Source organism: Pteronotus mesoamericanus, unplaced genomic scaffold, assembly GCF_021234165.1.
Source record: "Pteronotus mesoamericanus isolate MK-2021 breed Mesoamerican mustached bat unplaced genomic scaffold, CSHL_Meso_final contig_32, whole genome shotgun sequence".
In the NCBI taxonomy this organism is placed as follows: Eukaryota; Metazoa; Chordata; class Mammalia; order Chiroptera; family Mormoopidae; genus Pteronotus; species Pteronotus mesoamericanus.
In genome coordinates this window covers 5,112,496-6,175,000 of record NW_026555134.1, presented here as the reverse complement: position 1 = coordinate 6,175,000, position 1,062,505 = coordinate 5,112,496, and the positions used below count along the sequence as shown (strand labels likewise).

The following is a 1,062,505-nucleotide window of genomic DNA, read 5'->3' as shown; positions in this document are numbered from 1 at the left end:
ATGCATATGTATACAAACACACATATGCTCATGTACATCTGTGTGTACATACATTTGCACACTTGTAAATATATATTTATATGTATATATAAATATTTACATATATAAATATCTATACATATGTATACATGTATATGTATATATTATATATGTATATGTGTGTGAGTGTGTGTGTGTGTGTGTGTATATATATATATATATAAAATTGGGTAAGTTACCAGGTTGATAATGTACTTAAAGATGTGTGAATCTGCAAATGATAATTCTGCAACTATTTAGTAACATTCACTTTTTGAAGAGAATTTAAAATTCTAAATGATATTCATGAATGGAAAAAATGTTTTTCCAGGATGAAAGCATGGCTTTAGTGAGAGTCAAAAATAAAAGGTATCTTGTTATTGATGACACTAGTCAATAAAAGCAGCTTGCATCTTACAAGAAGGCATGAGGAATATAAGCAACAAGGTAGTAAGCCAATTCTTCAATATTGATAATGCAAAGCCTGTCTTGCTATACACAATTGTGGGATGGATTTGATACTGAGGCATAGCGATGCGAAGTTGTCTGGGACCAAATCTTGGCTCTGTCATTCCTTGGCCGTGTTACTTTAGACAAGGTTTTTAGCCTCCATGTGTCCCCCTGTTATCATAAAGACAGTAATAATGGCTATGTTCCTTGTGACGGATAAATTTGTTAATACATGATACAGACTTAGAATAGTGCCTGATAATCATTCTACCGATTGTTATTCATTTTTACTGTGATTATTATTATTTGGTTGCTGTAGCAAACACATTCTTTGTAAGCACAACTCTTAAAAACCCACAACTAATGTAATTTGTCAAAAGAGACAACCATCAACATCAGAGAGTGTAAGAAATTACCTAGAAAGTATAATTTTCTATTTGAATGTATGTTTCTTCTGTTAGAAAACAGCCACGAGAATCTCTTTTATTGTTTTTGTTTTGGATACTTTTACCAATGGATTAGACCGAGGGAAATTTTAGTTGAGTTTGGGTTTGTAAGAAATACTTAGGTAATGCCGGTCATTTCCACGTCTGGTTAGTTTACACCAGCTGTTCTCCTGTAGGGCTAGTTTTCAGCAACTATTCTACCTGTCACCACAGTGACTCATTTGCATCATGACACAGAGCTGCAGGGGCAGAGGGTGTTTCATTATGTGAATTTGGTTGCAGGCATTAGAGTGGACACAAAGTTTGAAATGTACAGAGTCAGAAGTGAGTCTGTGGAAAAACAATCCCAGTTATCAGAGATGTAAATTGCAAGCAGAGAACTTTATTCCACTGACATCTAGTCAAAATGGAAGTACTCCCCTCTCAGGAACATACTTGATAAGGCAGGATACACACTATGAAAATATCCGCAAATGGAATTTATTTTATATATTTCTATATGGAACCAAAGAATTTATTATCACATTGAGAAATAATTTATGACAAAGCTTCAGATTATTCCAATTTCAGACCGTTCATCATTAGATTTAAGAGAAGTAATAGATTGTTAGTCTGTTTGATAATACAGTTGAAAAAAATATAAGGAATCACATGAATATAGGAAAGGTTCAGCATTTCTTGTTGCTATATTATGAAATACTGGTAAGAATTAAGAAGTATAAGACTCACAATATGGTACTCAGCATCAATGTAGAGAAAATTGGTTAACAAATGTCATCAACTCTAAGAATTTTAAATTCAGTCAAAACATAAGAACATTTAACATGTCCTGACATTTTACTGTTTGTATGTAAAATAAACTTGATATGTTTTTTCCTTAAATTTGGCAACCATATTGAATTATGTATATGACATTACAAATGATGCATGTGGAGCAGGATTTTTTTCCTAAACTAAAATTAGCATGAAAGATGAACAATTAGCCATTCTAGGGAAAATACTGAGTTATATTTCCATTTACTTTGGGAAAATATTGTACAAAAACACTTTTATGCACAAGATAATATATAGCCAAAATAATTAGGGAAATTAGTATTATGTTATTTTCTGATTTTTGATATTTTGAATTTGTCAGTTTTTAAATATTTGTTCCTGGCTGTGGTTTTGCTCATTTGAAATAAATATTCACTTTCATCCAGCTTTGCATTTATAATTTTGTATTTTTTAAGGAATATAAATATGATTTACCTCAAAATAATAAAATTGTCAGAACTAACGAAACCTCAATGACAGGTTTAAATGTCTGTATTTTTAGGAAGGTCCAGAGGTGATTTAGTACAGTCAGGGTTTAAAATATTATTATAGTTATTAGAATCAAAAAAGTTTATGTCAGTGAGATTATCTTGGGTTTCTTTATTGTTTAAGAAGGTAAATACAGTTGATAATTGAAAAATGAAGGAGCTAGGGATGGTAACACACCATGGAGTTGAAAATACATATATGAGCTCTGTACAGAAGGTATCGAGCCATGCAATATGAAAAATAGAGACATTTGTTGGAGATACAAGAAACAGAAACATTGTACATAGGACAATGACGCCTCAGTCCTCTTCAAAATAGGCACATTGGGACCTCACACAGCTCTCGCGATTGCCATCAGTTGACTCATTATATTTTCCTGAATCTCATCAATGGTCTGAAATTTCTTCTTTTTCAAAGGTGATATTAGTTTTGGAAAAAAAAAACAGAAGTTGCAGGAGACCAAATCTGGGCTGCAGAGAGGCTGAGTCACCTTGGTGATTTGATGTTTCACAAAAAAGCCTCTGCAGGAGATGTGATGCATGAGTGGGCATGTTGTAATGTAATGAAGCTGCCAATCACCAGTTGCCCATAGTGGTGGCCTTCTGAATCATCTGAATAGTTTCAGAGGAGGAATGTTCAAGCTTAATGCAAAATCTGAAGCAGTTTCGTCGCTTTACTCCTTCATGTTGAATGTGATGGCCACACAGTACACGTGCACACTTAATGGCATCTGACTAGTACAGTGAAGTCATCCTTGTTCACACATGTGCTTTCCAGTCCACTCTCCTTGGCTGCCAAGTTACATCAATGTCACACAGACGGTTCTTATTATATTAATAATGGCTGGACTTTTTCTGGACAAACCTCATACAGCTTTTGACTCCTCCAAACTTAACTCCTAATAAGCTACTGTTGACTGGAAGCCTTACTGATAATATTAATAGTCAATTAAGACATATTTTGTATGCTCTATATTATGTACTGTATTCTTAAAATAATGTAAGTTTAGAGAAAAGAAAATGTTAAAATAATCAGAGGGAAGAGAAAATACATTATAGTACTATATGTATTTATTGAAAAAAAAATCAAAAGTAGATGCACGCAGTTCAAGCCTATGTTGTTCAAGGGTCAAATGTTCTTATTTCATTAGTCAAATTGAAAATGCAAAAAACCAAACAAAACAAACAAAAAACAGGAACTTTAAGAGAAGGTTTTACTTTTGAACATGCTTATTTCTAAATAATGCCAACTTTCACACTAACTTTGGCAACTATCAAATTGATCTTATGTCAAGCTTACTACAGACTAAATCCTTGAGATTTTCTTTCTTTAATATTTCTGCTGCTTAGCCAATTTTCTTCCTACATGTACTTGTACATCGGGAGCCTTACATTTCTGTATATACAGGAGTTTACTATGATCTTTTTTAAATGTCATTTTGTTCATTTTAACTCACTTCTCCAGTTCATGAATTTTAACAATATCATGGCCTGAGTCTGAACTCATCCTCTCTGTGCTTGTTAATCTGTGCTTTGATTTTACGGTATAGACATGTTCGTCCTTGTTATTTCTCAACTTATCTCATACAAGGAGTGCAGTTATTGTAAGCATTTTCCTTATCATATCTGGTAGACTTTTGGGATCTGAAAGCAAGAAAAGAGGAAGTTTGTGTTCTTCTCCTAAGAAGTGTATGGAGTGAGATGGTTGTATTACACAGGTGAATTCTGCTTTATCTGGCTTATGATTATTTTATTCCAAATGCTGTCTTCTTTACCTTTAAAGCTCTCTGGAGAAGGGTAGGCTGCAGCCTACTTGTTTGGAAGGTGATATGAATGTTGTCCTTTGCTATTCCAGTATGGATTTCCTTTCGTGTTCTCCTAGACATAATTGGGGTGCATGCCTTGCATTTCTCATTTGGTTTAGCTTTGGAAGCTTGTTGAACTTTGATCACATTTTAAATACTAAGAGAGGAAACTTATAGACATAATAAAAAAAGTATGACATACTAGACTTACATAAGATTAAATCTGATTTCTTTCAAAAATGAAAATTTTAAATGAGAAATTTACCCACAGAGAACATATGATAAAAAAAACTGATCACAAGAAGTAATCCATGAACACGTGAATGGGTGGAACAACAAATCAGTATTTCCCTCTCTTCCTCAAATTGACCAATATTAAAAAAATTAAAACTAATTACTTGAAACACTACCACAACTCTTGATGTGGGAGATTTCAGATCCTGCTTCCCAGCATGTCATCAGTTTTGCTCAAAAAAACAAAAAAACAAAAAACAACAAAAAAGAACCTCTCATAAAAATTCAAACAAAAAATTTTGATGTAAGGTATGAGACAGATTTAGGAAGAAATAGTGCAGATATTATGCTTCTTGTGGTCAGATTTATATTGAGTAGAAAGGACCCTGGGAAAATATTAATCTTTTCATGGTTTATAGAACAAGAACATGGAAAAGAGAATTTTTAAGTGAAACATTTGGCCATATATTTGCTTTAAATTGAATAATGCTGCCAGGAACCAAGGCATGAATTAGCTAAAGATACATATTCTCTTAGGGATAATCTTTACTTAATAGTATTTTAAATAGTGTTTAAAATTTCTTGATGGTACTAACAAAAGTCAGTCAGCCTAGATTAAAAGCCTGACTGAGCCATTTATGATCTGTTTGACTAATTCACTAACTAGTAAATATTTTACCAATTATTTAATTTTTCACTGCCCAGTTTCTTTATCTATCAATGAAGATCATGGTAATATCTACTTCTTAGAGTTAATGTAAGAATTCAATTTGTGATACACAAAAAATAGTGAAACAGTACTGGTATATGGTAAGTACCCATTAATATTAGTTGCCATTATTTTTCACACATTGATAAAGCTACTGTACCATTCAGTATGACACCATCATTCTGCATGTCCATTTCTTATAGTATGAACATTTTCAGGACATTTTCCCTGCATTTCCTACTCACACTATCCATTCCTAAAATATTTAAGCTCTGTAAGTTGAGGATCAGAATTGCTCAATTTAAAATCAGTATTTCCCGGTCTCTAGCAATTACTGGTACGTTTTGAAGGTTGGAGAATAGTTTTCACTGAGTTACTAAGAGGAGCTATTGATGTTTTAGGCTCCTCCTGATCTATATGAGTTTAACTTTTCTGTTCTGTACAAAAGCATGCTATCATAGAAAAATGTTGCATCAGTATTTCCTATGGAACCCACTCCTTTCTACATGCAAAAAGGAAAGCTTAACACAGTTTTAGTATTCTCTTTCATAATTATTAATAAAGACTAAATGTTATCTGGAAAAAAAAACTCAAAACTCCATCAACTCCTATTCATAAGTCTTAAAAATAGGAGGGCAAAGAAAAGAACAAGAAAACAAGGAAAGATTAAATAGTTAAATAGGAGTGAAAGCCAAAGTGTGAGTGTCCTGTCAGCCAAGTGGAGACAATAAATAAACATGAAGCATGTCATAATCATTAACTTGGACACATATTGGGTTTGGTTAAGCTTAGAATTAAAAATTATGTTTTGACATTGCTTTTGAGAAACACTATTTTTAGAAGTATGTGTAAATAACTGTAGAGTTATATTCATTAACACTGTTTTGATTTGCTTCTACACAGGTACATATATATATGTGTGTGTGTGTGTGTGAAATGGGAAGTAGAAATTGCAATCCTCTATCTAATCTGTTAAAGTAAGTTAATATTTCCAAAATTTATTTGGTTTTTATTTAATATACATGAGAAAGATTTTATAGTACTCAGTATGTTTTTGTAGTACAATTAAAATTTCTTCTTGAGTTCTGTGAAATGTATGGTAAAATATTTAGAAATAATTGGAATCAAATAATAAAATTCAACTTTTAGGACTAAGAAAAAAAATGCATCCTGAAAACTGAATTTTGAATCACCATCACTATCATAGTTGTTATATAAGAGGGCAAGCTAAATAAAAGATCACTGAGGTTAGTTTGAATGATAAATAGAATTAAACTGAATTACAAGATTATATGTGTTGTCCCAGAGGAGTCTGATGGAATTTTAAGCTCCATGTGACAGGCTCTCTCTAGAATTTGTTTCTACCATCACTTATTTGGGCCACATTAATCCAGGATTTGCATTGTGATTTTAATGTTATGATATTGTGTTGACCAGTTCAATTTTTAAATGTAATTCTTTTGCCTGTATTTCCATTACAAGATATTATCCATAGCCAGAGAATACAGTTTTTAAACAATGGCCTGAAAAATAGACATTTTAATGGATTATGTACAGACATTTTAAAGTCTGTAAGTATGATTTACTTTTAATGCATTACAAACATAAGAATATGGAGTTTAGTGATAATAATTAGTAAATATGAATCCTCAATGACAAGGTATAAATAATTACTTAGTAGGTTAGATTTTAGTCTTCAGAAACATTTTTACATGATTTTGGGGCTGCTATCTGAAGATGCGAAGGCTAATGGTGTCATTTTCTGAAAGAAATGTGTTTGTATTTGAAAGTGCTGTTATAGGACTGTGGTGTTCTGCCTCAGCCATTCCTGTGGGGACCCCATTATCTCTAGCTCTGTGTCCTTATGGATAACACCTTGTTTCCCTTTCAAGAAAATCAGCGTCTAATTGTTTGCCTGTAACTATATCTCATTGCCCCCAAAGAGGGCTCTAAGCTCTTGAAATAGTTCTTAAGCCTACCTTCTGTTCTGATCTCGCTCATTCAGCCTTTTGGAAAGCAATTACCTTGATCTGTTCTGTTGACTCTCATCATGTGTCTTTTCAAGAAAAAGCTAATTTGCAGTGATAGTTTTTGAAGCTTTGGGTTAAGATGCACTACCTTAAAGTAAGAATTGTGTCTCAACCAAAAACTGAGTGGAAACTAAATGTTTCCAATACTGTTTTGTGTAATATAAAAATAAATATGAAGGAAAGGAATAACCATTTATTTCTCCTATACCTCTCAACTAAAATAAGGTTGACAGTTATATTTTTATTCTAATATTTTTTCTAAGATGGTTATGTATAGTAAATGTTTAAAGTTAAGAGCCACTACAGTAAACATACTTCTTATTGGTACAAAATGATTATACACAAGTCAAGTCAATTCTTCCTTGGTGAAACCTTTCAAAAATTGACTATCAAATTTTAAGAGTGAGCAAAGGAGGATAAAAAGACAACTTGTAAACAAAAAATTAAAATTGGAAATAAAAATATACTTTTTCAAATATAAAGTAAAAAGAACTAGATCAATACAAAAAAGTCAAAAGGCATTGATAAAGTAGCACAAATGATCATAGTACTATGATAGATTTTACTTATTCAGATTTTAATAGAATATTCTGATTTTTTTAATCCATAAGAATTCTAAATTCACAGTTATGTGGGATTAATGAAGTAGCTGGAAAATAAAAATAATTGAAGAGACCAGGCAAAAAAAAATACCAAAAAGTATGTACACACACACACACACACACATTATGGAGAAGGACATGAGAGACCCGATGATCTAATTGTCTTCTTATTCTTACAAGAGAAATAACTCATCTTTACCACATAAATTTCAATGTCACAGTTTTAATTAGTTGTTAGTGGGTGCAGTTTAAGAAAAGATAATTTAATCAAATATCTCATATTGAGGGAATAACTCTAAGATTTCATTACTTTTCTTCATTCCTAAACCTTTCCCAGAAAATCCATCATCCTTTAAAAATACAGACTTTATCATTTTTAATGAGGCAAATCATCATTTTATATTACCCAAACATTTAGGTAACTCTGTGTCATTTTTCTGTTATTTTCACTTAATGGTGTTCAAATATAATTCAACATAATATTATCTTAAGCTCTAAAAATTAGCAAATTAGAGTCATATTTTAAATTCATCACCATTGATATATTTGATTTGCTTTAGAGCAATGAGAAATTTGCAATGAAAATTGTCATCTTTCAGCTTAATCTGTGAATGGTTGCATACTCGAATTCTAGAGTCTGTGTTTATGCCTGCCTAGGTTATGTAATGACAGCACGTTACTTAAAAAGTCAGTGAGATACAATTAATTTACATTTGTTCTACCTGTTTTCAGAAAATGATTGTCACTAACCATTATTTAGTATAATACAGTAATTATCTGTCATTATATGAAATTCAACATTATTTCTCTGTAATTTAGTAATTTGTTCATGGTTGTTGCCAGATTTTTCTCATTATTCTATCAGGCAGATTTAAGACATTCTAATAACAGAAGATAATAATTATAATCATGTTTGTTCAGTAACTGTTTTAATTTCTTCAGTTAATTAAGGAGGCTTATATGATTACCACCAAACTTCTTTGCCTCTCACCTTGTTTCCCTTTTGCACTTGGACTCTTCCATTTGACAAGCAAATATCAGCGTGTATAATGTACATGGTCCTGTAGAGCAGCATGAGAAAGTCAGTTAACCTTGATGTGAATATTGCTTAGACCCCTTTCTTCTCTTTTTTGAAATAAGAATTTATCTCAAAATTAGCCAAATTCAGGATATATACTCTTTTCTTGAAGCGAAAACCCTTTTGGAAATATGTATTGAATTGAGTATTTGTGATAAGTTAATACTCAGTTTTTGTTTTAGTATTTTAAATCAAACATAAAATAGCATGTGAACAAAATACATTTCTTTAGATAGTTAATATTCATCTCATTCTGATCTTATTTATAATTTTGTCATATGTTCTATAATATTTTGCAAATATTTAAAATGTAGCTCCTTACAAATTCTTTTGGAAATGCCTGTCTATATATTTTAAATGCATAAGGAATATGTTTTTATTAGGCTTGCTATTTATAAGTAAATAAATATATTAATTTATAATTTGATTGAGGCTATTAGAAAAGACTGCTGAGTATTTGTTAATTTCCCAGGCTTTGGATTAGGAAATCATAAATACAAATACTATTTCAATCACACTATGACTTGCTATCTTACACACAATTATTAGCTCCTCTGAGCTGTAATTAACCTCTTTTTGTTAACACACAGAGCCTAATGGTCAAGGAATACTTGCAGATACCCTAGGTCTTTACCAAGGCACTAAGAGTCAAAGGATACAGAGAAGACACAGGCACAGATACAGCTTTCTTTTCTGGAGAAACCTGAATTCCTCAAGCAAAGATCGCTAATTGTCTCTTTCTTCCTTCTTGGGATTCATTTTGGATTAGCCCACAGCTTTACCATCCTTCCAGTCTATGGAGGAATTAGTCACAAGTCTGATTTTTATCTTTCATTCCCTACACAATAGAAACAAACTAATTAAAAATGTTCTCTTGTTATCACACTTTCTTTCATGAACCAATGTCTTTGCTGCTTTTATAGTTAGATTTTCCAAAACAACTGTCTATATGTGTAGTCACAAAATTGAACTTTAAGTTTACTTTTAACCCCCTCCAATATGGCTTTTGTTCCTACCCTTTTCTCTAAATCTTTTTTTTTTTCTATAAGCACCATTGAGATACTGCTTCACAAGTGCAATACTTGTAAATCTCATTTATGGCATTTCCTCCTACAACTCCCTGAATCATTATTGATGTTAACTCTTGCCTCCACTACAAAATCATACTTCTCTTAATTCTGGGATACCACATTCTCCTTGTGTTCTTCCTATGCCTTTGATTTTTTTTCCTTTCCAGTTTCATTTACCCCTTGTTTCTTGTCAACTGATACCTAAATTTTAGCATATATCAGGGCTTGATCCAAGTCTTTATTTCTCATTCTGCCTACTCTGTGCAAACAACTTTCCTAGGGTTTTAATTCCTATGCCCCAAATTCCCAAATATTATATTTGAATCCTATTTCTTTTATGAACCTCAGGTTTATATGTTCAATGCATGTCCAAGATTGAAATTCAGTGTGATTATATAAACCAGACCTTGAGACTCATTCTTGATATCTGATTCTTTATTACAACCTGCAAACAATCAATCCTATGTACACTGTGCCTACAAATATGCTCATTTTCTTCTTATGCAACTTCTATTGACCTAGCAAACCGTTTTTATGTTCAAGGACTATGCCAAGTCTCCACTTCTAGTGAGAATACTAAACTTAACTAATTACAAATCAGATCTTCAACACTTTTCTTTGCTTGCAATTATTTTTATAATAAAATCCAAATTTCTTAACTTGTCAAGCCAAGTCCTAATTATTGAATTCTCACCCAAATATTCATCTTTTTCTACATATATATGACACTCTTGCCACATTTTCTTCTTTTACTTCCTCCAAACCAACAAGCTCTTCTCTGCTGCCTTTGCCTGTTAGCTATCTTTACTCATCCTTCAAGTTAAATCTCAGCAAAACTTTAATTTCCTCAGAGAAAATGTTCCTGAGTCTATAATCCTAATTACATTTTTCTGTGACGTTAAACCTGGATATTTTGACTCCTCCTTTACAAAGTTTACCACACTTTGTATTACCCAGGCTGTTGGGGTCCTATCAGACCAACCCTGCCCTCTGTCCTTAAGCTTCCTTAGTGACCTGGTTTTCTGCTCTCCACACCTGGTGCATGTGTCAGCTTCTGACATTAGAAATGGAGATAATAATACTTGATTCATTGGAGAAATGTAAAATTCGATGAGATAACATATTTAAATGCCTAGTAAAGCTGTCACATCATAACCTTTTGAAGTTATACTTATTTATGAAAAAGACTCCTATGCTAAGGATCCACATTGTAAGAATAGAGTCAATTATGTTAACAGGCTAAAGCTTGGATTCAAGCTAGTCTTCCAAGATTGAAAGCTCAGCTTTGCTAATGCTAGCTGTGCATCTGTGGAGGAATTACTTTGAATTTCTTTTGGCTCCTTCAATTTTAAAATGGGAATAACAATATCTGATAGGTTGCAATAAGGATACAATGAATTAATATATTTAAGGTACATAGTGCAGTACATACAGGGTGTGGTAAAAATAGGTTTCCATTGTTTGTATGGAAAATAATCCCACAATTAATAAATAGTAACATAAGAATAAACTGTGTGTTTCATGTAGTCATAAATGTAAACCTGCTTTACCCCCACCCTGTATATACTGAACATTCAATTAACATTCATTTTTATTTTAATCATGAATTATTTTTGCAAACTTCAAATATTTTGAAGGTTTTTTATATAGAGTCAGCTCTAAACTGTCTTCTGAAAACTTTCCATTTACTATAGTTTTTTTACTCTATATTAAAAAGTTTTTCCAGTCATGAAAATGATTTAGATCTCCTTTTTTTATCTGCACAGCCTCTCAAGTCTTTTGCTAATGCTTTTTGCAGTGATATTCTAAAGTGAATTATGGCTTCATTTTATTCTCTTTCAGAATATCATTGTTTGGCTCAGCAAAAGGTCTCTGGTCCTTCTTTCAACACTTTGAAATCTCTGCCACTGAAATCTTTTTATTGTTCTAGGGCTGTAATCATATCAACTCATTTTGAAATCTCCTCCTTAGCTGGAATATAGCTTACAAAGTCACAGCCCAAAGTTCTAAATGCATTATCTGTTAGCTTTGATCTGCCTGCATTACTAGGTCACGTTGGTCTCCCACACCAACCTGGGATGCCATCAGGTGATCATCCTGACAGATAGCTTTGTCTTTCTGCCCTACTCCTTACACTTCTAAGAATATTGTCATTTTTTAACTTTCTTCTGAAAACTTTCCTTCCTATACTGAAAATGGCATCTTAATCAGCATCCGCTAAGGGCAGCCTTTAAAATGTTTTCTTACACTCACTTTCTCTGTGAAGTCAGGAACACTGGAATTAACAGCCTCCCTTTCCCCAGATTCTTGTCCCTTTTTAGTTTTTATAACCATAGTTAACTGTCAATTTATGTCTACATAGTAAGAATATATTTACATTTACAAATACTTGGCTTGGATTCATGGAATGAATAAACTAATTTACGGAGCATATAATGGATTGCTGGTTTCATCAGCCATGGTGGTCTTGGTGGTGATGGGTTTCTCTTTTGGGGGCTAGCAAGGGACTGTGACGAGTTGCTTTGGAAGCACTCTTTTCTTGGGTGGCAATTCCTGGACATTTGTATCCTCTGACAAAAAGCCATGGGGTAATTTGGAGTGGGTAAAGACAGTCTCTCACAAAAGAATTAGGGAAATAGCTGATTGCAGGACATAGAACAGCTATCTCAGGCAAAAGCAGGGTGATGTTGTGTCAGCTCCTTTTTTTTTCTTTTTTTCTTTTTTTTTTACAATTTATCCTCAATCTAAATACTTGGGAAGGAATAACGATAAGATCTGTGTTTCAGTTCTTAGATATTGACCAAAAATCTAGTGAATTTATTTTAACAAATACATCAATTCCTCAAAGTTTATATATTGTATTAAGTACCATGAGTTCATATCATGTACTTCTTGCACATTTTGCATTACTCTCTCTCTTGGCTTATCATTTAAGGTGGTTACCTATACTTTTGTCTTTGAATCTTGCTTTTCATCTTCAGCTCATCAGCTCTATTGGTGTAAATGCTCATGTATAAATTATCCATACCACAGGAATTCCTAAAACTCATAAATCTTAGCAAAATTTAGATGTTCCAAACCCAATGTGCATTTCTTCCCTACATATGGGAAACAGGGCATTTCTCAAGGAAGCTTGTTTCTGTTTAAAGAGGAATAGTACAGAGCACCACAACCAAAAGATGCTCACGTTAGCTGTTTGCCAGCAGTAGGCATTGGGTTAGTGGTGGTGGCTTAGAAGGTGACTAGTTTGATTATGTTTAAGGAAACCCTTCAAGAACAATAATGTATATTGATGCTTGTACTTTAAATTATATTTTATTAAGTTTAAGTTCTTCTCTTTTTTTGTTCTTTCTTTACCCTAATGTTGAAAGCTTAATTAATATAATGAGCATATGGGGAATTAAGTATAGATCAGACTCTGCCTTGGAAACAGTCATATGTTTATTTTATGTTTTCCATTTGTGATTTTCACAAATCTGATCTATATTTTTTGGGCTAATATAAAGCAAGTGTAATGACTAATAGTCACCACACTACTTTGAAGCAGGTGTCAGAAAGTCTCTTTTGATCATTTCTGGTTCACACAGGTCATGTTGCCATTTTCATCTCATCTTCCTGGGATGGTTTTACCATTAACTATTTATTCATTCTAAAGCATAATTCAGTCACAGAGAGCTAGACAGATAATGTTTACTCTGGTTAGAGCTTTATGGAGAAGAATGACATCAATCAGGCCCGAAATGAAAGGAAATAGAGGAACTGAAATTGTACAAACATAACCTAAAATAGAGTGCAATACATGAAGTGAGCAATAAATCAAGGGTGCCACTGTTCAGCCTTCTACGCTGCAGAGCTACCACATGTGATCAATGACTGTCTGAAATTCAGGATGATTTCTTCCCTCATCCCAAGGATTATCCTACACAACTTCTGAGGTGCGTATTTTGCACTTTATAGATACCACTGATTGATTATATGGTTGCATTACTTTATAAAAACATCAAATAGATGTGCAAATATACCCATTACAGGTGATAAGATAAAACACATGTAACACTGGCCCAGCTTATCTATTTGAATAATAAATGTGCAAGAGGAGAGAAAAAATAAATCAGAAAAATAAAATGTAAAAAAATTTGTAAGATTATCCAAGACTTAATTTTCATGGAAAACCGAAGATTAAAGGAAAAATAAAGATTAGACAAAGTTACTGATAAAAACAGAGAAACCTAGACATAGCTTTTTAAAAATTTTGAACTGTTTTCATACAAAGATGCCACATAGGTTTTATGATGGCAAAATAGGTTATTTCATAAGGAAAGGTAATTAGATAAGTATCTCCTTTTTTCAATCTAATCACAGGATCATGTTTGATAGGGGAATAAAATGTATAGGCTTTGGAACAAAAGGGTTATGATCCGGTAACCAAAAGTGAACACAATAAATGTTCATATTGTAAACAATAGAAAGACATAGTGGAACATACACCAAATTAGACACCATGACATCTATGAATCATTTCTATGGAAGTCTTTTAAGGAAAATACCTAGCCAGGGAGTAAAGACCAACAGTAAGAAAATAAAAATAAAAGCAGCCATGAAAGTTTGCCCTGTCCAATAGGGAGTCGAGAACGGGGCTTGCAATAAGAAGCAGATGTCCCACACCAATAAAAGCCGGCTCTCAAAACTAACCTGTGAAGGAGGAACTGCTGAAAGAGAAATGGAAATTGCACAAGACGGGAGAACAGTGATGAACCAAAGAGAAGGTTCAGACCAAAGTTGGGGAGGGTAAGAGAACTAGAATCTCCCAGAAAACAAGTTGGCATGTGTCTGAAAGGGTACAAAAAACACCAGAAGCAGAACCTCTGGGGGAGATAGAAAAGCTATTTTGAACTCACCTTTATTATAAAGTTCAGGACAACTGATTTCATCTAAAAATGAGAGAAAGAAAAGTATGAATGTCAAATCCCTTGTAAAGTTATTAGAATAAAGGGAATAAAGAACACCATATCTCTACAGATGAGGAGAACATGCCAGAAAGATATGCCCACAAAACAGATTAAAACAATAACTCACTATGTTAAAATGAGCTAAAATACATTAATGAAATAATATATAACTTGAAAGAGTGCCATAAAATAGAACTAAACTGACACCTGAGGTCACGGAACTCAGGAAAGGATTAGAAATAATAAAAAATTTTCAGAAATGAATACCAAATTTGAAAGAAAACAAAATAGCAGCAAAAGAAAATAATGCCTTAAGACAAATAATAAATAAAAGAGTAGAAAAATTTCAAACATCTATAAAAATTGAAGAGATAAAAAGCTCTAAGAGGAAAATTGGCAAGATACTGAAAATAAACAAGGGATATTAACATAGACAATAAGAAGCACAAAAGAAAACCAAAGCAAGAAAATAAAGTTAATTAAAATCTATAATTTTTTAAAATCCTGAATATAAGACAAGTAAAGAATGTTTTTAAACCACATATATGTTTTGGGAGCACCTAGAAAAAAGACATGGACTCATAAGGGAAAAAAATAGACTATCAACCTACCTTTTCACAGCAACACTGAGGTTCATTATAGATGTTGATAGAATATATACTATGCCTAAATTAAATGAAAAATGTAATTGATGCTTTGAGTGCAAAGATGTTATCACACAACTAAGAAATTTAATATCATTATGAAAATTGGATAAATCTTTTAGAAGAGTTTGCATATAACCTTTAGTTGATAGAGTAAAAAATCAATTTAATTGTTCCTATTTTTATCATACATCTAGTACATACAAAATTTCAGTTAGGCATTATCAGTTATCATTGAATAGTGTCATCTTGATACATGAACTCCTTAAAGGAAAAAGAAATGGTCAAACATGTCTGAAGTGGAGCAGACTTTCCTGGATCACTACTATTCCCTTGCCTGCTAATCTAGCACTTCCTAAAACCATGCCAATCTGCCCAAGGTAATGTGTACTTTGATATGTTTTATATAATACATAAAAAGCAGATAGCTCAATATGTGCTAAATAATACAGTACATATTGTTTTCAGCAGCACTACAAATAATAAATCTTTTTCCCAGATACCTCAAAGCAATTCATAAATAATGAATTTTTAAGAGCTCTGGGATTAAAATATACTGCCAGTATGGTTTTAACGAAAGAAAAAAGGAAAGTTCACAGAGGAAACATGAGCCTCTCAAAGATATTCATCAAGTTAGAGTGAAGGCTGAAGATAGGACCCAAGACTCACATCTTTCCATATTGAACATAAAAGAGTAAGGTTTTTTTCTTAATAATGAATGTAAATGCATGTTAGGAGCACATGCATGTGAATTAATTAAGTTCAAGGGAAAGCACTAAGTTACACCAAAAGAGAAAAATAGATAACATAAGGAAAATGAGCTCTGATTATGACAAACTTTAGAATGGTCTTATCAGTCACTTAGTTCAATGAGATTTCAGCATTATGGAATGGAGATAATCCTGACAATTCATCTAGTATTAGAGGAAAATGGTGATCAAGTGAGAACTTGTTGGGTTGTTGGCAAACATTTTCTCTGGCATCTACCAAAGAATTCCATGTACCTGAGAGAATAACGAGGCCCCTAAAATTTTCGTGTGATATACATTTCTGACCCATCACCAGTGTAGAAAAATTATAATAGATCCCAATGTGGTCAGGGACATAGAAGCTAGCATCAGAATAATTTCTGATCACCTAATACTTCTGTTGATGAACAATGCTGAAAAAATACTGCATTATGCATCAGACTTCATCTGGTAAACTAATAGTTCATCTAAGATAATATAAACAGCAACAGTGCACTTAGTTACCATAGAATTGAGGAGAAAGAGTGTACTTCTCCTCAATTATAGAACACCTGATTACCTTATATATGTACAATTTTTTACAATTAAAACAACTTTAAAATATTTTATTTAACGAACTCAGAAGTTTAGATAAGACTCTATAATTCTGATGGGAAAAAAGGGATATGATTTTATCTCCAGAAATCAGCTCTTATGAAATAAAACAGTTTGCCTTATTGCAATACTCAGTATAAGCAATTCATTCTACTGATGTAATGAATTGTTTATAGTTCACTAAAAAACCTTTTTATTGAATATGAACAAGACATGAAAGGAAAAAATATACTTAGTGATGCATAGGACAATACAACATACTGGTATAATAGTCTATAAATGGGCAATCTCTTATGGTTTATACTTGATATCAGTTTCTTGACAACTTCTCCAGGAAAGTTTTGAGTCTATTTATTTAGTTATTTAGTTAGTTATTTTAGAGAGAGGGGAAGGGAAGGAGGAAGAGAGGAAGAGAAACATTGATGTGAGAAACACCAATCAGTTGCCTCGTGCATGTGCCCCGACCGGGTAACGAACCCACCTGCAACATAGGCAGGTTCCCTGATTAGGAATCAAACTGATGACCTTTCACTTTGCAGAATGATGCGCAACGAACTGAGCCATACTGGTCAGGGCAAATTTTGAGTTAACTTTAACCCATTAGAAAAAAAAAGAGCCTCAGATGCCTATCCTCATTTAATATCTATAGGAAAACATGTACAGAAAGGAATTTCACACATTGCCACATATTTTATCTCAACAAATAGATAATCATATCTGATGTTTGTACAACTCTTAAAAATAAACCCACTAATATAAAATCACACATTTCATAAAAAGATGAACTTTCTTAGATACAGTTAGTTCTCTAACTACATATCACTTTTCCTCAAGAGATAGGAAAGAATTAAATAACCATACTAATTTACTTATCCATATTTTATTCATAACATACATATATAAAGTGTTTGCCTAACATCTGAAGAAGAATCATATAAAATTCCAATATGATAAAGAATATGAATTTTTGAATATATTTATTAAAAATAGGAAACTAAGTACCTACCATTTTCCCCCAATAAGATTTTTCAGGTACAGATTATATCATCACTGAATTAGAGATGCCAATGCCCTCAATCTGAACACCAGTCAGTTCTAGCTTTTCTAAAATCACCTTATCTCTGAGTGGCTTGTGAGATCCTAATTTATGTTTTTGCTGTGCCTGCCTGGTTTCCACAAACATATTGGCGGCCCTTACTCCATAGCGTAGACACATAGATGTTAGAAAATACAGCCATAGTAGAGCCATCCAATTAAAATGCATACTGAAAGAGAGCTTCTGTCCTAGCTGAAGCTATTTTAATTGCATTGGGGCTCTGATGAAAACCCTGGGGTAGAGGACAATTTAGCCATTCATTTTCCAGGATCTCCCCTCAAAGGCTCTGCTGCCACTTCTAGCAGAATGGATCTAAAAGCTACAGCCTGACACCTTTCTGTCCCAATGATCAAGGCGAGAAACAAAAACATGATCTTGAGGCAAATGTGCATACAAGGTGTAATGACTTTGAAAGTGATGACTTGTTTTATAATATCTCTGAGAGGCTCCTCCCCAATTGGGATCAGTTATAATAATCTTGACTGTAAAGCAGACTAGAAATCATTTCCTTTTACTTTTAAAGAAAGAGACATGGACTATGTATGGCTCTCAAGTGGTAAAGGTTGAGAGAAAATGAGAGACATGCTCAGTCCCTTAGGAGATACACTGTGTTTGAAATTCTAACACAGAGATTCTAACTCACTCATCTCTTGTGAAAGAAAATAATCCCAAAGCACACGGGAAAACTGTCAGTGCTGTCAAATATCAGTGAACAATTCATCATCAATCATCAACGTCTTATCTCTCAGGAAGACTCTGAAAGCTGTCCAAAATATCATCGAATGACCCTGAGGCTACCGCAAATACTTAATGAGACCTTCATGGGATCTTTTGAAATTTTGCTTTTAATGTTTAATGCCTTCGTTGTTTTACTCTCACCAGACTGTTACAGACTCTTGTGACTCCTCTTTAATAATCTTCTTTATTATTGCGGGGCACACTAGAAATGAAGACAGCCTTTGTACATGATTTATAAAGTGTGTATTTCCATAGCAACCAACTGAAAACAGGCATCTTTATAAGAAACTGATTAACTATAATGAGAAATGACAAAAATGGTAGTACAGTTTATTTTTTAGCTTATTCTGTTTCCATGATTGCCTTGTTTTAGTTGCATTATTAAGTAGACTTTTAATTGGTACACTTTCACTAATAGTGGATTCAATATAGTTCTTTATCGATTGTCAGTGGATTTATGTAGAAGACTTGGTTCCATTTTTCTGAGAGATCTCTATCTAAGGGAGCTTAAATAGTTTAAACACAACACAGTGGAAAAAAGATTAAATCTTTAGCCATTGTTTCCAAGATAATGTCCAAATATTAAAAATTGAGGAATGTTTGCTTTTTTAAAATAAAAGCCAGATTATTGATTAAACTTTTTCAAAACAATAGAATGCCATTGTCTTGGTGAGTGAACTTGACAAAGAACCTTCTCATAACTAAGTCAAGCAGGCAACAGAATACCAAAAAAACAGCTCAGGTTCACCAAAGGATCGATCATTGTTCTGTTATTCTTTTGTTGTTTTATGGTAAATACAGGAATGTAAGCCAATGTTTTTTCATTTCAGGCAGCTTTCTAGTTATCTAATTTATAAGGAGTTAATTCAGTTTATCATAAAGAGCTAATTCAATTATTTTCATTATTTTCAATGTTGACACTACTACAGATGTCTCCCATTTTTCTCCCTTTGCCTACCTCCATCCAGCCCCCGCCTTTCTCACTGTTGTCTGTGTCCAGGGACGAAGCATCTATGTTCTTTGGCTACTCTTGTCACCTTCTTTTCAAATAGATAACATTTTAGTGAACCGCATGACATCACAGCCATCCTTTGTTCTTTGTTTCATTCCTTAGGTCAAGCATAATTACTGATCCCAGAGATGTATTTAAAGTTATCTCGGTGTGCTCTATCATTCATATATATTTTCTCCAGTTTTTTGTTTGTATACAATGTCCTCCTTTCTACTTTTCATAGTCAAATCTTATTTACTCTTCAAGAGTAACCTAAAAGACTATTTCATTAGTGGAGCCTCTATTTTCGATGATGTACCATATGGTATTTAAAGTAACACTTATTAAAATTTTCTGAATAACTAAACTAATATGTTTATTGTAGAAAAAATGAAAATGACAAAACTAGACTACTACACTGCTATGTTCCTAGTGCACTGAATTGTCTAAAGAGACATGCAATAAATGTGTGTTTTGTTTAATGAGAGAACTTGGCTCAATTACACCACATTTCATGATTTTGATTTATCATGGCAGGTCTACAGAATTAAAAAGGCTGTGAATATTGCCTTTCTATCTTAAGCAAAGTAAGCTGGATACCTTTGACATAGACATCTGTTCATGTTCATTGATGTCCATATGAAGGTTGCAGGTGACCACACTGGTATGCACCCTCAAATTCTGACCCAGCTGAGCCGGCTTGGCCCTGAGCCATTCAGAATGAAAAAGATCCCACTTCAGGGAGGAGGTGGGACCAGTTCACTAAACACCATTGGATAATAAATCCATTTGTCAAATCCGTCCCTGCTATTTTTTAATCTACAATTTCTATTTTAATGCAATGAAAAAAGGTCAAATCATGCCATTCACTAGAAGGAGGAGAGGACGAAAGTTCTTAATTTTTCCTGTCGTTATGTGTAATAAGCTAAAGAAATCAATAATCACTTGGTAAATATTAGGAAATATAATCTTGGAGTTCATCAACGATATTAGAAATTCAATGCCAGAGTCTCAATTTGAGGGACTAACTCCTGGGGATACTCTCATATCCAATTAGTTAAGCTTAACAGGGCACAATGGCTCAATTGAAAAGTTTAATTGAAGACTTTAATAAATGAAATATTTTCAGAGGCATAGGCAGGGTTAAGAAAACAAACAAATGCTTGAGTACCTAGGCCAAGCAATAATGGCAAATGGCTAGGACTGAAGGGAGCAGTGAAAGCTGTCACTAGAGGTGAGTGAAGAAATGAAGAAAAGGAAAAAAAATTGTCAAACAGGGTTTGTCAATAAGGGAAAAGGGATAGAGGACTCAGATGCAACAAATACCCTGATTTTTCTCTTCTCTCATTCTTAGATTTTTCCAATTCCTCCCACTGGATAGGTTTAACAGAAAGTTGTAGATCAAAGTAAACTGAGGGTTGCAATCAATAGAGCTCTGTCTCCTGGAACACAAAGCAGGGAAGAAAACGAGTGATCTACTTGGGCAAATGAAGAAAAATTATATTTTATGGTATAATGTTTTGAATGCGGCGATTCCACATTAGCCATTACAATGGTCTAATTAAGAAAGTACCCGCAGGGCTACATCGGCAACAGACCAAGGCAGTCGCACAGCATTTCAAGAGGGAAGGGCCACTTGCTTGAAGCTTAATGCTCAGTGATCATCACCTTGGGAATTTTAATGTTATATATATGATATAATATTTATTATAAAATAATTGTATATACTTATATATTATATATATAAAGTGTGTGTGTGTGTGTGTGTGTGTGTGTGTATAAATAATATTTTGAGGGGGATGAAGTTGGATGGAGCAATAGAATACCAAGCCTGGGGCTTGGTGCGTTACCTGAGGCTGCCTGTCTGCCTCCTCTCTGTGAGTGTTTTCAGATGCTCATGCACCTTCTACCTAGCCATCCTTGTTGGCCCCTTCCCCTGACCCAGGGCAAAATTGCTGCTGTGCTCTGTTTTTAGAGGGGAACCTGAACACGGGTGTCGGAGGTGCTAAGCCACGGGACTCAGGCTGGTATGAGGCAGCGATTGTTTCCACTCAGAGTCTAGCAGCACCAAGGAGCATTCAGTGGGTAGCTCAGCGAGGCTGACTGACCCTCTTGCTCACCTCTCAGCCCGGTACCCTGTAGTTTCTGGTGGGAGGCCACAATCCCAGTCTGGCCATGGTTAAGCAGGAGACCAGAGGAAGGGGGAGAAGCCTGCGGTTACCTCCCTGCTCTCAGGACAGGGCAATCTGGACCTGCAGGCTGGCAGGAGGGGAAACTTGGCAGCTGTTGAGCCATGCCTGAACTCCCTGTCCATTATATCAGTGAAGGTCTATATTTGCCCTGTGAGCATTCCTATGCCTAAGGAAGACATTATTAAATAGCAAGTGCCATGTCAGAAAGAGACCATTCAATACAGGAAAAAAAGTTGTATTTCTTTTAATGGTACTTTTTATTTCTGCTTTGTATACAAGGGGCCTGAATTTTTCTCTTACATTCGGTCATGAAAATTACGTAGCCAGCATTTGGTCCAGGGTTTTTATAAACCTAAAAAGAATCCCTCCCCCCGGCTTCCAAAACTTCCAGCTATTGAGTTGCACGACTTTACTTACATAATCCTAAAAGGAAACAAAGATGTACAGAATACATTCAAATAATATACATTCACTTTTATTTGTAATGGGGATAGGCGAGGGGGTTAAGAGGGGAATTAAGGAAAGAAGTAAAGAAGGCAATTCCATCCTCATTATTTGAATGAGGAATAAAAAAAAAGGAGCAATTCCAACTACTATAAGCTTTCACATAGATAACTCCATCTAAACAAAAGTAAACATATAAAATGTATTATTTCATTCATTTGTAAATGTGTATCTGCTTGTTAGGTAAAATTTTTATTCATAGCAACCAGATCTTGAGTGTCAACGTAATGATCTCACACCGCTATCAGGGAGAAATTACCTCGGCATTTCTCAAAGAATGGGTCTTACTCTACTAAATCATTTTCTTATAACTTATTTTTCTATTACATCTGGATGAGACTGAGAATACACCCATATCTCTTGCATTTTCCTCCTCTGCGCACAGCTCCAGTCTCAGTGACAGGCCCGCCTGAAGACTAGCAGAGAAAATCCTCCCTTTGTGCTGAACACTTCCACTGGCAGGATCCGTAGGAGTAGAAAAGAACGCCTCCCGCAAAACAAATGCACACAGTAGTTTCCTCATCTAACACTCTATTAAATAAAGAAGTGTAATGTTTTGCTATGGAATAACAATTTTAATTATATTACATGTTTTAAAATCCCAGCTGAGTATAATATAATTTTAGTAGCTCATTTCTCCTGAGGCATCAACATCGTTTATCACTCTCGCTGCCATCTGGCATGTCTGAACCATCATGATCAGCAGTTTATGTGGAAATTAAAGCATTCAATGAGTCTCTCTTCAATAATGCTCTGAGGTCAGGGACAATATTGCTAGCGGCAGTGAAGATGCATTTTTATCACACACTTGAGAGGCATCCATTCGACATATTTTATAGCTTTCTAGGTTAAGACTAGCCAAGCTTTTCCTTATTTGTACTGACCTGACATGGGGGTCATTCTGTATAATAACTATCTAAGAATCGTTTAGACTAGTTCCTTCATTGCTGTTGTGCTTATGAAGCTGCATTCTGCTGATAGCTTAATGGTAGCCACAAAACACCTCCTCTCTTTCCTTCTCTCTCTCCCTCCCATCCTCCCTGCCTATATTTACATAATATACTTAAATGTATTACTAACAAACTATATATATACTATACTATATATGTAGTTTGTTATATATTTTTATCTATCTATTATCTATCTATCTATCTATCTATCTATCTATCTATCTATCTATCTATCTATCATCTATCTATCCCCTGTTAAAGAATGCAAGCAAATAGCCAGCAATGGAACTGTAATTAATATATTAGTACTGTCCGGGGCAAATATTTACCTATTCCAATATAATAGAAAGAAAAGTTATCTCTTCAACAAACATATCTTTACAATGTTATTTGGTGATATTGTCAAAGACACCTTATAGCTTAAATTTAACTTTGAATGAGTATGTAAGGGACATTTACTATTCCATGAGTGTAGTTCAACAATTATTGAGCTTCTCTGGATCCTGAATTCCTTTTTTTCCCCCAATCATTCATTCATTTATTTATTTATTTATTTATTTATTTATTTATTAAATACATTTGTCTCTGCCTCCCCCCACCACTTTCCCTTGCCCCCTCCCTCCTTCCCTCCCTCAGCTCTTCCCCTTTGGTTTTGTCCATGAGTCCTTGCTATATGTTCCTTGACTTTCCTGAATTCCTTAACTCAAAATGGCTTATGCCCTTGTGGTACAACTGCCTAGTCTTTACAAAGTGTTACACTAACAAATGCTTACATATTTGGAGGAGTCTTTCTTTCTTATCAAGAAGGTTATGCTTTAAAAAAAGAGTAAAACACAAGCTTTTTAAAATAATAAAAAGTACAGTAATGTAATTCCTTTCCATAAGTGAGTATTTGTGAAAGTGGAGAAAAATAACACATGAATCTCTTCTTGGGGTTAATCACCCTCAGTCTTCCAGTTCCCATTCCCTCTGTTCAGCATCACCACACAAACTTACACTTGGGTGTACAACACACACACACACACACACACACACACACACACACAGACACGGCACAACAGCTACGCCATGGTGCAGAGGACTGATTATAACAGAGACGATGCCATGATGAATACAGAATCTCTGTGGACACAAAAACCAAATTCTCTTTGTATGTAGAACCAGTACTTTAGAGAAGTGAATATGTATTATAATCTTAAGAAAACTTTAGAGAGTAAATGCTTCTTTAATAATAATGGAGAAAGGGGGAAGATTTGTTTCTTTTATATAAATACTGATGCTTATTCTAAAAATTGATAAATCATAAAGATTTTCTATGTTCTCTTAAGTTTTATAGTTTTACATTTTCACGTTTAGAGTTGTATTCTTTTTTACTTAAATTTTGTACAACGTTTAAGGTTTTGTTCAAGATTTTTTTTTGTTTGGTTTTAGTTTTCTGTTCTTCCTCTTAATTGTAATTATTCCAACACAATTTGTTGAAAATGCTATACTTAATTGAATTAATTTTGTGGTTCTATAATTAGTTTGCAAGAGTTTTTTCTTTTCTTTATCATGAATAGTTGTCAAAATTTGCCAAATGCTTTTTTATATTAATTTGTATCATTATTGATTTTTCTTCTTTAGACTGGTCGTACTGTGGATTATACAGAGGTGAGCAAAAGTAGGTTTACAGTTGTTTGTATGAAAAATAATATAATAATAAACTGTGTTTCATGTACTCACTACTGTAAACCTAATTTTGCCCACCTCTGTATTGATTTATTTTTGGATATTGAGCAAGCTTTGATGTATTTTGCCATTTTATATAATGCTGCAATGGACATATAATGCTATTGACTCTTGAAGAACATGGAGGTTGGGGGTGCAGATCCCCCAGGAGGTCAAAAATCTGCACATAATTTTTGAATCTACAGTGTGTACTTTGAAGCTGCAGATTCAGCCAACAGGTAATAGAAAACAGTCTTTTCCATTACACTTTGGGAATCCTGGGCTGCGAATGTGAAATTAACTGTTTTCCAGTGGAGTCGTTTGAACCCCCAAAGCTTGGCTATAAAGAGACCAGTGTAAGTCTTGTTAAAATGTCTGCATGTAACTGGACCAGTGCAGTTCAAATCTGTGTTATTCAAGCTGAATTTTTCTGAAGATTCTTGAAGCTATGATCATGGAGAACATAGGTCAGTAGTTTTCTTCGTTTTTCTTGTTTTTTGTTTTTTGTTTTAATATTGTATTTGTTTGGTTTTGTATCAGGGTAATGCTGGATTCAGGAAACAAGTCGATTAATGTCCTCTCTTTTTTTATTTACTGGAAGAAATTTGTAGACTTGATGCTGTAAGTATTTGGTAAAATTCACAAGTAAAACCATCTAATACTAGAGGTTTCTTTTGTGGAAGGTATAAAAACTATTTCAATTATTTTAATAAATTTAAGATAATTCAACTTGTCTACTTTATCTTGGGTGAGTTATACATCCTGGTTTTCAAAAAGTTGTTTGATTTCAATTATGTAGTCAAATTTTTGTCTCTAGTTGTTTGTATTATTCCCTTATTATCCTTTCACTGTCTGCACTATAGAATAATAACCCATTTTGCACTCTGATATTGGTAATTTGTTTAATTCTCTTTTTTCTTTATCTGTATTATTTTATTACTTTATTCAAAGAACCAGTTATCAGTTCGATTGATTTTCTACATTGGTTTTCTGTTTCTTTTTTTTTTATTTCATTGATTCCTGTTCCTATCTATGTCATCTTTTCTCTGCTGCTTGCTTTAAATTTATTTATGTTTTTTAGTTTATTGAAGTAGAAGCTAAGGGTACTAAGTTGAGACTTGCTTGTTTTTTTAATATCATTATTTGGTGGTATACACATTGCTCTAATCCTTGTTTTCCCTTAGTTCCACAGATATTGATGTGTGTATTTTCATTAGCATTCAGCTTAATATACAAATATGCATATATATTTATTAGCACTTGAAACTTTCTTTTCTGACTCATGAGTATTTATGTGTGTTGTTTAATATCTAAGAGTTTGAAGATTCTTCCATTATCTTTGTTATTTACTTTTAATATGAGTCCCTTATGATTAGAAAACATATTGATATGATTTCAGTTATTTTAAACTTGTTGATATTTATGTCTTGACAAGTGTTCGCCCCCTTTTGAGAGTCATTTATGAGACTGAAAAAAAAATGAAAATTAAAATAATTAATGTCTTTGTCAAAATGTGTAATGACAGTATAGCCAGATGGTTGGTATATTGCCAATGCATCTAATCTGTATGGATATTAAAATAAATAGGTTTATTAAAGAAAAATATAACCTCATAGGAAAGTTTATATAAATGAACTTTTGAAGTACCTGTGTGATTACAGCAATATTTTCCACTTTAAGGACTGTTAAAAAATAAAAAGGAAGATAATAATTGTATGTAGGTATTGTTTTATATATATATATATATATATATATATGGATATAAGATACACACACACATATATGGATAACTTGACTTGGTTTAAACGTTTAAAGTCATAGTATAATTTGTGTCATTTTGATGAAACCAGATATTATAAGGAAAACACAACTTTATGAGTTAGGTCTTTTTTAATCCTTTACATTAAAAAAAATCAAATAAATCTATATTTAAAGTCAAAATACAGATATACATATTTACTCATTCTGAAAAGAAACATTACCAATTTTAAAACTGAGTGGTATACCTTTGCCTCTTCTAGGTAAGTGTACTTCCAAGAAATACAAAAAGCAATGTATAAATATTTAGGCAGTTGATAAAAAATTTTGCAAGTTAATTGCCTAAAAAATGACTATATTATTGTAGCTGAGTTTCAAATAGTGACCTTGTGGAGGAAAATTGTCTTATTGTCATTATCATAATTGCACAGCATTAATATTTTATAAATTTTAATTACTATGATTTAAAATACTCTTTATAATGGATAATTTCCTTTTTATTATTTGAATAATATCAAGCCTTAAAATTATTTCAAATTCTTTTTCTACTGGTATAGAATTTTCCAAAATATTACCATAGCTTTTTTATAATTTTATTAGCTATTAAAATGTTTGAGAATTACATATAAGCTATAATAACTTGAAATCCTTATTTTTAAGGAGAGGACATATTTCATATTATTAAAATATCAAATCTCTTTCTGGAAAGTGTTGGTTTTAAGCACTTAAAACAGTGTACTTCTTCTTTGTTAAAGTGCATATTTCTACAATATTATTAGTGAAACTTTATATATTCAGCAATTTTCATCAGAAAGTTGTCAGAATCAAATATGTGAGATAAAATATTCTCTACTATTAAATTGATCTGTTAGAGAAACTTCTAAATTGCTATACCCAAGATATTTAACTGAATATATTCCTTTTTTCATGTGTTATATATGCTTATAATGATGTACGTGGATCCAGTACAAACATGATACTATGAACAAAGTGTCTGGTCAATGATTGCAGATTGGCTAAAGCCCCTTCAGTAGAAAAGAAGATTCTTTTTAAAAAGCCAAATACCCATTAGCATCATATTCCATTTGCTGTAAGGGCCATTGTAAAGCTTATACTTACTTGCTAAAATCAATATATAGCAGATCCCATTTGAGTCCCAATAGGCATCAAGAATGTGCATCTTTTCTTCATTATTTACCTAAATAATGAATGTACACACTGCATGTATTGAGTACAAAATATTTCTAAGCAGTTTATAAGCAAAACATTGATTTAAGCTTGACAGAATCTTGAAAAAATATAAAACTTCAACCACCCAGCTCATTGATTAATCTTTACACTAATGCCTCTGCCAAGTGGTGATCTAGAACTTTTTTAATCGCTGCTGTCACAGAAATTTCACCTACTCTTATTGAAGACTATTCTTGAATATTATAAACCTCTTCCTTGGGAACACCTGGTACAGTGGTAGAATAAGTATATACCCCATTACTCATTGAAGTACCATAAAGCATAAGACTAGGAAACATCTTTGTTGGTACATTAAATTATGTTACAACTATAAAAAATACATTAAGGAATTGTACAGATCATGGCATGGAGCTAAATCACCAAGTCAATACTCTCTGAGTCAAATTTATGACACAGGCTATGATAAAGCAACAGGCCTAGGTTAACAGACCCTGTCTCTGCAAGTGCAAAAGTCCCCGATGAGAAAATCTATGTTGTCCTAGGATGTGGGTGACTGAGGAAGAAGAGAGGGCTGGCTCAGTTATTTTTCCCATGCTTTTCAGATTTCTTACTTCTTGATGTAAGCAAAGAACAACCTGAAGGTCCCTTGTCAAAGAAAATAGAATAACATTGAGCTATAAAAGAGCATTTACACTAGAAAATAAAATTCAGACTTCATTATCACCTACTGCTTATTTGCTATAGTGAAGCTCATGTAACTAACAACTTACAAATTTCATATGCCAGTACTCTGCAGCTATCTTCACTAGAGTAGTATGAACATATTTTTCTTGTACAACTTTTAAAAATAAATAAATAAAGCTTCCCAAATTCTCTGACCTGACTTGGATGGTTAGCCGCTGGGTGTCTTAACTGTGTGTAGGTTGGCAGAAGTGAGTTGAGTTTTAAAAACATGGCAGCCTCCCTATCTGTAACAGGCTGGACTAAGAGGAACAGTACCTACCGACGCAGATTAAATCACAATTATTCCTCAGTTGAGTTAACGTCTCTCAAATTCTCTCTCTGCTAACACATTTGTTGGCTTACCAACTTATCTCAAGCAGCCAGAGTGATCCTTTAAAAACATGTCAGATTATATGAATCCTCTGCTCAGAACTCTCTAATGCCGTGCTACCCCCACCTCCACCCTCGAGTCAGAATTAAAGCCAAAGTCTTTTCTCACAACCCGGCTTTCTATTTCTGCCTGACTTCCTTCCCTCTAACTCTCCCTCACAACTTTATTCTCTTGTTGCCCTTCCTCAAATGTGCCAGTTAGGTCAGGACCGTCATGTGTCTTCTTGTCTCTCCCTCAACTCAAATTATACTGTCGCATGGATAGTTGCTCTGTCTCTTAGATTTAGATTTAAAATTGTACACAACATCCCAATTCCTTGTACTCCCTACTCCCTTATCACTTTTTTATTCTCATAACACTTAACACCTTCTAATAGGCCACCAAATTTACCAAGAAGGCAGATTGTCTGTTGAGCACATAGTTGTTCGCTGAGTGCCTAAAATAATGTCTGGAATATGATATGTCCTTAATATATATTTATGGCTGAATATAGGTGGTATTCTGTGATAATATTTTCATAAATGTCAACTATACATAGTTTAAGTGATTTCCAATCACACAATTATTAGATATTAGAATTGGGATTTAAAAACCAATTCCTTGATCGAGATGCCAGTTGTGACAGGCTACCTGTTATTTCTCCTAAATCTGCCCTTTCAGATAAGCCTATGAGGGAAATTAACAGTAAAAAACTAGGAAGTAGACACATCTGGGCCATAGGCAAAATGAGCAAGAAAGCATATCCAAAGAGAAGAACCAGAGATTTTGAAAAGGCATAACGAAGGAACTTACTTCATTGTTTGTTTAGGGATTTCATTGGCTCCCCCTACTGTGTATCTCCTGGCCTTCCCTTTAATATGTGGAAATAATTATTGCAGTTTTCATTTTCCTACCCACCATTTACCTACTCTGTGTGTATGATAAGCAGATATCTTGTCTTTTTGTTAATGGTAACCCCTAATGGTAACCCCGGTCATTGTGGCTCAGTCTGGACTTGGGGAGAGCAAGATCATCAACCAGAGGTATGGAAGGCTAAACTGTAGGAACATCATAAATGGAACAATGGGTTTTTGCCAATGGGGAGGGTATACATGTATTTTATGGGAGAGAAAAGTGTGCACAGATGATTTGATGATGGAGACACAGAATACAGAAGAGAATGAGTCATTGTCTCTCAAAACTTGCTGATTCCTTCGTCCATAATGATAGCTTTAGTTTTTCCATGACAAGTAAATGTAGCTGTTCACTAATATCTTACTTGTTTAGATACACGTTTCATGACCTCCACTTGCATTTCCTCCATCCCTGTTTCTTTCATTATGGAATAGAGCCAGCTCCAATCATGCAGATAAATACAAATCCATAAGGGATGGCTGAACAATAAGAAGAACTTGGGTCCAAAAATGGCCATGTGGAACAGAATTCCCAACCTATCCTGTAACTGCTATATACTTTCTAAACTGTTATGTGAGATAGTGTTTTTTTATCTTGCTTTAGTTACATTAGGGCAAATTTCTTCATTAGAGCAGCTTTACATATACACTAAGTTTATAATAACAGTAGAAGAATAATTGAAAAGGATAAGCTACAAGTCTAACTCATCATAGTGGATATTAAAGTGATAGTTATTAATGTTAATAACATCCCAAATGTTAGGATATGAAAGTAATTATAAAAATACACACCATTGAATGTATAGTGTTAGTGTATACATGTAGAAAAATGTGGCTGTTAGATAAGCACTGTTAAATATATATCTAGGTTATATTATAACACAGTATAATTGCTACCTTATGGGGGTGTTGTAATTGTTTTTGTTATCTCTTAGATGGAAAACACAATATTTTTATTTGTTTTTTGTTTGAGTCTTTTATTGTATTAAACACAAATATATCTCTCTTTTGCCTTCATTCTCACTCTTGTCATTTAGTCACCCTGGTCATCCCAGGCGATGGTAATCCTCTCAGGCTACATGGAAGAATTTATCATTTGTGGGTGTGTGTATTTGTGTGTGTGTGTGTATGATTTCTTATACTTGTTTAAAATGAGATAACATTTATCCCCTTGATCTTTACTTCTAAACTGCATCAAACTTGATTTTATTTTTGATAAAATACTAGCTAAGAGATCAAAACCTGAATTTCCTGTAAAATAAAACTCTTACAAAGTTTAGAATGGGTGTGAACGAGTATCACATAGCTAAAATTATAAGAGAGGCAAGTCTAAAACTTTAAAAAAACTTTTAAATTCTGTGAAAGGAAATGGATCTAAGATATTACTGTAAGTTATAACATTGCATTATATTGTGTACCTATAGAAAGATGATTTAAATAGTTATGGTTAATAAAATCTGTTCTCCATTACTTTATTATATAGAAGACATTTCTTTATGTGACAGAATGATCAGATTTCAGCTTGAGAGAAACATAAAGTCTACATAAAGCCTATAAAATTTGAGGAAATTCTCCTAGAATTATAATTCTGGGGGAAAATGCCAGTTTATCAGTGAAGATCTATATTCTACAACTTCTAATTTTAACACTTGTGCTGGGAGAAAATATGTCTTCAAATTTACTTGTTCTATATTTAAGTTCTTGGAATTAATAAGTGTATTTTTATTTTTAATATTTTCAATGATAAACTGCATTTTGTTTAGTAACTAACTTTATTTCTTAGTTTCTAAGTTGCCCTCAGAAAACTAGACATGACGCATGTCTTCTTGAACATTAGGAAAAGAATATTTCTTTCACTCTGTATTTTGTAATTGATAAGAAAATCATTTTTTTCTCAGTTTGCTTCTTAAGCTATTACCACAAATATATACACGGGAAATAAGAAACAAATTCAGCATCTCCATTGAAATTATACCCATATATAATATCAGGCAAACTCAATATTCATATATAAACCAATCTCATATCTGTTGTTTGCTTAAATCCAATTAGGAAAATGAGTGACCGCTTTTCATCTAAGGCAATCAATGCATGAGGTCTTCAAAGCACTACTCCATCCCCATTGCTTATCCCCAAATTTAATCCGAGGAGTCTCAATATAATATTATTAATGTCTGAAATTGGACTGAGGAACTCATCTAAAATCCATTAAGATGACCACAAAGCAATGGCCACTAAATTGAGAAAGAAAAATGAACTGAAAATAGCCTAGTAATTGAAACACAAGAGTTAGCAAACTTAAAAAAAAATTACACATTATGTCTTTATATGAAACTCAACAGAAGGAAATAGATTGGAAGCCTACTAAGCTTGAGAGGGAAATATTTTAGCACAAAAATTTTGTTTGGTCTCTCAATGTATTTAGACAATTCCTGGGACCCCATAAATGCACAAGAAGAAAGTGTTTCCACTTTTAAGAAGTTATGGAGAATTTGGGACAAGGAAGAAAATCCAAAAGTGCAAATTCAGCGGTGAAAGCAGAAAAGAGCTCCTTCAGCCAGACGGCGGGCAGGGCCTGCTTGTGGAGAAATGCAGGTACAGCATCACTGGGAAGGTAGCCTTCGCTTCCTTGTCTCTGCATAGTTCATATTAGCTCTTGATGTGTGGAGACTACGTTTCCCATTCTCTCCTCTCTAAACAGAAAATATTTTGTTTCACTGATTTCTTATCCTTACTTGTATATCCTGCAGATAATTCCTCTAGACCTATCTGATGGACAGAACTGTAAGTAGATGCTCATATCCAATTTCAGCTGGAGGGAGTTACTTAATAAAGTTTTTGGTTGGTTCTCTGCAGGGAGGGATTACTGTACGGTAGAAAAAGCATATAACCAAGGGTGCAGTCAACCTGAGAGAATCCTAGTAGCCCTTTGTAATAGAATTCCCAGTTTTGATAAGTGCATATAGTCTCCCTGAGTAAAAATTAAATTACCCTGACCATTTTGCAGTTGAATGTGGAAACATGACTGAGCTCAATAAACTAAATGGAAGTGTGTGGGAATTCTTTCTAATGGGGGGAGGGGGCCTGCCACCTAGATTGCAGATGCAATGGCTAGACATTGGGCAGCTGTATTAGACCACAGTGTGACATATCTAGGAACAAGAAGTGATAAGATCAAAGAAGTCAATGGTATTTATCTCCAACTTCTTTTATGAAAAACATGTCTCATAAGCCATCATTATTTTGGGATTTTTGGTGTCTTGTAACCTGACTAAACCTATCTAAATTGGTACGTCTGTCTTACTTAATATGTGTGGGCAATAATTTGTAGCAACTTAAATGATATAAGCAATTTCATAAAAGGGGAAATTTACACTACTGTGTCTGGCTCTGACTGGTATGGCTGTGTGGCCTGGGCATTGTCCTGCAGACCAAAAGTTCAATTCAGGTCAGGGCATGTGCCAGGGTTGTGGGCCAGGTCCCTCGTTGGGGGCATGTGAAAGGTAACCAATGGATGTTTCTCACATAGATGCTTGTCTCCCTCTCTTTCTTCCTCCCTTCTCCCTTTCTAAAAATACATAGAGAAAATCTATAAAAATATATTAAACTATTTTGTCTGGAAATCTATCTGGTAAAAATATAAAGAAATGAGTGACTCCTGTTAAAAATGAAGGTGGTGGTTACTTTTGTGGGAAGGAGGGATTTATGATCAGGATGGTCACGTGGAAGAGTTTCTGGAATTGTTTTCAAAGTTTTATTTCTTAATCTGGGCAGCTGGGGCAGAAAGAGGTCACTAAAACGGTGGTTGTGTTTTAGTTATTAATTAAACTATACATTCATTTGTGTAGTTTTCTGAATCTACACTCATTTTGTATTTTATACTGAAATAGTTTTAAAATATGAATACAAATCATCTCACTCACTAGAGGACTCATTTCCTCCTCCCACCTCAGAAACCCTACTTTAAATAGAAAAACCTTAAGGGGAATATGACCATCACATTTAATAGTGCCCTGTACAATGTCTCATGTTTTATAGTTATTGGTTCTTGTTGATGCTTCGGTGCAGTCTAGTTTTCTTTTTATGGCTTTTTTTCCACACCAAAGCAATTGCTTTCCAATATGGCACTCACTACTTGCTCTCCCTGTCAAAGCTCGCTAACATAATTAAGGTGAGGTAGAAGATGCCTATCACACAGCACAGATTTGGAGTCTTGAAGTAAACTGGCAGAGATAGATGAAGAAAATGAATAAAACCTTCCCAATGTATTTTGTGCTTCAATTTGGTGTTAGCAATTGCTCAAGATAAAAATAATTAAAATTCATCGACTCTACTATACAATCTATTTTTTCTCAACATTAGATTACTCTGACATATTAAATTAAAGGTAAATATGACTGACAGCATATTAAAACATTGCTCAAACTTAATTTAAGTAACCCATAATCTTTCAAAAATAAAAGCTACAAAATCAGCTGGAATTAAATTTGTTAGTTCAAATTTGTATACATATTTAGGGCTTGTAATAAATAACTAAATGAAATTAAGAAAGTTAAAATTAATTTTAATCCACTCTATTAGTTTTTCATGCTTTTATTTGCAAAAAAACTCAGAGAAATATTTTCCTATGAACTTTACGTAAGCGCATATAAATTACTTCTTACCTACTTTAGATGAAAAATTCTCCCTTTAAAGGGTGTGATTTCCTGACTGAGCTATAAATTTAGATACAGGAAAATAACATAATTCCTTCTCTTGATGTCTTTTCAATGTGTTTCCAAATCCAACTACTGTTTTTTAGAAAGTGTTATCATCTTAAAACCTCCAGAAATTTAAATGAGTGAGAATCACTTTTAACTGTGAATTGGATAGTGCAGCTTGATGCCTTTGCATGCACATTGTCCTACTGATAAAGTGTAAGAGTACACTGAAGGCAGAGTGGGATTTCAACAGCACCAGGCAAGAAGTAGAACAGATTAATGCTTTCATACTAATGGTGGAGAAGACCCCAGTGACCACTGGGCAGTTGATATGCAGGGAAGCATTTAAAATTTCAATGCTTGTTAGTTTGATCTAGCTACATTAGAAAGATGTGCTGGGGAAGCAGTTTAAAATAAAAAGGTTCATTTGTCTTCTTCTGGACCAGAAAGTTACAGCTGCCTAATTTACCTCTTTTATAAAGGAAAGTGAGTGTAAAATTGACCTATGGCAGATCAGGCTCAGAGAATCTTAGAAATGTATTAAAATTGTTCCAGACCAACTCATACAATGACACAGACTGATGCCTAGCCTGTCCCTAAAGATCTTTAATAATTTAGGTCTAAAACAAGGTAACCACACTAAGATGTTAATAGCTGATTAGATCTTAATGAGTGATCCTTTCTCAGTATGGCCACATTATGCTCAGAAATACTTCTTCCTCAGGGAATTAATATCAGAGGCTAGATTGATGAAAAAATTTATTTTTCCTCAATGAACTTGCTGGAGCTGTGAAGATTAAAAATGCATGTTCTTGTCCTTTGGTCTGTGTGCTTGGTCTTATTCTGCAATATCCTCTCTCATTTATGTTCTAAGAGGTGGAGCATTGCCATATCCAGGAATACTTTATCTCGTGAAACTGCCTTACTTTTATAATTTCAAACTTTCTTTAGCCTGAATCTTGCCTATGTATCCCACCCCTTTAAAATGCACCAGCCTAATTCAAACCCTTTATGTTTACCCTGCCCTTCTGGTTACCTAGTCTCTACAGCGTTACTTTGGGTCAAGCATTTTAGTGACACCTCTCTGGGACCCCTCCACCGTTTTCCTTTTCACTAAAGAAAAGCCATGAATGCTGTTATTTTCTGAATAAGAAAGTGACAGAAACAAATTTATCTGAAACTATGTCATTCAGCTTTCCTACAGCACATCATTAAATTTGGAAATTGATTTTAAAAATTACACATAAATCTACACCAATGATTAGAAATAAGATAGCAAAAACAAAGCACATGTGTATGTGGAGGATTAAAGGGATGGTTTACTACTCAAAAGTCTATACTCATTTGATTGGATCGATCACCAACATTAAAGTCCTTCTGAAACAAAATAATTCAATATGGGTCTTATATCTACCCCCTCAAATATTCCTTTTTCTTTTTTTTTCTTTTTTACCTCTTACAGTATTAGTAATGGGATTCTGTCTAACATTTTATAAAGGCCTCAAATATACCTGAACAACAATTTTTTTTTAAAGAAGAAGATTATAACCACAGGTATAAGATATATGTACAATTAAAAAGGCCTGAAGGTATACATTTGAAGTTGCTAATGTGATTGACGATACCTTTGGAGTATTATTTTACAAATATATTTCCCCAAAGTAGAACTGATTATAGCATTTCTTTAAAAAATTGAAAAAGTCACAAGAATTAACAATGCATCTTCTGCATATACACTACAGTAAGGTGCCATAAATATATTTATCAAAATTGTTACATATATTGTTCGAATTCTCCAGGAATTCTATAAAGCTATCTGTAAATTCTTAATTTAGAAAACCTTGCTACATGTTTTAAAAATTCCTATATCTTATACTAAAAGCTCTCAAAAATATTCAAGATAAAAATGTATGTCAGTACTACTTATTTAAAGTTGTGCAGATATATTAACTAACACGTCCATAAATGGAATTTAGAACAAATTAGCAAAAAGGCATGAACTCATTCTGAGGAAAAAGTGTGTGTGTGTGTGCGTGCGCGTGCGCTAATCAAGCTGAAACAAGCTCATGGACCCCATAGACCTGGAAGGAAAAATTAAGGAAATGGGGAAAAGGGAAAGTTAAAAGTTTCCATACCTTTGACCAAGTTCCTGCTAGCAGAAGAGGGTTCCTGATTTGGCCACATACATCAGAGTATCCCAAAGGACAATGATAGAGGCTTCCATAAATTCAAATCCCTAGCAGGTAATTTGGTTCCAATAATTTGATAATTTTAAAAAAGTTACTATTGAGTGAACTATTATAATTCAAACTCATGCTGGTATCAAAACTAAATCATGTCAGTTCCTGGTGATTATATAATTTAATGCAATAACAAGCATAATTTGTTCTTTAAAAGAATGAGAAATTGTAACAGAATCAATATAGGTCAGTTAATAATATGTGCTCTGCTGCTTAAACAAAGGAATTTTGAAGAGTGCAATAGGGAGATGAGCATGATCAGAAAAAAACCCAAAAGGAGATGTAGTGAGAAAAAGAGAAACATGATAGTGAAATCTGAGACCTTTAAGAAAATTTCAGAATATACTAAGAAATATATATGCCCATATACATTTTACATCTGCAGTTTAAAAATAGATGTTTTAGACTTTTATTTTGAAATTGAAGCTTACAGTTTCGGTGCCATGGTGGTAACAGTTTTTTAGGTTTTTATTTATCTTTTCTTGTTGGACATGCTTTCTTAATTTGAAGGATTTCTTTGTATTGTGGTGATTTTGTAATTTCTTCTACTCCACCCTATGAAGCAACTGCCTTCCTACAGTCAGTCATTTGCCTTTTGATTTTCCTTAGGATGGACTTAAGGTGCTAAAATTTCTAGTACTTATTCAGTCTAGTTTGTCTTTCTTTTCCTTTGAATCTTCTGCTTTTCCTGTGTTGCTTAAAAATGGCCCCTCAATTCTGAGAATTATTCTCATATTTTTCTTTTTATATAAGAACACAATTCATTTGGAAATCAATCTGTATAGGTGATGAAATAAGCTTTATTTTTTTCAAGTGGAAAGCCTATTATGCAAACATTATTAACTTAAAAAACAATTTTAACCACTGAACTGAAATGTCTTTTTAACATATATTCCCATATTTTTATTCTCCCATATAAACTTATAAATAATTTTATTTAATACTCTCCAAAATAGAATCCTGATTGATTTTCAATAAAATATTTACAATAAACTTTGCAAGGTGTCAAAACATAAAATGGAGATTTTGCATTCTCAAACATTGTAAACCTCCCTATTCTTTAACATAGTGAATTCTCAACAGCAATGCTCTTAATAATAGAACAACTTTATATTGTCCAAAATCGGCAGAGCATGCCAGTTTATTTGAGGTACATACCAGATGACAACTGTCAAAAATATTTAATGTGAAAGCAGTTTATTTTATCAAATTGTATTTTATATCATGTAAAATGTCAGACTTCCATGACGAATGCTTAAAACTATAGGCACAAGTAAAAGTCAGATTCTAATTCAAATGTGACTAATGATAGAAATTTACAATTCTTTTCATTATACTGTATTTTAAAACCTAATTATTTGTATTTCTTTGACAGTGAGATTGAATGAATTAAATGATGGTCAATGTTATCAATAATATACGGTTTTTTTTACTATTTTTGGTCAATTACCATTACAGGAACTATTCTTTTATCTGTTCCATATCCAAACCTGAATTAAAAGTGTAGAGTCAAATGTACTTAGATGATGGTAACTGGTAGAAAGGTAACAAATGTGGAAAAGTATGAATCAGAAAAGTAGCAATTAATATAGAACCCAGAGTTCTAGTATTTGACATTTAAGCATCTTTTTCGAGACTTCATCATGAACAATTTATAGCCTTAACTACAAATGAAATGTCATAGTTAATTGGTCATGTCCCTTTGACATTTCATCTCAGGTTTGGTTAAATCAATTTTGTGATTTGGGACATTTGAAACCACTAGGGACTGAAATCACATAACTATTTTTAATTGTTTTCTTGAATGTGTATATTTTACTCATTTCCTTAAGCATAGCAAAGCAAACTATGACTAAAGAAACAGAATATAAGTCAACAACATAGAGATACTTCCTATAGAAAGATACTAAGGGAAAAATATCAACAATAATAGTTATAGTGGTTGTTGATATCTTTTCTAAGGTAATTTAACTTAATATGCCATATTGTATTTCTGAGGCTTAGGGAATATGCTTTGTCCATTCCTGAAGAGTTTCCATTATATAAAACATATATAGCATTAAATGCTGCCTATGGTTAAGAGCAGGTTATAGTAGGATAGTACTGTCTTGTCTAAAAATTTGAAATATATATATTTTATGACTGCACATGTACAAGGCAAATAAATTTACCTGAAGAATAAGGCAAAGATTTTGATAACATATCAAATATCTCATATAATCATATCCAAAGGGGATATTTAGGCCTCTGGAAAAACTGAAACAAAGGGTTTAATGACTATAAAAATCCTCTTTTTCCTCTTCCACTTCTTTCTGAGCATTTGCCTCATTCTTCTTTCATGCAGTCAGATTTATTTGTTTCCAAGGCACAAATAAAAATATGACAGTTAAGAGAGCATGTTTACATTTTCTTACTTAAACACAGCAAACATGCTGAGTTGGAATCTTAGGAGAATGAAAACTGGGAAAGATGTCCACACATGAACCAATTAACTGGCCAGGGGCCCTGCACATGAGATCAGGGGCAGATGGGAAGATGTATTTCCCAAAATAATAGTGAGGGTGATTCTCTAACAATAACATGGAGATTATTTCTTTTTCATTCCTTTGGTATAGGAGTCAGTCCTCCTATGACTCAAAATTGTCTAATATAAAAATCTAAGGAGGGAAAATTATTAAGGTGGATATATTTAAAGAAAGAAAACAAAAATCCCTTGAATGTGTCTAAATAATTTTCTAATCAATTGAGCTCTCAGTTTAAGAAACAGGTTTTAAAATTATGGTGACTGGAAATCAGTAACTTACAGACTTGCTAAATGAAATGGGAAAAATGAAAACCCCAAGAGGGCCAAAAGTGAATATTGTTGACCTTAATAGAAAATAAACTTGTAGTTTCTGACCCCATCTAACTTATTCGACTATATATTAATATTTTACTGCATTGTTTATGACTACAAGGCACACATTCTGGATGTTGTTCCATAATTCATCACTGTCTTGTAGCTCTTTGATACTTCCTTGTAGATTTAAAAATAACGTATTTTATCTAGGTTTACAGATTCCCTCAGAGAGATAGAGAGAGCAGAATTGCCTAGTCTACCATCATCAAAATTCTCCTTAATTGATTTTAGTATTTATTGTGTTTACATACACTAACTCAACTCTTTATGCATAAAAAGGCCCATATAACACTTAGTACTAGAAACTTTGAAAATACAGTAAGACAGTATGTATCTACACCATTGTGCTGAAAAGGAAAGGATTAATGATACTGTCCTAGAACAGTGTCCCATCAGCATTCACCCAGTTGGGTTATGTTCTTTTCTAAATATCTCTAGACTGGATACACTTGCAATACCTTTCGTAGTCTCTCTCTGATACTTCACGGACTTCCCCTCTTTCTCCCCATTTACATGATTGTCTTTTCTTCTCTTCTCTTCCTTCCTTACTTATGAAGAAATTACAGAGTCAATCTTCTAATTCACCTGAAAAACTATCAGTCATCTTGAGCTGACCAGAGAAGAATATTGCCTTCCTCCTGTGTGTCCTACATGATGCAACAACACCCTTACCTTCTGGTTTGGGTTTGACAGAAAAAACCCTCTATCTTCCAAATGATCTGAACCACAGTAAAGACTTGTCTTAGTACAAATTTTGCGGAACTCAGAAATGCAGGAAAGTAAAGATCAAGGGGACCAGGCTCAGCAGCTATGCAGCCTGGGTTTAAATCCCAGCCCTGCCATTTATTGCCTGTGTGAACTTTGGAAGGATGCTTAAGCTCCCTGGGCCTCAGGGCTCTCAATTGCAAATCAAGTGATGATCATACCTACCTTTGGTCTTATGATAAGGATAAATGAGTTGATGATATATATATAGAGCTCTTCCCATAATGAGCTCTCCGTAACTTCTGGACATTTCTGAAGAGGCACTGCAGCTTGAAGGCTCTGGAGCCAGCTGTCAGGGTTCAAAGTCCAGCTCTGAGTCTCCAACAGCTGTGTTGTTTTAGACGTTTATTAGATTAAACTCTTTGTGTGTGTGTGTGTGTGTGTGTGTGTGTGAAGGGAAGGGTAAACATGTTTGGCTAATTTCCAAAAAGTTAGTTATGGCCATACATAACTAACTTTTTACATATTTGTAAAGTATGTACATATTTGTACATATTTGGACTTCATTTCACTGTTAAACTTTCTACATCATTTTTCTTCTCTGAAAGTTCATGTATCTTTCCTTCAGCGTCAGCATTTTCAAATTTTGCAGTCATATACTTTGGTGGGTTTATTTTTCATGCATTGACTAGGACCTTGTGAACTACAGCTCTTGAGAAATGTATTGTCTTCTGGTGGGTAATTCCCTGACTTTCTAGCCCTCTAGAAGCCATTTTGTTCAGGTATGTAGCATAATATAAAGACACCATGTGTCTTTTATTTTTCATAGCATCTGGTGTCTGACTTTCATTTAGCTTCTGGAGAGCTTTCCTTAATTACATTTTCCAAACTCCCTGAACTGTTTTTAATTTTATTTTGGAAATGTATAATATTCTGGATCTTTGACTTATTTTGAAATTGGTCCTTTATTATTTTTATACATGCAATGTCTTAAAATTTTCAGCATACAAATTAGAATGCCTTTACTTGTTTCTGTTTTCCATTATTTATTTGTCACTTTAATTATCTGTATTCTGGGAAAATTTTTTATGGTGATAACTTAAATCAGATGTTAAGAGATATTTTGTTCTCCATTCATATGTAACAATGAAGATATAAAAAACTGGTTGGCAGCCCTAAGGATGCCAGTGTGCCTGTTTCTTGTTCGTGTTGGATTTAGTGGGTAGACCTAGAAGCAAGGCTGAAAGAGGGAAGGACAAATGCCAACATTTGTATCACTTCTCGAACATTCTCTTTCACTCTAGGGATGAACTCTAAATTACTCTGCCTGTAGGTTAATCCTGGAATACCATGCAGTGTGTGAATTTTAGAGATATGGACGCAAACTCTTCCTATGAAAAATTTAAGTTAATCCCTTTGCATTTAGTTCTTGTTTTATTTCTGTCCCTTCGGTCATATCTAGCATCCTTGAGTGTTTAGATTCTGGTTTTCTGCAGGAAAATCAGCTTTATTTCTGAGCTACATCATGCTTTAGAAACTTTATAGACTACTTTTTCCACTGCATGGTACATTATTCATTACTCATATTCAGTTGCCACAGTTCAATTAAATTAAAATTCCTCATGTGATTTTTCTTTTTTATAATAAGTTAATAACTTTTAGTGACCTACTGTTACTTTGTTGTAATTTTAAAAGAGACACAAATAATAGGGTGTGACCAAATCATTATTCATCCAGATATTCTAAAATATGTGTAGGACTCTTTCGTATGCAAAAGACTTCACAATCTTTAAAAAGCTGACAAGCTGATTTCCCCTGTTCTACATTGGCTCCATTATGAATCTTTAAAATTAGATAAATTATAAAAATATTTGCCTTATCTCATAGGCAAAAAAAATCTGTAGGTAATCATCAAATGTGACAGTGGATCCTGGTGATAACATGCATTGGACTTTCATATGTAATACTAGGTTAGCAAATAGTAGGGTAGGAATGAGATTTCATAATGCTTACCTCATCACCATCATTTGTAATGTGAGACAGGACTTGCCCCTTGTCAAAAGGTGTTTATTAAATTAAGTTAGATAAAGCAAGAGAATACCTAGCATGGGATTTAACACATTGTAAAGCTCTAACAAATGCCAACTATTTCATCATTTTCTCCAGCTCCAACTAGGGAAACATACAGGGTGACGCAAAAGTACATTTACAGTTGTTCCTATGGAAAAAGGCATGCAGGTTATGATTATTACACTAGCTTTATTAACTCTGCTTTTCAAGTATTCACAATTGTACACCTATTTTTGCCCTACCCTGTACATTTATACTTACCAAGACTTTAGTTTTAGGTTTTAAAGATGTCTGACTATTGTAATTCTGAAATAGTAAGCTATCTCTAATTTGAAAAATATGATTATTTACATTTAAAGTATTTCAACTTTTGTAATATATTAAAAATAAAATATTCTTCTGAGGTCTATAGATGTTGAGCATCTTTTCTTGTTATTTGATCATTTATAGAACATTTCCATGAAATAAATGTAATTTAACTTGTTTAATATCCCTTTATCCGAGTCTGCTTTCTGATCTACCAACATCTTAGGAAAAGAGATAAGGAAATCAATACAAGCATAGAACACAAAAAAGCAAGAGGAAATGCAAACCGGATAAATATTTTTTAAATAACTATTGAAAAGTTAAGGAGAATTTAAAGGTCAAAGAAATATATAGAATTATAAATTTGAGTAGTGACATGATAAATAAAAAACAAATAACAGCCTGTTCTAATTTCACTTTTCTACTAAAATATCTTGATATCACAGAAGTCCTTACGGTGACCTTAAAATAAAGAAGAGTTCTCTGGGGTTCAGAGGAAAGGCGCTATTAGTCCATATCAATCTTTGTCTAGGTAGAGTTGTATATTTAAATTTAGTAAGACATGCTATTATAAACCAACAACAGATTATGATAAGTTAAAGTCTGTTTCTGTTAAGAAGTTGACCACCAGAGAGTCCACCAGGTATTTAGAAACAGCCAGTTCAGAAGTGCTGATAATTTCAGACATCAGCCTCTGGAATTTCCTTTTCTAGCTGAGAGTAGCTGTATAAAGGCTACATGTATATTTTCTGCCAACTGCTATTCAAATGATAAGTGGTGCTTTTTAATTACATTTTATATGGTAATTAATTTAAAATATCCATTCAAATTCCTCATCTTGGAATCCCTTTTCAGACAGGGCCTAGATGCCCTAGGCTTTTAGTGGTTTATTTCGGCTTTCAAAATATTCTGAAAGTCTAAGATAATAAAGGTTCTTGAAAATATTCCAAGTAGCTAGAAAATATAAACAGCCATTTGCAGAATGGTAATATGGCAACGCATATATTTGCATTTTTGAAATGAAATATTCACTGCAAATATATAAATACAGAACAGCAAATGAATAACGCAGATTCTGAGTTATCTGAATATTTAGCTATTTTACAGAACACTTAATATAAGAAGCCATCATCACTGGTAGACTGTTTTATTCAATAGGGCATTAACTGTACATTTTTTAGGCCTTGAATTTTTTTAAGTATGCTTTTATTTATTTATAGCATAAATAATTACATTATAGTTTTATTCCTAATTTACTTGTGTTTTATTACACATTTTAATCTGCTGCAGCTTTGTCACATAAAACTAAAATGACATGATGACCGCAGTATCCAAATGCACTGTAGAGTCCTGGCTTTCCTCAGCGCACAGTGCAATGCGGGGTGGAGGAGGGGGTCAGTGAGCCTGGCCTGCCTTGGCAAGGACAAGCACTTCATCACTGATGTTGTTAAGAGCTGACTCATAGTAATAAGAAGAACAGATGAACCTCTATTCTGCTTTATTATTGATTCTAAACTCTCTACACGTGGTGCTTCTCTTACTCTCTGCATAGGGGCTACCCTCTGTGGTGGAACATTTTCAACCATTGTCTCTTCAAGTATACCCTGACTTTTATTATGCTGTGTTCTTCTTGAAATTTGGTCGAATATATGTAACATCAAATTGTTATATGTCTTTTATATCTCTTAATGCTATTGCTTTATTTCCTAGTCTCCCTGTGATGTTAATGCAGTAATATTAACTTAATTCCATTTATCTCTATGAGAGTTGTTTAATTGACATAAAAAAGATTGAATAAAATCAGAATCACGACCCAACTGTAGGTCCCCATTAAAAAGCTGCTTCTCCTAACTTTTCAGCAAGAAAATGCCTTATTTTTTTACATTGGCTTAAATATCTCAATAGTCTCTCATTGCTTCATCATTTTACTGATGCCCATCTTTTTGCTCCATAAAAATGTACATGTACTTACTTTAAATATATTTTATATAGTTTAGAATCTGGTGGCCTTGGGGATTTAAATATATATTTTTCTGTGACTCTCAGTCGTAATGACTTGCTTCCTGGTGCATTTGGTAATTTTTAAAAATGGGCTCATATTTACATGCTTTTGAACGGGGACTCTGAGGCTAATTGCCAAACAGAGAGAATTGCGGTGTTGCCCTGGGAAGTCAGAGGATTGACCTTCCTGAGACTGCTGAGCGTCCCTCAAGCATCCTTGGGTTAAAGTGAGAGACCCAGGTTAAGTTTCTCCACTTGGCTTCTGGCCCAAGGCCCCCGGATGAGGGATGATAAAGGCATCTGACCTCAGAGCGCTGTGTTTGCCCAGTTTGCTGAATTTGCTCAGCCATTATCTCCATATGCATATTTCCATCTACTGTTTTTTGAGGGAGATGGGATGGATAGTTTAATTATTTTATTTTTTTCTTTCAAGCACAATATTACAATAAAATTTTTTATTTACATCAAGTTGTGCTTAGTATTCCATTCTGCTCAAAAAAATTCCAATGTACTTACAAGTAAGAGTTACTAAGATCTGTTTTGAATATAAATAGAGATTAATATCAAATATTAGTACTCTATAATTTAATATGTCTCCATGGTTTTCAACCTTCAGACCTCCATAATATTTTGAAATATTCAATGTATTTCCATACACACACACACACACACACACACACACACACACACGTTGGAGATGTAGTAGAGTGGTATAGAAAATTCAAGGTGTTCAGAGATTTACCAAGTATCTCTTGAGTCTAGGTTGTTGGGACAGTGTTCCTAGGTCTGCCATAGTTACAGTATGGTTTACACATTGTAACTGAGCAAGGGCCAATTTGCCATATTTTCAAAAGATTGCCTGGTCACCCTAGCGATTGTAATATACTTGAGAATATTTCCTCCTGTGGAGTTGGAGCCCTCATGTGTCTGTATGGCAGCTGGTACCAGGAGGTTGCAGGGGAGTCCGGCTGAGCACCAGGATCCTAAATGCCCTAAGGGGAGAGAAGAGCTAAGGTTCACCCATCAAAGATACCAGCAATACGCGGTTCTTGTCTCATGCTAAGGAAGTGATGTGCAGCCATCTGCCCCAGCAGATCCTCACACAGACAAGCATCACACATCCACCCTTACTTATTTTGCTACCTGAATAAAGCCCAGTGGGCTAGTGCAATTCATTTCAACAACTGGAGGAAAGTGAGGAAAATGAAAGTCAAAAAGAGAAGGGAAGCTCTGAGAAGTGATTTTGAATCAATGACTATGATTGTAATTATTTAAGTCAGGCTAGGAAAAAAAAAAAGGAAATAATAGACTACACCTAAGTTTCCTGACTATTTAAACTTACTTTTTACATCTGGCAAGGAAGAACAGAACATTTTTTTGTCAAAGAAAAATGCTGCCATGACTCAAATAAAACATGTTTTATACTTGTACACAACTGACTGTCAAGTGCACAGTTCATATCCTCTGTTGGCAAATTTAATTTAATAGAAAACTGTATCACTCAATTTGTAATGTGGACAGTAAAAATTTGTTTCATAGAAAACTCGTATTGCCAAGAACCTCTAAGCTGCATGTAAGCTGATTTCTTATAAAGATCAAGTAACATTGCTTAAGCACAAATGTAGTATATATTATGTTCGAATTGTGTATAAATCAAGCATCACAGAGCCAAAACAACATGTAATGCAATAGATTTCTTTATGTGAGGAGTAATTTTCCTGATGAAATTGCTATGCTTCATTTTTAGAAATAGATTTACGTAGGTAATCTAAAACTAGGGAATGTCAGAAAGCTGCTGCTTCTCCAGAGAGAGGGGCTCATCTTATTAAGCAGCACAACTGTGACAGCATGTAGGATATTTCTCAATTAATTGTCTTTTCTACGAAGGTGTTCTACACATTGGGGAACATCATATGCTCAAAGGTTTCCCAATAGCACTACTGAAAATTGATTTATGACAGACAGAATCAGGATCATAGGGCCCCCAAACAGCCTTCTGAAAGAATAATTTTTCAAGAGGAAATAAAAGTAAGGTAATTCAAAAAATTCTCCAGGGAACACCCTGTGCATCAGGAATGCCTCTGGAGCCTTACTCAACTAAAAATTCCATCTATTTCCTTTAGAAGAGATTAGAAAATCACTAAACAACTCAAGCCATCTACATCACAATTTGAAATAGAATATTTTACAAAGAGGTTTCAAGTTTTTTAACGTTCTGTGGACACCATGTACTTTACTAAACTTCAGTGAGACTAGAAATTTCTCAATAATACAATGAATAGAATGGTAAAGAGTTGAAGTAAAACAAAGATCGCTTTACATTTTTTAAATTGTGCTTATTGAACACCCGGAACTACTAAGATAAAATTCGTATAAGTGACTAAACCTTTATTGTGGTGACATGTCTTTCTTTCCAGTCGAATCAGGGCCTCCTCCTTGGTTGCACCTTGCCCTGTGTCCTCTACTTATTATATTTAAAGCAGTTACCTTATAATATGTGACGGCAATGTACATTGTCGACATTCCTGCAGGACACAAGGTTTCAACTCAGTATTTGTACATATTCATTATTTTATTTGACAAGTACACTCCTAATGTCATGATTAATCTGTGGTAACACAGTCAACATGAGTTAAGCATTCTGTTACAAATGCACAAATCAGAGCTTATGAATGTTAGTTCTTGATATATTTTAGATACAGTAAGATACTTTATACAATGCTTACTGAATGTTCTTATAAATTCAAAGTAACGTGTCAGCTAGAAATGTAAGGAAGAAAATTTCAAAGATTTTTCTTACTTAAACTTTAACATATTTTTCAGAGAAAATCAGTTAACTCTTAAAACTAAAAAATTAAGTGACTAAATTTGTCTAGCTAGATAGGATATAGATATAGATATGACTATAGGTAAAGATGTAGAGACAGAGAAATATATTTTCTCCATTTGATATGGAGAAAAAACAAATTTACCAATATTAGGAATAAAAGAGTTAACATGGCTATATATCTTTAAAGACTCTTAAAGGACAGTAAAATAATATTATAAATAATTGTATGCCTATAACTTGAATAACTTACATGAAACAGAAAAAATTCCTTAAATAACAAACTGTGAAGCTGACAAAAAAAGATGAAAATATACTTCTCTATTTAAAAATATATGTAATTATAAATCTAACAATTGTCATGATGTAGTGATGTAGTCTTTCTTATAAGTCAGTGGGGCAACTGCTCAGCTAGCTGCCTGCTGAGCAGCCCGGCACCAAGGGATAGACAAGAGTCACACACAGTGACTATGCTGTTCGTTCAGCTTTTATTGAATGCAGGCTCACTCAAAGTAGAACATCAATATACATTAATATCCTACTCATACTCTAACAATCTAAGAGAAATATAACACACACACAGAATGTTCAACTGGGGGATAATGAGTCCCAGGGTCTTGGTCTGCAGGTCTGGGAGACAGCACGGTGGGCAAGGGCATTGTCAGCGTCTTGCAAGGAAGGATCTCTGGAGTCAGGTGGGCAACAGGGCAGACAAAATCCTCAGTCCAGCAGGGCAGAGCCCCTGATAGCCGATGCCAAAGGAGATCAGTGTGGCATGAAGCAGCGCTCTGGTGTGTGGAACTTGGCTGTCTCAGTACTGGTCTGGACCCTGCCATGGTTATTCCTTGAAAGAGGTATTACTCTCCACCCTCCTGGGTCTTTTTGATAAATGTCTTTACATGCCTGGTGCCACGTGTAGAATTTGCCCAGGAGCCTATTTATGGGTGGTCCTGCTCTGCAGACACGGCTTCTCTGACCCCCTGCACAGATATCTTATGTGTGTCTCCTTTCAGACCTGTCTGTTCTGACCACGTGGGCAGATATATCTCCTTGCCAGCTGTGCTTCTTCCTACTGAGGTAATTTTTCTCTTGAGCCAAAGTGTCATGGCTGACTGACAGCCATTTTAGTTGACCTAAGTGACTCCATTTTGCTTTATATATTTTATGCTATCTTAATTGGACCAATACCATTTTAATGGTCCTGTTCTCCACAGCAATAAAGAAAATAGCAGGCCCCGATGGCTTCACTGATAAACTCCAAGAAATATTTAAGAACTAGAATTTCAATGTTACATAAATTCTTCCTGAAAATGAAGAGAGCAGGCATTTCCCATTTCATTTTAAAGCTGGGATTTTCCAGAAACCTGAAAAATACATGGTAAGAAATAAAGCCACCAAACCAATATTCATCATGTTCAAAGAAACAAAATATTTTGTTACATTGAATGTTGGCTCTAAATAAACTCCTTTTACTTTAGTATAGCTAATGGCAAGTGAGCATGTGTATGTGTTAGAAGCCTAAAATATACCCAAATGTGGATATAGCAATTATCTAAGTAACAGATTGCAAATATTTACAAGCAAAATTATTCTGGCTTCTCAGTTTGAATTGCAGTTTACAAACACCAGTACAAATCAGCATGCACATCACTATGAAGAGGTGCTTATACATCTTGTTTCATTACAGTATCCTAACAGAGCCTTGCTCACGAATGACCTGGAGGACAGCTGGACATTCACCAAGAAATGTATTCCCAAGGAGTGGAGACTGGCTGAATTGTCAGAATCATGACACACCTTTCAAAAATACACAAATAGGCTCCCTCTGAAGATTATAAACCACGTGTTTTGGTTCCTCATACTGCAATTATGTAAAACAGGAAGATAATATAGATATAAACATTTTTAAATTACAAAATCTTAATATGAATTCTTTGGTATAATGCACACAGTCATGCTACTGTCTCAGAATCTATAGCAGATGTTTCTCTTGCCTGCAAGCTCAAACTTGCTGGCACTCTACAACTTGGCTTGATTCAAACTGTTTCTTACACACCTCAGTCATTTTCCATTTTTACTGTAACCATTTTTGTTTCAAGGTAGCCATCCTTACTTTTTAAAAATGCCAAATGGAGAATATTGATGATTCAAGACAATGTTGCTTCTGACCCCTCAACCCCCTGATCACCACCTACATACATATTTTTAGTATACTCTATTAATTTTTTGTTCTATAAACATCATTCTAATACTGCAAAGCAGAAGAAGAATAAAAAGTGAAGCAAATTACTTTGTACAATTTGGCCAATTTCAGAGTCATTACTTATCCTTGTCCTTTCTTTTTCTTTTGGAATAAATTGCCTTTTGAAATCATACATTTTACTCCTCACTGAAAATCCAGTGCATCTGATCATTTCCCTTGTGTAGGACAGTACACAGTAATAGTGGGAGATAAGACAACATTACCATTGTGACTATTGCTTTGCTTATAAAGGTCCCTTGCAGTGCTGGTGGTGAAGGGCAGGTAGCTGGGGTGCTTTAGAGAGAGAAGATGATTCTTTTTGCTTCTCCAGATCCATTCTCTGCTTTGCCCTGCTCTGTCTGTCCAGTTCCGAGGAGGCTGATATCTGAAGGCCAATGAGCTCTGGTTGGAGATGGGAGGTTTCATTTCTATTACTAGATTCTATTGATAGTCTGTATTGATTTCACTTTTGCTAAACAATAGGTATTTCAGCATCATTTGTTGTTTCCCTTAACTGTGCTCACACCTCTGGAAATAGTACTTTCATTAAACTTTTTTTAAAAATTTACTTTTTAAAATGTTGTTTCAAGCTGAGCTTCTAAAAGATAGAATAACCGGTACCAGATGTGATCTCAGAAAACACACCCTCAAACTAGCATTCAGTTATTGGGTTGTTCACATATATGTTGCATAACATCCTAATCAGGGAGAAATGAGCTACTGGTAATTTTCAGCATTCCGTAGCATTACAATTGTTCAGTGGTAGCATGGGTAACATGGCAAGTGGAGGTCAAAGTGTCAGGATATCGAGTGACCTGTGGAACTTGGCGGTTACAATGATTGTGTGATAGGCTGGCTGATTTCAGTGCCGTAGATATAACTCTCAAAAAATCCACAAATAAATATCAAAAGCTTTGAACTACCAACACAGACAGATGGAGGATGAAGAACCCTCAGTTGTGGTTTTTCAGAAAGGAGATTTCTTCTTAGACCTCAGCTAAGACACATACTCTTGAGAATGAACAATGTACATTTGAACAGGGTTGGGCAATACTGAATTCTTTATTACATTTGTTGGGATGACACCGATTCATAAAACCACACAGGTTTCAAGTGTACACTCCAATAAAACATCATCTACATACTGCATCACGGGCTCATCGCCCAGAGTTAAAACTGGAAGTTTTGAAACTTCAAAAGCTTTATTGCCGATGGTAAGAGCAGCTCCCTTCAACATTCTTTTCTCCTCTCTGAGAACAGCCAATACCTTCTCTTGGGACCGGTCCACCCACAGGGACACTCCCGGGATGTGCCATCACCATCTCTCTTTCTCTCCAAGCCCACGGTAAAAGTTAGATACAAATGCTGTTCATCTTGAGAAGTAAAAAGCTTGTTCTGGGAGGAGATAGTTTTTATATCAAATGAATTGCTATATTCTATGGCTCTGTAGGACAAAGTTCACGGGAAACATGTATGGTTGGGTTATTAACAGCGGTAAACCAGGAAGAATCTTAAGCCATGAAGATTAGATTGAGTGGAATTTATAGACATGTGTGCTTTCTCTCAGAATATAAAGATTTAGATTAGAAAAACAATTTAAATTCACATTGTAATTTGCCAATTTGTAATATGTTACTTCTACCTTTGACAAATCTATACCTGAAAAGTGAGATAGCCTCATATGCTATACTTTACATGTTTAAGTTGGTATATAAATTAGGCTTTTAGACAATTTATAACCCATGTACTTGTACAGCAGAAGAATATTTTCTATATAATATATAAAGAAACCAGTACCTGCTCTACTTTCTAAAATGCATTCAAGAATGGGTCAAGAAAATGAAATGGCAATTTTTGTTGAAGAGAAAACATTATTTACAAAAGCAAACGTGAATTATTACACTTTTGGTTAATTTTAAGTTAAATTTGTCTTTTCAACCATAAGTTTCTCTGTTAGATATTTTTAAAACTATTTTATTTTGAATGTCAGTGCTTATGATTTTAGTGCCTATATGAAGCACGCATTATTTCATATATAATTCAACATTATTTGAGAGGTAAAGGAAGTTGTTATGGCAACTGAAGCTCAGAAATAATTTTACTTCGAACACTTTTTAACACTTTAATTTCAACCTGACTTCCAGCTGCAACACACAATATAAATATGTTCAATTTAAAAGAAAAAGAAGGTGACTTGAGGAAAATGTGGCATAAATGTTAAAATGTTTAACATGTTTGTTTAAAACTTAGTTCCCATATTGTATTATGTATAGAAAAACCTCAAATGCAATGTAAAATTTTGTGATCTGAGAATTATCATATTTTGCTGTATATACTGTGTACTCAGGTTTTTGGCCCAAATTTTCAGGAAAAAAAATCTTTTGTTTTAATTTTTTAATTCTATTTATTTATTTATATTTAGATACTTGGGTTTTTTTAAATTATAATGGAATTTTAGTATTTATTTTTGAACATATTGTGGTACAAGAAATTTTTTGTAATAAATAATTACAAAACACAAGAACAGGTACAAGGTCCTTCAGATATTACCCATGAATAATGTACACCCTTATTTTTCCCTCAATAATTTTGGCAAAGAAGTGCACATTACACACAGCAAAATACAGTACTCATTACATATTCATTAGAAAATGTTGATGATACAAATCTGGACTAGGTAAGGATTAAGTTCAGCACTTTTTTATTTTTTTCTTCATACTGTACACTGACTATACATTGACATAGAGTCAGACAAGAGACATCAGACAAGAGAAAAGAATGTTAGGCTTTTCCACCCTCAGAAACTCAGTGGCCTCATACTACCTGCATCAGTCAGGGTCTTGACAGTGAACAGATACCATATTTTCAGGGGTAAATGAAGACATTTCTATGAATGATGATTGAGAGTAGTACAGCCAGGGTTAAGGGAAATAGTAAAAGATGATAAAGTACAGAGGGATGAACAAGAGATGGAAGTTGTTATCCCTCTTAAGAGGTGAGGGGAAAAATAATATTCTAGGACATAATGAAACTTGGGAGACATGCAAGAGGCAACACCCAATCATTCCTGTGACCATAATAAAGAAATCATGGTCACTTAGGACAGAGGGGAGGGACACTCTGAAAGTTTCACCCTCCTGTCCTCTTATAATCTACTGGTGCTGCCCATTGCCAAATCCTTGAGAGTCCAGTGATTGAGGCCATAGAAACTATTCTCCTGGTGCAGAAGACAGGTGAAGAAGGTCCAAAAAAACAAAAGGATCATAGAACAACTCTAGGGGAATTTATTCTTCTTTCTTCTGAACATCAGTTGTCCTTTGACTGAAAAAAATAAAAATAAATACCAATACTACATGCCCAATACAGCTGAATCACAAAATCTCATTAAAAATTCTATTGAGATATGATGTCAATTTAGTCATACTCCTCTCTAATTCTAGATTGAAACCTATAAATACCAAGGAACATGGTTGCTGGATTGTATGGTAAGAGTATGTTTAGTTTTATAAGAAACCACCAAAAGAAGGAAAGAAGGAAGGAAGGAAGGAAAGAAGGAAGGAAGAAAAGGAGGAAGGAATCATCAACCTGTCTCCCAGCGTGGCTGTACCATTTTGCATTCCCACCAGCAGTGAGTATGAGTTCCTGTTGCTCCACAGTGCTAGCAGCGTTTGATTTTGCCAGTGTTCTACATTTTGGCCACTTTAATAGCTATGTAGTGATAGCTCATTGTTAGTTTTGTTTTCCTTTTTCTGGTGATATAGGTTGTGGAATGTCTCTTCCTATGCTTATTTGCCATATGTTTATCTTCTTGGGTGTGGTGTCTGTTAAGGTCTATGGCCCTTAATCAGGTTGTTTGTTTTCTTGTTGAGTTTTAGGAGTTGTTTATGTGCTTTGGAGAGCAGTCCTTTGTCGGATGTCTTTTGTAAACATTTTCTCCTGGTGTGTGGCTTGTCTTTTTATTCTCTTGAGACTATCTTTACAGAGCAGATTTTTAAAATTTTATTTTAATGAAGTGAAGCTTAGCCAACATCATCTAGGTTTTCTTGTATGTTATCTTCTAGAAGTTTTATTTTTGAATTTTATACTGAGGCCTGTTATTTATTTTGATTTAATGTATGTAAAGTGTTTAAGATCTATGGTCAGATTCATTTTTTTTTTTGCATGTGGATTATCTTTGCCCTATTGTATTGTCTTTGTTCTTGATTAAATTTTTATTGCGTTTTATGTACTTAGTATTCAGGGATTGCATAAGATGACACATATAAGAAGTCAGTTACAGAGGAAACAAGTAAAAATAACAAATGTATAATAGCCAATACTTTTATAGATTTACTCTATGTATTGCATTATCCTAAACATTCTCCATATAGTATCTCATTCAATCTCCATTTCAACCTTATGAGGTGTATCTTATTATTTCTATTTTATATAGAGGAAACAGATATAAGAAGAGGTGAGTACATTGATTTGGATCACATCTAGTAAATGAAAGATGAAGGATTCATGCTCAGGCACTCTGACACCTTTGTTGATTAACAACTATGGAGTTCTAGGTTTTAACCTCTTCAGTGTCACCAAAGACTCAATCTCACATTATCAGTCTGACACCCAGTGAGGAATTGTTTCATCTCACATTTCATGCAACATGAAGAACAACGAAGTGACAAGGAATAACAAGTGGTATTTTTTTAAGCCAAATATATTAATGCTCTAGTGTTGCCCTATCAAAGTTCCCCAGATGGGTGGCTTAAACAACATAAATTTATTTCCTCACAGCTTTACAGGCTAGAAATCCATGATCCTGGTGTTATCAGGGTTAATTTTTTCCGGCAACCTCTCTTCTTGGCTCATAAATGGCAGTCTTCTCCCTTGGTTATCACTTGGTTTTGTCTTTGTGTCTGTATCCTAATGTCTTTTTATGAAAACAATAGAAAGATTTGATCAGGACCTTCCCATGTAACTTCATTTTCTTTTAATAATCTCTTTAAAGACCCTATCTCCAAATACAGCTCACCCTTGAGCAATGCGGAGATTAGAGGCACTGACAAAAATCCACATATAACTAAATCAGGCAAAGGAATAGTAGGAAATATACAATAGTCACTGTTTCAAAATAATTATTTGATCCCAATAATTGGGTGCAATACTAAGGATTCCCTGAGTTGTCAACAGAGTACATTCCTGGTACTGATTTTTGGAAACATGCCTTCCACAGTTACAATTTCTGTCCCACAGGAGACTTCCCTGGAACAATGAATGCGCACTTTCGGGTGGCTACGTAGCTTTCACAGGCCAATTTTGGCTTATGTGAGTTTGTGCATATGGAGATAGTCTTTCGCGGAAAGATTATGTGTTGCTTTCAGGTAGGGTAGGTATTGCTCTAGCAATATGATTGCCTTAAAAACCATAGAGGAGTAGTTTAAATTTTACTTAATTCAGCTCTCAAACAAGTTTTGAAGGGACAGTAATATTTATATTTAATAAATATTTCTATTTTAAAAAAGGAAAACTTCAAATTTCTTAAAGAATAGAAACATCAAAAAATGAGACATTAAAACACAAAATGTCAATCAAGTGTAAAGGTACAATAATTAAAAAAAAACAAAGTGGTTAATCTCTGGCCCAATTTAATGAGTACCTTTGTTATCATTTTTTAAATGTTCAATTTATTGTTTTCTCTTTAAATAATATCCTTCAAATACTTCTTCAAAGTTCTGTGATGGCTATATGCAGTGTTCAGCTATATGGAATACAACTTAGATTTTCTCACCTGAATAAACCATAGACAAGTATGTTGACTTCTACTATGAGCAATACAACCACACCATCCAGAAAAGTTGTGTTGCTGAAATACCACATCCACGTTTGCAAACAATCAACTCACTCTCTTAGTATAAAACTAATGTGTCTTGAAGAGTTCTTCATTACTATTTAAACACACTAGAAAGTGAAGTGATTTACTTGGTTTTCTCAAGATTGATTTTCTTAAATTTCTCTCAAATAGCTGTACCTGTAGAATTAGCAGAGTCTTACTTCATGCTCAATACAATGGATACACTTACTTGGAGGTTTTGGGATTCCTTAGGCTAGTTTGTTCTTGGCCTTGAAATTGTAGCATCAATACATTGATAATTCAATAAAAACAGTTAACACCAGTTTTATATGTTAAGACCACTTTTAAAAGTAAATTAAACCTAAGTACATCTTTTAGGTGTGAGGTGGCAAAATCAGAACAGTTTAAATAATTTCAAAAAGTTTGAGAAAGAGAAGGTGAAAAAATAGAAGATGAAGGAGACTGTATAATAAACCTTTCTCTATGAATTATTAGCACGACTATTTTGATGATAATAATATTCCATGAAGTATCCCTATATTAGGGTAGCTGTAATGATATATGTACTATAATTTTGTTTTGAAGCCCTTGTTAAACTAGAATTCTGAAATAGTGTAGGACAGGGTTTGTTTGGCCATTTTAATTTTTAAAATCAATATCTATGTGAGTAAAAGACACCATGGTGCAGGTTCTATCTCATATGTTTTTTTGTATTGCAAATTTCCTTTTCTTCCTGTTCCCCTTCTTCTGCCCTTGGCTCCTCCCTGTTTATTTCTCTTTCCTCCCCCAAGACTTTGATCCAAAAACCGTTTAATGGGTCACAGCATGGTTTAGGATTCACACTTGGTTTGGTTAAGTTATGGTGGCCCCGCATGGGTTGGTTACCGGGGTCCAGGCAAGTACAAAGGCTGTCGTGTGGGAGGGCCACATGGCATGGAATCAGAACCTGAGAAGCAGAGGAGTTCCTACCTGCCAATTTGGTACAAGTTGTAAGAAGATATGGTACAAGCTGTAAGAACACAAAGGTACAAGTTGTTAGAAGACAAAGGCTAGAGAGGTATATCAACTTTGAGGTTATACTCCATCGGATTGTCAGGACGTGAAAAGGTTGAGAAGGACATGAAGTAGCAGACTAATTTATTAGCTTGTAAGTAGTGTAAAATCAAATCTCAGACTCAATAACTAATACCTCCAATACAGTCTTAAGTACTGTTTTTAGCAGAAATATTTTGTTTTACTAAATTCAGTGGGGATGCATTAAATACAGTTTTAGCTCTTAGACAAAAATTATAAACACAAAAATTCATCATATGATAGAAGTATCTATTATCCATTTTCTTGAGTGGTTTTGCTAAGAATGTGTATTAAATTATGCCAATTGCCTTTTTGATGTGTGTATTAATAATCAATTCCATTAAATTGGAAGACTTAAAATAATAAATTATATTAAAATAATTTTAATACTGAAGCATTCTTGTATTGAAGCATTCTTATGTTTTTAAATTTACCCAGTACGATGCATTATTTTTAAACCTTCTCTTGGATTCTGTTTCTTAATATTTTATTTTGGATTATTGCATAGATGTTCATGAGTGAAATTGGTCTTTAGTTTTATTTTTGGCACAATCTTCTTCAGGCTTCAGTATCATGAAGACAGTGAAATATAACTTTTTGAGATGCAGAAAAATATTTTATTTCCTTTGCAGGTTATAGTAACTAATAGTAGATATGATTTGAGAAATAAATTGTGACTGAAAGGATAGAGAGAGTTTGAAATATGTGTATTATAACTGCAAAATGTTGGGTCCCTGTTCAGAAATTTTTATGAAAAAAGAAAGCTAGATTTTCCTACTGTGATTTGAAATAATTGTCCCTGTGGGCTAAAAATTGAATCACTGAGGTAGGAAACGATGCCATTCAAAACCAAGATAGATGCCAAGACATGTATAAAAGAACCATGGACAAAGCCAAAGCGGGAAAGGATTGAGGGAGGGAGGGCAGAGGAAAGTGGTGGTGGGAAAATGGAGATAAATATATTTGAACAACAAAACAACAACAACAACAACAACAAACAAAATGCAAACAAAAGACAGATAATACTTTCTCAGGCTGTGTTCCTCAGAAAAACAACTCTGAGATGGAGGTTAGGGTGCAGGAGTTTTACTAAAGAACTTTAAAGACCTTGTTGAAGAGAAGTAATGAAACATAAGAGGACAGAGGAAGATTAACTTTGACAAGGACTCTGGGAGACTGAGGTTGAGATATTTCTTCAGAGTTTTCCCTAGTGGGGCAAGGGGATCTGAACTGATACCCTCACTGAACAGGAATTGTTCGCAGTTGCTTTGTTCTACTTGAATAGCTCCACCACTGGACATATTCAGATAACAGTAATAATAACAACTGTGGAGGGGAACAGTTGAAATGGTAACACATTTCAGAATTAAGTGGCCAGCTTGGTAGCTAAGTCTGACAGTATAAGCCTCAGAAAAAGTACAGCCCATTCATTCAGTGCTGCTCTGAAGGAACTGGTTGTGAAGAAATAGACTATGACGACAAAGGGGAAAGTGTTAAAGGCCTTTGTCCTAGAAAAAGATTGGCTAGTTTTGAAATTTTTTTGAAAATTTTTGAAAATATTTCTTTTTTCATAATAGATATATGAATAAGGAAAATAAATTTTGGTAAGTTCTGAATCTTCTAAAAAAAAACATGCAAATGACCCCATACCATTTTGTCAGAGCTGCAATGAAATTCTGATAATCCTTCCACTATCTACTGTTTGAGTTTCTTGACTTCTTTTATTTTAATACATTTTTTCCCTAACTTACAAACTCAGTAATTTTTTAACCCACTTTCACAGTCATCTTAAAATGAGCATCTGACTAAGTTTCAATAATCCTGCTCTCTGTCTTCCATTTTGTATCTTTTGATACAAACTCCCAAATTTCTTTACCCTCTTAGAAACTACGGTAAAATTAATTCTACCAAGTGTTTTTTTTTTGTTTGTTTCTTTCTTATGGCATGCATACCTTTACTTTCTCCCACTCCGCCTCCCAGTTTAATTCCTCCAGCCCATTTTATCACTCCAATGCACACAAAACCAGTCTCCTTGCTTCTGCCTAGCAATCTTACTTCATTTCCTCAGTTCTTGGACTTTCTCACTTTCCTAGATTACTTTTCATGACTTGTCTCTCCTGGAATAACTTAACACCCCATTGCCCTTTCTCACTCTCAGTTGATGACCTATTTTCTTGTTTTATTGAGGAAAAAAAAGAGATAATTTTCAGATACTCTGAATGGCGTATAGTTCAGCCTGCTTCCATCTGTGCCTGCCTACTCTTTATTATTGTGGATGAACTGTCTGCATCTCGCAGAAAGAAGCAGCCTCCCTCGTTCCTTGTGAACTAGCTTCTGTGTCCTATTTTCATGTCCTCAGTCATGCTGGTTCTGTACTTCCACATTCTCTTTTGTCTTATGAATTTCTTATCATAGTACAAATATGATGTAATATCTCAATAGTTCCCTCCAGCTTAACTACTTAAAATAATTTTATATACTCAATGTTTCAAATTGTTTTCTTTTTCTTGTACATTAAGATATTCAAAATGAGTTTTTATCCCCACCAATGCACCAGAAGAAGCTCATCATTGAAAACCATTTTGTTTAATTGAGTCTTACTTGACTGTCTGAAATATTGGACAGTCTTGAACATTCCATTCTTTTGTCTATCTCTCTATCTGTAAAGAGGTAAATATAGAATGAGGCAAAAGTAGGTTTATAATTGTATGTAAAATAATATAATAATTAATAAATAATAATACGAGAATAAATGGTGTTTTGCTTACTCACAACTATAAACCTACCTTTGCCCTATCTCTGTATATCTATTCTGAGAGAAGCAAAACCCTATATACAATTTAGAAACTGATAAAGTTCTGGGATCTTGAAGAGAGAGCTGTGAATATAGGCATGCAATAATCGATATGCTTTTTCTTTTTTTATTTAAGTTTTTGGGGTGACATTAGTTAATAAAAGTATATAAGTTTAAAGCATGAGCTCAGTGTAACTTTGGCATATTGTGTTCCTCAGTATTATGTTGCTAATGTGTCTTGAAAAGAGATATTCTAGACATTTCAGAGCTTCTAAGGTTAGGGTTTGTGTGCATGCTTTGTGTCTCTCCCTGTGCATGGAGTGCACTTTTATTGAAATAAACATGCCCTGCAATAGGACTTCCTTTATCAAAGTGCATCACTCTTGCTTTCAGGGGAAAAAATAAGTTAGAGCTCCATGTCTTTAGCTCAAGGGTAAAGGTGTAAAAACTGACCTTGGGTTATGCACAGTGGCATTTAGATTATTATTGTATTAGGAAAAAATGAACTATAATTTTAGACACATTATGGGACCCTGACCTTTTTCTATTTTAGAAGTATAATAGCTTCAGAAGGAAAAATAGTAGCTATCTTAAGCTTGTAAGTGACTATCCAATATAAGATGTCAATTACTAGCTCATTCTCTTTCCACCTGGGAGTACGGCTTGTAACAGTCTTTATTGATCTAACAGAAAGAATAGATGTAAGTACAACAAATAGCTACTACCATTTCCTGTATCTTAACAAACTGGACTCAAGGAGCATCTACAGTGGTTCATCTAACACCTAGAACACTACCTGCTACCCAGAATTCACCCGCTTTTATACAATCAATCAATCAAGACATATTCGTCCAAGCACGGCCATACAAACTTAATAGGTTCCTGCTTGAGTAGTTTGCAGAAGCAAAACAGGATTCTATATTTGTTAACCAGGAATCCATTAGCTATGTGTTTTAAGAAAACATGTCCATTGCTATAACATGTAGTTTCTGTAAAGGTGACCTCTTAATTGGGGGCACAACCTTTCTAAGAGAGAATAAGTTGGAGCTTAGGAGAAAAATACTGTTCTATGTCCCCTTGCTTCCCAACTCCCAGAGACTGTGCTACTACAACAGAAGACCTGACAGCTCTCACCCTGTAACAACAATTTTCCAATCTGCCTCATGGGCCCTGCCCCATCTACCTGCTTCTGTTAAGTTGGTGTTTGTTGGAGGTTTGCTGGAGCCCACTAAAGACTAGCTCTCTAAATTTTGTAAGTTATGGCTCTATTGCAAAAACATATATGAAGGTTCAGGCAGGCATAAGAACTAAAAATTACACTGTATTTATTAATTTTTATTTATTTAGTTAGTCCTGTTATAATTGGTAACAGAGGATGCAGCTCAAAGCGGTCCACATCCTGTAGAGTCAGGGCTCTGCCATCCTGGGCACAGAACAGGGCAAGCATCTATTCTCTACAGATAGGCTAGTACTCAGAAGGAAGGGGGAAAGTGACCAAGATATCCAAAATATGCATGCTCACTTCTCTGTTCAAAGGCACAGTTTGATGGAGGAAGGGTTTAGAAGACAGAAAGAGATAGGAGAATTAGGCTAGACAAACTCCCTCCATGGGGAAGGAAGCTTTAGTAGTGGAGAGATTCTTTCTTCTGCCTCTAACATTAATCCCCACGTTTCCCATCTATTCTTATTTCCCTTCCATACTATTTTTCTGAAGTAATCATATTTAGACTAAAAGTTTTGCCTATTATCTATATCCTCATGGTTCTCAAGTGATTATACCCATGGCTGCTTTTCCCACATGAGTTTCTGATTTATTTATACCTTTCATCTAGATTATTCTACAGTTCTGAAATAAGATCATTTGAACCACTGTTATTTCCTGAAATCATAACATAGGTGAATGTGAAAATCTCTAATCCAAATAACATACTGCAAGCAAAACTTATATGATACTATTTCAATGCTGCCCATGCCAGTTCCCTGGGATTTGCTGCATGCTCCCAAGTGCATTACAAAAATGTTTTTTCTCCTGAACATAACTCATTCTCCCAATGCCTGGCACTTAGAAGGCAATATTGTTGTCAAATGATGAATAAGAGTTTAATTCTCAAAATGGGTAGAGGAACAATTTTAACAGTCACTACTGGGGACTGAGTGGGGCGGCTGGCAGAGAGTGGCATTTCACTCTGCCCTCCTGCGGCTTCGCTGTCCCACCCACCTTCTCACAGTTGTGTTTATTGGCCTCCAGGTGTGGCCATAGCATGGTGGTTTCCAGATCCTGCTCCCTAATTCTACTTTATCGACTTGAAATTAATGAAAGTTCCTCACAGTTCTGGCTCTAGTGTTTTTTCCTAAACCTTAGTTTTTTATGCCATTATTAATTTTTTAACATTTGACAGTTTTATAGGTATTTTAGTGGGGAGTCTGAAAAAGGTGCCAAGAAGATGTCACTTTCAATGCTCAATTTTCATTTACCATTGAGATGCTTTATTTGGGCCAAAGTAGCATCTTCTGTCAGATTCGTACCCATGTCAGCTTATTTTGATGGAAAAATGTCTTATGAATGCAATGGCAGTTTTAATCTATAATAATAATATGTGAGATATTCTATTGGTATGATGAGGGGAATTTTCTTTAATATCGAGAAAAAAGCAGAGTCCAATGTTTTGAGAAATAATAATAATAGAAGTTCTGATAGTAGCCCAGGGAATCAGCAATTTTTTGAATTATGCTATTTAAAAAAATTATCTGGCACAATAAAATCAAACCAAACAACACAAAATACTTTAATACAGGAATTATAAAACACATGGCTTGAAATGAAAGGCCTTCTTTCACAGGCCTTGTGGGAAATCCTTGCTTCTCAAAATAGTAAGCACACCTTGGGTGAGAGGTTGCCATGACAGCGCATAGGGCAGCAGACACCTGGTTGTTCTCTCTCTACACAGATTTCACATGGCTTTCTCATCTCGCACTTAAAAGCTAGTGACTGGGCTTCTGCTTTGAACAGGGGCTAATTCTTTGTTCAATTGCATTAACACTATAAATCCAGAGAGCAAATGGTCTGCCAACTGGATCCACAAACAAAATTGGATTGGATTCAACAAAACCCGCAGAATTCAGTCACGAACTGTGGGTAAATTGATCAAAATTGGCACTTTGCGATATTGATGAACATGCACTTGGAATATTTTCCTCAAAATATTCAAATTCTACAAACATGGAGAAATTTCATTTGAAACACATGGAAATATGTGCAGTAGCTTTATCTTAAAAAATCAGCTTAGACATTTTAAATTATTTTCAATATGAGCTTCCGTTTATGTATCTTCATATAAACACACTTGAAGTTGCACATATATTTCCTCTTCCTACTCTTTACTATTCAGCACAATTTATCTCAGCCCTTTTTTTAATTTAAAAAATTTGTATGAAAGAAAATGCTAGCTTTTTTTCCAGCTTTATTGAGGTTATGATTAAAAAATAAAAATGGTATACACTGAAGGTGCACAAATGTGATGTTTTGATATATGTATATATATTGTAAAATGATGAATTGCCACAACTCAGTTAATTAGCATATACATCACCTCGCATAGTTATCTATGTGTGTGTGTGAATTTGTGTGTGTAGTAAGAACACTTGAGGCTTTTCCTTTTTTTAATGGTTTTTACATTTTTTATTTATTGATTTTTAGAGACAAAGAGACGTCAATCCACTATTCCACCCTTCGCACACTTCATGGTTGACTCCTGTACGTTCCCTGACCAGAGATCGAACCTACAACCCTGGTGTATCTAGATGATGCTCTAACCAACTGGGCTGCCTGGCCAGAGTGAGACTATTCTCTTAGCAACTTTCAGGTAAATGACATATTATTATTGTCTATGGCTCCCTGCTGCACATTTGGCCTCCAGAAGTTACTAGTCTTGTAACTGAAAGTCTGTATGCTTTGTTTAATATCTCATGTTCCCTCCCCCCACCTGCTGCCTCTGCTAATCACCATTCTTTTCTCTGTTTCCATGTTTTCACTTTTTTTTAGATCTCACAGATAAGAAAAATCATGTAATATTTGTCATTCTTTGTCTGGCTTATTTCACTTAACATCATGTTTTCTGGGTTCGTCTGCATTGTTGCAAATGGAAGGATTGTCTCCTTTTTCTAAAGCTGAATAATAATTCATTGTTCTCAAACCTCTTCATATTCAATCTTTAAGTCTCTTATACTGGCCAGTGATACAACTAATTGTGTGGCTACCTATTATTTATCAAAATTAAGCCCAATGTTGGGTTATTAAAAGTGCACCTTAATCATATGACACTCTAGGACTAAAACAGAGAAATATTAGATAATGTATTTAATGAAAATGAGAGATTTAGACTGGTGAATATAGAGAGATAGGAATAAAAGACTACTGCATGGGCTGAAGTCTCTAGGATTCTTTATCGTGCCAGCATTTTTTCCTGCTTGCAAGTTTTAAAGCTCCTACACCCTTGCATTTGTACTGCCGTCAAGCAGAGGTTATATCAGATCATTTGGGAAACAAATACATGGATTTTCTGGAGGTGGACCATCTCCTAGAAACTAGCATGGACTGAGGATGAAACTCTTACTCCAGCTTCACCCATTTTAGATTGATGATCATTTGGAGAAGCCTGCTTTAACAACAATAACAAAAAGAATTGAAAGTAACACTCTTAGTGGCCTATGTGCTAATTGCAAATCAGACATAAATCAATTACTTAATCTTTAGTGTCCTACCACTCTTTAAAATGACTAGACTAGGACAGAAACTGTGTTATCCACATTATTGACTTATGAGAATGAAATTGAAATAGAGGAAGTGGGTCTTTTTATAATTAGGTGCATATTTCTTTACATGTTAATATTCTTCATGAGGTTAAGCAATTTTAAAGTATATCCATGAGTGGGTTGCAAATTACTTGGAATTTCATATAAAGAATCAAATATACTGACCTGTTGAATATTTCTGGGGTCATGGATCCCTTTGCTAATCTCATAAAAGTTACAGATTGTAGTCAATCAAATAATGAACATCAAACAATTTTATATGTAATTTCAGTGATTCACAGCCCATGAAGCTCATCCATAAATTTTCTGTGAGTCCACTAATCCCCGGTTAAGATACCTTGTAATTAGGCAAATTTATAGAAAATAATTTAGATTTTTTTTTCACTTTAGAAGTATAAGCCTGGGCAGTGTCTTTGAGTCTACCTTCTAATACTGGTCTTACAACCATAACCCTAGTTCCTCCTCAAAGCTAGGACTATTTATTGTCCATCAATTCCCAGGAGTTTCTTTCCAAATCTGTGAATCAGCCTGAGTTACCATGCATTTGCCCTTAGAAGGTAATATTTATATCACCATTGCCAGAATATATGGATTTTACTCAATTTTAGTAAGTTTGACAATACAAAGGAGAGCTTGAAGCAGGAGATTTTCTATCCAAATAGCTGTGTAAGCTAATAAATTAGTATTATATATTCCATGGGTGTTGACAGTAGACATGAGACTACTGGCTCAGATGCAATAAACTCTATCACAGAAAAGCAGTAGCAGGAATATCAGCGTAGTTGCACTCATTTCTTGTGCCCTAAATCCCATGGGACAGGGAGCCTTCACATGCACTGAGTCAACCACAAGCAAGGAACCCTGAGTTTACGGAATCTTCTGTGATTCATTCCCTGAGTGTGATGTGATACGATCTAATACATTCCTGTTATATGTTATCTCACTTCTCTATTTCCACCTGCATAGTCGGTCCTGAGAAATGGTTCTAATGATATAGCTTGAGGTCACAGCCTTGAGATTTTTGCACACTCAGCATGGTATATATGAGTGCAAGAGTTCTGTGGCAGACTGCCTCCCAACAATATTATCTAAAGAAGTGTGTCAACCTTTGGAAAATTTGCATCATGCAGTGAACCAACACTTTCTCAATGACCATGGCATGATATTACACAATTAAATATGAGTAACAAAATCTATTTAAAGTGCAAAGTAGATCAATGGATTTTAGTGTAACAGGATATAAAAGGTTAATTTATACGTTTTCAAGTTACACATTACAACTAAACTTTTAAGTAACTAGCACTTGCCCAGTTTTGGTATAGCATCAAAGAAACATAGCCTTAATTTTCTGATAAAAGTATAATATAATTCTCTTTTTTTTCTGGGTTGGAAGACCCAGTGTTCTTATATATAAATTCTCCCCCAGATTTATCTACAAATTTTTTATAATTCAAATCAAAAATGTTATTGGGCTTTTAAAAAGGAAATAAAAAATCTGACTCTAGCTTTTCCATGGTAAGAGAAATGATCCAGAATAGTTAAAATATTTTTGAGTAAAGAAAAAAACATAGAGGACTTAAACATAATAAAAGATTTACTATAAAAGATAAACAGTTATGCCTTTGAAGTATTAGGATAAAAATAGATATAGAGATCACTCTGAAAATAAATAGACCATAAATAAATGAACACATATGGGAATGGTATTTTAACAAATATGCCAGGTAAATTTTTATGGAAAATATTTTTTAAAATAGGCAAAATAGTACAACTGCTTTGATAAACATTTTGGCAAATATATATATGTGTATATATATAGTCAGTCCAGAAGATATCCAGCCATGTAAAATAAAAAAATAGACATTTAGTGAAGAAGATACATGATACAAGAAATATTATACATAGGACAATGGCACCTCAGTCTCCTTTAATGTAGGCACCTTAGGACCTCACACAGTTCTCCCAATCACCATCAGTTACCCCATCATAGATTCCTGAATCTCACCAACAGCTTGAAATCTCTTCCCTTTCAAAGGTGATTTTAGTTTTGGGAAAAGCCAGAAGTTGCAGGGCACCAAATCTGGGCTGTAGGGGGGCTGAGTCACCTGGGTGATTTGATGTTTCACCAAAAAACTCTACCCGAGACGTGATACATGAGCAGGTATGTTGTCATGATGAAACTGCCAGTCACCAGTTGCCGTAGCTATGGCCTTCTGAATCATCCAAAGAGTTTCCACAGAGGAATGTTCAAGCTTATTGCAAAATTTGATGCAGATTTGTTGCTCTTCTCACTCACACAGTACACATGCTCACTCAACAGCGTCTACCACCCCTACTGATTAGTACAATGAAGTCATTATTGTTCATGCATGCACATTCCAGTCCACTCTTTTTGGCTGCCAGGTCACATCAGTATTGCACAAAATGTTCTCATTAAATTAACAATGTCTGGAGTTTTTCTGGACAGACCTCGTGTGTGTGTGTGTGTGTGTGTGTGTGTGTGTACATTTAAAAAATGTATTAATTATATAATCATTATACATTAAACATACATTAAACATATAGTAACCATGTGATCCATGGATCCTAGGAATTTATGCAAGAGGCATGAAAACATATATCTACATAAAGATTTATACATATGTATATTTATTGACCACAAGAATATACACTCAGCAATTCTTTCATATGGAATTCTAGAAATGGCAGTGATTGTCTGGGACCAGACTCGGGTGGGTGACATGGTGCAAATAAATACAAAAATGAGTAAGGAAACTTACAGGGTTGACAAAACTCTTCTCTTTATTGTAATGGTTGTTATATGGTATTATGGTCTGAAATTTCTTCTCCCAAAATTCATATATTGAAGCCATAAATTCTAATATGTCTGTATTTGGAGATAGAGTTTTTAAGGTAGTAATTAAGGTTAAAAGAGGTCGTCAGGATGAGGCCCTAATCCAGTTGGAGTGGTGTCCTTATAAGAAGATGAAGAGAGAGAGCCATGTGAGGACACAGAGAGAAGATGGCCATTTGCAAACCAAAAAGAGAGACCTGAGGAGAAACCAAACCTGTTGACACCTTGACGTTGGACTTCTAGCCTATAGAACTTTGAGAAATAAAGGCCCATTGCTTAGGCCATCCAGTCTGTGGTATTTTGTTACTGCAGCTCTAGCAGACTAATACACATGGGTTTATATAGCTGCATCTTACTGACTGCTAGTTATGCCTCTATAAAGTTGATTTATAAAATATTTTTAAGGTATGGCAAAAAGAACACTAAGCTGAATGCTTTACATATTAATAAACATTCCTTAAATGAAAAGCAGAACATTTGTTTCCTATTTAGGATTCCTACAGGACAGCTATAAATTCTACAAAAGATAAAAGGACCTCACCATGGTTTAAATATACTAAATGCAGAATGGAAAAATAAGAGTGCCCAGGACATTAGGTTTTAAATGTTTTTGTTGGCAGCTTTGAAGTGCCACCAGCAACAAGAGATATTTCTCTATAGCTCTGGAAAAACAAAATGACAAATGCCACTATCATCAAAGGTTCACTCTTGTGTAAATATAAAATTCTCCACAAGGGATCTCCAAACTAATTAAGAGAAATTAGAGGAAGCTGGAGCTCTTGCAGATTGGGTAAAGTTAGAACAGGAGAAATACAGATTTGATTTATTATCATTATTTTGACCTAATACATGTGTTGCTAAGTAATTGTGTCTTGGGAAAAATAAGCTACTCTAAAGACTGGAGGTAGAGATGGAGCTTGTAGACATATTACCATAGTAATGGGCATATATAATAGATCTAGATAAGTACAGACATTTAGAGAAAGATAGATATATAAATACATTTTATAAATATATAGGTGGGATTGTAAATGTATAGATCTATAGATATGTAAATATAAAAATAGATATATTTACTAATCATTTTGGGTAGGTTGTGAGTAACTTTTAGCTAAACGTTCATACTATACACACAATTAATTCAGAACACAATTAAATTTGAACATTCTCTGGGTACTCATTAAAACCTTCAAAATTCAATAAACCAAAGATCTAATTTGAACTAAAAGCATGTTTTTTCCCCTTAATAGACAAAGTTTATTGAATAAATTAAGAGTAATTAAATAAGTTGTGTGTGTTTTTATTAACAGTTTTTTCTTTGGTTATTGAAAGCAAACCATGTTATACCAAAGCTAGTTGTTAAATGTAAAAAGTGCAGCCTTTATTAATATGTATTTCTACCTATATTTATCTTTTCTACCATGTTACAGTACATTTGAAACCATGATACCTGGATTATGTTACTAACATTCTAACAATGTTGCTTGTACATATGTTAATATACTGCATATAAGGCCACACAATACTTGTGATTTGAGAACTACCAGACAATAATATTATACTAGCAAGATTACCTCAATCTGAGAAAACAAGAGATATTGATTTTAATGCGTTCCTCTGTTTTCAAATGTAACTCTGGTTTAACTGGTGAAATAAGATGTTATTTAGTATAGGAAAAGTTATGTATTTATAAAGAATGGTAATTCATTCAAACAGAATGAACCATTTCAAATGAAATTTGAAGCTACCATTGGTTTAAATTTTTTTGAGATACGTATTAAAGTTTAAGGTAATCTTTTGCATGATATTTTACAGAAAATATTTAAAATTATTTATAAAATATCCAGAAAGCACCTTAATATTTTTATTAGTAAAGAAAATCTCTTTGTTTTATTAACAAATGTAATGACTATATGGAAGAAACATGAGGAAAAGCCTAGAGGAATGTGTTATACGGCATTTGGATTATGATGCAGAAATCTGGTTAACAGAGAACCAAATTGCTGGTAAGTCTTAGAAGAGACTTTGAATGTGTGAATAATCTTTTTCCTTAGAATGTGATAACTATTTACGAAAAGTTTATTTCATCTTATATTTTATAAATTACTTAAAGTCTTCAAATTGTTTTTAAATGGTTGAGTATACTTTGCTTATTTTGGATAATGGCTTTAAAATACACATACTTGGTTTTCTTAAAGGAGACTTTTTCCAAATTTCTTTATTTCATGTTGACAGAAGAAATAGGGCCATGATTAAAAAGCACAACTTAATCAAGATAGGGATACAGCCCCATGGTAACCATAGAATTTCTTTCCAATGCTTTCAAGGTTCTTACCATTACTTCTTGAACTACTTAGCCTTCCTCTTCTTGAGTCCATTTTGAGCTGGAGCAATAAATCCCATTATTAGATTCCCTTTTGTAGAAGCATACCCACACTAATTGATTCTGCAAAAGATAATATTTACATATACTTGATTATAAATTTCCTTTCTACTCTTAAGATATCCCTAACCAACTAGACAAAGAATAAAAATAATAGGATTGCAAACACTATAGACATTGACAATGAAAAAATTTGGGAATTGTTGCCAGCCATTCGAAGTGAATGGAGAGAAGAAGGCAAGTATAAAGTTTTTAGTCTAAAAAACTTAGGGAAAATGAAGTTAGGAGAATTTTATGGAATAGAAACACTGATTTATATCCAGAAATTAAAGTTTAAGAGGAGATTACTAGAAGACTTTATAAATAGCAGTTGTTGGAAGCGGGAAAAGGAAGGTGAACATATTGAGTTAGTTTATTTTCTTTTACAGCAGAAAACCAGTATTTTTTGTTGACAAACAATACATGTATAAGTGTATATTTATAATTATGGAGTTAACTATCCATAGGAATATGAACAGAAATATTCTGACATAGATAGCTCTGAGAATAAGGCTGGTAGTACCACAGCCTCAAACATGTTTATATTGAAAATATGTTTCCAAAGAATATTCATAATGATATAATTGTCATTGATTTTCAGGGAGATTTGGACTTTTAAGTAGGTCATAATTTTAAACTTGGTTTATCTGTTTCTATAAACAAATGCATATTTTTAAATTTCTAGTTTATGCAATTTTGCTGTGTTTGTTAAACAAAAAGTTACTGAAAATGATGCTGCATGTTTTACTTGATATCTATCCTTGTATTTATAAAGCCTGTACTTTTATGTTTACCTGATAGATTGGAACAACTTTCAAATACTTTTATCTACTTAGTAACCTTTTAATATTTTCTCAAGTATATCTAAAAAACAAAACCAATTTCAACAGGTTCAATATTTGATTAGATTTCTTGGGTAACACTGCATCATCATTAAAAGATGTTAATATCAGTACATTTTATTGAACTTAATTCATTGTTCTATGCTACAAAATCAGCTGAAGGGAACCTTGCCCCACAGAGTTCTCCCAGTCATGGATGAAGAAATTAGTTGTGCCTGGCACAATCTGTCTCGTGGGAAAGGGGGTGGCAATTCTCTCTAGTGGAGAAAGCGCTGAACCCTTCCCTGAAGTGGCTTTTATTGGAATCAGTGTGTGCAGAGGTAAACAGCATGCAAGCAAAGCTTGTCAATCAATGCCTAAAGGCTATATTTACAGAAAACAGATACACTTCATAGATAACAGTTGAAGGAACAGAGATTTGCTTCAGGTCAGGGTCTGTTAGACGTGCTGACGCCAGATGGTTGTTAAGGCATGACTTCTGAATTCAGGAATTCACCCCTTCTGTTTGGAACTTAAACATCTGGTTTATATTAGCAGAGTTATACAAAGCAAAGCAAGCTTCAAAGGGTATAACGCATACTTCAGGCCTGATTTCCCAAGGGAACCCTTGGTGTGAGCATCAGATCATGCCTGCCTCCAGCATTCCTGGCGTTCTGGTAAAGACTTACAGGTCTCTTTGAAGGCTTTGCATACATGGGGCTATAGTGTCTGATGCCACACAAAGTGGTCTCCAACAATCAGCATCAATTCAAATAAGGAACAATAGAAAATATCATTTAAATTTATGATTAATTTAATTCACCAATTGATCTGATATAAGTCCATTGTTATTCTCTGTTATACCAAAAATAGCAACATGCTGAAATACAAAAATTATTTTTTATTTGCAGTAAGAGCTACTTATTTTATGTAACAAATACTCAGTCAACTTGAATAACTACTAATACAAATGAGTCTGGTATCTGGAAATTACTACTTAGCTTATTGTTCTTTTCTGTGTGTATGTGTGTGTGTGTTTTTTTTTCCCCCTGACTGAAAACATAGTTTAATTGCTCTTTTAACTTGAGAAACTTTTAAAAAATGGCCATAAAATTAAATGAGATAAAAATGTGTTCTAAGTGTCATTTCATTGCGTTATTTTTTGTTTTGCTTTATTTTCTCAGAGGTGAAACGAGAGTCAGAACCATCACAGATTTATAGCAACTCAGATTTAAGTTGACACAGTGTTTTTCTAGAAGTATTTTAAATTTCCTAGACTCAGTAAAATGTGGATTAAAATCAAGAGAATAATGAGAAAACTGAAAATTTGCAAGGAGAAGCTGGGTTGAACTCCCGCCATTACAGTTGCTATTTCCCTTCAGTTTTCTTTGATCTTATAATACAAGATAGAATCTTTCAAACTTTTAGGTCACCTTTTCAATAAGAGCAGTCATATTTTTGATGAAAATGGGTGATGGAATGAAAGCAAGTTATCTCACTCCTAATAAATTCTGCAATTATATTCATTTGTGACAATGACTGACACAACAGATGTACATTGTAGGTAAGATTGGTTGTGGGTAATGGACACAACCTAATGATATACTAACCATGCTTTCACAATCAGAACAAATGAGTTATATATTATTTAGACTACTTTAAATTTACTCTTATTTATATGTAAAACAAACGTAAATCCTACATATGTTTCACAGCTAATCTGAATCATGGCTGGAATTCCTGCTCAAGAGGAGAAAAGCTCCACTTGCTATCAATTTCAGCATTAGAAGACTATAAGAACAAAAGAAACTTCTGTTTTTATTCTGGAAAGAACCAATTTGTAACGAATAGGATAAATCAGACAAATGTTAACACCCAACACATGCCTTCCATTCTTCCTCATTTCATCGAATGTTAACCCTGTGTAGTCCCCCATCATTCTCTTCATGTCTGTATGCTTTAAGCTGACATTATATATATCTTTGGAAGGAAGATCTGAGATGATCTAAACAAATAATATTGATCTTACACCCTCGTGAAAATCAGTTTGGACGAGGACTTACCACTAATATGGCTAATGAAATACATGTGAATGTCCACTGGCAATACCCTAGAGAAGGAATTACTTTGGTGTTTTTCCTCTTTCTAGCCATTTTCTTGCATGTTTAACTTGATTCTTTATCATTGTAAAATATTCCTTTGCGTCTAATCATACTTTAACCTAAAGCCTACTTTTATTCTACTATTAAAGTCATATCAGATTTTATTCATTACTTTTGTCATGATACTCTTTTGCTCAGACTTGAATCCTCTTTAGGATCTTTTATTTAGAGTGTGTCTCCAATAAATAGTTTTAGTCAGTCTTGCTTTTTTTATCCAGTTTTATAAGTTTTTATTATAATTAGGCAGTTTAAATAATTGATCATTAATGTAATGATTGGTCCTGTGGTTTTAGTCCATCATTTTGCATTTTGTAGTTAACTCTTTTCATGGTGCCTGTTCTAGAATTTTATATAAATGGATTCAAATCCAAATTGGTGATTAACTCTGATATATTCCAAATTCTGTAATTAGTAATCACAAAAATATATCAAAAGAAGTTTTATTACCATCATGATGTGTATATGACATTCTTTTCCTTATTTTTCATTGTTTTCAGGTTCAATTCCCACCCAGGGCACATGCCTAGGTTGCGGGCCAGATCCCCAGTTAGAGGTGTGAGAGAGGCAACCGATCATTGTTTCTCTCACACATCTTATTTTTCTCCCTCTCTTTCTCCCTCCTTTCCCCTCTCTCTAAAAGTAAATAAATGAAATGTTTTTTAGAAAAAGAAAGAAAAGAAAGTATCAGTAAAGTAGCCCTGTGGTAGCTCAGTTGGTTGTCCCAATTCACCAAGGTTGTGGGTTTAATCCATGGTCAGGAAGGCACATGTAAGAATCAACCACTGAGCGCATAAATATGTGGAACAACTAATTTATGTCTTCTGCCTGTCTGTCTGTCTGTCTCTCCCTCTTTCTCTCTCTCTATAAATCAATAAATAAAAATAGAAAACAAGATGAGGTTCAAGGTTTGGAAGTTTCTTGAGAAGGTGAGAGAAAGTTGTATGAGAGCACAAGGAGCGCAAGTAGCAGGGCTGGTCATTGAGAGGGAAGATTCTTCTATCTAAAAAGAAGAGAATGAGAAAGTGTTGAGTGCAAATGTCAGAAATTTTGCTGATTAAAAAAAATTAGTCTGGTTTAATGACGTTCATTGTCTCTGGATCTTAGAAGACAGTGGGAGAGGCATGGAGTGGGAGGCTCAGTCATGAGGTCAGTCAGGAATGTTTGAAGCAGTAACTTCAGGATGTGGATACTGGTGGCTTGAATTAAGAAACTGTAAATTTCAAAGCTGAGCATTAAAACCTGTGGGCATTAGTGACTAAGAATTAAGGGTTAAGCATTTTGCAGTTTTGAGTCATTTATTCACTTGTGTCAGCAACTAATATGCAAACATCGAGAAGATTGTCCAGGGCTGGTTCAAGTTGAGTTTTCAAGGCTTAGGCAAAAAATAACTTGATGTTATGGCTCATTGATTCTTGCATGATTAGAAAGTGAAATGTTTATAGCAGAATATAGAGGAATAAGGACAAATAGAGGAGTCCGTGAGATGTCCTTAAGATAGGAATAGTGATTCAAAATATAAGGATGGGAGCTTGGTATTGAACATGAGATAAATGCACTGGAGATTAATTTTATTAATGGATTACATGGGTTGAAGCAATTCCAGTTTGAAATACGACTGAGTTTCTGAAGGCAGTGGCTTAGGTGAATTGAAAAAGATGGGTAAACAGGGAATGTGAAGCTCAACTCACACACATGAAGCTGACTTTAGAAGTTCTGAAATTTGATGAATCAATTCATCAGATATGCCAGTATTTCCATAAAATATTTTTAAGTGCATGATTTAAAAAAAATAAATCTACTAAATCTTTTTAAAACTATCTATCCATGACCTTGCTCCACTCTATTAAGAGTAGTCAGAGATGCATGGAGATTAAACATTTTATATTTATGGTTTTTCTTTTGGGTCTTTCCAAACATAAGATTAATATAATCTTTTTTTATCTCTGGCTTTACAGAGATAAATTCTCAGGCCTTGGAGAATTAAGTTCATTTAATTAATAAAATATTCAGTATTCACAGGAAGGTTTTTTTGAAAGTAGGAATAAATTATCTTTCATGGATAGGATGATTATATTTAACCTAGCCTCCAAATATAAAGATACACCAAATGTGTGACATATATGAAAAAATACTCACATAGAAATATATTTTCCACCAGAAAAGTGAAAAAGATATTTTACATTATCTTTGTAAAATCTATGACATGTTTGTATTTAAAATTAATTATACAAGCAATACATAAGTGCATTCTCATTATAAAACTCAGTAAAGAGAATGATATCAGCAAGATGGTAGAATGGAAAATTCTAGCTCTTAGTCCCCCATAGAAACATATATTTAGTAATGGTTTAATAACAAAATATCTGTATGAGCAGTCTAGAATAGGAATCTGGAATACCCCAGACAATAAGAAAACTTAGATCAGTGCCACTGTAACAGGTAAAGAGAACAATTTAAATTTGATTGCATCAGCCCTTCCTGCAAGCTGGCCTTGATGCAGGAGGAACAGATTGGGGTTGATATCCCAATAGCATTTTTTTACAGAAATAGAAAAAAAATTCTAAAATTCGAATGGAACCGCAAAGACCCTGAATATTTGAAAATTCTTGAGATAAATGAACCAAGCTGGAGGTATCACGTTTCCTGATTTTAAAATACACTACAAAGCTATAGTAATTAAAATAGTATGGTACTGGCATAAAAACAGACACGTGAACATTATGGAACGAAATGGAAAACCCCAAAATAAACCCATGCATATATAGTCAAATGATCTTTGAAAGAGTGCTGAGAATATGCAATGGGGCAGGAACAGTCTCTTCAAAAAATGGTCCTGGTAAACAACTTCCGCATTGAAGAGAATAAAATTGGTCTTTTACCTTATACTGTACACATAATTCAACTCAAAATGAATTAACAAGTTGGAATTGTATAACTCTCTGAAAAAAAAAAGCAGGAAAGCTTTATAACATTGTGCTTGGCAATGATTTTTTGGATACAATAGCAAAAACAAGCAAGAAAAGCAAAACTAGACAACTGGAACTACATCAAACTAAAATGTTTCTTCACAGCAAAACAAAGAATTAACTGATTCAAAGGCAACCTAAAGAATGGAAGTAAATATTTACAAACTATATATCTTATAAGGGATTAATATCCATCCAAAACATATTAGGAATTCCTATACCCAATAGTAAACAAACAAATAACCTAATTAAAAATCGGCAAAGGACTTGAATAGTCATTTCTCCTAAGAACATACAAATGGCCTGCAGGTATTTTTAATATTTCTAATTACATGCGAAATGCAATTCAAAACCACAAGGAGATTTCATCTCCCAACTGTTAGGATGGCTATTATTTTTTAAAATGCAGGTGTTAGCAAGGATTTAGAAAATTGGAACCCTTGTACCTTGTTGGTGGGAATGTAAAAATGGTTCAGCCACTTTGAAAAGCAGTATGATGATTCCACAAAAAATTAAAAATTATATGTATATACATATATATATATGAATTGAAACAGGGATCTCAGACATATACATTTCTGTGTCATTGCAGCATTGAACAATAGCCAATATTTGGAAATGAATAAATATCTACCAAAAGATGAATGGATCAATAAAATGTGGAGTATACACACAATGGAATATTAAAGTCTTAAAAAATAAAGGGTATCCTTCCATATGTGATAATATGAAAAATCCTAGAGGATATTATGCTAAGTAGAATAAACCAGCCACAGAAGGACAATTACTTGTGATTCCAATTATACAAGGTATCTAAAAGAGTCAAACAGAGAATAGAATGGTGGTTTTTAGGGCCTGGGAGGATGAAAAGAGGAATATGTTGTTCAGCATATATGAAGTCTCAGTTACACAAGATAAATAAGTACAACTTTCTGCCTACAGGTAACATTTATATTGTGCTCTTAAAATTTAGTTAAAATGGTAGATACCATGTTGCATTCTAATGACAGTAATAAATAAATAACCAAATAAAAAAATAAATCAGTAAATGTATAAAATATAAAATACTAAAAATCATGCTGTGGTAACCCAACAGCCCCCTAAAAGAAACCATTTTTTATTTATCCTACTACTCTTTTCTCCTTTGTAAAGAGTTATTTTTACTGTAAGACATTAAGATTCATGGCATAAATATGTAACATAAAATTTAAAGAAAAAATGAAAATCATCTACTTATGTTAATCAATTCACTATAATCAACAACAGATGTTTTATGCTTATTTCTGTTTACTGTCTTTCATAAACATAATTGATTACTATATAATATTTCATCTTATAGATTTACTATATTTAATCTTACCCTATTTCTACATGTTTAGGTTGCTCTGATTTTAAGTACTGCTTCAAAGAATATTAAATAATATTTATATGTTCATTTCCGATCATTGATTCAGGAAATAATCTTAGAAGAGAAAGAGATGGGTCAAAATGTATGAATGAGTTAAAAAGTTATGAATTTAAATTACCAGTTGTTTTCCTATAGTCTTGTACAAACAAAATTAATTTTGTTATGGCTATCTACTAACACTGCAATACTTACTATAATATTTTCATCATTAATAGTTACATTTAAAAAGCCATTTGTTAAAATTTGTGTTCATTTTCCTGGCTTATTTAAATATTCTTTACTTCTTTAATGGATTATTGGTTTTAATGGATTTATTGTTATGATATGTACAGACATTTTACCCCAGTTAATTTTTTACTTGTTTGTTTTCTTGAAGAAAGATAATTTGTTAATTAACATTAGAAAAAGGGACTCATTTATCAAATTAATACACCTCTTGTTAGTGGAGAACAATATAACTGATATGTTATGAAAAAGCATGTGTCCTTTTTTTCTACTATTTGTCATTTGTTTTATTTGACTTTTTCATTTGGAGAATATGGGCATATGAAACAGGAAGCCAGAATCCCGAGGCCTGAGTTGCTGCTTAAACTGTACATAGTCCTATTATATATGGTAACCCTTCCCCTGCAATCTAGAAAGAACTAAGAGCACCTGCTAAATTAGAATGGCTTTAAAGTGGGGAGAAGTGTTTGAGTAGCAGAGCATTAAAGACAAATTGGCTTACTATACACTTTTACTTGTTCTCTGGTGACATGCACACTTCAGACCCATATTAGTGTCATTCAAGGACTTTGCTGAGGTGGCCAGTATCTCATTTCTTTTGGAATAACCTTTTGTCTAAGTAAACAAAAAATACCAGACACTTCTAGTTGCTTATATTCACAAGAGATACTTCAAGCCTGAAAGTGGTGGAACACTTCATCTGGAAAATTAATATTCTATAATTTTTGTTTTTTTAAATTTTATTAAATGTATCAAGTTGACATTGGTTAATAAGATTATATAGGTTTCAAGTGTTCAATTCTATGATACGTCATCTGTATATTGCATTATGCATCTCCTTCCAAAGCCAATTTTCCTTCTGCAACCATGTATTTGACCCCCTACCTTCTCTAACTCCCCACACCCCACTTTCCCTCTGGTAACCACCACGCTGCAGTCTGCATATATGTGCTGTTGTTTGTTGGTCTTGTTTGTTTATTTGTTGCTTTCATTGTTATATCCCACCTATGTGTGAAATCATATGGTTGTTGACTTTTTTTGTCTTATTTCACGTATATTCTCAAAATCCACCCATGTTGCTGCAAATGGCAGCGTTTGATCTTTCTAATGGCTGAGTAGTATCCCATTGTATATATACCATATTTTTATCCAATAATCTATCAAAAGACTCTGTTTATTTTCATGTCTTGACCGCCATGAATAATGCTGCAGTGAACATAGGGGTATATATATTTTTAGGACTAAATGTTTTCAATATTTTGGGTAGATACCCAGAAGGAAGATTGCTGGGTCACATGGTAACTTTATTCTTAAATTTTTGAGGAACCTCTATACACTTTCCCATAGTGGCTGTACCAGTTTACATTCCCACAGACGTTTATGAGGGTCTCCTTTTTCTCCACAATCTCTCCAACACTTGTTATTATTTGTCCCATTGATAATAATTCTAACAGGTGCGAGGTGTTATCTCATTATAGTTTTGATTTGCATTTCCTAACAGCTAGTTCAAAGATATAAATTCAAAGAAGGAGTTTTAGCTTACTAAGTAGAGTGGAAGAAATAGGAACTTATAATGCCTGTGAGGGTAATGCCAATTAGAAATTAACCAAATGTCCCCACAATTTCCTGATGTTGTGTTGGTGAACACATACCATGGAAAATGGGGGTAGACCATGAGACTGAGGATTGACAGAGTGGCTTAAAGTATATATACAATTGTTTGAGTTCTCCCCTTCATCCCTAGCATTTTAGACTTTACCCTCTCTCAATGAGCAGTTGGTCGAAACCCTGGATGAGAAGGGCTGGCTGTAATTAATTTTGGAGAGTGTCAAAAGTTATATGTGAGTTTTGGACTCGGCCCTACACCTCTCATTGTTCAAGGGTCGACTGTACATGACAGACAGATAATGAAGAAGAGAACATAGGTCTTGTTTCTTCATCCATGTGTTCATTTAATAAGTATATCTTCTTTTGGAGTGGTGTGTGTGTGTGTGTATGTGTCTTGTATGCAATGTTGAGTTGAAGAGAAGAAAACAGATTTAACACTTTCTCTCTTCTACCTCAGCCTCACTCTAAAGAGTGAATTATCACCTAAGCAGTGCCAATCATATTCTGCTCTTGTGGGTAGACCTTAGCTACCTCAGGTGGCCTGTAGTGGGCAGAGTTCCATGGGTATTTGCTGTTCTTAATTGAGCCAGAAAAATGAGATTATTAATTTGAGATAAGAAAATTATTTTGAAGGTAAATAGGAGGTTCATTCCTTTTTTTCTCTCATTATACTATGCCCAAAGCCAAAAACTTTAACTTTTCTTATCCAGGTCATGTTAAATAAAAACACAAGATTATAATTTGATGTTATTGTTGCCTCTGGAACTTTAAAGAGCATTTCTTTGGTGACAAGAGGAGTTTATTAACAAGTATAAACATATGGTGTGATATCCTTGCTGTTTTTAACTTATAAAAATTATATTTTGGAATGTGGGAAAACACATGCCAGATTCTCAGCAACATGTTTGTGAGAAACAGAAAAGCTTAAACCTACATTCTTTGACTGCTTCTCCCTTACTTCTGGTTATTATGTTTGCAGATATGAATCACAAGCCTATATCATCTAGAGGCAAGGAAAATAGGAATAACTTTTTGTGTGTTGGGGGTGACTTTCCAAATTTTATATAAATGACTCAAGCAAAAGAAAAAGTGTTAAGAATAAGAACAAATAACAGCAACTGAAGAGTAGTAAATCTTAAAGTGTTGTCATCTGCATTTTCACACTGCAAGAAGCTAAATAGGAACTATGTTATAAATATACTGCAGTTGAAAAGGTATTGAATAGTCTGATATCACTTTAAATTAACAGTGTGTTCTCACAGTCATTTCAGCTGCTTTCTCATATTCAAATAGGCTGCTTTCATCTTCCTCCAATACAGCACCTGCCGAATCTCCTCCACGATGTCTCCTAATAATACTGAAGTGATCTCGAAGGACTATACTTGTCACAGAGTTATAGTCCACATTGATGTTGTCTGCTCTTTCTGTTTCAAATATCTTATGGAGCGATTTTCAACATTCCAATGCCTTTTCCACTCTAGTTTTCTATATACTATGATTGACAATCTAATCCGTGATAATGCTTTGCTGACCTGTATTTTCCCTCCTCTAGCATGCATCTAAAGAATAAGCATGGGGAGTATGGGGATAAAAATTAGAAACTCTGACATGAGCATTATATTAAGATTATTTAGGCTACAGAATTATGTTTCTCAAATTTATATAATGGAATCTCGTTTTGTCAAAATTATAAAGATTTTTGTTACAATGAATTATATACTAACTTTATTTAGAAAAATATTGCCTTCTCTCCCACTTTCATGCTGATATTATTTTGAAAGCTCAAGAATTTTACATGAGCTACCCATGAATATGTACCTGATATGAATATGTGTAGAATGACTTCACTAAGGACTAAAGTTAGCACCAAAATACAAGTTGCCCAGGTAATGTGTAAATGCATGTGATTTCCCACCAGTCATTCTCTCTTTCTCTGCCTCTCTCTATCTTCCTCCCTCTGTTGTCTGTGTTTATGATAGATAAAAGCATTTTTATATTTAACATGTAAGATTCTTAGTTTTGGGGTTTTTTTTTAGTAAATGTAGCATGATTTTTAATTTCTCTCTATTTAGCTTGTTTCTGACTTTGGACAAATTATTTTATTTTAGCTACTATCATGGGTACCCCTGGGCTATTAACCAAGATTAATCTATAGATTTGATGGTAAAGATTTAAAACTACGTTTAATATTATTAAAATATGACTTGTGCTTCTAATGTTCGCTTTTGGCATGGACACCATGATTGATATGCATCTAAATTCTCTCCAAATCACAGATAAAATGAAATAGCTCCCATGTGTTTTACTTGTTCCTTGTGACAATCTTAGTGATTGATGCTGATAACCACATGATCACCAGAACCTGAAATAAGTATTGATCTTCAAGATGTCTGAAAGAAACAGATGAGTTATCACATATCTCTTGACAGTTAGGACTTTAAAAATATCTTTGACAAATATGAAGGCTTTGATATTTTTTCTCTGGATCAACTCTGCCTCTAAATTTTACAAACAGCAATTATCTTTCTCTCTCTTAGATACCCTGGATTTATGCCAGGCTATGATAGACTAAATAAAAGAAATCAGAAACAATACCATTTATATAATAGAAGAAATGAAAACCTCTCTATGAAATTGAAAACTAGGTGCAAGAAACAAAGTACTATAATGGTGAAAAAATGACACTGGAAATAGAGACAAAAGATGCGAGTGCAAGCCACCTGACATGACTTCGTTAAATTAATGCTTACTAAGTGGAGTTCTGGATGCCAGATGATGTGCCATAGTTCAACAGCAGATTATACAAGGAGTCGAAGTAGAGAAGTTTATTAATGACAGATCGTGGAGGGGTCTCAAGGGGAAGTCAAGGCTGAATGCAGAAAGAGAGGCAGATAATTGGGCCCACCCCTTTATTAGGGTCGGCACATGGAGTGCTTTGGGATTCCTGGACTAAGGCCAGATCAGCCAACTCAAACCAAAAGAGTGGGGTTTTTGGAAGCCCCAGAGGAGTATCGTGTAAGGGGAAAGCACTGGGAGGCAGGGGAGGCTGTCCATCAGAAGGGCTGCTGGAGAAGTCATATTAGGAATTTACATCTGCTTGTGACCCTGCTGTGCTTATGTGTGTCAGTTTAAGGCCACGTGGAAAAACAAAATGGATACCAAGGCAGCAATATCATGAAGCAGCTTAGCTAAACTCTCAATAAGTTGTCCCGTGATGGGATAAGCACCCTTACCCACAGGATGCTCTATCTGGGGTTAAGAATAGGGGTTTGGTCCAGCCTAAATGAGACTTTTGGTCTTTTGAAGGGAATTAGCACAAAGGTTTAATCATTAGATGTGTTGTGACTGATCAGGGCTGGGAATGTTCATGGGATTTGTGCATATGAAAGAATATTCACAGAGCTGCTGGGATGTCTGGCATGCCCTTATTCAAGGGAGCCATGCAGGCCACCAGCCCGAGTCTATGTCTGCGCCCCGACTCCATTCCACTCACTCCCAGTGAGAAGCCCCTACCTTCTTAAGTACTAACACAAACAAAGCTGGCTTCAGGCCAAAAATTAAGTAATATAGCTTGAGCTGTACATATGAGCCAACTTCATGTAATGGGAACAGTTTATCAAGTCCAGACGTAAGGCTGTGAGACCCAGTCTCATGGCTGTGAGAACACTACTTTATCAGACTCCTTCAAGGCTATGAGAAATTGCTTCCCTTAGTTACCCAGATACCTGGGTGAGGAAGCCAGACTGCCTCCACTTACCCTACACTAGGGATAGCTACGGGATAGATAGTGACATGGGGCTGTAGATCTCCCTGTTTGGTGACAGAACCAACATTGTTTTACTTGCAAGACCTGGAATGATCCTCAGAGGTTCGTCTGAATATATTTGCCATATCGGATCTGGTCCACTTGGTCATGTTGTGAGGCAGGGTAATGGTGTACAATAGGGAGGGGCTTATGGATAAGATGTGGAGAGAAGTAGGGATGGTATTTTCAGGTATGGGGGAGGTGCTGGCCATGGGAATAATAAAGGGGGTAGGGCCTATTGTGGATGCATTAGGTGGAAAGTGCAAGTTATGATATAGAATATTGAGCTGTGAACACAGCAGTGAGAGGTCCTTGACCTTGAGACTTAGTCAGCTTAAGCTAGGGGTGTTATGAGGAAGTGCTTCGTTGTGGCTAGTGTGGTCCAGAATACATAATTTGGCTTGCCCCCCATAAAGGTGAAATGATGTCTAGCATGCCAAACAGTCAGCAGAATATCTACTCAGCTTTGCAAGCATTTGGATAGAGGCAAGGTTTCTGAGGCGAGCTATTTCAGGAAAATAGTACTGTGTAGGGCCCTCAGAATCAACCAACTGGAGACATTTTTTAACTTGGCCTGGACCTAGCCAGTTACCACAGTCACTGCCCTTGTGGGGCAGAGGCAGTTTAGGGGAGGGGAAGCCCCACTGTCTAGAGAGGTTGGGTGTGTCATTACTTAAAAAGTCGGATCTTAATCTCTTGTTCACTTACAAACCCACTTAGAATAACCTGACATTGATCCTTGTTCATAGCAACCTTTGCTCACCAGGCCCGTAGCATCAGCTCAGGGAGAAACTGCCAAAGGATTAAATCTGGAGTAGAAGCATGGTTGCTCTTAAAATGAACAATATGTAATTCAAATATTTATCTCATGCCATCCCTTTTTATTCAGCTTTTCTGTCTCATTTTTAAGTGGACATTTTAGAAATGAAAATTTTTCTCTCTGAAAATTAAAATTATTTGGAAGTTATGGAAGTTTTTTGTTTTTTTGTTAAAGAATGACACCCTGTATCATACATACCTTCAGATACTACTTCCATTAAACTTTTAGAAAAACAAGACTAATCTTTTACATACTATTTATATTGATATGATAGGCACAGAAAGTAGTTTTCATTTACATGCTAATTCCTATGTATCATCAACAAAATAATTTATTTAAATGTATTTTAAATGTCTTACAGATTATGCTCATAAATACAAAGTGAGTTTCATTATATAATCTCACTGAAGGAAAACCTAAAGGAGTTTTCTGGGATGAATATGTACCAAAATTGGATTCTTTTAACATTCAATGTAATAACAGAATTTCAATGGTAGAAAAATAAATATAAGGAACAAAGCACTAAAAATTTCTTAAATTTCAGTGTAATTAAAATACTTATTTAATTTTTTGTAAGTTCTACAGTAATTTGTTTTTTTGTACTGGCTAAAAAAATGACTCTTTAGAAGAAATAAATTAGAAATTTCACACATGAATCTAAAACTAGCTGGAAAGACAAATAGGAAGTGAACATGGATATGAACGTCTTCATAGTTTTATACATAAGAATTCTATAAATGGAAATTTTGCATATATTTCTCTTATTTTTAACCCATAAGGGGAACTCTGTCTTCCAAAGAATAAAAAGGAGTTGTACAAAAGAGAATTGGAACTGGGGTTCTCCATCAGTACACATGACTTCCATAGTTATGAATGGCAAAAAATACTTCATTAATCTGGTGACACCACTGAATGAGCTAGTCAAGGCCAATTAATTTTCCACTTAACTGTTATTTTTCTATAGACCACAACTTTCCTAATTTTAACTTTCTTGGGGGGGGGCAAAAGTAAGTTTACAGTTGTTCATATGGAAAATAATACAATAATTAATAAATAATAATCCAAGAACAAACTGTTTTGCATAGTCACAACTGTAAACCTACTTTTGCCCCACCCTGTTTATAGTACCTCTTTGCCCTTTCTCTGAAACAAATTACATAAAGTAACTGTCTTGAAGCCTCTATCACCATTATGGTAATAATTACCATGAATATCATAATGAGCATCTTTATAAATAGTATTTTAATTTCTGCTATTATAGTAATAATTTATAGTAATATTATAGTTTTTAATTAATACATTTTTCAGTTAGCCAAGTGCTAATGAAAATACAGATAAGACAAAAAATATAATGGTATTATTTTAAAAAAGCACTCAAAATGAATAAACTGGCTAATTCTCATTAAGAAGACTATGTTTGCCTGTGTTCTCTAAAGCAGCTGCATCTCTTTTCTTCTGTGTCAAATGGGAGAAAATCCCTTTCTCCTTTTCTAAGGCAATCTGCTAGTATTATTCTATATGAATCTAGTTGTAGTGTAAGGACTAACATTTACACATCTGTTCATTCCCCCATAATAACTCACTGAAAACAATGGAATCTATTGCCAAAAACAAATTTCGGCTTCTCCATCCTTCCTCATCCCAGGCCCTAAGTTTGCACAGAGCCGCGACTGCAGGTGCAAGGAGGCGGTGAAGCATTGACGCTAGCGTCACAGGTGAACGGCTGGTACCAGCCTAGCAGCCGGCTGAGGGCTGCTCAGAGCCACGGGAGCGTCTGCAGTGCCTCGATGATTCTTCCTTTAATTCTGGAGACGTGAGGCCTTGCTGAGGAAAACACAGTCGCTTGTGGCTTCGAGGACAATGTGCCCGGGCAGCACAGGTGGGTATTTCCCGCAGGAGTCCAGTGTCGTGGTCCTCTCTGTGCCTATTGGAACCCTGTGGCTCGCTGGCAATATTTCTGTTGAAGTTGCTGACATTGAGAGAAATGCCAGGGGTCTCCTGGTGAAACTCCCAGTAAAAATGCGTTTCTCCGTTGTATGCAGAGAACAGAGTAATGCATAGGCTTTAAATATTCATCATAAAAGGAAGTGTCCCTTAATTTAGAGGATATGAAGGGAAACATTTGACATCTCAACAAAGCGGGGTGGGATGCCTTACCCCACCATTTCTGCTTCCCTCTCTCACCACCTTTTCCTCTCCCCAACGTTTATAAAAAGAGCTGCACAGTAACGTTTTGAGAATGAGAGACATGTAACTTTTCTTTTTTTAACATTTGTTACCTGAAATGGATTATGGGCTCAGTGTCATTAGTTCTACTTGAGGGCTACACCTGATTCTCTTAAGTTTCCTTTAAGGAAACCTAATGTATGGTTTTGATTTCAGATTACAACATTTAAAATCTGCAACAGCCAATTCTCCATTTTTCCAGTTCTTTTACTGTCATGTAATCAACTAACTTTGTATGTGGGTTTCAGTGTAAAGTATGAATGTTCTTTTATGTGTACTTAATCATGAAATTTAATTTCACACTCATTTTTAATGTTTCTTTTCAATGCAAGTGACTGATTTTGTTGTATTCTAAAAAAAAAAAAAAAAGAGGACTGTGTTTAGCTTGAAATTATTTTAAAAATAAGAATGGAAAGACAATTCCAAACATTATTTCTAGGTATGGAATTATATTATTTTAAGATCTGAGAAGGAAGTTTGCTTTACGTTCCTTTTTTACATACAAACAGCAATGTAAATGTCCTTTGATTATCGAATTGTACGCTATTCCCCCTTTATTCACTGGTTTCACTCTCCCTCCCCTTCGGAGTAGCACGTTGAAATCTCGAGAGTCCTGCTCAGTCCCGCCCCAGACGGAATCATTCCTCTGTCCAGTGTCTCTGTGTTGTAGGTACTTTGTGCCAGAGACACTCCGGCCACCAGCCATTAGTCATTTAAGTTACCAGATCCACTACAGGTATTGCAGTGTTTAAGTTCAGTAATGCTTTTTTTGCTTAGTAATGGCTCCAAAGTGCAAGAGTGGTGATGCTGGCAATTCAGATACAAGGAGAAGCCTTAAAGTGCTTCCTTTAAGGGAAAAGGTGAAAGTTGTCTACTTAATGAGTGTAGAAAAAAATTCGTATGCTGAGGTTGCTAAGATCTATGTTAACAAATCTTCTATCCTTGAAATTGTGAAGGAAAGGGAAATTCACATCTAAAACTGAAAAGTTATAGCCACAGTACAAGTGCATAGTTAAGATGGAAAATGCATTAAATTTGTGGGTGGAAGACAGGAACAGAAAATGCATTGAGATTAAAGGCAACGTATTGTGCCAAAAAGTATTGAGCCTATAAGTTGACTTCTGCAAGGAATACCCTGAAATGTGTGATACCAAGCCATTTACTGTAAAGAGGCTGTTATACATATTCAGGAATCGGTTTGGACTGAGAAGTATTAAATAATGGAGAAGCAGTGCCTGGCAGTGAAGAAGCTGCTGCCACATTTTCTGCAGTGTTGAAGTTGATTAAGGAGGAAGGTGATACCATTCAAAGCAAGCTTTCAGTTGTGATGAAACTAGGCTCCACTGGAAGAAGATGCCAAATAAACCTACATTCATAAAAGCGCAAAGGAGGCACCAGGGTGTGGAAGGACAGATCAGTTCTGCTAATATATGGCATCACTGCGAGCCATATGAAAAAGCCAGGCATAGTGTACAGAGCAAAGAACCCAGACACTTTCAAAAACAAAGACAAAAATTACCCATCTTCCTTTTATCCTGGCAACATAGTCAGAAAATGTGGATGACAGCCATCTTGTTTATGAATTGGGTCCACCAGTGCATCACAAGAAGAAGGGTAAGTACAGTACAAAAAGATATTTTCAGAGAGTTAGAGAGACCATATTCACATAACTTTTATTATAGCATATTGTTTTTATTTTTATATTTTATTAGTAGTTATTGCTAATCATTTCTTACTATGCCTGATATATAAAGTTTATCATAGGTATATACATATAGGGAAAAACAGTATATATTAGGTTCAGTTCTACCACAGTTTCAGGCATCCACCGGGGTTTTGGAACTATCTTCAGCGGATGAGGGAACTACTGTATTCTTTTATCCTACAAATAAAATAGAGGCTTAGATAGTTTTTTAATAGAGATGTAGGTTATGTACTTATATGTAATTTCACATAGCTATCGAGTTATTTTTGCACAGCTCTTTACAATTAGAACCCACGTTTTCAGAATCGTCTGAATTGTCTGATATCATTACACAATACTCTTAATTTTTTGATGCCAAACATTTGCATTGATTGATGTGTTTTTTCATTCAATTTCCTTTATGACCAAAATAATTTGAAGCAGCTAATCAAAGCTAGAATACATAGTTTGTGATGAGAAAAAAAAATAGTATACTTCACAACTGAAGATTGAATTTAAGGTCTTTTACCCTTAATTTAATGACAGATTTCTTTATGAACTAGGAAACTATTTTTCCAATTATAGACAATGAAAACTATGTCCGTTAAAAATTATAACAATAAAATGGGAAAGAAGGAATTTTATTTTACTCTTCTGTTATAGAAAGTGCATGTTTTTAGCTATATGTGTTTTTCTGATTCTATTTTAAACATCTGCTTAAAACAGTAAATCATACAAGACATGTATTTTAATGATTATTTAACACCAGTAGATATGATAAAGCATATGTATCATTTACATATGTATAATGCATCTTATAATTCACACATATATATTTTTCATAAAAATCCAAATCATAAGATGTCCAAATCTTACCTGAGTAAAAAAATAGCTATGGGGAGAGACAAAAATTGAGAAAAGCGTAATTCATGCGAGTGCATGTGCACGTGTTTGGGGGGTAGGCAGAGAGAGATAAGTAGCCAGGAGAGGGAGATTCTCAGAGGCAGAGAAGGTGTTGAAAGTTGTTTTCTCTACTGTAGGTGATGTGCTTCTCTTAGCAACTTATTTTTTATCATTGCCATGACTTTTCTCCTACATACAAATTATAATAAAATACCATTTTTAAAAGTTAAAAATATCTCATCTAGTTTAACTTAGAGGCCAAACCCTTTTAGCAGCATATGATAAAAATTTTTAGTTTACATAGTATGACAAAATCAAGTGGCCATAATAAAGTGTCATAAAATCATTCATAATAGTGAATAATCTTGAAAAAAGAAATTTAAGTAATAGAAATAACTATATCTAAGGTATATTTCCTCATTTTACATTTTAGCCATGGATGATATACATGTTAAGAACAGTAATTTAGAAAGTCAAGGTATTGATTATATTTCATAGATTGTTAATTATCAGTCTAGAGTTTTGTTCTGATTCTACTTTGATTGATTTAAAATGTTTTACCCATAGTGTGATATTAAATGATAGAACTATTACATGACTGTATATTTTATGAACAAATTATATACTTAATCTTACTTATTTTATACGAGATTAAAATATATCTATTCATAAGGGGATAGATAAAACCGAAGGTAAATCTGAATGTGGTTTGCAAAATCAGTGTACTACTTGATGGAATAAGAAATGAAAGTGTTGGGTAGGAAGCTTGAAACATGTTGGCTAAGTTATTACTTTGCAGTTTAGAAGAATTTTCACTGGATATGTTGAAGTGTATGGAAAATGAAAAGAAAGTTTAAAAATGATTCTCATTCTTTCATGCATTCTCTAAAAAGAAAACATATTCAGAAATTTACTCTGAAATTCAAATTACATTACCAGCACTTGGGGAGACAGAAAACCTCTCTCTATATGAACATTTTCTATGTGAAATTTTCATATTCTGTAACTTTAGATAGACACACTATCCAGAGTAGGTGTGCATCATGGTCCCTAATGAACTAGGTCATTAGATGCTTGAGGTGCAACATGCAACCACAAGCCCCTACTTACTAAATAAGTATTTTTATGTAGGGTGCTTTTCTAAAACTCCAAAGGAAAAGGCAATGCGCTGTGGTTTAATGCTTGATGTGAACAGAAACACAGGAGGGACTTATTTTTCCTCATGACTCCCAATGATGTGTTGGTGTTTCAAGAGACATGAGTTCGCTGTGCCTGGTGCATTGGCACTTTTATTCATTGGTAGAACTTGTTTTGGTGTTTAAAAAGAAAAGTTGAACTAGGTAAGCTCTAGTTAGAACAGTTCCTCAAAAGTTAACATAAGAGTTCTTCTTATTACTCTCATGATATAGATGTGGGTCACAGCCCAGTGAATTCTTGTTATATCCCACAAAAACATGTTTACGTGAAGTGGGGAGGTGGAAAATAAAGCCACTGAGAGACTGACTTGAGGCTTTTAGGTATATATGTTGTATTGCTGGATATTTTACAGTGCAAATGTGTTCATTTTTTCTTTTGTTATTAAACGGCATCCCTAATACTCTATTTTTTTTACCTATAAAATTGATATAGCTTAGAGGTTCTTTTAGAAATAAGGTGTTTATTACTATGACAGTGCATTCTGAGGGGTCTTTTGATTTTTTTCTTGCCTTTTCTCTTTCAGTTGTCCAACTCAGAGCTATATGAATACATTCTTTGATTTCTTAGAGTATTTTCCCCTGAAACAAGATTTTCATGGAATTATATATTAAGGGAATGGCAAATGCAGGCATAAACGCCTCTCAGTAATGTTGACTGGCCACCCTTGAAAACTACTACGTGTAATACCGTTCAGGTGGTCATAGGTCTTGGTGATGCCGGGCAGGTCTCATGTGTATGTGACAGACAGTGATTACAGATATTTCAGATGGCTCTTGTCTTTTAACTGAGTCACAGCATGATTAAAAATAAGAAAGTACCGAGTTTCTTCTCTACTGTATCTGTACACTGCAAATATTACATAATGGTGTCCCAACTCTGAATTCGCTGATGTCATAGTGGTAGCATGAAGCCATAGTGGAAGAATTTGTGCTTCAGAAATTAGCATATATGTGGTCTAGGACTTTTTTTTTAACATAGAGACAGTTATAAATTCTTACCAGCATTCCATCACACCAGCCTCAGCAAAATCCCCTCTCACTATTCCTTGGATGTCCATGTCTTGCACCTGCAGACCCTTGGCTCCATCTCTTTGCCCAACATATTCTTTCTTCATTAACTACATGCAGAGTTCTCTTATTGCATGTCACTTTGCAGAGAAGCCTACTCTGACACTCAGGTTGTATTAAGTTTGCCTGTCAGATCATCACATAGCCCTGGATATTTAATACAAATTATAACTGCAATTAAATAATTATGTGTAAATTCATTCTAATAGCGTTTAACAGTATTTATTGAGAATATTTTATGTTCCATGCATTGCTCTTGGTACTTAGAATACAGCAAAGAATAAAACCGACAGTTTTTTGAGTCTCTTTCTTGACCTTACCTGATGTATTTATGTATCTTTGTGTTCCTGTGTAAGGCACTTTTTTCTACTTCATATACATGTTCAGCAATCAATGGTTGCATTGTATTACATCCTACAAATGTGGTTTTTCAAACAATACCCAGATGGTTGTCATTACAACTTCTTGCAGCTTTTTCTAATGTATTGCCTCAGTGTTTGGCATTTCTTAGGATTCATATACTTTTTATAATAGCCTTTTCTAAGTATGTTTTGGTTACCTCTATCAGTCTGAATCAATCTGTTTTTTTTCCTCAGGGTTTCTTTTCTTTGCAAATATTTGGTGTCCTAATTATCTTGCATTAATTAGGGCTCTTTGATTACCAGCAACAGAAGCTGGTTGTAATTAAGAAAAATACATTTATTGAAAGATAGTGAAGCTTCGCAGAATAGACATGAGACTATGAAAAAAGATTTAGAAGTATAGGAAGTGCAAAGATATTATAGTGGAAACCATGTGACCATTGGCTTTGGGATGAAGGGACCTGAAACACTTCTATTGTCCTTAAAATGTATCCTGAGAAGGCACAGTGTAAGAACCAGGCATTGGAAAATATCTGCTTTCAAATAATTATCATAAAAAAGATCAAAATAAATTATTCATATACAAATAAAGTAATGAAAGATAGTGTAACTAAAAATGCCTGTCAATGGCCTGAAATTTACGTTCTCATTATTTATAACTGATGGCCATTTCTCTTTGAGATATTTCTCATTAATAGGATGCATGGCCTGAAGAGCATCTAAAAATGTAGGGCATTATGACTTAACTTGCCAAGAATTGTATTTATTTTTGAATTATGATTAATAAGAAACATAATTAGAAATTATTGTCTAAAGGAAGATACTAGAAAATAAAAGATAAAATGATGACACAAAATAAAATTTTTACATAATTTTATCAGATTATTCCATTCACTGAATTGTGTGCTTCTTGTAAAGAACCTATCCAATTCTTTTTTTTTTAATAGCACACACTTTTAAAGGTGCCTAATATATAAAAGTAGCTCAATCCAAGAGGGTTAACTAGAGCTTTAATATGGAGAAAAGCTTGTAGTTTCATTTAACAATATTCCCTAGGCATCAATAAAATGGGACAAATATGCTTCTACTTTTTTTATTTAAAAGTGAGACAGATTATCTATTATACAAAGTCTTCTAGTGGCTTTCCAGTTTCAAATTAAAGTGAAATTTCATTTCACAATGATTGATGAATATTTGCCAAGTTGTAGGCATATAATTTTTTTAAGAAAATAAGGATGCAAGAGCAATTCTTACTTGGAAAGGATCATAAAAATGTCTATTATATTTGCTGAAAATAGACAATTTATTAACTGAGTACTCATAATTAAAATATGCAAAGCATATTCTCATCTCAGAAAAGTGATCATAAAATTACAAAAAAAAATTCCTACAGATTGTTTTTGTCTCTATTCCTAGCAACTTAATATGTGCATTCTGCTATTCAATTTTCTACATCATAAAAATAAGTAATGAGTGTTTCCAGCATTTATACTCCCTCCATGAGCTAAAGAAGATTCTGGCTTGTTTTTTCTATTTTCCTCCTTCCTGTTTGCTCTAGAGATTGAACAATACCAGTGATAATCTCTGGGTATAAAAGCAGAAGAAGGAGAGCTATGAAAAAGAGCTCAAGAGGGAAGGAGGGATGGCCAGAGACTGGTAGAACCCTAAATAAATGGGAAAAAAAATTTAAACTCTCTCCTTTAAGTTTGCCTCAAAATAAATTTAAACATTTAAATTGATTCCAGGTATTTTCTGAGATATATCTGTATTTGTTTACAGTCTATTTCTGGCCTATTTCATGCTTTGAGAAGCAACCAAAAGGATCTTGAATTCATAAATGTTGGGTGGAAAAAACAAGTCTTTGCATCACTGTGATACTTTCTGATTAAAGATAAAGGACTACCTTATCACTTGAAAAATAGACGATGGATATATGTTGAACTCTAAAAACGTATCTCAAAAATTTCTAGCAGAATGCCTAATTCACACAGGAAGTAAAAGCAACAGAAGTTTAGACAAATAATTCTGAGGTTGGTGTTGCTTGTCTCATATTGTAGATTTGTATTGTCAAAAGGGAATCATTTTTAGTAAACTTGTTATGCCATTTCTTCATACTTTTACTCACTTATAAAATGAAAATGATGCTCTTACTTTTCAGCCGATACATTTCTGGATCCTAATAACAAATATGCATCAAAAATCTCTGGCAGGTCTCAGATAATATCTTGGGGATCCCCCAGGAATGATTCAAAAGATGCTTTTCGCTGATTATTATTACTATATATAATTCTACTGATTACTAACACAAACATCGTATTTTAGATTAAAGGCCATTGTTCCATATTAACTTTTGAACAGCTGACTTTTATACAGTAATGTATATGAGCTGGGCCAAGTGTACAAAATTCACTTCATCAGTTCAAAGTATGTGGAGTGGAGCATAGATTTCCAAATAGAATGCTTATTATAACCCACACCTCACCATCACATTCCTAAAGGCACACTTATGTGGTTTCATTTTGCCCAGGACATCATGTCCAGCTATCAAGAAAACATGGCAAGGCATACTAAAAGGCAAAATCACAGTGCGAAGAATGCAGTTTGAATTACAATAGCATTCATTTAAATGTTATATAATTATTCAATTGAGATGGTATAGGTGCTGTTTCTTTTTTTAAAGCATTTTATTTTGTTTTTAAAATTACTCTGCTACATCTATAGTTAAATTGAATATATTTAATTGGGTATATTTAAATTGAAATATATATACCACCAGTGGAAATGAATGTATCCTTTGGATATCATAGCAGGTATGTAATAGTATTTGAAAGCTAAATAAAGTATTACTCATTAAATGGTAAAACATTAGTACTGTTCTACTTTACTGTGCCCCTGGTGAAATTTCTTACATGATCCATAAATATACTCATTCATTATAAGCAGACATCTCTATTAGCTTTAGGCACCACATTATTAAAATTATAACTTCTCTGAGCAGTCAACTAACTTTTAATCTCTGTTTTTATATGATGGTAAAACTCTACTGCCTGGAAATAAAAATGTTATAAAGAACTTTTCTGTAAATTTATAAACTGAGCAAATATCTTAATAACTTTCTGAAGTAGTCAGAGTTTATTTGAACCTAAAATGAATGGAAATAGTAACACAAATGAGCAACAGTTTTTCCTGTACATTGCTCTGGTGAGAGAGAAGTGATTAAAAAATGCTCCAGGATTCAGCCAATATTGTTCTTCATATATATGATTTCAGGTTATCCCAATTAGAACAATATATTCTAAGAGGACACATTATCCTTCACAGAAATATACATCATCAAGGAAAACCCAGGAATCTATGGGCTTATGGTGTGTTGACTGATTGCTAAGAAAGACTCCCCTTTCCTTGTGCCTGGAGGTTTTCACACCTCAGGGCAGTGCCTTTGAGTAACATTTGTGGTCTGTAAGGGTGTGGCTTTCTTTGTAAACTGGAAAAGTCAATGACAAATTAATGAAAATCTGTCGTAGATTGTAGTGCAGATGGAAAGTAAGAATCTATAACTTCATCCTCTTAAAATTGTTCCTGTCCTTCCCCTGAATATCATTTTATGCCATCTGTGAAATTAGTGTACCAGTTTGAGGACACTTTTACAGAAATTGTGGAGATGCTATGTGTTGTCTTACCAGCCAGATATTAGTAAGTACTGATGTAGTAAAGGAGCAGAAATATTGTGGTCTTTACAATACTTTCTTATTTAATTGTCACTCTGATAGAATATCCATTTTCGGTTTTAATTTTATGTATTTCTTTATTTTATTATAGATTCCTTATCCATCCTTATTTTTGACATTTTTCTGAAAAACTTGCCATTTTTCAATGCTTTTTAATACTACTGATATATGCTACTAATATCAAATCTGTAATTTATATGATTATTTTACTTTCAAATAAATCAGATTATTTGTGACAGAGATATAATTTTAATAAATAAAATGTAATTTTAATTTAATCTGAAACACATTATTAATAAACAGAACACTCTATAAATGAATATCTGTTCCAGAATAGAGAACAGAATAGACCAGTTGTAGGGATCATCAAACCAAGAGAAACATACTTTATTTGTTGAGAAACATTTTAAGCAGATACAATGTTAGATTGCTGAAATTGAGCATTTTAACTAAGGATTGCATTTAAATGCTTTTCAAATGCTAATTGAGAGCTAAGTCTGCTCTGCAGGAAACAAAAGATTGATATGCACCACTTAGAACTGTCATCAATACTGCTGAGTGTCAATTGTTTGTTGTGTTTACAGAGGTCTCCTTCACACTTTGTTCACTTGCACTCAAGGCCAATTCTTGAAACTACATATTTGAGTATTTGTCATGAGGTCATTATTAATAAAGGAAACATATAATATTTAGAATGGCCATTTTACCTTTTTGTTGTTCTGTGTTTTTTTTTTCTAATTTTGTTTTGTTTGTTTTTCTTTTGAGAATATATACTTTTATCAAAAACGTAATTAACACTCTTTGGAAAGAGGTAAAAAGTTATTTCATGACTTGCTTTCTGTATATTCTTTTGTTGCTGTACTTAGGTTAAATGCACCATCGGTAGTATCTGTGAGTGAACCACTAAGACTACCCAAGTTAATAATGGCAGTTTAATAGATACTTTATTACATACCTATTATTAATCTAAAGTGAAGTTAAGATCCCTAAAATTGCATTCTATTACACAAAATAATAACACTAATTTGTATATAATTTTTAAATACTTGGACATTAGGAATAGGTTCTATTAAATTGGAAAGGTAGATAAACTATTTATAGTTTATCCTTACTGGAGCAAATACTTATTGTTGTTATTGATTTTCTTTTTGTATGAACACAAAGCTAATAACTTTTAACTATTTAAATGAATTCCAATTTATTTTCAAATCTGACAAGGAATAGCTACAATGAGCTATAACTGGACTTATAGTGTTTGAAATCTGGTCAAACTTATAATAAAAAATGTTTTATTTATATTCATACCACTAAAAAGTCAGGCATATTTTGTAAATCTAAAAGTCTTAAATTTATTACCTTGGGATTAGTCAACATTCATTTAATGAAAGGTTAGATAACTGAGTTTTCTTGTGAAAACAAAAGATATTTAGTGTAGATAGACATAGATATTTCATTTATTGACATTTGGGTGTATTATAAAATGCTGGGGACTGTGCCTTCAAAAAGGGAAATTTGAAATTATTTTGGGTATTCATTTACTATTAAACATGCACTTCCAATATGATAGCCCAGTTTATTTACTTTGGAGTTTTAATTTTCTATGGCAAAACATTCTTTTTCTTTAAATCAGAGACACCAGTAAATAACACTTTGACCAAGTTATACTAAAAAGTAATGAAATAATATTTGCTGAAGGAACCCAGCCTCTCCAGTAATTCAATTATAGCTCTTTTTTTCATCCACTAGAAGTTAGAGTTATAACATTTTTAGTAAATTAAACTTATAAAACTATGTGGTCTTTGGGGAAAAAAGAAATACATAAAGAATTTCTGGTAAAACTCATGTTTCAAAACCTCTGTTTCTCTAGAACACTATATTTAGAATAAAGTCATTCCTCACTTCACATGGTGTTAGGAGCAAGTCGTGTTAATCATAAGAGTACAGAGAGGACACAATTCTAAGATGCAAGAGTTTCAGCACAGCACAGTGCAGAACGAAGGCTGCCTGTATCTTTAACTACACTAAGGAAGTAACTATTTTAACTAATTAAAACTGTCTTGAATGTCAGTGTGTTATCTAAGCAAAATAAATTTATGGGAATCTTCTGTCTTGATATTTTTTTTTTATTATTTGCAATTTACAATATCACCTCTCATAAAATCTACCTCCAAACAAATGCTTTCAGGATAATCAAATATTTCAGTAAGTTCATACATACTGAACAGTGGAGGAAACTTCTAAGATTTATTTTTGACAGTGTTTCATAGGCTAAAAATATTTTTTGTAAGACTTTATTTTCACAATTATTTGTAATATCTTATATGTGGCATTCTTTTTATGGACATATAATTTTGATGTAAAAAATTATTTAATCTTTTATTGTATTTTTTTCCTTTACCATTTAGTCTCCTTAATCCCTCCTCCCCCAGCAATCGCCACCTGAGTTTTAGCATACTTAATGAAGCTGTTTTAAAGTGCTTTTTTAACCACTAAGTTACCTTAGATATTTTAATTCTTAGCATATGCTTATTTTTTGTCTGATCTTACTTATTTTACTAGCAGTGATATCTATCCTTTTTTTGTATTTACCTCAAGTGCCTGTGTTTTTGAAAACTTTATCCTTTATTTCATAGTAAAAACCTTTCTTTTTTAATCAAGAAATCTTAAACAAAAAGAAATAGGTAAGAGAAACAAACTGGTGGAGAGAGGTGGTCAAGGTAGTATTTTAATGTGTCGAATATCAATTTTTGTCTGATGATTAAAATAGACCATTATATCAGGGAAGATTGATACTGATTAAAAGTGTACAGTAAGAAAAGATAAAAGTTTCATTCATAAACGTAATTCCAGTGATACCTAATTTTAAGAATTTAATCTCCTGTATAAAATTGTTTTTCCAGTTCTAAGAGATATATATGTCTTTTTAATGTTGCATTTTTCAAGAAGAGGTGGGTAGATTGAGAGAGAGGTTCTCGTGTTTTTAATTTAGAGCAGGAAAGACATAGCAAACATTTTAATATGTATGCTTGATTGTATTCATAAATTTGTACCAAAAAGAAAAATGTGTAACTGAAAAGAAGTGAATAGAAATTGAGGGAGATATGGGGGAGTGGAAAACAGAGTCAAAGAAAAAGGAGATAAAAGAGAGACAGAATTGAAGTGATAAAATAAATATTGAACTAGAAGATGAATGAATGAATGAAAGAAAGAAACAGTAGGAGACAAAATGGACCAGAGGACAAGAGTGAGGAATAATCAAAAGCCAATAAAGGAAAAGATAAAGAAGAAAAGACAGGAGAGTTAGCAGTGGAAATACTAGGATTAAAGAGAAATTCTAGACAGTGAATGAATTGGCTGGGTATGGTACATAAAGACTTAACTCTCACCGACAGCTCTTCTCAGAACCTAGGGGAAGAAAGTTGTTTGAGCAGAGCAGGTATGATATTCACTCTACAGTTTATCTTCTAAGAAAGTGCAGTACTCCTCTTAAAAAAGCTTACCTTCTCGGATTTTATCCCTTGAAGACATGAGGACCAGAGTCCACTGACTCACCTACCTAACTTGCGAGCTCATATGGTCAAGATAACAGATGCATTAGGATCAGGGCCCCTGAGTTTCTTTCAAAGAGTCCAGCATTATTAACTGTCCTAGATGCACTAGGAAGTTTACATGGACTTCTTTAGGCACCTGCATATTTCCTAAGTAACCAGAGTCCCAGGGCCACGCCAGGCCATATCGATGCCAGAGACAAAAGAAAAAAACAAAACAAAACAATACGGGTATTGCTTTTATTTTAAATTTTCATATTTTATTCACTATAGATTTGTTTGCATTAATTTTCATTTTAAAATATCACATTGAATATGACTTATCTTGACAACTGAGTTTTTTGTCACCCTTTAAAATTTTACAGCTGAAGCCATAGCACCACTCACCTCACTCCTTTCCCAGCCCTATGGTGTCCCCCAATCATTCCAGAAAAGGAAATTATTAGAATGGATTCCTACCGCTATTATTATATTAGTAACCCTGTTGATCAGAAGAACTGGAGTCTTGCTCCAAACAACAAATGAAAGGAACAAATGGTAGTCTGTCTTTAGCTGAATTGTAAAGCCTAAAGACAGTGAGTGAATTAAAAATAAACAAAAAGCAAACAATCAAAAAACCCAAAAAACAACTTCATTGGTATTTATGCTCAGATACTGGGATATAGCCTTTCAAAACCTTGAAATTTTCTGAGTGATAGGCATGCCTTTGTTATTCATGGTAACCCCAGCCCTGCCCCTACTACCACACTTGATAGTTTATACTAACAGACGACTCCTGCTAGGACCCTAGATGGTTTACGCTGGGGAGATGACTCCGGATGAGGACTGGTCAAGACAGAAAAACCAACCATGTGATTAAAGGGCTGGGAACCTAAGCCATGTGATGGTAATATTAGCCTAAACTCCAGGGATGGAAGGAGGCTGGAGGTTGAGTCACATATAGTAGTCCAAACAATCAAGCCTACATAACTAGGTCCCAGTAACAATTATGAGCACCAAAGCTTAGGTGAGTTTCCTGGGTTGTTAGTACTCTGCATATTGTCAAACATCAGTGTAGCAGGAGGTAATGCATCATACATCCACTGGGAGAGAACAATAGAAATTTTGCCTTGAGGACCACCCCAGATATTGCCCTATGTATCTCCCTTTGGATGGTTGTGATTTGTATTGTTTTATTATAATAAAACTGTCACTGTAAATATATAGTGCTCTCCTGAGTTCTGTAAGTCATTCCAGAACATTATTGAACATGAGGGGGAAGTGAGAAACCTTGAGTAAGTGAAAGTGAACTGGTGACCTCTGAACTTGTAGTTGGTGTCTGAAACGAGGGCAGTCTCGTGGAGGACTGTGCTTTTCATCTATTCCAGGTAGCTGTCAGAAGTCATTGTAGTAAGAAGCAAATGCTTTGTTTCTGATGGGCTTACATCAGTCATTTTCAAGGCCCTGATATAAATTCTGATGTACTTTCAAAGCTTGTCTCACATTCAATTATCTTTATGAAGTATCCTGCAAATTCAAGCTCTCCTCTATTAATTTCTCTTTTGAGCACCCAAAACACTTGTTCATACCTCTGAGTTAACATCATACATTAAAGTTCAAGATCAGAGAGACTGCTGACTTTTAGTAGAGGGTCTGACCTACAGAACATCCTAAAAATTATCCAAGAATCAGTGATGAACATGTTAGAAAATTGCTGATATTTATAGCAATTAGCCTTTTTTTAAGAGTGGCTCTTTCCTATGAATATTTTAGCCTTAGATATCACTATATAATTCTGATATCCAAGTATCTGATGTAATAGTATCATGAATATTAGTATAATATTGAGTGCACATATGCATAATTCTATATTTACTACATGTACTAATCCCAATCAATATGTTATAGAGGTTTTGGACTCTGTCAAATATTTCAGTGTTATCAAAAACCATAATAGAGTCATGTTTCAGTGAGGTAATAGAATTTGCGAAGCAAAATGTGGAGACCAAATCTAAAAATGACCAAATATGTAAAGGAAAATGTGCTGCAAAGTTGATGTTTGTCCCTAAGTTTGACTGTATAACTTTGTAGTCAGATTGATTATTCTAATATCATTTTATTTATCCAAGAATTCTACCCATCACATACATACTCCTTCATATGTTTCCATTAACTATTCCAAAAGCATACTTTATGCCTCCACAATTTTATCAAACTGGTTCTCAATCATAACAGAATTAGAACCTGATTTTTTTCTGTATTTTTGTGAGTTTATATCCTAGTAATATATGTAGTTGAAAGCTAAACTTCTTAATTTCAGAATAGATTAGAAAAACTAGTATGTTGAAAAAGAATGGTTAAAGTGCCTCCGTGTGTGTGTGTGTGTGTGTGTGTGTGTGTGTATGTGTGTGTTTGCTTCTGTTTGAGTTTCTATTTTTGGTGTCTTTGTTTCAGTATATAGGCACATTAAATATTAGTTTAAACCACTGTTATAAACATTATTTCATTTTTCATTCATTTAGTTAGTATTTTAATTTGGTTTTCATATATTATCACATGCTAACATAATTAAGTTCATCACTGGAATACATGAAAGTGATGCTAATGTCCATAATGAGTAATGAAATTAAAAAGTAATTAAATTAATAAGGATTTTTTCACAAATTATCAAATATATTTATAGCAAATAGCATGATGATTGAAAAGGTTTTTTTTTAACTGAAACCACCTTTTTAAAACTTGTTTTCATTTTTTTTACTCAAACTACTTTACACATTTTTTCCTATAATGATACAAACATGAGAGAATAGAAAAAAATATTTAAAAAGTAATAATCAATTTCTCTTTGCCATTACTGACCTTAATGGACTCTAAATGAGAGAAGCTTATATGTTCCCTACTCTGATCTAAATTCACATACAGAAAATTTAATAATGATTATGACTCACTTTAGTCAGTCAGATCACTAAATATGAATTTAATATATGGCTGCGTATAGCATTTAGTTTTTGGTCTGAAAATTAGATTATGCCATAAGCAATTTTGACAGAGGTAAATATCTTTGAAATTGGAAAATCTTTAAGCTCCACATACCTATGCTTCCCGAGTGAATGCTCATGACCAATACACTGTACACTAGAGTTAGAAAGCTTATCTCTGTGCGCACAGTAATAGTTATTTCAGTACAAAGATAGAATTGGCTGATTAAGTAATCTTATTGTTTTTTTCTTTAATTCCCACACATATAACTTGAAGAAAGACAGTTTTATTTCTTCAGAAATAATGTAGTGTATTATTAAACCTTCTGTCTGAATTAAGCAATCACAGTATTGTCCTATGTTTATGGCTTGTGTAATATAATGAATTTCTGTGATGCCTCAAAAACTACATCAAATGATGGCAGCCATTACATACTGTCATAAAACAACATGATGAGCCAGGCAATTGCCACAGTCGTGCACCCAGAGCATACGAAGCCTCAGTAATTTAAATTGCACCAACATGCGCCACCCACAATCACAGGTCTGTATGAGCCACCTATCCACCAATACTCTCAGGAATGGTGTTTCAAATGTGAATAAAGTTGAGATGAGAGTGGAATGATTGGCAGGAGGGTTTATAGGAATAAAAATCTGGCACAGGCCAAAAGAAAAGTCAGACCAAGGTCCCTGAAATCATTCTGTGTAGTTTATCTGACATTTAAGTATTTATTTTGAGTTACAGCTGAGATATCTGAGCTCTTCCTGTTACGCTGACCTTAGCTCTCTCTACATGGACTTAGATTTTTAGAAAGTAAGTAATCCCATTGTTTGATTTCTTGGAGATTCAATTAACCTATATCCAGCTACTTTATTCAAGAATTAACTAAATCTTACCCTGGCTAGTGTGGCTTAGTTAGTGAGAACATTGTTCCTTAAGCTGAAGGGTTGTAGGTTCAATTCCTAGTCAGGGCACATGTCTAGGTTGTGGTTTGGTCCCTAGCTGGGGCACATATAAGTGATAACCAATTAATGTTTCTCTCCCATATTTGTATTTCTCTCCCTCCTTTCTCTAAAAATCAATAAGTATGTCCTCGAGTGAGGATAAAAGAAAAAAAAATGAATTAACTGCGTCTTTAAACCCTGGACAGAGATCTTACCACTCAGCCTGTCCCCTGTATACCTAGTCTGAATTCTTTCAGATCAAGCCTCTGATAATGCACGAATTCTGTGTTTCTATGGACAGGAAAACACATTTACATCAAATGTCCATTCAAAACCCTAATGCAGCCAGTTACAGCTTACAGCATATTATTGTCCTGTGCTTCACTGTTCTCATTGTGTGTTTAAATCAAGATCTCCAAATCATTCAGCCTTTCAAATTGCTCTGTCAGAAGAATCTACTCTTCACCATGATAACAATCAAGGGCAGTTATCTGAAAATAATAATGGATGCTAATGAAGAATCTCCATGTGGAAAAAGGAGGCTCCTTTGGACCTTACAAATTTGTGTTGGAACCACAGCATTGGCTGAAAGGAGAGATGCTCTTTCTTTAATACTCAAAGGTGATGATATGGTTCTTTTGTTAATTCTCCATGTTACTGATGGATAATTCTGGATCGTTTCAACAATAACTAAAGAAAAAGAGATAACAGAATAAGTTAGTACAAATACAGAGGGTAACATAAAACTTGGAAATCTATTCAAATAATGTGATCCTCTCCTTGGAAATCAGAGCCCCCAGAGCGCCGCACCTCTTGCCCTCCCTGCATCTTCTGTGCATTGCCCCGATCAGAGCCAAGACTCAACCTCATCCCTGGTGTCTGTATTGAAGAAATGGACGCGTAGAGAAGCAGGATATTTCTTTTCTTTACAAAGTCTCATTTTCTTTCAGAAAATTCACCTTCTCGTAGGATCACTGATGTTCAGTGTGACATGTGCCAAAGCTTAAAGCCTCTGTCTTCTTCAGGGAAGAACTCACACCTTATTTACAAAGGCCCAGCCTTACGACAGGGTCAGGCGTCGGTCCCGTCAGGACACGGCAGCGCTGCAGCGCTTTCCCTGCCCCATACGTGTGTGACGCGAAGCTGGACTGTGGCCATGGCATGCTGGTTAGTATTTTTGTCAAACATTGTCTCTTTGATAATAACGTTATACTTTTCTTGATTTCCAACTATCTCATGAATACTTTATACAGAAAGCTGTCTCACAGATTTTACTTGCCTGACGCTTCACCCTTAGAACGTGTGGAAACCCACACAGGTGGGCTATCGGGCAAACCATGGTGACAGACAATGAAACGGACTCAGATTCACCCTTCCTGGTGGAAGTGTCCGGTACCAGAGGGAGAAATGAGCCCCAAAGTATGAGATACTGTAGCAGGTACACTTGCTATTTTTTCCTGATTTTGAAACAATATTCAAAGATTTGATTTTTAAAAATATCAAGTTGTTCTCAATTATCTCTTCTATTTTGATGTAAAATTCCCTGACTGGTGAAAAAAAAAATGCCACTCAACCATCCAGCCTCCCTTTTTCCATCTCTGAAAAGAGGGTTGATTGGCCTCCTTGTAGTATTTTGAGACTTAATTAGTTTATACTTGAAAGGCACTTTCAATGTGAAAGGTCCCATTTAAATGCAAAGTATTATTAATCAGTGAATACCAGATTCAGCAATTTTCTTTTACTTGGAAATGCCTAGCAACTCTTTAAACAAAATACTAATAAGTCCTTTCTTTCTTTAGAAATCTCTTTCTTACATGATCTCTGCGTGGGGTGTGCTTACCTCATCTGGGCCAGGGCTTCTCAGATGGGGTTTGACCACAGCCACTTGCCCCCAGAACCTATGTGCACCCAGAGCAAGGCCCGGGGAGGGCTGAGGTGCACCATGGATCAGGGATTTTACAGTGTATGTTGCCACCTGGATTTTAGAAAACTAATTTTTTACACCCATCCCCCCAAATGAAGCCAATCAAGTCTTTTTAAAGTGTTTACAACAAACCATGCTTTTCTCTCTTGCTCTTTTATTTTTTTATTTTATTTACAAAGAATGCCACCTAAAATTTTAGGAAACATTTTCCATAAGTATGTTTTTCTTTTATTTCCTCTATTTCCAATATGTGTACTTTACAACATCATTGTAATATCGTTGATGGCATTAAGTAACAAAATGGTGAATCAAATTGTGCCTCTTTAAATTGTCACTCCATTAATGATAGATTTATAGGAGAAATGCATTATTTGTAAACACACTTTATGAGATATTAAGTATTATAATTAAGTGCAAGTTCTCAAGATTTATATAGATGCTGCTTTCAGTTCAAGGAAGAATGTGAAGATCATGCTTTTGGCTCCACCGTGGAGCTGAGACAAGTAACTGCAAGCTTTAGAATTGATGTCTTACATAATATGAATTGAATCAGAAAGAACAGCCTAGTTTATAATTTTTCTCTCCCTACTACATAGGTAGTGCAATATTTATAACAATAGTATAGGCAGGTAAATACAGACATGGATCTCTTCAAAAAGTCATGTTATTTAGAAGTTAGTCTTTTTTTATTTTTAAGGATTTTATTTATTTATTTTTAGACAGAGAGGAAAGGAGGGAGAAAGGGAGGGAGACAGAAATGAATGTGTGGTTGCCTTTCACGAGCCCCGCACTGGGGACTGGGCCCACAACCCAGGCATGTGCCGTGACTGGGAAGCAATCCAGCAATCTTTTGATTCGCAGGCTGGTGCTCAATCCACTGAGCCACACCAGCCAGAGCTAGAAGTTAGTCCTTAGACTTTTATTTCAAAAGCAAACATAGGAGAAAAAGAGGTATGGATTGGTAGAATGATAAAGAGCTACTACATTGTTTTAAAATTGCATTTTTCAGAAGCTGTTTGGAAAACACATTTCTATGAACTTCTGTTTTTTAAAAAGCATTATTTAATTTTCAAAGAATTACTCTGTGAGGACAATTTTTATCAACTCTTATGCTTTTATAATACTCAGTTTTTCCAAATCTCAACTCCCCTTTTTACAACCTGTCCTTTCTCTGGCCCCTCCTTTTCATTGACATCATACCACAGAATCTTACCATCCATGACTTAACTCTTCAACAGCCTTTTGCTTGGTGTCCTTATTTTCAGTTTTCACAAGGCAAGCTGTACTCCATAAGCTGATCTAGGAGTTCTCCAAAATATGCCATTGTATGTATCAATTCCACCTTCGGTGCTTTTAGATGACTTCAGATTGTCTACTTGCAGAATGGCAGATAGGTTCCATAATTACTGCCATTTCCAAGCTACTGTCTGGCTTACTTGGAGTGCTGTGGGGAAAATAATTTTGAAAGTACTATATTTTGCTGTGTATAATGAGCTCCCATGTATAATGCAGAGTCACATTTTGGGCCCAAATTTTCAGGAAAAAAAATCTTTGGTTTTACTGTTTTAACTCAATTTTTTAATTATATTTAGAAACAAAACTGATTATCATTATTGTTTACAGATATCATTATTGATTTCTAGAGTTACACTTTTAATGCATAAGCATAAATGCAAAAATTTAAAAAAATTTATATAGATACAGAATTAGTACTACCTACGTAATGCGCATCCTTACTTTTCCCTCAAATATTTGGGCAAAAAAATGCGTATTATACACGCTAAAGTGTAATTGGTTAGTGATGTCTCTGACAGGGGTAGAAGTGGGGTCTTGCAGCAATTAAGTGGATTTAAGAACAGGTCCAATAGAGTAGAAACTATCCTCTCAATATTCTCAAATGGAACACGTATGGATAGATCTTTGAAAGAATAATGTGCACTACTTGGGAAATGAACAGTATATATGTACCACCTGCTATTTTCCCAGCTGTGTGAATATACTGGATTTGTGTTACTTCTTACAGTATGTAGTATGAGTTAATTAACAGTCCTATGAGTCATTTTCCTAATAATCAAAATGAGAATAATAACGTAGTTATGAAAATTAAGTGTGCAAATATGTGTAAACAATGTAAAGGAATGCCAGACACATAGCAAGGCCTTTTAGAAAATGTGTGCTGTTATTATCATCACCCTCATGTTTTTACCATACCTGCAGAAGTCTCTGCTATCCTCCACATTGAGAAGAAAAGCAAGAAAAATGTATTTTATACAATATTTCCCACTACCATGTATTAAAGAGCAGGTATTTACATATATAGGTACGCATATATGTGTATATTAATGTATATATTGTTATAAAATAAAAGATATACATAAATGTGTCTATGCACATGAAAATGTATATACATATATTTGTATAGAGAAATTGATTTGGCCACCAGAGAAAACAGTTGCCAAGTATTCTACTTCCTGCCACAGTTAATATTTAACTGAAAATAATTACCTGTACCAAAGTATTTGTTTGTGAGGGAAGGCTGAAATAGCTCATCTAAAGTAAGAGTAATTACAATATTATTCTTAGATAACATATCAGTCATCATCCTTCCTCAAGGCATTCGAATTTGCTATTCCTTTTGCTTGAAATGCTTTTTCCTACTTGAGTTCCTGGTTATCTCTGCTCCTTCTCAGACTCCCTAGTTGTCTTCTATGAGGCCTTGCCTAGCCGTTCTATTTCTGAATGCAATGCCCCAAACACTCTAATACTCTGTTCCCTGCTGTATTTTTTCTCTACTGTACTAGTCACTTTTTATTATGTTATGTAGCTTACTATATATTGTTTTAATTTATTTTCTCACACCCCACACTAGAATGTATGATCCATCTCAACAGAGAACTTTGTTTTGTTTACAGCTATATCCACATTGCCTTAAAAATTGGCTTACATGCTGTAGAAGCTTAAGAATTATATGCAAACAATGAAAGAATGATTATGATTATTTTATTTTTTTAAATATTTTATTTATTTATTTTTAGAAGGGAAGGGAGGTAGAAAGAGGGGGAGAAACATCAATGTGTGATTTCCTATCACACGCCCCCTACTGGGGGCCTGGCCCACAACCCAGGCATGTGCCCTGACTGGGAATCGAACCAGCGACCCTTTGGTTTGCAGGCTGGCACTCAATCCACTGAGCCACACCAGCCCGAGCTGATTATAATTATTTTAATTAAAATAAATAGACATCTTCAGCTATTTGAATAAAATGTCTCACATCATATGTCGGAATCTTGATTGAAATTTAGAGACTTGCAGAATGGGGTAGGATTTTTATAAATAGGCCTTTATATCTATTTGGAGTATTTTGAAATTAATGTACAGCTATTTTAAGAAATCCAAGGCTGACAATGTAGTCAATAAATAATAATAATTATAATAATAAATTATTGCTATACACAAATACCTCCATTTTATTATTTAGGGAATATTTAGAATTTTTTTGAGGAATAGTAAAATCTAACATTATTCCAGAAAATATTCAAACAATGTTTCATGGATCTCTGCTCTGATGTGATACCCTCTGAACAGTGAAGAAGATAGTTGAAGGTGAACATAATCTCATCAATACTATGTCTTGCATGAGGGCAAGGCAAGGGGAAAAGGTAAAAAGCTCTGGTCTCTTTTACATCAATAAAATGCCCTTCTCTCAAGGCATCTTTGGATGCATGATTGTTATTCATGGAAACTGTCAGTTTTCTTAAGTCCACCCTCTAACATGATAGGCGAGTGACAGACAGTGGGCCATTATCTTGACAAGGTAGATCTTACCCAGCAAAAAGTCAAGCTAAAAGGAAATCGAAAATAAGAGAGTAAGAATATTGTCTTTTTATTTTGTGTTACTTGTAGTCCTGTGAATCTGAACTGCATACTTTTAATTGTTAAGACTGTCCTGTCCTGGCTCACCTTTTACCAGATTATCCAGATGAATATTGGGGAAAAGGCCAATCATTCAACTGCTGATTTAATGGTAATATATGAGGTTTTAATACTATAGACATAATATTAAGGGGATTTTATTTCCATGTTTTGGCATTAAATGCAGTCATTATAGCTGTTGAACAAATTGTTTTTATTCCTCCCCAGGTAATCCTTTCTGTAAAGTATGTTATCAATGTTAATTAAACAGGGACCATAAAAAGTCCTTAAGTCATTTTTAGAAAATGTCTTCAAAGTGGTTTTATAATACTACTTAATATATGCTTGTAATCTGAAGAAAATACCATAGTTGCTGTAGAATGTAACAGATGAGTACAGAATAAATGATTCTACACATTCTAAACTGAGAATATATCATAATTAAAAGCAGATTTAGTCATCACATTTTGCATATGGATGGTTAAAAGGTAGTATTATAGGAAAATACTTTAGTAAGGTATAAGGTAAGGAGGGTTGGAATCTGCTGAAGGTGCAAGAGAAATTTCAACATATCTTGTGAACAGGTCTAAAACTATTATTTTCATTCAGAATTATCCCCTTTGAGTAAAGGGAGCCAAGACTTGGAACTCTTTCAACATTCAGTCATTGGTTATAGATACCTCCCAAGGGTATAATGGTATAGATAGGGTGCAAAGCCTTACAGGAGATAGCTTCCTTTGGCCGAGGGCAATTCCCAAAGAGGGACTTAGCCAGCAGTAGCCAATACTCCTGACAGGTGGAGAGATGAGTCTCAGTCTCAAGTGGGATATAGGAGGCACACCACAGCTTACCACAGTGTACCTATTGGTTTAAATAGTGGGTCCACCCATTTGCAAATAACTGGTCCATTGTTCAGGTTGTCCTTGTTCCAGAGGAAACCTAGAAAAGGAAACTCAGTGAGACAGTGTTGCTGAGCCTCACGTTGCTCTCAGTAGTCCTGAGGCCGTAACTTAGCGTTTGTCACCTCCCTCCTTTACTGCCTGTCCTGGACTTTCCACATCATTGGCTAGCACCCCTGCTAGTCTAAGTTTCTCACTTGGAGGAGTTGTCTAGACCTCATCCTTATGGAGTCTGAGCCCTGGTTATGCTGTACTTCTCAGGCTGTGACTGGTGTTGTTATTCATTTGTTGTCATAATTGGACAGAGGTATATTAAGAAAAGCTCCTGTGAATTATCCAGATGCCACAAATATTCTTCCTCCTTCTGATAATCAGGGTCAATTACTGGAAGAATACTTCATACTTTCCTTGAGTGTTAGATTCTTGGCTCAAGAATTACAAAGTGACTAGGTAGCAGCAACAGCATAAAGTTTAATAGGACGTGTACGCATGCTCTGTTGGAAGTGTTTCCTTCTGAGATCCAGGACTTCTAGACTTGCACAAACTGGAGGTATAGGGATGAGAATCACAAATCCCTCAACGGAGCCACTCTACTTCTCCCACTTGTTTTTCAGACCCATACATTCAAATTATTTTAATAACTGTACCCAACCCTCACAGTGCATCATCTCCAAGGTAGTACCTCTCAAACTTGTCTACAAAAGGTTGTTCCATTGCTCTGCTAGACCAGCAGCTTCTACATGGTGTGGTAGAAGGTATCTGGCTAGGTGCATCCCATGGCCATATGGTCATTGCCACAATCTTTCTGTTTAAAGTAGATCTTTAGGACCAAAGGGATGTTATGTGGGATAATGTGTTGATTGACTAAACTGCTTAGTGAGGGTTACTGAGCACACTGTCAGACAGTGGTGCTGGCTGAGATATTAAGAGAAAGGAAGGAAAACCTATACTTTTGATTGATTCCAGTCAAAATTAACTGCTGCTCCTTCCAGGGTGGAAGGAGTCTGGCGTAATTAACTTATTTCTAAATCCTTGTTGGTGGTATGTTGGATATTTGGCAGTGACAGTAGCTAGTTCAGCATTCCTCACAGGAAGCTCATGCACAGACTCCATACAGCCATAGCTACTCCATTAAATTAGCCCATTTTGTCAGTCATGGTATAACCAACGACAGCCCCTGGTTATGTCAGCTGGTCAGGTCTTTTAATCTGCTTGCAGTAGAAAGTGCCAATTCTATAGTGGATGCTTTCTGGCGGGAATTGATATGCTGTACAAATATAATCGTAATTTGTATTCATTCTTATTAGTCCACCCATATGTCTCTTCTCTGGAGTACCCCATTTCTTATCTTTCAATATTTCTGATGAGATCGGGCACATTCAGGGTGCTATGGCCATAGACATCTTTCAATATTTCTGTATCTGGGTCCCTAACAGCAGAGCCATTTTCAACTGATGGTATGTCTGTGTATATATACTCGTATCTCAGGCTACTCTTCTTCCAAAAAAAGTGGATGACCAGCGGTACTGCCTGAAGTTATACTGATTGAGAATATTTGTCCGTACTGCTGGATTTTAGTTTTAGATTGCCCAGAGTTGTGCAACAGCAGTCTGTCTGTGGCTGTCACCCACATCCCAAACTGGTCCATCCAAAAGCCAGGTTGGACTTTTCCTTCTCTGCCAAATAGGTGAGGCCATAGGTGTGGAGGTATTTGTGCTATAGTGATGGGTCATATGGATGTCTTGGCCATAGGGTTGTACAGTTAGCTTGCATTCTCGGTCTTGGACTTGCCTGTGCCCAACCCCAGATGTAGCATGTACATGCTTTGAAGGATTTCTGCCACAGTCATCTAATCCTGTGAAGTGGTGGACCTGACAAAACCCAGGTTTTGTTGGGAAGCTCTGGCAGCATGATCATTTGTTGGTCATGTTCAAGTGCTGTCTCTACCAGGACTTACCAGCCACCAGGAATTTTTGTCAAGAGAAATACTCTTTGCTTCTTCAGAATGCATATCTTTGCTCTAGAAACATAGGTGCTATGTTGTGATTCTCCTATTAGAACTTGTCATGGAAACCAGGCATCATTTTTTTCCCATCAGGGGTATTTCATATACTATAGCATCCAACATGTTATGTGGCCTAAATGACAGGGCTGCTTGCACAGGTGCCCAGACCCATTGCAGAGCCTGTTCCTGCCCTGGGCCCCAGTGAAAGCTCTCATCCTTCCTGGTCAGTCAGTAACACTTGGACCAATATCCCCAAGTGAGATATACTATCTCCAGAAACCAGGGAAGCCTATTAGACATTGTGCTTCCTTTTGAGTGGTAAGAGATACAAGATTTAATAATTTGCTCTTTACTTTGGGTGTGTGACATAATTAGCTCTTTGTCCTGACATTCCCAGAACATTGAATTCTTGAGAATCTTCCTACTGTTGTAGGCCCTTGACACTTCATAGTATTTTTTTCTCCTGTCTTTTGAATTGCATGTTTTATAATGTCTTCAACAAGCTAGCCAGTTGTTCATTCACATCAGTTAGTATGATATTGCTGTTATAGTCAAGTGGACCAGTATAATGACTGAGGAAATAATGGGTGGGTCAGTTTTCTTTGGGATATACTATCACAGGGCATGGGAGACTTAACATAGCCCTGAAGCAAAAATGTAAATGGATACTATTCTGCTTCTCATATGAATGTGAACTTCTGCTTCTTTTTTTTCCTGATGAGGATAGGAAAATGTGTCACCATATTAATGGCCACATATTATGCACCTGAGACATATTTGTCTTGGTTTAGAACAATTATTTTGTTATATTAATAAAAACAAGCTAAATAATTTAATCTCAAAATTAAAAGATACTGAAAAAGTTATCAAATAAAATTACATGTCTTTACTAAATAGAACATCATCAAATATTGTAATGTTGCCACGTGGAAAAGGGATTATACTAATACTGGATGGAAAGTAACATCAAACCAAGACCAGCATACAGAGCAATTTCAGTACATGGAAATATTTTGTAGCTGAGTTGTACAAGCATGGAATGGACACTTGGAAGGTGGATCATTACCTGATATTACAAGTCTTTTAACAAGAGTTTGACAACCTTTTTGAGCATGTAGTTTTGGTGCAGGCTGCAGAGTAATATTTTGTGTAATTTTTAAGGATACTTCCAACACTGAGTTTATAGGAATTTAATAGACTTGCTACATACAATAATAATGTTCAGATATTCATTCACTTATATGTTCATTCATTCAAAAACTATGTTGATCCTTACAGTATGTTAGGAATGAGATATTTTCTTGGTTTTGCTTCCTTGGATGATTATGGTACAGAAGTATCTAGTATTTGGGAAATGCATCATATTTTCAAAAACCGAGGAGACTTTGGACCTTCAATGTTAATATGCAGACATGTTTGTATTTGGGCATGTAGAGTAAGCATTTACTATTTTAAAATATATATTTAAATTTCTTGACATGAGATAAAAAGTGGTCATAAATAAAACTTTTTTAAAGCTTAGGTACTAGTGAAAAACTAATTAATTAAAATATTCTTATTTTAATTTGGTGGGTTCTTTTAATGACAAGATATAAAAAAGGACATGTCTTGGTATACAATGAGTACAATTTTTTTGTATCTATGTGCAGCCCCCTCTTTAGCAGTTTTATGGCAGTATGCTAATGTTTTAGCATTTTTCATGAATTGAAACAGACAATTCAGTCTTTGAATTCTTGCAATTTCCGATGAAGTCCCAGACAAATAACTATTTCTTAAGACCTTCATTAGCAAAAAGAAATATAATACATTTATGAATCCTGTTCAATGCAATTTAAAAATTTCTCTCCTGAAACTACTTCTGAAATTTCATTCAGGGATGGTAAATTTTTTTTTGAAAGTTTACTTCATCCTATTATAGAAATCATATATTATTTTAAAGGGATATAACCTAGGATTTTACATTTTCAGGATTATATCTATTTTGCAAAAGGTTAAAAATCAGTTAATGAATTTCAGCAAAATTTTACAAGCTGATTAGAAGTTTGAGAGGATTGTAGGCTGTGAATTTAAAATCCATTTTGTCTTAGTTTTACAATAAGGAAGAAAATAATTTAAGTTCTCATAAACTAGTAATGTTCAGAATCTTTTCATTTTCTTTTGATAATTGCTTTCAGAGACAAATACACTTGTATAGCACAAAATTATATGTATTCCCTGCTTTGGTCATTAACTGCTTAGCATAATTATGTTAATTAAAACTTTATTATCAGATTTTCTGTGGAGATCATCCTTTCTTATCAGATATTCCACAGAGATCTATGTCTAGGGTCTAGACTACTATTTTGGCTATACTTCATATTGCTACCTTTCCTCCTCCCTAATGGGGTAAAGATATTTTACTATTGCTAAATCCATTGGTCATTTTCCAACTCTTATCTTTTTTGACTTTATTTAATGGAGTTGATCACTCCCCTTTATTGAGACAGTTTCTTCATTTGACTGTCCTGTCTTCCTCAAACCACACTGACTACTATCTCTCAAGGCCTTTGCTGGTTTCTCTTCATGTCCCTGGGCTCTCACTGTTGGGGAAGTTTTGCTTGTTCTATCATGTATCTGTGTTCATTCCTTGGGTGATCCCATTACATGTTATGGCTTTAAATACTCTAAGGAATTCTAAATTTATACCTCCAACACAGATATCCAAACACTTACCCAACCTCTACACCATTAGCCTTGTCAATCTCCTAAGTCTAACCAAACACTCAATCTTCTCCCTCAAGCCTGCTTCTCTCGAGGTCTTCCTATCTCAATAAAAGACAAAGCCAGTCTTATAAGAGTTTGGACAGAAACCTTAGATCATTTTGGGCCCTCTCTTTCTCTTATACCCCACATTTATTCCAACAAGTATTCAGTGCAGTTTCATAGAATATAGAATATTCTGAGCCTAATCACTTTTCATTATATTCATTATTATCACTCTGAGACAAAATATAGCCTTCTTTGGATTACCACAACTAGTTTCTTTCCTTCTTCCTACCCAACAATCTCTGCTCAACACAATAGCCAGGAAGACCTTGTTAAAAACTCCCCCTTTTGGCTTTTCTTATTTCTCTTCCATTCCTCATTTTTTTCCTTTATGTCTTCATTTTTAGTCTTCAGGCTGAACACTTGATTTTTTCTGTTTTTGATTGAATGAAGGCATAGTTCCCTATTGTATCCTCAATGCCTGGGCCATATAATTTATAAATGTCTGCAACTGATATCATTATATCATAAAATGTAATAACTTTAAAAAATTTAATGTATTTATTTTATACCCATAAATCTGTGTCAGAAAAATTTTTGTTATTCAATATATAATGTGTGTATGACATTCTTTTTTCTTTTTCCAAAAGTAGAAAGTAGAACAGGCCATATGTCACCTAATGACTTCTTAGTAATTTTTTACTGGCTTTACTTACCCTATTAATTGTATCTTTAAAAAAATTTTAATTCATGATATTTTGTATTGAGCTGTTATAAAAAATCTTTCCTTTGAATTTCATAAATTTATTGCCACTTAGATTTCATCATTCCAAACAGTGTAGACTTTTCACTGAAATAAATGGCTATAGTTTATTTGTTCAACACAAATACTTTAAAGGTATAATATAGCTTAAAAACTTTTGTAAAAGGGTTCAATCTGCAAATAGTGTATATGAGAAGATAAATGTCAACTCTAAGCTCGAAATCTGATGAGTGATCTACATAAAAACATTAAAACTAAAATATAGTTGTATTATGTAATGTTTAAGAAGGAAGAGTTGATGATGTAATTTTACCTATAGTACAACCTTTTTTACACATCAAAACAAACAAATCAAACATGAACAGAGAGGCTTTGAGGTTAAGAAAGTAAACTACCGTCTTCCCCAAACTAAGCTTTTTTTTTGGTTTAGTTCCTTTAATCTTCTAGCAAAGTAAAATATGAGACAGAGGGACAGAAAAATGTAAAATTAATGTCCTTGTCCAGAAGAAAAGGGAAGGGTTTAGGAAAATATGATGTAATGGTTTAGAGCTTGCGATCTGAAGGAGCAAAATGCCTGGTTTAAATTTCTACCTTAACACTTACACTTATTTAGGCAAGATGCCTACCATCTTTTTGCCTTATTTTTCTAAGCTACTAAGTGAAGATAATAGAACCTATGTAATAGGATTATTTTTAAACTTAAATGACAATACTTAAGAAACACTCATAAAAATGTTTGGAATATAGTAAGTACTAAATAAATGTTTTCTAACTAAGTATATAGAGAAAGAAAATATATTTGAATCATGGTATATTCTATTAGTAGAGAAATAAAAATACTTAGAGGTTAATTTGATTGTTAAGAATTTGAACACCATAAAGTAAAGACCTAGTTATTTAGTCCAAGAAGAACTAACCTCCTTCACTTTTTAATTTGCAGTACATTTAATTGAGCACAACTTCTAATCCCTTATGGTCTTGAAAATTCTCTAAGAATTTTTGCCTTTGTACTCTGCCCAGCAGCGCTTGCACATTCCCCTCCTCCACCCCCCACACATACACACTGAGAGCTTTTTTGGTGTAGAATTTCAGCAATGATAGAGGCTTGATAATATCACATTTTAATATTTAAGTTGACTCTTACTTTTTGCTATTTTGTAGAGACAGGCATTAAAATTCTAGTAGTTTATTCAGTGGAATCTTTCATATTCTAGATATTATTGGATAAAGAAGAGTGAAATATATGTCCATTTCTGGACACATATACATGTGTACAGCACAATATATTTCACAATATATTGTAAAACAATTACCACAATATGTTTAGTTAATATCCATCATCTCATATACACACAATAAAAAGAAAAAAAAATCCTTGTGACGAGAACTCTTAGGGTGCATGCCCTTAATGACTTTTCCTACATATTACGCAGCAGGGTTAACTATAGTCATTATACTGTATATTACATCCCTAGGACTAATGCATATTATAACTTGAAAATGAGGTAATAATCCTATTTCTAAACAAAAACAAATTCAGTTGACTATCTTTGTAGTAACTGAATAATTTATGAAAACCGTTCCCCCTGTTCTCCCCATCATCTACTGTCTAACCTGGTTTAGCCTTCATTGTGAGTTCCCACCTATAGTGGATTATCCATAGTGGATTAAAAATGGCCACACATTCTTTCTTAAATCTCTCATTGAGAAGTCAATTTTATCTCTGACCCCTGCCCTTGAATCTGGCCTGGTACTGTGACAATTGCTGAAGTGAGGCTGTACCAGTAAGAGGCCTTTAAAAGGATTTGGTGGTTTTTGTTTTCTCCCTCTTAGAAGACAGATTCTCAGGAAGTTCCCTTTTGGATGTTGTGAGATGCTCAGGCTCTGTGCAGGGCTTCAGCCACACCACATAGAGGAGGCCTGAGGGGCGACAACCGACTGCCCCTGATGAACTTAACTACTGACACTCAGTGCCAACTTCTGTCCAGGAGGGAGTTGTCTTGGCCCAGCCAGACCAGCCCTCAGGCCCTGACCTATATCACATGAAGCAGGACCCCCCAGCAGAGCCTAGTCAAATGTACAGAATCATGCAAGAAAGTCAAATAGTTGTTCAATGTCATGAAATTTGATAGTAGAGCCACAACTAAAGCATTATTCTTCAGCTTCTTTCAATGGAAGACTTAAGTGTGGCTCAATTAAAGGTTTCTACAAACAGCTAAGCTTTTGCATTTTCTTCCAATTGACTTTATGTTGGATTTTCAACTGGGCTGTAAGTTATCCAATGTCACAGATATCATTCCATTTTCTTTTCATGTGTCCCTGTAGAGATCCTAACCCATTGCTGGGCACATGGGGCTCATTACTGTAGGTTTCCCTTTGAATTATAACAAAGGAGGAGCAATTGGGGGTAAAAGGGCATCTCTGGATATAAATGCATTTTAAAAATATAAAGATTTTGATCAAACCAATTTAAAGAAGGGGAGAGAGAGAAAGAGTGTGTGTGTGTGTATGTGTGTGTGTGTGTGTGTACATACAATCTGGATTATCTGAACAATGGAATTAACTGTCATTGAGGGTTCTTGTTGTTGTTTGTAAACTTAACCTCAAATATCAGTTTTAGTTAGAAATATTGTCATCTGTTGGAAGTCTACCTGTGGAACTGTAAAAGAAGACCAGGTTGAAGGGAAATTATTATCATAAATAAATAAATAAATAAATTTAACATACAAAAATGTCATTATTTGGGACTATACTATGAAAGCAGAGGTGAACATAATACTTTTCTCCATTCAGTTTTGGCCATGTATTCTGCATGTACTTGATGTGGGAAGTAAGAGTTATTATATCCATTCACTGTAATAAAATGTTCTGGGAAGGTGAATTGTTTGTAAGACCATTTACTTCTGTAACAGCAATTCCAGAATTTCAGAATTCAAGTCAGAATCTGGGTTTAGTAAGTAGCAGGATAACATTTTTTTTAAGCCAAGACCGTTTTTTTTAAAAAAAAGTTTAAAGAAACTGGTATTATTTAAAATGTGAGAGATTTTTAACTTTTTAATTCCAAGTGCACTTTTGAGTTCTTTTGCTTTTTAATTGCTAATCATTATCTGTAAAAGAGAACATATCCAGTATCTTTAAACAATTCTCCAAAAACCTTTTATTGAGAACCACACGATCTTGATAGTAAATCTCTCCCTGCTACGTTGCTGCCCAGGATTCATATTTCTTTTTCAGAACTGAACTTGCTAAGAGAGAAAAAGGAGATTAGAAAATAATACAGTGTACAAAAGGCTGTGTGTGTGTGTGTGTGTGTGTGTGTGTGGTGGTTGTGCTCTCCAGATTCTGAAGTTGCACTTGGAAAATTGAAAGGTAATTGGTCTTTACCTAAAGGACACATTAAAAAACATTTATTAAATATTATATACTCTTGAAATATAAGTGATTCACAATAACGAATGTTTCTGCACAAAGCTTTATTCATGCACTCATACTGTCAATATATATTGTTCAAATATTGTACATTTAAAAATTACAACGTGAGTTGTTGAAAGCATAACGCACTCAAATCTCTGTTTTCTTCAAGTGAGACAGCGAGAGAGAACTGGGAGGTGGTGGGGGGGAGCAGATATGGAGGGAGGGAGAGAGACGAAGAAGAAGAGAGGGAGGAACGAAGAGAGAAAATACTGTTCATTCTGGATCCCAATCTTATTCTATCCCAAGCTTGTGAGCATCGCTTCTAGGTTGTGACAAAGAGATGACCACGTCGTTTCTTCTTAGTTCTAGACAGGCTGATACAGTGGGCACTGCATGCATGTCTGTCGCCTCATCAAAGTCCCCATTCCTTCAGGAGTTATGAGCTCCCGATCCCGAGAGGACCCAGTGCACCGTGCTAGGCGCGCAAGTCCCTTGGAGAGGCTGCCACAGGTTCGTGCGTGTGCGGTCAGGGGCGTTGGTGCATCCTTATGTTGGAGAGGAGGAGTCCCTTCTGCCAGGCTTACCTTGATCCCCATATTTTCCGGGTATAATAGGAGGAGTGTGTGAGGTCAGGGGGACAGGTAGCCCTTTCAACAAGGTGGGGTGCGGGCTGCAGACAAGCAGAGTGGGGGAGGAGGGGGTGGCTTTGCTGAATCTTTAGTGGGGCCCTGGGTGTTTGCAGACCCCAGTACAGCCGCCCCGGGTCTCCACGGTGCCGCCTCAAAAGCTGCTGCCTGAGATCCCTGAGCCTCAGCCTTGCCTCGATTTGGGATCCTTTCTCCTCCTTTCCCACCACCTACCTGGCTTGAGCGGCGGACCTGCCCAGCCCCGGTTCACCTCCGCCTCCCGCCGCCGCGCCCCAGCTCGCAGCGCTCCCGCCGGCGTCAAGGAGGAATCCGGAGCAAACCCACGAGCGGCCGGCGACTTTTCCTCCGGAATCTGGCCTGGCGCCTTTTGGGTGAGATGAGCGGGGGAGCTGGTATCTCTGCCTGCCGAAGTTGCCCCGAAAAGGGCTGGTAGAAAAAGAGAATATCCGCGTAGGCTGAAAGCTCCACGTTCTTCTCCAGCCGCGTCTTTGCCTCCTCTTTTTCCTCGTCCTGGGTTTGTTTATATAGGATCTGGAAGCTGGGAGGAACTGCCCACCCCCTCCTGGCGGCCGCCCTCCCTTCCGGGGCTCCGGCTCCCCGCACGTGGCCCACAGCAGCACAGTCTCCCAGTCTCCTCTGAAGGCAGGAGACCGCGAGCAGCGAGGAGCAGCGGAGGGGGCGAGCGTGGTGCATCTTTCCTGTCTGCTCGCCCTCCCCAGTGCCCTCGCTCACTACAATCCCAGCTCAGACTGGTTTCGCCACCTCCGTCCCCTTTGCCCGAGGAGAGACTGAAGACAGTGCCCTTTAGGTGCTCCTGACGTTTCTCTGGGTTCATTCAGTTGCCGGAAAATAATGGTAACATGAACAGCGGAGCGTGAGAGCGTCCCCAGAGGAAGGGAAGAGATTGATGGGCAGAGTGGTTACTTCAAGGAGGATCACATTCCGAGGGCTGCGCAGGGGAAACGTCGGCGCTTCCACCTCCTGGCTGGACTCAGCTGACATCTGTAGCCTCCGTTCCCCCAGGTTCCCAGGTCGCCCAGTCTCTGCCTGCGGATGAGCGTTGACAGCGCGTGAGCAGCCAGGAGTTTGAGGACCTCTAACCAAAGAGGAGTTCTCCCAGGATCCCGTGTCCCTGCATCCCTGTTGAGCCCACCTGCACGCTGGCTTCCGAGGGAGTTGAACTTGAGTTCAGGTGCGTTATCCCAAGGGGGACGTGGCAGGAGACGTTTAGGGAAGACTAGGAAGGTGATGCTCCAATGTCAAAAGCAGACACTTTCCTTCCTTACACTTGCTGGGGCTGAGCGGGTTCCTCCCACTCAGTTCTCGATACTTACCCTCTCCTCCCCAACCCAGCCCTCTGCACTAAGGGGGGAAAACACCCAGGCTCCAGTTCCCCTAAGTGTCGAGCATGCCATTGACTTTTTACAATTTAGGATTGGTCTATAAAACAATTATATTTACCCCATTGCTTTGTATTCATGGAGGTCAATAGACTTAATGATTGCCTCAGTCAAGTCATTTACTTCTAAGCCAATAGATACTGCCTTCGTCATAGTTTTCTGGGGGGAAAGTAACTGTGTGTTTGTTCTGCAGATGCCCCACTCCCTCTGAACCGTGCAGATTGGTGCTGAGCACGCAACAAAAGTTTTTAGCTTCTCCTCAGTTTCTGGTGCTTCACAGGGGAGAGGAAAGGACTTTGGCATTAAACACAAGAAGCAGTCAGGGAACCATCTCCTTTAACTTTTCGTACCTGTTATAATTTGCAATGAAGAGGAAACAGAAGAGATTTCTGCAGATGACTTTGTTATTCATGGTGGCTTTAATATTCCTGCCCAACATTGGCCTCTGGTCTCTGTACAAGGATAAGCATCTGGTGAAATCTACGGAGCCTGGGGAGCAGCAGGTAAGTACCACCCAGAGAAAGATCGCAGGAAAACTGGTAAGGCATGCGACGCCCCTAGGGACACAGGAAGCAGGTGGGGGATAGGCTTGGGTTTGCTCCCAAGTCTTTACAGAACTGACACTGCAAGACTCTGGAGACTCTGGGGTTTAAGCAAGTAGTTGTTTTAAGATCGCAGTCAATGACAGAATGAAATGTAAAATAAACTAGCAAAAGGAGGGTAAGAGAGGTCAAGAAGAAAAGATAATCTTTCACAGCTGGTCTTGAGCTGGGTAAAAGGTAACAGTTTATTTGTGGGATGTGGGAGTAGGTTTGACACAAGTTTATCACAGAGATTTGCTTTTGCCTTTTATCTGCTTTGGGTATGTTTATTGAATTGGGCAGATTAAATAATTAAACTTGTGAAAGAGTGAACTAGTTATCAAAAAAAAAACAACAATCTACAGTTTTCTATATTTTTGGTTGTTATTTTTGCTTAGCAACAGCTTTTTATCCTGTAGAAACTTAAAGTCTGTTTCTTCTCTCCTGTTGCTAAGGTGGTATGTTGGGGTATACAGGCAGAGTCATCAAGCATGTCCGTTCAGTTTCACAGTCTGGTGATAACAGTTTGTTGTTAAAAGCTTTCCTTCGAATTGGAAACACCATGTAGTATGGCATGTTTTCTTTTTACTTAGTATGCAATCCATTAGTATGTGTATCGCTCAGGATTTAACGTGGATCAAAATAACTATCTTCCTTAGTGAGCAATAATGAAAAACATCCTGCACAAAATCTCGATGAAATTAAATATTGTTGAATTCCTTGTTTATTGATAATAAAACAGCTTCTGTAATTAAACTTTTAACAATAGAATGCAGCCTTCTTCATGATACTGATATAACACTTTTTCACTTATTCCTGTGCATCACCTTGGGATATTAATATTCTTAATTCCAAGGGTCATCACCCATGTACACTATGTACCTTCCACATAGGAAGGGCTTACGTTGTCCATGTGTGGACAACAGCAATATAAAGTAATGACAATGAAACATTTGTTCTTCTATGTAACAAAGTTTAATTTCTTTTTACACTGTGAGTGGTTAGTTGTGAAATATATGGAAGTAATCTGCTTTACCATTATGACAAATAATCATTATCAGTTGCTAAACTTTAAAGCTAGCTAGTTGCTTATGGATTTTTGGTGGATTGGAATTTTGAGGGAAAATGCTGACATATTTGTATTTAGTTGTTGATTGCTATCATCCTCTCTAATAGGGACATAACTTTGATTTAAAGTATATTCTGTTCTCTCGTTCCGATGGGAGAAAAAAGGACCTGGGCACTGTGGATGTTAAACTTTTTTCTCTATTTAGATCACTTATTTCTCCAACCCTTGATATGAACATTAACATTATTAACATTAGTAGTTAATACACTATTATGTAAAGTTTCCATCCCAATATCAATAAAATAACAAACAGAAAATGACTTTTTTCTTGAATTTTGCTCATTCGATTAGCAACCATCTGAAATATTTGCTGGCATAGTTAACATTAAACACTAATTAATATTATTAATGAGATCTTTACAATTTCATACTGGCTCTATTGATTTTGACCCTTAATGAGAAATTTGTATTTCCAATGGCATAAAAATACAAAATATAGCAAATCAACTCTGACTCATCGTCATAATCTTCAAAAATGGTTTTCTTGTTTCCAGAAAATTATAGTTAATATCCGATAATTAGTTAATGGGTATAAAAGGCATGGAGTGGCAAGAGAATGAGCTCTATCTCCACATTCCATATGCTGTAGAGTAAGTAACAAGATGAGTATCTTGTGACATTCCAGTTTACTAATCCTGTGTAACAGTTTTGTAACCAAGAATAAAGATAGTAGTAAAATGTCATAAAATGAATATCAATCACGTAGTTTAGTATTTTTAGCCTAAATAATGGTTTTAAAATTAATGCTTTTTTATAGGTACAAAATAAAGTTAAAAAAGTTGAAATTAAGCACTTATTGAAAGACAGAATTCATTGTAAAACAGGGAAATGTAAGCTCTTATTGGTTTTATTATACTACTAAATATAATTTGAAAGAAAATTAGAGTATGTTGACATCATTATACAACTACCAGATAAATAACAGCTAAGTGTTACACACACACACACAAACACACATGTGCAATTGACAAAATAAAAAGTGGCTTGCAGTGATGAATTAAACATGCTTAATGTTGTGATGTTACAGTGTGCTAATGTATCTATATTTCAATGTGAGTAAGTCAGCTAAATACAAAGGTTTTCAACTGAAGCATATGATTTGACTACTGGGTAATGTATTAATTAAATTTAGCAAATTTATGTTAAAACTATTTTTTTGGTTAACTGCTAAATTTCCTTCAAAGGCCATATTTTACTATGTCTATCACCAAGTTGTAAAATGCTAAGGTTAAGGATTATGTGCTGATTGGGGCATTGAAAACAGTAAGTACGGAAGCTCTTCAAAACAAGTCACGTGTCCAAATGAGAAGGCTGTTTTCACAGCAGTTTTGTGTAAAACAGCAGTTGTGGCTTTACTTGTGACATGGCAGTGCTCACAGGAGGTGAAAACTTCCACTGCTTTATGTATTTATTATTACAGTGGGTTTTAGGGAAATATTTTAACTTGTAAAAATTCAAAATTGTAGAATGGCTAATACTTTAAAATACTTTAATGTGTATTTTATCAGAGCACATCACTAATAGTTTGTCTATCTTGCTATTAGAAGGGTATTTATTATGTAAATAGTAATTTACATAACAGTTTAGTTTATCTGAGGTAAATTAAAGGGAGGTAAAACAAAAAATTGATCAAAACTGTGTATTAATTTTCAGGTTGTTTAGTATTTGATAAATTTCTCAAGTCTTTTATATTATTACAAGTTAATTATTTGTATTTACTATTATTTTACATTAAAAGTAATACTTGTAAGTCTCATAATGTTTAAACATTTGCCCCTCCTAGTATACAAAAAAGAAAAATATGAAATTAAAATTCCCAAATTATGTATTTAAAATTTTTTTATACAACCAAAAAAAGGATGGAAAAAATAGTTTTAATCATGCAATAATTAAAGGTGTTTGTTATTGTTTGGTCTCCGCAAGACTATAATAAAGTTACTGAGATAAATATTAAGCTTTTGAAATTTGCATGGTTTTCTAAAAATATAAAAATATTTTATAGTTCTTGTTTAGATGTTACAAATCATCAATCATAATTGTCATATGTTATTTTCAGTTGAATTAATTTTGCCACATTTTCATCAGCATGATATAATTATCTCCCTTATGTTGTTTAGAAATATATACATATATGTAAAAAGAATTTATTGATAAAGAATATAATATTTAGCTGAGGATGATTACTGTGTGATTATTGTATAATAATTCTTAATTTCATTAAAAAATTTTGAATAGCTATTCTTTGGTTTTAGCTGCCATTGAATAAAGTTATGTATTTAGATCTTTAAGCTGTGCATTATTATAATTAATAGAAAAAAGCTATATTTTAGAGCAAATCTACTTCATCCTCTATTATTATACATCTCTTCCTAATCATTTATGCAAACATAAGTAAATAAAAATTCCTCCAAACTCTTTGTTTGAATACATTGAAAGGATTGATGAAAACGTAGCTGTAAAATAGTTGAGCAACTAAGTTGCAAATAATATGAGTTGTAGAAATAATTCAGAATATTCATAGTACGCAGAGGTTTTTGCAATATTTGATATTAAAACTAGGATGAAAATCTGAGAATTTCATACCAGACATTTTCAGAATTGTACAGAATGATACTAGAAATATGTTTGGCCTGGATTTTTTACCACATTAAAAAACAAACAAAAAGTAGACACTCAAGTCCCTTTTTAATTGTAGAACCTTCCACCTGGTGTGGCTCAGTTAGTTGGAGCATCAATCCTGTAACCAAAGGGCTGCAGTTTGATTCCTGGGTCAGGACACACGCCCACATTGAGGGCTCAGTCCCTGGTGTGGGTGTGTATGGGAGGCAACCAGCTGATGTTTCTTTCTCTCTCTTCCTCCCTCTCCTTCTCTCTAAAAGCAGTGAAAAAAAATGGCCTCAGATGAGGAGTAAAAAAATTAAATTGTAGCACCTTCTTATGTCTTTGTACATCAGAATTTTTGTTTATTAAATAGGACTAATGAGGCCTGCCTCATAAGAAGGTACATAAAGTCCTGAGATCACACCTTGGATATTAGAAACATTGTGAGATAATGTATTGTTTTTAGTCAGATCCACATTTAGTCATATCCATAAGAATATACATATATGTATACCATATATGTATACATATATGTATATGTATATATACATATATGTATATTCTTATGGATATTTGTGTGTGTGTGTGTGTGTGTGTATAAAATTCCTGATAGAATTTTCTCAGCATCTTTGTTCAACTCTTCTAACATTAGCTCTACTTTAGGGGGATTCTTTGTTTTGGCTAAGAACTTTTTTGGGGTGGTGGTAATTTAAACTTGTTTTAGGATGGGAAGACATCAGATGATTGGTACCCAGTGTAAGCAAACATGCTTTCCTTTGTCATGGTGAGCACTAAAGCTGTAGGGTGTGTCTGAGTATCTTTTTTAGCAAACACCTTAGATATTGGAAGAGCTAAGGACAGGAGAAAAAATTAAGATTTTCTCTCTTCCTGTACTTAGGATTGTAGATTATCAATACCCTAGATGTGAAATGATGCATTAATTTAAGCCATATTGTTCTTAATTAGCAAAGATGTAGATTTTAAATTAGGGTTTTAAGGACCTTTTCTTGAATTTATGGAAAATCCATTCTGACTTGTTACAGGATGATGCCATACAGATGACTGCAACACGCGTCTTAATTATTTGCCGTGACCTTGTAGATCGAAACATGATCAGTTCATCACCTTGTCCCATGGGAGACAGTGTGAAACATAGTCTTTCATTCAAAATCTGGTAAAAAATAAGATAGTTTTTTCCCTCCCTGCTCATTTCAGGGTTGCACAAGCTGTGCTGAATCAATTAACCTCCTCTGTGTTTGTGTGTGTGTGTGTGTGTGTGTGTGTGTGTTTTCTGTAAAAGAAAGCAAATCAAGGGTGGAATATATAAGGAAAAGGGTGAGAAAGTTCAAACAATTCAAGTGGTGTAGCGAAGAGAATGGAGTTTTGTTTGGTAGCTTTAGGTTTGGTTAGAGGTAACAATGACACCATTTATGGAAGTTTTCTACTGTGACTCCCCTTGTAACACGTTCTACAGATGAAAGTCAGTTAAGGTTCTTCAAGAATTGCTTTAAAGGAGGGAATAATAATGAAAGGAAGGAAAAGAGACTATGTAATGTGCGTAGCATAAAGTATCAGGCTTGGTTATGTTCTGTCCAGCAGTCACTCTGCCTTCTCATTTGCTTGAGTTGCTCATGATGAAGAGGTGGGTACTGGGGGCTTCGACTCTTAAAACCATTGGGCATGTTCACGTTGTTCTTCCCTCCCCTTCATATTTACGTATATGTTTACAAAAATACCCTTATGGAATCAAAGGTGCAAATGTACAAAGAAGCGGGAGGTTCTGAAGATGACAGTAAAGATAAAGATACTCATAAACTAGATTAGAGACTTGCTGTCCTTATGACCTCTGTCTATCACACCATAAAGCTTACAATTCCTAAATGATCTCAATATGGATTTGTAATGCTTGAGTGAACAACAACAAAACATGTGTGCCACTGAGAATATGTACTTTTGGAGGCACAAATATATATACATATACATATATATATAACATATATAAAATACACACACATACATACATACATACACACACATACTGGGTTTATTTAATGGTTGAAAAGAAGACCTAGGACATACATAAACATTTAGGACATGCTTACTACCGCTATCCCTCACTCATATGCTGCTGTCTGTCACTACCAACCTGCAACTAGGTGGCCAGAAAAAGGAGAAAAAATAAAGTTATATTTAGAGTAAAAGTTTAATCATGACTGTTTTCTCCAGCATTTCTACTCCCAGTGCGGTGAGAAGAAAAAGGTGGACTGGATTAGTAGTACTCTCAAGATAAATGTATTCATTGCACATACTCATCTACCAACACACATGCTCACATACATACATCCATGCACATGGTCTCATTTATAAAGAAACATAAATCCACCCAACTGTTTCATTTTCTACAATTTTTTCTTACTTTTATAACTTCTTGCTTTTTCCATTGCTTTAAATTCATAAAAGCCTGTTTGTCAATCGAGTTTGAAGCATCATTTAAATGTTATTAATATAATTCTAGGAAAGGACAGAGAGAGATAAAGAAAACGCGTCAGTCTCTAGAAGTACTTCCATCTATTTAGCAAATGTGAGAATTACATTAAGGATTTAGCCTGTTGGAGTTGCACAGATTATAAATAGATTAAGCCACTGTTATCTGGTAATATGATCAATACAGTTGTGGTTGCCATAGACTACCAGCAAGTGTCTATCAGTTCTTTGTTACAAGGTGTCACTGTGTCCCAGTGAGGCCTGAGAAGGCTGACTTTGAATGTATTTCAAATATTTAAATACTCATGCAGTGTTAGGTCATTACATAAAATCTAGGAAACTAGAAACAGTGCCTTTTATTATAAATCACTTTGAAATTTTTTATCATGTTAAAAATGGCCAAATTGTCAGGGCTGCCATGAAGGTTGAATGAATTGGGCTTTTCTTATTTCTTATTTTTGGCATGTCTCCCCAGCAAGAGAATTCAACTGAACTCAATTAGAAGAGAAATATCAGAGTTTCTATGCTTTCTTTCTCTCTTTTAGTATGTAAGTGTGTATGTTCTGGAATCAAATTATCAGGATTCAGATTTGGTTCCAGCACTTAGCACTTTGTGTCATTTATTTAGCAAGTCATTGATCCTTCCCAGATCAGTTTTCTCTTAAGTCAAATGGAGATGATAATACTTTTCTGTAGTGTTAAAGTGGGGGCTAAATGCTTAGTATGTCCAACAATGTATTGGGGTTAATGGATACAGATTATTATTATATTTAACATATACATGTATAAGCAATACTTGTCTTTAGCAAGGCAATTAGTGCTTGTTTAATAAATATTTACAGATAGCACTATTTGCAAGGCAATGTCCACGGCAGCACAGCAGAACAATGAATATAATATTCATTGTGATTGATGTATTAAATATGGAAGGGAAGACTGTTGAATAAACAAATAAATGGGGTCTAGGAAAATAAAAGGGCTTTTTTTGTAATTTTTGGTCCAATCCTTGACAGGTTGTCAATTTTAACATGATAAGGTACATGTAAAAGGCACAAGGACAAAATCTGAGTCAACACACTCAGGATTCATAAAAAGAGAACATGATAAGGAGTGTTAACAGCCACCATTAAGACAAGTGACGACTTTCAAAAGGTCAATGGGTTTGCTAATTAGTCCCAGGTACTCCCTTGATTGTAGCTACATTCAGTTGTAGAGGGGTAAACAAAACTGTAAAAAAAATTAACTGGTAAGACTAAATATATAACTAAAATATTTTATATTTTAAGAGAGTTACGAGGCATTGGTGGGATCAGTATTGACATAAACAGCTGTATGTGGGGTCCTGGTTGGTAGGAGACAAAGAAGCCCGAACAGGATGAGCTGCCAGTCCCTATTGAAATGAAGATAAGTGAGGAAGGGGGAATAGAAGAAGTTATGAAAAGGTAAATTTAATGTTTTGAGTGCCTCCTGGCAGAGAGAAGTTTTCTCTATGCAATTATCTTACTAATTTGGAAAGGTAATTAAACATTTGTGAAATGTTCTGTAAAGTATGAACCAATATAGAGATGTTGTGGATATAATACATATGTAGATGATAGATAGGTGATTACATGTTTTTCATGGTATATATAATCCTATACTAAGGATTGAAGACTGTAATAGTGAATGGAAATGTCAAGAAGCATGTGGCATTTCATATGTGGCTACATGGTCAATAACATGACAATGTATCTGTCAAAGTAAATTTAGAAAATGACCAAATAGATACACAGATCAAAGGAAATGCAAATTTATTAGGTATACGTAGTGGGATGAGGGGACAATAATTATTACAAGAATAAGGAGAAAGCAGTATTAAGTTGCCAATAATTTAAGATATTATAAGGATAATAAAGGTAATACAATCATGATAAAACAATAAGAAAAAAGTAATAAAAGACAATATACTAATAAAGTTAAGGTAATACTTTTAATTGTTTTTTTCCATGTACCAGACTGCATGTCAAGCTGTTCTTAAGTAGTCACAGGAAATCACCATAGAAGTAATATTACTATCTTATATTGCAAAAGCAAAGAGTTTTTTTTCCAAAAGTTTTCAAGATCATATAGTGATAATTCTACCAATATTTAAATTTTGGACTATGTATCATTTACTGTATGGTAAACTGCATTGGAAGTACCCTAGACCATAGCAAGACAAGAAATGAAATAATAATGATAAAAGGAAATACTCACCCAGGATGCCTATTTTTAGTTCCAGTTCTATTATTTGCTGAGTGATTCTGGGCAAGTTACTGATCAACTATGTGTCTCAGATTTACTATTTCTAAATGGGTATAAAATCAGTGTCTACTTCATTGAGTTGATGTAATGGTTAAATAAGCCAATATGCATAAAAGGCTTGGAAAACTTCCCTAGCTTCTTGAATTTTATTTATTTTTTAATAGCCGAACAGAGGGGTGTCAGATTAATAACTATGTAATTGGATTGTCCCCCTTCTTAGTTCCTGGAGAAACTTTCATCTTCTCTTTCCTGAGCTGAAGGAAGTACATTTTCTGCAAAATCCTTAGTATTCTGAGGCAAAAACATTGAGTTCTAACACTATGCGAAATGTAGAAGGAACAATAAGCATCAAGGAGGCCAAGGGGTTAATATTCAAGGAAGGCTAGAAATAGAAGCTCGTCTATCACTTTAACCCCTGTTCCCTTTTTCCTGCTCAGTCTTCTTTTCCCCTCTTTTCCTTTGAGATTTTTATTAAAGATAAGTTTCACATAGGGATTGATTTGATCCATTATTAACCCTATGAATGGATAAAATACTTGAAACATTTTAAATACTTTAGTCTTTTGCATTGTAAAAATGTTTCTGTTGAATCTAAACTCATTTCCAGTTATTGGAATGTGATATGAAAAACTCAAGGCTTCTGCTGTTGGTCTTTGTTGCTATTGTTTTGTTTGTAATACTGGGAGCTTCCATCTTATTTTATATTATGCAATCAGAAAATAAATATTGCTTAGTTTTGTCTTCTGAAGGGGAAAAAATCTTTTTTAAGTTAAAAGTAAAATCTGGCACAGTGAAGCCAAAACTACCAGTAAAAAAAAAAAAATCATTCTATGATTTTCTATTTAGCTTTTCAGGTGTGTTTTCCAAAGCTGCTTTTTTCCAACCTTCTCTTCTCAAATCTCTCTTGTTACCACCTCTCCAATCAAGCTCAGCAGATAGCCTGGCCTCATTCCTCATTGAGAGTGTAGAATTTTCATATTGGGAGGGCCAAGACTTCATGCCATAAAAATCGGGGGAAAAAAAAGTACCTACATTTACTGACCACTTCTCTGTTTGCCTCCTGTTACCATGGAAAAATGTCTCTTGTCTTCAAGACAAATATGGCACTTCTATCCAGACTGTGAACACAACTATTTTTACATATTGATTTTTTCCTTCTCATTTATTTATTATCAGTCTTTTGCTTTCTAGTCCATCCTTCAAACCAGTATTTTAACTCACTCAGGTTTCTCCCATTATTGAAGAGGTATGGATAAAAGAGAGCAAAGCAAACAATAAAATGTCATCAGTGCCACACTGCCCTTGTGCCACTTCCCTGCCTCCCTCCTTCTCTTAATCACCAAACTTGATGCACCCGATTCTTCACTTTCCACTTCCACCCACTTGGGCTGAATCCAGCTCCTCTCGTCTGCCTTAACTGCTACTCTGACCAGTTGTGACCAGTAATCTTTTGTCAGTTCATTCCCCAAGCACTTCTCATTAGTCCTATTACTTTACAGAATTTCACTGAGCACCTGATCTTACTTGAGACAATCTTCTTTGTCTGAGGCTAAGAGGTGATCTGTCAGGAAACTTAAGTTTGAAAAGGTTGCTTTGGAAAGCAGGAAAGAAGGCTGAAACAGGTAAAGTCGGAGTGATTCAGACTGTGCAAACTCATATTTTAATTCTCCTCTCCCACCTGCCAATCTCTCCTACCACCCTACACAAACACATTTACAGTGTTCTTTATAGACTCCTACTTCTGTCCTTTTTCTTAGAATGGAATGTTCCCCAGAGGTCTGTACAATTCCTCCCTGTTCTGTGCGCTCCACTGGGGCATCTCATACAGCCCCTGATAATTTCAGCTATCCCATTTCAGTCAATGGCTCCCAAATCAGTGTGTCTAACCCAAATTTCCCTCTGAGCCTCTGATCTACATACCAGTCTGAAAGCTAGAAACAGATAATTTAAACTTTAAATATCTAAAGTGAAATTCATCTTTCTCTTCCACTCCCTATACCTGTCCTTCTTTTGTGTTTCTTATCTTAATGAAGTACGCTGTCATCTCTTGGGTGTTCATCATAGTTGGACGGACCTTCATTATCTTTACACTAAAATTCAATGGACAGGTAAGGAGTAGCAGTTCTTCCTAAAACATCTCTCTTGAATTCATCCATTTCTATTGAATCCCCCTTGTTTCTCGCCTAGTTGGGACCAGCATAAACAGTGTGGCAGACCCTCACATTGCTGCTCCTGCCTCCAGCCTTGCTCTTCACTCCACCCTCACAGCAGCCAGAACTGATTGTTTTAGTGCCCCATGGAAACAGCCCGCTACCCTCCCTAAACCTATTCATTGGCCTCCTGCATATTTAGACTGAAGTTTAAATTCTTTAATATGGCTTTACTGTATTAAGCTCTTCTTTTCTTTAGATTTAAAATGAATTTTATTGAATTTATTGGGGGTGATAGTGGTTAAAAAAAATTATATAGGTTTCAGGTGTACACTTCTGTAATACATCATCTACATATTGTACTGTGTGTTCACACCCCAAGTCAAGCCTCCTTCAATCAACGAATCAACATTTATCCTCATTTTACCCTCTCCTAGTTCCCCCTACCTTCATTCCCTGTGGTAATCACCATATCGTTGTCTCTGTCTAGTACATTTTCTCCTCCCTCCCACCCTCCCTCCCTTTACTTCTTTCTTTCTTTTTTTTGCTTAACCCCTTCACCGTTTTTTTTTTTACCCAGCCTCTCTGTCCCCTCCCCTCTAACAGCTGTCAGTCTGTTCTTTCTTTCTATGAGTCTGTTTCTGTTTTGTTAGCTTATTCTGTTCATTAGATTCCAGATATAAGTAACATATGGTATTTGACTTTCTCTGACTAGCTTATTTCACTTAGCATAATACTCTCCAGGTCATCCATGCTGTCAAAAAAGATAAGATTTCCTTCTTTTTTTTTTTTTTTTAACAGCTGAATAGTGTGCCATTGTGTAAATGTACCACAGCTTTTTTTTTTTAATACATTCATTGATTGATAGACATTTGGGCTGCTTCCAAATCTTGACTATTATAAATAACACTGTAATGAATATAAGGAAGCATATGTTCTTTCAAATCAGTGTTTTGGGATTCTTAGGATATATTCCCAGAAGTCAAAATACTGTGTCATAAGGCAGTTCCATTTTAAATTTTTTGTGGAAACTCCATTCTGTTTTCCATAGTGGCTGCACCGTCTACATTTCTACCAGCAGTACAAGAGGGTCTCCTTTTTTCCACATCCTCACTAACAGTTGTTTGTTGACTAATTGATGGTAGCCATTCTGATGTGTGAAGATACATTTCATTGTGTTTTTAGTTTGCTTTCCTCTGATGATTAGTGACATCAAGCACCTTTTCATGTCTATGCGCCATCTATATGCCCTCTCTGGAGAAATGCCTATTCAGGTCCTTTGCCCACTTTTTAATTGGATTATTTTTAGTGTTGAGTTGTGGAACTCTATAAATTTCAGATATTAACCTCTTAGCAAATAAGTTCTCCCTTTCAGTGGGTTGTCTTTTCATTTTGTTGATAGTTTCCTTTGCTGTGCAAAAACTTTTTAGTTTGATGTTTTCCCATTTGTTTATTTTTCGCTTTGTTTCCCTTGCCTGAGGAGATATATCAGAAAAAAAAAATACTACCGTGAAAAATATTTGAGATTTTACTGCCTATGTTTTCTCCTAGGGTTTTTATGGTTTCAAGTCTTATAAGTCTTTAATCCCTTTCAAATTTATTCTTCTGCATGGTGTAAGCGGTCTAATTTGATTTTTTAGCACATGTCTGTCCAATTTTCCTAACACCATTTATTGAAGACAGGGTCTTTGCCCTATTATATGTCTTGCCTACTTTTTCAAATATTAATTGAGCATAAAGGCATGGGTTTATTTCTGGGCTTTGTATTCTGTTCCACTGATCTATATACTATTCTGTTTTTATTACTATAGCCTTGTATTTTAGTTTGATACAAGATAGCAAGATTCCTCAAAGTTTTTTTTTCTTTCTCCTCAAAATTGATGTGGCTATTTGGGGTCTTTTGGGGCTTTTGTAAATTTTTGTAAAATTTACATTTACAAAAAAATGTAAATTTTTGTAATGTTTATTCTAGTCTGTGAAATAAACCATTGGTATCTTGATAGAAATTATTTTTAATCTGTAGATTGCTTTGGGTAATGTGGACATTTTAATGATGTTAATTTTTCCCATCTAAGAACACAGTATGTGCTTCCATTTACTTGTAACTTCTTCGGTTTCTTTTTTCAGTGTCTTATAATTTTCCAAGTACAGTTCTTTTACATCTTTGGTTAAATTGATTCCTAGGTGTTTTATTTATTTATTTATTTATTTTTGATCCAGTTGTAAATGGTATTGTTTTCTTAGTTTCTCCTTCTGATAGTACATTATTGGTATAAAAAATTTCAACCAATTCCTGGATATTTATGTTGTATCCTGCTATTTTACAGAATCTATAAATTCTAGTAGCTTTTTGGTGGAATCTTTAGGGTCCTCCATATATAGTATTATGTAATTTGCAAATAATGACTGTATTACTTCCTCCTTTACAATTTGGGTGCCTTTTGTTATTTCTTCTTGTCTGCTTGCTGTGGCCAGGACTCCCAGTGGTATATGAAATAAGAGAGGTGAAACTGGACATCCCTATCGTGTTCCTGATCATTAGAAAAACGCTTGTAGTTTTTGCCCATTGAGTATGATGTTAGCTGTGGGTTTGTCATATATGGCTTTTATTATGTTGAGGTATGTTCCCTCTCTCCCCACTTTGCTGAGAGTATTTTTTATCATAAATGGGTGCTGGATTTTTACCAGATACTTTTCTGCATCTATTGATATAATCATGTGATTTTTATTCTTCATGTTATTTATGTGGTGTATTATGTTTATTGATTTGTGAATATGGTGCATTCCCAGAATAAATCCTGCTTGATCATAGTATACAATCTTTTTAATGTATTGTTGGACCTAGTTTGTTAATATTTTTTGAGGATTTTATCATCTATGTTCATCAGCGATATCAGCCTATAATTTTCTTTCATTGTAATGTCTTTATCTAGTTTTGGAATTAGGATAATGTTGGCCTCATAAAGTGAGCTTAGGAATCTTCCCTCCTACTGAAATTTTTGGAATTGCTTGAGAATGATTGGTGTTAGTTCTTCTCGGAATGTTGGGTAAAATTCACCTGTGAAGCCATCTGTTCTATGACTTTTGTTTTCTGGAAGTTTTTTTGATTCCTGATTCAGTGTCATTAGTTATAATCTGTTTTATTCAGATTTTCTGATTCTTTCTGAGTAAGTTTTGGAAGATTTATGTCTCTGGGAATTTATGTATTTCATCTAGATTGTCTACTTTGTTGGCATGTAGTTGTTCATAATAATTTTTATAATCCTTTGTATTTCTGTGGAATCAGTTGTTACTTCTCCACTTTCATTTTCTACTTTATTTATTTGGGTCCTCTCTCTCTCTCTCTCTCTCTCTCTCTCTCTCTCTCTTTCTTGATGAACCTGGATAAAGGTATGTCAATCTTGTTTATTTTTTCTAAATATCACCTTTTGGTTTCATTGCTTTTTTTTATATTTTTAAGACTCTATTTTGTTTACTTTGCTCTGATCTTTATTATTTCCTTTCTTCTACTCACTTGGGCTCTGTTAGTTGTTTCTTCTCTAGTTCCTTTAAGTGTCAAGTTTGATTGTTTATTTTTTATTTTTCATGTTTCTTGAGATAATCCTGTCATGCTCTAAATTTCCCTCTTAGGACTGCATTTGCTTTTTCATAGATTTTGTGTTGTCATGTGCTCATTTTCACTTGTTTCAGGTATCTTTTTATTTATTTATTTATTTATTTTTATTGTTCAAATACATTTGTTTCCATTTCCCTGACACCACTTTCCCCATGTCCCACCCACTCCCACTTCCCACCCTCAATCCTTCCCCACTTTGGCTTTGTCCATGGGTTCTTTATACATGTTCCTTGACTTGACCCTTCCCCTTCTTTTCCCTGTTGCCCCCTCCCACCTTCCCTCTCATTACTGTTGGTTCTTTGTTTTCTTTCAAGATTGCTGGTTGTATTTTTCTGTTTGTTTGTTTTGTTGATTAGGTTCAACTTACAGGTGAGATCATATGGTATTTGTCTTTCACCCCTTGGCTTATTTTGCTTAGCATAATGCTCTCCAGTTCCATTCATGCTATCACAAAGGGTAGTAGCTCTTTCTTTCTGCTGTGTAATATTGCATTGTATAAATGCACCATAGATTTTTTATTCACTCATTTATTGACGGGGACTTAGGTTGCTTCCAGCACTTGGCTATTGTAAATTGTGCTGCTATGAGCATTGGGGTGCATAGGTATCTCTTGATTTTTCCTTTGATCTCATTATTAACCCATTCACATTTAGTACCATGTTATTTAGCCTTCATGTCTTTGTGGATTTTCAGTCCTTGAGTCCAACTCCTCATACTTCACTGCCAATACTCCCTAAGCTCCAACCACTTTGAACTTCTTTCAGGTTCCTGAGAATATCATGTTCTTATACCTCCAGGATTTTGCATAAATTTTACTTTTAGTCTTAACTGGATAATTTCTGCTTTCCTTCAAGTTCTCACTGGGAAACATTTTTTGAACTTCCATGCTTGTTTTTGGTATCTTCTCTAAATTTTTCCTAAGGAAAACCTTTTTTTCCCTTATAATGAAATTCATCTGTCTGTATATTAACTATGTGTTTAGGTAATTTGTTCACCATTATCAGTAAGTTTCTTAAACTCAGTAGTAAGTTGAATGATGCCCCCTTCCCAAAGATATGTCTGTGTAGTAATACCTTGACCTTGTGAATGATACCTTATTTGGAAAAAGGGTTTTTGCAGATGCAATTATATTAAGGGTCTTGAAATGTAGAAATCATTCTGGATTATCCTGTTGGGCCCTAAATCCAGTGAGAGACACACAGGAGATGTTTGACGGACAGAAGGGAAGACAACCCAGACAAAAGACGGAGATGCAGTGTGAAGATGGAGGCATAGATTGAAGTGATGTGGTCACAAGCCAAAGGAAGTGAAGGAATGCCAGCAGCCACCAGAAGCTGGATGAGGCAAGGAAGGATTCTTTCCAGGAGCCTCCAGAAGCACACAGCCCTGCCAGCACCTTGATTTTGGGTTCATAGCCTCCAGAACTATGAGGAAGTACATTTCTGTTGTTTCAAGCCACCTAATTTGTGGTAATTTGTTATGACAGCCTCAGGAAGCCGATGCAGTTAAGAACTGTCTATCTTTTTACACTTTTTAATTCCAGTGCCTAGCATCACCTGACCACAAGGTAGGCACTCAACAAATATGTCTTGAATGAATGAGTAGTGATAAATATGTTACTTTCTGTATTTTGAATTTATTCATGTTTTGCTATATCTATACAAAATATAACTATGCATAACTCTGTGTATGTTCAAATATCATAGAGGTATTGTCAAAAAACTATGACTACAAAAAGGTAAACTATTATTTTACTCACATAAAAAAGATAAACTATAGTCATACTCGTGAATTAAGATTCTGTTAATGTGTTTCTTTTCTGTCAATCTCTTGTAGAGTAAATATATTAACACAAAAGATTGATTCTGAAACTGAAATCACAATGAGATTTCATCAAACACGCAGCCGTCTGGGTATGGTATAGAAAACATGTATAACTCTAGTTAACTTAAATGAAAAGAAGACAGTCATGTTCAAAAGACCTGTAAGATAAAGAACAAAATATAATAATCATTGAATCCACTCTTTCTCTAATGATAACACTACCTGCAGTATAACTTTCACCAATTTAATGTTTAGACACAATATGTATCCACATTCAAGTAGCTATTATGATAATTTAGAAGAGGCTTATTTTTAAAACTTTACAAATTTATTAAAAAAGTTCATGGTCGAGTTACATACAACCTACAGGGTAGCACTAAACAGCACAATTCATAATATAATTCATTTTGGAATTATAGATTGATGTATTTCAAGGGGCTAATTTTAGTTTGAGGGCTGCAGAGCTTAAACTTCTATCAGCTGGAATGTCTAGCACAGGTCCTCCTTTGAACAGCTCTTCTTCTTTTGAAAAAGTCTACCTTGATTTACCTGTGTGCATTTTAATCAGTGGTCATGAAGCAAGGATTTTGAAGAATCGGGAGAAAAGGAGGAAATTCAAGAGTAGAACTAATGAAAGAGATCAGGGAAAAAAAAATATAAAAACTAAAAAAGATATGACAAGCTTTATTTTGTAGAGGCATATTTAATTCAGTGTCTTGGGGGAAATGTCTTACTGTTCTGATAATTAAATAGCATTATGTTTGATGAGATGGTTTCACATTCTTCGTGATGCTAAATTACTCCAAGCACATTAATTATATTCCCTCCTGTTTGTACTAGTATTATGGTCAGCTTTGGAGTTTTGAACTTTTCTCTCTGACATTTCTATTGACTACTCACCTAATTTTGACCTTCCTTCATTTTAGCTGCTATTGTGTTCATCTCAGTAGTGTAATAACATGATTTGTGATAAAAGGAAGTTTAGTGGCTATATTCAGCTTTTAAAAGATGTGAAGAAATATTAGGAGTTGTTTAAATGGGACCTTCTCCTTTAATATTGTTCACACAATGACATCTAATTAATTGAAATACCATTTTAAAATGTCCTTACAAAGGGGCAAAAATAATATATGCTATTACACATTCATTGGTGTCATAATATTTAGAAAGTGAAAATATAAATTTCTAGGTGCTGTCACCTAACAAATACGTGCCCATGGATAAGAAACTATGCATACATTTTAAGCAACTTATCTGATTTGAATGCTAAAATTATTGGTTTTTTATTTATAACTTTTAATATAATTTTACATTGTTTCTTTATTTCCAGTTCCATATTTCTCATACTTTGAGACATATTTCATCTTTTTCATCTTTTTCTTATGGTAAAGTATTTACTCTGAATGATTCATCTGTTCTCCATCTTTCATTTACATACAAATATATTTACTAATTTTTGTGATATTTTCACTTGGAAAATATTGTGATTTTTTATTTTACTCATACAATATATGATCTGATGAAATCTTTAAAGAATGAATTTTTAATACATTTTAATCCAAATATAATATATTTGTCCCTTTTAATGTAAAATAATAGTTTGTATATGTTTGTTAGAGTCTTCTCAATCTTTTTATAGTTTTTGCGATGCAATTTTTTAGTGAGACAGAATAATCCCATTAATTTATAAGTATAAAACAATGTATTTCTTTCATTTTACATATATCCTCTTAATTTTTTTTTAATTCATGGCTGGTTTTAGATTGTGGCTTCCTCCCAGCAAGTTTGACATTGAATATATATGCATTTACATACATATATATGTATTTTCATATATATGTGGCTTTGCCCTTGTCAGGACTGATAGACATGCGAGTGCACTGAGAGGATGGATTGAATAATATTTCATTTCTCATTTTAGGAAACATCATTCCGTTCTCTGGTTTATTAAGTTTGAGAAAATGTAAAAAACTGAGCCATGACTATCAAAAACATCACTTAGATATAGTGAATAAGAATGATTTTATTCTTTTTTACCTTGGGCCCAGGCGAAAGAGTCATAAAATAAAGCATAAAAGGTAACTTGGTCTCTCCACTAGCTTGTGGTGAATATTTGAGGCTGATATATGTGTATTTCTAGAAAAATAAACAGCAATAAGCTTCTGCATCCTACCATCACCAAAGCAAAATATTTAAGTTCACTTATCATCACATCAGTACATATCAATGAAGGTACGGGTTTGGGGACTATTTTTTCAAAACTTAAGGTTGCCCTAAATGCTCACTGTAATCAATGTAAAATAACACAGGATGCCCAAATGTTATCTTGATGATTCCTAAATCCTATTCCATGTAGCCTGAGTAGTAGTATACTGAGCAATATTAGGACTGGGTAAGTGCACAAAACTAGTATTTTAAATCTAGAATGTATTATTAAAACCAGTCTTCCTTTTGTATGATTAGAAGTACACTGTAAATTTTCTATCATGCTGTATAGCAGAGACTCATTGAATTGCAGTTAACTGGTGGCATATTTTTCATAAATTTATGTTGCATTCATTAAAATATTTATTGCTTAATAATTAATGTCGTCTGTGAGTGGATTCTTAGAGTTTTCAAGTATCTTATTCCAAATTTGATCAGTTTGTTAAATATGCATTACATTTAGCCAGGATTTGTTGTTACTAAATTGTTGTTACTAAAAACAAAATAGAATTAGAGAAAAAATAATTCTGTTCTGCCATTAACTACTAATACAGGCTTACCTTGATTTATTGTATTCACTTTATTGTGCTTGGCAGATTCTGTATTTTTTTACAGGTTGATGGCTTGTGGCAACCCTGCTTTTAGCAGTATATGGGTACCACTTGTTTAAAATTTTTTTTATTGTTGTTGAAGTACAATTGTCTCTGTTTCCCCACCACCACTCTCCCCTCTCACCCTCCCCCACCTCCCACCCTCAATCCTACCTTTTTTTTTTTTTTAACAGCATTTGTTCACTTTGTGCCTCTGTGTCATATTTTGGTAATCCTCATAATATTTCAAACTTTTTCATTATTATATTTGTTATGGTAATCTGTGATGAGTAATCCTTGATGATATTGTAATTGTTTTTGGATACCACAAGCCACACCCATGTAGAAGCTGGAACAAGTTATCCAGATCTAGCTAATTCATGAAGTTGGCTACTGTAAAGAACAGAGACAAATGTATTTGAAAAAATAAATTAAAATAAAATTAAAAAAAAAAGAACAGAGTTCCAATGTAGGTGAAATAGTCTTATACTGGAAGAAGATGCCATCTAGGACTTCCATAGCTTGAGAGGAGAAGTTTCAAAGGGCATGCTAACTGCCTTGTTAAGGGCTAATACAGCTGGTGACTTAAGTTGAAGCATATGTAAAAGGTCTGTCTGGAATTGTCCAGCATTGCTAATATATACAAAGCATGGTTTGCACAACACAGATGTCACCTGGCAGCCAAGAAGAGTGGACTGGAATGCCCATGCATGAACAATGACGCCAATGAGGGAGCATGTGTACTGTGTGATCCTCACATTCAAAATGGCTGAGTGAGCCACTTTGGAGCAACAGATCTGCACCCAATTTTGCATTAAGCCTGAACATTCCTCCACAGAAACTACTGGGATGATTCATAAGGTCACAGCTATTGGGCACCTGGTGACTGGGAGCTTCATCACGACAATGCACCTGCTCATGCATCATGTCTCATGCAGAGTTTTTTGGTGAAACATCAAATCACCCAGGTGACTCAGATCCCTTACAGCCCAGATTTGGTGTCCTGTGACTTCTGGCTTTTCCTAAAACTAAAATCACCTTTGAAAGGGAAGAGATTTCAGACCATCAATGAGATTCAGGAAAATATGATGGGATAGCTCATGGTAACTGGGAGAACTGTGTGAGGTCCCAAGGTGCCTACTTTGAAGGGGACTGAGGCATCATTGTCCTAAATATAATGTTTCTCGTGTTTTGTATCTTTTTCAATAAATGTCTTTATTTTTCACGTTACATGGCTGGATACCTTCTGGACAGACTACACACACTCTCTCTCTCTCTCTCACACACACACACACACGCGCGCGCGCGCATATATATTTTTCTTTCAAAATATTAACTCTCATTGACATTGCACCCAGGCACTCAACACTATTCACAACGTGTGCCTGCTAACATAGCATTCATCCTGCAGCCAGTGGATCAAGGAGTAATTTGGCTTTCCAATCATTTGAGAAATACCTTTTTTAAGGATATAGCTATCGTAGATAGTGATTCCTCTGATGGATTTAGGCAAAGTAAATAAAAAACTCTCTGGAAAGGATTCACCATTCTATATGCCATTTTAATCATTAACGATTAAAATCATTTGTGTTACATGGAAAATGGTATAAATATCAACATTAACAGAAGTCTGGAAGAAAATGATGTCAGCCCTAATGGGTGGCTTTGAGGGATTCAAGACTTCAGTGAAGGAAGTAAAGACAGATGTGGTGGAAATAAGAGAACTAGAAGTAGAAGTGGTGCCTGAAGATGTGACTGAATTTCTGCAATCGTATGATCAAACTTTTATAGATGAGGAATTGCTTCTTATGGGTGAGCAAAGTGGTTTCTTTGAGACAGAATCTACTCCTAGTAAATATGCTGTGGATATTGTTGAAACGACAACAAAGGATTTAGAAAATTACATAAATTTAGTTGATAAAACATTGGCAAGGCTTGAGAGGGTTAACTCGTATTTTGAAAGAAGTTCTCTGGGTTAAGTGCTGTCAAACAGTATCGCATGCTACAGAAAAATCACCCATGGAAGGAGAAGTCCATTGACACAGCATACTTCACCGCTGTGTTACTTTAAGAGGTTGCTTAGCCATCCCAGCATTGAGCGGCCACCACCCTGATCATCAGACATTGACGTCGAGGCAAGAACCTCCATCTGCAGGTTCTGTAGTGCAAAAAATTAATGCTCACATACCAGGGCATTCTGCATATAAGTATTTTAAACTAAATATTGTTTTTTCACCTGTTAAATGTGGTTGATTGTCAATTCAAAATGGATAAAATAATCTTGTCTGGCTGTTTCATAAATCAGATGAGGAAATTAAGCAGTTATTTGGCCAAACCACACAATGTGTTATGGGCTTAATGCATCTTAATTTTCCTGTGGCTGACGAAGTTTTTCTTGTAACAACTTGTGTTGTTATAACTAGTAACTAGGCATCACTAGTACTTCTGTCATTTGGAAATGTTATGCTGAATCCTGAGCTTGACTTGGAAAATTTAGGATACTAGACCCTAGTGCACTGTCCATAATCCTTCCTTCGTAGAGAAGCAAACATTATGAAGATATGTAGGGTTTTCTTTTACATCTACTTGTTGAGAGCACACAGTAAGTAATGGTTAATAGATTTTAGATTTTATGCACGTTTACAATATGTGATTGTTAATAGATTTTAGGAAAAGGAAGGAAATTCTATGCTTGGAAAGTACAGATGTACCTTTTAAAGATGTCTCCCTGGAAAATCATGAAAAGTGTCCTTTTGTGTTTGCACAGGCAAGAGGGGGTAAGGACAAGAGACGTGAGATAGATATGTTTTGGTAAAAAATTCAGGGTTGGTGTCTATACAGGAAATTGATGAGTCTGGGAGAGGTAGTGCTTTGTTGTTTGTTCTGATTTTTCTGCAGAGTGTGGCAGTAGAGTTATTTCAACTGGAGAACATTGCAGAGAGGACTTTTAACTTCAAGTTGCAATATCTGTGTCATAGTTTAACAAAGAGAATGAGTTTTTAGAACTAAAGGCAATGCCAAATTTTACCCCTTACTGATACCATCTAGATTACAAAAAACATTCTGCATATCCCTCTTAGCATCTTCACTCTGTGCTTAGATTTTGGAAAATAAAAATTGACAAACACATTACTTAGAGATTAGGGATAAATTAGAAAGCATTTATGAGGTCACAAACACATTTGCTGTTTAATTTTTCATGGTTTTCAACTTGTGTTCCTGCAAAAATAAGATGGAGACTTCAAAAATTATACTATGTATTTTCATATAAAATATTTGATATTATGGAGCTATGAGCTTCCAAATACCTCTTATAATTTAGTTAATATTTAACCATAGTGCTATATTATGTATATATGTGTGTATATGTGATTATATATTAATAATGGATCTCATTTATAAATTATACTTTTATCCATTGGATAACATGAGAATTTACATGAGATTCATGTAAATTTTACCTCAACATAAATTATAGTGTTGATGGAATGCATCTGCTAGAACATAGACAGGACTTGGTTATACTGTAATAAAAGCAACTAGTCCAGTATTTTATTAAGTACAAATTCTATATAAATTTTTTTACATTAATATTCCAGAGAGAGGTTGAATTGGAATGCAAACATAAGATAATTGTATCATAATCACTTGATTACAGTATAAAAGCTTTCTAATTTTGATGGAATTTTCAAAAGACACTTTTTATAGTTTTCAGATCATTAACTCATTATCCTTTCATTTTGTACTATTGACTCTTATTAGGTCTATATTTTCCTGGACTTTTATATCTTTTTTACAGGTCTGACTGTCTAGTTCTTACCACTTTTCTGCTTCCTTTGTAGCTCCTCCAAATTATTTATATACTTAAAGAATGAATATGGTGCCTACAAAATAATGGATTTGAAATTCAGTCGCTAATCGTGAGATAGACTGCGGTGATGTGTGAGCCTTAAGGGTACTTTTGCTATAGTCGCACTTATATAATAGGAGTTACAGAAAGTATTCTTCTGTAGAGCGATGCCTCTCAGTCCTGTAAGTGCATCACAATCACCTAGGTAACCTTTTAAATAACAGCAATGTCCAGAGCCTCACTTAGATCAGTCAATTTAGTGTATCTAGGAGCAGGATGCTGTCAATGGCATTTTATTGTTTAACTCCCAAGGTCATACTAAGTTGTACTCGGGGTTGAGAGTTATTGCCCTAAATCTGTAAGACAACTCTGTATGTCTTATATCAATATATGCACCCCCTCAGCATGTACTGGGCTCTGTTCCTAAAAGATACTTACAAATCATATTAGCTCCAACATGGCCTTTAATTAAGTTTGTAAGAAATCATAGATTTATACTATATATTTTAAATCGGTAAAGCCAATTACTATAAAAACAATGCAATGTTAAGAAATTTGCCCCAAAAGACATGCATATTTAGTACTTTGCTATGAATTTCAGGACCTACTAAGGAAGCTCACCCAAACTTGGTGTCCAGAGATTTCATTGCATAGGAATGATTGACTGAGTCATTGGGCACAATCATGAGGTTGAACTCAATCTCCAGCCCCACACCCCTCTTTCCCTCCTTAAAAGTCAGGCTACTATCATGTGTCTCAAAGCCTTTAAACGTATGGTGGTTTTCTCTGGTGTGACCAGTAGCCATCCTGAGACATCTCCCTAGTTTGAACTACCTAAAGGCCCATGAGTCACCTAGTTAGTAATCTATCAGGGCTCACCATGAGTAACAAGGGCACTCATCACTTGGGAAAGTCAAAAAATTTAGAGGCTGCATCCCCGGAAGAGGAAACTAAAGCCAGATAAATTCTTTATTATAAAACCAGGAAGGGGCACACCTAGATCATAGCACTCCAGAACTCTGATTATTTAATGTATAGTATTATCCCTTTAAAATTGACTGAGGTTAAATTATAGGGAAAAAAGAGCAAAAATAGAACATCATCATTAGTTTTTTCTTTAAAATCCTAATAAGAACTCCCTTCCTTCCTTTCCTCTTTCAATTCCCAAACAATTTAGGCCTAGAGGCATTGACGGGGCCTGGTATGGGAGGCATCACACTGAGGTGGAGAGGAGCAGCAATGTGCAAAGTGGGGTGTTAGAGGCCTACTAGGGTGAGAAGGATGCCTGCTCCCATAAGAGGAGTTAGAGCTGGGCACAGGGTGTTATATCCCAAGCAGCATGAAGCGGATGTTCTCCCAGGTATGGATATGGCCTGGTGCAGGCTCTTGTAGTCCAAACAAGGTGGCATGGGTATCTGCCTATTTCTGCCTGGAACAGGATGTCAGAGCCCAAGCAAGTGACTGGGACATCCGGCTTGGAACTGCCTGGCTTGATTTGTCTGAACCTTGGTGAGGTGACAGAGACATTTTCACAATAATATTAGGTTGGGGGTATGATGAAAGATTGTTTAAATAAAAGGGAAACAAGTAAGTTTATTAAGGAAAGGGAAAGCTACGTTGAAGAAGTTTAGGTGGAAAGGGGAAACAATTAGATGGATCCTGAGATGTAAGGTTGGAGCTGAAGCTATCAATGTGAACTCATGTTTTGTAATACAAATGTAAAATGAATTTAGATGTGATTGTGTGTATGTAAAGCCTTCATAATTACAAAGGGAAAAATGAGCAATGCTAGAGTGGAGAAAATTGGCAGACACCACAATTAGTAAGTGATTAAAATGGCCACCAGTAATGAAGCAAATTCAAACTGTGGGCCAGCTGATAGGATGCCGTGAGAAGAACACAGTGTCACTTCTGTGGTATTTCTGCCAAAGATGCATAACCTGAACTGAAACATATGAACCAGCAGAGAAATAAAAAATGACATAAAATTACTGGCCTACAATCTTAAGAAGAGTCAGCATTGTAAAAATCAAAAAGTCTAGACATAATTTAGGCCAAAAGAGATAAAGAAACATAACTAAATGCAATGCATGGTTTTGAGGCTAGATTATCTATAAAGGATATTTTGGGTGATAATTGGTGCAATTTGATGGGACCTGTAGTTTAAAAGATAATGAACCAGTATTAGTGTCCTGATTTTGATGATTTTATAGTGATTTTGTAGAAGAATGTCAATCTTCAGGGTCATGGGACATCATGTCTGAAACTTATCAAATGGTTCAGGGGGAAAAAATTGTAAAGTACTTGCAAGTATTCCAAAGTTTAAGATTGTTTCAAAATAATATCAAGCAAAAAACAAATGCCCGTGAGGGTATTATTAATTATGTACTGCATACCCCACTTAGAAATAAACTCTGCCATAAATCATATCTGATAAATTGCTCTCAGAGATTTGGAACATTTTTTCCCTTTGAAGTTTCAAGATAGATACTGGGCTATTTTGGTATTACTTTATTATCAACAGTTTTTTGTATAGTTTTGATAGCATTTCTTTGTTTTTATTATAATAATCCTTAAATTTATCATTCTTATCTTTATTTCAATATGTATATATTTATGCTAAGAGCTACAAAGGCATTTAACACTAAGTATAATATTGTTGTTTTCCGTTTTTGGCTCTTTCCTTCCAGTGCCATGCACATAATATATACTGAACACATGGCTATGGAGTTAAATATATCCCAACGTTTTACCTTATGGCATAAATCATATGAATAAACGTACTTATGAATAGTGCATGTATTCATTAAAACATGAGTTTAACACTAGTTATAGGTGTGATTTTTGTGTGTGTATATTTTCCAACTTTATAAGGTGTAAAGAAGTAGCCTAGGCAACGAAGTGGTTAATATAAAGGATAAAAATGAAATGTACTTAGAATGGACACATCTGTGATCACTAGGTCTTTATAGAGAATCCTAGAGATTGGTGGTCAGCAGTAAGGGATATGCTAGTAGTAATGGGAGTGAAGGAAGTACAGGCACAGTTGCTTTATTATTACTGTTATTATTAGTATATTATTACTACTATTACTATGTGATCTATCCTCTTAAATTTTTAAGTGCTCAATGGAGCATCATTAACTATAGACATACTATTATCATTCAGCACATCGTCTTGCAAAACTGAAATTTTATCCCCATTGAATAACAGCTCTCCATCTCCTCTTTGTCTAAGCCCGGCACCCACCATTCAACCCTCTGCACTGTGGTGCTGGGTGGAGTTGCATCAGTACTTCAGGATGTGCTCTCTGCCACCTCAAACCATTATGTTTTCCTCAGGCACAGATTTCCCTGCACTATACTGAGTTTTCGGGCCTGTAGAAGACCTGGCCACAACCTACCAATGTAACTGATGGACTTTGAACATAATAAATAAAAGTACTGAATTTTTTTGCGTGTAGTAGTTCAGACAACATAGTTAGTTAATAGGAAGGCTTACCGATTCGGGCTGTGGGGAGGCCCATCTAACAATGGAACAAGGCTGCCATGATTCGTATGTGATATGATTATCACATACGAATGAGTCTGGAGAAGAGGTTTCACTACTGTGTGTTTCTAGTGCTGTTAAAATCTGCTTCCTCAGAATTCATGCCTTAATGAATTTTTAAGCTTGTTCATAGATTTGCATATAATTCTACACTTTCTGATTGTTTTAAGTGCCTTACTGATTGGTCAGGAAGCTTATCTGGAAGGCAAGATACCATAAGGTCTTATTTTGTGGGCTTCTGTTTATTTTAGGAAAAATAAAGTCCTGAGTGACCTAAATTATATTTCATAAATTTATATCTTAAATTTACTGTCTCTTTCTAAATTCTAACTATATGTCAGCTTTGATCAGGGTAACCCTACTTATGCCCCCACTTCCAACACACACACACACACACACACACACGCATATACACACAGATGTGCACACACACACAGGGGTATGATTTATGTTTACTACATATTACTAGTAATAAAAGGACAACAATCAAAGGAATAAAAAGGATTGGAATAAGAAAAAGGAGGTAACAAAAATGAACACATAAATTTTTAATCACTAAGGTTAAATATTAAATGAATAAAAATGCACAAGCAAAAAAATGAAATCCAAGATTAATTTTCTTAATCTCTCTGGACCACATAAAGCTGGGTATATCATGTCCTTTAGGCTCTTTATTATGCCTTTCATTTTAGCAATAATTTATTCATGAGTCTTAGAGACTTCTTTGGCATCATTTAAATGTACTATATCTTGACAGTTTTTTTCTCTCTTCAGGCTCATCCTACTCCATTGTAATTTTAGTATTTTAGTATTTTAGAGGATTGTAGATTAATGATGCATTTAAACTGCTTTAGAATGACCTTAGGCTAGGTAAATTACTGAAGTAATGCCAGCCAGGAATATTGATTTGATGGCACTAAGCTTTTAGTCTCCTGGTTAACCACACGGCATGCCACATACCTGGCTGGCTGGTACAAAATATGTTCTATAAGAGTTACAAACAAATTTTACTAGGAGAGAAATAACTTTAGAATCTTGACTTTACCATAGGCAATATGTAATTTTATTTTTTACTATGATTGAGTGACTTTCCCTTAAATGTTAATGATACAGTTTTGAAAAGTAGTGTAACCAGGAGACCCTTAAAGCTAGGCTCCACACTTAAGGGCTGTGAATCTAACAATCACACGTGCAAAAATAAGTGTATTAAAGAAACCATGAGCACTTTCACCACGGGAACCCAACATGTGGCAGTGCGCGTCCAGTCTTTTGACTTTCACCCTTCAAGCCCCGATGAAAAGCTACTCCACATCTCCTACCCTACCTTTTTTCCAACAAAAGGCCATAATCTGATGGCAGAGGCATCTTGTGGTTTGTGCTACCCAGTTTTGCACTAGACATTTCTAAGAAAGGTGGAGAAAGCTTTTGAATTGATGAATTCTTAGGTGAGCAAGAAAACTGATTTTCTGAATGTTTTTTTCTCATGAATGAATCTGCTCATGAATGCAACATTTTTTTCTGCGTGACAAAGTATAATTTTCCAGGGGTGTTGAGCCAAGCATCTGTTTTCTTCTTTCTCATCCTATTGCAATTCATGTCCTAAAACAAACAAACGAAAACAAAGAAACAAACAAAAACTGTATACTTCTGAACTATCTTGCATCCTTCTTTTATTATAACAGTTTCCCCGACCCCATTCACTCCAGCTGAAAAAATCTGTGATATTCATTGAAAACAGAGTTTCTGAGAAGTAACTATTAGAACTTTTCTCAGGAAAGCTCCAGGGCCTTTCTGTTTATAATCACAGCAATCCACATTATGGTTTAGTGAAAACTTCCCTGCTTGAGACTTCGCAGATTCCCTTTTAAAAACCTCTGCTACTTGTCCTCAGAGTGACTCTGACCACCAAACTCCTGTAAGATTCCTTCTGTTAAATCTTTGAAAGCAGTTGCTTTGCTGACTGGCTTCCCTACCATGTATCAGTTACAAAGAGTTTTTCCTCTTCCAAATCTTGTTACTTTCAATCATCTAAATATGTAAATTAAAAAACAATGAGATGGGATAAAGAACTAAACAAGGGATTACTGTTTAGTAGTTGGTAAGGTGAGAAAAAAGAACATAAATGAAGTTATCAAAGTAAATAACATTCAGTTTCGTTTGTGTCAGTAACAAAAGTTATGTAGAACAATGAATATTTAATATATTTACTTGTAAAATATTATATAATACAAGTTGACACTAATGGATGTTTTTGTTGTTTTATAACAAATATTGCACTGGCTTAAGAGAATCACTAAAAACCAATTTTCAATTTCCTGGATTGTTTTAAAAGGTTGGTAAGAGATGTTTTTGTGAATATGGCACTAAATATGTTGATAAAGTGTGTACAATCCATATATTTAACCCAATACAGATATGTTCTTTGTACCAATTGTGATACACAGTTTGAATTTATTGCTATGAGATACATCACCTGTGTCTATAGCAATAACATTATTTTAAACATTTCAAATCTGATGTACAGTGCTTTCTGATATGCCCCAAAATGGAACATCTTGATAAAAAACATGCTAAACTTGATCTAACAACCACTCTGAGACACATATTAGGAGTAAAAACTATAAGCTATAAAGAATGAGTGATGATTTTGGGGGGCAAACACTAAATTAACTCGTATTTCTGCTGGCTTAAGATATTTAACAGAATAGTGGCTTATTATCAAAACAATGCTAGCAAAAACTTACAGTCTCGAACTGACCCAAGATTGGCTAAAAATGATTATGATTAAACACTTTTAGATATAATACTTCCAAGTGGTAAGCAACTTATATGTAATACACTACAAAAGTGATATCCTAATAAAACTATAAGTGGATCAGAAGAAGAAAATAAAAATGTGAGCATGACTATGAAGTGATTTACAGACAAATAATATACTAGCTAATTTTTAGACCAATTTCTGGTCACTGTAGATTAAGATGTAGCTTTGACTGAAGAGAGATTCGATAGAAGAAATTAATAAATACCATGTGAAACTAGATATTACTTTAAAGACAATACAAAACATGACATAAGCAATAGTAAATTTATGAGCAAATTAAAACATCTTATAATATTTTATTAAAAATATAAGTTTATCATCTATAATGCATCATGGTTATGATGATAATATATAAAATCTACAGCTTATTTAGAAAATATGTATTTCTATGAAAATTATTAATACCAGTTGATACATCATAGCAGAGGCTTTTATAGTGTTTTCATAGTTGCTCAGACTTTGGAGTTTTGTGTTTATAATCACACATGAGTAAACTTTATATTTGTTGTGGCATTGAACTGTCCAGGGAGGCCAGTTCCTGCCCATGATTAGGGGGTGCGTGTGTCTGTTTGTGCAGTATGTTTTGCTGGAAGAGTATTAATATGTTGTGTGTGAAGATTTACTGAGTAAAACAGACAAATACCTAGATGTTTTTGAAATTCACATAAAATATTGTAAAGAAAGATGCCTGCCAATTATCAGAATTCTTTTTCAGCTTTTGAAAATCAAAAGTAGAATTATTAGTCAGCCAATGTTGATGTAGAAACTGTCCATTTCATGAAGTGGGAAACACCTTTCTTTAAACTTCTAGAATTTAATAGTGAAAAAGTGCCAACTTCAAAATAGGTGTAATTATAAACAAGCTTTGTCTGTGTACAGATGCTCTTAAACAAGTATGCTCGTTATTGTGCAATGAGACAATGCAATTTTAGGTGTTCAAAGGATGGGTTAATGTTATGTTCATTAATGTTTGTTCATGTTACCCCTTAAATTCTGAGGATTCTGCTAACTCATTTGCCTGTTGCAACACTTGGAGTCAGTACTCAACTTGGAAGCTGAAGATCAGAGTTCCTGCTTAAAAATAAATGTTCACTTTAGCCTCATCTTTATCTTTTGGTTAACGTTGCTATTTTTTGCCATTTGTATCTGGGGTTTATGTTTTTGCTAGATTAACTAGCTTTCCTTCATTGCCACTTTTGTGTTTACTAACATAGCCACAAATGTTCTCTTCCTGGGAAAACTTGGATGTTTTGATGCCTGCCAAGTTCCTGAATAGACAATAGAACTCTTTGCAGAATTTTGCATTACATTTTCCCTTTTAAATTGTTAGTTGGTATCGCAGGTTTTGTTTTTAGATACGAAGTTTGGAGGAGCTTTAGATTAAATAGGTGGTGTCTTGAAGCAGTTCATTGACAGGACGGGTTACAGAAGCGGAGCCTAGGACCGTCCAGAGCACTTTGCACTTCAGAGCGCTGGCTGTGGGGCTGTGACAAAGTAAGATGGGAGGAAGTGGTGATTACTGTTTAGGAAAAATGATTCCCCAAGAAGCGATAGAATGTCGAGAATTGTACTCAAGGTAATAGGAAACATATAAATAAATGGCACCAGGAGGGTTGCTTTGCAAAGATAACAAGCAATTTAGTCGGAAATGGCTGCTGTGACAAGGGTTTTCTTTGGAGTTGCTTGTTTGCAGCTGATTGGAATCTCTGCAGTCGGCTGCCTTTCTTTTGCTCCATTACAATCAGTGTGAAGTAGCATAACCTGCATATGTACAAGTTTTCTTGTCTTCAAGCTGTAAGCATTAGTCCTCTCCATTCTATGAGCAATACTTGGTGACCTTTTGGTATCCAAATGTTAGAATTACTTTCCATCATACTTACTCGGTCATGAACTGGTTCATGGGTTAATGAATTCTTTTGCCTAGCAATAAATTGTAAACAAAATGAAGGTACTTAAACTTTCGGTTCTGTAGGAAACTGATGTGTCTTAATCATCTTCATTTTTCCATCTAAAATTGTCCTGTTTGGTTGGGTTATTTGCATCTAGGAGACAAAATGCTCTCTAGTCTCTCTGAGAGAAAATCCGGCAGAGACAAACTAATGACTTCCAGATGAAAGGTGGCTATAGGAAAATGATGGCCATCTCTGGTCCTGGGTTGGAATTCTGGACCAGGAAATAAAACATTAAAATGTAGTTAGGGATATTAAACTATGGGCTTAAAATTAATAATAATTTTATGTCTGGTTTCATGCCAATGTTAAATTCAAAATGGATACTTCCTTTTCCATATTATCATGCTGATGATGGGAGGTGGCCATCCTGATTGGCAGATGTATTTTCCAACTCCCTTGAATTTGTGGTCATGAGCTGGCTCTTCATACTAGAATGTGAACATGTTTCATATATAGTTCCCAGCCAAAGATTTAAGGATGTAGATTTGCTCTCCAAAACCTCCCTTTCTCTTCATCCAGTGGGATAGAAAGGACCAGAAGGTCCTAAGAACAATGCCACAAGATGGAAGGCATAATTTCAAATATTTTTGGTGAAGAGATTGGTGAGAGCTGCTTCAAAGCATATTACTTTTTTCAAGCAGTGGTAGGTACTTTTCAGATGGCTAGATAGTCATAGGCAGTTTAATAGCTCTAGCCATTCGTATTGGTTTAAAAAACTGAGTGTGGACAGTCATACACATTGGTTTAAAAGACCAAGTATGATGACTCAGAACAAATCTATCAATTGTTTCCAAAAATTAACTCAGATGTACTCATACAAGAGTCATTAAAGACATCTTTGTACTTCAAAAATCACCATTTTTCTTTGTAGATTTATTTTATCAGTACTTTAGTATCAGTCCTCTAGGAACAATTTATGATGGTAAAAAAAAGCTCACATTTTAAAAAGATTTCTTTTAATTCTAATGATGTTATGGGGAGGCAATTCATGTTAATAAAATAACTTTATTAAAAAAGTAAATGCCCACTTGAATGTCAATTCATTTAAATTAATTATGATGTAATATACAATGTATATTTGAATAAATTTAGATGTTCATATACAGTGTTAATTAAATACAGTCACCAACAAAACTGTTTTGGAATACAGTGGCATTTTTACCTGTGACTTAAAGTTAAGATGAGTTAGTTTTGTTTTTTAAATAAAATCAAATTCCTGGGTGACAAAATAAGAACAATACAAAAGATGCAGGGACATTTGCTATAGCTAAGTGTCCATCAGGGAAAAGAAACAGGTAATAATGGGGAGTGTTGTGTTATGTGCATGGAGCCCGAGAACACTGACCCTGGGACTGATTCCTTGCTCTGTACAGAGAGGGTAAATGTTTCCCATTTACATGGCATTCCAATTTCATCTTAAAACTGCTTTAAGCCATGTACATGTAAAGTAAAAGCAAAGAGAATCATGCAAGCAGCTTTTTTTCTTTGAAAAGAGAATAGTACTTTTATGTTATTCTTCAATAACCACTGTCCCATAGGAATGGGGGTCGGGTGCCTGGTGGGTCCTGCACATCTTCTCACGTGGGTCGCCACTCTCCTCATTGCTGCTCAGGCTGACTCTTATGGAGTAGTGTGCGTTTTAAAAAAGATCAAACTTATCGGGGTGATGTTCTTGAAAAATTTGTAAATACCATGAAACATCACCAAAACATAATTTTACATATATAAACTTAATTAGTACTACTGAGTGCCAAAAACCATTCCAGGAGCTACCCAAGGGTTAGTTCTAAGTTGTGTAAGCACCTTGATGGCTAGGTGATATTATTCTCAAACAAAGCATGCTGGTGAGTGTTTATATCACAGAACTTAAATTTCACATTCTATGTTTGTGAACAGTATTAAGCCTTTTAATAAAGGTTCAAGGGATTTCTGGTATTGTATAATTCACAAGGTTTTGCCTGGTAATCAAAGTAGTAGATGGTAAAAAACTTGAATGTAAAAGTAAGAGCATTTTTATTCATTTACTCTTTCTGTTTAATCTTCAAGGTTGTAAGTACTTTAAATTATAGAACAAAGTCCATACTCTGTTTCACTTTTTTATCTCATGTTTTTAACTTACGACAACACACTCAACTCATCACTGGCTTCTAGTGTGGAATTGTTGTCATCCTTTATTCTATATTTTGGCAAAATCAGAAGACTATCATCCTAGCAGAAAAGTGTGACCAATTGCTTTAAAAATAAATGATACTAGAACTGAATCAAGAAAAAAGGAGGTTCATTAAAAATCTGTCGAAGAACCCTCACCAGTCTCTCCATATTGCTTTTGACAATGCCTGAGAGAGGTATATATTATGTTTATTCTTAGAGCCAACCAATTCTCTCTTCACTTAGATTGCAGGATGAAGAAAGCAATAACACTTTCAGAGAGCTCTCAAGTTTTGTGTGAGTGAGCTGAATTATTCCTTTGTATTAGAAGCTGCTGTCCTATCTTTACAGTGGACAGATTTCTTCAGAATTAACACAGAGAAAAAATTACTATATGTTTTGGGACTGTTGATGATGCACTTGCTCTTTTACTTAATAATATATGTCTTAATAAAGCAAGGCTGACTGCATTTTATTCATATTTTCAAGGGTCAGAAAGACTCTTACAATTTTATTTTATAAAATAAAATTGATCAAGTCAGCTGTTTCACTCTGTATAAATACCTATTTCTAAAGAGCTTAAAATATCAAGCATACCCTTCAAAGTTAAAAATTTAGAGCATTCACTCTTGACTGTATATGCTTTGCATTCATTTGAAAGAATATTGTGGGAAAAAAAGGTAAGCAGATGATTTCACTCAACAGCTTTTGTTTTGCTTTACAAAGCAAATTTGTGCTGTAAAAACAAAGTCAGAGTATGATATTCCCTCCTAGTGACCAGACACACAAAGTAAAGAACATTTTGAAATATCACATAGTAATATATTAGAAAATGTCTAAAGGATATTAAAACTATTGGAATTAAATGCATACAGAGTCCAAGTTCAAGTTACAAATTAGTTTTTGTAGATAAAAACGCGTGCTCTTTCAGTTGCCTCCTCTCTGCACCACTGTCCCTGGTCTTGCTGCATCATGACGATCTGCTTCCTGTTGATCGGCACTTGTCTCTCCTTGAAAGCAGCCGGTGCTCCTCTTTTGCGTGTAAGTGGCAGCTATTCTGGAGGGGATGCCATGGGAAGAAAGCGGAGGTGTGGCTCAGGAGGGTGGTGATCATGGTAGTCAGGTGTGTGCATTGTCTAAAGAAAGCTGAAAACTACACATTCAGATGTAGGAAATAGGAAAACGACAGGTTGCACACGAAAGTATAAAATACCATTCATTATTCAGAGCTTTGATGAAATACATTTCTAGGCCCAAGATGGAGCGACTCCTCCCTGGGGTGCCAGGTCAGCACAGCAAAATGGGTAACTTTCGTGTCCCCACACTGCTCCTACTGACCAGGCAGCTAGTCCCCAAATGCCAAGCCATCTAGATTTATACTTATTTCCTTAGTTCTTAATCGTTTTCTATTTTTCTTTTCTTTGTTTCTTATTCTTTATCCTACGAAATCGTCCAGGCTTCTGCCTCATTTTGCAGTTCTCTTTCCTCTGTGAATCAAGACTCTGTCCTTCATGAAATGTTCAAGCTTGTATCACCTCTTAAAAGACAAACTGAGGCATAGTAACAATTTTAAGTGTTTGCATGAGCAAAAAGCAGTTCAAGTTAGGCAGCATCTTCTCTTGCAGATAGAAGGAAGTTCCAAGGAGCTGTGCAAAATGAAAGAATTTTAAAGGCAGAAAGGAACAAGAATAAGAACGTTATGATAGGCAAAAATAAAAAAAAATAGGTTGGTTATTGCAAGGTTATTTTCCTTTAGGAGATGACTGGGCTCCATCAAACAGATTACCTCATTCACTAGTGCTGATTGTCAACTCCTGATCGATTGTTTTATGATTCCTTTTCTGGAAGAGTCTAAACCATAATTTAGTCTTGGGCTGGGGATGTGGGAGCCTAGCATAAATGACTCCATTTTGGGCCTCTTGTCTTGTTTTCAACACCCCTAAATTGTATTCTTCAATCATTTTTAACAGCATTTATTATAGGTTTAATTTGAATGTCAGCTTCCTTCATTTATATAATGTATGGACTTTTAACAAAGAGACATTGTGTAAAAAAAGTAACAAAATCAATTCTTTATACTTGCAATTTTCACCTGCTGTGCCATGGCGTACTGGTGTGTTGCAAGGATTGTTAAAACATGCAATACCTGACTATTTCATCAGGGGTACTGACCTTTTCCCCTTAGATTGTCAAATTTAAAAAAAAAAATGACAACAGCCAACACAGCAATAACTGTCCTGTGTGAATGAATCTAAATTATACCTATTTTTTGTCAGATCAGCAAAAAAAATGTATTTTTTGGTATGCTGCAGAATATTAGCAATTAGTTTATATGTGCCATGGCATACAAAAGGTTGAAAATCGCTGTTTTATATAAAGCTCCACAAAATGAATGAAACCTAACGCAGAAGAAGATGGGTTAGAGAAAGCCTCATAGAAGCTTTCAAACTGGGTATCAGTTTTCTTATCAGGCCTCTTTTGCCCTTTTTCTCATTTGTATTAAAAAATAACTGAGCCAGTAAAGCTATTTCAAGAAGTCTACAATAGATTTTCTCCTTTTTAAAACATTAATAAGATTAAAAGTTTTAGCAGATTTAAGTTACAGAAAAATTGAGTGGAATGTACAGTGAATTCCTGTGTTTTCATCCTTCTCCTCCTTCCAAAGCTTCTCCTATTATTAGCATCTTGCATTAGTGTTGTACGTTTGTTACTATTAGTGAGCCAATATCGATACATTATTATTAAGTAAATACCTTACATTAGGGTTCACTCTTCTGTTGTATGTTCTGAGTTTTCACTAGTACTGTATCATATGGAATAGTTTCACTGCCCTAAAAAACCCCCTTTTTCCCACCTATTCATTCTTTCCTCCTCCCTTCTGATCCCAGGAAACAACTGATATTTTTTCTGCCCATAGTTCACCTTTTCCAGAATGTTGTATAGTTGGAATCATACACTATGTATGTCGTCTTTTCAGATTAGCTTCTTTGACTTAGCAACATGAGGTGAAGTTTCCTCCAGGTCTTACTGTGACTTGATAACTCATTTATTTTTTGTTGCTGAATAATATTCCACTGTATGGATGTACTGCCATTTTTTTATTCATTCATATACTGAAAGACATCTTGGTTGCTTCTGCATTTCAGCAATTATGAATAAAGCTGCTATAAATATTCTCTGTACAGGATTTTGTGTGGATGTAGATTTTCAGCTTATTTGAATAAATACAAAGAAGTATGATTGCTGAGTCATATCATAACAGTATGTTTAGTTTTGTAGGAAACTTCCAAACTCTTTTCCAAAGTGTACAGTTTTGCATTCCCACCAGCAATGAATGACAATTCCTGTTGCACCACATATTTGCGAATATTTATTGTCATCAGTGTGAATTTTAGCCATTCTAATAGGTGCATGGTGTATCTCATTGCTTTTATTTAATTTTTTTTTTACTTATTGATTTTTTTAAAGATTATTTATTTTTAGAGATAGGGGAAGGGAGGGAGAGAGGGTGAGAAACATCAATGTGTGGTTGCCTCTCATGGTTCCCTACTGGGGATCTGGCCTGCAACCCAGGCATGTGCCCTGACTGGGAATCGAACCGGCAACCATTTGCTTTGCAGTCTGCTGCTCAATCCACTGAGCCACACCAGCCAGGGCTACTTATTGATTTTAGAAAGAGAGAAGCAGGGAAGAGAGAGAGAAACATTGACTTACTGTTCCATTTATTTATACATTCCTTGGTTGATTCTTGAATGTGTCCTGACTGGGGATCAAACCTACAACCATTGCCTATGAAGATGAAGCTTCAACCAACTAAGCTACTCTGCCAGGGCTGTTCTATTTTTTAATTTTATTTGTTAATCACAGTCTATATTTAATATTATTTTACATTAGTTTGAGGTATACAGCATAGTAGTTAGAAAATTATATAATTTACAAAGCAATCCCTTTGATAATTCAAGTACCCAACTGGCACCATATGTAATTATTACAATATTATATAAATCGTATCTTATCATTTTAATTAGCAATTCTCTGATGACATATGATGTTGAACATCTTTTCACACAAATTGCCATCTGTTAATGTCTTTCGTGAGGTGTATGTTCAGGTCTTTGTCTTTTATTAATTGGGTTGTTTGCTTTTTTAAAAAAAAATTTCAACATTCTTTAACTATTTTGGATACTAGTCCCTTACAAGATACATATTTTGTAAATATTTTCTCCCAGTCTATGGCTTCTCTCTCTCTCTTTTAAATTTCCCTTAGTGTTTTTCACCAAGCAGTTTTTAATTTTAATGATTTCAAACTTACAAATTTTTTTCTTTCATGGATCATGCTTTTGGTGTTGTCCCTAAAAAGTCATCACCAAACCCAGGGTCACCTGGATTCTCTCCATGTAGGAGCTTTATTGTTTTGCATTTTACATTTAGACCTATAATCCATATTACGTTAATATTTGTGAAATATGTAAAATGTGTGCTTAGGTTCATTTTTTAAAATAAGACTGTTCATTTGGTCAACATCATTTGTTTTAAAGAGTATTCTTATCCTTTCTCTATTGGATTACCTTTGTTCCTTTGTCAGAGATCAATTGACTATCTTTGTGTGGGTATATTTCTGGAATTTCTGTTCTGTTCTATTTATGGATTTGCCTATTCTTTTCTTCATACACATTGCCTTGATTAATGTCTAGTAGGTAGTAGGTATACTGAATGTACATACACACAGAGACCATTGGTGTTTAATTAATAAAGGCATACATGAAAATAAATAAGTGGACACATATCACATATTATAAAGCTCCTGGTTGAATGTTAGTATATAATAATGTATGCCTGTACATATAGTCATGTATACAAAAGAGTGGAAAAACAGTATCTTGGCTGTAACAAGCAAAGGATACATTACCAAGCACAATTTTATAATGAACAGTAAAAATTATCTTTTTTGTAATTCTATTTTATTCCTGGACTTCTCAGTATTTATTTAAAAAGACTGTGTTGAGACAATTCAGTGTGGGATAGTACCTACAAAAATATTTACTGTAGAATGAATGATTAGAAGGGATTTTGTACAGCAAAATAGGAGGAAGGTTGTTCATAAGAATCCAGTAGAAGAGCAAATGGTCAGGATGTGGTGGGGATCGAATTAACAGAGGGAATTTTGACCCTTAATCCCAGGAAAGCCATAAGGAGTGGGCTGATAAGCTTCAACAATAGGCAGAGAGCCATTTTTGTGATGTTGAAGTTTAACATATAGAAAGCTAGTGTTGTATTAATCCACTGGAGTCCTGGAACACAAATACCAACATGAGAGAAAAATTAAAAGATTAATGATGTGATTGTAGGGATAAAGAGAAAATTGTTTCTTTTGTCAGGGGTAGAGAAGTAGACAGGTAAGATGTGGTGAGGCTGTTATTTTGGAAATTGATGGTAAGGCAATTTTGTTCATTTGGTAATTTTTTCCCTTCTTCTATCGGTATGATCTTATTTAGTTTTCAAGACCTAAGTAAAGCGCTAACTGTGAAACTGCTCCCAACCACTCTCTCTAAAATCCTGTGTCATTTATCTATGCCATCTATAGAACTTCACAAGTTTTACAAGTATCTCTGTGTAAATTGCCTTCCAAAATAATTATATGATCTTTGAGGGGAAAGATTTCCTTTGTTTCTGTTTAGTAGCATTTACTATATTTTTATGTTGTTGTTGTTTTTTTTTTTGGCAGTATAAGATACAAAATTGGGTACATCATTGTCTGATGCTACTACTTAACTACTAGCACTATTAATAGTGGCCATTAACTACCGTGAGTGCTTAGTATGGTCAGCTTCGTTAAGTGCTTTGTTTGAATTATTTCAAACATTCTATCCAGGGTCCTCATTTGGTAGGTTGTATACATTCCCTGCTCTAGAGTTAAGACATACCAGGTAAACACTGGGTAAAGAAACTTGACAATCACTCAACAATCAAGTGGCAGAACCACTATTTTGACCTAGATCTGTCCATTGCACTGCACTAATGCTATACACTATGGCAATTTATGTAACAGTCAGAGGTCTACAGAGACAAATTAGGATTTTATTTAAAAGGTAATTTTTGAAATGTCATATCCCATTATTAGCATATCCATATGTGGAATTATTGAAAAAGAGAATTTGAATGGAAGTGATTTTTATTTGGGTCTCATTTTTCACTCTTAAGGGAAAAGTATTACCACATTATTGATTTGGGATGGGACTTTATAGGTATGTACAAAAACAAAATTCAATGTGAAGTAAACATTAGATTAATTACTCATTAATAAAATATATTCAAAGTCTGAAATATTGCCAATACACTTTAATTTATTTAAATTCATAATATATAAATGTATTTTTTTAGAATTTGAAAAATATATTTTAATTGTCATCCTTGAGAATGTAAGTAAGCAGAAATTAACATTTTACTTAAGAAGAAATCAGATTAATACACTAGACCAAGGATTTCTGAATGCAAATGCCTTATATTGAAATCAAGTCTTATTAAGAGGCCAATAGTATTTTATAAAGAATGTTATATTTCACATAGTAATGAAATTTCAAATATCTTGATTTTGGTAAAAAATAGTGGCATTTTTTTCCCTTCTTAGATATTTTGTTAAATTATATTTGTCAGTGGTATGACTTGGCTCAGTTAACTAAATGCGATAATATAAAAGGTCTTCAATGTTTGCGTGCCATTTGGTTCTGTAAACCCAGACATTATTTGCGTTTTTCTCAGGACCAGAACAAGGGATTTTGAATTAAAATCTGTTGATTCTAGGTGATCACTTTAGAGTCATATTGTCAAAGAATATATAATTTAAACACCAGGAATATATTTTACAATAGAAATATGGTATAATTTGCTATCTGAAAGAAATTTTACTTTAAAAACTGTAATTTCAAAGAATTTTGTAACTAGGAAAGCTAAGTATGTAGTTCCCTTAAAACTATCTACCATCGGATAATAGATTTAGTTCAGGGAAGACTTAAAGTTCAGTGAAACACCGATCATTTGAAAATTGAATGAAATATTATCCCTGAGAGGATTCTGAGGCACTAAGAATGAAGACTGGTGATAAATATGAAGAGCTCATTTTTTCTTAGTCTGACTGCAGAATAACTAATCAATAAGTATATCTTTTTATGATCAATGTCAGTGGCCTGTTTAGAATTTATTGTATACCTATGTGTCAACTTTAAGTTGACTACATAGTTTTCTATTATTTTATATACAGTACTTAGAAGAATGATATTTTTATAAGTAAAATAAATGATTTAGATTTTCTGAAAGAAGATAACTTCAATTCATGCATTTTTGGTATTTGCCTCCCTGTTTTCTTTAAAATAACTAAGGTATTGTACCTCTATTTTTGCCTTCAAACTTCTTGATTTACTTTTTCATCTGTTCTCATTACCTCCTTAATAATGTTTCACCTTTCTGTAATTGCATACCAAAGTAATTTATTATGGTAGTTGTTCTAAAGTTTCTGTAAAAGCTTTAATAGGTTATTAAATTTAACACAGAACATGATATTCATCATTAGCTTAAAGAAATTATTAACTTTACACATCTAAGTCCCCCAAAATGAAAGTTCCTGGTAAGACAAAGGATGTGTATTTAAATAATAGAAAATAATATTCTAGGATAAAGTACCTAAATATCTATCATATGATATGTTTTGTTGATTACTGGTAAAAATATAACATTTTATAAATATTATTCATGGGTTTTAGTCTTAAAATCAAATTTAAGAATTTGTCTCTAAAGGAAATAATTGTCTACTGAATAACTTCTAAGTTTATATCACAGATTTAGGTTTGGGATGTGATCAGACTATGATAACTAGTCCCTTTAATCTACATGCTCATGATTATTTTGAGGGAGAAGTTGAGAAAGTGTAATACTATTTCAGTATATTATAAACATATTCAAATATGAGGTATGGTGACTAAATTCTTCAGGAATTGAAAGAAATTAGATATCAAAATATGCTATATAGGCATAAATCTTATTTTATATTACATATATTAGACAAGAAGATATGGCTATAATGTAACAATATAACACTGACAACTATATATTTCCCACCAACTTTTTCTATATAGTAGCACATTCAAAACCTCAGATTGAATTAAACTTAGTTTATTTAGGAGACATTGATTATAATATATTTAGTTTACATTTATATACTAAAACTAGGTTTCAGCTTTATTTTTAAAATAGGATATTTAATAACATTTCCTAGAAGGCCCACCAAGTTTATCTTCCTGCAGAATGCAGAAGGCACATAAGTTGCTCCCTTCCATTCTATCAAATTCCAGTTGGAGACATATGACATTCAAAAACCACTAACTCTGCCTTGGCGAGATATACCAAAGTTAAACAAAATTCTAAGTACTTAAAAATAATTAAGCAAAAGAGAAAATATTCTGACATAGAAGAAAATGGGATCTAGTGAAAGAGAATTAAACATAAAGAATCAGAAACACTTAGAGGTAGATATAATATTACTGAACAAAGGATTTAACTTTAGAATATAAATAAATGTTAGGTGTCTGCTGGTTTACTGTCTCAATAACTTTAAGAACCTTGTTTCTAGAAACTAGGAAATAAATTGTGAAATAAGGCAAAGGACAGACATACAAGCAGGAGCTGGCTGAAAGGTCAGCAGAAATAGATGGGATGAGATGGTAAAAAAAATCATGAAAAAAGCAGTAAGGAATGTGTGAGACAAGTTAAGAGAATCTCCTAGACTATAAAGAAAAAAATAGAAAAAAATTGACCAGGGGTAAAATTACAAATTTCAAGGTTACAAAATATTGATTATCTATATCTATAATAGGTTTTCTTAAACAGAAAACCAGAATTACTGTAACAGGAACAAAATTAAAGTGAATTTGTAATATATTTTTTTAAGCTGAAGGAAATCTTACACTTTATGATTTTATCAACTGTGTAGATAGACATTTTAGAGAATGTACTGTATTTTAAGGACAAGGTGATTTTTATAGGCATCAAAGTGGAAATGGAAAGATTCAAGTCTTAAAACACAAATCTGAATTGTTTCTAAATTTGTCTCTATTAAATGACAAAAGAAAATATGAACAATATGCTCAGGTTTTTGAGAAGGCAAGTTCAGTATGCAGAATTAAATTGCAAAGTTGATCTCAGCACTAACTCCCTTGCGGAAGTCTAACATTTCCATGATTATTCTTAAACCTTAATCTAAGAAATAAACTTTCATGTAAGAAATAAATCACCAAGTAATTTCAATATCTAGAAATAGATGGAAAGTTTCCCAAATTATTATAAGAAGTACACAGTTCTGGTGTCAAATGTAATACAGGCTGTCCTCTCACCAAACTAATCTGTCACTAAAAATGGACTACTATTTTTTCTATACAGAAAATCAAGAATCAAAAACTAAATAATAGTTAATAAAATGTAGCACTAAAGTAAAAGGAATACCAATGAATTATTTGGTATTTTAAAATCATGAAGTTGGATAATATACTTTATCATCTGACACGTGTAATAGATTCTATAAATAACTGATAAAATTCAACATCAGTTAACAAAATAAATGATTTTCTTATTTTGGAATGGAAACCTACTTCCAAAAGATGATATTATTTTTACAATCCATGAGTCAATATTGTACAGAAATATGATCATTAAAATGAGAATAAGAAATTTAAAAGCTAGTTATAACCATTATTACTTAACATTTTGGGGGAGGAAGAGATAAACAATACAGTCACAAAAACAAAACTAAGAGGTACAAATATCTGAAGAAAGTTATTTCCCTTTTCTGAGATGATCATGACTATGTGGAAAAATGAGAAAGGTTTAAATAAAATTATTTTAAATAAGATTATATTTAGTTATTTCACTTTTAAAATAAACTAATAATTACCAGTTAGAACATATAAGAAAATAGCTGATTTTATCTTAGTCAAATGCTATTATAATATATAAGATATAATCTTAGAAAAATGTATAGGGCATGGATGATGAAAACTATAAAACTATATAGAAAAATGAAAGAAACTATAAATGTGAAATAAAAACATAGTACTTAAAGATGCAGTATTTCCCTCAATGAGAACATTCTGTAAAGTCTAATGTTTGTTCTCATCATGGCAGTATACATTCCTAAATCTAAAATTTATAAATTAAATGTACTCCAATTTAGCTGACAAAGGGTCACAAAAGTTCATTTGGCATAATAAATGTATTAAAATATATCAGAAAAAAAAATCTGCAAGACAAAAATTGGAGCAGTCTTTCTAATCTCAGTAAACAGGACCACTATGCTCCCAAATACCAATCAGAAACCTGGAATCACTTTCTCTCTCCTACATGCCTCACATCTTTTCGATATTTTTCCATTCTGCTTACAGAATAACTCAGAATTTTCGCTGTTTTCCATCTTCACTCCCTTCACTATCGATCAGTCCCCTGTGACCTTTCACTTACATCAATGCACAGCTAGCCATTAGCATCCTTGCACTGATCTTTTTTCTACAGAGTAGGTAGAGTGATGTTTTTTTAAAAATCAATTCACTTCGTGTCACTTTTCTGTTTCAAATTCTATAAGGATCCAACACAAATCTATGGAGGTAGTGCACAATAAATAACATGACTTAAAACAAAGTTGGCTATGTATTTATATTAGTGGATTGAACAAAATCATGTACGATCTTGGTTGTGCTTGTCTTTCTGACATTTCTTATTACTATTCTCAGAGTTTTGCCTTATTCATAGAAATTCTTGCGTTTCATCAGAGTCTCTCATTTGAGGGTCTTCACTTTTACTAAATCTGTACCTTTTAAAAAACTCTTGTTTAAATTTTAGGTAGACAAAATTTCAGAATTGTCTTATTTCAAAGAGTTTACTCTTGATTCCACCCGTTTGGATTACTTTTCCTTCTGTGTGTTCTCTGTACTTCCAAGATTACAGCTAATAAGATTTGGTAATTTACTTGTTATTTTAATTATTTGCCAAGCATATAAAAATTCCAACTGGGAATGTCAGATATGTAATAAAAATAACTTTATGTTTGTAGCGTGAAATAATCTGCTTTTAGCACTTATTCTATGAAAGAAAAAATTTAATCTGTCTATTTAGGGATCCTAACGTGTGTCTTTAACCTGGGAATTTATTCACCAAATGAATATAGTCAACCTCCAGGAACTAGCTCCAAAGATATGGGGATACAGGAACTGCCTGAGGAAGAATTCAAAATTAATTTTTCCAAGATGCTCAGAGAGTGGACAAGCAGAAGAGTCAGTGAACTTGAAGACAGATGATTAAAAATGATCCCATCAGCAGAGAAAAAGGAAATAAAATGAAAAGTAATGATTAAAGGGCACAGGATTTTAGAGGATGTCATTATATAAAACAGTGTTGGAGTTTCAGAAAGAGAAGAGAGAGAAAGGGAGTAGGAAGCTTATTTAAAGAAATAATGGCTGAGAACTTCTAAAATCTGGAAAGAAATCTGGGATCCAAAGCTACCAAGGTAATAGGTCACCCTAAAATTTCAATCAAAAATGATCTTCCACAAGACACATTGTGATATAGTTATCTAATATCAAAGACAGGAAGATTTTTTTTTAAACAGCAGGAGAAAATAAACACAATTCTTTCATTCAAGGGGACCCCCATACAGCTATCAACAGCTTTCTCAGCAGAGATCTTGCGGCCTAGGAGATAATGGGGTGATATATTTAAAGTGCTGAAAGAAACTGCCAATTAGGTATCTTCTGCCCAGAAAAATTGTCCTTCAGAAAAGAAGGTGAGATAAAGATCTCAGAAAAAACAAAAGCTGATTACAGTTAGACCTGCCTTACAAGAAATATTGAAAGGGATTCTTCAGGCTGAAATGAAAGAATACTAATTAGTGACATGAAAATATGTAATACACTGCTTAAAGTAAGTTTATCAATTCAAAAGACTCTAATACTGTAATATGGGGATGTATCAGCCCTTAACTGTATTATGAAGGTTAAAGGAAAAAAGGTTTAAAAATATAGCTACAGTACATTGTTAATGGATACACAATAAAAAAAGATGCAGTTGTGACAACAAAAACATAAAAGCAGGGGGAGTTGAAAGGTAGAGTTTTTGTACACGGTCAAAATTCAATGGTCATAGTATCAAATAGACTGTTACATCTGCACGATGTTTTATGGAAGTCTTATGGTGACCACATGGCAAAATCTACAGCAGATTCACAAAATATTAAGAAAGGGAAATAAAGCATAACTGCCATGGAAAATCAGCAATGCACAGGGGAAGGCAGCGAGAGAGGAAGAAAAGAGAGAGGGAGCTCTAGAACAAGAAGGAAACGGTAAGATGTAGTTAATAAGTCCTTACTATTAATAATAATTATTTTAAATTTAAATAAATCTAATTCTCCAAGAAATAGACATAGAGTGGCTGGGTGGGTGAAAAATAATAGAAACAACTATATGCTGCCTCCATGAGACTCACTTCCACAATGAGTGAATCAGGCAGAAAATCAACAAGGAAACCTTGGGCTTCAATTGTACTTCAGATCAAATAGACAACAGACATATACAACTTTCCACCTAACAGCAGCTGAACACATATTCTTCTCAAGCGCACAGGGAATAGTCCCCGGGAAAGATAATATGAAAGGTCATAGAATATATTTTAGCAAATTTAAAAAGATTTAAATCATACCAAGTATCATTTCTGACCATGGTACTATGAAACTATTATTCAATAACAAGGAGGAAGCTAGAAAATTCACAAATGTGTGAGAAATTAAACAGTATACCCCTCAACAAACACTATGCAAAAGGAGAAACCAAAAGATAAATTAAAAATATCTTGAAAGGAATAAAAATGGAAACAGCATACTGAAATCTATGGGATGCTGCAAGAGCAGTTTTAAGAGGGGATTTTATGTCAGTAAATGCCTACATTAAGAATATAGACATATCTCAAATAAACGACCTAGCTTTATACCTCAAGGAAAAAGATGTCCCTTTACTCCCTCACCCTTTATTATCCCTAAGAATGAGTTTACTTGTTTGGCATGTGCTTTATATGCATTGACTGAATAATAGTAACAAGTTGGACAACATTTCATAGGAAATTTAAGAAAGCAGTAGCTATGTGCAGTTTACTAACAGAATAATGATGCTAAAATAAATTATATCTAGATTCAGGAAAAATATTACCAGGATTCTAGTACTCTAGCTAAGATTACTAAAATATGTTCTAATGATTATTAGTTTTGTTGCATCTTGTAATAACCACATTGACACTAAAATTTAATAACAACATAATCAACATGAGCCAGAAAACAGGAAGCACAGAATCCCTATTGCTGTATGGTCTAGAAATGTAATAGAGAGAAATAAGTGTACTCATGAAAGTTAAGTGTGTTGTAAACAATCTAATGTTATGTCCCTCACAGTGATGCACTTAAACTCTGAATGTGAACTTTGAAATGATTGGGCTGTCAAAACAGATTTACTTCCTAGCCAGGAGTCATCTTAAGTATGTTTATATACATTTCGTTGCAATTTTGTTGAATATACATTGCTAAATATATTTAAATGCATCTTTGTTTTTATACACAGAGAAAATCTAATATGCCACTTGGTAGTGTATGGCAGAAACATTTGCATTTGTTGCCAAGTGTTACAGTTTATGGAACATCTGATAAATTTTTTCCTTGGATGATGATTGAAGCCATTACTGAACTATGGTCAAAACCAAGTGGCTCTGTCTATTGTTTAAATATATTGTCTTAATTTAGTGATATATAAAATCAACCTCATAAAACTATAAAAAGGTTTATTTTATATATCCCATATTTGTGTGTGTGTATGTGTGTGTGTATATATATATATATCAAGCCTTTCTAAGAGAAGTAATATTTGAGTTAAGATGTTTAATGTCCTAAAAAGAAAGAACATCTAAATTAATAATAGAAGGGACTTTATTTTTTGGTCTTTTTGTTCCCTGTATTAGTATCATAAGACTTCCATAATAAAGTAACACAAACTAAATGACTTAAACAAGAGAAATTTATTGTCTTGCAGCTCTGGAGGCTGGGAATCCAAGATAGAGGCAATGACAGGACCATCTGCCCTCTACAGGTACTGGGGAAAAGTCTCTTCCAGGTCTCCCTCCTAAGTTCATGGCAGTTCCTTGGCTGCACCTGTTTTTCTTTGATGCATGTCAGTTTATGTCCAAGTTTTCCCCTTTTTATGAGGACACCAGATAATTGAATTGGGACTCACCTTAATGACTCATGTAACTTGATTTCCTCTGTAAATATCCTATTTCCAAATAAGTTCATGTTCTGAGGTACTGGAGGTTAGAACACTAACATGTTATTTTTGGAGGGTATAATTCAACCCATAATCTTTTTTACATCTGCCATGGTGATTGACACGTAGCTGATATTCAATAAATAGTTGTTAATAGATGTTTTAAAAATAAAAGTGGGAAGATAATTGAATTAAACCCATTCTGAGGTCATAAATCTTGAGATAATTATTACTATCACAGGTAGAATTTGGGTGTGTATATGTGTGTGTGTAGTCAGGGTAAGTATTGAACATTGGGTACAAAGAACGGGGAAGAATTCAGGGGTAGCAGCCAGTTTTACTTATTTTTCTTTCTTCCAAATTTTAAAAGAATGATCATGTTTTCCCCTTGATCACCAGGAAAATACCATATTGGGTTTTGGCAGAACTAATTCATCATTGGACATTCAACTGAACCACATTCACAGTTTTCTGTTGTGTTATACTTTTTCAGTGTTTGGTATTTACTCTCATTTGAATCTAATATAAGCACTTCTGCATTTATCCACACTATTTCTGGAATTTATAGAATTTTGTAAATGAAATAGAGATTTGGTGTATTAATTCATGTCTTTCGGAGAAACAGAAACAATAGGAAAGGTGATGATGATAGACAATAGATGATATATTATAGATGATAGAAAGATGATAGATAATAGAAAGAAAGAAGATAGATAAGATAGATGATAGATAGATAGATAGATAGATAGATAGATAGATAGATAGATAGATAGATGATAGATGGATGATAGAGATCTGTGATAAGGAACTGGCTCACAAGATTATTAAACTTAGAAAGATCTGTGATCTGCCCTCTGTAAGCTGGTGACACAGTAGAGCTGATGGTAGAAGTTCCAGTCTCAATTCAAGGGCCTGAAAACCAGGACAGCCAGTGGTGTAAGTTTCAGTCTGAGGGAAGACAGATGGCCCAGCTCAATCACCCAGGCAGAGATAACAAATACTCCCTTTCTCCATCTTTCTGTCCTCCCCAGGCCCTCAGAGGTTTGGACAATGCCAACGCACAGTATGGAAGGATATCTGTTTTACTCAGTTTACCAAATGCTTATTTCATCAGGAAACGCAATTGCAGACATAGCTAGAAATAATGTTTAACTAAATATCTGGGCACCTCATGGCCCATTCAACCTCATATATGAAGCTAACCATGCTACATAGATAAAATCATACTTCCAGATTTTAATCAAGCATAGTTTGCTTTATATTTGGACAAATAGGAGCAAAAGCAGCAGAGAGTATAGGTCTGTGTATCTCCTTCAGAATCCTGCCTAGAGTCCAAGGTGTCATTTGATGAGCTCCTTCCCTCAATACAATGCTGAAAAGTCACATTTCTTTTGAGCTGATTTTTAGTGCCTATAAAAACCTTGTAGTAGTGATTTAACAATCTGCCTACTTCTTCTGTAATTCATCATTCCAGTTTTCCACAGAGAAAAGGTGGGTTCTACACATGTATAACTTACATTGCATCCAGTGGTGTACTAATTCTACAAATTAGTGAATATGTCAGTATTTCAGACTATCCTATAACCTTTACCAGTGTCAGCAAAGGATGGGGGGGGGGTGTGTACGTATGTGTGTGTGTGTATTTCCCCTCTCTCTTGGTAGCTCATGGGATATGGGGTTGCAGTAGAAATGTGACAGTATTATCAGAGTTATGGAAAATTCAAGAATCTTTCAGTTTGAGGAAAAATAAAATAACTTGAATTAACAAATGATGGGGAAGGGGGGCCTTCAGCCAGGCTTAGGACATATTCGAACCAGGTCCTGAGGCCAGCAGGACTCTTTCTTCATTTTTGTAACTATACTTTTTGAGTCTGTCTGTTAGCTTCATTCTTTTGCATCATGACTGGTTCCCTTCATAGGACATAAACATGGTAAACTACAGCTTTTGATCTTAACCCTCCACAGTTTTCATCAAATACCAATCAAGGACAAACTCTCATTTTCATTTTCTCCTTTAAAAAGTTCCTAGGGGAAATTATTTTTTTGTTGTCTGGGATTGGGCTAGAAACTTATTCCTGGTCCATCAACATGCTAGAGGTGGGGTCATGTAAAGACAGGCTGACCCCCTGATACAGCCATGTGAAGCTGGTAGAATAGTGGTTTGAGGCAGAAGTTATGATGCCCTTCCTTCATAGGAAGAAAAGGAACTAAGAACCAAAATAAAAGGTGATTATCACAGAAACAAACAAAAATATTAAATTTATAAAAATCTCTCATTATGTAAGGCCTTGAATTACACCTCAGGAAACAAAATACTGAGTATCGCAGCTTCTAACATCAAATGCCATGATATCTTTTGTGAGATTTCAGTAAAAGAGAAAAGCAAGCATAGTTATCAAATATCTACAGCATTCCGAGGACATTTCTTCTCAGTTCCTTAAAATAGCCCTGCTGAAGGGTATTAAAAACAATAACAGCAAACAAACAATGTTACAGGTAGCTAAACTAACACCCAGAAAGTTTAAATGAACTGTCTGGTTTGATACAGCTGTTAAGTGTGGAACCAGATTTGAATCCAGACTTGACTTTAATTCACAGACCAAATATGTAAGCTATCAGAAGACATAAAAGTGAAATATTAGGTGGATTCAAAGGAAGGAGATTCATATCTGTTACAGAAAAAGAGAAAGGTTTTATGGAGAAGGTAGTCTTTACTTTCAGTCTTTAAGAGTGGGCACTATATAAAGATGACAAGAAGATGGACAGAAACTTGGTAGTCAGAAACCATGGCAACAGGAGTTATCCAAAAGGGCTTGGGTATTGAGACAAATTAAGAGGAGAAAAACAGTTTAAAGTTATATTTCAGCATTTGTAATAAGAGCATAACTGTAATTTTATTATAGAAGGATATTGATTATATATTTATATAACAAATATATAAATGAGAAAAATAGGTTTCAGAATTATGTTTGAATTTTGGATTAATAAAGGGCTTCTTAGCAAAGGCTGTGATTCTCTATTAGTCGCTTTAAAAGTAGACATGGCATTGAAATTTCTTAGTGAATGCTAATTTTGATATTTTGATTAACTCAGTTTTATGTTGCAGAAAAATGTCTCAAAACCAATTTCATAAAAATTCTGAGTGATAAGATAATATGGGTTATTTCTAGAGCTGTACTGAAGCTACATGGAGGTAAAATAAAATATAGAATTATATAAATCTATTACAATAATCAAATAAATACTATAAATTGAAATAAAAGGTATATAAGTCTCATTTACATTAGTCTGAATTAACCTCATAGTTATTTTATTTTTTAAAAGATTTTATTTATTTTACTTTTAGACAGAGGGGAAGGGAGAGAGAAAGAGTGGGAGAGAAACATCAATGTGTGGTTGCCTCTCGCGTGCCCCCTACTGGGGACCTGTCCCACAACCCATGTATGTGCCATGACTGGGAATCGAACCAGCAACTGTTTGCTCTGCAGTCTGCCGCTCAATCCAATGAGCCACACCAGCCAGGGCTCAGTAATTATTTTAACAATCCATTTTGTCATTACAGATTTCTTTATATTGATAAAATGTTTAATTAATCTTAGTAGTTGAAGTAATGTGTCAACAAATAAAGTTAGTAAAATACAGAAACACTCAATCAAACCCCAAAAGAGTCACATGGTCAGTAAAAGCCTAACTTGAAAAGATGGGCAGAACTGTTTACTCCTGAAGAGATTATCAGCCTCTCTCAGTCCACTTAGGTAGTATTTTAGTTAAAATTGTTTAATTTAATGCAAAACAGCATGCGTTTTCTGAGCTGTAAATAAGAACTGTCCTTGTTAACATCTGGTATCGATAAATAAATTTTTGTTCAGCAAGCAGAGGATTACTTTTGTGAATCACATATTTCCTCAGGCCCCAAGGCCTTTGGAGGCAATGAAGAGCTTTCATGATGACTACGATTTGATTGGATTCCAAGTTTTAATCAAATTTGGAATGATCATCCAAAATAGCCCTCAGTCCCTTCAGTTTTGCATCAGTCTTCTCAATGCTCTAATCTTGTGCTCCCTTTGATCATTTTCTATGCCTGCTATGCTCCCCCATTTCCCTGAATCCCACCGAACCACCCTGCTGCTCTCGTTGGACTGAGATTCTTTATTTATTTACAATTAAGTGACACCTCAAAATGGAGAGACCTCCCTTTCTCCATTTTCAAAACTTCCATGCCATGTTCAAACAGGTTACTTCTCCTTCATTCCAGTTTTCTTCCCCTTTTCTCCCAGGGATCCTTGGATTCCTTGCAGATCCAAGATTCCCAGGGAGCTCTTCAGAGGGTCACTACAAATTCCACCTTTTTTTGATTATCAGAATAAAAATTAAGATTGGCCTTTTCAGTTCTCCTTCTAAACAGAAGCTGCCCTGTCATAAATGTCATAGGAAGAAATGGGCTGCTGCAGAATATTGACCTGGGAAAGCAGAACATTCTTCATATATCAACTCCCACATGATGTTAAGTGAAGGTCAGAGCATGTCAAGCATGAATCAGTTTGTGGCAGATGTTCATAGAAAGTGAACAGCTGTAGCAAGCAGACCCGTCACTGCTACACTCTCTATTTTCAGATTTGTGGCAGAGTTAAAACGTATTTTGCTTTGCTTTGCATTGTTTATCTTCTTTCACAGAGTAGAAGCAGAGACTCTTGAACTTACATAATGTCTGATTCAAGTGAAATAATCAGGACAAACCCACTAAATCTTAACTAAGTTTGGCTGCCTTTTAAATACTGTGTTATTAGTGGTGTTGCTTTACTACAAACAGAACTGTGTGACCTCTTTCCTTTTTTTTATAAAAAGCAAAGGATAATGAAGCAGGAATAACTCATGTTAAATGAGAACAAAATAACAATTAAATACCCAGCTAATTTTGCATACAACTTTTGATGTTGGAACTATGATAATTAAACTATTGCAAATTACATTGTCAGACAAGATAAACAAGCAAAATGAGGCATCTTAGTTTCAAAATGAAATGCTCAAATTAATTGCCTCCATCTCTTTGCTTTCTTATAATAGCCATAACATTAAACTACTTTATATGTGAAGCACTGACATACATAGTGACTATTTATAGTTCTTGGCTGCTGTTTGTAATAGAACTAACAGTTATAATATAGGCTCAATATACTCGTATAATATCAGCCACAGGTGACTCTGCTATTCACTATGATTTCAAGGCATATTATACATGGTTAAGTAAACATATAATTTATCATTCAAAACAGGACACTTCTGAGAGTGAAAGAGGGTACTACTTATGATTAGGTGGGGCAGCAGACATAAACCTGTGTCTTGAGTAAAATGGGAGAGATGGTCACCTTAAAGCCTTGTATGATGAGGCTTTATTGTATAGGACTTCAAAGGCAGTTTCCAGTTTTTACCCTATATCCTCTGTTGCTTTTAGTAGCTTCTATTGTCAAATTTGAGAATTTGGAGTTCTTTGAGCATAAAAATCCTTTTTTTTAGACAGTCCTGCTTTTTGGATGCCAGTAACATAACTCACTCCAATATATATTATATTACTATAATGTTATGTATATTATAATAGACTTTTATATTGCAAGATACTTTTATTAATATGCAAACAAAATGTTTTCTAGTTTATGCCTCTGCTTTGTTTTTTAATTGTTGATTTCACTGAAGTGTTAATTCAAATACATAAATAGTTAATGGCTCATGAAGAGAATTGTAAGAGGATAAATGACTAACAGATCTAATACTTATTGAGAATTATGTACATTCCCTAAGCCAAGAACTTGTATGCATTTATCAAATTTAGTTCTCTAAATGATGCTTTGAAATAGGTATGTATCATCTTAATTTTATTATGAAAACCTGAATTACAAAAAAAGTTGTCCAAGATCACAGATCTTTTCAGGACTAGCACTGGGAGTCAAAACCAGGTTCTTATTCTCATACTGAATTTTCTACAACATCTTTGTATAGGTTGTCTGTAGTTCTAGATAGCTACCTCTAAAAAAAACAAAATTAGTGATAGCATAGCAACTCTAATCAGTATGAAAATAGCCTTAAACGTAATTGTAAATATGCCCATTAAACTATAATTTACAGATGGAATATGAACTAATTATTAAAGCACACTAGAACATAATTAAAACATTCATCAATTAATCAGACAAAATATTGTTTATTTTTTCAACAATTAATTAACAATACCCTAATATCCACAATTTAATACACTGTTCTTCCTCTTATCATAGAAACCACAAGCTAATGAGGACTATGGGCAAGTCATCTTTCTTAAGGGTTGTCTTCAATCTCAAGGTTTCTCAGGAGTTTTAAAAACAATTTCATCTATTTCAATTAATAACAATGCATAATAAAGCCTAAGTATGCAAGCTTTGGCAACTCAAGAGACAATAATAAATTCTATATCAAATTGCAACTTAGCATGGAAGAGCATAGCATTATTTTCAGACAAATGTTTTGTCAAGTATTTTTTTCATATCAAGTGTCATTTCATCCTGAAGAAATATTAATGTATCATTATATCTTGTTTAACTCATACTAATAATTAACAAAGGCTATTGAGCTCTATCCATGCAGTGGTTCATTTGTTAGGAACTTGCAGTTGTAGAAAAGAATCAGTAATACCTTCCAAAGCCACCCTCAGATTGTAGATGCCATACATTCAGGAAAAAAATCATAAAATAGAAAGGCTTGGCTGCTTTGTTTAGTTCAGAGTTGAGTGGTTTTTCTCATTAACGTTTCCCTTGATTACCTCAGACCACTGGATTCTGTGTTTCTGACTGTGGAGCCGGCTCCCTCTGCTCTTAGTTATACCCTATTTATTATTTACTAAAACAAGGCTACTTTGTACAAATAAGTAGATGCCTTCTCTAAGTAGATCTGCAGGTTTGCCAGTCATGTGATTCAGATCACAGAGTTTTGTTTCTTGTTGACTCCTGAGACTGTCATGCATGAGGTGGCTGAAGCCTGAAAAGGACTATCACACCCCTGTCTTTACACCTTATGAATCAGATGTTCATGATTCACTATACTGTTCCCACTGTGCCATTACATGATAAGAAACCATTTGGAGGAAGGGGTGTTAATTAACACACTAGACCTGAGAATAGGTCATCTAAAGGGTAGGTAAGCTGATTAATTGGAACAGTGAGAACAGTGTGTGTAGGAACTTCAGAATCGTGCTGAAGCAGGCACAAAATAACAAGACGAGGGAGATGACAAAATCTAGAGTGGGAAGAGCTTCAGATGAAAGTGGAATTGGAAAGGGCAGAGCAGAAATGAAAGGTCAGTCCCTGGAGAACAGGTTATTTACAAAACCTAGATAAAAATGCAGGGTTAGCATAAGAAATAACTAGTAAAAAGTAGAGAGAGCTTCTTTACCCACCAAGGATAAAATAATAGCCATTTGTTACCTAAAAATGAAAAGCTCACAAAGTGCATTTGTCAAATTTAACAGCATTTTCACAGCATACTTTTAAGTCCATAGAGACTAGATTGTCAAAAGTGCCCTGTACTGAGCTGAAAATTAAGGCTCTTGTTCTTATTTTTTTTCTATCTCAAGTAAACAACATGAACAAACCACAATAGTTCTGCATGTGTGTAAACTTACCTTGTAAGAACTTTTAAATATCTTTATAGTTGGTGGAAGTTGTAAACAATGTATATTCTTAACCAGTTAACCCTCCTGACTAATGCCTTCAGCCTTGCAGGCAAACAGTGTTTGCCACGGTGAAGTTCTCTGCAAAGGAATTAGGCCATAAGGAGACGAAGTTCAGTACATTAATATCATTATCTCCATCTCTAAACAGTTGAACTAGAGAATAATTATTAATGGAAGGAATATTGTTTCTGATTCTGGAGTTTTTATCCAGATAATTTAAAATGAAAAAAATTGTGTTTTGAATAATCTAAAAATGTTTTATCTAAAAAAGGAATGCAGTGTTGCATAATAATGATGGATATCTATTCCTCATTTTCATGTAAATAAAAATTCCTGACTTAAAGGAATTTAATAAATTATACCCATAAAATTTCACTGATTGAATCTTCTTCTTAGGTTAGTCCAGTTAATAATATAAAGGTATAAGCTATAACTTGTGAATTTGAAGAGTTTAGAAATGATTTAGTAAAGTACTTAATGAATAGCACTTAAAAAATAATACAAGGCAGTTGGTCCTTGGAAATTTTTGCAGTTTGTACACAAAACTCTATTAATTCAGAAGAAAGGGAGATCTGTGGGGATTGTATTGATCAAACCAAAGCTGGTTAAAATACTAAACTGAAAGTTGTGCACTAAAGACTGTTTAATTATGGTAGGTGGCAATAAGAAGAAAGAACAGCCTAAAAAGATGAATGAAATCACAGGTACGAGACTGAACATATTTTTGTTAATGGGAGTGTGAAAGCAGCGGGAGAGTTTGGTGGTACCTGATAGTGACAAGCCCTCAAGCTCAGGGGGAGGAGTTAACAATGAAAATGAAATACAGGAATTACTTCTAAATGTAGATTAAAAGTATGATGAGGCTAAACATACACGCACACACTCACACATTGTAGAGTGAGTTTGAGAGGAATCCATACCCATGACTCCTCCAGTCTGTCTAACTCCTTCTCCTCAAACCCAATTCTTTGGTCGGGAGTTAGATTCTGTCTCTGCCTCCTTCACACCCTTTGTCTTCCCCTTGGACTCCCATCAAAGGGAAGCTATTTGTGTAACCGGGAGGAAGTCCAAACCCTGTGGATAACCCTCTATGAGCTAGTAGGCTGAGCTGTACACATATTAAATGGATGCTTAAGGAATTTAGAAAATACCTTTTCTCTATGGACAATGCCTCTCTTTCCAGGTTTCTCTCTTGCTAAAGAGGTCAAAGGGGTTAGCTCATGTTGCCATATTTACCTGTGGTCTCTTTTCATCCAATTTCTACTTTTGTGTGGCGTAAAGCTTTATGGTTCTGTCCCAGAGATGAGTAGTTACAAAGGAACCTAAATTAAGGGAAAAAAATATGTTCGTTTAGTATATATATATAATCACATTCACCTGGGCCATATGTGGAGCCAAAACCAATAAATGCAAATGCTTTCTGTAATTGCTTTCTTTCCCTGGAAAACAAATCCCTAACAATATAAATTTGACTTTTGAGAATTACTTTTCCTAATCTCCTTTGTTTTACCCTCTTGTTCTCTTGACGCTGTTGGTTTTTTCCCCCCTTTGACTTTGTCTCTTTCATTGTAAATATGTTAAACATCTACTTCCTTGGGTGCTTCTGCTAAGTTTAAATAAATAAATATAATGTTATTTTTGTATATTCAAATTCTATAAATATGGGATTTTGACCACAGTTTTCTCTCTTCACCACATCCTTGTGTCCTCCAACTTGATTTTTATTTACAGTATACTTAGTCTGATCTCACTCACTTTTAACTAAGGACAATATGCAGATGGAAAATAAAATTGTTTCAGTTGTTTCTTGGTTGTAGGAGGAGCTTTGAGGAATGGGCTATGGCATCAATTGTAAGAGTAAATTGGTAATGCCTTTTGCCATTTTGCAAAAGCATTAGTTTTGGGACAAGTCCTAGAATGCTGCTTGTTAGTCCAGCCACTTGAGTTCTACTTTAGATGTGTTTACTTTAAGCTGTTGTGTACTTTAAAGACAACTTTAAAAATATATTTTAATGCCTTTGAGGGAGCATGCCTTTTCTCAGCTCACTGACATGCCTAGAATACAGTATATGCTAAATGACTATTATTCCTACTTCCTTGCCTTAACACAACCTGGATATTCTTTGAGAGAATGACATCTCTATAACCTTCCTGTCCCCTACAATGCACAAGGAAGGAGATGGCATCAGAATTCTCCTAGATTTATCATAGAATATTCCACAAAATTTTGTTCCTGCAGCCTTTTTTTCCCTCACTAGTGGTATTTTCCAACAAGTCTTTTGATGGGCTTATTTAGATCACCGTATTTATGGGCAACTTGGGTCTCTTCACCAAAACAACTTCTGCTCTAGTCATTCTGGACCTCCAAAACTGCTTAAAGATGACCTACCAAGTAGCCTGGCGCCACAGTGCCCATATCACTGTATGCTACACATGTAATATATTTCCAGATTTTAAGATGCCCAAATTACTAATGTGTTGCCATGATATTGTTCTGAATAGATTTTTGGCAAAATTGATTCCAGTATCATTTGCCTAGAGACTGCCTTCTATATATCCTGAGTTTTTAATGGTTTCTTCTTATTGTGTAACCGAGGTCATTTGAAAGGCGAATAACATATAATACTCTTATCCAAGATAACTTGTTTTTTCCCTCACTAAAGATTTTATTCCTTTTCAAACAATGAATACATAATTACTCACTACTACTTTTTACTCAATCACAGATAAGGTCATGACTCTCCCCATGGGTGGTAGATGTATTTCTGAGGATATAGATCTACTAATAGAGGTTCTCTATAGGATTGAAAGTTAAGATTTATTTTCATTAGCTGTCTTACTTTCTAAATTAATACAAGTTTATTTTTCAAATCAGTATCTATTGCAGATTGTTTTTGTCAGTGTAATGCTTGGTGACTATATTGCAATGACTTTCTTATGATTATAGCATTCTCATCTAAACCTCAACCTCAGTGAGAATTGATCAGTGTTTTTCTTATGTGCTTCTATTATTATAGTAAGATGCTTCCTCCGTAATCTTTGCTTATACTTAAAAGTAAAACAATAGTATAAAAAAATAGTGTTGCACAGAAATTATTGACTTATATAACTTAAAATTCAGTGACCATGATAGCTTTAGGTAAGCTTTCATTAACTGATTCATATCTTGAGAAATGGGTATCCCTTCAACTCTGTGCATAGTTGTATGGCAACCCTTTATTGCTGTAAGGGAGTTTTAGTAGTTAGATTCATACACAACCTGATCCAGAGGAAGAAGGAGATTTCTCAGCTCAGTTCTTTCTTGGAAGTTTGGCAAACATCTCAACGTTCAAAAACTGGTTAAGTTGATTGCATCCTTCTTAAATCATCAATGAGACAGGTGGATGGGAAGTGGTCACTGTCATGATCCAGTAAGCCCCACCTAAACCAATGAAACCTCACCTAAATCTAAATAAAGATGAATGAAGAGGAGTTATGCAATGTCCTAAAAAAATCCAGCCCTTCCTCTGAAAAAGGAAAACAGGGACACCAAATAGTCAAAAAAAGAAACAAAATTCTCTGACCTGTGTGTCTCAGTTGGCTGAGTGTCGTTCCTCAAAGGGCAAGGTCACTGGCACGTGCCTGAATTGCTTGTCCCCAGTCAGGGCAGGTACAAAAAGCAACCGATGATCTTTCTTTCTCGCATTAATGTTTTTCTCTCTCTTTCTCCCTTCCTTCCCCTCTCTTTAAGAATAAATATATAAAATCATTAAAAAAACTTCTTGATACAAGCTGACATCTACCAAAGAAGTCCATGCATGTGCGTGAAAATGACCATAGATATTATTCACTCCTTTGGACATGAGTTTATTTAAGCTAAAATATGCCACTGCTTTCCTTATTCTTTAGACCAGGCAAATTCTGTGATTTATTATTCAGTTATTTGCCAAGAAATAAGTTGTACAGTCTGAAGTATGAAACAAAGAAATTTCTCCTTGATCCAAACTTCAAAGCTTTGGTACTTCATCTGATCAAAAAAAAAATTGGTACAAATTTAATTGGATCTTTAGAATTTAGTAGGTGTTAAATTTTAATAGATGTCAGTAGACTACTCAATTAAAAAACAATCTAAGAAACATGGTGAAAAAAATAAGCAGGGACTTTGATTTACATCATAGGGGTATGAATATTTTATAGCTAAGAGCTAATGACAATTTCTCTGTTCAGTAAAATAGTTTGATGTCAGGAAAATATTTGAGATCATAAAGTAAATAAAAGGTATTAGGCATAAGAGAGAAGTTGTGGTAAGCATTGCTCCAATCTTTTATTGACCAAGCTATAGAATAATGAGTTTTCTATCTTTGGATTTATATTATTTTCCAGGAAATTGTATATTTATGGTAACTATACAAATTCAAAAGAGTAGCAAAGAGCCTGGATGGTTAGAGACTTTCATGCAGATAATGATATATATCAAATCAATCTAGACTAAGTCTATAAGGCAATCATCCCATTGAATAAAATTTGTTTTTTAGAAGAATAGATTATGAAATTACTATACCTAGATTCCCATCACACTAAAGAATCACATTACTCTGATTTTGCCTTATAATAATGATTTTGGTTTTGCTGTCACTATATTTGGGTGTCTAGAGTGGTGAGAAAAAAAATGATTCACAATGAAGAAACAAATGACATTTGCTTCTGGTATCAATGCGATGTTGGCATATTGACAAGGTGGGGGAAAACCCCTCTTGTCTTGCCAGTATTGATTTTGATTAAGTTATCATCATGATAGTGTAGCAGAGCAGTTGTAGTGAACAGGTGTGATATAAAAGTCAAGTCATTTTCTGTTGCTCACATACGCTATGTTTTGCAAATATTCTACCACTCTTGGCAAAGTAAAAGAATAAATGTATTAAGTGCTTTCCAATATTTTGACAGCTAGTAGATAGCACCCAACTGTTAAAGCCAATGGGGAGTTCAAGAGGAACACTTTGATTCACTTAAAATTAATTTTAAAAGTAATGTATGATCACTTTTTTAGAATTATAGAAAGGCAGAACTATTCTAAAGCGAAAGTTAAAGCCTCTGTGTTCATCTCTTCCTTGTATAGCTCCAACTCCATGTCTTTACTTAGAGGCAGTCACAATTAATAGCCTGGATATAATTTTTTAGCCTTCATCTATATATGCATAACATAATTTTCCATGCCCGCAAAGGTACATGGTGCTCACAAAAATGATACATTTAATTGTTTTAGTTCTTTCCCCTTTAATTATGCTAGATCTAACAGAAAATTAAAACTTTTTTAATCCCAGAAATATTTGTTATTAACATGATCAACATTAACATTGATTTTTATATGATTTAGTTCCTAAAGGCAAGTGACAGGTATGCTCTGTATTTCCATTTTTCTGACTGTTTTAATAAAAGTAAAGTTACATGCTAAATCTCTTCTAGGGAGATATGAGATGTTGACTGATGAATGAAAATAGCCATGGGAGAAATTGCCCTATGATAACCTGATGTCAATATTTAAATAAATGTTAAAGAAAGCCTTTCAGTTATTTTATGATAATAAGCATTATAATTGTTTTTTGGCTTTAACAGTTACTTCTAATTTTTGCTTTAAAGATTAGTTTTTATTATTACTAATGAATGTAATACCTTTTGTCATAGGGACTTACCACTGAGCAAAAGTAACATATAGCCAAACTCTCTGTTAACCTAGGTAATTCTAGATTCTAGCGAAGGATTAGGAATCGAAGTTACAAATGATGTCAAATCATTACCACTAAAAGACAAACTGAAGTATAATAAAATTTTTAAGACTTTATTTGAGTAAAAATCAGTGTAAATCAGGCAGTATTCTTTCTAGCAGATAGAAAGGAACTCCAAGGAGCTGTATAGCATGAAAAACTTTTACAGGTAACACAGAGGAGGCAGAAGTTATACTTGGCAAAAAAGTGGGTTGAAAAAAAAAAAGAAGCAGGTTGAGTATCGCAAGCTGTGAGGCAGATGCCCTAACTAGTGCTGATCAGATGATTTCTGATGGGCTGCTTCAAGATTTTATTTCTAGGGGACTGGCAAATCTAACTGTCTTGGGTTGATGATGTAGGACTTAACACAAGTCACTCCACTTTGGGCCTGTTGTTTTAGTTTAACACCACTAATGTAATTTAGTAAAGGTGATTGAACAGAAACTTTTTATTTTTATTTTTTTTTTGCTACTAGCCCCTGCCTTCCTATTATGCTATTTTTGCTGCTAAGTAACTTCACTTGTCATTGTTACTATAAAACGCACATTTTGGTTCTATTTCTCCAGGTCCTTCTAGCCAACTACTCCTGTCTCTGAAACCTTTCCCCTGTGTGAGGCCTATTTATTTTAGCTTCTTGTTGTCAACTGTCAGCAAAATGTGATTTACTAACACAGTAGATGCTCAATAGATATATTGATACATGTTGGCCAGCCAATCAGGGTGTGTCTGTTAATATGTCTGCTCATGCTCTCTGCCGGTGTCATCTCAGTTACATCATTCCTAGTTAGAACACGCAGCCCAGCTGGTAATTTTTTGTCTTTCTTAGTCATCTAGGCCATCCCACTTCTTTTCTCATTAGCTTAGATTTTAGAGGCAATATTTCATGTCCTCATTTTGAAACTAGCCAGTGATTAAGCCTTTATTTGCTTTAATATTACTGCTAAACATGATGGAATACTTCTTTTTTCATCTTTTTCATCTGTTTATACTTTAATTGTTTATGAATTTCAAAACATTACCTGGGAATGCAGTGTGGAATTTTAGATTAGGGTTCTTTTGCCTATGGGTTATTTGGAAAAATTTAAGGCATCTGAGAACTACTTAAAGTATGGGAACATGCCCACTGCTTTAAGAATTTAGTCACATACATAAAGTATAAGAATTTCTGCTGCAGGGGGCACTTTCTCCCTCTCTCTCTCTCTCTCTCTCTCTCTCTCTCTCTCTCTCTCTCTCTCTCCCTCCCCCGCCTTCTCTACGGCCCTCCCTCCCTCACCCTTCCGCCCTTTGGTTTCCTCTCCGCCTCCCTTTTCCTTTCCCTCTCTTTCTACCCAAAGAGTTTTGGATGGAAACTAAACCAGAACACATCATCATGATTACCTTTCCACAAATTGCTCTTATAAAAATTTCAGACTTACACTTGCTTCATGTTGATGATGCTCTCTCTTCCCCCTTGGGTGAAACAATCTGATGTATATTAAGACTGTCACTAAGAATTGTTCATGTATAATTTATAGTCACAATTAAAAAGCATTTTTAACCAAGTGTCACAACACAGTGACAACTAAATTAGGCTGTGATTTACATTCCCATGTGCTGCCTCTTGATTTAGTGTCACTCTAGGGAAATTGATAAATAAACAGCCATGTAAAGCTAGGAAGGGGTCTTAGTCAAGGTGTTCATTCCCCATGTGTGATGGGGTAAGAGGTAGCTGGTGCACAGTTCTAAAATAATTAATTTTTCATAAATGTAGAGCAATGGGAGGGCATCCTTTTTAGTAATCATACAGGGCTAATTTTGACAGATAAATTTGTTTACTTGCATTTATGGTATAATTTCTAATTAAAATTAAGAAGTAACTGTAGAGATTCCGGCTCCCATATCCTCCTTTTAAGTATGAAGAAGCCCAAGTTCATTGATTCAAGGGACAAAGTTGGTACTGGATTATATAAAAACAAATTGAAATGAATACATGTGATTAAATAATATAATAAAACCTTATGCAAGTGAATGCAAAAAGTGAACACACTGTCAGACCATGAGGTGAATTTTAAGGAATGTGTGCTTACTTAGGATGAATCTGTAAAAACTTTTAACAATAAAGTAGGGTGTATAAAATAATGGGAGTAGCATAGATATTCCAGAGATCGTGTGACTAGATAAAAAAATAGTATAAATAGGTAAAAGAAACTGATAACAAAGAGCAATGTAAAAATGTATGAAATACTCATAAGGTTAATTAACTTTCATCAAAGTTGCCAAGTTAATTCAGTATGGTGTGGATAATTTTTTCAGCAAATGGTGGTTAGAAAACTGATACCCATATGGAAAATAAGGAACATTACCTTTATCTTATTCATACACAAAAATTAAATTTAAATAGATTATAGAATAAAAAACTATAAGTATAAAATTTCAAGAAGACGATTGGAAACTCTTCGTGATATTGGATTGGGCAAGATTTCTTTGAATAGCACATAGAGACAAAACATAAAGGCAATGATTAAAAGGATTTATCAAAGTTAAAATCAATTGTTCTTTGATATTCACAGTTTAAAAAATTAAAAAACAAGTCATAAACTAGGAAAATATTTTTAAAAATATATCTGACAAAAGGCTTTTTTAAAATATGTAATTGAATAACAACTAAACAATAACAAGACAAACAACCCAGTTCAGAAATGGGAAAAAAGTTTTGAATGTACATTTTACAAAAAAAAAAAAAAAATAGAAAGGCAAATAAACATCTGAAAAGCTGCTCACTGTTACTATTTATCAAGAGAAATGCATTTTAAATTGTAGTGACATATCCATTAGAATTGCTCAAATACAAAGACCATACTAAGTGGTGGTGAGAATGTAGAGAAAATGGTATTCTCATATACTGCTCATAGGAATGCAAAGTGATACAGTCACTTGAAAAATTGTTTAGCAGTTAAACATACACTTGCCATATGATTCAAAAATCTATTTCCATGTATTCACTGAAGACAAATGAAAATATGTATCTACAGAAAGATGTATGTGTATGTCCCTAGGATTCATAGTAATTACAACTAGAGACACAAATGTCCATTACCTGTTAAATGATAAGAAGTTTTATTACATTTATATTATTGAATACTAATCATCAATAGAGAGGAACACGGTTTGGTATATAGACAACACACAGATATCTCAAAAGCATTAACCTGTGTAAACAAGCATGAAGAAATACTATTCTGTGATTCCACTAATATGACTTTTTAGAAAAATATTTAATCTTTATTGTACTTTCCCACTACCATTTAGTCCCCTCATATCTCCTCAGCAATCACCACCCTGTTGTCCATGTCCACTTACATGACTTTTTTAGAAAAAGCAACATTAAAGATACAGAAATCGAATCAGTGGTTTTCTGCAGCTGGGAATTGGGAGAGGGAATTGAGTGCAAAATGCACAAGGTAATTTTTGGCGGTTCTAGAAATGTTCAATATCTTAATTATGGTGGTAGTTATATGACAATGTACAGTTACCAAAACCATTCACTTATAAGGTTAAATATTATTGTATGTAAATTATATTACAATATACTTATGGAGAAAAAATAAAGAAAGAAAAGGAAATTATAAAATAAAGGAAGCTCTTAAGAGAGAAAGTAATTAAATGGGTACAGAATTTTTTTCCTTCACTGATAAAAGTAATTTATTGGAGCAACTGGAAAGAAAACATAGGGCAAAAGTCCAAAAACAGAAGAATGGTATTCAAGTTGTTCATAGCCATGTACAATTCAGTTATGGAGTATTTTCTGTTTGTTTGCTTGTTTGTTTTAATATCTCACTTTGTTAATGTATTTCTACATTTCACCTAATAATTTTAAAAGTTTTCAAAAAAGGGTATGTTTGAATTTAAAATATTACAATTAACCAATTGGCATCATGTATTTAGCCATGATATAAATGATTCCTTTGGAATCTATTTTGCACAACATTGAAATTGTACTGTGATGAACTTTGTCAATATTATTAATAAATTGTTCCTGAATATCTTTTATGTTCAGGAATCAGTCTCAGTATACATAAAGCAAGCAATTGAATCTCAATGTTCTTTTTTTTTTTTTTGTAGTCAAACAGTAAAATATATAGTGAATATATGTAAGGAATTTATATCACTTTAATTTCTGATATTTTTACAAAGGAAAATTGTACTTTTCCTGTTACTGGTATTTAAGTATTTGTAATAAGTATATTTCCATTTCATGATGAACACAGTTTTTAAATCATTTAGAAATGAAACATTCTTCAGCAGATTCCAAATGTCCTGAAAGTGAATTCAAATGTAATTAGCAGTGAAGACTTACTCTTTATATTACCCCACAGCATTTGGTAAAAGCTTCCAAAGTTAGTTACTCCTTAAGGATGAGAAGTACCTTTGAAAAATGTTTCTGTTCTCACTCAAACTTTTAAAATCTTTTGTTTCCATTATGGCTCTGTGTATTTACAGAGGTTTTGCTGTATCAGTGAACGAGAAAGTCTACTTTCTATCAAATAAGCTATGGGTCTGGAAATAAAATTAGAAAACTAATAAAAGTAGAGATGTCAGGGCTCCTGCCATTTTTCTAGCAGCAGGAAAGTCCTTTATTTGATGTCTCATAGTCTAGTTCTGTGGATATGAAAATAGATGGCAAAATTTGTATTACAAATTCCATTTTGTGAAAATATAGCTCAGACACATTTTTTTCTGAAATTCACCAGTTAGAAATTAGCACATCAGTCTCTGTTCATGTAGGTAACTCATACATTTATGTGTGGTATATGCACAGAATATAAAGGAAAAACTAAATGTGAGAAATTTAAGTTTGAGAATTCTGTTATTCAAATAACATCTGCTAATATTTAGACATTTATGTTCACAAACTCAAAAAGAACATATTATGAAAATATGGACGATTTATGCTTAATTTGTTTCATTTATTGCAAAATCTTCATTAAGGCACTTATTTTGAATGAATTTATTTTCTGTAGAATTGCTTCAAGAATTTCTCTTATTATTTCTCATTGCAAAAACTATTTTCATCCACATGCCACTACCTTCTTATATATTCCTTATTTGATAAAGCAATGCCTGTCACTGTACCATAGATGCTTAAGAAGACAAGAAGAGCCATTTAATTCTTGGACTACTACTCTGAATATATCAGATATTTTTATAAACTTATCAGGCTAAAATAGGGCTATGGAACACAGTATTACCATAATAGTAATTATCGAATGAAATTAATACTTTCACCCTCCAAATACTCATGTCATATTCAATACATCAAAAATTCTATAATAGAAAAGAAATTCAGTTTATCATCTGAATTTAATTTGAAGTACATTGTCCACGGTCACCAGTTTTTTTTCATGAATGTGTCATACCTGCTAAAACTTTCAATTATTGCAAATTCTTCAAGTCCCATATGCTTGGTGCAATTCTAAAACATTAGAAAACATGTTCCTTTTTGTTTGAGAATTTTATAAGCTGGTTAAAGATATAAAACCTATAAATAATAATAATTAGGTTATTATTAAAGGTAAATACACCCTTGAGTAGTACAAGAAAATAATCATTTAAGAGTGAAATTAGTTTAGAAATTACAAAAAATGTAGGAGTTTCTTTAAAAAAAAGATTTTATTTATTTATTTCTACAGAGAGGGGAAGGGAGAGAGAGAGAGAGAGAGAAGTATTAATGTGTGGCTGCCTCTTGCATGCACTCAACTTGGGACCTGGCCTGCAACCCAGCCATGTGCCCTGACTGGGAGTTGAACCCGTGACCCTTTGGTTCACAAGCCGGCGCTCAATCCACTGAGCCACACCAGCTAGAGCAGGAGTTTCAAAAATATAGGAAGAATATCTCATGGATAGATTATCCCATATAAATTTCGTATATTGTATGATTTTTAAAAGAACTAATGAATAAAAGATTTGAGTTTGTTTAAAAAAATGGAATTGATTAAAGAGACAATAGAAAACTATTGAATATAATAAAAAGGAAAGTGAAATAATGAAACAGGATTTCAGAGTACAAAATTTCTGAAATAGGCCAGAAAGATAGAAACAAAGCAAAGGAAAAATAGAAGAATTCTGAAACACTATTGTTACAGAGTGCTAGAACAGTAGATAGCTAATTATGGCATAAATTTGGGCCGAGAGAGCAACAAACATTTGGAGAACTTGTGATTGTACTGGGCCTACTAAAAAGTGGTAATGTTCACTCTGCTTAAACCAGCAAGTTCCACACCCCACAGACTATGTATAGGAAAGCTAGGAAGAAGGGATAGGCAATTAAACCCAGTGGACAAGAAACTACAGGGTGCAGGAACAGGGGGCAAGAGCTAAGGAAAATGATTGGACTGCCTTCCATACCATGGAGCTGGGAACTGTTGGCCCTCTCTAGGGCCTTCTGAAGAATGCATGTGTACCTCTCCAGAGCTTGCAACTGGATTTCCTCCTCAAAAGAGTATCTGCACCGTGAGAAGCTGACCAGGAAGGCTCTGAAATCAGCAGAGAGATGATGTAAACTGAAGTTAATGGAAGAAATTTTTCTTTATCCTTTCCTTTTACCCCTTCAGTATAATCAGGGGAGTTATTCCTGGAGCTCCAAACCTGACCAATGATGGTGGAAAGGGGCCTCCTTAAATCAGAATTTATTTTGCAATTCTGAACTGACATTCATCTGAGATATTAGTCAAGATATCGGCTAAATAGCAAAGACAGATTTGACATAATAATATGGAAATTATATTTGGGGAGAAGAAAATTAAAATTGTCCTACACAAAGCTGTATAGTCTTCAAGAAACCGATTACTCTGGGGAGCAAAATAATCCAAATCCAAATGATTTTGAATCTAAAAGAGTAAAACTAAAACATGCTGACAAGCTCATCATCTTATATATCTCTAAGATGGCCTTGCTACCAAAATTGATAAAGATAAAGCAGGATATGACCAGTCAAATTTTATTTAAGTTTGAACGTATGGATTGAACTTCAGGGGCAGTGTTTTATAGGCAACAAGAAATACATAACTCAAGACAGAGGGGTCTTGTCTGCCAATCTAGTTTCCATGGCCTAAGAAATTAGTTGAAGCCTTAGGAGGAGAGAGTTATGTGAGGTAACAAATTCAGCGAATGATGAGGAAAGTTCTAACAGAGCCCTTTCTTATTCAGGAGATAAAAAATAGAGAAACGTGGGAGGGCACATTATCACAGAGAATAAGAAGTGGAGAGTATTAGGAATTCAGGTGTCTATAAATTTGGAAGTGCAGTAAAAGTCAAGAAGAATGATGAATGCTGGGTTTCATCATCTTGAAAAGTAGATTCATTATATGAAGGAAACTAGAAGCAACATTGATGATTTGATGGCTGGTGAGGACATGCAGTAATTTCATCAAGGAGGTTGAGTCTAAAAGCAAGGAGAATCTACAAAAGAGTTTTGAAGGGACACAAGAATAGGGACGAATGATATGTGGAAAGAACGAAATGAAAGAGACAAGCTGGCAGTTGCTTTTATAGCAAGTGAGTTCAGAAGTTACAGGGAATAGAAGTAGGCAGGTTGGTCCTTGAAAGGCCAAGTGGTAGACAGGATATAAGCTTTTAGTTTCAGCATCTACTCCATTATTGGACTATTATTCAGTAGTATTGCAGCAGGAAAGCCATTATGACTAAACTAGATGTGGACATAAATTAGATATTTTTAGAAGAACACAAAGAGGAAAAAACACTTAGCATGTGATATATAGGAGATTATATACATGCATATATATAGATTATTTACATATATATAGAGAGATATAGATATAGTTTGTTTGTTTTGAATTGTATCTTTTCCCAGACTAAGGAAGAGAGAATTCAGGAAGGTGAAATATATTGTCATTCTGCATTACAATCATTTTAGCTTTCCATGCAATCAAAAGTAAGCAGGGATTCTAATACAATCCGTTGGAACCACTTATTATTCTGAGGTGGAAATAGTTAACTAACGGGAAAATTTTTGCCAAAACTCTAGAATTATTTTATTCATTTATAATGACTATGATCATGTCTTGAGGAAGTTTATAAAGGATAGAAATTATACTTCAAAACTATTGTATCTTGTTTAAATGATACATTGCTCAGTTCTTTAAAGGATAGAAAACCAGCAATCGAGTCTTGTGTAAAATATTCTATAATTTTATACTGTCTTTCAACTTGAAATATGATCTGTGAAAAATCACCTTTTATTTTCATGACTTCATCCAATATAAAAAGTGAGCACAATGAGTTTACTTGCTAAGCTCTTGCACATAATTTTATAAAACATAGTAAATTATTCTTAAAGCATTTTTGCATCCCCAAAGGCCTAATGTAACTGAAGTCGGAAGGAAAATCCATGAATAGAAAGCTTGCCAATGTTATTTTACAAACATTTATCTTTAAGTTTTGAATTAGACATTTTGGAAAGGAAAAGAGTAGGAAAGTAATTAGGAACAAATCTCTTTAGAAGGGTCTCAACATGTATGGATTAATAACACTATATAGTGTATTAAAATATTTTCTATTTGTTAATTATTTAATGAGTGTTGATTGCATTGTAAGCTACAGCATTATCTTGTAAGTATTCAGTATTGAAGTAGACTAATGCTTGGCGCAGATTAAAAGAACATGTATGAATAACCTGTAGACACAGATAACAGTGTGGTGATGGCCAGAGGGAAGGGCTGGCAAGGGCTGGGTGGAGGTGGGCAAAGATGGGGGACAATGGGGACATCTGTAATAATGTAAACAATAAAAATGAAAGTTTAAAAAAGGAGTAGTGAAAATATATAAAGAGTTTGTTTGGTTTATTTGTTTATGATTTTGAAATGGCACTGGCTTTGATTATTAGAATATTGACTATATATGATGAATTTTTAACGTGTTGATAGAAAACCAAGAAATATCAATGCATGAATAAATGTCTTCTGGAAACTTTATTATAAATCAATAGTTCTTTCCCTTTTAGAGTAATACCCTTTCTTAAAAATAATGAACATGCCTAGAGCTTTGTAGTCCTTTATCAAAAATAGATACTATTTTATTGTTAGGCCATTTGTCTTCTTTACTTCTCTTCCTTTACCATCTTTATTTTCTTTTTTCAATATTCTGAGTTGTGCTCCCTGTTAATCCATTTGCACAGGTTTTTTAGTGTTTTACAAGTAAGTTTTGTACCACAGGGGGAAATCTTTCATAAGTTGTAAAGTAAAATGCAGACAGAGAAGTTGAAAGAAAAACACAAGATGACATTAAGAATAGACAAAAAAGGCAGAGCCATATGAGATATAAATAATTTATCTGTTGTCTCAATGTGAATTTATGGGTTTTAAAATTTTAAATTATATTTGTTTGGAAATGATCTCTTTTTAATCATCAAAAAGTATTCGATGATCACTTGAACACTTGATTAGCATGAAGCACCTTGAAAATTAAATAGTAAAACCCAAGCTTAGACTGACAGCTTGGTTTATTCTAAACCAAAAAACCCCAAATGTATATATGTGTTTGTGTGTGTGTGTATATGAATATATATATATATATGAATATATTCACCATTTTATATATTTGGAGTGAACTAATAAGGCTGAAGCTTTTAAACAGTGAAAAATTATTTAAACATTGAGATTATATTTATATATATTTATGGTTAACAGCAATCCAAACTTCTAGTTGATCCCTTAATTGATTATAGCCTTTTGAAGTAACATTTAGATAATATCCTCTTCTTTTTACAATGATTGAATTGTTTTTCTTTAATTACCAGGTTGGCATCCAATATTAATATTTATATGCCATATTAATTTTGTAAAGGGCACCATTCGTACTAAAATTGTTCAGCAATTATCTTTTATGCCAACACTGCAAACAATTTTAGTCATTCAAAATTTTCATGTAGCCATTCCTTGAGTTCTTGAGTCATGCATGTTCCTTAACAAATCATTCATAAAGTAGAACTGTAATTCTCAGAGAGTAAAGGTACAATTTGAGGCCCTTATGCTTCTGTTAAATCATCTTACTCTAATTCTATCAATTATTGAGCAGTCTGTTTTTATAAAATGCTATTGATCATGAGAAGGAGTAAACAACATATCCAGTCATCTTCAGTCTTACTGAGCACTGCGAAGTGAGATTCCCTTCAGTCTTCATCCTGAAGAAATGAGACCCCTGAAGGAAAATTTCAATGAGAAATGGAGAAAAGAAGAAGGTTTAGAGCATAGAGTCTGTTATATAGGTACTGATTCCAGTCCTGAAAATTATTTTGACATCCAGGGATGTCATGGTGGGAAGAGGCATAAGGAAAGAGTTGTCAGGAATCTAAAATAGACTTCTTTATTCTCAATATTAAGATCTATGCATATGACATTTTGTTGTGGTATAGAATGATGAGCAATTGAACAATCTCATTTAAGTTTTATTTTATTTTTATAGAGAACATGAGTTATTTTTATAAAACTTGTTTTTGAACCATTTTAATTTGGCTATTTTACTTTTTATTATAAAGATTACTTTGATGATTGATATAAAAATATATACATTTCAAAATGTTTTATTCTTTAACATTTTAAATTATTGGTATTTGAGAAAAGGAATGTACCATTTTAATCTAATCAGTTCTTATTCATCATCAAATAATAGGTTTTAGAGAAATCTGTTGAGATTATTAATTACATTTTGAATCATTCTGCTTAATCTTAAACATAGTATTAGACTCGTATGTTTTTTCATAAAACTATGAAGAACTCAACATATAATGTTTATTAATAGGGGAAATCAATAACTATTTTTTTCTAAGTTGCTAAAACAAATTTTTTGTAGTAATAGACAAAGGTCCTAGAGTTGTTCTGAATATGTTTCTTCTGGAACTAAAAGTAAAACAACATTTGCCAAATTCATTTTTGTTATTTTTCTTGCAGTAGAAATGTGACTTGGCCCCATTTTTTAAAAAATTTGAGACACTATAAAATCTTTAGTAAGGTAAGGGATGCCATTTGACTTGCAGTTGTGTCTCATGGACATTTTCCTGTTCTTACAATCAGAAGCCATTAACAGACACAAGGTGAAGTTCCAAAGGAGATTAAAGTAACTGTTGAGGAACCAGACGTATTTTCTTAAATGGAAACTGAAACTTTACCCAGATGGACAAAATAGAGGAAGTGGAACTATCTAGAGCATCCAGCCCAATGGAAAGAAGCACTAATTGCAGGACCTGGTTTGTACAATGCAGACAGAAGGAAAACAGATTTGTAAATATGTATTATAATTATTTTCATAGTTCATTCAGTGTGTTATAAAAAATGTGATAATGGTCTAAAATGCAAGAATCTATTAAAAATATTACTTCTCACAATTAGATTCAACCTGTTTTACAAATGTAAACACTTCCCACTAATTAATAGTTATAGAATTAATAACAAAGTCCATACTGAACAATTTTTATTTTCATGACTGATTTTTTAGAAGTGTTTAAAGCAAACTATTTGTTATATAATTATATGTTGGTTCTTAAAAGTGAAAATAAAGAGTAAAAACTTAACAATATAAAAAAATAGAAAAATTTAACCAACATCAAAAGATATAGATTAACCTTACTTTCCACAAAGATACTATTTTCACTGAAGCGATATTTTTTCAGAGACTTTAAGTAGTAATGAAGATTCTACATTTCCAGTTTATATGATTTAGCTAATCGAATACTGCATATTATATTTGAAATAGTATGAATTGAGCACACTGAAAAAGCTAATGATGTGATACGTCCTCTTCATCAGCAATTTCTTCTCAACACAATATTCAGGAATTACATTGCTGATTAATGCCTCAGCTTTTTTTTAATCATTCAAAAATTGAAATGTAAAAATACATATTAATTAAAGCTCTTAGATTAAAATAACAGTTCTGGTTTATTTTCTTTGGTATTCTTATATTTAAAGGTATATAAAATGAAAATCAAATAATAATAATAAAAAATAACAAAAGAAACCAAACACTAACATAATCATCAAAATGCTGTAGACTAGAAGACTTTAATGGCACGGCACATGTGACATAGGTAAATAGAATTATTTTAAAAAACAAAACACTTAACTGTGGTTAGTCAGGGATAATTGTTGTACAAAATAATCTCCCATTCAGATTTTCTGATAATTTCATATGAAACATCTACCTCTTGGGGGTAAAAAACAAAGCTGTATTCTACTTGTTGAGTGGAATAGCCAATGTCAAATAATGGAAAAGGGAAAACTCTTTAATAACATTTACAATGTAAACTGAAGATACTGAAAAATTATTTTATAATAAAAAAGGGAACTTTCATATTCATGAACAAAATAGTATATAATTTACTATGTGTTAAAATAATGATGTTTATAGTAAAAGCTACAATTGTGCTTTTAGAAATTCAACCAAAATTTTGTGACTAAGACTTTAGAGAATTTTTACATGATCTAATAGGATCTTTTATTTTAAACTTGTAATATGAAGTCTGGGCATCCTCACAAGTTATTGTGCTATATTAAATAATTTTGTGCAAAGAATGTGTGTTTTTATGTTTTTATTTCTTGATCTGTATATGTTATTTGCTGCAAAGATAACATTGACAGGATGTCAGCACAGATTAAAAAGATCAAAACATTTAAAAACTTTATAATTTAATAAACTTTATAATTTAATTGTTTTGATATTTTGGGAGAAAAATCCCAGACACTCTGTTCTTCTTACTGGAGCAGTAAGAACTACAGGTCAGCAAGCCTACTAGCATGCAAGCAAAGTTTATTAATGCTAAGTTCAAATGGGAGAGAAAAAGCAAGGGTGGGTAGAGAAAGGGTAACAAAAGCAAGTGTGGCAAGAGGCCGGGTGACCAGCATCCAGATGGCCAGAGGCCAGGTGGTCTGAATCCCCCTGCCCACTGGCCAGCCAGTCTCTGGGGCCAGCCAGAGGCTTCCACGTGGCAAGAGGGCCAAGAGAAGAGAGAGAGTCCTTTGTTCTGAGGACTTACATAGTTGGCGGGATGGGGGTGAAGAAGTTACATTTTGATGGGTAACGGTGGTGCCAACTTTCCCTGGGGAGATATGGCTACCCAAACATGGGTATGTGGAGGAGGGTCCATCAGTCTGAATCCTTATCTTGCTCCAGACTACATTTCTACATTTCTTCATTTTGCTTACGTGACTGTCAAGGGCTTCCCGGCTCCTGCACTATCATAGTTTACTTGTGTTGTTCAGGATGCCTGGGAGCCTTATCGGACCAGGCTCAGGTCTACTGGGTCAGCAGATGAGCTTTTGCTTTTAGCCTCCTGTATTCAGTTCTTTGTTAGATTGCAATGGTGAGGGCCCTGCCTTTATTCGCCCTCTGGCTGCTCGTTCCACTGTAACACTGAGATGAATTTTCCACTAAAATTCATGTCCACATATCTCCTTATTTGTTACCATAATTATTTAATGGTACAACGTCATTTTATGTGATATCTGAGCATCAGAAGACAAGAGACTCTAGCTTTGCTGCTGCCTGGCACAAGTTAGAATTAACAGTTAGCCACGGCTTATCAAATAAATAAATGAATATATGTATACATAATTGTTCATAGTTCACCTCTTTAGGTGACCCTTATCCAATATATGCTTTCTTTAGATGATTTAGCCTGAATATACCTGTGCATAGAGGCAGTGTGGGGTCTCAGAATGTTCTGGCTTTTCTCTGACTATATGGTACTGAGAATACGAAAGAGGAGAGTGAGTCTAAACAAAATGCTTTTTATCTTTATCTTTCACCTCAATTTGTAAATAAACACTTCAGTGAAAACTAGATCATTTGTCTAATACCCAAGGGCTATCAACAGTTTATAGCAAATGACATTTTCCATTACACTTTCTTTCTCTGAATATATTATTTGACTATTTCTGCACCTGTGCTACAAGATTGTGTTAAAGTGACTGAAGTGATTTCAAAACAGCAGGCATTTACATATAGCATTTCATCTTTCCTTAGTTTAGTGTCACAAAAAATAACAAGTTAATTTTATTCATCATTGAAATTCCACAGATGAGAAAGGATCCTTTACAACAGAATTTTGAAATTGAGTGCTAAGAATCCCAGTTTCTGCTGTTTCCCAAGGTACTACTCACTTTTCACATAATTTTTATATTTGTAAACTTTGTGGTCCCTTGAAACCAGATGTATCTATCACAACTGGTGAATAAAGTAATAAATTAGAGGGGAAATTAAATCTGTAAAGGAAATGAATATTTTCTTCTCTTTAGCATATATTATAAACAAAAAAAAGCTGAACCAAAAGACATAAAGATGCATTTACAAGCAATCTCATAAGAATTTTTAATCTGTATTTTACATTTGAGATCATTTCATTTTCTTGAAAATGGATTATTTTTTGGTTATAGACTTGCAAACTAGTTTAGGGGTTTAAGAAATTTGTGAGAAATCATCGATGCAAATATTGAAATACAACATTATTTACAGATATTTGTATTTTTCATTTTCTCTACTTTCTATAGAAGCTGTCATATTTTACTCTTATAGTAACTGTACTTTTAATGACATGGGAGAAACTCTCTTAGCTTCATCTTGGAAATGCTATTTGTGCAGAATAATAACTTCAAAGGCTTATATGTTCTTTCATCTAAACTGTTGGAAATGCATTGAAATCAATCATTCTCCTTGAATGATGAAAGTATCAAGACTATAGGAGTTTCAAGACATGAACTTGACATGTAGTCTAACTTTGTATCTTATTAAATCTTTGCTATGTTTTGTACTTCTGCCTTTATTATTTTAGATTCAGAACTTCATTCCCAAGTCAAAATTGTAAGAAAGTGAACCTCATCACTTGCACATATGTATTTTGAAGGTATTTTTTTATTTCTAAACTCTTCACTTGAAAATTACTTTAGTAGAAACAGTTTTAAGTTTTTTTTCAATCTGCTGGGATTAACAATTCAGTTCCTCATTTCTTTATACCAAAAAAGGTGAAAAGACACCTTTGTACTGACCCAGGCACACTCAGTATTCTCCCTGTATCCCAACCTTCCAGGCCTCCAGAAGAACCCATGGACAAAGACTGGGTGAAAGAATAGAGGAAAGTCTTGTTTCTATACCACCCACCCCGGGAGCATTTAGGGATATCAGAATGAGTGTTGATGAGGAGGATAGATCATTAGTGTGGGAGATGAGAGAAATTAGATCAATGGCCTTTTTACCCAGAAAAATCTCAAGAGAGCCTCAGGGTGTTTAAATTTTTGTGATTTGTGTTTCTAAACCAAATCATCAAGATTGAATTTGTCACAGTTCCCTCCACAGAAGCAAATTCCTAAAAGAGATTCTATAAATAACAAAGTTGCTAATTCTTTACATACTATAATTTGGGCAGATATGGTTCTCCTTTATTCTAGACTTGTCTATATGCCTCTCCTACCCACCTATTTCTGTAGTTCTAGAAACTAACCAAAAACAATGAAAGAAGATGGACTTTGCAGGTAGCTCCTGACTGATTTAGCAGTCTGCTAATTTGCCAAGTATTATAATGGAACTTTCAGATATAATTAAGGCTCTATAATAAGGTCTTAATTCAGATATAATTGCAGCCTTTTAATAGAACACTTACATCAGTGAAACTATGTAAATTAGCCAAAATCCTTATTTGCTGAGGGACATTTATCAGCTTGGGGAGTGTTACTATTTCATTTGGATCTAATAATGTAAATATAAAAAAGTTAGGTTTAGATATTATGAGAATGCTACTACTTATTTCTTTTAATTTCTCTTCTAAAATGTTACTAATCATTACCTTCACTAACTGACTTTCTACCAGGAGCAGACTCTTGTTTGTGCATTTTAATATTACCAGAGTATGGGAATCCTGAAACTTTCTTTCACATTTCTTTGCAAAATAGTATGTTTATTAATTCAACTCTTGGGCAACCAAATTATAACTAGAAGGCTTTTTATATGCTTACGTACAGAAACAGTCAAAGCAAGTGGGATTGATTATAGACTTTTAATATATTAATGACATAATATTCAGTCAGCTATACTACCCATAGCCGCGATAGAGACACATCTGCCAACTGTCAGCTTTGTTGGAGCTTTAAGAAAAGTTCCTCTTTTCAGAAAGTGCTCGCCTAAGTCCCATTACTATTTGCTTTGGCGGCACATTTTCTTATGGCCTCATAGGCATCCAAACATTTTGTTGTTGTTGATGATGATGCATTATTTCCTACTATATATTTAAACTTCTTTCCAGTCCTAGCAAAGTCTTCGTGGTTGGACCTGGTAGTCCTCTAAGAAGAATGTGCCTACATTGCTTTGTGTGCTGAGGACATATAAAATTCTCAGATGCAGTAGTCTTGTTTTTCTAATGTCCAACTTTATGGGGCCCAAGTTGGGGTGAAAAAATAAAATATACATTGAGTAACATAAAAATGAAACAGCCTTGTATTTCTATGATGTGTTTTTGTTGTGACTGATAGGAATACAACCCCAATTGACTTAAGAAGAAGGCTTAATAGTGAAAGGACTATGATAATTCTTCCCTCAGTGAAATCAGATGCTTGAAATTATTACCTGACCCCTTCAACTCTGATTTCCTGTGTTTGATGTTCATCCCAAGCACTTCATGAATGAGAACAAGATGGTCACTCAAAAGTTCCAGAATGAGACACTTCCAGCTTCTGTATCTTAGCCATGTGAGCACAGAGTGCCTTTTTTGATCAGTTCCACCGGCAGTTTCAGGGTTGACCCTCAATGATCACCTTGTGACACATGACCATTTTTAAAACAGTCACTCTAATCCTAGGCTTCTCCGACTTTTAGTATGCATCGTCATCACCAAGATGGCTTGTTAAAAGACGTAATGCAAATACATATAAATAAAAGGTAGTTGAGTTTATGTTCCCCTTCCCTTACTGCTACTATACCTAATAAAAATAATAATAATATGCACTTTAAATTTAATTAGAGGTAACTTTTGATAAGTTATTTTTCTATAATACTTCATCATTAGAACTCTCTATTGCTCTTATTATTTAGTAATTCTTTTTTTGTATGTTTGGCAAAAGAATTGATCTTGTGTAATAAACTCGAGAATCATTGCTACTAGTACTTGAGAGCAATCTGTTTTACCTTTTAAAAATGCTGGTTGTAGAAACTAGAGCTGATAAAATGTTTTTCACTAAATGTACTGGCAAAAGGATTCACAAAATAATGACATATTCTTTCTGAAGTCTATTTTTCCACATTGCTTCCTTTAGAATAATGCATTAGTTGAGTTGTGTGTTTAATTATTAATTTTAATTTTGCCTCTGAATCCTCTGGGATAAATTGAAGGTGGAAGGTGGGGCAACTAGGGACTGACTACGCCTCCTCCTGCTATGCACAGGCCAGGACCCTATGAAGAGATTAGTCAGAGTTCAGTTCTTTGCTCATGGCTACTGGTTGTGTGATTTTGTGATATGTTTTTTCTCATTTAAAATGTATTTTTATTAGCTTCTGACAATATTAACATAGACCTCTTTTTAAATGCTATCTATTAAGTATTATTATACCTTTTATTATAATTAATAGAAATGATACTAGAGATGACTTATGAAAACCATATTTAATGTAAAAAAATTTTCCTTCTCAGAGTATATATAATCATGTTTATTTACTTACCCCAAAACTTCAAATTAATTATTTCATCATTGAAATTCTAATTGTTGTTTGAAGATCTTTTAGAACTGGTAGCATTGAGAGAATTAAATAAATTATATGAATATAAAAAGTATTTATGTAGAAGATAAGAAAGAAAGTAAAGGGACTATGGGTTAATTAACATGTGGATATGGAGAAACACCAAGTTTAAAATGTCAGTGATGAAAACAGTCTTTGAAGCAGGTTTTTCATCCCTGTTCTTGAGCAAGTGCTTTGCACTAATTGTTTTTCTTGGCTACTGGCTAGAGTGAGAGTTGACTTGCAGTTCTGAAGAAAGTAGTATGGCACCATGTCAGTAAAATATTCTCGTCACAGTGTTGCAGACTGTAAGAAAAGGCTAAGTTTCATCTTAATATCATGACCACTGAGCCATGCTTCTGCTGACCCTGACATTTTTATAAGGCTGACAGAAGTTATAACTCACTAGCCAATGGCAACCTTTCTGCCTTAAACTACCAGGGCAATATTGTGTCTTTTATTATTTCCTTTAAGTCATTTTTGCTTGTATTGAAGTTTCACAAACAATGATAATTTAAGAATTAGCTTACTCAAATTCATTTTCATTTTAAGCACTGCATCTGTAGTTTACCCTATCTCAGAAACAGGATATTACACTTAAGTGATATGAATCTGCTCATACTTGAAGGAGGTCATTTAATTAGGTTGTTTTTTTTTTTATTAAACATAACAAAAGTATTAGTTGAAAATACCTCTTATTTTTTAATATATTTCTGCCAGAAATAATTGTAGGTACTAAGGATGTAACAGGAGACAAAACAGGTAAAATGATACCTTTAGTTGCCTCTGGAAGATACAGGAAATAAATGTATAAATGGGTTAAAGTTATATACTCATATGTATGTATAAAAGTTTGTGAGGTGATGAGTCCTATAAAAAAATAGAGCAGGGAAGGGGGATGAGTGTTTTCAAAGGCCCAGGGAGGGACCAGTGCATACTCACATAGGGCTTTCCATGAAAGATCAGCTGGGATGGTTATGTTTATGCTCAAACTTCTGAAAATGGTGGGGTGGTGGGGGGACAGCTATGTGGCAAATGCAAATCTCTGAGGAGGGAGCATCCTGGGCACATTCAGGGAAGTGCAAGGAGGCCTTAGAGCCTCTAATGGAGGGACTGAGGATGTAGAGTATCTGTCCAGATACTCTACGGATCATGGGGAAAAGTTTTGGTCTCATGTCACATTGTATTATAATCACTTATGTATATGCTTCCTTTTTCTCTCTTGAGTTCTAGAAAAGTGTAATGGAGTAGTATTCATGTTTGTACCACCAGAGCGTGATACACAGTGCCTATTATGTGAAAAGTAGTCTCTTTACTTTGAGTGAGACTTGGATCTTGAAAATTCCAAATTGCAGTGTTTTGTGGAACACAGACATAGAGTGATGCCTGTCTCTAAGGACTCTGTTTTGTGGGTCGGCTCATTGTGTTAGATTCCCATGGCCTCTATAAAAAAGTACCATAAAGTGGATGGCTCGAACAAGCAAACTGTTCTCTGCCAATTCTGGAACCCAGAAGTCTGAAATCAAGGTATTAGCAGGGCTGCACTCGCTCTGAAGTCTCTGCTGGTAGAACCACTCCATGTTTCTTCCAACTGGCTCCGGTGGCTCCCTGTGTTTCTTGGCAGGGGGGTCACATCACTCCAATTTCTGTCTCCAAGGTCACATTAGCTCTTCTTCTCCATGTGGCTCTGCTTGGTGTGTCACTGTGTTCCAAAACTCCCTCTGTCTGTCTCTTATAAGGATGCAGGTGAGTCCATCTGAAAAATCCAAGATAAGCTCCTCCCCTCAAGATCCCTAACTTAATCTTATCTTTTGCCAAATATGGTAACTTGCACCCTTTTGTCTGGTAAAGTGGTATTCACAAATCCCAGGGATTAAGATCTGGACGTATCTTCTTTCAAGGCCATGATTCAACCTACTACAAGCACAGTAATGGAAATCTTTGGGTAGGGGTTTGTATATTAATGTAGGGATCTACTTTGAAACAATGCTCTCCTGTGGAGTATGACTTGGGAAGACACAGACATGAGAATAGGACCCTGGTCAACTTGACTGGAGTAGACAAGGCCTTCCTTGATTCTCAGATGAGCCACAGTTTATGTTCAAGAAGTTAAAGGAGCTTTGTCATACAGCCCATGCAAGGTAAAAGATATTAAAGGCTGGAAGCAAGTAGACATGCACAGCTTGTCTCCATCGTCTTAGCACACGCTTTCAATACTCAGCACCATAATCTAATATGAATTTCATTTCATAAGCAACTCATAGTCCAATATGTGTGACTGAGGGTGGTGGTGGCCTGCTCCACAGTTATTTAAGGACTCAGGATGAGAGATGCTCTTCCACCTTCAAAACATCATACCCAGGATCACCATGGTCTTCAGTATCCAGGTTGTAAATGGAAAACAGGGCAGAATAAGGAAGGTTGCTCCAGATATTTAAGGCATCAGATCTGGAAATAGTATATATTGTTTCTCTTACATTTTATCTAATCATATACGTAGCTTTGGGGAAGATGTAATGTAGTTTAGCTATATGCCAAGAAGTATAACAAAGTTGTTAAGGTAGAATAGACTATTTATTACCTCTGTCTTTTAGTTATAGCAGATTCTGGTCCTAGGGCGGCAAATATAATATCAACCCTGATTTGCTGCTATAAATGGAAGGTTAAGCTTAATAATGGTTAGGAATAGGGTAGGCTAAGCTCAAAGGCTGAACAGTGTGGGGCATTTCACTGCATAGCACATCATGCAGGTTCTGCACATGTGACCTGTACAATTGCTTCTTTTTATCCATGCTGCTTCACACTGGCCTTGATACTTCCAAGCAGCTTCATTGATATGTTATTTGAATAAAGCTCTTAATAGCTCTGACATCTTCTTAAAGTTTAGTTTAGAAAAGATTTTTGTGTTGATTATATCAAAGTCCATCAACTGCATTTTTAGTGGCCTGTTCATTTGTTATTGCCCAATATGTATTCATCTAAAACTGCAGAAATGCTGTCCCTGCGACTCCCCTCAGTGGCCATGGGACTTATGAGAACAGCAGAGAAGTTTTTATAATTCTTAGTGGTTTAGTTTGGAAAAAGAATATTCTGAGATACAATGTTCTCTGCAAAAAAAAAAAAAAAAATTGCAATCGTCCTTTTTCATCTATGATTGTTCATTGTTGTCAAATTAAATCATTCCCATGGTGGGAGCAAGTGTTTGGGAGAGGTCTGCTTCCACTCAAGTTCTGATTTCAGTTTGTCTAGTTGGGGTGTTAAGGTTAAAGTTTTTAGTGCTTGTTACAATTAAGTTATAATGACATTTACTTTAATTATAGTTGAATGACTTTCCATAACACTGCCTTGTTTTAATTTCAGTGTTACCTTCATTAATTTCAGTAATCTTCAAAAATTGAGCTGCTTTGTTAATGAGAATTGTCTTACCACACTCACAAATTAATGGTAGTGAATTTGTTTTATATGAAATCTCTGTAAAATGAGGTTTTTATTCAAAATGAAGACATTAAGAATGAAGTTTTTTTTCCATGAGTGAATTAGTTATTTTAATTATACTAATTTTGGACAAAATAAAATATGGCCTTTAGAGCGTTACTATCAATTCAAAAGCAGTTCTAATTGACTTCAGTGTAAAAATGCCAATACAATGCTTTTAATTTATAACAAATTGACTGAGGTATTGTTAATATTTTAGTGTGCCTTAATCAATTTGAAGTTAAAAATCAGGTAAGGTCAGAATAACTCTGTGCTGACTTCAGACCATCAAGAAATTCTGATCATCTTCCATTCCCAAATTTGTTTGCTAATCTGTGGAAAATCTTACTGCAATTATCAAATGAAAAGGATGATCCTGAAATTATGGTTATAACATAGAGCTGCATTAAGAAAATTTTTGGAATACAAAATATTTTTGCTGAGTTGTCTCATTAGCAATTCATTATGATATCTTATAAATTATATTTATTGAAATCAATTGATACAATATGCCATATTATTATAAAAATACAAATTGATACAATGTGCCTTAATATATAAATATTTAAGAATATTTTTTCTAAAAAGAAAAATTTAAACATAGTACTCTTCCTCACACAAAATGTGATTACTTAATACTTATCTTTATCTTTAGTTTTTATACCAATTGAAACTAATTTTACCAAGTAGAAAAAGAGTTAAGTAGCCTGAAAATTGAAAAAAAAAGAAACCTAAACTTGTAGTGAGGCAGAAATACAAATAGTGGAAATACTGTATATATTTATTAAATGAGACTATGTGGGACTGGGATCCTTATGGTCCCACATGCTTCAGAGCACAATTTTCAGTGAATGTGCAGAGGCCACCCTTCGGTGAGTCGCTGAGGCCCTCCACACTTCCCGAGGGCTCTGAAGTAATCCAGGAATCGTGGGGATAGATCAGAGAGCCTTGCATCACTGAAAAGCTAGACATTAAGTAATGCCCTTTGGGGCAGTTAGAGAGCCGGGAATCTAATCAGCTTTCAATCAATTATTTATTTTCCTAGCATCATTAAGTTCAAAATATGTACTAAGCAATGTATTAAAAACTAGGACTAGAAAGACTAGGAATCTAGTGGCAACCATCAAACTATATGGAGAGAAATGGAAGAAAATATCAAAGATGTTTATGCACCTTAATAGAGACACGAGTTGAGTGGTGTGAAAAAGTAGAGGAGAAGCTTTCCAGAAGAGATTTCACTGAAGTTTGGTAGCTCACACATTATATATCTGGAAGACCTGAAACAAGTTCCCCTTCTCTTCAGTCAGCTGAATAAATTATAAGGCTTTCAGTCTGAAATTTTGCTGTAATGTTTAGGATTCCAACTTTTACATGAACTCTACTATTTAAGTCAATGGGCATTAATTACAAATCTAGTGTGTGTCAGGAACTGTGCAAAGAGTACAGCTCAAGTAATGTGTGGGGTAGGTAACTAAGAAGACAGAATTATAATTTCCATACAACAGAGCATATTAGTTTTCTGTGGCTGTGTAATATTAAACTATTTAAACAAGGAGCCCATTAGACCGAGATTGCTCTAATGCCATGGAACCTGCACAAGCAAACCAAAATCTATGCCTACAAATGCTTCAAAATTATGAAGTCAAAGTCTCAGGGCAACCATTCACAGCCAATGAGGCTTTAAGCTACAGACAATCTGTTGTTTCTTTTTTTCTTTGCTTTTGCAGCTTCTCTCCATGTAGTGTGGGACAAGAGTAGGTTTACAGCTGTTTGTGTACAATAATTAACAAATGATACCAGGGTAAGCTGTGTTTTGTGTGCTCACAGCTGTAGCCTGCTTTTGCCTCGCCCTGTATGCCTGGCCCCTAGCTCCTGTCAGCGGAGCGCTCCTAACCATGTCTGGCTCGGCACTGTCAAAATGGAATATATTTTTGTTCAAATAAATTCATAAATTCATTATGCCTCAGTTTATTTTTTAACAGTAACAAATCAGCACATATTGAGTAGCTTAAGTGATGCCCACGACTGTGTGTGTATGGACAAGTGTGATATGTTGCCGATTTCTAGGTTGGAAACCTGGACCGGGTCCTCTGAGTTTTCTGGTTCAGGGCCTAACCCAATCTTATTTCAGGGGCTGGCTGCAACTGCACTCTGCTCAGAGGTCCAACTGGGGAAGATCCACTTCAGGTGCCCTGAGGTTGTAGCAGAACATATTTCTTTGTGGTCGCAGGACTGAGGGTTTCCGTTTCTTGCTGGAGAGAGCCCCTCAGCCTCTAGAGCACACTTGGAATTTCTTGCTAAGTGGGCTACTTCCGTACGCCCAGCTCTTTCATAGTAGCTCACTTCTTCAGAGCTCGCACTGGAGATAAAGGAATATGGCAGCAAGACAAAATTTTGTACCAGAAAACATCATTACCAGAGTGACATTTCATGATTCCTGCCATACTTTATTGGCTAGAAGCCAGTCACAGGCTGTATTGCACTCAGGGGAAGAGGTCTGCACAAAGGTGTGGACACCAGGAGATGGAAGTCAGAGACCATGGGTACATGCTGTATCTTAGAATTTGTGAGGTTCTGTGGGCACTGAGCCCAGAGTAAACGAAAGTTTCCTAGAAGAAACTAAAGACACGTACGTGAGGAAAACAAGAGCTGGAACAAAAATGCTGACGCACAAACAAGATCAAGTTGGGCAGCTCCAAGTGAATGGTGAGAAATGGCTCAGGAGGAAGCTAGGGATTGGGTAAGGAAAAACTAAGAACGGCTTTCTGCATCTTTGGAACACAGGAAAGGACTGTACTGTGGGACGGACACGACATTCCCTGAAATTTGCTTTACAAATGGAAGATGGACTAAAATATGAAAAGTGATATATCTGTAACAACTAGAGTCAATAAGACCAGTTAGGAGGATATTTCAGTGACACCATCAGAGACTGTGCCCTAAATTAGGACAAGGGCAGTGGAACTAGTGGAAGAGGAAGAGAAGAGAATACCCTTTATGGAACAATAACACCAAATCAAAGTGTGGTGATTAACTGCATTTAGAATTTAGGGAAAACAAAGTGTCTAAGTCTTCCCTCCTGGTTTCTGGCCTTCCTCTAGGGTGAATTGGCACAGCCATGGAATAGGAATACTTGTTATTTTTATTTGAATACATTCTCTTTATGCCAATTTCTGTTACTATTCCTTTGTTTTAGGACTGTCTTCTATGATCAGAATTGGGAAAAATCCCCTTTGGAAAAAAGCAATCTGCTTAATTTGGATCTTTTATTATCAACACAGAAGGCATACATATTAAAAATTAATATGGGAGAAACATTTTGTTTCTTTTTGCATTGGTATAGGTAGCTAAAAGGAAAAATTTCTGGCTACTTTCACTTAAAATAAATATCTTTTTGTAGAGCTGTCATAATGATTAGTTAAATGAATAGCTGTGTAAAAGTATTTTTGGTATAGCTCTCATATAATACACTTCCAGCATTTATGTGAAGCTGCATCTTTTAACATACACCTTTTAAATTTTTAATTATGAAGCATCTGAAGTTTTCGACACCGTAACAACACTGGCACACATGTGCCCATGAGTAAGATTAAGCAGATGTTAACATTATTCTTTATTTACTTCACATTGTTTTTTTATTGAAATACTTACACTTATTTCAACCCTCCTCCCTCTTTCATTGCTTGTTCCCCAGAGTTAACATTTATGCTAAAATTGCAGAATATCATACCTAATTATTCTTAGGTACTTCTATTAATTGTTCATTTATTTCATCACCATAAAGCTTAAATTTTCTATTTTAAAATTATAAATAGTATGATGAAACACTCATTATTTTGTAATGTAATTTTCTCTAACATTATGTGTGCATATATTAAAATTTTGTTGTTTCACATAGATTCTGATTCAGAATGACCTTGTGTGTGTATTTTATGTTTACTTATTCATTAGCTACAGAAAACTTGATTTTTTAATACTATGTCTTTGTAAATGTCTTCTGTGTACATGCATTAGAATTTTTGGAGTTACTCTTCTAGTTTGGAATATCTAGATTCTGGGATATGTACATTTTCAAGTTTGCTCGAAATTCATAATATTTTACCTCACCTCCATGATTGTAAATGAGTTCCTGTCTCCCGTATGTTCTCTACTGCCTTTTATTATCAGACTTATGAAAGTTTTACTATGTTATGAATGTGAAATAGCATTTCATTATTGTTATAATTTATTTTTTCATAACTTATAAGACCAAACATCGTTTGTTATATATTTTGACCCTTTTGATTTCTTACTTTGTGACTTTCATGTCTGCATTTGCTTATGTTTCCATTGAAATGTATGATTTTTCCTTCTGACTTGCAAGAGTAATTTTTATTTTCTAGACACCAATGCTTTGTTGGTGATAGGTTTTATACCTAGTTTCTTCATTTTGTGTCTTTTTAAGAAATTAGTTTATAAATCATTTTATGCATATATTTGATATAACAGTGTATATGGGCTAGATTATTTTTACACCAAAAAGAGAGATATGCAATAAATACACAATTAAATGTAAAACTTTGCCAGATGCCAGCCTTTGATTTGGTCAAGAGAAGCTTTTCTCCTCAATGCGTGTCAACATTTCTTGTAGTGGTATTTTTCTTTATGTCTTTAATGGACAGGTCTCTTGAGAAAGGCACATCAGAGTAGTTTGCTAGCTCTTCTGTCTTTCTGGGATCCCTTAGCAATACCAGTTTGTCTGAATTGGACATAGATTGTGTTCACAAAGAATTTCTGCAGTCTCGTCTGTAGGCGGTTATTCAACTACATCTTGCCACTTAACAGTGACTGGACATCCTTCCAGCTTTCATTCTTAGTATGGGTCTAGCGCAGCAGAGTATCACTGAATATCCTTGATTTCATTCATATAGGAGGGTATTCAAGGACATTCTTGTTTACAGTCCTACTCTGGATTTACTGATAACTGGGTTTGTAGATGATGTGATAGATATCTCATGTGGTAATTACGGTCTTACTTAATTGGTATTATAATGCTGACTTTAAAAATATCTCAAAGTATCCAACTTTTACTGACTGCAATTCCAATTGCATTGATTAGTATTAGGATTAAGGATTGCATTCACCCATGTTTTACATGAAAAAAAGTCAGATATTTTGATATTTTGTTTGAAGTTAACCAAACTTGAATCTGAACTGGACATAATAAAATGATGGAAAGGGGGAGGATGAGAAGAATTGTGCCTTATCTGCTCCTGACTAACCTCCCTGCTGAGTACAGCGTATTGTAGCCGCCATCTGTTCGGTGGATTATAGAAATAAGTATTAAGAATAACTGTGCCCTTAGTGAATAAATCTAAAAGAGTATATAGTGAATAAAACCAAACTTTTCACAGTTGTATGTTGTTAGCTAATGAAAACTTTGTAGGAAAAGCTCTATTTTAGAAAAGTTTATTTATGTCATTATTGAAAATTTATCTGGTTAATTAATGAATGGAAATTGATAACTGACAGAATTTTTTTAATTGAATGCATTTGTTACAGGATATCTTATTGCATCTTGGAAGAATTATTTTCATAAATTGTTGGCTCATAATTATATATGATAGAAGCTTGTTTTTCACTTAATAATCTTGTTGCAGGAGAACACAATATAGAACTAGTTCATGGAGGATACTTATACTTCAAAACAGTAAAAGATACTTATGTCTGGATGACTTTAAATAATATTTAGGAAAAGTGTGACTGTATGTGTGAAAACTACAAGTATTTTTCTATCATATAAGCACTAATATAGTACCTTTTATGGCATTTATGTTCTTGTAAATTACTACTGCTTGTCAAGGTTACTACACCAGTTTGAAAGCTTTGCAAATGAAGTTGCAATTTATAACATGGCACAAAACTCTTTTCCACAGTCAACAACCAAAAGGTGAATCAATCATGCTTGGTAAAAACCCAGTGATGCAGAGAGAGGGAGAGAGAGAGAGAGAGAGTGAAAGAGAGACAGAAAGAGAGAGAGAGACAGAGAGAGAGAGATTATTGACTGATCTTTATCACCTGTGAACAGCTGCGAAGAGAAGCTGAAAGCCATGTGCCTGCTGAGCACCTATCTGAGACTAAAGCCATTTGAAGCCAGGTTGTAAGCAGCTGGTGGCTGAGGTGTCTTGTCTAGACAGCAGGGGTCACTGCCTAGCTCTTCAAGGAATGGGCAAAGGACTTTATAGACAGAATGTCCTTCCAGAGTTCCTGGCACGGTTTCAAAGGCATATTTCCTTTGTGTATATAATTTCAAAAATGAGTAAAGGGAAATAGGATGAGTTAGTAACAGAATGTAATAGAATCCTATACACATCTAAGTTTAGAACTGCAAGACACATTGGTGATACACATCAAACCCCTTGTTTTATAGCTAAGTGTACAGATATCCAGAGTGGGTGAATAAACTGTATCAAAGCATACAGTTAGTTCACCACATATCTTTAATTTGTATCTAAATTTCCAGAGTCCATGTTCAACACCTCCAAGTGTGGTAACTCCTTGCTACTCAAAATGTGGTCTGCACACCAGTGGCATCAGCATCACCTGTTAGTGTGCTAGAAATTTTGAATCTCAGACTACTTCACAGACCCAAGAATTATAACCTGCATTTTAGCAAGATTCCCCATATGTGGTATATATACTGTATTAAATCATTAAGAAAATATGCTTATGAGTAATGAATATGAGTGACAAAGATGGAGAACTGCATGATTGATATATATATCCCATATCTACATAATATATCCCCACATCTATATATCTATATCTACCTATATATCTATCATCTATCTGTCTATAATGGGGAAAAAGTTCTTAAATCATTCATTCATTTTAATTTTTATCCCATTCTATTGTTAAAAAATCAACGTGTTTAATTTTAAAATATTCCCCTCTGTTATAGTAATTTAAATTTTTGGATAAATAAGAACATTCCTGTTTCCCAATAAATATAATTTTAACTGTATAGAAATGATCTGGGTACTGTTACAACTTTTAATTTCTGATCCTTAAAATACACTGATTTTAAAGAAACATTTTTATTATTAGAGTTCATAAAATATGAACAAATGTTTATTTTCTATTGAAAAAAGTTTAAAATTAGTCATTTCTACAAATAAGAATAGTTATAAGCAAATTTATTTTGTTAACTGATTCAGTAAGTATTAATTGTGTGCATATTACATGTTAGACGCTGTGCTAGATACTGAGTTTAGGAGGGTTTAATTTAGACAATTTTGCACAAGATCTTCCAAAATGCAACAATTTGCACTGTATGTTAGCTTACCCAACTATGATAGTTAACAAATGATTATATTTGAAGATAAAATGCAAACGTTACATTGAGTATTTTACAGATAATTTTTTCTAGTCATAAATATTGACTCAGAGTTAGCCAATAGCAGCCACACAATGTATAAACATCAGATTTACTGTCTTGTCTCTTCATCATGTTCCTTGACATAGAATTTGAGGTTTTAAAAACAGTTCTAATTAAACAGTCACTCAAGATTAGGTAGCCAATTACATTTGAAAGGTTCAGTTAATCTTGTTTTAGGTATGCAATGTTGAAACACATTAAAATTATTTATATGATATATATTTTATCTAAATAGGGAGTTTTCAAATTTTTTAATTGCTAGGGAATTTTTGAAAATATGCAGTCCTTTGCTACAGCTCAGATTAAAACCTACTAAATCTTCACTGGTTCACAAGAACCTGTGCTTTAACAATCTCTTCAGTTTGTGTCTCTGTACTCTGAAGATGGATACCCATTGCGATAAACAGAGTAGGACATGCCATGTAACTCCAGTGCTTTGAGTGCCTGTGGGTGAAACAAGGTGGATGGAAATGAGATTACAGCATTGCTGTGATCTGTGACATCATTAAAATGCCTAAAAATTTTATGTTAAAATTTAGAGGATATCTAGAAAGAAATTAAAAAAAACACACAACTGGAACAGTGGAGGCAGACTGACAGAAGAGTTGAGACTAATGATACTTTGCTTTTTTGCTGAAACTAGGAGGGAACTATGAGTAAAAAAGACCTTTCTTTTAGATTTTCGCCAACAAAAGACTTTATTTATAAGCTCTTAAAGAGAAAAGACTTTGAGACTAATGTATGTTAATTTTTTTTCTTTCTTTTGCCTATTTATAGTAATCACCTTTTTACTTTCTTTTGCCTGTTATGAGTAACCAGTTACCCTTTCAACCTGTCTGGTAGGAACTGCGCAAACTGTCATGTTGAAATTTGACTTATTTTTTTCTTGTTTTCTCCACCTAACATTGCTTCCATGAACATGTTCACAATATTGCAATGCTCCCTGATAAACCCTCTAAAGCCCCACAGGCATCATCTGCTCTCCCAAAATTCAAGAGAGATTGCTGCCATGTTCTTCCTTGCATGGAACAGAAGCTCCGTGTCTTTTTTTTTTTTTTTCCAGGCTGTAAGATGCCAATAGTAAATAAAATATGCTGTTTGAGCAATGTTGTTGAAAGCTCTGAAGGAGAGGTTCCAGGTTACTCTTGTAGCTCTTCCCTTGTCAAGATCCTAGTGAAGCCAAACAAAGGAAGAATAGGTTTTTACAAGCCCAGTCTTTTAAGTGTTGTATTATCAAATTACATCATGTGACTAGGTGCCTAGAGTTGGTCCTGTGGGGAGACTCAGCTTAGTCATGTGTTGGCAATGATAAAGAGGAGGAATAAATGGCAGAGAAATCCACAGGGCTAGTGAAAACAGAGCATTTGTTGCTGATAAATAGATCTTCAGTATAATTCCAATGAAATAATAAAACTACAATTACAAGGTTGAATGACGATACACAGTGATTATTTTTGGTGATATTTTATTTATGCATCACTATTTTGGAAAGAAACATAAGGAGACTCCTGAATAAGCGTGCCTCCATGAGATTTGTGGTCTACTTGCTTACAAATGCTTGAGCAGGTGTGGAGATAAATTTGTAACTAACAGTGTGTGTCTGCTTTATTGTTTTGGTAACTGAAAGTGAGGGTTGTTTTTTTTTTTCACCAACACCTAGTCAGGAGTAAAAAATGATAACGTTCATGCCAAATGTGGACTTCATCTCACACAGTAAATGAAAGGATAATATTAATATAAAACAGGATTTACCACACTTAATCCTCAGGAATTGTTCTATCTGTAGATAATCTAGCATGATTGCATAGAAAAGTCAGAAAAAAATTACTTATGATCTCCAGGTCCAAATATCAGTATCCTAGATTAGTAAGGAGCTTGTTTTGATGAACAAAGTGATGTGTGTAGTAATGTGCCTCATGGTGTTGGCATAAATCAAATGTCCCTTTTCATTCAAAAGCTGTCATTTAAGACAAGTTTGAAGACAAGCCAAGTACAATATAAATAGACCAAGTGGGTACAAAAACCTGTTCAGTACTTGGAAAAGGTGTGGAACATCTGTTCAAAATGGAAAGCATTGGTTCACTGACTTAATTGTAGGTATCCTAGATGCTAAATTTTGGGTTTTTTTCTACTTCCACAGTTGATTTGTTTTTCCTCTCAGGTTGCTATAATTAAAAAATGCAAAGTTTGTACGAACTTGGCTTTTGTGAGGCAAAGAGCATTTTTGTAAGATGTGGATCATTTCCTTTTCTTTCCAAAGGAAAAAAATATAAAGTGTTTTTAAGACATATCAATTAGTCTCAAGAAATCATTCTTGGGTATAGTAATAAATCACCATTGAAACATTCATTTATGCCTGTGAGGTAACAATACCATCCATAAAAGGGCTATTAGGACCTGAACTTGTTGGAAACTCAGAGCAATTATATAAAACTGACAAGAAATATTTAAAACTTATCACTATATAAAACCAAAATATATTGAAACAGGGGGGAAGGCAGAGACAAATGTATTTAAAAAGTAAATAAATTAATAAAAAAAAAATTAAAAAAAAAAAAAAAAAAAAGAAACAGGGCATGCATTTAATTGATTCATCTGCACACTCAGTTTTCAGTAAACTTGTGTTTCTTCACTTTTGCACTTGGGAAGAAAGCATATTCCAAGAATGAATTAAAAATAAATAAATAAATATCAAGTTTCTAATTTGCTAACACTGTGAAGGGAAATAACAGAAGCTACTGAGGCAGGTAGCATCCTAAAGTAGATATCACTCCAGGCCTAACACCCATTCAATAGTTAATAGTTAACACCTCTAGCAATGCCTGCTGAATTCTTACACTTGACCCTGCAATGTCACACTTCAAAATATAAGTATCTGGTAAGACTATCAAAGATCAAGAGCACCTTCTAGATGCACTGTTTAGCTTTGAGGGGAACTTCTACTACTTAAGGTATTACTGGGTTAGGAAGAATTTCCTCTCCTCCACCATATTTCAGAGTCACACCTAATAAGGACACTGGAGAAAACTCACCTCAAAGAGCATTTACTGAATTATTAAAATTTAACTTAATTTCTGAGATAAGAATTTGACTTTTAGGAAAGCAATTCACTGTTTAAAAATGAGTAGAGTAAAATGACATTGACTTTTTTTTTATAAGAATCACTATTGCTATTTTTCATAACATTTTAGAGTTAAATCTCAAAAATTTCTTGTTCACCTTTTTTCCAGTTTAGTCATTTTATATGACACAGCTTCTTATTTCTTAAAAAATTAATGAATAAAAGGTATCAATGAAGACCTATTGATTCCATGAACAATTTATTTCTAGAAACTCACACAGATTTGACTTCAAAAGTATATGCAATTACCGAAGTTTGGTTGGTGTGTGTTTATACCAGAAGTACTCCTTCTTTTGCATATGTAGGCCTTTATTGTGCAAATTGGAATTTTCTAGAAAATTAAAATACTGGTTTTCTTACTCAGTCTCATCTGTCACTTTTGTCAGCTACAATCAAGTCAAAAAAATAGAACTAGAGAATTAGCTTGTAGGTGAAGCAGTGTCAACTTTTGACCAAATATTTTTTCCAGGAAAATATGGCTAAATAAAGAATGGATGATATGCACTTGAAAAGTAGAAAATGAATAGAGTTCTGCTTCTGTCCAGTGATAAGTAGGAGGGGTCCCAATTTTAATGTTTTATTTTCTTATGACTAAATATAGGAAAATATTGAATCTGCTTCTTTTTTATTTTTTTAATTTTTTAAATTTAATTTTTCCATTACCATTTAACCCCCTCAAACCCCTACGTCCCTGCTTCTCTAATGATAAAAACACTCATTAATTATTAAACAATAGTATGTCTGTGAATCTTTTAAAAAGACACATTTTCATGGATAACTCTGGCAGGTTCCTTTTCAGATACTTGTATTTTTCTCACCATTCTGCCATGTCCCATGTTTCCACAAACCTAGTTATCATTTCCAGAACAAAGGACACTTTTTCATGTGGAAAATTCAAAATGCAACAAAGACATTGAAAGGAGGTTGTTGGGGTTTTGTTTGTTGTTTTATTTTGCTTATTTGTTTAAATTTTTGAAGCCTGCATATGTTCTTTTAATATCTAGTGAAGGTCACTGCTTTAGAAATTTCCTTAAGAACCTACTTAGTTACTTCTTAGTCACCAGTCCAAGGCAATGTAAGTGTGAAATGCCTCAGGCTCCTCTTATGCCGCACCTCTGGCACCAGCTGCTGAATTCAAACTGTCTGTACTCTCTGCCTCGTAACTTGGGAGTGCTAACACTGGATCCAGCTTTTCTACTGCATTGTAATGCCGCTCATTGCCCCCACTTGGCATTTCCTTGCCAAGGATTGCTGGGCAATGCCCTGACACCCGCAAGATGTTGATATCTTATGAGAAGTCTAGGAGGCACCGGTTCTGATTTTTATCCAGTATGCTACCATAGAGAAATTGCTTTGGAATTCGCAGAAGAAATCCTCAGTGTAGGTGTGAATTAGAAGCAACGTTGAATAAATACAACCTGCACATAGCATTATAACTTAATTTCAAAAGTGAGAACTGAATTTGTGAGGAAGCTGAATGTTAAGTCACAGTCTCTTAAGACTAGTTCTTAGATTCAAGAACTGGAAAATGACAATAAAACGAATAGCACAAATATTATTAACGTGGATCACAGTGAAAGGAGCAGTGGAGTTTCATATGTGGGAAAGCTGGGGTTGCCCTCTTTTGAAATGACAGTGGAAGAAGAAATGAAAATCATAATACTTTTGAACATCCATGGCTTATTAGCTGTAGATTAGCTACCAAAATAGGAACTGATAACATTTTTAATCAAGGTTTTACACATATTTGTTCCTAAAGGTAGTTGACAGTCTTTTCCAGGTAAATAAAGTATTCCCACAGAAGGCTGCTATTTCACAATAGTATAACGAGGAGAACCTACATTTGACTTCAATCTCCAAGTCAGGTCACCATATGATTGACAAAATATACCAAATCAATGGATTCCAGACAAATTTATAATCTATTAGTTCAACCACAAACAAAAAAAAATTTCCTCACTAAGGGAACCAGACATTTAGAACTGAAAAGATTAATAAGACTGCAGTGCAAGTCCATAATTCCAGTTGGACAAAAGGAGTTCTATAGTGGCTATTTTGCTTGATTGGTTCTATAAGATTCACTCATAATCAAATGTATACCATAAATGTTAATTTGGTCGTATATTGACATTAGCTATTGACTCTTGCACTGATTATTTTGCCAAATGCTAATTAATGTATTGATTTTTTAAGATGAGCTATCTATTACTTTCTTTTCTGTTACATTAGAAAATAGCTGCTGTTCTTGTATATTAGAGGAGTACTGCACCCACTTTTATTACTCTTTGCTAGGTATACTAATAAAATATGTGAATTCATTATTTTAATTGTTCATCTAAATATCATCATATTTAGAAAATTGTTGCACACCACCATATGCATACTGTGGAACACCGACAGAGTCTATTTTCAGTCTCGGCAATTTATTAGATATAGATTTCCTATTTGTAAGTCCCAACATCATAAAACTGTGCTTAATTACTGCACTATCAAATTATTGAGATAAAATAAGAAAATGGACTATATACTTATAGATTTAGAATTATTATTTTTTAAAAAAGAAAACTACTTAATTAAAGCAAAAATATTCAACAGAAAACATTGTTTATCAAGATCTAAGCTAGATTGTACATGGTATAGATAAGTAATAAGAATATATAAATCTAAATGAAATGCAAATTAAAATACATGAAACAATAAATAGGTGTGAATGACTACTGTACATATGTACTACTAACAAGGTGAATATGGGGGCATATAATAAAGCTCTAAGTAGACAACCAGTAAGGAAGCTGTGAATTTCAGAGTTATTTAATCACATGTATGTGTCCTGGATTTGCTTTTTTATTCTCTCCGGCCTCAGAAAGGTCTCTTTACATGTCTAAATTATTGTTGCTTTAGTTATCAAATAGGGCAGATTTCATTTGTCATGTTTGTTATGAGAATAGATTACGGAATTTTATAAAAAGTACAATTACTAGTCACATTAGTGTGTTTAATAAGTAACTCATTATTAACTAGGAATAAACCTAGAATGAACATCAAATGGTGTCCTTGAGCAAGGTAAAAGATGAGGAAGAACATTAATGTAATTCCTAAAACTACTGACAGAGTGAGGGCAGATATGGAGGGGGACAGAAATAACAATGTGGCATTAAGAACAGCATCTGTATCTGACTTATCTTGGGAACCGCACATTACCTCATGGTAGATATTGTGGTTGTTGAATGAATGGCATCTCAATAAATGAATCAGGAAAACAGGAAATTAGGTTGACTATATAAATTTAGTTTCCAGAGGTAAAGCAAAATTGACATTAACAACCCCTAGGAGATTTAGACAGGTAAAAGGAAAGGCACCATCTGACAGGATTAAACAGAAGGTATCACAGGAGAGAGGAAAACAGACAAATAACCATAATGCAACTGCATAAAAACACAGAATTTATGCTATGCATCATAAGAAAATTTATAACCAATTATAATATCTTATAGAATATAAAAGTTTTTTTTAAATTATAGCTAAAGAATCAAGGAAATTGTTAGTGATTGATGATATAAGAAAGTCAAAAAGGAAAAACTTCAAAAATCAGGAGTCAAAATCAGGAATCTTAATAATCTGCAGTCACTCAGGATAAATCACAATCCATATTTACTTTACTGTAATAAGAGAATTAATAATAGGTATGCATGTATATAAACTAGGAAACCAATGTGGATTTGGCCAGAATTGCCAGGGGTGGTTAAGTGGAACTGGCATGCACAGTAACCTATCTGTATTTTCAATAAAGTATGGCTTTTTGTTGAAAGAATTCATCATAGAACTCTTGGTCAAAGAGGTGTTGCATTTTGTTTCTCCAAAAATACTATTTACTCTTCATTCTGTCTTTAGAAATCTAGCATATAAGATACTAGGAAACTGTTAACCTTGCAATGCAGACAATTCTCTTCAGACATTCTTCACTTGAAATATGGATGTACTTCCCCCTTTTATGTCATTGAGTTTTAATTTTCTATAAGATGCCAGATACATAGGGAAAAAATTCCTTTTGTATCTCTCACAATAGGGGAGCACTTTAAAGCCACGCAGTGTTTATTTATTTATTTATTTATTTTGGAGGTAAATACAAACTATACAGTCACCACAGTTTGAGTCTCCATGACAGCTGAGAGGAAGTTCTTTATTCTGTTGATCCTGCAGATGGCCAGGTTACTTGTACTGTAAATTGGCAGGCTTTCCTACATTTGAAAAAATAACTTGATTCACTAGCCTCCCTACCTACTTTGAGATCTCTTCACTCTCTCAAAAGAATTCACTGACTTTCTTAAATAAATTTTCTACAAGTCTTAAATAACTTGTAGAACTATAAAGAGAGAAAATGAGAGTAGGATATATAATGTATGTATAACAGGAAGTGTGCTGTCAGAAACTTGAATGGCATGCTCTATGTCATGTAGTTATATTGTCTATTGGTTCATTTTTGTCATTTAATAGTATCTATTTTACCCTGATCTTAAAAAAACCCTGCTGCATGATAATTTTAAAATTATTATGACTGTGCTTAATTCTGTTACAATAATGGTAACAAACAGAAATTTGTAGGCCAGAAAGACTTGCTTGAAAAATACACTACATCCTCTGAAGTATTTCACTTCTAAGTCTGCTCATCTACCATCTACCAAATGGCTCTAAGTTAGTTAGTAGAATGAAGATAGGATTTTTTTGTTTGTTTTCACCTAAAAAATGTAGATGGGCAATATAAGCTGCATCTAAAAGCCAATGTTCAAGCTATTTGAGATATTGAGGAAGTTTTCTGAATGTTGCCATCACAGGACATATATTCCAGGCAGGATATAGGGTCTTGCACTTGATTATGAATGAATCAGTGGCCACAAGTGTCAATTATGGTGGATGTTTAGGAAGAATGCTCCAGACATTTGATCTTGACTTACTTGAGGATTCTTAGGACAGAATAAGCCATAGATGTGATGCTCAATCCATGGAATTCATGTGTCACTAATTTTTAATTTATAATATGAAAGATATCCACAGTTATTTATGATTTATAATTTTACCCCATTATTAATGTTAGATTTCTAAGTTTTTAGGGAAAACAATCAGATGAAAAATTGTGCTGGGATTAGAAGAAATTTATCTCAAAAACTATTAAGTGTCTGCTATACTTAAGATAGTTTACTAAAAATAAGAAGAGAAAGAAATCTATGTCAGAACATCAAAATTTAAATTCTTGAATGGCATTAATTTTAGATTTTCTTACTTGATCTTCAGTGATACACTTGGTATAAATCTCTGTATCCTTCAAAATAAAATAAGAGTGCTGGAAAGGTTGATTTCTAATGGTAATTCAGAGAAAATATCCTATTATTCTTTAATTCTGTATCTTGGTCAAACGGTTATGACCTTGAGATGCTATTAAATGTATTTATTGATTCAATATAAAAATAAAGTTTTAATCTTTCTTAGACAGGTAAGGGACTTACATTTAAGTGTTCTTTTTGGTGTGAAAAGGCAATGTGTGATTTTGCAGGTTTCTAACTATCCTTTACTCACCTCTTCACTAAGATCTAAATTATCATCAATTTAACCCTCAAATGGAATTTAGTCTTTTATTACACAAGGATAGTCATAAAATGATAATCTCACATGTGCCTAATAATTTCTTTTGTTGAATGTAATTGATAAACAATTATATCAGTTAAGTTTCTGGCAGTCTAATCTCTTTAGAGTGTTTTACTTTTTGGGTTTTGTTTTTTTTTCACTTACAGAATGTTCAGAGTACTCTTTCAATCAGAAATACAAGAAGAGCTAGAAAATATTAGTGGTAGGACAAGCAATGTTTGCTAAATCTAAAGTTATACCTGGATAAATACCTCTTGAGAAAATGTCAGGAATGAGCTCTCTTATTTAGACTGTTAAAATTTCAGTGAGTAGCTGGACTCAAATAAAGTGTTTATTTGAACAGAATGGTTGAGGAACATAAAATTGTCCCTTTACAACTAACTCTCCAGACACTAAGTATGTTGATATTTAGATTCTAAAATTTAGTATATCAAAAAGCATCATGGAAACAGATGCTTGTAATATTGGCTAAGAATTTGCATTAAAGAGGACTCTTGAATGTGTACTCAAGCATTCATGTGTCCAATAAGAGCTACTTGTGGGGATATTCTGATCTGTTTAGAATTCTTATTTCTTTCTCTAAGCCTTTAAAATATAAGAGAAGATTAATAGTTGCTAGATGAAACTGAAAAGAGGAACAGAAGTACACTGAAGAATATTGTGAAACATACAAATGATATGACTCCCAAGTTCCAAATAAAATCAAAGTTGAAAATCAGTGTCTGCTGATCCATGCATTCATTTCCATGCAGTCTCTATAAAGTACATAGATACTGATGTTAAATAACTTTCTTTCTCTCCAGAGACTTTCTATGTTCTTAAAGAACTTAAAGTAATAGCATGACATGTATAACATATTTTTTCTTAGATTTCTGGAAATAGCTCATAATATGTAAATATATTATTATAAATAGAATGAAAAACACACTAAAAACAAAAATAATCCATGTTTAGTTATTTTTATGTCTAACTTGTCATTTCTGGTTCAAAGTTTGCTTCTGGATTTAAAGACATTATTTTGTTTTGGGGGGCAAATACTTGTAAACCCTTTGCTTTTCATTATAGTCAATATCTAAAATACTTAGGATAAATCTTGAAGTATTCACAGGTGATTGGACATTGCGATGGAAAGAATGGCATATTAATAAATGTTACATAATTTTTATAAAGGCCTTATTGAGAAAAAAACAAATTTGCAGGTAGCCTTGTTGTATTAACCTAACAATAGAAGGAGGTTATGATATATCCAGACAATTTAAATAGTTTGAATTAGCAAGTAGGGAAATGTCAATGCAAAAGAGTGTAGTTCAAATAGAATTTCATAGTATGTCAAAGCTGAGCTAATATCTACTATTCATTTCAAGCATTAGAGATCAGTACTCCCATTTTCGCCAACCAATGTACTTAATAAAATCAAAATGTCAGATTATTTTCTTTTTTAAAAATGTAATAAATAAAACAAAAATTAAATAAGTCAGACAATGACTAAAACAAGAAGTGTGAACAAAGTGGTTGGGTGCTTTTTCTAGCTATTGCTTTTATATAATCTCTCCTCTTTTTTTTTTCTTATAAACTCTTTATTGATAGAATTATCTAATCCATATTTCCCAGCAGATTATACATCATGAGACACAAATATTTTGGTGTATCTTATTCATGTTTCTATCCCTAACTCTAAGAATAGTGTTATATAGTAGACATTTAGGAGACCTTACAGAGCTCATATTCTCATGGGATAGGCAGACACCTAGCAGACAAATGAGAGAAAAATAACTTTGCAGACTGTGATTCATGTTATGGAGGAAATAAACGGGATGGGAAGAAGATCTACTTGGATAGGATGGTCAGAAGACCTCTTCAATGTCAGGTGTTGGATGGGACAGCTATCCAAGAATCATGAGAAAAATTTTCATGGCAGGGTTAAGATTTAGTGTCACCAGGGGACTGAGCATGTTTGAGAGAGAAAACAAAGGTTTTGGAAAGATGGTCCAGGATGACCATGGATTTTTTTGGGGGGGACAGGGCAGCTCTGGTAAGGAGTCACGATGTTTTACTAAGTACCAGGGGAAACAACTAAAAGCTCCTCCTAAGCAAGGGAGTGAAAAGTCTTTATTTATATTTCATAAATTGCTATGAAATTGCATAAATTGCATAATTTATTTATATTTCATAAATTGCTATGGCTAGTAGGTGGGTAATGGAGTAGTTGTTAGGAGATGGAAAAAAGTAGACTTAAAGTAGACTATTGTCCCACCCCCTGTTCTTCAGAATTGTTGCCCTTACTGAATATTTTATGACACATACACATATAACTAACCTTCCCTGTAAATTCTTGTATATTTTCTCTATTTCCATGTGCATCAAAAAGTGTTCATTTCTTTATTACCACTTATGTCATCCACTGACTGCCATTCCTCTTTTTTTTTTTTAACATGATGATGCTAACACACTTTTTGAAGAAAACCTCATACACCATCTGTTTGTACCTGGCAGAGTTGAGACACTTCCTCTGGAGTGAAATATATGAATTATAGGTCGCAGGTAAAGAAATGTTTGCATTGAGCATGGTTAGGTTTACTTTAGTAATATATGTAGGCCACAGGCAATGCCTGCTTCCTCATGTCAAATACCTCCCTCACTTCTCTTTTAGAAACACTGGGTGAAGGACTTGACTGTTTTCATACCTGTATTCACATCAGAGTGCTGAGAGCTGTAGATTAATTATCCAAACAACAACACAGAGTGAACTGAATGTAGGAAGATAGATGACTCCTTAAGTCACTAACAACTGAACCTCCTCCGATCCAATTCAGTTCAGTTACAATCTGGGGAGAAGGGGTGGAGCAAACAGATGCTGTATTACTCAATCAGCTCACCTTTACGAGTAGCCTAGTACATGTCATATGTTAGATCCTTTCAGAACATAGACGCTTTGTGCTACCGAAAGACCTAACAAGTGAGTAATTCTTTAAAATGTTGCAGGTAATCAACTTCAGTTGAAGTGATTAATTCTGATTGTATACCTTCAACTCTACAAGTTTACCACCACATTAGAAGATTCTAATAACCGACTGTTGGGAAAGTTGTATTTAATGTTACCTATTTTCACACGGCACTGTTTTCTACCCGCTTCACCAAAGCTCTAGGCTTCATCTGTATAATAATGAGACACAGGGGGAATCAAGTAATATCACGTAATGTATATACAACAACGACAAAGGCAGAGCATTTTGTTCCATTTCATTTGCGAATAATTTAGAAAGGGAATATCTTTAAAGGAAAATGTAATTTCTGGGGGAAATATGACAGTGAATGACACAGTCTGTTTATTTCTCTTGAAGCGTTCAGAGTCAAGAGAAGAAAACCACTTTGGGGCATGAGCCTGTGGCACTTGTCGTAAGAGTGCAAGGACTTGATGTTGAGGTTTCATTAGTTCTGACAATATGGGAAAATTCAATTCTAAACTGCAATCAGTAGTATATAAAGTAATTTAGATAGGCCAGTGGCTATAGCCCTGGATGTAAATTCATACTGTGTAAATAAATAAAGCTGAGGTAAGTTTGCCAGTGGTGAAACTTTTATGTAATCTTGGGCTTTTGCTAAATTATTTGAGGTTTTGGAATATGAGTTGTTGAGTTGTGTGTACATGTGTTAATACTCTGTAAAAGTACTCTGCCCTTGTTAATAACACTCTAAATAAATACATAAATATATATAATCACCACACATGTCTATAAAATAGTAAAAATATTAAATGATAACTTGCTCATCAATTTATGTTATTTAAGCTAATGTGATATTAAGCTAATAATATTATACTTTTTCCTCTCACTTTAAAATTCTAAATATTATCTTTTTCATGAGGGATTGTTTCCCTTTGGTTATTTTTGAACTGGTGATATAAAATGTTCACACGTTTTCTAAAAAAAAAAGATGTAGCCTCTCTATACAATTTACTTTTATAAATGATCTCCAGCAAATGATTCTTTGCATTTCACATATGCCATATATGAAAAGAAATTCAATTTCACAACAATGAAAAGTACTTTTTCCAACACTAAGGCAGACTATTTATTTTGAAATAAATAAAAATACTATTGTATGTTAGGAGTATACATCTTAGCTGGCAAGACAGTATTAAAAAAACCTCCAGAGTCTGAAATGAAAATGAGAACAAGTATCCAGGAGATAGACCCAGTGAGCACCGCCAGAAATGAAGTCATGCGCTAACCCCTGGTGAACTTGATTTTTCACTTTGATGGCCTTAGGGAAAGGAGGAGACCACGCACAGTGGATAGGGTCTGTATACCTAGTGGAAGAGCCTTACTGCCACAGGGATACATCATCAACTTACTTTTAAGATAAATCAAGGAAACAACAAACCTTACATAGAGATAACAAGGAATAATACCTGTTCTTACCTCGGCTCTTGCTTGAGTGGTCCCCAAAGACTCAATTTAGAAGTTTATATTCTTAGTTTCCAGGCCAGGGAAAGAATAAAAACAAATTTTCTGTGAAGCAAAGCAACAAAAATGCAGGCCTCAGAGATTCCCAGCAGATAAACTTCTTTGAGTATAATTAGCAAAGGAAAAATCATCTAATATGTGAGAATGAAAAGCACAGTGCGGGAGAGGAGAGTGAGGGTGGGTAGAAAAAAATCCCACATATTAAAATTCTCAGATACAAATTATAAAATAAGTAGGATAATACATCTATGGAATAAAAGATGGTGTAAGAAGCAAGAGTAACTAAAAACACTCTATAAAAATAACCAAAACACATATAATAATTAATGAATAACACAATGAATGGGTCAAGTTGCTGATAGAAACAGCTGAAGAGTGACTGAATAAAATGAAATAGAAATCTGAAGAAATCACCTGGAAGAAATGCGGGGAGATAAAGAGGTAAAATACCTCTTTATGAAAGAGAAGTCAAGAGGTAGAGAGAGAAAACAAGGTGTAAGAAGGAATAATACAGAAAGGAGGGTTGAAAGAGGCATTATTAAGAGGTAAGTGGTGAAAGACAAGAATCTACACCTTCAGAATAGTTTGCAAGTTGGAAAAATAAAAATGAATTTGCTAGAACCATCAGAATGACAGAGCAGAATAACAAAGATCTGAAGAACAGCTGGAGAGGAAATATTCTTTTCAAAGCAGCAAAAATTGTATTGAGAGCTGATTTCATATTATTAAAGATAAAAATCTCTAAGTGTTTGGAATGTTATCTTCATCATATCTTTATTAATAGCTGTCAACTTAGGATTGCATACTTATCAAAATATCATTGAAATACAAATTCAATGTAGTCATTTTGAAAAATAACAGGGAAATACAAGAACTTCAGTGTTACAATTTATAAAGAGTATATTTATGGAAATAGGAAAACAAAGATCTGTGTCATGAGGGGGAATAGTGAATAAAAAATTGGTGAATATATATTAAAAAAGAAAATAGAAACTGTATAAATCAATAGTTATTTGTACATTGTGGCATTAATAAAGAAATTCTGAACACAAAGTGGTGGTGATAAAAGTTAAATTGTTTTAAGGAGAAGATAACATTAATCAGTTGAGACTTGTGGAGATAGATTAGTGTATGTTGATATTACTAAGGCATATATGATTGAAAGAGTATTCATAATTTCAAACTTAAAGGAAAGAATGAAATGCAAAAAAAGGAAGAAAAATCTAAAACATCAAGGAAAAAGAAAAAGAGGAAACTTAGAACAGGACAAATGGAAAGTATAAAATAAATTATAGCGACATATCCAAAAGTATCAGTAAACCTCTTATGTATTATGTATTATGTATTAAGAATAAACTCTATTTTTAAGAGACAAATTGATATGTTAGATTGAAAAACATAACAGGCATACCCTAAAACAGAAAATAGAAATGTTGAAAGAAGGAAGAAAAATAATAATAATAATAATATATTAATATTTGACAGACAGGACAAAAAGCATTACAATAGGTAATAAAATTCACTCATTAATGATATATCTTTAAATTAGCTAGGGATATATAAATATTCTAACATTGTATGCCATCCAACATACAATATAACAAAATGGCTCCAATTATGTTGTCAACATTGACATAACTATGAGGAAAAACTGATAAATCCAACAATAAAATAGGAGATTTTAACAAATAAACCTTGGCAATTGAGAGCTCAAAAAGAGTGAGCACTAGTAAAAATATAAAACACTAAGAATTTAAACACATTGCAATAGTATAATATTGAATAAATTACCTTTATTTATTCATAATTTTATTCTATTGATAGTTTTTGATCATTACTGTATGTTCTGTTATCAAATGATTTTTCTGCATCTAACAATATAACCATAATTTTTTGTCTTTTTTTCTGTTAATATGGCAAAACTGTTATTGATTTTTAAAAGTTAAATCAACCCTGCACTCCTGGAATAAATTTTATTGGCTATTAAGTATTCCCTAATTTATATATACATTGATTCAGTTTGGTATTATTTTGGTGGGATTTACACATTTATGTTCATGATAGATGTTGGTGAATTCTTCCTCATTTAATATTTTTGTCAGTGTTTGGCATTGAATTTATGGCTTCTTAAATTATGCTATAACAAATTCCCTCTTATCCTATTTTCTGACTTTATCTGAGATTATCTTTTTTCTTTAAGTATTTGGAGGAATTGACCACAAAATGATTTGGGCTTGGATGGATTGTGAGTGAGAAGATATGTGTATGTAATGATATGCAATAGTAAAACAAATATTCTAATAGATAGATGTTTTCAGGTTTTTAACTCTTATGCTCTCAGTTTGGTGTTATTATTTTTCAATTACAGTTTACATTCAATATTATTTTATATTTAGAAAATCATGTACTTTACAGAGTGGCCTCCCTGCCCTGATGCTTCAAGTACCTACCTGTCACCATTACAATATTATTGACTATATTCCTAATGCTGTAATCTACATTTATGTGACTATTCTGTAACTACCAATTTTTGTACTACTTAATCCCTTCACCTTTTTTCACCCACCTCCTAACCACCTTTCTCTGGCAACTGTCAGTCTATTCTCTACATTCATGAGCCTATTTCTATTTTGTTTGTTTATTTTGTTCTTTAGATTCTATATATAAGCAAAATCATGTGGTATTTGTCTCTCTCTGTCTCATTTATTTTACTTAGCATAATACCTTTTTAACTAAGTTTTCAATTTAATTCCTGTTAAAAATTATTGGCAGTTATACCATCTTAATCTCTTTCAGAATTTGAAGCTTTTTAAAAATACTTTATTTATTTTTAGAAAGAGGGAAAGGAAGGGAGGGAGAAAAAGAGGAACAGAAACATCAAAGTGTGGTTGTGTCTCATGAGCCCCCTTCTGAGGACCTGGCCTGCAACCCAGGCATGGGTCCTGACTAGGAATTGAACCAGAGACCCTTTGGTTTGCAGGCCAGCATTCAATCCACTGAGCCACACCAGCCAGGGACAGAATTTGAAGGTTTTTTAAGTGATTATAAAGGCTTTGTAGGCAGTTTTCTTTCAACATTAACTGCCATTGTGTTGCCTTCTGATGTCCGTCATATTTATGACACATCAACTATCAATCTATTGCTGCACCAATAAAAGTAGCATGTCTTTTATCTTCTTGCTTAAAAATTTCCTTTTGTCTTCAAATTTAGAAAATTTCCATAATAATTAACTGCACCATTGTTTCATATTATTATACAACATACATCTACATTTTGCTCCTGACCACAGCAATTTTGGAAGACTTTTCTCTTCCTTCTTTCTTTCCTTCCTTTCCTCCCTTCCTTCCTTCCTTCCTTCCTTCCTTCCTTCCTTCCTTCCTTCCTTCCTTCCTTCCTTCCTTCCTTCCTTCCTTCCTTCCTTCCTTCCTTCCTTCTTTGGTGGCAATGGATGTTTTTTAGCATTAAACTCTTTCCAATGTTTGGAAAGTGTTTCTCTTTGGTGGAAAATAAGTTCTATCTTTCTGTGAATTTAACAAAACTAGGCATCCCCTTCCCTAGTCTCCCTTGCAGCTAAATTGTAGGCATAACTCAGGCTTGAAACCACACTGAGTTTTCCAAGGAACTAGATAAAGAAACATGGGTAGTATTAGATGACATCGATAGAAGTTGGAGCAACATTTTCTTGAGAAGCTGCAGTTGTGTGCTGTGGCTGCATCCAGAAGCCACTGTGTATCTTTTGTTACAAAATAGTTCAGGTTTGGGATGCTGTTTCTAACCGACAATGCCTGAGCCATGTTTCTCAGATCTTTCACTGATACTGTTAGTTTCTTATCATAATTTTACATTAAATTTTCTGCTTAAATTACCTAGATTAGGTTTCTATTGCTTGAAACTGAAAATTATTTTATGCATCATCATTGACATCTTCTCTCACATTCTTCATAACCAATCATCAAATCCTATTTCAGTCATATCTTTCAAATAAATGTTAATTTTTCCCATCTCTGTAAAACAGTCATAATCTTTTGCATGGACTATTGAAGTATCCCTTCTTGCAATCCATTCACATACAACACCATCAATTATTTCTGTTTGGATCTCTCACTTAAAGCCTTCTAATAATTTCATGTTGACATTAGGATAAAATCCAAAACCATTATCATGGCTTAAAGACCCTCTAAGATAAAAAGTTTAGCCTACTCCCAAGGTTCACTTCTTCCCCCTCTCTTCAGCACCCTCCCTTCTTTAATCGTCCTGGCTCTTCTTAGCAGGCATCTTCCTGCATCTTGACTCATGGTCTTTGTACATCATGTTCCCAGTGCCTGGAAAGCTCTATCCTCTACTTTGTTAGTGCACATAAATTCTGCTCATCATTCAGGTCCCTGCCCAAGTTTTCTCAGGAGAGACTTCTCAAAGCACATAAGATTTTACAAACTAGATATAATCTTCCCTTTAACCTTTATAACTCAAAGTCCTAGTATACTGACAAACATGTAGGAAATTAGTAAATATTAGCTGAATTAATGAATGGATAATGAAATATACTACTGCTTTTACAATGTGGGTTTTTCCATAAGCAATTTTGGTCTAAAAAAATTATATCTTTCTGTCCGTCTAACTATCTATCTGCTTATAATTTTTGTTTATAAAACTTTACTCAGTCTGGAAAGCTTTAAAACTAAAGGGAACACTACGTGATAAAAACTGTACCCTGTGTTTTAGTAACTAAAACTTATTGACAGCCAAGCTTGCTGGTGACAATTATGAAAACAGAAGTAGTAGAAATATGAGAAGAGAATGCTCTTGATTAAATCTGTGAAGGAATATGTGTTTACTTTTCTAATTTCCACAAGTCTAACCAGAAAATTATTGTCTGATTATCAAGATACCTCTGCATTTCAACAGTATTAAAATAAATTATGAATTGTTAACTCATAAATGTATCTTGCCCTCCAGCTTTGTTGAGTTAGACTTGACACTTCAAAATTATTTATGTTTAAGATGTAGAACTTGATGATTTGATATACAGCTGTAAAACTACTTTTGCCCAACCCTGTACATATACATTGTAAAATATTCACCACAAGCAAGCTAATTGACATATAATCACCTCACACCTCACATCACCTCAAATCAGAAATTTTCTTTTTTTTTTCTCTCTGTGGGGCAAGGACACTTAAGATCTCTTAGAAAATTTCATATATACACACAATATTGTTAATGATTGTCACACTGGTGTACATTAGGTCTCCAGAAGTTGTTCATCTTCCATGGCTCCAAAATCTTTCTACCCATTGACCAACATCTACCTATTGCCCACTCCATCCAGCCCCTGGTAACACCACTGGGCTCTCTATTTCTATGAGTTTTATTATTTTAGATTATATATATATGAGATCATGCGAATTAATTTGAACCTTCATCTGCCTTAGTCTTTTCCTTTTTCAGCTGAGGATGAAGTGACCTTTGTGACCGATGGAAAGTCAACGGTTAAACAGCAGTTCTGCAACCCTTAGAAAAGAAGTTGCTTTCCTGTTCCAATACCCTTGTAAGCATACTAACGTATTTGGCAAAAACCAGTGGATTCTCTAGTAGGAATTCTTATTTATAGCATGCTTCTAGCTGGATGAATTTAGTTGTATTAGATTGTTTTTGGTAAACAAACCAGGAGTCTACTGACAAAAAGGAGCATATAAATGATGAAACTATCAGAATATAAAGTGTTACCGTTTTAGGATCTAAAAAGCACTTTCTGTGTAAGGGATGAGATCCATACATTTCTAAAAGACCCCACATATTACTTTGGGTCAAGCAGGTCCTAATTTTCAAGAATAAAATTATGGAGATAACGTTGGAGACTGGACCTCTCCTGGCTTTACCTGTCCTTGTGATTACTGGGATTCTTAAAACTATTAGTAAAGCCCAAAACTGGTTAAGATCTATGGTTCACTTGAGTCTGATTTGGCAATACAGTCTTTTGTATAATATCCACATATATCAAAAGGTTGATTGTGAGAATAAAATGAAATAATGTTCATAATTTCACAATGAAAGATATAAACTGTTAAACAAATGGGGGGGGCACTTTATTTGTATTAAAGTCATGGAATATATCATCTGAAAACCAAGCTGAAGTTTTTAGACTTGGAAGAACGTATGTTGAGAATAAATTTTTATACATGAGAAATGTTTTTTGTTTTTTTGTAACATATCTTTTAAAAATAATATATTTTTACTATATTATTAAAATATATTTTACATACAAAATATATTTCATATACAAAATATATTTAAAAAATAAGGAAATAAGTAGGGCTATAGCTACATAAAGCAGACAACAAAGCATTGAAAATAATGTCATTTCTAGAATATTATTGGATCTATCAAATTTGTATAGTTTCAAAGGTCACAGTTCACTGCCAATGGCTAAACAGAAACACTTTGATGCTCTCTAGTATTGCACCCTGCATTACTCCCATTTCAGCTACTATCTACCACATAGTGCAGTTAATCCACTGAGGTAGAAATAGAAATTCCGGGAATAAGGGTGAAAATACGATACATTGATAAATTTCAGTTTTTCACTGTGATTATATAGTCCATTGTCCATATTCCTTTGATTTGAAGATACATTGTGGTTTTTATATTCAGTTTTTGACAGAAAATTTTTATCTTCAGCATTTTAATAACTAGAGAATATGCTAATCAAAGGAAATACTAACAATTTTTATTTACTACAGTCTATGTTCTTTCACTAGGAAAACTTGTAATTCCTTCTTTCATCTACTGCATCTAAAATAATTTTGGAAGGAATATTATAAAATATGCCTTAGCCTAGGAAATATATAATAATCAGGATGTATGTGAGGTTATTTTTTACTAAATAGCAAATATTGTATTTGGATTAAAAATAATTTCAAGATCAAACTTTATAATTAATGGCACATTAACTATAACCAATTAGACAGGGTCTAACATTTGACAAAATTATAATGCAGTTGGGAAATTGTTACCTTATGTGAATACAAACATTTTAATGAATTACTAATTAGGCAATGTTCCCAAAGGTAAGATACTAAGTCTGAGCCATGGAATTTAAAAGATTTCATTGTCAAATTGGTTGTTACAGAATAGTCATGGGGATATAAAGCACAGCATAGAAAATATAGTCAATAATATTCTAACAACAATATATGGTGTCAGATGGGTATTAGATTTATTGGTATGATTGTTTGGTAAGTGATACAATGTCTAATCACTGGAGTGTAGATGTGAAACTAATAAAATATTTAAGTAAACTGTGATTAAAAAAATAAAAAATCTCATCATCTTAGAGATTAATCAGAGCTGCTATTTTATTTTTTCCTTCTCATTGCATATATTGAGGTAACACTGGTTATCAAAATTATATAGGTTTCTGGTGCACAAGTCTACAAACATCATCTGTACACTCTGTTGTGTGTTCACCACTTTGTCAGGAACTGCTATTTTAAAATAAGAGTTCTGTAAAATAATTCTATGAGAACTGGAGTTGTTTCCTTTTAAAAATTGTTCTTTAAATATGTTTTCATGGTAATCATTTCATCCTACAGAGCAATTGGCAAGGAGAGGTCAAAGGAGCTTCCCAAAACAAGCAGGTGCCCCAAGGATGACACCAGACAGTGAAATGGAAATAAGCCCCCTGGTTCCCTGAAGTAAAATAAAAATAGCCTTCCCCACCCCCCACAAAAAAAACCCCTCAAAAACATAAAAGAAAAGGCAAAGGTCATTTTTGAAAACTTTCTTATTCCATCTTTTTAAAAAATTATTGAATCTATTGGGGTAACATTGCTTAATAACATAATGTAGGTTTCTAATGTACGATTCCATAAAACATCATCTGTATGTTATATTGTGTGTTCACCACCCAAGTTGTCTTCCTTTACCATTTATCCACCTTTACCCTCCCCTACCTCCCCACCCCCTTTTCCTATGGTAATCACCGTACTGTTCCCTCTTTTTCTTCATTGCAGTTCAAGAGAACAGAAAGCAAAGGAAGTAGTTTGGTTCTCTTTTCCCAGTCCTTTTACCTTTTCTTACCCTCTTTGTGATGGGCTGAAAACAAACTAACACGGGGGTTAATTAGTTTGGATACAAGGGAGTCCTGCTGTACCAGATTTTCTGTCATTGTCTTTGTCCAGTTGTCATAGCCTTCTCCTCTATTTTTGAATTTGGTTACTCATTACAACACTGGGGAAGGACATTTCTTTTCAGTGAGAAAATTTAAGTGAACTGCTTCTATTTGACAACAAATAAAGCATACACTAAATTTTTAAAATCAGGGAATGACTGCTTTTTTGTGTTCGAAACTGAAAAAAGGCAAAGCTGTATATAACAGCAGGACTTTTAGAACCTCACTCAGGAGGTAAAGAATAGATCATCTACAAAACATGGGGCATGTGGTGTTGAAGTATTGTGAGCACTGAGAGCACCTAAGGGATAGAGATGTTATACTGTCAGCATTGATCTAGTGGCTTTTGTCTCTTCCATTTTCAAGAGAAATTATTAAGAGAAACAAAGTTACACGAGACAATTGAGGATGTGTATTACCTTCTGTATATTAAATTTGGGAAAGATAATAGATATCAAAGAGACTAAAACTCTCATAATACCCTGATATAAGTGTCCAATATGTTCAAAAACATAGTAAGTGATATAGCTAGGAGTAAGTACATCAAAGTAATAGGACTTTCTGTTTTCTGTTTTTGTTTTTTTTCCAATAAAGTGATTTTTACTTAGCCTGTATTTTTATACTGAGATTTTGAAAAAGGTCTTAACTTTTGTCAGTTCCACTTTCAGAGCATAAAAAAGAGCTTATGTAGTGATTTAAATGGTACAGTTATCTTAATCCCAAAATGAAGATAGGTTAGGAATAAAAAAAGAAGATATGAATGGTGTAAGTTGTTTATGTATACACATAGTTAAATTTGTAGTGTGAAGTAATTTTTCGGCTAATTATTTACTTATGTATATAAAGTGAAAATTACAGATATTACCTCAGTTGATCCTAAGGAGTAATGCTAACATAACCATAAATTGCTGTGAATCATTTCTTACTTTAACAGCATCTATTTCCATTTTGATGAGCCAACTTTAGCACCATGATACTCAACAATCAATATTGACAGAAGGATATAAAAATCTGCATTCAACCTACCTCTATGTAGGGAGGAAATTCAAAGTAGATTTTCTCTCATGGGAGGAAACTCTCTGTGGATTTCTGGTATTTCTGCATCTCTTCAAAGCAGAGGTACTGAATGCCCTTGTTCTCGACTATCTTTGCAAAGATGTTTTATAGCAAATAGCCAAAGAAGATAGAAATATCTCAGGTGTCTTGTTCCACTAATAAAGAAAATGTGTCTATGCAAGGCAAAGGTAGGCAGGATTATGACTATTCTGAGCCAGGTTTCCTAAACTTGAGTTTCCCCTCTTCTAATATAATTCCCTGCATGTTCTGATATCCCTTTTCTTATCATCCAGTGAGAATTTGGGTTTAGGAAACAGGCATAAATCATAATACTGGCTGTGGTTATTGCTGTGAACAGTGAAGTTTTTATTTTCTCTGAGCCAGGTGCTCGTGTCTTCTGCCAGCATCTGAGAAACTTTTAAATGTGCTAGTAGAGTAAAATCTCAGACCTCAACAATTCTTAAAATTATCATCTTTCCATTCCCTACAGTTCATTCAATATACTGCTTTCTATCAGATTCCTATTTTAAAACCTTACGTCTTGTTCCCTGAATGTACCTCATTCTCCCATCACCATGGCTTTTCATCTGTTATTTCCTATACACGACTATATTGTCTTTTCTCTCATTTCTGTCATTACCTTTCAAGAACACTCTTTACTTGTGTAATGTTGAACAGTGGTGGTGGAGGTCGTGGGCACTGTCCTGATCCCCTTTCAAGAGGGAGTGGCCCACTCTCAGAGCCACTGGCGGTGGTGTTAGCAGAGGGCCCTCAGCTTGTTTGTGTTCTGGCAATCACTCTTGGACACGCAGAGCCTCCTTGCTCAAGGTCAGCCTCCTTCCCAGACGTAGCCCATGTCCGGCGACGGGCCACTGAGGGAACACTAAAGCTCAGTTCAAAATTGGGGCAGCTCCGAAGGCCATCCCAGCTTCAGACTTCCCCCACTTGTTTGGGCAATGTGTTCTTGTGGCTGATCACAATCCAGGGTTTTTGTTTGTTTGTTAATAAACTTCCTGCACATGAATCTCTATATCAGAGTCTTTTTCCTGGGGAAGCCCAACCTGCAACAGTTATTATTCCATATAGAATGTAATCTTCTTGAGAAAGGACCTGCCCTTTCTTTTTTGTGTTGTACCTATGTCAGGCATCTCTAATAATAGGTGCTCAATAAGTGTTTGTTAATTCTAATTGAACTGAAAGGAGTGGAGAAGCTAATCTTGCATTTTTATCATCAGCATCCAAAAAATATATAATATTCACCATCATCCTGACAAAGTAGTGAATAGGAAGTAATAAATGTATTAAAAATCCAGAATCAATTAAAAAGACCCTGCTACTCAAAGGGTCAAAATGATAGTACCATTTGAATCACATCTAGAAAAAGCTGTCTGATTAATAAATCTTATATTTCCTATCTAAAAGGAAATTCAATTGTTTTTGTCTAAACTAAATTAAAGGGGTATAATGCAGAAATAAAATCAGAGAAAGGGATAGAAAATTTTTATTCACATAAATTTTACTTTCATGAATAATACTAATGGATTAAACAGCAAAATGGAATGATAGGATTGATGAGTATAAAGCCACACAATAATAGTTTCAATTTGTCCTTTTGGTCAGGACTACTGTAAGCTGCCACTCAAAAAACAAGATTGAAATATCATTCTTGAAATTTTAAAGAAACTTTAAAACAATAGAATAGCCTAAGATACCCCAAAGAGCTCCAGGAAAATAGATGGTACAGCAATAATTTGCTAGTCAGGATTGAAAATAGCCATTTGAATCAAAAGCTCTAAGCAAATTTCAACAATAACCACCACCAACCCACTTTTATTTTCTGATTACTCTTTCAAGCACTAGAAAGCTTTAGGTAACTGATACTATGTTTGTAAAATGTGTTTTCAGCTTGATAAAATGCTACTAGATTATAAACAAGTATGTGCTCTTGGGTATATTGAATGTTTATTAAATGTCAACAGGTGTACTTGTTTCTTGTTTGGGCTTTGCAATAAATTATGAATCATGGTCTTCCATTAAAAGAATCCTTAATCTTTCAGTTTATATATCACATATTTTCCCAGTTGAGTCTTTAAGTCGTCGGCTCTTAACATCCAGAATAAAAGCTTTGTGAGTCTGATCATAGATTTTTCCCCTTCAGTGTTTTTTTCCTGATACATTTCTTCTGCTTAAAAATGTCATCCCTAGGGAAAATACATTGAAAAAAGTCATAATTATTTGACATGGCTGTTGTCCAATTATTATTCTGTTCATTTCTTATCTAAATTATTTTTGTTAGACACTAATTTATTATGATTAAGCAATACTTGTATGACTACATTTTCATTGCAATTTTTTTCAAATATAAAAACAAAAATAGTATGTAATACAAATACTTTTCTTCTTTTTTAAGATGATACTTCTTTCCTATAGCATCTAAAATTTGGATTTGCTTTTTTTCCTCCTGTTAAAAATAGGGAAAACGTAATATAAAAACCTGATACCAATAGCTAAATGAGACCTTTAAGTACTACTCATAACAAGAATAGAATTTTGATTTTTTGCTGATTTTGTTTCACTGTTTCTCATTGTAAGAACTACTGGGATTATAGATGAGACAACTCTTAGTTGTATAGACCCCCTCACCACATGGCAGGACCGTAGCGTCCTGAGCTCGAGGCAGGAAAGGTCTGAAGCATCCTGAAGTCACTCTGACAACCAGAAGTGTCTCCACACACTTCCAGTTACCTCATGGAGGGAGGGCACTGCTCCTTTTTCTTCCTTTGCCTCTGATTCTAATCTTTATTACTAGTTATAATAAGAGTTAATATAGCAATTTCTTCTCCTTACTCTGTTCCTATCCACTTTCCACTCTCACCATTCTAACCTGATTAATCTTTACAAATGACAGAACTCCCCTGCTAAAAATAGTTCATTGGTGTCTGCATTCATTTTCTAGGGCTGCCAGGGCAGATTATTACAGCCTGCGTGGCTTAAAACAATGGTAATTAGTTCCCTCGCCGTTCCGGATGTCGACAAACCAAAATCAAGGATTTGGCAGATCCAGTTCCTTCTGGAGGCCCTACGTTAGAAACCACCCTCTGCTTTTCTTCCTAGTTTCTGGAGACTGCTAACAATCCTTGGCATTTCTTGGCTTAAAGATACATCACTCCAGTGTCTGACTCTGTCTTCACAGTATCTTTTGTCTGGGCTCTTTTGTTTTCTTTTCTGTCTCTTGTAAGGACTTCTCACTAGATTCAGGGTCCCCGCTAATGCAGTATCCTTTCGTCTCATTGGTTACCTTAATTATATCTCCAAAGACCCTGTTGGCAAAGAAGGTCATATTCCAGAGTTCCAGGAGGACATAAATTTGGGGGGAACACTTTTAATTCACTGTACCATCCATTTTTCTTCAGTTGAAGTCCACAGTTCTCATTATGGTTTAGAAAGCCTCCTATGATCAGGAACTGCTCTGGTTTTTGTTGGTTTTGTTTGTTTGTTTGTTTGTTTGTTTGTTTTTGTCCCAGATTCTTGTCTTGTCAGCCTCCTCTCTCGGTCACTGAACTCTAGACTCTGGGTCAGGCTTCTTCTAGTTATGATGTTCCACCTTTACAGGTGCTGTCACTTTGTGCCTGAAATGGTCTTCACACTGTACTCCTCCTTCTTTGCCCTACCAGTTTTCTACACAGTCTTCCACTCTCTGGTTAAAAATCACTTTCCTAATTGTTCTGTAAGACTCTGTTTAGAGCAGTTGTCCTTCTACTGTACTTCCAGGTTACATATCTGTAGCCTGTCACTGTTGGGCACTATGTCAAATACTGGGATATAATACCAAATAAACTAGATTCAATTCCATGAAGATCATGGCAAGGATGTTATCATCATGTATCTATAGACCATTAAACATGCTCTGTGCTAATTAAGAAACTAGTTAAAGCTACTTCATGATCCTATGGGGAGTACTTTACCAATTTATTTGTACATAATTATTCAAGAGGAGTTGTTGTAGTAATTCTGCACTGAAATCCTTCTTTTGTGTCTTTACTTTTAATTTGGTATGCTTTTATGGAGAACATTTTATTACAAAAATAGCACTATATTTTTAAGAATTGCCATTAAAATCTAGGTCTATTCTAGACTAGATTTGTCCTTGCCTTACAAATGTTAATATTGCCTGGCAGAGCCACAATATTACAATAGCCAAGTTCTGGAAACAGCCCAAGTGGTACATTTACACAGTGGAATACAACACAGCTGAAAGAAAGAAGGAAGCCCTACCATCCATGCCAGTGTGGATGGAACTGGAATGTATCATGCTAAGTGAAATAAGCCAGGTGGTGAGACACAAAGACCAGTTGACCTCACTTATAAATGGAACCTAATGAACAAAGTGAACTAATGAGAAAAATAGAACCAGAGACATAGAAACATGGAACAGACTGATAGCGGTAGGAGGGAAGGAAGGAGGGGGTGAATGGTGGCAGGAAAGGAATGGCTCATGGATCTGGACAAGGGACAGGGGATTGACTATGGGTGAGAAGAGTAGGCTGGGTGGAAAGGGGCAAAACGGAAAAAAAAAATTGGGACAACTGTAATAGAATAAATAATGAAAGAATAAAGTAGAGAAAAGAAAAAGAAAAATAAATGGCCAAAGAACTTGAATAGACATTTTCCCAAAGATATACAAATGGTCAACATGTGCATGAAAAGGTGCTCTATACCACTAATTATTAGGGGAATTCAAATAAAAACCACAATCAGATATCACCTCACAGTTGTCAGAATAGCTATTATGAAAAAGACAAAAGAAAATAACAAGGGTTGTCGAGAAAGTGGAAGGAAGGGAGCTCTTGTGCACTGTTAACAGGAATGTAAATTGGTTCAGCCACCGTGGAAAACAAGATGGAGGATCTTCAACTGAAAATAGAACTACCATCTGATTCAGCAATTTAATTTCTGGGCATATACCCACCAGAAATTAAAACAGAATATCAAAGAGATATATGCACTTCCATGTTTAATGTAGCATTATCCACAACAGCCAATGTATGAAAATAGCCTACCATTCAAGAACTGATGGATAAAGAAAATGGGGTATAAATATACAATGAAGTATTAGCCATGAGAAAGAAGGAAATCATACCATTTGCAAAAACAGAATTGGAACTTAAAGACACTATGCTAAGGGAGAGAAGTCAGCGAAAGACAAATACTATACAATGTCACCTATATGTGGAATCACAAAAAAAGCCAAACTTGTAAAAACAGACTAAAATGGTGGTTATCAGGGGTGAGGGGCTGGGGAAATAGGATAGATATTTAAGGGTATGAAATTGCAAGTACCAGATAAATAAGTGTTGGGGATCTAATGAACAGTGTAGTGAATATAGAAAACATTATAATTATCAAACTTGATAAGAGATTAGATCTTAATTTTTCCCACCACAAAAACGTATGTGACTTGATAGAGGTGCTACCACTACAATGGTGATTACATTATAATATATAAATGCATCAAATCAACATGTTGTATATCTTAACACAACGATATATGTCAAATATATTTCAATTTAAAAAATAAACACTTCTATGGTTACCAAAATAAAAATATTGCCTGGCATAAGCTTTAAACTTATAAAATCAAATGGAGACAGACATGGGCTATATAAACATATAGTAAACAATCCCCAGCCACCTTTAAAGAACCAGTGAAAATTACTAATTCAATTTGGATTTGGATATAAATTGAGGGGAGGGGCTTAACTCAGCATAGTAAATATGTTTAACCCAACATATTTCCTATCCCCATAGAATGGCCCCAAATCACCACATTGAATCTCACAATGACCAGGAGATTTGAAGATTTTGACGACTAGAGAGAAATTCTGAGTAATTTCTAGTTTAAATTTGAAATTGATCTTGTCCTACACAATGCTCAGACTGGAGGCTAGTCCAGCATTTTGTAAAAAAACTTTTCTTAATCAGATACCCAAAGCAAACACTTTGTATTTTGATGATGACATCACAGAGATTTAAAAGGAGTATTTGTGATGGATCTCTGAATATACTTAAGTTCACTTAACATGAGTATATATTATGAGTCTGGGTGCCATGGGTATATTATCTTCTATATCTATTTCATACATTTTTTACCAGTATTCAAGATAAAAGTTTTATTTTATTTTTATTTTAATTAAAACAAGATAACAATGTGTGCTTTTTCATTTTTGATCCTAGGGACTTGAACATGCCCAACAGTTTACATGTTTTGAACAAGCTAGCCAAGCTTTTGCATATTTCATAATTGCTTATAATATGCTTATAAATAAAAGTATTAAATTTTTTTAAAAAGCTCAAAAATACATTGCATTATTGTGAATCTGGAAAGAATTGTAGAAATGAGCACCACATGTACAATAAGATTTTATTTATTGAAATATAATCTTTGGTTTAAGGAAGATAAATAAGGTTTAGTAGATAGTACAACATGAGCAACAGTTTAAAAAATAACATTTAGTTTTTAAAGTCTGTCAGCTAGTAATCAAGCAATCAATTTGTTGAAGTTAACATCTAATGTTTGAATTTTAGAGTTAATTTAACTGATTAAAATAAAACTGGAAAAAAAATGAAATAGAATTTTGTACCTCCATTTCTCAATTGTGTAAGTAGGCTTCTGAGAAGGACTAAACTGAGAGCCCATGTACTGAAATAAGATCCTGCATGGAAGGGATGGTTGTCTCAGGCTTTTACTTTCTAGCAGCAAAAAAATTCAATAATTACTACTCTGGTGTATCAGGAGCTTAAACTATGGATGGAGCATGTACAAAGGTCTCTAATGTGTACTGTTTCTATTCGGGGAAATGGGAATGCCATTTATTTTGACAGGTCTCAGCGTATCAATAACCAATGTTGTGGCTAAAGCCAGCCCTTGTGGTTCTCACAGTTGCAAGATGCTCTTCAGCAATAATCATCAGGAAACTGAAAAGATACAAGGTTTATACATAGAAAACCTGGAATTGCTGTCACACCTGGGACCACAAAGCAAGGTGCCATGTAAAAAAGGGAGAGCAGGTGAGCATAGGCCAGGGGTTCTGCTTTTATTGGGATTGAGGTAGTAAGGCCTAGGGTTTCAGGTTCACTTTCTATTGGTGAATTTAAAACGTAAGAGTGGAAACAGAAAACAAACAGGTAGCCCAAATGGTCAGTTTTTGAATCAACCAAGATTTCTGAAACACAGGAGCCTCAGTGCAAGGAGGTGGCCTCGCTCTTTTTCCGGTCTCTTTGCCGGCAGTATGTTGATTGGGGACAGCAGACTTTGGGGTTGATGCCTCTGAAATGAATGCCTGGGCAATCAAGCTTTAGGAACCTCAGTCTATCTTTTAAGGGGTGAGGTGGAGGGGCACAATTCAACCCATAAAAGAACCTAAAGAGGAGCAGTGCTAAACGTTTTCAATGCTTTTACTTTAGTTAGTTATCATAAATACTCAAAAATAATATATTTTATTCATGGTATAAATTATATAATATAAATAGAAAATATTATTATCGCTGTTATAGAAATATGTGTATGATGCCTATGACACACCAGATCCTACTTTAAATGCTTTATTCACTAATTTATTGAACTGAAATGAGAATCCATGAGTCTTATCCTGAAGAAATTATATCTTGATAAGTGAATTCTGTTTTAGTTTTTAAAAAGGTATTCTTAATATTGGACATTTTGTTTTTGTAATTGTATTCTTTTTGTTTTAAGAACACCATGCATCCTTAAAGTCTTCAATGCCTATGACGTTTTGACTTGCAAAGCGCAATAGTAGTTTACAAATTTCTAAGTCTATTTAAACTTTTTGTTGGTTCATTATTAGGAATTGAACCAGTTCCAGATACAATTGCCACTAACACCAGGCCTGCCATAGCAGCTGAAGGCTTCTACTTATTATATACGCCTCATTTGAGTCACTTATTAATGATGACATTTGTTCAAGCCTTAATTACCACATTACCGCAACTGGCCCTGTGTCATATTTCCCTCAGTTCACTGTAGTGTGAACACAAAAGTGAAAAATATATTCCCATGTAATGATAAAGTTATTTATAAATGAGATACATAAAAATAACAATTCCCCACCTATTGGACACATACTGGTTTATGTCTGAATTTAATTTTTACCTTTTGACAAAAATCTTTAAGTCACTATATTATAAACAAGTATTTAAATTTTATTCATAAAACTAAAAGTGCGTATCAACACCCAATTATAGGAAATAATGATTTACATATACATTTAAATAATCTAATTAATAAAATATTTTATTTGGTGTGTTAGGGACAAATCTACGGACTTTTAATATTTAAAGCAAAGAATGAAAGATTATATAACATTTACAGCGGTCATTTATTTGTGAATTTTAGTACTAACACGATTCTACAAAATGTTTTGGTTTTAATAGTGAGTTCCTCCATAATGCTTTCTTAATGGCACTTTAAAAATCGCACTAATAGTCTCTTATTGCAAGGTTGCTGTATGTAGCTTTTTGTAGGCTTTATAATACCATGGGAGTCCATTATTGCCATTGACATTTCTTAGTGACCATTAGATTGTTTATATTTTATGGAAATGGATTACAAAGTAGGAAATACCAGTCCTAATCATTGATTCAACCATGGGTACTAAGCACTGTACTAAGTATTGTGCTTATATTATTGCATTTATGCTACTCAATAAGCCTTTGTCAGAGGTATGATTAGTATCCTTTTGGGGGCTATGAGGCTCCATACGTAATTTTCTAGGAGTCATACCACTGTTAGATGCTGGGGCTTGGATCTCAGGGTATCTGACTCTAGATTCTGACCTCTTAAGAATCATACTCTACTATGCTTATCATAATAATGGAAAATTATTATGGGTCTACTATGCACTCATCTCTAGGCCTATTACTGACTTGCCTAAGAAAGAAGAAACAAAAAGTGGTGTACTTTCCTTTAGGGAAGAGAAGACATACATAAATGAAACTATTAAAATTAATCATATACATGATGTATAGAGAAAATGTGCTGAATTTTTATCCTGAAAATATATTAAAGAGAGTAAAAGGAAATGAGGCTAGGTTTTTATTGAATTAGAACTTGAAAGATATGCTAGAAACAAGAGAAAGAAAGGCATTCTGGGAGAATGAAGAGACAAGGGCCTGAACTGAAAAATATGAGGAAAACATTTGAAACTTGCAGTGACTAAAAACGAAAAACTTTTAGGGGATTTACTCTATTTTAGGTAATATATTTGTCACTGTTTAGTTTTGAAATATGGAAAACCCAACAACAGATAACAAGTATAAGTAACTATAATGATCATGTCTCAGGTATTTTTGGAAAACGATTGAAATTTTCAAAATTTTGACCTCTGTCAAAACTGAAGGAAGTTAATGGGCTGTCAGTGTACAATGTACAAAATCTATCTGAAGTATGGACAAAAGGCAAAATTTTAATACACCTATAAAATGGACAATAAAAAATTATCATTACATAATTCTGACTTACAGGCTGTCCATAGAAGATGTAAAGAAGACAAAGACCAGAGCATATGCAGTGAAGTCAAATTTTACAAGTCAATATATTTTCCTAAATTATGTATTGATCAGGCAAAGTCAAATTTTGCTGGAATCAAATTTCAGTTTTTGCAATTATGTATAAATTAATTTCATTCATACAAAATCACTTCCAAGCAATGACTCAAAACCTAGGGTATTTTTCTTTGTGACTCCACCATTTCTATTCATTATTTCACTGTTTCTAAGAGGAGGAAAGGACAGTTTGTGCTTCCAGTATTAATGACCTGGCCTGGGGGTGACCCGCATCACTCCTGCTCATAGCCATTTCACCAAAACTCGTCACCTAACTAGCGACTGCAATGGCCCTCCCTAATTACAAGTGGGCTTATAAGTTGAAGAGTACATTGATATTCAGGTATCTGTGCTACATTATAGAATGCTACCTCTGCAGGACATTAATAAAGGATAAGCATACAGTGTCCCAAAGCAAAAATACATTTGATGTAGATGTTTGAAAATTAAATACATTTCTCTATGATGGGCCTACTAACCCTTTTGATATGTTAACAAATATTGGTGACATGATGTTTACAAGCCAAGTATTTAACATGCAGCATTTCTCAAACTTACCATACTGCCCATGGTTTTGTTAGCAGGATACAGTGAGTATATCAGGATAAGTTTGCACTCAGGTTTTGGTTGGGAGTGACATTAAATGTGTAAGTGTTTTCTATGAAATAGATGAGGGTTATTTAGGAAAGACTTCAACAGCATGGGTCTGTGTGATGTGGACCATATGTGAATCAAGGCCTTAGGAAATGGAATGTTTCATCTATAACATGAAAGCTATAGGTGAAAAGTTCCCAGGAACAAAAAACCTCTAAAGAACAAGAAATATACCTATGAGAGAAAAGTCAATTTTAGCCATCTCCTAGACGCAAAGAGCATGAAATCTACTCAACCAAGTCACAAATACTCTATCATCTGACCACTCTTCCCATAATGTTCAAAAGCACAGCTAGAAACTAAGGAAATAGGTGAAATGGAGAGAGAGCAGAAGTGAGTTGAATTTCCTTTCCCTAATTAAGACGGTTGACAGTTATGGCTCTGGGCATTCAGAAGAGGGAGGGCAAGTTTTACTTCAAGTGGCAGAAGAAGCAAGGTGATGAATATGTTGGATTCATTATTTAATCCAGACTTTGTGTTTTGACTTAAAGTAATTGTTAAGCAATTTATTACTCAAGAGAGAACAGAAAAGTTAATTATGTGCCCTTTTTTTTGTGGAATTATTACCCTGAATGTATAAATCTTAAAGACTGGAGGGGAGTGTATTCATTTGGTTAGGCTGCCATAACGAAGTGCTACAGACTGGATTAATTAAACAACAGAAATTCCTTTTATCACAATTCTGGAGGTTAGAAGTCCAAGATGAAGGAGTCAGCAGGGTTGTTTTCCTACAAAAACTCTCTCCATAGTGTGTAAATGGCTGTCTTCTTCCTGTGTCTTCACATGGTCTTCCGTGTGTGTGTGTGTGTGTGTGTGTGTGTCCTAATTTTTTCTTAGAGACACCAGTCTCACTGCATTAGGACCTACCTTAATGACCTCATTTTAACTAAACTATCTCTTTACTCCAAACGCAGTCACATGATGAGAGGGCACACTCAGCCTATAACAGGTAACAGCTGTAGTTTTATCATGAGTCATAGTCAATGCATCTGTTGCTTATTGGTAAATCTTCCAATATTAAACTACTTTTAATGTTATGGAATGAACTCAGCTTGGTGATTAAGTAGAGCTCTGATGATATATTCCTGGATTCTAATAAACTTTTCAAAACCTATAGTCACAGACAGATTTTAGCCTATTGTTTCACATTTTGAACATAAGGTTTGTAATCCATATTATGCTGGCAAATCTGTGACATCAAATTAGAAAACCGACAGGAAATGGATTATTTTTATAGTAAAGTATGCATTTAAAATTAGATGATTAATATAAACATTAAAACATAATTACATATTTACTATATTAAAAGATTCTAGGAATATGTGATCAGTCATATATGCTAGTTATTCATACTTGCTGCTACAACATTCCTAAAAATCTCAAAGTTTAAAAACTTTACTTTCAACTAAGTGAGTTCAGTGGTGTTTCAGTTGACTGCACCTCTTGTAGCCCTGCTCCAAGGATTGGCTCAATGACTCCGTCTCCATCCATTCTGTGGCCCGGATATCATCAAGCAGCCAGGGAGGAGGAAGAGCGCGTGGGGAAGGCACATCAGCTCTAAATGGCCTCCGTAGTACCCGGTCTGCTCCCTCACATTCTAAGTACAGACAGGGTCTCATTGCCACATTAAGGGCTGATCATAGTTCAGTTGTGCATCGAAGGAAACGAGTTTCATGAGCGTTTATTTGACTTCTGCCTCAGGTGGATTCATAGTTAGTTTTAGCTACACTCTGCAAAACTGTTAATTACAAAGTTTTTTAAATTATTCCAACCAGGAAACCAAAACAAAACAAAATGTAAGAAGAAAAAAAAATATAAAGTTACAGAGTCGTTCTGACAATGAAGGATAATTTCAATTGTAACTTAATTTAATAATTGAGACTTCTGTAGCATAGATAGCATTATTTCATACACACACGCACACACGCACACACGTATTTCCTAGCTTCTTCATGTTGTGAAATGGTGGGCAGTTTTTGCGCTCAGAAAACAACATCCAGAACACATATGAAATCAAAATAAAGAATCTTTTCATTGAAATATAGTTATAGTATACATCTGTTAGTTTTTAATTAACGCTTGGGGAGATGGTATGGTTTAATAGAAAATGTGTCAGTTTTAGAATCAAGTAAATCTTCAAATTTCTGCTCTGTCTCTTTTCAGTTTTTGGACATCAAACAGGTCGCTTAAGATTATTTGCTTAGTTTTCTTCAGCCATCAAAAGAAGGTAGTTGTAAGAACATCACAAAATTTACATATAATTCAAATGTCACAATATCTGAATTCTACCCAAGTCAGTGAACACTGTACCACGGCCACCCATATAAATGGTGTTTTTTAAATCATTATTAATATTTTTAACATTACATCAAATAATTTATCTTTATTGTCCCATTTCATAATCTTCAAGACTTTGGCGTATAGAAAGTACCATAATACCATAGTTTGAGGATAATTATTTTGCTCCCTACTTCTTTCAAAACATACCATAATAATATGCAAAGTATAAAAACATGTAATATTGACACAGCCCAGCCCCAAAATAAAACAAACATCTCCTGAGTCCAGAAATTGGAGAAAAACACAACTCAGCAACTAGAGCTGAACCTGTGGACCTACTGTACTAGAGGGAAAATATCGGATATCTAGGAATTAATATTTCCAAATAACAGGATTTAGAAGTAATTCCTATCTATTTGGAGACCCAAGTCAGGTTTACTGCTAAAAAATAAAGCCAGAGGCAGAGTTTCCCCTGTTGTAAAGGAGGTTGAAAAGGTCACCCTTTGCCCGTGTGGATAGTGCCTCCAGAGTGGGAGGCTGCCGCTGTACCAGGGTGGGGAATCGGTAGCCCACACTACAAACAGGAGCAGGGGCTACAGCGCGGGGCAGGAGCAGGGGGAGACTCCAGCCTAAAACAGAGACAAATAGAACCTTCAGGCCAGGTTCTGGGATGAACCTCTCTCTGGCAGGTGGCTGGATAAACTATGTTCCTGTAATCACCTTTGGATAGAATCCTCAATCTGCCAGTATAAATACAAATTTTACATATGAGGAAAAGAAATAGTTGGAAGAAACTACAGAACATCTAGATAGCAAATGTTAAAGAGAGAGGAACAGAGTGAAGGAAAGGGGGAGAAAGAGGGACAAGGACAGGAAAATGCTTTCCCAAGAAGAGTCTGCAAAACAAAATTCTAAAACATATGAGGCACACAGGTAATTAGTTGGTTTATTAAGTCCAAGCAAAATTTAAATGAATATATTTAAGTTAGTGTGTTTATTTTCTGAAAAGGGATAAAATAATAACCATGAAAAAGAAAATGGGCATTATGAAATACACAGTTACTGGTATAGGAAAAAGAACACAAAAATTACTAAAAATAAAAAAATTTAAAAAGTCATTTAATTGTTAAATAGGAAAAAAATCAACCAGCAGGATACATACTAGAGAGAGAACCATTTAAGAGACAGACATCGTTAAGATAGTGTTAAGACCTTTGCTCAGAAAGCAGCCTAGAGATACTTACGGTGAAAGAGGAGTTAAGACCCATGAGAGACTTTAACATATTAAAATATCAAGAACAAAATAAAACAATCTAAAATTGATACTATGTCTGAATTTTTTTAATGAAGTCACTCTGGAGTCCTCAGATTGAAGTGTACCAAAAATCTCCAACTAAGATAAATAAAAGTAAATACTTGTCTCCTTATTTTACTGTGAAATTGCAGCATATAAAATCATCATCATCATCTACCTTAGAGAAAATAAATAAATGACAAAGGAATAATGTAATCCTACATTCAGTCTTGTGAGAAGTAAAAACTACTCCTGATCTCTATTTTAGATGCTATTTTTAATTTCCTTATCAGATATTTTAAAACTATACATGTTCTCATTTTTAGACTTTTAGTATTACGATGATGAGCATATTTGACTAGTCAATCATTTTTAATCTGTAGATTTTTTTCTCTCACTCTTATTTTGACTAATAAGTGCTTCAGGTAAAATTTAAATTCAGAAAGGTCAGTCATTCCAAAAAAAATAGCAACGTTTTTGAAAGATCCTATGCTTCTTCCAGATGAGCTTCCAGAAGATCCAGATGATCCTCCACCCACAGATCCCCACAGTAAGCCTCCAGTAAATCAATGGTAATTAAGATAAACTTAAACATTTCAAAGTTTTAGATAAGTCATACAATAGGCATTCAACCCTTGAAATCAGAAATATTTACAATAGCGATAAGATTAATATAATAAAACTTCTCTTGTTACACATTAATTGACAAACATATAAAATTCAGAAATGATTTCTTTGTTGAAACAAAGGTATCAGAAATAATAGGAATATTTTAATCTGTTATGTTTTATCTGATTTATTATCTTGAAAATATTTATATCAGTTATAAGCCAAAGGTTGTAATATGTAATATGAAACAAATTAAAATAGTTGAAAATATTTATCTCTGGCAATCAAATTGTTATAGCAAACACAATAGCTGTAATTATTGCTTAACATCAAGGATAAGAGAACTAGATTTTTTTGCAGACATTTACAATGAAATGCATACAATTCTGTGATTCACCTAGATAAATTAATCATGAATTAATCTGCATTCAGACAAAGTAACATCAGAACGATTAATTTTCTAAACTGAAAATGAATCAGTTTTAAACGAGTCAGGAATTGTTCATTCAAGGTATCTATGATATTATATTATCATGGGAGTTTTAAAGTAACTATTGTAGAAATAATGTAATGGGATGTAGAAATAATTCCCAAAATGTTATGCTTTAAAACAACTTTTGTAAAGAGGTGAGTATAAGACCACATTTCATTTCCTTTTTTTTTGTGGGGGGGGGGGTTTACATAAAATAGTAGGAAGAGAATTGAATATTTATACCAGCTCATATCTGGAATGACAAAATATTTCATATACCATCTTACTGATTTACACTTAACATTAGTATTATAAAATAGAAGAGAAAATTTTTCTCCTTTTAAATATAATTTCATAAATACCCTGAAGGTTTTGTTTTTTGGAAATTCTCATGGGTGGTTTTAAATAACTATTTATCTGTATGTTATTTGCTAAAATCAAATCCGTTAAAGGTTTTCTGCAAATTATTTTTAAATGAAGAAATCTATGTCTGTTGTTTTGGCTCATTGCTTATTTTACTTTTTTGATGGTCAAATTGTATAGAAATCAACTAAATTGGTAGTAAAGCATAGTGACAAAAGTTAATTTTTAGTAAATGATATATTAGTAACTGATATTTTAGTAATGATATTAGTATTCTTGATATTTTATGTGTTGGCAAACAATGAGCAAAAATTTTTGTTAAAAAGGATTGCACCCTTTTCTGACACATGTCATTATCTTACTTAGGAAGGTACGTAAATACCTACCTAACAATAAAAATCCATTTTATTTGTCTTTCATAGCAGACATGAGCTTTCCTGTTGTGCTGCCATTTGTCTATTTGCTATCAGATCATTTTTGGCCCTTCTCCTGCTGGGCTCCATGTCCCAGAAAATTAGTGATTCCATCATTTCTGTATCCTGAGAAATTAGTGATTCCATGATGAGAGATTGGAAAGAAGGAGGAAGTTAAAGGCTAGAGCGTATCTTCTTGTCTCCTTATATGTTGGACAGCATCTGTATGAGCAGCTGTGTCTTCTCTCTGACTTTAACCCTCCTGTCCTCTCTGTTTCCAGTTTTTGCTTGGTAGTCCCAGTGGCTGTGCTTTGTTAATACTGGGCTCTGCCTTTGGTTCCCACACATGAGGAGCTAGTGGTGGCTTCCTGCTAAACTCTGAGCTGCCTTTTCATCCTTAACTGCTGGCAATTGCTTATTAATTTCCCCCTTTAAAGTACCTTTCATGGGATCTGTTTTCCTGGCTAAACGTTAATGATCAATCTAATTAATGAGCCACTTACCATATACAGCACTAGATTTATGAAAAAAAAAATGTGATGGTCTTAGAAGAAATGAAGAATTTGAAGCCATTTGCTGAGCTTTAATGGGCATGCTAAGATTAAATCTTTAAAACAGTCACACTTGATTTGCAATTTTTTCTATGTATGTTTATTTACAAACAAGATAAATTTCCTAATAGGCTAGCTTTGTTTTTGCTTTTTTAAAAATTGAAGTTATTGTGGCAACATTAGTTAATAACAGCATATGGGTTTCAAGTATGTATTTCTGATGCATGATCTGTACATTGCATTGTGTGCCACCACCCAAAGTCACATCATCCTCTGTCACCATATATTTGACCCCCTCTATGCCCTACTACCTCCATCTCCCTTCTCTCTGGTAACCACCATGCTGTTGTTTGGGTCCATGAGTTTTTGTTTGTTTGTTTTTCTTGTCTGTTCATTTAAGTCACACAAAAAAACTTAAGAACCATATGATTTCACTCATATGTGGGATATAAAACTGAAAGCAACAAATGATTTGTCATTTTATTGTGACATCTAGTGCACATCTGGTATCACAAGTGAACCTGAACTTCTCTTTTCAAAACATGATTAATAAGCAGTTGTTCAAATCCCAAGCTCTCAGTGGGGCCATGCGAAGTTAGATGAAATTAAAGAAAAAATATATAAATTAATATGGTACTGTAAAAAATACATATCCCATGCATCTCCATTTTTATCAGATTTCTAAGTCCTTACCTTTCCTCTCACTCTTGATAATTGCTCTTATCTAATACTTCACAATATTTTTTGACAGTTTACACTTTTTTATTTTTTTTAATTTTATTTTAATTTATTTTTTCAAAGACATTTGTCTCTACCTCCCCCCCCACCACTTTCCCTTGCCCCCTCCCTCCTTCCCTCCCTCAGCTCTTCCCCTTTGGTTTTGTCCATGAGTCCTTACTATATGTTCCTTGACTTTCCCCTTCCTTTCCTTGCCCCGCCCCGCCTCCCTCCTTCCCTCATGTCTCTGTTGATTTCTTTTCCTTTCAGTGTTGCTGGTCTTATTTTCCTTGCATCTTTGTATTGTTAGGTTAGGTTCCACTTACAGGTGAGATCATATGGTATTTGTCTTTCGCCCCCTGGCTTATTTCACTTAGCATAATGCTCTCATAATACTTCACAATTTTAAAGAAGGAGCCATCAGTAAGATGTAAATAAAAGCCAGCCACGAAATCTGTAGACCTCCCTAATCTGCCCCAATTGTTTTCTCTTTTCTGTTATTTATGAATTCCTCTTCTTTTTTCTCTGGATCAGATGCGCAGCCACGTTCCAGAGACCTCACCTTACCCATGCTCTACCCTATATTTTCTATCTTTCAGTCTCAAAGTTCTCTACCAGCATCATTTTTGAGCAAGTATCTCCCACCTTAAAATTCAATAAAAAGGCATTCCTTCACTGTTTGTCCATTTCTCCAAGATATGGATACTTTATAGATGTGTCCCTCACATAACCAAACTCCATGAATGAGTTGTTTCTGCCTCCTCTTACCAAAGTCACCAGGAATAGCTATATTTCATTATCAGAGGGTACTTTCTACCACTCACTTTTTATTTTGTTCTAATAGAACCTATTTTTTTACAACATATTTATAGAGAATGAAAAATTTTACCCTGACTGTATGCTTATTTGTCCTTCGTTTATAACTTTCATGTGGTTTATTGACCAACATTTATTTAAAAACTAACTAAAGTGTAATTGAGTGCATACTTTGTGCTGGACACACTTCTAAGTACATATATGAACTCACTGAGTCATTATAGTACCCTTTAAAATGGAAACTTTTATTATCTTCATTTTACAGATGAAGAAACAGAACTCCAGAAAATTAAGTAATCTACCCAGTCATACAGATAATAAAAAGCAGAACCAGTATTTGAACTCAAATAGTGGGTTTTAGAGCTGTACTCTTTTTTTTTCCTATTTTATTTTATTTTATTTTTTATTTATAAATCATGTTTATTCTATTACAGTTGTCTCAATTTTTACCACTTTACCCTCCTCCACCCATCCCACTCCCACCCCCCACTCCCACAGTCAATTCCCACTCTGTTGTCCGTGTTCATGGGTCATTCATACATGTTCTTTGTCTAGTCCTTTCCCCTTCTTTCCACCATTTTCTTCTTTCCCCAGCCCCTCTGGTCACTTTCAGTCTGCTCCATGTTTTCGTGCCTGTGGTTTATTTTGTTTGTTAGTTTATTTTGTTGAATAGAGTCCACTTATAGGTGAGATCATATGGTATTTGTCTTTCATCAACTGGCTTATTTCACTTAGCTTAATACTCTAATCTATTAGTTTCTCACTTAGTAAGCACTCTAATATCTTATCATAGAATGTAGGAAAAGAGAAAGCTACCCTAATTGTCTTATGTGTTCAATTCAATTGTCTTAGGTATTGCATTGAACTTGTATGTGTATCATACAAGTATAGTTAAAATTAAGGAAAATTAAGAACTTATTTCAATTATAAAGATGGTTACAAAAATTCTAAGTAACATGATGGAATGCAATTATCATGCACAGAAAAAATTAAGGAGTATAGTTCATAGAGGTAGAAGTTAAAAAGAGAAAACTATATATATGCATTTAAAACATCCAACATTACAACAATCTGAAAAATTACAGAGAATTCCTTAAGCTTGACAAATAATATGTGCTGAAAATTTTAAGGCAAATGTGACTTATGTAAATTACTTAAGTAACTGTCAAAAAAAGGCATCAATTAAACAGCTTCTGTTCAACATGCCCTGGATGTCTTATCCAATGCAATACATAAATAAAAAGGAGTAAGAGATATAAGGGTTGGAAAAGAGGGAACACTGTTTTTACTTGCCAACCCTATGATTATCTGTTTAGTAAACCATGCAGTTCTCATTTGTACTAAAAAATAAAAGACTTCAATAGTGTTGTTATGTGTAAGAACCATATGCAAGAATGAATAAATCTCATAAAGAGCAATACAAAAGAATTGAGATATGTAGTAGAAAGGTAGATTTATCTTATGACTAAGTTACAAAAACATGAAATACTCATAGACATTTAAGAAAAGATGTGAAAGAAATGTGTGGCTTACTGACAATTTTAAAAGAATACACCTCAAAAAGTGAAGTATGACTAAGAAGATGTTGAACCAAAAATGTCAATTTTCCAAAATTTGTTCCCCAAACTATTTCTCAAAATATCCCCAAATCCTTCTGTTCAATACATTTGCAATCAAATTCTTATCAGGACTTTTTGTCATATTTTTCAGCTTGATTTTAAATGTCATAAACAAAGAGTAAGTACATAGAATAGTCAAGAGACATCTCAGAAACAGAAGATCTGACTCAACCTAAAATATATCATGATTCTTTACAAAGCTATTCTAATTAAGAAAGTACAGCAATGGTGTAAAAAGAAGTCATTTCATCAGTGGGTTATCATTTAAAAGCTCAGATAGAGACCAGAAATAGATGAGGAATTAGTGTGAGAAGGTATTGGGTATTAGGGCCTAGTGTTTTAGTTATTTGTAATTTACTTCTGGGCCAAAAGTTGGATTTGATCTTTTTTTGTTTGTTTGTTTAATTGATATTCACATTTTAGCACAACCTTCTACTATAATTTATATTTTAGTGAATATTTGATATAAGGAATTAAAAAGCAAGAAAATGCTAGTACAATGTTATATCAATGAATAACTATGTAACTGGCAAAAAGAAAACCTATCCCTATAAATATTCAGATGTACGATTCTATGATACATCATCTGTATATGTATACAATTGAAACATTTTATTAACCTAGGTCACCCCGTATATATTTAATTTAAAAAGCAATTTTAAATGTTTTAATAAAAATGCTAATGATTAAAAAATAAAAGAAAAACACATTTATTATCAATTAGTCAAGGCTATCTCTCCAGTAGCTGAGGAAGTGTGAAAAATCAACAACTGTAACAAATTTTTCTTTTCTTCTTTTGCAGGCGCACATTATACTTTACCCATTACAGCTTTTACATCAGATATTACTGGCTCTGAAAGCAAATTTAATTCTTATTACAATTCATAACTTGGATATCTATCTAATGGAAAGCACTCAATTGGCTGCCAATTAAACTGATGCTATTTCAATCTGCATGCATGTTCCTGAAATAATCCTAAAAGGCTTCAATTCAACCTGCTAACAAAAGAACCTGATCCATAACATTGGCTTTTTAAAATTATTATTCATTCTAAATTGTGTTCCCCAATGGGAAGTATATTTTTTGACTAGACATGGATTAATATTTGTTCAGTCCCAAATTACAGAGGCTATTCAGTTAATTATCTTCATGTTATCCATGAAACATGCCCTTATATAAATGAAAGTTGCTTTCCTTTAAACTCCCAACTCAATAAACTTCTTAGGGGATCAGTGCAAAATAGATAATAGGAAGTATACTCGAATACATGTGCTTGTCCTCTCATTGTCACTTTTAGAAGAACCTCTTACAATGTCTTAGGGCTGGCACATTGACAATCGATAAAGGGAGGAGTAGAATTTTAGTTTAAAATGCAAATTTTGTGCTTTTTGTAAACTACTGTAAGGATTTTTGAAAAGACAACTATTTCTTTTTCAAATAAAACCTTGCTGAAAGGGACAATTTCCTAAGGGAGTTTACATCATATTTTTAAAAGGAAATCCAGCAAAAACAAAAACAAAACAAAAACAACACTAGAAAGTATATCATTTAGTAGCCTACTGTTTCACAAAGACCTAGTTGAAATGCATTTATGTAAATGTAAATGAACTTTCCTAATAGACTATATTAGTGAATATCTGTGTTTTCAGGAGTGTCTTAAAATAATGATGGGTACTAGGAGTCCTAACTAGTGCCTTCAGACACTCATTTCTGTTTATTTCCAGCTACTTTCTGACCTGCCATTGTCCTTTCAAGCCTGTGCTAAATTATTTGCAGTCACTTCTTTGGTCTTTTGTATTGTTTTGACCCATATATAGTTTCTTTATATTTTGCATCCCTTCTAAATTCCCCTTTAAAGAATAATAGTGTGTTTTTGTCTCCCCACCCCCACCACCAAACACAGAACATTTGTCACTTAAGGAGACATAATTAAATTTGTACTGCAAGGCTCAAACCACGGAATGAGTAAACATATCATGAGAGTCAAAATAGGTAATGTAAGGGGCATGGCTGTATGGGGTCAGAACATGGAAGGCTGAGCTATCCCAATAGCTAAAGATTTATTATGTAATAAAATGATTTACCCATTCTGTGGGTCAGGAGATGGAACAGAATATTTTGGCAATGCTGGGAGCACAAATTTTAGTTGCACTGTATGGAGAGCTTCTCAACATAACTGTCTTGCAGTGGAATGACTAGATGGAGTACACAGGAACCACATGATGCTAAGGAATCACTCAGTACTGTGGATGTAACCTATTAACAATGAGTACCCAAGAAGCACAGGAGAATTGATAATAACAGATTAATTTCCATCCATGCAGTTTTTGTCTTATCTAGCTAGATGGTTAATTGAGAATCCATTCATGGTTGATAGAACAATGAATTTTAAGTAGAGGTTTAAAAAATAAGAAAGGTTATTTGGTTTAGAAATCTGTATATGGGTATTGCCCACATAGGGGTGATACGAAAAGAGAAAAATGAATGGACTCTTACAAAATGTAAGACGACAAAAAGGGAAGTGATAGGAGGATAGAAAAGTTGGGGGAATATATATATATATATATATAATTATGTATATATTACCTATATAATTATATATTATATAATTACATAACCTTAAATTATATAATTATATATTATAGCAAATTATTTTTATAATTTATAGTATATAATTATATATAAAGAAATAGGGGAAAAGAACACTAAAAATATAGCATTAAATAAATTAAAGCATTGTCAGAATGGATGTGAAAATTGTATAATATAAGCCTCATGAATAAGGTTGGGGGATGCTAGTGAGGTGACAGGATCAAGAAGGAAAAAAAAAACCCCAACACTTTCTTTGTCCCTTTATGCTATTCCGTTGAGCAGTCCCATGGAATGAACAGATGAGACGCGTATTGCCCCTTTCTTTTCTGCAATAGAAATAAAAATGTATGATGTTCGGAATCACTTGTATTAATCAGGATAGGCTAGGGCATCCTAGTGCCACAAACAGGCGCAACACTTCAGGGGTTTCAGGCCACACCCAGACTGATGGAGTGTCCTCTGGGATATTGCTAGGTGCCAGAACAGAGAGCTCTGAACGATCTTAGTTGGCAAGTAAATGAGCCAGCCTGGACATCACACAAATCATGTCAAATCTTCAAAACCTCATTGGCAAGGTAAATATTGAAGTGGCTATTTATCTCTGAGCAGTAAGGGTGTCCTATTCATTCATGGCTCGATTAGGGCTGTACCTTAATATACTGGGGAGTCCACAAGCCTACTTAATAAGACTTATTACTGTTTTACTTTATTGCTATTTCAAAAAAAAGAGGAAAAGAAGACAGAAATATCTAAATCAGTAATGAAAAAGATTAATTCACAAGCAAAGAGTTCAGGAATGGAGGGAGAGGAAATATATAGGTGGAAACTAATAAATTAGTATTAGAATTACACAGAATAAGAGTGAACAAAATTGCAATGGAGAAAAATAACATCAGCAATGAAACAAAATATACTTGGAAAAATAGTTTAAAAATAACAACGTAATTCATATAAAAATTGACAAGCTAAATAATCATTTAATTAAAAATGATTAGCTAGCCAAAATGACATAAAAATAATTTCATTCTCCAGAAAATCCAGAGATTAAAAAAATTAAGACTAAGAAAAAATTTTTTCCAAATTAGTTAAATTTTAGAGAATGGTAATACCCATTTTCATCAAAGGAATGACAAAATACTCTTCATATATGCACCAATAGGAATGCAATCAGGAAAAATTGTGGGACTTCTTGTTTCTAGGGATCAAAATGTATATAATTAAGGAAGTGTATCAGAATATCAACTAAGAGAGACTGCCTAAATTTGAGGTCAGATGATAATATTTGCTACCTCTGGATGGAAATTTTGCAATGGAAAGGTTTAAATACCTATTTATCTGGCATTTTCACTCCTGGTAATTAAAAACATGTCTAATTTGGTTCAGTGCAACATCATTTATCTTACCCCAAACTGAAGAAAACCTAAAATAGGTTATTCTGGAGAGAATGAGTCATGCAAACTGTGGATATAGCCCTTCAATGTAATCACGGGTGATATATGTGTAAATGTTCTGACACAGAAAACAAATGTAGCAAACATGGCAAAAGTCAGTGGAAGAAAAGTACATGCAGTCTCTCTCATTTTCAGGAAAAAAATCTATTAGTATATGTGTGGAGAAATACAGGAACACATAGATTTTAGAGCAGTTTTCTTTGTCAGATGCAATTGTACAAGGGTTTCAAGTTATTCATTGTAAATGCTTTAATATGAAATAACATTCCAATACTCTTACAATGAGGAAAAAAAGGAGATAGAAAAAAGGAAGCTGATGAACTCATTTAAAGCAGTAAGATACCAGTTTAGAAAAGTTATGTATCATGTACTACACATTCTATTTTCTTAAGTATCTTTAATAATGTTGAAAAGATTGATAGCCTAGCATGTATGATCATAAGTTTTTCTTTCAGGAAATAGAAAAACCAGCACAACCAATAAAGGCATATTACCTGCAATTGGCGCATGAAATGTTCATTTTCTATTAAGATTCATTTCATATGGGCCCTTTAAATAGCCTCCTGCAAGCTCCTTCCTGCTGCCGCCCTCCCAGCTTGCTTACATAAAGAGAAAATTAACAGCCCATATACCTGAATCAGTACTTTTAACATTAAGTGGGTGCTTCTCTGCAATAGCAAGACACATCTTTATTAGGAACTATAAAGATATTTATCATTTAATATTATGCTCTATTTGGCATATGGAAAATTCTGTAAAGCGGAAGCAATTTCTAAATACATCCATTATTATCTGGTATGCATTTCAAAAATAGCAGATCCATTCTCAGAGTTTTGAGCCTGAGTAATAACAATTTTGTTTGCCCTTAATCTACTTTGCTTTGTATCAATGTGATATTTCATGGGCCATGATTCTATAAACCAGATTCCTAATGTATTTGGGATCTAAGTTGTGTGAGTGTCTTCATTCAACTACTGCTCAGTTTAATATGTACAATATGTTTATGGTTCCTAGTAGATGTGCTATAATTATCATTGAAAGCAAGACTTAATGTGTGTGTGCAAGGAAAGAATGTTAAGAGATATTATTGCTACTGTTATTATTAATAACGATGTTTTATTATTATTTTATTCTTCAATATAACAGTTTTGTGTTTAATGAACATCAGCATACATTTCTCTGGAATGATTACTGCTGAGATTTACAGAATTACTACTTGGTTTTGAAACATGTGCTTGGCTAGACAGAAGCATAACAGCTATCACTCCTTGCTACCTCTTAATATTAGTAACTCAGCTCTGTGACTGTCCAAGAGCTAGGATGGAGAAGGGCAACAGAAACACAGTTCTATGTATCTGCAGATTACTCTTGATTATCTCAGCAAGTAGGGAGACTGAATGGACCTCTTGTTCCTTTAAGTGTGAGCTTTGGAAAACATATTTGAACATGTATGCAGATGACTTTCAGAGAATCGACAGCTCTGCAGAGGGAACCAATTGTCATGACTTGTCTCAGGAGGTCCTGAGAGGAGGCAGCTTCCCTAGTTCCATACTTCCCTGCTTTACCCTTTTATGGGATCAAACCTCCACAGTTTGTTGAACAAAGCATGGTCAATCCCCCAAATTTGCAAAAACATAGTGGTGGAGAGGTGGAATAGATTTCAGGGATAACACCGTAATGACCCCTGTAATGCCCTGTGAAGAGGAAATGTAACTCACAGTCTACGTGTGATCATGAGATCACTTGTGTGAAAAATATTTTGCACAGAGAGAATAACAGTTCTCTCATCTTTGTGCTTTTCCTGGAGAAGTTGAAAAGCCTAATATTGAAGGGCTAATATTTGTTCTGCGGTCCATATTAAATTATGGTCCAGTGACTGTAATGTCTTTCAACCACAAGAAAATAAGCTAGATAAATATCAGCTTCGTGGACATGGAGCGTTTGTTTATTGGGTATAGTGTTGCATTTTAACTGAGAGCAGAGAGAATTTAATTGCATTTTCAGTGTCTTGAAATAGCTAAACATTCATCCCTCTGCTACCATTATAAATCAGGAAGCACTGACTCCCATTTCTTACGACATATATATCAGTTTTATTTTTACTTTACAGGTTCTTAAATGTCTGATAAAAACATGGCAGATTCTCAGAAAACTGAAAATTGTTTGTAAACCCTACTTAGGTCCTCTTTAATTGTGCTATGAACTGTTTATTATTTTGGCAAATGTTTTCTGTAGTTTGAAGCAAAAGTTATAGTTCTTAATTTTGTATTTGGATATATCCTCAAAGGGCTCCAATTAGTAACATACCTTAACATCAAAACTCTTAATATGCAATAGATTTGTATTTTCATTATCATATAAACAACCTGCTTATTGGTTTATGGAAAATGATGAGCAAGGAAAAAGCTTTCTTTTGGGGAATTACTTACCTTGGGATGTCCTACAGCTATGGTAGCATCAGTGTCTATAGAATGTGAATGTTTACAGCCATAAATGTTTATGACCTTGGGGGAAAGGACAGAAAACAGCAACCTGAAAGAAATTCCAGTATTCAGAGACTTAACCTGAACTTTTAGAGTTCCATATATTCCTTGCAGAGCCACAGAATGGTAAAATCATTTTGTTATAGTCATAATTATGCATAAAAGAGACCTATTTTAAAAATTATGACTAATTAAGTCTGGCAGTGTGGAAAATGAGTTGTTCTTGGTCAGAATCTTTAGTGCCCAGTGATGATACAAAGGAACAACAGACTCAGCATAAGCCTTACTCTAGGTCTGGTAAAAAAAATTGTGCTATGCTTCTACCCACTCAGTTACTGTGACTTCTGGCTCCCATTCAGCCTCTTCTTGCCCTTTTCCTTCAACTACCCAGCAGAGAATTCTAGCTGAATATACCTTCAACTATTTTGCCACCTCCTCCTATCCCCAGTGACTCAGAAGAAACTTAGGGAGAGTTGTAAGGTTGGCATGTTTTTAGTTTTAGTTTTTGTTCTTGTTTGCATTCACAAGTTTGTACCTTTCTCCAGGAGCTCCGTACGATAATTCCTGTGCCTTTGTGCTGTCTTGGCCAGCCCCTAACATACAGACCTTTCCAGTCTTCATATTCTCCTGTGGCACCAGACCACCCACCTCTCTCCTCTCACCTTAATTTTTCTATTTCTTCTTATGAAACTCACATTCCAAATATGAATTTTTAAAAATCCTATTTTATGCTCAGCCTCTTTACTAAACATCCTCCATACGTTTTGCTCTCACCAATTTTGGCAAATCCCTGAAAGTGAATCTCCAAGGCTTCCTTTTAAGTATAGAATATCCATTTTCCCTCATCCTTCTGTTCCATCACTTTCCTGCGTCCTTGAGATATGCAAGCTCTGCTCTTGATGTGGCTCATATAAGTAGTATGTTTCCCTATCCTGTCTCCTGATCAGGACTTCAGGATTCCGGCACCAATATCTCCTTTGACCTTCCCATGAGGTTTAAATGCTATCAGCCCATAGAATATTAGACTCTTTTTGACTCTCTGGGGTACATATTATTCTTCAGTATATGTGAACAAGTCATATACCTTTGAGTAAATCTGGGATATATTTATGCTCATAGTTCCGGAGATTTCCCCTCACAGAGATTTCCATCTATTATGTCAATATGGTTGTAAAGTAAATTTAAACTACTAATAAAAATTAATACATTAAATTCTCAGTATGAAAAGTGGGTCATGTATATTAATAGATACACTGTATTAATAAATTCATAAAAAGGAGCCAGATGTTATATTGATTGGAATCTTAATCAGGAATTGACCAAAACGGACCTGATTTGTTGAATGTCAGCCTTGTCTCTAGCAGTTTTACATCTCTGTTATTTAGAGTTCTTAGTTTGAGTTCTTCTAAGAGAAAACTGATGATGTAATGTTACGTTACAAGTATTTTATTTAGGATATTATTTCCAGAAAGCATTGTGAAGGAGTAAGGAATTAAGACAAAAGAGAAAGGAAGCCAATAAAGGCTATGTTAGTGTGTGAGTTACCACTATGGGTACCTTTGGTTAATCCTAATGGAGACTCTCTGAGGATTGTAGAACATATATCTCATATCGTCGCACCAAAGAGTGAGCATCTGGGATATTTATCAATCAATTTTCATTCTTTGTAACTTAAGAGTTGCCTATGTATCATCAATTCCTCTGACTTATGGCATGGGCTAAGAATCACCACTTCCCACTCCCTGCAGCCTCGTTATGTGTGGAAGCAGAGAAAAGTGGGAAGACCCTGTAAGGGAAGCTTCTGCAGATGAACTCCAGGATAAAATGAGAGGATATGAATAGAGCATTGACGGGTTCTGTTATTGTAAGCTACAATATGTTATGGTAAGAAAAAAATCCCAAAGATCTAGTGGCTTATTTCTATATGTATCTAAAATAGGTTGAAAAGAAGTTAGCTCCGCTTTGGGTAGTTAATAAAAGATGCAGCCTTAATGGAGGAGCCAACAGCTTAGAACTTCATTTCCTAGAACTCATGGTCTTCTCTACTACATAACTTGGCAGAGAAGGTGGGAAATTGGGCAGGAGGGTGTTACTACCTCAACCTGACAGTGGCACTCCACACCGCAGCTACACATAACACAGAACTAGTTACATATCCCTGCTTTACCTCCAGAAGGCTGGGGATGATTGGGGAGCACATGGTATGCCTAGTAAGCATTAATATTATCTTTTATATTTCACCATTCTGATCATTACTAGAAATAACATTAGTCTTTCTAGTAGTAGTTGTAATTATAATAGTACATAGTCATAATTGTAGTCATTGTAATATTTGGTGTTGTAGAAAATCTGCACAGAAATGAAGGTGAGATATCTGGAATCTTTCCAAAAAGATAGCATTTTTATAAACATATGAGTTTGACATTAAAGGAAAAAAAGCTATCACCCAAATAATATCCCATTTAAGTTTCATTGAATGTAACATAGAAAAATCCTATCTCAAAATGAATTTTGTAATATTTTTTAAATTTTTCAATTACAGTTAACATTCAGTATTATTTATATCAGTTTCAGGTATAATGCATAGTGATTAGACATTTGTATAATTTACAAAGTGACCTCGCTTATAAGTCTAGTACCCATCTATCATGATACATAATTATTATTCAAACCCTTACATATATTAATGACTATACGACCCTATGCCATACTTTATATCCCTATGAAAATTTCATAACTACCAATTTACACTTCTCAATTCCTTCCCATTTTTTACCCAGCCCCTTAACCCTCCTTTTATCTGGCAACCATCAGTTTGTTCTCTGTACCTATGAGTGAGTTTCTGTTTTTTGTTTTTGTTTTTTTGGATTCTACATATAAGCACAATCATATGGTATTTGTCTCTCTCTGCCTGACTTATTTCACTTAGTCTAATACCCTGTAGGTCCATCCATATTGTTGTAAATGGTAATGTTTTATTATTTTATTTGTCTGAGTAATATTCCATTGTATGTATGTACCACTTCTTTATCCAAATGTCTGTTGATGAGCACTTAGGTTGCTTTCATATCTTGGTGATTGTAAGTAATGCTGCAGTGAACGTAGGGCTGTATATATCTTTTGGTATTAGTGTTCTGGATTTCTCAGATGAATACCCAGTGTGGAGTTGGTGGTCATAATGTAGTTCTATTTTTAATTTTTTGAGGAGCATCCATATTATTTTCCACAGTGGCTGTACCATTTGGCAGTCTCACCAACAATGCATGAGGGTTCCCTTTTCTCACATCTTTGCCAATACTTCTTGTTTGTTGATTTTATCTCAAAATAATTTAACCATTACTTGTAGGTACTGAAAAATTCAGAGTAGATTAGATATCAGGATAACTTGATGCAGAAATACAAATAAACATTACCACCTAATGTTTGGTCCTGTCATTGGGTGGCCTTCTTCTCAGATAATCAGTTTCTTTCCATGATAGAATCATGGGTGGATCATTAAAAATAAAGATATGAGAGAGGACATGAATTTCAGTCTCGACTTGACTGAGTCTGTTTTAAAACCATGTTTGCTTTCTGGACCTATAAGCTTCCTACTTTGACTCTTTTTCTAGTGGACACTTTTCACCTTCTTTCTGGAAAACTGTCCTGCTCACAGAACTGTACAAGAAAAACCTCATCACAAATCATTCTGCAAAATTCCACAAATAAACCTCCTTATATTATCAACAGAATAGGGAATTGGAGTTAGTTAATGATTTGGAAAGCTTATTATCTCTGAGTTCTCTTCAGTATTACACAGGGTAGGGCAAAAGTAGGTTAACCATTATTTCCATTGGAATAAATAATAAATAAAATAACACAATAATTAATAAATAACACTAGAATAAACTGTATTTTGTGTACTCACAATTGTAAAGTTACTTTTGCCCCACCACGTATTTCACTAATCTATTTTTCCCTAGAGTCTCAATCAAAACTACCATTTCTTCAGTTCAAATACAGTTAGAAAAAGAATTATTCTCTCAATGTGTTAGCAAGTCTCACTGATCCTGACTGAGTCATGTGGGCACCCCTAAAATAATCCCAAGAAAGTGCCGTGCTTGGATTGATCTCCCATCTAAGCTGAAAAATAGAGCTCCTACAGAGCACATGATGGGAGTGGTTCGTCAATGGGAAGTCTGGCAGTAAAAACAATAGATTCCTTCTCATAATTTGTATTATAAACTAGGCCGCAAGGGAGGCAATTGAGGGTCTTTTTAGGCTAGAGGTAACAGAATTAAAGATGTCTTAAAATTTTGGCTAGTCCATCAATTGTTGTTTTCTTGGGCAATAAATGAATAGAACAAGGGAAGAAGAAGGCAAGGTGATAACAGGGCTATTTCTCCCCTGTGTCTTCAAAGATTCCCTTGTCATTTTTTCCATCCACAGCTTTTGATTCTCTGGTGACTTCCAGCAACTTCTACCTTGTAATTTGAATTAATATATTATTGTCTGAATAAAGAGTACACATAATTTTGCACATTTTTAGCTATTTGAAAACTCAACTGATACTTGAAATTTTTAGCATAGTTGAATCATTACACAGATATATCAAGGTTTTATTTCTTTAAGGCATTCTGAATCTAGATTTCTAGGATCTTCTAAAAAGGAAAAAAACCACACAATTATTATAAGTAAACTTCCAAGTACAGTTATAATAGAATGATAATTTTGATTCTTTCATAAATTTGATTGTATAATTTTTGTCCATTTTATGTTTGCTGTAAGTCATGATGCCATTCCTCACATCTTCCTCTTAATTATATTCTCTACTGGCAGTAGTCATACATTTTTAATATTCTCTTGGTTTTAGTCAAGGGCAGTTTTATTTCTTAAGCCTTCATATATTCAAAAGCTATCAGTGTCACCAAAATAATACTCACTCAATCTTTAATTCAATTTTCTATGTCAGATAATTCTTTAAGACTTTACAGTTGATTGCTTTTATTTCATCCCCCCTAAGAAAGATTAATTCAGTTCTAAAATGGTTACATACGTCCTCCGTTAGTATCCTCAGTCATGGTGACTTCAGCCCCTTTCCCATTTCTGGGCTCAGGGGATTTGTGCAGTGCCCATTATATTGTTGAGGTTGTATGTATCTAACCAATAGGTCTAAGCCCACTAATTTCAGTGTCATAGGTACTTGCATTGAGAGAAAAATACAACCAAATCAATGTAAAGTAGCACCTCTAAAGGTAATGACTCTGGCACTAAATTTATAAGACTATGTTCAGTCAATTTATGGCCTTTGAGTGTAATTACTATAAATGATCAGAAAATATGAATCAAGCTTTAATGAACTGTTATGTCTTGTGAAAATCTTAACAGAACTAATAGGATAAAATGGTAAATATTATTAAATATCATTAAAATGATGGGAACTCTAAAAATCTATTAGTTGTTGCCATTGCTATTTCTTAAGGAAGTTAAACTGCTCGGTTTCTACCTTCCTGGATTCTATCAAATTCTGTCACCTACATCACCTACATCAAATTCTGTCACCTACAAATTCTGTCTGACCCATTGGATGAAGCACTATCTATTTAATTATTTGGCCTGCTCAATTGTGCTAATTTCTTATTTTATTGAAGCCAAAAAATGTTGGAACTATTTTAAAGGAAATTCAGCACATCTAAGAACATGAGTGGGGAAATTGAATAAAGCAGAGGAGTAGATGCATTCAGATTAATCTCTAAAGTATGCTCTAATTTTATGTCTTAAAGGGAGATTAGAGTAAAAATATCTAGTTAAAACTTAGGAGTAATAAAGTATTACCAATCATTTGTGAAGATTTGAAAAGTTCTTATGTCCCATAAGAAATTACTAAAACATTGTTAAAGCAGACTTTGTCTTCTTCAGAAGTCACTCTATTCTCCAAATGTTTTTTAAGTTAAACTTCTTTATCAAATTTATTTAGTATTTCCTTGGACTATATAAAAATAATAAAGCAAAAAAGCATACAGAACACTAAATTTAATTTTTTTCTAGACAGCTCATTTATATTAATCAGATTTAGTTTTTACATAAGTTCTCATAAATTTTTCACGAAAAAGCCCTGGCCATGTGGGTCAGTTGGTTAGAGCATCGTCCTGTACACCGAGAAGCTGTGGGTTTGATTCCCAATCAGGGTACATACCTAGTTTGCCAGTTTGACTCCTAGGAGACTCCTGGTTGGGTGCTTGCTGGAGACAACCAATCTGTGCTTCTCTTTCACATCAATTCTCTCTCTCCCTCCCTCTCTCTTTCCTTCTCCCCCTCCCTCTCCCTCCCTTCCTCTCCTTCTCTCTCTGAAACCAATAAACATATCCTTGGATGAGGATTACATTTATTTTTCTACAAAACAATGTGCTTAGTTACATGATGCATCTGCTTTTGGTATAGATTGCAGTACAAGGAGTATTTTAAAGGTGAAAGAAATCATATCAGACCTTTGGCCAGGAAATCACTAAAGACAGAAATGCAGATACTCAAGAAGAGGAGAAATGATCACTTTACAATGAAATTTAGAGAGACATTGGGGTTTGATAAAGTAGAGAGATTTCTGGAGGCTAAGTTCAGTAGGACAAAATCTAAGAAATAGTTAATAAAGAAAAATTAGTGAAGAAGAAATGTCTTCTCATGTGAAACAGACTTTTATCTGAAAATTAATCTATGTGTTATAAAGTAATTATGTCAAACACAAATTGTACTGTTAATTTACCATTTAAAATGGAGTTCTCTCTTTGTGAATTACTTTAAGAAATAGTTTTTCTTAAAAATTCCTCAGGGGACACTTTTAAGTAAAAATATTAAAGGGAGGAAATTAATAAGTTAAGATCTACCAAAGCCCACACTGCGGAATGAACAAGACAGCATTTACTAACAATGGGGTACAAACACACACCCACTCCCGTTACACTCTATTACACCTCTTACATGCTATTAAATACACACTTGCACATACATGTCTGATAGTATTTTTAAAATTCTGAAACAGAGAACATGTTCTAGCCTGAGTTACCACAATGCAGTGAAATAAAAAAAGAGGTAGGGTGGAAAATAAGAAACAGAAAAATGTAAGTTAGGTGTCTAGTGTTTTCTTTGAATTTACCTTCACTGGGGAATTTGTGAAGACCTTCACTTAAATGACTGCTGAGGGGCCAGCAATGATCTGGTCTACCTTTCTTTCATTATCATGGCTCTATCTGCCTCAGGGCCCTCATCTCTGAAATACACTGATTTGCTTTCACAAATCCTATTAACTTTCAATTATCAGATCTTGTATTTTAATTGCAGAGAGAATTCAGTCCCTCTCACTGCAACTGTTTAAAGACCCAGAAGCTTTCCTCAGCAATCTGAATTTAACATCTGCTTGTCTACGAGTCGTGCTATCTCTCTCCCTATTTCTTTTATCCGTGAAGTTTGAGAGCTTCTATAAATGATGGAATGCGAAACTTCTCTGAGGACAACTTACAGCGGCTGCTCTCCCATGGACTTTGTAAGCCTCTGTTACTTCAGGAACAATAAGAAGTGCTTCTCTACATGCAGATGCCCACTCTTCTAATTAATGATTTAGGATTTCACTATCAAAACTTGCTGCAACAATTGCTGCAGAGTATTCTATTGTGTAAATGTACCACAATTTTTTGATCCACTTATTTACTGGATAGAAATGGAGAATATTATGCTAAGTGAAATAAGCTAGTTGTTGAAAGACAAATACCATATGATCTCACCTATAAAAGAAATCTCATAAACAAAATAAACTAATGGACAAAATAGAACCACAGCATGGAAACATGGAACAGACTGAAAGAGGCCAGAGGGGATGAGGGAGGGAAAGGGGGATAATGGTGGAAAGAAGAGGAAGGAACTAGACAAGAAACATGTATGAATGACCCACGGACATGGACATCAGTGAGGGGATTGACTGTGGGAGTCGGGGGTGGGATGGGCAGAGGGTGGCAAGGGGGGAAAAATTGGGACAACTGTAATAGAATAACAATAAAAATGATTTTAAAAAAACTTGATGCAACCATCAAATTTATAACTAAAGCCTATGGGGGAAAAATCTGACTATCCAGTTAAGTCTAGATATAGCCTAACGTAAGTTCCTTAGCATTATAGCCAAGTTCATCACAGCCTAAACAATCTAATTTTTCTAGCATCTGAGGTCATTTAATTGCAGGAGGTTAAAATAATTTTTATTCAGTTTTTGACCTTCAGTCATAAAGAAAATTAAATTTGTTCAGTATCCCCTAGTTAAAGAGCAAGAAAATAGATGAAGCATCAATACATCAATGAAACCAGTTGTGAACTTTAAAGTTAGTATTTAAAGGAATAAAATTCACTTTTTTGGAAAAGCCGTCTGTGTGTAGAACTTTATTAAGGAAAACCTTTCATTTTTCAGTGATGGAAGATAAATAATTTGCCAGTGTGGTAATTTTCAATTCCTTAAGCACAATCATATTTTGTGTCTGTTTGGCTGAAGATAAGAGCACCCCATAGAGAAAGCCTGAGAACATGTAATTAACTCATTGATACTAGCTATTATGATTTACATTACACTAGTTCCATAATATTCATGGAGACTATATTTTTCTTTGATAACAAGAATAATCAAAAACATTTCATGTGTTTGTGAAATTTGTTAAATTATCTATTAAAAGCTATGTGGGATTTAAGAAGATCATAAGCTATAACTGACACATGGAGAAACATATTTAGTTTAGATGAAGCAATTGTTAATCTAGACCAACAAAACTGAGTAATTAGTATTACAAAAACTGTCAATAATGATGAAAGTAAATAGGAAAATAGAGTAGGAAGAAAATGAGCTTTAGTATATGGAACCAAGTCATAACAGAAATAATTAACATCCATTGCAATTGAATGTATTATAATCAATCATTCATAAAAATTAAAGAGTAAAATCAATTAACAATCTAATTAAAAATTATCCAATGCCCTCAGTTATTTTGTTTGAACAAGATCATCATTTCAGTGCTTAGTTTAGAATTTAGACTAATTATTTAATTAAAATTTCAGTGAAACATTAACCTTATAAAAGCTTAGTCTAGGCATTTAAATGTAGATTATTAAATATTATTAATGGACACACAGCCCATCTAGCAAAAGCATTGGCATTCCTTTTATCATTTTATGATATCTCCTCTGCTCTGTCCTTAAATTAAATACCAACACCCTTTCCAGGAGGATCAGAAGAGATAGCAGCTTTTTAGTAAAATAAAGTCAAATTGTAACTCTGTGATCTTTATATTAGCTTTTTTTCAAAATGCTAGAGCTTTGGACTCCTGCCATTTCCTTATACCTGGGCTGAGATTTCTTTCTTTCTTGCTTTCTTTTTTTTTCCTGCTGTGTCTAGACCTTTTTAAATCACTCTTTTCCATGTATTCATAAAATTAGGCTTTATAAAAGAGAATAATTACATTTTGTGACCACTTTTCAGCTGTTTCTACTAAAAAGAATCGAGTTATATTTTCAGTTAGTGAATGCAATCTAATGTCTTTCACACAAGTACATACACACACACGTGCAAATTGCAAACAAAAAGGGTTTAAGTTTTCTAATGTGATCCAAACTATTTGAAATGTAAACGGAAGCACAATCGCATTTTTGAAATATTAATCTACTTCATGGTTTCAAATTATATGTATGTGTTTGCACATGGTATATAGTTGCTCCTATGACTGATTTAACAACCTCTTTTTACCATATCTTTAAAATTTAAGGGCTATAAAGTTTCACTATTTTTAAAGATAAAATTAATCTAGTGTATGGTCCCCAGGTCTCTCACGTTAGATGTCTAATGATTGGTTTGACTTGTTTCTGTGTCCACTTTTTCTTTTTCATCCATTTTTTTTGTTTGTTTTATTTAAGGGCTTATTTTAATCTTATCTTAACTCAGCCCCTCTTTTCATTTTCAGAAAATTAGTCACTCACTCCAAGAATATCAGTGAGCCATGTAGATTCAGAATTTATATCAAACCACCAAGAGCAAACTAATAACCACCCTCAAAAGTACTTTATTCTCTTCCATTAAGGACGCTTGGAAAGGGCAGGGACCCTTTCCTGCCCTCTCTCTTCCTGCTGTCTTACTTCTCAGTCTCTAGGCACCCAGATTTTGCATCCATCCCTCCATCAGTCTTGGGGTGTTTTCTATATCCTTACGTAGAACAATTCAGCTTAGTCCCAGTTTTACCCTCTAACCTTGCAAATTTACATCCATCCCTTAGAAGGCAACGGTTTCTGTGTATTTGAATGATAGTAGAGGTGGGAAAGTAATGAAATTCAAAAACTAAACAAAAAGTTACATGAAGATTAATAATATGCTTTAGCTATCTACCAAAAAAAAAAGAAAAAGGAAGGATGGAAGGGAAAGAAGGAAGGGCAGGAGGAGGAGAGAATTAAACATAATTCTGAATATGCCTCTCATCCTCAAAAACATTAAATGCCACAAATTCTTATATGCATTTGATGTATTAATCTGATTTTATAGGTATCCTTTAAAGTATTTATGACTCCACAATTTCTGACATTTTCTATATCTATCTAGTAAATCCTATTATTTTCTGCTGCTTTTCATCAATTTATTTGTGTTAGGAAGCACAAGCCTGTATCTACTAGATCACTTCCTAGTTTCCTTTCAAATTTAAGTTATATTGGGTACCACATATGGGAGGAAGTTTTAAAAGATAGGTAAATATAGTAAAATATCATTACTATTTTTCACAAAAGGAAAGATAGAATTATATAAATATATAAAACATTGAATTATTACATTTCAGCCATTTATTTAAAGATCTTAGTAGAAAAAAACAGATGCACATATATATTCATATACATATTTAAATGTACACACATATGTGTGTGTGTATATATGTATTTCTATTAGAAACTTTAAATGAATGTCTGAAATATAGAAATATAGTATACATGTATAGTATATAATATATATATCTCCTAAATAACCAAGCACTTGTAAAACTGAGTAACATATATTGATCCCTTGTTTTCATTAGTCACCATTCAAATGTATAAGATAAGATCCATTATTATTTCAATTTTACAGATGGAGTAATTAAGGGAATCCATCATCTTTGCCTAGCTGTGATTTGCACCTTGGCAGTCTGATTCCAGGGGGCATGTGCTTGTGAATACTTTGCTGTAGCTCAGTTTGCTTGTCAGATGTTACTTTCAATCTGGTCTGGTATAGGCAGATATTTCAAAATCCCACATGAAACTTAGATAACAAAGATTTTTAAATGGTGTGTGTCTCTGGCAATTAGCATTTGTTTTATAAAAATCAACACTTTGACACATGCGATGCCTCACTTTATGTCTTTTGAGCAAATTTTAATCCTTGACTATGTGTCTTACTTAGAAAACCATTTTCTCAAAGGGAGGATAAAGTTTATATCACTGTAAGTGCTATATAAGTTATCATGAATTCCAAATATATGATGACTGAATAAATGTGATTTTGTGGTATATTATATTGTTTAACATTCCTGCTTTCATTAAAATTACTACTGATTTCTTCTTCTTCTTCTTTTTTTTTTTAAATCATGATTTTATAGGCCCTGGGCAGGTAAACATGTGGCTTATTTTCCCATCTTGGTAAGTTTTTGGTACATATTCCCCAGAATTCCAACAGGGAGTTAAATAACCACACCATTAACTCAGGAATTTCACAATTCAAGCAGCCTGAACAACTTCACAATCCAGTGTGGATATTACTCTCACTCATAGCAAAAGGACCACATGCATTTTGCCGTGTTAAAGATGAGAGCTATGGATGAATCATTTTCTGTTCTGGAACACATACAGACCTATTAAACAATTAGGAAGACAATACAGATTTTCTGGGGTTTTTAGGAGACTCTGAGGATCAAACCAACTCTGATTCTTTCACTTCCCACATGGTGTATTTTATTAACTAGAAAGGATAGAGTTCACTAAATGGCACTTTTATTGCTCCCTTTGCCTATGAAGAGAGCGGTGGGATCTTTAGCTTCTTTATTACAAGAGCAGTCAGATATTTTATACAGTCATAAAAGCACCAGCTGCCATTTGAGACAGCTAAGCCAAGCAATGAGTACTGTGAGTACATTTGTTGTGTTTTTGGAGAAAAGTGTTCATTAAAACATGGGTTTTTTTTTCCTACCCCTAAATACTACGGGGACTATAAATAGCTTTAGACAAGCTTTCTTAAACAGGCTAGAGGGAAGCCACATTTAAGTAGAACCTTTGAATATATCTACTCTAAAGTGAATAGAATAGAGGGCAATAATAATAGAAAATGGAAGGGGAGAGTGCCTTTATATCCTTCAGGAGTTACATACATTCTTATTTCATTTTTCCAAATTCTGTCCTATTTCCAACTAATATATAAGATTTTCAAAAAGAGCCTGGTAGAAATGCATTTAATAAATGGAAGATTATATATGCTTTTCTTGTCCATGAAAACAGACTATCTTATCATAAAATTTCTAAAAATATAAAAAGTACAGTCTTTTAAGATCTTCAAAATCAATTAACTACTGTATTTTTCAATAAGGCAGTAGCTAAGAGCATGCTATATAAGGAAAAGAAACCACTGTCAATGCCTTTACTAGTGAATATTAGAGAGATGAAACTCATGCATATGTACTGACACTTACTAATGTCAGACAAATGATTCATGAGAACAGTTGACACATATAACACCATCTAAGAGTTCAGAAATAATTTGACAAGGTTATAAGGGTCATTTTTCAGAGATGAACAAAGATTTGAGATGGTGGTTATAAGATGAAGATAAAAATTCCCCATATTGTGAACAAATTTATTGACTAATAGAGAATTTGCCATTCAGAGCCTAATTCTTGGTCATAACTCAAATATTTGTTGAATAAATACCATAATAAGATATTTTAATCAACAAACATATAGAATACTTGCTGTTATTATCTGCGGTATCAAGATAAAAGAGAGAGAGAGATAGTCTGCATGAACTTTGACAAGGTCACACCAGCAAATAACTGAGTATTCAAGCACCAGAACTTTATGACTCCAAACTATTACATGAAATGATGTGCTGCCTCAAAAGGAAAACCCTAGAGTTTGTCTGGAAACTGAAGTCTGTGGAGGAAGCAAGTTGTTTAGGACCAGGTTTAGAAGGTCTTTAAATGCTAACTCAGCCCTTCTTCAGAAGAAAGAACTGAGATGTAGTAATATACAACAGGAAGACAGTGGATGTATAGGGGAGTGTAGATATGTCCTGAAAGTCTAAAAGTTGTCTATTTCCTTCATATACAAGTATTATTTAGAAATGATAAGTTGCATCTTATTTTTGTAATCGTTGGGAATAGGCATTATACTGAACAGAGGATAAATTTGGGTCTATTAGTAAACTCAGACTTAGTACTTGGGATGGACATATATGATAAGGAATTTTACTGTATAGATATTATCATTCTTGAACTCTGGGAAACATTTCCCTATGTATTTTTTTCCTAAAACCACTATTGGCAAAAACACAATGTTATATCTTGTAAAACATGACATCTTTGCTAGAATGTAGGTCATTATAAGGAATAAAATCTATTTTACAATAGAAAAGTAAAAAATCATTCTAAAAATATACAAGAAACATTAAATCTTACTTTGGAAACAGGAAAAAATCAAGAAGATAGATGGATTTATATTGGACTTTCAAGAATTAATGAATTTTTCACAGTGCAGCAAAGTAGGAGAGATGGATGATCCATGCTTATTTAATTGTGAAGTGAGGCCTCACTAAGTATATTTTAAAAAGTAATGAAAAGGCTTTGTATCTTCAGTATGTGTTTACTGACACACCATGGTAGGTGGGCAACAAAGATTAAAGAAAGGCATCATCAATAGCTATGTTACTTTCATCAAGTTATATAAACTCAGCAATTCCCAGATCCCTAGACTGCAAAACTGCCACCGATTTAGAGCCATAAAGGTGCTGCCACACCAAAAGTCACCACAGGGACCTGCTCATTCATCTTCTGCTGTAGTCACAGGTGTAATGAAAGCGTATTTGCTGCCACCTACACACCATCACCACGAGAGAAAAATAGCATCCAACCACCTGTCACACCCGAGAGGTCCCTTTTCACTGTAGCTGAATTTGGAGGGGCTTAAGTGAACCCTTCTTCCGGGGTCTGCTGTCCATAGCACCGTTGCCCATACCGCTATTTTTCTAGGATGAAACACTCCTTCTTACATTTTTACTACCTTCTTTGCAATCTTACGCCTTAATCTTCTCTTAATGCCATCCACTTGTTTCCTTAGGAATTCCTATTCTGTGATAAAGGAACACTTTTAAGCTTTCAGTTTCTTCAGTGAAATTTCCCAATGCACTTGAGAGGCAACTGAAAACTAGTTCTCTCCTGAGTTTCGCCCACCTTGTGTGGCCACCGCTTAACGTCCAACACTGATCCTTCAGTGTGGGCAGGCGCAGGTCTCTGTCTTCCTCACTCCCCACTGCTGTGGCTCCATCAGTGCTTCTCTGCTGTCCTGTAGCCTCCTCTGCTTTGTTTTCTCTTTTTTTAATTAAGGAGATTCTTGCCATTTGAATGTAATGCCATTTATCTTCCTTCTCCACAGCCACCTCTGATAGCATTTCAAATATGTTCCTCACAGTAATTTACAATTTTAGCTAATGGACTAATGCCTTTCTCTACATTGGCCTTTTCAACATCTTGCATTGCATCAAGATCTTTGACTTCCCCATTTCCACTGAATATTATTCCCTAGCACATCCATCAAGCACTTGGAGAACTATATCCTATCTTATTCCAAAACTATGTCACTAAAAACCACCAATGTTGCCAGTCCACCTTCTGATTCCAACCATCCATGTATCAGTTTCAGTAACACCATCCCCTCAATTTTTTGTGATCTTTGACTGCTGGCCACTACTAGGCCTCTATGTTTTCCCTGTTCACTTTAGATTCCACAGTTAATCATAGCATCTGATGCCTTGCCAGTATCCTATAGTGACTTGTCTGATAGTCCTTCTGAAACCCTACTTGGGGAAAAAATAATAAAAACTTCAGTCCTTGGTGAATCCAGGAGTCTGCTCCCCTCTCGCCCATGCCTAGTCACAGGTGCTGAGTACTGCTGGAGAAATCAGAAAACCTGACATCCCTATAAATTTATAACCAGAAACCTCAATTAGGTTTTTAGCACAACAACAACCCAAAGAGCTACTCCATTCACCCATTTTCCATAATTCTATTCTAAATCTACTCTAAACTTGTCAAACCATTAACTCCATGTTCACTCACTGATTTTAAATAGCATTTTATTTTACAGGAAATAAAATATCTTTACACATAAAGTCATTCAACCTCTTACTACCAAATGCAAGAACCTACATTCAAATATTTGTTTGTTTCTACTACCTTTCTCTTCTGGTGCAATTGAAGAGGTGTCCCTTATCTTATTTAAAGATAATTTCTCTGGATTGCTGACAAGAATAAAGTCCTGAAGAACAATTAAACTTGGTCAATTTTTCTCCATCTTAAAAACTAATCAAATAGCCAGCTCGCTAACCAGTCAGAAAACAAAAAATCAAAAAAACAAAACAAACTTTCTTAGACTTGATATATCTCTTTTCCCCTTTATTGTCAAATTTATGTCATACTTCTTTACCTGTTACTGGCTCTTAAAACTATTCTATTTATTCTTCCAAAGTTCTACCAAAACTGTTTTTTCCATTGTCCTTAAGGTTTCTGTTATAATGGGTATTTCAGTTTTTAATTTGCTTAATCTCCTGACAGCACTTGATAATAGTATTAACTCTCCCCTAAAGGAATTCTTTTTTCTCTTATTGGTTTCTATAAAATCATATCTTCTTGTTCAATTTTCTGTTCATCTTTTCTCCCTTCTCTACCCATGTCTCAAATGTACATGTTCTAAAACAAGGGCTGTATCATTAGTTCTCTCCTTTACTCTTATATACTTTCTTTAGAAGATTTTTATCTAACTTATTAGCTTCAATAACTATCTATATTATGACAAATATATATTTTTATTTTTTGCCTCATTTTCTTTCTTTAGCAACAGACTCCTGTACATAATTGGCTTATGAAAACTCTATGATAAATGTTCATTGTCACAACTAACTCATTATATGCAAAAGAAACTCATTATCCCCCATCCTCTCACCAAAGTCCAAAAATGAGCTCTGCTTCAGTCTTTCACATCTCAGTGTCAATATACATGTTCCAAGCCAAAACCTTGATTATCATCCTTTACTCCTTTTTTATTTCCTGCATCTAATCAAGAAAAAAATAATTAAATTGACTTAAGAGACACAGCCACTCAATTTACTCTAATTCTACTACCAACACCCAATCACAATCTCATCTCTTTTTGTATAGATGATTTTATAGTCTCTGAGTTTTTCTTCTATTATCCATTTGATTTCTGCACTATACCGAGAGTCAGTCTTTTAAAATGATGCCCCAGATCCTGTCAATATCCATAACCTTTGACATGGCAGAGATGACATGGCCATGATTTCGCCCCACCCAACATTTTAGCCTCTGTCTCAGCCATCCTTTATGTTGAATGCTATGCTTCAAGCACTGTGGGCTTGCTTATTTCTCTCCTCCAGGTTTTAGGTACACTATTTTTAAATCTATTTGCCTCTCTACCAAAATTATCTTTCCCTCCTTTTTTTAAGGAAGGAAAACATGTTGAATATCTTTTTTTTTATAAGCCAAATAAAAAGAACTAAAAAAAACCCATTTTTTCTAACTATTACTGATGTTTATACTTCTTATTATAAATATAAAATAAGTAATAAATATTAGTAATACCTTTCCTATTTCAACTCTTTCTTGTCTTTTTCTTTAGATGTCTCATTCACTCACTTAGTACATTTCTCTTTTCTTTATTACAACCTAGCTTATAAGTTTCTTAAATTCATCTGTAGCAATCATTGCATTGTTGGCATTTAAAATCATACTCATACATGTGTTTGATATAAATTGTGTTGAATTTCATGTTTGCCAGATAGATATTTTAAAGTTGATTTGGCCATTCTTTATATTTTGGGAAGTTCTATATCCTACCCTATCTCCTTTGAAAAAATATATAAACCCATGGAATTTTCATATTTTAATGCAAATATGCTTACAGCCCTTGGTGACTTCCAATTGGATAAAATTATAAAGATCAAATCCCTTAGAAAATTGGTGAAAATTTCAAGGCATTTGTTTTCTAAGAAAATCATTTAGACCTTTACTAGGACAACTATTCATAAAAATTATAATTGAAATATGGGGCTACACTCAGCCCATAATGCACCCATTATTATTAATTTTTTATTATTCTAAATATTCTATTCCATTCTGTTTAGGTTTTTGTGCTAATAGTAAATGCCAATGTATGCATGAATTTTTTATTTTATTAGACATTTTTTCCTCTATGTTTCCATTAAATTTTGTTGTAATTTATTATTACATGAAAAGATATTTTCTTATCATTATTTATTTATATATACATACCAACATACTAGCATGCTTTCCTTGAAAACAAGGGCCATAATTTATTCATCATTCTTATGCTTATATGATTCAGTACATGCATATATTCTATTGGATTGAAGGAATTATTACTACTTTATAAGTCTTGTCTCTAGTCTAATTTAACTAGTAAGTTTTTCAATTTAAGTGATTATGGAATAGTAATAGTTTTACAATGGTAGAGGAAGATTCCATGATTAAGAAATTGACAGATTTTGTCTAAGAGATATAGTCAATTAAAGAAGAATTATATACAGAGATAAAACATGTTTCAAATTTCAGTATATGACAAAGGAAAACTACTTGGCTTACATAGCTTTTAAATAAAATATCATTTGTATTCAGTGAGTTTTAATCAAAACCTGGGTGATTAGTACCAAATACTTTTCTATTATATTTTTGGGGATGGTATTTTATTACAAAATTGTGCAGTAAGTTTTCATTATTTGAAATGATAATTATAAAGTTAATTATATTTGAAAGTACATCCGAGGTAGGCTGTAATACCTAATAGAAGGAACACAGCAATATAGATATGATGAAAAGCACAGAAAGATGCTAGTTGTATTTTTTCTCTCTCTTCCTCTCCCTTTCCTCCCTCCCACCCTCTATCCCTCCCATTCTTCCATCCTTTCTTTCTAAGTTACCAAATTTTAGCTTTCGTAGAGCTCCTCCCACCCCACCTTATCCTTTGGTATCTATCAGATTGATGCGAACTAAGTATACTCTGAAAACAAAATATTCTCTATTCAAGTCAAATCTTTCCAATAAATGTGATTCATTAATTTGAAATGGCAACTAAAGCATTCAATTAAAGTGACCCTCAGTGCTTCACAGCTTGATTTTTATTACATTTGATACCAATAGACCATCATTTAGATAGGTTAAGAGACCTCTGGCTTTTGCAGATTACGTTAGTAAAGGAAATAATGTTTCTATAATAAGGAGCTCATAAAGAATATGTTTTTATTTTCCTCAGTCATAAAAAGCTTTTCAATAGCATTCCCACTTGAATAGTCAAATAGTTAGAAGGAAAATTACTTTGCATTTATTTTCATTAAAATTGGCTGCCATAAAACAACCAATATGGCACCTCTCATAAAATCAGGTCATGTTTTATGAATATTTAACTTACTTTGAACTTTTCGGAAGGAAATAGTGACCTTGAAAACTTCTAGTAACAGCACAACATTATAACACAAAGGCCACTGCGTCTGTCATTAATCATGGTAGATGGCTGCCTGGAGCAATTGTTGGCTTTTCAAAGGGAAATCTTAAAAGATAGAGGAATGTGAAAATGTTTATTAAAGAATATTTTTATCATAAAAAACATGGAAGTGATTGAGACCCAACCAGAACATGAGGGTTTAGTTAAAACTTATTTTAACTTGAAATTTAAAAGTTTCTGTTTTCATTTCCTGTCAGCTTAAAATCAATATACTACTTGAGCAGTAAGAATTTAATAACCTGACTGCTAAATATTGGTTCAGTATATTGCCTTTTTATTGGTCTATGAAACCTTGATTTATGCAGAATCACAACAGAATTATCCTAAATAAATGAATGGCTTTTTCACGTGTGCCTGTAGACTATTTACAAAAGTTTCAAGGAGACATTTAAAATTCTCAGGAGAAAATCAGTGAGACAAAGAAACAAATATTAGCCTCTTATTAATTAAACCCTATCATATAGAACAGAATAGTGACTTGGCACTATCATCCAGGCCAGGGACAAAAGTTTCAGGGCCAAAGATTGGTGGTGAGAACATCATGAGATTTAAATTTACATGATATTTAAGAGAGAATAGGGAACTCAATTCCTTAACTTTCAATAAAAGCAATATTAAAAAGTATAAGAAATTACAGAATGGTTTTTCTAGTATATGTTTTTCAGTAAAGCATACATGAGTCAGCTCATTCGCTCACTTATTGAATAGAATCATCTTTAATTTATTTTTATTGTATTTTTCTCCATCACCATTTATCCACCCCCCCCCGCCCCCGGCAATCACCACACTGTTGTCCATTTTCCTAAAGTGTTACCTCTGGCATAGAATCCTGAGGCATGTCAAGCAACCAGGAGCAGTGTGAGGGTACCTATTAGCTTTCTAGGCTGGGATTAAAGAAATAATGTAAGGAACTTAAAAATATAGAGAAGAATATATATGTGTGTGTGTCTATAAATACATATTTAATGTATTTATACGTATACATATAAATACATATATATGCATTTGAAGGTGTTTTATTATTATACTACCTAGAAATATAGTTTACATAAACACTGGCAGTCTGAAAATTTCCTGTTGACAGCAAGCAGAGGATCACTTTGTTAAAACAGTGTTTGTGAGAGGACCTAGTTGAGCCGCTTCAGATTTATGTTGCCCATTCTGTTGCCAAGCCTGATGAAGGCAAGGGCTGTAATCATGTCCAAGATCATCAGGGAAATGCCTGATTTATCTCTATGACTCTGGTTCATCTACGGTTCCAGCCGTGTATCAACATGACAAATTGAGGACTCTCATCTGATGGGAGGGGATCCACATGTAGTTCTCTGTGCCTGAAATATCTGAGAAGTGCCAAACAAAAATGATATGAAATATGTTTATGCCTTCTTTATTCCAAAGACCAATATGGTCTCTGAACAAATTTCCAGCACCTTTGAAAATGCTTATAGGGAGGAATTAAAAACAAACACCAAATGGAATACAATTGGAATGGTTTTAGTTTAAACATGAGTTCTAAATTGTGTTCTAAAAAAGTTTATTGTTGATAGTGCCAACGAAAAGTATAACATACATGTGAAGTTTTAAGGAGGTACTGCTTAAAATTAATGAAGGCCTTTGTCACTGTTTGTGACTAGAAAGATAAAATCAACACATGGAGTTAGTCAAGGTTATCCTTATTGAATGGCAGGGAAGTATTAAAAAAACATAATTTTCATTAGAAAGTCTGCTTTCCTTTAATATTTTGTATGTATCAAGCTACCTTTACCATTCAGTGGGCAGCCAAGTTCTGTGTTATTCAAGTCCTCTGCCTCAGTGTAAAAATCAGTCTTACTTCCTTGAAATACTATTCCTATGGTATTTCAAGGAAATGAGATTCTTTTCAAGGAAGTTGAAATCTTAATTTCAGTTCTTCTTAGATAATTTATAAAGTACCATAAATGGATGTTATATTGGATATAATAACTTGAAGACTTATCTGAAAATGGAATTAGAGCATTTAGATACCAAAACATAGATGTAAATCATTTAAGGTTACAGTGTACCTCATTTTCAGTGCTGTAGAAGCACCCTCCATCTTTTCCCCAAGAGGTACCTAAGTCAACATTGCTCCCTCCTCAAATGAAATCACCCACAAAAAAGATTTTACTGTAATATAAGCCAATAAATAAGCAAATTATCTAGCCAACAGACAAGATTGCATGAGTATAAAATACCTTATATTAACCAATGAATTAAAATAAATACAGAAGAAAGTAGTTTGGTTCATACAGTTTTATATATTATATTAGCCTAAAAAGAAACAATCTGTCTGAAGAAAACTCAATTTGGTGACTGAGATTTGAATAAAAATTAAGTACAAACTTCTTATTTATAATTTTAAGGATACAAAATAGGTGTGATAATCATTAATGCATAAGAATATCTGTGATATGAGAGTTTGTCATAATAAATTAATAATTATTAAAATTATATCAGGGTTTTTTTTGCAGGGATGATAAAGGGGAACCATTATATTTCATTGCATACATACTAGACCAATTTGAAATAAATATGCAAGCTCTGATAAAAATGTTATCATTAACTGAAATATAACTGGGGTGAAGGGTGAATACTAAGTGAATGTTTAATTCTTATCTATGTTGTTGCACAAAAAATTTCCCTACATAAACATATCTAAGAAATGAAGTTTTCTGAAATTACACTCCTAACATCTGTTCTAGGTGCCCCGTGGATATCAACAGCAAGCTATCTTTTAATGTTTATAGTATATTATAGTGTTGACTTGGCATTGCTACTTCATCCTCGAATCACAACATTTGGGAGAATTGCATTTGAAATACAGAAATAGATTAAATTATGATATGCATGGTATCAGTTGAGGAGAAAACAAAAGTCTACTTTGTGGAGAAAGGGTTTGTTTTGTGTATTTTTTAAAAAAATTTTACAATAGGATTTAATCACCATTTAATTACTAACATATTACTCAGAGCTTGAATTTTCCTCTAATTTTTAAAAAAAATTTGATTGTGGAAACCAGACTTAGAAAAATTCATTAAAAGTATAGTATGTCAAAATTGTAAACAACCCCTTATGATTACCTACTACCAACTGGATGTTAACTCTGGGACCTTCTCTAAACTAGCTACTTGAATCTTGCAAGTTAGCCTCTCTATAGCTATGATGTATACAATGCCTTAGGTAGTTTTGTTGTCGAAGAGTTATGAACATGTTATAGGAAAAGTAATTTTAAGGCTTTATGCTGCCAAATGTAAAGAGTTGCAGGATTAATCTCTATAGAAAACTTGTTGCAAAATATCCTTACGTATCACTGCAATATGTACGATTCCTAAACTCTGTACTAATTGGTTATATACATTTTACAGTGATATATATTAATATACAATATATCTTATATATTAAAATATATTAATTTTCCATTTTAACAAAAAACTAATTTTTAAGACTTTTAGTTTGTCTGTGGTAAATTTATACCTGTCCTTTCTTTAGAATGAGTGTGAATACTTTCTATCTTTTATTACCAAAATAGTGCAGACTAGGTAAAATAAAAAAATTATTTTAAGTGATTACAAAATAAAAATCCTTATGTAAAGAAAAAGTTATAGTTATAGAGTTAATAGACATGTCTATAATATCACTAAGCATGTAAAAATGTAGACAGGGCAACATTTCTGAGGCTAGAATATGAAAGAAACAGACCACAATTTTCTATTAAACTTGAATCTCACAAAACAGTAATATAAGAATAAAAACTGGCAGAGGCTGTTGTGCCCAGGAACATTTTTGACCTAATACTAGTAGCTAAAATAGAAATACTTTAGAATAAATTAATTATGTAAATACAACTGACAAAACAATGCACTTGTATTTAAAAACGTATATTGTGCATGCAAATAATTTTAAATTTCCCACTTAATCCTAGCTTTAGGAGCTCCTAAAGCCAGGAGAAAAGGAGAATATTATCCAGTGGTAACACTATCAAAGCAAAGTAATACAGTTGATTGAAAATACAGTTGAGCCCGTCCAGGAGATGATGGTGTGAATTTCCTCATACATCACCTTAATGGCAGCATTTTCTACAAAGCGACATGGAGCACTCCTTTCATATTTCATGAGTTCTATTTGCCTGACTTCAAAATGCCAAATGTGCCAGTGAGCAGTACTTTAATATTCATGGGTTTTTGAGATGGCTTTGACAGTTGTCAACTAGAGAAATGGCTTTACCAAGAAAGAATCTGACTTACGATTTTCAGCATATACATAAAACCATGAAGTCATTCACACGTGCGTCCTATTTTAAAGGTACTCTTTGCATAGCTCTCTTTTATGAAAATTTTATTGGTATGTAATCCTTTATGTAACAATAACTCATTTTCAAATCTTATTTGGGTATATACTTAGTATTCCAGAAAATTTTGTTATCCCCAGACATATAATAATTGAGTTATTTTGAAAGGACATAACCCAGTAAGTATCCTAAAAGTTCTCTAGAGCACAAGTCATCACAGCACAAATCTCACATGTACGTGGAGAATTTATATTTTTTGTGAGTATTTCAAAAACACATTAAGTAGTTCTTTTTAAGGGAAAATTATACATTTCTCTTTAGCCCCAAGTGTGTAGATTCTAGCTCTTGTGCCTCTTATTAGCATTTCACACACTAGAAATAAAAATAAAATTAAAATGTATGCATGAAATAGAGTTCATTGCTATTAATCATGAAAATCTATTAAAGTTTCAATAATGCCAGGTAATAATATATTGCATAAATTATAAACAAACAGAAACCTCAAGAGAATTTATTATCTATGTTATCTCATTGTATTCTCCATAACTCTCATGAGTTGGGAGAACCAATAGAATAATCACCATTGGACTGATAATAACTTTTTAACAGTTATTGAATACTCATTACATGTCAACACTCTTCTAAGTCATATATATATATATACACACAATATTATGTATAAAATATAATATATTTATATTAGCTTAATTAATTTATGTACCATTGTTAACCTTTTTGAGATGAAATAGGTTAAGTAACCTGCATGATATTTTACTTTAAGTAAGTGGAGCTTGGGCTCCAACAAAACCCTAGACTGTCCAAATTTAAACTACAATGAGAACACTGGTCACATTCTTATCTTAAAGTTGTTTCTGTTCTTTCTTCACACAAGGATCATTTTTACTGATACCTTTACTTCATTGAATTTAGTCTTGAAATAATATCTCTTTTTGTGATTTTATTCTTTCAGCACTGAAAGTCTTCCTTAGGATACTATGAATTCTAAAATTTTTCTCCTTTTTTATTTATTCTTTTCTCCTTCTCTAAGTTACACGCATTCCAAAACTCACTGGAAGCAAGAAGGGCAACAGATGGAATGATGCTGTGATTCCAAATCATACATTTACAAAACTGTGAATTTCCTAATAGCCAGTATTTTACTAGTGAGTGTATATGTACAAAAAATTGAAAAGCCTAAATCGTTAACAGTTAAGAGTTTGCTGACAAAATGGACTCTAGAGTCCATTTTCTTGGAGTATATGTGCTTGACTTAACATGGACCAGCATAACAGTTTATCTTCTCCATGTTTACGTATGGATCGTTTCAGATGGGATGGTTAAAAAGAAATCTCAAATTAGACTATAACTAATAAATTGTACTGAGTCTTAGTCCTTCCTCTCATTCTCCATAGTATCTATTTGGACATTCTTTAAAAAAAATAATAGATAATCCTCATTCTTCCCATCGCATTCAAGAGATGCCCATGCCTATTACTTCACAGGAAAACTAGAAAGAAAGCAGCTATAACTCCTTCACCGAGCTCACATGAAAACATGAAATGTTGTCTATATTTCTCTCTTTTCCTCTTACCCACTCTTATGCAATAAAAGCCTAATAACTCTGCCTGAACTCTGAGTGCTACCTCATTATACCGCTTCAACATCACAACACTTGTAGTTATCTTCTTTCTCTTCTATATTTTCAGACCCTGTATCATTTAGAATGGGGTAGACTATGCTGAAATAAACAAACTCTCATCATTTAGAGCTCATGAGATACATTGCTTTATCCACATTATTCTCTCCCACTCAATTCTCAAAGTTAATTTACTTTCTGAACATAATCATAAAAGGCACCAATGACTTCATTTTTTTAATTCTATAAATAGTCACATATTTCATTTCCCATCCTTTTAGCTTTATTTGCAAATTCTAACTTTGTATCTTCCATGGAACTCTGCCTTGTCTGTATTTATTTTTTTATTTTTGAATAGGTGACATACATTTTTTGGCCTTCTATTTTTAGTCTCCTTCAGATTTACATTTTACTATAATCCTTAAGATTGGTATTCATCAGGGTCTTATTTTAAGTACTTTTTTCTTCTCAGTTAAATACTGTATCTTTTCTTAAAATTAAGGTAAAATTTCTAAAATGAGCTTTGTATTTTTTATTGTCCACTCAATATATTCAAGCAATCTTCTTTTTACGTGGTTTATTATATACATGGGTTTCAGTTATCATGGTTTAGTTACACAATACCAAATCCTGAACAACACTGTTAAAATTTCAGTTACCCCCATATACTAACTGTGAGCAATTATAGGAAGGACAAACTTCCCTGCTAGCTCTTTAGTCCACAAATCACTGCATAAATAACAGATATGCCTCATGACTGGTGAGCAGTTGCATCACTTCCTTCAAAGTTTGTTGGTGGCTGTTTATTGCACATTAGCTACTCAGCTCATAAGCAGTCACCAAAGGCTGCAGTTATGCTGCTTTCTTACCTCCCAGTGAAAATTCCAGGTGATATTTAATGAAAGAATAAAAAAGATAATCAAGAGAGAATTTGTTGAGAAAGATAAAAGAGTAGTGGGGAAACAGAAAGTGCTAAATGCTGATATGAAATTTAAGTGGAACATAAAATGGAGTTACAGAAGAAAGAGCTAACCAGGGACTATTGCTGCTGCTTCCCTCTGAGTGGCTCTAGATATTTCTCTGCTGTCATAGTTTTTCTTTTCATTAAGTACAAGAATGTTTTCCTAATATCATTGAGCTTAGTTATAAAAGTTACTTTATAATTATTTTCTGTTCATTTGAACATCTGGGACATCTCATGGTCAAGAATCACTAATTTCCTTTTCTACTGAATATGGTTCATATTTCCATTGTTCTTTTTATATCAAATAATTTTTAAAATTTTATCCTGGGTATTGTGAATGTTATGTTATAAATGCTGCTATATTCTCCAAGTGTTGAATTTTTTCTTTCTTTTTTTCTAGCAACAATTAATCTGGTTAGACTTAAACTTCAGACTGTTTCTCCTTAATTCAGCGTTTGTACGCAAGATTTGGAGCTTCTGCTCTCTTTTTTCTTTTGTCACTGTTCTCCCCACTTTCAGTGGCTACGATTGTCCAGAGCAGCTTGTGGTTTCTCTGTTCTCTGGTTCTTCTGGCCGGAATGCCTGAGGCTCTCTACCAATGTCATAGTCCCCACACAGTGTAGACTACACTCTCTCCTTAAGCTAGGAGTTTTGTTTCTTTTTTAATTTATTGTTTTTATTGTGCAAGTACAGTTGTCTCCATTTTCCCGCTACCACTTTCCCTGCCCCACCCACCCGCACCTCCCACCCTCAAACCTTCCACACTTTGCCTTTGTCCATGGGTCCTTTATATATTAAAAAAAAAACAAACCTGTTAAGTACTAGCTAAAGGTTATAATAAAAGAAAACTCACTCAGTACTGTTGCCTTTGGTCTCTCTCCAGTACTTAAGAGTTTTTGTTGTTGTTGTTGTGTTATTTTGCATTTTGCACAGATTTTATGTTTTTGGGAGGGGGGGTTGATAGTAGCCCACTTGTCATTACCAAAAACAGAAACCTCTCTTGCCATTTTGATTTTTAAATGTCAAGCTTCATTCATCTCTAACTATTCATATTCTCCTACTATATGATTTACTCTCACTCAGTTACTTCATACTTTTCTTGTCCCAAAACACTGTTATACATTATTTTCTCTACCCAGAACTCCATTTTTGCTTGACTAATTGTTAATTATCTTATAGATCTTCTTTAATAGGTAATATCTTTTTAGAAGGATTTCTCAAATATCCCATCTTATTAAAGTACTCCATATAAGAAATCTTATAGCATATTTTATTTATAATACTCAACTGGACACCATTGTCTGGCACATAGAAGATTCTTAATAACATTTGTTGAATAAATAAATCTCATAAGTACATTACCAATCTAATTTAGGGAAACATGAGTTTATCATACAGGTGCAATGCTAATACACACTTCTAATAAAATATTATGTGATTTTAAGACACGAAATTAATTATTTTTATTATTTTGTTAGATATTTGATGATTGCTGCTTGTAATTAAAGGTATGCCTACAGGCCACCCTATATTATCTTCACCTTTATTATTTTCTTGCCTTATAAACACTTCCATAAAACTTGTCGCTTGCTTCATTTTTATACAAATAAACTACAGGCACATAATTATTTAGGGTAATAATTTTTCTGTAAGATTATGTGTAAAATAAGTAGACAGTTGATTTTTATAGGTAGTCAATCGTTTTCCCATTTAACTTAGACAATAAACCACTAAAGTGATAATCATCTTGTAGTTTAGGATTTTGCAACAAGATTGAATTAACAAACACAAACCTATATATTTGTTTGATTTAGAAACAAAGTTTTTCATAATTTAATTTAGAAAACATCAATATTAATCTTAACTGCTAATAAGTGCTCTTTTTCCAAAATAACACTTATATAGGCTTACCATAAGGTTAATTATATTTGACTCAATTTTTAAGACAGAAGCAAAAAATACATAGCATATACAATAATTATTGTTTTTTAATTATGAAGGTAAATGACTTTCTAGCTTTAGAGGTCTATACTTTTGGAAGAAAAATGTTTTTATGGCTAAATGGTAGCAAACCTACTGTGGCTCCAAGGAAGATTTAAAAATACCTGTACGTATATATGAACTGCCTGGCAGGTCTGCCAGAGTTCAGTTTCCCAGAGATACAGAGTGTTGTTACCTAACTCAAATTCATTTTCAATGGGGAGGACAGAATATTACTGATTTTACACTTTAAGATTTCATAATCTTTGTTTCTGTGACCTAGGAAGAGGATGAAAATGACAGAAGCTGGGACACTTTTTAATGAGGAAACTTTAGAAATGGGACAAATAGCACCCTTTGGTGTCTAGGAGACAAAGGTGAAGTAGAAAACTGGGTTACACATTGTATATTTTTCCTGAACCTTTGGGTACACTAGCAACTGTCGCAGTGGGGCAGCTCCTCTCACCAGGTAGCTTCTCCAGCAGGTGACTGTCAGGAGGGTGTGTGTATAGTAGAGGCAGAAGCCTACAAAAGGCAGTGCACAGCAGTGCAGCTGAGGAAATATTTAAGAGAGAAATAAGGGAAAGGAAAATAACCCCTGGAGACTCAAAGGTGCAGAGGACAGGGAATGGGGAGGGGAAGATCTGCTTTTATTAAGATAAATAAACATGTAATTTGCAGTCTCCATAGGAGGATGAAGCTTAGGACAACTTGTTCATATAAAAATGATTAGGTTGTCTCTAATTTTAACATATTGTGTTCCAAAGTAATTTAAGTGAGACGAAGTTAATTTAGGTTCTTATTCTTTCTGTGAGAAAGACAACTTCAGGGCTACTAAAGAAATCCTAGTTTGGATTTTGTTTCTTTTTTAAATTTTTGTGCAATTACAGTTGTCCCCATTTTCCCCCATTATTCTCCCCTGCCCTAGCCCCCCCCCCCGACATTGTTTGTCCATGGGTCCTTTATGCATGTTCCTTGATGACCCTTCCCCTGTGTCCTGTTATTCCCCTTCCCCTTCCCCTCTGATTACTGTCAGTTTGTTCTTTATTTCCATGTCTCTGGTTATATTTTGCTTGCTTGTTTGTTTTGTTGATTAGGTTCCACTTATGGGTAGGATCATATGGTATTTATCTTTCACCCCCTGGCTTACTTCACTTAGCATAATGCTTCCCAGTTCCATCCATGCTGTCACAAAGGGTAGGAGCTCCTTCTTCCTTTCTGCAGAGAAGTATTCCATTGTGTAAATGTATCACAGATTTTTGATCCACTCATTTACTGATGGGCACTTAGGTTGCTTCCATCACTTGACTATTATAAATTGTGCTGCTATGAACATTGGGGTCCATAGGTCCTTTTGAATTGGTGTTTTGGGATCCCAGCAGTGGAATTGAATTTTAAATGACAAAAATATTTGCAAACTGTGTAAATTTCATTAAGATGGCCAAAAAAATATTAGTGTTTTGGATAACACATGTATTTGAAGTAGTAATTTAGCTGTTATTAAAAAACAGAGTAAAAGAAATACACAGATAAGATCCCTTAAGGTCCCTAGGATGTTTCATTTTCAATGGAAAAGGTATTTTGGAAGTGGGAATGAGTGGACAGTAAATCATAGCGTGTTAAGAATCATTACATTTACATAATCTTGCATATAGAAAACACTTAATATAATATTAGTAATGAATAATGTACATACATAGGGAATAATTTTATATTGATATCAAAAGTATTTCTCTGGGAAAATTTTTCCCAGACATTCCCATCTTTTATTTTTCTAAAATGTTAATCACCCTATTGTCACCAGGAGTGACACATTGCAGGGAGCACCGCGGTGGAGCGCAGGGCTCCTGGATCTGAGGGTCACTGTCCGGAGCAGCTGAGGGGGGAGCAGGGCTCCGAATCCCGCAGAGCCTGTCCCAGGGTCGTCACAGATGGGGGGGAATAAGCATGAGTTGTCGCAAACACTTCTATGTTTGCCAGGAGAGGGGACACAGCTCTTCCCTCTAGGGGAAAGAAGGCCCTGAACCCCGGTGTCCAAAGGCTTTTATTGAGAACCATATGCACAGGGGTATGGAGCAAAGCTCATCAATCAAAGTCAAGAGGCTATGTTTACAGAAAACAAATAGAGATCACAGATAACAAATGGAGGAACAGAAGAGATCTGCCTCGAGTCAGGGTCTATGAATAATGTAGATCTCCTTCCCAGCATTAGCCAGTTATCATGGTTATCATTGCTTTTGAGGGAAGAACACAGCATGCTTCTTACTAGAGGAACTTACTTCTAGGACTGATTGTCCCTGGGAACCCCCTGATCCAGTTTAGGACTATACCTGCCTTTAGTATTGTTTCAAGCCTGAGCCAGGCAGGCAGGGCAGAGCCACCAAGAGATAAGGAGACTTCTTTCAGATAGAATGAGGACTCTGGCCATGTCCAAGCTGAGCCAAGGGGGGCAGGCCTTTTTGCCCTTTCTCCGTGTGCCCCAAGTCCTTGTCTGCTGCACATACTGTCCGATGCCTGTCATAGGTCATTTTTTCCGCATGAGAAAAACTTACCTGTCATGGATTACCGACCATCACAGGGTCAAGCAGGGGGATGAGCCGGGGGCAGGAAATGCACCCCTGCCAGGGGGACAGGTTTCATCTCCTCAGTGGCCTGTTTTCCCAAGGCCTCCTTGATTACTTCCAGCCTTGGGGCCCTCTCGCCTGTGGGCGAGGCTGCAGTCCCAGAAACCAGGCAAGGCGTTTCCCAACGCCTTATACCTTTGCTCTCTCTTTCACAAATTTGGAAACAAACATTTAATTCTTTCATATGAGTGACAGGATGTTTAATATACAGCTGACAAATCTGAGACCCAGAGAGACTAAGTGACTTGGCCAGATTATAGGGTAAGAAACTGAAAGAGCCAGGATCCCAACTACAGTGCCTACCACATTCTTTTAACTGCAATACTTCCTCAGCATGTGCATTATTATTAAATACATTAGAATAACTAAACTATTATTCTCTTTTAGTAAGTTGTATGTCTATTGATAACTCGCACGTATATCTTATTGTTCTGTAAGAATCAGTGTTAATTCAATACCTACTATTTTTCTTAATTGGCTGAGTGGTATTACATACTGATTCAACATTAATATTTATTTATTTTGTAAAATCATTCATAAAGAAGTTAAACAATATAAAACGTTATTCTTAAAAGTTCTGAGGAGTAAAAGGAAAATTAAAGCCCAATATCTGATTGTTTTCTATTTCTGATTGCTCATCAAAGCCATTTCATCATTTCACATAATGTCGGTGATTGCATGAGATGAGAGCACTTTTGATTTGGTTTATTCATCCCCGTGAATTAGAACACTGTCAATCACAAGAGGAGAGGAACTGGTTCACTTAGAATGGTGTTATTCTCTATACAGAGCTTGCTCTTTGCCAAAGGCAAAGTCATCTTGCTGCTGTTTCTTAACATTCAGTGGGCAACAAGCTATCAATTACGTTGAGGAAAAGCTCTGCACACTATACTAATGCATTCAGTCAATGAGAATATTTGAGGAGGACATGTCCAAAATTAGAAGCTTCAAGCAGAATATGAAAGATCTTTCATTTTGAGCCTCAGCTTTGTGTAATTCATGGACATTTATAATCTACTACTGGGAGAATTCAAAACTGCCTTTCTTTGATGGTGTCCTCAATACCTTAATGCCTTTAGCCAAAGTGACAGAATATCTAAAATGAACCAAAGGCATTTTTGTTTTATGATTAACAAAAGTATAACCTCCACATTATAATTATTTCATTAAACAAAACTTCTTGATCATCTGCTAAATACCTGGCACATTGCTGCAGGTATACTTTATAGAAATTGATAGTAACATAAAGTAACTACAAACTGTTTCAGTTGTTGGTGTGGAAGGTTTAAGATGACCACAAACCCATTCACTCTCTTCCCATTGATAGTTGAGGGTTTTGTCCTCTCCCCTTGAATTTGTTCTGGTTACTCATTGTTTTGACCAACAAAATGTGGTGTGAAGGAGGCTGTGCCAGTGCCAAGTCTTGGAGGAGGCTATCAGTTGATGCTCTCTTCCTCTTGGAGCCCTGAGCTGCAGGTAAAATGTTTAGCTATTGTGAGCACCTATCTGTACAAAAGCCACGTTTAGCCTTTTATAAAAGCCACTTGGAGAGGCCATATGTAGAGAGCAAGAGATGAATATTTAGCCAACTCCCAGCTGTTCCAACCCTTAGGCATTGAAATCATCCCAGATGATACCTAGGAAACTGTAAGAACAGAGAAATTATCTCCAACATATCCTGTCCAATTTCTTGATCCCAAAATAATGAAATATAATGATAACAAAAATTGCTTTAAGCCACCAAATATTTTGAATAGTTTGTTTTGTAGCAATAGGTCCCTGAAATTATGATCTTTGGAATCTGTTACCAACTTAATATGTTAGATTGGGAGATTTATTTAAACTATTGAAGTTATTGTTTCAAGTATTTTGTCAGCATAATGTAACCAAGTGGGTGCACATCAGTGTTTATAGAAAAACAAATAAATTTTAAAATTATAATAGCTGTTCATTAAACTCTGCTATATATCAGCAACTGCAGTTAAATGTGACCATTTTATTCCCACAGAACTTTCTGTTTTTATTGTTTATGGTATGTGCTAACTAGCATGCATTTTACCTTCACTTATCCTGTTGTTTTCAAAGTCATACAAATACTTTGTAGGGTGGAACAGATGGATTTGAATTTCATTCTAATGAAATAAGTAATTCAAAAAATTTATTCACACTTTGTGTGGAAAAGTATACCTGATAAGTGCATGTTCGAGAATTTATATGTTAAAAGCCAATATATATATACTCTCCCCAAGATTAAAGTCTTTTGGGGTTTTCCTAATTTAATTTGGAAATAATATCAAAATTACGAGTCAGATTCTGGCATTAATGAGGTCATTTCCAAGCACATGATTAAAAATTATTTTCTGTTGCGATATAGTGTTAAGTGTTTTCCAAACACCGCACACTTCAGTATGTATATGAAAACCGATATCATACAAGATATAAAACTGCTGTACATTTAGACAAATGCATTGATATTTGACATTTTTCTGAACAGGAAAATGTCTCCATATTTATAAGCAATTAATAAATAAAATACAAGTTATTGGGAAATTCACATTAAATTTTAAATATGATATCTGCCCAACAACAAAAAAAATAAAACACTGAAAGTTTTGGTATATTCTCCTGGATATTTTATATATATATATATAAAATCTAATATATTTATGGTATTAATGTTGTCAAAAATTTAGTTCTTCTTTCCGATGCAGTAAAGATTTACAGATCAGCAGACTGATTAGTATGCAAGCAGAATTTACCAGTAACACCTGCTCAAGGACGAGAACAGGCCTTGCTGGAGCGGCAAGAGAAGCCTGGGCATCACCATCAGGCCCCCTGTCCTGAGGACATACAATCGGCAGGGTGGGGTGAAGGCTGGTATGATGTAGGGGATGGGAGGTTCATGCTGATGGGCGGTGACGGTGATGCTGACCGTTAGTGCTTTCCCACGGAAGACATGGCCATGTAAACATAGATGTGGTTAGGGGTCTGTTGCCAGGGTCCTTACCTTTCGCTCCAGGCAACATCCGGTCATCCGTTGTGAAACAGCTATGGGATCAGAGGCAGGGAGTCAAAATTATTTGGGGCTTTTTCTTCTGTTAAGAACAATGGATCCCTTCCCATCCTCCTCCTCCTAATTTCTAAGTCTTATCTAACATTAATATAATGATAAATATACAAATTTCCTTTTATTTTATTATTTAATTTATTATAAATTGCATTAGCATTGAACATATTTAAAGTGTTTTTATAGCCACATTATATTTATTTCATTACTTGCATATACCTTGACTTACTTTATATCCTGTTTTAAAAAAATAGTTAAGTTCTGATGTAAAGAAAGATTCAGCCTCACACAGAAATCATAAAAAGGCTTGGCATATACTTGGAAATAGAATGAAGGCCAGTAGAACTAGAGCTGAGTAATTTTTGGTCTGGCACAGCAGACACGGCTGCCCTGATGACTCCTGGCTTCATAGGATTTAGTGGAGGAGTCTAGACTTTATTTGCATGTAACAGGTAATTCATAAGAAAAAGAAAAGATGAGTGGATATTATGTATATTATGTAGTATAAATATAATCACAGTTCTGTCCATTGGGAGGAAAATGTATCATAAGAAGCAAGAATACAGACAGAGACCATTCAAATGGCTCTTTTATAATCCAAATGAAAGATGTAAGTAGTTTTAATTGGGGTTCTATCAGTGGAATTTGAAAACAGATAGAGTTAAGATAGATTTTAGAGGCATAATTGTTGATGGATTAGATGTTGGAGGTAGGAGAGTGATAATTAACTAGAATGAAGTCAATAGTCCTCTGTGTTGGGCAGAAAAAAGTGTGGTTTTCTTTAGGTGAGAAAATGAGCAAATTAGAGTGGGTTTGCTTGGTGGTTGTGTTCCTATGTGTTTGTTTTTTGCTGCTTTTGTTTGTTTAGTGAGATGATGAGATCAAGAAAGTGTGTGTTAATTTTTATGAATTTGGATTTCCTTTTAGATGTCTAAGTAAAGATGATAATTTATATTTGAAAAAAGCATGGAACTCAAAGTGAAGACTGGAGTGATTAGTTTGAGAACTATTAGCATAGATATGGTACTAAAGGCTTGAGGCTGAATAAGATGTTTCTGTAAAAGTGTATATGTAGAAATTAGACAAAAGCACAAGACTGAGCCTTAGCAGAAGTAATAATAATAATAATAATAATAATAAATTATTGAGAAGTGCAGTAGGACCTTTAAATGACAAGCTGATAGGAATCCTCGGAACTTGAGTGAGAATGTTTCAACAAGGTGGGAGCTGGTCAGTATTTGAATTTCACTGAACTTTTTCTGAATAACCTGTAATAATACAAATAATGAGACATATTCATTCTGTGATATAAGAATGACTTCACATTTTAATCATGAGATTTGATCTTGGTTTAAGATATACTTTAAACTTGAGAAAGCATTCTTTCATACTTACAGATACATGTACGGATCTTTAAGGTTTTATTAACAAGAGTGAGTATTGGATTTTGTGAGATGTTGCTAGCATTTAGCTTTGAAGGTACTAGAAGTCACTGAGGTTTGCACTCATATTTCATTTCCATGTTTACTTAGTGTGGCATCAGAAAAACTCTTATTTTAAAACCCTCATTTTATTTACAGAGATTAAAAGTATTTAAAAGAGGAATACTATGCATGACATCTGCCTCCGTAGGTCACAACCTCACACAGAGTGTATAGAACAAGTGAAGAAAAGGTTTCAGGGAGAATGTTCACCTTTCATTTACAGGAATGAATGTGTTTTAAACAGAGACACTTTCTATTTTTTTTTAGTTCTCTTTCAATTTCTTTTTTAAAAAATATGTCATGTTGATTGTTTTACCTTGAACCTTCTACTTTGTGTTACATTACACATTTATTTTGCCACACGTCTTCATTGATCTTGTCATTTTGCTGAGACATATCCCCTTTGGGAGGCAGAGAATGAGGTGCTGTATTGTTAGACTTGGAGAAAATTTCTATGTACTTCTTGCAAATTAGAGGGGAAAATTATTGGTTTTTGAAAAAAATGACCCTCGCTAACTCAGATGAAACCTGCTCTCCCTCAAACCCTTCCTCTCACTTCCTTGGCTTTAATGGACTGACTCCGCAGCTGCCACTCCAACCCTGACGGCTCCCCGCGGTGCCTATTGATTCTCCGGGAAAGCGGCATTGAGGCCGCTGCCCTAGAATCTAATTTCTCCATTCAGCTTTGCTTTCTATTAGTTTAAAAGGACAACACCATCTCTTTCTCACTAAAGATATATGCCAAGGAAGTACACAGACAAGTCCTGGAGCCTAGGGCATTCATTAAACTAGAAGCACTGTAAACATTTATTATATCAGAAATAGCAGACTGCACACCACTGACCAAACAACGGATCAACGGACTTGTCAAAATGATTCATAGCTGAATTTTGCCTTGCTTTCCTCTACCTTTTCCACCTAAACAAACAAACAAACAAGGTAGTGATTTTAAAAAGTAGAATAAAATGAAGTTGGAGGCTGAATTGAGAGGAAGAAGATATCAAACTCTCTGCAGATATAATAAAAATAAGTTGTTAGAGGTCATTATGTTTCATGTTTATTGATTTTTAGCAGCCAACATTATTATTAGCTGGTGGAGAAAAAATTCACCATGACGTTCCCAAATCTGATATAAATGAAAGACAAAGTTAAGATAGTTTTATAGCTGAGGAAATATTGCACTTATCAACAAATATCAAAGAACAAAGAACTCATAGTCAATGTAAAACAAAGTTCTCCACAGTTATTAAAAGATATAGATTTTATAAAATAGGGTGAAATGTTCATTTTTTAAATTTATACTATAAATAAAGTATTAAAATAAAATTTTAAAGTGAAGAGAGAGTGAATAAAACATTTTCCACATGATTTTTACCAATTTATATCTTCTAAAATTGTTCTTCAGGTCTCTGAAGCTGTCTGGCAACCCAATAGAAGTATTGCTAATAAAACTAAAAATTTATGTCAGCTCCACAAAGATAGGAACCTTGTTCATCTCTGTCTGTTTCCACAGTGTCTGGCATACAGAATAAATCAATAAATATTCTTGAATGAATGAAGAACTAACAAGTTTTAGTGTAATTTTGGAAAGACTCAGCATCATCAGCTGACCAGTACTCTTGGGCCAACTGACTCCTGCCTCAGGCTAATATTTGTTACAATAATATCCCATCACTATGCTACAGTGCAAAAGTAACAGGTCAATCTCCATAAACTCTTTTAAAGGGATTTGTAGATATAGGATAACCAAAAACAAGACTTCAACTTGCTGATATGTCCATAACTCTTTTACTTTGAAATGCTTATTCTGTTCCTCTATTTCTGAAGCAAAATCACAAGCAGACCTTGGAGATATGAGATGTCTTCAAATCTAAGCCATTTCCCTTACTTACCACAGAAGACAGTGCTCATAGGCACAACCAGAATCAATGACTGCTTCCAGTGCTTTCATTACGAGGACACCATCAGGTGGACATTGAGCCACAAGCTTGGATTAAATGGATTATGTGTATTACGTTACATGGTGTTAAAATGTTTTTTATGAACTAAAATCCTTCCTAATTATAACTACTCAAAATTTGTACATTTTGAAAGGATAACCAATCTGTTTCAAGATTTGCCAAAGTTTTTTTGTTTTTTGGTCCCAATACCAGAAGGCATTCTCGTGGGCCATGCCAAGCATTTACTGCATACTGAGCAGGACACTCCAATTTGCATTCTCCAAAAAAGGACAGCTCAACCAGATTTAATGTATTTTGGCTCACAATTTGTATGCTTAGTCTCTGCCCAGCATACTTTACTTTGAAAGAGTCAAGCTATAAAGCCTAGAATTATAGTTTATAATAGGAAGACTGATAGAGTTGTTTCCACCGATATTGTAGCAGCTCTAGCAGCAGCATAATTTGTGTCTTAAAAGAAATGGGATTGTTCCTTGTGGACAAGAAAGTAGTGGGTTTTGCAATGATTATTTTGGAGAACTCATTTTTTTTTTCTACCTTTCTGCAAATGCTGGATCACTTTTAGGTTATTTCATATACAATCATAATTTACTTCTATGTAGACCTAGTTTGGTTTTTAAAACACTGAGACTTTATAAAACATGATTTTATTTTTTTGAACAAGGAATTAATAAGAATTTAACTTCAGTTAACTTGTTCTCATTGTTCATTTCTCTCCCTGCATATACTCAACTGGAGGGAGATTAGTGAGAAAAGAGGCAGAAGAGAAGTTTTGCCTATTTCTTATATTCATTAAATTCCAGCTCACATACTATTACATTTTCCTTTTTCCTTTACACAAAATAGCAATTGTCAATGCCTTTACATTTTCCTTATTATTTGTCTCCCTTGGATACTCTTACTTAAATTATTACATATACCATTCAATTTATTGGTAACAATCCATGCAATCACAGAAAAGAGAAGTATGTATCAGCTTCACAACTCATGAGTGGAAAGATTCAATCTTATTTTACTTAAACTCTCAATATCACGTTTTCTTTCAATAGTGGAAAATGTAATCTTTCAAGTTAAGATAGCATAGGTGTTTCCAATTAGAAATGCTTGCTTTGTTGAGTAAATTCTCAGTCAAATGTAGATCCCCACTCTTATTTTGTTCCATTCTTCTGGATGGAAGATATCTTAGATTAATATTGATATCTTAGGTTTTGTTTCCTCAGAATCAGTCTCTTGGGTGAACATTCAAGCACAAATGTGTATTTGGAAAAGAAACCCAGGGAATAGTGGGAGGACAGCTAGCAGGTATGGCAGACAGGGAAAGATGGCCAATAAAGTATGGTTATCAAGCAGGTCATAATGGATTTATTCCTGCTTGGGAATTCTGGGAATTTGTAACAACACACATATGTTTCTTCCTGAAACATAAGGAAGGGAGTATTTATGATGCATGAACTATCATCTACCTTTGACTAAGACCACTGCGCAGAGGCGAAGGGAATGGTAGCTTTCTGAACAGAGGAACTGTCAGAGCAGAAAAAGGCCCCAGGCAGAGGGGATGCAGTAGGAAGTCAACCACTCAAATACGGCTAAGACTTCAAGAGCTGTGGGCACACATGTCCAGCCTCTTTCTTATCAGCATTGTAGGGAGGTTACCATGCTGCTCCTGACTTCTGTGGATATCCGTGAGATGCCAATTGTCCATTACTTTTATATTACTTATAACTCATTTTTATTTAACATATGTATCCATCTGTTATTGCTCAGACATTAAAAACAAACAAAAAAACATTAAGTTACTATGTATATTTTGAGAGGCACTACTTTAGCAGACCCCTAACCATGACCGTACGTCCTAGCTCTGGAAAGTGAGCATTTGAGATTTTAGAGTGTTTAGATCTCCAAAGCAGAGGTGATACAAGATATGTGCCTCACTTTTCTGAGAGGAGTTTAGGGACACTGGGAACTCCTCTACAGATGGGCTTGGGCACATCCTTAAAGACTAATGCATACCCCAATATCCTTAACAGCAACCTTAAACTTTAGATGTGCTGCCCACCCAAGCCAGAGGAGAAAGAACCTGAGAGAGTATGTGTGTGTGTGGCGGAGGGAGAACACTGGCCAACCTGAGGGGTTCAAGTGTCAGGGCAAAGGAATACACAGTGTATGAACTGATTTACCAGATGCCCCCGCAAAAGCACATGGCAGCAATGATGACTAAGACAAAATAGGGTAGTTTTTCTCAGGCATGCTTGATGAGAACTTTTAAGAGTCCAAGCGACACTTTCCCACTACCATTTCTTTGTGATTACTGTCACAGAGAGTGGGCAAGGTTAGCTTTTCTATCTCCTTGGACTTAGAATTTATTCAACCTAGTTCCTGCAGGGTTTTAACTCTTAATATTTAAAGACAAACTTTTAGTATTCAGGAAATGTTTCTTTCTCAAAGTTTACTCACCTAATTCTCTCTGCTGACACACAAATACACTCACACATGCTTACACTTACACACTCAATTTGCTTCTTTTTCTTTAAATCTTGCTATACCTACCTTTTTCCTTAGAAACAATGCTTATATCAAGCTACTGTTGCTGTTTGAATACCAGGAAAATGGAAATGGGAACCAGAAAGCACAATGAAAGAAGCTTCACTAAATTTACAAAATAATATTCGACTCATAATTCTCAATCCAGTGACACGTAATTGAAACAAATAAAAATAATAATAATAAATAGAACTAAGGTGGGTTTTTAAAATATATCAACTCAAGTTTAATTGCCATTTCATGAGCAACCTAAAGAAATTTCTTCCTAGAATGAGTATCTTAAAACCAAATCTTAGTGATGTGAATCAGGCAATTTCTAAGTTGTATTTTATGTTGATAGCTTTTTGAAGATCTTTTTGGAATCAGAGGTGGTGTATTTTAGCACATTAATACAGGTGATCAACAGACCAAGCAAGTGCTATCTCCAGTCATTACAGTCTGCTTAACAAATACTCGACACACAGACACCCAAAACCTAGGAACATTGATTCAAAAGGAAAATCATTAAGATGAGGCAGAGATAGTCATTCTCTTGAAAGCTGCTTCCTTTAGTGCCTGTGGCGTTGGCGTGAAGAGCTCAAAGCTGCTTGGAATTAATTTTTTCTGAGTGGACTACTGGAAAAGACAGGAACATGTGCTGTTGGCAGAAAAAACAAAGAATTTTGAAGTATCTTCACATTTACCCCATTTCAAATCAAATACAATATTAATATCAAAACAGTCTCTTAACTATTGGGGGAAAATTCCATAGCTGCTATCGAAAGGGTCCATTATAATTCAGTCAGAGTAGATCTAATGGACTGTTTCTATCTGTGTGTGTGTTCATGTGCTCAAGCATGAGGTTGGGCCATTTTCTGTGGAGATACATATCCTGGCAACAGAGCCAAGACCTTTAAATTTACGTTTGAAATTCTCTAAAACTTATTGTAATAAATAAAATGTATCAATGGACCAAATAAAAATTAACATAATCACAATGTATGAGTTTTAAAAATAAAGTGCTTAGGTATGTTTTTTAAAAAAGCAATTAATATTCTAAGAATAGTTGAAAAACTGAAGAAAATAAAATTTCAACAAAGTAAATGCTGACTTCTAGAGTCCAGTAAACTTTTCTTTCTAACTCTGACATTTAACATACTTAGACATTCTTCTCATCCAACAACAGAATACTTGTCTCCTGTAATTCAATTTCACTTTCAGTTATTTTATCAAACTTTTGCAGTTACCTTAGTTACATTTTATTTTCAAATTAATTTTTCTCTTACACATGGGGACTGTTTCGTATGTATGTGTGTGTGGGTATGGATGCACTTGCACATATGTTTTATTCAAACTTAGTTACTCAAGCCCTTTTTTCTACTTTGTTCTCTAAAGTTGTTTTGGATAATTTTCCAGGAACAGTAGCTTTACCCGTTTCACAGTTACCATTGCCTCATTGTCATTCTGTTATGTAAAGATACTTAGTTTTTTTTTGATCAAGTAGTTGCTTTCTATAGTTTAATGATCAAACAGCAGTCTTCCCTCGTCTCAGGTTTCTTAGAGCCACTTTATCCCTCCTGCATGCTTTGAACATACTTTCTAAGTTTGAGAAAGGAAACATTGAGAAGATGATGTCTTGAGCATTTATTTTGGACCCTTCTCTCTTCTAATGCACTGTTTTTGTGTCCCTAACACCAACATAACTCAAACCTTCTATTGAAATATAGACGGATTTCTACTACATCTGAGACTTCAGAGACAGGGTGCAGGTGCTTGTGCTTCTTGGCTTGCAGCTGAGAGAGGATCAAGAACCTGGGATCTTGTAAAGGGTTTTCTCTATGTAGACAACTGAGTTGCCTCCAGAAGGAGTCAGTTGTCCTCGTAGAAGGCATCCTTTGGAGAAAGGAGTAGGCTTGCCCCTTCTCACTGACTGATTGCTCTACTGTGAGAATCTGGCCATTCCCCCTGATTCCTAGAACAAGAAGGAGCGGTTGTAGTGCTGGTCGAAGCCCACCTCTTCCGGCTGGCTTCTCGGAGCAGACATACTTCCTGGGACATGCATGAGAGAGGTCCTGGATTTCCTGAAAAAGTTTTAACATGTTTAGCCCCTGATTTATCAGCGATACCCTATATTATCTGAATCTGCATAAAGAATTGAAAATTATATTTTCTAGGAAGACAAAAGAAATTTATTTAAAGAAAACAAGTTAATATAGTATTTTGGAATAAGAATGGGTATATCTAATTGTTTTTTGGAGAAAGTCATAAAGACACATTTAATTACAGAATTGGGTTAGTTTTCTTCATACATGAGGCCCTCCAAATGCACTCCCTACCCTTTCAGGCTGGTATTCCAGACATCGGGAATTCACACACTATAGATTTTGTTTGACTTTGTAGAGAAAACATTTTTCTGCAGAGCTTTTGGAACAGTTGCTGATATATACAAGGGAATAAACTTATTTTGCAAAGATTTTCAAGGTCTTCAGGTTAACTTTGCATAACTTATTCTAATATGTAAATAAAATTAACACCACATCACTTGGGCTCTGAAGAAAAGGACAAATGCAAATTGCTATGCATAGCCTCCATTAGAAGCATTTTGGTACCAACGCGGCTGATGCGGGGGAAGAATGTTTCAAGTTTGCCATGAGAGAAATGCACATGTATATGAATATGCTGGGGAATCATGAGTCATTGAAACCAAGAACTATTTGAAATCAGTGGTTTCACAAATCCGTGCAACTAAAAGAAGTTTATTTTTTGAAGGGCTATTTTTAGAACTTTAAAAAGTTATCAGACCTTCTGCTCTCTCTTCCTGTCTCTCTCTCCCTTTCCGTCTGTCTTTGCTCTTCTGCCTTGCCTGCTTTTCAATATAAGTAAATAATAATTTAAACATTTAATTTAAAAACAAAATCACCCTTTTCTCCTCACTGGGCAGAGGAGACAGTTAGCTCATGAGAGGAGCTTGGGCCTCAATGAGAAGATCTCCCATCTTGTGTGTTGCATTGGCCGTGAACTGCTGAGCAACCCCTTTGACTTAGGTGGTGCAGTTCAGTTCTGTCCTTCTGGTCAACATCCTGTATTTGTCAAATAAAGAGAATGACTCTTTTTGATCATGTCATGTGGAAAGCCTGCTTGGCAGCCCAGAATCTTGATAGAAGGAATTGGAAACTTCACAGAAATTCCAAAACTGTATTTTTGTTATTTAATTTTTAATATATTAGACTAATTTTCCACTTCCCATGTATAACCATTGAGTTTTTCCTCTTACTTAATTTCTCTACCAAATCTGCTCAAAGGTTTTAGGTTAGATTTCTTTAGAAGATAATATGATTTATTTCAGACCACTAAATGCACTGGAATTAACAAACTTCCTGATTCCAGAGATGCATACCTTGAACAGTCTTGATTGTAAATATTAGTAATAATAATACAGGTTATAGTTAACATTTCTGAGGATTTTCCATGTGCCAAGCATTTTACTCTAAATGCCTTTCATTCTGTTGTTTCCTGCTCATTCTCAGCATTTGAAATTGATGTTTGTATCACCATTTTATAGGAGACAACGTTGTCAGAGAAATTTAACAATTTGCTTAATGTCATACACCTATAATAATCCAAAACATGACTCAAATTCATGTCTGTCTCTCTTTGAAGACTATCCTCTAAACCATTAAAAAAAGTACTGACTCACCAACCAATATTCTTTTGTTACAAAATAGGTTAAGTTATGGTCATTTATATTTTTATATGATTACTGTTTCTTACTGCTTTGCCTGTACCCCACCATGCCCCCAAAACACATTTATTTTCTCCCTTGGTAGTAAGTCCTATCTCTGCAAAGTAAAAAATGTCATGAAAGAAGGTTGGCTATGAATTAAGTGCTATCAATAAATTTTCAAAGCAACAAATAACCTATTGTGGCCACATCCAAAGTCAGCATTCCAAAATACATTTTAACAAAGCATGCCACACATTTTGAAAATGCATTTCTAGGAGATAGGCACATTTTTCATATGAGTGAAATCACTTGGCCTTTTGCCCTGCACTTCACGAGGCAGTGGAGATGTGTACAGAGAGTGGAAAAAATAGAAGCCTGTTCTGGGTTTCTGCCTCTCCTGCCAACTCCCTCTATCACAAAGACCGGATCGCCCCTCCCTGCTTGAGATCATAATTCATCACTCTATCTCCTTTCTGCTTCCTTTGCTACCAGGGAGAAGCAATGTGAAATTTAATAAGTTGAATAAAAGTTATTTCTCCGCCTGCCTGTATGGATCCTGGCAGGGAGCCTTGTAAAGTGCTTTCGATTACTAGGAGCTGTGTAATACCAAACTCCTGCCTAATATTTGTTGGCACCAGAATATATTTAAGAAGTTCTTCAGCAGCCAAAATTTCATCTTGCTTCACACTGCTGTGAAGTCCTTTCATGCATCGAGACACCTTCGCCCCCTGGGGTGCGCCACGGGGGTGGGGGTGGGAGGGGAGCGGGCTACGTAGCTGAGTGTCTGCGGAGGGGAGGGCAGGCGCGACCCTTCCTCCACGCCCCTGAGTTAGCTTTCCAAAAGTCCCAGGGATTACAGGGCCTCAGTGTGATCTCTTATTTACTGTGTTGATATGGTATGTTTCATCACACTTAGGAAATTAAAAGAGACCATCATTAGCCAAGTTAGGGCTGACTTCTTTTTTCTTTCTAATTTTAAGATGTCTATATTTAAAATGTTTGTGAAATATCACAGATGTTTCCCCTCCAACAGAATTATTTTCAGCTTTTTCTTATAACCACACATTTTCTGTTTTGTTTTTTTCCCTAAACCTATATGACTCTGAATAAAGCAATTTGCAAACCCCTGTATTCCCAATAAACAAGATGCTCCCCCTGCTCTGTACAGACAATTGTTTACTGACCCAAAATGGCTACTTACAGCAGGTCCCTCGCCCCCATTTGGTGCGTTCTTTAGAGAACTGCAGACACTTCCTATGGCCACTCAGTGTTACTCCTGGGAGGCACAAGGGCAGGTTGGTTAGCTCTATTTATAGTTCAGCTTTTCTAAACTTTTTATTTTCTATATCATTCCTTATTTGCACTTCCTCAAATATAACAAAATATTTTAAATATGTGGCTGAGAATGGCACACAATAATGCTTTTCTGAAAAAATAATCTCCTTTATTTTTTTATGTAATACCTCTATTATACACCTAAATATGAGTCCCCATGTGTCTGTTGCCTGAGTATTACATTGCACATTTACGTTGAATGAGTGGTCCGCTATCTAAATTCTTTTTCTATAGTGTTATTTCATTTTCTCTGTTCTATCAGGATGTGTTCTTTTCAAATGAATTCATTCCTCTTTGAAACACATATTCTTGATTCAAATCTATTCTAGGGTCCTTGTTAATATCAATTGCTAAAAACTAACTCTTGATCCAAATATTAGCTGTATGAAATTTTGTAGGCATTGCAGCCAAATCATTCAAGAACATTTTATGCTAATTGCATTGGCTCAATCAGATATTTTTTTCCCTTACTTGTTTAAAGATAGTGACAGCCATGTCAAAATTATGATTACTTGGCTTCCGATGCCTTTAGCCTTCATATCTGAACAAACTTTGACCTGAACCATTATAGTTAATGACTGATTATGTAAGCTTGAGGTCAGACACTTCAGAACTTTGAGACAAGTCGATTTCCTAAAGTGTATTCTAGGTCATTGGCAGTGGGAACAAATTTGATGGTCTGTATATTAAATGTCTCTATTTTATACTGTTGGTGTATGGGTGGGTATGGTTAGTAATGCTGTTAAATATGTTTTTAAATTTTAAGAGCGATTTTATGACCTAGAATGGATAAGATGTTCAGAGGTGAGTGAGATGTAAGTAAAACAGAATTAAAACGATTTAATCTCAAATGGGAAATCGCAACCTGTGGGTTTGTAGCTATTTGCTCACTGCTCTGCAGTCTGGGCGGGGTTATCGCCACCTCACACTCCAACTTTGGGACATGATTGGAAACAAAATGAGGTTTAAGTTAATAACATTTTGCCACAGTGATTATTTTAACAAGCCCGGACAAAATCAAACAGTATATACAGTATATACCATTAGCTCACCTTCAAGTGGTCCCAACATCATCCATAGCTCACATTTTGACCTTGACCATGGGAAAAATTCCTTTGTTTTGAGATAAATATTGCCTTTAATATATTTTTTCTTCACCAAGGATATTGACCTGTAATTTTCTTTTTTTGTAGTGCCTTTGTCTGGTCTGGTAGCAGGGTAATGTTGGCCTTGTAAAATGAGTTTGGAGACTTCCCCTCCTCTTCAAGTTTTTGAATGAATTTGAGAAGGATAGGTATTAATTATTCTTTGAATGCATGGTAGAATTCACCTGTGAAAATATCTGGTTGGGGACTTTTATGTGTTGGGAGCTTTTTGATTACTGATATAATTTTGTTTCTAGTAATCTCTTTGTTGAGATTTTCTGTTTCTTCCTGGTTTCGTGTTTGAAGATTATCTGTTTCTGTGAATTTTTCTGACTATAGAGGAGTTTTAGTCAGCCCAAGGATTGGTCAAGACTTGTATTGAATTTTAGTGATAAGTGAACTGATCCCGTATATTCCCTGTTGCAGAGCAGCAGGGCCTCAGTTCTCTGAAATCATCTTATTTAGTGTCACCCCATTGCCCCTAAAGATCACACTGATCTTTGTGACAGAACATGACATTTGGGCCCTCCCCATTGCTTCAGGATCCTACTATGCAATGCTAGGTGGTTTCTTTCCAAATTACCATTTTACTGCTTTAGCTTTCTTCCATTCACTTGCACACTCTCGAAATGCAAAGCATTTCCTTAGCCCTACCCTTATTTACATTCTCAGCTCCTGACCTGCCATACTCTCCAGACAAAAGAGAAGTAATTGAATGAAAACTCTTTGACCTTCCTAGGAAATCTATCCATGCAAATTTATATATGCATATACCCCTGCCTTCCTTCTCATTACAAAGGATGAGCATCTCAGAATTTATCAGTGGTTAATATCTTGACTTGTGCCATGGTTCTTAAGGATTTGTCCTTGCAATTATCCCCTTTCTTTTCCACTTCATCATCTTTTAGAGCCTAGATCTGAGACTATTACCTTCTCTAGTACCCACTACTTTAAAAGGCAGAATAAAACTAGGAATTAACATCAGTATACACAAATACTACCTTTTAGTCTCTTGCTGGTCTATCCTTCTTTTTCAGGCTTCAGAATGTTGGAGTGCCCAAGATTCTCCTCATCGTCCACTTCTCTCCATTACTCTTCTCTTTGCTTCACCTTTTTCTCTCTCTGTACATTCCATCTGAGCTATTTTTCTCAAATGCCATCTATACATGATGACTCTCAAATTTGCATTTGTAGCTCAGATTTCTCAGCAGAACTCACACTAAGTCTAGCCAATCTACTTGACCTCTGCACTTGGAAATCTAATTGGAATTTATAAATTAGCATGTAAAGCAGATGTTCTGCTATGTGCCCATCCCTGCCCTTGTCTTACCAGAGTTGTTTAGGCCAAAAATATAGGAACGTTTTCTAATTTTTATCCTTCATTTATCTCTTGCCTGGGTACATAACTTGAAGTCTCACCAAAAGCACCTTGGAAACATTCTGAACATATCTACTGGTTGCTCTCTCTATTTTCTCCCTCCTAGCGCAATCTCTCTCTCTTGCTCAGTTTTCCCTAACAGCTTCTGAAATAATGATGGCAGCTCACATGCTTTATATACCCCAAGCATATCCTATCACTCTCAGAATTTAATTTACATACACTATATTTTACTTCATGATCTGCCTCCTGCTTACTACCCATTATCTCATAACCTTCCTCTCAAGTTGTATGTCATAGAACATACAGAACTGTTATATAGCCTTTCTCTTGTTATATAGGACATAATAATCTTACCCCTGCATGTTGGATTCTGAACTAAATCTCCCACTCTCTAGATTAGACTATTTTTCTTTGTGTTTTTTAAGTCCTATGAAAGTCCATTACTTTCTGGGGAAAGACTTTCCTCACCCAGTTCTCAATAATTCTTCTCTTTCAGTCATTCTTTTTTTGCATCCCTCTGTCTTATTCTTTTTTCACTTACTATGTTTAACAATTTCCCCTTTCCTTTAGAATATGATCTCCATGGGATCAGCGGCTTGTCAGTCTTGCTCACCATTTATCAAAGCAGCAAGTAAAGACCCTTTTGTGAAAGAATGAATGAAATTGCTTTGCTGTGGGATATGTGGGCCTCATTTAAGTTTCCTTACTTACTCTCTATCATGGATATTTTATAAGGAGCATCTTCTAGTGAGCTGCATAAGCATTTTGGCACCTGCATTCTTGTTCTGACTTTGTTCATTCATCCCACTTGGCAGAACAAACCAGAGACAAGGGCTCCCTAGCCTCTTCGTGCACAAATGTCAGGTTTGGTTTGGTTGCCATCCATGGATTTTTATTTATGCCAGCATACACAGATGGGCTAATGGGCCTCCTAAAGAGATGCAGAGATTTTGCTTTCCAGCTGGAGACTGAAAAGACGCTCAAATATAAGGAGAAATCTCCCCCAATATTTATAACTATATAGTTGGACTTATATCCTGAATATGCAAATTTTTTCTATGTAGTTTATAATCTAGGTTAGTAGAGATGATTAATGTCAGCTACATCCCATCAGCATTCACGAATAATTCTTTAAATCACAGTTAATAGTGGCGCTAAAATTATTCAGCCACTATTCAGCATAAAAGAGATTCTTCAGAATTAACAAATTAATCACAAACACACACAGTGTATACATATATATTACTCTTAAATTTCCCCATATATAGAATCTGCCAACAAATGTGTACCTTCAGCAGGAACAAATAAGCCATAAATGGTGCTATATCTAGGACACCTTGTCCACAAAATCCTACATAGTGAATTCAATATTTGCCTTGGCTGATTTAGTCATTCCCCAACTAGTAGTAGAAAGCGCACTCAGTCCAGGCTCAGTTCTGGCTGCTTGAATATGTCATAAACAGACACCTGCTTCCTTGAGCATGCATTCTTATGTGTGGGGAAAAAGATAATAATAAAAGATAATAAAAGGAAATATGTAAGTACACATATGTTCATTACGATGATAACCCCTGGGAAGGAAAATCAGCTGGGTAAGGAGACAATAGCTGGGTGAGATGAGAATTGTATTCTCAATGGGTTGCTTCTCCTGCCTCTTAGATGAGGGGGCATGGGAACAAAGACTTAAAGGTGCAGGACACAGGGTCATCCATAGAGGGATGTTCCTGGATGGGGAAATCACATGTGGACTTTTACTATTCTAGGAGTGGTATATTATGAAAATAGAAAGCTGTATAGCTGGAAAAAAGAGATGATACAGCAATTCTGTTTTTAGATTGTTTAGATTCATAGCGGCTTACTGACATCTTAGATATGGAAATAGGTGAGATACTTGTTGAGAAGTTGAGGAAGAGATTAAAAACAAGATGAAAAAGGAATGAAATAGGGTTCAATAAAGAACAGCCCTGAATAGTGGAATATGCTTTAATAGTAAATAAGATCTCTATTAAATTACTGTCTTCTAGGAAGTACAATACAAAATGTGCTTTAAAAAGTTTATTACACTAAACACCAATCCTGTGATAATGTTCTTTCAAAATATTTGATGGGAAAATAAGTTTGAGATATGTTTTATCTTAGAAATGATAAAATATTGTTATTATTAATATTATAACCAAGTATATGAGACCTGTGTAGAGTGATGTTGATCCCAGAATCATAGAAACTGACTTAATCACAAATGGGTTTGTTCATGTAATACCTTTTAAAAATAATTACATTAGTGATGAGTCAGATCTGTCGTAATGAGATAAAGACTGTCTGATGAAGGTGAAGGCTGCAGAAAGGAGGCTCCAAAATGTAGGAGCTCAAAGATAACGACACACAGGTGGACATGGTAACCTGAGGCTGTCCAGGTACCAAGGATGATGTGGGGGACATGGATGGGTCAGGGGGGGAGGCTGATCACCACTGTCATCTTCAATATGAGTCTTTGCAGCATTGCTCTAGTTCTCATACCTTTCAACTGGGCCTCATCAAGACAGGCATTTTTCTTTGCCATGTGCTAGAATATAAGAGTAATTATAGTGGACTTTTACATTAATGATGAAGAATACAATCTTTATTAAAACATCCTGTTTGGATATCTGTGCCACCTGAAACATAGCTTGCCTCCTATTTCTTCTACTCCATGATGTCAGGAAAATTAAAAAAAAAGATAAACCTCCAGGTCATTAATTATGGCAATTTCCTATAGGTAAATAGTCCATTTGGTGTTGTACTTACCTCACTTGGTTCAATACCTTAGTTTGTTCTTTCCGCTTATTTCTGGTCAGCCTATCAGTGCATTTAAGATAGTGTTTATATGGAAACAAATGTAGACTAGCCAAATGTGAACAAGCAAAAGCTGTTTATTTAGAGCTTGCAGGGGGTGGTAAGCCACAATCACTTGCGCTTTGGCAGAGAGTCAAAGGCAGGCAGAGAAGCGGGAGAGTTTTATAGTGCAGAAAAGGAGGGCTTGAGGTGCACCCTGATTGGGCATTGTTGGCATCAGAAAGCTGGAGAAAGGCCAGCAACTAGAAGCTGGGCATCCATCCTACGGTTAGAGGTGCATAAGCAGATCTTCAAATAACATCATTTCATTCAATTTGTCTCATTATAACATTGATGGTATGCTGTAGGAATTTAACTCTTGTTTGTATCAATTAGCCTATGGTAGAATTGGTCTCTTTATATGCTGTTATGCTTAAAGTCACAGAACCTATCAATGATATGGAGGGCTTACTGTGTTTAGTTTTCTCTAGTTGGTCCTAAATTGGAAGCAGGGACAAAAATTAGGAAAGCTGTCATCTGTTAATCAAGTCCTGAGCATTTGGGGCCGATTGTTACAGAAGTTATAGTTTGGCTTCCTGGATTGTTACTAGCGATGGCAGTCTCTACAAGTCTGACCACAAGGCTGGTTGGCTTCCTGGGCTGGTTTTGGTAGAAAAGGGATTCCTGGGCAGGTTGCTGCAAGCTTTGGGTCACAGTTCTATTTTCAGATAGGGCCTGGTCATTATCCATTTATGTATTTAGTTTCCCATCTCTTTGTTATTTCATTTGTTCCTTCTTTTCCCTTTTAATTAAGCCATTTTGATTGTTGTTGCAGATGGTTTGCTCAGGGAATTTGAATCACCATTGTGGCAGAATGAAGACTCCCACCACTCTCATCCTTAAAAAGCTATTTTTCTCTTGGACTTGATGATACCACACTTGGCTTGTTTCATAACCATACAACTGGTTACTGTTTCTCAGTTCTCTTTTCCGGCCTGTCTTTTACTGAATCTCTAACTTTTATAGTGACTAAGGATTTGTCTTCAGATGTTCTTTTTCCTCCTCTCCCTTTCCTTTCCCTTCTCTTCTCTTCCCTTCCTTTCCCTCCCCTTCCCTCTGCTCCCCTCTTCTCCTCTCCTTCCCTTCCTTTCACCTTTTTAAAAATTCTTTCCCTAGCAATTTATCTTGTTTTCACAATTTCATATGCAGTCTATACACAGATGACTCTGAAAATTATATCTTTAAATAACACCTCCCCTTGAACCACATATATATAAAATAAACTTGATTACTTGATATTTCCACTTTGATATCTAGAAAGCATCTCAAACTTCTAAGGATACCATAGAACTATTAAGATCCATATCACAATGCAGTGACCACCCCTAACCCTTAAACACTTCTTTTAGTCAGCGTGGGCCACCGTAACAAAATACCATGGACTGGGGGGCTTAAGCAACAGAAATTTATCTTCTCCCAGTTCTGAAGGTCAGAAATCTGAGATCAATGTACAGGCATGGTTGATTTCTGGTAAGAGCTCTCTTCCTAGGTTGCAGACTGCTTTCTCCTTGCTATGTGCTCACATGGTTTTTCCTGAGTGAGCATAGAGGAATGTCTCTCTCTTCCTCTTCTTATTAAGGCACTAATTACGTTATGAGGACCCTAACCACATGACCTCATCTAACCCTAATTATTTCCTAAAGTCTCCACTGCAGCCCCTGTTGGGACTACAAATTCATATGGGCAGTTAACCTCATAACCAAGTATCATCACATTGAGGGTAAGCGCTTCAACATAATTAACTTGGGGTGGGGAGGGACACAGCTCACTCCATAGGAACATCCCGCTAAGTGACACCTGTTTTCACTCAGCCGCTCAGGGCAATACTTTGGAGCCTTTATTCTTCTTTCTTGGCATCCCATATTCAGTCTCACAGAAAGTACGATAAGCTTTATGTCCAAAATATATTCCACACCCAAACAAATCTCAACATTTCTATTACTAAAATGGTAGTGTAAATCTCTACAGCTTCTTGATAGCCAGTAGCCTCTCATTCTATTCCCCGAATGGTCCATCTTTTACACAACTTCAAAGATTTTATTATCTTCCTCAAAATGTAAAATATCGTAACTTCTCTACTTCCATTCCACATGGTAAAACATGATCATTCCTATGGCCCATAGCCCTACATGCCCTTATCCCTGCCCAACACTTAGATATTATAGGCCCTCCTCTCCCCTGTTGGTAGTTAATACAATTCTCTGACAGTTTGATGTTTCCCCTCTTGCCACCATGGTACATGCTATTATTCTACGTGAAGCCCTCCTTCCCCAGGTCTTCCCAAAAATGCTTTTCACATTAAGATCTACATTCAAATATTGTGTTTTCAAAAAGGACTTCCCTAGCTATAAGAGATTCCTAAACATTCTCTATTACATTATTCTATTATAGCTTTATCATAACACATACGAGCCCTTGAAACAATATCTCCACTAGATGTAAACTCCTTGAGTCAATGCTTTCATTTTTCTGATTCATTAACATAGCCACAGTACTGATAAGAGTCACCAGGTTCATAGCAGATACCGAATAAGTAGCTGCTGAATTGTTAGAAGAAACCATAGCTAGAAGCATGCTAAATATTAAAATGGCGAAAGAGAAGCAGAATCAAGTTTTCTTTGGAATATGGAAGGCTAGAGAGACTTCTGGAGATAACAGCTGGCGCTGTGATTTTGATTACCTATAAAACATTCATGGATCATCAGGGAAAAGGAGATAACTGTAGATGCTTCTTTCCCTCTAGAGTTTCACCTGGGGAAATAAACAAAGGTCAAAGAATTTTGATTGATTCTGCCATTGACTAGCCGTTCTGAAGCAGCGGTAATTAATTAAGGAACTAAAATTTAAGTACAGATAATCTATTGCCTGAGCTAGAGCACAGCAGCGGAGGAAGAGATTGGGAAGAGGCAAGCACCATAGCTCTAAACTACAAAGGGCTTTGAATGAGTTGTAAAATTTAGCTGAGGGATGAGCTCTTTGATTAGACAGTAACAACTGAGGGCAGCTAGAGACTGTGTAAGCTGTAACTGTTGCCAATGGAATCAGGCCTTATGTTAAGAATGGCATTTTGGTATAATTAAAAGAACATTGATCTTGACATCAGAAGATCAGACTCAGAGTCTCAAGTTTTCACCTTTTACATGAGCGAGGTTTCTACTTCTCCTAACCTCTACTTCCTCACCTATAAAACTGAGATGGTAACATCTGACTCATAGTTTATTTTAATTAAATATAAGGTGGCAGTGTTCTTAAACCATAAAACACTACAAGCATTTTAGGAACCAAACTTAAATGTTGTTAGGCTTTTTCTTTAAGTAAGATTTTTTTTGGCAACTAATTATGTATTATATTTTAATCAAGAAAAATTTAACTTTTAAAAAAATGTTCATTCCAATGGAATTGCCTTTTGACCCAGTGATCCTGCTTCTGGGGACATATCTGAAGAATCTCAAAACAGCTGTTCAAAAGAATACATGTACCCCAATATTCATAGCAGTGTTATTTACAATAACCAAGATTTGGAAGCAGCCTAAGTACCCATCAGTGGGTGAGTGGATAAAAAAGGCTGTGATATATTTACATAATAGAATACTAAGTGGCCTTCAAAAGGAAGGAAAACTTACCTTTTTCAACAACAGGAATGGACCTGGAGATTATTATGCTAAGTGGAATAAGCCAGTCAGAGAAAGACAAATACTATATGACCTTGCTTATATGTGGAATTTAATAACAAAATAAACTGACAGACAAAATAAAAACAGACACATGGGCACATGGAACAGACTAATAGCAAAGAGGGGGCACTGGATGAAAAAAGGTGAATGGATTAGCCAAAAAACATGAATGCATCACCCATGGACACAGAGGCCAGCATGATGAGGGCAAAAGGGAAGGGGGTGGGCCAGGGTGGGTGGCAGCAAAGGTAGGGAAAATGGGGGCAGCTGTAATGGTGTCAACAATAAAAAAAAAAGAATGTTCATTCCAAAGTCTATAACCTCCATCCCATTTTACCATTTTAAAACCAGATGTCACTGACTTTTTCAAACAAGTGTGTACAATCTCCATCAAAAGGAGATTTTATTAACCTATAAATGCTTAAAATATTGTATTTGGGGGAAACCTTTGGCTGATCAGTTCAAGCCAGCTCAGTGACATCTCATGTCAGCATTACAGGTGGATTCTAATTCCACATTTACCTTTGTGGGGTCTTATTTAAAATGTAGATATAATCAGTTTCATACTTTAAAAGATAAGGAGTATTAAAGATTAGTTACACACAGTCATATAACTATGATGACATGGAGGTTTTGACAATTTAAGTCATGCATCCACACACTGCGCATTCCTATGGCAATAGCTTCCTAAAAAGCACAGACACCATCCCTACTTGTCTTATAAGGTGTACAATGCAGCAGAGAACACAAGGCTTCAATTAAGCTCCTGACATTTTCAAACTGTGAAGGCTGCAATTGTGGCTGTGGCAAGTGCACCAAAGAATAAGCTACCTCTTATGATCAGGTATATTAGGGGCACTATTCCTCAACTGGCGGATGTGGGAGTTTTGTTTTGCATGAATGTTAACTGTCCAAATATTCTATGTTGTTTTGAGAACTTTCTTTTTCATTTTTAGTGGTTATTACCTAATAATGCACTACTTTTAAAGCATTCTGTTCATATAATGGAATAATGACATCTATATTATAGACAGTCCTGAATGTTTTCTTAGTTTTTACAATCACTTATTATAAGTATTATAATTAGTTTTTGCATTTTAAGAGTATTATGTGACTGCATTATTATTTTTAAAATACAGTATTTGATTTCTATCACCTTTATATTTAGTCTTGTTTCTTTTTACTTATCTATGACCTTAAATAAACAGTTCATATAATTTAATTATTGCCTATCCATCTAAACTCTGATTTTTCCATTTTAGTTAAATGCTATATCATATGCTTTGTCAACTGAAGTTATTTATATTTCCTTTCTTTACAAAGATTTTTTTAAGCTGAACTTCTATGTTACTTAAGAAAAAATTCACCCGGTAAAGTTTGCCTATAGCTTTTACAACAGTCAAAATAAACCTCACATCTTCCATTTACTCCAAAACATGGACAGAACTGTGTATGCTTGTGTGTGTGTGAGAGAGAGAGAGAAAGATAGAATGAGACAGAGAGACAGAGAGAGAAGTGTACTCACTGTGTTTAAAAAGGGGGGCAATTGTGTAGAACAATATGAAAGTCACATGACTGAGCAAGTTAAATATTCCTGAAAATTTTTTTTTTATTTTGGTGAGTAATATATACTTTAAAAATACATTGTATGTTCTTAAATTCTAAGATATTTGAATTATAGTATGTTAGTCTGTTTACACAGATCGTTGACTTTGGCTTAATTGTCTAGGCTATTTGCAGAGGGGCGTGTTTGGCAGAGGGAAAAATTCCTCTGGATGGAAACAAACCATTGTAAGCGACATGCACCAGGTTGTGTGTTTTTACCCTAGTAGCATCACCAGTTTGGGAATTGACCTAGATGCCCAAGAAAGTCTTCATTATTGAGAATTTATGTTTCTCTGGTGGCTTTTATTTGCTAAATTAGCCTCCACTGCATATTAAACATTGATGGCTATGCCACTTTACTGCTGCTGGTACTTTTCTGTATCTCTTTTCACAGAACGCCATCTACATAATTAGAAAATAGCATGACTTCTGCATCTAGCCCATCAGGAGGGTAAAAATGTTGTACTTCTGCTTTCATTTAATATGCCAGCCCTGATAACACTGACATGATAACATTCTTTCAATTCAGTAATGGTGGTATGTGTACTGAATTGTCTTGTCCAAAGTACAAGTAAAACAGGAAAAATATGAATTTGTTAATAAAAGCAAACATTACATTTAACTTAGATGTCCAGTAATATTTGGGGAAAATTTAGTACTGCATAAAAGCACAACATCTGTAGTATCCTCAAGAGTAATTGCAAGACAAAGGAGACAAAATCGTGCTCTTATAAACAAGTTCACCAACTACTCAAAGTTTTACTATGCATTTTATATTTATATTTTCCTACTATTCATTTATGTTTCGTTTAACTAAAGCTCATAAAAAATTTTTAAGGTATATTCCTAAAATGCTTTCATGTGATATCTCATTGTCGATGATAATGTCAAGTTTTACATATTGTATTATAATATTGAGGGATTAAGCAAAAATTTAAATGGAAGGCCAGCAATTAATTTACTGATATGCTATGTCCATTGATAACTATTTAATTAAATTTAGCCAGCCTTAATTAAATGTTAATGATACACATGGAAATAAGTATTATACAGGAAACAAAAAATGAACAGGCTGTTTCACATTGCTTACAGTAAGGTGAGTAGTCATACGTGCATAGAACTAGTATTTTGGATTCAGTACTATCTGGGTATAATAAGATAGCAGATTCCATGTGGATGTATGGTCTCTCTGTTGTCTCTGATGGAAAAATGTTTGTTTATATATTTTTACAGGGAATGGACTAAAACTTTTCAAATTTTGTGTGCACTTTAGAATGTACCATTAGAGTTTATGATAGAAAAAGTCTAAATTTAAAAACCTTAAAAAAGAGGTTTTATTTAATTATACATTCATTGAATAGATTATTATAAACTCATTGGTCACAAGTATATTACTGTTTCAACAGCATTATTATTATTATCATTATTATGTAAATATTTCATTTATTTATTTTCAGAAAGAGGAGAAGGGAGGGAGAAATAGAGGGAGAGAAACATCTATGTGTGAGAGAAATGTCAACTGGTTGCTTCTTGCTCGGTCCCAACTGGGGATCTGGCCCGTAACCAGGCATGTGCCCTGACAGGGAATCGAACTGGTGACTTTGCAGTTCACAGGCCTGTCCTCAGTCCACTGAGCTACACCAGCCAAGGTTCAATAGCATTATTATTAATTTGAGAGCTATCATCTACAAATGTATGTGTATACACAGGTGCAGGCAAATATATAATTATACATGTATATTTAAATCTATATTCATAACTATGTCCTTATATAAAAATCCATATTTATATCATTATTTAAATCAGCATCTGTATCAAATTATACATCTATCAAAAATGTGATTGTGCTAAGATCTGGACTTTTTTACAGAACAATGTCATAGGTATTATTTTTTAGTCATTAGGGCCATAAAATATATGTATATGTATCTTTGTGTAAAATATATTATGAATAGATAGATCTAGATCATTATTTTTGCCAGCTACACAGTAGTACATGGCATTTCATACTATTTAACCAATGTGGCATTATTGACTATATAGATTATTTAAGAAACTTCACTATTATAATCAATGCCTTTATGTACATCTTTGGTTTCTTGGTTTATTATTTCCTTAGATCTCTCTGCCTAATACTGATTTATTGATCAGTTATAAAGTAGGAACATTTAAAATATTTACACATATTACTCAGTTGTCTCCAGAACTTTTTCCACTTATATTCCTACCACTTTTTCATAATACAGATTATATTATGATGAGAATTTTCCATCTTTAATAAGCAAAATGTTAGTAGCTCTTTATTGTTTTCAATTATATTTAATATTTCTATATTATAAGCCCCCAGAATTCATATGACACATAGTATGATAAACTTTTAATGTTACATATCTGACATATATGATTTTCATGTTATTTGTCATCTGTTTCATAATCCATTGTTTTGCCAGAACAGTTGACCAGCAAGGAAAGTCAAGCGAGTTTATTGTTATTATGAAACAACTGGATGTACTTGAGGTAGTCACTAATGTAGGATCTACCAAGTATATTCTCCCTTTATTTTATCTATTGAGAAGAAGTTACTGAATTTGCCCATGGACTATATTTACCTTACAAAATATCCATGTTCTATTATTTATTAAATGTCTACATGGCTTTTCAAGATGGAAAAAAAAAGCTCTAATAATGAAATAAACAGAGGCTTCTGAAATCAGGAAGACCTGGGTTAGTATCATGATTTTACCACATGGAAAAAGCATGACTTTGAGAATATCATTCATATGAGTCTCAGTTTCCTTATCCGTCACGAGCAAATGCAAAACCTACCTCACTTAAATATTCTAAGAATTTAAAATCTACATTTTAAAGTTTTAAGCAAAAAGCCTAAATATGTAAGGTTAAATGTAGAGCAGTTATTATTACAAATTCTAAAAATCAAAATGTCAAGAAAAAACTTCGGGCAATAAACAAAGAAAATTAAATCTTTGTACATAATCACCACATTGACAGCACAACTCCATAAAATAGGTAGGAAAGATATTAGTATTTGGAGTTTGTGGCTTAGAAAGTTGATACTCAACATATAAACATTAAAACATGTTTATATATGCATTTTTAAGAATTTTAAACACTGTGTAGGATTATGAGATTACGAAGTTTAGTGGAAGAAACAGACATTATTCAAATAATCACACAAATACATGTACAATTCTATCTGTTGAAAGAATGTTGCTAAAATGGTTGCAGAGGGGAAATGGGATTTCATGGCATGGTGGGAGGCGAGGTAGTCCTGGTGCAGAAACAACAGCCAAGAGGCTCACACGGGAGCCCTGGCCAGAGGGGATGAAAGATCAGACGAGCTGGTGCTAGATGGAGAGTAGTAGAGTGAGTCAAGGGACATGTCCACAGTAAAGTCATCATATTAATGAGAAATTACATATGGATAGAGGATAAAAGGGAATTACCCTGATACATTTTCAAAGAAAGCTCGCTCCTATAACTTATACAACTGAATGGCAGACATCAGGTCCTGAAGAGGGAAAGTCATGTGGTTCAAAACAGATTGAATTAGTATTGCCTTTCAGATATCCCAAAGGAGAAATCAAGTAAGTGAATGATGCACAGAAGACACGACTGGGCAGAAGATGAAATCTGTGCAGTTGCTTTGAATTTGTGTTTGCATATGAAATCACCAAGGGAGAGGGAAAGACTGAGAGTGAAAATGGTCAAAGAACGGGAGTTTAATGGCAGAAAGAGAAGGAGCATCCAAAATAAAGAGGAGGGAAACTGAGGGAAGGTTGTGTTGACAAAGCCTAATGGAAAGAACACTACAAGAACCAGGGACTCATCATCATTCTTGAGTCTTGAAAAGAAGTTAAGGAGGAAAAATGCAGAAAATATCCTAGACTATAGGTGATATGATGGAAGTCACATGTGATCTCAGCCAGTAACATGTGATTTCAGCAAGTAACACACCAGGGGAGTGCTAAATCTACATGAACCTGGGCTAGCCTGGGCTCGTAATGGAATGAAAGATGAGAAAAAGGAGTAGCTAAGAGAGATGACAGTGTTTGGTTTGTTTGTTTGGTTTGTTTTTCTAACCATGAATGAGAAGGGATCGATTTCATTTGCTGAATCCCTCTCATGACTCTTAATCTATTTTCTGTCTGTGCTCTTTTAGTGTTTGATGTTTAAAATCAAATATTTCCCAAGGGATATCTCCCTCTGGAATTTTGTCCATTACATCTTACAACAATTTGGAAGGGCAAACATTTAAGTGGCATCTTTAATTCACCTGTTACCTCATGCCCCATAAAGAATTTGTGAGTAAATCCTGTTGACTGTATCTATCATAATATATTCAGAATGTGAACATTTTCATCACTCCCACAGAAAACTCTCTGGCTCAAGACTTTTCCGTAATATAAATAGTTGCAAAATCTCTCTAAATTGTCTTGCTACCCTGCTCTTGCCCCATCCCAACTCTGTTCTCAGCAACACAACCAGATGAGTCAATTTAATGCATGTGTTAGATCCTGTAATGAAATGCATTAATCCTTCTACTGGTACCCTTCCTAACTCAGAGTAAAAGCCAGTCTTTACAGTGACATTCTAAATCCTACGGGCTCACTGACTCAGCTCCAGGGTCATTATCTCTGTTCCTCAAACACAAAACCTCACTCCAGGAACATTCTTGGCTCAGGGCCTTTGCACTTGCTATTGTTTATTTCAGAAGCAGATTTCCCCTAGTTATTTGCATGGCTCACTCCCTTATCTTTTTTGCAGTTTTTGCTCAGATTTTATCTTATCAGTGAGATCTTGCCAGGTAGCATTTCTCAAAATAGAAAACGTTTTCCTTTCTCCTCAATCCTATGACATTCATTATCCCTCTTTTTTTCTTTTTCTTTTCCTCCATGGCACCTGTCATGTGATATATATTTTATTTACTTTTTTGAGTTTTTATCAAAAACCTCTCTTTCTCGTAGCATAAGCGATAGTAGTGAAGAAGCTAATGGCTGTTCCATCTCTAATGACTAGGACAGTGCCTCATACATTGTAGGTGCTCATTTAATATTATTGAATAAATGAAGAAAGCTGTGGGGATAGACACACTTCAAAGAGCACCAGGCTAAGTATAGACTCCTTAGAAGCCTATCATTTAAGCAGAGGCCAAAGATCAGGATCCAATTTAAAAAAAAATCAATGTGTAACCACAAGGTATAAAGAGTACTTGCAGAGATTGATGTCATAGAAAACAAGAGTAAGTTTGAAGTTCACAGAGTAGTTATTTACGCCAAAGTTTGTAAACCATTAAAATAAAAGAACTGAATAATTATTTAGGGATTTGTCTAATGAGAGTATTATTGAAAACATTGGAAAGAACTATTTATATTTCGTGAAATATAAGTGTGGGACCTAGATTACAATAGATTGAGAAGAAAAGGATTTATGAGAAAATGAAGAAACGAATGAAAGAAAAACAGAGTGCTAATAAGCAAGGAATTCATGGTAAAAGAAGAAAATTTGTAATTTTACCATTTGTTTCTGCTCTGAGACAGCAACTCAATAATATAACTGAAGGAAGAAAAAAATTTCCATATTAAAACCCAACTTCTTGCTGTGCCATAAAACAGATCTATGGTACAACTGCTAGTCTGCAAATGGATTGCAGTACAAAAGGTATTTCTTTTAGCTCAAACCAGTTCCCTTCAGTTAAGAGCAGATTCATATGGTTACAACATTGAACAGTACATATATTAACATTTTTATGTGGCCTGTGCTCTGAAAATAGTAAGGATGCCTGTCCTACAAAAATTATTACACATCTGACTAGGGAAATGTACTATCCCGTTGCAGAATTATTAGTAATAGCAAAAAAAAAAAAGAAGGAAAACAGCCTAAATGTCCATCAAAAGGAGAATAAGAATATAAAATAAAATATACAATAAAAGATCACTCTGCAGTTTAAAAAAGAACTATATACACAAGGTGAGTTTATGTATTCATGAACTCTATATATTATGTAGTCAATGAGCTTACTTGCCCTTGTGTTTTCATATTTGTAGAGTCTTTTTTGTTGTTGCTGTGCTGCCTCTTTCAAATTCTTATTCTTCGGAAAATACTAAGGAAACTGGGATCTCTGGCCTGCAATTATTTGATCTCCTTAAATAGTAGATATGGACTCAGTTTGTGTCCAGAAACAGATTAGGAGTAATGGTTATCTTTCAAAAAGTATCAATCAGGATCATCTCCTAAGCACTGGGTCCAGGAGCTCAATGAGCAGTGCTTTAGTATTTCTCCTGGCTAGAGATCCTGTCACCATAGATCTTCCTGGCCAGCACTTCCAATACATCAACTCCTAGGACTAAGTACTGAGCTACCACTTTTGAGTTTCAGCCAGCTCCCTCTCCTGGGATTTCCTCAATTTAAAAATTATTAATAATATTATTAATAATTTTAATAATAATTAAATAAATATTAATAATAATATTAATAATAATTATCATTATTTTCTTTTCACAATCTAGTGCATAGTCTGCAAATCTGCTTACAAGTTTAAAATGTGATTCCTCCAAAATCCAAATCATTTCTAGTCTACGAATCTTTCTAATCTTGAGATGAACTTAACTATGACAATGTTGTGTTTTTGTTTTGTTTTTATTAAGTAGCTTATTCTGCAGAGTTTAACCCAATATGTGTCTAGAAACTTGATTCATTAAACTGACCTCTGAATTTCTAGATAGTGGATTAGCCAATTTCCCATACCATATGTTGTATTTCTTTATCAGTAACTCAATATTATTTCACAATTATAATGAAATATATACAGATGTTGATTTTTAGGTAAAATTTACATTTACTAAAATATGAAAATAAGAAGTAGAATAAGCATAGCCAGGTGCCTTACCATTAAAGGATATCATATTCATACTCATGTAAAGTAGTTTACCAGGGTCCTCCCTGAAAATTCAACCAGTAACTTGAGAAGCTGTCATTTAAATATTAACAAGACATAAGAGAGGATTGACTCTTTTTAAAAGCCATGAAACATATGAGATGGTATCACCGTAAAAGATTAGGGTATTATTTTTTTTTTTGCAGAGAATTTAAAGAAAGGAGATTGTAAGCAAATAAAAGATACATAAAAATATTTCAGATGGAAAAAAATCTAACTATATAGTAGCCAGTGAATATAAAGTGTGATTCAGTAAAAATTGTGGGAATACTTAATTTTGGTACACTTAGCCATTGAAAATACACAAAAGGTGTTGAAACTCCTAAAGAAAAGAATATTTGAATACCATGTGCAAGAAAGATATAAATTGACAGATGTTTAAAGTAAAGGAAAAGATAATGAGACAACGTAATAACCCCAAAACAATTCACTGCAAAGTAAATGGTCAAGAATCAGTGTAAGAATCAAAGAATTTTATTATGTGATTAAAAAATGTGTCATGGAAAGAATTGAAATCAGAAATAAAGAGATACTGCAACAACATGGAAGGATCTAGAGGACATTATGACAAGTGAAATAAGCCAGACACAGAAATACAAATACTGTATCATCTCACTTATAGGTGGAATCTAAAATAGTCAAACTCATAAAAGCAGAGAATAGAATAGTGGTCACCAGGCTTGAATGGAGGAAGAAATGGGAGGTGATGGTCCAAGGGCACAAAGTTTTAATTATACATACATATATTCATTTAAAGATAAATACATTCTAGAGATTTACTATACAACCTAGTGCCTATAGCTAACATTGCAGTATTGCATACTTAAGATTTACTAACATCTCTTAAGTTATGTTCTTAACACATATTAATAAATAATAATAATAAAAGGGACAATAGGACATGGGAGATAATAGATGTGTCTATTACCTTAATGGTAGTGGTTTTGTGGGTATACATGTACCTCAAAATTCAGTGAATTGTATAATTGTGCACATTATACACAGCATTTACAAGCAAGGATATCTCAATAAAGTAATATATATAGATATAGAAATATATATGTACATATACAATGGGAAAATGAAAGGGATGTTGAGAGTCATACATTAGGGGTGAAATAACTACTAGTTTAATGGAGAAACATTTTAATAGTATTTTACATTTAAAACTTTTATTTTTCATGAAAATAAAATTAAATACATATTAAAATTATTTTTAAATCTATATATATATTTTTAAAACTACTTATGGTCTTTATATGTCTTTACAATATTGGTATTTGGAACAAAAACAGTATTGTCTTTGCTGATTAAGTTCATTTCCTTCCTACAAAACAGATCTAACACATCTTCTAAAGTCACTTTCAGCTTTATAATTTCTTAATGTTAAGCTTTGTCACAGTTTTCATGTTATGACTTCTCTAGCCTGACTGACTGACCCCTCATTCAAGTATTTTGGATTAGTGTTTTGCACTCCAAGCCCTTAGCAGATACTATTAGACCTACTTAATTCACCTCGGCAAAATGCAACCTTTGTCCCCAAACTCGTTAACCCTTTGCTAGCTATTATACTACCACAGAGTTTTTCTTTGTTTACATCAGTTCTGATGGAAAAAAAAGCATTAATATTCTCTCTGTGGGCATCACTTATTAAATGAATTGTCTTGAGGGATTTAGTAAGGTCAAATAGTAGAGATAACAATTTATTAACCTTTCTGATTAGGTATACACATCAGCTATAATTAAACTGGGGGAAATTAACACTGATATTTTTAATGAGTAATACAATTATACTTGAAGATCTATTTTGCGGTATGTTCATATTTAATATGCGAAGAGAAACAGCTTGTCTTAAACATTAGTTTTCTAGTTAATTCACTAAGGCTAACTTTCCTATGTTCAAATGATAACTGTTTTCAATAATCATTTATATTGTTCAATTTTATTTTTATCCAAACCATCTTTGTTGAATAGCTTTAAATATTTAGGCTCTAAATTTGATTATCAAATATTTATCATTATTTTAATTATGAAATGTATTTCTTCATGCTCTAGTATACACAGACACAGTTGAGATTAAGATCAAAATAAGAGATGAGTCATGATTTACAATCCAATCATACCCCACAGAAGTAACTGTTGCGACTACCTTTCATACTTACAGCTCTTCTGATAGTGATCACCACTATTGTAAGCAACATGCTGGGTGGGGGCTATTTGGTATAGTTAGGGAAGAAGTCATTTGGTATTCAAACAAAGGCCAGAAAAAATTGAAAAAAGAAAGTATGTGGCTTTCTTTCGTGCCAGGGAGAGGAAAAGGCAAGAGCAAAAGTCCTAATGTAAAAGGATCCTTTGTATTCTTCACCCCTCATTCAATTTTCTTCTGACTTTTCATCTAGCACTGTTCTTATCTACTTGATGGGAACACCTCATAATTTATGAGAGGAAAATGAATGCCCACGGCATACTGAATATACCTTGTAATTGAGGTCTCTAACTTATTTATAGTTAGTAGCTAAGTTGGGTAGAACGTGATGCTCAAATATTCCACAAATTTGGACTAGGTATGAACCAGTGATCACTTCCTGGTTTCTCTCTACACCATTGAACCCATCCTTAGAATATATCCGTGTGATTGTAACAGGGGATCACATAAGAGCGTTAACTTGGTATGTATACTACTAGCACTGCTGGAAGATACAAATTCATATTATAAGCTACTCTTGTCTTCATTGAAGAACATTATGGCCATATAAAAGACATATTACATTAACACACTCAACCTCAGAGTCTTTACTGTTTTAGTATTATTTATTACATATTTAAAGTATTTTATAAAAAGACTTTGTCTAGAAACAAGAATTACATTTGCTAACTTGACTCTTTACCATGCAAGTATGTTGATGAATAAGCTTATATCTGGCATGATTATGTTTTATTTTATCACAAACATTTATATTAATTTGATAAGATGCCATATGCAAGGTGTTTAATGTGGTGACTGATGTATATATAGCTGGCCCTTAATTATAATGATCTTATTATTGAACATAAGTTCTCACTGGAATGTAAACTCCAGATATCAGGGATCCCTGTCTTTTATTCCTCCTAACTCAGTTTCTGTCACATAGTAGGTAGGTACTCAGTAAATGGTTGTTGATTGAGTGAATGAATAAACAAATGGAAAACTGTTGCCAATATTGATTAATTTACTGTGCGTTAAGAAATTCTCTCATAAAATACCTGAGTTAGTTGCTCTTATTGACACTCACAGATATAGAAACTTAGATGACAGGAGAAGTAAGTAACCTTTTGAAGTACATAAAACTGGCAGGTGGTATAGTAGGGACTCAAATTCTCATAGTATGCTTCAGTACTCATTTCTTATCATTATGTTTTCTCAGAACATCGTAGCTACTATTTGAAATATAGACATTTCACTACATATTTACTGCAAAGACATTACTCCAAATATGTTCTTAAGGTTCTTATATTGCTTTGTTTGAGACAACTGTTTTCAAAAATTTATTCTTGACTATAGAATTTTTTATATAAGTAAAAAATTCTCTAGAAAAAAACTATTTTGGACTAACATTGCTTTAAATTTCTTATTAATATTTTCAAATTTTAATGGTTTAAACACCACAGTAGTGCTTTTCATATTCTCATTTAATTGGGAAATGTCTGCAAAAATAGTCTACAATACATATTTTTTAATATATAAAGTGTATTATCAGAATAAAAGTAAGTTCCTTGTGTACATTCTGCCTGATATAATTAGGAATTTCCTAATAGACTCTCAGATTTTTAATTAAAGCAATTTTAATTTGTATAGTTTAATTTTTAATGAGAATATAAATTCATTTGTCTCTCATTTTTAGAAGATGAACCCCTCAATCTCTGAATTTAATATCTTTCAAGATGAAAAAAATAAGCAGGAAGATAATGGTAAAAAGAAAATTGAAGATACATGATAAAGAACATACAAATATATAATAGTTTTGATAACGATTTTTAAGTAATACATTTTTTTCAAATTAAAAACACAGTGATTATGCCAAAAGGAAATAATAAAGCCATGTGCAAGGTTATATTCTATTAAACAAAAGTAATTATTAGCTATAGTTAATTGAATTTCTGTTGTGTTCCATTCATAGCATAATGTGATTTACGTAATTGAAAGCCTCTCAATAATCTTTAAGGTTGGCATTAGTATCTCCATTTTATAAATAACAAAATAGGTTGTGAAGGTAAACTTCACATGTGAGAGAAGGTAGTTTTAGTATTTCCAAGTCACCCTGAGTAAAGACCTGGGCTTTCCCTTCCATATGACTCCTTCTCAGTAAGTCAAAGACTCAGTTCCAGTTTATATGCATAAAATGAGAGTAGATTGGGTGGGGTGGGGAGGAGGAGGGTCAGGGCAGTTTGACTGAACTCATTAAAATCTCAGTGCCCAGGTGAATGTCCCTAAAATGGACAATCCATGGGAGATAAGCACCCATCTGTTGTTGAAAAGATCTAAGCCAGCATCTCAGTAAAAGCAGATTAGCAAATTTATTGAAAAGGGAAGAGATGGATTCCCCCTCTGGTCCACCTTCCAGGAATAATGCTCTGCAATTTCTTGTGCTTTTATCACCTCCTCAGGGTGGTATTTCCAGATCAAATCTCCTCTTCTTCACCCCCTTCCCCTTCTACTCCAAGGAAATGTCTCATTTTCCTTCCTTCCAACTCTAACCCGGATTATTTTCATTTAGACTCCAAAAATCCTGCCTGGGTGATTTAATCTCTCCCCATGCACTTTCCAATCCACAGCTAGAGAGTACACTATAAATCCAGCTTTTCTCACTTTTTTGATTAGCAAACTTTATTAGGAAGTCTAAAACTAAAAACCACCTGCCTGTTCTTTGCATTTCTGTTCCAGTATCCTAATGTTCAGTCAAGGAGATTCGGATACTGCCAGCTGTCTAGAAAAAGAGATTTATAAGGAAGTACAAAAAAATAAATGTCCATTTATATCATCTTCTACATTTCTCCAAAATCACCTATACTTTATTTCTCCAAAGTCAGCAGTGGATATGACATTTGAATCTAATCCATAAATATCTACCAATTAATAAAACCATTTATTTTTCCTCTTCTTTATAATCATGTTGACATTATTAAGAAACAGACTTTGTTTTAATTTGCAATGGTTCTTTGAATATTATTTATATTTTAAATCAAATCAATAAGTGTTTATTGACTAATGATTAAATATTAGTAACTTAATTCATTGTTTGCTTTTTCTATCCTGCTTAATTTAAAAATTATTTTAAAGTGAGTTGAAAAAATATACAAAAAATCAAAACTGTAGTTAAAGTGAAAAATCTAGTTAAAAAGAACAAACACCGTTGAAAAAATCCTTGTCTCTGAGTTTCCTAGAAGTCAAGGTATAGAGGAAACAGTACAAACTACACATTTCTTGTTGCTTAATTAAAAGAAACAAATTTATCTTTTGTAAGTTGAAAAAAAAATCATGACTCTGAAAAGTATTAATGAAATAACTTTGTGACAATTTTGACTGTAGGCAGTGGTTTTCAAAATAATTACGGAAGAGTTTCTAGATGGTATTGGGAAATATGTATCCCAATGGGTGTTTATTGAATTAATTCTAATATAATTAATATTTAAAAAATAGCTAGCTGGAATAGGTTTTCACTAGCAGCTTCTCAGAGTTACACAAAGAAGCTCATTACCTCTCTTATTTCATCTTTAGATAAGAGCAATATTAATTATAAAGTAGTATAGTCCAGACAGGAAAAACCCATTTAATACAAGTTTATACATGAAAATTGTTCAAACAAAAGAAGTGTACAGCTGTTCTCTAACCCAAGAGTGATGCCTCTTGAATGAAGTTGCTCTGATTGTCCATCTTAATTATGAAAAATAATTGGATATAACATTTCAGATTAAGTAAGGGTGATGTCAGGTGTTTTGCTGAGAGCAGCTGACTAACAGGAAGAGGAATAGTTGAAAGTTACTCCTAAACCTGATAAGAAGACCAAGCATTCAGTATCATGGAAGAATCAGGATCCTGAGTTGAAGACAGAGCTGAGCTGCTGAGTTTCGGAGTAATCAATTAGCAAACCAGAGTCAAAATGAATGGGACAGTGAAGACCAATCACATTACTGCCACCGAATATTCAAGAGGCTATAAATCTGGAGGAACCACCCACTCTTCTTTGTTCAGTTGAATGAGCTTTTCTTTGAGGGTTGTGTAGACCTGGGGGTCATCTCACTGTGAAGGAACCCACAAACAAAAGATTCCTGTGGTTTTATGGACCTGAGGGCCAGAAGAAGGGAGGGGAGACAAGGCTAGGAGTAGGAAAGTACTGAGCCTTGACTAAGAGTGGAGAAAGTGCCTTTAAGATTTCCCCACCACCCTTCAATAAAGAAGCCTCAGTAGAGGCACTTAAAAACTTTTGTCCAAGGCCTCAGATAAAGAGACCCAGGAATGATGTCACTTGGGCTAGGAATGTATGTACACACAAGACCCTGGCTGGCCAGGGGTCCCCAAGTCCTTGACTACAGCTCCCCTAAGAAACTACCATGTATAGCATGAATGTACTGTCTGTGGGTGGGAGGATAGCTTTCCTTGTGAGGCTTTCCAGGTAAAGGCTTTGCCTTATGGTTGGGCTTGAAAAATCATGCATAGATTTTTAATTAAATTTATTTGGATGATATTGGTTAATAAAGTTATATAAGTTTCAAGTGTACAGTTCTATGATACATGATCTGTATATCGCATTGTGTGCCCACCATCTGTATATCGCAAAGTGTCATCTCATATTTGATCTCCTTTACATTTGAAATCCTTTATCACTCATAGGATTTTAGCCAGAAATTGTACTGCTCAGGATGAAGCTATTACTTGTATTTGCTGAGGCAGAAGATTGTATATCCTGTTAATCTAAAAGCTGATTTGAATTATTTGTGCATGTGATAGAGAAGATGGGTTACTACAAGTTACTATGCTAGTCTAAAGGCATTCATAAATCATAAGCTTGTTATGATGAATATTATCATAATGAAACTATATATATTTTATAGTATTTTATAGTTACAAAAGGATCTACATTTACTCATTGCCTTTTTTTCCAGTTAGCCATGAAGAAGTCCTACTTCAGTTATTTGGAATATACACACAATATTCATATAGATAACTCTACCTTGTCCTGCAACCGATTAGGGAACTAGAAGTAATTCTGTTTCCACCTTGATAACCAGTAGGATTCATATAAAACTTAGGTTCCTCTGTAGCCTGTGGGATTAGCAACACCTTTTTAATTTCTGTGCAAGAGAAGAGGGAATCTCCTTTCCAGAGAGCAGCAGTATCCAGAGTTATTCTGAGCTGATCTAGAAATTCCATTCTGTAAGGGAGACCCACTGATATCCCTAGACACATTGTGAGCCTCCATATTCCAATTATCCACAAGCAGATGTTTTGGGGCAAGACCAAGGTACTGGAACAAGATTTTTGAAATTCAACCAGAGACACTGGTGGAGAAATTTCTTGATTATGTTTATTAATCCAGACTGTAATGCAAGAGCCCCCCAAACTAGACAGTAAAAAATACCTGTTAGTCAATTTAAGATAGGTTCACCTAAATTGAAGGACAAATATTACTTGTGAAAGATGAAGGGATAAATCAGAAGTGGAGGAGCTGGTAATCCAGAAGGAAGCAAGACTGTATTAAATTGGAAGCTAGCAAGCAAAGTAGTACATTAGGTAAAGATTTAGTCATAAGGTAGCAAGGAATAGCAAACAGCAAGATTGTCAAGAAAGACACATTCCTCATATGTATCTTACAAAAATAAATCAACTCAGGGGTCTATGGCCTTGTTTCATAGTATATGTACTGTTCAAACAATCCCAAATAGGTAGAACTTTAATAATTGTTATTTTTATCTGGGCCTGCTCCTTGTTATCCATATTTTTTTTCAGTGACACTTATTCTTACTTTAATATTTTTTGTCTTTTTCTGCTTTTGAAATGAGCTCTCAATTACAAAATATCAAATTACACTCAGAACTGCCAGCCATGGCACAGTGTGGAGAAGCCCACGAACAAGGACAGACAGCGGCAGCAGGTGGCAAGAGGCGGGGAGTGGGTGAAGCAGTGGTTAACAAACATTCATGGGAAGCTAAAACTACCCAACAGGCTGTGCCCTAATTTAGCACAGGTTACACCAATCACTACCTTGGTGGGTGGCCTCGGTGTATTTAGGTTCAGATTCTACATGACAATACAATTTCTTTCAGTTAAGAGTTCTTGGCTTGCACTGATCACAGGGTGGCCGGAGGGCACTGGACCAGCTTATTAGTTTTTCAAAATGCTATCGTAGGCCTGATGGATGTACTGAGAGACTTCAGGAGCTCTGCACTTCAGCAACAGCATGTAATTGGGGCTTCCTGGCTGTATGCGTAGTTGAGCCAAGATCCAAATACCATTGGTGAGCTTCAGAAATTGGTATAGCATGCCCTGCCCTTCTACATTTCTCTTGGCAATAGTATAAATGTTGTTGTTTTGCAGCTTGCTGGAAACAGTGTCAGCATTTAAATGACATTCCTTAATCTGAAACTGAAGTTCATTTTCTTTGGGAATATCCTTCCCCATCGCGAGGAAGACCTGGCGCTCCATTTTTCTGTCTTCTACAAAAAATACATTGCGTGGGATGAGGCAGCTGAAGTAGAAGACATCAAAATTGTTTTTCACAGCCACTTGCAGGTTATTCGGAGGTTCCATCTTCATGACTGGGCCCAAGGTGTTGAGAGGCAGGGAGACATCGCTGGTTCGGCATCAGTGGGGTGTGGATGGCAAGGGGAGAGCTGAGGAGGACACCAAAGCTGTTCTTGCTAAACTGGGTCACAAAGTCTGTCCTGTGCTGCATAGCTTTGTTGGTGAAGTTCATTTCCATATAGATGTGCCCCTGATGATGAGTAAATGTTCCAGAAGTCTCCAAGCCTTTAGCCTTCACTGCAGGCAGCCAGACAGCCTTAGGAGCCACATATCCACTGTGGGCCCTGCCTATCCCAGTCAAGAGTTCAAACAGATCGTTCAGGCCGCTGCTGACCATGGCAGGGGTAGGGGAAGGAGCAGAGGTTTCAGGCATTGATGATGGAATGAAGGACTGTCCCATTGCTGGACTTCCTCCAATGCCCCAGGCAAGGTCACTGCCAAGCAGACTATCTAGTCCTCCTCCCAAGAGATCCACTGCTCCCACCTGCATGGAGGATACCTGTGGCACATTGACTGGGAGACCAAGGTCTAGGTTTAAAAGGTCTCCCAGAAGGTCACCTTGAGAGGGAATAACCTGAGGCTACTCCAGGTTGGTGGCAGTGGTGGTGCCAACAGGGATGTCAGTACTCCCATGACGTATTGGCAAGTGTTTGCGATGGATTCCATGACTTCCTTCCACAAAAGCATTGGGAGGCTTGTGATACACAGAGGCCAAAGAACCAATGTGGCAGATTAGCTCATCCAGCAGAGTTGGCTCAATGATACCTGTCTTCTCAGAGATCAGTGGCTTCTCAGACAAGACTACTTCTTTGGCTGTGACAGGATCCATTGAGAGAAGCCACCAATAAATATAGCCCCCATCTTGAAGGTCAGGATTATCAGAACCCTGTGTTGCCAAGCTCAAGATCTGCTGCACCAGCTCCTGCATTTCCGATGGCTTCTTGAGGAATAGCTTCGCGATGTCTGTGAGCAGAGTGAGCTGCACCTGGGTGCTTTCATCATGAAAACACTCCAGGGAGCTCTCTAGTAACTCATCTGCATTGTCAGTTCATTCAGCATATTCTCCCACAATCCAGATCATAGCTGTTCGAGCATCTGGCTCATCCAGCGAGTCTAAGTTCTCACAGAGAGTCGCAATGGTACTTTCATACTTGTTGGGGTACTTGCGGAAGATGTCCCTGATGACAACGATTGCCTCTTGGACCACATAATTTACGTTGGTCTGGATGAGATCAAGCAATGTACTTACACAACGTTCTGCAGATTGCTCCACCTTGATGGCACACTGTCCAATGGCCTGCACAGCTTTGCGAACAAAGTCAACATCTACCTCTGTGGCATATTCCTTCAGTTAGGCCAGAGCCTGAGGAATATTGGCTTGGGATGCTAAGCGAATCATGATGTCCAACTTCTCTAGTTTAACATAGATGGGATCATTATACTTCACAAAGAAGACTTGATTTCCTGCTTTAAGATTTCAGGCCTTTTCTGAACAATTAGGTTGATATTCCTCAGGGTGACATATCAAAATGGTGATCAAAATGAATATATATGTAATGACAAGATTTGGGGGAGGGGCCAGAGAATGGTCCTAGAATTGGTAGTCCCAGAATTGCATGAGAAAGACACAGAGAATGCAATATAAAGATTTCTTCAACAGATGAATTAAGATATCACAGCATAGCATGTGATACAAGGCTACTTGTAAAGTCTTTGGCTGAAATATGTCTAACACCTTTTAAACAGCAGTCCAGTGATCTAGTTGTTAACCTTTGTTGCTCAAAATTTTTGTAACCTTGCAGACAAACCACTTAAGAGACACACATGTAAGCTTCTCAGCAAGTGCCTCTCAGTAGTGAAGACTTAATAGCTCTGAACAAAAACAACTCAAATGATTGTGAAACTAAAATGGATCAAATGTCTGGGAATCAAAGAGACATGATTTACTGATTGGTTGGACTGGCCTAAGACAGCTGAGGCCTGGAGTCCCAGGCAGAAGCCCGAGCACTCAAGGAGTGTTGTTGAAGTCAATGTATTAGGTTGACTGGGTGAGACCAAGTATGAAAATTTTGGTAAGAACTCAAGAAAATGATCAAAAGAAAAATGAAACTCATCAATATTTTAGTTTGATAAATAAAATCTTTTACTTTCATTAAAGGATTACAAAAGTATTAGTTAAATAAGGGGGAAAAAAACCACATTTATAGTTCAAGTTTGACCATGAATTGGTTAGATGCTCCCTCTTTGCAAGCATGAAACAGAATATTCTTTCTTTTCCTTAGCTAGTCTTGAAATTTAGGGCTTTCAGGAGGTTTCTCTTGTTTTCTCTTTTTTGGTTATTTTTGGAATGCAAAACTTGTCATAATACAAGGTTTTTTAAAGCTATGTTACATGATTCATTCAGTGTTGGACAAGAGCAGGGTAAGATTAAAAATGTTAAATTTTCTTTCCTCTCTTTTGAATAACTTTGAAGAAATCAGTTGTCCTCAACAGTTGATCATGTTGAGCTAAGGAAATAAAAAAATACTTGGAAAATTATTAGGGGTCATTCATAGAGCTGTCATTATAATTGATGTGGCAAAATTTATTCAAGAAAATGGGATGACCTGTGAAAAAATCATTTGGAGAAAGTGATGGTAGTACCTTCACAATATTTAGTCAGTCACTAACATATTTTTTAAAATATTGAAAAAAAGTGCATCTATTTCAGGATGTGCTGCATGAGTCAACAAGTATTTTCTGCCAAAAATCTTCCTAGAGAGCTGTAGGAGCAATCCAGCAGTGCCAGAGCTGCCAGTTATTTATAAAACAGGGGTTTGAATTTAACCTTGAATTGCAAAGAACTGAGTCCAGATCACCAAGTGTTTTTACCCTAAATTCCATGCTTGATAAAAAGGGGTTATGCTTGTTTTTGCTGATTCCTGTAGACCTACAAAAATGATTGTCTTCCATAAAAGTTTGCAAATTTGGCTCATTCGTTTGAATCTCTGAATATACTGATATTTGTAACTGCTAAAGAAAAACATCAGGGCCATTATTCATTATGCTGCAGCTAATAACTTCTGGGCCAAAACCACCCAAGAAAAAAGGAAATGGAGCTAACAATCAAATTATTTTCTAGGCTTGACATTTCCCAGGGTTCCTCTATTGTGGTTAGAAATCCCATTTGGAAGCTGGAAGAGCCAACTCTCTCCTCACAGAGAATCAGCTTCATTAGATGCTCACTCAAGGGAGTTTGGATTCAGTAGCCAAAGAAATTTCCAAGGAAAATTATTTTGGGGAATTCAGGAGTAAAATAAATTTTTTATGTCACACTTTTATCTTCCTGGAAATGTATACTTAAGAATTTTCCTTCACTCTTTGGCAACAAACCAAAGTAGGCCAATCAGCTTGATCTTAAAACTTTACAGTACCAAGGGAAGAAACTATACAAATAGCCTCTATTTTCATGTGACTACCTCTTGTGTCTTTATTTATCAAAATATACTATTTTTAAAATTTATGATGGATTGTTTTAGTTTTAATTCGTTTTGAAATTTTATTAAATGTGAAAGTATAAAAACGTGCACTTAATTTAAAAATTTATCATTTTTCTGTTTAGTAGTGAAGAACACAAAATCTCCCCTTATCTTGCTGTAATTTTTACTAATTTATAATTTGAGATTCTAGAGTCATATTATTAATGACTATAAATTTTGAAATTTTATTTTAATAGTAATCATTTTGAAATGGCATTTTTGTAACTATAATAAGATAATTTGGGGTGGGTAACTTTCTATTTTAGAGTTTCTTCTCATTGTCTATCTTTGATTCCATTACTTATATATGTTCTTGACTTTTTCATTTTTACTGATGTTTCACCTAGAATATATATGTGAGTGATTTGTTAAAGGTCTTCACATTTTTAAGGCTCTTCTCTTTCATGTGAGTATGAATAGATCTACTATGCAGTGCATCAAGGCATGTTTTTATATTCAACAAGCATTTTTCTCATTAGTCTTATATGCTGGTCTCATTTTTCTCAGTGAATTTATGCTGAAGCATTATCTATGTAAGATTTTGTTTAATTTTATTGAATATGTCACCTAAAATTTTTCTGGAACTTACTTCTGTTTCTGGATGTGACATTTATTCTTAGATAACTTCCTCTCTTAAACTGCATGGTTTGCAAACATCCTAAAGGTCATATTTTTCTTGGTGAATCCATCTGCGAGTGGCATTTATCTTATTTACTTAGTGTTACTCAGTAGTGCAATGCATATGCACTCAATGAAAATCATGTATGAGATAATAACCACATGAACAATTTGTGAAGTATAGATACATGTTGTATCTGGAAGAAAATAGAGTACTAGAGAAATACAGTTCTTAAATATCAGACATTTCATTTTGACCTCTTTTATACAGACAGTACAATGACTAAAATGTTAAAAGAGACATGGGAAACTGAATTCAGAAATGTGTGTTATTTTTTTATTAAACATTTGACATTTTCCCCAGCCCTGTGAATGCTGCTTTGAATCAGATATTTCAATAGAAATTGAGGAGATATTTTTACAGGTTAAGCTGCAGCAGTTTGCCATATGAATCATCTTGCAGAGACATAATGGTCTACATACAGGGTCCAGCAGAAGTAAGGCCTGCTTGAGCGTGGTTGGTAGGGTTATGATATGGTGTAATAATTTATAGTTCTAATTTGAACATTTTACTGAAAATGTCATATAGAATGCTTGAGTGTGATATTGTTATGTTACAGATTTACATGCTTATGATTTTGTAATAAAATATTTTGTAATAAAAAGGAATGTTATTTGTGCCAGACTCTGTATTTATGCCTAAACTCTTCATGAAGTGGACTGACATTTAAAACTCACTTCAGACAAGTAGTGGCCAAAAAGTGGCAGGACCCCTTTCGGGCCTCTTTTTTTGAAGTGCTCTAACACAAAACTTTTTATGATAAACAAATACCTGTGTGTTGATATTTAAGCCACATGATTGTATTTTTCTGTCAAGGGTCTTTCTATTTTTATTTGTTTGAACTATAAGATAACCACTACTCAATCTAATTATTGAGTCACAGTTGTTGGAACCACCAAGTGCCTAGGGCTTTCAGATATCACATGTCAGAACAAGGTACGAGATCTGTCCAGAAGTATCCAGCCATGTAATATCAAAAACTGAGACATTTGTTAAAGAAGATACAAGATACAAGAAATATTATACATAGGACAATGCTGCCTCAGTCCCCTTCAATGTAAGCACCTTGGGAACTCACGCAGTTCTCCCAATCACCATCAGATGCCCCATAGTATTTTCCTGAATCTCATTGACAGTCTGAAATCTCTTCATTTTCAAAAGTGATTTTAGTTTTGGAAAAAGCCAGAAGTCTCAGGGCACCAGATCTGGGCTGTTGAGGAGCTGAGTCACTGGGTGATTTGATATTTCACAAAAAAAATTCTACATGGGATGTGATGGACGAGCTGGCACATTATCCTGATGAAGCTACCAATCACCGGTTGCCCATAGCTGCGGCCTTCTGAATCATCCAAATAGTTTCTACAGAGGAATGTTCAAGCTTAACACAAAATCAAATGCAGATTTGCTCTTCTACTCACTCAGTCATTTTGAATATGATGGCCACACAGTACACATGTTCATTCAATGGTGTCTGCCTCCCCCAGTGACTAGTACAGTGAAGTTGTCATTGTTCATGCATGTGCATTCCAGTCCACTTTCCTTGGCTGCCAGGTTGCATCAATGTTATGCTAACCGTTCTCATTATATTAATTTAATATAATAATTAATAATTTTACTAATTTAAAATTTACTAATTTAAATGTTAATTTAATAATTTTACTAATGATTTGCAGATTTATGTGCTTTAAATAGTGAGGTTATATTGCAAACTAATCTTGGGACTCTATGACCTTTATTTTCACTATCTCTTAGTTTTATTTCCCTTTGAGGTTTAACTCAAAGTTTATCACCTTATGTTACATAGAAAATTTTTGTCCAAACTCAAGATCATTGCTGTCTCACAGGTATATCCAAACCCTTGTTAGAGAGTATTCCCACCCAGAAATTATAGTTCTCTTTCTAAGTGGAGTCTCCTGATTATGGCTATTAATAGAATAGTAACTAAAAAGGATGATTAAACATTCTGGGAAAACCTTTTAGAATGGCATCAGGAAGGTACATAACTGATATTTCTGAAAAACACCAAAAAGGATCAAAAGAATTTTGAGGAATTATTTTTACTTCAAATATATAGAGAAGAAATTAATGGAGATAGTATACAAAATTGATAGATTATAGAGAGCAAACAAAATTCACCTCTAATCTTCCATTTTCTTAAACTCAAACTATCAGTGCAAATATAGGGTAAGAGTCCCAAGTACTGGCTGGATGAGCAGACAGTAAGAACTAATGGTTTTGTAAAGAAGAACAAGTTTCCAGATTTGCATTATCTCCTTTTCAGAACTCCAAAATATTTTATGAAATGTGAAAACAAGAACATTAATACTAATCTTTGAGTAATAACAGAGATAACATAGAATTTATGTGGCATTTTTTAAATGGTGGAAAAGATAAATGAACCAAAGAACAACAAGCTTGAAATAAATATCTTAGAAAATTTTAAGATATACTATTAAAAAAAAAGTCTGAAGACAAATAAAGAATGAAAGTGAGGAATAAGAATGTCTCATGAAAAATGTTAATGTCCAATTAATTTCATTTTTTTGTGGAAGTTTTTTTAAATAGTAGATCAAAGCAATGACAAAAAAATGTATAGGATTTCAGCTAAACCTCTAAGTTTTTAACTCTTACAATATTATTGAATAAAAGATATGAATTACATGACAGTGAATGTTCATTTATTGTGAAAAGAACCTCTTTTTAATGTGTTGATATCTACACAGGGGCAGTCTAAATGCCAAACTATCATTTTGAATAATTGGCCAACTTGGATCTTGTATGCTGTATTCCTCCTTATCTCCTGATTTGATTATCATGTTAAAGTATATTTACTGATTCACTTAAACTTTTGGTGAGATCAAATTTAGACAAATAGCTAAAGCATTAGACATGTATCATTATTAGGTTTTCAAAGGATCAAATAATCGTCCAAAAGATATTTTAGTATGCAATAATTTTTTTTAAATCCCACAACTTAAGGAAATTTGGCAAAACTACTGTCCATGTGCGAAAAACTCAGATTGCAATTGACTATTATTATAACAAGTCAGCACAAAGACAAACATAATATTGGAATTATTTACAGGGGTATACAACCTGCAACCTGTGCATGCACCTCAGGATGGCTATAAATGTGGCCCAATACAAAATAGAAAATTTACTTAAAACATTATGAGTTTGTTTTTTTTTTTTTGTAATTACATGTCACAATGTATTTAATGTGTGGCCTGAGACACTCCTCTTGCAGTGTGGCCCAGAGATGCCGAAAGGTAGCACATCCCTGAGTTATGAAACGTAGCATCACCATCATTCTCTCCTGCAATCAACATTCCAGTGACGTATGTGTCAAGTGATGAGAGCAGTCTCAAAGAGATATTAATTTATAAAGATGCAACAATGAAAATAGTTTAATTTTGGCACAAAAGTAGAGAGATATGCAATGAAATAGAACACAATGGCTAGAAAGCTAAGTATATAAAATGTTTCAGTAATATCCAATTAGTGGACACATGATTAATTTAATTAATAAAAGCTCTAGATATGAGTGGTTAGAAATCCAACAAATCATTATCTCTATCTAATACCTTACTTCAAAGATACTACAGGTATAATAAATATAAAATAGCAAGGACTCATGGACAAAACCAAAGGGGAAGAGCTGAGGGAGGGAAGGTGGGAGGGGGCAAGGGAAAGAGGTGGGGGGAAGGCAGAGACAAATGTATTTAAAAAGTAAATAAATTAATTAAAAAAAAATAATAAAATAAAAAAATATGACAGTAAACAAATATGTAAACAGTAAATATATATAAAATATAACATAAAACAGAAATAAAAAATAATTCAAAAGGTAATAATATAAAACAATGAACATATAATATATAAACATAAATTTTATATAAATAGTATAAAATAAAAAATAAAACAATAAACAAAATTACTAATGAAAAATTTGAGTGTTCTTAAGCTAGGGAAGATATTTTTGAGCATGACAGTAAATACAGAAATGACAAATAATGTTCTATTTTTTTATTATTCAATCAATATTTTTTTAATCTAAAACTGCCTTGTCCAATATGGCGGTCCTGGCCACATGTAGCTATTGAGAATTTCATGCCTGGGTAGTCCAAATTTAGTTGTGCTGTAACTGTAAAATACACATTGGATTTTGAAGACAGTACAAAAATAAAGTGAAATAAAGTGAAAGTTGTAATTTTTAACATTAATTACATTTTGTCATGATTATATTGAGTACATATTGAGATATATGTAATATTAAAATTAATTTCACTTGTTAGTTTTTACCATTTTTATATGACATGAATGTTTTTATTTACATATGTGGCTCACATTACATTGTTGTTGGACAATGCTTATATAAACCATGTCTTTACTAATTTCAGATTGATTCCTTTCTCAGAAGTGAAATGTTGAATTGATTCCCTTGGGGATACGAATTAGAGATTCTCTAAACCCCACCCTTGCACATTTGGTGAGCATTGAGCGAGGTCTTTTGCAGTAAGTCCATTCTAGGGTAGAGAAAAGGAAATGTGAGATTATTTCTTTTTTCTGCTTAGGCGTGCCTTATTTTCCAGGCTGCTTGCTTCAGTTTTTCTCATCATTTTATTATTTTTTTCCTTATAGTTGAGAAGCTTAAGAATGGTAAGGGTGGGGAGCAAGTTAAAAGCTAAGTCTTAGATTAACATATAAACAAATTTATTTTGTAGATGTTTTCCAGTTACAATGGTGTTTCAAAGCACTACTTAATTATTTTTAATTACAAAATATGATATAGTTTTTAAGAGCAAATGAATTAAAACTAGAAAATATTTAGAAAATAAAGTGGAATTGTCATATGTCAAATTTTAGTTATTACTAGTAAAGTACCCACATGTGTTTTTCCCCCTAAAACTTGATGTAAACAGGGAAAAGTAAACCCTAACATAATTTTAAAGTTGTGTGTGTTGCTTTAGTGTTTTTTTTACATCAAACCAAGTATCAAATTATTTTCAATAGAATTAAATGAATTTGATTATTTTCTGAGAGAATTGTTCTCTGTATAATATTTTCAACTTAAAGTACCATATATGAGTATAACTTAGGTGATTTATTTGTCCAAGAGAAACTGTTTCTGTTAATTTGATTCCATTGGACCATTATTATAGGTAGAATAATGATACTTCTAATTTTAAAGCAAACTCAGCAGAGCAAAAAGCAATGTAACAAAATATCACAGCACAAAGCAATGTAACAAAATCATTACAAACCCTTCCCTACCCTGCACTGTTCACATGAGCTCAGGTGTCTGACCAGCAATCCCCAAATCTCAGCCATGTTTTCGCTTCTAGCTGAAGATTTACAGAAAAGTAAATTAGCAATTATGACTCAAGGTAATAGCACGCTGCCTAAATTACTGTGATTGAATCATTTTAAATTGTTCCATTACATTTTTCTGTTACTGATAATAAAGATAATGAAAGGGGCTGGCATCCACGGAGACCTTAAGTGACAGGATCTGTCATAAGAGTGAGTGCATGTATTAACTCACTTATTCCTCATAAGTAGCTTATGAAGTAGAACTATTACTCTTTCTTTACTAGAGACGAGTCTAGTCTGGTGAGTAACTTCAGCACATATAAATTAATTTTATAATATACTTTATTTCAGACAGCCATACATTTATTTTATTATCATAATTATTGTTTATATTGACAACTTCCCAGATTAATTTCTGAATATAATATTGTAAACATTAGGTTTCAAAAATTATATTCTGAATCAACTCAACTGTCTATCAACAGGTGAATGGAAAAACAAATTGCAGCATATTCATGCACTAAATCCTACTTGGCAATAAAAAGGGCAAAAATTAAATGCATTAATTGGATATATTACATGGATGAATCTCACTTTGGTAGGGTATAAGAAGGTAGACGGAGGAAAACCATATTGTATGCTTTCATTGATAAAGAAAGTTCTAACACAGGCAAAACTCATCTAATTAAAAAAAAATCAGAGCAATGTTTCTCTCTGGAGGATTCAATGTTCTGTTTTGTTTTGTTTTGTTTGAATCAGAGCAATGTTTTTCTCTGGATGGATAATGGTGGGAGGTGATTGAAATGGAAATATGGAAACATTCTGGTGAGAAGGAACTGTTCTATGTTATGATGGGGTAGTGTTTATCTGGGTATATCCATTTGTCAAAATTGTAAGGCTAAGTTTTATGCATTGAAAATGTAGGTTATTTTACAAAAAAAAGAATAGTAAAACAGGTAATTATAGCAGTAATTGGGGATGGAAGTATAGACATAACAAGAATGGATAATGTTGATAATAGTTGAAGTTGGGTGATGGATATGGAGGTTCATCTTGCTATTCCAACTTATTTGCATATATTTGATATTTTCATAACATAAATCTAAAAAACATAAAGCCTGATAAAGTGCTTTGCCCAAGCCTCCAAACATTGATATCAAAACTTGGGTAATATCGAAATTAGGCTTCATAATAATCACAAATATGAAGTCTTAGGTTATTGGAGGCAGTCTAGGAAGGAAATAAAGATGAAGATAAAAGTACCCTCAGAAAATACTTTGAGAGGTGAGAGTGGTGGTGGAAGCCAGTTGTCTTCCTTAATTGTGAATTTCCAATAAGGAGCGATTTCTTTTTCTTTTTATGAACAGAGCCTACTTCTGAAATGAGAAGCAGACAATGTTTACAGCTATACTCCAAACTTTTGGACTCTTACTTGAATGGCAATTTCCTTTGTGTGTGAGATACATTGATAAAAAGTCTTTTTCAGTAATGATCCCATCAAATCTCCTATTCACAATAAAGTCATTTCCATGCTCGGTGCATGGCCTTAATACGAATTGTGTTATGAAAGCACAGTGTGGGTTATGTAAATAGTATATGAATGTCGATTTCAATATTAAACTATTGCATTCCCTGATGATGCTTGAGAAAATGTAATTTGCAATATATTCATAAAAGGGCTAAAATAATGTGCAGGGTCATTTTTATCAAGCATTTGTGGCTCACATCAGTTTAAAGCCATAAAAGCTGTATTTTTTCCATTAAAAAGGTTTATCTCATTCTAACATTGCATTTTAGATGTATTTCAGTGCCCTAATCATAGTAACAAAAGTGAAAATTTATTCTAATACATTTTAGAAAGCTAAATGGACTCATTTGGTTATTGTCAAGTTCCAATTCTGAATTCCAATGGGTTTTCATGGAATGTGCCCTAGTACATTTGGAAATCTAGGAGAGAGGTACGTATTAAAAACAACTAGTTGACCAATGTGTTATTTTATAACAATTTTCTTGGCTACTTGTCATAACATCCTGAAAAAAAACAGAATTACCGATTTAGTATCTAATTTTAAAATGCATTGTATTTTAGCTAGAGACCAGCAAATTATTCCTGTAAAGGGTCAGAAAATAAATATTTTAGGCTTTGCAGAATAAAGCCTCTTTTGCATCTACTCAATTATCATTGTAACAAAAGCACCCACAGACAACTCATGAAAGAGGAGGCGTAGCTGTGCTCCAGTACTTTATTTACAGATTCAACCAGCCTTCTCTAGTTTGTCAGCCACTGCTCTAGACTAGTGTTTTTCAAACTTTACTTGCACAAAAAGTTTCCTGTAGAGATTCTGATTCAGTAGATCTGGGGCGGAACCCAAGAATTTGGGTTTTAAATCGGTTCATTATCTGAATTTAGCTATGTGAATGAAGTATTCTGTACCTTAATTTATGTAGCTGTAAAAAGAACTCCAATATCTTCTCTACCTGTTTTGCATGCTTGTAATGAAGATCAAGTATAATAATATATGTGAAATTTAATATGTAATATACAGAAACAAGCATTATTAAGACACTTTGGTAAGGGTTATTGCCTACTTGTTGATCTTTTTCTTCCCAATTCTGTATATGTAAGCTATAATAGGGCCATATTAAGATCTCCTTTAGATATTCTATGCCACAGTTTTCAAAAGCATTTTAATGTATTATATTCCTATTGTTGCTGTAACAATTAACCACAAATGTAGTAGGTTTAAACAAGACAAATTCGTCGTCCTATAGTTCTGGAGGTCAGAAGTCTGAAGTTAGTCTCGGGATTGAAACCAAGCTATCAGCAGTACTAGATCCTTCTGGGGGCTCTAGGAGAGCTCTAGTCTGCTCCCTGCCTTTTGCTGGTTCAAGGAGCTACGCTTTCTCTCTGAACCTGGACCCCACATCACATCACCGTTTATTTCCATCCACCCTTCTCTTCTAAGGATCCTCTGCATATACATTGCGCCCACCTGGAAAACTCAGGCTTTTCCCCATCTCAAGGTCATCTCCGTTAAACTTGATCGTATCTGTTAAACCTTTTTACTTCGTAAGGTAACATATACACAGGTCCTGAGAGCTAGTATATGCTCACCTTTGCAGGCCATCATTCATCCGAAAACGTTAGAGCATTAACAAAGTAACAAAACATGGACTGAGTTTCAGTGGAAAGAGATTGATAGAGACAAGGCACAGAATCCTGAAACCTTCCTTGCCCGTGTTACCACAGTTTAGGGTCCCTAAACAAAGGGGATTAGGCATTCTTTTTTGCTAGGAGGCTTTGCCCAAATGTGACCGAATTGTACTCTGATAAGATAAACCTAGCTAAGTTGAAGACTCCTTTGCTTCAGCTATCAGAAGGCCGAAGTTGTCTCTTAAACATGGGCCAACGAACATTTTAGCTTCCTTTTCCCATAAGCTGATATTGCAAGTTGTCTCTCTGTATTTTAGTACTCTGATTATGATGAGAGGTTTTAGAGAAAGAAAGGCAAGGTGTAGTGGGAGAAATTCTAGACTTCTCTCTATAAGTCTTCAGTAGTTTGACCTTCAGTTCAATCTTAAAGTTTCCAGAGGGGGGAAAAAATGATTTTCCTATATGGAATTGCCTCAGGCCTATCTTACTGTTAAAGCTCTTGGCAGGAAAAGAATAGCATCTGAGGTTTCAAAGAGATGAAATGGAAATTGAAATAAAATACTCAGAACATTGGGTCCAAAAAATTGTCCTTCTCCTTGATCCATCTATACTGATGGATCCTTCTCTTTAAGGAGCTTAGTAACTAAAGTCCAGTCAAGAGGCACACAGTTATTTGAACAAAAATATTAATATTTTAAAATGTTAACTACATATGAAATAATGGAAAAAATTAGAAAGAGAACATTGAGATATCATGAAGGTAGAAAGTGCAGAAAAAAACTGTTATTCCTAGTGGTGGTAGAACAAAGAGAAGAGGTTGGAATTGTTATGACTCAGAAGCCTGGCAGTGGCCTATGGTAGAGCCAGGATGCTGAGCTCTGAAAAAGCCGGTGCTCTTGTCTCCTAGCTCAGAGGAAAGGCCTGGGCGTAGTGACTCATCTCTGGGAAGAGGAAGCTTACTTTCTTATGCAGGAGTTGCTAAGGTGTAATGACAAGACTGAAAAAATTGCAAACTCTAATAAACTGACACTATGGAAACAAACCGCTTCTGACAATGCAGAGGAACCTTTGTTTCAAGGAACAGGATTTAATAAAAAGATGGAAAAATCAAGAAAAGTAAGAGAGAGCAGGCACTTCTTCCACCTCTAGTTTTGCAGTCTCTCTCTAGCTTCCCCTCTTAGCTGAGCCTAACAGACATCAGCTGGCAAAGGAAAGATGTGGCTTGTAGAGTTCCAGCTATGACATCACAAAGACTGGTCTTGGAGTTCCTTAATTTAACTGAAGCTTGAAATGTGATATCATCATTCATTCGACATCATTGATTGACTATACTTTCTGTGAAAAGATGGACTAGGAAAACAAAATTCTTCTTAGTAAAGTGAAATTACAAAGAAGCCTTTACTTTGTGTTCTGCACTCAGCTATGGGAGGGGCAGAAAATAAATCATTATCATAGAGTATATGTAACCAAAAGTCTGCACTCCACATTGGACTGGAGTTCAAATTTGAACCTGAAAAAGATCCAAATATCTAACCAATAACAAAAAAGTGGTCCAACCTACCTGCCATCCTGAAAACATGAAATGAATATTTGTTCTTGGATAAAGTAACAGAAAAGAAAAAAAACCAATATGGAGAGAATGCCCTCAATAGCATCAAATGTATTCTTATAAACTAAGTCATTCTAATATGAATCAATATAATAAAATCATTGAGAAAATATTTCAGCATGAAATAAAATCAGCAGGAACAACATATAATATAAAGAAACTTCATATTATAAATAATATAATGATCTGTTATAGACTATAAAATAAATATTATAGACTTAAACACAATGCAATCATATATCAGTTAGATCTGAGAATTAATTAAAAGATCAAATATAAAATTGTTATTAAAAATTAAAAACCAACAGATGTTATAAACAGCAATTTACTTGCTGAAAAGAGAATTAATAAATTGGGACATAAAGCTGAGGACATTGTTTGAAGATTGGCCAGATAAAAAAATGGAAAATACAAAAGTGATATTAAACATTGTCTAATCCAACCTACATTTAATGTAATTTTTATAAGGAGACAATAGTGAGAATTGAAGAGAAGCTATATTTGAAATTATAATGGCTGATATTAAATTATATTTATTTTCAACTTCTGCAAGTCCAATGTGTTTTGAGTTTGATAAATAATGCTAACATCCACACTTACTATATTTTGTGGAAGAGAAAAACCCCAAGATAAAAGATATCAATGAAAAAGCATACTACCAGGTGTTGAAATAATTTAATATTTCAAATATGATATATGGAATTTTTATATCTATCATTTAATTTTAATATCATTATTTTATAATTTATGCCAAGAATCATTTTTTAGTCATTTTTTAGTTAATCTTTATGAAGACAATTAAAAATGCTTATTTTTATAATGCTTTCTCATTAATAAAATTTATGACTTAAAATAAAAATAATAGCAAATACATTAAAAGAAATGGCATACAATCAAGATTTATAATGCATTGGTTTCTAATTGTAAGATCTTTCCTATCTATAGTGAAGTTCTAAAATAATCGAAAGTAACAAAAGAAAACATTTTAAAAGTTAACATACAAAATGAAGAAGCTGTTGAGTCTAAGAACTGACAATATAAATGTAAATTGTGCAATAATTTACATTTATAAACAGTTTTAAAATGAACTTAATCTCATACCATAATTAACATAAAAATAACTGCAGTTTTATAGGAAGGAAATTCAAAATATAAAATAAATGTGTTTAGTTTCCTTTATTTAAAACAATTAATTCCCAAACTGAAAGACAATATGATTAAATTTAGAAAACTAAGACACTGAACTCCATGAAGAAATATTTCATTATGGATTTGACAAAAATATAGCATATGTGAAGATTCTGATACTATTTTTATATATCTATGTACTGTTTATATATTTGCTCCCTTCCATAGCTATATTTTATTTAATATCTTAAGTTAAAGCTACACCGTTTATTTTGTCTTGAGATCTTGGAGATGAGCATATGGTTTTTATTTGATGATTCCATCAAATGCTCTATTTCACTATAGAAATAATTTTCAAAAAGTAGTCTTAATGTCTTTGTCATAGAATATTTATTTTTTTAAGAAAATATGCCTTATACTATGTCATCATATTAACACAAATAAGAATCATTTCTTTGTGTGAAGAATTATGTCTAGTATAATAAATGACTTAACTGATTGACAGGAAAGGGAAGAACCGTATTTAAAATGTAAGGAAAGCTATTTACATATGATTCATTTTAACTAATTTCTTCCTCATTATTTTGCCATGTAATTTCAAATATGTTTTTGTATTACATCAGAACTTATCGGGGGTCTTTTTAAAACATTGAAGTTTATTTTAGTTTATTATTCTGGATTTCAAACTAAGGAAGGTGAACATGTTATCAAATTTGATATAAATAAATCCAAAATAATTTTACAGAAGCCTAATATTACATTTCTTCTAATTCTTTGCTGTATGTCTGAGATAGTATGTCCATGTTCAGGTTTCAACTATTACATTTTTAGCCTTTCCATGTTTGATTGCATTTCTTCCCAAGCCTCCAGAACCACAACACAAGAACCTGTTAAGCCTCATAGTATCAGTTGCAGTGTATCCACTTGCACATTTTTCTTCACAGCTTCCAATTCTGGCAGCTTTTTCCTTCTAATGCTTCTTAGAATAACATTTCTCAGTTATTAATAAGTCTTATCTCCTAATCTCTTTACTACTTAAATTGCACAGTCTTTGTCAGGGACAGGCAGCTATTCAGTTTCCCTACCATTTGACACAGTCAATCCTTTGGTCTAATAAGTTTCCTATCAAATTGCACTAAGGAGGCTACTCAGCTGGGTATTACAGCCACTTATGTATTTTAAGACCACTTACACATGAAAAGGTGTTCCACATCACTAAATATCAAGGAAATGTGAATAAAAACATTAGTGAGATATTACTTCATACCTGTTAGAATGGTTATCATCAAAAAGAGAAGACATCGATGTTGGCAAAGATGTGGAGTAAAGTGAACTCTCTTCCACTGTTGGTGAGACTGTAAACTGATGCATCCACTATAGAAAACAATGTGAAGATTCCTTGAAAAAAATTAAAAATAAAACTATCATATGATCCAGGAATCCTACTTCCAATTATTTATATTCAAAGGAAAGAAAAAGAAGTCTCAAAAATATCTATCCACCCATGTTCACCACAACACTATTCACAATAGTCAATATATGGAAACACCTTAAGTTTGCATCAAAGGATGAGTGGATAAAGAAGTTATTCAGCTGTGGAAAAAAAAAGAAAATCCTGCTATTTAAAAAAAATAATATGGATGGACTTTGAGGAGATTATGCTAATCGAAATAAAATGAAGACAGATATTACATGATATCGTTTATGTGTGGAATCTAAAAAAGCCAATATGTAAGTGCATCAAATCAACCAGTTGTATGTCTTAAACATACATCATATATGTCAATTATATCTTAATAAAGCTGGAAAACAGAGAAGACCACTGTATAGCCACTTTATTTGCACTGTCCCCTTAAGTCCAGACAGGTCTTCTTCATCTCTTAGTGATCACTTCTCCCAACTTTTATTCATACTGAGACTCGTTCTCTTATCTTCTGTCCTTCAAAATTTTCCTATTAGAGTTCACAAGTCTCCTTTATTTTTCCCATAGAACCTTGGAGTTTATCTGTGTCACACTGAGTTTATATTTAGTTTTTCTGTTTTTTTATTTCATTTTACTATATTGTCTTCCAGAGTAAATGATAAATGTCCTGGGTGGAGAGAATGTGTACACTTCTGATGTGTTTCAAGAACACTGACTACTACCCTGTTCATTGTGCACACGAGAAGAGTAAATTTATGTAATATCAACAGCAGGTATTATGATTGATAGATAGGTGCTGTTTATCTCATGTCAAAGAATCTGTGAGATAGTTCTCCTGTTTTGTAAAGCAAACCTCTTATAAAATAATATTCTTGACTATTAATTGAACACTTGAAATTTCTCTGAGGTGGGTAGACAAGAGAAAGCAAAAGATGCTTTTAAGGGAAAACCTGAAATCTTGGAACATGTATTTTATTTTGATCCTAATCCATACAAGATTAATTTGTCCTCCTGGTTATAGAAAAATGAAAGCAGTATCTTCATTCAGCTTTCTTTATCCTTGATAGTCTGTGCATTGCTAAATGTCAATATCGCATTTCCTAGACTGTGATTGAAATTTTTCTTATATCAATGATGTGATATAGTTTTAAAAACAACCAATTCAATATCATTACTTTTAAGATATTTGGAACATATTAATATTTAATTTCCAAAGTTTTTAAAAGACATTTTATGTCAACCACCAAACAACCATCTTTTACAAGAGCAACTAAACTCTGAGATCTAAAGTACTTTAAACTTTAGGATATCAATTTAGGCTCTTAATTCCCCTCAATAGGCTTATTTTTTGTGTGTAATTTCAGACACTTTTTATTTGTGAGGTGTGCATGTGTATATGTGCGTATATGTTTGCATGCATTTGTTTTCTTCCCCTCATATCAATTGCTGAAATATATGTATGATTATTTTTTGTTGAATTTGTCTCACAACCAAAGCCAAAAAAAGCTGTGTTGGTTCACTAGATAAAAGCCATAGTCTTCAGGTGATCTTATTTAAACTTTTCAGTGTTGTTACGAATGCAATTATTAACACAGCTGAACCTCTAAAAAAAATTGCACCTACTTGATATATAAAAAGAAAAGCCTACTTCCATAAATCTATCACTCATATAACATTGCCTTTTGATCCTTTAAATATCCTTTTCTTAATCTTATTTTGAAAATCATTCAGCAGCCCTAGAATACAGAAGCCAGAACCTTTCCTGCAGTGTGTGTGTGTGCGTACTTAGTGTATGCTTTAATTCATCCCATTTTGTGTATGCATGATAGAAGCTACTTATATTATTTCCCACTGAAAATTACAATGAATGACTTACTTGAGAAATGCACTTTCAGTGACTAATGAACTAAACAAAAAATAGCAGTAGCAGAAAGAACATTAATGTGCTCATCTGCTTAAATCTTCAGCAATTCTGAGCCATCCACCAAATTATTTGTTAGCACAGCAAAGCCCACAATATATATATCAGCTTGAACTTCAGTTTTTCTCTTTTTAAGTGTGTGGCTAACTGTTGATAACTGCAAGATAATGAGGTTGTTATCTAGGGAGAGGATCCAGAAGTGGTTATATGTACATTGGTATAAAACTGTTTATGTAGTTACATATTCCAAAGTTGTTTTATTTACATAGAAAATTAGATCACTGAGATTTGGGAGTAATGGATAATTCATTGTCCATTCATTTCAGCACATTTATTGAATATCTACATTGAATGAAAAATATTCAGTTAAAGCATAGCCTAGTGTCAAGTGTTCTACTGTCTACTGGAAAGTAAAAATACAGATTTACAAATATGTATGATATACTTTCTTAAGCTTTATTTTTCCTGTTAAGTTTTCATTTAACATAGAATGGATGGTCAGTGAATATAAAGGCATCACACCTACTCCAGCCTGATTTTATAGGGTTAGGGCAAGCATGTGCAAGTGACTTTGCAGCAAAAGTGATACCTGAACTTACTGTTAGATGGCCAACACTTCCCTGGCCAAGGCTATTTCAGGGACAGGCAGCTATTTTAGTTCATAAAATGAATATTTTCAGAGCTACAAGAGCAGAGAAAGGCATGGCGTATAAGAGAAACTAACACAACCATACTCAGTGACTGTTGAAAAGTAGAGGGGAATATATTTGGAAAAAGTCTCAAAGATCATATCACATAATTGATCTTAGTCCCTGATAATGCATTAATGCATTTTCTGAAAGGAGATATAGAGACAGACAACAATTTTAAAGAGGGTGATGGCATATCCAGTGTCTTTTCAAGACAGGATTTTTTGACAAAACTTTGGAAAATTGGTTAACTGAAGAATGAGATAAAATTAAGAGGCTCTTGTAATCTCCCATAAACAATTATGAAGGCATGGATTTAGACAGTGACAGTGAACAATGATAGACTAAACTGCATCAAGAAACTATGTATGGTTTATTCATCATGATGAATTACTGGATAAAGAACATGAGGAAAATGGAAGAATGTAGAATGATTTCACCCTTCATACTAAACAAAAGGTTGGCAGGAGGGTACTTTATCAAACAAGAAATTGACAATCAGAAAGGGGATTTGAAAGTATGAAGAATTAAATTTTGGACATGTTGAATTTGAGTATGTGACATTTAAGAAAAATTGGAATTTGGAGTACTGGAGTCAGAATGATTAAAAACAGATTTGACAACTGTATTAGTCAAGATAGACTAGCTGCTAAAACAAATAGCCCCCATATTCAGTGTTATAATCAAGTTAAATTTATTATGTCGCATGCAATTGTGTAGCATAGATATTCCTACTCAACTCTCCCCTAAGCATGAAATAGGACAAAGATTTCCTTCATCTTGAGCCTTATCCCTCCTGTATTCTTCAACTCTTCTTTTTGTCAAGGGATAGGAAAAGGAACAAAAAGAGCATGTCAGAGAATCATATATGCTCATATCCCTCTTCATAACTCAGTTAAATGGCTACACACAACCACAAAGGAAGCTAGGAAATGCAGTCTACATGTGTGCCTACTGTTTTTACCAATAAAGAGTGAGGTCATCTATGATGTGACCTCTGCAGTCTTCTTCAAAATTTTCGTCACACTCCTTCTTGACAGACATTCTGATGAGACTGGCATTCTAAGTACCAACCATTCTAGGAAGAAAATACAGATATTGGGGATTGATTATAGCTTAACTAAAATAACATAATTAAGAAGAACTAAAAAGTATTAGAGAAGATATAGAGGAAAGAGAATCTTTATATGTTGCTGGTGGGAATGTAAATTGATACAGCCACTATGGAAGACGGTATGGAGGTTCCTTAAAAATTTAATGGAATACTATATAACCCAGCAATCTCTCTTCTGGGTGTGAACCACAAAAATGTTTAAAACATTTATTCACAAAGATATATGTACTCCTATGTTCATTGCAGCATTATTCACAGTGGCCAAGACATGGAAAAAAGCTAAGTGTCCTTCGATGGGTGACTGGATAAAGAAGGCATGGCACATATACAATGCTACTCAGCTATTAGAAAGGATGAAGTACTGCCATTTGCAACAGCATGGAAGGGCCTTGAGAGTATCATGGTATGAGAAGTAAGTCAGATGGAAAAGGACAAGAACTCACATGTAGAGTATGAAATGGAAAGCAATAAATGGACAAAGTCATTCGTTGGACACAGACACCAGTATGAAGGTTACCAGAAGGGGAGAGGGTGGGGGGAGGGTGAAGAGAGTAAAAGGGGGTCAAATATATATGGAGACTAGACAGTGAAATATACTGATGATGTATTAGGGAATTGTACACTTGAAACTTATATTGTTACTGTTAACCAATGTCACCCCAGTAAACTTAATTAAAAAATACGTTTTTAATCTGCATATATCATTTCAGCTGCTCAGCCTTCTGATTGACAAATATTCTAGGCTATTATGTATTCCCAAAATCAAATAAAGTAATTGTGCAGAACAATGAAGTTTCTTAAAACCCACAAAGTCTCCAGCCCAGGGTGTTGGACTAGATTCATCCTCAAGATGCTGTTAGCGTATTGAGAAGCTATAAAAGGACCTGTGTACGAGAGAGAGAAACAGAGGGAGAGAGACAGAGCTGTCATGCAACCTTTTCTCATGACTGTAGGTTTGTGATATAGTCTTTCCTATAAGTGAGCTAGCTGTCTGCTGAGCAGCCTGCACCAAGGAACATTCAGAAGTCACACACAGTAACTATGTTGTGTACTCAGTTTTTTATTGAATGTGGTTCACTCAAAGTAGAACATCAACATATATTAATATCCTACTCACACTCTAACAATCTAAGAGGAATATAACACACACATATAGAGCAATCAATGGAAGATAACAAACCGGAGTCCCAGAGTCTCAGTCTGCAGGTATGGGAGACAGCCTATGAGCATGAGAGTTGTCAGCGTCTTGCAAGGAAGGATCTCTGGAGTCAGGTGGGCAGCAGGGTAGATGAAGTCCCCAGTCCAGCAGGGCAGAGCCTCCAGCGGCCAATGCCAAGGGAGATCAGTGTGGCGCGGAGCAGTGCTCTGGTGGGTGGAGTTTGGCTGTCTCCACAGTGGTCTGGACCCTGCCTTGGTTATGCCTTGAAAGTGGTGCACTCCACCCTTCTGGGTCTTTTTGATAAATGTCTTGGCACCCCTGGTGCCAAGTGTGGAATTTGCCCAGGAGCTTATGGGTAGTACATGGCTGTTCTACTTGACATCCCTGATAGCAAATATGGAATTTCCCCAGGACCTCATCTATGGGTGGCCCCACTCTACAGGCAAGGCTATTCTGATCACATGTGCAGATATCTTAAGTGTGTCTCCTTCCCAGATGTGTCTGTTCTGACCTAGGTAGTATCCCTCTTGAACCAAAGTGTCATGGCTGACCGACAGCTATTTTGGTTGACGTGAGTGACTCTACTTTCTGTTTTTTATTTTTTATGCTATCTTAATCTGGCCAATGCCATTTTCTTGGTCCTGTTCTCCACACCTTTGCTCTTAACCTGAAATCAAATCAATAACAAATCCTACTCTACTAATTGAAGTCAGCAAATTTCCACTAATTTATAACTAGCATCCTTCAATGTTTCAATTGACTTGCAACTATTTCACTGTTTTGTGTATGTAATGCTTTCCAGTGTAAATTCTGCAAATATCAAGGTTTTTTCTGGGGGTCATTCCAATAACATAGGTAATTTAAAAAAACCTAAACATAATTTCTGTCTTTAAGGAATAAATCATTTGTATGGATCAGATAACATATCACAAAACAGTAAAAAAATACAATAAAAGTCACTATGTGAGAAAATGTATTGCTGATATTCATCAGTGATTTGCAAACTTTTTCGTCAAGTACACTGAAAACTTATGCATTGAACCATGTCTCTCCAATACATGGATTTATATTTACATAGTATTTATCTAATATTGGACTAATCATGCTTATTTTAAAAACAAACTTAAGAGGTTAAAAGATAATTGAATATAATTAGAATTTTAAATATTTTATTCTTTTTTCAATGAATCATCTTTTATACCCTTCTTAGAAATTCACAGCTCAGCTTGATGAGCACAGTAGCAAAGAGGTTCAGAAAAAAACAGAACAAACTTCATTTGGCAAAGACTTTAGGAAGGATTTATACAATTAGTGAATAAGAGATGGCATTTTAGGAGCAGGGTAGGAAAAAGTATGAAAAAAGAATAAAAATATTATCTTTTTAAGAGAGCGAATCTATTAGCCTGCCCAAGTAGGTAATTTAATAATAAAACAAAATGGCCACTGCAGTCAACCTGATTTCTAATTCTGGCATTTTCCTTGTGACTTTGTAAGAGGAACTTAACTTTTCTAGGCATTACTGTTCTTATTATCTGAAATAGGAATGTTAATAGTATCTCCCTTACTGGATCATTGGGAAGATTATATAAATGGTACATGTACACATATTAATTGCACAAAAAAAATAGCTTTAGTCATTGCTACTAAGACTACAATGATAAATTGGATTGTGACTTGAATAGCACTGAAAATCAGCCTGCAGGGCCCTGTGTATCCCCTCCAAGCTTTTGGTGTAGCATCAAAGATGCTGAACGTGTGTGGGTTCTGAGGGATGGGGAGATAATAATTATAATTGCAGGTAAGGAAGCCAACTCTTTGGCAGGTAAGAATTTCTCTGAATTTGCAATAATTGGATCACATAAAAGTCAGTATAAATGAAGAGTTAATGGAAAATTAGGTACATGTAAAATTGTCAAATGAAAATGACCAGGGCAATTTAATAATGTTTATTCTTGGGTGAAGATTCTGTAGAATTAAATACATACTTTCAAAATTGTGAAATTTTTGTTTTTAAAAGAAAACATTAAAAGGTGTCTTGCATAAAAACCTGTGAGTTAAAAAGAAGTACTTCCTACTTTCTTCTGTTTCACACACTTCTAAAATGCATGTGCTCTGAGTGTGGGAAGAGTGTGATGGTTTGAATCTGGGTGAGTTTGTGCATGGATGAGTGGGAGAGAGACTTTGAACACTAGCCTTAGTTATGTAAATTTAAGTCCTTAATTCTTTTTTCTTCAAAAAAAATTTAAAATACATACTAATTCTTATTTTAAAAATGATTAAACAACCTCAGATGGATTGGGGGCTTCCCGAAAGCTATTTTTTAATCTTTGGTAAAGAACTTAAATTCCTAATACATATACCCAGACTCAGGCAGAAGTTTCATTAAAGGATATTTCATTGAACAGTGAGACTAAGAGATAAGTTTCATAGTTCAGCTTGTTTCTTTTATGATTCAAACAAATCTCACATCCTTGAAGCAGTAGATTCAATATTTTTTTGTTTTGGGTGTTGTTTTATAATTGGTTCAAATCTAAATCACATCGAAAAGTTCTTTCTGTTAAAAAGAAATACACACACACACACAATTTTTATTCTTCCTTCCTTTATTTATTGGCTATATACCTGTATTCAATTTTTAATAAATTTCCCTGGACATTAATTCCTCATATATGCAAAATGTAGTCTGGTCTTTATAGTCTCAGTGATCTCTCTACTATACAAACTCAGAATTGAGTATTTGTTTTTATCTCTGACCTTGAAAATGGTCTAAATATCAGAAAAAAATACTAAAATGTATTTGTTTCAATATTTTATGTTTCCTTGTTCATGTACAAAATGCCTTTGATTTCTGAATATCAACTTTGTATTCTGCTGTTTTGCTAAATTCACTTATTAAGTCAAGTAGTTTTTTTTGCTGGAGTCTATAGGGTTTTCTATGTACACTATCATATCATCTGCAAACAATGACAGTTTACTTCCTCCTTTCCAATTTGGATGCCTTTTATTTCTTTTTCTTGTCTGATCACTGTGGCTAGGATTTACAATAGCATGTTGACTAGAAATGGTGAAAGGGGACATCCTTGTTTTGTTTCTGATCTTAGTGGGAAAGCTTTTTTGATATCAGAATCAGAAATCAGGGGGGAAATCCCATTTACTATAGCATCAAGAAAAATAAAGTACCTAGGAATAAACCTTACCAAGGAGGTAAAAGACTTATACTCAGAAAACTATACAATACTGAAGAAAGAAACTAAGGAAAACACAAACAAATGGGAACATATATTGTGTTCATGGATTATCCTCAAAATGTCCATACTACCCAAAGCAATTTATAGATTCAGCACAATCCCTATTAAAATACCAATGACATATTTTACACATATAAAACAAACATTTAAAAAAATTATAGGGACCCATAAACAACCCCAAATAGCCTTAACAGTTTTGAGAAAGAAGAACAAACTAGGAGGGATCACAATAACTGATATCAAACTATATTACAAGCTCACGGTAATCAAAACAGTCTGGTACTGGCGTAAGAACAGGAACCTAGAACAATGGAACAGAATAGAGAGCCCTGAAACAAACCCAAGTCTCTGTGGTAAGTTAGTATTTGCCAAGGAGGGCAGGAGTATAAAATGAAGTAAAAATAGCCTCTTTATACAATGATATTGGGAGACCCAGGCAGCTATATGCAAAAATATTAAACTCGACCACCAAGTTACACCATACACAAAAATAAACTCAAGATGGATAAAAGACTTAAATATAAGTCATAACACCGTAAAAGTCCTAGAGGAGAGCATAGGCAGGAAAACCTCAGACATTCCATACAGCAATATTTTCACCGATATGTCCCCTAGAGCAAGGGACATAAAGGAAAGAATAAACAAAGGAGACTTGATCAAAATAAGAAGCTTCTGCATGGCTAAAGAAAACATCAGCAAAATGAAAATGGAATCAACCATATGGGAAAATGTATTTGCCAATGACATCTTGAACAAGACTTTGATCTCCAAAATATATAAAGAACTCACACAACCCCACTCCAAGAAGACAAACAACCCAATTAAAAAATGGGCAAAGGATCTGAACAGACACTTCTCCAAGGAAGACATATAGAGACATATGAAAGGATGCTCAGCATCACTAGCCATCAGAGAGGTGCAAATTAAAATCACAGTGAGATACCACTTCACACCAGTCAGAATGGCCATCATAAACAAATCAAACATCAAGTGCTGGTGAGGTTGTGGAGAAAACGGGACCCTAGTACACTGTTGGTGGGAATGCAGATTGGTACAGCCACTGTGGAAATCACAGTGGAATTTCCTCAGAAAACTAAAAATGAAACTGCCTTTTGACCCAGAAATTCTACTGCTGCGATTATACACTAAGAATCCTGAAACACCAATTCAAAAGAGCCTGTGCACCCCAATGTTCACAGAAGCGCAATTTACAATAGCCAAGCGTTAGAAGCAAACTATGTGCCCATCAGTAAACAAGTGGATCAGAAAATTGTGGTACATTTACACAATGGAAAACTACTCTGCAGAAAGGAGGAAGGTACTCCTACCCTTTGCGACAGCATGGATGGAACTGGGAAGCATTATGCTAAAGGAATAAGCCAGGGGATGAAAGACAAATATCATATGATTTCACCTGTAAGAGGAACCTAATCAACAAAACAAACAAGCAAGCAAAATATAACCGGGGTATTGAAATAAAGAACAAACTGATGGTAATCAGAGGGGGTAGGGGATAAAGGGGCAAAAAGGGAAGGAGCATCAAGGAACATTTATAAAGGACGCAGGGACAAAGACAAAGGGGGGTCGGATCGAGGGTGGGGAAGGGGGAATGGTGAGGGGAAAATGGAGATGTACTTGAATAACAAAAAAAGAATTAAAAAATTCATGTTTCCAACATCAGATTTTTTAGTGATATATAGTTTGAATATTGAAAAGTTAATTCAATTTGTTTTGTATATTTTTATTTTATAATTGCGGAGGGACTTATGGTCATCTGAATTACTTGAATACAATTATGTGTAGTTCTTTATGCATAGATGGTACAAGATTGTGGAATGATCAAAATAATTTTCCTAATAGTTTTAGTCATTTCCACTGAATAAAATACTAAAATACCAATTCTGAAAAGAAATAGGGTCAGACGACAGTGTCCAGTATATGAAACAAAAAAAACCCCAAAGTAATTAAATATAAATAATCAGTTTTTAAAAAATGAAATCTGTTTGATTCCAACTTCTTCCATTAAGCGTGAAATTATTTTCTTTCTAGAGTTGTCTAAATCACACTTTAATCTACTTTAGTGGACATGGAATTTTGCTATCGACGTGTGAGCACTAGTCTTCATTTGTTCCATCTGGATCTCTCATCTATGCAGAGCTTGTGCCTAGAGCCTGAGAAGCCAGAGAATTGAACTGGAAAGTAACAATTCCTATGTCAATATTGAATGTTATTATTTTTACTGTTGATACATATCAGTAATACTTATCTCTTCTATCATCTTAAGAGAACTTTGATTGCAATTATATTTTCTCTATGATTTGGTAAAAAAAGATTCTGACTTTGGGGGAAGAAAATTAGTAACTTTAAAATTCTGTTTTGAACTTATGCAATATACTCTCTAAATAAATTCATGGGAAATTTTATTTAAGTTACATCATCAATGATATTAACTGTAATTTTAATCTCACAAAAGTATATACAGTTGAAATATGGTAATAGTTTCTTACTCTCAGCGGTTGACAGAAAAAGTGATTAAAAGTCCCTATGAAGGGATTTTGCCTGAGCCATTTCATGACCTATCTTTAGGAAAGAAATCAGAAGAATAAAATTTAATAGATTTAATGGGAGAGGATCTAATGAATGCAAGAAATACAATCTCCATGTTGGTGAAAAACATATGTGTAAAGGAAAGAAAAAAAGAGAAAAGAAAGAAACAGGCAAACATACGAGGGATAGGTGAGAAAGCACAAGGGGTAATCTGTGTTGTTAGATATTTGAGTTCTTGCTCTGATTTTTCCCCAGAGCTGGATGAGAATCTGTTCCTCGTTTAGATTGACTGTAAGTTTGTTCCACTACAAGAGCAAGGAGGCAGGTGCAAGTTATGAAAGAATCTGATTTTTAAAAACACTCTGCCGTAGAATAGGAAACCCAATGGCTGTGCAAAGGCTGGAATTGTTTATCTTTATGCGCCCACATAGTAAGCCAGGTGCATTCGGTACAGAGTAGTGATTACTAAAAGCCTTGGAAACTGGGGAAAAGCCAACTTGCAGTGGTTCGGGGGTGTTTCCATGAGCGTGTGAGCTGCTGCACAGTCCTGATAACGATGATTACATATTTTGCAATGTAATGTTGATGAAATAGGTTCTAAAAACATTTGAAAATATCTGCTTTAGCAGCACAAACCATTATGAAACCTCCCAATGAACTGAATTATGATTGGTTGAAAAAGTTATGGCTTTTCAATTTAGTTCTCTTTATATTTGATTTATAAAATGAAGCCTAATGTCTGCTCTGCAGATTATTGTGAATTACATAGACCCACAGGCATATTCAAATCACTCTCTAAATGCCTTTATCATACTTGATATTTTGGATGTTATGTATAATTATAGTTCTCCCTTTTGCATTCAGTTGGTTTACTTTCTATTTTATAGAGGTTTCTTAGTATAATGTTTTTCATCATTTTCTTTTTCATTCTTATGCCAGATATCTGTGTCAAAACTGGTATTCAACCGTATTAATGAACTTTGACTTTTCTGTTTTTTAAATTACTTAATATATTTCTTCTTAGTTACTGTTCTGTTTTATAATTTCTATATCACCTTCATGTTATAAGAAAATTTTAGAAATGAGTTTTCTATTAAAGAGATCCTATGAATAATAAATTGTATAAATAATAAATTAGAAAGTAAGTATTATAGACAGAAGGAACAAAAAAATAAAATACCATTTACTGAGAACTTGCCTGATGTGTTCTGGAAACTGAAAAAGGCATGTGCAACTATAACTTCCTGGGCAGGTAGAGAAAGGCATGTAATAAATTAGAAAGTCACACTGGGGCTAGGTCATATAGCATCTTAAAGGCCATAGTAATTTGAATTTTAGGATTGCTCACTACTGATGTCCTGAAATACTTTAAAGTGTTTACTATTTAAAGGAAAATGATATTTGAACTAGTTAACATTTTTATTTATTGATAAAAAATTAATGCATTTATCATAATGCATTAATGCATTTATCATAAAATGTCAACCTCTAAAAATAATTTGGCAAATACCTGGTGTTTATAGAATTCCAGGTTTTGACAGAATATTTGAAAAACTAAATTGTAAGCCATTCAGGGAAGAGATAGAATATGTCATAGATAAGGGGGAAAAATACTGCAACCTTACAGAGTATGTTTCTCCATATAACTTAGATAATCACTATCCCAAGATTAAATCCTCTCTTCCCTACAATAGAATTGTTCACATGTAAAACTGCCAAGGGCATAAACTTAAATTTGAACAATCTGCAACACTGTTCTTTTCCAGCAGGCTCAGGAAGGATGTATCATACCTTATAGGCAAATTAGAAATTTCCAGTAAGCATGTTCCTTCATAGGGTACAGTTCTGTTCCTTTAGAATTTTCTTTTTACCTCAAAAGAACAAATACCCTGTTCTTTCCACCAATATGTTTTCGTCCTTTTTTTTCAAAAGCCATTTCCAAGTCTCAATTTTAAAGCCATTTTGTTTTTATTCTAATTACTCAAAAACATTACATTTTTTATTATGCTAATACTGATATTTTCTATTGAATTTTATGTGCCATATTTATATATTAGGTATTCAGCAAGTACTTACTAATGTTGCTTAAACAGTATTTTTTATTGCTTATAATTTCTACCCAAATTATAAAGTTGGATTATAAGGCAACAAACAGTGCCATAGTGTGTGTTCTGAGGGTATTTAGCACAAATTTCCATGCTCACAATCCCTGGCAGTCTGTACCAACTTCTTAAGCCACAGCAAGAGTAATTTCAGGAAATTTATTACATTTCTTCATCCCTGAATATTTTCAAACTTAAAATTACCTGGCCCTTCAACAGCTACATGTTGCAAGAAAAAAGTCCCAAACAAGGTCAAGTTTTACCTTCAGGCTAAATTAAGCTAAGATGAATTTATGAAATACAGTATTCTGGAAACAGATATAGGATATTTGTTAAGACAGCCGGAAATGTACTAGTATACTATTAAATTTATCTTGCAGATAACACCAGGAACTCCATCAGTCTACAAAAATCTTATGTTTATTTACTTATTTATTTATTTATGGCTTAAAACAACACACATTTATTAATGTACAGTTTTGAAGGTCAGAACTCCAACCCAGGTTTCAAGTGGACTAAAACCAAGGTTTTGGCAGGGCTACTACATTCCTCCCTAGTGTCTCTAGTGGAGAATTTGTCACCTTGCCTTTTCCAGCTTTTAGAGGCCACCAGCTGAGAAAAGGCTCTTGGCTTTTTTTTATTTTTTATTTTATTGATTATGCTATTACAGTTCTGATTTTTCCCCAATGCCTCCCTCCACCCAGCACACCCCCACTCCCTCAGGCAATCCCCCAACCATTGTTCATGTCCCTGGGTCATGCCTGTAAGTTCTTCGGCTGCTCCATTTCCTTTACTGTACTTTACATCCCCATGGCTATTCTGTAACTACGAATTTGTATTTCTTAATCCCCTCATCTCTTCACCTATTCTCCCCAAAACCCCTCCCATCCGGCAACCATCAAAAGTATTATTTATTTTAATTATCAAATACATATAGGATTTACTCTGTAACAGTCATTATTCTAAGAATTTCATAAATATCAACTCATTTAACCATCATACAATCCTATGATACAGGTGCCATTATTTTCTCCATTTTACTGGTAGGAATGCTGCACCTAAGAGAGGTTAAATAATTTTATCAAAGTCACAATTGGTAAAGGGCGGGTACAGGATCCAAGTTCAGGAAAGCTGCCTCCAGAATTTATTCTCCCAACTGCTGTGCTGGTTTCACTGACTCTAGCACTATGTATAGCCTGCCCTCAAATTTACATTCAGTCAGTAGATTGAACATTTAATGAATGAGAACAAGAAATTGAATAAAAAACAAACACCATCAGAGGTTTATTTTTGGCAAGAAATGTGTAGAAATTTTGGTTGGTTTGTTTGTTTTCTATTTTTTTTTAATTTTATTTTAATTTATTTTTTCAAATACATTTGTCTCTGCCTCCCCGCCACCACTTTCCCTTTCCCACTCCCTCCTTCCCTCCCTCAGCTCTTCCCCTTTGGTTTTGTCCACGAGTCCTTGCTATATGGTCCTTGACTTTCCCCTTCCCTTCCTTTTCCCCGCCCCCCTCCCTCCTTCCCTCTTGTATCCGTTGACTAAGAAAAAGACTACATTGGAAAGTAACTCTTAAATATTGTAGGTCTTCACAAAAGTATAAAAGAGGTCTAATTGCCTCCTTTTAAAGTTATGAAATGATAAAGGTGCAGAATAAAAGTGCTTCTAGCTTCCATACAAATTAATGTTCCATTTATTAAAAACTTATTCATAACTTTAATTTGATTAATCTTTGCCCCTCATGTAAATAAATTAGCTTTATGGAACTGAAGGAAAATGATCTTGGAGGATGTTACTTTGATGCCTTACTGCTGAGGCAGGTATGGATAGAAATAGCAGAGAGAGCAGAAATATATTTTCATTGTGTCTGGGCGGTAATTGTTTAAGTGTCAGCAAAAGCACATTGAGGTTCTTAGATTTTTCGATCAATTTGAAGCAAGCATTGTATTAGCTGCTGGGAAATAGAAATAACATACACACAACCTGTTTCTTTCAAGTGTCTCTCAATTTAGTAAGGAAAACAGTCAAAATACAAAAATAACATTTACAGAACAACATGATATACATTCTGTGTGCCCAATCCATCACCTGTCATATGGTATTAGTTCAACTTCAGTGAAAAGCTTGCCTTGATTCATACTTTATTTTAATAAGCTTGATTATTTTAAGCACAGTATATAATAGTTTAAAACAAGTTAATATAAGTAAAATAAAAATCTAGTTAATAAGAATAATTCTAATGTCAATATTTTAAGCTCATTGTCAATTTAAAAAATGTAGTGCTAAACTAAGAAAAGATGTATTCCAGTATAAAAAGATAACAAAAGAGAATGGCATAATTAAGTCCCAGAGCTAATCAGAAATAATTTGAATTTGAAGAAAAAAAATGAAGAATAAAAATTTTGACTTAAATAAAGCCAAATGAAGATAGAATGTGTGAATTGGGATTTGGGGACAGGAGGTTGATAGCAAGGAAGTAATAACTTGTTATTTAACACTTCTACTTTGTAGCTGAGAATAGCAATGATTGTCAGGACTAATGACATGAACACACACATGTGCATGTGTGCCCAAAATAGGGCAGAATAAACAAAGCAGAGCTATTAGGAATAAAACTTCATGTTGAAAGAATCAGTGTAAATGGAAATAATATTTTTTTTTATTTTATGATTTCTAGGGATACACCTCCCAAATTAAATCCTCGGGAAAGCTGGAATGAGGGATTCTTTTTTCTATAGTTCTGAGTATATCATTGTTTTTTACTGTTCTTATACTATGTTATAAAAAAGAATATTGCAATAATAAATAGTATCTTTATCTGCCTTTTAAAAGACCATAATTACTTAAGTTAAAAATATGAATACAAAATGTCTCATATGGTTAGGAGCAACTTAAACATGTGGCCACATTGAGTAGTGCATGCTGCAAAATTTGAAGTTCTGTGCTTTCCTTAAACATTCAGATTTTCTGATGTTGGGAGAATCTGCATGCATGTCATAGTATATGATAAAAGGGTTTGAGAAACATAAAAGTCACCACTTCCCCCACCATACTGCACTTGATTGCAATCAGCGTGCTACAACCACAGTCTAATTATAAAACGTCAAATGTTTCATCAGCTTTTCTAGCATAGCTGTGTGCTGCATCTGTGGTCACTGGCCTATTGAACATAAATTTTAATTTTTTTAATGTTCAATTTAAATCTAAATTGCTCAGTTGATGCTGAACTATACCAGAATTAAAACTCCCTTGAAGACAACTTGTTTGGGGAACTGTTTTCAGGACAGGATTTCTCAAACATTACTTGTATTAATTATGCAAATAAGTAGTACTTTAAAAAAGCAAAAAAAAAAATACATGTTCTACTCACATTTCTAGAACTTTAATTCCAAAGTATGAAAGAACACAATAAGGTGATAATCATGAGTTCATATTCTTTACTACTCTTGATGATAATTATTTGAATGAACAAGAAGTTTGATATCTAACATCATGGACTTTGATATTTATTAATATGAAGTCATTGAATATTATGGAGAGTTTTCTTTCTCTTCTGTTGTTCTATTCTCATATCTTTTAAGAGACAACTACTTTCATGATCAAGATGTATACATATTCAACCCAGATATTTATATATTTAGTGAAAAATATGTATCTGTTGATTTATTCAACAAATATTTGTTGGTTATTTATTGTATATTGATTACTGTAAAAATGGTAAGAAAACAAGTGTCTGTTCAGGGAGCTTTCAGTGAGTGTACCCACATAAATAGTTGGTTAGTGACTGTTAATATTTCCCTGGCATAATTATTTTTCTTTTCTTTCCTTTTGATTTTTTGAGTAATTTTAAATTAAATATAAACAGTACATGGGTGTTATGTGTTTACTAGAAATCTGTTAATCAGTTTATTTCTTTTAAAATGAAAGTATGTTTAAAAATTTTACTTAAATATTTAGAGTTGAAAATGGCATCATAAGCTTTTTATTTAATTTCTTTGCCTTTTGACTTATCTTCATCAATTTGCCTATGAGACTAACCCCTATTGTTTCTTTTTCTTCATCTATGCCTATTGTAGTTTTGAATTTTCCTTTTATCTTTTTGACACTATTTGAACTTAGAAGTTGAATGTCCTATTTCTACTATTTTAGCTTTGCAGAGTATATCTAAAAAGTTTAAAGTACTCAGTGTTTTTATCTACCTCCAAACAATGCAAGACCATGAGCGCTTTGACTATTGCTGTTACTGTCCACCTCATGAGGTCAGACTCATGAGGGTCTGATCTAGTATTTTCATTCCCCTTCTGCTTTTATGTATATGTGGGTCTGACTTTTACAACATAAAACTTTTAAAATTTTCTGCTTCATAACAAGTGTGAACCGTAGAGAAACAAATGGAAAACAAAATAAATAAACAGACAAGAACAAAAAATCATTCACAAATCATTCCTATGTTCAGAGACTACCTCATTCACTGTCTTTGAATAGGTATGCATTTATTTGTACAAACACTATACATGTATGTGAATTTGTGCATGAGATGTATACCTCTATTTTTCTAAAAAATTGTTTTTCAAGTGACAGACTAGTGAATGTACTGTTGAGAGTGTTTGCGTTTTTTTTAAATAATACCCTAAGATTTTCCCATCTTTGTATCATCAATCTGTAATGGTCTGAGATGCACAGAGGGCAGAATGACAGCTGTGGGTTGCGGGGGGAGATCAGGGGGTAGAGGGATCAAGCAAAAAGGAAAAAGAACCCATGGTCATGGGCAGCAAGATGGTGATTGCAGTGGGGCAGGGGTGTAAGAGGGTTAAATGGTAATGGAAAAAAATACAGTAGAAAGTTAGCTTGTTTTAAGGTCACACACAAAAAAATCCATAATGGTTTTTATCTATATATTTTTGTTCTATTGTCTATCTTATCCACAAAAACATAAATTCTTTGGGAGCAGAGACCCAAAGTGTGTCTTCTTCATTGCTGACAAATTGTCAGCTTTCATAAATATTTTTACATTAAAAGACACATTGATATGTTAAAGCAATTTGAGATACCCCCAAGTTGTATAAAGTAAAAATGGAACTATATATATATTTTTTAAGGCTTGGCTTCTTGGTCTCCTGGAGACTCATGACTGCATAGCTTGCACTCTTCCTTTTCGCCTTCAGACAGTTTCAGACGGAACTATATTTTTAATAGATGAGCACTATTGGCCACAACCTGTCTTCACAAAAATTATTATAGTTTTACTTATATGGGTTTTAACATATTTAAACACAGTAAGAGTTAAGTATATATATTTAGACAATGGGAATTGTTGAAATAAACTGTCAAAGTAAGTTACAGATAATAGTTATTTTGACAACTCTAATAGAGGACATGGATTTTCAAATTGTCGCTTAGCTTACCGACAATAATTTTGTGATAGTACCCATTCACTATATTTCCACTTTGATTATTACCTTAGAATTTACTTATTATGAATTTTATTAAAACATTAGCCTACCCTCTGAATATAGAGCTTAGTTACAGTCTCATGTAGTTTTCTTGCTTTTTCATATATTTCTTCATTATGTATATTTGGCTATCTAAACATGAACATTTTTACAAGCAAAATGCCAGCATAAAGGAATGATCCCCAATCCCCAGTTAAACATAATTTTCAGGATTCTTAATATCTTTTAAGATACGGAAAAACTGCCAATGTGCTAAACAAATGACCATGGGTTGGGTCTTACAATTTGTTCAGGTAATCTATTGCCCTGGCTGGTGTGGCTCAGTTGTTCAGGCATCCTCCCACAAAGCAAAAGGTCGCCAATTCAATTCCTGGTCAGGGCACATGCCTAGGTTGCCAGTTTGTTCCCTGGTTGGGGTGCATATGAAAGGCAACCGATCAATGTTTCTCTCTCACATCAATGTTTCTCTCCTTCTTTTTCTCCCCCCTTTATACTCTCCCTAAAATATTTTTTTAATTTAAAGATAATTTGTTCATTGACTTATTTATTTATGAGCTCCTCCCTGGTGGATGTGGGTGCACAGAGTACCTAAAAGCATGCTAAAATATATAATGTGTGTGCATTTTTCAGAAAACCAGTTTACCCTTTCAGGAACTACTTTCATCCTGACTGAAAGATGCTGATTTCATCACTCAGTGACTTTACTTGTAAACATTTTGTGCTACCTAAAAAGATATACTCTACAAATTTTCAGCAATAATTTATGAAGAAAAGAAAGATCCCCAGCTTGGTTGCAAATACAATGGGCAGTAAAAAAAAAAAATGCCTGTAAATAAAGCACATGAAGACTGTGCAGGATGGTCTATGAGAAACAATACCCATCCCTTGGGTGATGCCAGAGAGTAACTAGATGAGCTGTTTTTGCAGAGCAGCCAGGAAATAACCATGAAAAAAATCCCCAAAAACCTGAATCAGCAGCAATTTTAGTCTATGTTTCTGCAACTTACAAAGAGACTTTTAATAGCACTGTGAATCTCCTGTAAGATCAACTTCTCCACCTACTGGCTGAAGGTCAAATTCTGATCTTTATTAGTTATAAGAATCATGAATTCATTTGTGTGTGTATGCGCATTTGTTTTCCATAATGAACGCATTATTAACTAAAGTCATAATTTGCTCTCTTTAAATTATAACTCAGTATGACTCAAAGGATCACGAGCTACATCTTGAAAACAATATTATTACATTAAAGTGTAAATCAAGCTGCCAATTTACATTGTTTTTAAAAGTTTTTTTTATTATTGTCATGATTAAATATGCTCTGTTTCTTAAAACATAATATATTTGATTTGGCTATTAAGGACTTCCTTAATTTACTGGCATGTACGTAGGTATTCTTTACCTGTTTGCTTTTACATACATTCTGGTATTAAACTTTAGAGAACCATTGTGTCTTTTCATTTCATCTGTTTACAAAACAGTACTCCAATTGATAGATGATATTATCTAGAGAATCGTAAACTAAGAATTAAAAATCAGATTAGAAATTATTAGAAACCAAAAATAGAATGTTAACCACAAGTTAGCAACTTCACTTAGTAAGAAAAGTTGTTTGGCAAACTGAAAATGGCATTGAATAAATGAGAGCGTAAGGCACACATTCCTCACAGCAAATCTTGGTTCCTAAGAATCTTACAAACCTTATTACAGGGTCTGTCAACTACTTAGATGTTTTTACAATTTCTTATACATGTTATATCTCACCTGTCCTAAATGATATATCCTTGTCGTTCTTGGGTCTGTCAACTACTTAGATGTTTTTACAATTTCTTATACATGTTATATCTCACCTGTCCTAAATGATATATCCCTGTCCTTCTCACTAATCCTCAGTGACTAAAACTATAGATGGCCGTTTTCTGAATGCCTTAACTGTCCTCACGAAGAACCCCTGCATTTTGCAGAGCTATTCTCTCACAGAAATTTGACCACACTGACTCTTCTGATTCCTCTTCATTCTTCATCCCACTGAGGTGCTTTACTGGTTATTTCTTATAATTTCTTATCATCACTTTACAGTAATTATCTAGAAGGCCATGGTACACACCGCTGCTGGAAGTTGTTATAACAGATTTTAAAGTGTTTTTCTCTTCTTTTGTGGCCATATTTTGATTGCTAATTAACACAATGGTGTCTCCACAGTCAAGCTTGTCCATTGATAGCCAACACCCTCACCCCCATGTATTTATTGTACTCCTCACCCTAGCTTGTATGTATGCAATAAAACTGGTTAATAAAATAGTGAAAAGCATCAACCCATGCTATTGTACATTTTTAAACAGCAGTGGATCCAAACATAAATATTTGTTATTGTGAGAACTACTTATTTTTATGGAAATGATTAAGAAGAATAAATATACCTATATGCATATAATACTGTTTTTCAGTATCATCCATATATCAGACCAAATTTTTCCTCCCTAAATATCATTTTCTAATTTGTATCCACTAACCCATGGCTGACAGAGCCTGTGAGTGGTTAGAAATAAATGTAATAGGAATGACACACTTGTTATGCTATAATCTCCATGGTTAAAATATCCTGGTCATGATTGATGGGATGAATCTTCTCCCTCTCTGGAGGTCCCTTCTCGCCTCTAGTTTAGGGTGCTCCTTGAGAGGAATGTCACTGCATTTGCAAACTATCCCAGTGTGCTCTTCTCATGCCTGCTCTTTTGCACGGCCAGCCCTTGCACCCCATCTATACCTACTAGTCCTTCCGTAGGTATTATTTCACTCTGCAGTCTCAGGTCTCCCTCTTAAAACTGCTCGGGGTATTACCTCTGCATCCCTCCACCTGGTGCTGCTTACCACCAGCCACCAGCGAGCCCTGTGCTGCTCCAAGAACTCAGTCCTCATCGTCATTAATCTGAAAGAATACAGCTGACTCTGCTGCACCCATGGACCATAGATTTTACGCCATTAGGTAGCTAAGATGGTAAAAGAGTTCTCATCACAAGAAAATAGATTTTTGTAACTTTGTAGGGTGACTACAAGGTTGGTAACTAGATTATTGTGATGATCATTTTGCAGTGTGTCCAAATCAAGAACCATTTGTTGTTCACCTGAAACTAATATGTTAGATGCCAACTGTATTATACCTCAATTTAAAAAAATTTAAAATTTAAATTATACCTCAATTTAAAAGAAGATACATACATTTTTTTTCCTCAAGTTTCAATACCAGAAGAGTGGTTGAGGCTGGACAAAACAAGAAACTGCTGTATACTATAAACAGAACTATTTCTTACATTAGGCTCTCAGAATCTGGTTTTATGATTAGATGATCATGTCAGAATTTTTTTTTTGTCCTATAGACCTCACCCTCATACCCTTGTAGACCCACCACCAATACAGGCTCAGGAAGCTGTCTTCATATGTGTCAATTTCATCTAGTCACCTCCCCTGAACACTTCATTTAAGGTCTCCCTCCATCCTGTATAACAGTGGATACTGATCTTGAAGAGAGGGGGTACCAGCTGACATGCACAATGTCTGCTACAAACATAGTTATTTTTATAAAGTTATAATTGTCATACACAGGCACAGTTGCCATGACATTCTCTAAGAGATGGATTCTTTAATGAGCGATGAGTAAACCAGAGATTGGCTGGTCAAGTTTACCACCAGAGTATAAAATGATTTTTAACATAAATTCTGGTAAGCACTATGACAGAAAAGTTGTGTGTTCCAAGGAGAGAATGGTAACAGAGGGGCAGAGGAGGCCTCTTTGAGAAAGTGTTTTTTTGGATCAAGTCCCCTTTAGTCAGTGAAGAGTAAAGCAACAATTTTCCAGGCCAAGGAAATAATCTGTAAATATCTGGGAATACAATAAAACCTCTGGCTTAGTTGAAGAATTAAAATAATAGATAAGTGGCTAAAGCCAAATGAGTGAAAGGGCACAATAGAACACCGTGAACCTGGTTCATGGGCATGAAAGACAAGAGTGTCATTGAAGCTGTGCATTATAACAAAAAACATAATTGGAAGAAAATAGAACATATTTAACCCAATTTATGAATATTTTTAACTAAGACTCTGTATTTTAAAACAGCTTTATGTTCACAGCAAAACTGAGGGGAGGTTACTGAGATTTCCCACATAGTCCTGGATCCTCCAGCGCCACCCCCATGCAGACCCTTATCCACTGTCAACACCTGCCGCCAGAGCGGTGCATTTGTTAAAGTAGATGAACCTACATCGACGCATCATAGTCACCCAAAGTCCACAGTTTGCACTAAGTTCACTCTGGACATTGCACATTCCGTGGGTTTGGACAAATGCATGATGGCATGTATCCATCATGACTGTATCACATAGAGTACTTTCACTAGCCTCAAAATCCTCCATGCTGTGCCTATTCGCCCTTCCTTCCCCCAGCCCTTAATCCCTGGCAATCACTAATATTTTTATTGTGTCCATTGTTTTTGCTCTTTTCAGAATTCCATACAGTTGGAATTATACAGAAAGTAGCCTTTTCAGATTTACTTCTTTCACTTACGTAATATGCATTTAAGGTTTCTCCATGTTTTTTTCATGGTTTGATATCTTATTTCGTTTTTTCACAATGAAAATACCTTTTTATTTTTATTTTTTTATTGGGCTTATTGGGATGACATTGGTTAACAAAACTCTGTTTAGAGCTGAGTAATATTCCATTATCTGGATATATCACAGACGATAGGACATCTTGTTTGCTTTCAGGTTCTGGTAATTATGAAAAAAAAAACTGTAAAATATTGTATGCAGGGTTTAGTGTGGATGTAAGTTTTTAACTACTTGGATAAATACTAAGGATTGTGATTGCTCAATCATATAGTAACATTGTGATGAATTTTGTGAGAAACTAACAAAACATCCTTCAAAGTGGTTGTACCATTTTGCATTTTCACTAGCAATGAGTGAGACTTTTTGTTGCTTCATATCCTTGTCAGCATTTGTAGTTATCAGCATTCTGGATTTTGGCCATTCTAATACATATGTCATGGTACCTCATTTCAGTTTTAATTTGTATTTCCTTGATTAGATGACATAAGATGTAAAGCACATTTTCATTTGTTTGTTTGTCATTTGTCTATTTTCTTTGGTGAGATGTCTCTTAAGGTCTTTTGTCCATTTTTAAATTGGTTTGTTTGTTTTTCTTATTGTTGAGTTTTAACAGTTCTTTGTATATTTTGGATAAGAGTCTTATTAAAAAATGTGTTTCTGGCAAATATTTTTCTTCAAATCTGTGGCTTGTCCTCTCATTCTGTTGACATTGGCTCTCTCAGACCAGAAGTTTTTAATTTTATTGAAGTCCAGATTATAAATTATTTCTTCATAAAGTGTCCTTTTGTCATTATATGTAAAAAGCCATTGCCTTATCAAAGGTCATCTAAGTTTTCTTTCACGATACCTCCTAGGAGTTTTGTAAGTTTGTGTTTTGTGTTTGGGTCTGTGTTCCATTTTGGATTATTTTTTGTGTGTATAAAGGGTGTAAGTTTTGCCTATAGATTCATACTTTTTGCATGTGAATGTCTGGTTGTTCCAGCACCATTTGTTGAAAAGACTACTTTGTTCTTTTGCATTGCCTTAGCTTCTTTGTCCAAGACCAGTTGACTATAGTTATCGGTGTTTATTTCTGAACTCTCTATCCTGTTACATTAATCAGTTTGTCTATTCTCTCAACAAATCCCATACTGTCTTGATTACTGTAGCTTTCTAGTCAGTCTTGAAGTCAGGTAGTGCCAGTTCCCCAACTGTGTTCCTTGTTTCAATATTGCATTTGCTGTTCTGAGTCTTTTGCCTCTTTACCTTAGAATTTTTTAATAATTTCTTGGAGTCAAATAGAGAACCATGCTACATTAAAACTAAGAAAAAGATTGCTCAGAGGGAGTTTGCAGTTGTTTTATATATTTAAACTGTGTTATAAAATGAATAAAGTCTGATTCTATATTTATATTTAGTCATTCCCAGTTTATTATTTCATGTGACATTAAAATATATATTAATTGGACCCAATATATAACTCTGTAAACTACCTAAATAATAGGTTTATTTTATTACAGATAAGTCTCTCAAATGAACATGAATTCTTGGTGATGGTGACAGACAAAATTTTGGCATCTAGTTAGTATCCTACACATAGAAATGACATAGATTGAACACACAAGATAATGAAAATTTTAAGATCACAGTAGGGAAAGGCCTAAGAGAAATAATGAGTTAAATCACAAAAGGGGATATAAATAACTAATAAGATTGTTTTTAAAATCTCAAACTCACTAAAAGCAAATTAAAGAAGCAAATTAAAACCATATTTTTAAGCTTTAAAAAGATAATTTTGCATGCTGTCAGGATAAAAGACATTTTCTTATGCTTTGAAATGTATTTTAAACCATCTTTAGATTGTAACTTTATAATTTATGTCATGAACCATAAAAATATTTTTCTAACCAGCTACCCAAGATAATAAGATATATGCATAGATTTACAGATACAGATCAGCATCGTTGTAGGTCCTTAATGATTAGTTATCAACGCTAGGAGAATGTTTCAGAGGTTTGTAAAACAGTTTCAGAAGTAAAGAAAAGTGAAACAGTGGGAGATTTGAAGAGATTCAAGAGTCTTTGAAAGAGGACTTTCAAAAATCAGGGAGTGTGGCTTGTACTTCTAGGGCAACGTTTTCAAACTTTAAAGTCCTTATGAATCACCTTGAGATCTTGTTAAAAGCAAATTCTGATTCAATATGTCTGGGTGGAGCCTGAGATCCTGTGTCTCTAACAAGCTCCCAGGTGGTGCTGAGACTGCTGTTTCTCATTACATTTGGTAGCAAGGTCCAGAGAACGTTTAAAGGGGGAGAGCTGTGAAACCATCTCTTATGCTTACAAGATACTCCTTTTTTTTTTTACTGAAGAATAATTAATGCATATTTTTTGTTAGAAAAAGAATATGAGCCAGAAATTTTATTATTAAAATAATACAATTATGGCCATAGAATTTATGTGCATTCGTTGAGATTTTTCCAGGTGTCCTCTTTGGTGATACCATAGCTATTGTGCCCAGAGGAATACATAAACCAACAACCTTGGAGACATCTGCATTCAAGGAGAAGGGCTGTTAAATATTTTGAGTTCATTTTCATTTTCATAGGAATCAGTAACTAAGGAAAAGTAGTTTAGGAAAGAATTTGCAGAAAGTGCAAGTATTTAATATAATAAAGTATAATGGAGAAGATATTGTATAAGGGTTACCAGGGGGTGGGAATTGAAGAATGGAGACATAATAGTGAGTGAAATGTTTTCAAACAAGGTCATTTGACCACAAGGAAATGGGCTGTAAAACTTATATATGAAAATTAATTTTGTCAATTTATAATGCTAGTTCATGTCCTCCTATCAAACCAAAACCATAAACGCTGTGCTGACAATTTTCATCATTGTAGAGATGATTTATTTTAGAACTTTAATGGAAACTTGACATTTGCCGAGGTTTTGGAAAGAAGAAGGAGAACCAATAGTAAAAATTTTTACTATTTTACCTCATCCCTTTTAAGAAGACCTTTTGGGAGCACTACATTAACTATAAAATTGCATCTCTATGCTCAAAGAAAATTATTGAAAATGAATCAAAATTTTATACACAAATGAATAATTGGAGTCAAGTATATTTCTAAACCAATGGCCTAAGTATTAACAATTTTAATTTGAATTTATATTACCGGTATCATTTTATATGTTTTTAGGATGTCTTTCAGTCAATATTTATAACTTATTTTGTAAATGTAGTTAGCAAAGAAAAATGAAGTCAGTGTGCACTCACTGTAGCAACCATAACTAAAATTCTAATTTTAAAACCATCTTGTGTGAAAGCTGTTACTAAAGTTTAGTTGAGAATGTTATATTTACTCTAAGTTTTGCAAGATTTACCAGGCTGGTTCATCATGGTGCTATATAGATTGCTTTTTTTTGTTGCACATTGCTCTCATAGACAACAGAGGCTGTCACTCATTCCCAGAAACTGAACTCTGATGCAGCAGACACAGACAGTAAGAGCTCCTGAGAACACTGTATGCCCTAGAACTGAAATATCATCATCATCCAACAGTCCTTGTAGAGCATCAGAGTGCCACCGCCCGGCCTCTTGACTCTCATGGAGGCATTGCTAAAAGGGGCCTGAGGCTGCCAACTAACATTTACATTGACATTTTGAGGAAGAATTAACTTAATATTATGAGATTATTTCTTTTTTTTCTGGCACTCAGCAATTAAGTAGCTTTTTCTTTTTAAAAATATTTTAAATATTTTTCTTCATTACCACTAAGAAATCACTGTTCACTGCTTCTTGTGTTAAGTAGTCATACTCATTTTACATGAAAAATTATCAAGATTAAAAGATTTATTCACTTACCATAGCTAAAAATGAACACTATAAAGAGAATTAAACCTTGCGGCAATTTAATCTTATCTTTTGAGTAGTGACTTGCTTATTTGTGGAGTGTTTTCTTTCCTCTAAAGGGATCTTTTCACTGTGTCTTAAAGCCACGGGCCATGAAATGAATACGCTTCTACTTACATGTTGCATAGTGGTAATTGACAGGTATGCTTCTACTTAAAAGAAACTAAGAGGGCAGGGCTCTGCAGGTACCATCCATCAGGCATATATAACATGAATTTTCCTGAGTAGTCCAGTGTAAAGCTGAACCATTTGAGGGATAGTTTTTAATTAGTTCTATCAATTTACTGAACACATGGTCATCTGTATTTACATATGTTGTCATCAGATTTTAATGACTACTACTTAAAATGAAAATTATTTGCATTAAGTTAAATGTTGGCCAATATTAGCACTATTTGTGCAATGGATTTTAAGTGTATTTTTATCTGTAAACAATATTCAGTAACTATCTTTATATGCTTTGGAATTCTGCTAGGCCAAAAGATTAATATGGTCCAATTATCAGAGATGATAGACATATTTTACGATTCACTTATTTTTGTTGAATTTTCTAAATATAAAATGCAAATAGAATCTGAGCATACCTCTTAATTTTTAACCTCTTTTCCTTTCCTCTTTGTTCTTATCTAATATATTTTGAAAATAAAAAACAAACCCCAAAGGGACAAGTGAGCATATAATTTTAGGATGTTAATTATCTATGGATTTCATAAGATTGTTTTGCCTTTGAAATATCTGGAAAAAACCATCATTTAAATTTTTATATAATTAAACGTTTTCTGTTCAATTCTCACTTGATTCTGCAGTTCTCTCTAGAAAACTGTAGAATATTTAGATCAAGGGCCATGTTTTGTTGCACATAGGGATATTTAAGTTGACTTTAAATAGTATATAAATTATACATTCACATATATAAGCACATATATACATAAACACATATACATTATATACACATACATGAATATATACATAAACACACATACTTATATACATACATATATACATGAACACATATGTATATACATAGACCCATATATATACACATACACATTTATATGATAATAATTATACTTCTCTTAATCTCTATATTACTTCACTCAATTAGCTTGTCAAACTGTACAAAGATGTGGAACTGAGAGGTATACAATTATTTCATCTTTTAGGAAAATACAATCAAGTTGGGGAGACATGACACTTTAATGTCATAATTGAACCAAAATTCAAAAGACATTGTCACAGGGTAAGAAAGAAAAGACAGACAGATATAGAGAAGAAATATTACATCTGTCTCAGCTAGTCATTGAAGTAGTATTTATGGAGGAAACATCATTTGATCTCATTTGGGATGGACCATGTTTAGGGGGCAGGAAAGGTATTCCAGGTAGCGTTAAATATCCTAATCCTGATGTGGGGTTGGGCAAGCTCTCACGTTTTCTATAATGCTAAGTCCCAGCCTGTGTGTCCTCTATTTCTTCACAATTTTGCTTAACCCATCCCTGTCCTGTTTGATCAATAAATCAACAAACCTTTTGTGAAATCTTTTTTTGTGTTCAAAATTATATCAGGCATTCTAGAGAAGACACGCACTAAATGATTTTCTTTAAAGAGTTGAGAATCCAGCTGACAGCTAAAGTGCCACATGCTCAGACAGTGGGAAGCCAAATTTTAATGAAAATGGCTCCAGAGATTCTTACTGGAGAAGCCTGAAATCTAAACTGGTTAGTATTTCTAAACATTATTACAACTACATTTTAATTTGGAAATGTACAAGTAAAATAGAATATTACCTTTTCACTACTTGCCTGTAGTTAATGTACATATAGGGAGATAGATTATATTGAGTCTCAGGAAAAGATGCTTAGCTACGATTCAGCAGTACTAGAAATTTAAGAATTTCTCTTAGTAACATTGTATAATAGAATGCATTTGGAATCATGACCCCTCACTCTTCCGAATGCTTTTACATGTGTATTTTCTTTCTTGCAACCTTTTATTTTCTTTATGGTTCTCTGAACCTACATTAGTTCGGGAAACAGACTACCTTAATGGTTTAATATATGTTAATATCATGGTGTGCTCATTACTAAGATTGGCATTTTATAATGGTATTAAACTATTTATGAACATAAGTTTTGAAGAGTTAATTTAATTCAAGATATTTGTATCCCTGCAATCAGTTGGAGATATTATGTCCATTCCCATAATCTTTAAGTGTCATATCAAAATACTTTTGTTTTCAAATTTATTTTGTTACTATGAGTGATATTTATAAAATACAATAGATTATTTTGGGGGGATGATCCTGCATTTCATCATTTTTAAAATTGACTTCTACAGTTTTCTAAATTGGGTTTATCATTATAAATTTTTCAGTTGCTGCAAAAGGCATCACCTGAGTCTTTATACATTTTATGTGGTTGGATTGTTGCATCAACATGCTACCAGATAGGAAGCTATATCTGCTAGCACTTCTCCTCAAGTACAATAAATTATTTGAGTATATTGCAGCCTTTGCCGCATGATCTTTTGCTTGTAAATGAGTCACATTGTGTCTCAACCACAATGAACAGCAAACTTTCACCAGAAACAGATGGAAGAATGATCTTGTTCATTTGTGGCAACTTCAGGTTCCTCTAGGAAAAGCTGAAGTTCCTTGAAAATTGACCTCAATATGCTGTTGACCAGATTTGATTCACCTCAGGCGCATGATTCTACTGAGAAAATAATCAGTACAAGCAGATGGCCCTCTCTGGGGTCACTTCCTAGGTGATTAAAAATCTGTTGCTAAGACATATAACTATCAAATATTTTGATATCTCTATATGGCAGCGCTTCCCATCGATTAATGAGCCTAAAAATAAAGTTGTGGTTCCCTTACTCCTCCACCCCGGACTATTGGGCATGGTTTTGTATTATGAAATAGATTTTCTAAAGAAAATTCTCACAAAATAAAGAGTATAGTATTAAAATGTAAGTTAAGATAATCAAACACCGCTCTCTTTTGTGCCCAGCTGCTCTTCTGTATTACACCGTTTTCTCCTATAGACTCAGACATTACTTACATTTTTAAAAAAAAGGGAACAAACTTTTTTCTTACTTTTCCATTCAGTACTATAGTTTTGTGCTTTGTTAAGTAATGATATTTACCATCCTTTTTAAAAAATATGGTAGTGCTGCCAATCTGATAGTGAGGGATGTGCTATGGGTTGCATTTTTAATTTTCAGTTACTAGTCCACTCAGACACTCTCTATTATTCTCATGATCATGAAAAGAATTTTATGAGACAGATGCCTGGACCAAGTGGCAAAGCTGAACAGGATCCATTTATATAAAAGAATGTATGAAGTCCGATTTGTACCAAGTAGATAATTTGAGTAGATGACATAATATGTCAAATGGGCAGTTAATCATTTTATGAACATTTTTTAATGGGGGTTGATTCTCTGCAAAGGCTATGAAACATAGAATTGTCTCTAAGTAAAACAAAAGAATTAGCTTTGTATATTGTTGTTAACATTTTTACAATTAAGAAGAAAGACTTTCAGACATGTCAATGAATTAGTGTGGTGCAACTCAAGTTACTTGTTCATATCCTGCCAATAATTAGACTAGATGTTACAAAAATTCATTTAGAAAGAGTTAATTTTATTTGTTTGAATGCAGCTATTTTTAAAGTTGTAATAAATATTTATCCTTTATTTCAGCCATCATTTTTTAATTACCCATGAGAGCCAGCATTAGTCCACGTGGTACGTGTGTGTGAGCTGGAAACGGTAGGCCTGCAGCAGGTTCCAGTCCTGTACTAGGGATCAGAGCTAGCAAGCAGTCCTAGAATTCGGCCTTCTTGGACTGGATACGTGGGGAGGATTCAGCGCAGGCAGATACATTTAAATGCAAAAGAAAAAATGAATAATCAATAGAAGAACATCCCTGAATTCCTGAAAGAAAGAAATTTCAGGAATGATCTGGAAAACCAGGCTTTGTCATAAAGATGAGTGATTCTTTCAGTTTAACAGAGGGGAGAAAGAAAGAGAGGGCGATTATAAGCCATGGTAGGTGGTAAAGATTCACTGGTGAGACAGGGAAGGAACTCTTTGCTGAAGGCGCTGACAAAACTGAGGGACCAAGGGGTGAGACTCATTGCCCACAGGGACATGAATATTACCTATAGAATTCACAGAAATGGGGGCAGCAGCAGGGCTATGAATCTCCACAGGATGCCAGACATGTCTAGGGTATGGGTTAAAGGAAGGTGGGCTTCAGGGCTGCTTCTCAAAGAAATGGTTAAAAAAGCAGGGCTTATCTATTTACTTGTTTATTCACTCATTATATTGTAAAATAAAGGTGTGTCTGTGTTCTGAGATTGTCACTGAGAAACCTGCAAATGTGAGTATTCACTGGGTAGAAGAAGAAACAGAAAAAGAGGAAAATACCTGCAAAGAAAAAAAGAAAAGGTCAAGTTTCTAATAAGCTCAGGAGGCAGGAGGATAATTTTAAAAAGATCCTGTGCCTGTAGACACTTTCACAGATTACATTCTCATTTTGAGAATATTTCCTGGCTCTTTTCCTTTTCATTTAAGATATTGAAAAGCAGTGGCTAATAAGTAACCAAGTAGATTGACTTTTCATACTTCTGACAATCCTTCATAAAGAATTAGTAAATATTAAGATGTCAAAAATAAATTATTAGGCTATGTTGAATAATTAAGCATGACTTTTAATTCTGCTGGCACTAGATAAAATTCTATATCTGAAAACACATTAAAGATAATCAATGTCGAATACAATATTCTGTGCAGTACTGCAGTGAGTGACCATGAAGAATAAAGTAGCTGAGCCATTTAGAAGACATGTCTGGTAATCAGCACAGAGCCACAGAAATCATTCATTTCCTGTGGGAATGCCCTGATGAAAATTTTATGTTCATTTCCAGCCCTGCCCTCATGAGCTATTTGCATCAGGTCTGACTTTACTAGTGGTTGCAATTGTTATATAAATTGCAGGATTATTTAGTTAGATCTATGCAAAATAATTTGTAACATTATATAAATTTTGAGAAATGCATTAAACACCTTTTTTAAGAAATTACTCCTTCCTCTCTAGTTTTAAATACAATTAAGATGGTTAAAATTTACCAGATTTTTACATTCATTTTGGAAATGCATAACAAATACAGTTTACTTATTTTATCTTGGTGTCTTCTCATGATCCTTATGATAAACCATTTCAACATAGATAACAGGTAGTCAAAGATTGCTTTCATTTTACTGTGTGTATACTAGGTAAATAAAAGTAATCTATGTTACATGAGGTTCTAATAAAAAAGCAAGTAGTATGTAATAAGCCAAAAAAAAATTATGCTACATTTACACAATGGAATACTATGCAGCAGAAAGAAAAAAAAGAACTACTACTACCCTTCACGACAGCATGGATGGAACTAGAGAGCATTATGCTAAGCGAAATAAGCCAGGAGGCGAAAGATGAATACCATATGATCTCATCTATAAGCAGAACCTAACCAACAAAACAAAGATGCAAGGAAAATAAGACCAGCAAGATTGAAAAAAAAAGAAAAGAAACCAACAGAGACAAGAGGGAAGGAGGGAGGGGTGGGCGGGGGGCGGGGACAAGGAAGGGAAGGGGCAAGTCCAGGAACATATAGCAAGGACTCATGGACAAAGCCAAAGTGGGGAAAGATTGAGGGAGGGGAAAGGGGGGAAGGGGCAGGGGAAAGTGACGGGGAGGAGGAAGGCAGAGAAAAATGTATTTTTTGAAATACAGAGAGAATGAATAAATTAATTTAAAAAAAGGCAATTCCTATTCTCAAAAACATTTTTTTCAAGGTAAACAAAAGTTATTTTCAATTTTCCTCAATCAATTTTCCTGACGTGTTGTTTGTAAATTTATAAGAAATAGAGACATTTATTTATCATATGCACATTACATAAAGGAAAGGGATTTTTTTTACATTAAACTTTGTAAATCAATCAGGCAGAATCTTTCAGGTTAACATACATCTGTTGAGAGCCATCTGTAGCTATAAATTCAGAAATGTAAGACCCAATGGAAATTGTTCACTTTCAGAAACTCCCCAGATCTTTGATTAATGGCAACAACACACTTATATACATATACAACTGTAAAATATGTAAGGTATAAATTAGAAAATATAGGAGTAATTTTATCTTTCAATTACTAAAATCACATATATAAACCTGGTATATTAACATTAATTATTAGACAACATTTCATTCCCTGAAATCACTTTGAGAATTTAACATTACTTATTTCAGAGTAAGAAACTTCAAGAAATGGAAGTTTATGGCAGGATTTAGTGAGGATGGAGGATAAACAAGGAATTCTGGGGCAGAAAACAAGATAATAAAACTATGACCAATGAGTAAGTGTTAAAACAGAAATGACTACTCTGTAGAAGTACAAAGCTATTTTCACTCACCTTCATTGCTTTTGAATTTATACCTCAATCAAAAATAGGCTACCTGGAGTCATGAGATGCAATGAATGGTAAAAATGAATTGAGTAGTCTACCCATTTAGTTTTTTCTATTTCTAATGTCACCTTTATATACAATTTAATCAAACATATTCTAAGACTCTCAGTTAAAATGCTAAATGAATAATATTTAAAATAAGCAAATAGTAATTAAATTTTCATCATTGTAACATATTTTATGGATTTTATAAAGTGTTAATAATCAAGAAAGTAAAAACATTAAAGACTTCTTAAGACTTCTAAAATTGAAAACTATAGTTTTTAAAGAAAATTTTTAATATATTTCATTAGTTACTTTCTAAGTATATTATTCAATACTACAACCAAACATAGATATGGATAATTACATTACTATTATTACTATAATAATTCTTTATTTGATCCTCGGTACTGTGTAAAATAGATGAGTTAAGTATTTCTATTTTCAGTTACATGTCCCAAAAATTAAACTCTGTTCAAGCACTTGGCAAAATTGCTGAGAATATTTATAGATTTCCAAATGATTGATTTTCCTTCTTCTCGTAATTACTGTGTACGTGTTCTGTAAACTGCAAAGTATTATGCAAATATTGGCTACTATTTTAGTTAGGCTCTTTAAAAGGCATCTTCCAAAAAAATGATGAAAATATATGTGCTCATGTCTATAGTTCAGTAAGGCATGTGTTTTGTTCTGTACCCCATTTAGGGAGCTCATTGACATTCACATGCTCACCGTAGTCACCAATGCAAGGTCCATAATTCTTGCTGCCAAGAATTCAAGAAAGTTAAGGAAAATCCATACTATTTGTCAGAGTTTTTCAAAATATAGTTTCAAACATTCTAGATTTTTTAGTTGGAATGGTTTCTGTTCTAAATTTTGTACATTTTTATGGTGATCTCTTGTTGTGTCATCTTCATTTTATATTCTATTTGCAATGTATTTTGCTGGTCACAATGTATTTTCTATACTTTCTTGTAATTGATCCCCCTGGCAACCAACTCTGATATTATGTTGAAGAATATAAGGCCAAGAAATAGCTCCTACAACTTTATAAGCAAAACTGAAGCTCATAGATGTAGAAAGTGGTCTAGCATTGTGCAGTTCATAGAAAGCAGAATAGAAGCAGGAACAAAGTTTGTTGTTGTTGTTGTTGTTTTGTAATTTTAAGTTCTGTTCTTTCCCACCACAACAGAGCTATTCTTAAAAGACTTTCCAATGACTTTGGGAAAGGAAAACCTCTTGGTAATTTAAATAATGAAGAATAACCCTCATGACAAATTAAAAATACAAATATATTTTCTTTACAAACATAATTTAAGTATAGAATTGCTGCTTTGTTTTACTGTTTTATAATAAATGTCTTAATATTATGAATTGAAATTGAAACTCTGTTGCCTGGATATATCCCAAGGTAGTTAGTTATGACATTCCTATCTAAAATCAAATGTTTAAATATCCATGGGCATAAAATAATACACAGGGACTGAAGCACCATGTTCCTAATGGTATGAATATTTCTGAATGCCTTCAGGAAATAATCATCAGGTTAAGAAAAATAGTGTCAACACAGGTATATTCCACTATTTTTCTGATTGCTCATGAGCACATACTGCTTCTTAACAATGATCTATGTGTTGGAGTCTAGGAAGAAACTGCCATAGCTGCAGGTGGATCATTGGGTCCAAACACAATGCAAAGCTTCAGAAAAACAGAAATAGAGAAAAATGTAACATAAACACAAATAAAACACCACTTCATGAAAACAGCAATAAATTTTATGAAAATTAATAAATCAACTAGAATCAAGTTTACACAAAATTAAATACAGGCTCCTGACGTGATAGAGGATCCAAAATACAATTCCTGTGTAAACGTAAATATTATGCACTTCACTGGCTTCATCATGAAAGGAGAAGATTGTGATAAAAGGTGAAAATTAATTTTACAATATGAGACATTATTAAATAATATAATTTAATCAAGTAATTGTAGAAACCGAAAACTGATAATTAACAGAATGAGAATGAATAAGAAGGATAGGTGAAAATTAATTTGACCTGAACCAAGGAGGCACATCATCTTGGTATAGAGTAATCAAATCCTTACCAGTGTTTCCATTTTCTTACAAAACAACTATTGACCTTGATCTTCCTTAATCTGTGAGGATTTATAAACCAATTGTTTGTTAGCTCTTCTCTATATCTCCAAGATGGTAAATTATTTCAATCTAGATTTGTACCCAATTTGCATCAAAATGTATGTTTTTATATTCTAATACAAATAAGATGAATTACCTCAATTTATATTTATGTTTCTGTTACAGTTTATTAGTTATGAATGTATTACATTGGTTTCCATTCCTACTTCACCAGTATTTGAGGATGCGATACACAATTGTGAAAAAAGTATCGACGTAAGGGCTGGCACTTCTGGGTTCCAGGCTTGGATCTAATCAATAAATAGTGTATGTCCCAAGGAGAGAGATTTTATCTCATAGTGATTTAGTTTTCTTGGCTCTAAAATGAATTTTCAAAGGATCATATTTATTCTCAACTCTGACTGTATATTACCTGACTGTAAGTTACTTGAGAAGCTTTAAAAACAAAACAAAACAAAACAAAAAAAAAAAACCCATGCCTGTCACACTCCAGATACAAGAAATAATAATTTGAGAGAAATGCAGTGGTATTGTAAAAAAAAAACAAAAACAAAAACAAAAAAAAACAAGAAAAAACACCTTAGGCCCTTAGGCGATTCTATGTGCAGGCTTGATTAAAAACCACCACTTTTAGAAACTCATTAGTTTGATGGTTCTGAGTGGGACTAAACCAAGCCCATAAGACTTCCGAGTATCCCAAGGCACGAGGAACAGTTTAGAAGATGGTATATCTATTCTTAATAGTATTGTGTCATGAATAGCACATCTCAGCTAAAAAAAGTCTTGTTAAAACAAAATGTTTTTAAGATCTGGTCCTTACCTACTTAGAACAAAAAGATCATTTTGATGAGTCACTGTGAAATACGTATAAAACATAAAGGATTTAATTCAGTGTATACCAAATAGGAAATAAGTCTATTTATAATAATATGTCAACTTTAAATGGAGCAGAGATTATACTTCTTTTTTTAAGTGAGTTTTTCTCATTGTTGTCATGGCATATTACATGAAATAAATAAGAAATATTTTTGAGGCCAAATCCAATGATTCTGTGTTTTCTTGGTGCTTTTCCAGTAAATACCACATTCTACTTTATGAAATATATTTTTTTCCCTTTTGCTGAGAAATCTATTAGCTATCATGTGGAAATTATCTGCAATATGTAAGTCAATTCTAATCAGTTTGAAGCCTAATTAATTATTTTTATTTTTAAATTTTATTTTTTAAATCATGTTAATTCTATTACAGTTGTCTCGATTTTTCCCCCTTTGCCCTCTCAAGCCTAATTAGTTTTAAGTGGCTTATTTTCAATTTGGTGAAATCCATAAAAAGACCCCAGGTACCATTTGAAGACATATAAAGAACCCCAAGTTTCAAATACCATGATGACCTTGCTATGAAATTTCTTAAAATCATTTAGCTGTTCTCTTTTTGCATTGACTGACTTAAGGACCCTTGGGTTTGTCTATCCATGCACAGGTGATATGAACAATGATATAGTCATGATGATGCTGGTAATGGTAATGGTCAAGATGATGAGGACAACTCTTACATTTTCACATTGACCATAGAGGTCCTATCAGAGAGCAAAACATAAGAGAGGGGACATGTTATCGAATACAACAATAGAAAACTTAGTTGTGCTTTATACTCATCTTCCCTGTCTATTATGTGTACCTTTTTTGGATGTTTTTGAAATTATATAAAAAACTGTCTTGGTAGATCATAACATGGTTGTATATTATATATATGCCAACATACTAGAAAGTGAAACCTTTATTTTAAAGTAATTCTTTGAGGATAATAATTTGGCATATGGAATTTCATGTATAAATTTTAGATGCTTGTGAAAATTTTCTTCTGTTAAAAACTACTTTATATACATGACACAGAGGAGCATGAAAAGAAACACTTCATGCACACTTGGTGCTTGAAGGTACTGAAAACAACCTGTGTGTCCAGAGTGCCATAAACAAGGTACAAAGTTGGATGGATGGAAAGATTGACAAAACTTTGTGTTGGGATTTTATTTTTAGTACAAGTAATTAAAGGATTTTAAGCAGGAGGTAACATTTTTTTTTCTTTAAAAATCACTCCAACTGATATATAAAGATGGATAGGAAGTTTTAAAGAATGACAGTTGAGAGACCAGTTAAGAGGCTATTTACTCATACACTGAGAGATTACTGTAGCTTGAACTCTGATTGCAGCAATGGAGATGGAGCAAAGTGGACAGATTCAAGACATATTTGGGATTAGAATAATCAGAAGTTACTGTGAGGTTTTTTTGAAGAAACTCTAAGGTGAAAAAAAAGAGAATAAATATTTTAATCAATTTTCTTGGGTCAACAATTTATGAATTGCTATCATGTAATGAAACGGGCCATTCTTAGTGAAGTGCAGACTTTTTATTTTTTGGTGATTGTTTTAGAGATAGTGAAAATCCTTGATATTCATTGCATGATTCTGGCTTCAATGGGCACTGGGTGCTTTGTCTTCCCCTCAGTTTCCAAAAGTAGTTGATATCAAAAACAGAATGGCATCTATCTTATGTATCTACTACGGAAAATGGAGAAATGACTTTATTGGTGGGATGGGCTTGTCTATTTAATAAATAATGAAAGAAAGGAAGGTGTAACATTACACAAAGCATTACTACTTCATATTTTATTTGAAAGAGTTCACATAGATATATTTCATAACTGTAAGGCAACTGAGTTTTCTAACCATTGTAAGTCTACAACACTTGCCTGCACTGAGGAGGGCTCATCTAAGGCATGAGAGCTCTTGCACTCGGAAACATATCTGGAAAAAGATACACAACAGGTATGGAACATTCAATGTAGAAAAGCACTCATACCCTGAGAGAGTGTGAACTGTCATTGATTTGCAAGGAACAGAAAAAAAAATTTAGACAAACTAGATGCTTAAACAGAGGGATTAACATTTGAAGAAGTGCATAAGGTATTTGCTTGATTATCAGGTAGGGATAAGGGAAAGGAGAGATAGAAGAAACAGAATGAATGATGTTAAAATTTTTATTTTATTTTATTTTTTATTTATTTATTTAAATTTTTATTTTTTTTAATTAATTTATTTACTTTTTAAATACATTTGTCTCTGCCTCCCCCCCACCTCTTTCCCTTGCCCCCTCCCACCTTCCCTCCCTCAGCTCTTCCCCTTTGGTTTTGTCCATGAGTCCTTGCTATATGTTCCTTGACTTGCCCCTTCCCTTCCCTTCCCTTTCCCTGGCCCCCTCTTCCCTCTTGTCTCTGTTGATTTCTTTTCCTTTCAGTGTTGCTGGTCATATTTTCCTTGCTTCTTTGCATTGTTGGTTAGGTTCCGCTTATAGGTGTTAAAATTTTTAAAAGGTGAAGGTTTTGCTCTGGCCGGTGTGGCTTAGTTGGCTGGGTGTTGTTTCACACACGCAGACGCCGCCCTTTCATTTCGTTTCTGGGTCAGGGCGCATGCCTGGGTTGGGCTCCACGCTCTGTGCTCCGTTGCCACTCTGGCCGCTTGCAGCCGGCAGCCAGGCAATGTTCGGTGTTTCTCTCTCACATCGATGCTTACCTCCCTCTTTTCTCCCTCTTCCCCTCTATCTAAAATAAAATAAATAATTTTTTTTTAAAAGTGAATGTTATATTTAGGTTTTATGCCTTCCATTTTGAGTGTACCATGGGGTGATTTTGGGGATGAATTTGAGTGCAGGTGTAGAAGACATTATCATAATGCTAAGAATTTTGGCCCTATGATAAATGCAATGATGACTCATTGAAGGTTTTTGAGCAACTCAAGACATTTTTGAAAGTATTTCTTTTCAGTGGTTACAGATTGGAAATGGGTATTTCCTTGTTTTCTATCTCTTGTCTACATTTTCTATCTCCCAATGTTCTATTGTTCTAACCACAGCGTTGTAATATATCATCTTTTTTACTTTAGTACTCTTTCTTTTATTTCACTTCACTTCTCTGTTTATCTCAGACATGCAGTTTAGGATAAAAATTATGGGTTAGAGAAAACTCGATATAGTTGAATAATTACAGATGATGTAGAAATCAATATGAATAAATGATGGATTTACTTTTGCTTTAAGGTAGCAGCTAGGAGACTTCAAAGGAATTAATATAGCATGCAGCAAACGAGAAAGGTTATATAAAGTGTATTCAGTATATATATTGGACAAATAAAATTAAAAATAATATTTATAGCTAGTTGACTGGGTAGATGGATTATTTGAAATTAAGTTCTTATTTGAAAATAAGTATAAATGATATAAAATGGTACAAAAAAGAGAAGATAAAAGAATGTTGAACTTTTCTTCCTTTTACTATCTGCCCCTGGCTTAATACTCTCCATAGAGCTTATTGATCATTACTTTTCTTATGCATTTTTAATTATACCTTCCTGGTGAATTGTTGATGTGATATTTCCTAGGTGAAATCTTAAATGCTATCATTTAGCAACTGCTAGAATCTGCACATGATTTAGATTCCCCAAGTTGGAATGCAATTTCTATTTCCCTGCTCTATTGTTTGGTAATAATTCCTAGGGCAAAAGAAAGCAAGTAGTTAGGCTATAGGGAGTTAATAAATACTGAAACTCAAAATACATATGTGGGCTGAGAAATTTGCTTTTGTCTAATAGGGAATAATTTTATTTATATTGCTTTAATAATTATTAAACAAATACACTAATTTGAATAAAAATTTAGTAAAAAGAGGTTAAAGTGTATAGTAACAGAAATAAAGTAATTGACTAATGATAAATGACAGAAATTCATGTTGGAACATTTCTAGAATTTTTCTTAGAAAATGGATTGATTCTTTAGATAGAAGAAATTATTTGTGTTAAATTACTAACTCATTTATAAAGAATTTTATAAGAATTTGTCAAGTTTTTTTTCATATTTTAGTCCCCCAAGTGGAGAGCTGTTCTATGTCTCTACTTGCACACAAGCATCATATTATTTAAACAGATGAGAATGTTTACTTATCTTTTTTATTTGAATAATACATTTGCTCACTATTAGTTTATGTACTAGTTTCACTGAGTATAGGAAGAATAAAAATAGATGTAATTTTATATTCTCAACTAGAGTTGCAGACCAGGTCTCCAGTAGGGGACATGCTAGAGGCAACCACACGTTAATGTTTCTCTTCCTCTCTTTCTCCTCCTCTTCCCCTCTCTCTAAAAATAAATAAATAAAATATTTTTAAAAATCAACTACATACATATTTTTATATTTACATAACACCCTAGACTAAGTAAAATACACACACAAATACATTATGTGTGTGGGCTGTAGGCTGTAGCTAAGTAGGCTGTCTTCCAATCATGAAGAAATTGTTTCTATTTCATCAAATGACTCATAATTCACTTAGGAGACCTTCAGAGTGCCCTTTGAAATCGTCATGAGTATGTCGTTAAGTTATATAAATTACTACATTAGTGCTAAAAAGAACTTGATGCTGGGTTTTTAAAAATTGATTTTTATTGAGGTATTAGTTGGTGTAATAGGAAGTGAATAGACTTTGGAGCAAAAAGGCTTAACCTGGCACTGTGATTTACTAGCTTTGTGGCATTTGGCTCTGAGCCTTAGTTTCCTCATCTCTTAATGAGAAAAGCAGGACTTACAATATTGTTCTAAAGATTAAAGACAATAGTTCTTTGAAGAGTGCCCGACAAATCATCATAGGAGTTAAACAGATGCTTGCTATTTTAGTTCTGTTTTCTTTAGATGTATCTGGGGAACCACTGTATTAAAGATACTCAAAATTTCTTAAGTCCAAAGACTCATTTTTAATTTATACACAAAGGACTGATCAATAATCACAAAAGAGAGCATTTATATAGTTCCCAATGGCAAAAATACTGGAAATGATAAAAAGGGATGTTTGCATGGACAGAATGTTCCATCCCCTAAGAGAATATCTGTTCAATAGATTAAGTGAACCAATTTCATGGTGAGAAAAGTAGGGAAAAGCAAGTCCCACAAACTATGATATCTGTTGATTTATTTAAATATATTTTTGAAGTGTTCTTTTATTTAAATACCAACATTGTATTGTGACAAACTACAAATTTTATATTACATTTTCACAAAAATGCATCTACCTTTAGTTTATAAAAGTGATCCTATCATTAGGACTGTTCTCATTCTTTTAATCCTACTACATGTTCTCTAAGTACATTAAATGGGACTACATGAAATTCAAAGGAAATATGCTCAAGGCCTTTGGAAAGTTGGTATCTGGCTTCCTAAGTGTTCACGCTAAAAGACTGTTTCATTTTATTACCGTTTTTGATAGATGGCAATCTAATTTGCTGTAAAACATAGTCTTTTTTGATCCAATATTCATTTAATAGACAGGGATTTGTTTTAGTTTATTTTGTGACAACCAAAATGTCTATATCAGGATATTCTACAAATTATTTTTATTCAATCAATAAATATTTATCAAACAAAACTAGACCAGCTTTAGAAAATCCCTAACTTGATTTTGTATTTTATCTACCTCTTTCTTTCAAACTTTAAAAGAAAGCAGAAGGTGCAAAAAATAATGAATACTATGATAGTCCCACCACATCCCTGACTTTTTCAGAACCATTCCTAAGGCATTATTTGTGGGTATAAGGATATCCCTAGGGAAATGCTGAGAGGAAACAGAGTAAATTTAGCTGCCAGAGTCTATCAGTGAGGATGCTTTTTGACATGACTAACTCAAATTGGTTTAATGTAATTTATTACTTACATAGTTGGAATCCAAATGAAAAGTGGGCTTCAGGCTTAGTGGATACACTGGTTCAACAAGGTAAGCAAGGTTTATTTTCATCCTCTTGTTCTGGGATCAATAGCCTCTTTCCATTTCGTTCTGGCTTGCCTTCATTAACATGTGGTGACTTCCAGGAGTGATGGGGGCTGCGGGAGCCCTTGAGGAAACCCCGGGGCAGTTACACAGCTGCTCGTAGTCTGCATAATAATGAGGAAAGATCTGTGGAGAGGACTTTTTCTGAGAAGAGGCATTAACGGTTAATCTGTTGTTGTTGTTGTTGTTAAAGGTTGTTTTTTAATGTTATTTGTATATGAAACAATTTGGGGTGGGGGGCGGATAGACACTGTATCTTTCTGAGCAGAGGGGTATCTGTGCACTGACCAGGATAACAAATACATTTCCACCAGGGCAAAGAGAGTGCCAGACTGCTAGTCGTCCCTTTCTAGATTATGGATTTCCTAAAATCAGCATTTCTCAGCTGTGACATGGACCCACTGTACATGTAGCATTAACCTGACCCAGCTCCACATCTCCCCTGTGAGTTTTAGTGTACAAGAGGAATAGATATAAACATGAAGCTTATGCGGTCTGCTGTGTCATGAAAAATTTCTGCCCTGACTGATGTTGCTCAGTGGGTTGAGCTTCATCCCGCAAACCAAAAGATCACGAGTTTGATTCCTGGTCAGGGTCCAGGTCCCCTGGTGGGAGCGTGTGAGGGAACCCAGTCGATGTTTCTCTCACATCGAAATTTCTCCCCTTCTCTTTCTCCTTTTTTCCCCTTTCTAAATATATACATACATACATAAATCTATCTTTCAATGAATGAATGAATAAATGAATAAATTCCTTTGCCTTTGACCTAATGGGTCCCCATGTCTTCTGGCATTATCTAAAGAAAAAAAAAAAAGAAGGAAAGAAAAAACAGAAACCTGTGGCAGGCTCACTTTAAAAATTGCAACTAGAGTAAAATCTCAGTTCTTGCCCAGTTCTTTTCAGATTCTGAAATCCTTTCTAGCAAACTTCTTTACCCAGGAAATTAGACAAAATTGGGTTGCGTGTAGTTCTCAAACCAATTGCCAACAAAAAGAATGAACTACAATTAGAAGCAGTAGCCCCATGCCTTGAGCTGAAGCCAATTCTCAAACTGTGGATAGAAGTTCTGTTATTCAATAGATAGAAGAGTGGATTAGAATTTCGTGACTCTAACAAAATGTTAAGCTAGAGTTTCACACCCTAATAAAGATGGCATCAAGAAAGATTTTGTTTAACAAAGACATGGGGCTTGAGACTTTTTTCACTGTGATGGATATGCCTGGCAAGACAAGCACCCGAAAGAATGCTATTCTGTCTGTGTGTTTTAAGCCAGTTAATACAACCTATTTTAAGGAAATATGCTGATTATTATACCCTAATGCACAATTCTGTTATTTTAATATCTGCAGCATATATATCACATGTTCCATGCATATCTCACTGTGTTCAGTTACTTCCTTATTAATTTTTAATAATTTTTCAGTCACGGAAAATAAAATTCTCCTTAACTCCTAGAATTGGCAACAAATAATATCTCCCCTTTTTGATAAACCATTTTATAACTGGACTTATACGAGTGAAAAAGTATAAGTTTAGATTATTAGGTTTTGTGTTTTTAGTAAAACTTAAAGATGTCTACTTAAACAATGATGAATTTCACAATTTTAGTAAAATAATCATATCTTCCACTTTTTTTTCACTACCAACTGACTTAAGATTAACACCAGAGGATTTTCCTGAGACTGTTCAAAATTAATATGGTACTTGACATTTAAATTTACTATTTTGAGTGAAGTAACATAGCTTTGTAGGGAACTGTTAACATGTTGGCCACAGAGTTACAGAAATATCTCACCTGCCCTAATGATCAGCAGTGCATAACCTTGCAATTTCCCAAAATTATGCTGAAATTTCATCTACCATGTTCACTTAGTCTGCTTCCAGTAGTACTATTGCTCAAAATGAGCTTTTTTTTTTTGCAAATAATATTTATTCTGTCCAACTTCTCTTTCAAGAAAAGTAATCAAAATGACTGATATTAATTTATATTGAGACAGATTTTTTTAAATATATACCACTATATTTGAAAAGAGATAAATTCCTGATTTAAGAACATTTTGTACAGTTGTCTCAGAAATTCTATTTTTGACAAGAGCTGCTATCAAAGATATGCCGTATCTGTTCCCCTTAACCTTTATAGTGACAATTTCAAATGAAAAAACAAACAAACAAAACTTTGTCTGGTCAGGCACAGTGAAGGGACCAAAAGTTCATTTCTAGCACATTTACTAAGGATAATATATATTACTGATGGCCTTTGATAATTATGTGGCGTTAATATGAATGATGAATCACTAAATACTTTTAGGCCATTTATTTAACTTAGATGAAAAATCTCAATGTAAAGTGTTAGAGATTATATTTCTCCAGTTTTCCTTACTTATATCAGTGGAGTTTTTCCATATTAAGCTCATATATTTATTGTCACCAAGAAAAGCTACTTCAACTACTCTTCTTTCGCCGCTATTTTTGGGAGCACATTGATTCTTTATTTTCTTCCCCATCTGCAGTCATAGAGATGGGCCAGTTCACCCATCAGAACATAAAGCTTCTATTTTTTTCTGCATCATCAGTGAGATAAGTGCCGGGCTCTGAGACTGAATTCATAGTGATACAACTTAAATCATTGAGCATTCATTGAGGAAGTAACATTTGCAAGTGCCTATGAGTCAGGAATTGCAGCTAAACAGAAGTAAGGCATACAGATTCCAGAAATCAATGCAATATGAAGCCTCATATTCACAAATCATTTCATGGTTTCTCAGAGAAGAAAAAAGTAAGTTCCCTAATGTTTTCCAAAATAAAATAAAAGAGAAAAATATTTACAGAGGATAGGGTCATTATACTTGCCCATCCTGCACAGAAATTTCCACCTTCAAAAGCATGCAGCTTCATATTGGATCCTTTATGTATTCCGTGAATGTGTGCTGAGCAACCGCCAGGCCTCAAGCACAGTCCTCAGCAGTGAGGCTACGGTGCAGAACAAGAGATAACACCCTCTTGGAGCTTAAGGGGAAATGAAGAGTGCGACATTGAACATGATTTGTAATGAATACTGCATACGTGTGTGCGCGCGCGTGCGCGCACTTCGAGCATATATATATATATATATATATATATATATATATATATATATATATAATGCTTGAAGTGATCTGAAGGCAAATTATAAGGTGTATGATAAGACAATATCCATGGAGCTCTAATTTAGGTTACCAAATCTAGGAAGTCCCCTCTGAGCAAACAGTAGCTGAGCAGATACTGGAGAGATAAACAGAACTCACGTAGGTGGAAGATGGAGAACAGAGCCTTCCCGGCAGAGGTGAGAGAGCACATGCAGGAGCTATGGTGAAGGAACAAGTGTTGGCAACCTGGAGGTCCTTTTGAAGAAATGAAAGAAAGCAACATCTCTGGAGTGTATTGAGGCACACAAGACAGGATACAAGTGGAGTACAGGAGCTTAGAAAATTAGAATGTTCAATCATTTTCAAAAGCAAATTTTAGTCCTCATAGGTCTCTCCTCAAATGTCAGCAAAAATTTGACATAAATGCACAGTTTCAAGTTGTCAGTATTAACACCAAAGCCACATCAAAGCCTTCTTGCTAGCCATGTTTTCAGGATGGCTGAAACTTTCCTCATTTAAAGATACTTTATAATTTTATCCATTTTTGAAAAAAATGTATTATATATACACTTTACCTTATGAAAGATTAATATTACCTTATATAAATATAATAGGGGAGGCAACAATGCACAAAAGACACATCCCTGAACTAAATTTAAGTCATAGATACACTAATACATAACTAAAGTTTCTATGCAGTTATACTAAAATGTAATGAAAAATAAGTATCAATTGCACCACATAGTGGATAAAGAGTGTACAGACCCCATGGAAAACCAGAAAGCACGGTGCATCTAGGAGGCCAATTGTTTATATTTTATTAAATCTGCTTTAGATTTTCAAAATCCCTAGTTCTGTCTATTTTGTCATGGTTTCTAGCCCTGTAACAAATAGAGCAGTTTCAGATCAGTGAAGTATTCCTACTTTTAGATATAACTCGTGATTATAAGCAGAGATGGGGTTACCTTCATTGTTCAAGGAGAATGAAGGGCAAAATGTTAAAAAGAATACATGCTGAAAGCTTTGCAGACTAATTTATTATTTTTAAATGGTTTCATTAGTCACAGACATGAGCGTATTATTTACACTTGAATAAACTTGCCCTCTTAAAATTGATAAGGGAATTAAATTCAAAAGTCTTCATTATATAAAACAAAAATTTCGTTTTAACAAAGTTATTTTTATCTATCAAAAGATTACATGTGGTTTGTCTGTTTCCTAATTTGGAATTCAGATAATTAAGTGATAATAATGATGGTGATGATAATAATAATAATACCTCTTACACTTACTAAATTGAAACAGATGGAAAATCCAAGCTGCTGTTCAGCATATAATCACTATGCAAATATTCCAACAGCTTGTATGATTTTTCAAACTATTATCTCAAGAGCAACAAATCATTATATTGAAAAGTTGAGAAAGATAGCAGTGAGAAGATGTTATGCATATAAGTTTGGGGCCATTTATAGTCGATTCAACAATGATTAAAATAAATCCACTATTTTTAAAGGAAAGGGAGGCTGGGAGATGATGTTTGTCAATACTTTAATATAAGAGTTTTGTATTTGTACATGTGTGTGTGTGTGTCTGTGTGTGTTGGCATACATTGTACTTTCTAGCCTCATCCTCATCATTTAAACAGGTTGAACCTCACCTAACTTAAAAAGTTTTCAACCCCATATTTCTACCTGCTACTTTCCTTTTTTCTATATTTTCCATTACAGCCACATTTCTTGGGCAAAAAAAATGTTGAAAAGGAACTTTCAATTTATCACCTATCTTAATCTCTAGTACCTATTGTAATTCATCCATTAACTCGATGTTAATGGAACCCACATAATTCACTATGGGCTGAAGATTAGATGGTGAATAAAGTCAAATATGGTGCCCATTCCCATGGACCCCATCTAATGAGGACAGTGGATATCAAATGCACATTACAAGGAAAAGAGTAAATGTTTTCAACTCTAATAGTAGTATTTAACCTATCAGAGACTTAAAAGATGCCATCAATGGGAAAGAATACTGAATATAAAAGGAATATAAGTGAATTTAGTAACAAGGGAAGGTTTATTTGAAGAAGAAACTAATTACAAAAATAAACATGGAGTGACCCTGGTACAAAATGGGGGTGGTTAGTGTTGAGAGACATGGAGGGACAGGGGTCTAGAGTGGTACATTGGAACCAGGTCTCACCGACCTCATAGGCCAGGTTAGGCATTTTTCTCTTATTCCCTAAAGCAATTAGGAAGTTTTGTTTATATCTTTTAAGGACACTGGGGGCATGAATTTATTTGCATTGTGACGGAATCACTTGGTCTACACCATGAAGAAAGATTGTTTGTTGGGCCAAGGGATAGTCTTTACTGTTGCCTACCATAGCCCTTGCCTAGGAAATCTGCTAACTTCTTTTTATGAAATTCAAAGGAAACATTTTGCTCTCCATGTTACTGAAACAGCATTTGTCTCCCTCTTGATGTTTTCCTAGGGCTACTTCCATTCTCATTCTACTCCCTCTCTCAAAGATTTCACTTATCTTGTGGCTTCATCTTCCTTTGCTGCATTAATGGCTATAAAAAATACATCCCCAGAAGAAGTACCCTTCCCAAGCACTTCAAACGCAACATGTTCCAAATTGAACCACATACTTCCGTCTCAATGTCAATGCTTTTTCTGACTTTCCTGTCTTCAAATGACTTCATTGTTCACATAAAGCAAAATTATTTTTGAAACCACTCATCCTACATCTAATCAAAAACCTTCATCATCCATTCCACTCCCTAATTCTCTCTCAAAGCCTTCCTCTTCCCCCAGTTTTCACTGTAAGTAACTTTTGGTCGACCATCATCTTTTCAGTTAATAGAACCAGAGAGCATACAGTTCTTTACTATAAATTATCCCTCTGGAAACCTTCTGCAAATAGTAGTTATAGACTCCATGGAGGACAAAGAGAATCATGAGCTGTCTCCTCTTCAAGGCATACAACGTCCTCTGCTGCAGAACTTCAGCTTCCTAACCCATCAGAAGGGCCCTTCCTCACCTCTGCTGTGACACCTCTTGCCACACAGAATCTACTTTAGTCATACAGACATGAATGACATGCCCCCCCACATGATTTTCCTTCAAATTTGGCCTTGATGTAAACTATTCTTGTTATTTATCACACTCTTTCAAAAATTCCCTCTAAGACAGCTCAATTTCCAGGTATGCACTGACCCCAGGTGTGTTTTCCTAATTCTTAAAATGTTGGTTTTCCCCCATGTGACATTTGTATACTCAGTTATATTTCTCCTCCGGAAGTCATAAGCCATAAGGCTTTGAAAGTTATGTATGTATTATCCACCATTATATTAGCTCTGTTTTTGTAAGTATGTAACACATATAGCTGTACAACAAAGGATTAATCAATTAATAAATAATTGACATTCTTATCAATTTCTGGTTAGAGTAAATTTGTTATATATATACAAAATTTTAAAAATATTTATAACCATTTCTAAGTGCTGAGCCAGGCAAATAATAGAAGCTCAGAAAATGTTTATTAAATTAAATATTTGTTTACAAATTTGAATACAGTAAAACACTGTTCTTTGTACTTACTAAAGAAGTTATATAACATGTTATATAATATTTATGATTCATAACCTATTCTACAAATAGAATTCTTCTTGAGTTACTATAACTTCTTAATATAATGACAAAACAAACAGTTTCAAGAATTAAACTAAGATAAACTAATGGTTTCTAGATGTGAAGACTTTAATAGACAATATAAGGATTTGGAAAGTGCCTGAAAAAAATTGTCACTTTAAAGCACAGTTATCTGAAAAATAAATTCATATTTACATAGTATATAGTTAATCTGTTTAAAGTAAGATTATTTAGAAATCTCTGAAATATGAATATATTATGTGAATCTTATTTAACCAGACTCAACTGTAAGTAGCATCATTAAAAGGATTTCACTCTAGTACTTCTTGTACTAAGTTTATTGGCAAGTAAATATTTCTATACCTGTATGAACATAACCGTATTTCCATTTTTACCTATTGAATACCTCTTGACTCTCCTCTCAGCCCCACTCACCTCCTCTTTATTTTCACTTCCTTTCACTACAGTATTTCATGTATTCTTTTCTCCTCTTAAATTTAGTCCAAGACTTGTCTTTCCCAGACACTATCCTTAAATATTTAAGATTCACCATTCAAATTAAACTTCTGCTCTCTTATTCTCTGCCTCTGCAATATACCTTTATAGTCATTTATACGTAGCCAAAATGTATTTTCATTGCACTGTACTGGATTTATTTTTGTATACCTCTCTAATTAGCATATTATTATTAGGAGTTCTGGTTCCTGTCTTATTACTATCAATATTCAGTACATTCCATGCAGAGGGGTTTGATGAATGTTGGAAGAGAGAAGGAAGGATAAAATGATTTTGATTTTTTTAACATAAGCGATCCATAATTAAGCTATTATAGACTTAATGTGTTGATGGAATGCAAAGGCAAAATGAATTTGTCTTTTTCAGGACCCTTAGTACAATCAGGATGAGTTACATTAATTTTCAGTTTAGGGGTTGTTCTTTGTTATCGTTGATTTTGGATATGTTTCAGACACCCTACTTAACTAAACCTAAACAGCAAAGGCGGCTCGGGAAAATCACCAGCTCCATCTTTCGAGCACACCCTTGAAACAAGGTCACTGTACTGCTTCACACATTCCAAGTCATTTTGTTCTAATGGACCCAATGCTATTTTGGGAGGTAAATGCTAAGAATTATAATATAATTGACCTCTAAGCAATGGAGTAAAGAAGTATTTACTATAATATAAAGCCAGTTTTACCATTTACCTTAAAATTACATTGCTGAAAATAACAGAGCCACTAAATACAAATAGAGATTTAAAACTATATGGAAAAGTGCTTATCATTGGTAAGTTGGAGAAAAGAGTAAACAATATGAACTAGAAACTTACACAAATTTAACTTACTTTAATTTATGTTTCTGAAGCCTGAAATACTTATTTAGTCAAAAGAATGTCAATATATCATGATCAGAAAGATATTACATCCTCATTTAGTGAAGCAGCTAAATAAAAAATAATAATATTCTTAGCTAGCATTTATTCAGGCTTATTATGTGCTAGATATAGTTTTAAAAATTACATACAGTTATATACAAAACTATAGCATCAAAACCCCCTAATATGTAGATAAGGAACCTAAAAACAAACTCAGGTACCTTGCCAATAGTTACATAGGTGGTAGGTGGCCAAGCTGAGACAAATGCAAGCCCTTTAACCCCTGTGCTCTGAGGTTTTAATTGCTAGACTCTTCCACTTAGACTATTTTACATATAGCACAATAAGAAAATGAATATAAAATGAATATTTTACATATAGCACAATGAAAAAATGGCTTATGCTAAGGTGGCAAACCTAGTTTAAAGGTCTGTTGCACTAACGTACTTTCTTTACTTAAGTGATAATTGAATTTCTATTAACTCAGGTTTTCATGGAGCAAAATTAACTTGACAATCTATGGAGTAAAGTGAGTCTGCAAGGACTTGTTTTTAAAGCTATGCTTTTATTAAATACACATAAGTAATGTTTATAAGCAACCAAGAAATGGATTTATGCAAGGGCAAGGAAAACAAAACTTAAGGGCATTACAGCATTCATTGAAAAAAACGAGAGGAAGAGAAGACATAAACTTTGGGAATCTGCCAATGAAAGGAGTACAGACTGCGGACCTTATCAGTCACTCAGTTTGCAAAATACCATAGAGACGCTAAAGCAGAAAAGGATTAGCATTGTTTGTTGAAAACAATGGAGAAGGACATCATAATTAAATAGCCACACCAAGAATTATACTCCTTTGGTTAAATGTTCTGATGAGGGAGCTGGTACCTATGCTTTAGAACTCTGTGGAAGGACTGAGGAAAAATTAGAACATGTCAAAAGCCAACATACTGTAACAGAGACAAGTAATACTAAAAAATTATAGTACATATAATATATAATAATGAATAATTGATTTAAAAGTTAATTAAAATGCACACATACACACATAGAAACACTTTCATAAAAGCTAGTAATTTTTTGAATTACACATCAATAGATGGCACATACATAGAACTAAATTCTTTACCAGTTAGTAATACTGTATTTGATAATGGACAGAATGAATTACAATCAGAATTTTAAAATTTAGCTAAACGTTTTTGCAGGAACACTAAAGGAAGTAAATGAAACCTTGAAATTAAATGACTAGTTCATGGCCAGTTCATGCATCCGAAAACCTCTGCCTATGAGTCTCAGAGCAGAGATGATGACCGCAGCCCCTCCTGCTTTGGAACGGGCTGCCTAACCAGCGCACTAGCTCTTGAGCCGGGGTGGTTGGGGGTCACCTTCCAGGCTGTGCAGGCAACCCTGAGTGCAAACTCACATCCTTCTACAGCCTTGCAGTGTTTCCTATTTATACTGTCTTCTAAATTTAATCATCATATTTCTTTCTGTTCCCACTTTCTTAAGGCCTTCATCACTGAGCTCCTAAACTGCAAGCTCCTCTCTATCCAGTTACTACATTGTTTCCAGAGCGATTAGTCTAAAAATTCTTTAAAGTCTGTGTGTGATGGGAGGTGCGGGGGAGGTAGAGGGTGGTAATGAGTGGGGATTAAGAGATACAAATTTCCACTTACAAAGTAAGTCATGGGGTTACAAAGTACAGCATGATGACTATAATCAATAATATTGTATTGCATATTTCAAAGTTGCTAATATTACTGTAGATAATTAACTAATTATTAATAAGAAAAGGAGTATTGTCCAATTCCCTTTGCTCTCTTTCTTATTAATAACTAGTAACTACTTGTGATGATATCAAAGAGTAGATCTTAAAAGTTCTCATCACAAGGACATAAATTAGTAATTTTGTACAGTGACAGATGGTAACTAGGCTTGGTGTGGTGATAATTTCACAAAGTATACAAGCATTGAATCATTATATTGTACACCTTAAACCAATATAATGTTGTCTATCAATGGCATGTCAATTAAAAAGAAATAAATAAAAAGAAATAAAAAGTCTTTAATATTTTTACCCTCAGTACAAATCCTAACTCCACTGGTATGTTAACATTCTCAAATAATATAAAGTCTAAAAACTATATTTCTGTAGTTTCGGATCCACAAATAACAAATGTATCATCAGTTCGTAAGATAGATTGGTCTCCAATTGTCCATGAAAGTGAGACCATATGTTGTTGGTGTGTAGATAATTTGTAGGAATGAAGTGAAAAGAAAAAGACAGAAGCAATCATTACATAAAATGGCTGAAATGGACATTGTTTCCCTTCCTGTACTCCACTTGTCTTTCATTCTGCGGATCATAATTCACAAATGCCTGTTTTGTTTGTTTGTTTGCTTCTTTTAATAGTAAGAAAGGCCTAATGCATTTTGAAATGAAAAAGTGGGTTTAGCCTGTGCTGACTTACTCAAGATAGACTATCCCTTCAGTTCGTGAGGGACCTAGCCACATGCCGTCAAATGGTTTCCTCTTTCAGTAACAGGCAAAATAATAAACTTTTATGAACCTAAGAAGACCTTAAAAAGCACTAGTTCAAATCTTTGTTTAAATATGAGAGAAAAACACTGAGAAGTTAAGCAACTTTGAAATTCTAACAGTCAGTAGAGGATTGGAGGAAATGTAATCACTAGCTATTTATCCATATAGTTAATGTCTTCAGAAGTATCAGTAATTTAGATGAAACTGCCAATTCAATATATTCTAGGTTCAGTAGAGGCTAAATTGAATGTCTGCTTGAATTATATTCAATTATATTGATGTTTCACTAACCTGTGCTGCAATGAACACAACAAAATCTTTCCCAAACTTGAACTTTTTTCCCATGTTGTTAAAAGACTCCAGTTTAATTATCTTTAATTTAAAGTTAGAGTTTACAACTACTGCTCATGACTGCAGATTGATTTCACTTGCATTAAAGAAATCTGATTACCTTGAGTCATTTATACATATCTGTAAATCATGAATAGTGCTTTTTTTGCTATTTGGAACTAATCATTTTCATGCATGCCAATGTCATCAATATAAAAAGCAAGTTTTGAAATGGAATAAATGGTACCAGAAAATATTTTACAATTGCCTGAATAATCCATTGTGTCTTTCAGTATCTACTGCCATTTGAAATTGTGTACTGATGCAAATGACAGGATAGGGAGATTTGGCATGATGTAGTAGATAATATAATTTTATTTTGCTCCATTTTATTTCAGAGAAGTATGTCTGAATAGACACATAAATACAAATGTAACTCCATGATCACATATAACTTCTTTATCTTTTTGTTTTGCCAGTCTACCAAAGTATTTAAGTGATCGTTCTTAATTTTGGGGGGGAGGGTGGTGAGAGGAGAATGATACCAACAATACCATCAGAATCGCTGCCGAGTGAGGAACACTGTAAAAGTCGATAATCTGTAATGTAATATCTATCCCACTGTGTTGTTGCATTCAGTAAGGTATTACATATAAAAGGCTTGACACAATGTTGGATACGTAGCGTGTACTCATCAAGTGGTAATTATTATTTTTATTTGCCAATTTAGAGCAAGTTTTATTGATGTCGATCAATAGAATACTTTAGGAAAGAGGAGCTGAAATCTCCTACTTTGTCTCATTATATTACCCTCACCCCCCCAAAAAAAAGATGCATGAAAAAAATATATATATCAGTTAGAGAGAATATAAGAAATTAAGATTTTTTATATTAAACAGATAAAATTATCTCCTAATGGCTTTTTTTATTTTAAAAAACTTCTTGAGAATAATTGATTGGGGCTTATAACAGTCCCTACTGATATTCTTTTCATTAAACAAGACACAGATCAACTCTCTTGTACATTCAACTAGTTACTACATGAGCTAGAAAATAGAATCTTCATTCTGGAATTTGAAAGCTTGTTGACCAATAAAATAATGTGCATAAAATGATAATTAATGCGAAAATAAACTATGACATTAAGTGTATTGCCAGCCTGTCTTTTTAACTGCCAGCCACCATTCTCCTGCAAAAGCAGAGAGGTAGGGCCAATTCTCACTTGGTGCTAATTCAGTCTTGGCTAAAAAAAGAAATTGTTGCCAAGAAATGGGTGGAGGAAAAAGTAGCAGAGTTGGTGGAACCAAAGTTTGATTTGGTGCCTTGCTTCCCCTTCTGGAACTTAAAAGCATGGCAACTGTCATATGGGCAAATATCATAATTTAGTTTGAAACATGAGGCACAGTGAGGCCTTAGTGAGAGATGCCATCTCTTATAGAATGTAAATATCTCGCTTACTTGAAGCTTTTATGTTCCTTATAATTACAATTCCTCAAAGCATCATTGGCAACAAGACCAGTGGGTAAAATTTTTCCAGTGTCTTTGTAACTGTATGGACTCAGTCTGCAGATACAATGAGCACACAATTTGAGGTTATACCCCAAGAATAAGGCAAATACTTTCTAATAGAAAAAGCTAGAAATTAGTACAATGAGTATTAAATGTCTCTTAAATTATATTTGTTATTAGGTAAATAATGAAGGAATGGGAAGTAGGAATATTTTAATACAATTATTTACTCCTTTATACTTATGTAATAATCACACAAGCATTGAAATAAACATATAGCAAGGACTCATGGACAAAACGAAAGGGGAAGAGCTGAGGGAGGGAAGGAGGGAGGGGGCAAGGGAAAGTGGTAGGGGGGAGGCAGAGACATATGTATTTGAAAAAATAAATTAAAATTAAATTAAAAAAAAGAAATATTAAAATAACAACTTCATATATTTTCCAAATGTAACATAGATATATACACATTCTTAGAAATAGATATCATTTAGATATTGCTTTGATTATACATAGATGACTAATACATAGATAAAGATTATTTGAGGTAGAGAGATTTAAGAACTAGCTTCATGTGGTGTATGTCTTTGAAATAAGTGTCTAGATCGGTTACTTGTGAAATCAGCATGGTCTGTGATTACCATCTAGCGGCCATGTCCCTGAATTGCAAAAATTCCGTGCTAATGGAGAGCCTACGGGGGCTTATTTAGCTGCATCAACCCATTTTATTGATGCATATGTCACATATATTAACTATTATAGACAATAACCAAACTCAAACACATATATTATAAAAAAATTTCTGCATAAAAACTGGTGGTTTTGCATGAAAGTGATTTGAATAAGTGAATTGGGAAAGACTTTAGTTTTCACACATATGGCAAAATCAAAATTGTCTAAGAGGAGAACAGTATGTTCAAGTTTACTTAAATTACAACTAATAATAGGGCATACAGATAGAAAAAAAGTCCTGTGTAGAGTTTGGCAGTAAAGCTTCCAATACTAAAATTTACAAGTTTGACTAAATGAGAAATAAGTTGGTGTTAAGATTTGAAGGTCAGATTGAATATCATTAATTTGGGATAAGGAAAAAGGGTGATGCATTTTTACATGATACAAGAATACAAAAATGTGGATAGTAGGTATGTTGTCATGGGAGAAAATGCACTGGGAAGTGTTAACAACAATTTATGAGATATGAGTACTTGCATTTGAGTGATCGTTGGGAAAATGCGGAACAAAGGGTGGGGGGAATCTAAGCTTTGTCAAGAAAGAGGTATAAGTACTTAATAATTTAGTGGAAGAGATAAATCAAAGGCCTCTTTAAGGTTTTGAGCATGAAGAACTAAGAAATAATGGTGATATTTTTTAAAGTACTAGTGAAATTAATAATAATTATTACAGATACTTGTAATAGGATATAAATCTCATAAGAATTGGATAGAATCCTAAAGAGTTGTTCTACATTATGTCATGTAATCTTCTCAATCATTCCTCCATTTTTTTTGTAACATAAGCAAGAAGGAATCAGGTCCAAATAAATTATATCATTATCTCAAGACGTTACAGCGAATATATGGCATCATTGGCATTTAACCCCATATCCATGTGATTCTAAAACTGTCCTCTTTTCTTTTCTCTATGAAATTTTTTCAATTGCTTAGCACCTTGATAAAGAGGTTTTTAATTAAGTTAATATGAAGGTTTTGTAGTATATCCACCTCTATATTAAAAATTATATAAAACTCTATATAATTAAAGTTTAGAAGTTGTGAAGTTTGCTGGGTTGTTTTCTATAAAAATAAAATATATTTGTCCTGAAATAGAAACCTAAAAATGATCGAAATAAAAAATATAGAAAATCTATATTTATATACAATAATCCTTTTAAAAATTATACCATTGTAATCATTGAAGAATGGTTTGTTAAAATGTTCGGTTCATGGTAAAGACTTGATCCCCTGGTTTACAATTAAACAGGCAGTTGTACTACACTGAACCAACCTGCTGGGTACTCAAGGGAGAAACAGTAAGTTGAACATAGTAGTCTCACTCAGTTCTAACGTATGCCTGTTTCTGATTCTTCATGTTTGTTGCCTGGTAACCATGCTTTTTATTTTATCACTTATTTTGGAGTTAAGATAGGTAAACTCCAAAAGTATCTTAATAGTAATAGTCTCAGCTAGTCTATAAGTATTAATAGTTAGGCTAATATATGAATTAATAATTACTAAGGACATAATTATCATTATTCCCTGATTTTAAAAAGTGTCCTAGTTGGAACAGTAAATTACATGGTCAGCCCTGGCCAGTGTGGCTCAGTTGGTTGGAGCATCATCTCTTTAACCAAAAGGTTGAGTGTTCAATTCCCAATCAGGGCACATGCTTAGATGTGGGTTCAATCCCTGGTTGGGGCACATACAGGCGGCAACCGATCATTGTTTTTCCTCTAACATCAATGTCTCTCTCTCTCTCTCTCTCTCTCTCTCTCTCTCCCCACTTCGGTCCCCCTCACAAAAGCAATGAAAAAATTTCATCTGGTAAGGGAAAAAAATTACAATGTCACCATATAGACCAGAAGTTCTTCGACAGAGACATGGTGGTCTGGTAAAACATGTGCACCATTTTTAGAATAATGCTCTAATATGTGCAACATAAAATACATAAAATTACGAAGAAAAGCACACATTAAAATACAGTTATCAAAATATTTTAAATAAACTTTGTGATGTAATAATTGCTCCCCTTTACTAACTCATTAAAAACCAATATCTAGTGATGCAGTTAGCAACTACTATAATTTAAAGAAGAGATGATCAAAGAATTTCAACATAGCTGCATCAACTGTAATGTGAAAAAATATTTGCAATTTCTATTGATTAAGAAATAGCAAGTCCTATCAATTCTATAGTGAATAGCCTACATTCACTCTTGAAGGAAATGCTAATTTTTCAATTCTTTAAAAATTAAGGTATATTTTCTTCTATCCCCCAAATCACACATCCAACTAGTTAAGAACCACTAGATACACTACACTGTTGGCACATATGTCTTCACCAACACTAAAATGGAACTACTTAAGCTCACAAATTAGATTTTTTCTTGTATCTTTAGTAATAAATATAAAACATAACACATTATGCACTCTTAATAAATGTATATGTGCAGGCATAAATAATAAAGTCAATGAAAAAAGTCAAGGATGGGAAAAATTAATCAGGAAAATTACATAATAACTACATAATATAGAAAAATTTCCAGATGCACGCTTCACCTAGTCACAGGATATATAATAATATCAAAATAAAGATGAACTTTATATAAACTGATACTTGTACTAGAGCCCCATTTTGGGGGGATAGTTATGGCGTTTTGATGTGCTGGGTGAGTTAAAAATGGCAGGGGCTGACTCAACTCAAAACGGGACAATCTTGCTAATCCACAGTGTTGTGAGATTGAGGATATTGAAGCTATGTCAAAGGACCATTCTGACAAAGGGAAGATTCTCATTCTCTGCTCCTGATCTCTTCCAACTTCCAGTCCTACCCCAAATTCAGAAGTACACTCTGAAGGGTTTAAGCCATATTATCAGAGAAGTCACTCTGACTCTTTGATGTTTGTTCTTTACGGGGCCGTCTTTGTTCTAGAGATTTCTTCACATCTTCTCCTTAGGAGCTCTCAGCAGCTCTACATCTTGCTGCTTTTGCACCTCTACCAAGTCTACCATCAATGGATTAAAATTATAAGACATGTGAAAAATGCATTTGTTTCCTGCCTATAAATATAGGGCTATTGCTGGTATTATACAAAGAGAAAAACCTGAACTGAATCTCTAACAAGAAAATATGTAAGCATCCTTTAATGTCGCAGCTGGGTGTCAGCAGAAGTACATCCTAATTCTGTCTGGACAAGCCCTTGTAAATACTCTAGCCCTCTACAAGGTCAGCTGCGTATGCTCAGCTTGTCAACAATGATGATCAGAGAAAACACAGTCCAAATGATGTGGGTGCAGGGAGAGAGCAGGAGATCACAGAACTAATGGAAGAAGGACCCAGTGAGGAAAAGAGATTAGGCACTCCCTAGATGCTCAAGGTGTTTACTGATAAAACATATTCCTTTATAATGAATGTCCTTAGCAGTCCTTGAGTAGATAAAACATTTCCTTTATATCTGTATTAGTAATTTGCATTTACACTGTTGATACCAGGAAAACAAGCTATTTCAGGTAGCAGTTTGTGATAGAAAGAGGATAAAACAGAGTGATGTGATTGGTAGTGATTGAGGGGCGCAATTCTGGATAAGATTGCGGGTAGGTGGGCAATTCTGAATAAGTGACATTTGAAATGAGACTTGAATGATGAGAAAAAGCCAGCCTTTAAACAGTTGGAAAAGGCGCCTTCCAGGAAGAAGGATAGCAGTTGTACAGATTCCAGGACTGGGAGAAGTGTTGTATGGTTGTGGAACAGAATGTTGTCAGAGCAGACAAAACATGTGTTGTAAGCCAGAGAGTCTTAGTGATGTGCAAAGATGAATCATATAGGGTCTTTGAATCTTTGGTAGGCACATTAGGTTTTATGTTAAGTATAACGAATTAATTCAGTAAATGTCTTTAAGTAAAAAGTGCATGATTTGAGTTATGATTTGAAAAGCCTACTTGGATCTTTGCAGAGAATGGGTATTGGAGGGACAAGAGGGAGCTCGGCGGGACCAGAAGCGGGTGGATGCCTTTGTCTTTGTCAGGAGAAACAGCGCAGGGGCGGGGGCATGGGGGTGCCTTTTTCTGAGAGAGCAAGAAGAAATGGATTTCTGAAGAAAGTGGTGGAAGCTTCAAGAGTTCTCTTTGGAAATGGGCAGCCTTTTCTGGTGAAGTTAAGCATTTGCTTCCCTTTCCGAAATAACCCTATGGGCAGAGCCAATACAATACCTTTTTCCAAGAAGATATCTTATGTAGTAGTTAAAACCAGGTTCTGAAGCCAGACTACTGGCATATAAACTCTGGCTCTGCTTGTTAGTAGCTGTGTAACCTTGAACACTTACTTGAATTCTCTGTGCCTCAGCATCCTCAAATAAAATAGAGGATACTAATTATATATTCTCCTTAATACAGTTTTTAAATATTAAATAATAAATTAATGTAAAGGCCTTGTAATAGGACTGGACACATAGTAAGTGGATGGCATACATTAATTTTCTTATGACTTTTCCTAAACTGCAGTGTTTTCTCTTAAAATCCATTGTCTTTTAGAATACATATTCATTATATATAATGAATAGACTTTTTCCTGCATGCCATTCTTGTGAAGAGCTTTCTCCAATTATTAAAGGGGGCAATCACTGCTTAAGTGAATAAAAGAAGACAGAGTGAGAAACCAAGTGTTAGTGGGAGGCTATAATTAGACAGTTGAATTGTGACAGTTTAGTTCTTTATGGAATCCCTATTAATATCATTTGGAGGTCATGCAGTGAGCTCAAGAGCACTAAAAGTAGGACCCCTGACCTGTACATGTTGGAAGCCAAGTCGTCATTGCAGACGCTGATCTTAAAATGATCCTGTCCTTTTTTTCCTCAGGAAACGTAATACTATTTTAAAAAGTATTCTTTTGTATTACTTTCTTTCTACTTTTATTTATTTGGTAAATCAACTGTCACTTTAAATGTGAAATCATAGAATTATTAACAGGACTAAAGTTTTTAAAATACAAAAATATGATACATAACCAATGTATTACTAAAAATACTGAGTTCTTAAGCATAACAAAATGAAACAAAATCGTTTCATTATGAACATGAAAACATTACAAAAGGATCATTAAACAAGGCATATCTGAATTTCAACACATCCAGACCTGCTGAACAGGCCTTCTCACATTTGCACTATTTGATATTTTTCTAAAAAACATAAGAATTTTGATGCTATACTGTTTATACTCCACAAAACTGGGAGGTCTTGTGAATTATTTCTCCCATGAAACAACAAACCACAATCATGTATTTAAAAACAGATTTTATGGGTGAGAACTTAGAGTGTCTAGGTAACTGCTTTGATAGAAATACTGGTTTCAGAACAAGAAGGTAAAATTGCCTTTTTGCGATTTGGTTTAACTCTCTGAACATCACAGGTGCGAGCGTGGTTGTTAACACAAGAAGACTGAGAAGGATGATAAAGTCTCTAATAATCATGCTTAGTGTGAGAAACTGAAGAACTATTCCCTTCAAATAATTAGAGGGTTGCTATGTAGAAGAAAGGACTTATTCTTTCCGATTTGGATGAAAATTATAAGAAGGCACAAAAAGAAAAGATTTTTAAAGCATAAATAATTGTTCAAAAATAATCAGAATGAGTAACCTACAGAAATTCTCAAGTTCTTCCCTTCTTCCCCCTTGGTCATAGTATCTATTCTAGTAAAAGATTATGTTACAAGGATGTCTAGTTACAAAAGAGGCTATTTGCTCAAATTTTTGCAGTGATTTAATTTTTTATTCATCTCAAAATTCACAAATAATCTCATAATCTTCCATGTTGCAAAACTGCATATAAATCCTGATCTAAGCAATTTCTCCCAAGTGAGATGTTTCATTTAGTATTCTGAAAATTATCTGTTGCAAGCTCAGAATATACAGGTAGTATATAAATTCATTGAGAGATTAATCTTACTTAATTCCCCCAAAAACATCAGTGTGCTGTAATTCAAGAGAGTCTATTTGAAAAACTATGCATTCTGACTCTCTTTCTAAGGAATGAGGATGCGTGATCATTGGTCAAAAAAATGGAGTGATCCTAGAAAACCAAACATTTAAAAAAGTCTTTATTCATTTTAATGCTACATTTTATTGATTCATAACAGGTATGTCACAGAAGGAAAAACAAGGACAAACTAATATCAGCCTTCAATCTTTTAACAAATAACAATAATTGTAACTCAATGAAATAAACATACTTCACCCTTTTTTTATTACAGGCATAACAACACATGATCAAAATAAGGAATTACATTAGTAAGACTGATTCATTTACTTATTCATAGGTTTAATAGATAAAGGTTAGAGCTTGTTTAATTTTCATTTCATTCAAATTTGTATTTGTCCTTCCACAAATTCATTTTGCTGAGTGGATTTATTTTTCCTGGTCAAGCTGACAAAAGGACTCCTTGGTGCATTTTAATTTTAAATGGTATCAAGTCAAGTAAGTAAATAAAGATAATTAAAATGAGTAGTTTATCATCATCTAAATGCAAACTAGTGCTACACATAGAAAACCAATGTCATCTTTCCCCATTATTTACTTCACAGTCATTAATTATGTGAATATACATCATAATAAAGAATGAAAAATGTTGACAACAATGCTGTGAATTGAAAAGACAGTATAAGCTTCAGCATATGGATAGATATGATAGTATAAGAAGTATAAATATTGGTAAATTTCCAAAATTATTGCTAAAAAAAGTTATGGTCACTTTTTAAATAAACTTTATTATTATAAGTTTTAGACTTGCTGAAATAGTGCAAAGAAAGTACAGAGTTCTCATAAACCCAGAATACGGTTTCTACTATTATTACCATTGTACATTCACAAAATTCATTTATTACAATTAATGAAGCAATGTTAATATATTGTTATTAACTAAAGTCCACACTGTGTTAATATTTTCTTAATTTTTGCCTCATGCCTTTTTTTTCTATTCCAACATGCATTTTAGAATATGACATTACATTTAGTCATTGTTTCTTTCTAGGCTCCTTTAGCTGTGACAATTTCTCACACTTCTCTTGTTATTGGTGATCTTGACAGTTTTGAGAAACACTGGTTAAGTATTTTGCAAATTGCTCCTCTATTAAGATTCGTCTGCTGTTATGGATTTGGGAGAGGAAGGCCACTATGGTAAAGTGTCATTTCCATGACATCATATCAAAGATATAATAACACAATATCTACCAATATTATTGTTGGCCTTGATCATCTGGCTAAGATCTTGCTAGTCAGGTTCCTCCACTGTAAAATTCTTACCTCCAGCTCTACTCCCACTTCATACTATAATCTTTGAAATAAAGTCACTCTGCCAACCCCTAAGGAAAGTAGAATTATGTTTCACCTACTTGAGGGTAGGTGTGATATCTACATAAATTATTTGAAATTATGTTATTTATATGGAGCATTTGTCTCTTCCCACTTACTTATTTAATCATTTAGTTATATCAGTATAGTCTCATGGCTATTTACTTTAAAAAATTGTTATATTCTGATATTGTCTTCTTTATTCGAATTATTTTGGCTTTGGCTATTAGAAGCTCTTTCAGTTGGTTGTGTTCCTATAAATTATCTCCATCATTGTTTGTATTTGTTGTTGATTTCTGTTTGTTTCTTTCATTGGTTGGTGGGCTTGCTTATATCTTCATTCATTCATTTGTTATTTTATTCATCGACATTATTCTTTTATGGTAGTTTTAGCTGTTCACCAAAATTGACAGGAAGGAACAGAGATTATCCTACTCTAACAATCTCTGTCATTTAATTGGTGTATTCAGACCACTAACATTTAAAGTGAATGTTGTTATTTTTACTAGGTTTGTAACTTTTTTCTGTCAAAGTAGGGTTTTTTTTCTCTTCTTTCCACCTTCTATAGTTTTAATTATTTTATATTATTCCTGTTGCCTATCAGATATGAATTCTACTTCTTTAAACATTTGTATTTGTTGTCCTACAATTTTAATTATTAATTTTTAAATTTATATCCACCTTTAAATAAGAGTATACTGATTTGAATATACAGCAGTATCCTTTTAAGAGACTGTTCCCATTTCTTCCCTCATTTCCCTTATGATATCACTGTTAGTTGTTTCAATTATGTATATACTATATTCACCCAATGCACTACTTTTATTTTAAACCATTCTATTTAAATTAATAATAAAAATAAAAATTTTTTATCTGCATTCATTCCTATTCTAGTGCTCTTACTTTCTTTATATAAAACTGAGATTCTGAACAATATCATTTTCCTTCTCTCAGAACTTCTTTTAATAGTTCTTGCTAGGCAGGTCTGCTGGCAATGAATTCCCTCCATTTTTGTTTGTCTGAAAAGGTCATTATTTCTTTTTTATAAAATAAATTAACTGGGTATTGAATTATAAGTTGATGGTGTTTTCTTTTAGTACTTTAACTTTTCTTTCTTTCAGTACATTTCACTCCACTCTCTTCTTGCTTTCATAGTACTATGAAAAAAACTTCAACTGAGTAAATTTCAAGATGTGATTGGCTTTATTAAGCCATTGATGAATTGGGTGGCATCCAATCTACCAACAAGGACATTCTGAGGAGGTGTGCAAAATGGAATGTTTTTATTGGAAGAAGTTTGGGGCAAGCTGTTATGAAAAGAAAAGAAAGGATTATTTTAGACCACCACATCTTCTTTTAGAAGGGAGAGAATGGCAGAAGTGTTTATTATGCAGATTGCCTCTTCTTTCTCTGGGGGATGGAGAGAACCTACATGACATTACCTCATTGGAGTTTGCTAGAAAATTCTGGATTGCTTGATTAAGATTATTGATTTGGGGAGAGGAAACAGCAATTAAGTAAGGCATTAAATCTAGGTTTGGTATGAAGGGCTTTACCATAACTGACTCCATCTTTAGACTGGCTTTCTCTTTAATAGTTAGTTACTGGTGATGCAACTTAGTACAAGTGATTCCATTTTGGCCTCTCTTTCTTTCTTTCTTTCTTTCTTTCTTTCTTTCTTTCTTTCTTTCTTTCTTTCTTTCTTTTCTTTCTTTCCTTCTATCTATTTAATTTTATTTTGTGTGTATTGACGGTGTGCTAAGTACTATAATGGATATTTTACAAGTAAACCTTACTGTCATCTTAAACTATATGAGATAAATTTAATTATTCCTATTTTATAAATTAAGAAAAACATTGAAATTTGCTCTTCTAACATTATTTTCTTTCTCTAATCGATTGGAAATTACCTATCTATTTTAGATATTTGGGACAATAGAAAGTTGTACATTAAAGAGTTTAGCACAAGTGAAATGTTTAGATTAGATCACTATGTAATCAAAAATAGTATCTCAGATTATGTAAGGATGTCTTGGCCATCTGTCTTTAAAGCATGCAGATAAAAGAGTAACCCTGATGATAAAAGTAAAATATTTCATTGTATTTTTATTCCTTGACATCTATACTTATTATTAATATGAAATATCTCCTTTACTGATACTTTTAAAGACACCAAAGGCAGTAAAGTAGAATAAATTGCATTATTATACAGTTGACATCCTTAACACAGAAATGACAAATACTGCATAGATCTTTATTTGTTTCGTGTCACCACCAAATGCAGAGAAATCTTTCTGAACATTTAGTAATAGGCTATTCAATCTCATATCTATGGTTTATAAAGTAGTTAGAACAATAGAACTTTGTTCTAACTTTGAAAAACTATTTGACTGTAAACTATAATTATAATAATCAAAGTTGCTTTCCCGTAAGTAAATCATTTAAAAAGTACAGTGTAGATACCAGGAAAACATAGCAATCTATTGTCTTTCATGTCTAGAATTTGTTGAGCCAAAGACTCTAAATTAAGAGCTTGGAAAACATTTTTGCTGGTATGTGAAATAATTAGCTGTGAAAGTCATGGTCCGAGACCCTTTTAAGATTTAGATTGTAAGTGCTTTCTCTTCTACTTGTCAAGTCTTGACATGTTATCATTTAGTGTTTAAGAAATGAAGATTAACCTCCTCCCCACAAATACCATAGACAAATTATATTTATGTTAAATAATCAATACTATTAAAAGCAAGCTTGTTTGGATAGCCAAAGCATTGACACTTCTGCCCAGAAAGATGTTTGCTTACCCGCATAAGACCGGATCTCTATATTCAGATAAAATGCTTCGTTTAAGTATCTTTTTTAAAGTGAAATTTTCCAGTGGAAAAAGTATTAGCACTCATTCTAGGTCTTAGGCACCTTAAATTCAGTATGTTCCAAACTCTACTCACCTCTGCTCCCACTCTTTTCCTTAAAATACTTAAAATTAATAAAGTAAAAATACTTCATTGAAAGTGACATTACATACTTTACTTGTTTATGGTATATTTTCAATATCACAGTTTTAGAATGTAAACTATGTAAGCCCCTGAGGGGCATGAATCTTTCTCTGCCTTAGTCACTGATAAATCCCAAGTACCTAGAACAGTGCCAGGCACATAGTAGATGTTAACTCAATTAATATTGGTTCAATAAATGTGTGTCTCCTTCCACTAGAAGATAAGATCCCTAAAGGCTGTAACTTTGGCTGACACTTACATTTCTAGTGTCAGAGAAGACATTCAGTAAATAGCTGTTGATGGATCAGCTGAAAGGTGATTGAATAAAATTATGCCAGTATTAAAATACTGGTAATAGATGAAAATGTGATAGAAATACTCTCTGTTCTCTATTTCTAAGCAATATATCCTTTTACTAATGACACATTTTAAATAAATGTGCTTGTTAAATTGTGGTACTCCTGAAAATATTTGTTAAATTTTTGATGACCTACAATGACTGTGTTACCTTTTGACTTAATTTTCCTGAAGATTGAATTGGCTTAAAACACAAATTCAGCTATTAAGACAGTCAGCCTAAGAAACATTGTTTGAGCCTTTCAAGTGTGAAGTTTGCATATTTAACTATCTGCACCATTTAGAACAATTTTCTTCAGATAAAAATTTAAAAGTATCCCTATAAAAACCATTTAAAATTATAGCAATACAAGAAGTAGAAAAATTTTATTGAAGATAGTATTGAGGTCTCATCTACATTTGTATGCATATAGCTGATGCAATGATGATTATAGTTATTGTGAAAATGATAATAACTATAGCCAAACTGAATATATGTTGATAGTGCAGTAGCATTTCAGGAGTTTGAAGCCAATGACTGAGCAATGCTGTCATCTAATCATTTTTTAATTATAAACTAATCCTGTATTCTCAGTTGTTATTCTGGGTCTAGCCTATTATGCTGTTTATTTTATTAGTAGATATATAAAAGCACTTGGGAAAGAACTGACACTTGTTTTATTTTATATTTTTGTCACTATCATACTTATGATAAAAGTTCTCTGCATTTTCTCTCTAATCTTCATTTCCTCTTTCTGTGTTATATGTTTCTCTTTGGACATAGCACAGATAGCTCAGATTAGTAAGAAAATACAATCACATTTTAGAACTCTTGATTCTGAAGAGCAACTGAGGATGCTATGTTTTCTTCCTTGAAGAACTAATAGGGTAGAGTTCTAGGGGCACCATATGATGTTCTTCTGAAGAAATTTCAGGGGGGCAGGAAGCCCAGACTGAACACCCACAGAAAACTGCAAGAGTGCACATCTCCACCACCAGGAGGCCAGGTGAGCCTTGAAGGTTAATATGTTTCTTTCCGACAGGATCGTTCTTGCTTTCAATTTTTCACAGAAATGCTGTCCACTTCTACTCTAAGTTTTCCTTATTATTTTTTATCTTTCCCTTTAGGAATCACAAAGAGAACACTTTGAAATGGGGATACATCCCAAAAAAAGTGTCATTTTTGTAACATGCTGATCTTCTGAATATTTCCACAAGGCATGCTGCTGCATAGCAATCAAGGGTCTGAGGGCTTCCTGCTGAGTCAGCGTGTTTTCATTGTGATGGATAAACGTAAAAATTATAGCAATCCTGAGGGCCAGGAGCACAACTTTTCTACATCATATGCTTAAAGAGAAATATAGTATGTCAGCTGGATTATGGCTCCTGCTGAGCTCTTAACCCTATTTAATATTAGGAAGGTTTTGCCAGGCACTTTCAGTCAATTGTATTAATTAAAAAAGTTAATAATGCCGTCCTTTATTTACAAGTGAACAGTTTTCTACTGATCTTTCTGATTGCTTACTAATAGAAACTTTTGTTTACTGACAATGATTTTTGTTATAATGTTAATGATAATGTTTTTCATTCTTTTTTCAGCTACCCAGACATGTGTCCGACGTAAACAGGGAGGTATCCTCAGAAATTCTTCACAAACACCCAAGAAATCATAAAATGAGGATCACATGACCTTTGTCTATGCAAATAAATGATGTTTAAATAGTTTCAGAGATTGGAACAGAAAGCAAAAGATGTTAGTAGAACTCTCAAAAAGTGTGTTCCTTGTATTACATGCATATAGTCATTCAAAATAAAATAGTATAATTATAACATGAGTGTGATAGTATTCTCTTTTTGTGTGTGGAAATAAGTCCCAAAGAGAAATATGTATAATGAAAGTAACCATTACCACAGGACAAAATTTTATCCTGCAGGTATGTGTGGTCAATGTAACTGAATCGTCAGGAACAAATCCTCTTTTGGGATTCTGAGCATCAAGCCACTCAAATGTTTTGTCTTTTTTATGCTCAAATTAAAAACCAGAGCACTCTGTAGTTATCTACCAGCACCAAGTCTTCCTCTGACTTCCTCACCTTTGCAGCTCTGCTCACCAATACTGCCTCAGTGTTTGTCTTTAGTAACTATTTTTACTGATCCACGCAGCCACCTTGTAGAGATGTGTGAGGTTCATTAAAATGATACATGGAAAATCATTCCGTGCTCTCAGGAGTTGAGATAGTAGCACATATACAGAGAATAAATTTAGAAGCTCAGGCTTTTGGTGATGTCAGTCAAGTTTACACCAGATAACAGATAGTGCCATCAACTTCTGAGGCCAGCTGAGTGAGGTCAGGAGTGATCTTGTGACATAAGTTGGCCACTGCTTTAGGAATGGTCACTGCATTGATATCCCAAACACATGGTCCTATGATATATTCATAAATATTTGAATTTGTTTAAAATTTTAAAATCTAGATATTTTATATTGTAACCCAGATTTTGTTGAAACATTTTAAGATCTAAAAAATAAGAGCTGAACTCCTTTATATGCCCTTTCTGCCTGCTTTTGTACATTTATGTTTTCAATCTTACTTCAGATACCAAGTTTACAAAGTCAAGAGGATGGACTGGAGGTTACAGTGATCAATACCAGCTCCAGACTTATTTTATTTCCTTGTTTCCACACCTCTGGTTCTATTTTGCTCATTTGTTTCCTTTTATAGGTGAGATCACTAGGTTCCTCTTATAGGTGAGATCGTATGTTGTCTTTCACCCCCTGGCTTATTTTGCTTAGCATAATGCTCTCCAGTTCCATCCACAGGGGAGAGAGGCAAGGGGTAATGGGGGGAAAGAATGGGAAGAGTCTAATCAACTAACAGGTTAAATGATGCATGGCCGTGGAGAACAGGGTGGGGATTGGCTGTCGTGGGGGGAGTGCAGAGCAGGCGAGAGCAACGGGGAAAAATGGGGACCACCATAATGGAACAACAATAAAAAAAGAAAGACATTTTGTTAATAATGTCATGTTTGAGAATTCAAATGTTCCGAATGTGGAGAACAAGACACTTCTACTCAGTTAAAAAAAAAGATTTTATATTCTGACACTAGCTTATCAGTATGTTTTAGGAATATACAAAAATGCGGAACCTTCCCTGAAGATTTTTCTTGACCCCTCATGTGTTCTGTAGTTGGGTTCAAACTTAGAAAGAAAAAGAATTTTTATAACAAACAACAACAAAACTAATTTCTACATAATATTTAATATATTATTCTCCAGTTTGAGAGCTGTTAATGACTCCTTAATGCTCAGTGGATAAAGTCTAAGGTCCCTCATATTAATTTTTTGGTTTCACCTTATCTTTTTAGTTCATTTCCTAACATTTAAAAAATGACTTTATAGGGTCTGAATAAATGAATAATGAGAGAGTCATGAAAAGTCTCTACTTTTTTGTTTGTTTTTATAACTTATAATAATTAAAGGCAGATGAGTTTAGTCCAGATACTAGATTGCCACTTAGTAGTTATGCGGTCTTGAAAACTTTATTAATTATGTGACCTTAATATTTCTGAATTCTAGTTCATCATCCAACTCTTATGAGGATAGAATTACATAAGAATAAATGCTAGTTATCTTCTTTTGTCTATCAGTATCACCCATTATATTACTTTTTTAGTAGTCTTCCATTTGCTTAGAACATCTCCCAGATGGCTTCAATATGTAAGAAAATTAATCACACCTAATTCGCACCCATCAGTATATCCCATTGACATCTTTGGACATAGAGTTTGGCCTACATATTTATTATTTGTTTAATGTTTATAAGTTTTGTCTCTGCAACTATGTTGTAACTTCTCAAGGACAATGGAAGTAACTCAAATATATAGATAAAATAACAGAGATGGGGAAAACAACTGGTATTTATATATCATTTTATGATAAGCCAAGGTCTTTCACATACTTTATCTGATTTATTACTCAAAAATCCTTGGGAGGTGGGTAAGATAGGTCTTACTTTTATTACCCTAATTTCATATATGAGTTAACTGAGGGACCTAGAGAAAATGTTTATTTCCTGCATATGGTTAAAACTTTAATTTATTTCTTCTGGCCCTGAGTCCAGAATACTTCTCCTACATCATACTGTCTTCTAAAGAATATGTATAGTGGTAGGTATACAGCTGATTGTCAGAATGCAAGTCCATTGGCTGTTGATTCATAAACCCTAAGATAGGCTTAGAGTACAATCTTTCCTTTGTAGAGACTCACACAATGTGTTTTTTCAGTGTCATTAACATCTGTAGCAAATATTGTAATTAAAAAAACTGCTCTAATTGAGGCAAGGCACAAGTATTTTTTTTATTCACCTGGGGTTTTCAGACTGACAGCCCCTGGGAGATGTTTTAACATTATTTCAAAGTTAATAATAATAGTCAGGTAGCCCAAGAAGACATCATTTCTCACGGTAGTACACCCTAGATTTTGACCCATTCGTGCCATATATCTGACCTCAGGTGTTTGAGTTTACTATCTCTGGTAAAACACATTGTCTATGAGTAATGTTTTACCCTTGGAAATTTTTTCTTCTGACCTATTCTCAAGTATATTATTTTTCCATAGGCTCTGGGAATTCAGCTTTAACTATTACATGTGGTTTCTACTTAATGGATTATGTCTCTTCTATTCCTGATGTTTTTTCAAGTTAATTATTTGTGGTGACATTACAGTGAATTAAAAGTGTACAAGGTGAAAAATAGAAAGAGTGCTCACAAATAAATGGCTGACCTAATGATGGATCTGCAATATATGCCTCATGAGGTGCACTACTCTTTACATTTATTTTACAAGGTCATAGATAATGGTTCTGTACTACTATAATCACATGGAGGACACATGACATAACCCCAGAGAGAAGCAAATAGACCTGGCACTGGCGATTGCTCACGCAAAAGAAAATGTCGGAATCCTGATGGGTCGTTTATTGGGTGGTTAAGCTTTCAGAACCAATGTAGTCCTATACAAATAGACTGTGATTAACTTAGGTTTAATCACCCACTTTTCTGGCTGATGAAGAAGATGCAAATACACCTAATTTTGTATTATATATATGAAAAAGATCCTTCAGTAAATTGTGTCACATACTCTGCAAATGAGTCTGACATGTTTTCTTTTAATGTGATAATTGTATTACATACCTATTCATATAAATTAGTGGTTCTCATACTTTAGTAAGCCTCAGAGTTACATGCAGGACTAGTTAAAACATAGATTTCTGTGTCTCTCCTCTCTTATTTAACAGGTATGAATTAGGATTGGGAAATTGTATTTCTAACAAGTTCCCAGGTGATGCTGAGGCTGCTGGTCTATAAGTAGCATTGATATAGATAAGAAGAGGTATTAATGTAGCAAATGCTCAGATAGACTTTATTATTAAAGCACAATTTCACCTGGCCCATGTTCTCCTACTTGCAATTTCTGATACGTAGAGACAACCATGTCAATTTTTTTTACCCTTATTTAATGTTATACGCTTCCATATTTGCAGATAGTATGTGCATGTTATTGTTCTCTGAGGGGTTTTTTGGTCCACTTTTATTTTATCTACTGTTTTCCTATTATATAAATGTGTATTTAAAAATATTATTCCACTCTTTTGCTCAACTTCCAGTAGAGTTATAGCACCAATTTTTATGAAACCAATATTTAGGTAAGATTATTTGTATCTAAATCAAATAGTGTTCTATAAATATATTCGTTTTATATTTTTTTCACCTTTTGCCTTATTAATTGCCCTACTTTTTATTTGCTTAAAATTTTATAGACAGGGTGGGGAAAAAGTGGGTTTAGAGTCATTTATATGGAAAATAATACAATAGTTAATAAATAATAAGACAAGAATAAACTCTGTGCTTTGCATACTTAAACTATCATCCTACTTTTACCACACCCTGTGTGCAACAGTAATTTATCCTTATCTCTTTGGAAGAACGGTAACTATTCTTTTAATATGTTTTTGAAAGACACACAATGATTAAGATTTTTTATTTTTGTTTTGTTTTGGGTTTTTTTGTTTTTTTGTTTTTTTTTGCCTCTGACACTCTTCTTTCTTCCTTTTTTTTATATTTTATTTATTTCATCTGATGGATGGTTGAGATTTCAGGACCAAGGTAGTTCTATTCAATTGGACTGGGATTAATTTATGTTTATTTACCCACCTTCCTGGTAGGAGAAAAAGTTGCAAATACATTTAATCTTTATATTGGTCATCAGCCCTCACTGTGAAAAAGTTTCTTCAGTAGGTCTTGGCGCATACTTTGTGAATGGGTAGGGTTGTTTTGACCTTTATTTTTCAAACTGTCTCTAATTGTTCTATGCCTGCTATCCCATCTTCACTTTCTAAGAGCTGTTTCTTTTTTGTAGTTGTTATGTTTTCTAAATGCTCATTTCTTTTTAAATTTCCACTTCCATGGAAGAACTTTTTCTTAAAGTTCTTTGAGGAAATTAAATTTATATTTTGGGGGAGGTTTTCTTCTGTGGGTTACATTGCCTTTGTTTTCTTAGAGTTTATTGTAACTTTTTTAAAATTTTGCCCTCTGAATTTTACATTAAAATTTCTCTCAAATGTCTGGTAGTCCTTGGCTACCTGATTATACATATGAGTGAAGTAGTGAAAATCCTATTCTGGAGTTTTCTGTGTAGAGGGGGAGTTGCCATGCAGTTACTGGATGTGTACCTGAGAGCCAATACCCATGTCTTTCTTATTGATTTCAGATAGGAACTCATCTATGCCTTGAGTAGGGGGTATAAGAAGGCGAGGAGCCTCCTGGGAGCCTAGTGAGAGAAGATAGCTTTGGTTAATAAGACTCACATGGAACCCTAATTTTCACAACAGCTTGGCATCCTTGTTTTTGCCTGTTTCTAGTATTCTGAAAATGCTTCTCTCATTCAAACTCTAATCCTTTATGGGTGGGGAGCACGGTGGGTGAGTCATAGAAATCACCTGGTGGTTGGAATTGAGCTAACCCAGGAGTCTGACTGCCCCATCTAAAAAGGAAAAAGGGCTTGTAGACATGGACAACAGTGTGGTGATTGCTGAGGGAGTTGGGTATCGGGGACTAACGGGTGGTGGGAAAAAAATGCAATAAAAATTAAACGAAAAAATAAAAAAATTTAAGAGAAGAACTTTTTGCAAATTTTCTATGGAATTTTAAAAAGAAAGTATACCTTTGTGCACACAAAGTTTGTTAGCTATCAAATTACAAAAAATAAAAATAGAAAATAAAAATTGTCAGTCCTTCTAACCTTGCCCTCAGAAACACCCTTTGCCTCTGATTTGAAGTATTTTCAAAGTTCAGTGGCATAAAAAAGTAAACTTTCATACCAGTAATTCTCATCCATTTACAAAATTTATATTAATACAACTATCTGTTTTCTTGATTAATCTGATGCCTTGCTGTAATTTTCATAGGGTTTCCGGGGAAAGTGAAGATTAGCTCTTGTGTTCCTTCTTCTCTGAGTTACCAATGGCTAAGAGTTCTCTAAATTAAATATATCAAAATAATGGAAATTAATGTGCCTGGTAATGTTGGAGGAGGTAATGGAAAGGACTTGGCCTCTGGTTGACCTGTGAGCTGAACTCGGGCAAGTTAGAAGCTCCTCATCCCCTGCCCCGCCCCTGGAATATGCATCCAGCCCACCATTTCCATACTAGGAGCTGTCCAAGTCTGTAGCCTAGAGAAAGCACAATGTTTTTGGACTGAATATGTGATTGAGCCCAGTTAAGGCCTCAATATAAAAATGCCAACTGGTCTAATGTGCATTTGAGGAACTGCATGGACTTCTCGTTGGCAAAGAAGGGAAATGCATGGCTGTGCAGTGGACTGGCCTTGGCTGTGGGCAGCTCCCTACCACTGATGTCCAACTAGAGGCTGAAACTTGAGTGAGAAAGTTGTATGAAAAGCTGAGCAAAGGGGAAGACTTGTGTGTGTCTACTACTCCCCTAGCTTTGGGGCTGGAAGAAGAGGTAAGAGAGTGGGATATAAGTTGGAGACTTTAGCATGTAATTTTGTAAAGCTAGGAGAGTGCAAGCTGCCACGCACTCAAGTCCAAGTGCTTGTGGCAAAGCCGGTTTGGGATGCTAAGAGCTAAAATGAGGAGCAACTGAGGAGAGTGAGGGGCAGGATGTTGTGGTGGTTGACAATAAAAAGAACTAGATGTCCCATGCTGTCTGACTCCCAATACAAAAGAAAGCAACAACAAAACAACAACCCCAACCAGAAAGGCAGCCCCTGACCCAGAAACATTCTTCTGCTGATTTTATTGTTATAAAGGACCCAGTGAAAATCACCCAGAAGCAAGTGTGATTTGACCTCATTGCTGATGTGACCCCACCTGAAAAAATGGACTAGCGACCCAATGCTGTATTGGTGGTTCTATGAAAGCCTTAAAACCTGAACAACAGTTCAGACTTTTCCTACCTGCCCCTACCATTTCTCATGCCCTGCCTTCTCCATTAGTTGCCTCAGGGATACAAGTTCTACTGGGGGTGGGTGCCTCCCACACCTGAGTACAGGATACAGGCCAAGATTGCGTCCAAGTGAGGGCCAATGAAGGTGATCAGAGGCCTCATTTTGAGCCCAGTATTCATTGGTTTTTAGAAATATACAAAGATGATGGTTCTTGTTGCTATTGGAGCCAAATGTACTCTCATACATAGTAACCCTCAGAGGTTTTCTGGCTCCCTCAGTGACAGTTATGGAGGGAAACAGAAAGTCAGGAAGGTCCCTTTGACAGTGAAGATTAGACCTTCTCCCCCAGGAGAATAATACAAGGTTTTCCTCCCTTGAATATCAGAGAATACATTGGCCACTGATATCCTACAAGGTCAAACTGTGCAAACCTCTATGGGTGAAACCTGCCTCCAGGTTAGAGTACATAGTAACCCTCGCTGCCTCCAGTGCTGAGGGGAAACATCCACTGGGAACCAGCAGGTCTACCATGCCCATGAAGAGAGGTAACGGTCAAACAATATAAATTGCCCGAGGAGAGGCACAAAGAAATAGGAGAAAATATCCAAGAACTACGTCGAGTGGGTATTGTGCCCCCTGCCTATATTGTTCTCAATATCCCCATATGGTCAATTAAAAAGCCAGATGGCTCATGGTGGATGACCATGGACTACTAAGAACTGATCAAGGTAGTGACCCTCATCCATGAGTTTGTGCCCAACATTGCCACCATCTTAGATACCTTGGCCCCTGTCCTAAGAGTGTACCATGCTGTGCTGATTTTAGCAAGCAAATGTTTTTGTGGTACACCCTGGCTGCTGAGTCACAAGGTTAATTTGCCTTCATGTGCGAGGGGCATTCATGGACCTTTCACATGCTTCCCTGAGATTACCTTCACATTCCCACAGTACGTCAGGGCATGGTAACCTGAGATCTCTCTCTGTTTTCCTTTCCCACATTTGTAAAATGGGCCCATTCTATTGATGATGCAGTGTTAACATGAGGACTCACCTCTGCTGCAGGACACTGTAGACTTTGCTGAACTATCTGCGATGGGAAGGATAGGCAGTGAACCCACAGAATATCCAAGGCCCAGGCACTGCTGTAAAGTTTTGGGGAACCATTGGTTGAATAAGAGTTGTGTTGTCAAAAAAGCTGTGGTTAATAAGTTGTAAGCCCATCCAACCCCTAAGAATGGGAAAGAGGTGCAAGCTTTTGTAGGCACTTTGAGGTTTTGGAGGACTTTGATTCTCCTCTGGCACAGTAAGTACCTCCATCCTTTATATCCCCTGGCAAAGAAAGGGCGCATGTGGAACGGGGCATCAGAGCTGCAATCCCCCTTTGAGAAGGCAAAAATGAGTAAATTGGATTAAAGCTCTGGGCACCCCCCAAGCAGGGCTACCATTTGCGTTAGATGTGTCTGTGGCTCTGGAAGGTGTGGTCAGGTCACTGTGGCAGAGACAACAGGAGAAGAGAGTGACCCTAGGATTTCAGTCCGCATTCTGGAAGGGATTAGAAACCCCATATGCCCACATGCATCAATAGCTCCCAGCAGTGTACACAATGCGCCTCCGGGTAGAGCCTCTTCCAAAGAAACAGCATATTATGGTAAGAATGTCCTTTTCTTTCAAGAGTGGGTTGACAATATGTCCCATCAACTGCCCTTTGCTTTTTTTAGCAGAAGAGCAACCCACTGTCTCTAGACACTAGACCCTGTAGATTGTGCAGACATTCTGTGCTCTGCTCCTACACCTGTGGCATCCCCTGCAGCCTGGGAGAGGAGTGGAGGAAATTCTCACTAATGTTTGCTCCATTTCTCTCCTTTCAAAACAAGTGGATCTTTTATAAGCTATAAAAATGGACTGAAGGTAGATAATTTTTCATTAACACATTAGAGGTACTCTTTCAAACTAAGATGGGTCTGGTCAGGGCAGCTGGCCCACGTGGACTGCAGTCTCCAACCAGCCTAACACTGACACCACTTGCATATGATCAGGAACGGACCGCAGCAGCCAGTGGGATGAATCATTCAGCGTTCATTCTTTGTAGTGACAGTGGGCTGTTTTAAAGGGATCAGCTCTCTGGCTTGGATAATTGGAAGCCAAGGGGTGGATGACCATGAATAAACCCTTTGGGGTCAGGAATGTGGAAAGACATTTCAGTTTGTCTACAAGAGCCTGAGACCATCCTTACTGCCTTCCAAGTCCAGTCTCAGAGGCACTGACACCCTCTGGCAATCAGGAAGCTGATATCTCAGCTCAAGTCCAAGCCCTAGCAACTGACCCTTCAGTAGATACAGCAGATTGTGTGCATAGAGAGAGAGGCCACTGTATTGGCCCATTGGGATGGCACTGGATGCTGGATTGCCCTTGAAATACAGATATGAGGTTAATACATTAACAGCATGTCTTATGTGTTCTAGACAACAACCCAGGTAACTGCCACAGGTGTCTGGGGCCATCCACAAAAGTTCCCAAAGGTGCTAGATTGGCAAATCATGACATAGGCCCCCTCCCTCTGCGTGAGGGTTCTGAATATAGCTTGGAGTATGAGGAGACTGTGTCTACCCTCATGTAAGCATTCCCTATCCTTATGCAAACCAGGCTGCCACCATTAGGGAGTGAGAGAAGCTGAGGACCATGTATGGGCTGGGGGTCACATTTCAAAGGTCATGATGTACCAAACTGGGCAAAAAAACAAAACAAAACATGAGGTTGAATGGAGGTCCCAACTCAGCTGTAACCTGCAAGCAGCAGATTTTATAGAAAGGAAAAATGGAAAATTAACGAAGCAGATTAAATTACTAACAGAGAAAACACCTTGGCCAACTGGATTAAAGTAATGTTTTAGACTTTAATACATTCGAATGATCAGCCAGTAGGGTCTGCGGTCCCACGTGCCAGCCCAGGAACCCTGCCAGCACACCTGGCACCAGAAAGGTATGGAGTCAAAGTAGAGATCCACTGCCTCTCTTATTTGTGGATCAACGGGCTGTGCTGCTGAGAATACCAAGTGCCATCAGGTCTGGGAAAGACATTATTTACTGGAGTTTTCAATGGGACACCCCATAGAGATGAGTGAGTTACCCCTGGGTCAGAGGGAACTCCTCAGTGCCCCCGGGATCCCATTGTTCTGCATCAAACAGGGCATATTAAAGTGCACTTTGTCTCAAATGGAACACGCACTGTGGAGAGAGGGGAGAAGCCGGGAGCCCTGCTTCTGGCACATCCTGCTCCCAGTCCATCGCCTCACTCTGGCAGTGCTGCCTCCCCCGCCAACATGGATGCTGTGCACAACCAGGTCCAGCTCCTCTCCATAAGCCCAGGTGGGCATGTTCTGTTTCCCACCCATACAGTCATTTGGCTGCCGTCTTTGTCCCCTCCACTGCCTTGTGGGTATTATAGCACATACAGAGGCTCTTACTAAATTCACCCAACAAGACTTGAATGGTAACTGACAAAGCCTGTCTTTACTAAACACTGATTTAAATGCCTCTAATAAAAAAAAAATGGGCCCTCTGTATCTCCTCCCCCCATTTTTTTTGAAAGGATGCTCAGCATCACTAGCCATCAGAGAAATGCAGATCAAAACCACCATGAGGTACCACCTCACACCGGTCAGAATGGCCATCATAAACAGATCCACAAACAACAGGTGCTGGTGAGGCTGTGGAGAAAAGGGAACCCTAGTACACTGTTGGTGGGAATGCAGACTGGTGCAGCCACTGTGGAAAGCAGTGTGGAATTTCCTCAGAAAGCTGAAAATGGAACTGCCTTTTGATCCAGCGATTCCCCTGCTGGGACTATACCCTGAGAACACCAAAACGCCAATACAAAAGAACCTATGCACCCCAATGTTCATAGCAGCACAATTTACAATAGCCAAGTGTTGGAAGCAACCTAAATGCCCATTAGTAGATGATTGGATCAAAAAAGTATGGTACATATACACAATGGAATACTACGCAGCAGAAAGAAAAAAAGAAGTACTAAACTTTGCGACAGCATGGATGGAACTGGAGAGAATTATGCTAAGCGAAATAAGCCAGGGGGCAAAAGACAAATACCATATGATCTCACCTATAAGCGGAACCTAACCAACAATGCAAAGATGCAAGGAAAATATGACCAGCAACACTGAAAGGAAAAGAAATCAACAGAGACAAGAGGGAAGGGTGGGGGGGTCAGGGAAAGGGAAGGGAAGGGGAAAGTCAAGGAACATATAGCAAGGACTCATGGACAAAACCAAAGGGGAAGAGCTGAGGGAGGGAAGGTGGGAGGGGGCAAGGGAAAGAGGTGGGGGGGGAGGCAGAGACAAATGTATTTAAAAAGTAAATAAATTAAAAAAAAAACAACACCACAGTAGATAGTAGAAAAATCACAGAACACTATAGGGCAGTAATTTTTCCACCAGTGCACCATGACTGGCACACTGACGTGCTGCAAGATTTTCTTCAACATGCAATACCTTACTATTTAGCCAGGGACACTGACCTCCTTTCCCTTTGACTGTCAAATTTAAAAATGACAACAGCCAACACACACACAAAAAAATGGGCCTCCAAACAGAACATCCCTGGGCTTGATTACTGCCTCACAAGGAGGCGCCTGTGCCATTGTCTAAAGAGAATGTTTTGTGTTCTTATATAATGAGTCTGCTGATGTGTTATCTTTATTAAATCACATAAGGACACAAGGAAATGCAGTGAATGATCTGACCTCCATCCTAGGAGATTTAGTAAATCAATGGTTCCGGCCATGGGGCTCTTGGTAGAAAAAACAGTTATTTATTTTGGGAATCATTATCTTAATCTGTGTTTCACTTGCATGTGTCAAAATTGTTACTGAGGCCTCTGCTTATGATTCAGCCAGACAGCTGCCAAACGAGCCGCTTCGATACTAATGAGACACCTTGCTGACCACACAGGGCCTGCTGAGGAAAGGTAGGCGTGGAAGACAGGAAGAGCCAGTGGAGGGGTGGAATGTTGGAGGAAGTCCTTAAGAGGATGTGAGCACTGGTCATCCCATGAAGTAGACCCTGGGCAACTAGAGATTCCTTCCCCTCTCCCCTTGACCTTGGAATGTATGCTCCACCTACCATTCCTACACTGGAGCTGTTTTCACGGATGTAGCCTTGAAACTAATGTGTTTTGGACCCCCTGGACTCAACATGTTACTGAACCCAGTTAAGGGCTCGCTTACGAGCCTTTAAGACTCCGGCAAGTGGGTGCGGGGGATCTACTCATCTCCTGGTGGCAGACTAAGATTAGTCTTGTATGTAGTTTCGTTGCTTATTAAACCTGCCACCTAACAATCTGGAGTGGTCTGTTTCTTTCTTTGGGCTCTCCCTGCCTTCTGTGTAAGGGGCCAGTGTGTGAACCCATAGGTAACTGGAGACAACTTTGCAAGTTGGATTTCATACAACTGTATCTCCATGTTTTGTGTCAAAGCTTATTTTGAGACTATTTTAATCTGAGGGTGATTTTTATAAATTGGTATTATCTGAATCCGTGTGAGAGATTTTTATTATTGCTCAGTACTTACCATTGTAAATTCATGGCTATGACAAAACCTGGGTTTCGTACTATACAGTTATTTGATTATTTAAAACTTCAATTCATAGCTAAGTTTTGGTAAAATGTCTAATTATAAAATCATTATAAACTAGAAAAAAAATGCATGACATTTTTTCTAATGTTTGCTATTATACCCCAATTGTTTTTGCCCATTTCCTTTTTTAAAATTTTAGTTTTCTGTTAATTTTTCCACAGCTTTTCTTTCTTGTCATCCTTCTTTTAAAATATGGCCTTATTTTTATGTAGCCTTAATTTTATATAAACTTACCATTATCCTTGTGTGTTTATTGTTGTTGTTTTTCCTGAACTCACCATACTCACAAATTTCTTTAAATATATAGATAATAGTCACCAGGTTTAGAAAATCTTTCTTCTGAGTTTAACTACTTTGTTTTTCTTTATTAGCTCCATTTCATTCTTTCAAAAAATAAGTGGATCTTTTAAAAGCTATAAATATGGACTGAAGGTAGATAATTTTTTCATAAACACAGAAGTTGCACTATTTCAAACTAATAGGATGTTTCATTTGCCATGAAAAAGCTCATAGAGTAAAATTTCCTCACTGAAATTATTCATCTTTTTTTAATCCAAACTGAAATTTAAAAATAATTGTTTCTTTATCTTATTCTATAGATATATTATTTATTTTAAACATAAACCAAATAAAAGGAAAATGATGCATAAATGTGAAAACATTTATTTCACCTTTTATTAACTACTAAGATTGTTAAAAATGATATTCATTTAAAACATTTTTATTACCAAAAATAAACACTATTAAAAAAGTAGCTTCAGCCCTGACCAGTGTGACTCAGTTGGTTGGGCGTAGTCCAGAAAAGCCAGAAGTCACTGATTCAATTCCTGGTTAGAACATATGCCTGGGTTGTGGGTTCGGTCTTGGTCAGGGTGTATAGGAGAGGAAACTGATTGATGTTCCTCTCCCTCTCTTTCTCCTTCCCCTCCCCTCCCTCTAAAAATAAGTAAATAAAATCTTTTCTTTTTTTAAAGTAGCTTCAGCAGTGTATCCATAATTAATTTTCCAGTTGGCACTAGAACATATTGGGCTTTACCAAAGCATAAAATATAATGTGACTACAGTTGTCAAGTGGGTGATAGTTTTAACTGTAATCATAACCAGGCACCATACATTAATAGAAATCTAAACAGGAGACAGTACTTACTAGTTTTCAAGACCGCAGTTTTGGTCTGAGGAATGGGTCCAAGTCCTGACTTTGCCACTTTGGTTTAATGCAAGATATTTTAGTTCTCTAGGCCTCAGTTTAATAGGCAGAAAAATGGAGATTTAAAATAAAAAACTATTATAAAGTTTCAAAAACCTTCTATATACAGACTATTCAACATAGTACCTGGCACATAGTGAGCATTCAATGAATGGTTGCTAATGTTATTATCAGGCCATTCAAATATGCTTGATCAAAATTAATGAAACTGAACAAATCACAAACAAAATTAATTCATTTAATGCCAAAATTGGCAGCATTACTTGTATTTACACTTCGGGCAAGTGAAAACAGCTAGGCTTTTGTGCTCAGAGAAGGTGATACACTGAATTATTATTACTGTCTCTGGATGAAATAAAATAGGAAATGATAAGAGCTGTGGTTGACACATGCTCTTATTTTAAAAGCTGAAACAAGGTTTTAGAATGTGTATTAATCTGACCACTAGCAATAGCTTTCTTTTCAGTATACTTGGAAGAATCACTAATTCAACAAATATTCTTTGATTGCCTATTATGTGCCTGGCACTGTTTACCTACCATGCAAAAGGAAATACCTCCTTTTTATACTCTGAATACTTTCCTTTTCCACAGACATTTCCACTGGGCCTGGGAGATGGGCAATTCTATGCATGGACAGATGGTTTGAGAAGAAAAGACTGGCATGACTATGAAAGCATTCAGAAAGAGGCTATGCGCTCAGGTATGGAGTTCAGTGTAAGCTACTTCATTTACTGCAGTGTCTCATGTGTCACTTAAAAGATCTCTAATTAGTGTTTCTCCTGCACAGTAAGGTATGTCTCATGGGGATATTGGAGGTCAACAAGGGATAGAGCTAAAATAATTTCAAATTTCAGGGAGAAAACAAATAATAGCCCTTAAAATGTTAGCTGAAGAAGTCATTAAATTTTTAGAAATCCATAGTACTTTTTATTTCCAAAATGCTTTTTAATAGTCTCTGGCGGATCTTGGGATTTAGCAGTGAGATTTGATAGACCTGTATCTTGAACTAGATTGACTCATTAGAGCTGGGATATGTTTACTGGTAATACAATGTATTAAAGGCGTACCACATTTTAGACGCTGGCAGGGATACAGCAGTTGGGTGGATCATAGGAGCCCAGAAGCTGAGGTTGGCAAAACTTGGACAAACAGACAGGCAATTAAATGTATTCAAGTAGGTCTGAACATGTGTAACAGAATTCTAATTTTGGATTAGAGATAGAGGAAATGATTTCCCTATTGGAAAAATTAATGGGGAAAAGTAAGTTTTTCTAGCAGGACTGAAAAATTAGGTTGCTGGAAACAGGGATTCAGAAGGCTATATAAATAGAAATTGATGAAAGTTAGTAGCATATCATGGGAAGTCTATATTCTATTATTTAACCAAAGGAGCTCTAGCTCTAGGTTTTTTTCATAACAAGGATATCACAGAAACAGAGAGAAACTATTGTTTGGTAAAGACATCTGAGCAGCCCCGAGACACTGCATTCCAGGTAAATTCAGCAGGAGAACCCTGAGCAGCCACAACATGAGGTCCTACTGCTCAGACTTCCTCATAACTCACTCTGTCGGGAAATCTGGACTGATGGTATTTAAATAGTTACAAAATTGTTTGAGGTTGTGAAATGGTCTGAGCTCTGAGTCAGGTGTGGATGATCTAATTATAATCTTCTTTAATTTTCTTCTTAAATCCTTTCCCCCAAATCACGCCCTTCACCTTTCCCAGATTCAGAGAATCTTTCTCTTCTAAGTTTCATTGTCCTTCCACCTTGGCCTTGCCCCATGAAGGATCATGAAAATGCGTCTGTTACCAGCATCTTTGTTTTTGGAGTGCTCTTATCTTTTTTTCTCTATTTGCTTGATCAGCCCCATATTAATTCAGCCATCAATTCCCCTTTTTAACCATAGAATGCAGAAATTTCTTGGAGACATTTATATAATCAATTAATTGTGTTGCAAAGTGTTAATAATAACAATAATAATAATAGAATAAACTAAAATTTTTGTATAGATGTTTTGTGCCAGTGCTTTATGTATGTATTTTATTTAAACTTCATAATGAACCTAATGGATTGGTTTTATTATCCGCAATTAGTTTAAAAAAAAAAAACAAAATTCTTGTATATTTATTTATTGAATTTTATCCAAGGTCAAACAGCTAATAATTTGCAGAGCAAGATTAAAGGTCAGATCTTCTCAGGCTCCATTATACACCACTGTCTGACCTTGAACAATACCTGAGTGATATGAAGTAATGACCAGAGCACATATGAGAGACATGCCTGGGATCAGATCCTGGCTTTTCCATACATGAGCTAGGTTAAGCAGCAAATCAATTTATCTTTCTTATATTGTACTTTGCAGAATTGCTGTGTGGATTAAAGATAATATACCTTAAGTAATTGGCCAATTATTTGGACATATTATAAGCTCAGCTAATGATAACTGTCACTGTTAATTCACCGAAGTTACTTTCACTTGATCTGGTGCGCTTACCCTTCACTGCGCTGAAGAGTTTTAGATACAAAATCCAGAGCATCACATTTATTTCCACTTCATACTACCCTTTCTGCTTCCTGGATGAACCTGCCTTTCATATCTTCATTCTCACTTGAGGCAAGGGAAATTGCCCTCAAAGAAAATTGGTAATATAATAAGTATTCTAAAGTGCAAATTTTCATTGGAATCAAGAAGCTTTTAAATACTATATGATTCACTTGAAGACATATGACAAATGCAGTAGACCATAATTCATCATTCTTTAAATATCTTGAAATATAAATAAAAGAAGTAAACACTCATAAAAACACATGCAGGTACAGAGTCAAAATAATCCTCCCTGTTCTCAATATCCACCCCAGAAAAAGGATCATCTGTGCCACTCTGTATCTTCCGAGTCCTGAAGCGTGTGTCTACTCTTATTTTTCTTTGTAGTAGCTTTCCCCCACACCGATATATTTAGCCCTAAACAAATATGGATGCATTTTGTCTGTGGGTGAATTTTATCTGAAAATTGATTTATACTGTATGATTTTCTTCTTTCAAATGTATTATTATTATTTTTCTTTTTATTGAATTTACTAGGGTGACACTGATTAACAAAATGATACAGGTTTCAAATGCACAATTCCACAGCACATCCTCTGTGCACCGTATTGTGTGTTCACCACCCCGAGCCAACTCTCCTTCTACCACCATGTGTCCCCCCGATACCCTCCTTTACCTCCCCACTCAAAATTATTTTTGAGATTCCTCCATAACAATGCATTCTATCATTTCAATTTTACTCTTGTTTAATTTTCTACACCATTCTTCTCTTCACAGACACTTGAGGAGTTCCTAGGTTTTGGTTATTGCATATAATGCTATTAAAAGTATTTGTGTGCTTGGTTTAGGGTTAGAGACAATATTTTCTTAGGATACATATTGAATAGTAAATTTTATATGTCTAAGGAATGCACAGTTTAGGTATGTCACAGAGACCATGATGAACTGTTCCTGAAGTTGATATACTGATTTCAGTCTAATGAATAGTGAATGGAATTTCCACTGCTCTATATCCATGTGAACACTTAGTAGTGTCTGACTTTTTTCCCTAAACTGGTGGTATTATATAACCTCTTATAGTCACTTAAATTTGCATTCTACTAATGTCTAATGTAGTTGATAAATTTGTTATTCTTATGGGCTATTTGTGCCTTCTTTTTGGTAAAATTCCCATTTCTACTTTTAACTTTTGAATTTATTTCTCTTCCTTATTGTTCTACAAAGCACTTTTAATATACTGTAAATAATATCCTTTGGTGGTTGTGTGCGGTGAAAATATCATAATACATATTTTGTAGACTGTCTTTATAAAATTTCTAGAAGTTCTTAATTTTGATGCAGTCAAATTTGGAGATCATTTTTTAAGGATAGGTCATACTGATGTTTTATATTATCTTTTAGAAGCTAGATTATACTATCTTTTACATTTAGGTTTTAAATGCAATTGGTCTTCATTTTTATCTGATGTAAGAGAGGAATTCAATATTTATTTATTTTTCAGCCATTTAGATAACCAAAACAGCACCATTTATTAGAAAATTTATCTTTTATCTCATCATTTGGCAGTGATGACTCTATTATATATCAAAGTTTCATACATATGTTTTCTCTATGGTTCTCAATTCTGTCCTGTTAGTAAAAAATCCCTGAGCTAATACCCTACCTTATGTATACTATATATTTATAATAATTACTAATATGTGGTAAAGTTCATTTTACTTTCTTTGCTCTTCTTCCTTGAGAATGTACTGCCATTCTTAACATTATGCCTTTTTTAAAAACTTTCCATTCAGCTTGTCAAATTTTACACACACACCCATAGATACACCAAATTATTTAAATTTTAAGATGGTATTGTCTTCATAAATTAGGGGATAAGTGACATTTTTCAATATTAAATCATTCATCCTATGGCATACATTGTACTTATTTGCTGTTTATTCATTATCATTAGGGATGTGTTTGTAATTTTATTCTCAGACATTTTCAGTGCTGTTCCTAGAAAACTAATATGGATATTGCACATGTTATTGATTTCATGGAAATTCTACATTGTTTGTTGCTTGTGTATAGAGATATTAATTTTAATATTGATCTGAATTTGAAAAATTTCTAAATTCTATGAATTATAATCATTTACATATTTTTTATTTTTAATGTAGATATCTACATTGTGATATCTACAGTGTAATATCTACAAGTAATAACAGTGTTGTTAAAATTTTTTTCTTCTCATTCTGCACCTTATAATTTTAGGTCTTTTTGGTCTTACATTGAACTCCCTAGGAACTCTGTGTAACCCCAAACAGTGGGTACTGGCGGCTAGTCTTGACTTGCTATTATTTTGACAATAGCAAACAAGGCTCTCCTGTTAAGATTTTTATCTAACTATCTATTTAATGAAAACACATTTTACCATTTTTGCTAAGCCTTCTGGATCTGGTTGCTGAGAGATTGTGAGTTTTGTTTTATTTTTTAACTTAAATGAATGTTTATTAAAGGTGTTTTTCTTTGTTTGCATTTGTTGAAATATATATGATAAATATTATTTAATCTTTTATTTGAGTAAATTATATCTATTGATTTTCTCATGAAAATCAGACTTGTAATTTTGGACAAAAATCTTTTTTGTTACTGAGTTTGGTTTGCTAATATTTTGTTTAACACTTTTGATTTATTCATGAGTGAATCATTGGCCATGAATTATTTTTTCTCATGGAGTCATTGCAAGTTTTGGTGGCAATGTAAAAGAGCTTCATAAAATAACTTCAGTAATACTTTCTATTTTAATTACTTTGTGTATTAGAATTGTTTATTTGTTAATAATTATAGAAATTTTGTGGGTGAACTATATGGACTTTTGGGCAAAGATTTTTAACTACTAGGCTTAAATGCTCATATTTATTAACAAATTTATTTATAAAGTGCTCTTAAAGGTTTCATAATGTCTATGATGCTTAAACATAAATTTGAAATATTGTTTATTTGTGGCTTTTTAGTTTTTCATAAAGTATTATACATGAAATTTATCATTTTTATTAATAATTTCAAGAACATGTTCAATAATTTTGAACATGTTCATTTTATCCATTGTATTTTCTCATTGACGAGTCTTATTTCTTTATTGTTTTGAACTTCAAAAATTTAAAAATTTGATTCATAGATTCTTATTAATTTTAGCCTTTTCTATTGTACAATAAGCATTTAGGGCTCTAAGTTTTCTCCTTTAAATCACCACTTAAAGTACATCACATTGCTCTGTTGTCCAAAATTTTATATTAATTTGTTATGCTTTAGTTACATTATTTTTTAGTTATGTTTTGAAATATCTGGCCTACTTAACACTGAAATTACCTTCAAAATATGGAAATCTGAAAACTATCTTCCAATGAAATTTCAGTAATCTTTATAAAAATAATTAGCATAATAAGCAGCATGTATTTTATTGAATGTATTTGTTAATATTTTTATTAATATTGATTATGTTTTGTTTAGGCAGTTACATTCTTGTGGCATATTTGGTAGTTTTTGAAATATTGGGAATCTTCAATAACTTTTAAAATAAGTAAGTGGTATATGGGGAGAAGGGGCAAGGTAAGTAATGGGAAAAAGAAGATAATTGCTTTCACTGTTGAGGAAATGGGAGATTTTTTTAATTTAAAAAATTGTAAAAAGAGCAATTGAAGGACAGACCCAAAGTCCTTGGGTGTAGCATCAGGGTTCTTTCAGGTGCATCTGCTCCCTTACGGTTACAGTCAATTATTACGATTATCTCAATTTGTTAGAAGTCTAACTACTATTCAGAGAAACCCAGAGTTTTTATTATTTTATAATCATACACTTTATTGGGAGATTACCATTAACCAAACCAATTAAGCTGTAGAAGAAGGGTATCCAACATTGTATTTCAGTGCCAGGATGACTTCCTGGAAGAGAGGTAAACCAAATTTTCAAGGATAAAAGCATATCCTGACATTAGATAGCTTTCTTTTTTATTCAATTAACTTTCTGATTTCTCTTTCTTGTAATCTGCTACTAACCCAACCACATTTTAGGCATTTTTTCCTTCTATATGATCCCATTACATTTCATTTAGTAAGCTTCACATCATTTGAGAATTTACTGACACTACATTTCAGCTTTCAGTGGTTTAGCTATCCTTTTGAGTTGTACTATATCACAAAATTGATAATCATTATTCAAATTATTTATAAAAATTGGATGGAAAGAAGTGAAATAAAATTTCTTTTCTATAATTTGAAACATGATGTATAAATTGATATTGAGCTATTATTCAGTATATATTGGGTATAGTTATTACAGTGAGCAATTAAAGAGCTATCCAGCTGACATTTGTCTATGCATAACTTGGAAAAAAGGCATTATATTCCTGAAATAAAGATAAAGTCTGTCTATGGAATTTTCCTGAATTATGGATCTAATAACCTGTGCCAGATGTTGAAAAGAAGATGCAATTAGTTTAGGTAGCTGTTTTTTAACATGGGATATTACCTAATTCTTACAGCACCCTTTTCTCAACTGTAAACACATACTTTCTAAGGCATCTGTCTAGAGTGGTGCAGGTGTGTGTGTGTCATGTGTATATGTGCACATGTGATTTATGAAAATCTTTAAGATTTCTAGAAAGCACTTCCTTTAGTTTTCAAATCTGAGAATTTTTGTTGTCCAGTCTTCCTTTTATTCTAACTCAGGCTTCCACTGCATTTACCACTGCTTTTAGATTTCCATATTGGTGACTGAACATGAAAAAAAAAAGCTGTTTTCAACTCTTACATTTTGTATTTTCCTCTGAAATAGGTTATGTCCTCAGATAATTATAATAAAATCATGCATTCTACTATATGCTGAGGGAATCCTATGAAATTATATCTAACTCTTTACTACTTCTATTTCTCCTAATCATACTCATAAATTTGAATATCTAAGGTTTTTATTATTTTATAATTCATTTATTTATTCACTCATTCAACAAATACTTTTATGTCACTGTATTTTAAATACTACACCACACTCAGGAAGAAAAATAAATAAAATGAATCACAGTAGTTTTTGGAAAACATGCAGCATAACTGGAGGAACTTTCATTGTTAATAACATGATGGACTTTTGGATCCAAACCATTAATCTTTCTTGTCTAAGGAATTTCAGTACTCTCTTAACTCATTTCCTTGCCCATATTTATCTCTTCAAATAGCAACCAGAGTAGTCTTCTAAAAATTAAAGATAAGGTCACTTCACTCCTCTGCTCAAAAGCCTACAAGGGCTAATCATCATATCAAAATTAAATCCAAGCTCATTCCATGATTATGTGATCCAAGGTGATCTACCCAACACATTTCTCTGTCCTCATCTTCTACTGATTGATATATAGCTTCTCCCCTGGCCATGTGGCCCCCTTTGTCTACCCTTGAACATGTAAACATATTCTAGGACTTCCCTCTAAGCTGTTCCTGTGGCCTCGAATACTTGTAATCCATATCTTCACAACCCACTCTCACGCTCATTAAGGTCACCAGACTACGTATCACCTGCTTAGATATGTCTGTCAGTCACTGTAATATCATACACAGATATAACTCCTTTCATTCATTATCACTTTACCCTACTTAGTTTTTATAGCAATTATCCTTTTGTCTATATTTAAACACATATACATTTATTTAATGAGTTAAAAGTTTTATGTTTCCCTGAAATATAATCACTTGCCCATGGGCTCTAAATTGCACCTTATCTGGAATCATTTGAATTGGGCTTTTGAACAATGACAATACTGCATTAGGAAGGTGAAGTGGAAACCTGACATACATAGTTGCTCTTTTCTCGTCTGGAGATTGCATCCCAGGCCCCCTTGCAGCTCATTGTCTAAGTTACTGAGGGTTCATACTAATTGCTGTGAATTCACATAGCAAAATATCTAAAACATATGAATTAAAACACTGTATGAGAGTTAAGAATATACTGTTTTAAAATGATTAAGAGTAGCTTTACTAAGTTCTTTAAACAGCTTACTTTAGTGCTGATCAGGGACCCATTTTGTTCTTAAATGTCTTTATTCTGCATAATTGAACAAGATTGCCCACCAAACAGAATAGGAAACAGAAATGTGCCCCATTGGAAAAGACTATAACTACTTTGCTTCCAGAAAGTGAAAAATGGTATTTTTACTGTAACTACAATGGATTCTGGTCATCTTTTATTAAGATCTCATGTCTCTTAAAAACAGTATCTGGCATATTTTTCACTTCTACCAATAATGATTATTTTTTGTTGATAGTTTGGTATAATTTATCCATCTATGAAGTCATCTAAATAAATTTTATAATGAGATTTGTTGGGAGTTGGTCAACTTCAGGAACTATTACCAAAATAACACTCATTATTATTCATTAACTTACAATTAACTTTTAATGAAATATTTTCTTTGACAGTCATTGTTTAATAATGAAAATGGAAATCAGAAGTGAAAAGATTGTGAGCATTCTGTTAAAGATATCTCATTTATATGTTTAATAATAAAACAAAATTTATCTGAATCTGAATTGAGTGACAATTATCCAGGCTCTAATCCCTTGAGTATTACAGTATGAAAATACCAGTATAGATGTATCTCAGGAGATTTACAAAAGTGAAATCATTTTTTTATTCAAAAGTAAGACAAAGTTAATTTTAAAATAATTCAACTTAACTGTTGCAACACTTGAAATACCTTTCTTTAGAAGTACCAACTTCCATGGACAAGTATGCATGAGATTAATTAACCTTATTTTCTCACTAGTTAAATGTGGTTTAATGATAGCACTTATCACATAAAGTTATTTTAACTGTTAAAAAAATTATATAATTAAGCTATCTGGACTGTAGTATATGCTCAATAAGTGGTTATTTGTGTAGTCTCATAACAATTCCTTTGCTTATATGATATGCCTATATGATAATAACATGAACCACCTGTCATAATATTTCTCATGCCTTCAAATCTAGCTAGCTGACATTAACTCTCCCAAAAAATTGCACTAGGGTGTTCATATGTATTTGAACTTCAAGTAGAGCTATCTGACTTGACTTTAGGATTTATTATTACAAGACAAACATTTTGTGAGTATCTGCCCCAAAACTGTTTCCCTCTAAGTGTTGTATATTTATGCTTTGTCAGACATCTTTTTTTACATATAGTTGTTGTGATCATTATCATTTTTTTTCAGGCTATAAATATCCCACATAGTAAAACAAAACAGTTGAATCTAAGTGGATTAAGTAGACTAAGGTTAAATTGACTTCATGTCTGCTATTCATTTTCCTGAAGTCTTTAAGCAACTTTATTCTTTCCAGTTTTAATGATTTTCTGGACAGATTTTAAGTGAGTATGGTTTATAAATCTATATTTTTTAGCAGCTTGCCACACTGAAAACTCTAATAGCCACTATGTCTAATACCAGTAGCTCAATATCATTGGTAATATTCTGCTAATAGTACCACTGTGTTCAGACTCCATGGGGTTACATTGGCTATTTTTGCTTTTGCTTTACTTTTTAGTTTAAGTTAAAGCCATCCTTGCACTTAGTGTTAAACAGTTTATGTAATTAAGTAGCATATACAATGGTGGGCAAAATCAGGTTTACAGTTGTGAGTATGCAAAACAGTTTATTCTTGTATTATTTATTTAGTTTACTATATTATTTATTATTATTAATCTACTTTTGCCACGCTTGTATAAGTTTTAAGAAGAAGAGTACAAGGACTAAAAATGGAGAGTACGTTTTTGATGACTTGGGACTCTGATGTCATCATTATGATGTTAACAAAGTTTTTGCCACATGCTCATGCTTTAATAACTGAGAGATTCTCCTGATTAGGGGAGACTCAAATTCATTTGAGCTCAATTATTGTTAAGGCATTGTATTTTAGTCATAAGTTTTAGAGTTTCAAATAATTATTTGGACCTCCTCCAAAATGCATATCCAGGATCTGGCACACATTCATTAGTAATGAGTTCAGGGCCATCTTGGCTCCATTACCTAATGAGCTAGAGAGAGACTGCGTGCATTTCCCCAGCGGGGCGGGGGAGTGCCAGCACCGCACACTTACGGCAACACCCTGCAGACACCAACTTGAGCACCACAAAGGCCGGTTTGATTTGATGCACTTTGAGAGTCACAGTGGCCTCTGAGCAGCCTTCATACCACATTAAAGCAACTGTGCCTTCTGATTATTTCTAGTCACAGAAACATGACATCATGGTCCTTAGGAATACCAGAAGCTTCACAAGGCTTATTTAATTTTAAAGAAAGATATCTCTGTCCCAACTGAAAAATAAGATTTAATATATAAAGGATTTAATTTATTTCATTGTTTGGTTTACTAACATGAACTGACCAGAGAGCACAAGGAATTAGTATTATCAGGCATTTAGTAATGATTTGAATTTCCATGGTGATGAGCTAGCCTTAGGGATGAAAATTCATTATTGAACTAGAATGACTAAATTAACCTAATAGGCATTGACCTAATTAACAATCTAATAACATTTAGTAGTACACTCTAATTGGGATATATCTATTATTAGTAGAGTCCACTCATGCATATAAAATTCTTTTATTTTGTTTTAAGGAATAGCAATCATTAAGGAATAATTTTTGAAGTTTTATCAAATGTCCTATATACACAAAGACATTGTTAGATTTATAGGCATTTTTAGTTCTTGCCTTAGAATAATAGCAATATTTTATGGAACAATAAAATATTGTATAAGCTTCTCACATATGTGTCTCAAGTATTTTTATAAATAGAACAAAGACATTAAATGAATTATCCAAACTTGGAAATTCAGTGTCATGCTTATGACAAATACCTACTATTTTTTACTATAAGTCCTATATTATTCTTTATTTTATGCCACATTTTCTCTTATTTTATTTTTTCTATATACATAGTACCTTAACATGAGTACAGTGATTTTATTGCATATTACCTCAATGTTTCTCACAAAAATCCTATAAAATAGGGACAAATATTATCAATATATTTGTATATATTAGTATATAAAATAATATATAAATGAAAAACAAATTTAGAAAATTGATTTTATACATACACTTGTGTGATTTTATTCATGTGATTTTTATATATGCGCATGTGTATATGATATACATGTAGAATATATCTAGCAAGTAAGTATATACAAATATATGTATATCAAGTGATTATAGATGCATGCACACACATGTATACGTTCAAATTAATGCCTTAACTCCAGCGAATTCTGAGACAATCCTGTTTTTATACACTGCTAATCCTTATCTCTTCACTGAATTTTCTGTGACTATTTGCCATTTATAACACATGTAACTTGTATAGCCCTGTGCTTCCACTTGTGCTTATAATAAAAACCATAATAATAACAATGACCTAATTTCTCTGACTCATGCTCTCCCTTACATACAGACCCTCAAATCTCCTCCCTACAAAACCTTACAATATTTCTGAGATCCTTGGAGGTCGGCAAGTTTACCAAATTCTAATGTCCCTTTCTTTACGCTGGCCATGGCATTGACTTCTGATGGTTGACAGCTATTCCAGTTGAGCATCTCAGTGCCACCAGCACTGGGCTCTTCTCTCCGGTGCTCCCAAAGCAGCACATCACTGTGTCCCTAAGACATCATCCTGCATTTGCATAGCCCCCCGCCTCAGGGTTCCCTAGGGAAGGGGAGGGGAGAACATCTCCCTCCTCTACTGTGCTGCACGTTGTCATCTAGGTGTTAACACAATGACCTCACACAAAACAGCTCTTTCAAACAGTTCTTCTACCAAAAGAATTCAGGTCTAAATTTCTAAAACCAGACCAGAATCTAGCATCAGATAGACACAAACTAGCTGTTCTACACACTTGTTTTCCTTATCCACTGCTTGCCTGGGAACAGTGAAAATCTGAATAAACCCTCATGAAGTGAACTTAAACCAACAGATACATTCTAAGCTGGTTCATCAGATGAATTAAATCTCAGTACAAGGTAGAACCAGACTTTAGCTGGGACCCCAAAACTCAGTAGATATAAATGTAGCTGTAAATATAAATATAAGTTACATTCCTTTTAAATATGCTTTTGTGTTAAAATGAACAGGCATGCATAAACTCTGACTCAGCAAAATAAACCATAAATTATATTTAACATTTTTGACCAAAATTATGATGTTGTGAAAGTATTAGTAAATTAATGCTTGCAGAAGATATTCAACTTCAGAAACAATGGTATAAAAAATGTTTCTTTTAACTACTAAAAAAGAACATTGCTAACTTTTTTTATGAAAGAGACTTGTCAATTTTTTAAAAAATGAACAAAACATATTTGACAAAGCACAATCCAATACCTTTTAAAAATGAAATATACATTTCCTGTAAGGTTTTTGCCTGTTTAAAGATGCCGTTAAATAGTTCTCAATAATTCTTTAAATATGGGAATTTTATTGTAATATTTAATAATTTAATATTTGCTTTAAATATAGCAGTGTTCCTTCAGATTGGAAGGAATGGACACACAGATTTTTTTTCAGTCAGCTAAAGGAAATTTATTTTAACAAAACCAGGGGATATTTTCACAAGCAACCTTCCTACTCTAGATATGAAAGCGAGCTCGCGACACTGTAGCGTTAGTAACCACCCAGCATCTCGCGGAGGTAGAGCGGGAAATCAGACCCTGCGAAGCACTCGGTCCTTTTTCCTGCCTAGCACAGAGCTCTCTCTTTTGCACCTTACCCAGCTTCTGCTGCTTCTGTTTTTCCTTTCTCTAATGACTAACTAATCATATCTCCATTCCCTGAAAGTGAGGATGTGACTGGTTAAGAGTAGTCACCAGTCAATACAGGTTATTGCTATGATACAAAGCACTTGTGCCAAGCTTCCTCAAAAGCAGCAGAACAGCTTGGTGTTAGATGATTTCATGTGGCCCAGACAGTAAGCCATGGTTGGAAACCTTTGACCAGAGTAAAATAGGAATTTGGCATTGAACACAGCAGGTCTTGCCTTTCGAATCACATTTGATCATTATTCAGAAGGGATCAATAAACATAGCAGACACTTGGAGCATACAGTGCAATCTAGCGAATTTTTATGTCCTTCTGATTATTGTAAAAAGCAGGTGTCTCTCCTGAAATGAAGGTATGTAGTGGCTAAGATGATGTGATCAAAGCTTGTAGTAGGGTTCTGCCGGGAAATATAACTAGCAGGATGTGTATATGGATAGATAGAGATTTATTTTAAGGATTTGGCTCATGTAAATTGTGGAAACCTGGTGAGTCCAAAATCTGAGGGGGAAGGCTGTCAGGCTGAAGATTCAGGAAAGAGTTGTAATTTGAGTCCAGAGTCTTCTTGCTTCACCTTTGCTCTGTCAAGGCCTTCGACTGCTTCGATGTGGCCCACCCACATTGTGATGAGTATTCTGCCTTACTCAAAGATTCCACCCTTTTATTTTATTTCATTTGGGGCCTAATATTTATGTTTTTCTCACTTTATTTGGTGTGTGCTAAATAATATGTACTTATATAGATATAGATATATTATTTGTTAATTTATACACACTCTGACAATAATTATCAAAATCTTTTAACTATTTGCACCTTTGTTTCTTAATTCATTTCCATGGGGTTTATCCTAAGGCAGGAGATCTTAAACATGCTCCTGGCAACCATAGTCATTCTACAGAAATTGTCTGTGGGTCTGCTAGGAAGGGACTTGTGCTAGCCAGGGTTTAGGACTATAAGCGTGAGAAGAGAAATTAACCCTGTCTTTTTTTGCCACCCATTTCCCTCCCCCCTCCCCTTTGGCAATCGTCAACTTGTTTTCAGTATCTGTTACTGTTCTGTTTTGTTGGTTAATTTGTTTTTCTAGATTCTATGTATAAGTGAAATCATATGGTATTTGTCTTTCTCTGAATTATTTTACTTAGCATAATACTCTCTAGGTCCATTCATGTTGTTGCAAAAATCCTTTTTATTGCTGAGTAAAATTTATATATTTTAAGTTGTTTCCATATCTTGGCTATTATAAATAATGTTACAATGAACATAGAGGTATGTATCTCTTTTGAATTAGTGTTTTTGTTTTATTCAGATAAATAAATACCCAGAAGTACTATTGCTAGGTCATATAGCAACCTTATTTTTAATTCTCTGAGGAATCTTCATGCTGTTGGTGCATTTTGTCTGCACAAACTTACAGTCCCTCCAAGAGTGTAGGAAAGTTCCCTTTTTCACACCCTTGCCAGCACTGAAAATAATTTGTTGATTTTTTTAATGATAACCATCCTTGCAAGTGTGGGATAGTATCTCATTGTAATTTTGATTTGCATTTCCCTGATTATTAGAGATGTTGAGCATCTTTTCATATGTCTGTTGTCCATCTGTATGTCCTCTTTGGAGAAATATCTATTTATGTCCTTTTTTAGTTAGTTTTTTGGTATTAAGCTATTTCTTGTATATTGTGGGTATCAACCGATATTAACCCCTTATTGGATATATAATATGTGAATATCTTCTGCCTTTGTTAGGTATTTTTTTTTATTTTACTGATGGTTTCCTTCAAGTGCAGAAACTTTTTAATTTGTATAGTTCTATCTGTTTATTTTTTGCTTGTTTTGCCTTTGCCCAAGGAGGTGTCCAAAAGGAAATCGCCAGTGTCAAAGAGTTCACTGCCTACTTTTTCTTCTAGTAATTTTATGATTTCAGGTTTGCCATTTAAGCCTTTAATTCATTTTGAATTTATTTTTGTATATTGTGTAAGAAAGTGGTCCATTTTATTTTTTACATATATCTTTCTCCTTTTCCCAAAACACTTTAATGAAGAGACTGTCTTCACACCATAGTATATCCTTTCCTCTTTCATTGTAGATTAAGTGGAAGTCCGTTTTAAATATTAATCACATCAAAAATAAAAACACCATATAGAAACACACAGAATAATGTTTGAGCAAATATCTGGGTACCAGGGCACAGGCATGTTGACACATAAAATTAAGCATCACAAGGCTCAACCAGACCTGAATGGACATGGGAATTAATGTTAAATGGGCCACATACTAGGCTGGAGGGTTCTGAACAAGTGAAATGATTCCTTCCTACACTGGGCACTGGGAGAGGAATTGACAATTCTAGGAACAGAGACCCCCTCATTCTGATACCTCAGTAAAGAACAGTGTATTTAATGACCTCTCACCAGTTCAGGTATGGGCTCTCAAGAAATGACAAGTGAACTTAGGTGAAGAGACAGAAAAACCAAGAGTAAAAAGGAATGTAATAGTCACCCAAGGAGGCCAACAGCCAGAGAAAGGAACACAGAGGGACACTTGGACAGAGGTTTGAAATCTAGTTAAATAGAGCTAGAAGGTACAGAAGACAGCCTGAAAACACCAACAGTGAGAAAGCATTCACATGGGGTCAGTTCAACCATGAAAAGACTTTCTGGAACTAAGAATGTGACTTTTAAGTTAAAATATTTAATGCAAGTATATAAGGAGTGGATGATGGTTTTGAGACACAGATTAGTGGACAGGAAGATTAAATATGAACGTATACTGAAACAAGACAAAAGTTAATAGAAATTATGAGCAAAAAGGTTAAAACTATGAACAGATGCATGAATTTAAAAAAAATAAAAAGAAACAATAATTAAATAAATATCAAAAGAAAGTGTCATGGATCTCAAGAAATATTTCAATCCAAATATTGAAAGCGTGACAGGAAACACTGATGAAAAAAGGCACATCTAAATATATGGTAGTGGTAATTTTGAAGTTTGAATAAGGGTAATCTTTTTTAAGGCTTCTGGCAGAATAGGAAGTTATATATAAAGGAAAGATAATCAGTCTGGCATTAAATTCTTCATCTAGAACTCCAGAAATTAGAAAAGAGGGGTTATCTATCTATATTATTATATAGATATATAATATCTATTATATATAATATCTACTAATGTATATAATAATACATGTATATATCTATATGTACATCTATATCATATATAGAGATAGACAGATAGATGAATGTCATAGACCAGTAAGATATGTGATTAGCATATGAAAACCTGGTTTAAATTGAGCTAGTCCATTTCACAGTGGCCAGCATTTAGGCAGTCTAGTAAGGGGAAATGACTATTCTTTTAAATATGGCTAAGATAATACTCAATATCAAATGGTGAAATAGTGGCATTTTCAAGTGATGCATCGCATATCATTCTTCAACTTTGTTTTTAACTCGGAGGTCACATTGTTATCATAATAGATATTCACATCCATTCACTTCCTCAGAGAATTTGAGAATGTAATACAATAAACCCATCTATTTCAAATATGTCATTTCATGAAGCATAGTTACTGATGAAATTCATGTCACTGAACCTATATTATTTTCTGGCTTTCTTTGAATTTGAGTGTGGTAGAAGCTGGTAGAGAGGATTTCTATAGGCATTAAAATGAAGATATGCATTATTGGTGAAGAAAATTTTAATTGTTTCAATGAGTCATTATTGGTGAACCCAAAAAAATCACTGATAGATATATTATATTATGATTGAATCTGTGCATTACCTACTTGAAGTTTTTATATAACCTATCAATCAAAAAAGTCAGTGATTAGAATTGCAAAACAAAGGTTAATCAAGAACCTTACCACTACTGTTGCTCTGAGACTTCTTTATGATAAGAAATCAACATTCTGCTAAAAATAGCTTCCATTAATTTATACAGGATCTTAGATGTATCCCCATAGAAAGGAAGGCCCCCTCTTGATGAGGCACCTCTTCCATTTGAACTGAAAAATGTGATTAGCATATGGAAATGACATGAGAAGGGCCAACATAAGTGCCAAACTGAGAACATTTTACACTAAAAGGAAAAGGGTATTCATTCCTAAATATAATAGCAACACAAAATATTGTGTATTGTAAATTAGGTAAAAAGTGAGGCTATCTCACTTGGCATTATTAACTCACCTTGGCATTTGAAATTCTAATGATATAAATGTAATTTTGCTTTGTCTGATTCGCTGTTCTTTCTCTGTCCTGCTACAGACAACACTTTCTCTCTCAGCTTTTAGAAGTTTACACACACATGCCCTGGAAATGTTTGCTCTTAATCACCCAGTAAACATTTTCACTTCTCCCATAAGGTATAAAATAATGTTTCGTGTGAACAATGTTTTATACCATCTTATAGAACTAAAGAATGAAAAAGAAGTCAGACCAGAAGTAACCATAGCATAAAGAGTTTAAAACCTATTTAATCTACTCCTTCATTTTTAAACAGAAAATCATATATTTCAGAGTACACCGGTTTTCAGTTTCAACAAGAGACCAACATTACCAGCTTCATACCAACTTGTCTTAAATTATTCAAATGGCTTGATTATCAGTTAAGGTATTTTCTTACATCAACTTCTGTTTTGGACTTCCCTCCTGTTTAGATGGGATTTTATATTAACTGTCCTTTCATTTCTGTGTCCATGTTCTTGATTGGTTTGGGGAGTTAATAAATTGTGGGGATTTTATAAAATTTGCTACGATAAATTACTTAAAAAGTGGTTTACAGAACTGAAAACATAACAGAAATGTATTGAATCTGTTTATATTAGACATCCCCCAATGGCTATCATGTCTATGTCCTTTAGAGGTAATTTCATGTTTTAAACAGTTGTTTAATGTCACAAGAGAGTGTAAGATTAATTTTCCTCAGAGAGTTTGTATTGGAATCACAGAATCTCTACAAATAGACAATTCTGCTCTCTCTGACAAAAGTGTTCAAGTCCTGCTTAATTCCTTCCTCAGGGACTTGACAGCCCTCCAATGCTCCAGATCATTACAGTTATCACAATTTGATTTGTAGAGCATGGAAATGGTTTCATTGCCACTTACTTTTAAAATCACTGTACTGAAGTAAATGGAAAAATCATTAGTGGAATCCACTCAGTTAGTTGAAAGAGATAAAGACGATAGTGGTTTGCTAATATATTAAAGACGGAAAATAAATATTTTCAAATATATACTGCTTTTTATTGTTTATGCTATTACAGTTCCCGTTTTCCTCCTTTTTCCCATCTTCACCCAGACCCACCCTCTCCCCTCCCTAAGTCAACCCCCACATCATTGTCTTCATCCATGGGTTATGCCTAAATATTCTATTTTTAGCAATAGGAAACTAATGTTATTGATCTCCAAACAGACTATGATGTGGGCCTTATTTCCACTAAAGAAATTATTTATTTCTAAATATGTAGTGTATCTAATGATTAATGCCTCTTTTCTTTTATCCTTCTATCTCTAGCCACAAACTTGATATGCATTATGATCTTATTGCCACTCTAAATCAATGCATGCATATACAGTTACATTTAGCCATGAGTACATTCTGCATGATTGTGGAATTGTAACTTTTTTTTTTAGTTCTTGTATTTTGATATTTTTCAGGTATTCTGAAATGACTGCGTTTTGCATTTACTACTGAAATTATAAATGTACTATTTATATATTTAAATTAAAGAGAACATGAAAAAATGAGAAATCAGGCTATTAAGAGTGAATATCATCCATGTATTCACGTGGTAGGCGTTTTGTTAGAAAATTTTAGTGCATAGTCTTCCAGTTCTATGCAATGCGTATATCTGCAATATTTTTAAAACAGCTTTGAAATTATAAAGTACATATTGATTTACAAAGTGCTTTTACTTCACAATGTATCTTGACAAATTAGCCCATTTTACTAACTATTGCACAAATGCCACAGTCTCCCATTTCAGTAAAAGGCTCCATCATCCCCCTGAGTTCTCAAGCCTAAATCTTAGTGACTCTTGATTTCACTCTTTCTTCTACTATTCCTCCTACCAATTCAGTCCATCGGCAATGACTGGCATCTCCACCTCTGCTTATGGATCTATCCATTTTCCTCCTTCTCCACTGGTCCAAACATCTCCCTTGTCCAAACATCCATCATCGTTCATCTGAATTTCTAGAGTAGCTTCCTAACTGTCTTCATGTATTTCCCTCTTTCCTCTAGAATCCATTATTCTCCTACTGACCAGAGAGATACTTTTAAACCATAAATCAAACAAATATCATTTCCCCACTTAAACCCTGCCAATTAGCATGCAATTTGGTATAAATGTGTATAAAACCCAAATTTCTTAACCTGGCTTAGAAAGCCCTACGAAATCTGGCCCTGCCTCCTCTCTAAACTCCTGTGCTACCATTCCTTCTCCCTACCCCACCGCACTGAATTGTAGCCACACACACCTGTTTGACTTCTCAGGCTCTCCTTGTTCTTTCCCACTTTTTGGTCTTCTCACTAGGTGTACTGTGTAACCAGAATACTTCCCCTCAGTCTTCCCGTCTGGCTAAATCTTGTCATTCAGCCTGTAGCCAAAATGTCACTGACACCTGAATTCTCTGCAGAGGACTTGTTGCCATCTGATACTTTTCTAGGAGGTACAAATTGATAGAGTGATTAGATCGATGGGTTCACTATTTCTTTCCCCGCAGAAGCTCTGTGAAACTAGTACTGTACTGACTTTTTTCACCTCTGTAGTCCCAGGAGAGAAATAACTGTTCCCACGCTGCAACTGAGGGAACATTTTCAAGCACGCTGTTTTGTTATGGTGCCAAATTTTAAAGTTTTGTTTTTCTTAACACAAACTAGGTCCCTCGTATTTGGTAAAAAAGGGAAATGATGTTAGCATAATGCAGAAGTTGCCCATTTATTCAACATTGCCAGAAAATTTCCCAGAATTGATCAGGGAAATTTTTCTCAAAATTACAGAGAAAGCCTAGACAGTATCTAAACTCCTTAACTAAAAAATAATATCCTAAAGGAGTGCCCTGCTTTATTTCAAGAAGTGTCCTGCTTAGTGACATCAGAGTGCTACAGCTTGCACTCTGGTTATGATCTGAGAGAACGCCCATGGAAGTACCTGCAAGTATATTACTATCCCTCCTCTAACCTTAAAAAACTATGAGTGGAAACCATCTATGCTCTTATTTAGATCTTTACTTTTCATAAAATTAGTCCTAATTATCGTGACTGTCCCTAAGAATATACATCTTGGAGGAGGAAGCATGAGTTTCAGGATTTAAGGCACATAAAATGTGTTTCTAGGTGCACATGGTAGTGGTGATTTAACTGTGGCAGTATTTTTATTAGGGATATCGTTCTTCTGTTGATACCTCTTATTAAATTAAATTTATTGGAGTGAAATTGGTTAATAAAATTATATAGGTTTCAAGGGTACAGTTATGTAACACATCATCTGTATATTGCTTTGTGTGCCCTCTACCCGAAGTCTAATCTTCTGTCACTATGCACATGTATTAGACCTCCTTTATCCTTTGCTACCCATCGCACCTCCCTTCCTTCTATAGCAACCATACTGTAGTCTATGTGTGTGAGTTTTTGTTTGCTTTCCTTGTTTGTTCATTTTTTTGTCTTCAGCTTTTATATTCCACATGAGAGAAATCATATGGTTCTTGATTTCTTTATGTCTGACTTATTTCACTTAGCATGATAGTCAAAAGATTCATCCATGTTGTGGCAAGTGGCAGTATTTCATCTTATGGCTGAGTAGAAATCTTTGATACTTAATAATGTTCATTTGTCAAATGTTTGAGGTTCAGTATAGTAGCTTGAAAAAAATGACAAAACAGGAAATTAACACCTTCATATTTCCTATTCAGCCTGAAATATACAGCTAGCAGAAAGCTTGCCCTTCTAGACACCATTGTGTACTAACTTATACATAGCGAAATGTGAATTGGAACCCATCTTAGATTATGTAATGATATACGCTCTATTGATTTCTTAATAAGATTATGCCTAATATTAAATATATTCATATAGCTTATACATCAGTCATTCATACAGTCATTTACTCGGCAAGTATTTGTGATCACCTACCCAGATCCAGGCGCTGTGCAACACCTTCAGTATCTGATCATAAACAGGCAGTTTCTACCTGCTAGGAGCTTTAGAGTTGAAACCCTAAAATCATTTTAGCTTTGAGTTAATGTACACTTTTTGTTTCAAGAATATGCTGGACAAAAATTAATTTTAAAACTTTTTATTGCCTTAATATAGTCACTTAGGAAATCTTTATTGAAAAGATTTATTTGACATTATGGCTAGAACTATTTGTGATGCCAAAAAGCAAAATTTGCCTTTTCTTTTTATTGTTGCTGCTGGGAATTATGCCTTCCTTTCAAGTATTGTTTTTTCAGTAGGTTACTTGTTAGATTTCTCTTTGGATTCCAAAGTTTCACACAAATATATCTAGGTATGCATATAGTTCTATCTATTCTTTTTGAGCTCGTGTTCCTGAATCTGAGGATTACATACTTCATCAATTCTGGAAATCCCACATTTATCATCACTTCAAATATCTCCCATTCTCTCCCTTCTAGAATTTCAATTTGCATATATCGTGTCTTTAAATAGGATTATAAGCTATTTGAAATATGCTTTATATTTTACTTACTTAAATTCAAATTTCAATGAGACTTTCTATTTCTGGAAGTTCTTTTCCCCCAAATATTCATTAATCGTGTTTTTATATAGTGTTCCTTCTTTCTCACAATTAAATCCCTTAGTTAAATGACTCCAATAATTTTAATTTTCTATTTGACAGTCCGTATTGAATAATTTTGTTAACTAAATTCCTTTGGAGCCTAATCCGTGTGTGTATAGATGTGTGTGTGTGTGCGCCCGCGCGGGAGCACGCGCTCTCCTGTGAGCGCGTGCACCGCCTCTCCTGATGGTGAGATGTTTCTTCACATAGTTCATAATTCTTGGTTGTGAGCTCTTGTTTGATGGGGATTCTGTGGGAGTTGGGCTGAGAATATATCCCTCTGGACCATTTTTACTTTTGCGTCTTCAGTATAGCTGTGCAGAAGCAATGGCCCCAGGCTTTTTAATGTTAATTTCTGGGTTTGTCTGTCTCTGTCCATGTAGGACGTACAAATGTGCATCCAGGTAACAGACAAACATACAAGGCCTATGAATGGGAAACCTCAGGGGAGACATTTTTTCTGCAACTTTATCCAAGACTAAGACCAAAAACATCCTAGTCATTCTGAGACATGGGAAGGCTTTTTCCTCCTCTTACGTATTTAGCAGAGGTTTTGACTTTATGTGGGTCTTAGCTTCATACAGGAGTCCCATTTCCACTCCCACTTCTTGAGCCCAGGCTTTCATTTGCTGTTTAAAACTCATCTGCATATCCTTCAACCACAATGCTGACAACTTCAGAATCTCACCAGTCTGCTTCCCAGTCCCCTCAATTTTGTTTCTTAGGATTTCTAGAACATTAAATCCCAGGTGTAAATTTTTTTTAAACAGTTGTATAATACACCCAGTTCTTAAAACTCTGCATTGTTTTCCTGGTTCTGTCATCAAATTTATACAGCAATCAAGAGAAATGGAGGCTATGGCTCTGATAATCATATAACGTCCAGATACAACGCTGAAACAAAATAACAGCATAAAGCTGATATTGTTATTAGTGATAATTCCTTCTTATAAACATTTTTTAAAAGATTTTATTTATTTATTTTTAGAAGAGAAGGGAGGGAGAAAGAGAGGGAAACATCAATGTGTGGCTGGCTCCCTCACACCCCCTACTGGGGACCCGTCCTGCAACCTAGGCATGTGCCCTGACTGGGAATCGAAAGGGACCCATTGTTTTGCAGGTCAACACTCAGTCCACTGAGCCACACCAGCCAGGGCAGTGATAATCCCCGTGTTTTGTTTTGTTTTGTTTTGTTTCTGTTTTATTTTTTTTGTGAACAGGGAATAGCCACTTTTAGTGGCACAATAAACAAACAACTAAGCAAACAGTTCCCTTAGTGTTAAGAGGTGTTTCAGTTGCTTGCGTAATTTTCATAAATGAGAAGGGGCTGGTGACATAGTCTGGATTTCAAGGAAAAACAGCAAGTCAATAATTAGTTATCATCAGTTCAACATGATAGCAAACGTGAGAGGTGTTAAAATATAAAATTACACAATGGATAGGGAATTTGACAGTTAATGCTCTATTTTCTGTTTCTTATTGGTGTAATAACCAATCAAAGGAGAAGAGAGTCTGTGATGGGCACTCTAAAGTGAGCTAGTTTTTAAATTTACATGAGAGCAGAAAGTTGAAAAAAATAGAGTAAGCATTAAAAAGGCTTTGTCAGACTATTACATCAATAAAAATATTTATTAAAGCTTTACTCTGTACAAGATATTGAGTACAGCTTTCGCACAATTTAAGAATTCATCTTCAAATTGTCTTGTCACACTCAACTGATCTAAGACCTAAAACAGAAAAGTTCTTAATGTCACACATCAGTAATTTTATGACATGTTGCTTGGAATTCAGAATCTATAGAAATTCTTCTAAGGAAAGATACTCTATTTTTTCTTTAAACCTTGAGCAAAAGATACAAATATATAGACTTCATAATCACTGTAGTTGCAAAAAAAAAATCAGATAAAGCTTTTAGAATAAATTGGGATAGTTAACCTTCTTTTAGAGTTTAAACATACTAAGTATTATATAGGTTAATTAAAACTTGGTACAAGTATATCTTTTCTTCTTCAGACCAGAGAATGTTAAGGTACATTAGAAACTATGTTGTAACTTAGTCCTCAAAATTGGGGAAAAATCTTAACTTTTAAGATCAGGTAAAATTTATATTTTCGTATATCATTTCCCACCTTAATATGTCTGGTCCGCTAATGTTCCTCAGTCATGGCTACACTTTAGGATCATTCGAGAGAACTTAAAAATAATAATAAAGAATGATGGCTAGCTTCCACTCCAGAGCAGTTGAAACAGAATTTACGTTTGTTTTTATTTGCTCGCTTGTTGCTTTCAGTATTATATCCCACATATGAGTGATGAACAAAAACTCATAGACAGACAACAGTATGATGTTTACGAGAGAGGAGATTGGGGCAGGAGAGGGTAAAGGGAGTCAGATATACGGCGATGAGACAAGATTTAACTTTGGGTGCTGGACACAATGCAGTATTAGAGACTGTATCATAGAATTGTCCACTTGAAACCTATATAATTTTATCAACCAATGTCACCTCAATAAATTTATTTTAAAAATGCATGATTGCAGACCAAGAATTGATAGGATTTTAAACATCCCCCAGATGATTTTACTATAAGCACTGCAGAGACCCGTTCTGGCTGTAAGCAGAATAGCATGGGTTCTGAACTTGAGCAGAAGCAGGATGGCTGCTTAGGGGATATGTGTAGCTGGAGGAAGACAGCTTATGGCACACATGTTGCTTATTTGCTCTTTACAAAGCATTTGGGAGATTTGCCTGAGGAAATTAATGCTTTGAGTTATATTTACAGTGGTTCTTAATTCCCTCAGGTTTACTTCTTAGAAGCAGTTGATGGTGGAGTTTATATGCGTATAGTAAGTTGATTCTCCTGAATATTTCAGCAACTTAAAAATTGACTAAAGAGTAGAGAATATTTGTGAATAGGTTAAATAATTTTTATTATATAATGCCTGGGTACAAGAGCTAAAAACATTGTAGCTATAAAACATTCATTAAAATAGTCTAATATACATTAAGTGCTAGTTTGCCTATTATCAATTATTGCCCATTTTCTAAAACAGGTACAAATATCATTACAATAAACATAAAAATAGTTTATTTTTTATCTCTTTCCCTAGGGTTATTTTAAGGTTACTTAACTATTTCAATTTTTATGGCAATTTTTAATTTTTTTTACTTTCGATCCCCATGGTGTTTTAACTACCTATTTTCAAATACAGTGAAGACAGTGTAGGATTTCCATCTGCCCTGCCCTACACACTACACCCTTCCCTCCCTCTCTCCCCAAGTCAAGAGGTTTTCAATTTACTTTTCTTATAATGGGACTAATAATTGATATATTGTGAATATTTTAAAATAATCTACCTAATCGCTTATATCACATAGTAGTTGTTCAATGAATAGTGGCTATTACATTTTTGTTTTATTTTATAGGAATTGAGATCTCCCATTCTCCCATACCTTAAGAATATGATAAAGTTTTTAAAATTTTGAGCAAAACGTCTAATGCACTTTTTTTTCCTGTTAATATGGACATGGAAATTTAAAGTGAGTCCACTTATAAATAGCAAGTATGCAACAAATATAGTAAACATTAGTAAGATCTTTATGTAACTTTTTATTTTTACCATATTGATCTGTTAAATGAATCTTCAGGGCATTTACATGAGATTTCAAAAAAGAAAGACTTTATTGGTGAGAAATATAAATGGAAGAATAACAAGTACTCATGGGTCCTGATGATTAAAAATAAAACATGGCAAAATAAACACAAATATTCTGCAACAGTGGAAGTTGATGGGAAATCCTGCCTGCAAGTTCCCAGTAATGGTTGAAGCCATTGTTCCTTGTGCCCAGGAGCTGTCCTGATAATGGAGCTGTTGCTATGGAAGCAACTTCAATCTTAGTTACACTTGGCAGCCCCAAAAATGGTTTTACAAGATTTTTTCCCTGAATGTTAGGGCAAAAAATAACAATCAATAAATGAAAAACATATAAACAACTGAATAATCTAGAGTCCACAAGTGAGCACCACTTCTTTTTGTATAATTCAGGCTTGCAGAAGAAATACAGTGTCATAAATTGAGAAATTGACTTTTTTGTCCCGTAATAACATCACCAACAACAAAACCAGCCAAGTCTCTTTTGCGTAATTCTCCACCCTGACAAATGTTACTGTTTGCTCCGTATGGCTACACCTGCCTAGAGCAATGTCACGATGGTATTTCGTTCGTTCCTTGGTAAACTGTCTCATTTCCTGAATGTGGAAAAATGGAAATCTAACCTTGACTGTAGTGAGTTTATTAAACCCTACTTGCACATACTGCTTTTATTGGTCTTCATTAGTTTTAGTGTTTAAATATGGAAACAAAACTTAGAATATTTAAAGCTTTTCTAATTGTAAATGGGACACAAATACATAATTGAAATATAAAACATGTTTATACAGGTAAATATTTAACATTAAAACAGACAACAATATCACTTTCTCCTTTTCTTGGTTTTCCAGAGTTAACACTTGCAACTATTTAACCTTTTCCGCTGCAGTTTATCTCCATATTTTTAAAAATAACCAATGAATACTTCTGTTTCTTGATTCACTAATTTATACTATTATTCATTAACTTCTTATTTTTGCAAATCAGATTTTTATCTCTTTTGCCCCCTCTTCCCATCTTTCCATTTTCCATTTTTATCACAATTTTTTCATTATTATAATAATTGAAATTCTTTTAAGTTGATCCAAATGGTTTAATAACATAATTATTTCCTTTCTTATGAAACTTTGTATTTGAGTTAGACTTAATAAGAGCCTCTTTTGTCTTTCATTTGTGTCGTTTTCTTTGCACCTCTGGCTGAGTCTTCACATACCCTTCTCAAAAATTGTAAATTGCACATCAGAACAACTTCAACATATCTTTCCTGTCTGATATTATATATTTTTTTCCTTATTAGAGCCTCTTATTTATTTCCAATGTGACCTGATTATTTTTTAAGCCTGCTGTATCTTCTTGGGTTCCCTCTTCATTATCAACCTGGGAATTCCCTTTGCTTTTGTCCTCTATTAGATCAGCTATTTCCTGAATTCTGTCTTATCTTTTGAGTTTATCTCCATATTTTGGTTAAGGAGCTCTTCCAGTAACTTCCTGAGAGTGAGCATATGGGAGGTAAATTTCTGAAGTTTTGTCTAAAACTATTTTTATGCTTACTCTTGATTGTTTCAAAGTAGATTTCTTTGTTTTAAAAAAAGTCTGACTTTTTGAGTAGCCAAACAATCTTGAAAAAGAAGAAGAAAATTGAAAGTCTCACACTTGCTGACTTCAAAACTTATTGCAAGGCTGTAGTACTCAAACCATGTGGTCCTGGCTCAAAGACAGACATATAAGTCAATGGAATACAATTGAGAACCTAGAAGTAAATCCTTGTAATATGATCAAATTATTTTTGACAGGGTGCTATGACTATTCAATGAAGAAAGGACAGTTTTTCAACAAATAGTTTTGGGAAACGGCATGTTCACTTACATTGGATCCTTACCTTATACCATATGCAAATATTAATCAAAATATATCAAGTACTGAAATGTAAGACTTAAAACTATTAAAACCTTATAAAAGAAAACATAGGGGAAAGGCTTTATGATACTGGATTTGACAATGATTTCTTGGATATAACACAAAAAGCACAGGCAACAAAAGTAAAAATAGATGTTGCATTACATCTAACAAACTTCTGTATATCAAATAATTAAAAATAGCTTTACCACATGATCCAGAAATTCCACCTTTGGACTTATATCCAAAATAATTAAAAGCAAGGTCTTGAAGAGATTTTTTTATTAATGTTCATATCAGCATTTTTCACAGTAGCCAAAAGATGAAAGTAACACGAATGTCCATAGACATGTATCTACAGATAAATGGATAAAGAAAGTGTGGTATGTACATGCAATGGAATGTTATTCAGCCTTAAAAAGAAATAAAATCCTGTCACATGCTACAGAATGGATGAACCTTGTTAAGTGAGATAGGCCAATCACAGAAAGTCAAATGATTGTACTTATATGAGGTGTCTAGAGTAATCAAATTCATAGAAACAGAAAGCAGAAAGCTGGTGGTGAGAGGGTAGGGGGAGATTAAAATGGGAAGTTGTTACTGGGTGTAGAGTTTCAGTTTTGCAAAATGACAAATGTTCTGGAGTTTGGGTTTATAACATTGCAACTATAATTAATACCACTTAACTTTACACTTACACATGGTTGAGATGGTAAATTTTATGTGCATTTTTCCTCAGTTGCTTTTAAGGGCAAAAAAAAATCTATTAAAAAAAAGTTCAGTTAAATAAGTTAGAATATGCATAGAACGATATCTGAAATACAAAGGACAAACTTTTTTTTTTTACCTCTAGTGTTATTTTTCAGAAATCTAAAATTATTTTGATACATGAGACTTATACCTTCTATTGTTACTTAGCCCCATCCCTGAACTTCTCAGCTCTTCCCTGTATTGGGACTGCAAGCCTGAAATCTACATTTCCCAAACACACTTGCCCACAGAGGTCTAGTTTAGATTTCATCAAAAGAAAGTGCTTGTGCCAGACGGAGGAGGCAGAAGAGAAGAATTATTGTCTCCCCAATATTATTACCAGGCACAAGAGCTTCAGCAGAAGGTGGATGCGGGTTTTATGAGACCTCTGGGTCTCCTCCTGCCATTTATGGACTTTGGTGCCACAGGAAACAGAGCTCATCAATGAGTTCTTCAAGTTTTATTATTTCCAGCAGTTTTATAAACAGTTGGTGTTCTATATTAACATTTTCTTGCCCGAAACTCTTAAAGTGATTTCTCTTTTCCCGTAGAATTCTGAACAAGTACCCAGATATGGCTACCATGTCCCACCTCCCCCCCAAAAAAACTAATTAAAAAAAAGAAGAGGAGGAGGGAAGAGCATTAGCTTGGTGGTTAGGAGGTGGATTCTGAGGACTCTGGTACTGGAAACACGTCAGCAGACAATGTTTTTTATGCAGAGGTAAAACAGTTGCTAACATTTTATTAATTTGAAGAAAATCATTTTGTAAGAATCTATGTATATCTGTGTTAGCTCCAGTTGGTTGTATGGTTGAGAGGAGCTGAGTTCAGGGGGTATTAGTTGATTTAAAATGACTGGGTGGGGAGAGTTTAGGGTATGGAAGGATTAAGCAAAAAGGAAAAAAGGACTCATGGACATGGTCAACAGTGTGCTGATTGCTGGGGAGAGGGGGACATAAAGGGACAAAATGATAATTGAAAAAATACAGTAAAGCTTAAATAAAAATAAAAGAAATGTAAAAGAAACGAGGGTGCAAAAATGAGAGCAATGTAGATTCAATGTTATTACCTGGTCATTGTAGACGTAAGCATTTTTGGAGGCTCCCTTTCTTTCCTTGAAATGGGCATGTGCATTGACTCTTATCTCTTTTTATTATGGAGTAAATGTGTGCAGGAGAGAAAGACAGTTTAGTTATTAGTTCTTTAATTCTAGAGAGTCACTTCCAGACCTGAATCACCTGGAGTTCTAGGTTTCAAGTGGTTATTTTATTTGATACCATGTATACACTTTTCAGAGCTATTATTTTACACAATTTACCTGAATTTAAAATGTACTAGTATGCACCCGATTGAAATATTTTATGATTAATGTTAGTCTGTTTAAAAAAAAACAGTTAATATAAGAATTGTTTTCTATCCAAGTGGTAGATAAAACAGTAAGAACTAAACACATTCTTTATGTAAGATATTTTTGTTTCCTTGCACAGATAAGAATCTGAAATTTGAGCCTGTTATTTTATCAGTTAAAATCATTCCAGGCATTTTCATCCCCCTGTAACACACTAAATTTAATGAAACCTAACAACTTCTAAAATAAATTGTTTCTCTAAGGTTATTCCTTAAACACAGATTTTTGTTTAAATGACATTTTAGTAACATAATGTCCAAAGTTTTTATTATTATATAACATTTACATAATACAAATTAAAACACCCCTATGACAGCACATTTTTATGATTTTAAATTAAAATCAAATATTCAGAATATTTTAAAGTAGTCCTTAAATTTCAAAATATTTAGTCTTTGAAACAGACTCTAAATGCTTGAATAAAGCGAAGAGATGAAGTCGTCTATATTCTTATTTGACTTTATCAATACACAGAATTAATAAGTGAGTGATACATTATATTTTGTTTTGTTTTCTATGGCATATCTGCTTAGCTACAATGGAGATTATTATACAGTTCTTATTCAATGCATTTTGTGAGTTACATGTATCCTATTTCTCACAGTTTGTGAGTAGTAGTAGCAATAATTTGTAGTAAGATCATTTTTGCAAACTTAGAGGATTAGGGTGATGGAAATGAAAATGTAAAGAAGCAGATGGAGTTAAAATATATTTTGAAGACATAATCAAGTTAATGATGGGTTATTTGGGGACCAGGGGCTGTGAAAAAACAAAAGGAAAGACTTTTACCTGGAGTTTTTAATTAATTTCTGCTTTAACTGAATAGTTAAAAAAACAAATTTCATTCATTAATAATTTTTTGGAAAATGTGCTAATTTGTTAGAAAATAAGAAATATGTATTCTCTGAAAATTGTCAATTTTTAGAGCGATCTTTATATTACAGTCTTTATGAGTATAATTGTCTTTATATTCTATCTGGAAGATAGACACTGTTCATTATTTCATTCTTGTAAACAAAAAGATCCAACAATAGTGATTTAAACAAAAATAGAGACTAGCACAAAACAATGCATTATACATTTTTTAAAAAATAATGTTTGCATTCTATTTGTTATGTACAAATATATTTGGTCATTTTAACATAGGCAATCAATATAATGCTAATTAGTAATTAACATTAACAACTGAACAGACTGAATATAATGTCCTATTTATTATGAAAATACATTACACATAGTGGCAAAGTATTGCATGTAAATAATTTATATTGCAACTCCTAAATTAACTTTCACAGAAGGAGCATCAGTTTTTCACATCCTATACATTCAATATGGCCTTTCGGATCACTTGTCAGCTTTAAGAGAATGCCTACACTTCATTTTTACAACATATAGAGGTTAAAATGTAAGAAAATATTGATTTTTTGAAGTTAGTGGGTAATTAAAATATATTTCTAAACTAAAATGTAATGTTGGTTCTCATCAAGCTTTTGTCTTAGCTCTTCCCTAGCCTTAATCAATCTTTATACACACACACACACACACACACACAAATTATATATGTGTATATATATATGTATATATATATATAGTGAAAACTAAAATGCTAAATTTGCTATAAAAATGTTATTCATGTATCCTCTAGGATTCTTCATTAAAAAGAATTCTATCCATTTTGCTTTGTTTCTAACTATTACAGAAGTAAAAATCAAGAAAACAGGCTAAGAACTTGTGTTAGCGAAATTAATCTTCTATAAATGCCCCACCCTATTTTAGAAATAGTTAAGGAGAAAAGCAACGATTTTCTTAATGATATTACTTCACATTTGTTGAAAGTATCTCTTACTGCAAAGCTTTTTCCTGCATACCTGTCTTGCTTACAAATTTGGAAGGGAATTTAGAGACGTTTTCATATTCTGAAATTATGGATAATAAAGTTTAATATGTATACAAGATTTGAATATTCATGGACAGGTTCAGGTATGCATGAGATATATATTCTGGTCTAAAATAAATTAAATTAGCACCTAATCCTCATCCCAACGCATTGAGAGGACACTTGGTTATGGTCACTGCCCCTCCTTTCAGCAGTGTAAGGAAGCATCTAGCAAATGCCTGTCTTTTGTAGAGTTACATATTCTACAGAGTCCTCTTTTCTGTTGTCCATGCTCCTGGTGACTGGGCACTTGGTTCAAACCAACAGAATTTTTTAGTCTCAAGTCTCAAAGGCTGAGAGGACCCTAGGTTATGCTAAATCATAGAGCTATTTGGTAAGGTGGGGACCCCTGCTTACTCAAGAAGTCTCCCAAATTTCACCCTGCCACTGCGCCCTCTGAACCTCTGTCATTTCCCTGACAGGCACTGGACATGCCTTATATCTGCAGAAATCTGTTTCCTTTTCCTCTACCTGCGATCACAGACACTTCTTTCTCTTCCTGTTATTCCTAATGGAGCTTGCTCACTACTTTCTCCTCTGTCCTGGAGCTTCAAGTTACAAAGACATTAACCAGACGTTAAACAGACGCAAACCTCAGATTTGTGAAGGTCGCTGGGGCAAGACTTCAAAGCGGCTGTGTCTTTGAAAATACAAGACAGATAACAAATTAGAACCTCAAAAATTATTTTTCCAAGAATGACAAAAAACCCTAAATGGATTATAAATGTGTCATGTTATGAGTCAAAAGCATTAGAACCTTGGCTGCATAAATGAAATATAATCTTTTTTACTTTATCATTTTGTGGATTTTTCTCAATCAGTGCTTGTTTCAGATTAATATATATTCTTCTAAGTAGTTTTAGTTTCCTTCCTAGTTTATAACCCAGGGAAAACATGCTGAACAGCTCTCACACCTGGCTCATCACCCTCATATCACCTGTGCAGGATAGTTCGTTCAGCATGTCTTTCATTTTGTAGAAGTTTAAAAATAAATAAGCTCATATTTGACTTACTCTTTAAAATAAGCTGAAGAAATGTTTTTGACTTCTGTCATCTTTACAAATAGATTATGTGCACGAAAAGGGGCCACACATTAACCTGACAAGCTCAGAAGGGGCCTGTGAGGCAGCCCTACAAACTCAGAGACCTAAAGTAACCACAAAAGATGATCTGAAATTAAAATTTAGTAACTGAAAGCAGTTCTTGGTGGGTAGTCCTGCCTTAGGCCTGTATTTTTCCCTAACAAAGGCCAATCTTTACCTTAACTGAGCCAGTCTATTGTCTTTTTGCATCTATGATAATATACATTTGGGATGTTAAGGTATCTTCCCTTTTTTCCCCAAACCCTTGGGCACAAGCTGAGACCACAGATCTCTTCACTGTTGTTGTTATGTTAATTGTGGATTGTTAACTATCCTTTACCCACCTGTGTACAAGAAGTATGTGTCTATCATTTTACCTTTATCCAATCCCAGAGGTCTCCCCACTTTTCTTTTTCCTGCTTTCCCTAATCTGTAACCAATGGACTTCATGTAACCCGTTTAGACATCCTCCTTTGACTCTAATGTATTAAATAAGGTGCTAAAGTGCCATTCTCCAAAGCATTTCTCAATCCACTGAGATGTTGCTTCCCAGCAATTGTCATCTGTTTGGCTCAAATAAATTCACCAAAAATTCTCTACAGGTTTAAATGTTTCTTACATTGACAGTTGATTAATTCATTTATTCAGTAATTCTACTGAGCATCTATTATAAGCTGGGTGCTATCCAACAGTGTGGTGAATACAGCTCACACCTGCATGCAATGACACTATGAGAGAAGGCACATTATGGTTACTTGAAAAAAATAATGTAAACTGAGAACTGAAGAATAGGTAGGTGTCAATCAGATAAGAGGAATGTCAGATAGAGGATGGAGGGATAGTATGTCAGGCAGAGGAAAGAATAAATATGAAGGCCAAGACAGTTCATGGACCTTCCCAAGAATTAAAAGTCCAACAGAGCAAATCTTCAACAGCCTTATAGACTGAGTTAAAGAATTCAGTTTTTCTCATAAAGATTTTGGAGAAATTCATTAAAGAGCTAAAGGATTCTATAAAGATTTTGTCTTGGTAACAAACCCAAAGAAGTATTTTTTAAAAGATGATTAAATGAAGAAGGAAAAATGGAGAAAGGAAGAAGCTAGTGGTTGGGAGAGGTAGGCTGGCTTCAGGCAATTAAGAAGCTATGACAGCGGTTCAGGTGTGAAAATACTTGTAACTTGGAAGTTAGGTTTAGACATGTTTCAGTATAAGGTATGAATGAGACATACAAGTGGAGATGCTAAATAGGCTTTGAATTTGAGAAGAGAATTCTGGACAAGAAAAACATACTGATTGTCATAAAAAAGGGCATAAAATAGGACCTGAGTGAGTCAGGTAACATAGAAAGACAACATGAGGAGAGAAGAATGTCTAGGACAGAAACTGAAGAATGTCAATGTCTAGATGAGAAGAATGAGTCTACAAGGATAAAAAGAATGCATGGCTGGAAAAAAGGAAGAAAGCCAAGAGAGTTTGATTTCTAAGAGAACTAGAGAAGAGACCGTTTTAAGAAGAAAGAAAGGAAGGATTGGAGGGAGGGAGGGAAGGAAGGAGGAAAGGAAAAAGGAAGGAAGGAAGGAAGGAAGGAAGGAAGGCGGGAAGGAGGGAGGAAGGAAGGAAAATACAAATAGGATCTAGTCAAAGCCAGAAAAAAATTAAATAAATCCTTCAGATGAGGAAGTCTGGGAATAGTTATTCATAACATTGGAAATAGAAAATACAAGCCAGGTCATGGGTGAAAGTCTGAGTGGAAGGGGAAGAAATGAGAAAAGGACCAAGTGTTGGTTTTGGTAACCTAAGAGTTAAAGGACAAAGTGAGAGGTCACAAGCATTTGTTTGTGATCCAGAAGAATTAGTGATTCTAGAAGCACTGATTGAGCCAGCCATCCAACGAGTGTTCTCATTAGGAAGCGAAAGCAAAGGATATTCATGAGCAAAGGACTGGGTAATAATTACATATATTTAAGGAAGGGCTTTCTGTGGGTGTCAACAAGCTAAGGAAGGAATTTCTATAGGTGCAGATAAGCTAACATAATGATCCTAATTCTAAAGACTGTCTTTAATAAGTTTCAGTCAGTCAGTCATAATGTCTGCTTCCCTGTTAGTCGTTGTTTGGAATACAGAGCAGCTTTAGGCCTGGGCCAAAGGCAATTCTGCCCAGTTTTAACATTCCAAACTCGAGGAGTAAGACATTCAAGGACGTTCCTCCAGAATAGCAGCTCCAACTCCATTTTAAAGTGCCTCTGTTTATACAGAGTAGGGCAAAAATAGGTTTACAACTGTGAGTATGCAAAACACAGAGCTTATCCTTGAGTTACCATTTACTAATTATTGTAATACTTTCTATACAAACAGCTATAAATCTACTTTTGCCCCACCCTGTATTATTTTTACTGTTTGAAAAGAGAAGTGAAAACAGAAGGGAAATGATGGACAGAGGAGTACCAATGCCCTGAGGATCTTAATGGGGTGCAAGGACAGGTATAGGGGACATGAAAAAATGAGCAAACCAGGAAAACAGGAGGTTGCTTTCTACTAGTGATTTCTGTGGTGGATTAGTTTTGGGTATCAGCAATGCTAACATGTGACCATGAGCTAATGACTGAGATAGAACAAGAAGGTCATTTGGAAAAGAACAGTATGTTGATGAGCTATCCATGTGGAAAATGAAATCACAAAGGATAATGGCAGGACTGTATTCAACTGGGCAACTATATGTTGTGTGCTAAAATATCTATTGAGTTATTGGGAATTAGAGATGAAATCAAGACATGGCAGCAACAAGGATAATAATAGGGTTTTACAGCCAAAGAGTTTGAGTAGTAACAGATTGTCCAAGGTGTGCAAACATCCGCTTTGTGACCGGAGGCAATTGCTTTTAAATAAACTTTCAGAGCTTGAAAGGAAGATTAGCATCTGACTCAGAGAGCTGTAACTAAAGAGGCACATTCAGGGGACAGATAGCCTTTTTCTGAGCGTACAGTGAAGAAAATGAGGATGTAGAGAATTCTGTTAATTATGGCATGGGAGATATAATGAGAATAGTCTTGGATGGAAAATGGGGTAATTATCAGAATGAGGGGAGCAGAACCACAGAACGGTATGAGATGAGGACAAGGGAGATTTATCTCTTGCCTGAAGACAAGAGGACGAGGCGGGTTGTCCCTGACCGTCCTTAGCAGCATTTCTAAGCACCCAGGCCTCACTAGATCCAACTGCAAGTTGGAGGGAGGCCAGGCATCTGGGGATGTCCAAGCCTCAGAGATGGGGGGACAGCAATCCACAGCGGTTTCTTTTCTTCGCTGAGCTTATCCGGGAGAAGCTCCCTGCATTAACAGCCGTGGCGCCATCTGGCCGGTCGCCTTGGGGGTCAGCGCCCCAGATGTGGAGGGAGCAGTCTTTCTTTAGCCACCACCGTTGCCTTTAGATAAAGTTTATCGAGCTTTCTAGTTCAGTCCTTTTACTTTAGAATATTCTTAAAAGACAATGATGTGATGCAGTTTGGAGGGCATTTCATTTTTCTCTGTTATTTTGAATTAGAAAAGATTACATTTTTCGAGGACAAAATGGCAGAGGACTAATTGCCATCTGGCTCTCTGGACGCAAACCTGACAGCATCCAGGACCCCGCCTCGGCTCTGCCTGGCCCCCGGCCAGGAAACCGGCCCCCGCCCAGCCAGCGGGCCTCCTGTTGCACGCTTGCCCACCGCACGTGGGCTTCAGAACTTCTCCTCTAAACCGGAAATTAACACATTTTGTACTTACCAAATACCTGACTGGTTGCTTGAGGAGACCTAAAAATAGTGTTTTAGATAGTTTTATACATCATGACCTATACCTATAGATACATACACACATTATAATTTACAACAAAATTGCCACACAAAAAACAGCTTTTAAGGATGTCTTATTGACCTAAGGAATAAGTATCACATTAATAGAGGAAAAAGTGCTTTCAAAACTTTAATCACTTAGTTATTTTATTCGTACTTAGGTTAAGTCTTTTTCCTAATCGAGGTAGAGTGGTACCTGCTCGTAAATAAACCTAAAATGATCTCTGGGTGTGTGCCAGGAGATGGACTTTTTCGTAGTGGGAATGAGTTTTGAACTTGAGAAATTTATGGAAGTTTCTGGGACGTTGGGAATGAAGGAAGGTCAGCACCCCCAAGCGCTGGAGTCAGGTAGGACTCTGGTTCAATCTTAAAGAGCAAGTGGATTTGCTCTCAGAGCACAGAAATGACCTCACAACTGAGTCAGGAAAAAAAAAAAAAGGAGAAACACTAGATCCTGAATTATTCTGCTGTTTCCTGATGTATACATAATAAACCTTGACAGGACGACCCATTTTTTAAAAAATACTTTTTTATGACTAAAAATAAAGAAATAGTGAACTAATTGTGATTCTTTAAATAGAAGTAGTAAATCAGCCAGATAAAATATAATATATTTAAAAGTTTTTAGAAGAGGAAAGAATTATTTATTAGAATCTTTTAATACCTGCACACTGGACGTTAGTCTATTTCCCAGCTATGCAATATCCATGGGGGTTGGAACCATGGATGTTTTCATGTCTGTTTTCCATGTCCTAAGGTAGTTTCTAGCACATAATAGGAAAACTTTTGATGAGAACATTTTTCAAAACTGGTGTTTTTTGTTTGTTGTTTTGTTTTATTGTATTTTTTATAAAGTTTATTAGGTGGCATTGGTTAGTAAAACTGCATAGGTTTCAAGTGTGCAATTCTGTGATACATCCTCTGTGTATTGGAGTGTGTGCCTACCACCCAAAGTCAAATCTTCTTCCTCGATCATGCACTGGACCTCTTCCACCCTCGACTACATCCCCCTTTCCCTCTGACAACCACTGTGCTCTTCAACAAAGTCCCCCCCCCCAAAAAAAAGGAGAAAAGGAAGCCTTTTTGATTAAAGGCTCTGGGAAAATTGGAAAGCCACATACAAGAGAATAAGATGAGACTGCTCTTTGTCCCCATTTACAAAGATTCACTGGAAATGGATCAAAGACCTAAATATAAGACCTGAAACAGTAAATTACATGGAAAAAAACATAGATACTAAACTTACAGACCATGATATTAGCTCTTTATGAATCTGACCTCGAAGGCCAAAGAAGTATAAGCAAAAATAAAGAACTATTTCAAACTAAAAAGTTGCTTTCTGCACAGCAAAAGAAACTGCCAATAAAATGAAAAGACAATGAACTGAATGGCAGAAGATACCTGAGAACAGTCCCGACAAGGGGTTAATTTCCAAAATATATAGATACTAGTAGTTTCTATAGCAAATTATAACTCAAGTATTGGCTACATTAGACATAGAATTCATAAAAATTATTGGTTATTCACACATTAATTGGTCAAATTATAAAAATCCAGAGATTATATCAGCAATAAAGTGTCCATTTCAATCCCTTTTTACATTTCCTTTTATCTCCTCTATTCTTTCACCACCTGATTGAGAATGACTTTGCACATGCACTTATTTAAAAACATCTAGAAGGCAGAGACTGTAGCTATACTGTAATGGCCCTGTGGCTATCCTTTATGAATGTTTAAATGATCATATTTGTGTAAAAATATTGCCATATAACTATGCTTTGAAATTATTAATGCTTCTGTATTGCATTTTTTTTTGCATTGGATCCTTTTCTTTGAATCATCAGTTAAAATTGGAAAATCAACATCAGCTTGACAAAAGGATGTGTTATGATACACTCATTCTCCCACTATGCAGTGGCGTTGTGATTCGCTCTTCCTCATCACTCTTTAGTTGTCTCCTGACTGCCTCCAAGTGACCTTCTATAATGAGTTTCTTTTTTAAGGATCATTTCCTCCTCACATTTGAAAATATCATAGTGTTCTAATGATTATTTTTGTTATTTCCCAATTTCTAGTAATTATCATTATTTACCTTCCTGACATTTTTAAAAAGATATTTTACTCATATTGCATTTTGTTCTTCATGACAATAATTATTTCAGAGGGAAAAAAAGTGCAAATGATGAAACTGACTGACATCTCCAACACCTGTGCTTTTAACATCCTCAAGACTGACTTAAAATGACCTGAGAAAGTACAGCCCCTCTGGGCTGGCACACACCTGGCAAAAGTTCACTCTCAGAGAGGCCTGTGCAAGAAGGGCAATCGAAGCTCCAGGAGTTATTAAGTGAGACAGAACAAACAGCCATGCACTTACATTTCTGCAGTCTCTTCACAACTATAACTCAGTAAATTCATAGGTATACGGGGCAGCAACTCTCCTAGAAGATAAAAGAATCTCTCCACTCACAGGTGCTTAAACTAATTTTGGCAAGAGACTTAATCCCTTCTTCATACTTCTCAGTTATTACTCATGTAGTTAATAGAGAGTGATCTTATATTTAATTACCTGTGAGCCTCTGCCTTCTTATCTAAATTATACTGGAAAGCACTGGGTTCCTTTCATAGGATTCAGCTTATTTTGTCATAAATTTATTTTTTCTAGTTGTCTTTTTCCTTGATTATTATATCTGCTTTATTTGGGAAAGAAAACTGGCAAGTGTAGTCTGGAGACTTCAGTCTCTTTCATCTCTGCTTTGGGATCAGTTTCTTTAACTAGAAGAGAGTAAATTTAATGAGTTCCTCTGAGATTGAGAAATAGAGTCAATTTTAATTGAAACATTATGAATAGTAACTTTTATGAGAAAACTTTTAATTTGTATTTATAACATATAATAATATCAACTTTAACATTATTGTGTTTTATCTGTGTAGATTTTGATAAAAACAGAGCATAACTATTTGGGTGGAAAAATGTGTTAAATAACCTTGCACATTTTAATCTAGTTTATCCTTGCTTTCTTATTTTAAGTGTGTGCTGTGTTTTAATCAGTCAGACAACAAGTATATATTGAATCTTGCAATGCTTTCAATTTGTCCTTAAGGACCTAATAGTCTCCTTGCACAGTGAACCCCCATTTCTTCCAGCAGATTGGCTGTAAGACCAAATCATAAAGAGTTTTTCCTCTGTGATTATTGATAATTGCTTTGAAGAAATTATTATTGTAACACGTTCAAACTTTAGATAATTTTTGTCAAGTTCAGCCTTTAAAGTTGAATTAAATGACTGGTGATATATGGGAATTTACAAAAGAGTATTGAATGATTGGTAGCATAAAATATTAGAACAGTGTGGTTGAGCAACACTTCTTGTCTTTGTAAATGAAGAAACTCAGGTGGAAATGCGGAGAACCAACCTTGATTGCACAGTTTCTTAGGAGGAAACTTTGATGTAAAATTCAGGACCTAGATATTTAACCTCCAACTCTAAATTGCCTCCCCATTAGTATAATATAACCATGATAAGGCAATGATCAACTCCAGCACTTTGGCTGAGTTCTAATCTTGGCCTCATCATCCTCAGTCAGAGCTCCAGATAGCCCACAGCAGACTTACCCAACAAGCCTCACTGTCTCTGAGTCTCAGTTTTTAACACCCCCACCAACCACCATCACCCTGACAAAGAATGTGGTGTTTGTGGTGGTTTTATTCTTGAATGGCTATATAAACTAACATTTTTTTCATTCCTTTACTTATTCTCATTCATCCACCTTTCTTCACACTCTATTGAATAAAATTCACTTGTCCCTCAGCACCATGTAAAATCTTATCATAAATGGCATATGCTCTTATAAGGCATTTGTTGTTACTCATAATCAAAATATAGTATGAGGATGATTGTTATATAGAAACTATTTTAATTCTGATATATATTATATATCGCTATTTTTAAAAAAATGAGAATTATTTCAGTGTCCCTCTTAATATGTAACTAAAATAATTTTTTCTTGAACTTACTTAGGACCAAAGTCTTTATATTTTCCTCATCATACAGTAAAATATAATTTCAGTTGTCTTCTCAAACAATATACAGTGTTTTTAATATCATTATAAAATTATTATTTTATTAATCATACTTTTACTCCTTTATTCAAAAATCTATTGAAAAGAGTATGCCATCTTCAAATCTCATCTTTTTATTTGTAGTTTTCTAATCTTTTTTCTTTTGCTGATTTTATTCTATTTTGTCCCTTTATAAGTGGCCTTTTATTTTATTTATATTTCTTTCTACTTTGACAGCTTTTATCTCATTTTCTCCATATGCTTCAATGAAATACATAATACTTTATGACTGTGTTGTCTCATTTTTAAAAGTGGTAAAATGTTCAATCTATGGCGCTCTGACTGTTTATGATTTTTACATAAAGGTGATGCTAAACAGACCAAATTAGACACATTTCACAGTAAGTTTCCATTTATTTTAAGTCCATCGAGAAAAAGAAAAGTTGTCACTTTTCAGAGAATGCACCACATTGAATTGAGCATTTCTCTTTAAGAAGAAGTGAGGATACAAGAGGGAGAGGGAAAATGTAGAAATCCTATAATATATAAATTACAGATAGCTTTTTAAACAAAACTTTAAAAATGCTTTTTTTTTTTTCTTTTCTTTTTTAATTTTTTTTTTAATTTTTTTTTTCCTTGTCCAGGAACATAACAAATTAACATGAATTTTTATAGCTTTTAAATTTTGTTGAATTTTTGTTACAGTTAGGTTGTTTAAAATAATAACAGTTTTTAGTCTTCCTTTACAATCTTTATAGCTTTTATTTCTTCTTCAAGACTTATTTCACTTGATAGGCTCAATACATAGGGTCAAGTTGGATACAGGTAGTGATGCTTGGCATTATTACTGTGTTTCCAACCTCAAGGGAAAGGTATTTATATTTCACCAATGATGATATATGATGTATGTTGCATTTTTATTGTGGATACCTCATGTCATATGAAAATTTTCCAAGGTTACTGAAAATTTTCATTATGAACGTGTTGCTGTTTTATCAAATGATTTTTGCCTATATTGAGATAATAATACAACCTATCTCTTTAATACTTGATTTTGAATATTAAACCAACATTGCCTTTCTGGAATAAATCCCAGTTAGTCATGATGTATCTTTTAAAATATTGATAGATTCAATTTGTTAATATTTTATTAAGGATTTTTCTATCTATACTTGTAAGCAACATTGGTTTTGTAATACCCTTACCTAGTTTTGATATCAAGCTCACACTGGAATCATAAAAAATGTTTCTTTCTTTTCTAAAATATTTGTGTAAAAATACTACTGTTTCTCAGTTTAATGTTTGAAAAAATTCATTAGTAAGTCCATGCGAGCTTGGAGTTTTCAAATTTTTAAAAAATATACTGGCCTCAAGCTTTATCCATGTTGTTGGAAATACAAGAATGTCCTTTTCCCCTTGTGGCTGAGTAATAATCTATTGCATACACTAAGCAAAATAAGTCAGACAGAGGAGGACAAATACTGTATGCTATCACACATGTATAGAATCTAAAAACCCATAGGAACAGAATAGAATGAAGATTATCAGTGGCTGGGGAGAGAGGGAAATGATGAGAATTTGGTCAAAGAGTACAAATTATCAGGTAATAAGATGAGTAAGTTCTGAATAGCTAATATACAGCATGGTGATTATAGTTAACAATATTGAGTTATATATTTGAAAGTTGCTCAATGTCTTTGCCAAGAAAAAATAATCACAATTATGTGAGGTGATGTGTTAGCTAATGCTACAGTGGTAATAATTTCTTGTTATATAGGTGTATTAAATGAATACATGTACACCTTAAACTCATACAATATTATATGTCAATTATATCTTGATGAATTTGGAAAAATACACTTAATAAACTGAATACTTATATATTCAATAAATAATAAAACAATTAAAAAGTTTTAAAACAGATACAAGACTATTTTGATATTAAATTTTTCTTGTTAATTTTGGTAAGATTTTTAAAGAATCTATTTCATTTAAATTTTGCTATTTGTTTTCTTTATGTATCATTTCTTTAATATAATCCTTAATTCATCCTTTCCTGCTTTGTTGTTACATAAAGATAAATTTTATTATTACATTTTTTCTTTGTTAGATTTTGTATTATATATTTTCATGTGCTTTTTAGTTGTTACCCTAGAGATTTCAGTATGGACTATTGAGTTATTCACTTTAATGACTTTAATCACTTCTAGAATAATGCAAAACCAACAATTTACTACTTTTTCAGCCATGTCTCTTCCTACTCCACATTTTAAAAATCACACTCCAGACAAACTAAACAATAGCTGAAATTCTTAGTTACACTTTATGCTCTCACCTCTCTGTACCATTCCTGTGACAATTATTTTCTGCCTGCCTACCTGATGTCTTCCTATGTCTGCTGAAAAGTCCCACATCATTGAGACATCCTCTGTCCTCCTCAAGTAGTAAGTGCATTAATTTCATTTATCCATTCATTCATTTCACACGTATTTTGGGGGAAAACCCATGTTATAAGTACTACACTAATGGTTCCTGACCCAAAGATGCCAACACACAATCCTATTCCTCAATGATCTTATAGATTATTACATTTGTATTTTAAATCACAATTATCTGTGGTTTTTACTTTTTTCTCTTAAACATGATACCAAAGGCAATAACTGTGATATTCATCATTGAATCTCCTGCCCATATGTTTCAGAACAGATGCTTGCTATATGAGCTTGAATAAATAAACGAGTATCTTAAATTCCAGGGGGTAATATGCCTGAACCCTATCACTTCATTATTTGAATACCACTCAAACATTTTATTAAGTATGTGCTATGTAGCAGGCGTGCTTTTAGGTTCTGAACAGCAATAAGTTCCTGCTTTTATAGAGCTTACATCCCAATGGGGAGATAGTCAATTAATAGGTAAAAACATAAAATTAAAATTGTAAGCAATATATGGTGAAAATGAAGTGGATTTGCAAAATAAAATAGTACACAGAGAGCCAGGTATGCTGGTTTAAGATGAGTTGATCATGAAAAATCTCTCCAAGAAAACTATGTTAGTGAAAAGGCCTAACTATATAGATTCTTGACTGTTCTTACAGCTTTTCTTCAAGAACCCTCAGGAAAAGTGTTAAAACACTGATTTCCTTGTGTTATTCTTGTACTTTAATCACTTCTAAGAAAGTTTAATTACCTTAAACTGCTTGTCACTAGATTTTTTTTTCCTCTAACTAAAACGTCTTTTATCTCTCGGTATTCCATTTTATAAGATCTCAATCTATGTAGATTGATTTATTAATTATTTTCCTAACAGCCATTTCAAAATTCTTTTTTTTTTAAATTTAGCAAAATTTATTTTTTTTTTTTGTTGGCTGATTTACTTATTTATTTTTTAAGTATATTTTATTGATTATGCTATTACAGTTGTCCCATTTTTTTCTCCCCTATATTCCCCTCCGCCCTGCACCCTCCCTCCCACCTGCATCCCCCCCCTTAGTTCATGTCCAGAGGTAGTACATATAAGTCCTTTGGTCTTTCCATTTCCTATACTGTTCTTTTTTTTTTTTTTAATTAATTTATTTACTTTTTAAATACATTTGTCTCTGCCTTCCCCCCACCTCTTTCCCTTGCCCCCTCCCACCTTCCCTCCCTCAGCTCTTCCCCTTTGGTTTTGTCCATGAGTCCTTGCTATATGTTCCTTGACTTTCCCCTTCCCTTCCCTTTCCCTGCCCCCCCCTTCCCTCTTGTCTCTGTTGATTTCTTTTCCTCTCAGTGTTGCTGGTCATATTTTCCTTGCATCTTTGTATTGTTGGTTAGGTTCCGCTTATAGGTGAGATCATATGGTATTTGTCTTTCGCCCCCTGGCTTATTTCAAAATTCTTATTGGTACAAACTCATTCACCTCCATTCTTTCTTGTAGTTTCCCCAGCCCAAGACTCTTCAAAATAGTGTAAATGACTCATTATCTTTCAACTTTGAGCTGAAAACTCACTTTTTCTAGTTGGAGTTTTCAAGTTGTATAAAGTTCATCAGTTTGCTATAATTTTGAAACTCTTACAGGGTTTGTCATTTAGTTCATTCGCTTCCACAAATATCATGTTTCTTTTTCACAACTGTTTTACAGATTTTCCCCGTCTTACTCACTTGGGCTGCTATAACCAAATACCATAGACCAGGTGGTACATAAACAACAGAAATATATTTCTCACAGTTATGGAGAGTGGGGAGTCCAAGTTCAAAGTCCTGGAAGATTTGGTGTCTGATAAGGACCTACTTCCTGATTCATAGATGACTGGCTTCTCTCTATTTCCTCACATGGTAGAAGGGCAGGAAGCTTTCTGGAGTCTCTTTCATAATGGCACTAATCCCATTCATGAGTTCTAATCCTTCATAACCTGGTCACCTCTCAAAGCCCTCACCCCCAAATGCCCTCACCTTGGGAATTAGGATTTCAGCATATGGATTTTGCGGTGATAGAAATATTCAGTCTATACCCCTATATATTCTTAATCAGAGTCTACTTCTAGTTTTTTCAGGCCTGGGTTCAAACTATACACTTTTCACTTGCACTAACCAGTGGTACATATATTTGATAATCAATATACATTAAAAATGAAAATTATAACAGTCTATATGATTATAAGATTAGATAGTCATTTATCTAATACCAGGTGTACTTTGAGAAAATTAACTTAATTTCCATATTAAATTCTAGTATATCCTTGAATACATATAATATCAGAGACAAACTTACAGGATTTAGCAATTGTCTCCTTAATACCTATACATACATTTAGATATAGTATCTAATTTTTATATTTTGAGTCTTTAAAATGGTTCACTTTACCTCTCATACTATTTCAAATATAGCACACAGTGCACTATTTCTTAGATTTAAAGTATTGATTTGAACTATAATTGATAACAATTAGTTATATTAGAATTTTTAAAATATTAAATAGGTAAATCTGTAGACTAAGATCACTCTAAAGACCTTTGAATAATATCATTTTTTCAACATACACATTTTCATCATTTGTTTGGATATTTTCTTTTTGCTTTGTTATTTTACAAAAGGAATGTCAAAGTGCATGAAGTTTTCTAGGCCCTGTATTACTGCATAATAAACTTTAAGAAGAGTTGGTAGCATTTGCAGTAAAAACTGCAAGCTTTGTACATAAGAACACAAAATTTTAAAACGTATTTTCAGAACTGCAATGAAGAAATTTCCATTCTTTCATCATTGGTGATTCACATAGTTGGTTTTATAACTTTAGGGAATCTCTCATTCATTTCAAAAGCTTTGTCTCAGAAGATTTATCAATCTGAAGACTATAAACTGTAAAAAGAAAATGAATTTCCCTTTGATTGACAGATGCTTTAATGGATGTGTAGCTTTAAAATTTTATATTTGTGGCCTGAAAAGTAGCTGAATCTGAAACCTCAGCATTAAACATATCTCTACAAAAATAATGGAAACAAAGCCTCAGATGTTTATACTTATTTCGCTTAAGACACATAAATTTAAAAATAAAAATTTATTGAAGAAAGTAAAGATCAGTATGCAATATGACTTTCTTTTTTATTAAATAGGATTATGGAGTGGCCTAACAATCCAGCTCACACCAAAGAATACATAAGGTCTTTAGCTAATTTGGCCACGCATGGGAGAGAGGTGCAGGTCTTTACAAGTTTTCCAGGTTTGATGGCTAGTGGCTGATTGTGGAAATGCTTATTGAAAATGTCACTCTCTTTTTTGTTTACTTACATGTAACATGGGTAGAACAATGTTTCAAAGTGTTGAACAAAACATGTATATAAAATGATTTAACATGGTATTTGGTGTAGAGTGGATGCTCAAAAATTAGCTGTTATGCAAATGAAATTTCTCACACTTATTTATTTTGTATTTAATTTACAAAAGTGAGTGGCATTTTTTCCTAAGAAATCAAAACAAGGAAACAGGCAAGATCTACTATTTTTCTTTTTTGATGCCCAAAATGAAACAGTTAATTTTGTTTGTTGGTTTTTCTCCATTTAAATTGGAGAGATTTTTAGTCTGCTTCTGGAGCATATAATTTCTTATTAGTCCCTAAATGTTTCATCTTGGCTGTCAGCTCTACTGAGGTTAATGTCATTAGGGCAGAAGGCAAGGTGAAAGAAAAGCTTTCATTTCTATATGAGAGAATACTGCTATAGAAGCCAAATTGACTAAAAACATCAAAGCCAAATTGACTAATGACATCAACATTAGTCTGAAAATTTTGAGTAATTAAAAACAAAATATCACAAAGTCAAAACTTAATAAAGTGAAAAGTGTAAATCTCTAAAATTTTTGAAAAAGAATTTGGTAAAATTTGTTCTATTTATGATAAACAACCTTTAGTTAATAGGCACTAAAAAGGTCTTTTCTTAACATGCCAAGTTATATACATACACACACACTCAGAAACAAATATTCAGTACACAACTTACATTTTCAATGTTTAGCAGAAATCTCTTTAAAGTCATTACCTGAGTAATGCCTGTTGACACCAATGTTATTTGTTGTTAACTATAGAATTAAACAAGAAATCTGACACATGGTACCCATGAAGAAAAATGTAAGAGGAGGGAATAAATATTATTTGAAATAAAATAATGCATACCTTGAAAATACCTGAGATAAATATATATATAAACTATATACATATATTAGAAAAAATGAGTTCAGTAATGTAACTAGTTGACAAATAGGCATATAAATGAATAACTTTAGTGTGTGAAAGAAAGGACAGTGAAGGAAAACATACCTAGTAAAAGTTAACAAAAATGCATAGGACTTAAATAAAGAAAATTGTGTAAAATTTCACTGACATCCAAGGGAAAGAGCCTTGAAAAATTAAGATATATAAAAATCTCACTTATTCAAAGGTGAACAAATAAATTAATGTAATTCCAAAATAAAACCCAAATGGTCATTTAATTAAATGGTAAAAGGAGTCTAAAGTTTACATAGAAAAATAAACGGGATAATAGTCTGAAAAAGAATATAGCGAGTGAAAAGACTCTGCAAAATACCAAATTGTGTTAGTGCCACAGTGTTACAAGGTAAAAATTGACAGAAAAGAAAAACAAATTTTTGTGGACGTTCCTAAATATTCACAGAAATAGTGCAAAAAATTTGTGTGTGGCATTTTAAGGCAGCAAAGGAAAAGACAAATTATTCATTAAATGCCATTCCTACACCTACCTAACCATTTGTGAAAAAAATAAATATGAGACTTTTCTCATTTCTCACACAAAAATAAGTACCAGATGGTTCAAAAATTATAATGGATTAAATAAAATAAAATATTAGTTAAACTCTGAGTTCATGGATGAATTTAAACAATAATATTGGAATGAAAAAGAACTTATTTATAATATAGCATGTAAATAAGAAGCAATGAAAGAAAAAACAAAATCATGTGGATGGAAAAAATCTTAGATCTATCTTGATCAACTCTGATGAATTTGTCTTTTAATCAGTGCTAAATTTAGACGACTGACATTCAAAGTGATTACTGATATTGTTTAATAGCCACCATATTTTTTACCGTTTTCTATTTGTTGCCCTTGTTCCTGTTCTGTTTTTTGTTTTTGCTATTTTTCTGCCTTTTACTGTTTTAATTGGGGATTTTATATTATTTTCTCTCCTTTCTTAGCATATCAGTTACACTTATTTTTCATTTTTAAATGGTTGCCCTAGAGTTTGTAATATACAATTTCAACTAATCCAAGTTCGTTTCCAAATAATGCTACATTGCTTCACATGTAATATGAATGAATACCTTATAATATCAAATAACAAAATAAGCTTAATTCCTTTCTCCCATTTCCTATATCACTATTGTCATTTATTTCACTTTTATATAAGCATACATAAGTGTATATGTATACTATATACCCTTATATACATAAGCATATATAATCTAATACGTTTGTATTAATTGAGCAAATTTTAACAGCAATTAAGAGTAAGAAAAATAAAAGTCTCTGTTTTTATTTTACCTTCCCTTATTCTTTCTTCAGTGTTTGCCCTTCTTTATGTGGATTCAAGATTCTGACCTATATTATTTTCCTTCTCTCTAAAGCTTTCTTTCGACAATTCTTACAAGGCAGGTCTACTGACAACAAATTTCCTCAATATTTGTTTGTTTGAATAAGTCTTTACTTCTTTACTTTTAAAGGATAATTTTGTAGGGTACAGAATTATAGGTTGGTGTTTTTATTTTTTCTCTCAACTATTTATTCAAGTCCATTCTTCCCTTGCCTGTATCGTTTCTGAGGATAAGTCTGGTATAATTCTTTGCTCCTCTGTAGGTTAGATTTTTTTTCTTTGGCTTCTTTTTTTTATTTTTAATTAATTTATTTACTTTTTAAATACATTTGTCTCTGCCTTCTCCCCACCTCTTTCCCTTGCCCCCTCCCACCTTCCCTCCCTCAGCTCTTCCCCTTTGGTTTTGTCCATGAGTCCTTGCTATATGTTCCTTGACTTTCCCCTTCCCTTCCCTTTCCCTGCCCCCCCCTTCCCTCTTGTCTCTGTTGATTTCTTTTCCTTTCAGTGTTGCTTCTTTAAGTATTTTTTTCTTTATCTTTTATTTCTTTACTTTGAAAATGACATGTTTAGGTGTAGCTTTGTTGTTATTTGGCATTTATGCTGTTTGGTGTTCTCTCAACTTGGATATGTGGCATGGTATCTGACATTAATTTGGGTAAATTTTCAGTCATTGTTTCCAATATTTCTTCTGTTCCGTTCTCTCTTTCTCCCCCTTCTGTTACTCCTATTACATGTATGTTATACTTTTTGTAGTTGTCCTGAAGTTCTTGGATATTCTGTTCCAATGGTCTTTTTTTCTGTTTGCTTTTTGTTTTAGACTTCTAATAGTATATCCTCAAGCTCAAAGGTTATTTCCATAGCTGTGTCCTGCCTACTAATAAGCCCACCAAAGGCATTCTTTATTTCTGTTACAATGTTTTTTATCACCAGCATTTCTTTTTTTGGGGGGGTTTTAGTTTTCGTTTTGTTTTTGGTTTTGGCTTTTTTTTTTTTTGGCTGTTTCATAGAACTTCCATCATTCTGTTTACATTGCTGATCTGTTCTTACATGCTATTTTCTTTCCCATAGAGCCCTTAGTGTATTAACCATAACTGTTTTATATTCCCAGTTTGATAATTCCAACATTCCTGCCACATCTAGTTCTGATGTTTGCTCTCTGTCTTCAAATCATGTTTTTCTGCTGTTTGGTATGCCTCGTGACTGTTCTTCGCAGGTGGACATGATGTGCTGGGTAAAATGAATTACTATAAATAGGCTAGTAATGTGAGGATAAGGCGTGGAGAGGGACAGTGTTCTCTATAGGGTTATGATCAGGTTTTTGGTGCACCCATGCCTCTGGCCTGTGAACTTCATAACATTTTCTCATGTTTTTTTCCTCCCACCTTTGGTTGGATGGGATAGCTCAAATGGGCTGAATCTGGATTTTTCTCTTCTCCCACCTCAATTATGCTTTGATAAAGGTCCAACAGCTGGGGCTCAGGTTAACTAGTTTCTCCTGAGGAGAGGCCTTATTAAGAGGCAGAGTGTTGTTGGACCTACTCCAAAATGGCTCCTTTTCTCCTTCCCTTACTGGAATCACGGGAGGGGTTTCTCCTCCGTGTTTACTCTTTGAGCCTGGCTGAGCTTCTAGAGGTAAATCTCACAAAAGTATCGGAGTCCCTTAACGCTAGGTACCTTCGATTGGAACGTTTAACTCTCAGACTTGTCTGCTCTGAGCCTCCAGCAATGTCAATGACTTCAGATTTTTCTGTCCTGGCACCAGTTCCCAAGCCACTTCCATTCCTGACTCCATGTCTGGTAAGCCTCAACTTCCTGTATTTTCCGGTCTGTTCTTCTGATTTTGGGGGCAGCAATTTGCCCTGTGTTTTTGCCTCTCTTTCAGATCCAAGAAGAGTTCATTTTTCAGTCTGTTCAGCTTTTTACTTGTTGTTAGGGTGAAGTCGTAAGTTCCATGCATGGAGAACTAGAAAGAAGTCTTAAATTAGTTTCAATTAAGTAAAAAAATATTTGCAACATATGTATTTAACAGAACTTTAGTAAGCAAAGTAAATTTTGTTTTCTATAAACATACAAGTTGTTCTTTAAAAACTGAACAATCACTTAGCAATGTAAGAAATACAAGTGATAAATATATAAAGTTATTAATTTCATTAGTAATCAAGACAAATTAAAGTATGAATAACATATATTTCAGCAGCACATTTCAAAATTATTATCCAGTCCTTCTGAGGATGAGTGAAAGCTATCATACTTACTCTGAAGATATTCTGGCATTTCTGTTTGTAGGAATTGCACTCTCTTCTCCAAAACTACATATTTAGGAATATATAAAAAGATGTTCATTTCAACATTGTATTTAATAGGAAAACTTAAAAATAAAGTATTTTCAGTGGAACAGTATAAACTGGAATACAATAGAATAATATTAATCATTGGAAGTATATGAAAAGATAGATTTTTCATACACTTAGATAAAATCAAATTATGAAGCTGCATGTATATTAGAATGCAAATGTTAAGGAACATACACTGAAAACCTATCTTTTTTTCCTAAATAAAATAATATGGTATAACAAAATCTTAATGCTATAGCCTTCTGTAGAGCATAAAACAGGCAACTAAAGAAATATATACTCCCAAGTTGTATTATCTGTGTTAGAAAGTGGAATAGTTTTTATACAGATGATGATCCTATTTTCTTTTCTCCTGCTAGGGAAAGGTGAACATGGGAAACCTTACCCCCTCACTGAAGAGGACCATGATGACTCGGCTTACAGGGAAAATGGCTTCAATATCTTTGTCAGCAACAATATTGCTCTAGAGAGGTCGCTGCCCGATATTCGTCATGCTAAGTGAGTATCAGTGGATTGGTTTTCTTTTGTTTGTCTATTTTGCTTTATTGTGTTTAATGTGTATCACAGTGAGACATGTGACCAAAAATTTTTCCCTAATACTTTTATTTAAAAAACTTTTATGTTTTATGTTTGATTTAAAGCAGAATATTCTTTAAAATTTCAGAGGATAACTAGTCACTCTCTAAAACTTAAAACATGCTTTTGTCATTGAGTTGACTGTATTATTTCCATTTTAAATGACATGTTTTAAGAGAATATCCATAATGTTATATTTGTTCATGTAAATTTTGAAGCAGGTTTTTTTTCTGGTGATTAGTGCTATCAAAATGTCTGCATATATTATGTTCTGTGTGCTTTCTATCAACTCCTTTCTCACACCAGCCATATACACAGCCATTATAGTTACATCTCCCATGAAGTATGTCTAAAATAAATGTATCCATAGTTCAAAGGTAGTGGTTGTTGCTCAATTATCTGTCACTTTATGAATTACTTGTGGCTTGTCAATTGACAGTGAGTTCAGTTTTTACTGAATTATAGCTAAGTATTATAGTGTAAATGGAAACAAGAATAATATGACATTTAGCTACTTGAAATCCCTCTTCTTTCTGTCCACACCTATTTACTCCTAACATTGCTTAACCTACTCTTTTCCCCCTACTCTGTTATTGTTTTCTTGATGCGTATACAATGCCAAAAGTATTCCAGGAATGTAGAATGTGATCAGAATTTGAAGTTGTAGAATTGCCATACATATTTGAGAAATCTATCCAACTTATATTAATATGCTTACTTCTTCCCCACCTCATTTTTCCTTTGGCAACACTGTTATAAGAGAAAGAAAATCTGAGAAAATAAAATGAAGGCAACTAATAAAAATAGGAATAGGAATCCAAATTAAACCAATAATGTACAGTAAATAAAACTCTTAATTTTGTGCAAGAATAATTAACCCTTGAAAAAATTATGATTTGGGGGACCATTTTTCATTGCCCTATAGTGCCTTTATAAATTTACTTTAAAATATAAAAGAATTACTGGTTTCCTCCTCAGGTTTTATGTGAACTTGCATTTCCCAACATTGTTAAGCAGAGGATTAATATGAAGAACAAATCAATTTTTCCCTAAACTGAATGCTTTATATGTGAGTTTAGACCTTCCAGCTAGCCAAATTATTCCCAGGTTACCTGAAATTATCTACAGTAATTCCCACTGACCGAGAACGCTTCTAGTTATGAGAAATTTTAATACCTAATTGCACACCATCAAAGATGAATTAAATTGCATTGTTGGCATAATAAATATGCTCAGAGAGTAATTTCCATCCACCTCCTCTCCCACCCCCACACTTCCAATCTTTTATTGTGTGTTCAGGTGGAAAGAATTGCAGATGGGGAGAGTGCAAAAAATCACTAAAGTCAAAATACAGTTTGTATTCCCATTCTTCTCAGAGTGTATTTTTAGTGTAACTACCATCTTTTGAGAAGATATTCTTAGGCAATAATGGAAAAGATAATTTAAAAATGGAAGAAAAAATACTTTAACATTTTATTAGAGTCACTCAGTTTACAGAACCAAAGGGCATTATCCTAAATATTAGGGAATAAAAATTTGACTCAAATATGTTCTGTGACCATATTTTAACTTTACTGATTATGGGTATCTAGTAGGACAAATACCTAGTAGATAAGATTCAAGATAAGAATTATAAAGCATATGTTTAGAATACAAAATACATATAAAATAGGGAAAGAAAAAACAATGAAGGATGGATGGCCTGTAAACTGATAATCTTATGTCTGAATATATTGTTAGCAGGGTAAGATTTAAGAATATTTAAGTAAATATTACTCCCTAGATATGAATAAGTTAATCAGCAGTTACTCCCTCAAACATGGTATAAATAATGTGTGTAAGATGAAATTTTATCTATAAAAAGAGAAAGTGCATGAGGTTAGGATACAACAGAGCCATGTGTAGATGAGAGTTGAGGTAGAGTCTGCAGAGGATCCAGGTGAATGCATCATTGATATTAGGCTAACTTTTTTGCTGTTATAAAGAAACGCATATTTATACAGGTACAATTGATGCACATACACATTAATTAAGGTGCACTTATAAGGTGGCTGAGTAACTGGGATATTTTTGAATTAGCTTTTCATTTGACTTTCCTTTTACATTTTACTTATATTCCCAAGATACGAATAGTTTTAGCTTTTTGACTTTGGCAATAAATAAGGTATTGAATGTTGAGAGAAATTTCTGTGATATCTCAAGTCTTGAGAAAAGGTAGGTGAATTTTTACATCCTCTTGTAGTATATGATTGATTTCAGCAGTTTTAGTTATATTAGACCAATACAGTTCACCCTTGAACAGTGTGCAAGTTAGGGGTCCTTTTTGCAGTTGAAAATCTACATGAAACTTTTTACTCCTCCCAAGTTTAACTAATAGCCTATTGTTGACTGGAAAACTTACAGATAACATGAAAAGTCAATTAATATATAATTCATATGTTCTATGTGCTATATACTATACTCACAATAAAGTCAGCTAGAGAAAAGAAAATATCATTAAGAAAATCATAAGGAAGAGAAAATACATTTATAATACTGAATGTATTTACTGAAAAAACAATCTGCTTGCATTGGACCCAGACATTTCAAACCCATGTTGTTTAAAGGACAACTGTGTATCACAGTCCTGCTCCCTGTACATTTCAGAGCCTAATGATAAATTGTCCCAGAAATGGTTTAGAATGAAAATACTGCCTTTTTATTGGTAATATTCCATTGGTGGGCATAGTTTAGATGTGGGCCAAGTGTGATCTCTAAAGGTAAACTCCAGAATGAATCACACTCAGCTTCAAGTCATAGACACTACTAGATGACACAAGGACAATTGTAGAGCATAAGGCATGGGTGGCAGAGGTATATGTCTGATCTCTGCCCACAAGCAGATTCCAGAACAGAAAGAGGGAGGAGGAGCTGAGCCAAGCATGGTAAGCTCCGTAACTCAGACTCATCCTTTCTCCTGGAAAGAATGTATATGTAGGTGGGAAGAGGCCAGCAGTGTTAATCTAGTGACTGCTTCCCTGTCTGAGAATCTCCATTGAGAGGAACGGCATCTCCTCTCTAGATGAATAGTGCACAATATCTATTTTGTATATAAGGAGAAAAGACATTTCTCAGCATATACAGACTTTTGAGTCAATTTTTAAAATGTCAGTGCCTTACTGTCTAAACATTTCTGCTTTCTGGAAATAGTGTTAGATAATAATTCTAAAAATTTTGACTTCCATAACTAGCATTACAGTGCTGAACAAATTGATTTTCATTTTGAATTTTTTATTTACACTTCAAAGTGGAGATACTCACTTTATTCGTGTCTCTGTTCATATACTAAGATTACTGAAGTTGAGACCAGGTTTACCAAATCAGTTACAGCATGGTATATTCAGTTATCTTTTTTCCTTCATATGATAATCTTTCTGATTTCCTTCCTTCTCTTCCAATTTTACCATGAAGATATAAATCATAATAAGACAAGCTAAACTATAATTTTGAATTGTAAAAACAATTAATTTTTTGAATCAATTTTGACTTTGAGGAAAATAAATATATGTGTCCAAATTCTTTTAACTATGAATTAGTGAATATGTTTACAATGATTTTTTTAGATTTTATGCAAAATACAAAAGTATTATTTGACTGTTTGGACACTTGTCTATTGAATGTGAGGAAGCATTCACACAAGTATTTGAATGTAACCACCCCAAAATGTTCATTTTTTAAAATCTCTATTTAAAAAACTACATAGAACTTTGAGGGACACTAGCTTCCTTTCATGTTTTTATTATTATTTACTTGTGAAGTCGATAAAGTATCTTCTTTCACCAAGTTTACAAATGAATTTTGAAGGAAACTAAGCTAAAACAACAGAGGGAGATGGGAAACATTTCCTTTGGATCAAATGCTCTGCCAGCCTAAGGTATGTCTAAATATGGCTATAGAAAGAAAAACAGTTATATCATTAGCCATATATTGGGGGAGGGATAATCAGAAACAACAGAGGGAAATAACTTTTCAAAATTTATATTCAAGTTAGTACCTTTCAATCATTTTTATGAGCTAGCTTATGCAAATTAGTATAGCCATCGGTACATTAGTATGTTCCTAAGGTCTCTTTCTTTGCCTGTTATTAAATCTGTCTCTAAAAGGTAATGCCAAAATGTATCTCGAGTGCACTTCCCTAAGTCTCAACTATATCCATTATCTTCTTTTAATTTCAATTTTAGAATAACCTCATAATTGGACCTTACACACTCGTTCTTACATTTTGCAAAGTAAGTAATAGTGAGCATTAAGAACTAAGGCAGATCATTTTATTCCCCCATCTTAAATACTTAAAAGACTGCCTATGGCCCTAAAAATAATAGTTCAGAAAACACTGACCTCTGCATTCTGATCTCTGCGTCACCTTCGACTTTTTCTCTTCCCTGTGTTCACTACACTTCTCCCATAATGCCACGATGAACACATAGCTGTCTGAACAATCATACCCTTTTGTTCCTTAGGACAGGCACAGAATATCACAGTACATTAAAGTGTTAATCCTATTGCCATATGAAATATTAACTTACAAATAAGATCCTGTGTATTATGTGACCAAATAGTGATTACTTCCCCTCAACAGGCACACACACTCAAGCACACTCACGTATACACAGCAGTCCAAACTAATTTATCAGGCCTGTCAAAGAAAAATAAATGACCAGTTATCACTCTTCTATCAACCCCAACTGACATGGCCAGATTAGAATGGGAAAACAGTGTGACTAAAACCAGCCATTGAAAATTGAATACGCTGACATTAAAACAATTATGTAAATTGGTGCTTGGAAATGACCTATACAGACAGGCTTTATAGTATGCCTGTCACTAGCCAGATGCCAAGCTGACATTTTATTCTGCTGCTATGGAGAAATGGGGCCAAGAGAACTTTAGCTGAACCACAATGGTTTTTGCATGAAATCATACAATGAAGAAAAATTCAAAGTAGTTTTCTCCCCTTTCTGAACGTAAGTGATTCCCTTGAGAAGATTAAAAACTTTTTTTTTTTTTTTTGGTTTACTAATTACAATATACTTAGCTATTCTGATAACCTTGTTTAGGAAGTCTTTTTTAAAACATACTTCATAGAATTCCACTTCCTTTACTGCCATCTCTTATGAGTAAAGCCACTTCATAAGATTTTTGATAAACCAAAAGGCCATAAGTTAATTACTTACCTAATTAATTAATTAATTAATTCATGAAGTGTCCAAGGTGTTGACACCACTACTTGTAAATGTATCAAAAGGTAGTCTAAATGTACACCCAAAAAACCATTTTTGCTGTAGCTGTGAAGTCACAAATCGTATTTAAAATTGGTTTCCCTCCCACATATAGCTTAATGAAACTGACTGGAACTGAATTGGCATTTTTTTATCAGCATTTCAGAGAACTATAGTGATTACTATAAAATGGCATAAAAATTATAACTATTTAGAATGTGGACTCTAAGGCAAACTCAAAATAATGATTCCTGCATGTTTACTATCACCATTACTATGCAATAACGTTTTAACATATTCAGCATTATCTGAAATATGTTCCAAATTTTATTTGTCTCACATGAGAAATATATATTTCTTATTTTAATGGAAAGAATAAATGACAAAGAACACAAAGGGAAAGCACTCCACCTAGCAACAGCAGTGTACATATTCCTAAGTGTGCGTGGAACGTTCCATCAAGGTAGGCCATAACCTGGGTTATCCAACAAATACAGCAGATTTTATAAAATTGAAATCTTACAAGTATATTCTTTTATCATAATACAATTGGATTAAAAATTAACAAAAAAATAGCAAGGCAATTACTAAACATGTATACATGTAAAACATATTTTGATAAATGTTTCAAAAAGAAGTTTAATGGAAATTTGAAAATATTTTGAAATGAACAAAAATAAAACTTTTAAAAAATTTTATGTATTTCAAACAATTCATAGAATGGAACCTTTCTAACCTTCTATCATTCATTGCTTATAAAAATAAAGAACAAAGGCCTCAAATCAGTATTTCAAGACTTTACCTTAAGAAACTGGAAAAAGAGGAGCAAAATAAAGAGTCAATTTCTTATAGTAACTATGAAATTATCTTTACTTCCTTGCTTTTTTATAAACTTTTGCTTCATATATTTGGAAACTCTGTTATTAGGTGCATAAAACATTTTGTTTTGCCATGTATTTTTGATGAATTGATATCTTTACATGAAATGAACTTCTTTAGATGTAGAACCTTAAGTATTTTAATTTTTTTTGTCTACAAAGAAATCAAACCTTGTTAATTTTTCTTAAAATGCAGTCTAACAGTTTCCTTTATTTGAAAGAAGACAAAAGACTGAAATGGCTGAGTTTACTAGTCTTGTTCACCAAATATTTCTTTTTTAAATTAAAATATTTTACTTATTTTTAGACAGAAGGGAAGGGAAGGAGAAAGAGGGACAGAAACATCAATGTGTGGTTGCTTCTCATGCATCCCTTACTGGGGACCTGGCCCGCAACCCAGGCATGTACCCTGACCGGCAATCAAAACAGTAACCTTTTGGTTCACAGACCAGTGCTTAATCCACTGAGCCACACCAGCCAGGGCTGTTTGCCAAGTATTTCTGATGATGTTCCTTCTGGATCACATAGGTGATCACTTCCTGGGCTCCTGTGTTGTGAGACTAATTCTGACCAATGAGTTTTAAGCAGAAAGCATTTTGCCATTTTAGAGACAGACCACTTAATTGCCAGCTTGAGACTCAGCAGTGTTTTCATTTACCTCTGGCAGAGAGATGGACAGGCCAAAATGGTGGCTGTTTGCACTGACTACAGTGACCAGCAATACTCTGCCAACCAGGGGCGAATAAGCAGGAAAATTAAGAAAGAATATTTGTTGTTTTGAGCCATTGGGATTTGGCATTGGTTAGAAGTACAACATAACATCATGACTGATATGCCTAATATAAGTAGTACAAAAAAATTCAGTAAAACAAAGAAACAAAAAAGCCATGCATTAGATAAGTTAACAAAATGATCTAAGGATTAATAAATGCAAATACTTTCATCCAAACATTTTACTCAACTCTTGCAATCTAAGAGTTTCAATTTTTAAAGTGTGGGTTTTGTCATTGTATTTAAAACTAAATTTCAGCTTTACACAGTAAGGAAGAATATGTTGATGATGGTAAGAATGTGAAGGTCTTAAGGACCTCACGTGCTTTTTTACCCAAAAGCCCACATATAAATGTTGACATTGCAGCGTGAATAATAATATCTCTTTTAGAGAAAAAAATATATCACAAATGAGTCTCATACTTATTTTATATATCTGTAATTAAAGTTTATTTTTGGCCTATTCCTATTGTTAAACAACTTATTTGTGTGTGTGTGGGTGAAACCAATGGAATAAAGATAAACTAACTGTGTAAGTATGTTTAAAATAAACAAAGCACTTAAACTAAATATATTTTAAACCTCTCAGTTTACTAAATGCTGATAGAGAATGTCAGGAAATTATGCATTGTTTTGGGAAAATAGAAGCACATGAGAAATTTTCCATTGAAGTTTATTTTCATTATTGTAAGTGGATTAGAAGAATGTTTACAGCCTAATTCATGGGGGGCTTTTGCCCACTTTTACAGTGCCTTCATGATTTGTCATTTCTCTCAAGTAACTTTTTAAGAAAGTAAACTATTTGTTTTGTCTCTCAAGTTCATTTAAAATTTGAAGCTTTTTTAAAATCCATTTAGATAAATTGTTGCTTAACTAAGAGATGTCCTCATCTCTGAACCATTCCCAAATTCGAAGTTAATGTTATGCCAATGCTCATTTTAAAATAATGCAGCACTATGAAATGCAATAATTATAGGCATTTTCATTCATATTTCTGTAAACTTAATGCAACAAATGTTTTGATGTGTCTCTATTTTCTCTTTGTAATTTTGGTACGTATCTGTAACCATAAACATATAAATTGTTTTTTATTTTACTTATTTCTTCAACACAGTTCCATATGGCTGCACTGCCCTCATATTTAACAAATTTCCATTCTTATCTTGAGTTGAAGTTAATCCTAAAATACACAGTTTGCAGATTCTTAATAAAGTCCTGGTTATGCTTCAATATTTCTAACAATGCTGAGAAGCAGTCATCTGGACCCACAGCCTCACGATTCCAATGGCTGAGTTTGGGAGGGAATTCAATATCCTTTGCAGCAGGTTAAGAGCTAGAACGCTGAAATAGAATCCAATCAGATTAAACACTGTCACAAAGATGTTGCTTTGTGATCAGCACCCTCATTCTTTTCTGCCGGAACTATTGCAATCACTGTTCTGCCTGTGGTCCCTGCTGTCCTCAATGCATTGTCTGCCCTGCTGCCAGAGCCATATGCAAACGTGGCCTTGTCCTCCTCGTCATTGACGATATGTGAAATACTTCACATCAACTGCAGGCTAACGTCCAAATTCCTTAAAATATCTTTCAAGAGCCTACATGAGCTTCTTCTCAACATACAGACCTAATTTTTTCAGGCAAAATTAGTCATACTTCCTTTGGGCTTTCATTGTCTCAGTGCCATTTATTATATCACTTGTCTCATTTAAGTCTAATCATTTTATGTATCTGTCCACTGGTCTGTGTATCCTTAAGGGAAGAGACCCTAGCTTATTCGTTATTGTATCCTAAGTGTTTCTGACTTTTCATTGTGCAGTTCCTGTCTCTCCTAGTCCCATACCTCTTTACATAGACAACTTGACAGGTAAAATAATCACAAAACAACAGCATAATCAGAACAACAATTATGTTAGTACTTATATACCCTTGCTATTATCATATGTAATACTGTACTTAGTGCTTTGCATTGATTACCTAACTTAATTCTTGTTAACATTATGAAAAAGGTATTCTTTTTTTGCCCCTCCAGTGTCCCGCTGGAGAGACTAGTCATGCAAAAGTTAAATAACTCAGCCATTATAGTAAGTTCACAAGAACACATTTTAATGCAGTTTATACCTAGTATTTGAGGATACAAAAAAGGATAAGTAATTATTAAGAATGAATTTGAAAAGTAATTATTAATGAATTCCAGGAATGAGAGTAAATATTATGGGGTACAAGCTCTGGTTGGAGAAGTATTGGACAAAGTTTAGCTTTTAAATCTGTCTGATAACATAATGTGTAAAGAGCAATATAACAAATACTATAGTTCTGCATTTGACCTAGCTTTTTTCTTCCTTTGTCACCTCCAGTTGTAAGCACAAGATGTACCTGGAAAGACTGCCAAACACCAGCATCATTATCCCCTTTCATAATGAAGGTTGGACTTCACTCCTGCGGACCATACACAGTATAATTAACCGAACCCCAGAGAGTCTGATAGCAGAAATCATTTTAGTAGATGACTTCAGTGATAGAGGTAAGATACAGTTAATAATATTTTATCTGATTCTGTTGTCACCTACTCAAACATTACAGGATTAAAAAAGGCAGGAGATGATTGTGATGTTTCATTTTGATCCTATCTGAAAGATGATTACGACGTTTTGTCTATGCTATGATTTCATAAAATGTTGGCCAAATGCAAAGGAAACTGAATGAGAAGTTCTTGCTGTCATTTGGGGAGCTATAAGAAATTTGCGTTACATTCCTGTTGTAAGTTAGACAGGTGTTGGCAAAATGACTCAGATTCTACCTCCAGCTTCGAGACAAACACTGCGAAATATGTTACTGTAAGTATGCATGAGTAGTGAAATATTCGAGTATAACTATAAAATCTACTTCTGTTTCTGAAAAGTATGTACTCTATTATTTACAAGTATGATACATTCTCCAGGCTGTGCTTATGTTACTTCATAAATACTAAAAATTATACTGAAATACAAATATTTTTACATGGCAATTCTGCTATCTTATCATAACTGAACAGTAACAAAAAGATCTGGTATAACAGTATTAGAAAGTTTAACCTAAGTTTTAATAATTTAGCATTCCGATAAATAACTGGTTTTATAAGACAGGGAGATAAGCTATAGAAACTTTCCTGAGATTAGGACTTCATTAATTATATTTGGTCTAAATGTGGGGATTATTGATACTGCAGTAAAAATAATTCTATCTTGGTTGGCTGGTGTGAATGGAGGGGAGAAAACCTTTTCTAATGATCTTCATCTATTTGGGGAGATGATTTTCCACCTCATATTTCATTGTATGGAGCTCTGCTTAACAATGTTGTGTATCTGTAAGAAAGAACAGCAATAAAGTAGTTTGACTGTATATTATTCTGATGTCTCAAAAGAGGATACATCTAGAAATCACATGGGTTACTTGAAGTTTTGGAAATTTCATTTGTGGAAATAACCTCATTTTCTTCATAGTATTAGAAAATTCTGTAAAACTGCCTGGTGTGTTAATTTGCAGGTTTCTTTGAGAGAGTTCTTGTCTTCAGTGATTCACTTCAAATACTGATTCAGGATCTGTCTAATATTTATGTGTTGCTCTGGCTCGTGTGGATCAGTTAGTTGGAATGTCATCCCATACACTGAAAGGTTGCCGGTTCAATTCTTGGTCAGGGCACATACTTAGGTTGCAGATTCAATTTCTGATTAAGGTATGTACGGGAGGCAACTGATCAGTGTTTCTCACATTGATTTCTCTTCCCGCCCCCCCCCCCCCCGCCACCATATCTTCCCTTCACCTTTCTCAAAAAAAAAAAAAAAAAAAAGTGTTGAAGTTTATATGACAAAAATAAGGTTGTCCAACATTGTTCCATATAAATAAAAACTACAAACTTGGTGATTTAGATTGATTTCAAAGCAATTTTTGCCTTTCCTAGCTTTGAAAGATGTGCATTCAATACTACCTAATAATAAAGCCAGTTTCTAAAATTGAAATTTATTATTTAAAAATTTATTTATGTAACACATTGATTTCTTTTTTATTCTAATTGAGACTACTTATTTCATAGTCATTATTACCACAGACTAAAATTAGGCATTTAATGTGTTAAAGCTAAAAATTTGCTTTTATATAAAAGAATAAACAAGGGAATAGAGATCTCAAACTGTACATCACCACATAAATGGTCTTTTTGGTTGGCTGGTACTAAGAGACTCAGACGGTGTATCTGTGGAGAATTTTCTACATAATTAACTTTGCCTTGGTAAACTATTTATTACAGCAGAATTTTGACCTGGGACTAATATTGAAGGAAATACTTGGGAGCAGACAATTTTGGTTTGTACATTTTTTGCTGAATATTTCTCAGAAGTATTGTTTGATTGAGTCTTTAAAGAGAGAGGTAATAGTGGCGTATACATTTGTCTTGACTTCAAATCACTCTCGTCTTTGGTACAGTAGTAACTGATGTCCTACTCTTCTGCGTGTAGTGTAACTTGGGAAGTACATTCCAGAAGACTGCCCATGTAGTTAGTGTTAGTAAAGCAGGACAACAGAAAAGAGATTATTTGGGATAGTTATGGTGATTTTGACATAAAAATATCCAATAGGAAATTAAAATGATTGCTATTTTAATGCTTCAGTAAGTCTTAGATATTCTATTCCTATGATCTCTTAAGTTGAAAGTATTATTTTATGATCATTAAATTTTTAAAGGTTAAATTTTTTGAATATTGTATTTCATTAATGTATTAATATCTATAAAAGTAAACTTTGAAAGAAATATTTGATAAAAGTACTTCTATTAGAATCTTCTATAATGTATCTTTTAGAATACATTATAATTTCAAAGTTGCATGGACCAGGAAAGAGTCCTTTCAAATTTGTATCTCAGAGATTTTGTAATTAGGATTTAGGTGGACATAAGATATATCACTCTTGCTTTGTGAATAATGGGAAATATAAAAAATTAATATAATATTAGACTCTCATCACCAACTATTAACTGTATGACACTGGGTAAATGAAAGAACTTTCCTATGTCTCAGATTTATTTATTTTTTATCAGTATGGGGATAAGTAATTCCTTAGTTATTTAAGTGACTCCTTATAGAGAGGTTATGATGGAGAGCTACCTTGGATGGTTGGGCGAATTGTGCACTACACAGGAGAGTAGTTGCTCTTAATTACAGGCTTATACTTAATAAATACTGCCCTACCTCTATAATATAGATAATCTCCAGACTAAGTAGATACTCTCAATTTAATCAAGTGTAGTCCACAAGAATTTATCTATCTGTCTCACTATAGAATTTATCTATAAATAGAGCTATCTCTCTATCTATTCTAATCCATCTACCTACCTATTATCTCCATATGCAACAGAAGTTGGGGGCATGTGAAGACAAATTGTGGTCATTCATAGCATGTTGGAAAAATCAGAACTGCATAATTTTAAATCTCTTAATTTACCCATAAGTAGGTAATTTACTGCATGGATGAAAGAAAAATTTAATTCTAGACTTTCATCAAAAGGATGATAAATAGAGCATGTTACTCACATAAAATTATATGAGTGTTCTTACATGAGTGTTTATTCCTTTCAAGATTATTTTCAATATTACAAGAGAAAGAAGCAATTCTAAGATACCTCCTGTTTACAGGGCCTCTAAGATAAAGGAGATTTTTCTTCTCCTTTTAATTTTTATATTATCTATAGCCATACTGTTAAAAGTTATTATAGTGTGTACTAGAAACAATACTTATACATTTTTATACCCCAGAAATCATAATCCTGTAATAGATAGAGTCTCTTTCACTAATTCTTTAAAAATCAAATAGGCTAAATGAATTTTAAAGAGCAAAAAAAATATAGAGGCGATTTTTTAGCTTCCTTTTGGAAATTATGTATGCAATGTTATACTTTATATTTATTTTTAGAAATATATTCCAATTGAAAGTCTGTTCAGTATGCACTATAGCTCTCTTGGATATTCTGCAATGTCCTTTGGCCAAGGGCAATAAATTTTGACAAGACTTAATCAAATATTACTGCTTTATAGTTTATGTCCTCTAGGGCCATAGAGAAGCAAGCGAGAGAGAGAGAGACTGAGAGGGAGAGAGAGAGATAGAGAAGAAAGAAAGGAAAGAAACGCCACATTAACCGTGTTCATAACACAAGGTTAATATCACTTGGAATTCATAGTTCCAAAAATGTAAGCAGTGTTGTGATTGGAAAATTCTGGAGTAGTTGGTTTCATAGCAATGGAGAAAGAAATTACTATGATAATTTGTAACTATTGAATAATTATGAACTTTGGAAAGTGATTTTTAAAAATCTGCTTGAGTAGGGTACACCCAGTTATCAAAATGCTTAAAAAAAAGTGAGTGTCTCATCAAGCAGTTCTCAGTTTAGATATTCTTTCTCGAGCAAGCTTGGTAAACCAAATGTTGTTTTAGCCTCAGAACATAGGCCTACGGTCTGTACAAACATGAAGGTGCGTGCCTGCAGGTAAGTTTTGAACAACAGCACTGTGTTTTTGCTATCGGAAGCTTAGCCAAGTTAGTGAATGTGATTATTTTTTTTTTTTAGTGAGCTCTCAGAAATCCATTTAACAACTTAACTTGAAGCCTATAACAAGGCTTCATGATGACTTTAAAGCAGGACTAATCCTGGGCTTATCTCCAAATTCCAGACAACCTTAACAGCATCCACATGGAAAATGTTGAAATGTGTGAAATGAGCTGGGACTTAACCTCAGAGATAGGATATATTTGAACCTGACAATTCTCAAAGTCTGGATGAATGTGAGTTCAAATTGAGGAGAGTCACAGGAGAGGGTCTGACACACTTCCCTAAATGCAAGTGTGGAAGTACTACTGTGCATGGGGCGCACATACACACACACACTCACTCATACACACTTTCACACACACACACACACACACACATGCTCACTCACTCACTCTTGCCCCTGCTTGTTTCAAACTTCCTAGTCAGGAAAGTTAGATAATTGAGCATTTGAGTTTTACAAAGACCGGTTAACATCTAGGTACTGTTTAGAGAAAAAATCAGACACTTGAAACTATCTTCCCAACCTAGCAAAGCCAACAACTTCAAAAAACCCAGTTCACTTTGCTGCAGACAGCATAGTTCGTTGCTGCCCATAGTGTTGTCTACAGATTTACAGCATCGGCATCACAATGAAGCTTCTTAAAAGTGCAGAATCACAGTCCCTATCCAGATATACTAGAATCTGCATTTTAACAGGATCTATATGTAATTTTTATGCAAATTAAAGTTTCAGAATAACTGTTGTATGTTTCAAAATTGGGTTTATGCTTCAATGAGTAATATAAATGCATAAACATCATAACTTCAAAAGATAGTTTCTTATATGTTGTTATGAAATAAATGTTTTTATTTGTTTTTATTGTTTGGTTTATAATTGATATTGTATTTATAAATCTGTAAAGGAAGATTGAGATAGAATTCCTATAGCACTATCTACATTATTTTATGTATTATTTTCCATTTATTATTACATTTCTTTGATAGAATTTGTCATCCTCACTAATTTGTAGACATTTGCTCTGCCTTCTTAGGAACTCATTTTACAGCATTTCATGTTTAATTTCAGGTAACTGTCATTTCAACATTTATAGATCTATTTTGCTTTGGAATCATTCAATAATATTCATGCCAAGTTCAGAATGAGAAATACACACACAGACACATATCAAAGCAGTTTCTTTAAAGATACATATTACAATAAAAATCGTAGACATGATTATTTAAATTTTTTAAATAGTGGGAATCTTTTAAATCAATTTCCAAATGAATCTGAGTCTTGAATTTCAGGTTCTATTTTTCTCAAATGGTCTCTGAGTGTACATTGAGGGAAGTTTCCATAAGCAGACAAATCAGCACAAATTTTACAGCTCTTCAGAGTTGGAGGATATCATCAATGTAAAAAGGTTGTAAAACAGAAGAATGGTAGTGCATTTTTATTTTATATGATAAAATACTAACACTAAAGTGCACATGAAGATTCTGAGATGACAGTCAACAAAAATGTTTTAGTGCTGGTGTTCCATTGGATACTCTACTAGACAATGAGACAAGCAATTTTTATGTCAGGTTTATGGAGAACGAGTCACTGTAAATGAGTCTTGGAATTGTTTAGATTTAATATTCATATTTTAAATTGTAACAATAGTGGTACTTTTAAAATCAAAACAACATTAAATACTGATTAGTATTGTAAACTTAGAAAATACAGCTGTATGCTTTTCTGTTTAAAAACTCAGCATTGTCTGCTAAAGAATTAAGAAAACACTGTTCTTTTTTTAAATGATAAATTTGCATATTGTGTTGCACAATAGTTAAATGGGGAGTTTTAATAAAGAAGTTGTGTTTTACCAATTAGTTCAGGATTTGTGATTGAAAGGGAGTCTAAGACATAGAGTGGCACTGTGTCCTAGGGTCATAAATATGAATGTAAAACAGTATATGTTCTCAAGATCACTGGAAAAGGAACCTACCGCCTCCAAGAGTAAGTTTGGGAAGTTGCAAAATTAACTCATAAAAAGTCCCTTTGCATTTATAAAATATGAGTATTAACTGTAGGTGAGAGAATATGTATTGAGTAGAATCTATCTCAGAAGGCAAAGTGCTTTCAGATTTCTCCCCTCTATTTTTAAATTAAAAATTTAACCTCATATGATGTCGATGGCTACCTAAACAGAATTTATCTGACAATAACCTTTAGAGTTATATCCTTCATGAGCCTTTGCTTTGCCTTAATGTTTGAAGTGGGATTTTGCTCTACCTGTGTTCCTCTGCAGAGCTAATGTGGATAATCTCTCCAGTTTTCAGGAGTGTTACTGAGGATTACACACACATTTACAATTCTCCTGAGTAATACTAGAATGTTTTATTTATTCTAGTAGAAACCTATTTTAAGTTGGTACTTATTTTACAGATTGAGATAAAGAATCTTGAGATACTGTAAACATTTATGTATTCTTAATGAATTGTTTTATGAATTAGCCTTTATAACATGGACACTGGTAAGTTCAGAGCATTGCCCAAGATTCTTATTGAAATTATTAATATATTCTTCTGTCTTCTAAAGAAAGCAATAATATATCTAAATCTGATGAAATTAAGTTTCAGTTAAGATTCGGTAGAATTTATTTTTAATGTACAAATATACATGTGTTTAAACTACCATACAAATAGACATTTTTATGTAGTTTGGTTTAACAAAGACTGTTTAAATGTTCTAATGTAGAATATGAGTTTGTAGTTTGAGAGATGTAGTCATCAGAACAAAATGCTTCTAGGCTAATTTTGAACACACACACACAAATATATATAGGAAAAAATGTGCTAGAATGAAGAATCAAACCTAAATTCCATCACCTAGATTGACTGTATGTTAGATATTACATATAACATTGGAGAAAATTTCACAGTTGGAAAATTGTATTGCTTTCTTTTGCTTTGTCATTTATTTTGTGTACTTGAATGAAATCAACAAATTAAAACATATCCCTTTATTGTGAGATGTTTTTTAAACATACCTATTTAAAGTAGGTAGTCAATTTTGGAGGTTATATTTATATTATCTCTATGAGTTACTATTAAAGTTTTTTATAATATTTTAATTTTGAAGTGATGGTGAATCTCATCTTACTGTCATTTTTCTAACATATTGCCCTTTTTCAGTTCTAAATATTAGTTTGAAGCATATGAACTTGTCATTTTTCTTACAACATGAAATGGCTGACAATATATGACACTTTCATTTATGCTTTCTTCTAAATAAGCATCTTAAAACCTATGTATATTTGAATAGAACAATGATTTAGGGCTAATGCGTTAAATATCCTTTTAAGAACAGAAGGTCAACCCCCTTCCTCAGTTGGTGAATAAGCTGATCTGGCTTTCCAGTTGCTTTTCTGAAGGAAACTTTCACATGATTGAATTAATGTGAGTTTGGCATAGAAGGGGATGCTTCTTCTTTTCAAAGCAAAACTGTTAGTTTACCAGTGTCACAGAGGCATGACTTACTCAAGAACAATAAATCGTGCAATTTATTTTATGGCAGATTAAATCCCATTTATTTTCCTTGCAGATGGCTGTTTTGAGTAGGGTGTCACTTATGTAAAATCGTTTTATGGATGTTGGACTTCACATCTTGGGCAGGCACAACTTTCTCTGATAAAATAAAAGGTTATGTTTTGTAATGATTCTTCTTGTCAGCAGACCTCAGCTGGTTAGCATTAATAATACAGTGTTCAGTACTGCAAGCAGCTCTTTTTGATGTCTAAAGATCCATTTGATCTTAATTTTAAAAAATTGATTGCATTGACACAATGCTAAACAACACAAATATTTCCTCCTTTATCCTGAATTATAACACTTACCTAGAAAATTATCACTTTCTCATCAGTCAAGATTTTTTGTTAAGCTAAGTTTAATCGTCAAAAGTTTTTTGTGTTGATGAAACATATTTTAACAAAATTCTCCTAACAAGAATTACAAGTCATATGACGACTGAGTAACAGTTCTATAGTAGAATGATAATATCTTTGAGATGAAAGAATTTGTAGGTGACATGGTATGTTTATCACCTTTATAGATAAGTAAATGGAGACTCAGAAAGGCAACCTTCCTGGTCACACACTAAGTCAATTTATATGCTTAGATAAATGTTAGATTGAACTAAAATGTACAACATTTATGCTTGGGAATGTAGGGTTCTTTTATGTAATTTTCTCACATGTGTGATACTGAGAAACTAGAATCACTCTGATAATTATCTTGAATTTAATAAAACTGTACTACATATATATATATATATATACACACACTCTAATAATTATACACACTCTAATAATTAAATCTAATTCATTCCTCCCTTTTTGTTTGTTTGTCTTGCCTTAGGAGCAGGATTGTAATAGAAACCAGCATTTCGTTTTGAACATACAAGTATTAAAATGGAGGATTCATGAGAATTATAATGATTTGAACACACAAATTCCAGTATTCATAATGCCTTTCCAGGGCTGCTGGGGGGCAATCAGAACCTTCCTTCTACAAAAACAGTGTTTCTAACATCCTGAAAGCCTCATCAAGTTATAAAATGGGTTATAAAACATAGTTTAATATGTTTATGTAGCTTTACAGGCTGATGTGAAGTACAATTTATGCAAAGAAGTGAATGGATTTTAGGTTAGCCCTGTGTAGGCCATCTGATTCTGTCTTTATCACAGATGCATCATCCCAGAGGAGGCTGCTTCATTTCACAGAAACCAAGCCAGTTTCTATATTGCTCAGAGGCACACTGGTGTAAAATGTCCCCCAGAATGACAGCCATTCTGGGATAGAGATGAGCTGGACTGGGAGTGAAGGGGAGAGTGGCTGAGCAGATATCCAGCATTAGATTGGTTATGAATTTAATACACACCCTTTGCTTTTTATTTGCTGCTTTTTCTTCTAAAACCCAGATAAAGAACTCTATATGGAATATATATCTACAAGCTGCTTGAAGGTCTAAACCATTGCCACATGCTCAGAGAAATAGCAAAATTTATGTTTTAACCATAAGTAACTTTCATGAAATAAGGATGAAGAAGATAACTTTCTAAAGCTGGAGCCAGATAAATAGTGCCTGTATATCCAAAAAAAAAAGAAAGAAAAGAAAAGCAAATTTCAGCTTGCAATATTTAATGCACTTGTTTTGATATCTGGAAAAATTTTAACATAATTCCATCGATGTTTTCTAATAAAAGAAAAACATTAGGTAGTATGAGTCAGCACAGGTTTGTTAAATTTTAATAAAACATTATACAGAGAGGTATGATTTCCAAGCTCAGATTTGCTTAGAACTGGGGCTTCACCCACAGGAGTGGCCTTGATGTAATGTCCCATAGGACCTACTGTAACAAGGGGCCCTTGGGTCCTGGGCCACTCTTATAAACACCTGAAATTACTCCAAATTTCATAGCGCCAAGCAGCCCTTATTTACACCTACTGACTAAAGCCCTCAGTCACACTTCTCTATGAAAGGTGAGCCATGCATGGGTTGAAGTACCTCTACTGAAAGGGAATCCAGGCTGAGTCCAAAATACGCCCTAGCAAGATGACTTTCAGTAGTATGGTAAGCCACTGGGGAGGTCCCTAAGCATACTGATTTTGTCGGTCATTGTCAAATATGTTTTCCTTTACTTTAGATCCCTATACTTCAGTATAAAGCCCTGAAGAAAGCCAGATGACATGGCAATCCTGATGACTTCCCTAAGACTGTAGGTGACATAATCATCTTCTAAAACCACAAATGTTCCTCAGTGCCAAAGGATTTGTGAATCAAAAGGAGAAGTTATACTAATAGGAAAAGGGTCAGGAAGGTGTAATCCCAAGACCCATGTCTACATGGAAATATCTGCAGCTTCTAAGCAGTGACAATAAGCCTAAATGGAGATACTGAGAGCTATAAGCGCATGATGATGTATACATCCTTCATCCTTATGCATATATTTTTTTCTTATGGGGATGCTTTCTTATAGCTGGCATGTGGTACCAATAAGCAAGGTCTGCGTAATGATGACTGCCTTGGTGTTACCCATAGGGTGTCTAGGAAACTACATTTTCTAAAGTGACATGACAGATTTCAAAAGTATCTTGTAGTTCTGCATAGTAAATAAAACATTTCAAAGGGGCCCCTGCCCACTCTGGGTTCTTACGGCACAGATTACTCATTCCTCCTAAATGGATAGCATTGTCACTGAGTTGTAGTTACATCCTCAGTTACTGGTGATTAGGAAACTGATGACAGATTCCCAGAATTGAGTCATTAACACAGGGGCATCCTGGGATACGCTCCACTTAGGACAGGAAAGAAATGGGTCTAAAATCAGAGAAAAGACTACTGCCTTTGACCTATAGGTCACAATTCTAGAAGGATTGTGGTTTGAACTGCTTTGTTTGTGATTGAACCTCTCTTAGTAGAAAGTATATGATATTACTAGTATGTAGAATTTGAAAGAAAATAGCAATGGCTACTTTCAGTGATGATATAACCCTTCTGTATCAGACCGTCATCCAAAAGACAATTCTGATGTATGAAATAATGCAGCCCAAGTCTAGGTATCAAAGACTGAAACCTTTTGCAGGCCAGAGACAGTTACTTTCAAGCCCTATACAGAAGCTTGCATTTGTTTTCTTCAACTAGTTGATGAATTTTCTCTCTCTGTATTTGAAAGGCATGAACATGCTCTGTGGTTTAATGTACTGACACCTGATGGTTGGGCCAGTGTATAAAAAAGTCCAGCAAATACATGTATCATGCCAAACATGTTCAAGTTTCAGAAGTATTGGCCATTTCATATAGCTAAAGTTTGTTTTTACCTATTTCAGAATTCAGAGGGGTAATCTATTTTGCTAATTTTAACGAAAACTCTCTTAGTCTATACTGCAAAATAGTTATATTGTATGGCAGACTCAAAGCCCTTAGGTTGATATTGTTTCTGATGACTTAGTATCATAAATGTGCTTTCTGGTAAGAGAAGTTATTAAAGCATCACTAGTAAGAGATAGAGCAAATAATCTTTTCAAATTATTGAAGTCACTGTCTATTTTAAGGTCAGGGAAGATCTGTAAGTGAGCTAGAGTCCAATATGCACAGTGAAAAAGTTGCCACAGCACCTCACATGCCTGCTGGGTTCATACCTGTAGGGTTTAGAAAATGCTCGTGGATTATAGTACTATACTTGGCCTGAAAATAGAACCCAGGATGAGCTTTCACCAAGACAATGCATGATGAATTATATCAGCCTGTTCTATTCATTTCCATTCATTTCAATGTCACAAATGTGGTTAATTCTCTTATTTTATCAACAGTGACACAGAACAGGAAGAAAATGGGGCAGGATGTTTGAGAAAGGGGCCCTGGGTGAAGTTCCACTCTAATCACTAAGTAAACATATCAGCAAATGACTCTGCCTATCCTTGCCTGCCATGAGTGGTGGGGGTTAAATAGATGATGTGGGCATCATCCTAGGTTTGAATCTAGCTTTATCTTTACTAGCTGTGTCACCATGAAGAAGTTGCCTATCTTATTTGTCATATATTCACTGAGAAAACAGGTTTTTACATGTAAAACAGAACTAGGCTGGGTACAAAGTAAGCACTCAATAAATTTTGTCCATTATTGTTCTTGATATAAAAAGCTGGAATTGAACTAAATGACCTCTAATTCTGTTGCCAACAACTTTGAGTACAGATTAATATCTATGCTTTATAGGATGTAAAAATTATTAAAGAATTAATTCTTTCTTTCTTTAAAGGCTATTGCCTTTGAATAGTTGCAGCATAGCGATAGGAAGACCACATCATTGCCCTGTGATTTCATTATGTTCTTTCTGAACCTATAAGACTACCATTAAAAATTGTAATTGTGAGTACTACAGAATCTAGTGAGTTCTTTATATGAGGATTTAATAATTAATCAAATACTTAAACAATTCATAATTTAGTCTACTTATTTTCAGTAAATAGGTAATTTTATTTAGGAAGTAAAAATAAACTTATTTAATTAAATTATGTAATAATAATTCAATATTACACCTCTCTGCTTCATTTGACATTTCTCGCATCCCTCCTCCTTATTCAGGGCACAATTTTACAATTTTTCTTTCTCTGGCTTTTCATGGACTTCTCTTCCTCTTCATTCTCCCTGAACATTGGTGATTCTCAGGTCCCACAGCTCATGTTACTATATGCACTATCTCTGAGCGATCAGTTCCTACTTTCTATACAATTAAACTCTTGTCTTGCTTCTGACCTGAACATTCAACAAACTACTGGACTTCTGGGCTTAAATGCCCCACAGATATTTCAAACTTAATGTGTCTCGATGCTCTCCATTTCAACTATTTCTTCCTCCTAATTTCATTCCCACTTTTGATGACATCATCATTCATCCAAACGAGATACTAGAGAATTATCCCTGTTGTTTCTCTCTTTCTTCACATCCCTTATCCAGTTAATGAACAAATCTTACCAAATGTACTTCTTGAGTACTTTTTAGGCCATTCCCTCTTGAAGTTCCATTATACAACATATTTTCTGATTCTGGGTCATAGTCATAAAATTATTGTGAGCTGAACCAATCTGTATTTATGCATTTACTTACTCTGGAAATAGAAATCATTTACGTCTTCAGAATTAAATGTACAAAAGTAGGTTTTAGCTATTAGAATTAGTTTCTCCAGTTCCTTTAATTAATTAAAGTGGATGAGAGATTCCACAAAATAGAAAACTTTGCCTCTGTACATTAATGACATATGCCAGAGATAATGGAACTTCCAGGAACAAACTACACTTCTTTGCAACAATTATTTTCAAATGTTATAAATTTATGATCTATTAGGTTATTCCCATTTGAGAGAGGTTGTAAGTAATATAAGGTATGGTATTAATTATTTCAAGCATGTTATTTGATTTTTCTAGGAAAAGAGAAATTTAAGAAATCAGAATATGATAGATATAATTAAGTTAGGCTCAGAACTTCCTCATGATCAGTTTCAGAAGAGTCTTATATTAAATACAAAATAAATTCTATTTATTTTGATAGAAAAACTCTTCAATTTAAAAAAATTTTAATTCTAAGGGCACGAATCTATTAATATTGAAAAAAAGATAGCATTTCTTCATTTCACACTGTCTCGGTAACAGTATGGCATGGGATGGGAAAAGAAATATTTCTGGAATACATTTGATCCATGTTAAATTCAAAGATTTAGAATTGTAAATAAAAAGTGTACAGAGGAATATATTTCCTACCTGATTATCCCTAATCAAAATGAAACTAAAATAAACGGTAAAAAAATGCTCAACTAATTGACACAGTAACATAAATTTATATATATACACACATATATAGTTTTATACATAATATATGTGTAAAACAATAATTAATATAAAAAAGAAACATAGGAAAATATTCTCTTAAAACAATTTCTGTTCAAATTAAAGTAGCATATGCACAGCCTACATTAGACTACCAGCTCCATGAAGCCTGTTTTTGTCACTGATATGTTCCCAATGTCTAGAATATAAAACAGTAGATTTTTAATTAATATGTATTAAATACATTAATGAATCCTAAATGAAAACAGTTCCCACAGTTGTAGCAAACCTCAGTTCCAACCCTTGTCTTACTCTTTCAGATTCCTTTTTCTCCATAAACTTCTGAGTTCACATCTAAGCCTAATATGGGAAATGGTTAAAACAAATCATAATGTATGTAGTGCATGCCTCCAAGTTTTAACTTTTAAGTAAGGACAAAAGTTCATGGAGTCCTCTTAATTTGGTAACCCTGACAAAAATCAGAGACATTTTCAGAACTGACCCACCTTTAGACACGGGGTATAATTGAAGACAATTTCAGCTTCCATTAAGAGCTTGTTATGTGCAGGGCCTGTCAAAAAACTAAGATAAGCCTTATTTCATGGTGAAAAAAAGCAGCAATTCATCTGCATTCATTTCGGCTTGAAACTAGCTTGTGAAGGATTTGAAGTAGATAATTTGACAGCATGTATTTTGGTGACTGTTATGGCTTATGGGGGACTTTGTAATGTTTTTCCCATCTTTTGTCTCTTGTGCTTTTGGTGTCATATCTAAAAATCCATTGCCTAACAGAAGGTAATAGAAAGTTACTCCTATGTTCTTGCTTCTAAAGTTGTATAATTTTAGTTTTTATATTTAGGTTTTGATTCATTAATTTTTTTTCATATTATGTGCAGCAGTAGTCCAGATTCATTATTTGCATGTGGATACCCAGTTGTCCCAGTACAATTTGTTGAAAAGACTATTCTCTCCTCATTGAATTGTCTACGTATCCATCTCTAAAATCAAATGTCCATAAAAGTAAGGGCATATTTCTGGACTCTCACATCTATTCCATTTATTCCATTCATCTATTTTTTTATCAATATACATTACACACTACATAGATTACTGTAGTTTTGTAGTAAATTTTAACATTAGAAAGTTGTGATTCTTGCAACTTTGATGTTTTTAATTATTACTTTGGCTATTCTGGATCTATTGCATATCAGCTGAGTCAATTTCTAAAAGCATTCAGCTGAATTTTTGGTAGGGATTTCATTGAATCTGCAGATCAAACTAGAAGGATCTAAACAGTATAGTCTTCTGATCCATAAATATGGATGTCTTTTCCATTAATTTAGGTTCCTTTAAATTTTTCAACAGTATTTTATAGTTTCCAATGTATAAGTCATGAACTTTTGTTAAATTTATTTTTCTTTTTTATTCTTTGTGATACTATTAGAAATGGAATTGTTTTCTTAATTTACCTTTCAGATTGCTCATTGCTACTATATAGAAATGCAACTTATTTTGTATATTGACATATACTGCAATCCTGCTAAAATTGATTATCAGCTCTAATTTTTATGTGTATTTCTCAGTATTTTTCATATACAAGAACATGTCATCTGTTATTTGAGATTATTTTACTTTTTTTTTCATCTGAATGCCTTTTAATTTCTTTCCTTGATTGAAATGAAAAGACATACTGGCTGGTGTCTTGGATATTTTAGTCAATTCTTCTTTTACTTCAAAATTGCTAGAGCTCTATTTTTGTAATTCTTTATGATATGATGTACAGGTGTAAATTTATACATATATAAAAAGAACGACTTTCTGTGAAAGAATAAATACATTTGTTTAAAAGAGTATATGTAAAATATTGTTTTAGAGTAAACCTCTTTATGAAGTTATTACTTCAACATGGAAGACATCACATATTCAAAAGACATTCCTGCCCAATGTCTTTGGTTTATATTATTGAGATTTGCCTTAGGATTTTATCTGCTTCACTCTGAACCCCATTTGCTGGATTAGTTTGTACAGTCCCCATCTGAGTACTTTTTTGGGATTCATATTTAGCCTATTAGAAGAGGTGCTCTTTTCCTTGTATTAATAATATGACCATTATGTTGACTAAAATAACTTGTGAGGAAATTATTTGCATTTCGTATAGGACACCTAATTAGTTTCCAAATACTGGATATAATGTTAGCTACCTGCTCTATGGGGGAAAAAAATCAATTGTCGCATTTTTAAGTGGCAAACCACACATAAAAAAACAATCATTATCTCTAGAATTAGCCATTTACAAATAAGCAACCAGAAAGCTTTTGCATACACATATATATTTTTTCTCTGCAAACTTTCTTTCCTAGGTTATCCTAATTCCTAATGCCTTAAAGACTGTTTAAACATTTTCCAAATTCCAAATTCAGAAAAGTATGATTATATCAGACATAATTTCAGGATATGACCTACATTTTGTGTTCATGTGAAATACTTTAAGATAATATGGGATAGCACATTTATGCCAAATTGATTGGAATTTTAATATGTTTAAATGTTCTCCTAACACTATTAATAGTAAAAATTAATAATAAAGAAATGTTTCTCCACAAAGATAAAATTAATTACTTATAATCAATCCAAAATGTTTAAAAAACAGCAACAGGAAAAAAGAAAGAGTAAAAAGGATATAATTAAAATGAATGGAAATCATTAAGATAGTAAAATTTACGTAATGATGCATATTAACAAAACAGTAATTGTTTCCTTTTTAAAGCCTAACTAATGACAGATTCTCCCAGGATTTATTGTAAAAAATGAAGAATATCTATTTTATTAAAAGGTTAAAATTTATTTATTTTTTTTTTTGTTTTATTTTTATTTTTTTTATTTTTATTAATTTATTTACTTTTTAAATACATTTGAGAGGTTAAAATTTAAATAGGAAAAATAAATAGATAAATTAGAAAACTCATAAACTCTATTTATGGAGAAAACAAAATAAAAGTAATAGACATATATAACACATAAGGTAATGATGAAATATCATTTCAATCTATTTGACATCACTGAGAGTTATATGGCAGTTTTCAGCTTAATCTCAAAAGTTTTATTTCTTGAAGAATAAAAATATTTGTTGCTTAAATAACAGAATCTAACAAAGCTGGATGATGGATGTATGGCTATTTCTATACTTTATAATTTACCACAACAACATAAAAGTTAATTGAGTAAAAGAATGTTGGAGAGCATTAAAAACTAAAGTATTGCTAAAAAGAAAAAATCATTTTAGTTTACAATTCCAAAAAAAAACCCATCAGTTTTCTTTAAAAAATACTGCTTTCTTTCTTCTCATTTCACCGTTTGAATTTAAATTAATGACAAATTCACATTATATGATGGATTGCTTTGGCAGTGTCTAATGATACATTTTCTAACACTTGTATATTGTGGGCAAATTTTGGAAACTGCTGATGAAAGCATTGTTTGTAGTTTTATAGTTATAAAACTGTTTTGAGTTTATTTGACTATATATTTTAAAAAAGAAAATAACGAAGTATTTTTTAGACCTGCAGTCTTATATCTTGAAAATTTAATTTATCTTTCTGACTCTGTAATATCTGTTTCCAAATGATACTTTTGGCATACTCTCAGATTTTCATGGATCATCTGTAGAGCATCTATGGATGGTTCAAAATTGAGTCACCAAAACAAAAACAGCATTATTTAGAGAAAAGAATAAATATACCTAAAGTGTAATACTTTGTTCAAGTGAGAGGGTTAAAGTAGAAAGGCTAAGTAGTCACATTAAATTAACACAGGGGAATAAAACAGAAAATGCCACAATGTTTTATACTGAGACTCTTAGGAGCTTTGATTACAAATAGGTTTGTAAGCCAGATATCTTCGCATTCTTAAATAAGTCATAATGGAAAGATAAAATCCATATAGTAAGGTAAAAAACTTGAATGGATAAATGGAGAGGAAGAGCAGTTAGCTGTATCACATAAGTCAATATTATTTTAGAATTTTAAGTACATAAGTTATTACAATGTTAAAGAGACTTACACTACATGAATAGGAACCATCCTGTCCTCAAATTTTAATAAGCTCAATGTTGATGTTGTGATGAACAAATAAGAAGCTGCTGGTATACAATGGAAATATATCTAATAAACATAACCTATAAGCACCTGCTCTCATACTACCCCTAATTTGTAGCTTTGTATTGCCAACCACATGGAAAAGTAAGAAAGACTTTATACTGAGTTATCAGATAGTGTACATTTCCTATTATTGGGTAGATTCAATGTTGCAATGACTTCAATAATCTTACCTATTAAAGTTTCAAAGGACATAAAATGAATTCCCTTGCCAACTGATTTCCAATGTTGATGAACAAATTAACACCAATCAACACACATTTTATCTCAAAAACTTGAAACAATTTGTTTAATTAAAAGTTTTTCTTTACCCATATCAGAATTTCAAGGGACATTTTAATTATACTCTGAAAAGATATTAAGAGTTAAAAGATGTATGAAACTTGAGATTCTCAATTTCCATTAGGAAATGGATGAAAAAGTCCGTTAGAAATATTTAAAGAACAAAAGTCTGGCTCAAAGTTTTTCTGGGAGGAAAAAAAAAAAAAACCGGATCATGAAAGGATTTGTGTAAAGCATCTGTGTTTCCAGCTCTTGCAGGGCCAAAATTATATACGAAAAGAGCTCTGACTCTAGTGTCAGGTTATGTGTATTTGCATCTCTACTTTTTGCTTATTGGCTTTGTGACATTTGGGAAGGGGCACAAGTTCCTTCCACTTCTGTTTTCTCATGTATCTTATGAAGATAATTATTGAGAGTTTTATAATAGAATATGTAAAGTGCCTGGCTCCTAAGAGGGGGGGGGGACTTGAGAAAAGTGTGAACAAGATAAGCACTTCTAAAAACTGGGCAATATCCCTCCTCCACATATCTGTCCCAAGGCTGTCGAAAATTGCCTCCTCTGCTACTTTTTTTTAACTTTATTTTTTATTTTTGATACTATTACAGATGTCCCCACGTTCCCCCTTTGCCCACCTCCACCCCTTCCCGCTGGCCATCACCACACTGTTGTGTGTGTCTATGGTCTATGCATATATGTTCTTTGGCTACTCCCTTCACCTTCTTTTATCCAGTCCCAAGTCCCTCCTCCCCTCTGACAGCTGTCCGTCTGTTCCAGTTATCCATGCCTCTATTTCTATTTCCTTGGTTTATTTGTTCATTAGGTTCCACATATAAGTGAGACCATATGGTATTTGTCTTTCTCTAACTGGCTCATCACCGCTACTTTCTGATTTCTCTCTCGAGTTTCTTGGGAGTCCATGGATAGCTATTCTCAGTCAAATTTGCCACTAAACAAAATAGATGACAGAGAGACCCCACCAGCTCTGAGCAGCTGATTATTAAGCTCAGTTTCATTTTCAGGGAACATTGTTGTTCATTAAAGATACATTGATAACCAAGGGACTTCTGAAGAAATACTAAAAATTCCAGTTTCTCAGCAGCTCTGCCAAATTTCTGTTACAGAAAACCCAATTATCCAGGTGATTTGTGTGACTGAGATAAAGCAAGCTAAAGCCATTGTCTTTCCCAATTATTTCATAGTTTTGTGTGAAGCTTACATGTGAAAAGTAGGCTGTATGGCTTAACTAGCTATGAGACCTTTAGAAAGCATTTACCACCCTGAGGCCCTTTTTTTTTCTTTTCTTTTTTAATTTAATTTTATTTTTTCAAATACATTTGTCTCTGCCTTCCCCCCACCACTTTCCCTTGCCCCCTCCCTCCTTCCCTCCCTCAGCTCTTCCCCTTTGGTTTTGTCCATGAGTCCTTGCTATATGTTCCTTGACTTTCCCCTTCCCTTCCATTTCCCTGCTCCTCCCCTTCGCTCTTGTCTCTGTTGATTTCTTTTCCTTTCAGTGTTGCTGGTCATGTTTTCCTTGCATCTTTGTATTGTTGGTTAGGTTCCGCTTATAGGTGAGATCAAATGGTATTTGTCTTTCACCCCCTGGCTTATTTCACTTAGCATAATGCTCTCCAGTTCCATCCATGCTGTCGCGAAGTTTAGTAGTTCTTTTTTTCTTTCTGCTGTGTAGTATTCCATTGTGTATATGTACCAATAATTTTTGATCCAATCATCTACTGATGGGCATTTAGGTTGCTTCCAACACTTGGCTATTGTAAATTGTGCTGCTATGAATATTGGGGTGCATAGGTTCTTTTGTATTGGCGTTTTGGGATTCTTAGGGTATAGTCCCAGCAGGGGAATCACTGGATCAAAAGGCAGTTCCATTTTCAGCTTTTTGAGGAAATTCCACACTGCTTTCCACAGTGGCTGCACCAGTCTGCATCCCCACCAACAATGTACTAGGGTTCCCTTTTCTCCAAAGCCTCACCAGGCCCTTTTCTTATCTGTAAATGGGGATGCTGTTAGGACAGACCATACAGAGTTTGTGTGGGGATTAAACAAGGCAATCCCTGTGACAGATAGATACTCAATAAGTAATTGTTCTCTGTTTCCCTTTCTCTTTTATTTTAGTCTTTGTAAGATTTTTCCCAAATAAATATTTTAATTTATTTTAAAAATGATGCATTGAATGATGAAACATAGTGTCTATTTTTAAAAATCCCATCTTGTCAACTCTTCCATGTATAAAGGATCCAAGGACAGAGCCAAAGGGGTGAAGGATTGAGGGTGGGAGGTGAGGGGAAAGTGGTAGCAGGAAAATGGAGACAACTTTACTTGAACAAAATTAAAAAAAAGAAGAAAAAAAATTCCCATCTTTATCTTAGTTGAAAATTTATAATATGCAAAAATTCTTGTATTGCATACAAAATATTTTGGGGTACAAAGATGGCATATGTATTGCCTACAAGATTTTCTTGTGATTGCCCCATCAGTGATCCTGTTATACTCAATTAACTGTGATAATGAATGCCGGACTGACTTGGTTTGATTTAACTACTTTCACAGGGGACTTGATTTTCACTCTTGAAATGTCCTTATTATTCAAGTTATCTGTTAATGCTGATTTATTCAGGGCTCTACCAAAAACTCAAAAAATGGTGGGCATTTTATATTATCTCTACCTTCAGTTTCTATTGTAATTTTCATTCAGTTGTCCACTTAGTTGAAGTGAAGAATTTGATAAGTAGGTATGCATTATTCTAGTTTTTTTTTAGTATGAAGTCTGTTTACTAGAGGAAGTATATATAAAAATCAGTGCTAAATTGTGTCAGATTAAACAGATAAAGATGGTTCATAGTTAATATGGTAAAAAAAAATCAATATATGGTTAATCTGATTCTTAGAAGTTATAAAAATTTCTAAAATTTACTGAATTTCTTTTAGCCACAACTTCATATTAACCCTATAATTAGTTAATACCTTCCATAATTTTGTTGAAAAATATTTTCAAATGTTTTAATGACAGTGAATTATAACTATAAAGATTATTTTTGTTTACATAGGATAACATGAGAGCCATAGATTTGTGTGACATAAATACATGTGTTTTTATTTTTTTTAAAGGCAATGTATGAAGAAATTAATAGTTGGTCTTCAATCAATTTTCTCCTTTTTCACTTGGGAAAGAAAGCAGGTTGAACCAGTTACATTACCTTCTAAGCATCCTAATAACAGCCTTCCTGACAAACACATGATGGTATTACTGAAAGAGAGTCCTTATATATGAAATGATTTTAGCAGAGTACATTTGGTTTGTTCAACCTCCTTATATAGTATTACCTACCACACTGAAATTATAGCTATTAATATCATTTATATTTTAAGGTGTACTCATCATCTGTGTTTCAAATCCCTTCTTTAAATACATAAGAACATATTAGGATACATAGCAGATTCTTCCTACATTTAAACTACTTAAATTTGTATTATCAAAATTATTGATAGTACAAAGCATCTGACATTAACAACTTCCCAAAAGAAACTCACACTGATATGCTCTCACTCTTTTTGAAAGCATTCTTATTTATAAATGATTAGATAGTTATTGCAGGGCTGAAGAGGATATCACCACCATTCTTTGTTTAACAGTTACATTAATAAGTCTATATGTTTCCATAATGCAAGGTTTAGTACAATAGTTATAAATATTAAGATGCATTGTAGCTTTAAAAAATTATCAGTAGTTTTGTTTTCATGGAGATTAATAGATAATGTGTGCAAAGATGAAAAAGTTATTTTACTTAATAAGAGCGAATAGCAAAGAAGTTTATATATAACTTATTTTTATATATTTTTGTTTTTATTTTAATCAGGATTGTTTAGATATCAATTCATATTATATTTTCATTGTTAGAATGTGACATTTAGTAAAATCCTGTATTCTTCTCAGCAATATGTGAGGATTTTCTCTTCACCCTGTTACACTTTGAACTAATGGCATCAGGGTCATTTAACAATTTTAGATTCTTTTCCTAAAGTAAAATATACTCTGACATATCAGACCTTTGAGAATAGCGATGATCATATATATTATGTTTCCTGTAGAGGGATAAGCAAGATGCCTTGTTGTAATTAATAAATAATAAAAAGAATAATCCCCTCCTGCAATTTCCCAATGCAGTTTTTGATAGAAAAACTGAAGTACTGTAAATTTAAAGAGGAGTAAATAGCATGGTGTCCTATGAAATGGACAAATTTTTTTTAAGAGATCTAATCATTGATATAAATCTCCTGCAAATCAGCCTACACCATTAATTATTAATACACAAACTGCAACTGCTTCCCTGATGTGAAAATGAGTCCACAAACACTGGAAATTAGCTGCTGTGTTTTCTGATTCCACACGTAGGTCAGCTAGCTGCGAAGGCTAGACCAGCCTTCCCAGAAGCAGGAGTGGTGAGGTTGTCTCAGGGCTCCTCCTGCCATTCTTACAAGGCTGTAGGACACACTCAGGCATGGCCGCTTAACCAGTCTCAGAAAAGGCATCTGCTCTAATGGGCAAAAATTGTGTGTGCTAACTATGTATAGTTCTCTTTGTTCTAACAAAAACCACTGTGTCATTGGCTTCCTCTTCCACCTTGACCCCAATCCTCCTTTACCCAAGCTGAATAAAAAAGGGTCTTTTCCCTAAGCGCTTACTTCATATTGCTAGGAAATCTGCCACCTTTCAGCCTAAAGCCCATGTAACTACACTTACTATTTTCTTTTATTTAGTCCCAAGCCTCTACATCCTACTGGTTTCGATTTACTATTTTTGAGTTTATACGGCTTTTCTTGACTAACAGCACCAGAGAGGAGCTATAGCCTCCAGTAGTTTTTATACAACTACAAACCAGGAGAGGGTTTTCTGAAAATAAGAGATGGTTCCCATTCAGAGCCCAAAGCCAATGACAATTTATTCTTTTCTTAAAACTAATTCTCAATAAAAGCATTCCCCTGAAGAATTACGTTTATGACAACTTTGACTATAGTCACAGCTCTGTTTCATATGAAATTGTAGTCCCAACTTCTAGGAGATATGAGGTTTTACAATGGGAATATGTAGCATGGGGCTAAAGTAGGATTACAGTTGTTCATATGGAAAATAATACAATAATTAATAAATAATAATGCAGGAATAAACTCTGTGTTTTGCATACTCACAACTGTAAACCTACTTTTGCTCCACTCTGTAGTGTCATAGCTTAAATGAAAAAGTAGAAAGTAGCCATAGAATTGTATGAATGCCACTTTATTTTTGTATAATTGTCTCTGTGTTTTAATTAAAAGAACATTTTACCCTTGAGCATTTTATAATGCAATAGTTAAATAGGTAATCGAATGAATTTTGTCTGCTTACATTCAGAATTAGAAACACTAAGGCTCATCCTTTTGGAATTTAGAAATGTCCTTTACTTTATTAATTTAAAAATAATGCACAATTTGTCTTTCAACATCATATTTTTAACGCTGACTTTTTCTGCCATGATATCTATTGCACGGTTACTAATAATAAAAGTAATAAAAAGTTTGGTAGGCATGGAGACATGAGATTTGAGGTGGAATTATTGTATGAAGCAAGCATCCATAGGTGTATTTATGTGTCTGTGTGTCCATGTGAGAGATTCTGGTAGACCTGTGTGTGATCGTTAAAAATTATCGTATTCAAGAGTTTGTGATAGTTGATGTGAACTCCTTAGAAGCCTTCCTATTTACATATTTCCTAGTCCACCTGGGCTTCTATAACAAAAAAATATCATAATCTGGGTGGCTAAAAAACAAAAGCAATTTATTTCTCAGAGTTCTGGAGGCTGAGGTCTGACGTCAGAGTGCCTGTGTGGTTGAGAGGGGGCCTTCTTCCAGGTTACAGATTGATTGTATCCTCACATGCAGAAGAGACGAGCTAGCTCTCTCTGAGGCCTTTTCTAAAAGAAAAAAATATATTAATAATAATCTCATTCAGGAAGACACTGCCCTTATGGCCAAATCACCCCTCCAAGGCCCCAGTTCTCAATATATACCATTACCTGGGGCATTCAGTTTTCAACGTATTAATTTTGGGAGGACACAGACATTCAGACCATAGTACATGTGGGCTCATTTTTTGTATATTAATGTTAATTCCTTCACATTAGAGTTTACATTAGATGTAATAGAAATCAGGTGATCTCCTTGACATCCACGAAAGGGTTAAGGCAAGTAAAGGCATTACTGGAATCTGAAAGCATAATTTAAAGGACAGTATGTCCCCCTGTAATTGCAAACTTAAGGTTCATAATCTTTGAAACATTGAGAGCCACATGCCAATCTTACAAGTCTGAGGAACTTTTGAGTAATCCTATGCATATTAACAGTTAAAATGGATTGACCGACATGAGCTCTACATTTCTTTGGGAAAAAAATGAATAGACTGTTCTAAAAATAAGTATTTCTTATTCTGTCTTTTCTTTTCAAATATGACAGTAGTCAGTATAGTATAGGCTATCTTATTTTACTTTTGTATTGTTCTGTTCTTCTGTGGGTTGTTCATTATCCTTAACTCTTTTTATTATCTCCCCTAACTGCATGTTAAGCAGCAGTCAATTTTTTTTTCTAGTCTATTTTTAACACAGTATACACTTGGGAATTTTTTTTTACCACATTCACATACATGATGATAAAATAATTCCACATGAAAAACAGCATGTAGCTGTTAAGATTTACTTTTTATGGAGAGAAATTTAGGAAAGTAATTAAATAGTCCGAACTTGTGGTAATAGAACAGGAACAAAAGGAGTTAATACTTATTAAAAATAATTAGTCAGTGTCTACTTAAGAAATGATCCTGACTGACTAGCTTTAAATGAGTTGTCAAATTTACAAGCTATCGGGGGTGCTGATACTTTATTAATAAAGCGAATAAATATTTAAATGGCACTTATGAAAGAAGTGGCAGATGATGAATTGAGAGTTATCCTTTTTCATATCCTGTTCGGAGCATCCTCATCCAATTTGGGAGAAACATTATTAGATTGGATCCATTAGAGGCTGGCACTGTCCTTTTCAAAAGAGATTAGCCTTTAGCAATCTGTTTATTACTTGAGTGATGTGTTGAGATGAAAAGTAAGGCAAAGTAGTAAAGATTCTATCTTCTCTATTGTAAAAAAGTAAACCATAAAAAAGTATATTGGTGTTTTCTATAATAAGGATGACTGGAATAATCTGACATTCCCAACACTTGGGAATCGGTTAAATAAATCATGGTACAGCAGGTCAACAAATGTATTCAATCCCTAAAAAGAATTTTGAAAAGTATATCTAATGGTATAGAAATATAATTATGTTAATTTGTATTTATGAGTTTGGTTTTATAAATATTTGCATTGAAGTTCTTATACCATTGCCAGTTTTTTTCTGTTTTTATTTATGGAGAAGCTGAATTGACCTATTTAGAAACCTTAAATACTGAAACATTTATTACATTTCACCTATTCAAAATAAGCAATACTAAAATTAGTATAAGAAAATCCAAGTTTTACATTTTCTTATCATGATAATTTCCTTGCTTTTTTGAAAACAAATATAAATTATTATTAAAAACATGTATTTTGTTATGACTGCTCTTTAAATGATCTGAACATATGGCTAATCTGCCTATTGAGTAGTAGAGCATGTGAAGCAGACATTGTTTGGCATGTGGAGTCAATATAAAGTAATTATTTATGCCATCACAAATTAATCAATTTTAGCAATGAAATATCAATGCATGTATATGTTACATTTATTGTAAACCAAAAATATATTTTATTTTTTATATTTTATATATGTATTCTACACACACACACACGCATATATTATAAAGCGTGAATAGTGTTTAACTCTGGTCAAATGATCACATGGAATTTTATTTTTGGCCAGCCTTTATTTTCTAAAATTTCTATAATTTGTATATTTTTATTGAGAGAACAACTGAAAATAACTCTGCACACATTGTAGACAGGGAACTCTTTGATTTTCATGATGTGTGATTTTAGTACAAGCTGATCTGCATTATTCTAACTCCATTTTCAGAACTTTTATATTCCTACCTTAATTTCACAAATTTTTCAGAAACCGCTGAGTAGTATATGTTCATACTAGCCACTCAGAGAACCTAAGAAATTATTATCAAATCTTTACACTATATTCTAAAAATCTAATTTAAGTAGATGTATTTTTTTCTTAAGGTATTATTAACTAAATATTATTTTTGTCTCTACTTACAAGGAAGGAATATTAGGCATGTGTCTCTTATCTAACTGTATGAAATGTTATCCTACTTTATTAACTTTGCAGAAAAGTAAAACTTTTGGGCTAAATCAATGACTTTTTCTCATTCACCAGTTAAATATTCTAGATTACACCTCAAAAATCAAAGCATGATAGACACTTAAATTAAGACTTATTTTATTACACTTGCTTTTTTAAAAAATCTCTTTTCCTAAATCTACTATTTATAATGATAGTTTTATTCACTGTGAGCAACAAAGTTTTCTTTTATCTGCAGAGAGTTATTAAAAATTTGCTTTTCTCATTTATGTCTATGCCATTTTGTCATCAGATTTATGAGAATCAGCCATTTGGAAGATTCAGCCATTTACTTTTTCTGAAAATTATGAAGGCCTAAAATTATCAAACAGGTTTTTAAAAGCCCTAGATTTGTGCCCTTTTAAAATTCTAGGAAAAAAAATCAATTGTGCTAATTAGAACTCCCAGGCCTCAGTTACCACTTACCTGCTTTCTTTGTGTTCTTTGAGTCTAACAAATGTATGCATATGATTTGGTGCCTTTGTAAGTATTAGAAGAATTAATAAGTAAGGTTCAAAGTTCAGCTAAAGTTTCTCTGGCACTTACCTGGTATTTATCACATTATTATAATATGAGTAACCTTTCATAAGAATGGATTTGAGTCCATTTTAATTTTACAAAATAGACTTCCTAACAAAACTTTATAAATATGGACAAAGATCTACTAGGAAACGATCAAAATGATAAATGATGAATCTCCAGCATTATACAATATAATACATTGATTAGTAGGAGGCAAACGATTATTATCCCTGAGACACATGGAAGTCCTGTGGGTAAAGAAAACCCAACAATAGGACACCTTTTAAAAATATATTATATCAGACTATAAACACCACAGGAGGCTCTGGAAACAGTTGAGGATGTAAAAGGCTTTGTGGGGCACCTTGGACTTATAACCCCTCCTTGAAGGTTGTGTCACATTCAGAAGTTGTGGCTTGTATGGCCATCCCTAAATAGAGGAGATGCATAAACCAAGGTCCAGAGATGAGAAGAGAGCCAGGCACAAAGAAAGGGCAAGTGGAGTTAGTGTTGGGGAAGAAGATTGGAGAAGACAGATTGCTTTATAAACTGACAGTGTTCACTTCTAAGGAAGGGCCTTGTGAAGTCAAACCTTTAGTGAACACATCTACTGGATATATCCACATTATCAACATCTTTGACTGCATTTCTGTTTCGTAAGAGTGACAGACATTCATTTCACAGGAGAGCTCTTCCTTTTGTGAAGTGAAATGAAAGTGCAAAACACTTTACTATAAATGAAGATGGAGAGGAGAAAAAACTAATCTGTCTTTTTGTTGTGTTAGCCACATGCAGAAAGGAGATTCTACTTGGGGTAATGTTCTGTCTTTTTGAAAAGTTCATATATTACTTTACACATTCCATATTAACTCCTGTTCTTTCATTTCTTCTGTATGAAATATGCACACGGACACATACATGGGCATGCACACACACGTGGAAAATGTATGACATTCACATGCAGCTTAATCTTTCTTAGACATAATTCTGGCTTCCATTTAGTTTTGCCACTTGAAATTCACAATTAGTGAATTACGTCTTTTATTTTATTTTTTAAAGCTAATTTTTATTACAAAACAGGAAAAAATAAAGCTAATTTCAATATTCCCCATGGCATTCAGAACCCAGTCTTCAAGGAGTTAGCTTTGTGATGGCCTTCTTTGTAAGGAGTAAACCACGCTTTGTTTTATTCCCTCAGAGCATATTTCCCAGAATGTAAAATTTCTCATTCATTGCAAATGTTTTTAAATTAGAAAAATAATTTATTTTTTATGCTTTCTGTTGGTTTTCAAAATAACTTTGAAGTCAACTTGATCTTTCACTGTCTCCCTGTAAACTTATTATTTGCTTATGAAAGTATACACACTCTCTTTTAACACACCTTGATACAGAAACTGTGCTTTTTTTTCTTTATCTTTTATTGTTTGAAACAGCTCCTTGTAAGTTGTTTCATTACATTTATATCTGAATTGAATTATACTGTGCATATGACATACAAACTTTAGGAACAGACATACAGAAAGGGAGATGATGATATGCAGCTGAAATTTTTATTTTGTTATGAAGGTAAAATCCAGTTAACAATTTTTTTAAGCTACTTAGTATTAGCAATACACCTTCCTTGGGGTTTGGTGGATGGGTGGAGAGACTCATGCTTATAAACAGATACAGAATTCCCACCATCACCCCACAAAAAGAGGAATTTTCAAACATCAGAATCTCTTCACCATACTTCTTATCTAGTCCAATAAAAATAATTTTGATGACATTTCTATTTTACATTTTTATGTAAAACTTTCATGAAATTTTTTTTCATAAAATACGCCATTTCATTGCAATCTGTGGGTCCATAGGAAGGATGAAACTTTATTTTATTTCCTCTATTTAGGCAGGTCCAGGCTTTGTTCTATGTTGCTTGCCTGGCTTAGTGCAATGTACTTAGCATTGTGATGTTGTCCCTGTGACTACTACAATGATTTTCTCTTACATTCTTGAAATTGAATCTATGTTCAACTGGTAGGCTCAGCACTCTCTACAGAATGATTTATAAACCTGTCATTTTAGAAGATAAGTTGGGAAGTCTCTCAATGAAGTCAGTAGCACTATATTTTTCACAAACATAATTTCTACTAATGAAATACATTTAAAGCATAATTTAAAATCCAAAGCAGTTAAGTGTCATTGTTGGAAAGTAAAAAAATAATATTTTAAAGAGAAATATTCCATTTTTCTAAATGTTATCGAGCTCCTTTGATAAAACACTGCTATTGTACTGGAGAGTAATGTGCCGCCAGAGATAAAAAAGATTTGAACAAGACAGCTCTTTTTTAATTTTTATAAAAAGATTTCTGGATTAACCTCATGAAAAAAAATCACTTCTGCAAAAGACTGTAAGAATACAAATGAACACAAAGGCTTCCATAAGGCAGAAGAAACATACTAACATTGAACTGCTTAGACATTTGATTTGAGAGGATAGTGTCCAAACCAGCAACTTACTAGACTCCGGCTTTATAATCTTTATTTTGAAGAGTATTACAATGTCTCGTTCCTTTTAATAAATCATTGAAAGAGGTCCACTAAAGAATAATTATTGTTAATACTGTTTTTAAATGTAGAAGTTAGGGGGGAAAGAGACAAATTTAAAGTACACATACATGATATTTACTACATAGAAAAATAACCTCAGATCAGCAGATGTTTACTTCATACTATAACCTAACTCTAACATTTTTACTTAGACACTTGCTTTTTTGGAATTAACTCTCTAAGATTAGCATCTTTAAATAAGTTTTAAAAAGGAACCGAAAAATGCAATACTCCTCAAATTAAAAATTATAAATATAAAGGCTATTAAGATGTTCACAGATGTGGCATTCATTGCTCATTTTACTGTGTCTGATTGGGGAGCACATCTCAGAACCAGCATAGCCCAGGGTGGACTTGATTTGAACTGACTTTCAAACTTCCTCATCACTTCAAAGGAAATGATATCAAAAAACAATAGAATATGGTCCTCCTGCACCAGCTCAGCATGAGCCCTGATCCTGAAACACTGGCGGTAGGCCACACAAACAAGCTGTCAGTCTTATTCATGGTTGCTCTCTTGGGAATGAAGAACAGTGCTAGCAATAGGTGGGATAGAATACAGATATCTGTGATCACATGCACCATGAGTAGAACTCATTGAACACGGTAAGGAGTTTTAAATGTTTCATGAACTACCTCATTGAACACAATTAAAAAATAAAAGAATTTGTTCATGACTCAGCAACTCAGCAAAGATGTAGGTCTTTTCCTAACTTTAACCAAAAATTGTCTTGCAACAACTAGATTTCATGAAACTACAATAGAACTGAATATCACGAATGTACAATATACCCTATTCCTTAGTAGGTTTTATATACATATGTGTGTGTGTGTATATATAATTAAATATATAAATTGGACACACACATACATTCATATATCCACATGCCACTTATTTAAAAAGCTACATGTATTTATAGAAAGAGGAATCTACATTCTGTTCTAAAGCAATGGACCTTTGAATAGCAGTATTCTACCATAGAAGACTCTTTTGAGTCTACTATAAAAAGTAGTCACTGAATCTTCTTTTGTTTATTGGTTTATTCGATAATTATTGTTTATACTTTTTTCTTTTTCCCAATTAAAATTTTATTGTGGTAACGTTATATAAATTTTAGGTATACAATATTATGATGTAATGTCTGTATACGCCATTGAGTGCCCACCACCAAAAGTCTAGTTTCCTTCATTACCATATATGTGACCTACTTTACCAGTTTCTCCCTCCTGCACCTCTTTCTCCTGATGTAACCACCATTTTGATGTCTGTATCTATGAATTTGTTTTTTTTCTTTTGTTCTGTTAGTTTTTTTGTATATTCCACGTGAGTGAAATTATGTGGTTTTTGCCCTTTTCCATCAGACTTATTTTCTTAGTATAATACACTCAACATATGGACCACAGTGAGGTACGTACTTGGGGGAGGAGGGTATAAGGGGACTAAATGGTAATGGAAAAAAATATAATAAAGATTATCTTTAAAAAATGAAAAAAGGATACAGCCATTTCTGAGTAGTTGACCTTTGTGTGTTTGTATATTGCATCTTCTTTATTCATCTTATGTATGAGCACCTAGGTTGTTTTAATATCTTAGCTATTGTAAATAATACTGCAATTAACATAAGGATACACATAACTTTGTGGATTAGTGTTTTCATGTTCTTTGCATAAATGGCCAAAGAAGAACTGCTGGGTCATATGATAGTTTTATTAATTTTTTAAGTGAATCTCCATACTGTTTTCCATTGTGGTTGCTCCAATTTATAATACCACCAACTAGGATATGAGGATTCCCTTATCCCAACATCTTTTCCAACATTTACATATCTTGTATTTTTTATAATAACCATTCTAACAGGTGTAAGGTGATTTTTTGTTTTTTTGATGTGCATTTCATTAATAGTGATGTTGAACGTTTTTCATATGCCATATTATCTTTGTTTTCTTAATTGTTCTGTCTCCATTGTTTCTTTTCCCTTGTGTTCTGTATGCTATTTCAGTTTGGTGGTTTCCTATGATTTTTTTTTTGTTTCCTTGTTTTGTATTTTTTGAGTCAGCTCTGAATTTTTGTATTATGGTTAACCATGAGGTTTGCACAAAGTTTTCTATTGATAAAATAGTTCTTTTTTTCTTCTGAAAGTTCTTTATCATCATATTTTCATTTGCTTATATGCATTCTGTCCCTTTCTACCTCTCCTTTTACGATTTTGTTGTCACAAATTTTTTGTGCATTTTTAACAAATTACAGTAGTTATAGTTTTAATGCTTTTTAAAGCAGTATAATTAAATGTTTAACAGTATTCTGAAAGAGCTGCAATTTTCTGTGTCTGTACATTTGTAAACTAAAAGTTTTGTGTAGTTTTGTCTTTGTATTTCATGTAGAAACAGTCCTTTCAACATTTCCTGAAAAGCACATCTTGTGGTAGTAAATTCTCTCAGCTTTTATTTGTGAAAGCCTTTATTTCTCCTTTATATCTAAAGGATAAGTTTGCTGGATGTATTATTCTTGGCTGGTGATTTCCATCCTTCAGTATTTTAGGTATATCATTCCACTGTCTCCTGACCTGCAGAGTTTCTGCAAAAAAGAAAATATGATGATAATCTGATGAGATTTCCTTTGCAGTTTTCTGTCTTTTTCCCATGGCTGTCTTGAGAATTCGTTCTTTATCATTAACTTTTGATGATTTTAATATAACGTGTCTTGGAGAGGTCTTTTTGTGTTGACATAATTATGTGTTATGTTAGCTTTTTGTACTTGAATGTATAGTTCCTTTTCTAGACTTGATAAATTCTCATCAATTATTTCCTTGAATAGGCTCTCTATTTCTCCCTCTGTTCTCCTTCTGAGATACCCATCATTCTTACGTTACCCTTTCTAATAGAGTCTGATAGTTCTTGCAGAGTTCTTTCCTTTATTTAAATCTAATTTCTCTCTACCACCTAAATCATTTCTTGGTATTTGTCTTTGAGCTCGCTAATTCTCTCTTCTTTTTGGTCCTATTTCCATTGCTTTGCAATGGATTCTTTGTCTCCTTTATCGAATTCTTTAGCTCCAGAATGTCTGTTTGGTTTTTTTTTATAGTTTTAATCTCTTTGGTAAAGTACATCTTTTGTTAATTCATTTTATTCCTGAACTTGTTGAACTGCCTTTCTGAGTTTCCTTGTATCTCATCAAATTTCTTCATGACAGCTAGTTTGAAATTTTTATCATTTAGATCATAATCTTCCATGACTTTGAGTTTGGTTTCTGAAAAATAATCATTTTCTTTCTGAGTTACCATGTTACCTTGGTTGTTCATGGGGCTCAGTGGTTTGTCGTCTGGTGGTGCATTTGAAATAGTGAACTTTTTTTCTTATTTCAATACCTTTTGATTTTAACAATTCAGCAGGTTGATAATTAGAGGTCTTTTGTTTTCTAGTAGGTGATGGTCTAACTCAAGTTTTTGTTTTCTCTTACGTGAACTACTCACTCCTCTGGAGTCATGGCGGGTCTCCCTGCTGTGTCTGTTTCCTCTGGGTCTCCGAGCAGCATCACTACGGTGGAAGGATGTGGCAGTTGTGCGGAGACAGGAGACTGTAGACTTGTGTCTGCTGATGCTACCAGGCTTCTGCAATTGATGGAGGGAGCTGAAATCTTGGGTGCTAATGCTGCTTCTTCCCCTACATTGATCTTTAGTGTGGGGACCACACTGTGACCCCTCCTTGCAAGCTGGGGCTGTGGGTTCCGCCACAACATACAGGAACCATGTCTATGGGTACTCTCCCTGTGCTTCCTTCCGTCCTGCCTCCTCTATGTATTCTAATACATCCACTCTCATGCACTAATGTGTCAATCTCCCAGGCGTGCCAGTGTGTTCAGTAGAGGGATACTTTTTGGGTTATAGACATGCAAATAGTTGTAGATTTAAGGGGAGATACAAAGGGTCTTCCCAGTGGTGCTGATGTCACCAATACTCTCCTTAAATGTCAATTTTTTGGAATATAAAATTAGGTGACATAGTCTTTTAATTAAAGAAGTGTACACTGTTAATGAAGAAGCACAACCCTAACCAAAACTCACTGACTGATTGAAAATTATTAATTCATTATTTGGGGGGAATTACGTCTTTTGGATATTTATTGTGTGTACAATAAATATTTCTGATTTTAAGACAAAGAAGCATATCCTGAATATCCTAAAATAAGGTTGCCAGATAAAATATGGGATCCAAATTTAACTACCTTATATTTTTTTTTTGCTAAGTCCATCAGCCCTTCTCTAAATCTCCTACCAACTGCCTCTCCTAATGATTACTAGTACGAAAGATGCTTCAGAGTCAAAACCCAATGAGAAGAAAGACCTAATGAGCTATTTTTGCACCTGACAGGAACTGAGTATCTAGTGCTGAGAAACATACAACTGAGTGGATAACTCATTACTCTGCTTTACCCTAATTTAAATCTTAGTCAATTCTCATGTGTCCTCGATAGGAAATATTTTGGTTCCAAAAGATATGTTTCATTACATCCTGTTCTGACTTTAGCTTCTGATTTCTATCATGAGAACCTTAAATGGCCAAGACTTGAGTTTACTATAAAATATGTTACACAAATATCTTGGGTTGCCTCTTTAATTATAAAAATTGTGACCATTATGTAGCTGATCTTGCATATACAAAATATTCAGTGCTTTAATTAAACTTACTTTACTTAAGTGTTAAAGGAAGCAACAGGCCTGCAATTGCCTGGGCACTAATAGTACATAATATAGCCAATTGCAAACAGCAGTCTAATTTGTTGATTTCAAGTGAGGTGTAATTATATTGCTTCATTTGCTGAGCAAATCATATGAGAGTTTCTCTAAATCAGCCTGATTGTGTAATGAAGAGCTAATTACAAACAGCAGTGTTCTTGCAGCAAATTTATTGTAAGTGCTAATGCCAGGTTGGCTCCGTTGTGACAATGGCTCATTAGTATATTAACAAAAGCAACTGTGGAAAAGTGCCCAAGGCAGGGCTACTGGTCTCTCAGTTTCAGAAGGCTGCAGTGATTACATCCTTCCACATATAATTACTAAGAAAATGGCGTTTGATTTAGGTTTTGGCAAATTTTAAAAATGAACTAAAAGACTTTTTTAGAGCAAAATAAAACGGTTTGGAAAGCCTTCTTGTCAGGCTTAATGCATGCTTCATTATACCAGGTGTGCCCTGGAAACCTCAAACCTCATTTAACAAGAAGCTCTTTCAGACTCTAGGCCATTCTTGACAACTGAATTCCCACATTTCATCATCCAAATGGAATTTCTGCCTTTAGAAATAAATAAACGTGTGTACATACACAGATACACACATACATATACAGGGTGGGGCAAAAGTAGGTTCACAGCTGTTTGTATTGAAAATAGTACAATAATTTATGAATAATTCAAGAATAAACTGAGTTTTGGGTACTCACAACTATAAACCTACTTTTGCCCTACTCTAAATATATATTCTCATATATACACATATATACATACACCTATATACATACAAATGCAAGTATAAACACATTTATACATATGTATGTATGTATGTATATTTACTTCCCTTGCACTTAGGTGATGCAAGTAAATGAAGCTGTTGGAAATTAAATAACAGCAGCCAGTAATATCTAGACAAGATTTTTTTTTCTTTAATTGGTTTTAAGATGGTCATTATGGCTTTTCTACAATCCCAGAATACCATTACCTTTAGAATACCCCCAACAGTTCATATATCTATTCTCTTTATTGATTTCATAAAAAATTTCTTTTTCTTGTTCTAAAATAGAGATTTAAGAGGTAGATTTTCTAAAATCACCAACAGTTCAGTACATCACTTCAGGAATTTTTACTATGACTTCATGGAAAATCCCCCCTCCCAAAGATGATGATAGTACTATCTCTACAAGTAACACTATATTTGTTCATTTTTAAAGCACTGTCACATATATATTCTAAATTGGTGTTATAGGATTTTCAGTTACTATATATAAAATTCCCTCAGCAAATCTCAAACTATTTTTATCTCCAAACACTTTTATTCTATTTCCTAATAAAGGAAATAATAAACAAATGTAGTTCAAATATTGGCTAGTTGGTATGAGTACCTTTATAATAATATATATTTTTAAAGGGCTAAAAAGATTGTGAGAAATAGGTTTTAGTAGATAAATTATAAAAATGTATGTGCATACTAACTAGAAAATGAATGATATTTGTATATACAAATTTAACATACTCATTTTCTCATTCAAGCTAAGAATTAAAGACTTTAGTTCATTGGCAACACAAAAAATACTGTCTTCAAGAGAAAAAAATAAAGGAGATCAGTAAATACCAGACTCACATCACCAGATTCGTGTTACCTATTCCTTAAGTCCTAACTGTAAAACTTTTTTATTTTTTATTTTTGAAATTACAGCTTAGAAACTTAGGAGGTTTTACAGATGATAAAACCAAGAAACAAGGAGGAAAAGTTAGATGCCCAAGTGTTTACAACTAATTAAATGGCATAGCCGACTGGAAACAGTTATTTCCTGTCAGCCCCCTGCCCTTAGTGTACGAAGTTCAGTTTGTCACATACCGTGGCCCCTGTCCATTTCTACATCTTAAATTATTACCAGAATAAACATCAACACTTCTCGCATTTTATACCTAAAGAATATTTTCTTATTGTCATGCCTTTAAATTTGAAAAGTCTGATCATTGTGTAAGTATCAATAGCTTTTTTGTGTAAATATGTGGTAAACATGCCATTATGTTGTCTCCTAACCCCTCCCAATAAATAGCTTATAGAATCATCTGATATTTATCATCATCATTTCTGAAAGTCACTTTAAGTAGATCAGATTTATTTATAATTTGAAGGTAAATTTTTATCATTGCATGTTCACTGTTGGGGACCACTTTGTGTGTGGTATCAGGAATTGTAGCCACGCAAGAGCCAGACCTTAAAAGGGGCCTGTAAGTCTCAACCAGAAAGCTGGGAATGCCAGAGTCATGCATGATCCGATGCTAACACCGAGGGTTCCGCTGGGAAATCTGGCCTAAAGAATGCACTGTGTCCACGGAAGCTTGCTCTGTTTTGCACTGACCTGATAAGGAAAAACTAGATGTTTCCAAACAGAAGGAGTGAATTCCTGAATTCAGGAGCTATACCTTAAAGACCATCTGACTGTCCACATGTTTTGCAGACCCTGACCTGAGGCAAATCTCTGTGTTCCTTCAATTGTTATCTATGATGTCTATCTGTTTTCTTTAAATATAGCCTTTAGGCATTGCCTGATAAGCTTTGCAGGCATGCTGTATACCCCCACCCCCGCCCGCCCCTGTGCATATTGTTCTCAATAAAAGCCACTTCAGAGAAGAGCTCTGGGCAATCCTCACTAGAGGGAATCCCCTTTCCTTGACAAACAATTGTTGTCTGGAACAACCCTTTATTTCATCCGTGGAGAATCGGAGGACTCCGCTGAATGGAGTCCCCCACAGTTCATTACAGCCAAATGTATGGGGTTTTCAAGATCTTTGTGGGTCATCTGAAATGCACATAAATTGATTATATGTTGTAGGCCCTATCCTGTTCATAATCACACTTTCTAATTGCTCTATAGTCATGGTTCTAGTCAGCCTTTTGATTTCCATGGTTAGGATTACTTATAATATTATCCAGTATGAACTTTATAGGATCAATATTCCAATTAACGTTATGAGAAAGGAAACCAAGTGAGTGACTGCAGACCAATGATGAATGCATCGGTCCACATAGGAAATGTTTATGCAAATCATGGCAATGAAGTAAGCTGAACTAAGTGATAAAAAATTCATGAGGATGCAAAATTATTCAGGCATGTGACAGATTCTATGGCAACAATGCCACAAACTTATATTAATATCTACTATGTGCAAATGTAGCATTTCTTTCCTGGGCATTACTGTCATTTTCTAGATCAATGCTTCACTGCTTTGATTTGTTTAGAATCTATTTGAATAACTCTGTAAGATATTGAACTTCACGTTGGGGAAACGGATCAATCATTGTATAATGAATTCACTTTTGGATTATGTCTACACAACAAAACATAAAATGAATATTTGCTTTACTTAGTGATTTTGACATAAGGTCTATTGATTTTGTGGGCTGAATGATTACACTTAACTTTATTAAGAGTCTAAAGTAACCATATTCATTATTAAAATATATATTGCATTTGTTCTATGTAAAATTAGTCTCAATAAAGAGAAAATGGAATTTAATGTTTATCCAAATTCTATACAATAGCTTTACTACCCTATAATTTCCTAACAGCAGGTAGCATAAGAATGTGTTTTTCTTCAAGATTGCTATGTAGGATAAAGAATCAAGTCTTTATTCTATGAACAATAATTTGAAAATATATTATTTTGCTAAACATTTTTAAAGGGATTACTGAAACTGGAAAATATATAGGAAGCCAAGTTAGGAAATGCTACTTCTTGCTGCTAATACTTAAATTATAGCCAGTTTTTTCTCCTTTTTCCACAGCATTTGGGGATTTAGGTAAAATGCTACCTTGGGAATGTTTTTTGGCATCCCTTATTTTTATTGAACCATGTACTTAAAGGTCTATCATAAAGTTATTATATGTGAACAGTGGAAATGTATTCCATTAGAAAAAAACTGTGTATTCAGGATACATTTCAGTGCTGTCATTTCTCTTCTCTATGAATTTTTATCTAAAATAGGCATGATAGTACACTCAGTCTGTTATTGTCATACCTGTACCTCCACTTATATCTATGTAGATACAGATGTAGCATATGGCATGATGGCTATGTTGAAAATGAAAAAGGCCTAGCCTTGGGATTTGAATGAGTCCCAACCAAAATTGACATATAAGCAAAATAAATTTTAAAATTGTGTATATGTGTATACAAGTACAAATATTTTTATAACATACGTATATAGGTGTGACTTATAAATATAAAATACTTATAAATATACACATCGTGTCAAAATAAAAGTATTCTACTCATACACTCCCATTTTTCCTTCCCTCTGCTTTTCTTCTCATTTTCATGCATTGCACCATTTTTTAACTGGGAAACACGTAATGCAAATGCTAATCTTTTGTTGAATTACATTGATGGTATTAGTAGGTGAGAAAATATTACACCATATCGCTTCAGTGGAAAACATTGGTGGGCTGACGTGACAGACACTACCCTTCAAGTGACCTGCTGTTACTGTTGGCTTGCTGTCCAAAGCCCCTGTTGTTGCAGATCTATTAGAAAATGATTTTATATAAGGTCCACACTGAAAGTTTTTCTAATCCATAAATTTACCAGTGAGAATCTTTAGGGACCAAACATTGCATTTGTAATAAAAATATGTGATAAATCACATACTATGCAAAAACAAAAATTTCTATAGAAAAATGGAAGAATAAGGTCCATCAATAACTAAACAGGAAAAATGTTGCATATTTTCAGTTCTAAAATATTTTATTAAGAGAAGGATTCTTTCAATCCTGGTATCTCTAGTTGGAAAGAAAATAATGCTTGAAAATACCAATGGTCATAAATAACCTTATGTGATTATCAGCTAAAATTCTCTTCTTTTTAAAAAATAATGTCTTTCAGTAGAAGACTAAGCCAGTGTTTGATGTAGCTAACAGGCAATTGAGATCCCAACTGAGACATAATGCTACTATTAACCACAATAGTTAATAGTTGCACAAAGTTTAGTGATAGATTTTATAGGGTCCTCATTTTCAATACATGCCTCAAAGAACTTAAATAGAAATAATTACTGAACTTCATCATCAAATGTCTAATTTCTTTTTACAGACATACTTGCATGCTACTTATATCAAACAATATTTGGATTTTACAGATTGTTAAGCTTTATCCTATACTGTCTAATATCACATGTGTTGGTATTTGATGTTACTCTAATGGACTTAAGAATTGCAAGGCATGTAGTTCTGATTTTGAATTGCTAGGATCTCTTTGAATATCAAAATTGATGACTTCTCAGATTTTATACTACTAATGATAATACTTCAGTGAAGAAAAGTTATTTTAAAATGCAAAGTGGAAAAGTTTTATTTGATGGCATGTTCCATATTTCCATATGTATTTTCTGCTGTTGGTATTTAAAAGCTAAGGCAATGGTTAATAAAATGTTTTAGCTATAAGTAAATTGATTAATATACTTAAATATGTTCACATTCAATAGCTTGACTTGCAGACTTCATCAGCCTTTGTTCATTAATTCAGGAGAACCACTCCTGACTTTGAACTGGAAAGGACATTCATATTTGTTGAGCATCTTAAGCACAGCGCTAGATGCTTTTTTATGGATTATCTTGATGAGCCCACCTGCTTACCCTATAAAACAGTGGAATTCAATACTTAAAAAGGCTTGATACCTTGTTCAAGACAATGAAGGTTATATATCTGAGGAAATAAAAATTTTCCCACGCAGCAATTTTTTCACTGATATGTCTCCTAAAGCAAGGGACATAAAGGAAAGAATAAACAAGTGGGACCTCATCAAAATAAGAAGCTTCTGCACGGCTAAAGAAAACATCAGCAAAATGAAAAGGGAGCCAACCATTTGGGAAAATATATTTGCTAATGATACATCAGATAGAGGTTTGATCTCCAAGATATACAAAGAACTCACTCGACTGCACTCCAAGAAGACAAACGATCCAATCAAAAAATGGGCAAAGGACCTGGGCAGATGCTTTTCTAAGGAGGAGATACAGAGAGCCCAGAGACATTTGAAAGGATGCTCTGCATCACTAGCCATCAGAGAAATGCAGATCAAAACCACCATGAGGTACCACCTCACACCGGTCAGAATGGCCATCATAAACAGATCCACAAACAACAGGTGCTGGCGAGGCTGTGGAGAAAAGGGAACCCTAGTCCACTGTTGGTGGGAATGCAGACTGGTGCAGCCACTATGGAAAGCAGTGTGGAATTTCCTCAGAAAGCTGAAAAATGGAACTGCCTTTTGATCCAGCGATTCCCCTGCTGGGACTATACCCTGAGAACACCAAAACGCCAATACAAAAGAACCTATGCACCCCAATGTTCATAGCAGCACAATTTACAATAGCCAAGTGTTGGAAGCAACCTAAATGCCCATCAGTAGATGACTGGATCAAAAAATTATGGTACATATACACAATGGAATACTACGCAGCAGAAAGAAAAAAAGAAATACTAAATTTTGCGACAGCATGGATGGAACTGGAGAGCATCATGCTGAGCGAAATAAGCCAGGGGGCGAAAGACAAATACCATATGATCTCACCTATAAGCGGAACCTAACCAACAATGCAAAGAAGCAAGGAAAATATGACCAGCAACACTGAAAGGAAAAGAAATCAACAGAGACAAGAGGGAAGGGGGGGGCAGGGAAAGGGAAGTGAAGGGGAAAGTCAAGGAACATATAGCAAGGACTCATGGACAAAACCAAAGGGGAAGAGCTGAGGGAGGGAAGGTGGGAGGGGGCAAGGGAAAGAGGTGGGGGGAAGGCAGAGACAAATGTATTTAAAAAGTAAATAAATTAATTAAAAAAAAAATTTCAAATGTTTCTTTCACATAATACACTAAGTATTCTAGGATACTCACGAGAATGAATTTTTATGTACTAAAAAGTTAACAAAATACAATGACTTTCAAATTTAAAATAAAATCTATCTTCATTAATTTTATCTCTTTACTAGCAACATTGTTGTACTTTTTGTTTAGTTTATAACATAAAGCTTATTTTATTATCTAATTTTACCTATGAAACCTGTTTTTATTTTTTCAATTGTGGTAAATAATCTATAACATAAAATTTATCATCTTAACCATTTTTAAGTGTACAATTCATTAGTGTTAAACATTTTTGTGCAATTAATTTCCAGAACTCTATTGTGAAATTTTTAAAAATTTAATACCCAAATACATATAAGTTTGAGAATTAAAATAGGCAGAAATAAACTATTGGCTATTATTCCTAAAAATGTCTCTTAAAATATTTTAGATCTCCAGATGAGGCAAATGACACAATAGCTCTGTGTACTGTAAGGAGATTTAGTTTGTGACATTGAAATTATGTAAAAAATGTGACCCACTAATTAGCTAACTGCCTTCAGGTATGGATGAGCCATCTCTTACTGTCTGAAAAGTTAGTCAATGGAATAATTTCCTAATGAAAAGTTATTAGAAATTTAATTTTCTTGTTTGGTTCCCTAAAGTGATCTCAAAAAACAACAAAGAAAAAAAAACAGACAAATGCATCTTGTTTTTAAGTTTACTTTTGTCTGTGTGGAAACTCAAGCATTATCAGTTAATTATATCGGTTTTTTATTGGCTCTTTTATTTCTCACTTTATTTTCTGTGTTGCTTTATGATGTTGTGACACATTGATTTTTCCCTCCTACCTCTTATACCAACAAAGTCTATGGGACATAAAATATCTTTATTGTAGTATAACTGCATAGCAGCCATCTCATTTATTATGGAACGAAATAAACTGAAGAGTGTCTTTTTATTTTAAACAAAGAGACATTTGCAGAGACCCTGGGGCTTGGAAAGTCATAGATTGTGTAAATTTACAAAATAATCCTGATTAAATGAACTATGTCATCCGAAAACTTCCTAAAATTAAAAGGAAAGCCTGTTTTTTATTTTCAATCTTTAATTATTCATCTTTAATATGTGAATATGAAAATGTTTAGTCAGCAAACATAAATGTGTGTCTGCTGATGAAGCAGTTACATTAGGACCACAGGAATTTTAATGTAGTAAGGAACTGGTGAAGATTTATATGGGCATTATGGGGTATGATCTTATTATGGAAAATGATACACGACTCTTTACTAATGACGGAAAACTCATGATTAAATCAGCTGGTACAGCTGATGTCATCAACCACTAATGCAGAGTCTGAGTAGTTTATAAATATCAGAGGAAGCTGTTAATGCAATTACCACATTAGTATGCAGTTGGAATCTGGTTGGGGCCTTCAGAATCAACTCTAAATGAGTCATTTATTTGACCTGACATAAAGATAATAGTGACTAAATTCCCCCACCTGGAAAAAGGTTTTCAGTAAAGTTGTCTTTCATATATTCTATACAAGAGCATGGATTTGAAAGTAAATGATGATGGGATAAGCTAAAAAAATTTACCAGGGCTTCCTAATTTCTTTTTCACATTCAAGTGCATATTGGAAAAAAAAAATGTGCAGCACACTAGAGTATACAGAGGAGGCTTTGTGTTTCAGGTAGAGATGTCAACTGTCAGGACTGAAGGGACAAAATCTTGGCTAACTTGCAACCTGCCTGGGCCATGAATTGAGAAGTCCTGAAATACGCAGAACTTTCACGTACTCATTCAACATGTACTTATTAAATACCTACTGTATGTCAGTTGTTTTCTGGGGATATAATAGTGAAAAAGGAAGACAAAAAATCCTGCCCTCTTAGAGCTTTTATTCTGCAGAGATAGAAAATGAACAAGTTAAAAAGGAAAATAGAGCATATTACTTGGTGACACTATTTAAACAAGGAATGGAGAATTCGAAATATATTGTAGATTATGAGCTCTGGGAATAACTCAGCCATCATCTAGGGACATAGTAAGGTAACAAATTCCCCAAATAATTACTTTGATCACAGAACAAGAGATGAGAAGTGAACTCACTTCTCCACAGTCTGTAGAAGAAAAACAATCAGAAAAAGCTTGTATTTATGTTTCTGAGCCTTACAACACTAAAATCTGATTGGCCCTCCAGGATTAAACCCCGTACTCTGAAAAGGTTAATATTGAGATACCATGCCTGCTTTTGTATAGTTAACCTTGGCAAGGCTAAGTGTGGCTCTTTTACCTCAAATCAGCTGTTAGGGAAGGAGCAGGGCTTGCACCAGAATCATCATTAGCAGAAACAACAGAAATCAAAGCCCAAACATGTCATGTTGAACATAAATAATGCTTAATGATTCTGCAAAACTGCTATACCATGAGTGAATATAAGGAACCATTGCCTTTGGAAGCCAGGCCAGTGTTACCATGGAGCTCAACTGATCAAAACACAGAAATGAGAATTATGGCAATCTTCTCTGGAGAAATGCTTTAGTTTGGACATTAGCGAGGAGCAGAGCCCTTCCCAAATTCCCACATGGGCAGTGCACTTGGTGGCCATTTGCAAAGCAAGAGTACTTTCAGTGGCAGTGTGGGGAAACCTCTTACCTCAGCCTTTGATCATGGCTTCAATGTCATGAGGCAAAATCAGCATGATTGGCCCCTTCCATGTGCCATGGAGCTCCAAGATACTTCTGGAAAAATCTAGAGAAGGACAAGGTAAAGGACAGAAAGCTTGGACTGTATCTGCCTGAGAATCTGAATAGATGAGTGTACAAGCATTGTACATGAGATATAATGAGACCTGGATGTAAAATTTACGTGACAAATTGTTTATAGAAATACTCAAATTACATATGTATTAGACACAATAAATGTGAATTGAGTCTGAGATATTTTGCAGTTCTGATTAAGTTTTATAAATTGGTTTAAAAATCATGTCAGAGTTTCAAGCTTCTTTAAAATTAAATTTTAAAATACTAATTTTACTAAAAAAATTGAGAAAAATGACAAAAATATTACAATATTTGATTGAAGTATGATATTAGAAAATCAGCTAAACTACTTTGTTCCATGATAACCTTAGGGGTTTGTTTTCTTTTGTTTTTTGGGTTTTTTTTTTTTTGGTGGATTAGTCTGAGTATTTAATACCGATAAGGTACCCAGCCTTCAAAACGGCTCCCAATAATCCCTACCTCCTGAAATTCATATCATTGGGCAATATCCTGCTGCATTGTACCAGGATGGGTCTGTGTGAACAGCAGTACAAGGCAAAAGTTATAATGTGTCACTTCCAAGATAAAATTACAAAGATTTTGGTTTCCATCATGGGTGCTTGTGCTCTCTGGCTCTTTCATGTGCAAATGTGCGCTCTCGCTGATCGCTTTCTCTCTGTCTCTCTCTCTCTGTCTCTCTGTCTCTCTCTCTCTCTCTCTCTCTCTCTGTCATCATTCACTCTGGGAGAACTCAGCTTCATGTTGGGAGCAGCCCTATGTTGAAGCCCACTGGGTGAGAAACTGAAGTCTTTAGCCAACAGGCATGTTAGTGGTTTCGGAAGTGGATGCTTTTATCCCAGGGCAAGTTTCTGATGCTTGTATCCCCAGATAATATTTCAGTTTCAACCTCATAAGAGACTCTGAGCCAGCACTACCCAGCTAAGCCACTCGATGGAGCAGATAATAAGTGTTTGTTGTTTTGTACTTCTAAATTTTGGGGTAATGTCTTATGCAGCAGTAGAGACCTAGTACAGTTAGTTACTGTAAAAATTCTCCTCTATTATCAATGGATTCACATAAAAAAGTGTATTGCTCATTCACACAATGTTCACTGCCAATACGTTTCTGGTTGGGCAGTTGCTGGGTAGCTACGGCCCCAGTGACCACACAAGGATTCAGGCTACTCACATCTAGTGACGCCACCATCTTGTGGCTTTAAGGTCACCTGAGGTCAACAGTGGAAGACTAGTGGAAGACTAGTGCAAGACAGAGGATGGAGAAATGGACTTTGGTGGGCCAGGCTTGGAAACAGCATAAATTTCTTCTGCCCGCAATCCATAGACCTTAGGTGTAGGACGCAAGCTAAATGCACATTAACGGTGGGATTGGTGAACATATATCACTATCTCTTTTATCTTTATTACTAACAAATTGTGACGTAGCCAACAAGATAGCATTTGAGCAATCCAAAAAGATGCCACATGCAGTTTTTTGGCAGTTTCTTTGCACTGTATTGCATGGGCTGTGCCAGTCATTTCATGAAGTTGTATTTCCATGAAGGAAATACAGGGTCTGGGAGAAGTAACACCTACTTGGATATGGTTGGTAGGGTAATATTATAGGTGTAATAATTTATAGTTTTAATTTGAACATATCACCTAAAATGTCATAAGGTATGCTTGAGTGAGATATTGTTATATTACAGAATTACATGCTTATGATTTTGTAATAAAAAAATTTTGTAATAAAAAGGGGCATTATTTGTGCCAGACCCTGTGTATTCAAGTAAAAAGATTTTTTTATAGGAAGGGAAAGTAAATTAAATGTGAACAAAGCACCAGAAACATTTCATTTTTACATTAAGATACAACAATCTGAAGGTAACCAGACATGTTTACTAACACATGGAAAATTAAATGAAATCATTGTAAGGCATCACTGGATACCCCTTAATAACAAAAACGAAATCCAAATATAGGATCTGAAATATAATCCATTACAAAAAATTGAAATTATTCAATATGTGATACATTTTAAATTACTTTAAAAATATACAGCATTAGGAAATTATGATATAGTAAAATCTAGGAATGTGCTTGTGAATTCCAGATATTCGCAGACTCTTGGTAACGAGCTTGCAGTAGTATTCTACAGCATCACTTTGATGTACTTCAGTAGCTAAAATTTCCTTTCCCAGAATGAAATCATATATGAGACAAAATGTGAAATCAACCAGATAATACAAGTATATGTTACAATAGTTTAAATCTTTAATGTTAGGCAAAAAAATTCTTTTTCACTTGTGAATTTCCTAAATCAACTATTCTATGACCTCATGATTCTTAAAGACATACTTTGGAAAATGCATTCGTTAAGATTGTTTTTGACAGCAAGTAACAGAAAATCTAACCTCATAGTTTTAAATATGCTTTTTGATCATGTAACAAAATCAGAAGGCAAGTGAACCAATAATATGAAGCTGATACCTATAGACTTTTCTGGCCTTTGTCCAATGCTGGCTTTCTGAAGGTCACAGAATGACCTGTGCATTTCTAGAAATAGAGTCACATTCACTGCAGGAAGACAGAGAAGAAAAAAGCTGTGCCTGTCATTTTGAGACTTATATCAGGAAAGAAACGCTTTTCAGAAGTTCCTCCATGCCCAGCCTTGGCAGACTCCCACTTGTGTCTCATTAGCCTGGACTAAGCCACATAGCTCTTCAGAGCTGAGGCAGCCTGGCGAAGCAAAGGCAGGGAAATCCTGACTGATTTAAACAGAGTTTATTAAAACCCGAGGCTAGATTTAAGCCACCCCAAATAAGGGCAAGTTCTTTTACCCTAAAGAAAAGGAGAGAAAAGACATTGGGCAGGCAACAACGAATATCCACCACGGTAGATACTCTGAGACATACGTAGCTTCACCTTTGTTTGGAGCATCCTGACTCTGAATTACATTTACACGCTGACAACTCGTATTACAACAGTTTCCTGGAGGCGATACTAACTTCAAAGTTGTGTCTAGCAATGTGTAACACTTGAAAGCAATTGTTCCTAAGCATATGCCATGACAACAAACATTCCTCTGTAAGTTTTCAGAGAAAAAAAGAGAAGAGATATAGACGGAGCTGTTTTACAACCAAGTGTATTTTCAGATGGCGGCATGACTGAGATTAGGGATAGGAATTAGGGGTTTTACTGAGACCAAAAATGCACGTGCTAAAAATTCTGCCTGACATGAAAGGGAGTAATTTATTTTCTTTGCATTAGTTTTTCTTGCTATCTGTGAAACTGGAATAGCTTTCTACTCTTAGAGAGATTGTATAGATTACTTGAAAAGAAAAAGTGCCTATGTCTCCAAAGTGCTTAGTAAATCGCATGCATTAAATTGCTTTTGGTTTGTTGGACACATCAGAAAAATTCAAATGGTATTTTTTAAGGCCCGCTTTTTAATTTATCTTCATTTCCTGATCCTTCCACAACCTTCTAACAGTATAAACAGTGTTTTATTTTTATCTCCTGCACAAAACATAGCGACTTTATCTCCATACATTGTCTGAGCTATGGAGGAACTTTATGAACCTGTTTGTTTAGACAGACACTGAATCCCAGGAAAGTTGTGTATCTTACAAAAGCATGTTAGTTTACAGGGTATATTAAAATGTTTATTTTCTTATTACTGTTTTTTTCAAAATTTATCTAAATTTTTGCTTTCTTCCCTAACCATAAAGTAAGATACAGTGAAATAACCGAAGCCCCCAAACTGGTAGTCATGACATGTAAACTTAATAATGCCATTTTAATAATGAAAATTTTATTAGCTCTCCAAACTTAGAAAGTCATTTGAAGTCCCTGGACCTCAACTTTCTCACTTAGAAAAATAGGGGTGATGCTATCTTCCTTACTATGCACACAGAGTTGCCATAATCTAAAATATGTCAGTAAATTTCCTAAAGTGTATATATTTCCAGTTTATATGTATGTGAGGATGCATATTTGATATAATTATAAAATGGTTTATACCTCTAAACCTAATATATTTCATGTCATAAAAGACTTTGACCTGTCTTTTAAAAGACAGGATGCTAAATATTTATTACAAATTTTCTTTCAATATAAAATTGAATATTATTTAGTTTGGGTTTTCTATTGTATTGTAGGCACATGATTGATCTATAAGTACAGTAAGCTATTTGGATATATGATACATTTATTAAAAACTAGGAAACTATAGAAAATTGAATTCCAAAACTAAAAATAAGAGAATTCTGGCTAATTTACTTTATTCTTGTGTAGGTTTCACGTCTGGCTAGGGCATGCCTCCCAAGAGGGCCATCTCCTGGGCCCAGTTTGATAGAGTAGACCGGCATAACTGCAGAAGAGAGCATGGAATAGGGAGAATCCTCCCCACCCCCGAACTCTTATTCCCATACACTACAGTGTATCTGTGAATAATAAAGCAAGTATTCAGAAGAGATGACTAGGGAAAATATTTTCTTTTCACCTTATGCTTTTTGGAGTATTAAGTCTCTAAATTTTATTTCTCCTCACAGACTATTGATTTTACCCACATGGTGAACTAGAGATGGAGAAAAAGCCAGAAAGTAGTGGGTGAATACTCTGATTACTGACATTGTCTCCCCTTTTATGTAACACATATCCATTTATTCCTATTCTCCTACATGTGAAAAGTTCTCCCTCTCTCCCCAAAGAAGATATCCCGAAGGAATACCCAGCTACCACACCTAGCTCAAAGCTTAAGGTCTTTGTGTAGTGCATTGTTATTCTCCATTAGGTTTAGGTTTTTTTCTTCATGGTGGAGTACTAAGAATTAAATAAGGTAAGTTATCCCCACAAAAAAATATGCAAATACTAACGTGCACAAACACAAAATGCAATGGTGGAAACAAGACAGGATAGCTGAGTAAGTACAGTACTCTGAACTAGAGAGGGGAATAGAGAGAGAGGTATTAGTTGCTGATCTATAAAAACACTGAATACTGACCAGGCACTGCGGAGATCCCATACCTGGGAGTGGTAAACACTTTGAATTAACCCCTGACTTTATTCTCTGAGATGAAGTTCTGTGCCCATTATTCTTCATGGCCCCATCTCCACATGCTAGGTGAGTCTCCATGTTTTCATATGCTCCTAGATCACACAGGAGTTCCCAGTTCTGAATTGGGTCATGGGAAGTTAGGGATAGTCATTATCTGCTCTGACCTGCTCCTTCGTTTCTTTGCCAAACAAATTGCTCAGAAGCTCAGTAGACTTCCGTTTCATCTGATGTTACGCAAGTCTAACTGCCCATAACCATATCCAAAGTCCTTTCTTAGGAGTTCTCAAATCTTTACTTCTTTGTTACTTCAAAATTAACTCTCACTTACTGAAGCTATAATGAATCTCTCAGGTTTAGGTAGAAAGGCTTATCCATAATCTTATTTTACCCTCAAGCATTTTGATCAATCGAGACATTGTGCTGTGTGTGTTTGTGCATGTGTTTATAATTGTGTGCCATTAAAGAGGCGCACATTAAAACTGACCTCTTATACAAGATATTTTAAAATGTAAAGATAATTTTGGGACTCTGTGCATTGAATCCTTTTAAAATCTATCCCTTTTTCAACTTTGATCCCAAATTTATGATCTTTCTCTTTCCTTTCATGTAAACTTATTGACTAATTCTTTTGTATAATACCTTAAAAAACATTATCAGTAACAACTTTTATATACTCCTAAGATTCTGTTTCTGGCCTCTTCCCTACAAAATGAACATTCCACCTTCAAAGTTATTTCAGGCAACATTTGGACCAAATACTTGCTATTGGATACATAGCTCACCAGCTTTTCAGAATACAAAAATACTAGATCCACAGCTATGGCCCAACTGCTAAGGCAACACAATGTTTTTCAGGAATTCTGTTAGGTTGTTATTTTATTTCCATAACTGGTTCCAATACCAGTTACACAATGAGCCCCCAAATCTCAGTAGCACATTACACCAGACATTTATTTCATCTTGATGTCACACGGTCATCACAGCGCAGTGGGGTATTTCTACTCTGCACAATCCTCAGAGATCCAGTGTGATCAAAAAAGTGCCATCATCTTGTGATACCATGTGACATCTGGGCTATATGCTCATGGCTTATTACCCAGAGCTGGTGATACGGCCCCAACGTAAAAGGTACTCTGTTAAAGAAAGGGACACTCATAGAATAAATATCCTGTGAGCGCTTATGTCTTGGCCATACTCATCGAAATCATGGTTTGTATGAGGCTCTGCAGATATATAAGAATATAACTGCAAAAACTCCAAGAATTTAAAAAAATATTCTCAGATGTTTAGAATAGAGTCTCAGATAACACAACATTAGGAATAAGTGAATATATTATCTTAATTAGGGTAGGTCCCACTTACACCTCTAGCTTCATTTAATTAAAATAAATTAATTTTTAAAAAAGAATAAAGGAAAATATTTTCTCTGAAAAAATAAATAAATAAAATCAGGAAACGGCAGTTGAATTTCTCAACTGTCAAAGAGTAACAATCTGTAAAACTGATTCAAATGGAGCCTAACTTTTAAAGAATTTTGGTTTATATCTAGACAAATTTGTGTCTGTCATATGTACTATATAAAAATAGTACAATAAGACTTCTTTTAATTTAATGTGGTTTTAAAAGAGAAAAACTAATACACTGATCATTACTGTACTATTTTTCACTCCTTATGTATCTAATGATACATATTTGTAAATTAAGTGAAAAGTTCCAAGTTTTTTTTCATAATAATAACAACTAAAGGACATGTATATGTGTCAAGGACATCTTTATTTTTACTGACAGTTGTTATTGCTATAAAGAAAAAGAATTTTAGGGCATGTTGGACTTAAATATGTAAAAAAGTGCATGCCAGGTTTTACTTTGAATGAAGATTCTTCCTTCTAATGAATATTTTGACTAAGGTAATAAACCTTTAAAAGTGGAGACCATTATGGTAATGTAAATGCAGTGTAAAGAGCAGTTGATGCCACCTGAGACATGAAACATTTAATTTAGAAATGTGTCTCCTTCCACATGTAGGTTCTTTTTCTCATTGTCTTAGGACACTGAAATTAAAGGCTTCTGTAAAAACAGGATAATTATTTCCTAAAAATTCATAAGCTGCTGTTTTATATTCCCTCTTAAAGGTCTCAATCCCTGGTTTATAAGCTTACAGTTGTATGCCACCACTGATTGTAATTTCAGGAACAAAAATAGACTCAGATAATTAATCAATAGGCACTGCGTAAATGTGACATCATAATTTCCTTTCTATGTGAAGTACATAACAAAGCTAAACAACTAGGAAGTATTGTGTAAAAGTTTGGTCATTGCTGTTTGTGTTGATTCTCCTTCTGTTTCTCTTTTTTGTGATTCAATCTCCTTTTCTAATAGAAAAATGATTTTTTCTAATGTAACAGTTCATTTTAGTTTATTTGAAAGACCCACTTGACTATCCAATGATAGGCATGTGTGGCACTTATTCCCCAAGGAAAAATGCGCACAAAATTCAGGCACAAAATTTCAGTTTGTTGCTAGGTCCCTGGTTAATAATCTTTAAAAAAAAAATAAAGAAATTTTCTTGACTCCAATTTGTTATGCTTGTTCTAATAGATGCTGCTTCCTCCTTGGGGTCCAGTTGTTGTTTAGATTCCTTATCTCTGTCACTTTGATGACATCCTTAGATTACAGACATACTGCTCATGCAGAACTTCCAGAATTACCTAAACTTTCAAAATATGATTGGTTCTTATGTCTTTCCTGTAATACCCTGCCCCCTCCCCTCCCCTCCCTTTTCCAAGACCTGGAACTGCTGTGACCACTTAGATTGTGTCTCCAGGTGTATCCTAGTTCTTTGCTGTTAATTTTGCATTGATTTCCCACTTCCATAAATTCACTTTGCTTCTATAAGCAGATGCTGTTCCAATGACACAAGAAAGTACATTCATATAACTTTCTCACTTCAAAAGAGGAGAGCCAGGGTATCAATTTAAAGAGATTTCTGAGAATCTTTTAAACCCTGGTACTTTAATTCTACCAGAGTAAATGTTTAAATAATGTCATTTAATTTTAGTGTGTACATTTAATTTGAGTTCCAGGAACATGTGTTGAATAATGCAACTCAGTATATTTCCATTATGTGATGAAAATCACTATTTGAAAAATTTCTGCAAAGCAGAAGCTGACAGTTACATCTTTTACTAAAGTTTTAAAAAATGGTAAAATTAAAGTCTGAAAATCAGAATTCATGTGTTGGATTTTCCTAAAATGTATCTGCTCCTTAGGAAAGTCAACTAATGGGTCTGTTTTCAATTTCTTCACCTGTAAATGGATATATGGGGCTAAATAATCTCTAAAAAATATTTTCCACAATCACTAACCGGGGTTCTAGATTAGTCAATTTTTAAATTATGTTTGCTTTACTCTGAAAAATGAGGTAAATTAATTCCCAACACTGTCTAGAATTATCAGCATTTTAAATGCAGAGTGATTTTTTTTTCATGAGTATAGCCAATTTAATAGCTGAAAAGATTTTCTGCAAGATTAAACATCAACAGACAAATTTTGTTATTTCATTTGTTCCCATGTCATGGGTTTCATTATAAAATGAATTGGCCTTTTCTGCCATGAGGATTGGTCGTCAATGTTGTAGGTTTGGTCACAGTGGTATAGGTATACCTGCATATTCCACTTATGTGTTTGGATATATTTTCATATAATACTTCTGTGGTTATGGATATTTTTCAAAGACATGGACTCCATGTACAATGAGGGTTTAAAAAACCCTCATATTTTATGCAATATCCAACTGATGAAAAGCCAGGCTTTGGAATCAGACGGCCATAGGATGCAGTCCTGGCCCTGGCTTTTGGCAGCTGCGTGATTGGGTGATGCCAACCCTTAGCTCACAGGTTTGTTGTAAAGATGAAATGTGATTATGTATGTGAGGCACTGAGCACAGCGCTTGGCACACAGGGTATTTGCATTCTGATTTAATGAGTAAGATTTTTATTTTAAAGGCATCATGTATTTTTGAAATATCATTGCAACATTTAATAAATTGTGTGTAATTTGAGGCTTGCAAATTTATTTAACCTCTCTGAATTTGTTTCTCATTTGTATAATAAAAAAATCATAGTTTTTGCCACAGAAGTTTCTGTGAAGATTAAATGAAATTAAGTAATTAATATAAATTAGAATAATCCCTGGCTCATAGGTGCACAAAAATTGATGCTATAAACATTTGTCTTAAAAATTGTTCTGTGCACTAACATATGTGGAATACTTAATCTCATAAATAAAATTATACTGTTTCTAGAAATATCACATAAAAGTTTTAATAGCTAAGAGAGAAAAATAAGATATGTATAAAATGACAAGAAACTATGTAAATTTAAATTTGTAATTTATAGATATAAATTTATAACAAATGTTTTACAGAAAAATTTTAAACTAGTTCTTCTTAAAATTGCATGTTATATACTAATAAAATTGTAGATAGCACTTCATAAGGAATACTCTTATAAAAATTCTTGAGGATGGTTTAGAAAGCACTCCATGAGGGATTAGCCATAACATCTTACTGAAATAATAATGAGACACCAACTTCTGTTCTTGACATTTAGTCTCTGAATAACAGGAGTAAGCTATACTGTCTCCTGTGGTTTCTGAATTTTTGCCCCTAGAAATGTATAAAATAATTCTCATGTTGATAAATCCATTCTTTTTTGTACTTTCAAAGGCAGTCATAATAGAGTGAAGAACTTTTTAAGTCTTTTCTAGCTTTCGCTTCTAGCTTTCCCACTTGAAAAATTGTTTTTAATCAAATTCATAAAATTAGATGACTTTGCGGCATCCCTTCCACGGCTGTCCACTCACCGATCTGTGCCGAGGGCCAGTGAAGATAATTCATTACTTCACATTGTGAAATGCTGTTTTTACTTTATGCATTTTGTGTAACTGCTTTGCAATTCTTTAGCATTTCCAAAATAAAAAACAAACTGACGGTGTCCAGAGGGGAGGAGGGAGGAGGGTAACAGGGGAAAAGCAGGGGAAGGGTCGAGTCAAGGAACCTGTGTGAAGGACTCAAGGACAAAGCCAAAGTGGGGAAGGATTGAGGGTGGGAGGTGGGGGTGGGGAACAGTGATGGTGAGAAAATGAGAATAACAGTATTTGAACGAGAATAAAAATTTTTTAAAACTAGCTCTGCAATAATAATAAACTAATAGGCTAATCGTTTATTTACCCATCACCTACTGCCTCATTTTTGCTATATTTTGTAGCAGTTTTGTCAAAAAAAGTTGTCCATATTGTATTTCCAATGTCTATCCTTCCCTTTCCTTTACTCTCACTGCACTTTCCTCTGCTGTTTCTAAGAGTATCAATGGACTTATTTTGCTAAATCTTATGGTAGTTCTCAGTCCTCAATTTAGTTGACCTATAAACATCATTAGATTAATACTTTTTCTTCTAGCTGCAAAAATGCCACGTGTTTTTGGTGTGTGTGTGTGTGTGTGTGTTGTTTTTCCTTCTAGTCCTTTTCTCTCATTCTTCCTACTTGCCCCAGCTTCTGACTGTGAGAGTGCACAGGACTTTGTTCTCGGTAGTCTAACCTTTATTTGTACTCACTCCCAGGGCAATCCAATCCAGTCTGCCATCTCTAAATGCCACCTTGATGACAAAGATTCCAAACTGGGCTCTCTAGCTCAAATCTCCAAAAGTCCATACTCATATCCAATGACTTTCTTATCATCTCCAATTATATGAACAATGGACAATTCAAACTCAACATGCCCAAAGCTAGATTCCTGACATTTCTCCCAAATGTGTTCCACCATAGCCTTTCCCATCTTGATTTGTGGCAAATCTATCTTTCAGCTGGCCATGTAATAACCTTGAACTAACCTTCCTTTTCCCTCTTTTATATATCCCATCTCTAACCTGTGAGAAAATCAGGTTGTTTCTACCTTCATAATCCAAAACCCCACTACCTCTCACCTTCTCCACTCTCTCCACTATAGTCTGAGCTATATCATTCTCTCACCTGAATTATGAAATAGCATTGTATCTGGTCTCTGAGCTTCCACTCATTCTCCTCTCCAGTCCCTACAAGAGGTCAAAGTAATCCTTTAAAATATAAGTTACATCATATTATCCCTCCACTAAAAATCCTGCACTGACTCCTCATTTCTCACAGAACAAAAGTCAAAATGCTAATGATGCTCCTCAATGCCTTACAGGATTTGCTCCCTCCTCTGGTTAACACCCTGACCTTCTCTCATGAGTTGCCCTATTGCTCCTGCCTTCTCAGCTACATTGGCCCTATCCTGTTCCTTGAACCTCTCAGGTGTATTCTTGCTTTGCTGAACTGCCTGCTCCATCTATTTGAAAAGCTTTTCTCACAGGTATCCTCATAATGAATGTCCACACCCCCTCAAAGACCCATCCTGACCATCTACTTAAATTGGTATCCTAAATAGCACCATCATCCTCCGCTTATTTTAGTAGCATTTATTGCTGCCTGATATGTCACATATCTCTGTGTGTATTATGTTTTTCCTCACTTCCACTGCTAAAGTATAAGCTCTATTAGGATAGACATCTCCGTCTGTTTTAGTCATTCATGTATACTACCTTAAGTGCTTAGAACAGTACATAGCACCTAACAGCCAGTCAAGAAGTTTTTGTTAAATTATGATTAGGTACAACAAGGGAGAGTTGGATTTAAGGTAATATACTGTCTCTTAACAATTATAAAATGTAAAGCAAAACTAAACTGAGCATTGGGAACAAGTTATTTTGTGTGACCTCTCAGTGAGAGGAATACTTTTGATTTCTAACTGCACATCAATGCTGGGCACCATGGAGTAAGGGCATTTAGCTGTTTGTTGACTATAAGTTGTGTTGTTATTTTGAGTATTGTATGTATTGTAAACATTTTATTCTTAACATCAATTTTTGATCATGTAGATCGGTTGCTAGGATTATATAATATAATGTTTCTACATTTTCTGCATTTAAACTCTTCGTAAATATAAGATTCTGCAGATGGCTAAATTGTGGTATGTTAATATACATGAATCATTCTTTTCTCTTAAAACTGTAATCATTAGAGGAAGTGTTTTAGTCACAGAGAGCTAATTGTTGTATCAAATAGATTCAAATTATTAAAATAATTCAGATATAGAAATTTATTTCTTACATAACCATTAAGGCAATTCTAGTCCAGTGGGTATGGAGGTAGGAGGTTGCTACATATGGTCATTCTTGGCCAGGCTGATGCAGACTTCTCCCATCTTCAGACCCCCAAGGTAACCCTGACATTAATATCCAGCCAGAAAAAAGAGAAAACAAAGCACATCAGAGCAGTGTTGGAGTTTATACGGTCCAGGATGAGCAGTGACACACATTTTAGCTCACATCCATTCACAAGCACTGTTTCATGGCCATGTGTAAATGCAAGAGAGGCTGGGAAATGTACTCAATGTATATGTTCAGAAAGAAGAGGTGAGAGAATAAATTTGACTTTAATAACTGGTAACCCCGGTCATCCCAAAGCCAATGTAGAAAAGTCTGATTCTTTTGCACTTCAAGCTTAATTAGGAAAATGAAACTACTGATATTATGGGATTTATTTCATTGGGTTTTTTTTTTCCAGTACTATTTGGTAATGTGAATTTATAGAAATAGTACAGAAGAAAAGTATCCAAGATATAAAACATAGTTATTTAACAATGTTCATATTTTAAAAGATGAGTCAATTTAAAAGTCTAATTTAAGGAGAAAATTCTAATTTAAAGGATAGTAACTTAGAACTTGTAAGTTCCTTTCATATGTTGACATAGAAGATATGTACATATGTGTAGTATGTTCTTGGATATATGCTATAGTGTGACTGTGGCCCCCAAAATTCACATATTTAACTTTCTAACCCCCAAGGTGATGTACTAGAAGGTGGAACCATAGCGAAGTGATTAGGTGAAGCCCTTGGGAATGACATTAGTGTCCTTACAAAAGAGGCCCAAGAAAGTTGCCTTGCTCCTTCCACCACTGAGGTTACAGAGAAGAGATAGCAGATCTAATAAGTGAGCTCTCTTACCAGACACCAAATCTATTAATACCTTGATCTTGGACTTCCCAGCCTCCAGCACTGTGAGAAATAAATTTTTTCACTGTTGTTTATAAACTATTCAATCTATGATATTTTGATTTTAGCAGCCTGAACAGACTAAGGATAACATTAGTGGTAACTAAATAATCAATACTTTTTCAACTTAATTGAGTGAAATTATCTTGAATGAGTTAATATCTTCCCAAACACACACATTGCGGAAAATGTAGAATGGAGAAAAAAACTACTACAAGACCTTTGAGATACTCCTGGTTTATATAATTTGAACAGGGCCACTAAAACTAGGTCTATTGCAAAATGTAACCTTGTCAAAATAAGACCAAATCAATTAAGTAGCTTCAAGTACAATGAAATTATGCCATATATAATGTGAAGTGGAAAATAATGCAGTTCTACTAAAAAGTAATCTTGGTCATAAAACCATTCTATGATGTGTTAGATGAAAGTCTAAAATAAACATGATCTGGAACTGAAAAACAATGTGAATCAGAAAAGAATTTGCAGACTTCCAAAAACATGTCATTTGGAAACAAAGAACCATGATGTTCTTATTGCTCTGATTGGCTTCTAATTATTGCATGCATTTTATTTTGAATTTTAAATGACTGTAAAGGTAGCATAGGATGTAATGTTTACCACATGATGGCATTTTTTTAAAGAAACACTGTAAAATAAACAATATTTTTTACTTCCTTTGTGTTATAATATAATTGAAAATCAGGAGGCTGCACTCAAAGACTCTTCCCTGAGGGCAGAAACTAGGTCTTACTCATCTCTATAAACTTTCTTGAACAGGGTTGTTTTATAGCTTTCCTAGAAATATGACAAGGCTTCTCTGAGATATACTTCCTTTAAAAATTAAATGAGGGTAATAATACCATAGTTAATTGTTAAAATATTGATGTGAAATAACATTGGTGAAGCTGTAGTTTATAGCAGAGTGTGTTTAAAATGCTGAAATAGTAGTTGCTGATGGCTGCTCTGGCCAAGAACATTCAGCATTGTGCCCCCAAGACTATAATGGCAGCCACATGGGAAACTGGCTCTCAGCTTGGCTTCAGTCTCTGGAGTATTCCCAGAATGAATTTTAAAATCTCATCACTTTATCATCATTTGGAGGGAAAGTAAAACATGAAAAATACATGGATGCATCTGAGTAAGAGAGATGCTGAACAGAACATCAGAGCCATGCAAATATAGAGAAAAAAGTAAGTTTACAGTATATGACAAGATGATTATCATTTACAAAAGACAGAAGGAAAGCATAGCTTCCTTAACAACATAGCTAAGGTATGGTCAAACCTTCTATTGAACATTTGATCTGTTGCTGATATAGAGATTGGATTTTCTTCTGTGAACACTAATACCAAATAATGGAAACAACTTTCCAGTATAGCCGGGCAGAAGAGAGAAAAGTCCAGGGACCCAGAGGAGAATCAGAAGAACCTAGATGAGGAAGAAAGAGAAGGACTAGACAAGCATGGAGATAGTCCTTACCTAGTTTCTAAGTAAGAAAGACTTAGAAATTTGTATCTAAATACTTCATATTCTGTTGATTAAATATTGCATTTTATGTTTAACTTATATGGAACTAGGCATAAGGCATCTGAATTATAATTATGCATCATTCTCATTCCATAGTTTGAGAGCAATCATTACCAACTAATTATCCTTTTCCATAAAATACAAAGTTTTAAAGACAATAAAAAGAAGGCAGGGAGAAGAGAAAGGAAGGAAAGGGAGGGAGGAATGTGTTAAACATATAAGCGATGCTTGACAATGTTAAAAAATATCATGATCTCCAAAGAATTATTTATTAAGCTTTCATAAGCCTTGATAATGAAGAACTGTTTGCTTAAATTAAAGCCCCAAAATGAATTGGAGCAGTAAGTTTCACAATGATTGTTGGAGCAATATTTAGATTTCTCTGTGTCTTTACATTTATACGGTGACACTACTGTTCATTTTACTCAGTATTAACACATCATATGTATATTTGGAATTGAAGAAGAGGATGTCACCTTAACAGGTAAATGCTCTTGGAAAAGGTAATATGCTGTGCTATTTATGCATGCTTTGTGAGAAAAAGGCATTTTATTATCTTCCAATAATTTCAGGTTCTTTTGAAAAGAGAAAAGTGAATGTTTTCATCAAGAATGTAGAAAGCAGAACCCATTTACCCTGCAATATCTATTCATTGTCTTGTCATGATTTGGTAAATACTTATTACAGAAATTGAGAAAGTCCTCCAGATAAATGCTTTATGGTAAATTACTTAAGTGTACATCATTTATGATATGATGATGATTTTAATCGCCATAGTGTTAAAATCAAATTATTAGTATAATTACTTTTGAAATATCAAAATACCCAACCTCTTATATGTTTCTACAGTTTAGTAATTATAATTTTCCTTAATAGCTTTTAGATAAAAATAAGAATTAACAAGTAAATATATTAAGGGGGTAGATGTTTTTGTGAAAATTAGTGACTGAGTATTAAAATGAGTAAATACAAATGTTTATAAAAATATAAAAAGTAAAAAAGCATGACAGGAATGCTTAATTAGCCTATAAATTCTCCTTCAAATTGGAGGAGATTGAAATATGAAATAGAAGTAAAATAAAATATTATGGAATTTATTACCATCTTTACAGATTCTAACAAAATCACATGTACCCATGCATACAGTACAATCAGTCCACAAATATGCCCCACCAAAGAGCAAGAAGAGGTTAATAGCAGCCTAATCTCTTAAAGGATGTTCTGTTCCATTGATTCTGGAAAATGTATATGTCATTTTATCTTTTTCAAAATTCACTTGCATCACTTTACCTCCCTTTATCCTCATAACATATTTCCTGTAATTCAGGCTCTGCAGAAGCTGCCCTCTGGTTAGCTTGAAAAACTGAAATGGAGATATAGGGACAGCACCAAAGACTCAAAATTCAGTACCATCCCTCCCTACCCCGAAGCGCCCTAGCATCAGTAATTGGTAACTAAAATGCATTTGTTACAGAATCGGTAGAAATAGATCATGGTCTTTCAGATTCAGTGGTTTGATTTTTTTATGACTGCATGTGGTCTCTGTATCAAAATCACCTTTACAGGTTCTCCTGGTCAGGTTTGCTTAACTTCGAATTTTATATTTTGACCATGTTCATGTGTAGGTTTTTATCTTGGTTTTATTAAGAAGGAGGAGGAGGAAAAAAAAGAAATTGATGAGATTTGTGAAGTTTGAAAGTAGTGTAATTTACAGTAAGTTAGGAAAGCTAGGAGCAATATAAAGTATACTTGCTTAAAAACGTTGCATTTTAAAAAATGTATACTTAAATAATTGTCCATAAATACTGCAAATTAGTTGGATCAATAATATGCATTTGCTTATTACATAAACCCATATCATTCACTTCACATCTTAAAACATTTTTTAAACAAGTAAGGTATTAGTGGAAAATCTCATAGACATATAATTTTATTTTATTGATTTTCTGCAATTTATATGAATATGATTTTCATGAAGAAAAAATGGATCTGTGAAGTGAGAGAAAATAGTAAAGGAAGCTGGTGACAAAGTTATCTTTCTTATGAAGCTGGTACTTGGAAGCTGGCACTGAGAAAGGAATTTGTCTAATGAATATGACACAAAAAACGATTCCAGGTGTTGAAGACAAAGAGAGCATAGCATGGTAGGAAGTGGGAATGGAGGGAAGGAAGAGGGGAGAGAGGCAGAGAGAGATGGGGAGAGAGAGAGAGATTGAGTCCTTGATTAAGGTGAAATGACAGTCAAAATTCCAAAATCAAGTTTTAAAAGTTTTATTTCTAATTTCAGAGGAGAAAGAAAATATTGTCAACTATAATCTAAATTCCTATACTGATTAAAATTGAAGAGTCAAGCAAGTAAATTAATCAGTTCAAATTTTTTTGTAAGTTGTAATATATGAATGTCAGCATAGCCCAGTATCTTCAAACGTTTGTAATATTGAAAATAGTACCTTAAAAAATTAAAGGGAATTACTTTTTGACATTAAACAGGAAGAAGTATTGAAACTAGAGCTTTGTTATTAAAATTCACCTTATAATGTTAAACTACTCTAGCTATCTTATGCTCCAACTACAATGTGAATTTAATTAAATAATAATGTACAGAAACATGGGAACCATCCTGGGACCATGAGAATAAAATATATGTATGTGTCTGTATGTATATATAAAGTTATTACATTTCACTTGTCTTCTTTTTTGCTTGTTACTTGCAATTTAGATTACAAAGCTGGTAGAATACAATTAAATTTTGCCATTAAAGCAGTAAGGGTTTGGGGTGCTTTTGAATCATACTCTACATGTTCCTGTGTTCCCCAAATGTTGCTAGATCCACCTTGATCTAGTGCCCATCAATAAATGTGTGGATCAAATACCTGTAGTACATTTACACAATGGATTACTATGAAGCAAAAAGAAAGAAGGAACTCTTACCCTTCACAAGGGCATGGATGGAACTGGAGAATATTATGCTAAGTGAAATAAGCCAGGCAGTGAAAGGCAAGTACCATATGATTTCACCTGTAAGAGGAACATAATGAACAAAACAAATAAGTGAGCAAAATAGAACCAGAGGCATGGAAACAAGGAACAGTCTGACAGCAACCAGGATGGAGGAGAGGGATAAGGGAGGAAAAAATGGGAAGGGTCTAGTCAAGGAACGGGTACAAAGGACCCGTGGACATGGACAGCAGGGTGGGTACTGGCTGTGGGAGCGGGAGCGTGGGCAGGGCAGGGGAGAGCAATGGGGGGAAACTTGGCACAACTGTAATAGAACAATAAAAAATAGTGACATGACTTCCCTAGTTATCTGTCACTAATTGATGTCTCTCAAGTAAAGTATAATTATACATTACCTTTTTCTCTTCAAGCTGAATATATATGTGCTAGAGGTAAATTACTTAAACTTTATATTTTATTTATTAAATAAATTAAGACTATGTATACTCTTGAAACACGAAAAGATAGGTGCAGGTCATCTAGGATTTTCTAAATGTAGAGACATTTTTTTGGAGGGCAAGAAATGTTATTTTTTTCTCCAGGTACAATTCAAAAACGTTGAGAACAATTTAATTTGTCTTCCTGTTTCAATTAACACCTAATGAAACATAAAAACAAAACAGTTCCCTAATCCAAGTCATGGTGATTGTAATCTCAAAAAAGGGGGTGGGGATATTGGTAAGAAGACCTTTTTGAAATAACAGAGCCAAACTTATAAGAGATAAGTTGTACCTATGGTTCAGGGGTGTCCAGCATGCGGCCCATGGGCCACATGTGCTCAGGACAGCTATGAATGCAGGACAACACAAAAATCATAAATTTACTTAAAACATAATGAGATTTTTGTGTGTGTACGTATGATTATGTGTCGCAATGTATTTGATGTGTAGCCCAAGACACCTCTTCTTCTGTTGTGGCCCAGAGATGCCAAAAAGTTTGGATACGCCTGCAGCTTAATTCATTGAATTTCACTGTTTTCCTCTGTGTAATTTCAGATCTCCTTTCTGTGATATCATATCCCCTGGTCTTTAATATTTTCTCTTCCAAATTACCTGTTCTGTTGCCTTTTAAGTATTCATTATAACATAAGAGCTCTATATACAAGGCCCATCTTTAGAAATATTCTTTATAAATGTAATATTTACTTTTTTATTTGTTCCTTCATAGAAAGAGAGCAACACTTAATTAATTACTGGATTCTTGAATTAGGCAACTCCTCTTGTTCCCTGACATTTGCTAAAATTGCATCAATTATTGTAATAGGTTCCTGATTAAACTCTACTTCTACTCAATGTCTCCTTTATACATCTTTGGATATCACAGTTAAATCTATGTACTAATTTCAAACTGGCTCCCTGTTCAAAACTCCTTAGTGATTCTGTTACCCATGGGGTTCTCAGGTGACTGGCTTTGGTATCTTTCATCAACTAAAAAATAAAACAGCACCAAATAAACAATGTTCTGAAGAGTAGTTGAGGGAGAAAAATAAAAAAAAGAGCATGATCTTAGTTAAGATATACTTCTTGAACATGCCGTTAGAAAATCCAGATAGGATTTTCCAGCACTTTCAGCTCTGGAACAGAATTTGTAAGGCACTCATAAATGAGTTACAATAGAGAGAAAATAGGGACTATCAACAAATATTAGGTAATTAAAGTTATGGGATTGATTGCATTATAGTCCTATCACATTCTATCATAATGTAAATGACTCTGTCTCACCATGAAAATATAATCTCTTTGAAAAAAAGATTTTTCCCAGAACCTAGCATAGACTCAAGAACAAGTCATTCATAATTACTATTTTCGTTGCAATGTGTTATATCAATTATTTTATATGTAGTATAACTACTGGCTTTCTTTTATCTTAAGACAGTAAAACATCTAATGATATATAGCTACCAAATGTCCTATTCCATTATTTTAAAAAAGAAACTAGACATGAGAGAAGTATGAGCTTTGGGAGACTGAGGAACTGTCTGTAAAAATAAATTAGGGTTGCACCAAGGTATTCATCTAAACTTGATATTTGGCTTGAGGATTATTCCCTCACCCTTTCACGTGTGAAATTGAACTCTCAGTTTGGTTTGTGTAAGCAGGCCTGGAGTTCACACCCTAACACCTGACTGTTTAACTGGGGCAGCAGGGCTGTGACCTTCCAGTCTTTCTTTATATCTACATGTTGCTTACCTGCTATGTGTTTAGTTATCCAGGGAGGTAAGTGATCATTTCTTTCGCTTATGGCTCTGCAGTTACTAGTAGGTCTAAAATCCTATGCATAATTTTATTTTGCCCATTCTCTTCAAGGCAAGCATTATGAATATAAAGGCTGTTTTTTTTAATACTGTAGAAAATAAAAATGCACACCCAAAAAAGGAAAATTTCATTACCAGAGGCTTTTACTCAGTTAAAGCCTCTAATTTTCAAATCTTAAGCTCATAGAATATGAGACAAAATAAATTGTAAGAGACAACGAGGTCAAGCACAGGGCAGATGTCCGACTTCTTTTTGTAGCGTTATAGTAAACGGTTGCAAGTTTTTGTACTTTGTTGTCCTCAAGAGTCACCTGGGGGTAAGAAAACACCATTGTCCCTAAACTACACTTCAGCCACAGCAACTCCCTATTTTCTACAAATTGAACTTCCATGTAAGTTTTCACTTAAATAAATGTTTCTGAATTTAAGATTATCGGAGGAATAGCTGAATATTAATGCTCATGTGAAAACCCATATTATCCATGGATGGTTAACATGGTTAGGACATTCTTCCTTATAATGAGGTGGACCCTTTCTCTTCTGGCTCCTCCCACTGACTTGACTTCTCTTCCAGGACCCTAAGGAACAACAGGCTTACTCTCTCTCCCTCATGGCAGGCTTGTTATTGTCGTCACTGTGTAAATATTGGAAGAGTTGTTGCTATGTTCCCTCAGTCAGCTTTCAGCTTATTTTCCCCAGGCTCCTCCTTTTTTCTTTCAACAAGCACTTACATGTCTTGTATGGAAGTTATGGGAAGGGGGTAGATTTTATTTGGTGTACTTGCAATCTAGTTTTCCTGCTATTCTGTTTCCCAGTTCTTTGTCTATGTAACACTTTTTCCATTATATTATCTATGTACAATAAACTATAAAAGTCTTATCTATACAGCTCTATGACTTTGCAGACACTCATAATACCATCACCCAAATCAAGATAGAGCCCAATTCTATCAATGCATATTTTTTTGTGTGACTTTCCTGACAAGATATACCTCCCTCCCTATGTGTAACCATTACTATGACTTCTATTACCTGTGTTGATATTTCATAGCAATAACATAACATAATTTGTCCTCATTCATGTCTTGTCTCTTTAGTTGAATATCATACACATATTTTTTAAGTTTCCTGAGATTATTAAAGTATGGTGCTTACAACTGAATGAAGAGAGCAAGGTGAGTTCTGAAACGTGCACAACAGCACGTTAGCACTTCCTTTGCAGTGGGCAGGAATCATCGCTCAAATTTTGCAGTCTTGTAACATGAATATGTGAAACTGTCATTGTGAGGGTCGGTGGTATAATATAATAGGAAATAACAGCGCACAAACTACAGAGAGACTTGTCTCAAGCCCCAAAAGATATTCAAAGACAAGTTCAAAGGTAAAGAAAAAGAAAAATAGTAAGCCGTAATGTGCTTCCCCAAAATCTCTCTTTTCTCATTAGCCACTTTCCCTAGCTCTCTCCATTCCAGGGAATCCACATCTCTTCTAATTTTTAGTAGCCATACCACACTTCCCCTATTATTGAAACTGACAGTCTAAAAAGGGGGTCAGTTGCTGGATACTATGTAATTATCACAGAGAATCATCCAGTCCCTTATCTCAATTTATGCAGTTTTTTTCATTTCTGTGTTTTAGGATTATGTGATCTCTTTCTTTCACTGCCTATTACCTCAGTCTAAATCACAGAATTCTCATTAAACATTGTAGTTTGTTTTCCATTTGATGAATTCAGCACTATTGGGTATAATAGATGTGCAAATGACAGAAAGGATAGGATTGCATGTCTTGCTTCCCTCCCTTTCTTTCCCCCAGCAATCTTTCTTAAAAACACAATCTGAGCCACTGTCCTCAGGAGACACAGTTTCTAAATAATTTTCCCTGCATACTGCATAAAAGCCATCAAAACTGAATGTTGCATTACCAAGGATTTCCCACTATCCCTACTTATTTTGGACTTCGGAAATCACTCATTTCTTTCCTGAGAGATTACTGACAATGACTTTAATAACATTTCTGCCAGATGTTCTGGTAATTTTAATATCTTCAAGAACGGTCTTTTTGTCTTCCTTTAATGCCTTGGTCTCTAAGTTCCCTGACCTTTGCCCTCCCTGTGACCATAACCTCCAGTCTCCCTCAGCCACCCACTCTTACGACCATACTATTAGTAGAGACCTTGTCATTATCTGTCACTGCAAACCACACGTAACCCCACTGTCATCCATCCTACTCCTACTGTCCAGGTCACTTCCTATAGTCCATTTATTCCAACAATACGCGGGCCACAGTCAAACCTAGAATTCATCAATCCCAACACTTTTTTATAACCCTTTCCCTAATGATGTCCCCACTGTCATATTTCCCCATTCAAATTCTTTGGACCATCTCCAGCGTTATATGTATTTTTGTTCCGTATACCCTCAGCCACTATATTCTTCCCTCAATTAATATATTTACTTGACAGAACCCCAACACTGGTTAAATCCAACCTTTGCTTATTTGGCATCTCTGTCAGTGCAGCTCGAAGTGGCAAGAGGAAAACTCACAACCATGTTGACAAGTCTCATTTTAAATTCATGATCACTAACTTTAAATGGCACATTAGTGTTGCCTGGCATTAGGCAATCACTATTTTTTCCTTTATCACTATTTTATATCATTATTTCTCTCTTCACACTGCTATACTTTCCCTGTACTTACTATCAGGTCATAGACTTGCTCCTCATTTCACCAGGTAACTTAGGGATAAGCAAAGGGTTCTGCATGCTCTCATACCCACACGCTGACCTACACCTGTGCCTGGGTACCCTGGCTTCTCTGCTCTAACTATCCATGCTCCTGAGGCCAAGCCCTTCTCTTTAATCTCCTAAAAGCTTTGCATCTGCAAATCTATCCTATTGCCTTATTATAGTTTCCTCATTTACTGAAGGGCATCTTGCTTGTTTCCATGTTTTGACAATGATGGAAAAAGCAGGTATAAGTGTTCATGTGTAGCTTTTTGTGTGGATGTAAATTTTAATTCCTTTGGTAAATACCAAAGAGCGCAATTTTGAGGTCATAAGGTAAAACCAACTCTCTTTCAAAGAAAAACTGTCAATTCTCTTTCAAAGTGGCTGCACCTTTTTCATTCCCACCGGCAATGAATGAGAGTTGCTGTTGTTCCACATTCTCTTTGGCATTTGGTGCTGTCAGTGCATTGGATTTTGGCCATTCTAGTAGTAGGTGAATAGTTGTATCTCATTGTTGTTTTAACTTGCAATTCCTCAATGGTATATATAAAGTTAAGCGCGCGCGCGCACACACACACACACACACTCCTTCTTAATACCCAATACTCTCTTTTCTAACTCGATTTTTATCCATTGTATTTATGACAGATAAACAATGTATCAGACCTACTGATCTTTTCAGTTGTCAGTCCCTTAGATACTAAGTTCAAGAAGTTTGGGTTTAGCAGAGTTGTTGTTGAAGCCATATCTTTAGCACCTAGAAGGTTAATGTTTAGACCCACCCAGCAATACGGGAGGGAGCCCTGTTTCTGACAGTCTCTTCAGTAAGCATTTGATCAAAATGAGATCTTTAACAAGAAAGACTTGTAAAAAGTACAAACTTTAGTTTACATTTCCTTTACTATGAGTCTTGGCAAGTACAACTTTATGTTAGGAGTCAATTATGTTTTATGTGAATTGTCAAGTATCGATATTCTCTAAAAATATGTTATCTCTTTTTACTGATTTATATTGCCTCCCATATTAAAATTAGGCATTTGTATGTTATGAGTTAAAAAATATTTTATTTGTCATTTCACTTACATTAATGCATAGAATTTTGTCTTTTTAGTTGAATTGACCATTATATTTACTAGCTTTAGAGATCTCAAAATTATTCTGTTTTTTCTTATATTTTATGGTTTATTTATTAACAATTAAAAATCTGTTCCATCCTTATTTATTTTTATATAGAGTCTGATCTTGGGATCCAAATTTATTTTTGCTTTTGATTGCTACACAACTTGGCTGCTAGCATTTATTCATTATTTTTTCTACTTGTTTGAAATACGACCTTTACCATCATCTCCATGTACACTGGTTAATTTCTGAACTGTAATTTCACTCATGAATCAATGACACATTGTTTTAATTAACAAAGCCTTAAAATATGTTTTAATATCCTGGACAGCAAATACTTACTCATCATTCGTGCCCAAAATTATCAAAGGCATTTTAGCTAGTACATTTTTCAGAATGAGTTTAAGATCAGCCTATCATATTTTAACAACATAAAGGTCCAAAAACTTAATGTTATTTAAGTTAAAATGGCAGGTGAAGAATTGCTTTATGTCAAATATTCCAAATAGAGCCTCCTAAAACATAAAAATATAGGAAGTGCTTACTCTAAGTCAATTGATCTGTTTTCTAATGCGGATTGAACATTTCCGTGCTATGTAATTTTGAGTAAGTCCTTAACCTCTTTGAGCTTCTTTTATCACTTGCGAAATAAGGGTAAAGTTTTAATAATCTCATAACACTGGCTGTTAGGAATAAATTAGATAATAAATCTCAGTAACTTGGCATATGGCACATAGTTAGCATCAGCTACCATTATTAGTAATACTTTGTGCTTCCATTTTCACAGATAAGAAACGTGAATAAGGACATAATAGGAAAATACTGTAAGCTATCAGTTTTGCTGTTCATATAAATCAACATAATAATATACAGCCGACCTTCATTATTTGTCATTCCATACTTATAAGTTCATCTACTCACTGAAATTTATTTGTAACCCCGAAATCAATACTCAGGGTGATTTTGCATCAAGTATGATACAAATACACATGTGTGCATATGTTCTGTGGAAAGTAAGAATCACCCTTCTTCCTGAGGTCAAAGAAAGGGTGGTTGTACGTTCAGCTCTTATACTGTGAGCAACTATCCTTTCTGTGGTCTGTTTGATGCTGCTGTTTTTCATTGTGCTTTCGCCTAGAGATTTTGTAGTTTTCAGTGGCCGTCAAGCATAGTGCTCAAGTGCTGTCTAGTCTTCCTAAGTGCAGAAGACTGAGTGCCTTATGGACAACATACTGGTATCTTTCCTTCAGTTAGGTGTTTGCTGTTGGCTGTGAATTCAATGTTTGTTGAACAACAAGATATACACCCAGAAAAAGGAAGAAGAAATTCATTGATCTGTATGAGTCTGCCCCAGAAAGTACTAAATTAACATCTATGGTGCAAAAGGAGCTATGGAAAAGGTGGAAAAGTAGTTAAATTTGTAGATTGAAGAGACAACAGCTGATAAAAAAAAGTGTAATGTTGTAAAGCTGAAAATGTCAATGATCAGGGATCAGGATCAAGAAAGTGGTAAACTCTTCTCAGAAAGTGTTTTATTATAAAGAAGTACTACATATAATTAAGTATTTGTAAGAAATATATATATTAAATATATGGAGTAGGTAAAAGTAGTTTTAGGGTTGTTTGTATGGAAAAGACATAGAAGTTATGCTTATTACAATAGATTTATTAACCCTGTGTTTTAAATACTCATAATTATAAACCTGCTTTTGGCCATCTTTGTATTATGTAAGGTATCTTGAAACAAACACATATTGATCAGTTAATGGAAATGTGAATGTGACCAGAGAGGTTCACAGGAACCTAACCTTGCATTTGCCCTAGAGGTGATAATTTAGTATTCACTAATTCGGTGTTCACAGTAACTTTATACATAAGTAACAAGAATCGTATGTACTTAAAATTTACAAACAATGCTCAGCAAGTATTTAGGCCACTCAGAAGATTCCTTACTTTGTATGACCTTTAAGATCTCACAAGAGAAGACAGTATAAGAGTTGGAAGTGCTCCATCTCGCTGTTATATGTCATATGCTAGTCATGTCACATATGATCCAAAGTAGATGTCCTGCCTGCTTCAGAGTAAATGATAGCCAGAAAATCAGTTCATCCATTCAGTCTAAATATATATCCAGACTCTTCTGTAAATTAAGCACTGTGTTGGGTACTTTGGATACAAATATCAATATGATGTAGTTTCTGGTATTAACAACCAGCAAAATGTTACTATAGCTGATGGCAGAGAATTTCAGTGTAACCTAGCTATTTTCAATGACAGGAAAAAAATCAATGACATTAAAGCAAATATAGAGGCTGTCACATGGAGCCATGTTAAGTATTGATCTTCCTAATAGTGCATGATCGAGGACATTTCTATGTTGTTATAGAAAGGCCAACTCCTATTAGAGATTAAGTTTTCATCTATCAATGACTTTAAAGTTTTAATTTATTTTATTTTAAAAGAATGTAGAAAACTCTTAAACATTGTGAAATATGAGAAGGGAAAAAAATCACCAGTAATGATTCATATATATTAATAAACTAATTATATAAGTAATACCATGCAGTATTTGTCTTCCTCTGTGTCAGTTAGTATGATGTCCTCAAGTTCTATCCATGTTGTCATAAATGGAAATGGATTTCCTTCTTTCTCATGGCTGAATAACATTCCATTGTATGTATGTATGTATTCATGTATATTATATCTTCTTTCTTCATTCATCCATTGATGGACACTTAGATTGTTTTCATATCTTGACTATTGTGAATAATGCTGCAATGAACAAGGGAGTGTATGTATCTCTTTGAGATCCTCTCTTCCCTGCCTTTGGATATATGCTGTGAATTGGGATTGTTGGATCATATGGTGGTTTTGTTTTTAATTTTTTGAAGAATCTCCACACCGTTTTCCTTTTTTACCATTTACATTCTAGCCAACAGTGAATGCACCAGAGTACCCTTTTCTCCATATCCTTGCCAGCACTTATCATCTCTTGTCTTTTTGATGATCGCTACTCTAAAAAATGTGAGGTAATATCTCATTGTGGTTTTGATTTGTATTTTCCTAATGATTAGTGATCTTGGACACCTTTTTATATACATGTTGGATACCTGTATGTCTTCTTTGGAAAAATGTCTATCCAGTTCCTCTTCCCATATATTTAGCAAATTTTTTGAATTTTCCGGTACCTTATCAGGTACATAATTTGCAAACATTTTCCCCATTTCATAGGCTGCCTTTTTATTCTGTTGATGGTTTCATTTGTGATGCAGAAGCCTCTTAATTTGATGTAGTTTTCTCATTTATTTTTGCTTTTGTCCCCTTCCTTTTGGTGTCAAATCAAAAAAAGACAAATCATTGACAAGACCAATGTGAAGGAGCTCATCTCCTTTGGTTTTTTTCTAAGCGTTTTATAGTTTCAAGTTTTAAATTTAAGTCACTAATCAGCTTTTTTTCCCCATTTTGAGTAGATAGATCACTTTGGCAGCTGTGAAAAGCAGGTTTCAGAAAGACAAAACCTGTTCAAAGTCTGGCTCAGTAATTGGGACAAGAAACAGTATGAGACAATCACCTAATTAAGATGTGGTAGTGGGGATGGTGAGGGAGAGACATGTGAGAACTACTTTATGTAAATGAAAGTCTTTAAGAGTAACACACTTGATGAGTGCTTGAGTGTAATTTGTGAAATGCTAAATGATTGATTGTTTAGGTTTATGACTTCTCAGCTCAAACAATCTTTTATTCTTTAACTGATCTAACAGTCTGCGTTCCCTGAGAAGACAAACTGAAGAAAACACTATTTGTCAGCCCAAATGTTGACAATATAAAAAGCTCTCTATTTATTGCGCTACTTCATGTTTCCCTTGTTCCAGCTCTGCGGCCACCAGTAATTATGTAAGGTAAGACTGTGGCCGTGGCCCTGGCACACTGTCTAGGAACTTGAGGAAGCGCAAATGACTTTTTGTAAATTGGTTGTTTTGGAGCTGGAAAGTCTGTTTTGAAGTTGAGAAATCTATTTTACAACATGTGGTTTGCAACGTTGTAAACCATACGTTGTAAAACAGAGATATATTTATGCTTTTAGACCTTGCTGTTTCTGGGGAAGAAGACTGAGAACAGTACCTATGGCTCTAATATTTTTTGCAAAGTTGCTGTGCAATGGTATTAGTTTTATGTTCTAGAAGAAAAACAATAATGGAAAACCTTGTTGAAAAGGCATTAAAAAGAAAGTACTAATCTAGTAAGCTCTTCCACACAATTTTCAGCTGTCTAGAGAAATTAATTAGGCAGAAAAAAACTCTTGCCCCCAGTACCCCCGAATCCACTCACATCAGCAAACTGAATCTTTAATAGCTTCTGTGTACTTCTGAACATATTTATTAGAAAAGTCTTAGAACAAAAAATGAAGCAAGGCCACTAACAATCTGTCATCTTAACCTTTATTCTTGGTCCCAAGCCAGGATACTCTTGATGTCCTAGAGTCTGACCTCAGGATACACGTAGTTGGAAACTCAGGCATGGCTGTAACTCTGCCACTGGGCTACTAATTTAGGAAAAAGCCAGGAAGTCAAGTCAGTCATAAAACATCACCCAAATGAGCAGTGTGCAAACCAAAGAAGCCCCAGCCTTTAAACAGGGCACGATTTTCTCATAAAAATTATAGTCCCACTTGAGATATTCAGAGTTAGAACCTCTCATTCACTTGTTCCTCTTCACTGAAATAGAAACAACCATAGCTAGAGCTCATTTTAATTGGCCATTGATGCCTAAGGCTAACACATTAGAATAAGGTTTCTATTTCTAAGTAGTTTAAATGCTTTATCTTGCCTAGTAACTTTAAGTTTAGCAACACATGAATTAAAATAAAAGAAAAACTACAGATAAGAACAAAATTTTATCATGTTCCTTATTCAAAATAGTACATTCTTAATCTAAATACATTTTAGTATTTTATGATTCACTTTCCAAAGAAGTAAAATATCTGTTTAAGAAACCAAAATAAGGCATCCCATTATCTCTGCCCCCAAGTTAAATGTAGAAGACATTAAATAAGTCAGTCTGAAACATTCTATTGCAATAAAATAAAAAACAACAGGAGTAATAATACATTTGAATTCTATGAACCAGGGATTTAGCCATCCTTACGTATGTTTGACATGCATAATCTCATTTTATCTTAAAACTATCTCAAAAAAGTAAACATACCTTCATTTCACCTGCTATTTTTCTCAACAATATCACCTCGCCTAAAGTGGCATATTTTACATTCCCTCATTCAATACATACTGAGCACACACTGTATTTTTCTTTAGGCTAGGTCTTGAAAACAAGATGAGTGGAATCTAACATTAAACTTGGAGGATCTTGTAGTTCTAAGGAAGAGAAAAAAGTATGAATAAATTATGCCAACCTAATGCTGAATGTGCTGCAAATAACAGTATAAAGATGAAGCTATATGACAAAGGTCAGATACACGGTTCAAAGAGCAGAAAAGGGTTTTCCAGAAGAGAACATATTTGAGACACTATTTCACAGAAATGTTCTTTCTGCCCTGCCTGCCTATGGTGTCCCTACTTTGGCCCCCGTAGAGTTATTGCTTTAGGTATCGTTCTGCCACTTACACCCTGCCCTAATCTGCTGAACTGAATAAAGAATCACTTCTTGGGGTTGTGCGGCTTAGCAATTTAGAATGATTTGTATTTATAAGTTTAGTTCAACTTCTTAAGTAGCCACTGTGTTTGGCTTCTGTTATAGGTCTAAATTTTACATTTCCCCAAAGTCAGAGAATGGGTAAAAGAGCAATATGTATAAAAACTCTATGTCGGTGTACCTGGCTTAAAGCTAGCAGAGAAGAAGCCCATTTATTATAACAAATATCTTTAAAAAGCCTAATGTAAATGTAAATGATAGTTTTATGAAGTAAATGGAGATACTAATGCATTTATGGCCAATGTCAAGAGTTCAGTGAAAATGGTCCTATATATTGTGCTATCCTGAGTTCAGAAAGCCTTGTAAGTAACTTTATAGATTTTTCTTGATAAAACCCAGGGAAAATATATACTGCTTAATGTGGGTCAGAGCCCACACTTTATGTATAGTGCACATACTATTTTATTACCAGGACTAGGATAGATAAATATTTTAAGATTTTTAGAAGGAAATGCATTTTATTTTAAAGACAAGCTTAGCCTTAGGAATAGGTTGTCTTCCAAAAGTTCAAATTACAAGTTAGTTATTTTGAAATTAGGGGAAAGAAGGTGAAGGGTCAAGTCAAGGAACAGGTATAAAGGGCCATCGACAAAGACAGCAGGGGCGGATTGAAGGTGGAAGTTGAGGGGTGGGTAAGGCAGGGGAGAGTAATGGGGGAAAACGGGGACAACTGTAATTGAAAAATAAAAAAATGTTAAAGAACATATTTATTTATAGTGATATAATTATAAAAGATGATATTTTAAAGAAATAATACCCAATTTCAAGGTTAGACTTTTAAATTGGGATTGATTTTTTAAAAAATTTTTCTAAAACATGAATAATTATTAAAGACCAATTTACTTTAATCACTGCCTTATTACACCCGAGTCTAGGCATATGCACAGTTATTGTTACTCAGGGACAAAGATGGCCAATGTTGTTGATTCTTCAGTTCGGAGAGAAACCTTTGGTCTGACATTTGCAATAGGAGGTTCTAGTACTTCTGTGTGATGCTGTGAGTGGCAAAGTCTAGAAAATTTGTTACTTCCAACAGCCCATTTTTTAAAAACATTTCTGTGGTTTCTCAGCAAAGACATTGAAAGTTTTGCTTTTCAGCAATCATGTTACTGCATACTTAAACTTGAAGTTATACTACTTCTTCTGGAATGTCTCAGATTATCTTCCAAATTTGACCCAGCTGACACGTCTTTAGACAGTAATCGGCCTTTAACATCTCCATCCTGTCATCTTTAATCGATTTACACAGTGTTCACTGTTTTAGGGCACTGCCCTATCAGACGTTACTCACAGTTCTGAGCTAGGCTTTTTTCAATGTAAAACAGAAACAAGACACGTGTTCCAGGAAATCAAGACCCATGGATTCTACTGTCCCCTCTATTCTCTACCCAGAGAATGCTACAGAAAGATTAGATATTATTTATGCTCCTTTTTAGCTTTCTCTAAATAGAAAATTACTGAACCTTTGAGCAGTTTAAGAGCTGTCTGAGCTGGCATAGTTCATTTGGTTCTGTGGAGCAGATAGGAAGGGGTTTTTATACAACTCACCATGAAGTGGCGAAGGCACACTGGTAGCATTTTTTCTGACCTTTTGCATTACCTCTTCTGGGACAAAAATGGTTAGGAATGACAACATCTAGTTATAATTCTATTAATTTATCAATGCCAGGAAAGCTGATCTCACCTAATAAATTCACTTTCCCTCTTAATGAGACGATAACGTCATACTTTCTCTTCTTTCCTTAATTGCTTGTTTTTGCCCTCTTAATTCTTCACCTCTCAACTTATTAACTTCCTTTTCATAGAGAAAATTAATAGTGAAGAACCACATCATTTTTCCACCATTGGTACCACAACCTGAGAGGCACTGGAATCTGAGCATTTGGTCGTCTTTCTTACAGTGTCAGGGGAAGGGCCTTCCCCCCTGATTCCAGGAGTGCTGTGGATGTTACTCCTTTCGTCTTTTAAGAAGAGTCCCTACAGCATTGCTCTTCCACCTCCAGTATCTCTTCCTTTCTACCAGGTCATTTCATCTCTATACTAAATATGTAGTAATACCATCTAATTTTTTTTTTTTAATTATGTACCACTACAAAAACCACTATATTGAAAGCATGGAGCTCACTTTCACAGGAAAATTCCTTAAAAAGCTATTAATACTAGCTGATTGTACCTCTTTACTTCCCATCAACCCAACTCTAGGCAAGCTCCCATTCTTACCACCCTAACTGAAAGATCTCCTTTAAGGTTATCTATGCCCTATATCTTGCCTAAGTGAATGGCCAATTTGCAATCCTTGACATACTTGAACTTCAACACTAGTTGATCTGATTGACAACTCCTAAAGGCCTGAAACACTTTTTTTCCCCTCCAAGCTCCGTGAATTTTCAATCTCTTGGTTTTCCTTCTGCTTCAATGGCTTTCTCTCTTAGTCTCCTTTTCTTGCTTCTCTCCTATAAGACATCTGAATTTTGTGATGAACAGGAATTTTTCCTTCTATTATTTTTTACACATACACTGATGAGTCTTAAATTAATATCTTTGATGCCAGAACACTCCCACATTAAAGATATATATTTAAATGTCTAGTCATTGTCTCCACTTGAATGTCCAATAGACACTGAAACCTAGTATGACCAAGATTAAATCATTTATCTCAACTGCCACCTCCTGAATCTACTCCTTCTGCCCAAATCACCATCACTCTATTAAATAAAACCGTCACCCGCTTAACTGCTGAGATCAAATAATTGAGAGTAATCCTAGATTTCATTCTTACCTTTCCACCCTTTGTGGTTCATCAGTAAGCCTCCTCTTTTCTCACCATCTCCAAGCCATTTCCATATTTTATGGAATTATTGTAATACCTGCATAATTTAACTCCTTTACTCTATTTCAGCCCCATTTCAGTCCCGTGTGCAGGAGCCAAGCGATGTATCTAACACACTCATCAAATCATATCAGTCCTATTTCTTACTCCAGTAATTCCTGTTGTGATCAGATTAAAGAACAAAAACTGGCCATTGTCTGGTGGTCCTTGCTTTCCTCTCCACCCTTGTTCTACCCCTCTCCATTGTTGGGTATAATAGGTGCTGTGTTGGCCTCCTTTTCATCCTTTGGACAAAGTAAGCTCATTCTTGCCTCAGAGATTGAAAACTTAATAATCTTTTAGCATGGAACACTCATGGCTGCCCCTTTTTCATGATCTAAGTCTTAATTTATGTTATCTTCTCACAGAGGCTTTTTCTAGCTAAAATAGACTCCACTTGTTCTCATGCATGTTAATCGGTTTTTACCTTTTTTACATAGCATGTGTTAGTCCCTGAAACTTTCTCTATTTATTTGTTTATGTGCTATCATCTGTCTTCCCCTGTGATAACATGCATTCTGAATGTCAGGGACTCTGTTTACTACAACATTCCAACTGCCCAGACTCTGCTTGGCACATAGTAAGCACCCAGTGAAGGGTTGTAGCAGATTCTAAAGTCAGGTCACTATTCTCTATTGACAATATTAAATCAGCCAGCAAGCATAATGTCTAGAAATATTTCTCATGGTGATTTAGCTATCACTGCATGTTCCATTTTATGTTATTTAAATATTATCTTTTGAAGAAAGTATGCAGAGCTCTTACTCTGATATAAGTAGAGTAGACACAGAATGCTAATTAAAATTTTTTTTAAATTATCCTGGGAGATGTGGTAAAGAATTTGACTAAGAATCTACATGTTTCCCAGAGCAGTCACTAATTCAAAACAAATGTTCATATATTAAATTACTTATAATAGTTCCTGGCTCTTAATAGCAGACCACAAAGCTTGATTTAACATTTATAAGCAAGACCCTTAGATCTCTGCATGGATGGAAAGTTTACAAAGGATGGATCCTCAGCAGGTAATCTAGAGATTGACAAGAAGCAGTAAGGACTGGCTCCAAGAGCAGACTATGGGGTCGGGGGTTGGTTGGGTATCTGACACTTGAGCTTATAAAGGTGTAAGATGGGTCAGAGACTCTGGCAGCACTGTGTCAGGGGAAGTAGTCCAACCGAGGGTATGATACGATAATACCATCTATATTAATTATCATATACATATGATAAAACACATGCCTTATATAATATTAGTATAATTATATTACTTTTAAAAAGTTATCAACAATAAACTTAAAAGCATATAGGTATAAGCCTTTTGAACTCAGAGTCCTCCAGAGCTAAATCTGCAGACATGCTCCATTAATGCATGAGTTTTTGATATGACTGCCCATGTGTCCACAGATGTAATTAGATTCTAATGCTACAGAACTACACTAAGCAGACGGTGGCTGGAGAGGAAGGAAGGGGGAGGCTGAAAAGTCTATCTTTATGACAGATAAATCTATACATATAACTACATGAACAAAAACATATTTTTAATTAAAGGTGAGAAAATAAAACACCAAAAAGAAATAAAATAAAAAAGAGCAGGTGGGTTGGATATCCAATTCCTTTCCTCAGCTCAGCCCCTAACAAGCTCTCTGGACTCTCTGGACCTCAGAGCTCTTCACTCTAAGGTGTAAAGTCTGAACCGTATATTTTATAAGCTCCCTAACAAGAGAAAAGTGGATGTTCTTTGTTGCCAAGGAGTATCTTTGGATGAATATTTTCTGCCAGGAAAACAGAATCATACTCTGTATTTAGGATATCAGATAATGCTGCTTGTGGGTTTTGAAAATACACAGGTAAGTCCATTTCTCTAAACAACTGAACTTGTGTTTAAATATAAAAACAGGCCTTATTTAAGTAAGTTTTATGAAGAAGATTTGTATTACATATAATGTAGCTACTGATGTGTAATAATTCCTGATGGGTTAGTACAGATATCGTCTCTAAGATGTTAGATGGTGTAAATTTGAAATATCTTATCTTTGTTAAGAAACCCAGGTTTTCTAGAAGAAAAAGAATGTCATGAAAGTCATTAACAGCTAAACTTTCCTCAGAAATTAGATGATTATGTAATGTAAGAGGTGAGCTATGGGACCATTAGCACTGTCAAATTACTGCCTCTTATGAATGCTAATCTACCTAATGCAGGCATGTCTTTAGTTGAGAAACATACAATTACTCTAGAAAGAAGATGGAGAATTTAAAAAGAAATGTAGAAGAAATATTGTACTTTTCATTAACAAGTACCGTGCTTGAAATTGTGATTATTTTAATTCTAAATCATGCCACTGACTCTCCTTGAAGCCATTTAGGTTTAAAGCTGATTTACTGAGAGTTACCATGAATTAAATGAGATTTAAATGACAACTCCACAGTTGAGTGGAAAGGAAAAGAGATTCACATAGAACTCTGATTGTAACAAGTATTTACAGTTTATTTACTCTCCTTGCTTAGCTACTTCTTACCACCTAAAATTTGTCACAAGCTGAGCAAAAGGTCATGATTAAAATTTGAAGAGTTTTCAGCATTGGTAGAGGAAGGTCTCAGAATCATACACTGTAATTTGATGTCTTAGTAAAATTGTTTTCCTTTTATTTCTTGTCCTTGCAAAGATCCTGAATGCATATACCTTTTTTTTTTTTTTTTTTAAGTTAACAGCCCATGAAACCCCCTTAGGACAGGGGCAAATAAATCCGGAGTACTAAACAACAGTAAGAAAGATGATATAAAGTGCTAGTTTCATCTCTGAAAATATGTCCCATTTCTAAACTAAACCCCCTCACACTGAACCAAGTAGAAACCGGAAATCCTTTTCACTGGAGGCCAGGCTGTAAATGATTTTTTCCCCCTCTCACTAGGGAAGGCAATATTTATCAGCGACATAAAATTTAAAACATTCAAGAGTTAGCTCAGATAGGTGAAATACTTGGTTAGACTTAGCAGCTTACTAAGTATCCTTATCTTCAGCCGTCTGAGTTTCTACTCCTCCCCACGTAGACGTAGACGCTCCTTCTCTCGCCACGTTGTTTCAAAGGACACAGTATCCCACTCTGCTCCCACCCTACCCCCCGCCCCCCAAAAAAAGATTAAAATCCCTTCCCTGGGTTTTCTTTAAGAGAAACTAGTACTTTGCTATGGCTCTCCTAACTTGTAAAAGAGAACCAAAGAGAAGTCGTTACATGAGTACATTCAGTATGAACGTTTTGGCTAAGGTCAGAGTTACTGCCTAGCTTACCTGCCAGGTCTCATGGGCACCACTCCAAGACAGACAGGCAAAACAAAACTCCAGGCCCAAAGGTGTGTGGGCCCCTGCTTCTCAGATCTCTGTCTACCTCTAGGGGCAGGATGCTATCTACAAGGATAGGGAGCTCTTTCTCTCACCTCTCTGAACTCTTAACATTTCATAGATCACTCTGAGGAATCTGGTCTTAGTAAATACCTAGGCAAACTGCAATGTCACCTTCAGTGGCACGTTTGCTACTTAGCCAGCACACCAGATGAACCATTTTATCTGTGCGGGTCGATCAGCACAGGTGCTTATTGTAAATAACATCATACCAGGTAGGGCAAATGTTGTAAACATAAAAAGCTGTAAAGAAACAGCTTTACAGTTTCTTTGCAAAATAATATAATAAATAATACAATATTTGTTTTGCATACTCAGAGCTGTGAATCAACTCTTGCTATACCTTGTGTTTAATGTGTCAAGTAATCTCTAGGTTGCAAGCTTTATGAGTATTGGGACTCTTTGTTCACTACCGAATGACTAAAACTGTGTATAGTAACTGGAAAACTGATGTGTAAGAAATATTTGGTGGCTGGCTGAAGGAATTGGAATTGTATATGTAATGTAAAAGGGAAAGTTGAGGTTTTTTTCAGCCTTACATAGTGGATAGGATTTCAGGAGGCAAGAATTTAGAGTGAGGGTACTCCAATAAGGAAAACATCTTAAACAAGGACAAACCAGTAAGGTTTGGGAGCATAATGGACCCGTTTTGGGAAGAGTGAGAAATCTCGTCCACATCACATGTACAAAGTTTTAGGACCGACCATACACACCAATCTCGTTGTGCTCTTTATTGCGCTATATTTGCTCAAGAAATCTAAAACCTTATGTAGTTACAGTTAGTTTATTTTTCCTATGGTTTGTTTTATACCTTCTATACAGGGAGGTAAATAATGAGAGCTGTTTAAAAAATAGAAAAGCTTAAAATGATTGTAAGTGCAGTTATTGATTGAAGTAAAAAGTGAACATAAAATATAATTCATTGCTCTTTTTCTAGAGCGAGAGGGAGAAAAATAAAATTAGGGGAAGAAAACTAAACTTCTTTCAGAGGTAGTATAAGACTACACTAAAAAAAATAACATCTTCAGGAAGAGACTGAGAAAATTCTAAAGGAAGGTTAGTAAGCAGACATTTTAGAGAATGTGACAGAGTTATTTATAAACACGATGCCTAAGTTGGCATGTAGACAACATAAAAAAATAAGTGGAATACACTTTGAATAAAGGCAGGAAATCTTTTGTGTTTTGTGAACGTATGTGCCTATTTCATTCATCTCTCCGTTTGTTCCCCGACCCTGTGTCATGCGCTGCACTAGCATACAGGGGCGCAGCGGGCAGAGGTGGCCCCGGTCACAAGCTCTTCCTCTAATGAGTGCAGACACACACAACGTAATTATACAATGAACTACTCAATTACAGTGTGACAAGGGCTGTGAAGGAGAATTACAGGGTGCTATTGGAATGTTTAACTGGAAGACCCTGACTTAGTCAGCAAAATTAGGAAAGGCTTCCCTGAAGAGAGAACATTGTAACAGGCAAGCAATCTGCAGGTGACTATATCGTGGTGGTTGCACAAGTACCCTCTGATAAGTCCTATCATACTATTTTGGTTTTTTATGTATGTATTTATTTACATTTAGAAGTGTTTTGATTTAGAGACATCATAATTAAGATAACAATACTTCTTTTTTATCTTCTCTACCAAGGTTTTATGGCTTGAACACATTATTAGTGTGATTCTTGACACCTTTTCACTGTTATTGAGCATTCAACATGCTGACAATGTTTCCATGATGGATGGCTCTCTCAATATCTCCACGCTTTGGGGATGTGGCACTAAAAATAGTAGCATTTGGTATTTAATCAATTAAAAAAAGTTTTTTAGAAATCTGCATGGTTATACACTTGATGCTTTTCTCTAGCTGAATTAAATAGGAATCATGGCATAAATGTAACAAAAAAAATATTAAAACTAATAATGTCCAATTGTGGGATCCAAGTACCTGATATATTTCTAATAAAAACAGAATTTCATATACAAAATCATCTTACACACCTGATTTTTTTACATAATTTTTTGTCCTGAGTTTAAGAAAACTATAATATGTAATCAGTTTATCAAACAACTGTCATTCAGTAAAAACATGTTTTTCTGAATCATATCAATGCATTTTATGTAAAATATTCAATTATTGCATTTAGTAATATGTAATACTTCTTAGTATAATTTTTAAAAATACTTTCTTGCTTTTGTTCATGATTTTAGTTTCTAAATAAATATAGATTTATTTGCCATCTTACAAGTCAATTTTTTTTTGTTTTTTGTTTTTGTTTTTTTCAAAATGGTCCTGATTCTCAAGGATACTCTTCATTCCTTCAAGTGCTTCTATAACAAGAATTAAAATTAGATGTATTTTCACCATGCTGCAATTACTTCATAAAACACATCTTTAATGACTTTTAGAAACATTTTTAAAGAACAATGAAATCACTGCTGTTCCTTTATTAATTTAGGAAAATCTCACAAAAGGTGCCAAGGATTAATCCATAGCTTAAACAAATCAAGACACTATATTCTAAAGAGCATTCATTTTGAGATAAAATATGAATTAACTTAGAATTTATTTTTGAAAATATGTAAAAGTAAGGTGATAGTTGAATTTCCTAACATGATTCTATAAACTTCCACTGGTAATTAAAAACTGCTGTTATATTAGTGGTAAAGTTTTAATTTCTGAAAAAGTCAATACCTAACAAATGAAATACTATATTTTTATTTATTTTTCTTTACAGCCTTGCATATCATGATTTGCAACTAGGCTGGAGTTGACAAGTCCAGAACACTGTTATCTGAGGTTTATTGACTACAAAGATTAGAAATCAGTGTAGATGCTTTGTGAAGAACATTGGCCTTTGCTTTAGATTACTCTTCCTTCACAGGCCAAAAACACTGTATTGTGAGATTAAGCCTGTACTCATGTTAAGTGTCACTGATTTATCAGTTGGTACATTTGAAGAAAAATTAAGCTCCTTGCACATAACAGGAGCTCGGATTGGATTATGCACTGTTTCAGAATGTTAACAAAGCCAGCCGGAAATTCAAATAACATTATCTTAGGTAATTTTCATTTAAAAATTTCCCAAGAGCCATAGCTGGTATGGCTCAGTTAGTTGGAGCATTGTCCAGGAAACCAAAGGGTCAGGTGTTTAATTTTCGGTCAGGGCACTTGCCTAGGTTGCAGATTCTGTCCCCAGTTGGGGTTCATGAGAGGTTACTGATCAGTGTTTCTCTCCCTTTCTTTATACCTTTCTCCCTCCCTTCTCCTCTCTCAAAAATCAATAAACAGGTCCTTGAGTGAGGATAAAAAAAAATTTGCTGTGAGTTTTTAGATACAGTGTCTCATACTGGACATCTGTTGTCTCATTTATTTTCTTTTCCCCATCTCAGTACTACTGAGACCTCCTTCAAAAGGTCTTGAATCTTATTACATTTTACTTTTTGCAAATTGCGATAGAGCTCCTTAGTAATGTTGGAAGTTGATTTTCGCTTAGTGAATTTCACTTTGTGCTATTAATCTGGAACAATGTCCAGAACTCAACTGCACTACTCTGTCACTAAAATATCTTTTTAACCAATACAATGAACTCTCAGGGCATGAAAATTTGAAAGATACACTGGAATAATAAACATTATTTCTAAGCTAAACTTGAAGGAAAGTTTAGCAGTATAAAAGGTAAAGGATAAAGATAATTAGAATCAGCAGATTTCAGGCAACAGTTGGACTGAATCACACCTTCAAATTGTTCTGAAACCACAAGTGTGACTATCAATTAGCTACTGCATAAAATCCATAGCATTTAGTAGTTTAAAATACCACCTAGTTAGTTTAAAATACCACTGTTTGTTTACTGTTTATGAAATTGTCAACTAAGAAATAAAAGAAATCTATTATATCTATTTATATATTTATACAAATATATCTTCCAATGTTACTCTTACTTTTCCTGATATAACTTGAGAACATTGCAATGTCCATAAAGTGTTAGGAAGTAAAGAAAATATGGCACAAAGGGAATTAGGAGAAAAACATTTGAACAAGCACTGCCAGAGAAAGTTCACTAATGAACGAGGACTGGCATTGGACCTTGAAAGGTCTTGGTAGTTGTGCTAATTTTCAAATTTGTGCCTCTCTGTTCCAAACCTACCTTTCTAAACTTGGCTTCAAGATGTCCAACTCTAGAAGCCCATTTTTTCTTTGCGTTTGGCTCCCTGACAGACCCTGCTAGCGAGGGGCACTAGAAGGAGACTAGAAGCCTCAGGAGGGAGAAGAGCTCTCTCTACTTCCTAAAAATGACAAAACTTGGATGGACCTGAAGAATATTATGCTAAGCAAAATAAGCCAATCAGAGAAAGACAAGTGCCATACAATTTCACTTATATGTAGAATTTAATGAACAAAAACTAACGAAATAGGAACTGACTCATAGATACAAAACTGACTGACAGCTGTCGGGGTAGGGGGGTTTGGAGTTGGAAGTCTAGGTGAAAAAATAAAAACTCATAGGCACAGGCAATAGTATGATGGTAGCCAAAGGGTATGTAAGGTGGGGCATGGTTGAAGAGGGTAAAGAGGGTCAAATATATGGTGATGGCAACTTGACGTGGGGTAGTGAACACAGAATACAATCTACAGATGATATATAACTGTACACCTGAAACCTATATAATTTTATTTACCAATGTCACCCCATTAAATTCAATAAAAATATTTTTTAATGACAAAACTGGCACTGTTCTACTTCCAACATATCATGAGAAGGCAGGGCTCTTTGGAAAAAAACAATAATACTGGAAAAAAATAAAAGTCAGCCAGAAAAGAGGAAGACCATATGTGAGAGGAACTGACTCCATAAAAACCATGGGCATGCATCACAGGAGCTGAGCAGGGCTGTTGAGGACAGGACCTTATGGACATCACTCATTCATGGGGTTGCCTCGAGTTGGAACTGACACAACAACATGTGACACACACAGCTGTCATCCCAGAAACATTTCCTGTGGCAATAGTTTCTTCCCATAGCTGCAGCTGAACCCGGACTGCAATTTTTCCAGCACCTGCAGGATGAGATTCACTGTCTCCTCCCTCAGAGATCCCTGCACCAGCTGCCCCCCCGTACATAGGCCTGAGTCCCTTCTCTGAGCTGAGAGACACCAGCAGCACTGCCCAGCTCCCTCTCTCCAGAATGCTGCTCTTAGGTGCACAGTGTGCCTTGCAGTAGATAGTTAGATCCTTAAACCTTCGCACTACCTAGTGAACTTCATTTCTATATAACATTTTTTATTGAGTTGTTCATTCTCAGATAACTGATATGGTATGTCTGTTGCTGGGAGTGTGTGTGCAGATAGTGAGCATTCCTGGCAAAGACTAGCCTGTCCATCATTTAAGGTACTTAAGAAAACATTTTTTCTATGAGACTTCAGCCAAAGAGTGTCAGGGAGCTAAATGATTAGCCTTTGCTCTGCAGATGAGTACTGTTCACCTCTGACCCTCTTCAACAAAGGACAGGATTCACTTGAAAATGGAAAGTGTTTAGTATATGGAAAGACAGTCTGGAGAAATAAGGTAGGGGAAGGCTTGAGAAGATTAAAGGACATGATAATAAAGCTGGACTAATTTAAATGGAAGACATTTATGTTGAGGAATAGTGGGAAATAAGCATGGATATAAAGGTAGACAACCTTAAAAGTCAGGCAGAGTTGCTGCTTGACAAGCATTGCTACTGTGTGATGGTAAAGAAATGTTTGAAATTACAGCTTGTATGTCCACTTATTTAATGATGATAACAAACAAGTGACTATTTCCATTTTAAAAGACAGAATATAATTGGTGGTTCAGTATTGGTTGCTTAATTTTAAATTGCTTATCATATAAACTACTTTCTCAAAAAAAAATTTTTTATAACAACAACAACAACAAAACCTACTTCAACCCCTGATTTTAAATTTCACTGGAGTGGTACGAACAGTAGACTGACGATCCCAGGCTAACTGGGCACCTGCTGCTGGACGAGAAGAGCTGAGCTGACTGCTGTTGTCAGGCTATTTAAGACTCACCCTCAAGAAATGTGGCATAGCTGCAAAATACTGGAGAATGGTGTCTGGTTTGGTGTTTTTTTCTTTTTTTCTTTTTTTAATGTCAGGTAATGAGGACAAATGAGATTGCACTATGTAAAGAATTGGGAAGTGGGGCCAGACCACAGAGACACCAAGGTGTAACACAGTGTAGGTACACAGAAAGAATAGCTAACATTTAGTAAATATATACTAGGTGCCAGGCAATATGCTAAGAGTGTTGTGTAGAATGTTTAATTCGGTCATCATGATAACCTATGAGACAGGTTTCATTGTCCCCGCATCACAGGGAGGAAAAAGAGGCTATGAGATTTAGTAATGTCTACTTTCAAAGCCACCGATGCCAGAGCTCACTCTTAGCTAGTACGCTTTAATTAATAACCACTGAAAAACTAATGGAATGATTACATGCAGGAGGACCCTTGCTCTCCCCTTACTTAATGTATGTTTTATATTATCTTCCATAGATATTGAACTCACTATAGTATAATGTACTCAAAACCAGAGACAAATAATGCTTTAAATACCCAGGACTCTCAAAATCAATTAAAGCACTGAAACTTGGTGAGAATGGCCTATTAGTAGTGCCAATATAGTGCCTTAACTTTTGATAAATAGCACAACACAAGATCTTGGAGCCATTTGAATTTTGAGAATCATGCTTTGATGCTCTAGGGAAAGTCTTACTATTTGTAAAAAGAAAAAAAAATGCTATCAGCTTCTTACAATTAATCATACAGAAAGAGTCTTCTCCTTAATTGGAACTACTGACTTCACAATTCAGGTCAATCTAAAAATCAAAACATATCTATACATGAAATATAACACTCACATAGTCATCTGCATGCACCTACACACACATATACACATACAAGTGCAGGCTCATAGAATGGTAGACATAAGAGAAAGGCCACCAGAATCATCTCGTCCATAGCCCCCAGTTTTGCATATTTCACCCTGCTAGTTCATGGCTCCGTTATTCAGATGACATGCACTACTTTTGACATACATGTTAATAACTTCAGAGGCAGCTAGTAAACAACCACAGCCACTTCCTCTAGTCTCCTGAGGATCTCTGACTTCACTTTGCAACCAAGTGCTCATAGTTTTTATTTCACGATGCCCAGATCCATCAGCTAAAGGATGAACTCATGGAATAGCAGGTTGAGCAATACTTTTCATGTTTTCAGTACCAAATCCAAAGTTCTTTTCTGTTTGACCTTCTGCCTTTCTTAAATGTTAGTATTTTATTGAAATTCAAATATAATCCTTTATCTGTGCTGCAAAACACTAGACTTAGATAATTTAAGATAACATTTCTTCCTCTCATAGATACTTAATCTTTTTAACTTAGTCTGTTTATGTTGGAACATTTTCTCTACTTCATTGCAGAATTTATTAGTGCCACTGTAATTCCAATGCTCCTCTATTTTCACATTATTTTTTCTTTAAAGATTTTATCCCTTCTGTGTTTCTCCGATTTTTTTCAACTCTAGCTCTTTTCTTTTTTCTTTATGACAGTATTTTCCCTAATAACCATGTAATTATCTGTAAATTATACCTTATAGTCATAGTTGAATGACTTGCATGTCTAAACCATTTTTCCTTTCCTGTATATTATTTCAAATATTTATTGAAACTAAAAATTTAACAGTGATTCAAGAAAATTAACTTGATATATAATGATAAAATTTTGTGTACTGTGCTCAGAATCTAAAAGTACTTGATAGAGCTTACTCTTTATTATGGTCTGACTTTAAGTACATTCATTCAGTTTTGAAAAATGATGAAAATAGACTAAATTTTCTTGTCTCGTTTGATTTTCACATCAGTCATTTCCTTGATCAAATAACCCTATTTTTCCCTCTACCCTTTCCAAAACCAACCAATACTCTCATTCATATTTTTATAAAAATGGAAAAGTGGAGGTGAAAAAATTTAGGTCTGGTCCATCTACCTACACTTCTTTTTAGTAGACTCTAAATAGTCCGAGGCATAGGTCTTAAAGATACCTTGTCTCAAAATCTGCATGTGACAACTATGTCTAACAATGGTTATTTATTAGATTCTGCCTCCAATTGCCATGTGTGGAGGGGCTTTTCTCACATCAAGCTGTTCTCTGACACCAACTCGGCTCTTACAATTCAACTCAGTTCTGACACTATTTACCTGAAGATGGCATCAACTCCCACAGGTTGAGGGCTCAGTCTTATAAGCCCCCACTTCAGATGTCAAACTCAAGTCTAGGTTGTTATGTGTGCTCTGACTTACTGGCTACAAATCAGAGGTTCCCACAGCCCCCTCCTTGGTTTAAACCTTCTAGAGCAGCTCCCAGAATGCAGAGAAACACTCTACTTACTAAATAATTGGATTATTATAAGAGGCTGTGACTCTGTAACATCAGATGGAAGAGGTGCATAGGGACACAATGTAGGAAAGGTGTAGAGTTCGCATGCTTTCTCTAGGGCCCTACTCTCATAGAATCTCTGCGAGTTCATCAACCTGGAAGCTCCCCAATCTCATCCTTTGGGTTTTTATGGAGGCTTCATCACATAGTCATAGCTGATGAAATCATTGGCCATTGACCATTGACTCGGCCTCCAGCCCCTCTTCTCTCCCAGAAACCAGGGAGTGGGACTGAAAGTTCTGATTATCTAATCACAAGGTTGGTTCTTGAGGCAGCTGGCCCCCACCCAGGTGCTTCTCAAAGTTACCTCATCAAGGTAATGTGAGACAGCTTTACAGCTCTCATCACAGGAAATTCCAAGGGTCTTAGGTGCTCTGTGCCAAAAGCAGGATGAACACCACATAGACATATTGTATATTGCTGTACATCACAATATCACAATCATTAGCTATAAATTAGGAAGTTGTGGGAAAGTTTAGAAGTGATAGGGAATTATAAATATGATAATTCATAAAATAGGTTAGTGTGTTGATCTCTTAGACTGTTATTATCTACCATCTCTATACTAATATTTACTATTACAAACTCACAAAGATTTCAGAAAAGGCAACAGTCTGAAGTATAATAATAACAATCTTTATATTTTAATTGACAGAGCAGGATTATCTGTTATGTGAATCTCTAAACTTTTATGTGGATTATCTAATTTGATTTTTATGCTAGCCCTATGCAGTGGGAACTATTACTATTTCCATTTTTTAGATGGAAAATTGAGACTTGAAGAAGTTCACTAATTTTCCCAAGTCCTCTTCAAAAGCAAGGAAGATGTTTTGACTTCTGAACCTGTCCTTTTAATCAGTAAGCTATACATTTAATTCCTGTTAAAACCTTGTGAGACAGGTAGTATTTTGCAGTTTTTATAGAAAAAGAACCTGGGCTTAGGTGGTGTTATGGATTGAACTGTGGTCCTCAAAAAGATATGCTGAAGTCTTAATCACCCTCCCTCATACTTCTAAATGTGATTTTGTTTGGAAATAGGGTCACTGCAGATGTAATTAGTTAAGATGAGGTCGTACTGGAGGAGAGTGGCCTTTATCCTCATATGACTAGCATCCTTATGCCAAAAGGGAAATTTGGACACAGACCGAGAGGAAGGATGGCCATGTGAAGACAGAGGCAGAGATTAGCTGTATTCTGCCACAAACCGCGGAATGCCTAGGGCTCCCAGAAACTAGAGTAGGCAAGGAAGAATCCTCCCCTAGAGTCTTTGGAGGGGATATGGCCTTGCGAACATCTTAATTGTGAACTTCTAGCCTTCAGAATTGTGTGAGAAAAAATTTCTGCTGCTTTAAGCCACCCAGTATTTTGCAGTATTTTGTTTGCAGCCCTGGGAAACTAATATAAGTGGTTACAATTTTTGCTAAAGGTCAAGGTTTAATAAGTGGCAATTGCCCAAATACTGGTATTGATAAATACAACTCTTAATTTATTCTGAATTGTCCAAACAAATGGAATTGTGTAATTCCTAAGTCTCCAGTGTCTTTTCCCTATTCAGCCTCAGCCTCTCACTACCACATCTAACAATACCTGCGCCATCTGCTCCGTGTATAAGCTATGCATGCTGTTTTTAAAGTGTATTTTCTAGGTCTCATGCCATCTCACCTCCTAAAAGACATGGTTATGTCCTTTCTCCTTTCCTCTTCTTACATCATCATTTGTTTACCCCCTACTGGCTCTTTCAACTTATAAGGATGCTGTTATTTTCCCATATTTAAAAATAACAAACTATTTTTTATGCCACTTTTTGTGCTGGCCACTGCTCCATCTCTTTTTTCCTTTCTTCAGAAAAATGACTCAAGAGTTATACAGGATGTGGCAAAAGTAGGTTTATGGTTGTGAGTACATGAAACAGAGTTTACTCTTGTCCTATAATATATTAATTATTGTGTCACTTTCCGTATGAACAACTGTAAACCTTGTTTTGCTCCGCCCCGTGTGTTATAGTGCACTATACTCACTGACCTGGATTCTTCTTAAAACTACTTTCATTACCACTTTCTCTTAGAACTACTGCTGTTCCACTAACACTGCTCCATCAGGACTCCCAGTGGCTTCCATGGCGCTCAAGCTAACGATCACTTCGCATTGCTCATCTAACTTTACCAGTTGTCGCAGCCATGACACATACAGTCCAGAAGATTCTCCAAGATATACTTTAGACGGTTTCCAGACTATCAAACCATCGTAGTTTTCCTCCTGTGCCATTGTCACTTCTTGGTGTCTGCTACTTACATCTTTTCCTCTGTTCCTCTTCATGTTGAAGTGTCTTGGGATTCAAGCTTGTTTTTGGTATTTTTTTCCCTCTGTCTAAAATAACGCCCTTCCTTATCTCATCCAGTTTCGTTCAGATGCTTACGACACCTGAATTGATATCCTCACTCTCAGCTTCTTTCCTAAGCTCCAGATTCATACATACATCAACTGCTTCTACCACTGTGTTCTTAGAATCTGTTCCCAACGCAGTAGCCAAAGTGATAAATACCACTGCTCTACACAAGGCCTGCATGGCGTTCCGTTTGACTCACAGTAAAAGCCTCAATCTTCAAAATGGCCTAGAAATCCATCCATTGTTTGAACTCATCTGCCCTTCTCTTCTCCACCCTCCAGTGACTCTGCTCCTGCATACTGTCTTACTTGCTACTCATTGAGTAATACTCCTGGTTTAGAGCTCTCCTCTGGCTTTTTTCTCAGTCTGGAGTGTTCTTTTCTCATATGTTTGCTTGGCTAGGTCTCACATGTCCCTAAAATCTTCACTCAGATCTCACTGACTCAGCAAGTTTTCCACTGGACACTTGATTTAATACTACAAGCTACCTCATCAGCCATGGCCCCCTAACTCCTGACTTCCTGCTCCACATTTCCTTTCTCCATAAGAATTTAATGTACTATACAATTTAATTATTTATTAAGTTCTATTTTTTTCCCTCTCTTCCTATGCTAAAATCTAGCTCTTCAGGGGCAATGTTTCCAGACTGTTTTTCCCATTGATATAGCTCAGTACGTGCCCAGATCCTTGCATATTCTATATGCACAGAAAACATTTGTTGAATGAACAAGCTATAATAAGTGATGTTTGCATTTCTGAATATTAGTACTGATATTCACATACTTTTTAACTTCAAATATAGAAATACAGAGTTCTATAGGAAATATGGGCATTTCCATAAGTTTATATTGACCTACTTTTTATATCATCTTTATAAAAATAATTATTGGAGAAGAAATATGGCAATCATAGATATTTTCATAAATATTTGTTTTATATTGTTCTCAACTGAATGAATTTTTTTTCCTTAGGTGATTTGTCTGTCATTAAATGAAAAATAAAATGTAGCTATTATGTTTTGTGCACCGTATTCCTTAGTGCATTTCATAACCCAATCAATACTGATTTACATTAATGCACTACTAATTGCCTCTACCAAATGAGACTCCAAAAGTTTCCTCTGAATAAATTGGAAAAAATGGTAATAAATGTTCAGCAAATCCCAAACCATAATTGGGTAGCTGTGTCCCCAGTTGGCAAAAAGTTGTATGAGGTGCTGAGTGTAATCTTATTTATTGATTTCCTGCATTCTAGAGGGCAAAAAGAGGAACAAGTTAAATCAAACTGTTGAGATTTATTAATATAAAAAATGTGTCACATCTCTCTGCACACCTACAAAATTGCTTATTTGTCCTTAGTGTATTTTTAAACAGTGTTTTTATTTGGGAAATATCTATAAGGATACTTTCCAATACTGTTTTACTCCCTTCTGTAAAAAAAAAAAAAAAAAAAGTTTCACTAATGCTATATGATTCATGATAAAAGATATGATCATATAATTGGTCTAAAAGTATCTCATGATTCCCTCCAATTTTTATTCTTATAAGTTTTTCCCAGAGGGTTACAAAGTATGGTAAGTAAAGTTTTTTTTTCTACATCTTCTATCTGGAGACTGAAAAGCATTTATATATTATTCTTAGTAACTTGGTTCATAGGAGAATTTGCCTGAATTTCATTTAATCCTGAACTTATAATTTTAGATTCTGTATAAGTTTAGAGCACAACCAGATATTAGTGAATATCAAAGTGGCGATGATTCTAGATAATCAAATAACATTATATTTTTATCAAGGGATTTGTTCAAAGCAGTTTTAGTTTATGGCTTCTGGGTAATACATACAGTTATCCTTAGGTTTATTCTATGAAGACAGTGTTTTATAAGAAAATGTCCCTCCACACCAGTTTGCTCTTGGCAGAGTTTATTTGCACCAAGACACTACAGTGATTTTTTTTTTAATGAATTAGAACTATAACTGCAGTGCCAAAAGTGGTGGCAGCAGCTCTTATAGCAGTGATGATTCCTTCAACCATGCCTATTTGACATGCAGTTGAATTGGGAAGGCAATATAATATATGTGTATGTATTAAATATAAATATGTGATTGACAGCCTGAGGTTTGAAGCTGTCTATAATAGGAAGAAACTGCCCTGTCTTCACTGATATAACACCTTATTGGATAGACTTTCTCGGCCATCCTATAAGCAATCTGGTCATCATCACATGACCAACCAGATGCTTTATGTTCTGTGAGTCTCTCGTGGAGTGCTGAACAGTCCCCCATGAACTTGGTACCTTAAAGGTTAAAAACCAAATACATCTTAGAGGTATTTAAGATGTCTGTCTAAGCAGGAAATATGTTCTAGATTTTCCCATTAGAAAGAAACAGAAAAAGATCACTGTACCACTTGATTAATGAGGTAGAATACTTGTGTCCAATTAGTCAAATGTCTGAATTGTATAACATATAGAAAATTATGCTGTCTTATTATTTTTAAATATGGAAGAAAATATAAACATGACTTAAGAGATTTTAAGGAATATATGTTTAATATAGAAAATCTTAGAAAGATAAATACTGTATACTTTCACTTATATGTGGAATCTAAAAAACAAAACAAACTAACTAAAAACATACTCATACCGAGAACAAACCAATGGTTGCGAGATGGGAAAGAGGTGGAGGATGGGTGAAAAAAGGTGAAGGAGATTTAGAAATACAACCTACCAGCTATAAAATTAGTCACAGGGATGTCAAGTACAGCATATGGAATATAATCAATAATATTATAATACTATGTATGGTGCCAGATGAGTACTAGGCATACTGTGGTGAGCACTTCATAGGTTATATAAATGTCTAACCACTATGTTGTACACCTGAAACAAATATAATATTGTGTATCAACTGTAACTGAAAAATAAATTTAAAAATAAAAATAACAAAATACTAAAAGAGAGAGCACTTATAAGAATATTATAAAGGTAAGGAGAAGTAGGAGAGATTGCCTATCCATGAAATTAAAAGAGAAAATAAACTCTGGAGTAATATAGGAAAAAAAGTTTTAGGGGATACTTTCTATGCAGTTGCATTTGATTATTCTCCTTATGTTCCAACAGAAATTTACTCAGAAACGACAATGTAAAAGACACAGAGAGACTAAACTGGCTGTTTAGTGCCCATTCTTCCCCCTTAACCCTCCCCTCACTCTGCCTATAATTAGAACAGGTTGTGGGGAAGACCAAATTCACACTTTGACTTGTTATTCACCTAATAGCAAAACAAGAGAGTGGACTACTTTTTATTCACTCAAATTCAGGGGTTTGTTGTAAAAATGATTATCTCAAAATATCAAATGTATATAGAATGAGGATGCATTTGACTATATTCACCAGCACAAGCAAATCAGGGGTGACTTTTTCCCTCAAAGTTTCCTATTGTAGAAATAGAATACCCAGTAGGGAAAATGAAAGAATACCTGGTCTTGTGGGGGGAAAAAAATGAACAACAACAACAAAAAAACCTTCTTCCCTTTATTTTCTTTGAATTTTTGTGCTTCACAGTTTAGCCCAGAAGACAGTGACCTGGGGGGGTAGCAGTTGCCTGTGTGTAACCGCTTGGTCTTTGCAACAAAGTGTCCCCACCTGTGGAGTCCATGAGAAAGGAAGCAGATGTCCTTGGTGCAGGCTTCCTTCACTTCTCCACGTGTGTACTTGTATGGTTCACCCTAACAAAATACATTTAAAAATCTGAATCATATTGGAGAGTTCAGTTATGAAGTGTTTGCATGCTTTCTTACAAATAACACAGGACTGTTATAGATCTCAAGCTCCATAGAGTTGGATAAAATTATTTAGCTTGAAAATGTTGGTTTACTGAGTATTTTATCAGACACATGTTGTAAAACAAGACACAGAAGGCAATATGAAAGGGCTACATAATATATGTTTCCAATTAGTGACATTCTGGGAAAGGTAAAACAATGGAGATAGTGAGAAGATGTGTGGCTGTATGGGGCTAGGGAGGAAAAAGGGATGAGTAGGCAGAACAGAGTATGTTAGGGTAGTCAAACTATTCTGTATGATACTTTGATGATGCATGCACGTCATTACAGATGTTTGCAAGCCCATACAATTTACAAAAGCAAGAATGAATGCCTATGTAAACTATAGGCTAGGGATGATAATGATGTGTCAATATAGGTTGATCCACATTATAATAAATGTGCCACTACAGTGGGGAATATTGATAATGGGAGAGGCTGTCTAGGGACAGGGGATATATTAGAGATCTCTGTACCATCTTTTGAATTTTGTGGTGAAACTAAAACTGCTCTAAAAAAATACGGTATTAAAAAAACAAGAGGGGTGGGGTCACTCTGGGCGAGATGCCTGTCTTTTCTGTGACCTTTCTGGCCATCCTAGCCAGAGTACTGTTCCTTTCCCTCTTTCATCTTCACTGATGACCTCCTTTGTGGCCTCTCTCAAATAAAGTCTGACTTAATTTAGATTTAAAAACTATTGCTCTTTTAAAAGCTGTTCTTATCTTATTGGACCCATGGTCAAATCCTTTAATCGCTAAAATCAATTGAGCTCATTTAAGTAACTCTGATGTAAAACACAACGAGCTAGGAATTACCCAGATAAGCAAGAATGAGTGAAATAGAAACCCTTTCCTAGAGAATATCAGTTAGCAGTTGCTGTATTATTATACAGCATGCCAAAAACAATAAGCATGTGTTAGTGTTCATGAGTCTTTTGGTCAGCTGGACAATGTTTCTGGGCTTCCTTCTGAGCCCGTGTTCAGATTTGGGTCAGGCAGGCAGTGTGCTGGTTTGGCTGACTCTTTCACATGTGTTGGCAGACTTGTCAGCTGTAGTCTAGGCTGGTGTTGGCTCAATATCTAGGCTTTCCTCCACTTGATCTTTGTCCTCCTGCAGGTTAGCCTAGGACTGGGTGCAGAAGAGAGAATATAAGCACACAGTGCTTCTTGGGCCTAGAGTTCAAACTGGCTCGTTGACATGTCCGCTTTATTCTTTTGGCCGGAGCAAGTCACAAGTTCGGGCCAGGCTCAAGAATGGGGAACACAGGCTCCACCACTTGATGGAAGGAGTTGCACTGAACTCCTGTCACATTGAGAAGGACAGTGATACAGGAGGATATTCAGAGAGGTCATAAATGTACTTAATCTACCACCAGGAGAATAACTAAGGCAAGTAAAAAAATGACTGTACTGCACAGTTTAAAAAAAAAATTATACACAGTGGACCCTTGACGTTTAAGATTAAAATTTTTTAATTTGTGATCATTTGACTACCACCATCCCTTTAGCCCCCAACCCTAGTGAAACATGTGGCAGTTTGACAGGTAGCAGCTGGGACCTGCTTCTTCATTTGACATTGTCTTTATTGTTCTTCTTCCTATTGAAATGTAAACTCCATTAAGCACATTGTCTGTCTTATTCATCACTGTATTCTCAGTGTCTGCAAAGTACTCTGCAACAAGTGCCCATTAAACACTGCTAACTGAATTAATTCATTATAATAGGTCTGAAGAGATCATTTACATTTATATTTACAATTTCTATTACAAAGTTACTTCATTCATAAATAGAAATAATATCAGTACTGTCTCACAGAATAGTTACAGGGATTGAAATAGTTAATTGGGTAAAATATTTAAAACAGAGGGTGATTGGCAAATGGAGAAAATTACATATATTTTGTGTAACTATTACATATATTCATGTATGTTGTGCACAAAAACACTTTTACAATATTGTATTTAAAATTTCATATTAAAGATTGTTCACTAAATATTACCTCAGAACTTGAGGATTTATAAAAATTCTCAGAGCATTCTTTTAAGTACATATTCTACAAACCAACATGGAGAGATCAGATGAGGCAGAGACCAGGGGAAGGGGTGAGGAGAGGCTTCAGGAGAGTGAAAGTACCTGTGATGGACCTTCAAAGGAGGGGTAGAATTTCATCAACTGGATGAGATTTTCATGGAAAAGGAAATATTATAAAGAAAGTCAGGAGAGGGTAAAAGAACTGGCAATAAAAGACCAGTGTGCAGCCTGACTAGGGAATAGTGTATTGGGAGAATAATGGGAAATAAGCCTGGGCAGGTATATAAGGAGCCACTCACTAGACCATGAATAATCATTAACAATCTTTTCAGCAACAATGGTTTGTGCTCCTTGATAGAAAAAATCCATTTGGCCACAATGTCTAACCCGATTACTACTGAAAAGTGATGGAAGGTTGAGAGAAGAACTGGAAAAATAGTGTCAGGGTTTAATTCTTAAGTTTTGGGGGTCTTGCATGGAAGGAGTGCAGTGAACTGAAAAGGGAAGAAAGAAATATGAGAAATATTTGATATTTGAAGAAAATGGAGGGCCTGGACACAAACAGAAGTGATATGTTAACAATCTACAGTGTCCAATTGGAAAAAAGGTGCCGGAGCAAAGGTAGGGGGAACCATTAAGTGAAATTGAGAAGTTAGAAGGAAAGAAGGTTTTGAGGTTAGATGAGCGGATCAAAATAAATTGGGATATAAAGAATTTACATGACAGCATAATTTCTAACTGGACACATCTATAATATGAGTTTAGAGCTCAGAGAGTATATGTATTGTTTGTATCTTCATAGAAGGAAAGGATTAAACCCTGGGTATAAAGGTGGCCCCTGAGGAAAAAAGAGACAAATGAAAAAAGGTTCATGGACAGCCCTGAGAAAGGATATTCATTTAGAACATGCTCCTTGTTTTGCAACAAATTCCTTTTTTCATGTTGCTTAGCTTAATAATTAGTCATGGTTGATGTGTGATATACTGTGTGGAAGATCTTAGATAACCTTGCAGAAAATTAGAAATACTCATAATGCTTTGCACTTTGGTTCCACAAATATTGGCCATTCATTATTACAAAAAAAAAAAAAAGAAGAAGAAGAAAGAAAGAAAGAAAAAGAAAAAAAAACAGTGACTAGAAATTAGGAAAATGCCTTATGGTCTGGTTGTGATTGGTTTTCCTGAGATAAATAGCACCTGTTTGGACTTAGAGTAAAGGTACTAGTATAACAGGAAACATATTTAGGTGATGATTAATAATATGCTATTGATGGAAAATGCTGGTTGGAAACATCAGTGCTGCAGATTTTTATTTAAAGATTTTTCCTAGATTGCTGAATAATTGACATGGATGAGAAGGTGACTCTGAATTGATTTTATATTGCTTGGGATGGTTTGTTGAAATGTCAATAGCAATAGCACCTTATTAAGTACAGCGTATCAAGAGTAAATATTTCTAGTAAGGCTTTCTCTAAAGAGTTATTAGTGATGGTATGTTATTTCCTTATAAAAAATAGGATTTACTGTCTCAGTTTATACAAAAGGAAACAGGCACACAGTTTTTCTCTGAAAATATTTATAGTTAGTGACAGAATTATAAATGGAACTTGATATCAACTTGTTTTGGAGTTAAAGTTTAATTTTACCACTTGTGACATATCAGAGTTGCATATGTACGTGTAGACATATGTATGGTTTTAAAGGCTATGTTTCATTAATAGATATGTTTTTTAAATTAATTGGTGTTATTTTTAAAGGATCTGCATTTTTAAAATGAAATGGTATAAGTAGAAAACATAGATTTTATTTTCTCAGTATTTTTATTTATTAGAACAGATAGCGTGCCAAATGATCATGCTGGTAGCAATAAAAATCTTGTGCAGCATATACAAAAATGGGAAAATAGGCACTTTTGTTCTACATAAAAGAATGAAGATAACTTCAAGTTGTTGTATTGTCCTTAGTCTCCTGCCTCTCCCTTTTTGTCTTTTTTGTTTGTTTGTTTTTAGTAACCTATACTTTAGGTTCACACTATTTATTCACCAAGTGGTGCTTTTGACTATATAGAATAATGTTTTCAAACTGTGGGTCACAGCCTGTGAATCAATTTTGTGATTGAGGATAAGAATTTTTAACATGTAATAATAGGATGGAGTAGAATAAAAACATATCAGAGTGAATCTCACATAGCGTGACTAGGTTTTGTTTTATAAAATATCTGTTTTATGTATGTTGTACACATATGCATATGTGCGGTAAGTCTGAATGTAACATGCATTTTTTAAAATGGGAAGTGCTATAGCTACTGATAAATTCGGAGATTACTATTGTGAATTATTTCTTTATTGCAAGTTAGTTTTTAGTAATTCATTTTTAATTATTAACTGCCTATGATGCCTATAAAAATTAACCACTGAGAGGAATATCACTAACCTCTACTATAAATGAGTTGACATTCAGGGACAGATACGTACCAAAAAAAGAGACAAAAATGTGTATGTGCTGGGGCGTTGTTTAATACTAGCATTTCTTTTTCTTTTAGATCTTTAAACTGTACACCATTAGAATTAATTTTCATGTCCGAATTGTTTTTAATGTTTTTAAGTAGAGAAAGTAATGTTTTGAAGCAGTGAAGGAGTTCTCAGGGGAGCCATGCTCTCCCTTGCCTGTCTGTCTCAGTGGGCGGATTCTCAGAGGTGCTGGTGAAACATGTGGATTGTTCTGCAATGCCACTATCTTATGATTAATATTTATTTCAATTTATTTTATTACGTTATTTTTAGAGCTGTTTTAAGTTTCACAAGAAAATTGATGGGAGAGACAGAGACTTCCCTTCTGTAGTCCCCTCCATTATCAACATCCCCCACCAGAGTGGTACGTCTGCTAAAACTGATGAACGTCCATTGACACATTACAATCACCGAAAGTCCATATTTTATCTTAAGAGTTCGTTTTTGGTTTTTTAATATTCTATCGATTTGGAACAAATGTATAATGACATGTACACATCATTATGGTATTTCGCAGAGTACTTTCATTGCCCCCAAAATCCTGTACGTTCTGCCAACTCATCCCCCCACACACACCCCAGCATTTGGCATCCACCGCTGATCTTTTCACTGTTTCCATAATGTTACCTTTTCCAGATGTCCTATAGTTGGAATAACACAGTAGGTAACCTTTCAATATTGGCTGCTTTCACTTAATAATACGTATTTAAGGTTCTTCTGTGTTGTTTCATGACTTGATACCTCATTTCTTTTTAGTGTTGAATAATATTCCATTATCTGGATGTACCGCCATTTGTTTATTCACTTACTGAAGAACATCGTGGTTGCCTGTACTATGAATAAAGCTGTTATAATAAAATTTTGGTATAGATACTTGTTTTCAACTTCTTTGGGTAAATAACAAGGAATATAATTACTGGATTGTATGGCAAGAGCATGTTTGCTTTTGTAGAAACGACCAACCTGTCCTCCAAAGTGACTGTACCACTTTGTGCTCCCAGCAGCAGTGAGAGTTCTGTTGCTCTTCAACCTCACCAGCATTTGTTGTTGTCAGTGTTCAATACTTTGGCCATTCTAATATGTGTATGGTGGGTACCTCATTATTTTAATTTGTCTTCTCCTGATGACATATAATGAGGAATATCTTGTCATATGATTATTTACCATGTTTTATATCTTCTTTGGTGAGGTGTTGGTTCATATCTTTAAACCATTTTTTAATCAAGTAGTTAGTTTTCTTATTCTTGAGTTTTAAGAGTTTTTTGTGTATTTTGAATAGCAGTACTTTATTATTTGTGTCTTTTGCAATATTTTCTCCAAGTCTGTGGCTTGTCTTTTCATTCTCTTCATATCATATTTCACAGAGCAGGAAGTTTTAATTTTAATGAACTTGCATTTATCAGTTATTTCTTTTATGGGTCATGCCTTTGATGTTGAATCTAAAATGTCATCCCCATACCCAAGGTCATTTAGATTTTTCTCCTATATTATATTCTAAGAATTTTTTAGTTTTATATTTTACATTTAGGTTTGTGATCCATTTTAAGTCAATTTTTGTGATGTGTATACGGTCTGTGTTTAGATGAATTTTTTTCTTTTTTTTTCTTTTTGCATGTGCATGTTCAGTTGTTCTAGCTTCATTTGTTGAAAAGACTATCTTTGCTCTATTGTGTTGCCTTTGTCCTTTTGTCAAAAAACATCCATTATATTAATAGGGGGTCTATTTCTGGGCACTCTATTCAGTTCTGTTGATCTATCTGTCTGTTCTTTCACCAGTGCCACACTGCCTTGGCTACTACAGCATTATAGTAAGTTGTGTTGGTCAGTGCCAGTCCTTGTGCTTTGTTCTTCCCCTTCAGTATTGAGTTGGCAATTCTGTACCTATACCTGTTACTTTGTCAACGTACACACGTAAACAGCTAGCTGGAATTTTTATTGCAATTGCATTGAATCCATAGAGCAATTCAGAAAGAACTGATATCTTGACAGATTTTTATCATGAATAGGTGTTGGATTTTGTCAAATGCTTTCTCTGTGTCTATTGATATAATCATGCAGTTTTTCTTTTTTCATCTGTTGTTGTGATGGATTACAATAATTGATTTTCAAATTTTTAACCAGGCTTGCATACCTTGGATAAATCCCACTTAGTAGTGACATGTAATTCTTTTTATATATTGTTTGATTTGATGTATTATTACTTGGGTGAGAATCTGTGCATCTGTGTTCTTGAGAGATATTGGTCACACATAGTTTGACACTGCTTTTAGGCACTTACACAATGAAATTGTGTCTTCTTGGAGAATTGACCCCCTTTTTCATTATGTAATGTCATTCTTTATCTGATAACTTGAATTGAAACCTTCTTCTGCTGAAAGTAACATAGTTTGTTTTCCTTTATTCATTTAATTTTAATCTATGTTCTTAATACTTAAGATTTCTTGTAGACAGTATATATCAGGTCTTGTTTTTTTAATCCATTCTGACAATCTCTATCATTGATTGGTACATTTTGATAATTGATGTTCTAAGTAATTATTGATATAGTTGGAAGAATATATATCTCATTTTTACTGATTTCTATTTGTTGTCCTTATCATTTCTATTTGTATCTTCCTCTCTTTTTCTGCATTTTTTGGTTTTGAGTGAAGCATTTTATATGATTCCATTTTCTCTCCTTTCCTAGCATTTTAATTATACTTCTTTTTAAACTTTTGATAGTGGTTGCCATAGAGTTTATAATATACATTTACAGTAAAACCAGGTTCACTTTCAAATAACACTATACCACTTCAAGGATAGTGTGCATATATTATAATATTGCTCCATCTAGTCCCTTGTATAATAGCTGTTATTCATTTATACATACAGTAAAATGTAATGTTGCCATTATTATTTTGAATAAATTATCTGTTAGAGCAATTAATAAGAAAAATAAAAGTTTTTATTTCCCCTTCACTTATTCCTTCTCTGATGCTCTTTCTTTCTATATATATAGATCCAAGTTTCTGACCTATATTATTTACCTTTTTTCTAAAAATTTTCTTTGAACATTTCTTGCAAAACAGGTCTACTGGCAACAAATTTTCCCAATTTTTGATTGTCTGAGAAAACCGTTATTCATTCTTCACTTTGTGGCTAATTTCACAGAGTACTTCCGGGCTGGAGATCATCTGGAGCTGCCCTGGTTGGCTAAGGAGCAGGGAGAGGGAGGGACGCCCTTGAAGCTACTGTATCAGCCAGTACAGCACCCGCTGGCTGCGGATTTGCTTCTGGGTGCATTTGAAAGTGTGAGTCATGATCTCCCCTTGCATATTAAATTTTAATATATCTGAATAAGCAAGGTAAATGCTTTTGGATTTTTGTGAAATTGTCTTTAAAAAATAAATTGGGTTTACTTACTTTAAAAAAGTTTTCTGTCCACTTTACTCTCTTTTTGCTTGCATAATTTCTAAGGAAAAGATTGGATAGAATTCTTTGTTCTCTACAGGTAAGGTAATTTTTGTCCTCTGGCTTCTTTCAAGATTTTTTGTTTTGCATTTGATTTTCTGTAAATTAAAATTATAAGCCCACATGATTTTTTGGCAATTACCCTGTCCTCCCTAAGCTTCCTGAGTCTGTGGTTTGATGTCTGGCATTAATCTGAGAGAATTCTCAGTCATTAATGTTTCAAATATTTCTTACATTCCTTTCTCTCTCTATTCTGCTTTTGTTATACCCATTAAGCATATGTTACGCCTTCTGTAGGTGTTCCACATTCGTTAGATATTCTGTTTGGTTTTATTTTTCAGTTTTTGTGTTCTGCCTTTCACTTTTGAATGTTTGGATTGATATATTCTTAAGCTCAGGGATTCATTACTCAGCCATATATAGTCAAATAATAAGCCCACCTAAGGCATTCTTCATTTCTGTTACAATATATTTTATCTCTAGCATTTCTTTTTTGCTACTTCTTAGGATTTCCATTTCTGTGCTTTCACTGCCCATCTGTTGTTGCTTGCTGTCTACTTTTGTCCATTAGACTCTTTAGCATATTAATTATAGTTGTTTTAAATTACATGTCAAAAGCCCCAACATCCCTGCCGTGTCTGGTTCTAACGTTTTCTCTCTGTCCTTTCAAATGGTGGTGTTTTATTTTGTTTTGCCTTTTGGAATGCCTTGTAATTCTTTGCCGATTGCTGGACATGATGTGCTGAGTAAAAGGAACTGTTATAACTAGGTCTTTAGTAACATGCTGGTAGGTATGAGGAAAGAGGAACTGTTCTTTAGTTCTTTGACTTGGTCTCAGTTTTTAGTCAGCCTGTGCCTCCAGACTCCAAACTTCTCCATGGTTTCCCAGATTTCATTTCCCTCCCTTGATGGGGCAGAATGGCTAGAGTGAGCTGGACTTGGATGCATCCCTTCCTCCAAATCAGTTAGGCTCTGATACTGCTTCCAGTAGGTGAGGCTCTGGTTAATTCATTTCCCCTCAGGGAAGACCTTGATAAGAACTCAGTGCCCTAGTATATTTGAAAACGATTCCTTTTCTCTTCCTTCTGCCAGAAGCTGGAGGGATTTTTCTCAGATATGTATGGGGAAAACCTGATGGGGATCCTGGAGGTAAATCGCACAAGATTGTGCGGTTCCCACCCCCTAGGATTGAATCCCCTGGAGTCTTTATCTCAGAGGTGTCCACACCACACTTCCTGCAATTCAGCAATTGCATTTCTGGTTTCTGGCCCAGCACTGATTCTTGCAGTTTCCACTCATGAGTCCCTCCTTCTGGAAGAAGTGATTCCCTTTATTTGCCCATCTGTCTCCCCTGTTTTGGGGACAGTGGTTTGCCCTGTGTCCTTCCGTTTCTTCTGGATACCAGGAGAGTTGTTCAGTTTTCAGTCTGATTGGCTTTTTACTTATTGTTAGGATGGAGTAAAGATGTTGAAGCTCCTTAGACTCAAAGCAAGAAACCAGAAGTTCTATCTCAATTTTTAAACTAATTTTTGCAACAATGATTAAATGCTAGGAAATATCTTAGCTGCTCAAGGTGAAATGATAAGTATATGTTGTGTGCTCTGGAAATGTCAGTCTAATAGAACAGACTAGAATACTTTATTTTCCTATGTGTTTCACTTCAGTTTATAGAGAATAAAGAGAAGGCTCCTAGCAGCAAGGAAAAAAAGGTCATATATAAAATCACTTTGTTAGATTTGTGCGGGTCAGTGTGCAAGCAAATGTTCAATAAGGCAATAGGAAAAACTAGAAAGCTAAGGACTGTGGGGTGTATAAGTCAAGGAAGAACTTCTGGGATATTTCGTTGACCTTCAGTTAATTTAACTTAGAGAGGTGAGATAGGAAGAAACTACTGGGTTAAATATGTTTGGGTATAAACATAAAATGGGAAATTTACACATATATCACTTAGCATCTTATTTTCAAGTTCCTTAAAAACCTCTCCCCATTTTGTTGTCATGAGAAAGATAAAACAGGGCATAAGAAATGTTCATAAATGCCAGTCTCGCTAGGCCATGTCATTCTAACGTAGACTATTAGATTGCCTCTATTTTCACTTTAGATCACTATTTTAATGACCTGGCAGACAAGCTTGCATTTTGTTTTTGCTGTCTGCTAGACTGATTTTGTATTCAAACAGCTTATGTATTCTCTCCATATTTCCTCTGTCACGCACAATCTTTCCTTTAATAGTAGCCTTCTGCTTTCTTGCTGCAGACCTGCTGAGATGCTCTTGTGCATAAAAAAACAGATGCCCCAGTTTTTCCTCTCAAAATCATCCATACAACATTTAGCAAATTAATCCAGACTTTCTTAAAATAAATTTAAGATGCTCATGAATAAACAGAATACACCAACAGAGTAAGAAAGACTTGTTTCAGTCTGTATAAAGCACTATGTTTAAATATAAATTTTTATGAGATTGACAAGCAGTATAAATAATTTGTTTTGACAAAAATTAAGATGATAAAGCTTACATAATACTATCTATGTATTTCTAATGCAAGGCTGGTCCAATTGCTTTCTTGAGAAGCTGAGTCTAGAGTGAGTAATAAATTTTCAAATAAGAGTAGTTAAGTAGAGAGAATGATTCAAGTAATAGCAAAAAAGTAATAAGGCTTGAAAATAAATACAAAAGAATGTAGTAAAAGATAAAAATTGAGATCTTTACTAGTGTTTTAAAAAAAAATGTGGTGATCTACTTTTTGACAGGTCATTCTCCCATGCATAAGGAATCAAGTTAGTATTATATGTATATTAGGAAATTGAAACAGAGAAACATATGTAACAAATATAAAAGATATCTGTTAAGGCTTCAGTTATCTGGAAGATGTTCATGCCTGCACCCTATTGACATAGCCCTATTGTAATGTCTTCATCCTAAGGTTCAGGAGAATTAGCTATTACCATAGAACTATTTGAAAAACACAACAGAGAACAAATTGGATAAGGCTGCCATGTAGAGGCATTCCCTCTGCTTACTCCCAAATTCTCATCTTTAACTATTATTTTGAATAATGATACAAACTATTATTGTATCCTTAGAGTCATAAAAATGCACATTTGGAATCTAAGACTACAGAACAAGACAATGAAACTTTGGGGAGCTGTTTGGGGGGGGGGTCTCCTCAATGTGCTGACCTCACAGCACATTGAGAAGCTGAGTCTAGAGTCAAGCTGAGTCAAACAGGAATTGTCTTATCAAAGTAATTCGTTTTACCTTGTCACAGACTTAGAAAAGATACGTTTCATTACAGCAAAGACTAGTATGTGTTTTAATTCCTATCACTGCAAAATAAGCTTCCTCAAAATGTATTTTATTCCACTGGTCAATTCTGTAGATCAGGAATTCAGACAGCTCAGTAAAGATGGCCTCTTTTTACTGGTGGCGGTGACTTCATTTGGAAAGGTGGTAACTGGAGGTGACTAGAAAGTTGGGGGCTGAATGTCTTTGTGGACACCTTCATTCATATACCTAGAGGTAGTTACTGACTTTTGTCTGGAGCACATAGCATCTTGGGACCTATCTTCACGACATGGTAAGCTCAGGGTAGCCAAACATCTTACCTGGCAGCTCAGGAATCCAAAGGCAATTGTCCAAGGATACCAGAGAGAAGCTACATCACCTTTATTTTATTAGCCCCTGGGGTCAAATAGCATCTCTTCCTTGTACTTTATTGCCTGGAGCAGTTACAACCTGGCCCAGATTCAAAAGAAGGGGACATAAACCTCACCATTTGATGAGAGCTGTGTCAAAAAATTTATAGACACATTTAGCCACTAGATCAGGTAAGCACTTCATACCTTAGGTGGCAAGAAATTATGTATTCTGCCCTCTGAACACAGCCCTGGTAGAGGCGGGTACTAGCTCTGTAGACAGAGGAAAGACGCAGCATTCTGTTCCACAAGATCGTAAGTTTAAGACATTGTCGAGCAAGAATGACATTTCTGAATATTCCTAATGTCCTATGCATTCCCTCCCTCTACTCAAGACAACAAAATTAGAACTGGCTGTGAAGAGCTTAAAATAAAATGTGAAATGATGTGTGTAACTTTTCCATTTTCCATTTATACCCAAGCACATCTTATTATATATAATCGTTTACTCACAGTTCAACTCTCTAGGATGCTTTCTATCTTTCTTGATTTAAGAATCTCACTACCGGTGTTCCAGAGGCCTTGCAATTTATTCAGAGCAAAAAGTCATCCAATTGCCCCACCTTGATAATGCAGTTTCCAAAAGCTACTGAAATTATCATGACGTCTTTGTAGTATTCATATATATATATATAGACACATATATACACACAGAAAGATATATAAAAACCAATAAACAAACACTTATATGAAGAGTAAGCATAAATAACATTTGAAGAAAACAGAATGAAGAATTTCAGAGGCATAGTTACTTCATGTGAAATTGAGTTATGCGTGTGTGTGTATGTGTAAATATATGTTTATATACGTATTATATATATAGATACATGCATATGGATATAACACACATATGGGTACATAAAACCTGCATAGTTATAAATATATATGTATATGTATATGCATATAACATATACTCACAGTGCAATAAATGTAACCATAAAATATAAAGATTTACCTGTGCTTCACTTTGTAATTCAGAAGTATTTTATTATTGGTAAACATTTTTTATTAGGTAGGAGTTTTATTATCTATTAATTTATGCATCCTTGCTTATTGATTTTAGTGAAATTCTCAGAATTCTATATTTTATGTTTAACATGGGACTATTTCAATGTAGTAACATCTATATACCCTCAGCACTTGCTACTCAACAAGGAACGTCTGTCAGAAAACAATTAAAACCATTGGCCATATTATTGCTAACACCCACTGATTTGGTGGTTGGAACATTTGGTTAGACTGTACTTTCATTAAATAACACAGTAATTACCAGTTTTGCAAGAGGCTGTACTATGCATTTACATATATTTTGCCATGCTGTATATTAGATATAAAATAATTAGATACTGAGGAAAGGAGCCAAAATGTGGGTAAGCAGCCTGCTATTGCTTCCAACATATGCAAGCAGTGAAGCAGATGGAATTGTGTTCTTGGGATAGTTAAGGGCTTTCAGAGCGCCTCGTGTCAGCAGCATCTGGAGACCAATTACTGAGCGCTCTCCACAGGAGTCTTGCCTCAGCGTTTTTAAATGGATGAATAATATATAAACTTCATGACATCCTACTGAGAGAGACTGGAGCAGCATCAAAAAGAAGTAGTGTATTTGGGTTGAACTAAAAACGAAGTAATTTGAAGTATGAACTAAATCTTTTCGTGTTTACATATGTAGCTTGTTGTAAGGTTGCAATATAAGGGCATAATGAACAGAAAGGAAAAACAGTGTAAGCTCCTACCTTTTCCTAAGTCTGGAAGAAAAAAAAAATGTGAAGGGAGAACTAATCTCTCAATTCATACCTGAAAATGGCTTATGCAGGAATTTGTAATATTAAATGAATGGAAGAAATTTGCTCCTGTTACAGCCTTAATGTATCTCAGAGTGTCTCATAGATTGTCTATTTCAGACTCTTCTTATTCCATAGGTTCTGGCGGGGAAGGTGGTGCTGAAGAGCTTGATAATTTGCCCACAAACAACTATTAACAGAGAGAGTGCTAGATTCAGGTGTTTATGCTACTCTACCTTACTGTTGTGATCACGTTTTGTATACTCATCTTTCTCTCTTTCTATCTGCAGCCGATCCATTATTATTCAATATGTTGCTTTTATATTTTCAAATGTCATCATGCACTTTAGCTTTGAAGTATAATTTTCCATATGAATTTTTAAGAACTATGTTCACCTTTTAGGCATTTATCTGACTTCCTATTATGATGTTAATTTCAGATTTAATAGTAAGAGCTAATAAATAGTAGAATATTTATATGTAATATTTAAGGGATGTCAAATATATTATTTAGAGAATGTCATATATTCTCGCAGCTAATGATAATATGATTCCTTTTTTTGGCTTAAGGTCTGAAAAATTTCCAAAGATATCAAGATTTCTTCAGAAGGACTTGAGTTATTAAAACTTGGATATTTTACCAAGAAATTATTTTCTTTTCCTACATACTCAAATTTAAACTATAATTCAAGAGTTTAGATGGGTTGTTGCCATTAACAGAAAGAGTGTTTTTAAAACTTTAAAAAATTTTAACCCTTTAACAGTTAAAAAAACTACCTTGGAAATTTGGCTGAGGAAAATAATGAGAAGATATAAGAATTTCTGTGTCAGAGAAAGATGTGTCTCCAAAGAGTAAAAGCACTTTACTTAGAAGGGCGATTGCCTTGTGCAATCCAGTTTTCCTTTGCAAAGTGTATGTATTAATTTCCTAAACCGATAACTCTTGTTGACCGATATGTCCAACACTTCCTTGGTAACTTTAAGTAAGAATAATGTGATATATGGCCAATGGTTAGTCACAACCTTAACTGAACTTAGAGGAAACTTCCTGAAAAAAGTCCATGACCCCTTCTCTGAAGGGGTTTGTTGGCAAGTTTAGCTGAATAGACAGTGGTTTATGTGGTGCATTTTGATAAGTAATAACCCCTGTTATGAAAGTTCCCTGGAAGTTCTGCCAGAAATGCAGGTATTAGATTACCCTTAGAGTCCTCAGTTAAAATGCAGTCTCTCAGAGCAAAGCCTGTCCCCTCATACCCTCCCCATCCAATCTTAATCCTCTCGGCATAAACTCTCGCAATAAGATTAGGTTTCCTGTGTGGACCATCCCAAAATTTCTCCCTTCTCCCAAAATTCTTCCCAGTTAAAATTTAGGTCTCTCTGTATCTTTTTAATTTATACACCCTGTATATATCTATAACATAGCTCTTTAACAGGGAAAATATTTAAATTATCTTTTATCCCACAAAACTAAGCACTATACATAGAACAAGACAATAACCTTTGCACAAAAGAATTGGGGAGCAAGAATGAAATGTATTTGACCACCTTTCCCCGCCTTCATCATACAAGGTTCCTGAAATACATTGCCTTTAAAGTTATGTAATATTTCTCCATGAAGCTATTTTCAACCTTGCTATATAGGAGTAAAAATTGAGATTAAAATAAATTAGCATACCCAAGATTATGATTAATAGGGTCGGGATACAAACCCAATTTTCTCTTCCATATTCTGAATGACATTTTCTTTTGACAACATGAGATTGAGATAATTAACCAACACTCTCAGCCCTCTCTCCTTACACCCTCACCCAACACTCCCCTTGTGGAGGGAACCAGTAGCGGGGCAGCTTGGGACTGAATACCAAATGAAAACATGGAAGTCTGACAACTCTTAAGAAACCCAGCTAAAGAGGAGGGTGCCAAATTGACACATGACAGGGTTTTACAATATAATAAATTGAGCATGTTTACATGTGAAGAGTTATAGCGAGAAATCAAGAAAAAACAAAGATAAGATAATAAGTCAGTGAAGAAGCAGAAAGAGAAAAAAAGCCAATGAAAAGTTGCAGACCATTGGTCAGGAGGCAGGGTGGTTGCTTGGAAGAAACTTTGTATAGATGGCAAGGTGTTACTCAAGTTCTACACTGCTTATCACTGAACGGAGGAAGCATAATGAACATCAAAACAGTCTGTTAACTGATTAACAACACTTTCCAGTTCAGTAAATAGAATTGCACACTGTATACAATTCTGTGTGGGGCCACCAAACTCTCTTTCACTCTCTTTTCCTTCTACCACGATTTGTGGTCCTTGTAGTCCCAGACACCTTATCCCCGTGTCTTCTGGCAGACTTGGTCTCCTGCGTGGATGATCCATCACTTTCTACACTATTTAGTTCTGCTGGACAGAAAATGTAGCTTCAGATCCTGAAAGTGGAGAAGGATGGTGGGAAAAAATGCACCTAATACTTGATTTTTTAAATATTAAAGTGCAGAGTAATCGGCAGTCTTCACTGGGGCCTGTAAGTCTTCATTTCTAGTAAACTTTGATGTGATGCCAAAGTTGCTGGTCTGCAAACCATATTTTGAGTAGCAGGACTAGGAGTTTCAAACCTAAGTGGGGACAAAACACTTAAAGAAGGCTCTGCTTCTAATAAAAAAAAATTGTAGTGATGTAAACTTTCTCTTTAAGTTGGCCTCACAGAGGTGACTATGCCTTATTTTAACATTCTGGGCACCTAAAAGATTTCTAATAATTATACAAACTGTAGCTGGAGGGTAGTGTGTTTTTGTTTTTATGGTTATAACAACTAAAAGAAAATTGATACAGTATATAATTTCTATGGCGTTTGATCTCTCCCATTATACCTGCATGTTATATGTATGATTCTATTGCTAATAAGAAAATGTAGGTGGAAAATAAAAAGGTAAATTTTGAAATCCAAGTAGACTACTCCCAATTCCCTCTTAAACAATAATTATTCTACCCACTTCCAAAATGTGCTTGGAAACATTTAGCTTGGAAAGTTTTATGTAAAGTCCATAACATTCACTCCAAGAATAACATTTTACAAAATAAATGAATTTCTGAAAAGTCGGCTAAAGCATAAATGTCAAGCTTTTTGATTTCTGGATATAAATTGTATTTCCCCTTTGAATTTTATTATTAAATTTTTATTTGATGATACAGAAAGTATTTTAGATAATATATCTAATAAAAAATAGTAACTCAGTATAGTATTAGTACTGTTCAACTTACAATAAAGAAACATGACTAAATTCTATGTCTGCCACTGTTAGCTGTGAGACTTTAGGATAATAGCCAATCTGGGCTTTGCTTCTCTCATGCGTAAAACAGTAGTTTTGGATTCCATGATTCCTTCCAGCATTATAATTCTGTGATTATTTAGATATCAAAAAGAATTTTCAAAGCATGTCCAATTTATTTTCAATTTAAAATTGTAGTTTGAAAGTATAATGCAAAATCACAATGACTTCTTATATTATAATATCCAAACTAAAGAATAAAGCACTTTTCATTTAATCTTCCCATATTTTCCCTAGCCAGGTAATTATATCTGATGACTTTAAAAATTTTTTTAATTGTATTTTTCTATTATTATTTATCCCCTTTATATCCTCTTCTGCCTTCACCCACCCCTCCCCCCACAATCACCACCCTGTTGTTCGTGTCCATGAATCCTTTTTCTTTTTTGCTCAACCCCTCCACTCCCAAACCCCCACATCAGAGCTCTCAGGCTGCTACCTATGAGTCTGTCTGTCTCTATTTTGCTTGTTAGTTCAGCTTGTTCCTTAGATTCTACATATGAGTGAAATCACATGATTTCTGAGCAGTTAACTGAAGCTGCCGGTTCTTTCACTTGTTGATCCTTGTAAGTAGGACTTAAAATAGGAAACACAAAATCCTAACTCTGAAATGGATTAGTAAATGAACAACTATGAAAGCATAGTGATTGGATTCAATGAAGACTGAGTTAATGAATAGTAAAAGTTTGGTGATAGCTTTTTACAACTCCTGAAACTGCATAGTGATTTTACTCCCTGATTTATAACCTTAATTATATGCTCATTATGTTCCTATAAAATGATGCAAAATTTCTGTGCATCAGAATCACCTGGTGATTTTGTTAAAAACATAGATGCCAGGTCCCACCCCCACCACCACCCATGTGTTAGGTTTGGAGATTCTCTGAAAATTCAGATACACAGCAAAGCTTGTAAAACTTTCTAATATGATTATTTAACTTGTCATACCCAACACCATCTTTCATGCTATTATTTTTTTCCCCATGAAGTGTGGTGAGGTGTCAATTCTTAAATTAAGTCCCTATTTCATATCTTCCAATGAAATAGAACAGATTTTCAGTTGGACTCAGTGACTATTAAGTAGTTATATCAGGATTTCAAGATTTTTCAAAAAATCTCCAGGCACATTATGAGTTACTTTCCTAAAAGTCCTCATCTTGCTTTGAACCTGAAGAATTACTTTTTATTTTAGTTTTTTTTTTTTTTTTTTTTTTTTTTTTTTTTCTTTTTTTTTTTTGTTTTTTTGTTTCCCAATTTTTTAGTAATTATTTTGAGATATTGTTGGTATTAAAATGCCTAAGAATACCAAATGAAGGAATAAATATCATGTTCTAAGTTCTAAAACCTTTCTGGTTTATGAAGACAAACTCATAACAATAACACAGGAAGACAAGTTCTGGTATTAATTTTGGTAAGAGTTGTGCTGGCAGAATTCATGAAAAGTTTTTCCACCTTCAAAAGCTGTACTATAGCACATGTATATTTCTCTATAGCATGTATATACTTTCTTCAGTAGTTACAGACTTTAGATAATGAGTTATGTCTTATTCTGATTTTAGTAAACATTTATATAAGTTCAAGTAATCTGTTTGCCTTCAAGTTGTATTGACTTACAAATATATTTACAAAGGTGATTATTTTTAAAACTTTTATGAAATTTAGATTTGGTAATATTATGTAAACATATCACTTCTTTTCCATAATTTCTAGTTTTTATACATAATTTATTAATTTGGGGGGTTTCAAAGAGAAACATATCCAATTGTAGATGAATGTATTTGATGTTCAGTTTTAATTTTGAGTCTTAGGGTAAATCTTAGTTTTATATTTACTAAGCAACTTCTTATACATTCATAGTAACTGAGAAGCTAGAAAATAACTGAACATGAAAATTGCATAATTATGTAAGTATCATAGCTTAATGGAAACATATTGACTAACCCACATTTTTGGAGTTCAATTCCATAATCAGTTCATGATGAATAGGTTTTCAAGGCTATGTACCTTAAAATTTTCAGCATAGAATAGGCAGTTTTTTTATGGGAAAAAAGAAAACAATTCATAAGTAAGTGACTATGTTAAAAACTATGATGACTATTTTGCCGCAAATTTTTCTAATATTTATGGTTGGTTTCTAAACTGGCACTTTTAGAAATCCAACACAGTAAATAATATAAAAATGTCTTCATATTTAAATAATTCTTAAGCCATATATTTCTTCCAAAAAATACTTTTACTTGTTAAAATATATTTATGGGAATAATAAATAAAGACATATGTAAGCCAGCTGTACAATATAATATATTGAATACCTTGTAAACAGACCTCATGCATGTCCCTTTCAACTACTTACACCATTGATTTGGTTAAACTATTTGTACCATAAGTTATAACTTTATATAACTCCCTTGTAATGTGGGCTACTGTGTTAAAGTCAAATAATCCAAAAATCCTCACAGCTACAACTTGACCATTATTCCACTGATGGAATTACACCCTACAAATCCCAAAACACCAGCTCAAAAGAACCTATGCACCCCAGTGTTCATAGCAGCACAGTTTACAATAGCCAAGGATTGGAAGCAACTTAAGTGCCCTACAGTAAATGAGTGGATCAAAAAACTGTGGTACATTTACACAATGGAATACTACGCAGCAGAAAGAAAGAAAGAACTCCTACCCTTTGTGGCAGCATGGATGGAACTGGAGAGCATTATGCTAAGTGACATAAGCCAGGCAGTGAAAGACAAATACCATATGATCTCACCTATAAGTGGAGCCTAATCAACAAAACAAACAAGCAAGACAAATATAAGCAGCAACATAGCAAAAAAACAAAACAGTAACCAGAGGGGAGGAACACGGAAAAGAGGAAGGGTCAAGTCAAAGAACATGTATAAAGGGCCCACGGACAAAGGCAAAGTGGGGCAGGATTGAGGGTGGGGGGTGGCGGTGGGTGGGGCAGGGGAAAGTGGTGGTGGGAAAATGGAGACAATGATACTTGAACGATAAAAAAATAAATTTTAAAAAAGGAAATATTAAAAAAAGGCTATTTTATTCAGATGTGCCTTTCAAAGTCATAGTATTACTTTATGGCTGCCTTACATATTCAGGAACTGCTGGGAGATGGAACAAATAGGTAATTTATTTCAGGCTCTGACAGTTTTCATGAACCATCTGTATTATTTAAATTACCTCTGTCTTTGGTTTACTCCAACATTAAATTGTAATTAAGTGGACATTGATTAAAATACAGTCATTTCCCAATTCACAACTTTAAGTCATAAGTAAAGGCACTTCAGCTCATACAGGTGACTCTTCATTTCAAGGGTGATGAAACGGGTTGGCAGTATACCTTTCATACAGTGAGTTTTGGGTCAAGACGGACTCCCTCCTCTGAAGCACCATTAATATGGGCTAAGCTTGTATGTTAAAGAATGGGGAGTCCTGAGATTTTAAACCCTTTGACTTTCTAGAGATTGAGGCAATTTAATGAGGAAAAACTACTCTCAATAAAGACAAAAACAACTAGTGAGCACTTACAAAGCGTTTCAGGAGAAATCAACATGTTTGGTGGTCAATTACCTGTTAGTGTCTTAGGTTACAAACTGAAACTCAGGCAGAGGTCTGGTGTCTTTGGTCCAGATCACAGCAGGGGTCCGGTTCCCGTCAGGGACAGCATGGCCTTTCTACTCTTTCAGACCATACCCAGTATTAATGGTCTTAGAGGAGAGGATTTAGTGCAGAAAGCTTGGAAATATTTATGAAGTAACAGCAAACTAAATATTACAGAAATTCCAGATAACATTTCAAAAGCTCAAAACTACCATGTACACACGTGGGACCGAGACACCAAAAAAAGGCTGCCTGGATCCCAAAGATGGGAGACTGCGCGATAAAAAGTTGAAAGAGCAAAAATGTTCCTGAGTCACATTGTTGCGATGTGGCAGTAAAGTAACTTGTGTGGGAAGAGTTCATCAAAAGCCAATAAAACTGTCCCAAGACTGGGTATTTATTAAAGTTCCTATTTACTTACTTGATTAACCATAGGAAAAATTAATCGACCATTAGCCTTAAAGTAAAATCTATGGAAGCAAAATGTCCTATTAAATATCTAACAGGGACACAGTGCATGTATTGCTTAATTTAAATAAGCTAATTACAACAAGCTAATCCACTTAGCTCCTTGTAACACTGAAACTTATTTACCCAAATTCAGCTCATCTTGACTTTGGTTTCTGTTTTATTTTTCTCAAGCAATTGTTTTACCATAGAAATGTTTCTTCTTAAATAATTTTTCAGTAATATTAACAATGTAAGACCAAGAGTTCTAAAGATCTGATAAAAGATAAACACTATTCTAGTATGCTAAAGAACACGACAGTTAGTAAACCAGGTTAAAAGAAAAGACTATAGATAGTCCTGCCTCTGCAAAAAAGCATCTGCGTCAAACATGTAGTGGAAACAATGGTGGGGGTGGCGGCAATGGTGGCAGCGTGGGCGGTGCCGGGGTCCATGATGGAAGGATGAGGGCTCGCTGTAGAGCGCCCAGATTTGACTGTGGGACTGTAATTTCTACACATGTATAGTTTATATAAGTGAGTTTAAATTTCATAAGAAACAAAATGTTCCACGAAGAAAAAAGTTATACCTAGAGAGTATAGCATACTTACGGCAAGGCCATGGAATCTCATTGTTTGACACTATTAACAGATGAATAAGCCGTAAGACTGACAGAGGGAGTAAAAGTTCTGATTAGCATTCTGTTCACTTAAATTACAAACTACTGCATGTATGCGCTCAAACTGTATATACATTAGCTTTTTTTGTGCTTCTGGTTGGCACGTCATGCAATTTTTAATGTGTGAAATTAATATAGATACTTAGAAGACCTTGTGCACTACGATGGAACTGACCAAAATGTCTCAGAAGTGAATTCAACAATCTGTACACAGGCACACTTTATCCATGCCTTTAACAACAAAAATGGTGTTCTGAAAAGAAAAACACCAAGAGGAAGCTTTAATTAAGTACTAGAGGTAACAAAGTTTACCTCAGCATGGGCAAGCAATGCCCAAGAAAAATTCTATTGTTAACGGGAAAGCAGGTTTAAAGATATTGAAGTAAGTCTAAGCACAGATACAAATCTTCCAAAATCTTATCTATTTCATTCTGCTTGAAATATATAAAGCTACCAATCTGAGATCTTCATCTTAGGCCATACAGAATTTAAAAAGAAGTATAAAGAGGAAAGTAACAAAAAAGTTCACATTAAATAAAAGAAACATACAGGTTATAATTAAGATAAAGTAAGGAAAGCAAAAATGTTACAATCATAGAACTTGCTCATAACTTGTTGGTACTGGTCCCACTGTGGGAGATAGGTAATATGTAGACTGATTTGTCATGTTTAAGTAAGGTATACTATTCAACAACTCTTTGTTCAACTAACCCAGAATTCTTCACAGTTAACAGCACATTCCTTTGGAATAGCAGCACACACTCGCTATCTGCAAAGTCATCAGTCTAAGTAACTTAGTTTATAGAAGATAGTTTTGGTGCAAGGTGCCCACCAAAGCTAGTCTTCTATCATCCCACAGAAGGTGGGACATCGGGATCCCCTCTTCCTTGAAGATTACATTCAAAGAGATGGTTCCCAGATCCTAAAATACATTGCTGGGTCATAATGCTGACAAGAGGCGTATTTAGTTTTTATAAAGATTTGCATGCGTTTCACAGAGACTAACATGGATTTACAAGTTTTTTTAAAGTAAATGCTCTAAGAAAAGGGGGTAAAGTCTCTCCCTTTAATTGTAACAAGGAGGATTACCCTCTTATTTTTCATGCCTCTTTGTCCTTACAATCTTGAACATATAGCACATGACTCAGAGCTTTACACACACAATCCAAATTACATCCACTACAGTAGATTTTACCTCATTATATGTGTCTTGTAAATGAGTATATTCATGCAGAGAATACAGAGATTTTGGACCTATGACACTCTGATACCTGTTTAAGTTTAAAAATTGAATTTATGTATCTTTATCTTAATTTTTTAAAATGAATCTTGCTAAATAAGAACTGGCATAAATTTTCATCTGGGGAATGTGCTGGAAATGAGGGTTCTGGGAAAGGTAAGAAAGACAAAGTTGTTTCTAAATGATTATAATGTCATTTTCAAACTGCATTTTTGGTTAATTCAATAACTTGTATCCCATATCTCAAATTTATGAGTAATTTGAAAAATAATTCTATTAACATGGCTACTCCAGTGCTTTCAGTTGTTAATTCACGATAATGTATATGCAATTATTAGGATTTTTAATACCAGGCAGAGCAGCCATCCAGGTTCCATAATTTCAAGAAAACACCTGAAAAAATTCACTTATTTGTTTATATAGGGAGCAATGACACAGACATACCCCTTTGAAATCAGAATCAACCCATTAAAAACCTACCTCTGGCTAGACCAAGTTATTTTAACCAAGGCCACCCCATGAAGAGAGACTGACAAAATGAGTATGTAACTGCAGAATGGGGCAGAAGTAGGTTTACAGTTGTTCATATGGAAAATAATACAATAATTAATAAATAATATAAGAATAAACTCTGTGTTTTGCATACTCACCACTGTAAGCCTACTTTTGCCCCATGTGTATAGGTATTGCTAGAAAATAATATATGTCCAGAGACTTCTGTTTTGATGCAGAAATGCCTAGTTCATTCCTTCTGACCTATCAAAGCAACAATCTTTCCTAACTTTATCATTATTCTACATTAAAAATTTACCTGGCTATGGAGTTCTTTTTCTCTGATAATGATATTATTCCCCAATCAGGTCATGGACTGTTTAAAAGCCCTCTTCTGCCCAGTCTGCTTTAATTTTTCTTAACTGTCTCCCTCTCATTTAAAATTACAGTCCCCATTCATACCATATGTATTTTAACATGCTTTGAACTACAGGGAAAAAGCTGTGAGCCTGACCTTTGAGAGCTTGGATTGTGAGAATAGCAGCCCAATAGAAGCCTCAGGAAATACAGTTTTATATTTAAGGCAAAGCAGAGTGGGATAACTGAAGTTAAGTTTCAAACAAATATCTGGGCCAGACAGTGGAGGGACTTGGTAGCACAATGAAAGTTTAGCAGGAGGAGACAAGATCAGAGCTATGTTTTCAAATTATATTATCAGCAACTCTTGTTGACTCTACATCCAAAAAACCCCAATGCTCTTTCCATTATTCCCATCATTATCACCATGCCAAGCCCAGCTCTGCTTCTCTTCATGCCCTTCTACAATCGTCTCTCCACACAGCAGCTAGAATCATCTTTTAATAAGTAAATCTTACTATACATTTTTTTCTGCCTAAAACAACCCACTAATTTCCCATTGCACTTAAAACCCAAACTCTCATCCTGGCCCCTAAGCCCCTGCGTTCTTCAGCTCCTCCATCTGCACTGAGCAAGTTTTCCTCCTCTTTCCACCTCAACATCACTCATGAGCCTTCTCATTCCTTACATGTGCTGAGCTTATTCATTCTCTAGGGCTTTTCTTTGCATGAGCTGTTGGGTCTTCTGGTAACTCCCTGAAGAGCATGGCTATGTTATATTCTTTCAGATCTCAGCTTAACCATCATATCCCACAAAAGGCATTTCTACTCATCATCTCCTAAAGTAGTCACTAAGCCACTTTCTATCACCTATTTTAACTTTCTGTGTGGCTGTTATATATTTTTAGTTTGTTGACTAAATCAGAACTCTAAAATGCAAGGTCCACAAAAGCAAGGTCATTATCTGTCTTGCTCTCTAGTGTTTCTGCCACACCAGAAGCATGCTATATACCAGCACCTATATCTTGGTATTAGTGGATTCTCAATAAACGCTTGCTAAATGGGTAAATAAGATTACTTGAAGATTGAACAACTACTGATATAGTTCTAGAAGAAGTAATACAAATTTAAACTAGGACTAGAAATAAAAAAGGATAGGTGTGACTGTTTATTTAATAAAAGAAACAATCATGGAGAGCATTTCTATGTGGGGTTGGAGACTTTGCTTTATTTGGATGTGTTAATGAAACCAGTGTAAAAGCCACATTGTACCGAAGAATCTAAAAAAATGATGCAGCAGTACTTGTCTTCAGTAAACAGTTAGTTAATCCTTGGTGACTCCAGAGACTGCTCCTCCAGCAGAGTGAGGAATGGTCAGAACTGACACATAACCAATGCAGGTCAGCATGACCTGGGCAGCAGTCCTTCTCTGTGTATTTTAGAAAGAATTCCTGTCCACAAACTTGATTTATACTGGCAGAAAAATGTTTATAAAAAATAAAATGAAGGCAATAAGTATAGGAAAGTCCTTTGTGGCCCTGGCTGGTAGCTTAGCTGGTTAGAGTGTCATCCTGATATACCAAGGTTGTGGGTTCAATGCCCTGTCAGGGCACACACAAGAATCAACGAATGAATGTGTAAATAAATGAAACAAGTCAGTCTCTCTGTCTCTGTCTCTCTGTCTCTCTCTCTCTGTCTCTCTCTCTCTCTCTCGGTCTCTCTCTTCCCCCCGTCCCCGTCTGTCCCTCTGCCATATCCCTCTATCCCTTTCTCCCTCTCTCTCAAATCAATAAAGAATTTTAAAAATGCTTTGTGAAGAAATATGATAATGAAATAACAGACATATCACAGTGTCTCTCATTAAATATACCAGGCAAACACCAATCAAAGAACATTGGCAATTTTGGGGGTTTCTATTGTAGATCAGAACGCAGCATCTCTCCCCTCCTAGATGAAGTGATTATCATGCCTATTGTAAAAACAATAGCTTTTTTTTTAACATTTGCTCATAAAATTAGAAATGTTTGAGGTAGTAAATAGATTAAAATACAATCAATTTGGGGGGCTAAATTTGAGTAGGGAGAGCATGAAAAATTAAATTTACAACTTACCTAAAGTCCTACTTTTGACAACTATTTCAATCTTTCTATTAATCTAAACATATACCAAGTTAAAGTTGATGGGTTATATGCCTTTTTAAAGTTTTTATTTATTTATTTTTAGAGAGAGGGGACAGAAGGGGGAAAGAGAGTGAGAGAAACATCAATGTGTGGTTGCCTCTTGGACGCCCACAACTGGAGTACCTGGCCCACACGCAAGTATGCGTCCTGACTGGGAATTGAACTAGCAGTCCTTTGGTTTGCAGGCCAGCACTCAGTACACTGAGCCACACCAGCCAGGGCAGGTTATATACCTTTTTAAAAAACATACATTGCCATGGGTTCTATAGGTGATTCCTAAAGACAACAACTGTTACTGAATTTTTCAGAACAGTTTCAATTCAAATATTCTGTCCCTATATGCTAATAAAGACTGATAAGACTATGAATATTGGGTTTTTTAAATAATAAAATTAGGGTCACCAAAAGGTTCTGGAGATTATTAAAGTTCTGGAGTTTACTAAATAGCTTCTAGCCTACAGGATCATAAAATCTTAGAAGAAATTATGATAATCTGGAAGACATGCTAATTTTATTTTTATCTATTTTCCTTCTTAATTCTTAGGAAAATTATTCAGAAGTGTCTAAAAAATATCAAGCCAAACTGAAAAGGCTGAAGGAAACATTATTGGATAAATGATTTAGTCTCAACTGAAATGTGTGGACCTGGATTTAATAAATTCATAAGCATCTCCTGTTTTTAAGGAAAACGACAAATATTGTTTATTAGAGACTCATTTTTGTACTAAATCTGTTCTCACACATAGTGAAAACTTTTCCTTATTTTCTTAAAATCTGGAGACCAGTGAAAGTGATAATAAGATTATATGCAATTTCTGCAGAGTCTAAAGCATTCTCCCTTTTTTTAAAAAAAATAATTAGGATTCAGTTTTTTCTCAGGATATCCTTTTCATTCTTTGGTCTCAGATTTTCAGGTCAGATTTTTATATATGAAATATATTTTAATTGATAACTCATTATAACCTCTCATACATAAAGTAATTTTCTAAACAACTTCTGAAGTCTTTTCAAAGAGACTTAAATATACATATATAGGGGAATAACTGCAATTACTGTTCAAGAGGCTGATAAGAGATTAAGTGATGAAGGTACATTTATTCTGGTGTGTTTATGGTGTCATTGCATTGCCTTAGAAGTGAGATTGAGTGTAGCAAAATAAAACAAAAGTTCTTAGTCTCCATTCTTTGAACCATTTTTCTACCTGTAAACTCATGATGTTAGGGAAAGGCCATTGAAAAGCATTTGCAGTGCATGAAGAACAACCTATAATCTCAACTAAAGCCTAGTGCTGATTATGGTGAAATGTAAGCAAGTTGTAAGGGCATCTCAAAATTTTAACCCCATGTTTTCAATAATGTATTTTAGGGCAGCGGCCCCACCCTTCTTGACTCCAGGCATCAGTTTCATGGAAGTCAGTTTTTCCATGGCTGAGGCTGGGGGCAGGGAATGGTTTGGGGATGATTCAAGGACATTACATTACATTCCAGCTTACCTCCTACTGTGTGGCGCAGTCTCAAACAGGCCTGGGCAGGTGCCTGTCTGCGCCCAGAGGTTGGGGCTCCTGTTTTACACACACATACGCACTTTTCTGACTCCTCCAAAAAATGTGATAAATGAAATATGGCTACTTTCCTTGCAGCAGTGGTAAGTAAGCGGGGATAATATAGGTTCTAACAGAGGGAAGAAAGCAGCAGGGCTCAGAAAAAAAATCCTACACAACTATCTTCCCTAACCAGGAATTAACCAATCCTCTTAACTATCAGTGTGAAAATGTATCATTAAATAATTTGTATGCCTTCTCACAAGGAAATGGATTAGTCTTTGAAAGATAGTGAATGACCACTCTCTCTCTCTCACAGTCTACAATTACTAATGAACCACATAGTCTTCCGCATTTGATATTTGGGTTACTCTCCTGATCTACATTTTATTTAATCAAAATAATGTAACTATATATAAAGTAGTCTGTTAAAGGAATACTGAGTGAAAGAGACTGAACTAAGAGGATCTGGGTTTCTTGCCAAACTTGAATATTCTATCTGTACTGCTCTTTCATCTGCTTTTTTTTCCTACCTGGTCAAGTGAATTTTATATGGTTCAGTTCTTTATGACCTGTCAAACAAACTACTAAATCTAATAGCATCTAGAAAATAGAAACTTAACTCTAATAGTCCTCCTAAATTATTATGTTATTACAAGAACATCAAGGGCAAGACTTCTCCTTGAACCAGACATTTTAGTGAAAGATTAGCTGATAATTACAGCGTGTGCTCATAAAGGCAAATTATAACACTTTGAAGGAATATTTTATTTTTGAAGTATGCTGTTAGCAATTATAATATTTTATATATGTGTGGAGTATTATAATAACATCATTTCATTCAAACTGGACAACAACCCCTTGTGGCAGGCTTTGTTATTCTCAGATAAAGAATGAAAATGTGTCAAAGCCACCCACAAGGACCCAAACACAAGCCTCATAATACACAGTTGCTTCATCGAAGGGCCGTGCTGCGTTATGAGTTGGCTTATAGCCTACATTTTGAAATGATCATAATTAAGATCATAATTAAATGTATTAAGAGAATACATTTTTTTCACTTCATTTTACTTTGTTTTCCTTTTCACCTCCAGTCCTCTTTGGATTATTGTTCATGGAAATTACTCTGAATACCAATAAACTTTGAATTATTGCTTACATCTATTTACTATTAAACACAATTATATTATATTGTGAATATTACACTATCCAAAATCCAAGGGTGGTGGTCTTATTTTTGTTGTTGTTAAGACTTTAGTTTTTAGAGTAATTTTAAGTTCACAGCAAAACTGAGGGGAATATACAGAGATTTCTCATACACTCCCTACCCCGACACATGTACTACCCCTCTGTTATCAGCATCTCCCACCAGAGCAGTGCATTTGTTAGTCAGTGAACCGACAATGACACACCATTATTACCCTAAGTCCACAGTTTACATTAGAGTTCACTCTTGAGGTTGTGCATTCTGTGAGTTTTGACAAATGCATAGTGACATGGAGCCATTATTGTAGTATATCATACAGAGTATTTTCACTGCCCTACAAATCTCTTCTGCTCTGCCTGTCCATCCCTCCATCTACCCACCTCACCCTAGCCCCTAGCAACCACTGATCTTTTGACTATCTCCCTTGTTTGCCTTTTCCAATATATCACAATTGGAATCATACAGTATATAATCATTGTGGATTTTTTTTTTTACTTAATAATACAGTATACACTTAAGTCCCTCCATGTTTTTGATAGCTCATTTAATATCACACTGAATAAATATTCTATGGCATGGAACTACAATTTATTTAGTTATTCACTAGGTTGAATTTATTTATTATTCAACCGAGATGAGGGACATCTCGGTTCAGTTTCGGCAATTCTAAATAAATCCGTTATAAACATTGATGTGCAAGTTTTTATGCTGACATAAATTTTGATTCATTTAGGAAGATATCAAAGTGTATGATTATTAGATCATATGGTAAGAGTATGTTTAGTTTTGTAAGAAACTGTCAAACTGTCTCCCAAAGTGTATCATTTTGCATTCCCACCAGCAATGAATAAGAATTACTGTTGCTTTACATTCTTGTCAGCATTTGGTATTGCCAAGGTTCCAAATTTTGGTTATTCTAATAGATATGTAGTGGTACTGCTGTTTGATTTGCATTTCCTTGATCACATAGGATGTGCAGCATCTTTCATAGGCTTATTTGCCATTGGTGTATCTTCTTTGGCGAAATGTCTATTAAAGTCTTTGGCCTGATTTTTTTGTTTGTTTGTTCACTTATTTCCTCTTTTTCACTCTGTTGGCTAATCATTTTGAGTCAAAATTGTTTCAACTGTATTAAAAACATTTGGATATATATTAAGCAATATTGCCATAGGAAGCATTTCTTGTTTTCCTCTTTGAGAAATGTATATACCTAATCAGGATTTCATATTAACTTGAAAATTATACTTTTTCCCTTAGGAATAAGAAGTATTTTCATGGGTAAAAGTTTAGTATTCTAATCTAGAAATTCGGCTATGATATTCTCATGGTTGGCCATGTTACAGATTTGTTTACTATTTCTTTTATTGTGAAATAGTCAAACTTACTGTAGAGTAGAAATATTTTATAGATGTACTATTTACCTATATCTACAAAAAAACCCCACAAACACACACACACCCCAAAGCAGCAAAATGCTACTTTCAAAAATGTGCCTTTGAGTGAGAGTTGCATCAAGAACTTTTTAGCTGAAAATGGGTTTCCCCCCCCCAAACAGGAATAAAAAATAAAAATTGTAGGAGTTTAGAGGAAAAACTGAAAAGGTGTTTCCTTCATATTTGCAAAATAATAATTTCTCAGAGTCTATAAAATTTTAAGATAGACCTTTTCTAGGAATACAAAATATAGATTATAATACCTGGAATGAGATAGCATAACCATAGCATAAATCAAATGGGCTGTACATTTTATTAATCATCCACTATTTAAAATGGGATACTAAGCTTTGGGAGAGCTTCTGTTTTGTTCTATAGTGCCATTGCTACACTCTGCAAAGACAGTCTGCCAATAGCTTTTGAGCACTGGAGTGATAGATAAATTCTTCTAATTAACATTTGGTATGAGACATTTTATCATAAACAGAGCATTGTCAATTCTAATACATTACAAACAGATGTTACAATTTGCTATTCGTTTTTAGTACCTCATCATAAAAGAAAATCTATAACTTTTTTCTCTAAATATAACCAGCTTATTCTTACTGCTCTTTCTGGTATGACCTGCCAATTACAAAGCATGAGTAATGAAAAACTATAGCCTTTGGAGCAGCCAATTCTCAGAACCATTAGTTTTCTTTAATATTCCAGTTTCCTTCCAGGAATGGGCAAGACAAGAAGTAAGACATTTCATGTCACTTTAGAATAATATCATGTAATTCTAGGGTAATAAAGAATTCATAAGTGATCTGATAGTGGAAAGTTCATTTACATTCTCTCCAGGGAGTTTTATCTCTTCAGATGTGACCTTGTATAATTAAGTATATTTCAAATATCAAGAGAAATGGCAGCTAGGCAGACAATGGAATTCTTCATTTTATGTGGGACTGAAATACAGTGAAATTAAATTATATGAAGCAGTCAATGAAATAGAAAATAAAAGGTTCCACTGAAATCCTTTCTATCTGATCTTATTCATTAGCATTTTATAGGAGGACAATTATACCATGTGCTATATAACTTGATTTTAAAACTGGCACTTCATTTCATTAATACTTTCCCCAAAAGACTCAAATGAAGTGTCCCAGAGACTCATTTGTAAATGTTACTTTAATTCAGATCTTTCATGTATGCAGTTGGGCCCAACATAGGGAATGCTTCCTTTTACAATAAAAGACTTTTCAAGGAAAAAAAAATTAGTTCTCTGTGTTGCAATTTAAATTTTGATTAAAGGTATCAAGAAAGATAATTAAAATCGTATCTTATATGTTTCTAAAATGAAAGATCTTTGAAGAAACACTAAGCAAATGACATATGAATTAATTTCCATGATAGAATTATTAAAAACACAAACGTAATTTTATCAGAGTACTTTAAAACTAGCATTCTCTTAATTTTTTATCATCTTTAGAGATTTATCTTTTCATTCTCTGGCTACCAGAGACATAAAGGGTGTTTTATTATAATCAATCTAATTATGAGGATGAGCGTTTTAAATTCTGTGTGGATTCTTTACCAATCTCTTGTCATCTACAAGGTAGATCAGTTTCTAAATGCATTATATTGTTTATCTTCTTTTACTATGAAATATATAATACATGTACAGAACAGTATAGAAGTTTTGTTCTGTGTTCAGCTAAATAAATTTATTGCAAAAAAAAAAAAAAAGATCGTGTAACTTCTACCAAGGTCAAGAAATCAAACGTTACAGCATCCTGACTCCCCCTCTCGACTGCTCCCAGTAACCAACTCTTCTCTCCCTACGTCATAAGGAACTACTAACCTGATGTTATAATAATACATTTTTGCTTTTATTTACAATTTTATCACAAAAGCATACATTGTCTCTTCTTGAATTTACATAAATAGGATTTATGTTATTTTTGTCCAACATTATGTTTGTCAGATATACTATGATATACTTTATTGCACTCATTTTCATCTTTGTGTCATGTTCTGTTATGAACATATGACAGCGCAGCTGTGCATTCTGTTCAGCAGTGCCCATCGACCCAGGAATGGCACCTGCCCTGACTCTGTGTTTCAAATGGGACTGCTCTGGCTCTCCTCATGCGACACAGAGACTGCAGGACCAAAGGGAAAGGAGAGAATACACTGTTAGTGCTTCTCTTTGGTAGAGAGAATTCTAAAATATGCCCAGTATTTCCCACCTTATCCTGTGTATGTATATGCCTGACATAATCCTTGCAGCTGTGTTATTCCCATAACTAGGTTGTATTTAATTATTTATAGTTTACTGAACCATATAGGGAGACTTGATGGTGTGGGAAAATCCAGCCTATTCAGATGGGAAAAGATACAAAACCCTGAGATTGATTCTGAAAGCATGACATTGAAAAAATCTGAGGTTATAGCTTAAGACCTTTTGCTACAGCTTGAGAAAAATGAAAAGATCAGAGTTATTCAGTCATATTTGTTACTCTTTCAGTACATTAAGGGTGTGTCTCACAGATCTGGGGACAGAAACTGGAAGCATCTTCATAGGATGTGTAAGGTCCTTGCTCCTCAGATGTCTCAGCAGAAGCTGAAGTTAGAGAACGAATTCTCTGTAAAATATCTGTAAGTAGGACTTTGCTTAAAGGAGTGAAAACCAGTGAAATTCATGCAAGGTTCACAAAGTTCCGGAGAATGTTAGATTAGCAGAAACACTGACAAACTTGGACTTAAAATGATAGAGAAAATATTAGCAAGAAACAGGCTAATCAAACTATTCGGCTGCAAACATGGGCTACTCATCATGGAAATGGAAGAATGACTCAGAGGGTGGCATGGAGAGCCTGAAGGGAGCCAAGGTGGCAGCGCTTAGAGCCACAGAGAAGTGTTCCCAAGCCTGGAACCTATTCAAGGAGCTATGGCTAGAGTGCCCCAAGCTGCATTTTCAAAGTGCATTGGACCGATTTATTTTGTTTGTAACCTTTTATTTCCCCTTTTTTAACGGTTTCAGCCACATCACTATACATGGGAAGTATTAGGGGAATGTAAGTTCTCTCTTTAGTTTTATAGACACAAACATGGAGAGTTACTGTGTCCCAGGAGCTGTAGTTAATACGGTAGATTGTACCCAGAAGGCTCATCCACAGCTGGTTTAGATGATTTAGGCAATGAGATTTTTAGCCTTTAAAGCTGATGAAATTTTGGACTTGAAATGATACAGCAATAGCATGAAAAGTTTGGGATTCTTGGGAGGTAGTAAATGAATTTTGCATTTGGAAGGTACCTGAGTCTTTGGGAGCCAGAGAACGGACTACGGTAGGGAGTTTTCTACCAGGCCCCCATGTACTCCCTCCCCCTGCTGCCTGAGCCCTGCAGAGCCCTGGGGCTGGCACTGTACATAGGGATTTTACAGCTGAAACTCGTTTACGTGACCTGGCCCGGGCGACCTTTAGCCTGGGAAATGAACCAGGTGGGCCTGACCTAACCACATAAGCCTTAGAGCTCTCTCTGGCTGGTCACAGGAAGAGAAGTCAGAGATTCAAAGCACCATCAGGGTTCCATACCCCTTGAAAATGGAGTGGGGCACGTGGTAAGGAAGCTGTTAACTTCTGGGAGCTGAGAACGGCCCTTCCTGCCAACCAGCACAGAAACAGAGCCTCAGTCCTGTAAGTGCAAGAATTTTTTTTTTTTTCCAACAACAACACGGGATTTTCAAAAGCCTGATCCCTAGATGAGAAATATAATCACAGTCAACATCTTGATTTCAGCCAGTAAGACTCAGAGCAGGGAATCTAGCCACGGCATTCCAGACTTCTGACTTACATAACTCAGCCAGCTGTGTTATTTTAAGCCACTGATTTTGTGGTAATTTGTTCCACTGCGATGAAAAAAAACGGGTACAGTTTATCTTGATTTTCAATTTTTAAGCTTTTAGCTTTCAATTTTTTAGAGATGAGGTATATGCTGCCTCCATTTGTACTCTTGCCCCAGATCACACAAATTTTGTGAGTCAGGACTATTACTAGCAATGGCTAGTTCCAATTTGGGATTATTATAAGTGATGCTGTTGACACTAATCTTGTGCTTGTTTCTTTGTTCACGTGTGCATTTATGTTTGTTGGATACATATACAAGATGGAAATTACTGGGTTATAAAATAGGAATATAATGTCAAATCAATTTTTAAAATGTTTGAACCAGTTTACATGCCCACTATAGCTTCTAAGTGTTGCTGTTTTTCTCTATCCTTTTTTTTATTATGAAATTTTTTTAAATTTTATTTTAATTTATTTTTTCAAATACATTTGTCTCTGCCTCCCCCCACCACTTTCCCTTGCCCCCTCCCTCCTTCCCTCCCTCTGCTCTTCCCCTTTGGTTTTGTCCATGAGTCCTTGCTATATGTTCCTTGACTTTCCCCTTCCCTTCCTTTTCCCCGCCCCCCCGTCCCTCTTGTCTCTGTTGATTTCTTTTCCTTCCAGTGTTGCTGGTCTTATTTTCCTTGCATCTTTGTATTGTTGGTTAGGTTCCGCTTATAGGTGAGATCATATGGTATTTGTCTTTCGCTCCCTGGCTTATTTCACTTAGCATAATGCTCTCCAGTTCCATCCATGCTGTCGCGAAGTTTAGTAGTTCTTTTTTTCTTTCTGCTGTGTAGTATTCCATTGTGTATATGTACCATAACTTTTTGATCCAATCATCTACTGATGGGCATTTAGGTTGCTTCCAACACTTGGCTATTGTAAATTGTGCTATGAACATTGGGGTGCATAGGTTCTTTTTCTATCCTTGCCAATACTTTTTTACTTTAGCCATCCAGATCAATGTACAGGACCATGATATTGTAGTTTTACTTTATCTTTCCATGATTAACAAACAGTTTAAGAGCCATTTTATGTGTTCATTGGCCATCTATATATTCCTTCTGTGAGGTACCTCTTCACTCTAGTGCCCATGGTTTTACTGCATTGTTTGTCTCTTTCTTAGTAATTTTGTAAAATTTCTTTGTATATTCAAGCCTTTTGTAAATTCTAAGTACTGCAGTTATCTTCTCATATTCTATATTAATCAACCTGGACTACCATAAAGAAATACCATAGATTGGGTGGCTAAAACAATGGAAATTGTTTTCTCACAGTCCAGAGGCTAAGAAGTTTGAGATCAAGGTTCCTACAGGGTTCAGTTTCTGGTGAGAGTTCTCTTCCTGGCTCACAGATTGCCACTTTCTCAATGTGTCTTCCGGTGGCAGAGAGAGGGGGACAGCAGGCTCTCTGGTATATTTTCTTATAAGGGCACTAATTCTGTCATGAGGTCCCCCCAACACCTCACTACCTCTGAAAGGCCTCATCTCCAAATACTACCCCAGGAAATATTAGGAAGTTAGACTTCAACATAAGAACTGGGGGCAGAGCTGAGGGGTGCAGTTCAGTCCATAGCAAGCCCCATCTTCTGCCTCCCCTCTCTTAGTGGAGTCTCTTTTTTTCTCCTTTTAGGTTTTTTTTTTATTGTTGGAAAGTAAAATATAAGTACCAAACAGCGTGCACAAAAACCAAATATACTATTTCATGATTTATCATAAAAGAACTCTAAGATGAACATCACTCAGGTCAAGATACAGGACCCCGTGGCAGCCTACTCATGACTGCTTCAAACTGTTAACCCTCACTCTCCCCAAAAGCAACCTGAGTTCTGTGGTAATTACATCATTAATTTTATTTATAGTTTTGCCACCTAAACATGCATACCCATAATCTATAATTTAGTTTTGTCATTTTAAAGCTTTATATAAAAGAAATTACACAGTAAGTATTCTACTCTCTGTGGATACTTTTTCTCAGCATGTGTTTGTAAGATTTATCTTTGTTTTTGTGAGCAGTTACATGTCATTCATTCTTATTATTGCACAACATCCCATTGAATGAATATAAATTTATTTGTTCTCTCTTCTATCAGTAGCATTTGTGTATGTCCCAGTTTGGGAACATTGGGAATAGTGCTTCTTTGAACATACTTTTATAGATCTATTGGTATATACATTTCTGATGCACACATAGCTTTGCAGGAATTCATTATATATTCTGGAGATGAACCATTTTTAATTATATATAGTATAAATATATTTTCTCGCCTTTGTCATCTCTTGGCAATCTCTTAGCAGTATATTTTAGGAAAAAAAATTTTACATTTCAGTGTGTTTAAATAAGTGTCTTTTCCTCATGGCTAATATTGTTTTATTTGTCCCATTTAGTAATCTTTACTACCTCAATGTCAAGAAAGCAATCTCCTAGGTTATGCTCTATAAACATTCTTATTTTAGCTTTCACACTTAGATCCACAATCTACCTGCAATTGACATTTGACTATGAAAAGAGATAGAAAGTGCCATATTTTAATATGAATATATAATTTTCCTGGGACCATTACTTAAAAGGCTATTTCCCCCACTGCTTTCCTGTTATATAAATCATTTGTCCATTTCTAAATTCTTTATTCTATTTCATTGTCACATTTGCCTTTCTTTGTATCAATAGCACACTGTTCTAATCATTATAATTTTAAATAAATGTTGCTATTTGGAAAAGCAAGTCCTCTCACCTTTTTATTTTTCACTCTTAATGAGTATCTTGGCTATAAATGGACCATTTACATTTCCACTCAAATATTTCAGGGTCAGCTTGTCAAGTCCCACAAAACCTATTTGGGGAGACTTGACATCTTTATAATAACATTCAGTCTCCCAATCTGTAAAACATGGCATTAATCTATGTTTTTATCTTCTTTATTTTTAAGTTTTTGAGTGTAGAGTTTTATACTTCTTTTCTTAGATTTGATGCTATTGTAAATGGTATGGTTTTAGTTTTTTAAATTTCTTAATTATTTGTCTCTAAAATGCACACAGGTCCTTGATTTTTCTCTATTGAGATTATATCCAGTATATTATTTCTAATGATTTTAATAATTTTCCTGAGGATTGTTTGAGATTTTAGGCTTATATAATCATGCCATTTATTAATAATGAAAGTAATGTTTTGGTTGTTCCTTTCAAGTACTTGAACACTTTTCTGTTTTCCTTAAATACATTGCACAACCTAGGAGCTCTAGTACAACAGAGAACTGAAGTATTCGTTTGGTGGTCTGCTGTGTGTGAGTTAGTGATGATTGTCTGGCAAGAACTAGCTGTTCAATAACTCATTACCTTTGTAGTGAGTTGTAAATTGATCTTAAATGAACAGCAAATGTTCATTTGTATTTTTATTTATGTGAAAAGTATGAATTGGGCCACCATTTTTGAGTTTTAAGAAATACCATATTTATTTTTGTTGTGCTTTTTTTCTAAGTAAAATCCTGACAAACTCACTAACAGATTCAATATCACTCATTATTAGGTTTTCTTCTATTTCTTCACTATAACTTCACGAGGTAAACATTTTAATAGGGCCACCTTGGAAATAAAACCTGCTGGGGAAACAGATTAAGGTAAGCTGAAGAGTGTCCTCAAGATCATAGTTCTAAGTAGTGGAGCTGGAGTCAAGCCCTGGTGGTCAACTCTGATTCTTTCCTTTAAACCATGATGATTTTTGAAATCTTCCACTTTATATTTAGATATAACATCTATATATTTGTGTGAAAAACACTATGTAAACTATATAATGCTATGGAAAAATACTATGTTATTAGTGTGGCGTTTAAACTGTTGCTTTAAATTGTTGCTTTAACTCTGTCTTTTGGCTCAAACCCCCTTCTATCGTGTGGTGAGATGAGGGCTGTGGCCAGAGTGAAAGTTGAGCAGAATTTTAATGTGATGGTTTTATCTAGACCTATTATTAAGCCCTTTGCTCTTTCTCTGTGTGTCTTTATCCTGTTTAAGGAAATTAGTTTCCTCACCATCTCTCACTTCCTTCTTCCTAATCCCTATCTTCCCCTCAACAAGGATCACCCCGCGACGCCCCAACGATCATCGTATCCACATGCACTAGCTATGATTTTTCTAAGCTAGCTTGACGAGGAAAGATATTCGGCTTCACTTTATTGTTAAAATGCCACCAGAAACCAGAGCCGGTGCTGCGTTGTGCCACCGGTGGCTCCTGCATGGGTGCGGTAACAAGAGGACACTTTCATTATTTTACTTTATTTTAGTTATTTTACAAAAGTTTGGATATATGTCTAATCCTTTTTTTGATGCTGTATAATTACATTAAAAAAATGACCACAAATCTGGATTACAGAATCATAATAATGACATGCAAGGTGGATTAGGTAATTTTAAAGTAATTCCTTTGTGGTAAAGGAGAGAATCATAATAAGATCTTAACAGGGATACTTTTGCATCCAGAGTAGATTTTGCTGGCAAGACATCTCATCTAGAATTCTGATCCTACAGAGCTTTTCCCTCCTTGGATGCAATGGCTGCCTATGGACCCTGACCTTAGGCTGCAAGGAAAGGGGAGTATTTTGATTGCCACCAAACACATTGACTGAGCTGCTTCAAATTCTTGTAAATTGCATTTACATAATTGACTTGGAAAAGCTTGAAAGACAGCTAGTTGACCATAAAAGATATGCAGATATGTTGTAGAAGATGATATAGATTCTTGCTTAGCCAGGTGAATGATGACACCTCATGGCAATTCTGAATGTCCTCAGTGAATAACCCTTACACCTTCTCATAGCATAGGTTGCTGATGCACTGTTCTCTTGTCAATGCATGTTTTAAACTGCTTTCCATATAACCAGGTTTTGTGTTGCTTAAGGAGCATTCTTGACTTTGAAAGTGCATTGCAATACTTTGGTCTTAGACACACAAAATCAGTGCAGGTAAATGTCTGATTTAATAAGTTATGATCTGTGGCAAACCCAAAACAGAGTTTACTGCCTCTATCCTATTTCACTTAGAACTTTTCAGTGTGTTTAAACAACTTTCAAGCTTTTCAGATGGGGCTGAGATATTGTGGTTTTGTTGTGTTTCACAAATTTGATGTGTCAGCCCATTAGGTGGCAGGATTGATATTTCTGTCAAAAACAGTTTAGCTTGGAAATTCAATGTTTGTAGAGTTCTAGTTAATACAAAAAAATTTCAAGCTTCTAGTTAGTTACTAAGATTTTCTCTATAAGTGTATTTGACTTTAGTTGTTAATATTTAAACTAAATTTGCATGAATTATTTAAATAATTTACAGGAATTATGTAATTCCAAAAGAACAAAGTATTCAATCAGCTACAGTATTCAGAGGTCTGGACTTCCTTTACTAGAAATCTTTTAATTCCACAGTTCACAAAGAGCAAAAACAATTCCTGATCTTTGACTCATAGACCAACATTTTAAGAAAATTAAATTTGAACTTGCTATAACTTCTAAGATTTGGCTTTTAGTTGCTTGTCTGAGAATGCAGGGAAATTTAAAAAAAAACAAAGACACTAAAAAAATACCAGACTAGCTCAAAGGAAAAGTTAACTACTTTTAGAAGCTGAAATATTTCTAGAATTGAAAATGTTTTTGAAATTTAAAGATTTTTTTTATTCTCAAGCAAACAATATTTTTTTTCTCACAAGTTTACTGTATTTGTCCTATTAATGCATACAGATCCTATTATGTTTCACGTACTGTGCTAGGCACTTATGCATATGCTATAAAATAATAATAATATTTAATCATCATAAGAACCCTGCATTCTAAATATTCTTTTTAGTCTTAATTTGTAAGAGGGAAATTGTACCTCAGATATTTTAAGCATTTACCCAAAGATTCATGTATTGCAAACAGCAGAGACAGGATTTGAACCCATATTTAAAATGTTAAGTGCAATGGCCTCTCAACAATGTTACATTGGGTTATTAATGGTAGAAAACTGGCACTCAATTCAACAAGCATTTCTTAAGTGACTACTGTGTGCTGAACACTGTGTAAAGGAATGGAAAGATGAAGTTATATTCTACCTAGAAACATCATTAATCTAAAACAATCACGTTTCTAAATTGATTTTAAGTATACTTGGTATTATATTTTACTGGCCTAGTTAAGATATTTTTATTACCTTTTATGTGTTAATTTGTTGATAACTATTAAGTAATTACCTATACCTCTATAGATCATGCAACTGCTAAAAAATAATCAGTAGTATAAGACCTGTTGATGAAATTATTGTTTTCTTTCCTATTCCATGTGATGCTTACCAGTTCATTTTTAACTAACTAAATGAGATGTGTGTGTGAGATATCACAGAATGTTTTGACATCATTTTTCTTGCAGAATATGCCCTCCAAAAGTAATTAGCTTTCTAAAAAATACATCTGTATTTTCAGAAAAGATTCAAAGGTATCTTTCCTTTCTTTCTAACTATCATCTATCTAATCTATCTATCTATCTATCATTTCTATCTCCTATGTGCATTATCTCAGGAGGAAGAGATAGGATAAATGCAAAATTAGGATCCTTAATTCATTTTACACATTAGGTTACTGAATTAGAGAAGCTAGAAGGAAATTTGGATTTTACACTTAAAATTCTTCCATAAGGCCAGAGCTTTCTGCAAATTTTAAGCAGCCAGACTCTAGGACTGTCCTCCATCCCTGTCCTAATTGATATTCCAGAATTAAAGCCACCCTCCCTGGTAAAAGCACCCAGAGCATGACATATATGCCTCCTTTCAAAATTCGCCATCAAAGACAGCTCTCTCAGTTCACCCACATGAAATTCTTTTCTTTTGAGCAAAATACTCAATATAGGTATTAAAGGGAAAACTTATCTGCCTCCCCTCTCTTTGTCCTAAAGCATTTTGATTCCATCTTTAGCATTCAAATTTAATCTTACTTTTATTAATATTAATTGACCTAATTAATCCTTGGTTTTTGATAAGACAAATGAGTTTTACATCCTGCTCCATCATTTATCACTGTATTGTTTGACAAATTACCTCTCTAAATCACAGTCTTATAAATAAGGGTATTAGTGTTTCCTCATAGAGGTGTTAGATTAACTAATATTTAAGGCACTCTTAAATTATTTTAATTATAAAGAGTGAGCAGCTTCTTGATAATAATCTTGCACTGCGTTCATGGTATTTTTGTTTTTTAAGGGTAAATACACAAGATAGCATAAGAAAAATTTTGATAGGTTTGAAATAATATGGACAACTTTATGAAAACTTGTCATGACAGTGTTCAGCTTTTGAAAGAAAAATAAGATATTACACAACTTACTGAAATTCTGAATGCAGACAATGTTTGTCGAAAGGCAAGACATCTGTGATCTTACTTGCCATGTGATATATACAAGAATCACCTGAATGTAGTTTTTAAATGACAAAAAAAAATTCATCACAATTTTAGATATAGGAACCTCTTGGTTTGTCTGCATCAACCACTTGAACTGGTTTGTATCTAGATGACACCAATGACCATCAGTAGAGCTGAAGTACTGGAAGAACCCAGAAATTGTTTTAAGACCTTGATAGTTTTTGAGAAAGTTCATTATATATCAGTGAGACTTCTAAATGTTTCTCAGAAAAACTGCTTATTGCAATTGTCTGTGGCTAATGCATTCTTTAGATCAGTGGGGAGCTATACTGCATGTGGCAAAAAGTGGGTGATGAAAAGAGTAAATGAAAAGGCTTAAAGCAATTTGCCCGGGCTTTCTCGAAAGGGCTGAAAGACTGCTGCATGGAATTAAAAACTAGAATTTTCTTTGAGCTTTCATTAGCAGGTGTGGGGGCTTAAAGAATCATGTGACTTCTCTCTGAGCTCCTAGAGGACTGCAGAGTATCACAGAACCCTGCTTGCTAGATTGACTGTGGAAGTGGGGGTAGGCTGCGTGGAGGAGGGCAAAGGGGAGAAAATAGGAGCAACTGTAATAGATTAACAATATAATATTTTTTTAAAAAGAAGACAACTCAATAATTAATAAATAATACAAGGAAAAATAAAATCCTCACAACTACTGAAACTACAGTCACTTCAAGATTTCTACAGAATCAATCATCTATAACAGCAAATAACCTGATGGATTATTTCAATATTTATATTTAACTTTTAAATATGGTTACCAGGTAAGTTAAATTGCATTCTTATTTTATTTCAGTAAAATTACCAAGTAAATAGGGAATTGACTGAAAACTGGAACTAAAGTGTAACTTCAGTTTGACAGCTGGTGTTTAATCTCTCTTATGAGGATATATGACTGTCTACTTTTTTCTTAAACAATATAATAGAATTCTTTAACACTATCAGCATAAGTGGGTTCTTAAAAATCTCTGCAACATAGATATTTTACCAAAGATTTAAGGATTAGTCTACCTTCTATCCAGTCTGTGCATAAAACACTCTCATCATTAAGCAGCCTGTTCATTTGTTCTCTTCTCAAAGGTCATCTTCAAGTATTTTTGACAACTAACACAGTTTAAGCAAACCTTACTATGAATGATAATCCCAATTTATGTCTGCTGACCTATTGCAGGATATTCTCCTGTATGATCAGTTATTGTTTTGTTTTTTCATTTGCTTTTAATTTTGTATTATTTCTCTTCTATTTAATTTTTAAAATATTACAATGAGTAATCAGATACTTAACTGAGAGCCAAAGATGAAGGAAACCAAGTTAGAATTCAGTCCAAATGGAGTGGGGAAAAAACCCAAAAGCAACAACAACAACAAGAACAACAACAAAACTGTAATGGCTTCCAAGATAATCATTGAGTAGTAATAACTAGGAGAACCAGCTACTGCATTTGTCCCACTCAATTCAAAACAAAAACATAGGACCCCTTAAAATGCTTTTTAAAATTAAAATACAAAACATTTTCTTTATTCCACACCCTTTGGTGGTTTTTTAACTTGATAATTATGTCTCTCAGGCAGGGGGCTACTTTCTAAACAATTGCAGACCCTCCCAGGGTTCCCTGCCTTACAAGTCGGTGCTTGTCACCCACTGGCTAAGGCATCCTCTAACCTGACTCTCTTGCTGGCAGTCAACTGCTGGAAAAGTTCCCTGTGACCCAGCCAGCGGAAGCAAAGCAAGCCAGTCTCCTGTCCTTCAGTCTTGTCACCTTCAGAAACTAGTGGATGAATGACTCCCACAGATTGCAACCTCCACACCAGGTTGTACTCGATACCTAGATCTGGGGTGGCAAGAGGTTTGCCCCTTCCAAGTCACTCACAAAATGCACAGTGGTGCTGCCAACCACAGAAGAAGCACCTTCACATTAGTGATACGAAAACATGGTTTATTTATTCCAATGATTCTGACATTGAGAATTCATCTTTAAACTGGCCTCAGACTTCTGCATAAAAAAATTAAACTCATTGCTTCAGAGTCACACTTTGTTTTTCACCGTAAAGTTACATTACTAGGTTGATTGTCTATTTTCCACAGACTTAACTATAAATTATTTTTGATTGTGCCAAAAAAAAAGTCTAATCCCTTCTCTAGATGACTTTTTTTTTTATCACTGACAATATTAAAAGGAATAAGCATTTGAACAATAGCTGTGTGATTTAAGTCCAGCCTCCTGAACTATTTCAGACAATACACTTTGGTACAGCCATTTTAAAAATGTTATTGTATACTAATAAATTATCATAGATCAAACTCAGGAAAGTTTAAGAAAGAGTAGCTCATGAAGGACTCCATAGAATGTTTTTGGAAAGTTTCAACGTTCAAGGATGGCTTCATTGAAGAGCTGGTATTCAGTTTGGGCTCTATAAAATGGTTAGATTTTGACTAATCAATGAGGTTGCAATTCAGTATATTAGTGATAGAATATGTGTTTTTGTTGTTATTGTCATACAAGGTTTGAGATTAGTAATAAACAACATTTATTGGAGTTCTAAAAAGAAAAATAATTAAAAGGACCTGAATATGTTGAGGATGTTGTGTCTTAGAGAATAATGGAAATTAGATCATGTAAATCTAGTGGAACCAAGATATTAGAAGACCTTGACAACTACCACAAAGTGATCACATGTAAGCAATAAGGTGCCATTGCACATTTCATACAATATTTGATAGATTACCTCAACAAAACAATTGTTTAAGAAGTACTGTGTGAACTTGTTTAGAGCTGGAGAGGATAAAGTCAAGGAAATGAATAAAAAGACTTACAAGAGGGACAAATTATTGATCATCAAGATCAGATAGGCAGCAATAGAGATAAAGAGAAAACAAATATAAAAGCTGTAGATAGAACAAGGAAAAATGATTAAGATTTATTATTAGCTATATTTAGACACCAGAAAAGAAGAAGGAGGTAAAGTGAACCACAGAATTTCAAACCATGATGAGCGGAAGATGCCACTTTCTCAAAGGAGAGCAATAATGGCCCTGGCTGGGAAGTTCAGTTGGTTAGGGCATTGTCCTGATGTGCCAAGGTTGTCAGTCTGATACCCAGTCAAGTTACTTACATGCAGGAGTCAACCAATGAATGCATAAATAAGTGGAACAGCAAATCTATATTTTTTTTCCTTTCTCCCTTTCTCTTTCTCTCTGAAGTCAATAAATTAAAAAAAACATTTTTAAAAAATAGCAGAACAATAATGAAGCAATGGGTGAGAGGTGGGACATCTCTTGAAGATAATTTTGAGGTGACAGTGAAATAATTTAAGAAATAGGTAATTAGTGCCATCAGTTTTTGCTCAAAGTTCATAGATAGGTAGAGACAGAGAGAGATAGAGGGATAGATAAATGGATTCCCAGCCCAGAAAACCTCCCCACAAAGGTAGAAGGCAAATAACAGTTTTGTTATAGAATAACTATTAAACCAGGATGTGATATGTATCTCTGGCAATTCTTGAAAGATATTCAAACACAGAAAGAAAGCCTACCCTTTGATATAGTCAAGCAGATACAACCCATTTTATCCATGTTCTCAGGATAAACAATTACTAGTTTTCAAGAGGACTTGACAGAACTATTTGTCACATATAGTTTAACCTGTATTTACATGGTCATTGAGGTGACCATCAGTGTTAGGTAATTGGTTTTATAAAAAATATAAATCAATGTTTCATGCCTTTCTCATAGAAGGTCGTTGAGAGTTAGGCTCCTACCCTCCTGCAAAACTGGGAGAGTGGGGCCCTGGCTTCCTTGGTTACATTTACATTTTACATTTTAAAGACCTAGTTTCAGGTCCTTGACAAAGACATTTCTGGGTTTTAAAGCTGACAAGAAGCTTACTTAGTCTTTTTAAAAAGTTTTAAATACAATTCAAGGAGACAGACATCCATTTCCACACCTCCTCGCCCTTTCTGTCTTCCCTGGTTTCCTGATCACAGAACTCAATTCCAGCACAACGGACTGTACTATCTTCACATTGTGTTCTACACACTGCTGGCTTATGGTTTCTATATCTCTGATTTGGGTTCCAGTTTTCAAGTGTTCTCTTCATCTTCTTTGGCTCTCCCAATCTAAACTTCCCACCCATTATAAACACACTCATCTGTACCACCTGCTACAGTCCTCATTCAAACACACTGGTGGATCTGCACATTGGGCGCTACGCCTGGAAACAGAACAGTTGAATGGATGACAAGGGTCATTTTTTAAAATTATATTTTATTGAATATGCTATTACAGTCACCCCAATTTTCCCCCTTTGCCCCCCTGCACCTCCTACTCCCTCAGGCAATCCCCACACCTTTCCTCATGCCCATGGGTCATGTGTATATGTTCTTTGGCTACTCCATTTCCTATGCTTTACATCCCCATGTCTATTATGTGACCACCAGTTTGTACTTCTTCAGCCCCTCACCTCTTCACTCATTCTCCCAAACCCTCCTCCCACCTGGCAACCATTAAAACGCTCTCAATTTACATTCTTCCCTTCTCCTCTCAAACATATGTATTATCTCCCTCTTCTTCTAAGGAAAAGAGGATTAATAGAAAAATACATGTCTTTTTTACTCAGAGAATCCTTAACTTTTTAATGTGCTAATATTTTAAGTGAAGTGGGGATACTTTTGCTTCTCTAACACAAATAGATCTTACTGAGTCTTCAAATATTTTAGCCCTGTCATATGTATAATATGAAAGTAAAACATAACTGTTGAATTGTATGTGTGAAGAAATAAATTCCCAATTACATATACACAGAAGCCCATGAAATCTAACTAGTCATCTATTTTATACCACCCAAGAATCTAGATGTTTTGCTTTCCAGAGATTTTGATTTATGCTTACTAAATCATACATGATACTTGTAAAAACGTATTCCAGATTTTTCCCAACACATATATCAGTAAATGTAGAGTCACAGAGGAAGACTAGAAATTTACACCTGACCCTATGTTCTACAAAATACATATGATATATATTTAACAAACTTATATTTCTCTCTTCAATAATTTACTCCTCCAGTGCTTAATTGTTAACATTCTTGCATATTGATAATGTGACTTATAATAATTTTTTTTCTAAGAAATTACTTAAATGAACAACACAGCCACTACTAAATGTACAGTTTGTGCTGTAAATGTACAGTAACAAAGGCACAACTAGGTAATATGACACAGCTGCAACACTGCAGGGTGCCCAAAGCTATCACATTGCCTCATGTTCACCACTTTGTTATTTCCCTCACTATCCATAAGAGCTCTGAAGGAAAAAGGTGACGATATGTGGGTATGAGAAAGTAAGTGAACCCTACTCTTACTGTTGTGCCAGAAGACAGAAATTAAAATTGCCCGAGCTCTCCTCCCTCCAATTCATCTTCCACTTGGAAATAAATTATCTTTCTGGTTAATCACTACAGGGTTATTGTATCCCAGCATAAAAGCCTTGTGCAGGTTTCTGCAGTCTTTGCAATGAGGTCCTAAACAAGCCCGGAGTGGGACGCATTCCAGAATTTTGCCCTTCTCCTTATTCCAGAGCTTAAAGCACTGCCTTTTACCAAATTGTTTGCTCATGGGTTTATTTTCTCACTTTACGTACCTGGAAAGTAGGGACTTCTTAGATCCTAGCATGGTGTCCAGCACACACAATAGACCTCTGATAAAAGAATAGTGGGTAGATAAGTGAAGAAATCAGTGAGTCAATGTATATATTGATTTGTGTTAACTCTGACAGGCTCATCATTAAGCTCTGTTCCTTAACTGTTTTTACCTTGGGAATATACCTGTTGAATGTATATTGAGTGGTAGAAGGACTAAACTTTCACATAACAAGCTAACCAAAGGATGAGACAAAATCTATATCATACTTGTTTAAAATAAACATTGCAATAATAATACTGAATAAATAGTTATTATTAAGTACATACAATGTGTTAAGGCATTATTTAAAATGTATGTTTTAAACATGTGTATATAATAGATATGTACACACAAACACATACGCACACAAACAGAGAGAGAGTGTCGCAATGTCAAGAGGTGGGGGCAGGGTCTGCATTTTATGAATGGTGAAACTGAGTCTCATCGACATTAAATGACATGCTCCCCCATCTGCATTCAGGATAAGGAGAATTTTTTTAGTTTGATCCAATTAGTAAGATCACAGGGCATTAACAGAGCTGTGTTTTACTAGAAGACAAATTTATTAATTTATTTAACAACTTTTTATTGAGTTTGGGCAGTGTTCCAGCAACTCTGCTAGTTGGAGGGATACAACGGTGGCTAAACAATAAGATGTGTTCCTCCAGAGGATTACTAGGGTGGCCACGATGTCTCTTCTCGCCTTCCGGGACCACATCGTAAGTAAACTCAGATGAGAACTGCCTTCTGGGTGTAGCTCTTACCTAAATCTTTCTTTTCCTTTTCTTTCACAGATGCCACTAGTTTGTTAAATTCAACAAAATTTGTGTACAACACTAAGTCCCTTAGAGTCAAATATATTAAAAGTAGGAGGCGTTACTTTAGACAGAGCACCTTATATTTCAATGCAATTTGTAAAGCTTTTTTTTAAACTGTAGTAAAATACACATAACATAAAACTGACCATCTTAAACATTTCTAAATGTACAGTTCAAAGGGATTAATTACATCCACACTGTTGTGCAACCATCATCACATCTAACTCTAGAACCGCCCTACCTTTCAAAACAGAAACTCTGTCCCCATTAAACAATAACTCCCCATTCCCCCCGGCCCTCAGCTCCCGGTGACCACCATTCTATTTCTTGTCTTGATGAATCTGACTACTCTAGGCGTCAATTCCACTTTTATAGGAAAACCATTCATTTGTGAACATTGATGGTTTATTTGCCTCATGCCAACTTTGTAACCTGTTTCCCATTTGGATTCAATTGCATATATGGATAAGAGGTGTGTGCAGAAGGTGGGATACAGGCTTTGTGGGTGGGTGTATCCCTGGCCACAATGCCATCACAACGACAGCAAAGCTCAAACTTATCTCAATACCCGTAGTGACAGAATGAGACTCAAATTCAGACCTAGCTCATGCTGACTCCTGAACCAGTGCTCTCTTCATTACCTGATTTGAGCACATTTTTCTTGAACAAATCCAGCTTACTCTTCAAAAAATTCATCCTGTGCTATTCTCTATAGGTCACAGATACCTCCCCCAAAAAAACTGAGGGAGGGGAACTCATTATAAAGGCATTTAGAATATTGTGTGTGTGTATACACACACACACACGTGCGCGCACGCGTGCACATACATACATATGTATATATGCATTGATTTCTTTTTTTTAAGCCTGCAACACCATGTGAAAAGTTTATGAGGAGCTCAGGTTTGTATCATTCCTTATTTCATCCTGAAGACAATCTCACTTATACTTTCCCTGTCTTTTTCTCTAGAACTAATGATGTGATCTGATCTCTCTATGACATTTTTTATTAAACTTAGCAATAAAAATGGCAAGTGCTAATGGCTGTGACCCTGTAGATTTTTCTCTCCTTCACAATCCTGATAGAAAAATAACTTTTCATTCAGGGAATCTATAGTTCTGCTCTGCCTCTTAGTGTTTAAGCCAGCTCCCCACTGTGCTAAGTCAACCTTCCCAGAAGCTAATCTGTCATTCTCAAGTGGCCTCGCTTCTGAAATTGGTTTGGTGCTTAAGCAGAAAAGAGCCCCTCTGTAGAGCAGGCTACATGGGTTTAACAGCCACTTGGGCTGGGGCTTGTCCTATTGCCTGAGAAACACTGATTTCGCAAGTTTGCCCTAGAGAACGAACAAAATGGGTGTTGTATTAATGTGTTGAGGATCCCAGTAAAATTAATTCTAAAGAATTTTGAGGAAGTCCTTTAACCTAAGTTGTAGTGTGTGTGTGTGTGTGTGTGTGATTTTGGTTTTGATTTTGAATGTGTCTGCATCAGTGAAGGAGCAAAAGAATTACAGCTCTACCTTACTGCTTCTCTGGAGAAATATTTATTTTTATATTTATGAAGCTCTTTGATTTTAACAATACATTTTGTAAAAGATAAACATAACACCTGCAAGTACAAAGCCTTTACCAGTCGAGGTGGCATTGGGCTTATGGGGGAGATCGCTGCACACTTACGTAATGAAATGTAGCCATTGGAAAAAGGATCCACCTGTTTATTTTAGAGAATGAAAGGCAGGACAATTATATTATCAAGATTTTCATAGGAATGTGCATTGTCACTGTAACAAATGGTTTTAAGCTAAAGTTCCTAGTATATGTTATGTGGTTTAATTTCAGTTACATGAACATTGGAGTAATCTAAATTTTAAATTACATTTTAGTTATACTTGAGGCTCTATTGTCCAGGAAAATACAATTTCAATCTCTATAAATATAAACAAAAATCAAATTCCAGTGAATGCCTTCGTATTTATACCATCCCATTCGAAGTTCATACTGCCCAGCTAACACAGTCAAACAAATTTTAAAAACAACACAGTATGTATTATTCATATGCTGTTCAGGGTTACACTCTTCGCTGAGTGTTTCAAGGAACTGGTGTCATAAAATGGTGCCACTGTGAACAGTAAGGCAATCTGAGCTCTCTGTTAAAGATGGTGAGAATTTATGCAGACTGTTTTAAAAATCAAGTTTTATACTATAAAATTTTAATGTTCTGTTCTTGTGGGTTATTTCAACTTAGAAAGTAAGTTGAAATATCCTACTAGGAGTACTAGGTAAATGTTTTGTTTTCTTCATTGTTGATTCTGTGCTTAATTTTAAAAAGCAAGTTTTTGAAACATAATTCCCCTCTTTTTAGGTGTAGAGTTCTATGAATTTTGATAAATGCCCACAGTTACAACCATCATCCAAATTAAAGTATAAAATACGTTCATCATCTCAAAAAGTTTGTGTCTTTTTGCAGTCAGTTTTCTCTTCCAAAGCCCAGTCCCTGGCAGGCACTGATGTTTTCATTGTTGTATTATTATTAAATTGGGCATTGTGGGAGTAGATTGCAGGGGTGGTAAGAAGCATAAGGGAGATTACGGAAATGATTTTGGTATTCTAGATTTTTCCAATACTATTATTACATTGCACTGTAATGCAATTTGAACTCGCTTGCTATAGTCTCTCCAGGAGACTTTCTATTGACTAGCATATGCCTTGTGACCTAATTTCACTTGTGTTGCCTGCAACATGCCACTTAAAATGTTTTGTTCTTTGTCATTAATATAAGATGAATTAGGAAATATCTAAAATTCTAAGGCATTTAAATCTTTTAGTCTAATTTCTAAAGGAAACTCTAATTTACACAGTTGTATAAGTTATATTTAACCTTCTACTACAACCCAAAGAAAAATGACAAAATTTTGCTTGTTTTCTCTGTTTCTTTACCTCCAACATGTACAAAGGATAATTCTGAGTAATCAACTTTTAAAGCAATATTGTCTGTGTATTTTGAGTACAAAAATATTGCAGGAAGGCTAGAGAAATGAAATACCATGGTGTACATACTAAAAGTGAAGGTGCTCTGTCCCATCCTTTTACCTTTTGCTCTAAAAGATACAAATTTCAAGAGTTTGATGGGTAATCTGCCAAGTTTTCCATTTACAGATAACATTTTTAATGAAAAGAATGCAGAGAAAGAAAAAATTCATACATTGTTTTTTTTATTCGGCAATTTATCCTTTCTCTCTCTTAGTAACATTGACTTAAACCACATTCTCTTAATGATTGAATAACTTCCCATGGTAAAGTTTTGCCATAATTAATATTCAAGCAGTGATAAATATGCAGTTTGCCTCAATTTTTTCTCCTTCATGGATACAGATATATTTATACAATTGTGAGACTATTCCTAATAGTAAAGATACCAAGAGGTGAAATTGTTGTTACAAATGATCTGTGCATTTAAAATGCTGGTATTTGTTCCATTTGACTTTCAAAATGTAAATACTAATTCTACCTCTGTCAGTATTGTGAGAGTATTGTGAGTATACTTTCTTAACACCCTTCTCAACAAATTCTTTTCACTTTAGCCAGTCATATAAGCAGGATATAGTACATCACTGTTATGTAAGTTGGAGCCTCCCTATCATTAGTAAGGTTGAGCATCTGTTAGAACTTCAGAACTTTTCTAGGAATTTGTATTTACTCTTCGACGAAGGTTCAGATCACAGTGAGATGCCTGGTTATGTTGATTGAGTCATGAGTTTTTTCAACATTAACTTGAATTTTTTAGGAAAATTTCCTCTTTATTATATTAATACATTACAAATGTTTTCACTGAATCTACCTTCACCTTTTTAACTTTGTTCAGCATCAAAGAGTTAATTACTCATGTTTTTCTCAAGAGCAGTGGTTCTCAGTTCATGCTACTGATGTAAGATCATGGCATGGCCTGTACAAAAAGACTGTAGACCAAGCCCCTACACACACGGATTCAGGTTCAGTAGATTGGGGTGACATTGGAGCATAGTCCCCTGGGTGAAGCTAAGGTGCAGATGGAGTTGGGAAGAACTGCTGACTATGCATACAAATCATTTGGCGATTTCGTTAATGCACAGATCCTGGGGTGAAGCCTGAGACTCAATATTTCTAATAAGTTCCCAGGAGATGTGCGTGCTACTGGTCTAGAGTTCACACTTTGATTAACAAGAATTTATGGTGTCTGTTTTTTGGCTCTTGCTTAAGAACACTTTCTGTAATTAAGACTTTAAAGCTTTTTTTCTATATTTTTTCCTAATACTTTTTGCAGAGATTATAACTATATTTGGACTTTTGTTTTTTAATAATAAGGATTTAATTTTTAAATAATAGAGATCTAATTCTCTTTTTTAAATCAATGTCAAATTGAATCAACCCATTTATTAAGTAAATGTAAACATTTTGATATTTCAAAGGAATATATTTTTGTTTTTTAAAGTCTCCAAAAAAATTCATACATTGATAGAAGTAGAATCTTTCATGGTTTAACTAATATTTAGGGTTTTTTAAATTTATGTATTTTGTTTCAGAGGAGGAAATTGTATCCTGAAATTAACTAAAATTTTAAGATCAGGTGGAGGGGAATGAAGGGAGAAAGAAGGGGAAGGGTCGTCAAGGAACATGTATAAAGGACCCATGGACAAAGACAGTGGGGGATGGGGAGGATCGAATGTGGGAAATGGGGGTGAGTAGAGCAGAGGAGAATAATGTGGGGAAAATGGGGACATCTGTAATAGCACAATAAAAAAAGGTCAAGGAATTTTTTTGTCCATTTGATCTTTAAATTTCAAATGTGTTGACTTTTACAACCGGAACATGACAAAATTAAATGCCAAATTCAGGAAAAACAAGCATGGATCATGTTTCTATTTTTACCTATGTTTGTGACAACTCCATAGGATATTGTGACAATCCTTCTCCAACAGTAATTTAGTAGTAAGAATGCTACTCTTTGGGAGAATATAGTGCCAACAGGAGCCAGCTTCTGCTGAACTCAGGGTACAAACTCTCTCTCCAAGCCTTTTATACGTATTATCATGTACAACAAAAGCCACAGAGCTGAGAATTTTCAAATAACTATGCTATGTTATTGATGATATTGATACTCACAAGGTGAACAATGTAGCTCTTTTGTGCCTAAGTTAAGGTAGTCAACTCATGCAGGACGGTAAGGAATGTAAGGAGAAACTCAAATGTGTAAGAGTTTAAATAATGTACGCTGATAAATCAGGTGTATAAATAGAAATGAAAACTGAAATAAGTCTTATAACCTATATTAAATTATCTCACAATATAAATACTTGTTTTAAAGAAATAAATGATTATTGAATAAATGAGTTGTGCACCAGCATGAATTTTACTAATCTGTCATAGTTATTTTCCATTATGGTATCTAGTAGAAATAAATTTCCATTGAATAATCTAGCCCTTGGGAACTCAATAGATGCATGCCTTCTTTTTTTTTTCAGTAAAGTCACAGCTCATTTAATGAAATTGGTCACCAATGCCCACTTACATCTTCCATGCATTTTTAACCAAATGTTATTTATTTCTTGAGCTAGAGTCAAAGACTCTTTTTTGTTGTATTTGAAATTGTTATTCAGAATTTTTATAGCTAAATAATTAAGTTCTATAGCCCAAGATTCTTATTATTAAAAGAACAATGGCTTTGGAGTTCACAAAGTAAATGTATTTTTTTCTGCTAAGCTAGAAATATTATTCTTTAAATAGTAAAGAAAAAAGAAAGTTAATACTGAGAATTTTCTATTATACAATCTTTATTATAGAAGACACTGATGTTTCTATTACTAGGAACAATGAAGCCCAAATTTCATGGTTGTTTTGTTTGTTTCTTTAATGACAGATATTGACTAATAAAATAAACTTACAGAATTAAAACCTGTCTACCTTCTCTGTGTGAGTTGTTTATAAATGTATCAGATACCCCTTTCTTAAAAATGTAGTGTGAGGGTCAATCTTATTTTTAAGATTTTTTATTGTTGTTCTATTACAGTTGTCCCATTTTTTTCCCCCTTTGCCTTCCTCCGCTCATCCCACCCGCCATTCCCACAGTCAATTCCCACACTGTCGTTCACGGCCATGGGTCATACATACATGTTCTTTAACTAGTCCCTTCACCTTCTTTTCACCATTATTCCCCTCCTGCACCCTGCTCTCATCATTGTCAGTCTAGTTCCATGTTTCCAGAGGGTTAATTGTAAAAGTCAATTTTTGATTTGTGCATTTAATCCATTTACATTCAAAGTAATTATTGACAGTTTCTCATCCATTGCCATTTTATTTCTTTATTCTCTGTCTCTTTCTCTTTCCTTTCTTCTTCTTAAAGAAGACCCTTTAACATTTCTTCTAATACTGGTTTGGTGGTAATAAACTCCTTTGGGGGGTGTGTGTGTGTGTGTGTGTGTGTGTGTGTGTGTGTGTGTGTAAAGCTCTTTATTTCACCTTCAATTTTAAATGATAACCTTGCTGGTTAGAGTAGTCTTGATTGTAGGCCCTTGCTTTTCATCACTTAGAATATATCTTGTTAGTTCCTTCTGGCCTGAAGTGTTTCTGTTGAGCAATCAGCTGCCAGGCTTAAGGAAGCTCCCTTGTAGGTAACAGTCTTTTTTTGGTGCTCTTGAGATACTCTCTTTATCTTTAACTTTTGCCACTTTTATTATATGTCTTAATGTAGACCTCTTTGTACTCATCTTGTTTGGGACTCTCTGTGCTTCCTTGACTTGAGTCTCTTTTTTCTTCACCAGGTTAGGGAAGTTTTCACCCATTATTTCTTCAAACATATTCTCGGTCCCTCTTTTTCTCTCTTCTCCTTCTAGTACCCCCAAATTAAAAATGTAACTGCCTTATGACCTAGTGATTCTATTTCTCAGAATATACCCAAGGAAATTCAAAACACTAATTCAAAACAATATATGCATCCCTATCTTCATTACAGTGCTGTTTATAGTAGCTAAGATTTGAAAGCAGCTCAAATCTTAGGTAAGTGGATAAAAGGGCTGTGGTACATTTACACTATGGAGTACTACTGAGCCTTAAAAAAGAAAATCTAACTTTTCACAACAGTATGGATGGACTTAGAGGGTATTATGCTAAGTGAAATAAGCCAGTCAGAGAAAGAACAGACTGACAACTGTCAGAGGGAAAGGAGTTAGGGGGCTGGGCGAAGGGAGTAAGCAAAAAAACACAAAACAAAAATCAACACCTCACAGACACAGACAACAGTATGGTGATTACCAGTAAGGAAGGGGGCTAGGGACAGGTACAAGAGGCTAAATGGGGGATAGATGGTGGCAGAATGAGGTAGGCATTGGATGGTAAACACACAATATACAGATGACGTATTATAGAATTGTACACTTGAAACCTATGTAATTTTATTAACCAATGTAACCCCAATACATTCAATTAAAAAAACCCTAAATTTTGTTGACAGAAATCAGAAATGCTTAACTGGGAAGGGTTGAGGGGAGATGAGGGAACTTTTTCAAATGATAAAAATGTCCTGTATCTTGTTTTGAGTATTGATAAAAAGTATATACAATGGTCATTGAATGGAACATCTAAAGTCTTTGCACTCTATTGTATGTAATTGCATGTCAATAAAATATTTTCAACTCAAATAAATACATAAATATATAATTATTTGTAATAAAGTCAATTTTCAAAAGTTAAAAGAAATCTACAATATATTATTTTTTCAAGAGGATTACCAATCACAAATGTGGTTAGAGAAATATCATTGTAACCTTTTGATGTCCTAAAGTTACTAAGAAACCTTCTTCCTTATAGTTTTATTCTCTTTGGTTAGATTAAACACACAACACTGGCAAAGTATGGGGGGGCAAGTGGGTTTTGCACATGCACATATTGCCATCATTTATATTCACAATGTGGTTTCTTTGGACCCTTTTATACTGTTAACAATAATTGTGTTTATGTATATATTAAGTGAAATCATATGAAATTTCCAGTGTTTGGCTCTTTTGACCTATAGAAATAAAAATTTTATGTGGTTCAATCTAATATTTTTGTTTGTGGTGAAAATTAATAATTTACCTCTTGACCCTGGGCCATGGTAGTATGTTAAGCTTCTTCAGATTAGTTTGAACAACCTCTATTAAAATAAAGCCTGTACTCTCTGGACTTGTGTAGGTGAAGCCAGCCTTAGGATCCCTCAGCCATGGTGAACTATTTCTGGTGACTTAATGAAAACTCTTATCTGCTTATGATTCATTTTAGCTGCCAGTTGTTCACAAAAGACTCTTGGGATCCTAAAATATGTAAATTCTTCATCTGAACTCTATATTTTCCTAAGGAGAGACTCTTTCCCCTTAAAATTTGCTTTAAAATTTGTACTTATATTATTAGTGGCATGTTCATATATTTTCTAATTGTATACTGAACTACAAAAATCTAACTATTATGACATCACTAACACAAATTAAATGATTGTCTTAACAATATTTCCTGAGTACACAACATAAGAGTAAATAGAATATACATAGCACAGAAGACTTTGCAACACATGTGCCAAATAACAGCAGAAATTTTGTGTTTATCTTAGTTTTATTTGTCAAGGAACCAGCTTGAGGTTGGTACCTTATCTCTGCTTTGACCTTGTTCCAGTCACCATTGTCCAGTTTACCACTTCCCAACCCTAATTCTCAACTCTCTATTCTGATTGGCACTTGGATCATTCTAAAACTGGAAACTATTTAAGATAAGGTTTATCTCATTGGTATAGTTCTCATCAAAGTACTGCATGTTTTCCCCCCAATTTTAATGAATTATTTTGGCAAACTGATATGGAAAGGGTGTGTATTGGGCTCACTTTTTCCCTTTCCAAGTAGGCATTGGTTTCTGAACAAATACCATTGGGAACTACAAAGGTTGGCAATGTAAATCATAGAACTCCCTTTCTTTTTCATCTCTAATTCAAATTCTTTCAGTTTTTAAAAAATTATGTTTCAATTGAGATATGGCATAAGCAAATGAGTGGCCAAACCATAAAGGTTTACCTCAATGAAATCACGTGGTATCCAGAATCCAGGAAAACAGAGAGACATTAGTAGCTCCCCAGAAGCCCAACATCCTCCTCCTCAAAGAAAGAGTCACTTTCATTTTTAATACAGTCCAAAATTTCTGATATTAAGCTTTACATAATTAGAATCATACTGTGTGTGCTGTTGTGTTACCTATTTTACCAAACATTGTTTTTAAGAATCATCCAAGATGGTGAGTGCAGGTGTAATGCCTTCATTGCTATTGTTCTAGAGTAATCCATTGTATGAGTATACCACGATTTGCCCCATGTGCTCTACTGTTGATAGAAATTTGGATGATTTCTAGTTCTTGTTTGTTATGAATACTGCTGCTACAAAAACCCTGTAGTTTCTTTTGGTGCACAAGCAAATACATTTCTGGAATTGCTAAATTATAGGAGATATATGTGCAAAGAGGTCAAATTTAGTAAATAACAGTTGCCAAATAGTTCCAAATAGTAGTAACAGTTTGCATTCACACCAACAATGTTTGATAATTCATTGTGCTCCAGACCCTCACTAGCACTTGTCATTGTCAGGCTTGGTCAGTTTGGTTATTTTTACAGGTGTCCAATACAATGACACTTCATGTGGATTTTTATTTTAATGATTACAATGAATTTGAACAATTTTTTTATATTTCTATTAGTCAAAAGCACAAACTCATAAGAGAACTTTTAAAAATCTATGAACTTAAAACATGCCTTTAAAAGATTAAATATGATAGACTCACTAAAATTGTTTCAGCTATATAATATTCTAATTGTGGAAGTCTAAAGAAAGGTAATATAAAATCTCCTTGTGCCTGTACATTTGGAATCTTGCTATTTGTGAACACAGAATTTTTAGCTAACTTCACCATGTGCTACGCATTACTCTAAGAATTTTACAAATATTATCTGATGATTTAATTTTCATGGCACCACTATGAGTCAAGTACTATTATTATCTCAGTTCTACAAATGAAGGAATTGAGGCACAGGGATATGAGCTAACTTGCCTGTGGCCACACAGTAAGTGACATAGCCAGGATTAGCATGTCACGAGCCTCCCCAGTTTTTATTACAACGTCGTAAGGCATTCCACAATAATAAATAATGATTTTTTTCTTAATGATAACTGTAGAGAGAGCAAGATTTAAATAATTATAGGTAGTGCAAAATGAATATTTACACTGTATTTAACATTTTCTAAATGTAAAAATAGGGTTTTTATGTGCTACTAAAACAAAATACAACACAAGTTAATTACGACTTTAATGAAAGACTGAGGAAAACAAATAAGTTTTAAAAGAATTTTAACTCTAGGGTTGAGTAATTCTTTCTACATTAATGTAATGAGAATATTGAACCTTTGAAATAAGTTTATAATATAGAAAATGTTAATGACCTTGAGTTGCACATATTTTGCGCTATGAATGACATTTCTGGTTGATAAATGTTAACTTTATTATGCACAACGCATGATGTGGGTGAGTTAATGTTGCTAAGGAAGTTTTAGTGTCTAGATTGCCTTGCTTTTACATATTTAAATTTGCAAACTCAACATTATGTTAGGATACCTTCTGGCACTTAATTAAGTTTCATCCCATGATTTTAAACTTAAGTGTGCTTTAATATAGAACATTTTGTTATTTTCATCTTCCATTCTAGTTCTTGTTCCTGGTAGTTAAAATGCTGAAACATAGTATATCAGGGCACTTTACCATTCCTAGTAGACTTGAGTGCAAAATATCCTTAGAACACCTTTAAACATTTTTATGAGTATATGTACTGTTATTCTCCTAGGTAGAAATTTTTCTTTTTATGGGTTATGGAATTTATAGCTCTGACAATCACCCTCCAGCACAGGAACTCTCTGGATGCCATGACACACCCATATTAAAGACATAGAAGTCTGAGGTTATTAAGAGAAGCCTCCCTCCCCAGATTCCAGGCACACACCTGGACTTCTAACTAAAGTTGCCCATTTTCACAAATAAACATACAAGAAACCCAGTTAAGTTTGAATTTCAGATAAACAACACAAATTTTTAGTATATTCCAAATATTGTATGGAATATACTTATACTAAAAAATTGTGTTGTTTATCTAAAATTCTAATGAAACTGGCCATTCTGTATTTTTACCCGGCAACCCTAACTCCAGAACAGCTCAGGGGAAGAGAACTGACACATGAAGTCAACTACTGCTACAACTCTCCTAAAATGTTTACTATACTGTGCTCACAGTAATAAATCAACACCACCCTTTAGGGTTAATAGTGTCTACCAGGTCCAGGGACAGTGAGAAAACCACCTTGCTGATAACTGGATATAAAGATGATTTAAGGAGAGAAGTTGAACAATAAAGAGACAATAAACCCTTCTTGTACCTGGGAACACACAGTAATTTTTAAGTTCTATGGAACACTCTAACATACTTCCAAAGTACAAAGCCTTTGGATGAGACTATTAGGAACTAGCATGTTAAATTTCTTTCTCTGTTATAGAAATTTAATAGAACCAATGAATGTTTATTGGGCATATCTTTCCCAAACTGTTCTCCATAGAACATAAATGTCATAGTAATGTAATTGTAATATTAGATGGTCCTTGAAAAAGTATTCATAAGTAAAAAAGTATACATAATCTTTAGTTACCTTTTTCCTTTTGTAACATAATCAAGGGGAGCTTAGCCAGTGGTGATAAGTACAAATTATGTAAGTCCAAGTCCTGGTTCCAGTTATGTTAGACTTTAGGCAAGTGGTTTAACTAGTATATGCCTCAGTTTCTTCATCTGCCAAGTAAAAATAATTATAGTAGTTTCCTCATAAGGAAAAGCTATGAATACTTTAGGAAAAAAAAAAAACATTAGACCTTGGGGTTGGCAAATATCTTAGCTATGACATAGAAGAACTAACCAAGAGAGAAAAAATTGGAAAGTTGGGTTTCATTAAAATTAAACATGTCTGTTCATCAAGATGTACCATTAAAAAATAGATATGCAAAGCACATAGTGAGAGAAAAATGCTTGAAAAAAATCTATATCAGACTAAGGCTTTTATGCTGAATATGTACAGAATTCCTTCAACTCAATAAAAAAGATTAAAAACTTGAAAAGGTTAATAAGAACAATGGACGAAAGACTAGAAAAGTTAGACAAATAGTCAATATACATATGAAAAATTGTGTAATACCATTAGTAGTCATAAAATTTCAAATTAAAATAATAATGAGATACTGCTACATGTATGCAAGAATATCCAAGATTCAAAATATTTACAATATTGATGGTTGACAGTGATTTGGACCAACTGGCAGTCTTCCACATTGCTGGTGGGAGTCTAAAATGGTATAACCACATTGAAAAAAGAATCTAGCATTTTTAAAAAGAATGTTAGGTATATATCTACACTATGAACCAGAAAATTCACTTCTAGATTTTTATCAAAAAGAATAATCACATGTCCGTGAAAAAAGAATACCTGCACTAGGATGTTTTTAGCAGCTTTAGTAATGAAAACCCCGAACTAGAAACAACTCAAATGTCAATCAGCAGAAGAATGGATGAAGAAATCATGGTGTGTTTACGTAATGCAATACGACTAGACCAGATGAAAGAGGGGACTATGGAAACACAAAACAACATGGATGTATCTTACAGACAGTATGCCAGGCAAAAGCTTATTTACACAAAGGTCTGCAGCAGGCAAGAGCTAAATTATGATGAAAGAAAACTGAATAGCTGATGCCTCTTTGTTGAGCAAGCTTGAGAATGACTAGGAAAGGGAAAGAAGGAAGTTTCCAGAAAAAAGAAAATTTTCTACATTTTGAAAAAGTTGGGAATTTAATAATGGTATCTATGTGTTCAAGCTCAACAACTTCTATACATGAAATCAAGGATTTCACTCTCTGTAAATAATATTTGAATATAAACATAAATGGAAAATAGAAGTTGTAATGCCATGTCTCAATTGACAGAAATATAATGTCATCAAAACTACTGCGCACGTTTGTGTACCCTATTTTAATAAGATTTAGAATTGGGAAAGGAGTTGAAAATGTTCCTGAATTTCACCCTTTTGTCTTTTCAATGATTTTACTATGGCATAATCTCAAACAATTTACTTGAGAATTTAGAACCAAACAAATTGCCTATAATTCCCTAAGAATATACTGACGGTGATGATGACGAGAAGGAATGTGATGCAGTCTGAGAACACAGGTAATGATTAAGCTATACAACTCTGTGGAGACCTCTTACTTTCACATGGTTGACGGTGAGAAATTTTCAAATGGATAAATAGACAGGTAAATTCTGTTGCTGCACCAAAATCCAGTATTTTTCAGAAGTTACCATGCTAAAATATTTTCATTTTTCTCATGACATAACAATCTGGATTATAATTTCTATAATGTTACCATCAGGCCCTATAGTATATCTGGGACTATAAATAGTGTTGCTTTGAATCTTTACTTCGTAGTCTACTGTTTAAAAATAGTAATAATTTTTTGCATATTCTAAGAAGTTAGCATACTTTTTATTATTAAATCTAGTGGTTTCCATTCACTGAAAATTCTTCTAGCTATTTTAACATTAAGATTTTTTTAAAAGTGGCTAAAAGTGGTTGTTCTAAATGATCTAATTTTAAAAATTCTATCCAAGCTTAATCATGCTGAATTTTAATGAGTATATCGGTCATGGCAATGGTAGGAATTTCTTTACTTATTTCTTCACCTACTCCTAAAATGTAAGAGTATATTATATTTTTCTTGATGCCAGTTTACCACTCAAAAATATATTTTTATTTACATAAGAAATAAATATTGATGTTCAAACATAGTAAAATAAACTATTATGAATTTCAGACTCATCCAGAATCAGCAAACCCATGTTTTCCAATTTGCAACTAATATTCAACTTCTATCTTGGTATCAGCAAGACTTTGTGTTTATTAGGATAAGGGGTGAAAAATTGCAGCCATCAAAATTTCAGATTCATGTTAGTAGGTCTACGACATCTTAAGGAGATAATTCTGACCCTGAAACTTTTGCTTTAAAATAACCACAGTTTTGTTTGATAGCATTTGTGAAAGGCTGTGAGTTGGAAAGGAGAATCAGAGCTAAGGAAATTTAAATCTGCCTAGCCACCCTAAGTATGCAGAATTCATTCACAGGATCTTCTCAGACATCTCTTGATAATTGGAGTCTGAGTTAATTTGTTATTGTATTCTTTGTGCTTTGGTTCATTTTTTTTTCTCCTTTAAAATTATTGAAAGATAAGAAAATATTGAAAGTCTCAATATTTTAATTGGTTTTATATTTTTGCATATATAAGTGATTTTGGAATTTTTTTGAAATATTTCATACTTTTGATGGAATAAATGCATCAATGTTTTTGATACTTTATCAGTGGGAAATTTATATTACTTTATACATTTATAAAGCCAGAGAAATTATAATTTAACTGATGTGAGGAAAAACCTTGTTTCAGAAGCTTAGCTATTTATATTTCATAATACTAAAATTTTGTGATTCAGTATTTCAGATTACAGTGTCATGAAGTTGATATAGACAATAACTTCATTAAATGTGTATGGATTTAGCAAGATTTTTAATGAATATGATTGTATACACGGTAGACTCAAGTGATTAAAAAAAGTAGTAAAATAGGAAATTTTAAATCCCTATGAATTTTAAAATCCTCATGACAACAGAGCCACCAAAACCCTTTACAAATAATTGAAATACAAATAATTGAAATGATATGAGCACCTATATGATGCTTATTGTGCTCCTCACTCTATTCTAGATCCTTAACCTCTTTTATCTTCACAATAGTTTTATGAGGTAAATACTATTCATTTCCTCATCAGGAGGTAATGCTATTTTTGACTTCATTTTACAGATCAGAAAATTTACACACAATAGGTGGGGAAAAAAAGTGCCCAAGTTCACAGAGCTAATCAGTGAAAGAAACCAGATCAGAGCCTAGGCACCCTGATTCCTCAGTCTGGAGTCCTCCCTGGACCATTTGTTCTCTAACTAGATTCATTTTTATGTACCTATTAAGGCACACATGTTGTAGATTTCTATCATCATTGATTAATTTGCTCAACCAACATTTCATGTGCAGTACCTACCATGTATCAAGTAATATTTCTTTTGATCATTTAGTAATTATTAGTGATAGATCACTTTAATAAGAACACCCTCATTCTTCTAGGCAATTTAGACCACCTCTCCAGGTAGTGTGGCCATTATGCTGGGTCAGAAAAATATTCTAGAAGAGAAATGCTATCACTGTTTTCTTTGTTGGTGCATTAATGCACTGGTTCTCAAAACTTTCCACATTGTAGAATCACCTGGGAAGCCTTTTAAAATTCCAGTATCCAAGCTACACACCATGCCAATTAAATCAAAATGTCTTGGGGTGAGGCTAGGCATCACTATTTTTATAGCTCCCTAGGAAATTCAATGTACAGCAAACTTTGAAAACCCATGCGCTAAAGTATTTTTTTAATTAGCAGACTGTCTAAAATAGTCTCAAGTGCCCAATTACTAACATGAATAGTATTGTGAAATATAACTTAAATTATCGGAACTGGTAAGACTCCAAAGCATTGAGGTCAAATGGTGATTCACATCTGGGCTCTACTACGTCATAGCTTTGTGGCTTTGGGAAAATCACCTCTTATGAACCTTAATTTTATGATCTGTAGAGTATGATAGTTATTGCCTCTCTGAATCTTGGTAGGAATTAAATAGAAAAACTAATGGGAAGCCAAAATGTTCTGCCTTCCCAAACCTATAATTGCAGCACTTGTTGCCATTAATTACTGGACTTAAGTACCCATTAAGCTGATCCCTTGACAAAACATCCCCGATCTCTTTCTGAAATCAAAATAACCCTGATATTTCTCAGGGTACCCTCTCATGTATGCTTGATAAGAGTTCCTTATACATTTCCCTCCCTACCACCTCCCTTTGGCTCCTAGGAGCAGCCCCTACTGCCAATTAGCAATACAATCGCTCACTTGAAAAGGACTTTCCCGTGCTGGCAATCACCACTTTTGGCCTCAGATTGGCCTCCAGCTCCAATGTGAGACAAGCTATCCTTCTAAATTCATAATAGCACCACAGAGAACAAGCTACAACATTCAACAAGAATTTATTGAAGTTTCCAATATGACAGACTGACTTAAAATGGCTATTAGATGTTATTAAGTTCAGAGCTCACAAGCCCCATCTGACCTTAAGGTTCCTTACCAGGCCTCTTTTCTGCCCAGCTCTCCATTAGCCTCCTTGCACAATGGCCAGCTTACCCTACATCATGAGGATGGATTTTTCAGTGTAGGGTTGTAGTGTAGTTTCCCAAAACATCAGAACACATTTGTCAAGGGTCTGGGTCATTTGGTCCTGAATAGCCTATAAGGAGCTGCACTAAGTTCTGTCCATCCACTCGTCCCAGTCTCTCCCCTGACTGGGTATGAATCCCAGGTATGAATCCTGCCTGCAAGTCATTGTTGCTGCTCCCACAAACAATGCTCAGTGATTTGTAATCACTGATCATTCACCGACTCCTCAATGCCACCTTCATTTCTCTCCATCTTCAGCCACAAACATATTTTGATATACTTCAAAGTTTTCAAGAAATCACACAGTTTGCTATCATTATGACTACCTATATAAAATAGAAATGGAAAGCGAGAGAATAAAAAAGAAAATTGGGGAAAAGAAAGCAGACAAGGCTGATCCTTCCCTTGCTTCTCTGTTCATGACACTACAGTTAATATTTAAAACGTCATTCTTCCACTATTTGGGGTTTCCATTGCCCAGAGCTGGCCCTTCAGCAAATGGGGTTCATACATTTGTGATGTGACTGAAACCTTTATTTCTAAGGGGTCTGAGATCTCCACGATCCTACCTGAATTAGATTGCTCAATTTAATTATTAGACAGAAAATTCAAGGAGGCACCCCAAAGGACGTTTTGGTTTCAGTGTATGGCAGAAACATATTTTTCACTTAATAATCAGGATCAATTACCTTGAGCAACATAGTGATCCCTGTTTTGCCTATAGGCTCATGATAGGAGTTCAGAATGATCAACTGATCATTTTAGAGTTCAGATGGAGACAGACTTTCATGCTGCAAGATAGGAAACTAGAATACTTACTGGATATTCCCACATTCACCCAGAGAGGTGTTGATGAGAATATAAATTAGTGCAATGACAGATGAGGAGAAGGAATTGGCTATCAAAATTAATAAATGAGTACACAAATTCCTTAACTTACCACATGTTGAAGGTAATAGAGAAATAATTCAAGAATTATCTTTCTAAAATGAAAACAATCTATTCTTTATGTAAATAAGTTACTTTGAGAAATATATGATGACTTGTCTACCATGAAACTTTTTTAGGCTTAATAATCATTTATGTTAAAGTATTAGAAGGTAGACATTAAAAATCTTGAAGTTTTTAATTTAATTGTAATTTATGCTTCCCACCTTTTGAGGAATATTATAGCTAACATACCCTTCAAGACATTCTGATTATTTGTAAACTCTTTAAAATATCCTCCTACTGTTATTATGTGCCTTAGTCTCTGTACTTAATAGTGTTCAATGCATTTCACACACCTGAAAGATGGCATTGAAGTTTTGAAAGTACATATTTAAAATAGACTAATAAGTGTTAATCTCAAGGTACCTCTCTGTATTAACTCATTGATCACTGTATCAGTCAGAGCTACATTCTTGATACTTTTGAAGAAAATGTAATTCTAAATATATGATGTAGAGTTCTGAGTATGTTAGTTAACAGATGAGGATAATGGAATAATGTTGAAGGTATTTATGGAAGACTGTTTCTACAGATATGTTCCTTCAATTTAATTCACCTCATCCCTGATCATTTGAAACTAAAATTGACAACAATCTACATTTTTCAAATGTTAAGAGAGATTTAAAAAGGCTTTACAGATACCCGTGGTTTAAGATTTCCTTAATATTTACAAATATGTTAGTTTTGTAATTATAATCTTGTTCTTAATATCATAATCTATTTGTTATTCTCCAACAGTATTGACATTCCCTTGTGTTTAACTCTGCCTCATTAAGTTTTATTTTCTATTATTAGGCTACATTGTATATCGCCCTTCCATGTTTTAAAGGATTCATTACATTTTTATTCTTTAAGAAAATTTTACAGTTATCTGTTCCCTTTGTGTTCAGTTCTGTTGGTAGTCTACACAAGTAATTAATACTAAAATAAGGAATTAACCTCATATTCTCAAAGAAATCAGTATGATTCTTCTGAGTTGAATTTGACTTATACATAGGCCAGTCATGGTGAGGAGAGACAAACTAGAGATAGAAACAGCTTATAAAGCATCATCTTCTAACTCACCTTTGAAGTTTTTCTAGTAGGAAAAAGATTTGTCATATGTGACTGAGAATAAAGAAATGCAAATAACAAAACTCTAAATGAATTTATTTTCTAAAGCTTTATTGAATTTACCATAACTTTTCCCATAAGGATGTTAAGGCAAATTACAAAGACATTTAAAAAAGAAGTAAGTATAACTTAAAAGTTAAATGAAGAAAGAAAGAAAAGCTAAGTGGGGCCAGTTAACATGTGTACCTCAGTTAACACCACCTTCATGCTACTACTACTAAGTCCTAAGTTTGACAGTGTTACCAGAGCAGATCTGTAGAGGGAAACCAAATCAGTGCTATAGTTCTTAGTGACCAAAGACAAAAACAAACCAATTGCGTAGAACAAGTATTCTTTGAATCACATCAGATACGGGTTTCTCTGGTGTGTTCTCTCGAAAAGACTTCACACATGGAATTGAGAACACCTACAATGTGGAAAAAGTTTTGGTGCAAAGTCATGTGGTAATTCTGAAATAAAAGTATGTACAATTTCCATTCACATCATAATCAAAAACATGGGAAAATTACATAATCCTCTATTAAGTTAGGGTCTTAAAAGCCAGCAACTTGGCACCAAAGGGAGGGGTGGCGATGATGAAGTGACATCAGCTGATTTCTTCCTCTCAAGTTTTGGCTGAATCAACTGGGCACCTACCCTGCTCTCCTTGTAGACCCCACCTATACTAACATCTTCTGGGTTTAAATCTTGTCACTGTTGTAAATTTTTTTCCTTTTTTTTACAATTTTATGTTATTGATTTTACAAGTTTTAGGGTTTTTTTCTCCCTGGCCTTGCCTGCTCTGAACTCCTACACGTTAAGGGTGGCAAACTGCTGAAAATCATCATTGGTTTTCCAGATAAATGGGTCAGAGAAAGTCTTTTCCATGTGATTCCAAAGCCCTCCAGTCACCTCTTGAATTCTCCTGGCTTTGAATAATCTAAATTCCAACCTTACCAAACCAATTACTATTTTGCAAATGATCTATTAGTTTCTGTGCTTCCAGTCTCTCGTACATGCTGTTATTTCAGTTTTTTCCCATATAACATCTGAAAAGTTCACATGTGTTATTTTAGATGTTACCTACTTGATTAATAGAAGAATTCAATTATATTATCAAAACCTTGCTAAAGGCAAGGTATTTGTGGCTGTTGCTTTATATATTATGTTCTGTGTTTCTTAAATTTAATCTTTATAATTGGGTTTCATGCAAGCCCTGGTTAAAGAGTAAAACAGGTTCTAATACACAAGTCCCTATGACTTGATTTACTAAATATCCTAGGATTATTGAAGTTAAACCCTGATGTTTTCCTTTTACTCCGTAATATCACCATCTAGAAGACAGTGTAATTACTGTTAAAATTACTGGAAGTGTTTACCCAGAAACATTATTTGTCAAGTTTGATTCTCTTTTTTTTTAATGGCTCCTTTTAGATTCAATTCATTAAGCATCAATAAAAAAATAAAAACAATTATAAATTGAATTTCTATGCAAATGTGGCCTTTTCCCTATACTGGATGAATGCACATTCATCAAACTGCTATGCCTTATTGTTTATGTAGTGAATAACAATAATAATAACAACAACAATAATAATAACCATGTTCTAATTGTTTTGCTAGCTGCTAAGATCAAGATTCATTTTTTTCCCACAAAAAAGTTTATAAAGGTCATTAGGGCTAAATGAAAGTTTGGGTTTCCTTTTTAGCAAAAAAAACTGTAGAGTGAGTAATTCTCATAAACATTTAATTAGGTTTTTGAAGAAACAGATTCATATTTCTATCAACTAAAGAGAGAATTATTGCTAAATTTCTCACTGCTAAAGGGCCTGAAGCAGTTGTGGCATTTACAAGAATTATCTGGTAATTTATTATAATGAAAAATTAAGTGGTATTATAATGTACAAGAAACATTAGCTAATCTTCCCACTATACTTAGCCTTGATCTATTCCTTTTCAGAGCACCAGCCTGATTGAGTCTCAGGAAAAGTAGTATGTGGGAACTTTCCAGAAAGTTCAGAGCAGAAACCCTTAAGTGGATAATATACAATACTGAAGAATGCCTGAGGTTTCTGTCTATATGCATTATATTTTCAAGAATGTAAAATCTTGCCCTGGCCGGTGGCTCAATTGGTCAGAGTGCCATCCTGTACACATAAATTTTGCAGGTTCGATTTGCAGGCCAGGACACATGTTTAGGTTGGGGCACATATAGGAGGCAATGGATGGATGTTTCTCTCTAATTTCTCTTTCTCTCTCTCTCCCCCCACCTCTCTCCCTCCCTCTCTCCTTCCCTCTCTGTCTTTCCCTCCCTCTCTGTTTTTCTCTCCCTCCCTCCCTGTCTTTCTCTCCCCCACCCCATCCCCACTTTCTAAAAGCAATAAACATATCCTCAGGTCAGGATTAAAAAGAATGTAAAATATTTTGTTCACTCCATGATTCAGCACTGTTAAAGCAACCTCAATTTCAGGACCTCTGTCAATAATACCTTACGTGGGTAAACCAACAATAACTGTCACCTCTTTCAATTTGATTTAGATTTTGTGTTCTGGTGATCTCAGATTGTGACTGAAATAGGTTGACTGAGAAACATATTTGTAAAAGTCTGAGAGCCTGTGAAGGAATTGCTAAAGAAAAGGTAAAAAGCAAACAAACAAACAAAGAAAAACTAATGCAAACAAAAAAGAAACCAACAGAGACAAGAAGGAAGGAGGGAGCGGTGGGCAGGGAAAAGGAAGGGAAGGGGCAAGTCAAGGAACATATAGCAAGGACTCATGGACAAAACCAAAGTGAGGGAGGGTTGAGGGGGGAGGGGGACAGGGGAAAGTAGTGGAGGGTAGGCGGAGACAAATATATTTGAAGAAAAAATAAATTTAAAAATAAAACAAAGAAAAACGAATGCATCAATCTTGTAATGTTTAAATTAATTTTAAATCAGTTTTGTAAATGCAGTCCTAGTTTCAAAGCTTGAAAAGTTGACTGGCAGAGAATCTGTGATAGGAAAAATGTCACATAAGATTTTATGCAGTAGTGTGATTTTTTTCACTGTAAAATCTCTCTGTCCGCTTCTCTGTCTCTGTCACTCTCTGCTTAAAAAATAAAAAATAACTAGACTTATGGTGATTACATTGTAGGTATATAAATGTCAAATTACTATGTTACACTTGAAATTAGTATTATATGTTAATGACATTTCAATCTTGAAAAGTTTATTAGAGGGTAGATAACCAGGAATTTCTATTTATTAGGAAATTTATAACAGACAAAAGGGAGATCTTCTAATAAATAGAATATGCAACAACAAGATTGGGGAGAACTATGGCTGTAAATGGAAAAAAAGCCTAACAATGACAACAAAATTTAATAAGTATGTATGTATGTATGTATGTATGTATTTATAATACTTATCCAAGGACATTTTTTCATTGCTTTTAGAGAGAAAGGAAGGGAGAAAGGAAAAGAGAGAGAGAAATATTGATGGTTTGCCTCCCATATTCTCCCTGACTGAGAATCAAACCCATAACCTTTTGGATACGGGCAACACTCCAGCCAACTGAGCCACACCAGCCAGGGCCTCAAGAGGTTATAACTAAAAGAAAAAAATTAACTTAGAGTCTACAGGCTCATATTTCATTCTTAAGGTTATATTCAACAGATATGTTATAGCAGAACACTCAGAAGAATAGTACTTAAACATTCTTAGTTCCTTTGCATTTTATCTAAAATATATAAAACTATTCATATCCTATTTCTGTTTCTACTGCTTTCCATTTATGTGTTCCAAAATATAACATATATCCTTAAAGACACACGAGCACACACATGCGCATACACTTGAAAGACTCCTGCACTCTCCAATTAGGCAGACCTATGAGAGGATAGGATATTTGGAGCGGGGGCCCGTCAGCTCTGTATGTACCCAGACATCACTTATGACAAGTACAGACTCAGACATGGGCAGGAAATAGTCATCAATGGATTCCTAGCCCTGTCAACACAACTCTGTATTCACGACATGTTTATTCTATAGGTGGAATATACCACCGTTAATTAACTCCAGAAGTATTTTTGAAATTGTAATTAAGTTCAGCATAACCTTTACTCTTTTTATTTTCGAGTGTTTATCCATTTTAATGAATTTTTCTTGCAACTGTTTTTCTATTAATAATAATACCTCATCTTTATTATTATATTAAATGTCAAGTACTTCATAATCATAGTGAAAAGTCCAACTATTTTTATTTAGAGAAATTGACCAGTGGCCATATACTGTGTAGATAATTCACATCCACCATCAACAATCCTTTCTAGTTATATAATACAGACCTATGTATAGGTGTGGAAATCATGTCAGAGAGGTTAAGAAAACTGTCCTTCATCACCTGCCTAGCAAGAGAGAGAGAGATTTGAAAACAGAGCTTTTTGGCTCCAAACCCATGAGCATCCACAAATTCCTGTTGTCTCCCTGCTGCTACGACAGGGCCCTATCCTGCTATGAATTCTGGACCCCTTTTAAGATATAAATATATATATATATTTAAAATCCTCAGCTTTTTATTTCACTTTCTAATACTTAGGCTGCTGCATTGCCATCATGGTCAAATTTTGATTTGTTTTACTTTTATAGTTTTCTGAAGGGAATTTCCAGCTGTGCATTTCTCTAACTGTTGAAGTGGTAGCATGACTAGCACCCTCCCTCTTAAAGATGATATTTGACTTAGAAACTGCTTCTGAAAACAATGATTCAGCATTTCAGATTTTGTTGGGTTATTGTCTTGCGGTTTGTTAGATGTGAGATGTTTATTATATCATTGAATTCGCTGTAGTTATGAAAATTTGTTTTAAGGCATGCGGTGTTGTCCATTGGCGTTTACACAGAAGTTACTGGCCTTCTTAGTCTCCACTCTCATCACTGCATTCTGTTTTATTCCATTTCAGAGAACTGGTTTTCTTTTCTAACACACATAGAAATTCATAAAATGCTGACATGAAGTATGACAATTGGACATAAATTTTGTGGTGCCAGGAGCATGTTACCTCAGTCAAATTAAACCATTGCAAAGGACTTGGGCAAAGAACTGGATGTTCTTTTGTAAGCTGACCTATTTTTAACGTTTCTTAACCACTCCTGTGTTCCTTTAGCAAGTATATGTAATTATCAATTATATAATGATTTAAATCTGAGAGAACAAAGCTTTCCTGGTCTATAAACTCTGTTAAATAATGCTTGTCTCTTTTGATTAGGGTTCAATTAATCTATAGAACACAACTAGACTTCTTAGTTTAAAATGCTAAATCTAAATGCACACACACACACACACACACACACACACAGGGGTGGGGGTGGGGGTGGGGGGAAGTGAGAGAGAGAAAGAATGAATAGATTAGCAAGTACATTGTCCTTTACTGGTAGTTCTATTCAAGGCCAATTTTTTACTCAGATATTTAAGTAAATGTTCTTGTTTTAGAAGATTTGAAAAAAGCACTGGTCAGTTACTTTGCTAAGTGTTCTCCCTTTTATAATAACTCTATTTATTATCTTATGAACTAATATCTAGATTATTTTAAAAACTCTTAATACCTAGAATTGATACCTTGCAGAAATGCATCATTAGGTTTTTAAAATTGCAATATACTGTCAAGTGATTCCAATTTATATACTTTCAATAATTAGTAGCCATTTATTTTTCAGGGTATATCTTGGCTTTTTGGTTCAACAATTCTTGAAGTCAATATGCTACTAATATTTTGGAAATGAAAAAGAAATTAACCAGCTAAATGGGCATGAAAACTAAAGTAGGACATTATCATAGAAATGTCTCTACTGCCATCCAATATTATTCTTTTATTCACCTTTATCTTATAGTTTAAATCCTGATTCAACTTCCTGCTCATAAGTAATAGGTAACAGAGTATTGGGTATTCAGTTACTTTATTTATCAATCTAATGTTTTGGAGAAACTTTCAACCAGAACATTTTCTTTAGCATCAGTTTTTCACAATCTCTTTTACCACCTCCTGACAACTTGAATAAACTTTTTTCCTTTCTGTTGCTATTGCTAAAGCTGAAGAGAGATGTTTATGGAAGATCCTCAGGTTACCTGCTGAGTGTTCTTTTTTCAAGGATTTATTCATTTGGCTCTGGCTCTCCCTTTACAAAGTTTTATTCTGTATCATTGGTGTTGACCTCGATGACATTTTCTATTATCCTAAAACTGTTAGAGCCTTAGTATAATGCTTTTAGGTAAAAGGTTCCCCTGGATACAATGTGCTTTTGATTGATCAATTACTACCACAAAGGGAAAAGTTCAGCTATGAATCATTGAATTTGATCATTGTATACTGTATTTCTAGATAATCCATATTCACCACAATCTTATTTTCATAGCAAAATCTGTTCAATAGAACAAATGTTCTTTATTCTGGTTTCTTTTAAGTGTTTAATATAATCATAACAAATGTTTCCATTTACTCAGTTGTTCAGATCATTCATACCCTAGATGTCAAAGGAGATGCCGAAATGTTCAGTGTCAAGATGATATTCTCACAATAACTCTTTAATCTCTCATGATAAAATTTTTTTAAACTATTGTGAAACACTTTTAGATTTACAGATGAGTAGCATATTATTTCCTCTGCTCAAAGCCTTCGTTTTCTAAGTGTACTTTAATTAGCATTCCTTTAATTTTATTTGAAGCTGCCTCAAATTCTTTCTAGAAAGTAGTAGATCCCTAAAACCTTAACTATGTTAAAGATGGTATCAGATGCATGATGAGGGTATTGCCCATTTTAATGGCCCCTGATCCATGCTGACCAGAGAATGACACGCTCAGAATGAGAAAGCCTGGAGCACCTGAGGAGACAGGTACTCATCTCCAAAGGGGCATTTCCATTTATGAAGTGCCTTCTAGTTGCCCTGTACTCCCCTAGGCATTTCAAATATGTTCTGATATTCTTGCTCATAAAAAAAACCTTAATATAATGCGGACATATTGACTCAAAATGTATGTAATTTACCCAGTCTTACATTTCATAAATAATGGGGTGATCTTGAGTTTAAGGACTGTTTGAACATGGGAACTCATGAACAGAATGGTAGAAAGAACTTGCATTCAGGAAGGTCTATGTGGAACCCTGACTTTCGCCATTTATTACTCTCTATGATTATAAATAGATTCCCTCACTTCTCTGACATTTATACTTCTTTTTTGTAAGATGTGAATAATAATATCTGCTTCCTAGAATTATTGAGGGAGTGAGATAAGGCCATGCACATAAAGCACTAAGTAGACTACTCGATATATTCTAGACTTAGTGAATGGTTTCTATTATCAATATTATCAAGAAAACATTCAATGAGGAAACTATTGTCCCAGGAGATTTTGAGAAGTTCAGGATGACCACCAACACAACAGTGAGAAGAAAATTTTTTTGCATAGAAATTGAAAGTGCTTGACTATCACTAGAGAAATTTTGCCAGGCAGAAGTTCCCTGCTATGGGAATCCACTGGTAGGGGTAGGATTTGAGAGCATACCTTGAGCAAAGTGAAGAGTCTGTTTCATACTCTCTCTGGAGCTGGCCCTGTCAGTCAGTCTGTCTCTTTAGTCACTGGCAGGAGAGGAAAACAGGGCCAGAGCTGCAGGAAGGAGGCCTCACTCTGCTGGGCTCCAGAGGAGTCTTTCCAAACAGCTGGGCAATTCGGATAAACCCATCCTCCTGAGTCACCTTAAAGAATTGGTCAATGAATATTTTAAAACCTCTGCCCAAGCAAACATGGAACTGCTGCCGTAGTAAAAGTAATGTTGGGTGGCTTTCACCATAAGAAACTTTAAAAAATGGGTTTTGGGGAATTAATTATGAGATGAGAAAATTTAGTGATGTAGTCTCAGAATCCAAAATATATGAAACTATGTATTTATTAGTTTGTTCCCTTCATATGTTACTTCTTTCATGTCCAAAGTGGCAACCCATTTTACCCTAATTTACTTCTATTTTCCTAAAATTGATCTGCATAATATGACTGTAAAATATCCAAGAGTTTTCTCTAAATTAGGAGACCCCAGATCATTCCTTTCAACAGTTCAGTTTTGTATTAGCTAATGTCTGTCTTTCTTTTTCCACCATGTGCTCTCTCAGATTGTTGTTTGTTTTTTCGTCTGTTAGCATGTCTTGTGGCAGTTTCTCTGGTGGCTGTTTACACAGTCCTGAAAGGATATTTCATTAGATGGTACCAGTTGCTTCCTAAGTGACCCAGGCCAAAGCAAGTTCCCCCGCCTCTGTCCTCAGTTCACAGGAAGATCCTGCAAAAGGCCCACACAACCAATAATCCCCATCTCCCATGATTTCAGATTCTCCCAATCACTGTATATTTATGAGGGTCAGAAAACGCTACAGTCAAGATCAGTACATGCAATCTCCCTCTCCCCCAAAATTATATTAACCACTGATAATGCAAGCCTAGCAAATCACAAAAAATACACTGCTTTCTTAGTGCCTCGGTAAAAGAGAAAGTAGAATAGAGATAATAAGGATGAAGATAACAATGCCTTGCAATTTTGTGGAGCTTTATACATTTCTAAGTAACCTCATATATAATATCCCTTTAAGTACAAACTTCCAGAAGAGATTGATACTAACACTGAGACAGACAACGCTAATATAAAAGGGTTCTGCCATTATTCAATACTGTATGTAGAAAAAAAAGTTGCCTAAAGTCATTGAATGGCTTATTTTGTCTTTTATAAGAGAAAAAAGTATGATTTCTTACAAAAGCTAATGATGGTTTTATTGCTAGTACCTACTCATTTGTGAAAGTAAAAATTCCTGTACTGTTGTTAAATTATGAGCTCTTTTCACCACATTTCAAAATTGCCAGGCTGATTTAAGCAGGAAGTCATTCTATTAAACAATGTAAGAAAAACAGAAAACACATGGCCTTTAACCTAGGCTCCTTATCTTTAAAATAAGCTTATGATATGGCATTAAAACAGCCAATGGATATTTAAATGCTAATATGCTTACTTTGAACTTTGCTAATTACTGAATACAAGATGTCTAAAGAAGAGGAGTATCTCCAGTTATTGCCTCAAACCCATCTCAGCTTTTCCAAAAGCCCAGGTAACATGGTGGGTTTTTGCACAAGAACTATTGTTTTGTGAGTTATTCGTTTATTCTGAACAAGAGCTCATTTACTGACAAATTAGATGGTTATCTTCCTCTGACACTTCATGGCTTCACAAAATCCCTCAATCAAATTTTCAACTTAAAGTGTTAAATAAATTATATTACAAACCAGTCTACTTTTATGTTCTCATTTAGACAGTATATATATTGGGTGAGTCCCTGTGTTTCCATCTATGGATATAGCTATTATATTAAAGACAAAAAAATTCAAATCTTCATGAGCCTGTATTCTTATTTAATACAGAGGATGAGTGAAGTTTTGAAACAATGACTCAAGTTATCTCCTTGAATAATGGTGAACTGACACAAACCCACATTCCTGTTTTTCAGGAAACTGCTGATGAGTTGATTGACATTCAACTTCAGATAATCAGCTGACTTAAGTGGTGACAATCTGATTTTATAAACGCTAGCATTTTCCCAGAGACATTGACTAAAAAATAGAACTTTTCCTCAGTGCAGAATATTTTAACATCAGCAAATTATGTAATATGCAGTAGAGACAGAAGTCTATGTTTATCCACCAACATCAAGAAGTTTTACTGACATTTCCTATTTAGTGGCAACTAACACATTTGAGTCTTAACTTCACACTCCCTTTTCTTTTTTTTTTTTTTTTACATAATGTAGCCTCAATATGTATTCAAAATTTGTTCAACTTAACAAGTTCTTTTTCCCCAGTTCTGGTGATAGACTAACCATTCAGAAAACCTCTGCTGGTATAATGTACATAAAATACTGAAAAATGTGCGAATGTACTTTTTTCATATTGTGGCTGGTTAAGTAAATAAGACTTCAACATAGTAAGACTTGTTTTGGAGACAGAATTTGCCTCAAAGGCATTGCCAACTTTTTTTTTTAATTATAGAGAGAGGAAGAAAGAGAAGGGGGAGAGAGAGACATCAATCACTTGCTTCTCGTATGCCCCCAACCGGGGACCTGGCCCACAACCCAGGCATGTGCCCTCACTAGGAATCTAACAGGCTGCCTTTTGGTTTGGAGGATGATATCCAGCCCACTGACACACCAGTCAAGCTGGGTATTTGCCAATTCTGGTGGTCTTTTCTAGACTCTAGAAAACTACAGAACATTGTTCCTCAAAAGCTGTCATTCACCTCAGAATTCTTTTTCTTCCACATAATTTCCGATAATCCAAGCCTAGGCCTTGATGCATCATTAAGCTATTAATTGCTATAGCCTGGAGTAATCGTCTAACTGCCTTTGCAGTTAGAGAGACTTCACACTCCCAGGTCCCTCAAGTGGCAGCAATTTCCGTGATTAGACTAAGAAGGAAGGAAAGAACGGAGGAAGGGAGGAAGGGAGGAAGAGAGGGTCTAAGCTCATAAAAGATTTTCTACCTCTACTTCAGCTGAAGTAGGAGTTAAAAAAATCAACAATCTCTTCTAAGAACTCCTAATACAAATGGTATATATAGCTGAAAAGCACCATGTCAAATAAATGTAGATGAAAATGGTCCCAAGTTGATAGGATAGCCAATAATATGGCAAAAGTAAACATAACTATATATTAAATGAATATAATTTAGACAAATGCCTCAAAGATATCTAACAGATGTATTTCTGAGGAACAAGGCCTCACAATACAATATACTCAACACATGCAGAAAACATGCCACCATGAGAAAAGCCATGGAAACAAGGAAGTATCAATCAGACCAATGAAAACCCCAGATATCAATTACAATTCTCAGATTCAGCACATAAAACAAATATTTGATGTGTTTAAAAAATAAAATCAGGAAATGAGAGCCTAAAAAGTAAAATTATCAAAATTGATGTTATATTTGAAAAGGCAGCCAAAAAACTTCTATTTAGAAAATTGAAAAATTAAAATTAAAAATCCAATTAACAAGCAAATAACAAAATAGAGTAGAACAAATTACACAAAATATAAGCTAGACACACGTAGAAAAATTTTTAAAGAAACTTTAATTTTATTCATTTTCTTTCAAATTTAGTCTTTGTTTCTCAAACAAGGTTTTTTAAATGTTTAATTCTTTAATTAAATGTTACATTTGGAGAATACTGCCATCTCTCTTTCTATATCTACCTTTTTGCCAATGATCTCATTTATGAGCCTTTGTTATTCTGATTTATATGGTTGTTTTAAGTCTTCTGTCATTTTCAAATTTCCTTCTAGCTACCTTTGAACAACATTAAGTTTCATTTTAATTTATTTTTAGGTGCATGTCTTTCTGGAAAACTTATTGTCTACAAGAGAAATTATTCTCCCTGATTTCTTGTAACAACTTTAATAAATTTTAATGACTTTAATAGCAGTCACTCATTTATTAAATAAATATTTGTTGAAGAGGTACTCTGTATAAGGAAACATATAGGAAAAAACAAGACATCACCTATAAAATACAGACAAAGCTAATGGAGAATATAGACAAATAAATAATTGTAATAAAATATAAATAATACAATAAAATATGAAGGCTCTGTGGAAGCACCATCAGTAATTTAGGGAATTAGAAAAGACTTCTGAAAGGAAGCAGAATGAGGTTCTGAGGCTAGCCAGGTAAAGAGGTAAGTAGGATCTGAGCAAAGTTGCCTTTGAGAGAAAGAATGTTTAAAAAGAAATTTATTAGACCAGGGAAGAGAGTTATAAAAGAAAAAATAAAAGATTAGAGATAAAACTGTAGAGGTGACAGGGGACAGATCTCAGAGGGTTGGGTGTCACATTAATTGGAATGGACAATGAGAAATTGTAAGAACATTAAACAGGGCAATGGCATATCTGCTTTATATTCTTTAGGAAATTTTGCTAGCTGTTACATTGAGAACAAACAAAGGTGGGAAAAGATTAAATGCACAGAAACAAATTAGGAAGTTATGAAAGGAGAGTGCTTATATTTGAAGAGAGGAGATAGATTTCAGAAATATTAACAAACTAAACTTGCCTTGATTAAATGGATATAGTTGCTAAGAATGCTTCCAACTTTCAGGTATTAATAATAGGTTGATGTGGAACTGTTTATTAAAATAGGGAACATCAAAGCAGAGCTGGTTTGAGAGGAGAAATAATGAATTCAGTTTCAAACAAGGCAAGATTGGGAAGAAGGAAACCATCTAGGAGATTCCTGTACTTGGGTTTATACTGCAGGAGCTCCGAAGGTATATTTGGGCTGTGAACAGAGGTTTGAGAATTATTATCATTGAGGTGTTAATTGAGTCATAGAAGTAAATGACATTGTCCAGGTAAAGTGCATGGAGTACAATGAGAAGGGGGCCGTGGACTGCATTCTGAGGAACATGCTGCAAAATAGCCTGAATAGTTCTGATTCAACACAGGCACTTATCCAAGAGAACGCAATGCCGCAAAAATACAGTTTCCAATACTGCCAGGAACTCAGCAAGGTAAGTACTTAAAAAGCCTCTGTAGAATTGACCAATATGGATATAATGGATGAACTAGGGAAAAAAAAAACAGTTTTGATGAAGCCTGGTGGAGAAGAGGTAGGTTAAATCTTGGTGTTCTTATTTCAGGTATGTTTTATTTTCTGTGAGGAATGTAAATTCTTCATTGTCTGTCTCTCCAGCTAGACTTTGGACACTATATTCTTCATAGCCCCCAAGTGCCACTTGTTGAATGAATTAATTAATAAATGGCTCATTTTCCTTATCTATAAAGGAGGGAAACCATATTTTCCCTCTTTCCCCAGGATGTTTTATAGATTATAATTTATATGAAACAGTTCTAAATTGTAAATCCTACAGAAGTGATAGTTTGCTATTATTTCTCCATTCCAGCAATTCAAGGTTAAAATAGGAAAGGTGTCACAGACAGTTTATGATTTTTTGCCCAATGAATATTTACCAACAAGAGCTGCTCTGCAGATTCAAATAGACAGAGTATTTCAGGATGAAATAATTACACAGATACTTTGGAGAATTGCTAAGAAGTCATTCAGGGTGGTAGGGGAGTGAGACATAGACAAAATTTAGGATCTAGGTGTTGGGAATTGTGAACAAACCAGTGAGATTAGTGCAAGAGAGTCTTCAAGCTTTTAAATTCATTCCAAAATCTTATCTTGGACAAGAAAAATGCATTATTAAGTTTTAATGATTGTTTCTGAAGGAATACTTATAGTACCGGCTATTCTACAAAATGTTTTACAGTTCTCATAACAGATAGTACTTGCACATGAAAGCTAATTTACCCTCCTATTGTATAAATGGACTTCACTTGGTAGGGGGGCACTTGGAAAACAGAGAAAACAGACTTGGCAATACTTTGAATGGAAATAAATAGAGTCATTTTACAATATAAGTTATAGTAGAGAAATTTATTGATTTTGAAAAGCTGCAAGGTTATTTCTTACAAGAATAAAATGACTATCGTATCCACAGGCTTAGAAGTGAAAAGAATGTGAAGAATGTATGTGTGGATGCATATGTGGAAATGTCTGTGTTCTAGAAAAATTCTATGAAAAAGCTACACAGTCCCCTGTTTCATAAGAAAGAATGTAGACAGACATAAAGGGACACTGAGACTTCTGAGCCTTGCTCTGAGCTGTACAGATGACAGGAAATGAAACTTAGAGGATTCTTGCTTTGACATTCCTACAGAGAATAATAAAATGGACTAGATCACTATTATTGAATGCCATATTATGTTCATCATCTATTAGATGATCTCTTCAGTTTCACTCCCTTCCTATCCTTCCTTCACAATATTGCCAGAGGGATCTTTGTTCAACACATATCTGATCATTTCACTCCTTTTCATATCACACAAAGTAATGGCTCATCTTCCCTACGAATATAATCAAAGCTCCTTAAATTCATAAGCAAGTCTCTCTGCAATGTGTCTCCCACCAGCCTTTCCAATTTAACCTCTTATTACCACCCAGCATGCACCCTGTATTCAGTCCTAAAATACTGCTTGCATTTCTTAATAGCCTGTGTTCCCTCTCTTGCCTCCACACCTTACATGTCTGCTTTACTCCAGCTCACAGTTTCTTATTTATCCCTCAAGGCTCAGCTCTAGCACTGCTCCCTCCAAGAAGCTTTTTGTGAAACCCTATCACACTCACCACCCACAATAGTGTGTGTACATGTATGTGTGTTTGTACATGCATGTGCATACAAATAAAGAGCATTTTATACGAAACCACCCTAAGCCTACAGCTAGTTGAAGATTTTTTTTTAATGTATGTGTTATTACTTCTGTGGTTCCTGGCAGATTGTGAAGCACTTGAGGTCTTGTTCATTTCACACATAGGAGGTCCCCAAAAAATATTTCCTAAATATTTAAGTGAGTAACAGACTCAATAATGAACTAAAGATAAGATTGATATTGATAGACTTTGGCATAATGGAAATACTTATGGGGGGAAGAATAAAGTGTTTGAAGTTCCTTAATGCTATTTATGTCCAAATGTAAAGCATGTGTTTCCCCTCCCCCAATAATGAATTTTGTGCATAGTTTATTTCGGTTCTCACCAAATATGTTATGTTATAGCACATTCTTTCAATTGTTTATTTTAAAAACAAAATACTGCTTGTCAAAGGCACATTAAAGGACCTCACAGTCATGACTAGTTTTGTGTGCCAGGAGTGGTCATCCAATAGAGCCAGTGAAAACTTTATGATTGTTTTCAAGTTGAATGTCTCTGTAACAGTCTTCTCTAGAAAGAAATTCAGTAGGTGATTATAATGTGTGAGCATGAGTACATACTACCAAAAGTTAGAAAAGGCTACTCTTCAAATATAGGGGAATATAATTTCTAGTGATGCCATCATATATGGATCTTGACAGTACAGTATGTTGATCATATTTGTGATGAGCAGTTTCAGAAAACTATTAGATAACTCTAGAAATAGCCTTAATCATAATAAAGGCAGTGATGTAGAGAGTGCCTATAAATTGGAAAAAAAAATATTGAAATATAGTTGTGGGAAGAGTATTTCTCAGCAAATAATATTTTATGTGCATGACTTAAAATATGTATGATTTATAATTAAATATTATATCTAGGCAATTGGCTGTCTTATCTAACTTGTGAAAATTATACACTCCAGTCTGTTTGAAGAAAACTCTTCCCTATGGAACCATTGTTTAGGAAAACAGAGAACTCACCTTGTGTTTGCCTTACATATAGAACTACAGTGCAGAAGAGTGAAGTCCTAATAATCTGAGGGGGAAAATGCCTCCTTTTTTCTAATTGTCAAGACCAGACAAGCCGATATTATTTGAGGTTTTAATCTCAGAAATTGTATAGACCTTTAGAAATAGACATTTTAATGTGTCTGTTGGTATAAATTTAATTACTCCTTAAAAACTCAAGAACTTGATGCTTCTAGTTTAAAATTTTCTTTAGAGTTTCAGAATGTTTTATTGATACATGATTGGAAAGACCTACTGAGTACTGATTGAGCTCCCACTCCCTCTTAGATACCTCACAACAATTCTTTTCTTTTTTAGAGGAAAGTATGCATCATTGTAGAGAGGTTAAAAACTGAACCAGCCACCAATGGATTTAATGTCATCATCTATGCTTATACCTCCCAGAAAAAGCAATGCTGATACCACTGGAAAAGCAGCTGTTTATGAGTCTACATTCTGTAGCCTTAGAAATTAAATGCATGCTGCTCTTGATTCTGGTGGTTTGCAACAGAGAACGTTTTCCTACATCTCTCTGCTGTTTTCCCAAATAATTTGCAGATCACTTCAGTGACTGTCTTAGTGCAATATTATGTTTCCTTTTCTCTTTTATTAACTCTGAATGACTTTCAGTGTGTTAGTGCTTTCTCTCTCTCTCTTCCTCTCTAATTGTACTGTCTCTTTTGGAAAATTTACTCCTCCTGAAAATGCGCATAATGGACCAATTTTTTACCCTGTATAACTCCAGATGAAATGTCTGCAGACTAATAGAGCAATCAAATCCACGCTTCTAAGCCAAATAGCAGTAGAAGAAGGGAAATCGGGGGCCCATGGCACCTGTCTTTCCTGTTGCTTGTTAATGCATTTTTGCACAAAACAGACATTTTGTTTAAAATCTGCCTCAACTCCTGCTGCTTATTCTTTTCCACCTCAAATCACTCCCCTTCTTTGATGACATAGCAGTTGGTTTATGGGAGAAATATTACAACCCAGTAGTCCATGCATGCACCACTTTCTAATAAGGCGAAGAAGTGTCAGTATTGGCTGACTTTCCATCAAAGGCTTCTGAACAAACTTTTAGTGAAATGGCAACAGGGTGAAACATTAGCAGATGGACTATAGATGGACATGCTAATCTGGGGGAGCTCCCGCTCTTCTTCTCCATGTTCTCAGTATTTCCTTGTCTGTGGTATATTCATTGGGTATTCAAAAGAAAGGAACTATCTCAGATCTACCCAAATCACACCTTTTGGAGTCCACTGCACTTACCTCGTGTCAGTGAGGGGTCAGTATCCAGCCTGCTAGTAGTTCCTTTCACAGTCCTTGGCCCTAAATAAATCTCCCCCTCAATTTAACAAAGACAAAGCCCTGAATGAACTCTGTTCACAGTGAATATAATATAATTTACTTTTCAATTTCACACCCAAAGATTCTGTAATGGGAATGTAGGCGGTTAAGTTTCCAGTCATACCAAATGGGTTTTTAATATTTAAAATCCATCTGTTTACTTACAAAGAGTAAATGCCTAGAAATGCAGCTTCTAAAATTCAAATGAAGAGCTACAAGACTCTTTACTGCTTGGGAAAATTCAACATTATTCTGACAAAAGGGAGTAATAATAGCTCCTGTAGAATCCAATAATATTATAAATGATATTTGATACAATCGTGCATGATATGTGTATGGGGGAATCTGTGGTCTCTTGTTTGTTATGACTGCATTATAAAATGCTTCATGAATTTGAGGCAAGAGAGGAGATTCAAATTAGCACAGTAGTCTGAAAACAGTCAGCTATTACAATTCTGAAATGCCTTGGCTTATAAAAATGGTTAACAAATTTGAGAAACTAAACACTATTTCACAAAAGATAGTTTCTGCTGCTACTCATGAAGTACTAAGGTGAAGGTAGACCTCTGCAATTGTAGTTTTATACCAGAATTTAGCCTCATTCTTTGTTTAACTTTGAAAAATTGAAGTTTATTTTACTGTTAGGAAATTATTCTCAGTTCATGATTGTATAAGGGCTCACATACTAATAGAACTTTCTGTAAAAATTATTGTTAATATACAGAAGTTATCAAAAGGATATGCATTTCAAGTTATTACAGGTTATTTGTGAGAGAATTTCTGTAGGTAAAACATGTTTAAATTTAACCAATAATAGCATGTCAGTATATTGAAAATCATGACAAAAATCTTCTCTCTGGTCATGTTGCCCATGACAAATTACTATGATGTTGTATGCTTAGGGCAAGATGTCAATACAGCATAAAGTTAAACATTGCCAGGTCTGTAAATAAAATGTTATGACAGATTTTCCAAACAATCTGGTGTGCCTTCATTTGAAGTTACTAACATTAAAACTGAGCTGGGTATATTCCCATTGGTAGGTTTTCTCAGAAACTTTTAAGTATTATTATTTCATAGGTTTCGATCAAAATTATTGTTCTATCTACCTAATGGAGCAAAGCCTTCAAAATTTACCCCTCTTTGTTTAAATACTTCATTTTAGCTCTTGAAAAATGAATATGCTATTTAGGATATTGCTATTTACCACTGTTTTAAAATCCAAATATATAATGACTAAACTGATAGAAATTTATTTCTCATTCATAGAAAGTCCCAAAGAAGTATTCCTGGTTGGCAGGAAACCCACTTTCCAGTGGCAAGTGTCTTACTTATTGGAACGGACACTTCCATCTTGTGACTCTTCCTCTTGTTCCTGTGACTTTGCTTTTACTCTCCAGAATAGTCTTTCTTTGCCTTTTGGAAGGTCACCATAAACTGCTGGAGCAACCATTCTTTCAGTTCAGGGAAATTTTTCAGACATGTTAGGGGGACATCTCAGTCTCCCTACTAGCACTATAGATTGCAATTTTGTTGTTTCCATTTTTATTTCCTTGTACATGGAGTATCTCCAACATTTACTCTCTTCCACAAGTTTGGTCTCTATGGCTTTGCCTTCATTTCTTCCCCAGGGTTCACTCTTTAGAAGACCTCCCTGGTGATCATGAAGCATGGCTCATAGGCCAATGAAAACCAGAGTCTTTGCAGGCAGCCTCTGTACCCCATTAGAATCACACTTCTTCTTCAGTTAGACCCAACAATCCCGGTTTCCTGCTTGTTGGGGGAGAATTGGAGGACATAACTCTTACTGATTTCACTAATCCTCTATAAGATTAGAATTGTAGTGCATGTCCATATCTCACTAGTAGAAATATTTTATCAGTGGAAAGAATCAACATGTTGTTCCCAGTGCCCTCCTGTCTCCATCACCTCCCTCCCTCCTACAAACCAAAGTCAGGGCCCTTAATATATTTTTAAATGGTTAAAAGACATTTTAAAATATGGGGATTTTCTGTACATTATGCTCAATTTTTCTATGAACCTAAAACTATGCTAAGAAAAGTTAAAGTCTAGGTAGGTAGATAGATAGGTAAATAGATGGAGCCTGTCTCTCTCTCTCTTTCTCTTTCTATCTCTATCTCTATCTCTATCTCCTGAGATCCCCTCACACCAAGTTAGACCTATTCTGAAGCTGATGAAACATCCAAAGGAGCTTTGTTTGCTATTGAGTTTGACATTTTGATATTTCTTTATGATTAATACAAATGAGCATGTATAGCTAATTTCCTATGCATTTTCTTCTGTAAAATAATTGAATGACAAATTGTTCCAGAAGCATTTTTCACTTTTATGGACAGCTTTTTTATCTGGGGAATTGAAATATGAGCATTTTGAGTCTAATTCAATTCTAATTAGAATAATACTCATTAAGTGCTTGCCCCCAGGTTATGTGATAAGTGGCATTAAATTGGAAAAAAAGGCAACCCCTCCTCCATTCATAGGGTGTTTATATTCTAAAAAGGGAAGTCATAGAAAATGTTTTTCTTTATTTCTTCTCCTTTTGTTCTTTGTAATGACCTACTGGATATATCTGTTATCTCTGTTTAGAACACACAGACATCTCAAATATAACATGCAATAGAATTTTATTCTTTTATTTTTTCCTAATCTTGCTTGTTATCTTCTTACATTATTTTCTGAATTTGTCAACTCCATCATTATCAACACAACTTGTTCTCTATTATGAAATGCTTTATTTTCTTCTATCAGGAAATATACACATTTGTTAGCTCTTATGCCAATAATTTCTATACTGGATATTTTCTCTGCATCTACCAGCTGACTAAGTATACAGAATATGCAACAGAAATATTAGAATTATCAATGATGCTGTCTAAATTTCACCCATGACAAACTTGGAAGGAGGAAGTTATTTTTTCACTGACTGCTCTATTGATGGTTAAAATTCACTGCAGGTATTACATAATACAAGGTCTGTACAGAAAAAGTCAAGCAATTGTTAATATAACAAGAACAGTTTGCTCAACATCAATGTAACTTGGCAGCCAAGAAGAGTGGACTGGAATGCACTTGCATGAACAATGACAATTTCACTGTACTAGTCCTTGGAGACAAGAGGCATTGTTGAGTGAGCATGTCTACTGTGTGGCTATCTCATTAAAAATGACTGAACAAGTAGAGCAATGAATCTGCCTCAAATTTTGCATTAAGTTCCAAGGAAGCTATCTGGATGATTCAGAAGCACATCGATGGGCAACTGGTGATTAGCAGCTTCATCATGACAATGTACCTGCTCATGCATCAAGTCTTATGCCAAGTTTTTTTGGTGAGACATCAAATCACCCAAGTGATTCAGACCCCCTACAGACCAGATTTGGCGCCCTGCAACTTCTGGTTTTTCCCAGAACTAAAATACCCTTTGAAAGGGGAGAGATTCCAGTCTGTCAATGAGATTCAGGAAAATACGATGAGTCAGCTGATGGCAACTGGGAAGGCTGTGTGAGGTCCCAAGGTGCCTACTTTGAAGGAGACTGAGGTGTCATTGTTCTATGTACAATGATTCTTGTATCTTGTATCTTCTTCAATAAATGTCTCTATTTTTCATATCTCATGTCTGGATTCCTTCTGGACACACTTCATATACCTGAATAATACAGCATGAAACTCTTGGTGAACATTAACTTATATTTTTGATCAAAAGACAGGCATACTTATTACTCACTAAGCATTTGCTTGATTCCACCATCTTTGAGATAATTATCATTAAAGAAGCTGAAGAAGCACCATTCTGGACTAGGCAAATATCCTCTCCAATGTGGCATGAAAGGATATTTGGTAGAACACATGATTTTCCTCCAGGAAAAAACTTGAAGACTTTAATGTTGGAAATCAGACATTTTAACTTATATAAGTAACTATTTCTATATCTATATCTATTAATTTTAACTCTTCTATGAAATATGTATATTTCATCTTTATCACTTTATAGTAATGCTTACTTACTTAGGGCCTGGGAAACTCAACACTATAGTCCTTTCCTTTAGCTCAAAAATCAGTTTTCAAGTATAAACCACTAAATCATGGTTATATTTTAATACTATTATATACATATTAACTACAGATGCTTCAGAATTTTATAGATTTCAATTGTATGTCCTTTCCACTTATACTCTACTTAGTATATCCTCTTACATATTAAAGAATAATTTTTGTTTGACAAAGGATCTCAGAATATGATTATCTTTAAAAACAATCTCATATTATAATTTACTATTATGCAAAATTTAAAAATTAGATATAAATCCAATTTAGTCATAGTATAAATCAAAGCATGCTTACATATTTCATGCCACTGGAGAAATATTCTTTTTGGATTATCTGTACATTACGGGCAAAAAAAAAAAATCCAAGAAGAGTGTTTTAAAAATACCGTGAGCCAGTGTACAAACATCTATTTTGATACATTTTAAATGAGAATTTTAAGAGACTTGAGTCATTATAAATTATGCCTACATACTTCTTCCACCTACAATCTTTGAGTATCCTAGCTTCACACTGTTGACTTATACTTAGGCATAAGAATAGTAGTCACTGAACCAATCCATTCTCAAGAGAGGCCACAAGAAAAATCTTACCTATATAATTCCCACATGTACATTCTTCTAATCCAGATCAATAGAGGGAAAGTATTGTTAATGAGAAAAATATTACATGCTGTCATATTTAGAGCATATGAGCATATTTAGGTTTATTAATAGAATAAATAAAAGGAAAGCAACAAAGAAAAATTTATATCTTTGTTTGTTTTTTTTTAATTTTATTTTAATTTATTTTTTCAAACACATTTGTCTCTGCCTCCCCACCACCACTTTCCCTTGCCCCCTCCTTCTTTCCCTCCCTCAGCTCTTCCCCTTTGGTTTTGTCCATGGGGCCTTGCTATATGTTCCTTGACTTTCCCCTTCCCTTCCTTGTCCCCGCCCCCCCTCCCTCCTTCCCTCTTGTCTCTGTTGATTTCTTTTCCTTTCAGTGTTGCTGGTTTTATTTTCCTTGCATCTTTGTATTGTTGGTTAGGTTCCGCTTATAGGTGAGATCATATGGTATTTGTCTTTCGCCCCCTGGCTTATTTCGCTTAGCATAATGCTCTCCAGTTCCATCCATGCTGTCGCGAAGTTTAGTAGTTCTTTTTTTTCTTTCTGCTGCGTAGTATGAACAGTTTTAACAGTGAATTATATTTTTACATTCCATTAAAATGCCAAATATATATATATATATACACATATATATCTCTCCACATATACATACACACACACATATTGTTTGTGTATGTATGTAGGTTTGGAAAAAAGCAAGTGAACATATATAGAACACATCATTATTCAAACTTATGTAGAATTTTTTAATTTGAATAATTCTGAATTTAATTGAATAATGAGGAGAAATTTTTATATTTATCAGTAAACCAGGGATTTTAACACTGAAATGGCCTTTTCATAAAACAGACATACAGCTTTGGGGGAAATTATAATTTGTATAATTATCCTTTTTTTAACCTTATGTGAAAACTCCAAAAATTAAATAGTTAAGTAAATCCTATTATTTACCTATATATGTGGGGATATTCCCTATGCAAGTATTGCCAGACATAGTAATGTCCTCAGGTATTGCCATATTAGCATGCATTCTCATGGGCGACAGTCATAGAACTGATGAACTTGCTACTCAGGGACAGCAGATGGATGTGGCACCACCTCCATTTTCTACACACCCCTATCCAGTTGTCTTTATTGTAACAGGATTACTTTTCATTTGATATTACAAATTACATTATATCAAATTACTATACTGAGTCCTATGATACGACACTCTCACTAATTAAAATCTTTATACTTGAGTTACTATAGATAGTTATTTGTCTTGTTTTTTACTAACCTCTCCAGAAATATATTAGGAAACGCTTCAGGTTCAGCATCTTTTGTGTCATTAAATACTAGCTATTTGTGCTTTCCCTGATGTAAAAAAGAGCCTACATTATTTTTGCTTTGGGGAAAACTATGTAACAATTATAGTCAGTGCAAGAGTCCCGCTTTTCTAAGACGTGAAATTCTAGTAAGGTAGAATTTGATAGTCTAAATAGACCAGTAACTAGCATTCCATATCCCTAGAGACCTTGAAGTGAGGAAACACCCACGATCAGTCAAGTTTAATTTGTTGTCAACATAGCATTACGACAGAGCTTTGAAAACTTCCAGCATATATTTATAAAACACCAGCAACGTCAATAAGATTGTTTTACTGCAGGGACATTAATCAAGTCACATAAAAAGCATCTGATTACTCTTTAATGTTCTATATCACTTTCTCCATAAAACTTAAAAAAGCCCCAGGCAAACAGAGTCCTAGTTAGAGTGCTGCTGCTTTTATTTTTTTTTAAGATGGGATATTTGGGTCAGATTTCAATTGTAAACGTTGGAGAAAATTTTGCTGCTTCAGATGTTCTCTTTCCCTAGCATTGTTTTCTATTGTCAAATAATTGAATCGGCCATGACATCCCCACCTCTGGTATTTCAGAACACAAGGCAAATTCTCTGGCTTTATTGCATGAAAAATGATCTCTGGCTATACAACATATAATTTAAACAATAACAACAAAAAGCTTTTTTTTTCTTTTTTTCTTTTTCTTTTTAATAATCAGGCCATCTGCCTTGGCTATGTGGAAGTATCTGAAAACTCAGCAAAATCCTAAAGTATATGGTCTGAACATATTGACTGTGGTCATTTTTTCCTTAGAAAATCAACCAAGAGAACCGGTCTTTTTTCTTTAGCAGTTTGAAACAAGTGATCTCATAATTATTTCTTGCTTCCAAATGCCAAGTGGCTCATACAACAGCAAAATGTAATGAGAATCTGTAAGATAACTGCCATTTGAAATATGCCATTAGTATCAGTATCAGTGCAGGCCAGGCTTTTGATTATGTCCATAAACAGCCAGAAGACCAGCCTGCAGAACCCAGTGCAAGTCTGGCATTCTAACCATAAGAGCAGCAGAAGTGAAAGATTAAGAAAAAAACATTCTCCCTTGTGCACCTCCCAGCATTTATTTGCTCTACGAATACTTTTAAGTTTATATCTATAGTTTCATAATGGATTTAAAGAGTTTTAAATAATACAGTTTGATACCAACCATCAATTTAAAATATAAACACATGAGCATTTTTTTTAACCAGTCAGAAATTATACATTTCTTCTTGAACTTATGCATATACTTTGATTTCAATATCCTTATAGAATATTTTTGCTTTTAAGCCTTATTGACCCTATCATCTGCAATAAAATATGTTACCAAATAATGCCACTCACTTTATCATTATTGCAAACTATTCATATTTTTTCCTGATGTACGTTAGGTATTTTTTTCAAATTCAGGACAATGCACCATAGTAAGATTAGGCAGGAATAAGAGACACACCTTTTTTTTTTTTTTTTTAAGTACAAGAGCACCTGTGAAAGGAGAACAACCTGCTACTGTAGTACATTCCTAAGCAAACTCGTTTTAGGAAATAATTAGAATTAGAAGATCTGGACATTTTTTTACTTAAAACTATCCCTGTGCCTGCTTGACCTTGTGTACTAAGGCTGTTGACAGACTACATTTGCCCAAACCAATAATAATTATTTTTTAAAGCAATCATTTCTTTTGGACAACATTGACCATTGCTAAGAGCTCTGAAAAATAAGTAATAAATAAATAAGCAATAACAAAAACACATTAAGAAATAACAGGAGGGAAACTTTCCTTTAGGAATTAAATTATAGTTAATGTGTCTGTAATTAACAATGCTATACACTTAAAATTTTATTGAAAGAATTGATCTCATGTTAAATGTTCTTACTATAAAAAAATTGTAGTGGGGGGAAAAACAAATAACAGGAGGGAAACTTCACTTTTGGAATTAATCAAATTATAATTAATTAAATTAAAATATTGAAAAAACAAAACAATGATACTTACAGGATTTTTTGTCTTCTGATATACTGATCATACCAAATCTTTCCTTCTTTGTCTTTTTACTATGAAAACATCATTTTTACCACTTATTTGATTTCTAAATATCAATGCCTGATTCCATACAGAATAGGTTAATCTTGGTGGCATTACTCATTATTCATGTCTTTCTAATTAGCGCATAATGTGATGACTTAGGTTGCCTGTTAGGACACACCAGGAACGTAGATGAAGGGAAGAAGTCGGCTTCAACTATTTTGCTTCAGCTAGTTTTTCTCTTTTCTAAAGGTACAGAAAGAATCTTATGCTAAATGAAAATTTCGTATATGTGTGCCATTCTTTGAAGGAATAAGCAGATATTGTAGGTGGTCAGGATAAGCGCTTCAATAGTACTATGAATAAAAGCAAAATTCTGGCCCTGCTGAGTGGTGAATTAGTAAACATCATGCCATGTCAGGAAAGATTACCATAATATGATTTTTATCATTCTTCATGCTGCTTTCAAATGAAAGGTGTGTAAACTAGAGATGAGAAGATTAATGGGAGATAAGTTTCTTTCAAAATTCTAAGGGCTCTAGGGAAAAAAGCACACTAGCTTTAAGTTAGTTGCTTAAATATGTATTTGCATAAATAAGCATATATATCATACATTGACATATGTAACAAAGTGAATTAGGAAAAAAAAGATGTGGAATTACCAAAGAGGAATGAACAAACAAGAAAAACAAACAAAAACAGAGGGACACAGTCACCAGTATGGTAGTTACCTGAGGGGAGGGGAGACGGAGGGTAGTAAAGGATAAAAGGGATCAAATATATGGTGACTGAAGAACATTTGACTCTGGGTGGTGGCGCACAATGTAACATACTGATGATGTATTATACAATCATACACTTGAACCCTATATAATCTTATTAACCAATGTCATCCCAATAAACTTAATTTAAAAAATAAATAAAATAAAAATTAAATAATAACTAGAGCTATCCAAGAAGGAAATAGACTTGGATAGACTAATGGAACAAACTCCATAGTCTTAGAAGAATTTAAGCAGACATATAATGGATATTTGTCAAAGATATATAAAGAAAAATTAAGTCCTGAATAAAATATTATCTCTAGGGCCTTTGAAACTGGAAATTCCTTTATTACATGGTAGTATCTAGAGATGTTTAAATTTAGAGGTTACAAAATTAAAATATGATTAAATATCAGCTGCATATATTTTAACCTTTGAAAATAAGAACAATTGTGCGAACAAATAGTTCCTCGGATTTCCTGGTGAAGATTTATTTTCCTTATTTTTCCTCCACTCTAGCTTAACAACTTAGAATCTTTTCTGCATCTTCAGGATTTGTGAGTACTTAAAAGCTTCAGTCCCCATGTGAGTTATTAGCTGTAGCTGTTGAGATCTTTGAACTTAAAGTAACATTTTTGCTATAGATCTCATGCATTAATCGTCACTCCTGGTTTCTGAGAAGCAAGCAGGCCTTGTTCTTTCGGGGGTGCTCCCAGTGTGACCACAGAGTTGGGGCATTCTCATCTCTTTGTTTCCAAATAATTCCTTTCAGAAAATTCAGAAACAGTGAACAAGCTCAATCTGTAAACGCATAACTATTGGCATGAATGAAAACCATCGAAAGGGAAGGGAAGGGGAAAGTCAAGGAACATATAGCAAGGACGGGGGGGGGGGGGGGGGCAGGATTATTTAAAAAGTAAATAAATTAATTGAAAAAGAAAACCAGCAATAGAAAGTACCATGGGTGAATTTTAGAAAATTGGATAAAAGCATTTTATAGACAAAATGGATTTTATCAAAGCTGTTGACCATAACCTCAGTATCTGTGCCTTTTTGGGTACCATTTATGGTGAACTTGAACATATGTTGTCAAAATGTGCTGCTAAAAATTAGGGAAAGTATGGTGGCCACTTTATGCCTTTAAGAAAGTTTTTCTATTCTTGTGTTTCCTTAAACATTCTTCATCCCAAATATTCTCACTCAGTACTTGGCACATCTTGATTGAATACCTGTCCTGTGCTAGTCATTTTGCATGGATAACAAAGAAGACAGTGACACTACCATTCTGAAGAATCAAGCTAATGGGGCAGATGGACACATGAAGATGACTGGATAAATATATATATATTTATAGTGAAATGCATAACATACATAACAAAAGAGGATAACAGAATACTATAAGGAATCTGAATGGTTTGGAGAGTAACTTGAACTTCATATTAAGGACTTGTAGGAGGTCTCCATATAGAAAAGAGAATCCAGGACCTCCCAGGCTGAGAACATGTGCAAAGGCAGAGGTATTAGAAGCGAAGGGTGGGTTCAGGAAAGGGCATGGTTTGGTATGGCCAGAGTATAAGCCACAAAGGGGGAAGAGAATTGAGTCCATGAGCCTGAGAAAGGCCAGGTTGTGATGGGCCATGGAGCTATATATATAAAGGATGAGAAGTCAACATAATTTTTTTCAGCTAAGAAATGATAGTTTTAGAGATTTTAGAAAAATAAGTCATAAGAGTGCAAAGGGTACATAGAGAAAACAGAACATGGATACAGAAAATAGAGGTTATTCACAATAGTCCAGATAAGGACAGATGATGACAAGGATCTGAACTAATTGACAATATTTTTTTTATTAAAGAGGAGAATCTAGTTTAAAAAGATATCTTTGATTGAGCTGATAATTCTTAGGGGTTGGGAGAGGACTTTTGCTTTGGCAGTAGCATGATTATGATGCTAATTATCCCTTTGGGGAATATGAGTGGAGGAACAGACTTAAGCAGAATGCAAATTTGTATACACTGAGTTTGAGAGAGCAGTGGCCAATCTGGTGAAGGTATCTAGCAGTCGTTGGAATGCATGGGTCTGTAGCTATTGGAATAAATCATAGCTAGTGATTTGGACTGGAGAAACACCAGTCTTTTTATGATATTTGAAGTCTTATTTCTGACCGCAAAAAGAAAAATTAAATGGAAAAGCAAAGACTTAGTTGGAATATTAACAACCTGTTTATGTACCTATTCTTTAATCCCTCTCTAATTATCCCCCTGAAGGCCTCTTACCATCTTTTTCCCCTTAAGAAGTTTTTTAAGTGTGTACGTGGTAGAGACAGAGCTTCTGGTGAAGAAAGGGAAAACAATGAAGGCAGGTATAGCTCACACCAGTATATTTGTTTTTTACTCCTCATCTACAGGCATATGAAATTATATGCAAAATACATGTGTTTAGATGTCAGACCAACAGGACTTCAAACCTTGACTTCATCTTGTGCAAATAGAGTGATATCGGTAAAATTGCCTTAATCTCCCTAAAGTTTCGGTCACCTATTTTTAAAAACTGGGAAGATAAAGAAGCCTTATTCAGAGGTGCGTAAAATTCCTGGCCAATAATGGGCTCTCACCATGATGGTATTGTTATGAGAAGATAAAAGATGAAGAAAGTTAGGGATAAGCTAACCAAAATTTTTTAATTCCTTCAGGCTTCAGCTTCTTTATCAAAAATAGAGATTGTGTGCATGTATGAATTTGTGTCAGGAGGCACTTAAGAGTGACTTAAGACAAAGTGCATTTATCTCACATGCATGAAGTGTAGAAGTGAGAAGGGCAAGGATAACATTGGAGCACAATAAAGCCAGGGCCCTGAGCTTCAGAATAACATTAAAGGAAGGAGGAGCAGTTGGAATCGGTTAAATAAGGAGAGCAAAAGCTTTCCCAGAAGTCCTCCTCCAAACCTACTCTTGAGTCCCACTGGACAGAACTATGCCTATTATCCCTCCCTGCAAAGGAATCTGGGAAAAAGATTACTTCACTTTTTCAGCCACATGAGAAATGAGTGGCAATGGCTATTGAGTAGCCAACATAAAGTATTTCACAATGATACAGGAGACTTCTGATATGAAAATTTGCTCTAAAATTTCATTGTCCTTTTTCAGTTTTTCTCTTAGTCAAGGATATACTTATAATAAAATGATAGTTGTTATGAAGGCATAATCAAATGCAAAAAGGAATCTGTGATCTATTTCAGCAGCTTTAAAACATATTTTAGCTTCAAAATACTTCGTTGAAATATTACAAGGAAGCCCAGGGTGTAAAATGGCAAAGAGCAGAGCTTCTCTATGAGGGCTGGGGTCCCAGAGCCCTGACTTGCATGCACTGACTTGCCTTCTACCTCCTAAAATTGTCCTCTCTCTCCAGCTACTAAAGATGCTACAATCTCACCACTAGTGCTGCCTGGAATAGCGCCCTTGTACTAGTCAACAAATGTCCATTGATATGCCTCATGAGCCAAGCACTGTGCTAGACTCTGAAGTCAACTTACAAGACAGATGAAGCCTCTATGTAGATAAGGTTTATTTTCCAGGACACGACGGAGGCATAGATATAGGGGGAAAATACAAGTAAAATGAAATTATTTCAAAGTTGGATAATTCCTTAAAGCAAAGAATCAAGGTGCAGAGATAAAGCATAACAAGAGAGCCTGCCTTGGACACAATAATGGTGGATGGCCCTTATAAACAGAGGGCTTGGGGGGTGAGAAGGTACTAACTGTGTGAACCGTAGGGGAAAGGGAAGGCTTATCAGAAGAACAAGTGAAAACTCAAGGAAGCAGGGGTGATGAGACACGCTGGTGAGACAGGCAAGGGCCAGGTTCCACAAGGCCTTACAAACACAGGAAGGGTCTGAGATTTTACTCTAGGTGTCATGGAAGCCTTCAGAAAGGAATTTTGAAAGAAAGCCTAAGACACGATCTAACATTTCAATAAGATCATAGAAATGTAGAAAAAGGCAAAGCCTATGATTTACATTTTGATAAAACATATTTTTAGAATTTATAATTACTATGCAGCCCTTGAGATACTTAAACATTATGCTGAAAATAGCACGATATGGCCCTGAACAGAAAGAGACTTTGTGCTTGCCTCATTCTTCTGCTTCTGCTATTTCTATACACAGAGGCAGATTCTGCTATTTGCATGGTAACTTCTCTCTTCTACTAGAAAACGGGGATCCGTATGAGACCAACTTGTCCCTGCAGCAAGTTTATTAGAATTATTCTCAAGTGAGATTGACTCTTTTCTAAAGGAATTTTGTTCCAACTACAAAGAATGTATGTTTATTCCCCATAATTACCCTTTGATTAGATTTAAAATGAAAATGGATTTCCCATATGGGCAGAAACCTAAGTGGCCTATTCTTGTAGGAATATTCATATTCATTCTCTCTCTCTCTCTCTCTCCCCTACTTAATTAATAATGGAATTATATGTAGACTACATACAGAGGCTTTAATAAAGTCTATGTAGAAAAAAATTATCCCTCTATATTCTAACATGTTCATCTGTTTTGTATCTGTTGAAGAGTTAGATTGTAAGGCTCTAAATAACACATCTACAAAGCTTGAACTAAGGCCATAGTTCATCAGAGCATTTCATATATTTTCTAATCATTTATACTTTTTTTATTTTTCTTGTGTTTTAGCTAAAAATTTCCATCTAAAAATAAATTCAACATAGAATAGAGGCATGGATTTTTATTAACTGAGGTCTTGCAGAAAAATATATTTTTCACAATGATATAAATATGTTCTATAGCTCGGTATGTATGAGCATTTTCAGTATTGAAAAAGAAAATTTGATGATAAACTATTCACAAAAGATTTGCATCATACTACTTTCTAGGAATTGTAGAGCGACTTTTATTGAACCTGTAGACAGGTACATAAAAATCCTTATTGTTAAAACAGCAGACCTCTGCTAACCAGATAGGCTATTAGTCTTAAAAGATGAGAGAAGCACTGCCAGCACTGTAAGCCTAATAAGGTGGGTGATGTGGATCAATTCTTACTGTCCTTGACTTTCTGCTTCTATTAGAACTCTGAAAGATCATTAGCCACCTCTGGGATATGTTTGATTAATGGTTTTGGTTAAACAAAAAAGAGGAGATCAACTGTGAGAAGAAATTTAAAAACAAAAAGTTTTTTCCAGAGGGAATATGTGCTTTGCAAATTGCAAATGAGAAGCAGTTCATTCCTTAGGCAAGCTTTATCAGTGCAACACTGTCCTCACTGAGGTGACCCTGGAAGAGCCTTTTGGCCCCCCTGTTTGAGGAGCCTTTCAGCCAAAGGGCACGTGACCTCAGAGGCTAGGGTATTAGCACTCTTGCTGAAATCATTTTAGTGTAGGCAAAGCAAAGACCCCAAACAGCATGCTGTTAACAGAACAGGCTCACTAAAAACAACAACACACAAAAAGTACTTGGCTAATATCTCACAGTGACAAAAATACTTCTGTGTCACTAGAGAAGATGAAACATGCTTCTGTTCTTTTTACACAGTATACCTTATATCATTTTACTCCTTCATTAAAAATTAACCTCCTTTAATGTATTTTCGGTAATGCAGTTTCACCTTTCTTCTGTAGTGGCTGTCTTCTCAATGTTTTCTTAAAGACAAGACCGGGGCAACACACCAAGAAGATTTTGCTTTCCTTGCTGTGGTTTCTTTAAAGGACAGGCCAGCTTACTCCCCTCAGCTTATCACCTGTGCAAATTAAGCTAATTTTATAAACTGAAGATGCTCTTTCTGTCTACTGAGTTCTCAAAATGAAAACAGTGACCTTTACTCTGTTTATTATACTGCATTTTACAATTAGTTTTATTATATATGGCAGGAATATGTATACTATAAATCTAGTCTATAACTCTTACATTTCTAGTGATGGTTATGAAGCCCTTGAGTAGGATTGAAAATACAATATATGCAGTCACTCAGCCTGACATAATCGTCATTGAAAAACTGTTTAACTCCTTCCATTCAAATTCATTTTTACAGGCCTTTTAACTAGATTCAAGGATCTAAGATAATGAGTTTCCCTAAGTAAGGCAATTATTCATAGTTTAGTAAAATCAGACAATTTCTCGTCTTTTAATACAGACTTACAAACATTACTCGCTGACACTTAACCTCTTGTTTTCATTTCCTTAAAAAATAAATACCATAAATACTTACTAATATGTAATTATGGAAAAGGAGTTTATGTATCAGACATAGCCTAAAAATATATAAAGTGCTTGAATTTTTGGCTGAACGTGGATCAAATTTGAATGAAAATAGATTTCTCTGCTATCATCCTCTGCCTATAACTGGTAACATCTACTTTTGGCCCTTTAGAAGGATTTGAAAATTTGGACATGAGCCTTATAAGGCAGACTGCCATAGATCTCATTTAGTTACAGGCAGTTGAAAAAAAATCTTCCTTATTTAATCTAACACTCAATCTTCTTTATTGTAACCAAGTGGAAGTTGTTGTTTTGAGACACCCATTTGTTTTTCTTTTTCCTTGATCCTGACAAACTTCCTCAGAATGTTGCCAATATTCTACAAAGCAGTACAGCCAGTCCTATTACATGTGTGTATATGTTTACCCAGTTGGTACACATTTGTTTCATGATACTTTGGTATGAGAAAAATCGTTACTTTAATTTTCCAATTCAATTAAACTTAGCTCAAGTCTCAAGTAGTAAAAGTGACAGAAAATCTAATCTCCATTTTTTTGCAAAGCTTTCTTTCCATATTGTTCTTTGAATTATATGAGACCTAGAGAATAACAATCTAGGAAGACTGGGAAAAGAATACTCTGGTCTTTGGTCCAACATATTTCTCATTCTTACTTTGGCCTGTCAAAACCTGAATACGCATTTGAAGGTGGGTAGCCTGAAAAACCACAAGGCCCATAAGCTCTCAGCCAGACATGGTCACGAGGGAGGCTTCACGCAGCCCTCAGAGGCTCTTGGAGTCCCACTCATTGGTTCGTTGACAGCCAATCAGCACAGCACAATAGGCCTGGGTTCTCACAAGTGACTTCTCACAGAGCAGGACCCAGGTTTTCAGGAAACCCTCCACCCTGCCATAAAACCAACTTTCCTCCCCAGGAGTGTAGTATTTCATTGTAGAGACTTCTTAGTATTTATACCTAGGGAAAGAATAACCCAGGCCTCCAGGTTTCAATGCTCTTGGCTTTATAATGGAGCAGAAGGTAAAATTTTTCTCACTTTTTGTGGTGAGCCTACAGTTAAAAACAGGCATAGCTGAATAGAGCAGATAGATGATAGCTAGACAGACAGGTACAGTTGTGTATATGTAATTATGTGGCAGTTTGGGGGTATATATGCATTCATGTGTGTACAAATTCTGTCCTTGATGAAGAGACAGAAAAATAAAGTCTTCTGTAATAATAGCGTCTCAATAATTAAAGAAATCAGCTAATAAGACTACTAAAGAGTGGAACTTAAAGCTAAAGTCCCATTTAATTCATCTTTGATCCCACAGACACTATTTTGACACCCAGAATGTGATACTCAAAAGAAAATATATATGTGTATATACATATATAAATTTAAATAAAACCCCCAGGTGGGTACAGTTTTCCAGAGAGCAATTCAATACTAAGGCATCTTTTAACAACAAACAAGCAACCAAGCAAATAAAAAAATACCAAAAGAAGTTTGTTATTTCATTTACCTAACTACTCCTTTACTGCTACCATAATGTTGGGATGTACTTCTCGGGAATCAACTGTCCCCACACGTACCTCTAGAATAAATTATTCATGCTTCCATCTGGAACCACCTCTTACATCTGCTCCTTCTTCTCCAAAGATGCCCATCGCAAACATATATACAGAGAACAAAGCTAGGCAAATGGGAAAATAGAATAATGAAAGAATAAACAAAAAAATATTTGTTGTTATAAGGTGTTTATACCAAATCTTACTGTATTCTCTCTATGAATTAGGCAGCCTAATTTCTGCTTTCCCCTCTCACACTAGAGGTTTACTAAGGAGATACTGATTTCTTTGGTCTTGGTAGCAAAAGCACTGTGCATGGAGCTGTTGGTGCCCCGGGGCTGGACACGTGGAGCTGACAGGAGTCGCCCTTCATTGATGCTGAGTGCCTGGGAAATTTTATCATTTTCTGCCATTGATATGACAGCTAAAGGATTGGTAATGCCATATTTCTGATGGTAAAGTGATTCTGAAGATAAGATGCCAAGGAATCAAGGCACAGTTTGCCTCCATAAAAACTATATTCTTTTCACTAATGTTCCACTGCCTAGCGACACGGCCCAGTGAATGCCCTGAAATCACTCCTTGATGTTTTCTTTGATAATAAATTTAGTGAGGAGGAAACTCCTCTGAATTTTCTCTATAGGAAAATCATGGTGACCAGGCCTCTGGAACACCTGGATATCATTTAACACTTTTAGATATAATATTCTTAGAACCACTATTATTTGCATCTATATAGTCTGTTGGTTTCTCCCCATGTTCTCCATATAAAAGAAGCTCCATTTTGATCTGTGTTACTTAATAATATAAAAATCACCAATTGGTTCATCTTAGAACAGCCTGGAAACTCTCCCTCCCTCGCTTCCTCTCCATGCTGTAAATAAGGAGCCAGGAAAAGTGAAGCTGGGTGACTTCATTATTTAGAGATATTAAAAACTGCAAGGAGACTTAGAGACAGATGTGAATTGGGGCTAAATTATGACAGCAGTTTCTCCATTCAATAGTCTAATCAGTAGGAATAGATTCCTATGTGCCCTATGTTTTCTATCCAGCCTTGGCAATAGGTTGATGGGCAGCACATCTATCCAAATATAAATTGTGGATGGAAATATGCCTGAGTTCGCAAATATTGCTGCCTTGAAAGGCTTCATTGTTTATCATGGTCACTTATTTGCACAAATAAATATCTTTTCATTTTTGTCAATCTAATAATTTTTTTCCTAAAATAACAAAAGTTAGATTTTTTCCCAAAAAATACAACTTACATAATTAATACTGATTTTTCTCTCTCTTAGCCACATTTTTTAAACCAATAGCCCAAGTTTACATTTTTGAAATATACCTTCCCAGCTCTTGCAAGAGTCACTGCTTTAGAACTTTGCCATAGTTGTTTTTTTTTTTCTCCAAAATATGTAAGTCTCGGATCTAAATCTAATGCAACACTATAATATCTCAGAAAACTTAAACTAGTTGTTAAGGCATGACCTTCTTGTGGTTGCTTTGGGTATTTTCTGTCAACTTTGTTTTCTAAGTGTCTGGTTATTTGATTCTTGAAGTGTATTTTTGAGATTTGACTTGTCATAAATCTAAACTATCTCAGAACACACACATGCACATACACCTTGGATAAAGCTAGCCATGTGAGTTTCACCTTTCTTTTTTCATTTATCATTATTATGAAATATACATGTCAAAGGAAATCTTTTCTTCAAGTGTCTGTGTCATTGAAAAAGAAAACTTTTCTCCCATATGTGGGCAATTATTACTACTTTCCAAGAGACATATCTGACCTGTAGTTGCAAAGATTTCACATGCATCTTCAAAGTTACCTTTTCCTTTCATAAAGACACATCATTACCTTGGGTCTATTTTTTCCCCAAAGGTACTATAATATCCTTCATGTTTTTAGTCTATGTTTACTGAAGAAAAATTCATGTAAACTTTGCTAAAATTAGCTAAATCTATATAACAATGTATGTGCGACACAGAGATAGTTATAGAAAAGGAAGGGAAGGAAAAAATCCTAAATAGAGTTCTGTTTTTCTATAATATAGAGTGATTCATTAACATGAATCTTGCTTGTTTCTGTTCAACATGTATAGAAGAAATTGTTTAAGCACTTGGAGATACCTCTAGTATATTTTAAAAGGGTGAAGATACATACTCTTCCATGTTCACTGCGGCTTTATTTGTATAATAGCCAAGACATGGAAGCAACCAAAGTGTCCATCAATGGATAAATGGATAAAGAAAGTGCAGTATACATATACAATAGAATATTATTTAGCCATAGAAAAGAATGAGCTCTTGCCATTTGCAAAAACATGGATAGAGCTTACAGACATTATACTAAGTGAAATAAGTCAGACAAAGGAAGACACGTAGTGCATGTTCTCACATGTAGAAAAACAAAACAAAACAAATGCCACCCCCCCAAAAAAAACCCCACAAGCTCATAAATACAGAGAATTGCCAGAAGCAGGGAGTCAGAAGTGAGCAAAACAGGTGCAGAGGGTCAAAAGGTACAAATGTAACGTAAGTCATGGGATGTAATGTGCAACATGGTGACTATAGTTATTAGTATTGTATTGCATATTTGAAAGTTACTAAGACATATTAATAGTTCTACATAAGTTCCAAAAAATGAAATTAATAAAATAAGAGAGAGGGGATTGTTTTAAATAAATCACCCTGTATATACTCTTAGAATTTTCTTAAAACGTTTCTGTTATTTCATGCTTTTTTTTTTGCTCTTGATAGAGCACATTATAAATTGTATGATTACACTACTTTACTTAGTAAGTAGTGTGAAAATATTGTTTATGCCAACACAGGGCACAGATGCGCCCCAATGCACATCCACATCTTCTAAGCACGGAAGACTGAGAATTATATTGATTCCTTCATTCGCCAAACAAATAGGCTTTAATATTACTTTAAAGATTGTTAAAGAAGCTAAAAAATTTTCTCTGTACCTAATTTTGCCCCAGTAATTACATAATGGGACCAAGTTAAAGACCTGCATGCTGAAATAGAGGTTCCTCCCATTTTTGGCCCTTTAAATGAAAATTCCACACACATTCTTGAGGTCTTTTTGTTATTGAAGTTACCTACAAATATCACTTCCTAGTCCAGGACACCCTGCAGTCCTTATTCCCTTTATCTGAAAACTAGATCCTCTACTTTGGGTCCCTGAATCAACTTCTGGGGTTTGTAAGATGTTCTCTCCATTCAGCTTCATGTCTGATATTGGTGGAGACAGAACCTCATGTGGGAAACTCTCTTCTTCTTTCTGACCCAGTTTATGACACCTTCTGTCAGGAGAGGGTTACTCATGAACTGAGGGGTGGGACTTTCTTTTTGTTGAATAAAGTTTCCAGAGAGGAAGTATGGTTATGAAGCCATAGATTGAAAAGTCTTAGGAGGGGGGAAAATGCAGGATTTCGTTTTGGTTTATTTCTGAATAATAAATAAATTATTTAATTTATTTTAAGCGTTTTGCTATTTGGGGAACATTCTAGGAAAATGCAACCTGAAACAAATGATCTGTCAGTTTTCTTGGTCTAGTTTTTCATTATTAAGAATGTTTTTAATGTAGGTCAGCAAATCGGCCTTCTAAAGCCAAGGTAGCAAAATTACCTTCATTTCATTACTCTATCCTCAACTTAGAGCAGGCAGAAAATAAAGGTACAGTGTCATTCATCCAGTCTGCATTCAGTTTCAGCTTTGAGTTTTTGTTTTCATTTTTCCTTTGGTCCTTCCCTTCTACCCACTCACATGACTCACTCAGATCTGAATAACTTACCAGGTAAAGATCACCACCAAGACCCCTCTGTCTCCCCAAATATATAAGGAAGGGGAATGAACCCTGAGAATTAATTATTATTAAGAAGAAAAAAGCATTTTGAAAGAGATGGGGAAAGTCCATCTCATAAGATACATCTCATAGTATCCTAATTTACTATGAGATTTAATTTACAACATAACAATAATGATGCAAACACCACTAAGGGCTATCCCTAAATTATGCTGCAAATTAATTTAAAAAGATGATGGAATGAGAAATTTGTGGAATAGGGAAGAGAGACATGAAGGATAAAAGATAAACCCCCATCCTTTATGCCAGAAATCAATACGCAAAACTGAAAAATCAAAAATTAACCACACCAGCAGGTTATATTGAGCTCTGGAGATAAATACCCAAAGAATTTACTAAAGGAGTTTAAAAGAATTGCTTCAGGGGTAAGGGAATAGAGAGGCTCTGAATGATGTTTTTCTTAACCAATCTTATAAAACTATTTGCTCTTTAACCTTCATGTATATAGCTACATATGTATATGATTTTAACAAAAATAAAAACTTAGAAGAAAGATGGGAAGAAGGAAGGAAATACAGGAAGGAGGGGAGGGGATGAGATAAGAGAGCAAAGAAGAATAATGAGATGAGGAAATAGAAAACATCTGGAAGCCAGAAAGGCCATGTTTTACCAAATGATATGAATTTTAATCTTAAAGGTATCAAATAGGATGCAGAATAATATAATGCAATTACTAGGAAGAACAAATTTAAGGTAAAATTTTGCAGCCGTTTCAATTAGTATGATTTTATTGAACTTTTTTGGTCCCCTTTTCTATGGGAAAACCCAATTAATTTTCCAACTCTCTTATAATAAATCTAATTCTTGGCTGGCATTCCATCATGACCAGAATGAAACACAGTATGTCTTCCAGGTTTGTCCATTCAGACACAACCTTGTCATTGTTCAGCCACTGAGTGCGACCTGGATATGAGTCTGGAAGGCATTTTCTTCATGATTTCAGATTGGGCCTAAGTCCAGCTTAGGCCAGTCTTTAATTTTGTCAATTGTTCAGATAATTTTACTTCACTATTATTTCAAAAATCTTATTCATGAGATGTTTTATTTATCAGTTATATTTTTGCATATATTTTCTTTCATCAATGGATTGCAAAAATATATGTCCTTTTGGAGAGTGGTGCAAAAGTAGGTTTACAGATGTGAGGATGTAAAACAGAGTTTATTCTAGTATTATTATTTATTATTGTATTATTTTCTATACAAACAATTTTAAATCTACTTTTTTCCCACCTGGTATAGTTAATTATGAACCCTATAGAGTTTAGGAAAATGTCAAAATTTCCAAGTTCATGCTGGGGGTGCTATACTTTATAAGTACAGGAATTAGCCAATATAATTTAAAATGTGATTCCTATCTAAAGAAGTTTCATGTATCACCATGTTAACCAGCATCCCTTTCTTTGTAAGAACATAGACTCTTTTAGCTTAAGTATAAATAAATAGTTAGATAAATACATAAATATTCAAACTTTTTTCTTGGACCCAAAACATATGATATGCAATCAAATGCAGGGAAGGTATCCATAAATTCTGTAAGGAAAAGCACCTTTTTTTTCCTTTCTGGAATTTTGTAATATCTCATTTCTATCTGTCTGGGTGCAACTGCTTTAATTTTCTCTCTTGATAGACCAGCTCTCTCTCTGCCTTCCCACCTACCCAACTACAGATTTTTAGCAATATGCACACAGGCGGCCTGCAGAGAAAAATTACTTCTAGGAGTCCCAATTTCCAGTCCCTAGGAGATAGCACCTCACCCAGTTTGGGTCTGAAATCTATGAAGTACAAACTTTGGTCCTTTTCTTTTACTACCCTGACCTTTAAACCACTTTCTTGTGATTTATTTATTTGGTTTACTATTATAATTATATCAATTCCAAGAATCTTTTATATGTATTGTTCCATTTAACTATTCATGTTAAAAAACAATTAAAACTTTATAATACAGAAGAAATATTCACATAACTATGACTTTTGTCATAAAATAATTTTCTAAATATGTTCTGATTTTTCAGCTACATTGTAGGGTTGTTTCCCAACAAACACTTCTTGACTCATTCCTCCAATTTTATACTGCCTCTTACAATTCTTTTACCTGATTCAGGTTTCCATTCATTCAAGAATATTTATTGATGTTTCTAATATATGTGAGGCCCCATTTGAAAGCTAGAGAAAGAGCAGAGACAAGATTCTGCATTTCATGGAACTTAATGCCCAGTGGTGAGGAAAACCAACAGCAAGTCCATAAACAAGAAAATCAAATAAACTATAAAATAGAGACATGTTCAATGCTGATAATTAAATATTGTAATGTTTTGCAAAACTATTGAATGTCACTTCTGAATAATCAGATCTGGATGGAAAGAATGGGTGGGACATGTTGAGATCAAAAGGAAGAACATTCCACGCAGAACGCAAAGGTAGACAAAAGCCAGACCAGGGCTCTCTGTTAGAAGGCAGCCGCATGCTGCTGGAAGCTGAGGAAGGCCTGTGTGCTGGGGTGTGGCCAAGAGGCGCAGGGGTGAGGTTGGAGGAGTGGGCTGCGGTCTGAGTGCTGAGAGCCAGGGTGAGAATCTAGATTTTAATTCTAATGAAAATAAAGCCATTGGAGCATTTTAAGCAATGAAGTGGCAGGGTTGAGCTTACATTTTTAAAATACTGACTTATTCTGTAAACATGTATACAATGAAGTTAGCAATAAAGCAAATTTGGGGGAGGGTGATCTCGTTCTCATTGTGAATATGTGTGTGCGCATGCGTGTTTGTGTGTGTGTGTGTGTGTGTGTGTGTGTGTGTGTTTTCTAATGTAAATACAAACTTGGTGAAAGGTATCTGGACTTCATATAGGTGATTATCAAATCTCATCTGATTTTATGCTAACTTGTTATACATGTCAGCATTCTCTAAGGATGAAACTTTAAAAGTGCTCCTTTTCCATGTTCATATTAATGTGCTGTCAACTGAACATTTACTCCTTCAAAAATGATTGTGTAGCACCTGCTGTGGTCCAGAACCCATACTGACTATACTGTAAACACAGCTTGCTGAGCAAGACCCAGAGTCTGTCTGCAGACAGCTGACCATTTAATGAAAATTTTGAAAAAATGCCAACCTCCCCGGGAAGATAATTTAGAATCATTAAACATAGGTGCTTCCTCTCTTTTCGGTATATTTAAACATGCTTTTTACTAGAGAAGGCACAACAAAAACTTGATACTTTGCCTGGAACCAAACTGATGCTTCTTTCTGGGACAATTGATGGTCTTCAAAGCTGCTGACAGGACAAGAGCCATCTACTCCAGAATATGTGCATTGTCAGTACTTTTCTGTGAACACCTTGATTCAATTAATGATGATTTTTGTTGTAGATAGTATTTCCAAAGAAAGAATCCATAGCCACGTAAACTTTCTAAGAAGAAAATATAAGACTTTCTTGCTAATTTCAGCAAATAAATGACATAAATTAACTGTTTTTAATGAATGATTAATTTTTTTAAAAAGGACTCTGTGCATATAGTTCTGTGTGTGAGAGTGTGTGTACTTTGTTTTGTTTTGTTTTAACTTGTAGAGAGCCACAAGAATCAAATTATCTTTTTCAAGGATAACTCACTTACTTTCCTAAGAGTCAAATCTGAAGGGATTTCTAAAAATTCCTAAAAGAATAAAGTTGCCATTTATGGGCATGCATTGTTTATCACTAAAAAATGAACATATTTATTAATCTTGTGACTGTTAAAACACAGGCATTCCAAAGTGAGTGTCTCGATTGAATTTAGCTATGAGATTAAAAATTATTATTAATAATCTTTAAAAAATAAGAGTATTAATAAAAGAATATTAAAGTAAAATATATTTTGAGACTTGGCCCTCTGTGTGACCTTTTTATCTGGAGTTTCTAATTACATTTTAGTCTGTGATAAAAAGTACAGAAATTAAAATTCAACCATTACCAGTCTTAAACCTGGGGCATTTTACCATTAAATTCTCTGCTGCTTATAGAGCATCAGTGCCGTGATGGATAATCATATCAGTTAAGAGATTGCTTTCATTACCCGTAGGAGTGGATATGAGTAAAGCATGAGCAGTGGGGATATTGAGGATATAAAATACTTCCTATTAAGTAAAACCCTGTGCACTTGGGAAATCAAATTTTAGCTCAGCCAGTATTTATTATGATACTGTGTGACTTTTGTTTTATTGATTCAGGATGAGAAAATCATTAAAATATACTTGTCTCATTAAAGGATCATTTAAAATTACTCCCCTCTGAAGCTGTTATTAACAACATATTGAAAAATCACCTTCCCGGACCCTCCTATCTTTACCTAACATGATTTTCTATAGTGAACTAGAAAACTTAATGTTGGGGAATGTTACTGTTGTTGGGACATCTTCCTGAGTCTTAACTTCTGTCACTGAAATTTCCCCACAAATAAGAAGTTGTTTTTCTTTTTTTATAATCTGCAAGCATCCTCGCTTTGTTTCAGTCCAGTTTACTTCCTGCCAGACTTGTGCAAGTTTTCAGCATATGTAAAAAGAGAAAGTCTGATTTTCCCACCAAAAGGGTTCCCTTTCTTCCATCTCCTTGCCAGCACTTGTCATTTGTTGATTTATTGACGATAGCCATTCTAACAGGTGTGAGGAGACATCTCATTGTGGTTTTAATTTGCATTTCTCTGATGATTAGTGACATTGAGCATCTTCTCATATGTCTATTGACCATCTCTATGTCCTCTTTGGAGAAGTGTCTATTCAAGTTCTTTGTCCATGTTTTAAATGGATTGTTTGTGTTTTGGGTGTTAAGTTTTGTAAGTTCTTTATAAATTTTGGATATTAACTCCTAATCAGTTGTGCTGACAAATATGCTCTCCCATTCCAAAAGTTGTCTTTTTATTTTTTGATGGTCTCCTTTGCTACGCAAAAGCTTTTTAGTTTGGTGTAATACCATTGCAACTTCTGTGGAAAGCAGTATGGAAACACATCAAAATATTTAAAATGGATCTTCCCAGTGATCCCACTTCTGGGAATATATCTGAAGAAACCTAAGGCACTAATTTGAAAGAACATAAGCACCCTAGTGTTCATTGCAGCATTATGTACAACAACCAAGATATGGAAGCAACTCAAGTGCCCATCAGTAGTGGATAAAACAACTAAGGGACATATACACAATGGAATACTGCTCAGGCATAAAAAAGAAATTACACTTTGCAACAGCATTGGAGGACCTGGAGAACATTATGTTAAGTGAAATAAGCCAGTCAGAGAAAGATAAATACCATATGATTTCACTGATATGTGGAATCTAATGAAGAAACTGAAGTTACAGTGAAAATGGGGACAGACTCATAAATAGCAGTATGCCAGTTATTGGGGGGGAAGTTTAGGAGGGTAGAGGGATTGAACAAAAAAAAAAAGAACCCACGGACATGGACAATAATGTGGTGATGGTAGGTGGGAGAGGGATAGTGGGGGTAAAGGAAAAAATACAATAATTTTTTTTTAAGTCAGACGGTTTAACTAAAAAGACTCAGCAAAATAAAATAAAGAAATAAAGCCTGGGACTTGAGGTCAAACCCCAGAAAGACTCAGGTTTCTAGCCAAAAATAAACCCAAAAAACAAAAATTCAAGAGAGCTTTACTTTATATGAAAATTGTATTCAGTGAGAAACAAACTATGCAAACAGGGAGATTTCAAGCCCAAAGCTGGTATGAAGTTCAGACAAATGACATTACAGGCTGGCTTATAAAGTGAAAATGAGAAAGTTGTCTAATCTTTACAATGATTGATTATTCCAATAGGAATTTCCAGATGGTGGAAACGGGTTAAAAGTAATTATCTTGTATCAGTTTAGGACTGTGACTTAAGTTTTGTTTATAACTATCAGAGGCATTTACAAGAAATAACCTAAGTTTCACTTATGTTCATGAAATGAGCTCAATTTAGTTTTGCTTACATGGCTTAAATGTTTTGCTGCTTGGGATATTTTGAGGTCTGGTCTCTGTTTTGTTTTAGCGTATCTAAGAAATCTAAAATTCAAAACCAAGGTCATGTTATGTAAGAACATAAACACACATTGTATCTTTCCATAACGTATCATCTCTAGAGCACGTTTGCTACTAGAAATCATAATTACATCCATCAGTCGCTCTGGGGCAGTATCATCAAGCTGACAATATACCTGCATCTCTGCCAATCACATTGCCACAGAAACAGGGAAAAAAACCCAACTTCACAACAGTTCTTCCTCCAAGCCTGTGAAACAACCATTATCTTTGGACAATCTATATTTAAGACAGCCATCAAACCTTCATTTTTTGTTCATGTTTATGCTTTCCTGTAGCTCTATTTGGAAAAGTGTTTCCTTTAAGCACTTTTCCTTTATTTTGCCAACTCAGTAAGACAGGTTTCATCTAATTGCATTGAAACAAGAGAGTCCTGTGGAAATGTGTGTAGAAATATAAATATACATTTATATGTAGGTATATAAGGGATGGGCAAAAGTAGGTTTACAGTTGCGAGTATGCAAAACAAAGTTTATTCTTATATTGTTATTTATTAATTATTATTTTCTGTACAAACATATATATATGCATATACTTTATATATATTATAGAAAATAATTTGAATAGAGAAATTATGTAGAAAATATTGACCAAAAGAAAACAAAATTATTTAGAAAATGAAAAGGTGCTGATTGCAATAATGTATATAGATGCAATATATGTAAATCTTGTATATAAAATATAATATTTGCATAGATTCATTATGTAAATTAAACATCATCAACCAATGGAAAATTTAAAATTCCTTAGGCCTCAAACAAGTACTGATCACAATAAAATAGAGCTTTGATTTTTTAATGTGTAGTCATTTTCTACTGTTTTGAAGATATATGGAAAGAAAAAATTTCCCATTATATTAATATTGGTCTTTATGTTTCTAACAATCAATTTCATTATTTAACTTTTCTTCTATGAATGATGTAGTCCTAACGTTTTGCTAAGAACAAACTGTATCCATTCAATCATTCAATCATCACAGTAAAATTCTCCGAAAAATTCTTCTAAAACTCATGTGTGCATAATGATGATTTTGTAAAACAAAATGAGTGTTATTTGCTTTCAAGATTTCCTACTTAGTCAGTGGAATCTGTTTTTGTCATTGTGCCATACAAATAAAATATGTGCCTGGATATGGAAACTATAGGTAATTTGAGAAGGAAATACATCTTTTAAAACATACTGAAAAATACATGGCAATGATGAAGCCAAACTTATCTGAATTCATAATTGACTTCTACCTCAGATCTAAATCAATGTTTTAGAGGTTTTAAGTATCCAGAAATTTAGTGCTTTCATATTATAGAATTATATAGCCATTAACCTCCAAGTTTTGAAAGTATTTAATGACATAAAAATGCTGTCTCAGTGCATTAAAAAAAAATACGTAGCACACATGCTCTGGGTCCCCAGTGTTGGTGTCATTGTGGGCCACATCAGGAACATGCCTGTGAGCAAACTGAAAAGAGCAAAGCAGGGCTGGAAGGAAGTATACCAAATTATAGGAATGGTTTTCTCTGGCTTTCAGGGGATTTTCTTTCTTCTTTGGATGTATCTATAATTTCCAAAATTTCTACCATGATTTTTAATTCTTTCATATCACCTAAAAATTAATAAACATTATTATTTTTTAGAGCAAAAGAAAAGGAACCATCTATTATTCCTCTACCCTGATACAGACATTAGTAGTCTTTGGTATATGCCATCTCTGTAGAGTTATTTAGTTATAATTATTATCCTAACATTGGTGCTTTTTAATAATTATTTTAATTACCTTTATAGCATTACACTGAGTATTTATCCTATACTTTAAATAAGCATTTCCTATGTTTTGATAAATAAGGAATGAATGAATGAATGATTCTGTGCAGAGTTTTCTTTGTTCAGTTTGGTCCTGTGTTTTAAGATCAAGACACACACAAAGCGTATCTCATGGGTAGTGAGTTTTTAAAAGCTAACGCCTACAAGATGATGGGGGTGTGTTTGTTTTTGTTTTCGTTTTTGTATAGTACTGTCAGAACCACCTTAAGGAAGAAAACTACTCAAGTGGTATTTTTATAGCAATAGAATATTTTTCTTCTCAGTGACATAAAGCTTACACAATGTATAATTTCCATGGAAAATCTAGTTTGTGGTGTTGGGGGAAAATGTTGTGGAAAAAAGTGTATTTCTAACTCTTCTTTAAATAGTTCAATAAATAGCCTTCAACGTGGCTGACTAGCTGTATTCAGCAAATGAAATTTCTCAAAGGAGAATTGCCTCAAAGACAAAAATGTCAGCAGCAAAATGTTTAATAGACTACTTGTTTTCCTGGCCAGAAAGCCAACCAGTAGAAACTTCTGGGGCCATCTTACCCTGACCTATGGGCTCAGCCACTCCTGTTATTGGGTGGGGGATCAAAGGAGTCTAGATTGTCACCCTGCAGCCTGGCATTTACTCATCTTGCTGATACTTCCACTATACTCTTTGTGGCTACTCTGGTGAAAAGGCCTATGACATTTTCCTTCTGATCGATTTTATTTATTTGGCTTTTTTTTTTTTAGTTCTTCACTCTAGCTCCAGCAGTGCTTCTTTGATTTGTTGCCTCATACTGAATGCCTACTTGGATGGTATCAGTTTTGCTGGAGAAATGCCCTTGAGTTCACTTCCATGATTGTCGTTGGGTTCACAGCATGTCCCTATTGCCTGCTTGCCCAGACCCTGTCCCAGAGTCTAATGACAAAGTCCACTGTCACCATGATCCACCTGCTGGTGGGGAGAGCAGCTGAGTCTTTGCTTGTTTTTCTGACTCCTAAGAATAGCCTTTCCACAGCCATCTCCTGCCCATCATTATATTCTCATAGAAGAGCTATCCTTCCTCCTTCCTTTCCCTAGGGCCCTCATCTTTTTGTTGGTCCAGCTAAACAATTTCAGCATCCCTCCATGTGTGTGTTGCATCATTCGATTCCAGTTCTGTTCTCAGTCAAGCTAGTCCTAAATTCCATAGCTTGTCTAGCATAGCTCTCGGCATTCTTGCCACCAACTACACTCTAGATTCACCTCCAGCTCTTTCCAATGAACCTCTCCATTTAAAAAAATAAAATAAAATGTGTCTGTTTTCTGTCTTGGAACATCTTTGCACAGTCTTTATTCACGTTGTGCCTCTCATCTGGAATAATTTTCCTTCCAGCCAATAAGAAAAGTCTTCTAGACCTAAAAGTGAGGTGATTGTCAGACAGCTTCAAGTGATTCATGGCTTGAAGACAGGTTTTTATGGACCACACTGTAACCAATTTTAAAAATTGGAAATGTTTATATGAAAATGCAGATATCCGCCTTCACATTAAAATTCAAAATACCTGGTTCCACTCTTCCTCATGGCAGCAGTTGGCAAAGGGGCCCTTTTGATGGGGCAGAGTATATATGTGCTCCTTGGTGTAGGTTAGTTTTCATTTCTTCCTGTTTCTTAAATCAGGGCATTACAGGCATTCCAACTTTTTATCTCTGACATAAGGAATAAAATTCTAATAGCAAATAGTAGAATATCCATTTCAGGGGAAAGTCCCAACATCCTCTTTGATAACACTATTTAAGCTACACAAAGTCAGCCCAAGTTTGTCTATGTTTAATTATCAATATTACTATAACCTACTCAATATTTCTTGAATCCTGTGTTGTACCAAGCATTATGTGAGGGAATGTGTAGATAAAGAGAAGAGTTTATAGTAAAATGAGTGCAATTAAATAAGTTATTATAACACAATGTAATAACAGGTTGTATACAAAAGGCACTAAAGGAAAATTTCTGGCCATTAGTATTACATTCAAAGAGCTAACTTCTCCATAGAGACTATTAATAACTGGCTGGCAGGTTAGATGGCTCATACTAGTTTGGTTTTAACAAGAGTATTATAAACATCTATGTCATTATGTTAGGATGCATATTTCTCAAAGTCATAATTGTAGTTTTAAATCAATTGTAAAATGTTTGCTTTAATTATCATGAAACACCAAGAAATCAGTACCATACTTTAGAATATAATTAAAGGCTCTTTATTACTAACCTATTATTTATCTGCCTATCACAAAGAAATAATTTGGATGTTTGGGTTATTTTTTCTATTTGACAGATGTTATATAAATCGTTACAGCTCTCAGTGTTTTGGAATTTTTTTAAAAAATATTGCAACCTGTTTATTTAAGATTTACTCCAAATAATAATTATTTTGAACTGTCTCAGTTTAACTTTCTGGAACTTAAAGGTAACTTTAAGAATTATTACTACAATTCAAACTCATATCAATCTAAAGACAAATCTGAGCTTTAGTTTTGGGGGTTTATTTAATATAGACAAGATCTACCTCCCCTCTACTTTGACCCATTAATCTGTCTTTTCCCTTTAACCATACCTTTTCAAATTTCAAGTATTTTAAAGGAACTATCTTATCTTCCTTCTAATAATTAATTATTCAATAGTTTTCTGTATGTGAAAATATCCTGTGATCATTCATATGATGTGAGTACTTTATTTTTATGCCACCCACCTCCCAGAATGTCCCTCCATTTTGTGTCTCCTGTAAATTATAACACTCAGAATAGAATAATTAGATATGATAGATATATGATATAATTAGGTAATAATTGTATACATATATGATAACCTTAGAGTTCTAACAGAAGCATTGATATAAAAACCACGGAGTTCACATTTCTTAAAAGGAATTTTTCAGCCCACCTTTGAAGCACTGTCTATCCAAAACAATATTCACACAATAGTTCTTTTCATGATGAGGATGAAGGAGTCCTAGACTTATAAACTCATTACCCCATCATTTGCTCAAACATAGAACTTAAAGACTTTATCTTAGCACAAAATCAAATTCACTGTTGCAGAAATTGCCCTCTAGTTAGAAGTGACAGATAATAATCATGCCTGATATCAAAGAGCAAAATCTAAATAATGACATGTCAACATTTATTTTGTTGATAACTGTACACCCCTTTGTCTATACATCACTGAAATAGAAGTTTATTACAACTGATGAAACTGAATAATGGAACACCCCACCCCCACCAGCACCAATGATGTTCATGTCCTAACTCACGGAACTTCTGAATATGTCACCTTACGTGGTACAAGGGATTTTGCAGGTGTGATTTAGTTAAGGGTCTTGAAGAGATTTTATAGATTACTCCAGCAGGCCTAGTGTAATCACTGGATTCCTAATAACAGGGAGGTACAAGGGTCAGAGTCAATGTCACAGTGGAAGCAAAGATCAGAGTCTTTGTGTTGCTTAAAGTCACTAAATTTGTGGTGATTTGCCACAGCAGCAATAGGAAACTGACATACTTGTTAGCCAAATTGTCCTGGTAAAATATATGTTCCATCTAATAGGCTTTCCTGAGGGTGAAATAAAATATAACTTCTACTTATTCTGAAAGATATTTATTAGAGCACATAAGATGTTTTTCTTCTTCCTAATAGTGGTTTCAATATTTTGACTTTTTTCCAACTGTGGTACACCTTCTGTGTGTTATATGGTAGAAAAGTAATATGATAATCATGATTTTCTAAAGAGTTGTTGAGGGTACTTGAGCTAGTAAAATGTATTTCCAAACAATCAGTCATTCGTTCCTAACACCAAAAAACTGAATGTACAATCAGTCTGAAATGTTCTTAAAAAGACTCCCTTCCCATTAATTAATTGCTAATTTATTCATTAAATAGTAATTATTAAATAAATATTCAGAAACATTTATTATATTATTAACTCTTCCTAAATGACAAGTTTTGGATTTAGTGAATTTGGGTAATGATAAAGGATTTAAAACTCTGTTTGCCAATGATAGAATGATATCAAATAAGGATCACATCAAGAGATGTTTGGAAATATCATAAAATGCTATGAGAAATTTATTTAAGACATTATTTATAGAGCTAACGCATTTCTAAATGACTATGAATGCTTTAGATAGAAATAGAAAAGCATTAAGCTAGACATTTCAACCATTTCCTGGAATTGTTTGTATTTAGTAAATAAAATTGATTTGAGAAATCGGAATCGGTGTGTTTACCTTTCATTAATGGAAAAATAACTGCATCACTAGTCAAAAATATTAATCACATTGATAATCCTTAAGCAATTTCTAGTTTATTAATGAAATCATAAATATTTATTTTTCCTATGTATGTCAAATTTAAAACAAAACTATAAATTCCACAAAGTGTGGTGAAACAATAAAATCATTTAACATAATTGAACATCACCATGGACTGAATAAACATTAATCTCGAGGATAGATCAAGAAGCAACATAATTTACTGTGAAATCAGAAGGCTTAAATTCTACATCTGGCTCTGCCACAAAAAACACTCCTTAAATCCACTGGAAATAATCTAATCGTGACCTTATCTCTGTTTATGTCCGTATGTAGGAAAACACTCAGTTTTCCTCCTGTGTTTCTCCTTGACTCTCACATTATCACCATACTCACAACACTTCTGACACCAAAGGGAAAGGGGCAGATCCCACACCAAGCACATCTGCAATACATGCAGCGGGTCCTACAATTTAACTCAGTTCTGACCCTGCCAGCCTTGGAGATAGCATCAGATTCCACAGGTTAAGGACTCAGTCCCAAAAGACTATTGTGCACTTTGGATACCAATTGCAAGTGATTATGCACAACTTCTGTCTGATTTGGCTCCAGTTTGAAGGTTCCCATGACCCCCATCCCCCTTGGATGTAAATATTTGCTGAAACAACTCACAGATCTTAGTGACACATTTGCTTACATTTACCAATTTATTGTAGTCTATAATAAAGGATTCAGATGAACAGCCAGCAAAGGGACAAATAGGGCCAAGTCTGAGAGTGTTCCAAGTGCGGTAGCTTCTGTCCCTGTGGAATTGGGTTGCATCACCCACCCAGTTTTATATGTTCACCAATTTGGAAACTCTCTGAACTCCATAATTTAGGATTTTATGGAGGCTTTCTCATGTAAGCATGAGCAATGATTAACTTCAATTTTCAGCCCCTCTCCTCTCTCTGGAGATTGGGGGACGGGGCTGAAAATTCAAGCCTGTAATCATGGACTGTTCTTTCTGGTAATGAACTCGAGTCCTGCTTTAGTGCCTTTGTGCCACCTACTCGCTCTGACCAGGTTTTTCACTCAGTTACCTCCACGGCTAGTTCCTTTACTTTTTTCAAGACATAGCTTAAATCTCATTATATTAATAAGACCATCATAGTGCTCCTGAGCTGGGCCAATGCCACCCCATCACTTTCAACCTGGACCTTTCCAGTGTTCATGGCATTAATCATCACATATATCCACTTATTAATTATAAGTATTCTTATTGCTTGTCTCCCAAGAAGAAATGTAAGTTCCAAAGTGCAGAGATCTTTATTCCTCTTCTTCACTGATATATCTAAAGTTCCCAAGGCAGTGTCTAGGACTATATAGACACTCAATAAATATTTGAATGTATGGGCAAATAAATGAATAACAAGCCTTGTGCATGTCATTTATTTTCTTGAGCTTCAGTCACTTATTTCTTAATACAGAAGTAAATTATATAATGTCTTTTTAATTTTTTTATTTTTAATTGAATTTATTGGAGTGATAATTGGTTAATAAAATTATATAGGTTTCCAGTGCATAACTGTATAATACATCATCTGTATATTGTATTGTGTGTTCACCACCCCAAGTCAAGTCTCCTTCCATTGCCGCTCTCCCCTTTACCCTCTTCTATCTCCCTACCCCTTTCCCTCTGGTAAGCACCATACTGTTGTCTGTGTATATGAGGGATGTTTTTTATTTTTTGGCTTAATTCATTCACCTTTTTCACCTTTTTCAACCAGCCCTCAACCCTCATTGTCTACTCCAACTTGCAAAATTTATTTTTTATGACTTTATAGATTTTTCTTAGAAAAAAATAATATATATTAATATAAATTTACCCAGTAGATAAATTTGGTTATTTTAAAAATTTTTTAAAGATTCTTTTTGTAAAAAACAAATTACTGTCAATGCATTATTATACAGTCATTGGGAGTCTCGTGATGCAGAAATGGGTAGGAATAGTCAACCAAACTGATATGTCTGAGGTCTCTGTCAATTGAAGGTCAATGGCAAATGAAGATAAAGTACCTTGAAAATGATCACATAAATCAATAAGCAAATGACTTTGATTGCAACTGTGATTTAATTAATTATAGGAGTACATCTGTTGCATTAATCAAGTTAAAAATCAGAACAGAATTTAAATAGAATATGGTACCTTAAAAGACCTTGCTTTTTTAGTTAAACTTCTTTTTTATTAAAGAATACATTTGTACAAAAAATACACAAATTATGCATTATTTACTACTTGGTGAATTTTCACAAGATCAATATATTCGTGTAACTATCAATTAGCTCAAGAACCTTCACATTACCAGCATGCAAGAAATCTCCCTGAAGTCCTTGTCTGGCTGCTGCCTCCCCCACTCCCAAATGGGGAACCACTATTCCAACTTCTAAACTCATAGGCTAGTTTTGTCGGTGCTTGAATTTTTTATATATATGATCATACAGTGTGTACTCCGTGGTATCTGGAATTTTTTGTTTAACATTCTTTTTAACATTTACTCATATCATTGTATATAATTATGGTTCATTCATTCCTTTTAATCTGATATAATCCACTAATGGATATACCACAGTTTAATTTTATACTATTAATGAACATTTGGGTTGTTTTTAGTTTATAACTATAACAGATAGTGTTGCTATAAACATTCTTGTTTATGTTGTTTGGGGAATATTTCTCAAATATAAATCTTGAAGTAGGTATTGCTAGTCATAAGGTATGCTTATGTTCAGTCTTAGTAAATATAACCAAATGGTTTTCCAGAACAGTTGTTCCAATTTATACTCCTATCTCAATATAAGACAGTTCCAATTGTTTCTTGCCTTCCTAAACACTTAGTATCTTTTGTCTTCTTCATTTTAGTTTTTCCAGAGTATGTGTGGTGATATCATATGGGTTTGATGTCTGTGTGTTGTGTGATTTTGAAATTGAATTATAGATTTCCTATAGATAGGAAAGCACACATATTTATTGATTTTGATAAATTTTTACACACATAATACACACAGACACACGGTAACCATCATCTTGTTCAGGATACAGAACATACCCCTTTCTAGGTAATGTCCTCCACGAGGTGACAACATTTCTTACTGTAAATTAGCTTTTCTTGTTCTTAAGCTTTAAATAAATAGAATCATAGTCTTTTGTGTTTATAAAAACCATCCTTGTATTATATGTAGCAGTAGTTTGTTCTCTTTAATGTTTTGTAATATTATACTGTCTTGATTACTATAGATTTATAGAAAGTGTTTATATTTTATAGTGTAAGCCCTCCAAACTTTGTTTTTAATCTTCAATATTGTCATGACCATTCTAGGTATTTTATGTTGCCATGTAAATTTTAGAATCAAATTTTCATTTTTCACATAATCAGAAAAGACTGGGGTCTTTTAAATCTATAGGTAGGTTTGGGCATTACTGGCATTTTAACAATATTGAATTTTCCAATCTATGAACACCTCTGATCTGTGACATATTTATGTCTCCTTTACTTTTTTCTCAGCAATGTTTTATAGTTATGAGTGTAGAAGCTTTACAACTTTTGTAGATTTATTCCTTGGTATTTAACTATATTTTAACAATATCTTGAATGGTGTTTATTTTTATTTTCTCTTTGTTGCTACTATATGGAAGTACAATTGATTTTTACATTTTGTCCTTATATGCAGACTTTGTTTTTAATAATGAGTAAGTACTACCTATTTTCCTTTATACTTAATTTTATATAATACCTATTTAATTGATATTGTAGTTTATTTTACTAAACATACATTAACATGCTCATAATAAAAGACTTTTGTTTTATAAATTTTCTTTATAAAGACTTCCAAGTACCAGACAACTTTTAGAATAAAAAGAAATTCTTAAAATTGCTCTTCAAATAAAGCTGTGAAATACTGTTGATAGCCTCAATCAATCATATTGTTTAACAATATGTTGATAATACTTAGGAATTCAAATTGCCATTTTAAATTTCTAGAAAAAGAATTTCTAGTCAATACAAACCTTGACATTGGAAACTTAAAAGGACAGATTGCTCTCTGAAAGCATTTATTTAAAATAGTTCAAGTTAACTTGTCCCTTTGGCAGTAAGGATGACAATGAAAATTTTGAATGATCCCTTAATAGCACAATAATATGTAGAGCTGAAGTAGGAGTTCTAAGCCCACACCCAGCAGAGGTTTCCCAGGTAGAGCAAAGTTAGGAGTATCTACTCCTTTGTTTAATCACAATACCAGGTGTCCTGGGGAAGACCCTGGGCCCTCAGGGTCAGTTAATTCTTGTCAATTATATCCTCCCCCACCTTCTTCCACCCAGATCAAGAGTGCCAGGTGGGGCTTTAGTCTGGTGAGGGGCTTAACGGGGTTAAGCAAACATCAGAAATTATATCTGGCTTTTCATTAGGCTCCTTAAGAGTTAATGCAAAGGAAGCAGGTGAGAGATCAATCTCAGTTCCAATTATGAAGTAACTGATGAGTCTTCATTTATTAGGTCACCTGGAATAAAAGTGCAAAGGAAAGGTCACTTGAATTCCTAATATTACTGTTTACTTCATTGCTGAGAAGTTGGGGTGGGGTGGGGTAGGGTAGGGTAGGGTAGGAGTAGATGTATACAAAACTTTCTCCACCCCAGGGTGTAAGTGGTGGGGTCTTTCACTCCCCGCTAGGCTCACTCTCCTAATATGTTGAAAGTTAATCATTTCTCGCATTTTACAAATTAATTTCTCAAGAACCATTATTTGGTTTGCATGGAGCTTCATAGTTTTCCTAGTTATATAACTTTGAATGCATTTCCTGAAAATGAATGATGCTGAGCATTCCTTTCTCCCACTACTGCTGTGGGTTACATAACAAAGTTTTCCCAAATTGACTGACAAAAAGTCCCAAATCACTTCCTTCTAATCTTTTTTTTTTAATAAGTATTATTTCCTGATTGCTGAGGAAGGCAGGACAGTTGCAATGCACTCTATAACTGTGCATTATTAATAACTGTGGAAGCAGCAGCAGCGACAGTATTATTCAATTTGTTGAATGTTTCCCATATGTCAGACACTTGTCAAGGAAACGCCCACTGTTCAATATCTGAAACAAACAATTATGGCTGAATTTATTGCTTGCCATGTGAGGGAGAACTATGTATGATAGTCTCTAGGAGCAGAGCACAGAGTTCATCTTACTGGGCTTAGGGAAGTGTGCAGTTCCAAGCCAGGGTGGATCTAATTAAGCTGTGCAGGTGGGTTACTAGAGTTACACTGGCTGACTCATTGAATTTTAGGAGCTGAGTTCCTGAGTTATTAGTTGTTGCTCAATGACTGACGTTTAGAAACATAAGGCTATCACTGACTGGCTGAGTTTCAGAAGTTCAGTTACTGAAGTGAATTGTCATTTATCATTGAGAAGAGATGTGAAAATGTTTCTGATGATTTCTTTGTTCATATGGCCAAATGACAATCTATTCCTAGGAACACAGGACTCTTTTATTTGCATGATACTAAAAGTTATATTTCACTTATGCATGTTATGTAGTTTACCTTTGAGAGAGTCCTTTAGGGTGATGAATCATTAGAATTTACACATAAGACTAAAGTATAGTTCGTCCAGTCACATGACTCATAAAACTAGGACTAGAATCCAAACAAAGATTCAAACCAATTTTAGAATTATGATTATATTAGAACAACTTTAGAACTAGAATTCAAAGCAATTTTAACCCCCAAGAGAACCAGGATTTAGCCAAAACCTGTGTCCTTGTTTATTCAGTCACTCAGGCTTTACAGGCTGACTCCTCATGGAGGGGTGGGGCACAGCTTTAGGCTCTGAGAATGTCAATGTGTACACAGTACACAAAAGCCCTGTCCTTTCCAGCTCGTGTCCTTACTTTCTTTTGCTGATATTTGCATTATGAACATTTTCTCTTGCCTACTTCACAATGTGATGTGGTAAATAATTGACACTGGATTAGGTCACTCTCTTCTAAGTCTTCCGCCCAACATTTCACCCAAGTCATTAACTTGGGGCCTGTTGTTGGAGCTCAGCTTTACTCTTCATCTCAGCTCTGAGAAATCAGATTTGCATTTATTAACCACATGTAGTTCAGGAGGCCAGAGGAGATTAAATTTGTAGCTTCAAGCTCTAATTTAATGACTGGCCATTTTCTAAGAGTAATTTGGCACCCATTTTGGAAGCATACCAACTAAATTATTTTTACCCTGTACTTGACTACAGGGTGAAAATTTTCCCAAAAAAAGTTAACAAGAGTTAACTTATATTCAAATTTCCACTTGTTTTTTTTATGTTACAAGTCACATTCCCAATGTAGTTAATTTTGACCAAAAAGGAAAAGCACATGAGCCCGAAACAACCTACGTCAATGGCAGTTTGAGGTGCTCAGATGTCACAAAGAAATGTGTTTTTTTCAAAAAGGCAGGTGACAAAGACATTCCACACAGATTATAGTCATTATCCCTGGGTGTGCAGCCTCTCCACTCTAAGTGCTGAATGCAATTGTAAATAAAACCTTTAAAGAAAACACTCAAAGCATTACACTATGCTTTGATTATGTTGAGGAAACAAAGGCACTCACAGAATAAATTTCAAAACGAAAACTGTCAATAAAAAAAAAATTGCTGAGTTAATTATCCAGTGATGATGTGTTTTACTTCTGTGTTAGAAAACTCACAAATGCCTCTCAGAGATGATAAACTGAAGTGGAATGTGTGCCTTAATAATTTCTGTGAAAATGTTTTCTAGCTATTCAAAAACAGAGCCATTCCTTTAAAATATTATCTTACATAATGTGATTTATACATGTATATATAATGTCAATTAAATACTGAGTAGCTTGTGATTATTTCATATTTATTGCTAAGCATTTATGTTTTCAAGTTAACAAAATGAAACATTTGATAAAACAAGATTGTTTTATCAAGATGACCTTATATTTGGGAATATTATATGTTTTTTTTATTTTATAAATTAAAGGCATTTATTTAGTTAAAGTGCTATATGAGGTCCAAATCTTACTCAATACAAACCATTTGGGCATAGCTCAGGTCATGTGGCCTGTGATCTGCCAGAAAGGTCATATATTTCTAAAGAATTTATGTTTTGTTAAGTGTTTTCTGTGTAGAGAAATTTGGCGAAGAAAAAGGAACTTTATAATAGAAATCTCAAAATTCCCATGATGATATTTCAAACTGTCCTGCAAACAATTTTCACACTGTAGAAAAAGGCTCAATCTTCTTGGTCTCCATCCCTGGATCCATTTGGAATATCCAACTGGTATTCAGAGCAGGAAGAACAGAGTTAAGAATGGCTTCTACTCTTCAGCCTGCCCCCTGCCAGGGCTCAAAAAGACACTGTGCTACTTCACAAAAATGTGTAATTGCTCACTAGTCATTTGTTTCTTCACTAAACTGTATGCCTTTGAGGATCACAGTGTGCATTACTCACCATTGTATTCACAGAACTTGGCACCTTGTTTTCAACCATAGAGTAGATACTTAGCAAGTATTTTAATACACATAATTATCCTGGCATAAGTTTATGTATGTTAAGGAAAAATGTATACATATACACGCCCCTCCTTTTTCCTCTCTTTCTCCCCTTCCTACACACTCACCCAGATGTTTATATTCTTACTAGTTTTGATTATCATTAAACTATTTCTATTGAAAATACTTTCAAATTAACCAAGGAGAATTAGCTTCTTCAGATGAGTGGGCTTTAATATAAAGTATAAATGTCAAAATGACATAATTCAAAAATAAACACAGATTTTAATAGGGTAGGCTCAGATTGCTTAATCTCTGCTTTATTCTAGTTTACACAGTAGTTCTGTAGAGGTGTACTATAGGTATAATTATGTCTAATTTTCAGGTTTAAACACTTGTTTTCAAATAAACCATTATCTTTATGCAGAACCCCCTTCTCCCAAAAAAACAAACCTAGGGTTCTCTTTCTTGTGCTGAAATCAACTTGAACTTCAGTTCACTAGTCCTTTCCAGAATGCTCCGTTACTCTATTTAATTTTTTCTACAGATACTCTCTTACTAAAATATTTTGTCTTATTTGGATCAACTCATTGATATAAATTTTTTCTGCTAATATTGAACTATATGATAAATTTCCCTACCAGAGTCTCTTGTGTCATCCATCTTGAACTTTAAAAATTCCATGAGCAATCAGGCAATAAAATATTCTGAACTGCAAAAACAACCCATGAATGTAAGCTGTCACTGCTGTCTTACTCTGCTGATCAGCCAACTATGTCAAGCAGTTCTGTCATTTCTTTTAGAAAAACAAGTAAACCCTTCAATCATTTGTTTCAGAAGGAAAGTAGGGAAGAAAAATCATAACATATTTTTCCTTCTTTTGCCTATGATGGTGAAGCAAAAGTAACCTAGAATTATAGTTAATAATAAAACAACACTTGAGTATTTTACTTTTGTAAACACTTTATAGCTAGTAGCCATTTAATATTCATAACAATTCTATACAGTATATCTTTTAAACAGATGAAAAAATGGGACATGGAGAGGTCAAGCAATTTACCCAAGTGAAAGAGCTAGTAAGGGACAGAACATGAACTCGGGTAGTCTAAGTTTAAAGGCACATATTTCATAATGCTGTGATGGTCAGTACAATTCTATAATAGGTACACTTCAGGTCCCATTATTTGATTTTGTTTAATAATGGGAATTTGAAGAAAATAATATTTGGATTTATTTCAATTTAATATTATCAAATTCTGTCCCATTAGCTTTAGAAGCCCTTAGCTTATTCCAGCTATGCTAATAGGTTTCAGGGTAGTTGTTGTTGTTGGGTTTGGGCATTTGTATTTTTAAGACAATGGCTTTTTAACAGTGATATGTCTACTTTAATTTTATGAATTTGAATCCTACTCATTGCCATCAAATCCAATGACCCTTTCTACTGTAAGCTTTTCTCATCAGAATATTAAGAGTATTTATCTAGTACTTACTATCCATCAGGCACTGTAATAAGCACTTTATGTGATCTTTAATACTCATATCCATTCCTTGATTAAGCACATTTATTTTCCTGATTTTATAGATGAGGCTAGAGTAGGTAGTTTGTTCAGGCTTATACATAAACTTGTGTTTTATCTCCTCCCAATACAAAGAGTTGACTTCAGGAATAGTATCCCAAATATGCGTGTCAAATCTTCTGCATTATAATTTTAGAGCATTATTTCCTTGGAAACAAATTTGATTCCCAAAATATATCATGGAAATTGCATTTTTCAACACACACTTTCTGAACACATTATTCTTACCAAAGCACTTTTGGAACATACATGTATCATGATCTACATTTTTCTCATGTTGGATAGTGAATTTTCTTTTAAATCTTATTAAATGAAATATTTAAATTGTTCTATTTAAGAAGAGAAAAAAAGAAGCAAAAGAAAAAAGAAATGAATCTTATAATCATTGCTGATTTTACTGTAAATTTGTTATTTGTTAGAAACATATATGACAGGTCACATATTAATAAAAATATGCCATGTAATTTCATTGAATCTTTTACTTCATGAAAACTGGGTAAGCAATATCCACACCAATGAAGCTAATGAAATGAATGAACTCCTCAGAGAGCAGGTAAGATTCATACACATCCCTCTTCTAAATATACAGTCTACCAAGTTCCTAAGCATCACTCTGCAACCAAAAGAACATTCTGTCTCTAAGAAGACAAATATCTTACTAGTTTGTAAAGCTGCTTAATACAGATAGAGTACTGAACTGTTTACTTAAACAACAGATCTCTAAGATCAACCCTAGGGACCAAAGAATAAAGTTTCACTTTATTTCTAAGAAATAGCATGTATATGAGACATGCAGATAGTTTGCCATTTGAAAACTGGAGCATATGTACTTTGCACTGTAGTGAGAGAGGAAATTTGTACTTACTAACATGAATTGCTTGTAAGAGCAAGTATATCCAAAATATGGTATTATTGAATTACAAAATGAATATTGTTTTTTTCCTTTCTGCTGTTATGAGCACAGCGTATAGAATTTGGTTTTGAGGTTTATTATATGGGAAAAAAAAGTATAATAATCTTCTTTCATTAAAAGAGAGCAAAAGAAGAAAGATGAGGAGGAGAGGAAGACAGACTGTGACTATGGCTGACTTTAGTGTGGCTTTATTAACCGTTAGTCAAAAACACATGTTGACAGGCCACTAAGCTCCAATAGTACTAATAGTCTTTCTCTTTGCTCTACTTCAAGCTTTATAATATTTTATTGGAATACACACACAAAAGTTACTGTCCTGATATCTGGCACCTCTGTGTCAGAGCTGTTCATGATCAGAGTCAGTAATTACGCTGTGGCCTGCAGGTAATCCATCATGGCGGGTTTGTTTGTGGCTCCTGATAATTAATGATGAATCCACAGAACAGCAGTTACACAGCACAGAAGAAATTCATCTTCTAAAGGTCAGTGAAGGGTTGAAGCATGAAGTTAAAATAAGCCCATAGCTGTTTGCTATTTTTTATCAATCAATCTTTGTGAGGTTTTTTTTTCCTTTTGAAAGGTGTAGTGGAAACAGGCATTGTCTGAAAACTAATCTTTTCGTTACTTTATAATTAGAATAGTCTTTTTTTAAAAAAAAGCTCCTTGGGGACTAGAAGATTTTACTTAGAAAATATACCATGAGGCAATTAGTGTATGCATGGATGGGAAGGGGTAAACCCACTCCTAGCACCCAATTCTCACCTTACTCAAAGACATGGTAACAAAACTCTAAAAAATATTAACTGAAATATGGAGGTGTGGAGCAGCACCAAGAAAGGTGAGCAGAGGAGCAGAAAGAAAGTCTAAGCCATATACGAAAGGCAGGAGGCTGACAGAATAATGCCTGATTAATTTCTGTGGGAAGTGGGGTCTGGGAAAAATGTGGCTATATTTACACAACCACTTTGGTGTCATTCAACAATATTGGCCACACTCAGAAATGCTTTGGTGGACATTGGGGAATGGGGGCTGCATTTTAAACCTGGACACAGAATGGGAACACAGGGAGGGAGAAGTCAAAGCCAAAAATGACAGCAAGAAATGGCCTCACAAGAAGAAACCAATGGTATTGAGAGGGAAATCGAGTTCTCCACCATGGATTGATGGGTGTTTGAATCCAATTGCATTTAAATCTACAAAGACGGGGTCACTCCAGTTAAACCTTGGGTTTTGTAATAGGGATAACTAACAATTGTTTATTTGGGTTTTCATATGAATGCTTTAAATTTCTGAAAAACTGATGTCGATATCCTGATGGTGGCACAGCCACCTTAGCCATAAAAAGCAACAGAGTAGAACAAACAAGGTTTCTAGCTGTGGTTGCATTACCAAGAATAGACATGTTGGTGACAAATTATTTAAATTCCCTCTACTTCAGTATTTCATCTTAAAAAAACAAAAAGAAACAAACAAAAACAACCCTCATGCCTAAAGAGTTGATGTGATCATGAAATTCAAGATTTAAGATGAGAATGGTGGGGAAAAAATAAGCTATTTAACAAAAAAATAATGATGCCAAATACTTACTGAATGCTTCTTTGTGCCAGTCTATTGAGTAGCACAGACGTACTGGATCATTTAATCCTATTTCATGCACATAGAAATACTGTGAGGTAGACACTGTAAATTTCTCATTTTACAAAGGAAGACACAACAAAGCATGAATTTCATAGACATAAAAAGGGTCAGGCTTTTTGGGCACTGATTTTTTTTTTTTTTTGAAGTGTCAACTGGACTGGGGCGGAGTCCTCAGTTATACAATCAAACACTAATCTAAGATGTTGCAGTGAAGATACTTTGTAGATGTGGTTCAAGTCCACAGTGAATTGACTTTAAGTAAGGTTTATTATCCTAAATCAATGATTTTCTACTTGTTTCATCTCATGGCACACATAAACTAATTACTAAAATTCTGCAACACACTAAAAAATATTATATTTTTTGCTAATCTAACAAAAAATAAATATAATTTTGATTCATTCACACCAGACAGCTATTGTTGTGCTGGCTATTGTCATCTTTCTATTTGTGAATCTAAGGGAAGGAGGTCAGTGGTCCTGACTAATCAGGTATTGCATGTTTTAAAAATTCTTGTGGTGCCATGGTTCAAAATCCCTTTCCTAAATAATCTGAGTAGGACTGATGAAATCTGTTGAAAGACCTTAAGAGCATAGCTCAGGTTTCACTAAAGAAGAAATTTCACCTATAGATAGCAGCTTTGGCTCATCCCCAAGAGTTCTAGAGCCTGCTTTTTCTGATGCCCTCTGCCTTATAGGTTTTGGACTTATCTAGCCAAACCTCACAATTTGCATAAGCCAGTCCCAAGCAATATATCTCTTTTTTAAAAATAGATATATAGATATCAATGTAAATAGAGACATAAATATAGATACAGATAATGCATAAATTAGTTATTGATGAGATAGAGACAGTGATAAAGGTAGAAGTAGAGATAGAGAGGTAGAGGTAGGGACAATCTCATACTAGCTCTGCTTCTCTGATTGAACCATGACTGATAAAAACAGGAAGCCCATGAACTTTGCCACTACTGGACTATTCCATCTTCAACCACTTTAACCTCAACTTTCTCTTTCTTTCTACCCTTCAATGTAATTAGGAGTTGGCAGCAATTTACTGTGTATTAGAAAGGGAAACAAAAGCATGTTTGATTGACTCAGCCAAGATCACAAGGTGGGTGTAAATCTAAACAAAGTAAAGCTGTAATTTTTGTGAATGATGAAAATGTCCCCTGTTTTTCACCTTCTGTCACCACCATTCTGTAGCACTGACACCACTCTCTCGCCCCAGGTGTCATAGGACAGTAAGACCCACTAGAGCATACTCCAGATTTAATACTGGCCATAGCTTCAATTTGATCATAAAAATGAAGCATAAGAAGACAAGGCATCTGTTTCATTCCCTCTAGAGGCATCAACTTTGCTGCCCTAATATGGTCGTTAGTGCATCTCCTCACAGCTGTCAGCTGAGGAGCGTACCTCAAGGAAGTGAGACGCCAAGCCAAAGGGACAATGGGCCTCAGTGAAGAAGTTTGGAGTGCCCTTGTCCTTCTTGTCAAATATTTGGCTCAGCTTTCTGGCCTTTTTCGTTCTGGGTAACAGTGACTGAGTCAAAGCAGCTGCTTGTCATTCATATTTTGAAAGCTGAGCATCTGCACCTTTCAAAGTCGTGTGAAGGAAGCAGACAGGACCCAAAGTTCCTGGTCTATTAATGGCCCACTTATCCATAAACACACACTTTGCTCAAGTGTATCCTCAGAGCTCCTAATTATAATGCTATAAATTATAGCAGAAAATTAAAAGTAGCTACAGAAAAGGAAGAAATATGAATATTACTTAAAATGACGAGGTAATTAAGTTATCCCTTTCCTCTGAGCTAAGTCTGGCTATTTAAAATAAATCCTAATAACTGCTAAAATGAACTCAAATTGCAACAACTATTAAACTGATCTAATTTACAGATTTTATAACTAGTTTATTAAGGTAGTTATTGCTACTAGGAAGATTTGAATCATTCCTAAAAATGTGAAAGGTAAGTGTGATAGATAATTTTGTGTGTCAACTTGGCTGGGCCCCAGTGCCCAGTTATTTGGTCAAACGTTCTTGGTGTTTCTGTGAAGGTATTTTGAGGATGAGATTAACATTTAAGTCAGTGGACTTAGAGTAAAGCAGATTGTCCTCCATAATGGGAGTAGGCCTCACCCAGTCATGTAAAGGCCTTAACTGAACAAAGCCTGACCTCCCCTGAGCAAGAAGGCCTCCTGACAGCAGACTGCCTTTGGAATCCAGCTGCCTCCCCATTCAGAGTTTGGGCTCATGAAGCCACTGCAATTGCATGAGCCAATTTCTTAAAATCAATCATAAACATACATACGTACACACACGCGCGCGCACACACACACACACACACTTCCTGGTGGTTCTGTTTCTCTGGAAAACCTTGACTTACACAGTGAGTAAATTGACTATACTGGAAATAATGAGATGAACTTTAAGAATAGGAAAGTTGAGAACCCAGGTGCATTCATAGACCAAGTACTACTTTAACCAAATAGCCTTAGCTGACATTGTCACATTTTACTATCCAAGTCCAAAAAGGAAGAATTCTTATGATATATGCCAATATATATTCAACATATAGGTAAGGCTCAACAGCGTAGCCATAGCCAAAAGTGTCCCTTTCTGTTTTAATCCATTTGGACTACTATAACAAAATACCACAAACTGAGTGGCTTATAAACACCAGACTTTTATTTCTCACAGTTCTGAGGGCAAGAAGTCCAAGATAAGGGTGTGAGCATGGTCAGGTTCTGGTGAAGGACTTCTGGGCTGCGGACTGCCTGCTTCTCACTGTGTCCTCATATAGTAGAAGTGGTGAGGGATCCCCCTGAAACCTCTTTTATAAGAACACTACTCTCATTCATGAAGGTTCTGCCCTCATGACCTAATGACCTCCCACAGGCCTCACTTCCTAACAACATCATATTGACAATTAGGTTTCAACATATGAATTTTAGGGGGATGCAAACCTTCAGACCATAGCATTTTCCAAAGAGTGAACACTAATTTCAGGGCCACTAACTGACAAGTTCCAGTAAATTTCAGGGCTTTGGGACTTAGAAATACGAACAATCTCTATGGAAATCTAGGACCTCAGTCATGTATTGCTCCAGCTAATATTCATTGAGCATCTTCAACTCTGGGAAGTGATGGTTAACAACAGCAGAATAGTTCCTGATGTCATGGAGCTCAGAATCTGAGCGAGAAATGGATTGTTGTTCAAATAATCATGCAGATAAAGGCCTAATTACAAGCTGAGACAAGTGCTATCCAGATGCCTGGTTATGTGAGAGAATGTAGCAGAGGCATCTGGAGTGGACGGACACCTGCTGCTCTACAACCAGCCGTGTTAGCACCACGTGGCAGCTAGTTAGAAATGCAGAATCTCAGGCCTCACCCATGCCTGCATCTTACCCCCAGGTAAGTCTTATTCACCTTAAATTTGAGAAGCAACTGCCTTAAGAAACAACAAAACTGCTTTACTGTAGGTAGAACATTCCAGCTGAGATCTGAAAGTAAGGGGCACAGCCCTCAAAAGCAGAGGAAGCAAAATTCATTCCTGCAAGGCAGGCCTTGTGGCTAATTCCCAAATATTTCTGAGTCTCTTCCCAGGCCCTTTATAGAACTGTCCTTCCCTGTCCCTGTGAAGTTAGGCCTATCTGGCCAAGTGACGGTCTGGCTAGTGAAATAAGACCAGGATGGAGCTATGTCATTTTGGGGTGGAATTTTAAAGAACTTTTATATTATATAGTTTGCCATTCTTTTTCTTTCTGCCATGGTTAGTGGTTGTCGGAGTATAGTTGGTGGTTTCTCAGTCAGTAGGGAACCTAGACAGAACCTTTAACTTACCTGGAACAAACATGTAGCTTGAATGAGCGATAAACAGAGCTTTGTTGCACTAAGCGCCTGAGTTACCTAGGTGATGTGTTTCTACCTAACTAATATAGTGAGTCATTGACTGATTCATTCCACTAACCCTTTATTGAATGCCTACCAGGTGTCCAGCACTGATCCAAGCTCTGGGGACTCAGTGATAGAATTAGCTGGACAGGGCCCAGCAGGATCTTCTTTTCTGGAGAAAGATGGGTAAATAAGCAACTAAAATAAAACTATAACTTCAGGTATGAATATACACTGTAAAGAGATTAAAATGAGTTGGTGGGTTCAGAAAAATATGGTACAGCAACTTCTGAAGGTGTGGTCAAGTCAGGAACCCCTGTCCTCCCCAAGGAGCTATTATGTGACCTAATACCTGGGTGAAGAGAAAGACCCAGGCACTTGAACATTTGGACAAGAGTTTCAAGGCACAAGTGCAATGTCCTTGAGGCAAGAACAGACTTGACCTGAAAAAGCAACAGAAGCACAGCTCCTGTGGAGCCCAGCAGTGGACATGAAGGAGGAGAGAGCGTTTAAGATCCCAGATCCCAGAGCATTCATATCTGTGAAGAGGTTCGTGTCTTATAGGAGTATGTGATCTCAATGACATTTTAATGGCATTTAGTGATCAGCACTAAGGACTAACACAGTCACCCTTCTGTGCACCAAATATTTGGCTCCCCCTCCTTCACCTCAGTAATATGTAGACTCAGCCTCTCCCTGAGGGTGACAACCTGAAAGTCCCACCAGTCAGAGGGCCAGCTCTGGATTCAGCATCTCCAGGCGATAAACTGTAATCTCTGTGTCAGAGATGAGTGTGGTGACTTCCATATCAGGTTTAGACATGGTTGGTTTTTATCCAGAAATCTATGAACTAGAAAGATATCTTATGTTCCCACCTTCCACCCTACTACACCCATACCTAAAGTATAATTGTGGAACAAGAACAGAACAGTTTTTCAGATATTCAGATTTAGAAAGGGCAAGAGCAGCAGACAGCAGACACTTGTTCACTTGGTCATAGCAATTCTGCAATCCCACAAGGCAGTTACTGTGAGGGTTCCCTACCTGGGGGATAGAGAATGTTTCCTTATTAGCTATGATTCTCATGTCTCATAGAGACTCCCTTATTTATAGTTTTCTAGAATCTCTGGCTCCATCCTCAGAGGTTCTTTCATTGATAATATTCTCCTTAATTTCAATCTCAAGTGCACAATACAGAATATGCCCACTGCCTGCCCAGCCATGATTCCTTATTTTGGTCTCAGTCACTGCTCCTTTCAGTCCCAACTGGTGATCTGTTTGACAATACAAATTTCCCCCAAAACTTAGTTGCCTTCTTTCAACATCCACATTTCTTGTCTCAGCATACTCTGTTTGCTACCTTTGCTCCTTCATACCCCAAAATCTCTTGTCTCATTCTCTCTGGACATCGCTGGAGAATGCTGGACTAGCCAGGTTAGATGGGAAAGCCATTTTGTCCAATGGAAAGGATTTGGGTACCACACATTAACTAGGTCACTGCTCTGAGTCAAAGGTTTTGACAGTGGGTATGACAGTCCTGTCCTTGATTTAATTCTCATTCCAAGAGTATCAACTCGAAAACCTTCACAACTTTATCTTGTAATGGGTGGGATTTCATTCTGCAAGTCCCCAAACTTGAGACTCTTGATTCTCTTTCTTCCTACCAGTACTCCAGTTCTTTGCTGAGCACATTTTTGTCTTATTAGCACCATGACAAATGCAGCCAAAGATCATCAAAACCAAATACTAAGTGATGCCTTCGCTCATGCTAGATGGTAACCTCCTTAAAGGTGGGGCCCATGCCTATTTTGCTTACCATAAGATATAGCACATGGACTGTGGTACACTCACTATTTTTTGTATGAATGAATATCGTTGTTTTCATGCGATCTCAAAGGACCTCAGATCGCTCTGCTAGTTTTTGCTCTGCTAGTTTTCCTTGTGTTTTTTACAGACTACCAAATCTCCATTTTGTCTTTTGGCATGAAAAATTAAATACAACCACTCCCCTTCCCTTCCCAGGCTATGATAAGAATTTAACTACAAATTTTTAACCACTGTTCCCTTTCCACTTACTCAGGTTTTGTTGATTTTTATTTTAATAACTGGAATCTTATATCCATTTTTTTATGAATTTTATTTTATGTTATAATTCCTTTAATTTTAGAAATCATTCTTAACATATTAAACTTGCATATACAAACCAGCCATAATTAGACTTCTATTTGTTGTGTGTGTTTATTATTCACTATTGTTTTCTCCTCTTTTCTTGAGCTCTTTCTTCTCATTCATTTGTTGTTAGTGGTATCTCCTTAAGAATTTTATTTTAGGAAAGAGTACATGGTGAAAGAAATATGTGTGTCTGAAATTTTGCATGTCCAAATGTAACCTTCTTTTGCATTCACATGAATGAGAGTTTGTTTGGATATTGAAATGAAGTCATAGTCTACTTGCCTCAGGAATCCATATAAATACTCTTTTACCTTTGAGAATTAAATTTTAGGAATGAGAAATCTGTTACCAGGTTGATTCTCTTTTCAATGTGGATGATCAATTTGTTTTTTTGTTATTATTGTTTGTTTTGTTTGGGGGTTTTTTGTCCTCATATAAAAGCATTTGGATTTTTTTTTCTTTATAATTCAGGAACTTGACTAGGTTGTTTCCAGGTATATATTTTCTTACTACTTCTAATTGGGATTAGAAGAACTTTTAAAATCCAAAATACTCCATTTTTTTAATTTATGAAATTCAAAAAAAAATTTAACTATAGTTGTTCCTTTGTTTATCCTCTTTCTGATAAAACTGCTATGTAGATTTTAGTATGCCTAGCTTAGCTCCTCAGAGTTTATTGTCATTTTTCTCAAAATATCTTTACCATTAATTTCTATACTGCTTTCTAAAAATATCCCTTGAATTAAACATCCTGGAAGCATTTCAAATTAAATGAAATTAGAAAAGTGGTCATTTTTTTTTTCCCCTCAGTGAGTCTTAGAAATTTTTTCTAGCAATCGCTTTTTCTTAATTTCAAAAATATTTCTTCTCTTCAGTTGCTTTTTCTGATAGGTTATTATGTTATCATGGTAAATAATGATTGTTATTTTTTTATATTCCTTTGTTTCCATTTTGGTTTCTTTTTTTTAGTTTTCTTTAAATATTTATTTAGGGGAGTGGATACCACACTTCTACTCAATTAAGAAAAACATTTTTAACAGTACAGAGGCCTCTTAATTTTATTTTACACTTACCATTTCATGAATTCACAGGGAGTGGGTTCCAGCAGCCCCGCTCTTCTCTGTTGGTTCTTGTAAATTGTGTTGCTCTGGGTGGAACAGGCTGGCACTCCAGCTGAACCCAAGTAACTTTTGCTTTGGATTCGTTCTTTTTCTGATCATTTTCCTTCACATATTTCAGGAGTGCTCTTAGAGTGATTAATATGCTCAATTCATATATTATTCTCTTGGCAATTATTGTGCTCTTGTTTGTTTACAATAATGCCAACAGCATGCTGGGTACACTCTCCAGTTTTGCTCTGCTAACATTTGTGGGCATCCCTTTTTGAACAGTGCCTGTTCCCTTGATGTTTACAATATCACCTTTCTTGTAGATTTGCGTATGTGTGGCCAAAGGACCAACTCCATGTTTTCTAAAAGTCTGAGAGAACATACAGCAGGTGACTTCTTTCCCTTTCTGTTGGTCATTTTAGTGAACTGAAAGATGGTGATTCCAGCTGAAAGGTGCAGTTAATTCTTTTTCACAGAGGACTTATTCTCTGATTCACCATTTCATACAAATTTTCAGAGTGCTGGTTCATATCATGTGCTTCGTGATTTTTGTTGTCATTCTCTGTATTTCTAAATAATGATCCAGGCCAGTGATGATCCAAAGTGTGTTTCTTGAATCTTCACCATTAACATGGGAACTTTCTAGAAATGCATTCTCCATTCTCAGCTTACATATTAACTAGAAACTCTGATGTGAAACCAACAAAACTGTTTAAACAAGACTCTGGATGACAGAAGAAGAATCTTTTGCATTCACATCAATGATTGTTTGGCTATTGAAATGGAGTCACAGTTTATTTCACAATTTATGCACTTCAAAGATGGGTCTAGGCTGATTAGCATTTACAGTTCTTGTGGACTCTAGCCGAATTTGTATAAGCAGCTGTTCCCTTCCAGGGATACCCCCACTGCATTCCAGAGGGTAGGTGGGAATCATCTTAAACGTAGTAACATAGGCAACTGGTTGACACTACAGCCCAAACATCCCTCTTCATTTCCAAAGCTATCCTCAGTTAAGTCATGGGGGATGGTGAGTCCAGTTGCTGTGAGTGTGAAGTTTAAGCCATGTTCCTCAAATCCTTTAATAACTCCTTTCTAACCTCTATTATGCCCATCTTCCCTCCTCCATTGCTTCATGTGAGGTGGTAGGGAGACACTTAGGAGAGTAGAGGGTCCAGCAGAAGTCATGCCTGCTTGAGTGTGGTTGGTAATAATTTACAGTTTTAATTTGAAAATTTCACCTAAAATGTCATATGGTGTGCTTCAGTGTGATATTTTTATGTTACAGAATTACATGCTTATGATTTTGTAATAAAAGATTTTGTAATAAAGAATGGACATTATTTGTGCTGGACCCTGTATATGTTTGATTAGAGCTATAGCTCGAGTAAGAACTAGAAAAGGAATTATAGAAGAAGGTTAAAAATTAGGGGGATTCACTACTAGGTGAGTTTTTGTATATTTGTTTTATTTTTTCCCTCCAGGTTTATGTCGCTGCCTGAAGATAACTGAACCCTGTAACCTTCTCTTTCTGGCTCTGTTGCCCATGTTAGGAGTTCCCTGCGGCAAATCTTCCACTTTGTTTAGTGAACAGTCAGAACCCAGAGAAACACTGTGCTACAACGCCTGTGTCAGCAGCTGTATTCATTTTCTGTTGCTCCTGTAACAATTATGAATTTAGTAGCTTAACGTAACACCCATTCATTATGTCCCAGTCTGTAGGTCTGAAGTCCAGGCCCAGGTGGCCATCTCCTCTGGGTTTCACAAGGTGACGGCAGGACTGTTTTCCTTTCTGGGGCATCTGGAGGTGAATCTCCTTCCAAGTTCACTCAGGTTGTTGGCACGATTCAGTTTCACATGGTTGCAGGACTGAGATCTCTTGGCCTGGTGGGCTATCAGGAGAAGGTTGGTCTCAGTTTTTAGAGGACACCCATGTTCCTTGGTTGGGGCTACCCTCGTCCAGCAACTGGGTGGGCCCTTCTCACATGTGAATCCCTCCTGCTCCTTCTTTCACGCCATTTCTCTCACTGACTCTTCTGCTTTTAAGAAACTCCTGTGATTTCATTGGGCCCAACCAGAACTTCTAGTCTACTCTCCCTATTTCTAGGTCAACTGATTTAGTAACACTACTAATTTCATCTGTAGAGTCCCATCACAGCAGGACCTTAATTAACATTTGGTTGAATGACTACTGGGCAGGAATCTTTGAAAGGCAGCTCCTCTATGGTAGCCATTAGCATGAATCTGTAAATTCTCAGTTTGACCTCATTTGCTGGGTGCTTACTGTGGACCCCTACTCTTACTCCCTGGCTACCTGAGGAAGCACCTTCTCTTACATCTTGGGACACCCTCTTCTTTGCCAGTGTTGAATTATGTAGTAAGCATCTCTCACCAGCATTTCCCCCATCAAATCACAATTGCTTCACTTGAAACAGAAAATGCCTCAAAGATTAGGTTTATTAATTGCAGTCATCCTTCTTGCCCAAGACTTAACTATAGATTATTTTGCCCTAATGTGTCTTCAGTCAGTAAGATGGGATTTGGAAAACTAAAGTGGTTTATTTTTTTGGTTTTTTTTTAGTTCAAGTCACTATGTAGAAACCAGGGAGGAGAGGAAATATGAGGAAAAAAATGTATTGCTCCTGAGTATTATTACCATTGGTAAGTTTCACAGTACAGGCATAGCTCATTCAGTTGCGCTTCTCTTTATTGTGCTTCACAGATATTGTGTTTTTTATATGTCGAGAGCAAGACCCTCCACCAGCAAAAAAGATAACTACTCAACTCACTTTACTGTGATAACTGTTTTATTGCAATACTTGCTTTATTGGAGTGGTCTGGAACTAAGCCCGCAATATCTTCCAGGTCTGCAATACTAAAATCCTCTATGAGGAATTAAATGGAACTGAGTGAATGGTATCCAAAATAATGAATTGAAAATGACAGTTCACAAGGACCTAGGAACTAAATTTAAAATAGCAAAGGTCCTGTATCTTACCTGTTAAGCTAACTCTCTAACAGGAAACACCCATAACAGTGAAGTCTCAAAGAGTTTTTAAGAACACTATAGAGAGAAGCCACATAATCTTCAAGTGTCCTAACTGAGAGTCCTGGTAAGAGAAGGATCAAGTGGCCAAGATGGATTTAAGCCATGGAGAGGTTTAATTTACAAAGTGCAGAAATTCGATACACATTCAATTGACAATACCGTTGGGGATACAGGAACTGCCAGTGGAAATGTAAAGTGACATAGCACATTGGCAGTAGCTGTAAAAATTACAAAATGCATATACTCTTGCAGCAAATCCACTTCTGGAGCATTTTTTTATATAAATTTAATTGCATACATGCGAAATATTGTGCAAAGTTACTCATTGGAGAATTGTTTGCATTAGCAAAAATTGGAAACAAATGTTTGTCAATGAAGGCCTGGCTAAATAAACTATGTACATCCATAAAAAAAAAAAAAAAAAACTAAGCAAACTCACAGTCCTTTCATACTTAGTATAAGGAGATTTTGGGTATACACACCTTCTGGCAGAGCCCTGGAACAAAATGAAAAGAGCATTTCTCCCCTACCTCACTTATTTTATTCTTAATCAGCAGCAGTGCTTCAAATTAGCTTCACAATCTATTGGCCTCTCTCAGCCATAAAAGCCTCTTTTCTCTCTTTTGGTATTAGCATAACTCCCCATCTAAAGTAACAGAAAAAGCTCCCCCTCAAAGGCTATATCCTTTCTTGCATATGGCCCCATTTCAAGGGGTTCATTACATGATTCAGAGGGAAATAAGAATAAGACTCAGGACGTAGAGCAGCTGTGTTTCCAACATGAGAGGTTCTGACTAGCAGAGTGTCACGTTGATTAAATTGAGGGCATGGAGAAGGTGGAAGTTTAGCCAGCATGGGACTGGAGTACTGAATTTGAGAACTCTTAAACCCAGAAAGTGGTGGTATTAAACACTAAAATATTTTGGGGGTAGGAACCCAGTTTTATTGTATAATTTTAGTTCCATAACATTGATGGTATATGTTCAGACATTTCAAGATCTTAACTTCTAAAATCTATCATTTGGATTATTGGATTACCTGGTATTAACTTGACACCATTAGGACCCAGCTTTGTGTAAATTTTGTGGAAGTTGTCATGAGTTCAAGGCTAAAAATTGCAGCCACTTATTTCTTTCCTCTACTTCATTTAACATCTGTTGTTTCATAAATGTGACTGAAGGCAATGATCTTAGCCTTCCTTTTATTCTAGTGAAATATTGAAGGATAAAAATTTCAAAAACATTCTACAAGGTTAGCTGCTTGCTTCAGCCTCTGAGAAGGATATCGACAATTCTGAACCTCAGTTCTGAGACCCAAACAAGATTATATTTTTGTTGTCCAAGGAGTTCTCTGAAGCACATCAAGCTACCAAAATACTCCAGTTCCTGAAAGTAATTAAAGAGCAAATATTTTCAGTTTAATAAAGTTGTAATGTGTATGGAATTTGGAGCCCTACAGATAGACCTGGTTCAAACATGACTCTAGAGCTTCCTGATTATATGACTGTGTATGAAAAAAGTTCTCAAAAACTCAAAGTTTTGAGGGAGAAAAATCCTAGCATTCAAGTTTGTCATAGGGATTGCACTTAATCTCTCTGCCATGTCTAGCAAGACAGTAATAACTTTGAAAGAATGATAGTTTTCTTATTATGTTTCACTTATATTAATTATTGTCAAAATATTCATGTTTGGGTAAAGAGTAATAAGATTTATACCATTAGCTGATAACAAGGAAGACAAAAAATTATTATGAATGTTCATGTTATTGACTGGAGATACTTTTAGGCACCAGAAGCATGCTGCCTGATTTTATGTTAAATTCAGTTCAAGGTAACTAAGCAACCATAAAAATTTATGTTGAGAAGATCCATTCATTTTTGTCTGTTATTTAAGGCTAACCCACGCAATAGTATTCTTATCTACCAAGATACTTAGTACTTGTCCTATTTAACTAAAATATTCATCTCAAGAATTACCAAAGATAATCCACCACAAGATATCCTGATAAATAAGTTTCCTCTACACAAATGAACAGAGTTCACTAGAATGGTAGCCCACCAAAGTCCAGAAGGGTATTTGCAGGTGTGGGAAAAATTAAGTTTGCATTTGTTTGTATGGGAAAAGACATGCAGGTTACAATTTTACAATAGCTTTATTAACTCAAGAATGACACAATGGCACAGTGCACTTGGGTACAGTCTTGTAAGTGCTCAAATTGCCAGTCTCCATTATCTACACATGCTTGTAGTCTACTCAGTGTTTTGTGTACTCATAGCTGTAAAGCTACTTTTCCCTACCCTTGAATTGATGTTTGAGGAAACCAATTATAATAGTTAAAGAAGAAGCCATCCAGATGAAGCCTTTGTTTGGTTTTGCCACTTCACCAGTCATCTCTTTTTGTTAGGCCAAGTTAAGTTATTACAGAATTATAGAAGGTTGGAACTCGGAGGAATTTAATAGACCATGTGATTCAACCATCATCATGTTACATATTAAAAAATATAAGTCAAAACTGAAGTCCAAAGAGCTTAAATGTGTGGCCTAAGGACACACAACTAATAAAAGGCATATGCTTCAGTTACTATTTTTTTAATTCGATAAATATTTACTGAATTTTCATTACGTATACAAGGCACTGTGCTTGGTACTGGTCAGAGACAAATACGAATAGAATAACTGTGCCCTGAAGGAGCCCTTCTCCAGCTGTAGTTTTGTAACATTTAGTGCTTCATATCATCTCCAGACCCTTGAGGCACATACGTCGAGAAAGTGGGAAGAGAGTCCTCCAATTGGATTCCTAAGAGCAAAGTTTAAAATCTAAAGTTAGATACTTAACTATGAGAAAGAGCGAAAATGAAATGATTTAGGATGTTGCCTGAAGTAATGTTCTTAAATATGAAATTATATGATAGTTTGTGACCCAGAAAAAAAGTATAATTTGCTTAGCCCAAGAGGTTCATTTTAAGTTAAAATTATGTCATGGTCTGATGCTTTTAAATTAAACTTTTACTACTTAGCCGTGTAAAGTATTTGATTTTTGAAAAGACTTCATAATCAAGTAATTAACAAAAGAATACAAGGACATTTATAAAATATGGAGAGGGACTTAAAAGACAAAGTCAACTTTAATTTCTTTCCAATTGGAAGACTTTTTTTCTAGTCTTATTTTAAATTATATACCTCTGTCATTGAGAGAGGGACAAAAGTGACTTCTCATTCATGTACCTCTAAGAAAAAAAAATTCACAAAGCAACACAAAATGGTCCCAGTAATAAATGTTTGTTGCTCTGAGGATGTGAAAATACAGCTGTCTGTGACCATACTCTTTCACAGACCGAAATGGGTCACACTCTCTAGGGTTGTAGCGTGCTCTCTCAGGCAACTGAATCCTACTCTACGTTGGTCTCAGGCAAACTGAGCAAGTAATTTCCTACTTGGTTCTGATTTATAAAACACAAAGCATGCCCGTAAAAATATGAGTCATTCATATATTATCCTAACAGCCAGTGTTCACCACATAACTCATAAAATCGATGAGCACCCCTCAGACCAAGACAGACAGGATGAGGTGCCTGCCTATATCATTTCACACATCCGCACACATTCCTTTCTTGTAACGTTGGTCGCTTTCTGATTTCTCTTGAGTGATTTCTATCTGAGCCACTGCTTAAAATTTAGTCATGAAGATCTGCTTGCATCAAAAATAGGCTCTCAAATGTGACCCTTCATTTCAAAGTTAAAAAATATAAAGCAATTTGAGGCCTCTTGAAGGTTTTTGAGTTTAAAGAGAAAAGATTTGAAAGGTACTATAAAAGCCAAATACAATGTTTTCACTTTTATTGCCAGCCCTGTTCTTGTTCCATCTCAGAGTAGATTTAAAGATCTGAAATATTAAATATAATCTGTACCAGCTTTGGTTAGGCTCACCAGATTAACTTGTTATTTCCTTGGAGTTTACCACCTGCTCCAGCTAAGTATGTGTTATATCCCTGAAAATCCTGGTTCTTCTCACAAACAACTAATACAAAAAAAGTTTCCAAGTCTACAAGTCTAAGAAACTAACCAGCTATTCAGAGGAGAAACATTTTCTATGTTCATGTTTAATGACTAGTTCAGTGTAAAGGTAATTACTCTTTATATATTAAAAATTATTTAGGGCTAATTGTACAATATTTTTATATGTGGAGACTAGTGATGATGTTGACCTCTGAACCAGTTCAACACTACTTGATTTTTAATAGCACTCATTACCCACCCCCAATTTTATAAAAAAGACGTCTCCACCTTGGAGAAAGGTAAAAGGGGAAAGAATGAAAAATGCCTCTAGCAATTCAGCTTAACAGCTCTTCATTATGCCTCCAACATGCTTGAAATACTGGACTTTATGAGGTGGGGCAGCAAACAGGTGATCATGGTCCTGCCCTTAAGGAGTTTATGGTCCAGTAATGGTGACAGTCATGCACATAAGCAATTGGAATAGGAAGAATAAAGAGTGAAATGAAAGTGTGTCTAACAAACTGTGGAAAGACTTAGAAAAGGGAGGTAGTGATTCTAACTGCAGTACAGGGAGAATGTTCTAAAAGGGAGAAAATTGGTAGGGTTTGAAGGCTGGAAAAGATTTCTACAGCAAAGGATAAAATTTCTGATTGAGGAAAGAGCTGGAGCAAATGTGTCAGGAAGGGAAATTCAAAGGGCATTTGGAGAACTGTTATTGAAGAGCGTATATGGAAATAGAGTGATGTGTGGTCATTGGAGGTCTTACAGTATGTTTGTCTATAATTCACTTGCATTTTTTAATTGAGAGCAACCAAGCCCTTGCATAGATATGTTTAATCTCCTAATATTAGGACCACAGGCAGAGTTTCCAAAAATGGCCTCTTTCTTCTGGAGCCCACAACACGGGACAAATTGACACTGGCTGTAAGCTTCCCAGATAGTCCACCCTCTGGGGTAGAGGATCTAGAGTAGCCTGACCTATAGGATATAATGAAAATATAGAGACATTTTCTCTGAGGAAAAGAATTTATTTTCTAGCTCATTTGTGAGTCTTTTCTTTTTAAAGAATCCTCATGCTTTTACTCCATCATCTTCTTTTTCCACACATTTGGAGCAGCCATTGGCATAACTAACTGTCATCAACTTTTTCTTGATCTGCTTAAGTTTGTTTGTGGATGTTGGAAAGGCTTTCCTCTCTCCTGATGTGTTCAACTATGATATCTCCTTGCAAGTCACCTGAGTTAATTTCTGAGTGGGATTCTGGACTGGGTCTGGAATACATTCTCTCAAGGATGATTTAATCATATAAAACAAGAGTCTGCAAATGTTTTCAGTGAAAGACCAGAGAGTAAATATTGTAGGCTTTGTAGACCAATATGATCTGTAACAACTACCCAATTCTGCTGCTGTAAGTGAATGCAGTCATGAACAATGTGAAATTAGTGTGCATGGCTGTATTCCAATTAAACTTTAGTTATAAACATTAAAATTCAAATTTATTCACATGTCATGAAATATTATTTATCTCTTGATTTTTTCCAACCACTGAAAAATTTAAAAACAATTTTAAAGTTGTGGATCCCAGGAGCAGGATTTGGCCCACAGGCTAGCGTTTGCCAATTACTGGTCTAAAATATTGACTAGGTAGATCTGGTACTTCTAAAGCATTATATGCTTTTCTAGATAGTATATCTGTGAGCTTCTGCTTTTTTCTCTGCCATTAGATGCTGATATAATCACAACTATTAATTATTCCACCTCTATTACTTAACCTATTACATCATCATATTTATTATCTACTGTATAGTTTATGTATGTTGTCTTATTTAATTTTGACAGCTCTCCTATGTGATATCAATAATAACATCAATACAGAAAAGTTAAAAATATGGTATTACATATTTGAAATTTGCTAAGAGAGTAGATATTGTGTTCCTACTACCAAATACAACAAAACAAAATATGGTAAAGACATGAGGTGATGGATGAATAAATTAACTTGATTATGATAATTGTTTTTACAATGGATACATATATCAAATTGCCATGTTGTATACTTTAAATAAATATTTTTTTGTCAGTTATACCTCAACACAACTGGTGGGAAAAAGAACACCAACACAGAAGTTTTTAAAAATTGCCCAAGATTACACAAGTCTTAAGTGGTAGATTCAGGATACAAATCTATTTGAGTAATGTATACTGGATCTCTTGAAAAAATATTTATGACTTCTATATTTCTCCCAATAATTTCATTTTTTCCCTAGGATTTCCCTCAAACATAGACAATCTATGATTACTCTTTTTCCTCATTTTTATTGCTTATAAGGATCATTAGAGCTGTATTCTGGTAATGTTTATCTAATTATAGTTTCCCATTATAACTATGTATTGACTTTTAAATCTTTATAATATGTAAGATTAAAGAATCAAGTTGCATAGTTTAATTTTATTAGTTTAATTCTAAAATTCTACGTTAATTAAATTGTTTTAATACCAATCATAATGGCAAATACTGTATTTTTGAGCCAGACTCAGGAAAGAGACTTTACCTCTGTTTTAATTTTGTCATCTTTTAAGTTTCAATATTCCCATGGAATAAATAGTATTATTGTCTATGCTTTATAGATGAAAAAACTGAATCATAGAGGAGTTACACAGCTTGCCTAAGATTCCATGGGTAGTGAGTGATAGAGCCACGATCTGAACACAGTTCAATCTGACTTCCAACTTATACTTTATTAAGCCCATAAGACAAAATAATAATAAAAATATATAACAATGGAAGGAGGGAGGGAGAGAGGGAGGGATGGAGAGAAGGAGAGGGGGAGGGAAGGAGAGAGAGAGGGAAGTGGGAATGAGGAAGGAAGGCAATTTAAAATCTTTATAAGGTATAATGAAGAGAAAAATTTGTTGGGATTTTAAAAATCTAAATCATAGTTTTTAACCAACTATGTAAATGTAGGCAAGTCACTTTAGCTTCTTTTATCTCCCTTGTTTTCTTTTGCCATGTGTAAATTGAGTCCTTGAGTGAAGATGATCTCTATGAGATCTTCTAGTTCTATAATTCCATGATTCTATCTTTTAAAATCCTTCCCCTTTCTTCTCATCCTTAGTGACAGAAAAGCCCTTCAGAGACCTCAAACTTTGATTATTTAAAATCTGTGCTATTTAAGTACAATCAAAGATTGTCAAAACAGATATTTTATGTCTAGCATGGATTGAAATGCATGATTCCCAGTAGAATACAAAGGTTACAAAATCCGATGAGGGGATTTCAGATGAATAAATGCATTTCACTGCAGAATCCTAATCAGCCAGGGCCAGGCTCTTTCGTGGAACCACAAACAAAGTGAAAGACCAGAGCCTATAGACACCAAGTTTCCATCTTATTGACAGGAACTTTAGCCTCACTCCCATTGCAGCAGCATCTCTCTTCTGTTTGAAGAGACCTTTGGGTGTCCTTTCTCCAGCTTCTGAGCATAGGCTTGCCTCCTGCCAATACAGTTCATGAAGGGTAATGGCAGGTAACCAAGCAGAATTAATCAGTCGTTAATGCCTGGCAAAGGAAACCTTACTCAGGTTGTTCTCTTTTCTGCTGAAAGAGTAAACAGTGCTCTTGAAGTCCCTGGGATTCTTTATGATAGCCTTACCCTTGTTATTTCACTTTCTTCCGAAAATCAGATTTTACTGATTTAATAGATGGACAAAAGAATGCCTGTGACATATGTTTTATTTTACTTTATTCAAGAGGAATTAAAAAGAAAAATGTGAATAGACAAAATATCTTAATGTAAATAATATTTAGTACACATATGTATATGAAATTATATCTATATGATAAGTTCTGAACAATGTCCTATATATAACAAACTGTAATTTAATGTAGTTAAATTAACATCTTTATTGGTATAATATGTTTTGGTGTATAAATAATTACCATGAATATAATTGTGTTCCTTAGAACAGTTTTTGTAGATGTACTATTATTCCTGTACCATAGCTGAGAAGAGTGAAATTCAGAGTATCATGTCATTATTGTAAGAACACAAAACTATTAGGTTTCAGGACAAGGACATGAATGTAAAGATTTTAATAACCAGTCCAAATCTGTCCATTTGTCTTCTTTCCATTAGGCCACAGCTGTCTCAGAGTGAAAATAACTCTGAGACGCCCAGACCTGTGGAGTCTCCCTGTGTCTTTCAGATTTAATACCCCTAGTTTACCTCAGAGTAACTCTGGGCCCAGGCAACTCTGAAGCATATAATATGTCTCTTTCCATGCCTCAGTATACTGTATTTCCGAACTAGAACCTTCCCCTCTGGTTATGTCCTCGAGGCAAATGATAGGACAAACCAGTAAACTTCACAAAATTAAAACTGTCAGAATAAACAAAATAAACTTGGTGAAAAAAAGGGAAGATGAAGGACAAAGGGAAAGACATAGTAACATGACAATCAACATTTGCTGGACAGAAATATGGAATCTGCCACCAGATAGATGATAACCTAGCTAGACAGATAAAACAGGACCAGATAGTATGTAGAATATTGACTGACAGATTTATTGTTTCATTATTAAAGGTGATTAAAAAAACAACAACAAATTAAGGTCTTGTTTTAGATAACTTAAGTTCATTTTACAATAAGTAACTTAACATTTACCTCTAAAATCAATAAGCATGTCCTTGGGTGAAGATAAAAAAAATAAAACAAAATAATCTTAACCTGGGCAATTCCATGAAGTTTAGCAAATAGGAATTTTAGTTTGGTATCCTGCCTGCATGTGTTCCCCACAATCTAACAGAAGGAGTTTAGGAAAAAGAAATTTGAGCTCCCCCTAGACAACAGGATTTGTATTCATTATATTGCCTTTCATTCTTATAACACACCTACCGATATGATAAGTATTTCTAACCCATTCTGCAGATAAGGAAAAATGAGGTTTAAAGAGAACACTGGTTTCCTACAGTGTGAAATAGGGAAATGAACAGTTTTATATGCTTATTCCTCTCATTAGCTCAGCTTCCATTAGATATTCTGGCAAAGACAGAGACCTGATCTAGCCAGACATATTCAGAGCCAAAGAAACACAACCCTGAGTAAATGGCTGCGGTGTCTACCCTGTCCTCAAAAGGACCCTTTATTTCTTGAATCATAATAACCTGTGGTCATCTGCATGGTGCCACACAGAGCCTTAGCTCCCCAGGGCTAGAAGATACCCCTACTCACATTTACATACATGTGCTGTTCTTAATAAGAAATGATTCATGATTCATCATGTCACAGTAAGGCAATATGAAAATACTTTAGTGATTGGAAACATTGGCATCCAATATGACTTTTTTACTTGTCTAAATCAATGTGCCAGAGTGTGTAGGATCATTCTTCTAAATCTTTTAACTGAAAACACTTTCTACCCTGACACTTGAAAAAAGATTTGTATTTATTTTTGCTGGAAATCCATAAAAAATGTAATCTCACAGCTCTATTACAAAAGGCACAGGTCTTTGTGTGTGTGTGTGTGTGTGTGTGTGTGTGTGTGTGTGTGTGTGTGTCAGTTGGTCATAACTGCATAATATACACCTTCAGCCCAAGACATTACAGTCAGAAGTAGAAAGGGAAAGTGTTGCACTTTAATTCTGTTTGTTAATAATCATGTTAGCTGCTGAGCCGCTGGCATGTATATGGAACAGAATGAAGCCATTAGTGAAATACTTACTGGCCAAATGAAGTAGATTGGATAATTTTTCACAAAAAACTACCAGTTAATGGAGAACATTACATTTTATTTAAAAAAAACAACAACAACAAATAGGCTCAATCTAGGTTGACATTAATTCAGTTTTGTTCAAAGACCAAGTTTTTAAACTGGTGGTACTTACTCATCAATATTGTAGTTACCTGTGCATTTGTTACAATTCCCTGACTAAATTTTTAGCTCCTATAGCACTTAAGATATTTTCTTGAATGCATTATACAATCTAATAACTGAGTTATTAAAAGTTTCAGATGTGTAAGTGAAAATATTGTGGAGAATTACCATGAAGAGGCAAAAAACAGGAAAAACGTGGAAGGGCAAAAGGGAAACAAAATATTAAGATTAATATAGGTGTAGTTTTTTGTTTCTTTTTAATACCTGGGTGATGAAATACCAAAGCAAGCCATTTAGTAAATGACATTCATTAGTTTAAAATTCAACTAATCTTCAATATCCATTCACTTATTCTTTTCATGGGCATTACCATTCAATTATATAGATATCTTAATTTCTAAAATTTACAGTCTGTGCCAATATGGCTCTCAGGACAAATCTATGGAAAATTTAGTCCAATATCAGCCTCTCTATCCATTTATCTGTTCACTCATGCTTATAGTGGTATCTATTAGTGTGATATCCAAAGCCTCAAAGAAAAGACTAAGCAAGACAGAGTAACCAAAATATAAAGACTCTCAGCTGTTTTGTGCAGAATGTTTCATGGTCCCGAAAAGGGACTGAACATCCCCTCATTCACTTTCTTTTATGTTCTCAAACTAATTCTGCTGTAAGCGTTCCATCCACCCATTTTCCATCTGCCCATGTTACATATTTTAAAATACTAGGCCTGATGATTCTCTTTGGAGCCTATAACTAAATAAAAAGTAATGCTTTCTGTAGCTTAGCAAGATGGCTTTAAAAAATACTGATTCAGCTGTTCTCATAGCATATTAGGGTAAAGGGGTTGGGTGGGGAGTCTATTGCTGGCCCCATATTTTCTCCACCCCTTCATCTTTAGGCCAGGTAGAGAAGTGAGCCATCAACAGGTAGCCTGTCCCCTCTCAGGGTCCAGATGCTCCTTTCCATATGTCAGAGTTAGATATTAAACCTAATGATACCTTGCTTAGCTTTCATGAAAGAGATTACTTAAGAGGAATCTAACTCAAAGTCCATGTTAGGCACTTGGACAATGGTCAAAATAATTAGACCACTCTATTGAAAAAGTCAACTTGTAGAGATTACATTTCAGTGAGCAAATTGATCCTCCTCACTCAGGGAACTTTGGGGAGTACATCGTACCTGCGTTCCCAGGGACCCTCGGCCCAAACCGCCACCTACCAGCCTCTGCAGCATTCTCTCCCACTAGGATGGATGGACCATGCAGTATCTCATCCTCTGCAGACCCTCCCTGCTCTGTCCCATACTCCCCTGCGACATCAGTACCACCTGGGCTAAACCTGATTCCACCCGGGGCGGACTATATCAGAATCTTTATTTTAGCTACTCCTCCAAGTAACTTGTATGCACATAAATTGTGAGAAGCATTGCTCTGCTCTGCTCAGGAGCTTTGTTCTGCGATCCAATCTTTTTTCTCCAAGGGAATATACACACAAAGATGGCATTCTGGCAACATATTTGTTAAACGTAAAGGCAAAAATGCAAGTGACCTATATGATTGTTTTAGTAAAACCAACCTCTATAGAGGGAATTTGGGGAAAATTAGAAATTTGGTAAAACTAGAGGTAAACACTGTACAAAAATTCATTCTTTAACTTTATCAAAACCTTTGCATCAAAGGATTGAGTAGATGAATCATACCTACTCTGAAATATAGGAATAGGATCCACTGCTTTGTGCTGTCCATTGAGTGTCTATGCTCCTCTAGGAATGAGTGTTTTCTTCAAAGGATCCAATTGTATATGGATTTTCAGTGCACTTTAAATCATGTATCATTTCTTTCTGGGCTTCACCCCTCCATGGTCAAACTGATGTTATTTTGTGATTCATTTTAAATTCAGCCTCACACACATAATAAAAACATATAACAATTCCTTATGGGAACTTCACATTGTCACATTATTATTTGGTTCTTACAACTCTGTAGTACAGATAACATCACAATTGTCATTTTCCAGGAGAGGGGCTAAGGTTCTGAGAAGTCTGATGACTAATCCAAGATCATAAAGCCAATAAATTAATATATTATACACTTACATCCGGTCTTGTCGATTCTAACTCAATATATGTGATTTTTTTTTCCTACCAAGCCATAGAATGTGCTAAAACTTTTTGAAATAGTCTGTATTTCACATCTTTGTGCTTTTAGTCTACAAAAAAAATAAAGAAAAGAAAAAGAAACAAACACAGAAATAATAATCATCTCCTGAGAACTTGTACCAGAAATTCCCTTCTGCGGTTTTCTTGATAACGAGGCACTTTATATGTGAGCGTGAGTGAGTTCTTTCAGGTAGAAAGCAAGTGAACAGAGAGTTAGGCCTGTTAATAACTCCTTGAAGCTGCTAAACTTTTCATTTTATGATCTCTCTAAATTATGCATTTTAGTGCTAAGATAATTTTTGACTGCATTTGGGTGAAAATAATTTTAGCACTTGGCAGATTGCAGAGAATGTCTGTTTTCATTCTCTCTTCTGGGCCGGGGAAAAGCCCTGAGGAAAACAAAACGTGTGGGGCAGTGTCAGGATCATAAATATTCATTTCCTGGCTACTTCTTTAAAGGCAGAAAAAGTGGAATTTTAGAGCCATAAATAAGCTCTAAGTTTACTTAGAGGAGCTGGGTATGTGACATGTCCTAACTATCCTCCTTTAAATCATTTTGATATATGCTATTTAGAGTAAAGGGTAAATGTGTTCCTAGAAATAGAATACATTGTAATGCTGTTTCCTAGAGATCTTTCTCTTTTTATTCACCTGGCCTTAAGAATTACTTACAAAATTTCATAATTTAATTAAAAATTAATATGACAGCTGTAGTCCATCAAAGGGGAAAGACCCCATCAATAATACATTTGGAAAACTATCTCAGGAATAAGTTTAGATTTGTGGTAAATTATTAACAACTAGGTAGCATATGTAATTCTGTTACTTTGCCAGTTGAAATGTTTCTATTTTAATGAATTTGGCAATGGATTCCTTTCCATAATCCAAAGTGAGAAACCAGAACTATTGGGGATATTAAAAAAAATTGTTTTTCAACATCTACTATCATTTGAAAAGAAATAACTTTTAGAATTTATTAAAATTCTTGCACTTAGTGTAGAAGCTCTACTGTACTCTTAATTGTGATGGACACAGTGCTAAATATTTCACATGCAGCACTATCCTCATAGTGACCTGGAGAGGTCGGTCTGCTCCCACTCCACCTGAGCAAGGTGGCATGTATAGCAAGTGGGGGTGCTGACTGGAAAGACCGCACTCAGGACACAGACCCATGTTTCTACCCACCATCCCGCCCACACTTTCCCACCAAGGCTGAGAATCTCTACTTGAGCAGAGGAGGAAATCACCATCATTGGTGCATCTTGGGCCTCCCCTCAAAGAACTGGAAGTTCACATTCTGGGCAACAAAGAACTTGTCCTTTCTAAACATTCTGCCCACAATGTTTATAGAGATATTTATCTAATTAATTTATACGTAGATCATTCTAAATGCACTTCTATGAGATATTAGCTCACACTTAGAATGGCTTTTATCAAGGAGACAAGAGAGAATAACCGGCAAGGATGTGGAAAAAAGAGAAACATTGTGCATCATTGGTGGAATTGTAAGTTGGGATAGAACTTTCTCAAAAAGTAAAAATAGAACCATGATATAATCCAGCAATTCCACTTTTGGGATTATATCCAAAGGATGCAAAATTAGTATCTCAAAGGAATATCTGCACTCCCATGTTCATCACAGATTATTTAGGAATGATACTTAGCCATTAAAAAACAAAAGAAGGAAATCCCACCATTAGTAACAACATAGATGGATTTTGATGGCATTATGCTAAGTGAAATAAGCCAGACAAAGACAAATATTGTTTGGTATCATTTTTATATGGGATATAAAACAAAAATATCAAACTCATAGAAACACGTTCTACTCGGGAAGTAGAATAGTGGTCACAAGGGGCTAGTGGGAGGTGGGAGAACAAGAACAAGTATTGGTCAAAGTCTACAAACTTTCAGTTACAAGATGAGTAAGTTCTAAAGATCTAATGTACAGTCTGGTGACTATAATTACTAATACTGCTGTATTTTGAAATGTGCTAGGAGAGAAAATCTTAAGCATTCTCACCCCTCTTCTCTCAAAAACTATATGAGCTCATGGACATGTTAACTTGATTGTAGTGATCATTTCAAAATATGTACATACATATATCAAATCATCACATCATGCACTTTAAATCTCTGCAATTTTATTTGTTAATTATACCTCAATGAACCCGAGGAAGGGCGGTGGTGGAGAAAATGTACTTCTAGTAAGAGGGCTCTTTATCTCTTAGGTCTGCATCCCAACGCTGGCACCTCTGCCTCCCAGTTGTGCCGTGTAAGGGACTCTCTCAGTGGTGGATTGGTGCACTGCATGGATTTGTATGAATTTTCCTTCTGTTGAGAGTACCCATGATGCTAACAAGATCTTTGAGCTGCTCTCTTCCTAAAAACACACCTTCTCTTTTTTATAATTACCTATACATGCCTGTGGCCTGTGTATCTCCACAAGGGCAGACCCTTTCATATCCTCCAAAAGCAAACTTAGTTTTCTGTATGAACATCAGTTGTGAGCATCTAATTTCTTCTCAATTCCCTGTTCTCAATGTGGCATCCCAATGGTAGCTTGAATCAGCCCTGGTGGGAGTATACATGCCATGGAAATTGACACACACTGCAAATCAGAGTGCTTTATTTTCTAAAAAACCACTACACCAGTATACACGTGCATCCTCTCCTCTGCTATTCAGCACCTCTGTTCTTCCTCTGTAAGGGGGTAGGGCCAGGGTATGATTATATAGCAGAAGTGATTTGAACTTTTTATTTTTATTATTAATAGAATTAATATTAGTATGAAAAAACCAGACTGTGCAATTAGTGGGAAGAGAATTAGGTGAGTTAAAATACTTTTTATTATTTGAATTGCTATTTCCAAACAAACTTGGATGAGTAATTTAACTTGCCCCACATCAATAAAGTAGAAAGCACAAAGCTTACAGTAGCCACTTCAGAGATTTGTCTTATGACTTAAATGTGCTAGCATCTGTGAAAACATTTTAGAAATAAATATTAAATGTCAAGTTTCTTTCTTCGTACGGTACTTTAACATTTTCAAGGATTTCATGTCTCCTATTTTTTAATCACTAATTTGTCATATGGTATTACTATTGCCATTTCACATACTGTCAAGAAGAGGCATGGTCTTCCAATTCCTAATACTTTTCCTTTGGGGGCACATGCTCATTGTTAACACAGCCATTCATTCAGCTGCTGGTGGCTCTTGCCCTACCTTTCTATTCTATATCATGTTTCTCACACCAAATACTGCTTGGTATCCTGGAAAGAAAAGTGAGGAGTATGAAAAAATCTCAAGAAATGTATAATATGAGACTTCAAATTCACATTTTCTTCATATGTTTTTAATGTTAAAGAAAACTAGATGATAGTTTAGGCAACATTTCTATCAGCTAAAGCTCATGCTTTTAAAAACAATCAAATTCAGTATGCACTGCATATGAAGATTTTAAGGTATTCAGATTTGAAAAAAAAATTACAAATTGTCTTCAAAGGTATAAAGTATAGTTGGAAATAATTTTAAGAGAGCTAAAACTAAGAATTAACAGTGACAAAATATTAGAAATTAAAATAAAAAAGACGTTTTGTCATGGAGGAAAGTTTAAAAATAATATGCTAAAAATCTCAATCAGTCAGGAAACAGTTAAATAGATTTAATTTAGCTCATTTTTCTAAGGAAGTGCATGAAATAATTTTAAGAACATTTTAATGTAAAAATTAACTATTGATTTGTCTTGGTTATACTACAAACTTTATCTCAAATTCTATAACCTCTTTTAAAAATATCTCTGCTTTTCTTATTCAAAATGATGACTTTTTACATTATTCGAGTCAATTTATTTAATGTTTAATCCATCCTATGTTCATGACACTATGGCAGATCTAGGGAGAAATATAAAAGTTAAGTAAAGGAGAAGCATTTCCACACTAAGACAATTTTTTATTGAAAGGATTGAATGTGCCTAATAAACATACTACAAGGGAAAGAAAAACAAATAAGGCAATAGTCAGGTGATGGTCATCACATACCCAGAGAATTCAGAATCACTTCCAGTTGCAAACACAATGGATGCTTCACTGTAGAGACACATGAGTAGATCCCAGGGACATAAAAAACTCTCAGGCATTTCCTTAACCAGGAAAGGAAGCAAGCTGTACTTTAGAGACATTTTCTCAATTAAGGTAGATAAAGGATTGCCACATATCTCTTAGCTAACCTGAAATTTTAATTAACCTGACCATAATGTTCCCCAAAACTTCTGGTTGACAATTTCTACTGGAATATTCTTTAACTAAATGAATGAATCATTCACATTTATTATAATAATTTATTTATTGAAGAGGGCCTGGCACTGTTCTTGGTGTATATCAGAATTCTAAGAGATGTGTTTTAGAAATACCATCCTCTAAGGGAGATTAGACTATGGCCAGAGTTAATAATTAGCCTAAACGTTTTGGTTGAAGAAAGGGCTAAAAACATGCAGGTGCTGGATGATCAGTGAGCATTGGTAAAGTCAGGAAGGTTTCCGTGGAGAAGGGCAAGATTGCAGCTGAGCCCTGAAGGATGGTTGGAATAAGAAGGGCAGAGGCAAGGGTATTTCTAAGCCAGTGGCAACATGAACAAAAACAACCAGGAAAGGTGAACAATGACAGAAATGGATGTAGAGTATCTTTTGTGTTAGTGATTCATTTTATGTCTACATTGATCACTATCTCATAAGTTTCAAGATTTATCTTTTTAAGTTAATGATTTTCTGACCACAGAAGGTTTTCTTGCCCTGATGCTGATCTATCATATTTTAAATTATTTTAATCTTCCTGTTGTAGATCTTGAGATCAAATGGAAAAGAAAATAATTTTCAATAACAGTATAAATATGTCCAAAAGTCCCAATGCTGCCAGTGGAAGTGGAGTTCTTTCAATGTCACTAGAAAAATATTTTGGGGATCCCATAAAAGGATAAGGTCTGGTGGTAAGATTTATTTGGGGGGAAAATAGGAGGCTTCTCCCAGGTCCCCACTGTCCCATCTCTGTCCACCCCATCATGGAAAAAAACTAGACTTGTCTTCATCAGGCCCAGAAATAGGTCCAAAAGTCCTGTGCCATTGGTTCAGTCCAGACCAGCCTTTACCACCATCCAACTAGCTTAGTCTGTGTTCCCAGCTGTGCTCTAGCTGGCTTTGGTCAGGCCCACACTTGGAGTCTGCAGCTCTCAACTGCATGACTACTACACCCACATGGCTGCTATGGAGAGAAAATGCATGAGCAAACAGGGAGAGCACATGTTACCAAGCAAGAGATGCTTGTTAAGCTTGGGTTATATTATCTCTAGCTTGGGAAAGACTAGGTGCCCTTTAAACTAACCAATTAACTTTCTAAGCTTTTTTTCTAAGGGCTAGCACTGTATTTTATCCCTAACCAATCCGTTTCCTAGATCTTCTGTGGTCCTGTGTCCATTATCCAATCTGATCCTTTTCCCAAGGTGGACAGACAGGACTTTTTGTTTGCCATTTTAGTTCCTACCTCACATGTCTCAAAGTAGAAATACCTCCTCCTTCACCATCTTGGCTTCTACCTGGCATGTACCCAGCTGAGGAATTTCCCTGCTGTTTTTATTCCTCCCCTGGTAATACTTCCTGCTTGCTTTGGAGGATTAGGTTGCAAGGGCAGAGAATGCCCTAGGGAGTGTGTGAAGCTGTACCTGCCTAGTGAAGCAAGCTTAGGCTCCCTACTTGATTATGCTTAATACTGTCTGATTTCCTCTGTGCCCTTCCTTTATTAATATCTAGCTATCTATGCTAACACCAACAGATAAGAACCTTCTCACAGCTTCATTGTGAGGTCTGCTTTCATTAATTTCTCTTTGTCACAAGTTTATTTTTCATCTCCCAGGGATTCTTGTTTTTTTGTCCCATTTTTCATACTTGATAGAGCCTATTTTCTTTCTAATTTATTTTTATTATCAATATTTTTCTCTTCAAGGGATTGTAATTTTGGACAATTTCCCTAAGTCATTAAACTTTTTAAAGGCTGCTGTTCTGGGCATTAGCACTCCTTTGTCATCTAAATAATGTATTATTCATTTGTTGTCCCTTGGTCACTGATAATGAGTGTGACTCAGTCAATACTAAGAAAACTCTTTGTGTAACTTTCCTAATTATACCTCTAAGTTTCCAATTGCTTAATGTTTCCCCAATCACTAATTAAGATGTCTTCCTATTTTTCATAGTGCAAGACTTGAGAAGGCAATTTGGGGCTTTAATTTTTCTCATTACAAATTACACTCAAACATTAAGCTAGTCACCCTTAATTTTTCCTATCCTTCATTTACAAATCTTAAAAGAATGTTTCCTTTTGTTGTTTCATATCATTTTAAATATTTGCATTTGAAAATTATATTTGCCCAAGAAAGACATAGACTTCATCTACCTTTAGCATTCCTAGTTTTTGTTTTTTCCCTATTTCTACACAGCAGATTATGAAAGAAAAGTTCACCTTCTGTAAATGAATTTTAGTTTTCATTAAAATGAAAAATGAGAAATAATACTTGTCAATAATTATCCTCATAGTAACTAGAAAAATTGAGTTTATCATATATGACTTATTTGCCACATTATATATTCAGTGATTATCCTTTTTGCTTTGCTCCCTCTGTACTACCCAATTTAAAGTTGATCTATATCTAATTAGCTTAATATAAAAAAAAAATGATTCTTTAAAAATATTTATGTCAGGACACTAAATCATTAAAGGTGGGGCCCTGATCATTTTGGTTAAGTGATTATCAAAGAAATTAATATTTTCTAAATGCCCTGTTTCACAGCTAACTATATGAATAAGATGAAAATAATATTCATTTTTTATTATTCTCAGAATTTCTAAGGACTCGAACTATTATACACACACACACATACACATTTAGGACTCTAACCATTATATATTCATTTAGACTGGTTTTACATTTTTTTTATATTTTATAATTACTTTTATATTAAATATTTTTTAAATAGTTTAGAATAAAGGTTCTCAGAATCTTTGATCTAGGACCCCTTTATGCCCTTCAAAATGTCTAAGGGTCCTAAAGAGATTTTGTTTATGTGCATAACATTTATCAAAATTTACCAACCTTAAATATTTTAAATGAGCATTTTAAAATAGAACATAAGCACACATTTAATTAACTACTAGCATAAGAGCATCATCACATGTCATCTTGTCTTTGGAAATCACTACTAAACACTAGTGAAAAAAATGTGAGGGCAAAAGCAACTAACATTTTAGTGTTGTAATAAAAATAATTTTGATCTCACAAACCCATAACTACCCTTAAGAACCACTAGATTAGAGCTGCCATTATTTTTATAAAGTATGAGTTTCTGATAACACTCCTTAGCATTCTGCTTTGCCTTTCAAAATATTCTCTGAATGCTTCTTAATTAAATAAGCCACGTAGCTTCTTTTTTGTCAGGTGATAGTAAGTTAAGAGAGTATAGTGAGCAGTTAGACATAAATAGAGTAGGAATGATAGGCGAGGTATGGAATGTGACCAGTGTAGAAAGCCCCAGGTACCTAGCAATGGGCAAAACTGGGAAAACAAGGATTTCACCCCCAGGGTGACCTTTCCTCCCCTGGCACATCACTAGTCATGTGTTTTAGACCCCCTGGCCTTTCATATCACTGGTCACACAGTTTGGACCCTCCCCTGACCATTCCTCTGCTAGCACTCACTAGTTCCATGGTAGACACCCTGAGGGGAGGAACAAGGGAGCTGGAGGACAGCTTCATAGGACTCCCATAGGACCCCTTGCACAACCACTCTCTTAAACATTAAGCCCTCAGGGCAATGAGGTTCTGACCTGTGTCAAATTATCTTAGGATCAAAGCCTTGGGTCTGTTGACCACAGAGACAGAGTTTTGGTCAGGTTCAGGCTGAGAAAAGCAGCAAGGCCATACAGGGTGAGGTCATGGCTGACTTTTGGACCAGATGTGATGACTAATGTCCCCATTCCCTAGCACTGACCACTCAGTAGAGACCATGTCCCTGAACGACACACATAGGTGAATATGTCATTGAGACCCTTCCCCAAGACTTCCCCTAAGATCTCTGGCTTCAGGGAGTAGATAAAGACCCTCAGGACTGAGGACCAGCGCACTCTCTCTCAAGCTCTCCTGAGCCTCTCCCCACCTTCTCCTTCAGTTTGAGTCTTGACTCTGAATATTTTCTTAGCCAGAACTCAAGTACTGAGATTGCTAAACCAAGGTCCAATTGCCAGTAGCATTCTGGTGCTCTTTCACTGTTAACAGGAGGAATAAGGTGGTCACAAGAGACCCAGTGAGCAACGGGATTGCAAATCTGAATGTGAAAAATCTAGATCAGAACATAGGTTTCATACTAACATACCCCCTCCTGCCACAACCATGTCTAACCCCTAAATAAAATCAATAGTGTGTTAAATCTGGTATTCACAAGAAACAGAAACATGGTCTCTAAGTAAATATAAATGCTAAATAAAAAGTATGTATTTTACCAGGGAGAAGTTGGATATGTTAATTCAAGGTTAATAATATACAGTTAATAATTTAACTCTATAATGAGAGCTTAAGTAATGATTATAAAGTTTTAAAAAATTAAAGTCACCATTCAAAACACAAGTGGATAATTGGAAGGAAGAATTGGCTAAGAGTACAAGTAGATGATGAAGGAAAAACTAGTCATTGCAAGAAGGGGTTTATTAATATGTAGAGGACTCTAGTATTCAGTTTATCTACACAAAGAAATAATAAAGCTAGGAATGAAAAACAATACTTGCAAGGTAATTAGGAGAAAGCATGAGAAAATCATAAATATATTACTGAATTATATTGCTATATTACTGAAACTTTCTTAAAAGAGCAGATATTCAGGTATACAACATATCTTAGTGGTTTTCCTGGGTGACAAACATGGGTTTAATATTTTGACCACTGTTCCTATGAACTTGCTTGGTGGCCTAGTCCTTTCTTCGTAGGCACCACGATGAAAATCCACCCCATAGCTATATGATCACTTGAAAACAATTAAAAGTCCTAGAGTATCACTAAGTTGCAAATCATAGGCTCAATTTTATAATTCAGCTGTTCACTCCTATGTGACAATCAAAACTTTTTAGTGCATTTGATGTTGACATCTTACCAGTGTGGATCTATTGGAAAAGAAACACCTACAAATAAGGAAGTGAGATTTAGTCAGTTTCTCTTTCTCTATACATGAAAAACTGCTCCCCATCATGAAAACAGAGATTATTTTACTTTTCTGGGTTGACCAATTGAAGTGCAGCTGGTGATCTTGTGTCTTTTGGGATGTGGCTAATGATTAGCGTTGTCTGTTTCTGTCATAGCACTACCCTGAGTTCCTGGAGTAACTCCCATGGCTTCTGACCTGCATTTCCTTGACATGGGCAACTGTGTCAGTATTCCAACTAGTTGTGATTCCTGGTACAGCCTCTGAGAATTAGGGGGCCACTTGCAACTTTCTTCATGCGATGTCACTTCTCCCCTCCAGTCAGTCCCTTGAACAGAACCTAACACCTCCTATTATAGGCTTTGCCTCTGACATGGCCACATTGATTCCTTTTCTTTGGCAAACTCTGGAAGTTTCATTTTTCACCAAAATGCAGTCCTAAACTCCACTCCCATGGGCAGGCCCAACCAACTCGCAAGCTTTGGAATTCTCAAAAGTGACTCAGACACAAGTTCAGTGTTTCACTCAAACTATGTGTGTTTGGGGAATGGGAAAAGGGGTTATCTATCAAATTCTCTAGGAGGCCCCAGGAAGTCCATTTCTCTAAGGGAGTATCCTCCCACCCCTCTTTTCTAAAAGGAACAAGGTGAGACACAAAGGACAACTCACTCCAAAGCGACCTTCAAGTTTTCTTCCCTAGCTTCCACTGCCTGACCTTTTCATGCTATCAATATAGATGAGAAGTATAAAACCATGTAACAAGTTTTCCCCAACTTCTGTTTTACAAGTTCTGCAAGAGACTATTTGATACTTCAGCTAACACTTCATTTCAACATAGTTTGAAAACAATTAAATAAACTCACGTAATATTACACACACACACACACACACACACACACACGCAGAGAAGATCCAGTCCCGCCTGAGGATTTGATTCACAGCTATGTGGTTTAGGAAGAGAAATGAGCTCATCTTATGAATTTACTACTCTGACTCTTCAAAAAGGAAAAAAAAAGCAAGCAAGTTTCTCCTAGAAATAAATCCGCAATAAAAACAGGAAAGGGCTCATGTAAGGGTCTCATGTAAAGCGCTGAAAGGTCACATCCTCAAATCATCACTAATCTAAAGCAGGAATATGACCAGATATTATAATCATGAGAGAGGGCACAGCTACAAAGAGTAATACAGCAATAGATTTGCCATTAACATATAAAAGGGCATTTTAAATTATGTTCTCATAGATAAGCTTAGTGCTCTGGGCCAGTGTTAAAATATTGATGTATTACAAAGAGAAAAAAACTTTTAATTTTTTTTCTCAGTAAGGAACTTTTTTTCCACAAAGAGTAAACCAGACACTGATAAGAAGCAATTGAGACCTATAATAGATTACAAGCATGTAGACCCTCTACAGAAGTCCAAGTCTTTTGAAACAAACTGCATAGGAGATTACTGAACAAATTTCCAATTGATGTCAAGGAACTTCAGTTCATGATCTATCCATAAGGATTTATCAAAAACGGGAGAAATTCTGGAAGTCTAAAACAAGTGTAGTCCTGAAAAACCTGCCAAACATTGGTCATTATTTAGTTTAATAGATATTTTTAAAATAATGATTTTTAACCATATCAAAAGGAAATTGGTAACCAAAAGGAGTCAACATGGCCTATAGGCCAAAGTAATTTAATTTGTTTTTTAAATACACCTTCAATTATGGCTGATCAAAAATGCTATAGATATTTTTAGATCTCAACAAGACAAATATTTAAATGTACATGAAGGGATATTGAAGGATATTGAAAAAATTAAAAGGATTTGTAACTGTTTGAGTGGTTAATGGCCAGAGGTATTAATTTGGAGAGAATTGGAGAGAAATCATTTACTTACTTACTAAACATATACTCAATGCGTTGTTGTGGCATTGATTATAAGTTTCCTAAATTGCCTAGTCAGTTTGAGACCCCAGAAATGGTATGGTTTACCTGGAGGTCAGGGTAGAAACAAAGTCAGCTGCTTTCCACAGTCAAACCTCTAGAAGGCAACCAAGTGACTCTTCCCTAAAACATAGGCAAGATGTATTTTTTTCTTATTTTTTATTTAAAATTTTTTTTTTAATGTTCATAGTTTATTTTATTACAGTTGTCTAATTTTTCCCCCTTCATCATCCTCCACCCAGCCCTCCCCCGACTTGCATAGGGGGTGCAAGAGGTATTCTGATATCTTTGTTACTTATTACTCTTTTCAATGCAAATATTGTCAGCACTAATGACATTTGGTCATGCCTCTCGTCCCTTTTAAGGACAACTTTTCTCCCTATTGATTTACAAATGCATACAAAACACGTAAATGATGTCTAAACAAGAAACATTTTTTTAAATGTAAGTTTGAGTTAGGATATGGCTTTCTCCCTTGCTTCAGCCATGCAGTCTCTCTATGGAAACGATGGAACCGTGCTGGTTTTTATCAGGCAATATAACAGTCTGTTAATCCCATCTGTTTCCCATAAGAGGGAAAAAATTGTTACATATAGGATTAAAAAAGCCTGAGGCCTCATGGAACATGTCTCAAAACCCTTACCTAGGAAATAGAAATTCAGCAATATGGCTTATGTAAGTAGATTTTATTTTCTTTTAGAGCCACCATGGGTGTCTTTTTCTCACATCTTTCAACGGATTTATTGATAACTTTTCAAAAAAGATTAAAGATGTGTTCTTTGATTCAGGTTGGATAAATTGACTTTTCAATAGTGGGGAGATTTCCTTGGTGGGATATTGTGTCATAGAACAGTAGCTAAGCTTGATGAGCCCAAATTTAGATTTCAGATATTCACACATCTAATGAGGAGGAGTCATTAGTCATATAGACACCTAAATTCAATATAGAGAGTAGTTGCTATAATTCTTGGTAGCAGACACACACTGAAATTCATTCAAGGTAGCTGAAGGGAAAGAACCTGGTTTCTTTGAGTTTCTCACAGAACCTGCAGAAGAATAAAGCATCCAGGCCTTCAGAAGGCAGGAATGACGTCACATCTGGGACACTCATTAATGGGAAATAGTGGGCAGTCTCTTTGGAGCCCTTGTCATCAGGATGGCCTTCTGTCCTTAGATGACTCTTCCCAAGTTCCAATTCCTGGGGAAAAAAATCCAATTGGTTAAACTTCACCCCTTAGCTACGGCAGTGGCTGGTGGCAATCCCCAGCTGACAATCTGATCAGGACCACAAGGAATGGAAGTTCTACAAAGAAAAATTATTGCCAGTTCTCTTTCCCAGAAAAAAGAACAAAGAACATAAAGCAAGGATTAATAACAGGTATCTACTACAAAAAGTATGCTTTAAAATAGGTTCACTACATTTATAGTTTGAATACTGTACATTAATAAGATTTTAATTCTTCCATTGGGTGATGGGTTCACAGGTGTTGACTTTTCATGGTGTGCATAAATAAGGAAAAAATAAATAAGATAAGGAAGCTATACACAAACCAATGCTAACAGTTATGAATAAAGACTTATGATTAATATCATACTATAAACATGAGATATAAAAATAAACAAAATTTAAAATGTTGTCCTTAATATCAGACAGAAAAATTCAAAATGAGCAGGTAACTTTTGAATACTTAGGACAATTTATTAACTTTTGTTTCTGAATAACAATATAATAAATAATGAGGTAGCCAAACAGTCAGAAAATTCTCTTAATTCAGACCTCCCTCTACCACTTCCTTAAATCACAAATTACAGGTTTGTCTTAGCTATTGTAGATTTTCAGTTCTTTCATATCAATATTAGAATTAGCTTTTTAAATTTCTCTCTATCTTTCTCTGTCACACATGAATGCACATACATGCAACCATAGGAACTTTTATTGGACTTGTACTGAATCTATAGATCATTTTCAGAAGACTCAACATGTATGTAATTACTTAATTTTCTTACCCGTGAACAATCCATTTCTCATCTCTCATTCCATCTCATTTTATTTGTCCTCCTTCTCCTTCTAAAATTTTTTTAAACATGCTTTTGTAACATTTTTACTTTTCTGTGCAGAGGTCCCTGCAAAAATATCTGTTAAGAATTATTCCTGTCAGTTTATAGCTTGCATTGCTATTATAAATAGTGTTTTTTTCTTTAAATTATTTTTGGGGGTTTTGTGTGTGTGTGTGTGTGTATTGCAATTGACTGCTGTACGGTTAACTATCTTGCTAAATTCTTTCATTCCTAGTTTTTGTCTGTATAGTCCTGGATGTTTTATGTATGCAACCAAATCATTTTCAAAGAATGACAGTTTTATTTCCCTTCTTAAAATCTTATACTTTAATTTATTTTTATTACAAATACTGGAATATTATATTGACTACAATATAAGACAATGTTAAAAGCAATAAATCAGTGAAAGTGGGTATCTTTGCCTTGTCCTGAATTTTAGAAAGAATGCTTACAATTTTCCATTTACAGCTGCAATTTTTAACCTTTTACATCCATGGCACATATAAATTAATTACTAAAATTCTACAGCACATTAAAAAATTACATTTTTTGCCAATCTGACAAAAAAAGTAGGTATAATTTTGATTCGTTCACATCAGATGACTATTGTTGTGTTGGTTGTCATTTTTTAATTTGACAGTCTAAGGGAAAAGAGGTCAGTGCCCCTGACTAAGTGAGGTATTGCATGTTTTAAAAATCCTTGCAGCACACCAATGTACTGTGGCACACTGGTTGAAAATCACTGATTTAGAATAATGCTTGTGAAAATTGCCAGGTTAAGAAAATTGGTTTATATTTCAAGTTTATTTTTTCATCACTAATGAGTGTTGAACTTAATTGCATGCTTTTTCTACATCTATGGAAGTGACCATACAATTTCAGTGTTTTAATTAATGTGATTCTTCAAAATGGTAGAATTTACAAAATTAATCTTCTTACATTCTTGGGACAAACTCAGTATGGTCATAATGCATTATCTTTTATACACTTTCAGATTTGGACTATAAATATTGCGTATAAAAAATCTGCATCTATTTTAATGATTAAAATAGATTTTAAATTTTATCTTATTTCTTTAGAATGGTGAATTGTGAGATTTGAATGATTTGATCTTTGAAAATATGGTAGGATTCACACATAAAACCACCTAGGACAGACGTTTTATTTGCAAGAGACCTATTTAAATAGTTACAGGACTACTGGGACTGTATACTATTCTCGAGCAGTTATGAAAAGTTATTCTTTTTCTAAGAATTTGTCCACATTCCAAAGGTAGAACAGCTTTCTTTATCACTATCTTTGACTAATAGTAATTTAAAGCTATCAGCACATTTTGGTGGATGTGTGTGGGTGTATTTGACTGACAGGGCTTTTTCTGTCCTATATTTTCAATTACCCTGTGCTTATGCTTTAGGCATCTCTCCTATAGGCAGCATCTGGCCAATTTTTAGATCTGATCTGACAATTTTTGTATTTTAAATGGCAAGTTTAGTCTACTTAGGCTTATTGTGATTATCGATACATTTATAATTGTTCCTTTCATCTTTTTTTTCCTCTCTGTCTATATTTCTTATTTTCTCTTTTTGAAACTTTTTAAAGTTGTTTGATTATATGGTTTTTTTAACCTTCCTTTCTCCTTGATGTTTGGAATTTACACATTTCATTATTTTGAATGTATACATTTTGTTCCTTTAGTGGTTATCCATGAAATCTCAACATTATATTGAAGTTAACAAAATCTAAATTAAACAATTTTAACCTCTAGCTCAAGGAAAACAAAATCTTAAGACAACTTTAGCTTTAATCACTCTTCAAGTTACATACCATTATTGTCCAATTTTTTTAGTTTTATTTTTAATTCCTACTATTCATTATTTTAAAATGAACTTTGTTTGAATTTCTATTTTATATTTGCCATATTGTATTATTTATTTACCATTTCTCCTTAAATAAGAAATTATCTTTTGGGGATTATTTTTCTACTTTTTAAAGTATTATTTAGAGCAGGTCTCAAGCTGATATATTCCATTAAGATTCTTCTTCCTTTTTTTAATAAAGAAACTACTTTGTTTAAGATTTTATTTATTTACTTTCAGAGAGAAGGGAAGGGAGGGAGAGAAGCATCAATATGTGAGAGATACATGGATCGGTTACCTTTTTCTCACCTCCAAATGGGGACCTAACCCGCAACCCAGGCATGTGCTCTGACTGGGAATCAAACCAGCGACCTTTCAGTTCCCAGGCCAGCATTCAATCCACTGAGCCACACCAGTAGAGCTTCTTTTTTTCAATTAAATTTCATAATCCTCATCCTTGAAAGGTTGTTTTGCAGATACAAATTCTAGTGTGACATGGATTTTCAGTCAATATTTCAAGGATATAATTCCATCATCTTTTGGCGTCTAAACTGGCTACTATGAAGATCTTTTTATTCTACTGTCTTTTGTTTTTATTTTTGCTTGTCATTTGTTATTCTTTCTATTTTGAAATCTTTTTGGCTTTGGCATTCTGCAGTTTCACTGCTGTGTGTCTAGGCATGGATTTCTTTTTATTTGTCCACTTTGAAATACAGCATGCTCCTCAGATCTGAGGGTACATTTCATTTTTTAAATATCACAGGTGTTACCTTTTAAAATATGCCTCCTGTTCTTCTTATCAGTCATTTTCCTTTGGTCCTCAAATTAGATTTAAGTTTTCTTTTCTCATTCTATCCTCCACATCTTTTAATCTTTCTTAAATGATTTTCATCTTCTTATCACTCATTATGTCACCAGATGGGCAGGGGGACCGAGGTGGTCTAGCCCTGCACGGTCTGGAATGTGTGGTTTCTTGACAACTGTGCAGGAAAGATTTCAGGACAGGCGTCCAGGTGATTGTGAGAGTCCAGTAAAGCTGGGGACAGTGAAACAACAGTAAGGCTTAAGATAGAAGAGGCAAGATCATAGTGACAGAAGTGAGCCTAGACTGGGCTGTCTAGGCTCAGGAGAGAAAGTTACAGAAGCAAAAGGGGAGTCATCCCAGACAGGTTATGGGGTTACGCTGGGATAAGCTGCTGCTGCCCACTACTTGCCTGGTTGCAAGTCTCCTGGGGACCCTTAGAGCTTAGGAGAAAGAAAACAAATATACACCCCGAGAAAAGGAAGGGTGTGGATGTGCTCCAAGGAGAGCCTGAACAGGGTCCTTTGCCTCGAGGGTTATTATCTGTTTTCTAAAAGGCAGAGTTTTAGGGAAGATTTCAGAGGAGGGTCTCAACAGAATATTCAGTAGCTTTCCAGATGTGTTCCCTAATAGGCTGGCCATCAAAATGAGCATATAGGGGCGTTTGGGATCAGCATCACTGCTTTACTTTTATCTTGGGTTTCTGGCTTTAATTGGGTTTTTATGATTTGTTTCCTAACAACGTAATTCAAGCTACTCACTCTGTTCGGAGAGGAGAGGTAAAAACCATCTGCTCCTAAGCGTCTTTGGTTAGGGAAGATAAAATCTGGCAATTTATTAGCAAGCTGTTAATTGTTTGGCCTTGTTTAATTGTCTTGTCTCAGTTTCCCTCTTTTCACTTGCCACGGAATTTTCTGAGCTTCTTACTATCTTGCCTCAAATACGACAATGTAGGTACATTCTTTAGGTATCCCTTCCTGTTTACTAATTCCTTTTTAACAGTGCCCATCATGCCATTTCACTTGTATTAAGTTTTTGTTGTCAACAACTGTTTTTTTCGGTTCTCAGTATCCTAAAGAAAAAAAGAGTCTGTCTTTTGATTCCTGAAAGTTTTTTCTTGTGTCTTGTTTATTATATTTATTTCTTAGAGCACATAATACAGAACTGTTTAGCATTCACTACCTAAATATTTCAACATCTATAAACCTTCAGGGTATACAGTTGTTGTTTTATGTATGGTTATCTCTGTTGTGAGTTTATTGCTTAATCTCAGGAAGCCTAGTGGACCTAATTCCAGGGAGAGTCCCAGGCCAGCCAGGTTCAATGATTCTCTTACTCCCCTGCTCAAGCAAGAAGGGACGCAGTGCTCAGTCAGGGCCTCGACCAATGCTGAAAAGGGAAAGGTGACAAAGAGCAATGACAGTGAGTCAGAAAGAAGTCACAGAACACAGTGCCTTTCAGCCAGTCAAAATAGACCATCACCCACCCTCTAGTTCAGAAAGCTGCTTTCAGTGACAGATCTTCATTCTCACCAGCCTGATTTTCCATGATCTTTTAATAAGCACACAATAAAGGGGCCTGAAGGAGAAGCAGCTAGGCTGCACTCCGTGTGGGGATAAAACAAACTTTTCAGAGGCTCCGGGCAGGTGAGTTTTGTTGTTGATGTGTTAATTCTCTGAAGCTCCTGTGCTGTCAGCAACAAGGGCCTTCAGCCCAGGCTGCCTGCCCCTCCCCTCCCCCAATGCCCTACCACCAGCCTGGGGAAAGGCTCCCCCGCCTGCAGTAGAGCCCCAAAGTGGGTTATTAAGGCAACTAGAGACACAGTGATGAATTTATGCAGCGTCATTGTACAGTGACAAGACAAAATCAGGACAAATTGTGGAGTTAAATATTTAAAAAACAGTGAGACAGCCAGAGGGAAAAAATGAGAAAGTCAGCCGAGAAATAATAAAGCATCAGATTCATAGCTGATACATACTACTTAAAGGGGGGGGGGGGCAGGGAATGTAAGTGATATTGACCAGAGCAGAAATGGTTACAATACATAAAATGAGCAAAGCACTAATATACTTGTTATTAAAGGAGTTTTCATATCTGATAAAAAGGACAAACACTAAGAGATAAAGCAAAAGTGGGCATTTCACAAAAGAAGAATTTTAATGACTAAAAAACTAATTAAAAATATTAAACTTCAATAACAATTAGTATTTAAACTGATACTTACAACCCAGAAATTTGGTGATAATTGCTTTTCTAAGATAATTCCTGGTGTTGGCAGCTGTGGGGAAAAAGACAATTCTAATTCTCTGTCAGGGAGTGAAAAATAAAGTTTTTGGAAAGCAACCTGGCAAAATGTACCAACTGTCTGAAAAATGTCCTTATGTTTTGATTTGCAGCTATTCATTTATCATAAGGAAATCAGAGATGTGTTAAAAAAATAAGCACAGGGATTCTTATCAGAATTTTACTTGTAATAGTAAGAAGTTGGCAAACCAGTAAATGTTTAATAAAAAAGGAAATTAAAATACATTATGTCTTATATATAATGAGACACCATGAATGAACAAATGTGTAAAATATAAATCATGTTTCTCACTCAGTATCGATGGTATTTTGTCAGTGAAATGGTATTTTGACACTCAAAAAAAAAAAACCTCTAAAGTGGATATGGAAGCTTCAAGCCATTTTACCTTGATGAATTAAAATTAGCCAACTATCTCCTTCTACCTTGATTCTAAACTCATAAAATCTGATACAACTTTGGAGCAGGGTAGGGTATTTATTTTTTGTAGTCTGCTTCTAGGAAAAAAATGCTTTCAATTTGGAACATAGGATTAATATTGGACCCATTGGATATATACTTTTTGATGAAATTTATTAAATTGACAATTTTTATAAAATAAAATTCTTTTTCCAAAATTTCTTTATTGATATGAGGAAATATTAATTTCTTCATACTAATACTACAAGAAAAAGCAAGATAAAAATCTGTGTGCATATAAGCTACAATTCCAATTAGGTTAAATATTATTCAGCAATCACTGAACATTCCACAAACACTTATTAAGCTCCCATTATAAGCCAGGCATTCTTATAGATTCAGGGGATGCATGGGGCGAGGAGGGGAATCAGACTGAAATATCTACCTTCATTTAGCTTGCAATCTAGAGAAAGAAAAACTCTTATGAACGAACAAATGTGTAAAATTGGAGTGTATCGCATTTTGGGAAGCATTATGGGGAAATAAGTCAGGGAAGAGAAATAGGGTGAGTGTGGTAGGGAGGGAGAATGTGGCTGCATTTTAAAATGGGTAATCAGAAAACGCTTACGTGCCATTTGGTCAAATGCCTCAAGGCTGAATTGCTGTGAGAGAACCAGCCCAGTGGTCAAATGGGCAGCGTTCCAGGTAGACAGAAGGAAAGCCTTAGGTGGGAGCTTTCTGATGGATTCCATCCACAGCTTGGAGGGCACTGAGGCCAGAGCCAAAGGAATGAGGGAGGAGGAGGATATGCGGATCCCTTAGAGCCCTGGAGCCCTTTGAAAGGAATTTTCCTTTTACTGTGGATGAGATGGAGAGCTCTTAAAGGGTCTGAGCTGACTTAATGGCAGTAACCCAGTGACCTTGCATTGTCAAGAGATGGCTCTGGCTTCTGGGCTGAATACAGAACGGAAGGAGGCAAACCTGGAAGTATACTGGAAGAAAAGCAGAGGGTCCAAGCATGATTCCAGGGGCTTAGACCTGAGCAACAGGAACAGTGCAGTCGCTCCTCCCTGTGGAGGAGGAGGTTTAGGAGGGACTTTATTTCGAGCATGTGAAGGTCCAAATTTTGGCATGATTGTTAGATTCTGAGCAGATATGTTGAGCAGGTAATTGAATATACAAGTGTATCTTGGCCTTCAAGGGCAAGGTCTGAGCCAGAGATTTATGCAATATCAACATGCAAATTGTATTTAAGATCATTGGTCAGATGACTTCGTTGAAGAATGAGTGCAGAAGATGGAAGTCCAAGGCTCAGCCCTTGGCAGTCCTATGTTTAAAGGTCATATTGATGAGGAGGAAGCATGGAGCAGGAGCAGGAGCAGGAGCAGTAAGGGAGCAGACCAAAAACCAGAGCATGTGATATTCTGGAATGCACAACAACAGCGTCTCAACAGAAGAAAGAGATCAACTCTGTCAACTAACATGAGGACTAAGAACAATGGTTAGGTTTAACAGCCCATGGACATGTCTGTGTAGATATGCAGCGGGAGGTGGGTAGACATTTGGGTGGGTGTGCAATTAGAAGTATATAGAACAGTCTTAACAGTGATCAGATATGTGTTATTTGTACTGTAAGAAAAAAAACATGTCTTAAGGAAAACTATAACAAAATAACTTATAAACATGTGTATTATAAGTTATTTTCAAAACCTAAGTAGATTTGATAATTAATGCCAAATTATTGATTTTTTCATTCTTTCAAATTATACAGCTTGAAGGCCACTTTTCATATTAAATTTTTTAAAAGCTTAGTTGGAAGATGGAAGCTTCTAGTGGATTTCTGAAGACATGAGTTCCCTTTTTTCCATCCTCCCTTCATAAAATAGACCCATTTAGAAGTAAATGTTAAAAGAAGGTAACAGTAAGATGTTTCTAACTATGTCTGTTTCATTTATAAAATGGGATTGTGGGGATTAAATGAGTTACAATATATATTTAGCTTTTGAACAGTGCCTAGAACCCTCTAAGCATTGCATAAATGTCACCAACATTTTTATTAAAAAAGTTGTATACAGCAAAACTTTGAAAGAGAAGCCACTGAGGTAAAATAATAATTTTAAAAAACCATAGATTTTAAAGCTGAACATACCTGAGTTGTGTATCCCCATTCTGACACTTGACTGGCATATTAGAATATGCAGAATATGCAGTAGACCTGTATCTTGTAAGGTATACAGTATTTCCTTGTCTTTATTTATAAGAATTTACATATGAAATTTTCTTAATTGTGTGTTTCAGTTATAAATTTTTTCCCCTCAGATAACTTTGTAAGAAATTTAATATTGTTATCTCCTGCATTTATCAGGATTCTCTAGGAAAATTGAAGTCATAGAACACGTGTATATATTTATAGAGATTTACTTTAAGGAATTGGTTTGCACTATTATAGAGACTGAGAAGTCTAAAATCTGCATGGAAGTTTGGCTGGCGGGGGACCCAGGGGAGAGCTGATGTTGCAGTTCAAGTCCAAAGGCTGTCTGTTGGCAGAATTCCCTCTTGCTGAGGGAGATTATTATTCTAGCTAAGCTTTCGACTGATTGGATAAGGCCCACCCACAGTATGGAGAACAATCTGCTTTACTCAATATTCACCAATTTAGATGTTACTCTTATCCAAAAGACACCCTCACAGAAATATCCAGAATAATGTTTAACCACATACCTGGGTACTGTGACTTTACCAAATTGACACATAAAATTAACCATCATATTTCTTTGATCTTTTTATAGAAAAGGAATATGGAAATATGGTAACCAGACCATAAAATTGCTTCATCCAGAAACCAGGGATTCTGCCTAAACCAGTCATCTATAATCAGCCACCAAGGCCTGTACTGGTTCTATTAAATGGATCTCAAATGCATTCTCCAGCCTCATTGTCCTTGCCTTAATTAAATCTGTCATCTTCTCTTACCTTTACTGCTGCCACAGTGTCGGCTTTTTAAACTGCAGATCTCTTTCCAGTTAAACTCAAGCCTGAGTATAGAAAGCTATTCCAGAGACAAACTAAGGAACAGCGACCATGTTTTGTTAAAATCACCCTGCCCCTCTTCCTGCCTCTTTTCATCTCCCTCCCCCCACCTCCCTGTCTCTGTCTCAGTCCTTTTATTGAGACCAAGAGTGCCTGCTTCAACTGGATCTTCACGTAGCTCCACAGAGAAAAAAGGCTCTGCGTGGCTTGCTCTCCCATCTCTACATGCATGATACAGTACTCCTAAACAATGAGATCATTTTATCTTAGGGCCACATGTGAGGCCAACTGGTCAAAAATAAAAAGCTGTCTTTTGTCACATTGCCTGCCTCTGTGTAAATTTGATCTCTTTGCTAAAATTCTGAGTTCCCTTAAGTCAAGGGCAAACATATGATCCTCTCAGCACTTAGCTCAGAGTCAGGCATGTAAGAGATGCTTGTAGACTTTTGTCTAATTAAAGGAATAAAGGGAGACAAAGTGATAGGAGATAAACCAGGAATTTTGATGACAGGCACACACACACATACACACACTATACACTTATTTGCTAATTCATGCTCTATTACTTAAATACTAGCTCTTGGGAAAGTAACTTCACTGATCTTAAACTCATCTAGAAAATAAGCATGGTAATAATTTTAATACCTACCTGACAGGGTAGAGAAGCAAGGTCTTACTCCAGGCCTGCATTTGGCCATGCGGGCTGAGTACCATTTGACCGCAGAGGGAGCCGTTCACGGGGAAGGTTGACAACGGGAACCCTGCCTGCCCACGCGATCTGCAGCCCCTGTTTGAGCCATCCCTGCAATGGGTATGGGCATGCCTCGTCCACAGCAGTCTCTGAGCATATTTCTTCCCCCTTTCCTTCAACAAATAATGTCACTTGGATATGCATGATAATATAGGTTACTATGTAAAGTTTTAGTCAACACATGAAATATGTGGCCTTTGAAATCCAAAACTGCTTTGTAAAAGCAGATAAAATATATTTTGTAATAATCTTTCTAAAAAGGCCTGGAATTTTTCATATGGATTGTTAAAATATATTCATTAAAGAAGCCAGAAAGTTAATTACCCAAGCAGCGGAGCAGCAGCCCACTGAGCAGGGGTGTGGTTTCGTGTCACATCTCACTATACTGAACTGTCATCTGTTTTTAAACCGACACAGGACAGAGAAAGTTTGGAAATGAGGGGCATGTTTTCAGTTGTGTGTGGCCACGTATCACATTTGTTAAATATCTTTTCTGAGTCTGCAGCCCCTCCAGAACTCATGGGAGATGTTGTCCGCTTTCAGCTTCTCAGGGGAGTTGCTCAGGCAACCACGACGAATCCCCATGAAGGGCAGGGGTGTCCCAATTCCGGTGCCTGCTATGCCTTCCAGTAAGCAGTCTGCTCCCTGACACCTGGCAGTGTGAAGGTTCTGGAACAAAATCAGACTCTGGCAGATTAAAGATGATGCTGACACAAGCCAAGCAGTATGCAGCTCCATAAAGTATAAAAACATCTGAAATATTTTAATCCTTGAGTTTTCCTGGTGCCATGCGCTGATGTATTCTGAATCTCTTTCCCACCATTGTTTCTAATCTAATGTGTAACTTTTAATTTACTAAAGAAGGAATAAAAGAAAATGTGTTCAAATGGAAAACAGGGTGAGCAAAATGGAGTAGAGAGGATACAGGACTGGGAAACTTCAGGACAAAATCAACTTTTTTGAAAACCGTCTATAGCCAAGGAAACCATGCAGATTCAATTAATTTGGTTACAGTTCAGTGGTTTATAGACAGGACCCTTCAATCAATACAGAGGTCTTCTTAATTACTGGTTTGAAATTCAATATCTGGAAAGAAGCAAAACAGATGGGGAGAAAGGGTAGGAGGACCTATTGATAGCAATGAGTGAGTGTGAGGGCCATGCTATCTTAAAACACATTACCATGAACAGTTTCACATCATGCATTTTAACAAAATAAAAACCTATGATTCAAATATAAAATTTAGTGCATCTGAAAGACCTGAACATTTAAGTGTGCTATTGATATTTTTGATTCCCAAAAATATTCTTTTTTTCATTACTGTTAAATCTGACAATTCCAAGCCTGGCATTTGTCCCCAACAAAGGGAGAAAATTAATGAAATCCTATGTAACAGATTAGTAAAATTCATTACTACCTTCTAGCTTCTGACTTACACAGGCCATTATTTCAATCAAAAAAGATTTGTGGAGTCACTTTATTAAGCCAGACTTTGTATTCTGTTTAGTTTTTTAAGCTCTGCTGTGGTTTAGACTGGCAGCATTTTTATCAGGCAGAATTCAGAAAAACTGTTGTTGACACTGGTCTTCATGAGGGTAGTGAGAAAGCAACACTGTGGGTGTATGTGCGCGTGTGTAGAAGAACCGAAGTTGTTATGTTTCTGTGATCTCTATCTCTGTGTTTCTGTTAGAACGAGAAAGGCCAGCACAAAGAGTGAAGGTTCTGCAAACAGCAAACAGAGATGCCGTTTCCTTTTCTGGAAATAAGTTCTGGGAACGCATTTTGAGAAGTACAACATACTCTCCAAATATAAGGAAGCAGTACTATGTTGTTAGTCATTACTGATACTATTTATGAATAACCAGGAAAAAGCAAACATATGTCCTTTGTATTCAGAAACCAGTTGGTCAAGCACATGTTTTTCTAACAATTCAGTACATAATGAAGTTCCTTATAAAAGCATTTTTTAATTTTATTTTATTTTTTAAATTTGTATTTTCAATTATGGATGGCATACAATTTTACATTAGTTTTAAGTGTTTCAGATAGTTCTTAGACATTTATATACCAAAGTGACTACCACGATAAGTCTCAGACCCATCTTAGAGTTACCAGATTAGAAGTTCCATTTTGCCCTAGCTATTTCTCTTTCAAATAACTTGATTTGTGCAACTTTATAAAATTTTGCCATGGTTTTTGCATTTTGCATGTGCAACATCTGAGTCAGTTTTACTAAGGAAAAGACAATTTAATAAAATTAACATTACTATCTGTTAAGTGTTCCACAAATATTTTATACATATCTTGAATAGGATTAATGCTTTGAGTTTATCTAATTTTTTATATGCTATGAATTTTCATATATTAAAAAGTACTTGATAAATAACTTTTAATATAACTGATTACAAAATCATGGCTTTGTGTAAACACTAATTCCAAAATTTTGTGGGTGCTTCCTTTTTTTAATATTTTTAATTATTAAATCCCTCAGTCTCAGTACAAATATCCTACCAGCATTAAACATTAATGACACTGTGTGAAAATACATATATCACGAAGCTACAAGAAATTTAATGTTATTTAATTTTCTGTACCCAACATGAGGCCTTATCAAAAACACTTTATAACTTAAACCATCTTCTGAAATAGTCCAGTAATGCTAGCATCAAATTTATACCAATAAAAGGACCATGCTAGAAAGAGCCTGTCACTTACACGTTCTAGTTAATCAGGGCACCAAGACAAAAGCTCTATTAACTACACCTGACTACAATTTGTATTAACGACAAATTTTATTGTCATTAAACTGAACCAAAGGCCATATGCTAGAGAATGAGCTTCAGGTGATCAATGTGCTAAAGCCAATCCATATGCAATACAGCATATATTGGTCAAAATAAGTACTACTAGAAAGTTGTAGAAAATGAATAAAGATGCCAGATGAACACCAACTGATGGGAGTTTAGGAGGGGAAAAAGAGAATGCTTATTTCATAGTTTACATACATTCGTAAATCCCAACTGAATGAAATATAACAGATCACTACCTCGATAATTACCTCACTACTACATAACATACATGGACACAGTACACAGACATTGGAATCAAATACATGAAATCTTAGATAGGAAATGTTTTTTAAACCCCAAATAGAACTAATACCATAAAGCTATTTCTTTACTAAATGATATTCTGTTGACTTGAAAAATTAAAACATTTCCCAAAAAGTATTAATGGATCCCCAAGAATATACTTAAAATAGGAAAAGCGTTAGAACGAATCAATCACGGGAAAGTCTCCTCTAGAGCCCAGGTGTATCTGTCTGCATGGGTGTATATATGTTACTCAGTTTTTGTCCCAGCAATCGATTTACCATTTCATTATAAGAAGTGAATGTTATCAGTTGCTTAGTTGCAAAAATTTTTAAATTTATACAACCATGGTTTCAAGATTACGAATATAAGTGACATTGCTGGAGTCTAATGTTTAGAATATTTGCATCCACTAAAAACTAATTAGATGGTAGAATGACTTGTTTTATATACATCTATTTAAATTTTGGTTGGAAAGATGGAATATAATCTATTAGTATCTGAATAACTGCAGCTCTATTGCACAAATATTTAAAGAGAATCTACTTCTTCATCATACTGATTCATGACTTAAGGAAAAGTGAAGTTGTTAGCTGTTTAAGTTGGATTTTCTCTTTTTTTTTTTTTTGCTAAATATCAATTTTCTAGTTTAGATATTGTTTAACCATAATTTCAAAATGAAACAGACATACAAAAAACAAATAATTCTTAACTTCTAAAACACTCATCTGTAAATATTGAAAACCATCACCTAGCAAAGGACTCCCATATATGTTTTTGAAGTCAACACCCTAGTAATCACCCTGAGTAATACCTAGTGATGCATCAGAATTAGAGTCATCAGGATTTAGGAATCAAGTGATCATTTTAAGAAACAACATCCATTTATTGTTGCCGTAGAGTCTAAGTTTTAGGAATAAGAGAGTCTTTAGAACATGAATTTCTATACAACTAATACAATCCTGTAAGCAAAGTGTTTCAAAATTAGCAAACCAGTGAGAACACTCTCCAATTTATAAGAAGTTTAAATTATAACACCATAATGGACAATGGTCAGAATACTCTACTCTGAAAGACATTGAAAGGAGTTACCCTTGTGGGTTATTTTTTGTGTAACTGCTTAACAATATATACATCTAAACTACAGTGAAGCACAATTTAAAAGAGCAATAAGTAATCAGATTAGCCCTCTGCTTTCATGAAAAGGAGACGTTTAAAATGAATCAGATTTGCCTGCATGCCTGAAACTCAAACCCAAGCAAGCATTTTCAAAATTCAGGCACAGTAGAAAAACACCTTAAAACCAAGAAAGCTTGAGTTTCAGTCTGTACCCTGCCCCTTATGTAGCTGGGTGACCTAAGACCTATTACAATATTCCTTTCATGCTCAATATTCTCATCTGTAAAGTGGGAAAAAAATGACATTTTCATAAGTTGAAAGTAACTGAAACAAGGTAGCTTAATGCACCCAACCCAATATCAGCCGCGCATTTTTTTGAAAAGCTGCCTTCTTTTCTCCTTTCCTCATAGCTACCAGAATGGATTGCTATGAGGATTTTACAACTTCTAAATGCAGGTGGACAATTAGAATAGTATATTTGACTCAGGAAGGGGGCAGGTGTAGTTTAATGAGAGCATTTGTCAAATCAACAGATTTTAAGATATGTTTTATGTAAGTTGTGATTATTATAAACAGACTCTATCAAGCATTTTTTTAAATTTCCCTTTGTAACATCAGAATAATTTTGAAAGCAAAAGCTTCCACCTACTAATATAAACAAAATAAAACTGACTAACCATATTAATTTTTTGTTGAACTAATTGGGGAGGAGTTAAAGAGTCATGTAGAACCTTTATGGCCCAGTTCAATGTGTCCCTCTTTACTGGCACCAGAAAAGGATTTCACCTCTCACTGCTAACCATTCTCAATGAGAATATTACTTCCACTTATTCTTCATCTCATCTCTAAAGAAGTTATATGTTTGCTTATTTTTTCTTTTTAATTTTAATATAATTTTATTTTAAATTTAATAGAATTAGAATTATCTAGTGTCATATACTCTACATGTTGTATTTCACCACAGAAATGACAGAAGTACATATTAAATATTTCTCCTTCTTTATATCTCTATGCTCAGGCATTATAAAAATGCATCCAGTAATAGAGGTGAATAAAAAGAGTGGTAAGATAGTTTGAAAACTAGACAGATACTTCTAAATTGCCTTGTGAATGTAAAATGTTATGGCATAAATGTCACTTTTTAGTCCATTTAACATTTGAAAGGATTTTGACCCAAGATGGACAAGAATTTTATTTTCAGTCTGTTTCTTTAACATCTGCTCTACAATGATAACCTTTGGAAATCACGTACTTGGAAGAAAGGGCAAGGGGAAGGGGAAGGGGGATAAAAGAGAAAGAGAGTATCTTCAAAGGTATTAGTATCCTTTGAAGCAACTTCTCAGCATGGAAACCAGAAAAGAAGAAACAAACTTTCTCAAGTATTAAAATTAGATTTTCTACACAAGTAACAGAAACTTTCATACAGAATAGAGGTTTTTCAAATTTCAAAAGGCACAGGGAAAGCCATCAGATGATTTCAATCTTCAGCTTTCCTCAGAATCTTCCTCAGAGAAAGACCATAACGAGGTGTCGGTGGAGTTGGTAACATCCAATGTCACAGTTGTTGTGTCTGTGTGACCTGGCATGAGAGAATCAGTAAGCCTTCACAGTTCTAGAGCACATTTAACAGTGAGTTGTGCTGCATTCTTTGTCAGCTCAAATGAACACTGTGAGTAGATAAACACACTGAATGACCATCATTAGATTTATCCAAGTCAATACTTTATTTGGTCTTTCAAATGCAGGTGCACCAAACAGCATTCACTCCACTTCTCATTATTCCTAATCAGTCAATGCATATGCAATGCAGCTATAGTGGTGGGGATAATGAAGTTGTATTAAGCATTATTTCAAGACTGAACTGCCAGCATCATTAGGGCTTTGCTAAATAGGAGAATTCCGTTGCTTAGTAACACAAATATTGCAGTGGAGGTAGCAGAAGGCTATTTTTCTTTCCCTGGAATCATGACTCCCCAATTTACTCTCAGCCCTGCAAGAACAGTTCTTATTAATGATGTGGCTCCTTTCTGACGATGTGATCAGCCTATCTTTTGTATGTGACCAGCAAGATGCAAACCAAATCTCATTTGCGTTAGAAACCCTTGTCTTAAATAGATTCAACTGAAAGCAGAATCATCACAACACCACAGTCAAGGTTTAATTGTATGGAAACCCCCTCAAAAAGGAGGGCCACATTTCTGAAAGAAAACTTGCATGTGTCTAGAAATCAGCAGGTCTGATAAGTACTTATGAGCAATAAATAGCAATGCCAAGGTAATACCTTTTCTCAGAATAAGCAGTTACAAAGCATTTATAAAGTTGGGCAAAACTCTAGAATGATTTTGTCAAGGTTTACAGGCAATCACTCAAAATGTCCCTTGATAGCCCTGAGACACCTCAGTATAAAAATCATCTCCACTTACATAAACGACTTGAGTGGGTTTCCTTTCTCTCTCCCCTACCCCAGTCTGCCCCTGTCTTATTTTCATTCATTCTTTCCTTACATCTATCTCTCTCTGCAACATATTAATATAAAAATACATGTTAGAATATACACAGGAAAATGGAAAAAAATTTTAAGAGGAGATCAGGAACCATGTAGAAAACAGGAAAAAAGATTTTCACCTATACCATAACTACAATTATACTCTAAAATTGGTTCTGGCCGTTTCCGATCATCCAAGGTAAAAAGAAAGTATCATTGTGCCTTAAATAAATCTCATGCTCATTTGAGTGAATAGAGACTTTTCCCAGAACTAAAGTGAAGGAGAAATTTAACATATATTGAACTCAGCATTTGCATTAGTTTTCTATTGCTGCCGTAACAAATTACTGTAGACTTAGAGGCTGAAAACAATGCAAATGTATTACCTTTCAGTTCCATAGATTGGAAGTCCAACATGGGTCTCACTGGGCTGAAAAGGTGTCAGGAGGGGTATGTGCCTTTTGGAGACTATAAAGACGTCCATTTCCTTTCCTCTACAGCTTCTAGAGGCTGCAGACATTCTTTGAGTCATACGTCTTTTCCCTCAACTTCAAAGTCAACAAAGTTGTATCTCTCTGACTGTCCTTGCATAGTCACATTTCCATCTTTCCACAGCTAGGGAAGATTTGTCCTCTTTTAAAGTCCTATGGGATTAGATAGAACCCACCAGATAAACCAGGATAATTTCTTCTTCTCAATGTCTTTAATTTAATCTTGTAAATTGGCATATTCACAATTGCTGGGGAGGAGAATGTAGACATCTTTGGGCAGCCATGATTCTCTTGACCACAGTATGGTATAATTTTTAAAATAATAGAGAACCTCAAATCCTAGATTTGGGTTTGAGTACTGCCTCCCATAATTACTAGCTATGTGACCTAGGGAAATTAATTAACATCATGAACCTCTGTTTTCTCATCTGGTGATAAGAAATTATAATATTGAGCCTAAGATATTGTTATGTAAAATAGTTATGTTAAATACTTAGCACATAGCTCAGTAAATCATGGTATTATTGTTTTTATGGACTCTTCTCAATTTTTGGTAAAAGCTAATATGATAAAGCTAATAGGACCTAAGCTTATGTATTCCTAGCACACTTTTTTCTGATTATTTAACTTGGCATCAGGAGAGACGTTTAGGATCTCTTGAAGAATTAAAGGTTAATGTGCTGTATAGAAGCCTTCTCTTAAATACCTGTAGCCAGAACCGCATTTCTGGCAGACACTGAATAATATTCAATTAAGTTTCAGCTCCTGGGTACATGTCCAATATGTCAGTATTATGTAATATTGACAACAGAAAAAGCCATTCACTTTAGATATCAAAAGAGTGAAGTGGCAAGCTTAATATTCTTTTTGTGAAAAATAAGTAGCCTAATGTAAATTTATCTTCCAGAAAAAGAGTTATAGTTTTTGAACCACAAAAGTGCTTGTGAACAAGGTCAGACATTTTTTTCCACAAAGCTCTGGGTCTGGCCGAATGCCAGGACAAGCAACCATTTGAAATACTGGAGAAGTAGAGTGGACTTGGTTAAGGTCATGTGTCATCACGCAGGAGTGATCTCTTATCTGTCCTACTGGGCGAACAGCCCCTCCTGGTCTCCCCTAGTCCAGCACAGGTTGCTCAGGTCCACTTCGCTCCGTGCAATTAATCACTTTCAATGCTATTTAGAAATGACTCTCAATTTAAGTTATTCTTCTGTGTCTTCCCTACTCATATAATCACCCCTTTATTTCTAGCCGTCATTCTTTATTACTCAAGGTAGCATTTGGAATTCATTTAAATCTAAGAAATAGACAATTCAACCAAGAATGGCTTAAATAAGATAGGATTTATTTTCCTCATGGAACATGAAAGCTGGAGGTGATGAAGTTCAAGACTAGTGAGCAGTCAAGGATTGCCAAAAGCCCCAAGCCTTTCAGCTTTCCTGCCCCCACCCCATACTTATCAGATGGCTTTCCTCTTCGTATTGCAAGATGGTAGCCACTCCTATAGGCATTTCAGGCAGGAAGAAAGGTAAAGACATGAGGGTCAATTTCTCCTCTTTCATTTCTGATGTTATTTATTTGGGTCCTCTCCCTTTAAAAAAAAAAAGACATATGGTTAGGAGCAAGAAGCTGAGGACTCCTGCTAGTAATCAGGATCTTTCAAACAAGGTTCCCAGCAGGAGCTAGCTAGGAGAGGTTTTTTTATAGGGAAGATATGGAAGCAAAGCAAGGAATTTATTTCATTAGCTATAGCTTAAGAGGTAACCTTATTTGGGAAAACCTAGTTGACTGTGATTGGTTGTTCCTAAGATTCATTTTTTTGAATTTGAGTGCATTGATTCTGGCTAAGATGTTGGTTTGCTTAAGTAAACTACCAAGGCCTTAGAGCTGCTCAGGCTAATGGCCTCTTCATTTTATCACTGTAACAATGAATTCAAACCAACTTCCACACCCTATGGAAGCCCTAATCTCCCACAGCCAAAATGTTTCAGGTTTTTCTGAAGTATTCTTTCCATCTCCAAGCTTCTGTTTACATTGAATAAGTTTGGGTCATGGATTATTTCTATATACCACATAACAACTTAATGTAATTCTCATTCACTTCCTCAGTTTTTTAAGAAAAAAAAATTTAATAAGTTATTTGCATGTGTAGTAGACATAGTTGTAGGAACTAATAAGGATTTAACTACAGCAAACAAAAGCAATTTCCAACTAAATACTAAATACTCTGGTTCTAAATCTTTTGGCCCTTCATCATGCCCCTAAACTTTTTTGGTTTCTACTGTATCTCAAGCTCTTTTAGTTTAAGAAATCCAAATCTCCCTAACATACCAGGTAAACCATTACTACTCCGAAAGTTAGCTCTGAGTTCACTTCGCATATTAAAATCATTGATCATTGATTTCAATATGCAAAGGAGCTTTTCATGTAATTGAAGCCATGCCACATCAAAGATGATCAAAATTATTAAGAGTAAACATTTTCCCACTTCAGCCAAAATGTCTGACAGATTATATGCCTAGTTTAATATAAAGATTAGGTTGAAAATGTACACAAAGTTTAGGATAAGTTATAAAAAGGTTAGGGCTAGGCTTAGAGCTTCTTGACAAGTGTTTAAAGATCTTTAGTTCCGCCCTCAAATGTATCTGGCTTTGGTTGATGTATCATAAGCATCAGTTTTCTCATCAGTGAAAAAAAGTTTTATTCATTTATTCCATTAATATTTATTGTACTTTACTATGTGTCATGCAATATTCTAAGCATATAGATACAGAGAGTTCAAATGCTTACTCTAATAGAGCTTAGGTGTTTGCAGGATAATAATTGTACCTACATCATAAGGTTATTCTGAGGACTAAACACCAAATGCATGAAATACCCTTAGAATACCGACTGGCAGAGCTGGCTGGTGTGGTGCATTGAATTGAGTGCCGACCTGCAAACCAAAGTGTTGCTGGTTCTATTCGCAGTCAGGGCACATGCCTGGGTTGTGGGCCAGGTCCCCAATAGGGGGCATGTGAGAGGCAACCACGCATTTGTTTCTCTCCCTCTCTTTCTCCTTCCCTTCCCCTTTCTCTAAAAATAAGTAAATAAAATCTTTTTTAAAAAAAAATGTAGTACATTAAAAAAAACACTGCTTGGTATACTGTGGAACTTTATTGATAATGATAATGATTATATCAGAATATTATAGCCTGTTACCACATGTTCAAAGCAGAGTAATAAAATAAAGAATAAGGAAGTTCTTGACATCAAGGGATAAAAATAATGGAAGCTTATCTTGACTCACTCAATACCTATTTATTGAGAGCCTATTATATGCCAAGTACTGTTTTAGGAGCTTGAGCTATAGAAGTGATCAAGAAAGAAAGGAAAAAATATAAGGTTTTTGCAAAATGCCTCTTACCTGTTGTAGAAGCTACCTGTTTCATCTGTAATAACCCCTATTTCTGTGACCTTAACTGAAATGTCAAGCAATGATCAAATGTCAGGTCATCTTCATTGAAGATAATTTTTAGCCTATCTATCAACATTCATTTGATGAAATCATTCTCCAAGAGAGAAACTTCCCATAAACAACTATTAGTGATTCTATCGAAGGACAAAGAAATACCACTGGCATACAGATTAAAAACTTCACAAACTATGGAATATTATAAATCATGTATAGAATGAGGTTAAAACTATTTAAGTCAGAAAGAATATTTATCTCCCTTAATAGTAAAGCTTTTCTCTCTCAGATGCCATTCTGTGTCATTGCAATTTATGACTTTTGACCCATGCCTCCCTATGTTCTCCCAGAAAAACCTGGCCACTCCGCTGTTTTAAGAAACAATTTGTAGTAATGCATGAGTCTCTTCCATCTAAATTAGCCTGCAAAAAGTCATATAGTTGAAACCATACAGCTACTGTCTATCATTCTAGTTCTATCTTTTCAAGAGCTGCCGAATCTAAAGAAAAAGAAATTATTTACAAACTAGATAACTCTAGTAATAATCATAACAAATGTTCAGCCTCAGCAATCAACAAATAAGTTCAAATTAAAATAATGAAGTACTTTTTACCTAACAGATCAGCACAAACAAATCTTTTTAGGAAGATAATTTCCAACATGGCCAAACAAGCAGTTAAATGGGAAATCTCCTGTTGCTGATGTCAGTGTTCATTGGCCTTTGGGCAAGGAATCTGCAATGTATATCGTATACTATTAATTTTTCATATTTTTGACCCAGTGACTCAGTTTGTTGGAATCTATCTTAAACGTGAACAAAAGCATATGCATGAAGTTGTTAGTCACAGCATTATGTATATTAATTTAATATAGAATAGAAATAATTTAAATTTTAAACAGTGAGAGAATTTTTAATAAATGGTTAATAATATGACATTTTAACTACTAAAACATGAATATATATATATTCCGCTTCACTTTTACTCTACTTCATTCCAAAAAGTATTTAAGGTAGGGCTATCATGCTCAATGCTTTTCTTTTTTTAAATGCAGAATACAGGATTTAAAATGAAACATAGTTTTAAATGTGTTCTGGAAGGAAACAGCCCATAATAAATTAGCGAGTTCATGGATGACTGCTTTTCTTTGCCACTCTCCATTGTTCAGAAAATCTCTACAGAACTTTGTAAGGAAAATATTTATTTATAAAAATAATTTCAGTAAGATTTTCTTTTGAATTAGTCATTAAACATGGCACAGTGCATTTTCCAGACAGATCTAAAAGACATCAAGGAGCTTGAATGGGTTAGAACCCACCATCAAACCTCGAGACCCACAGCCTGTCATCAGGACAGGAGATTCAGGCTCATTTGTTTTCAAGATTCCATCAAAACACTGGCTGAAGAAGGTTGTTGCAGACTAATAGTGCTCACTGCCTGTTTTGTTTGTTTGGTGGGTAGGTTTGTTTTAGTTTTCAGCTTTGAGTAAAGTCTTAGACAATTAGAGAATTCGATATGATCTTATTCTGATGACTAAACCAGGACAATTCTTGGTAAATTTTCTAAAATTAGTCTATTTACACCAAGCTTGGAATAAAACATAACTCTCAAAAACTTTATCAAAGGCACTCAGAATCCTAAAGCAATTTCTTTTAGCTCTGTCACCTCAGCAAGGCTCTCCTCAGAACAAAAATTCCTCAATTTGCTGGGTTTATAATATACTCAGAAATTTCTTTAGATCCCACTGAGAACACAGAGCAATCATAAGTTAACAGATTGTAGCTGTATCTACAAAAAAAAAAAAAAAAAACTTACTTTAATAATGCCTTTCAATTGGGAGAAGATTAGAGACAAGAGGGGAAAGTTTTGAGTAAGACAGAACAGACATTGAACAAGATCAGAGTCATTCAAGAAATGATTTTTTTAAAAATAGCTAATAAGGATGGCTACACATTTTAATTTTTAGAGGCTACGCAAATGACATAACATCCTAATGACTCCCCAGCTTATTCATGAAAAAAGCAAATGTCTTTCTGAGGGCTTCCAATCCTCCCTAGATCTAGACCCCATTTTCTCCCTGACCACATCTTATAACGTTTTCTCCTCCTTAACTGCACCTATGTAGTTCTCTTTTACTAACGCCCTCTTCTCCATGGTTTATTTCTTCACTTCCACATTGTTCAGAGACCAGTCAAAAATCACACTAGATATTTCAGCTAAAAGAATTTATTTATTTTTGTCTTTTTGTACTTTCAACATTAGTTTGTATTAGTTTCAGGTATACCACATAGTGGTTAGACAATCATATACTTTACCAAGTGTTCCTCCCAATATTTCCAGTACCTACCTGGCACCATATATAGTTTTTACCATGTTATTGACTATATTCCCTATGCTGTACTTAACATTCTCATGATTCTTTTGCAACTAACAATGTGTACTTATTAATCCCTTTCAGCTGAGTGAATTTAATATAAGAATTAGTTATACAAATATTGGAGCACTTAAAAAGCAAAAAGAGAACATTGAAGTAACCCAGATACTGGCTGCAGGGAGCTGGTGGTTTTCTTCCTCCCCCTGTGCTGACTCTTCAGGGTTACCTGGATCTAGAACCTTAAAGGGGCATCCCTGGGGAGTTGATGCTCAGGACTCAAGGCAGCAGATGCTCCCTGGCTGCTTCTGGAACCTCCGAGGGACAATCTGAGGCAGCTTCCAGAAGTACAGAAAGAGGTTGGAGGCTGGAACAAATTGCCACTGGTGTAAAGTGTCATTGCTGAGACAATCCTGAAGGAAACCGAAAGCAAAGAGAAGAAAGAATTCCCTCTTTCCTCTGCCTTTCAATCTTACCCTAATTGCCTTTATTGGTACAATGTGTCTAAAACCCAGCTAGAAATAAATATATGTATGATATAATTTACATGTTCAAATCTAGCAGGACATAGAAGGGTATATTTGGATCTGAGAGATCCTAACTAGATCTCCCTAGTCCACCCTAGTCCATACTTTGACTTCTCAACATCCATATGCACCCTGACACATATATTTGAATTTCTATGTACAAACAACAAATAATGACACTCTCAGTCTCCTTAATAAGAGCAGACATACTGGAAATAAATGTGGGAATGCCCCCCAGACCCAGGCTTTCCTATGAGCTTCTATGTAATCTATACATACCATGCCTGGTACAGAGATTTGAAAGAGAAATACTTCTCTTAATTTGGAAGACCAACTCTCCCAATTTGCTCAGGCCAGTCCTGGTTTAATACCAAAATTCTTATATTACCAGATAACACTCAGTCTCGGGCAAACCTAGACAATTGGTTACCCAACCATTGCCTCATTTATTTGGCTATAAACAAAATTATTTTTTCTAACATTTGTAGCATTCCATGACAAGGATGAAGGTGTTCTGTAAGTACAAGGATAATGGGCCCGGAAGCAGCATTGTAGAAAAGAAAGACAAATCCAAATCCATGTATATTCCAGTGAGGAAAAAATCATTTTCTGCCTTGTAACAAAAAGTCCAGTGTGATCAATGTACCATCACCCTATTTACTGAATTACTGAGGGCTTCCTGCGGTGAACTTTCAAGCAAGATATAGAAAAGTTTCAAATTAAATGTTCTAAGAGGCCCATTCACATATCTTTACCCTGGAACTTGTTGCCAATCTTCCATTCCAATTCTTCCAAGTTTCTAATTAGCTAGGCAAACCATGAGCTACGAAGCATAAATTAGCGTACAGCTATACTTTTGTCCATTTTTTCAGTCAAGCTAAGTGAACAACAAAATATACTTCACAATGATTGCTAACTGTTAGAATTTTCCTTCACCACCACTTTTCTCTGACACTATTGTTTTTTAGGCTTTAAAGCTATCTTAGTCTACTTCAGATTGGTGTTATTATATTACACCAAACCATATGCAGGTGTGTGTCTAGGTAAGAGCTCTGGATCACCCCCCTATGCAAATGACTTGTAATTTATAGACCTGCTTTTGCTTGCCAATTGATTACTGTTATGCATGCCAAACGTATGGCTTGATGGGTCAAATAAGTCCCAGTTCATGATGGTCACCTCAGGCCATGTAGTTATTTGATGTCCTGTTTTTGGCATTCAGTCATTAACAAGGCTTAGTACCAAGTCACGAGCTGTTTCTCAAAAGTAAAATAGTTATATTGCAGGAGAGGGTATGGCTTTCTCCCAGGGAGGGGCTGGCATTCGCTGGTGGATGCTCTCCAGGGCCCTCACACAGCACTCTTCTTTGCCTTAGGCACTTTGGATCTGGTGGATCATAAGGCCCATGTGAAAAAGAATAGCTATACTGCAGCTTAGACATGTTGCACAATCTTTTGTTTTCCTCTGTGGTTCTGCTCAAAGTTGACAACTGTATGGGTTACTCACAAAATAGGTCAGAACATTGTATTCCAATATAGTAGATATTGCTTCAAAAATCTAGAGGCCTACCAAGGATTATGTCCATTTTTAGTGGTAGATATAGAAGATACTTTAACTTGTTTCTATTTTTATTATTTAATCTTTCCTGTAGTTTTTCCATTACCATTTAGTCCCCTTATACCAACCTCCCCCAAGCAATCACCACATTGTTGTCCATGTCCTTGGGTCCTTTTTCCTTTTTGCTCAAACCCTCTGCCCACTAACCTCCACAGCCTCCCCCCCCCCCCCCCACAACTAACTGTCAACTGCTCTCCATCTATGGATCTGTCTTTGTTTAGCTTGTTTGTTCAGTTTGTTCATTAGATTGCACATATGAGTGAAATCATATGGTATTTTTCTTTCTTGGACTGATGACTTTCTCTTAGCATAATGTTCTCCAGGTCCACCCAAACTGTGGCAAAAGGCAAAATTTTCTTCTTTTTAAGGCCAAGTAGAATTCCATTGTGTAAATGTCCCATCATTGTTTTCTCCACTCATCTATCACTGGACACTTGGGCTATGTCCATATCTTGGCAATTGTAAATAATACTGCAATGAACACAGGGTTGCTTATGTTCTTCCAAATTAGTGTTTGGGGGTCCTTCAGATATGCCTCCAGAAGTGGGGTCACTGGGTCAAAAGCCAGATCCATTTTTAAGTTTCTGAGGTATTTCCATACTGCTTTCCATAACGGCTACACCAATCTGCATTCCCACCAACAGTGCAACAGGGTTCCCCTTTCCCCATATCCTCACCAGCACTTGTTGTTTGTTAGCTTGTTCCTTACTGTGAAGAAGACATTCTGACATATGCAGATCCCTGAACTCCCCCAGAAACTTTACTAAAAAGATGCCCCTGAATTCTGTGGAGTTTGTCTCTCACGCTTTGGTTTACTTGTGTTTCACTATGATATATAAAGTAATTTCCAGGTTCTGGCTCATCAAAAAAATATATATATATATTGTGATGTCATCAATGTAGTGAACCAGTATGATAGTCAACATGATATTAAGATGATCCAGATCTGCCTAAAATAAATTAAAGCAGAGAGCCAGATGGTAATGTTGTGCTCCCATCCCTATCAAGAGAAAGCAAAGTGCTTCTGGAGGTCCTGGCAAATTTATATGGAAAAAAGATAGTTGCCAGATAAGTACCTATATATCAGGTACCAGCGGTTGTGTTGACATGATTCAGTTTATGATAATTTATGGTCATTTCACGACATCTATCTAGCTCCTGAACAAGAAAACCGATAGGTTAAATGGAAATGTGATAGGATCCACCACCCTTCATCTTCCCAATCTTCAGCATGGCACCCATCACTGCAGTGCCAGAAGGGGTATAGTATTGCTTTTGTATTATTTCCCTAAAATGGAAGGAATCTCTAGGCACTTCCACTTAGCTTTTCCAATAATTCTGACCCTCATTCCACAGATCTGAAAGTCAATGTGGAGATTCTGCCCATTGCTGACTGTACTTATTTCAATCACACATTCAGAAGTTTTGTTCTGGAGATCCTCTGAACTGAGTTAAACAGACATAAGTTAAAATTCCATTTATCCTCTGGCCACTCTAAAAACCCACTTTGATTGATGGCCGCAGTGGCCTTTCGGGTCCCCAGAAATTAAGGTCACTTTAGAGCTGGTAGCTGGCTATCAATAAAGGTCTAGTAAGTTTCCTTTGCTAAGTGTGTTGTCATCATAATAAATAGCCACAAGTCTGCTTTAGGAAAGACTTGAAGGAAGTCTTACAAAATATTGTAAGACCTGTGGCAGTGGCGAATAGTTCTTTCTCACAGGGGATTAGAGTCCCCTTCAATCAAGGACATTCAGGTCTGTGTACTGCTACTCAGGCCAAGAAAATAGGGAAAAGACTGAAACTCTTCATTATGATGACTCAAGTCAGGATTTGGCCATCAAATCTAGAGAATGTTTTGTTATGTAAATTAAGTAACAAGTTAGTAGGCTGTCCAGTTATTTACTTCCCAAGAACTTCTCACCATTTCTGGGTTTCAAAACACTCCAATTTCTACTTTACCCCTTATGTATTTATGGTGACTGCCTCTACCTATCTCTGGTAGTTAAAGACTGACACTTGACCTTGACCATTCTAGAATCCCATTATTCCTATTGATATTGAGAAGCCAATCTCAAAGGTGCCATTTAAATCAAAGTGCAGAAGGATAGGTGTTTTTTTCTAAAATGAGTGTGTGCGCTTATTTGAGATCATAACATTCTCACTTTTGCATCTTTCTGTTTCATGCAGCATGTATTATGAAGAACCTTCCCATGCCATTCAATATTGTTAAAATATGGTATTTAATTTTAGTATAATGAGTAAATATGTTTATATACCAAAGGTTAAAAAAATGCTTGGAAGTAATTATTGAAGTAACTAGATTTGAAAGGATATGAGAGGAAATTAGATTTAGAACATTGAAAGAAACTGCATTGAATGGAAGAGAGAATATCTTTTTCTCTTAAACAATAGCAGGAGCAAAGAGTAATGGGAAGAAAAACTAGAAGGTAAAGCTAGTAGAGAGTAAAATTTCTCTATTAATTTTTTTTTTAAAAAAAAAAAGAAGATGGAGGATGTGGTCCAAGGATTTGGACAATAATTGAAGAGTAGGTTCAAGCTATGTACTCACTAATGTGGAAAATAGGAAAATAAGCCAACCAGAGATGTATAGAAATAAACCTATACATGCCACCAAAGTGTTAGCAGTTGTTATAACCAAATGGTAACTAGATGGGATTGTAGAGGCTAACGGTAAGTGTTTCTGTAAAATTTTAAAATACACATTTCTTGAATTATTTTTATAATCAGAAAAATATACCATAAAATTGTAGGGACCAAAAGAATCATCTTATCAGTAATGCAGAGAATGGATTGGAGGTGGATCTCCCTGGCAAGTTAAGAGTTACAGAAGTGAGTTAGGGTTCATTTTATTAGACTAAGAAAGAAAGTACTGGGTGAGACATTATTGTAACTTAAACCAAGGCAGAGGTAATCAGTACAAAAAGAGGGACGTGGGTATTTAGGAGATAGATTCAAAAGTAAAGATAATGGATTGGAGTAGTGGCAGGGATTAGAGCAAAAAATGAGGAAGAAGTTTCTGACTTGAGCACCTGGTTACATAACCACAATTCTCAGCAAGCTCACCCAAAGGAGAAGATAACAAATGCATTTTAAGCATGTGCTTCAAGTGCCTGAGAGATCTCAATGTAGAAATCTTAAAGAATCCAGCTGAAAAATGGAGAGCATGTAACAGAGTTAAAAATCATGGTTCTTTGGACTAAGCATTCCTGGGTTTAAATCCTATTGCTGCCATTTTCCAATCATGGTACAAAAATCGTGGGCCAAATACTTCTGTCAGCTTCAGTTTCTCATCAATAAAATTAGAAAAGTAAAGTAATAATATTTGCCTGATAGCAGTGCTTGAGTAGTAAGGGTAATAACACATATAGAACAGTTAGCAAGTACTTAGTAAACCTGTAACAAATTAAGATATGAATGTCATGCATCATTATTGCTTGTTATGGGTTGTTAGGCAAGTTGATCAATTCCTCAGTTTCCCCAGTTTTTCATGAAATGGATATAACAAATCTACTACCCAAACTTGAACATTCAACGAGAAATCGTGTATTCTAATACCTGCTACACGGTAGTTATTCCAGTGATAGCAATTTGTTTCAATTCTTTATCATCATGATTATTGTTATAATCTGTTCAAAGTCAGTCACCAAAACATGAAAATTAAAATATTATTGTCAAGTTCACTGAACTTTTTATATTCTAATTGGATATATTCACTTTGTATAGTGTGTAAGAAATAAAAGGGCCTTTTATCAGTTCTTATAAGGATGTTAGTTTTTTTATTAGTCTATTAAAATTTTTTCTAATTAGCATTTGTTATAGTATTTTTCAGTTCTTATCTGCTTTTTAAATCTCTTAATTTTCTTTATGATGGCTTTTAAGAAGAGACTTTTAAAAATATTTAATTATATCTACTATTGTTTTCCCTTGTGATCATCTTATTGTTAGAGTATTGATGTTTATATCAACATACAATATCCTCTTTATTCTTAATTTTTATGTTAGTTATAATGTGTTAAAATATTTCAAAAATGTAAAATTTGGTGTGTGGCATCATGAGAGGTGAGATATTTTGTGGATCAAATAACATCCAAGATAATATGCGTTAAAATTTGGGGTTCCCAAATGAAGTCTTCCATCTAATCAAAAATCCCTTCTTTCTTTTCAGAATCATGTAGCCTCCCCCTTACTCAGCTACTCATCCAAAAAAGTCAGAAGGCAGGCATCCAGCCTACCGCCTCAAATACTGCCAGAGTCATTGCCCAGAGGGGCTGGCAGACCCTCTCAGGAGACGCGGCAGCGCTGCCCAGGCACTTCATCCAGGCAGGACTGCATTAGGGAAATGCTCCCGCCGGTCCCCTGGTTGGATGGCTCCGTAAAACTATCCCAAACATCAGGATAGCCATTTGCTTCACTCTTGCAAACCAACTCCTCCTTTTACAATCCTTTACCTTCTCCCATTTATAATATGGCATCTTAAATGTTTTTTCTACACTTTGAGAACCACTTTCATACTGTGTTATAATGTTTTCTTCAACTTTCAAATATATTTTCAAAAAATTAAGAAAGGGAGAGTTTATTGTATTTTCCCATGTTTTGCTTTCTTTTGCTTCCTCTTTGCGATATTACCAGATCCCTTGTTTTATCATTTCTTAGGCATTTAGAGAAGAGAGCTCCCTTTAGCCATTCTTTTGGGGTAGGTCTGCTGGCAAAATTGCTCTTAGTTGAATCTGGACCTTAAGAGTTATCTAAGTAGTCCAGTTTCTGGGAATATACCTCCAAGAAAGGAGTCCCCTTTGAACTACAAATCTTTTATGGAGGTTGTAATAAAGAAAAATGTGAAATGGCCCTGTCTCAAATGGTGGTTTATTATACCAGAACTCACGCTTCCTAGCTTTTAAGAAGCGTTCTGCATTATGAAGGGCTTTGTTGGAAAATGTCCTGGCCCATTGATTATAGGCTGTAACGCATATGCTGTCACATACTGGTTTTTTGGTACCTGAGTTTATACTAGGATTTTACCTTTTAACCATGTACAAATGATAGAAATTTAATTAGCACAGCACTTTACTCAAAGTGAAAGGGGAGGGTGAGAAAACATTACTAACTCACTTTTCGAAGGCTGCTGAAACTTCAATCTGTCAAGCATTGTTGAAATTACAACAAAGTGAATTGTAATTTTAAGTGTAGATGTTTATGGCAAAGACCAAATGGAGTTGAGGCTCAGAGTTAAATGTTTACGTTAAAGCAGTGAGTAATTATGGCCTTGTGTAGGACTAAAGAAAAAAAATCTCACCATACCCTAGTTAAAGAAAATAACGATCTTAAACATATCAGCAACTTTTTAACTAGTTTTTCCCTGTCATTGGGTGAGACCCTGACAGGACACAATGAATCCAGAACCAGGCATACCTGAGAATCTTTGCATCCCCTATGAACCACAGAGAAGGCAGTGACAGTTTTAGGAAGGGATGCCACAGGCTGGGGCGATGTTTCTAAGAATTTTGAAGTCAAAACTGCTTAGGCTGGACCCTCATTTTCAGACTTCACAGCATATTGCTACCAAATCAACAGCATCGGTCACATCTGTAAGATACAAAGGTCAGTGTTCTGTTTAATGCACTGTCTGTGACCTCCGGTCTTTTGGAATCACTGCAAAAAGCAGCCAGAACAAGTAATAGCAGCACCCTTAGTCTGGGCAGCTGTGCCTATTACCAACTTTACTAACAACTGTCTCTTCAGCAGGTTAAATTATTCTGTCTGAGTTTCACTGAGAAGGTACAAGGTCATGCGTGCTTGTACTTCTCATGACCTGGCAAGAACTCTTTCATTAAAAAATCAACGGAAAACCAGCATTATTAATTTAATGGACTGTGTAGTGACCCTAAGAGGAATAAGTAATTATGTTAAGTAAGCCATATCAACTCAACCTTTAAAAAAAAAAAAAAAAAGCCCATGAGTGAGAATTTGCCAAAAACCCTATTGCGAATGCTGTAAATAATACATGAATTTTTGGTAGGCTTGTTTAAAATATGTTTGCTAAAAAAAAAAAAATCTAATATATATTCATCATTCTCTGTCTTGTTGAATAAAGAACTAATTATCTGGTTATACAAGAAGGCTGAATGATTGTGGGTTTTTTGATAAAACTGAATGTCATTATAAAAGTAATATGATAAAAAATAGAAAAAAGAAAAGCGATAAAAATATTCATCACACTAAAACAATATGGTTAACATTTTGGCATTCTTCTTTTATTTTTTTCCCAAAACTGTACATTCAGTTTTGCACTACAAATTTATTTAACATTAAAAGGTAAATATCCCACATAGAGATGTGACCCTAGTAATCATTATTTATAATGGTTGTAATGTTCTTTCAGTGAATATAATATAACTTGCTTAACCATTCTTTAATTTTGGATTTAAATTGTTTACAATTTTACAATTATGATTTTAGAATGTTTACTGCAGTGTTTCATGAACACAAATTTCTTTCCTAGGCTCAGTAATTTGATTCAGAAATATTTCTAGAAATGGAATTACTGTGTTCAATACTATGAAGACTTTAAAAAATTTATATACATTGCATAATTTATTTTTAATAATTATTCTGACTATATGCATTCATGCTCATTTTTAATAAAAAGTGTATTTGTTTTATGAACTATGAAAAGAAAAAATACTAATAATAACTTACAAATTAAGCATTTTTAATATTCTGGCATATATAATTCCAGTTTTTTTATGTGTGTGTGAAGGTATCTTTTTTCTTCAAAATTAGGATGATAAAGAACACTTGATTTAGTCTTCTGTGTTCTATAATTTTCTTCATGATATTTCTATTATAATAAAAATATAAATTTTAAAATAAAATGTAATAATTGATTATACCGATGAATACATATGTTATTTGTACTCACTCCTCTATCGTTGGCTACTTAGGTTATTTCAAAGTATTTTCAATTACCTAAAATTATGTCATGAACATTTTCTCACATGAATCTTTGATAATATTGCTTGAAAAAAGATCTTAGAGTTCTCAAATTAGGGTATGAACATTTCAAAACTATTAATATGTTTACCAATTCATTTTTCAAAAGAGCTGCTTCTGAGTTTCAACACCTAGTTTGAAACACACAAGAAAATTGCTATCACTATTTGGATTTCCTAAAGTCTTTCATGACTACTCTTTGGAAATAGATTGGGTCTATCATAGAATAAATCACAATTGTATCACAAATGCTTTATCAAAATAAAGTCTCTGGATCAATTTAATATCTAGAGAAGGTAAACAAAATATTGCAATATTTAGTTTGAGCCATAATTTTTCTTTGATTTTAAAGATTTTTTTTGTATTTTTCAATTATAGCTGACATACAATATTACATTAGTTTCAGGTGTACAAACCAGTGATTAGACATTGAATAACTTACCAAGTGGTCATCTTGATAAATTTTGTACCCATCTAACACCATACATACTTATTACAATATTGTTGACTATATCTCCTATGCTGCACTTTACATCCTTGTGACTATTCTGTAGCTACCAATTTGTACTTTTTTTTTGATGTAACAGTTAATTTTATTAAATATTAAACATAAAATAACATATAGAATAGAGTAAAAGCTAATAAACTACTGTTTGTACAAGGCATTCCAAATAATTGTCTCAGCATCTCTATAAGATTTAGAACATCAATCTCATCTATAGGTGAGTAAAATGAAATTCCAAGAGGTAAAGCAATTAGCCAAATGTACTTCTTAATCCCTTCAACTTTTCCTCCCATTCCCCAACCTACTTCCCACCTGGCAACCATCAAAATGTTCTCTGTATCTATGAGACTGTCTCTGTTCTGCTTGTTCATTTATTTTATTTTCTAAATTCAGTTGATAGTATGTATTTATTGCCATTTTATTGTTCATATTTTTATCTTTTTTCTTCTTTTTTAAAGAAGACCCTTTAATACTTCATGTAATAATGGTTTGGTGGTGATGAATTCCTTTAGTTTTTTTTTCTTTATCTGTCCTTCAATTCTAAATGATAGCTTTGCTGAGTAGAGTGGTCGTGGTTGTAGGTCCTTGCTTGTCATCACTTTGAATATTTCTTGCCAGTTCCTACTAGCCTTCAAAGTTCTGCCACTCCAGAAGCCTTCCATCTTGCTCAGCCACATTTCTGCTAGGTTTTATAGCTAGAAATTGTGAGGACTTCTCTTCCTGGCACTGAACCCCCAGGCTGGGAGGCCTGGGACTTCTCACGCCAGCGGGGAACTCTGAAGCCAAGGTATTCCTCCTGATTTTTACCCACTACACATGGATGTGAAACCCACTGGTTCTGCCTCCCTGCCCTTCCTACCAGTCTCTATGTGACGACATCTTTCTATGCTTAGTTATAGAGTTTCTGTTCAGCTAGATTTCAGGTGGTTCTGGATGATAGTTGTTCTGTAGTTTAGTTGTAATTTTGATGTGGTAGTGGCAGGATGCAAGTACATTTACCTACGCTGCCATCTTGACCTATAGCTGAGCCATAATTTACAAAAGAACTATGCTTTTTTAAATCAGGAAAAAAAATGTATACTTGTGGAGGACTTAGTAACATCCTAAACTATGAAAATGACAATGAGCAGCTCTCTAATGCTGATGACAAGAGAAACAGAGTCAGAATCGGGAAGAGAGAAGTGTATAAAAAGACTTTTTATTATGTGAGTACACTGGAATGTTATACAAAGAAAGGAAAAAATAGCATTAATTAAATAGAGATTTAAGCTTAAAGTATAAAATCCTAACATTAAAATTCAAGGAATCACTGAAGAGTTGGGGAATATATTTTGAGTTGTAGAGGTTTTATCAGTCAAACTGTTTCCATATTCTGTATATTTTAACTCTGACAGTCATTATCAATAACCATAGATCTTCATTTTCCATTATACACACACATGTATGAGAGTAAATATAAGAGATCTTTGATCTTGATGCCCAAATGAATATTATATTTATATATAATGAACAGTATCTCCTATCTTAATTCTAAAATATAAAATTAAGCCAAGTTTTTCTACATGAATGGCTTTAAAGATTATTATATTTAGAATTCTTTAGTTGACTAATAATCACAGCCATACTGTTCCACACTTTATAATAAAATTGTGGATTCTATCGTTGCCCTTACAACAAAAGTTAAAGGAGCCCTATTCCCATATACACAGACACAAAGTATCTAAAGAGCTAAAAGTCTTTTAAGGGGAAATAGGAGAGATTAAAGATAAAGGGGGAGATCTTTTGTTGGCCCCTAAGTTCCTCTGTATAACCCTGTGGCATCACAGAACACAGTCAAAAACCACCAATAGTTCTCCAAAATTTTATAGAAAGACACTCAGTGGTGGCTGAGACTGTACTGAAAGCCAGCTGTCCTAATTTACCTCTCGTGCTATTTTTACTCCAGTAGGTTAACTTTGAATCATAATACACTGCTCATAGATGGCCCTCTTCTCACTGTGTTCTGATGTGGTGGAGGAGTTCTCTACCCCAGAGTTCCTTCTATGCCATGACCAACATCAGGAGTAAATGTGATAGGCAAGTAAGATGAAAGAAAGAAAATGAGGCTCACTAAAGGTGTGGACCAAGAGAGAGGAGAAATTGCCACAGTAGTACCCAGTTGAGCTCTTCACTGCTTGTGGCAGGAGCCAACAAGGGCTGAGGTAAAAATCTAGGGAAAAACAGACCAGCCCTAGCTAAGCAAGCTAAGAACAAGCAGAATTATAGAATGATGTTCACTCTACTGCCTGTTCCCACATGTACCTGCTTTTCATAAAGGAAAAAATAGGTGATACTGGTTGGGGAATCATCATGAGACCTCTTATTAAATCTCAAAATTTATTCCATCAACCTTGGCTCTGAATTAAAGGAAGCTGTATGATGGGATGGTAGGACGGACAGTTCTGAACATTCACTTTCATGTGAGGGAGGAAAATTTTTATTATAAAACACCATTTTGGAAGCATCCTTTAATTAAACATAATCAGTATTATATTCGAGATTCAGAATTTGAATCCAGAATATTTGTGATAAGCTAATGAGAGAAAACCTTTACCACCCCTCACCCCAAGGATAATGTTGATGTCTATATGCTCCTCTGCTGTTCTCATTTCTCAAGAAACACTTTGGGGTCTTCAACCTGATCAAGTTAGCTAGTATCAAGTATAAAATGGCCTATCTTTAAGCATAAGCACATGACAAAAGACTGTAAACTACCCCAGGTCGATGAGATAGTAAATAGTCACTATCTTATCATCATTTCCAATATAAAAATATCCTCCCTGACTTCAAGTGATTTATATAATTATTTAAATCTACTTACCATATTAAAGAGCAAAATTGAAGCGTTCTTCCTTTGTAGATCTACCTTATAATAGCCTGGGAGTATCAATTCTGCTTCTGCTCATTCAACTCAGAAATCCATGAGAGAAAAGTCAAATACAGGGAGTTTACAAATTGTTTTATTGATTGATTTTTTTTTTAGAGAGAGAAACACCAACTTGTTATTCTACTTATTTATGCGTTCATTGGTAGATTCTTGATTGTGCCCTGACCAGGGATGGGACCACAACCTTGGCGTATCTGACAATGCTCTAACCATCTGAGCTACAATTTGAATATTCAGTGTTTGGGGGCCTGAGCTGTATAAATGTTCCTCCATTAATAAAACTGGCTTCATACCATTTCATTTAGCTTTTATCCAGCAAGCTATTAAATAATTGCCAGTGATGGGGGACCAAAATAATAATAAGCATGCCGAAGAAAAATGATTATGTTAAACTATTTTTTTAATGGAGATATAAGCCTACGTGAGACTGGCCCCAGACTACTTCTTCCCCTTTTCTAACCTACTTTATTGCTGTCCTTCTCCTACACACTCCATTATTAGCTCTCTTTCCAGCTGATTTAAATTATGAAATTTTTCTCAATGTGACATGCCGAATTTATCTTGTGACATTAATCATGATTAAGCAGTTATATAGAAGCACTATTGCATGGTAATATGCTTTGCTGATAATAGCTCTTACAGCAGGGAAAAAAACAGGTTGGATAAAAATTATCCTTCAAAAAGCAGACTCAGTCAAAAAACTAGATAAATATACATTTATTTAGACTTTTGTTCAAGTATTTGAGGGATTCAAACATCAGAAAAACAAACTTTCCCAATAAGGAAGATAAATATTTAGCAAAACACAAGAGAATTTTCACAAGTTTATGTTTTCCTTTTTGCTTAAATAAAAAAACTCTCATGTCTGCCCTTTGACAGCTGCCAATGACATAATTGTTGCAGAAAAATGAAGTATGGGAGTGGTTCCCTTGAGTAGCTCATTAGTTAGCCACCATTTACCAAGCATGGAGTACTGGGGTCTGCGGACACTGAGAAAACAGAGGAATGATACAATGGAAGAAGGAAAAGTTATGACAGCATAGTGATGTACAATTTAAAGACAGTAAAGATGCCCATGTGTCAGAAATTTTTAAGAACTAGAAAGCCAAAGCAACTGCACTGCTGCAATTTAAATTTATAAGTGATCAGAATATGTGAAGTTATCCTTCACATATTCTGTGAAGGATATACAATTTGATATATACTTTTATCAAACCTAGACTCTGCATTATTCATCTATACGTGGTGTTTTCTTGTGTTAAAATGGCCCTGCTTTCTATTCATTTTCCTACTGATGATCTAAAGAAGATCTGAAATAATTTCATTTTCTATATCTTCCAGGCTGTTGTTTTTTTTATTGAACAATAGTTGTATTTTGCTTCTGTATCTCAGTTTAGTCATCATTCCTTCAGGAAGCTTTCCCTGATCCCCCAAGAAGGGAATTGCAACCTGTACTCCACCATTATTTACTAATCACACTGTGATCACCTTTGCCTGTTCCCTTCTTTTGAATACCTCAACAGAGTGGACACTGTTTTGTTTTGTTTTTTTAAATTTTGGGCATTCAGGCTGGTCCAAGCACGCCACCTCTCCTTTCTCTTCTTTGTCAAAAAGGCACGCATCTCGCATCCTTTAGGTTTTTCTGATGGTTGTCAGTTTCTAGTCCACTGTGTCTCCCCATCTCAAACTACCCCAAACATCTGTGTAGCTCTCTAAGCAGATTCCGTAAAGCCCCTTTCTTTTGATTAGAGAAGTGTAAATGCACAACAGTTCTCCCCAACACAGTCTTTGTACAATCCTAGTCTCTTTGTTATGAAAGTCTTCCTCACTCTCACGTGTAATAATAGTACATAAATTCTGAAGATTATTTCTGCATTGCCATTTTTTGTTTTGATTTGTTTTAATTCTTTTTATTCTTATCTTCCCTCACCCCTCCCTCCCTTTGGCAACCATCAGCTTGTTCTCTATGTCTATGAGTTTGTTTCTCTTTGGGTTTGGTTTATTCACTTAGTAATTTTTTTTTAATTCCACATGTAAGTGAGATTATATGGTATTTGTCTTTCCCTGTCTAACTTATTTCACTTAGCATAACATGCCCTAGGTCCATCTATGTTGTTGCAAATGGCAAGATTTCATTCTTTTATTGCTAAATAATATTCCAGTGTGCATATATAGATACCATATCATCTTTATTCATTCATTTATTGGTGGACATCTAGGTTAGATTTCATATCTTTTGTTTTCTTCCGATAAAAACCCAGAAGTAAAATTTCTGGATTGTGTGGCAGCTCAATATTACTCTTTTGAGGAATCTCCATAACTGTTTTTCCTTAGTGGCTATACTAATTTACATTCCCACCAACAGTGAACTGAGGTTCCCTTTTCTCCACATCCTTGCCAGCACTTGCTGTTGATGGATTTATTGATGATAGCCATTCTGACAGGTGTGAGATGATATCTCATAGTGGTTTTCATTTTCATTTCCCTCATGATTTGTGATGTAAGGTGTCTTTTCATATGTTTGTTAGCTGTATGTATGATGTTTTGGCAGAAATGTCTATTCAGGTCCTCTCCCCATTTTTATTGGATTGTTTTGTTTTATTTTATTTTTGGTGTTAAGGTGTATGGGTTCTTTACCTGTTTTGGCTGTTAACCCTTCATCAGATGTACCATTTATGAATATCTTCTCTCAGCATATTGTCTTTTCATTTTGTTGTTGGTTTCCTTTACTGTGCAAGAACTTTTTAGTTTGATATAGTCCCATTTGCGTGTTTTTCCCCCACTGTTTCCCTTGGTCAAGGAGATATAGCCAAAAAGACATTGCTAAAAGGGAGGTCACCAGTCTAGGGCACGTGCATGGGTTGTGGGCCAGGTTCCCAGTAGGGGGCATGTGACAGGCAACCACACATGGTGGGGGCGGGGGGGGCCGGTGATGTCAGTTTGCTGCCTATGTATTCTTCTAGGACTTTCATGGTTTCAAGTCTTACATTTAAGTCTTTAATCAATTTTGAATGTATTTTTGTGTATGATGTAAGAAAGTTCATTTTTTTGGCATGTATTTGTCAAGTTTTGCCAAAACCACTTAATGAAGAGATTGTCTTTATGCCATTTTGTATCCTTGCTTCCTTTGTCATACATTTAATTGATCATATTATATAAGCAAGGATTTATTTGGGGGCTCTCTATTCTATTTCATTGATCTATATATCTGTTTTTATGCCAGTACCATACTGTTTTGGTTCTTGTATCTTTGTAGTCTAGTTTGATACCAGGGAGCATGATACCTCCTACTTTGTTCTTTTTCAAGATTGCTTTGACTACTCAGGGTCTTTTGTGTTTCCAAATAAATCTTAGGATTACTTGCTCTAATTCTAACAAAAATGCTACTGGTATTTAAATAGGGACTGCATTGAATCTGTATATTACTTTATGTAGTAAAGTCATTTAAACAATATTAATTCTTCCAATTATGAGCAACATATATCCTTCCATTCATTCGCATATAGTTCAATTTCTTTCTTCAATGACCTATAGTTTTTGTATCATTTAAAAAAAGAAGTGAAAGACCTGTACTTTTTCAGATATTTTAAATACCTTAGGTTACAGACCAGAATTAAGGAAACCAGTTTGAAAAGTATTGCATTGTAACTTATTTTTCAAATTCCAGTTTTTCTATTAAAGTTTCTTAAAACAGAGAGTTATGTAAGAATAAGTAGACAAATAATTACTTTGTAAACATCTTTGCAAAGCTTTCACATTCAGCATCTTAAATGCCTGAAGTGAAGGAACTGTAGCTACTGAGTTTGTTTAGCACTGAGCATGGAGATTGGCCAGCATTTGACAAATGCCTTTAATCAGGACGGTGATCTTGCCAGACTCCTGGAATCAAAGAAATAGCTGTGCTCAAATAAGAGGCTTAGTTTTTGAACAAAACATAATGTGTGTGAATTCTTTTGTATAGCCCTAGAATTAAAATGAATACCTGAGAGTCATGATCAGCATTTCAATATTTTAAAAATATAAGGTACACTAACAGAAAATACACAAAGAAATAGAAAGACTAATAAACAAATTAAGAATGTTCAATATTGCTAACAATCAAAGAAAAGTAATTTCAAATAAGATATGATTTTTTTCCTAAAAAAAATGAGGGAAAATAATCTATTTGACAAGGTGAGAAAACCTATTATTAAAATATTTTTGATGAACCATTTGAAAATATATATATATCAGAGCTGGAAAAGTTTTTTATGCATTTGTGTTATTTTCATACCAGAATCTATCTTAAGGAAATAATCAGCTAAAAATTTTCATAACAAAAATATATTTGAAAAATTAAATGTGAAAATAGTAAAAAATTATTTTATAACCTTGCAATACGTAATAACTCTTAAAATGATCCTTTTGGAAAATTTTTATGAAAATGACTAAATGTTCAACTCTTAGTCAAAAAGTATAAATTGTATACTGTTTATGTATATGTACCCAGAAGGCAAGTCAAAATGGGAATATTGGTTCTTTCTAAGCAATAGAATATTATATGTTTTCTTCCGTTAGTTTCCTCTTTCTACTTTCCATATTCTTTTATATGTATCCCTTTTGGTCATATAAAAAGGGTAACTTAGAGATAGTTTATCTTAGAGAGACAGCTGAAGATAACTCAACAAAACCTGCATATGTTATCTTGAAATTATTTTATATTCTAAAGAAGAGTTTTGGTTTTCTTTCACCAAAGAACACATATTTGAGAAAAAGGTGATTTTTGAGGAACACGTTCCTGTTCTCTGGGACAGAAGCATAATAGCAACCCAGAGGTGCAGGCGGCCTGGTTCCCTTCTGTGCTCACTTGTGGGAACAGCAGCTGGCTTTCATATTGCATATCATATAGTCATAAACGTCGATTCAGGAGTATGTGCTAACCGCGCAATTATGAAGAAAATGAAGCCACCAATACAGATAGAAATACACAGAGAATGCAGAGCGATCAACTATTGTGACTCACAGGAAATTAATGTTCCTAAAATATAGAATGAATTGTACAAATATTTCTATAACTGGGCTTTAACTTTTTAAAGTGGTATATTGGAAAAAGAAAATTTTAGTTCCATGTTTATATTGTCCTTCAGCATCTGAATGAACAGAATTTCTTGGCAGAAAATTGCAATATGAATCTAAAACATCCTATGACCCATCTGAGTCCTTGTTGACTAAATAGTTTTCATGGAATTGACTGCTTCTTCAATTGAGGTGAGTGAACACATACAGAGAACACAAAGCTGGGTATTCTGCCCCAGCCATCATTTATTAAATTATTCTCCATACTCTGAGGGAGTCCAATCATTTGCTTGTTACTTGTTCTAAAATTGGCTCAGTATTATGAAACCTCATCACAACATGAAATGCCAGAAGTATCAAAAAATAGATGGGTGATAAAACTGTATTTCTAACACAGCCTTCAGGTGAGTTAGAAATTGACAGCTTTACGTAAATGTTTCTCTACTAACCAAATACCTCTTTCCATCTTACCTTTTCAGTCCTATCCCACACAACTCAGCTAAGAACATGGGCTGTTTCCAGATGTCCCTCCATCCTCAACCAAAATACATTAAGCAAAGAGAATTGAGGGTGATCTTTAGACCAAACCCAGATTTTCCCAACAACTACATGTTTGCTCAAACAAACAAACAAAAAAGTATAGCATAAACAGCTTGTATGGAAAAGAGAAATGGCCCCACATGTCAAAGGCATATTTCAGAGTCATATTTCAGTAAAGATCTTAGAGCAGGAAGAGGTACTCATTCAAGGAGATACTAAAAAGTAGCTTTCAAATGTAATGTGATGGCAGATAGGAATTGATAGAAGGAAGAAACAAAAGAGCTCATGAAAAATTTGGGATAGATAGAATGATAGAGATTTTTTTTCTTCCTGCTTCTCTTCCTTACACAGCTTATTAAATATTTCCGTGGCTTGAGCAGAGTTTTCCAGCCCCTGGGCTTATTTTAACATGTACAATTGTTGTAAGGGAATTTTCAGGTTTTCAGGCAAAAAAAAATTATTCACTCCCAGGTGGGATGTTTGGATACTTTATAGACAATCCCTTTTGCCCTGAAAACTAGATTTCATTTATTTGAAGTGTTTTATATATTCCATACCTATGTTGCAAAAACCCGTTTGCCTTTTGTGGCTCCCTGAAAAAGTCTGTACTTTACATGAAACTTGCTTAACAAGTTTTGCTGTCTCTGTGGATACTTTCAATAGCTCTAACGGAATGAAAAAAAGAAAAGGAGTCTTAAGGGAAGAAGAACTTGAACTAAACAGTATTGAGAATATTTATTTAAACATTCAGTTAACATAACCTGCCTTAAAAACCCAAGCTCCAAGTCTAATTAAAAAGGACCATGTAGAAGCATATTAAATATTTTTGCTAGATCAATAAAGTCAGCCAAAGCAGGGAAACCTTCAATTGTCCTTCCAACTTCTATGATTGTAAAGGCTCCAAAAAAAAAAAAAAGAAAGAAAGAAACGGAAAGAAAAAGAATTTTTCTTAAGTAGTAACAATTTTTCAATTGTTACTATTCCAGAGTAACAATTTTGCTGTCAAGGAAAGGATAAATGTTTTCTATCCAAGGATCAGGTTACAGCTTACAGATCCTACTAGAAAGAGAATAGGGCCAATGAATCACTGCAGGAGTCACCTGCATTTTCTAAGTCCATAAATAATGCAGCAAGAGAGCATATTTGGGGGAGAAATTTATCGGCCATGGCTTCATCCATATGCAGTGGTGGGAAGGTCATTCTGACAAGTTGGCTGGTGGGGCATCTGTATTCTATGTGATGATTTACATACTCATAAGACCAAGAGAATCCAGAATGTTGTTCCTAGGCATTGCTTTTCCAACATTGTACAGCTTGCAAACATGTTCTTGAAAAATAGTTAATAAATCAAAGCTAAAGAACCTGGAAGCCATGTGAAACTTGTCCACAAAGAGCTAAACTAAGCTGCCTTTCCACTTACTATGTCACAACTGAAATAACCAAAATGATGCAATTTCTGTGTCGGAATAAGAGTGCAATGGACATAACACTTAGCAGAATACTCAATAGAAACTGATAAAAAATGAATGAGAATATACCACTGAGGCCAAATGTTTTCATAAAACACCCTTGTTGGATATACCAAGGTGCACAAGGAAGGGGGTGTAAAATTCAGGCTTTATAGAAATAAAAATCCATGTTCACAACATCCAGATCTTAAGAATTCTTGCACGTGGCTTCTCCAATGTCCATGCTGTGTACCTCCTTCCCTGCTGCCCCCACTTAACCTCACACATGGCTCTGACTCCATGACCATGTCACCTTTCTTTTTCCTAATTAAAAGAAAATCTGAGTTCCAAAACTATTGCTAGGTTATCGAAGGTAGTTTAGCATTCTAGCAAAGCTAGAAACATAATATTCCTCCCCAACCCCCCAAAAAAGAGAGAGAGAGAGAAGAAAGAATTTTTATATTTTTTCTCCCTTGGGAATACCTGAGAACTGGTTAATATTAATAGAATGTAATGAAATACCAAGAGTAGAGAAGTATTCACGTATTTCACACACATACACACACACATACACACACCCACTAATTTTTTTTTCACCCTCTCGTGGGAGATAAGTGCTGAATGTATGAGAGAGAATAATTTGTTTTTAAAGTTAGACAGTTTTACAAATTAAAATTTTCCTTTTAAAGTTAAAAATCTCATACTGTTTCTTTAATTTATTCAATAAATACTGAGTGTTTAATATAGATAAAGCACAGCATTAGAATTGGAGGTATATAAAAATAAGAGCCGTATAATTAACTAGAGAAAAGAAGTGGACAAATTTCAACCAAGCAAACTAGGATGGACTGAGTAATAAAAATACAAATCAAGAGTCATGGTGTTCTTAGAGGAATCACAGAGTCCTTCAAGGAGTAGCATGTTTTTCTGGGCCAGAGACAAGTAGCTCAGCAAATGCACAGGGTAGGTATCTTACTCCGTTCAGGCTGCGTGACAAAAATACCATAGACTGGGTGGCTTAAACAACAAATATTTATTTCTCACATTTCTAGAGGCTAGAAGTTCAAAGTCAAGGTGATAGCAGATTCAGTATCTGGTTAGAGTTGGCTTCCTCGTTCATAAATGATCATCTCACTTTGTTGTCATGTGTTAGAAGGGGTTCTGTGGACTCTCTCTCTCCCCCTGCCCTCTGCTTTTTTTTCCCTATAATACATCATCTGTATAGTGTATTGTGTGTTCAGCACCCCATGGAGACTCTTTATGAGGGCACTTAATCCCATTCATGAGCCCTTCCCCCTCATAACCTAACCAATTCCCAAACACCCCACTTTTCAATTATCCTCATCTTAGGTTTCATCATATAAATTTGTGGAGGGCCACAAACATTCAGTCTATAATAGTAGGATACCATGTGTGGGACCAGTGAGTAATATTATTTGACTAGAGGCTGCGTTGCAGAAAGAACAGAAGTGATGGATAAAACCTGAGCCAGTGGCTGGGCTCATTTACTGACAGCAGACTACCGAGCTGATATTCAATAATATAATTGGGTGACCAGAATTTGCTGCAAGAACACAAGACACAGTAAATTTTAATTTCAGGTAATTTTTTTTTTTTACTATAAGTAGGTCCCATGCAATTATTAAGGTCCAATGTAACTGGGAGTCCTCTGGTTTATCTGGCAACCCTATATTATGGGCAGTGTGGAGCCACTGACATATGTTGAGTAGTCGAAGAACATGATCAAGGCAGCAATTAAGAAACACTGCAGGAGCATTGACCAATTTAAATTCAAATCCAAGTTTTTCTCTTACAGACTGTGTGACTTCTTACATAATTATTTAACCTCTTTGATTCAGTTTTCTTACTTGAATAGCATATACTCATAAAATTATAATGAGAAATAAATGAGTTTTTATAGACAAAAGATATAGCATAGTACCTGCCCCATATTAGTTGCTCAATAAATTATAGATGTCACTCTTATTCTTTTATTGTTGTGTTTTTTATTTCAATCATCAATAATAATAAGTAAAAATCCAAGTGTACTTAAATGTTCAGGCTGCTTCATCAGGAAAGAACTACTTATATTTGATATACTTAAGAAACTAGTTCTACCAAGAAAAGTTAAGGATATATACAGACCAAACAGCTAGTGAAAAAGCAAAGTGAGCAAATCAGCCAATTTTTTACTTCTCTAATTGCAAATAAATGTTTGATTGACATTTATAGTAAATATGCCATTTGTTCTGATACCATGAAGATGTAGCCAATAGTGTCCATGAAAAAAGTCCCTGTCATTTCCAAGTAAGCTATGTAGAACCATTGATCTTGTTATAATTATAAGCATATAATACTATTTTTGGCACATTGTATCATCACACTAACAAGATGGAGATTTTACCTTAGCCGCACATAATTGTCTATTGATAATGGTTAAACTTCAATGTTCTGATGCTAAAATGATACTAAGCGTGTACAGTAATGCACCACATAAGGGAATTTCAGTCTATGATGAAGCACATGTATGATGGTGGTCCCATATGAATATAATGAAGTTGAAATAGTTCTATCACCTAGTGACCTTGTAGACATCGTAAGGTCACAGTGTAATGCATCACTCATGTGTTTGTGGTGATGCTGGTGTAAACAACCTAACTGTGCTTATAGTTGTATAAAATTATAGCACATACAATTATAGTTGTAAGCTACACCATCTAGGCTTGTGTAAGTGCACTCTGTGATATTTGCACAATAAGGAAATTGCTTAACGGCGCAATTCTCAGAATGTATCCCCATCACTGGAGTGCTGCGTGGCTGTATGCAATACTGGCATTGATGGAAGTGATGGAACACTGTTTTGCTGACTCGTTGTATTTTTAATAAAATTCTATAAAGCTTAGCTGTAATATCAGACCAAAGGGGAAAGCTTATATATTCATAGAAAGTAGTTTTGAAAACTCAGATATATGCATTTCCAAAAGAAACTAAAATGGTCTGAAAGGTTAGTTGAATTGAACAACTGTGCACAATTTATTTCCAAACATATTAAATTGCTTAGAAACCATGACATAATCACCTGTATGAACTCCATTTACCCAAGTGAAAAACTTGCCCAAGCTAATCTAGTGAAAACAACAAGGAATAGTGTTTTTTTGTAATTAAGAAGTTCAGTAATTTGGAACTGAAATCAAAAGGCTTTTAAAAAGTCCACAGGAACTAGCTCTTCTCTAAGGTTCTGAGAATTGCAGTATACCCTACTAATATCTGCGTTTACTATTTCTCTCCTAAAACTGTGTATTTTCCTCAAAACCGATCACCTCACCTCTAATTTCTGATCTCTTGCATTCCACAGTACATTGGAGAGCATTGTCAAATTAGTCTTCCCAAACCTTGCACTATGTCACATTTCCAGAGCCTCCCACCCCGACCCTGCACCCCTTGCCAATGGAGTGCAAACATCTCTATTTACGACACAGCCTGGGTTACCTTTGTTGTCCTGTCACCCACTCACTTCACTCAATTTCCCCTGGGCGCCTCTGAACTAGACCCCTTACCAACTGCACTTCATTTTTGCCTTAAAAAATAGTGCTGCCTATTGGTTATGCTCACGCTGCGGAATAGAGATTTATTTCTGATAGTCACTTCAGATCTAGCCCATCCAGATGTCTATTAATAGAATTACTTCTCTGGATACTGTCAATGTAATAATGTGGACTGGAGTTTTAACAACATAGGCAATGAAGTCAAACAGCCCAGGTTCAAAGTGTGGTTCCACCATTGATTTAGTTTCCCCATCTAAAAAAGTGAAGATAAAACATTACATACCCTTCGGTAGGGATTAAGTAGGAAACTACAGACAGATAGACAAGAGTGGGGGAGAAGGGTGGGAGAGAGAATAACAGAGTTCCTGTCACTACCAAGTAATCGTTCAATCTTACTTATAAAATGGCAACTACTCTTTAAATGGCAACTAACTACTCAGTAAAGATGATAAAACAACTAGGTCCTCCTCACTGGGGACCTTAATTAGTAGGACTAATAATAGGAATATGTTAGTCTATTTTGAAAGATTTCTGTATTTCTGTATCACTTTATTTCTCTCATATTGCTAACTGACTTCCATAGAAGACTTTGTTTTCTTCTGTGGTTATTTGTAAATTGCTGCCTGTCTGTTTTACCATGTACTTTGAATTGTAATTTTCTTAGGAGAATGAGTATTTTTCTATGGCCATGTTCAGCAAAGAGTGGCCTTTAGACTTACCGGCATCAGGAACTCTTGAGATATTTGTTAAAAAGATAGGTTTCTGGACCCTTCCCAGACCAATGTCTATGTATTTCTATAGGTTGAGTTTATGAATCTCTGAATGACTCTTAAATACATTAAAGTTTGAACATTAATATTCTATAGGCTGAGAGATGAGAAGAGGAAATTCAACCTCTTTTAGCCAAAATAATCACTTTTTATTTATGTGGAATCAGGAAATTTGGCACCACTGATGCAGAAATTTGGATTATTGGAAATGTAAATAACTAGGAATATAGCACTCTAGTCTCCCTGCCACCTTTGGAGCTAATCTAGGTGCCTGTGGATGTACCCATTTGGCATTGGGGATAAGTTCCAAAAAAAGAAAAAAAAAAAAAAGCTGCAGGTCCAATTTCCATGATATGTGACAATGTTTCTAGGAGAAGTGAAAGTCTATATTCTCTACCTTTATAGCAAATATGGCCCACGAGGCTGGGGCTCTTAACAGGAACACTGAGAAATTCGGAAAGTGCTATTTCCCCCTCAGTGTCACTGGCCTGTCCTTTAAGATATCACACCAAAACCATGGGCTTGGCTGCTGGTGCTTCATGGTGTATCTTGAAACTGAGTAGCATAAATCCTGCAACTTGGTTCTTCTTCAAGGTTGTCTTTTATGTTTTAGATTATTTGCATTCCTATATATATTTTAGAATGAGTCTATATTTCCCATGGTAGGCTGATAATGGCCCTCAAAGATATTCAGGTTCTAGTGTCTAAAACTTGAGAATGTTACTTTATGTGGCAAAAGAGACTTTGTAGACATGACCAAGTTAAGGCTCTTGAGTGGGGGATTATCCTGGTATACCATAAACATAATCGTAAGTGTTCATAGAAGAGGCAGGCAGACAGAGATTTGACTACAGGATAGAAAAAAGCAATAAAAAAGCATGAGACAGATTGGTGTGATGAAGCCACAAGACAAGGAGTGCTGGGGGCAAAGGGGAGCTGAATGAAGCAAGGAGAAGGCTGCATCCAGCACCTCTAGAATGAACCAGCCCTGACAGCACCCTGATTTTAACCTACTAGACTAATTTCGAACTTCTGGCCTCTAGGACTATACAAATAAGAAACTGTTATTTTAAGCCATTAAGTTTGTGGTAATTTGTTACAGGAGCAACAGGAATCTAATAATTTAAATATAGATATATGTATATTTAAAGCCTATTAAAGCCTATTTGAGTTTTGGTTAGGATTGCATTGCATCTATAGATCAATTGGGGGATAATTGATTCTTAACAATAATAAGTCTTCCAGTCCCTGGACATAGTATCTTTCTCCATTTATTTACATCCTCTTTAGTTTTCCTGAGCAACATTTCATGGTTTTCAAGGTATGTTATGTACATCTTTCGCTAAATTTATTCCTAATTATATAATTTTTGTATGCTATTATAAATACAATTTAATTATCTTTCAAAATTTTTTGCTAATGTATAAAAACCAAGTAGATTTTTATACGGATCTTGCATACTGAAATCCCAAACCTACTCTTTTAATGAAGCTCAATGAAGACAGAATTTAAAGATTAAAAGACTATAAAACATTTCTTCCTTGTGTAACTAGAAATTCACAAATAATTCTAGTTCCCTGATAATTTTACAGTTACTTGATTATTTCTTTAAACCCACCCATCCGAAATCACAGTTTTAGTATCTGATTCAGTTCTCATTCAGGCAGAAGATGAGCACCATCTCAGGGATTCTTTGGATGGGTCTGGAGAGGGACCAGAAGGCTGACAGGGCAGGGCCGATTCAGAGGAGCCTTGGCGATTGTGTTTCACAAGCGGTGCAAGTGATCAGAAACGTCCGAAATGAGATAGCTTCTCCACAGTATGGCACACTTTAATGGGTCACTCTTGGGAAACACCCCATCTGGTTTCAGGAACTGTAGCCCCTCTAACAGGTGAGAGGGCCCCAAGGCTGGAGCCAATCAAAGAGGCCTTGGGAAAACAAGCCACTGAGGAGACAAAAACCTGTCCTCCTGGCAGGGGCACAGCCCCTGCCTCCCTCATGTCACCCTGGTTGGCCCTGGAGGGTGGCTGCGTAGTCAATGATGGGTAAGACCCCTCGATAGAAGGGGCAACCTAAGACTGGCACAACCACATGGACATCAGGGAAGAACTTGGGGGACATGGAGAAAGGACCCTCACCCCCTGGCTTTCACATGGTGCGAGTCCTCATTCTATCTGAAAGAAGTCTCTTTATCTCTTGGCGGCTCTGCCCCACCCACCTGGCTCAGGCTTGAAACAATACTAAAGGCAGGTACAGCCCTAAACTTGATTGAGTGATTCCCAGGGGGAAATCAGGCCTAGAAGTAAGTTCCTTGAAGCATGTTGTTCTTCCCTCAAAAGCTATGATAACCAGCTCATACTAGGAAGGAGATTTACATTATTCACATACCCTGACCTGAGGCAGATCTCTTGTGTTCCTTCAATTGTTACCTATAATCTCTATATGTTTTCTGTAAACATCGCCTTTTGACATTGATTGAGGAGCTTTGCTGTATATCCCTATGCATTTGATTCTCAATAAAAGCGTTTGGACAGAGGAGCTCAGGGCCTCCTCCTCTAGAGGGAAGAACCACCCCACTCCTGACAGACAGAGAAGTGTCTGGGATGACTCAGTTTATTTCCCCCTATCTGTGACAACCCCAAGACGAGCTCTGTGGGATTCAGAACCCACACTCCCACCTCAGACCACCACTAATTTGCAACTGCCAATTACCCTGTGTCTTAGATTCTGTCTTGAGAAATGCTTGTAATATTTTTTCTAGTTCATGCATAACAAGCTCTTTAGAAAGTCTTTGTACCTCATCACCGTACCTTTCTTTCTCTCTAAAAATCACAATAATGGGTAAATGCTGTTCTTCTTTCTCATTAAGCACACACTTTCCCTCACTTTGCCCAGTTGGAAGATCTTTTTTTCTTCCTTCTGTATTATACTCTTTCTGGTGACGATTTGACAAATGAACTAGTGGGAAAGTTAATTTTAACCCATGAAAATTGGAGTAAGTATACCTTACCCCAGATTTTGAACTCCTGAAAACATTTTTGTTTCTTTTTTCTTTTCAGATGCGTGGAGGATAAAGAGAAGTGGGAAGGGGGAGGAGCTAGATCACACACATAACGTAGCCCCAATCTCAAGTGTCTGTGCTCATAGCATAAGGACTTACCCTCCTCTGCTATACACACCGGTTGAATTAATTAAATCTGTTCTATGAAAAAGACAGGAAAGTAGCCATAAAATTTTTTCCAGCAGCGTTGCAGGGGTACCAAGTAGCAACAGACTAGCAGAATCCATTTCCCATCAAACTCTCCCCACAGTTATTCAGAGCCCCACCGTCAGTTCTCACTTGTCTTCGGGAGGCTAAATCGTCCTTTTCTCAAAAGGAAGTTCAATACTTAATATATGCCTTTGTTACCTGTCAGTGTTTATGCACATATGTGTTTGCCCTGTCAAAATTTCTCATGTGAGATTACAGAAATAAGCAGAACCTCTTTTTAAAGTGTCCTACTTATTAAGGCATGGTATATTTAATAATAAGGGAGAGATAAGAGACAGCTATAATCAAGTAAATGGGTCTTTAGGGGCACATTATTTCACCATATTTTAGGGTCTGGAATTGATTAGCGACCAAAGAAGCAAGCACATCCCGAAGATGCAGGCCTGAGGGAGGAAGAAATAGTAAGTATTGGAAAAAGATAAATTACATTGTTTCAAATATATAATTTAAACATATGAATACATGTGAATTTAGAAATATGTATTTTAAAACATGCATGGGAACAAATAGCACATGCCCATGAATCCAATTTCAAAAGGTGCAAAAGTTTAAATGGTAAAAATAAGTTCTTCCCCTCTGCTATTCCCAATTCCTCAGTTTCCCCCTCAGAAAACAACCACTGTTGCAGGTTTATTCAATCCTTCCTGAGGTTAAAAAGTCTTTAGAAAGATAAATCGCTCAAGAATGCCACATGGCTATTCGCAGAGATATAGAATGTTTGAGATACACAATTCATGGCAATATCTATTGAACTGATCAATATAACTCTATGATAAGAGTCATGTCCTCACCTGGTGTTTGCTGTATCTGGTGTTCCTAAAACAGAGGGGGATGATAATGTGTCAACCCACAAATATTTTAATACTATGTAGTATGAAATTTGTTATCTAGCAAGTTTTTTTTTGTAAAGATGAACTTATATGGATATCGTACTTGTTTCCCTGTATTCTCAGCTATAATTCAGACACATGGTTTTAATTTTCATTTAGTTTCATTTTAGCTTTAATTTTAGTAGTCTGAATGAATTGCCTGAGATCCATACTTGTTGTAAATTCATGTTTACCTCTTGAAAAGATCTGCTTTCACTTAAGAATAACTTAATGGCCATCCTTTCGTTTCATTTTATGGTCAGCTGGCACACTGTGCTCAGTGTCTAGGTTGCTTTGTAGGTGCTGTGACTACTGCCTGTGCTGCTCTGTTGTTGCTATCAAGCAGGCAGACCAACTTCCCTGCCCAAAGAACACGTAGCTCAAGCCATTCTTGTTTCATTTGCTGAACTGCCTACCAATCTCATCACTGACGGAAATAAAACTTATTTTTCTCCATTTAGTGATCCCAAGTCTCCCATTAGCTGTCTTCCTACTGACAAATGGCATATTCTTTGAAGATATGACTATTGATCATTAGCCGTCCTGGGGGAATGGACTTGTACGGCAGGAAGAAATCAACTGTCCTCTGGTGTGAACGGTTTTGTAGCTCCGATCTGCACAGCCCAAGGAGCTGATGTGTTTGTAGAGCCCAGACATCTCAGTGGCCATATCAAGCCGACCAAATAGTCTTCTTTCAAACACAGAGGGATTTCAAAACTCAGTTGAGCAGTAATGTTCTGCTCATAAAGGCAACGAGATAGAGAACTAAAATTACAGGTTCTGAGGCTTCTAGGAGTGGTGCTTTGTTGGTGTGAGTGAAATAGATATTGCAATCATCCACAGTGACATAATGAGAAAAAATTTTACAGCTTCCAGGAAAGTGGCTCAGGAAAATCTCCAGGCTACAGAATTCTTAGTAATTTCAAGCCAATAAGTTGCAAAACAATTCAACTAGCCAAATCTTATTTTTTTAAAACTGAATTGAAATATTGATTTAAAAATTCAAATCTGCAAGATATTTTAATACTATATAAAAATGATTTCCATGCATTGAATCTTCATGTGGATTATGATCAGGGAGAAACAAACCGAAAGTGGTGAAATTTACTTGTCCAAATTTTTACCCAGATTTAACCAAGAGCTTAAAGTTTTTAACTTTATTCATCTCTTTTCAGTAGGTGAAAATACTTTTAGCACTGAGAAGCCCCCCCAAAAAATCTTGAAGGAAATTCTGAATAGAAATGATAACCTATAAGGATGAATAGGCACATTATTTCAGTTAAAAAGAAATATTCTGATATTTTAGGCTTGATGCTTCTTTTTTCAGAGCTTCACTACCCAGCAGCTTGTACTACCTAAAAAAAAAAAAAAAAAAAAAAAAAAAAAATCCAAGAATAAACCTGAACCTGCCTTCCATGACAACCCTTAAAATTATTGTTTGATTAACAGCTCATGCTGTCATAAGGTGATGCCTAATTATGCACCGATGTTTCACTCGTTATTTAGTGAAGGAATAGCATGGCACATTAGTTTGAGAACAGAGAAATGAATGTCTTTTAATGAGATATATGTCTCCCACATTTCCTTTCCTCTGTTCCCAAGTAAGCTTCCATGTATGTTTGGTTTAGCTCCAAATGGAGAGAAAAATTCTTCCAATATTTGACTGCAGCGACAAACTATTTACTGCTACAAACAACCACTCCAAAGATTGTTTGAATTAGCTTTAAGAAAATTGTTCTCCATTGTCACAACTGCTGTCAGGAAATCTTAGTAATTGTAGCTTTTTACAGATGGGCTTTCAGCAGTTTTAACCCATTATGGACTGTAAGTCTGTCTATTGTAATCATTCAAAAAAAAAAAAAAAGACATACTTTGCCTTTTTATAGCTCTGGCAATAGCAGTTAGAGAACAATGGGGTTTTCACTTGATTGGTTGCCTAGTTGCATATTAATGGAAAGGGACATTTAAATGGGGTAACAATGAGCCCGGAGATCTCACTGCAGTCATGTACAATGGGCGGGATCCCCCCCACCCCCATTCCCAGAAGCCCTGGATACGATGTGGGTCCATCTACACAGCCAGATCAGCGGCAGAGACTCCTCCTCTGCTTATAATCCCGCCGGCAGTGCCCGGGCAGCAATGTGTATGCTTGGCACTTATGCCAGATCACACTTCCAGACGTTAGAAGGTGAAGTTCCAGTTATCTGAAGAGCATGAACAAAAGCGTTGTCAATATGTACATACGTACAAGTCACTGTGAATCTTAGGACATCTTCGTCCTTTGATGCAGTAACCCTTAATTTCATGCTGTATTCATTCACTAAACAAGTACTTCTTGAGCACTTACTCTGTCCTCGGTGCTCTTCTAGGCTCTGGGTATTTAATAGAAGTTAAGAAAACCAAAATGTTTCTCTGTGTGGGGCTCATATGCCAGTAGGGGATGCAATTACAAAGGTACATGTATGCGTGCGTGCATGCATGCGTGTGTGTGTGTGTGTGTGTGTGTGTGTGTGATGATAAGGCCTTAGGGGAACTATTAAGTAGTACAAGGTCAATAAGAACTACCAAGGTGGCTCTGGCTGGGTGGCTCAGATGATTGGAGTGCCATCCCATATACCAAAACGTGGGTTTGATTCCCAGTCAAGTCACACAGTTAGGTTGCATGTTTGATCCCTGGTTGTCCACATATGAGAGGTAATCAATGGGTGTTTCTCACATCATCTCTCTCTCTCTCTCTCTCTCTCTCAAATCAATGACATATCCTCGGGTGAGGATAGAAAAAAAAAAAAAGAATACCAAGGTCAAGGGCTGTCAAGGAGTAGGGCAAGAAAAGGGAATGCAATTTTACAGAGAGTAGTATCTGAAAGGTAGTCTCTGAAAATGTGATATGGAGGAAGCGAGGAGTTAGGGAAAGGCTGTGCCTGGCACCATTAGTCCTTTGCAACTAGCCGCATGGAAAGGGAACAGCTCAGATTTACTCTCCGGTGACACACTGAAGTTGTTCAGTTTGATTGGCAGCCGTTGCCTTCCCCCTAAATTTTTATATTGATGTCAGATTCCCAAACTCTACCAATTGCCAGGAATTTAAATATGCATGGAAAAGTCATATTCAGAAATATTTTACACATTGGCACTTTATTTTGTCTACAAAGAAACATTCTTTCAGGTTCTGCTTCTCCATGAAACACTGTTGCGCTAGCTCTTTTTAATCGTTAATTCACCTCCTCCAGGCACAAACAGAATTTACAGTCTCAACCTCCAATTTAGCTGTTATGTATCATGAACACATTGTGGCTACATGTGGATTATTGTACCTCTAGACTTAAATCATATGTCCCCAGATTACAAGAACTACAGTTTATTATTCTGTCTTCACATAACATTTATGGCAGGTGGAATAAATAATTCTGTGTTTTGTGGTAGATGTCATTGGGCCACCTATCTTTCAGTAGACATTTGAATGTGCTTGGCAGTTTGTTGAAATTGTGTAAATGACTCATAATACAGAAAGGATGTCTCTATTGAGTAAGTGATACCTAGATACTAACAATCAATCTCACACTTAGAATGCAATAAAATGAATATATCAAAGGCCAATGCCACTTACTGTTGGAAACAATTTATATGAGAATTCTAATTTGTATTCATGCAATGCCTTTTGCTAAGCTCTTCTGCTACATAATTACAAAGTGTCAGTATGCTTATTGTTGTGGCAATAAATAACAGGACAATGGAAAGCAATAAACAATGCTGTCATTGTCACAACCTAGGAAATAAAGAGAACACACAATGGCGTATACGTGTATTCAAAGTCCCAACTGAATTCAGAGTAATATATAGTCCCAGGAGTTACCTGTGTTGATATCATTGCCTGGGTGTTGTAATTATGGGTTGTAATGCTCAGAAAGAGACAGACCCATTTGTAAACAGAAATATTAAACGTAATTGCTCAGTTGTGAGAAAAATCTCACTTCCTTCTTAGGAAGTCCTAACTTATTTTCAAATAATGTCTAGTTGCTTTTTTTTCTGCCTCCCTATCCAATAAATCATAGATAGAAAATTAAACTAGAAAGTTAGAGAAAGGAAAAGGAAAGGAATTATTATATAAATTTACTAAGCACTTATCATGGGTCAGACCCAGTAGAAAATCTGTTTTCTCATTTCAATCTCCAAACAAGTCTGTCAACTCTGCATTATAATCACAGTGGAACCACAATTCAACTTCAGGGCACTGGGTTTCCAATGCCTTAATTTACGGATTAGGAGACTGAGACCCAGACATATCTAGTGATATACTAAGATCAAAAAAGTAACGGGGGAAAAAACTAGAGTGTGTGTTTGTAATAAAGTGTAAGTAATTTTTTTAGATGCTGTCATAAACTCCCCAAATCATTCTTTGATGTTCTAATTCTTGAGTTATTAGAATAGGATAAATAACTATAACGAATCACTCATTTACATATAGTTTGTCCACATCCAATAAGACTACCCACTCAATTCCCAGATATTGGGGGAGAACATTTTTACTTGTATTCCTCTTCAAATTGTGAGTTCTTAATTTTCTCTTCCATCTATACCCCAATCCACTCTAATAAAATTGCATAGCATGAATAGGCAATATATAATTGGAGAAATAGAACCTCAAAGGAGGAGTGATGGAAGAGCAAGGAAATAATCCTAAATCTGTCAGGCGACTAGGAACAGCTCTCCTTTTGGAGCACTCATCTAGGAAGAGCCAAACGCGGCCGAGGCAATAATGAGAAACAAGTGCAGCAGAGCACAAATGAATTTGCAGGCTCCTCAGCCGTAAGTAATCTGTGAGATCCCTCCTGCCTTGCGTTTCTTCTTTATTCCTCTGCTGTGTTTCCCTGCCTTTACTGTCCACTCAAGTCCACAATATCTTATCAGTACCTCAATATCTCTTGATCAGATATAATACTATTCTCAAATTAATCTGTCAGATCCCTGTCAACAACATATAGACAGCCAAACTGCTGCAAACAGATGGTGTAAAAAAGTCTGCGTAATGAATGTTAACTGGGCCCTAACAAGCAAGTTCCGTTTCAGCCTATTTAGCTAGTCAATGCAGCACAACGTTGGACACTTGTCTTTTAAGCTACAAATTATTAGAAAGAAATACCGGGCCTCTGACAGCAGCTGCTGATGTTCCTATTTTTGGCAGACATGAGCCAGTCTTGGGTTATTTCACAGTACAGGGTGTCTCTTTCCTGAATGCAGGGCAGAAGCAGAATAGTAAAAATACTGGGATACTCCCCAAACTATGAAATTTAAAAAATTAGTTCTTTACCTTGGTATTTTTAAATCCTTATATTAGTTTCATTAGCTGTGTAATGAAATACCATTAGCTGAGCAGCTTAAAACAGTGCACAGTAATCATGCCACAGTTTCCATGGAGCAGAACGTTAGCTGGGTTCTATGCTCAGGGTCTCCCATGGCTCAAAGGAAGGTATCAGCCAGGCTAAATTCTTGTTTTTTAGATTTACTTTATTACTTTACTTTTATGTTTTCATTATAGTTGGTATTCAATATTATAGTAATTTTAGGTATACAGCACACTGATTAAATTTTTTATGCCTTGCAAAGTGGTCACCACAGTAAGTCTAGTAACCATCTGTCACTGTACAGAGTTATTAGCATATTATTGATATACAGGAATGCTGTACTTCACATCCCTGTGACTTATTTTATAACTGGCAGTTTGTACTTCTTAGTCCTTTTCACTTTTTTAACCCATTGCTCTAATTCCTCCTCTGGCAACCATTAGTTTATTCTCTGTATCTATGAGTTTGTGTCTATTTTATTTATTCACTTGTTTTGGTTTTTAAATTCCATGTGTAAGTGAAGCCATACAGTATTTCTCTTTATCTGATTTATCTCACATAGCATAATACCCTCTAGGTCCATCCATGTTGTCATAAATGGCAAGATTTCATTTTTTTAATGGCTGAGTAATGTTCCATTGTACATATATACCACATCTTCTTTTATATATTCTCTAACAATGGATACCTAGGTTGCTTTCATATCTTGGCTATCTTAAATAGTGGTGCATATATCTTTTCAAATTAGCATTTTTCATTCATTCAGATAAATACCCAGAAGTGAAATTGCTAAGTCATAGGATAGTTCTATTTTTAAGTTTTTGAAGAATTTCTCTATTGTTTTCCATAGTGGCTGCACCAATATACAGACTAAATTCTTATCTGGAGAGCTGACTTGGAATTAATCTTCTTCCAAGCTCACTTGGGCAATTGGTAGAATTCGTTCCTTCCAGCTGTCAGAGTGGGGACCCCAGCTTTTTGCTGGCCATTAGCTGGAGCCAATCATAATAACTAGAGGCTGCCTACCGTTCCTTTCCATAGGGGCTTCCTCACCATGGTTATATACTTTACAAGCCAGCCAAGAGCAGCTTTCTCAATTCTAAGGTGAGGTCTCATGTAAAGCAAGTTAATCACACAAGTGACAATCCATCACCTTTGCCAAAGTCTATTGGTTAGAAGCAAGTCACAGGTTGTGCCTACACTCAAAGGCCGGAGATAACACAAGGTGTGAACACCAGGAAGTGAGAATTATTGGGGGTGGGGTTTCACCTCGTGGTCTGTCCATCCTAAAATGTTGGTTTTAAGACCAAAACATCTTAGATTTAGGGTGGAAAGGATCCCTGAAGTTCCCAGGTGAACAATCCATGGATGGACCTAGCGCAGTACAGACCCAGGCACCATGTGGAAGGCATGGAGGATGCCCGCCTTGGGCGTGTTGCACAATGGAGTGAGCACTGTGCTTGTGCTAAGCAGTGCATTCACAGTAACCCTGCCTTTCAGCCAAGAGGAAACATAGTACAATTATATTTTGGAAAACATATTCATGTATCTTCTTAGGTATATGAACTCAAATTATTAACTACTTTTTTACCACAAGACCATGACTCCATGAAGCCAAATTGAAAACAAAGTCAAGGGCAGTCCTGGATGCCAGTTGTCTTATCATTTAAGTACTTGGATGAGTCTCTCTGAAAAACAAGCAGTTTAGGAATAATTACAGTTGTACAACTATACTTGTTGAAATTATATATATTTGATCACCAAGTAAAAGTAATAGGATTTCACAACTATTTACTACCTTTTACCTCTTATCAGTGACTCAGTAGATCATTCAAATATTGTTACAATTTTTTATTACAGTCATGCACTGCATAATGACATTTGCATCAGTGATGGACCATATACGATGGTGGTCCCATAAAATTATAATAAGGCTAAAAAATTGTTATCACCTAGTGACACCATGTCCATCTTAGCGTCAGTGTCATAGTACAGTGCATCACTCACGTGTTTCTGATGACTCTAGTATAAATGAACTTGCGCTGCCAGCCGCATAAAAGTATAACACATACAATTACAGACAGCACAAAATGCTTGATAATGATAGTAAATTACCATGTTAATGGCTGAGGTATTACTATATTTTTATCATTATCTTAGAGTATACTCTTTCTTCTCATAAAAAATCAGTTTGCTCTAAAACAGGTGGCCATATTACAAGGCAGCAACTTCATATATCTTGTGTTTACCGCATCTCTTGATTGAATCATTTTCTTTTGCACTTGATTTCATCTCTTGTTATTGTGTTCATCGTGGCCCTAAGCATACAAAATCCACTGCAAATGTTGCCAGGTGGAGCCCATGTCTGTTGATTGACCTGGATATGAAGTTAAAGTGATTAAGGGTTACAAAGGTGGAAAATCACTGATGGTCATTGCTCATCTGTCAGGCAGGTCTGATTCCACCATAACTATGATCTTGAAAAACAAGAACAAAATGATGGAAGCTGTTCAAAGATCTGTTCCACTGAAGGCAACAATAAGACTAACAAAAATGCAAGAAGGCCCTATATCAGACATAGAGAAGGTTCTAATGAACTAGATTGAAGACCATACACAGAAGCATGTCCCTCTCAGCACCATGAAGATCATGGCCAAAGCAAAATATTTCTCTGTGTTGTTGAAAGAAAAGGCTGGACAAGACTAGGTGTTGAATTTACTGCTCATTCTTGGTGGTTTAAACAATCCAAGAATTGTTATTCATTAAACAATGTGAAAGTGGGTCGTGAGTCTGCTAGTGCTGATGTGAAGGCAGCTGAAGAATTTTTGGAAACTCCAGGTAAGCTGCTTGTGAAGGAAAACTACTTGCCAGAGCAAATATTCAACATAGATGAAACCTCCCTATTCTGGAAACAAATGCCTGAAAGGACTTTCGTCCACAAGGAGGCCAAGTCAAAGCCAGCTTTGAAGCTCTTATCCTTGCTTGGGGGCAATGTTTCAGGCTGCAAATGGAAACCCTTTGTGATCTGACACAGTGAGACGCCAGGTCCTTGAAGCATATCAGTAACCGCACACTATAAGCACACTACAGGAACAGTGAGAAGTCATGGATGGCCCAGCACCTCTTCCAAGATGCCCTCCTGCACTGCTAAGCCAGCAAAATGAAAAGGTAGTGTTTGGAGAAAAACATGTTTCAATATATCGCTTATTGTCAATAATGCTCTTGGATAGCCTCCTTTTATTGGTGATCTTCAGCCCAATATTAATGGGGTGTTTCTCCCGCCACATCCCACCTCTTATATCGACCAATGGTTATAGCAGCTTTTAAGGCCTCCTGCCTGAGGAGAACCTTTGCCCAGGCTATTGTTGCAACTGAGAAAGACACTGAAAAGATGCAATTCTGAAAGGATTACAACATCTATGATTGCATCAAGAACCTTGTTTGTGCTTGGGGTGATGTTACAAAGGAACATATGAATAACACTTGGAAGAAGACACTCAAGAGGTTTACCCATGACTTCAAAGGATTTGCCAAAGATGAGGAGGATTCAACAATCAACAAGGCTGTTGTTGAGATGGTCAACAACCTTAACCTGGATGTGAATGAAGATGACATTGAGGAAGCCGTGGAGGTGGTTCCTGAGCATTTGGCTAATGAGAAATTATTAGAACTGGGGCAGGAATACATGGCTAAGGAAGAGGCAACACAAAAAGAAACTGCAGGAGAAGAAAAAGAACCCCCAAGAAAACTCACAGTGAAGGATGTAGCAGAAGCTTTTGCAGACCTTAACAGTCTCTTTAAAAAGTTTGAAAACATGGACTCCAACACCAAAAGGTTTTTATTAATACAGAGGAAATCTATGATAAAGAAAAAAACAAAACAAAATAACATGGACCTATTTCTGAAAAGCTTCATGCTGGTCATTGAGGAGGTTATTTTGGGAGAAGTCATTGTTATCATAAGAGATGACAGTTTTGTGCATGTCATTGCACCTGAAGACCTTCCAGTGAGACAAGACATGGAGGTGGAAGACAATGGTACTGGTGATCCTTGACTTTCCTTAGGCCTCAGCCTCTGTGTGTGTGTGTGTGTGTGTGTGTGTGTGTGTGTTTGTAACCAAAATAAAAAAGTTTAAAAAGTAAAATAAAAAATATTAAAAATAGCAAAATGGTTATAGAATAAAGATATAAAGAAAAATACTTTATAAGACTGTAAAATGTGTTTATGTTTGTTTTAAGTGTTATTACAAAATAGTTGAAATATTAAAAAATTTAGAAGTTTATAAAGTAAAAAAGTTAAGTATCTGTAAGATGGTCTTAACAGTTAATAAGAAAAATAAAGTGGACAGAGAACAGAGAGTGATGGGGAAAATTGCCTTTTTAAGGTTAAATTCATGTAAGTGCTACATCAGAAGAATTTCTAAATAGTTTTCCAGAGAGAAATTTATGTACAAGGCGTTAATCATCACTGATCATCTGTTTGATTAAGACATGACTTTTAGTCTCTGAAGCTTATGTTTATTGTATGTGGGTTTTTGTTGGTGTTTCTTATCATTTATTTTCTTTCCAGTTGAGGAAACTTTGGGTCTTTAGAAATTAGTTCCAATCCATTAAGATTCAAGGTGATCAATGGTCTTACTTCTGAAGAATGTCAGAATCATTTAAGGGGAACCTCATTCCACTATTGCCCAGTTAACAGTTTCATAGTTGAATTGAAAGGGGGAATTGGGTGCCTTGAATTTTCTAGGATGAAAAATCCAATGACTCCAAATTAAGGCAAACTAGAAAAACTAATGGGTGAACTCTAATTCTCTCTAATCAACTCGCTGTCTGCCAGCCATGGCAACTGAGCTGCTTTAAAAAAACCTCAAAAAATATATATATAAATCCTTTACAAAAGCTCTAAGTTTTTCTCAAAAGAGAATATTTTCCTTTGGCTGTATCTACAGCACTCTTCATGTAGAGCTTTACAAAATGTGAAGTCTTGGTCAAATTTTAAGTAGCAAATAATTGTCACCATTCACTTTGTGGTCCAATGAGCACAATATTTTTCTTACCTTCTGTTTTAGGAATTTGGTTAATCTACTTAGGCATCATCTCATGAAAGGGAAAGGATTTCTAATTTATAAGATTCTTAAATATAATAAATATTTGGTTGAGATGACATATTTTGTTCTTATTTTGCATTTTATTTTGTTTTGATCTACTCGAACTAAATCAGCAAACTCTTCAGTCTACACATGCTCAGGTTTTGACTCTAAAGACATCGATTCCTTCCAAAACTGTCACAGGTGTGTCCCTGCTCTCAGTGTGTGGTTCCCCAAGAAGCAAACTTAAAAAAGTAGGTCCTTTGCCAAGGTGTTGTAGAAGGGCACTGTTACGGGATGTGCACAGTTTGTTAATATAGGAAAGACTCAAATTTGCATTTAATCTAAAAAGATACAAATGAAAAGCAATGAAGGTTCAAAATTTTACTGGGACAATTTCTATTTCCCTATTAGTTGAATTCACATGCATAAAGAGACCAAGTCATTGCAAGTTTCAGTAATTAATCAAAAAAAGGTGAATTAGGTAGAGTTGCAATTGTCACCCTAAAAAGCTGCATTTTCTTTCTTTCATGATCAGTTAGCTCTCAGCAATCCCCACCTATTGCAGGCTGCTGTTAAGGTTTCCCACCATGGCTACCTATAGTCCATGGAAAGCAAAACACAGGACAAAGAGGGGCAAATTTAATTTCCAGGAAATGTTGCCAAATAACCCTGCTAAACAACAAAGTCAATGGGATCAGTAAGGGTAAAGAGAAGTGAGCATTTCAAGATATACAGATTTCATTCAAAATATGATTAGATTAATTTGAAACTAGAGCTCATTTCTTGGACCTAATAATGCAATGAATTAATCGTCCCTCCTTTGCTCATTGTTATTAGCCCCTTTCAGATAGGTCAGTGTTTCTTAACAAGGGCCAATTTTGCCCTGCATGAGACATTTGGCAATGTCTGGAGACAATTCTGGTTATCACAACGCAGGGTACTACTGGCATCTAGTGAGTAAAGGCCAGTGATTTGCTAAACATCACAACAGCCCCCATAACAAAGACTTATCAAGCACAGAAAGGCCAAAAACACTAAGAAACCCTGAAATAAATCATCTCAAAACTATTGGTTTTACAGTCTTCTGCTTTAAAGTGAAATTCCCCACTATTAGCACCTTACTTCACAAAGACAACATGTTGTAATATAAAGTCTTAACTTTCTAGATATAGGTTGGGGTCAGCTGAAATCACCAGGTTGCTGCATGAGAAGAGAGGACTGTGGGGACCTCGAGCATTTACAGATTGAAGTGTACAAGAGGAGCCTATCTGGAAACTGAGTAGTGATTTAAAAAGTAAAATTACAGAAGCCAAGGAAAAAGTTTTGGAAGTGATCAAGCTCAGCAAGGCGAGGATTTTAACACGTGTGTTTGCTTTGACAACTGGAGATGATTGTGATAGTTTCCAAACAAAGGTCAAGGCTGAAGCCAGACCATGTGTGGTAGGAGTTAAAGATCATCTTTTCAATGATTTTAGAGTTGATGGAAAGTAGAGCATTTTGTATTAGCTAATGAGAAATTCAGATTTTAAAGATTTATATTTTTAAAAAATTTTTTTAGATTTTATGTACCTATTTTTTAGAGAGAGAGGAAGAGGGAGAGAAACATGGATGTGCCAGAGAAACATGCATTGGCTGCCTCTTACACACTCCCAACAGAGGACCTGGCCCACAACCCAGGCACTTGCACAGACTGGGAATGAAACTGGCGGCCTTTCAGTTCACAGGCCGGCACCCAATCCACTGAGCCACACCATCCAGGGCTAAGGGAATATTTTTCTTAGTTTATTTTATAGTAGAGACATTTGAAAATATTTATAGCTAAAAATATCAGCTAATAGAGGAAGAATTTGAATACATAAGAGGGAGGTAATAACTAATAGAACAAGGTTCCTAGAAGCCAACAAGAGAAGAAGTCTTGGGCACAGGCAAATAAGTGGCCCCATAAGGCAGAAAAACACATCTGAAACTAGCTATTTTGGGGTGTTGATGCCAATCAGTTTGTGCATAGGGAAAAGGTAAATTTATTTATTGAGTGTCTAAGATATGCCAAACACTGTAACAAGAGTACAAAAATGAATGAAACAGGGTCCCTGACATCAAGGGGCTCACAGTTTAGTGAGAAGCTGAAATCAATTTTAACCTCTACTGAAAACTAGGAGTCAAAAATTTTGATTGATAGAGCGAAGAAAGTAACTGAATGGAAGCCTGAGGAGATAGGTGAAGGTTACTCATCAAAGCAAATCAGACAAGAAGCTCATCAATGTGAGAGAGGTGTCACTTTTGTTTTTCAGGGCCCAGCTAAGATTGAAGTATGTGCATTTGCTGTGGTTCCCATAAGGACAGATGCGATATTTTCTCCATCAGAGCTCTGCCACCTGGGTTTAAGAATAACAAAGCACACAGAACTATTATCTAGGGGTGAAGTCTGTCTGGCAATGTGTGTAGAGGAAATATGGGGTCAAGGGGATAGACAATGTTGGTTAGGGTGTTGAACCATGGAATTCATGCTGAATAGAAAAGGAATAGGTACCAGGAGAAAACTATTGGGTTGGAAGAAAATTGAGACCAAAATGGCATGAACACAGGAGGTCAAGAAACAGGTCAAAGCAGATAATAGAAGAATGTAGTCTGAGATTCAGACACTAGAATTACTATTCCTGTGTAATGGAGCAGATGAGAGTGAGGACAAGACACAAATGTGGTCCTGAGAATAGGTTACAGAAGTATAACAAATGTCAGTGTTACCGAAGTCCAGGAAAAGAAGTTGTGAGATTAATTATTTAGGCATATTTTGAAATCATTCTGATCCCAGCATCCTCAGTTGAGAAGAGAGAGTAATCAGTAAGTTGATAAATAACAGTGATGAAGACAGAGCACATAGCTGAGTGTCAAAGGCCAATTACTTTTTTCGGTTAGGTTTGGTTTATGACTTATGGACTGAATATTTGGGTCCTTCCAAAATTAAAATATTGAATGTGTTTGGAGCTGGGGCCTTTGGGAGGTAATTAGTTTTTAGATTACTTTAGAAGTGTGGGATTAGTGTTCTCAAAAAAAGAGGAAGAGAGACCAGAGGCTTCTCTCTGCCATGTGACCACAAAGAGGAAGGTGGCTGCCTGCATACCAGGAAGAGGGTCTCACCAGAAACAGAATTGCCGAGCTCCATAATCTTGAATACTTTAGCCTCAAGAATTGTGACAAATAAATTTCCATTTGTTAAGCCACCCAAACAATGGTATTTTGTTGTAGCAGCCTGAGCTACTAAGACATGACTGGTAAAAAAAATCATCCGATAGCAAACAAAGAATGTTCCCCTATTGGTCCCAGAAGACATGGAATGTAAAATATCTAAGTGGTTTCTTCAGAGATTGTCTTCAAAGTTGATTATGAGTTGTGTCCTCTGAAATAGAAGGAGAGAAAAAGGGAGAGAAAGAAAAAGACTTCTTGAAAAGTTGAGCATATAGAGATTTATTTATGATAGAGCAAGGGTTATGGGGCTACAGCTGAAACACTGGGGAAGAGATGTATGCAAGAGAAGGAAACAGCATTTCAATATGTGCATTAAGTAGCTGCAGGATAGAGAGAGGTAGATATATTTGGGCATATATGTATCGTTCAGTGACGTGGACTATACATGAATGAGAAATATGGTAGAATTGACTGGAGCAAATTGTTTGGGTACCAGGACTTACCTACGGGCCAGACAACGACTGGCCTGGCCTCAGAGATATGCAGAGGGGTACTACAAGTTTACAGCAGTGAAAATAAGTATTCTTCTTTGGACAGAGCTATTTCAGTCCTTAGAGCAAGGGTAAGGACCTAATTCTAGAAAGGATACTCCAGACTCTTCAATTTTACACTGACATATGTAGCTAATAAACTAGAAATAAAATCCGGTTCTACTGCTTCTTACATGATTACAGAAAAGTTTCTTGTTCTCTCTAGTCCTCATTAACTTTACGAAAAATGAAGAAGATGGGTCCTTTCATAAGCAAAAATTTCAGATTCATTACATTTTTTTATTCTTTTTTAAAATGTTACCACCCTAATTCAAGGTTTTATCACCCTTTATCTGTGATACTGCAGATAGAATGTTGCTTAGAACTCATCGCTGATTCCCTATTATCCACTAGATAGATTCCTTATTTAACCTGGCATTCAATGTCTGCCACAATTTACCCTGGACTGCTTTTCAAATGAAATGCCTAATTAAGAAGGCATCCACTCCAAAAATCTAATCATTGTTTCTTAAACACTTGTTTCGAACCACCATGTCTTTCCACATCTTAACTAGGACAAAAGAAAAAAAAAATTGCCTCTTATATGTAGAAAAGGCTGTTGGAATTCAATTTTACTTCCATTAACAATCATCCTCCAAGTGCCTCCTATCTGCCAGGCATTATGCTAAGCACACACAGACTAGTTGGGAGTGACAAACATATGAACCAACAATTACACTGTAAATGTAAACCGCTCAATAATTGTTCTGAATCAGTAAATACCATATGGCAAGGGTAGTTTTACAGTGGAGGTAAGTGGAACAGAAAAGAGATAAAGAATTGCTTTTGTGTTCCTTTTGAAACACTGTATTAAAATGCAGGAACTTGAGAAGTACTACTTTATATGTTGGAAAATTTAATGTGTTTAACCGAAAAAGTGTGTTTTCATCAATAAGGAAACTTGTTTTCAAAATTTTGTCCTTTGATTGTTTTATCTGGCTTGGCCTGCTTGACGTGGACTACAGTCCTAAAACCTTGGACCAGTTGTCTATTCTCTATAATTCTGTTTCCGAATCTGTAAAATGAAAGATAAATTCTAGGGCAACCCAGATACCCTTCATGCTTTAGGGTTCCATGAAATACACCTTTGGCTTGAACTAGTTTAAGTTGTCTCTGTTCCTTGTCAAAAACAAAAAAAAAAGTAATAATGTAATTGTGACTCTAAAGTGTATTCAAAACTCATTGTCAGAGAAAACTGACTGACGTAATTTATAGGGATCTTTCTGAACATGTCATTTCATATAACATGGGCATACGAATTTGAATTTAATATTTTGTGACCTGCCTCTTTTGTCCCCATTCTAATTTAGCTCTGGACTTAAAGAAATAAAAAGGCAGGATTCTGCTATATTCCTATCTCCTCTTGATAGTTTACTAAGAGTTCATTTTTGTTCCAAACCATGGCAACCTCCTGTCTATGTGATTTTGGAACCAAGATTGCAGGGCCTGGGTGGCACAAGTTCCTGGCACTGTGGGTCACTTTGGCTTGTCCATGTTGGTGTCCCATGCACGATGACTTGATAATACCAGGCCATTTGAAACATTTCATGATTCTTGTCACAAGGATTGTTAGGTAGATTTTGTGAGAATTTACCAGAATCATATGGTAAAAAATGAAACCAGTTCTTGGTACAAAATGAACATAAATAAGTGAAGGGTATTCTTATGACCAGAAAAATAATGTAGTGCCAGACTTTTGAAAGAAATCCTCTTAAAGTTTAAAAAAATTATGGTAGATATTCATTTATATAGTATGTAAATGATAGTTTAGGCATATAGAGTTGTGTGTGTGTATGTGTATCTATATAGTATCTGTTATGTATAAATGAAGTTTTATAAAATATAAATTATATATTATACTATATAAATGAATTTCTTATAATTGAGAAAATAAATTCTATATAAATAATGTATAATATAATAATACATGTAAATAAGTTTCTAGTATACATAAGTATACATCTATATAATTCTACATGACTCAAATATCCAAGAAATACAGAGAAGAAACTAGTAAAAGGGATTACTTCTGGTAAGAAGAACAATGGAGTACTAGAGGTATGAGGTGGGATTTATTTTTTGATATATACCCTTTTGTATTAAATATTCTGCCAGTATGTGTATTACGTAGCCCCAAAAATAACAATATGAAAATGAAAACATAAGAAATTATAATCTCTAAAGGAAAAATAGAGGGGATAGATATCACAGATTGTTTTATTGTTTTTGGTTTTCCTTGGATTTACATAACTACATAGTTAGCATTCATTTCTGAGAGGATATCCAAGCAGGGGTTGTTGTTTGGCTGACTGGCTGACCAGTTGTTTTGTTTTGTTTCTGTTTTTATAATAAGGGTCCACATCAGGACTACTATTCCCTGCCTTTCTATTATTTCATTCCTAAGGCTTCACATTTCCACCCTCCTCTTTATATAAATCTTAATCAATTCAAGATCCAGGAGTCTCCCTTTCTGAAGAATCCTTATACTACCTATGTCAAACACTTTGAATAAATCAGCCCTGTTTTGAGGTATTAATTATCTTAATATCTGCAAATTGACTATATCCCTGCTGAGTTTGTGCACTACCAAACTGCAAGGAATGTGCCATTTCCCTCTACATTTGTATTATATGTTATTGGTCACGGGTTGGTTGTTCAAAGAGAGGCACTGTGTTTTCAGAAATTAACCAAATATGTTCATTTTTAGTTTTATTAATGAATTTTTAATAGATTTGTATTTGTTTATTCTCATCTTAATGAAATGAGTAAAAAGGGTAGTGTCAGAATCATAAACAGGGATTCGGTCTAACACAAATTTTGATAGGCAGAATTTACAGGCTAAATGATCTTTTTAAAGTAGTAGGGAAAACACAGCTCTCCGGGGAATGAAACCTCAGTAAAACACTAGCATGCAGGGCTTGTCTGTCCGCAGAGGGTAGAAAAAGTCAACGTCGTGTCCGGCTCCATTTGCCGCACACTGAGTGTGGCCCCCTCCGCAGATGAATTTCATCAAGTGTGGAAATCATCTTGGGACTGTGGGAGACACATCATTAGCAGGAAAAATATATATCTTTGCTGCAGCTCAAGGAGATGCAGACCATTTAAATGAAGATAAAGAGGGCCAAACAAAAGAATTGCAGTAGAAAATATGTGGCTGGACTATCAGCAGAGAAGACATAATGCTGCCCTTTATCATTACTTGTCACATCAGTGACAGACTATAAAATGCCTACTGCTCCACAATTCTATTCTCGTCACTTTCTGAGCCAACTTTGGCTTTGGCAGATGCTTGGCATGTTTTAGACATATGATTTATTGCCTCATTTAATCAAGACTGTGCAGAAAACAATGGGTTTTTTTTTTTGGTAAATTACAGTCTGTCACTTTTCAGTTAATCTTTGTGATGAAAGTGATATATACCTATATGTATCAATGTGTGTGTATGTGTGTATGTATGGATATACACATATATCCATACAAACACACATACACACACATATATAAAGTGATATATACCTATATGTGACACACATATATAAAGTGATATATACCTATATATATCAATGGACATACAAACACACACACACACACACACACACACACACATATAAAATCTCCAGAAAACACCATTTATTTCTTGGTAAGATATTTAAATAACTTCTATTCCTTCTTTCTGCCCAAGAAAGAAAAATTTATGCAATACTGTAGAATATAAATGCAGTCATCCTACATCAGTGTTTTTCAGTTTTTATTGTCATGGCAAAAAAACCAGGTTGAGCAGGTTTCAGCACTAATAAATGACCCTGCGATGGAGGTTATTGGCAATTTAAAGGCCATATCACTTCATTTTCCTTCCCATTTTGCTAATATATTTTACATTCTCTTGGGAATTTTTCCTAAAATTTGGGAGTGCTCCAGCTTGACAGTGAATAGGAACCATATACCCAGCAAGTAAGTTAAATTTCCTGAAAATAATAATACCCATTTCAGAACAACTCTTGGCACATTGATTAAGTTGAAATGAAGTACATGTAGCAAGTGCCAGGTTGTTGTCTTACCTAGGGAGGAAAAAAAATGCTTTCCAGAGTTCAGTGGTAAATAGGCAATTCATTCTGACATAACGAGGAAAAGTGATGTTAACAGCCAGAGGTCAGAGGAAGCAGAGATGGAAAAGACCTATTAGGTCATTTTCTCCATTCCCTGGAGAAGAGAGCCAAAGTATATTTCATAGTGCTTGGTCCAGTTTAGCTTTCAATTACTCAAGCAACAGGCTTTCACTACTTGAGACATTTCCCCGGACCTATGCCTATCTCCATGACCCCCACCTTCCTGCATATATTGGCAAAGGATGAGTCTTAGACAGAATCAACCCTGCAGGGACCACAAAGTACTCTGGACTTACAATCAGACCCATGCGCTTCGGAGCCCGTTTTCTCTTCTCTGTCAGTGAACCTCGCAATCATTTCCTTGGCTCTAACTCCTTTTGTCCTTTCCTACTCTAGCTCCATATTCAGTTTTCACACCACATCCCTTTGCCTCTGAGTCTAAACAAGAGCTGTGTCTTGGCAGAAGAGTCCCCCTGGAACAAAATATCTGCCTGTCTCCAAAGGTAAATGAGCCTGGTATTTGTACAGATCCCCAAGACTGTCTGGAACGAATGAATAAAAGGTATGGATTCAAGAGAGAATAGCCTTAAGCAAATGAAATCAGACCATTTGAGACACCATGGATGGGCCTAGAGGGTATTATGCTCAGTGAAATAAGTCAGGCAGAGAAAGACAAATACCATGTGATTTTACCTATATGTGGAATCTGAAGAATAATATAAAGGAACAAGAAAAACAACAGACTCATAGATATAGAAAACAAACTGATGGTTGCCAAAGGGAAAGGGTTTTGGGGGCCTGGGTGAAAAAGGTGAAGAAGATTTTGAGAAATACGAATTGGTAACAGAATAGCCATGGCGATGTAAAGCACAGCGTAGAGAGTATCGTCAGTAATATTGTAATGACAACATATGGTGCCAACATATGGTGGGTACTGGAAATATCAGGAGGAACACTTTTTAAAGTATATGATTATCTAACCACTATGCTCTACACCTGAAACTATTACAAAATAATATTGAATATAAACTGTAACTGAAAAATAAATAAACAAAGAATGGGAAGAGATGAAGGGGATACCGCAAGTCCTGACTACTCCTTCGCAGAAGAATCCTGCTGAACACTGGAGCAGATGACCGCGACAGAAGCTGAAGGAGTGGGTGCATCAAAGGTTTTCTTTTTAAGTAAAAGGGTATTGTATGTTTTTGCTTGAAGAAGGACTGTCTCAGTTGGCAGACCAAAACCTAGGGTATTACAAGAAAGAGATGGGACACCGATAGGAGCCATGCCCTTGAGCAGATGGGAACAAGAGGATCAAGTGCGCAAATAAGGAGATGGCCTTAGAAGGGTGCTCAGCTGGTTCATTCCGTCTTCAGGAGAGAAGGGAAAGCATACGATGAAGAAAGGTGCCAATGGTTTGACAATTTGGTGGTGTGAAAGGGCGGCCTCAGCTCTCTCTCAGTAAAGAAGAGGATGGATTTTAGGGGCAGTGGAATCGTCTTGGCCACTCCAAATTCTTTAGCTCCTACAGCACATGAAGACGGAGTTTACAGTCTCTTCTAATTAAATACATTTGTACAACTTTTTCCCTTAAAGAGGCTCATACCTTATGATGCTCCAGTTTGAACTCTTGAAATCTCTCCTCAGGAAAATCATAGATTTGGGACAGTCATCAAAATATTCATCATTTATTATTTATAATAGTAATAACTGTAATCATGTAAACAACTAAATAAAAAATACAGGTAGATTATGGCACATTTAAAATAACATTTTCAGAAAATAACATGGAATATTTCAATGTTAGATTTAGAAGAACAAGTAGACTCTAAATATTAGTACATAAATTAAAGGAAAGTATGAATAGTGACCTTTTTCAGTTTCATTGAGGTATAGTTGACATAAAATTTAAGATATTTAAAGTGTACAGTATGATGATTTGATATACAGCACTTACACATTGTGAAAGGACTCTCTCCATCAAGTTTACTAACACATCTATCACCTCGCATAGTTACTTTGGATGAGGAGGGGTGGGCTGGCAGAAGTATTCTATGCTCTTAGCAAAATTTAATTATACAAATACAATGTTATCAATGGTAGTCACCATGTTTTACATTTGATCCATAGACCTTATTTGTCTTAAACTTGAAAGTTTGTAACTTTCACCAGTTTTTCCCTATTTTCTCCACACCCCAGCTCCTGGCAATCACTTTTCTAGTCTCTGTCCCTGAGAATTGGACCTTTTTTTTTTTAAGATTCCCATGTAAGTGAAACCATGCAGTGTTTGTCTTTCTCTATCTGGTTGATTAAGGTGATTGACTTTTGGTGATAAAACTCTGAGCAATCTTTTCCCCTTCTTTTCACTTTCCTAAATTTTGGGAGCCATCTATAATAATTGTATATTATTACTATAAGCTCTTTATATCCTTTATTAAATCCCCTTGTCCTTAAAAGATTCCTGATAAATATACTTGGGATCAAGCTTTTTTTTTCCTCCTGACATACAACTTCTGATATTTATTGAGTACTTACAATATTCCAGGTACTCTTTTACTGTATGATCAAAGGCAAGTTTCTTAACCTTTCTGACCCTCATGGTCCTCATTGGTAAATGAGTATCATTTTCTCATTTGTTAAATAAGAACCCAATAAATTAATACATTAATATATTAGAATAGATATTACAAGCATTCAAATCATTATTATTATGTTCATATATTACTTCGTCATAGTTTGCTACTTATTCTATTGGGTTTTTTTATTCAATAAACAAGACACACTTTTAGTACTTTTAATATTTTTAAAATATTAAACTGAAACAGTATTTTATATGGTCCCTCTCCTTCTTATTCTTTAACAGCATTATCAAAACATGGAGCAATTCCTTGAGAGGCCTGAACCTTAATAGGTCAATTTTCCTCAACAAAGGCAGTCAGCCCAATTCCTGCCTGCCTCCTTCCATATCTCAGTACAAGAATACAGTTAGAAACTGGGAGTTTTCAGTAGCCTTGGGAACAGGACCAATTCCCAGATATTTTATTTAGTTCTGGTCTCATCTAAATTGGAATTTTGACACAGCATTTTTCTCACACTAACTGTTTAGAGAAGTTCTTTCCAATTTGTCTTTATCTATTGTGAAGCCAAGTCAAACCCCAAAAGTCTTTATGACTCTTTTGGCAGTCACTGGGGACATAACTCAGTCACTCAAACACATGCTAATTTGAGACAAGGGTCTCTATTATTCTATCCGTGTAACATTCCCACCCAGTAATTGCAGTGGATGCTTTGGAGGAAGCTGAAGAAAAACAAAATGACTTTAGCATGTATATGTGAATTACACTAATGTCTTTCTAAAGGGAAAAAAATGCAGAATTGAAAGTACTTTCAAAAGGGCACAGATTTTATTGCTTTCATTTGATGTCTGTGCTGCTCTGTGGCATTTTAGAGTTTATTTGTATTTGGTTTTGGTTTTTGCTCTGCCTGAATTTTATGCATTTTTTTAAGGCTAAAGATCAATTTCTCCCTCTCTCAAGCATTCTAGATTTTTTTCCCATCACTTGGAGTTTTCTAAAAATTGCCTAATGTATTTAAGAATCCCTTAAATTCAGAGATACCTTCCCTGTATCTTGCTGATTTGACACACGCAGCATTTAGGTTCACTGGGAGGCTGTGACTTCACCTTATTAATAGCCTCATAGACATGGTTCACATTACCTGTAATTGTTTTGCCCAGAATTCTCATCTATCTTGATTTTATCTTAAGAAAACAAGTTACAGAAAATTATTAATTATTTTTATGGGAAAAATTCGCTCAATTCTAATTTTTAGAACTGATCATTAAGAGTCAAACTCACTCATTAAGTGCTATTTATCCAAACTACAAATGTGTGTGCAGGTACAGAAAACTCAATAATTAACAGTAACATTAATGTTGGAATACTAAAACAATCAGTTTAAAAATCACATAACCTGGTGTTCAGCAAAATACATTAGGAAATTGTTGAAGTAGCCAGAAAACTATGAAATTTAGGAATGAGACTTCTACAATTAAAAACTTCAAACGGTAAAAACATAAATATGCTAGTTCTTTTGATGGTTCTTTATTTATAAAAAAATTGTATATTTATTCTTACATGTTTAAACCTCAGTCACCTTCAAAGTACTCTCCATTTGATGCAATGCACCTACAGAGATTTTTTTCCACTGCTCAAAACAGTTTTGGAATCCATTGATTTTGATGTATTTTAGTGCTTCTGCCATTTTTTGTTTCACCTCTTCAACATCAGCAAAATGTTTCCCTTTGAGACTTTTTACATCCAGTGAAATAAATACATACATACATACATAAAGTCGCTTGGGACAAGAGGGGGTGCATAGGGAGGGCGGTGCATGAGGGCCATGCTCCTTTTGGGTCAAAAACTGCTGAACACTCAGTTCAGGGTGGGCAGATGTGTTTGTAAATCACCCATCAAGAAATGAGCAAATACTTTGAAAGAGTCTTCAGAAAAAATCCCATGAGGCCCAACACAGCTCTCACAACACTGCCAGCTGGTGGTGCACTGATACAGAGGGGTTCCTAGAACACTCACTGTAGGGGAAGCCTGTGCTACAGGCAGCCCGTCCTCCAGAAGACAATTCCAGTTTGGGGGCCCCCCCTCATATCGCAAGATAGACTATCTTATACACTGTACACTTTTTACACTCTTAGAGGTCAAGGGAACTGAAGAAAGATGAGGAATGAGTTTTCTTGGAAGAGTGAGAGAAGATAAAAGACATATTGGTAAATGTGGAGGGATTAATTAATTAAGGTAATTAATTACAAAGTGCCATTTAGCTCTCTGATAGAACTTGTGCTGAAGAAGGAAGGCTAAGAGAGGGCAGAGGCCAGCCTGCTGGTCGCTTGGTGCAGACTGCAGGCCACACCACTGAGGTTAAAGGAGGCGAGGCACATGCAGCGGAGTTGGCACAGATATAGGTCAATCAGGTGCCGCTAACTCTGTCATCACAAAGTATATTCAGACTGGAAGTTAAGGTGTTCTTGATTACTGTCTTTTGCAGTAAGGAAAAGGAAACAAGTTCTGGAGTGGCTTTTCTTGGACAGTTTTAGTCCTGAAAATTTGGTGTCTGTGCTATTCTCTTACTTTGAAAGCTGCTTTCTATATTGAAAGTATTTGTCATTGTCAGGATTCAGACTTTTCTTTCTTCTATAGAAAACTTGTTTTTTAGTGAATTAGGAAGAGTCTCTTTGAGGGGAAGTTTTTTTGTAGTTCTCCAGACATTTGCTAGAGGGTTTTTTTTTTCCTACATTCAACCAAAATGTACATTTTTCAAAAAGGGTCACAAGGACTTTAAAACTGATGACACCATTAAGCACTGTTGACAGGAATGTAAAATGGTGCAGCTATTATGGAAAACAGTATGAAGGTTCCCTAAAAAATTAAAAATAGAATTACCATATGATCTAGCAATTCCATTTCTGAGTATATATAGCTAAAGAATATATCCAGAAGAATTGAAGGTGGGGTTTTGAAAGGATATTTGTCTACCAATATTCATAGCAGTATTATTCATAATAGCTAAAAGGTAGAAGCAACCCAAATGCTCACTGACAAATGAATGGATAATCAAAATGTGATCTATATGTACAGTGGAATATATTAATAAGCCTTAAAAAGCAAGGAAATTCTGATAAGCATCATAGCATATAAGAGTGAAATAAGCCAATCACAAAAAGACAAATACTGTATGAGTCTGCTTTGAAAATATAAAGTTCTCATTCTAGTTTCCTATAAACAGAATAATTGTAAACTATAAATTATATTCAGATTATGTTCATTGATTCATAGATGCCCTTTCATTATGATTTGAAAATTATAAAATGTTTAGAAAAATATGTATTTTAGAAATGAGTCTGAAAATTGTTCATAGAAAAAAATGCACACTGTTTTTAATGAGCAGCATCTCTACCATCCCAGTTACTCCCTTGCATGAGCATCTAATTTGGTAATTAGACTGATAACACCTGTCCTCACTGTAGGTTATGGGTAATTAGATGTTACAACTGAACTACTAAGAGAGAATGGAACCTTCAACAGGACAGTCAGCTAGAGCATTATTCTGAGGCAAAGCAACCCAATTATTATTACTGCAAAGTTCAAACTAGAGGAATTGATCTGAACATTTAGTGGGCTCTCTTTCAAGCCAATCACCTTGTACTTACGAGTTTTGATAAAATAAAAATAAGCACAATCAGAAAAGGCACATAGAGGGAAAGGAACATGAACATAGTCCCCACTGAGTTCCGGAGACTTTCCTAAACAACTAAAAAAGTGTGGAAGTCTAAATCCAAATTTGGAACAGCCACTCCCTGGTAACTGAGCCCCTCAATTCTCAAGGTAGAACAACACCTGGGAAGTGACCATCACCCGGAGCCACTTCCTCTTCTGCAGCTCCAGAGAATTGCTCCTCCTCTCCCCCTGTCTTCCCCAAGAGAGGCCCAATTCGTCCCTAGGGTTCAGGAAGGAGGAAGCAATGTGCCCAGACCACCAAAGGTATTCATAGTGGTACCTTTGAAAAAAGAACAATGAGGGTATAAAGGGAGAACTCTCTCAGTGGACTTAACAAATGTTCGTGATCTATTTTCAGTCCCCAATGACTGTTGCGACACTGTTTTCATGAGACAATACGTTCTGCGGTGCAAACAACTGATTTTACAAATAAACATATAAAATGCCGCTTGTTTGTATGTTGGCGATACAGAGGAGTTCAGTGCCTGAATAAATGACAGTAATGAGATGATAAAGGTTTCTTAGACATTTATTACTGTGGGGAGTCCTGAGAGAGCACAGGCCATCCAAAGCCAGCACAGAGGGAGCTCTTGATCACTTATCACTTAGTAACGGACTTTGACTGAGCAACTGGATGGCAGGTCTCAGCTTTATTTTCCTGACAAGATAGTACAGCTGCAGCCATCTTCACGGGGGGCACTGTATAGCCCTTTGGAATCTTTCTTCGCAGCTTACACAGAGAGAGAGTAGGGGAGCAGCGAGGAAGGGGAGAGGGCAGGAGGTAGACCTTCTGCCCAGCACTCTTGCTTCAAAGCAGAGAGGCGCAAGGCGGAGGTACTGCAATACTACTGTAAAGCTCTGTGTGTGTGTTTATTGATGGTCAAAACCTTTTTTCTTTAAATTTGCAATAAATAGAGGATGATGATTATCACAATTTCACCAAAAAATAGAAAATTCATTCATTTTCTTTTTTCAGGCTGAGCATTCAAAAGCATTTCTCATAGAAATGCTATTTCTCTTCATAAGTACAAATGACTAGGCAAAGGCTTTACTGGAAAGAGCCCTCTGTTGAAAAGAGCCCATAAGCTAGAATGTTCATCTGACTTGACTCAGCGGGGCGGGGGTGGGGGGTGGGCATGGCAGGAGAGGGGTTGCGATGTCCTTCTGGCAAGTGCTCGCCAGGATCAAGCGTGCTGACATCTAGCCAACAGTCACTGCACAGGAGAGCCCTGGCGTGTCAGTGTCTGCTACAGTGTTCAAACAAAGGGCAGCATGCGCAGTTAGTTTGTAAAGCATTGTGCAAAGTCTAAAATAAAAAACCCTCTCAGCATAAATTCTTAACATCTCCCCTCAAGCTGAAGAAAGAAAAAAAAAATGGACGCAAGCTCCGACTCATCGCTCACACACCCTCAGTGTATGTGCGTGAACACCCGTCAGTAATTCTGCTACAACTAACATTTTGTGTTCTCTCTGTGCGTTCTCCACTTCCTTCCTAGAGCACCTGAAGGATAAGTTAGAGGAATACATGGCCCGCTTTTCCAAAGTAAGGATTGTTCGCACCAAGAAAAGGGAAGGGCTCATCCGGACCCGACTCTTGGGGGCATCTATGGCGAGAGGAGAAGTCCTGACGTTCCTGGACTCCCACTGCGAGGTCAACGTGAACTGGCTGCCCCCGCTCCTTAGTGAGTACCTGGCGTCACAGCGGCCTCCTGGGGTTGGAGGGCTGCCGGATTTGCGCTCTTCCCCTGGGAACGTGTGGTTTGCTTCTACTTAGTTTGCAATCTACAAAGGCTAGAGCCCCCCCTCCTACAATTTTTACAGTGGGAACCTTGAATTCTACCTTAACCCCTGCTGAGGACAAATAGGTAACTAGAAAACTGCATTAAAGTTGGCATTTGTAGATAATACCATCTGCAATCTATCTTAAGGTCCGAAAAGGTTTCATTTATCTCAGACATGCTCTTTGATTACACACCAAAGCTAAAAGAAAAATGCTAAAAGAAAAAAGTATTCAAAAAATACTACCTATAACTACAGTAAGATTAAAATTCACATACATACCCCCCCCCCACACACACACAGTTTAGCATTTATCACAGGGTTATTAAAATAGGAGGAAAGAAAATTATTCAGCCCTGGGATACAGTTGAATTGTAAGTGCCCCAGTGTTTTCTAGGACTTAGAGTATCAGCTCTTCCCACTTCCGGCACCAGCCGGGATCCCTAAATATATATAATGCCCCATGTTTAGGTAGAACCCCCTCAGACACTCAGGGCTGCTCTCCAGACGATACATCTCGACTGCTCACAACATGACTGCAAGGAGGCAAAAAGATTCTCTGTCACATCACACTTGAACTCTTAGAAACGAGAAAGAAAAACTAGAAGTTGTTTTTCTAGTTGTTGTTTCTTTAGGTAAGAAACAAATGCATGGCTCAGTTTGAGCCTATGGTTTTTTACTTTCACAATGAAGTCAGATATAAAAATCCAGTAGTAGATGAGAAACAAATTGTAAGTCTGAAAAAAAAAATGCATTTCTTAAAATTCCCGCTGGGCATGTACCGTACTCCTTCCTATTTTTCCAGATTTCACTAATTCACTTTTTATTGTGAACACATCCCTGACTTTGGAGCTAAAACCAGTAACAACTGCCTTCACAATAACTGCCTCAGAAAGAATGATTTGCTATTGGCTACTAGATACGATTGCAGCTAGAACCAGCAAAGAGGTATTAGTAAAAGACATGGGAGACAAAATCAATTGCAACTATACAGGATTAAGAATAGGAAACAACCAACGCCCCAACCGCATTGTCCTTCCCATCCACTCGCTCCTACACAGGTGACTTCCCAGCCATCCTAATCAAGAGGAACATTTAGCGCTCCGGCAGCCACAGGCTCCTCTGAGCTTTTCATTAAATATACCTCGTCAAAGGACATAGCAATTTAGAGTTTCATCAGCATTGGTGAGATTCCCCCAAACTGAATTGGATCTATATGGTGTTGAATACACAAGTCAGTAAGGGGCCTAACTTATTTATGAATTAGAGCAATCCCTAAATGTCAGTTATCAAGTCTCATTGTTCATATGACTCTAACAAGGAAAAAAAAAAAGAAGAAGAAGAAGGGAAAAAAGAGAAAAAAAAAACACTTTTTCATTTTTTCTCATTAAAGCCTTTCATTTCCTGTAGGCCTGATGGATAAGAAATGATTCAAGCTCAGGATCACTATCTTTTTTTATTTTCCTTTATCAGTGTCTTGACACATCATCCAAAATGAAAAAACAGGCGGAGTCACACAGATTCTTGGTTCATTTTTCACCTTGGGATTATACCTGAATTTCAATTTCCCATTAAGAGTCCGTTTGTTTGATCCCTGGAAATTGAAATGTAGGCATAAGTCTTAGATGAAAAATTAGTCATGCTGCTTTCACTCTAAGCTGGTAGCGCTGGATGAGAGCTGAAAGGAAATTTGAAGGGAAAGTTGACAGTTAATTTAACAGACTCATTCTCTTTGGGTCACCCTGGGACTCCTTGTTGGTCAAGGAACTTGTAAATCAACCTGATTCTGAATTTGACTGAAGAAAGTCACTGAAACCTTAATACTAAAATAACCTGCAGCAGTAATATAAGAGATACTTCAGACACAGTAATGATAGTCTCCTCTGTAAAAAGACATCTATGGGGAAGTACCACTTAGAAAAAGATTAAAGTTCATTATAAGGCTTCCCCAGGTGAAAATGGGTGCTCACAAAGCCCTTGGTGAAGCTTAACTTGACATAGTGCTGGGGGGGTCTCTCTGTCTTCTAATTAGCTAAAATAAGACAAAGGTGACCCCCGGTCTCGCTGGGACCATGCCGTCTAAAAGTGTAACCCTTTCCACATGTCAGCATTCCACGTTCCCCTTACGCTGTTTTATTTCTTTCCATCACATTTATCACCTTCTAGCATACAATATAATCTAGCTATTTATTATGTATATTGATTTCTTTGTTCCGTTCCTGAAGACATGGATTTTTGTGATTGTTATTGACTGCTCTATTCCCAAAACCTAGAAAACTGACTGGCACATAATCTCTATTTAATAAATAGTTGTTGAATTTGAATGAATGAATAGACAAATGAACAAATGAAAAGTCATGGAGACATGGCGAGCAGAGCTTTCAAAGGATTCTGTGGTTTCCACACCCTGGCTTATCGGTGTCATCAAAATAATGGTACTGAAATAACCAAGCCTCAGGAATTCTATGCAGTATGATTTCCTAAAAGATATCTAAAGATATTTTATTCCACATGCCAGAGCAGGTCTTCCAAATAACCAGAAAACAGATGGTCAAACTTAAAAGTTCTGCCTGTCAGACAGTATTAGTTTGTTATAATAGATCTTGATTAAATACACATTCTTGGGAAGAAAATAACTTTGCATGTAGCTGTACCAGGCGAGCAAAGTATGCAAATGCCAGTTCCCTGTGCCAGCTGTTAATCTCTCATGATAATAAGATCTACATGGAAAAGAAAGGAGCTGGAACTGAGAAAGATGTCACCTTTCTGCTACATGAGAAGCATGATAGCAAACAGGAAAGACCACAGAGTTCAGAGTGGGGTCACTGAGCAGCAATTGCATCCTGATTCTTGCTCTCAAATAAGTGACCTCTGACAAGTTATGTAACTTCTCTGAGGTCAGTTTCCTCCTATATGTAAAATGGGAATGATAGTAATAGCCACTTAACAGGGTTGCAAAGGAGGATTAGGAATTGCATGAGCTCAAATCCCTTAATAGTTGCTCAAGAATTTCATAGTAGCAAGAATAGGAGCAGTAGTGTCAGGCCATCTAACATATTTTTGGATATGGTAAGAGAAGATGAAAATGTATAGCTTTGATAAACAGAGTCTATTTTTTAAAAAAATTGTAGCAAGATAGGACTTGGCAAAATCTCTGTAAACCTGCGAGCAAAGAATTCTGTATATGAACTGTCAGCCTGTGGGGACAATAGCCATTATAAGATTAGATACTAAAACAGCCATCAAGTTAAATATTTACATTTTGGAATCTCCAGAAAGCAGGCTGATGTTTTCTCAGCAGGCTCTAGCTGTATGCTTGAAGGAACACAAGTTACTGTTTATATTCCACACATGTTGGACGCACTATAGAATGACAGATTGGGGACAGGTCAGAGCAGAAATGCAACAGAAGTAAAGCTAAATGGACTTCTGTAAGTCTCTCTGGGACATAACTTTCTTAAAAGAAAAAAACAACAATCTAATTGTGCCTAATCCCTGTCCCCTCACAATAAACTCAGCATTCAGACGAACTGCGTGCAAACCAGGCTGCTAGCAGCAGACATTAGAAGGGATCTGTAGGCTTCTCTTTGCTGAAAAAATGATAGATGGCCTAGGCAGGCATGTCATTGCCTATTTTGTGCTTTCATTTTTCAGACCAAATTGCACTAAACCACAAAACCATCGTGTGCCCCATGATCGATGTCATTGACCACAATCACTTTGGGTATGAGGCACAAGCTGGGGACGCCATGCGAGGCGCCTTCGACTGGGAAATGTACTACAAAAGAATCCCCATCCCTCCAGAGCTCCAGAGGGCAGATCCCAGCGACCCTTTTGAGTGAGTAGCAGCTGAGGGAGGGGCCAAGGGAGAGAGGGCAGGGAACTCATTCCAGGGTGTCAACTTGGGTCCCATGAGAAAAATTATCTCTACTAAAATGGGATAAAACAGGTGGCAACGATTGCAAAGCACTGGAGAAAGGTCAGACCTACACGCTATAGAAGAATGGCAGGCTGCGCTAAGTGCATGGATCGCCCCTTCTCGACCCGTGCGAAGCGCGAGTGTGCAGCTGTGAGCGTCAGGGAAACGCAGGGTTAACGGAAGCGCGGGAAGGAACGCAGAGCCTCTGTTTGATATTCTCTTAAATGTTTTCTTCGTAAGTTCAGTTCTCTCTATTCTTTTTACTTTTCCCTAGAGGATTATTTAAATGAAGTACTTTTCTTTTGGGGGGAAATGATATAAAATATGAAACAGTATTTAAGCCTATGTTCTCTCACCCTGGTGGGAACTGCCCCTTTATGAGGAAAGTTGTGCTCCTGAGTAGGTGTTTCCACAACGTATTTTGGGGAAATCAATCAAAATGATGTATCCAGAGTAAATCTTTCATAACTCTGCCACTAATGTAAGTCCTATATGGATAAGAATTTACAGTACTCTTAATTTCTATAAAACTAAATTCTTTTTTTTTTTTAGCGTGGACATGAAAATTTGTGCACATCAAGAGAAAGAAAAAATAGAGCTTAGTTTGACAAACTATTAGAATCATAAATGATAAATAATGAATTTTTTCCAAAAATTTCTGGACAATGCCAGAAATTGTCCAAGGCATACTATTATCTCATCTTTATTATTACACCTTTTGATCTCATTAAAATATCTATAATTTTGAAACTATTGACATATTATTTTTAGTGCAACAAAAATGTGACCAAGGCTTTGTACACTCTCTAAGAATCTATTTTAAGTACATTACAATCAGTAGTGTCTTTTCATTAATAATATGGGCTATAGAAGTTTTCAGTAGAGATGTTCCCAGGTACAAAACCATTTCTGCAACAATAACACTTTGAATTATAATGATCATTTGATAAACACCAGGAAAATATTTTCTCCAATTCTAGCCTCAAGAAAGATAAACTGTGAGGAAAGCAAAGGGGATTTCAGAAGACAGCCTGATAAAAAGGGATAGAAATCTTTTTTTATAAAAATAATATGAAGTATTCTCTTCAAGCCCTCAAAATGTCTCAGGTTAGGCCTCTTCATACCCTCAAATTGCTGGAGAGTTTTTGAGAAGAAATTGGAAAGCCCTTTGTTACTTTCCCACATGCTCTGGCCAAGATTTCAAGGACATTCGAAACTATTAGAAAAGTTCCTTAGTGATCTAAGGGGAGGAGTTTCTATTAAACATTTTAAATCAGCCCAGCGGAGAGATACTCTTCAGACTTCGCGGCAAAGGGGCTGATGGGACGATTGAAAGCCAGGCTGGGGGAGGAGACAGAAGGGCCTCCAATACAGTGGGACTGTTATGAGGTGGCGGATAGACTAGCCACAGCCTACTTGTTACTTTCTGAGGTTGCTATGCATTAAGGGCTAGAATTCATCCAGGATGGCTTTTCAAATACTGCAGCAGGACTGGGTTACAATGTCCTAAGTGGAGCTCCTGCCTTCTGCAGAAATGGGTTCAAAGCACTATCGAGGAGATCTCAGATGGTGAACCCTTTAAAAGTCCTCTCAGTCCCTGCACTGACCGTTGGAATTTTTGTCAGGGAGACCCTGGTTGTGGCTATCACAATACCAGGCGCCTCACTTAACCCCAGAGGCTGGCAGAATTGGTACTTTTCAGAATTAAATTACTTCTTGTTCCTGTCACCTACTTAGGTGGTTGCTGTCCTCTCCAAAATTGCATTTGTCTTTGAATCCTACTGCCTTTCCATTTTAAGTCCCTTTGATTCCTACAAATGTGGACACTTTAGCCTTTTATAATAAATGTAGCTTCCAGGCGGTGTCCACTTTGATGTTCAAAACCACTTTTGCCTTCCTGATAATAAAATAATGGTTACCCAAACACCTCTGAGCAAAATATAAGCAATTCTATTATCAGCAGTCACCTGCATGTGCTCATAAACAGACATGCTTTAGGCTAAAACTTGCTTCTCTAGATGTAAAGCTTTAAGATACACAGAAGGAATGCAGTCTATCTATTTATCCCTCACAGCATTTAATGTTTCAAGTGCTGATTTAAGGAGTATATGGTTTTCTATGGGAGGAGGGGAAGAGGAGGCTAAAAAGATAGGAAGAAAGGAATCCACGAGTAGTATATAAATGTACTGTAAACCCTGGGACTTTTCATGCAATATATGTGCAAACATTACCTTTCTGTAGCAAGCTGGTCAAATGTCCTAAGTGACAAGGCCTGAATTCTCTCATCTAGTCTGCCATTATTTGAGGTTTTTCAGTGACTATAACTATTGACTACAGTAGTGTTTTTCAACCTGCAAAACCTGTGATATTAGTGGGGCATGAACAGTATTTATTTATCAAGTTGAAAGTTTCAAAGTATTATACTACTATGTAAGTATAAGTATTATTTCTCAATATCTGATTTCATTTTACAATGTATATATGATCCTGGGTCATGATATAAGCTGTAGTTCTCATTGTAGCTCATTTAACAGAGCTCAAAATCTACTGAATTCCTAACTGGGAACCAAAACCTTCATCACCCTGACTAGGAAGAAAAAGGAAAGCTCATAGATAACTTTCAACAGAAGAAAAGAATTACTTCTATTTGCAAAGGGCTGTAGCTTTCAGACAAACTGCTCCTAGAAAATGAGAGAAAATTCAGTATTCATAGTTCGTTATTATATGGCAGACACAATTCTGATTGGATTGGGTACATTTGATAAATGTTGCCTTTAAAAAAACCCAAATATTCTCCTTTTCTGGTGGCTTATTTTACAATGTAATGCTTTTAGTAAAGGCTTGTTATTCATGGTTTTTAGAAAGTTTCCTTATTCCTAGTTTACCTTTCATGTGGGGCACTTAGGAATGTAAGCCTTTTTTGTGTGACAAAACATATTATGCCCTTTTAGTTGTGATGACAAAGGGGAAGATGTTCATTTGCATCATGACCACTAAATTCTCTAACATTATGTCAGTATCTATACATTTAGAAAGGGCCAAAAGAAACTACTTTAGCCAACTTCTCTTTAATGTAAGCAAGCACCAGACAACATCTAAGAGATAACCAGAATCTTCTTAAATTCATCAGGGATGTAATGTTTGCTACCTCAGAAGATAGTCCATACCATTAGAATAATGGACAGAGAAACCTTTTCTCTCAAATCAAGAAAAATTTGTCTCCTCAACCTCAAATTTTCCTACTTGAGACAAGGGAATGACTAATTCCTCTTTGATGATAAAGCTGTTAAGAATATGAAAACAGCTTCTATGCCTACCCTCCCAAGAGCAGGGGGGAAAAACACCGCCGTTTTTCAAGCTAAGTATCTCTAGTTCTAACCCCAGGTCCCGCAGAATCCTGTGAAAGAGCATGAGCTTTGATGAATTATTCGATATACGTAAATTCTCTTGGCTACCGCAATCTCATCCATGTTTGCCTAACTTGTTCACGAGGATATTGTGAAATAGCCCATCTGATATATCCAGTACTCAGGCCTCAATACATGAGTCTGTCAACCATAAAAATTAAGTTAATTTCTAGGGAATTTGTACTTGTTCCTAGAGATCATGCTTCCTTTCGCCAGGTACAATCAATTCAGCAGTCCATTCAATTTTGCAGGTTCACTGAATTTTTCAGAATTCACCCCTATCCTGTCTTTGAATGTAGAGAAATTACTTTTACTTTGTCAATTTTCCTCAGACAGACCATCACAATTCCTCAAGATTTCTAAAACTTAGAGTTTTGATCATCATGGATAGAATTTGTGCACACAGTTATTAGTGAGGACTGACATTCTCTATTTTCATCTTCCATATAGCACCAACCAATTTCCAAGATTTTAAAAATAAGTATATCTACACTTGGGGGTGCAGACCTCATAGGTTACAAATGTTCACTTATTCTCCCAGAAGCCCCTGCATCCATGACACATCAGTTTGAAATCAGTGACTCCTCCTTTAGGCCAGCTACCTAGCTCAGAAAATATCCTAGGACAGTGATAGCAATATCTATGACCTGTTGTAAGACACTAAAGGTTGGGCACTTCAAAAACCAAAGATCCCCTGAGGGTCTAAGGACCAAATGTAGAATCCTTGTGGGCTGATTCTGCAATCCAGAAGTGTGAAGCACAGCCCACACTAAAATGGATAAAATTCAACCTCTCTGTTACAGAGAACTGTGTCACTGTTACAGGGAAGTAGAATGTCTTCTAAATATTTACTGACAATGCGTCCCCTTGTTCTCTCAAGGACCAGAGAGAAGATAGAGTCCTGGGAACTTACTCTTTTTTCTGTACAGGAGTATGGCCGACCATGGGAAAGTCGGTGCCTCTTGGGTAACAAATACAATGTTATGCTAAATTTAAAGTTAGAATAGAATTGAATCAGAAAAAAAAAATGTGCAAATAATCCTAAGTTTATCAAGCGAGAAGAAACTTTGAAAACAATTCAAATCTTTTCTACAGAGCCTAAGTGACTCATCCATTGCCACAATTAGTAAATTTAATAGCTCCTACTAGAATCTGGGGTTGTTGTCTCATCATTCTGTGTTGCTTTCTTTCTTCCACACCATGGTTGTGGGGAGAAAAGTAAGAGTTGTTAAATGTCTGCTGCTAAGAGGCAGTCATAGGGCTAGGAAATTTGCTTATATTACTAACTCATTTAATATTTGTCTCAAGTCTATGAAGTCAGTAATGCTGTAAATTCTGATGGGGGTTGAACTGTACCTTCACTTACTCAGAATTTCAAAGTTAAGATAATCTCTTACTCAAACTTTTTCTACATGGATTTTGACCTATTATTGGTCATTCTGAATTTCGTCAAAATCGGTAAGGCATGAAAGTGACTCCCCATGGAAGTAAAGCCTGGTCTAACTATGAATTTAAGGTAGGATGCAAAGAAAAGCGTTGCTTTAAAGGTCTCATTTTCACTTCTCGGTTGAAAGGAGCATTGCTCATCTTCCCTTTTTTTCTGTCCAGCTCTATTGGGCCACCTCTAAAGCTTGGAGTATGAGTTTGGAGGTGAGACAACTTTGTTTATACTCTACCTCTCAAACCACATCATTTTTTTTTTTAATTTATTTACTTTTTAAATACATTTGTCTCTGCCTCCCCCTCACCTCTTTCCCTTGTCCCCTCCCTCCTTCTCTCCCTCAGCTCTTCCCCTTTGGTTTTGTCCATGAGTCCTTGCTATTTGTTCCTTGACTTTCCCCTTCCCTTCCCTTTCCCTGCCCCCCCCGCCTTCTCTCTTGTCTCTGTTGATTTCTTTTCCTTTCAGTGTTGCTGGTCATTTTTCATGCAAATTTTGCTGTGATCTTCAGGCAGTTGTTCCCAAACTTTTCCTTCTTTTCCTCAAAAAGTCAAATCGATGCATACAAGTTACCATAGTATGAGCAGCCTCAATCTCCAACCAGATCATTTTCTACAATTAGGGTTTGGAAAGTACACTCTGAAATTTTTGAGGTCATTATGTTAGAAAATATATTCATTAATTTAGTCCAGTGATGAGTTCCAGAAGAATGAAATTGGACTTTAGCTCTCCAAAATCTCAATGATCAATCGCACCTAAACTTCACATTATTCCAGAAGTCTCTCAATTAATGTAACCAAATAACCTATTTCATTAATCCTATTTGTCTAGTGCTTAACATTATGGAAAGCACTTCACTGGACTATCTGTTTGAATCCTTGTAATAATCTTTTGACATAGGTATAGTAGCTATTGTTATTTTTCCAACTTTGCAAATAAGGTAAATGTGAAAATCAAAGAAATTAACTAAAGAGGCAAAACCAGGACTCCAATGAACATCTTCATTCACTCATTCTGATATCAAATCTTAGATTTAATCAATAATCTCATTAGATTCAAATCAATGCCTTCTTTCATGCATTCAAACTTTAAATCCTAGAGTTAATCAATACTTTTCCTCTCCTTTTGAAGAGAAGCTTAGGCACCCATTAAGTGCAGTAGTTTTATCAATTAATATTTCATTAGTGAGCCTGCAATCAGAGCTGGAAAGGAAATAGATTGCCTCATTCTCCATACTGTTGTTTGTATTGGTAGACCAAACTAGAGCTGATAAGTTGAAATGTCAGCTTTTAGTTTCTTCCTAATGAAGGGAAATGTCAACAATGCCAGCTTCTAGTCTGTTAACAACAAGATCTAATTCAATATTTGACAACTGCAAAAGGACAAAATGTTTAGGGAAAAATCCTGTCAAATTTCTAAATGCTGTTCTAATCTATAGAGGGTGAGCATAACAGAAGTGGCTCAAGGGTCTTAAAAACTAATCAAAACATTGAATAAAACCAACCTCCCTCAAAAGCCCAAAACAAAACTCCACTGAAGATATCTTGTTGACTTTAACAATGCATCACAGGCAGAGATGTTCCCAAGCAAACTTGTTGGTTACCTATCCTCCCCTTGGAAGACCCCTCCCCACTGCTGGCTGGCCAGACTCTTTGGCTCTCTGGGGGAATTGCTTTCTCATCAACAATTTTCACCCAGAGGTTGTGAGAATATTTTTCCCTTGTCAGACTATACTACCCCAAAATGACTGTTCCTTTCCTCCCTCACCCACTGGTCATGATCTTTACCTCAGCAAGATGTTCTCTATTACGTTCTCCTTTTTTTTTTCTTTTTTTTTTTAGCATCCAGAGTAACATTAACAAAATTAAATGCTAAATTAACAGTCACTGCCATTATTCTGCTGGCGCTGTCCTGCTTGTCTTTCCTTTGCCTTGTTCTCTTGAGACCTCTGAGTGCCTGCGGTGGCTCTTGCTTTTAGGGGCCCTCTTTCTGATTTCTGACCATGTGTTTTGACTGTTGAACCTGTTGTTTCTGCTCCCACTGCCTTTAAGGATCACTCCATCCCACGAAACCTTGTAAGTTATGCTATTTCAAAAGGAAGTAAGACCTAGTCCTTCATCCTAAGATGGAATGTTATCCCTATCTGCCCATCTTTTAGGACCATGGTCCAGGTGGAGCCCTGGAACACCCTTACTTTTCTAACTGCCCCCATCCTTGTTTCTTTGGTAATACCTCCTCTTCAACTTTGGACTTCGGACTCTCATTCCTGCTCTAGCTTCACTGCCACCAGGGTTGTCAGCTCCTCCAGAGCCAGGCTAGGACTGAATTCTTCACCCCAAGCCCCTCTTGGGCAACACCCACCAGTCACCTCTGGACCTCCTGTGCCATTCGATAGTTACTGATAAACCTGCACCACTTCAGACTTAGCAAAGGCTTCCTGTGCATTAAAGACTTGTGAAGTTCACAGACCTGGAATGATGAATTTTTGTGTCCGTTTACCTGTTCTTTCAACCTTTACCTACTTTGCTGTGCTTCCCACAAAGATGCCCTGAGTCCATCTTTCTCTCACAAGTAGCATGACTGTTTGCTCTGTTCCTCCTCCCGCCTCAAGAGTCTATCTCTATCCCCTCTTGTCTGGACTGATGGCTGGGTTCTGTGCTCTGTAATACCATCACAGTGGGTCCAGATCTCCTCCTTCTGGCTCTGTGGTCTTCTTTCATTAAAGTTCTGCTGGTATTTCGCGACGGAGGAGACACCTATGATCCCATGTAAATGTCACCACCCCCCTTCCTAGGGCCCAAGGTTCAGCAGCATTTACTCTGCCCCTAATTACGTCACACTGGAGCACAGCAGAATGTACCAGAATTCTCTGCCATTCACCTTCCATCTTCCTTCCCAGCAGAGAAGACTATAAAGCCTGGGCCTGGCTGTATTCAGCTTTGTTTTCTTACCTGAGGCTCCGTGGCTACAATTCCTGCTCCAGCTCTGCTACCCTCTTCCCTGCTTGAGTCAACTCCTTTATTATTACCCTGTAGTCATTGCTCGCACTGATACTAGACTGGAAATTCCATAAGGTCAGGGAGGACTGGTTTATTCACTTTATCCAGCACCAAATCACTAGTACCTAGTACCTGCACATAGCAGGCATTCAATAAATATTTATTGAGTGGGTGAAATAAATATCAAGTTCAGGAGTGGAAACTGTTGAAGAAGCTGAGGTCTGTGTGAAGAAGAGGTAAGAGTCTTTCAGGGAAGGATAACCAGCCAAGAAAACTGCTATGGCACAGTATTGTGTTTACAAAGCACAGTATTTGTAGGGCTTCACCACAGACGAGTTTGAGTACAGTGGAGATTCTTGTGGGAGAGTGTTACATAAGAAAGAAAAAAGAATGTGCATTAGAACAAACTTCAGAAAGCCTTTATTCTGCATGTAGAAGGGAAATGATAAAGGAGTGTACTAGAAAAAACTATCTGGTAGCAAAAGGCCTTCCTGGAATCATTTATATTAAATGGACAATCAAAAACGTTTTTAAGACTGCAATTCAGAAGATAACACTATTTTTAACAAAAGAAGCTAGTCCTTAATTAAGTAATGGTATTGATCTTTTAGTCCTATTTCTAACAAACACCAAAATGTCATAAGAATCTAGGGATATCTGTTTCCAGACACTGACTGGAACCCAGTGGGATTAGTGGGCTGTGAAGCAGCTGTCAGAAAGGCCTTGTCGACTGTAGGGCTGTGATGGGCCGGTGGAGACTGTAATCTTAGAACCGGAGGGCAGATAAGCATAACAAGCTGGGAGAGCATATGCAGATCGGAAAGTCCAAGTCTGAAACCTAATCTTCCCATGGGGTGTTCCGATGCAGCCTTGAAATTTTGTATTAGGAGCAATGATAGCTCGAGCTTGTATCCAGGAACCAGTGGTCAGCGGTTTGATGGTACTGAGATGAGACTCGACCCAAGCAAAGAATCAGAGGACAGAGGGGTTTATAACTTGACCCGAAGGGCTGGACAGTGGGCAAATAGAAAGTCTCTAGTCCTGAATCTCTCTGCTACAGAGATGGGTATGATTATATTATCATCATTATTATATTGGTATTTTATGTTACTATGATAATTACAATGATGATATGTTATCATTATATATATGGAGGTAATATAGTCATGTACCACATAACAACATTTTGGTCAATGGTGGACCACACATACAATGGTCTCATAAAATTATAATGGAGCTGAAAAGTCCTCACTTAGTGACATAGCTGTCTAAACGTGTTACACATGTGTTTGTGGTAATTCTCGTATAAAAAAACTATTGCCAGTTGTACAAAAATGTAGGACATATGAGAGGGGACCAAAAAAACCCTGAACTTATATTCTGGAAAGCAGGCCCCTTGTAATACAGGCTTCCCCGGCTAGGTGGGTGTTCTAGGAACCTGTCTGCATCAGGGACCAGCTGGTGTTGTTGTGAGAGGCTGCATTCAGTGTCAGTTAATTTTTTTGAAGACTCTTTCAACACATTTTCCCGTTTCACGACGGGTGATTTACAAGCACACCTGCCCACGCTATGTTGAGTGTTCAGCAGTTTTTGACAAAAAACGATTTGACCCCCATGCCCGACACTCCCTATTCACCTGATCTTGCCCCAAGCAACTTTTCTTTTTGTTTCCCAGATGAAAAAAGTCCTCAAAGGGAAACATTTTGCCAATGTGGAAGAGATGAAACAAAAAACAGCAGAAGCACTAAAAGTCATCAAAATCAATGAGTCAAAATCTGTTTTGAACAGTGGAAAAAAAATGTCTCGATAGGTGTATTGCATTAAATGGAGTATACTTTGAAGGTGACTGAAGTTTAAACATGTAAGAATAAATAATACATAATTCTTTTATAAATAAATTCCAGGCTTTGGGGGATACCCTCCTTGTATAATTACATAATCCCTGATAATAAGCAACTATATTACTGATACATATATTTTTACTGTACTTTTTATATGTCTAGATATGTTTAGATTTATAAATACTTATCACTGTGTTACAGTTACCTACAGTATTCAGTACAGTAACCTGCTCTGGAGATTTGTAGCCTAGGAGCAACAGGTGGTACCATGTAGCCTAGCTGTGTAGTAGGCTACGCCATCTAGGTTTGTGTACATGCACTCTGTGGTATTTGCTCTGGGAAAAATTGCCTAAAACTCAGTTCTCAACACATATTCCTGTCATTAAGTGATGCATCACTGTATACATTTTGCTTGTAAATCTCTCTAAATTATTTTTCAAAGAAAGTGGGTAGCAATGACTAACGGAAGCGAGAAATCTTCTCAGGTGGGCGGTCTTCTTTCCAGGTCACATGTGGGAGTAGGTGTCTTTGTTCAGGTTGCTTTAACAAAATGCTATATAATGGGTGGTTTATAAACAACAGAAACTTCATTCTTACAGTTTTGGAGACTGGGAATTCCAAAGTCAAGGTGCTGGCAGATTTGGTGTCTGTTGGGAGCCTGCTTCCTGGTTCATGGACAGCTGTCTTCCTGCTGTGTCCTCCCCTGGCAGAAGGGGCACGGGAGCTCCCTTGAACCCTTTCCTTAAGGGCATGAACTCTAGTCATGCAGGGTCTGCAGTGCAGCCACATCCACAGAGGCACTGGCTTTAGCCCAGACCCTCATTCCCTTCTTCCAAGAAGTAATCTAACAATGGCTATAATGTCAAATGGCGGGAACAAGAAATTTTTTTTGATCTAACATTTCTTGGGCTAAATCATTTGGAGATACATAAAGGAGAAAAGAATAGCTATTTTTGTTTCTTGGAGTGTCAGTAAAAATTGGACAAAGTGAATTCTTGAAGGAGGGAGATTACATGGCCTAATTCACGGGGAAGGCAAAGGCCCGAGCCGTCTGTCAGAACGGACAGCCTCGTGCTGGCTGGGCCATGGAGACCCTGTGTCTTCAGGCTGCAGTGTCTAACCCCAAGGTGACCTCAAGGGCATCTTCCAGATCAAAGCATCTTCAGTTATGGAACTCCGTGGCAATGCCAAGATGTTGGTTGTCTCCCTGCTACGTGTTGGCTTGTTTTTCCATCAGTAGGAACTAGAAAGGAAGATGAAGGTAGTGAACTGGGCACTGATCTTGCCTGTGGAATCAGTGGAGCTGGAGCAAAGGGGCAGGAGATTCACAAGACCAGAAGGTTCCCCCTGAGGCATGGGGCTCAGAGGAAGACTTACCCAGGGATTCTAGAAGTGATGCACAGAGGAGAAACTGAGCAATGGAGGCCCAGTTAGCAATATAAATAAGAGGAAGGGTTACATGATAAGCCAGAAAAGAGGAAGCAGGTCAGCAGGGCAGGTAAGAGGGAAAAAAGAATGGAGGAGAAAGGCTGTGACTGGCAAGAGAAAATTGGGGTCTGCGTTGACATAGCAGGAATGTGGAGCCACCAGCCATTTCCCACCACCGGCCCTTCCCCACTCCACAAATTTAAAAGTTAGAGAAGAGAACTCACTTGCTAAGTACTTTTCCTTTGCTTAATGCAGCTTCAAGTATTAAAGTTTACCTTTTTGCAGTAATAGATAGCACCTCATAGACAATGACTTTAGAGTATACTACCAGTTTCAAATGTACAGTCTCAACACAAAAGCACAGAAATGGGACCTTCTTTATGACTCAGCTTCTGGAGTTCTGTTTCCGGGAGAACAGCAGGCCCGCTGCTTCTAACACAGGCAGGGTCCATGACAAGGGAGCAAATGTAGGCCCCGGTGGCGATGCCTAAACACTTAGAAGTTATTCATCAAACCAGCAAACTACTGAATTTTGTCCTCTCCTCCTACCTTGATAAACATACCTTCACATTCACCTGGAAAGCCCATGTCCAAGCTCCTTGAAGCTCTGCAGCTGGCTCTGGCAGGGTGCGGCAATGCGCCGGCCCATGGCCAAGCCCCCTCTATCCCCACTTACTCTGTCTGTACCTCAACAGCTCGTGCACATAGGCAGATGGACATCAAAACCCACATGCCCTAGTCTATCCACAAAAGAGCTATCCTTTGGCCACCCCTCAGCCCTGCCATATAAACTCCAAGCCACAGGAAGGGAGCCCCAGGAAAGGGAATCAGAGAATGCCGAAGGCCTTAGAAGCAGGCTCAGAATCATTGGCTGAGAGAATAATGCAAAGTCAAGTGCCTAGTTTACAAGAGGTGTGCAGTCACCAGTGAGCACATCCCTTCAGCCCCAAGGGCTGCCCATCCTGTGGGGAGAGGCACACCCACAGCGGATCAGAGCACAGGCCCTCTTTCCTGAGTCTGAGGTCACTGGACAACGGTGAACCCTCAGTCTCGCCATGTAAATTCCTTTTGATCTCAGACGCAGTCTCTTACAGGTAAATTCTCAGTCAATTTCAACTCCAAGTCAGTCCATTCAAAAATCAAATTCCATATCAGGATTATTCTCCTTTCCAAGTTGCTCAGCACAAGTTTTCTTCCAGTCTCCTCTCCAGGATGGCATATTAATACTAGGGAGAGCCAGGATAGGGGAGAAGGGTCTTCCAAAGTTGCATCTTTCTCAGCTAGCTTCTGCTGGATTCAGATTGAATGTAGCAGATCTTTAAAAAGAGGCTTTGTTCTCACTGGACCCTTTGCTATAGTGTCCGTAGTTGTCATGACTCTGCCTGGTCTCTTGGCATGGCCACGCTTCCTTGGATTCAACCCTATCTGAATTCTAAGCTCTTGCTAAGTACTGGTCCTGGAGACCCAGTTGCATGGTCTAACTGATCCCTAGCTTTGGTCTGTCCAGCTCCAAATCTCAGAGATGTGCCCCTTTTCACCCTACATCATGGTTAGCCCTGTCTGGTCCTCTAGATTTTAACTCTCAGCTATCTACCACTTGTCCTTTCCAAAAATGCAAGAGCATTTGACTCTCCTCCACACATGTGCAGGCTAATCTGGGAGGCCTCATTTCATGTCCCCAGGCTAACTAACCATACTATACCACCCATTCATTCTAATAAGCTGTCTTCTGTTGGTCAAAGTCTCTCTCCTGGCTTCTGGTTGCCTCCTGTGTACTTCCACTCATCCCTTGGGACCTCATTGCTACTCAGGCTCTGGTGTCTGTTGCCTGCTTTCTGACCCACAATAGAAATTGATGTTAAAATATTTATTAGACAGTAAGTACAGACACAGGGGCTAGATCCATAATAGGTAGATTTTTTTCTTTTACCTCCAGAATGAAAAAATACACTAAAGACATTCAAATGCATACTTATACACAAGTGAATTAGAATACCATAAATAATGACTTTTATTAATCACAGTTGAGCAATTTTCTATTCTTTGCCTTTTCAGATAATAATAAATAATAGACATGCCCTTTAAGTGATAGATTTCCAGCTCATGTGCTTCTCATCGTTCACTCTCAGTGTCCAAAAGTTCACCTAGACACACTCTGAACATTATTTCTTGGCTCCCCTAACGAATGATGGTTCTCAATCTCATGAATATTTTCTTCAGTTTTGCTTAAGAAATTCCCTAGAAGTTATGGATAACTAAACAAAATCTTAAAAACTAAATTTAAAAAATATAATTCTATATGCTGTGCTAAGTTTATAAAATAAATGGAAATTCTGGGCAGCTGAAATAATGCTCTGAAAGACACATGATCCAATAAATATACATTTATTTATATTATACTTAAATTATCTAGAACTTACACACATTTAAATAAATTCCACAGAAAGACCATTTTCTCAACTGAAGTCACATCTACAGCCCAAATAATTTCACCTTAACTAACATAATATAGCAAATCTAATATAGCAACAAAAGTTCATTAAGATTAATGCATATACTAAAATAGTTAAAGAGAATTTTTTTCCTTAGTTTTCTCTTTGTTTTATATTTTCAAGTGCCAGGTATAAGAGAATACTTACATAACCAGGGCTAAATTTTCCTACCTAAGGAAATATCTGAGAATGATTGGCAGTAAAGAGATGACTGATGGGTCAAATCTTTAGAAAGGCCCTATCTTTTTATTTTGGAATTACTGTAGAAATCTAATCTAGAATGAGACTCCTGTTGCTGTGATGCTCAGGTGAGCCTGAAATAGTCCAAACCGCCATTCGCTCACGCTATTGTTTGTGTTATACCGCCACCTGCTGGTAAGAGAGGTAAATCATTGTAAAAGAAAGTATTGACAAAAAGTGGAAATCTGTTTTTGCAGAGGTTTTGATTCTTAAAGGTATTGCACGCTGTATAAATCAAGACAAAAAGCTTCCAGGATGACTATCTAAAGTGTCCCAAATTAAAGAAGGACAAAATAAACCTTGATTTTAAAATCATCAAGCACCCACCTGTGGCATTCTTTAGAAGTGAGTTGATGCAGTGACAAACTCTGCTCCCCCTTACAGCAAATTCTCCTGAACGAACAAGGAGACAGAAAAAGATAGATCCCAAGATGCTCGAGGACACTTTTGGGAGGTACACGGAGGTAAATGGTAGAAGACAAAAGTGGAAATCAAAAGGCCTGGATTGATTTGCCATAGGAATAATGAGCATTTCCTGAGCAGAGCCAGAGGCTGCCGTTAACTCATTGTGATCTAGAACTCAGCAGGGTAAGAAATAACTGAAGGTTTATGTCTGCTCGCTCTGCTTGTCTGCTGGTGAAGACAGAGACACAAACACCCACAGTACGCTGTGGTGCGTCGTGCACTGGATACAAGCTGTAGGCTGGACTGGGGCACAGTAAGATGGAGGGCGTGAGATCTGGGCTGCACCTTGAAAGATCAGCACAAAAAGAGGAAGGTGGTGGGTGAGTCTCAGGGAAACAAAGGTGGACAAATGACTCCCAGGGGAGGGAAGCAGTGTAAAAGCCCTAAAGGGAAGGTGGCCGGGAATGGGAGCGGAGTGGCCCGCTCCGGCCAGTTGCAAAGGGCCAGCCAGAAGGGCCATCGCAGGTTGGCTCATGTTGCCTACGTACTTAATTTGTCATCTTAGAAAATTATTTTGCTTCTCTGGACCTTGGGCTCCTTCCCAATAAAACACAGGAGCATTTACCTTGATGGTTGCTGATAAAGCCCTAAGTGCATATCTAAGCACTAAAATAGTCTAAATGACTTTAGAGGTTGTCTTTCAAGAAGGTGTTTACTTCTGAGGGAGAATATGTGTATCAGAGGAGGGGTTACTGTGGCCCACCTCCCAAACTGTAGGGCCACCAACTGCATCCCCAAGCGTCAAAAAATTACTAATCATAATTACTAGAATGGCTTCTGTCATTTATTGAACCTCCTCTATCTGCCAGTTACTGTCGTAGATGTTTTACTTTTATTGACTTTAATTCTCAAAACAGTCTTCTAACTAATCATTATTATCTTCATTTAACTGATGAGAAAATGAAGCCTCATGGACATTCAGTAACTTCTCAAGGTCACACAATTAAGTGGCAGAACTGAGGTTCGCGCCTAGGTCTGTCCGACACCACTCTCCAGCAGTGGGGTGACTCTCGGGCACATAATTATGTATGTATGTAATATGAAATCAATAACGCTAAAATCTGCCTTTTTGAAAGACCATTGTGTGGGAATTGTGCAGAGTTAATTATTTACTCCCAGGTTTTCAAAAATCTGCATTCAAGTTTTAAACAGACATGGAATGTAGTTCCATCAACACGTGTTCGCTGTATGACTAGCAGGCTAACATATTTTAAATTAGACCATCCTAATGCTTTTGGAGATTCTAAAGGGCTTTCTGACTTGACTGTTTATTGTCTCTACCAGTAGCAAACCCTGATTTAATAAGATATGTGGTCGTACAAGCATAAAAACTACCAGAGAAGAGCAGACCTCATCTGGGCCGGTCCCTTGGGCCGGTCCCGGCCTTCCTCAGCCAGTGTATGACCCAGGCCCAGGGTCAGATGTGTGTCTCTCCTTGACAGCCCTCCATCCCACCAGCTCTGCTCCCAAAGTTGAATGAGGATGTGGCTGGGCAGTTAGAGTGGGACTTAATCGGAGGCCTCATTTCTATTGAAAGTATATCTTATGACATCCCTTAGGACTGAGAAAATAAGACCAAATCTTAGCTGGAATGTTAAGGAGGCACTTCCTCTGCTTTATTCGCTTCTCTTATCCTGTTTTCTTCATCCTCACACCACGACACAACCTATGATATCCTGGCCAATGAACGCAGAGCATTCCCTGAAGCTCCCACCCTACGCCCTTGCTCACCGTCTGATATTTCAGCTCGGGTTCACTTTCTCCTCCTCCATGGAAACGCCAATTCCTTTAATGTGGTTACACTAAACTAGATATTTGATGTTAAATTTTTTTTTCATTTAAACCAATTCATACTAAAATATGTATCTCCATAGGAACCCTTTACCTTCTAGAACTGGATGCTTAATTATCCAAGTGAATTTCTCTTGGCCTATCAGGAAGTGTAGAGAAGTTATGTATGTTTCTCTAGTATTTTCTCCAAAGCATCAAAATGTTTTTTTCAAACACCACTAAATGAAATGATGTAATTTTAATTCAAGAGTATTGAAAATACTATTGCTAGCATTAATAGTGATACCCTACATTTGTCTAGCAATTTATAGTTTGCAAATTAATGTTATTTGTATTTTCTACTTGATACTCCTAACAATTCTGTGAGCAGCCTTTTCACACTGGAATATCCACTGTACACATGAGGAAACAGGTATTTCAGTGTCTTGTTCAAAGTCACATTGTCAGCTAGTTGTTGAAGCAGAACCTAAACCCAGAACTCCTGATTCCAAGCTGTTTTCATTTGTGAGAAATGCTATTTAACAAATGTTCTAAAAAGAAAACAGGAGAATTAGAAGGCAAAATACGTTGCTCAAAACCAGAAAAACAGGAAAATGTATTGTAGCCAAAGTCACCTTCTAACCAACTCAGCATCCAATGTGCTTAGTTTAGGACCTTTCCATTTCAAGGGACCAGAGCCCAACTGAGCACAGCATAGGTAAAAGGGGGACTATATGGGCTCACAGAACCCAGTTGGAGAAAGGACAAGGGCCTCGCCTCTGGAACAGCTGGATCTGAGCCCTGAGCACATTCTGGACTCAATTCAGTCTCTGGTATCTGCTTCTCCCATCTGGGTCGCTTCATCTTCCAAGACTGATAGGCAGGCAAGAACTATGGCCACGGTAGTACGGGTCTCACCAGCTCACAAAAGACTTGTCTTGTCCCAGCCTGGAGCGCAGCTGCTCCTGCCCCCAGTTGTTACTGCCAGGGCGAGAGAAGCTGGGATGGGCAGCCCCATAGGACCACAGCGCGCACGTGCGTGTGTGTATGTCTGGAGTATTATCCACTAGGACACAATAATTAGTGCCTGTTATTCCTGGCCACAAGACCAGACTCTAAACTGGATATATGACATCCAAGTTCCTCAGTATGTCAAGTTTTAAAATTAAAGTGCCCAATATTTTTGGTTCTCAATATTCTGGAAACCTTAGGTTGACAGTTTGTGGAAAAACAGTAATTTAAGGGAGAAATTATAACCATTCATCATTCTGAAGGTATTGCTCTCAGCCGATACCGGAGAGCCCTTACGCTGAAGACAAACTGGAGGAGGCTTCTTTTCTCGCCACCCAGTGCAGTCCTAGAGAGCACGGGTTAAGGAAACCGGAGCAGGTGAACTCTGCCCTCCTGACCTGAGCATCATGTTAGGCAGCCCTCTGCCGTCTGGCTTTCCTCCTGCGTCCCCTGCCCTTGGCAGGCTCCTCATTCTCTCACACTTGAGCCCCGTCAAGATTAATCAGAAGGATTGATCTGACCAGATACCAGTCACTTATAACTAGTGTGAGTTTAGGTCATTACTCTCTCCCCTGAAGAAGGACTCTAATATTAATCCCATTCTGCAGTAACAGGATGTTACAAAGGACTTTTCCTCATATCTAGGAATTGTGGTTTAAACCTCCATACTGGAGGCTTTTTTATTATCAATACTGCTTCCGCTCTACACCCCAATTTGAGAGAAAAAGCCCCCAGAGAACATTGGAAGGCATTGAGAAGACAGATTACAAGGAGAGAGGCATTTTATTCTGTTTACTGTCTGTTTAGCCAGCTGGGTTACAGAAAAGCATCTGCCCATAGCAGGTCACTTCTGGGCTGGCAAGGGAGTTTCCCAGAGAAGATTGCATGGCCCAAGAGTGTCCAGGCCTGAGAGGGGGGCTGGTAGGTGTAGTTGTGTGAGAGGCCTGAAGGCTGGAGTGAGGCTGAGCTTCTCATGACAAGATAAGAATGGGTGACTGAGGGAAAAGCCTGCACTTTTGCTACTTTTGGCATTTGTCAGGACAAAGACAGGGGGATTCCTTGTGGGCCAACTGGGTAGAGAGCCAGGCTTGTGATTTCTCTGAAGCACTCTGTGTAGAAGAACTGCCTGCCGAGGAAATGAAGAGATGGGTCGCATTGCCAGGACAGGAGTTAAGGGAAGTGGTCCCAGGAGATCAACCAGCCAGAGAACACATCAGTGGCATCAGAAGAGCGTCTTTGTCCTAGTTGGTAACACCCCCAGTGTGCACACTCGCCCACTCACACACTCACACTCCCATACTCACAACCTGATTGAGAGAAAGCCAGTGTTTGGGCTTCTTTTATGACAAAAGAAACCCAGCAGCCAAGAGGGATCTACAACCAGGACCAGCTCAGCGAAATAGCCCTTGGTCCCTCTCCTCTGATTCTTTCTTCTCCAACCCTGGAGGAACCAGAAGGAAAGTGAAGAGAGGAAGCAAAATAAAGAGAATGAAAAGACATCTTTCTCTGCCTTCTTGGTGGCTTGTGTCAGGACCACAAGTGGGACCTGTTTGAGGGAGAAGCTTTGAATTGGAAGAAAAATTAAAAGTTTTTCTTTCTGATTGAATAAGATTTTTTAATACCCATAGAAGAAACTGTTCTGGCTGAATTCAGCTATAGCTAAAGATCTGGGACCTGCTCAAGAGGTCACCAAGGGTCAGGGAGGGCAATCTGACAAGAAGTGTTTGAAAGCAGTGATGGGAGAGTCATAAAGCAGTTTTCTGATTGTACCCTACCAGGTTCTCATTGATCAACGAGCTGCCTGTGCTGCATTGTGCCTCTAATCATGCACTGAAAGGTTCTTCTTCTGGTAAAGGAATTATTAGCAGAGTGAGCAAGTGGGGGAAGCATTGATAACTCACAAAATAATATGTGATGAACTGCCTTACATAAGGTGGTGGTAAGAAACTCTATCAGGTGATGGTTGCTGTTTTATTTGTACCTGAAGGACCAGGAGATTTTGAAAAGGCGGAGGAGAAAAATGAAGCCACCTCAGGTATAGGTGAGATTCTGAGCAGATGTGGAGTTAGGTTCAGGCAAAGATGAGTTGACTTGGTTTGATTGGATCATTGGCTTCCTGAGGAATTGTTATTGTCAGTGTTTAAGCCAAAAATATAGTGGAGTTCACAAGTGAATGATATGTTTAAATCTAATCTTAAAATTCTGGATTTCATTGTTTAAGTAAAACCATAGGAGATTACTGATGAGCAGGCTTATGATCCCATTCATGTTCTTAGGAAAATAACTCTGGCAACAGGGTACAGAGTCCAGAATAGTTGGAATTGAAAGAAACTAAAGCCACTTAGATTGGTCAAGAAACGAAGGCTGGGTACAGAATGAGGCAGATCATGACCGAGGCTCTAGAAATGGGAAAAGTAAGACATGTTCAAGAGATAAGGTAGAGAGAGGTAAGATAAACAAGACTGATCATCACTTCCCCGCATAGTCTTAGCTCCATGAATACATGATTGCTGTTCTAAAATAGAGCCCACAAGACTTCTGCAGAAGTCCCTTACTCCCTAGAAACCTAGGGATCCCAAAAGGCCAGCCATGCCATTGACTCCACAATGCTCAGCTAGGCTAATGAAGAGCCAGCTTCTGCCTGATGATGTTTTGGCAGCCGGACCCACTGTTCCCTCAGGAATAATGGGGTCACACCTCCTGCCTGGCAAGGCCAATAGCAGAAACAGCTCTGTCTCCTTCCTTGAGCTCCCCCAAGAGCTGCAGAAGATCTCTATTCCAGTCCCTACCAGGTGGACAGTAGGAGGCCGCCCCAGCCCATCCATCTGTCCACTTCATTCTACATGGCCCTTCTTCCCTTCTGCAATGATACACAGAAAAGACAAATCATCAGAATGAATGTTACTTGTGACATATTTTTCCTCACCTGGAGAAATTCTTGTGGCCACCACAACCGGAAAAGATCAAGATTCACAGGCTATTGGTTTTCATTTGACCTCATTCACACCCAGTTTAATGTCACTGTGATACCTTTATGGGGACTAGGGGAGTTTACTGTGTATTTTTCAAAAGTAATAGTGCAATTTTATGCAATTCCTTTCTCCAAAGCCTGATTCTATCAGCCTGTGTTTGGGGAATGACTGTCAGTTACCCTGGCAAAGGCTTCTGATGAGTTTTGGCAATTAGATCAAATTGGAAACAGAAGCCCAGACATCCTGAAGAGGAGAAAAATCAATGTAAATAAATGTAATTTCTAAATAAAATATGCTTTTACCTAATTGAAAAGTCATTATCAATTAGCCAAATGCAACTTTAATCAGGCACGAATGATTGAGGAATTCTATATTCAGAGGAAGAACACAGGTTGGCATTTTAAAACTCTCGTGCCTCATGCTATTAGCCTTGAAAACCTTTTACCAGGCTACTGAGGTGAGAGCTTTAATTCCCAGTATCAAACCAAGAATAAAATTATTTTAATTATGGTCAACTGGGTAGAAACACTGATGGTCTAATTGCTAAGCAGTAAATCTGTATTCTGTCCCTGGGAGACACACACCTGAGCCAAGTGCTTCAATAATTCATTACAACCCTTCCCCGTGCGTCAATTATCAAATCATGTGTCTTGATTATTGTACTGAGGAAAGTTACCCTTGTGAAAAAGACTTTTGCCAACCATCAAAACATGGAAAACTCCTCTAACCTATTATACATTGGACTTTCCTAGGAAGAATATGAAATCTCACATCAACTTCAATTATCTACGGCATATGTGCCAGAGGCAATATGTAAAATAATTACTAAAGGTGCAGCCCAACCTGCTTTATGCAGAGTTATGAGGTAGGTGGATTTGGGGCCCCTACCTCTCCAATTCTTGTATTTGCCAGGAGTTTATTATAAAGGATTATTCAGTTTCCTTTAAATATCCACATATTTGCAGTCCAGGAACATATTTTATCATCTTATTTATCCCCTTGATGCCAAACTCAATGTCTTAATGCCTACATAGAGCAGATCATAAATTGATGCTTTTTCCATAGGTCATTTGCAACTTTGATAACCTATATTTGTTGTTATATTTCTACTATTTTACCCAACATACCAAAGTAAAAAAATATATATATGGAAAAGAAAAAAAGCAAATGAATAATACAAAAATAAGGGTCACTGGATGGAAAAGAAAAAACTCAAAAGATATTTCTCTGCATACATAGAGAAAGCATTTCACAAATATCTGTTTGTGAGTGAGAACTGTACAAAAGATGAGAGGAAAATAAGAAAATAAAAAGCATTTTCAACTTGGGGCCATGGTTTTGCTCACACTCCCAATAGAAGGAGCAACATTTGCTCATTGTGAAATTTAGCTCTTCTTCCTGTTCTAATCCAACTCCCTAATGCAAAGATAATTCTAAGCACAGTATTGCTGGGTTGATGACAGCCAGGGACATATAAATAAGAAAAAGACAATTGACTGAATAATCAATCCTCAAAAGCTTAAAAGTCTCTTTATGGGGTTTACTAACTTAACAAGAAATTCTGAGTATTTCACCCTTTGTAATTATTACCATTATCAACACTCTCCTTGATACTGTAGTCTTAAGTGGATTCTGAGAACTAACTGATGCTCACACAGAACTGAGGGCAAGGGCAGTGGATGTCAATGCACCTGTGCTTTATTTTCTCTATATCTGTTTTCTAAAGGAATGCCTCTGAAATGAGAACTCGATCCAGCAGGACTTTTTGTCCTGGGGTGGGGCGGGGCGGGGCGGGGGTTGGGGGGTGCTGGGTCTTGGCTAAGACTGTACTCTTGTTTTCCACCTTGTTCTACACCTGGACAATTCTGCGAGCCACCTGAGGTCCTTCTAACAAAATTCTTCCCTGTTTAAGTTAGAGGAGTTTCTTTTGTTTGCAACCAGACTCCCTGGTTTGTAAGGAGCATAAAATGTAATTCTTTAAAAGTGCCGATTTCTGGGAAATGAAGTATGTCAAATACAGAGGTATGAGACACAAGAATTTGGAAATTGCTTGATATTTCTCATGTCTTACTCTTCTCCACTGACAGTGATTTCCTCAGATGTATATAACTTCTCTAGTAACCAATGACTCTACTAGAAGCCTGTTTACACTTTTGAAAAATATTCTTTGCAAGCCTGATTATAATAAACAGTAGTCATTCAATTTGGGATTTAGAACAATTTCTAGATATCACATTAACCTAGCCCCAGAGGGAAAAGGGGTGGGAGAAGAATATCAAATTAGATTATCCAACTAGAGAATCTATCAATAAAAGAGGAAAGCTTAACTAATTTAGAGTTTGTTTAATTATACATGCTATAAAAAGAGCAACCGACGTTTTCATTTGTAGGTATTGGCTGCAAATTGTCATCATGACCAGAGAGTTCTTAATAAAGGGAATATTGTAGATAAAAGTTCATGTTTTGCTTTGATGGAAAGGTGTGAATGCACCGAGGGGGAGAAGCTACAACACACACCCTTCAGGAGGAACTCGAGGTCACAGGTGTGAGCTGAGACACCGCAGGTGTAGAACAGTTACAGCCAGAGTGATTCCTTCCGATGTTTCATGGAGGACATAAGTATCAAAGAATCAGGGACTACCTGAAGGTACTAATCTATTTCTCAAACAATATTAAATTTATGCAATGCTAATGACGATATAGAAACTTAAAAATATTATGCCTTTAGTGTATGCTAATGATTATGACCTTCTGCCAAGAACTTGACTAATTTAAATAAAAATTCTCTTACATTCTTAAGAGTCTTGATGAAACTATGAGCCATTACAGAGTCACAGGAACATAGAGGGGTGAAGACAGTGAAGTGTGCATGTGTTTTTGTAGTACCTGAGATATTATTTAAAATTATTTTCTATAAACTATATCAGCACAATTTTTTAAGGTCTTGTGGTCTGATAGACTTTCGTCATTGTTTATATTGTTTTTAGACTGCAGAGTTGATCAACCTTCAGTCCTTGTGAGAGAGAGATTTGATGTTTCAATTAAGTTTTAGCATGCTTAGCTAGTCCTAAAAATACAATACCTGTTTCAAAATGTTGAATCACCTTTGAGGCAAAGAAAGAATGGTTTAAACATCACAAAATTTAAAACTTCTACCCAGAGAAATATTATTCTTTCCTTTTTTAAATTAGAAAGGATAATTTCTTCACATGTAGCAAAAGATTCTCTTGGAACAGACCTGAAAAACAAAAGATTCTTTTTATGTGAACATTTGTAGTTTTCAAGATGATTTTAAACACAAGACACAATATTGACAGACACATTTCCAAGCACTATTTAGTTGTCTTATTCTTTCTAGGTATGAACCTAATTCAGGGGCCAAAGTCAGAGGCAAATGCTTCAAAGTAGTTTCATATTTTTAAATATTCTTAGTACTAAATATAAACGTATGCTTAATAAGTAAGCTATACAAACAACCTGTAAAATAAATCTAAGCACATCACAGCAAATTTTTGTGTTTGTTTTCCACAGTGCCCCTATTTCTCTAAGAATGAAGGTATAGTTAATAATGTATTTTTATCCCAATTTTTTTCACTGTTTTAAGGCACTTCTTTATTCTTAATCAGGTGGTTATCACATGGTAAGTCTTTAAATACTGAGTTCCAATTCTTCTTCAGGCTCAGTTTCAAATTTGATGGACTTTGAATCCACTTTAAGCCCTTACATTCTGGCATCAAGGCTGACAAGCATTTCTCTTCCTCAACCCCCCAATTTCCTACATTGTACAGTCATTCTCATATAAGGTAAGATAATCTATAACATTCTCTTCTGTGTTCCACCAGCCCTTCCTCTGTCTCTTTCTTTTTGCCCTTCACATTTATCCATTCTCTTGCTTATTCATCATGTAACATTTATTTAGCAGCTACCAGTCACTGAACACTATACGAGGTACTTGGGAGATGAAAATGAACTAAAACACAGTGCTTACCCTCTAGTGGCTTAAGTCCATTGAATAGATCAATAAATGCAGAAGCACCGCTTGCACAGGATTGCAGATTACACAGAAATACAGATGTCTTAAAATAGTACAAACATGACTGTCTCAGTTTTGGCAAATGAGTTATTTCCGTGGCAAAGAGATGTGCTGCCCAGATTCCCCTTCAAGGAAAGACTTGCTGCTCCAGCTGCTAGGAGGGCCGTGTGCGGATGCCCTCCGCGACTGAATCAACGCTCTTGCTCGAGAATGCCCTTCCCGAGGCGGCCCACTGCCAATGACTCCATACAGGCGTGACTGTGTATGCCCAACACCATGTTCGCTGTGAGGCCGAATGACCTTCAGCCATTCGTTCAGGCAGCCCACTTCTCCCTATAATCAAGCCTGCTTCTTTCACTTCCCTTCTCTATGGTTGAGTCCAAGGATACTTCCTAAAAAATATGGCACCAGAATTAGCATTTCTTGAGTGAATTTTTAAAATGAACCGTGCCCCTAGCTGTCTTGTACTAGGGACTGTGATCCTCGGGAATATAATATTGGAGACTGCTGCATTGACTAGAACAATGATGAAAATAATAATACAAAAGGTCAACCTAGGGTTTACCTCATGCCAGGCATGGTTTCAAGGGGTTTAGATGTATCAACTCATTTAATCCTCATAGTATCTCTCTAAGTTAATTCTATTATTATTCCCTTTCAACTGATGAATAAAGGAAATGATGAGAAGCTCAAATATCTTGCTCAAGGGCACACACCTACTAAATGAAATGACTTCCCAGTACAGAACCAAAGGGCGATCTCTTAACTACTATCTGCTACCAGTTCTCCAATTCTTTAGTGTAAATTTTATTGCATCATTAATAACTATGGTGGAATTACACATTCAAAGCACTTTTATACAGCAAATACTATCTATCATTCATGAGCCCCTACCACATGCCAGCACTGTTGTAGACTCTTTATAACTTCAAATGTTTGTTATAACATCTCTGTGAGCTAGGCCAGGCTGGGTTATTCCCATTTTACCAATAAGAAAACTAGCTCCTCAAGGATTATGTGAGTCACCTGAAGTCAGAATTCAAAAGTAATAGAGACATTCTCAAATGTGGTATTTCTGTTTCCAAAACACATGATTTTAAAGTTAACTTCAATATTTAGATTTATCTAAACTATGCTTAATCTAGAAACTATATTAAACCTAAAATGGGTTAAAGTCACCATCCTTAGGATCTATCATTTTTTTTTTATCATTTCTCTTTCATTTACTAGCCTTGATTCTTGGATCCATCATTTTTAATTGTACCACCTTAGACAGTCTTCAGAAATCCCAGAAATGTGGAAAGCAGCATCTGACCATTAGCACAGCTATAGCTATGATCTGGCACTTTCTTTTATAAACCTAGATGGCTTGAAGAGACTCATTCTCCACCTACGAGATATTCTTTTAGAGCTCCCCTGAGGGTGTATGAGAGCTTCAGTCCAAATAAAGAGAGATCATATTCTTCACTTTTAAGCCCACATGCTATGAGTGAATCCCATTATATATATGATTCTACTCTTCAAGACTTGATGCAAATTCTAGGAAATCTGAGTTTACAATGTATAATGATCATGATTCATAATCTGCTCTTTGAAGATAAACTTAATTTCTAAAAAATGATTAAAGCCTTTAGTCCATGAATAATTGATTACATTCAGCAAGCAGCAGTCTCCGCTATGGCTAAGATCGCAGAGCTTTGCAGGGAAACATGCACGAGGTTTTCCTTTCTGTCCTCTTTTTCATGGCAGTGAAATTATATGAATTTGTAATGTGGGGAAATACAGGGTTATAAATTCCTCTTGCCGAAAAAGAGAAAAAAAGAACTTCTGAGTTGTTTTTACTGTAACCAAGAGCAGCTCTCACATGGATGGGCAACGCCAGCTTTTTGGCAACAGGAACAAAGGACAGAGAATAACGACCCCTGCTGGGCTCACTCCTTGACTTGGCAAATGCACTCGCTCTTTGTCTCTATTATTTGTCGCCTGACAATTGTCCCCAGCAGAAGGCGAACTCACCCTCTGGGAATGGGTTCAAATATAAATGAGATCCTTGTCAAAGGTTCACTATGACTGACACCCCTCTCCTCCACCCCCAATCCCCGCAAGGACACTACATTTCCACTTTATTACTTTTTTCGTTTCAAGGGCGGGTTAAGGTCCAGGGGAAAATGCCATTATAAATAGAGGTTCTTGATTATAGGCCAAAATGTCTGCCCTATTTCACCTCCCACTCTCTTCTCTTCTATTCTGTCTCTTTCCAAGATTGCCCTTTCCTGTGGTTGCAGCATCCCAGCCCCCTGCTGAGTACTTGAAAGTGGCTTGGGTAACAGCTGCTGTAAGACCTTCCGTGAACAACCCCTAACGAACATGTACAAACCCTGCAAAGTGTTGCTTCATTGTCCATTTATTCTGCTTTTAACATGACAGCTGACAGCCTCCTGTGTTCAGGGAAAGCAAAGCATGACCGCTGAGAGCCATAAAATGTTTATTTTTCCTTTCTTGTGAAAGCCGGGTTACTCAACCAACGCCTTCTTCCATGACCTGGTGTTGTAAAAATTGCCATCCTTTGGCTTTCTCTGGAGACTTAAAACAAAGAAACCCACAATGGCAGCAGCCTTGCTTTTCAAAAAACTCCAAAATAATAACAATCATGGTATGTATCACCAAAGAAATGACAAATATCCTGGAAGTAACTCCTAATGATTCAATTTAAAAGCCATTTAAAATTAATGGTTGATAGCCTGAATTTGGAAAGACATATGACAGAAAAGAGATGGCTTAAATTTTACAACATAAGGCCTTGGTTCATTCTCGCTGGGCACGTTGAGCCATATATGACAACTTTCTGCTGGGTCCAGTCATGATTCCCACAATGGAAATACTGGTCATTACAGCCTCTGAGACTCAAAATCACAGTCACCTGCTATCTTACCTCATCTTCACAACAACCTTATGGGGTTTTATAGCAGCAGTTAATATACCCATTTCACAGAGGAAAAACTGAGTCTCAGACATTCACTTATTGTTCAGTCACCTCTAGCTAGCAAGTAGCACAGCTAGAACTCAAACTCAAATCTCCTTCCAAAGCTAATGTGTTTTTTGAGCCTCTGCATTGGATTTTAGTGACATATCAAGTTCTGTGAGGGTTTTGAATTAAATTTATTTTTCCTAGGTTATCCTATATCTCCTTCCTTAAAATGTCTAAAAAGAGAATGTCTCTTTGCCAGGCGAAACAGTGACAGTGTGGGTTTCAGTGTATGACAATTAACATTCTTTTCAATGAGAACTTGATTTAGCAAATCATTTTTAAATCAAAAGGATGCCAGATGTGGTGATGTTCTCACTGTAGTTTTCACAGGTCAATTATGTGAGCATTTCAGAGGCAGCTCTGTACTGCCAGTTTATGTCAGATTCACCAGAGGCTTATTAACTTCTGGGAAGCGCTATGAGTTCTGCATGAAAGCAAAACAGAAAGTAATGTCTTCATTCATAGGAGGGGGCTCTATGGATGTAATAAGAATGAATGTAAAATTTAAAACAAAGATGAAATAAAACTAAAGATAATGTAACCTTGTTCATATGCACATAAGAATCAATCGTTAAAAAAAAATCATATATCCTAGGCCCAGGAGGTAGACGCAATAGATCTTAAGTAGATCCCAGGAACACTTCATTGTTGTGCTATTCTCATGTGGACAGTTCACCCGCTACGCTTAGAAATACACTGGACAGTGGGTGGGAGAGCATGGGGAGGAAGTGGGTTTCTGGATAAGAGTTGCAATTTTGGATTTGCAAAATAAGACCAAGTTACCCTCCCTGATGCTGGCTTTGAATAGAAACATTGTTAGCAGTAATGTTTGATTAAGTTCTACTTCAAAAATCATTGACAGTGATATCAATTTAATAGCCATTAATTTTACTGGCTTTTCGTTTCATGTTTCTGCTTCTTATTATTTGTAGGTACAATAAAACCTCATTAACAGAGACTTTCCAAGGACTGAAATGAACCTCTAACCTATTAAAAATGACTTGTGAAAACAATAAGTTTTTTGACCATCAAATTAACTGAGAGTTTGTTTTTATGTTAATTTTCAATGCAAGGGAAACAGACAAGTTTATTTATTACCTGTAGGAAAGTAAATTTGTGTCATGTTTTAATCATTCTAGAAATTTGGAAATTTGCATTGAAAATTTTCAAAACCATCATACTCTGGCTCAGCACAAAGATTTATAAACAAATATGTTTATAATAGTAAAGCTTGTGGAACAGCCTAAATTTCATAAGTGGGGGATAAATAAATTATGATATATTCAAATGATGGAATAGAATACATCTCATGTCTTATAAGAATTTAAAACAATATGGAAAATGCTTTTCAAGGAAAGTTCAGTCTTCAAAAGTATATTATTTATGGTATTCTTAACAATTTAACAAAAATAAAGAGATTAGAAAGAAATACTCAAAAGTGTTAAAAAAGCAATTATCTTTGGAGGACAATACTGTGAATAGTTGATATTTTGTTTTTATTTATATTTCTTGGTTTTTCCCAGTGGAAAATGTCCTTTGAAGTTTTATAAACAGGTTTCCTAAAAAGAAAGTTTTGCTTTCTTTTTAGAGTAAGACAGGCCACAGTTACAGATTTACTTCTAAGTACACTAAAAAAAAAAAAAATGAAGAGAATAGATTGCTGCTTTATTTTGTCCTCTTATAATATGGCAGATGGCTTCCTTCAGAAGGGGCCAGGAAGAAAGCATCCAAGTGGGAAGTCATAATTTATTGTTACCTAAACTTGAAAGGAACATTCCATTACCTCTATCACATTCTAGTTATTAAAGCATTTACTGAAGCTAGATGTCACTCAGGGGCAGTGTCACACAATGGCATGGCACCAAGACATGGGGTCCATTGGGGACCATCTAGGAAGTTGCTGACTAGATGCCATAGAAGTGGCCCACGGGGGGAGAAGGCGCTGTTTCCCCAAACAGAAAACCTAGAGATTGAACTTCCCAAAGGGTATTTTTCTGTTACACATATAAAGATTTATCACAAATGCTCAAACTCCTGCCCCCCCCCTCTAACGCTACCTAGGGAGGGGAGAGCAAATGTTTCTGGTATCTCTGGTTTAAATCTGGCACTTTTGTAGAGACAAAAATTATTCCAGCCAATGTGTTCCCTAGGTGCACTACTAGAAGCCTCCTTAACACAAACCTTAAAACTTTAATAGAGACATAAACCTCAGAAGATACAGTGTTATGTCAACATCATGAGATCTGATAATACTATAATGACTCTATGGAAAAAAACATTTTGGGTTCTAAACTGACTTACAAACAGAATCAGAACATAATCAGTTTATTATCTGTCCTCTAATATATAATTTCCAGGGTAAATGCTCACATTCTGAAACCTGTAAAATAATTAGGGCAGCCATCAATTTAATCCCCAAAGAGTATTACTCAACAGTAACAGCAAGACATTTTTCTGTCATCTGTCAAAGAAGAAATGAGGCCGTCCTATACAGTGGATTTCAGTTGTTTTAATAACAGTTATCATGTGAAGTTACTAATCTAAGAGTGTGTGTGAACCTCTGCAATAAACCTTTCACTTACAGTGAAGGCATTAAAATTATTGCTATCATCATTGCTAATTTACAGATCAATTAACACATAATATATTTGCCTATAATAGTGCCATGCACATGGTGAGGATTCAATAATTGATGAATTAGAAATTTTGAATGTTAACACTTCTGATAAATCCAATCTCAAATATAACTTACACTACAACAGTTTGAAGGGGGTTATTTCCTAAATAAAATGGTAATTTTGGGGGTCTTACAGTATGTTGAGTTTCTCTCTTCCCCGTCTCCCTCTGCCTCCTCATACCCCTTCTTCTCCTTCTCCTTCTTCTTCTTATTCTCTCTCTCTCTTGCACATCATGTTGCCCTAAGTTTCTGATAACTGCACAGTGAAAAGAATTTCCACAAATATAAGTCACAATGACTTTTTTATTCTTTGGCATGGAAGAGCAATAACAAAGGGATCACATTTTCTTTTGCCTACAGCTTTACAGCAACCACTTGACCTATAGCAACCACAAACCAAATTTTATCGAAGAGGTTTGTCATTTCAAGGGTTGACATGTAGACATGGTGCTGCATCGACCTTGAGGAATTTATTTGAGATAACCCTTACAAGCTAATGAGTTTTTACCAACTATCTTGGCCTCAGATGTATGTTTTGCCTTTGTTTTTCCTCTTTGGATCTATTGATACATTCTATTCCATTACGGAGCCTTCTAATGATGAAATATTCATATTTTAATATTTCTCCAAGCCCAGATAGACACAATTAAAATGTAAGAACAAATGTGAAAGTTTGTGCTTATTCAAACTTTTTGTGAACAGAAGATGAATTTGCTGGGTGTATATGTATTTGTCTGCGTGTGTGTATGTATATATGTATTATGATTATTCTAAGTATTTCCCTTTGGTGAATCACTTAATCTCACTCCAACTGTTTGAATTGCTATATTATTCCCAGAGGTTGTGATAGATGGATTTTTTTAGTAAATATTTACTGAGTTCCTGAGTAGGCCAGCCACTCTCCTAAGTATTAGATACTGGATGAGGAAATGAGACATTTTCTGCTCTCATTGAATTTTTAGTCTAATGAAAAAGATGAACATTAACTTGATGTTCACACAAATATTATCTCACATTCCCTCACTTTTTTAAGGATATAAGTATGTCTGTATAAACCAACTTCCCAATTTATAAACCATAGGCAATCTCTAAAATTCCATGGGGAATGTATGATTGGGAAATTCAGTATTAAGTTTTTTCATTTTCCAGCTTTCTTCACTAGTAGTGTGGGACTACTTAATGGCTTAGTCTGAGAGATGATCTATTTACACCTCAACATCTCCCTAGGCAATTTTATTATAAATATCATGTAGTTTTAATTATCATGTATATAAAGATGACACCCACACTTATATCTTGGTCTAAATTTCTATTTTAGACTAGATTTCTTTGGATAAAATTGATCTATCCAACTGCCATTGGCTTTTCCTTTGGGGAATATCTTTAAATCATCTCAATATTCATGACCTGTGTCTGGTATCCATGACTTTGACCACCTGTCCTCTTGCATTGCTTCAATTTCTGAATAAAGATACCGCTGACTCAAGCCTTTCAGTTCTGACTAAAATGTCACTTCCCCAAGATAGCCTCATCGCAACTGTCTTCCTATCATTCCCTTCTTTCACAGCATCATATGTTTCCCTTCGAATATAATGTAGCTACCACAAATTATAATTATAGTTTTGTGAGGATACTAATATATTTAATATAATATGAGTATTTTACTCTTAGAAAACTTTATAATGGAGTTATATTACTATTATAGTAATATACCCTTATAGCCCCAATGGTTCTTAGAGTAGAATCTAAAGAAAAAAATTAAATGAACGAATGAATGAACAGAGCTGGGAAATTTCGCAGTTGCCTGGAAGAAGGGATTAGTTGCTGGCTTCTTGTGACCCCATAGCAAGTGTAAGAGCTCATCTTGAGTCACGAAGGAGTTTGACACAACCAAGGGAGTTTAAGGGGCTTGTAGGACAGTGTAACACTATCTAATGCACATTGTAAGGGTTATTTTGGAATTTTCTCAGACTTCAGGAGACATGGCATAGTCTATTCTGAGAACGTCTCTGGGCTGATCCTTTCTGCCAGGCAAGAATCATTAAAAGTAATAGAAAGTAAGGATTCTTCACCAGCTGCCCCAGGAACATCTGGTAGAAACCCCTGAAAGCAACTAACAGAAGGAAACTTTAGAAAGTGAGACTAGGGGAGCCACAAAGATCTCACGTCCTAGTGGGCATTTCACAATGGATCTGCAGGACAAGATTTCAGTTCTTTCAATACACGGCATGTGGCAAAAGTAGGTTTACAGTTGTGAGTATGCAAAACACAGTTTTATTCATGTATTATTATATTTTAATTATTGTATTATTTTCCATAGGAACAACTATAAACCTACTTTTCCCCCACCCTGCATTGCTTTCTTTTTAAAGGAAAAACTGTTTTTTGAGGAAAACTTAATGAGGATTGTGGTGCCTAAAGAAGGGCTTAGATTTACCCTAGGGACATGGAACAGAAAGTGAGCTCTAACAATCCCGGGTAAGGGTACACCTCAGAAAATGATGAGACAAAATAAAGGTTTCTCATTCAAAATGGGATGGAAAAGGTTAAATAGAATATGAACATTAGTTCTGTAAATGTAAGACTCTGTCTTACTCACCATGTAGCCCTATTAGTTCTAGTTAAAAAAAAAAAATGTTGAATAAATGGGAGAATAGATAGGTGAATGGACAAATGGGTAGTTTCCATTTATCTTAAAATATATTCAATAAGAATAGGATACATGGTTTATTTTAAATAAACATTAATAAAAAATGTATTGAACAAGGCAGATATATTTATAGTATGCAATATTTGTTCTCCAAAATAAAAGATACTATGTGTTTCTTCAATAAAACAATAATTTATCTTGTTTTTAGTCTGCATACAAAATCTAGACATAAATGGCAGAGGCTTTGTAAAGCCATTTAATTTACACTGCTGACAAGGAATCATTAAAAATGTTAAAAGAAAATAAATTAGGTGCAACCTGTATAGGTTGGAATGCAGCGAGGGAAAAGGGAGCCTTATACTAACTCAGATTATTTACAATCTTTAAGGGCTTAAAAAAATGTCCTTTAACTCCTTGCTGGAAGAGTGCTACCTCCTAAAGCCTTTCTTCTTCATACTGAGAGCATCATTCAGAAGAGAAACTGGATTGATTAACGTTATCTGATATGTTATGTTTGTGCTTGGAGACTTCTCAGTCTCCAGAACTGTGAGAAATTACTGTTCACTGTTTAAGCAGTGCAGTGTGTGGTGTTTTGTTACAGTAGCCGGGGTAGGCTAATACACTGACCCTGCCACACATGTCACACACAAGGGGAGCTGATCACACAAGGGTGTGAACACCAGGGGCAGGAATCACAGGACCCACCTTTGACTCTGTCTGCCACACTGGGTAATCCTGTGGTGGACATAATTATTCCCAGATTACTGAGTGAAAATCTCAGAAAAGTTTGAAAAAAGTCAATTAATTTATCTATTGCTATACATTTTTTAAATGATAAAGCAGGGATTAACATCCAGTCTGGTTGGCCCCACAGCCATATTGTCACCACACAGTATGACAACATTGTCTGTAAGATTTCACTCCTACTTCCTCTTTTGAATTTTATAATATCTCTGAGTATCCAGGATTCTCCTGCCAATTCCTGAAAATGATGATACGTTTGACCACAGTCATGAATATCTGATCTCCCAGGATAGCAGCTTGTATTTGAAGGCGTTAACTTTCTCACAGCCACTCACTTAATTGCCTAATATTACGACCTTACAAGGTGACTAACTAATAAAATAAAGCAAATAGTGCTAATAGCTTATTGCATTCTGCCACTCAGGTAATATATTTGTATTGTGAAAGGGCATTATGAGAAAGAATTTATGATAGATTTATATTCTAATATAATTTTATGTTTTTGCTTTATGGAAACCTGGTGTCTCAAGCCGACTCTGCCAAATGTCCTCTATAGCATTGGCAAAGTGATTTCATCTCTTCTTAAAATGAGGGGAGAAGATTCAATGAACTCTAATAGCCTCTCCAGCTCTGTTTTCATGTTATTGTTTTAGTGTTTCCCCAGTAACTTCCAATGATTTCTTACAATGCAGTTGCCAAAATTGCTTGCTAAGCATTTAAGAACCTACATAATCTGGCCCAAATTTTCCTTTCAAATATATTCACTTATACTTAAGTCAAAATCTTACTCAAATGTCCCACATGCATTTCCTCCTAGAATACTTTGCCTCTTCCTCAGCGCATTTCCTGACCCCACCTTTCTTCAAGCCAAGAACAAGTCTCCCCAACCCCATGATGCCTTCCCATCTACCCCAGCCTGTATCCATCTTAATGTGCTGTAAAAACTCACCTACCCTCTCAGTTGGCCCTTGGACTACCTAAGTTACCTCTGAGTCTCTCTGAATGAATGTGAAGCTCTTTAAACGCAGAAAATGTCTTCTGTATCTTTGTATCTCCTACAAGAATATAATTATAAATATTATGAAGTCAAAAAATTCTTCATTAAGTGGCTATAACCCCAAAAGACTAACATGAATGATTAATTTCAGAAAACTATAGGTTATAGAGGAAGACCTGCAGAGGTTTATCTCTCCTCCAAACACTCCGTTATGACTTGCTGTGCACTCTCCTAGCATGGACTGGTTCTCTGTCCTACACTCATCCCATCAGAATACCCTCATTTTTTTAATCTCCCAGGGTGCTCCTTTGACGTGAATGTCTTTCGCCATTCTATAAGCACTTATAAAAGCCCTCTCCAGTGTTCAAGGCCAAATTAAATTTTTTTCCCCTAAGAAAATTTCCCTGGCCTTCCTACTTGGAATTAACATCTCTCTTCTCATTGTTGCTTTCTTACTTTCTTGTCCATCTTTTGTAGTATTGCCCTATAGTGAGTTTTATTGCTTCTCTGAGTTGCCACAGTGAGAACGTCAGCTCCTCAAAAGTGACAACTGCTCCTTTCATGTTTTCTTTTATATCTTTCAGAATACCAGGACAGACCTTGCAATAGTAGCTGATCAAAGAATATTTCTTAAACTAACTTGGGAAAGATGCCTCAGCAAATCTAGCCTGCCTTTATGCTAAAAGAGATTGATGCCTTACTGTGCTCCCCTTTAGAGATTGCAAAACAAACAAACAAAAAAGCAAAAAAAAAATTTTCTAAATCTGAGCAAAACTCTTTTATTTCAAACAAAAATAAACAAAAGGCAAAAAAGCCAATCTGAAGAGGGTGTAATTATGGAAGTGGAAAGCCTGCTAAGATTCTGGGAATTTTCAGGAAGAAAAGAAAACAGACACACAGAGACTGGTTTTACAAATGGTTTTCCTAAAAGGTGCTTTGCATACCAGTGGTGGTGCTTAAGATTCTCTATGTGGTTAGAGATTCACTCTTGTTATTTTTAATATTTTGTACTTATTTTGATTTGTATTAGAAAAGTGTATAGTAATTTCAAGGGTACTTTTGCTTAGGATGAAGCTCAATTGAAGTTTAAAACTTAAAATTATAAGTAAATAATAAATAGTTCAAACAATGTGAACTATAGTAAACATTGTGAGAAGACTACACCAGTGACTGCAGCTTCAGAAACAGGGACCTGTTCCTGGTCCTAACTAGACTCAAGGTCATGAAATCTCATTGGAACTCCTGATTTCTCAGTTCTACCATCTGATCTTAGGCCGCTTGCTAAGGGTTCCTGAATACTAATTATAACTTTCTCTCAAGAGCTTTCAGCCCTGGGATATTTGATTTTTAAAAGATATTGTACCACATTTTATTACCAGTCATATTAATGCAATTTCTACTGATGTTCCTGAATTTCTTCCACATGTGCCATTTCATTTTCCTGCAGTGCTGCTCTGCCAAGTCCACATCCTCATGCTTCGCTCTGCAGCCTGAGTCATTAAGCTTCTTTGTTGCTGCTAAAGTGCCTCTCCTCTGCTTTTGAGAGGCCTGGCTCTTGATTTGCAGAAAACTTCTCACTGTCTATGGTGCAAATGTGATGCGCCAGTTTGTTTTCAGTCCGATCTCTGGTGGGCCAGGTCCAGATGAGCATCTCCTTCTTAGTGGCCCTGCACAAAGCTCTGTGTGAAACCACTTGCCAAGGGCAGTTAGTTGATTCGTCTCTCCGAGGGCTATAGTTTCTAAAACAATATTGTACTTAGCTTCATTTACTGAAAACTGATTCATCAGTTGCATTGTTATTTTCACTTAGTGTCAATTTCTAATCAACATATTCTGTCCTTCCCGCTGATTCTTAAATGGCTGATTATGTATTATCTTTCTTCTGACCACTTGATGATTCCTGATGTTGTTACTTTATTCGATGAGTAATTAGACCAACTCACATCTGAAATCTGATGCAGCTCAAAAGCTCCAGATAGATCAGTTTGACAAAAGGGAAAATTAAAATGGGATAAAACAAGGGAATCAATTGTGTCAGTATTGTATTACCTAACACAAATATCATAAATCCCCTAAATGTTTCAAATTATTTAAAATGTTGTATTAAGTATATAGATGCTTATTTTCCAGCCTTTTCATTTGTTTTTCCTTTTGTGTTCATGCTTTAAAAGGAGATAAGATAAGAAAAGACAATGCAAATTCAAGAAAACATCAACGGTCAGTACAATAATTGCAAAGCAGGACTGTTAAGGTTTGCATTTGTTCACTTCCTAGAAATAGGAAAACAATCCCTTTCTCTTTGTAGACTGATAAAACATGAAGGTTCATTGACTGTGGCTTCTTCCTCACTACCTGCCTGGCTTTGCAACAGCTTCAAATTAAGAACAGATAATACAGAAGGACAATAAAGTGCCCAGCCTCATCAGCTTTTAGCTCTTTTATTCTTTATAGTGAGGTGGATTCAGTGTTTTTCTGTGAAGCCTATTTTTGAGAAACCACTTTCACTGCTTTTACAAGAAAATGTCACTGTGCCTCTGGTGCAGGCAAGGGGCAATCTAATTTCATTATAGTTAAGTGTCTGACTCCCCATTATCCTCCCTAATAGCATAACATGGTGTATTATAGGGCTTTAATAAATAGGAAGGATGTGGGTTACAGCACATTTTAGTAAAAACCAAATTACTTTGGGCCACACATCTGCCTCTTCAGTTCATCCTATTTGCCACCATTTCACAACCTAATTACGGGATTTTCTGGAAATTGCTGTCCAGAGATAACCGGATGACCTGCTCTGTGTAGCAGAGACAGGCAGTTCCACTGGCTTCAGTCTTCATTGCTGTCACCATGTAATTGCATTGGACTTTCATGTTAATCCCCGTAGGCAGGAAGTAAATGAAATATTATAATTACCTTTTATTCCCTTTCCCCTGAAGCCTGGAGCAGGGCAGTGCATGTCCAAAGGAGAGAAGAGGGGGACAGTCTCTAAGAGTATTACTGATGGCCTGATCAAAGAGAAATAATCAGTCTCTTCTCCAGCTTTTTGGCCAAACACAAGCCAGCCACATCATCAGCCATATGTCTCATTCACTTACCAAAGTGTAAGACTCCTGTCTGTCTACATCAGGATCATGGTGAGACACACTGGGAGGATCCTGGAGAAAAGGCCTATTATTTCTATATATCTATGCAGCTATGCAAGGCATTGGGATTTGAAGGAAAGGGACAGGTGGACAGAGCTTAAAGAGAATGGGCATTTTCAGACTATCCAAAAAATACACATAGCCCATTGCTGTCCTTTTTGAGAAGTTTTTCTGGGGTCAGTTCACCAAGATACATAACAGTGGCCTGAATTTTTTTATAGGGTTCATGAGTTTAAGGTATAAATCTCTGGGCTTTTAGAAAGGGCTTTTAAAATCCAATGATTTTTTTAGTGAATGAGATAAAACCAATTCCCTGAATTTAAGTTCTACTCATGAGCCTGCTAAGAAGTATAAAAATAGTCCCTAATAAGGCAAACCTGACTTTGAGGAAAGGAATGGCTCTTCACTGGGATTCACTTGCCCTTGGTAGGGGTGGGTTCAGTGTAACTGGAAACTAATCGCCAGTGACCTGTTGTCCCTGATGACTCTGCAGGCAACTCTTTGAAAATATAAAAAGAATAGAGTTCACTTAATTTCTGTTTCCCTCCTGAAGAGTTATAAGCTTGGAAAAGAGTTCATGTCCTTGAGAAGTATCTTTTGAGTTGCTCTTTATGGGAATTATATAAATATAATTTCCCAAAATGCATCTTTCAGTGGCTCGGCAAAAAGCATGATATAAGAGAGATGATATTCCCTTTAGCCAGGTGACTTCTCTGAAAAAGAAGCAACTATTCTCAATTTCAAAGGGCTACTTTCACTAAATATGCAGTCATTTGTTCATTCAGCGACATTTATTGCATGCCAACTGTGACATTATGCTCTGAGCTAGGGACACAGAAGTAAATGAAATAGGCGATGCGCCTGCTCTCACAGAGCTCATACTTCAGTAGGGAGCCATTCAGAAAAGTAAAGATAACGTGTTAAAAATACGTGTTATGAGGAGATATAAGCAAGGTCAGGGGATGGAGGGGATAGGGAGAAGGGTTAGAATTATTTTCAATAGGGTGTTCAGGAAGTTCTCTCTCTATGACATCATTTGAGAAGAAACCTGAAATGATGGAGCAACCCATGCAAATAACAGAGGGTGGAGCAATTTCTAAAGAAACATTTGCCTGGAACAAGTTTGGGTGTTCAAGAAATAGCATAGAAGCCAGAGTGGCTGGAGCAGAGTGGGCGAGCAGAAGAGGGAGATGGTGACAGATGGAATGAATGTGAGCTGGCAGTCAAGACATAAGGAGCCTGTGTGTCAGGGTGAGGGCTGTGGGCTTTGTGTGAGTGACATGACATGACATGGCAACTGGAGAATTTGAGCAAAACAGTGACATGATATGACTGACATTCCAGGAGATCATCTGGCTGCCATGTGGACAATAAGTTGTAGGGGTGAGGAAGAACATGTGAAGACCAGATAGGAGGCTACTATCATCAGCTGTAAGAGAAGATGAAGGCTGTATCCTCTTTCAAAAGTCGTTTTGTAAACCCTAATGAAATTATTGATTCAAGCAAGGGTTGTCATTTGGTTCAACTATCAGGTGATGATTGAGGGAGGACTAGTTATTCATGTGGTACCAAAGTAACACTACACAGATGTCTTTCTGGTCATGGTGAGAAGCATAATTCTACAATTAAGCGATGATGCTGTCATTTTTCTAACACAGAGGTCAAACTGAGTTTGATGGGACAATCAGATACCCTGTACCTTCCTCTGTGATGCAGTGGGGAGTATACAGAGGGTATTGTAACTAAAAATGTTTAAGTATAATATAATCAATTCTTTAGATCTAGTTTCCAGGGAATAGAAAAATGCTAAACAATACAAAGAGACTGCAATCAGGCAAACACAGTAGGTGGGAAATTCTATAGGACAGAAGATCCACTCTCTTCAGCAGGTCAGTGTAATGGAAAAGGAAGTATTCTATTTTCAGAAAAAAGATTAAGAACATAACAATCAGAGGCAAAATGTGGTCCTGGGTTGAATCCTGGTTTGAGCAATTCATCCATTAGGATATGTTGTGGACAAGTGCAGATATTTGAATATGGACAGGGTATTAGAGTCTACTAAGGAATTATTATTAATTTTGATAAGAATAATAATGCTATTTTTAACTTTGTAGGATTTTTTCCCTTTTGAAGATGCACACCTAGATATTTAGAAAAGAAATTGAGAGGTACCTATAATATACTTTCAAATCCTTCAGCATAAAAAAGTGAGCTTAACAACAAAGGCATTTTTCTACATTCCTTAGATCCCAATAGCCATTCCAATACTATTTAATGTGGGGTAAGTATAGCAGAGGAAAAGTCAGAATAGAAATAGACAGCAGTCTATCCAGATGAAGGTGGTGTGGAATTTTGCAGCTAATATCCCCCAATAATAATGAACATAGCCATGCTATAGCCTAAATGAGGTTTTCTCTGTTTACTTCAAAAAAGGTATTTTATTTTAAAAAGCTGATCAACACACTCCTTGATAACATAGGGCCCCTGAAAGAAGCAGTACTAATATCTTATCTATTGTAATTTTTAGTTTGCTATCTAGATCAAGTTCATTTATAATATGCCAATTAATTTCATACTCACCTGAGCCACACAGGAATTACACTGAGCTACTTCCGGCTGATCTGATTGTAAAAGCTGAAGAGAAAGCAGAGACCAATCTATGTTGCCTGCTGCTATTTCCAATTGCAACTTGGCAGGAGAAATACTTGTAGCTTTTAATTTTATCTGTTTTTCTATTTTTTAAAAAGTTGAAGGAACATGCAAGGAGAGAAATCAGGAGACATGGTGATATCTGCTTAATAAAAACGGTCTCCACAGCCTGTTTAACACAGCATAGAGGAGGTGGGGTTATGTTGACAACTGATCCGAGTATTCGAGATAGAAAAAAATAATCACATAAGTACTTGAATTATCCAGGTGATCTGACCGCATCATTAGACAAGCATAGATCAAGGGAGACCCAGCTGCTTTAGCCTTAAAACAGCTGTGGAGCCCATTAGAGGAAGGGTACATGGAAACAAAATATCTGAACATGGCCCCCGCCAGGTGGCTCAGCTGGTTGGAGCATCATCCCATATGCCAAAAAAGGTTAGAGGTTCAATCTCTGGTCAGTGCACATACTTAGGCTGCAGGTTTGATCCTTGGTTGGATGCTGCTGGGAGCAACCAATTGATGGTTCTCTTACATTGATCTCTCTCTCTCTCTCTCTCTCTCCCCCCCCCCGCCCCCGCCCTAAAATCAAAAAAGTGTATCCTCAGATTAGGATTTAAAAAAAGAAAAATATCTGAACATGTTTAACAAAGTGATCTTTTTTTTTTACTTTTTATTTTTAACTTTTATAACAGTTTTATTGAAATATAAATGACATACAAAAATGCACATATTTAATGTATACCATTTAATGTGTACAGTTTGGGCATATGCATATGTAGGCCTTCAGTGATGACTTCAGGTTTCGCCATTCTCGGGTAGCAGAGCTGTTAAGAACAGAGGCTCCAAAATCAAACTGGGCCTGAATGTGAATCCCAGGCCCCCTCCTTACTTTAACACCACTCTGTGCTTTATTTTCTTCCTGGGGTTATTATGAGAATTCAATAAAATAAAACATATATGGCAATGAGAACAGTACCTGTGGCTAGAATAGTTTAATAAATGTTATCAGTAATTTTTTGTCTTTAAATATCACAAATAGATAAAATCATAATAATAAAGACAATGAAATTTTATTATCATCTGCAAAGGCATACTTTGAAATAGACCAGGTTTAAATCTTAGACGGCTCATTCTGTTCTTTGTAGCATGTACATTCTGTTAGACACTTCTGTATAAGTTCTGTACCTATTTCTCTTTGTGCATATCTTTTTCCCTTGTAAGATTATTACCAATCCGAGGCCAGAGATAACCCCTTTCTCAGACGCTTATAAACTGTAGTATATTATACTAAATAATATAGCATTAGTATTTTAATTTTGTTCAAGAACTGTGAAATTGAACAGCTTCATGTGTTTAAGAAAATCTAGTAGAAGATAATGACAAAAAAGAAACCTAACTTCTAATTGCTTTCAAATACATCATGATGAGACCCATTAGCAGCTGACTACAATTGGACTTTGTCAATCTTCATTTCACAGTAAAAAATCATATTTACCCGATTTAAATTTCCCCAGCCTTTTACAAAAAAAAAAAAATCAGCCTCTGTGATTCAGAACACCTGTTCCTATTTCAAAAGAATGTGTTGAGTGTAGATATATCATAATGTATTTATTAAACAACCAAATGTTCTGTAGAGATGCTATGGAAACCAGAAAAACTAATAACTATCACATAGAAAATAAGCTCAATTTTATTCCAGCACTCATAAATGAATTAAGGGAAGATTTTCCTAAATTACATTTATGAGGAATGGAAATATATAAATGATGCCTAAAATTGTTATTAAAATATAGCAGTGCGAACCAAATCATATCAATGAGGCTTGAATTGTTGGTAATGTACAGAGCCATTTGTGCGTTCTACACGTGATTTTTGCACTATTATTTAGCAATGGTTACTTACCAACTTGGAAATAATCTTTCCCTGGAAATTTTGACTGTTTTTGCTTCATAAGTGTAGTACTTAATTAAATACAAAATCCCATATGGCCTCTTCATGTAAAACATCACTCTGACCATGAGCAGTATTGCTAACAATGGGAAACACTGTCTGTATCTCAAGGCATTGTGTTTAGCTTGCAGTAGAGAAGCTTGGATGTTATTTTCTTTTGTGATGAAAAATGAAGACTATGTTCTTCAAAATGATTGATAGGACATACAAACTAATATTTATAAACTTTTTGCAACAGAGAAAACATTCTAGAATCCACTGAAATGCATGGAGTTAGATAAAATCTAAGGAAAAGCTGGTGAGAAGTACAGTTTCTGCCTCATCCATAGCATATGCTTGAACTCACTTGTTCTGCCACTTGGACAAGATTTGCCCTGTGAGAGTACTGCATAGTTTGGTTTGGTTTTGTTTTTTTTTTAAATGTGTATTTTCTGCCACTCAGAATGTCATTGAGATCAATGACATGTTCAAATTATGTAGGAAGAGAGGCAAGGCAGAGATTACATGGAAGAGTGAGCCTGGTGGCAGGTCTGCCATGGATTGTGAATTTTTGTTCAGTCCTATCAACAAGCTCTCTCTTCCTGGCTTAGAAACACTCCCACACACTTCCTTTTTTGACTCTTATTACTTGGCCTGTTCTTTACCCCCTTCCTAAAAGCACATGGTAATCCAGCTGCATCATTCTGTCAATATTCTCTCTCTGCCCTCTCATAGCCAGTGTCTTAGTTCAAACTGCTATAAAAAACTACCACAGACCAGGGAGCTTATAAACAATGGAAATTTATTCTGCACAGTTCTAGAGGATGAGAAGTCCAAGGTCAAGGTGCCCACATAGTCACCTTCTGGTGAGAGCCAGAATACCTCTCTCTGCATTCTCACATAGTGAAAGGTACTAATCCCATTCCTAAAGGTTTCACCCTCATGACTTAACCCTCCCTAAGGTCCTACTTCCTAATATCATCCTCTTTGAAGGTTAGGATTTCAACATGTGAATTTGGGGTGGGGGACAAAAACATTCAGACCATAGCAGCCAAGTGATAAATAAGTAGACTAGAGCTCACCTAGTAAGCTAAGAAATGGCTTAGTGTTCGAGAAATCCTAAGCAAAAAGGAAAGAAGGAACCATTTGAGAAGCACTAAAATAATATACAAAAGTAAATAAGAATATTCTGTCCATATTTAGAAGATGAAATAAGTAACTTTTATATGGGTCCACTCTGTCATTATTACAGTGTGGTGTTTCCCTTGAAAAACTATGGTATCTCTACTTCAGTTTCAGCTATGAAATACATCCAAGTCATCTATTTACTTTACAATGCTAATGGGAAATTATTAATCAATAACACTTTCAGATACTCAAAAGAAAATTTAATTTATTAAGAATCTAAAAGCTAGAAGTAATGTTAAGGCATATCACATATATTGGGTTTATAGAATAAATACTTATTTCCTTTTATTTTGATATTCTATTTCTATTTTAATTATATTTGTTTACACCTTATTTAAAAATATTTCAAATAATTTTGGGAGGAAATTGGTATTAACAAAAATAAAATAAAACTCTTAAAGGCAAATTATTAGTGGGACAATGTCCATGTAGTGTCACAGTTGTAATTATAGTAATATTATTGGATCTCCTTGCCTGAAAGGATTTGGGTTTTGTTATCTCCCTAGAAAAAAGAAAGTTGAGAAACTATTAACCTTTGATAACCTTTACAATATTTTTTCAAGTTTGCCATGTGCTGCCAAGGGAACATATCCAGACAGAGCAGAAAATTCATTAGACTTGAGTGTTTCAAGTATCTATATCAAGGACAAGGACAAAACTGCTGTCACAGAGAAAGGACTGGGACACTGGGGCACAATAACTTCAATTTTTCTTCATCTGGGCCTAGTGACCCATTCCATGAAAATGCCAACACTGAGCTAGTTCATCCAGATGAACTGGGGTTATGACATCAAGACAAACGTGATTTGCTCAGAAAGCCCCAGTGCCCAGCACTGCAAGGCTGTATTCCTGATAATACTTAGAATCTCACACAGCAGAGTCAAATGTGGCATCCACTTTGGATAACATTTGCAGAATTTTTGGCCAAAGTCTTTCTGCCTCCCAAAGGCAAAAACTTTGACTCAGTGGGACTATTAGGTTTAAATTAAGGTACATGTTAGTAGTCAGATATAATTAGACTTGATTGATAAGCTAAACAGCAACCATAATTCTGATGCCTTGAAGTACCAGTTTAACTTTGTAATATTTTCACATGTACTCATAAAAACCTGTTTGGTTATTTTTGTAAGACATATATTAATTAGCTCACTTTTGTAAATACTAGAATTTTCTCCATTTGTAGAAGCTAGAGTGTGTTGCTCTCTTTCCACCTTTTATCTTGATTCATTGTCTCTTTCTCTTTGATCTCCCTCACCTTATTTTCTTAAAATTTTATTTTGCAATTATAGTTAAAATTCAGTGTTATTTTGTATTAGTTTCAGGTGTACAGCATAGCGGTTAGTCATACACTTTACATCTCCTCCATTGTGCTTTGTGACATGATTTTATCCTGATTGTCCTCCTTCCTTCCTCACCTCTTCACAGCAACCTCTAGTTTGTATTCTTATAGCCTGGGCCTGTTTTATTCTTACAGCTCTATCCTGGATCATTTCATCTGATTTCATGCTGATGAGTCCTACATCTCTACCGCTATCCCAGGTCTTTTTCTTGAGTCTCAGTCCTCCATGTTCAACTACCTATTTAACAAACCTATTTGGATATTGCGCAGTCAGCTTAAGCCAAACATGCCCTAAACTAAACTCATCATCTAACCTGTTTACACACCTGATTCCCAGTTTCAGGGAGTTGCACCACCTGATTTCCAAAGATACAAGGTTTGAAAGGGAAACCAAACATTTCAACCACCCTTTCAAATATGGTTCATTCTATGACCTCAGAACCTCTTGGATCCATTCTCTGCTCAACATCTCCACTGCATCTCCCTTGGACCAGGTTCACATCCTTACCACCCGGGTGCCTGGAACAACCCCCTGGCATGATGCCCTTGTTCCTGCTACCCAAATCCAAATTTCCATTCCCAAACTCTCACCAAGATAGTAGTTCTAAAATGTAAATCTGATCATGTCATTTTCTACCTTTAAGCACTTCAGTGGCCCTTTATTAACTCTGTGATGCAGTGTGTGTGTATTTATGTATCTGAGAGAAGTAAAAAGAAGAAGAGAAAGGGAGGGAGATGGAGGAAAAGAATGTGCTAGACTTTGGTGTCAAATTCCCTTGTTTCAAATCCAAATTCAACCATGTGGCATCAATCAGATCAATAAACTCTCCCCAACCTGGGTCTTCTCATGTGATGTGGGAAATGGGGATAACAGTTGTATCTACCTCCTTAGGGAGCTGTAAGGACAAATTGAGATAGAGCATTCAAAGAACTTAACCCAGTGCCTGGCATATAATTATGTGTTTGATCAATTATATTTATTGTTGCTCTTATTGAACAAAGTCCAAACTCCTCTGTGTTATGTAAAGAACCTCCCCTACCCCAGTTTGTACTTATTACTTCCCAGCCCATCCTTGGCCAAACCCTTCACACACTAAGATTCTTCCATATCAAGTAAAGTACTGTGATTTCTTATACCTCCTGCTGTTGGTGAGCTACTTCTCTGTCCAAAGTGTCCTACCCTGTGTCCTTCTTTTCCTGGCCAATTCCTATGCACCCTTCAAGGCTCTGATCATGTAGTTCTTGCTCTGGAGCACTTTTCCTAACCCACACCTTTATCTGGATTATAAGCCAATGCTACATATTTAATAATCATTTCAATCAAAAACTCAGGGCCCTCTTTCTCAGTCCTAAGCCAATTGAGACTAAATGGGTGTCTGAGAATGAGGACCTTGCCATCAGGGAGCTTACATTACAGGAAATGGTGGGAGAGGAAATGCTGTGGCAGGTGTATTTACAAGCTTCATGGCGATGTGAAAAGAGGCCTCCAGTACTGTTTCTAAGGTTCTAAGATAGCAATGCAGAAGAAATGGAATTTCCAGAATCTTCTGAGAATACTAAATTTGACATACATTAATTCACTGTCCCAACACAGACACTCAGGAATAAAAGTGGAGCCCTGGCCAGTATGGCTCAGTTGGTTGGAACATCGTCCTATAACCGAAAGGTTGCCAGTTCGATTTCCAGTCCAGGAGTAGATGGGAAGCAACCAATGGATGTTTTTCTCTTTCCCTTCCTCTTTTGCTAAAAACAATGAAAACAATGTCCTCAGGTGATGATTAAAACAAAAAGAATAAAAGGGGGTGCTATTAATAACCACCATGAGCCATAGACATAAACTAGGACTGCCCAGGACAAACGGGGTATAAAATCACCCTTGTACAGATATCCTACAATAATGTGCTTGCCTCCCCTGTTATAAAGTGACACCTGGAGTATGGAGTACGGTTCTTGACATCACTTAGGAGGTGCCAGTAAGTGTTTTCGAGGGCAGAGGTGGTAAGCCTCAAAGGACAGTCAGAAAACCACAAAGGGCTAAGGATCTTCAGACCGAGGAGAAGAGCTTATCTTATGATCAGGACATCAGGAACAAGGCAGCAGTGAGCAGAATGAAGAAAGAGAAATGAGCCTCCTAAACAGCCATTAAGTTAAACATTCCTTCTGTGGTCTGTTGATTTGTCTATTTAATTCTCAGCCCACATCACCTGTGAAGTGTGATGGGGACAGGGGAGAGTAGGGTGCACAATGTCCTCTGACCATTTCCTTCTTTGTTTGACTAAGGCCTGTCAGCAAAGCTTTAATTTTCCAGACTCTATTAGGCCCCAGCACATGGCCATACTTCCCTATCTTCGCAGCACAGATAAGCATACCTGTGACCCATGACATCCAGCAAAATGAATAGCTTTCTCTTTTTAGTTCCATAAAACAGAGAACATTATGCCCACACAGAAAGGTAAACATGCCTTCAGAATATTGTTATCTGAACCCTACAATTGGAGTGACAACAGAGTAATGACATTTGAAACACACAATGAAGTTTAACCAATAGTTAATAGGAATTTGTGCACATAGGGAATTAGGGCTAGAGCCTTTTCTTCCACACATTCTCTCTATATTTAATCCCCCACAGTGTGTCTGACAAATGTCATATTACAAAGACCAGAAAAAGGATTTTCAGGCTCTTTTTTTGTATTATCAGAACATAGCAATGAATAGAATGAAAAACAGGCAGTTTTCTGTTCTATTTATAGCCCAAACGGAATATTTAGAAGCCAGGGGTGACCTGGTGACTGCAATTTACCATCCCTGAAGGGATGTATAAATAGATAAAAGATTCAAATCTGGGAAATTCCATAGCAACACTACACAATAATCACAGGTTCTTAGAGCTAATACCACCCAGAAGAAATGGAGAAGCCTCCCAAGCAGGTCAAAGCACTTGGAAGATCCATTTGACACTTCATCTTCTCAGCATCTTTGTGAGCTAGGGAGAAGAGAAGATTATAACATTGAGGGATATTTTTTTAAAAGGCTATTAGTATATTATATAAAAATCTAAGAAGAGAGAGTTTAGACAGACAATTGTTAATTTTTTTGCCTTTTTATAGCAGAGAAAACCTGCTTTTAAAATGCATATTACTATAGAACCATGCATCAATAGGTCTTTGATAGCTCTTCACATGCTAGGATTACTAGGGAAAATAGAAATGTGACTTTATCTCACTATTTCACTGATAGAATATATGTATTATGTATGTATGTAAGTGCATGTATATGTGTGTGTGTGTGTATCTATTTTTTTTAACACTATTCTGGGTATCAGGCAGCCTGCCTTAGGTCCTGTCTCTGAAATTTCTATCTGAAGCACCTAAGGATGGGAACACATGGGTCCAGTTCCTGCACAAAAGCAACACTTTGTATGTCCTCACTAAGCAATGCATCAGGTGAAATCATACATAGAAGACTTGACCATCCATAGAGCATTACACAAAGTCAAAATACTGAGCACCTTTTTTTTTTTTAACTCTGCAACCTGAGGGCACTGAAGAGTGAACTTAAGAAGCACAACTCTTCCTTCTAAAATTTATTCTGGCCACCATGTCAAGAACATCATAACTTATCCAGTTGACATGCTACATGACAACTTGTTGATTTATAAGAATACCTTGTCCTTTTTAGTGACTATGCAGACATTTAATACTGGACCTAATTCCAACTGGAGCTCAGTGGTGCCTTTGGCAAACCTGATGGCAATCTATGCTGGAAGGCATAGACCTGTCCAAAAAAACCAGACGTGGATAACAAAATGGGTTTTAATCAAGGGGAGAAAAGAATCCTCCCCCTAGTGTAAATAATTTCTAGCTACAAGTAAGTTTAAAATATAAAATCTTTAAGAATTTAATATAATGAATAAAAATTGGTGCTTCCTATTATAAATCCCTAAACTGAACAATAAACAGTAAGGAAACTGATTTAGATGGACTTTTCTAGAATCAGAATTTGAGGTGGATTTGGGTACATTTCATTTCTTACAGGAGTTACTTCAGGAAAAACTATAAGGTAGCTATAAGGTAGCTACCTTAGAAGCTATAAGGTAGCAGGGGAAATGGAGAGGGCAGGAGAAAGAGACCAGGAGGGCACCACCTGATCCCAAGGAGCCAGGAGCATAAATCACACACACAGCTGACCCTCCATGAGATAAGGGGGCTGGGCTTTTTCACCCCCTTGCAATCCTACCAGTGGCAATCCCTGGGGGTGGCCCAGAGAAGGGGGTGTTACCTCTCAGGCCTCTCAAGACAAAAGAGCTGCCTTCAGCCAGACAATTCTGCAGAGGTGAAGCAGCAGGGAGCTACGTTCAGAGCACTCGCAGGGGCTGGGGAATATGTGTTCCAGCAGGAAAGGAGGCGCGCCCGATGGGGCACAAGCTGCTTCTGAGACTGAATTCGCGTGGACTGTTACAAGTGTAGCGACCACTGAGGAGCTAACTCAGAAATATCTACTCTGCATTTTTTCAAAATCTTTACTATTTGCCACCCAAATTTCAAATTGAAACTATATCATAAACTCTTGAGACGAGACCCTGCCTTGATTATCTTTTAGTCTGCAGCCTACATTGTCGTGTGCCATGAATTGGAAAGGAGTGTGGCAAGGCGTGGAATAGAACCATATCCCCTCAAGTGAAATGGAATTCTCGGAAGGATGTAGACTATTTCATCCCCTCACAGAAAACATGCTAAGTGCGATTACATAGTATAGTGCAAGAACTACACTGTGATTGAATATGTTCCTACTGCGATAAGCATGTATAATGCATTGAAGCATTTGGAATTGATTTATGAATGTATGCCAAAACATAAAGAAGAATGTGAGCATTTCAGTGGAAAATAAAAGGAAATGAAACAAATCACTACAGCCTGGGACAAAATCCTTCTGGCTTAAGCCCATCACTGAAGTCCTGCTCTGGGTGTAAGGAAGAACCCCAAGTTGTGTAGGGGGAAAGAAACATTGTTGGGCCCAACCAGGCAGTTGGTGAGCATTAAGTACAGATCAGCTACGCTATAAATCTGGGGATGGTCACTACTATAAAATGAGTAAAAGTTGCCTATGAAAAGCCTAACCTCAAAAAGAAATATAAAGTTACAGAATTCTCCAAATTCTGCTTTTTAAGTGAGTTGAAACAAAGAACATTGTTTCATATGAGCTAGTTCTGTGAGCTCTGTGAAAGTTTCACGTATCCTCACATCCCCACAGACATTAGCCTGCAGCAGTGGTCAACGTTGAGAGCTTATTGTGCCATTCCAGGTGCTTTATCTGAACAAACACTCATTCTCCCAACATAGGTGCCATCTATCACTATCAGCCCACTTTTACAGCTAAGGAAACAGAGTCAGAGATAGTAAGGAACTTGCCCAAGGCATGTTATATAGAAAGGGCTTGAACCCATGCAGCCTGGCTCCCAAGTCCATGCTCTCAACTGTTACTCTGTGCTTACTCTGTACCATTCAGTCTGAACAGGGTTCAAATGTATGTTTAATGTTATTTAAATGTCATTTATATGTGAGAAAGACCCTGCTGTGTGTGTCTGTTTTTGTGCTAGCTCATGCATCTACCATCTTCTGGCAACACTATGATTGCTCTCTAGGAACAATTTCCTCCTCCATTCCCATTTTATATGGTTCCATGAAGCTGACTCTACACTCTGCTTTAGTTATGGATATAGTTATCAATACATTCACAGCGTGTTAGTCATCCTTCATAGTCTGTGGACAGACCCGTCCAGGTAGACAATGTTAGACAGATGAGCCACTCATGAAGCAGAGTGACTTACTCCTAATGTATTTCCTAATTTTCCTTTTCTACTCCCTCAACCCATATACCCTGGTATTTGCTCTGAACTATGCAAGTCCAAGTGACCTTCCCTGTCATCATAATCAGTTGTTTAAAAAGAGAGAAATCCCAATGTGCCCTATCCCTCTCTTTGGGAAACACAGGTAAGTTTAAGGAGCATAAAAACCCTAGCAATCGAAGAGAGTCCCTACTATTTGGACCAATATCTATATTGCCCCATAACTGCTATAATTATACATTTTTTCATTACAGGAAGAGTTAAAAGTTTATAGTATTTTTATTACACCAGAGTAAAGAACCCATTTCTTCTGTATTTTATAGCACTAGACTCTATCGGGTAATATCCTTTCATTTGTCTCTGGGCCTATGTGCATTCATTCTTTGGTCCCTTTTATGAGGATAGTTTTATAGGCAGTTGTTTGCTTCAAAATCAAAAGTTTGTTCCCCAAAATGTTAGATGCAACAAAACAGGCCACAGGAAAGTGCAAGCTATAGAATAAATCAGGTCCAGCTCAGTTGTGAAAGTTATTAAACAATTCAGACCGGCCCATGACAAAAATATCTGGTTAACTGATGATAAATCTTTAACCTGATTATAGGTACATGATAAATTAACCTTAGGGTTAATAAAGAAATGGAGCCAAAAGTAAGACAAGAAAGCTTGTACCTACTCAGAAAGGATAAGGGAATAAATTTCATGTAAACAAGTATGATATTCTCTGGGTCCATAAAAACCAGATTGCAAAAGCCACAAGGGCACTTGGGGGTACATTTCTATACTGGATTTTAATTTTAACTTTTTGTTCAGGCCCAGAGTGTTTCATTTGCTGGCTCACAGATACAAAAGAAAAAAAAGAAGAAAAAATGGGGGGTGGAAAAAAGCACATTTGCCGCTCTTCATGAAATTTCTCCCTCTCTCCATGGAGTTTTTCTCAACATACATTCATTTCTTCTTGTGCCTGGCTATAACCACAGCCAGCCTTCTCAAACATCTTCTCCACTAACCCCTCTGACTCCCAGGTTTTTTCCCTTCCTCTGGAGATGATGGCCTGTATCTGATTTCTCCAGGTTCCTGAACATTCCAACTGACCCATCAGTAAGTTGAACACATATTTACCTGGTTCAAGAGACTTCACTGTGAGTGATGGGCCTGCCCTGACTGGAGCAGGGTCAGACATCTTCCTGGAGGTTGTCATCCTGTGTCTCAGCCTGTGTCTTCCCAAACAGAATGTGAACCCGACACCAGCGCTCTCCATACCCACGCTTTTGTGCTTTTTCTATATTTTACCAGTGAGGGATGTATCATAGGCTTTACATGCATTCTTGCAGCCCACCATCACACCCAAGTGAAGGCACACAACCCTCTGGCAATACCATAAAGCACTTTATACACTCCATCATTTTCCACACCACAATGTTTTGATTCTGTGTGTCTTCTCCACTAACCCTCAGCACCATGGGGACAGCAAGGCTACTTCTCAGTTTTGCATCCTGCATTCAGTGTCTTGAATGTAGGTTCTCAGTAATTGTTTGTCGCATTGAACTATAAAGGAGTGGACTATTTCAGCTTATGGCTCAGCCATCTGTTAAGTAGCTGATGAAAAAAGTCCTCAGCAAATCTCAATACCTGTTACGGACTGAATGTCTGTGTTCTCCCAAATTCATATGCTGAAATCTTAACTTGCAATATGATGGTATTAGGAGGTAGGGTCTTTCTTTGGGAGATTAATTGGGTCATGGAGATGGAGCCCTGGTGAATAAGATTAGTGCCCTTATAAAAAAAGACCCCAGAGAGCCCTTTAGCCTTCTTTCTGCAGTGTGAGGATGTAATGAGAGGTAGGCAGTCCACAAACAAGAGTGTCCTCACCAGAACCCAACCATGCTGGCACCCTGATCTCAGACTTCTCTGTCTCCAGTATCATGAAAAATAACTTTCTGTTCTTTATAAGCCACCCTGTCTATAGTATTTAATTATAGCAACCAGGACTGATTAAGGCAACATCTTATAGAATTGATGCCAGAAAGTCTATGTAGCCCTGGCTGGTGTGTCTCAGTAGATTGAGTGCCAGCCTGCAAACCAAAAGGTTGCCCGTTTCCCAGTCTAGGCCACATGCCTGGGTTGCAGGCCAGGTCCCAAATAGGGACACATGAGAGGCAACACAAACTGATATTTCTCATCTTCTCTTTCTCCCTCCTTTCCCCTCTCTAAAAGTAAAGTAAATAAAATCTTTTTTAAAAAGTCAAGATAAATAATCATTTCATCCTCTGAAGTTATAAAGGATTTAGCCAAGAAATCTAATAGTTTTAAGTGTCTTTGTTCTTCTAGCTTTCAAAGGAAGTGAGATACTAGATAGCGTGTAATAGATGAGGCAATCCACATCTAGTTTTCCCACATTCTCTGCTTCTGGAAACAAACCCTTGAGGCACTAACCACAGAGATGGGCTGTATGTCATGCTTTGTAAAAGGTAGATGCCTGATCTAAGCAAAACCAAGCAAATTCCTCTTCTAGTATTGACATAGGAACACCGTAAGAAAGAATCCCTCTGTAACCTAGGTTTGCCAGATAAAATGCAGAATGCTTGGTTAAATAGAGATAAATAACAAATACTACTGTAAATAAGTATGTCTCAAATATTGCGTGTTTTATATCACTGAGTTTTGAGGTGGTTTGTACATAACAATAGATAATAAAGCATAGATTTGGTGTCAAGGATTAATTTATTTTTTGCTATTTTAAAGAGTTATTAATTTGAAAAATGAGCATAAATTCTTCAAAAATCTATTCTAAAAAATTTTTTAAAACACCGAAGACGTTAGGGAAGAGAGTATTTGTCAAGATCCAAGGACATTTCAAACTTGCATGAACAAGAAAGGGATCAATGTGCCTCCACGTGGCTTCTCTGTTTGGCCTGTGCTTCCTCCCACCTTGGGAGCTGCACTGTTGGCTGGATTTTCATGAGGTAGCTCTGAGCTACCAGATGGTCCTTTGAACAAGATAGGTGTGTGGTTTCTCACAAACCACCTTGGAAGCCAGCAAGGGTCAACTTGCCATTCTCCATGGGTCAGAGCAGTCATAATCCCACCCAGGTTCAAGGGCAGGGTCATAGACTCCACTTCTCAAATGGAAGAGGGTCTGAGAATTTATCAACATGTTTGAAAGCTGCCGTAGAATGTGAGAGGGGCAGAGACAGACACAGGTACAGAGAACAGAGAGGGCGTTCTTTTTGTCTCCTGCAATATATAGTTCTACTACTTCTTTGTGGCTAGGCTTGACCTGGAAGGAAAAAAAAGATAATGCTTTTATCTGGATTGTTCAAAATAAATTATGGTTATAGTCTTTTTTCTTAATACTTCTTTTCCTAAGTCCCTGTTTTCTTTTGCTTTATTTTTCTTTTTAAGGAATCAAGGCCATTAAACAGGGGGTAGATAGTCAGTGTGAATTTATTAAATGGTAATAGTTTGATAAGAGGTATTAAAAATCCCTGCCACTTACAGTCAATTGTAGATTAATATAAAATACTAGGAAATGAGGAAAAAATTGACTTTGAGTTAGAATCAGTGCCAAAGAGAAAAAGCATACTTTGCATCTCTTTCTAGGACAAAGGGGTAATGTTTTCACAAGAAGAAATTGTCAAATGTTTATTAAATAAATGAAGCATAAAGCAAGTTTTCCTGCAGTTTCATTGAGCCTTGGATTTTAATAGCTATCATTTAACCCTGGAATGAAAAGTTATATTTGTATCCAAGAAGAAAGGCTCCCTACTATGCACTTGGGATTTTTAGCTCTGAACAGCCACCTTTGCTGATGAAGTAAGTGACTTGCTCTGCCATTTCACAGTATTCCTGTGCTCCTTTTGAAGCTGGCATTGACAGGAGTGGTAAGACCCTGGACGAGGGAGGGGTGGAGCAATGGAAGAGGATCATTCTGGAGGACGGGGGGATGGCAGAGCGCGGGGGAACATGGAACCTGATGGACTAGGACAGATGTGAGATGAGGAACTTCAGCGATGGGCACCCATCAACATTGCGTGAGGACCAGAGGGCAGGTCTGTGTCAAAATCGGGATTTTAGGAAGGAGCAAAAGTCATACTGGAGGACAAATAACAGAAAACGGGAGGGCTTTGAAGTCTCCATCCCGATAATTTTATGAAATTTGACTGTATTGTATGTAAGAGAAGCATGAGGTTTCCTGGGCCCAAACTGGGATTCAGAGACACTCTCTTGGCGAGATGGCAATGTAATAGGTGTAGGGCTGGCAGATTTTTTTAAGCTAAATAAAGAAGGAAGGTTTCTTAGTCTGTACGGGCTGCTATAACAAAATGTCATAGACTGAGTGGCTTATATACAACAGACATTTATTTCTTACAGTTCCGGAGGCTGGAAGTCCAAATCAGGGCACCCGCACGGGCAGGTTCTGGGGAAGGCCCTCTTCTGGGTTGCAGACTGCGGCTTTCTTCCCGTGTCCTCACACGGTAGAAGGGGCAAGGGAGCTTTCTCAAGCTGCTTTTATAAGGGCACTAGTCCCAGTCATGAGGGCCCCACACTTACAATCTAATCACCTCCCCAAGACGCCTGTCCTAACACTGTCGCTGTAAGAGTTAGGTTTCAATACAGGAATATCGTGGGGAACACAAACATTCAGACCATAGCTGAAGATCCTGGGAAACAGAGAGGAGAATAAATAAAATCTCAAGGTGATGAGTTAGCATCTGCCCACTGCCTGACCTGGAAGACTGGTCGGTGGCCCCTAGGAAGAGCGAGGTTAATTTCAGAAGCAGAAAGAGTTGCGCTGGTGAAAGACGGACATTGTGAGCACGAGCAGTGTGACTTTGGAGCCCACCTGCAGGACAGGTTACGGGGCCAAGGCTTGGGTCGCAGGGCACCTTTCCCCCGGCAGGCTCATTTAAGGGAACCGCCAGCAAAGTGTGGCCTTGGCTGGTGGAACAGCTTTCTCATGGAAAGGGGGTTGGTATCGGGCATAATGGCCAACCGACTTAATGGGCTGGGGCAGAAAAGCATAAGCAGACGTGCTCCTAACAGCACTAATGACATCCCCCGGGATGCCCAGACAACTGAAAAATTCCACTGGGTAGGAGACTAGAGGCAGATGGACCCAAAGACTTTTTGAAAGACCATTATAATCTGATTATTCAGTGTTAATGTGACCTTATTTGTCCCTTCAAGCAGGGAGAGTTTTCAGTGTTTAGATTACGTAATGAAAGGATTAATAATTGAAACTATCACTGTGGTCATTATCCTGATGCGTAATATGAAGCCATGATTAAAATCTGTAGCCATTTAGTAATTAGAAATGAATCAATCCAATACAAGTTGCAGGATGATTTTACTGGGAACATAATTTTGGAATATAAAAGGAAATCCAAAATGAAACTTTGAGCCAAGTTTCCAATCCCTCACTCTACTCAAAGAGAGAAACAAATAGGGAAAGTGCCTTAAGAAAATAAGCTGTCACACTTAACTTTACATGTCCCCAAACCCTTGAAGAGATTTCACAGGGGAGATCAGGTATATTCTGCATTTTGAGAAGAGGGTTGTGTTTCCAATATGTTGTTTAGCAGGCACCTACTTATAGGGCATGATTACCAGCAAATACCAGCTCTATCCACATAGGAGCAAGAGCGAGGAAAGGTATTTTTGAAACAATTAATCTGGTCCCCATTCTTGATCGGCCCTCCATTTACACATACGTAAATACATACACAACACACGCACCTCCCATTTCTGACCACAGAAGCATCCCTGAGAGACACAACATGTTAGTCACATAAGAGAAGACTAACACTGAAAGAATAATGAGCACTTTTTTTCCACTCTCCTGTGCCCACTGAGACAGTTGCTGATGTAGCCTTTTGACACCCAGCGTTTTCTGTTCCGTCTTGTTTTAGAGCAGAGCCAACCACTGGAGATACAAGGGGAGTGGTATTCTGAGAAACTTCAGAACCACCAGATTACTTGGATATCACACCAAGGCCATCACACTATTTTTATGGCTGTAGTCTGGTTTAATGCCCCATTTAACTGACATCCACAAGATTTCTTCCTCCATCAACTCTTTATATCCTTTCATGGGGTAGACTATACTAGGCTAAGTATGAAGTAAGCAAGAAAAAATATATTCAGTTCTATAAAACCCTTTAAACCATTGCATGGAACTACATGTGTTTATGTTTGTGATTAAAAACAAAATTACAAACCATGGCACAAAGTAGTACAAGATTTATACTATGATTTAACATTTTGTTTTTCCTGACTTTATTCAAAAAGCTGAAAAGTCATAATCCTGCTGCCTACATTCAGATAACTACTTGGCCCTGATTCCTTTTCTACCATTGCTTTTCTAAACATTAATGTTTGCATTTGGAAATCTAGAAAAATAGAAAGCTTTTTTTTTTTTTTTTAAGGAAAGGCTTTCACTTTTATTCTGAGCAGCTCTAAAAACCAGTTATGCATTGCAATATATCTTAGGGTACTAGTGGACATACATTTTTAAAAAATAAGCCTGAAAAAATGTCTATGTCAGACAGACCTTAGAAATTAGGAAACTCATGAAAACCCTGTCTCTATCAAAGATTGTTATCATTTAACAGTAGCATAATGAAATTGCTACAATACATCTCTTTAAGAGCTTGGGATTCAAAATGAAATCTGTTATCAGCTATCTAAGTGTGTATAACAGACCATCCCAGAATTTAGTGGCTTAAAACAGCAAGTATTTTGTTGGCTTATAGTTCTGAGCTTCAGAAATTTAGACTAAGCTCCACTGAATGGTTCTTCAGTGGACAAACCCCTGATTTTGGTTTTCCTGGGAATTTCCAGTTTTAGCACTGAAAGTCTCATCCTCTTGGGAAACCTATCAGTCTCAAGTAAAACAAAACAGTTGATCAACCTATACCTGGGGTCATATACATGGCAGTAGTCCTCTTGTGGCTCACCTGGCACTGGAGGGTCTAAGATAGTCTTACTTATATATCTAGTAGTTGGTGCTTTTTGTCAGCTGAGCCCTGTGTTTCCAACAGGCTAGCCCAGGCTTCCTCACATGGTGGCAGGCGTCTAGACGTAGGAGAAAGTGCAGAGCCCCAGTAAACAAGGCTTCTGCTTGCACCACATTTGTTGATATTAGCTAAACCCAGTCACATGGCCGAGGAAATCAGTGTGGGAGTGTACCACACAAGAGCATGGATACCAGAAGCCCTGACTCACCAGGACCATTAATGCTCCCATCCAGCATACGGTCCTATTCCTTTTATTACTGAAATTTAACATACTTGAGATCCTGACTTTGTTCATTGTGTTACACTTAAAGGCTGTCTACCACTTGGTAAGCCAAAGAATCCCTCATTTGTAGGATACAGTCTGAGTAACTATTGTCTCTCAGAAAGAAAAGCAGAAAACTCTGTTGCTATTTTTGCTGCTGCCGTCACTTGTTCCTATTCTAAAAAATAAATAAGTTCCGCAGTCTGGTGCAGCCTAGTGGAAGATGTAAAAAGTACAATGATCAATGATGCTAAGGCAGCGATTTTCAACTGGTGTGCCACAGGAATTTTTAAAACATGCAATACCTGAGTATTTAGTCAGGACCACTGACCTCTTTTCCCTTAGATTTTCAAATTAAAAAAGGAAAATTACAACAGTCAACACAACAATAGTTGCCCAGTGTGAATGAATCAAAATTATGCCTTTTTTTTTTTTTGCCAGATAAGCAACAAATATATTATTTGGTGTGTCGCACAATTTTAGTAATTACTGTATGTGTGCCATGAGATGAAAAAGGTTGAAAATCACTGTGCTAATTCATAGATCACAGTCGCGTGTCCGGCAGGACTTCTCAGACCGCAGAGAGCCGAGAGAGGGAGCCTGGGTTTGCTCGGCTCTGCGGGCTCCAAGCGTAGGCCTGCGTCCTCAGGGTTAGACCTCCGTAGGGACTCAGCTCTCTTCAGTTTATTGCTCTCCGAGCCATCTCTTCCCTTACTCAACCATAGTCCCAAAGAGCATGGGTCAGGAGAAAACACAGCTTTTTGGGTTGGAATTAAATTTTCCCTCCACTCTGCATCCTGGCCTTGCAAAGAGGACCCCTTTTCTCAACCCGGGACCTGCTCCCCTTCCTTACCCCTCAAGGGACCGCCTCCTAGCGCAACACAGGCTCACATTCCCCCCCAACCCCTATAGTCCTCATACGCAATAAAAAGTCAGGACATTATACCAAAAAGAAAAGTAATGTTTTAAAAAGTAAATGATACAAATGAACTTATCTGTAGACATTTAGCCTACCATTTCAAAATTCTAATTAAATAATGATTTAATACTTCAAAGAAAAAGTTTTTTAGAAAAAATTATGTTTTAATGTATACTACCATTTTAATCAACAATTGAATTCTAATTATATTTTAGCTGAAATTGTTCGGAGTCATGGGCCAACTAAAAATTGCTAGTTACATAATTGAAAATTATGTGGTTCATCTCTGTGCTGATTGACTTAGATTGACTGAGAGCTGAGTGAAATCGTGCCATTTTATTTCTGGTCAAATTGGCGTTGCAACCGCCATGTCCACAATTCTCCCTGTACCACTAATCTGAATGGAAGTTGAGAGACAAAAATATTTTCCAAGAGGCCAAATTGAAGTTTCTTTTAGGTCTCTGGACCAAAGTTTTAATTGTTAGTAAATTTAAAATAAATATTTGTGTATATTTATCTTTCAGTGTGTTATTTTTTTTATTATTCGAACCCACAAAGGACATGTGCCTGAGCTGTATTAAAATTCAAAGTAACACTTTATACCTGAAAGTGCAAGAACATGGTCAAAAATCTCCTGTAGAAAGTTTTTATTTTTTTAAACTCTGCCTTTTTTCTCCCACATATGGGGGAAAACATGAATATGTGACATAGAGAGTATTAGGAACATCCGCAGCTCCTTAGAATGCTGTGGGAATCACATGGTGAGGCTACAAGCATGAAAAACTACATCCTGGTTTAACAAAGACAACCAACTATCTGCTCTTTGAAAAATGCACTTGCAAATGAGAACAAGAAGAGTGTTCCAAATAAAGAATGGTTCTAGTGCACTTGTACATTATAGCCTCATGAATTAAAGTCAGCAAAGTTTAGAATATAAAAATTGATGTAAAGAAAAGTAAACGAGTTTACCATAAGTAAAGAGGGAAGCATATTTATTACCTAGTTCAATAGACTTAATATAGAAAAAATTGATTTCCATTAAGGATTAGAAAAGTTATATTTCTATAGCCTGAAGAATAAAGAATCTTCCAGAAGAACATGTTGCTTTATGGTTACATTAATTTTAAAAGGCAACCCAAGGATGACAGGTATTTTTTAACAGCAAAACTCAAAACCTGATTTATGATATTATGAGCATTACTCATAAAGTACATTAATATGTTGAAAGTTTCATGGATACAATGCCAGCATTAACTATGGCTACAGTGTGTTATCATTCCCAGGCTAAACCAGCAAGAATATTTTGGGGAAAAAACTAGACATGTAAAGATAAACAAATGAGAGAGTGTGGGAAACGGAACCAATGGGGAGAGCTTCAAGCAATTAATATTATATTTAAAATAAAAAACAGAGAACAAAAGAACATGATGAAAATAATAAACTGCTCTTTTTCATTTACTCTGAGGGGAAAATAACATGACACATTAACATGTTTTGCTTTAATATATGAGGAACAGAGTCATTTTTCTTCTCCTCACTGAAATACTGCACAACAGTTAACTCATATTTGTATGGTGGGGTAGAAATTTCAGTCCATAAACTCAGTTGTGCATGGTATGTCACAACATTAAATTCTCTTCAGAGCAATTTAAATTGAACTTTGAGTTCCCTTCACCAAAGTAGTAGGAAATTCAGTCAGTCTTTTCATGGTAATTCTCTCTTCTCAGGGAACGTAGTGGTTCTCGAATCCTACTCAGGCCAAAAGATCAGAGTTGTCATTCTGTTCACAGTTGTCAGTTCACAGTGGCTGCCACCAAGACCCGTACCACCCAAGCCACCTGGTTTGTTCAAATCCAGCAATTATGCCAATTCCATGCAAAGTCAAGTTTGTCAAGGCCAATAGTCCCAACGCATGAGATATGGCCTCCCTATGTGTCCCACAAGGAAGTCTTCATCTGCAAGGGCACCTCCACAGAGCAGGGTGGGGCCTCCATCACTCCAGCACTTGACAGCTCCTGGCGGGGCATCTTCTGTTTCCTCTCTCTCCCCTCACTGGGCACCTTGCACGATCTCTCCGGGCTGCTTGGGCTCCCTTAAAAGTAGAAGCAGCAGCTTCTATTAGTCTTTTAGCAATTTCATCTTGCCAGGCTACAAAAATGACAGGCTGATGTCCTGGCTTGCTTTGTGCTTGAAATGAGAAGGGCAGTAAACATCAAAGGGAAAGAAGTAGTGATTAAATTATTAATGATGTATTGTGATACACTGACAATGCGTCTCTCATGCACCAGCTGGAACTTTCAGCACCCACTCTGTGTGGCCACAACACTGGGCACTTTGCATGCATCCTCTCCTTGTGCTCTGGTTTCAGCAAGATGGACCTGCTTCCATTTCTTGTTACTATTCTCCTTCCCAACTCAGGGCCTTGGTACACCATCTTCCTTAGCCTCGAATCCACCCTTTATGTCCCTTTCTTTCAATTTTTTTAAAATTATTTGCCCTGTGAAAATTTTAAACAGTTCCTCTCCAAATATTGCCATAATAATGACATGGCCCTGGCAATTTTTATCTGTAGACTGAAGTATACTAATATAGTATGATAGATATAATTTCTCAGTAGGTTTGTCATTTTTATTTAACTCTTCTCCTATTTTATCAGGCCCTAAGTCATTGGGCTTGGATTGGTATGAAATATGAACTAAAACTTCAAGTTAGAACACAGTTTACAATGAACTTTTAACTTCCAGAGGTGGAAAAGTAAATCAATTTTATACTTTTATTCCTTATAACAAACCAAGATAGTAATTTCTAGGAGTTTATCCTAAAGGTATACTAACACACATGTGTAAATGATGTCTGTACAAAGCTATGTGTTGTAAGAATTCTGATTCAGCAAAATATTGAAAGTAATTTAAATGTTCACATACATGTATATATACACATATGCATATATGTATAGTGTACACACATATATACACATCACATATATATGTAATGGAATAAGGACAGATATTTTAAAAAAGGACAAAGAAGCTCTTTTCAACATAAATGATTGTCAGAATATATTAGGTAGTTTTTAAAAATTAGGTAAATTTTTAAAATTAAGTAGAAAACACTGTGTGTAGCATGCAATCATCTGTGTAGAAAAGGAAGGAAAAGAAAATACATACTTATTTGCTTATGTGATCATAAATATCTGGAAGGATTTCCAAGAAATAATAATGGTTGTTTGTGCTGAGAGAAATAGAGTGGCAGGGGACATAGAGAAAAGCGAGAATTTTTTTATAAACATGTGACTGTATTATCAATTCAAAATAAATATTCTAAATGTTTTAAAGTAAAAATTAATGGGTAGCTCCATGGACTTCCATATCTGAACAAGATGGAATAACATGGGCCAGATTTACGCTGCGACCTGAAAAAACAAAATATTTTAAATAGTGCTTTTCAAGACATTCACCATCTAGCCATAAAGGACACTGATCCCTGAGAGATGGGAAATAATAAGGTGAAGCCTACAATCGCACCAGCTTATTACCTTGAAAGAGTTCCCAGGTTGTGGTATAAGGAGGAAGAACCTAGGTGGGCCCAGCCTGCGTTGATATGGAGCTGAGAGTCTGGGCCCAAATGAGCAGCTAGAATTTCAAGGGCAGCACACCGCAAGGAGAGAGCTACCCAGAGTCAGCTTTCATGAAGCTGTATCTACGGGTCTAAGAAACTCGGGTGATTACAAGCAGAAAACTATGCCACGTCATGTCATAACAAACGTCAATAATATAGAGAAGATCTTCAAAACAGCCAGAGGAATAAAGGCTCACTAGGTACAGGGGGGAAAAAAGATAAAACTAACGACACATTTCTCAAGTGAGAAGAGAGGACACAACATATTTAGAGAATTGAAAGGAAAAAGCTGTGAACATAGCAATAGCCAACAAAAGTATCTTTAAAAAGTATAGATGAAAAATGATGATTTCAGATATGCAAAAGATAAAAGCCCCCATCACAAGCACACTCCCACTACAAGAAATGTTAGAGGGAGTTCTTTAGGCAGAAGGAAATTAATACCAGATGGAAATGTGGATCTAAACAAAAGAACTAAGAAGTGAGAAATTGTGTTCATACTGTAATTTCACATATATGAAATATTATTTAAGTCTTTTTAAAAGTTAAATGACTACTTAAAAAAGATAATATGATGTGGGATTCATAACATATGCAAACATAAAATGTATGACAACAAAAGTATAAATGTTGGGAGAAGGGAAGTCCTTATAATATATGTGTGGTGTTTAACATCACTGGAAAGTAAACTGTGATAAAAATAAAGATGTATGATATAAACCCTATAGCAATCACTATAATAAAAAAGCAAGGAGTTTTTGTTAAGTCAAAAAGGAATACTAAATGGAATCATGAAAAATATTGTTAATCAAAAAGAAGACAGAGAAGGAAGAAAAAAGAAACAACAAATAGGACCAATGGAAAACAAAGATGATAGATTTATACATAGCCACATGACTAACCATAGTAAAAATGATCTAATCAACCCAAAGGCAGAGATAAGAAAGCAAGATGCAAGTATATGCTGCCTAGAAGAAAACCACTTTAACTATAAAAACACAATTAGTTTAAAAACTAAAGTAAAAAGATAAATGCTAGTGTTTAGATAATACAAATCTAAAGAAAATACAAGTGGCAATATTAATATCAAGTCAAAATAGATGTCAGAGCCAAGAATACTACCAAAGATGAGAAAAGTACTTCATATGATAATGAGGTCAATTTATCAAGAGAACATAAAAATCTTAAATATTTATGCACTTCTTAAAAGAGCTACAAAATACATGAAGCAAATAAACTGATAGAAGAGCAAGAAATAAACAAACAGAGAATTATAGTCATATATTTCAATTCTTCTCTCAATAACTGATAGAACAAGGAGACAGAAAATCAGTAAGAATGTAGGAAAGTTGAACACTATCAACTAACTTTACCTAATAAATATTTGTAGACCACTCACTCAGCAGCAACAGAATACATATTCTTTTCAAATATACATGGGACATTTACCAAGAAAGACCATATTGTGAGCCATCAAAAAGTCAATTATAAAAGGATTCAAGTCATACAACGTATATTCTCTGACAACAATGGAATTAAATGAGAATCAATAACTGGAAGATCTCAAACAAATCCCCAAATATTTGGAAACTAAATTATAAACTCCTGTATAACACATAGGTCAAAAGAGAGAAATTATGGATTTTTTTAACATAATGAAAATGTAAATACTACATATCATTTGTGTGTGTGTAGGATTCTGCTACAGCAGAATTTAAGGGAAATTTATAGTACTAAATATCTATATTAGAAAAAGAGAATAGTCTATAGTCAATAATCTCAGCTGCCAACTTAAGTAACTAGAAAAAGAAGAGCAAATTAAATATAAAGTAGACAAATTAAAATAATAAAAACCAAGAGAAAACCAATGAAATACAAAAGAGAAAAACAATAGGGAAAATCAATGAAACCAAAAGCTAGTTCTTTAAACAGATCAATAAAATTGATGAAACTCTAGCCAGCCTATGAAGAAATAGAGAAATGACACAAATATACTTAACAGCATTACTCATTATGAAAATGAAAAATAAAGCCATAAGAATATACTATTACATTCCTGTTATAATACTAAATTTCAAAAGACTGTCCATATCAACTATTGAAGAAGAGATGGAACAGCTGGAACTCAAGCACTGCTGGTAGCAATGTGAAATACTAACACTTTGGAAAACAGTCTGGCAGTTTCTTTAAAGGTTAAACATATATGATCTAGTCACTCCTCTCCTAGGCATTTTCACAGGAGAAATGAGGAATATGTCCACACCAAGATTAGTACACAAAATTTATAGCAGCTTTACTTGAAATAGTTCAAAACTGGAAATAACCCAACTGTTCATCAATAGGCGAATGGATAATCAAACTCTGGTCTGTCCTTGAAAACAGAGTACTACTCAGCAACTAAAAAGCAGAATGAACTAGTAATACATGCTACAACATTGATGAATTTCAAGGATGTCTAATGTAAGAAACCAGATCCCTCAGAAAGAGTACATACTGTATGATTCCATTCATATAAAAATATAGAAAATGCAAACTCATCTATAGTAACAAAGCAGATCAATGGTTGCCTGAGATGAAGTGAGGGTCAGGAGGGTGGGATTACAACAAGGAAACTTTGGGGATGGTGAATGTATTCTTTTACTTGAGTATCGCAGTGGCTAAACAGGGGTATACATAATAAAGTCAACACTCACCACACTGTACTCTTTAAAATATGTGTAATTCATTGTATGTCAACAGTGTCTCGATTGCGCTGTTTAAAAAATCAGCGAACAAACATGAGTAAATACATACATAAATCAAAAGTTTGTTTCTACCAGTCATTCACACTAATCAATATAGGAAACACTAATTTATTTGGGCCTTGGTAAAAACATCAATGAAGGTAAAGGAGATCCATTTGAATTTATTTTATTTTGTCTAAAATTAGCCTAAAATATACCACATGGTTTGTTTGTTTTTTTTAATAAACTCATTATAAATAACAAGATACTATATTTCAAAAAAATGATTTACAATAAAAAAAATTCACTATAGGATTTTCTTTTGCCCGATATCTGTGTTAATTCTGTGTCCATGATAATTCTAGTTTTGAGGTTCATTCTGCACAGTAAAATGTTGATGCACTTTGGACTCATTTTTTTGCACGATCAATATATTTGTATGACTTAAGATCTTAAGGTTCTGGTCAAACAGGATTGAGAATTTCTGATCACTGATGCCCAAACCCTACACAAGCAAAGGTTAAACTGTGGTAATGTGTTCGTTGTGGGTTGTACCCAGTACATGCTACAATCCTAATTCATTCCAGCTACAGTTGTAATTCACCTTTGAAAGTCAGTGCATGGAAAATAGAAAAAGATTAGGCTGCTTCAGAGAGGGATAAAGTAGGGTAAATTTGGTTCTAGGTTGTTTAGTTTTTCCAAACAAAATTTAAAAACTGTGTGAGGTTGTTTTTTTGTTGGTTTGTTTCTATTTTTGTTTTTAAACCCTGCTCATTTTCCCAGGAGAAAAATCAATCCCTTTTCCTGCCATGTAATCTTTCCATCTACATAGAGTCTACACATTAAAAAAGATTCTTAAACTGAAGTAGGCCAGGACCAACTTATGTGCAAAGTCATTGAAATATATAATATACTTAAATTCAGGTTTATGTTGCTCAAGTGCCACAGTAAATGTTACCCAGACCAAGTCTTCAGTGTGTCTGTAAAATTGGTGTGTCCAATATGTTTGTACATATTTTAAAACATGTGTCTTCAACACTTAATGCCTGTACTCTTATTTATAAATATTCTTTGTTTCAAAAACTTTTTCAAAACCATCACAAAAACTGTGCTGACCGTGTGTTTATAGATTTGCTTTTTCTGCATAGGGTGTTCTCTAATTGTTTTTATATTCATATTTATGCAGTTGTCTCTCTTCACACCCAAACACTGAAAGAGAAACAGTGTGGCAAAGGCTTTGAAATGAGAGGATCACCTGGCCCCTGACACTGACTTTTCATCCTTGGGCATTGTTTTTAACCTCCCTCTGCCTGTTTCTTCAAACAGTACTTAAGGATGATGTTTATAGGATTGCTGTGAGGATTAATCAAAGGAATAGGGTAAAGCTCTTAGCCAAGAGCCCAGCTCCGAGTGAGCTCTCAAAAAACAAAAACTATGTTTGAACTACAAAAATTTTTTGAACACGGCCCAATTATTTTAAATGATTTTGTTATATAACAACATGTATACAATGCATCCTAGCATAAATGGAATATTGAAAAATTATTTTTTGATGGAAAAAAAATCTCTTGGAAAAGCAGAGAAAGCCGAAAAAATAATATAATTAAACTGAAAAGATGTAGTTTAAATTCCAGCTTTAGCATCTCAATTAACTAATTCTTGTTGGTTAGTATAGCCCCACTGTCCATCTGATAGTCTGTAAAATGGATATGACCTGTAAGCGACCTGTACATGGTGAATGCATACAGAGAGATGTAATCACAGATACTGTCTACAGCAGCAATTTCTATTCTTTTATCTGTCTGACAGGATAAGATTCCATTTACTTTGAGGAAAAACCATTAAATTAAGTGATATTTCTCAATATATCAGTCACCAATCATCATGTATTTCTCTCCAATGATAAAGATAGAGAGCAAATGTGACTCCACAGGGCATTAGTGGCATTAGAACTGGAACTGCCAAGTTTAAAGTTCATGAGAATTCCAAGAGCAGTTACAGTATGAGAACCTTATAGCCACTTACAGAAAACCAGGGCTAATAAACTCCATGCAGTTGACCACTGAAAATATCTTAAACTTGCTTTTCTTTCCCCAAGCCAAAGACCATTGCCCTTGATGTTCATTGTCCTTTAAAGATAATTTTATTCATTTCACAGGTCTCCTGTTATGGCTGGAGGTCTCTTTGCTGTGAATCGAAAATGGTTTTGGGAGTTAGGTGGCTATGATCCAGGCTTAGAAATCTGGGGAGGAGAACAGTATGAAATCTCTTTTAAGGTAAGTCACCAAGACCTTCTTCACACCATGTCTACATAATTTTGATGAGCCTGATAGAATGTCATTATTTTGTTTTGTGAGATAACGTGACAAAAATAGACATGTCACCTTCCCAAATCAACTTTTGGATGAGAGAAACTACTTCCTTCTGGTATTTCAGTGAGACATAGCCATGCAATTAAAAAAAAAATACATAATAGAAATACCTCAAAATCCCATTTGCAGGTTGAGAACTCAATTTGCCCTCAGACCTGCTGCTCCCCTGACCAGCGTGTTCCTTCTAAAGTGCTTACAAAGCAGAGGTAGAAGAATGAAGATGAAAGAAATCAAATTGATTGACGCATTTGCCCTTTCTATTTGTTCTAGAAATAGCATTGTACATTTTGATCATAACCAGTTATTCCAAAATTTCAACGATAAGAGTAATTTTAAATTATGAATTATAAATTAAAGCTATTTTTAGGTAATTCCAAAGTAAATGAACATTTTTAATCATTTTTATCTGAAATTGCCCAGATCTCTACTTGCTTTGACCATGAACACTCAATAAAATTATCTGCTTTATCATATATAATGTTTATGACAGAATATCAAATTTTAGGGTTTATAAATGAAAAAACCTTACCACAACATGTGCAGACATATAAACAGAGCAAAATAAACTCTGCAAAAGGTTGTACTCCAAACCTGCAAGAAGTTTTTTTCCTAAAAGCACTTTCAAACCAGAAAAAAATTATTTTTTACTTTATCATTGTCACTATTTATGTAGAAGAAAGATTGAGTCTTGCAAGATTTATCACACGGAAATCTATTATTAAGTACAATAAATCAGCTTTTCCTAATTACTTCCATTGTGAAATCGAATCAATTCTTGTTGAGTTAAAAACATGTATTCTGAATATAGTAAAATTCAAACTTAGGAATCCAGCTAAATTTTTTGAATTGATGTATAAAAAATGATGAACCTGATTTTTATAGAATTTTAACAGCTATTCTCAATCTGTTAACAGAAATGATATGTTGTCCTCAAAGTGTCATAAAATAAATATCCACAAAGGGATGCTCAGGAGACATGGTTGAGGCTTCAAGGCATCTAGAATTTTCCACCTCACTATGCTGGCCGTAATCCTTGAAATATCACTTATCAAATTAGTGTTTTTCTTTTACCATCTTCCAAACACATATAATATCACATTTAAGCTACTTTTTTTTATTAATCTTTTTATAAATACATGGTTTAAAATCCTTGAATTTACCTGTGTCAGTTGGGTTTCTCTCTTATAGCTGCACACTTGTCACGTCATATATGACAGGAGGTCATAATAATAGAATTAATAATGATAGAAATAGCATCTACTACCTTACCTGTGGTATGAACAAGATACTGAGCTAAGTGCTTTATATGCATTATCTAATCTGAAATCACAACTCTGCGAGAAAGTTATTATTCTGTTTACTGATGAAGAAGCTGAGATTTAAAGTTTTAAAGATTTTAGATTAAATTATTTTTAACTTTTAAAGATTAAATAAACTACCCAGTGCCACTTAGGGACTAGAATGCTCCATTTCTGCTTAATTGGAGAGATGCAGAAACATGAAATTCTCTGACACCCAAGCCATATCTACCAACACCATTCTAGAATTCACTGATCTCTACCTAATTGTTCCTCCCTTGAAACAGAAGCAAGTATCTTCATTACAGTCCAATAGTAAAGCAGCAAACTTTCTGCTGACACTGGCAAAATACCACTGGTCAGCAGATATTGCCTAAAGCTGGGTGCAAAGTTTACAGTAATGCCTTCAACTGGAAGCATGAAAGATAAAAACAGCATTGCTATATTTGCACTATCATCAGAATTCAAGGGATTCCTTTTATTTTCACAGCTCAAGAGATTTTTTTCTTAAATTCTCTTACTTCATGAATTCTTTAAGGGTAAAATATTATTAAGAACATTTCTATTAAGCAGGAGATGTCTAGTTTTGAATAATGAACTGGATGATGGATAAAATTGCTATTGAACAGCAGGAGAGTTTGCAGAATATATATTTGCATTTGAAATCACAAAGGTATTTTCTGGACAAACATAAACTTGCATCCCTCACTTTTCTGTCACTCGTATCTATCACATCTCTTCTGGGTGACCTGAGATTTTATTACCCCATTTTCAATATTTTAGTTATCTGTCATTCTGACAGATATAATTGGAATGCAGCCCTGTCGGCTTTGTCTAGAAACCATGGCAACAGCACTGGGAGTTCAGGACTAAATTGCCCTGGGCTGTTTGGTTGGAAAGACAGCTTCTATGGTGACAGCTATGTCATGTCGTACAGGGTCCCACTTTAGACATATCCCTTCATTCTTCTCGCTATTGTGTGATGACCTTGGGGTTCCTGTCCCTCCTTATTAGCATTTATAACATGAAGAGAACAAACTTAAACAGGCTTAGTAGAACTTTCATTGAAGCAAGAAGAATTTTCCCTGTGTGAAAAGAATCAAAAGAATTGTATACAATATCTGGGTTAAATGGCATTACATATATCATTTAAAATAAAAGAGAAAAATCAAATGGCTGCATTTTTCCACATATTCCATAAATTGCAATTAATTTTACAGTGTATAACACTTTAAGATATAAACTGCTCAGCACGTAAGCTTTGGGAAATACATATGGATAACTGAGAGTTCACTAATATATTTCATATCATAATATAGAAAGTATTTGAAGCCTAGAACTTAAATGCTCTAATTCAAAAGATTTCTATCAATGTTTGTTATCAGACATTTCTGCTAGCTGTTTGCTTTTCAACCACAGAATCATTGTACCAAAACTGATGACAAGATCCCATCACTGAATAAAAGTATTTCCAGAAAGCTCTGCTTTATATAAAGGACTTAATTTTGGTTCAAACAGTATTTGGCCAAAAGTGCTCCTCAATTCTTTTTCTCTCTAAATATCTTCCCTTCCTTTTTCTAAAGTCTAATTCTATGAGTAAATTTAATGCCAAAACATAAAAGCCAACACGGTATAATTTTCAGGGGTCAGTTGAAGAAAAGATCTCTCCAGAAAAATGATCTGTCTGCACTGTACCCAGTTTTTAGTATGTTTTAATATGAATCTGCTCTCCTAGGTGGCCCAGAATTATCCAGCTGTCCTTCAAATGTTGCAGGGTCAGCTGGCTGCTTGGGAGGAGAAAGCAGCATTTAGTCAGTCATTCAACAAGTTTTTATTGAGCATCTAATTTATGTCAGGCATTGGTCTATGTACTCAATTTGGAATTGTACCTGGAAACAAAGAGGGAACCAAGATAGACTGCACAGTGTGGCATAAAAGAGATAGCCCACTTCGTTAAATATTGTGTACCATTTAAGTTGCTGAAGAAGCATTAAAATCATTATGGAGCTCTGATTTTCCAGAGTGTGTTTTCATATCCATTCCCCAAGATCAAAGGTGAAATGTTAGCATTTCAAAAGATCTGCCCTTCGATTGCTGAGAGCTCTTCTCAGAAAATAAAAGTGAGCAAAAAACACTTACTGGGCACCACAACATTTAGAACGAAGCCCATGGACTGAATGACTCTATTCCACAGAATTCCCTGGCATGGGACATACAGGTTAGATCTGGGTAGAGAGCCTGAAATTTGGTTTGGGCTGCCCTTTTTCAGCCCCAGGCGCTTATCAGTGTGGTCGTACAATGATCCAATATTTCTTGGGCCATTTTATAGTCTAGAAAGAGCCCTTGATCACCAACCTTAGCTGTACAGAAGTGTTCACGGCTCCAGATGAGATTAGCATGGAACCATATGCCCTACAGTGAGTCTACCAAACCTGGCAGCCCCACACAGCCTATTGCAAAAACCACTCTTAATGAATTACAACACACAGCAATCACAGTCATTTTGTGCTGTAGTCCTTCCCATGTTTTGAGCTTAAGATCCAGACATTTAAGGAAACTTTGACTATGTCTCACAATCTTTTGGCCCTTATTTGTCATTAAGTCATTCAACAGACATTTATTTATTGAATACAATGTGGTAACTCTGGGCTAAGCTCTTGAGATTCAAAGATGAATGTGAGAAAATGCTAACTGTGGAGGAGCTTACTCTCCAGTAGCAGCTTGAGAATTAATTTGCCACAATTACTCATCCTCACTATTACTTGGAATATATTTTATTTCCATATTCATGGTAATAACTTGGGATATATACAATAGCCTCTTTGTTACCCTCCCTTTCTGTATTCTTTCTCCTCTTTTAACCTGTCTCCACATTTCATTCATTTATTCCCTGAGTTGCTTTATTTTCTGCTCCTACAAGTTCACAGTTGCTCCTAATTACCACACAAATCAAATGAACAGACTGAATCATACACCGTAAAACTTTCCATCAATTACCTGCCTCACCTACCTGTCTCAATCTACACTGCAAACCAATTTAACTAGTATCTTCCTTTACATCCCAGAACATAGGAATTTATACGTCCCTTTCTGTGCTTATTTATTGCAGAGATTTTAACTAACCAGTCAGACTTTGTTCTGTTGCTGAGAAATTTGTTTATCCTCTCTACAAATATTAATCAGCAGCTTTTAGCATGAGTCCATGAACCATGTAAGCTAGATTTCTGCACAAAAATGCAAAGGAAGTCCAGGAGAAGCCATTGGATCTAGTAAAATTGAGATGAATATTTCACTCATTAAACATAAAGAGCAATTCAAGCAAAAAAAAAAAACTACATTAAGAATTTCCTCTAAAGTAAAACATAACATGTACTTTTATTCACCAGTTCTCTAATGCAGGAGAGTCCAAAACTTTTTCCTCTGCATGTGGGTCCACCAACAGCACTAAAGTAGGGGAGCATAAACCAGACCCATACTGCATTCTCTGGGAGTTCCAGTTTGGGTTCTTTCAAATCGAAATAAAAACCGATCTTAATGCAGTCATAAAATCCTCCTGAATTTTTAATGATTTTTACCTAACCTTTTATTGTTACTTTGCCCACATCTAATTTGACAGCAATTTTTTAACAAGTGAAACCTTTCCAACTCCTTGCATTAGTTTTGACATGACCAAAAATTCCTTCTCTTTTCATAACCGTATTTCATTAAAGTGGTATTTAATTCAATTACATAATTATGATTTTTTTTAAAACTAGCATAATCACATTTGGAAAGAAATCAACTCACTGCCTTTGAAGTAAGCATGTAACTGTTGTGGGCAAAAAATTCCAACTGTATTTAACATAGCCTGTATTCAGCATGGGTTCACCGTAAGAACACAATTCAATATGTTTACAGAAGGAATAGTGAGTGGTGGTTAATACATTAAATTGATTGAACAGAGATCAGACCTTACTGTTAAAAATGTTCAGTCCTAGGAGAGACAGGAAAAGCTCAGAGGTGTTGTGTTGTCGAGGAGGCAAATTTCCCCCTCATTCAGATCAGGTCTAGGTGCGGCTGTCCCTCCTGGTCTTCATCTCTACCCAGGGGTCCCAGGTCCCTGACCTTTGTCAGCAGGCTCACAGGAACCCATGGTTTTTGAATGGCCAGTGTCTAGCAGTGGTGACCCTGGGGGTATTCAGCTGTGGTGCCCTTCCCTTGTCTCCTCCCCTCTGCACCCTGGTCCTACAGACCAACTTCCTTCTTTACCGTTCAGTTGTCACATCTTTTCCCTTCGCCCAGGCCCAATCTTGTGTAGTCTGTAAAGTGGAAAAAAAAAATTAGTCCTAAAATAAGCCTCTGGGGTTTCTTTGAATATTTGCTTCTACTTTGGTGTGGCTGGAAAAGAAGAGACTTCTGGAGTAAAAAAAATAGGAGCTGGAGAACACAGTGAGCATAACAAAATGAATGTTTCAAGTTATAACCTGCCCACACACAATTAAGCCTGTATAGCTTAAAGCAACTAAAGTAGATCTGAGATTTCAATACACAGATTGTTTATTTTCTATCCATGTACGAACTATAATTCTACTCCTTTGTGACTTATAAAGTCTTTACATGAAGCTGTGTCCCAAAGTCCTGGGCATTCTATTCTTCCTCTGGCGGCAATAACATTATTTGGTTGCTTAACAAGAACAAGTAATGAGTTAGCACTTAAAGATCATTGAATTTAATTTCTTATCCCATTCAATGCTAATGCAAGGTAAAACTATAATTTCTATTTTATAAGTAAAAGGCTTTTACTTAGTTAATATCAAAGCACCAATTAGAATTTGGGTTTGCTCTCAAAATCATTAGCCTAATTTTCCTTAGCTGGAAAAATAGATTTTTCCCCTTGGTGAAAAAGTGGCTACTGTCACTTTCATGAACTACTTTAAAAAGGAAATGTAGTTTCTTCCTGATTTTTATTAAATGTGAAGGCTGACAACTCTTGTTATGATTTAATGTAAAATTTAAATTTTACTATCTTCAAAATGCACTGCTTATTCAACAAGAATTGAATATACACAATAGGGACTAATCATGGGGCACAGAATGTTCAGTTCTTAATCAGACAAGAAAACAGCCATCAAAGGTTGTCATTGCTCAGTAAACCAAATATTCTAGAGCGTCCCCACTGTGAAGCTTCTCAAGAACAAACATGGATTTTATGTACTGGTACTTGGAAAATTAAAAACAGTAAGCCCGCAAAATTAGTTAAATTTTAACTTTTCCTACAAGGTACATGGCCATCAAAAAAAAAATAGATTTAAATGTAGTTATAGTTCAACAATTGAGTGTTAAACAATTACAATATACTTACAGTTTTAAAATGGACAACAAATATCTTCTCTCAGAGATCACTCAAAACAAAAAGAATAAGAAAGCGAAACAATCACAACAACAAAAAAAAACCCTGTATCTCTGACAAATTACCATAAATCTTACCCCCATCCACAATGTATAAGGAAGGTTGTCAATGCAGTAAAGGTAAATTCAGTGATGTTACAACAGGTCGTGGGAAGATGGAATGATCCCAGCTACAACTTTCACTTGAAGTCAGCAGATCTGCCTTTTCCAAGTAATTGGCACAAGCTAAGGGGAAAAACCACGATCACCTGTTTGAAATAATAACAACACGTGTAATTGCTGATGGCCAGAGCTCCCCTGGATTGAGTTTAGTACACAAGAGAAGCAGAAAGTGGGAGGTTGGGGACAGTTCCAAAAGAGGTATTACCCAGACCGGCCACGTGTGCAGGAAGCAGCCTGTTAGTGAGGCAGATTGGAAGAAAGATGCCCAATATCATGAGCAGCTCTGCTGCAGCCAATCCCTATTGGATGCAGACAAATAAAAGGCTGAACAAATTCAATTATACACAAATGTTGTGTCATAGGGTGAATACCTGATGTAATTGATAAGAATAATTCACCCTATTCAAAGATTAATAATAATAATTTTTAAGGGAGGAGCTCAGAAAAATACTACAAGAAAAAAAGAATGGACCAAGAAAAAATGAAGAAAACTCACCAAAATGATGTTGCTACACATGGTTATGAATTTTTTGAAAATATTAATGAAGTTATTGATTCTCTAAAATAATATTAAAATCTGAACTTTATGAGACTAGGCAAAATATCAAAAGATGAGACAAGTAGGTGAAAAAGATAGAACAGCAGTCAGGACATAGTGAAAAAGGAACAGATACCATGACTGAAACAAAGGTGATACTAAAAGCAACACAAAGCAGAATTTCCCTTCTCCTTTGCTCCTCTAATATCAAAAAGGAAAGAACTCTTTCAAGTTGGTAATAAACTAGTGTAATATGAATAGCAAATTCCAACCAAGACAGCACAACAAGATTTCAAAAATGTAGACAATAGTTTACTTGTAAATACTAAGATTAAAAAAATAATAAAAGATTGCACAGTTGAACAACTTTTCAAAGACTACTACACCAAAGTAAGCATAGCTTTCATGGATGTGTTTCTGTATTGAAATATGTAACATAACATATTAACATAATTCACCTTAATAATAAATTTGAAAGGTTACAGCCACCTCCATAGGTAATACAAAGGCATTTGATAAACTTTGCAATTTGTTTTGAACAGAATATTTAATACTTAGCATGGTTAAAATATTACCATGCATTTGTATAGTGGCTACCTCTCAACTTAAAAACTATCAGCTAGCTTAATAAGAGAAGTGGGATTTTTTCATGAAATTATTATTTAATATTATTTAATATTATTCTGGAAATAGTAGGTAATTCAGTTAGACAAGAGACAATATAAGATATAAAAATTGGAAAGGAGGAAGAAAATTTTTCATTAATTCCAAATAATACCACCATATACCTACCTGGACAATACAGGGAACATGCTGAAAAACTACTATAAACAATAAGAAATTCAGTAGGTTGCCTGGGTAAAATGTTTGGCGGAGGGGGGTAAATATGTAAAAAGTAATAACCTTTATATATACAAATAATAACCCCAAAAGAAGACACCATTTACAACAGTAGGGAAAAAAAAAACAACTAGGAATAAACTTAAGAAATACCCTAGACCTCATGAAGAGCAGTTATAATGCTACTGAGGGATACACAAAAAGACTTGGACACATGAAAATCCGTAAAGAAGGTAATTCTCCCTAAGCATACTCATAAATTTAATGTAATCTCAATAGTGGTGACATGAAATTTGGAGTGAGTGGGAGCTAGGCAAAACAGATAAACAGAATAACAAGCTTTAATTAATAAGCATTTCCCACTTTCTCCATGGTGGTATGAAAATACAAAAACCTCATTGGGTGTTAATTCATACTTCCAAAATAGTTTATTTGCCTCCCAAAAAGGCAACTCAATCTCATTTTACAAGTATACTCTTTTAACTATCATGAGAGTTTGTACAAATGGTTTTGTTAGAAATAAATTTAGCCTTATAAAATGTGCTCATTAGAAATCCTTTTTATGCCAAGAATGGTTCTAAAATATTTTATATACCTTCTCATTGCTTTTCTGAGACAGCTATATTAGAGACCTCTTCTAACTTTTGAGCATGCAAAGTGCCTCGAAGTGTACTTGAATTAGTATCTGAAATGTGACAGAAGCCGTTTTATGGCACACCATATACCTTCAGATACACAAGGAAATATCTGAAGTTGTTCCTATGGGTTTTTTTCCCCTGCAATATTTAGCCTAGGTGACATAAAAATAACCATTTTAATTCAACATGCCCAGGATTGATCTTCCAAAGAAAATATTAAAATGACTCTAAACTCATTCAGAAACTCAAAGATAAACAGAAACAGCTGCTAAATGTCTCACCAGCCAGTCTGAGATTCATTTCAATTACCCAACAAAAGGTACCTCAGGTGTAACAGAGCATTTTCAAGTTAAATTTTATGTCCATTAGATATAAGCCTAGCGGCAAGTCTGAATCCCTCCCAGTAGTTACTTCCTTTATGTCTGATGACATTTTCCTAATTCCCTGTTTAATTTTATGTTAGTTTTTATAGATAGTTGTAAAGTGAACAAGATAGAAAAATTTACACAGCATTCAGTATCTGTATTAAGGTTAATGTGACTTCCTATTGAAATCTTTTTCCAATATTGAGATTGTTTTCAAATTTTTATATTTTTCTAGTTGCCACTTTTTTCTAACAAAAAAAATGAAATATAATACAATTACTCTAATGCTTCTGGTGTGTAAATTTATATAAAACAAGTCAGCTTGCCCCCATCTCAAAAGATATTTGTATAGAAATTTTCAAAAAGAAAAAAGAAAAAAACCCTCAATGCAATTCTTAAGCCCTTGACCATATCTCGATGACAGTACCATAGAAAGCCTCAGAGTAAATACACACATCAACTGTAGAGGTATAAGGATTTGATTTTTATATTCTACATCAAGGTCAACAACCAATAACAGACAAGACCCACAACTCCCTCCTCCTCCCCAAACTGCGAGAGTGACAGTTGAGAATACAATCCCTACCTCCCCCACCTCACGCCCACGTACATTCACAAACTTGCGTGTTGTCATAAGGCCTGACCCCTCTCATAGAGGTCAACATGTAGATGTACAATGACCACTTATCTAGCCCCCAACATACAAGAAACTGAAAGTTGTCCACTAAATATACTATACCATATGGCCACCATTCTTGAGCACCTATTATGTGCCATGTACGGGTGCCATGTATGTGTATTACTTAGTCCTTACAAACACCTTATGAAAGAGACACATTGCTACAACTTTTCAGAATATGAAAATGATATGTAAAAAAAAAAAAGAAAGAAAGAGAAAGAAAATGAAATGCATAAAAGGGCAGTAACTTTCCCAATTCAAATCCTGGTCCAAAGTGTTCTTTCCATTGTTACATATGATGAAAGAATATCAACTTCTCCTCAATATAAAATATATATAACATGTAAATGCCATTATTAACTTTTAAACGTGCTCCCATTTCTTTATTTGGATGAAATTTCTTTGTACTGAATATTGCTAAAATAAAAATAATAATAATTGATTATTAACTGAAGCTTCAAAAACCTTTCACTTCCCTAAAGTTTTTGTCATAATGGTATTCAGCCGAGCAGCTTTTGACTGAGGTGCTTATTTCAAAGTGCACCCTTGGTGCTCCCAGACACTCAAGCCCTCACCGTTCAAAAAAAGAGGTTTTTGTAATGTGGATTCTTTGGCTTACCAGAAGATAGGAACCTAATTGCCTAACGTAGAGGAAAAGGGAAATTGGACAGGACATTCATGTATACAACTGCGAAAAAGTCACGGAAGTGGGTGAGCCTCTGGGAGGCCTGGAAACAGGCCCCGGTGCTACCAGGACCCTTTCTCTGCATATCTTCCCCTGTCTCTCTCTGTACCAGCTCCATTCCCTCCGACAGATTCTCCTTCCACCCTCCGACTTTTATTTCCAGCTTTACCAGCAGAAGGGTCATTTCGATCTGATGAAACCACGAGGGAAGACTTCATTAGACTGGCCTGAGTCTTGTTCCCACTCCTGCCTTCGGGAAGGTGGTATGATTGACAGCCCAATCCAGGAGGAAAAGAGAATCCCTTTTGCAAATTTCCCTGAAGAACATAAGTGTGGTTCCTTTACAGAAAGGCAATTTTTTAAGGTTTTTAATTTTTTTTTAAGTTTTATTGTTGACTCTGTTACGGATGTCCCCATCCCCCCCCCCCCCCCCCCACCGTTGCCTGCCCGCACTCATCCCCCACCCCCTCGCCACTGTCATCTGTGTCTATGAATTATGCATATATGTTCTTTGGCTAATCCCTTCACCTTCTCTCATAAAAAAGGAAAGGTTTTTTTAAACTTTTATTTATTTTTAGCAGATGGTGAATCCAGAAATTTAAGTGATTGGAAACAAAATCTGGAGGCATATGCAAATAATGGTCAAAAGCAAACACTTTGCCTCTTAATGCGCCTTCTAAACTGTAGAATAATGAATGAAGGGAAATGAGGGAGTATGTCCTTAGCCATAGTATTTTACCTAAAGAAATACTATTAAAATGTTTAAATCCATTCTTTCCTTCCCAAGACTTAATGTTCCAAGTAAACCAAAAAGTGATGTATCTGTTTTTGTGTTCCAGGCTCCACACTAATCACTGTTTTAAAATCAGTGTTTTTAAGACTGCTTAGAGTTGCTGCCGATAAAAACGCTGCATCATGAAGGTAGTCAGCATCTGAGCAACGTCCCCTCTGAAGCCCTGCTATTCCCCACCCAGACCTCTTGAAGCACATTAAATGCAAAATAGTTTGGGCATGCTATTTTCTATGCTGACATAACACAGCATTTCTTACTTTGGAAAAAAATCCTGTGCAGATGGCTCAAGAAACCAGAGCTTTTCCCTGAGATTAGAAACTACCATATCTTCATTAAAGACTGTAGATACATTGCCCAATGTCTGTGTTTTTTATGTGCCAATCAACAAATAGAAAAGGGAGTCAGGAAAGGCCAAAATAAACTTTTCTTTTTTTTTTTTCTCCTGATCTCAAAGAATAATCTGAAAACCCAGGTTTGTGAGAGTAAAGCAAAGCGATGGTGTGTGGATACAACTTCTCACTGTTAGCATTTTTAGATGAAGTCAGGCCGAAAGGTACAGCTTGACTACATCTAAAAGCAGCTTAATGACAGAGGTGGCCCTTTTCAATATCTGTAATCCAAAGCTTTTTAGGTTAGCAATTAATATTTTACTTTCTAGATAGGTGGTAAAATGGTTGTTTACCAAGTCTTAAGACATTTTTCAAGGTAGGGTGATGAGAACTGAGTGCAAGATGAGAGGGTGTTTGAGGCAAAAGGACTTGGAGCAAAGACTTAAAGAAGATGGGGGAGTTAGCCACGTATCTGGAAGAGAATCCCAGATATAGGGAACAGCCAGTACAAACGCCCTGAGGTGGGGGGATAGCTGGCATGTCGGAGGAACAGAAAAGATCACATAATAGCTTGAGCAGAGAGACAAAGGGGTACCAAGTAGGAAATAAGATCAGAGAGACAGCAAATGAATGACAGCAGATTTTGCAAATGAAGGCATTAATACATTTTTTGAGAATTTAGATTGTTTCCACATAGTATATTATGTTTCATCTCATACCTGATAGTAATGTTTCCTTATTATCCTCCTGACAATCAATTTCCTACTGAAAGTAATTTCATATTCTATGTGATCGGTATAATTGTATGATTCCATTCAATTTAACATTCTCTATGTCTAAATTCCAGTGTGTGGCTGATAATGAATGTGATTTAAAAAATAAAGCAAGCATTCAATTATTTAGTCAATTTGAACTACATTATGAAAAAAATGCTTTGTGCTCAATCATGGGTAAGATAACATTGATTTAAAATATTTACGTTGTCAAAATAAGACACATTATTTATAAATCTAAGACATTCCTCCAAGAATTGAATATTTAAGTATGACAATGCCATAGACTTTTTTAGAATATCATCACATTATACTAACAAGAAATATCTTTTAAAAATATGAACCACATCTTCTAGAATAAGTCTAGGATTTGATAAATGCCACAATAGATGTATTTTCCAAAGGAACACTGTTCCTACATTGTTACTTAAACCCATCTCTCTACTGCAGCAATTTTCAACCTTTTTCATCTTGTGGCACACATAAACTAATTACTAAAATTCTGCAACACAGCAAAAAATATATTTTTTGCCCATCTGACAAAAAATAGAGATATTTTGATTCACTCATACCAGATGACTCTTGTTGTGTTGGCTGTTGTCATTTTGTTATTTGACATCTAAGGGAAAAGAAGTCAGTGCCCCGACTAAATAGTCAGCTATTGCATGTTTTAAAAATTCTTGTGGCATACCATTTGAAAATTGCTGCTCTATTGTATCAGGATGATTCTACTGAAATAGGCATTGTTATTGTAAAACTGAAAAAGAATAAAGATGTGCATGGTGATATCTGTCGTATAGAAACCAGAACAGCTCTACAATTAGGAACAATCGATATGGTATGCTTATGGTGAAAAGCAAGTTGGCCCTGAGGTTATATGCAGCACCATTAAATTGGAAAGGCCATAGAACACTTACATAAGTGGGAATATAAATATAGCTGAAACAAGTTGATCATATCAGCTACTCAACAAATTTTTATTTATCTCTAATTTATCTCAAATTTTTAAATATCTCTAGTAGCTGGAACTATAATAATGAATAAAATAGTCATGGAAATTATACCATAGTGAGAGGAGATAAACACTACACAACTCGCTATACAAACACACAAATAAATTGCTTAATTACAATTGTCATAAATCTCCACTTGAAAGAAAGTTCCATGTGCTCAGAACTTTGAAGTCACACATCATAGTGCCAGCATGGTGAACAATGTCTAGCATATAGTAAGCACTCAACAAATAAGAACTGTTTATTTGTTGACTCAATGAATTATGTGAAAGAGAAGTATGTGATGACAAATGAGTACAAAGTAGAAGTCCTAACCAAATCTAGGGGCTCCGTTGTGATGGTGAAGCTGAAATCTGGAAAATGAATAGGAAAAAGGAGATGAAGGAAGAGTAGGGGAGAATAGGAAGAAAATAAAGAGAAAAATGCATGGTAGCAAGCCCTGAAGAGAGAAATTTGGTGCTTCCTAAGGAATTGAAAGTAGCCCAGGAAGGGGAGAGGGTTAGGGACAGGAGAGGGTAATTGAGAGACACAGAATCAAAGGCCAGATAATAGACAGCCTTGGAAACTTTAATGGAAGAATTGAAACTTTATCCTAACAGCAATAGAAAGCCCCTGAAGAATTTTCAATGGAGACATGATATACTCAGATGTATGTTTTAAGTGATGATAATGACACTATAAAGTAACAAATTCTAGGATTCTGTAGTTCTTTGAACACTGGATTTAGCATTAAAAAAAATCTGAACATAAACTCCTGAATTTGACTTGGATATAAAGAAAGACTTTTGATGGGAATAATTTTAAGAATTAGGAGTAGGTTGTCAATAGATGTGAATTTTGATTCATTGTGGTAGGTTTTATATCATACATGCATACTTCTGATGTTTTGATCCAAAACATTAATAAATAATCAAGTTAAAATTGATACCATGAGAAATCCTGAACTCATTTAGAGCAACTCGGTATTGTTTTAATGCTTGAATTGTCTTCCCCTTGGACTTCCATTCACTCCCATCACTATGTATTTACCAATCTTACATGGGATGTCATTTCTCCTAATGAAAGGAATTGGAAGCAAATATAAGTTAAGATATAAACATTTCTCTTTCTTCCTTACAATGTTATACTTTAAACAATCTGTATCTGTATTAGTCAGGGTTCTCCAGAGAAACAGAGCCAACAAGATATGTATATAAAGAGAGAGAGATGTATTTTAATGAATCAGCTCACACAATTGAGGAGGCTTTGTAAATCCAAAACCTGTAAGATAGACTAGCAGGTTGAAGACCCAAAGAAAAGCTGTAGCTCCAATCCAGGCAGACAGCTGACAGAATTCCTTCTTGCTTTGGGAGAGGTTAGTTTTTGTTCTATTAAATCCTTCGACTGATTAGATGAAACCCATCCCCATTATGTAGAGGAATCTGCTTTACTCAAAGACCATCAATTTAAATGTTAATCTCATTCAGAAAACACCCTTATAGAAATATTCAGAATAATGTTTGACCAAATATCTAGACACCGTAATGAGGCTGACATATAAAACTAACAATTACAGAAGCTAACTCTTTTTCATCTTTTTCTTACAATGAAAATAGCTAAAAATCTAGCCTATATGAAGCCTGGACTTTTGTTTTGATAATATGTCCTTTTATAGCAAGCAGTCTGTTATATATAAAACCATGATCACGTGTGTGTGTAAGTAGATAGTCATGATAAAATATAACCAATTAATTTTTGTTACTGTACATAAGTACAGCATTTTAACCACATACCTCAAGTGTAATATTTCCACATACCTCAAGTGTAATATTTAACCACATACCTCAAGTGTAATTTTACATAAGTACATTTTACATAAGTACATAAGTTACTATACATAAGTACAGCATTTTAACCACATACCTCAAGTGTAATATTTAACCACATATCTCAAGTGTAAGTGAAGTGTCCACATCACTAACCAATTATTTTCTCTACCAAGAAAAAAAATGAATGGTGGGGAAAGTTGGAACACAACTATGATTTTTGAGATGAGCTTTACTGAAAATTTCAAAATCTAGATGTAACTTCAAGTATGGATACATCTGTGTTCCTTAATTTATTCATATATTTTAGAAATTCCATTTTTTATAATTTAAATTGTTAAATTGACATTTAAATTCCAATGTTACTTCTTCAAATGACTTCACAAGACTGTCAAAACAAATATGTATATAAATAAGATGTCTAAGCATTAAATTTCAGTTCAATGTAATATTTATGATAAAATTCTACTAGAATAAAAATAATGCCAAGATGTCTATGGAAATTAGATTTTGATACTAGTATTTTGGTTTTATACTTTTATGAATCTGGGTTCTTTAAAATATGGTTTTCTTTCTTGTTTACCCACTTATAATAAATAGAAATAATTTATTTTGAGACTTGACGAGATTTTTAAGATGTTTTTGAGTCTTGCTGATAATTCCTTTTTTGTATGAAATTTCCTGGGGTTTTTCTTAACATGTTTAAACTTCCTCTCTTTAGGTTTGGATGTGTGGAGGAGAAATGTTCGATGTCCCATGCTCTAGAGTTGGTCATATCTACAGGAAGTACGTCCCTTATAAAGTTCCATCTGGGACCAGTCTGGCAAGAGTGAGTAACTGGGGATTTGAGCAAGCTGGGCTTGATAAGGCTTTTTGTTGGTAGAGAAAGCTGCCTCGCCCATGGTATAATTAAGACACAGTCTGACAGAAACACCTCACTAAAATACAACTTCCACCACTTGCCATTCCATTTGGCAGGCTTTAGTGTATAGAGAGTTTCTTTGTTTCTCAGCATTTTATTGCCATTCCTTAAGGATGTATTAGCTGTAATGCTAATTCTTGTTAACCATTTCAAAGCACTTGCACATACCATCTATTTAATCTTCACCATTACTTTCTGAGGTTGGTATTCTTATATTTATTTTGTAGATGAGAAAACTGAGGCTTAATGAAGTGGCTTGTTCCCGCTCACATGAAAGATAAATAGCAGAGCAGGGTTTAAGCTCGAGCCTTTGGAGCGAAGGTCCAGTACTTGCCTCCTCCCACCTGGAGCAGAACAGGAAACATCATAAGTCAGAGAGAGAAAGGGGTAGATCAGAGATGGAGAAAAGTGAATGCCCAACTCTGCCTTCTCACTTGTAACTGGGATCAGCTCTGCCTAAAGTTTTACCCCAGCCTCAAACCTCCAAAATTGGCCAAGTCCAATTTTTTTTTCAGGTATCGTTTTGAAAAATCCTTTCTCTTAGATCAAAGGCAAGGATGATTTTCTCTTCAGCCTTTCTGAATGTCTCCATACATGTTTGAGAGGACATAGTCACAAGGCCTTCTCAAAACAGTCCTGACCCTTTCTGTTTTCCATGTTACCTTCTTCCTGGCTGAATTCGTTTTACTCACCATGGTATGTACCTGCTACGGCTCAGATGCCAAATCTACAAAGTGGTGTTTTACCAGACCTCTTTGCACAATGCTGCCCTAGTAATCAAATTCTGAATTATTCACGTTGGTTCCTTTACTAGTTAGGGTGTAATATATAATTATCTGAGCCTTTTATATAAAGCTCAATAAGCTCACATAACAAGCTCTTTAAAAATATAAGCTAGCTCATCAGGATTCATTAGAATATCAACCATATAAAGGCAGAGCTTTTTCTCTGCGTTTTTTGCTACAGCGGTCCCCCCTTATCTGTGGTTTCACTTTCTGATGTTTCAGTTACTCATGGTCAACCATAGTTCTAAAATATTAAATAGGAAATTCCAAAAACAATTTATAAGTTTTAAATTGTTCATTATTCTAAGTAGTGTGATGAAAATTTTTCCACACTGTATATGCTACCCCCCCTCCACCCCCCTCCAACCCCCACCACCCTCAACACCCCACCCTGGGTTATTCGCCTGGTAGCTGTCTTGGTTACCCGGTCTGCTAGTACAGTATCAGTGCTTGTGTTCAGTAGCCATCAGTTTACTTAATAATGGCACCAAACTGCAGTTTGGGTGTGCCAAAGAAAAACCATAAAGGGTATGTACAATAGAAAAAAAAAAAATATATATATATATATATATATAGGGTTCCATACCATCCACGATTTTGGACATCCACTGGGGATCTTGGAAATATCCCCCATGAATAAAGGGGACTATTGTACTATACTCCCAGCACCTAGAACAAGGCTTGGTAGACACTCAACAAATATTTGTTGACAGAATTAATCAGGAAAAATTACAACTGGAAAATGCTTATTAAAACTTAAACATTTAATGCAAATAAAATTTACATTTATTATGAGTGTTTTGGGGGAAGTAGGATTTTTCCTTATGTCCGTTCTGAGATTATTTATCAGCAGTGTCTATTTTTCTTTAGCCACATCCATAATCTCTTTTACAGCAGTTTGAGTTAACAATAGTGAAGTTACATTACATACTCCTCAAAGGGAAAAAGTTGTATTATTCTCCCCCCTCAAAATATTAACAAGACATTAACAATATACTCCATTAAGTAGCTGTAGAAATATATTATTTAAAGAAAAGGATCCAATCACAAAATTATAAGATGATTAAAGAGCTGTATTTTGGGTAAGAAAATATAATTTAGTTTAGTCAGAAGATCTGACACACATGAATGTGAAAACTCATTCAGGAAAACAACAAGAATTCATAAAAAGGTTAACAGTTGAACAGCCTTGAGCACATATCACAAATCAACCATGTAAATTATATCATAAATCATAGCAGTTAAAAATGTCCCAAAGATAATGATGTTCTATCACTTATCCCTTTCGCTCTCTCATATCTCCTCCAGCTTGCACCCAGACTGAACCTTCATTTGCAACATGGACAGTGTGTGCTTGGCTTACAGTCGAAAGTAGAGTAAAACTGAGGGGCCTGGTGGGGGCGGGGGGAAGTTGTGCTCGTCCAAAGGGCTTATTTTCAAGTAATAAACTGCTCATATATTTTCAGGAAAAAAAATAAGTACATTTTCAAAGACTGTCAAATATAGGGAAACTAGGGCTGACACATAAAATTTCCAGCCAAAAGCAAGCATTCATTCAAATAAAAAGTCCGTAATTCTGAATTTTAATCTTTTCCACTTAAATTTTACTTGAGGACTCATTTTTTTCCCTAAATAGCTACAGTAATCAGGAAGTCATAAATATTGAAGCTCAGCTGTCACTCTAAGGAAACTTTTATGATTTTTTTTAAATTAAAAAGTACATGAAAATGAAAAACAATTCTGATATTTTGTGGGAAAATTTCAGCTACCAGATGTACCCTACATGATTACTAAATCATCAAAAATGATGAGAAACTTTAAAGATACTTCAAATCCAGGGCCATGTATACCTAAGACATAGATCATCTTTCCAGCCTCATTAGGAAATGGAGGCAAAGATGAAGAATGAACTCCAAAAACTGATTTTCTTATTTTACAAAGCTCTTTTAATTCTTCAAAACTGTGCACCTTTCATTTATGTACCTATGTAAATTGAGGATTTCAGCAGAATTCTAAAACATGCAAACACACACATAAACACACATGTGTGTGAACAGCTGACAGTCCTCTAAACAACCTACCAGGATGTATCATAAAAATAAATTCAAATAATTAGTTATTCAGTACCCTCTACTTATCTAGCATTACAGTCTGGTTGGAAGAGAAGATATTCACACGTGAAGCCATTAGAGGACAATACAAGATGATAAATAATTGTTTAACTGTATTATAAAGATATGCATATGTATAGGGAAGAGGAGGGGAAAGGGTATCATAGTTGATGATTTGAAAGAGGACCTTCAACAAGGTTCGTACAGTAGTGGTTTCCAAACACATATCCCATGACCAGAGCCGATTCCTGGCCCACTTTTCATCCACTGAAAACTGGATGAAAAACTGGATTCGAAATGGAAAAATTACAAATCATAAAGCTAAATCTATTCAATGTAATAACATCTTTTTAATGTAATGATTATAGGCATTTTGTGTTTTATGAAAGAATACGAGATAGTAGATTTTTATTAATGTCCTATCTGGCAAAAAGAAAATTAATATCCTTATGTCAATTACCACAAAACACAAAATTCTGAGACGTGATGGGTGACTTACACTTCACCTTCATCTGGGAATCAGAGTATTCACCATCATGAATAAAACTCCCTGTTTTACTGTGTCAGCTCGGGGCCCCGTGTCAGTAATGGGCACAGGCAAGGCATCTTATCACCAGGAACAAACAGCCAGGCCTGAGGGAAGGGGCATTCATCTTCTGAGTGGTAGGGAGACTAGAAAGTCCCCAGGACTGTAGTGACAGTCATCTCTTCTTTGGGATGGACTGACTGCCCTCCCTTCATCACAGAAGAGTGAGCAGCTCCTCATTAAATGGCACACTGAGCTGTTTGCTGAGTGACACCTTGCAAAGCCAGAGGTGGCTGAGTGACAGGTGGGTGGAAGCCTCTTCATTTCACAGGTTGTGGCATGAATCAAGTACTCTACCGCAAGAGCAGCAGTTACTGACACCTCACGGGCTCCCCTGTGAATCCCATTGTCTGGGGACAATTAAAGCCATTGGACTGGAAACAGGTGGCTCTCCTAGCAGGGACATGACAGAGGTGCAGAGCAGTCACCCCATGGCTAACCATACCAGCTAACTGTAGTACGTCACCGGACCCCATGGGAGCAACTTGGCCAAGGGGAGTTTCCCCAGGAGGGCCTGGTGGCAGCAGAGGACAGCCCTACAGACTGAGCGGGGCGGTCCTGGAAGCTCACACAGCTGTCTTCCCCAGCTCCAAGGGGAGGGAGGACTGCATGGGAGACAAAACTGGACCCAACTCTCACCCAAACCTGTAAGGGACACCAGAGAATGCGAATCGGGGGACTGACTATGTTGTCCTGTATTTTGCCACTGACACCAAATGTGGTATTGATAACATTTTATTTTCTAAAATTTCATCTTGCATTTTATGGCAACTGTTACCCAAGTTTCAGGATAAGAACTATAAAACCAAGGAAGTGAAACCCTTTAAGAATTCAGTTGTACAGGATGGCCCAGAGTACTTGAAAATGTAACTCACTTTAAAAGGCATAGAGGTTAAATGTTAAGTGAGTAGAGCTGGAATTGTAAATTGAGGCCTGGCTGTCCAAGGCTCAACCCGCCCGCCGTATTTTTCCTTATAGGAAGGTCTGGAATAAACAGGAGTAGCTGGGGCGTCATGGCAGGGCCTCCAGCATGAGCCAAGTTCCCGATAAGAAGGAGAAGGCACCAAGGTCACAGAGGATTGTGCTGGCAACCTCTGGAGTTAAACTGGACTGTGCACTGGAGACCCGCGCTGGAGAACCCTGTATGCAAACTGAGGCCTACACCCTTTTCTAATAGCATGTAGTGAGGTACTCATGGGTTTTGAATAGGAAGTGCTGGGATAAAAATAGAGAGGGTAAAATGGAAAGATCAACCAAGTAAATACTAAATGGGAGAGAGACTAAATTAAGTAACATTTTGAATGCAAGAAACATTTGTAAACAAAACTTCCCAGAACATTTGTATTGACTCCTCATGTTTTGCAGGGAGAAAGATGTCAAATGTGACTAATGAGGTTTTCATTGCAGTGTCTGAATAAATACTATCAGGACAAATACAGGGATATGAGGAAAGGAGAGGGGAAGATGCTGAGATTGGTTTTAGATAAAGTGGGTTACAAGTGACAGCTTAACGTGGCTTCAGGGAGAGCCAGCTCTGGGAGATGGGTACAGACTGCCCATCTAGAATGTGAGGGGCCACAAAAAACAGACTTTGCCAGATTTTCTTTACCAATAAATTTCACATCTGGAGAAAATGGTTATTATGCCAAGCGTTGTTCTAGACCGTGGAAATGTAAATGATGAACAAAATAAACACAAGCCTTAACTTTTTATAACTAATGACTGACTATGACAGAAAGGTAGAGTCCAGCAATCTATGTATAACAATCCAAACATCGTCAGCCTGAGAGAGAGTTAAACAAAAGTAATCAAACTATGGAATTAGATCTGTATCTTATATAGTATACTTATTTATAAAGTATTTTATATAGTTTATAATGTTCTCATTGGGATTATGATTTTACAGAATAGGAAATATATGTCATAGCTAATGTAAAGCATTTTTTAGTGTGTACAGTAATATATGGTCTATTTACCAGATTATATTTAATGATCCTATAGGCTACACTGTGATCTATAGACAAGTTACAAATGCTTATAACTTTATATAATTACTCAAGGCTTCTTAGCAGGATGCAATGATCTTCGAAGATTTCCTATGGTTATTATACTTCATGGGCACCAAGGTTAAATCTGAGGTCTGAGGGAGGATGGTTGTTTGGCCTCAATCAGCTCTGAAATTACTCCACATAGCTCCTAAAGTGCCTTTCTTTGTGCTATAATTCCTGGTGGCATCCAGACCTATTGATTCCATGGATTAGTCAGAGTCTTGAAATTGGTGGAAGTGGAAGGAGGTGCGGAGAGGCAAAGGGGTAGAAGAAGAGGAGAAGAAGGAGGAGGATGGGTATTTCAATGTCAAAGTCAGACTACCCCAAGTTGATTAATGAGTGCTTCCTCATTGTTCACCATGGAATTGGCTATGTAGCTGAAATGGAAGAACACATTATCTAACATATGCAGCTCTCCCTTGTTTATGTCAGAAAAATATATCAGTTGAGGGAAAGCCTTTATAAGACCAAAATGACTAGTTTGGTACAGGGAAATAAAATCACCAACAAGGCTGTAAAATGGGGTGATGAATGAAAAATCTACATCCTACAAATTGACCTTTCTCCCTTGATGATTATAAATCAGTTTCCTCTCATAAAACTGCCCAGCAAATAAGAGCTGTAGCATAACAACCTTAGCCATCAACAGCAGCCAGCACTTCTCTCTACTGCTCTTAAAACTATAGAGTTCAGATGCTTTATTAGAAACTACCATTGAGTTCAGGGACGCAATGGCCTAGACTTCCTCACCAAAAGCAGAAAGTGATGACTTCTCAAAAGAGTCAGTCTGCCTAAATGGCTAGGACTTCTGTACAGAAGCATTTCCTCTAAAAGCAATCACTATTTCTAATTCTTTCTTATAATGTAACAAAAAGGCTACGGAGAAGGAAGAAACTTTGCTCTGTTCTTCAAGGTTCTTCTGGCTAGTCTTATAATAAAATCTAAATGACAGATTAACCGGAGAAAATAACCAAATTTAATTACATGTGTTCATACGACCCCCCACACACATGAGAGAGTCTGAAATCCCACATGCATGAGAGGTCCAGTGTCAGAAAGGGAAAATAAGGTATACATGGCAGTCTGAGCTAAAAATGAGGTAAGGCACCTTGGGGGCTTCAGAGGATGCAAAGGAGAGCAGATGTTCAGTAATTTGATGTTAGCCCCGCCCTACTGATTGGTCAAAGCGGGTTATTTCTGGTGATCATTATGGGCAAGCCCCCTGATTTAAATCCTTCAAGGAAGAGGTAAAAGTTTCTCAGGATCTTAGAGTCTCAATTGTCTTCAGCTTAAAAATAATTCACATGCCAAAGTGGCACAGCTTGGGGAGGTCTAATCTGAACCCCGTCAAGAGAAATAGGGCTGTTCAAATCTGTGGCAAGAATGAAAGATGATTTACACACTGCAATTATGTGGTTGTTTCTCTCCCCTCTTGGCCACATTTTAAAATATAGTATTTTCTAATTGGATGGAACTTTTTACTTAAGAAATTCAAGCATCTTCCATAAATAATGTTTCATTATTCTTGAGAGCCTCCCTAAAAATCAATCATGTTTATTATGTGACAATAACAATTTAATAAATCATTCATATACGATGAGTCCATTGCACATTATAAAGAGCAAGTTTATCTCTAACCTCATCAAAGGCTCAGGCTGGAGAAATGCTTCAGTAGATGTGTATCAAGTGCCTACTCTGTGCCAAACAGAAATACATAGAGCAGCAATTTTCAACTAGTGTTCAACAAGAATTTTTACAACATGCAATCCCTGTTTAGTCAGGGGCACTGACCTTTGTTCCTTTAGATTGTCAAATTTAAAAAATAGTAACAGTCAACAGAACAATAGCCATATGGTATGAATGAATCAAAATTATACCTATTTTTTTTGTCAGATGGCAAAAGAAAAATTTTTTTGGTGTGCCACAGAATTCTAGTAAGTAGTTTATGTGTGCCATGAGATAAAAAATGTGGAAAATTGCTGGCAGAGAACATGTTACACATCTTTAACCAATAACATTGGGCCATTCTAATTAGATTAAGCCACCCATCTATAATGGAATGTCACCTCACCACCCAAGGATTTTCTCCACACTAGAGATAAGTCTTCATACACAACATTGGCAGAGCACTCATACTCAGACTTTAATGATGTCTCTTTTTTGGAATACTGGGCATTTTATGTTTGTTTTTCATGTGAAGAAAATACAGCAAAGTAAAACTGTTCCCTCTGCCAAGGGGACTAGAGAGATGGAAAAAAACATGAAACACAAATTTATTTCCCACTGCTTGATCCTCATTTGCTCCCTTAATCTCCCAATAGTATTAGAATTTTTTTAAAGTATGTATCCATATGTTTTTTGTCTGTTTGCTTAACAAATAACAATACAACCACACACTGTCTTTAGAATTTTTTAACATTATTGAGGTAAAGCATAGAATTTTCCCACCCAAACATAAGACACTGAAAAAGAAACTGAAACAACAAATCACTGACTGGTCCAGTCTGTTGTCATTTGGAAGCATCAGTAAAACAATGTGAGGTTAAGACAACAACATTACTTTAAAACTCAGCAATTTCCTACAGAACTTCTCAAAACTAATTTTATTCCGTAGTTATTCTCCTATTTATTTGCTATTTCCCCTCCCAAAACTCCCACAGATGATATCTTTTCCCCAGTATTGAAGCCTTTTGCTCAGTTTAATTGTTTGAAGTATTCCTCAGCGCTTTCCCAACTTTCAGGCTCCGCTGTGGCTTGTGAATCAGTTATCTGATGCTTTCTAATGTGCAAAGCAGAGCTTGGAAGTCAACCAGGTAATTAATTCCCAAGCTATGGGGACAGTATTTAGCACTTCTCTGTCTATCTAGTGAGGACAAACATTTCACATTAGTTTATTTTGTTAAGCTTATTGGAAGATTTTATAGAGTAAATACAATATTTAAATAGTAATCCTACGTGATAATTAGCTGCCATGATTAATCATTACTTTCACTTTGCCATTCTTAATGAAATTAAAATGGGTTTCATTTTTTTCTTTTTTTAATTTTTTTGTATTTTTCCCATTACCATTTAGTCCCCTTATACTCACTCTCCCCTGCAATCACCACACTGTTGTCTGAGTCCATGAATGCGTTTTCCTTGTTGCTCAGTCCCTCCGCCCGCTAACCTCCCCTTGCCCTTAGCTGTTATCCTATTTTTTATGAGTCTGTCTTTATTTTGCTTGTTAGTTCAGTTTGTTCACTAGATTCCACATATGAGTGAAATCTTATGGTATTTTTCTTTCTCAGACTGTCTTATTTCACTTAGCATAATGTTCTCCAGGTCCACCCAAACTACGGCAAAGGGTAAAATTTTCTTCTTATTTAGGGCCGAGTAGTATTCCAGTGTGTAAATGTCCCATAGTTGTTTTAACCACTCATCTACTGAAGGACACTTGGGCTGTTTCCATATCTTGGTGACTGTAAATAACACTACAACGAACATAGGGGTGCTTATGTTCTCTCAAATTAGTGTTCTGGGTTCCTTCGGATATATTTCCAGACGTGGATTCGCTGGGTCAAAAGGCAGATCCATTTTTAATTTTTTGAGGTATCTCCATACTGCTTTCCACAGTGGCTGCACCAGTCTGCGTTTCCACCAACAGTGTGAAAGAGTTCGCCTTTCTCCACATCCTCACCAGCATTTGTTGTTTGTCTATTTATTGATGACAGCCATTCTGACAGGTGTGAAGTGTTATCTCATTGTGGCTTTAATTTGTATTTCTCTGATGATTAGTGACATTGAGCATCTCTTCATATGTATGTTGACCATCTGTACATCCTCTCTGGAGAAGTGTCTCTTCAGGCCCTTTCATTCTTAATGAAATTAAAATGGGATTTATTATTTCTTTCCTATGGTGCCTTTTCCAGTCTGCTTTTAGTTACTTTTTCCTTACCTAGAGCACCTTGACACTCCTTGTTCTATTCAGCATTTCTATACCTTTTTTTTTTTTTCAAAGCACTTGGGCAACAAACTACATGGTGAGCCTTATTTGTGGACTGGGGGGAACTATAATTGCATTCTTATTGTTCACATTAGAAGTGAACATTTCCCTGCAGTCAGGATCCCACTGGAGCCTGGGAAGGAAAAAAGCCTGTTTAGACAATAGGTCCCTGCTGCTACCAAACTAAGCTGCTGAAACTTAAGCAAATTAAAATATTTTAGCACGCCATCCTCTCAGCCAAATCTGCAACACTTGCACGAGGGAGCCGTGCTGGTCGTTTATACCTCTGCCTTTCGGGACCGCCACTGGATCATGAAGACCCAGAAGCACCTGGAGAGGAGGGACTCATTCTGGAGAATTAGCATCTTACCAAGGGACGTGTAATCGCACAGCGACACTGCTTGAAGCCTCTGCTACTTCATTTCCATTCTAATCACCCTTGATTCTAATAGTTTATTAGTTCCTGGCAAGAATCCTATTTTCAACTGTAATTCCAGCCCAAGTATATCTCCTTTTTAATGTCATTTAACGTTTTTCCGTAAACTGAGAAATGGTCTAAAACCAAATGGCAGCTTTGAGGTGTCTGGTTGCTTTCGGGATTCTAATTCTGAAAAGAGTTTATGAAAATAAAGTTTCACAGATTGCCTACATTTTGAACAGATATAATTTCAACCTAAAGACCCTGCATGAGTTACTGAAAACACAGGGATTTTTTTTTTCCTGCCTATTTTGAAAGAATGGAAAATAAAATAGGCTCTTCTAATAACAAATGGAATGAATACTATAGCACCATTTAGTTCAATCACAGTTTGTTTGAATGCTTGCTACAGATCGTCTTGTGAAGGAATAAAACACTTAATATTCCCTTTGCCTCAAGGTTAGAAAACACTAGTTGTGATTTATTTTGAAAAATAAAATAGCCAATGTGTTAATAATAATCATCTGCAAATAAGATCATATTTTTTTATACTCAAGTTGTGATAGCTGAGAATACCATGGGCTGGATTGCCAGTAGCGGACACCCCGGTGTCCCTAGACATCCCTAACCCACCCACGTACTGACATCCTCATTCCTCATCATTTGTCAGGTGCAGTACCTACTCTGTACCACCTGTGAGTGGCTTCTTCTACTTGTGCTCCCACTTGCCTCAGTTTCTTGCTTATGAGGCAGTTTAGAAGCCACATCACCACACCCCTCAGTAAGAGCTATCACCTTCTAGCTTGTGCTGTCTTGGGAGAAACCAGTCCTCCAAGTGCCAGAACTTCTCTGGGTCCTGGCCAGACTCAGACGGGATCTCCTAGGTGTGGGCCATATGCCCTCCCTCACCTGAATACAAAAGCCCTCTGCTTCCCCTGGGCTCCCTTTAAGAATTCCAACAGCTTCTGGTTATCTCCAAGTTCTCAGAAAATCCAGAAACCAATTCAAAAAAGAATTCCATCATATTCTGATCCTCAACCTCAGCCAAATAATACAGTCTTAAGGATGAAAAAAATAAAACAAGGCAAAACAAAACAAAACAGAAATGATACTTTCAATTTTGTCCTATCATCCTATTTTTTGCCTCTGGGACTAAGTCTTAAAGGCATCGCAGATTCCTTCATGATTCTTGGTGGCCATTGTGTGGTGACAACACCCCAGCAGCCTCATGTGGAGCCCCGCGTGGGGAGAAGGGAGTCCTCCTAGCGATACAGCAAGCACCAATTTGCCAGACACGTGAGTGAGTCACATGGGAGACATGTTTCAGCCCCATTTAAGGCTTAAGATGATGGCCTCCCCGGCCGGGAAGTTTGACTAAAACTCCTGAGAAATCCAAGCCAGATTGTTCCCCAAACTACTCTCAAGTTGCTGCCACACAGAAACTGTGAAAGTTAAAACATGTTTATTACTGTTTTACACCACACCATTTTGGGGTAATTTGTTATGCATCAATAGATAACTAATACAGCTGTTTCTGTTTAACACTCCTTCATCAGCAACATTTAGCCTAACTTTATTTATACATCAAGTGGCCTATTTGAAGCTTAAAAATTAGGCAAACTTGTACATCCAAGGACACTATCAACAGGATTCAACAGAGTGAAAACACAATTCACAGAATGGAAAAATTATTTGTAAGTAATTATCTGATAAAAGGTTAATATCCAGAAAATTTAAAGAACTCCTACATTCAATAACAACAGCATCAACAACAACAACAACAAAACTAATTTTTTAAATAGGCCAAGGACTTGAATAGACATATCTCCAAAGAAGACTACAAATGGTTAATAAGCACATGAAAAGATGCTAAACGCTGATTTTTAGGGAAGTACAAAACAAACCCATTGTAAATACAGACCCATTAGGATGACTTATTTTTTTTAAATAAAATGAATGTTAGAAAAGACATAGAGAAATTGAAACCCTTGAGCATGGTAGAAATGTTAAATGATGCAGCCACTGAATGGAGCTTTCTCAAAATTAAAAACCCAGCAATTTCACTTCTGGGCATATACCAAATAAAAGAATTCAAAAAGCAGGAATTCAAACAAGTATTTGTACATACATATGTGTAATAATAGTTAAAATATAGAAGCAAACCCAGTGTCCAGTGACAGATAAATGGATAAGCAAAACATACACACACACAATATACATGCAATGGATTATTCTTCAGCCATATAAAGGGAGGAAATTCTGACAGATACTACAAAATGGATAAATTTGAAGACATTATGCTAAGTGAAATAAGCCAGTCACAAAAGGACAAATACTGTATGATTCCATTCTTAGGATACCTAGATTCCATTTATGTGAGGTACCTAGAACAGTCAAACGCATAGAAACATGAGGTAGAAGAGCGGTTGCCAGGACTGAGGGAGGGGGAATGAGGTGTCAGGGTTTAATGGGTCTGCAGTTTCAGTTTAGGAAGACAGCTTCGTCCCTTTCATTGCAAGTGCATTGCCCCTTCACCGCAATGACTGCCGCCCCCCTAAGTCTCCTGGCCACAGACCAGCTGTCTCTTGAATGGCAGCAATGTCAACATTCCCATGGTCAGTCTTGTTCTAGAAATTCTGTTTGAATTTCACTTCCAGCATTATCCGCTGTTGGTAAGTTTTGCTGCTCTCTCATCTTTGTTGGCCAATTCTGTCTTTTCAGTTATCCATTTTTGTGAAATGCATGAAGGTTTATTGATGGGAATCAAGGATGCCACACCACGGAGGGCTTTGCTGCCCCGGTGTGAACTGAGGAACAGATGTGCAACGACCAATCACCAGCAGACTTTGAAAGAAGTGATGAGATTGGTTGCTGATCGTACTGTGCATCTCGTGGGAGCTAAAAAAATATATATATAATAATAATTTTTCTCCACATTCTAAATTTTGTTAGACTGGGCTAATAATGAAATTGACAGAGACAGATTAACAGGAGAAAGTCAAGCTTTAGTACATACACATTGGGAGATCTACAAAAGCATGAAAATTCCAGAGACAGTGAGACAACATTGGATATAGAAGACATTTGGGGACAAAGGAGAAAAGGATGGGGAATGGGATTTTAGGTTTCAGAAGTGAAAATGGGTGATTTACAGGTAGTTGAGGTAGAGCAGCTCACACATGGCAAAAAAAAATCCTTGCTGGGCAGCTCAGAAATAATGGGACACAGAGGGTATCTAGCTAGCAGCCCCTGCCCGAAGTCCTCTTTTTTAACACAGTTAATCCAAAGTAGGCAAAGGGAAACATCCTAAGATTTCTTTCCTGAAGCAGGTTTTTCTGTCTGAATCTCTTGGACAGGAAAGGGGAGGTGAGGGGTGTCAATAGTTCTCTCCGAGTCTTGCTTTTTAATAAACAGCTTAAAATCAATATCTCAAAAAGGTCAGCTTCAGAGTGGTAAAATTTTGATTCCTTTTAATCTGTAATTTACATAATGATTTGAGGCCTGAAGAGCTAACAGCAACATTTGTCCTTTATACAGTTACTCACGATTAATATATCATAGTGAGTCAAACCTGAACTGTGTTGTTGGGAGCATGTGAATGTTCTTAATGTCATTTAAAATGGTTAAAAGGCAAATTTAAATTATTATACATTTTACCACTTAAAAAATTAGGCAAACTTATTTTAAAATTCATCTACAAATGCAAAGGACCTAGAACAACCAAAACAACTTTGGTAAAGAACAAAGTTGTAGAGCTTACATTGCCTGACTTAGAAACATGAAAAGCTATAGGAATCATGACAGTAGGTATTGGCAACTATTAGACAAATGGAAGAAAATAGAGTCCAGAAATAGATTCCTTCATATGGCCAAACACTTCTAGGAAAAAAATAATGAAGAAAAATTGTGAGATTGGGCAAAGATTTCTTACATATGACACCATAAGCACTTGTCCCTGGATAAAACTTGCAGGTTGAAGTTCATTGAAATAACGACCTCTTGCTCTTTAATGGGCACTGTTAAGACAATAAAAAGACAAGAGATGAACTTAGAGAAGATATTGATGAATTCACATTTCTGACAAAGAACTTGTATCCCAAATATATAAAGAATTGTCAAAAATTAATAATAAAACAAAAAACAACTCAATTTATTAAATGGACAAAAATATTTAAACAGATATTTCACTAAACAAGATGTATAGTAAATAATTACATGAAAAGATACAACATAATTATTTATTAGGGAATGTAAATTAAAAGATAATGAGATACCACCACCCACTTTTATAATGGCAAACATTAAAAAGACTGACCATACTGAGTTCTGGAGAGGCTATGATATAACTGGAATGTTAATAGGAATGTAAAATGATACAACCACTTAGGAAAATAGTAGTTTCATTTAAAGTTAAACTACCTAGCATATAACCCGGCCAGTCCACTTCAAGATATATACCCAAAAGAAATGAAAGTCAATATATGCTCAGAGACTTACACAAAGTTGTTTATAGCAGTATTACATGTAACAGCCCCAAACTAGGAATAGCCCAAATGTTTTTCAGGAGTAAATGGATAAACAAATTGCGGTATATCCACAGAATGGAATCCAATAAGAAGTAACACATGCAACTCCATGGATAAACCTCACAGTAATTATTCTGGTGAAAGAAGCCAGGCAAAAAGAGCATATACTCTGTGATTCATTTATATAAAATTTTAGAAAATGCAAGCCAAATTATAGTGACAAAAAGTAAAGCAGCATATAACACCGAGCATGCATCCATATGAACTTTGGGTGATTATGATGCGTCAGTGCAGGTTCGTAAATCACAACTACACCGCTCTGGCGGGGGATGTCGGTAATGAGGGGACTTGTGCCTGAGTGGGTGCAAAGAGCGGATGGAAAAATTTCTATACCAGCCCTTCAATTTTGCTGTGAACCTAAAATTGCTCTTTTAAAAATAGTCTTAATGTGGCAAGATAGTAAGAAGCAAGGAAAATTATTTGGCAAGTGTTACTGGGGAAACTGAAACAGCTGGTTCAAACTGGCCTCATCCAGTACCATGACTCACCTGCCTCCTTCTCCCCTGCACAACTACTCCCTTCAAGGGCATTAAGTCCTCAGGACAATGAGGTTCTTGATCAGCATCAGATAATCTTAGCAAAAAACCTTGGATCTGCTGACCACAGAGTTTTGGTCAAACTATACATAACACCTAAGCCTTGGTTTTGTTTCAGCTCCAGGCCCAGAAAATCAGCAAAATCATATAAAGCGACCATGGCTGGCACCAGGACCAGATGCAATGACCAATGACCTCCTACCCTAATGCCAACAAATCTGTAGAGGCCATAACCCCTATGTGCTCATTTTGATGAATCAGCATATTAAAAGACACACCTGGAAAGCTGATGAATATTCTGTGATCCTCCCCTGAAACCTTCCTTAAATTTCTGACTTTAGAAAACAGATAAAAACCCTTAAGGCAAAGAACCCAGCAGATGCTCTCTCTTTAGAGCATGCCTGTACTTTCTTTCTTCTGGCACAAAAAGGAAGGTCTTCTTTCCTTTATATCTTTGCTTGCTTTCTCCAAAGCTCTGAGGGCCCGTATTTTGGCTCTGAAACTTATTTCCTGAGTCAATTCAGCCCAGCTGACTCACTTCTTATGCCTCCGGGACCTTCCTCTTGTGGTAGAGTTCTTGACTCTAAATTCTTTCTTGCCAGGCTCAAGAACTAAGGTTGCTGAACCAAGAGTCAATATCACTGCTAACATTAATAAAAAATTAAAAAATTTTAATATATCAGTGGTTGCCTGGGGTTTGTAAATGTGCCAAAGAAAGGAGATATGGAAAGGGATTTCAAAGAATCAAACAGAAACATTTAGAGGTGATGGATACATTTGTTATCTTAATGGTGGCAATGGTTTCACTAATACATACATATGTCCAAATGTACCAAATTGCACACTTCAAATGTGAGTGGTTTATTGAGTATCATTATTCCTCAAAAAGCTATTTTTAAAATTAGGCTTATCGTGCATTTTTAAATAAGGTATGTAGTTAAATAATTTAGCTACATTAAATGCCATCAGACACACAACCATAAATACCCAAAATACTTAGCCAAAAAAATATAATAGAGATATAATTAAATTACATTAAAACAACCAAGAACAGGTAATCATTTGCAAACAGCTCACACATTCCTGAGGAAAAAGACAGAGGAAACTGCCTGTGAGTGAAGCCTCCCTTTTAGTACTGGATTAGCCATCCTCCCCTTCTGCTGAAGGCGTCCCACTGACTTCAAAGACGTCTTCAGATCAGAGAAGAAGAATGCTAGGCTGAATAATTGTAGTGAGGTAGAGACTCTGCTAAAGAGATTCTCTTTTGAGCTGTATCCTTGATGACATTATCACATTATCAATGATAAGAGGGCTTTGGGGTGGGACTCTGGAGCTACTAAAGTGTTCTTAGGCTTCAAAGAGGGAAAAAGAAATGCATTTAAATCAAAGCAGAATTTTTAAAATCATGGGAAAGTGATGCAATTCCTTGCTAGAATAGCGACTGTGACAAACTCTCTGGGAGACTGGCTCTGACAGCTGTCAGCATTATCTGGGGGGAAAGCACCAGAAAAAATATGGGGGCCAGAAGGGGGAATAGCTGAATAAAGAGAAACATATTACTAAATCCACTGTAAAACAACAGCTTAATATTGACACAAGCACAGCATGGGGCCTGGGGTCACGCCCGTGCACATGTAATGGCTGCACCCTGCACAGAGAAAGAGAAACACGCTGCTGAGGTGAGACGGCCCAGATAGTACACGCGCATGGGACAGCCTCGCAGCCCGAGAGACAATTAACTCCCAAATAAAATGCTGAGAAACTGAATGAGGACTGTATTTTTTAACTAGTCGAACAGTGGGATCTAAAATGTTGCTGAAAAAAAGATAATTAGTGGATCGATTTATGCAGCTTCATGAGTGAGCAGGTATAATGGAACGATCTGTTTTCCTCATGCTGCTCCGTAAAGACGACCGGGGAGAGCTGGAAATCTGCTCCTATGAACTGAAGCAGAAGTGTGATTTAACGCTCCTGGTAAAATATCAATTCAAAGACCTGGTGATTGTTAGAAGCAGAGAAAGATTTAGTGGGGAGAAATCTTTCTTAGTGCAGAGAAAACAGGATTTGAATTCTAAAGATCTCTTATATAAGGTTGAATGTGTTAATAAGTATGTTAATAAATTTGGGGGCAACACAAAGGAAGGAGAAATTAGTATCAGTTTGGGTTGAATAGTGGAACATGTTGTGATACACAGGAACCACAGAAGAGTGACATAAAAATAGAGGATGTTATCAATGTCTTGTGCGTAGAAGATGCACAGAATAATAGTTTTCATTTCATTTATCATTGCAAAAGTATGAAGGTCTACAGCCTTTAAAAACAGAGAAATCCTTTATTTGCTTTCTATATCAAAAACAAAAAACAAAAAACAGTATTCCTCAGCTCCAGTGACTATCTTTCTTAAACTTCCATGCTGGGAATAACACCCAGCAGGTAAAAACTTCCTGGGTCCACCTCGAATGGGACTGTGTCCTCTCCCCCAGTTTCCTTTGTCCACACTACACTTGGAGCCTGAGTGAGACACAGCCCTGATGTGCAGAGAGAGGAAGCCTTCACCTACTTATTTTCAGACTGACTTTAACAGTAAGCCCTAAATTGTCCCTTCTAGCTATGCTGAGCCCTTGCCTCTAGCTACCAATTAGCACAGCTGTTATCTTAAGCGATATGGCTGCTTCCCTGCTTGCTTCACTGATAGGGGGCCAGCAGGATCCCACCTGGGAGAAATGGAAAAGCAGTGGGGTTATGGGCAGCATATTGAGATCAACGGTGTGTTATGGCAGACTTCTCTGCAGAGCACTTGAAACTTCCTCGGAATAATTTCCACGGAAGCAAAACATTCACTAGGTATTGGCAACAACATCAAGATGTGCCAGCTTCTGCATATACAGTTAGGTGGTGGATTCAAAAACACTCATGGAGCACAATATTGTATTGTGTACATTGGAATTAGGGTTGCTGGATTTAGCAAACAAAAATATAGGGTGCTCAGATAAATCTGAATTTTGGATAAACAATATTTTTAGTGTAAGTGTGTTCTAAACGTTAAGAGATCAACTGAGGCATATTAAAAATTTTAAGAGTTTATTTAAGCAAAACTCAATTCAAGTTGGGCAGCATCAATCAGTACATGGTTGGGAGTGCTCCTTTACCTTCTAAGTTTTTCTGGCTGGGCTAAGTAATCAAATTAACAGAGACAGATTAACAGGAGAAAAATCAAAGTTAAATACATGCACTTAAAATCAACATCCCAAAGAGCACCTTTGGGGTGGCAGAATTTTGGTCCCTTCTGCAAAATTCTTTATAGCAGCGAAAGAATAGGAAAGAAGTCAAATACCCCTCTTACATCATTGGCTGTGCTGTTGCCATCCGTGTCTCTCCCACCGCCTTAAAATCTTCAGGCAGACCCTGTGCCTCGCTGATCTACCTGAGACATGTTTGAGAGGCATGGGAAAGCACTGTCACCCACTCAGCTCTTCATGGCCAAGTAGCCAGCAAGCCCAGGGCAAGGTGCCAGGAGGGAGGGAGGCTCCAGGAATAGGAGATAGAAGTGAAGGATGACTGCGTGAACAGACCCCGCTGGGAATCCATACGTATCTCGAGGAAGACAAGGATGTGTGACTTGGGGTTGAAGCAATTTTATTTAAATCTCAAAAAACAGGAATCCCAGCTAATACAAGACAACTTTTATAGATCCAACTTCTGTTTGCAAGTAAACGATTTCATGTATCCATCTTCTAGTGTCCATACTTTATTCTTTTCTTTCCTCTTGATAACTATTTTTTGGACATCTTAGTGCCTCTGTCAATGTCCATTCAATATCAGGGAGACCTGGACCAACTCAGATTGACTTATTTTTCTTTGTTACCATCTCTGGCAAGAGATGTCAGTGGGAAGTCTCAGTTTTATGATTCCGTAAATGTTTACACAGCTATGAATGTTTATGTGAGGAATATTGCTTTGCTCCTATTACCTCCACGTATTTGAATATGTGTATATGTATTCCTACATAAATATCCCAGTGAACTCAAATGTGTATATGATCATACTGTTTCCGGGAGTGGATGAATTTATTCTATAATCAAGAAAAGACCCGTGAAAATTTCCTTGCAACCACTTGTGATACTTCTCAGCTGTGGTTACAATGTTTTCCCAAAAACGAAGTGCTGATTCGTGATGAGAGTGGCAGATTAACACAGTGTATTGTTATTTCCTTAGTGACTTCAGAAAGATATTATTTGGCCATTTACCTGGACTGTTTGGGAGTGAGGACTATTCCCTGACTATCATAATCGACACTTTAGAAAATTTCCTCCTGATGGGAAATACCACTCAGAAGAGTAGAGTATCTATAATTGAGGATGTCTAATGGGTCATCAGGAATATCAGAGAATGGTCAGGATGTGGGATTTATGTTTAAATGTTTATATAACACTCATTGCTGGAAGAAAACTAGCTATTACAGTTTTTGCAACTATTATTCTGTTTCTCTTTTCTCATCTCCTGAAAAGCTATAAAAAAAGGAACCTACGATTTCACATCATCCCTGGAAATGTCCATGATCCTGCTGCATTCTTTGGAGAGTTTGGGAAGTCAGCAACCCTAACTTGCAACCAACTGTATTTCAATTTGAAAAGGAGATAATGCAAAAGCTACCTGGCTAGGCCCCGGATCAACTATAGTAGAGTTTCCCTAATGTTGTTGACGGTCACTCTGGCTAACATTTATCATGGCCCTTCAAGCCATTTTCAAGTAAATGCATCTGAACTAGTCAGTTCATCTTTGAGTTTTCACCATGATTTCTATTTCTATTTTTAAAACCCAAAAGAACAAGTATCTATCCTTTTAAAAAAATATTCCTGTTTCAGTGCCTTTATTTATAGATACAGGCACATGCTAAGAAATTATTCACATTCATTTTATAATATGATCTATTATTAAACCAACAATTAGCACACCACACGAATGCCCACCTGTACTTGGAATCATTTGAGGTGCTGGGCCTTTTAATTAAAAAAAAAAAATCTATTCCTAACTTTATGGCATTTATAGTATTAGAGTGATTATTTATCCAAGTCAAGATGGATCTTAGTGACAAATCATTTTTGGAAAGGCATGTCTCCACTTAGTGACAAATCATTTTTGGAAAGTCACTTTCTCATTAATCCTGGACAATCTCTTTGCCTATACTTTTTGCTATTCTCCTGACTTTATTCATTGTTGTTTATCAGAGAAGAATAAAGTAAGTGAAAAGTAAATATTTTCACAGTATATAATAATTAAAGTTTAGGATAAGGGTTGGAACTAGAGCCTAAAATCTAATTTGAATATAAATAGTTTTAATATTATTGACTAATTTTTTCATTCTATCTTTGAATCTTTTTGCTAATTATAAAAATTGTCTCTCTAAGGACAAATGAAATAAAGTGTATTTCACCCAGAACACTTGTCAGAATAAAAGGTGAATGGCAAGATAGTACTGAGAACACACACTTAGATATTATGTAAGTATGTAGCACATGGTACCATCCCTGACCAGGAGCCTCAAAACGTCATCTGTTTCCTTTTCTCTCCCTAAACAAACCAGGCAGTTCAGAATCTGTGGCAAAGGCTAGAATATTACAAAACAACATTGACTCCGAACACCTGTCAATGTAAACTGGAGTCAGAGGAGTGGGAAGTGTTACGAGCAAGGCAATGCCAATGGGATGTTAGGCAAAGAATTCTTCAGAGAACAAGCCTTATACTTTTGGTGCTAGGAATCTTAGAAAGAAACGCAGAGGCAACCAAGAAACCAGAGTACCTTTTGCGACATTGTCTCCTTTCTGCATCTTGCTGTACTGATTGGGCCCTGCTTGGTGCCCACCATTGACCATAACCAACCAAGGAATCTATGGGGGTGAGGAGGTCAGATGGGAAAGAGGCCCATGGGGACAGTGGCAGTGGAGTTGGTGGGACAGAACAAGAGAGGTGTACAATCCCATTAGAAAGAAAATATTTGGAGACCATGTCTCCCGATCCAGCAGGCCTCTGGGCATGATTCCAGGCCCTAATTAGGATTCTGCAACAAGTTTTAAGATAAAGTGACTTCCTAAATATCACTAGTGTTCACTTTAGACACATGTTTGGATCTTCTTAAAGTTCCCAGTCTTTCTGCTCATTTTCTCTTGTAATGCAAGTGAAGAACTGGAAGGGGTCAGCATTCACACCAACTGGGCACATAAGGGATTTAAACAGAAAACAAGGAGACTAGCCTATAGGACACCAGCCTATGACTTCTCATGCCTGCAAGCTGGGGCATGAGAAGTGATCTCTTAAAGACAATGCGGTGGCTTTCTCCACCACTTAGCATTATAGAGCTGAGGGAACGTCAGAGAACATCCCATCTCCTCCAAAACCCTTCTCACAGACCACAGAACAATGCAGCTCATCCGCAGCCAAGCTCAATACCCAGGCTCTCTGATTTCCAGTGCTGCACACTTTCTAACAACAATGGCTGTAATATTTACAGTACCTATTGTGTGCCAGGTCCTATCGTAAGCACTTTATAAAGTTGCTCTATTTAATCCTACAACCACTCCTATGATGTCGGTACAGGTGACTGTATGGACTTTCTTTATGTGAGGAAACTGAGGCCTCAATCTCAAAACTGACAGAAGGGCTGAGCTTCCTGTGCACTCTCCTGCCCTTAAGGAATGGTCTTGTTTTCCTTCCATCAACCCTCTTCCTTCATTCCATGGGAACACCTGCAGAAAAGACTAGCTACGTGGTGCTTCCCTTTGCGCAGCTTCATTGTGCAGTAAATTACTAAATTCTGCTTGGTGTTGCTGTCACACATATAAAGTATCATCAGAACACATGGTATTGAATTTAGCAATGCTGGCTCCTCTCTATTATTGGGAGAAAAGACTATCAGCTTGTTTGTCCTCATTCTTAGCAAGATCCGTGACCGCTCCTTGAAATGGTTTAAGCAATTTGATGCCTAAGAAGAAATGCTTTATCTCCAGCTTCAACCCCTTTATTTCTATGTGGAAAAATAAAGAATTTTTATAATTATGAAATAACAGAAGGGATGAGAAAGTTGATATAACTGTAAACTGAATTTTTACTTACTGGCTCTGATCAATTATCTAATTGGTAACTGACCCCCTTGCCAGAAACAGAAATGTGTGCAAAGCCTTGGGCTAACCATATCTCACCCCTTGCAGTTATGAAAACTCTTATTGTTAATAAGCCACCAACTGGAGCTACCTGAGGTGGTCTGCTTTCTTTTACTTTTCTTTTTTCAATTTCTAGTGCAACTAAAATCACCCTTTGAGGGCACAGACCAGTAAGTGACACTCTTTTCTGCTGCACAGAACCTGAAGCGGGTGGCTGAGACCTGGATGGATGAATTTGCCGAGTACATTTACCAGCGACGCCCAGAGTACAGGCACCTCTCCACCGGGGACATCTCTGCCCAGAAGGAGTTGCGCAAACAGCTCAAGTGCAAGGACTTCAAATGGTTCATGGCTGCAGTGGCCTGGGATGTGCCCAAGTACTACCCTCCCGTGGAGCCCCCACCCGCTGCCTGGGGAGAGGTGAGGAGCAGCTGCGTGAGCCCTGCCCTTACTTTACTCTGACCATCTCTACCTGCCTCAGGAGGGGGGAAGGGTTGCTGAAACCCTCCCCTCCGGCGCCTAGCAACCAAATCAAATTAGCTTAAATCACCTTGGCTAAATGAATGTTCAACCTTTTTAGAAATCATTACATCAAAGAGCGATTAGGGGTGAGCATTCAGGCCCCGGCCTTGATAACCCCACCTAGAATTCTGGCCCCCGTGGACTCCCCAAATGGATTTTTAAATATACCTGGAAAATATTTTTACTTGGGATTACTGAAAATATCATAAGAGCTTGTAGAGACTGGAAATACCTATCATGCTACTACATATGCAAGGGTCTGTGATCAAATCCCTCACTGTCCTCCATGTGTGTATGTTGCTACTGGTATATGCAGGGACCAGGTTACAGAGGGGTTTGGCTGTCTTCCTGACGAGGGTGTGCTATGCAGAATCATGTGGAAATGCATTTCCAGAATACCCAGAACAGTGACATGTGCGGGAGCCCTGTCAGTTCCTTAAATAAGCACTGAACTTTCCACCTCTGAGCGCTTTATATACTCCTCTTTTGGCATAAAAAGGACTGTCATGCTGGTTCAATTCCATTCAATCCTCCTATCACCTTTTCCCCTTAGGAGACAGTGTGCTAAAGCAAGAGCTGAAATTGGATAGGGTGGATTTATCCTAAAAACTTAATCTGCTTACAGCAGAAGGTTATGAAGCCAGGAGTTGACTGTTGGCAAGTCGTGGAGGGCGCTTTTCAGCATCATCCTTGCTCGGTGTAGGGCAGCGCCTGTGCCTTTGTCTGGCTAATGCCTGTACTTGACAGAGCTCAGGGATACAGATGGCCCCAGGGCATAGTAGAGGGGCCAGAGGACTGAGGCAGCATTCTGGAGCAGACTCTCCCGGCTCCTAGAGATACTATGTTCATCAAGTTACATGTGCACTGGTTGTTTTGCTGAGAGGGTCCAAAAAGATGTCGTTCTTTATCTGTGTCAGAGAGCCCAGACATGAAGGAGTCCAGGCCATCCCCAAGGGTTCCATCTCCTAATGTCTTTTTCACATGCGCATGGTCCTGGTACCGCAGCTTCAACCAGTAGTAATTTGGCCTCATCCTTTGCATCTTAAACATTTCATTAGAACTTCCCTGGAATATTAGTAATCTGCTGGCATTAGTTTCAGCTATTTATCATGGGCTTAATTTACAACAGTGGAAATTTAAAGTACACTCCAGAAAGAACTTCCTTAGTCTAATGAATTGCAAGACATAGGAATTTGTTACCCGATAAGCAGGTGAGTTTCTTCCTAGAACTTTTTTGGTTAAAGTTACATCTGTCATCTTTCTATGATCATTTAAATGGTTCCGCCTTAGTAACTAAAAAATACTCATGAAGACCCCACAGTATTGTTGTGTGGTTTGCAGCTGGATTATTATCTCATCTTTTCTCCGCCTTATATGCAAACAGAAATCTTTATTTCTACCTGGTTACTACTTTAAACTGCAACTGGTCACATTTTCCCACATTACCTGACTAAACTATAGCCTGTATTTCTAAACCACCTTGCTTGGAAACAGACTTGAGCTTCCACTGAGGTTCTAGAAAAGACACAACTTCCCAGGGATAATCAAAATAAGAGCCATTTTAAGGCAACGCAGTCTCTGCCAGAGTGCTATATCAATTACCTTCCTACCTTCTCTGTGGCTTGCCTGGCCCATAGGGACATTTGCATTCATCATTCCTGATCTAAGCAATTAGACATTGAGAAGATCAGGTTTTTTTTTAACATGATGGCAAATTTCCTTCTCGGGTGCTTCAGAAAACGGGGAGCTAGGCCAAGGGCCAGCTGCGTTCAGTCCCATTTCTTAGCGAAGGTGTGCTGCAGAGGACGAATGGAGACCGAGACTGAAGGAAGGCAAAGAGAAAGGAAATCAGCACACGGCAAGGGTTTGACCTGGTAACTCGTTTTGAAAACTATTTTCTAAGCAAAATAGATCCCTGAGAATGAATGTAATGCATATACATTTAAATCGAGAGACAAGTGAAGTGTTTCAAATGTGGCCTAATCTAAATGAAATGATGAAAAAGAAAGACTATTTTCTAACTATTTAGTGGGCAATAACACCTACTTCTTAATAGTGGACAATAGTTACCAAATGTGCAGAATATGCCTGCTGACTATTTTATCTCAAAAAACTTTCTTTCAAAATTTTCACTCTTGTGATTTCTTTTCCCTTTCAGAGGGCTTTGTAGAAAATAAATATTTTATTTTGGAATAATTTTAATTCAGAGAAAAGTTGCAAAGATAGGCAGAAAGTTCGCTTATACCCTTCACTTCTAATGTTAACATCGTATATTTGCCACATTAATCATAGTCTATTTGAACTAAGTAATTAACATTGGTAAAATACTATTACTTAAACTACAGACTTTATTCAGATTTCACCAGTTTTTTAACGAATGCCTGTTTTTCTGTTCCAGGTTCCAATCTAGTATATGAGAGGGCTGTTTAATTTCCTATAAACTTTAATTGTTAGAATGGGCAAAGCTCCTAAATAAATGTCAATTGCTGTTTTAGTAAGAAAGTAAAAAGGGAAATGCAGACTGTGTGGGTTTTTTTAAAGCAGTTATAGGAAGGAACCACAAATGTCCAGCAAAGTAAACATAAGAATTCTTTATGGGAGGCCTGTGCCAAGAAGCAGGGTAACGTGCTGTTTTATGCGCTTGTACTTGGAACGGTTTTCCACCTGCTTTTCTGCGCCAGCCTGATTCTGGATAAACAAAGAGGTGCTTAGGCAATTTTTGGCCCTGGTAGTTGAAACTCAGTTTGGAAAGGGTATGTTACAGACCTTAAACAGCCTATAAACTGCTACTCATTTCCCTGACAAATTCGGCTATGTTACTGCACTTGTCTCCTAACTTATTTCTCTGCTTCTGCCCTTTTACCCCTTCAGTCTATTCTCAACATAGTCACTGAAAATGGTAAGTAGGTCCCCTCCTCCATTTAAAACCTTTTATAGCTCCATTTCCCTTGCGGTAAAAAACTAATCTCTCTCATGGTAAAAACCAAAGCCCTCATCAATACCATAAATGACTTGACCCATGGTACGACCCCTCCCTTTGCATTTGCTTCATCTCTTAGTATTTGCCCCTGGCTTACTTTTATCTATGCACACTGGCCTCATCACTGGTCCTCGGACTGGCCAGCCACAGTCCTGCTCCAGGGTCTTTGCACTTGCTATTTCTTCTACTTAGAATCCTTGAGTCTCAGAAATCCAATGGCTCCTTTCCTCATTTCCTTCAGATTCTTACTCAAAGAATCGTCTTCTTAGTAAGGGCCACCCTATCTATTGTGTGCAACCATTCACAAACACATGGATTCTCATGCTTACATACTTGTAATCCCGCCCCTTCCCTGCTTCGTTTTCCTCCTCAGCATTCATCATTATATAACAAGCTACCTAATGTATATATCTATTATATTTCTCATCTATCTCCCCCAGTAGCAAACAAGCGCCATAACACAAGAATTTGTTGATTATTGGAGTTCCTACTGCTCTTCAACAGCTAAAAAAAAGTGTTTGGCCTGTAGTAGGTGCTCAATAAACATTTGTTGACTGACTGAATGGAGGATTCTGGCTCCCTTGCTCCTTACCCCATTCACTGCTCTGCTCATACACTTTTGAAGAGCAAGCATCCTGAGTGCTCGCTCTGCTTTACCACATGGGGAAAAGTTTCTATACCACCCTTTCCTTGGCCACACAAAGTCCACCTCATTGTAAAGCTTGGCAAGGAAGACAGTTTGAGTAATGCATTTTGGGTAATTGATTCTGATCTACTGTCAGATCTATGGTCCATATGATAGTCAAACAAGGCATGGATATGAGGGTCAAACAAGCCGTGGAATGCTCTCTTTGGAAATCCTAAGGGGAAAAACGAGGAACTCCAAAAGTAAGAATTTTCTGTCCTGACAGTTTCCAAACTCTCCCTGTCAGCTTCCTGCTTAAAAGGCAAGAAGATATGAAAGTCACATCTAATGGGGAATTTCTTGCCAGAAGTCATTCCAACCTCCAGTACACAAGGGTGGTGGGTGGAGTAGAGAGGATATGGGGCACCGAGAGAATAAATAGGATTTTGAGCTGTGTAATAATTCCAACATCCCTTAGTGCTATTCAAATAAAAGCAATGTGCTTTTCCATGAGGCTGTGTTAGATAGGATAAGGACAGATTTATAGTGGAAAACTCTTCTTAAATCATACACATATAGAGTGTCTTTTTCTGAGTCAAGATGCTAAATAAAAGAAACAGAATCTCCTATTTTTTTTCTTCTTACCCTTTCCCTCCTTAGAATTCATGAATTTGCCAAAGTCATTTATAGCACTCCTTTATAGTCAAAAACGAAAACTTCTGCAGAATCCCAAATATCATGTGAAAAAGTGAATAAATGTGGTAAAATAGACAAGCATGCCTTTTCCAACCTGCGCCATAAATTCTTTTATGAGGTGTCTGCTTACTGTCCTCAATGCGCCAATCTTGGCCCATCCACTTGTCATCTTGCGATTGTGCAAAACTTTTTATAAATCTTTATTTTAAAAATTCATCTCAATGCCGAACTACTTCAGCTGCTATTTAAATTCCTTCCCCAAGATTAATGTCACCCTGAATAATGGAACATTCACAAAGACAGGCACCCTAAATAACTCCTGGTCTCCTCCTCTGCTTTGGGCTGCTCTCGACTTCTTTTAATTTGCTTCCTTCTAACGTACCTACAGTACACAGGCTTTTTAAATTTTTCTGTATCAACTTACATGAAAGGAAGTTCAAGATGAGGAGCTGTATTATGTGAAAGATCATCTGAGGATGTGATCTTGTCTGTTGCTGTACAACACCAGCACTCTGCACAATGAATGAGGCTCTCTCACATTCTCTTGTGAGAGCCACGGTCAGTTTCCACCTTCCCCTGCAACCTAGCCTCGCAACTAGGAAAGGTACAAAGTCAGATTGTCCTGTTACTCCTCTGTCGTCAACTCTGCAGGGACCATCCTTGCCATTCAGCTGCTGTTTATCTAAACCGGATCTTTAAATTAAGCAATCATTCAGAGAAGCTTTGTCATTCTCTGGCTGTACCAAGGCTGTCTTGATCTGTCATTTATTTTTCTCAGGCAGAGGCAATGTGGGTACGCTATGCTAATTCATCTCTCTGGAGCTCAACAACAAGGTTGAGAAAAACTTAAGGACAAATAAAGGATCACATTATCCTTTCAGATTTTACTATGTGTTTTCTGAGTTCTCAACAATTGAGACAGTTGACAACAAACTTGAGTATGTTATATTGAACATAATTTTAGTTCTATATTCCCAGCCAAGCAAACTGAACATTTTCTCAACAGTGGTAATTTGACCCAAGTCACAAGAGGTGTTTCAGATCTAACAGATTTTTCTTCTTTTATATTCCAAACAAAACTTTCTGTCTTTTCCATTTATTTTGTTCTTCCTTAAAATCTACTTTTATATTGATATATGTTTACACACACAAATACATAGCTTTTGGGGCTCATGTGGCAGAAGTAAATGGAATTTTAAGTGTACATTAGCCTAGTCATGAATTCATCTTAATGTTTAATTTTCAATGACAATTGGTACCTTTCTACTTCCAAAAATTATACAAAATTAATAGAATTTGAGGATCCTTCAATTATCACAGCAGGATTTCTGTTCTGCAGCCTCAGATAGATGACATTGATGGAAAAAATGCCATATAATTTTTCCAGTCATGAATATAGGCGTTATCTACACCTCACCCATTCTTTAACAAAATGCCCAGTTGGTTTCTGTGAGGCTACCTGCAACTTGCCTTAAAAATCCAGTAATCACCCACAGGGGGAGGACAAGAATAAATACAGGAAAAAAAAAAAAAAGGAAAAATTCTTGGAGTCCTGGAATAAAAGAAAACACTGGGAATCAATTCTAAGTGAGCCAGACTGATCCTGGGATGCATTATTGGGCTTGGAATTTGGTTTTAATTACTTACAGGTAAACGATAACTACAAACAAGAGCCAATATTCCTCTAAGTGTCCTTGCAATGTACTGAGTTGTTCTGTTAGCAGTAGTAGGTCCTGACTGGTCCTGTTCTAAACACTAGCAAGTACAGTGACTCAACTGCTTAATGGCAAGCAGTCCCTTACATTCACAGTAGATACATTTTAGGCCACCAAAGGTCATCAGTCCGTCTTAGATTTTGTGAGCAACTCGGAGCCCAGCTATCTCTGTTTGGGTTTGGGGTGTGACAAAAACCCTCCTGCACTCCCCTGCAGCCTCCATGGGCGAATTCTTCCTCTGTGTTTTGTTTTCTCACAGTTAGCTCTTTTCTCATTTTTATCTATTTGATTAGATTTCTTCCTATCAAATTTGAGATATAGGAATTAACTTTCACCAGCTTAAACTTTCCAGAATTCTATTTTTGTCTAATCAACAACCCAGTGGTATTTGGCTAAACAAGCTCACAGCTTAGATCTTTCCCTTTCCTTGGTGACATCCGTAGTCTGTTGCCTGATGTGATGCCTATTAATTGATCAATTTCTAAATAAAGTGGCCCATACTCTGGTTTCTCTTCAGAGCATATAAATCTTTCACCTTTTGCAAAATAAAGTGGCCTATCCTTTAGGTTCATTAAAAAGAGAAACTAACGTAACAAGATAATCTCAGGAGGAGTTTACCTTTCTAGGCCAGTCTCTAAAACAAGAAAGAAATCAGTTTTCCCAGTTTTGTTCTAGACCCAAGTCATCTAGAACCAATTACATAAATCCAAACTCTTTGCCTATGCTTTTTTGCCTAAATTGCATACAAGTTTGCAGCAAATACTTTTGTTCCAGATTCTAACATTCAAATACTTCCATTCTATTAGAAATAATAAAAATCCATATGATATGATGCCAGAAATAAAAAAACTAAATTTTCCACTCTATTCTTGCTTTAAAATATACTGGGATTTCCAATGCTAAAAGCATGGCAGCATTATGGTTTTGCTTAATCATGGAAACCAGACAGAACAACCTTGGATAGCAAAACAAAAATACCTACAACATGGATATCCCCAAGAAGGGTTAGTGTAACCTGAACACCAGACAGAAGCAAGTTTTGTGTGGGATCAGCATTGATGAGGAGTTGGAGGGTTGGGGGGGGAGAGTGGGAGGAGGTTTACAGGTCGACAAGCTGCAACTCAGAAATCAACAAATATTTGCCCCTAAAGGAGACGATCCTTTTTCAGAACAGAAACAAAACTAAAGAGGACTAAATCAGTCAAATCTGAAAATCACCAGTGAAATTCAAGGACTGTCCTCGCAGGCTTGAAGCTGAGGACAAGCACAAAGAAACCATTGGGAAACCAGTAAGTGCCCATGAGAATTTAAACTATGCTGAAGCTGGCTTAGCGCACCCGTGATTCAAAAACACTCCAAAATTCTCCCTTTTGGAAAGACAGGGACTCATTCTTTTCCCTTCCCTTCCCCTACCCTAAAATAAGAAAAAAAGGGAAAAAAAAAAAAAAAAAAAAACCCTGCTGATCCATAAAGCCAAAATGAAACACTATGGATTCCAGGGAGACAAAAGCTTCTAATACCAGAGAAGGAGGTGTCTGAGATTGAGTCCAGAAAGCCCTGAAAAACAAAACACATTCAAAGGTAACACTACTGCTTTGGAAAGAAGGACCCTTAGAACTGTATAGACAACGCAGAGTTAGAAGCAAGAAGTATTTGTGAATCAGCCTTAGCCCTGAGAGACAGAGAAGTGATATATGGGGCATATTTTTTTAATATGTCATAGTAACAACAGAGAAGAGACTCTTATAGAGAAATTTTCCTCTAGTTATCCAAGAAAATTATTTAATTTATATATGGAAAATAAAAATAGATGATAATAAAACCCCACATCAAGGTACAACAAGAATAAAGATAAAAATGAACCAAATATTTCCAACAGATAATAAAAACATACCACAAATGTAGACACAAAGATGAAAACTACAACTTAGGATTTCAAAATAAGCTAAAAAAATCTTAAAAACAGTCAAAGCTTTAAAGAATCATGCAAGTCAGAATTAGAATGGTTAGAAAGGAGATGGCTAGAATAATATAAAACATGATGACATGAAAAGAGAGCTGAAAACTCAGAAATGGAAAGAGAAGGAATAAAAATATTTCAGAAATGAAGGCCAAATTAAAAAGAACAAAGAAGCAAATAGAGACCATGGAAGACACAGTACAAGATATTGAGGCTAGAAGGGAAAAAAGTGAAATTAATAAAACAGAAGTAAATAAAGAGAAGGGATAAAAAGGATTCTACCAAAGAATTGAACTAATAGAGGTTTAAAGAAGATTTAACGTAAGTTCCCAAAGAAGAATGTCCCCCAGTGAAAGACAAGAAATATATTAAACAATATTCAGAAAACCTTCACAACAAAAAGATTAGCATCTACATATGAAAAGGGCTGTTATCTGAAAAATTCAACAAAGAACCATCAACAATGAGACATTTCTAATAAAACAGTTCTATTTTTTAAATGAAGAAAAACAATTTTATGCATCCAAGAAAAAAAGCAACTGAAAACTAAGTCAGACTTTGAAGCACACTTTGTGCCAGAAGACAACAGAACAACTTTGAAAAGATACTACAGAAAATAAAATATGAGCCAAAGATTTTATATTCATCCGAACTAGGCTTTAGGTATGAAGGCCATCAAAAAAGCTATAAACATTCAGGAACCCAGGGATTACTTTTCCCAAGAGTCTTTCTGAGAAACCTACAATCACAGAGCTCAGAAATCCTCCTGTGGATAAAACGAGCACATTTGGCCTCAGACTGCTATGCATGCCCCAAAGGTTCATTGCAAATCTCTCTATTGATTTTGTATGATAAATCACTTTCAAGGGGAACAGAAAATTATGAAATCCATATCATCAGAGCATTCTCTCCATGTAAACAGACTAGATAGGAGTCAAAATATTGTTTGATGAACATGCAATCAGAACAAAAATGAAGAGAATATTTAACAACGTCAGGGACATTGATGAGTTTGGTCTGGTTTGACGAAAGGAACAACATTCAGAAGTCTGTCAGCTATCACCTCCCACCTTCAGCTCCCTTCCAAGAACAGCCCTTCCATTGAGACAGCGAATGTGTGCAGTAGGTGGTAGCATTTGGACAGCACCACCAACATTTACTTCTCAGTCACCTTGTCTGTCCTCCCATTACTGAACAACCCCTTCTAATCAATACATTATTTTTTTCTCTGCTGATCCATTGGATGGGTTGTTGTAGAATTTTGCTGGCCATCCTGTCCCCTTCACGTGACCTCACTTAGCTATTATCTCATCTATCAAGTATTCATTTTTATTCATCTTTTCTCATTGAGTAACAGGCCAGGCACTGTGCTCCTCACAAGGGATGAATGGTGAGCAGGTCAGACACAGCTTTTGCTTTCATGTGCCCAAAGGACTAGTGCATATAGTGAGAGTGAACTGCTTTCATCATTTTAAGGGGCAGAAAACTCACTTGAAGGAGTTTTCTTGAAACCCTCTGCAATGTGTAGAATGACTTCTGATGAGACCATATCATCATGACCATGTCATGGCAGGACAGAACAGAATTGGAACGTGTTGTTCTTCAGTGTTCCTAGGTACTAGCTTGTGTACCCCCCAAAATACAAATCCACCACTCACCCTCTTATATAAACAGGCTACATGATATAAGTGCATGAAAATGAGTCCATAAAATGCCACATGGCAACAACTGACATATTAAAATAGGAGATAGTTAACACAGTGCTAACCATCCTTTAGCTTTCCTCATTCACACAAACTCGAATCAAGTTCACCCCACCACATAGAAAACACAATGTACAATGTTGTGGCAAATACAATGATAAATAGGAAGTGGTCATTGTTCTCCATTTCCCATAGGTCAGTACACATCCTCAGTTCTACCAAATTCCCTGGCACCTCTCTTTGTTCAAATTCCAGCTCCAACATTTACTGGATATGTTGAAATCTGACAAGATACTCTCTGTTTTCTCACATAGAAATGAAAGTAATAGTCCCTAATCACAGAATTTGTTGAGGAGGATCAACTGTAGTAATTCATGTGAAGCTCTTACCTCAATGTTTGGCATATGGCAAGTAATCAACAGAAGTTACCTGTCAGTACCGACAGTGAAGGTAGTACGAAGAGTGGTGATGGTACTAGTCATAGTAATAATAGCAGTAATTTGCACCTCTAAATTAATGGCTAACAGTATAACTGAAGTTGTTGTTGTTGTTTTAAGAGTCTCTGGCCATCTCAAAGCCAAATGAATGAAAAATTACCCAAAGGTAATAATTCTATGTACATTATAGATATTGATAATTAAAATTTAAAGTACCCCATATCTAAAAGAAAAATTACATTTAGTTCTCTTCCCTGCCAAAGTGAGATGAGTAAATAGTTTCTCCTGAAGAAAATCATTTTTGTCTCCCCTGAAAGCATCAATTTTCAAAAAAATAGTCTGGATAGAAGATGAAAACTAAATTTTTTAAAAACTTAATATGAAAGAAATTTCTTGCAATAGTGTCATACTCAGTCATGACATTCTAAATGAGCAAATGATGGTGGGGTTAAGAATTCAAGTCCATAGCTAGCCTACACCTGGGTTACATTGAGTAGGGGTATGTAAAAATCTCCCATTTTTCAAATACTCATTTTTTCTCTCTCTTTGTAGCTCTCCTTCTCCAAATAAATTAGAAAATTGCTTACAAATTTAAAAACAGATTTTACCTCTTCCAGCTTAGTATTTTCTGGTTTTAGGAACACTTTGAGCTGCCCTTCTTGGTTACAAAACATTGGTGATACAGCTAGAAAGCTCGGCTGTGACTATTTGAGCTGTACATTAAACAGAGCAATTTTATTTAGTTTCTAAAAAAGATAGTATGAATTTAAAGGCAGCTAATCTCAATAAAGCAAGATTAGAGGGGGGAAAATAAACATAAAATAAAATTCTTACAACTTGCAATTAACTGTACCTGGTTTTAATGTCTTCCCTCTACTTGGAAGTAATCCCAGTCCTTTGGGGGAATTTCCAGACAGTTCTCTCTCCTGAGACAATTATTCACCATCATTGAACATACAGTGCTATGTATCTTTGAAACTCTTTTCCTTATGTGTAAAATGGGGGTGAAATACGTTGTTGGTGTGATATAGAATGTTCTAAATACATTGAGAAACTCATATTTACCCAGAAGCCCTATTGAGACAAGTCTCTTCTAAGATCTATTCTAATGCAAAGGAATGAGCTCCTACCTTGTAGGACCTGCTGATCCCCTCAAAACCCTACAGCTGGGCTGCTTCTCCTATATGGAGTTACAGAAAGCAAACACTACTTCCCCAATTACCATCAAATAAGCACTGCATTTTTTTAAATTATGTTAAAATAATAGTAATATAAAATTTACCTTTTTAACCATTTTAAGTGTACAGTTTAGTGGCATTAAGTACATTTACATTGTTATGTAACTGTCACCAACACCCATCTCCAGAACTTTTTATCACCCCAAACTGGAACACCATACCCACTAAGTAATTCCCCATTTCCCCCAAGTCTCTGGTAACCTCTGTTCTATTTTCTGTTTCTATGGATTTGACTGATTCAGGCATCTCATGCAAGTAGAATCATACAATGTCTGTACTTTTGGGTCCGGTTTATATCACTTAGCATGTCTTCAAGGTTTATCTATGTTGTAGCATGTATGAGAAGTTCATCCATTTTTAAGGCTGAATAATATCCCATTATACATATATCTGACATTTTGTTTATCCATTCATTCATTAATGGACATTTGGCTTGTTTCCATGTTTTGGAGATTGTGAATAATGTTGCAATGAATGCAAATAAGTGTTCAAGTCTTTGCTATCAATTATTTTGTATATATAGCCAAAATTAGATTTTTAAATGACATGGTAATTCTATGTTTAATTCTTTAGGCACTGCCATACTGTTTTCCATAGCAGCTGCACATTTCATGTTCCTACCAGCAATATACAAAGGTTCCAATTTCTCCACATCCTCACTAAGACTTGTTGTTTTCTGTTTTGTTTTATAATGATCCTAATGGATATAAAGGAATATCTCTAGATGGTTCTGATCTGCATTTCCCTAATGATTAGTGATGAAGAACATCATTCCATGTGCTTATAGGCCACCTGTGTGTCTTCTCTGGAGAAATGTCTAAGTCTTTGGCCCATTTTTGAATTAGATTGTTTGCTTTTTTGTTGTTGTTGAGTTTTGGGACCTCTTTATATATTCTGGATATTAACCCCTCATAAGATATATGGTTTGCCAATATTTTTTTCTTATTATGTGCCTTACACACTGCTAATAGTGTTCTTTGATACACAAAAGTTTTTCATTTTGATGAAGTTCATTTATAACCTTTTCTTTTGTTACTTGTGCTTTTGGTGTCATATCCAAGAATCAGTGTCAAAGTCAATGCTGTGAAGTTTTTCTCCTATGTTTTCTTCTAAGAGTCATATAGTTTTACCTTTTACATTCAAGTCTTTGATCCATTTCAAGTTTTGTGCATGATGTAAGGTAAGTGTCTAACTTTATTCTTTTGCATGTGGATATTCAGTTTTCCCAAAAATATTTGTTGAAAAGACTCTTTTTTCCCAATGAATGATCTTGACACCTTTATGGAAAAATGAAAATCATTTGACCTTATATGGAAGGGTTTATTTCTGGGCTCTCTATTCCATTGGTTACAACGAACTGTTTTGATTACCATAGCATTAGAGTAAATTTTAAAATCAGAAAGTGTGGATCCTCCAACATTGTTCTTTTTTCCCCAAAAAATTGTGCTGGCTATCCCATATCTCTTGAGATTTCATATGAATTTAAGAATTTTTTTTTTTTACTTTTGCAAAAATATTATTGAGATTTTGATAAGGATGAACTATAGACTGCTTTAGGTAGTATTAATATCTCAACAAGATTGTCTTCCTATCTATGAACATGGGATGTCTTTCCATTAATATGTCTTCTTTAATTTCTTTCAACATGCATAATATTTTCCCCAAATATTTCTACAGGAGCACTGCCCAAGCAGGTCCCAGCTACAGCTTCGCAGGCTTCCCAGACTCTCCCAAGTCCTTTCCCTTCTGCCCTATGGCTTGATTTCCATTGTACACCTCACCCTAGAAAGCAAGGAGGAACACTAGATGTTGGCACTCTGTGCCTGGAGTGATATTTGGCTCTGTTGTCCTGACCTCAGCCTCTTTATTTCTTTGCATGGGTCAGTTTCATAGTTCCTCTAAAACTGGGACTGATACAAAACTGAGCCTTGTTCTCTCAGCAAGTGGTCAGATAGCACATAGCACAATTGTCCCTCTGACTGAGAGTAAACCAAGAAGAGGCTCTGAAGTCTACAGTTATCAAGTGTGAGGTTTTTACTGGCTCTTAAGGCCCAGATTCACCACTGACTTACTACAACCTATCTGTGCCTTGTGCAGCAAGTTGAATGATGGCCAGCAAAAGATTTGTCCACATTGTAATTCCCAGAATCCATGAATGTTACTTTATTTTTTTTAAAAAGTGAGGGGTTGTCTTTGCTGATGGAATTAGTAACTTCAAGATGAGATCACCCTGAACTGTCTAGGTGGACTCTAAGTCCTATGACAAGAGTTCTCACAAGAAACACCAAGAGAAGAGGAGAAGGCCATGTGAAGACACAGACAGAGACTGGAGTGCGTAGCCATTAGCTAAAGAAGCTGGAAGAAGCAAGGAAAGAAATTTCCCCCAGAGCTTTGACTGGGAGCACAGCCCAGCCAACTCCTTGGTTTTGGACTCTGGCCTCCAAAACTGTGAGGAAAATACCTTTCATTTGCTTCAAGCCACTAGGTTTGGGGTAATTTGTTACAGCAGACACAGAACACTAATATACCTAGGTTTCCTCACTGCAGAGTAAGAATATAAGAATGCCTACCTCATAGAGTTGTTGTGATAATTAAATGAAATGGTTTATGGAAAGCTTTACAGAGCCAAGGGTCTGACACAGCAAGCTCTCCATTAAACGTTGGCTATTATTATTTACTGCTATGGAAACCCTGATTTACATTACAAGTGGATGGAAAAGGCAACTCTACCTAAATCACACAAGAGGCAGCGGCTTAAAAGAATAATTGTTTTTGCATGAGACACTTCTCAGTCTTTATTTTTATTTTTTTAAAGCAAAAACTACAGCCACTTTCTTGTCTACCAATGCCCATGGGTACAGGGAAGGTATCAGATCATGTATTCCAAAGAACAAATCGTAAGCTCCTGTGGGTCTGTGTGTTGAAGGGAGGGTAGAAAAAAAGCTATATATGTAATTAACGCATGAAATAGTCTCTATGGGCCACTGGATATATAAAGCAAGAACACTTTGCATCTGTGAAGATGAACCTTTTCCTGGAGAGTCCATAGCTTTCATCAGATTTTCAAAGACAGTCTGTGACCCAAAAGAAGTTAAAGATCACTTACATAAAATGATTCTGACAACCTTGAATGAGAGAAATTAAGACCAGGCTCAGAATATAAACCAGACAAGTATCACATTCGGCCGAAGGGCCCCCTGTGGCTCAAAAAGTCATTGCTGGAGCTTTGCCCATGACCTACTTCCAGCAATGAGAGGAGATGAGTCAGGATTTGGGTGAGGGATTTGGGAGATGATGTAAGCAAGCGGCTTTGAGACTCTAGCAATCGCCGGAATAGGCCTGGTATGTGTGCAGTAACAGAAAGGGGATATTAAACATCTAACAAAAAGGCCCAGCAATAAATTCTTTTAAAATCATTTGAAAAATTCAATGCTTGGTGAAGCTTCATTGTAAAACCCTAAAATAAATTGCAAGAATGATAGTAAATAACTGTTATTGTGACCCTTCTCATTCATCAGCAGAGAAACTAAATAGAAAAATAGCGAACATTTTTCTTTATTTAAAAGGTAATTTTTGAGTAGGCATTATATATTATAGGCTGAATTGTGTCAGCCCAAAATCTGTATGTTGAAACTCTAACCTTTCAACAATGTAACTATATTTGGACATAAGGCCTTTAAGGAGGTAATTAAAGTTGAATAGGGTCAAAAAAAGGGTCCTAATCCAACAGAACTGGAGTTTTCATAAAAAAGAGACGCCAGCAAGTGCATACACAGAAAAAAGGCCAGGTGAGGACACAGTGACAAGGCTGTAATCTTAAAGCCAAGGAGAGAGGCCTCAAGGAAACCAAACCTGTGGCACCTTGATCTTGGACTTCTAGCCTCCAGAAGTGAGAAGTAAGTTTCCATTGTTTAAGCCACCCAGTCTATGACATTTTGCTATGGCAGCCCACGCTGACGATTACATTATACATCAACATCTATGCCAGGTGCTGGAGTTACAGAAACGATTAAGGCACAGCTTCTCCCCAAGAAAGCCTCACTGGCCTGAGGTAACCCTGTAGGACCCTGCCAGACACAGACCCCAACCCATGGCCTCTCAGAGTGACCTAACTAGGTAACTTTGAACTAAGGTATCAGGTACCATGAACCAGCCTGGACTGTCTATTTAGCTTGTACATATACCCAGATTCATTAAACCAGAACTAGACTAATGTTGACCTTCCTTAAGACCTCTTTTGTTCCACTTTTTTTTTTTTCCATCTTGTTCTGCTGTATTTTCAGGAAGACATAAAGTCTCACTCTCTCCCAGAGAAAGAATAACTCTTGGCTTTTGGCAACTACCATTTATATCACAATCTCATCAAACTCCAACAAGTTCATTCTCAGAACTATTCACCCATTGAGTCTGGCATGATTAACTACACTCACAGTTAAGAAATTCGAGAGGAGGAAGTTATGTAAAATGCTTAGATTAGAAGTAGATGTGAGATTATTGTTCAGAAAGCCAACCAGAGCATTCAAGCATGTTGAGACTATTATACTAACTTTTACATAAGATGGTGCTCCAGGGTGGAATTTCTATTGTCACTGGTTCAGAGGCAGTACATTTGCTTTTTTATAGGAAATATTCATTTGTTTCCCCCATTAGTTTTGCATGAATTTCCCTTGCTAAAGGACATAGTGATGGTGTGCTGGTCAATGTGACCCAGAATTTTAAGGCTAGACTTTCACAGCTCATTATTTCTGATCCCCATTTGTTTGATTTTGTGGCAGGAGGTAAGAAGGAGTGTGGAAATATTTTTTACCACTATTGTGTTCTCTACTAAATGGAATGATATAGCTTCATAATCTCAGTCCCACAGAAAAAAAATTTCAGGGAAGTAGTTATACCATGAAATGTTTTATAAATGTTACATTGCCATTTAATATCCCAAAATGCCACTTGACATGTCCACATTTTTCCCTTAAAAAACCAATTGACCTCTTTTAATATTCTGACTATGCTTAACAGTGATGAAATTTATAATTAAAAACTCAGACCCTGAATTATCTTACTTGAAAATAAGGACAATTTGCTGACCTTCCTTAGAGAGATAGCTATTAAACTCAAGAATAAGTTCAAGAGAATCTACTTCTCTGAAAAACTTTAAAAGCTCACAAATTATCATGTCTCTCAGGATTTTGCTGCAATCCTGTCCAGGGTCAAAGAGTTACATCCTTCTCAGAATCAACCCTATGATTTTGACTGCAGATCTTCATTAACTAATGGTCCTTAATAATTTTACCCAAGAGCTTAACATCTCTTTATTAGACAAGCTTTTAAACCTGCCCATATTTCAATGATCTGACCTGAACTCAAAGTAAGAATTATTTTATCTGGACACTGTTGTGTGAGTAGTTTTTCAAGTATACTAAAAAGTTGCTTTATTTTTAATGCCTGGGGCTATTGACCTTGGCTTTGAGGATAATGTTGAAAGTGGCTTTTCATGATAATACTGGAAGTCAAGCAAATCTTAGATTTATTGGCAGTTCATAGGTGAATCTAAGCATCTGGAGAAGTGTTCATATGCATAAAATAGCACTCCAGGAGAAAAATGGCAGGAATTTTAGATGTCAAGACGTTAGTTAAAAGACGCAGCACCCTCTATTGTTGAAATCTAAAATTGTAGCTGTTGGCAAGGAAAAATGTTTGCAGGGCCCATCCTGAGTATAACAAAGCAAGGTAAAGAGGCATAGGTTTGGAGTTGAGAAGCAATATGTCAATAATTGATGCAACAGATAGTTTCCAAATCTACATTTCTTACCCTGAGCTCTTTTCCAAAATCCAGACCTCTGGGGGTCTACATACAGATGTCACAAAGACACCTCAAATTCAGCACGTCTTCTTCATTATCTACGTATAAACAGTTGTCAAGACCTGTAAATACTATCTGAAAACTGCATCTGGAATACATGGCTTCCTTTGAATACATATATTATTTGGCTATTTTCTATCAATATCACTATCATACTCCAGATACTCGTCTTCAGTTAGAGCTACTATCCGTGCTTACAGTTGCCCATTTCTTCACCCATCTTTCCCATTAACACCAGAATTTATTGTCTATAACAGGCTTTTCTTCCCAGTAGTTCTAATAATTCCCGTTGCCAACAGAACAAGGTCTACATTCCTTATCTTGACCTGTAAGGCCCTTCACAAAATGGCATCAATCTACCTCCCAGTCTCATCTCTCACTGCATCCCAAAACTACCATGACTAGTACTGCTATAAAACTAACATTTATTGAGCATTTAATATGGGTCAAACACTAATGTAAGATATACATATAAAGATATAGATATAGACATAGATATATGGCTTACATTATATATAAAATAAAATTTTATTTATCCTCACATCAAATTTATCAATATATATTATATGTTATATATAATATATATAATGAAATACTCTTCAGCCATAGAATAGAAGAAAATCTTTGCCTTTTGAGAGAACATGGATGGACTTTGAGGGCATTATGCTTAGTGAAACAAGTCAGAAAGAGAAAGACAAATACTCTATGATCTCATTTAGATGTGGAATCTAAAAATGTGACATGTATCAAAATAAAGAATAGAATGGTGATTTCTAGGATAGGGGTTAAAAATAACAGAAGAATGTTGATCAAAGGTACAGACTTGCAGCTATAAGATGAATAATTTTAGGGGTATAATGTACAGCATAGTAATTATAATTAACAATACCTGAAAACTGTTAAGACAGTAAATCTTAAATGTTATCACCATAAAAATGGTAATTCTATGACAGGTTGGAGGTGTTAACTAATCTTATTGTGGTAACCATTTTATAACACTTACATGTATCAAATCATCATGTTGTATATATGAAGTTTATATATGTTATACTACCTCAATAAAGCTGGGGTAAAGTATAGTATGGACATCAGGACAGACATATGGACCAGTTGAATAGAGTAGAGAGTCCCCAAATTAAATCCTCACGTATGTGATTGATTATTTTTTGTCAAGGGTGTCAAGATTACTCAATGGGGAAAGGACAAATGATTCAACAAATAGTGTCAGGAAAATTCTGGATATCCAGTGTTAATGGGCTGAGTTATGTCCCCCAGATTTCATAGGCTACACTTCTAATCCGCAGTACTTTAGAGTGTAACCTTCCTTGGAAAGAGCATTGTTACAGACGTAATTACTTAAGATGAGGTTATACTGTAGTAGAGTTGGCACCTAATCCATTATGACCTGTGTCCTCATAAAAAGAGGAAATATAGACACACATGTATATATTCAAGGTGATTGCTATGAGAACATGAAGGCAGAACTCAGTGATACATCTACAAGCCAAAAAATGCCAAAGATTGCCACCAACTCCCAGAAGCTAGGAGAGAGGGATGGAACACATTCTCCCACATGACCCTAGAAGGAATTAACCCTGACAGCACCTTGATATCAGAGTTCTAGCCTCCTGACCTGTGAGACAATAAATTTCCATTCGTTAAGCCACTCCATCCATGGTGCATTGTTACAGCAGCCTCAGCAAACAAATATGTCCACATGCAAAAAAAAGAGGTTGGTTGGGATTTTACCTTATTTCATGTAAAAATTTTAACACAAAATGGTTCAAAGACCTAAATATGACAAAATGACAAAATTCTTAAAATAAAACATAGGGAAAATCTTCATGACATTGGATTTTGCAATGGTTTCTTAAATATGACACCAAAAACTGGCCGCAAAAGAAAAAACAAGGTAAATTGAACTTGATTAAAAATAAAAATGTTTGTTTCAAGACACAGAGTGAAAAGGCAACCTACAAAATAGGAGAAAATATTTGCAACTGTATATCAGATAAGGGATTTATATCCAGAATATATAATGAACTCTTGCAACGCTACAACAACAAAAAGCAAACACTCAAATTCAAAAATGGGCAAAGAACTTGAATACAAATATTCCCATAGAAGACATACAAATGCCCAGTAAATACATGAAAAGATATTCAATGTCATTAGTCATTAGAGAAATGTAAATCAAAGCTATAATGAGATACCACTTAAGACGCCCAAAACCAGAAAACAAGTGTTGGCAAGGATGTGAAGAAACTGGAACCATTGTACACTGCTGGTCAGAATGCAAAATGGTGTGAATAGCCTCTATGGAAAAGAGCATGGTGGTTCCCCAAAAAGATAAACATAGAATTACCATATTACCCCGCAATTTCACTCCTAGGCATACACCCAAAACAACTGGACACAAGTTGTATACTAATGTTTACAGTGTCATTATTCACAATAGCCAAGAGTTGGAAACAACCCAAGTGCCCATCAATGGGTGAATGGAAAAAACAAATGTGATTGATAGATATAAAGATAAAGATGTAGATAGAGAAATAGAGATATTACATACAATTAAATATTACTCAGCCTTAAAAAGGAAAGAAGTTCTAATACATGCTACAATATGGAGGTGCCTTAAAACATTACATTAAGTGAAAAAAGCATGTCACAAGAGGACAAACGCATATAGGTCCACTTACCTGAGGTATCTAGAATAGTCAAATTCATAGTCAGTAGAATAGAGGTTACCGGGAGTGAAGAAACTGGGGAAGTTATTGCTTAATGGTTATAGAGTTGTTATTTGGGGTGATGAAAATAGATAGTTGTGATGATTACACAGAATTTTGAATGTACTTAATGTGATTGAATTTTACACTTAAAAATGGCAAAATTCATATTACCATTTTTTGCCTCGGATAATGCTCATATTTTTGCCCAAATTTTTGAGGGAAAAATAAGGATGTGCATTATACATGGGTATAATTATTCCATACCATGGATATAATAATCCCTTGTATAATGTTCACAAAAATGTGGGTGCACATTACACAGGAGAGCACACTATACACAGCAAAATATGGTACATACACTAGAATTTTTCAAAGCCCATGAGGGGATGTTGACTGTGAGTGAGAATGGAAAGGGGAGGAAAGGAATGGGCCATTCAGGAATGAGAGAGAGAATCAACAGTCAGCTAATTGATCGTGGGGGGAGGGAATATGGGTATATTCAGGGTGATATCCAAGTTGCCAGCTGAGATCTTGAGTGGCTGTTTATGACATTAAGATTAACAGGTGATCCAGACTGAAAAATAGGTCTGGAGTTTGAGGCCACAGCTTGCTCAATAGCAGTATTTTCTTTCTTAATTTAAAGGGCTTCATAGGATGTTAATATAAAAGAAATGTGATCTGTCTATGGCAAGACCACATTTACCAATATGGTTGATTCACCTGGAAAAATTGAACAAAAAAACAAGTAAATAGTAGCTAACATTTACTGACCACTTACAATGGACCAGACACTGTGCAAGCACTTTGCACATATCAGTTTAATCTTCACAACTACCCGCCAAGGCGTGAGTGTCCTCATTTTACAAACCTTATGCTGAGCCATTCCCTAAAAAATGCCTGACACTGTCAAATTTCTGTATTTATGTATATTTTGGATTCTGTCGTTTCACTCTAGATTTGATTCTCCTGTTCCTCCAGAGCCCCTTCCAAAGACATCAGTTCCGAGGGCTCAGAACTGCTCAGTCCTCCCTTCACATTTAGTAATCTAATAAAATGCCTTCAGGGTGATATGGCCCCACAAAGGCTGTGGGTTCCTTGAGAGCAGAAGGTGTTTTTCCTCTGGCTTTGAATCTCCTTCAGTACATGTCAAAGTGCCTTTTATTCAGAAGCACTCCTTAAATGTTGGCATTTTATACATGGATAAACTGAGCTTTGAAAAGGTGTGCGTAGCTGAGATTCCAGGGAAACTCATCTGCTCCTGGTGAGCAGCACCCAGACTTGCTCCGTTCCTATCCAGTTCCCTCTCCCTATTACACTAGCACTTTCTTTCCCTCTAGCTCTGCACATCAGTTTGCATTTGAAAATCAGCTCCAGTCCATAAAGGGAAGCATTTGGGTGCCTTCTGCAGCATTAGACACCCAGGGCCAGCAGTATTGGGAGCCTCAAACCTTTCTTCCACTCTCTCATGTCCTCACTGGACCAAAGCTTGCACAAAGGAGGGAACCAATTTATTTATTTTTCACTGTACACCCAGTATCAAGCACAGTGATGAGAACATAGCAAATAATGAATATTTGTTGAATGAATCATGAACCCACTAGTTCTCAGTGAAAAGACCCCAAGGCTATAGGGAAATGAGCAAACAATGCTCTCCCATTTGTTAAACTGAGGCTTGTCTCTCTAACAACCAATTAAATCACCTGTCACACACTTATTACAGCCATCTTGACGTTTATAGCACACTCCCCTTCTCCTGTACCCCTTTCAGAAAACCTCCTGTGTTGGGGAGAAAAAAAAACAACAGTGTTCAAGCTGAGCCTGACTTCCCTTGAGCACCTGAGAAATCCTTGACTATCTGCCATACCTTCCCTAATCCTCCGCCAAAAGGAGATTATCTCTGTAATCCTGTCACAAGTCCTAGTTCCTTTTTTCCCCTGTTTCTCTTCCTGATTCCTTTTTCCTGTGTTTCTCCTTCTTTCCTCCCATTCCTAGTCAAGCACTACCTTGCTCCCTAATCGTGTTTCATGTCTCTCAGGATTCCTTGACACTGTTTTAATGAACCCTGAAGCTGGACAACAAAGAAATAAAGACTGAACATGATCTATTGTGTCCTATGTAGATCCAGCCAGCCCTGTGTCCTAGATTTGGAGAGAGAGAGGGAGGGGCCGGGTTGGGGTGTGGGGGAGAGAGAGAGAAAGAAAACTGTTTTACCTTCAGCCACAGGTACCGAGGCTGTGTTGAAAAAGTATAAACCGTTACTAAATTTTCTGGCCTACATTTTTAAACTTTACTCAAAGGAATAAACATGCATTAGAATCAGTGCCACCGGAATTTTATTGACCTGTTTATGGTGACGGGTGGTCTTTCTGAGCCAGAGGAGAGGGGAGGGCTGTGTGCTGGGGAGTCGCAAATAGAAAAGGGAGGGAAGCGAGTGGGACCTGCTTGGTGCTTGTTTTGTTTCCAAGTCGTGTCCTGTGTTGAATTCCCAGCACTTCCTCTTTGGCACCTCTACTTTCTGGAATTTACACAGATGTAGACAATTACGGCCTTGAAACTTGAAATTTGGCTTCCAGAGAGGTTGATCCAATTGTCTACACAGATGCCATTTGAGTGAGAATTTAGAAAATCCACGCGTTTAGAAAAATGGGTCTCCTCCATTCCTGCCAGAGCCCTTTTGTGCTCAGAGCATTTAGAAACAGAACAAGGCTCTCTGGGAGGTTTCGGTGTGCATGCACAGACAGATCTGCCTAGCGTGGGCCCTGACTTCTGTGTGTCCTTTTCTTCCTTACATCCCTCTTTTCCAAGAGCAGCACCCCTCCAGTGAAAAGGGGGAAGACAGTTCTCCTCTGTGGCCACACTGCTATAAACCTGTAAGCAGCTGCTTTTTCCCCAAAATGTCATTCAGAGCTCCTGGACTCAAGTGAACAGGAGGAGTGCCCGAAGATGTCTTTGGCATAAGCTAATCTGATTCTCTAAGGAGGGTGTCTGTGAGTTAAACGGTCTAAGAATGAAAAGAGAGCCCTGCCCAGAGCGGTGTCAGGCGGCTCCCAGGTTGAAAGACAGCATTAGAAATGGACACCCTGCACTCAGATAAGGAGACCAAACAGGAGCTTTGCAGAGTGTGCCAGGCTCAGGACAGCAACAGCAAAATCAAACTCTTGACCTCCTGGCTGATTATATTTCACCAAAGAAACTCTCATACACCAAGACACTGGTCTTACAGAAGGCACATTTTACGGCTGGCTCCCCAAACTCCATGGTGAAGGTCGTCCCTAGTGCTTGTTGGAAAAAGATGGAGAAAAAGTAAAAGGAGCGAGAGGGAAATGAGGGAGAGCCAGAGGCACTTGACACCAGCCAAGGTCATTTGCTCTCTTTCAAGGTTTCCCAGGCCTCTAAGTGGAGGAATGCAATTAGTTTGCAAGGCGTGGGTCGCAAACATTTTTTCCTAACTCAGAGTTCGAATTCGGAATCTGTGCATTCCAGGAAAATGAGTGCAAACAGGCCTGTGTGTATTTACTACTGTGTGTAGTTCGTTTGTTTTTACCAAAGGGTCCATAGCTTTCCTTGGATTCTCAGAGAGGTCTGTAGGCCAAACCAGGCCAAGAACTGTTGCCCTGTATCCTACATTATTTCACATTCCCCATCATCAGGGACAGAGGCTCTGAGGGAGGAGGTCCAATAGCACACGGTGATCCCAAGCTGTGGGCAAACTCCCTGCAAAGGAAACTGGTTCCCACCACATTGACTCCCTCCTGAATGACATCGTATCAACGTCTACTCTTGAAATAAGTGAAGTGTGAAACAGGCCTCCCCACCGCCGTCCCAGCCCAGCATCAGGTACCCCTTTCATGGTACCCAGTGTATCTCCTAACTAGCTTTCCTCTGCCTCATTGCCCCATGGCAATAAGGATAGGCCAAGTCAGGCATCTTCTGTTTTGGACCAACGCCTTACCTTCACTACTCATTCTGGGCCAAAGAACCTTCACCAAAGTGATTAGCAGAGTGGAGTACATCCTGTTCTTGTTTCTATTCTTCACTGGACCTAAAGGGGTTATTACAACCAGGACTATACAAACGCAGGATTATACAAAGGCGTAACAAGGACTGAGATCATTGAGCTTATCTAAACAGACACACCTAAGTAACAACTAGAAAAATATCCAACCCCACCACAGGATGTGGTTCTGATGCTAAGAGGAGCAGTGATGAGATAGATATTCAGGAAGGAAGATTTGACAAAAAGGCAGGTATACGTCCAAACTTCTTGTTGCTGTTTCTGCCGCTGATAGTTTTCAGAGCTCACCCTTTTCCCACAATTCAGTTTCTTATATCAGTGTTAATGTACTAACTGTAAAGAATTTTCAGTCTTTTTTTTTTATTCTGCAACTTTTCAAAGTTCAGACTTTACATAGAGAATCTTTATCCAGTATAATTTTGTACCAACGGTGCCATATTTGCTGTTTTGCTAAGACTCTAGGGTGACATTTTTTAAATTTATCAGCCAGGCATAGGGATAGACTAAAACCGTCCTGGGCAAACTGGAACGTCAAGGTCACCACCTCCTGCCCAGACCGTGCTCAGCGATTCCCCCTTTCAGCACACACTTCACCCGCATCAATCACCTGCCTCATCTTTGGATCTCTTCCCTAGCTAAGGTGGAAATGGTAGAAGATGCTTTGGAGCCAGAAGATGAATTCCAAGTTAAGAACTACCTGAAGAGGAAAAATCTCCCATTTCAGAAGAGCCACGAACTCTCCGCTGCTCCCTATGTTGCAATCACACGTGCTCCTGCCGCAGTCAGGCGCAGTTCGGCTGTTCATCCGTCTCATGTTCTTTTACATGTAGACTGGACCATGCTATTTTTACTGCCCTGCTTTCTCCATAGATTGCCATAAATTTAAAGCATCATTCAATGATCATAAAATCACGTGCGCGCACACACAAAACCCAAATACTCCATCTGTACCAGAATTGTCAGGAAGGAGAAGTAAAGTAAAAAAGGACCTTATGCCCATTGTTCCTTCTTTCCACAGATTCGAAACGTGGCAGCCAACCTCTGCGTGGACAGCAAGCACGGAGCCACAGGCACTGAGCTAAGGCTGGACATCTGTGTCAAGGACGGCTCTGAGAGGACGTGGTCTCATGAACAGGTATGTCAGCTCCGAGAAGCCACGAGCTCCCGAGGCAGGCACGGAGGGTTACAGTGGGGACAGATCCCCAGGTGGGACATGCGGGACATGGTGTACTTAAGTGAATCACTTCACTTCTTTGTTTCTGTTCTTTCTCAGAGCAGTTGTGATAATCAGTTGAGATAATATATAAAAAGGCACTTTAAATCATACAAAGGATGTTAGAAATACTGTATTTCCTTTCCCAGAATGATAGTTTTCAAACCGTAAAAAGCCTATAGAAGGTTATGGAATTCTTCCAACTAAATTTCATGGTTTTAATGAAGAACTCTTTGTTATTTCATAAGTTTGTGTGACTTTAATCTTATTCCCTGCATCTGGCTGTATATTGAAAAGAATACTTTGCATACGCCTCTTGTTGTTGTAGGAGTTTGTAATCGTACACATGAAAGATAACTTTGAGGTAATAACACCCAAGATAAACTTCATGGGCTACATTCAGACTATTTATTGCTTTTGATTGGAAAACCATTTCAGCATGACTCAGTTTATGAAGTGAGGTGTGATTCCTGACCCACTTTGACACCTGACAGTCCTCATGAGGGGCTTTCCTCACACTGCGTCACCTGTAAAAGAGAAAAGAGAGTGGGTAGACTCATGACTACCCCTTTCTATTGTTCTTTTTAATTGTGAAATATTTCAAACAGGAAACTATAAAAAATATAGCAGACATTTATATACCTACCATGCAGATTTAACAAGTATCTACAGCTATTGCTATAGCCTTTAGAAGAATAAAATTTATAGACACAGTTAAAGCCTCTTGCCCTTATTCTGCTCCCCCCTTTCCCTCTGCAAAAGAATGTATTCCAAGTTCAAGAGAGCATGTCTTGCCTGTGCCTTCTGTTTCCCGGAATTGTCTATAATACCTCTCTTATGAAAACCAAAAAAGTAGGCACGCAATTGCCAGTAAAGTATTCGTTGTATTCTGTTCTGTTCTGTTCTGTTCTGTTCTGTTTGCCATATTCCTCAAATGTCTATTTTGTTTATGCTAGTAAAGACCCACCACGTCCTAGGGCGCTGCAGAGTGTGCGGGGATGCTGAGGTTCAGCCTGGGGCGCCACCCTCCCCCGCTGCCCCGTCCTGCTCCTCCTCTAGCCCGCATTACAGTGCAGAGCAGCCTCGCCTCGCCTCGTTCAGGAAAGCGCCAGGGGACCAAGTCCGTAGCACAGTCCAGAATCAATGCAGTCAATCACTGAACCAAAAATGCCCTCCCCCACCCCGCGCCCTAGCTGGCAATCTGGTCCTTGTACTCATCCCACAAGCTCATGAGGTTCTGGAAGAGCCTTGCCATCAGGCCAACCTAGGTGCCAACCAGTTTAACCTGTGCACCCTTGTGAAGTTATTAAATCTTTCTATGCCATCGTTCCTCCATGTTTAAGTAGGGACAATAACCCATCTCACAAACAGGGCAATTATGAGAATAAATCGTGTCTAAGATATAACAGCTTCTTGCACCTGTAGTAGGTACAGAGTAAATATACTTTTCCCTTTGCCTCCTCACAGTTCCTCCCTCTGGAGCGCATTATGATAATAGCGAATTAGAGCTCTCTCTCAGGTCCAAGGCAGCTGCCACACACCAAACACTATTTATCATCCACTCAAATGCATCCTGCAGCACATGGACTTTAAAGAAGGCTGCCGCTCCAGGACTCACTGATAGGAATGAAATGTCAGTAGAAGCTAACTGCCTTCTCCTTTTTCTATCTCTTTCTACAAGCACCACAGGGGAGCTACCAGGGATGGGAGATACAATGTTGGCCTGTTTCCTCCAAGAAGCATTTCTGGCTTCAGCCTGAGAGCAAGAGAGAAGGCTTCAGAGGCATGTCAGTGAGACTGACATCTTTAGAGGAAAAGGTTATGTTTTTTAAAAAGGAAAGGAGAAAGGAACATGCCATAGGAAAATCTTTGTCTGAAGTGCTAAATCCCTCTCTGCCACCTCTATTCAGCCCAAGCGGGAGACACACATAGGCAGCTGGCGGATGTGAGGTATGCATACATGAATGCCTGAGTCAGAGTTAATATTTTCAATCCCCTGGAGTGTTCTAGAATGAAATATGCTCTGGACCTCAGATTTCATTTAATTGCTGAAAATAAATATATAGAAACCAACTCCATAGCATACACTTTTAAAATTGTTTCATTTTTCTCCCCCCTCAGACCAAACTGTGAACTATGGCATGTAATTCAAGGAATTGTCAGCAGAGGGCAGCACTAGATAAGCAGACATAAGAAAAGCTGAAGAGGCCAGTTAATAAATCTCTTTAAAAAGATTTGCAGTCCCTAGAGACTGCAAACAGAGCTACAGGAAGATTAAACAAGGTTTACAGGAGGTGAAAAATAAATCACATTTGAAATATGTATCACGCTATATTGACTTGGAGGTGAAAACATTACAAGCTGCTTTGTTTTCCAGTAATTAACGGTAAGCTTTATTCAATATATTACTCAATGACTCATAAGAATTAGGTCTCATTCTTTCACATGTAGATTTAAATTCCTGAATGAGAAAAGCAGTATATCAGGACAGGGGATTTATAGGTATTCTTTTTAATTCAAAAGCATTCATAGAACACAAAAGGGACGCTTATTAGAGTTGAAATAATCCTTTTTATTAAAAATGGCAAAAATAAAACAAGTGAATAAATGAGCACAATAGTCACATGGGGACCACAGGAGAGTCTATTGAAGCACCTTTTCTTTTTTTAGTTGAGGGAAAAAATATTTATTACCAGTGTTTCTAGTGAAGACAAGTTCAAACTTCATTCTTCAACACGGACACACATGAATCCGAACAACTGGATAACAGGTAATTGGCAAACGCTGCAGAAAGGTATATGAAATAGGAACACTCCCATTTAAGACCACAATCATCCGTCTTTCTAAGACCTTAGAAAACTGCTGAGTGAGTTCATTGCAAGGGAAATATTTCAAATTTGAAGGGGGAGAAACTACCAGTTAGAATAGCAGTCCTAAAGTGCTCTTTTTCTTGTTAATTCTTTTTTTAAATCATTTTTTATTTTTTCAATTATAGCTGACATACAATATCAGGTGTGTACACCAGTGATTATCCCGATAAATCTCATACGCACCTGGCACCATACATTGTTATGAGTATTATTGATTATATTCCCTATGCTGTACTTTACATCCCATGGCTATTCTGTAACAATCAATTTGTATCTCTTAATCCCTTCATGTTTTTCACCCATCCCCCAACCCTCCTCCCATCTAGCGACCACCAAACTGTTCTCTGTATCTATGAGTCGGTTTCTATTCTGCTTGTTCGTTAATTTTGTGTTTTAGCTTCAAGTGTTGATAGATAAGAAAATGCCTTTTGTTGCAGAGCACCAGTGATGACTAATTTGGCTTCTATGAAGGAAGCAAATGTCTTTGATTCATTTTTCAGGGCCATTTATTTAGCTGCTTGATATGACTGTAGCATTGTGTGCTGGCTTTCAGTTTCCTTTACAGACCAAGACAGAAAACTAAAATTAGACTGAAATAGGACTGTAGGTCTGAAAAGGATACTCCCCAGCTGCCATTATAGTATGAATCCCTGAGAGGGAAGAGGAGAGGAGGGGTTGGGCGGGGGGAGGGAAGGAGAAGAGCAGAGGGGCCCTGTGGCTCCTTGGCCAGGCAGCAGGCTCTGGGCACATCCTGGGGAGGAAGTACTGACTGCCGCGGAGCGGCCTTGGTCCTGCTGAGGTAGCAGACAAATGCCCCCTTTCAAAGACCTGGGGAGGAGACTTGCCAAGAGAGACAGGAGCAGGTCCCTGCATGTGGTAAAAGGATAGATTCTGGGATGTACTCTCACTCTCGGGACAGAGCACACTGCAGATCTCAGAGAGCTGCCAACATCACAATGAATTTAAATAACACCACCCACAGAGATAAAAATATTTTAAATCTTCCCAAACCAGGTAGCAAGATTACGATAATAAGCGTATTATTTGCAGTACCAAGTCTAGGGGGCTTATTTGTAAGCGGCATTGCACATACCAAATTAACGTCGAAGCAAAGACGTGTGCGTTACGTATCATTCTGAATAGATATTCAAAAGTATCAATTAAAAGAAGAAAGTGGAGAAATTAACGTCAATTTGGTCTAAAATTGAAGGATTGGAGGTTGAAAAAGAATCAGGGGTTATTTTCCAGGAAATCTAAATTCTTCTGTCTGTAAGGAACAGCCCAAGGGTGGAAGACAAACTATGAGTGTCACAATAACATCACCCAATGCGAACAGTGACAATGCTCTCATAATGTCTGCTTGTTTCTGCCTTGACAAGAGTGCACACAGAAAAGTGTGCATAATGAATGAAACACTCAATGCCTGATCGGTTTGACATGGCCATTAGGATAAGATAAATGGCAACTGCATGCATTTCAAAAGCGTAAGAGAAAAAAATTTCACCTAATGGTAGAGGCAGCAGAGTAAAACAATTGATATAATCTGAAGATATATCACATTGGATGCAGGGGAGTAATCACCAGGTAATAACAAAGGCAATAATACATAAAACACTGAAGAAGAGCACAGGCTAACAGTCAGTCTACAAATCTAAGAATGATTGTTGCCCTATAATTACACATCTCGAAACAAGAAATAAAAGTCACCTAAGGAATCCCTGATATATAATTGTGAACATATATGAATAAATCTGTCCAACAGACAAATCCGCGTAAGTTTGCCCTTACATAGGTATTCCTTTGAACCTAACATCAATGTGTTGAATGTTAAGTAAAATATAAGAAAGCAATAAGTAAGAAAAACTGTCTATAAACATATTTGACCTTTGCAGGCCTGATTTTCCCTCAACTGTGTAAGAGACTGTGCTAGGTAATGACTACCTTCCCTTTAGGCTCTGGCCTTTTAAGGGTACAGCAGGTCCTCAAATCACGTTGTTTTGTTCAACATGGTATTGTTATAATGTTGATGAGTTGCCATGGGAACTTAACTTTTTTTTATATCAATTAGCCTATGGTGAAGTTGGTTTTGATGATGTTAAATGAGGAAATACTGTTTAAAAACCAAAAAAAAAAAGACACAGAGACAGAGAGGCAGAAAGACAACAACAGAGAGGGAGATGGATAAACCAATAAAGACCAGTGGTTTCTGAGTTGCCTGGTCAGCTTATAATAACAAGGAGCTTTGATATTTAAATAAAATAAAGATTTAATCAATGCCAATGGCAGGCTTATAGGCCAGGAAATAATAGATAGCTGAGCCTAGAATCATTGAAGTTGAAATTTTGACAAATAACAGTGTGGTTGATATTGTTGTAATTAGACACAAACAGAACAAATTCTTTTGAGGGACCAAAAAAAGATTAATTCGTTCATTTTGACAACTATGCCAATACACTTTCTGTTAATATAATGAGTGCAAGTTTTTATTTATTTGGTAGAAATTGTATTAAACATGTATTATGTGTCATGAGTTGTTCAGGTTGCTGGAAACACAAAGATAAAAAAAGATACAATTCCTACCATTAAAGATTTCACTGTCTAGTGAGAGACACAGAAGCATAAATGAGCAAACATGATGAAGCAAGGTAGGCGGTGGCCAGGAGTAAGACGTTCAGAGAGGAAAACTGCTCGGATGAGTGGACAGCTGAACTGAATGTCTTAAAACTAATGAGCATTCACTGGGTTGACTGGTGAATGTTGGTTGGCCTTCCAATCATGCTGGAGACCACTTTGTGTGGTATCGGGAGCTGTAGCCCCACGCAAGCCAGGCCTTGAAAATGGCCTGTAAATGTCGACCAGACAGCTACAGCACCAAGGGTTCCCATGGGAAATCTGGCCTACATAATGTGTTGTATTTACTAGAGCTTGCTCTGCTTTGCACTGCCCTGATAAGGAAAAATCAAGTGTTTAGTCTCAAAGCAGGAGAGAAGATCCTTGAGCCCCTGACCTTTGGCTTAATGACCAGCTGATGTCAGTATACCTGACAGACCCTAACCCAAGGCTGATTTATTGTTATCTATTGCCCTCTGACGTAGATTGATAAGCTCTGCACATATGCTGTATACCCCTGCACATATTCTAAAAAAAAGCCATTTCAGAGAAGGGCTCAGGGCATTCTCCACTAGAGGGAATCACCACCCCCTTTTATTGACAGGCAATTGGTGTCTGGAACAACTCATTAGTTCACCTGCAGTGAACTGGGGGACTTCACAGGACAGGATCCCCCACACAACCAGAGGGGCTGTCCTGAAAAAAGACACGGAAGGGAAAAATATAGCCTGGTTATTGCAAGGGACTGTAAATGTTTTATTGTTGCTGGAACATAGACTATAGGGAAGAGATGCAGCTGGAAAAGGCAAAACCAGATTGTGAAGAGTTTTTTATATGTTAAAGAATTTGAACTTTATTCTCTAAGGGTTATATGAAAATATTATGGAATTTTTGGTTGAGAGGTAGTATGCCCAAATAGACATCTCAAACAGAATTCTCTGGAGGCTATGGAGGACAAATAGGAAGGAATTTAAAAAGGAAAGTGGGAATGAAACTAACTAGGAGATCATTTTAGTAGTCTAGGCAAGAAATGTTGAGAGCGATGGTAGTGGAAATAAAAGGGAAGAGATACTTCCAGCAATGTTTAGAAGACAAAAATGACCAGACTTGGTAAATGATTAGATGAAGAAGGCAAGGGAGACGAAAGAGTTAAAGATGAGAGACTCCCAGGTTGACAAGGTGAATGATCTGACTATAAACTGAAACAAAATATAAGAGTATAAACAGACTTAAAAGAGAAGAAAATCAATTAAATTTAGGATGTGTTGAATCTGAGATGTCCATAGGACATACAGTTGGAAAATCCTACATGAGTTGGATGTAACACAGATGATGCGTTATTAGCACATTGTCAAGAGCTGAACTACTGAGAATGTTTAAGACCAACCAGAGAAGGTGCAAGGGCAGAGGGTCCAAGGAAGAACCCTGAACAACACCTCTGCTGAAGAGGTGGGTAAAAGAGGAACATGGGCAAGACAGAGTTATAGGGTAACAGGAGCTCAGAGTTGTGAGTTGAGGGGAGCGATCAAAATCAGAAACACTAAGAAGACATTTTTCCTTGAGAAGTCATTCTCCTGCACAGAATTTGAATGAATCTAAAAATGCCTCTGTCCACAATCATATTTAAACAAACAAGGCGGGGGGGGGGCGGGGGCGGGGGGAATGAAGGAAAAGAGACCCTACAATTCTTCTTTATCAATCAATTTTAAATGACTAACCTAAAAATTCTTTGTCCTATTCAAAACATTCTCTTCTATCCTGGCTTGAGGGGAAACAAATTACAGTTACTTGCCATTACTTAATCAACTTCCAACTTCCATATGTTTGATTTAGATAATTCCTTTGATTTTCTTTAGACCACTTACCCCAGTTCTTTCAAGTTTTCTGCAGTTTCCCCACCATTTAACTAGTTTTGTTAGCCACCCTCAGAATTTTGCCAGATTCTCTACATTTTATTTCCTGGGTAGGACTTAAAAACCGAAATATACTGAGGGCCTGGTTGGTTGTGCTTGTTTCTCTATCAGCAGGGACTCCGTGACACCCCTTTATTTTGCGATTCTCAGTTTGGTTTTATACAACCAGGCCTGCCTTAAGTCCTATAGTAAGAATTACATAACCTTAATGAACTTTTAGAATTGGAATTAATCATAAGGCTCATCTTCCCACTCAAGGATTTTTTCCTACTGCACCCCTCGAATGGTTTTCCAGGTCAAACTCAAGAACATACACCTTCCCTGCAAGAATATGGTGGGGTTTTTGAAATTTAATACATTGTATAATTAATTTAGCACATCACCAGCAGCTAATAGGATAGAATAGACTAGGATAGGATAAAGTCAGATGGAATATCAGAGTCTATTAAATACAGTGAGGATAAATATCAGTCCATGAAACTTGTTTTAGTTCAGGGAGGGGAAGAGTGTGTGAGTGTGGGTGTGTGTGAACTGTACTCTACTGTGAGGTACAAGTCAAAACATTGCCCTGCATAATTACTCTTATCAACCCCAGGAAATTAATTTGCCAATTCTTTACTTCATCAAGCTTAGCTTTCATTTAAATCAATTTTTTTAAGTCACTAGCTTCAATACAGCTCAACTCTACTCCTGGTCTCTTCCCAATCTGCTCATTTAGGTTAACTGTGTAGCATTTTACCCAGTAGCATTTTATCAAAATGAAGAATGTAAAGAACTTCATTGAAGAGTTCTTCTGCCTCCTCCCTCCCCTGTCTTCATACAATCCTCTGTTACTTCTGGCCTCTACCTGGAAGCTCCTTATTTGCATTTTTGGCTCCCTGGGCCAAAGGCGCAGCTGCTGCGGCCCTTCAGGATACAAGATAGAGGTTTCTTGACACCTCTATTATCAGGAGACATAGTTTTTTCCTGTAAATCATAAAACAAATCTAAATTGCTCCCCTGGTTCTCAGATCTCTCCCAGTTAAACTCACTGCAGCTTTTCTGCTACTGTCGCTTTGTTAGCTCTTTACTTTCGGGTGGAGAGAAGACATTCGGCCCGGGGAGCCGCTGCACACCCGCAAGTTCTGCTTCGACGCGGTCTCCCACAGCAGCCCGGTCACTCTCTACGACTGTCACGGCATGAAGGGGAACCAGCTCTGGGGCCACCGCAAGGTAAGAGTCCGCTCGCTGCGGGCCTTCGCGAACTGCCGGGCTCACAGTTTGCTCCGTTTCCTTTTTAAAACACACTGTGCGGTGGAAATTATTGCCCGGACATGTGTATTCGTATTTGGCTCCCACCCTTGGAGATCAGGGGGAAGATAGAGCGCGTGGGAGGCGGCAGGCTCGGGGCTCTGCTTGGTTTGCGTGCGCCGGTCGCAGCCGGCTAACTGTGTAGCATTTTACCCAGTAGCATTTTATCAAAATGAAGAATGTAAAGAACTTCATTGAAGAGTTCTTCTGCCTCCTCCCTCCCCTGTCTTCATACAATCCTCTGTTACTTCTGGCCTCTACCTGGAACCTCCTTATTTGTACTTTTGGCTCCCTGGGCCAAAGGCGCAGCACCAGAACCCTAGCGCGTCCGGGAAGGGACGAGTCCTAACGCAGACACCTCTGCGACGGAGGGACCGCAAACCCAATAAACAGTGAACGTAGGTGTACTTTTTAAGAACCCAGTTCTCTCTCTCTCTCTCTCTCTCTCTCTCTCTCTCTCTCGCACACATACACACACACAGAGATTAACACATCTATTCATTTATTATACACCCCAGGCTCCTATGCTTGGGAGCTGTCTGGGTTAGAACAAGTACAGTTACATAAATAATTATACATTTATGTAGATGTAATTGTTGAAACCCTTATGCAGGAAGTGACCTATTTATAATTTAGCCAAAACCCCCCCCTACATACAGCAAAGGAGAACTTATTTGAAGGATATAAATTTTAAAGAATGACGAAGTTACCGTTGAATGATAGGAAAAACAGTGCAAAAATAAATATCACATTTTATTGACTTGATAAAATAAAGAGCCATTAAATTTTTATTATAAATACTATCCATTTAAAAAAATTCTTTAGTTTTTCAATCAGGACTTCGACTCCAGTGAGCAAATACTCCACGAGCTGTGTCCCGCCGCTCAAGGTTACACAGCTGCTCCCAGCCCTCAGGGCCAGGGCCGCCCTCTGCTGGCCGGGGCCGCGCGGGCACGAGCCAGCCTTACCCCGGGCCGTGAGAAAAACGTCACACCCACCACTTCAATCAGGAGCTTTTGCTCTCCGGTGGCTGAGGTAACATCAGTATCCCCTGAAATGACAAAAAGGAAACGGGAAAAATCTGCAGAGAATTAACATGGGGCCACCACTGGTGTTCTTCTCTATTTCCTCACATAACAAGCTCTCTGGTACCGAAAACTACACTCACAACATTATACCCACCATATTATCTGGCAGATTATGGTCATGTGTCCAGAAAAAATATGAAATGCCAGTTGCTATACCTTTCCTCAAAACAATTTAAAATCAAAAGAGCTAATAAGAATATGGCTTCGGATATAATATGGGGAAATTACTACAATAGGAGAACCTCACTGTTTTCCTTTTGGAATACATCATAAATAATTAATCTTGTCAAACCCTTTGCTATTCACTATGACCCAGTCTATGTGTGGTTCAATAAGAAATTTTTTTTTTCTGCTTTGACTCGGTTTGTTGATTTGTTTTTTTGTTTGGTGTGGTTTGGTTTGGTTCTAGTCTGACCTTTAAGAAGTCACTTTCTGGGCACATCAATGAAATACCTGATTCGCCATTTGCCTAGTATGCTGGTGGTCCCTAATGAACAGCCTGCTTCTCACAACTGTACGTTTATAGCATGAGAGACATAACACTCAATAACATGCTGTTAAGCCCAGGCAATGCGGTTGATTTCATTAGGGGCTTACAAAAGCTTACAGACGGGTAAGACCAACTAATACCTATGCACACAGAGCTCCTGGGGAGACAGATACAGCTGTGGGGATTTCAAGAGGTAACTTACAGCTTTAACACTTGAAACCTGTCCAGGATCCTCAGGGACCTGTGAAAGGGGACCGCTAGATGCAATTAGGTTGTGGCTCTTTCCTCAGATCTTCTTTGTGGCTATTTGCTTTGCATTACTTAGCAAAAGGTTACACTCACCACTTATTTATATAACAAGCAAGGTATTTATACATAATCAGAAACATGCCGCAGGCTCGAAATGGAAATTTTCTGAAATATCTCATCTTAGTCGATGACTCAGGCCTATTCAAATGTACCTGTTTTAGAAAATTTTCTTGTCTATTTCAAAGACTCTACCCAAGGCATTAAGAGAGAAACCACAGAGAGAGAGGCTTCTGGGGTTCTACCTTGTATGTTTAGATTCACTTTTTGGCCCTGGGGGCTTCAGACAGTTTGGTAATATTTTGAGTCAGCTTTGGAATTGCCTCCTTTTTATTAGCATATTCATGAACGAACAGGATTCCCAAAGACCCTTCTAATTGCCCAAAGGATCTCAGTGGGTCCTCTCCTGAGCTCCTAAAGTAATCCTTACCTCCAGCTGTTAAGGAGGCATAGGACTAGCGCATCACACATGCTCCCTCAAACCTCACAACTATCCCGGTACCAGCAGGTATAATTCATAGAGGAAGAAGCTTATACTAGCAGATTTGTGGCAGGGCCAACATGCAGGCACAAGTGTATCTGGCTATAAAGACTCCACTCTTTCCTACGTCATGCTCCTAGAAATCAGATCAATAACGGGAGAGTTCCCGATGCTTGTTGGATTCAGCACCACCCAACAGCCAACCCCATTCAGGGCTACATGGAAATTTCTTGGCCAGAAGCAACCTTGCTTTAGTGGGCGAAGGTTGTTGTCAGGCCTCACTTTCTGACCCACTCGCAGCCATCAGCTCTCAGTTGTTGCTGTTTATTCAGGAAGATTTTTTTCCAGCTTTATTGAGATGTAATTTCTAGCTGTATTGAGACATAAAACGCTGTATGCATTTAAGGTATACAACATAATGATTTGATGTATGTATGTAATGCAAAATGATTACCACAGGAAGTTTAGTTAACACATCCATCACCTCACATAGTCACAAGTTAGTTTTCCTTGCAGTGAGAACTTTTAGGAGCTACTGTCTTAGCAACTTTCAACTATGCAATACAGTCTTGGTAACTATAATCACCATGCTGTACGTACACCTCCAGAACTTACTCATCTTATAACTGGGAGTCTGTGCATTTGAACCACCTTCACTCATTCCCCTCAGCTTTCAGTACATTTTAGATGTGAGTCTTTGCTGCCACACACACAACAAGAAGGGGGTTCCTGCACTAGGGTCTTGTAACCAGGCTCAGTATCACAATTGTGTCCCCCAGGAGGAGGTTCCCAGGAGGAGGAATCCCAGTCTTGGTTTTCTTTTACCACCAGGGGGACCCCTGTTACGAGAGCAAGGAATTGTTGATGTGACCTCAGTAAAAATATTTAAATCATCAACCAACATCCGAAACAAGAAACTGTCTTCTCTCTGTTTCAGCCCCTACATCCCACTGGCCACTAAGACTTGTCAATCCCGTCCCCTGGCTGAGAGCTGAAATATCCTTCCTCTCTTTGGCTTCCTGCAGCCCCGCCCTAGCTGCAGCCCTTCACATCTTACCCCGAAAGGCCACCCTGCCTCATGGGCCCTTTCCCCTCCGACCCCGCTTCCGTCCTGAAGTCAGAGGGAATTTCTAACATCTGTCCTTGCATGTTGTGTTTTACAGCTTCACCTGGTTTGCTATCAAATAAAAAGTAAAGTGCCTTCACTCCCACTTCTAATCCTGACCCTTCACAGTCTGGTAAACATAAAGGTTGCCTATCAGGCCTAATACTTGCTGATTCGCTCTGAAACTGTAATGTGATCTTGAGTTATTTTGCATCTATGATTTTCAACTTCCTCATCAACATAATAGGGAGGGTAATTAAGTGCGATAAACCATGTAAAATTTCTAACACAGTTTCTGATGACATGATCAAATTTACACCTCTGTATTTGACAAATGCAATTTTTACATTGAAAGTAGCAGTGAGCTATATCCTAATACACTGTATCACTACAGCAATCTATCCTAAGTAATGTTGACTCTTGTTATACCCCCTGGAAATTCAGAACTATCAAGTCTTTTTCTTTTTAAGTAAACATTTTTTATTTAGTTTTCCCAGATGTATACCCTGAAATGAGAATTTGAGTACAGGTAGCTTTGGGAGACGGTCTAAAAAACCTTCGTAGAAAATGGGAAAGTAAAATGGGGAAGTATGGTAGTCAATAAAAAGTACTTTATCAAGGAAGTATTACTGTGGGCAATGAGGCTCAAGCCTGCTGCAGGTCCCCGGAAAGGGTACAGAAGACACATCCAGCAGCAAGGGGGTTAGGGCATTCGTACACCACTCCTTGTGGTTCTTTGTGAGGATTACTCCTGGGGGGAGAGGGGGTCATTCTCTGACACCTCTGGGCTACTGCTGTCACAGATAGAGCTGTTCTTAAAATCAGAGAAAGCCCTGAGGAAAACAGACACGGCAGCCAACTCCTGCAAGTTGGGCCAGCAGGCACGGAAACATGGTGAGGCCTGAAGAGCCATTCAGGTACTACCTGAGAATTTAATTGTTCCACAGTCCTTGCCAGCACTTAGCTTCATCAATTTCTTTTCCAGTTCCCTGTTTCATTCTGAGATTGTGGTATGATATCACATGTTTGTCAGCTGTTTTGGGTATCATCTCTGTGAAGGATGTGAGCCTTTCGATTATTTTTAACATTGGTTATCTGGATGGCTTTTTTTTTTTTACATATTTTTGGGAGGATAGACATACATACATATATGTAAGTTCTTTGTTAGATGTGTTTATTATAAATATCTTACTCTGACCAATGTCTTCGCTTTCCTGTTTTGTGGAGTAATCTTGATGAAGTGCTGTTCTTCACAGTTCATGTTTTTTTGTGTCCTGTTTGGGAAATCTTTGCCCACATCAAAGTCATGGAGACAGACTTCTAATCTGTCTTTGGAATCTTTATTGTTTAATCTTCTCATACACTTTGGTATATAATTTCATGAACTATTTTTATGTATACAGTGTAAGAGGAAGTTTATTCTTTTTTCATATTTATATCCAATCAATCAATCATCATTTATTAAGAGAGAATTTTTTCCCACTCCACAGAAGTCGCCCCTTTTTCACAAGTCAAGGGGCCTTATATACATGGGATGCTTCATGAATCCTCAGGTTTTTACCGTCTGACTAAATAGTCTTAGTTTATCAATCATAGTCATAAACTAACTTAATCTAGTAAGAGGTATATCCAAAACCCACAACCGTCATCACTCTTAATGGTGAAATGCTAAAGTTTTCCTCTAGAGCCTGGGGATAAAATATGATGTCTGCTATCATCTATTTTATTTATCATTGTACAGGAAAGTTACCTAGAGCAATCAGGCAAAATCAAACAATTAAAATGTGTAAGAGTTGGAAAGGAAGAAATTAAACACTCTATTCATAGTTGACATAGTAGGTATATAAAAAAATCCAAAAGGTTATACATTTAAACTATTAATAAGTGCATTTAGCATAGTCCTGCATACAACATAAATATAAGAAAGGCAATTGTCTATATACTAGCAATAAAGTAATAGAAAATAAAATTCAAAAATGATTCCATTTGATCACTCTGAGAAGCATCAAATTAGAATCAATCTCAAAACACATGTGCAAGACCTTTACACAGAAAACTATAAACCATCAATAAGAGAAATTTATTTTTTAAGTTTTTTAAAATTTAAAACATATATCCAATTATCCTTGGTAGAACAATCTATGAAGAACAATTAGACTTCATTGTGAAGATGTCAGTTCTCACATAGGGGGGTAGATTTAATGCAAAACTAATAAAAATCTCAGCAGGTTTATTTGTGGAAATTGACCAACTGATTCTGAAATTTATATGGAAATGAAAGGGCCAAGATTAGCCAAGAAAATGTTAAAGAAGAAAAAGGACAAAAAGAACAAGTGTCAAACACTATGAAGGACCAGGTGTCAAGATGTGTAGAAGAACATTGGTTAAGGCACTGTGCTGCTGGCAAAAAAAATTGGCTGGGGCCTAGGTTTTGATGTGTTGGGAAAGCTCCAACAAGTGTTCAAATGGGCAGTCAGATGGAGAGTCATTTTCTAGTTCAAATTTTTACCTACTTTCTTTACCCTACTCCTGCTTTAGTTGGAGTTGGCCCTTCCACTGTGTTTCTATACCATTTGTTCCTTTCTGTGCAACTGTAACATTGTATCATGCCTACTCAGTACCCCCCTATAGATGTTAACTGTATAGGGACAGAAACTTTTCCTTGTATTTCTATATGGCCTGCCTAATAGCTCATGTGTAGAAGTTCCTAAATAAGCATTATTTAAATAGCTTTAAGAACCATTGGATTCAATTATTGAAATAACTCCTTCCTTTATGAACCCCAAGCTGTGCTGGATAAAACTTAACACATCTCCTCATCTTAGAACTACATACACAGCCTCACTAAACACCAAAAGCAAAAGATTTAAATTATTTTTCTTAGTTGCTAACTGGAGTGTTCTTATCATTTAACTTCCATAAAAAGGGCTTAGAAATAACACCAAACAAAAAATAGCGATAAGAAAGTACCTTTCAGGCTAAATTGATAAGAGTGCCATAGTCACATTGGCTTAAAAAGTGAGTGGGTGGAATTTTTGGCATGTATCTGCATTTGACTATTTATTGTAGCTTATGATATATGCCAAGGCTTTGGCCTCTCTGCCCATAAAATCCTGCTGGTCAACAGAGATACCAGATGGAAGGCCACAAGGTTGTTATTTTTAAATCACTCTGGTTAGCTATTGATTCTGGACCAAAAAATGAGGAAAATGTATACAAAGAGTTTAATTAAAAGGCAAGTAATTCAACTTTGCTATTGATATATGAAGCCTTATCACAAAATCCTGGACTGAGGCAGTCACACTACCCCAGGCCAGCCCACTCGTACCTGGACAGTCCCAAGAATTAAAAACTTGTTCCTGCCCTTGGTACTACACAGATTAAATTTAATCCATCTTGCTGGAGACAGATCCCAAATATTTGACAACGCTTGCCTGATCTTTACTCTTTACTTCTGACTAAACGACCCAGTTTCTTGCCACTATTCTTTATGACTTAATTTGGGTCGATTTCAATTAATGTCCTGGGCACTCACTCCTAATGTACTCCAGGTAGTCCTAGGGAGCAATGATACCCAGAACAGAACATGGTATTCTAGGTGTGTTTTAACAAAACAAAAAAATAAAGAAAGAAGTAGAATGAGCTTCTAGCACCCTTTGTCATAAGTTTATAGTATCCTTTGGTTATGAGCAATAGATTTCTGTTCATCTAGCTTGAGATGGTTGATTTTCTGCCTTAACTTCACATATTTGGGCTTTTTAATGAGCTTTCATTTAAAAAAACTGTTCAAGTAACCCACAGTCTTTCTTCATGTTCTGTGACACAGAAACATCGCTGTGGTATCGTACTGTACAGTTCATCTGTAATACTAGTGTAGTTATTCATTTTTTTCTATTAACTTCTATGTCACCAGATTTATCCCAACCTGGATTTGACTCTTTGATGTAACTTATGAGCAAGTGAACTAGTTTACCTTCCATCACAGCATGCATTTATGCCCTAAACTATTATAAATTGTTGATCCCAATGCACAAGGCCAAGAACTGAGCCCTCTAGTGTATAATAGAGAGGACATTGATCCATAATGAGCATCATTTGGATGAAGTTACTAAACCAAATACAAATTCACATAATAGCAATATCTTAGAGCCCACATTTCTCTAGCTTGACCAAACAAAGATGGACTTTTCAAACATCTTACTGAAAACCATATGCATGCTGTCTACATCATACTGTATTTGCAGTAGGAGACTTTGGTCATAACACCCTAAGAAATTATGATTTTCAATTCAAATTGATGATTCAGCCACCTTGTCAAAGAAGAGGGAGGATATCTCCCAGGAGGGGAATGTTTTCACTCTGGCACTGAAGCTCCCTTTTCAATCATATTATCTTCCCATTGTTTTCACCTGTATGTCTAATCTTGCTAAAGTCACTCAGTTGCCACAACCTTTTAACTTTTGCCATCTCTGGGTGACTTGGCAATATCCCTACTGGCCACCGTCTTGTCTAGCATGATTAACTGCCATTCTCGGGCCACTCAGGAGAAGAAAAGGCTTCATCACAGACTCGCTCGGCCCCTAACATAAGGATAAAGACTCCCTGAATTGATCGCCTGCCAAGATCTAGACTGACAAACAAAAGAATCTTAGTAATTGGAACTATAAAAAAATTAAATTAGCTTGCTAATTAGAACAATTTCTCCCTACTGAGCAGGTATTAGGTTGGAACAGGCCTGCTAGCTGGCTCAGGCAAGAAGAGGAATGAAGCAACTCAGAGGTCAAGAGCACAGGCTCTCAGTCCCAGGGACCTGAGATGTGAGCTCTGGCTTTACTGTGGGTACTAACTCTGGGACCTTGGGATATTACTATGTGCTTCTTCTTCCTCATTTTAAAATGGGGATAATAGTTTCTACCTTAGAAGATTATTGTAAAAGTATCTGCTAAAAGCAGTGTACAGTTGGGTTTTAAAAAAAAAAAATTATTGTAATGATTAAATGAAATTTAAATGAACCCAGAACATGGTACTTAATAAGAATTCAATTAATGTTAGCTATACTATTCCATGTGCTCAACAAACTATCTTCTGATTTGATTTTAGCTCTCCAAATGTACATGCACAAAAAGATGAGTTAATTAGTCATATTTCTATACTGTACATTTCTATACCATTTTACCTATTGCTAAGTATCAGAACGTAAATTCCATGAGACCAGGGATCTTTCTCTGCTTTCTGTCGTGCAGAACCTAAAATGCTGCTTAGCACATAGGAGGTACTTAATTAGTATTTGTTGAATGAATAGATGAGCCTAGCTCCCATTCATCCACATTCGCTATCTCTTCAGGTTGCTTGTGTGGCTTAGGTAGATAAAATGAGAAAATCTGGGTAGAACATTCAGCACTGCCAGACGCAGATACATATTCAATAAACAGCAGCTACGATGGTGTTCACATGACTCCCGGAAAGTTTACTGAAGGGAGATAAAAAGCTATGGACAGATGGAAACAAGCTATAGAACACGTAGGTGTTGTCTACTCTGGGAACTTTTCAGGCTAGTAGAGAAGCAAACCAAAATAATTAAATAAACAACGTGTACAGGACAACCTGAGAACATGAAACACTGGGCTCTCCTCAAGTCAGAGAGGTAAGCAGGGCTTCTCTGACAAGATTTTCAGTGGAGACCTAAAAGATGAGTAGGAATTAGATAGTGAAGAAGGTGTTAGGGAAAAAGCACCCAGATGGAAGGAGCAGCTTTGTGCAAAGGCCCCAAGGTAGGCAAGATTTCGGTTTTCTTGGAAGGTCAAAGAGAAGCCAGTTGAAAGGTATGAGTGTGAGGGAAAATTTGAACTAGAAGGACAGACATCTGACCAAGGACAGGACCATAGAAGACCTGATAGGCCATGCTAAGAATTTTGCTAAGAAACTAGGGAGTCTTTGAATGGTCTGAAAGACAGGAACATGACAAATCAGAATAGGTTTTTTAAAATGATGATGGCTGCTCTGAGGAGAATTGAGGATACATGCATGCATACTGCTTGCCTCTATCCCAGAAGAGCCACTGAGAGGGACAAGAGGAGGCTTTGGAGGTCCACCTTAGCTAGCACGGCCTCAGGTCACACACCAGGGTCGGAACACTAAGAAGTGTAAGCTGTGATTAGTGAAATTAGCCATTGATGCAAGACCAGTTTTCTCCTCCTTTGAGGAATTCTACATGTCAAAGAAAAAATATGAAAAAATAGACAGTAAGACTGCCCTGTCCTTGTTATGTCTGTCAAGGGGCTATTTGCATTCTCCCAGATGCCAACAGTACAGATAGGCAGACAAAACCCACCTAATTTTTTTCTTCTAGAACTCACAGGATATTCATATAACTTCCCTGTCCTTTACCACAACACTAGGGTGTGTGAGAGCAGATATTTTTTATCCCTTATTTCATCCCACTTTCCTCCTCTCACCCCATTCATTCAGCAGATAGAAAAACCTAAATCCCTCACAAACAAAGTGACCATCAAAGATTATTGTCAGACATAAAGCTAGGATTAAAACTAGCCTCATAATTCCAAACCTTTGTCCTCCTGTATTTGTATAAGACACAAAAGGCATGGGGTCTAAGGAGTTTTCTCTCACAAAAGCATTATCTTTTAATGTATGGTACACAGAAATGAATAGTCAATAGGAGGGAGCAATTCAATTCTACCCCGTTTACATAGAGGGTCCAGTCTATATCCAGCTGCTTACTGGGGTCCAGTCTATATCCAGCTGCTTACTGGGCATCTAAAACTGGATGTTGCAGAAATGGCTCCTACTCATTATAGCTCAAGCAGAAATCATTGTCATCGCTAGCCCAATCCTGTTCCTTTTTCTGCAGCTCTTACCTCAGCACTGCTTTTCCTCTATTCATCCACTTTTTCCCTCTACCCCCACATCCCATTAATCAGGCAGCCCTATATATTGCTTCTCAAATATTTCTCACATCATTTCTTGGATCACCTCCAACTCATCCTTCATTGCTTTTGCTTTTGCCTAAGCTTAAGTCCAGATGATTGCAGTAGCCACCTACTGTTCTCTTGGCTACAGTCCAATGCCTTCCTTCCCCATCCATTCTCACTGCCGCTAGCACCTTCCACCCAAAATATAGATCCTGTGGCTCTACTGTTTTAAATCCTCCAGTGACCACCCGCCCCCAACACTTGCATGAAAAACCAAGCCTCAGCATTGGACACCAGTCTCTTCATGACTCTCTTTATGGTATCATTATCTGGAACTCTCCAGCTTGCTCCTTGTGCCCCAGCCCTACCAGATGACCTGCTGGTCCCCGCCAGCACATGATCTTGCCCTCCATTACCTTTGACATCATCTCCTACCACTCTTCCTCACCCCTCCTCACTGTTTCTCTAACCCACCTCTGTGCATTATTTTTTTTTAAATATTTTATTTATTTGCTTTTAGCAAGAGGGGAAAGAAGAGAGGGAGAGAAACAGCAATGTGCGAGAAATACATCATTCAGTTGCCTCTCACACACCACCAGCTGGGGACCTGGCCCACAACCTAAGCATGTGCTCTGACTGGGAATCGAACCACCAGCTTTTTGATTCACAGGCCGGTGCTCAGTCCACTGAGCCACACCAGCCAAGCCTCTTCATTCTCGCTTAGAACATATGCACTGGCTGTTCCTTATGTCTAGAACCCTCTTCCCCCAGATATTTGCCTGGCTAGTTCCTTCACCTTCTTCAAGATTACCCAAGTGTTCCCTTCTCGGTGAGGTTTACCTTTGCCACTCTATTTAGTTTTGCATACTGGTTATTCATTTTACCTGTTACGCTCATCATTTATGGTCAGTTCCCTGCTGTCCCACCCCATACCCCTCTCTGCAACATGTGAGTTCCAGAAGGCAGGGAGTTATTTTGTCTTATAAAGTTCATTGATATATTCTAACTACCTAAAACAGTGCCTGAGAAAAAGTAGGTGCCAAATAAATTTTTGTTGAATAAACTGAATGCATAGATGTACATGTTACTTTATAACTCTCTTTTCACATGTTCTTCCCTATGTCTGAAATATCCTAATCCATTCTAGTCCCCCTCGTATTGATACTTTTTACTTCAAACAGTTCTTGTTTACGTATTTGTTTCCCCAACTTCTTGGGTTGGGGGAACACATCTTATGATATCTTTCTATGTCTGTCTCTTAGTACATACCAGAAAATAAGAGGTAACTCAACTGACCTGAATAATGTTGTATTTCAAGGAAATGGCACAAATCCATAGATCATATTACAAACTGATCAACTTACACAGAGGAGCTCCTTCTAGAGCCATCAATGACCTTTGTTCCACAAGGCCTTTTGTGCAACACAAAAGGGACTGGTTTATCAAGTTAGGTAACTGGTAGAGGCAGGTGCTAATTTTTGCAAATTCTATTTTGCCAGGATTTCAGAAAATTCAATTTGGTCATGAAGAGCTAGTCACAAACCAGATGGTTAGTGCATTCTGATTTTTAGAATTGGGGAATGCTCCCTGACTAAAAATAAGTTAAGAGAAATGGAGAGTGGAATCCTTATTACTTAGTCATTTATGTAGGACATTGTATGAGTGATTTTACATATATTTACTCTTATCCTCACAACACACTCGTGAAGCAATAGTATGTCTATATTTTACAGATGAGGAAGCTGAAGTTCAGAGAATTAAGTAACTGCTTAAGGTCACACAACAGTAAGGGGCATGACTGGAATTGACCCAAATTCCCTATGGAACAAGATCCCAGCCCTTTCCCCGGCACTGGGTTGCGTCCCTTCCCACAGTGCGGAGTTTTAGTCTCAGTATCATCTTCCTATACATTATGAACTCACCCACCTGTTTTATTGTCTTTGCATCTGTGGTGTTTGTTTTTTTCATATGTCCAGATTGTGGAATGTTTCCTACATCGTACTCATTCTTTCAGTGTTCAGACCCTACAAAAGTATGGAATCTAATAAGATTTAATGCTGACCTATGAACACCACAAAATATAACACAGAAACCAATCAAATCATAGGCCTGTTTGGAAGAGGCGCCCCTTTCAAGTGAGCTTCCTGAAAAACCCCACCCACACCTTTCCCAACGGGACTGGTGGGCCAGCACCCAGGCCCTTTACCTGACCTGATTTGGTCATGAAGGGTGGGTCTACAAATCTGCATATGAACGTTTTCATTTCCTGTTCAAGGATTTCTAATTCCTTAGGCGAAAACAAAAAACAAACAAAAACAACGAGGGAGGAAGTGAGGGAAAGTGGGAGGAGTATAAGAGAGGCAGTTTGCTGCAATTACATTTTGAACAGCCAGAGCATATGCTATGCCTTCTCTCAGGACTGAACAAAAAACTTATCAGTTAAAAGAGCCCTTTGAGGAGAATTGTGATGGAGGACAGACTCGCCAAAGCATTGAGAAGTCTATTGCAAAGAAAAAACAGTACTCAGTTCTGTTACAGCCATCTCTTGTCATGATGGAGGACATGAAGGGTAGAGGAGTAAAAAACTGTCACAGAGCAAAAGACCATATTCACCAACATTTACTCAATCCATTGACTTAATTCCGGCCAGGAAAAAGCAGCAGGAAAGACATTTAGCCATCAAAAAGCTTAGCTGAGTAGAAAAATAAAGATGCCAATTATGTAGCCCCCAAGGTCAAAACTGGAAAATACATGCTCTGGGGAAGGCTGAAGATACTTCCAGAAGCTTCACCTCTAGTACCTACTGCTCACTGCAAAGACATGGGTGAGCAGAACTCAGTCTACAACCAGAGAGCAATCAATCTGTTGGTCCACTGCTTCTGTTGATAGCCACTGGTTTGATGTTCCGTCATTCGTCTCTGTTGTGAGTGAACTTGGGAATAAAATGTACATCATTCAATTTTATGGCTGAGAGAGACCTTAGAGATCAATCTTATCCACCCCCTCATTTTACTGATGAAGTTTCTCAGGCATAGATAGATTTAGGAAATTCAACTTTTCAACTTTCATGAGAACATAAAGTCCAATAACAAAAAACACACTCTAGATTTGTCAGGGTAGTGCTGAATTTGCATATCCTGCCTGGTTGGCCCCATTAGTATACCTGTACTTGTCAGAGCATGTGTTCCAATTTAAGATTTGCAAAAATATGATCACCTTATGGCTCCAAAAATAGGGTTGGAAAAAATAAAATGTTCAGAAAATCTGGTTTGGCTTGTGCATCCGCACTGAGGTACACAAACTGGTGAAGGGAAGAGAAAAGAAACATGTTCTACTCCTTTTCTCATTTTTTAAGCTTTCATGGAAATATATGCTTTGGGGGGAAAACTGCAAACATATGGAGGCCCCCTCCTAAGCTATTGATAAAGGTAACAATAGGAAGAAACACAGATAGTTAAAGGAGGAAAGAAGTACTTATACCTGGCACAGAGTGTATTAGAATTTAGCAGGTCCACAGAATTAATTTTCACGAATTTCAACAGCTTAAGAGTACTCTGTGCAAAACAGATCTAAATATATTAGGCCCGTGCAGCTAACCTGGGGGCAGACAGAGCAGGGGAGATGCTGGGAAGGATGAAAGCCAGGAGGTGAAGGAGACTGCTGCCTGAAGGGCCAGGTGGCTGTCAGAAGGGATCTGTGAGGGCAAGAAGGACCCCGAGAGACAGGGGTTGTGGGTGAGGGGCAGGGCACTCCCCTCCTCCCAGAATCTGCTCCCTCCACCAAAGGAGGTGAGAGCCCCCAGAACTTGTCTTGGAGTCAAAGAGCAGCCAAGTTAGCTAGCGAAGCAGGAGGCGAAGAAACTGGAAAGGAGGCCTCAGGAACCCTCTTTGTGTAAGGAAAGTAAAATCCACAATAATCTCAGGAAACGTTAAAGAGAACAGAAGAGTGAGCCTTTGTATTAGCCATAGCTCTTTGTTTACACTGAAAATAGAAACATGAAAACTAAATTGCTGGCAGCTGCCTTTTTTCTTTTCTTCTTCCTCCCTTCACACAGTGCATAACTATGCAAACATCCAGGCCCTAAAAGGACATTAAATATTAGCTGGTGGAGTCTTAACATCCAGGAGCAATCCAGAAGTATTTACATAGGGTGCCTGAATAACTCCTAAATTCTAAAAGCATTGCAAGTCTAATATTCCCCAGTTAAAGAAAATAATCAGAACTTCTAAACATTTCCTAAGCTAAATAATAAAACATTCTTTGATCTAAAATTTAAGCAATGATTTGGGGAAGTATTTACACATTATTGGCCCTTTTCTTTTTTAACATAGACATTGTAAGAGACAAAGTTTTATTACTAGTTAAGAAAGGATCTTTTTCTCTTAGCATTAACTTTCTCTTTCCTACCTGCACAATAAAAGGGGGTGTGCGTTAATAAAGCCTAATCAGATAGTGACTTGTTCGCCACTTACACTCTGTGCCCTTTAATACCTTTCATTCACAGAGCTGTTATCTTTGTCTTGTACTTAGTGACCGTTTTTTTTTTAAAAAGTGGACATTACCTCCTCCACTTTACAGAAAACAATAAGAATTGCACCACAGGAATGGCAATAAAGAGGTTGAGAAGTGCCTGAAGTTCACGTGCTAGCAAATTTGAGGTTGTACGTTGAAAGATTGCCTGCGCGTCATTTATCTGCTTCCCCATATTCATCTTCCAATCAGGGCAACGGAGCACCTAGCTGATTTACTTCCTGTTTCTTTTGTATTTCCCCTTCTGATTTTTAGAGGCTCCAGTACAAGGGTAAAAAAAATATGACTCTTCTGGTTGTGTATGTGTTGTTGCTGTTTATAGACAAATATTATCATTTCTGTATACATGCATCTCCCCAAATAAGTAGATTATTATTAACTCTTATTATCTACTTGAAAAGCAACTTCACATGCTTACTATTTTCAAAACTCAAGCAAAAAAGCAAAATGCCTACCACATAGTAGAAAAGGATGGATTGCTTTAAAAAAAAAAAATCAGTGAATGAATGAGTTCTTTGCTTCTGATTGAACCTACTTGGAAACCCTACCTAATACCAATGGATTCCAGGGAATCATGTTCCATGTGGCAACTCAACCTCTATTGTTTGCTTTGGGACATAGTTTCCTTTTCACACTAAGGGTATAGACTGAAATATAAACAGGAGTATTTTGCTTCCTCTGTATATCTTGGGCTCTAACCATTCACCATGTATTATGTCAGTCGTTTCTTTCTGATCTCTCCAGGACAGAACACTATTCCATCCTGTGAGCAACAGCTGCATGGATTGCAACCCTGCAGAGAAGAAGATTTTCATGGCCAGATGTGACCCTCTATCTGAGACTCAGCAGTGGATTTTTGAACATATTAATATGACTGTTTTAGAAAAATTTAACCACCATGCCAGCTCCTAGAAAAAAAGAAGGAAGAGTGATTACCTACAGATTCTAAAAACTGACTTTTTGCCAGCGTCTGGGTCGAAGGAGTCAGGAATAACATTTCCTAGATCTAGGAAGCCTGGTTTCAAGTTTCGTGAATGCCGCATCAAAGTAGGTTGTCCTGGAGCACTTCCTGCATCTGAAGAACTTGGCTGAGAACCTCACCAGCTGCTTCTGAGCACTTGAGACTAGCAGTTCCCTTGCTGGCCAAGGGCGAGGATTATTTAGGGACTTTTCGAAACAACTGCTGAGTTAACAAATCCTAGCATTTCTCAGGTCAAATCCTGCAGTAGTGAGTAGCTATGAATGGATCCTATCATTTGGGAGGGAGGGGGGTGGCAGTAGAGTGCATGACTGCTCTAACAACCTGAAGACACCACAGGTACAGGACTAGCCGCACTGAAGGGGTGAGCGGTACTCTTTGGTGCCATTCTCCAACTAAGAATGGGTTAAGCAGGTTTAACCCTTAAAAGTGCTGCAGATGATTTTAGAGTGCTCATGCCATTCTGTTTTCTTGTTTTGTTTTGTTTTGTTTTGTTTTTAATGAAGGTGTGCTATCTAATGTAAGACTTAAATTACATCATGAAATGAGCTTCCAGTGTTTCCATTCTTGCATTGGCCATTTTCCTTTTAGAACAGAAGTAAATTATTGTTCATAAAAGGTCATGCTCCACCCATCAGCTGAAGTTCTAATTCAGTGCCCTTGTATGAATCCAGTTTAAAAACAAAAACAAAACACTATGCTACCAAGTTACTCCAAAGAGAAAGATTTCACAGGAGCAGCAAAACCATGTAAGATTTAGGAGAGGGATTTCCTTAGGAAATCTATTTTTACTTTTCTATTATTTTTAGAATTTTAAAAGTCTGATGTTTGCCCAGTTATAATTTTTATTAAGGAAGGAAATGGAGTGAGGTTGATGTAATTTGTTTAAGGAGATTCTTAAACCCAAATAAATCTACACTCCAAGTGGTGTGTGAAAATGTCTTGGTTCACTTCAATCTGTTTGATTAGTCCTTGGAACATAGAAGTGGCTTTATTTGTTTGGTTTTAGGTTTTTTTGTTTTATATCATTGATACTAATGATGTTTTTGTTTTACTTGGAAGTACCCAGGAGGAATTTCCATTAATAGTTCCTCTGACACCATTTTCTGTAAATGAGACAATATTTCAGGGGTGAAGAAAGAAATGATTAAAAAACCAAATGGAACATTTAATCCTTAAAAGAATTTTTATTTCACTTTTCAATAATAATGAAGATGAAAGAGGACTATATAGGAATCAAGATGGCTCTTTAGAGGGAAAAATCGTATTTATTATACATTTCTCAAGTTTTTTCAAGAAGAAAAGAAGTTTTTAATTTCACTTTCATTGTTTTCCTTTAATTTGTTTTCTTGTTGACTAAAAAAAAAATGTATACATTGTCTTGGATATAGAAGCATTGAATTTTAGGATTGTTTTTACAGATGAGTAACAAAAGGCCAGAGACAGCAGCCCTCATTCCTGGCAGGGCAGGTGGGCCTTCTGCCCCTGTTCTAGTGCTCCTGCTCCTGTTTTGTGTTGCCTCATTCTGTTACCCAAGGTGTTTCTGATTATTACTCTGATTTTTCAGTAACTAAATGAAATACCATGCCTCCCTGGGGATGCCTTCAACAGGAGCATTCATGTTCAGAAGATTTAATGTATGAAACCTCTTCTTGTAAACGTTCATGGTTTTGTTCTCTCCTCAAAATCTAATCAAAATGTCCAGTTGAACTGCCCTGCTAATAGTTGGGAAAGAGCTATTTTGTTATCTTTACTGATTTCTCAAGCTTTCTTTTGAAAAACTCTTCTCTGTAAACTGACAGATATTTTTTTTTTTTAAGTAAGTCGAGAGATCTTGAAGGTTTCAAGATGCAGAGTAGAGAAAATCAATAGTAAGAAATTAACCTGTGTGTTGAGCAATTCCAGAGACTGAGTAAAGCTTTATCGCAAGTATTCAGAAAGCAATGTGGTTTTAGAATTAGATGAGCCTATAAAAATCCACATTACATCATTAAACAGTTGACTGCTATTTACACTTCCACCCAAGAGCCAAACGTGGGCTCTGCACCCTGGATTGCCGTATGTCAGGGTGCTCTCATCACTGGAAACTAGCCATAGCGCATTTGGCACTGTCCTTTGAGAAAGCCTGGATACTGCACATTTTATTGTAACCCTCAGGATCAACAAAAATTGGTGTCCTGATTTCAGAGGGGCTATCTCTTGGATTTAATCTCACCTTTGAGACAAAGGATATAATATAAAAAATTAAAATTAAGAAAGCAACTTGAGAGAAGCTTAAGACAATCAAAGGCAAAATTAAAACTTCAAACTACCAACTGCCAAGACATTGTTCAATGTTTGCAAATGGGGACCATCCCAATAGAATAAAATGAAGCCAAAAGAATCTACCCCTAAGCTGAAGAACAAGGCACTGCCAATAAACACATTTCGGGAGGCGTTCCCCATACCGCCAGAGGTGGGGACTCCGCTTGCTGGAATTACCCCTATTGCCATTCTGAAAAGTAGAAAGTTTCATATGTTTGTATATTTATTTGGCAAAGAGGACTGAACAGTTTTCAGAAACATTCTCTTTCCTAGAAATAACATGTTTTCATGTTGAACGGTACAGTACTGACCAACCCTTTGATCAGAATGGAAGGAAAGGTGTAAAGTTAATTTGACTTCAGAAAATGCTACTTCCCCAAAAGAAGAGATGGTTTGTCATAAGTTAGAAAATAGTTAATTTTTTCAATACTTTTTATGTATTTACTGGGAAAAGTCTGTGCTGAAAGCAACTGTGGACTAATTGTGGGATTTATATTCTGTTCCAAGGCTGGATTAGTACCATGGCAATAACAACGTATTGGCATCTATGTCTACTGCTAGTTAGTTAAAAATATTAATATGATCACATGACTGTTTTTAAATGTATTCAGTATACAGAGGCCTCAGTGAATAATGCAAGTTACACAATTATTTTATAAATTAATAACGTAGAACTTTATATAATAAGTACATAACATTTGAAAATGGGTTTATAGTCAATGAAGGAGAATGTTAGGCCCATTCTGTTCATGTTCTTGCAAAACATAAAACCAATCCCAACACTTGACAGCATTTCCTTTAGGGGTGATTATATATCATTGGGTTTGTTTGTTTGTTTTTTACATAAAAACAGTCAAAAAGTAAATAAAGGGCATATAAACTGCTATTTTGTGCTTCTTACCCTCACATGAAAAACATATTTTTCAGTCCTTTTATAACTATCTCCATAAGGATAGCAAAAATGAATATTTTATTGGAAAGACCAGCACTATAAAGTTTATGTCAGACCTATCAAAGGAGCCAATAACACTTTGATTACAAAGCCCACAGTCCAGTCATGGAAGGCCACACCCACCACCGTATGACAGTTCCTGACCAGGGCTTCACACACCTGAGGACCAGAACAGAATTAATAGCAAGACTGACACACCTCCTGCTTTTGACTTGCCATCTAAAGTGTTACAGAATCTTTCCCAGGAATGGATGGCTCCCCCAGCCCTCAAATGCTGCCAAGTGATATTATTCAGAATTTAAAACCATTCTAATAATATGTGATGATTGTAAACCTTGATTTATCCTTGGCAAATTGTTTAGGAAGGCTGTAATAAACTTTCGTAAACAGATGCCGGAGATAAAGAAGTAAGGCATGGAAATGAGGAAGGAAACAAGGTCCTCCCTGTGAAGGAAGACCTCAAAGGGAAAATATTTTCAACTGATTCCGTATGATTCTGGGAGTAAATATAAATGGCAAGAGGTAAATCGTACTCTAGACGTGAGTGCACATAACCCCCTCCCTTCAGCTCGTCAACAAGCTCTACCCTTGCCACCATAACTCTCAGATGACACTACTGACTGTAATTACTGCCCATGTGTGAAACTGGCGAGAACACTGAGGCGTGACAAGTGGCCAGTCTTCCCCATACGGCCAACATTGGAAGATTGCTCTTTGATTTATGTCTGTAGCCTTTGCTTGCAGAACTGGGAGCTGCTTGCAACTCTATTTGGTAAACTTGACATTGGCCTGAAGCTTTTATTCACAGCCACTCATCTCTCCACTTGATGCACCAGGCTGCTGTGTCTGGTGCTGTGGCTTCTCAGCAGACAACAGCTGAGGCACATGTTTGCTACTTCAGAGAAACCTGGAAGCATTTCTTCTGTCCCTTCTGCCTGAATAGGCTCCCAAGGTTTCCGCAGTCTGCCACTCTCCGCATTTGCTCAGTCTCATAGTGATGTTACCCACCTCTGTACAGAAAGCCTGGCCACGTTTCCTAATCTTATTGTAGATGATTTTATTCTGACCTTTTACTCACCTTGGGGAGGGGTGTTTATAACTGAGATAGGTCCTGGTTTACCATGGACATTCCTGCTTTATGCCTGCAGTCCTATGTAACTATTAATACCATATTTTTGCCCATGTATAGTGCACACCCATGTTTTGTGCGTATTACGCATGGGATTATCATGTAATAGTTGTACCCATGTATAATGTGCATCCTTATTTCTCCCTCAAAAATTTGAGCCAAAAAAGTGTGCATTATACATGGCAAATACTGTAGTGCTCCATTTTACTTTTAAAAATGTCCTAGTTTGGATAGGACATTATACAGTTGCTCTGTCTATAACGCACCAGCCTGTTACTTCACAATTCTTCTAGGGAAAGTGAAAATGTCCTTTACTTATTAATGCCTATAGTCTCCAAGAAGTTAGCTGGTCTGACCCCCTCCCTTCAGACAGGACCAGATTAAACCAGTTATATTCGAAGATTGCCTATTGCATTCACACGTTTCTTTACTATTTGCTTAATGGAACACTTTTAATAAGAGTTCTTATCCCTATCTAAGTCTTTTTTGCTGCATTAAGACAATTATCACTTAAATGTTTTTTCACAGTTTAAAAAATTTATTTGTAATCAACTGAGTAATTCTTTTTTTACTTTTTCAAGCTAAAAACAGATCATCAGTATTAGCCAAATTCTTAATTCTCGATATTATGGTAAGGGATAGAGATAGCTAGGGAGGTAGGCAGATAGACATTCTATCTGACATTGATAACACGACTATCCTTATAAAGATATCCTTATTCTGGAGGACTGTTAGTCAAGGGGCTTGCCAGGTCAAGGTCATACATGTTAACAAGAATTCAGGCCTTTCGGTACTTTGTTCTCAACCCTTTCAGCTCTCCACGGTACTTCATGCCTCACTAGGAGGTCATTAGTCCACAGCAAAACTAAGTATGAGATGTAGTGAGTGACTTCAAAATTCAGTGAACAATCATCCCTTGGGGACTAGGTTCTTAACCCTTTAATGTTTGCTCTTCTCCATTCCTGAGTGTTTTTGCTGGTTTTCCCACAAGCTTATTAAAGTGAAGATTATCAAACTGAATTCCCTCTTAATGAGATTTTCCGAGTACTCTGAAGAAAAGAAGTGATCAACTAAAGCTATTTGCATAGTCCTGGATGATACATCCCCGAGCAAAGATTGTGTACTTTGTGATTATTAATGGATTCAGCCCTCAGGGCTCAAAAACTGGCCACCAAGCCAAGATTTTGCATTTACTTTGCAATAAGGCTCCAAATTGACCTTCTTTCAATGTTCTTATTTCTGTATTTTGTTCTGTCCAGTTCATCTCCTAACCATTTGAGACTCTATATGCACCGATGTGACTTTTCCCTGTGATAATTTCTTACTTCTGGGGGTACTTGCTAAACATGTAGAAAACTAGGCCTTATCTCAAGTCTACTAAATCCGAATTTCTTCATAAGGATGCTAGGTACAGATAACTCTACAACTGAAAGAGGCAATAAATGGTTTTGTGCTCCACTCTGAATGTCTTACCACCAGTAAATCCAAGTTAATTCCCTTCCATGGTTGTCTTGCTCACATAGATGGATTTCAAGTGCATAAAGGAATGGTCCATTGTAATCCAAAGCTAAATGTACATTGAGAGAAACACACAAGAGCATTTTATTTCAAAAGTCTTCTAGCTTTTATTAGGCCAGTGGTTATTAAATGTTAGCATTTAAGCACCTGGAGGGATAGTTACAACACAGATGGTTAACACACTGGGCCACACACCCTAAGTTTCTGATTCATTCAGTCTGGGACAGAGCCCAAGAATTTACATTTCTAACAAGTTTCTAGGTGATGCTAATCTTGATGGTTTGGGATCCACACTTTGGCTTAGATTAATAGTCTCACCATTTTGGAAAAAAAACCCTTTTAAAGATAATCTTGTTAATGTTGAATGTGTTTAGAAAACATTTATCATATTTAAAAACTATCTATTAGAATTGATAAAACCCCAGCTCACTCAAAATCCAAATCAGTGTAACTCAGTTCAACAAATATTTATGGCCAGAAGGAAGTTATTCTTTTAAAGCCCTTTCAGTCAGGATCACAGAGCTGGAAGACCAAGAACAGGCAGTGTGATAGTGACAGAGTAAATATCTTTTTAATCACTGACCTTTCTCAATTAAACTATAATAAATAGCTCAAAACACCTACCATTAAGTGCCTGGCATTGAACATCACATTAATAATTTAATTATTATTGTTCCTTCCTCCGAGCTTTTAGTGAACTTCTTATTACTGTTGAATAGTACTAAAAATCAAAGGCAGGGATCATATAGTTAAATAATTTATGTAACATTGTTTTTCAGTATCTCAGCCCTCTTAGCCCAGACTATGCTTTATCTCAAGTTCTGCTGTCTTGAGAAAAGAAACATTACTTTTTGGCGGCAAACACCTGGCCAACTTCATTTCAAATACATTGTGCAAATATGACCTAGCTATGGTTCCTCTCATGTTTGAAAACTGCTGCAAGTTTAATTAAAAGTCTTTTAAGTGGAACAATATCTCACTGTGTTGAACTCAGTTCAGTAACTTCATTAGAAATAGTCAGAGAAAGTAAAGAAAAGCTTTATATTTCTATCATGTTGGAACTGTGACACTCTCAGATTTATAACCTTCTTTTCATTGCAAATAAATACTAAGGCTTTTTTAAGTTTATTTCTCCCTCTTCCTCTGTGTTCAAAAATAAAAGTTAATTGAGAATTTTTTTCCCCCAGTTTCTTTACATTTCAGCTTCTAAGGACACACAGAGGAAATCCTCCAAGCTGACTGGGTTTTTTTTTTTCCCAAATATTTCTCTAGGTTTTGTGTGTGTGTGTGAGCGCACTAAGGATGCATGAAAGGCATTTTGCTCTACTGATGCTTGCTCTTCAGATTTCCATCACCCAGCAAATGGCTTGTGAAGGGATTTATAATGTGACTGCCAATAAGCCAAACTACATGTGTTCAGATTTTGTGGAGGAAAAAAAAAATACAGTAGATGCAAAAACTCCTCTTAGGGCCAAAACCTAGACCGTGGATCTCAGATCGAAAGGGTAAATTTCTATCATTAGGACTTTCAATTCTTGTTAAAACTAGACAGAAATTGCAGTCTGAAAACAACACTCCCCTTCCTAGTAAAGAAGGAATTAGAGGAGATGGAAACCCAGCGGGGGGTAAGGCTGAGACAGAGAAAGAGAAACAGTCATGCTTTATTTTCCTTAAGATAATTTTTTTTAATGTCCTGGAGGAAGCAGCAGGGAAGTGTCGGAGAGACCGAGATGTCAAAGAAATAATCTCACAAAAGAAATGCTGCACTTGAAGCAAGGTGCCACTTCTCATTAATGCCAACCCGCTAGCAAATGGCGAGGGTGAGACACAGGACAGGCACTCGCACACCCTCCCCACCCGCTTGCCTTCGGAAGACGAGGATTAATAAAGAATGGGAGCACAAACCAGTATTCAATAACTATGCAGAGTCACCGAAATGCTTAAAATAAAACACTCTCTGGGGCAATTCATCTGGATAATAAATGCCTCTGCTTGAGAAAGGGCACGGAGTCGAGGTTCTTTTATTGTGAATGACAGGAAAGACTTAACTGGAGGAGAGCTAATGACCTTATTTCTGCATTCCTCAGACATGAGTGGGCTGCCAGAACACCGCCCGTGGGGGCGAGGCAGTGATGGCCAGGGAGAAAGGCTGCAGGACAAAATGAGCTGCTGCTAGGGTGGCAGCTTCTTAGCATAAGGACAAATGTCTCTGCCCTGGAGCCTGGGAACACGCTGCACTCCACGCTACAAGAGCAGAGCCCCTGGCCAAGTTGCTGGGATCTTAGCAAGGCTCCTTAAGAAAGTAGTCTGCACCTCTCCTCTCCTTTTTAATTTTTCCATATTTCCATAAATCCTGAGTAAATGCCCTAAAAAAAAGTTATCAGTAGAACATCAGATCAATGTAATTTTTTTTTGGTGCCTTAAGGAAGTCAGGGCATTTTGCTGGGGCAAAGAGAAATGTTGGAACAGCAAGATCCCCGATCTTCCGTGACATCATTCTTTATGCCTCCTCTCCCAAACGAGGAAAAACTGTTTCAAGCAATGTCATCAGGTTGTTCTTTTTCGCTGAGGACTCACTGTTCTCTCTGTAAATTTAATTCAGTAAATGTTTGTTACGTACCCTTAAGGGTGAGGCTTCACATTAGACCAATAGGTACAAATGGCTCGGGAAAAAAATGTCTATTTAGTTGTCAAAAATATTATATTCTTGCCCTAGTTGCAGCCCATCTCTCCCATCTGAAACTGGCTAAATGTATTTTTTTTTTAATTAAATATCTTGGGGTGGCATTGGTTAATAAGATTATGTAAGTTTCAGGTGTACAGTTCTATAATACGTCATTTGTATAATGCATTGTGTGTTCACTACTCAGAGTCTGCTTTCCTTCTGTCACTGTATATTTAACGCTCTTTACCCTCTTCAACCTCATCCCACCATATTCCCTGGTAACCACCATACTTTGTCTGTGTCTATGAGTTATTTTTGTTTGTTTTGTTTGTTCATTTGCTGCTTTCAATTTTATATCCCACATATGAGTGAAATCATATGATTCTTGTCCTTTTCTGACTTATTCACCTAGAATGACACTCTAATGATCCATCCATGTTGTCGCAAATGGCAGTATTTCACATCTTCCTGTGGCGGAGCAGAACTCAATTGTATATATGTACCACGTCTTCTTTATCCAATCATCTACTGAAGGTTACTTAAGTTGTTTCCGTGTCTTGGCTACCATGAATAATGCCACAGTGCCCTGGCTGGTGTGGCTCAGTGGATTGAGCACCAGCTTGGAAACCAAAGGGACACTAATTCCATTCCCAATCAGGGCACATGCCTGGGTTGTGGGTCAGGTACCCAGTAGTGGGTGCACAAGAGGCAACCACACATTGATGTTTCCCTCTCTTTCTCCCTCCCTTCCCCTCTCTAAAAAAATAAATAAAATCTTTTTAAAATGCTGCAATGACTATATGGGTACAAATATCTTTATGAATAAATGTTTTCAAATTTTGGAGGTAGATACCCAGAAAAGGGATTGTTGGGTCATATGGTAGCTCCATTCTTAATTTGTTGAGGAATCTCCTTACTGTTTTTCATAGTAGCTACCCCAATTTCTATTCTCACCAGCAGTCTGTAAGGATTCCTTGTTCTCCACATACTCTCTGACACTTATTTCTTGACTTGTTGATAATGTGGTTTTCACTTGCATTTCCTTTATAGTGAAGTTGAGCATCCTTTCAATATCTGTTGGTGAAACTGTCTAACTCTTTAACTGGGTAAGTCTTGCTCAAAGGATTGTGGTAATGATGAAATACAATAATGAATAAAACATTGCCACTTGCAGACAAAATGTAAATGAAATGTGTTACTATTTAATAAAAATCTGTCCTCAGGCAGCTTGCAATTTAGCAAAGATGCTTAGATAGGGAGACCATTTAATTAATTATACAAACCAGATAATTTTTGAGAGTGAAATAAGTTATAATTATGGAGGAAAAACATATGAAAACCAGGATTAAGGAAACTGGGACATACAGTTCATCCTCTTCTTAAAGACACAAACAAGAGTCATGAGTAAAACAAACTATTAAGATAGAACCCACATAGTTAACATTTAGGGGTTGTGTTGGGGAGAAATAAAACTTTTCACCTCCTCTCTTAGGTTGGGTTTTGGGGTCCTGCAAATTAAGCTGATGAAAGACAGACTAGCAAGAGAAGAAAACACATATAGTTATTTACTTATGTATAGGAGTTCACAAAGAAAGTGACTTACAGAGGCAGTTAGAATTTGGGGCTTATATACCATGTGATTAGGGAAGGGATGGGGTAAAGGGACACTTCTGAGAGAACAAATGACTTCTAAGAAGGGGAGCATGGGAGAAAGAGCACTCATAGAAAAACAAATGACTTTTTAGAGATATAGATGGACCCTTAGGAAATGAGATGGGAGATACAACAATCCATGACAATGTCTGTTTGGGTATGGTGCCATCTTCTGTCTCCAAGAAAAGAAGCTTAAAATTCTTCCGGGGGTGGAGGTTTATGACAACTGAGTTCTTTTGGAAGGCCCTGTGTTTAGTCAGATAAAGAATTTCAGGTACTCAAATGCCTTAGCTCAAAATAATTGTTAGGTCAAAGTGTCATACTTTGGGATGGCATATCCTGATCCCCTTCAGAGTTCACAAAGTGGATTTGGGTTTCCGTACTTATTTAGACTCTTCTACTGGGAAGTCATCCAGGCTATGTGGTTCCGTTTGCTATTTTTAAGTTTAGGCATGAAGCTTTATCCGAAATAAAATTGTTCATGCGCTATTATTGCTAAATTATAATATCTAGGCCATTCATTGCTTGAAAATGGCCCTAAAATATTTGTTTGTCAAATCAGGATATCAAAATAACATCATAATAATCAGCTTAATTTAGAGACTCTAAGTCAAAATCTTATAAAGAAAGTGCTTTAAATAGGAAACATAGTCTTCTGTATTGCTATGGAATTGTATACATTTAATTAAAAAGGAAAGTAGAACTTATAAAACAATTGAATTATTAAATATCTCCCACAATATTAAAATTGCTATTTTCTAGTTTGTTTTATGTAGCTTGCCAATAGAATTGTGTTTTCTTGATGAATGAAGGTTTTGGAAGGAGCCCGCTGTCAGGGAATTCAACAATAGAACAAAATAGTGAAGAAGACATTAAGTTTTTATTGCTGATTTACTTCCTTGGTTTTGCAATGCACCAGGGCTAATTTCTCTACCAAAGTGTGGTAATAATCCCGACAGACTTACCTGATAAATGTGCCCCATCTCCAGAATGTGGGATGAGCTGTATTTGTTCAATTTTACTGCATCCTGAGACAAATGAAACTAGGGGAAGGCTGCTATGAAGTGAAGCTATTTTCTACAGGGTTTGTTCCTGACAAGCTGGATTGCAGCCCCAGCAAAAACAAGGAGACAATAAATCATCTTGTTTATAACCAAACAAACCAGCCAAAACAAAACAAAAAGCCCAAACAAACAAATATAAGGCTTCTAAATGCCATTCCAGCAATAGACCTATAAAGACCAAGGTCAGTTTATCTAAAATAGGGATATATTAGATGCTTAAAATTTTTGTTAAACGGAGGGATGGCGGGAAGAATGCCTATTTCCTTGTACTGCTCTCAATATTTCCCATTACTCAACCTTGAAAATGGAGGGGGGTGGAGGTGGGGGATAGAGAATGAGAGAGACCAAAAGAAGGAGACAAGTAATATATATGGAAGCCCACACTCTAAAACATAAGAAATATACCTTCACTGGATATTTTGGTTGATATGTTGAGTTGTTTTATAATTGCTGCCCTAAGTAGGGGGGTGGGCGGGAAGACGCACAATCAAAATACACCCCATTAGGCAGTAGACAGAAAAAGTATCCATGAAAGAGCACAAATCCCTGTCCACACTGAATCTCTAACAGCCTGAACCGCTTTAACTCTCCCTTGTGTAGTTCCCCCATCGGAAGGAGCACAGATCATAGAGAAATTACCGTCCTCTTTCCTAGCTCCCGACAATGTTTTTACCCCTTTCTAAATGTATATTGTATCGATATTCACCAGGGATTGTCATTAGTTAGAAAAAGGGATCTGAGAAGAAAAAAAAGATTCAGTACAAACTGATAAGTATACAAGTTATATATGCTATTTCTATTTATTGGTGGAAATGGCAAATATAGGTATGTGATATAGTCATGTGCCATATAACAATGTGATACCCTACAACAAACCACATATACAATGATGGTTCCATTAGGATTATAATGGAGCTGAAAAATTTCTATCATTTTAGTGACACGGTAGCCTTTGTAAGGTTGTTGGACAAAAGCACTACTCATGTGTTTGTGGTGACATTAGTGTAAACAAACCTATTGCACTGCCCATAGTATAAAAATATAGCACATACAGTTATGTACAGTACATTATACTTGATAATATGATAAACAACTATATTATTGGTGTAAGTATTTACTATATATGTTTTTTCTTTTATTTTTATTTTTTATTTTTCCATCACAGTTGACATACAATATTATAGTAGTTTCAGGCGTACGACCCAGTGATTAGATATTCAAATAACTTACAAAATGATCACCCCAGTAAATCTAGTACACGCCTGACACCATACATAGTTATTACAATATTCCCTCTGCTGTACTTTACATTCCTGTAACTACTTTTATAACTGACATCTTGTTTTTCTTAATCCCTTCACCTTTTTCACCCATCCCCCCAACCACCCTCCCATCTAGCAACCATCAATTTGTTTTCTGTACCTATGAATTTGTTTCTGTTTTCATTGTTCATTTATTGTTTTTTAGATTCCACATGCAAGTGAAATAATATGGTATTTGTCTCCCTTGCCTGACTTATTTCACTTAGCATAATACCTTCTAGGTCTATCTCACAAATGGCAAGATTTCATATATATATAAAATCTCACATCTTCTTTATCCACTCATCTATTGATGGACATTTAGGTTGCTTCCATATCTTGGATATTGTAAATAATGCTGTAATGTACATAGGGGTACCTATATCTTTTCAAATTATTGTTTTGGATTTCTTTGGATAAATACCCAAAAGTAGGATTGCTGGATCATATAATAGTTCTATTTTGCATTATTTGAGGAACCTCCATACTGTTTTCCATAGTGTGTGCACCAATTTATAATCCAACCAACAGTGCACAAGTGTTCCATTTTCCCCATATCCTCTCCAACACTTGTTATTTGTCTTGTTGATAATAGCCATTCTGACGGGTGTGAGGTGGTATCTCATTGTGGTTTTGATTTGCATTTCTCTGATGATTAGAGATGTTGAGTATCTTTTCATATGTCTGTTGGCCATCTGTACTATACAATATTTTTATTGTTATTTTAGATTGTACTCTTCCTACTTATAGAAAAGAAGTTTGCTATAAAACAGTATACCCTGTTACACCGGCGGCAGCAGCCTTATACATTTTGGGTATACTGTATCTCTTGATTACATCATTTTCTCTTGTGCTTGCTTGATCTCATGATATTTTGTACAGTAACATGCTCTATAGGCCTGTAGCCCAGGAGCAATAGTCTATATAAACCATCCAGCCTAGGTGTGTAGTTGGCTATATCATCTGGGTTTGTATAAGTGGACCCTGTGATGTTCACACAACAACAAAGTCAACTAATGACACATCTCTCAGAATGTATTATAATAGTTAAGTGATCTATGACTGTATTTTATTGATTTAGACCTCAGTAGAGCTAAGGCAGAAAGGTCCCATCATGTAATATTTTTTGGTCTCTTCATCGTTACCGGGATGAGTACTAACCCTTTCCAGGGGAGCCGTGGGGCACCAGAAGCTCAGGGAGAGTATGAACGAGTGGAAGCCATGTGAGTGTGTTATGAGCAGGAAACGGTGATTTGAAAGCTTTCCAGAGTAATGACGTTTATTTCTAAAACTAATTAAGCAACAAGAAACACATGAAACTGAAGACGGAGACAAGTCCAAGACAAACACTGAGCTACAACACAATCAGTAAAGGCTTCAGAAGTAACTGAAGATTTACTGACTGTTTCTGACCTATAAACTTTACTACATTTTGCTCATACTGCTAAATCACACAAATGGAAAATAAACAAAAGCAACGGAGGTGGTAACTTCCTAACAGTCATCATTTTGACCTGATGTAAATTAATACCTTAAACTTCTTTAAGGCACATTGCATTTGGCCAACTCTACTTATTCTTCTGAATAACCACAAGAGGAACCAGACTTAACATACATGTAGCAAAGCTGTTTTTGTTTTTGTTTTTAATTCCTAAAGCCACCAAACCTAATTTTATTGAAGATAAACTTTGTTACTAATTAGCTGTATAACCATGGGTAGAAGACCTGATATCTATAATTTAGAATATTCATTCCTATATTATACTGTACTCTAAAGTTCCCTATAAAAAGAAAATTGTGATTTTATAATAAAAATTAAAGTAAAAAAGTGAACCATGGTAAACATAAAAATTTAATCTGTAGAACATGGAATGTATTTTCCTTCTTTTGGAGGGTTGGGAGAGGGTATCATTGGCAATGTTACTCTGAACAAGGTAAAATTATCTACATGCCACACAATAATACTGTGATGAATTATAGGGCACACTTGGATAATACAAGTGACTGACAATGTATTAATTCTATCAGCTATCGGTTCATTCACTCACTCATCAAACATTTATTGAGTAACTGAATTAGAGACACCACTCATACAAGTTCTCAAAACCCTATAATAATGCTTCATGGCAGAGTTTCTCCCCTAGGAAGCTGTTTAAATAATCGAATTTGCAGAGAACCTAATCAGATACTCTGTAAACCTTGCCAGCGGCTGGAAATCTGCTTATCAGATTGCAAAACTACAGGCAGATGTAACATTTAAAGGAAAACCATTCTTAATAATAACCTTACTGTCTTTTACTATTGTTTTTAGGAGATGGCTGGTGATTTCTCAAAGAATTAGATAGTGAGTACTTTCTAACTTTCTAACTTTTATTCCATAAGAAGATCTTGAGTACTTTTGAACTCTTTAATTTTTACAACATAAAAATATCTGGTTATCCTCAGTATAGAGAGAAAACTGCAAATTACATATCTGTGGTAGTGGAAAATATCTCTTTCCTTTTCCTACAAATTGTCCTCTGCCCCAGCCAGCTGATGAAAGAGAACTTTTCACCCTTGAAATCCTGACAAGGGAGTAGGGAAAGGCACCAGTTACCAACTCATTGTTGGGTCTATTTGTGTATCACTATTAATTTTTAATAACATATCAAGCTCTAAAGTTTCTAAATTTTTTCCTAAAATAAAATTACTCTTACTCACTGTACTCTTATATGCTTTCTGAATAGCATGAGAAAGGGGTATAGCTACAGTTAGTCCTAAGAACTGAGGACAATCCTGGCTCTGACAATAAGAAAACATCTGATGCCTGAAGGCTACCGTCTTTGTCTAAACAGCACAAAGACTAAGAACAGATTCCTCAGGGAGTTCCTCATGAATTAGTCATTGACCCTTCTCTTCCTTCCTTCTAGGATCTCTGAGCTCTAATGGTAGAGTAGAGGGAAAGAGAGGCAGGTTAACTTTACTCCCAAGGGAAGTCCTGAGAAAACTGTGCGCAGGCTATTGAAAAATAAAATATGAGGCTGGTCATTCTGTTCCAATATGCTGGTTTAAAAAAAAAAAAAAAAGGCAAGCCAGTGAAAAATCAAGTTCAGTCTAGTTAGGCAAATGCATTTGATAAAACCAGATTCAAACTCTTAATTATCAAATGTTAAGTAGGTGGTAATTGCTCTACCAAAAACACTAAGCAGGCTTCCATTTTTCACTCACTGTTTTAAATTTCTCTTAAAAGAGACATAGGATAAGTACAAGCCCATTGATATTTTTCCAACCTGGCAGGTAATATGCCAGCTGTACCAGCTATTGGAAAGAGAAGACTATTATCACATTTGCCAATATTTACCAATCCAGTAAGTAAATAGCCTAGGCCCAATCTTTATAGGCAGCTAAACTGTACAGCACTTGCTAAATACTCCTATGTGGCTGCCTTAAAGCAAAGCAAAGGACACCACTGGATAACAAACCAGCTGCAAAAATTAACATTAGATCCCCAAGGAGACTGGCGTTTCAGGATCACAGATGCTATCTCTGGCAAGGGACACACCTGTTTGAAAAGACTGATTCTTACTAAAAGAGCAATAAGCCATTGCTGATACATTTAAAGCATTCTACCATCAATTTTAAGATAAGTAACATTGCCTGAAGTTAAGCACAATAAGATAACTAAAAACTATGATTCTACGTTATCATTTGCGATTCACAGCCTAAGGGAAAGAGCTACATGAAATACAAACTCCATCTCAATTTTGTATCAATGCCTTGCAGTTAATCATCATGAGAAGTAAACTTGGTGTAAAAGGGATTTTTAACCAAGGATATTGGTTCATGTGATAGTGGAATTTAATGGGTTAGATCTTGGGCCTTCTAAAATCCTTATAATTTCTTTTTTGCAACCCCTTGTAAAAGCCTTGCCAGAAGCAGGACAAATCCTGCTAATCATCCTTCCGTTTGAGCTAAAGCTGAAGGAAGATAAGAGGAGAGTACGAATCTGACTGACATATGAAAAGGGGCTGACATCTGAAAAGAAATGATTAAAGAATTCTAAAATGCTCAGTTCTGCTGAGTAGCAACCAAGAGAAGACGTGATTGTCATGGAAAGTGTCCGCTGAGTGTAAACAACAGTCAGAGTCATTACTGAGCTGAATAGAAGTAATAAATTGGGGTGAAATTCGGGAAAGAGAAATTTAAATTTAATGTCTCTGATGAAAAGAGCTGCCACGTAGAGAAACAACTCCCCAGGGGCAACCATGAGACATCTTCTCAGGAGGTTTTCAAGTGTCAGCCTTCACACTACAAACCAATTTTTCCAGTTCTTTGGATGAGAAAACCCCCTTGTAAAAGAACAGGATTCAAACTTTTGAGGAAATAATTGTCTAACATTCCTGTTGGAGAAGAAAAGGTCTATGGTGGGAATCAGCACAGGGAGCTGGTTCTAGAGGAAGGGAAGTGAAAGCACGCAGCACGCACAGGAAAGAGGCAGGTCATTGGAAAGAAGAGAAGTGGTGGGAAACGCCAGCAGGTCTAGACTTGTCAGAAAGACAGTGACGGACCTCTTACTAGCAACGATCTTCAGCAATGATTATGTGTTGAGAGCAATGGTACAGACATCTGTAGTTCAGCAACATGACTCGAAGTTTCCTAGCAGTAGCCTCAACAGTTGGTGTCAACCTACCACATAAATCCTTTGTGTCCTTAAGCTTAGAAGTAATTTCCTAAAATCTATAGTAAGCGAGTCTTTGTAACAGCTTTCTATTTTTTTTAACTAACAAAAGTTATGTCTCACAATGCAAGTTTAGCAGATTTAGGTTTCAGCTCTGATATTTACTGTGTGACCATTGACCAATTAAGGTAGCTTTTAATGACCCACCCCCTCAGTTGAAGATGGGATAATCATATCTACCTCTAGCAGCCAGTGTTCTTGGTTGCAAGAATTACACTGGAAAACTGGAGCAGAAAAAGAATTTACTGTAGAATATTAGAGAGCTCAGAGAATCAACAGGAGAACCAGGTGATAAAACAGGTGGGAATTAAGAAAGGTGAGTTGCTCCAGGCCATGGGCAAGGTTCTGCTGTGCTCAGGAGGCTCCGTCCATCTCCTCTGCGCTTAGCCATTGTGAGGTGAATTGTAAAGAGATCTCTTTCTCACAAGAGTCTAATCACCATAGAGTGGGAGGCTTCAGAACCACCGTATCAGATGTTCTTTCCTATCTGGCACCACAAGTAAATTCTCAGTAGGCCTTTCAATAAAGCCAGCTGCTTCTGGATGATGGGGAACATGTAAAATTCAACAAATAACTAAGCAGAAACCCATTGCCTTTGTTAATTTACTATAAAGTGAGTCCTTGGTCAGAGCAAATTGTAGGGGATACTATGTAGAAGGTCTTCAGTAAATCTATGATTATTAGGAACCAATATCCATTGCTCACAACATGTGTAAAACATTCCATAAGGCCGTTCTCCTTACCAGACTTAACAGATAGCAAATACGTGCTACTCAAAGATCCTCCCACCAGAAGGACTTCCTTATATCACCCCTTCAGGCCAGGCTGAGTAGGGCTCCAGTGGCACATGCTCCATTTACGTCTAGTTCATGGCCAGCCTGGGGTTCAAAGCACTAAGTCAAGCTCAGAACTCTTCCTCCTCACTGAAGGAGTCATAGAGAACCCTCATGAAGCCCAACATGTTTGTTCAGTTGTAAAATAGGTTTTAGGAGCTTGTCAGGGTGAAATGGCATAAGTATTTGAAGCCATTAATCCAGAGTCTGACACAGAATAAATACCCTAAAATCCATTATTATTGCCAGGTGCATTCTCAGGTAAGAGCCAACATGTTTGGACAAGGAAATGAAATTAAATATGGGTTTGTCTTGAGTCTACATACTTAACAAATAAGAGTACTGAATAAATACATTAATTGGGTATATACTTAGCATCCTATTAGCATTAAAGTTGCGCATTTTAAACCCACTTAATAGAAACACACATACATATCCACACACACATTCTTTAACAAATTGCCTGGGAAAAATAATGCAGGTCTATGATATTAAATAGAATGAGAAAATTCTAAGCATTTCTCTTCATAGAAAAATTCACTCATCCAGTCCAGCAGGTTACCAGGGTTCTGTTTCTTCTCACAAGTCATTAGCAATTATCCAAATGTATCCACTTCGCACTGGCCTACTAGGGCACTAAGAAAGGAGGCTGTCAACAGAGGTCATACAGCATTATCCTGAATAGTTAGATTGGGAGTCTCATCTGGAAAGCCTTCACTCTCTGACAGTGCTGGTATGCTGACTAAAGCTCTGGATCTTGGACACCAGATCATCTTTTCCCAAACATTAATATAATTACCGGGGGAGGGGGGGGGATATGAGCACAGGAGACATCTGGAGAAACTCAGAAGCCCGAAGGTGAGAGACTGCTTATTACACTTCCTCCTACACGATATATTCTAGACTGAAGTTTTGGAGTGTCTCTTACAGCAAAAGTGTTATTTAATCACAATTTTCTCTTCAACGATCCAGCTTTAAAATAACTGAATATTTAGTTAATTCTCCAGAGGAACCTAAAATATGCAGAGTCTGAATTGATTAAAGAGTGAAAATGTTGCAATTTTTCTATAGCTCTAACCTCACTGAATTCGAACAGAATGTTCCAAAATGTTTGTGGTTACACAGTCTAAAGGATGTTTCAACAGAAAGTTCTATGTTCGCTACATCTGGAGGGTCGTGGATGAAGACTTCTGGAGAGTGGCCACCTGTTTTGCACAGCTACGCGGTCCCTGAATTTATAAAGAGAAGGGGACTAATTGTAACTGGTAATTTTGTGAAAATACATCACTATGCATTTGTAAGTGGTGGTTCACAGTAAAATTTAAAAGATCCATGATAAACATTTTTCATGGGTGCTTTCTTATTGTCACATGATAAATTTAAAATTCTATAGCAAAATAAGAAAAATTACATCCTGGTCTCCACCTAGCTGCAACTGAATAATTTGATACCCAATTCATAAGACCGATACCTTGGCTGAAGTAGTGGGCAGCTCTAATAAATAAATAATCTGATTATTTATTAAACCTGAATGACAAGAACTAGGGCCTTTCACCCAGGTTGGTGTGGCTCAGTTGATTGGGCATCCTCCACAACACAAAAGATCAAGGCCACAGGTTTGATTCTGTGTCAGGGCACATGCCTGGGTTGCAGTTCCGTCCCCAGTCTAGGGCTATGCAAGAGGGAACTGATTGATGTTTCTCTTTTACACTGATGTTTCTCTCCCTCTCTTTCTCCCATCATTCCCCTCTCTCTTGAATCAATAAAAGAAAAAAAAATTTAAGAATTAGGGCATTTCAGGAAAATCATGAGAACATTTCACATACTACAAGGTAACAAAATAGTCTCAAACAGATATAGATTCTGCTTGTTACAAAACAACCTCTACTTCAATGTACCTTAATGATGATGGGAATGGTAATAGGAGGAAAGTGGTAAGACGGATGTACTCAGTGGTGAAATAAAGGAACTAGTTGCCATTGCATACACTTTAATAAAAACAGGAATGGGGGAAGGGAGTCCGAGATTACCCCCAGACCAGCAGCAGCGACAAACAGGCCATACGTGAGGCTTCATTGGGACCTTCAACAGCTGGGTGGTCAGACAAGTGTTCAAGTACCCATGGTAATTTAAATAGCAAACAAAATATCTTCCTAAAAATGAACATCTTCATATAGATGTTTGAATATTGGACTTCTTGTTCTAAAAAATAAAATAATGATAGATCAAAGTCTTCCATTGCACAATAAACATCCCAAATTTACTCGTATTCAAAACTCACTCATTCCAAACTATGTCAACCTGCAGGAAAGTTTGGTTTGACGTTTCTTGGGAGAAAAATAAAACTAATTTGGCTCAATCATTGTTTGGATCCTCCTGGTCAATGGGAATGGGTGGCGGCTGGTGGGTACAGCAGGCAGTGGGGCCTGTTCTGGCAGCCAAACAGGTCACTGAAGAAATTAATTACCCAGCACTTAAAACAAAAGAGAGAATTTCCAGGAGAGGAAATACAAGTTGTTAGTACAAGAACAACAAAAACAGGTGTGTCAAGTTCAAGGGCTAAACGTGAGATTTTTTAAATGAGAAAATAACCAAGGATAATAGAAAGAGATAATAAGGCACAGTTTATTGAATTCTTCGGGATGTAGGTGGAGTGCAGAGTGCTGCACAAATGAGGAAAAGGTGCAAAACTGGACGGGATGATGTAAAATCTTATTAAATAAATTGCCTGCTAACACGTACCGAATGGCATTCGTGAGAGAGTTAATATGCTGCAAAAAGTACCTAGTCATTTTGTTTACTTCCAAAATGCTACTTAGGCATTCAAGGTTGGGTTTACATTAGCAAGTTTCTTCCCCAAAGCAGATGGAAGGGCAAGCTCTTCAGCGTCGGTCTGGAACGCAGCTTGTTCAGAAGTCCTGCTGTCATGCTGAAGGCAGCCCACTTTTTCAGGGGAGGCCGGCGGAGCAGGCATTTGTCATGCAAAGAGTGGGGACAGAACAAGATCCACAGAAGGAACATTAAGAGCACAAAATAGGCCATGTGGCAATAACTGTGACATGCTGGGAAGTAATAGCAGCACCTGGAAGAAAGTGAGTCATTGTGAATACAGAGAATGTTTGTCACAAGCAGAAAGAGAGAGCAAGGGAAAAAAAACCCCAGCAGGTTTTGAAAACAGTGAGCACAACCACCCTAGCTCAGGCCCTATTCCATGGGGGCTCTGGGAAGGACTGCATGAGGCATTCACAGGGTCACATGACACAAAGGGTCCAGTTCTTCGAACAGACAGCACAGAACTAGAATCAAAGAGAAAGAGCATCTCAGTAATTATGCTTTAAGGGCACAAATAAATTATCTCTATTTTAATGCCATTTTCTCTTTGGGGAGTTTTTCCCAAAACTTGAATTAAAAATGTTTAAGTATAAATCAGCTATTATCAAGAAATTATAACAGGATTTTCAGATTATGATTCTCCATTTCTAAGACCATTAACTGGAAAGATAAATAATAAACAGAAGACTTTGTCTAATTTTACATTCATAGACTTATTCATTCATTCATTCATTCATTCAACCGATATTTATCAAGATCCCAGCATAAAGCCAACATTGTTCTGGTCTCTGGAAGCACAGTGGTGAGCCATGCAAATATGGTTCCTGCCCTTTTGGCCCTAGCGTTCTGATAGAGAAGTCAGATATCAATCAAATAATCTCACGATTTTATAACAACACATGGAATAACTGCTATAAAGTAAAACCACTGTGTGCTATGGAAGCATACATTGGAAAACCTGATCTTGTCTACAGACTCAGGGAAGGTTTTCTCAAAGAAATGGCATTTTATCTGAGTGCCAAAAGGTGAGTAAAAGTGTTTTTAGGACCTGCCAGTTTAAGCATGATTTTTTTGAAAAAGGAAAATTTAAGATAAGGTGATGGAAGTATCAAAGCTCTAAGAGAGAAAGAGACCTGTCAGAAGGATTGTACTGTCCCTTTGTACCCTCTCATACAAAAGTGATACTATTTCCACTGCTTTCAGCGCTCTATCTGAAAGTGAGAATATTCCAGCATTTGTAGAATTCTGGATATCACTGCAAATGCCTGCACCTCTGCAGTGCTGGTGAGCCGTTGTAAAGCGGGGAATGGAAAAGAACATAAACAAAATAATGTCTTTAAGCAAGACATTCTACAGGTATTGCATTTTCTCTTCTGGGGAAAGGAATCACAGATTTTGGTATAACTTGCTAAGAGCAACAGCCATTGGACACTTTGGATCCCATCTGTTTTTCATAAGAAGAAAACATTTTTTGGAGCAGAGAAGGAAGGCCTTCAGGTCTCTAAAATAGTTATTCTGAGACATTTCCCAAGGAGTTCTTGGTGAAGGAGGCTAGAATGAGGAATGGGGAAGAATATCCAAGGAACAAGAAATATAGATGCAAAATGCTCTGGGGCAGAGGATCATGGAGCATGTGAGGAGCTGAAGAAGTCACTGCAGCAAGAGCGGAGGGACAAAGAGGGTAAGAGATGAGGCTGGAGAAATGCCAGCTGCCACAGGGCTTTCAAGACCATGTTAATGATTTTGACCTTTTTTCTCAAAGTAATGGAGAACCACTGAAGGATATTTAGCAGGAAAACAATGACAACAGATGTGCGTTTTTAAAAGATCACATTTTCTGCAACTTCGATAAGACATTAGAGAGGAGCAGAAGTAGATATAGAGAAACAGTTATGGGGCTACTGTAATAGCTTAAGAGGGAAATAAGGAGAGCTTGGATTTAGGTTGTTGGCAGTAGAAATGGAAGACAATAGACATGAAACTAACAGGATTTAATTCTAATTTGGATTACAGATAATAAAGAAGATGGAGCTGTCAAGGATGAGTTCTCCACTTTAAGCTTCTTTCTATAAATAGATAAATAGTGATGATATTCACTGAGAAAGGAAAAACCCCAGTATGAACAGGCTTGGTGGGCGGTTGGTGGTGGTCGTGGTGGTGACGGTGGTTGTGTTTAGCTTAGAAAAGTTAAATCTGAGGTACTTTGGAGATGCTGGGTATATATATTGGTTGGAAAGTGGCATATTTATCCCACAAGTGAGATTTGTGAGATAATGATATTGATTTGGAATATTAGTGGTAAAGACACAGGAATAAACGAGATTATTCTTTTTAGAAATGTGGGTTAAGGAAACAGAGAGAAGAGCAAAGTCAGAAGAGTGGCTTCACAGAGGCCAAGAATTCAGAGAGGATTAAAATAAGCCTGCTGGATTAGTGACACGGAGGTTACTTTTGACGGTAAAAAGAGTCGTCTTTACAAAAGAGCAGAAAGAACTTCAAAATATGTCGATTAAGGAGGAAGAGCGTGGCTAGAGGAAGTGTAGACAACAAATCTTCCAAGAAGTTGTCTGTTAAGAGAAGATTAGTGCAAGAGAGAAAAGTGAAACTGGCCTAGGTCCCCCAAAATTAGAAATGGATGAGACTTGAATGTGCCTCAATGCGGAACAGAGGGATCCATTAAAGAAGGAAAGGTTGAAGATCCAAAGGGGAGAATTGGTTACAGAAAACTTAATTTTTCTGAATCAGTAGAAGATGGGACCTTGACCATGTGCATAATGACAAACCTTAGAAAGGAAAAAACAGAGAAGGAAGTTGAGAACATTCCCTCTGATGGCTTCTATTTTTTTTGTAAAGTAAAGGGCAAGGCTGTCCCCAGAGCATGAGAAAAGAGATGGCCTTTATGAATTGGAAGCTTGAAAATAGTGGTCTGACATGGTGCCTGCATGGGTAAACAAGTTAGTCAGAGTAGCACTGATGGGGTTCCCGATAATGTTGAAAGACCAATTGAAGTTGTTCAATCATGAATTCATGATGGTTTATATCTATCCTAACTCTAAGATTTTTCTCTAACAATTCTTCTGCTACCCATGAATAGAGAAATAGGAAAACTAGTGTTGAAACTTCCTATGATGTGTATAACAAAGACAGAAGTATAAAGTACTTTGGAATCTTAGGAAGAGATACAGTGAAATGATGATTCATGGGATCTAAGTTAGATATGGAAGGAAATAAAGAAAAAATAGGCTAATGAGCAGAGAGAAGCTAGAGCTGTCAACAGAGTCAATGCTCACATGAATTTGAAGTATGGTCCTAGTACAAGTAATTGAATAAGAAACTTGGAAAAACAAGAGGCTTTAATGAGTGGATGTCAGATTTGTGATTCAGAAGTAGGGGAGCCTTGGGTGTTTTCAGCTTCAGGATGTGATCATGGAGTGGGTAGAGGTAAAGTAGATACGAAAGTCATTGGAGAAAGGAAGTCAAGAAAATGGGGGCAAAGGTGTGGAGTGGATCATATATTTATATGTAACAGTAGAATTTGGGGTGAGAAGACCACTTTAGACCAACAGAGAGTGGAGTGATGATACACCCTAACAATGAGAAGGTCTAAAGAGAGTCTAGCAGAGCCCAAAGACATGCGTCTCAATGAGCATGATTTTCAACAAGACTAGTGGAAATTATACAGAAATAGGAATGAAGAGCAGGAAAGACACCAACACTGTCTCTTATCCCAGAGGTACACGGATATGAAAATGTGAGTGACCTCCTCCTCCTTCTCCTCCTAAGAGCTCCATCTCTAAAACAACCCCAAAGTCTTAGCTTCTACCTCTCCAGGCCATTTTACCTCATTCTTCTAGGGAAGAACAAGAAAAATGTTCTTCATTTCTTTCATCAAGAGCCTCTGAAATGACATAATCATGTCTTCAAAGATATAAAGTCGATGTACTGCTTGAAGGATTACATTTTTGTTTAATAAGCTCAACTCTAAGATAGTTAAGGCACCTGTTACAGACCTAGCCAGATAATCTCAGAAGCAAATTTCAGTAGCATTCCACTTTTTTGAAAAAGTCTGTATCTGAGTTTAACTTTTAAAGTAAGACCTTCAAGGAAAATTCATCAGAGACTTATAATCACAATCTATTCAGTTGGTATATTTGGATATGATTCTCAATATGTCTATAATAGCATATTTTCACACTTGCACATCTCCACAGTTACAAGGTCTTAATCATAATGAGTCATAATGAACATTTCTTTGGTAAGTGGAATTAACATTCCCACATGAACTTGAGACACTGAAATATTAATAGCCTCCCAAGCCTTTTGGCTTTTACTGTGATGCCTGCAATACTTTCATAAAAGTTTAAGATCATTAAAATAAAATGTAGGCTTAAAATAAAAAAGTTTTTAAAGCTCTTCTTTCTACTAAGGTTTCAAAATTTTTCAAGGGGAAACACTGACAATAAAAGTCATCATGAGGTAAAAAGCTTCTCTTGAGGTAAATACTGAGGCAATGAACTTAGTAATACTTTAAAAAATGTTATTGCACCATGCTGAAAAAGAATAAACTCTTAATATTTTGTTTTTACTACGTGGCATTTATGGCTAATCCATATGACTTCCTTGATAGTCTGTGTTGGCATTAAACAAATACTACTCAGTGAAAAGTAAAAAATTCAAACTGTGAGATTTCCCCAAAAGCTGTAGTTTTACTGGTTCATTGGAGGAAATAGTACAAGAAAATATTCATGAGAAACTTTGATCACAAAGAAGATATCTGTATGCAAAATGCTGAAGAATTTTTCATTAAAAAGGCAGGGGAGGGGACAAGGGAGATGGAGAGCTCACGCAGAACCCCATTGCATTCAAGGGTGAGAATATAAATAAAAAGTGTCCAAGGGAAGATAACCATAAGAAAGGATTTCCAGAACAGAAATAGATTATTTACAATTTTTAAATGGACTTCAGGTTGTGAAAGAGAGAAAAGGAATAAAATGGGTAAAGATGAACAAGCACTGTATTTACCAAAGAAAAGTAATCAAAACATATTTTCTTCAGAAGAAGTAGCTTTGCGGCTGCTGGAAGAGGAATGAAATGAGGTGAGAATATTCAAAGTCGTAGAGAAAAGAAAAGAAGTATTCTAGGTCTGCTGTGGGAGGTTATCCCCAGTGACATTGCAGTAGGGTACCACCCTATTCCAGGATGACCTCATCTCAACTTAACTGATTTCATCTGCAATAACCCTGTCTTCAAATAACATCATATTCTGAGGGGATTAGGGGATTGGGACCTTGGCCCTAGAGCTGGGCCGGCAGTGTCCCTGTGATTATTGCTTTTTTAGCCTCCCTTTGGAGCTCTTCTCTCTATAAAACTCATCCGTGGGTGGGTCCCCGTATCAAATCAAAGACACAAACCTGGCCGTCCCCTCCATTCCCTCCCCAAGGGCAAGAGCAAAGTGCCTCTACCTCACTTCATGCCGATGAACTCCTTACAGCCCAACCTATGAGTTCAGACTTGTCTGAATTCCAGAATATATTCAAATAGGAACTGCTATGTCATTTATTTATTAAACTTTCTGAAATGGGAGTTTCATCAATGAAAAACTAGAAAATTCTTGCCAGGAATGGAAGAAATTGAAAACGTAAGAGAAATGATATAAGGGAGTGAGGCTCTGTCCTTTCAGTGTGCCGGAAACAAGGGGACCTATTAAAACATAATAATGTAGAAACTCTCGACAGAAAGCACAAAGCGAAAGAGTTTAGAGAGCAGAGTAAATATTCCCAGCTGCTAGGATATTCCTCAAGTACAAGCTAGAAAAGAACAAAAGTAAAATACTAGAGGGAAATATCAAAAGACAACATTCAAGCAGTAATTTTATTAATAGAATCAAGACTCCTAAGAGAAGGTAAAAATCAAGCAAGGTGGAAGACATTTTCTACACACATTTTAAGGATGCAAGAAGAGAATAAAGGGTGAGAAGAGGCATAGAAATAATAATAGACTGAAATTTAGTCAGAAGAATATGGAAAAACATGATTTTTAAAAGGAGCATTGCAGAGAATTGTTTCCAGAACAATATATAGAAAGGGTTAATTCTTTTAAAAAAATTTTAAGTTACACTTTACATTCAATATTATTTTATATTAGTTTCAGGTGTACAGCATATTAGTTAGATAATCATGGACTTTATTGAGTGTTGCCCCTGATATTTCCAGTACCCACCTGGCACCACACAGAGTCATTACAATATTATTGTGTATATTTCCTGTGCTGTACTTTACCTCTCTGTGACTGTTTTGAAACTATCAACCTGTACTTCTCAATCCCTTCACCTTTTTCACCCAGGCCTTCAACCCTCCTCTTCTCTGTCAACCATCAGTCTGTTCTCTGTCTCTAGGAGTCCGTTTCAGTTTTGTTTGTTCATAGTGTTCTTTAGATCCACATATAAGTGAAATCACGTGGCATTTGTACCCAAGAGCCCATCAATAGTCCAGTGGATTAAAAAAGCTGCTGTACACATAGACAACGGAATATTACTTGGCCATGGAAAAGAATAAAATCTTAGCATTTGCAACAGTGGGGATGGACCTGTCGGGTATTGTTCTAGAAAGGACTAATGCTAAGGGAGCTCCGGTGGATCTTGTGATGTGCTGCCCAGATCCCTGGCAACCCGTGAAGCACCTTCAGCTGCTGGAAGTGCTGTGGGCCTTCAGCTGCCAGCTCCTTCAGGGACTGCTTCAGTGGGAGAGAGAGCCTGACGCCCGGTCACACCCCTCCCCAGGAGAGCCCACAGCCCATATCCACTGATGGTTCAATGCAAGAAAGACCCAGCCACCCTGACACAGCTGGAGACAATCCTGAAGGGCCGTTCGAGTTCCATAGGGCCCCATGGACTTGACTGAGACTGCCATTAGGTCAACACCCCAGCCTGATTTCTCCACCTACCGTATTCTGCTTCTTCCTCTCCGCTTTTTAGGAGTTGATACGAGAAACAATTCTTGATGAATATCCTGCCCACTAAAATCCATTTCAGAATCTGCTTTCCTGGGAATCCAACCTGTGAAGGAAGGTGATTCATTTATATGAATAGGCATACATGAACGTATAGGCCTATTTATATAAATTCACTAGAAGAAGCAAATGAGTCCTTAAAAATGAGTGGTGTTTTGGTCCCATTGGGCTGCTGTAACAAAACACCATAAATTGTGTAGCTTGTAGACAACAGAAATTTATTTTTTATAGTTCCGGATGCTGGAAAGTTCATAACCAAAATGCACGAATTCAGTGTCTGGCGAGGACCAGCTTCCTCACAGTGTCTTCTCACTGTAAGCGCAGGAGGGCGCTCCCTCGGGCCTCCTTCACAAGAGCGCTAATCCAGTCACAAGGCCTCTGCCTTCTGACCTACCAAACACAGCCCATTTCAAAGTGTCATCATATTGGAGATTAGGTTTCAACACATGGAATTTGGAGGAACACAAACAAAAATTCACTCAATAGGAAGTGATATAAACACGAGGCTAAGCAGGGGAGAACCCTCCGTATTTATATCCTCATGGTTTTGTTCTTTAAAACTTCAAAAATCATCTGAGAAAACTTTTGGTTTTTAATGTCCTGTGAGAAAAGTCAATAGTTTAAAGAAACAAGTATATTGTAAATAAAGTATTAAAGAGAGAAAGGAAAGATAATTAGCCCTTGAGGCCACTAACACTGTTAATAATTTTTTTATATAAATCATATTATAAAGCATGGTATGTCTAGTAGAAAGATGATGGACAAGGCACAGTGTTCTGCCAATAGGAGATGAAGCAGAGCTGCTAGCAAATTAAGAGAAACAAAAAAGCGAGCTAGGGAAGGGGCTGTGTTATATGTCAGGGGGCTGTATTAAACCCATGAGCTGTTCCATCATGAGGAGCAAGGCTGGCAGACAGGGGGTAAGTCCTGGTGAAATTTAAGTCCTTAGTTTTAGTTTATGCTTAAGCCCTACAAAGAGGAAGGATATCCTATGTAGGCCTGAAGAAATACTAGGTTTTGCGAAAGAGCTTTGGTTTTTGAAGGAGGGGCAGGTAACTTACTATTACAAAACTGTGTTAGACTGAAGGAGCAATTTCTCGGTTGGTTTCTCTTCTATGGCTGGTTCTGACTATCATTTTAAAAGTATGTTGTATCAATGGCAAGTTAAATTCAGACATTAAAAAACATGCTGTCATTCTAAATTAATTGATATGAAAACAAGTCAATGACATAATAAAAAATTTCAAAACTGCAGGTTAATGACCTCATTAAAATAAAATACTATATCTCCATAAGTATATTTGGGTACCAAGTTAGCATTGGATAACGGGATCTGGAAGGATATTTTATATACTTTTCACTGGTTGAATGTTCTATGATATCATATAAACTCACATAGTGTTTTTAATATTCAGTAAATAATGAAATCAAAGAATAAGACAAAAAAGAATCAGTCTTTGGGTAAAGACTTTCCTGTACAAGAAAAATATGAAAACCTGTAAGTGTGAAGAGAAGAATTTGTCAAGAATGGTGACATAAAGAAATAGAAGTTAAGAATATCTCTCCTTTTTTAAAAAAAAAAAAAAAAAAAAAAAAGGAAAACATTAAATTCAATCCAATTGTTGCAGAGTTGAAAGTGTTGGGAGACAATTCTCCCTGGAAGTCTTGCTTTCCTGGCTGGCCTAAGCCTCTGAGTGAAGGACAGGTGTGAAGACTGAGCAGCCTGGAAGCTTCAGAGAGTGTGATCATCAGGAAAGATTAGAGATGTACCTTGCCAGAGACACCCCAGAGACGTTTGTTTTTCCACCCAGAGACATTTGCTTACTTTCCAGGACAATGAATCTCTCTCTCTTCCTAGCGGGGAGAATGAAAGGATGGCCCAACAATTCTATTTAGCTCAAAGTTTGCTAATTGAGGATTCTTTTCTTATGATGTACTTTCACTGGATGCGCAGGTAACACCTGACCCTCATCACATCATCAGCTGGGGACTGAGGTGTGGGAACCAATACAAAATGCTGCTCTGGTCACTGTTTTTGCTGTAACAAATGGCCCTTCTGTGACCCAGGGGTCTTGTATCCTTCTGTCAGTATATATATGTATATAAGGAACTGGGGCAGGCTAACTTGTCTTTCAAGAACAATGAAAGCTTAGACCCCTCACAGTTTGGTACATAGCAGAAAGAAATGTAAATTGTGTTGTTTTATCTAGTGATGGGAAAAGAAATGCAAGTATTTTAAGTTTAATAACCCTATAATAATTAAATAGAATTCCTTAAAGTTCATAATCCTATGCAGATATAAAGAGACAGGTTCAGTAATGCTTAATTATAATCTCAAACTCAAATAGGATGGACACCAGTAGCATCACATCCTTTAGACAAGATACATCCCTTACTAAATTTCTGTTCAATAAATAGCCATCAAATTTGATGTTTACATGCAGAAATGGAAATTGGATATGTATGTGTCTATATTATATTTATGATCATTATGTTTTCTTCAGCCTTCCTGCCTTCTTTCACCAGATGTGGTTTATTTTATTTTGTCTCCACCCTTCTCACCCAGTGCTTGCTTTACTCTATCTTCACTGTGTTGTGATTGTTGCTTCAATAGTTCTGGCACCTTCCCCAACTCTGCATTTTGAGATCCTCCATATGCTGTTTTTTACTGTGAGGTGTATTTTTTGCCCTTGAAATTTATCAGTTTTGCCTTGTTTCTCAAAAGATAAATAACAACAATGGTCACCATTGACTGATGGAAGAAGGGCTGTCTGCCCTGTCAGTCATCCAGTAACCACTCTTCACTCTTCTACAATAACTTTACTCCAAAAACTATCTGGACCTTGAGAGTTTCTCCCAAGTACCCCAAGAGAGAGGAGCATGTGTTGAGAAGCTGAATTAAATGTCAAGAATAGCTCTCTTGACAGTGCTCTTCAAATGTTCCAGATACTCTGGCAGTGAAAGCAAGCCTTTGGAATTCTCTTTACCTTCTTCAGATTTGGTCAAGCTGCTCCCTCTCAACTGCTGATTTCTTCAAGTTGCAGTCTTATTGTTCATTATCAGAACAAACATGTTTGATTGTTTTATTCAAAAGTTCTGCATCAAAATAGACTATAAAGATGTTTCCTGGAAAATTGACTATTGTTGCTTAAATGCACATTTATCTCAGAGCTCTAAAGAACTTGAGTAAGTTTCTACATTTACATAAGATTAATTTGAATCACAACTATTACACTTTCAATGTCCTTGTTTCTTACCCTTTTCTTTTCACTGAATTCTTTAGAACCTCAGCACTCTCCTCTAGTCAGCAAAAATACATGGGTGAAGTCTTTGTTAGATAATACTGCTTTGTTTCTAAGAGTAGGGTGGGTTCCTTTCTCTATCTAGGATGTCTTCCATTACTGAGTCTCATCCTACTCATGCTAAATATTGTTTTAAAAATATTTGCTCTCTCTGCCATTTAGTTTAACCGTCTGCTACATAGGAGAGTGGAGGAAGGAAGAGGGGTTCTGAGTAGAGGTGTCACTTGACTTGAAGACACAGTTGACTCTTGGACAACATGGCTTTGAACTGCACAGGTTCTCATATGCACAGATTTTTTTCAAGAAATGCTGTAAACATATTTTCTCTTTTTTATAATTTTCTTAACATTTTATATTCTCTAGCTTACTTTGTTGTAAGAATACAAACTATATGCTAATAGATGGGTTATGTTATTGGTAAGTCTTTTGATCAATAGGTTATTAGTGAAGCTTTGGGGAAGACAAAAGTTATGCATGGATTTTTGACTGCATGAGAGGTTCACACCCCTAATCTCTGCATTGTTCAACAGTCAATTATACAAGTGTTTGGAAGAGATATTATCTGTGTCAGTCTAATCCAGAAAACATTCTTTGAAATACCCTATTCAGATTAGGCTGAGACAAGCTTTTCTGGGGCACACCTTGAGTCCCCCAAGCGCAGTAACTTCTCCTTGCCTGATGTACCACAGAGAGGAAAGTGGAGGGAAACCTACTTCTTAGGGGTCATATTCCAGGGCTATGATTAGCAAAGTTCCGGAAACCTGAATTGAGAAGTCCGTGCATCAGATCCCAGCTGAGAGTTAAATAAGACCTTCAAGTTCATCTGGACTTAGCTGAGGTACCAGCAGAAGATAGGAAATAGTAAAGGATGATACTAAAATTCAAAGTGCTTTTGTGAGGTCTGGGTTGGGATAAGATCAGGTTGGGTCCTGAGGTGGGAGGATATGGCAAATAATACAGGTGCAGGGATGTGAGGATAGCACAAGGGGAAGAGAAGCTGGTAGGAAGGAATCTTTATCCTGCTTTATTGTCAATACTATTCCTATAACTTGTTTCTTTCCCCCTAGCCTGTCTTCTTATGTTTATTCCTTCAATAAACAATCACAGAACATGTAGGATGCACAGAACCTTGTACTAGCAACAAGCAAATTAGATAAGACAGTGTTCCTACCTTAGTTATTACCCTATTACAGGAGATTATAGTCAAGGCCTATATTTCTTAAACTATGCGTAAAGAATTAATACTGTTCTTATAAGGTATATTTTCTGACATTTTGTTTCTGCAGTCAAAGAAGTTTGAAAAATGCCTATAATATAGCACTGTTGGATAATCACAATGTTCATTAGCACAAGAAAGGTACTAACATGTCCTGCAATACAGAAATTGTTTAACCCATTATTTCATCAATTTATTTGGCCTATTTTGTTTCTTATAATAATTTGTAATATCCTAAATGAGGGATATTCTTTGAATGTACAGGGTGGGGTAAAAATAGGTTTATAGTTGTTTATATGGAAAATAATACAATAATTAATAAATAATAATACAAGAATAAACTCTGTGTTTCACATACTCACCACTGTAAACCTACTTTTGTCCCACTCTTTATTTATAATGGATGATTTAAAGTATTTGTCTGGTAAGACCAACATCTGTACTTCCTAGGGACAATTTATTTCTTTTTATAATTTAATCTTTATTGTATTTTTTTATTACCATTTAGTACCCTTATACCTCCCTCCCCTCAGCAATCAGCACACTGTTGTCCATGTCGATGAGTCCTTTTTCCTTTTTGCTCAGTCCCTCTATCCCCTAACCTACCCCCCTCTAGCTATCATCCTGCTCTCCATCTATGAGTTTCTCCCCATTTTCCTTGTTTGTTCATTAGATTCCACATATGAAAGAAATCATATGGTATTTGTCTTTCTCTGACTGGCTTATTTCACTTAGCTTAATGTTCCCCAGGTCCAACCATACTCTCACACAGGGTAAAATTTTCTTCTTGTTTATGGCTGAGTAGTATTCCATTGTGTAAATGTCCCATGGTTGTTTTATCCACTTATCTACTGATGGACACCTGGGCTGCTTCGATATCTTGGCAATTGTAAATAATACTGCAATGAACATAGGGGTGCTTATGTTCTTTTGAATTAGTGTTTTGGTTCCCTTCAGGTATGTTCCCAGAAGTCGGATTGCTAGGTTGAAAGGCAGATTCATTTTTAATTTTTTGAGATAGCTCCATACTGCTTTCCACAGTGGCCACACCAATATGCATTCTAGAGGCAATTTCTATTGACTTTTAAAAAAAAATGTATTAAAGTTATTGATGTGGGATTAGTTAAAATTATATAAATTTTTAGTATACAATTCTATAATAGATCATCTCTATATTGTATTGTGTGTTTGCCACTTAAAGTCATCTCCTTCCATCACCATATATTTGACCTCCCTTTACCCTTCCCCCCCCCACACCTCTTCCCCTCCAGCAGCCCCCAAGCTGTTGCCTGTGAGTTTCAGTTTTATATCCCACATATGAGTGAAATTACAGGGTTCTTGTCTTTTTTCCCTCTGACTTATTTTGCTTAGCATTATATTCTCAAAATCTATCCATATTGTCACAAATTGCAATATTTTACCTTCTTATGGATGAAAAGTATACATGTATATATCACATCTCCTTTAAACATGTGTTGACTATTTTTTATCCTGTGAGTTAAACTTGCCCTGAGGGTAAGAATCCTCACACAGAAAGAGCTCTGAGTCAGATCAAATAAAAACAAGCCCTGAGAATGGAACTCTTCAGTGAGCTGCGCAACAAGTCAAGTAGCAACACTTCTCTGGGGATGAAGCTTTCGGGCAGTTCCAAAGATATTCCAGTCCCCTCCCTCCTCCCTCCCACCGCGCCTTCCCCCACAGTGTTTGCTGTGTTGCTGGTTTTCAGAGCTACCATACTTACAAAGCTGCTGGTTTTAAAGGCTACAGCAGACTTAGAGATGGAGATGGGATTAGGGCAAGTTAAAATGTCACAAGCCTTACTGTTTTCTTTTGCTTTGTTTGCAATTCTGCCATTTTTCTTGAATAAACACTCCTTGGGTTGTTACAAGCTTTTCTTTAATCTAGTTTTTACCAGTATTCTTGTTTCTTTTATGGATGAGCAGATTTTCAAAAATCCCTACTCCACTATTCCCAACATGCATTTTGCATTTTTTTGTGCCGCTGTGACTTTATGCCTGTTACGCCCCATGCTAGGAATGTTCCTGTCCTCTGTTTATGCTGTATCCAGACGTTAAATGTCTCATCTTCAGTATCAGCTTCACTGACCTCCTTATCTTCTTCCCATTCCAGGCAGAATTCTTTATGACCCACATGACTTGTTCATACATTTTATAGCAGTAACCACATAACCTTATGCTCAGCTGTTTCAGGGCTCCACATTTGGTTATGAATGGTGTGTATTACACACTCCAGGGAGCACTGTTCATAGTAACCTTGAATGTGCCCACTGGGGCTGCGTAATGAACAGTTCGCATGCGATACCCGCGTGCCTTGTGTATATCTCCACCAGGTATCATGAAATGCTTAAAATAGAAATAGGGTCTAATTCAGTTTTGTTTGTCCAAGATTAAGTCCAGAACTTCTCCAAAGTACATACTCAATAATTTAAAAATGAATAAATGGTATATATTCTCCCTATCCTTGTTATAGATCACAGACAGGTCCTTCTTTAGAAAAACTTACAATGTAGAAAATGAACAAGAAATCAAAATAACTCAACTAAATAGAGATCTATACCTGTCACGGGCTAAGAATAAAATTCCTATTATCTTCACAGCAAGGGGGAATGATTAGCAAATTTAATGAATTGACCTTCTGTTTATTATGGGATTTCAACTTAATTCATGCTTTAGGCCTCAATTATACATGTTCCCATATGTCTTATTAAGAAATCTTTAGGTTGCAAAAAAGAGAAGCTGCCTAGAAATAGATGAAATAAAGAGGAATTTTTATAAGGAATCAAAAGTATTTCATGAAAATCAAGTACAAAACTTGAGCAGGATCTCTCAAGAAACTGAAAGGCAAAACTCTAAAGTCCATGGTCAAGGTCACTCCTGTCTATCTAGACCACTCTCTTTAATTTTTATTCTTTCTCTCTGAACATCAGCTTTATTTTATTTTTTTCTTTCTCCCAAAAGACCTATTTCTCTGGGTCAGCATGTACAACAAGGTCATCACAGTCCAAGCTTCAAATTCTCTCTCTGTTAATTCATCTCATCAAAACTAACTAGAGCTTCTTAGTCCTTGTTTCGAATTCCCACAAGGGTGAATCTGTTGGACAAGCTTGGGTCAAGTGTGAACAGCAGGGATATGGCTGTGCTCAGGGGGCAGGGTCACACGGGCCGCTTGCTGCCAGCTTAGGGAATATGGGCAATGAGGACAGGGCTGTAGGAGATGGAGCGTTTATCTGGATAGGAACCTGTATTAGTCTGTTAGGGTTGCCATAACAGAATACCACAGACTGTATGGTTTAAACAATAGACACATTGCTCACAGTGTTGGAATGTAGAAGTTCAAGATCAAGGTGACAGCAGGGTGATTCCAGGTGACACCTCTTCCTTGTTTGCAGACAGCCACCTCAGAGAGAAATCTCTGTTGCTTCTTCCTCTTCTTATAAGAACATGAGTCGCATTGGATTAGAGCTCCATCCTTAGGACCTCAATTAACCTTAATTATTTCATTAAGGGCCCTTCTTCTGAATATGAGGGTGAGGGCTTCAACAACGAATTTTGTAGGGGCACAATCCAGTCCATAACATCACCCCAAAACGTATCTATTGTGCCATATAAAATTATTTCTGAGTTTACTTTTGGAGTATAATGCATACTGTTTTACTTACTTATAGTCATTAATAGTCTATAATTGTTACAGACTTATTAAAGAGTAATTAATGAATTGATTTTTCTTCTTCATGACCTCACATGCATATATGCATATGTAGAAATAGCGCGTCATGTATAGTCAATTCTCAATGATCATAACTAATGAAGATGTAGAGTGGATATTTGGATTACCTAGAAATAAAGCATATTATTACAACCATCTATTCTAATAATCAAGTGTCCTACAGGGAGAAAGAATACAATTTAGAAGACCCACACACTTTTGATTGAGTAGGAAGAGATATTCTATTGGAGTCATATAGACATCTCTATTCTATTGATATTTTACTCAGTAAGGAAGAGGTTGCACAGCAAAAAGCATGAAACTGGCCTCAAAATAACAGAAGTAAGTAGACTTGGCAGAAAACTAAGGGGACTCCTTATGGTGTGCAGAGGTCAATTTAAATATAGAAAATTTACCAAGTGGTAACTCAGGGGATTGTAGCTAAGCTCGAATAGGGACCAAAACAATCCCTCTCTGAACAAATGCTGCTTAACTCTGTCACTGAAAACCATTCACCCAAAGCCAATGACTTATTCATATATTATCTGGGTGCCACTCTGAAAGCGAAAATTCTAATATTATCTCGGGGGCTTAGGGATATTATTTTGTTCCCAGCAAATATTTCTAAGCATTTTTGGTTCTCCGGAAACTAGTAATATGGAAACATAATTAAACTTTGAATCACTCAGCAACTGCCCTATGCAATGCTACCCTAATTCTGCTGTGCCCAGCTCAGCGGCCGAAACAAGGGAAGGAAACTAGCACAGCCCAAGCAGCACAAACATTATCTCATCTACTCAGAGCATTTTAATTTCATGTAAGATGACTAATAATCAAACAACTCCTTTAAAAATATAGAAAATAAAAAATAGACTAAAATCAACCATGTTTGTCAATAAATCACTAATTATAATTTTTATGTTATAAAGCTATGGCATATATGCAATGTAGAATAATGGTTATAGAATAAGGACACTGGAATTAGAATGTCAAGGTTCAAACCTCAGCTCTACTACTCACTAGCTGTGTAACCTTGAGCATATCACTTAATCTCTCTGTGCTTCAGTGTCTTCATTACTAAAACAAGGATAATAACTTCTACTTCATAGGACTGTTGGGAGGATTAATTAATAATAAATGTAAATGCTTCGAGAAGTGCATGGCACAGGGTCAGAAATATGTTCATTTTTGCTCTAATTATAATTTCTGTTATTTTCACGTTAGCTACTATGGCAGGCAGCTCCAAATGGCCTTCCATGATCCCCACTTACTGGTATTCACATCCCTGTGCAATCTCTTTCCTTTAAGTGTGGGTGGGTCCTGTGAGTTTCTTCTAACTGATAAAGTGCAGCAGAGGTGATGGATGCCACTCCTGTGATTAGGTTACAGAAAACTGAGACTTGCATCTTTGTGCAGACTTTCTCTACTGCTTCATTGCCTTGCATGTGTTAATTAAACACACACACACACACACACACACACACAGCCACATTGGAGAATTTATGTGACAGGGAATTGAGGGCAGTCCCAGCCAACAACCGCTGGGAACTGAGATTCCCCAGTCCAGCAACCCTCAAGGAATTTAATTCTGTCAGCAACCATGTGAGCTTCCCCGTAGGGCCTTCAGATGATGCCTTGACTGCAGCCTGTAAAAGACCTTGAAGCAGAGGACCCATCTGAGCATTGCCCAGATTCCTAGCCCCTAGAAACTGTGGGATAATAAGTGTGTTTTAAGCCACTAAATTTTGTATCTACAGCATTAAATAGCTAATATACCAAGCTAATGCTTAACACAAAGGGATTGCTCAAATAAATATTCGTTCTCTCTCCATCCTCTGTTTTTTATATATAATATATATTTTTAACATGATTTTTGCCTCGAAATTACTCTTTAGAGCATTGTCTAATGTATCAGGCATGTGGGATCTGCCCAGACTTGGCTTCCATTTCTTTTTATAATCATTGTTCTCTTGCTTTGATTCAGTTTCTTCAACGATACTAACCATTCTTTACGAAGTCCCTACATGAGGCATGCACAAGTGTGTGCTAAGCATCTTACCCATATTATCGCATTCAATCTTCACAAAAACCCTGAAAGGCATTATTGCCTCCACTTTACAAGTCAGGACACTAGCGTTGTGAGAAATTGAACCCCTCTTCCAGGGCCATAGCTGGATGCTCCAAATTCTCTGAACAAAACAAAAAGCGACCACTGTTTATGCCCATAGCTGTTCTCAAGATAAATACTATTTTTATGCAAACAGTGCAGAGACCTCCAAGGTGTTATTTCTTTTCTTCATTTCTTTCTCCTAGAAAATCCTCATGCATCGATGACCATTCAATATGTCTTTTTCTGTGTATTTTTTTCATGACCTTCACACATATTTATTTCTATTTGAAATACAAATGTAAAAGTAATTACAGTATGAAGAATTAATTAAATTATACATTTTAAAGAAATAGACACTATATTTAAAAATGAAATACTCCATATATGAAGTAATATGCACGGTATATCTTTTATCTCCAGTAACTGAAAAAAAATAGTCTTTTTCTGTGTATTTATATAGCAGTCAAACAATGCTCGTGCTGAGGGGCCACTACCTCTAGCTGCTGTCCTATGTTAGGGGACATCATCATACACAGCTATACCTGGAAAAAAAAATAGATGGTGACTTTAATAGCTCAGAATCAGGTCAAATGCTATTATTACAATATGCAAAGAAGCCTCCGGAACATTTTTTTCTGTTGAATTTATGGCTTAGGCAGAAACAGAGCTGAGATTTATGCCCATAAACATCAAGTTTAAAATTATGGTTCTTATGACAATCATAACTTACCCTCAAGCACACAGGTAGTATTTTTAGTTGTTAGGTTATAGTAGGAATGATGCAGCCTTAAATATACGTGTGATATGTTCAGATTGCAGCTAATACAAAATGGGTTAATTTAGATTTCTTTTACTCTAAGGTTGTTTATATTTATACATAAGCTTATTCACTTGAGTGTGGTTTTTGCACTTAAAGAAATGTGCATTTCAAATTCAAGGGTGTAATAATTACTTGCAAATTTAAATTAAAGTAGTTAGAGCTTAAAATTGGCAGTGTTTGAGTTCAGCACTCAATGACTGGTGGTGGGAATAAGATAACCTCAGAACACATTGAAATATTTAAGTTAAGGAGACTCAGAGGAAGGAAGTCTGTCTTGTTTATAAGGTAGGAGAGAAGTCTCAAGGTTAAACGAAGCCAGACAGGTTAATGTGTGTGTTATATTTTATGTCCTACTGATCCTGATATATACATACAAATAATTCTTCTAAATGCATTCATGCATTCAGAGTCACTCTCTAAAAACAGTATGAAGGGGATATAAGCATTTACTCTTGAAAACTAGGATGTACTGGGCCTGAAAATAAATTCTAAAGAAGAAAGGAGAAACAGGTTATAAGACAAAAGAAAACAATATTTAGCTTCCCCCTTCTGTTTGGATTGCCCAGGTACCAGTGGCTACTTTGGGAACACTGTAAGTGGTTTGGCTTCAGGACATGGTTAAATTATCTGAGTCAGTCTCAGACACCAAGGTAGAACGAGGCCTGACACACAGCATTTTGGGGACTTTTACTCTTGCAGAAACGTAGATTTCTGAAACAATGTGTAGATATCCAAATTCTTCTCTGTCAGTAAATTCTACGTATTTATATATGCAAAGGTATCAAATAATTTTCTCCCCACATACACCAGGGTTTTCTTTCTTCTCTCAAAATTTGAACTATTTGACAACATTGAGCTCTGGAAGGCAACCAGGAATGTAAGACCACTCAGGAGTGGGAGGAAGATTTGGAGGAATTTTAAATGGACAGGAAACATGGAGGAAGTTATTTAAAACTTAAAACTAGTATTTTAGTTGGTCTTCCCCTCAGCTTTGAATACTCAATTGTCAAAATTCTAGGTTTTAGAAAATAACATTGTTTTAAATGACTTATTACAAAACAGTTTATATGTATTTTTTCTGGTCAAATAGGCAAGTAAAATTGTATCATTTTCCTTCATCAGGAGACTTCCTATGGCTTCCTGATCCCTAAAGAACTGCCAGGCTTTTTAGCATAATATTCAAAGCTCTTAACATCAAACACTCTTTTCCTCGCTCAAGAGAATGTGCTTCATTCCCGAGAATCTGTGATTCTGTCCCAAAAGGACCATGTGCTGTTACATTTTCATGGAGCTCATGCTGTTCTCTCAACCTGGAAGGAGAACCTTCCCTGCCTGCTTCTTAAGGAAATCTCCCTCTTCATGCCTCAAGTCTTTGCTCCCGTGTCAGCTTGTGCTAGAAGCCTTCACGAGGCCCATCCGTAGTCAGTCCTGACATTCTCACAGCACAATACGTATACTCTTTTATATATCACACATTTTAACAACTCTCCCTCACACACTGCACTGAGTTTATGCTCATAATACATGCTCTAATGAGTGTTTGCAGAAATAGAAATCTTTAAAAATTGTAATTTTTTAAATTTTTCCAACAAAATTTAAAAATTAGGTAAATCTATTGTTTGGGGAATTTTTTTAAAAATTATTGAATTTATTGGGGTGACATCGGTTAATGAAATTATATGAGCTTCAAATGTACAATTCTATAATAAATCATCAGTATCTTGAATTGTGTGTGTTCACCACGCAGAGCCAAGTCTCCTTTCATCACCATTTACCTCTCCTTTACCCTCTTCTACCTCCCCCAACTCCCCTTTCCCTCTCGTAATTGCCATACTGGTGTCCCTGTCTATGAGTTTGTGGGTTTGTTTTTTTTTTTGGCTTAATCCCTTCACCTATTTCACCCAGCCCTCCAAGCCCCTTCCCTCTGACAGCTGTCAGTCTGTTCTCTGTATCTATGAGTCTGTTTCTATTTTTGTTAGTTTATTTTGTCCATTAGATTCCACGTGTAAGTGAAATCATGTGGTACTTGTCTTTCTCTGACTGGCTTATTTCACTTAGCATCATACTCTAGAGGTCCATCTATGCTGTCACAAAAGGTAAGATTTCCTTCTTTGTCTATGGCCAAGTAGTATTCCATTGTATAAATGTACCACAGCTTTTTCATCTACTCGTCTGCCAATGGCATGTGGGCTACTTCCATATCTTGGCTATTGTAAAAAACACTGGAATGAACATATGGGCACATATATTCTTTCTAATTAGTGTTGTGGGTTTCTTCAGTGGAATCATTGGGTCATAAGACAGTTCATTTTGGGGGGGACCCTATACTGTTTCCTATAATGGCTGCACCAGTCTGCATTCCCACCAACAGTGCACTAGGATTCCCTTTCCTCCACATCCTCGCCAACACTTGTTTGTTGATCATTTCTGGCATTTTTATGGTCTTTACTATTTAAAGAATAATAATAGAAATAAAAAATAGTAAACAAGAATGCCTTATAATTCCACTCTCCAAGCCAACCTCTATAAACGATATATATACCCTTTCACAAGGTATATGTGTCTTTAATTTTTTTTGTACAAAAATGGTATCATAACAGGAAAGTTTTCATGAGATTAGCAAGATTCTTCTCCCTAAATTTCTCAACAGAAAAATTTAGAATGTTTTTTTTTATTTTTTTTCCAAAATCCTTCTTGCATCCTTCCCATAGGATACCAAGCATTTGTTTTTACTTTTATTTGACCCCGCCCACAAACCCTTGATTTGTACGTGCTTTCATTACGAGGAGGCAATAATTCACGGTGCTTCAGCTGGTCTGCTTGGGCCTGCCTGTCGCCTTCTGGGCTTTCTCATTACTGGGCCTAAGTGGTCCTAATTACATATTAATGAGGTACACGCAGAAATTGCACAGTAAGTATCTTTTAAGCAGTATCTTAAGATTTGCAGAAAGAGAACTTGGCTGGTGACCAAATTCAGGGTCTTCTTGAATTTTCCTTTCCACAGTCTTTGTCTCAAGGATCTCTGGGTCTCAGTTTCTTGATCAATGACGGATTGCGTAGACACCAAGAATTTTCAAATGTGCTCCAAAGAGTGCAAAGACCCTGAGAGCATGCCCCAGGGGCTTTCAATAGAAGGGTAGAAAAAGAGATATTTGATAAATAATTAATAGAAAATCACAGTTAATCAAACATCTCATCTTGGGAATTACTGAAAATTAAATACACTGTAATTATCTCTGGTGCCTAGCTTATAGGAGAAAATAAATCTCTGTTTGTTGAGGAATAAAACTTAGGTACCACCAAGCCTAGTCTCTTAATTGCTACTTTTAAAGTTTAAAATGCATCCTTTTGCCTCATTTTATCTTTATTACCTACATCCTGGCCTTCCCCCTACTCCAATCTCTGTGAAAGTAGGCCCTTACCCTAGCTCCATCTCATCTGAGTATTCACAGCGTCTAAGCACAATACAAATAATGAAATAGAAAAAGCACTGGATTCAACCAGTCAGAGAATTTGAACCTGACCCTTAATCTGCCACCAATGTTTCACCTTGAGCAAGTCATTTACGTCTCTGAAACTGTTCTTTCAGGCAATCATTTATCAGTTAATTTTGAACATTTACAGCACACCTGCTCCTAAACCAAATACTACAATTGAGAGCTCCTGGCCCACTTTCCATGAGCTTATGCTGTGATAAGGGTATGTATAACCCCAGATATGTAAAAGTCAGTGGGAATGAAGGAAAAAATAAAAGACAGCCATGAGAAATTATGACCACAGGATTGCCAAATCGCTTTCAAATCCCCAAAGTCTACAGTGCCATGGAAAGAAAGTAGCTATTTTTTTCCCCATGATCATAAATGTTCTTAAGTCTTCCCCTCAAATCACTGAAAGAGGGGATAACCTTACAAATACATAATGTCGGTTGACCGGCACCTTCTCCAGTAACCCTCCCAAGCTGCTCTGAAGCTCATCACAGCCGAGGCAGCCAGGATCCTATCGCCTGCCCTAGCCCAGCCCTAGCGGCGTCTAGCACTTGGAAGGGGCTTAAAGAGTATTTGTTGAATTAACTCGTTAATGCCTAGCAGGGAGACTGGACCAAAGCAAGGGGAACTGCTAGCTTTTTTCTATTGGTATGAATTTGGCAAAAGCTAAGTCATGGAAAATGTGATGCTGGAAACAGGAGTGGAATATGAAAGGCACTCTTTAGAATATGAACTTGGGCAATTGCTCCTTCTGCTATGGTTCCAAAGCTGATTTTCCTGCAAAATGAAAATAATGATGGTCCTGACCAGTGTGGCTCAGTTGGTTGGACATTGTCCTGCAAAGTGAAAGGTCACTGGTTCAATTCCTGGTCAGGGCACATGCCTGGGCTGCAGGTTCAGGAAGTTTACGAGAGGCAACAAATAGGCATTTCTCTCTCGCATCAATGTTTCTCTCCCACTCCCCCCTCCCCTCCCCCCTCTAAAAATAAATAAATCTTTTTTTAAAAAAGCACAAAAACAATGATGATGATGGCGACAGTACCACAAGCTTAAAGATAATTACCAGCCCTCATAGACTTAGAGATGAATGTTTTGGCCTACATCAAAGAAAGGATTTTCCAAACATGGCTAAGTCTTTACATTAAGAAGTCATACCTCAGACCTCTAACTCAACAGAGACTTATTTTGGCGAATCATTTACAGGTATCTGTGAGCTCCAGGTATGTGTAGGAAGGAGCAATGACAGGCTTTTCTGTGGTAGGCATCAAGCTAGTTCGGCTTGTCCACTGACATTCTGGGCCTCCAGGTGTGGCATCAAGGCAGGGACATGTTCTACATAGGGCTGCAGACAACAGCAGGTGCTGCTGCGCAGATTCAAGGCACAGCTGTTTGGCTCAGAGAACAGCAGATAGGAAGAACACTAGTGTCTGCCACAGAAGTCAGCTGGAATATCTGCTATTCCTGCAAACTGGTGTATATTACATACGTAATTCAAGGGCTAAAATTAAAACTAAAATGAGCCCACAATTTCTGGAACAGTCTTCAAACATTCCAGCGCTTCTTTTAATACAGCCAGCCGTCTTCTGAAACTTAAAAGGAATTTCCTCTAGCGGAAAAGTCTGAAGAGAGTTCTTCAAAGATCCTTAAGGGGAACTCATTCTGATAGCTGAAAAGGAAGGTTCAAGATGCCTCAGAGATGACATGGAGGGAAAATCACTTTAGACTGCCAGGGGAGAGGAGGTCATCTTAAATGCTTCATGGGAATACAGTAATCGAGTTAGAAATCCAAATCAGAAATAAAAGAACAGGAGTACTATTAAAGACATAACCTTGTAAAGCAAGGGCCCAGGAACACAAATACCTATATGACATACATTATATGTGTGTGCATGTATCTCAATGCAGGGGTGACGCTAACCAATTAAAACAGATGTTAGCTATGTCCAACTCACGTGGCCTTACTGACGCCATTTCTGATCTCTCACCCTTGTTATCTGAGGATGCGTGAACTGCATAAACCCTGGGATGCATGTACTACTGTGTTTGGTTTCCCAAATTTCTCATGCTTTCTCCTGATTCTGTGCCTTTGCACAACCTGTTCCCTCCACCAAGGAAACCCCTGGCCGTCACCTCCAACTTCCTGTGAAAAGATCTCTGGCCCTTCTAATCTTTATTTGTACATCTCTGACGGTCTTCCCTAGGCCTGCATAGTTACTCTTATATTCAGAATTTGGGGGAGGAGGCAGGGAGAAGGTGAAACAGAAAGACATTACCAGAGAGGCCGAGTTGCTCATCTCAATTTACTTATGAACGAGGAAGTTCATAAGTCCCCACCTCCAAACTCGGATTCAAAATAATGCTGTCACAGTTGGTAACATTCTCCAGGGAGCCACTAAAAACCATTATAGGCTTTTGTTCATGTTTCTAGGGCCCCAAAGAGAACAGAAAAAAAAATCTTAATCGGATGATTTTAGGCACAATAATGAACACCCACTATTTCTGCAGGTCTGAGCCACGGCCCTGGTAAAAAGAGAAATATTTTTCTTCAGATTAGGTTAGGCTGTTCTGTCACTGAGCAAACAATTACTGTATGTCCTTGAGGGGTGTAATTAGTTAATGAGGCCTGTGGTTGACACTGTAGGATTCAGGAAAGAACCAGAGTTGAACATTCCCCTTCTGTGGGAGGGAGCAGAGTTTACCCAGGGGCCAAGTGACACAGGAGGTGTGAACTGAAGGAGGAATCAGGTCAGGCATAGGGGAACGCCCACAGGGACTGGATCAGTTAGGATCCCAGTAAGAAACAAATGGCATGTTCATAACAAGGAAATTCAAGGAGAGTTTAATGAAGGAGCTATTTGCAAAGGTGTGGGCAGGGTGTAAGGAAACCACAAGAGATTAGTGCTGGCAAGAATACAGCAGGTGTTACCTCCCCTGAGCAAAGGAGAAAATGGTTACCAGAACCCAGAAACCAACAGTGCTGAGTGGAGAGACCCATTTGCCAGGAGCTTGGCACCTATGATAGGGGGGCTCAGCCAACAGGCAAAGATAAGGCAGGAGGGAGCTGGCCTCTCTTGCCTTCCTCCCTCCAATCTCTTGCTAAAGCTCCCCTTGAAGGCAGAGGGCAAGGTCAATCTCTGGGTGTACAAAGCAGAGTGGAAAAATGTGAAGATGGTCTGGAGCCCAAACAGAAGGAGTCCAGCACATGGACACAGATGTTGTGAAAGCCTGCCTTATATGGTCATTTCCCTCATATGTAAAAAAGAAAATTCCAAGCCACTTAGAACTTGAACCTTGGCAGTAGTTAAAAGCATTTGTGAAACTGCCTAAATTAAACTCTTAGCTCTACCTGTGGTAAGTGGCTTCACCTCACCCAAACTTGGTTTACTCACCTGGGCAACAGGTACAACAATGGTACATATTAGAATTGACGAGATCCAGTAGGACAGCCAACATAGTGAATGGTGAATGGGAAATGCTCAGTTGATGTTGGTATTAATTTTCCAGTAATTTTTGCTATTACTGTATTTTGATAAATATTATATATGCTACCTCATCTGATGTTTTCTGATTGAAGAGGCTAAAGGGTCAAGGAAGCATGGGAAAAAGTAAAGGAGTCTTCTTCATCCCATTCTCTCTGGCACCAAGAGAAAGTGTCACGTTCCTGTGTGTGCTAGGACAGAGACCAGCGTGTCAGACAAGAAACCTAGAATGTCAGAGATCCCAGAGAAGATATTTGCAAAAGAGGCGGGAAGGCCAAGCTTACTAATTGACTCATGAATGTTAAAACATCCACCCACACAGGAAAGGGCGAGGAGGCTCACACCTTTAAGTACAAAGAAGGAAATAGACCAGAAAATGAAATCAAATCTGTGTAGAACAATCTATACATTACACAGAGAAATGAAATATCTTCAGCAGTTCAGTTGTCACCTTAGCATGTGTCTGAGAACGCAAAGAAGACAGGATAACTGACAACAAAAGTTCATGGTCTGCAGAACTTTCTTGTACATAACTGCTTGGCCCCAACTTAAGTGCATTGGCATAAATAAATGTTGTTCAAGTGTTCCCTATATTTTGGAAGCATGGGGTTTTCTCTTCTGTATCCTACCATAAGTAATAGCCCTTTATTGTAAAACTGTTTTGACAACCTGACATAGCTAAGTTAAAAACAGAGAATTCATATTGGCAAGTTAACAGGATTCTATGGATCTGTGAGTCACAAAGTTCATCATCAAATAAGAAGACAGATGCAGAGAAAGCAGAACATAATTTCTGCTAGGTAGGAATGAATTGGGATCAAATAAAGTACTAACACCAAAGATACATATAACATAATCTCTGAGCTTTACATTTAGCCTTTGATTTGACGTATGTTTTCATTTCTCTTGGGCGAATACCTAGGAGTGAAATTACTGGGTCATTTGGTAATTCTATGCTGAACTATTTGAAAAACTACCAGACTACTTGTTAAGGTGGCTGCATCATTTACCTTCCCATGACCCCTTCAGTTTTTTTCTACCACCCTTATAACTATGATAATCAACTTAATATCTAAGTGAAAACATAAAATACTGGACTGGTCTCTATGCCAGTCACATCCGCAAATAATTCTTCTCACTTCCCCACCCACTCCCAAATGTGTATTCATCATTTCTATAGAAAGTTACAGTGAATCTTATGAGGATTCAAATAAGAACTATGTAGTTCTTTGTATTATCTCTGTGAGATGAATTCATCTTATTTATTTTATTCTCAAAAAATAGATGAGGTAGGCAGGAATGGTGTGACTATCTCCATTAAACGTATCAGGGAACAACACACAGAAAAGTGTAAAACTTGCCCTAAGACACATCTAAGTAGAAGTGTCCAGAATAGTATCACAGATTGAAAGGAATTAAAAGAAATATTTCAATTTCTTTCCTTCAGTGGGAATGATAAGATATTGGCATAAACAATAGCAATGCTATGAGTCAAATGGATGACAAAAGCCAACATGCAATAAGTGTTGTAAAAGGTGAGAGCAGAGGGGAATAAGTGTGTGCTGGGGACAAAGGAGGAAGATACATGGAAGCGTTCCTGGAGAAGAAGAGAAGGTAGCACTGCAGGTGGATTTCATAGGACGCATAGGAATTTGAGAGTTTGACAAGTTGAGTTGAGAAAAGACACTGCTGGCCTACAAAGCAACAGGACCAACAACTTAGAAAACACAAGCAAAAGCAGGGAACAATGGGTAGCCTGGTTCAATTGGAAAATATTCTCATACGTTCAGCTAAGTAGTAATAGGTTATGGGTTTTAATATGTAAGTCAGAATCTGGTCTTTATTCAGTCAACAGTAGAGAAAAATTGACAGAGAAATTTTTGAAGGACTTTTATAATCAATGTTGTGCTTTAATATTACTATTGTGGCAATACTGTATGAACACAAAAGTAAAAGGATAGATAATGGGACTAGGAACACTAGTTAAAATAGCCCACCCACCCCAATAGCCCAAATGTAAAATAACAAATATCTAAATCAAAAAATCTCAACCAGAGAATATTTTGCCCTCCCACCCCCACCCCAGGCAACATTTGCAATGTCTGGAGACATTCTTGGTTGTCACACAGTTGTGAGTGCTTCTGGCATCCATTAGGTGGCAACCAGGGATGTAGTCAATATCCTACAATGCACAGGAGACCACACACACAACAAAGAATCACCCGGCCTACAATGTCAACTATGCTATGCTTAAGAAAACCTGGTCTAAATTAAGGTAGTAACAATGAAAATAAAAGCAAAGGACAGATAATAGAATTATTGCCAAAGAATAAGTGATAAGATTTGATGATTGATTGGCTCTGGAGGGAAGAGATAGGGAGTAGGCAGTTTTTAACTTGCATGATTGACAAAATTATAACAGCAAAACCAAAAAATTTTCAAGAAATTGATATCAGGAGAAAGAAAGAAAGAATATAGTAAATGCATGTTTTTATCTCCTCAGTGTCCCTTTCTTTCTAAAGAACCACCTCCTCAAACTGTAATGAGATTTGGATGGAGAAGATCACACCGTCAACCCCATCCGAGCGACATTTTCCTGATTCAGGTCTAGCAAAGCAGAATCCACTATGGATTTAGCCTTAATGAATAGTTCCCTAGGTAGGCACGTGATCCAAGTAGATCAATCAGAATTCCTCCTAGAATTCTACACGTCACACATGAAGCCTGTCTAAAAATTAAATTAAACAAAGACAAGCAAACACACACACACACGCACACACACACACACACACACACACACACACACACACACACACAAAGAGATATCAAGTGATTTATTTAAGCTCCTGGCTCCAACTATGCCTGAAATACAAGATTTAGATTTCCTAAGTATATTAAGCCAATTAATTTCCTACTTTGAGTTTGATTTCTATTACTTTCAAATGAAAAACCTCTGCTAATGATATTAGTTTTTGATATGCTAACAGATGGAAAATTCATGAAATAACTATAAGTAGGGGAGCAGCTAGGATTTAGAGGATTAAATTGTTAGGAGACATATTTTGTAATTTATAATTTAGAGGTGACAATTAGATGCCAGAATAGTTGCAATGTTTTTGAAATAGACCAAAGATAGAAAGGATATTTGGTATTTCTTAATAATTTATAATAAAAGAAATTATAAATTATTATTTTAAAGTCTAAATTATTAAATTGTGATCATTCAGAAATAACAGTTGTAGTAAAGATATTGGAAACAAGTTGCTCATGAACGATTTTGAACCATTTGTAGTTCCACCATATAGAGAGCAAATCTGAATTGGTTCACTTCAGTCTTATCAATGTGTTATCATTTGCTCTTACATCTCTTTTGTCTGCTTCCCCTGCCCTGTTCTGAAACACAGTGTGTTGATTTCTGCAAAACACATTGCCCTGGCTTCCCTGCCAGTTGGCTGCTGGTTAATTTGGCCAATAAGAGTCACTGGCAGGAGTTTGGAGTGGGGAGGTAGAATGAAGACAGAGTGTGCCTCTCCTTCTTTTCTCGCTTTGGCCAGTGCTTCCAGGAATGGTTGTGTCTCCTCCGCAGTCCTAATTTCCCCAAGACAGTCCTACCCGTGGTGGCCTCGGCTCAGGCCGAACAAACCCAGCTCCTAAACTCTGGTAAAACCATTTCCTCTTCTTGTCCCTTCAGCCCTGGAAGTGCTGTCAACCTCTCGCTGTTGCTAACATCTGACTTCACTATTTGCTGTTTACCTTTCTCTCTCTCAACATCTCTGTAAACAGTTCCCCATGTTAAGTCATTTCTATTAAACCACCTACTTTAGATTCTCTGGCTCTACTCTGACTGACTCATTTGTTGAGTCCCTTGGACAGTTCAGGCTGTATAACAAAAATACCATAGGCTGGGTGGCTTAAACAACAAATACTTATTTCTCCTACATCTGGAGACTGGAAGTCTGAGATCAGAGTGCCAGCAAGATCAGGTCCCTGGTGAGAGCCCTCTTCTTGGTTGATGGACAGCTGCCTTCCTGCTATATTCTCACACGGTGGAGAGAAACATCTCTATTGTATTTTCTAGAAGAGCGCTAATCCCATTTATGAGGGTTCCAATCTCATGACCTATTTACCCCCCTCCCATAGGTCCCACCTCCAAGTACTGTCACACTGGGGATTTGGGCTTCAGCATGTTCACTGGGGGTGGGGCGAGGCACAAAGACTCAGTCAAGTCTCCAATTCAAACCACCAGAACTGGGGTGATGGGCAAAGGAACATAACGAGCCCATTTACCATTTTTGACCCTTCTATTAAATAAGACGTATAAACAATTGTGTTGCTGGTGGTGGATATAAAAGTATCAATATAAAATATAGCTCATGAGGGGCATGTAACATAAAGTTATAGTAAAACCAAATTTAAAAATATAAAATAGTATAGGTATGTGTTCCGGAGTTCAGAGGAGGAAGAGGTTGATGCGAGCTGAACTCTAAAGGAAGGAAGGCTGAATAGTGGGAAGCAGAATCCCAGACAGCATTGTGCGGGGAGAAAGGGCAGAGCATAAGCCAAGACGCAGGAGTAAGCACAGTGCATTCATGGACGGGCTGACTGAAGTGGAGCCACGTATAAGTAAATCAGTTCGAATAGGAAAAGGTCACATTGCAGGGGCCTTCAATAGTAGGCAGAGAACTGTGAAGCCTGCGGGATCAATCCCAGAAAAACTGAATGGAGAGACTGTGCGTCCTTTAGAAGATAAAGGCTATACCCCCTTTTTCATCTGGTCAGTGAAACACAGAACAAAAGGTCCAAAGCTGGCTTTCATCCCCACTTCCTGACCCATTTTATAATCTTGAAATCTCAAAGTTTAGTTCTTGGTCGCCTAATTGCAGAAGAGTTAATAATATATAAGATTCATTTAAAAATAAAGATTTTTGTTTTTTAAATTACTAAGGATTTACCAGACACCTAGTCTTGTGCTTAGTCTAAATTTATGAGGTCAGTTTTATTTTTTCAAATAACCAATGCAATCCTTCATAATAAACATGATTTGACATTGCATGAAGTAACCAGAAAGGAGGGTGTTTTTCCCAGCACTAGTTCTGACCTTAAAAAAACAGACTGGAAGTAATGAAGCAATGCTGAAACATAGTCTAGCAATTACTTTATAAAAGTGAAAGTACACAGCAACCCAAGAAAGAATGTGTCATTCAAAATATGATGTGTTTTTTTTGAGAATGAAAATGGAAACCTTAATGCAAGGATTAAAACATTTAAAAATTAATAAGTGGGTTAGCTTGACAGGTAGCTGATGAAATAAAATTCTACATCCCATTTTATGTTAAGGTGAGTTTGTTTTGTCATGTGTATTATGATTCACATTAGAAAAGCTAGTAATCTTTCTGCCGTTACCTTCACCTTCATTGTGGAAAGAACCTGCAGAAGCAGTATCTTAGCTCTTAACCATCGCCAGGAATGAATTGCAGTCAGAACAACAAAAGACTTAATTATAGCCTTTAAGTGAAAGAAAGACTAGTCCACATGGAACTGAAATCATATCAACGACAAATGTTTTAAAAGGTGGAGAAAAGAGAATAAAAGAAGTGAACTGGAATTTTAGCTTTGGGAGAAGGAATTAAACTTCTACCCTTCTATAAATTGATATTGGTAAAAATTGGTTTGGCATTTTGGGTCTTTGGAAGGATTTTTAACTGATTTTTTAGTCTGTTTTGTTCACTTCCCCCTAAAAAGTATTTCAGTGCTGACAGTAAAAAGAATCACAGTGGATGTGGTCAATATAACTGTATGAAATAAAGACCTATATGACTTAAGCATAGTTTACAAAAATGTGTAACGTCATTGATGGCTTAAGCTGGGGACAAAAGGCATTTAGTAGAAAACACATAAAAACCAACCTCTTAACAGAAGGCAAGTCAAAACTCGCCAGAGTCACATAATCATGTCATTTGGTAAAATGAGCAGGCCGGGAATGAGCAAATGTGAATTGAAAGGGTGTTTTCAGTTCTGGACAAGACATGGCAAAGCAAGTCAGCGTAACTGTTGAACTTTTACAGGTGATGATTCTGAACGGTCTGCCGAGTTCAACAAGATTCTCAGCTAACCCGTAATTGTTAAGTCATCAAAACAACTACTGACGTGTCAGCCCTGCTACCAGTGCTTTAGGCTTTTTTTAGCACCTGTCTTGCATTTACTGTTAGCATTACAAGGCAATGCAAATGTAAAATGAGACTCTTCTGTTAACCATGTGTATACATTTGCTACAAAATATTTAAACACGCATAAGACAATAGGAATAATCTCAGTGCTTTACAGAAGAGGTAAGCTCTTTGAGCTGTGAAGGTCAATACTCATAGAAACAAAGCAAAGACAATAACTAAGAAACTCATGCAGTCAATCCTTGAGCAATGTCATTCAAACCTTGAAAAGAGAAGAAAGCAACATTTTTCAAGTGGAAATTTTCTGCTAGGGTAGAGGGTTTACCTCAGTTGACACTACACCTTCCACGCTTCCTAAAGAGCCTGCTCCCCATCATTACTTACGTAGCTAAACTTGCTTCCAGCTCAGCCTGGTGATCTGTGCAAACCCTGGCACACAGAGGCGGAGAAGGGGGGTATGGAGCCACTGGAAGCAGGAGCAAGCCGCACTCCTGGTGTGTCTCCTCATCTTACCCACCCCTTTGTAGCTGGGGTCAGCGTATGAAAAGAAAGCCCGTGACAGTCACCTTTGCACGTTCCTGTGCTTTCTCTACAGTGACAATGGTCCTTAAATGGACAGGTTTAAACTGAACATATTCAGACTATTTGATCTCTACTGATTGAAGTGAAGGTTTATGGGATCTCACCATAGAGCCTCAGTTGTCAAAAGCCAAAATACTATTTGCCCAGAGTAACTTGTTCCCATCATGGTATTGAAAATATATGTATCAGTCCCTGCCGGTGTGTCTCAGTTGGTTGGAGCATTGTCCTGTAACCAAACGGTTACAGGTTTGATTCCCAGTCAGGGCACATACCTAGGTTGTAGATTTTATTCCCATTCCAAACACATACAGGAAGCAACCAATCGACTCTTACTGGTATTTTTCTGTTGCATCAGTGTTTCTCCCTCGTCCCTCCCCAAAAGCAATGAAAAAATTTTCCTCAGATGAGGATAAAAATTTTTTTTAAATATATGTCTCAGGATATAGCTGTGACATCATCACAGACTTAACTTTTCCTTTTCCTTTTTTGTCTGTCTCTGGAGGGACAAAGAAAACGCCTTCACTCAGACCACTGGGCCAGTGTGGAGCCACAGGCCTGTGGGGCTTGCCACAGTACTCCCGTGAGAATAACTGGTATACTTTAGACACGCTGACCTGTGGGACCTGCAGAGTTCCGTTGGTCTCGCACGGGTTATCAGCTCAGGTTGCCATCCCCGAGTGGATGCATAACTGATCATCCACAGAGGGAAGGCTTGTCAAAACTACCCAGAGGCTGGCCGGCCTCCTCAGCCATGGGGCTGAGGTGATCTTGTTTGAGAGCTGATGTTTGAATTTTTTCTTTGACGTGATAGCACAGGGGGTCAATAAGAGTCTTGACAATCTGTACACAGAAAGATTTATCAACTCTAGTTCATTTTAACATCTCTGGAGAAGGGTTTAGAGAGTATACTTTCCAACACGGACAATCTAGGAAAGAAGTTAAACTGCTTATAATATAGGTATTACATTAAAGAAAAACATGAAGACCTGCAGTGACTATTTAGGATCTAATTTTTCATATGTGTGACAAAAAATTATATGAAATGATGTTAGTACCTGAAGTTGTGGATACATAGGGACATCACGTCTGATAACTGAAAGTAAATAAACTTGTGATCCTTAAAAAAAAAGCCTTTAAAATTTTCAAATAAACAAAACAGTACGCTGAGACATCTCAAAGTTTTTTTTCTATTCTTGCTATAGTGGCATACAAAGCAGTGTGTATTTTACAGAAAGATAGGTGAACTCACAGGACACCAGGAGAATAAGAGAATTGTTAAAGCTTGTAACACAAAATCATTCTTGATTTTCAGATTCCAAACATACCATTTTAACCACATTACTGCACAGTTGTTTTAGACGTAATGTTTACATAAGAGTGTTTTCTTTAATTGCCAAAGAAAAAGAAATAAAAGATTCCACTAGATGTATAGGAGTAGGTTTAGGTCTTAAAGAAAAAAAAACACTTAATTGTTTGCTATCATCGGCTTAATACCCTGTGGTCTTGTTTTTTTTAATGCTACGGGCCGCTAAAATGTATTACTTTGCACCTTCTTGGAAGCCAGTTGAATCAAGTCGGCAGATGGTTTCTTTCACAACAGCCTTGATAGGTACTCTTTCTGATCTCTAACTCTGTGATGGATGAGGTATAATTTTTAACACAAAAGTCGTATGGCCAACTGTGAGGATAGAAGAAAGAAACAGGTGTTGGGTGATATAAAGACATGTAAGATCAAGTTAAACTTGAAATACCATTTCCATTTTTTTTTATTTTTACCTGAATGCCAAGAAAAGTGCTTACTCCCTATGGAGAGGAGATATTGAAGATAAAAATACAAAGTTGGGGATTTCAGACTAAAACCTTCTCTCCATCATAAAAAAAAAATGAATGCATGTGTTTCAGGGCTTTTGGAGAAGATTAAGGGTGAGATGGGTCTTTGAGGAAGCCTGCTGAAGAGGTGAATTGTTACCATAGAATAGTGCAAGTGTGGCAGTTTCTCTTACTCTCTTGAACAGAATGGAAAGAGATATATAATTGTATCTGCGGACTTAAAAGACACTCTAAAGATTTATGACTTAAAATGAAGGTAAAATATGAGTCTAGTGGTGTCTACTTTTTTGCAGCTACTGCAGGTTTTGATTTGCAAATGCACTTGATATGGAGAAATGGCACTTTGCAATTTATCCACTGGCATAATAGATGGTCCAACATTTATTTAGTCCTGTTTCCCATACTGCTAACAAAATGTATTATGATTTAATAAAATTACCTGGTATTGGGAGCAAGGGGGCTACGGAGATTAGAGGTGAGAAAAGGTTATATTACAGAATTATGTCTCCTAGGAAATAATCTTGCCTGAGGATGATATGAAATGAGCAACTGGTGAAGGAAATTACAGAATACCTCATATTTTTTTTCAGCTGAGTCCAGTAATACTTGATGGTTGGTATTATCAAACACATATAACTATATTGCATTTCCCTTGGTTTAGCTCTCATCTTATTTAATATTCCTTCATAACTTTTCACTAAAACACAGCATGGAGATGTAGAAAGAAAATCATATGGATACATACATAATTCATATGCACCTGAAGGCATAAAATTATGCTAGACAAAAACAAGTAGCAAGAAAGGTGAACAAGAAGTTAAATTTAAATGTTGTTTAAAAAAATACCCCAGTGGAAATCTAACTGAAGGAATCTGAAAACTAATAAAAAATGACATTGCTCTCTCAATGAGGATGTATGTAACCTTGCTCTTCAGCCCACATCATGCTAATTGAACTAATTCAGCAGGGATTGTCTTGAACTTGAATAACTTTAGTGTGTGGAAGATTGTTAATGTTAAGGTACCGAACTGTCAGTTCTATACAAAGAGACTTCCAACTCTATTTACATAGTGTTCTTTTCTTACCTTCTAGGATAATGTTCTGATCTCTGCCAATGCTTCTTAGAAACACCTGTCAATCCATTTATACACCGCAGCAGCGGGATGCCTCCAGACTTCACAGTAATACAAGTTCTAGTATTGAATGAAAGATAGGGACTGCACTTTCTAAAGACAGTGTACCTGTTTACAACATAAAACATACTTTTAGGGAGAAAAAAATGTGATAGCCTTAGATTTTACAATATTTTACAAAGCATTTAACCATTTTGTGTGTATTTCTCTAGAGTGGTAATATTTTCCTTTATGTAGTGATGCATGTACAGATATAAAAAATACATATATAGTAATCTAAAAATCTCCAAAAACAGTAAGTGCAGAAAGAGGGAAGGCAGCCAAATGAAAAGTACCTTTTCATTTACTAGTGTTACACTTCCCCGTGTTCTCTCTTTCCTTTTATTTTGTAGATGATAAATTAATGATAATAATAATGGTTAACATTTATTTAGTACTTACTATGTGTCAGGCACTATGCTAAGTACTTTACAAGATTTATACCTTTGAATACTTCCAATAGTCCTATGGCTTACCCCCATTTGATAGATGAGGGAACCTAGATAAGAAATCTGTTCAAGTAATAAAGCTGGTAGGTGGTAGAGCTGGAGTCCAGCAGTCTGAATCCTGAATATAAACCCTTAAACACTGTGTCATTTTCTGGGCTCATCAGTGAAGAAATTATCACTAGCTCTCTTGTTATCAGATAAAATTAGGGATGTGTTCGGTCTGTCTTAGGTCTTTACCAATGAATCTACTGAACTGAAAGGACTTTGGTTTTAAGATGGTTTCACTTATGAAGCAGTTGTCTCAAAATATGGGTATCAAAGATTGTGAAATTACAATTATCTGTATCACCATTATCTCTCAATCATACTATATATATATATATATATTTTATTAAACAAGCATTTATTGATCACCTCCTATGTACCTGGATTTTTTAAAATGATAAGAAAGATGGAACAGAAGATAAACTATACAGATGTTTTATCTAGATAGACATCTTTCTGCAAATTATATTGCTATTGATATGCTCACCTTCATTTAACAAGTAATTAATACTATTAATGACAAAATTATCTGGAATTCAGATTCACTAGACTTCCCCTCTGCTTCTGTCATTCTGCCTTCCTTATCAAATGAAAGATCCCTAGAGCCAAGGGAAAGGAGGATCTTGGGAAATGATTAAAAGATCACATCCCTATCTAGAATTTCCTTCGTTGTGATGGTTTAGGTTTTTCTCTCAATCACCTTCAGTTTGGGGAAGGAAGAATCAAGGAGACAACAGCTGCAGTTCGGGAATCATCCCAGACTCCTCACAGGGCTGCAAGTTCAACGGGGCATCAGCTGCCCTTGCCTAAAGGAAGAGGAGGAAGGGAGAAAAGGGGCCAAGGCAGAGAGAACTCGAACGCTCCATAGCCCCCGGGATACTGCCCAGCTCAGCAGTTTCTCTGTGCTGGTCAGTGGAAAACGCTTTATTTTAATCCTCGTGAGCTCTCTCAAGGACAAAAATATCCTTCTTAGGGAATCCTTAATTCATGTGAATAGTTGCTATTCTAAAGTAGAAAATGGAAGTGTGTTTATGAAAGAGATGATGGGGAAATGAAGGTGTATTATTTCTCCTTAGACAAAGCAGTAGAACACAGGAGGAATCTGAAAATAAATACAGTGCTTTCTCTTACATGCATATCTCCCCCACCCCCAGTGATATCACATTAAAAGTTACTTAAAACGTTCTTCAAAATAGGACAATCTATGAATTCTAGAGATTTCTTGATTGATGTCCCTGCACTTCCTTGGGCAGGATTGAGGACAGTAATAAATCTTCTTTGTCCTATTCCAATTCTGCTGATGGTGGAGGTTTGAGACTGTATTTTGATTTTTCAGAATGAATGTATTACTGACCAGGTCCTGGCAGCTCCAAAGTAAGAGGGCGGTCTTCTAAGATAGGCACTTGTAAACTCTTTGGAGAACCATTAAACCATCCCTCTTGGGAATGGTCTCTTTATTCACAAGCAGTTAGTCTAAAGTACAAATCCCTCCTTTAAAAGTTTGTGTAAGAGAAACAGTATTTCTAACAGAATCTTCTCATGGTTTTATATACTATGACATCAGGGAAACTTGAAGCTGGAATTAAAGCAGAGATCATCCAAGCAGGAGTCTCCTCTAAAATTCCCTAAGATGTAATCACTTGCTGAATACCATCTGGGGTGGGAAAGCCTACCTTCAAAAGATAGTAATTTCTACCATATTCAGAAATAAAGTCTGTCTTCCTTCATGATTCCACTCCTAGGCACTAGACTAGATATTAGATAGAGCGTCAAAAATTTCTGCCACATAGAGCTCTTTAACACATAAGCCCTTTATGTCTCCCTGTTTGCAGATAAAACAACAAGGGCTTTGGGCTCTGTTCTAGAGTCAAAACCTGGCTCTGTCGTTTACCCCTTCCATGGACCTGGATATAACCTGACATGTCTCTAAGCCTCAGTTTCCTTAATGAAAAAGTAGAAGAAATAACACCCATCCCATATGGTTGTTTAATGAATTGAATTAGCTCAATGTATGAAAGTGCCTGACCTTGGAGGTCCGGAGTTAATTGTGACTCATATAATTATGACTACTGTGGCTTGAGGCCCCCTTCTTCCATCCCAGACATTTTTCTTCTGATACAACAGAGCAGATTCACAAAAAGTGTGTTAGAGCTGCGCCAAATTGCAATATTATTCTTTTCCATGGGTGTCATGGCCTTGGGTGTGTGTGAAAGCACTGCGTTGGTTTTCATGTTCTCTCCCGTGGACTGCAGCAGTTTTTAGAGGGTTGTTGTTTTTTTTTTAATCTCTCTCCTTTGTCATATCAATATTCTTTAATTATCAGCATTTAAACAGCAATTTTTGTTAGAAATAAAGGATTCTCTAAGAGAAGCATGACGGCATGTCAGTCCCTCAGCCCTACAAGTAGTCCAGCAAGACTTTTTTTCCACTTGATCCTACAAATATTATTTTTGGGGTCACCATGCTGTAACAAAGAGTTAGGGAAACACTGTAATAGAATTGATTAATAACTACTTGGTGTGTGGTACTAGAATTAACTAAATATCATTCTCCAGAAGGCTAAGAAAAGTAGAATGAATTATATTCTTGATTTATCCCAGAACTGACACTTCTGTTATTGCAGTTTAAAATGGTATTTGAGTTTTGGGAGAGCCACACCAGACTGTTAAGTAACATTGACCTTACAGTTGATGGAAACTTCTAGCAAAAATATCGATTCATTCATTCATTCAAAAAACGTTTTTGGTCTACTTATTCTGGGCAATATTCTCAATACCTGGGACATAGCTTTGAACAAGAACAATAATATTCTTGTCCTCATAAACTTAAAAGAATGATAAACTTTCAATAAAGTCAGCAGTATCTACAAAAGAATTTGAATTTTAATAATAAGTAAACTAAAGAACCCCCAAGTTGCTGCCCTGGTTCATTTCTAGTCAGGGCGATAAATATCACAATCCAAATGGAATGGGAATAAATTACTTACAAAAATAACTCCCTAATATTTCTCCTATTCATTCAATATAAATAAATGCAAAAGAATGCTCCATAGGCTGCCTGACACAACTAGCATTCTTCCAGCTATTGTATATTATAATGTGCACCATCCTGCCCCCTGCTTTATTAGTTCCGTCTTTGTTAAATTCAAATAAATTTACACAATTTGAGGTGTCTCTCGCCTAGCAACTACTCATATTTTTGTTACTTATACAAAACAGAATCAAGGCTGGAAGGCTGTCTTTCACTGTTGATGTTGATGTCCAAAGACGTACTCTTGTATACTCTTGTGTATGATATTGGGACAGAATCGGCTGGGTTGTGACACAATGAAACACTCCCAAATCTCAGCAGCTTAAAGCACACATGCTACTTATTTCTTGCTTATGCTATATTTCTGTTGCAGGTAGCAAGTAAGTGTCTGTCTTTGATAGACCCTCAGGGGTCCCAGCTGGCTGAGCAGCTGCCATCTTAAATATTGCCAATCACAAAGCCAGAGGGAAATCAAACGTGGGGAAGAGCACACGGCCTCTTAGAGCTTTCTCTTTGTCTACTCAGAGAAAGCACTTGCCACACCCAATTTCCAGCGCATAGGAAAATTCAGCCCTCCGTTGTGGAGAAAGCCAGCCTGGTAGTCGTGAACCACCGTGATGATTTCCACAGGAGCACTACCTACTAATTATATTTTCCTCTCCCAAAGTAACGTTACCTTCAGGTGTTCAGAATCTTACTTTGACATTTATGCTAATAGGATCCATTGAGCAACTTACGATAATGCATTAAATTTAGGAAGTTCTTATATTATCTGTCAGGTGTCATTATAAATCTTGAATATATTCTTTAATTAGACATTTCACTTTTTTAATGTTAAAGATGTAAATCATTTAGTGCTTTGGTAATTGAGTGATATTGACATAAAATACTTACTTAGACCTCTGAGAGTATGACTACAACTCTAATGATGTGGGCATGGGCTCGAATTTTCTCAACTGCTAAAATTCAATTAATTGTAGTAAGTGATTATTAAGCAATCTTTGGAATATTTCTCACATATATTCATCCATAATCCACCTCACCCATATTTTTGTGAGGAAAAAATATATGAGACATTCATGGTTTTTCAATAAATTAAGTTTTAGGACTTTATTGATTGTCGATAGTTTGGGTTGGACTATCCCAACCCATGAGGGTGGCAGGACATTTTGGGGGACTCTTCTGAGGGTTTACATGGTACCATTGGAGTGCTTATAAATTAAACTATTGTCTGGAACTCGGTTTGTGAAGGAGGATCTGGCAAATAGCCTATTCAGGCTTATCTTTCTTGTAGAAAAATTCTGTTGCAAATAATATTGCATTTCCTTTATACCATTCACCTCTAAAGAACCTGATTTTGATCTTCCTTTCATGGCTTCCTACAGGCTTTCTGGTTTGTGCCTGTTCTGTTTGTGTTGATGCTTTATAGCTTGCACCTTTGATAGAAGTGAATATTTTTCTCTTATTTCTTTGTTCCGTGCAGAAGGCTGCACTGTGCACTCTCCTCTGTTACTTGAATGAATTTCAAATAGTCTTTCAGAACTCCCACATTGGGACAACAATGAAAGTAGTCAGTAATTGTTGATGAAAGCTTTGTAACTTCTGCATCGTATAACAAAATTGAATTGTGAAGAACAAAAGCTATTCGTTTAGCTTCCTTTGTATTCTGAAAGGGCTTCCAGAAAGCTCAGGTAAAGTCTGAGTATGTTATTCTGCCAATTTAGCACATGCAATATAAGACACAATCTGATAGAAATTAATAAAATAACTTGACAAATTGAATCCTTAGATAACTAGAAAATATTATCTCTTCCTGAGAGTTGGTATTCTGTCTCTGGGATTATAGGATGTTCAGATATTCCAGAGCTGATTTAGTAGGAGATTTACCTATATTTGCTTCATTACTGCCATAAAGTCCTCATAAATTATTGGTTGTTTATTATAATTTTTTTAGTAATGTTTTTTGAGGCTGGAGTTATAAATGCTTATTTGTTGGGAACATAAACTGAATCTAATGATTTGTTCAATATTTATTTATTTATTCCCTACTCTATTCGTTTTGACATAACTTACAAAGATACTAAAGTACAAAAAAATTTTGAGACAATTCAGAATATAAGAAAAATATGAATGAGAAAAATAAGGGTATGACCACCATTAAAACCAAGAAACACAAAAATTTTTTATTGGGAGTCCAATCCCTGATTCTATATTTCTAATTTTCACACAAAAAATGCACAACTTATGAAGCATATCAGTCATATTACTTTCCCTAAAAATTATTGGTAATATATTATTTCAGAACAAGAGAGAGAGAGAAGTTCACAATGTGGTCAAATTTTCTAGTCCTTTCTTTTGTGATTTGCAATTTTTTGTGTTTTGATGAAGAAATTCTTCCAGGGTCATACAGACAACCTCTATATTTGCATCTAAAATTCTTAGAGTTTTGCCTTTCCTATATAAACCTTCAATTCATCTGGGATTTTATTGTTTTAGTGTTGTTAGGGATCCATTTTCATTCTCTTTTCACAAGGAAAAAATCAATTGTTCCTAGTCTTTCTAGGAGAGGAAAAATGAGCAAGAAAATGCAATTACCACAATGGCCAAGATAGAATTTAGGACCAAAAGCTGGATTTCAACTTCTGTGAAGTATGGAGACCACAGGTGGTATCATCCTGGCTGGGACACGAACTACTTGAAACTATCCCCTTGATTCGTAATTTGGGATTTTAGCCTTTTCAGTTCTCTTATACGTAATAAAACTTTATTATTTGGGGCTTCACTAATTCAGAAATTGTTAGAATTCACACAGGTATGCTATTGAAGTTTATTCTTACACCAAGAACAATAGCAGAGATTGTAAACAATCTTAGTAATTTAAAGGAGAATGTTCACACAAAAAAAAAAACTACCTTAAACTATCTTCAATACTGAAAAAAACTTGTTTGTTTATAATATTATGCTTAAATATATTTTAAAGTCAGTCCATCTCTCAGGAACTTCGACTAGGCAATTATATTATTACATGTTGCTGGGGGAAAAAAATGAGTTTTCAGACTAATATGAAGTAGCTTTTTTCCCGAAGAGTCCAATAACATGTTTTGTAATAGAAACAAATACACTGTAATACTGTTTAATGAGTTTAATAAAACAGAAAATAATACTGTGGTTACACATTAGTTCCTAAAGCTTATTGTTAATTTTTCTAATGTCCTGCTGGTAACCACCTTTAACATGTTTTATTACAGGAATTAATTTTAAAGAAAACAATCAAGATGAAACAGAAATGTCAGAACTTGTCAAATCATCTCATTTACTAATCATTGACCCATATTGCTTTTATTGCTTTTATTTATATGCTGTCTTTTAATTAACTATTGCATAACACATTGCCCCAAAACTGAATGTAAAGGCTTAAAACAACAAACAATCATTGTCTCTCCTGGTTTCTGAGATTAAGGACTTGGACTGGTGCAGCTGGGGTGGTCAGGCTCAGCTGTGCTCTGAACCAGGGCGTCTGAAGGCTGGCTGGCAAGCGGTCCACTTCCAAGCTCGCTCACAGGGCTGCAGGCAGGCCTCAGTTACTTGCCCAGTCCCCAATTCCTTGTCTGGTAGTCCTCTCCAGAGACTGCTGGAGCATCCTCTCACATGACCTTTTGCTTCCCCAGAATGAGTGGTTCAAGAGACAGGGAGTGTGAGAGTCTAAGATGAAAACCGTTGTCTTGATAAGCTAATGACATACCATTACTTCTGCTGCATTGTCCTACTCACAACTGTGGTAGGAAGTGGAAGACCTCACAGAGTGTGAACTAGGAGGTGGGCAACATTGGGAGCCACTTTGGAGGTTTTGCTATCATTGTATGGCATTAAAAGAAGAATATAGAGAAAGGAATAAAACAATATAGGGAGCAGGTGTTCACTCACATAGAAAGCTCAGAAACCTATCCACCCATATATAAAAACATAGTATATAAAAAATGATAATTACATGTGCTTGAATAGACTTCTGGGTCTTCTATTTCAATCCATTGACCTATCTACTGTGGCATCATCACTGTTCTTGTTTGAGTACCATAGCATTGTAACATTGTGATATCTAGTAGAAAAAAAAAAACCAGCAGAAGGAAACATTAATTTTTAACAATAACAAAATTACAATTTTTAAAGCTGGCTTTTATTTCTATGCTGAAATAATTGCTTCTCTCTTCCTCCCCTTGCAAATTCATTAATTTCACAGAAGTGATTATCAACAATTTATGAAAAACAGAAAATGATTTTAACAACTTGGAAAAGAAATGCAATAAAGCGAGCTAATCGAGGGGGAAATGTTGAGTGGAAGAAATGAACAATTGGTTCCCAAGGCCAAGGGCAAGTTAGCAGCTGTATGTCTGGGCAAACTTTAACATATTGGTTTGCTAACTTCTTGTTTATACCTGGCACTTACATTATGAGGTTTTGCCATTGCCATATTTATTCCATGTGGAATAATATGGTATTAGTGGCAAAATGTAAAGCAAGAATATTTGCTTTCTCATTCTCCTACCTACCATCTTCTTTAACAACTATATTATTCATTGTGTATTAACTGCTATGATAAATGACCCCAAACCTTAGGGGTGCAATACAATATAGGTTAATTTCTTGTTCAAGTCACACTCCAATGTAAATGCAGTGGGAGGAAGGAGGCAAAACTATTCCACACGCTTCCTCAGAGTGCCTCTCCCTTCCCTTCAGTCTTTCCCTGTTCTGTACATAGTTTAAAAAAAAAAAAAAAAGGAACTTGAAGGCCTGTGCAAAACAGTGTTTAGGGTCCAGACCTGCAAGTGGTATGCATGGTTTCCAGAATTCAGGCACATGACCCCAACAAGAGAATCTGAGAAATGTAGTAAAGCTGTGTGTCCAGGAAAAAAAAGTCGTGGAATATGGTGAACACATATTGGTGTACACATAGCACCTCCATTAATCTCCCTGGGGAATAGGAGTACGCGTTCTGATGAAACCACTCCCACAAAACTCTAGTATAAAATTCTTTATAATTTTCTTGTATTGTATGCTTTGACACAGTTATTCTTTAAATTTATACAAATAAGAAGAGACTTTACTAAATCTTAAAGATTTGAACTGGGTGGTAGACTAGAGGTGAAGGACTACTTTGGAACTGTTGTGAGTAGTTGGGTGAGGTTGTGGTACTATTAAAATCACCTGTGCTCAGACCCTGGCTGGTCAATAAATGCAAGATATGGAAACTCTAAGGGCAAAGTTCCTCTTTAAACTTACTGATGTTGATGTATGAAAATACATATTTAAAATGATGTACAGTTTTTAAAAATGCCTACTTGTATGCAGGTGTAAATTCTTATTCATAGCACCTTCTATCTGTGTGATCACCATTTTATTATAAAAAACCTAGGAGGTAAAACAATTTGCACTTTAAAATTATCCATATATAATACAATGAATCCAATAAACTGAAAAAAACAGAAATGTAATAAAAAATTCTGATTTCAAATGCTGAAATTTCAAAATTAGAGAGGCAAAATAAGTCTAAAACCTCAAATTCAATAGATTTCAACTAATTTTCCTTGATTTTTTTGTCTTTGTTATTAAGCAGTAAATGACTCATGAGTTAAAACATTACATAATTTTTGCAATCATTTAATTGCCCTATTTCTAAGACAGAGTTTTTAGTCATTTGGTATACATTACAAGGGCAAATCGTGGCTGAAATTTCACTTAATGATGAGTTAAGGAATTGCAGTAAGTTATTTCCTCTTGATAACATACCAAATGTAAGATCTCAATTCTCAGCTTATGTAATTGAGGATTTTCCCTTAGATTGCATTGGTGAATTATTAAACTCCTCTTTTCCCTACTTTTGTTAAAAAATATAATTCTGATTTGTTGTACAATTCTACATATAATTTCACTTTTCCTTCTTTCTCCCAAATTGCTGCTCCCAGAAGTTTTTGCTTAACCTTTTTGTTGTTATACATTATCCATAATTTCATAGGGAGTTACGCTCATTGACATTCCCTCCCTGCCTTCCTCCCACGGCCCCCCACGGCAGTGTAGCTCCTTGGTGAGTCAATGTGAGCCACTGTGGCATAACACTCAGAGAAAGACCCTCAGAAAGAGTGTGTTCATACAATTCCAATAGGAAAAAAAAGGGATATTTGAAAATACTTAATATAACCTTAAATTTTTTGTTGAAGGTAGTAGTGGGGAAAATGGCCAAACAAAGGAAATACTTGCTATTACCATTAATGATTCCATTCAGTTTTCCAGGCAGTAGGCTTCCAAGAGCAGGACTTTGTCTCCTCAGTCTGGCACAATTAGGTAGTCAATATTTGTTCATTAATACATCAACAAAGCATATATGAATAATGAGACTTATTACATCTTTGCATGTTTCAAATACAACCAGAAACCCTTTCAAGAAAGCTATATAAATGCTTTTAAAACTGTAAATAGGTTATTTAAGTCTTTTAAAGAAAGAAAGCAAACTGGATAGTCTCATAAAGTTTTCCAGGGTCTAGTCCATTGGTTGATTTTCCTTAATCTATGCTGATAGAAACTGTCTCATTATACTAAATATGTCTCCTTATGATTACAACAGTTTTGTTTGGAGAGTGCAATTTTCTACCTATGCCTTTTCTGATCAACAAAAGATTAATCCCCTAAACGGGAAATGATTGATCACTTCTATAATTTTATTAGGCATCTTACTCTATTTAGAAAATTTTAGAAGAAAAGAGGAATGTGTTGGATTTCAACCGTTTCATTTAAAATTGTGTCAATAGGGAACAAATGCAAGAAAAGCGTTTCTCTCACTTTTGCAGTTTGAGGAAACAAATTAAACAGGTTTACAAAGTTGCCCACATTGCTTTAACTCCTTTTCCATAGCTTATCTAATGATAATATATTTGCTCATATGTTTATAGCTCATAGCTCTACAGTTCAGATACCCAAATGTATTATTTCTTTTCTTGTTTGTAAGCTCCTCAGAGGCCAGCAAAAATGTCCTCAGTTTGCATCCTTGCTATAATTTCTGGCATATGATATGCACTCATATTTTTAAGCAAAAAGTAATTTGGTAGCACAAAACTGAAATTTATTCTTAATCTTTTAAAAAAGACATAAACCAAACAATGTCTTATCCTTGGGTTTAATCCTGATATCAGCTTGGTTGTTTATTGAAACACTAAGCATAATATGTTTGTGGACAGGCTTCAATGTTTCATTTTGTTTTGTCTTCTCTTCCCCTCAGATTACTTCAAATAAGGCCCTCCAATAACCCCAACTCAAAGAGTGCAATGGGTAAGCAGACATTCATTACATATTTACTTGCTGCTTGAATCTCCTATAATGCCTAGTACGAGGTGTTACTGCCCTTGAATATAGCAGCTATTCAATGGACATATATTGAATACATTAAAGGATAGCACCAAGTAGGAGAGTACTGACTTCTCTTACCCCCAGTCTACATTTAGGAAAAGATGTATATGTATATTCTTAACATTATGAGATAAGATGAGGTGAGGGTCTCTAAGCTAAACCATGTATACTCCTTTTAGCCAATGCTAAGTCTCTCTGTGGCTCTCAAATCTATGTCTTGATAGTCTGGTTATCTCCCTTCCCCATTGTCCCTAGGATGACCCTTGATTTACGTAGCGCCCACCCTGGAACACTCGCACCAGCCATGGGGACTTGTTTCTGTTCCTTCATCTCATCTCAGGGATTTGGGATATTCTCCTTCCCGCCTACCTGCTTGATGGAGCAACACTTATTTGTCTGACAGCCTGCCAGTCTCCTTTTAAACACCACTTCTTTCAGGAGGCCTTTTTGGATGAACTAGATTAGGTAGCATTAGGCGTCTCCACCGCATTGAGTACTGCATCTGAAGTATCTCTTACAATACACTTCATTGACCTAAATGTCCACCTTCCCTCTGAGCCTATAAACTTTGTGAAAGCAGAGGCTTTCTCTCTCTTGTCCACCACTGTATCTCCAGCACCCATGCTCAGTTTACAGCTACTTCATTACAATGAATAAAGGAATCATGTCTTCAGGATCCCTGAAATACTAGCTTTCATAGAGTAAAGGGAAACCGTGGACTGGGAGTGTATAGAGATTGGTTCAAACGTCATTGCAAGCACAGTCACTTTGTCCTGGTACCCCTCTCCAACAACGCGAGCAAAATAGCTTAATTTAGTGCACTCATATCACAGTTTATGAAGCTAAGAGAGTCGTAGACTATGATAAATTGACAAGAGGTACTTTGGTGCCCCTGAAGATGACTGTTATTTATGCACCATAGCTGCAAAGACCAACAATCAAACGACAGTCACCACACAGAGCAGTGTGTGAGGACTGTCCTTGGCTGTGCAGCTGGAGCTGTCACAGTGTTAGCAGGCCAGTCTGCAGCTCTGCCTCTTGGGGACATGCAGCCCAGCAATTTCTCCAGCTTACTGACCAGAGTGAGCCAAGGGGAACATCTGTCTGTTGCTTCCCCGGCAGTCCATGCAAGATAGAATCATTTCTATTATTTTATTTATGAACTCTAGCCATTATGCCTCGGCACCAAAACAACTGAAATGTACATTTATGGGTCTCTGTGAGTCCCATTTAATGTCTAATGAGGTCAGTCAAAACTGAGGCCAAATTTACCATTTATTATTTATAGGTTATGTCCAGCTTCAAAAAAGATGAGGCAACTTAAAGGAGTACATGAAACAGGCTGTTTAAATCACAGATTAAGGACAGAAAAAAATCAAATACTCTTAAAGGAGAGGGAGAACAGTATACCAGGATATTTGATCACTGAAGGTACACATGACAGGGGTTCGAGTTCAAGCATGTGAACTGTGGGGTAAAAGGAATATTTACTATTGGCCCTTAGTCCTGAATGTTTCATTCCTATTTTTTCCCTCTTTACCTATACCTTGTAGATATACAAATATTTCTTGTTAGATATCAAAAGGCAAAGAAAGGCAAATAATAGTTCCACACTAGTAGGACAATGCAGAAGGACTAATATTTTTTCTTAGCGTCCTCCTTTCCAATTACTCATTTCTTGGTTCAATAATTAAAATCCACCCAGTGGTTGAATCACATGATGGAATGAGCATATGTAATGGAAACTCAGTCACATCTAATTTGTGATAATAACAAATAGCTCAGCTAATGTGTTTATGGTCATCAGTATTCAGGAAAGGGCTTATTCCAAAAGTCTGTGCCTCACAAGAAAGGCTAATGGTCATCAGTCAGCTGTTGTTCTCTGAGATAGATCCTTCGGAGTCTTTGTAGATGGGATTTGTGCTGAAGATTTTTGTTTTCTTTTAAAAACGTAGGAAAAGAAAATCTTGTGGGTTTTTCACCCTAACCTGGCTAATATAATCTGTTAATTCATTCTGCTTGTCCCTGGCTCTCAATTATTATTGTGCTGACTTCACTTTGTCTTGCTTTGTTTCCACACCTTCTTTAATACTTGGCTTTAAAAAAAGAGAGAGACTTACGAAAAATAACCACAAAGCCAGAAATAACTAAGGAACCACACCCCTCCTTTTATACAACACATAAATCATCCCAGACAGATCCCTATTTTAAGAATTTCCTCAGAGGTAGATTCTACAATTCCCTCTGTATTTTTTTTTTAATTTAAGTGTCATAAAACTCAAAGATTGTCTTTTCTTTGTCATACCTAAAGAAACCTTCATCCAAAGTATAATATTAATGACCAGCTTTTGTCATTGTTATTTATCATCTCTGAGAAGAGGATTATGATCTCAAGAAACAGTAGTTACCCCTCTATTTTACTCATTTGAGCTATGTGCAAACCAAACAATTCTGGTGTTTAAACATTTTCATATATTAACTAACTTACTATGTTTTGCTACAAAAACTTTCCATGTCATATGAGTGGTCTTCCATTGAAATTGGAGTGGGTGTGGGGAGACAGAGAATTCATTGTTTAAAAAAATTAATTGTTAAAAAATATCTTAATCTATATATAGCAACTATGAACATTCACTTTTTGGTACCTGCATATGAACATAAATCAAAAAACTAGATCATTAATCATAAAAGGAGATATTCTGTCAGGTAAACAAAATCTGTATGGTCCCCAGAAATATAGAGAAGCTTGAACCTAAAACATTGAATTTGGTAAATATAACACATAGGTCAGTCAGTCATTTCAAAACTGTAGTAAACATAAGGTTAAAAAGGATGATTAAGTAGAATACAAATATTTTTAATTTTGATAATTATTTTAACACATGTAGAAAAATCAATACCACATCCTCTGATTTTATGGGTACCATTGTTTAGTGCAAAGCTAAATATAAGTTTATAAAAGTATATAATTTTAATGAAAAATATTAGAGCAATATTATACATACCTCTCGGTATGACTAAAAATGGAATAAATAATACAAAGATGAATAAAGTTTAGGAAACACTAATATAGTTAATTCATCAGTATTGATATCACACCTCCTGTAGGATTTAAGTGTTGTAATACTGAAATCAAGGTATTAAAATAAAGTGTGGTAATTTGCCTCATCAGCTACCACATTTAAATAGCATCACAGGGACATAGCATTTCTTAACATTTTGTTTTTAGGCTTTTTCCATTTGATTACTCTGTTTACTCTATCATACTGGTTCAATCACAAATATGTATTAAATATCTAGTATGTGTAAGACCTCAGTTAGGTAATTTCCAGGAATATGGAAATCTTTTAAAAACACATCATTTTGTTTTAAAATTTTTTGATGATGTTTACCTTAAAAAGTAACCCTTTCATTATTAATAATTTAGAGAAGACAGAAAATATTGATATGATTCCCAATAATCTCACTATTCAAATAGAGATCAAAATGCTCATAGGTTATTTCCTTAGAGTCTTTTAAAAATGAAAATATATTACTTCTTTTATTAACAGAGTTACAACCAGAGTGCATTTACTTGCATCATGTTCTCCCCCGGCCTAACATTCTATTGTTTCCATTTGCCCATCTTGCTAAATATCTTCTAAAACATGATTTAAAGAATCAAGTTACCATTTAACTGTTCACCTACCAACAGAGATGTGGCTGAGTTCTGAAAACACCTCCTGGAGAGCCTACACAGGACTCTATTTTCCCCTACATTGCCAGTTATGTGCAAAGAACCCACTGGGGACTTGGACTCCTCCCGGAACGGTAGTTCCACTGAGTGGGAGGAGCCTGGGTCCCTAATGGACTGTGCAAGGCAGAGCCCCTTCCCCACTGCTCAGCCAACCCACAGAAAGGAAGGGACTGACCAAGCCCCTGAACTTTGGGAGTTGTTTGTCATAGCAATTAGCCTACCTTAATTTACTTATGTTCTTCCTCCAAGTCTTAAAAACTTTCAAACTGCTGTGCCCTTCTTTTGTAGCTCCTTTTCTGTGGGCATGATTTTGACTTTTTCAGTTTACTTTATTTCCAATGAGGCCGTTTATCCAGAGGTCCACTAGTTGTGTGAATGTACTTGATTTCACTTAGAGCTACTTTGCAAATCTAAAGCAGGGGAGTAGGTTGCTGTGCACAATTTTATCTTATAAGGCAAGTTTTCAGTCAAGGACGTATCTAATAAGATGCTGCAGGATCTTCTCCTTCTCCACCATCTACCTTTCATCCACTCTGTGTCAGAGAATTCCCTGAAACCTAAGACCTTCACAGTGAACTCCACGCAGGTCACTCACACCATGCTTTAGTGCTTTATTTAAGGGGATTATACTTTCCAAGACGTACTGAATTGTCACCGTTAAGGGTGAGCCACAAAAGGTTTTTGCTCCAGGAGTGATACAATTGGACTTATATGTTAGGAAAATAATTCTAGTAGTGGTAAGAAGAATAATTTTAAGAAACCAGAGATGAGAAGGGAAGAATGTGATTGAAAAAATTGCAAGGGCCCTGAATCATAGCAGGGGGAGAGGATGCAAAAGGAAATGCCCATGACAGAGTGGACCGGACTTGTTAATAACTAAATCTAGAAAGAAAAAAGCAGTGGAAATCATGGAAGATGTCATAGAAATTTCTTTCTAAGTGTCAATGGCTAAATCAGGAGCCTAGGAAAAATAGAAGATTTGGTGGGAAAATAAATAAATTCCACCCTGGAAATACTGACTTGAAGTACCAATAGAACATCCATGTAGGACATGCCCTGTGGTCCAATGTTCAGAAAACAACTCTGCATTGGAACTTTAAGTGTGGCAATTATTAGCATGGACAAAGTCTTGCAAATGGCTCTATCCAGGCAGAGAGTAAAAATGTAGGAGAAGAAAAAGAACTAGAACTGAATTCTCGATGACGCCATCTTTTTAGATAATAGAATCGGTGGATCAGTGACAGGGAGAATGGGTGGCCTAAAAGAGCGAACGAGAACCAAGAGCCCCAAAAGCCAAGAGATAAGAACATTTCAATAACAATTCTAATGTGCCATTTAACCCACCCATTATATTTAAAAAATTATTTATATTTTTTTATTTCTGGAAATTAGATCTTATCTCAATTTTACTTAGCTCTTTGGAGTGCTTCACATCTTGAAAAGTATTAACCATGATTATTTCATATAGTGTCTAATAATTATAATGGCTACTTTTTTTTTTTTTTTTTTTTAGAGAGGGGGAAGGGAGGAAGAAAGGGAAAGAAACATCAATGTGTGGTTACTTCTTAACCACCCCCAACTGGAAACCTGGCCCACAACCCAGACGTGTGCCCTGACTGGGAATCACACCGGCAACCCTTTGGTTCGCTGGCCCGCGTTCAGTCCACGGAGCCACACCAGCCAGGGCTCTAACGGCTACATTTTTTAATGCAGCACATTTTGCAGTATATTGTTTCTGCTGGTCCTCCCTCATGTGGCCTTGGGTGTTCAGTAATTTTCAGCTGTGAGTTACTCATTTTCATAGGGATCACAGGAACAGAACATTTTCTAAAGTGTGAAATGCAGAGAATTCTTTCCAAAAAGATGTGTATTTGCTTTTCAGATGTGACAGTATTGGTCTGGAACTGCTTTAAACAAAATTCTTGGTTTGATGGTTTTCTAGCCATCCAACCTGTGTGAATTCTGGCTGCTAACCAGCATGAGAGCCAATTTATGGTCATTTACTTCTTAGATGGGTGGTGCAGGGTATGTGTAGAGAGAGGTTTCTCTTCAGGGGATAAAGAAACTGGGTCAGTTTTCATTTTCTCTCACCTTGAGGATGGAGCCCTTTAGGGATCTGAATTTTGAGGTACTGTTAGACTTCCCATTTTGGGGTGGGCTTTGAATTTCTTTTTGTCCCTCAACCCTTGAACTCAGAATATAAGTGATGCTCAGGTACCTCAGGTTTGGCCAAAGCCCTTAAGGCAAAAGCCAGCTTTAGTGTTCAGTTTATTCCTTTACTCAGCCTTTTGACATTAGTATTCTTTATTTTCTTGTTACCCATGGATACATTCAGGAAGATTTGATACATGTTACCTGGCATTTTCAATTTTTTTCATCAGACCAGTTGATCCTGGTGCGGTACTAACCTGCCATTGTTGCATGGGAGGCTTCTTTCCAAACACAGATTGTTCCATTTGAAAATCTATTGTATATGATATTCTAAAACAAATTGCCGAATAATCACTTACACAGTTTCTTAAAATAATGTGTGCTGCCTGGGCATTCTAAGTGTTTGTTCTATAGGTTATTAATTTAACTACTTACAGAGAATATGAAAGAAAAAAAATCAGTTATTTGGAACCGAAATTGTTGAAGAATAATAAAAATATACCCATATTCTGACCAACCTCCACTCTCATAACCCTCATTCATGCTACCATAATAGCCCATCTGGACAATTAAAATGAGCTCCTGGCTGGTCCTTGCTTTTTCCCTTGCTCCTTTCTGCACCAAGCCCAGAAGCCAGAGGCTGTGATCCTACCTGGAGGTGTCAGGTCGTGCACACTGGGACGCTAAGCATTGTCAATGGCTTCCCACCTCTGCCCAAACGGAAGCCATAGTCACCACTCCGCGCGCCCCCCCCCCCCATCACTCACCTCGCGCTTTGACAGCTACAGCTGTCCTTAGTGTCCTTGCTTTTCCTAAAACATGCAGGGATGTTCTTCCTTAAACCCTTTGTTCTTGCTGCTCCTTCTGCTTGGAGCCATCCCCTCTCAGAAATCCCTTTGGTTTGTTCCATCATCCCTTCTGGTTCACTCAAACCTGTCTTCTCAATAAGAACTTCTTAGATGATTTAAAACTGACATCTTCCCTCACTTCCACCCAGCATCCCATATCCTATGTCCCTGCTTTATTTCTCCCCATAGCATTATCTTCTGTTATACAATAATATCTAAATAAATGAGTTAATCTTTGTAAATGCAGAACAATGATTGGCACATAAGTGATTCTGCCTGTTTACTTGGTAACACTGCTTTACATGTGTGGTTTACTACCTGGCTCCATGAGGGCAGGAACTTCTGCTTTCAGCTCACCGCTCAATCCCGTCATATAGAACAGTATCTAGCACATGACTCATGTTCAAAAATATGTTAAATAAATGGAAATACCTATACACGATAAAAGATCATAGAGAATGATTCCATTTTTAAAATCATTTTATGTAGTTTGAGAAATAGAAGCCATCCATAAGACAAGGTCCTCAAAGAACATTCTCCAAAAATAAATGCAATTAAAATTCAAATTCAGAACTCCTCACAATATACCAAAAGGTACATTTATCTAAATGGCAGTACTTTGAGTTCCTTTGAAGAGCAGCACTCTTTGGCATACATCTCCCTGGTGTAACTCTCCAAATAGTCTTTAACAGAGAGCCACACATTCAAATAAAGAGAAAAATGTCCTTGTTTGTTGTTCAGCTCTTAGGAAATAACTGAGGAAAAATGAAATTTCCAGGCATGAGCAAGATGCACTATGACAATGTTGGAAAATACAAGGTTTGAGATGACCAGCTATGTACTCCCTGCTCAAATTCTAATTCCTGGGTCAGTCAGAATGATCTCTCTGCAGATCTCTGTCTGGTCTGTACCTCAGTTATTTTATTTGTATGCAACTTTGCTTCTCTCCTCTGAAATGTCTGAAAGGGCTTCTAGGCATAGTCTCTTCCTTAAAATAATCCAATCTTATTTATAACTAACCAAAGAACATTCAGAAGATGTGCAAAGTACTTCTTTGTTGTTCCCATCATGTGCCTTTTAGGCTAGAGTTTGCCTTGGGGAAGCAGGAGAAGGTCCCTCTGGCTTGGCTCCTTCCTTCTGGTCTACACATCTTCACATCCCGCCATAGATCCTGTTCACCCAGCTCTGTTCATGGTGGTCAAGCCAGAGATTCAGCAAAATGCATCGCTTCGAATCTCACATTCTTTAATGTGGGAACTTGATACCTTCAAGACAAGTTAGTCTGTTTTGGTAATACTGATAATCTCTTAGAGGATAACTTGGATGTAACACGGGGGAAATGGAAAGATGCTGTGTCAGTAAGAGGGACAGAGACCCCAACCTGGCACACGTACAATGAGAGATTTGGCTAGCCTCTGATAGAATACTCATTTCTCTTCCAGTGCTAAAATTTCATGAAATTAAGGTATGAAATTTGCTGAAGAAAGACTCAAGTTCTCAGTAGAATGTGGTTAAGTGATATGAAAAAGTCTTTATAACTGAAATTTGTCAAGGTATTACTATAAATCCTATTACAATTTGTGCATATAAATCTCTGCTTCAGCTATCGGTTTGTTATCTAGACATTATAGCACTTACTTTGGTCAGATCAAATTGTGGAACAGTGTACCTCCTTTCCCATCTACCCCTAAAATACTTCTGCAAAACATTTAGATATCACTGCATTTTAAGATCTGTTAATTTATTAAAGCATGAAATTATTAAATTATTAAAGCATGGGGAAAAAAAGTATCTCCACTTCTGTACACATCATAAAGCTGTATAAACACATTAAAACTATAAAGATTAGGGAACCAAGGTAAAGCATTTCATAGCTGGGGTGGAGTAGGGGCAAGTGGGTAGCGAGAAGGGAGCTTCAGTTTCTAAGATTTTTAATTTTTAGTGACAGGACAACCTGACATTTTTTTTATTTGTTATAACAAATAAAGATGAGTTATTTTTAGCAGTGGACTGTGCCTAGAAGCCTTTTCAGACATTTCAGAGGAAATAAACAGAAGTGCATAGAAATAAAATGAGGTACAGACCACAAAGAGATCTGCAGAGAGATTATCCTAAATGATGCAGGAATTAGAGGCTGGACAGGGCGTAAATATCACACAATTCCAAACCTTTTATTTTTCTGTTACCATACTACAGCTTGCAGATTTCTGGGAATTTCACCTTTACTTTAGTTATTTTCTAACAGCTAAACAGTGGGCATGTATATTTTCTCTTTATGTACATAAATGCAATACATTTTCCATTACAAAATGCTTCCCAAGCTTGCCTATGCTTAAAACATGGAGCTAACATATGAAATATATCTTCCTTCATTCACTCTCAAATGTTGAGCAGGCTGTGAATATCTAGGGATACAATGCCAAATAATAACAACAAGGTCCTTGCCCTTAAGAAACTTGGTCTAATGAGGGTGACAAGACTATTGAATAAGCAATTACAAAGTAGAGCTCTGTAGGCCATGAGAGAGTAGACAGGGTGAGCTGAGTGAGAAGCAGGTGCTCCTAAATTAGCAAGAGGAGGGGTCTGAAAACAATCAGAGGTTTCTGAAAGAACTGATGCATAAATTGAAATCTGAAGAATGATCAGGAGTTTGTAGGAGGGAGTTAGTGATTAAACTAAGCAAAAATTCCAGGTAAGGGAATAGTCTTGTGCCGTTTAATGATGGGAAGATGTTCTGAGAAATGCATCACTAGGTGATTTTGTCATTGTGGGAACATCATACAGTACACTTACACAAATCTAGATGGTATAGCCTACTACACACCTATGGTATATAGTATACCACCTTCATATATGCGGTCTGTTGCTGACCGAGATGTTGTTATGCCATGCATGACTGTAACATGTATGAAGGCTTGGGAGTGAGAGAGAATTTGTCTTGTTCCAGTAATGGATAGAAGGTCAACATAGCTGTAGTGTAAGTTGGAAAACAGGAGGTAGCTGACCAGCCATGAGGCTGTGGAGGAAGCAGCAGCAAACTCACGCAGGTCTTTGTAATAATGGGAGGAGTTTGGGTTTAATTTTAAGCGCAATGGGGAGCTGCTGAAGAGGTTCCAGACAAGAGTGGTAAGAGATAAAATTCATTTCAATCACCTCTTACATGATTAAATCAGAAAAGCACTTCTGAATTGTGGGAGTCTGAAAACAGCACCGAGTTATGGAAAGGTAGTATTCTACAGTGTTAAATATAAGAAGGCTTTTCGATAAGCATTTTTGCCTCAAAACACTATAGGAGACCATTTATTCCATCAAATAAAAGCCCAAGTGACAACAATCTTTTATTCCAGATAAGCACAATTTAGGAATTATCCATCTCTTAAGCTTTTGATACAAATGGTCATCAATGTCAGAAAATAAAAGTACAATGGCAGGATTTGACTTTGTTGTGTTTCACACAAGTACAAATGTGAAAGTCCCAACCATATATTAACACCACAGGACAACATCACAATTTCACTCTTGGAGGACATGGTAAAGAACATTTGGTCCAAATTCTTTATTTTATAGGTGAAGACAGTATATAAATTATTTTTTTGCAAGATAATCAGAAAGCAATTATTTGAGATTTAGTTTCTTACGGAAAGACTTGAGCATATCATAATGCCAATTGAATTACTACAAATAATAAATGAAAAAAAGAGTTTCCTGACCCAGATAATGGCCTCCAATGATCCATCCCCACCTCGTATTATTCACACCCTGTGTACTCCCCTCCTGCATTGTACCAGACTGTGTCTTCTGCCTTGAATTCTCCTGTGTTCCCCTACCCCATACCTCAGACCCTTCAGGCCGGTGGAAGCCAGCAGCCGTGTCATGAGCACCCCTAGGAGAGGCCCATGTGACAAGAAAGTTCCCCACTAATAGCCGGTGGAACTGAGGTTTGCCTGTTAGCCTTGAAAACGAACTTGGAATTAGGTTCTCCAGGCTTGCTGAGCCATGAGATGACTGTAACTCAGTGGACCCCCAGGCAAAGGGTCTCATGGGACCCTGACCTAGAACCACTCAGCTAAGCCAGTCCTGGACCTGACCTTCAGAAACTGTGTAAAATAATAAAAGTCAGTTTTTAAAGTGCTAGATTTCGAGGTTATTTGTTATGCAGTAAGATAAACAACACACTATATAAAATCAATATATGCTTTTTAAATTTTTTAGTCTGCAATTACAGTTGACATACAATATTATGTTAGTTTCAGGTATGCAACATAGTGATTAGACATTTATGTAAATTATGATCACCCCAAAATCAATATATTTTTAAAACAAACTTAAACTATAAATAGTTTTAAAAATAACTAGTGATTCTTTTCTAAGTAATAAAATGCACCTTTAGCTTGAAAATACTACTACTGGTGTTCTTCTTTAAAAGAGGTGATTAAATAGCTTATAGAATATTTAACCTTTAATCTGTAGGTCACCAATTCTAATTTAACCAGAGTGCTTGGCAACCAGACATAGTTAAAATTGAAATTTGGTTGTAGATAGTAATTGCCCATGGCAACATGTTCCCATTTCAGTACAACTTAATTTCTTTCTTTGGTTTGAAACCTCAGTAGCTACAAAATTCTGAATTTAAATTTAACAATCAATTTCTTTTTAATCCTGAGCCACCATAGTGGGATGCAGAGTAAGAAGGAAACAACAGTTTACAGGTTAATGATGATAAAGACATGCAAAATAATCAATTTTCTAATTAAATAAAACCTCCAGGGAAACAGTAGTTGAAATAGCCCTGACCCCTCTTTAAAGTTTCCTCTCAATCCAACTATTCCTTCAGCATTTTATAAAAAAAATTTATTGAAACTTTGTATACACTAAACGTAGGGATACAGTGATAAACCAGATGGACAAGTCTCTACTCTCATATACTTTTACCTGGGAGTGGAAAAAAAATGAAGTAATTGCAAAGTTGTGGTAATTATTAGGGAAGGAAAAGAAAGCACCTACCAGAGTTAAGTATCCCAGTCTATTGGTGGGGAGAGACAGGAGGATGGGGACAGGGTAGGGGTGTGGGAAATGCTTTTTGCCAACGTGTCATTTCAGGCCAAAAGAACTCCAGGTGCAAAGGCCTGAAGGCGAGGGAGTTAAGGTACATTTAGAAACTCCAAAGTTCAGCTCGGATGCAGCAGAAGGAAGGGAGTGGTGAGGGCTCCACAGAATGCACCGCACCTTGAAGCTGCAAACCAGGAATAGGCACAATTCCTTTTGATGGGGTTCCCTTTAACAGAACAGGTGCAGGAAAGAATTAAAAACTAAAAAAATCTTTAGGCCCTGACCTTTCGCATCCTGAGTACACCTATAAATATCCCAGGCCCCAAAAGCTAACACACTCCAGCATGGAGTATGTATGCAGCCCAAGAATTCTGAGGTTAGAAAGGCCTGCTTTGAATCCCAGCTTGAAAAAGTTGTACCAACCTCACTCAGGTCATGGAAAGATTAAATAACAAATGTAAAGCATCTTATACACCCTAGGCACTGAAGTCTCTTCTCTCCCATTATCTTGCTTCTGAGCCCAAAGCAGGCCTCATAGCTGAAGGCACCTCGTCACCATCCACTACATGGGACCCTGTATCTGGCAGAAGACAACGCTCTCTTGGCCATCTCCTACATCTCGAGTTCAGTTCTAGTCTCTCCCCTTTTCCTATGGGAACGCTGGTTTGGAGAAACCAGAAGTATTCCAGCATCACAGTCCGTCATAGGATAACTGTAGCATTCATAAAGAAAAAAAATTTTACCATACACAAATGAGACTTGTTCATTATCTGTACTTTATATTTGCATGTGTATTGTACTTGACCTCCATTATTCTTTTGACAATATTGAGGTATTGCAATCACTATAGGCAAGTAAGAGTGTCATTGCTTCGTAGAGGTTAAGTGACTGACCCTGACCTAGGTTTTGAATGTAGTTCATTTTCTCAACAAAATTGTGTCAACTCTACAGAGGCTGCCTCCCATCAAATGTTGCAATAGGCATCATTTTGTTACACTTTTAGATTCTTTTAAACATTGTTAGGACTCAGAGAAACAGGGGCTTTTACAACCATACAACCATTCTTCAATGTCTATCTTTGTGTCCTATCACACATATTTTAAATCCTCTGTGGAAAACTAAGTAGGGTGGCAGAATCTTCCCAAAATACTATTTCTTTTTCTGCCCAAGAACAATTCCAATCACTTTAGAGGTAGTACCACTTTTCACTTCATACTTGCCCAACTATGCTCATAATAGTAAAAATAAAGCTTCCTATTTTCTATTAGTAAAAACTGTTTCCCCTGACCATGTAAATGAGGGCACAAATGAAACGTTAATTACTTCCAGCGGACCTCAGCTACTGATTTCAAATGGAAATGTTCCCTCATACGACCAGAATAAGATCTCTTGAAGGTCACCTCTTTCAAGCCCAGTGTTTAAGGAACTGTCTTACTTTTCAAAGTCCTTCTCATTCCTGCCTTCTAACATTGTCTAAATAATCTTTCCCTAAATACCCCTTCCTTCCTGTGTTCTCCAAAGGTGAAGCCCAGATTACCTGGATCAGAATCACCAGAGTACTTATTACAGGTGATCCCGGGGTTCCAACATTGACCTGAGTCATCACCCATGAGTGGGGCATTAGCTTTTTCTATTATCCAGCAGTTAAACACTTTATCAGTAAAATATTCCAGATGTTTTTCAGGAAAAAAAAAACAACAACAAAACTTCATCAAAGTCTCCCTTATCTTATTCTAAAAGCAACTGGTTTTTAACAAAACAAGTGGTTGATAAAAACGCTGAGTCAGACAATGATTTGTGTTAGATACCTGATACCTCCTCCTCCAGCTGTTCTGTATGTTGGGCTTTTATGAAACATTATGTACAGTTATTCAGCCAACCGAGATTATATCTAATTATACTGTCATCCAGTCTACATTTCCCCATGCTGCTCACGAGGATATCACCTAAGAATTTGGTGGAAAATTTTAAATGACATTTACAAAATTCCCCACT

The 1,062,505-nt window shown here is 35.5% G+C and overlaps 1 protein-coding gene and 1 pseudogene across 1 annotated transcript; one reads left to right on the top strand and one right to left on the bottom strand.

Annotated features, from left to right (window-relative positions):
- Positions 1 to 120,098: 120,098 nt before the first annotated feature.
- Positions 120,099 to 981,875, top strand: GALNTL6 (polypeptide N-acetylgalactosaminyltransferase like 6). Its single transcript, XM_054576052.1, has 12 exons — positions 120,099 to 120,236; positions 428,054 to 428,162; positions 479,028 to 479,166; positions 488,506 to 488,672; positions 821,827 to 822,012; positions 825,764 to 825,947; positions 893,010 to 893,127; positions 909,251 to 909,358; positions 931,860 to 932,081; positions 957,157 to 957,273; positions 965,807 to 965,956; positions 981,708 to 981,875. Exons 1-12 carry the CDS (start codon positions 120,099 to 120,101, stop codon positions 981,873 to 981,875), a joined length of 1,806 nt encoding a protein of 601 aa, XP_054432027.1.
- LOC129072483 (AP-1 complex subunit beta-1-like) lies at positions 328,725 to 330,668 on the bottom strand (annotated as a pseudogene).
- Positions 981,876 to 1,062,505: the final 80,630 nt, after the last annotated feature.

Coding starts and splice junctions, on each gene's coding strand:
- GALNTL6 (XM_054576052.1), top strand. CDS start 120,099: ATGAAGAGGAAACAGAAGAGATTTCTGCAGATGACTTTGTTATTCATG. Junction 932,082..957,156: donor CACCCGCTGCCTGGGGAGAG/GTGAGGAGCAGC, acceptor TTCTTTCCACAG/ATTCGAAACGTGGCAGCCAA. Junction 965,957..981,707: donor AGCTCTGGGGCCACCGCAAG/GTAAGAGTCCGC, acceptor TGATCTCTCCAG/GACAGAACACTATTCCATCC.